We start from the raw sequence: 1,033,007 nt of genomic DNA, 5'->3' as shown, positions 1-1,033,007 counted from the left end.
AGTGGGAAAACTACGTAAAGACTTGCCAGATGTTCCAGTTGATGCTCGTCTGCCTTTCCCACGTTATTCTTTGGAAGAAGCAGAAGCTGTCTGCTATTACTATCTTAGGTGAGATACATGAAACCATTTCGATGTCTTAAGAGATGATAGTACTCAGCTCTGTAGTCCTCTCTACTTATCAAACCCCCCTTTTTTTAGTTTTGGTTCATCATGGAGTTTATCTACCTGACACGATGTATTAAAGTGAATATTGATTTCATGAATCTGCTATTGTTTCAGGCAAAGACTAGTTCGGCGTGAAGTATTCACAGAAGAAAACTGGAAGAAGATCTACTATTTGGCAAATGGAAATGGAGCTGAGATGCGTTGGTTAGTCCCTTTCATGCGTTGACGTTGGTTAGTCCTCCATTGTTGCGTTGAGAAGCAAACACACAAACAAACAAAAATAGAATGTGATTTTGATTACATTTAATGTCGCCTTTGCTGGTGTTTTAAGTTATCCAATTAGTTTGGGAAAGAAACTCTTTTCAATGACCTTTCTGAATTAAAAGGAAGATTTTTGTTGTTTGCGTTCGTAGTTTTTAGGTTTTGGTTGTCTGTAAAACACTGGTTTTTGAACCTAAATTTCTTTCTAATAAAATCAGTGCCTCTCATTTATTATTGCTCCAATTGACAACAATGTAACCCATCTTAAAGAAACGAAATGATATCATATCATCTCACTAATCTTTTATTTAATGGAAAAAAAAACATTTGGATTGCATATTTATTCTGTTGATTAGAATACAAAAATAGCATATAAGACATGGACAGAAAGGGTTTAAAAAGAACAGCAAAAAGTTTTGTTTTTCACAAAAGGAAAGATTTAGACAACATTGACAAAAATACACAAAGTTCTATTGAAAAAGAATTGACTTGAAGAGCTATACAAACCAAATGGCGAAGAAGAAGAATAAGAAGAAAAAACAATTAGCTCATCTTAAGAAAACGAAACCACACCCTCCACCATCAACATCGCCATCACCATCACCATCACCATCCTAACCGTAATAACTCCGAGAACACAGAAAAAAATTAATGAGAATTAAAAAGAAAGAAAATAACACTACAACCACCAACAAACGAACCCACCAGGAAGATCACATTTTCCAGATTCATGAAAAATATTTAATGAACCTAAACTCGGATGTTGATGATGATGATGATGACTCAAACCGGTATGGCATCAACGTTCGATGAGTCTTCACATCTCAATACGATTCCTTCAAGACTTGTAGGGAATGTACATCTCCTCCATTGCCAACCAGCTGCAAGTGGCTCAGATGAGGGAACTATCATTAACACATTATCGTTTCTCTGCACCACTCCAATCACACTCACTGTGCTTCCTTCTTTTATATACCTGAAATTGATATCCAAGAATCAGGATCCAAGCTTTTACTAGCTGTTATTGAAGTGCTTGTTCAGTACCCTTCTTTGAGCCGCATTATTCGATCATCGCTTGTTAGATTCTTCTTGTTTAACCATCGAACAAAATCGGGAGACACTTGCTCGCTTCCTTGCTTAAAATCGATGACAGCAGAATCATCTACAAGAGGTGTTACCTTTGCACCGCTTCCGGTTTTGACTAAGGCTCTGAGACCAGACTGAAAATCAGAAATGTAGAAGTCCACCACATGTCTCTGCCACATAATAAAACAAGGAAGTGTTCTTTGATGGCGTTGAGGAAGATAATATAACATTACCTTTGTGAAAACGAGATATTGGGGGAACAACTAACCTCTGATGACCGCAGTCCCCACGTGAAGTGACGATGGGAAGAATTGGCTGGTTTTGAACCCCATCCACGATACTCGTAAAGACATGTCGACGTGTACACACATCTGGGAACACTTTGGAAGGATGACTCAAGGGGTACATTACCACAAGTAACCACCTTCAAACAATAAGACAAGAATCAAGGTCATAAACATAGCAAGGCCAAGATTACAAATGCATTCCAATATCTGCTTCTATCCATCTAAATATGCTTTATTCCACTATTATAAACAGCTATAGCCTTCTCTCAATGGCAGCCAAATAATTTATTGTATGATTAGAGACCGAAGTCACATTTCTGGCAAGTAGACAAGCAGCAGCGAATCCTTACCCCAGTGACCTTCACGTACTGACCATTTTTGGCGGTTCTAAGATCAGCATCAGGATAACGAGCAATGAAATCGGTGATACCACGTCTCCCCCAACACATATTCCAAATAAAAAGCGCAGCAACAACTATGAACAAGATGGCGACAACAACGAGGAGAATTGGGTTGTGAACTGCTCCAAGAATGAAGCCTCCGGCAAGGAACCCCATTACGAATATAAGAACAACCAACCACAGCACAGGCTTTGGGAAGCTCTTCAAGCAGGAAAAGTCATCTTCTGGACCAAGGGTAGTTACCGCCTGGTTATGGACAACAGAAGGCATATGTGACTTCATCAAACCAGAAGAATCTAGAGGACCAGAAACCTTCCTGGGTGCCCCAGATGAATTCAGAGGACCTGACGTAATAGGCCCAGAGGTAATGAGACCTGTAGCTGGGAGAATAGGAATAGGTCCGGAATTTTGTCGTGTTCCACCACCAGATTGAGGTCCAGATGATTTCTTCAAAGGCTCTCCATGCTTAGATAAAGGTCCAGAGTTGGTTTTCTTCATTGAAACAGAACCAGCAGAAGCTAAAGAGCCAGACATACGGCCAGTGGCAATAGGAGCACCTGGACCAGATTGAGCAGTTCCTGCAAATGAGCCAGATCTTGAAGGAGCACCAGTTATGGGGCCAGACTTCCTTGACTTAGTCCCATCTGTTGGAATATCAAACATCTTCCCCAATTCTCCTGATCTCTTGATATCACCACCCGTGTAAGGCATGGCTACTGCGCTCATGGTTGGAGGACGTTCTTTGGGTTGCTCAGGGCGACCAGACACAAATAGCCCATTGCTGAGCTGATGAGATGGGTATCTCGAACCCATTTTGGTTACTTTTTAAAAAGAAAACCCAGAGCAAGTTACTCTGAACACACCACACTATGTTCAAACGTAAGAGTTTCAAATCCTACTGAAACCAAAAAAAAAAAAAAAACAGAGAGGAAGAAGTAGTGAGCAATGATGACTAAAATGCATAACTGCTTCACATGTATAGAGATAACAAACATTATAAAAATGGAAGAAAAAGTCATCTCGTCAGATTAAAGATTGTGACGGATGAAACAATGGGCAAAATACCACAAATCAGAAATAACAAAAAAGCTTCAAAGACAGACCTATGCCGACAACTAACAAGCTAGCCGCCAGAACTGAGTTTTTATTATTACACAGAAAGCAGAACAGCCATTTGTATCCTTAAATGGACCACTTAAAGTATAGGCTCAGATCTCTAAGTTTCTTCTCTACTAGCGATGATTATTATGAACCACCAGGGATTGTGACTAGTTGCAATCTAATAAACATTTCCTAAAACAAGAGAATCAGCAGAACATTTCCTAAAACATTTTTCTATAATCGAATGCTCAGAATCCAAATTATAGAAAAATTCCAAAAACTACCAAAAAAAAAAAAAGATCGGTGGACTTATCACTTGAAAAATTCAACGCCGTATCCACACACACACCAAACAAAGGAGTTCTTTCAGATTCCGAAACAGTTTCCATTTTCAAGTAAAATTATCCAAAAATCAAATACCGTACAAAAGTGTGAAATCTAGATCGTCATTTCCCAAACAAATCCCCAAAAAATAGCCCTAAACAACTTGAATCAGGTGAAAATGCAAAAAATAGGGATAAACCCCAAAAAATGAAAACATAAAACACCGATCATCACACAAGAAAGAATCGAATCTAGGAAAATGACAAGAAACAGGGAGGTGGTGATGGATTGGTACCTGAGTAAAAAAGAGTGTTATGTAAGTAAGTTTTCCGGAGAAAAATGCAGCTAAAGCTATCAGGAAGATGAAGTAATTGCTATTTATTGTTATGGGAGTGACAGTAGAAGACGAAGCGGAAGCAATACTGGGGAAGCCAAGATCCCATCACCGGTCGGTGGCCTCTCTTCTCCGTCGTGTGGATCTCGATCTCGATCTCTCTCTATTTCTGCCGCAACAACTGATGATGAGTTGTCTCAGTCTCTCTTTCTCTCTCTAAAAGGGCTAAGGTTTTTTTTTTTTTTTTTTTTTTTTTAAATGTCGACCAAACTGATAGGAAGAGAGGAAGAAGAAACACTCTGTACTTCTTTTTTTTTCTTTACAAGAGAAACAAAACAAAAAAATGTAAATTCAAATAATATAATGTAATGTTTTTCTATATGGACATTGCAAAAAACGTATTTTTATCATCATTATAAACATTTAATCATTTGTAATAAGCTTCCTTTCCACCTAACCTTTTTGTTTAAATTAGTTGGTCTTTCTATTTTTAAATCTACAATATTGATATAAGTATATTTTATGATAGCAAGGTATAAAACTATCTAAAAATAACTCATCCATTAATCCATTTTAATTGCTCGTATGAAAATATAATATTTTTAATTGTTCTGTAAATAAACCACAAAAAGTTGGATTATATAAGAAGAACTGTTACATTTACGGCGATTATTTTTCCATAGACATAATTTATAAACACTGTTCGGTAGTGTGTTTATACATTTTGATGGTGATGTGGGCGATTAGATTTGTCAAATGTCATTTTTTTTGCTCCTTGGTTAATTGAAGTCGGCCAAAAATAGAAAATACACCCGCACATATATATTTGGTACACGATAAGATGTTTTCTTTCCTCAAGGCAGAGACGTCGTTTTATTGGTTCGTTTTATTTGGTCGATTGGGTTAAGTTAATCTATTGAATTTGAAAACTTTTCTTTCAAGCAAAGTAAAATTCGTAATTATGATTGGTCACATCGACTGGTTAGTCAATCTATTGCGCCGTTAATCAAGCTCTCGTATGTTTTAATCTGTATCTTAAAACTTAACATCTAAGACTAAGAGCTTAGGTTACATCAACTATATTAATCAGAGAGATATATATATACACAAAAATTTATGATTCATTTTTGAAGAGCATGTGGTTTCATTCATTAGTATGCATTATGCGAAAAACCTCGACGCGCGAAAGACACGTAATAGCTAATAATGTAACTCATTTATAATGATCGAAGCAAGACGAAAACAACATTATATACTACTACTAATAAACTAGATGTTTCTTAAAAATGAAAATAACCAAAAGAACAATTTTGAGTCAGGCGTTAATAATATTAAAACATCTATATCCCAATAATAAACACACAAACGTGGTTACCTGTCTTGATGCTCTTTGGACTGTATAATAAGTTTATTTTAATCAAATCAAACCAAAGGTGTATGTATGGGTCTCGTCAGTTTAACATTTTTTAAATCACAACTTAATACTGTTGTACATATAACAGAAAATAAAAATATCAGTCACTTCTTTGATTTTTCAAAATTTGGGAATTTCATAATTGTTTATCATGATTAGTCACCTAATGCCGTGCCCTTACGTTGGACTACCAAACCAATTAGAGTTTTTTCTTACCGTTTCTTTTGTCGTGACATAATTTCGAAAATGAGAAATCGAAACGGTCGGAGAAGACCCGGTTAGCTCAACTAAAATAAACCGGTCGGTTCAAAAATGAAAAAACGAAATAATCTGAAAGTAGTGAGTGAAACACCACGTGTCTCAGTGTTCCATGGGCCACCTCATTCACCGATTCACGTCGGTAGTTTTGTCGTTGCGTGCTTAACCCGTTGGACGCGTGGGTATGTCCCTACCATGACTTTAAGGCCGACTCGCTTGCCAAACTCAAACCCCCTTTAAAGTTTGAGTTGAATCCTTCAGCTTTCTCTTATTACCGCATTAATTTAAAAACAGAGGAAAACATTTAAAAAATAACATCAAAAGATGGCCGAAATAGTAAAGCATGGGAAAGGTTTTCACCTGATATGCATATTCTCTATCTGCTTCTTCATTCTCTTCGTATTATCAGTAAACGTTTCGGCTGATGTCGATTCTTCTCATATGAGAGGGGTGCCAAGTGAAGAAGATCAAACGACGACGGTCTGGCTAACTAAGATTAGAAGGACTGGTAAAAATTACTGGGCCAAACTCAGAGAGACTTTGGATCGTGGACAGTCCCACTTCTTTCCTCCCAACACATAGTAAGTATTAGATAGATTACTCTCAAATCTTCGTTTGGTTCGTAGAATCTTTGTGTTTGAACCGTTTCTTGTGTACTATATGTATAGTTTTACAGGAAAGAATGATGCCCCGATGGGAGCCGGTGAAAATATGAAAGAGGCGGCGACGAGGAGCTTTGAGAATAGCAAAGCGACGGTGGAGGAAGCTGCTAGATCAGCAGCGGAAGTTGTGAGTGACTCAGCGGAAGCGGTGAAAGAAAAAGTGAAGAGGAGCTTTTCCGGTGGAGAGACGCCGCACCCGACGGGTTCTGAAGAGCTATAAATTAATACGCTGTCGTGTTTAGGTTACGGGACCCTTTTTAATTATTGGAAATAATCAGTGTGTTTTGTTCTATTGAGTATTAAAAACGACGCAGTTTTGGGGGATGATATATCTCCGATCCACTCCACGTCATATGCTTGTTTCTCTTGTATCGTATGCATAATCACATCACATGGTTTCTCTTGTATACGACGACCAGATCCACATGAACTTATCCTTCTTCTTATTTGTTCACGAGTATAATATTTCAAAGATTCTACATTTTGATGAAAGGGTGAAACAAAACTGGGAATCTAATGAATGTGTTTTTTTTTTTTTTTTTTGCATTGAGGATTCGATAACTCATAATCCATAACTCCTAAAACTATAAGGTTAATTATTATTAACCTGGAAGGATACGTAGGCTAGCTAGTAAATAAAAGAATGGTTTGTCCACAAATGAAAGGGAGGGATTAGTCATTAGTCCCTCTCGTATATGCTATAAAAGTCAATAGTGCTCTTCTACGTAGACCATCGACGCAAAATATCTAATACACACTTTTAACAAAAGAAAATTCCAATACGGTCGAAAAATATCTATTTCTTATCCAAAAAAAATATCTATATACTAATATTTTTTAAAAGGCTGGAAAAAATATAATATACCAATAAGACCAATGATTGTGACTTATGACGGTGATTCAACTAGTCTTCGTTGCTGAAAAATAGATATTTTCCATCACGTTAGAATTTAACTTGTAATAAGAGATTAAAATAGTGATGAAAGACATACATACGCATTTGGTTTTTTACATCTTTCACAGTGTCTTGGTGGTACGGTAACAAAGATAAACACAATTTTAATTTCGGTCCAGATTCATACAAATACGTCCAGATTCATAAGTTTAAACAAATACGTATCTTGTTGATACATCAGTCTATGTAACGCCCCTAGGATTTTAAAAAGTCCTAACCATGGGCGTCCTAGTAAATCCGTGGATCATCCGTAGTACGTAAAAAAAAAAAGACAGCTAATTCAGTTTTAAGTCGGCTGAAAAGTAAAATAAAACAAAGAAAAAATTACGATAAAAAGGGGGGAAAAAACAAAGCTTTGTCTCAATTCTCAAACATTATCCAAAACTTAATTACAGCGTTGAAACTTTGAAACCCCGATCTCGTTCGTCGCTCTTTCCCTCTTCTCTAGATGATGATGATGATGACTCGATCTCTTTCTCTCTCTAAAGGCCGTCTCGCCACCACCGCCGCTGCATCGTCCTCTCTCCTCCCTTCATCATCACACCTCGTCTCTTCCCGATCACAATCCTCCCATCGCCGTGTCGATCTGTACGAAATCGATACCGCTGATCAGGCGTCGCAATCGCCGTCGGATCCTTTGATTCAGAAGCTAGAGGACGCGGTTCACCGGATATTCGTACGCCGATCTGCACCTGATTGGCTCCCTTTTGTTCCCGGTGCTTCGTATTGGGTGCCGCCTTCTGGATCTGGAACCCAGTCTAATGGAATCGCTCAGCTCGTTGTGAAACTCGCGAATCCGTTAACCGATAAAGAATCGTTATCTTCTAATTCTTCTCATGGATGGCCTTCCTCTGATTATTTCCTTAAAGGTTCTTATTTTTGTTACCTTCCTATCTGGATTTGTTGATAATCCAATTTTTGTGATTAGGGATTGGAGTTTTTGATATGTTTAAGCTTTTTTAATATATCGTTAGCTAGTTATTATTGGTCGATGTTGTTTGTTACAGGTTCTGATTGGGATGTGATTAACATTTAGAGATTCATTTATTCATTAGGGAGTAGCGAATGTGGTGGATCAGGTTCTTTTTTAATAGATAGAGCTGTGTGTTCTGTGAATCGATTTTGGTGTCGGTCATTTATTAACATTATTGTTTTGTTCCTTTGGGGTGGTTTGATTTAGGTGGTACACCTAAATTGATGGAGAACAAGACCGACAACACAGTTTCAAATGCTGAGTCTCACTCCGAGGACGAGGAAGTGTAAAACAAAACCCCACTTCTCGTTTGGGTGAGTTGATTCAACTAAACTTAAGTTATGATGACCTTGATGGAATTATCAAACCACATTTCTATACCCATGAATCCTTAAAGAGTCCAAAGATTTTTTTTGGGTTTTCAGGATCTGTAGATTTGTCAAGAACAGGAGCCACCGGGACAATGTATTCAGACGTCCAAGAGCAAGTGCAAAGATGCGATATAGAAGAACCATCTTTATCTATCTGATCCCGAAATGTGGAAAAATTGAATAAAGAGTAGTTTGTTGTAGGCTTGTAGCATTTCCTTCTGTTTTAAATGTGTAACCTGTTCCTTATCAACAGTTAGTGTGTGTATATATTTCCGTTTCCTTGCTCTTTCAATTATGAACAAGTTGTTTATGTTAGTCAGAAATGAGGTAATCTAACATAGTACAGTGTCTATACGACGACAAGAAATTGCAAACTCGCCTCTCTTGCGTTTTGTTCTTATGCGTATCCTCTCTGGTTCCTGTGTCTTTCCGGCTAACTTTGGAGTATGTGATCAATCGTTGAGCCATGTATGTGGGGATGGAAACTGTATCAGTAAGCTCAGGCTTAACCTGACGCTTGGCGTTGCTCTTGAATAGATGTTTTGTTCCAACAATATTCGATTGAGCTATTCTATTCAAGCCTTGAAGAGGAAGAAGAATTGGTTAGGAGACGGGTTTGGTAGAGAGCAGAAGCAATGAAGCTTGGTTTTATGATAAATCGTAAACTAGTGCTCACATATTCGATGAAGCCAAAAGGCCAGGGGATAGCATAGATAAAAAGATTTAAAACTAGATATTTCATTTTTGATGATACATTACAGTCTATAAAATGTATAATTACAGCGCCAAGCCAATTGTACATTATACATTGTCCTCCAACTCAACCAACAGAAACAGCTACTAATTCACCGTCGGAATCAGAAACATCCACGTTCTCTGTGAAATCCGATCTCCATTTCTCAAAAACCGATCTAAACTCAGAGAAATCTCTGCGATATCGAGACAATAGACTAAACACTTTAAACTTAGTATTAGGATCCAACTCAACTCCCTCCTCAATGCATTCCCGTAATATCTTTTTCACTTTCTCATTCTCTTTCTCCTTGCACAAACCAGAGATAAGAGTCCTGTAAGTCCGTCGATTCGGAGAAACCCCATCTTCTTTCATCTCATAAAACAAAGACCAAGCTTCATCGATCCTATTCGCACGCACAAGTCCCTTCATAGCTACTGTATACGACACAACATCTACAGGATACTTCTCCAAGATACACCGTTTAAACAAATGAATCGCGGTAGTGTATTCACCAAGCTCTATAAGACTGTCGATTACCGCAGTATGAAAATGAGCATCGAGACATTTGTTCTCCCGGATTATGATCTCATACATCTTAACAGCCTCGCGAGATGCTCCTCCTCGACAAAGCGCAGTAAGATAACCAGTAAATGTATAACAATCCAAAGCAAAGTCTTTGTTAGACATGCTGCGGAGTACTTTCAACGCGTAAAGATTGTGACCAACCTTGCTGAAACAGTTCAAGAGTATGTTTCCAGTTACCAGATCAAAATCTGTTCCTATACCGCTGGCGATCCTAGGAACGAGATCAAACTCCCTAGACAAAGATAGACTAGACAGTATCGAAGCAAAAGTATACTGATCCGCCACAAGTTTCCTTTTTTGCAAACTGGTGAAAACGTTACGAGCTTCTTCGAATCTTCCGAGTCTAGTGAATGTTTGTATCATCATATTGCAAAGAACAATATCTGGAGCTAAACCTTGGGATTGCACAATACTTAGCAAACTAAACGCTTCGTCAACCATTCCAAAATCCATAAACCCTTTGATCAGACTAGTATATGTAACGAGATTGGGAGAGCAACCGATCTGAATCATCTTATTGGACAGATCAACAGCCTTTTGCGGCTCTCCTGATTTAAAACAACCACTAACCAACATGTTCCAGACATGAACAGAAACAGAGATTCCACTACATATCATCAATCCAACCACTTGAAACACTTCAGCGACAGAACCTTTTCTACAGCACAGTCTAATAACCTGGCCAAATCTCTCACCGTTAGGATAAAACCCTTCTCTAATCATCATCTTCAAAACTATCTTAACCATAACTAAATACTCTCTACTACAAAAATGACACAACGCAATGTCGAAACTAAAGAAATTTCGAAAACGTATCCCTTCGAATATTTCAAGAGCTCCATAAAGAAGATTGAGTTTGAAATGAACATCCATCATCATATTCATGGCACGAGCGTTAGGCACATATCCAAAACCATTCATGCCATTGTAAACCTCGATAGCCTTATCATAGATATGACCACGCCAAAAGATCTCCAACAGTAACAAGAAAACACGAGGCTTAATCTCACAACCAGATAGCTTTAATTCCTCTATGACTCTATCAATGCTATTGTATTGACGAGTTAGTTTCTCAACGACACTAACCATGTGATCAAATGCTCGATCATCGTGGAAGTAGTTGTTCTGCTTCGCGCACCAGAAGAAGTAATTTAAAGTTTTGAGATCGGATGGTGACTCTCGTAAGTAAGAATACACGTTATCGTGTGTGAGTGGTGGCTTCGAAGCAATTCTTGGAGAGTATTCAGTTGGTTTCGTGGTGAATTGATCTTGAATCGATGAGTAACTGAGTGTGTTAAGGATTCTCTTCCTCTGCTTCACCCAATTGCATCTCCATAGCATTTTACCCGTGACTCCAAGGTCCTAACCATGAAACGAATCTTTCTTTCTCGGGAAAGTAAGGGAAACCCAATTGAGATCGAGGACAAAGTTAGCGACTTTGGAAGGTAAAAAACCGCCGGCGAGATTAGTGAAAGGAAGAAACGGGGGAAGGGTTTTGGTTGGGTCTGAAGAAGATTTAGGAGGAAACACTCGAACTTGCGGCGGAGCCAATAGATGACTATACCGGATCCGGTTCGGTTCTTATTGAAATTGGTAGACTCCGGTTTAAGATTTTTCTTACAGCTTGAGAATCTCCTGAACACATCATCAACAACATGATGAATTTATAAAAGTTATAGTATCATTTGCTTAGGACATAGTCATTTAATTTTCAGCAAAACTTTGTTACTTTCTTCCCTTTTAGTTAACATTGATACATTTAAATTAGGAAAAATATTTATTCAATTAGGAAGTGCAAGAATTATTACAACTATCGAAAGCTATGAACATGCGTGGTGGAAAAAAGAACAAAAAATAAGAAGAGAACAAGTTCAGATAGTACATCAGAACTCTGAAGATGCTTCTCGTTCCAAAATATCTCGGTTTCTTCGGTTCAATACAGAGTTTCGATCAGAACTCTGAAAAAGCCTGGAGAGACAGAACAAACATAGTCCTGTTGTAGACAGAAGAATTAACTAACAGAGTCAGAAACAATTATTGCAGATACATTTTATAACCGGAAGTAGTAGAAGAAGAAGAAAAGTATCAAAAATAAATATTGAAAGCATCATTCCTCACTCTCTTAATCCATCTTTATAAATGCTACAACATAGCGTTAAGTTAACATTATGATTAAGATTATGCTTTTACCTGCATAGGCAATGGTAATACCCGATATGATTCGTCCTAGAGCTGCCAAGAAGTAAAGACAGACCACAACCTGAGAGACATACCACAGGCGGAGAAAACAAAAGTTCAGTTTGGAATTCTGCCACTAAGTTTAAAACCAGAGAAATGTATTGCATCGGTGTGGTAATTGGGTAAAATCACAGATGACAGGTTTCTGCGGAATCTTAGTCCATCTTTTAGGCTTTTATAATGTTAAACAAGGAAGAAAAAACAGAAAGCACTTGCCCTAAGAAATAGCCTCTTGTCATGTCCTGTTGCTGCAACCCGCAGAACGGATTCAGCTGCTCCAACAGTATTAGCTACGCGCGCAACAATGTTACATGCTGTGTCCTGTGATATTTGCCACTCTAATGGATCCACAGGTACTCTTCACACAAAACGTATATTTGTTACTTTGTAAAATCATTCTACTTTTGAGAATACAAGAGAGTACTTATAAATGATCAGATCAAGAGGGACGAAATTGATAGAATTATGAGTAAGACACAACAAAAAAAAACCCCAAAGCTCATGGTTATGAATATCAAATGCTAATACATTCACACATAAGCTTGAGCTTCGTACCCTAATTCGTTACATTGAAAGACAAAGCAAATCAAACAAGTGATTATGTGAGATCAAACACAGCAGACGCACACTCAATTTGAATTTGGAACAGATCATACAGCCAAACAAAGAATGTCACAATTTTTTCACCTTTAACCAGAAAATTGGAGAGGTACGATTAATCTCAATACTCGAAACAATACGAATTTGCAGAAAAATCTCAAAAATTAGGGGGGGATCTTACGAGACATTGAGTTGACGGAAAAGAAGGCCGAGGAGGGCGAGGGAAGATAAGAGAACAATGAGAACATCAGAGAGGAGTGAGAGAAGAGTCGCGTTCCGATTAACGCAATGGTAATACACTAGCGTCCCGCTCATCAGCAATCCGATCGCCTTTCCCATTTCTCCCATCTCTTCTTCTCTCGCAAATTTACACCGTTTGCTCCGACATTTTTTTCCTTCAGTTGAACCAAACAGCGAAGAGTTTCGGTTTGGTATTTGGTAGGTTGGTTCTGAAATTGGGGTCGGTTTGGTTTTGAAGAAATTCACCAATTTAGCACTTAATTGCGGTTCAAGTTGGTTTTTAGTTCTTTCCAAATTGTTATTTTAGAATTATTTTGGACTGATATTGGCGGGTTGAGCCAGGCCCGTGCAGTAGTGCAACGCATGGGCGACTCGCGAAAGCCCAGATAGCAAGCTATCATAACGGGCTTTCTCCCTTAAAAAATAGAGTTAATATCGTGTGGACCGATGGCCCACATATCAGATATTAAACTGATAAGAACAGATACTACACTTGATCTTAGCCAAAAGGCCGAGAAAGGTATGAGTTGTAAGTTGGATCAGACGTTTTATTTATACCCCTCGTGTTAGAGCGAGAGTTTCCTCACTCACCGATGTGGGACTTAAAACTAAACTAATGGCGTACGAGAGAGTAGGATGTGGACGCGTGTACAAGATTATTACCCGCCTCTGTAATCAAACTTCTACAAACTCTTCTTGTCATTCCTTCGTTTATCAAATGTACTGTTGATTTCAGGTTCTCTTGTTGTTGCCGACGGTATGGCCAATGGCTGGTACGGCTATGTATGAGTTAGTGCTTAGTACTTAGTAAAATAACTTAATTGGTGAAATTATTAGGCTGGAAGGCCACGATCCAAGGTTTGCTCTCATCTGCTTATTTTGGTATAACTTGTTTAAAGTCAATCATCTCATTTTGATACATTTCAGATGGTTGTCTGTTAGGCATAGGATCTCTGGACTTGCATCTTGGTATTTTTCTTAGAACACACAAGGTTTTGTGGTCTTTATTTTGTCTTTGAGATGGTTCAATTGCAGCTAATTTGTATTTCTGCTTGAGTTTACAGCTACTATCAGTAGAGCTTGGACCAGGAATATTGGGAAATATCTTTTATGGAAGTTGGCTTCAGTTGGAAACTTAAAAAATTTAGATTGGAAATAACATTATCAGTTAAGAGATTCGAGCTTCTCACTGTTGCTGGATATCAATCTGGTAACTTTTACAAAGGCCTTTGAACTTGAAGACTATTGCAAAACCATATGGTCATGTATACATCTCTGGCGGGTTCGTCTGTTCCAGCTCTTGACAAAGAGTGTCCTTCTGAGTTCCAGCCAAATAAATTTGGTATTGTGTTTTGCCGCACAACGTTACTTTGTTGAGGTCTTCCTTCACTTCCTTCACTTGGATGCTAAACTTGAGTCCATTAATCCAGGTTTTGAGCCAAAAAGAAAAATTATGTGGCTCTTGTGTAGATTCTGTAATATATTGGTCACTCTTTCTCTCTTCATGATTTCATTTGTTTGTTGGTACAGACGAAATGAATGTAGGATTTTGTACTCAAACTCAATACGAAGAAATTTTGCAAGAAAATGTGTTCTTTTGGCATTAGAGAGTAGAGAGGTGGGTGGGGATTACATAATTGAAATGTTGTAGGAATAAACATAACAGACAACCAACATTAGTTTGTTTTAACGATGCCAAATTGAGAAGCAGAGTAAAAACAAAGCCAAGGAAAATCTTATATTAACCAGGTCCGACTTTGGGGATATCGTAGTGCTCACTCATGTTAGCAAGATACTGATTGAAATCCTCAATCCTGTTACGGTGAGACTTGTTGGCTTCCTTAGCTAGCTTCTGCACATCCAATCTCTGTTTCTGCTCTATGTACCTTCTTTCTGCAGGGGTTAAGAGTTCATCATCATCGTGCTGCAAGTTCACATCCTCCCTCTCAATCCTGCCCGCTTCTTCACCTTCTTCTTCTCCTTCGATCAATTTGCCAAGTGCTTCTGTGCTTTCTCCTAATAGCCAAACAACAACATATCAATTTTCCATAGTCCATGAATGTTAAGGAACAGTAAAAAATCATGTTATGAGAAGAAAGTGGTCGTGTCTTACCTTCTACGAGATCATCATGTTCAGTAATTTTAAGAGCTTGTTCTTCCTGTTTCTTAAGTTTCTTCTTCTTCTTCTTTACTCCACCTGCTTTCACATCCAAAGCCTTCCCTTTTAGCTTCAGCTTCCCACCAATAACATTGTCGTATGCTGACATCTCTTGACTGCTAGTAACAACACAAAACACAAATTTAGATTTACATATTGGAAGCCAAGAATGAGACTTGAAGCTTTTGATTTCATAGATGAGGTTCGTTAACAAACAAAAAAGACTTTGTAGCACATTGTACAGTAAGATCACAAATACCACAAAAACATAAATTTAAAGTTTTACAAATTGGAAGCCAAGAATGAAATTTCAAGTCTGAAAGATTGAGAATTGGTGACTTCTCAAGACATTTTATAAGCAAATTCCACCTACTCCAACTAGCAAACGGAGAGCTCAATTCATCCCTAACCTTTTTTTTTTTTATCGCCATGAATCACTCAGAGATCCTAGACCTAGGCCTTAAACAAGACTAAACCTTATCAATTAAACAATTAAAGAGCCATTACATGGCACAGATGATTAGCAAAGGAGCCATAGTAGATCCATATTAGTGTATATACCCCAAAAGTACAAAAATCAACAGAGAATAAATAACACCGAAGCATACTCTACAAGGTTTCCATATAGATAACAATAACAGAATAATAATCGAAGCAAAAACATGAATTGAGTTAAAACTGAAAACCCTAACCCAATCAATTACCTGAAATCGAAAGAAGATGTTGCAGAACGCGAGAGAGAGAGAGAGAGAGAGAGAGACAGACAGAGAAGAGCGAGGTTTTTTATAAAACAAAAAGGAATTATTCTTATTTTTAAAAATTTGAGGTTCAATTAATATAAAGCCCAATAGGCCCAGTTTATTTATTTCCCACGTTCGAGAAAACGAGGTCGTGTCATTGTTTGTTTGTTTGTTTTTTTTTTTTTTTTTTTTTTTTTTTTATGGTACTACGCTCGCTTTTTTTCTCCCACTAAAGGCAACAAACAGTAAGGGCTTTCAAAATTGGTTCTCCTCCTCTTTGAAATCAAAATAGTATTTGCCCGACGAGAACCAAGAAATTCGCATTAAGGGATTTCAATTTGGTTCCTCTCTCTGTAACATCAAAAACCCTAATTCCAGTCGCCGGAACTTTTGACTACGGCCCTGTTCGATTGTTTTTTTCTTTTTCTTCCGCCGTTGTTTTAAATTGAAAGCTTAAAAAAATGTCGAGTAAACTCTCAAGTGGAGAGCTCTTGAGCCGGTGGAGGAGAATCGAGGAAGACGAAGAGGAGAATAACGATTCTGATCCCTCTGCAGTACGACGTCTTAACCAGCGCAAAGAACAATGGTTTTTTTTTGCTATATCTCTCTCTCGTTTGCTCTGATAGTTCATTGTTAAAAATCTAATTGAAATCCGAAACTTAGACAAAATTCAGCTATTGCATTGCTCTGATTTCAGTTCTATCGTTTAGGTTTACAGATGCATTCACTTTATTGATATCATTGCCCAAGGATACTCATATTTGGTGTGGGCATGGGGATGTAATGGGACCTCTTATAGAGACATTCTACAATTACTTCAAAGATGATAGAGTTGATTCACCTCTCAAGGTCTTGTGGAAAAGAATATCTGAAGAAATGCGGCTTTGTGCTCAGTGCATTTGTCAGCACCATCAGACTCAAGAGATGTATGAAAAAGAGTACGAGTGTTCTTCTGTTGGTCCACTGCTTGTTGTGTTGCGGAAACTTGATGAGGAAAGGGTGACTAGGCACTTGCAAGAGATTAACTCGAAAATTGATAAAGGAACATATGATCCTGATCATCATCATGCACAAGTTGTTAGCGTTATGTACGAGGTACTGTGTGTATATATGTGCTCTGAGATTTTTTTTTTTGCAATAGTTTGGTTTTTTCTTTCTCTTTATAGTTACTGGGTTGTTATTTTCATTGATGAATCATTTGCGCTCTGAATCCTCATGTCACATCATTTCTTTGCATCCTGAAACTGGCATCTTGTAAACTTGTGAGCCTTGTTTTTGGTGTCAGGTTTTGATGTTTCCGTTCTTCTTTGATGATATGTCCTTATGCGCTGAGTTTGAGAAATTTATTGAGTCAATCGACAACATTCACGAGCTTGCATTTGCTGAGAATCAAGAATTTCCGGTATGTTAATATCCTCACGAGAGCTTCTCGTGTTTCCTATTAAACAGTTTATATGAATTGGTGTTTTCTCATATTTCATCCTTTTTAGGGTGTGTATGCACTCCTTTTTCTCAATAGAAGGGTGCGTATAATTGGTTATCGCTTGGCAAGGGCCATGGGAAAGTTGAGGTATGTTCTCAGGACTGTCTTTAGTGCTTGTGAAATTTTGATAGCTATCATGTATGTGATATTACCTGCTATCATGACAGGTCAGCAACCCAGTTGGAGCGCCTCCAGCCATTGCTCAAGAAATTCATTGGAGTTCTGGAGATGGAGGGACTGCCTTCTGCGTCTCAGGAGCCAAGAACGAGGATTTATCTAGATCGCTCATCCATATGGCTTGGGATGACATCATTGTAAGAGTTAGTGACTAATTCTCCCCTTATAGTTTTATTTCTCGTTTACTGTTTTAGATATTATTCTTGATTTGTTGATTCCTGAATTTTTCCTGCTTCTTAAAGGCTTGAGTTCTTAGAAGGCCCTGCTTTTGAAGAGGGGATATTAGAGCCTTATCCCATTTTTGTCGATACAGTGTTGAATCATATAAGCGGTGATTCGCCTGAATTTTCGCTGGCTGTTAATTGCCTAAAAGAGCTATTTAAGACACTTGGTACGGTAACTATTGTTTTTTTGTAAAGTAGCCAGTATATCTTGAAGCTCTATATTATGTTATTGACACATTCGCATATGATGAAAGGTTGTAAGCTCTGGCTTAGGTCTACCTTATCCCCAAGTGTGATGCGTAACACATTGTTGGGTCAGTGTTTCCATACTAAAGCTGAGAAGATCCATAAAGCCATTTTTGATCTTTTCCAGCCTCTATTACAGGCAAGCCTGCATTAGTTTCTCTTACATATATAATTATCTAATGAGATTGACATGATCTCATATTGCTAACCTTGCCATAATTTGCATATCTTGTTTGTCCAGTCCCTTGAAGCGTTGCGTGATGGTGAGCATGAAAAGCAACGTAGACACTTTCTCTACTTTCTCCTTCATCAGGTCCCAGTTAGCAGTAACTTCAGCCTTTTAGCAAGAAGAATTGGCCACAAGGTAGTTCTAGTTCTTTCTCACTAACACACATCTGTGGCAATTTTTATCTTGGAATGAAGCTCCATTAAATTCTTCTCTTTACCGAACTTCTGAAATTTATCTTCAGATTGCTCTTCTTATTGTACTCAGAGGTTACAAGATGAACCCACCTTGCCCTCCCTTTGAGTGTGCACACATGTGGTTAGTATAACTGGACCTATCATTTGTTTTGCAGTTGTTTGTTGTGTTGGTTACTTTCTTAAGGAATTGACTTTTCTCTCATCCTTGGTTTTGAATTTCCATTCAATAATTATTACATGACATGAATGATATTTAGTAGGATGGTTCTAGTTTCATATATATATATATATATATATATATATATATATATATATATATATATATATATATATTTATAGTTGTGATCGTTTCTTTCTCCTGGTAACTTGCATGTTAGCTATAGCCTATAGCTATATATGCATGCCAACTATATTGACAGTCCTATGTGGAAGTTCACTGAGATCTATTTGCAGCATGCCAAGATAGATATTTGTCATGTTTTGAATGCTGTGTTCGGTGTATTGTCCCGATCGTTTTGTATGGTTTGGAAATGTTTTTTTGTATGTTAGATAAAACACTAAGTTTTCACATAGACAATTCATGGAAGTCAACTGATTTGACAGGGGCCCATCTCTTGTGTCGTCGTATAAAGATTCTTCACTTCATATTTCATTGCGGCAACCTGCTATTGATCTTGTCCAAGCTATCTTGGTATCTGATGCAACAGCCTTACTTGCTGCACTGCTACGTAATAATACTGGTAAACATATGGGCGATGAGTTGCAATATGACGACGATGACAGTAATCTCCCATTTTCCCATACTGCTGAAGATGTAAGTGATCGTCCCTGGAGTGACTTTACCCAGCAGAGCAAAATTACCCTTGGGGAATGCAAAGAGTGGATGTGCATCCCGATGCTGTGGATTTCTACTCTTACAAATACAAATCCTCTGAACCTTCCAGTATCGTTATCCCAAGCAGTATTTTGGTCTCGATCACGTTTTTGTTTGGTGGAATCTGATAAGAATGATGAAATGACACTTGATATAGAAACTTGGCTTTCATCTTCTGCTGTTGAAATCAAAGGCACGCTTGGGTGGAAGGTAGCAACAGGATCTGATGACGGGGGCCCAGGAAAGGAGTCCAAAAACTCTGTGACAGTATCAAAGATGTGTCTTACTTTGACACGAACATTGAAGAGGTATTTTTGCATTTCACTATTGTGGTAGGAACTCTACTAATCTTTCTATTACGCTTTGTAATACTGATATTTTGGATTTTGAATATGTAGATTGACCACTTGTTATCTGGTCCAAATGGGTGAAGAATGTCGAAAACAGTGGACCTGGGTACCAGGGATGGCCGAAACCTTCATCCTTTCTCTTTCAGACCCAGATGATGTACGTAACGACCTGTAATGATTGCTGGGTTCCATTATAAAAGATAATTATTTGATATTTATTACTCTCTGTTTTGGTTCTTTTATCTTTAAACTTGAACATTATTGCTAGTTTGTTTTTGTTAACAGAATGTAAGGCAATTTGGAAAGTCTATGCTGGAACACGTTTCAAATACCAGAGGTCTGTCTTGTGGGCTGAAGTTTCTCTGCTCTCAAAGTTCACACCTCCTATTCGTTTCTTTCGGAGTTAGACATGTCTTACAGCAGGTAGGCGGCAACTAATTTTCTTTCAACATATAGGAGGATATGCATACAATGAGTCCTTAACTATCCATTTTGAAGTTTGTCTCTCGGAATGCAAGTACAGTAGTAAACTGCATCCTTTTGCTCTGTACGTATTGTTGTTCTTATTGCTAGTCTTTGTTAAGGCTACAAATCGTCCACCCTTTTCCACTTTAGAAACTGAAAGTCTAGGCTGAGCATCTCACATTCTATTTGTGATGTTCAGTTTTTTTTTTTGATGTTTTAAGATGAGTGTCTAGGGAGATTAATTTCTTACTGCAACCGTTCTTGTATTGCTTATATCTGTTTTTTATTTCCTGATTTGTGCAGGTCCATTTGAGCTCCGTTCTACAAAGCTTTCAGATCCTGCACCATTTTTTCTTTTTATTGTTTAAGTTGCTGAAGGAAGAGGAGGTGGCCATAACTGAGGGAGTGAAGAGTTCGGCAGGGGGATTTTTGAGGCAACCGAACTTTAATGCTTTGCCCGTGAGTGAGGGCAGAAATTCCTCGAGTGCTACGCCGGAATTGCTGAAGTTTCATTACTTGCTGGCAGAAGTTGCATGGGGCGTGATAAGGAAGTGCCTAGTTGAGGGAAAGGCTTTTATCCATCAAAGTCTTTGCCAGGTATTATTAGAAAGTTCTCATGGTGAACCTTGGTTATACTTCTATAGCTTGCTCTTTATTCTACTGTACTCTTCAAATCTCATCTTTGAGCTGTATGTGCTTCATATGGATCGTGTCTACTTTTTTTTGCTAAGGTTCTTTTTTATAATTTGGCAGATGACATGTGTGCGTTTGCTTGAGATTCTTCCTGTTGTTCTGGGAAAACTTAGAGTAAGCGGTGAAGACTCCTGTGATACTAGAGGAAGTTTGAAAGATGCATCTGATCTTAAATGGCTTCCTGATCTCATTGATTGGGGAAGGTCACAACTTAAGGTTGTTGTTGCGTATTGGAAACGAGCATTAGTGGCTCTGCTAGACATCTTACAAGGTTCAAACAGTGACGCTTGTTCCTCGGCTGTCCAAGCTATCAGAAATGTTCTACTCTCTGGTAAGTGGTTTCCTGCTTGTCGATAGTATATAACTGCCATTATAAAACTTGTTTTTCTTCCCCATGTGATACAGTTCTTTAATGCTGTGTCTTTTCTTAATTCAGATGATGTTGACATCGAGCAATTAGCAGAACAAATCTCACGCCTGGTTCCCAAGGCAAATGAGTACCAGATTCTCAAACCTGTTGATGTTGTTGGCAAGGTACTAGATAATATGATGGATCTAACAGTGGATGGGGCAGAAAAGGAATCATTGAAAGAGTTGCCTAGTCTGCAAAAGTCCCATCTACCTGAAATCAATAAAGCTCCTCCACCTATCAAAAGTATCTCACAGGTCTCTTCCAAGAGTACTTCTAGTATGGATGCTTCAAAGCTTTCAGCGTCAGTTCTCTCAGAGAGAGATGTCATAGTTAGCTCAGGTAATATTGTTAAGGATCTTCCCCCGACAAACGCTGAACCAAGCAAGGCTGCTAGTATGAGTAGGGAAGCGGAAAAAAGACAGAATATGGAAGATCCTGTTTCAGTTGGAAACAGACACAACTTAAAGAAGGCTACTGATGAATTCGTCCCTCGTGGAACTTCAAAAGAGGCTCAGAAATCTGTGACTTCTTCCAAAGCAAAAGGCATGGATTTGAGAAAGGTAGTGAACGAGACGGAGGCTGATCCACTGGACTTGGCTCTTAAACCTCGGAAAGTGCAGCCATTACCCCTGGCAAAACCAGGGCCCATTGTTCCCAAAAGACAAGTCATTCAACTTTGTGCACCTGTCAATAAGACATCCGATCGTTGGCAGAGGCAAGAAGCCGGATTCAAACGTTTCAGACCACCAAGGCTTGAAGATTGGTTTAGAAAGATATTGCAAATGGACTACTATGCGATAGTGGGATTGGCATCAACAAAGAAAGATGAGAATCAGAATGTTGGAAAGTTTAGGGAAGTTCCTGTACGCTTTGGTTCACCTGAGCAATATATTCAGATTTTTCAACCCTTGGTTCTGGAGGAATTTAAAGCACAGTTGCAAAGTTGCTTCCAGGAGATATCGTCACTGGAGGAGATATATTATGGTGTTTTGTCAGTTTTATCGATTGAAAGGGTTGACGATTTTCACTTTGTTCGTTTTATGCAAGACGAAAATGATGCTACCAACTCGAAAAGTTTCTCTGAGAATGACTTAATTTTGTTTACAAAAGAGCATCCAGAAAACAGTAATGTTGGTGTTAATATGATGGGAAAGGTATGTGGTAGTTTGTTTTACTTGCATGCGCTTGATAAAGTAGAATCAGGAATGTATATGCTTGAAAACCATAAGAATACTATAGTTAGTTGACCTGATATATTCATGGTGCTGGTTTGGAGCTTCAGTGGAATTTGATTTACAAATTTTAAGATAAGATAAAGGGTTATTCCTGATGTTCTAATACTCTACATAGTTGTTGGATTTATACTTTGAAAGATCAGGATATATATTACTTACCTTGCTGTTTCTTAGGTGGAAGGAAGGGAATGGGATGACAAAAAACGGTCCAGCATTTTGAATGTACGCTTGTATCTTCAGAATGCGTCTTCACGTCTGAATCTAGCTAGAAGGAATCTCTTGGAACGTAGCCAGTGGCATGCAAGTCGCATTCTCAACATTACATCCCAAGTTCGCGAATTTCAAGCTCTGTCATCCATAAAGGATATACCTGTACTTCCTCTGATCTTAAGTCCTATGATTGATGCTAATTATGATTCCGAAGTTAAAAGATCAGATCTGCGTTCACTACCACATTCTCTACAGCAAATACTTAAATCATCTTTCAATGAGAGTCAACTTCAGGCTATTAGTGTTGCTATTGGCTCATCCAATTTGATGAAAGCTTTTGACATTTCACTTATTCAGGGTCCTCCAGGTTAGTAATTTTATTTCTGTCAATAAAGCTGATAATATCTATAAGATGCTCCGGGAGAAAGATTAGCATTTTGCACTAATTGATGTTGATGTTGGACTTTAATTGTTAAGAAATTTGTTTGCTCTGTAGGGACTGGCAAAACTCGCACTATTGTTGCCATTATAAGTGGCTTGCTTGCATCCGTTTCACATAAAGCAAGTGGTAGGGGAAATTCTGAACAAGATCATAGTTCTTCAACTTCTAGGCAGAGAATGAATCCGAATGTCGCTATTGCAAGGGCATGGCAAGATGCAGCTATGGCTAAACAGCTTAATGATGACGGGGAAACAAATAAAAAGATAGCAGAAAAGATTGGTAGAGGAAGGGTGCTGATCTGTGCTCAGTCAAATGCTGCAGTTGATGAATTAGTTTCAAGAATATCCAGTCTAGGCATATATGGCGGGGATGGGAAGATGTTCAAACCTTATCTTGTAAGGGTTGGAAATGCAAAAACTGTTCATCCAAATTCATTGCCCTTCTTTCTTGATACCCTTGTTGATCAGCGTTTGGGAGAAGAGAGAATGCGGATAAACGAATCTAAGAGTAATAAGGGTGCAGATTCTTCTGCAATACTGCGCTCTAGTCTAGAAAAGATTGTCGATCAGATCACGCATTTTGAAGCTAAGCGTGCAAACATAAATCAAGAAAGTTTAGACGCCAAAGATAAGCCGGAGAATGAACACCTCAACAAAGATGATGATGGGAAGCCAATGTCCGATGCGGAGCTAGGAATAAGATTGCGGAGGTTATATGAGCAAAAGAGAAAGATTTACAAAGATCTAAGTGCTGTTCAGGCTCAAGAGAGAAAAGCTAACAATGAATTAAGAGCATTGAAACATAAGTTGCGGAAGTCCATTCTTAAGGAAGCCCAAATAGTCGTTACAACTTTAAGTGGTTGTGGAGGAGACTTGTACAATGTGTGTGCTGAATCTTTATCAGCCCATAAATTCGGTAGTCCATCTGAAGATAATTTATTTGATGCGGTAGTGATTGACGAAGCAGCTCAGGTAAACATTCGACATGCTTGATTGTTTGGCATAAGGTGTTCTCGACACAGTTCTCACTTCTTGGATTTTGTGGCTTTTACAGGCTTTGGAGCCCGCTACTTTGATTCCTCTACAGTTGTTGAAGTCAAGAGGAACGAAATGTATAATGGTGAGTATTGTTCACTTGCGTTACAAAAGTTTCTATTATATCTGCAGTTGTATCTAAATAACCTTGTCTCTGATTTACAGGTTGGAGACCCAAAGCAGCTTCCAGCAACCGTTCTCTCTAACGTTGCAAGTAAATTTATGTATGAATGCAGCATGTTTGAACGTCTTCAAAGGGCTGGGTATCCTATCCTTATGCTTACTCAACAGGTTCGCTGATTAATTGAGTTTTTTGGCCTTCTTTTAATTTGGAAGTTTTTAATTATCTTTGTTGTGTCAGCAAAATGTTTGAAAGTTTGTTTGAAATTAGAAAACTATGTCGGTGTCGGGAAGTTGAGCTAATAATACTTTCTCTCCTAACAGTATAGGATGCATCCAGACATTTGTAGATTCCCGTCCATGCACTTCTACGATGGCAAGTTACTAAACGGCGTCGACATGTCAAACAAGTCAGCCCCGTTTCACGAAATTCGTCATCTTGGACCATACGTTTTCTATGATATTGTTGATGGCCAAGAGCATCGAAGTGGAGATTCTAGCTCCGTTTGCAATGAACAAGAAGCTGAAGCTGCTGTTCAGCTACTTAGATTTTTCAAGAAGAGGTCATTATTCATCTTAAGCTATCTATTCACATATGTTTAAGAAAGTTCAATGATATATCATTTTACTCACTGGCTAGCTTATTACTTACAGATACCCCTCTGAATTTGTGGCTGGAAGGATTGGCATTATAACTCCTTACAAACGTCAGCTTGCCTTTTTGCGTTCGCGTTTCACTGGTGCATTTGGGGCTCAAGTAACAGCAGATATGGAACTGAATACTGTGGATGGCTTTCAAGGCAGAGAAGTTGACATATTAGTGTTATCCACTGTAAGAGCTACACATTCTGCTCCTGAAGGGATCAATCAGAGTCGAATTGGTTTTGTTTCAGATGTTAGACGCATGAATGTTGCCCTCACTAGAGCGAAACTCTCCCTTTGGGTTTTGGGTAACACACGAACCTTGCAAAGAGACCGTAACTGGGCTGCTCTTGTGGAAGATGCAAAAGAAAGAGGTGTCATCATACCAGTTAAGCGACCGTACAACTCCATGTTTGGCGAAAAAGTGATGGATCAAAACCATTCTGAGAATGTTCCAAAGAAATTTCCTAACCCTGAGAAGCAGCATTCACGTCGTAAGGAACAGAAAGCAGGGACATTTGATGATAGAAAAAAGAGGAAATCTGATGAAGAAGTTGTGCCTCTCTCATCAAAAGGATCAGAGAGCAAGCACAGCAAAGGAAAAGCCAAAGAAGAAGCTTCTTCTAAAAGGGGAAAACAAGTAGCAAACAGTGAGAAAGTAACATCCGAAGAGACTCTGAGAGGGAGCCATGAAAAGAAAGAAAAAATGAAAGGTAGGGAAAAAAGCAGTAATCCAGAGAATACAGATGCAACTAGTTCGAAGAAAGAAAATTCAAATGAGTGGAAGAAATCCAAGAAGGCTTCATCAAAGCTTGACGGTAGCAAGATGGGAAATCCGACAGATGAAGTTGGACAGAAAGATAGACAGATAAACAAAGGCAATGCTTCAAATCAAGGAGGTGTTGAAGATATGATATCCAAACGAAAGCAACAGCGTGAAGCTGTTGCTGCCATTCTAAATTCGTCTCTGATTCCTTCACATAAGCCCAAACCTGCAAAGCGACCATTGTCTCCAGGTTCAACCGCTGGCAGTCATACAAGACCGCCTAAGGCTATCAAAGGTAAGATTTCATCAACATATCCAACGTCTCTATGTTTCGCCTCAGAAGCTGATGTGCAATAGACCTAATGCTGAATTTCACTTCATGCTTCTTATTTGCAGAGTCTAGCAAGAACAACAGTAAACAAAGATAACATAGAAACTGATGTAACAAAGTTTATTTCCCACAATCGTGCCTGTTGCTGAATTCCGGTTACATTGGTAAGTTTTATACATTCCTCTGGTATCATCATAGGTTCTCTCTGAAACTAGCAGTGAGAGAAAATTTTGGCTAACCTGTAGTGTTTGCAACTCCAGTCACAAAATTTTGTCTGTGAAGTTGCCTGCTAAGAATTTTTTTTCTCTTTTGCTATGTACATTATTTTTCAAAACATGCCTCGTATCAATTTTACATTTGGTTTTCTTTGTTTTGAAGCAAAATTAATTAGGATAATTTTGTAATCAGAGTAGTTGTTCCAGCAAATTCAAAAATTCGAAGTCGCTGATACTCAGTTTCGCTACTACAACAACACCGTAAGAACAAAGAAAAAAAAAAAAAAAACAAGAAACCAAAATCATTGGAGAAGATGAATCCCTTTCTAACATTTCAAGGGGCAGATGAAGAAGGATCAGTCCCGCTCTTAACGGCGGACCAAATTTGGGCAATGCCTCTGGTGACGTGAGGCCAGACGGAGTTAACTCCGTTAAGTGCAGCACCAGAAGCTAAACCCAGCACAAAAGTCTCAACGTACCCAGGTTTGGTCTCCAGCTTAGCGTCGACGACTGCGAGCCTTCCGTTAATGGCGTCGATTTTTCTGGCGTCGGTTACAAGCTTATCCTTGCTGGATTGGTTTCTGGAAGACGAAACGACCCGGACGAGCGCGTTTTGAAGGTCTTCAATGACCTTAATCGAAGCTTCGGCAGGTTCAAGGCCTCGTTTCTGGTAGTGAGAGATTAGTTCCGTCGGAGTTGGGAATTTCTTCGATTTCTGCTTTTGTTCTGCTGTAGCTTCCTCCGCCGCGTTCGGTGTCGCCGGTTGCTTCATCTTCTTCTCCGGGGAAACAAATTCAGAAAAGATTTCTCTTATCTCGAGTGTAGCAGCTACGTAAAAATCAACTCTGGGTAATAATGGGATTCATTCGTGGACCGTATGTTGGGCTTTTGGCCCACGAATATTGTGAAGATAATTAAGGGTATGATTTCTTAATAGATATGATTACCTAACAATTAAGGGTATGATTGTCTAATGTGGTTATTGCCCATAGTTTACGCCAGGCGAATTTTCTGATAACGTGTCAACGAATCATAAAGATCAGTTTTTGCAATTTTGAGCTCTCACTCAAGTTTATAACGTTTTGAGGGAGATTATTATATTAACCATACTGTAGAAATTAATTAAAGAAATTATTATATTAACGTTTTGGATTTTACGGTGACACAGAGAGAGAGAGAGTGGAGAACGCTTCTTCGGCTTACGAGCCTACGACAAGCTTTTCTTAAAATGGCGGTTTTCTTCTGATCACTCTCCGGAGCCGTAATTTTTTTCTCTCTCTCTCTCTCTCTCGCTACTGTTTCTCCGATTTAGGTTTTTTCTTCTTACTCACATTTCGGGGGAAGAAAATTGTTGGTATCTGTTCTTATAATTGCCTACAATTTCGCTAATTCTCTGTCGTTTCTTAACGTATTCCGTTTTCGTTTAGATCATGCAAGTGACATTTTAGATCTGATTTGGTTTACCGATGAATTAATTATTAGTGTAAGTTCCTATAAGTGTAGCTGAAGCTTCTTTGTGTTTTTATTATTATTTAGAAACTGAGGACTTAGTCAAGCATGTCCTCGCGTCTCATTCGCTGTTTTGTTTATTTCGTTATCCCAGAGGTTCCTGCATCCTGATCATTGAGGTTTTGACTGAAGGGACATTGAAATTTTGATTGGGTGAACGATAAGTGTAGTTGAAGCTTACCGTATAATTTTAATGGGAGCAGTTTTGCATGTATGTATGTTAATTACAATGTGCATTCGATTGCCGATTAATAAATACTAAAAAGAGAGATTTTCCCGGGGCTTAATTCTTGTAACCTTTTGTTTCAGGAACCCTTCTTATGCTGAAAAATATATATGGGAAGCCAATTCCGAGTGTTTGAAGAACCTGTCGGGTCAATATATAGTCAGACATAGTGTTAGTGGGTTCTCTTGTTATGCAGCTTTGCTAAAATCTTTGGAGGGTAGTTTGTAGCCTAGCAAGATTCAGCGTCCAAGTTCTGGGGCCGAGCTGCCCCGTAGCACTGACTTTACACCTCTTCCCATTAGTCGGAGGGCAAATTCATTACAAAACATGATGATGGATGAAGATGTTGAGCAAGCCAGTCTTATGTCTTACACTGACAAGCCAAGGACGTTTCCAGACATGCGTAGTAAAACCTACAGTCCATTGGTTAGTATTTAAAACCCTTCTCTCTCGAGCATGTCTTTCGTATGCATCAAAACACCATCATTTGTATTAAAACATGTGTTAGTCTTAATCCCTTGAGAATATTATTTTCCTTTTTGTAAAATAAATGAGTTGTTTTCTGCAGATAATCCGGCTTCTGAGAAATTTAAATGTTCGTGCCCTTTCTGTACTTCTGCTTTTGAGTTTTGGAGGGATATTTTACATGGGAGCACGCACTTCTCCCATCATTGTGTTCGTCTTTGTAGTATGCATCATCAGCTTCATGTTGTCAGTTTATCTGACCAAGTGGGTATTAGCAAAAGATGAAGGACCTCCAGAGATGGTTCAGGTAACTTCACACAAAGTTTAGGTTGTTTATTTGTGGTTTTGAATCTGTTTCTTCTTTTCACTCAGTTGCATTTTTAGTTTATGAGCTTATTCTGTTCCGTCTAGATATCAGATGCTATACGTGATGGAGCTGAAGGATTTTTCAGAACGCAGTATGGTACTATATCAAAGATGGCGTTCTTGCTAGCTTTCGTCATTCTTTGCATATACTTGTTCCGTAACTTAACCCCCCAGCAAGAGGCTTCTGGTCTAGGAAGGTGATGATGCACAATTTTGTTCACAATCATTTGTTTTATCTTTTGTGCTTTGTTATAAATAATACTTAATTGTATAATTTTTTTGCTTCAGGACAATGTCTGCATATATTACTGTTGCTGCATTTCTTTTGGGGGCGTTATGTTCAGGTATTGCTGGTTATGTTGGAATGTGGGTGTCAGTTCGTGCTAATGTGCGGGTCTCCAGTGCTGCTAGACGATCCGCAAGGGAAGCATTGCAGGTTTGCTTAGTTTAGGATTTAATAGGACATCCTATACACATGGCCAAATATTAAGTGATAAATTTTAATTCAGATAGCTGTTCGTGCTGGTGGATTCTCAGCGCTGGTTGTTGTTGGTATGGCTGTGATTGGTATTGCCATCCTGTATTCTACATTTTATGTATGGTTGGACGTGGATTCACCAGGCGCAATGAAGGTTACTGATCGTAAGTCATAGGTTCCTGCACCCTGAAATTTCTTTTTATTTAAGGCAATTTTTATAGTAACTAGCAATATTCTATGCATCAGTGTGCTGATTTAAGAATGTTTCTTTTGTGAGTCTCGAATTCAGTCACAAACAGTATCTTCTTAACTATATGATTTATGTCATATACCATAAGTTCGCATCGTACATACTTAGGTTTCAAAAGAATTTGTTTTGCCAAATTTTGACAAATGACTATTTCCTCAAGAACTAACATCATGGGTTGAATCTTCATCTCTAGAATCCGAATGCAAACTGTTTTGATATTCTAGAATCCTAATGCAAACCCAAAATTGCATTTGCATAGAGATTACTAGATTGCTTGCTTGTAGTAGTGTTATGTTTTAGCTTAATGACTGAAATTTCCTTTTTTTCTTACAGTGCCTCTTCTTCTTGTGGGATATGGATTTGGTGCATCATTTGTTGCCTTATTTGCTCAGTTGGGTGGTGGAATATACACTAAGGGAGCTGATGTTGGGGCAGATTTGGTAGGAAAAGTTGAGCAGGGTATTCCTGAGGATGATCCTCGAAATCCTGCTGTTATTGCTGATTTGGTATTAGCTCTTTCATTCTTGGACCCTATGTTAATTATTTTTTTCGGGCCTAGAACCTTTAGTCATCAATCACGCCGATAATATTCATTTTTTCATCACTGAATCTTAAAATTGCATCTTTTTGAAGGTTGGAGACAATGTTGGGGACTGCGCTGCTCGTGGTGCTGATTTATTTGAAAGTATAGCTGCGGAAATCATTAGTGCAATGATACTTGGGGGTACAATGGCTCAGAAGTGCAAAATTGAAGGTTTGTGAGGAGTCTCTGTTTTATTTATAGAGTTCTTCAGTAAAAACTGCATGGCCAGTTCTACTGTGGTCAAACTAGCATAAAGGGTTAAAAATTCACAATTACGAATCCTTCTGTGACTAAGGTTCACCTTTATTCCTGCTTCATGATTTTTATTGCTTACTCAAATTTTTTTCATTTATCATGCAGATCCATCTGGCTTTATTCTATTTCCTCTAGTTGTTCACTCTTTTGACTTGGTAATATCATCAATTGGTATTCTATCGATCAAGGGAACTCGAAATGCTAGTGTGAAATCTCCAGTAGAGGATCCAATGGTTGTGCTTCAGAAAGGATATTCGCTAACTATTATATTAGCTGTTTTGACATTTGGCGCGGTAATTTCATCTACATATGTCATTGACTATGTTGTTCATTCCATGGCTGTTAAACAGTAGCTTTTTAATGCTATTTGTCATTTTTATCGATAGTTGACTTTACACACACATGCACATAAGGGCACATCTAAGCAAGTGAAATCCTTGTTATTGTGGTAATTCTGATGAATTTCTCTGACTGTCTTACCTCTGTTTTGTAGTCGACTCGTTGGCTGCTATACACTGAAAAAGCTCCGTCTGCTTGGTTGAATTTCTTTATGTGTGGCTTGGTTGGGATCATCACAGCTTATGTATTTGTCTGGATATCCAGATATTATACTGACTATAAGTATGAGCCTGTCCGGACATTGGCTCTTGCGAGCTCCACTGGTCATGGAACCAATATAATTGCTGGGGTCAGCTTGGGTCTGGAGTCCACGGCTCTTCCTGTTTTAGTTATAAGTGTAGCTATTATTTCTGCTTTTTGGCTGGGAAATACCTCGGGGCTTATGGATGAAAATGGAAACCCCATTGGAGGTCTATTTGGAACCGCTGTAGCTACAATGGGAATGCTAAGCACTGCAGCTTATGTACTTACAATGGACATGTTTGGTCCTATAGCTGATAATGCAGGTGGAATTGTTGAGATGAGCCAGCAGGTAGATGTCACATGAGTGGTTGGAATCATTACTATGTTGTATCTTTGATTTTCAAGCTCATGGGAATATAATAGTCTCTTACCTCTTGCAGCCAGAAAGTGTCCGTGAGATCACAGATGTTCTTGATGCTGTTGGGAACACCACAAAAGCAACAACCAAAGGGTTTGCTATTGGATCTGCTGCCCTTGCATCATTCCTTCTTTTTAGTGCCTATATGGACGAGGTTTCAGCGTTTGCTAATGTGTCTTTCAAAGAGGTATGTATATAAATTCTCTTTGATGAATTTTGTTACCTCTTATTCCATTCTATTTTCAGGCACCTCCTCGTACTTATCCTAATCCTCTTATCTAACCAGGTTGATATTGCTATCCCAGAAGTCTTCATAGGTGGGTTGTTAGGTGCCATGCTTATTTTCCTCTTTAGCGCTTGGGCTTGTGCAGCAGTTGGTCGAACTGCACAGGAGGTTGTCAACGAAGTAAGAAGACAGTTCATTGAGAGGCCTGGCATAATGGTAAATATAGTTCCTCTCAAGTCCGTTCCCTTTTCTTCCTTTCTCCATTGGGTGTCCTTATGAACTTTATGTAACAGGACTACAAGGAGAAACCAGATTATGGTCGATGTGTTGCCATTGTCGCGTCTTCAGCTTTGAGGGAAATGATAAAACCAGGAGCTTTGGCTATAGTATCACCGATTGCAGTTGGTAAGTCAGTAACACGTTGGTTAAGCTGTGAAAGGAGAGAGAAACAGACATAATGATAAAACCCTCTTTATTTGGTGTCCTCAGGTTTCGTGTTCCGGATATTGGGATACTACACGGGACAACCTCTGCTTGGAGCAAAAGTAGTAGCTGCAATGTTAATGTTTGCAACAGTGTGTGGTATCTTAATGGCACTCTTCTTAAACACAGCAGGAGGTGCTTGGGACAATGCAAAGAAATACATTGAGACTGGAGCACTTGGAGGCAAAGGAAGTGATTCCCACAAAGCTGCAGTAACTGGTGATACGTAAGCAATCTTTCATTTTCCTTGTGCTTCCTCTTCTTCTTATTCTTTTCTTCACTGGTCATTTCCTTTTTACTTTTTACTGCTATAAAGTCAAAACTGTTTTCTAATGAGAAATCATTTTTTGAAAATGGCAAAGTGTGGGAGACCCTTTTAAGGACACAGCCGGACCGTCGATTCACGTTCTCATCAAAATGTTGGCGACTATCACGCTTGTCATGGCTCCAATCTTTCTCTGAGAAAAGGTATCTAATCCTCTTTTGCACATATTATAGAGTGAGTGAATGAGCGAGGTAGGTTATGAATTCATGCAATGTTTTAAGGTTTTTGTTTTTCCTCGCATCTGAATAAATAATGTTAGTTGATAACCAAAGCACTTCTCAGTGACATTTGATATCTTAAACCAAAATTTAGAGTCATGTTTTCAAACAGGTTATAGATAACACCAAACTTGACCCCGAGAGACACTGTCAGACACATCAGTACATCACCATTTTACCCAAGAAAGACACTTTAAAACCACCTAAAGCCGTCCTGCCTCGTCTTTAAAACACTACACTAGCTAGTAGCTTATCATCTAAATAATACTAGTTATTGATAAGTTATATTACTGATTAGTGAGCATCCCACCATTACTCCCATGTACCGCGAAGCAGGGGAATGGCTTCAACATCGTCCCCAAAAGTCTTCAAAAGATCGCACGTCGATATATCACCGTCACCCTCAGGCTCCAACTCCATCCCTAACTCTTCCTCTATATCGTCGGACGCCGAGATCAGCAACAACTCGCATCCTTCGTAATTCAGGAAATCGGGCGGGTCCGCTGCCCCAAACCGGGTATGACCTAAATGGGCTTGGAGATGTGCCGGAAAGTGTGCCCTTCTCTTTCTCTGCAGCCCACCAAACCCTGACCTTCCTCCTCCTCCTCCTTGCTCTGGATTTCGTATTTGGATCAAGAAGGATCCTTCGGGTTCAATGTTCATTGACTCTTGTGGCTCCTGTGCTCTGTTCTGGGACTCAGACGGGAACTCGAGCTTGTAGACAAGATGTGTATGGTGTTTTCGTGTTGGACTAGGCTTATGTCGAAGAATTCGATAGATTCCTTCTCCGACAGCTCTCGCCGGCGGTTTGTGTCTATGTCCTCGAGTCTTCGTCTCATACTCCTCTGACAAAACAAATCATAATCATATACACTCACCAAACAATATCATAAAATGCTAGAAATTATTACCTCCTTTGAGAGCAGTTTTAACATCTTCAACATTTGTGGTCACCATCTCCACGAATCCCCAAAAAGGTTGCGACTTCTTGCTCGGATCAGGTAGACTTTTCTTACCCATCACAATGAATCGTAGCAGAAGCTGTTTCTCGATGTTCACTTTCTACAAAAGATTGAGATGAAAAAATCAATCATATTTAATCATCTAGTAATGAAGACTAGAGCTTAATAATCAGTAGTGTTTTGTTCTTAATTCTTGTTCTAGCTACCTCGACCTCGACGCCGTGTCCTCCTTCACCACCTTGGTTCTTGGCGCCGGAAGCGCTAGTAGTCGCGTCTCCGGAATCTTTATCAGAACCTTCTTTACCTGAAAGAGGGTCTTGTTTCTCCTCGGTGGGATTCTCACCGGACTCAGGACGCATCACTATGTATAACCTTTGAACATCGTCCACACTGTGAGCTTCTTCTTTGTTAACCTTTGGCCTATAAAAGAAGAATATTTCTCCTCTTTCCTGTTTAGTAAAATAAACTGAACTCAGCAAAGAAACAAAAAAACAGAGACCAGAGAGTCTTTTTTGAACTTGGTTGGATACAGCAAAGAAGAGAGGAAGGTAAATAAAACCTGAATCTCAACTTGAGGATCTGGTCGCGTTTTAACTTCTTTACCTTGTCCCATTGATTCTGAATTCTCGTACCTTAGAAAATACTTCTTCTCATTTTATACACTCAATTAAAAAATGGCGATTTTTTTTGGTCGTAACACTTGACATCGTCAGAACATTCCCACGTTGTTATTTTCTGTGAGTTACGTGTCGACCATGTAATTCATAGTTAAAAATATAATTTTACAGCATGAATGTGCATGGGAAAATCATATATCCACGTATATACATATTGTTTCTTTAATACAAAATATACACAACTTTTTATACACAAATCCGAATCTAATAAAATCGTAGCCACCTTTTCTTCAGCTCAAAATAAGCAACTCCGTTTCTGAATAAATTACTCTTGGCAGCTTGCTTCTACTGAAGTTATCTCCTGCATGCAAATCAAAATCAAAATCTCAATCATGAGTGTTTATCTCAACGAAACTTAGACATTAACTTGAGTTGAAACAGGAGAGTTATATCTTACCAAATTCCTCAAAACTATGGGTTTGATATAGAAGATCCTGTATTTGATATCAAAGGAGCACTCCTACCATCCTGTAATACCCACAATAACATCAACCATCATAGCTAAAGAGACATCTAATGTAATAGAAATGCTTTCGGATTAACAAGTCTTACCGATGAATAAGAGACTTGACTAGGATGTGAAGATCTTCCTTGTCCAGCAAAATACACAGACTCAAGACTCTCTTCACCAAGCTCTCTAAGTCTATTAAGCTCAGGCATTATTTCTTTACCAAGATCAGGCCTATCTTTTCTTCTTAACTCTGCACATTGTAACGATAACTTCGCAAGAGCCAAAGCTTCCTCTACTGGCCAATCTGGTACTGCAGGATCAAGCATATCTTTCAATGTCCCTTCTTCGATCGCTTGTTCCACGTAATAAGCCAAACCCATCGGCTGTTTCGCCGTCAAGAGCTGCAAAAGCATGATTCCCAGAGAGTAAACATCTGACTTCACACCCAACATTCCGGTTTGTTGATACTCAGGGTCGATGTAACAGAACGTTCCTGCAGCTGACGTTACTCGGTACTGTGTCACGTTTTCAGCTACAGCGGGGACGAGTCTTGCAAGCCCGACGTCGCTGATCTTGCTGACGTAGTTGTGGTCAAGAAGTACGTTTCCTGGTTTCAAGTCTCTGTGGACAATAGGTTCTGGTTTGGTCTGGTGGAGGAAGAGGAGACCCGTAGCGATCTCAGCAGCGATTCTGAAACGCAATTGCCATGAAATCGGTGGCGTGTTTCCGCGTCTGAAAAGGCGGTCATCTAAGCTTCCTTTGGCCATGTATTCATAGACGAGAATACCGAATTCTGGACAAGCTCCTAAGAGAAGCACCATGTTTGGATGTCTTATGCAGCTTAGTACTTCAACCTGAGCGTCAAAACACATCAAGTTAAAAAAAATATTCATTCAATAACCTTTTCTTGTAACACAAGTAAACTATAGGGAAAACAGAGTTAATGGAGAAGAATTGTAGAGAAGATAGATATTTTGTTACCTCTTTGTGAAACTGAGATCTTCCTTGAGCAGCGTCAGGGCGTAAAACCTTAACAGCGACACTTGTGTGATCAAGATGACCTCTAAACACAGGTCCATACCCTCCTTCTCCAACTTTTCTTGACTCTGCAAAGTTATCAGTACCTTCTTCGATTTCTTGAACAGTGTATTTCCTGTACCGAACGATGCTATGTCGAGAGAAAGAACCGCTATCTTTCAATACCTTCATTTCTGCGTTAAGCCTCCTCTTTGCTTCCACTTCAGCAAGCCTGTTTGCAGCTTCAGCAGCTTCCAAGGCTGTTTTGGCTTTTGCTCTCTCGTTTTCCACTATTGACATTGCTGTTTCCTCTGTCATCTTTAGTTCCTCGAATCTTCTTTCCTCTTCTGTCCTTAGCTTTTGCAGCTCTGTCGCCTAATCCAGATTGTAACCAAATTTATGAATCAACCCTCTTGAGGTGAAGAACAACATGGAGATATAGTTGTATAATAATAATTACCTCGTGCCTTGCGGTTAAAGCTTCTCTGCAAGCTGAGCTATACATATCCATAGTTTGTTTCAGCTCTAAACGGAGTCTCCTCATTTGAGCTTCAACATCATCCTGCAACAATACAAACAGTTTCATGGAATGTAATAGTAAAAACAAATCGGAGAGCAATACAAAATTAATCATGATTTGATTCCAACTTATACCAAGCTCTGAGATGAATAAGAACAAGAATTTCTTCCACTCTCTTCAGAAACCGTAGAAGAACCATTGAGATAACTCAAATCCGTAAACTTGATTCCTAATCTATGTGACCCAATGCTCTGATCTGAGCTCGTTGACATTCTTGAGGATCTTGCTGAGTCTGGTAAATCGTAGGTGAATGATGATCGGTCTACACTCTGTCTCCCCGAGCTGCTGATGAAGGAGATGTCGGATTCATGTTGAGAAGCACTGATGAATGAGAACTCGGACTCTGAATCTGAGAAATCCCCCACTAATTTCATATGTCCTTGTGGTGGTTTCGGAACCCCTAATCTACAAAAGTCGAAACCACGATTTAAGAAATCATTGAGGTAGAGTTACATAGCAATTGTTTAACTAACAGAATATATATAATACCTGGTACCATCTGAATCTACTGATCTTCGTCCCCTATGCAAGGCTTGTGTGTTAGCTGTTGAAAACAAGGAAGATGGGACAGATTTAACAATGTGTGTTTGAGATGCTTGTCACGCAAGCAACAATATTTCATCCCAAGATTAAAACTCGATCTGACCTGTTTTATGTTTTCTCTCAATGGGAATAGTGTCATGATGACTCTCTGATTCGTTAAGAGCTGATGGATGATAAGGAGCAGGACGCGAGGCGTTTCGTACCGAAGAGATCTTTCCTTTGGAGATAACGTAAACATTGCAGAAATCTGGAGCTGCCTTTGACACACTGGCTGGTAAATCCGTTTTGAATCTTCTGTTAAGGATCAAAATCATGAAAGGAAACCCTAAATTTGGTTAATGTATTCTTCTTCCGCACGTAAACAAATAAAAATCAAAACCCTAATCAGTTTCTTTACCGCATAAAGCTGTTCCGTGATGGAGCACCAAGAACTAAATTCTCAATCGAAGAAACCGTAACATATTCGACAATTGCTTTGACTTTGTCTACGTCTTCAAGCACAACGTCCTGACAATGAATCTGCATGCAGAAATGATCCAAAAATAAAATAAAAAAGCTTCGAACTACTCATGTGATATATTCATTCAACCAAAAGTTAAATTGGTTTCAATAGGTATTATTATAATAAAACACCTCTTTGCGGCTGCAGTAACAGTGGAAGGATACAAAGAGATCTTTCGTTTGTTTCTCCAGTTGCTGCTTATGTGATATTCCTTCTTCGATATCTGCATGCATGAAACACAAAAGTGAAACCCGGCCCTAAAAAGAAACTCAAACCTTTGCGCAAAACAAAGAAAGAAAAGGAAACATTGAGCAAAACTAACAAAATATGGATTCTAATTATAGAATGTGAGAATGCAGTGAAATGTTAACCTAAAGAACATTGAGATTTGGGAAGGACATGAATAAGAGCAAGAGTTTGTCCACGAGAAGCAAGATTCTCCAAAGTCCATTTGATAGCATTTTGACTACTTTTGTCTTTATCTATTGCAATCGCCACAGAACCACTTCTTGTTCCTTTATTTGTCGCGTCTGCTTTCGGTAGCCACATCCCTTATTATTATATAACGTTTTCTTCTTCTTCTTCTTCCTTTCTTTTTGTAAGAGGAACAAACTAAAAGAGATAGAGAAATTTCCTTACTATTCCCCCTTAGTAATTAAGTGTTAAATTTGGAAGATTTTTTTTTTGAAAAGAAAAATAGATTCACCGCATTTTTCTATAATGATCAAAAAGAGAAGGTATTATTACTGTTATGGGTTGAGAGATTTTTTCTGTTTTATCTTTTAATCTGATGGAAGCGATTTGAAGGTTCTATATTTGGATGAAAATAATCTAATTTCGGAGGTGATAACTCAAACCATACTTTTTTTTTGGGTAGAAACTTATCTCTGAATTCTCTTAAATTTGTGGAAACTAGAAAAGTGTTAAACTAAGCTATAAGATACAAGAATATATATATTTCTATTGAATTAACCTTAATATATATTTTAAATACTTTTCAAAATAAAAAAGTGCAACAACAAAAGTGAAAAAATTAACAGTAATACATACTCCTTCTGTTTCACAAAAAAATGCCATTCTGCATTTTTTTCTTTGTTTCACAAAGAATATCACTTTACATTTCCAATGTGATTTTTTACATCAAATTTCTTCTTTTATCCTTAACCCAAAACTCTTTTTAGTAAATTTAAATGATTAATTACTCATTAAATAAGAGTATATATGTATAATTCAAATTTTTCATAATTTGTGTTCATAACTTATATGCAATGTGTCAAAATGACACTTTTTTGAAACAGAGGGAGTATTAATTACTTATAAAAGGCACATTTAAATTTAAAAAAGTTCCTTGACAAAATTAGCTAGCAGTTTGGTTGATGAGTTTTGAGGAAAAATAATCATTTATACTTTATTCGTCAATCATTTATACGTTTTGCATGTTGAAGTAGATGATATTATCCTCTACTACATCATAAATACCAAAAAAAAATTAATAGATTTTATAGTTATGTTTCGACAATATAGTTGATCAGAAAGAAACTTGAAAAGAACCTAAAGGACCACTAATAAGATCAGTCTTTTAATCTTTATGATGCTTTCCTCTTTTCGTTTGTTGAATTTCATATATATCACTTGTCTTTGAACATTTCACAATCATAAATATTAAAATTGGCAGTAATTGACTATTTTATCCTGGATTAAAGAAGTAAATTTAATTCCAAAACTAAGTTAATGCAGATATATATTTCTAAGTTACGTTCGTTTGTTCATGAGGCCACAAGAATAAAACCCACGCGCACCTAGCGCGCGTTTCGCGCGTGATACAAAAACCTCTGGACTATAACCCTCGAAATTGGGCCTTTTTCGCATATTTTAGAAATTGAGAAGGCCGAGAGCGCGTGGTTTTGGGCCATGCACTATTTTTTTTTTCTTCCTTGAGCATTTATTTTCCTGTACAAAAGAAAATGCATACGTTACTTTCGCATTTTCGATCTCTTTTAACACACACTGCATTTATTTGCATACACTGACATAATAAAAATAATTTTTTTTTGTTTTGTTATTCTTCTTTTCATTTATTTTCAAGCAGTTTTATAGGGCAAGTCCTTTATACAGAGGATTGTCAACTACAATAATACTATTGGGACTTGCAGAATATTATACACTTTGGAAAAAAGAGTTCCCAAATTATACACTTTCGTATTGGGAAAAATGCCAAAAAAAAACCCGAAGTTATTTTTATTTGGAAATTTAATACCCAATGATTTTGGATTGCAATAAAAATACATCAAATAATAGAAATGTGTTATTTAAAACCTAAAGTAATTAGTGTTGTTATTTTCATATCCACGATTTTTCAACTAAATCAAAATCCCAATTTTACCCCGGTTATCTAATTAATTTTTAATTTTTCATATATAAAATTTCGGTTTTCTAATAACCATATCAAATCGAGTTAACCGGTATTTAATTCTCTTAAAACCGTTTCTTCAACTTTCCGCTATCGGATTGAATATTTTTTTGATTCAGATGGAGCAGACTCGATCGGGGAACAATTCTGGGCGAGTTGTTGTGTTCTTTTTTTTTTTGGATCATCCAAAAAAAAAGAAAAAATCGGAGAAGCAGAACTAGATCCGCTGCCACCAGATCCGCCACTCCAACATAAAGGAGTCATCGGACTAGCTCTAGCCGAATCAGTTTCCTTCTTCAAATAACCTCCGACGCCACCAACATTAACCCCTAATCTCGAAGGTCGTGACCGCCGTTGATGAATCCCCCACCGTAATTCAGGTAGATTCGCCACCGGATTATCGGATTTAACCGTTCCGGCGTGTTTGAGTCGGAGAAGAAGCTCCACCAACATAACGTTGTCTGTTAAAGCCGTCTCCACCCACTCATCCGCCATCTTAGGCTTCTTCCCAGATGTTATTCTCATTGAAATCGGCTCAAAGGTTACAGAAGCGGCGGCTATGAAGAGAAAAAGATAGAGAGAGAGAGATGGAAAAGAGGAGGAGAATGGGTTTATAGGGTTTGATTATGTGGATGGCTACTCGATCTAATTCTGGGTTCGAGTCTTTGAGTTCTATAACGAGCCGTCATACTTTTAATTACCAGACTAACAGAAGATGATTCCCATGCGTCCTTACTTGGGCATGAGTTTGATTAATGCTGCTTCTCCGATTTTTTCTTTTTTTTTTTGTATGATCCAAAAAAACAAAAATGAACACAACAACTCGCCCATAATTGTTTCCCGATCGAGTCTGCTCCATCTGAATCAAAAAAATATTCAACCCGATAGCGGAAGGTTGAAGAAACGGTTTAAAGAGAATTAAATACCGGTTAACTCGATTTGATATGGTTATTAGAAAACCGAAATTTTATATATTAAAAATTAAAAATTAATTAGATAACCGGGGTAAAATTGAGATTTTGATTTTGTTGAAAAATCGTGGGTATGAAAATAACAATACTAATTACTTTAGGTTTTAAATAACACATTTTTATTATTTGGTGTATTTTTATTCCAATCCAAAACCATTGGGTATTAAACTTCCAAATGAAAATAACTTCGGGTTTTTTTTGGCATTTTCCCCCTTTCATATTGTAGATATTTATTACTATTAAACTGTAAACTTTATCTGTGTTATGGACTATAGTACATGTAGTGGGATGGTGCTTTTATGGAGATTCCTCAATCCTCAACTTTGCTACCATTCTTTTTTATAAATTTTTATTTTTTAACTTTAATTGGTAACAACATTTATTGTTGCTCATTTATTTTATTTGGCTTTTAAGCCTTCAAGATCATCAATCATATCTTCTGATTTCTTTTGCAAAAAAAAAAAAAAAAGCAATCTCCTTTTATATTCCAACTTCCACAACGTGAAAACAAACAAATCATACACACATCATTATCAAGTTTTTAATAATTTATAAAAAGCCTAAGAATAATGAAAATTTTCTTAGATTTACTTGAATGGTTTAAAGAAAAAAAGTTGTTTGGAAGGTAAAGGTTCAAGCTTTAAAATTTACTATGTTTTTTTTGGGTAGAACAACTCGTGCAATAGGGGCTGTGATGAAAGTGACAAATAGCTAAATATTTCTCATGCATTTATTGAGTCTCCTCTTTGGACCCGATCCCATTCAACTCATCTTCACAGATGTCCCAAGCTCTCTCTCTTTCCCTCTCTCTCTCTCTCTCTCTTCTGTTTCTTCTTTCCTGATCACAAGGGTATTTGTCTGAATCTCATTTTGTTGAGTCATTTCATTATTAAGCGTCTGGAGAGATCCAGACCAAGTTTGAAGCCAAATTCATCGATCATACAATGTCTGGAGACTCTCTGCTCGCATCTAAACAGTAAAGTTTCATTCCTTTTTCCAGTTTCTTTTCTTGTCTGAATAGTGCTTCTTCTTCTTCCTCCTCTCTGTTTCTTCCTGATTCTATCATTGATGTGTTATGCAGAGGAAGTTCTTTGTCTAGATTCTCTCAGATCAAAGCCGTTAATCTCTCACAGGTTCAGTTTCTTTGAATCCAATGAAAGAGTTTTCATTAACTTGCTCCTCAAGCTGTCAATTCACTTTAAGCTTTCTACTCATTTCCTCTGTATTTCTTCAAGAACATTATTTCTTATGACTCTGTTTTCTCTGTAAATACAGCCAAAGAATGTTACTAAAGTGATCAACGGTCTTGATTCCCCCAAGAAGAGCAAGTTTCACCTTTACAGATTCGAACTCGAGCACGATGTGAGTAGTTTTACTCACCTCTCTTTTAATCATATCCAGAAATCTGTAAAAAAATTGTTACAGCTCAGACTCTGTTACGGTCTGATACAGGTGCAGCGATTAAGAGATCAACTGCAGAAGGAAACTGCACTACGCGCTCTATTGCTGAAGGCTTCTGATCAAAGCCATAAGATTGAGCTGTCTCACGCATCTTCTCTTCCACGTAACGTACGTTTCTCCAACTTGTCCTAAGTTCTAAGCTTGCGACGTTCAGGGATAAAAGCTTGAACCCTGTGAATGATTCTATAAAACCCGCAGGTACAAGAACTTCTCTCCAATATAGCAGCAATGGAAGCTACGGTTTCTAAGCTCGAACAAGAGATCATGTCTCTGCATTTCTTGCTGATTCAAGAGCGAAACGAGAGGAAACTCGCCGAGTATAACCTCACGCATTCTCTATCTCCACCTGTATGTTAATTAAATTCTTCTGTATGTTTAATATTTGTCTCATGTGGATTGGCTCTGATTACAACATTGTTGCCCAGAATGCTATAGATTTGGTTAGACTTTCCGAAAAGAACGAAACTTTACGCCGTAAGGATCACAAAGGACAACCTAGAAGCAAACTGGCAAAGTCCTTGCAGAGTTTTGATAATGCCAATGAACTATCCAAGGAGATGATTAGATGCATGAGAAACATATTTGTGTCTCTAGGAGAGACATCTGCAGGATCCAAATCCTCACAAGAGACTACCAGTTTGTCTTCTCGTGAGAATCCTACATCATCGTCATCAACATCGTGGTGGTCTCCTTCAGAACACTCACGGATCTCCAAGTGGGCACAGAGTCCACGGATCGATATTCAGAAGAACTCAGATGTTTTAGCAACAGAGAGCAATGCATTTGATCCTTATAGAGTCCAAGGAAAGCTTAGCTGGGCTGACATAGGGAGTTACAGATCTGCAACTGAAGTGGCTTCAATGTCTGTTGAGGAGAAGAGGCTCGGATATGCTTCAGATGAGTTATGGAGATTCAGGTATGTACACAGTTTAAGCATCTTCTGAGATTCAGTTAGGGTCCTTGCAATTTGACAAACTCTTATGTGGTATTTTTATTACAGGAACCTCGTCGAAAGACTTGCCAGAGTAAATCCAACAGAACTAAGCCACAACGAGAAGCTCGCCTTCTGGATCAACATATACAATGCCTTGATCATGCATGTAATAATGTCTTCGGAATTTTCGCTAAACTTCATTTTGCAGATACAAAACTTACATTTTCCTGGTTGTCTGATTCAGGCATACTTAGCTTACGGCGTACCAAAAACCGACGTAAAGCTCTTCTCCTTGATGCAAAAGGTTTGATCTCCAAACATAAAACTACTGAACACTTATTGGTTTGGTTCAGACAGAGGTTAGTGTAAGTCTCTGATTTGGAGGTTCTATCAGGCTGCTTATACAGTTGGTGGGCATTCATACAACGCAGCAACGATCGAGTACATGACTCTAAAGATGAACCCTCCTCTGCATCGACCTCAAATCGTACTAAACTCAACTCAAACTTCTTAATTTTCTGCAACTTCTTCACTTTCTATTCTATATCTCTTACCTAAACCGGGATATTCAGGCTCTGCTTCTCTCCATTCTCAAGCTGAAAGTATCAGAAGCACAGAGACAAGCAGGGATAAGCAAACCTGAACCTCTAGTGTCTTTCGCTCTCAGCTGTGGAATGCACTCATCTCCTACAGTAATCTTTCCACATCTAACTGCATTTCACATCAGAATTTTTGAACCCACATTGCAAATTTCTCACAGAAATCACTTGCAGGTGAGAATATACTCAGCCGAGAACGTAGCCGAAGAACTTGAAGAAGCTCAGAAAGATTATATACAGGCGTCAGTGGGAGTGAGCCCCAGGGGGAAGTTGATTGTGCCTCACATGCTTCACTGCTTCGCCAAGAAATTTGTCGATGACTGCAAGGTTTCTCTGTGGATTTCACGTCATTTGCCTCCCCGCCAAGCTGCATTTGTTGAGCAATGCATTCACCGGCGACAACGGTGGGGTTTTCTGGGTTCATCTAGTAGCAAATGCGGTGTAGTTCCCTTTGATTCACGGTTCCGGTATTTGTTTCTTCCATAACAGGGCACTGATGAGCAATGACGTGATTATAGCAAATACTGTTCTGATCCTAGGGTTTAGGTCTATAACTATTTAGGTGATTCAATCTTCTTTTTCTCAAAGTAATAAACAAACCAATGTATTTAGATTTGCAAAACGAAATAAGAATATGGAATACATTCTCTCAAATTGCAAAAGTATAGTAGTATCACCGGGGTACACGTTATTCTGACAAATTACTAAATATTATGTGTCCTTAAGGAGAAGATGAAACTAACTTGGTCCTAACTAGGCATTGATGGATGAAATGTCTACTTTCCGAGATGCTTGGACCACGTTCTTGTTTCCAGGGAAGGACTTGCGGGAGACGTCCACAAGTGCTTTGAAGCTGTAAGGTTCGTGCATAGATAACTCAGAGAGGACTTTCCGGTTCAGCTGGATGTTCTCCTTCATCAGTCCATGGATGAAGTTACCGTAGTTCACCTGTTTCAAGTATTAGATGTTAGGATTCCAATCAAACATGTCAATTCCAAAATTTTCACAAGAAACAGTGTATTAATCTACATATAATAGCATAGATTTGAAAGAGCATTAAAAAATGGAACCAACACTAGAAGTGAACATAAGTCATCAAAGCGAGGACAAAAACAAATGTAGTACAAATCTGAAACCAGGTAATCAAGTTAGATAAATATGTTACTCTACTTGTATTAGGAATTGATTACAGTTTCAATTAGTTCTAAAAAATTGACAGAAACGATATTGGTCATATATTACCAACACGAAATGATTCTTTAAGCATAGTTGAGCTACAGGGTAGACATTCACATCCTAAAATCTCTATTTGGATATTGATCTTCATTATATGGATATTATCTCCGAAATTGGAAAACACCAAAACTGATCAAAGACAAGATACAAGCAATATGAAATGCCCTTCAATCTAATGATGTCCATCTTCTAATAATACCCAGCAAGTTCTAGTTCTGTCTCTATCACTATGTGGATGCAAACACAGAGATCTATTGCATAAGAAAAATATCGAGGATACAGCAACAAACACAACCAAACTACAACTTGTGAGACAGACGAAGACAATAAACCAATTAGGTATAACAAAAGCCATTATGTCAACAACTCCGGCGGAATTAAGCACCCCAATTTAACATAACAACACCCTAAATCCCTAGGATTCGATCACGGAAATGCCATTTCTAAACTAATCATAATTTATCGAATCCTAGGGATTATAGCAGTGACGCGAAGCAATCAAGCAAAAACCTAATTATCAATTTGTGGGATGGAAAAGTAAAAACGTACACCGTGCTGACGAGAACCGGCGTTGATGCGCTCGATCCAGAGACCTCTCATCTCACGTTTCTTGTTACGCCTATCTCTGTAAGAGTACTGAAGAGCTTTCTCTACTCTCTCCCTAGCAATTCTTATGCAGTTCTTCGCTCTTCCCCTGAAACCTTTCGCTAGCTTGAAGATCTCCTTCTTGTTCATCTTTCTCCTCTCTCTTCTTCTTCTTCGTCCCTTCTCTCACTACTCTGTAACTTCACTTCCTTCGTCTAACGCCGCCTCTGTGTTTTCCCATTTTTGTTTTCATTTCCGGGTCGATCGAGCCGGATCGGGTCTGAGATAAATCCGGTAACAATCAAAACCCATTCTCGGGGTGATGGGCCTTTGTTATTTGATACCACACAAACTAAACAGAGCCCATTAACCATCCAGTAACGCATAGCATAAGACACGTGTTGCCACGTCATGAAGAGACATTAACACGTGTCATAGGTTCTGCTTCATTTTCCCCGGGAAACAAACAAAAAAACAAAACCAGAATGATAGGTTTAAAAGTGGCTTTGCTCTGTTCCGTCACACACAACAAAAGCCCAAAAAAGTGAGACTTTTTGAACTGTCAAGTACAACAAAATGGATAATAATCATCGCCAAATCTCCGCCACGAAATCCGACGGCGTAGAAGCTTCGGACGGTGTGGGACAGGGGAAGCTATACTCTCCTGACCACGCGATCAAAATCGCTACAAAACGAGACGAAAACGTGGACCAGGGGAACCTATACTCTCCTGACCACGCGATCAAATTATCAGAGAAGCCTAACCCCAACCAATCTGTGGAATCATCGGATTCAAAAGAAGGAGAGAAGCAGAGCAAGACGACGATGGTGTTGGGACTGAAGAGTCTTGCATCGGTTAAGGATAGAGTTTTAGAGAAACTAGCCGCTGCTTCGGTTCCGTCGGAGTCGCTCGAAAACACTAAGCAGTTTTTGGAAGGTGTGATTAAGGATGTCGCCGGAGCGGCTCAGGGGATGACGAAAGACGCTTTGCACCGGATTAAAACCCATCTCACTGTTATTCTCCCCTCTGTTTCTCCTGACGTCACCGGACAGGTTTGGCTTTTTTAACTTTTTAGTTTACCGGCAAAACAAATTTGGGAATACTTTTTTTTTGTCTGAGTTATGTTAATGACTCTGAGCAGATAGTGGACGATGCTGAGAAAGAAGCCATTAAAGGAGAGGAAGACGATGAGAGAAAGTCAAAAGAAAGCTCCGGAGACGAAGTCGCTGACAAGTTGCCGTACGTGTCTCCGACGTCTTCATTCTTCGGCTCTCTCACCAAACCTTTCTCGAAGCTCTGAATGAGTTTTTGCGTCTTACGTGTACAAGTTAGTCTAAGTTGAATAAGAAAAAAATCCTGAGATTTCTGAATCATATGAACTTTACATGTTTATTGCTCATTTTATAGTGTGAGTTTTGTGTAATACAGAATAGAGTTTCACACTTTTGTTGTCTTATTTTTTTCTTTGTTATAGCACACAAATTTAGATTTGAATATAAGAAATCAATGTTAATGGACATAAAGAGACCAAAGAGATTCTTGTATGTACAAGTTATACAGGTACGTATGTATATATGTATGTAACGCGTACTTGGGATGAATACATCAGACAAAATGGAATCAATGATTCTCCTTTTCATGTGTTCTTCTCAAGTACAGATAGAGCCGGAGTCAGATAGTTGTTCGCCTTGTCTGGCAAATGAGCCACCTGAGAGAGACAGAGAGAAACTCTTATCAGATGATATGATGATGATGTGACTTATATATATGGCAAGTGATTACTCTTACCAGCTCATAGAGCTCTAATCCTTGCTCTGCAACGTATTCATGGCAAACCTGCAAAAACCAATAGAAGAATGTGAGAGATCCATGTTGTGATTTCTTCTTTATAGGTCAAAGAATGAATATTCTATTTATCAGTTGTTTTTTATGAACTGCCACTCACATCGAAGCTTTTATTTCTAGCGGTTGAATCATGCAGTGCCTTGACACATATATCAGCCACATCCGCACAACTAATGCCCTGAAATTGAAACAGAGTTGGGCATTTTTCAAGTTATAAGTTAGCTCGGGCCAGAGAATCTTTTGTGGTATGCAAAGCATATGACTTGAGTTTCTGTTTCATGATTGAAAATAACCTGAGAAATTCTGTTTCCTTGATCAAATATCAGAGCTCGTTGGCCGCCTGGTTCCTCCTGTATTAGAAAAGTTGTTATTAAAGCCATCTTTATACACATTGGTGGGAACTCAAAGAATAGTACCTTCAAGGGACCAGGACGAATGATGGTGTACCCAAGGCCTGACCTTCTCAAAGAATCTTCACCAGCCTGACAAATTTAGAAGACATCAGAGAGGGAGATGGGAAAACATGCAACTTACTGGCACAAAGCCCTGAGAATCCGTCGCCTCAAGATTCAAGAGTCTTCTAATGTGTGTGTTTCAGAGAAACTAGACTTACCCTCTTAGCTTTAAGGACTTGCTCCCTTCTGTTGGGTTCTACTCCCGAACCAGTACACGATACCAGAATAAAGTCGGTTTCTTGACCTGCCTGCAGACAAAAATGTGGATAGTTGAAATCTATACATTTTCTGTGTTTAGTACTCTCGGTGATGATCTTCAGCAAGTAGAGATTAAGTTGGAGTACTTACAGGTAAAGCTTTTATGTACTCGAATACAAGGCTAAAGCTTCTCAGATCTTGTTGCGTACCAGCAAGTCCATCAGCAGGTCTCTGAAAGAGGAAAACACCCAACAGATTGCTAAACTCAGACACCAAGAAATGAAAGTTTTTGGTCAATGATTTAAACAAATTAAGCGCCAGAAACAACTGCTGAAGCATTGAAAAGCGTCGGCAAACCTGTCTTTTAGGCTCAAAACGTATTATCAATGTGTGAACGAGAAAAGGATCTAGTGGTGGATCTTCTGGGTTAACCGGACGAAGAGCTGAAAATGGCACTCTTACCTGCCCAAGGAACCAAAAGCTTTAGCTGAAAAGGGGTCAGATTAATAAGCAAATACCGGTGATGCTTTTCATACCCGACAAAATCCTGCTTTGGTATTGATCCTAGCGAAATACTGTTTGCTCTGAGACATATCTGATGTTGGACCAGCTTCAAGGATTACAACATAGGATCTTCCGTTCCCACCAACCGAAAGAACTAAGCCTTCATACCTTATATAAGAGCATAAGCACAAAAAGAAAGCTTAGGCTCTAGTTGGTTTCAGACGGTGTTATAACCTTCATTGATACTACTTGCAAGTTATCCCCGATTCCCTAAGTTTCTATGGTCGAATCATTTCACAGAACAAGCTGGGAGTAAGGATGATTGATATATTTTGAAATCGGACTCTACCTGTCAAGAGTGGCACCCAGTGGAAGTGAAAGTTTCTTCGACAACTCAACATATCCTCCACGGGTGAAAACATAACCTACATTTAAAACCCGATTAGACAACTATACCTTAAAAATCACATCAAAAGTAAAGAACTTTCACATTGGCATATTCTCAGAAGATAGAGTCACTCTATTTTAGAGCGTACCTGAAAATTCAGCTCTCTCAGTTTCGGTAAACTCGAACTTAGCATCCATTCCACCATCATATTTACTAGCAGTTGTGTCCTGAAAGTAACTTCCTTGACGAATTTCCCAACCTTCAAGTGCCTCGGCCGACTTAAACTTAGCAATTAGAAGCTTGCTTTTGCTGCTTTTACCTGCTCTTAGTTGCGCGAGTCTATTATTGTAATCCTGCATAATACACAAAACCAATACACAGGAATGACTACTCTATGCCCAACAAAGACAAGAAACAGAACCGACCACGTGGACAACTTAGTATATACCTGAAAAGCCTTGGTGAGGTTATAAACACCCAAATGATCGACCCGGGTAAGGTCAGCAGTAATAGTAGACCGAGCAGTGGCGCAGTAGATGATCTTGTTGCAGCTTTCAACTGCGGATTTGAGCGTTGACGGTTCTCCCACATCTCCAACAACAATATCCACTGATCTTGGCAACATACTCATCACTTCCTCGTCTTGTTTCCTCACCAGTGCCTAAACACAACAACCTCAATCCTTAAAGCAATTGCATAAAATACACTAAATACTTAATATTATATGAATCTTGAGACATGTGACCATTATTATATAAGGATGTAATAGAACAACCTTAACGGTGTAGCCACGGAGCAAGAGTTTACGGACGACGATACGGCCGATACGACTAGTAGCTCCGACGACTAAAACGGTGACGTTTTGAGCGCCAGGAACAGCGAACTCACACATAGGTCCTTCTCTAATGAGAAGACTATCAAGAGTCTCCTGCTCATCGGGTCGGGTCGTCCTCGACATCTGACCTAATCCAGAGAATTTACGCCACACCTCATCAAAGATCTGCCGCGATCTCCGTCCTAATCCCACAGGGTTCACATCGTCCAGCTTCAGTGACGGCGGTGACTGAGTCGAAGGCGGAGCTGCTGCTGGTGCGGCGTCGAGTTTCTTCGACACCGTCTCTTCGCTTTCCTTAATGGTTGTGTTACCGGGTCGGGTCTTGGACTTCTTTTTGTCGGAGGGGGGAGATGGAGACGGAGACGAAGAAGACTGAGCCCTAGGGATTACGATTTGGGAACGATCATGGAATCTGTGAAGTCTGGTGTTGATGCTGAAACTGTTACCAAAATTGGAACTTAGAAACCTCGCATCCGTCGCCGCCATGTTACTGCCAACGATACTACCCACCATTGTTTTGTAATACTCTGCTTCTGCAACAAAAACAGAGCTCGGATTTAAAAAAAAAATTATATATTTCAAAACAAAACAAAAAAAAATTTGTTGTAAAGGCATACACTTGTTGTGTTGTGTTATGTGATGAATCTTTTTTGCATGCTAGACTGTCATTGAGAAGACTCTTCTTGGTCGAAATTGGAAATGGATAACGAAAGTGAGACTTTTCAAGTTTTTTTGTCGTTTGAGAAATGGTTGGATCGGAGGATTTTGACATATCAGAAATAAAAGAAGAAGAAGGAGAAAGAGAGATGAATAAAGGAGAGAAGATGACCACAGAATCTGGTTTGTGAGTTTTGGACAGTGATATCACTTCTGAGCCAATTAACTTGCCACGTACATTCTCCCCTTTCCTCTTCTTTTTTTTTTAATTATTTTTATTTCTTCATTACAAAAACAAATTCCATAGAAGATTACATAAAAGAGTATCGTATTCGTATATGACAACAACACAAGAGTTAAGCAAACTGTTTAGATAGTAGCAGCAACAGTAGAATATGAAGCAAATATGCATACTATAGATTAGATCTAACAATAGCAATACACAACTTTAGAATATGTAGCAATAGGTCGTGACAACGTTTACCTTATTAGTCCAAAGCCTAATCCAATTAACAAACTGATATGAAAATGTTAATACAGGTTCACTCAAAAATGTAAGAGATGCATCCTTAGATACTCTCTTCAACTTACTTGGCTAGCAAGTTAACATGTCACTATGTATATATATTACATTCCCCCCAACCAAAGGTATAAAGGCATTTTACAAAATGTACCAGGCTCCAAAAAACAGGAAGAAGAAGAAGAAGAAGAAGAAGAAGGCAGTAAGACACAGAGTGTATGTATATATATAATCAAAGTATATCACACACCAGATCAAGCTACTGAATTGCATCGAAGAGTCTTGAATCTGATTTCTTCCTTTTCGCGACCTGACCCAGATCCTAAGTTAGCATCTACCACGATTCTTCTGCTTCACTGGCACTTAAAGCTGAGAAACTCTTCAAACTTCAAAGTCACGCAAGCGCTTGTTCCCCCTCCCCAATCAATCATCATCATCATCGCTCCATGATTTCTGTCTGTTAAATACGAATCCATCTAAATTAAACCGTTATAGGGTTTGTTTCCTGTCTTCTTACGTGCCTTCACTAGCAGGTGTTAATTCACTTCTCCTTCGTCTTCTTCAAGTGGAGCTCAGAAACGACATCTTCTTAACCTTGGGAAGAAGATTACATTTCCACTTCTGCTTAGATCCTAAATAGATTTAGTATATACAAATTAATCAACCAGAGGTTCCAGCGACTTCTGCAGCTCTCTGTCTCATCATCTCCATGACGGCAGCTCTGCGACGTGAATCCGATTGCTGTTGCAACCTTCTCAAATGTTCCTTTAGGTCCCTGAATAGAGAGATTTACAATGATCAATACAAATCTTACAGAACATTAGTTTTATAAAGCTTTGCCATATGCTATGCCCGGGTTCTAATATTCAAAAATGACTCGAGTAAAGAAAAAGATTGACTTTTAATTTTACGTTTTTACTTGTCTTAAGAGACAGGGATAGAAGTTAAAGAGTTTACCCGCATCGAGGTACGTCACACTTGGATTCCTTGCAGGCCCGAGCGTGGAGTTGCAAGAGATACCACATTTTCTTGCATAGAACACAACCTCCTGAGGCACGTATTTTGCAACGGAGACCATGTCGAAATAGCCCCTTCACTTTGCGGCAATTGGGATATTGGCAAAGTGAAGAACGGCATTGCGACGCATGCACCAGAAGATCGAGCATTTTCCTGAGCTGCATATTTTAGATAAATGAAAACTTTAGCATTTCAGAGACATTTTGGAGCCATATATGACTAAAAACTAATCCCATCTATTTCTTAAAATAAAAGAAGCCTAAATCAAGAGAATAAGAGGCAGCTTTTCAAAAAGAAACTGAATATTACAATACCTGCAAGACACGCAATTGCCTAGCTTCTTTATTCTGAGCGTTCTGGTCAGCTAGTGATGGATGATTAGTTAACTTGTGAGGATGATTAACGCCACCTTCTTTATTGTAACAAGCATTGCAGACATCATAGTCTGGGCACACTTCACAGCGCCAGCCTTGACCACTTTCAATATCGAGGTGGCATGCGTTACATGTTGTCACAAAGGCAGGAGCAGTTGGATTATGCAGATGATAAAGCACCATCATGGAAGAATGCTTTGCCCGCCTCAGTGTATCATATTGATAATGGTTCCCTTGACAAAGACTCAGGAATGCTTGCCTCGTATCGAAAAATTCACTTTCAAGTATCTCATCTCTGTCCTTAGTGTCTGCAGGAATATCGCCAATCTCAACCTACAGTATCAAGACAACTATCTTGTGAGATACAACAAAATACAGAAACGTATGAGCTTAAATGACAGACCCTCTTCTCAATTCCTGACCCAAAAGAAACCAATGCAACTTACAGGATACAGTTTATGTTTATCTTTGTGATTAACAGGATGCCTTTCTCTGTCTTCTCGTTTCTGTTCAGCCTCATAGCACCTGAAAAAGTAGAACAACGTCTTATAGATTGCAGTACTCTACCAGGATTAAGCACACATAGGTTTACCAATAAGTCTCTTCCATGAAGATAATTACCATAGCTTCCAAGTTGTACAAACCAGGTCGCAACAACAAAAACACCAAAAAGAGAGAAAAAGTTAACCAGCAAACGAAAAAGGACAATTCTTACCCATCGCATAACTGGAAATCTTTGCACTGGCTGCAAACCCAACGATTTCCGGTAACCATCAGTGTACAGCAATGCGTGCAACAATGCTGCAAGTGAACCATGATAAAATCCTCCTTCATTGGGTGAATGGTCTCACCAAGCTAAAAACATACAGAAATAATATTAGCAAAAACCAAAGACACAAAACTAAAAAGAATCGTAATTACTAAAGCTGATATGCAGAGAAGGGAAGGGGCATGGAAAGAAACGACTACTTTATGCATTAGCAGCAGATCTTTGGACGCATTCCCTGAGAAATCTGACTGGCCAGATGCTTTAAGAGCCCTTTTTGTAATGGGTTTCTTGAGTATTCCTTTCTTATTTCCCTTTCTACCATCATCATCTTGACTCATTTGGTATATGATATCCTCTGCTGCACCTGGCCAGTAGTCACCATCGAAGTACGGGAGCCTAGCTGCTGTAACCTTAGCTCTACATTCACCAGTTTGCAAGAAAAAATGGTCATATAGATTTGTAGTTTCCGCAACAATCCCTTCCTTTGCAGCTTTTCTCAACATTGCTAAGTACCTGTGTCGACCATGAGCAATTGGAGGATGTAAAGGATTTTTCCTAGGAAAACTTTATGAAAAAAATGACCAAAGACAATTGGACTGACCATTCTCGTAGTTTATCAGACTTTGGCGTTTTCTGAATTTCTGGATGGCAATATAGGATATAGTCCTCACCCTTCAGTGGTGGACAAGCCCATATGTAGCAGCTCGTGAAACCACGCAATTTGCAGTATTCCAGGTAACCAATCTGAAAAAAAATCATCAAAGTATATTCTTGAATCCTCCATGTAATGTAGAAGACCACACAAATCTTGGTTGAAAAACCAGGACTTACAAGAATTTCGTGGTAAACAAAAGTGCGCAGAGCCTCTCCATTAGCAGATTTAATATCAGGTCTGAAGTACTTCACGGAATCCAAATATGAGAGATAAACACGGCGTTGATTAGGAGATGAACATTCGGATCCAAATTCTTGGACATACATCCCAAACAAGCATACTTCTACACCTTCTATCTTCTGGAACAACAGAACCACCTGACAGAAAAATGTGGAGCGCGAAATGTGTTATTTCAAGAGAGGAACTCAGAAAATGTGGACATGAAGCAAATACGATGATGGTGTGTGTCGATAATTCATACCTTGGATTTGTATGGAAATTCTGTCGGAAAATTATCCTCTCGAAAAATTTCGAGAAATCGAGATTTGACTTCCAGCTTCTTGTCAACAGATGAAACAACTCTAACCACAAGGGATTCAGCAGTAGGAATCTGTCAGTGCCAGTTAAAAAAAGAAAACGATGAGTGACCAACCAGTACGCTTCAATCTAATGTTTCCAGTGAAGTAGCACTTCAGAAAACCATAGAAGATAGGACTCGAATGCAAAATCATATGAGACTTTAGACCTTCTACATGTACTCCGCCAGTTTACCTCATCATAACCTGTTCCTTGAACCCTAGCTCTCGCATTCCTTTCCTGCTTCAGCCTTTTAAATAACCGCTCCTCTATATGGTCACTGAGAATTGTTCTTGGCAGGTCTTTCGCTCCGAGAACAGCACTATGAGGTAAAGGCTTTCTCTCATTTTGCTCCACCTCAACTATATAGCAATTTGGACAGGTGTACTCAGCTTGCCCCCCGTCATTCCTCCTCCCATTGAATAGAGCACATATCTGATGCTGCCAGGCTTCACATTTATCACACTGGACCCACTGCAAAAAACATGGAACACAATAGACAAACTCAGAAAAACCTATAAAACCGGGAGTAAATGACAATACAACTCTACTGAGTGGATAATCTTACCCATTCTTCAGTCTCTTCATCATTTTTCTTTTTCTCAAGTCTTGCCTTCTGTATCGAAGTCCCTTCAGCGAGAACAGTGTCTCCTCGGGATTCATTATAACAGGGAATACAAAAGTAATGACGAGTTTCACCACCTCCAACAGTATAGTACATCGCATTTCTCTTGATACGAGCACCACAAGGAGTACAATAGATAGGTGGTGGCTCAAATGTAAGCTTCTCCACCGCACATAACTGGCAGGAATTCTCACTCATCGAATTCTCCATTGCCTGATTCTTTTCTGCTTTGGCTTTACTCTGCAGACACATGGAAGTTAAATGATGAGGTATTCATCAGTGATCACGCAGCTAGAGATTCATCTTTAAACCAATACAACAAAGAGTAAACACATATAGCATATAAGAATAAAACTTGCTTCTCTGTAAATTTTTTCGAAAAAAAATTGCAAACCTGGCCAACCCACTGACGAAGACCACGAATATGTTCTCTCACTTGTTCGGGAGTGAACAATTCGGTTAAGGAAACACCTTTTATCTTTGGTTTTCCAGATTTCGATGCACGTTCAGGATTGTCCACCAGATCTTCTTCCTTCGGCTCAGGCTTTTTCTCCATTTTGATGTTTTCTTGCTTTGGCGAGTCACCAGATAAACCATGTTCACTGACAAGCCTAGGTTTGGGAACATTATCAACAGCTTCATTTTTCACTTCTTTAATGCCAAATCCTGTTTGAAAAGGAACATCAGGAATTTCTGCTTTCACTTCCACGGTCTCTGACTTCAATGGCTTATGATCCTTTCTCTCGGCATCCTGAGGTAAATCTGCCTCTGTAGTAGAAACAATGGAGCGTTTACAATTTTCAGTCTCAGGGACCACAGGTTGAAAAGATTGCTCCACCTTCAATCGCTTTATTGAAGGTTGCAAATTATCTAAAGTATCAGCACAACGAGGGGCACCAGAAACCGTTCCAGCATTAGCGTGTAATGGTACATTTGATACTACAGATCTATTCACTGAACTCACTGCACTGCTATCACTTTTTAAACGGGCCAGGGCTTGCACATTAGCTTGTTGCTGATAGGTCTTCACAGGCACACAGACCGGGCATCGAGGATCCTTGCAGTTTTTATAGTGGCCAATCAATTCCTTTGTGGGAAGACAACGGGGATACGGACACTTTGGTTCAGAACAATTGTCCATGTGACTCCATAGTTTCTGAACCGTTACACAATTTCGATCTTGGCACTTCCCTCCTGGCGGTTTGCAACTCCGTGCATGACGTAGAAACAGGAGCCATCTCTGTTGATTTCGGTACTTGGGTTGGCGACTTATTTTTCCATATGTACATGTAGTACCGACAGAATTTTGCATATTAGGGTTTTCTGATATACTAGAAGTATGATTTTGACCGATAACACACCCTCCAGTCAAATTATTAGGTTGAGCTTCATCAGATCCGGTAATTCTTTGGTGGAAATCCTGCTGAATGTGCTTTTCACTTGAGATAGCATTAGGCATTTGCGTGTGTTCCTGAGACTGGGAAGGCCACTGACCTCGTGGGTTGGATTCTGATTTTACTCCAACAGCAAGATTGCTAAAACTGTTGATAGAATCAGTACCTATAATCTGAGGGTGAAGCATTTGCTGAATCTGTTGGCTATTTTGAGGGAGTGATGTGCATATATCACTCTGACTTTTGACTGGGAGAGGCTGAGCGTCTGCATGACAGTCTTCTCCAGACTTTTGATATTGATTCTGGAGCTGAGAAAGCTGGAATCGTTCAGATGCTTGGGAGTGCATAGCTTGATTCTGGTTCTCCATTCCAGGCTCATGTTTCACATTTGTAATCATGTCAGAATCCACCTGAGCTTTTCCCAAGCCATCATTACTTGCTAATCTATGTTGCTGCAGGATTTGCTGCTTCAATTTCCTTTGATTGAGAAATTGCTGCTGCTGCTGTTGAATCTGATTTGGTTGTTGCTGGGATCGATTAGGCGGTTGCTGAAATTGTTGTTGATGTGACTGCAGATAATGAGAAAAGAAGATTGAAATTTCGAATACTCAAAGTGATAAGTGTTTAATTTGTCTGCATTGTTGCATGCATAGTGAGGTTGACTGATTGCTCACCAGAGAAGAGTTAACTCTGGACACCGACTGGAAACTTGCTGGATTGATATTTTGAGCATTTGTCATCGTCCCAACCGATGTTATAGCTCCATGGAAGGGGTCAGGATTTGTTGTGCTATAACCTTCCCCTGAAATATGAAACAAGCTTTCAGTTTTCTGAGTGGTATGTACTAGTCATTCACAATCGTCAAACCACAATGACAATACATGTGAAATATGATAATCAGGACAGAAAAAAAAAAGAGACAAGTTACCCTGCTGTAGTTTTTTGGACGCATTGGTGTAAGATGAACCTGAATCTACACTTTTTTCGTTCACTCCAACAGTACCATTTACAGAGCTATTGGCCACCCCAGACGGCTTTGGTTGTATGTCAGGTCTAAGGCCAGCAGCCATTTGGTTGGACAACGTGTGACTATTTTGCCCACCTGTATGCTGCCTTTGTTGCTGCTGCTGCTGCTGCGACTGAGGTATCATTGTGGGCTCAGCAGAAAATCCACCACCGTTGTTATTACTAGCACTGTTCACAAACCCGGGTGTCGGAATCATCTGGCTAGTACTTCTTTGAGAACCCATGGAAGCCATTTTCCCTCCAGAACCAAGAGAAAATTTTCTCGAAGAATGCTGGAATCCATTAGACATATTACCTACAAACAAGTTTCAAGGTGTCAGAGAAACAAGAGATAAAAAAAATATCCAGGAAAAATATCTACGATCACATTAATAAAAGAACCTCTATGCACCCCACCAGCAATTAGAGGGCTTCCAGTGTTCACGGCTGTGCTTGTGATGTTGGTGTTGCCAGCTACTGTAGCATCAACAGAGGATGTAACCATCGAATTAGGATTACCCGCAGTGTGTGATAATCCTGGAGTAGGTATCATCGTTCCAACCGAAGAAGAATTAGCATGTCGCTGACTGTAGTTCTTTACAGGTCTGCCTTTTATTAGGCTTGTAATCCGAAGTTCAAGGGTTGACCGGTTCATGTAATCTTCCTGAAGTACATGTTGGAAAGTGCCACAAATGAAAAGAAAGAATTTAAGTAAGGACACGAGTCAACAAGCTGGATCTAGAGGCAACATGTCAAAAAGTATCAGCCAATCTAGTTGGAATTCCCCACTCCCCAGTAAACCAAACCCTAAATGCTACGTACAAATCAATTATTTTTCCTTTAGGCAGACAGAAATATTTTGGTATACCTTTGAGCTAGCCATCCTAAAAAGCCCGTCTTCTATACGTTTAGCAACATCAATATACTTTGCCCTTGATGCAGCATCAGTTGGAGATGGTTGCCGTTGCTGTAACATGGTAAATCTGGAAAGAACGGAAGATCAAGAAGGATCAGTTAGAAATAGTCCCCTATGCAAATAACCATCAAGAAAATCTCAAGAAACAGAACACAAAAATCTCCGGTTCTTAAGAAATGAAGCAGATATGCCATAATGCAACCAAAGCAATAAAATGTTTGATAATACAGTGGCAAATAACAGACAAGGAATGCAAGATGAATGAAACAAATCCAAAACTCATAGACATGCTAAAGTGGGAGGATACAAAAAAAAAAATGTAGCTGAAAACTGAAAACTTACACAAGAGTTTGCATGTATTGTCGAAGTTTCTGAGCATCATGATCCATAGCACCAATGACGTTTCGTGAAGGCCCTACTACACCAGTACTAGCACCGGGAGCAGTAACAGCACCAGTAGCAGCACCAGAAGCACCAACTAAATTCTGCTGCATTTGAGAGTTGCCATTATTCTGGGGCATAGTCCCTTGGTTAGGAACCTGTCCCGACATGTGAGCCTGAACATTCATGTTATCTCTTAAATTTGCGTCGCCTTCTCCTAAAACTTCTTGAAACTAGCACTAACAGACACTGCATAACTCTTGTGTCCCAGTGAATCCAGATGATCGAAAGTTCATCTCCTGCTCTTAAAAATTATTCTTCAGATGATCTCTTTAACACCTTAGCACCGTGAAAATTTCCTGAAAAAAAAAAAATTCTCTTACTCTTGTTAAAACTGAAGTGGCATGATTATATCTCAATTCAATTGAACTAGAATCATAGAGCAATAACATATGAATTAAATTAAAGAGAATAAAAAAAAATAAAAACCTAGAATTTTCAATCCAACCTTGCAAATGATTCACAGAAGTAGCAAACTTCAGCCGCAAAGAGCACAACCCAGCAATAAAAATAATTCACTCCCTCACACAAACGGTCACGAATACAAAAAACGTTACGATGATCGAATCTTCAAAAACGCAGTAAGAACGGAGCAATTAGAAAAAGAAAAAAACAGCCGATGTCGCACGTGCGAACTCACACGAAGCAAAGCCCAGGAAGGAAAAAAATAACGAAGGAGAAAAAAAGATTTAGGATCAAACAAGCGAAGTTATACAAAATCCCAGAAACCCCAAATAACCTAAGAAGACGAGAAATTAAAAAAAAAAAAAAACGAATTGTCGACAAATTTGTTTTTGAATAATTGTAAGAGAGTTTGTGTTTCCGCAGTCGGACTTCTTCGAATTTGGGGGATTTTTTTCGGGCGCTCACTCGATTTGGGGATTTTTGATTTTTTTTTTTCTTTTTTTTTTCCTAAGTTAGGGATTTTTCGTTTTGATTTTGTAAGTAAAAGTAACAAAGAAGTTTTGACAAAAAAAAAAGTAACAAAGAAGAAAAAACAAAGACACATTAAATAACACTTACCTTATGTTTCTTATGTCTGAATACAAAATCATCAAAAGTTAATTGTGGGAACCAATGAAGAAAATTGAACAGCTGACCAGATACATGCGCTCCTGTCCGTCCGATCAAAATTTTCTAATAATTTGAATCTTCACCCTTGTAGTTTTGCTCTGTTTTAATTTCTAGCTTAGTGTACTTTTTTATTTTCTGTACCAATTTGCCAAAGAGTAACAAAAGTTACAAAACCATTCAAATTTATACATACTCCAAGCCATAACCGGAAACAAATCATAACCTGTGTTTTACACCATTGGTAAAAGATCTTACAACTTACAAGCAGCAAATAATACAGTAACACTGCAACAGCTATTATAGTATATTGTGCAATATATGATATTATGATCTCTTGCCTTGTAACATCAGCCATGTAAACGTTTCCAAACAAGTAGGAAGGAATAGACCTTTCTGATAAATGATAATCTTCAGCTCCCAAGGCTCACCACCGACTTCAGATTCTCTGCAATCTCTGCCTCGTACTGATCTCTGTTCTCATTATCCTGCTTCTGCACACAAAATAATTAAATATTGGAACTTCACAAAGTTTCAGAATGTTTATTATATGGAAAGTTCGAAGATACGCCTCTTAGTGGGGTTCACAAAGCTCATGAAGCATGATTAAATATACGATGTACCATAGTCGGTTCAGCAGAAACTTCTGGCGTAGTTGATACAAGCGAAGAAGAATTAGCATTTTGTTGATCGTAGTTATTCAATTGTCTGCCTTTTACTAAGCTTGTCAAGCGAGATTCAAGGGTTGACAGGTTCAAGTACTCCTCCTGTAAGTTTTTAAAGTGAGAAAGCCTCACAAACGAAAAGAAATATCTATAAGTAAGGAGGACATAACGCCAACAAGCTGGTTTCAGTGACAACATGTCAGAAAAAAGCATCAGAACATCTTGTTTAATTTAGTTGAATCTCCTCAGTATAATCAAATCCTAAATGCTAATTAATTACTCAATCAAGTATATATATATATTTGGTATACCTTTGTCATAGCCATTATATAAAGTCCCTCCTCTAAGCGTTTAGCAGCATTTAAACACTTGGCCTTTGATTCATCATCAGACGGAAAGGGATTCTGCTTCTCTAACTTGACGAAGCTGGAAAGATTGTAAGATCAGTTAGGTCTTAAGAAGCAAAGCAGTTGTGCAGGATTACAGAACCGCAAAGAACAGTAACAAGTTCTTTGCCTGCAACATTAACTCAGTTCATGATACAGCAGCAACTAACGGAAAAAATTAATATAATTGAAGGCTTACATAGCGTCTCGCATGGTACGGCGAATTTGCCAAACATCATTGTCCATGAGAGAAATACTGTAACGAGGAAGCCCTAAAGCAACACTAATTCACCAGCAGAAGAAGCATCCATCAGTAGAAACACCAACTATAAGCAAACCTAAGTGTATTGAGATATATGTCTGTATCCCCCACATAAAACCTAGCTAGACTTCCATCCAACCTTAAATTGCTACTCAAATGAAAGAATCAATCTTCCACCGCAAAAGATCGGATCCCACAGAGAAAGATTCTACCTTGCGAGATCACAGAGGCGAAAATGTTACCTGTAATTACGATGATGATCGATTCTCCGAACAACAGAAGAACGGTAAAGTAAAGTCGGATGAACAGACGCTTCTAAAAACTCACGCGAGCAAGGAGTAAAACTAAAATGAGAAATCTCTCGGAAAGAGATGTTGTAACCGAGAAGTAAAGCTATTTTTAGACGAAAATTCCTAATCCGGTAAGTTCTGTTCTTTTAGAGTCTCTGACTCGGATTGCAAATTATGCATGTTTACGCCCGTCTAATAATTTACGACTTTACCCTTGCAGTTCTCTATTTATCTTTTCTCTTCGGAGTTCGGATACAACTACTAGCATTTCTTTGTTTGACCAACCGACACACACTGAGTAAACAAACAACACCATTGAATCGTACTTCATTTCAAAAGTTCTTGGTATGGTATATACCACAATGTACGGTCCAGCTCAAACCGGAAACTAAACCAAAATCGGTTTTACCATCGGTAATGAACTTACAAGCAATACAGATAACAGTGCAGAAGCTGAAGTATCCTTTATTGGTAAACTGAAGCAAGGAAAATGTTTTCTGAAGAATTAGCAAAAGGCACTCAGATTATATATTCAGCGGTAGAGGCTCTCCGACCTCAGATTCTCTGCAATCTCTGTCTCCCACCGATCTCCATTCTCAAGAAGCTTCTCTTTGTCATACAGAAGTTCCTGCACACCAAAAATAATCAGAATGCCATTTATGTAATCATAATATAAATTACTTTTAAGATTTTGAGCAATCTTATGTCTCTATGAAGTGTTTATGCAGACCTCATGTGTCTCAGTTGCAAACTCAAAGTTTGGTCCTTCAACGATTGCATCAACAGGGCAAGCTTCTTGGCAGAAACCACAGTAGATGCACTTTGTCATGTCGATATCATACCTGTATAGCTCCAAATCATCATTACACTATGACATGTATTGAACCAGCGAGAAAAGACAGTAATATAAAGCAAATGGCTACTAAATGGGAACTTAGGGGGGTGACCTAGTGGTTCTGCGGCTGCCATCTTCCCGCTCCTCTGCCTCTATTGTGATTGCTTGAGCTGGACATACCTGATGAGATAGAGACCAATATCCATCAAAAATTACAATTTAGGTCATATTGTGATGCTATGGTACGAATTCTCGAGTAGCATAGACTTCAAAAACTCACAGCTTCACATAGTTTGCAGGCAATGCAGCGTTCTTCCCCAGTAGGATACCTACGAAGAGCATGCTCACCACGGAAGCGAGGGCTCAATGGACCCTTCTCAAAAGGGTAATTGATCTGCACACAAAGATAAAAGCTTCAGAATTAAAATATGTTTATTTCAGCCTAATTACTGAAGTCTGGTAAGACTGCCACTCACTGTAACTTTTGGATCAAAGAAGTACTTGAGGGTCAGCGACAAACCCCTGACCATTTCAGTAAGAAAAAGTGTGTTGATGCTCCGTTCAAAGACTGTGAAAGTAAGAAACATCAGGAATCGCTAACACTCACAGATGGAAGTAACCACAAAGAAAAGCTAAGACAAATAGAAAGTTAGAAAAGTGTTTGGATCAAATAGCTTACCAGTACTCCAGTCCTTGGAGATCTCTTTAGCAAGCTGCTCAGCTTCTCTATCATCTACAAGTTACAAGAGGCAAAGCGGTTAGTAACATATATGCCTGAAAATTCATAGCCTAAGTAACCAAGAAAACCCAAACAATAGCAAGAAACTATACCTTTGTTGCTTCCATAAGATATAGCACGAGACTGTAGCAAACAGAGATGAGATCCCTGTAAAGCTTGCCCTGAAAAAGCCTATCAACGAAGACAAAAGCAGATGTTAAATACGAAAAAAAATCCTAAAGCATAACCACCAGAAGCTAAACAACGTAAAAGTACTTGTATTTGCAGAGATTGAGTTGAGATAACAACATTTTGCCTACACATTCTACCTTCAAGGAAGAGTAATGATCTATAGGAAAAATGAAGCCTCACTAAATTGAATGATGAAGCTACACGTAGAATCAACTATAACTATAATCTAAATCCTTAAATCTTCGGACTTCGAAGGAAGACACACAAAAAAATCATTCTAAAGTCAGATATAGAACAGATTCACTCCAGTTACTATCGATGCCCAATCACAAATTCTACCAACGGGAGACGAAAACAACGATGCAGAGTGGAACAAATATCAAACTACGAAGCACAAACACCGCATTTCTAGGAACACAATCGACATTAAATGAACAAAAATAAATTAAAGAGCGAACGAGATTCATACGAGATGTCGAGCTCGGAGAGCATTGAAGGACTTGCGAGCCAGCAACGAAGCCATCGATACAAATCCAAATATAAAAAATTAGGGTCTTTCTTCTTCCGCTGTGCCTGGTGAGAGAGAGAGAATTAATCCGATTTAACTGAAAATCCCAATCAAGCAAACGAAGAATTTAACAAGAGATAAGACAAACAAAAAAAATCCGAACCTCTCAAAACACGGTACTCAAAAGGAAAGAAGAAAAAAATCTTCTGCAGGAAGAACCCAGAGAGCGTTCGATCTCACAAGAGCATTGGACACGAATCCTTCCTTTTAGCTATAAAAGTGATTCACGGTCATCGGAATAAGACGGGCAACTAACTAAACTCGATTCAGCTAATAACCGGGAATCAAACCGGTTTTAATTGGTATGACAGTCAATTCCATTAAACGAACCAAAGTTCTCAAGACGTGGACCAAACCAGACCATTAGTAAAGGGATTTTAGTCAAGAATGCCATTTTTGGTTATTAATTAAAATATAATATTTAATTAAATTCTTTTATTTAATTGTGGAGATAAGTTGAAGGTATAGAAGTCTTCTTTGCAGTGTTTGTGGCAGGCGGGAAAAACAAATATTGAAAGTGGCATTGGAGATAAAGTTCGACATTGTTCATGGAACAAATATTGAAAGTGGCATTGGAGATAAAGTTTGACACTGTTCATGGAACTTTTAGTCAAGAATGCCATTTTTGAAACAAAACTTATAGAAAATGCCATTTTTTTCTTTTCTTATCAATTCTGCCACTTTCCATTATCATGCCACATAGCAAAAAGACATAAATAACCTTTTAGTAAATAACATTCCAGTGGACCAAATCCATATAATCAGGTTTAGTTCATCCCTAATTTGTCTATCAACCTCTCAAATTGATCTGATCTGCTTGGTTGGACTTTACATGTCCATTATTGTCCAAAATTTATCAAAATAACTTGTCTACCCTACAAGTCTGCTAAACTTTTTGTACTTTGGGTGGACCAGATTCAACCTCTAGATAGGTTTTTTATGTCCACTCACAATTCTGTCCACATAACAGGTCTGCAGATACAATAGATCAAATACAACATCAAAATTCGTTGTGCACCCCAATTTTGTCCATCAGCGCTTTTTGTCCGTCGACGCTTTTTGACTCTGGTGGACCAGATCCGACAACCAATGTATTTATAGTCCCTAAAACTTTCTTTTCTCTAGTGGACCATATCAACTTCATAAGATCTCAAGGATGGACAAGATTTGTTAGTAAAATGGAAAAGTTTGGTTTACCAGTTTTCTAGTCCACCGGATCTGGTCCATCGAAAAACAAAAGACATCTTGACATCTTGTCCATCTGACTGTGGATCTCGTCCACCGGAGATGCATCAATGTGTTTTTTGAATCGCAAATTCTGGACAGGCGAATCATATAGAGGTTTGAAATGAAAGAGATGGAAATTTGGAGAGAGAGAGAGAGAGTTGGATATGTGGAGAGATGGGGTTTTGGAGAAAGAGAATGAAGTTTTGGAGGTTTTGAGAAAAACAAAAATGGTGAATTGGAGAGAGATCGAGAGAAATGAGAGAAGAAGAGAGAAACAAATGAAAGCTTTAGTTAAGGACAATTTTGTCATTTTAGATTAGCCAGAAGTGGGTCCTATGGCATATTAGAAAATGCTTGGTTGAAAGTGGCATTGGTCACAATGAACTGCACTGTACATGGCATAAATCATAAATTTCTCAAGTCGAAACGGGTTAGATTTCCCGATGCCATGTCGTAAATATTTTTGGTTATTAATTAAAATATAATATTTAATTAAATTCTTTTATTTAATTGTGGAGATAAGTTGAGGGTATAGAAGTCTTCTTTGCAGTGTTTGTGGCAGGCGGGAAAAACAAATATTGAAAGTGGCATTGGAGATAAAGTTCGACACTGTTCATGGCATTTTGGACAATATTCCCATTAGTAAACGTTCTGTCACTAACCAGACCTAAAATTTCAAATCATAACCGATTACTAAAGACCGAAATTGTTCATTTAACCGGGAAAAAAACCAAATACAATAACACTCAAAATTTAGAGATACAAACAGTAACAAAAGAAACTAACGGGGAATTTTTTTTTTTACAAGAAGTAAAAAGGAAAATTAGTTGATGATGTTATTATGGTGCTATGTAGAAACTGTTGCCACAGTTAATGTGGGTTTGCATTAGAGGATTCCATCTATCATATACAATCCTACCGCCCCGCCCAATTCTTCCTTGAAATCGAGCTCTTCCGCTTCTTGATTCTACTGGAGGGACGATTCCTGCAGCAGCCAGTTTCTCTGGGACCAGCGGTTTTGTGAAGAGCATTACTGGCTCATTAGGATTCTACATAGAAACAAGAAACAGTTTAACGTTACTTATCTTATGATCTCGAGTGATTCTAGTACAGCTAACAACAACGATGATCTAAGGAATTTACCAGTTTGTGGAGCCATCCGAGTCTTCGTCTTGCCTCTTGCTTTATGCTCACGGCTTGAGCTCGAGCGTAATTTGAGTCGTAGAAACGAGGATGAGGGGTAAAGGAAGGTCTTGCGAGTGTTTGGGTGGTGGTTGGGTCATCCGAGTCCATGTATTCATCTTCGCTTGAACCAAATCTGTAAGACGTCGAGAGTGGAAACCCAGACAGAGCCAAACTATCTTCCAAGAGTTCAGTTTCATGCTGCAAACCAGATCAAAATCCAAAAAGGTTAATCAGGTAGGAGATCGAAATGCACAATTCTGCCAGGTTACAAAAGAGAACACTCCAGTGCAATTTTTTAGAGAAGTACCTTATATTTGAGTTGGATTCTCTGAAGGCTAACCTCACTCGCCATGAAATCCCTCTTTTTTTCTTCTCGCTATAAAGGTAACATGTTATTAGTTAAGTTTAATACTTCATACCTATGGAAGCATGCAGGTTTCTCTTAAGATAAGAATAAAATTACATTTATGTCACAAATGTACCTTGATTAGACCTTCTAGAATGGTCTTTGCTTGGTCAAGATTGCGCCTGACCTGGTAATAACATATCCCAGAACAGAACAGAAGAACATGTTTGAGAATCCAAAAGGGATTATAAAAAAACGAACACAGATTCAGGTCTTCCCTTACCTGTCGAAGCTTTTCAAATGAATGCGCATTGTTTTCTCTCTGCTGCATCTGAAGGGAGGCCAGCAATTGTCAGAAGTTATAGTGCAATTTCCATACTCAAAATTGTAAAATAAGGAAATTGATATAGCTACAGACAGCAAGATAGCCTACCCTTCTTGTGTGTAGTCTATGAGCTTTCTCCCGTGGCCTAAACACATTGAACGGATTTGTATCATTGACTGGTGGTGGGGGCTGTTCCAAACAAAAACGACACAATATTAGCTAATTACTTCAGTAAATTTCCGAATAAATTCATTTCTTCGAGATGTACGATTGAGACCAGTCCAAATGATGATATACCTGTAAACGCCGCAAAATAGGCTTCTGCCATCTTTCACGCTAAGACAATACAAAACTATACTAGGTTAGTTGGTGTTATAGGCCTATCCCCAAAGAGCCATTCACAACTTCTCATAACAAATTTCAACTATCATCAAACTACACCACAACTATAACCAAAAAAACTCTCAATGGTTTATCTCAAACCTTATTTTTCCAATAACTGAATATACCCTGGAAAACTCCATATTTGATGGGCAAAGATTGCAGCGCCTGTAAAAAAATGGAAATAGCACAATAAGAACAATTGAAATGTAATGCACTGCCTCTGAGTAAAATACGCACCAGAAATATACAAGATATGGCACACTCTCCAAAAGAAATATAGATTTAGAAGATCCTGGAGCATGCAATATCATTATTAGTACTAAATATATGCTCCTGCTACAGTTTTAGTACTCGATTCACTACAATGAGAACTAGTTGATCAACCATGCCATCTCTTTCTCATTTTAACTTCCATAATCAAATCAAGACCAAAACTAGAAAGAAAAAAAAAAGTGTATACCTCAATAGCAGCATCAAACTGCAAAAGCACTGGAACTGGCAAACCAAGGGTAGGAGTAATAACTCCAGCTCTTTCCCGTGCCTTAAGATCCAATACCTCTAGTTTAAAAATAATAAGCTCAAGCCTGTATTTAAGTAATGTAGCAAGATTACGGGCAGAAGATTTTTTTTTCAGAACAAAAGAAATGTTGAGCACTATCTCAACTCAATATTAGAGAACTATATCAGTTGTAACTACTTCTTCTTTCAGTTTCCACTTGATCATATGGTTTTTGCACTATTAGCAAAATCCAAAATTAAGGCACCAGAAAAGAGAGAAGAATAAGAATAAGAGTCTAGAGCTAAATCCATCTACCACACAGCAAACTAGAAATCTGGATAATCCAAATTATCTCAATGCTTAAATATGGAAAGCAAGTCATATATGGTACAAGGCAACAGAAAAATACAGATAGATGGGAAATTTGGAAACCAAAAACAAAATCTTAAATAAGTGGTTGACTACTTTACATTTCAGGTGTGAGAACCATCGTCTCCTTATTAAACTCAAAAAGCCAGTCCTCATCGTCATTGTCAAGATCATACTCCACGAATTCTCCAAGCTCAGCCCGGGCTGCAAAACAGATTTTCATTCTCCACGCTAAAAGATAACAATCTCTCAAAAATAAATTCTTAGAGATAGTGGTAGCTACCTCCTCTTGCGCGTAAATATGAAGCAGGCTGATTAAAAGTCCTGGAGTAGTCTCTTTCATATGTATCCACAACAAGATACTGAGGTGTTGGTATTTCTGAAATCAGTTTCTTGGTAGGCACTTGAGGCTGCACCTGATTATAATGCGAAAACAAAGAAACTTGAAATCATCACACTCTACAACTTCACATCCAAACTGATACACTGAAAAAAAGAAAAGATTAACTTTACCTCATTGTCAACCTCTATACGGAGCAACTGAGAATTTCTAGTAATGGAAGAAGGATTCTCTTCATCTTCAAAGTCTTTAAAGGATTTTAAAATTGGAAGCTTCTTGTGAATGTCCAATGGACGGGGTCTGAAAGATAGCCTACTCATTTCACTTCCTTCCTCCTAGCTATTTGAGTACGAAGACCTCATCAACGCTTTCGTCTAATTTGCAATTGAAAAAAAACAACAGAAACCGCACAAATTCAAAATCCCAAAACCCTAAACTCGTAAAATGCGAACAATTTCAGTGTAACTCCGGGCGAAAAGAAAGCGAATGAGACCTAAATTACTTACAAGTCGAGTTTTTTAGGGTTTTTTTTTTTCTTCACTTCTGGACGAATAGTACCGGCAAATCAAAAATGGGGGTTCAATTCTACTTTCCGAGCTCACCCAGAAACCGAGAAACGTTGAAATTTGAGGAAGAGAGAAGCTTTATAAATGTCCGAAAGCGAAATTGCAAATCTCTCACTCGACAATTGAAATTTTAGTGAATCTCGAATAAAACAGACAAGACAAACAGTTGAACCGAGGAGGGAAATTTTTGTTTGGTAAGATCAGCTCCGGTTTAATAAATATGAGAACAATGCAAACAACAAAACATATAAAAAGATTCAAACTTCACTAACTAAAACGTTTCTTCAGATATTGAATTGTAATAAACTTACTCGTTACAATAGTTTTCGATTTCTCAGAGTAAACAAAAGAAACCATAACATCACAGTACATAAGATAGAGATGCACAGATTCTATTTACAGAGAAGGGATCCAAAAATGATTCATCCAACGATTTGTTTTCATGCTTTTCCATGTCCCTTTCTTCTTCTTCATTGGCACCTTTAAAGTTGTTTCCTTTTCAGGCTATTCCTTCTTCATATCTTCGCTCATTTTCCGTGTTGTCGAAAAGAACAAGCGATGAAAGCTCTTGCTGTTGATCTTGCCATTGTTGTTAATCGTGTTGTTGTTCTTTTGTCAAGTCGATGTTCGTCGTGATTGTTTCTTGGTTAACTTGAAAGGACTCCAGCTTTTTCTGCGTTTTGATGTCTCACAGAAGAGACCAGAAGCTAGAGCTTGTTGAAGCCATAACTCAAACTCTTCCTCATCCTCATCCATCATCTCCACATCTAGATCCCAAGGGAACCTGCTCGAGTTTGATCTCTGGGTTGCCTTTTCTAAACCAACCATGTTCACATGGAAACTTGGTCTATGTGTGTTTGGTCTACACGCCATTCCCTTCAATAATGGAAATAAAGTATACAAATCATCAAGTTCACATGCAGCAACAGAAAAGTCTTAGAGTAGTTATCTCAAATCTCTTATGGCGAAAACAAATCTTTGGATTCTTGAGCTGTCTTATTAGTTATTAGTCTAACTAAATCTGAACACAGAGTTATCGCATCTGGTTACTTGTAAAAAATGAAAACACCAACCTGGCAGATAGCCCATTCTGAGACATCAAAGATTTTGCCCTCCGCACAAACAAATGCTCTTGGTATTTCAATCTACAGCACATGATATAAAACGATTAATTCATCATTACCAATAAACAAACTAAGACTAAAAAACTGAAGCTTAACCTTATGTGCTTTCTCGAATACGAGAGTCCCTTTGTGTTCAACCCATCCATCACCATCTTTGGCTTGATGATATTGACCACATTCCTATAACAGTAATAACCATTAACACAAATTAAATTTTATGAGGAGGAATTTGAACTCAAAATGCTCAGCAAGGAGAAGTGTGAGTTATCTAACCTGACACCATCTGGCCTTTGCCTTACTCCTGTTTGTACATATCCAAATGTGTGAATTCCCGCATTTCGTACAGTGTATGCGCCTTGACTCTTCGGATCGATAACCGGGAACATTCTGAAGAAATTAGAAAATCTTTTTATCAACCTTTTATAGGAAAACAATAGAACAACACAGAACGCAAAAAAATCTCACAGATTATATCAACTAACCTGATGTGAAGAAGCGTGCGAGGTCTGACAGACACTCCTGGTCCTAAATTCTTCTTTCTTTAACTGCTCATCGTAATCTCTCCTTTTAACAGAATCAGAAAGAACCTGCAAAGTCAACCTTCCATGTCTCAATATTCAAAATAGAAAATAAATTGAGCAAAATCTAAGCTGAAAACTACTGGTCACGGATCCATTTTTCAGTTATTACCTCATAAGCACTTTGAAGTTTCTTGAATGAGTCACTTGCCAAAGGACTTCCCATATTCTTATCCGGATGAACCAGCATTGCCTATATAAAGTAAAACACAGCACAGAAATTAGAACAACTTAATTCATTAGCAGAGAGAGAGCTCAGAAGCCAAGAAAACAGACCTTCTTTCTATACTCTTTCTTAAGCAGTGCGTCATCAATCTTTTTATACCGAGGGATTCCCAATGCTTCATAGTGATTTAAACTATGAAGTATTCTTTTCATCTCATCAGCTGAATCCGTTTCTATTTTAACTACCTTAACACTAGAAATCTCCTTCATGTTACTAACAACAGTTGACGGTGATGCTGGCTTAGTGGACGACTTATCTTCATGAACCTTTTTCTCAGGTTCTTCAACAGGAACAGAAGAATACTCAAACTCTCCTGGAAACTCATCATCTATTACAGTTTCAGGTTTCTTTGGTTCCTCCGCTTGTGGTTTTTCACTAACACTATCACACCATTGAAGAAGACGAATAAATATATCGTTGGACAAGAATGCAAGATTCATCGAGAGAATAACTCCAGGCCATCCAAGTCTGACTTTGACACAGTACATTGCATACATCGTCGCCATAAGAACCACCACCCGCGCGTGATTCAAGGAGAACAAATAACCTGATTCAAAAAACAACAGATATTAACACTATTTGAAAGATTCATTAGCTTTCCTCAGTGTGGGAAAGAGAGAGAAATAGCAATACGATAACTATGACATCATAATAAAACTTTCTGGAAAAGAAAGATTGACACTTGCCTCCAACTATAAATAATGTTCCGGTGATCCAAAAATTAGCGTACATCCACAAAATCAAAATTCCAAATAGTCCAACAATGAAGATCCCAGGAGTGCGACCCAAGTACAAGACAACAGCACCAGCAGCTGCCTGCGATGGTAAATCAAATATAGGTGAGACTTGACTCAATTATGCATAACTCAATACCATAAGTGAAGCACCGCAACTAAATCTCCAAGTTAAATGTAAATTTCAATTAAAATCTCAAAACCATTTGCGGGAATAACTTCTAAGATCAATATATCGCCTTCCTGTGTTTTGACTTCAAGATAGTTTTCAATATCAGTTCTCACTCATACAACCAAGGCCATATAAGAGATCTACTCAGGCACTCACTCTCACCACACCCAGAATTCAACACTAGTTAAAGACATAGATTCAGAATCAAGAATTCAAAGGGGTCTAGAGGCCTTACCATACCAAGCAGAACATAAACCAAGCAAGATAGCGAAGTCAGGCTAAGGAAGCAACTCCACATTATCAGAAGCAAAGCAGCTGAACCAAATCTAGCACTGGACTGGAAACCCCTCAAAATGCAGTCTTTCCAGTAAACAAACGATAAACTAAGCAACCCTAAAAGCTTCCCACATCCACTGCACACTAGTGGCCAATGACGCTCTGCCAAAGCTTCTGTCCTTTCCCCAAAACACCGAGTTGCAGCACAAACCCATGAGCACAAATGTTTCTGAGACTCCAACCATATCAAACCTTGCTTAACCAATCCTATATCCTCCATAGCTAGATAAAATAATAAAAACCCTAAAATCGTCCTTTAAACCAAAGCTCAGGTTAACTGATAGCAGAAAGAACAATGGCACTGAAGAACTTGGAATATCAAGAAATCTAGCTTCTCAGCCATTGCTTTGATCACTAGAAGATACATTAGGCTCGGAGCTTATTCAACTGGTCTTCCCAAGAGAGAGAAGATACAACAAAACATAATTAGCAGTAAAAGACAGCAAAATCCGGCTTTATTCAGCGTATTCGTTCAACGCATATCCCTTCACAAACAAGTTTCCCCAGCAAAGAAGAAACATACAAAAAAAGAAAAGTAATCTCTAGAATATCCCAGAACCTTTCTTCCCCTCTTTTCAGCAATCAATTCTCACAAAACCCTAAAATTACTCAACAACAATCCAGTTTAGTACATAACCTCAACTCAGATCCGAGAAGCTTAATCAATCGGAACAACGCAGACCCAGAAAACAAAATAGCTTCTTTAGAGCATTTCACCGAGTCGGTGTAGAGTGGATAGAGAGAGAGAGAGAGAGAGAAAGAGAGTGAAGAAAAAGGAAAAAGAAGAAGAAGCAAATCAATGAGCTTTAGTTTATTAAAGTAAAAATTGGTTGCAACAGTAAAGATAAGCTCGGGAAACATGAAACCCCAAAAAGAGCTCATGAAAAAGAAGAAACCTTTTAAAAGATTCAATAAAAGTTGTTCGAGGAGAAAAGAAAAGAGAAGACAGTGGCGTATAGAGACAGAGATTAGAGACGAAGGCAACACTTAAATATTTTAACCTTTACTTGTTGTTGTTACTTCTTAGTGAATGAATCATTCTTTTGGAATTGGATTAAGTGATACTCTGTATTACCGGAATTTTGTGGGTCCTACGATTTAACAGAACCAGAGTTCTTGAACCGTTAAATCAAACCGAGGAGATGGGATTCAACTCGGACCGGAATTGGTTATAACCTTCTAGTTTTTAATTAAGCTCATCCCAAGACAGTTGAAGCTTAGAGTAGAGAGACTTCAAGATAAGAGAAACAGATTCCAACTTCAATCTATATGGATATATACATATACATACATACACTCAAATCTCTGTTTTGCAGATGTAAGACGTACTTGAACAACAGCGAGCCAGAGACCGCCTTTTCTGCAGTCGTTATCAGCTCAAAAAAGCTAACAGAAAACCAAAAGAAAAAAGAAAAAGAAGAGAGAGACGCAGAGACATCAAACTCCTCCTTTTCCCATTTACATCTCAAAAAACAGAAATCAAAGAAAAATTAAAAAAAGGGATTTATTGTTTTTTCTTTTTTTCTTTCAAATGGTACTGCTGAATGTATTACCAGCATTAGCTGATGAAGCACCTGATGAGTAAGCATTTGAGTGATCTCTAGACGAGGCATTTGATGAAGAAGAAGGGTTTGTGTAGTTTTGTCTGTTCACTTGCTCTGCCTTTGTTGCCACCGGTCCTCTCACTTTTAAATCCATGAAATCAGATATCAAACCCGGTCTGCTTATTTTCTTGTAGTCTATATCCTTCTCCCCTGTTAGAAACTTCACCACTGTGGACATACTTGGTCTTAACTTAGGACTGTCTTGTGTGCACAAAAGACCAATTTTTAGGTACTGACAAGCTTCCTCTGCGTCAAAGATTCCATTTAAACCTGAATCAACTAGATCCACGAGCTCATTCCGCTCATAAAGCGCCCAAGCCTGTTGAAAGGTATATAGAGGTTATCTTTCCAAAACAAGAGCTTAGAGACGGGTAAGATTGATCATACGGACTAGTCTGGCTAAACATAAGGTAAATGCAAGAATGGCCAATTCTGATGAGTAGCAAGACTTACTCTTTCCAGAAGATATTGATATTCCGTCGGCAACCGGGTGTTTTTGTTACTTCTTCCACTGACTATCTCCATCAGAAGGACTCCAAAGCTGTATATATCTGCTTTACGCGTCAACTGTCCCCTAACCGCATACTCTGGTGCTAAGTAACCACTGCCCAAAATTAGATGTAACACATGTTAAGACCTGCAGTTTTTAGTGGGGAATAAGGGAAAAAGGGAGAAAGAAACATATGGAACTCACATTGTACCAGCGACACGAGTGCTGACATGAGTCATGTTAGGTGGCATAAGCCTAGCGAGTCCAAAATCAGAGATCTTAGGAGATAGATATCTGTCGAGTAGAATGTTGCTTGCTTTGATATCTCTATGGATTATGTGTGGCCGTACTTCTTCATGAAGAAAGGCAAGACCTTTAGCAACCCCAACGCAAATATTGGCTCGACTTCTCCAATCAAACTGTATCCCACTCCGAGTGTAGCCACCAGCTGAAAAAAAAAATTCATTTGGTTAGGAATAACATTACAAAGCCAGAGAAGCTAACACTATAGAAACTAAGAGAATCACCTAGAAGCGTCTTATCAAGACTATTGTTCTCAAGAAAGTTGTAAACAAGAATCCTGTGAATCCCCTCCACGCAGCATCCATACAACTCAACCAAATTCTCATGCTGTATTTTGGATATCACATTGATCTCAGTCAAGAATTCTTTTACACCTTGTCTTGACTCAGCCGAGAGGACTTTGATAGCCGCTAGCTTTCCATCTTTAAGACGGCCCTAAACATTTTGAAAATTTGTTTCCAAAAGAGTTAAAAAACATGAAAGTGAGAAAGTGAAAAAAGAAGATTGAAGCAACTGAGTTAAATTATCTCAATTCACCTTGTACACAGAACCAAAACCTCCTTCTCCAATTTTATTTTCAGCACTGAAATCATCAGTGGCCTGACGTATCTCTCTGTATTTAAATATCTTTACGTTGTCTATCGCTGCTATTTCTGTATACATATCAAGCACTTGTAAGTTGGAGACACCCAGAAACAGGAGTATACAGGATTAACATTCCATCCTATTTAAAAAACCCTAGATCATGTATGTATCTGTACCTCCGTCAACTTCTCTAGCTTCTCCACTCAGACATGCGAACCAGGAGCAACCCATCAATGTAAGACAGAGACCTGTGACCTGTTTTTGCCATGAATTAACCAGAAGCAATTAAGAGATTTTGACTTGTAACTAGTAAAACAACCACAGATCGGTTTCAATTACTACTCAATTCCTCAATAGAATCACTGTCCAAGTCAGAAACCCTAGTAGTGAGGGGGACCAAAAATTAAAAAGCTGTGAACTTGGAATTTGGGTTTTGTCAAGACTCAGAACAAAAGCTAGAAACAGAAGCAGAGAAAATAAGAGAAACCCACCTCAGAAAGATCCTAAATTTGGAAGAGCGCTGCTGAAGCCAAGCAAAAGAGAGAGAGAGAGAGAGAAACTTGAAGCTACTTGGGAAGAGTTGGTATAAAAAGGCTGCGTCTTTATTACGAGAGATGAGAGAGTCCTTTGTCCCTCGCCGTGTGTGAAGATCAGATTACGGATTTGTTGAAATGGGAGACTAAAAGACGAATGAATGAAATAATGCATTAAGGAAGACCGTCTTCGTCTTGTAATGGTGGCGGGTAAAAGTCAATGCCCCCTAAACGTAACCAGACGTCAGCATTTAATACGTTCCTTGCTCCGAGTCCGACGACCAAATCTACTCTTTCTTTTTTTCCTTTTTTTTCTTCTTAATTTGTTTTTTTTTTGGCTCGTGTTTAAAATGCCTTTTAATGAATTATATGATTCGACTTTTAATTATTGACTCCTCCTTACTTTATGCTTCAGTCATGGCCTCATTGCCCATAATTCTTTCTCTTTTTTTTGGACATAAATAATTGTTTTTAAAAAAACTACTATTGTCTAGTTCATTTATAGTTGGAACTAAATTATTTGTCTTTTTTGATTATAATATTGCAATAATTGTTTTCAACATTGTATAGTCAGAAAAAGAAAAAATCTAGCATCTTTCGTCAAAAAAGATCCAACATGATTGATTATGTTTTGTACTATTTCTAATTTTAGTCTAATATATATATATATATATATATTCTTCATACAATTCAACGCGATCAAGTGTATTGACATAATTTTATTTTGTGTAATATGACAAATGAAAATTGTACAAGTTACAAAAATAGTGAAACATTGGAACTACAGACACTATAATCTTATGATTTGTTTGTCAAAATATATAACTTTGTATCAGTGATGTTGTACCATCGTAAAGGTTATTTGCATCTTCTTGATTTTGAAACCTTTAATTGATGCGTTAAGAGTCTATTTAACACGTTGTAATGTGAAAACGTGTTTAACAAATACTACTACAAAAACAGCATCACTTGTATAGTTGTATTAAAGAAAAAAGAAAATATGAGAAGTTTCAATGATCCATCCATTAAAATAAGGAATATAATATAGCGTTAGATGATGAAATACATAAAACAAAGACAGTAATTAGAGAGCCTAACACGGGTCAAAAAGTCAAAGGAAGGAAACCTTATCTACCAATTTCTTTCTTTTGTTCTACTCGTCGTCAGGAGGTATCGTCACGAACGAGACGGACGGAAATAATGGGACATGTGTTCACACCACGAAAATGAAGTACAGCTCAAACAAGAAACCAAACTCTTTAGATGAGTTCTCTCTCTCTCTTGACAGCTCAGTGAAGTTTTTATAAATTGAAACCAACATGTATTATAAAAGAAAATTTTAACGTCAGTTCCAACAGAATCAAAAGAGAGGTTTTTATAGTTTTTAGGGGTCAAAGTCTTCTAGCAATAATGGCGACATTCCTAGGTGAGATGCTGGGATCAAATATGGGAAGCATCATAACTTCAATGGAGTCACCTTGTTCTTGGAGAAACATTAGTCTATCAAGCAAGATTAATGTCTCAAGTACTGGTCCTAATGCAGCTCTAATAGACCAGTAAGGCCCTATCAGTTCCTGCATTTTTTTACATTTTTATTTAGTTTGAGAACACCAAATACAAGCATCCATCAATATATGAGGATCAGGGACAGAGGAGAATGCAAGAGAGGATGAGAAATAGCTTACAGTGAATGCATCAGCTTCATTCCATGTGGCATTCAGGTCGAGATCTTGAGGATGCTCTAGATTAAGGCTTGAAAATGCTGACAGACAAAACTTTTCGAAAGAAGAAAATGTGTCCGAATTCGAGCTTGTCTGCTTTAATGGGTTCTTGTTATCGTTGTCTGCAGTGAACTATAGATATAAGAAAAGTGATCTTGGTCTAATTTATTATCAAATCTCATCCATCGACCTACTGACCTTTCCTAGTTTTATCAACTGCTGCTGGGGTTTCGAGGGCTTTTCTTTGCTGTTGACGACGGAATGCCTTCCCTTGGCGCCCAATGGAAGGACTCGTCGCCAAAACCTCTGGATAATGTTTTGAGAGAACCTTCAAAGAGTAAATAGATTGTTACTTGTTAGAGATTATCACTATATAAATTCAGAATCAATTTGACAAAAAGTCTACTCACAAACAGAACCAAACCTATATTACCATTTGAAAAGCAGCACGAAAAGAATGCAACTCGAAATTCTGCAGACCAGCATCTTCTCCTAAGCTGCTCCATCTCTCAGCACTCTAAGAGAACTCATATAATTTCTTTACAAAATTAGATTACTGTGAAGAAAAATTATGATATAAAACAACAATGTTGCAGCATCCAAAACAGATAAAATAATGGACTATACCTGACAAGCCAGATCACGTGCATTTTTGCCAAGCGAAAAGTTCAAGAATTTGAGTCCAGCACTCATAGGAAAACCACATTTGGAACAAGAATTCTCACTGCTTTTTTCAGATAATAAGTTGTAACAGCAGCCAATGCTCACTACTGCTTTTACTTCTTCACACTCCATAAAAGTCCTAACGAAGTCAAGTTAGCAGACTGTTTCAGTGTTTAGGGACAATCAGGACCAAACTAATAACAGAACACCGGTGAAACAGTTACAGCAAGCATTTAAACTAACCTCAACATTGTAACAGATAGATCTCCACATGCATGAAGGCCAGCAAGAACAAGTGAACAAGATCTGATGGCATCATTTGGTGATTGTGATCTCCTTGGACCTTCATTCAACGCACTTGCATTTGAATCCAAGTCATTTTTCTCCAGAGGAACATCAGTCAAGGCTTTCAACATCTCTGTGGATAATACACGGCATGTAATCGTCATTGGAACATCAGGGCACTTGTTTCCTGAACTAACAGTGAAGAGGTTAAGTAGCATTAAAAAGTCTAAAAGACCAGAACTGTGCATCGAGAATAAGGAACATCTGTTACTTTGTAAAATGTTTAAATATAAAATTATAATCTGCAAGTATCTTACCCAGATTTACGCATCTGTGCAGCAAAATGCTTTCTGATACGTGCAGCACGTGCATCTGTTACCTTTCCATGATGAGAAGAAGAATCAATTGCAACCACTGAGTGCTTATATTGGAACGAAAGAACCTGCGCTAGATAACCCTGAAATAATATTTTTAACAAGTGAACAACATATTTGCCAATGATGTTATTTAACACAATTAGTTAAAACTATAAACTACAAAAAGTTACTAAAACTCAAATATAAAGCAAAAATCATCAGAGGAAAGGTTCATTATACAACCAGAAATAGAATCTACCAATGCAGCAGACAAAAGTAACCACGCAAATTATGAAAAAGGGAGCTCCAACACTGCTAAACATGAGAAAGGAACTGAAGATACCTGACCAGAGCCGACATCAACGACAGTAGGAGCTCCAACACTGTTAACGACTGAACTAACAACAGCGGAAAGAACTTCAACCTGCATGAACCTTTATAAGTGACTTACAGATCCATTCAAACAAAGCGACCAGTAGAAGGTACATGAAGAACCCGGAAGATACATTTAACAAATACTAAAACATAGGTTTACATGTGAAGTGACAAATGACATTTCCGGGTAAAGACCAGAACAGTTACAAAACATTGATAATCTCTTTTCAATTTAAGTTGGCGTTAGTCACCAAATCATACTACTGAAGGTCCATATCCAAAGAAGACATACTACTGAAAGACATGAAAATTCATCTAGGAAAGTGATAATAACAATATACCTCATGTTTTTTCTTTAGATTCATGCCCTGTGAAAGAACAGTGCTAAGCGGTACCATATCCACATCTGCAAGTACCTGCCAAAAGTAAAAAAATAATTAACCTTTGATGTAGTCTAGAATCTAAAATACCACCAGATACAGCAGAAACAGGTAAAGACACATTCCACCAGTCAGTATTCATACTCTATCAGAGGAAGTTAACATGGAGAAAAACCTACCGCATTACAATTCAAAGCACGTAAAATGTAGAGTAAAGAAAAAAACAATACCGCCTGTAAATCAGCTTGCTCTCTAGGAAACGATAGAGACCTCAACGTGTGAATAAAGTCCTTGAGTGAAGAAGGCCAGTGATCCTAATAAACAAATCCAATAACACAAAATTATTCAGAGGCATACCATCAAGCATAGTTAAAAAAATGGTACCCTTTTAATCAAACATCTCAATCATACAAGAACAGAACTTGACCTGAACACCACCGGAGGGAATAAGAAGAATGTTTTCTGGCTTCTCATCCTTTAAGCAACTCATCCATTCCTCATCAACAGCTTCCCATTGTTTATCCTGAAAACAAAACCCATTAATCAACTCTCACAACACAGCACAACACAACACAACACAACCCAGCTGCAAGATAAAAATTTCAGATTTTTGTTTCCTATAACCGACCATACATACCTTGAAGAAATTGACAACGTGAGCATTTATTAGGAAAGAATAAGGTTGAAGGAAATCGATAATGGCGGTGATCCATTCTAGGGTTTCGGCTCTCGTGTTGCAAGAATACTTGCTGCTCTTCATTTTCCCGATGACCTGAGTAGCAGCAACGATTCTAGTTTCCGCCGCAAAACGGCGACCAAATTGAACTGAAGAAACAAGCCGTCAAAATATTTTCTTAAAAAACCTCGCAACTTTAAAATTTATTCAATTTACCCCCAAATTATTTTATTCTTAACAAATACACCCCCACTTTGTCACGTGTCACAGTCTACAAGAGACTCTGACTTGGCTGGAAGGTTTAGACTCATGTCAGTATTTATCAGATGTATCACAATATTCTTCTGTGACTACCAAATACATTCTCTTGTTAACACTCTTCTTCACCTTCACCAAATGCAATTCTCACAAAGAAATGATTACAACACACAGTCAATTTTATAAACCATACTAGCATTTGATCCACGCTACGTGCGAAAGTTGGATGAGGGTATTTTTTTCTCGATTGTTTTGTTAATTTGTTTTTTGGTTATGTATTTTTCCTTTTTTTTTCATCTGGTTTTGTTGTTTGTATATTTTCCTTTGCTCTTTTTTGGTTTACTTTTTTTTATGTACTTTCAGCTAGTATAATGTAGTCATTTTTTTTTATAATAAATTTACATCATCATCATGATCTTTTTTTTGTTTTCAAAGAATATAGAATTAGAAGTTAAGTTTGTATAGTAATAATTGTTGTCTCACTTTAGTCGTTAGTTGTGCTTAATTAAAATTATTTTTCATTTTGTCGTCGGACTGTTATTTGGTTTTATTATGTGGTTGTAGATAATCTTTTAATTATTTTCTTATTTAATTACTAACTTGTGCAAGTAGTTTTTTGTCAATGCTTGTGTGTTTGTAGTGATTTGTTAGTGGTTTTTGATTAAAAATATTTGTAAATCTCAATTACTTACAATTATGTTTTTTTTTTTTTTTTGTGTTTCTGCCGTTGGGACTTATTTTCTGCAAACCTTAAAGTTGTATTGGCCCGTTGGGTATTTAGTGGTATGTCATTGAGGTGGGAATGACTTTGTTCCCTTTGAAAATATGATGTCTCGTGAACGGATAGCAGAGAAGTCATTTTTCCAATGTACAGGACAATAAGAGTTTTGAAACTATTTCCTTGATGCTTCTAATCCTTCTTCATTCATCTCTTTCATCGATGTACAAACTTTATTTTTTATTTGGTGTATTTAGGTGTTTTCCTCTTCGTTTCGCATCCGTAGGGGGTAATTGGTTCTCCCCTTATGTTTTCGTTCAAGTTAAGTGTTAATTGGTGTGGAAATCTGTTCTTTTTTGAAATTGTTTTCTTCCTTTCATTTTCTAATTAATTTATCCATTGTTTTTGAGATCTTAATTTTAAGTTTTGTTTCGGTTGGCCACATAGTGTGGATTTCGATTGGATGTAAATTGTGTGTTGTAAAATTAAATTTTCGCCTCTATGATGCTTTTTTAAAAAAACATTTTGGGTGTGTATTTTTGTGTCTGGTTTAGTAAGTCATTCAATTTAGGTCTAATGTGAACAAAATGTGGAACTTAAATTTCAGCTTCTTTTCCTTCAACTAATGGTGTATGTATCTCTTACATTTTTTTCTATTTGGTGATGGTTTTCTCAATCGCTGGCGACTAATCTATATATACATTTTCCAAGTACATTTAGCAAATAAATCATGAAATTGCCACCTATTTACAAGACTGCCATTAGCATTAAATATTCATATTTTATAATTTACAATAATTTAAAATATTATAAGGTTTTCAATTTTTGTAAACAATTATTCTCCCATAATACCAACTTTCCAAAAAAATCGGAACCACTACTATTTGCATTAAATACTAATTTGATAATTAATTAAATAAATATAACTTTCCTTAAATTTGAAAAAAAAATCTTCCTAATCAAAGTAATAATATTTTTGCGGGTTAAAGTTATTAAATCTGTTGCGGATCAGACCTCACATGGCGGGTTAACACATATTATCACGTTTTCACCATTAAAACAAAACTAGAAGAATTAAATTAGTAAAATGTTCACATATCCTAATCCTGTAAACTCAAGCGGGATATATGGGTGCAGACTATATACTCCCATGGGGCCATGGGTTTTGTAGGATAAGTTTTTTTGGCTTAAAGTAAAAAAATCTGTTCCAAAACCGATGTGACATTACGGGTTTGAACTAACACTAAAAATCTTAATTTTTGCCATATATTATAGATTTTTAACTCACAAAATAATTAACTATCCTACGAAACCCGCAAAAGTATATACATGTCCGCAACCGTTTTAGTATATACATTTTATTAATTTTTTAATAGTATAAATATTTTAACTTATAAAATATTTAAAGAAAAAATAACTAATATTAATGATAATTATTTCAAAACTAAATATACATATATTTACTAAAATATTTAAATGTTTTAGAAACAGAATAAAAACAAAAATAGTCCTGCGGTGTACCGCGGGTTCAAACTTAGTGTTAATTGAATTTCAGTTATGTTTCCCTGATCCTCTGTAAGTGTTTGTCTTTTTGTCGTTTGAGTTTTTTTTTTTTTATGATCTAGGTGTCCCTGAAGCTGAAGACTTTTTTGCATATGTCTATCTCCTGGTAGTCGTAATACTTTTAGACCTGTTTTTGAGATGGTTTGTGGGAAGTTTCTTCAATATATGTTAATTTTGTATGTTCTATTTTTGTTGTTATGGTAAGTGGTGGACTTTTTCCAATTGTTTAAATTCTTGCTATACTTCCAGTTATGTTCTCTCGTTTGTATTTTTGACGGCGGAGTGGAGGTTCGTGGAGAATAGTTTTATTTATACAGCATATAAAAAATGTATTACTAATGGATTGGGATTTAAAGAAATATGTAACTGGATTTTTAAAAAAAAATGAAACAAAGAAATAGGTATTGTTTTGTTTAGTGGGTTGTGTGAAAAATTTAATAAGATAGTGGATGACAGCACCATGAGTGAGGAAAGGTAACTTTATATATATTGATTCTAAATAGAATCAACCAGAAATTACAACAATATCTTTGTCTTATCATTCGTTCTTTTTGTCTCTGTAACAATTATTTTAAGGAAAATAAATCTTGAATTCAAAATACAAAAATGATGGCAGACAATGAAGGAAGAAGAACGCCGTTAATGAATCTTGGGGTTCAAGTGTCGATGAGAGTGTTAGCCTTTGGAGCTGCAATGGCCTCGTTGTTGGTCATGATCACTAACCGTGAAGTCGCCTCTGTTTATGGCATTGCTTTTGAGGCTAAATACAGCTACTCCTCTGCCTTTAGGTACATATATTTTTAATTCATTCTCTCTTTTTTTTCCTATCACCAGCTAATAGCCTGCATGAAATTTCATCATTCACGTATTGAAAGTCACGTAGAAAAATAAAATCACACAAATACGGTGAAAAGGGTTGAAAGTTGAACAAATTCAAATGAGAAACATCCCTCACGTCTTATATTTATTTTACCACGTGAAACTAAAACAAGGACAACTTTAAGGTTCTCTCGAAGATTCAACATTTCTTTTGGCAGATTGCTTCTGGTACTCTTCCTGTACTAGAACGGCTAGCGTATCGAGGTATCCGATGTGATACTCTGTGTAAACGGTGTGCTTCGGCTACTGAGACCATTAATCACGCTCTTTTTGAGTGCCCGCGCTCGCGGAGTATCTGGGAGCTGTCTTATTTATCACTAGATCTGGAAGGATTCTCATATGCTTCAATCTATACGAATCTGGATTTTTTATATTGGCGGGCAGCATCGTAATCAGGGATTTCTGATATCACTTTTAGTCTTCCCTGAATACTTTGGTCAATCTGGAAAGATAGAAATAAAAAAGTTTTTTAGGGAACAAAGGCCGACCCGATAGATATTCTAAATCAGGCGACAAATAACAAATTATTGTGGGATGACGTCAAATCTTTCACCAGGAGTCATTCGACTCCTCCGGAGTCTTTGGATGTTAGGGAGCCCTCTCCCTGCTGTCAGATCGATGGTTCATGGAAAAGTTCGGATGCCCTCCAGGGTTTGGGATGGTGGTTCTGCAACAGTGAGGACTTGACGCTAATCCTGGGAGCCCGGAGTCATAGACGCGGCCTTACTCCATTACATGCTGAGCTTCAAGCTCTGATCTGGGCTATGGAGTCTCTGTTGACTGCAGGGGTGGTTTGTAAAGATTTTGAGACGGATTGTGCAGAGTTACTCGCGATGGTGCAACAGCCCGAAGATTGGCCAGCTTTCTCGAATTTACTGGAGGATTTTTCGTGGATCAGATCAGCTTATCCCTCTTTCACCATGCACATGATCTCTCGTGAGTCTAACACAATGGCAGATTGTTTAGCTCGTTCTTCAAGATCTTTAATTTCTGAAATTTCTTTTGTAAGCTCTTTTCCTTTGGCTTGGTCAACCCACCTAGGAGTTCTCTTTTAATTTTTAATGTTTGGTTGAAAAAAAATAAAATAATAATAATAATAATAACTATCTAAAAATGAATTAAGTAAAATAAATGAAAATTTTAAAATAATAAAAAATAATACTTCTTCCGTTTCATAATATAGGATGTTTTAGTTAAAACACGCATATTAAAAAAATAGTTACTTTTTAAAAGTTTAACCAATCATAAACAAGACTGCATAGTATAAAATATAAAATTAATCTAAAAGTTGCATAGAAAGTTGGAAACATCATATATTATAGAACGGAGGGAGTACTATAAAGGGGCATTTCCTTTTTCCATATCTCTTTTTAAAAATACCCCTTCATGTTGACCATTTTTAAAACTACCCCTCTTTATATACAAAATGACCAAATTACCCTTTTTGAGTGACAGCAAGAATGTACAGTCATCAAAATCGATAATATTTTCCCGCCAAAAAAATTTCCCGCCAAAAAAATTTCCCGCCAAAATCGAAAATTTTTCCCGAAAAAATTATTTTTTCCCGCCAAAAAAAAAAATTTCCCGCCAAAATCGAAAAATTTTCCCGCAAAAAATATTGAAATTTATACCTTTTAAAAACCTTGTAAATGCTTTTAAAAAACTTTTAAAAGCGTTTACAAGGTTTTTAAAAGGTTTTTAAACACATTGTAAACGCTTTTAAAAACCTTGTAAATGCTTTTAAAAAGCTTGTAAATGCTTTAAAAGGTTTTTAAACACCTTGTAAACGCTTTTAAAAACTTTTTAAAAGCATTTAAAAGGTGTTTAAAAACCTTTTAACAATTTTATAAAAACTTTTACAAGGTTTTTAAAAACATTGTAAAAGGGTTTAGAAGGTATTTAAAAACCTTTTAAAAACCATTTGAAAATCTTTTAAAAACCTTTTAAAAACCTTTTAAAACCTTTTAAAAACCTTTTAAAAATCTTGTAAAAGCGTTTACAAGTTGTTTAAAAAACCTTTTAAAACTCTTTAAAAAATCTTGTAAAAGCCTTTACAAGGTGTTTATAAGGTAGAAACCTTATAAAACCTTTTAAAAACCTTGTAAATTTTTTTTGGCGGGAAAATTTTTGGCGGGAAAATTTTTTTTTTCAAAATTTTTTATCAAAAGTTTTTTGATAAAAAAAATTTTGGCGGGAAAATTTTTTTGAAAAATTTTTGGCGGGAAAATATGTCGGAAATGTTTTGGCGGGAAAATTTTGTTTTTCTTTTTATTGAATAAAATAATTTTCATCTAAGGGTAAAATGGTCATTAAAAATTAAAAGAGGGCATAAATAAAAATGGCCAGAAAAGAAGGTATTTTTGAAAAGGGGTATATCAAAAGGGGCATTTTTAACAAATTCTCTACTATAAATTTGTTTCAGTAATAATGTTATTATAAGAACTATAACCAAAAAATAATTCTATTCCAAAATTTAGAATGGGTATGAGTTTTAGTTATGTCATTGTATTTATAAAAATTTAAATATGAATATAAAATTGAAGTGAAACATTAGTTTCTAAGAAACATATACCATAAAGATTTATTATGGTATATCTCATAAGGTATATTATCAACTGGAGCTACAATTTTATAACATGATATAAAACATATATAACAAATATAAGATATATATATTATCAAATACTTTTAACCCAAAATATTGGCAAAAACAACATATTTAGGGGATTGGTTTGAGATTTTAAGAGAATTTTAATGACTTTAAATAAAATCATGGAAAGTAGAACATTGAGGATTCTAAGGGATTGTTTAGAAAGTTTTTAAAAATCTTGCTGATTTATTTTTCCTAATCTTGTAAAATCTCTCATAAAATCTTGTAAAATATTTCTCAAAAAATATTGCACAATATTCTTTCATTGTTGTATTGTCGAAACATAAGTTGTTGGTTTTCTTTTTCTATCTAATAAAAGACAAAAAAAAATCTCTATTTATTTCTGGGTTGATCACGATCAAATCTGATTGTGATACAAAGTTCAAATCATTTTTAATACTCTGTTTCAGAAACTCCAGTTTTGAACATTATTGATATGAGAAACTGAAATTGTATTACAGATTTTTGTGTCAATAGCTGAGTTACCAAGTCTTCCACAATCAAGCTTGAGGCTTGAAAAGTTGATGATTTGGATACAACAATGGTAACAGTTTCCATTGACAATGAAACATTCTGAAACCCAAACCAACGAGAAATTAGACCAAATTCACTCTAATTCCCAATATAAACTCTAATATTTCATAATTTTTCGAGACACGGGCATTACATTCCGTATCCAGAATCTGATCGATTTCAAACTGTTTCTCTTTAGAAACTTTGTCACAGTCTCCATGGAATCAGACTCCATTGTAATAATGTTTCTTATTTTTCCCAACGCCAAAAGGGCAATTGACCATCAATTTCAATTCGAAAAGAGAGTCTGAGGAATTGGTTAACTGAAACAGTTTGGTCAAATCAAACAACAGATTTGGATAACAGAGACTCTGAGGAATTGAACAGACAAAGGGGGGGAGGGGGGGGAGAGAGAGAGACGTAGATGAGGAGAAGAAGGAAACTCATAAATTCCGTCGTCGTTGTTTTCTTTTGGAATAAGTCGATAAATTTGCATAAGACAATAAATTTGTTGGATTTAGTTAATGTAGCCCATTAACCATTTACTACAAACATAACACACAGCCCATTAACTATTTAAACATCGGATAAATGAAAGAGAGAAAAAAACAGAAATAGAATTCATAAATGACATGTGGCAAGCAGTAAGAGCTTTCTTAGAAGTGGAAGCATACTTTATTATATAAGATATATAAAAAATATTTTTATTATTGTTGAAAATATTATAAGAAACATATTAATAAAGAATTTTTTTAACTAAAACTGGTTTATAAATTAACAGATTAATAAAGAAGTTTCACTTGTTAATTTAAATTAATATTGCCTTCAAAATTAATAAATTGAATGACATATATTTTTGCAGCCTTCTTCAATATATTAAATAAGATTATATAATATATTTTAATATTTTCTTACATAATTAAAATCACATATTAAGTTTAAATTCAATAAATAGATTTTTTTTTTTACGTTTTAAAATCAATATGTCAATGTGTTACCAAAAAAAAAATCAATATGTCAATGTTGCCGGCAAAAATAAAAACCCAGACATGTAAAGCGAAATTTTATTTCCATTAAGATAAAGTTTCTTTCCTCTCAACTTTACATGGTAATCATTAATCGATGTTTAATTGGTAAAACACTTCGACAAATTCAAATTAGCATATTATTAAAAGCAAAAGGAATCAAAATCTTCTGAAACAAAATATTGTTCTCGTTACTAACAGGAGAATTCTGTTTATTTCTTTCCTTGATACCTTCCTCGCAATTGCCTGGTACATCCAAAGCAATACCAAAATCACTATTAGCGCTTTCATAATCTTTCGATCGAAAGCTCGCTAAAGCAGTGTGTAACGAATCATTAGCATCGCCATAAAACTCAACGCAATCGCGTAGCTCTGCTTCAATACTTCTATATCCCTTGCCCTTGAGGATATGTTCAACGATTCTTTTAACGTTTATAGCTTGTGCTTCAGCGTTCTTCGTCGACGCTAGGATCAAACCTTCGAGGGTGGTTGCGGTTTTGCTTTGTGGATCTTGTGTAAGAGAATCGACGCAGAACTTGTATATCAAGTTCGAATCTTTCATGGCTGCTTTCTTACAAGAATCTTGAATGAGAGTTTGAGCAAATGCAAAACCGTTCAAGAGAAGAGAGAACATAACCAATGAAACTAAGAATTTCATCTCTTATTATTTTATTTTTCTTTGGAGGAAGTAGAGAAAATAAGAATTGATTGATGAAGAATATGTTCACTTTGTGTTGCAATTTATAGTAAAAATGAACATAGAAGTTTATGGTAAGACTCTTTGACTATGTACAATGGATGTGTTGAATCATTAATTCAATAGTTGAACTCATTTAATGAAGGGGTTGAAAATGAAAAAAAAAAAACTATGTTGAATAACAAAAGTTGGGACCACTAGAACACATGGTGCATTATTATTGGTGGTTAAAGTTCTTTATAATTTTAATTCATTCTAACTATTTGACATCAATTATTTGATAGTAATCAAAGTTTTATTTTATTTTGCTTTACATAAAAATTTATTATTTTCATACTTTATAAATAGAGACTTTTTTTCATTTCATTTGACCATATAAATGTTTTTTCTTTTACTATATTTTCTATTAACCTCCAATTTTATTTATTTTAGTAATGAATGATTCTTCTCCTTATTACTTACAAAACAAAAAAATTCATAATAATATTATTAGTTTAAGAAAGATTTGTTAATTCTTTTGTTAATATATTTTCAATTAATAATTCTTATTTATATGTAATTATAAAAACATAATACAAAATAAACATATAGAATAAAAGTAATGGAGCAATGTGTTGAATTTTATTAAACAAAACCATTATAGATGATAAAATTGTATGAACGTTGAATTATTAGGTAAAGGAAAAATAAGATGATGTGGAGTGGTAAAAAGTGAAAAAGATGGTACTGAAAAACAAAATTAATGTATATATCCTCAATTCTTCATTAGACAACCCTTAATGGGTATTTTAACTTTAGAATAATATTAGTTTAATTTAAGAACTACACTAACTATGTATGTATTAATTTTTCTCACTCCACTGGTGAACCTTAAAATGAGTGTCTTAAAAATTTAAAACTAATTATTTATATAAAATGTGTTTTTCTAGTATAAATTATAATGTAACAAATGTTAATTAAAATTTATATTAAATGAAAATATAAATATAAATTATAATTTTAGTACATTTTATAAAAACATAATATATTACATGATAAATGGGAAACTCACAATCTGAAGGCTTGCCAAAGCTTTAATGGAAAAACTCCTAATCTTGGATTGGATTTCTTCCTCATGTGGCATGTACTATGATGCATCCAAAACCTGACCACAAGAAACAAACAAGTTACATAAGAATCACGGCAGAAATATTCTTGACAAAGTCTACAGTCACAAGACTCACAACAAGTGCAAGTGTGAGCTGAATGCTTGGTCACAGTTCAATAAAGTGAAGTACACAAGTGAAGAAAACACTGGAGTCATTTAATTCAGATAACCACACTTCGGCTAGGCAGCGTGTGGAGTCTTGGATGCAAGATGGCTCCAATCTGACAGATGTGGCACACATACATCATCAGATGATCTATACAATTAACTACAACTTCCTACGAATGTAGTTACATGTTCTCTGACAACATACTTCAATGATGCAAGGCAAGCAACAACAAACAACAATGCCAATGAAACATAAAACATTGCTTTTAGCCAAATTCATATCACATAAAACAAAACATTTACATCACAATCATTGAAGTTAAACCAATATACTTGTTGTTTTTGTTCTCTATTTGTCATAGCTCCAAGTAAGCTATCCAGAGAAAGTAGTATATTCTTACAAAACAATATCAAGTAAGCAATCTAGATAAGAATCTTGACTAGTGATATTGATCGCATCCATGCTTAATAGCCTGCCCAAGAAGAATCCCAAAATTTACCAGAGGTGATAGGCAAGTGTATTTCTGAGAAAAATTCAAAAATGTATTGAAGAAGGCTTAAAAACATAATCTGAATCTCCCAAGCCTTTTTTAACTCTACTTGACCAATGAAGTTATCAAACAGTGCTTCTGAATCATAAAAAAATCGATTAATCAAGTTTACCTTTTTCAATAATCTGATGTTGAATCATTACATGCATTGTGGTGATAGCACCTGAGAGATTACAGAATGGACTCCTGCAATCTCTACTCACGCTTATCAAGTTCACATCTTTCACCGTATTTCGCCTGTTCTCCTTATCTGCTCATCATCATACAACCGAGCAAAACCATAACTATGGAGGAAGAGGGAAAGATTTAAGTAGTATATTAAAAAACTAATTATCTATCTTCATATTTTTTAAGTATATTTTTATATCATCTTTACGGGTCGGGTCAACATTGAAATATATAACCCAAACTAGTAAAACAAGTATATTGAAGCTCCTAAAGTCATCCACCTCATCAATATCCTATGGAAATGATTCATTAATTATATTAGTTTTTATATATATGGTCATTCATCAATATCCTAATATTTTTAATTTCTATCATTGAAGATAAATATGGATTAATAAATATCATACTATTCATCTAGATTATAATCATTTAATCCGAAATTATAACTTTATACCAAAATTATTTAAAAATAAATTTTAATAACATATATTAAAATTTAATAAAATTAGACAGTTATTTTTAATAAAATGTACATACTTATAAATCTTTCAAATTGAACACCTATTTATTTAATAACTGATAATGTAATTTTCTGCAAATACAATAATATATATATAAACAACGAATATCATTTTACAATTATATATAAAAATATACAAAATATTATCATGTGGCGTATCACAAAGTCAATCCTAGTATTATTATTTATTAGTAAAAAGCGGAATCGATCCCTGGTATGTTTACACAAAAATTCTACAATTGGACTTACCACAGGCCACTGCACTAAAGTCAATTCACGTCAATTCTAGTATTTTATAAAGTGCTAAATATTTACACGAAAATTTGGGTATTTACCCGAAAACTCGAGAATTTACCCGAATATCATTTACAATTATATATAAAAATATACAAAATATTATCATGGTGTATCACAGGGTCAATTAGTATTTTATAAAGTGCTAAATGTTTAAAATATGCCACTAAAAAAGTTAAGGATTGATGATAATTGATGAGTTAGTTTCTTATTGGCCAAACAAAGTATCTGGTTGACGGGTTATTAGAAGGTTTGTTTGTCTCGCGAATGAGTTGGGGCCATATTATAGTTATAATTGGGCTTTTAAGTGTTTCTGCAAAGAGAGGAAGAAGAAAGATTAGGGCAAGTCAACAAAACAGTGACACACTTAGTCAAAACTCGGATGAGACATAACTTGGGTTCATGGAAAAATCGATTGTGATTTAATTTGGGGATTCGACTAGGGTGATTCTTTCACAATAACAAAGTGTTATTGAAAATGTTTGAACATTTTATGCCATTGTGAAAAATCTGTTTACAGTTATTATTTTTTAAGTACCGTGTGAAAAATCTGTCATACTTATTTAGTTATCTGTATGCTAATAACGTTTTTGTGTTTGGTGTTAAAGAAATACAAAAAACATTTTTCTAATCATTATATTTGTAAAAATGCAGTTATTTGTCAATTTCAATTTAGTCTTTTAGACGTTATTACTTCAGCCAAATATATGGTTTGGATTTAAGTCCAAAAATGCAATTTCGTACGTATCCCTCTTGTATTATGCAATATATATATATATATATATATATATAAATATTTTCTATTATCCCTAATAATATATATATTTAGAGAGATTCAAATATATGAAACTAGTATTGGACCCCGTACTTCGTACGGGAACAAAGTAGTTTTAAGATCAAGTTGTGAAAAATCAAACATAGAATACTCTTAATACTTCAAATATGACTTAAATTATGAGCCTCGAAAGTCTAGAGTAAGATATATGCAACAATGAAAATTTCAAAAAAAATAATAGCAATAGTTCATCATTGTTATATATGAAGTAAATCCCATTAACACTAACTCATTTTTCCCAGCAAAATACAATACTCATGTTTGGAGGATAAAAGTTTGAATTTTGTTTCCTCCTCTTGTAATATTTTGATGCTGTTGTTCTCGTTTTGATACACCTTAGCAAGGAAATCATTTCTCCATCCACATTGTTGTAATGGCTGAAAGTCTGAAACTAATAATCAACACCTGCAAGAAAGAAACTTTTAGTTAAGATGGGTGAGATGAGAGAGATAGGTTATAGAAATGAGAAACAGAGTATATGAAAATCAGAGTCATATCTAGAAGTAGTTAGATTACGCAAATACTGAATGAAAAACAAAAACAAATCAAAATCAAGTAATCTACTAATATAATTACAAAGATATTACAAAGTTAACACATGGGCTCTACAGATCCTTGAAAAAACAGATTTTAAATCTTCATTATAAGTCACCTAGCAATTATTTTAGGGAAACATATCAGTTTTAAAATAGAAAACTACACACATTATGAATATATATATCTTTCAATCAGCAAATATTCTACATGATCTAATATTCAAATAAGCATTTGAATAACACACAAAAGATTGAGACTGGAAGTAGTAAGAGCTCTTACGTTCATCAGGTTCACGAACTCTCTTTACTTTTCATTCATGTATTTCTCGTTACCAAATACCCGATGCATCGTGGTAGTACTCATACCTATCACAAATAAATCAAACAATGCTTAGATTTGTCCACTTGAATAAGATCTCAACTGAATTCAAAGATTCACAAACCATAATTATCATATTTGTAGTAGCAGAATTCAAAGATTCACAAACCATAAATTACCATCAGCATTTTTAACTAGACTCATGTGAAACCAGAGAGAATAAATATGCGAGAGAAAATACATTTGAATAAAGAGTAGTGAAAAACTTGGATGGACTTGTTTGATAGATTTGTCAAATATAACTGTAGTTTATATAGCAAACAGGAGATGAAAAAAAATGATGTAGATGAGAGGAATACAAAGAAAGATTATGAAGAACCCGAATTTGGATTTTAAATAGAAGATGGATCGGTTGTAAATTACGCTGAAAGTGGAGGTGTTTAGTGGGAGTAAAATTAGGGATATAGTTATTTACAGCTTTTGTCAGTAAAAAAAAACTGTAAAATACAGAGAAACAATAGAAAGCCTATTTATTGTAATTGTTTTTATTTGATTTTTTTTCTTAAACTAAATATAAATTAAAATATGATTTGTCAAACTTTTATTGGACAGATGACTTGTACTTTATAGGATAAAAGATTAGTGGAAAACATCATCGAACAGAAAACTTTTAGCAAATCATATCGATTTATCTACAAAAGAATACTTAGCGTAATGAAGTTTACTTGTTGTGTGTGACTATGAATGATTCGATGGAAATTAGTTGATTTTGTCGACTTATTTTTCTTCTTCTTTTCATACTTTGATTAATTAAGCTTTTAACTTGCACGAATGGTTCTCTTGTAAGAACGGAATCCTTGAATTCAAATTAGTTAATTATAAAAAGACAAAAAAAAGATTCCATGTTTTGATGAGATTAGTGGTTTTGATTCAAATTAGTTACGTACTACTGTACGTAACTAATAAAGAGTAACAACGTAGTCTACGTTTAAGAAATACGATTATTATGTTGCGCTATAGGCGAGGAAAAAAGAAAAAAAAACGCATTCTCTCAAAGGCACTAATATCGAGGAACCAACCCCAAAAATCTTCTCTGACGCCGGTGTAGCCTTTGCTCACCGGCGTCGGGAGCTCTCTACTTCTGCCCTCTGTTTTGCTATTGCTCCTTTTGGTTCTCTTTTTTTCTCCCCGTTTAATTTTTTGTTTTGGTTACAAAATCCCCCAATCCCCTCAGATCCCGGCGAGATATCCAAAGACAGCGTTAAAAGACGCAGGAGGCTTCCGGTGAACCCCCTCTCCTTTTCTCTGAATACTTCAACCGGCAGAAAGGATCCACAAACAACCAACATGCGGAACTTCAGATCTGGATGCCCGCTCCTCCCTGGAAAAGCCTATTCTGAGGCACCGAGGTCAGCAGACGAGATCCTCGTTGGACCATCTGTTTCACCCCACCCGGTGGAGACGCCGACGGCACACGGCGTTTCCTTCTACAGGCGAAGCTGTCATCCTCCCATCTATGGAGTGTTTTTGTGGTCCCATGTCCCAGTCACTTACCCTCCCTCCGGTTTGCTTGTGTTGAAACCTTGTCCACCTGAGATGTTCTCTATCTTGCAAATCTACTCACCATCTCCGGACAACCGCCGCCGCATGCACACTCCAGCTAGGTCAACCATCAAGGAAAACAATTTTCTTCTGGTGGGCCTTGGCTCTTTTAACGGCCCATTAACATTTAACCAAACCAAGGCCACAAATAAAAAGTCCAAGTTAATTCTTTATGAACCTTTACTCAAGCCCGGCTCATTGCTCCCTCATTTGGATTGTAACAGAAGCTGCTTACTCTGCATATCGATAGTTATGAGTTGGGTTTGTGTAGATCTTTTTCAACCCCTGGTTCAAAGCGTTTTATCCATGATAATCACTCTTCACCTAAGCTCTAGGCTTCTTGGAAAATTGCTTCTGGTATCAGACCAAATCTATGGGGTGAGGAAGGACGGCATTATGACCACGCCTCCACGGAGCGGTGGTTACCGACACCTCCTCAATCCCCTGCTTCCATATCCCGAGTTCACTAAGCCTTACCGTGTTCCATCTGGCTTTATCCGGGAAGGAATCTATACTTTGATGGCCCCAATTCCAACCTGTTTCAGTCCCAGGTACGGTTACTTAAATCTCTTGTTGCCATCAATCGCTAGCCAATGGTTTGATCAAGATTACGAACTCTATGATTGCCATGTGAGTAGTAATTCATCATTGTTGCTTTGGTGTCACGTATCTTTGAGAATCCTGGTAATAACAACCCTTTTGGTCCCGATCTGTGAACCCTTTTGCTTGTATTTCTATGGTTATTGGATCATGTTTCCAAGTCGTCCGAGTTATGGTTATGGCTTTGGTCGTTTCAAGGTCACTTCATACCATCCGGCATTTATACCAAAGATCCTCAAGCAGCAGAGCATCCCAAACCCTGCTCGAAACCCTGTTAAGCTTCTACCTCGTGTAGACCTTCTCAAACCGGTGAGAAGTTGCAGTCTTGACCCCTTCACTAACGCCAAAATGTCTCATGACTATGGCTATTTCTCATCCACTGATTTATTCATGGAAGAGTCTATCGACAGTCTTGACCTCACATGTACCAAGCTCCTTCAAGAACTTGGCTCAAAGCTCTCAAGAACTTACTGCCGATTAATCCTATCTTTACTGTATCTCATTTGTATTGTGGCATTGGGGAATGCCTTTCCATCTTGTCTTCTAAATTATGCTTGTATGAACCTTACCTCTATTGAGTAAATGAATGCAAGTTGTTTGACAAAAAAAAAAAAAAAGTGTTCCGCTATAGGCCTCGATAAAAAAAACCGGAAAAAAAATCAGAACCAAAACCGATTCAAGAAATAGACCCAAATCCGAACACGAAAGTTTGGATTTATCCTATTGAGTCCTATACTCCTCTATTCAAAAATCCGAGTCTGAACTCGAACCTCAAATTATCAAAAACAAAAATACATAGTAATAATTTAGGATGTGAATACTAGATACCACAACTTGAGCAGAGCACACACCGTCACAAAAACGCACCGTTTACAAGGATGGATGGATGGATGGTCAACAATGGTGGGAGACTCGACTCGGAAACCTCTGCACAATGGAGAGACTTCCCTAGAGAGTTTCTTTATAAAAACGAAGTCGTATCAAGAAGGTATACGTAGATGAAAAAGACAGAAGGGCAACAGCGAGCCGTGTCTTCCATAACTGAGAATATCTATATATATAGATTCTAAACACATAATGTAGAAGATAACAAAAGAGTATTCATGAGACTTAAAAGTTAAAACTAAACATCCGTTACATAAATCCATATATAAAAACTGACTACTATAACTTAAAAGCAATATTTGGTTTCCCCCTTCATGGATGGATGTAGACACAAACTTTTAGTTTACTTTTGTTTTTGTTCTTCTTCTTCTTCTTCATCATTTTCACCGGTTTCATAGTCATCAACATCTACAACGACTTGAGGGAAGGCTCTGAATTCGCTACACATGTCATGACCAAATATGACAACATAAAAGGTCCTATCGGAGTCATAGATGAAGTTCAAGTACTTGCCATCTTCGAGATTGTTATCTCTTACAAAATTCTCCCAACCAAGCGTTAGCAACACTTTCTCTCCTCTTTTCTTCATTCTAACCGTCCAACATCTCCCACTATAGTCTAGGAGGTCCACCGTAATTGGCAATGGATCTGGGAAGTATTCGTTAAATCCCAATGGAATCGCCTAAAATCAAACACAGAACAGAAAAACAAAACAACTCTTAGGAAGGAGACAAGACCAGCAAGGCAGAAACAAGAAGCTCTAGGCTGTTTGAGATCTGAGTATTATTGGTGTTTACACTACCAAAGAGATGTTTGGTTTCAGCAGCTAGAGCAAAAGTAATTCAGTTTAAATCTTGCAAGATTCAGTAAAGACAGTCTATAACATATTGAATCAACACAAAAGGCAAATGAAAGATTTATAACAAATACACACATCATTATTTTACAAAAGATCGAGAGAAGGAAGGAAGAGATTCTCACAAATGATTTAGATGACTTCTGCGAGATGAAAGCCTTCATAAACCGAACCTCCTCACTAATAAAGGCAGCCATGGAAGAAAAGAGTGAGAGACCAAATGTAGCTACGAGCAAAGTCCAGAGATGGAAGAGAAAGGAACAAAGAGAGATGTGTAGTTTATGGAAAGAGAAGACACTTTTAAAACCAACCCTTTTGTTTGTAATGCACAAACACAGAGAGACAGAGACAGAGACATTGAGCTTTAATGGTGTGACTAATCTCGACTATTCAATTTTCTCACCAACTACTGTATTAAATTTTTTATTTGTAAATAAAAAAGATAGGAAACTTGAATTTGTCGTTTTCTTGAAAAAAGGAATTGATGTCATACTATAAAAACAACAACTTGCAACACCTTTTTGACCAGTCTCAGTGTCTCACACTGCTTTGCTAATTTTACAAGGCCCATCACCGATGAACTCTTATTTAATATTATTATTGGGCCAAATGATACAACCCATTAGCCCAGTAACGAGCCTCGAGCTAGCAACTCAAAAACCCTAGAGTTCTCCGCTATATAAACCTCAGATCTTTAGATTGTACGATTCATAGTTCTCCTCGAAATAGTTTTAGCTCTAGAAATTTCAATATTAAAAAGTTTTTTTTTGGTAAAGCTCGATTCGGTTTTTTTTTTCTTTATCTTGAAAAGTTCTTTGTCGATCTGTAGAAGTATCGTTGGTCTTCTTAAAATTTAAAACTCGATTTTTTTTTTGTTTTTGTCTTTTGTTTTATTTTCAAAAGAAGAAGAGGGGGATGATAATGATGATGAAAGATGATTCCATAGAACAATCCAACTCTGACCATCATTGATGATCATTCCATCATGCACTACCATCTGAATCTTCTTCCCCTCTCCCCTTCACTCTTTTTCGTCTTTTAATGATTTTTTAAAAACTTTTATTTGCTAAGGAAGTGCTTTTTTTTGGATCCTGTTTCGGCATAAACATGTGATAAGATTCGTTCTAATTACTACTACAGAGTACAGACCATTGGTTCTGATTAATTATGTTTGTGATTTCTGTGAATAATCTTTCAGTAGTTTTGGATTACTTCTCGTTTACGCTCATAAGCCGGTAAATACATATATGATTCATAATCCTAAAGATCCAATAAGAAAATTTGATATGAATCATGAAAAAGAAAGGAACCCTTAAGCAATTATTTTACCTTCTGGACAAAAATTAATTCAAAAGATATGATCATAAAAAGAATTTAACATATCCTTAGAAATAAACTAAGGATTCAATAGCAAAATTTGACCTGAATTATTTTTAAAAAATGAAACGCTTTTAGACCCTAAAATTAATTAAAATAAGATTTATGAAATTTCAAAAGATTTACATAACAAAAACAAAACAGAATAAATTGAAATAAGATATCCTTGGAAATAAAAACTAATAATTGCATATATTTGTATGAAATTTCAGACTAATGTGGGATTTGAGATTTACTTACAGCTAGTTTAAATTTGGGATTGACGTCAGAGAAAATGTGAACTATATGGGCCTTAGCAGATAACTGAATTTGTTCCATTTTCAGTCCAAGGCCCAATATATACATAAGACTACAACCATCATAATGGCTACTTGAATGAACTAATTCATCACTTTTATAGGCCCAACGGCTGCTTTTCATATTTGATCCAATTTTTTATTAAAGGTTTCTTAACGGCTCTTTTCTTTTACGAGACCCACAAGGATCAGACGTGTCATCATCGTAGCGGTCAAAATATATCACGTGCTCCACCATTCCCGGCAACAATTGAGAAATTTTACTTTTAAATCAAACCCCCAATATTCTGAGAAATACCATTTTCTTCCAACTATTTCTACATTCTTCACAAAATCCACAAAAATTAGAACAAAAACTAAAAATATGTGCCCTTTTAACCTTATTCAATTAAAATTTTCCAAAGACTACTTAAGTTATGAACTATTAAGAAGCATGGGAGTTTAAAATTTACATTTAAAGTTTATGATAGAAAGACAATAGAGACATCTTTGAAAAAACTTGGGGATGCAATAGACAAATATAAAGACAAGAGGGGGTGAAACAAAAACAAAACAAAAAGTATCTCTGCAGTGACTGACATAAAATAAATAGACGAACTAGCCGTTACGATCTCTCTATCTCTTTAAAAAAAAATTCAAAAGTTTGGGATCTTAAAGCCATTCTCACAATCTTGCAAGATTCTTGATAATTTTTTTCTTTCCTTAAACGAGCGATAAAAAAAAGATCTGAGATTTGTTAACTAAATAATTCCCCAAGTGATTTTTCAAATTATGGCTTCTTCTTCTCCTGCGAAGAACAAGATCTCTGTTTCTGTTTCTTCCTCTTCACCTTCGGTGCCTTCCAGACCAAACCCTAAACCCAGAAACTCCGAAACCGGAGACCTGATGCGCCGGAGTTTTCGTGGCAACCCATTCTCGACAGATTCGTCCCGGAGAAACTCTCTTGGTAAAGAATGCAGCAGCAATCTTGTTGAGTTCGGAGATAAAGAGAACGACAAGGATCTAATCTCCTCCAATGTGGTGGTCAACAAAAGTCTCAAAGTTTCCAAGCATTTCATGTCACCGACGATTTCAGCCGTTTCTAAGATCAACCCATCGCCGAGGAAGAAGATCTTGTCTGAGAAAAACGAAGTGTCTCGATCCTTCGACAAAACCCATCATCAGATGAAGTCATCATCTTCTGTCTCGTTTTCTGATGTAATAAGTATCATTGGGGACGAGATTCGTATCGATGAAAAGGAGCAGCTTGATGTAAAGGAATCGTATGATGATATTACTGTTACTGATCTCGATGAGAATCTTGAGAACAAGAGCGATGATGGTTCAAGCTTCAAGATCAGCCCTGTTCCTCCTCCTTGTGTTCCATACACGTTCCCTGTGTTTGAGTCTTATGAAGTTGATCCAATGGTGGTGGCACCTTATGATCCGAAGAAGAATTACTTGTCACCGAGGCCTCAGTTTCTTCATTATAAACCGAATCCAAGAATTGAGCATCGTTTCGATGAGTTCAAGCAGCTAGAGGAGCTTTTCAGCTCTTCTTCTGAGACTGATTTGTCAGCAGAGGATAGCCAACAAGAAGATGAAGTTGATTCTCAAGAAGTTGTAGTAGAAGCAGTAGAGGAAGAGGCAGAGGAGATTCTAGATGTGGATGGTGAAGTAGTAGAAGAAGATGTGGTGTGTGAAAGCGTTGAAGAAGAAACTCACCAGGTTTCAAAACAGTCTCGTTTCAAGATGTCAAAGCTGCTTGGTTGGATTATGGTTCTTGGTGTGGCGTATGTGTTGTTGGTTTCTTCGGTGGCATTTACTCAACCAAGCCTCATTGAAGGTTCGCCTTTCTATCAGTTCCACATCCCACCAGAGATTGTAATGTCTGCAAGCGAGAGCTTTGAGCAGTTGGGTGAAAAGGTGAGGATGTGCGCAGAATCATCTCTTGTGTATATTGATAAGCTGATCTCAAGTCTACGAGAGGAAGAGGGACATGGTGGTCCTTTTCAGTTTCATAATTTGACAAATCTTCTGGAAGATGAAAGTTTGTCTGATTCTGTTTTCCAGACAACTGGTGGTGAAATCAGTGTTGATGGGTTCTTAGTGGGTAGCCAAGACTGGAGTTTAGAAATGGATATGAAAGAAGAGAATGTTGGTCATCAGGAACCTGAAGAAGAACCGGAGAACATTGGTGAAATCAGTCTTGAAGCTGTCTACGAAGAGGGTGGTAATGAAGTCGAGCAGGAGAGTGAGGTAAACTCAGAACTGGTTAATGAATTTGATGAGCAGGCTGAGATCAAGATAGCCACAGATATAGAGGTGAATGGAGGTGAAATATATTCAGAACCTCTTTCTGAAGAAGGAAATGGTAGGCAGGAAACTGATGTTGTTGAAGGGCAGAGAGATTATGAAGAAAATGACCAGAAGAACATAGAGGAAGGTCATGAATCTGAGACTGTATTTTCCCAAAACGATGAGAAGAACATGGAAGAATCTGAATCCAACGCACACCAGCAGCTTGATGATGTCGAGTCTGGTACAATCAGTGGTCATCAGCAAAAAGAAACAGAAGTAGGCAATGCTGAAACTGTATCAGAAGAAGAAGGTGTTGGGGAAGTTAGCCTCGGTGTTTCAGAAGAAGCTACAGATGTAGAACATGATGGTAATGAAGTAGAAGTAGAGAGTGGGTTTGGTGAGGCTGTTAATGATGCAGGTTCGGAGGGAATTGTGTTGAGTAATCAGAAGAAAATGGTTGTTGTGATTTCGACTGTGTTGGTTCTACTTGCAGCAGCAGCAGCAGCTGGTTTCTTATTAGCCAAGAAGAAGACAAAACCAGTGAAGATGCAACAACGTGAAGATTGTGAACCAACAACAGTCTCTGCAACTGAAGTTGAGCATGTGCCAGTAGAGAATCTGATCAAAGAAAGGCTTTCTTCACTTAATTTCAAGGAAGAAGAAGTTGGTGATGATAGAGAAAGAGAGGTATCGTCATTACCTTCTGAGATGAGCTTCAGTTTCAGTAAGAACAAATCATTACACAGCTGCAGCAACAACAGAGATGATCTTAAGGAATATCAAAGCGGAGGAGGAGGCAAGAAGAGTAATGATAGCGGCGAATCCATGGCTTCCTCGGCATCAGAATACTCCATAGGCACTGTTTCATACGGGAGTTTCACAACATACGAGAAGATACAAAAGAGAAGTGGTCACAAAGAGAAAGAGATGGTGACACCTGTGAGGCGTTCAAGCAGGATCAGGAACCATCAACATTCTGGACAATGAGTTAGAGTTAGCTTTTGACTTTATGAACTACTGATTTGTAGGAAGCTTTTCCATCTCACTGAAGCTCTTAAGTAGTGTGTTGCTTCCTTGGTAATCTTTGCTTTTAGTTTTGATTTTCTCCTTTGAAGTTTCTGGCTTTATTATTTGTCCGAGACATTGTACTCCATGATCAACCTTTTCCTCTAGTTATAATAATATTGTTCATCTTTTCTGAATTCTCTTCTCGTATATTGCTAAACGGTGGACACTTTAATACACCATAATAATAAAAAGCTTTGCAAGTATAGGTATAATTAACCTTAATGGCTTTGATGTTGTTTAGTGACCAGATTCAATCTAAGATTCTTTGTTTTGACGAAACATGAAGACAACACTCATAGCAAAACATTTATTATACCCTATATCGTTTAGGAACCAGTTGAATAACAAAAGAGAAACACTCAAAACACAAGTGAATTTTGATTCCGAGTAAAAAATCGAAACCTTTTGTGAGATAACATGCATACAAAGTAGTAACTGTCATCTTCATTGCCTATCTTATAGATAAAAACAAGCTTCAGATCTTCTCTGTACACTCCAACCCTAACTTCTCTTGCTTCGGTTACATCATCCATGTCGTCACACAAAAATAGAGAATCAAAGAAAGAAGAACCACTAGTGGAAGAAAAAGTAGGATACTATTTCTCAGTTGCTAACTATTTCTGCTCCATGTTGTACTTATAGTTTTTATCCACTATCATCAAGCTATAACTGATTCAATTTTCTGGCTACCAGGCTTCAAGAATTCCATAAGTATTCTCTTTTGCTCATCACTAATGTGCGGGAAACTTGCACGTAGAAGCTCGATAGGCATTTCCCTGACAATAGCTTGTGCAGCAGCGTCAGACATCTCTGTGGCAAAGTGTGGTAAGAATTGCGAATTCAGGTTCTGCATTATACTGTCGTACTTGCTTATGCAGTGTTTCATCAGTAAGTTAAAGAACTCATCAAAGGAAGCACGCCACAGATTCATGCCTGCGTTGTTGTAATTGTTAGCACTGAGGAGCTCGGAAGCTCTATCGAGTGCAGTTTTCAGTATAATAGTAGATTCGTCTCCAACAGGGCTACCCAAAGGACGAAGTGGTGGGTGCTCGGAAGAACAAGAAACTGCTGCTAGACAAGCGCTTACGGGTCCAAGATCCATGGTGTGAATGCATAACGCGACAACTTTTCCAAGTTTGATTGTTGTTTTTGTGGTTTCGGCATCTGATGATCTCACTCCAAACAAAGACCTTAAGTGTCTAAAAATAGCCATGCAGACGATTCGCATTAGATCATTGCCGGGGTAAAGAAGCTGGAGGTACCTTGTAAGTAGCTTCCGACCCTTTCGAAGGGAGGTGATCCTTAGAAAGACAAGATCCTGAGATGCAAGCCCACTGTTTTGCCCGTTTTTACCAAGTGGGTCAACAAGCTGCAGTGACACTGCAAGCCCATCCAACAGAGCTTGCCGCTTTTGCCTCAACTGGTTTCCACCATCCGGGAGTTGATTGAACTCTAAGAACCGGTCAATATCATCTACCTCGAGGAAGAGGTAGAGACCTTCCTCAATAATCACCCTGGCTGCAAGCATTGGTTCTTGTTCAAGGGGCTTGTCTGTATCTTTCTGGTCCAGATTACCAGATTTAGCTGAATTTGGAGGATCCATTTCAAGCAAAGGTCGAGGCCTGCGGATCGAAGAGAAAGGAACTCTACCAAGAGCATCAACCTGAAGATATGCATGGGGCTCATTGTTAGAACGTGCGCGAGATGGAAGGTCTCTTAAATGATTCGGACAGAAATGGTGCTTCAGTTTGGCGCCAGCAGATTTCTTAGCAAGACGCCCCTGGTGGTAATAATCATCTACATAAGGATCATTGCTATGTGTAGCTACAAGCTGCATTCTTAAGATGTTCTCTATTTCATCAGCTGTCATATATTTCGACCGGAAAGGAGGCCATGCATTATTTCTCCTCTGAAGCCCACCATCAAAACCCTGTTGAGGAAAGCGCATGTTCTGTCTGTTCCCCTGACCCGATCCTGGTCTTGCTTCCCTCTGATCACCAAACCCAAGCATTGCATCATAACTGCCCGAGGACGCTGATCGAGAAAGGTGGGAATTAAATGGTTGAGGGTGCATTCCTGGAAAATGCCTGTGAGGCTGCAGCGGATGTGGTAACCTACTCTGAGGAACCTGCATCTTAGGTATCTTCTGCTGTTGCGGCATCAACCCGTTTTGATGAGATAACTGCTGTTGTGGTAACATATTGTTCATGATCCCAGAACTGTCCCCAGGAAACATATTTTGGCGATTCATCCACTGAGTGGAGGGGCGATTGTTCACGAGAAGAGAAGGTCGCAGTTGAGGCATGTTTCCAGTGAGTTGCGGTGATTCATGATGCATGCCAACCAACTGAGGATGAGAACTTGGAAATGGCGATCCCATATGAGGGCCTACATGCTGATCTGGCACAAGAATCGGTTCGCTGGAAAATTGTTGTTGATGCTGGTATGGGGGCTGTTGATGCTGTGGTTCAGGATATGATGTTGCTCTATGCAGGTTTCTTTGCTCAACAAGATTTGGAGTAGGAAAAGGCCACCTTATGTCATCTTGGATGGCCTCAGAGTCTGAACTTTGCAGGTTATACCAATTTGGCAACTCCTCCCTATGGTTCCACCCATTACCAACATAATCTGGGGAAAAAGATGAATGATAAAAGGGTAAATTAACCGACTCAGTAAAATGTAAACAAAGAGCATAAATGATACCCAAAAAACACTAAAAATGAGTCAGGAGAATGGGCTAAGAACATATCGCACCATAAACCGTAAGCTATTTTACACAACTAAATAGATCATACACATACAATAATATGGTAAAATATAAATATTTTAAATTTCACCATAGAGAAACCCTGACACAAGGTCTACAGACAGTATGCGATAATCAAATTTCCATTCTAATGTAAAGAGTTTTGAGATAAAAATCAGTGCGCATAAGAACTCACTCTGTCTTGAACCGTTACCAGCTACGGGTACCGTGCTCCTATATTTTTCAGGAGTCCTATTCAACTGTAACAAGAAAGAATAGAAAATCTTCAGACTATAAGCTAAAAAATGAAACTTTCTCCAGTTTGAAGCATAAATTAACCATTCCTGGATCGAGCAAAAGGAAAGAAAAAGCTACGACACAAGAGTAAGACCATTCACTAGGAATATGTTAGCTGACCTTTGAAAATGTACTAGCAAGATCATCAGCGTCAAAAAGAGTTCTAGAAACTTCAGCCTGCATATATTGAGGAAAATCTTATGAGACACCAGAGCAAATGAATCCAAGATATAAAAAACACCACAAAACTCTCAACAAGGAAGACATGGAAAAGATAGAGATAGTGTTAGAACAAACCTCTTCCTTATCAAAGGCAAAATCATCTTCTAATCCAGGCAAGGGTAAATCCTCTTCTTCGTCTTCCAATCCACCCAGCTCAACCTCCTCAACAACATGGTTACCAAAAAAAGCATACTGAGATGCATCAAAGACACCTGCACCAAAGAAACCATCAATCACCGTTTCTAACAAGCATTAATGAATTCAGTAGGATCAACATATCATCTTATTTTCCAAATTCATGAGAAGAGCAATATTAGAAACTACTTGTAAACCATTGAAGAGCAAACAAAAGCAGACTTAACTCAAAAGAGCATTAGTAAACTTGAGAAAACAGAATAAAACCTGTAGAATTATCTCCAATCTGCTTAAGATCCATGGATTGGGAAGCTTGTTCGATACTACTCCCACAGCCAAGACCGTTCATAATCTAATATAGCTTTACCCACATCAATCCAAAATCTTCAGTTAGTCTTTTATAAACCCCTACTAGCGTTCTTTAACAAGTCGTGATCGACAAATAAAACCAGAAATATCCCCAAACGAATTTCAAAAATTACGATTCTTAAATCGTTAATGTAGCAGAACTGGGAAGATCGGTTCACGATCGAACTTTTTGTGATTTGAGGCAAGATTGGGTGGGTTCCTGGAGTTTGTTAGGCTCCAGGGACGAGAAGAAAACGAAGAAGAAGAGCCCTAGATGATTTGAGAAGATAGCGAGATTGGAGAATTTTATTTGTGATTGAGGAAGAGGAGGAGGAGGCAATGATAAATTGAAAAAACAAGATTTTATTTTATTTATTTTGAGAGAAAAAGAGGAGGTGGTGTGGGGTTGGGCGGTTGCCAGCTTTTTTTATATGTTAAAAAGGAGATCAACTTGAAAACGATATTTACATATCATCATCTTCCTTTTTTTTTTTTTTATTCATTAAAAATTAATATTAAAACTATAATTAAACCGACCATAATCTTTTTTATTAGGAACTACGAAGTGTGGTATCTAATTGTTGACAAAAAAAAAAAAAAAAAAAATTGGTATCTAATTAATTTCAATTGTATTTGTATGTAAGCCATTTAGTTAGTTGGTGGTGTGTACTGTGTATAAAGAGATTAGCACCATAATCAATTAGAACATTCTCAAACAAAGTAGTTAAGTTTTAATTATGAGTTACTAGTTTTTTTTTTATATTTTGAATTTACATAATAATTAAAAAAATTGAACTAAAGCGTGAACTTTTCATATGTAAAAACCACTACAAATAATTTCATGGCAGTAATTTTTATAGGGTTTTTTAAAAAAAAAAACTTGGAATTTTATGGTTTACATTTTTTTAACAAATGCTCAAAAACATCTAAAATTCCTTTATTCAACATTAAGCAAATAAAAACCTGCCACGTATCATCTCGTGGATTATTATTTTGTTAAGGACCACAAAATAAAAAATAAAAATAAAAAAATTTGACAGTCTCTCCTTCTTCTCTCGTCTAATCTTTTTTTTTTTTATCCTCGCTAGGGTTTTGAAGCAAGGTTTCGCTTGTAGCGTCGTCGATATCGCCCCATGGCGAAACCAAGTCGTGGCCGTCGTTCCCCTTCCTTGTCTGGCTCTTCTTCTCGTTCCAGCTCCAGATCCCGTTCCCGCTCTGGTTCGAGTCCCTCTAGGTCTCTTTCGCGCTCCCGCTCCCGTTCTAGATCGCTCTCTTCATCTTCATCTCCTTCCCGGAGCGTCAGTTCTGGGAGTCGCAGTCCTCCACGCCGTGGAAAAAGGTTAGGGTTTCTTCCTTACTTTTTCCAATTTCCAATTTGATTCCTGTAATTAGGCTTTCATCCTTGTTGGGGGGAAGAAGAAGTTTGTAAGAACGGAGGCTTTTGCATTTAACCTAATTTTCTGGGTTAAATATTATCTAATCGTGACCTTGATGTTCTGATAAACCTTTTCTTTCTTGCAGTCCTGCTGGACCTGCTAGGCGAGGTCGCTCTCCTCCTCCACAATCTAAAGGAGCCTCTTCACCTTCTAAGTAATCTCGAAACTCCTGTCTCGTGCACATATTCATGCTTTCTTCAGATGCTCAGTTTAACTGACTTTAAATTACAATCTAATTCTGGTTTCAGGAAAGCTGCTCCAACTCAAGAATCTCTTGTTCTCCATATTGGTTCTCTTAGTAGGAATGTGAACGAAGGCCATCTGAAAGAAATTTTTGGTATGTTTATTGGTCTTTTGTGTTTCCTCTGCTTGTTCTGATTTTATTACACCATAACCGAGTAGACCAGTGCTTTAGGCCTCAACTTTGATCAGTAGTATATAGTTCATTACCCATTGATTACTTTATTTGGGATGACTAGTTTTGCTTGGGGAAGATGTTAAGTCTTAACTCTTTACGTTATTAATGGCTTGTTTTTTTTTTGAATTTTCAGGCAACTTTGGTGAAGTTATACATGTGGAACTTGCGATAGATCGAGCTGTAAGTTGCTATTTCTTTACTCTCTTTTGTTTACTGGTATCACTTGTTATGAAAGTTGCTCATAATTCTTTTCCATTTTGAATAGGTTAATCTTCCAAGAGGACATGCCTATGTTGAGTTCAAGGCAAGAGCTGATGCTGAGAAAGCGCAGCTGTTCATGGATGGTGTACGTCTCTTTCCAGATACGAACTGCTATATGTCTGTACTTAACATATTTGCTGAGAAGATTTATGCAAACTTTTTTTTTATTTACTTAATGCAGGGCCAAATTGATGGAAATGTTGTTAAAGCAAGTTTCACTCTACCACCTCGTCGGAAAGTATCTCCACCCCCTAAACCTGTCTCAAGTGCACCAAAGAGAGATGCATCAAAATCTGATAATGCCAGTGCTGAAATTGAGAAAGATGGTCCCAGGCGCCCAAGAGATAGTAAGTCTACGTTTTATATATTCGTTATTTGTTATTGTTGTAGTCAATGATTTGTATTGTGTCAATGATTATGATTTATATGTGCTTAGCATCTCCGCAACGGAAAACAGTACTTTCTCCAAGGAGGAGATCACCTCCACTGAGGAGAGGCGCATCACCTAGGCGATTGCCTGATTCTCCCCCTCGCCGGAGGCCTGGATCTCCTATCCGCCGTCGTGGTGGTGATACACCACCTAGACGCAGGCCAGCATCGCCATCTAGAGGCCGTTCTCCATCTTCTCCCCCTCCAAGACGATATAGATCTCCTCCAAGGTTAGCTGTGGCACCATATGATATTTGTAATGTTTCTAGAATCCAGAGCTCACCTTTTTTATCTGTCAACAGGGGTTCCCCTAGAAGGATTCGTGGCAGTCCTGTTCGAAGACGGTCTCCTCTTCCTCTAAGGAGAAGGTAATTCTATGTGGTACCCTAATTACGGCTGTAGTAATTGGTTGATAGGAATTACAGCTTTAGAGATTATAGTACTCAGTAAATTAGATCTTGAGAAATGTGCAGTTTTATATAGATATAATTTGTATTGGGCGTGTTTCAGGTCACCTGCAAGGAGAGTACGCAGTCCTACTCTCAGAAGATCCCCAATCCGCAGGCGTAGCCGATCCCCAATTCGTAGACCTGGTCGCTCTCGTTCAAGGTCCATCTCACCCCGCAGGTATGTTTGAACTCATTTAAATTTTTACCAAGCTATCTTCGGTGTCTCCTGAATTGTATTTTGTTTCAGAGGAATAGCTAAGATAGTATAATGATATAAGATTCATAACATGTTTTTGAGCTTGCACAATTGATGAGTATACCCCAATATCCTATTGTCCAGTCCTTAGTGGTGTAATTATGTCTTTGATTGTAAGCAGGGGACGAGGTCCAGCTGGGAGACGAGGGAGGTCATCTTCTTACTCCAGTTCACCAAGTCCCAGAAGGGTAAGGGGCTGTTGCAGATCCCTCTTTAGCTATAAAATTGTTGGTGCCTTGTGTTTTAATTCTCTATTCTGTGTGCATTATAAAAACTTGCAGATTCCTAGGAAGGTTTCAAGAAGCCGCAGCCCTAGAAGGTAAACACTTTCTTTATCTTAAGACTAGTCCTCTCCTCTTCTTAAACTGGGAACACCTTAGTCTGTGGCATGCACTAGTAAAAGAGCTCCACTGTTAAGTTATGTGTAGTGAGACTAGGTTACTCTAGTTCGTGATAAAAAAAGACACCATAAACATCTGAAATCTACACTATATTGAAATCTTGAGTTCGTACGTTGATAGCTCCGGGCAATTAGATACTGAAGCTTAAGATATGGTAGCAAATAACACTTTTGCTTATGTAGGATCTGATTAGCTAATGAGACTGTGATCTTACAAAGACAGATAGAATTTGGTTCAAAGATTCCGTAAATGATTTTGTCTAATCATCAAAGAAAATGTTGTTGTTGTTGTTGGGTATGCTTAGGCCACTGAGAGGAAAAAGAAGCAGCAGTAACAGCAGCAGCAGCAGTTCACCGCCGCCACCTCCACCTCCACCTCGCAAAACTTAAAGGTAGCAAAAGTGTTATAAAAAAAAAAGCTTTGAGTCTTCTTGTAGCTCTCTTCGACAACCTTATCTCTATCGTCTGTCTGTCCCTCTTTTCTTATAACAGATACAATGTTTAGCAGAGACCAAATGAGCGTTGTGGCTTTTGTAGTGTTGGATGTTTTAATCTTCTTTTATGTATGGATCTCCCATTAGATCTTGCAATGATATTTTGAGTTGTTCATTTAAAAGTATTAAAGTAATATATTCAGTCTTCTCGAAGAATAGCTCCTTCACTAAAGATTATATATGACAGTCATAGAATATATCAAATACACAACAAATTAGATTTTTAAATTTAACGGAAGAAATTAGTAGCATCAACTATAAAGGTTCCTCCTACCACCAACAAAATAGGACCTTCTCTATCTTCGACTTTCCACATTTTTGTCTTAATCACAACCACGATGATCAAAATTTACTACTGAATAAACGACAAAGACGATAATCCTAATTTGAGCTGCATAACATTGTATATTTTTAGATGTATGGAGCACTCTGCAAGATGTTCTATACAGAGACTAAGCATATATTTAATTAACAGAAATATCACACGGTTGTTGACAAATATATATATATATATGTATACGGTTTATATAATACGAGAAATGGGGTTCATTACTTTGAGTATCAAGGTAAATGGGGAACCACATGGGGAGGTGACAATGGCTTTGGGAAAATTGCGAGAAAAGTTGGTCATAAAGGAAATCATTCTTTGATAATGACATACATGTATCCAGAGGTATATATTCATTATAACTAATATAATGTAATTACTATTTTGTTGAAAATTCTATTAATGGTTTAATACTACGCAGCTTCTTGATCAAGTATTTGACGTGCAAGGGTGAGAAATCTGCTGGTTATTTACTAAGGAATTGTCTTCCATGTGGTGCAGCACGTTGCAACAAATATTAATTTATAAAACGAATGAAAATCTTCTATTTCGCACTTTATTTTATGTATTTTTGTTTTGTTTTGTTTTACCTCAAGACACTGAATAACCTTACTTTCTAATGGACACAAAATAACATGAATTGTTAAATTGACACGTGTCGCGATCATAAAAGTTACTAAATTGAGAACCAAATTTTATATAATAAAATAATATTGAATACGCTATAAAATCATTTACTGATTGAACAATTTAAGAAAATTACATTAATTTCTTATTTTTATTATCTTATTTTTCTTACATTATGTTAATCACTAATTTTAACACATTAAATATTTTCATACTTTAAACACTTTTCTGTATAAATTTCTTTTTACTATATGATTATAATAAATAATAATTGCAATTAAATTGCAAATATTTTCCTTATTAATTGCACATATTTTTTTATTGAAATTAGTAATTTAATATATAACTTTTCTATTAGAATTAGTGATATAATAGATTATTTTTAGTTTTATATACTTTCAAAAATATTAATTGTAATCCTTTTATTTATAGGATTTTTTTATTTTTCTATAATTATTAAATAAATTTTCTTTTCACATATGTCAAAATATTATCGATATACTTCACACATGTCGCGATTATATGAATTAATAACTTTGAAAACTAAGATTTATATAATAAAATGATATGAATTATTACATACAGTGTACTTAAATATCTTTAGAATGAAGTCTTCATCTTCATCGTTAATTAATGCCAAATATGCATTTGACTTCACAATCTCAAACATGTTTCAATGCATATTTGGAATTAGTTAACAATGGCCCTTATTCAACCATGGCCCTCCTTCACCTTCACACCCTGCAAAAACAAATGGGAGTAAATAATACAAAACTATATAATGCATCTTTGCTTCAGAAATTGGGTCCAACTGCGCCCCCAAGCTCATGTGTTACCTGACTTATGGCTCATCAGTGGAGCGCATTTCCTGAGACATCATGGGGCATGACAAGGTTGTGGTTCAGAGAAATTTGGGTGTTCCAAGTAAAGCTGCAAACAGAGTGGCTCGCTGTTCAAAGACTTGACAGGCGTTATAACTGGTGGCTTCTGCCACTGCTTTGTATCTGTTGGAATCCATACCTCTCCTTCTTTGCTTGAACCCACTTCAGGAAGTGACCTCAGATAAGCCGTTACATCCCATCTACAATCTGTTTTCGAGTGGGAAACATTGCTATAAGAACAGAAACTGTGGCAAATAGAAAGTAAAAAGAAGGGTGGAGCTAGAAATGTATACATAAACATATATATACTTTGAGGAAGAGGCTTGACAAGGGATTTTGAGACGGAAAGCTTGATTAAGAAGGACCTAAGCGCAAACTCCAATTGACTCTCTTCTACTAAACCAGCACAAGACGTGTTAATTGTGAGCTTGAAGATAAATCTCTCCACAGGAACATTATCCTCACTGAAAAATATAACTGCTACTCTCTCAACAAGACCCTGTTTCAGTGAGCAAACAACAAACACTGTTCATGTGATATTCTATTATGATAATACTGTAATTGATATGACTTAAAACCTTTTCAATAAAAGGAAGTAGCCCAGAAGCAGCAGAGTGGATATAGTCGCGTAGCTCAGGATGTCTTGCTCTTTGTACCACCACATTCATATATCTCCGCCTCTCAAATGCCGCTTCACAACACACAAGATGATCAATGGATGCAAAAATCAAAATGAAAACACAATCCATTGCTCTTTACTCACCAGATGGGTAAAAACCTTTGAGTGATACAATCATTGTGATGGCTACTTCCAAAAATTCCACCACAGTACGAGCAACTTCTCCTGAATGACCCAAAAATCAAATCACAAATTTTTTGAGAAGCCAAACTCGTAGGAGTATTAATGTTTTTATGAGATTAAAAATCGAAAATGAGTGAAGTTACCAGACTGATTATCATCCTTACGATTCATTAGCGTCACACAATCTCAGAGACCTCCTCTGTGATTTAAGTAACGAATCGTAACTTCGCCGTCGATGGCGACTTCGCCGTGAATATGAAGTACTTCTTCTTCTTTCGCCGTCAGATAATCAAAACATGTGACAGACACGTGACTCTTTAGTTCCTTGAAAGAATTATAATACATGGGCTTGTAACTCATGGCCCAACTTAATTCCTTTTTAGGCCCAATGTTTTGTGTTTTTTTTCATTAATGTAACTCTTTCTCCTCCGCCTCATCGGAAAATTTTGCCCGGAGCAATATCGACGGGATCTGGGAGAACCGGTAAGATTTGATTTAACGATTGCTTGATCTTGTTTTCTGAGAATTTGGATCAGTGGAGTCTGACTAAAATCACATGATTATGAGCTCGAGCTCGACATAGTACTAATGGTTAACTCTGTGATGATATTTTAAGGACGATGGGGAAAAGAGGAAGGGCTTGTGTAGTGGTACTTGGAGATCTTGGTCGAAGTCCTCGGATGCAATATCACGCTCTTTCTCTTGCTCGTCAGGTTCATTCTCATTTTTATTTTAACGTTGCATTTGGTCAAGTTCTTCTAATCATCTCAGTTGATTCGATCTTGAGTTTATGTATCCATCCATACACTGATTGTCACATAATAACTGCAGGCATCATTTCAAGTAGACATTGTTTCATATGGAGGTAAGGATTCCTAACTCAAGTTTAGTGTTCTTGTAAATCAGAATGCATTATTTAAATGATTTTAACATTCATGAATAGGTTCTATACCCCATGAAGCTGTTCTAAATCACCCATCAATACACATCCATACAATGGTATTGCTACGATCAAATCCTCTATATAAGATTCATGATCATCTGTTTCTTGTTTTTTTGGGGGATTAAAACAGGCGCAGCCTCGATTTCTTCAGCTCTTTCCGAAGATACTTTATCCTGTTACTCTCTTGCTCAAGGCATTTATTCAGTTTACAATGCTTCTCTGGTTTCTTTTCGTAAAAGTACCAGCGCCTGACATTTTCTTGGTCCAGGTAAATGTCTATTTATCGTTTTTACTTTGAAAATTTCCAGTAAATTCTATTTTCTTGCAGAATTTGTAGAAGTTACACGTAGTTTTTTTCTGCAGAATCCTCCTTCTGTTCCAACCCTAATTGCTGTCAAGTGGGCGAGCTCATGGAGACGTGCAGCTTTTGTTGTGGATTGGCATAATTTTGGATATACGTTGTTGGCATTGTCTTTAGGAAGAAACAATTTGCTTGTATCCTTATACCGCTGGTATGTATTTCAACCAGTTGCTTAAACTATCTCTGGAACTTCTTTATCTCTAAGGGTGAAATAATGAGATTAGGATGATTTAGGTTTGAGAATCATTATGGAAAGATGGCAACAGGTTCGCTATGTGTGACAAAAGCAATGCAACATGAACTGGATCAGAATTGGGGAGTGAGGTGAGATGAAATTGCTCATAGATTGTAACCTGTAACATGTCTGAAGTAAAGAAAGTTATTTGAGTATGTAATAATGTTCTGAAACAGTGCCAAGGTTTTATATGATCAGCCTCCTGAGTTTTTCCGCCCCGCTTTGCTTGAAGAAAGGCACGAGGTTAGCTGGTTGTTTCTTCCTTTCTATATTGTTTATATCAGTCACTTTCACTCTGGGTAGAGAGTACTGTATCGAGGGTAATGTAAATTTTTGTTACTTCTTTAGTTGTTTTGCCGAGTGAAGAAAGATCTTTGCCATCCAATTGGCGTGTATGATTTCATCAGTGCAGGTATCCCCTTTAATTTAAAAGTTCATGTTTTGATTCCTTTTCAGCTTCTCCATTCGTTCTGATGCCGAATCTTGTAATTCAAATTTAGAGTTGGAGAATCAAAAGCTTAATGAAACCCTTTTTACTACCAAAAACAATACGGACATCTCGCTGAAGCAAAACAGACCAGCTCTTGTTGTGAGCAGTACAAGCTGGTGAGGACACCTCATCATTGTTTGTTCACTTTCACTCTTTTGGCACCAGCCTTCCGTGATATTGAATACTAGACATGAAATTTTCAGGACCCCTGATGAAAATTTTGGTATCCTATTGGAAGCTGCAGTGATGTATGATCGGCGTGTTGCTGCAAGATCAAAAGGAAGTGATACAGCTGAAATTTCAGAAGAGCAACACTTTTATCCCAATTTGTTGTTCATCATTACAGGTAAAGATGGTTTCGTTTTTGTTTAGAACACAATAAAATTTTGCTGTTTTGTCTTTGATCATGAGTTATCTATACTGTCCATGAAGGTAAAGGACCTGAAAAGGAGATGTACGAGGAGAAAATCAAACGATTAAACCTCAAACATGTGGCATTCCGTACAATGTGGCTTGCAGCTGAAGATTACCCATTGCTTTTAGGTTCTGCAGATCTTGGTGTTTGCCTACACACTTCGTCATCAGGTTTAGACCTTCCCATGAAGGTAAGTCCATTATAGTTAGAGCCCATATGTGCTAATAAGGTAAAGACTTATATTTATTTTTCCATTGTGTCAACTTGTTACGGGTGTTTGGCGTTTTAGGTTGTTGATATGTTTGGATGTGGCCTCCCAGTTTGCTCGGTTTCCTACTCATGGTAAATAATCAGTGACTTTCAATACTTTCAAGAACAAAGACTATAATACTTAAACCTTAAACTTTTGTGAAGCATTCAAGAACTCGTCAAGGATGGGAAGAACGGACTCTTGTTTTCATCTTCATCGGAATTAGCAGATCAATTATTGGTTAGTAACTTTTCTTTTTTAAAGACACTTTTCACCTAATCTACTCTAGTAATGGTCTAGTGTCCTTTTTTTCTGAACAGATTCTCTTCAAGGGTTTTCCTGGGAACTGTGATGCACTAATGTCGCTTAAAGCGGGTGCAATGGAGACTGGTTCTTCAGGTCGATGGGCTACAGAGTGGGAAGATTGTGCTAAACCTTTGATTACTCAGGTAAAATCCTTCAGCTTTGTCTCTATATCTGACACATAGTTTTGTTGGGCCATTTCTCATTATATGTCTCGTTTGATCCATGCAGGTCGTATCTCAAATAGCGGATTGATGAAAGAGAAGACTCAAATTGGTGGGCTTAAAAAAATCTGGCAACTTATTTTGTAGATTCAAACTTTTGTACACAATCATATATATCACAAGATTGTCTCAAAAATATTGACAAAAGTCTGATTTCAAAAAGGTTTTGGCATGAGTTTGTATGAATGAGCAAATGATATCAAAATCTCAATTGACCAAACATAAGGCAAAGGCAAAATTCGGAAAGGCTCAAAGCAAATTCAATAGTTCACGTATAAACAACATTGTAAAAAACTGAAGAAACCTGTCACTAAATCCAGACCAGCTGGCTTAAAACAAAAGACTCTTGCCTTCTTGATATTTGAATCTATTTCCACCTTTTTTTTTTTTTACCAATGCTTATGTGGTCTAAGAGAAATCGTGCAATCGAATTGAAAACCTTGTGAAATTTGGCGACTCACTTTGCCTTTGTTTTAGATTTCTTGAGGAGACTGGAAGTCCTGAACTCAGCATCGTCTCTGATGAAGCTCCACCACAGAATGGTAAGGGGAACTGTGGCGGCATGCCAGATCGAGTGAGCATCAAAGTAGCCTTCGTATGGAGGAAAATCATATATCTCTAGAAGCATGGCTAAGCCTCCAGCAATCACAACCACCCAAAGTTTCCAATTAGATGGATGGCTCGAGACAGCGGCCCATCTTGCCCATAGGAGAAGCTGAGAGACTCCCATTGCCACACACACAATCATGTTCCAACCTGTAAACAACATTCAAAACCAGTGAAGTTCACCAAAAAAAATATTGACTCCGTTTCAGATAGGTGAAAGAGTTTGTAGCGTACCATAGTCAAGTTTGTAGAAGTTGATGTATAGTATGTGGGTGGTAACAAAAGCTAGTATTGGAGCAGATACCATGACCCTGGCAGCCTCAACCCGAACATCAAAGGTTCTTAAGATAGCTAAGATAAGTGAGAATCCAAGAACGGCTATTGCTGATGAGTAGTCCAACCTCTCTGTGAGGTCAACATCTCTGAGAACCATGGGGACGGATTACCAGAAAATCATATGATAGATGAAGCAGATTGTGTATGAAAAAGTAATGTGTAGATGATTTACCTGCTGTGGAAAACAGCACTCCAGAACCACGAGTTCATAGATAGGAGACCATAGATATGCCACAAACCAACGTATTCGTAGTAAGCTGTCCTATCTTGTTTCAAAGGCAATTTGTAGTACAGCGTGATGAAAAAGGAAAGCCAACCATGGAAATGCATTGCTAGGTTGAGCACAGAGAAAGCAACAGAAGCAGGCTCCTATCAAAGAACAAAGTATAGCCAAAATTCAAGCTCAATCTGATTTATGGAAACAACCAGAAATCCAGAAGTGACTGAAGAAATAAACAAACCTGAATCCCAAGTACACGCTTGAAGGGCCATTTACCATGGTATTTGATCGGGGCTTGACCAAGAGTTTCTCGTTCTCCCTCTCTATTAACCATACACTGATAACGGCAATCACCTTGACAACCCCATTTTTTCCATTGTAGATACAGAGGTTCCTGGATGTACCATGGAGCACCACTAGATGAAGAATTGCACTGAGGAAAGCACTCTTGTCCAACACAACCGCTAATCTCACATTCTGAAACACATGACCTGATACGAAATTTCCAGATATTAATAACGTACATGAGTCAAACGCTGCTAACATCCTGGCTACTAGTAAACCAAGTTCACGCTATAAACTAAATTAAAAGAAACAGGATTATCTTGAACACAAATTCTAATTTATCAAAGCAAGTAAGATAAGCTATGTATGAATCCTAAGGAAAGTGAATACTTTACAATACCTGTAACTTGGATCAGCATCTCCAGCACTAGCATTAGAAAAGGTGAAAAGGCATGGCAACACTAGAAACAGGGCTGTCCAGTAGCGGACTGCCATCTGAGCAGAACTATACAATCTACACACGAAAAAATATGAATCAGACAATGAAAAGCGCAAGATAAAAAATAGGATTAAGCCGTACGAAGATCTTCAATTCCATTAAAGGAAGTGATCATTCATTCAAGTGAAAGAAAGAAACTTTTACATATGAAAAACAAAACAAATCGTTTTCTATCTAATTCGAACTTGTGGAAACTAACTAGAGAATATCGTAGTCATCGATGGAACTAGCTGTTAGAAAACCATAAAACATTCAGATTCCTTCATAATCTAATCCTACGATTTCCAGATTCGATCAGATTATCGAAAAACTCAGAACGTAAAATCAAATTGAGAGCCTAACACCCAAAGAGATCTACCAATTACGCAAGGACAACACAAAGGTAAGAGAATCGCAGATCAGACTGAACACCTCCGAGCCTGAGCCTAAGTCGGAGTCGGAGTCGGAGTCGGAGTCTTCGCAACAAAGGTTAAAGAGCTCCACAAGAATATTATTCTCGCTGTAAAAATATATGGAGAGGACGAAGGACAAGTAAGAGCACGTGTCTTATTTATTTATTTATTTTAAGAGAAACGATGCCGTTTTCGCATTATTATCTTGGCTATACAACACAAAATAATATACCAAAACCTTTGTTGTATTATTTATCAAAGCCAAAATAAAATAAAAACATTGTAACAAAACCTTTCTTTATATAATTTCAAATATATATAATTGTTACGAGTACTCGGACAAATGGGATTTTGCAGACATATTAATGAGTATTAGAGTTCAAGTGTAGTCCAAAAGATGATCCTTCCTTTTCCATCCTATGCTTTCCTTCCAATGCTTTCTTGGAGCTTTTTTGAGAGTTCCTCGTAGTGTCTTCGTTGCTGTTTGTTCACAGATGGTGATACTAAGGACAAGGCTTGCTCGAAATGACTCATCTTGATGGTACACTTGGTTAAATCTGTAACATCATCATCATCATCATCATCATCTTCACAGGTGCTTGTTATTTCCTCCACTGCCAAGAATGTAGCCTTTTGCACCAAGTGAGCAAGATCAGCTCCGCTGAAACCTTCACATCCCATCTTTGCAACACCATCCAGATCAACACTAGCATCTATGGGCTTCTTCCTTGTTATAGCTTTAAGTATCGAAGCACGCTCATCTGCGTTAGGGAGGGGTACGTAAAGTAGATTCCCAAACCTACCAGGTCTCAAGAAAGCTGGATCAATTACATCTGGCCTGTTTGTAGCTCCCACTACGTATACATTACGTCTCTCCCCACCGTCCAGCTCAACAAGAAACTGGTTCAATAGCCGTTCAACAACCCAGGCACCTTCTTTGCCACGGCTTGTTGTCAAAGCATCCACCTCGTCAAAGAAGATTACACATGGCGAACATGTACGGGCACGCTGAAACAATGTCCGAATAGCAAGCTCGCTTTCTCCAACGTACTTGTTTAGAAGTTCTGCACCCTTGATGTGCATGAAATTAGCTCCTGCTTCGTTAGCAACTGCCTTGGCAATCAATGTCTTCCCACATCCCGGTGGTCCATAAAGCAAAAATCCTGTCTCTAAGCTTACCCCAAAAGCCTAAAAAGATCCAAAGACACACATTCAGACCTCAGGTGACAAGCAAGTATTCTTGTCTATATAACAGTGCCAAGTGACTTGTGTTAGTACCTTATAAATATCAGGCTTTTTAATAGGTCTGACGATATAACGGTTGAATTCAAGTCGCAGATGCTCAAGTCCACCAACATCATCCCACTTGACATCAGGCACGATAGAGAATCCTTCTCTTGTTAAAGATGCCTGAACTAGATTCACTGCTTCCTGGTAGATAACAGAGTCAGAAACCAAAGAACAAGAATTTGTAACCACAGAAAAGTAAACTCATATCGTCCCTGCAATTAACATACCTCGAAATCAGACATTTTGACAAAAAGTTTGTCCAACTCTTCTTCTGGCCAGGGTTGCCTTAGCCAAGAATTATCATCTTCACCGTTTGCAGACAGTTGAGATTTTCTTGAATCCAAGATTCTCTTTGTGGCTATCCTGCCAGCCATGTTAGCAACACCCTCCAAATCAGCTCCAACAAAACCCGGGGTTAAACGAGCTATAGTTTTCTTGTCAAAGGGCCCTTCTAGTCTAAGTTTTTGGGCTACAACCGAGAGTATCTCAGCCCTTGCATCTTCATCTGGAACACTCAGAGCAATCTCACACTCAAATCGTCCACTTCTCCTCAAAGCAGGATCAAGAGCATCAGGCCTATTTGTAGCTCCAATGACGAGAACAAATCCAGCACTAGACTCAGGACCTTTGTTATCAGGTCCATCCATACAAGTCAATAATTGCGTTACAATCCGCTTCTCCATCTCCCTTTGCTGATTTTCCCTCTTTGATCCAATTGCATCAATCTCATCGATAAACACAATGGAAGGCGCAGTCCTATATGCTTTAGAGAAGAGCTCTCTAATACTCTCTTCAGAAGCACCAGAGACTCCAGAAACCACATCTGTAGCTGAAATCTTATAAAACGGAACACCAACTTCATTGGCTATGGCATTAGCCAACTTGGTCTTTCCACAACCAGGTGGTCCATGAAAAAGAATCCCACTTGGTGGCTTAACTCCTATTTTCTTAAACGGTTCAGGATTGAGAATCGGAAACAAAACATTCATCTCAAGTTCATCCAACACTTTCTTTATCCCACCAAAATCTTTAAAAGTAGGACCTTTAGCATCCACAAGTTCCAAATCACCATTACCAGTAGTTCCACTTACAGAACCAGAGCCGTTAGCCTCTTTTCTCAACCCCATAGTAGCCATCTTGCCTCTACCTTTGTTGGTCACAGTCTCAACTTCGACATTAAGTTTCACAGGCGACTCAGTTGGTTTCTTTGAAGAGTTGTTCAACTTGGCATAGTTATCTCGTAGACTGTTATTGATCAAATCAAACCTTGGCGGACTCAGCTTCTCGCTGTAAACAGCGTCCTCGTCCTCCGAAGTCGAAGAAGAAGACGGAGAAGACGAAAGTTTCTTCCTTTTAACAGCAGTAGCAGCTTCCTCGTCGCCATTGTTGTTATCATCGTCCTCTTCGGCTTTGTTGTTTCTGGCATTAAGGATTTGTCTTACGTTGAGCAGAAGCACTTGCCGAGTCAACCGGGCAAAGTTACCGTACCTTGAACGGAGATCATCAACGATATCCTCCGCCGTTGTTAAATCCTTCCCGCATGAATCAATAACTTGACTCAGGTATCTACGATTTATCCCTCCGCCCATACCACCACCTCCGCCGCCGCGGCCGCGACCACGACCACGACCTCTCCTCATCATCCTATAAGCTTAGAGCGGGTTTCAGTAGCTAAAGTCTGAGTCTTTCTTACTTTTAGAGCCTTTTTCACCACTAACACAGCCGGAGGAGGCAGCGGATAAAGAAAAACCTAATTTAGTGTCTCTCAAATGTGTAAAAATGTAACCTTTTGTATTATTCCTTTTCTATTACAGTATTACATAATGTTTGGTTTTCTCACTACAGTATTTGGTATACTCAAGACTTTAGTGTCTGAGGCTCTGAGCTATATTATCGAGAATTTGTTTTTTTTTTCTCTACAAACTTGAAAGAGTAAATACAATATCTGGATGCTTCTCTATATTATCGATGAAGTATACAGACTTTTTCTCATATGCTTGATGCTTCTCCATTTGTTTGTATGTATAGTAAGCTTGAACCTATTCAATATCTGGATTTACTTCATCCCCAACTCCAATCCAACATTGTGTGTTCTCATCAATCTCGTATCTCAGAAGAGTTCCAAACAAGATCTTTCCCTGAATCCAATGAGACAACAAGAAGTGTTACTTCACAGACAATGATCAAATACCCTTTTTAATGGAAAAGATTGATTTCAGAATGTTGAACCTTTACTCTCCTATATGAAGCTAAAGTTGTCAAGGGCTCATTGGATTTCTTCACTAGTCCAGCCTCGTTACTTATGTTTATCATCTGGCACCGGTTACAACCGCCCAACGACTGCATCAAAAGAAATGAACTTTAAAAAAAAAACAGAGAACCATGACGTTTATACATATGATTACATGTGGATCCATGGACTTACTGTGAAATGATTGTCTCCTATCTTGATAGTTCTCCATTTATCTTCTGCGTATGGTTCACCTCCAGATATAACTAGATTTGGTCTGAATCTATGTGGATTGAGTTTCTCATGAGCCCGTTTGTAATCCTCGTCTTCTGCAACCAAATTAGTTTTAATCAAGCGAAAAGGAACAAGATGTAAGATTAAAAAGGTGATGGAAACGTACTTGCTTCTAATCTTCTGTTTAGGTCGGCAACACTCTCCTCGGAAATTAACAAGAACTGAGCTTCATTAGCAAAGTTGATATTGCTTTCCAAATCTCTGCACAATCCAGGAGTCTTGGTTCTGTTTAAGCAGTGTTTTGAAGTAGAGCTAGAATACCGTAGCAACTTGCATTGTCGACCAATGGCATTGGTGAACCAACTATTGATTCTAGTTTCCTCATTAAGCTTTTCAAGTCTGCAACACAAAATCAAATATATTACAAGCAGCTGATGTAAGACATCACATGATACGGAGCAATGCATACATGTTGGCATGTGAATCAGACTTGATTTTTATGTGCAACTTGTCTTTGCAGCGAGAAGATTCTACAGACAGTAGCCCTTCCTCAAGGTCGATAAAGGTTCTTATAAGAGACATCTCAGGTACCTAGAAGCCATTCCCAACCAAATCAAAAATTTCGTCACAAGTACATAGAAAGATTCGAGCTAGAAGATGCTTTATTACCTTCTTTTGGGTAAGAATGTCGCCTGTCAGACCCTGAACCATCCATTCTCGATCATGCAGCAGGCCTTTTATGTTTCAAAAAATAAACACAAGTTATGCATAAATGCTAAAGAGATCAGCCCAACCACTAATACCTGCACAAACAGCAGCACCGATTTGGAGTAACCAAGCAAGTTAAATGAAATACCTGTTCTGCAAAGTGGCCAACGCATCACAGAAAATCCAGCACATGACTTGATTGGGTATATAGTAATTGACTTAAGGTAGTGGCTTGGAAAAGATTCTTTACTTTCAAGTTCTGCAAATCAACAAAAAGCGGAGATCCATAGAATTAAGACGCCATATATGCTTTATGAATATTTAGTATGTAGCAACTAGCAAGTTACGTTTCGTGGTTTTCCAAAAATCAAACGAAGTAACGACAAGCTCCATACACTTTATTTGTGTGGCTAACTGAAGCATCTATTACCAAAAATTACGGAAAGGTAAGCATGTGAAGATGGTGACTTTTGATAAGGTCACATCCCCCAGAGACTGAGTGGCGGAATCAATTATGCAAGTCCATTTTATGTCAACGTGAGTGAATAATGTTCCAAGAGAGTTAAATAACAACAGCTAGTGTTACTAGGAGCAAAGCACCATAAAAGATTTTAAAGAAAGTACCGTCACAAGGAAGTTGAGGAAACCTTCCACTGATGACATTTCCATTCCCAATCTTCTTTGGAGGTGAAACAAATGAACTTATGATGAAATCAACAAATTTCTGTGAATGAAGTATACACTTTAAATTAGGTGGCCGCAAGGCAAAAATGAGCTTTGTTTACGACAACTTCCGATACATGGATTTGGGGAAAAACTAAATAAAGGAACAAACATACCTTGGCCTCTTCAAAGGTTGACATATAACCAAACGAAACCCTAACAGCCCCTGTTGGTTTTCCATTTATCACATCATTATCATCCCAGCAAACATGCCCAGCCTAGGTTAAATTAAAAGGAAGTCATGGTCAACTATATAATACCAGATCTGCTAAAAAATCAGGGCCAGCAAAAAAATGAACAATTATACCTCTACATTAGACAATAGATCAGAATGAGACAAGTCGAGATACTTTGCACATGCGCCAGGATTGCAGAAACATCCTGTCTACACCAAAATGAAGTAGAATGAAAGATGAAATATCAGCGTCAAATGACCTAATGCAAGATTACCCCTTGCCAGCGAGTGCAAGCCCCTAATCTTACTTACATAACTTCTTTTCTTTGGGGTGGAAGAATTCAAAGAGAATAAAACTGTGTTTCCAAAACATACCCGTAACTGAATTCCAGATAAAGAAGCAAGCTTTTCCACCTCCAAGTAACCAAACCAAGAGCCATCAGGTCTTTTCAAGTTGAATGTAACCGTTGGGCCTGATTTATGTGAAGATAACTGAAACATAAAACATAGAATGAATCAAATACTATGGTCACAAGAAAAGTAATTCCATATGACTTCTAAAGTAAATGATGACATTTTAAAAAATATACATATATGAACTGATTACTTTTTAATCATGAAAGAACTGACCTTCAGATTTTCACTGCCATACAGAATACATACACCAGCTCCGTTTCCATGTCGTAAAGCCTGTAGTTTCTTTTTCACATATACGGAAAGTGACGTTGTGTGCCTAGTAAATAGATACAGAACACACTTAGCTTCTACAATATGAGATTGTTTGGAGGGCACTTTAAACTTCTGCAAATTTCAAACAATGATTAACAAGAATAAATAACATATTTAATCTACTAAGGAAATTTTGAAGTCTTTTTCGATATTGGAAATTCTGAACGGAGCAAAGTTATACTCACATCCAAATTGCAGAAGGTGTAAGCGACTTGAGTAATTTGAAGCCATGACGGATGGCTGCTATGCTCAGGAATGAAGCAGAACCATCCTCAAAAGACTCTTCCACCCTTTCCCTTCTTTTTACAAAGTCAATGTCAGCAATAGAAGCCGCAACAGTGCCTGTAAGTATTACGTTCATCAAATGCCATACAAATATAAACATTTTACCCAACTAAATGAGATGCTTACCTCCACTAAAATAAGTCTTTTTGAGCAATTTGGCTGAGTCTGTAGATTATAATAACGAGAAAAATATCATGTCAGAACTTGTTTGAGAATTTAGTCTCAAAGGTGATAGAATGATATGAAAAAAATATTGGAGATCTTAACAACAGAAATGCTCTGATCTAAAGTAATGAATTTAACGAGAATGTTTCTGAACTACAGTCAGATTTGTGATGATTTACTGAAGGAGATAAATCTAGGGGAAAAATTACGCACCATTCCGTACAAGGAGAGCGCCAAGCCCAGTAGGGTAACCAAATAACTTCATGAAAACAGCGGAAAACAAGAAATTCAAAATCTGATAACAAAAGAGCTTCATTTATTTTAGAAAGCTCCAGGAGTTACCTTGTAGAATGACACAGCAACAAAATCTGCAGGATACTCCGATAAATCAGGTGGTAGTGTAGCACAACCCTTTGCAGCATCAATCAAGACCATCCACCGCTTGCTCCTTATAAAAAAGTATATAAGCCATGATGAGCGAGAAATAATAGAAACCAAAACGAACGACTCTCTTAAGTCTTATACAGTTATACACAGAATCAACAAAGAAAGAAGTATCAAATCAAGCCAAAGTAGTTCCTCCAAAAAAAACAATTAGTGGTTTTAGGCTTATATTATCAATTGTTATAAATCATCAAAATGTGCACAGATCATTTCTCTATTTTTTAACATTAACACCAGAAAAATCATATCAAAAACATATGGCCGATTCCTGTAATACTTCTCCTGTTCAAGGGCTGCATTTAACTCACACTCAAAAGACCATGACAAAAAAAAATCACTGTGCTCAAGGACTTGAATTGTTCTAGGCATAGCATCGCTAAATCTCATAATATGTATCCAAGCAGACGAAGAGATGAAGAGAGAAACTAAAGTGACACTTACTTGCTAAAGGGAGAACCTCGTAGCGTGGTTTCAGTATTTTCTTTGATCAAATTCACCAGATCTAGATTAAACCTGAGGCCGGAAAAGTTGCACTCTGAGGGGAAAGCAAATAGATTATAGGCATCTCCTGTCAACATACGAATGAAACACAGGATAAGCAAACCAGAAAAGCCGATTATATACCCAGCGTGCAAGAATATGACATGTGATGCATCTTGAATAAATAAAGAAAAGATGATCAAGCTAACGGACCTCTTGAGTCTTCCTTTTGGAGTTTAGAAGTGTTTCTCATCTGCACAGCACGATGCTTTACCTTGATAGATGGTCCTGAATTTGTGAGGTGGCCTCCTGGTTGGTTAGCAGGCTCTTCAATATCCACAGCACATGCTGAAGCACCTTGAGCTAATGCATATTCCCTGATACCAAGTACACTGTTGTGATTCTCCATGGTATACAAAAAGTTACTGTCTTGGGTCCATGGAAATGTCTCTCCGACAAGCTTCAGCGCTGCGGTGGCTCCGGAGGTGAATATGCAACTGTAATCTTCAGGAGAAGCATTGAAGTATTCAAGCACCTAACTCCAGTGTGCAATGAAGAAATGATTGAAACATATAGAACCAACTTAGAAGATGAATAGCAGTAATCGGAAGAGTAAATATAAAAAAACTCCCTATATACCACATAAATCAGTTAAAGAAATGTTAAGAATGTAGTAGTAGTACCTGATGTCGAGCATCGGCTATAAGGTCACTGGTTGCAGAACTGATATCACTTTGACTATCTAAATCATTATTAAGGAACCTCTTTCCAACAAAGAAGATGTACAGAAAAAGAGACTAGCTACGTTATTTTCACCAATCAACATCAAAATTTTCACATATTCAAGTCATTAACTTAGTGCTCATCTAGTAAAAAAAGAAGACAATCTGTTATGAGGTTCAAAAAAGATGAGAAGGATACGTGGATTTCCAAAAACATTGCTAGTAAGGTCCTTAAAGATATCAGCCATCTGCAACTCAGAATACAAAGTAGAACCAGCATGATCCAAGTAAACAACACCTGCATATATACCCACAAGAGCTCTCATAAGTTTCAATTTCCAATATAATAATACAACTACTCAAAGAAGTGATGAGAGTGATAACCACCAACCAGTCTTAAAAACTTCAATTTACATACTTTTAACTCAATTTTAAATTCAATTCGAACTGTATTAGATCCAAAGAGAAAAACTCAATACATGAATCAAAGAAAGAAAAAAAAAGGACCTTGATCTTGTAATCGCTTGAATTGGGAGTGGCGGATCTGATTGATGTGATTGGGACCGTCTGGGTAACCGTAATAATCTCCGAATTCTTTCAGAAACGCTTCCATCTCCGATTCCTCCGATTCCTTTTTTCCGACGAATCGAAATAAACAAATTTATCGCCGGACCGAAGAAAGACGGTCGTTCCCGGCTTATTTAAAATAGTTGTTTTCTTTTTCCACGTAATTGTTTTTTTATTTTCTCTCTTACATAAGAATAAAAAGGAAATATTGTTCTAGAAGAAAAACGAAACACAACAATTAAAAAATAAAATAATAAAGGAAAATAGTATTAGAAAAAAGGAAAAACCTAAAACGAAATATGGGCCGACGCTCCTAAGCCCATTATAATTAAACCGACTAACCTGAAATTGTGAATGCCTATAATTAAACCTCTCTCTCACAATTGTTGTCGTTCTCTTTCAAATCGGCGAAGGCGACGATCATCGTCCTTCTTTTTCTTCTTCTCTGCAAGTAAGGTTTATATATCTCTAATTTGTTCTGATGTATTTATTCAGAGTTTTTGATTATACCGTAACCTAACCCTAGTTTTGTGTTTCATAATTGTGTGTTTTTTTCTTAGGTTTCAAACCTCTCTTTTCTAAAGATCAAAACTTTGATTTGATCAAAACTAATCCCCCCTCTTTGATTCCCTGTGCTATTCATCTTAGATTAGGGTTTCTCATCTTAGATTAGGGTTTCTGATTTTTTTGTTTCTGCAAATCAAAATCCCCTCTTTTTGGATTCGGGATCGTTACATTAGCCTTATTGTGATCGTTACATTAGCCTTATTGTGATGTAAGAGTTGATTATAATTCTCGGGCGAATATTTTTTTGCAAGTTTGAGTTTTTTCCTTTTTAAAGATTTGGTTATGTCTTAATCTTTTGAGTGATCTATTAATATGAATCTCTTTTGTGTTCTTTTTGAAGGATTACTATTTGATCGTAGAAGTTGATTATGATGCAACCAACTTGATGAGATGATCAAGCTGGATTATCAGAAGCTTGCTTGCAATTTGTTAATTTTTTAGTACTCAGATTTTGTTAATTTGCTTTTGATTGAAATTTGTTTGATGACTAATGTTCTTGAGATTCTTAACTATATGCAGAAGTGGCATCCTTGGTGATACTGTGGCTACTTACGAAACTTCAAAGGAGACTAATGAAGCTTTTAATGGTAAAGTGGCATCTCTTCTCTTTGCTTTTATGTTTTGTTTTATTATCGGAAGCTTGCTTGAACTGGTTAGTACTCAGATTTTGTTAATTTGCTTTTCATTGAAATTTGTTTGGTGACTAATGTTTCTGAGATTTTTAACTTTATGCAGAACTGGCATCCTTGGTGATATGATGGCTACTTCAAGGAGACTAATGAAGCTTTTATTGGTAAAGTGGCATCTCTTCTCTTTGCTTCTATGTTTTGTTTTAAAGTTTTTCTGTTTTCTTAAAACCCAAAAGAAAGGGACTACACATTACATGATTGTGTCTGTCCGGTTTCTAACTTGGGGAAATTGTCCGTAAGGGAAAGGCTTGTCACATACTATCTATGGTCCCAATAATTTTAGAGATTTCAATCTCTACTGTCTTGCTGTGCTGGGACAGCTTGACAGAAACTTCAATATCTCTGCTAAAAAACCTTTTTTAAGGCTTGGACAATGTCCTGAGAAAAGTTCAATCTCTCTGCTCATTTGATGGAGGATAAAAAGTTGTAGAAAGGGAAATCTCTGTCCGATCAAAAAGCTCACTAAGCTAAGACAGCAAGTCAGATGCTAACTTCAATATCTCTGCTAAAAGACCTTTTTAAGGCTTGGACAATGTCCTGAAAAGTTCAATCTCTCTGCTCATTTGATGGAGGATAAAAAGTTGTAGAAAGGGAAATCTCTGTCCGATCAAAAAGCTCACTGAGCTAAGACAGCAAGTCAGATGCTAACTTCAATATCTCTGCTAAAAGACCTTTTTAAGGCTTGGACAATGTCCTGAAAAGTTCAATCTCTCTGCTCATTTGATGGAGGATAAAAAGTTGTAGAAAGGGAAATCTCTGTCCGATCAAAAAGCTCACTGAGCTAAGACAGCAAGTCAGATGCTAACTTCAATATCTCTGCTAAAAGACCTTTTTAAGGCTTGGACAATGTCCTGAAAAGTTCAATCTCTCTGCTCATTTGATGGAGGATAAAAAGTTGTAGAAAGGGAAATCTCTGTCCGATCAAAAAGCTCACTAAGCTAAGACAGCAAGTCAGATGCTAACTTCAATATCTCTGCTAAAAGACCTTTTTAAGGCTTGGACAATGTCTTGAAAAGTTCAATCTCTCTGCTCATTTGATGGAGGATAAAAAGTTGTAGAAAGGGAAATCTCTGTCCGATCAAAAAGCTCACTAAGCTAAGACAGCAAGTCAGATGCTAACTTCAATATCTCTGCTAAAAGACCTTTTTAAGGCTTGGACAATGTCCTGAGAAAGTTCAATCTCTCTGCTCATTTGATGGAGGATAAAAAGTTGTAGAAAGGGAAATCTCTGTCCGATCAAAAAGCTCACTAAGCTAAGACAGCAAGTCAGATGCTAACTTCAATATCTCTGCTAAAAGACCTTTTTAAGGCTTTGACAATGTCCTGAGAAAGTTCAATCTCTCTGCTCATTTGATGGAGGATAAAAAGTTGTAGAAAGGGAAATCTCTGTCCGATCAAAAGCTCTTTGAGCTAAGACAACAAGTCAGATGCTAACTTCAATATCTCTGCTAAAAGACCTTTTTAAGGCTTGGACAATGTCCTGAGAAAAGTTCAATCTCTCTGCTAATTTGCTGGAGAATAAAAAGTTATAGAAAGGGAAATCTCTGTCCGATTGAAAGCTCAATGAGCTAAGACAACAAGTCAGATACTATGGTCCCAGATTAAAAGCTCACTGAGCTAAGACAGCAACTCAGATACTATGGTTCCAGATTAAAAGCTTACTGAGCTAAGACAACAAGTCAGATACTAAGGTCCCAAAAATACTATTGTCTTGCTGTGCTGGGACAGCTTGACAGAAACTACAATATCTCTGCCAAAAGACCTTTATTAAGGCATGGACAATGTCTTGAGAAAGTTCAATATCTCTGCTAATTTGATGAAGGATAAAAAGTTCTATAAAGGGAAATCTCTAAACGATTTAAAGCTCACTGAGCTAAGACAGCAAGTTAGATTCTATGGTCCCAGATTAAAAGCTCACTGAGCTAAGACAGCAAGTCAGATACTATGGTCCCAAAAATATTAGTAGACTTCAATCTCTACTTCAATATCTCTGCTAAGACCTTTATTAAGGCAAGGACAATGTTCTCAGAAAGTTCAATATCTCTGCTAATTTGATGAAGGATAAAAAGTTCTATAAAGGGAAATCTCTAAACGATTTAAAGCTCACTGAGCTAAGACAGCAAGTCAGATACAATGGTCCAAAAAATGTTAGGAAACTTCAATCTCTACTTCAATATATCTGCTAAGACCTTTATTAAGGCATGGACAATGTCCTGAAAAAATTCAATTCTCTGCTAATTTGATGGAGGATAAAAGTCTATATATATAAGGCTTCTTTAGTGGCTTTCTAATAAGGGGAAAGTTCAAGTGTTCGATTAAAAGCTATCTTGTTGTAGTTGGGACAGCAAGTTACATTCTAATACTCTGCTATAGAGAAACCTTCAATCTCTGCCAAGATCAGCCTTTAAGGCTTGTATAATGATGGCTCTAGTGTACGATGGAAAAAAAGTTCTGCTGTAGCTGGGACAGCATGTTACCACATTCAATATTCTGCTATAGAGAAAGCTTCAATCTCTGCTAACTTCAGCCTTTATGGCTTGTACAATGATGTCCGATGAGAAAATATTCTGCTGTAGCTGGGACAGCATGTGAACACATTCAATATTCTGCTATATAAAAACTTCAATCTCTGCTAAGTTCAGCCTTTTAAGGCTTGTACAATGATGTCATAAGAAATTCAATTCTCTGCTGAAAGTATATAATTCAATATTCTGCAAATTTAACGGAGAATAAAAGTCCTATAATAAGGCTTGTTTAATGGCTCAAGAAGGAGATTTCTGCACAACCTTTATACAGTACTTTGTAAGTTCCTTTTTACTTTTATGTACATCTCTTATAAATCTTATTTTATTGAAGAATAAATTTTGTCTTTACTTGCCTTATTGTTCTCTAACCACATCTTTTGGTAATTCGTTCTTAACAGGGAAATATAGGTATTGCAGAAGATCCAACGTGAAGACTGGCATCTTTCCCTTCTTTTGATTAGGTAATTGTCTTCCCTCTTCTAACACAAGGTATGATCTTCACTTACCATTTGCATAAATCATATTTTGAAATATTTAACGTCTCTCTTCACATATACATTATCTTTTGCTTAACGAATATATGATTTTATTTGCAGAAAACATATTGATTCTTGCATGTGTGGCTTAACGAATATATGATTTTATTTGCAGAAAACATATTGATTCTTGCATGTGTGTCGTGTATGTGTGTATAATACTGGACTTTGAAATTGGAAGTTCGATCCTTTTCAAGCATGTAAGTATTTGATTCTTGCAAGTTTTATTTAAGTCAAAGAGTCTTGATTGTACATCTGATTAGTTTTTCAAATATGGCATCTTTGGTGGTCGTAGTGTGTACATCATTATTCATTACATGAATGATCTAATCTTAGCATTATGTTCGGTTTCTCTTTTCCAAATTATAGTGTTGCTGCTTGCATTTTAATTGTTTAGTGAACACTGAACACTGTCCGATTTTTAACCAGAAACAAACAAAAAAAAGACAGCAGGTTTTGATCAGATAATTTGTTATAACTTAATGAAGGTTGTGATTTGTTATGTAGATGCAAAGTTCAGAATTTATGATTTTCAACATTCATCTGTGATTTCTTTTGTCTTACCATACTCATTTAAGGTTTATTTTAAACTTGCAGGAACAGAGGAACTATCAGTTATTATCTCTCCAAGTCCATGCGACGGTAAACTTCTGACTTTGCCATCCCTTTATTGTCTAAATAAAACCCCATTCACTTCTTTGAAACCAAAGGTAAACCCATAAACATCTCGTACAGTTTTAGAGACTTTGATATTTTTAAGCACACAGCTTTACTCTTTGATTCTTTTAACAGAATATGGTTGGAGCTTTTGTGGACTGTGGTGCACCGTGCACGTCGTCTTCAAAACTCCTCTTTCCAGTTAGGTCAGGTAGGTATCAGGTATGCATTTGACTCCTTAAATCTACTTGATACATTTATGCATGCATTCTTTTAAAAATTTTAGAATTGTTGCCTTCAATTTCTCTCTCTTTTGGCTTCCACTTTTAGTACTTGTCTGACTTGCATGTGTTTTTAAGTTTGTGACAGGTCGCAGGAGGTTCGTTCAAGGTTATTTGATTTAGGAAACGAAACCTTAATTAAGTTCCCACATTTTTAGTGATAACACCGATACAAACTCCTTACACGAACACATATACACTAAACTGAAACATACACACAAATGTAACTTATATCATGCTCACGGTGAAACAAACATCTAAAATGCTATCACTGATACAAACATAAACGCATGACACGCACACATACGCTAAAACGCAAACATAAATATTGTGCTCACAAACACGAAAGCTAGTACTAATTAAGAAGTTTTAGAAGTTAGAATTTTGGCTCATCCAAGAAACATAACAAATTTATATTGTTATGGAAACTATTACAAATTATTTAGAAATTTTATCCCAATGATTGAAATCATTTCAAAGTATGTCATTAATTATCTATTAGGTAGAAGTTATAACAACCGACCAAGAGCAACCAACTATTTCATTACGTGAGCGTTATTATACATTATACATTACGTGAGCGATATCTACACCCAAAGATCTTACCTTTGGTATTTAGTATTTACGATTTATTATACATTATTTTTGCAACTTCTTGCGGAAGTAAAACGAAAATTGTTACTATACTAGTAGAGCCCCAAACGGTTTTCGTCGATTTTGAATCACTTGAACAACACAACTTACAATTATAAATAATATTTGATAAAATATATACATTTGTTGACTAACTCGCAATACAGCATTTGATCATTCATATCAAGACGGTATAACATGATCTCATGATAAAGAAAACTAGCTAGATCTTGATTCACTAAGAAGTGACAATCCCATACCCGACCAAAACAAGGAGAAAAAATAGTGAAGCAATGTTGCTTCAACTTGCAAGAAACAAATAGGGGAAACTACATAGGTAATACTAGTATTGTATTCAATATACAGACAAAAACCTATTCAACACATAAATAACAAAAACCATGAGAATTTTTAAGTGGGCCAAAGAAATCTTAAGGAATAGAGATGGGATTTTTTGTCCAAAGAAAGCAAATCTAATGACTTATTTACTTTTGGGTTGGACCCACGAGAAGATTTGATGTCTCACTTTCTCTTCTTTGTCTATTTAAACACAAGTCACACACTATTCTCTAAAGTCTTCTTCTTCTTCTTCTCTTATTGTCACAAAACACTTTTTTTTCTTTTCTAAATGAGACAAAAGGGCCACAGACACGGACGAACAGTATCACCCTGTGCCGGGTGTAAGCTTCTCCGGCGGAAGTGTGTGAAAGATTGCGTCTTTGCTCCATACTTTCCCTCTAAAGAACCTTACAAATTTGCCATTGTCCACAAGATTTTTGGTGCTAGTAATGTCAATAAGATGTTGCAGGTGAATATTCACTTCTCTAGCCATTTTTAATTTTTTTAAGTTGTGTAAAGGCTTGTGATATATGATCTCTTCTTGATTCAATTGTATCGTTGTGTGATGTTAACCCGCAATTTTGTTATTATATTCGTGTAAGCTATAGGGAGAAAGGGGTTTGTATAATCTTCTTACCTAAATGTTCACATTTTACATAAGTTTGGATGGATCATTCTTTTTTTTTTTTTTTTTTGTGTAAGAGGATGGATCATTCAGGTTGTTAAATTCTGTAATTTGTTTTTGATTTTTGCAATTTAACGTTTTAACAATTAGGGGTTTTTCGATCTATTCAGTGTGATGAGGACATTGCTTTTTGTTAAAAAAAAAGTTTGTTATTTTTGGAAAATATCGAAACCGCGTGTAAGAATATTGTAGGAAGTCTCTTTCTAGTTTGATATCAAAAGTATACATTGCATGTCACGTTAAAATGCCGAATCGTGACATTTATATCTTATAATTTGTTATCTTATGACAAAGTATGACGCGGTGAATAATTGATCCATGTCTAAAAGCGACTTCTCACTATTTTCAACTATTGAATATTACTATGATATCATTGACAAAATCATTACAAATTAAACAATGAAACAACAAACGCATCATTACTACATACGTAAAAATATTATTTGATTATCACTAAAACTTCCAAAAAAATGAGTGAAAGTAAATATTACAAATATATCCTAATTATGTTTACTAATTCAACGATCGTAGGAGCTATCGGAGAACCAACGCGGCGACGCCGTGAATTCTATGGTGTACGAGGCCAACGCAAGGGTGCAAGATCCTGTGTACGGATGTGTAGGGACAATTTCTTCATTACAAAGGCAACTCGAGGCTCTCCAAACTCAGCTCGCTTTTGCTCAGGCCGAGTTGATTCAAATAAGGACGCTCTGCCGTATTGACACCAAACCTTCGCCGTACACAACGAGCACCGTTACTTTCCCGACGAACAAAGACTTCTCCAGTGAAGTCGACATGGCTTTTGCGTATGAGGATGGTTCCGGAGACTCCCTTTGGTCGTGCTAGCTTTTCAATTAGTACTCTATCTTTGCATTAGTTATAATTAAATAAATTATAAGATGTGTATATGAACAAGATAAGTATACGATTAAATTAATTTATAGTAGTTGTCTAGATTAGTTATTATCAAGTAGCAAACCTATTAAGATTATGGACTTTGTTTCTCTCTGCCTTCTTTTGGATGTATCATTATAAAAACTTCAATTAAATTTCAAAGCAAAAAATATATTAAAATGCATTTACGAGTTAGGACCAAAGCGAGAGATATATTACGAGGAAGAAACAGAACACTTTCCAAAACGATATGTTTCTTTCTTTTTTTGTGAAGCACAAGCACACTTTGCATGTCACTTAATCCCATCGAGAATACACATCACATACTACTACAATGGTTATGATCCTATCACATTGGCCAGTTCAAGATAATGGGCTTATGAAAGTTTAACGCATGTTTCGGTTAAGGAGGCCTTGGAAAGATAAATAGAGATCTTTGTTATCTTCCCCAAATATCTCGTCTGCTTTCCTCAGAGTTTCCTGTCAAAAGCATCAACTTTTTCAAATCTATAATCTGAACATATCGAGAGGCCAAAAACAAAAAATGGCGCACAAAACTACAACGGTTTTTTACCTCTCGGGTTTGCTTTTGAGCATTGAGCTCCTTGATGTTAGCTAAGAAGGAACTGAACTGTTCGTACGATAATCGGCTCCTGAGAATGATGGATGAAAAAAAATCAACAATTTGAATCTGTGATTATGATAAAACTGACACTTGTTAGGACAACAAGTGATGAAAAAAGCCTCACCTAGCTTGCCGGAAAAATTCTTTACCATCCATCCGCGGTGTTCGAGCTGAAAAAAAAAGAGTTTTATACATTATTATCTATGAGAGAAGCATATACTTGAGCTTTACCAATTTTAAACAAGCAACATTCTCATTAAGATCCTATGAACCTGGGAGTGTGCGGTGGCGAGGAGGAGAATTTGCAGCTGATGATTGCTGACTTGACGGGTACCAGAGAGTTGCCTTTGTGGGAGAAACCGCACCTGATGTCCTTTTAGGAGAACCCGCTGCAGAATAGCCTCGAGGGGATACACTTGTGGAGATGATCTTTGGTGTTGCGGTTGGTGTGAGACGTGGAGAGATGTATGGTGTCATTGAAAATTTGTTTCCAGTGTATTTTGAAGCTGTCGATTAAAAACTCATACGTTGTTCACCAGTTGCAGCACAGAGATAAAAGCAGAAATAACAGAGGATATTTGATTCGATGTTACCTTCGACACCTGGATTGGTCATGTCTGTGGATCCACTGTAGTTTGTTGAGTGCGCATGAGTTCTTTCATCTGCATGTTTGAAAGATAATTAGCTCACAGATGGACCAAAACAAGACAACTCTTTAAATGGGAATTGAATATTGATGCAGTACCTTTGCCTGGGTATGATCCAGGAATTGACTGGTCGCATGTCCTGATATCAACAGGTTCTGTTTGCTGTAATAACAAATGGAGAAGGAGAAAACTATCAATCTCTTAAATCAGAGGCCAGAAGCATGCAAGATAGAGAGAAATAGCAGGAAATGCTTTAGTCCCCTCACTGGAGTGCACTAGAAACACAAAACAAGAAAAGGAATGTGTAATTAACAAAAAAGCTTGAATCTCTTACCGGAGGACCACTCTCATCGCTCAGGGATTTGATCAACTGTCGCTTGAATGTCTCCAACTAAAAATAAGTAGAAACATTAGCTCCCAAAAGTATAATGATGTGAAACTCTCTTACAATACAAAAAAAACAAACATGCATCAGATAAGAGATAACCAAACAAAAAGTTATCACCTTAGCCAAATCACGAGTGAGTTTTGTTACAGTCATTGCCAGTGAATCCTTCTCCTTAGTCAGGTTCATCTTAAGCAGAAAAAGGAAGACATTTACAATCTATAAGAGCTTATACTTGAGCAAATATGTTCATACACTGATTTGGATAAGAGCAAACAAATCTCAATATACATACCACAGCTGAATAAATAAACTACCTATATATATACCAACTTCAGAGCATTATACAACACTTCTCAAGTCTAAACATCAAACCAATACACCAAATTATTAAACCAAACACACAAAATTGTCCTGTAACACCAACAAATCCTGAATCTAATTAGTCATTCCCCTAAGCCTATGTCTCCATTAACAAGAATTGGATACAGAAACGAAATTTATAATAAAACTCACATTGTCTTCGAGGACAATCTTCAATCTCGAATCAGCCTCGCGGCAATCTCTCTCAAGGCGAGAAGCCTTCTCCTCGAGCTCACGCACAACATTCTCCTTATCCACAAGCTTCTGCCTCAATTCCACCACCTTAGAGTCTAGATTAGAGACCCTTGAAGCTATCGCCATTGACGTGATCTTTCTAGCGAGATCCAGCTGCTCAAAAGGATCCATCGGAATCACCGACAGAACCTCTTCGGGGAGCTCGAAATCTAGCTGGTCTTCTCCCATTTCTCCGTCCCCTTCGGCGTCTGAGATAAGGTTAGAGATTGAACCCTAAAAAATTTTGGAGATGACAACCCCCGAGAAGATAGATTAGGGTTTTCAGTTCTGAAATTGTCCGATTGCCTCTAGTTGTTGTTATTGTTGCAGAAGACAAAACGCCTTTACACTTGTCGTTTTCTCATTGGCTATATATCTTTTTCTTGTCTCTATTTTGAATTTTAAGAAAAACGCTTTTTGATTACTTTTCCCTCCAAACTAGAGAAAAATAAACAACAACAAATTTATATTTCTCAAGATTGTATTTACAAAAATAAAAATCAAGAAAATAAAATTGTGAGTGCATTTTTGGTCCTACATTTCAAAAAGACAAATAATGACGTGAAATCGCATTTAATTTTATGTGGTATTAAAATAAACCATATTGGCCTGTTGGGTAATATAAATAATAAAATTCTCAAAAGTTATTAGAATTGCAATAATAAAGGTTTCAGCAATTTTTGTAGTTATGAAGTTGAGATGTCACATCTAATGCAGTTGAGCAGAAGAAAATACCAGACACGTATTGAAATGCATATCAATTTCGTATCTGCGTATGTTCAAATTTCCTTAAATGTATAAAACACATATCCGGTTTTTTCCGGTTTGCATTAATTATTTGGACGATTTAATCGATCCTAATCTCCTGCACGTCGGTTGTATCGCCCGGTATACCATCCAAACCGGACTATACTACCAAATCAATGAGAGAGACAAGTATCGGCTTTGAGCATTTATTGCAATGTTCGGACCAGAGCTAGTGGTCTCGTCGAGTATGTCTGATTGTATTTGTGCGTATAGATAGAGATACACGCGTCCATGCGATTACATACACAAGAATCACACACACGTATACGGTATACTATTATTATATATACACACATCTCGACGCAAAGAAAGAAAAAAAAAACATCGATATCGTCTTCTGAGACTTCTTTCTTTAGCTAACAAGAAAACAAAAAAAGATGTATTGTCTTCAAGTTGCAGCTTATCACTTGTTCTTCAACGCATCTCAGATATGTTATCTTCTTGCCCTTATTATTTTTGTCTTTCTCAGATTCTTCGATGTGTTCCAAAATATCTCAGCAGTGAATCAAGTCGGCGAGCTCGGGTCGACGTCGTTTTTGAGGTTTGCCGATAAACAACAAGCTCAGGGAGACTTTAATGTAACATTCTCTGGTGTTTTCTTAGCATCTGCAATCAAAGATATTGCTGGTATAGTTTTGTAGTTAATTTTTTGTTGTTTATGTACTTATCGTTATAATTAATCATAATAACGATGTTAAAAGCATACGTTCCAGTCTCATCACGATTCCTTTACTTAATTCTTTATTTTTATTTTCTTTAAGAACTAATTAAACCTTGATTGGGTTAGACCGGAGCTTATAGTTATAGAACAGTGATTTATATTAGCTTCGTGGTCTTGTTATTGTCTGGTTTAGTATCAAGTATCAACTATCAAGCAACGAGCGTTCGTAGTTGGAGAAAGAAAATGTTTTATTCGGTTTGAATGTTTGATATCGTGACAATTAATATATACTGTATTAATTAGCCTACGGCAGTCAGATATAAGAAAATTGAATGCCAACCAATCAATGACTCTGACTCTGAGTAAGACAGTCTTACCAAGCTCGATCCTCTCTATACATGTCATGTCACCGGGTTAAAAATAAAGTAAATATTTTCCTTGTCATATACCCCAAAACGTAGCCGCAAATTTTCGATTCATCAATACATGTCCTCATCGCCAACTTAATTATGTGTATTTTCCTCTTCAAACATTTATATTTCTTAGTTTATTTTTTATATTTACATTTATAATTAACTGAAAACATTTAGTTAACTAAGTCTAATCGTATGCAAAACATTTTCAGTTAATTATATTTATATATATACTCCATAGTCTCCATGTATACAACTACATAATACAAATGAATTATGTCCGATACAAAATGTAATGGACCTTCATCCTTGCAAAGGCCCAAGATGAACCTCAATTATATTGGGCGGAACCAATAGGCCTCACTTATGTTGCTTTAACTTTTTTCTTTTCTGATTTGAGATATATTATATTTTTGTTTTCATCACGTCAGGTTTAAGATATTAATGACTTATATTGAAAAATAAAAATAATCTGTAATCTAATGTATTAAAAAAAAAAATAAGAAGGGTCCGTACTGAAGGTAAGAGAAGAAAAGAAGGACAGGCAGAGAGTTGGTGGGTCACACTCTGTATGAATAAATGACCGTACAACCAAACCCACCTGCCACTCTTTAATACCTTTAATTACACGTCATTTAACAAAACAAAACAAAGTTTCTTTATTCTGATTTCATTTTTGATAGTAATATTTATAAATAAATCAGAAAGAACTTTTGAATTGAATATTTTGAACCCATCCATTTTCTAGGAATATCACTTATAACACTACATATATATGTGGAAACTGTTGAAAAGTCGTACCGGAAGAACTTGATAGAAACGTTGTTTCAGTTTGTTTTTTTCTGTAAAACATGCCGTTTAGTTTATGTAACATTTTAATTTATAAATAATAACAAAATAGTAAATTCCCAAAACGCTATGGGACAAGAGTGTCGTGAGCAACTTGTCTAGTGACTCCGAACTTTGTCGATGTTTTGTGTTTATGCCTCGATGTCTTTTATATATATCCTTTGTCACTATTTGAGGTTTTTTTTTTGGGTGTGACAAGTAATTATACATTTGTGAGACATGCGAATGACGTTTAGCAGACCAGAAGTACTTATTTAAACGAACCAAAAAATGTATTTGTTATGTTGAGAAACTTAGAAATCTTGTCGGGCAGATCACAAAGAATAGAAAATAAACGTAAAACAAATCATACTGTATACGTTTTAAGAATATCACTAATTAAATAAATAAAGTTATCATGGAAACAAATTAATCATATTGAAAACGAATGGCCGACTTAATATGATTTTACTTGTAGTACTATTCTATTTGACTTCTTGGTCTTCGTGTAAACTTAAAGAATGTTGAACTTTAAATTAGCCGCAGATATTTCAACCAACCATCTGTAACCTATTGACCAATTTTACTTACAATAACAAACAAAAAAAAACTCAGAATATTTTTATTTATTTATTTTATGAATCAACTCTACTAAACCACCAACCACACAAAATAAGGTTTTTCAAAACATTTCATCTTTGACCTTAATGATGTAAGAACAACTTGTTAATCATACTCTATTCTGATTTTAATCAAAATCACGGACTATCTCGATTGATTGGTTTTAACTCCACTAGCTCCGTTTATTAGCTAATATCAATATACACCACGAAAAATAAGATATTAATAAATGTTTAATAGAGATAGGTTTATCATCAACTCATCATCACTATGTTAATGGCAAATTAATTAGGACAAATTTATTTCACTTGATAATTTTATAAGTCCATTTAACAATACGTTTTTTGTTTTACGTACGTAGAATTGTACTCTCTATTTTAAAATTGTAATAGCTAAAATAAAAAGTAAGTTTCTCGGAGGTTGTACCTGGCAAGTACTTGCTTATGTACCCTCTCCTCTATGTTCTCGTCATAATCTTTACATGTTCTTGTCTCTCTCTATATATATATTACTACTACTAAGCAACCTCTTTCTCACTCTCTCTCTCTCTCTCTCTCGTTTTGAAATTTTATCTCTCATTATACTTTAAACCGCCGGAGTCAAAATGAAGCATCTCATCCGCCGTCTCTCTAGAGTCGCCGACTCATCTTCCGAGTTCTCCATCCGTCGTTCAACTTCCTCCTTCCGTAACCGCCGAGGTCATCACCGTATCCACGCGCCGCCTCCGTGGTCGATATGTCCGGCGAGAAGAGTCAACACCGTCCCCGCCGGTCACGTGCCTGTCTACGTCGGGGAAGAGATGGAGAGGTTCGTTGTGAGCGCAGAGCTTATGAACCATCCGGTCTTCGTCGGTTTGCTTAACCGGTCAGCTCAAGAATACGGTTACGCTCAGAAAGGAGTTCTTCATATCCCTTGCCACGTCATCGTATTTGAGCGCGTGGTGGAGACGCTCCGGTTAGGAGGATTCGAAGAGTCCGGTGAGAATATACAGGATCTCGTCGCTTCTTTGCTTGCTGGTGATGATGAGTTGATACTTGAAACTACAGAGTAGCTAGCTTTTGAACATGAATAATCCAAATTCGGCGATTTGATATTTTCTCTGTTTTTTTTTTTTTTTTTTTTTTTTCAAGTTTCCGTTTTCTATATTTCGATTTTGTAAATATATATACTTTGCTCACGTTAATCTTTGTTTTAGCCGATTAAGAAACATAATTTTAGTATAAATAAAATCAAATGATATAATCTGAAAACACAGAAATTGAAACGCCTTTGTGAGGGGTTTTGGCCGCCAATATAAAAAGCGTAAAATTAAAACAGAGAAGACGAAAGAAACGTGCGTCCCACACGTTACATGTACCTTCTGGTTTATGAATCAGATTAGCTCAATTTCGGAATTGCACGTTTTGGTTTATACAAGTCATAAGTGTGCTACCAAGATACGTACGGGTTGGTACATTTATGGATTTCGACCACCGCAAACTTAGGACTACAAAATTCGATTTCAACTATGTAACAAACAATTGAGCTTACAGAAACAAAAAATAAAATGGGAATCTGAACAGTTGATTTGTGTCATTAGTTTAATACTACTGATCAAGTGATACATACTACGAACTACGAAGGATATGTTCTGCATCCACCACAAACGAAAAAAACGGAAGATATTAAAGTTCCCGAAAATGGTAATCTATAGACAAGCACCGGGTTAGTTTCGTCATTTCAAATAAAGTATGGAGTTGTGTGCACCGTACGGATCCATCAGATAAAACGTCCAAGGATCCATTTGATATTTAAATATATAAAGATATATACTTAATACTATATTTTAGATAATTGCACAGTCGACATGCACTCTGATTTTTTGGCGCATACTTTTTTTTTTTTTTATAGCTTTGTAAAAGCTAATAAAAGACCAGCAAGAAATTGTCGATAAGAGGTTTTTATTAGTTGCATATAAGCAAGCGTATATTAAGTTTAGGTCAAACTTTTAACTTTCATTTACATGTTTCAATTTTGTTTCCCCTTTCTATATGACCTAACCTTAATTAAGGCTATCTGACACAGTGACACCGAAAGTTCTAAATTAATACTAGTAATGTACATATAGTACATATCACTACATTAATTGAGTGGATCTAATCCACTACTACTTATTAGAACAAATTCTCATATACAGTTATTGTGTATCTTGATAAATCATTCAGCAAAATTAAAAATTCTTTTGTCTTACTATATATTAGTATATTTGCATTGAAATTTTTATATATTGACAAAAAGTATTACAACGATGGTAGCTATGATAACGGTTGATCGTTAATCGTTTTGTATATATACTACAGGTGGTCCAGTCGAAGACATTCGACCAAAATTACAAAAAAACAAAATTATTTGTAATATAACCAACAAAAAGAAAACATGATATATACACATACGGTTTTCTTTGTGTGTGTTTAATATAATTATTCAAGTTATAAAAACGATTACGATATGCATATTTATATACATGTCTACAATTATATGAAGGAAATAAAATATAAGCATTGTATCTTCAAAATTGTAATAGCCAAACCAAAGCTCGTACAAAGAATTAAAGCTATGAAAATACATTACTGTTACAAGGATTCATGGTGATAATGTTTTGGTAAATATAAAGAACAATTTAGAAAATGGATTATACTAGTCCTACTATATTAATTTAGAAGTACAAATATGAAACAAACCTTAAAATATGTAAAAATTACATTCAATTGCCATTAAAAACTTAATTAAGATTAATTAATTAATTAATTAAATAAAATTAACTAAAAATAAAAATCGGGTACACATCAAATAAAGTAAATTGTAGACTAGTAGAAAAAAATCTATTAGAATCAAAACTAATTCGTACTTAAAAAAATTAGCAGGTAAGATTTTAAAAACTAAATCGAATAAAATATACAGCTACAAATTTTATCAAAAAAAATTTCCACCAAAAGTTAAAATTATTAAAAACAAGAAAAGGAAGACACATGTTAAAATTATTCAAAGAGACTTTTTAAAACTTTTACTAGCTATATTTAGTTGCTCTTTTTTACATGTTAGTAAGGATTGTCTTTAGTTAACAAAGGTTTAAACAATTTTATTCATTACATACAAATGTTTTATTGACAGGTTTTCAATAAATATATTTTAAACACAAAAATTATAATATAAGCAAACCAAATTTTTAATCATAAACTATTATAAATCACATTATAATAAATTAAATTATTACAAATTTTTATTAAAAAAATGTTCAGCCTGCGGTTTTCCGCGGTTAGTATCTAGTATATAGCATTATCGGTTACAAATTATCATATACTATCTCTTAATGCATATATATATACATATATCTGTAATAATGTTTTCGAGATGAATGGTACGGTGTTGAACTATTTTACTCCGGATTATTGAGATCTACAAAATAAAAAAGAAGTAGCACGACTAGTGATGTGACTGTCAATTATTTGCTGAAAGCCTTTAGAGGTTGATTTGGCAAATCTGTGGCACATGTGTGCTTCACTTCGTACGAAGTTGGGGAAACTAAATTAACAGCTAACAAGTTCGCGTAAAGTAAAATAAGGTACATAAATAAAAACAACAAAGCATGAGTTTGCAGCTGGCAACCTTAAATCCGTACACCAACTTTTGTAGTATATGCTTACACTTATTTAAAATTTTAAAATACTAACTTCTGTATATATGTTTTTTTTTTCTTTTTTTTTAGGTGAAATTTTTCGATAAATTTATAGCTGAGACCATGTTTGCTTTAATTTCTTCTACATATGATCCCTCGAACTAAAGATATTAGAAACTATAATATTTAGAGGGTTTTAGGGAAACACCACTAGATCAAGAATCAGTTAGTGTCTCTATGTAATATGTATACTTATTAAATAAATACTTATAAAATATTAGAAGAATGATGTTACCACAACTTTGTATATCATTTGCATATATGTGTGTAAGTAACTGACTATTTATAATAACTTTATAAAATTGACATACCGAAAAGAAAAAAAATGTTATGATTATTTTCTCGGTAGTCTCATTGAATCATCAGTAACAACAACAAAGAAGTGTAATTTAGATGATGAAACTTTTCAACAAAGCTCACACAAATTAACATCGTATTGGGCCTGAGGTGGTTATAGTAATGTTAACTTCTAGATGGGCCTAAATTACTATGTAAGATAACTTTTTAAAAAGATCTGTAAGCTAACTTAGTGAAATCCAAGAAAGCTAACGTCATTTATCCTTAAACATAGTGGTATTATAAGAGAAGGCTGAGGAGTCATTAAAGACGGAGAGAGTGGGGGACTATAGAATCGTTACGGGCTGACAAATAATGTGAAAACAAAAAAAAGGGAATCTGAGAAAATGAAAGCAATTTTGGATACAAAAATGCTTTGAGGTATACTATCAAAAATTGCATAATTAGGGAAGTTGAATTTTCGCTGTTTCCATGACCCTTTTATTTAATAACTATTGACGTGCAATATAATGACGTTTGAATATTACTATTATTTACAATCAGAAATGGTATTTCTCCCTTTTCGGGATTGCCTTTGAAGCAATACTAAGTGCCAGCATAATTTAATGTAAGACGCTGACTTGAAGATTTTAGACTTTCCATTTACAAAAAAAAAAAAAAAAAAAGATTTTAGACTTTTCCTAAAAGATTTTTTAAAACTAACTCAAAAATGTTTTTAAGAGCATTAACTGGTATTTGTTAGTAAAGGTCGCCATCCAATTAACTGGTTTTGTTTTCACTAGCATGATTTTCTCGATAATTTATGTCCAAAAATATACAATACTACTCTACCAAAAAGTTCATCTATGACTCCGAAGAGAAACATGCGCAAGTGCGATGCAGTTTTATTGTTTGAATAATAACAAAACTTCTATATAGAGATGTTTTTGTTAGTTATATCACTATTCGGAACTTATTTTTTGGATATGAGTTATCAAATTTATTTATGATAAGAATCGTTTATATCATCTATAGACGTGTTATTAATTCATAAAACTAAATAAATTTGCATACATTAAAAAAGAAGAAAATATGCAATTTTTGTTTGTATTGAATGCATGCTATTAATATGTTTTTTTTTGTATAGTATTAAACTTTGTTGCCAATAATCTTTAGTTTTAAATGTTTATTTAATTCAAATAATGCTGTGATATAAAATCATGTATTGACACTTCAACTAAAGTTTGTAACAGTAGACTCATAAATACACTAGAGCTTTTAATAACTTGATAAAGACAAATACCAACCAAAGCGTATAGCATACCGTACTCCATCAGGAATGTTTTTGATGTAAAGGTTATTTTACGAAGTTAATTTAGGTCCAAATATTAATGTATACATTTATTATACTGTTGTAATTAATTTTATCAATATATATATACTTATATAGTATTACTTTTTCAATTAAATTATGTCTAGAACATACAATGATATATTATATTTTATTGCTGTCTTAATGCACTTAAAAATAAATTAAAACTGAAACCCGTTACAAATTAAATTGGACTGATGGTAAATGTTTTTACATATAAGTAGAGTAGTAGTAGTAGTATGTATCTGCGTGAGCATGAACTGATGAACAATAACATGCATCGTTGCCCTATGGAAGTGAAGTTTTTTTTGGTAATTGGTATCATGTTAAGTTATGAAAGTGAAGTTACGTCAGCAAAAAATTAATGACTAGTTTTTCCCATTTAAATTCATATTTATTCGTCAGTTTTTATTTTTCTGTATTTACAGACTTTACAGTCTATGCCTGGCCTGGCAGTAAATGCGTCATACTTGCCACTTATTCACTTAACCTCACTAGGAACAAAATCTTAACTAATTAATTAAGTGTCATGTAACTTATGTATATGTGACTTATACTGATATTTCGAAACAGATAGTTTTTTTTTTTCATCATTGAATCGACAAGACCCGATTCATAGCCAACCTCTACTACGCGGGGTAATGTGATTTAGTGAAGTCAAACTCCAGTGAGATCGGTCGCAGAAGTGGTGTTGTAACCAGTTGACTAAAGATACTTCCCAAAATTAACAAATATGAACGTTTGCATTGCACACACGTCGCATTTTAAAGTAGTCCTGGACAAATAAACCGAACCGAAACTAGGACTATTTTGAAGTGCAACGTGTATGCAATGCAAACGTTCATATTTGTTAATTTTAAGAAGTGTCTTTAATCAAATGGTTACATCACCATCTCTGCTACCTCTTTATATATACTACTATATAATAATAAAGTAACTTACAAATTTCTGCAACTTATTTTCGAACTAAACCGTGACTTTAAGTTATCTCCTTAGACAAAGAGAAGCACTGGGATTGCGGACTAATTAGAAGTAGTTGAATAAATGTAATTAAAAGTATTGACCAAAATAATTGTACTCATCTATTAGACTAAAACTTTTTTTTGGTTACCTCTTTAGTCTTTACTTTAGACTTTAGAGTATCTTTTTAAAATAAGATAAAAATATTTATCAGAAAATCCAATACAGAACAATATAGACCAAAAAAAAAAAAAAACCTCATATCTTCCTATTTTTGCATTCAATTTCTTTCCAATGAAACCCTCTGATTAAATCTATCATTTACAGAAATCGAACCTAAAATATAAGAACCATTCAATTGTTACACCCACCCAGAGTTTTTTTTTTCAAATCGATATGTTGAGATCAATCTTAGGCTTCTTCATGGCAGGCAAAGGAACAAACGAGTGACACCTCGGGCATTTCGGATTGTTCTTGGCCACTAAAACGTACGATAAACACTCTGGACACCCAGCCGCCACCTGAGACGCCGCGTCCGAAGCGGTTTGATCGCAAACGCTGTCTTCTTCTGGCGATTGGCGTTTCTTTACATTATTATTCTCCACCCGCTCCAAAGCCGATTTCACTTTGTCGAGCGTACAAACACTCGATAGATACGAGAGAGACGGAGGAGGAGGAGAAGAGAGAGAAGAAGGGACTAGCTTCAGTTCCAGGCTTGCGTCGTCGTCGAAGAGGCTTAACAATGGTTTCGCCGGAGATTTACCGGGGGTCGGCGGGAAATTTAAATCTTGAAACCTCGGAACTGTCTGATGAGTCGATGAAGACGAGCTTGTTCGATTGCATTGTTGCAGATAAATTTTCCCTGACTGTTCAAAAAATTCACAATGTTATCAACCCACCTGAAAAAAAATCGTTTCTTTTTTCGAAACAGAGTGTCTCTGTTTCGTTCTGTTTCTTACTTTCAAGATTTTCTCGGGAAAACAAAATAATCACAAGAAACAAGGAAGAGAAAATACCTTTAAGTCGAGACGTTTTTCCCAACCGTTAGGGACATGGAGGTCAAGGTCAAGCTCCAGGGACTTATCGTCTCCTCCTTCGCCTCGTCCCCCACAACTGCTGCCTCCGAGGAGATCGCGTGTCATGAGCGCAACCGTTGATCTCGGTCCGGTGGAATCTTTTGCCGCCGTTCGATCGTCTTTGTACCTAGTCAGTGTCCGTACGAGAGAGCTCACGTCAGCAGTCATACCAGAAAAGCAGAGAAAGTGTGAGAGAGAGCAAAAGCAAAGAGAGAGAGATAGAGAGGGAGGTCAGTAATGGGGTCTCTCTGGTTAGGCAGAGAGAGTTATATAGATGGGGCCAAATTATTAAGAAACAAAAAAAGAGTCTCATGTGTTTAATGAGAGGACGGTTATAGTAAATTTATAGCCAATTGATTTTGTTTCATTTATTATTCTACAAAATTCTATGATAGTAATTTTAACATTTAGTTTTGCATGCAAAACTTTATTAATGTTGTACTACTGTTAAATAAGTTATTTAATTTCATGTTAATTTTTGTATTCTGTAAAATATGATTTTTTTTGTTTTCCAATTGTAGAATCATTTCATTTTTCTTTTTTCAAATCCTACATTTAGAAATTGGGGATTGAAACCATTCATGCCTTAGTGGGGAAGGCTAGGTAAGGTAGAAACCATCAAACCCATAATGCTACTATATATAGCATTCATTATAGTCTGTTGGCCATTTCAAAGGTTGTATAGTTCTGTACTTTATAGATCAAACTCTCTTTTCTTGTTATTTCATCTATAAACTCAAACTTTACAAGTTCTTGGTAAAAAAAAATTACCTTAGAACTTTATTTTGCCAAAAGGCCAAGAAAAATGTGTGGATGGAGGAATTCAAGGAGGAAGCAGACACGAAGTGTAATAAATGCGAAGAAAGAAAATTAAAACAAAAACTACAAGTAGATTCAGCTTCTCTATTTCAATTAAATTACATGTTTTGCCCCTCCTAACTCTTCTCTACGTACACTTGTAAGTTGTAATCATGTACTTATTCAAAACGTTTTTATGGAATACTTTCAAACTTCCAATTAATTACGCATTGATGAATTACGTATTTAATGCAGTTCGTCCTCTTTTGTATTGGGCACGTCAAAGATATTTAAATGAAGTAGGTATTGGTGGTACGAATGTTATATTTTGAGTAAGCCATCATTAGTATAGTCATAATAATAAGTCATGACCAATCTATATAGCCTATTTTAATATTTCTTGACTTTTCGAAATCTTATTATAACCAAAGGTTTCAAATTATACATACATTACTAATATATTCACAGAGTCCCTGATAATATCAACCTTCCCTACCTATATTCTTTTTGTTGTTGCATACCTATATTCAACTATGGTGAATTGGTGTTGAAATACAATGAAATAGTTTTATAAAGATATGTTTTCATCAGAATAGACTAACTCTTTTGAAATTAAGTTAATCTACCATTTTGTTTATACTTTAGTAGAAATTAATAATTTAAGTTTACAAAAGTTAAATGGATGGTTTCAAGTTTAGAGTTTTGACTCTTCTGCATGAAATCTTGTTACGAATTCTTATTCTTCGATAAGATTTACTAGAACTTCACGTCATATCTCTATTCGGGTTTTATTTTTTTGTTTAAACCTGAACATTTTATAATTTGGAGTTAAAGATTTTAAGTACTTTTTATTTTAAAGTATTTATATTTTCTTTTAATTTTAATAAACTATCTTCATAAGTATCATTTGATATATATATATACGTTAAATTTAGAAAATACATTAAATTTAGTAACTGTTGTAAGGCGTTAGAAAAAAAAAAGTTTACATTGTTGTGTTGTCATTTTTAGAATATAGAAAGCTACTATCATTTATGTGTATATTTTGTCTATTCTACAAAAATTAACGTTTTATTTTTAACGTGATTGTTTTAGCTAACTTGAAAGCTACTTTTCATTTAATTTAAATCATTAACTTGTGTTCTTTGAATTTGTATGAAATTTACCAAAACTACTAGTAATTGCGAAATGGAAGAAATAATTAATATATACTACTATTTTTTAGTTATATTTTGACACCAACGCAAACTACTACTAATTGATATTTAAATTTAAAGAGAAAGGTTAGATTATTACACGAGCTCGTGCCCATGTATGACGTGGTTTGCCGTCGGAGGTGGCAACGAACTTTTCCGCTCGTCCAACTAATCCAAATTATCGAACTTTTGATTTTTAGTTTTGTTTAAACCGTTCTTTTGTTTGACACAATAATTAGGCACGTATCATTTGTATTCCATATGGAGCTTAATAAAAGTACTCCTTAAAATATGTACTAGCTAGTGTATTTGCTTTCTCTTCTCTTCTTCTTTTTATTTTTTTATTTACCGGAAAATGTGCTCAGCAAGCAAACGGAATTAATGACGGTCCTTCTTTACATTGGTAGAAACAACACATAGGTCTATTTACTGTCATTGATGATAAAAGGAAAAAAAAAACGAAATCTAAGTGCTAATATTACTCTGCGACCAAATGCATAAGTATATGAGATCTTTGCGATTTCATCAAAATAAAATTACAAAAAATGTGTATGTATATTGGTGGGAGTGGGACAACTAGTTAAATGGAATTTCTAGGGGAAAGGAGGAAAGTGTATGCATTGAAGAGCTTTAAATAATAACGTTGAAAACGTTACGATAAATCTGAATTTTCTTTTTTTCTTTAATACAAGTAAAAGGTGAGGAAGTGATGATGCTCACGGACGATATTCTCACGACACCAGCACAAATTAAAAGCTCTTTAATTTTCAACATACACACAGAGACTGTTCAAACTACATGCACATACCTTTCCTTTTACTAGTATTAATTCTAGCAGTATCAGTTTTCCTTAAGAAGGGACCTTCTATAGCTGCACATTATAGGTGCTTGATTTTTCAATATGTTACGCATGTTAAAAATATTTAATACGTATTTTGTTTCTAATTATCTTTTTTTTTTTCTTTAAAAAGATTAATTCATTTGGAGTAGTTGGTTGGAACAAATAAAGTATTTCACCAAATAACTTATAAATTAATTTAGTCCCTTTTTTTCCTAGCAGAAATCAATTTATGGAAGGTACTCCTAACTAAGACGGCTAGCCCTAAATGTATATAGGGAGACCCATATAATAATAGTAGGAATTAAATTGGACATATATTTATTAATGGTAGCGAAACTGGTCTTGGGATTTGAATGCATTTTAATGCGAGATCGGTAAGGGTTTTTAATACGAAAATTTAATGGCATTCACCTTTTATATGCTATGATAATATTTTAAGAAAGTTAACTTTAATTGTTTAAAAAATGCATCTGAAAACCTTAAATTCCGAGGCCATAAAGGAAGTTGCAGCAGTCTGAGATCAGATTTTACACCACCACCAACTAACTTTTTCAATATTTATTTGTTATATTTGCTTGCAATGCACAATAAGTTGCTAGCAGTCTGTGGCCAAATGTACAATTAAGAATGTCTTAAACCTTTTAAGTTATCAAACAAAAGGAAAAAGATATACTAGAAAATACTTGTCTCATCAACTTAACAGAGTACTAAATGTTTAAAGGTTGTTAAACAGGTAACTGATAAATATAGCTATGTATTTGTAAAATTGTTAGACAGGTGTTAGTCTTATTATATTTTTTAATATCAAATATTATGAACCAGGGATAACGTAACTAGGAGTGAACATCAGACCTTGGTAATGGGTGCCAGGTGTCAATGTCGCAGTGTTTCCCCACTTCATTCAGAGCTAGAAGCTTTACTATGGGCGATGGAGTGTATTCGTTCTAGAGGAATTGATTGCCGAAGATTCGAGACGGATTCTGCAGAGTTATTAGCGATGGTGCAAGCTCCGGAGGAGTGGCCGATTTTCTCAATGCTTCTTGAGGAGTTCCAAGTGCTTAGTGCTTCCTTGCGTCCCTTTTCCCTGATCAAGATCCCCAGGACGTCCAATATGAAGGCTGATTGCTTAGCTCGATCTTCTAGAGTGCTTTTATCAGAAACATCTTTTGTAAACAATTTCCCTCCAGCTTGGGTAACCAATCGAGGAGTTTTTTTTTAGTTTAAGGTGAGGTTGACAAAAAAAAAAAAAAACGTAACCAGGAGTATTATTCATATTTTAGCTTTTCATGTACTAGTATATAAGAGATTAATCAAAGTAGTATATAAATGATTGATTAATCAGTACTGCTTGTATTATTATTATTTATCACAAATCACAACCGTCAGTCGCATTCAGCGTCGCCACCACTATTAGTTAACATCGCCTGAAACCACTTATAGTTCTCGAGGGCCGGTTTAGAGTTGGCCATCACACGAGACAGCAGAAAGATTACTGAAAAGGCCCATACAGCAAGCATATCTTAAGCCCATATAGTATACATATGTAGAACTACAAAAAAAACTTCATTGTATTCAGCAAATGTTCTTTTTTTTGCATTACACCATATTTACTGAAAAGGCCCATACAGCAAGCATATCTTAGTGCTTTTCTTTTGCATTACACCATATTTAAATAATTATGACAAAGCATTTCTCTGTTTAAGTGGGTGCAAATTATTATTATTTAACCCGCACAACGTGTGTTTTATTATCTTGAGATACTATTTAATGCGTCAAATATTAATAAATTAATTTACAAAAGTGCCAAACAAAAATAGATTTAAAATTAAAATAAAAATTCTAGATTTTTTATAACCTTATACCAATACTCTTTTGATACAGTAGCAACTTTATTACATTTGTAAGCAACTTTACATTTGTAAGCAACTTTACATTTGTAAGCAACTTAATGTATTTGATATAATTATTTATTTAAGATAATTTATTTATTACATTTTTTCTCCAAGTCTATTTTTCTGATATCGAATGAAATTATAATTCAAAATATATACCATTCGCGCACAAATAAAATAGTTTGATTCCAAATGTTAGCTAGATTTATATAAATGTGTTAGTTTAAAAAAATTAGTTAACAGGATTAAAACAAAAGATAGTAATTAATGGATACTTCTTAAGTAAACGGTGCGTCATGCACACGTAATGTGAACGTTTCTCTTTTTCTTAATCCACCATGTACTTAATCTATGCGTTTATGAATTAATGATATAAAAAAATTATGATTCCTCAGTTTGGACCTTACGAGTGATTAGTTAGGTAGTCATGACTCATGACAAAAAATATCACTATTAAGTAAAATTTTCTATCAGCTACCTCCTATAACTTTAAAATATTTATTTTTATATACTCCCTCTGTTTCACAAAGAGTGTCATTCTGGAGAAAAATTTTTGTTTCACAAAGAATGTCATTTTACATTTCTAATGAGTTTTTTAATGCTAAATTTTATTTTTTACCCCTAAACCTAAAGCTATTTTCATTAAATTTTGATCATTAATCACTTAATAAATAAGGGCAAATATGTATAATTCAAGCTTTTCTTAATCTGTGTGAAATGTGTTAAAATGACACTCTTTGTGAAACAAAGGGGTATATATCTTCTAAGATTAGGTTCCCCTATTGGGGTTACTTTATAATTGTTCCATCATTTTGTGTTCAAGTTATAGAACATCTTCATGTGATGATTAGGTAATTTTAATCATCTTCATCATGTACTATATTTTTGTTCAATCATATATAATTAACTAAGGAAGACATGACACATAATCCAATTATAAATTTATACTCCCTCCGTTTCAAAATATAGGATGTTTTGGAGAAGTTTTTTGTTTCATAATATAGGATGCTTTCAAATTTCAATGCAACTTTTAGATTAGTTTAGTATTTTATATTATGCAGTATTGTTTTTGATTGGTTGAACTTTTTAAAAGTAAAAAGTTCTTAATCTGCGTGTTTTGCCTAAAACATCTTATACTTTGAAACGGAGAGAGTACTTTGTTAAGAGATCCTGAATTAATCACTTGCTAGATGTATAATATGTATCATCATTACATATTTATTGTTGAGTTGTAAGTTGTCATTTATAAACTCAGAAAATCCAAAACATGAAAATGCACATCCATTACAATCAACTACAGTTTTGTGTAACTTGTAAATTTGTAATATATATATATATATATATATATATATATATTTCTTAAAATATTTTAAAGTTATAAGACTGAATGCGACGTGCCAAAATATATCAAACAATGCGTGCATGCATTCTTTGCGTATTATTAAAATTTCAAATTGCCTATAATTTATCATTTAATTAGTTTGTAGTTGGTTTCTGATGTGAACACACACTTTTAACTTGTTCTATTAGACCATTGTTACGTTGAATGACTTAGTGAGTAATCTATGCGTTTCTGAAAAATTTATGGTACATTGGGCAAGAAAATATTTATCTCTCCTCACTACAACAAATATGCACATTGTTAACCAGAGAAAAACGCTATCATAGGTCTTTGATAGCGTTTTCATGAGCGCTGTTTTAGGGCACTGTTATTATATGTACCCCATATACAATAGCACTTATTACGTATGCTATGTTATAAAAATATAACATAGCTTTAAGAAATTGCTATATTATCAAGATCATAATTTTGAAAAAATTTATACAACATTTGTTTTTTCGTGCTATGTTATAGTTTTATAGCATAGCTCTAATAAACTGCTGTATTATCAAGATTATAATTTTGCAAAAATTTATACAATATTTAATTTTTCGTGCTATGTTATACATATCTAATATAGCTGTTGCGAAATGCTGTTTTATCTTGTTTACTGTGCTATGGTATATTCTTTTATCATAACGTTTACCTGTACTTTTATAGCATTTTCTGATATGTGATTATAGCACACATAACCTGTTTTATAAAATCTCATAAAATCTGATTAATAAACGTCTCAGATCCAAAATACATAACAAAAGTCTCAAGAACATCAGTTTACCATCAAAGTCTCAAGAACATCCAAAATAAACAAGCAATCTCAAGTACTTAACATTACACAATAAAACCATCAGTTTAAGACATAATGACCTTGTTCTCTGGCCAAGCAATGCAGGAGCTAAGTGCATCTTCAATAATCTCTATTTCATCGGATGGCCTCCAAACTTTTACATTTTTCACCTTCACAACATCTATCCACACTTTAACTGCATTAGAACCCAAGCGAGTAAAGTGAACCTTATGTTCTGGATCATTTGTTCCCCATCGTCCTTCAGCCACAACCCTATTCTTTTCAGTTAAATCCATCAACTTGCACTTCTTATTCTCCTTGGAAATAACTTTATTAATGCGCTGCCATGTTTACAATATAAACCATCAGTCATCATATAATTAACAAAAACAACTTCATAACATATGAAAACACTTACTGGAGACTTCCTGAGAGGAGACTGTGATGGTAAAGTATTCTTTATTGGTGATATTGGACCCGTTGCATCATCAACAGGAGACTCAGAACCAGATGCAGACTTAGAAGACATAGATGCAGATTTGGCCTGCGATGCAGCCTTTGAAGCTGTTGCTGAAGTTTTGGACTCTGTAGCAGACTTAGAAGCTGTGGCTGCAGACTTGGCCTTTGATGCAGACAAAGAAGCATGTGATGTAGCATTCTGACCAGTTGGAGTTGAGGGATTTTCAAAATCAACCTTACTCAGGGGCCAAGATACGTAAGCCATCAAACAGTCCTCAAGAAATGACATTTCAGCTGTAGGTCTCCATAGTGATGTATCAGGCTGCTTTACTGAATCCACAAATACTTTAACTGCTTTTGGTCCAAGAGGAATTCCGTTAACCAACGCACTTGGTTCTTGTGTCTCCCAACGCCCCTCAGCAACAATGACGTCACCCTTAGACAAATCCAATAGTTTACATTTGTTTCCTTGTATACCCTGTTAAACACAATCAGTAAACAAATCCAATATAATTAATTAGCATTATAGACAGGGGTAATACATTGCTAACACATTGCTAGAAATTATAAATACCATAGGGGCAATGTCTTCCATTTGGATGTTGTTGTCTACCAGTCTACACTTATCAGTTGGCCATGCGATTATATGTCCAACAGCTTCTTTCATATGAAAGATCTTTTGTGCAGGTCTCCATAGAAATGCATCTGGTTTATATGCAGCTTCAACTAACACTTTGAGATCATAAGGGCCAAGACGACAGTCATTCACTATGTCATCCGGATCAGAAGAAAGAATCCGACCCTCACCAACATTTTCATCAATGTCAGACCAATCAACAAACACACACTTAGGATGTGCTCTTTTGTTTACACTCTGCAACAATTTCATGAGCAACTAAGAATCATAGACGACACTAAGAAGAATCACTTAGCTGATATGAAAAGAAGTAAGAATATGTTACTCTTGCAGCTGAGTTTTCATCCATTTCAGCTTCTGGTCTCTGTAACATAAACAAAAATAACATCAATTTATATTACTCTAACTGGCTGATGAATAGTAGAGAACTCTTAAGTATCTAACCTGATTCTTGATTCTGCCAAGTTCACTTTCCAAGGCATTGACCTGTTTTACTAATTTTACTTGCCGCTCTTCCATTTCAGCCATACACTTGCTCTGCATTTGTAAACAAGCTAATTTGGTCTTACTCATGCCTCTACCCATTGCCCTCAGCCTACCAGAATTGTCAGGTCCTAAAAGCTTGGCGAGGTGATCTTCATCTGGATTTGTTAAAAATGCTGGAGCATCACTTCCACCAATTTCAGCTGCTTTTTGCTGAAAAACATAAAGACAGTTTCAGGTTTTACTAGTCGATAACACACTATTTACTGGTGTACAACTCTATTCAGACTTACAATCAAATCAGCTGCATTCGTATCTACTGGTGTACCATCCTTTTTGGTGCGAGACTTGATCCAAACATCTAGTCTTGTCACGCTGGAAGGATCTTCACTTTCAGCTTTCTGTTCCAGAAAACAAAATTTCAGTAACAGTACAAGCACTATGTATAATAATAAACAACATAGTTGTAGTATATATGCTTGCCATTTCTTCTGTTAGTCTGCTGATCCCTTTACGACTAGTGGTGTGAGGTATCTGATTCTTTCTTTTTGCTTTATATTTCTCACTCACGGCCTAATAATGAAACATGTTAATTACTAATCACCAATCAACTACTAAACAATTATAATCACAAGTAATTACCTTAAATGCAGCACTAGTTTTGAGTTTGACAAATTTTTGCCAATCAACAGGACCAATATTTGGTGGTCTCAAATTCATCCTCTCTTGGTTATTTGCAGCCAAATTTATAGCCTTCACCGTGACAGACTTGTGTGATCGCCACAAATGTCCCATCTGGTGAATCACAGATATCCTTTGCCAATCTTCATCAAGCTCAAACCTTGCCTGCATTCACTTACACTCACACCATAACTATAAAAGTAAACATGTTCAATTGAGAGACTTTTTAAAAACAAAAAAAAATTCTTGTTACCTGAACAGATCTCCAGAGAAGTGTTTTAAGATCTGGACTCACTTTCTTCCAGTTAGGTATGTTGATAGGGATGTGTTCTCGCATCAATGTCCCTACATATGATGCCAACTTGACTGACCCTGGACCAACCGCTACTCCAAGTACATTGTAATCAACTTTCACTCTAACAGATGGATCCTTGGCTAGGTTTTTCATCTTTGTTGGTCCTCGTTTTCTTTTACGCGTAGCAGGCTGCTCATGTTCTTCAGACAACACAAACTCTCCTACTGGTTCTTCTGGTTGCTGTTGAGTTTGTGGTTCTTCGGAATGATGCTCCTCTTCCTCCACATGCTGTTCTGTTGCTACAGGTTGGGCCTCCACATGCTGTTCTGTTGCTACAGGTTGGGCCTCCACAGTACAAATAAACTCAGGTTCGTCATCATCCTTAGACTTTCTCTTTCTTTTTCCTCCACCCTTCTTCCCTCCAACCTTCTTTTTAGTTCCACCCATTTTAATTCACCTGCGTAAACAGAAAATTAATCACTTAGAACAGAAACTTAATCACGTAGAACTTATATAATAGAATACATCAGTGCTCTTGTTAGTGTAATGCCACCGTAAGTCCTTAGCCATGTCCTCTGATCTGAACATTCTCTTCAGCCTTGGTATAATTGGAAAATATCTTAATACTTTCTGTGGGACACCTTTCTTTACCTCATTAGTCCGCTTATTAGTCTTCCACCGTGAAGCATTACATTTGGGACATTTATCAAGCTTCTTTAACTTCTTTCTGAAGAGGCAGCAATCATTAACACATGCGTCGATCTTTTCATATCCCATATGAAAGCTCTTTAAAAATTTCTTGACATCATACAATGATGTGTGAAAGACATTACCATCTGGCAACATGCTTGGCAATGTCTGAAGCAGTTCATTGAAGCTCTTATCCGACCAGCCATTATGTGTCTTAATCCTAAACAAAGTCACAATAGCCGATAACTTGCTGTGGTTTGAACAGCTAGGGTATAGTGGGGTTTCAGCATCCCGGATCTTTGCAAGGAACTCATCCTCTTGTTGGTCCTCACCCTCTGCAATCTCACTTAAGTCGCCCACAGGTTGGTCAGCTAAGTCACCTCTAAAAGCCAACTCTTGATCAAAAAATTCAGCAGCTTTATATAACTCAAAAACTTCCTCATTCCACTGAGTTGGTTTACTTTGAAATTCATCTACTGACTTCACATCTCCATGATGATACCAATCACTATGCACCTTGTATGCCTCATCCATCCCTCTTATTACAAGATGCTCAACCACAACACTGTTTAACTGTCGTACTACATTACGACAGTCTTTACAAGGACATATTATCATTTCTATGTCACCTAAAGCCGCAGACACATCCCTTACAAATTTCCAAGCTCCACTTTTATAACCAGGATCAGCTCTTCAATGGATAATTAAAGAAAAAAATCATAACTAAAAGAACATCTTAAAGTATCCAAACCCAAAATAAAACCTAATTATGAAATATAATTCCTTACCTGCATAGATGCACCCATGCCTTGTCCAACATTATATGTTATAATATAAATTTTAACCTTTATAGATAAAATAGAGATACATATTATACAAAGCTCACATTAAGCAACAATTCAGACAATACTGCACTACTTCAGACACATACAGATGCTCTTAAACCAATATCTAACTGTGTAAAATCTCACTAATCTAATCACTATTTATACGAATCAGACTCAAAGGACAAAACATAGCAATCACCAATATTCGTGTGTAATAATAATGTTTAACTATTGGTTGAGTGATACTAACCTGTTGTGTGAGTACAGAGAAATGAGAAGCTTCAGTTCCCCAACATTTCAATCACCAACACTTGGGAAAAAAAAAAAATCGTTCAGTTTATGAAGGCGCAAATACTCAAATCCAAAAGCTATTTTTGAGTCAAATCTGTAAATAATCGAACCCTAACAAAACAGATGGATTCGAAACTCCACATTCTCAAAATCTGTAAATAATCGAACCCTAAAAAACAGATAACGAAATAAATCTAGATAAATCGAACCCTAACAAAACAGATAACTAAATCTGACCCTTATCGAAATCAAAAGCTGTTTGAAATCACAAATAATCGAAACAAATAACGAAATTAGGAGGAAGAAGAAAGACATGCCTCAAAAATGGATTCGAGCTATCAATTGCGATGGATATGGAGATTTAGGGCGAAATTGGGGCTTTTCACAAACGGCGAAATTGGGGCTTTTCACAAACGGCGATAAAACTGAAGAATTGATAAGAAATTTAGAAGAATTTGAGCACACACAGAGAATTTAGAAGAAGAAATCTTCTTAGGTTGAGCTTAGGTTGTAACGAGAGAGAGAGAGAGAGTGTGTCGAGTTTTTGGGTTTTTTTTTTATTTGGCGATTAAGTGAATAATTTCACTAAGTATTGGCGGACAAAAGTCACTTTTGTTTCCCGCTACATAATTTTCCTATCATAGCGTTAATAAGATGCTATTAAAAAGTAAGCGAAAAAAAATCTCATCTTTCATAGCAGTGACGGAAAATGAGCTATATCCGTCTGCTATCAATGTACATATTTGTTGTAGTGCCTGTTCTCGCAAAAAAAAAAAAAAAAAAAAAACTATTTTGTTAGGCAAACAAAATCTTGTATAACTGCTACGACCGACGTATGGACGTTAGTTAGTGTCTCACCAAACGAATCCATCCTCTTTACATTAATAAACACATAATTTTATAGACAAAAAACAGTAGTATCTCACCAAACTAGAACATCCTCTATATATGCAGCACTTTTAAACTATCAACTGTAATATTTAATCTATGTTATAGAAATAATAATAATTAAAAAAACTGACGTTGCGATCAATAGAGAAAAATATAGTTGGTGCATGCGTGCATCCAATATATCTAATCTCCCCCATATAAACGGTGTGGTCAGACAACAATTAAAAAATGAATGAATAGTTAGCTGAGCAGCCTGAGCTAGGAAAAATCAGACTGCCCATTTTCTTAGAAAGATCTAAGCCCACCACTATTCCAAAACTCAGTTGACATAGAATTCATTGGTGCACCACAATTTTACAATGTCTTAGTCTACCCTTTTGCGGTAAGATATTGCCTTAGAAACCAATTTCATTATTATAAAAACGTTCGAGATTCCTTGTTGCTGGTTAGCGGTACTACACTGAAATTGAACGCGGCTTAGTGAGTCACACCTTAATTAACCCAACAAGAAAAGGTTACTGCTATTTGGTATTTTATTCCTTAAGAAAACGGGCGGCCGAACAAAATCGAAGACTAGAAAAAAAAAGGCATGCCAATAGCAACACGTGTGCTTTCGTCATGCAAATTCCAGTTTATTTTTTCGTCATCGACTGGGATATTTCAACTTTCTTTCACTTTTTTTCAACCTCGTTTACTAAAACCTTTTATTTATATCCGGTGGCATGCACCTAATTGGTTCGAACTTAAAATAACATTTTTCGTAAGTTGTTCACCAAACAAAAGAAACCTATATTATAACTTTATTAAAGATGCATGCACTGTAAATCTATAATGCTGTTTTCGTAAAAATAATACTATTTATAACTTCGTCACAAACTAAAGACAAATGATTGGATTACAGGATTGATCCATCAACATTAATTAAGTTTTTGGTTAAATAAATTAAGTTTAAAGACAAAATTATACAGGTACAAGACATGCATGATGCATGTGAGAACAAAACCTGTTGTTGTTTCTGGTAATTGAGTTATAAATTTATGTAGCGAAAATAGCATCGATGTCAATTATTCAACACATCATTTAATGTAAGCATGAGTTTCGATCGTCATATCTTGTTTGGTATTGCTCTTATGAATATAGATCATCCTATTAAATAGAAGCTCAATTACTTAAACTCAACTCCCTATATATGGGAGGTGAAAACAAACTGTGATTGATTCGGTTATGTTTCTATAGATTGATGAACGTAACTAAAATTTATTAGTAGTGTCGTTGTATCTTTAGAGTTTAGGTTAATATATTACTATATATGGCCAAAACCTTTGAGTGTAAATTAAAGTTAATTAAAGTATTCAAAGAACAAAAAAAGTTAAAGTAGTCAAAATGTACAAGTCAACACCATTTAACAATAAATATACAAATGTTATAGTTTTTGGTTAACAATATGAGTGTATATTGAGAGATATGTAAATTGGTTAATTGAAGAAAAAGAAAGAAGAATGAGATAGAACGTCAGAAAATGTTATGTGTGTATAAAGTAAATGGAAGGTAATTTGATAATTGTATTCAAAGAAAACAAAGAAAAGTTACCCATGTTAAAGGGTTATAGTTACGAGATAAGGAGTTTAGGACCCATGCCTATCTATTTCTCTAAAATATATCTTCTATATATGTACAACTTTTCTAATTAAATGTTCTCTTATTAGCATGATTTGATGATATGTATATGTAATATATGGTTGTAGACGATTTTATTTATCCTTCCACGATTCTTAAACCCTAACCAGACAAACTCATTTTTGAAATATATTTTCTGATATGAGAAATGGCAGTCGTAAGGTATATATAACATCCTTACGTCTTGTTTGGTAGATTAATAACTTAAAGTGCAAAGAATAAACATTTACAAGTCAAGTTTTATTTCATCAAGTTTCCGCTTATCAAACTTTCTTTGGCCGTTTTTCAAAAGTTGGTAAAGTTACAAATCTGTTTTTGACTCATATGAGACTTAATGATCCATATTTATCAGTCAAAAATCTCAAAGTTATTATAAATGAGCTAGTATAACTAACAAGCTACGCATGTTTGCAGCAGTACAAACTTAGTTAATTGTCAGAGGCCATTCTTATAGGTTTCACATTGAACAAAATACGTGAGACTCCATGTTTAAGTGTCAAACATGTTTCATATATGTACTGTATAATGTACTAGTTAGTAGACATGCACTTTAAGCAGGATTAATTGTTATTTTTATTTGTATAATATTTTAAAATTATTTAAGCGAAAATCTATCGTGTCTTCTTAAAAAAGCTGTCAATATTTGATCAAGTAAAAAGTCCAAACGTTTTTTTAGTCTTGTCAAAATAGATATTTAAATATAAAATATTGAATTACAAACGTAATGATTTAGATAATAAAAAAATATATGTGATAACAATAACCAATTAAATTATTTATATATTAATTTTTGACATATATATTAATTTTAGTGATGAAGATGTTATTTATATTAAATTGATTTTGTGATTTACATAATTTAATAAAAAATTGGTAGAAATTAAATCATTTTGATGGTAAATTAATATAAATAATGTGGTAAAGTAAGAGTTAAACTCAAATTGACACATCAGTTTTTTTGACCAAAATATTTCCCAATTAATATATATAGGAGATAGTTGGTAACATATCCCAAATAATAATAATTATTTATTTTTGACATATGCATATTGGGAAGTTATATGATTATAAAAGGATGGAATATTGCCAGGTACTCATCCACAATATAGACAAGTTTTTAACTTCAACAAATCTGATTTGACAATTGTCAATGTCTTTTGTTTATAACATCTTTCTCAGTGTCAGGATCACACACCACTTCTCATGTATAAATACACATAAGACCAATTAGATTGGTAAAAGGGAATCTCAAAAGTGTGATAGAGAGAGAAAGATAGAGAGGAGAGAGGAGAGAGATAATGGGCAAAGGAAGAGCGCCATGTTGTGACAAAACCAAAGTGAAGAGAGGACCATGGAGCCACGATGAAGACTTAAAGCTCATCTCTTTCATTCACAAGTGTGGTCATGAGAACTGGAGATCTCTCCCAAAACAAGCTGGTAAGTTGGCGATCTTTAAAATCCTATTTCTTTAGATTTTCTAATCTTCTGGTTCTGATTCTATCTATGCATGCAAACACAATGAAGGATTGTTAAGGTGTGGCAAGAGTTGTCGTCTACGATGGATTAATTACCTCAGACCTGATGTGAAACGTGGCAATTTCAGCGCAGAGGAAGAAGAAACCATCATTAAACTTCACCAGAGCTTTGGGAACAAGTATGTGTTCTATCTTCTTGTTCATACCTTGTGTGACTCGAAAGTTTCAATTTTGACACTTGGTTTCCTGCATTTTCGGTACAGGTGGTCAAAGATTGCTTCTAAACTTCCAGGAAGAACAGACAATGAGATCAAGAACGTATGGCATACACATCTCAAGAAAAGATTAAGCTCGGACACTACTAACCTTAATACCGAAGAAGCGGGTTCAAAAGGTTCTCTGAACGAAGAAGAGACCTCTCAAGAGTCATCCCCTAATGCTTCTATGTCTTCCTTTGCTGGTTCCAACATTTCAAGCAGAGAAGAAGATGACACACAGATGATGAGTCAAGCGTTTGATCATATCCAAACATACAGCGACTTTACAGGGATGTTACAAGAGGTAGACAAACCAGAGCTGCTGGAGATACCTTTTGAGTTAGATCTCGACATGTGGAGTTTCATAGATGGTTCAGACTCATTCCAACAAGCTGAGAACAGTTGGAGTCAGTCAAAGGCTCCTCAAGAGTCTGAAGAAGATGAAATCGAGAAATGGTTCAAGCACTTGGAAAGCGAACTCGGGTTAGAAGAAAACAATAACCAACAGCATGAAGAACAGGGCACCAGAGACGGAGAAGACTCATCTTCTTCATCATCATCATCATCACTTTTGAAAGGTTACGAACTCCTGATACATCAATGAAGCCATAAAAAGCAAGTCAATTTATTATTACTATCCTCCTCAATGAAGATCTACTACTACTACTACTACAAAAAAGAGCTAAAATCTTGGCATTTTTAGTAGATAAAACAAGATCAGTTAGGCGCAATGTAGTAGCAAATAGCAAAGAAACGTAGAAATGATTGCTTTGTTTTGTAAGTGATCACAAGCTAACAACAACCATCTAGAAATGGAAAGGTGACAGTCACAGATGAGAAATTTTAGTTGTTATTCTCTTCCAAAAATTGATTCAGCAGCTAAGAATTTTCTAAATACGAACAAACCAAAGAAGTCACAAGTCCTTTTCCAAAATAGATTAGAAAATTTCACTTTCAATCATCGATTGACTCATTCGCACAACAGCTGCTGCAAATTGCAAATGCTGAGTTTCAAAGGAACCGTTTTTATTATTATAATTTGTTTGTTTCTGTAGAAGTTGAATTCACTTACGCTACGTCTGAATTTTACAACCATGTGCCAAGATGAAGTAAGATTACAAACGATTCAGAGAACTTACCCACAAAAAGCTGAGAAATTTTCAATCTTTCTTCTTCCATTTGTCGTAGCGAGTGAGACAGAGTCACAGAGAGAGACCTAATGACTTTGCAATCAATCCAGATCCTCTCTATCGAGCACAGTGACGTGCAGAGGGTCTACTTGTGCAAGATAAAACAATTGGGGTCATATACGAAAGAAAAGAATTAGTACGGGACTCATATCGAAATTATGACTTTTTAGTTTCTTTCATAAACCGGTAAAAACCGGTTAAATATGGTCCATTAATTGCGTTTTCTGGTATGCCTCTCCGGTTTGGTTTTCTTTTTTCCTCAAAAGAGCAGTCTTTTTTTGTTTGTTTGGAGGTTTCTTTAAAATCATTGATCTTTTCCGGGGAACCACCGTTGAGAAACACCGACGAATTAGAGCTGGCCAGCTGGGGACGCAAAGTCCTGTCTTTTCAGGGCGGCGAAACTCGTTTCCTTAGTGGGTTTGTCTCCCGCCATTCGAAGACGCGACGATTCTCGACATTGCAATGTTTGGAAAGGGTGGAAGAAGGAGAAGAAGAAGAAGTAAAAAAAGTTACAAGATTGAGTCGATGTTTCTCGCTCTCAGACCATTGGAACCCGGAATTATCTTGTTTTGATCAAATTGGTTTCTCTCAAATCAGTAGAGAATCTACGGGAAGAGCTGTCCATGCGCTTTGTGTCAAGGGATTGGTTCGTCTGAGTGTGCTTCACACCAACACTTTGATTAATATGTATATGAAGTTTGGTCGAGTCAAACCTGCACGTTACCTGTTCGATGAAATGCCTGTGAGAAATGAAGTTTCTTGGAATACCATGATGTCGGGGCTAGTCCGTGTTGGATTGTATTTGGAAGGAATGGGATTTTTCCGGAAGATGTGTGATATTGGTATTAAGCCGAGTAGCTTTGTGATTGCTAGTTTAGTAACAGCTTGTGGTCGTTCAGGTTCTATGTTTAGAGAAGGGGTTCAAGTTCACGGCTTTGTGGCTAAGTCTGGTTTGTTGTCTGACGTTTATGTGAGTACAGCTATTTTGCATCTTTATGGGGTTTATGGATTGGTTTCGTGTTCGAAAAAGGTCTTTGAGGAGATGCCTGACCGAAACGTGGTGTCTTGGACTTCACTGATGGTTGGTTTCTCGGATAAAGGTGAGCCAGAGGAAGTCATTGATATATATAAAGGTATGAGAGGAGAAGGAGTTGGGTGTAATGAGAATTCCATGTCTTTGGTAATCAGTTCCTGCGGATTGCTTAAAGATGAATACTTGGGTCGTCAACTTGTCGGAGAGGTTATCAAATCGGGACTGGAGAGTAAGCTGGCTGTGGAGAATTCTCTCATATCTATGTTTGGTAATCTGGGAAATGTAGAGTATGCAAATTACATTTTTGATCAAATGTCCGAACATGACACTATTTCATGGAATTCGATTGCTGGGGCGTATGCACAAAATGGTCATTTCGAGGAATCATTTAGGATTTTCAATTCAATGCGTCGCTTTCATGATGAAGTGAACTCCACCACTGTGTCTACTCTGTTATCAGTTTTGGGTCATGTAGATCACCAAAAATGGGGTAGAGGAATTCATGGTTTGGTGGTTAAAATGGGATTCAGTTCGGTTGTTTGTGTGTGCAATACTCTTTTGAGAATGTACGCAGGCGCTGGAAGATCAGAAGAGGCAGAGTTGGTGTTCCAACTAATGCCCACTAAAGATCTGATCTCATGGAACTCTTTGATGGCTTGTTTTGTCGAAGATGGGAGGAGCTTAGATGCTTTAGGACTTCTTTGTTCAATGATAAGAACTAGAAAATCAGTGAACTATGTGAGTTTTACAAGCGCATTGGCTGCTTGCTTTAGTTCCGAATTTCTCGATAAGGGCAGGATCCTTCATGGGCTTGTAGAGGTCACCGGTTTATTTGAAAATCAGATTATTGGTAATGCATTGGTTTCTATGTACGGAAAGATGGGCGAGATGAGCGAATCCAGACGGGTACTAGTACATATGCCTAGACGAGATGAAGTAGCTTGGAATGCTCTTATTGGTGGCTATGCTGAGAGTGAAGATCCCGACAAGGCACTAGCCGCTTTTCGAACTATGAGGTTGGAAGGTGTTCCTGCAAATTATATCACAGTGGTAAGTGTTCTTGGTGCTTGTTTAATGCCCGGTGATTTGCTTGAACGGGGGAAGCCATTACACGCCTACATAGTTTCTGCTGGATTTGAATCGGATGAACACGTGAAAAACTCGCTTATCACTATGTATGCAAAATGTGGTGATTTGAGCTCGAGTCAGGACCTATTTAACGGATTAGATAATAGGAATATCATCACGTGGAATGCTATGCTTGCGGCAAATGCTCATCATGGTCATGGAGAAGAGGTGCTAAAACTTGTATCAAAAATGAGAAGATTTGGTTTGAGTCTAGACCATTTTAGTTTCTCTGAGGGACTTTCTGCTGCTGCGAAGCTAGCGGTCCTAGAAGAAGGCCAACAACTTCATGGTTTAGCTGTAAAACTCGGGTTTGAACAAGATTGCTTCATCTTTAACGCTGCTGCAGACATGTATAGCAAATGCGGGGAAATAGGGGAAGTTGTGAAAATGCTTCCTCCATCAGTCAATCGATCACTCCCTTCGTGGAACATATTAATATCAGCTTTTGGGAGACATGGGTGCTTTGAGGAAGTTTGTGAGACTTTCCATGAGATGCTTGAATTGGGAATCAAGCCGGGTCATGTCACATTTGTCTCTCTTCTTACAGCGTGCAGCCACGGAGGGTTAGTAAACCAAGGCCTTGCGTACTATGACATGATTGCTAAAGATTTCGGTTTAAAACCGGCGATTGAACATTGCATCTGTGTAATTGATCTTCTTGGAAGATCAGGGAGGTTAGCTGAAGCAGAAAGCTTTATATCTAAAATGCCAATGAAACCAAACGACCTCGTGTGGCGTAGTTTGTTAGCCTCCTGCAAAATTTATGGGGATCTAGACCGTGGAAGAAAAGCAGCAGAAAATCTCTCGAAGCTAGAACCAGAGGATGATTCTGTTTATGTCCTGTCCTCAAATATGTTTGCAACAACAGGTAGATGGGAAGACGTGGAGAATGTGAGAAAGCAAATGGGTTTCAAGAACATCACGAAGAAACAAGCTTGCAGTTGGGTAAAGCTAAAAGACAGAGTGAGTTCGTTTGGTATTGGAGACAGAACTCATCCGCAAACATTGGAGATATACGCGAAGCTAGAAGACATCAAGAAGCTGATCAAAGAATCTGGGTATGTTGCAGATACTAGTCAGGCTCTGCAAGACACAGATGAAGAACAGAAAGAGCACAATCTTTGGAATCACAGCGAAAGACTCGCTCTAGCTTATGCGTTGATGACTACTCCTGAAGGTTCCACACTTAGAATCTTTAAGAACCTTCGCATATGCAGTGATTGTCACTCTGTGTACAAGTTTGTTAGTAGAGTCATCGGACGTAGAATCGTGTTGAGAGATCAGTATAGGTTTCACCATTTTGAGAGTGGGTTGTGTTCTTGTAAGGATTATTGGTGAAAGAAGAGGAAGCTCGATTACGCTGTACAGTAGCTAGCTGACAGTTTCATTATAGGATTCTTTGGATACGGTTTTGGGTTTCAATAGTTTTGTTACATTACTCTGTGACTTTGGAATTTTTCCTCAAAGGGATGCCTAATTTTGTTTGTAGACAGTTAACTCTGTTGTACGGAATGGAATAGAATTGGTTTCTCGATTTGGAGGTGAAAAAGTTGCCATGCGACCAGTTCATTGACTGATACGATAAGACTACTTCAAAATATTTCTCTAAAAACCTTCAATGAGTGAGAAGAAAAAACGGATTTCATTAGTTATTGAATCATAAGAAAGACACTCAGCTTGAGTTCAGCAACATACTATTTAAAGATCCAAAGTTTTACAGAAAAAGACAACTCCTTAAGACTCAGCAAATGCCACGAAAATCAGGTCTTAAACGCATGTTCATTGCTAGACTATGCGGGAAGTTATTCAACTTCAGCAAGGTAATCATCGATCTCCGCTGGTGTTAGTACCCTGCATTAATCCCAAAAAAGAACAATTGAGTATTAAGCACATTCCATTTAAACATCACCAGCGGCAATAAAGATTCTTGATTTTAAACAAAATGGGTACCTGAAAACTTTGTCAGCACCGATTTTGCCAATTTCAATATTTTTGCTTGAGATCTCTCCTTCAAAGCTACCAAAAGCAAAAGCAAAAAAACAAATGAGGTGAAGGCTTGTTGGCACAGTGTAAAAAGCTTAAAGCTACACATGTACTGTGAGTGTGTGTGCGTGTACACCATCATCAGAAATAGCTGAAGGTTTACTACAAGAATACAAGTGCTTTTAATCCTGTGCTTTCATTATAAACGACAGTGCTATGGGTTAGGTAATCTCACAGCCACAAGACTAGTTTCTTTCTACTAATGAATGATTAGTGATCTTGAATTCAAAGATCTATACTTACCCTTCTTTCAATGTCAATATCGCTGTGTGAATGGCATCATCAAGTTCCATGTCTTCTGTGTACCTGCAAGAAATTTGTGGTTGGTTAAGGTTGGTCAGCGAAAGAGGAGTGCTTTCCTGTTACGACAGGAGCCAAACAAACGAAATTTGACTAACAAAAGTAAAATTTAAGATTAGTTAACTGGTTATAGAATGTTTCACGTATCTACCATCTTTGGATATCAACAAATAGTAAACACTATTACCTTTTCTCAAGGAATGTTTTTGCGTTCGAAACGTTTTTTCCCATGGCTGAAGCTTTCCAAGAGAAATAAGAGCCAGATGGATCCACCTAGCATAAGAACAAAAAGTATAGAAGAATTAGACCCTGAGTAAGGAAAGCAAAGTTTAATTCTCAGGTTATAATCTCAAGATGAATGGTAATTCGGTTTAGACAGAAATATAAGGTGGTAAATTATCGTAACAGGATAATGCCAAAGGTATCTTACAAAGCTACAAGTTTCTCTAAGTTAAGTTTTTCAGCACTGAAAAGAACGGAAATTGAGGTATGAAGATTGCAAGACTCGACTGTTTTCAATAAACTGACAGATGTACTGAGGACGAAATACCTGATACAGTTGTGGACCCTTGTCATCATATCCAGCCACAAGCAGGGAAACTCCGAAAGGTCTAACACCACTGTTAACAAGAGAAGGTAAAAAAAAAATAGAAACAGGATATATGGTGGGTACAAATTTGCTAAAGCAGCATTATTTCACGCCAAGTCATTGATCAAATCTCAAATTGCAAGTGCAAAGCTACGCACTTGATAATTGCTTTTTTTCTGAGAAAATAATTCAGTTCAATCAAACATATTGGGAATATAGGAAGAAGTAAACATGTGACATATGAGGTTGTATTTTATAGTTTAAAGTAAACATAACACTTACCCCGATTGAGTAAACTCTTGCATAACAGTAGCCGTTTCCCTTACAAGTTGGGTAACAGGGATGGGTTCCTGCAACAAGAAAGCTTCCTTAGATGATAAAGCAACTGAATTGACAGGAAAATAAACATTCACGGAGGAAAATAACAGAAACCATATCACATTTAGCAAGGAATACAAGAAATTTTGAGGAAAAGAGAGATATGATTACTTTGTAAAGACGGAGATATTGCTCAGCCTGTTTCCTACTCTTCCTAACAAGAACTCGAAAATCAGGACCCATGCCACTTCATAGAAGAAAAATGCAAAAAAAAAGTTAGCAGCCAAGCTATAAAATCAAAACCAATAACATATAAAAATCTTAACATAGGCGAGGAGAAAAACCTGTAAACAACTCCAATATTAGGAGTCAAGTGCTGAATTTTTTGAACCTGAAACAGGCAGAAGAGAAAACTAACGTCAGAAATGTTGACTGGATTACGCAAATCTAAGAAAGCATGACCATCAGGCAACAATACAAAAAAAAACTTATTTCTTAAAAACGATCCAATCCTCTTAATTCCCACAGGCAAGTTAAGTCTACCATATAATGATTAGGAAGGAAGATTATAAACTTACAGATGCTTCATCAACCAAAATAGAAGGCAATTTCTTTTCGGTTGCAATGACAACTCCATTGGAAGCTGCAGTAAACAAACAAACAAACAAAAACAGTTATCAGAAGAAAACTAAAAACTTTCTTAGATCAATTAGAACTTCATCATGTCATTGTCAAACCTTTAATCCCCAAAGATGTTTGGCCTGATCCCACAGCAGTAAGGGCATGCTCTATCTGAACCAGCTTCCCAGATGGGCTGTGTTTCATTCATAGCCACATCACAAATTAGTCACAGCTTAAACTAACACGAAAAAGCTCGGAAGACACGAACGTGAATGAATTGATTAAACTAAGTTGGTACCTGAAAGTGGTGAGTGAAAATGAGTACTGACTATCCCCCATAGCTCCTTAATCAAATCCGCGAAAAGCTGTGAAAGACGAGTGAGATCAGTTTATTGCAAAGAATATTTCATAAAAATTGGACTCGTGATTCTAAACCCCAACGAAAATTAGGGTTTCGAAGTCACCGGGATCAAACGATTCAGGTCCCGTTACCTAAATATACTCACATCAGACTCTTAAAAAAACTCCTAGAAATTAAAAGAATGGGACTTTCGAGATCGATACGAATCTGCAAACAGGAACTACCACTATGAAGAGACTAGCTTACCTTGAGCTTGAGCTTGAGAATCGAGATCGACGAAGCGATTAAGTTGCAGAGAGAGAAAGAGGTGAAAATAAATAAGCTTTTTAGGTTTCGTGCAGAGAAGGTTGAAGTGAGATTTTACGATTTTTTTTTCTTTTGGAAGAAGAATGGGGAACAGGGGAAGTAAAGCCAAAACGACTGCGTTTTAATATAAAACTTAAAACGCAAAAAAAAAAGCAAAAAACGCAAGCGTTTGATAAAGAGAACGCAAACGCGATTTTCTGTAACCAAAGTACCAAACACAGTCTTTAGTCCTCCTGACTCCTGATCAGTGGTGGGGAGTAGAAGCAGCATCGTTAAGAACAAAGTTGCGAGCTTGGGGAATCTTCTGAACAGTAAACTCAACAACGTTTTTTTATCTATACAGTAGATGGTATTTTCGAGGTGATATATATGGCTTCTACCCTTTACTCAAGATCTTTATTGGTTGCTCGTCGCTGCCTCATTAATCCTTCTCTATCTCCTCTTCGGACCCCTAAATTTGCAACCTTTCTAAACGTAAGTTGTTATCAATTTAATTTTCCATCCTTCTCTCTCAGCTTACGTTTCCTTTCATCGTTGTTCTCACTTCTGGTCTCTGATCCTAGTCTTGTAATTGGCTACTACTAGTGGGCTTTTCACATAGGGAGTTGTAGTTAACTGTGTAGAATAAATTATCCGATGATGTCTGTGTTTAATGACTCGAATTTGTGTTTTTTTTTTCTTTCACTTTGTTGAATTGTTGTAACCAAAGTTTGGACTTTTATTTTTTTTGTTATGTTGGTTGAGCTGAATCCTTATTATTGCAGAAGAAAGCATTCAGCTCACAGTTACACTCTGCCTATTCAACTTCTAAATCATCTACTCACGTTAGTCGAGTTATGGCTTCTACTGGAACTGAGCCAAAAGCTAATTACGCCACATCATCCATATCTTCCAATGAACCTGTTGTGTCTGTTGATTGGCTCCATGCTAATCTTAGAGGCGCTGATATAAAGGTAACCGCCATTCTTTGAATTTTTAATCTCAGATTTTGCATTTGTTGTGTCTTTAGACTTTGTCAAGAATTTTTCCGCCATGACTCTTATGTAACTTGGTTGTTTCCTGGTCAGGTTTTGGATGCCTCATGGTACATGCCACATGAGCAAAGAAATCCAGTCCAAGAGTATCAAGTGAGAATATGTACAGTTTTGTAGATTACTAAGTAAACAAGCTTTTAGCCGTTGTTCTGGATGAGCACTATGAAAGTTTTGTATGGAAAGGAAAACTCTGCATTAGAGTTAGTATACGGCTTTTTTGTTGATTGGCTTGTATGTTATCCTCTTCTACAGGTTGCTCATATTCCAGGTGCTCTCTTCTTTGATTTGGATGGAATATCAGATCGAAAAACAAACGTGAGAATCCCTGTCCCTTTTCATTAGGAGAAGATGTTATTGTTAACTTATTGACTTCATACTGCCATCACTTTTATGTATAATTGAGATCTTATCAGTAAGTATCCCTTCATTGAAGCCATATCGAGGATATTGTTGTTTCTCTAGCAACAAAACCTAGGCTCTATGCTGTGTTATTTGTTTGTGAATATTGAGAAATTTTCCCATTAAAGCTTTGACAAGCCTATATATTGTGTGTGTCTATGTGCCTTATGTCAGTTACCACACATGCTACCATCTGAGGAAGCTTTCTCTGCTGGCTGTTCAGCTCTTGGAATCGAGAACAAAGATGGCGTGGTTGTATATGATGGAAAGGGGCTCTTTAGTGCAGCTCGTGTATGGTGGTGAGTTATGGATCTCATATGTCCCTGAGCTTTGTTAATCTTTGCTAAATATGTTCTCTTAGGTATTATCAAATTAATGTGTACGCCTTTTGTTAAAACTTAAAAACAGGATGTTTAGAGTCTTTGGACATGAAAAAGTATGGGTACTTGATGGAGGCTTGCCAAAATGGCGTGCTTCAGGTTATGACGTTGAATCCAGTGCCTCAAGTGATGCCATTTTGAAATCCAGTCTAGCAAATGACGCTGTAGAGAAAATATATCAAGGACAAACGGTGAGTTTGTTCATTCATAGAATAGTTTTTGCCAATCTGCATGTATCTTTGAAATTGCATAGTTAGTTGGTTTACCTGCTACTTATGGTTTATCCACATCTTTGCTGGTTGCACAGATTACTCCAATAACTTTTCATACGAAGTTCCAGTCGCATCTTGTATGGGGACTTGATCAGGTTAGCGTTTCCTAAACAGTTTTTTTTCTTTGAAATTTGATGAACTTGAGATGATGCTATTCAATTCATTTTTTCCCATAATCACCTGGTTTATTGTTCCGCAAATCAAATCCTTGGTGGTATTGAAGCGGAGGGGCCTAGTAGTAGACTAGTTTGTCTTCAAAGATGCCACTTCTGTCATAAATAGGTTTAAAGTCTGTAGATAGTTCGCTAGTAAGATTAACAAAGCTAATTGGATAATTGACAGGTAAAGGAAAACATGGAGGATAAGACTTATCAGCACATAGATGCGCGTGCAAAAGCTAGGTATGTTTGTAAGTCATTGCTTAAGTCTGGATTGAGTTTCACTATATAATATGCTAATGATTTGAATTTGGTTCTGCTTATAGCATTTGATATAGAATTTACTCTGTTTGACAGATTTGACGGTACTGCTCCAGAACCTCGCAAGGGAATACCGAGCGGTCATATACCTGGTAGCAAGTGTGTCCCTTTTCCCGACGTAAGCAACCGTCTAACTTGAAGGACTTGCTGTTATATTTGTTTTGACACCATAGAAAATGATAATATATTTCTTTTTGCAGATGTTTGATTCCTCTCAAACAGTGTTACCAGCGGAGGAGCTTAAGAAGAGGTTTGAACAAGAAGGTAATATAAAAAGCATTACCTAAGCAGCTGTTTTAACTTTTAAGCGATTACTTAACCGTTTATCTGCAGGCATTTCACTAGACAGTCCAATCATGGCCTCATGTGGAACCGGTGTGACAGCTTGTGTTTTGGCAATGGTAACAAAATGATGATGTTAGAATTTACTCATTTACTATGATATGATAAAAATCTGAGACTGATTACTCCTATTTTACTCGTCAGGGATTTCATCGTTTGGGAAAAGCCGATGTCCCGATCTATGATGGGTCTTGGACTGAATGGGCAACCGAATCAAACTTGCCCATGGTGGGTTCTTCTTCTTCATGAATAAGTCCAAGAAGAAGCTACAGGGATCAGTCACAAGCCTAGCTTGGTTCAATCTATTTTTCTGTGTTAAAGTTTAGCCAAGAATTAAGGGTTGTATCTACAATTCTATATACTTGAGGATTATTGAGTTTGGATTCATCTCAGTGAAGATTAATAAGAATTCCTTTGAACAACCAGGAAAAATGTTTCTCTCAACCATGTTCTTGTTGTCTGTCACACAGTTTATGAAATTTCAGTTTTGGTAGTTGTGCGGACTATGCAGTGAGTAAGATTAAAAGTTATATATACCTAAATGTAGTTAACAACCAAAAGGACCGCGTGGCCTAATGGATAAGGCGCTCGCCTCCGGAGCGGGAGATTGTGGGTTCGAGTCCCACCGTGGTCGTTTTTTGTTGTTTTTGGCTTTTTGCATTTTTATTTTTGCCTCATCGTTTTCACTTTCCCATAAACAGATTTTGAAGATGTCAAAAACGAAGGTAAAATAGATTGACATACAGTATCAGCAAAATGATCTCTCAGATTTAAGCATCAAAAACATAAAATCAAAAACATATCATTATCATGTACAAGTGAGAATGGTGATGCATACAAAGCTTCTGTGGATCTGAATAATCATTTTAGTTCTCTTTTGAACATGAAAACAAGAACCGGAGCTAACGGTCGGTTCAGCATTTGTAATTTGCAGCAGACCCAATCACTGACCGGTAAACTCGACCCAAAAGCTTCTACCACTTCTAACTCTTCCCTGAACAACAAACCAATTCACAACAAGAAGATGGATCATTATCAAACTATGTTACAAAACTAAAAATATCGTCTTATTAGATTATCAGAGAAACCTTTAGCCAGCAGTTACTTATTAGTTATTACCTTCCACCAGGATGGCCAATGTAAACAACCAAGCTAATGAGGCCACCAGGCATTAAGATTCTCTCAGAAGCCTTCAATGCCAATAATGTTGTACCTGAGACCGTGATTATCGACTTGTTGCCACCTGGAAGATACCCGAGATTGAATGCAACCATCCTAACATCAACAGAAAAAATTTCGACCTCTCAAGCAGCTTACTAAAGCGAGGAAACTGTTGATGAGGATTCATCAAAAAATGTTGCATCAGGTCACCAAATTTACACTGTACCTCACACGGGAGTTTTCAGAGACAATCTCTTCCATTTTACTATGGCAGATGTTAAAGAGTTTGACGCAGTCCTTCTGCATTACTTCAGCAGAAATGGAACAAGGTTCCATATTAGTAAGAAGTAAGAACCATACACCCCGCAATGGAAACAAGCTTCGGTAATCATCTAACCTCTTTTGAACCAAGGGTTTGATCCAGCAAAGAGGAAGTGCTCTGAATGGCATCTTTTTGAATGTCCATTGCATAAACACAGCCACCAGAAATAGAATCATCCATAACCATCTTCAACATTGCTAAAGTATCATTCCCGTTTCCGCATGTAGCATCAATGACCATATCCCCCTTTTGGATTACCTTCTCCCACACACTGAAAGGTAACAAACAATCACCAGTGATATTATAAAACAAATTTTAATGCATCGACGACATTATCCTTAACACTAAGATCCAAAGATTCATTCTTTAATCCAGAGACAGCTTTTCTAAAGCTCCAAGATTAAAGCTAATTAATTGACATCAAATCTGAAAGCTTTAAATGTGAAGACAGGATTAGTTCAAGTTTCTGACTTTAAAAGTACTCACACATGAGCTACTTCTGTTGCCTTCTTCCTTCCAAAGAGATAACCAATAAAAACATCTTCTAGCCCTGAAGACGAATAAAAGACGGAACTTTAGGCACATAAACGCTAATCACGATCCTTAGCTTCTCAATTTCTTTCAAAAATCAGTTACAGGTATCAAATATTAACCTGGAATCGGAAAATTTGGTGAATGCGAAGGAGACGAGCTGAAAGCAGCTACACGAGAACATCGAATTCTGGTAAAAGGGTTTCGTCGCATTGCAATTCGAAAATCTAAGGACATTAGTGTTTTGCGGAAAGGAATCGAGTAAGAGCGCGCCAACGTCGAGGATAACATTGACATCTCTGCTTTAAAGAACCCAGCCAGCCGCCATTAAACAACAAAAGCTTCGATCGATCTGCTCTTGCACTTAAAAAACTAGGATTATATATTTTCCTAAGAAAAATTAAATAGTGGGCTTTATCTCCGGCCCAATAATTATATCTCAAAAAAACGAAAATGGAACACGACGTCCTTTAGCACACTACAAATGAAGCAAGCAAATTCTATTTTGTTGTGATGTTACTTTATCATGTTCCTATATCCAAAATGAAAAGATACAAAAATCGAAAAAAAAATAAATATTGACAGTTTGAATAAAAAATAGGGTACACAAACCATAGAATTCTAAAAGCGGAAAGAAAAAGTATTTTAAACGTGGTGATGACTAAAAATACTCAAAAACAATGTAATCAGGATCACTACCGCTCTTAGCTTCATTACACATCTTGCTCTTCTTAACTTCAGCGGCCACGTCCGTAAACGCCGGCAAAGACTCCTTCTCTTTCTTCATATAGCACGAGAAATCCACCGGCTCCGGCATATGTGGCGGCGTTTCTCCACGGATCAACGCCCAGTTCACGCCTTCAAAGAAAGGGTGTTGCTTGATCTCCGTCGCGCCTCGTTTATAAGCGATTCTGTTTTGCGGCTCTTTTACCAACAAACCTTTGATCAAATCCTTCGCCGTAGAACTCACCTGAGAATATTCCGGGAATCTCAGAGGTTGTCCTATTACGTTATAAAGCGTAGCTTTGTTTCCTTGTCCTTTAAAAGGTGTCGCTCCGTGGAGAAGCTCGTAGATGAAGATACCGAACGTCCACCAATCTACGGCGCTCCCGTGACCTTCGTTTTTGATAATCTCCGGCGCTAAATACTCGTGTGTTCCGACAAAAGACATTGACTTCACGTCTGCCGGTTCTGCCATGAGTTCTGGTAATGATCCGTCGAAATCGGATTTGGATTTTCGGTTTTTCTTCGAGGATTGACGCATTCTTGGGAAGAATGTGGACGGTTGGTAACATCCTTGAACCGCCGCATCGTTGTCAATGATTCCGGTGGTTCCTCCTCCGTTGAAAGATTTCACAAGTGTTGGATTGACTGAACAACGGAGGGATAAATCGAAATCGGAGAGCATAATGTGACCGTCGTCACGAACAAGAACGTTCTCTGGCTTTAGATCTCGGTATACGATTCCGAGCATGTGTAGATACTCTAATGCTAATAACACTTCTGATGCAAAGAACCTGTAATTATAAGCAACAAAACCAAACCCTTAATTATATATAGTTAATTAATGTTATCTCTCTGTTTCTATACTCTGTTTTGTATACTACTAACCTTGCAGCGTCTTCTGTGAAACACTTGTTAGGTTGCTTCTGTCTCAAGGAATAGAGATTGCCACCGCTACAAAACTCCATGACCAAGCAATAGAATTTATCAGTCTCGAAGTGAGCGTAAAGAGTCGGCAAGAAAGGATGATCAAGCTGAGATAAGATCTCTCTCTCCGTCTGAGCTCTCAACAGCTTGTTCCTGCTCACAAGAGATGCCTTATCCATTACTTTCATCGCGAAATACGTCGTAGGGTTTGCTCCTTTGAGTTCAACAAGATATACACTTCCTATATCTCCATAACCTAGCCGCTTCAATACGCGAAAATCGTTGATTCCCAGCTTTATTCCTCTCGATTTCAGGGAGTTCACTGCGTCCCACCTAATATCTCCTCCTGTGTGAGGCTTAGAGGAGTTATCAGTGGATGTGCTTCCCATGCTGTTGCTTCGCGAGATCATGTTACTGTTGTGATTGCTGACGAATGGATTCGGGTCTGTTGTTATTATATCTTCTTCAATCTTCTTTGTGTTTTGATCAATCTGCTTCTGCTTATCTTTACGTGGTTGTCGTTGTTGAGATTTATGGTTTGATGAGCATGAGGCAGAGTCGTCAGGATGATGACTCTTCTGCAAACGAACATAAGACGATTTCATAGGGTTCTGTAAAGTAGAACGAATCAAGGAAAAGCTTTGTATATATTGTGTTATTAGGTCACACCGTCACAATTCCGAAACATATAAATATACACGGTTCAAGATAACTAGATAAGTACAATATATTCCTAACCCTTATCTAAATAGGTATATCCTAAACACTTTCTTTATCCAAAGTGATGAGAATTATAGATGTTTTAATTAAATTTTTACCTCTGGCGAGACAAGCTTATTCCCGGGTTTCAATAACATCGCCGGCGAGTAAAGCTAGATCAATAGTGTCCTCTTTTCCACGTACAGAAGAAGAAAGAAAACAAGAATCTTGTCTTAAAGCATCAATGTCGAGTTGACTACGTTTTTTATCAATCAAATTTCGACATTACTTGTTGTCACGTATATAATAACGCTTCATCTGCCTACCAAGATAGGTGTGCACGTCGTACATTATATTATTGGGAATTAAGAAGTGAAAATTAACGAGTGGAGACAATTGTATTTTATGAATTGCTGAGGAAGTGGGTTATGGAGATGGTGCAGGGAAGAAAATATCTCTTGGATTAAAAAAACACTTAGGTTCAAAAGTTAAATGCCCATTTATATCACATTTTGTTCCGACAAAGAAGCCTACAAAGTTTTGGCTATATAGAAGTTAGAAGATCATCATACAATTGCTATTTTCCCCGGATTAGATACAGAAACCCCTTTATATGTCTAGAGTCAATCTCTGAGCAGAAGAGTAATAGTGAGACTCGAGCTCTTTAAGACTGGAAGATGCATTATCGGCTATTACAGCCAACAATCGATTAGTCTTCTCGGCCTCTTGATCAAACTCTTCAATTCTTTGTTCTACATGATCGTTTAGTGATGCAAATCCTGAACAAATTGCTGTTTGCTTCAGTTCCGATACGAGTTTTAAAAGAGAATCAGCTGCTTGAACCTGTTCATCATCATTAGTAAAAGAACTCAGTTAACAAACAAAATGATGGCAATACATAATAAGCTACCAAAACAAACCCAGTTGAAAACCAAAACTACAACTAAGATTAGATTCTGGAGACCTATTAGTGAAATGTGAGCTCTGGATTCATTCAGATCCCCAAGTACTGCCTTAAAGCTTTAAACCCTAATTGCATCTTCCTAAGTTAAAAGACATCAATTTAACCACTCTTGACAAACCCAAGTTGTAAACCAAAACTAAGATTAGATTTTGGAGACTCATTCTCGTGACATGTAAGCTCTGGATTCTAACACTTTTTTGCACCTGTGAGCTTCAAATCCCAAATACTACCTTAAACCTTAAAACCTAATCGCATCATCCTTAAGTTAAAAAAAGACATCAAATTTTTACCAATCTTGACGCTCGAATCTCCATCATGTTTGCTTCTTGAGAGTTCTTTACCGGTGGAACACTCACCTACACAAAACCAAAACGTTCTTCACCTTCAGTGAACTGAGAACCAAAATCTAAAGATTTTTTTTTTTTTTTGTAAAACAGATTTCCAAAAAACGGTTATCTCCAATCGAAATCTATGCTCCAGAGATTGAATTCTGAATCCAATACTAATAAGTAAAAAAAAAAAATCGAAATCAGATCACAAACCCTCGAGTCATCGACGATTTGAGTGAAGTTATGGACGACGGATGTGATGTCAGTCTCTACTCTCTGTAACAACACCTTTTGCTTCTCTAATGCAGCGGCGGCTGCTGCGACCGTTGGTCCGCTTCCTCCGCCGTATCCGCTTCCTCCGCCGTATCCGGCCATTCCTCCGTATCCGGTCATACTGACGTATCCGGCCATATCGACGTATACGTATCGGGCCATACCGCCACCGGGACCAGCGCCTATGTTCATCATCGCCACTGGTTCTTGCAGAGAAACAAAAGAAGAAGGCTACGCACGTTTTAAGTTGTACGGACGGAGAAAATCATTAAATTTAACGAGGCCTGAAAGTATCATTGGGCCGTCTTAATTATTGGGCTTTATACATTATTCCGATAGTGTTTTGCTATTTACTGGAAATGTCTCATCTTGGTTTTTTGAGTTTTTTTTTCTTTCTCAACAACAATTTTCCATTAATCAAAGTATTACAACAAAAATCAAAAGCACATTATATTCACCTCTAGAGACTTGGACCAAAAGAAATGCAATAGTTGATCAAGTACAACCCTGGAACACTAGGCGGATTCAACGCTACCTAATCGAGAACCATTGCATTTTTTTAACCATGGTGAGATAGATAACACACCACGACTCGATATAAAATCATCTCTTAAACCACCTAAATTAATCTAATGACACGAAAACAAATACTAACACAGAGAAAACAAAAAAAACTACTACTGAAAATGATCAAATCCCAACTATGAGAACCTCTTGATTGACATGTAGAACTTGTCCCAATAGCTTCAATAACCAAAGGCGCATCATTAGAAGAGCTTGGTCTCTCCGGCTTTCACTGTTCCGGTCCTAAACCTAAAAACGGACAATACATCCGACTGACCCGACCAAGAGTCGTGAGGCAAAACCGACGAAATAGCTGCTTCTCCGAACTAACCAAATAACAACCAGAATGCTAATCTTCAAAAGATTAAAAATTGAGAACACATAATAGCATATCATCACCTCACAGTGCAAGAACAAGAAACTACATCACTTCCGTCGTTTTACAAGGCACACTCCTTGGCCGGATTGAAACTAAAACAAACCGCTCCTTGCTGCAAGACACCGCTGTGGCTGGAATGAGAGGTCGGATCTGAATAAGAACCCAAACCCAACCGCAGAAGCTCGTCGAAGAGAAGCTTCATCTCTCATTGCTCACCGAAGCCAACAAACCGCCGGAACCAGCAAACAAAGTCGCCAACCCAGATTCGCCAGATCTGGCCATAGAGTCGACGCTGTCCTCCAACATCGCACCAGAGCCTTCACTAGTAACCACCACCACGGAAACTTCGCTTCACTCGCCGAGATATCTCCGGAACCACCACCATCGAGAGGCACCCAACCGCCAGCGAGAAGAAGACAAGAAGCGGGAGAAGACAACAAAGGAGGACGGAACCCTTTCTGGCGCCGGAAGGGCAACCGGAGAGGCGGAACGAAGCCGGCGACTTTCCCTCTCTCTCTCTTTCTCTCTCTAGCGGCTAGGGTTTTCGAAGAGTCTTGGTTTTTTTGAGTTTGTTTTGCAAAACTGCAAAACATAAAGAAATAGTAGCATAAGATAAAGAAATAGTAGCATAAGCTAGGAAATTAGTGTGTACACAATCCAAACGTTAATTAAAAGGAGCATAAACTTAGTTTTCTAAACATGGAATTGAATTATTGACCTTAGATACACAAACACAACCACATGGGGAAAACTAATTAGTAAGATAGTGCCAACCTTTTTTTTTGTTTTTGTTTTGTCAACTAGATACGCAAACTCAATTTTAAAATAACTCAAAACCTAACCATATAATTCCTTATTGACCACTAGTAGAGTATTATTTCAAATGATTAGCTTAATGGCTCTCATGTTTCTAAGATAAAGACTAAAACGAGTTATTAGTATCCGGTATAAGAAAGACCAATGAAATAGCCGCCAACAAAAAAAAAGAAAGACCAAGAAAAAAAAATATAAAGAATGAGACGTAAAAAAGGCCATTAACAAACAGCACCCCCACAAAGGTTCTAGGAATAGAAAAAAGGCAATATAACAGTCAAGAATGTAAGGTCTGTATCAGAACTTTCGTGGTAGTTTTAAATGCTAAACTCTTTCGTTTAAAAATAAAATCAAAGTGTATAACAATACAATTCATATAAGAAAAAAAGAAAAAAAAAAAAAAAAAAAAAAAAAGCAAAAGAGAAGACTTGTACTTCGTCAATGGCGAAGAAAGCGCTATTGATAGGAATCAACTATCCAGGAACAGCGGTGGAGTTGCGTGGATGCGTCAACGACGTCCGTCGGATGAAGAAATGCTTAATCGAACGTTACGGATTCGCCAACAAGGACATCACAGTACTGATCGACACGGACAAATCCTGCATCCAACCCACAGGCAAGAACATCCGCCACCATTTGGAAGAACTCATCGACTTCGGGAAATCTGGTGACTTTCTGGTCTTCCATTACAGTGGACATGGCACGAGACTTCCGCCTCCTGATATAGAATCAGGCGACTCTACCGGGTTTGACGAGTGTATCACTCCTTCCGATATGAATCTTATCAGGGGTATAATATCATAGTAGTAACCTTCATTTTTTTTTTTCTCGTAAATTTCATGTTTCTTTGTTCGACTATATAACCATTCATAAAAAAAATTCGTAGTTAAAACATAGCCTTATGCAATCGATTAAGAAAACAGAGGACTCTGTTTCTTGAAACAGAGGGCTCTGGTTCTTGAAACAGAGCGGATACGTTTTTGTTTTGCAATTTCGATTTAATTGCGTTTCTGAATCAATATTGGTGTTTTGGATTATTTTTCAGGGTTTTTACTGATCATTTTGTTTTGTTTTGGCATAAATGTGTGTGTAGACGATGAATTTAGAAGTATGGTTGCAAAGGTCAAAAAAGGTTGTCAACTGACGATAATCTCGGACTCTTGTCATAGTGGTGGTCTCATCGAGGAAGTAAAGGAGCAGATCGGGGAAAGCCATGTGAAGCCGATCGAGGAAAACCATGAGGATCCACCAAAACATGGGATTGTTGACTACCTTCTTAGCATTCTGACGAGTTTTTTTGCTATCTGTGGAGTCTCAAAATCTCAGACGACAGACCGTGGCGGTGGCCAAGAAAGCTTTGCCGGACAGTTAGAATTAGAGACCGATGAAACCTTTGATGTAAAAACAAGATATATACCTTTCCATATTTACGTAAGTCTTCTCAAGCAAAAAACCGGGAAAACTAATATCCAATCTGGGAGAATCAGACAGACACTTGCTAAATTATTTGGTGAAGACTCAAGCATGAGTCGTGACAGAAGTGTACGTGAGATAGGAAACTGCGAGGTCAATGCAGCAGTTGATTCTGAAGGCACAAAACCAAAAACAAAAGTATTTGCTGACAATGGTATTCTGTTAAGTGGATGCCAAACAAATGAGAAATCAGAGGATGTTTATGTGACAAGAACCGGGAAAGCTTATGGAGCATTCAGTGATGCGATTCAGACGATATTGTCGGAGACGAGAAAGGACAAGAAGATCACGAACAAAAAACTGGTTATGAGAGCTAGGGAGATTCTCAAGAGACATAGGTTTAGTCAACGGCCAGGTTTGTATTGTCATGACCGTTATGTTAATAAACCATTTATATGCTAAAACATACACAACAGGTTCATCAGAGAATTTTGGTTTTATGGTTTCTTCTTTTGTAATTTAAGATTTTTGATATAAATGTTTTTTTTTGTTGGTGGGTTTGACTAAGCCCTAAGTGACTTGTGATTCAAGTAATGTACAATATGTTAACTAAATTAATGAAAAAAAATAAAAAATAAATAACTTAGTCACGACGATTATTTCAATATTCCGCATATGGAATTCATATAATGGTGACGTGCTTACCTCTAATTTAAATAACAACTACTGTTATGTCAGATCACCCAATTTTTATGTATCGTTAACAATGAGCTAATAAGCCAAGGAAAACAAAAACACGGACCAAACGGCGAATCTCCGTCTTCATTCAACTCGTCGGCATTTGGGTTACTGGGCCTTTCGATAAAACTCTACCCATTATAGTATACAACCTTGAACATCGTCATAGGGTGATGATATGGTTCATGTATTGTGGTGTGATAGTTGTGGGAACGAGGCTGAGATGATGGATTGATGGTACATGTTGTGAGAATGCCTTTGGGTTGGTAACCACGTTTTTTTGTTTCATATATAATTTGATGTACCATAGAGATGAACTGGCCTTCAAAGTGTCGCATCCCATTAGGTACGGTGGTGGAGTTGAGTCTGACTGTTATAACCTTAGTTCCATCTCTTGTTTTTACATGGGGAAAAATATATAATATTAGCTTTGATGCGATTCATTTTGTAACTTATAGCTATTCTTTTGAAGTTTTTGAGTATTCTTCGCTAGCTCTCTATCAGTGTCATCTGTCTATACAACATAGAAGGTGAATTCTAACTAAATTATTCCACAATCTAGTTTATTAAAAATTGTGTAAAACATAACCAAAAAATTTTTAATTTGTTAAAATATTTTAGTCAATTAAAAGACGGTTAAATGAGAAATATATGACAAAACGAATTATAATTTGGTAAACAGAAATATACAGTATTATGTATATTTTCCGCAATTTTAGACTTTTTAGACTTATTAGTAAACGTAATATCTATGATAGATTCTATATGAATGTCTTGGTAGGTCGACCCGTTTATACTGGTAATGTGGAACGATGACAGTGCTGGTGTCATGTCCCCAATATTACTTTTACTTTTAAGTGAGTTTTGTTGTCGTCATGTCCCCAATATATTAGTATATTACTATATTATCTACTTAAGGAATTACTTATAAGTGACCTTTTGTTTTGTCTGAGGATTTAGACGAACTTCAGATCAGCATCCCCTGAACAAGGTTTTCACTATTAAAATAATAATAAAAAATTTCCAGATATTTGTAGTGCATCTCTATTTATTGCTTAAAATTTAGTTCCATAATAATATTATGATAAAAAGTAATATCTTTTTACTGATGAGATATTTTTGGTGAGATCTCCACCCATGTAAACGTTCTCACAGTACTATAATCTTATTTGAAAGTCGAATTAGGAACCTATATGCGGATTTTTAAGTGAATGAGATTGGTTGAGTGGTCTCAGTTGGAGATGGGATTACACAAGTTTATGAATTGAACGAGATTCAAGCTGGTGAAACTGTTTCCCGTGTAATCATGTGCGAGTGTAACGAGTTTGTCTGAAATAAGTCCAATGAGATGATACCAAAAAGAGAGTTAAAAGTTGGCTTATAAGAAAGTATAGGGAATCCAAAGTATAGTGGGCATGATTTAAAATGTAGGAGGCTTTCCCGAATGGCGTCCACCACCGCCCCTTCTCCATCCCGGATCTAGTTTTTCACGTCGTTTCAGTCGTCGTGGTGGACTAACAATATTCCAATTAAACACGATCGACCATCATTAACCTCGTAATTAAGGTATAACTATTCTACTTAGAATGTTTGATCGCATATTTATTATGAAGTGACAGATATAACAAGAAAAAAGATAACAACAAACGAAGATCGACAGTAAACAACATTGGACAACTAAGCAACATAACAGAGAAAAAAAAACAAGGGGTCTTGTTTGATTCTTCTTTGTTTTCTTATTTTATTTTCACACAATCTTACTTTTTTCTTCCTAAGGACGGAATTTTGGATAAAGGTTTGGTGCCAAGCGTGGCTCAACGGACAATAGAAGAGGTTTAGCCATAAGCAATAATGCATCATCTTCCTCGAGGTTTAACGGTCCAAAATCTTGATGGAGTTTCCAGTTAAACCCTTGAAGAAACCTAGCCAACATCATAACCATCATGACAGTCCCGACTTTAACACCGATGCAACCACGTCGACCAGTGCTAAACGAGACAAAACGCATCTCCGTTTCCACCAGAGTAACCTCTTTTGTGATTCCGTCTCCTTGGAGGTGACGCTCCGGTTTGTATACCAATGGATCTTTCCATATTTTAGGGTTCCGGCCTAGTCCAGGGCGGCATACATGAACGTGGCTACCTGTCCAATAATCAATCATTTCTTAATATAAATCGAGATATTGGTAGCTTAATCGGTTGGTGTGTGATGTATAAAATGTTTGTTGGATCCAAGTTTAAATACGTTTTGTGGATTCGCCACAAGCAAAAATTTAATAAAATGAGGAAACAAGAAAATCAAAATGTAAAAACTATGAAAATATATACGTAAATGGTTAGATGTATATCTTTATACCTTGGGGAATGAAATAACCCCCGAGGGTGGTATCTTGACGGGCAACATGAGTAGGGACATAATGAGTGCTTGGGTGAATCCTGAACGTTTCTCTGCAACAAGCTTTTAAGTAGGTTAGGTTTGGTATGTCTGATTCTTGCACAAGCCTGTCTTTTCCAACTACTTCGTCTAACTCTTTCATAGCCTTTTTGAGAATCTCGGGGTTGTTTAACATTTCCGCAAGTGTCCACTCCATGTTATTTGCCGGATTATCGATCGCTGCTATACAGAACTCCTATTACAACAACACCAAAAACAGGAAACAACTTATACATATATTATATATATCAAATCTTATAAGATTCTCAAAACAACTTGTATAAAAGTAAAAAAAGAATTTTTAATACAACATTGAATTTCTATCCTTAAGAATGATTTTAAGTTAAAAAAAAAAAACATATATTATGTGTGAAAATATGTTCTAAACTACTGGTTTAACATTATATCTCGTAACTTTAGTCAAATAATATTTACCATATTTTCCTTTACTATTGGTCAGAATTCAGATGATCATCTTATTTAGTGTATATATATATCTTTCTCTATATATGGTTACTATTTTTTTTTTTTTTTAAACTTACAACGCATTGAGCTTTCATTTCGTCTGGCGTGACCACGTAGTTTCCGTTTTGATCTTTTAGCGTAATAAAGATATCAAGCCAATCTTCAACAGCAGGCTTACCACCTTTTTCCCTCCATAACTCGATCCTTTCGTCGATTATGGGATTGTTGTAACTACGAACAATATTACAGTTCACTGTCACCCTCTCATCTTGACCATCAATATTCCAACCTTTAAACCATTTTTCCAGATAATCCGCGGGACTAAAGCCCGGCAAACAATATAGAGTTTCGTAAATAGCCTCAAGATGATGTTTTTCCGCTTTTCCAAGTCTCCCATCATCCGAAAAAATGTTTTCTTGCGTGACATGTCTCCTTCCAAACAGCATTCTCATGGTCGTTGCGTAACCATAAACCCTCGAGAGCTCTCTAACGTCTACCGTCTCGGACCGTTGATACATCGAGTGAACGTAAGCCACGAGATTATCAGCTTCGATGGTTCTTGCAGCTACCAACATGTTCAACGTTTTAACGGACATTAGTTCCGTTGTGATCACTCTTTTCATCTTCATGAATTGTTCACCGTACGGTGAGATTCCCATTGACTTGTAATTGTCTCCGATGGTCTCCATGGTGAAAAGATTAGGCCGGTCTGCCAAATCAGCGTCTCGCTCTCTGAAAGCTTCCCTAGCTATCTCGTCGGAGTTTATGGTGATGGCGCGGACTCCGGCGAAGTTGAAACATGCGATATCCGTTTTTAGCTCTTTCATGGCAAGGTGGAAATATTTGGACCGAGGAAGAGTCATGTATAGCTCCGGTAAATTGCCGAGGATAGGCCATCCTCTTGGCCCAGGAGGAAGCTGGCGAGATCGGTCCTTGGTTTTTGTGCGGCTTGATAGAATTCGACCCAGTAGAGAGATTGATGCAATGGAGAGGATAAAGACCAGTAGGATTTGAAAAGGGTATGGTAATGATGTGGTAAGGCTCCTTATCATCATCATCATGAAGTTTGTGTGTGTATGTAGTGAGTTGTGTGCTCGTTAGCAATGAACACTTGCGATATTGGGAAATTGGTTGTTGTGTTAAGTATTTATAGATTGTATATATCATGCATGTGATGCTCAGGTGGGGTTTGGGCATATGGGTAGGTACTAAGATATTCACGTTTGCATATTTTGTATCTTAACTTCTTAAGTAGGGATTGAAATTAAAAGCTTTATAGTTTGTTTCTAAATGGGGTCGTTTTGTACGTTTAATGTAAAATTATATAAATTTCAAATTTTATCCATAATATTTTTAATTATTGATTAGAAACATGAACCTCATATAAAGTGTATTAATTAAGGATCTAACTTTTTTCCTTCATTTTGAAGTGTTGTTTCAGATTGTTTTGTTTACTTATATCAAAAAAACAATTAAATTTTATGTTTTATCATTTACTTATACATTATACAAATTTGTTCATTGGTCAATACATTAAATAGTAGGGATGAAAACTACGTGACTCTTATTTTTAAATATATTTAAATGTTAACGACATTTATTTATTTTGTGAACAATTAAGAGATTTTGGTACATCCGTACATGCTCTTTAGTGTCATTCGAACCGACATTTATGTAAAACGAGATTTAATATATAACAAAAGTGTAAACTTGAACACTTTTCTCGATACATATGTATGGATTATGGAAATGTTGAAACAACACTTTACAACTAAACTAATAAAATATAGTGTTTGTTATCGAAAGATATGTATGTGGGTCATAATTAGTAGTGTTGTAAGTGTTCACCTAAACGACTATATTAAGGATTTAAATAGTAAATAAAACTTAAAATGGAAATGTTAAAACAACACTTTACAACTAAACTAATAAAATATAGTATTTGTTATGGAAAGATATGTATGTGGGTCATAATTAGTAGTGTTGCAAATGTTCACCCAAACAACGACCAGGTCCGATTGTTATAACCGTTATCTTAATTAACTATTTAGAGTATATATAATAGATGACTATATTTTTTAAAATAATTCATAAAATAACTATCACCATGTCCATGTGTCCCCTATGTAACTTAAAATTATGTTGCTCTCCTCACCTTTCCTTCTCTCTTCTTTCTCTTTCTTTCTCCTTTGGTTTATCTTTATTCTTCTTCCTCTTGCTTCCTTCTTATTTCTCTCTTATCAAAATATGTAAACATCTTTCCTTTTTTTTTTTCTTAATCGAAAGCTTCAAAAAAAATTCACCACCATCAACACAAATCTACTCCGCCGAGTTCATCACCATCATCTCCGTAACAATTACCACCTTCTCCATCATCTTTTATCCACCGAATTCATTACCATTACCTCCAACCACCGAATTTATCTATCATGTTTTTTTTTAAAAACTATTGTAATTCATAGTGTTTTTTTATATAAATGACATGATATATTCAAAAAAATGATAATATCGCATGCTTTTTCTATTTACTCCAACCAAAAATGCTATTTTGTAATATCACATGCTATTTATACGATAATTACATGCAATTTAAACATGATTCATGCTATTTTTTAAAATAACCCTATCACCACCTCTGTAATAACTTTCACTCATCACCGTAGACACCTCCGTAACAATTACAACCACCATCTCTTCCAACTGTAACCTCAGCTTTAATTTGAGTACTCACTATGACTTATTGTAGCATTATCTCTGCATTTCTTCAGTCACAAAATCTAATACTAAACTTTCAGATTTTTGTAAAACTTGTAAATTAGAAGGTTAATTTGGTAACTACTCTACCCGTACCCCACCATAAAAAGAGTCATTTACTAAAGAAAACTGACACATAGTTATTTTCTTAATTCTTTTTGGAACCATGGTCACCTACCAAAGTTGCTCAACTATTTATATGCTAATTGAACACACAACAAGTTCATCAGAGATTTTTTTTTTTTTTTTTTTTTTTCATCAGAGAATTTTGGTTTGATGGTAAATTTTAAGTTTTTTTTTTTTTTTAATTGTGATTTAAAGTTTTGATGTAAATGTTTTCTTTCGTTGGTGGGTTTGACTACGCCCGCAATGAATTGTAATTCAAGTAATCTACAATCTGTTTTTTTATAGGATTAATGAAAATAAAAACTTAAGTCATGCTGATTATTTCAATATTATTACACATTTACACACATGGAATTCATATCACGGTGCATAATAACTATTGTTATTATGTGACATTATTTAGGTCAGATACTCAGATCACCCAATTTTTTTGTATAGTTTAACAATGAGCTCTTTGTCCAAGAAAAAAAAGTTTAACAATGAGCTAAGCCAAGGAAAACAAAACACGGACCAAAAAGTGTTGTTTAGCGAGAGGGAAAACAACATAACGTTATGGAGTTGAACAGACAAACGACACGTAGTCTTATTCTCTGACGTCTTTATTCTTAAACGCTTCAGGCTGTGCGGTCGTTGGAGATAATAGTGACGACGTGAACGCCGGCGGATCTCCGTCATCATTCAGCTCGCCGGTAAAAGCTCGGTAAATCCACTTGTGCCCCTGGAGGAAGATGTTTAATTTAGATGGGCATTTGGGTTACTGGGCCTTGATAGAACTCGACCCATTATAGTATACAATCTGAATAGTGAATAACATAGGGGTGATGATGAATTGATGATATGTGTAACGTGCGTGATATGGTTGATGTTTGTTGTTATTATAGTTGTGAGAATTGAGATGATGGATTGATGGTAATTGTTGTGAATAATTCTGCACGTGATACTAACGTGAATTTGGTATGCCTCTGGGTTGGCAACCACGTTTTTACCATAACGTTTTTTAAAAAAATTTGATGTACCGTAGAATATGTTGACGGTGAATTATCTAACTAAATTAATTAATCCACAATCTAGTATTTTTTCCGTATCTAATATAATAAAGTAGGGTTACACCTCTAACAAGCTCTATCTATCTGCCACGTGGCACTTCTGAATTCTCTATTTTTTTTTAATAATGTTTTATCTCATGTTTAAGCCAATTGATATGTAAATCATTAATGGGCCACATAATTTTGTCGACTTCTCGAATAAAAACCAACAGAATCTATGACTTCCGACTTCTCCTCTTCCTCGCATCTCTCTCTTCCCCACCCCTTCCCCCCTTATCTGTTCAATTCTGCGAGATTTTGAATCAGCCGAATCGAAGGGAATCTCGACATCTCCATTCTTTCACAGCTTGACATATGGCAACTATAAAACTGACACCTGTCCAAAAAACTTGTTCACCAAAATTTTAACTAAACTACCAATAAAACACATTTAGTCAAATACATATAACTCACACTTTAAACATAAAACTAAAAAAATATATTTTCAATTAATCCACAAATAAGTCATTTAATCTTACACTTTAAAATTAAACTTTCTTATATAATAAAGTATGATACCTCCTAAAACTTTCTTCCACAACTACTGTAAAACTAACACTTGTCCAAAAAACTTATTCACCAAAAATTTAACTAAACTACCAATAAAACATATTAAATTAAATAAATATAACTCACACTTTAAATGTAAAACTAAACAAATATATTTTCAATTAATCCAAAAATAAAACATTTAATCATACACTTTAAAATTAAAACTTTAATAGAAACCTTAAAAGAAAATTCAATTAAACCATAAGTAAAAGACATTTTATCTTATATATTTAACTCAAAATTTAATATAAAACTGAAAAAAACATTTCCAATTAAACCACAAATAAAACACATTCAATCATTTAAATTTAACTCACCCTTTAATATAAAGCTAAAACGGTTCAATCAAAACAATAAATAAAACACATTTAATCATATACATTTAACTCATACTTTAGTATTACAAATGAAATAAGATATAAAATATTTCCAATTAAACCATAAATAACACACATTTTGTCATATGAAACTGAAAAACTATTTCTAATGCAACCACAAATAAAATACATTCAATCATATAAATTTAACTCACACTTTAATATAAAATTGATAAAATTATTTCCAATTAAACTATAAATTAAACACATTTAATCATATACATTTAACTCACACTTTAATATTAAAACTGAAATAAAATAAATTTGCATTAACTTTATTTCTCCACTCAATTTTATTCAACACACAATAAATTAGAATTAACTCTCATACTTTTTAGTTTCAAAACTATAACTCTCATCACTTCCCATTCCATAAATACTCATTTTTCATTATCTCATTCTCTTTCACTTCATCTTAACTATTATAAATTTTTTGCTATTTTTTGTTGGTTGGTTGGTTGGTTATTGTTGTTTGTGTTAAAAAAAAACAAATTAAATATTATTAAGTGGAGATGTTCGCATGTTTTTGGCGAAGTGAGCAAGTACAGGGACAAAGTGAAGTTTGTTACAAGTATGGCAAAAGAAGTGGAATCTGCTTATAAGGCTGCTCAGGTAGGAAACCGCGGGGGTGAACAAGTGGAATGAATGATCTGTTGGAAACCTCCGGGTGATGGATGGGTGAAGCCGAATACTGACGGGGCTTCACATGAGAATCCGGGTCTGGCCACAGCTGGAGGAGTACTGCGAGATAGGATGGGGCAATGGTGCAGATGTTTTGCTTTGAACATAGGAATTTGTTCTGCGCCTTTAGCGGAGTTATGGGGAGTGTATTACAGTCTCCATATTGCTTGGGAACAGAGAGTAACACGGCTTGAGCTGGAGGTTGATTCGGAGTTAGTTAGTTGATAAAATTATTTCAAATTAAACCATAAATACAACACGTTTTATCATATACATTTAACTCACACTTTAATATTAAAACTGAAATAAAATAAATTTGCATTAATTTTATTTCTCTATTCAATTTTTTTCAACAAATAATAAATTACAATTAACTCCCATACTTTTTGTTTCTAAATTGTAACTCCCATAACTTCCCATCCTATGAATACTCATTTTCTCATGCTCTCTCACTCTTTCTTAAATATTATACATTTTTTTGTGTTTTTCTTGGTTGGTTGTTATTGTTGTATGTGTAAAAAAAAAACAAAATTTAATATTATTAGAAAAGCTTAATTGTAAATTTTAACTTTAGATACTATATGATATATATCTTACATTTTTTTTTGAAGATACATCTCTATTATCCCTAAAACAAACATTTTCATAATCAACCTATTACAACTTACATACAACTATCTTAGATTTTAAAATTAAAAAATTTTCTCTAATGGCATCTATGCTTAATTGAATTCCTACCTTATTCTTATCTCCAAACTAAATTACCAAAGATTTCCATAAAATATAGTAATGTCTAAACTCTTCTAAACTCACACTTTAATATAAAGCTCAAATATCGACAAAAAAAACAACATCAGCTACACAATCTCATATTCCAACAATCCACATTTTCATAACCATAACCAATTTTTGTATTACCTTTCATGAATAATTTGATAGATTTTATACACGCTTCTATCCTATCATTTGGACCAGCTAACCCACAACCACTCAACGTCTTCTTTGAAAGCGAATACCACAATCCAATGCAACAAGAACACTTGATGTGGAAGCAGTAATTTAAGACCTAGAAATAACAATCAACTTGTCTTCAAGATCTACGAGGAACTCAAAATATCGACACTCTATTTTGCAATCACAAAATAACATGTCCTAATTATAGAATACAAATAGTATAAACTATAATACTATTTAGAATTCAATAAAAACATAAATAATATAATAATTTAAACTTTTAAAAAGGTTTTTTAAATTGTTCATAATTTAGAAAAGGATAAATTGATCATTTAACATTAACTATATAGTTAATGAATACAAATAAAACAATTCCAAAACCCTAATAACTTTTAACCAAAAAAACAAAGTTTCTCGATACAAATAAACTTTATTGGTATGATCTTCAAATTGTAAAGTCTCTCGAAATTTTTTTTTAAAAATTAATTTATTCTTAATGACTTTTAACCAGAAAACAAATTAATATAATAATCTCGTGCAACGCACGAGACTCAACCTAGTTTTTAATAAAATCTATATATAATAGTAAATCCACTTTTAGGGGTCAATTTTAATCTAACGGATGAGATTGTTTCTATTATCTCATATAACGATTTAAAATTATCAATGATCCCAACAGTTGCAAGTTTTTTTTCCCAATAATCGTGTTTCTTCGCCATATCCCCATCTTCTAAAAATCATACCTATTAATTTTTACATCTTTTTGTTTCACACTTTTTTATTTTTACATCTCTTTTTATATATATATATACACAGATTTTTATGAACTTTAATAAAGATTTTGTTCGTTGAGTATTATATTATTAATGATCTCACCATTTGTTAATAATCTCAAAAGTTACAAAGTTTCGATCCAACAATTGTGTTTTTTCGTCGCATCTCCAACTTTCCATGTTGGCACCCGTTAGTTTTCATATATTTTTGTTTCACACTTTTTTGTTTCACACCTTTTTGTTTTTATACATATACAAATTATTATGGACTCTGAATATAAATTTTGTTCTTTGAGTATTATTAATAATCTCACCCTTTGTTAATGATCTCAAAAGTTGAAAAGTTTTGATCTAACAATTGTGTTTCTTCGTCGCACCTCCAGCTTTCTATGTTGGCACCCGTTAGTTTTCACTCTTTTTTGTTTTACACCTCTTTGTTTATATAAAGTTGCAATGTTTTGATCCAACGATTGTGTTTCCACGTTAGCCGGCTTTAGTTCTCATACGCAGGAATACCCCCGTTAGCCGGCTTTAGTTCTTCGTCGTACCCCTAGCTTTCAATGTTTGCACTTGTTAGTTTTCGCACCTTTTTGTTTGACACCTCTTTGTTTTCAGCCTCTTTGTTTTTAAATATATACAAATTTTTATGGACTTTGAAAATAGTTTTTGTTCTTTGAGTATTATTATTATTAATGATCTTACTCTTTGTTAATGATCTCAAAATTTGTAAAGTTTCGATCCAACAATTGTGTTTCTTTGCCGCACCGCCAGTTTTCCATGTTGGCACCCGTTAGTTTTCACACCTTTTTGTTTTACACCTCTTTGTTTATATAAAGTTGCAATGTTTTGATCAAACAATTGTGTTTTTTCGTCATACTCCTAGCTTCCAATGTTTGCACTTGTTAGTTTTCGCACCTTTTTGTTTCACACCTATTTGTTTTCACACTTTTTTGTTTTTATATATATATAGATTTTTATGGACTTTGAAAATAGTTTTTTTTTTCTTTGAGTATTGTTTCACACATTTCACACCTCCAAGTTTTAAAAAATATGAGTATTATTTTCTTTTAATTTATTAATCAACATGATTCAGTCATCTTCGTTAAAATTTGGATTGTTTTATATATTGATTCCTTCATCTAACTTTTGTTTGGTGTCATTTTCCATCTAACATGTATTGATCATCTCTTCCAAGTATTAATTTAGGTAATTAATTGTGATTTTTAATTTTTTATAGATTTATTTTTTAGTCAATTTGGTTGGTTGCAGCTATGAGCTCTTTCTCCCTGATACTCTCATTATTTTTTATAAATTTCGATAGAATAATGATTTAAATTTTTTTTTATGTGAATATCTTTCAAAATTGATTATCTGAGTACGATTCAGTAAACCTAAATTTACATATCTTTTAACATTATTATCTTATTGTCACTGACTCAATTTTTCAATTTTATATATACAACAAATATTTTATTTAACTAATTTGTTTGATTAATCTTAATCATTATTTATGACTTTTATACTATACAGTTAAAGAATTACCATAAAGTTTTCACTCGAAATGTGAAATTAGCAATGTTAGTCATTTCAATTTTTCACTTTCCCGTGCGGTAATCCACGGACCGATATCCTAGTAATATATAATAGATAATAGATTCTATATTAATGTCTTGTGTAGGCTTTCACCAAAAGAAAATGTCTTGGGTAGGTAGACACGTTTATACAGGTCATGTGGAACGATGACAGTGGGGTAGGTAGATTCTACTATATTTCAATCTACGTAAGGATTTTCTTTTTAGTGATTTTTTATTTTTATTTTTTATTTCTGATGATTCGCATTGTACCATAATCCTTAACAACATTTCAGTTAATATGTTTGGTATCTATTATGAAGTGACGGATATACAAAAGAAAAGGACGAATCAAACGACAAACAGTACGTCAAGCAACAAAACATATATAGAAAACGACTAAGCGTTGAGGAATACAACGGAGAAAAAAAAAACAAGGGGTCTTGTTTGATTCTTATTTGTCTTTATTTAAAACATTGTCTTACATTTTATTTCTAACTCTTAAGGATGGAATTTTGGATAAAGGTTTGGTGCCAAGCGTGGCTCAACGGATAAGAGAAGAGGTTTAGCCATAAGCAATAATGCATCATCTTCCTCGAGGCTTAACGGTCCAAAATCTTGATGGAGTTTCAAGTTAAACCCTTGAAGAAACCTAGCCAACATCATAACCATCATGGTCGTCCCGACTTTAACACCGACGCAGCCACGTCGACCAGTGCTAAACGAGACAAAACGCATCTCTGTTTCCACCAGAGTAACCTCTTTTGTGATTCCGTCTCCTTGGAGGTGACGCTCCGGTTTGTATACCAATGGATCTTTCCATATTTTAGGGTTCCGGCCCAGTCCAGGGCGACATATATGAACGTGGCTACCTGTCCAATAATCAAATCATTTCTTAATATTATATCGAAATATTGGTAGCCTAATCTGTTGGATCCAATATCAAATAGGTTTTGTGGAATCGCCACAAAAATATTCAAAGACTAGTCTGTCACCCTATAAAAGCTAAAACTGAAAATTTAAAATAAAATGAGAAACAAGAAAATCAAAATGTGAAAACTATGAAATATATATATATATATATATACACAAATGGTTAGATGTATATATTTCTTTATACCTTGGGGAATGAAATAACCCCCGAGGGTGGTATCTTGATGGGCAACATGAGTAGGGATATAATGAGCGCTTGGGTGAATCCTGAATGTTTCTCTGCAACAAGCTTTTAAGTAGTTTAGGTTTGGTATGTCTGATTCTTGCACAAGCCTGTCTTTTCCAACTACTTCGTCTAACTCTTTTAGAGCCTTTTTGAGAATCTCCTGGTTGTTTAACATTTCCGCAAGTGTCCACTCCATGTTATTTGCCGGATTATCGATCGCTGCTATACAGAATTCCTATATTATTAAACAACAAACGATTTATACATATATTTCTTTATGTGAGTAAGACATATACCAAGCCTTATAAGATTCTGACAACAACTATTAAAACAAAACGTTATAAGATTCTCACAACAACTATTAAAACAAAACGTTTTTTTAGTTCCCTAACATATTTGTTTATTTATTAAAATATGATTGAAACTACTAGTTTAACATTATATCTCGCAACTTTAGTCAATTACGTATTAAACATTTCTTCCCTTTACTATTTGGTCAGAATTCAGATGATCATTTTATTTAATATCTATTTCTCTATAGATGATTACTACTTATTTATTCTCTTACTTACAATGCATTGAGCCTTGATTTCGTCAGGCGTGACCAAGTAGTTTCCGCTTTGATCTTTTAGCGTAATGAAGGTATCTAGCCAATCTTCAACAGCAGGCTTACCACCTTTTTGCCTCCATAACTCGATCCTCTCTTCGATTATGGGATTGTTGTAACTACGAAGAAGATTACTATTCACTCTCGCACTCTCCTCTTGACCATCAATATTCCAACCTTTAAACCATTTGTCCATATAATCCGCGGGACTAAAACCCGGCAAACAGTATAGAGTGTTGAAAATAACCTCAAGATGATGTTTTTCCGCTTTTCCAAGTCTCCCATCATCCGAGAAAACGTTTTCTTGCGTGACATGTCTCCTTCCAAACAGCATCCTCATGGTCGTTGCGTAACCATAAACCCTCGAGAGCTCTCTAACGTCGACCGTCTCGGACCGTTGATACATCGAGTGAACGTAAGCCAAGAGATTATCCGCTTCAATGGTTCTTGCAGCTACCAACATGTTCAACGTTTTAACGGACATTATTTCCGTTGTGATCACTTTTTTCATCTTCATGAATTGTTCACCGTACGATGAGACTCCCATTGACTTGTAATTGTCAAAGATGATCTTTAAGGTGAAAAGTTTAGGCCGGTCTGCCAAATCAATGTCTCGCTCTTTAAAAGCTTCCCTAGCGATCTCGTCGGAGCTTATGGTGATGACGCGGACTCCGACGAAGTTGAAACATGCGATATCCGTGTTTAGCTTTTTCATGGCAAGGTGGAAATATTTGGTACGAGGACGAGTCATGAATAGTCCCGGTAAATTGCCGAGGATAGGCCATCCTCTTGGGCCAGGAGGGAGCTGGCGATATCGGTCCTTGCTTTTGGTGGGACTTGATAGAATTCGACCCAGTAGAGAGATTGATGCGATGGAGACGATAAAGACTAGTAGGATTTGAAAAGGGTATGGTAATGATGTTGTAAGGCTCATTATCATCATGATGATGTTTGTGTGTCTGTGTGTCGGGTGTGTGCTCGTTAGCAATGAACACTACCGATATTGGGAGATTATTTGTTGTGTTAAAGTATTTTATAGATATCATATCATGTATGTGATTCTGACGTGTGATTTGGGCTTATGGGTAGGTACTGAGGGTAATCACGTTTATATATTTTGTATCTGATGTACGAATTGAAAAAGCTTTATATAGTTTAAGTTTGTGGTTCAATGTAAGTCTATAAAAAAAAATGCAAACTTTATTCATATTCTTTTCAATTATTAATTAGAGACAAAAGTGTATTATTAATGAAAGATATAATATACTCTCTTCGTTTTAAATTAAGTTTTGTTTAAGTTTTTTTTACACATATTAAGTTAGATAGACTATACATAGTCAATAAGGGTCTGCTATATTAATCGCCATTAAAAATGTACACTACCAAAATTGATCTAAACAGAGATATTTTTTCAACTGAGAAAAAAAAAATGAACAAGCATAATCAATAAAATCATGTATTTGACTAGTATTTTCATACAAAATTATTAATTTGAAATCAAATAAAATTATAATTCTGAAACTTTGTAAATTGTAGTTAGTTTTTGAGGGTGGTTTTCTCTTTAAAAGAGAAAACGAATCACAACATGTCAGATGTCCAAGAATATGATTAATGATTAAATTATCTCTGTAATAAAGTATTCAGTGTAAAGTAAATTGGAATGGAGGAGACCCATAATGAGCTCTTGGGTAGGTAAACCACGTTTAAATGTTCTGTATTAATGAATTTAAAACGATTATAATTAGGCTTGGGAGAGACTTTCTAAAAAACCATAATTATAATTCATTTTAAAACCAGAATAATATGAATCAAATCAACACCAGTTTAAGCCTGCACGCTTTTAAGACAATGCAACAAATCAGTCAAGAACATATAACTATCCCATACAAAAAAAAAAAAAAAAAAAAAGACAGAACACGAATAAAACAATATACCATTTTTGGCAAAGTATAGTCTGAAAAAGAACAAACAAGCGAGAAACACAACAAAGAAACGACAAAGCGTCGAAGAAGAACATAACAGAGAGAAAGAACAAGGGCGTCTTGTTTTTTCCTTTTCTTAAGGATGGAATTTTGGGTAAAGGTTTGGTGCCAAGCGTGGCTCAACAGACAAATGAAGAGACTTAACCATAAGCAATGTATCGTCTTCCTCGAGGCTCAACAGTCTAAATCCTGGATGGAGTTTCCAGTTAAACCCTTGAAGAAACCTAGCGAACATCATAACCATCATGATTGTGCCGACTTTAACACCGATGCAGCCACGTCGACCGGTGGTAAACGAGACAAAACGCATATCTGTTTCGACCAAAGTAACCTCTTTTGTAATTCCATCTTCTTGGTGGTGACGCTCCGGTTTGTATACCAATGGATCTTTCCATATTTTTGGGTTCCGGCCTAGTTTAGGACGATTTACATGAATGTGATGATCAACCGTTTTATAAGAAATTTTTTTAACTTACAAGGCATTGAGCTTTAATTTCGTCTGGCGTGACCAAGTAGTTTCCGTTTCGATCTTTTAGCGTAATGAAGGTATCAAGCCAATCCTCAACAGCGGCCTTACCACCTTTTTCCCTCCATAACTCGATCCTCTCGTTGATTATGGGATTGTTGTAACTACGAACTAGATTAATATTCACTTTCACCCTCTCCTCTTGACCATCAATATTCCAACCTCTCAACCATCTTTCCACGTAATCAGCGGGACTAAAACCCGCCAAACAGTTTAGCATGTTCAACCTCAAAATGATGTTTTTCGGCTTTTCCTAATCTCCCATCATCCGAAAAAACATTTTCGTCCGTGACATGTCTCCTTCCAAACATCATTCTCATTGTCACTGCGTAACCATAAACCCTCGTGAGCTCTCTATGGTCGACCGTTGATACACCGAGTGAACGTAAGCCATGAGATTATCCGCTTCGATGGTTCTCGCAGCTACCAACATATGTACAACGTTTTAACGGACATAATTTCCGTTGTGACCACTTTTTTCATCTTTATGAACTGTTCAGTACCGTACGGTGCGGTTCCCATTAATTTGCAATTGTCTCCGATGGACTCTACGATGAACGTATGAGGCCGATCTGCCAAATCGGCGTCACGCTCTCTATACGCTTCTCTAGCGATTTCGTTGGAGTTTATGATGATGACGTGGACACCGGCGAAGTTGAAACATGCGATATCTGTGTTTAGATCATTCATGGCACGATAGAAATATTTGGACCTAGGACGAGTCATGAATTAGTTCCGGTAAATTGCCGAGGATCGGCCATCCTCGTGGGCCAGGAGGAAGCTGGCGTGATCGATTTTTCGTTTTGGTGGGCCTTGAGAGAATTCGACCCAGTATAGAGAATGATGCAATGGAGACGATAAATACTAGTAGAATTTGAAAAGGGTATGGTAATGATGTGGTGAGGCTCATCATGATCATGGTGTTTGTGTGTGTGTGTGTAGTGAGTTCTGTGCTCGTTTCAAAACTAGCACATATTGTGAATTGTTGTTGTGTTGATATCTTATATTCGGAAAAAAAAAAAAAAAAACCCCAAATCAATGAGCAATAATTGATGACCCTAGCTACTCAATCAGTGAACTATAAGCTATATAATAAAAAGTGGCAATTGAATTTTATTACATGATTTGTCGTTAAAATCACTTTGTTTGGTCTCAAATGTGAAAGGGCGTTCCTGTAACATCACATATGCTAATTTCTTACAACACACGTTGCCATAGTTTTGTATGTTTGCAGTAATTGTATTAAAAACGGGAAATATGGAAACACACGTTGCCAACGTTATTGCATGTCTTTATCACTAGTTTATATTTCATTAAATATAATGTCTATTTTAATTGGTTTGTTTTAAATCGTTCATTTTTCACTATAATTTTTTATTTTAATTCTATATATATATAATTATTCAATAAATGAAGTATATATATATATATATATTGTCAAATAACTCAAATAGTAATATGTCTTATTAACTCTAAAATTGTATGTTTCTTCAATTATCATTGTAATTTTCTAATTTACTATAGACTAGCTATTCACTTCGTGTATTCTTAATATGTAGACTATATTAAGCTCTTGGGTGGTGTTATGTCACCACATTTCGATGTTCTGTTTCTGACTTTCTGTGTTAGGATAAGAATCACGAGCTTCATAAATTATTAAAATCGGTGTAACCGCATTTTGATGTTCTGTTTTAGGGCATGAATCACGAGACTTTATAAAAACTAGGATAGTACCCGCGCTACGCCACGGGTTGATTTTTTCTTTTTGTCTTTTCTACTATTTTGTTGTGTTTTTTTTATATTGTTTGTAAATTTTTCTTAATTTGTTTGGAATTTGTTGGTATGCAGACTATTTTTAATAATTAATTTTAGTTTACGATAAATAAGATTGAACATTTAAAAGTCTTGTAAAAATTGGAGTTTAGTATTCTGATTTTGCTCAAATTTTATTATATACTTTATGCATTTTAATATTTATAAGGTAACCACTTGAATGACATCTTCTTAGCAAAAACACAAGATTATGAATTTATTTCTTGTGTCTTCTTTTAGTGAATATTTATTTTACTTTAAGAAAACAACAAAAGTCTTATTTTATTATTCTACACAGTGTTTTAAGTCTGATCCATCAAGAAAACCAAAATATCATGCAATCAACTAAGTTCTGTCACGAATTACTTATTTTTATTTTTATTTTAGTTAATAGTTAATATTGTAAATAACTGAATTAATATTTGTTTATCATTATAAAGATTTCAATAAATTCTTAGCTTAGTTACTTATATTTTATGTTCGTTTGAGTTATTTAAAAAAAAACACATAAAAATCAAAATTTTGTTACCTAGAAACTTAAAGTAGAAAATCATAGTTACCAGAACAACAAATCGAGTTACTTTAAATAAAATTTTGGTTGCACTGTGATAAATGGTCTTTGATTGCCTTACCGCAACACTCTTGACATGTGCGTCCTTGATGCTTCTGTAACAACAAGTTGTGAAAGTTTCTGCCATAGGAAAAAACACATAACATGATGTCAGCAAAAGAGAGAACAAATGAATTAGCTTTGATTGTTCCATAAAAAGGTAGGTATAGTTACTCACTTCGGAACCTAATTCCATTTCTGCCTCGGATATATCAGTACGGATTAGTTGATGGTTACCTGATAATGTAACCTGATACACAAATCCAAAAGGTTTCAGTTCACCTAAATGAATTAGTAACATAAACAACAAAAATCAAACAAAGAGTTGAGATTGTAGAGTGTGGTTCTTGTCAACTCATGTTATTAAAAAATATACAAAATAAAGCAAGGAGGCTCCTATAAAATATACAAAATAAAGCAAGAAAAAAATGAGAAGCAGAAGAAGATACAGAGTGTAGACACGAGTGAGTTTGTATATATTCTAAAAATCATTAAGTAAAAATCAACGGCAAAGCTGAACACATAAGCTATTAATCCGTGAGTCCGGGGGATTTGCCAAAATGTAAGATGCTGATTTCTCATTTCTTAAACAAGTCATGCTGAATTGGTTACATAATTGAGTCGTCTGCAGCAAACAAAAATAAGAAGAAGAGATATGTAATTAGGAGACATTGAAAAGGGGTTCGAGAAACTGAGATATGAAAAAAAAAAAGGCACTAAAGGATTTATACCGTGCAAGAGGCTGGTTCTCGGTTACAGCTCTATTTAGAAGTTGGAACACATGAAAGATAATGACACCATGAGCAATGTTCGTTTCCATCGACATTGTTGAAGAGAGAGATCAATCCAGCAATGAACCTGTGACAAGAAAAAAAGCTTGGGTTTGGTGTTTGTTCCTAACTTTTTCTTGTCAATCAAAGAGACAAGATCATCATTTACTCAATCTGCAGCAGGCCTTGATGAACTATGAGTATAGGGAAAACAAACAAACAAACTGATTTATAGCTATTAACGTGGAGGGTGAATAACAGAGAAATGTAACACTTACCCAGCGACCAAGAGGAGAAGAGAGATGGTCCAAAATATGCCCTGATACATCTTCTACCTGTGTGGTTTAGCTCCAGGAGCGTTTCTTTGGTAGATCCATCCATAATGGGGACGGATTAAAAGCACAAATCCAAGTAGAAAACCAGTATCAAACCCTCCAATATGTGCAAAGTTATCAACTCCAGGGAGCACTGTTCCATCTTGTATCCATGTGGCTTTTCTGGTACGTTTGTGCCATGACTCTTTCTCAAATAACTGGTTAGTATGGATTTCTTAAAGACATAACAAAACAGTATTAAACACCGTTCTTACATCCACCAAGAATATTTTAGGAAAACAGACTCAAATAAGAACCAAAAGAGACGGTGATGAGTCCTTGATGATAGACTGATAGTTAATTTATTGATATAAAGGCAGTTCTTCTAGTCTTATGTTCACTCATCTATTTAGAACATAACAATATTTGCACTAACCTTGACAAGCTCGCCTTTACAATAACCATCAAATTCAGCTTTGCGAAAATGGAACAAAAGCAACATCGAAACTCAATACACATAGCAGCGAAACTCAATAAAATTTACTAGTTTGTAACTTACGTAGCTAACTCTTTTTGGAAACGCACAGCTTCCACTTGAACAACCATTTGAGCTTTCTTCACAGTCTCAAACATATTCTGCATATTCCCAAATATCCTTGCCTAGGAAACATCACACAAGAAAAAACAGATTGAAGCAAAGGAAGTTTTCGACATAGACAAACTTCTTGAAAATAATTGAATCCAATCTAATGTATACCTTAGATTGTCCATCTTCATTGTTATTATATTTGTTTCCACCTCCGAATAGTCCATTCACACGGAGAAACCTGTAACCATTTCTTGACTTGCTGATTCGGCCATGTCCTAGTACTACTACTACTACCTCTCTGCGATTTCAAGGTCACAATTCCTGAAACTAAAACAGAAAAAAAACACATCCAAAAAACACTTATAGATAAAAAATTACACTTTCAACTCTTACAAATACGAAATATTAAGTCTAATTACCAAAGATGAATCAAACTTCAGATGAAACCCCAATGCACAATAGACACATATATATCGAAACCTAAATCGAGAGAGAGATTAAAGTAGGGATTTTTAAGAGAGACTAAACCATGGGAGGAAGGAAAGAGCAACGATTTGGTGAAATTGGTGGTTGCAGCCATAGACGCCATTGTTTTATGAAAGAGAGAAGATGGGGTTTCTGAAATTCTAAGAAGATAAATCGATGCCTTTGTCTTCGATTATCAGAGCCTATCGAGCAAGAGAGAAAATCGAGGAAGAGAAAGACGCAAGAGACTACGAAGAGACAATTAGGTGACCTGGCAAAGAAAAAGCTGTTATGTATTATTTGTTATAATTTTATTGGTTAATGATTTTAACTGATGTGTCAATACTAGGTTGAATGTTGAAACTGAGGTGTCAAGCTCTGGAGATAAACGCATTCTGTTTTTATAGTATTGATACTAAAATAGCATTCATTTAAAAATGTTCAAATCTGTTCTTCTATAAAGGTAGAAATAGAAATAGCATTTACCCTACATTTTTTATTATAGGTTACCATTTTAATTGTTCTTACAGAAGCATCGTATAGAGTTTCTATTTTGAATATGTAAATGAAATAAGACAAAAAAAAAAAAAAAAAAGTACATGTGAAGAAACAAAGGTGAGCCGTTATCTGAGGCATCGTCAAATATAATATATGCAAATTGGAAGAGAATTATGGACACAGGGGGTGGACGTATAAATGTGCCCCATACAAGTGGATATGGAACCATTTCATTTGTTGTATGTACCCCACGTGGCCATGTCATCCTGATTTTTTAAATCATACTTTCCCATTTTACTATTTTCAGGTATATGCTTTTCATACTACTGTCTATTATTCTCTTTTACCTTTTTTTTTACTGTTTAAAGGAATTGTGTATATATATATATATATGTTAATATAAAATGATAACAAATGGTTGATTAACATATCAAACAAATTTTACTGTATTTATATGTGTTTTCTATTAAAAAATTATATGTTAAACATACAGTATTGTGCTTTAAGTTAATTATATTTTTAGATCTGCCCGTCTGATTATATACAGGTGGATGAATTTGAACCAAGTGAAGAGATAGATCTCTTAAAGTTGGGCGGGAGAGGATGAAGCTCAAGCTGTCCTTGCCTTAAAATTACGGTCTAGTCCATAAATTAAACTTTCCTATCTCTGAGAATAATCTGTATATCCTTGACTCTAATGTAGGAGCTTATTTAAAGGTAGATGTAACTCATCAAGTTCATGTTACCCTACAAGTTGGAAGATAAGCTTGCAAATATAATGGAGTTAAGAGTTTGTCGAAACTGATGTAATCCACTCTACAATATCTCTAACGCGGAAGATGAAGAGTGGTCATGATAATTAATTCCAGATCTCAAAGGCTAAAGAGAATATATGATTATATTAAGTATTAACTTGGATCATAAAAAATATAAAACAAATTGTCGCATCGATTCAAGACCGAATGATTGTAATGAGTTAACACGTGGTTTATAAATTTATGGAGCAGAATGATTGGATTCAAGACCGAACCGGCCAGTTTAAGCCTGCACACTTTTATTACAACAAATCAGACAAGGACAACACTATCAACCAATAAATTGTCCCTTGCCAAAGTCTTATACTCCTCCTCGTCCATAGTGTCACATAGAACACTTCCTCTAGTCTCCGGTAATCCAACCACAAACAATCCACACAATCCTATGACCAAACCAAACAACCCATACGACCAAAACTGATTTTCCCGACCAGCCGCAACCATCACTGGACTAAAAACGCCGCCAAACACCAACGCTTGCCTCACCATCGCCATCGCCGAGTTCCTCACACATGTCGGAAACAGCTCGATTGTGTATATAAGCGTCATGTTAAACGCGGTGCATGCACTGAAAAACGAAACGAGCTCTAGCACCATCTGTAATGACCCTAATTTTTGCCCTAACGCCGCGATTAGAGCGCTAGAGATCCCACTTAGAGCTGTAAATCCGATCAACGCATCTCTTCTGTTGATTTTATCAATGAGGAAAAACGTTATGAGAAAAGCTGGGAATTCAGACAAGGCGTTGAACACAACACCCAAGTAGAGATTGAAGTTTAGATTCGTTAAAGCTAGTGGCATTCCGTAATAAACCATACCGATACCAAATCCAAGAGCCATAGCCACTAACAATCTCTTAAGCAACCAACTTTTCCTCACCAAGATCTTTAACGCGTCGTAAATATCAGGGTTTAACTCGGATTGATTCTCTTGTACATCAAAACATAAGTTCGTGGAACTCACAGTGATTGCATTAGAAGCAATGCTTTGGAGAATCGAGACGGCTTCTTCTTTACGTCCCTTTACGATAAGCCATCTAGGAGACTCCCGGACGAAAATTCGAACTAAACTGCAATAGATTAAAGTCGGTATCGATGTCCAAACGTAGAGATACCTCCAAGAATTCCCCTTATTGATGTAACCAAACATTGGAAGCGTTAAAAACCCTAACGTGAAGCAAAAGAAACCCATCGCACCTACTTGCCCTCGCCATTTTTTACCGACTAACTCCGTCGATAGAACGAGGGCACAAGTCCCGATCGTGGCTCGGCCAAACCCGTTCACGAATCTCAAGAACGCATAAACCCAAATGCTCGTTGAGAAAGCTGTTAACATCGAAGAGAGAGACATTATGAGACACGACAACAAGAGCATGTTCTTACGACCGAGCGATGAGTCGGCGAGTGTAGAAAGAGCTAAGCCGCCTATCAGACAGCCGAGGAAGAAAGAACTTGCAGGCAATCCCATGAAGAACGAGCCAGCGCATTGTAGGCCCCACTCGGATATGATTGACACGTGTGGGTCGAAGTCCCACGACCAGGTTTGGTTGGGTAAGGTGCAGAGGTTGGAGGAAGTGTTGCATACCGAGTCGGTACAGTGCCACGTGGGTTGTGAGTCAGTGAAGACAGTGATGAACGTTTGCTGAGCGTCGAAGAACCAAGCGAATGAGATTAAAGCGGCTTGGAGGAACTGTGCCCATCCGAAGTTTCCGATGCATTGCTCTATCGTCTCATCGAGGGATCTTGGTGGTGAAAGCTTTGACTCCGACGAGTTGGAAAGAAACGGCCGAGTCGAGTCCGCCATATATATAAGGAGAGATAAGGTCTTTCTTTCGTTCTGTTGTGTTTGAATTGATTTACATGTCTATTAATTTTTGCTATTCTATATATAGAGAATGAATTACAACTTGCGTGTGCAATTAAATTAAACTTCTTATATAAGTAGTGAAGTATTACTTTGTTTTGTAGTTATTTTACGTACGGTAAATTATTTGGATCTTTAAAGTTAATTTTAGAATGATTGGAAAAATCTTTTTTTTTTGGTAAAAGATTGGAAAAAATCTTGAAAATATTGTGATGGACATTACAATGGTATAACTTAAGTACTTAGTTTAAATGCAATACTTCCCGTGAGTCCGTGACAAGGATCAAGCAGGACTTTTCTAGAATATGGCATGTGTCCGAAGAATTAGTGATTCTTCTTAGTTACTTTGTTTTTTCTGTTCTAACCCGTTATATATATAAAACGCATTTATTAGATATGTTCAACAAGATAAATAATGAATCCTATAATTACTCACGATGGCTAAAGTGAGTGGCTGAGGATGACCGTCATGCCCACCGTCGTTAATTAGCTGCATACCACTAGCTCAACCACTTTAATTTGGAGTTAGCTATCTATTTTTGGGCCACTTCCTATCATATATTTTTTTAGATGGGTTTTTATTTTTTATTTTCTTCTTGATATACATCTTGCAAAAAAATAGAACGGTTTAATTAATTTATTAAAATCTTTGTAAGAAATACATATTTTTTGGGTAAATCTTATTGTAAGATAAGTACAAAATTACAATCAATAGATGTCGTAACTGCTATAATATATAATAAAAATTACAATAATTATCAAGTTGCACTGGTTGTTGGCTTGCTGCAGTTGGACAAGATGAGCTTGATCGAATTGCTTTCCAGGGCATGGGAGATCTCTTTTCGAGTGTCTTAATTGGTCATTTGGAAGCTTGTACGTAGCTTCATGTAAGAGAGAACCTAAATAAAATATAGAAATTTATGAGAGGCATTATAATCGTATACAGAAACATTGGTATGTCTAATATGTAGATGGATGCGCTGTTTCTTCATGCAGTTTATATCAATATTCGATTTTTTTTTGGTCGGCATATAAGTGTTTTAATCATAAAATTAAATACAACATTTCAAAATAAATATGATAGACATGTTTGAACTAAGAATACTAAATTATGAATTATAGTGAAACAATTTGACCGGATACCTGTTTACTTTAATTCTTAACATACATAAAAGGCTAAAAAAGCTGGTATAGTTTTTTCATTGGTTTCATTTTAATAAATACTTTTGAAAGAACTTAATTAGTACTGTATTTGAGGTTCAAATTCAATTAAGATCTTTTCATATCTGAATTAGTATTTAAAATTTTTGGAACTCACTTTTTGTCCTTTATAGTTGTCAGAGGAACAAATTACTTTGCTGGAATCGACACTACAGTATTATATTAGCTTACCAAAATAACTACTCCAATTAATTTGCTATACTACAGTAAAAAAAGAAATACTATGCATTTTCTGATTTAGTATGTTTAATCCGCTTTTAATGGCAAAAATTAAATGTGCCGACAAGAAAAATAATGGCCATAATAACAGTGGCATGGAGTAATTGAAGGAAAATCACGTAAATGTAAACCCCTCAAACTCCAATCAAGACAAAATAATTTTTTTTAAGAAAAAACCGAAAAAATATATATTCGTCATTTTAGAAGAAAGTGAAGTTTCTTTCACATTTTATTTTTCCCGTATTGATCTTTGAAGAATGCTCATCGTCGAATCAAGATCAAAATGGATCCAAAGATGTTGTTTTGTTTACCAGAAGGAGATGCATTGTTTAATCCACTCAATACAATGTTTATTCAGATGGCTTGTATCCTCGTTTTCTCTCAATTTTTCTATCTCTTCCTTAAACCTTGTGGTCAAGCTGGTCCCGTTGCCCAAATTCTCGTAAGTGTCTTTTTTTTATTATTATTTTTTTTTGTCAACTGTTTTTTTACTTATTTTATTTTAACATTTTTAGCTTTTAATTTTTTTTCCACAATTTGATTCCTAAACTTTTCTGATATATAAATCCAAACCCCAAATGAAATTCCTACACAAAACCGGTTAAGTAGTAATCAGAAAATTATACTATTTTTCTTAATTAATTCAGGCCGGCATTGTGTTGTTGAGTTCTTTCTCTACTTTTCTAATTGATATTTGAGAATCTATCAAGTCCACAAATTTTCTTTTGAAACTATTCACAATTTACGAATGTGCACTTAAACCCTGAGAGTAACCTGTAGTGCAAGAAACACGAGGATATTAAGAGCGGATATTAATGAGATTTCTTTTTTAAAAAACAAAAATATTAATCAACCAAAACAGTGAAAAATGGGAAAACTCCTTACATAATCAAAAAGTTACAAAAGATACTAAAGAATCAAGAAATTTTTGAGAAATATCCCTTTTGGTGTACTCCTTTTCAAAAATATCTCTTTCATCTATCCATTTTTAAAAATACATCTTTTTAAATATGAAAAATTATAAAGTTTGATGCGGTTCACAAGATACTTCTAGATAATAATTACTACCTCTAGACTAGATCCAAACATTTATAAAGTCTTAAAACATTGTAAAAGGTTTTAAAAAAGTTTACAAGGTTTTTAAAAGATTTTTAAACCGTTTTTAAAAAGTTTTTATATTGTATTTATAAAATATATTAAAAAATTTACACACATATAATTATAATTTGTGTATATTTTTATAAGTTTACACACAAATTATGAAAATTTGCAAATTTTTAGTGGATTTTTTGGTAAAGTTTGAAAGAGCGGGTATTTTTAAAAAATAGTATTGCAAAAGAGTTATTTTTGAAATTCACTAGAAAGAAGTAGTTTCAGGAAATTTGATATTTTAATTTGTAAATGTTCTAAAAGAACTGACAGTTTGATTAATTTTGTTCAGGCTGGGATTGTGTTGAGTTTGCTCACAATTATACGCAAAGTCCACGAGTTTTTCCTCCAAAAAGACTCAGCAAGCTATTACATATTTTTCTCATTCCTTTTACGAACAGGTTTCATGTTCTTGATCGGTCTCGAGATCGATCTTGATTTCATGAAACGGAATTTGAAGAACTCCATCGTCATAACGTTATGCTCCTTACTCAGTTCTGGCGTCATCTGGCTCCCTTTCCTCTGGTTTCTCATCAAGTTCATTCAGATCAAAGATGATTTCTTAACATTTTACTTAGCATTCCTCGTTACCTTGTCCAATACGGCAGCTCCTGTCGTCATACGTTCTATCATAGACTGGAAACTCCACACATCCGAGATTGGACGGCTAGCAATCTCATGCGGATTGTTCATCGAGATAAGTAACATATTCCTCTACACAGTCGTCGTTTCTTTCATCTCGGGTACTATGACCGGCGATATCTTTCTCTACTCATTTGCCACCGGAGTTATAATCTTGATTAATAGATTCTTAGCTTCATGGCTCCCAAAGAGAAACCCTAAAGAGAAATATCTCTCCAAAGCTGAAACGCTTGCTTTCATCATCCTTATTTTAATCATCGCGTTAACCATCGAATCCAGCAACTTAAACTCCACGGTTTTTGTGTTTTTCATCGGACTAATGTTTCCGAGAGAAGGGAAAACTTACCGAACGTTGATCAACCGGTTGAGTTACCCGATTCACGAGTTTGTTCTTCCGGTTTACTTTGGTTACATCGGGTTTAGATTCAGCGTCAACTCGTTAACCAAACGCCATTACCTCGTCCTCGGCATGACAGTAGCTCTAAGCCTACTTGGGAAGCTTCTAGGAGTGTTATGCGCTTGTTCATTCCTTAAGATCCCAAGGCGGTATTGGCTTTTCTTGTCAACCATTCTTTCCGTCAAAGGTCATGTCGGTCTTGTTCTTCTAGACTCTAACTTGGTTTACAAGGTATTACAACAAACTATGAAATTTTACTTAATTTAGTACTTTTTCAAGTCAGTTACTAAAATCTTCATCTCCGTGTTATTGATTTACTCTTTGTAGAAATGGTTTACTCCGATAGTTCATGACATGTTCGTTGCTTCTCTGGTGATCATGACATTGTTTAGCGGAATTATGACGTCTTTGTTGCTTAGAACGCAAGCAAAAAGTTTTGCACACAAAAATACATCGCTCGAGTTTTTTGATACTAAAGAGGAGCTACGAGTGTTGACTTGTGTCTACGGCGTTCGTCATGCTCGTGGATCGATCTCTTTAATCTCTGCTCTAAGTGGCTGCTCTCCTGGAGTTTCGCCTTCGCCGTTTACGCCTTATCTTATGCACCTCATACCCCTCCCGAAGAAGCGGAAAACAGAACTGTTGTACCACGAATTAGACGAAGATGCAGGAAACTCCAACGGTGGAGACGATGAGTTCGGTACTAACGAAGGACTAGAGATAAACGACTCGATCGATTCGTTTACTAAAGACAGAAATATCATGATCCGGCAGGTCAAACTCGTGGCGCAGATGGAGAACATGCACGAAGAGATCTGTAACGCCACTGAAGATCTACGTGTCTCCATCGTGCTTCTTCCCTTCCATAAACACCAGAGGATCGACGGCAAAACAACGAATGATGGGGAAGTTTTTCGACACATGAACCGGAAGGTTCTAAAGCAAGCTCAGTGTTCGATTGGTATCTTTGTGGATAGAAACATAACCGGGTTTCACCAGCTTCATGGGGGTGATTCGGTACAACACGTTGTGGCATTGTTCTTTGGTGGTCCTGATGATCGTGAGGCCTTGTCCTTGTGCAAGTGGCTTACCAACAACTCTCAGATTCACCTCACGGTCATACAGTTTGTCGCGGATGACTCAAAGACAGAGAAACTTGTTGGAGACGCGGTGACCAAGGAGAACAACGAAGTATTCTTGGAGATTGTTAGTAAAGATCAGACCGAAGACGAAACTGATCGAATCTTCTTAGAGGAATTCTATAACAGGTACCTTACAAATACTCTGTTTCTACGTTTACTTTGTTCCTTCAAATGCTCTGTTTTTGGCATTAATAGTACTCTGTTTCTAAAATAATGTCCCTACAAGTATAGAGTAAGTATACTCTGTTTCTGTCTCTTATCTTCATCAGATATATGCATTGTGTTTTTTCGTTTACGGGATGGTTTATTATTTGTCTTGATAGATTTGTAACGACGGGGCAAGTTGGATTCATAGAGAAGCGAGTGAGCAACGGATTGCAGACGCTGACGATTCTGAGAGATATAGGAGAGATGTATTCACTGTTTGTGGTGGGGAGAAACAGAGGAGATTGCCCGATGACGTCGGGAATGAACGATTGGGAAGAGTGTCCGGAATTAGGAACGGTCGGAGATTTCTTGGCTTCATCAAATATGGATGTAAATTCTTCTGTATTAGTAGTCAAAAGACATAGAGACTCATTTGACAGTTTTGTAGATGAATAGCAAAAATACTCTTTAGTTTTTCCCCTTCAATTCATTTATTTTTGCCCTTATAAAAAAATCAACACATACATCACATAATTGGAAACATATGAGATTGGAGAATGTATTAATAAGCTAACCAAACTCATAAACTCAGCAACAATGGCTAGTGTTTACGACTTGATCTCTCTTTTCTTGCTCTTCCATCCAGTGCCGGCTTAAACATATTACATGCTCCTGGGCAAACTAAAAAAAAAATGCCCCTTAACCTATAGAAAAACTTACTAATTATTTTTTTGGTTCTCTTTGGTTCATATAATTTTTTTTTGTGTCCCTTTCTAGCTTACAATTTTTTTTTTGTGCCCCTTTAACTTACAAATTTTTTTTTGTACCTCTTTTAACTTACAATTTTTTCTTTTTGTGCCCTTTTTCTTATACGTATATGCCCCTTTAATTTATGTACCCGGGGCGGTCACACTGCCCGCCCACCTAGTTAAGCCGGCACTGCTTCCATCGTATCACAGAGACTCAAACCTTTTGTCTCGGGAAGAATCAAAACGAACAATCCTAAACCAGACATTGCAGTTCCGAAAACCGCAAACGATACTGACGGTATGTGTATGTCTCTTCCAATGGACGCAATTAACGGACAACAAGCTCCTCCAACAACTAGAGCCTGTCTAAACATCATCGTTGCTGAACTTCTCACACAAGTCGGAAACATTTCAACCATAAACACAGCCATAAGGTTAAATCCGATCCTAGCGCAGAAGAATGTTGCGAGTTCGAACGCAAACGCGATCTCGGTTTGTCCGAGAATGCTGAGAAGGAAACAAAGCACTCCCGATGCCCCACCGAGCAAGGTATTGATTAGAATAGAGCTTCTTCTGTTGAATCTCTCTAATAAGATTGGAGTGATTACGAAAGTAGGCAACTCCACCAATGCGTTTAGGGTTTCACTCAAGTAGATGTTGACGTCTATGTCTCTAGCTGCTAAAGGAACACCGTAGTACGATATTCCCAACCCAAACATTATGATCATAACAACAGAAATCCTCCGAAAAGCCCATCTTCGGAAGAAAAAGTCCTTAATCGAGTACGTTGGCACTTGTGCATGGCTTTCTTGCTCCAGGGGTAACTTAGAAATCACTGATTCCAGATAAGCTCTGTTCTTAGGTGACATCTTTGTGAGAACGTCAATGGCTTCTTTGTCCTTTCCTTGCATGTGAAGCCACCGAGGCGATTCGAGTGCAAAGAGGTAGATGAAGATACAATAGCTTATTGCTGGAACGGATGTGTATAGATATAGATATCTCCATGAAGAATGTTGTGCAAGGTAAGCTATTCCAGACAAGGACATAAACCCTAAAACGAATAGGGTAAACGGAAGCATCGTAGCTCTTGGTCTCCATCTGGTGGAGACACGCTCACTGATGAGGACTAGCGCGTACGACCAGGTCTGTGATCGCGCGAATCCGATGATAAACTTTAGGGATGCATAAATCCATACATTGGTTGAGAAGGTAGCAAAGATTGAAGTGATTGACATTGTAAAGGTAGAGAGCAGAACTAGTTTCTTACGACCCAAGGAATCGTCTGGGATCAAAGCTAGGAAGAAACCACCAACAATGGCACCAATGTAGAAAGAAGAACTAGGCATACCTCTGAGTAATGAGCTCGAGCACTCGAGGCCAAATTCTGAAATGATGGACTTGCCCTTGAAACCACCGTCCCATTCCCAGGCTGATCTTGGAAGCTTGCAGATGTCGGAAGCCGAAGGATCGCAGATCGTGTGGTTAAGACAGTGCCACGTGGGATATGCATCTGTGTAGACGGTGATGAATATCTGCTGAGCATCGAAGAGCAAAGCAAGCCCAACGAGTGATATCTGGAAAAGTTGCCAGAATCCGAAATCAGATAAGCTCTGTTCGACGACATTGTCAAAAGTCAATTCTTCTGATCTGGTTTTGTTGTTGACTTCAGAATCATCGACAAGATGAGACAACAATGGTTCTCATGGATTTGCCATGATCGTCTTGTTTCTAGCTTCTTTTTTTGGTCTGTGTTTGCTTTTTTTAGAGTTTGACTATAGGTTTACTCTCATTCGACCATTCTTATCAACTAAGTCTGAAGTCGAAATCTGCGTTTCTATTATATGCAAATCTCAAATTTATAGACCATACCATGTGTAATTTGTAATTGTTATAAATATTTTAACATGTGAAGCTTGGGTCCACGAAGTCAAAAGTATGATATAACTGATTTGGGAAGAGTGTGAATGCATGTGTGATAGCTGATTTGTTGTTTCACTTTTATATAATCTCCCGTCTATCACGCTGAGTAAAAAAAATGTTTACGTGTGTTTTTTTTATATATGAAGATATAAATATTCATTTCACAATGAAAGTTTGAGTTACACAATTAAGCATACCTATACATGGTTCCATTGTAAAAAGAGGATAAATAACATGAAAGCATACTAAAATTATAAAATCAAACCAATAACAAAACAAAGGATAAAAAATGAACGTGTTGAACGTTATTAATAACACTCATGACATATTCTAGTCAAATTTATGTTTATATTCTCTTTTTTTTTTTTTTTAAGAAAAAGGATTAGATTTATGTTCTCTTTTAGTCCTTATATATAGAAAATTAGGTTGGTGGTCTTCCATGACCGATCCTGCTTAAAAATAATCAATTTTTTGCTTTTATTTTGGCGTCAATTACTCTATATGCCTTTGTCATATCGAAAAGCGAAAGACAGGATAGGACAAGAGCAAGTAAGAAAGTAGTTATAATGGTTTTTTATTCTTATTTTTTTGTAACACGAGGCTATATTTTATTTCTACCAACCACAACTAATTATATATATGTACATTGAAATGATGATTTTGGGTCTGATTGGTAACGTATCCAAAACTGTACAGAAAATCTGTAAGCTGGAGCTGTAAGCTTTTATGGAATAGTGCAAAGCTGTAAGAAAGAACTGTACATGAAAGCGGTACAATAAAGCTGAGAGTAAAAATTTTAATAAAATGTTTAGTAAAGTTTTTGTGATTGGTAAAAAATCAAAACTGCACATTTGTACCGCTTTGTTTTTGGTTACCAATCAGACCCTTTATTTTAAAGGCCTACATCGATCGGATCCGTTCACATGCCATGGATTTATTCTATGTTAGTTGTCATCAATCATCATGTCGCGAATCCAAGTTTTCTTGTTAGATGGACTCATTTCTAAGTAATTTGGAAAGGACACAGTTTTTATGATCAGCTTGACCAAAACCGTAATCTAGTAAAAAAATGTTTAGTGTGTGTACATATGTATTGTTACTTACTATGTCATAATTCCAGTTCAAATCAAATCGACTCAAACATATGTTGTTGTCAAAAAAAAATTATTTAAGATATACAAAAAAAAAAAAAAATCTAGAAAACAAATTTTATTTTGAAAAAAATAAAAATAAAGATATACGGATTTTTTAATTTTTGTTTTTGTTTTTCTCCTTGTCATTTTTCATCGTAACCAACTATGAGCTCATCTGCGACGTCCTCAATTGCCTTAGGCGGTAGATCCGCTGAGGCTTCTGCTACCAAAAACACCTCAAAGCGTCCAAAATGTAATCTATTATGATCTTCTATTCCCCAATTTTTGTTATATACATTTTGTCATTTGCGGTTACTTTTCAGTTTTTTTGTTCCATTTTCTTTTGCGGATTTGATAAAATGTGTACGTTGGGATTGTACCTAGTGTTCTTGAATGCCTTAACAGTTTCCACCTATGTAATTGTTGTAATTGATCAATTCTTCTATGTTTTTTTTTTTCTCGAAGGGAATTTATTTGCGTATAGGAAAAAGAATATAAAGAAAAAACCCCTCTTTGAAATGTTGCTAATTGCTACATCTAGCTCGCTTATCATATTCCTCAATGTGATTTTAATCATAAAGCATCTATCAATATGAGAATGACTGATAATTTACAGATGCATACAGATATATCTATCATATAGGGATAAATTCAGATTACTGATATTAATCTAGTACACACACAAATGGGTGCTTGTAAACAATTTAACAAGGTGCAGTTGTAACCTATTTATTTATGTGTTTGTTGGATTGGTGTAACTCCCAACAGTGTAATACCTTATGATTTCTCTCTTCTTAAGATAAGTTTCCTAGAATTTGTAAACTAAAAAACCGAATCTGTTGGAAAATTTTTCCTCATCAGATTCAAGATTTACCCAACAGGAGCTTCCAGCATGCAAACCAATTCTTACTCCCAAATGGGTAAATGCTTCAATAACTCATAGTACAATGTAACATTCTTATGTCGTACAATTTCCAATGTTTTATTATAGTTTAAAGTATCTTTTTTTTTTTTTTTTTTTCTTTCTGCCTATCTTATATGCAGGTGATTCTGACTTTTCTTGTCTCAGGAGTTGTCTTTATTCCTCTTGGAGTGATTTGCCTATTTGCTTCTCAGGGTGTATGTTTATTAGTCTTTTCAGTTTTCTCACTTTGCAGCTTCATTTATTTCTTATTTTGTGAATATGACTTGTGATTATTTTTATGACATGATCAGGTCACTGAAATTGTTGATAGATATGACACAGACTGCATTCCTTTATCATCTAGAGACAACAAAGTCAGATATATACAGGGCTTAGAAGATAAGAGGTGTAACAGAACAATCATGGTAGATACACTTATTATCATCTTCAGTTCTTGTTATATTCTTCTTCCTTAATTAGCTCTCTTTCACAGCCCTTTTCTTATAATTAATGTTTCATGTATGTTTGATAGGTAACTAAAACTATGAAGAATCCTGTCTATATATATTACCAGCTTGAGAACTTTTACCAAAATCATCGACGGTAACATCTCACTATTAGTCTTCATCATACTAACACCTCTCTGAACATGATTGGTGCATACGAACAAGATTCCAATATTACACATCACATTTTTTACGAAACAGAAAACATCTGCACAAGGCCTTCAAATATTTTCAGACAGTAATACTTTATTTGATGTTTTTGCAAATTGCAGGTATGTGAAAAGTCGACAAGATGGACAATTGAGAAGTCCAAAAGATGAAGATGATGTGAAGTCATGTGCGCCTGAAGACACTATTGGTGGTGAACCTATTGTTCCTTGTGGTCTTGTTGCTTGGAGTTTGTTCAATGATACTTATGACTTCAGTAGAAATAACCAAAATATCCCTGTGAATAAGAAAGGTATCTCATGGAAGAGTGATAGAGAATCAAAGTTTGGTAAAAATGTCTTCCCAAAAAACTTCCAGAAAGGATCTCCCATCGGCGGTAAAAGTCTTGATCAACATGTTCCAGTAAGTTATTTTACTGAGTTGAGACACATCTTAAATAACAAAAAAAATCTTAAGTGATATATGACTATAAGAGATAAGAAGCCATCTACTCACAACTCACTGTGATCTTGTTGCTTGGAGTCCATAACCAGTAAGCATTATCTTTAATCATAATTCAGATGATGTATAATTTTGCTAAATATGTATGTTTCTGGCAGTTGAGTGAGCAAGAAGACCTAATTGTGTGGATGCGAACTGCAGCTTTACCAACATTTAGAAAGCTGTATGGTAAAATAGACACTGATCTTCAAGCTGGAGATACAATAAAGGTCTTGTTGCAGAATAATTACAACACTTATAGCTTCGATGGAAAGAAGAAGCTTGTGCTATCTACCACAAGCTGGCTTGGTGGGAGGAATGATTTCCTTGGGATTGCGTATTTGACTGTTGGTAGCATATGCTTGTTCTTGGCTGTTTTCTTCTCCGTCTTGTATCTAGCAAAACCAAGGTATGTCACATTTTCTACAATGCTACATGTCATTTAGAAGATGCTCTGTTTTTTTCAGACTGTTGTGATAAAAACGGCATAGAGAGTCTTTAAAGAGTCTACATAGCACAAAACTATATATGTTATGTTTTATTTATGTGTTCAGGCAATTGGGAGATCCATCTTACTTGTCATGGAACAGAAGTGCCGGGGGTGGACGATAATAGAATTCTTTTAAGCTCTCCTTTGTTGTTTTTGGGGATCTGTCTCTATTGGTAAATAAAGTCCCCATGTCCGTCTGAACAAGAATAGATGTTTACCGTTTACAAGAAAAAATATAAATGGACTAACCAAGAAGATTATACCACACATTCTAGTTGTTTTGTTTGATAGAAAGAAGCCTTTAATTTGCAAAATGACTATGGACCTATGGCTCTGCTTAGTCAGGAACCGATACCTATGTCAGAGAATCATGTGATCTATTGGTCTGCCATGTTTATAATACTAGTGAAAAAATTTGTACTCAAGTCCATTAATTCAACTGGACCACCATATATAGATGGAATAAAACGACCATAATACAAAATTTACTTCGTCCACCAGGATTCTTATTTGTTGAGGTTCCAATTCCATAATCCCAAATGGTTGATCTGGGGATATGAAATAGCATACGAAACACGATTCAACTATAACAAGATTACACGAAATTTAAATCGTTCCCGCGGGAAATTTAAAACGATTTCTTTTCATATGAAACCAGTCCATGAATTCCACCTTCTATCTGTGCTGCACCAGTACGAGCCTATTCACAGCATCAAGATTCGAAACAATAATAAGTAAATATACATCAAAAAGGCGGAAATCACAGATTAAGATAGTTTTCCAAGGAGTGGAACTAATGACATACCTCGAGTCTGAGGACATTATCTCTCAATAGCTCGTGAGCAGACTGCAAAGAGGAAGCACCGAGATCTTGGAAACCTTGCTTCACGGCATGCATTGTGTAAGGTACAAACTTCAATACCGAGCCTTTATCTGCAACTGCTCCAACTACTCCTTGTGCGATCTTGAGTTTCGTGGTATCTCCCAAGTATCTCTGGTCGCTTCCTTTGGTCATCGCTTCTAATGAACCCATACCTCTGTATTTCTTCACTCTTCTACCGTTCTATATTATTGACAAAAAACAGACCAAACAAAGCAAAATCATTGAGGAACATGGTAGTTGGTTAAAATCATTATTCAAAGTAGGAAGTTGTATTCAATTACCCGATATTCATAAGCTCCAGGAGCCTCGGTGCTTCCAGCTAAGAAGCTTCCCATCATCACAGTTGATGCTCCAAGAACTAGAGCCTTCACAATGTGACCTGAGTTTGAAATACCACCATCTGCAATAACAGGTACACCGTGCTGAGCAGCAACTGTCGAGACTTTGTACACAGCAGTAGCCTAAGAGAGTACCAATCACATAAAAAATAAAGAACCCAACTTTACAAGGTGCAATTCATAAATTCAACTAAGCACTCTATTTCAAATATGAAAGCTTATTCATTTACCTGTCCACGTCCAACGGCACAAACCTCTTGTGTTGTGCATATAGAACCAGAACCCATACCGACTCTCAACCCATCAACTCCTGCTTTAATCAAGTTCTCAGCCTGATACATAGTCACCACATTCCCACCAACTACATCCAACTCCGGATACATATTCTTCACATACTTAATCATCTCAATCTGGTAAATAGAGTTCCCTTGCGAACTATCCAACACCACAACATTAGCTCCAGCTTTCACCAAGTGCTCTAACCTCTCCTTGTCTGAATCCCTTGTCCCTATAGCAGCACCCACCATCCACTTATTATCTGCACCAACAGTTCCTGACCCTAACTTGGGATATCCTTTAACCCTCTCCACATCGTCTTTAGTCACTACGTTCACTGTCTCACCTTCCTTCTCCAAAACCACAAATCCTTTCTGCTTATCTTCCAAAACCGCCTCGATCTTATCAAGATCAATATCCCACGGCACATTGTAATCTTTACTCTCACAACTCCTCATGTAATCGTATATCTTCATCTCCTTTTGGTCATCTTTCATACTAGACCACTCAGATTTTGAGACATAACCCAACAATTCCGGTGTCAATGTTCCTGAATTAACCAAAATCAATACTACTATTTTCATACTATTCAGAAATTGGAAGAGACAAATAAAGTTGTTAACTTTGATTTATATATACCTGTCTGGGAGACGAAGACGAAGGAAGAAGGACCAAAATCATCAACAGAACAAATCTGATGATCTGGGGATTTGAAAACAGCATCGGAAGCAATCGGAACTCGGAGAGACTTGGCGTGACGGATGACGGAAGCTTGAGTGTCGATGTCGCAGTTATAGTGAACGATTCCGATTCCACCAAGAGCAGCCATAGCAGCAGCCATGTGGGATTCAGAAACAGTGTCCATGGGAGAAGCGACGCATGGGATCGAGAGTGGAACGCGCTTGCTGAGGCGCGTGGATAGAGAGACGGCGTCTGTGGAGAAGTCGATGTAGTGAGGTAAGAAGATCACATCGTCGTAGGTGTATGAGTATCCTTGTGAGAATAGTCTCTCAGCTGAGAATCCATCTTCGAATCCTCCTCCTGACATCATTCGATTCCAATAATGGCGTCGCTGCGTTGAGAGATGGAGGGGGAAATGAACAGTGAGGGTGAGTTATTAGGGTTTAGTGATGAGGTTGGTGAAGGAAGGTTTTAGGAGCGAAAGACGACAAAATGAAAATAGAAGTGGGTGAAATAGATAAAACCGGAATCGAAGTTATTAAACCGAATCAAATCAAATTTGGTTTTGTAAACCGAAATCGGATCAAAAACCGGATGGATGATGATTTATCCACGCCAAGGATTGTACTGTTTGTGTATCCGAACATTACTTTATCGGCCAATTTCTAATTTGGCATCTCAGTTTCTTTCACTCTTACTACTACAGCTTCAAGATCAAAGGTCAGGTTCCTAAACTCTTCTTTTGTAGATCAATGTAGAAATATTGTTTTAAGTTCTTCGTGAATTTTAGGTTCTGAATTTGGATTTTTCTTTGAAAATTTAATAGGTTTTGTTTCTCTACGATAAAAAAAATGGCGGATTCATCGTCACTGTTGTACAATCAGCTCAAGGTTGAGTCTATTTCATAATGCTGAGTGTTGTTGTTGTTATTATTATTTTTTCTTCTGGTGAATTCATATTTGGACTCTTTGTTAGGTAGCTGAGCCGTTCTTCTTGTTGGCTGGTCCAAATGTGATCGAATCCGAAGAACATGTTCTTCGAATGGCTAAAAGCATTAAAGATATTGCCACAAAGTATGTGTAACCATCCCACTAGTGAAGCTATTTTCTTGTTTTTTTCTCCAGAGATCTTGTGTGTGGAACTAATAAAAGAATAGATTTAGGGGGTAGTATGTTCAGATATTGATCCACATATAGCAATTGGGTCATAGTTGAGACCTTGAGACCTTGATCCTTTCATCACATGAGGATTTTTAGGTTATTGAGTAGTGTGTGGTTACTTATGCATGTTATTGTTGTTTGTGAACTCTGTAGGCTTGGGTTGCCTCTGGTTTTCAAGTCAAGTTTTGATAAAGCTAACAGAACTTCATCAAAGTCATTCCGAGGTCCTGGCATGGCTGAGGGTCTGAAGGTAATTTTCCCTGTATACTTGTATGTATTCTTTCCCTCTTCTTTGAGTTGCAAGTATGGATGATCCTCTACCCGGTACTGTTAGAATTATGCATTTGAAATCCTTCAAGATCAATGCAAAAAGGATCTTTTTTTTTTTTTTTATCTATTCTAAGGTCTTTTTAAATCTTTCACTGTGAGCTGACACCAGCAATTAGTAGTAGCTCCTGGATATAATGCAACCAATCACACTTTCAAGAACTAGTCACGATGTGGCTTCATTGTTAGTGTGTAATTTCTGCACAAGTATAGTAAGGTAGTAACTTTTCTGGTTCTCTTAACAGATTCTTGAGAAGGTGAAAGTAGCATATGATCTACCAATTGTTACGGACGTTCATGAATCGAGCCAGGTATATTGAGTTTGAGTCACATGAGAGAATCAAGATTCGAAAAAAATCTTTGTTCCTTTCTGATGCTTGGTTTATTTTTATTAGTGTGAAGCGGTCGGCAAGGTTGCAGATATAATTCAGATACCCGCATTCTTATGTCGCCAGGCAGGATTCTATAACATATGTTTTCTTCAGTTCATTTTAGCTTGTAATATCTCATCTAACTATTAACTATATCTCCAGACAGATCTTCTGGTTGCGGCAGCCCAAACTGGGAAAATTATCAATATAAAGAAGGGACAATTTTGTGGTCACTCTGTAAGTTATCTATTCCGTCGTTTTTTGATCTGGCCAAACTTTTAATTCCTGGTATGTTATAGTGACTGATTTCATGTATATCCAATATAAGGTCATGAGAAACTCGGCCGAGAAGGTTAGACTCGCAGGGAATCCAAATGTGATGGTTTGTGAAAGAGGAACCATGTTTGGATACAGTAAGTTAAATGTTCTTTGTGTTAATAGAATTGGCAGCGTGAATGAACATGTAGACTAATACAATAATACTTGCCGCTTTTATGAAAAGACACTGAGTACCTTCTTTTTACATTGGATTTTGTTCCTCAGATGATTTAATAGTAGATCCGCGAAATTTGGAATGGATGAGGGAAGCTGGTTGTCCCGTTGTAAGTTAATCTTGCTTCTCGTTCTTTTTCTTGTTTCGGGAGTTTGTATCTTAGTTTTTGACGTTAGATTTTGATGTTTGACATTTTTATAATACAAATGATAATTGTTGGCTTCAGGTTGCTGATATAACTCATTCATTACAACAACCTGCAGGCAAGAAGGTATGAAAATTAGAGCCAACGATGCTCTTAGTAATACTAGTTAGGAAGTGCTTAGTATTTCAAATATAAATCAGAAATGGTCTAAACTCAAATATACCTTGTTTATATAGTTAGATGGTGGGGGTGTTGCTAGTGGAGGCCTTCGCGAATTAATACCATGCATAGCAAGAACCGCTGTAGCTGTTGGTGTCGATGGAATATTTATGGAGGTACTGAATTGTTGCAAGTTGATTGTATCTTGTGAGTCACCTTTATATCTTTGTTCCAATTTTGTTATGAAACTTGGATAATTTTCATGTGAATTAGGTGCATGATGATCCTTTAAGTGCACCGGTTGATGGTCCAACACAATGGGTGAGTTATACTTTTTTTTCAAACCATATCTATTCGCATTCTTGATCATCTTTCTTTCTTCCCGTTTTAGCCTCTGCGTCATCTCGAAGAACTGCTAGAAGAGCTCATTGCAATCGCGGTAAGAGATTTACATCATCCCACAGATTTACTATGTGTTACTCAATTTATTATAACCTTTGGCACTTATGACATCTTTGCAGAGTGTCTCAAAGGGGAAACATCAGTTCCAAATCGATCTCACGCCTTATCGTGATTAGAATCATGGGGTGTCTTATCCAGGCAAGGAACTGATAAATCAAGGTAAAAAATGATGAACTCTCTTCTTCTTCTCATCATTTGCAGATATTATGACAGATACTTACTTGACTCGGATTTTTCCTTTTTCCTGAACTTTGCAGGTCTCTCTGACTTCATTTTGGGTGCAACTACACCTTAATAAATATTTCAATCTTGTCGGAGCAATACGCATTATATTTGTTTGTCGGCAGTCGGCAAAATACATCTCCCCCACAGGCCACAGCGACTATTGTATTTTCAAAGTAGCTGATGTTGCCAAATATCAAATGTCTTAAAGCAAAAAAAAAAAACAACAATTGGAAGTTATCTTATTAATTTACTAATACTAAGTATACAGAAGTTACGTTTTCTATACATTATTTTCTATTTATATACATAACACAAGCTTTTTCTTTTGAACTTTCTATATGCATGGTTTCTTTCTTTGTTGCACTTGCACAATCGATAAACCCTCGACAAACAAAATGCAAATAGATTGATGGGCCTAATAGTTGGATTCAAGTGGGCTCGGGTTAAACCAAACAAAATAGTAAGCAAGTATAAACTGTAGAGGGCTATAATCGTAAATTTCATTAGCTCAATTTCAAATATCAGAGAAGCGGCGTCGCTGATTTCGGAAATTTGCAATTGCAACGGTAGAACTCTCTTGCGATTGAGAGAGTTTCTGGGGGAAGAAGAAAGCAGAAGATCTGGAGATTTAAAGGAGAATGGCGTTCGCAAAGGTAAACCCTAACTTCCCCAAGATTTTGAATTGAAAAACCGAGTTAGGGTTATTACGTTCATCGCAGATGAGTTTTGAGATCGAGATTCGAGGGTCTGTTCCTGTTTTCATTCGATTACCATTGAGCTGTTTTGTCGTAATTTCAATGCGCGATTAGGTTTTCTCGAATCTTTGATTTATCGTATATAGAAGAGATTTGGCTTGTTCTTCTGCTTCTTTAATCAGTTTGGTATGGGGAAGTTACAGGATTAGTTTCTTGTGATTTCTCTCTCGGATTTGGGTTATTTGACTGAAATTGTCTTACAATACCACAAGTGAAAAATCCTGAGAGTTCTTGTTTCACTTACTATTGCAGGCACCAAGACTAAGTAGAGATGATGATATACTTGGAAATCGAGGTAAGGGAGACTGTTTTATCCTCTCTGTTACTTGGTGAATCTTTTTCATTCTTAAAACAAAATAATTCAGTGCTACAACAATGTTTACATCTGAAACAGTGGCCACTAGGAGTTTCAAAATCTTCTCCGATAATCAGAAAACTGATCCAGCCGGTACAGTGTAAGTGTATCTCTTCCATTCATCTTTCTGTACTATTGTTATTTGTTCATCTGAATTTTTTTTTTTTGCTATTTCTGCAGAGGGATTACACAGAAGACTCGTATTCCTTTGAGGTTTGTGATGAATATGGCTTGATTCATGAAGAAGTAGACTTTAATTTATGAATCTCAAGAAATTATTAATCTTGTGCTTTTACATTGTTTAGGAGAAAGTCTATTACAATTAGCGGTGTAGCAGCTTCTAACGTAAACAATATGAAGGTTTATCCCTTTCCCTCTCTCTGAGTTCATCCAAGTGTTGGACGTTTATGCAGTTAATTCACATGTATGTGCATTTTTTGTTTTGATTGAAAAGAAGGGCATTTCGAGAATCATAGGCAAGGGCAAAAGCAATAATGAAAATTCTGGTAAGGTTATCGCAGAGAGTTTTTTCCTTTACAATTTTGGGATGTAAAATGTAATCTAATTTTTGTCTCCTTTTCAGAGGAATATACTAAAGTCAAAAGAAAAGCTTTGGCTGACTTAAGTAATCTTGGTGGGAATACTGGCAGCAGTAGCATGTAAATTGCTTAACTCTTTCTTTTTGTAATAGCGTTACATCACTACTTAGGATTAGTAATCTCACTCAGTGAGCTTTTACAGAACGAATCTGCAGAGTTTCATGTATGAACTATATGATCTTTGACAATGAGTTGATGAGCTGCGCAAATTGACCTTGCTATGTGTAGGATTTCAGTTGGTTCAACCAGAGTTAATGATATTTCAGTGAAAAGGTCTACCAAGGTATGGAAACCGTATTGGCTAACTATATTAATGTTGTATACTTGCAAATTACTATCACCAGATCCATATGACTTGCAGCAGTTATCACAAACGTTGTGTCTTAAAGCATCTTGATCGCTATTTCCTTTAATATTCTGTAAAACCTTATCTTATTTTTTTTCCCCTGATATAGGAGCCTGAGAGTAAAAGAACAACCGAACTTGGAAACAATAACCCTATTAAGACAGGTGAGTTCCTCAATGTTATGATTGTTTTCATGTTTATGGCTTTAGGTTATCTGTACCATTTATCTAAACTTCCAATGATATAATTCATATTTTAGGTCAGAAATTTATCAAAAGCAAAACCCTGAGCCTTAGATCAACGGCAGGTGGAACAAGGTACATTTAATCTTGTTTATTCCCTACATTACCTATCAATATGTCAAAGCTCTCATCAAGTGACCTGTTGTTCATGTGGACCTTTTCTTTAATATCTGCTGAGAATGATTCTACATCTTTCATTGGTTAACTTCCTTGACTGATTTCTTTTTGCAGAAAATCCTTACCAACTTTAAAGAGAACAACCGAGCTTGGAAACAATAACCCTATTAAGACAGGTGAGTTCCTAAATGTTATGATTGTTTTCATGTTTATGGCTTTAGTTGATCTGTACCATTTATCTAAACTTCCGATGATATAATTCATATTTTAGGTCAGAAATTCATCAAAAGCAAAACCCTGAGCCTTGGATCAACGGCTGGTGGAACAAGGTACATTTAATCTCATGCCTAATTGAATATCTCCTTCTAGACTAGATATCTTGTTTATTCCCTACACTACCTATCAATTTGTCGAAGCTCTCATCAAGTGACCTGTTGTTCATTCGGACCTTTTCCTTAATATCTGCTGAGAATGATTCTACATATTTCACTGGTTAACTTCCTTGACTGATTTCTTCTTGCAGAAAATCCTTACCAACTCTAAAGAGAACAAGCCTCGTAGAAGAGAAGAGCATAAAAAAGGTTAGCTCGATCTTAAAGTCAACAGTCAATCTACTTGACATATTTTTGTCTTATAGTTAGCTGGTTGTACACAACTCGTGAGGCTTATCATTTAGGATATTTTAAGTAATTGTACATGTCTCTACTTGCTGTCTTTGATTCTGATTTATTCTTATTTTCTTGGCGCAGTACAATGTCTCAAGCTTGAATTCGAAACAGTTGGGTCAGGGTCCAGGTAGCATGGATTCTTATGTGTGATGAAAATGTATATGTTAAAGTTGTAACTCGATTAGCTCAGTATCTGATATTAGTGAGGTTGCATTGTTTCAGCTAGTAAAGTCAGCAACAAAGGCGTCCCACAGCTGAGCAGTGTCCATCTCGTAAGGAAATCTGTCAAGGTATATACCGCGTTCTCTTTCTTATCTTTGTATACAAGGGGTCTCTCTCGAATTATTTGGACCTTGGCCATCATCATTGAACTACTAAACCAGTCTTCTTTCACTTTTATTGTCTTGCTTTGATCATTTTATCTGGCAATAGTTACAATCATATTGAGGTTTTTTTGTTTAGTATATATGTGACAACTTTCTCTCTTACTCAAGATCCAGAAAACAGTAAAGACGGCGCTACAAAACCGTAGTTCTCTTAAGAAGCCCCCAGTTGGTAGAATTTCTTCAGTTCCTTCTTCTGATGAAGTTGTCCCAACACTGTCACTTCCGAAAAAGGTTGAAACAGAATGTGTCAAAGAAGATACTCAGGAACAGAGTTCTTCTAGTGAAAACAAAGACCCAACAACAAAAGTGTTGGATGTTACAGCAAAGCCAAAATCAAAACGTAGAAAGTCTTTCACATCTCTACTAGTGACAGGATCAAAGGTTCATAATTCTACTAGATGATGGTTCATTGTGACTTTTTTGTTTCCATTATTACTAATTTGGTAACTTTTTTTTGCAGTTTGATGAGAAAAATGGTGATACTGCACTGCCAGAAAAGCTTCCCAACATTGATGATGAATCCAATCAGCTGGAAGTTGCGGAATACGTGGATGACATATATCAGTTCTATTGGATTGCAGAGGTAATTCACTTCTTATTCCACATACACAATTTCGCTTTCCTTATATTCGCTTTTTCATTTTTCCTTATAATTTTGACTTTGAATTTTAGCTTTCGAAGTGCTTGACGTGAAATGTTGTTTCAGGCATTAAGTCCAGCTTTGGGATACTACTTGTCAGCTCATACAGAAGTTAGTCCAGTTACACGTGGAATTTTGATCAACTGGCTTATCGAAGTGAGTTCATCGGATTTTTCCGTTTCCATTTCAACTAGATATTTTCCCTACTTAAAGTTTTTCTTCTCCATGTAGAATCCTTTTATCTCAGTACTGCCTATTTGTTTTGCAGGTTCATTTCAAATTTGATCTAATGCATGAGACACTCTACCTCACAATGAACTTATTAGACCGTTACCTTTCCCAAGTTCCTATACGGAAGAACGAGATGCAATTGATTGGTCTTACTGCACTCTTATTGGCGTCTAAATACGAGGACTATTGGCATCCCAGGGTATGTGACATTTTATCCTGAAAGCTAAAACCTCTTCTTAATCTCCTATGATTTCAAACTTATAATTTTGTAACCCGCCCATGTCCATGTGCAGATCAAAGACTTGATTAGCATCTCAGCAGAATCATACACCAGACAACAAATCTTGGGAATGGTAATTAGTGAACTCTGTTCAAAATCAACTTCTCTATATTCATTTTAACAATCTTTGGTCGTTTTCTTTTCAGGAGAGGATTATGCTTAAAGAGTTAAAGTTCCGTTTGAATGCACCCACCCCCTACGTTTTCATGTTGAGGTTCCTAAAAGCTGCTCAATCAAATAAGAAGGTACACACAAAATTTCTATTTGATTGCTATAGAAGCTATGAAATTAATCTGTCTGATTAGGTGGACATTGAATGGTATTATTTTTCTTTATCAGCTTGAACAACTTGCCTTCTACCTTATTGAGCTGTGCTTGGTTGAATACGAAGCTTTGAAGTATAAGCCGTCATTGCTATGTGCATCAGCCATTTATGTTGCCCGATGCACATTGCATATGACTCCAGTTTGGACCCCGCTCCTAAACAAGCATACCCACTACAATGTCTCTCAGATGAAGTAAGTAAACATCTTTTTAATAACTCCTTAGACTAATTACATTGTTTTCCTAATCTTACACAATTTTTTATCACAGGGATTCTTCTGACATGATCTTGAGGTTTCACAAAGCTGCTAAAACAGGAAAACTGAGGGTCACTTATGAGAAGTACATGAATCCAGATCGCAGTAACGTTGCAGTCTTGAAACCCTTGGATAAGCTCCCTCTTTAAGTAGAATTCTACAAAAGTCACGGCATGCCTCACCAGTCTAAAGGTAATATACATATGTTCATGTAGCTGAAACTTGTTTTCTATTTGCTTTCTCGGTTGAACTGATCTTGCTCATTCTTACTCGGAAATTGCAGGGAGATACAACGTCTACATGGACTCTAGCCGAATATTAAGAAAACTCAGGCTAATGGTGATTCTTAAATAGGTGTCTTGATTAGGTGTGTTATTTTTTCTGTGTGCTTAATCACTGAGTAATATTACTGTTTCACATGATCATAAAGACAAAACTCCAATGTATTGATAACGTTGTATAAAGCTTCTGGAAAAACATAACAGTTCTAGGTTTTTCCAAGAATTAAGTCAACCAGATCTACTCGTACATATAAAAACCTTTAATGTATAAACTATATACACCTGAGATGTGTGCCCTTGACTGTGTGTATGGCAACTCTACTTCCACTATGAGCATGTGAGAAAACTGTCTGTGACAAACACATCCTCTGTCTCCAGTGTCCGTCTCACTGCTTGGTAAAAGTTAACCCATGAAGATGAATAAGAGTCCACAGGACCGAGAAAGAAGGTAGGATTGGGACTACTTGCAGGGGAAGCAGCAGTCACCAAATCCAAAACCGAAGCTGCAGGTTTGAGCTGATGAGGGAAATTGAAGGCCAAGTTATCAACTTTATGCTCATAGATTTTGCCATTACGATCGAGTTTATAGCGAGAAGTGCCTTGAAACTCTCCTTTAGCTTCCCATGGAACTCTAGGCACACCCTTGAGATTCCACCTGATGAGGATCATGTTCTCTGATGGTTGCCATACCCTGAAGATCTCAAGTGAGATATCCCTGAACAATATCTTCCCATGAAATCTGAGTGCCCAGAAGATCAATTTGTAGTTCTCAATCCCAGTGAATGTGTTCATCGGATCCACAAGTGTTATATCATCCCTGTATAAACAAACAGAGATCAAAGGAGGCTCCTTTTGTAATCCCAGATGATAAAGATTCTTTCTTTCATCTCGTATCATTCAAAATATGAAGAGTTTATTACCTGTAGATGTCGTAATTAAGGTCTCTGGTGAAGAGCAAAGGCAAATCTTCACGAAGTGTACGGACAGCGACACCAAGATTGATATAGAATTCATCTTTGTCGTGGTTATTATGCTTGTCTTGAGAGGCGTGTCTTGTCTTAACCTGAGCATCTTTAAGAGGAGGAGACTGGATACTAGAAAGAGAGAGTGTGGAGAGATTATCTTCTTCAAACTCGTAGCTAATTGATGAAGACGACGACGATAGAGATTGACTGAAAATGGGTTTAAGGTTTGGGTATTTTCCGGTTTGAAGATAGATTGAGGGAGATGATAGATTAGTAAGAAGAAAAGCCATAGCTGCGCTTGCGTGGTTTTGGAGAAGCTCGTCTCTTTGGGTTTCTTCTTTACATTTTCATTGCGAAGATTCTGAGCCAGAGAAATTGTCTTGTGGAGAAGAGCAATGTAGCACGGAACTTTTGTTGGAAGATAGATAAATGAAATCCTCTTTATTTTCTTTTTTGAGTGGTTTTGATTTAAAACTCATTATTTTATTGTGATCTTCTTTTTTTTTAATCTTTCCTTTTGTGTTTAGTTTAGTGTTTAAAACAGAAGAAACGGAAATTAATGTTGTCTATTAGCTTCAAACGTCGTGCAGTCCAACCTACCAAAAAACGACACAAAAGCGCATCTCATATGCAAAACGGCACAACGTCCAAGTACTACACACATTTTTTACTCGCATATTGGAGTAACTAAACAGCGTTGGACTTCATTCATTCGATTGCCTGTCATATACATATAGACAAAACGATACGAAGAGTACATAAACTAAGAAACTAACACTACTACTATAAATCCAACTTCGAAAAACGATACACAAAGCGCATCTCATAGACGGCACAACGTCCGAGGACATCAAACTACACACATTTTTTACTCGCATACTGGAGTGAACAGCGTTGGACTTCATTCGTAAGTCGTAACCCATATATAGACAAAAGTACAAAACGATAAGAAGAGTACATAAACTAAGAAACTAACACTACTACATCTACAAGTACAAGATTTTTACTTATCTAATTACACTTGTGTTCAGGACGATGAGTGAACTCAAAGTCTATGTGGACAAAAGCTCGTTCCACTTCAGAGAGCTGCTCTAGCTTTTCCTGAAGAGTCTCTCCGATGTTGTGAGCTTCTTGTAGTCTCATGTCCTCTGGCAAAACAATGTCCACTTCAACAAAATAGTGTGTCCCAAAAGTGTAAGCCCTTACTGTGTCAATATGCTTGATTTGTTCGTGATGGTTCCATATCAAGAATGTCAGTTTCGCCAAGAAATCTGGCGGCGCAGAGCGTCCTATCAGCGAATGGACGTTCTCTAGTACGGTTCTTGCCCATGTTGCTATGGTGTACAAAGCTATCTGCAACCATATAAAGAGAGAAAGAAACATTAATTTTCTCTAGAACACTTCTTGATTTTAGATTCCAGAGTTTAGATTTCATTTGTCTATATGAGCAACTGAATACATACAAGTATAGCACCAGAGGGATCAATCCACCAGTAGAATTTGACGGCCAAGACAGCTGTTGCTAAGCCGATTGAATTGGTAACGACGTCAAAGAGGTGATCCTGAGCGTAGGCCCTAACGATTTCGTTCTGAAATCCTCTGCAATAAAGCATGAGTAGAAACTTCACGATGGTGACAGAGACCATGATCCCGATCATCCATTTCTCTTCTGTGCTATTCATATGTATACCACTCTGTAACAATAATAGAATTGGTTAAATTAGATCAAATGACCGATGAAAGCAGTGACCAGAGAAAACATGTGATGTACCTTGGCAACTAGTTGTCTTCCTGACTCTAGTAAAACTTGCAGTCCAAGAGTTGCCATCACGGAAGCAAACACAATGATGCCCTGTTAATTCAAAAGGGTAAATACACTATCATTTTGAGTCTTTCACATAAACACAAGTTTTGTGACCAGGCTTGGGATATAAAAGTTTCTTGGGATACAAGTAAGTGTTCATAGGAGTCAGAAGAACAGAACCAAGCAAAGACAGAAGCATACCACAGGTTGCATACGGCGCTTTCCGATGGGATAGTGAAACTGGTTTGGTTTCCTCATGGCACTAGCTGTAAACCAGAGAATAAAACCAGACAAGAGATCCAAGAGAGAGTCCAAGGTTGAAGCAATCACAGCCATGGATCTACTCTCCATAGAGGCATAAACTTTAGCCACAAAAAGCACCAAATTTGTTGCGTTGGAGATGTGAACTGCCAGTCTCTCACTCTTTGCAAGCTTCTTCATTTCTTCCTATTGAAACCAAAAAGATTGAGGATCCATAAAGGACTAAAAGAGGAAGAAATCTCAACAAAAGAAAAAAACTAGAAAAAGAGCAGCCAGACCTCAGTTGGAGCACCAGATGCAAAACCAGCTTCGTGGATAGTCTCCATCTCATTGAAACCCTCGAGGAGCCTCTCTTGCTTCTTGTAATATTCAGAGACTCTACGTTCCTTCCCTGCATCATAAAAGACAACAAATAAGAGGGTTAAAAAACCCTGTTTCAAGATATAACAAAGGGAAACTTGTTAAACCTCTGTCTCTAATCTGATTCAGCATCCACATCATTTTAAAAACAAAGAATCTGTCATATATAAATTCCAAAAGAGAAGCTTTAAGATTCCATCAAAAGATTGAATCAACAAAAGATTTAATATTCCACCAAATCAAATCAATCAATTAGAAAGGGCTTTAGACCAAAAAAGTAATACACAGTAACTCTAGATTTTTTTTGCCACAAGACTTAAAATTATACTTTCAAGCGATTTCAGTTCATTTCTGAACTGTATTGTCCGAACAAGTCTCAACGGAATAAACAAGAACTAGACATTTTGCATAATCACTTTTCTGATTCATACGACCGAGTAAGTTCCAATCACAACTCTTAGTGCGATGATCATGTATATGAACGGATAGGGTGCAGATCACGAATAAAAAAAAACACACAGAAAGAAGGAAGAAGGAGTCTGACTTGGAGTACGGAAATAGCGAGAGAAGCAAGTGAGACCGTCGTGACGGCCGGTGGAGGAGGGTGAAGAAGGGAGTTGAAAAGCGTCGAGGCTGAGACGCCAAGACGACTGAAGCGGCGGCGCATCGTGTTCGCTAGGTAAAAGCTCGACATTGTATTCGTCTGCCGTACGGACTACATGCTCCGTCGCCATTCTCCGATCGCTTTCAAAAAAGGTGTGTGTATCTGGGGGTTGGGGGAAGTTTGCAAGAGAGAAGAGAAAACAAATACTTGTTGCTTTGCTTGTATGAAGCCTATGTATATGTATGTATATATCATAGATAGGCAAGAGGAGTTATAAAAGCATTACGAGTCACACACACTACTCTCTGTTTATTTTTTTTTGTGACATGCTAATATTTTTTATATTAATAGAAAAAGGGATGTCAAAATACAAAAAAAAATAGTTTTTTTTGTCTGTTAATAATTTACAATAAAAAGACTTTTGCTTTACAGTAAACAAAAAATTGGATTATTTGTTAGAATGAATATAAAAATATAGATCCTATTCCTATCTTCATTAATAATTACAAACATACTTCAATTAGAAAAATTTGTGTTGAATAGGTATATTACAAATGATATTTTTGCTTATGTATACACGAAATATCTTTTGTCTTGTGTGTTTGTTTAAAAATGTGCACATATTTGGTAAAAAAGAATTAAAAGAAGTATTCGTATGTTGTTAGAGTTTGACGAAGTAGGTGCTCACTAGTGATGCAAAAAGGCGTGGTCCAAAATAACAACATGATCAAGGGAGTCCCCAATTCTTTTTACATTACGTTTCCCTTCATCTCTTCTAAAAAAGGTTTTCTAGACGGCCACGTCAAAATGATTAAGTAATGTATTTTGTGCACATTTGTTGCGATCAAAGTGGTTTCCCACGATTGCAATAAAGCTTTTGTCCCCTTATGCCTTTTGTTTTTTCTTCTTTATGCCACCATTTTCTCCGAGTGCGGTTTTTATGTAACGTCGTGTTATTACAGAATCCCTATAATTCTATAATTGTTTTCTTCTTTGCATATATAAATGAATTAATTAGAGATTATCAGATAATTTTGCCTTGAAGTGGATGTGATGTCACTATTTCATCATATATTATTAGGTACAAGAAGGTTAATCAATAAACTCGCTTACCTAATCTTTGTGTAGTGTAGTCATGGATGGTTCACTATCACAATTTCGAATAATATCATCTCGACAATTATCGTTTAACATAGACATGCGTTACTGACGCCAACCAAAAAGCATCTAACCGGAAAATTCCAAACTTGGAGACCAACCTTTCTACTTAGTAGGCTAGCTGTATGTATAAAAATGGTACATCTTTTTCTCAACACTCAACAGGGATAACGTTACTCGCGAACAATGTTTCTAGGTATTATTAAAATCGTATGGTTCAATATTCAAACCCCAACAACAACCAAAATTAAGAAGCTAGGTTACCTAATGAATCGAATAATTTGGCTTCTCTAAGAAAGCAGCATGGTTCAGACTTTAGCGGCTGGCTGCAACTAACGCCATGTGCTCTATCAGGTCGAGGACTCGGTTGCTGTAACATTACAACACCCACAAACATTTTAGTCTTGGCGTATAGTCAAATATGGCAATGTGATGGTAAAGAAATGCAAGAGGACTAACTGTTTACCTGTAACCCCATTCGTTGTCATACCAGGAGACAAGTTTCATGAAGGATTTGCTTAACCCAATCCCAGCATTCGCATCAAAGATACTTGACCTAATTTTGACAATAACCACAACTTCTGAGGACCAAGCTAGATTTTGATAGATCCGTTACAAGATTTAAGAGTGGAATACCTTGAATCTCCTACAAAATCGTTAGAGACGACATCTTCTTCTGTATACCCAAGAATTCCCCTAAGTGGCCCTTCTGATGCAAACCTGTTAAGAGATTTTTTAAATCAAAATTGTGAGAGGGTTATATTACAAGTTCCATGGTTTATGAATGTAAAGAGAATGATACGGGAATTGGTTGAACAGAGTTTTGGGAGGAATACTTTATGGCTGCCTTAACGTCTTCATACGATGCATCCTTCTCAAGTCGACAAGTTAGATCCACAACAGAAACATTTGCTGTTGGAACACGGAACGCCATTCCCGTTAGTTTTCCATTGAGTTCTGGAAGGACCTTACCTACAGCCTGTTGAGACAAGTTAAGCAAGCCATGACTTAGATATGATTCCAGATGTGACGTTCATATAGAACCATATGATTTTGTGTACCTTTGCAGCACCGGTTGAGCTAGGAATGATGTTTTGACTGGCGCCTCGGCCTCCTCTCCAGTCCTTCATTGATGGGCCGTCCACAGTTTTCTGAGTAGCTGATTTTACAAAAGCAAAGATGAACAAAACACATAATTTAGCTAGTCTCTTCAGGTCAATGATATACAATGATATATACAAGAATAAAATACCTGTCGTGGCGTGGACTGTTGTCATCAAGCCTTCAAGAACACCAAATTCCTCATGCACCACCTGCCATATACAAGTTCTTCAGGGCCAGACAATTTTATTTGACCTTAATGAGGTTCTTCAAAACCAAGTTATATAGAGGACAAAAAAATATGTACAAACCTTGGCAAGAGGTGCCAGACAATTGGTGGTACAGCTTGCATTGGAGACAATATCCATGTTTGGTTGGTATGTCTTCTCGTTTACTCCAACAACAAACATGGGCGCGTCCGCTGAAGGGGCAGAAATGATGACTTTCTTGGCACCACCCTGTACAGGCAATGAAAGGTCAAGCAAACCGATGGCAATTTTAGTAGATGATTGTTTGAATTAATATACGGCCTGTATTCAATGTTAGATCCAGTGAAACTAGTAGATCAACAAGTGCGTTCAGATGGAAGTGCAAACCTTCAAATGTGCTGATGCTTTTCCAACAGTGGTGAATACTCCTGAAGACTCAACAACATACTCGGCTCCAAGATCAGCCCACGGGATTTCAGCTGGGTCTCTGAGAGAGAACCAATAAGATGTCAGGCACTAAAACGATAAGATTTTTACCCTATCAATAGGAAAGACATGAAAACTGATTCATCATTTGTCCATTTCTACAGATATGGATGAGTCAACAGTTTGAGGCAATACCTATTGCTGACAACTTTGACCTGTTTTCCATTGATCTCCAAAGTAGAATCATCAATTACATTGATGGTTCCTTTGTAATTTCCATGAGTAGAATCATACTTGAACATGTAAGCCTGCATAAGACGGGAGAGAAGATTTGCAGTGAGTTTGATATACAAGTATTTCATGCCCCTTAATACGATTTCTTTAAACTATATCAAGTTCAAGCAAGCAAAAAAAGTTACTAAGAATAAGATACGCTGAAAGGGTAAAGAGCATAAGCAACAGTTATACAAAATTCCTGGCTAAAATACATTACAAACTAGTAAGAGCAAAACACATTGTAAGTTGCAACTACTGCTAGATAAGACAGTAATCATCCTTACCATGTACTTGGCGTCTATGAATGGATCATTGACAGCTACAACCTCAATATCATCCCTGAAGGTTGCGATACGGAGGACCAGTCTTCCAATTCGACCAAAACCTGTCCCATACACAATAAATACAAGAATCGGTAAGAACTGAAAAGGCGAGGGGCTAGAAGCAGATCAGAAGGAATGAAAGCATACACTATCTGATGATCTCAAAATGAATCCAACAACAGATAAAAAACTAACATACCATTGATGCCGACCTTTGTCTTTCCGCTGCTCCTTGACCCTATACAAGTCAATCAAATGGACGTTAACTGCAAGAATGCAGCACCAAACACATCACGTAAGAATATAAATAAACTATTTTCTTACTTTGAACAGCAGGAGGTGCTGCCGTAGCAGTGGCCTTGATAGGTTGTACCCTTCTAGCATTGCATTTTCTGTACATTTGAACATTTATAAAAAACTTCAGAGAAGCAAAAAGGAAAGCATCGTGTAATTTACATGTAGGACAGAGTTGGTCACTGAACTGTAAAGATGAAGATGACCCAGTTGAAACTGCAGCACCAGAAAATCTGGACGAGGTCAGGTTGTGACTGAATCCAAGACTTGAAGTGACCTGATCATTTGATACAAAAAGATATATAACCCACACTGAACCCTTGAAACGTATGAAAACCTTAATGCTGTCTAAGTGTCTATCATCGATTCGAGTTCATCAGATAACACAGGGCCAACGACTATAGAAGATAACCATAACCATATAAAAAAAAAAGACAAAAACACCTCCAACAATCCATAAAAACTCCAGGCGACACGGAAATACAAAATTGAAGCAGATCAAAGCTAAACATAAGCTGAAACAAATCAAACAAAACCAAAATCCCGAGAGAGAAATAAACGAAACACGTTTTATACCTGAGAATGATCGTATGAAGACGATGGATAAAGCTCGAGACGAGGAGCGGCGGCGGAAGTGGCGGCAGATCTGAGTAGAGAAGAGAAGGCCATTGAGTGGAGTATATGCTTACGACTCCGTAGAGACGATGACAGTGTTCCGATGCGGCGCGCCCCATCGTAACTACTTTTCCAATGAGAATTAAGGGCGAGATCTCACGGAGGAACCCGCGTGTAGCGGATCAACATCTTAGGCCCATGATTTGGTGGGCCTACTGGTCATATTTGAACAACGTTGACGTATCTTTTGTCGTTTATGTGGGAAAGCCCCTCCTACTAAAAACGACGTTAAGTTTTGCCACGTCAGACTAAAATGGCCAGTATGACAGGTGGCAGATCCAGCTGGCTCTCACTCTAAAATTGGGATTACTGTTGACGAGCTGAGCTGAGGGCCAGCTTCTCCGAATAGGCCACGTGGCATTGCGCTCGAAACAATCGTGCTGTTCGTCTCACACACTCTCCTCTCTGTGCTCCTTTCTGTCTCTCCCGTCAAAAATGGCGAACCGTCGCTTTCTCTGTATCTCTAGAATTCTCCATAGATTAATTTCAACCTGAATCTTTCTTCTTCTCCGAGAAACCTTGTTTCTTCCTCTGTTCCTATCGTTTGACGTTCTCGGGCCTTCGCACTTATCCCTTCGGCAAGGTCTATCATACGCGCGAAATTTCTCGTTGTGTTAGTTTGTTAGGATCATTTTTGTTGAGCAATGTATTGACATGCTACTACCGAGTTTACCGATTGATATTTTCTGAATGGGATTGGTTGATTCGTTTTCGTATGTCTTCTTAGATTTGGCAAACTTATTGAGATCGTGTTTATGTGGCTTGAGTTCTTCTCTTTCCATTAGCTAGTTGTGGTTGTAAAATCTCCAATTGCCTCTGTGACAATTCTCTTTTTTTTGTTTTGGTTGTAATTTCTGATAGATGCCAATGGAAAGGTCGTATAGCAATGCAAGAATGGCCAACAGTTTCATGTTCTGGAATGATTGTGTTGAGCCAGAGGATTTAGAAGAAATGTGGATGGATCCTGCGGTGAGTGCTGAATGGATTGAGGTTGGTGAGACTAAAGGGCAGAAGGTTCACCTCTCTAGGGATCCTGATGGACAACCTTATCTAACACAGACCGAGATGAAGGTATAATAATCACATTCTTAAATCGTTGTATGTTTTGCAGATGGTTGATTTCAAACATTCCAATCGAATATATTGATTTGGGTTTTGTGAATTACTATTTAGACCTTTATTTCTTTCTGCCTACTTATTGATCAACCCCTTACCTTTGCAGGCTGTTGCTGATATTACTGTCCGGAGGCATTTTGATTCCATATTGGATCCGGTATGCTTCTTTTTTCACCTGAGTTTCATGTTCGATTGTTGGTCTGTAATCATGACTCTCAAGTATTTTCAAAGTGGGCAGTTCTTTAGAAAGCTAGTACTTATGAGCTTGGTTTTAGCTACTCTTTAGGCTATTAAACTCATATATGCCTTTCTGATCTCAAAGTTTGCATCTCCCTCTTCCTCTTCAGGTAATGATATGCGCAATTGCTGAGCTTGAAAGTGACCGGAAGCCTCTTATTATGCGGTACAGCAAAAAGACCAAAGAAACTGGCCTAGGAATTTTACAAGTTTTCGAAAAGACAGCAGCGTGGTTGGCTGGGTACAACACGATTTCTAGTTTCTCTCCTTTTCAAATAGATCTTCAATTTATAAAATCTAATGTTCCGGTTTTGGTCTTAACTTTACTGCAGGGGGCAAGGCTATTCGGCATATAATGTGGATGACAATCCAGATCTTCTTCACAAGCCCTTTATAAATGTATATTTTGGTGCAGCTTACCTGAAATGGTTAACAGACTATCAGAATAAGTATGATATATTGTCCCATGTTGACATTAATAGCTTTGCAATTTCAATGACAGCAAAGTCTAAAATTCCTTCTGGAGTTATTTAATTTATTATAACAAATTTCCTTGTGCAGCCAGAGAAGTGAAGAGTTTGTTGTCAGAGCATATAATGGTGGGACAAAAAAGGCGACTCACAAGTCGACATTACCATATTGGAAACGATACCTTGCAGTGAAAGAAAGTCTCCCTTCAAGGTTGTTGTTTCCGTTCTCTGATTCACCTTTTACCTAGTTTCTTAAGTCATATTTTATGCATGGTTGCAAGGAAAATGTTTTGTGTTGCCATGTGCTTTCATACTGTTATTTTTGTTAATACTTAAATACTTATATCAATGTAGTTGCACCAAGAAGCTGAAAGAAGGGAAGCTAATACTTCAGTCTCTTTGGTAACTGTTGTTGCAGAAAACATGTTGATGCTGGCCCTTCAAGCTTTCATCCTACGAATCCTGCTTCAGCAGGCTCAAGTAATCTCGCCCTCTTTCTGTTTATATGTATCATATAACAATGTCTCCACGTTTATACACATGCACCTATGTCGAACATATTAAGATCTCTAGAAATACTAGGAGCATGGTGCAGTGTGCCAATGCTTTAGCTATGTGCTCATATTTGGAATATACCCTCTGGTGGAACAGACACCAATTTCACATACTGGGACTGTCGAGCTTCCCCTGAAGATATGGAAAATATGTGGAATCATTCTGAAGTATGTAAAGAGTGGACAAAATCTAAAGAAGAAAGGGGGAAGGTTCGTTTTTCACAAGATGGTGAAAAGAGGCCTTACCTTTCTCGAGGGGAACTAAAGGTACTGTCTGTCTTTTAGTTGTGCAATTTGACATATATTTCCCGGAGAACAATAACTGATACCGTTCTCACCATATTGCTGTCAAAATAATGCTAAATTTTCCGTTTCATCAGGCTGTTGCAGAAATAATTGTTTCAAAGTACTTCAGCACGAAAGGAATTAGAGTTGTAAGTGTGCATCATATCTGTGAACGATCACTTGCTGAGGGAACTTTTATTGGGTATCTTTTTGGACTATTCATATGTTATTACTGATAAATATGTTCCATTTCACTGAGCAGCCTCTTGTTTGTGCGGTTGCTGATACTGTGTGCATGCGGTTTGTGAATGGTACTAAGAAGCATGCTGGAATACTCGGAGTGGACTACTCAACCGCTTCCTGGTTATATTCGTAAGTTTGGTCATCTCTATAAATACATTATAAAGTGTTAAGCAAATATTTAATCCTAGTGGGGCTGTTTTTGTGAATAAAGGGAGCTAGGATACCGAGCATACAGAGTTGATTCAGCAGACGATCTAACCAAACCATTTGTCTCAATGTACTTCGGTGTAGCCTATTTGGTTTGGTTATCCGAATATGAAGGAAGGTACACACGTCCATCAATCCTGATAATTTGCAAACACCAAATCTTAGTCAAAACATATCAATCTGATTCAAACTATATGTGATACGCAGTCAGAGAAGTAATCAATTCATTGTCCAAGCATATATGAGAGGTCCTGACAACGTTGATCTTGAACAATCATGTCCAATCTGGCTCAAGTTTGAGCAAGCTCTAAGCTATTATGAAGAGTCCAAGAGGTATCATCAGTCAATGTTGGATTTTTAATTTTGTGATATGGAACAAATCTGATTATTATTGATATATATTTATGATGGTTCTTTCTCTCTCAGCAGGGAATCAGGAAGTTGCATTATCCTATGAGACAGCAAGCGTCTATGATGAAGATTAAACGTTTTATAGCTTGGCTTTGGTTTCATCTATTTGTATCTCAACGTTTTCGTTTATGCGGTTTCTGTGTTTTTTCTCTTTAATTTCCTTGTCTTAACTTTTTGTTTGTACGATGAATATGATTAACCGTGTAGAAAAATTAAACAGTAAAAAAAAAAGTAATCTTCAAATTGGCATAAACTTCAAACATTAGCTCAATAAACCGCGAAATTAAAATTGTCGGTTCTTTCGGGTTGCGGTTTTATAATTAGGTTCGGCTAAACCGGATTTGAACTCCCCTAGTTAAACGCGTGTATATAGATGTCGAGGACAATCTGAGAACGGCGGCTAAACATATTTCCGGCGACAACTTGGAATCAATTTTATTCTTCTGATCCAAAGAGAATGGAGGAACCAACGTCGGAAGATGGAGGTGGTATCACCATCATGGCTAAATCCCGTAAAACCCCTAAACCCGTAGAACCAATCCAGTCTCAGAAACTTGATTCCGACCAGAACGCTCCTCAGTTTGAGAAATTCACAAATCCAAACCCTGGTTCCGACACCACATCCGCCGCTAATTTCGAAGGGCTAGGATTAGCTGAGTGGGCTGTGGAAACGTGCAAGGAGCTTGGCATGCGTAAACCAACTCCAGTTCAGACTCACTGCGTTCCCAAGATATTGGCAGGACGAGACGTCTTAGGTCTTGCTCAGACTGGTAGTGGTAAAACGGCGGCGTTTGCTCTTCCGATACTTCACCGCTTCGCTGAAGATCCTTATGGTGTCTACGCTCTTGTGGTGACGCCGACTAGAGAGCTAGCGTTTCAGCTCGCTGAGCAGTTCAAGGCTTTAGGTTCTTGTTTGAATTTGCGTTGCTCTGTGATTGTGGGAGGTATGGATATGTTGACACAAACGAGGAGCTTGGTTTCACGACCTCATATCGTTATTACCACTCCTGGGAGAATTAAGGTTTTGCTTGAAAACAATCCTGATGTTCCTCCTGTTTTCTCTAGAACCAAGGTAAAAAAAACACAACTTCTGAGCTATCAAAGTACGTAGCTTGCTTTTTTTTAGTTGATTCTTCTTAGCTTTACTTAGTGTTTGTTGTTGTGTTTGATTAGTTCTTAGTGCTGGACGAGGCGGATAGAGTTCTTGATGTTGGCTTTCAAGACGAGTTGCGTGTGATCTTTCAGTGTCTTCCGAAAACTAGACAAACGTTGTTGTTCTCTGCTACGATGACTAGTAACTTACAGACATTGCTCGAACATTCTTCAAACAAAGCTTATTTCTATGAAGCCTATGAAGGGTTGAAGACTGTTGACACTCTTACGCAGCAGTACATTTATGAAGATAAAGATGCGAAAGAACTATATCTTGTGCACATCCTGTCTCAAATGGAAGAGAAAGGCATTCGATCAGCTATGATTTTTGTCTCCACTTGCAGGTCTCATACTCATAGCTTTATATAAAAGTCATTTATCCTGCGGGTTATATTGCATTTGCAGTTACTGATTAGTCATTGTTTCGTGTTTTAGAACATGTCAGAGGCTAAGTCTTATGCTTGAAGAGCTTGAAGTGGAAAATGCAGCTATGCATTCTCTGAATTCTCAGTCTGTGCGACTATCTGCACTTAGTAGATTCAAGTCTGGGAAAGTACCGATTTTGCTTGCCACTGATGTTGCAAGCCGTGGATTGGACATTCCTACTGTTGACCTTGTCATCAATTATGACATTCCGAGGTACCTTTTTGGTGATGGTTTCCTTTTTCTATAGTTCACTGTGATTTTCAAGTTCAACTGATATTCTAGTTCTACATTTGGCTCACATCAGATATCCGAGGGATTATGTTCATCGTGTTGGACGTACAGCTAGAGCTGGTAGAGGAGGACTGGCTATAAGCTTTATCACTCAGGTAAAGTAGTCAATCATAGAACCACATGAAACATGGACCCTTAAGTGTTGTTTATCATGGTTGGGCTTACAACCTAACCCTTACATATCCTTTTGCAGACCGATGTGAAACTTCTCCATGGAATAGAAGCGGAAGTTGGAAAAAAGATGGAAGAGTACAGCTACAAAAAAATCACTGACAGTTTAGAAGTCACTAAGGTAAAGATTCTCTGTTATACATCAAAGTTCTCGTCTTTTATTCTTGGCTCAGTCTGGTCAAATACTGAGTCATACTAGCTGCTTCGCCAATCGCCATTATGCCTAGGTTATTGTTCATCTGGGTATAAGAAAAGTAAAATCAGTTGTTTGCTGCGAGTAAAATCAGTCAGCCTAACATGTTTTACTGATCCAAACTTCAAAAACTGAATCTGCAGGTGTCAAAAGCCAAAAGGGTGGCAATGATGAAGATGCTAGATGATGGATTCGAAGACAAGGTTAAAGACCGGAGGAAACTGAAACGTAAAACACTTACTGATAAAGGCTTGTATAAGAAGCGGAGCAAAAGGCCAAAATCAACAGAAAATTGATGATTACAATCATCTTCAAGTTTTGTTCTCTTTACTGCATTTTGAGCAGCAAATCTCTGAAAATCCATGTTTACCAATGTTCTTACTTTGATCATATTTAGCAATTCCCTTAGTCTTGAATCTTGTGGATTATTCACATTTTGTAAGAAACGTTTTGACATTTATCAGCGAGAAAAAAACATTTATTATTTATTTTGTTTATGGTTTTGGTAAATAAAAAGGGAAAGGAGAAAAGGGTCAACAAATATCTCCCTCCTCACCCCAAAACACTTGGAAAGAGTCTAGAGAAACCTATAAAATATCGACTCTGTTTCACTTTGAAGCCTTGTGAGCTGGTGGTTTGGATTGGTTCGAAGTAGCTGCAGTTGACATAACACGTAACCGACCAGCTATCTCTGTGAAAGATGGCCGTACTGTTGGGTTAGGCGCCCAACACTCCTCCATTAATATTCGCCAGTCCGAATCACAGTAGCTCGGTATGGTCGGCCTCAGTGTGTTGTTCACAATCCCACCTGCGTTCAACCCGTTAAATATATGAGCAAGAAGACCAAGTCGTCTAAAAACCCAACCAGAACCAAAACCGAGATGTGAACCTCATGTTTTTTGGCAATCCTTCAACGTAAAAACTCAAACCCAACCAAAACCATAAATGAGTCAACAAGAGCCGAATGGTATTCAGTTTCTATATTTCATACACCAAATAAATCTGAACTAGCTTATAGGTTGGTTAAGACACGCACCTATTATAGCACCGTAGTGCATATTAGCATATGGTTCCTCTCCGGTTAGAATCTCCCACAAGACTATACCGAAAGAGAAGACATCGACCTGCGGGCAAAACCAGTAATAAACTCGATTTAGTTTTGTTCCCATTATTTATATTCACTGTGAAATAATTTTTTTACCTTCTCTGAAACTTTGCTACTGCTACCATTGAGAAGCTCTGGTGCCATCCATGGTAGGGTGCCACGTACACCACCAGATACCAATGTATTTCTTTTAATTTTCGACAAGCCAAAATCACCAACCTTGAGGAAGAACAAACGTGTTGTGAAGAGTATGAATAAATTTTGTTTATCGACATCATGTGAATAAACATTTTACCTTGCAGATTGGGCGAGAAGGATCTTTGAGGTTCACAAGTAAATTGTCACATTTCAAATCGAAGTGAACAATGTTTTTGGCGTGCAAATATTCCATTCCAAAGGCAGCATCCATGGCAATGATTAGTCTCTTACGACGATCCAGGTGTCTGACAATACAAAAATGAAAAGCAAATAAATCTTTAACCGTTCATCAGATAGGAAAACACAGAATCATTATAAGAGAGATTTGTACCTATCTTTCCTGAGTAGAACATGTCTCAGAGAACCATCAACCATGTACTCTGTTACAGTAGCCAATGTTGCGCCAGGTCCATCTTTTACAACACCATAAAATGCAACCACATTCGGATGATGAAGCTTTGAAAGAATTTCAGCTTCTCCCCAGAATTCACCAGTCTAGCAAATAAACAAGGTATTCATAAGCATCCCATGATCAGCACTCTAGAAGTTTTATCACTCCGCAATCCTTTTAACATATGCCCAAAAGAAAAAAAGTTCAAAAGAAAATGCAGAAACACTTACTAATCTTTCTTGCTCAGATGATCGGCCAGCAAAGCAACTCTTCTTTATCCTTTTGATGGCAACATCTGATCCTCTCCATTTCCCATGATACACTGTACCGAATGTGCCAGAACCAAGCTCCTTTAGCTCCTCGAGATCGTCATTCATAATGATCTAGAAACATAAGAATAGAAGAGTCACAGAAGGAGGCTACAAGCAGAAAATTTATTGTATATGCCAAACAGGGGTTAATATACTATGTTTGATTCTTCGAACAATCTGAAACTTGAAGAAAACTTTCCTATTTCTCATGCAGACTAGTAAAACTTCTATCAGGTATAAGAATATATAGTGTATCATACCTGCAAGCCACTCGTGTCGTAATCTGCCAGAGACGGGCCAACTGGGGGAAGTCCAGCGTTTCTTGTTTCTGTCTTTTCATCCTACCAAACACTCATCATCATTAGTATACTCATGGTTTTTGAATCGTGAAATCAAATTGTACCAGAAACTTATACCTCATGTTCACAGTCTGACGTCCTTAAATTTTCAACCATAGCATCAAATTCCTCACTCTCTGTGGCATTCAGCTGAGGATCCACACGGGTTTCTGTTGAAATTCCATCTCTAGTCAACGGAGCAACGTGATTCAATCTGGCAATCTCTCCACCATCTTCCATGTCAGATGGAAAGCCAGGGGTTCGGTCAATATAAGCAACATCCCTTTCGCTAAACTGTTCCTCGGCAAGGTTCCGAAAATAAGACCAATTTTTAGGATCATGATTTTCTACATTCAAGCTAACACCAGCTCCATCATGCTGATATGGATTGGAACCTGACGGCATATCATCAGAGAGTGCCTTTGCGAATATTTCAGAAAGGAAGTCCTGAGGGAACCGGTCATTGATATCAATAAGAACACCTGAAGAAGTTTGCTTTTCAGGGATATCATGGCTCATTTCTGTGTCTACATGGCTCAAGTTATGAGCTTCAGTCTCAATACCTCCACCACTGACGTTTCTTTTGTCCAAGGTTTCATTTGATGCCCCTACTTTTCCAGAGATATTTTCCACATCATTAACAATATGGGAATCTTCATGTGATTTACCCGCTGCTTCTTTTGCTGGTTCTTGCTGTCCAGTGTTAGCTTGTGAATGAGACATTAAGAACTGAGAACCAAGTGAGTCATCAGACTTTGACAAGCGGTTTAGCATTTCTAACTGTTCACGAGGTATCCTCTCCGAACGATATACTCTCCGGGTCGGCTGTAATGGTTCTGGATAATCAAGATCAATTAGATTCGACTCAGAGTCGGTATGATTAAGACCACAGGTACCACTTGATGTTGAAAGCTGATCATCTTCACCGGATACAGGAACCTGCTCAGTAATAACAGCATCACGGTAGGTAGAAGGCTTCACAGGATTGTTCTGCCGTGTGTCTCTTCTAGGGGGCAACATATGTACAGCATCCTGGCTAGGTACAGTTGTTGCAACTGATGCTTCCCTATTCTTAACCTCTATATTATCCGCTTGAGGAGGATTCTGGTGAGGAGGATTCTGATGATTATTTGCCACAATTTGACGAATTTCAGGCTCCACATAATCACGAACTTTCGTCTCTGGTTTTATGCTTGGCTCCTCTACCTGAACTGGTGCGTTTAGCTGTGTAATGCCAGGGTGAGGGTAGGGCTGCCCTTGATAAGGCATGGGAATAGAGTAATTAGAAGAATTGTGATCATGATGCTGCATTGGAAATTGCTCTCTTTCCCCATAATACTGTGGGTATATTCCATAAGAGCCAGATGAGATGATCGATTGTGGATACTGGAGACTGGAATTTGGTAGAATAGGTTGAGGATACTGAATGGAAGGACTTGGTGGAATGGACTGGGCATACTGAAGAGTAGCATTTGGTGGAACAGCTTGCTGAAACTGAAATGCAGTATTGTGTGGAATAGACTGAGGATACTTACTAAAAGAGCTAGGTGGAGCAGAATCAGAATACTGAATAGAAGATTGTTGGAAATCTACCCCTGTTAACTGCGAAGGGCCAACACCATTGGAACCCTCAGTGTTCCTGACATCCAGCTCAGCTAAATTGTTTGCAGAAGAGCTGTCCATGCCATTAAGGGTTGAGTTGCTTCTTGATCCAAGGTCCATGTCGTTTACAGCTACAACATACTGGAACTCGGAGTCAACATCATTTTTGTTAACCCCCAAAAGAGCACCATCCAAATCACTCACAGAGAAGAGAAACATTCTAAGCTTTTGCGAACCCCCACGGGTTTCCATCTCATTATACTCCTCCATCATATTCTGTAGATCTTCGTCACATGATACAGACACCAAGGCGTCAAGATCTTCACCAGGAAGTTGATACTTCACAACATGAGTCCGGTAGTAGATTTCAAGAACCTTTTGCCTGAGCTCCTGCCAAGATATGTCCTTTCTAATGGAAATAATGTGTGTCTCACCTCCAACATATCTAAGCTTTGAGTCACCAGGACGTGGAAGTATTTTCCCACCAAAGCTACAAAGGACTTTAACCTTTGCAGTTATACTACCTGAGGCAGAAGAAGATGCATATCCATGAAAATTTCCTAAACTTCTATCTTGACATAATGAAGCTTCTGGTGCTGAATGGATATGTCCAAGTTTATTGCCAAACTCGTGAACCGTGGGGTTTGGTCTCTCATACTGCCTCATGCCATTTCCAAATTCAGACCCTGCGTGGCCGTTATAACCTGTGTTATTATAACTCATATCTCCAGCAGAAATGGGAATCGCAGACCTTTGAGAAATCACCCGATCACGCAGAAACTCAAGAGAAAACTCCTCTCCTGTTTGAATGGAGTAATGAAGCCCAGGCTTAACATCAGAAGCATTCGTATTGGGAGGTCGGACATTTGCATTGGTGACACCCGTCTGATCAGGGTTAAATCCTTGAGGGACAGGGTCATTATTATTAACATAACCAGGTTCCATGGGGTGTTGCTGGAACGGATGCTGTGGTCTGTTTCTATCCATCGCAACAACAACAAAAGTGCTTCAAATTATTCTAATTGACAGAACCTGTAACAAGAATCTGACATACTGGAGGGACTATAAAGAATCACTGCTAAAAGAACAGTTCAAAGATGCCAAATTGCTTCAGAGACTGTAGGCGATACCGCCACAAACCTCCCTTCCCAGATATTTGAGCTGAAATGAAAACAATGGGAAAGAAACAAATAAGCTTTAATCAGAAATGAATCCTTCAGAGAAGTAATCAGAAGTCAATTCATACTATTAGATTAACTCAAAGTTGTTCAGATACTATAGAGATTAAAGATGAATAATCCGACTAGAAAACTCCAAAAAATGCTTTTTTCTACCAAAAGATTGAAACTTTAAGACGGCAACCTAACAACATCAATGAATCCAAAAACCTCAATAGAAGTAATTTAAGGGAAAAACAAAAACCCTAGCTCGATTTGAAAGATTTAGGCTATATCACATCTATAAATTAAGCTTCAGACAAAAATATAATGCTTAAAGAAAATGACAAAAAGAATCAAAACTGTAAGAAAGAAAGAACAATACCCACCAAAGACAAAACAAAAAATGTGCGAACTTGATGAAGCGGTGCGGTGAGAAATAAATTATATAAAAAAAAAAAGGACTCAAGAAGGATTGTGAGAGCTAGCAACAACAATAAAAGAAAACAACATCTTCTCTATGTTCAAATCTCATCAAAACCCTTTTTTTTTTCTTTCTCTCAGTTTCTCTTTCTCTCTAGGTTTCCTCGTAGCTTACTCAAAAAAATGATAAATCCGTTTAAAGAATTCTACAGAAAAATAAAAAATTGACCAAAAGAGTTTTTTTTGTTTGTTTGTATTGTAGTGTAAATGGTTCGTGGCCGTGTGACTCGGTATGCTTAAAAACCAGAAGAGATGAGAGCCGTAGATATATTGGATGTAAAGGGGGAAATAGACGGACAAGATGAAGAAAAGAATTAAGAAAGAGTAAGTGAGAAGCATGGAATCAAGTCTCCCCGTAGCTTAGGTTATACGGTTTTTTTGCATTAAATGGGACTCTCAATATCATCCAGATCCTAAAATGAATGACTCCTCAACTGAATTTTTAATAAATACAACGTGCGGATGAGATGATGATTCTTTCATTCTCATTTTCCTTACATTTTAAGTTATATATATATACTAGATTTAGATTCATGCTACAACACAGGTTAAAATATATTTTATTATCTTTAAAATGTTATATATGTAATTGTTTGCAAACAATTTTTATGGTAAATATCACTCATAGAATGTAAATCTATTATGTAATTTTTATATTGTTAATTTTAATCCGTAATAGAGTATATAAAATTATTAACCCATGCTAGAGTGTGTCCAGCAGCTTTCGTGCTAGAGTATATAAAAATTTAATTCGTGCTAGAGTATGTAAATCTTAAAATTATAATATAAATAAAAGAAATTTCAATCATTGCTCTAGCAAGGGTCCTGTTTTTATTAAACGTTGTGTTTTATCAATAAAATATGTGGAAAATAAATTTGTAATATTGTGTTTAAAGATCTTTGGAAACAACTTGATATATGACTAAAATCTTTCAAAAATACAGTTTGGAATATCCATGATTTTATTTGTTACCATTAATATATCAATTATCAATTTGGAATATCCTTAATTAAGGTTGCACCCAATATTTAGGTGTAACCGATTAATATATATATTAATCTATAACATATCTATAACCTATTTGTAACCATTTGAAACCATTTATTAAAAATATAAAGTCTACAAAAACTATGTTGTGTACTTCCCTTTTATTAAAAAGGGATATATATTTTTTCTTTTTCTTTTATTACGTTATGTTTTTTTTAGAATCTTCATTTTCCTGAATTCAATTAATCTAATTCCATTTTAAGAAATACTAGGATGCTGGCCCGTGCGTTACCGCACGGGAAAGTGAAAACTTGAAATGACTAATATTGCTAATTTTACATTTCGAGTGAAAACTTTATGGTAATTCTTTAACTGTATAAGTGTATAGTATCAAAGTCATAAATAATGATTAAGATTAATCAACCAAATTAGTTAAATAAAATTTGTGTTGTATATATAAAAATGAAAAAATTGAGTCAGTGACAAGAAGATAATAATGTTAAAAGATATATAAATCTAGGTTTACTCAATCATACTCAGATAATCAATTTTGAAAGATATTCACATAAAACAAAACTTAAATCATTATTCTATCGAAATTTATTAAAAATAATGAGAGAATCATGGAGAAAGAGCGAATAGCTGCAACCAACCAAATTGACTAAAATGATAAATCAATAAAAAAATTAGAAATCACAATTAATTACCTAGATTAATACTCATAATTTTTAAATTTGAAGGTGTGAAACAATATTCAAAGACAAAAAAAAAATCTTTTCAAAATCCATAAAAATATGTATATATATAAAAATAGAAAATGTGAAAACAAAGAGGTGTTAAACAAAAATGTGTGAAAACTAACGGGTGCCAACATGGAAAACTGGGGGTACAACGAAGAAACACAATTGTTGGATCGAAACTTTGCAAATTTTGAGATCATTAACAAAGGGTAAGATCATTAATAATACTCAAAGAACAAAAACTCTTTTCAAAGTCCATAAAAATCTGTATATATATATATAAACAAAGAGGTGTCAAACAAAAAGGTGTGAAACAAAAATGTGCAAAAACAAACAATTGAAACCATTGAAAGCTAGGGGTATGACGAAGAAACACAATTGTTGGATCAAAACATTGCAACTTTATATAAACAAAGAGGTGTAAAACAAAAAGGTGCGAAAACTAACAGGTGCCAACATAGAAAGCTGGAGGTGCAACGAAAAAACATAATTTTTGTACCGAAACTTTGCAACTTTTGAAATCATTAACAAAGGGTGAGATCATTAATCATACTCAAAGAACAAAAACTCTTTTCAAAGTCCATAAAAATCTGTATATATATTAAAAAAAAAATAAAGAGTGTGAAAACAAAGAGGTGTGAAACAAAAATGTGTGAAATAAAATTGTGCGAAAACTAACAAATGCAACCATTGAAAGATAGGGGTACGACGAAGAAACACAATTGTTGGATCAAAACATTGCAACTTTTTATAAACAAAGAGGTGTAAATAAAAGGATGTGAATACTAACGGGTGCCAACATGGAAAACTGAAGGTGAAACGAAGAAACACAATTGTTGGATCGAAACTTTGCAACTTTTGAGATCATTAACAAAGGGTAAGATCATTAATAATACTCAAAGAACAAAAACTCTTTTCAAAGTCCATAAAAATTTGTATATATATAAAAACAAAGAGGTGTGAAAACAAAGAGGTGTCAAACAAAAGGGTGTGAAAACTAACGGGTGCCAACATGGAAAGTTGGGGGTGCAACGAAGACACACAATTGTTGGACCAAAACTTTGCAACTTTGAAATCATTAACAAAGGTTGAGATCATTAATAATACTCAAAGAACAAAACTATTTTCAAAGTCCATAAAAATCAGTATATATATAAAGAAAAACAAAGAGTGTGAAAACAAAGAGGTGTGAAACAAAAAGATGTGAAACAAAAAGGTGCAAAAACTAACAAGTGCAACCATTGAAAGCTAGCGGTACGACGAAGAAACACAATTGTTCGATCAAGATATTGCAACTTTTTATAAACAAAGAGGTGTAAAACAAAAGGGTGTGAAAACTAACGGGTGCCAACATGGAAAGCTAGGGGTGCAACGAAAAAACACAATTGTTGTACCGAAACATTACAACTTTTGAGATCATTAACAAAGGGTTTAATATGCGATTTATAAAAGATGGGGGTACGACGAAGAAACATGATTATTGGAACTGTTGAGATCATTAATAATTTTAAACCGTTAGATGAGTTAATAGAAACATTCTCATCCGTTGGATTAAACTGGACACAAAAAAGTGGGTTTTCTATTATTGTATATATAAAAATGAAAAATTGAGTCAATGACAAGAAGATAATAATGTTAAAAGATATATAAATCTAGGTTTACTGAATCATACTCAGATAATCAATTTTGAAAGATATTCACATAAAACAAAATTTAAATCATTATTCTATCGAAATTTATAAGAAATAATGAGAGAATCAGGGAGAAAGAGCTCATAGCTGCAACCAACCAAATTGACTAAAATGATAAATCTATGAAAAATTAAAAATCACAATTAATACTTGGAAGAGATGATCAATACATGTTAGATGGAAAACGACACCAAACAAAAGTTAGATGAAGGAATCAATATATAAAACAATCCAAATTTTAATGAAGATGAGTGAATCATGTTGATTAATAAATTAAAAGAAAATAATACTCATAATTTTTAAATTTGGAGGTGTGAAACAATACTCAAAGACAAAAAAAAACTCTTTTCAAATGCATAAAAATATGTATATATGAAAAAACAGAAAAGTGTGAAAACAAAGAGGTGTTAAACAAAAATGTGTGAAAAATAACAAGTGCAAACATTGAAAGCTAGGAGTATGACGAAGAAACACAATTGTTGGATCAAAACATTGTAACATTATATAAACAAAGAGGTGTAAAACAAAAAGGTATGAAAACTAACGGGTGCCAACATGGAAAACTGAGGGTGCAACGAAGAAACACAATTGTTGGATCGAAACTTTGCAAATTTTGAGATCATTAACAAATGGTAAGATCATTAATAATACTCAAAGAACAAAAACTCTTTTCAAAGTCCATAAAAATATGTATATATATAAATAAAAAGAGGTGTGAAAACAAAGAGGTGTCAAACAAAAATGTGTTAAACAAAAAGGTGTAAAACTAACAATTGAAACCATTGAAAGCTAGGGATATGACGAAGAAACACAATTGTTGGATCAAAACATTGCAACTTTATATAAACAAAGAGGTGTAAAACAAAAGAGTGTGAAAGCTAACGGGTGCTAACATAGAAAGCTGGAGGTGCAACGAAGAAAAACAATTGTTGGACCGAAACTTTGCAACTTTTGAGATCATTAACAAAGGGTGAGATCATTAATCATACTCAAAGAACAAAAACTCTTTTCAAAGTCCATAAAAATCAGTATATATATTAAAAAAAAACAAAGAGTGTGAAAACAAAGAGGTGTGAAACAAAAAGGTGTGAAACAAAAAGGTGTGAAACAAAAATGTGCGATAACTAACAAGCGCAACCATTGAAAGCTAGGGATACGACGAAAAAACACAATTGTTAGATCAAAACATTACAACTTTATATAAACAAAGAGGTGTAAAACAAAAGGGTGTGAAAACTAACGGGTGCCAACATGGAAAACTCTAGGTGCAACAAAGAAACACAATTGTTGGATCGAAACTTTGCAACTTTTGAGATCACTAACAAAGGGTAAGATCATTATTAATACTCAAAGAACAAAAACTATTTTCAAAGTCCATAAAATCTGTATATATATAAAAACAAAGAGGTATGAAAACAAAGAGGTGTGAAAACAAAGAGGTGTGAAAACAAAGAGGTGTCAAACAAAAGGGTGTGAAAACTAACGGGTGCCAACATGGAAAGTTGGGGGTGCAACGAAGACACACAATTGTTGGACCAAAACTTTGCAACTTTGAAATCATTAACAAAGGTTGAGATCATTAATAATACTCAAAGAACAAAACTATTTTCAAAGTCCATAAAAATCAGTATATATATAAAAAAATAACAAAGAGTGTGAAAACAAAGAGGTGTGAAACAAAAAGATGTGAAACAAAAAGGTGCAAAAACTAACAAGTGCAACCATTGAAAGCTAGCGGTACGACGAAGAAACACAATTGTTCGATCAAGATATTGCAACTTTTTATAAACAAAGAGGTGTAAAACAAAAGGGTGTGAAAACTAACGGGTGCCAACATGGAAAGCTAGGGGTGCAACGAAGAAACACAATTGTTGTACCGAAACATTACAACTTTTGAGATCATTAACAAAGGGTTTAATATGCGATTTTTAAAAGATGGGGGTACGACGAAGAAACATGATTATTGGAACTGTTGAGATCATTAATAATTTTAAACCGTTAGATGAGTTAATAGAAACATTCTCATCCGTTGGATTAAACTGGACACAAAAAAGTGGGTTTTCTATTATTGTATATATAAAAATGAAAAATTGAGTCAATGACAAGAAGATAATAATGTTAAAAGATATATAAATCTAGGTTTACTGAATCATACTCAGATAATCAATTTTGAAAGATATTCACATAAAACAAAATTTAAATCATTATTCTATCGAAATTTATAAGAAATAATGAGAGAATCAGGGAGAAAGAGCTCATAGCTGCAACCAACCAAATTGACTAAAATGATAAATCTATGAAAAATTAAAAATCACAATTAATACTTGGAAGAGATGATCAATACATGTTAGATGGAAAACGACACCAAACAAAAGTTAGATGAAGGAATCAATATATAAAACAATCCAAATTTTAATGAAGATGAGTGAATCATGTTGATTAATAAATTAAAAGAAAATAATACTCATAATTTTTAAATTTGGAGGTGTGAAACAATACTCAAAGACAAAAAAAAAACTCTTTTCAAATGCATAAAAATATGTATATATGAAAAAACAGAAAAGTGTGAAAACAAAGAGTTGTTAAACAAAAATGTGTGAAAAATAATAAGTGCAAACATTGAAAGCTAGGAGTATGACGAAGAAACACAATTGTTGGATCAAAACATTGTAACTTTATATAAACAAAGAGGTGTAAAACAAAAAGGTGTGAAAACTAACGGGTGCCAACATGGAAAACTGGGGGTGCAACGAAGAAACACAATTGTTGGATCGAAACTTTGCAAATTTAGAGATCATTAACAAATGGTAAGATCATTAATAATACTCAAAGAACAAAAACTCTTTTCAAAGTCCATAAAAATCTGTATATATATAAATAAAAAGAGGTGTGAAAACAAAGAGGTGTCAAACAAAAATGTGTGAAACAAAAAGGTGCAAAACTAACAATTGAAACCATTGAAAGCTAGGGATACGACGAAAAAACACAATTGTAAGATCAAAACATTGCAACTTTATATAAACAAAGAGGTGTAAAACAAAAGGGTGTGAAAACTAACGGGTGCCAACATGGAAAACTGGAGGTGCAACAAAGAAACACAATTGTTGGATCGAAACTTTGCAACTTTTGAGATCACTAACAAAGGGTAAGATCATTAATAATACTCAAAGAACAAAAACTATTTTCAAAGTCCATAAAATCTGTATATATATAAAAACAAAGAGGTGTGAAAACAAAGAGGTGTGAAAACAAAGAGGTGTGAAAACTAACGGGTGCAAACATGGAAAGTTGGGGGTGCAACGAAGACACACAATTGTTGGACCAAAACTTTGCAACTTTGAAATCATTAACAAAGGTTGAGATCATTAATAATATTCAAAGAACAAAACTATTTTCAAAGTCCATAAAAATCAGTATATATATAAAAAAAAACAAAGAGTGTGAAAACAAAGAGGTGTGAAACAAAAAGATGTGAAACAAAAAGGTGCAAAAACTAACAAGTGCAACCATTGAAAGCTAGCGGTACGACGAAGAAACACAATTGTTCGATCAAGATATTGCAACTTTTTATAAACAAAGAGGTGTAAAACAAAAGGGTGTGAAAACTAACGGGTGCCAACATGGAAAGCTAGGGGTGCAACGAAGAAACACAATTGTTGTACCGAAACATTACAACTTTTGAGATCATTAACAAAGGGTTTAATATGCGATTTTTAAAAGATGGGGGTACGACGAAGAAACATGATTATTGGAACTGTTGAGATCATTAATAATTTTAAACCGTTAGATGAGTTAATAGAAACATTCTCATCCGTTGGATTAAACTGGACACAAAAAAGTGGGTTTTCTATTATTGTATATATAAAAATGAAAAATTGAGTCAATGACAAGAAGATAATAATGTTAAAAGATATATAAATCTAGGTTTACTGAATCATACTCAGATAATCAATTTTGAAAGATATTCACATAAAACAAAATTTAAATCATTATTCTATCGAAATTTATAAGAAATAATGAGAGAATCAGGGAGAAAGAGCTTATAGCTGCAACCAACCAAATTGACTAAAATGATAAATCTATGAAAAATTAAAAATCACAATTAATACTTGGAAGAGATGATCAATACATGTTAGATGGAAAACGACACCAAACAAAAGTTAGATGAAGGAATCAATATATAAAACAATCCAAATTTTAATGAAGATGAGTGAATCATGTTGATTAATAAATTAAAAGAAAATAATACTCATAATTTTTAAATTTGGAGGTGTGAAACAATACTCAAAGACAAAAAAAAACTCTTTTCAAATGCATAAAAATATGTATATATGAAAAAACAGAAAAGTGTGAAAACAAAGAGGTGTTAAACAAAAATGTGTGAAAAATAACAAGTGCAAACATTGAAAGCTAGGAGTATGACGAAGAAACACAATTGTTGGATCAAAACATTGTAACTTTATATAAACAAAGAGGTGTAAAACAAAAAGGTGTGAAAACTAACGGGTGCCAACATGGAAAACTGGGGGTGCAACGAAGAAACACAATTGTTGGATCGAAACTTTGCAAATTTTGAGATCATTAACAAATGGTAAGATCATTAATAACACTCAAAGAACAAAAACTCTTTTCAAAGTCCATAAAAATCTGTATATATATAAATAAAAAGAGGTGTGAAAACAAAGAGGTGTCAAACAAAAATGTGTGAAACAAAAAGGTGCAAAACTAACAATTGAAACCATTGAAAGCTAGGGATATGACGAAGAAACACAATTGTTGGATCAAAACATTGCAACTTTATATAAACAAAGAGGTGTAAAACAAAAGAGTGTGAAAGCTAACGGGTGCTAACATAGAAAGCTGGAGGTGCAACGAAGAAACACAATTGTTGGACCGAAACTATGCAACTTTTGAGATCATTAACAAAGGGTGAGATCATTAATCATACTCAAAGAACAAAAACTCTTTTCAAAGTCCATAAAAATCTGTATATATATATATAAAAAAAACAAAGAGTGTGAAAACAAAGAGGTGTGAAACAAAAAGGTGTGAAACAAAAATGTGCGATAACTAACAAGTGCAACCATTGAAAGCTAGGGATACGACGAAAAAACACAATTGTTAGATCAAAACATTGCAACTTTATATAAACAAAGAGGTGTAAAACAAAAGGGTGTGAAAACTAACGGGTGCCAACATGGAAAACTGGAGGTGCAACAAAGAAACACAATTGTTGGATCGAAACTTTGCAACTTTTGAGATCACTAACAAAGGGTAAGATCATTAATAATACTCAAAGAACAAAAACTATTTTCAAAGTCCATAAAATCTGTATATATAAAAAAACAAAGAGGTGTGAAAACAAAGAGGTGTGAAAACAAAGAGGTGTGAAAACAAAGAGGTGTCAAACAAAAGGGTGTGAAAACTAACGGGTGCCAACATGGAAAGTTGGGGGTACAACGAAGACACACAATTATTGGACCAAAACTTTGCAACTTTGAAATCATTAACAAAGGGTGAGATCATTAATAATACTCAAAGAACAAAAACTCTTTTCAAAGTCCATAAAAATCTGTATATATATAAAAAACAAAGAGTGTGAAAATAAAGAGGTGTGAAACAAAAAGGTATGATACAAAAAGGTGTGAAACAAAAATGTGCAATAACTAACAAGTGCAACCATTGAAAGCTAGGGGTACGACGAAGAAACACAATTGTTGGATCAAGACATTGCAACTTTTTATAAACAAAGATGTGTAAAACAAAAAGGTGTGAAAACAAAAGGGTGTGAAAACTAATAGGTGCCAACATTGAAAGCTGGGGGTGCAAAGAAGAAATACAATTGTTGGACCGAAACATTGCAACTTTTGAGATCATTAACAAAAGATTTAATTGGTGCGATATTTAAAATATGGGGGTACGACGAAGAAACACGATTATTAGAAAAAAACCTTAAAACTGTTGAGATCATTAATAATTTTAAACCATTAGATGAGTTAATAGAAACAATCTCATCTGTTGGATTAAAATGGACACAAAAAGTGGGTTTGGTATTATATATAGATAACGAATTTGAATATATATAGCTAAAAAAAATTATGCTGGCTGGACATATAGATTTAATTAGTAATTTTAGTAGCGAAATTTTAATTTTTGGTTGGATACAGATTTAATCCTCTAAATAATAAAACGGAAGTATACAATTTTTTTTTTTGTAGACTATATAATATAAGTTATAAGATTAATTATTTGGTTATTTGATAGGTATAGGTTAGATGGGTTGTAGCCATATTTTAGATCCTCTTAAAAAGTATATTCCAAAAAAATAAAAAATAAAATCTCCACCTAATATTTAATTAACCATATATAGACAACAAAATCTCAAAAATTAATCACACTTCCGCGGAGTAAGAGTAACTTTCGATTATACTAGCAAAAAAATCTCAAAAAAATATCAAGTCCTCATATTTAACATATGATTTTATTGCATAATGTTTTATTCACAATAAATTTTAAAAACAATCACATAAATTATATTTTATATAAAAATTACAAAATAAATAAAAGAAATTTCAACTCGTGCTAGAGCATGGATACTAATCTAATATAGTATACAGTATATACGGAGTACTGTATATTGTATTTTTTTGTCAGGATATAGAATTTAAGACTGGTAAGTGGTAACTCTCAAAAAAAAAAAAGCGTAACTCTCAAATTTTAGGCCCATTGAGCCCAAACATAAAAGTCCAAAGATGTACGCCGTCGTTTCTAGCTTTACATTGGTGCGGCGTCATTACATTGCCTAGATCCGGCGTCGTTTAAATGTATATATTATTTTCAGTTTTCACATTAAAAGTCAATAACGTTTTTTGTTTTTTTTTGGTTGAAGCGGTCAACACTCAAAGGTCTTCGCTGATGTAATTTATGCAGGAAAAAAAAGAACACCAGCATTGATCACGAAGAAAGTTCAAAGAAAGACCAAGAGGAACGATACTATGTGTTATATACTACAAGTCAAGTATATATAATAGAAAGAAGTATATAACTATATATCTGTTTATGTCAGAGTGAGAGAGAGAGAGAGAGACAAAGAGTGAGAAAGAGAGAATGGATTGTTGTGATCTTAAACGTTTCTTTGTTGTATTGACTCTATTACGAATCTGCAAAGAGGCAGCTGCTTATAATTTCCCTCTTGCACTTGCTAATTGCAAAGACCATTGCGGAGATGTCAGTGTTCTTTACCCTTTTGGGATAGGCCAAGGTTGTTACAAGGACAAATGGTTCGAGGTCGTCTGCAGCAACTCATCAGATCAAGTCTCTGTACCTTTCCTACTTAGCATCAGACGGGAAGTTCTTTCGTTTGACCTTGGAAGCTATTCAAACTCCATCTATGGCCGTTCTCGTTATCAGAGCAACAAGATTCGCATTCTGAGTCCACTGAAACATACAGGCTGTTCCAATGGATCAATAGGTGACTCGTCGTCTTTGAATCTGACGGGTAGTCCATTCTTTATATCAGACAGTAATAAGTTCACAGCTATTGGATGTAACAACAAGGCCTTGATGAAAGGCAAAGGATCACAGATCGTGGGATGTGAGGCCACATGTACTTACGAAAATGATACCGCCAGGGGTTGTGTGGGTTATAAATGCTGCCAAACCCAAATACCATCCGGTCTTCAAGTGTTTGATGCAACTGTGGAGAAGATGATACCCGGTCAAGCTGGATGTCAGGTTGCCTACTTGACACATTTCGAGTTGTCTCCGTCCATGTTCACATCTCCTCAACTACAAGAGTACGGCAAGTACGTGATGATGGAGCTGGAATGGGTTCTTGATGTTTTCCCCATCCCTTCCGAGGGTTCAACGACAGTACTATGCGCGGAAAGTACGAAAGGTGCACTAGCTTCAATAATTTCAGCAAACCTATATCTATATCCCCCAACTGGATATCAGTGTTGGTGTAAACATGGTTACCAAGGAAATCCTTATATACCTGGTGGATGTCAAGGTCTGTATAAGCTTCTTTCTCATTCTTAAGTAGATATAGCTTTCATACATAAAAATTCTGTAAGTGCTTATGTGAAGTTTGGTATTGTCCGTAGACATTGATGAATGCAGAAATTCACATCAAAATATCTGTGGAAAGAACAAGTGTGTGAATGTGCCCGGATCATTTAGATGTGAGAGTATTTGGCCAGCCATTTTAAGTAAGTTAACTTCTGCATAGCCATCACTTTTCTTACATTGTAAACACGCTGAAATGGAAAGATCAACTTACAATGTCTTGAGAGTTGTTCTACAGGTGGAACACTTAGTACTGGATTGTTGCTTTTGGTCGTTGGGATATGGTGGCTATGCAAGGTTAATAAAAAGCGGAAAGCAGCCAAGCAGAAGAGAAAGTTCTTCAAACGAAACGGAGGTTTGTTGTTAGAGCAACAAACATTGTTCCTTCAAGGCAGTGTCAACAGAACAAAACTGTTCAGCTCCAATGACCTGGAGAAGGCAACAGATAGATTCAATGCGAGCAGAATATTAGGGCAAGGCGGCCAAGGTACAGTGTATAAAGGAATGTTGGAAGATGGAATGATTGTTGCAGTCAAAAAGTCCAAAGCATTGGAAGAAGCGAATCTTGAGGAATTCATCAATGAGATAATCCTTTTGTCACAAATTAACCACCGAAATGTTGTCAAGATCTTAGGATGTTGTCTTGAGACAGAGGTACCTATATTGGTGTATGAGTTCATCCCGAACCGTAACCTTTTCGATCATCTGCACAACCCATCAGAGGATTTCCCAATGACTTGGGAAGTCCGTCTCTGCATCTCCTGCGAAGTTGCAGATGCCCTCTCATACCTGCATTCAGCCGCCTCTATCCCAATTTATCACAGAGATGTCAAGTCAACAAATATCTTATTGGATGAAAAGCACCGTGCAAAAGTGTCAGATTTTGGAATCTCGAGATCTGTTCCTATAGATGACACTCACTTGACAACAATTGTGCAAGGAACAATTGGATATGTAGACCCCGAGTACCTTCAGTCAAACCACTTCACAGGGAAGAGTGACGTCTACAGCTTTGGGGTTTTGCTCATTGAGCTCTTAACCGGAGAGAAACCTGTCTCACTTCTGAGGCGGCAAGAAGTCAGGATGTTGGGTGCTTACTTCCTCGAAGCCATGAGAAATGATAGACTTCATGAGATTCTCGATGCTCGCATCAAGGAGGATTGTGATCAAGAGGAGGTCCTTGCTGTAGCCAACCTAGCAAGAAGGTGTCTGAGCTTGAACTCAGAACATCGGCCTACCATGAGAGATGTTTCTAACGAATTGGACAGGATGAAATCCAAGAAAAGGGGCATTCAAAGCCGAATTCAGAATGACGAAGAACATAGAAACATTCGGGTTGCAATGCCCGAGTCTATGTCACTCTTTTACTCTTCTCCGGACATAGTCATTGAAAACAGCTCATTCTCACTGGAATCAGAACCACTCATGCTTCATAAGACACAGTGACAAGAAACCAATACGCTTCACCTTTCGAGATTAGTACGTCAAGAAAGAATGAGATGCAATCAACCTTGAAGGTCCTCTTATAATGTGTGTGCATGTATTCCATTACTTCAACTTATAATTCCTCTATCATGGAAATAAACGAGACTAAAAAATAGAAACAAAACTATTTGTATTACTCTTAATTTATCTTTCACGTGTTTGGTCTATACAAATGATACACCTCAGTGCAGGTCAAATGGATACATAACAAAAGTAAAGTTTACTGACACTCAAATACATTGAGATAACATGAATCTTATTATGTACAAGTTTAATTCCATATATGAGTGACAGTAATCATCTCACATCAACAAACTGAACTCGTTTGACATAAAAGTGGAAGCGTTTTACCCGGAAGATAAATGCATTATAGGGTGACTTCTCCGGTAACCACTTCCCTTAAAAACAACTGTTTACACCCACACGGTTTCCAGTTAGCTCCATGTCCAGTTGTCTGTGCAATGAGTATAACAGCAGAAGCTTCCACTTTGACAATGGGACTAAGGTCTTTTGCAGAGAAGGAACACACTCAGACATTCCATGAATATTAGACAGCTACAGCAGAAAGAAAAAAATTTCAGAGAGTGTTTTAGTAGCCTTACTGGAAAATACGCAACAATCAAAGAATCGAATGTAACAATTATATACATCCAGAAAAATTATATCACCTTGGTTAAGGCGGAAAAGATTCTTCCAAGGATACACAACCAACGATGGACCCACCAGCTGGAAGGCACATTGGTTTTGTTTCTCTCCAATTCAGAGGCCTATCCAAAGGGTTACATACCCTCACAACGGGCAATCTGACAATGTCAAATCTCCCAGCCCCTGATTCTTCCCATTTAAGGACCTTGCCTCCTATAACATAGAGTTCATCCCTTAGAGCTGCAAACCCATATCCAAAGGCCTCTAACTCTCTCGGGTGATTAGGAAGAACAACAGAAGGAACTGAACCAATGTCATACCATTCCCCATCATCTGTATCCCTGGTCTTAATCAAGCTTTCTCCCCAATCAACAATAGTGTACACACGATCATTTTTCATGACCTGAACAGCAAACTGCATGGCTCTAGAGAAAGGCCAGACATCCTCCACAGTGGACCAAGTCATGTCTACTGGATTTAAAACTTCAGATGAATTTTGCTCTGCAAATCCCACCTGGTCACTCAGAACATGAAAGCACCCTCTGTACGATAACCCCGAGCAGTCCATCTGTGGTCTAGGCATTGCTGGTAATTCCTCCCATCTGCAATACTGCTAATGTCAGACTCCAATTTGATAGCTTCTCAAGTTAAAAAATAAGAAAACTTAAAACCAAAAATAATATCTTGTGGAGGTTCTATAAGCCAATACTACTACACCAGATATTACACAAGAATAGAGGAGGATAAAAAGTACCTATCAGCCACAGGATCATAAACCTCAGCAGATGGAATACCCCTGGTATGGGTTAAATTGCGACCTCCAGCAACATAAACCTTGCCAGAGACAGCAGTACAAGCAAAGTGAGTCCGTGGAGTTCGCATACTAGCAACCATTTTCCATTCTTTCTTAAACGGATCAAACCTCATGACATCTTTAGTAACAACAGGCTTCTGATGAGGAAACGACGACACAGAAGGAGCATAACAACCCCCAATCACAAGAAGACAATTGGAAACACAAACACAGGCAAAACCAGAATGATGCCAGCCATCTTGAACAGCTCTAGTTCTAGGCAAAGGATGCCAACGATCAGCTTCAGGATCATAAGCAACCCATTGGTTCTTAGAACGTTCAGTCAACACAAACAACCAGCTCCCTGACCATCCATTTCTAGCTTTATAGCATGAGTAATCAACGCTACGAAGTAAATCTCTCCAGCCTCTGGAAACACACTCGAGCACTCCATGATAACCATGAGAAAGCTTCGCTATGCATCTCAAAGCTAAATCATCAGGTAAACCTGGGATTATAGACTGCTCTACCCAGTCCCTGAAAAAACAACAATTCATACCCACTAACGATCAAACCTCTTTCAATCAATAATCAAAAATTCAATCACTGTCTCAGAAAAAAAAAAAATCAAATTTTTATTAACGTAATTTTGAATCAAAGAGATAAAAGGTAAAAGATTTAGATTCAATTAGAGAGCAAACTTACATAAATCGAACTTGAGAGATTTTTGTAATGTATTCTCCGATCCCCTTCTCGAAATTGCTTTAGAACACTAAAAAATTTACCCTTTCTTCAAAATCTACCACTTCCCCGGAAACGAAACGCCATTAACGATATCAGGAAGAATCGAGTCAGAAACTCAAATCAGACCGATCTATCTATAATTGAAGCAAGCCCACTCAGAGAGGAACTCAAAGATTCTGGAAAATAAATAGAGACAAGAGCACAAGGAGGGGTCAAGCATGGGACAATCGAATTGGATAGATCCATTTATTTGTGGGTCGAGAAAATATCCAAAATATATTTATTTGATCCTTTCTTTATTACGTGTTTTATGTTTCTTAACCCCTTAATTTTCTTAGTTAGTTTATTTAACCCCTAACTTTAAACGATCGCAGTTCCATAAACGGCATCGTTTTGTACTTCATCTTCATCTTTATCTTCTTCTTTCCAACGGTGCGTGACTCCATTTCCTCCGATTCACGGTGGTTCGGCGACTACAGAGTCAGAATTCGAGAAGCTGATCGCTTTACACAATTCGATCGCCGTGAAATTAAAGGTCCTAGAAATTTCCTGGTAAGCAATTCGATTCTCGATTCTTTGAACGATGTTATTATATAGGTCAATCCTATAGCATTGATTTGAGATATAGCTGTTGCTGAATCGCTCCGATCTTCCCTGATTCTAGATCAATCTGTGTTTCTTTGTTGTTTATGTTCATCTTCTACATACATCGTTGATCAAGTTAGAATTTTTTTGAATGTACAGTTGGTATTGGCTTTGATTAGTTTTTTTTTAAAAACTGATATAGGAATCAGGTCAAATGGGGTCTTCGTCGGATTCATGGATGAAAGCATACAACGAGGCTTTAAAACTCTCAGAGGAGATAAATGGAATGATATCAGAAAGAAGTTCATCAGCTGAAACAGGGCCTGATGCTCAGCGTCGTGCTTCAGCTTTACGACGAAAGATCACCATTTTCGGAACCAAATTAGACAGCCTACAGTCTCTTCTTGCTCAAATTCATGGCAAACCTATGTAAAGCCATTAACTAGACACTTTGTAAGTATTAGTATTAATCTGATCTTGTCAAATCTGAGTTAATTTACTTACTGACACAGTTCAGAGAAAGAGATGAACCGGCGCAAGGATATGGTAGGGAATTTGAGGTCAAAATCAAACCAGATGGCGAATGCTTTGAACATGTCAAACTTTGCCAATAGAGACAGCTTGCTTGGACCTGAAATTAAGCCTGATGATTCCATGAGCAGAGTTACTGGCATGGATAACCAAGGAATTGTCGGGTATCAACGACAAGTTATGAGAGGTAACCTCTTCTTTTTTCTTTCATAGTACAGATGTTGACTTCTGTATTAGGTTGTATTATTGAATTATGTTCATTTTCCTGTGACTAGAACAAGACGAAGGACTTGAGAAATTGGAGGAAACAGTCATGAGTACAAAACACATTGCTATGGCTGTTGGTGAAGAGCTTGACTTGCAGACTAGGCTTATTGTATGTCTCAGTCTTTTTTATTGCTTTTGCCTTGATTTGGATTTCCTGGTCATAACACATCTGGATATTCCTTTATGCAGGATGACTTGGATTACCATGTGGATGTTACTGACTCTCGCTTACAGGTAATATATTGCTTCAACTCTTATATATTTCAACAAATTACTTCGGAATCCCAAGCTGTAGTTGGTTCATGCATGAAGTAATTGATCTATTGGTGATCTGTTTTGATTTGCTCAACCAATAACCACATTATGCTAAGCTAGTGACTAAATTAAAAGACATTGATCTGTTCTGTATGTTGTTTCCTATTACAGAGAGTGCAGAAGAACCTTGCTGTCATGAATAAGAATATGAAAAGTGGTTGTTCTTGCATGTCAATGCTCTTGTCAGTGCTGGGGATCGTCGGTCTTGCTGTTGTAATATGGCTGTTGGTTAAGTATCTGTAATACCAACATCCGAGAACTTATACGTTTCTCTGTAGGTCACTGGCCTCTCCTCTCTCTGTGAATGATTGCAATGTATTTCCTCATTCCACATTTGTGGTTGACCTTTTCATTTCTATTCTGTTGCAAGAGCCCTTAATAATAGTATATGTAATGTGTGCAGATTTCATTTCTCTTATGTTGCAAAACCCTTTAAAACTATATGTGATGTGTGCAGTTTTCGCCCTTTGCTGTCTGAAAAAAGATTTTTAAGTGGTAGCAAGTAAAATGCAGAGACAAAAACGTATCTATATGAGACTTGTTCTTCCACGAGGAAACTTTGGCTTCACGATATGAAACAAATAGCATGTTGTGACATTCGTTAAAAACTGATTTTCATATCATCAATGGAAAGAAAACCAATCATGAAATGAAAATCAGTGATTGCTTGTTTGATCACTTTTTGGTTATGTTGACTCACAGCCATTTTCTCCAGCTACTTGATCTTAGCTCGCCAGAGAAGAACCTGGGAATGCTTAAAAGACTATTGACTCTTGTCAATCCTTCCAACGCCGACCACTCTTCATCATCCTTAACCGATATACACTCGGCGAGTGTTGTCTTCTTGGACTCAATCCTGCAACTCTCAGGCGTCTTATCTTCTCTTATCTCCAAAACCGGTATGATCTCATCCGTTTCTGCTGCAGCCTCTTCCTTCTTGTCAGCATCTTTGTTTACTGTGATGGTGACACTCTCTGTAGATTCTTTGTGTGAATGATCAACGGACTCTGAAACTTCAATTGACGCTTCTTCTGGAGAATCTTCAAGAAAGAGGCATACTACAGCGCAGTCATCGTTCTTGGAAGTAGGATACTTCAGCCTCCATGCTCGAACTGCTGTGTCGACTAGAGAACGAGCCGCGGTGTTTCGACTAGGAGCTGAAGCCACAATATCAACAGCTTCTTTGTTCGACAAAACATCCCATACCTAGCATAACAGACACTTTAGCTCCATAGAGTTCGATAATACCCCGTGAGAAGAATAAGATGAGAAATGTACTCCATCTGTGGCTAGAATAATAAACTGATCTCTTTCAGTGAGTCGATGGTAGTTGATATCCGGAACAGAGATTAGACCGTAATCTTTAAGACAGAAGTCCCCAAAAGCTCGAGCCATTGCTAAACCAGGTGAATCGCTGTTTGGTAACCAGACACGTGCAACCTCAGGCTCGTCTTGTAAAGCAAAGACTCTACCTCTACATTTCTGGATTCTTGCTGATTCACCTGAAGTAATTTACATAAGAAAATTGGATTGGTGTTTCCAAAATGATCAATACTGACAACATGAAGAGTCTTACTTGGCAAATCTGGTTTTAAGTCTATTGTCAATTGAACAGCGACCAAAGCATTGTCTTGGTCTATGGTGGCAAGAACGGCTCTCGAGTCACCAATATTCCCCACCACCAGATCCTTACCCTATAGAGGTTATACACCAAACAGTCAGAGGAGTTAACATACAGAACCAATGAGGGAGTAAATCACCGGTGACAGGACTTTCACCTGTTTGATCACAGTGACAGAAGTGGTTCCACTGCAGAAACAATTGATGGTTGGATGCATTTTTAACTCTTTATCCATCTGTTGACAAGTCTTCAGCAACGCTCGTTTCAGCGGGAGATACATCTTGGGAAGTAGCTTCTCGTCCTTCTCAGTCTGCTGTAAGTCACACAATTGCTCTTCATCTACGGAACTAGCAAACTCGAGGCCATTCTTGGAGCCGCTTTGTTCTGTTCCTGAGGTCGTTTTCAGTTGAGTTGATAATGTGAAAGGTAACATATCTCGGACTCTCTTTGAAACCATATGACCAAATGGACCATGTCCATCGAATACACCACATAACACTGTATCGCTTCTCGAACAGAAATTCTGAAAATAAGTTGAAGAAGAAGGAGATATCAAAAACCTGAACTAAGATTGATTAGTAAAAAACTCAAAACAACAGAAGAAGAACATAAATAGTAACAAGAAGAGTTCTTGTAGCTGCAACTAACACAGAGAAATCAATAGTTTTCTTCAATAAGTGAACCATAGCAAAAACTTGCGAAACCAAATAATCTCACATTTCATCAGTCAATTTCCAAAAAAGAGAGAGACAGGAACGAACCTCCCAGACAAGCATGGCGTCTTGGTTAGTTCCTTTTTTGCCTTGTTGTGTATAAAGACAAGCAATGTCACTTGAACCATTGCCAACAAGCCGACCCACGACTTGTTGTTGAATCTCATCGATTTGGCCGCCGCTATATAAATCTCTCTGTCTCCTCAGCTTTCCAGAGCTTTGTCTCTCCACCGTAGTAACGGCAGTGCTTGATGTTCCCGTTTCCTTCCTCGTGGTGGTCTTATCAGTTCTCGAATGACACAGACCCATTTGATAAATACCAAATCTTTCGAAAGCCTTTTTCCTTAAAAATCGATAGTTAGTAGAATCTACCAAAGACCTGTTTCTGTTTTTTGGTTTTGTCTGAGGTTTGGTCGGCAATAAATTCCCCCCGTTTAAAGACTCTCAGCTTCCATTACAGAAATCATAAGTGGGGAATAGAGAGAAGAAAACGAAAAATCATATCTTTACTATAAAAGTAAAACCATAGAAACAACCAAAAATGAAAATCTCGTAAACAGTTAAAGATTCTATGTTTGAAAAGAGACGCCAAAACTTGAACACAGACAAGAGCACAAAAGTGTTTACTAACTCTCCACTACCAACACATAAGACTGACTGACTGACTATTCAAAAAAAGTAATAAAAGTATTTTTTTTCTTTTAGTCAAAAAGAAGGGAGAGACATTGCAAACAGGGTCTACTGCTACTGCACGTGAGCTCATTTATCAACACTGTTACTAAAACTTAATAACCAGAAACAAAAAATTTTACTTCTTTGGCTGAGAAACCACTTGTCCTAACTTGCGTAGCACCCACACACCAACTGAGAAACCAATTAGAATTGTTCACGTAATCGACATTATAACAAAACCTGATACGTGTCTTTTGTCCTCTGGTCGAGTGATAGATAAATCGATCAAATTAGGTACTATCTTCTCGAAATCAAAGTTGGTTGAACCGTTAAATTGTATCTCAAATCCCGGTTAACAACCTTAACCAATACAATAAATAATAACAATGATCTCGGTTTGTTTCAGATATACCGGCTTTGACCACCGCTTGAAGCCTTCAAGTTCAACCAAACAAAGATTGAGCGAGCGATACGGTTAATCCAATTATCTCATTTCATACAAACGATCGTAACCCTAGCGATTTCAATTCAATTCTCATCCAATTAACCCTAGCGAAATCGAAGATGCCGAAGAAGATGGGTGTGAACAGCAAGGCGGAGGTCGCCAAATCCCGGAAGAACGCCGCCGAGGCTGAGCAGAAGGATCGCCAGACACGGGAGAAGGAGGAACAATACTGGCGCGAGGCGGAAGGTCCTAAATCCAAGGCGGCGAAGAAGCGGGAAGAAGAGGCGGAGAAGAAGGCTGAGACCGCGGCAAAGAAAGCTGAGGCGAGGCGTCTCGCTGAGCAAGAGGAGCAAGAGCTGGAGAAGGCTCTTAAAAAGCCCGATAAGAAGGCGAATCGCGTCACTGTACCGGTCCCTAAGGTCACAGAGGCTGAGCTCATCCGAAGGCGTGAGGAGGATCAGGTGGCGCAGGCCAAGAAAGCAGAAGACTCTAAGAAGAAACAGACTCGCATGGCTGGGGAAGATGAGTATGAGAAGATGGTACTTGTGACCAATACCAATCGCGATGATTCTCTCATCGAGGCTCATACTGTTGACGAGGCTCTCGCACGGATTACGGTTTCAGATAACCTCCCCGTTGATCGACATCCGGAGAAAAGGCTTAAGGCTTCCTTTAAGGTTATCTCTTGTGCCTTCTTTGCTTTAGCAAGTGTTTGATTGGGAAGATTATAGTGTATCCTTGCTTGTCCTGAGCTGAGTTCTAGAAGATATTAGTGATGTGCTAAGTTCTGGTGGATTTATAGATTGTGTGATAGAATGATCATGATATGCTAAGTTCTGGTGGATTTATATGCTGATTGATATAATTGTGGTTGAAGGCCTATGAAGAAGCTGAACTTCCAAGGCTGAAGGCGGAGAGACCAGGTCTTACTCACACTCAGTACAAGGACGTGATTTGGAAGATGTGGAAGAAATCACCAGATAATCCTCTTAACCAGGTTAGTTAATGGGGATAAGACTTAAGAGTGGCTTGTTCAACTGTTCAAAATGCATGTGTAGTTGGTGTTTATACCCAAAAAAAGGTTATTAGTTAGTTAATACACCTAAGGGCTCTGGACTGGAAGTAGTAGGCAGATGGTTTATTTTGATTGATGGTGATGGTTTATTTTGAAACAATCGGAAGCTGATATATGTGTTGAACAGGCTGCTGCTGCTGCTGCTGCTTCTGAGTGAAATGCAACTTGGGTGTCAGGAACAAGGGAATGAATGTATCATGAAGAGGGGAGATGCATGGCAGAGAGTATGATGAAGATCTTTCGTTTCCCAGAGAAAATGTTGAGTGAGAGAGATTATGTGTAACATACTTTGGGCATGATTCTGCTCGCCAACGTTGCTTTATTGTTTCTTGTGCTGTGTGTATAAACACATGATCATATAGTAGACAAGATCGATTAAATAAGGATAAGCCGTGAGCTATTATAATAACAACCACATCATATGTGTATTACCACAGTTTAATTGTTGTTAACACTAGTTTTCTGTTTCCTGTGCTATTTATGAGATAAAAAAAAAAAAACTTAAAAACACAACGGTGAGTCGTGTAAACAACTCCCAAACTTGTTCTATAAGATAAATATGGAGATGTAAGAATAAGATGTGAGATTATGAGCAGAGTAACAGTTCAGAAGAAAGAGGGGGAACAGAAAAATTTCATGTGCTCTGCTTTGGTTAAAAGCCAGATTTTGCTGTCGGAACTCAGTCTTCAAAATCTGCTGAGTGCTCTAGCAGATAGTTTGCAGCCAATTCCTCGTTACGGTCACACGCAAGGAAGGCTTCTATGACTAATGCTCTATCAAACCCCATTGCCTCGAGCTGAGCAAAGATGTTTAACGCACGAGTTAGAAAGGATGAGAAAATCTTATTACAATTTGTTACAACGGTGATAAGGAATGTAAGTGTGTATGTACCCGTTGAATCGCTTCTTGCTCTGCAGGGGTAACGTTGACAGCGTGGGGCATTTCTTGCTCTGGTTGATCGAAAATATCCATATCCCTGAGAGTTTTGAACAATTAATAAGAGCCATTGAGTCATGGGATCACATATAGACGTGATTGCAATGATCAATCACAGATTTAGCCGTTCAACCAGTGGCCAAACCAAGAAAACGATCTGCAGACTATAGAGTACTCACCCGTCAGATCCTTCGTAGGGCTCATTTAGTAACTGAAGAAATTCGGTTTGGTTCTCTTGAATTAGCCTCAGAAGTTGGGGATTCTGCTTTCCGAGCTCTTGAAGCATAGGCTGCAACAGAAACAGCAACAAAATAGAGAAATGTTCAGAAACAATATAAAGGCCAGCCTACTAATCATGGACGCAAAAAGAAAAAAATTAAGACTCACTCACCTGCAGAATCTGGGGGTTGGAATTGACCATGGTTCGTAATTGTTGGAACTACAACATATGGAAACAAAACAAGATTAATGTATGAGGAAGCTGTATCAAATGGTTAAGCAATATCACATAGAAGTAGGCTAGAATACACCTCCGAAACAGGCTTCTAACAAATCTAGTGACCAAGTTTCAAATCCTTAATCATTCTATTCGACATCACAAATGAATAGAGGGGTTAAGAATAAAATGATAACCTGATCATTGCCTCTGAGGAATTCAAGCGTTCCAAGATCTCCACCTACAGCATCAGAAACTGCTTCCTGGAAAGGAAAACAAAGAACCCGTATCATGCAATGGGAACTCAGCTTCAATTATCTCTTTAAAAAGTACCAAGCTCTTACCTGGGGAAACAAATCCAGAGGAGATGAATTAGGTCCTCCAGAAGCAGGAGGAGCAGCATTTTCTGCATCAGATCCTACTCCAGAAGGATTAGTTGCTGGAACGACTACTGTTTCAGGAATTCCCTGTAAATTAAAATAGACATCAGCACTTTCATTCCCTTAAAACATTCACAGAAGTCTGTTACAGAGTGCATACAGAATATAGATAATCCACTGCTCTCTCAGGGTTGTTATACGCTGCACGAAGAGCACGAGTAACTGTTTCTTTGTCCCAGCTCCCACCTCCCATTTCCATTATTTGTTGAACCATTTGCTCAACACTACTGCCACTAACTAAAGTTGAAGCAGCTTGACCATAAGTGTCACTTTGAGACCTACAATGGTGTGGAGATCAGAGAGTATCCATAAAATCCTCAAGTAACTTAAATTAATGAAGATAAAATAAATATCCAATGAGCCTCTTATGTCAAAAACAAAACTTACGCAGGTTGTTCTTGAGCGGAAGTAGAATTTGGAGCTGGCACAGCTATTGACTGAGTTGTCAATGGAGCTGCAGGCTGGTCGAATGATACAAACTTGTGTTAAATGAAACGATTAAACAAGACGTTTATTGCACAGTTCCCCAACAGAAAAGATATGTAAGAAAATTACCGTTGTTGTTGAAGATACGGTAGATGTAGCAGTGGACGTAGGCTGTGAGATAACAAAGTTCTCCAATGAGGGAATACTCAACTGACCAAGTGATGTGCACAAACATGAGAAAATATAAATAAACTTACCTGAACAGAAGAGGGACCAGCAGAACTTGCAGTTTTACTCTATCCATTGCAAAGAAAAAGGCAAAAAAACATAGTCAGTGCAAGCACATAGGTTCCCTTGTTGAGTTTCTTAATCTATCTACCATTCACCTTACACAAAATACATCTCAAGTATTGCTTATAACAAAAACTAAGGCTTCTCAGTTGGAATTTCTATTATTGTGATTACTAGTATTGAAAATACAACCAGCCAGTATGTGGATATACAAATCTTCATACTAAGAAAGCACTATCATTACCTAACAGAAGATAACGAATAAAAAACAAGTACCTTGCTGAGCATGACAACAAGAAAACCTTCTTCGGTGACCTTCTTCGGTGATCTTTCAAAACTTTACCATTGTGAATTAGCAATTGCTGTCCACAAGGATAGTTGTCTTTGCTTTGTGAATCTTCAATATTCTTCTTCACCGCCATTATCTATTTTACGAAAGTAGAAAAATCCCAGAAAATAACCATATAAGAAACTCAACGACACTTACTTAACCAAAATACATTTCATCGGAAAACTCAAAATTCTGAATCTAGCCATATATAAAAAGCTGTTTATCAACAAAGCAAGTCCCATGTGTTGTTACATAACCCAGATTTGTATCTGCAGCATCTCTCCTCGTTTGAAAGATATCTAGATTTTTTACTAATACAAAATTACATGAACGAAGGAAGCGGAGATGGAGAAGAACTAACCGTGTCGGTGGGAAGAACCCTGATTTCGAAATGACTACCCTTGAGAGTCTTAACGGTGAGCTTCATTTCGTCGAATTAGACTAGGAAGAAGATATTACCGGCGGCGTCGGCGGAGTCCGGCGAGGAAGCGAGAAATAGAGTGACCTAGAAAAAAAATTTGATTTCCAACAACTGTAGCACAATGCCGACTTTAGCAAACAGTCGCTTTCAATATTAGCGTTTCGGATTTTAAAACGCGGCAATAGCAACCCCCCCCCCCCCCCCCCCCCCCACGTGCATCGCACGCTGACACTCGCCCTTACCAATTAAAAAAATATCATCATGCGGAGACATACTCTCTCTATGAGAGACTAAGCTAAAATATTTTTTTGTAGCCAATTCCTCATTAAGGTCACAGGTCACCTGTGTGTCTGCATGGGCAGGGTAAGGCATATTTGTTGTTCGGGTTGATTGAAAGTATCCACATCCCTGAGAGTTTTGAACAATCAGGAAGAGCCATTAAGTCATGGGATCACATATATAAGTGTATGTTTTGATTTTTAATCATTCACAGATTTAGCGTTTTAATAATTTTCCACGGGTAAAAAGGAGTTTAGCTATCTTTATCTAAACCAACGTACTCATTAGACAATCTTTCTAGTTTCTCTTCTTGATCATATTATTAACACCGAAATGATATCTAAAATTATGAAATTTCTTTGCCAGGCAACAGTTGTGGAATCTTTTAGTTTTGTTCACTGCAAATTCACTTTTACAAATAAGAGTCGACACAGATGAAACTTACGAGAAGGAAATTATTTAGGGAGAATTACTAGTTTGACCCAAATTGAGCAGTTAATTGCTAGATTAGCTCCTAAAATTTGAAGGTCAGTTGGGTTAGTTTCATACCAAAAATATCCTTTTTTGCTTTGTTAGGAAAAAAACAAAAGTCAATATTACCCTTTGTAAAAAATTCCTGCAATTTCGTTTTTTTTTTTTTTTTTTTTATAAAAGTCTACCATACATGTAATGGCAGACTAATTTGTAAGTGGCAGATTTATTGTTGATGGCAGTTTTTTTTGGCAGACTTATTTTAGATGGCAGATTAATTTGCAGAATTTGACGGCAGATTTGTTTTATATGGCAGATTTATTTGAAGTGTGTAACGACAAATTTTTCATGGACAGCAGATTTTCTTAACACGACAGACTTATATATAAAGTTATGACAGATTTTCATTGTTTTAGTCAAATTTCTAGGAATTTTGTGGCAGATTTTTTATGATTGTTGCAACAGTTTTATTTTTTCACTTAAAAAATCTGTCACATTACGACAGATTTATAAACGTAAAAATAATTGCTAGTTTGACATCTAGTGGTGACAGATTTTTTTATAGTTATGACTGACTTTTGGATTGAAGGGAAAATCTGTTGTTTGATAACAGATTTTCGAAAGTCTTTTTAAAATTGCTATATTGACCCACATGCACAATATATGTTGTGGCAGATTTTCTTATGTTATGACAATTTTTTTTTTCTTACTAAAAAATCTGCTGCTTAATAACAGATTTATTATATATGAATACAATGATAACAGTTTTGTTTTTTGTTGATATAGTGACAGCAGATTTGTTATCTGTAATGACAAATCTATTATTTCGCATTTGATAACAGATTTTTTATAACAGATTTTTTACAGAGTAATGACAGATTTATTAGTGCCTTTGGTGACAGATTTTTTTTAAGTTAAGCGACAGACTTTTGTAGCAGTTGCCATATATGGCGAGAATCTAGGGTTTACCCTTTTTTGCTCTTTTGTATCGTGCCTCCCCTCCCCTATATTGACTGAAATTTTTTTCTTTTTTTGGTTCATCTTATTTTTCCATAAATTCCTTCTTCCTCCTTTCCAATGTGGATTTAATCATGCTTTCTTCCTTTTGGGGTTCATAATCGACTTGTCTATTATTTTCCTTTTAAGGTGGTTTTTTTTTTCATTTCCTCCTTCACGTTTTAGAGTAATTCACATTCAACCAAGAGAATATGAAGCAGGTGATTCTCGTTTGTGGTAATTGGATCTTTGACAACAATAAATGGTTGTTTGTTGTTGATAATGAAAGGGGTTCACGAATTCTACAATGTAACGATCAAAGCAGATTTGATGATTGCATTGGAATGGTTTATGAGGATTACAGGCTGGATAACAAGGTATTTGATGTTGTCTTGAGTTACAAGATCTCGAAGAGGTTATTGCAGGATTTACCCGGTGATACACCACCAGTTATTATTGATAATTCTCGTCAGTTGCACACTTTTCTGGGACAATTGGAAAGGGATACAGGTCGACTTTGTGTTGAAGTGAAGAAGAAAATACAGACTGATTTGAATCACAAAGGTAAGAAACGAGGAAGAGATGAAAATGATCAGGTTGGAGAAGAGTATCTTGATATGGCCAACGACACAAATGAAGAAGAGATGGATGAAGATGATAGTAGATTTGATTATTGTGATGATTCTGACGGAACAGATTCTGATGATGAGAATTTTACCCTGTATGGAATTCCACCAGAAGAAGAGGATCATAAATTGCCAATGAAGAAAAGGAGTTCATCTTTTTATATTGAAGAAAATAAAGAACCAGTTGATGTCTCAAAGGTAGACTTGTCTTCTGTGAATTTGGCTGTTGGGCAAATGTATGATACAAAGGAGCACCTAAAAACACGGTTGAAGATACTAACCTTGGTTCAAAGGTTTGATTATTATGTTTACAAATCGAGACCAACATTATTGATTGTAAAGTGTTAGGTTAAAGGATGCAAGTGGAGGGTAACAGCTGCAACATTAAGACACTTTCCAAAGTTTGAGGTGCGTGTGTTTATTTCAGCACATACATGTTCAGTAACAGAGCACTCTATGCGTGCCCGACAAGCAGATCATCATATTCTAGGAGAGTTGTACAAAGATTTTGTTGGTGGAGTTGGTCCCAAGGTACTGCCAATGCATGTTGCTGAAGCGTTGAATAAACGTTTTCATATCAAGGTATAATTTTTCTATTTATTTAGCATTATTTCGATTTTTTTGTTTACCAGTAGTATTTATCCGTTTTTTTTTCACAACAATGAAAAAAAATATTTGTTGATGATAGATGGATTATTGGAAAGCATATCGAACGTTAAGGCATGCTCGCAAGTTGGTCAGGGGTAGTCCAGAGAGTGGTTATGAGCAGCTTCCTACATATTTGTATATGATAAAAAGGGCAAATCCTGGAACTTTTACACAGCTTGATGTTGATGAAGCTCAAAGATTTAAGTACTGTTTTCTAGCATTTGGTGCAAGCATACAGGGATTTCCGTTTTTGAGGAAAGTGGTTGTTGTGGATGGTACTTTTTTACAGGGAAAATACTTAGGGACACTACTGACAGCAACAACTCAAGATGGCAATTTTCAGATTTTTCCTATTGCTTTCGCCGTGGTTGATACAGAGAATGATGAATCATGGGAATGGTTTTTCAAGCAACTCAGCTGTGTGATACCAGATGATGAAAGCCTTTCCATTATTTCTGATAGGCATCAATCAATTGGGAAAGCTATTAAAAAGGTCTATCCCAAGTCTAGTAGGGGAATATGTACATACCATATGTACAAGAATATTTTGGTCCGGTTTAAAGGTCGAGCAGAATTCGCTTTGGTTAAAAAGGCGGCGAATGCTTTTAGACTTATCGACTTTCAAACCACATTTGATCAGATAGAAGCCATGAATCCAGCACTACATGAGTACCTCGTGAGGGCTGATGTGCGTATGTGGACTCGTGTACATTTCCCAGGTGATAGGTACAACTTGCTTACAAGCAACATTGCAGAATCAATGAATAAGGTCATGTCACATGCTAGGAGCTTTCCTATTGTACAACTGTTGGAAGAAATAAGGTCCATGATGACTAGGTGGTTTTCTGATAGAAGGACTGATGCATTGAAGATGACAACAGACTTGACTCGTGGTGTAGAGAAAATTCTCCAGGTCTGTTCGTTTCTATCCTTTCTTAGCAAGTGTGTATGTTATACAACTAAGTTTCTAATATAATGTCACAATTATTTTATAGGGTCGTGTGGACTATGCTAAGTTACTTACTGTCCAAGATATCGATGCACACCAAGTACAAGTAACAAGTGGAACATCTCTGCATGTTGTCAATTTGAAAGATAAAAAGTGTACATGTCGCAGGTTTGACTTGGAGAAACTCCTTTGTGCACATGCAATTGCGGCCGGTGAATTCAGAAACATTTCTCGCATTTCAATGAGTCATCCTTATTATCGCAAACACTACGTTTACGCTTCCTACGAGAATGCCATCATGCCAAGGGCGCTTGATAAATCTGTTCCTGGACATGTGATAACGAAGGTATGTAGACCACCGATTCCAAAACAACAACCAGGTAGACCAAAGAATTCAAGAATCAAATCGGCATTGGAAATTGCAATGGAAAAGAAGAAGCCAAGAAAACAATACACATGTGGTAATTGCAACCAAGTAGGGCATAATCGCAAGACATGTACTCTATAATTTCCTAGTTTTTGTTGAAAGTTCTTTTATATTCTCGCAAGACATGTACTCATTGACATAGAACTCGTTTTATTTGAAAGTTCTTTTATATTCTCTCATTCTTTTGTTATTAACAATTTAAAATTTAAAATGAGTAGCATACTCGTGGAAAAAATAAGAGCTTCACAATAAGAAGTAGAATTACATGTCGTAGAAAGAGCTTCATAATAAGAGCTTCACATGTCGTTCAAATTTAAAATTTAAAATGAGTAGAAAGCTTCACGTTAAGCTAAAAATTCACTACATGTCGTTAAGCTAAAAATTCACTACATGTCGTTAAGCTAAAAATTACATGTCATTCACATTCAAATTCACATGCAAAAGAACCAGTTGTCAATGAAACAAAATAGTCTACAAGGACTCATAAAAATAGTCTACAATAAGAAGAAATAGTCTACAATGATAATGTTATAACAAAACATAAGGCAATAACACAAAATAGTCTACAAGGACTCATCAACTAGGGAAGGGATGATAATAGCTTTAGCTTGAGGATATGAATCAGTCATATTAGATGGTATGGCTAATTCTCTGACTTCGTCATATAATTCCGCTGCAAGCTTAATCCGAAGACCCAACATGTTCTCATCGCAAAGCCCATCAAATAATTTCCCAAGAGCTAAACATTCAATGTACTTAAGAGCATACACACCACAATCACCTGGATTTTCATTCCGAGGAATATTTTTCTTCACCCTTCTCAATTCCAACATTGCTCTACTCTTCTTACGGATCGTCTCAGGAATCATGTCACTTAACATTGCTGGAATCATTTGCCTTAAAGGCAAACACTCAATGGCCATTTTATCGTCACTCACCAAGGTTGGTATGCTATCATAGATGTGAATCTTCTTACCCCGCAAGTCAATATCCAAAGCCACCCAATGGTTCTGATTGACAAAAAGACAAGCGTATAAGTTATCCACATCAATCCACCACTTCTTGTTTGTAGCTGACTCCTCAGGATATTCGCCAAAAACGTGTTTCACATAGGAATCCCGAAACACAAAATTCTTAGGCCCCATATCAAACTGCATGTAGTCTTTCTTCAATGTAGTGATCAGATCTTGGTCTAAGAAAGCTATGCGTTGTTTAGGATACGGACAAGGCTCACACATATATCTTTTCCGGAACATAGCCATTGCACAACCCATGTGCTACATTCAAAAAAATAAAAACTAGAATAAGCGAAAATATAGTATTGAATAAACCTTATACTAAATTATCAAAAATAAACTTACATGGTCTGTCAACCATCTATAGTCAAAGCTTGGCCAATTTTCCCTTGGAATCATAATTTTCCAATAGAATCTCACAGCTGCGTTGCTGGTGCTAAGTGGCTCTTCCCTGTGAATATAAGAAAGAGTTAGTACATATATAGATAATGATAGTAACTTTTATAAACAATTCAGAGTTGTTGATATATACTTATCAAGGTTGAGAAAATCCAAAAGTGTCTGATGTTTCTCATCATCTACAGGCTTAAGATGGTCGCCTAACACATTATCACCCTCTGTAATGATCCGCTTGACTGTCGAGTTACCAAGGTAAGGATACTTCTGTGATTCTGCCAACTGGGGCACGCGTCTAGAAGTCTTCGAAGGTCCAGGTCCATCCAACCTCGTCAAAGCCTCTCCAAGGCGGTTTAGTGTCACCTCAAGTTTTTTATGTACCAACTGATCCTCCTTGTTGGACCATGTATCTTCAGAACTGGAAGCTATTTTCAATTTAGCTTTCTGAACTTGGGTAGTAATATCCTCAACATCGTCAGAAGCTTTAGCAGTTATCTTCTTTTACTTGGAAGTTTCCTTCTTCTCAACCTTCACAGATTCCTTCTTTTCAAAGAGAGGAAGTTTCTCTGATATCTCATCTTCTTCTTTCTTCTTATTCTTGACAGTGTAAACCTTCCTCACCACCCTTTGAAATGGAAATTCATCTTGTGATGTCTGCTTCATCTCAACAATCCATGACTGCAACCAAAAAGAACATGAGAAGAAGGAGGTAAGAAAATCGAGAAATGATATGTATAAGAAAAAAAAAACAGAACAGGAGAAGTTTGATATTAAGATGAGAACCGTATAAGTTTAAAACAAAAAAAAAGAACATGAGAAGTAAAACATGATATGCTTTAACAAACACAACATGAGAAGTAAAAAAATAAACAGAACATGAGAAGTTTAAAAAAAACAGAACATGTGAAGTAAAAAAATAAACAGAACATAAGAAGTTTTAAAAAAACATAACATGTGAAGTTTAAAAAAAAAAAACATGAGAAGGTTTAAAATAACAGAACATGAGAAGTTCTAACAAAACGGAAAATGAGAAGTTTGATATTAAGATGAGAACCGTATAAGTTTAAAACAAAAAAACAGAACATGAGAAGCTTTAAAAAAAACAGAACATGAGAAGCTTTAAAAATTCAGAACATGAGAAGCTTTAAAAATAAACAGAACATGAGAAGTTTAAAAAAAACAGAACATGTGAAGTAAAAAAATAAACAGAACATAAGAAGTTTTAAAAAAAACATAACATGTGAAGTTTAAAAAAAAAAAACATGAGAAGGTTTAAAATAACAGAACATGAGAAGTTCTAACAAAACGGAAAATGAGAAGTTTGATATTAAGATGAGAACCGTATAAGTTTAAAACAAAAAAACAGAAAATGAGAAGCTTTAAAAAAAACAGAACATGAGAAGCTTTAAAAATTCAGAACATGAGAAGCTTTAAAAAAACAGAACATGATAAGCTTTAAAAAACAGAACATGAGAAGCTTTAAAAAAACAGAACATGTGAAGTTTTAAAAATTCAGAATAAGATAAGCTTTAAAAAAACAGAACATGAGAAGCTTTAAAAAACAGAACATGAGAAGTAAAGGAAAATGTAACTTACAGGTGCTTTACTTGTTCCCTCATCATCGTTAATGGTGTGCGAAGTGGCATCATTCCGTACATCAGCTTCTTTTGGCTCTTTTCTTTCTTTCTCCAATGCTTTAATCCTCTCACCCATCTCCTCTTTGAACACCGTCATTTGTTTTTCAACGCATGTTTCAAATTTACTCTCCAAGACATCTATTCGACTGTTGAGTGTTTTGCCCAAGTCAGAAATAGTCTCATTCATTTTCTCAATCGCCCTCCAAATATCCAAAGAAATTGACGTGTCATCCTTACCATCCTACAATAACATGTTCATTAATATCATAATAGAGAAGACAAAAAATGTTAATCAATTACGGTAAAGGAAAATGAAACCTTACCTCCATGTTGGTTACATTTTCTCCTTGTTCACATTTAGGATCACTATATGTCCATCTTTTTTTCTTAGGATTGCACCCTCTGTTGTCATTCACCTTATCAGCTTCAGCTCTTCTTTTCTTCTTTTTTGAACTTATACCAACTGTCTTGCCACAACTCCAAGCATCTAGAGACAAACGGTTATGAATGAGATCTTTAATTAGCTCGTCTAGGTGTGGATCCGTATGCTCATCTGAGTCAGACCATAGAGGATACATGTCTTCCTCTGAAACATGAATCATATGCCTAACACGAACCTACAAGCAATGAATAAAGTAAGTTTCAATTCAGACAAATTATTTGTTCATGTCAAAAAATAATTAAAAAAAATAAATAATAACAAACTACTAACCTGTCCGTGCAAATCCTTCTCTTTTTTGATGAAGTCTGTGAAGTTGATACGTTTTCGTGATGATCGCCAATCAAGAAGTGGAACACCACTCGCTTCTGTCCTTCTAAACCCATAACTTTCTCCAATTCCAGGAATACTCTCATACAGCCAAATCAACATAGCATGAACGCTAGCCGTGTATGGTGTATGAATCTCCGTCATAGTCAACTATCTTAACAAAATTCACTAAACTACTAAAAGCCACCCGACCCCATGGATATTTTTCAAAAGCAACAGGATCTAAAACTCTCTTAGCAGTCACCAATGGGATTCTAGATGTATGATGAATTCCAGGTACGCATACTGACAACAGACATAACCTACCAACCATCATCCTCTTATCAAAATCCCATGTTTTGTTAGAATCAATCACGTTTACCAACTCACTCCACATAGGACCATCAAGGGTTGTTGGTATTTTCATTTCTTTCCAGAAATCATGGTGATCAACATCAAAGTTCTCTAAAGGGTCAAATGCATCACAATTTAACCTTGTTATCTCTGCAAACTCATTTAAAGAAAATCTAATTGGCCTATCACCGATCAAAGACCAAACCTCATGGATGTTGTTGATTCTCAGCTGATGTGTGAGTAGATAGTGAACTCTCTGCGCAGCCCATGTGTATTCCAATTCAGCAAACTTTATAAACACTCCAAGAGATGATTCCTTCAGTTTATCCCACACGTCCACACCTAATCCTTCTCTCAAAAATCCAATTTTTGACACAAAACAATTGTGGTTCATGCTTCTATGTTTGAGAGGTGATTTCCCTTCTTCATAAAGTAGAGGAGGATATTTGATGATATTGCTTGATGATGCCATTCCTAAAGATACAGAAAAAAAGCATATCAAATGATAGGAAAAGTAGCAAACAAGATGATAAATCCTAAATTTTGAAACAAATCTGATATTTTGGTAACACAAAATTGTTACATACCAAAAGAAGGATCACGAGAGAGAGACAAGTCAAGCGATCAAGAACAAATGGACACACACAAAACATATAAATTTAAGACCAATACATGAACTAACTCAAGACCCAAAACAAAACAATGATAATCTAAGTACCAAAGAGGTTCGCTGGTTTGAAATTGTTAAAAAGTATCAAACATATATGAATAAAACAATTTCAAAGCAAACACTAATGTAGTATTGAGAGATTAGTGCTTATATAAAATCATATTGATAATTGGAGAGAATATCTTACCCGATTTATGAAGCTACTGAGGATCAATACCCAAAACAAGAAGCACTAATGTGTTCCCTGAGCAACGATTCTGCTACCTAATGTTATGTAACAAAACATAAAAACATTAAGGCATTAGTAATCGGGACACATCCTTCCCATTAATGCTTTTGAAGTTCCACCAAAAGAAGGATCACGAGAGAGAGACAAGTCAAGGGATCAAAATTGAACAAATAGACACATACAAAACATATAAATTTAAGACCAATGCATGAACTAACTTAAGACCCAAAACAAAACAATGATAATCTAAGTACCAAAGAGGTTCGCTGGTTTGAAATTGTTAAAAAATATCAAACATATATGAATAAAACAATTTCAAAGCAAACACTAATGTAGTATTGAGAGATTGGTGCTTATATAAAATCATATTGATAATTGGAGAGAATATCTTACCCGATTTATGAAGCTACTAAGGATCAATACCCAAAACAAGAAGCACTAATGTGTTCCCTGAGCAACGATTCTGCTCCCTATTACCAAGAACAAAACATAATAACATTAAATCATTAGTAATCGGGACACATCTATCTTGTTAATGCTTTTGAAGTTCCACCAAAACTAGTAAATAGAAAGACCGACAAAAAAAATTCGGGTTTAGAAAGAATTGAAATCAAATCAGTAATTGTTCCTATTAAGGAAAAAAAACAATCCTCACCGCCGGACAGAATCGACAGCCACCGAAACAACTCTTGTTCTTAGTTCGCCGGCAGCTAACTCTGAAGTTCGCCGGTTGCGGAATCGACAGCCACCGTTTCTACTCTTGTTCTTACAATCGACCCGCCACCGAAACCACCGAAAACTACTCCCCGAAATCAACCAGCCACCGAAACCGAAAACCAACCACCTCCGATTCCGAGATTAATCACACACAGAGATCGAAAAATTTTACTTCTTCGCCGGCGGTACCAAAGGTTCTCTTTTGTTCTTGGTTGTAACGAAGGAGAAAGTCAAGAAACTGAATGTCGTTTTTTTTTTGTTATGTTTCAGTATTATTAGTTTTAGGGTATTTAGTATTTAATTCTATATTTTTTATTTCCAATTTCAATTTTTGTTGGCTTTTTGGTAATTTAAACATAACATTGTGTCAATCTAGTTTTTCTCTATAGGAGGATGTCAATCTAGCAATATTTTTCTATTTTTGTGTCAATCTGGTCTATTTTCACAATTATTTATATATTTATATTACAGATGAGCCAAGAAAGGCAATGCGTGGTTTTAAAGCACACGAGACTCTCTATTATAGTCGAAAGAGAGAATATTTTTTTACAAATTCAAGATTCATGAAATGTAGTTATTCAGAACCTCCAGTAGATGATGCAATAAGCTCAGAACTCACGGTCAGGGAAGAGAATCGGAGCAACAAGTGACCAGATGAAGAGACCAGCAGTCGCCCAGCTCGTCACTACACGGACCCACACAGAAGGCCACCCGACATCTACCAGCTTACCACTCTCACCCACTGAAGTTGACCAGCCGGTTAACAGCATCGCAGAGTACATGCTAGCGAGAGAGAAGATGATGTGGAAGAATGCGTATGAGTATGACACTGGTTTCTTACACTCTTTCTCTTCCTTCTCATCTGCTTTCCCGTCTAACGGAAGCAGAGGCTTCTCTGAAAATTTTCAACGAGAGGTAACCTTATCATACTTAGCTCTTAAGGACTCACACAAAAAGGTTTCAAAATTTGGATTTGAAATACAAGTTTCAGTTTAGTTTTGATTCAAGCTTTCAATCAAATAAACCCTTATCATGCAAAAAACAAGGAAGCGAGAGAAGGGTTTTTTTTGCTTTCCAAAACATACCTGCGGGGGGAGAATCAGGAGGAGAGAGAAGAGTAGTTGAAGAACCAGCACGGACAGCGGAATATACAACAGAGAGAACAGTTGTGAGTAACCCAATGGTCATTGTGCCTGTTGAAACAGCTTTGGAGTGTTTGTGGAGACCATTGCACTCGTAGTCGCGGGGTTCACTTGCAAGTCCGCTGTAACAGAGGTACATGCAATAGAGAGAGATAACCGACGCTGGTAAAATACTTCCACCGACCTGCCAAAAAAGGTTAAGTAGCCTTCAGTGAGCCTGAAATTTGAGAGTCAAATAAGATATAAGAGAAATAGAGTCAAAACGTACAGCGGGATGCAAAACTACAACAGCAAAGACGAATACAAATATCAGAGTCATGAGAATGAAGAAGGTGTTGAGTCCACAATCATGTCCAGACGGAGTAAACCAGTGGAAGAGAAGCCCAGAGAAGACGAATGTAGCCAAGTAACATACAAGAGAAACAACGAGTAACGCAGCATACCTATATATATATAATAAAGTCAAGTACTTAGATTTTCAGTGGGATAATAAAGTCACATAAGATTTTGATTGCAAATATGTTTACTAACCAGAACTGCTCGTCATAGCCAACCCATGTGTCATTCCATCCATGAACGAAATCCAAAAGAAGCACAACTTGAACAAGAAGGAAAAATCCAGCACCAAACTTTGACATGGATTCTGCAAGATGTCAAATTGATTCTCATTAGTTCAACACTAATCCATTCACTCATCACTTGGTTGACAATGACAAAATAAAACATACCATAGAAACTGATGATTTCATTAGGAAGGAAGAACATCAAGATGACCAAAATGCACCAAGAGATAATTTTCATCATCCAACCACCATGGTGGATACCATCACGAGGGTCTTTCTGAGTTTTAACACCGATCATCATAACGGACAGAATAGCGAAAAATAAGAAATTCCCTAAGCTGACACGCAACACAGCATCAGTCTCAAACCATTCACGATCAGGCGTCTTGTGAAAATGATTAATCCCTGCACAATGTCGTCAAAAATTAGTTCCATAAGCTAACATATTCTCACCATTAGAAGTATTATTAATGACGAATAAAGCAACTTACAAGGGAGCTTCTCCATGAGAGGAGCAGCAACCTCACGGAGAATCCATGAAACGATTAAGGAAAGAGCAAAGAGACCACAGTAAGCAATCCTTGCGGAACGTCTGCTGATCCCAGAAACGACAGTACGGCAAGCATCGCAAGCACAAGCAGCACAGCACGATGCGAGACAAGAAGCTGCAAACATCTTTCTTTCTTTCTCCTCTCAAGATCAAAAGTTGTATTCAATGTTCAGCTGCTTAGTATCAAAGAAAAAACGCAAAACACTTATCATCAACAAAAACCCTAATTTCGGTTGGAGACGGAAACAAAAGCTTCGTTTTTTTGTCAATTCCAAAATCGAATAGAAAAAATAATCAATTGAGCTCAGAAATAAAGAGAATGATTCGGAATCGATATTATGAAATTGGAACTGGGTTCAAAATCAAGCTGATATTTTCCCCCAAATTAGAGATGGAACCAGACCAGAGTTTTCGATCTAAAATTTAACCGAAGAAGTTAGTTTTAGTCTGATCGGATTTTACCTCTAGAGAAGGAAAGAAATAAAGAAACCCAAATCGACTTGAGAAAGAGAGAATCAAAATACCTTGAGGGATCGATCAAAAAACCCTTTGAGCTATCCTTCTCCTCGAAAAGTAGAACAAACAAAATAAACAAACTCGGTGTTTTCTCGCTCCAGATATCGGACTTTTTGACCAAACTAAAGTGGAATTTGGTGGGTAATTAATTATACTATATATAAATCATCTAATATATATCCTTCATGCTAAGCCCACTAATGGCCCAATATTCCTTCTGTATTCAAAAGCTTGTAATACAAACATATTGTATTCATAGTTTCATACTAGTACAACAACACTACAACCTATGATTGAACCGCGTAAATACTACATACTTTTGGACTGGTCTTGGATGCTTATATGCTAATAAAACGGAGTTCCTTTTTACCACACTCGATAGACGGCAACTTATACAAAAGACTTTTGTTAACTAACTCACATAGTCACATGTGAACCGATTTGGATTGATGAGAGATACTAGATAGTGATGAGTTTCATTCATCTTGTGTACGTACGTTTTAACAAATCTGTATATGATATATTGATATGTATTACGTATAATACGTGTTTGTTTGTAAAACAACCTCTGGATGCTGCAAGAGTCAGAAGAGATCCTAGCTAGGTTAAATAGAGAGCTATCCAGAAGAACATGTCCCATTATCTTATCTTAATTTAATTAATAACACACACAAAGGAGTGGAAGGAAGCTAACAACGCATCATATATCATTTTGACATTTTTATTTTATTTCCTTCTTTTTCTCTCTTCTTTTCCTTTTTATTTGGTTTTGGGATCTGCATATAAAAATCCCTAAATTCCCGTTTTATGTAACGGACAATAAGCCGCTTTACGGCGTATCCGGCAAATCGGCCCAGCTCGAGAGCCCCCATCATCAATCAACGGCGGAGATCTCTCTCCCCCCCCCCCCTCTTCTCGCAACAACGCTGCCGGAGAATCATCCTCTAGAAAATTCCATACCGGCGGAGTTGATTTCCTCGGAGCTGGATTCAGCTTTTTATCTTCTCCAGATCTCTCTCTCTCTCTCTTCTCACCTGTTTCTATATCCACCGGTTCGTTATCTAAATCCTTTATTTTACACCTGCTTCGGATCTGTTTCCCTCAATCTTTTGATTTCTCTCATCTCTCGATTGATCGTTTATAGTCCATTTCGTCAAATCTCTCCTAATCCATTGTGTTGTTGTTGTTGTTGTCAATTGTGATTGGTGTTTGATGATTGATTGAAGTTGAAATTGAAATTGACGTTCCGCTTAAGATTCAAAAGCTCGTCCTGTAAATGATAATGCCAATCATAAATAAAGACTATACCTCGATCGAAATTGCTGCTTTCTCATTGACAATTAAAATGATCTCCAGATTCTTATTATATCTTTGGTAGCTGTGTAAATGGTTTATTTGATGGAAACATAAATCCCAACATTTACATTTCAGCTGTTTTGGTATTTGTGTAAACGACTGTGTGTCAAATGTTGCAGGTTGATTGATTAAAGCCATGGTTCTTGATGGGCTTGTATCTTCACCATTAAGGAGACAACAATGTCTAAAGAAGCAGTGGGAAGATTTGGGTAGCTGTTCCACCGTTGTTCAGAGGCATCGATATCTCTTGACTGCATTGGCTCTTTTGGCATTCCTCTGCACTATTTATCTCTACTTTGCCGTCACTTTAGGCGCTAGGCACTCTTCCTGCTATGGCTTGACCGGTAAAGACAAGGCAATCTGTCAATTGCAACATGTTCAAGCTATCTCCAAAGGCAAACTTAAATTCTTCTAGAGTGTTTATTTATTGGTGATAGCTGATGATACCAACCCCATTTATTATTCTTGTAATAAGTAACATTCTTTAATCCTTTTTCTTTTCTTGATTCTGTATTGCTATTTGTGAGTATCATTATATTGGTGAAGAAAAACAGATATTCATAATTGAAAGCTAAACCATTTTGAGTCGATCAAACCTCTTTAGTTATTGTAACACCATGCATTTATGTATCTTTGGGAATGCTTACCAGGGGAATGATGATAATGATTGCAGCGGGATATGATTTGTAACCAAACAGGTTTAGACTCTGAGATTGCTGGCCGAAGCAACATTGCTAGAAGTCAACATTTGCTGACATATCGTTGACAACTTAGTAATTGCTACTAGACAAGTAAGTTTGGTTTCTTTTCAGCGATTATATTCATTTTGAAAGTACATATATATAAACTTTGACATTTAAATATACACTTCGTGGATAAATATTGATGAGTGATCTTTTTCTTATCTTGTCACCATGTTCGTCTAAACTTTAGGGATTCACTGAACATAAGGGTTGGAACAGTCTTGCAACACACCTCCGAAAATCATTCTCTGTTGATCTCGACGGGTTGGTCCTCTTCATCATTGTTTTCGAAATGGGCTTCTAAATCTTCAGGTGATGAACGGATCCTCTCCAGCTCACTTGAAGCCTCTCTCATGTTTGGTCTTTTACTTCCTTTCCGGCTAAGACATTTTCGAGCAAGTTTTGCCACTGCCGTCAGTTGGTTAAGGTTGCTTTCATCTTTGATCCGAATATCAATGATGTCAATCACTCTGTTTTCTTTCATGGCCTCGAGAAAATGAGTTGCCAACCCCCTTCCTTCCTCAGCACGGATTCGGGATAACGGTTTTTCTCCGGTTATGAGCTCTACCAGGACAACCCCGAAACTGTAAACATCACTCTTGTCAGTATATTGGCTTGATAGGAAGTACTCTGGATCCATGTACCCAAACGTTCCTGCAACCAGTGTTGTCAGATGAGTTTGATCAATGGTTACTGATCTTGAAGTTCCGAAATCAGAAACCTTAGCTCCGTATTTTTCATCCAATAGGATATTGGTAGTCTTGATATCTCTGTGGTATATTGGAAAGGATGCAGCTGAGTGCATGTATGAAAGAGCTCCCGCGATCTCTATGGCTATGCGAAGACGCGCTTCCCAAGTCATCGCATAATCCTCGGATTCATCATGAAGGCGCTTGAACATATCACCGTTGGGAACGTATTCATAAACCAAGATTGGAACCTCTGTTTCCAGGCAACATCCCAAGAGTTTCACAATATTCCTGTGGTTAATCTGTGAAAGAAGGATGATCTCATTGATGAAGTTTTCCAGCATATCTTCATCGACAACTTTGGATCTTTTAACCGCAATGATCTTGCCATCAACCAGCATGCCCTTATACACAGTTCCTTGACTGCCTTTCCCAAGCACCCTCTTCACGCTAAAGTTATCGGTGGCTTTCTTCAACTCTTCTGAGCTAAATATCCTCGACATCTCTACATTACCGTCATTTGTAGTAGTTAGTTGTTGTTTTAACAACAAGCCTCCATTACGTCTGAAGAACTTCCTGCTACTGATGACCCTCCTTCGCTTTCTTATAAGTATGACCAATCCGAGTATCCCAACAACTAAAAACAATAGTCCCAATAGACCTATAAGAACCCCTGCAACAACGAAGAGAAACATAAACTATACTACTTCATGCTCTGCCTTGTAGTATGATAGTGCAAGGTTGCCATTGGAACTCACCTTGTAGCACGAGGGATCTGGCCGGCTTGATTATCTCGGGCTTGGGCTCGCATCTGTAGCCTCCCGGCATGTTAACACAAGTGCCTTCTTCACAGACATTGGGTTCTTTGCAATCATCTTGGTCTGCATATATATAAATTATTAGTATCAATGGTCTGATTTATTCTGAACAAAATAGTAAGGCCGAAAGAAAGAAGAAGAAACAAACACTTACCTATGCAACCCCCTCGAAGGTATGGATTCCCTGTGAAGCCAAGGGAGCAATAGCAGTTTCTATAACTCATCTTGGAAAAGTAACCATACTCACAAAGGCAACTATCACCGGATGAGTAAGATCTGTGATATGTTAAATTTGTGCAACCGAAGGGGCTTCTAAAGCGTGGATTCGAAGTATCGAAGTACCAACCTAGCTCTACCACGGCGTAGGCATCAGCATGGAACTGTTCTGGTTCGGTAACATTTGATGGCGAGTACCTCTTGCTAGACAAGAAAGCAACCTTGCACCCTTCTCCTCCTGTGGCATCTATATTGACACCTAGCACTTGCGGACGCTCCACCGGTATCCTTGCCTGGCAACATTTGTAACCGTCACATGTTGAGGTTGATACTTGTTGAATACTCTTGGTGCCTTCACAGCTCGATTCACAACCCAAGATCTCTGATTCAGTATCCGTCACCAACGCCTTTGTACTGCAACCAACCGCGAAAAGGCGATTCTCGTCTGTCAGAAAATATGGGCTTCCCCTGCCTGTGAAGTTCAAATCCGGTAGCGACTTTTTGGGTCCTTGGCTAGTAGTATTACTTGAACAACCCAACGAAGTCACAGGACCTTTGATGTGAACCACACCGTGTGGTTTATAATCTGGAAGAGAGATGTTCACTACTTCCCGGTTGATCATAGAGAGGAACGGAACAGTAGTTGTGTTAGACTCAGAAGTGGTTGTACTGTTGCAGATAACCTCGTACCAGCCGTTGAGATAACAATCCTTCCCGCCGATTCCGAATGGGAACGGAATCGAGATTCCTCCACAGCTTCTATTACAAGAAGCCGAAGCATTATTACTGTTTGGAGGTGTTGGTGTTGCTGCTGATGAGCCATTCATGAACAAAGTTAAGACACACACTGCAATCCATAAAAAACGGTAATTTTTTGTCTTCATATTTCTTTCTTTTTATTTCTGATCAATCTCAATCAGCTTTTCTATGAACAAAAAAAAAAAAAAGAAGTTATAAAGACCTGCCTGATCTGATGTTAAAGGTCAAGAGAAGCAAGTTACAAAGCATCCCCATAAAAAACACTACTAAAAACTTTGGTCAATGTCAATATGCCTGAGGGATTATAAAAATCCAATCTTTGTTCTAATGGCCATATCAAAATAGACCAACCAGGCAACCATATTATACTCATTTGACCATCGTCACAATGCTGGCATGTTCGTTCATGAATCAGGGATACAAAACAGAGTTGACCAAAAATTACGTTAACTTAAAAGTCAACGAATCTATGACCAGTCAAATCAAATGTAATCCATGTAGTGGCAATGACATGGTTAACGGATAGATGACGTGGTCAGCTTTGGTTTTTAACTTTTAAGACTTAACCAATGAACAAATCTGGGCAACTGGTGATAGCGTGAGAAAGAAGGTTCCAAGGTATCTCCTATGAGAAACTGATGGAAACACATATAAATATATGTACAGACTAAAACATTATTTATTATTGGTTTCATGATGCAAATTGTGTGTATTGTTACATGGTGAAAAGCTAGAATTCATAATTGAAACTTGAAAGATAACAATGTTTTACATCAAATGAAGGGGTACACATGCATTGTTATTAGTTGACCATCACCACGTACGTGGAGGAACCAGAGGCTCAACATCAGATGTGGAGGATCCATTATTAAACATAGAGGCTGGAGCAGTCGTCATACCAACATCCCAAGTATCGTCAAAGTTAAGTTCCATGACTTGATCCTCCTCGTCATCATCGTCCTCATTACGAATCTCTGAATCATAAGGTGATGAACGAATCCTCTCCAGCTCAAGCGAAACTTCTCTCATATTTGGTCTTTTCTTCCCTTTACGGTTTAAACATCTTTTAGCGAGTTTTGCCACTGCCATCACTTGGTCCAGGTTGCATTCATCTTTGATCCGATCATCAACTATGTCAAGAACTCTGTTCTCTTTCAGCGCTGCAACAAATTGAGCTGCAAAACCCCTGTTTTGTTCAGACTGGACACGGGAGGACGGCTTTTCCCCGGTAATGAGCTCCACGAGGACAACTCCAAAGCTGTACACATCACTCTTATCCGTAAACTTGCTTGATTGAAAGTATTCCGGATCCACGTACCCAAAAGTACCTGCAACTTGAGTTGTCAAGTGAGTTTGATCTATGGTTACGGATCTAGAAGTTCCGAAATCAGACACCTTAGCCTGATATTTCTCATCCAGTAGTATATTAGTAGTCTTGATATCTCTATGGTATATTGGAAATGATGCAGCTGAGTGTAGGTACGAAAGTGCTCCTGCGATCTCTATTGCAATATGAAGGCGCACTTCCCATGTCATTGTGTAGTCATCAGATTCATTTCGAAGACGCTTGCATAAGTCTCCGTTCGGAACAAACTCGTAAACCAGGACTGGAACTTCTGTCTCAAGACAACATCCCAAGAGTTTAACAATGTTTCTGTGGTTTATTTGCGCTAGGACAACAACTTCATTGATAAATTCTTCTACCTTGTCTTCATCCATGGCTTTCGATCTTTTCACTGCAACGATTCTACCATCAACGAGCATACCTTTGTAAACAGTACCTTGACCTCCTTGCCCAAGAACCCTATTCTTGTTAAAGTTATCAGTAGCTTTCTCCAACTCATTCGAGCTAAATATCTTTGACATCTCTACATTGCCTTCTTTTCTAGCTAACTGTTGTTTTAACAACATACCTCCATTACGTCTAAAGAACTCTCTCTTCCTAATTATCCTCCTCCTCTGCTTAATGAACTTGTACAACCCGAAAATTCCAAAGGCAAAAATCAACAGTGCTGAACCTATAAGAACACCTGCACCAACAAAAGAATAACGTGTACAGAACAGAACGACAATATGTTCAACACAACGCTCAGGATAAACACAAATTGACTTTTACCTTGAATCACTGGTTTGACCTGTCCTGGTTTCTTTGGCTCACACTCAAACCAACCGGGCCTATTCACACAAGTTTGGTCTTTACACCTTTTGCGTCCTTGTTCTAGTTTACATTCATCAATATCTACAAAATTCAATTCATAATTAACAATAGTAGACTTGATCTATGGTTGCAGAAAGATAAACGTATAGTATCTCTTACCTACACATCCACCTGGAAGGAATGGATTCCCTGTGTAACCCATCGAGTTACAATAGCAGTTCCTATAGCTAAATCCAGAGAAGTAGCCGTACGAGCAAACACAAATCGTCTCGACACCGTACCCGGCATCTTGTGATGTATCTGATACATTTTTACAACCTATGGGGCTTAAAACACGAGGATCCGAAGAATCAAAGTACCATCCAAGCTCGACCACAGCGTATCCGTCACCATGAAACTTTTCTGGCTCTGTAACATTCAAACTCGAATACTTCTTGCTTGTCAAAAAAGCAACTTTGCATCCTCCTTCTGTTGTGTTTCTATCTTCAGGGATCTCTATATTGACTCCAATTACTTGTAGCTCCCCTTCAGGTATCCTCGTCTGACAACATTTATTACCATTGCAGGCTTCGTTTCTTGTTCTTTGGCTGCTGCTACTATTTCCCTTGTTACAGCTTGACTCGCAACCGATGATCTGCGATTTGACATCCGTCATAACGGCCTTAACGTTGCAACCAACAGCCATGAGGAGGTTCTTGTCAGTGAGAAAATAGGGGCTGCCATGGCCGGCAACGTTTAAAGGCGGCGATGTAAGCGGCTGGGATGCTTCGGTAGAACAACCGGAGGAAGTCACGGGACCTTTGATGTGAACAACTCCGTTAGAGTAGTTCTCAGTAGCATCTGGAAGAGACAAGTTTACTAATTCTCTGTTGATCCTTGAGAGAAACGGAACAGAGTTCTTACAGACAACCTCATACCACGGGTTTAGATAGCAATCTTTAGCACCGATACCGAACGGGAAAGGAATTGACATGCCTCCGCAGAATCTGTTACACAGATCTGGAGGTTTTCTTGCCGATGAGACGCCATTGATGAACAGAGATAGTAGGACAGAGATCACTAGTAAAATACAGAGGAGGTTGTGAGTCTCTGTCTTCATTACTGATGTTGTTCTTGTTCGTAGTCGTTCTAACCCTTTGAGTCTTCTAATGTCGTGTAATGAAAAGCTAAAACAAAAAGCAAGACTGGCATAGTTTGACGAGAATTTCAGATGCGATAAGAAGATGGATCATGCGTGAACAAAGATGCAAAAGAATGTTGACCAAAATTACTCTAAGTTTACAAAGTCAACGTATTTCATGAGCACTCGAATGTTAATGGCGATGATGTTGACTCTCTTGGTTATTCATGTCTATGGCCAATAATATAAGGACAGCTGGACGAAGACTTCAGCTTAAAAAAAGTCAGGAGATGAATGGCGACGACCAGTCCAACTTCCAAGTAATCTGACGTGGACAAGTTTTTTTTTTAGCAACTGACGTGGACAAGTTTGGGTCTTACTTGTTTTGTAAGAAATAAAAAAATTGGACGTGAAAAGAGTACAGTAACTCGCCACTAATCGTCCAGTCTTCATCTATACTAGTTTAACGTTCTAATTAAAGAATAATCTCATCTCCAATGTCATCTTCTTAGTTCTTATTTGCAAACCCTAAATTTTGAAGAGAACATATATATAGGTTTTGGAGCTTCTTACACTTTTTTTTTTGTTTAGAGCTTCTTACACTTATAAACATGCTTTATATATATAAATCCTACTAGCAAACGGATTGAACACTAGTTTTCAAAATATACATATATGTTCCAGCAAAGTCTTACATAGGCAGTTCAAGAATCATCTTTTACGTTGATTTCCAAGAGTTGATCCTCCTCTTCGTCTTCGATTATTTCCGTGTGGACATCTATATCTTCGGGCGATGAACGGATCCTCTCTAGCTCTATTGAAACCTCTCTCATGTTTGGCCGTTTCTTCCCTTTCCGGTTAAGACATTTTCGGGCGAGTTTTGCTACCGCCATTATTTGATCCAGCTTGCTTTCGTCTTTGATCCTAATATCAATTATGTCAACAGCTCTGTTCTCTTTCATTGCCTCGAGGAAATCACTTGCCAAACCTCTGCCTTCTTCAGACCGGACACGTGACATTGGTTTTTCTCCCGTTATTAGCTCCACCAACACAACCCCAAAACTATAAACATCGCTTTTGTGAGTGTATTGGCTCGACATGAAGTACTCTGGATCCATGTAACCAAATGTTCCCGCAACTAATGTTGTCAAGTGAGTTTGATCAATAGTTATGGATCTTGAAGTTCCGAAATCAGACACCTTTGCTCTGTATTTCTCATCCAGTAGTATATTAGTAGTCTTGACATCTCTGTGGAATATTGGGAAAGATGCAGCTGAGTGCATGTATGTAAGAGCTCCTGCCGTCTCTATGGCTATGCGAAGCCGTACTTCCCAAGTCATCGTGTAATCATCAAATTCATCATGAAGCCGTTTGTACAAGTCTCCATTGGGGATATACTCGTATACTAAGATTGGAACTTCCGTTTCCAAGCAACATCCCAAGAGTTTCACTATGTTGCGGTGATTCATTTGTGAGAGAAGAACGACCTCATTGATAAACTCTTCCAACTTGTCTTCATCCACAACTTTTGATCTTTTAACCGCAACAATCCTTCCATCTACTAGCATTCCCTTGTACACAGTGCCTTGACCGCCTTGCCCAAGCACTCTGTTCACACTAAAGTTATCAGTGGCTTTTTTCAACTCTTTTGAACTAAATACCTTTGACATCTCTACATTTCCATCCTGTGTAGTATTTATTTGTTGATTCAGCAGCAAGCCTCCATTTCGTTTGAAGAACTTCTTGCTTTGGATGATCCTTCTTCTCTTCTTAACGAATTTAAACAGCCAGAATAACCCAACAAATAAAAATAATCCAGATAAACCTATAACAATGCCTGTAGCAACCAAAAATAACATAAGGTCTCCACTATCCTCTACTCTATTATTAGTCTGGTAGTTTAAAGTGCCACTCACCTTGAACCACCGGGGGATTGGCACGCTTGGTTATCTTGGGCTTAGGCTGGCACATGGACATCGGTCCAGGCATGTTAACACAAACAGCATCTTCCCCACAGGTATGTCCTTCGCATGAATCAGTATCTACACAATATTGAATCATAATTACGTACTGATGATCTAATGAGGAAACGAAAGAAGAAAAGAAACACTTACCTTTGCAGCCACCTCGAAGGTATGGGTTCCCTGCATAGCCCCAGTCGCAATAGCAATTCCTATAACTCATCCCGGAGAAGTAATTATACTCACAACTGCAATTATCATCCGAGGAGCCAGAGCCTTTGCGGCTCATATTTGCGCAACCCAAGAGGCTTTTAAAACGAGAGTCCGAAGTGGCAAAGTACCATCCTAATTCTACCACCACGTTTCCATTGCTATGAAACTGTTCTGGCTCCGTAACGTTCGACGGTGAATACCTCTTGTTCGTCAAGAACGCAACTTTGCACCTCTCTTCTTCTCCACTGGAGTTTTTCTCTATAACGACGGTTATAACCTGAGGACGCTCAACCGGTAACCTCGCCTGGCAGCATTTGTAACCAGTACAGATCGAGTTTGTTACTTGTTCACCACTCTTACTGTCTTCGCAGCTTGATTCACAACCTAATATCTCTGACTCTATATCCGTCATCAACGCCTTTGTACCGCAACCAACAGCCACAAGGCGGTTCTCGTCGGTGAGGAAATATGGGCTGCCCTTGCCTGTGAGATTCAAACCCGGGAGCGAGTTTTGGGGTCCTTGACAACCCATCGATGTAACAGGACCTTTGATTTGAACTAGTCCGTAAGGCTCGTCGCTGTCTGGAAGAGAGATGTTCACCACTTCACGGTTGATCATAGAGAGGAAAGGAACAGTTTTGTTAGAGTCGGAAGTGGTTGGGTTGCAGATAACCTCGTACCAGCCGTTGAGATAACAATTCTTCCCGCCGATTCCGAATGGGAACGGGATCGAGATGCCTCCACAGGTTTTGTTACAAGACGTTGAAGAGTTGTTAGTTGAAGGTGGAGGTGTTGCTGCTGATGAATCATTGATGAGCAGAGTAAGGACAGACGCTACAATACATTGAAAGATTCTAGTATTTGTCTTCATAGTTCCGTTCTTTCTTTTTCTTAGATCTGATTAATCGGCTCGTTGAAGAAAAAAGTTTAGTACTTGCCTGATATGGTGAAAAGGTCAAGAGAGGTTTAGAAAGAAAAGGTCAAGAGAGGTTTAGAAAGAAACGTGAAGCATGTTACAAAGCATTAAAATACTACTACTAAAAGTTGGCTCTACGCCTGAGGATTTCTATTTTATAATAATGCATATTGGAGAAAGTGAGAAACTTGACAGCAGAATTAGGAAGAAAAAACACCAAGAAGAGCAACCTCACTTTACACTGTGTTTGTCATTTATCTTAAATTTCAAAGCAGAGCACTCTGTTCATCGCCAAAAACTTGACCTCTGGTGTAAATTTTAACCTAACCTAGACTTGTTTTTTCTTTTCTTTTCAGTCATCAATATACATGCAAATTTAATGTCATATTTTACTTTGAAATTTGCATATATCTATTTTTTTTCTTTTTGTTCATATTTAATGTCAAAACTATAAAATTAGGTTACATTTTCTTTTCAGTCATTAACATACATGCAAATCAAGTCATTAATATAAAATTAGGTCGCCTATATCTACTTCGTGGCTATGATTGTTGTCAACGTGATCCTATTGATTTGCTGTCAATATGTTCGTCTAACTTTAGGGATACATTTAACATAAAGTGTGGGAATGTCCTGTGCTCGCCCTTTAAAAACTTCCTCTGTTGATTTCCATGGTTTGGTCCTCTCCAACATCATTTTTAACATGGACCTCTAAATCTTCAGGTGATGAAGAACGAATCCTCTCAAGCTCAAATGAAACCTCCCTCATGTTTGGCCGCTTCGTCCCTTTCCGGCTAAGACACTTTCGAGCGAGTTTTGCGACTGCCATCACTTGGTCCAGCTTGCTTTCGTCTTTCATTCGATCATCAATGATGTCAAACACTCTGTTTTCTTTTACGGCCTCAAGAAAATCAGTTGCCAAACCTCTGCCTTCTTCAGACCGGACACGGGACATCGGCTTTTCTCCCGTTATAAGCTCCACCAACACAACTCCAAAACTATAAACATCGCTTTTGTGAGTGTATTGGCTCGACATGAAGTACTCTGGATCCATGTAACCAAAAGTTCCCGCAACTAATGTTGTCAAGTGAGTTTGATCAATAGTTATGGATCTTGAAGTTCCGAAATCTGACACCTTTGCTCTGTATTTCTCATCCAGTAGTATATTAGTAGTCTTGATATCTCTGTGGAATATTGGGAAAGATGCAGCTGAGTGCATGTATGTAAGAGCTCCTGCGGTCTCTATGGCTATGCGAAGCCGTACTTCCCAAGTCATCGTGTAATCATCATATTCATCATGAAGCCGTTTGTACAAATCTCCATTAGGAATATATTCGTACACTAAGATTGGAACTTCTGTCTCCAAGCAACATCCCAAAAGTTTCACAATATTGCGGTGATTCATTTGTGAGAGAAGAACGACCTCATTGATAAACTCTTCCAATTTGTCTTCATCCACAACTTTTGATCTTTTAACCGCAACAATCCTACCGTCTACTAGCATTCCCTTGTACACAGTGCCTTGACCACCTTGCCCAAGCACTCTGTTCACACTAAAGTTATCAGTGGCTCTTTTCAACTCTTTTGAACTGAATACCTTTGACATCTCTACATTTCCATCCTTTGTAGTAGTTATTTGTTGATTCAACAACAAGCCTCCATTTCGTTTGAAGAACTTCTTGCTTTGGATGATCTTTCTTCTCTTCTTAACGAACTTAAACAGCCAGAATAACCCGACAAAAAACAATAATCCAGATAAACCTATAGCAATGCCTGCACCAGCCAATGTTAAACATAAGGTACTATCCAATGCATGCACCAGCCAATGTAAAAAAGATAAAGGTACATTATCCTCTACTCTTAGCTTATAGTTTGGTAGTAAAAAGATGCCACTAACCTTGAATCATGGTGAATTTGGCCGGCTTGTTTGTATTGGGTTTAGGCTTGCACGTGTATGCCGGTCCAGGCATGTTAACACAATAACTCTCTTCGCTACATCTATGGTATCCTCCGCATAAATCAGTCTCTACACGATTTTAATTTATGAATCATTATTATTGATGATATAATCCATTTTAATTTTGAGATAAGAAAACAATCACTTACCTATGCAGCCACCTCGAAGGTATGGGTTCCCTGCGTAGCCACCGTTGCAATAGCAATTCCTATAACTCGTCCCGGATAAGTAATCATACTCGCAACTGCAATTATCTGGTAAGTGATGACCTTTGCTGGTCAAATTTACGCAACCCAAGGGGCTCCTAAAGCGAGAGTCCGATGTGGAAAAGTACCATCCTAATTCAACCACCTCGTATCCATCGCTATGAAACTGTTCTGCCTCTGTAACATTCAACGGCGAATACCTTTTGTTCGTCAAGAAAGCAACCTTGCAACTTCCTTCTCCTCCGCCAGAGTTTTCTACATTGACGCTTATAACCTGAGGACGCCCCACCGGTATCCTTGCTTGGCAGCATCTGTAACCGTTACATATCGAGTCTGTTACTTGTTCACCACTCTTGCTCTTTTCGCAGCTCGATTCACATCCCAAGATCTCGGATTCAATATCAGTCATCAACGCCTTTGTACCGCAACCAACCGCCACGAGGCGGTTCTCGTCGGTGAGGAAATATGGGCTACCTTTTCCTGTAACATTCAAACCCGTGAGCGACTTTTGGAATCCTTGACTAGTATTATTACTAGAACAACCCAACGAAGTCACATGAGTTTTAATGTAAACTACTCCATGGTTGTCATATATTTCTGGAAGAGAGATGTTCACCACTTCTTTGTTAATCCTAGTGAGGAAGGGAACAGTTGTGCGGGATCCGGAGATGGTGCTGTTGCAGACAACCTCGTACCAGCTGTTGAGATAACAATCCTTCCCGATCCCAAAAGGGAATGGAATCGATATTCCTCCACATGTTCTAATACAAGAAGTTGAAGAATTACTATTTGGAGGTGTTGCTGCTGATGAGCCATTGATGAGAAGAGTGAGGACATATGCTACTACTATACATTGGAAGTTGTAAGTAGTCTTTGTCTTCATAATTCTGTTTTCTGTAACCTGATCTGATCAGTCTTCTCTTTTTACAAAAAAAAAACATGTTAAGTACTTTCCCTGATCTGTTGAAAAGGTCAATAGAAGTTTAGATAGAAGCGTGAAGCAAGATACAAAACATTAAAATAAATACAAGAATCAACTCTACGCTTGAGGGATGAGAACATTGGATTATAAAATTCAATTTTCTTGCAGACCATATGAAACTCCAGAATTTGGAAAAAAAAAAAAAAAACAACACAAGAAGAGCAATTTCACCTACAAAGGCTCTGTTTTGGGAACATAGTACTCTACTTATGTGTTTGACCGAGATATCAGAGACGCAAGTTGAAGGGACAATGACAACTGAAGAATGTTGAAAAATATATTGACCATGAGACCTACTTGGCTAAAATTGTGAGGCTGTAAATCTAGGTACATCTTAGGTTTAATAAAAGGTTTTAGCTGAACTCTACATTATTTAGTGGTGGAAGCTATTGTGTTAATTTTTCTCTTGTTGTGGGGTATATAAGAGTCTCACTATGGTGATTTTTCTCTTGTTATGGGGTACATAAGAGTCTCATTATGGCGCGTATCTTTGATTTATTAGGATTGCTTGCTACAAAATATGCAGGAGTACTGTAAGTGTTTTTTACGCCCTTATGACTCAACTTCTTGAATCCAAAGATCTAGACTCCCATCCTGTACCCTTAGAGTCATCCTTTGTTAATTTCCATGGCTTGGTCCTCTTCATAATGGACCTCTAAATCGTTAGGTGATGCAGAACGGATCCTCTCCAGCTCAAATGAAACCTCTCTCATGTTTGGCCGCTTCCTCCCTTTCCGGCTAAGACACTTTCTAGCGAGTTTTGCAACTGCCATCACTTGGTCCAGCTTGCTTTCGTCTTTGATTCGATCATCAATGATGTCAACAGCTCTGCTCTCTTTCATTGCCTCGAGGAAATCAGTTGCCAAACCTCTGCCTTCTTCAGACCGGATTCTGGAAAGCGGTTTTTCTCCGGTTATGAGCTCCACCAGGACAACCCCGAAACTGTAAACATCGCTCTTGTCAGTATATTGGCTTGATAAAAAGTACTCCGGATTCATGTACCCAAAAGTGCCTGCAACTAATGTTGTCAAATGAGTTTGATCTATGTTTATGGATCTTGAAGTTCCGAAATCAGATACTTTAGCTCGATATTTCTCATCTAATAGTATATTCGTAGTCTTGATATCTCTGTGGTATATTGGAAAAGATGCAGCTGAGTGCATGTATGAAAGAGCTCCTGCGATCTCTATGGCTATGCGAAGACGTACTTCCCAAGTCATCGTGTAATCAATGGCTTCGGATTTGTCATGAAGACGCTTGAACAGATCTCCATTGGGAATATATTCGTAAACCAAGATTGGAACTTCAGTGTCCAGACAACATCCTAAGAGTTTCACAATGTTCCTATGGTTAATGTGAGAGAGGAGTACGACTTCATTGATGAACTCTTCCATCTTGTCTTCACACACAACTTTCGATCTTTTGACCGCAACGATTCTCCCATCTACTAGCATTCCTTTGTACACAGTTCCTTGACCGCCTTGCCCAAGGATTCTGTTCATGCTAAAGTTATCAGTAGCTTTTCTCAACTCTTTTGAGCTAAATATCTTTGAAATCTCAACATTTTCGTTGTTTGAAGTAGTTAGTTGTTGCTTCAACAGCAAGCCACCATTACTTTTGAAAAAGTTCTTGCTGCGGTTGACCTTCCTTCGTTTCTTGATGAATTTGTACAGCCTCAAGATTCCGAGGACGAATAAAAGCACTCCTAGACCTATAAGAACGCCTACACCCACATATAGAAAATGGGAATGTAAACTACTTTTCTGTTCTCTAACTTGTAGTCTCATAGATGAAAGATGCTATTTTAACGCACCTTGAAGCACAGAGGCTTTTTCTGGCTTGGTAATCTTTGGCTCGCAGCTATAGGTTCCAGGTCCATTCACACAAGTCCCTTCTCCACAATTGTTGTGTCCTTTGCATTCGTCTATATCTCTACACATTTTAGAGTTATAGTTATTTATTGTGGTTTTGATAGAAAAAAAAAAAGGCAAGCAAAAGGAGGAAGAAAAAGATAATTCAATCACTCACCTATACAGCCATGTGGAAGGTAAGGGTTTCCTGTGTAGCCATAGTTGCAATAGCAAACCCTATAACTCATCCCATAAAAGTAATCATACTCGCAACTACATTTATCAAAGGAGCTGTAAGAACTGTAACGGGTCATATTCCTACAACCTAAGGGGCTACTAAAGCGAGAATCCGAAGTATCAAAGTACCAACCTAGCTCTACTACCGCGTAGCCACCAGAATGGAATTGCTCTGGCTCGGTAACATTCATTGGCGCATATCTCTTGTTAGTCAAGAATGCAACACTACACCCTTCTCTTTTTGTGCCATTATTAGTGTTTTCTATATTGATACCTATAACCTGAGGACGCTCCAATGGTATCCTCGCCTGGCAGCATTTGTAACCGTCACATATGGAGTTTGTTACCTCTTCACTATTCTCGCTAGCTTGGCAGCTCGATTCACAACCCAAGATCTCTGATTCAATATCCTTCATCAACGCCTTTGTACCACAACCTACAACAACGAGGCGGTTATTGTCTGTGAAGAAATATGGGCTGCCCTTACCCGTGACGTTCAAATCCGGCGATGACTTTTTGAGTCCTTGACTACTACTAACAGAGCAACCCAACGACGTCAGTGGACCTTTGATGTGAACCACTCCGTATGGTTTGTTACCATCTGGAAGAGAGATGTTCACCACTTCTCTGTTGATCCGTGAGAGGAACGGGACATTTGTGGTGGACAACCCGGAAGAGATATTGGTGTCGCACACAACCTCGTACCAACCGTTGAGATAACAATCTTTACCAATGCCGAATGGGAACGGAATTGAGATTCCTCCACAGGCTCTGTTACAGGTAGTTGACGAATTACCATTTGGAGGTGGAGGCGTTGCTGCGGATGAGCCATTGATGAGCTGCAGAGTTAGAACAGAACCCATAGGACGTTGTAAGTCTTTGGCTTCTTCATACTTTTGCAAAAAAAAAAAAAAAAAAAAAAAATTTAATTTAGTCGATATATTCTCTAAATCTTGTGTGTGAAATTTTTTATCATCGGAAGTCAACTCCGTGTGGGATCCTTTCAACTCTCAATTATTTGCTTTCATTGACTTGAGATGCTTTTTAAGTTTGACTTGGCAGCTACTAATTTTAGTTAATAACTAACAGTCTAAACACAAAGCCCGTCTAGCTCAGTTGGTAGAGCGCAAGGCTCTTAACCTTGTGGTCGTGGGTTGGGTTCGAGCCCCACGGTGGGCGGTTTTTTTTGATTTTTTTTTAATTTATGTGTTACGAACCACAGTAATCCACATTTCCCGAAACTCCATGGTAATTGGTAAAGACTAAAGATGATTGGTGTGTCCTAATCTCATAACTAGACGAAACTACTATTGTAGTCACAGACCAATCTCATAAACTTTCTAGTCAAAAGCGATTACTTTTGTAGTTTCGTTGATAAATGGTTGTGGTCCTCGCTAAAATAATAAAGTCCAGTTACGTTCGTGCATTCATTTCCCACCTAAGTAGTGGGACGTAAATCGTCAACTCTAAAATTCAAAGCAAAACCTTAATATTAATGGCAAGTCTTAAAGCAGAGTTCACATGTGTTACAACGTTTCCCGCAAACCAGCGATCGGAAAAAAATAAGATGTTATTACTCAATATATCATTCTCCAAACCGGATAAATCAACATAACTATACAAATCAAATGACACTAAACTGTCAAATGATACGGTTCGAATACTAGTGGTCTCTCATGCTCACAAAGTGTTGACGATGTGGTGGTGATGTTGGATGAAGAATCAGTAAGAATGTTCCAAGGATCTCCTATGTTAATGATCTCCACGGCGTCATCATCTTCCTCGTTATGAAGTTGGATTTGTGAATTTCGAATCCTCTCCAATTCCGTTGAGACTTCTCTCATATTGGGACGTTTCTTGCCATTCAAGTTAAGACACCTCCTCGCGAGGTTTGCCACCGCAGTGACTTGTTCCATGTTGCAGTTATCATTGATTCGAGCGTCAATAATGCTGGAAAGCTTGGAATCTTTCATTGCAAGAATGAAATAAGTTGCCAAAGTTCTGTTTTCGTCAGACCTTAGAAAAGAAATCGGTTTCTCCCCTGTGATGAGCTCCACAAGCACAACTCCGAAGCTATACACATCGCTCTTGTCTGTAAATTGGCTTGATTGAAAATACTCCGGATCTACATAACCTACCGTACCTGCAACTACAGTTGTCAGATGCGTATGGTCTATGGTTACCGATCTTGAAGTTCCAAAGTCAGACACTTTGGCACGATATTTCTCGTCCAACATTATGTTTGTGGATTTGATGTCTCTGTGATAAATTGGAAATGATGCCGCTGAGTGGAGGTAGGAAAGGGCTCCCGCAATGTCTACAGCAATACGTAAACGCATTTCCCAAGTGGCCATTGTGTAATCATCAGACTCATCATCGTGATGGAGATGCTCGAAAAGGTTTCCATTAGGAATGAACTCGTACACCAAAATAGGAACGTCTGTTTCAAGGCAGCATCCCAAAAGCTTCACGATGTTTCTATGGTTGATCTGTGAAAGAATCACAACCTCATTAATGAACTCTTCCAGCTTGTCTTCATCCACAACTTTGGATTTTTTAACAGCTACTATTCTCCCATCGACGAGCATTCCCTTGTAGACGGTTCCTTGACCGCCCTGACCAAGCACACGGTTTACACTGAATTTTTCTGTGGCTTTCTCCAATTCTTTCGAGCTGAACACTCTTGTACTCTCAACGTTTCCTTCGTTGGAAAACAATTGTTGTTGCAACAATAGTCCTCCATTACGCTTAAAGAACCTCTTCTTCCGCTTCATCTCCCTTTGCTTTCTGATAAACTTATACAACCACCATGCTCCAATGGCTAAAACCAACAATCCAAAGCCTAGACTAATACCTACACATCTCAAAAGATACACATTATAAGCCAAATCCTTTTTCTTGGGTTTTCTATAAATGATAACATACATTGCATAGCCTGATGATCGGTAGCTTACCAAGAATGATGGCTAGTGTTTTGTCTTTTTTGGATGTACATCTTAAGTTTCCCGGGATATTCTTACAGTCAGAACCTTCCCCACAACGGTTGCGCCCTTCAGCTTTGGCTTCTTCACACTCATCAATATCTACATAAACAAAAATTGCATCAATGATTTATGCATGGAGCTTGCAGAAACTAATACAAAGTAATACCAGATAATATTAATTTACCTATACATCCACTCGAGAGATATGGGTTGCCTCTATAACCACTGTTACACATGCAGCTTCTATAGCTTCGCTCTAAATACTTACCATATCTACAAACGCAACTTTCATAGGTACTGTAACTCCAACCGCTATAACTGTCGACAATTGGATAGCAGACACCAGTATCAACGGACATATTGTGTAACGTATCTATGAACCAACCTAACTCCACCGTTGCATACCCCTTGTCATAAAACAACTCTGGCTCGGTTACATTTGAAGGAGAATATGCCTCGTCTGTCAAGAAAGCAACTCTGCATCCAACTGATTTCGTTGTGTTGCCATCAAGGCTCTCAATCTTGATGCCAATCTGTTGCAGACTGTCAGAGGGTATCTTCGCTTGGCAACATCTGTAGCCGTCGCAGCTTGTGTTCTGTCCTCTCTGGCCAAAGCCCACGTCACAGGTAGACTCGCATCCTCCAATCTGTGGCTTAACATCCGTCATCAAGGCCTTGTTATTACAACCAACTGCTACTAGAGTATTACGGCCGGTGAGGAAAAATGGGCTTCCGGTCACGTTCAAAGCCATGTTGACTTCTTCCGTATTGGAACAACCTAATGAAGTTACCGGATTCTTGATTCGGATTAGCCCAAAGGAATCGCCTGAGAACTCATCCGGGAGAGAGATAATCACCAGTTCTCTGTTGATACTTTTAAGAATGGGCACAGGGTTACGTGAGGTTCCGTTACAGATAACTTCATACCACTCATCTTTGTTGAGATAGCAATCTTTACCAATTCCAAAGGGATAAGGAATTGCTATTCCCCCGCAATGGCTTTGACAAGAACTTAGGATTGTAAGATCTTGTGCCGTTGCTGTATTCGAACCATGGATCAGCAGAACCAGTAGAAGAGAGAGCAAGTTAGATATGGAAAAGCTCTTTCTCCTCATTATGCTCTGTTTTTTTTTTTCTCTTTTTCTTTGTAGAGTATTCTATAAGATGCTAATGTTAATGTAAAATCATGTGTTATATAGTAATAAACTAACCGAATAAACTTCCTGGTTGTTGCCTATTTGGACCTCTGTACCTGCAAATGGCTGAAACTTCAAACAAGATTGCGTGGACGGACTATCCTGCTTCATAATTTGTATAATTCCAAAAAGTCTACATGCGTGGACGAACAAGATTAACTGCGTGGTCTCTGTCTTAATCTTTTTGTTATTGAAAAGTCTAATTGATGGGACAAGAAGCACACAAAAAAATTGATTAATTGAAAATGAAAGGGTGGAATAATAACTAGTCATAGTCCAATCTCATAAACGATCTAGTCAAGAGCGATTACTTTCGTTAATAAATGTTTCTGGTTCTTGCTAATATAGTATAGTCCTATTACGTTCTTGCATTCCCACATAAATCTTAGATTCCAACACAACTACTGGAACGTCAACTCTAAGTTAAGGAGCAATATCACCAGTTTTCAGAGAACATATATGGCGAGCAATGAAGCAGAGTACTAACAATAAGATTGAAGACCAAAGCAATAAGACGTTGCCACAAAATGTTTGTGTTTCAACGTAGCTGAACTCCACTAGGTTATATACATCACAACGTTTGCCATAAACCGAACAAAAAAAAAAAAGTTGTTTATTCAGTATAAAATTTTCCATATCGGATAAAACAACATAACATAAACAAATTGAATCACACCAAAATTTTGAATGTTATAGTTGATAGTCACAATGTTTCGACGATAAGACGATGTGGTGGTGATGTTGAATGAAGAATCAATAAGAACGTTCCAAGTATCTCCCATGTGATGATCTCCATGGCGTCATCACCTACTTGTGAATATCAATTCCGTTGAGACTTCTCTCATATTTCATATTTGGCCGTTTTTTCCCACTCAAGTTCAGACACTTCGTCGCCAGGTTTGCCACCGCAGTTTTCTGTGGCTTTCTCCAATTCTTTCGAGCTGGACACTCTTGTCTTCTTAACGTTGCCTTCGTTCGACATAAAGTTTTCTTGCAACAATAGTCCTCCATTAAGCTCAAGGAACTTCTTCCGCTTCATCTCCCTTTGCTTTCTGATAAACTTATACAAGCACCATGCTCCAATCGCTATAACCAACAAGCCAAAGCCTAGACAAATACCTACACAACTCAAAAGATACACATTAAACGCCAAATCCTTTTCCTTGGGTTTTCTATAAATGATGACATATTGGATAGCCGGTAGCTTACCAAGAATGATGGCTAGTGTTTTGCTTTTTTTGCGACAACTTAAGTTTCCCTGGATATTCTCACAGTCATACCCTTTCCCACAAGGGTTGCGTCCTTCAGCTTTGGCTTCTTCACACTCATCAATATCTACATAGACGAAAATTGCATCAATGATTCATGGAGCTTGCAGAAACTAATGCAAAGTGATACAAGATAATATTAATTTACCTATACATCCACTCGAGAGATATGGGTTGCCTCTGTAACCACCGTTACACATGCAGCTTCTATAGCTTCGCTCTAAATACTTACCATATCTACAAATGCAACTTTCATAGTTACTGTAACCCCAACCACTTGTACCCTCGATAATGGAATAGCAACTAGTATCAACGGACATATTGCGTAACCTATATATGAACCAACCTAACTCCACCGTTGAATATCCCTTGTCGTAAAACAACTCTGGTTCGGTTATATTTGAAGGAGAATATGCCTCGTTTGTCAAGAAAGCAACTCTGCATCCAGCTGATTTCGTTGTGTTACCACCAAGGCTCTCTATCTTGATGTCAATCTGTTGCAGACGGTCGGAGGGTATCTTCGCTTGGCAACATCTGTAGCCGTCGCAGCTTATGTTCTGTCCTCTCTGACCAGACCCCACGTCACAGGTAGACTCACATCCTCCAATATGTGACTTAACATCCGTCATCAAGACCTTGTTGTTACAACCAACTGCTACTAGAGTATTACGGCCGGTGAGGAAGAATGGCCTTCCAGTCACATTCAAAGCCAAGCTGAGTTGTTCCTTATTAGAACAACCTAATGAAGTTACCGGATTCTTGATTCTGATTAGCCCAAAGGAATTGCTTGACAACTCGTCCGGGAGAGAGATATCCACCAGCTCTTTGTTGATACTATTAAGAATCGGCACAGGTTTTCCAGAGGTTTGATTACAGATAACTTCATACCACTCGTTGTTGTTGAGATAGCAACCTTTACCTATGCCAAAGGGATAAGGAATTGCTATTCCCCCGCAGTGGCTTTGACAAGAACTCAAGATTGTGAAATCTTGAGCCGTTGCTGTAATCATACAGATCAGCAGAACCAGAAGAGAGAGCAGGTTAGATATGGAAAAGCTCTTTCTGCTCATTATGCTCTGTTTTTTCTTTCTTTATAGGATACTGAGTTATGTTATAAGATGCTAGAGCTAATATAAAATCATGTGTTATATAGTAAGTAACTCACCGAAGAAACCTTCACGGTTGCCTATTTGGACCACCTTGCCTGTAACGGTTGAAACTTCAAACAAGATTCGCGTGGACTATCCTGTTTCTTAATTTGTATAATTCCAAAAAGTCTATAAAGGTCTCTGTCTTACTTTGTTTATTCTTTAATAGTATAGTCTTCACTAATTGATGGGACAAGAAGCACAAAAAAAATGATTAATTGGAAATGAACAGTTTACAAAGCGTAGAACTGATTATAGTTATCAGGTAAATCCATCTTATTTTCACTTCTCATGCGTTCACACTAGTTTTCAAATCATCTACTTAAAAGATATAAATATACTACTTAATACAAAAACTCACAATCTACAGAGACTGACACTCTATATCACTTTGAGCTCTTTCAGCCATTCAGTATGGAGGGGACAGGGATCCGGTTTCCCTTCTGCAACCGCCTTCTCTGAGAGCGAATAAAACCAACCATTCCTCCATTTAAACTGCAGTATCAGAAAACTAGATGAGACACAAGATACTGGTGTACAAGCCAAGCAGTTAACAAGAGAGATCATGATGAATAAGTACCTCTTTAACAGCAGTCGGGAAATGAGAAACAGCTCGCGAGTAAGCGCATAGTCTCTCCACCATATTCTCTTCAAAGGTTAGGCCTTTCTCTGCAGCAGCAGCTGCTGCAAGTTCTTGAATGAGTCTCGACACCTGAACGTATAAATAATTAGAACTAGACAGCGATTTTTTCAATGCTAAAACGAAACTGAGGAATGGGATCTATGTACTTCATCTCTATGTTCTTTCTCCACCATGCCAACACTTGCACCTGGATGACGAGCTCCAACAAGCATAAATGCACAAATCCAAATGAGTTTCTCCAACATTTGCTTCTGAAAAGCTTCTTTGTCAAGTACCTAACCTCAGAAAATAACACATTTAGTTTATATATGCTGTTTCTGCTTTACCAATATAGAACAAATGATTTGCTTCTTGTATAACCTTGCAAGAGAGGCCACCAGATTCCAATCTTGCAGCTACCTCTGAAGCCCATTTCCCATAAGCAGCAGTTAAACCTTCTGGATTAGTGTCAGTCTTCCCATCCACTGGAGGCTCCCCGAGCTTTGACACAGCAAAATAGGCCAACACTTGGTCTGTATCACCCAAACCTTTGCTCTCAAACCACGGCTCCATGATTCCATTTTGGAAGAAGACCAAATCTGATTAATTTACACACAACATTTTTAGTATACCAAGTCACAAACTTATCATATTAGTTACACATCCAATCAAATTTGATAATGTGATCATTTGATCGTTCCAAATCCGGTTAAAATGTGGAACAATCGAACCCCTAGAACATCTAACAATTTTGGTTCAGTAAACGAATTCTAAAAGCGTACAAAAGTTTCTACCTTTCCATCTAGACTGAGGAGTAGCTTCAAGAACAGCATCGAGATCATCATTCCTAGTACAAACCAAAATAGGTCCTTCAAAATCAACCGGAACTACTTCTCCTCTCTTCACCAACAAATCCTCGCCATTACCCATTTCCTGTAACGCTCCCCCGACTCTTCCGCCACCGACAATCACGGCTGGAGCGAGCTTTGTAGCGGTTACAGCAGAGGCAACCATAGCCATTGGGACGACGAATCTCGCACTCGGAACAGAGGGTTTAAGAGATTCAGAGGGTCGGAAGAGAGAGAAACGAGCTGAAGCGGAGCAGGAAACAGCAAAAAGAGTACTGCTGGCTTTAGCCATTGTGAAAATAATGGGCTTCGACGACGATGTGGCCTCTCCTGATGACGATGGTTTTTAGGCTCTATCTTATCGCTTTTACGAAGATAAGACGGCACGACGTTTGAATATAAGAAAAGCAAACAGCAAGTTGTTGATACTGTTTAAGTGTTTGAAAGTTGAAACACAGTTCCCGCTGAGCCTCAATCCAATCATCAACCTTCAGTTTCCCGACAAAGGTAAACGACAAAAACTAATCAAATTCCCACTACAATACTATTTATTTAGTGACCGTTGGGTCCTTGTGAAATAGAGAAAAGGCAAAACACAAACACAGACATCTAAAAAAAACTTTGTGTTAAGACAAAGAAAAGAAAAGTCCATCTGTGTCTTTGGTTTTGTGCTCGCACAATCCCCAATGGCTTATTCAAATTCAAATGCAAACATTGTGGGACTTTTATAAAACGTTTCTTTCAGGTCAAACCTAACCCAACACCATTGTCAAACACCTATCTTCACTATAAAGATATAAACTTGGCTCCCAGAAAGCTCTAAACTTGAAAGCAACCCAGAAAGGGAAAGAAAAAAACATGGCTGATTCAAGAAAAGAGAATGAGTTGTTGGGCGAAAATAAGGAAAACGTGGACACTTTCTCATGTTCTGTCTCCGTTAAGAAAGGAGAGGATAAAGAGAATGTCTCGCCGGAGAAAAGCTCGACGTCTGTGGAAACTCGGAAACAAGATCGAGCTTTGAAGTCTCAATCGATGAAGGGCAATTCCGGGTTTCCTACGGAAGTTACAAATTTCAAGTCTCTCTCAACGGGTGGTCGAACTGCTCTGAAGCAGACATCGCTGCAAGCGTGTATGCAGATGAACAGTGATGTCGATAAGGGTAGTCTTGGAATGAAAACTTGGACTAGTGTTGATTCTGAGCATTCTAGTTCGTTGAAAGTGTGGGAGTTTTCGGATTCTGAAGCTGCCCCTGCTTCCTCTTGGTCTACTTTGCCCAATAGGTAAAAAACACCCCAGTTACCACAATTCTTATGCCTTTTTTGTGTCCTAAACATTTCTGAAACTATATATACAATTTGTTGAACAGGGCGTTGTTGTGCAAGACACTACCTTTGGATGTGGGTAGATGCACCTGTCTTATTGTAAAAGAACAATCACCAGAAGGCTTACGCGACGGATCTGTATATTCACTTTATACACATGTAAGTATACAGATATCTGATCTTATATGATGTTGTTTGAGAACTGAGAAGCAGTGATGTCAAAACTTTCTGATAACTTACAAGTGTTGGATGAAATATTTCAGGAAGGTCGGGGGCGAAAAGACCGGAAGCTGGCAATGGCTTACCATAGGAGGCGTAACGGGAAATCTGTATTTAGGGTGGCACAGAATGCCAAGGGATTGTTGTGCAGTTCGGATGAAAGTTATGTCGGTTCTATGACGGCTAATCTCATGGGTTCCAAGTACTACATATGGGATAAGGTCCTTGCTCATCCTATAATCACTCAACTCTGGTGTATTCTCTATGATTCTGCTCAAAGGTTTGGAATCCAAGCTGAATGTTTCTGGTCTTTTGATACCATTGCAGGGAGTTCGAGTGAGTCCTGTAGGTAAATTGATGAAGCCGCTTCTTTCGGTTGTAATGTGAGCTTTGGGAATTTGATGTATTGTGTCTTTTCACAATCACTCCCTCTTTACTGATGCTAATGCCAATGTTGGTTTCTGCAGATTTACACCCACCATAGCTACTTGGACAGGGAGCTACAGACGAATGAGAGCTATCCTACCAAAGCAGCAGCCAGTGCAGAAGAACAACAATAAGCAGGTAAAAATGCTTAGTCTTGAAACTTCTCTCCATCAATCTTGCATTCCCAAAACATAAGACTGTTAATACACATACGTTTGTATCTGTCCAACAGGTAAGTAAACTACCACTTGACTGGCTTGAGAATAAGGAAAAAGTTCAGAAGCTATGCTCAAAGATACCACATTACAACAAAGTAAGTCTCACAGGGCTTCATTGATACCATCTTCCATTTCCAGAAGCTTAAACTGATAGTTTTCCACTCTCTTTAGATCACCAAACAGCATGAGTTAGACTACAGAGACAGAGGAAGAACAGGACTGAGAATACAAAGCTCGGTGAAGAACTTTCAGCTCACACTCACGGTGCATTTCCATAACTTCTTTAAAGCTATTATTCAAAACCAAATCTCTCAAGAATCCTAAAACCTTGAGTAATTTTGGCATATAGGAAAATCCAAGGCAAACAATAATTCAAATGGGAAGAGTGGACAAAGCAAAATATGTAATCGATTTCAGGTACTTGCTCGAACCCGAATGAGATAAACAAATCATACGTTTAAGCCTAAACTCAAGGCTTCAAGAGATCAAAGATTTAGTGCATCATCATATAACAACCTTTGCTTTATCTGTTTTGCAGGTATCCATTTTCAGGCTACCAAGCATTCTGCATTTGCTTGGCTTCCATTGATTCCAAGCTTTGTTGTACTGTTTAATCATTAGACGAGTTCAATCTCTGAACATCCCTCCAATGATATCATCATCATCTGTATTCCTTTCTTTTCTACATAATCAATATTTCAATCTAAGTTTCACAAAACTACCTTAGTCCCTCTCAAATCAGATTCACCCACAAGGAAACTATTAAAAAAAAAGATTCAAACTTTATTATATAAAATTGTCACAAGAATGAATAATCGATGTGTCAATATTGATTTTCACAACCGAGATTCCAAAACTAAAAAAAAACAAAACTTATCAAATCCTTTCTTTCTTTAGATCTTATCAAAAGAAACACTTCTTTTAGCAACCATCTAACTCACTGTAGAAATCAGGCGTAAGAAACGAATCTAAACCACCGAAGATCACATCATCTTCCTCCGTCGTTAACTTGCCGGAGTTTTGACACCCAAAATACGTCTGTATATCTTCCGGGAAACTCCGGCGAGGCGGAACAATCTCCGGAGGCGTCGATGGTCCGATCACCTCTTCTGGATTCAAAGGTGACGACTTTAAGATCTTTGTTTTCCGATCATCGTTGTCCTCTGACGAAGATTGGCTCTGTGATGATAACTCCGGCTCGTGGTTTGTTGGGTTTATAAACGGGCTGAGATCAGACGGTGGGATCTCCTCCAGGGGTTGATTCGCGGCGTCGGTAAGGTTCTCCGGCGCCGGGAGTTTCAGATAACGGCTGATATCGAAGTTAGTAACGGCGTTAAGTCCACGGTACTCGATTGCTGCTATGTCATACGCTATGGCCGCTTCTTCTTGTGTAGCTACGCCAATACATCAAGGGGTGTAAATTGTCACAAACAAAACGATGAGTAGTTAAAGATAATTTTATGGACTTATTAATAATTACGTATTACCCCCCATACTATTATGTATTAACATTATGCTGTAATTTAATTATACTGTATTATTTTTTATTTTATTTTAAATGTACTTTTTTCCCCGTTGATATTGACAATATGGACACATAATAAATAGAATTAAATTGGCCAGTAAAATTGGATGAGCAACTTATAATTTAAACCAATAAATATTTTATGTAAATAAATATAAGAAAAAAATATAAAACTAAAATAATAAATAAATTGAAGGCTTGACTAAGTGGTTGGGTTTGGTGATCTATTTCCCAACCAACACAAGATCTGATTACGTGCATATCAACTCCTATTAAAAGACTTCTAAGTGAAAAAGTTTTGTTAGTACATAGTATTATGAAGACAGAATCCCACATACCATTATACAACTACTACCATCGGATTTAGTAACAAAATATATATATATTTCTCTTGAATTATTATGATTTAGCTATGTTTTGTGTTTAAAAAGAAATATAGATTACCGTAGGTTCCAAGATATAGATATTTGTTGCCAAACACTCTTCCAATTCGAGCTTCCCATCTCCCATTATGGTGATGCCTGCAAATCCATAATAACCAATTAACATTGGGAATTAGTATATTGAGATTGTTAATTCTCTAATAATAATCCTTATTTAAATATATATATATATATATATGTTTATTTTGGAGCATTCTAGCTTACTTTGCAACGCCTCTATATTTTGACACACCACGTGAAAACCCACTACTTTTCCTGTAAAAAAAATGTAATCCAAAAATAATTTATTAATTAATCAACTCTTTAGTTTGTTAACCAAAAAAAAATGAAGACAATTAGTTAATCACCAATCATTCAAAAGCAATAACTGATTTAATTATTTACCTTCTCAAAGATCCAATATACTCTTCCTTTGACTGGCTTTCCATTTCTTTGATGTCTTCTTCATAATTGCACAACTGTAATCACACACAAACACACAAAAAAGGATTAAAAAGAAGTTTAGCTAGATGTAAACACTCTTCTTATTTCTTTGTTTTAGGTAAGAAAGACTGTGAAGCAAACAAAAGATCATGTGAAAAGTAAGTAACTATATTAATCTAATATAATTAAGTGTATGTAATTAATATGGATTCCGAGAAAATTTACAGGGAAGTTCAAGATGGTGTCTCGTCCCCAATATTTCAATGCTGCTAAGTCGTAGGCACGTGCTGCTGCATCTTCTTCGTCATATGCACCTGTACAAACCATATTAATATAAACTTTAGTTTACAAATTTTTCTTTCTTTTCATTTACGTGTTAACAATATTATATTTACGTACATATTTTTTTTTTTACAATATGTCAATTGTTTTCTAATGTAAGCACTTTACAAAAAGCCAAATCGAAATAGTACTTTTTTTAGTAATCAGATCATTTGTTTGTTTTTTCACGCATATAACCTTTTTTTGTTTGAACCACCAAGTTGGCTTTATAAAGAACTCATTAAATAAAGGTTCTTAATTAATTTAATTTATTAGTGATTAGCCTCACTCACTAATAAAAAGTGTCTACCAATTTGAGAATGCAATTAGAAAACGCCATATGAAAAATGACCAAAACAAACTCACCTAAATATACTGCACGTGATGGAGTCAGCCAATATTCCCGGTCAGCATCGTCAGAGAAAAAAAAAAACATATTAACAACAAAAAAAAAGATATACAAAATAATAACAAAAAAAGATATGCAAATTAAATTTTCAAATCAAGAACAATAACAACGAACTCATTCCCCGGAGTAATCGGAGTCAAATTAAAAGATCGTAACGAATAAAAATCTATCTTTAATAACAACTCAAAAAATATGTATGTACGTATGATGTGTATAGAGACGACTGACCTTGTCTTCCTTTTTTGGTTTGAGTCTCGTTCCAACTATTCTTATCCCACAAATGTGCTTCGTACCTTCCAGTCCATCGATGCCTATATATAAATCGGGAAATATATATTTATGGTTAAAGCCTTAAAAGGAAAGGCAAAAAAACTGTGACGATGTTTTGAGTGTGTTATGATTTGTTATCATGAAAAAAAAAAAAAAAACCTTGTGACGCCTCTATGGACAGAGCTGCGTTGTGGAGGAGCTTCTCGTGGTTGCGATCGGCGTTTGCGTTTAGCTTTAATGACTACTGCTGGTCCTGCTGACTCATCGCTCTCAACTGAAGTCTTCTTGCTCTTCCGTGTGATCTCTTCCATTACCGGAGAAACTTCCACGGCGATGTGCATAAAAAGAAGAGAGAAAACAAGAAAGATGAGAGGAACTGATGATTGATCGGTGTGTTTTTTTTTTTTGTTTGTTAATATGAGGAGACTGACTATAAAGAGAAATGGTTGAGTATTTAAATTAAAAAAAAAAAAATTCGTTTATTTTTTTTTATTGTTAAGCTTTAAAAGATTTCCGTAGTTGCGGCCCTCTTTGTACTTGTGTAATTAGATTTCTCATTAATTAAAATTCCTAATCGCAATCAAAACCATTTGAACCTGAATTTAAGTGATTAGCAATTTTTATTATTTTTTATATAAATTTGAATCAATGTTTGAATTAAGAACAAATGAGGAATTGACATGTGGAGGTTTGGATCCGCTTAGCCAAAAATCTTGGAGAAAGTGGGCAAGCAAATTCAGAACTCCATAATTTCTCTACTTCTTGGTTGATCTACTTTTTGGTCGGGCCGTGAAAGATAAATAATGCAATATGGCTATATATTTAACAACCTTATATTATTTTACACTTTTTGTTCCATAAAATTTGATCTGTCCCTCGAAATATATGAATGAAAATGTAAAATATGCAAAATATTAGTACATGTTATGCATATGATAAATATGCAAAGACGTGTGTTTTCCTTGCAAGAAATAAGGCAATATACAGCCTTAAACCTCCATATTTTAATAAATGTTCGTATATGTATATGTTTCTCAACAAAAAGAGAATATGAACAGTTGAACATCATTACGAAATTATTAACATTTTTCTGATAAATCATGATATGTGAAATTAATACTAGTGTAGAATATGATTTTTTTCTTTCTTAGGTGTATAATAAATAGAAGTGATTTTTATGGGTGCGTCGCTTATATACGACAGTGTTTCTTATATATATTTTTTTAATTGAATAACAAGTTGTTATTTAATGTGTATGTTTATATACCTGCCCCTTAATTAGATGGGAGCAAATGTCAACAATTATGGTAAAAATTGTCTACAAGAGTCCAATCTAAAACGGGCCACATGATATTTTGCGTGTTAAGAAATACAATGAACTAGCAACTTAAGAGATACGCTTGACAAAGATATGTTTACAACCTGATGAGATTCTGAATTAATACACCCATACTAGTTGAAGTAGTATATGTCTATACTATATGAATACAAATTATGTTTTACGAATAGATAAGTCTAGTTTTTGTATCAATATTACGATCAAATCATAAGTAAAACCTTTTTTTGGAAGTGTTCCACATATTTAAGATCGTCCCCTACTCTACCTACTATCAAATCTACATTGATCTTACATATTCAACCAATGAACTTGAAAATATTACACTTTTTTACATTTATGTGATGCATTTCGTTTATATCAAATTAAACACATGTAATCAAACGATAGTACCATGCAACTCATAGAAGATAGTCGAAATTTTTAGTGCTATTGAATTTTTTTATATTATATAATCTTGTTTTACATTGTCTACAAACTTGAAACCAAATTTGTGTGACGCGTGAGATATATGACTAAATGCAAGCTGTGGTCACCTTTTCGGGTAAACCATTTTTTACGGCGTTGGTCCATGTTTCAGAGTTTGCACTTGGCAGCATTTAACCATTTTATGTGAAAAGGCCGTGACATAACTGAGACCTTGTCAGCCAATAACCACACGCCACATCATCCGACAGAGTCTGGTCATGGTAGATGTCAAGTACAGTCAACACTGTGATTGGCATCGTGTACTATAGTATTGCATAGAATATACAAATCTGTTTTTCGCAACTTGAAAATCTAGGTTTCAACAGGCACAAAATAGGAGAACTTTCTCAATCCTTTTTATTTTTGTTAGATTTCTAAATTTTAACGGTTGTCGGCAACTACAAAACGAATATGAGGACAAAAATAAACGAATATGTGGATACAGAAGCTTCTCATTTGCATTTTACCAAAGTATGTTTGGAAAGAGTGTCTCTCCAGTCTGTGATCGTTGGTTGACGTTAGTTGTTTGCAAATTTTGAACACTTGATTCTATGTGGAAAATAAGAAACTCTGTTCAAGCTAACAAAAAACCTTGCCCTATTGTTGTCTCTCAATCTAGCAATCAAGTCAAAACACAAAAAGAAACTCATTCTGCAGATACAGAGCGATTGACCTATTCTAGGCTAGCTTCAAATTCTTGTGTTTCCTGAGAAAAATCATCAAGCTCAAGGAGACAATTTGTCCAACAATGTAGCCTCCTATAGCTCCATAACACACACATATCGGCCACTCCTGTTTAGAAGAATGATATAAGGTTTAGTTTTATGTATTTAATCACCACTTGATTCTTGCAATAACCGCGATCATGACCAAGAACAAGAACCAAGGTCTTGACTGTATATTGAGGTAAATAGATATTACCTGCCATGGCCTTTCCCAGTCAAGTGGCATAGGCCAAGCTCCAAACCATCCTCCAATAATTGCTCCATATGCTGGAATCAAGATCATATATTCTATATTCCCGGTTGGTCTAAAAGAAAACAGAAAGATGGATTAACAATAGATATTGTGTAAAATTAACATACAAGGTAATATCAACAACTTACTTTAGTGAAGCGAAGACACGATGTCAATTTGTCCATGATGCACCAAAAACAGCAGTCGCTGGTACAACCTGTGAAAATCAAAGACCATCAAAAGGATTGTTCCAAAGCAGGCATAGAAACTAAAGCAGGGAACTAACCGTGAAAACAGACATTAGAAAGGACCAGTGAATTGTTTTTGGTAGAGATCTGCATAAGATGAAAGGTAATTACTCATGTCAGCAGTTGAAACTCAGGAGACCGTTAAGTAGAAGTGTGATCACAATCACCACCAAGGAGTCTCATTTGTAATCTGGACAGCTGAAAAGTCCAGATTATTTACAAACAGCATTTCCAAAAAAAAAGAAAGAAATCAAAAAGATTAAGAGAAACAAGATATTGATGAAACATACTGCAGCCCAATAGGTGCACCCAAAGAAACAGCTCCCAAAGCATTTATGATAGCCCCTATTAAACACAACAAAACACACAAGTTTAAAGAATTCACAATCAAATGGATATTGAGAATTAAGAAGATGAAAGCATAATAAGAAGCTAATACTCAATTCACATCTTCAGGTCAAGATTAACACTTTTTGAAGTTTCAAGTGAAACTCATTCAGCAAATAAAGAATGTAGTGAGCTATCATATAATAAGCTGAAAAAAACCAAAATTACTAACCGGAAATTAGTCCTAGTATGCTTCGCCCAACAGCTCTAAAGTACTGGAAAGCAATATGAGGAAATCATTCAGAGAGTCAAACACACAGGAATCCAAATCTACCCTATTTGAAATCAAAAACGACGCAATCGAGCTAAATGAGAAAGTCAGCTTCTTTGAATCACAGCTACACTCACCGAGCACTTCTCTGGGTTTCTTCTGAACAAGCTGTAGATGATTACCACGATCGGGAACTCAATAATCTGAAAAATTAACATCAAAACAAGGCTAATTTAGCTGAAACTGCGCACACACACACACACACAAACAAGGTTGTGTAAAAGAAAGTTTTAGTACCCATAGGAGACGCAGAGTGAGAGATGGGTCAGAGATGAGATCGACGGAGTACTTTTCACCGACCACCCAGAATCCGACGGCTAGAAATAACCCAGTAATCAAATAAACAAAAAAAGCCCCCAAAGCTGATATCGACTCACCAATGGAGGTCTCTGTCTTCTTCTTCTTCTTCCCTTCTTTCATAGCTTTCCCCTTCTTCCTCTTCGACGAAATCAGAACGAGTAAGTGAAGAAGAAGACGAAGCTAAAATTACTGAAATATCCTCCATTACTTACTCTTAAGCTCACATTGGGCCTTTTCTTCTATAAATGGGCCCAAAATTTTACACTTTATGGGCTTTCTTAAACCCACTAAATTTTAAAGCGGTGGCCGGAGATAAAATAAGTAAGTGCCGGCGAAATCCAGAAGTATCTGGTAGTTAAGCGCGAGTTCTCCATGTTTCCACAGTCCCGTGAGAGCTTATCTCTCGAAATGTCTCGTTTCTCTCCTCGGATTCGTATATATAGCTGCTTCCATCGATTCAGATTACCTCATCAAGCAAATAAACAAACAACAGAGAAATCCAAATCCCTAGGTTTCTACTAATTCAGCGAAATCTCCAATTTTACTGAAGCTTAAATTTAGTAACAATGGCGACTAAATCAGAAAAGGCTATTGGCATCGATCTCGGCACTACATACAGCTGTGTCGGAGTTTGGATGAACGATCGTGTGGAGATCATACCTAACGATCAAGGAAACCGTACGACGCCGTCGTACGTCGCCTTCACTGACACCGAGCGGATGATCGGAGACGCGGCGAAGAATCAAGTAGCGTTGAACCCTCAGAACACTGTTTTCGATGCGAAACGTCTCATCGGGAGGAGATTCTCTGATCCTTCTGTTCAGAGTGATATGGTACACTGGCCGTTCAAGGTTGTTTCCGGTCCCGGAGATAAACCGATGATCGTCGTCTCGTACAAGAACGAAGAGAAGCAGTTTTCTCCTGAGGAGATATCTTCTATGGTGTTGGTGAAGATGAAGGAAGTCGCTGAGTCCTTCCTTGGTCACTCTGTTAAAAACGCTGTTGTGACTGTTCCGGCGTACTTTAATGACTCGCAGAGACAGGCGACGAAGGACGCCGGAGCTATTTCTGGGCTTAATGTGTTACGGATTATTAATGAGCCGACTGCTGCAGCTATAGCTTATGGTTTGGATAAGAAGGGTACGAAGACTGGTGAGAGGAATGTTTTGATTTTCGATCTCGGTGGTGGAACGTTTGATGTTTCGCTGTTGACGATTGAAGAAGGTGTCTTTGAAGTGAAAGCTACTGCTGGAGATACTCATCTTGGTGGTGAAGACTTTGACAACAGACTTGTGAATCATTTCGTTGCGGAGTTCAGGAGGAAACACAAGAAGGATATTGGTGGGAATGCGAGGGCACTTAGGAGGTTGAGGACGGCTTGTGAGAGAGCAAAGAGAACGCTTTCTTCCACTGCTCAGACGACTATTGAGATTGATTCCTTGCACGAGGGTGTTGACTTTTACGCGACGATTTCGCGTGCTAGGTTTGAGGAGATGAACATGGATTTGTTCAGGAAATGTATGGATCCTGTTGAGAAAGTTCTTAAAGACGCCAAGCTTGACAAGGCACGTGTGCACGAGGTGGTTCTAGTCGGAGGATCTACGAGGATTCCGAAAATTCAACAGCTTTTGCAAGATTTCTTTAACGGGAAGGAGCTATGCAAGAGCATTAACCCTGATGAAGCCGTTGCATATGGAGCTGCGGTTCAGGCTGCGATCCTGACTGGTGAAGGGAGTGACAAGGTCCAAGATCTTTTGCTTCTTGATGTTGCTCCTTTAAGCCTTGGACTGGAGACAGCAGGTGGGGTGATGACTGTGCTAATTCCGAGGAACACGACGGTTCCTTGTAAGAGGGAGCAAGTGTTCTCCACGTATGCGGACAATCAGCCAGGCGTTCTGATCCAAGTCTATGAAGGAGAACGCGCGAGGACCAAAGACAACAACCTCCTAGGAACGTTTGAGCTCAAGGGCATTCCTCCTGCCCCACGTGGAGTTCCTCAAATCAATGTTTGCTTTGACATTGATGCGAATGGGATCTTGAATGTGTCGGCGGAGGACAAAACCGCTGGTGTAAAGAACCAGATCACGATCACAAACGATAAAGGAAGGCTAAGTAAAGAAGAGATTGAAAAGATGGTGCAAGACGCTGAGAAGTATAAAGCTGAGGATGAGCAAGTGAAGAAGAAGGTCGAGGCCAAGAACTCGCTGGAGAACTATGCTTACAACATGAGAAACACTATTAAGGATGAGAAACTCGCCCAGAAGCTAGATCAAGAGGATAAGCAGAAGATAGAGAAGGCAATTGATGAGACAATCGAATGGATTGAAGGTAACCAACTGGCGGTAGTTGATGAGTTCGAGTATAAGTTGAAAGAGTTAGAGGGTATTTGCAACCCAATCATCTCAAAGATGTATCAGGGTGGAGCTGGTGCTGGAGGTCCAACAGGGGGTATGCCAACAGATGGTGACTTCGGTGGTTCCAGCAGTGCTGGAGGTCCAAAGATCGAAGAGGTGGATTAAAGCGTGTGCAAGATTGCAGAGTGCAAGGAAAGACATAAGAGTGGTTATGCGCCAGTGAAGTTTCTTTTTATTGTGTGAGAGTTTTAAGAGTGTCCTGCTAGGGAGAGCAGTGAATGTAATATATTTGTATGCTTTACACGTTTCAGTATTTTGAGTAATAAGAGAAAGTTGCTTTCTATTTCTCAAGAGTGTGCCTAGTATTACATTGACATATCCATAAAAATTTTGTCCAGTCTTTGTTGCATAAACACAACTCTCTATGAACGTGTTCAATGAGCTCTTATCTAACACATGTGCTTAAGAAAGTGTGTAGATAACGATGAATTTCGTTTGCTTGTTGCATATGTCTTTCTCCTGAAAAAGAGTCAGAACTGATCTTTGAACTTTAAAGTGATAAAGAAAAGTATATTTGATCCCTAACTTGTCACTTCAGAACACGTTCTGTCTTGGCCCCACGCCCACCCACACACATATATATACACACTGTTTAGCTTCATAAAAGTCACATCTCAAATCCACAAAGCTCAGACAGGCAATGGGGAGAGGATCTGTTGCATTGTTATTCCTTTTCCTCTTCTTTCTCTGCTTCCCCTTCACATCAGATTCCCAGAAAGTCAATCCATCGACGAGCTTACTCAACCAAGAACACGCCCATGGTGCTCTATTTTAAGCATATATTATGTTTATATGACCGGAGAAGTTGAGCATCATTATCTCATGTTTGTTCCTTTTATAGCAGAAGTTACTACAATCAAAGACATAACAGGAGAACAAGATGACAAGAGCATCGACATCTTCCGCGCAGGGAAAGGAAGTCATGGAGTTACAGGTGGAAAAGGCGGAGGCCGAAAAGCAACTCCAAGAAAGGGTAATGCCAGCATGGACCATCGGCCACAGTTGTTCTTCTCGGCTGCCTCTGTTCTATTTACTGGTTTAATAATGTTTTCATTAACTTCTTTCGACATGTCATTAAGATTCTGTTGTGCCTAAACAAATATCTTAACCTGAGAGTGGAACATATGTACTGAATATTGTAAACTTTGAAATATATTGGAACGGATATGGAGTAACAACTGTATAGTACTTATTAACTAAGAGTGGGTATATACAACCAAACCTATAATAAAGGACCACGAGAAAGATGTTTTCCTACGCACCATAACAAAAAGGGTTTCGTTTGCACTGATTGAAAGTGGAAACCATTGTTACATATCTACAGGTCAACCAAGAACACAATTCAATTCCCACAACAAAATTAATGGCTGAGAGAGAGAAGAGCTCATTTCTTCTGCTGAGCTTTTCACTTAGTACTTGAAACTCAAAAGAAACCTCTTCCCAAAACCAGTAGACAGAACACGAAAACTTAGTCCATCAAGAACGCTCCGCTGCAATACCTGATTCAATCCCAGCACCTTAGTTTTCAGAAAAATCATGAATTTGTTTCCAAGGCCGAGTACATAGTTTAGTAGCAATACCTGTTGCTGAATCTATCAACAGCGTCTGCGGTTTCAAGAAGAGTGTCGCTGCCTTTCTCCAAAGCTATATAAAGCTCTTTACCTCTGGTCACACGGGTGATTACCCACGCGTTGTTCTTAGCTCTGATGCATATTTCCATGTCTTTCTCCTGCCTTTTCGCACGGCTTTTTTCTAAATCCACTTCTTCTCTAAGCTTGTTTAGTGCAAGTAGAGACTCCTGCGTTTATCAAAATTCACACACTTATGAGTCCAAGGTAGTAGTAATTTCAGCTAGTAAATCTTAACAAGTGAAAGACGTTACCTTTTTAAGTGTTGCAACTTTTCCTGAAGGAGAAGCTCTGGAAACTTCCATGTCATTATCAACTACTAAGTAACGGTAACCCTTGATATGGTAAGCATTCTCACCGCCCCACCCTCTTGAAATATTCTCTTCAATTTTCAAAATTCTCAGTGATGCCTGGAAAAGAGATATTGGGTAATATATTAGAAGATGCCAGAAAAGATATTCACCATGAAAGATGGATGGGTGATGTGCTAACATCTTCAATAACTTGCTGTTTCACGGCTGAGACGTTTAAATCTCCATTGACAATGGCAATTGTAGGCATGAGAAGAAGTAAGGTGAGACTTTTATGCTGATAAGCAAGGAGATACACTCTTTCTTGTGTTCGCTGAAGCCAGATTGTAGGGATGGCAGAATCAGGGGAACCGCCAGTCTCTACACCCCAAATATCGGTTAATAGAAACCCATCTTTCCCTTTTGTCCACTTATCATTCTGTAGTGGCCTAATAACATGATGCATGTTATTACCATTTCCTGAGGGTAGGGAATCAATTGAGCCAAAGGGTGCCAAAGTGGATCTATTAGAGATTTCAGATGAGCCAGGCCCCTTACGTAGATATGACCAAGAATTCGCATCAGAGGATAAAGCTTTTGAGGTCAACCTCATTACAGCAAATGTAAATAAGTTGACGGTATCATCAGCTGAGAGAGTTGTTGAAACCAACAGATCTTGAAATAAGATCATAGAGTGGCATCTTAAGCTCCCAGCAGATGAATCTAGTACTTGAACAAGAGACTGTATATCCAAAAATTGATTGTCAAACAACAAAATATTATGTTTGTAATAAGTAGTCCAATAGATTTGGAGAAGCAAACCTGAACTTCAAGTGCAGTGTCCCTTGCTAAAGTAAGCATCTGAACAGTTCCACGCTCTCTCAAAGTTTCTCGGAAAGTTGGTAGCTCAAGTTTCTTCCCAACAAAAAGATCTGCCCGAAAAAGAAAACCTTTGCATCAGACACACGAACCAACTTGAGCATAATGCGGGTTTGCACAAATCCAAAGGAAGGCATTCGACATAGCAACTTCAGCATTATACCACAGCAGCAGAATTCCGAGCGAGACAGCTTTTGAAATGCTGACAATTAGCGACATAAAATGTATTGAAGATGGAAACAAGAATGAAAAGGAAAACACTGGAAATTTTATGTGCTAGATTTTGTGAGAATCACTTACTGCTTAGATAATCTGTGAAGAACGGGTACAACTGTGATCGGGTAAGCTCTCCTGTTGGTTCTTTCTCGATTAATGCCCTAATTGACCCGTGAAACATCACAAAGAGTGAGTGCACTTCCTTAAGCACTCTCCTTAATGCATCAATCCTCCATATTGCCCCTGTCTCCTTATTTTTCTCCACAACCTGCCACTGTCTAGATCAGATCTTGTTCACTGACATTACTAAGACACATCCGGTGCATCGTTCATAAAAAATCCTGTGCTATAACAAGTAAAAGTAAGACATTGTCTTACCATAACCATCCAGATATCGGGTTCAGGCTCATAGAAAACATGAGAATGTCTTTCTGCTTCTATAACCTCACAAGCTGCCTCCGGAGAGAAAAGTCTGCATTTATTAGTCACAACAAGCCTCAAAAGATGAACAAGATTCACACAGACTATTGATTAAGGAGCTTGATCTATCAACCATTTTTATCGAAAAAAGATCATAAATGCAACCAATTCACGAACACCAGTAATGAAAAGAAAAAAAAACTAGTAAAAGGGAAGAATCAGCAGAAGCTAACCTAGTAAAAGTAATAAGCCCTTCACTGAGCCCTATAACTGATAACTGCGTGGATAAGTCTAACTCAGCAGGATAAAAGAACAAAATCTTGTCTAGCTCTTGTCCTTCGGTTTGACCTCTCCTCAGATCAAACACGCAAAGTCGAAGACTTTCATCACCAGAGCTCATGGACACCATTTTCCGGTAGCTTCTACGAGCTCATTAACACCCTAACATACAAATGCAAAGAAAACGCTTCAGAAATTCCCAAGTAATTTCAAGGTTTTCAAAGCCTGCATTGGTGATTGAACTAACGGCACTCAAACCTAAAACAATGTTCCTAATAGGAAGACCAAAGAACTCATCTACCGAGAAGATAAAAATTACTATTTTAGGGCTCTAAAAGAGACGAATTTGGAAAATTTACTACCTTTGAGGACGAATTCAAAGAGCGAAGTCCCAGTGATTAGTACTCAATCTTCGGGTATAGCGATCGTAGACAGATTCACGAAGAACAACAAAAAATAAGTTAATTTCAAAATTTGGTGGAAAGCTCAAATTTTTCAAAAACACAAACTCCACACAGGGATCAGAATTTGATCGATTGAGCTGAGATCAGTTGAAATTTGGCGACAAGGAGGATAAGGGAAGAAGAAGAAGAGGAAGCAAGCAGGTGGACAAGCTAACCGCCACTGAAAAAAAAATTCGCAGGAGAAAAACGGGTCGGGTTATCAAAAGAATCGGGTCAATATCTGAAACGGGTTAACCGAATATTTTTTCAAGATTCTCAACAGCTGACGTCATCTCAATCAGTTTTTGTCTCTTTTACTCTATCACTCGGTTAATGATTTTTTAACATTAAATTATGAGGAGTGATAATGATAAATGACAACATTAATGATCTAAACAGTAAGATTTGATGATATTATACTACTACTACAAATCAGTGGGTAGTTAGAGGTAACCCGGTAAATTAACTACTGTACTATAAGTCGGTCGGTTAGCATTCCGGTTTAACCCTCAAAGTAGTCTCTCTCATATCATTTCACCACCACAACTCACACGACTCATTGAAAAGCTTTTTTTTTTTTTTTTTTTTTCCTGCGTGTGTTTTTGTCTCCATCGCTCTTTTGTTTTCCGACATAAAGAAAAACAATATCCGACGAACCAACCATTCGGTGTTTTGCTTACAAGAAGCTTCGATCGATCTCTTAGGTTTTTTTTTCTTCTTCGTTTGGTGTTATGAATCTCTCTATTTTATTTTCATTGGTTTAAGCTTGAGTGATGAAACCAGTCTCCGTGTCAGAGGTAAAATTCACATACATCTGCTAGGTTTTTTTTTTTTTTTTTGGGGTTTTCCTCGCTTCTTACCGATTGAAATGATTCTGGGGTTTGTTTTGTTTCCAATCTGTAGCTGTTTGATCCGGTGGCTGGTAAGCTATTACGGCGTTTCTAGCTCTGGTATGTCTTTGTGGTGGTTCGTTTGCTTCTGAGTTTCGAAATTTTTTCTATCACTTATCGGAATCTGAGATTAGTTTATTGTTTTCTGGTCACAGTTGGCTTGGATAGAGTAAGAACAACGACGAGATCACCCTTGATTTTAACTGGTATTTGTTATTTAGCTTCCTATGTTTTGAATAGCTTGCAGTGTATTTGGTTATTTTTGCAATTCGGTATCTGAATCTAAGTATCTGTTTTTTTTTAGATTGTTTATGTTGTTGATTTGTGTGATTGTTTGGCATTTTTCAGTTTTTTTGAATTGTCAACAATGTCTGAACTAAAAGAGCGGCTGCTTCCTCCAAGACCTGCTTCAGCTATGAACCTCAGAGATACTGCTGTATCTCGCCCTTCTGCATCTGGAAGAGCGCCCCTTCTCGGAGTTGATGTCTTGGGTTTGAAGAAGCGTGGACAAGGCCTACGGTCTTGGATCCGTGTTGATACTTCTGGCAATACTCAGGTCATGGAGGTTGACAAGTTCACTATGATGCGCAGATGTGATTTGCCCGCCCGTGATTTAAGGCTGCTTGATCCCTTATTTGTGTATCCCTCAACTATCCTCGGCCGTGAAAAGGCTATTGTCGTCAACTTAGAGCAAATTCGTTGTATTATTACTGCTGACGAAGTTCTGCTCCTCAATTCCCTTGACAACTACGTGCTGCGTTATGTTGTTGAGTTGCAGCAGAGGCTGAAGACTAGTGCTGTTGGTGAGCTGTGGCAGGAGGAAAATTCCCAGTTGAGTAGGCGAAGGAGCAGGAGTTTTGACAATGCTTTTGAGAATTCATCCCCTGATTATTTACCTTTCGAGTTTAGAGCTCTTGAAATTGCCCTTGAAGCTGCTTGTACCTTTCTGGACTCTCAGGTTAGTAACAGTTTAGCTTAAACTTTGATCTCCCCTTACTAATGCTAGGCTTGATTTTTACTTATACACACTAAGTTGGTTAAATTTTATCTTTCTTTTATAGGCTTCAGAGTTGGAGATTGAGGCATACCCGTTGTTAGATGAGCTTACCTCAAAGATCAGTACACTAAACTTGGAGCGTGTACGTAGATTAAAAAGCAGGCTTGTAGCACTGACAAGAAGAGTTCAGAAGGTTCGGGATGAGATCGAGCAGCTAATGGATGATGATGGAGATATGGCAGAAATGTATCTAACAGAGAAGAAGAAGAGAATGGAAGGATCTTTGTACGGTGACCAATCCATAATGGGTTACAGGTCAAATGATGGTCTATCTGTTTCTGCACCAGTTTCTCCTGTTTCTTCTCCACCTGATTCCCGAAGACTTGATAAAAGCTTGAGCATTGCGAGGAGCCGGCATGACAGTGCAAGGAGCTCAGAAGGCGTCCAGGAGAACATAGAAGAGCTAGAGATGTTGCTGGAAGCTTATTTTGTTGTCATTGATAGCACTCTAAACAAATTGACATCGGTACTTTAACGCCTCCTCTCTATTTTACTTTCTGTAGTTCTTTGTTATGAAGCTCTAATCATCGGTATCCATCTCTTAACTTGACAGTTGAAGGAGTACATTGATGACACTGAGGATTTCATTAACATTCAACTGGTAATACCTCAAAATTCAACCTTTTCCATTCAGTTTGAGAAACCATAAGAGCCTGCTGACAAAAGTCTTTGATTTTGTGCAGGATAATGTGCGGAATCAGCTGATCCAGTTTGAGTTGCTTCTTACGACTGCAACATTTGTTGTAGCCATATTTGGGGTCGTAGCTGGGATCTTTGGGATGAACTTTGAGATAGACTTCTTCAACCAGCCAGGTGCATTCAGATGGGTACTCATAATCACTGGAGTATGTGGCTTTGTTATTTTTTCGGCATTCGTCTGGTTCTTCAAGTATAGGAGACTCATGCCTCTATAAGAAGAGAGAGAGAGACATGAATGTGACCACCTCCATCAGAAAAGTAGACATAAACTTCAATTGTTATGTTGCTTACACAGATTAATGATTTGTTTCCTTTTCACAATGGAATCTTCAGCATTTTTATCATAGGGGTTGTCAATCCAAATGTGATAGAATCTTTGATCTTTTTATTTAGAAACGGATAAGCAAACATTGTGCGTCAAACAATTCAAGAAAATGGGAATGACTTTGGTATCTAAACCACAAAACCTCAGAGATCTTAAACTGAGTTTTTTAAACATGTGTAGCAGTGACTCAATACTTCAAGACAGACTACTTGTTAGATGATGAAGACGATGAGAGACGTGCTTTTCGAGCTTTATCAGCCTTGTCCATGTAATCTTGGTGAGATTGATGCTTTGCCCCTGCAAGAAACCAAAGAAGTTCAAGGATTTAGCCTAAACAGAGTAAACCCTATGAGTTGTAACCAAAATCAGATGAAACGATATACAGATTCAATGTGATCCATTTTCAGAAATACTGAGATACCATATATTCAGTGTTATCTAGCAGCCAAGCCTATAACATGATTATAACATCTTCTTTCGAAACCCAGGATCCACAAGAACTACTGATTCATCTTTGCATATACAAATATTATTAAAAGATAGAGAGTCGAGATCGGACCTTGAGTCATCAAATACCAAGGAACTCCGAAAATGAGCGAGACGATTCCGATCCCAACGATGACGTGTTTCTTTTCACCACTGTAAACGTAATGTTCCATTTTAGCTCTGAATCCTCCGCCTCCGGCCATACTCGCCGCAGCACCGCCATTGGTTTTCGTCTCGTTTCCCATCCTCAGATTTCGATTTAACTTTTACTTACCCACCCACCAGTCAACAGGGTTGGTTTATCAATCCAAGAATTAAAGTATGAGTGGTAAGGTTTTTAATGGGCCTTAATTAAAGGCCCATCAACATTAAACTTTCTCTTTTGTCATTAATAACATTTTGAACCCCATATTTTGTTGCATATTAGTGGACAGCGTTATAACTTTCTACAATTACAATTTTAGCCCAAAATACGTGGTAGGTACAGTGAATGACACAACAACAACACAAGAGAGAGCTATAATAACTCTTGGCGCCTCGTCAAAATCACGCGGTAAATACGCTCCTCAATCCTCATCAAAACATGGTTAGTGTATGATGATGATTAATTTAACAAACTTTCACAACGGTCGAATCTCAGTCAATCATTCATCCGCCATCTATGGTACCAACAACTAAGAAGGAATCTTCAATTTCTTCCTTCCCAAGTTTCTTCAATCCCCAGAAGATTCATTCATACACTTTTCCATATTTACTAGAAATCACTGCAAAAGTATTTTGCATTCGATGCTCTCCTTATTTGACTCTCCTTTTTTCCCCAGTTTTGATATTTATATAATCGAGATCTGTGGTGATAAGCGTATGATTGTTTCTCAGAGAACAAATGTACAAATCACAATACATAAGCGGCCAGAGAGAAAAATTCGTTAGGTAAAAATCGAATAGTATATTTTTTTTTGTCTTTGTTATCTTCAGATCTATTGAATGACGTATGAACTTTGAATGTACAGGTTAGATGATATAGATTCAACTTCTTCTCCCGCGACTGGAATGATGATGAAAGGAAACTGTTTCGGATTTAACCTAAAGAATCGAGGAGGAGGAGAAAAGAAGAAAGCATCCAAATCTTTCAGGGAAGGAGTCAAAAAAATCGGATCAGAAGGTCTAATAACCATCGGCAAATCGGTTACGAGAGCCGTGTTTCCAGAAGATTTGAGAATCACAGAGAAGAAAATATTCGATCCTCAAGACAAAACACTTCTTATATGGAACAGATTGTTCGTCATTTCTTGTATTTTAGCTGTCTCGGTTGATCCATTGTTCTTCTATCTTCCCGTTGTCGATAATTCCGGAAGCAGCTGTATAGGGATTGACACGAAACTAGCTGTTACAACCACGACTCTTAGAACCATCGTTGATGTTTTCTACTTGACTCGGATGGCTCTTCAGTTTCGTACAGCTTATATAGCTCCTTCTTCTCGTGTGTTTGGTCGTGGTGAGCTTGTCATTGATCCTGCAAAGATAGCAGAACGCTACTTAACCCGTTACTTCATCGTTGATTTCCTTGCAGTGCTTCCTTTACCTCAGGTAAAACAGAGTCAAAAATATCATTTGATGGTTATAATATGGATTCGTTATGATATTTAATTTGCGTGGATGTTTCAGATTGCTGTGTGGAAGTTTCTTCACGGGTCGAAAGGATCAGATGTGTTACCGACGAAAACAGCATTGTTAAACATTGTGATCGTGCAGTATATTCCTAGGTTCGTTAGGTTTATTCCATTAACATCAGAACTCAAGAAAACTGCAGGAGCTTTTGCTGAAGGAGCATGGGCTGGTGCTGCTTATTATCTCCTCTGGTATATGCTTGCAAGCCACGTAAGTTTCTCTACGTATATATATGACTCTTCTTTTGAGACATTTATTTATGATTTATATACACTTGCAGATAACTGGAGCGTTTTGGTACATGTTGTCAGTGGAACGTAATGATACTTGTTGGAGATTTGCTTGTAAAGTCCAGCCAGATCCGCGACTCTGTGTTCAGATTCTGTATTGTGGGAGTAAATTTGTGAGCAACCGAGACACTGAATGGATCAAAACAGTCCCTGAGCTTCTCAAAAGCAATTGTTCTGCTAAAGCAGATGACTCAAAGTTTAACTATGGGATATACGGTCAAGCTATATCTTCAGGCATTGTATCATCAACATCATTTTTCTCCAAGTTCTGTTATTGTCTTTGGTGGGGTCTTCAAAATCTCAGGTAAGGCGTTGCAATCGATGAATCAACCGTTAGCTTATGCAGTAGTTTTGATATATTTTGGTGTCTTCTTGAACAGCACGTTAGGTCAAGGGCTGCAAACAAGTACATTTCCAGGAGAGGTTTTGTTTTCCATTGCGATTGCTATAGCTGGACTTCTTCTCTTCGCGCTTCTAATCGGGAATATGCAGACGTATCTTCAGTCACTTACTGTTCGTCTCGAGGAAATGAGGATCAAGAGGCGTGACTCCGAACAGTGGATGCATCACAGGTCACTTCCACAAAATCTGAGGGAAAGAGTCAGACGCTATGATCAATACAAATGGTTAGAGACAAGAGGTGTCGACGAAGAAAACATAGTCCAGAGTTTACCTAAGGATCTCAGGAGAGACATCAAACGCCATCTATGTCTGAATTTAGTTAGAAGGGTAAAGTTTTTAGAATCAGAATGCTAAAAAAATTGCTTCATATACTAACTTATTAACTATGTGTTCTGTTTCTGCAGGTTCCTCTGTTTGCTAATATGGATGAAAGATTACTTGACGCGATCTGCGAGAGGTTAAAGCCGAGTCTATACACGGAAAGCACATACATTGTGCGTGAAGGAGACCCGGTTAACGAAATGATGTTCATAATCCGAGGTCGGTTAGAGAGTGTAACAACAGATGGAGGAAGAAGTGGCTTCTTCAATAGAGGGTTACTGAAAGAAGGAGACTTTTGTGGTGAAGAGCTTCTGACATGGGCACTTGACCCTAAAGCAGGCTCAAACTTACCTTCTTCCACAAGAACAGTGAAGGCTCTTACTGAAGTAGAGGCGTTCGCTCTTGAAGCTGAAGAGCTGAAGTTTGTAGCAAGTCAGTTTAGGAGACTTCATAGTCGACAGGTTCAACAAACTTTTAGGTTCTACTCTCAGCAATGGAGAACTTGGGCTTCTTGCTTCATCCAAGCTGCTTGGCGTCGCTATTCGAGAAGGAAAAACGCTGAACTGAGACGTCTTGAAGAAGAAGAAGAAGAAATGGGTTATGATGAAGATGACTATGATGACGAAAGTGACAAGAGGCCTATGCTTATCACTAGAAGTGAGTCTTCTTCTAGGCTGCGTTCAACGATATTAGCATCAAGATTTGCTGCTAATGCTTTGAAAGGGCACAGAAGAAGGACCTCAGAGAGTTCAAAGAGCTTGCTGAATCTGCAAAAGCCTCCGGAACCTGATTTTGGTGCCGAGTAATCCAATTCTTGTGCAGAGAGGCCAACATCAGAACAGAGACTTTATAATTGATTTATACACATAAATTCTATATATATAACTTGTTTCAGAAACTGTAAGATTATCTACACGAGAGCCAATGATCCTTCAAAAACCTGCATTGCGTTTTTAACAGTTCCTATGTCGATATCTGCTAGTTTACCGGTCTTCGAAGCAACAATTACACAGTTGTTCTTCTCTTCTGCGTATGGTACAAAGAGCTTCCCTTTCTCTTCTGAAGCGAACAACCCAATACTGGAAAAAAGAAGCACACACAGGTCAATTCTTGAAAACATTGATCACTCTTTATCTTAATCAGATAGTTTCACCTAGGTTTGTCTCGCGCATTAGCTAGTTGAATCGCAGCTGTGTTTGTAGCAATAACTCCAGCAGAATCGTTTATCAGAGCAGCCAACTAAGTAACATCAAGTAAGATAAGTCAATTCAACTTTGCTCATAATTAATACAGACAAATCTGCATGCATACCTGTCCTGGTGTTGTGATGAACACCATAGATGTATCATCACCAACAAAATCTTCAACGTTTTCTCTATCTTTCTCATGTGGAATCACAAAGAGCGGTTTGTATCCCCTGGCATTTTCCAGAATCATGTCTCAGAGGAAATTTCAATCTCATCAAAACAAAAACATTACATTTTGAAAAGGTGTATAGTTAGTTACCTTATACCCTTTACAATCTTAGCCCATTTTTCAAGTGAAAGTAAACTATCACTATCTCCTTTTGATTGCATTGATGCCTTTGAATCTGATTCAATCCCATGAATTACTATAAACTTCCCTGTGGCTGCTCCAGCATTCCTGTACTTCTCAGCCACAACCTCTTTCAATTTCCGCGAAATCGATACTCTAAGCGGCAGCACAGGAGTCCTTGGAACACTCCTAAACGGTTTTCCTAACCAATCTTCCATCTGATCATACCTGAAACCATCAACAGTCAATTTGTACTGCGGGAAAAAATATGCAGTTACGTCGGTTTCAAGGAACTCACATGCTATAACCTAATTCTGAAAGGTTGGTATTTTCTGCGGTAAAGGTTTCAGACAGCATCAGACCAGCTCCAGCAGAGTTAACATTCGGGTAAATGTAACTAACTCTGTCTCGAGCCGTTGTCATGAACAAAAACGCTGCGTGGCCTAACCCTGCCAGCTTCGTGGACAGAATCATGTCATAGTACCTTCCCTGAAACATGACTTCAAGAAAAGTTAATTAACTAGTCTGATAACGGAAAGATATAAAACGAAGGTTGAAAAATTTGTAAAAGTTACAAACTTTGAGAATTCCGATCATGTCAGTGTATTCAGCTGGTTCAGGCCAATGATCATCTGGATCATACACATTTGCCCATCTCACGTTTTTGTTTAACTCGAATGTTTGTTTACCTCTTTCAGTCGTTAGTACATCTACCTGAACACCAGGATACCTTACAAAAACAACATGAAACGAACGGACAATGTTCTGCATTACATAATAACTTAAGGTTTTGAAAAGGTCAAAGGGGTTGGCTCAATGTTACCTGTCTTTGAGTAGCTGAATAGTGGGGAAAAAGAGTAAACGCAGCAACAACGTCTAACATCTCCTCTGATTTTTAAAGGCAAAGAAGCGAGCTCGACGGTGTAACCCTTGGGAAACTTCAAGAAACCATAAGGGTTATCAGGATTATCCGGTGGTCGTGGATCCTCGTCTTGTTTCCCGTCGACGAACAAGGACCCGTATTCGTTATCCGGGTCTTCACCGCTATCAAACGGGTCGAGCCATTCGTTCTTCTTCTTCTTGAGATTGACCGATACATCTAAGGATCTCGAAGTAAGGCGAGTTTGAAGGAAGACAAGTGGTTTGGTGGTGGGAAACGGCGGCGTATTGAAGAATGGTGAAATGGGTTTGGGTAACAGAGGAAGTGAAGCCATTAGAGAGAGAGGTCTTTTGAGCCAAAGAAACAAAGTTTGGATTTTTAAATGTTTTTGTTTGTGAAAGAAAAGAGAAAACTTAGGATAAGTGGGTCCCTTTTGTGGCTATTTTCCGACCGTAGAAGAAAATTCTCATCTAATTAAATTTTTTGGTTATGGCAAATTGGCAATTAGTACTTACAAAAATCTTATTCTCTGTTCGATTAATTAAAACTTTTGTCTTGATATGGGTTGATAATGATATGCACGCGCAAAACATTCCTAATTGCAGAAGCATTAATTAGTAGTAACTTTACAGTAAACAAATCTCAGATTAAAAACCAATTTAATTCAAGTCGGGTCGAGAAATAAGTTACCCGTTTCCATTGCCGGGTCGAGGAACAAAAGATCAGAAAAAAAGAAGGCGGAAGAACCAAATTGTGACGTGTTAAGCGGTGACTGGTGAACGACCTTTTCTTCTCCTCTCTCTCCTCTCTCTCTCTCTCTCTCTCTCTCTCTCTCTCTTTCGATTTGATTCGTTTCGTCTCCGATCAGAAAAGCTTCTTCTTTTTTTTTCCCTGAAGTCAAAAGGGTTTTTTCTTCTTCTTCACTGTTCCAAGATTTTATTTTGTGTGTGTGTTTCGTCAGCTTCTCTCATTGTATTCTAACCATACTTTTTTTTTCTTCTCGTGAACAAAGCAAGTAACTTGGCTTTGTTTTGCTAGAAGATTCCCTAAAAATAAGATATTTAGCGGTGACCAAAAAAAAAAAGTTATCATTTTGGGTGGTAATGTAGCTGTAAAGTCTAGGGCTTTTGATATATAATCTCTTGAAATTGGTTTCGAGACTGTTTAAATTACCAATTTTGATTCTAGTTGTGATCTAGTGTTAGATCTGTGAGAATCGGGTCAATGTCGGTTCCACCTCGATTCCGGTCCGTAGATTCCGGTGAACGAGAATTCCGATCAGTTCTTGGTCCTACTGGGAACAACAAGCTGCAGAGGAAACCACCGGGGATGAAATTGGAGAAGCCGATGATGGAGAAGACGACCATCATCGAGTCAAAAGATGATAAAACGAAGAAATCAACTACTCCGGCTTCGCCAAGGACGACTCTGAAGCAATGCTCGTCTCTTTGCTCTTCGATTCTGAGGAAAAACAGTGCCTCCATGACTGCTTCGTATTCCTCTGACGCTTCTTCTTCCTGCGAGTCATCGCCTGTGAGTGTGGCGTCTTCTTCCAGCTGTAAGAAGGTTGTGAGGAGAAGTGGAGCTGTCTCTTCCACGAGGAAGCTCAGTGTTGGGAAGGAAGAGGAGAAAGTTGCTGGTGATTGCTTTGCTGATGGCCGTAAAAGGTGTGCTTGGATCACACCTAAAGCTGGTAATAATCAGTTTTTGACCTACTAATCTCACCTATTTCATAATGCAAGAGTTTTTGTCTTTAGATGTAGAAATGCGCAAGAATGTGAATGTGAGATTGAGTTTGACCTGATTTTCTGAATCAGTGAAGACACGATGAAGTTATCTGGTTGAATCAATGAGACTGATTTTAATAGGTGTTTTTTGTTTGATCTAATTGTTGTCTTCTGTGTATGAGGATAGTGAAGTAACACAATGGTCAACAAAATGCTTGAATTGCTCTGTACTTTGTTCAGTGAGCATTGTGTAGATAATTTGCTACATAACTTATGTAGTATATAGGTTGTCCTGAAGTTCCCTTCTAGATGTTTTAACTTCTTATTGTTCAAGATATCTAACTTCCATGCTAAGAGGCGCTTGCCAGTACTCTTTGTTGATCTCTTATATCCCATATCTTTCTCGGCTGTAATTGACTAATAATGTTGTGTTTTTCTTTCTTGTATAGACCCATGCTATGTTGCTTTCCACGACGAAGAATGGGGAATTCCGGTACATGACGACAAGTATGTGTCATCCTTAACTCTTTTACTTTAATCAGAGATGCCCTCTGTAATTATAAGAGTCTCTTATCACTTGGTTAAACTTTTGTAGGAAGCTTTTCGAGTTATTGTGCCTCTCTGGTGCTCTAGCCGAACTCTCCTGGACCGACATTCTCTCCAGAAGACAATTACTCAGGTAACCATACCAAGTTCTTTGTAATCCGAATTTGAAATCGCAATATGAACTTCTGATACCAAGCTAGTAGTAGTTCTGATCTCTCATATTGCTTAATTTGCTTCTTACTTGAAAACAGGGAAATTTTCATGGACTTCGATCCAGTTGCTGTTTCTGAATTGAATGACAAAAAGTTAATAGCGCCTGGCACTGCTGCCATTTCCTTACTATCAGAGGTCAAGATACGGTCAATCCTCGATAACTCACGCCATGTGCGCAAGGTAACATTGCGTAGCCTCACACTTACTGATCTATACTAGTAAAAAAAGCTTATAACTCCTCTAAATGTAACAATCTCTCTGGCTGTTGATTCTTAACTTAAATACAGATTATAGCTGAATACGGATCCTTTAGGAAGTACATGTGGAACTTTGTGAACAATAAGCCTACACAGAGCCAATTCAGGTATCAACGGCAAGTCCCCGTGAAGACATCGAAAGCTGAGTTTATAAGCAAAGATCTAGTACGCAGAGGCTTTCGCAGCGTTAGTCCAACGGTAATTTACTCATTCATGCAAGCAGTTGGGCTCACAAACGATCATCTCATAGGGTGCTTCAGATACCAAGACTGTTGCGTAGATGCAGAGACGATAACAACCAAGGCCAAGAAGAAAAACGAGCGAGAGTGACATAGAAGAGCTATTTCTGAAAACAAGCTAATTAACGTATTTTGAGTACCGATGTTGTTTTGCTTTTGCTTTCGAAGATTATATTGACACAACGAGGTTTTGTTACGGTGAAGTGTTTTTTTCTTTTTCGTTGTATAGATGTTTTTTTTTTGTGGTAATCGGTTTAGCATAATAGGATGTCGCCATGAAACTGTTAGACCGGACGTATCTCCGTGAATCGATTACATGCTACGTTTTAAAATTCTTCATTAACCAAAATACCAAATGATTTACTTATAGGCTATGGTATGGTCGAATGGGGTACACATGTTTCATTATGGTCTATGATGCTTAACTTTAGAGAAGGAGAAGCTGTATTCGTTAAGTTACATTACATCATTTAAAAATTTAAGAAAAAAGTAATTTGATCTTAGATTGTTTTTTATTACCGAACTGTAAATGAAAAAAAATAACATTCTTGATGAATAACGGCCGTGCATTGTGGACGTCGAATTCATCTTTGGGCATATTCTTTTAGTTCACTTGGGATTTTCTGACATTTGTAATTGAAACCAATGGTTCGTGTGTGTTGTTATATAGCCTATGGTAGTAGGCATCTTAGTCAAATTACATGAGAAGTCTCAACAAAGAAGTACAAAAATAACAATCTATATGTATTATTTCCTCAGCTATTTAAATTGAAGAGCTATATATATTATACTACAAAATTAGGTGTCCGTGAATCTTGATATGTCGTCAATGATTTTTGTTACGTGTCGATTATAAAATAGAAACAAGTAATAGAGTGTTGCCCAAAAAAAAGAACAAGTATAGAGTGTTGTTGACTATCGAATCTTTACCAAAATAAAAAAAAAGTGGGATGGTGATAGATCCCACTTCGCATAGATCCTCACCACGCGCACTTCCTTGTGGGGCTCCATCTTTTCACCGTTAAGGTTAGCCATTTTTACAATCTCTTCTTCTTTTGTTAATCTGTTATCATTATTATTATTAGTGAACTTTTCTAATACGAATTGGCTTTTTGCTATTACTAGTTTGTTAAGCTGATGAACAACAGCTGTTGAAAGTTTCTTTTACGTATCATTCATGTGCTATTAGTTTTATAAAAAAGAAATTGATCTGAATCAGTTTTTCCTACGTAATTTAACTTCCCTAATTTTAACAAATGGAAGAAAGAATACTAATACTCTCTCCGTTTCAAAATATAAAATGTTTTAGAGAAGTTTTTTTTTCATAATATAAGATATTTTAAAGTTTCCATGCAACTTTTAGATTAGTTTAATATTTTATATTGTGTAGTATTGTTTTTGATTGGTTCAACTTGTTAAAAGTAAATAATTTTTAATTTACGTGCTTTAGTTAAAACATCATATATTAAAAGTATAACTTAAGAGTTTCTTAATAATTTTTCATAAACTAAAAGTTTGACTTATTGATGAGAAAGAGGGAATTTGTGATACATTATCGAAATATCCACATATGTATTTGTAGATTGCCGATGCATTCATTTATCAAATTCTTCCCCAAAAAAAAAAAAAAAGTAGTTTTGGCAATTGCATTAATGAAAAAAAAGAAACATATTTCAATGAGAATTCATTACCCGAAAAAAAAAAAAAAGAGATTTTTTGACTAAAAAAGAGAAAGAGATTTTAAATGAGATTTCTTATTAATTAAATTGTCTCTTACATTTGACCAAAACACGTGTATATGTATCTCTGCATACTTTTTCTTTCTGTTGTAGACAGAGAGAGAGAGAGAGAGAAGAGAGAAAGGCGATGGCGGCTGCAACAGCAAGTGGGGGCAACCCAAGTTTCTCAAACTCTCCTCTCATCGAAAACTCTGATTCTAATCAGATTGTTGTCCCTGAGGTCTTTCTCTTTTTCTTTTTTTTCTTTCAATGGCCTTCGAAGTGGACAAGAGTTGTTTTTTTTTTTTCTAAGGATTCAGTACTGACTTGTGGTTTTAATAGTATAATGTTATTGTTTCTTTTATCAATACATGCAGAAGAAGAGCTGGAAAAACTTCTTCTCATACTTAGGCCCTGGCTTTCTCGTCTCAATTGCTTACATTGATCCTGGAAACTGTAAGATTCCACTTTCCGTAGATACTATACATAATTCATAAAAGTACATGTGTAACGCTTTAAATTTACACAGAAACACATAAACTATGCTTATTTGTTGTTACAGTTGAGACTGATTTGCAATCAGGAGCTCAATACAAGTATGAGGTGCGTTACATAATCAAGAGCTCATAAATGTGTAACCTTTACGTTCTTTGTCTTTGTTGATTTTTTCATTACTCGTTTCTTGGTCACATTAAACAGTTGCTCTGGATCATATTGGTGGCGTCATGTGCAGCTTTGGTTATTCAGTCTCTTGCTGCAAATCTTGGTGTCGTCACAGGTTTAAATCCTAAAATATACTGAACAAAGTCTTTCTTCTATTCTAGTCTAGTCTTTATATACATCAATGGTGATCGCAGGAAAGCACTTAGCAGAGCATTGTAGAGCTGAATACTCCAAAGTTCCAAACTTTATGTTATGGGTAGTAGCTGAAATCGCTGTTGTCGCTTGTGACATTCCTGAAGGCATGTGTTTTCTTACTTTTGTTGCAGTGATGATGGGAGTATTCTCATTCTGTTAATTTATCAAACAAATGTTGATTAATGAATCAATCAATTCATTGGTTTTCTTTGTATGCAGTGATTGGAACAGCATTTGCTTTAAACATGCTTTTCAATATCCCGGTTTGGATTGGTGTTCTTCTCACTGGACTTAGTACATTGATTCTTCTAGCACTTCAACGATATGGGGTATCTACTTTTACATTTGTTATGTTTTTTTTTAACTCTTTATCTGTTTTCATGTGGCTTTCAAGTCTCTAAAATTTGTATGTTGGTTGTTTTTAATATCCTTACAGATTAGGAAGCTCGAGTTCTTGATCGCGTTTCTTGTGTTCACCATTGCTATATGCTTCTTTGTTGAGCTTCATTACTCAAAACCAGACCCTAAAGAAGTCCTGTATGGTCTCTTTGTTCCTCAGTTAAAGGGTAACGGTGCAACTGGTTTAGCGATCTCTCTCCTCGGTGCCATGGTTATGCCGTAAGCAACTCTCTGTCTCTCTTTCCGCCTCAACCAAATTACGAAAATTCCTCATCTGTTTTTGCTTATTTCACAGGCACAATCTCTTTCTCCACTCTGCTTTAGTTCTCTCTAGAAAGATTCCTCGTTCAGTGCCCGGCATCAAGGTAACTTATCACCTATATATCATACATACATTCTCATGGTTGGTCGTTATGAGTCTGTAAGTTCCTCATTTTTATTTACAGGAAGCTTGTCGGTATTACTTGATCGAAAGCGGATTAGCACTTTCAGTGGCATTTCTCATAAATGTCTCTGTGATAGCAGTGAGTGGTGCAGTTTGTAATGCCCCAGACTTAAGTCCAGAAGATCGAGCAAGTTGTGAAGATTTGGATTTAAACAAAGCTTCATTTCTGCTAAGGGTATAGGTTTTGGTTCAGTTTATAGCACAACTTTTGACAAGATTATAGATATATAAGACGTCTTGCTATCTTCTTGTGGTCTCACAGAACGTTGTGGGAAAATGGAGCTCAAAGATATTTGCAATTGCGTTGCTTGCTTCTGGTCAGAGTTCAACAATAACCGGAACATATGCTGGACAATACGTTATGCAGGTGTGACCAAATTCCAGATATATGCGCTCCTAATTAGTCCTAACTTGTGTCTAAATCTTGTTCTTATTTTCCCACAGGGGTTTCTTAATTTAAGACTACGACCATGGCTTAGAAACTTCTTAACAAGATGCTTAGCTATAATCCCAAGTTTGATCGTTGCTCTCATAGGTGGCTCAGCTGGTGCTGGAAAGTTAATCATCATTGCCTCGGTATAACCCCCGGTAACTCAAACTCTAATCTCTGAATCATATATACATTCTTAACACTAATCATCTTATAATCTGTTTGCAGATGATCTTATCCTTTGAACTCCCATTTGCTTTAGTCCCACTTCTCAAATTCACAAGCAGCAAAACCAAGATGGGCTCACACGCCAATTCACTTCTGGTAATAAATCAACTTCACTTCTCTTTATATATCAGTAACATCGATCGAAGGAACAAAATTTAACTAATCCTGCGGTTTTTGTGTAGATTTCAGCTGTGACTTGGATCATTGGTGGACTTATTATGGGCATAAACATATACTATCTAGTAAGCAGCTTCATCAAGCTGCTTCTCCATGGTCACATGAAGCTTGTAGCCATTGTCTTCCTAGCATTCTTGGATTCTCTGGCATTGCCCTTTACTTAGCTGCCATTGGTTACCTTGTTCTCCGTAAAAACAGAGAGTCCTCCGCACAGTATCTCCCTTCTGATAACTCTCAGACCGCAGAAACACTTCCTAGAGAAGACATTGTGAACATGCGGTTACCTAATAGAGTAGCAGGCGACTTAAGTTGAAGAATTATATAATTTAAGATGGAAGAAACATTGTTTACTTATTGTGATCTATTACATAGATTAAACATGACTTGGTGTAATCTATTACATAGATTAAACATGAAGCCTTTTCTACAAAATCCATCAAAACGGTTTGGCTAAAGATCCGAGCATATAGATTCATAACCAGATCACAAGACATTTTGAAACAGAGGTTTCACATAACCAGAGACAAGAAACAAAGATCAGTATCTTGTTTTTTTTTTTAATAATGATAAAACAAAAGTAATATCAATGGCTTAGGAAACTTGAGGGAATAAGCTTTTCAAGAACCGATCTTGATGCCGTTTTCGATGGATTCTTGTGAAGTTGAAGGAGGGGGAGGAGGAGGAAGATGACCTTTCTCTTGCAAGCTCTTGACTGTGTCGTAGAGGCTTTGCTTGGTGGATGTGAACTGTAAGCCTAAGTCCTTAATCTTTTGGTTAGTGAATTTGTATGGCTTGGCTCTAGGGTTCTTCTCGTCCTTGCACCTGAAAACATTATTACACAAGTCAAACATCGTTGTTACTTACCACAATCTTTTATTTTACTTGGGTCAATTATTTGGGGATTTGGCACTATCTTAGTTGAACATTATTCACTCTAAAGCGACCCAAAAATTGTCTAATTAAAGTCAGACAAAGAGCAAAGACTAGCTCCATTACAACTACCGTTTCTTTTCAACTCATAATATGTTGTGTGTTGTGCATATCATCTTATGGTTTCAATAGTATCCACGTCAGCGGTTGGTGAGGAGTGGACTTGGACTTATGCCTTATGGTGTGAGTTGTTGGGTATACCAACTTTCACCACAAGCGATCGAAAAAGGATCATGGGACCAAACTCACAGCCATCATTGGTTTTATTATCAAAGTCAGTGATATCAAAAAAGAAGAGATAAAAAGAAGAAAAGAAACATTCTCACATGGTCAGAAAATAAAGAAATTGTATTGTACTTTTTTTTTTTGACGATAAAAAGCTATGTCAAATTAGCGAAGACGCTCTAAGTGACGTCAGATTCTCGTCATAATCAGCTTTAAGTGTTCATATGTTTACTGATTAGTGTTGGTGACGACTGACGACTTATTCTTGTTATGCATTTGTATACTAAAAAGTCTTAATACCAATTAAAAAAAAAATAATGATAGTTATATAAAGCAGAGTACTTGAGACCGGTCATTGCTTAATTGATACACAAGACCTAACATCGTGACTAAAAGACGTTATTTGCTTTTTTTGTTTTCATTTTTACTCAAGTAAGTGTGAAATCATGCATCTCTGAGGTTACTAGGCGTTATTGATGCATGGGTGCCAAGTGTATCATCATTCGTCCTAAATAAATAGCTGATACTACGAGATGGCGTGCACACATTAAATTGGATTTGTCGTTTCAAATGAGAAGAAAAATTAAATATATATATATATATATATATATATATATATTGGACCACATTAATAAATAATGCTTGATATCTTTCAAGTTGGTTATATGTTTCAGATGTTTCAAATGGATTATGTTTTACCACTTTCAAAAAGTTTTCAGTTTTATAATATGATTCTCGTTTTTAAGTAAAACTAACCTTAAATAATTAGTAAATTCTTAAACGAGACATTAGTTAGACAATACTGAAATGCTAAAAGCAAAGTTTTAGTTACTTACTTGGTGGGAAGTGGATACTCCGGGAATAGCTTAGCTAGAATCTCAACAACTTCACCGCGGTGAAGCGCGCTCTCGGCAAGGAGATAACGCCCGGAGGCCGATGGTGCCTCATAGACAAGAACATGAGCCAGCGCGACATCGCGAACATCCACATAAGCCTGAGTCAAGTTAGCGTAAGTCTTAGCCGAGCCGGTTAGATATTTGAGGACGTGGAAGAGACTGGCGTTGATCGTCGGCTGTAATGGTGGTCCAAGAACAAGCACCGGATTCAACACCACCAAGTCAACACCTTTCTCTTTTGCTGTCTCCCACGCCGCTTGTTCCGCCACCATCTTACCGTAACAATACCAATTCTACAAAAACACATTTCAAAGTTTTCATATAACAGATATATTTTCACATTAAAACCAAAGCACAAGAAAACAAAAGAAATAGTGTTTTAAGGCTTAAATTAGTAGTCAGAGAGAGAAATTAAAAAAAAAAGCAAGAAGACCTTGGTGTTTTTGCAGAAGTCAAGATCACTCCAACAACTTTCGTCAACGACTGCGTCAGGGTCACGGTTAGGGTCCATGTAGACGGCACCAATAGAGGAAGTGATGACGACACGCTTAACCTTAGCTTCAGCCGCAGCATTAATTACGAACTTGGCTCCGTTCACGGCCGGCTCAACCATTTGCTCCTGAAGATTAATAATTAATTAATATTCACTCCAACATCAAAACTCTTATTAACCATCTTTTTCTTCATTTTGAAGTCTTTTCATGCAATAAATAAAATTTCTTTACAAGAAAAACAAAGATAATGACTTTCTCGGATATGTCATCATTGACCAATACGAACATATATACCCCACTGAACAATAATACTAAAGTTTATGTAATTTTCATGATAGCATTTTCGATAGCGGCAGGTGGTGTGTAATTAAGGAACGACAAAAAGAACGTAAAGTAAATCAGCTCCACTACCATATTTATATAATTTTATTACCAACAAAGGTCCTTTAACTTTTATTCAATTCTCTTTGTAAGCCACAGAAAATGCAAGAAGGATATAGAAAACCCAAGAAGAAATTACTTACGGGATCGTCAGTGACCGGAGAAGCCGTATGAAAGACACCGTCGCAACCATCAACCGCCGCTTTAAGAGCCTCGTAGTCTTGAAGATCTGCTTTGCACAGAACCAGTCTCTCCTTTGCTCCTTCTAGTTCTCTCAAATGTGTATTCTTTGGATCATCTTCAAGAAAATAATAATAATAATAATAATAAACTTTAAAAACAAATCCCAATTGTCAAATACAACAAATAATAAAATTGACCTTATTAAGAACTTAGATTATTATTATGGTTTTTATATATAATGAGTAAAAAACGAATATAATATATATCGGACCTGGATTCCGTACGGTTCCTTTGACTGTGTAGCCTCTCTCAAGAAGTGACTTAACTATCCAAGAAGCGATGTATCCACCGGCTCCGGTGACGCAAACGGTTTTCCCTGCCGATGATGTTTCGTCGACTGGCATATTCCCCGATGATCGAAAGAAAGTATAACAAGAGCTTAGGTGTTGTGAGAAGAGAATGCGTAGTTACAAATCGAGTTACGTTTCGTATTATATAAAGACCGAAAAGGTAAGTTATCTTTATATTTACAAACTTGCCAAGTTCACCTAACAATGGTAATTATTAGATAATGTTTTTTGTCTATATTTTTATTCACATTATCTTAGAAAAAGTATAATTATATAATTATTATTATTGAAAACAAAATTTATAGAAAGAGGGGTTGGTGGAGGAAGAAGAAACATTTGGAACTATATACCCCCTTATTAAAAAAGAAAATATTATCTTTAGACAAACTCATAATCTTGGACAATACTGTATATTTAAATGATACCTACAATCATTTTAACCTGGGTATTATATTTATATCTATTGATAAAGACAACATACTCATACATTTCTGGATGATGATGTATACAATGGAAATAAAAGAGAATTACAGATTGATTAAGATATAGTGATATACACTATTCTTTTGGTACAAATTTTATGTTATGTTGTTACTCCTTCGTCTAATATTATATGATTGATTAGATTTATGCACTTTTCTATGTATGATCAAAGTTTTATGTCCAATATCAGAAATGACAACACAGAAGAATCTACGATCATTGTTTGTGTTATCTAACCTGATAGCGACTTTTTTCATACACCTACACATAAGTCATAGGCATGTCTCTAAACATATAAAATATAAATAAATATATATGCTCCTAGCCAGGTGACATAAGATCAAACTAGTTCCATAACAGGACATAGGTCAGAAGAATCTACTAACAAGAACACCACCATTCGTCTCTAAACAAGCAAAGCTTTAATTAACACCAAAGTTGTTACCTAAACCACCAGAACCAATCTTTTTTCCTGAATTACCATTTACCTAACCATGTGCTTGATTCATGGATCAACCTGAAGCACGGTTGTACTCACTTCTGCCTTATCAGACTCTGCTTCCAGTTCCTTGTTCACTCTCTGATCATCTTCTTCAGCTTCATTTTCTACTTTACCAGTCTCAGGAATGCTTCTATTTGTTTCTTTATCAACCTCTTGTCCCTTTGCCTCAGACATATCCTCGTTCTCAATCAATTTTGTACCTGCAGTTTGCTCTTCGGCTGACTCTTTCTCTTCTACCTTGGTTTCAGGCTCTGCATTTGGCTCTTTCACTGACATTTGCTCTTCTCCCTCAGTTGTGGGTTCAACATGCGTCTCTTTCACTGACTCTTGCTCTTTCTCATCAGTTTCAAGTTCTGCATTTGTCTCTTTTGCTACCTTGTGCTCTTCCCCATCAGTTTTGGTTTCCGCAATTGGCTCTTTTGCTGCCTCCTGCTCTTCTCCATTAGTTTTGGGCTCTGCATTTGGCTCCTTCAGCGAGTTACCATCTTTTCCATCAGTGTCAGGTTCCTCATTTGGCTCTTTTGCAGATTTTTCCTCTTCTCCATCAGTTTTGGTTTCTGCATTTTGAATCTCAGGCAGTTGTTGGTCTTCTTCCATAGCATCAGGCTCTGCATCTGATTCTTCCCCCAATTTCAGACCGTCTTCACCTTTAGTTTTGGGGTCTTCCTTATCATCACAATCTTTTTGACTCTCCCGGTGCATAGCTAGAGTCACCTTCTGCTTTTTGTCAGTCCTGCTTTTTGTTCTATCAGGTTCACCATTCAGGTCATTCAACGATTTACAGTTTTTCCCTTCAGTGCTTTCTGGTTCATTGCTTACAGCCTTAAGTGCACCTTTGGTTCTTTTCGCTTGCTTAGTGGAGTCTGTTACCGAGTCTTTCCCCTTCATCTCTTGCGTAGAGGATCTATATCCATATTTGTAAACCACTCATTCAAAGATCAAATCTTCCAATAACAATAATATTAATTATTATAAAGTTTCATACCCGACTTCTGGAGAACTATTTGGTTCCACATTCTTCGACACATTTTTGCTCTTCTTGGCTTTCTGCCTTTGTATACTGCACATAACAGCAAAAACTCAAGACTAAAACGATACCAAGCTATACTAAAGTTAAAATTGTGGGTTATCACAAAACTTTGAAAGTTTCACTTACATTTTAATTAAAGGAGTAGACTCCTCATCAATATCCTGCTTAAAAACATTTTGGGGTAAATCAGTTACATATATCTATAAGATGTTTTGGGAAAAATAAACAATGGAGAATAAACAAAGAGAATCTCAATGTAAGAATTTTTCACACTGGCTGAAGAATTAACCTGGATTATCTCATAACGTTCCACTTTGAGATTAAGCTCTTCTACATCCCCATCTAAATATTTCACCTGCAACGAGACCAGCAATGGAAAAAGTCTATATTAAACAATTATGTAGCAAAGAGAGAATTCAAATAAGCAAATAGAGAAGCTAACTCACTTGATGCATCTTCTTAAGACTACAATAGGAACTTATCACACCTTCATAAAATCTGTGTACACATAAATGGTGAGGTTGGTACCATTTCGTCCCCAAAAAAAAAAAGTTTGCTACCATTCATATTACAGTATCAAAAATATGAAGTAAGCAAGTTTTACAATAAACTTACGCCTTGTCGAGTGGCCACCAGACATTAACTTTCTTATTAACCATTTCCTCACCAAGCTCATTTGTATCGGGCTCCTGAAAAGAGAAATCTATACAATATGAATACAGGTGACAAGTCAATACCTCATAGCATGGACAGAGAAAGCAAGTAATTTCATACCACTCCTCCTGCTGTCTGTTTCCTCTTGAGATGGCTCTTAGGAGTTTGTTCAGATTTTTTGGTAAAAGGCGTCGTTGCACAAGAATCCTTCTGCACGGTTATCACATTGTAAGTAAGGATGTTCTAGGATATTATATACTGATAAGAGAAATCATGGTTCATAAAACTTGCTACCTTGCTCTTTGATGATCGGGGTACAGGCGTATCCATGCTTGCACCTTCTGAATTTTTTTTCTTAGAATCTGAATGGACTGATTTTTTCATGCTTGCACCTTCTGAAGTCTTTTTCTTAGCATCTGAACTGACTGATTTATTCATGCTTGCACCTTTTGAAGTCTTCTTCTTAGCATCTGAAAGGACTGAGTTTTTGCCACTGTGCTTTACCATCTTAGTGTCTGCAAGAGGCTTCTTTGCAGATGTTTTTGCTAAACCATTCTGTGCTTTCTCCTTTTTACTTGACCTACCAGACTTAATGCGATCTTCAGGTTTTTCAAGGTCAGATTCCATCAAATCTTCTTCTTCAGGATTATCTTTCTTCACAATCTGTTTCTTTGATGGTGGTGTAGCTAAGGAATCTACATCATGATTTGTCTCTTCCATCTTTGTTCGGCTTCGTTTACGTGACCCCGTCTGATTTGTTTGACCAACTTTAGTAGGTGAAGTTGCTTTCTTGGCAGCAACCTTCGCAAGTGATGAATCCTTGAGTTTTTTTTCCTGCACCACCTTCTTGCTTGAAGACGTCTTAAATGAATAGCCTTCCTCAGGATTCATCAGAGAATTGGGTTTCCGCCCTCTCTTCCTTTCAGAACCTGATGTAGTCTCTGCATCTGTACTCTCGGACTGCCCTTCATTTCCAGTTATTACTTTGTCATCTCCATTGGCCCGACGAGTTCCACCTCTAGCAGTTCTCTTGGATCTATTTCCCTTGCGAGAAACCCCCAAATTCAATTTGACCTAATTCAACAGATTAAGAAGACATTGGTTAAGCAACAAACAACGTGAAGCTGAACACTTGCAATGAAAAAGCCTTTCAAATACAGTACCTCTAATGAATCACTTGGAACTACTTGTTCTTCTGATATCTTTTCATCTGCCTGAAAATTTGAAAAAGATAGAAGAAGCTTGATACGCACCGTTGGCAGTTGCAAACTTCAAGATTATACCACACAACTATCAATCAAACCAAGAGCTCAGAACATAAAGAATACCTCATTTTCTTTGGCCTTAACATCACTGTGCCCTTGAGAAATGGCAGATTCGCTTTGGCATATTAATGAAACTACTGGAGAATACATGTCCAAGCTAGTCCCTGTGGACTTCAAAGCTTCCATGATGCAAGGCTGAAGCTTACGGGCACAACTACTAAGAACCTTCTCCACAAGCGTGGAAGCCGCTGGTGAGACATCCTAAGGCATGTCAATCAGACAAATTAAACCTCAAGTGTATATAAAACCTTGGAAAATCTAACCTCAACTGGGGAAAACTTACCAGGCTTTCCTTTTTGACAGAATTTAAGAGAACCTCGAGCAAATCCATGGGTACTTCTTCACTTTCATCTATAACTGTGATCATAATCGTTTCCATTGAGAGAAGCACCAGTAGAGGATGACCCAGCCTAAACAGATGCACAAAAGAAAAACATCAACATATGCCAAACGTGAATACCCCCTGAAGCCAGTTTCATATGAAGTACCTAAGAGTTAATTGAGCTTTGTGATAACAGGATCTACACCTACCTTATAATTTTCAGGAACCGTCGAAACATATCTAGGACAAGATCATCGCACTCCAAGTCCAACATAACTAAGGAAGATCTGACCTTTGCAACAGTCTCAAGAACAACCTCAGCTTTCCTGTAACTACGACTGGTAGAATCAGCTAGTTTATCAAATGCTTCTATTGTCACCTCAAAAATCTCCTGCAAGTCAAATAAGCAAAGCCAATGGCCTCATGAGAATATTTGAAATAAGCATTTTACTGGAATCCAAAAAGGTACACAACTTGTGGATCAGAGGTATATCAACCTTCATCTGGTCATCGTCATAAGGGGCATCTGGAGCAGTAATCCTCATAATTTCAGTCAAGCAAGAGACAACAGAAACCCTAACATCAGAATCAGGATTTCTCAAGAGATCAGCAGATACCAAAGCTGCCATGGATGGTTTTAGGTCATTTAGTAATGATACAGTAGCATCTTGCTCGACAGTGGCGAGCAGAGACTCAACACTCTACACACAAGAGGCATCAAAAAATCAGATGATTGAACATAAATCGCAGATAAAAAAAAATTCGCTTAGGGATTTGAAAGCAGCAATAGAACCCTAAGAAAGATTTCACCTTTTATCCCAAAATATCTCAGGAAACGCTACAAAATCACTAACGAACATCGAACAAGACAGCAGAAATCAGAAACCCTAATCGTATCCTATAATCTAAGCCCCCCAAAACAGAGAAATTTCACCAAACTCATGAACGAAAACAACAAAAACCAGAGAATCTCGAGAGAGAGTGAGAAGGAATCGTACATCGAGAAGACGGAGAGTCGCATCAGTTGAGGAATGAGGCTTGACGAGATTGTCTGCAGCCTCGAGGAGTGCTTTAGAGAGCTTGGTCTCTCCGACAAAAGGACCCATCTTTGGTTTTGTTCTTCTGGAGATTTCAAAACCCTAGAAAACAAAGAAACATTCCCCGAATTGAAAGGGAAAAGAAAATAAAAAAGACTGTGTCTTTTGGAGAGAGCCTCTAAAAATCCAAAGGGTTGGAGCAAAGGGAAAAAAATAAAAATGACAACTTTGCGCCTTTTAAATGCGCGGTGTTGGAAACATGCAAGAACTGCTCTCTCTAGCTGAGAAGATTATTATTAACTCATAACCAAACAAAACAAAAACGCTAGTCTTTAAACTCGATTATGTCAGTGTTGACAATTAAAATAAAATAAATCAATTATGTCAGAGACAAAATTTTGATTTTATTCATATATACTAAGAGACTAGTTAGTTGTTGCTCTAATAATACCAGATTACCAGAATGATTAATCGGTGGTGGTGCCAAGCTTTGTTGGATTCGTCTCTTCCCGCCCTTCTTCCGGAGCTTTTCACTTCAAAAAAATTGAAAATTTCCAAGTGTTTTTGTATTCGTGTAAATCGTAAAAACTAAAAACCATAGGTTCCTTTATATTGACGGCGATATAGAACACAGAGCCAATAAGGATGAATAAAATAAATAATTGACCTTAAAGGACTGAAATAATATCCTGTTAATTGTTACAAAAATATATTCTGAATCCTTTAAAGGATTAAACACTTGCCTTTAAGAGATAGATTCTGTATAGATATAGAAAACAAAGAAATCTCAATTGTCAATTTAAAAATCCACAAGGCTATATAAACTACAATCAGTGAAGTAATTTTTTAACTGATCATATTTCACTTTTCAGTACCTAAAAGGCCTATATAGTATAAGGCTATCGTCGTTATATTGTATCTGCAAAATTTTAAACATTTTATTTTATGATAAAATTGAGCCAAAAAAAAAAAAAAAAAAAAAAAAAATCTAAAGGAAATTTGGCCTTTGGAAGAGCAGAGCCTAGGAGGATAACAACAAAACTTGACAATGTTCCAACGTCCAAACAAATCTCAACAGCTGTCCGCTAAAATATTAAAATATCAAAACCAAGAGAAAACAGCATTTTGGGATGAAAAAGCATCTGGAAATTCGAGTTTAGAGAAGCTTCATAAAATTTATTGAGATTCAATATACTTCTTGACGATATTGAGAGCAGTCGTCTCCTCGCCGTAGTCCTGACAAGAAATTCACATAAACGCATTAAGTGGAAGACTAGGTACTGTTACCAATGAATCCTATCAATTATATATGATTCATAGGATACACGAGTTAAAAGTGAAAAGACGTTTATTTACCTTGACAACAAGACATGAGCATCCAAACAACCTTCCTGGCATTTCACTCAGATTCAATCTTGCAGAGCTGCAAAAACAACAACATCAAAAAAGATTCAATTCGTTGTCGAAAAACCAAACATTCATTTGGAGCACAACAGAGCTTTAGCATATTGATGAAAAAGCCTTTCAAATACAGTACCTCTAATGAATCACTTAAACTACTTGTTCTTCTGATATCTTTTCATCTGCCTGAAAAATTGAAAAAGATATGAGAAGCTTGATACGCACTGTTGGCAGTTGCAAATTTCAAGATTATATCACACAACTATCAATCAAACCAAGAGCTTAAAACATAAAGAATACCTCATTTCTTTGGCCTTAACATCACTGTGCCCTTGAGTAATGGCAGATTCGCTTTGACACGATAGAGCACAAAATACAAAGATCATAGATAGAGAACCATACGATAAGCTAGACGAACCATTGTAACAGAGTGCACCACCGGGCTTTACGACCAACTTTGATCCTCTCTTGAAGGAACTTGTCGAGAGAAGCAATCTCAGGTTTTTTTTGCGGCAACCGACTTCGAGGAACATATGTCCTTCAACCCCATCAATAGTTCTCCTTACTACAGTTATGTAGTCGCAACTGTTGGCCCTGAAGCTGATGTGGAAGATAGCATTCATAGACTTGAGCTTCTGAGACGTGTCAGCATGAGTTTCTAGGGTTTCCACAAGTACCTTCTTCATCTCAATGTCCTTTGGCAGAAAAGAATGAGATCCAGCATAAAGTGAAAACTCGGCATACAGAAGAAGCCAATCAATTTTATCAATGTCCGTTTTCGGAACCTCGTAGAATCTCATAGCATCATCACCAGAAGCTGGTGGTTCCGACGAAAAAGCAGGCATAGGTCCTCGGTAAAACTTATCTAGCACAAAACTATGGAAGTAGTTTAATGCAGTATCTCTTTCCACTGTTGTGGGTTTGATTCGGCAGCGTTCCATGAAGAGCTTAAACCCGGGAATGAGAGGTCTTCTGACCATAGTTTGCAAAGTGAGAGAATGATCAGCAGCAGCAGCATCAACATCTTTAACGTCGACAGTAATATAGTAAGTCGTAGAAAAGGGATGTTCGGTATTCAGTTTAGGTATGCGTATGAACTCCAAGTTCCTATTATTCTCAAAGTTGAACCAATGAACTCCCAACCGGCCGTAGAGAACCATTTCGGTAGGTGGTTGTTCTTCTTCGGTAAAATAAAATGGTGAGATTCCGTGAATAAGTGGGATACGAACGTCAGGATCGAAATCGAAACCCTAAACCCAATCCAAAAAAAAAAAAAAAAACAAATATTACAATGTCGCAGGGGGTTGTGTGTGTGTTAAACAAAAATATAAATAAATAAATAATATCGCAGGGGGTTACGTACCTGACTATCGTCTCTTTGGCGAAGGTAATCCACATCTTCTTCCTCTGCTTCTTCTTCATACAAGTGGCGCAAAACAGGGCCCCATTGTTCAGATGAACTCCGGAAGTCCAACAACTGCACCAGAGGTTTCCGGTTGTCGACTCTACCTGGATTGCCTGTTTCAAGTATAACAGGCTCTTCATCATTTGTTTCCCAAGGCGCATTCTTTTTCTTTACCCTACGGTAGACACAGGTGATCTGATGATACAACAAGGCAGGAAGAGTAAGAATTAGAAAGTTGTTAGGTTTTTTTTTTTTTTTTGGACAGGAACGAGAAATCTTCTAACACCTAATTAAGAACCCAATCAAATACATACAAATTACAATCGATCGCCAAAAATAATAATAAATACCTTAGATGTGCCTCCTCCCACTACTTCGGCTTCTTCTTCGAGACCTGGTACTAGTGGAGAATAATTAACATCACTGTGCCCTTGAGTAATGGCAGATTCGCTTTGGCAAATTGATGAAACTAGTGGAGAATAAATGTCCAAGCTGGTCCCTGTGGACTTCAAAGCTTCGATGATGCAAGGCTGAAGCTTACGGGCACAACTACTGAGAACCTTCTCCACAAGCGTGGAAGCCGCTGGTGAGACATCCTAAGGCAAGTCAATCAGACAAATTAAACCTCAAGTGTATATAAAATATGGGAGAATCTAACCTCAGCTGGGGAAAACTTACCCGGCTTTCCTTTTTGACAGAGTTTAAGAGAGTCTCGAGCAAATCCATGGGTATTTCATCACTTTCATCTATAACTGTGATCATAATCGTTTCCATTGAGAGAAGGACCAGTCGAGGATGATCCAGCCTAAACAGATGCACAAAAGAAAAAACATCAACATATGCCAAACGTGAATACCCCCTGAAGCCAGTTACATATGAAGTAACTAAGAGTTAATTGAGCTTTGTACACCTACCTTATGACTTTCAAGAACCGTCGAAACATATCTAGGACAAGATCATCGCACTCCTAAGTCCAGCATAACTAAGGAAGATCTGACCTTTGCAAAAGTCTCAAGAACAGCCTCAGCTTTCCTGTAACTGCGACTGGAAGCATCAGCTAGTTTATCAAATGCTTCTACTGTCATCTGAAAAACCTCCTGCAAGTCAAATTAGAAGCAAAGCCAATGGCCTCATGAGAGAATATTTGGAAAGAAGAGACCAGTTTTACTGGAATCAAAAGGTACACACAACTAGTGGATTAAAAGGTAAACCAACCTTCATTTGGACATCGGGATAAGGGGTCAGTGGAGCATTAATCCTCATAATTTCAGCCAAGCAAGAGGCAACAGAAACCCTAACATCAGAATCGGGGTTTCTTAAGAGATCAGCAGATACCAAAGCCGTCGTGGTTGAAAAAAGGGCTCTTTCTACAGAAAGAGGAGCATCTTGCTCGACAGTGCCGAGCAGAGACTGGACATCCTACACACAGAGGCATCAAAAATCAGATGGTTGAACATAAATCGCAGAGAAAAAAATTCCCCTAGGGATTTGAAAGCAGCAATAGAACCCTAAAAAGGTTTCACCTTTACCCCCAAAATGTCTCAGTAAACGCTACAAAATAACTAATGAACATTGAACAGAACAGCAGAAATTGAATTTTCCTTATGTTTTAAGAAACGAGAAACCCTAATCGTTTACTATAACCTAAGCCCCCCCCCCCAAAAACAGAGAAATTTCAACCAAACTCACGAACGAAAGCAACAAAAGAAACCAATTTATCGAGGAAACGTTACAAAACCAAGAGAATCTCGAGAGAGAGGGGTGAGAAGGATTCGTACATCGAGAAGATTGAGAGTAGCCTAGATTGTCTGCAGCCTCGAGGAGCTTGGTCTCTTTGGGGAAAAAAGACATTCTGGAAATTTCAAGAACGATTAATCGGTGGTGGTGCCAAGCTTGAATACGTCTCTTCCCGCCCTTCTTCCGGAGAAAAGATTGAAAATTTCCAAGTGCTTTTTGAATTCGTGTAAATCGTAAAAACTAAAAAACCAAAGGTTCTTTGTAATTGACGACGATATAGAACACAAAATATGAAAATAGACGCCAAAGAGGATGAATAAACTTATCTTGAATAGACTGAAATATTATCCTGCTAATTATTACAAAAATAGATTTTGAATGCTTTAAGATCTAGATTCTGTATTCTCTAGATTGAAAAACAAACAAATCTCAATTAATAAAACCACGAAGAATTAAACTACCATCAGGGAAGCAACTTTTTATTTTCTACCATCACACTTGTAACTTTCAGTACCTATAGGTTATATCAGCAATTTTTTAAACATTTTTATTTTATGATAAAAGTGAGCCAAAATTATAAAATCTAAAGCCAAATTTGGCCTTTGGAAGAGCAGAGACTAGGATAACAACAAAACTTGACCATGTTCCAAACAAATCTCAACAGCTGTCCGCTAAAATATTAAAATATCAAAACCAAGAGAAAACAGCATTTTGGGATGAAAAAGCATCTGGAAATTCGAGTTTAGAGAAGCTTCATAAAATTTATTGAGATTCAATATGCTTCTTGACGATATTGAGAGCAGTGGTCTCCTCGCCGTAGTCCTGACATGAAAATCACACAAACGCATTTAGTGAAAGACAAGGGACGATAATCAACAAATCCTATAAACTACATGATCTATCGGATACACGAGTAGAGGCATAAAGACTACTATTTACCTTGACAACAAGACATGAGCATCCAACAACCTTCCTGGCATTTCCCTCAGAATCAATCTTGCAGAGCTGCAAAAACAACAACATCAAAAAAGATTCAATTCGTTGTTGAAAAACCAAACACTCATTTGGAACAAAATCGAGCTTTAGTAAGTAAGGTATATAAAGGAAGAGTAGGTAATAATAATAAACTTACACCAGCCCATTCGCCGAGGGTCTTGGCACTTGGAACGGTAAGCAAATTGATGTTGTGATCAGCACAAAGAGCTTTCACAAGCTTAACGTAATCAGGCTGGTTGCAGTCTTCAGCCAAGACACAAAGCTGAGCCACACGCTTCTCAATAAGCTTAGCACACTCATGAAGACCACGAACAACACCACCGTGAGCACGAGCTTTCCTTAGAGTCAACTCCAATGCAGTGTTTACGTCCATGTCCTCTGGGATTGCCGCTGGCTCAGCAACGGGAGGAACAACAGCTGGGGCAGCTTCATCACTGTTATAAGGAAAGAATCAAAATTTAGACAGAGCAACAATCACATATCGATGGAACAGATTGAGATTAAAAATTCAGATCAATCATAAAACCTAGAACGGATCATAAAACAGCACAAGAGAGATCATAAAAGTATCAACAATCGACAGGAACATTCATCAACATCAACAATGCAATAAACAAAATTAACAGAAATATAGATAAAACCAAGTATAGGAAATGTTGATGAATCAGTTATTTTGAACATTGACAACGGAGATTTAAGAATGCAGGAAAGAACACAGTATAACTAAGCTTACCCTGACATGTTTTCTCTTTGATTGTTGTTTAACGACCGGAAAAAAAAAAACAGAAGTCCTTTTGTTATCTGCCAATACAAAAGAGCAAGCAAAATCGGAATCAACAAACGGAGCAAAATCGACGGGGGACAACAAACAAAGCTCAACAACCGTAAAAAAAATACATAGCCAAGATTACAAAAAGGTAAGATCGTAAGAGCGTTTGAGGAGCTGAAACACTGACTTCAGGAGACGAAGACGGCAGCAGCGGAAAGGATGTGAAATGAATTTGTAACAAATTTATATGCTCTCTTTACTAAAACCCTAATTTCACCACAAAATGACCGATCCTTTAACGGATCGTCGATGACCGTATGTTGGGCTTGGACCGGGCCTATCAGTTGGCTTTGTTAACGACGTCGTTTTAAAATTATTGTTTATCTACCTTCTTCTCTCCCACTATATGAAACTGTCTTACACGAGTTTAGGGGTTGACAGCAACGTGGATTAGTGGAATCATTAAAAATCAAAGTGTTTCGTTTTTTTTCTTCTTTCGTTGTAGATTAAAAAAACCAACTTGTGTAACGCCCCCTGATTTATTTCTTTTGGTTATATGTGTCATTAGTATCGCGGAATCTATAACGCAATTTTAGAAAGAAAAAAAAAAAGGTATGATTGATAAGAAAACTACGGAATCATTTCACCATATCAATCAAACTCTCTTAACCAAACAGTAAATACATAATTTTTACTAATAAGATTACGGATAAATTTTAAACGGCTCTTGACTTAAATTCTTGTGCATCATCATCATCATATTCGCTCTAATTAACACCTAATTGTAATTCTCATTAACGCCTAAAGCAGCCTAACCAAAGCAAAAAGACACCAAACAGTTTTAATTTTTTTTTTATAGTTTTTTTTTTATTTTTTGGATCCGGCGAGGAGGAGCTGAGGATTATCTAATCCATACAAAAAACCAGAATATCTATCCAAGGAACCAGTGAAGAACATCTCTTTCATCTTGTTGAAAGCACGCAACGTTAACAAGCTATCCGAACCAGCCTGATGAGAAATCCCAACCCGTTTCACACCAAGTATATCCGCTACTCTCTCCAACCCTCCGTATAACGGTGCGCAGAACCCCATCAAGTATTTGATATCGTACACTACAGGGAAATAGCTCGTAACCTGATCGAAGAACTCCGATTTCTCCTCAGGCAAATCTTTCCCTGACAAGAGTTTAAGCAAATATCCAAAATCGTATCCGCAGTGAAACGTCACCCACTGTATCTTATCGTTAAGCACTACACCCGAACCCATTAGAAGCTCAGCGAATCGTTTCGAATCGACGCCGCACTCGTTGTTCTTCTCGAAATCGATGTTTGAGCCGCGTAAGAGGTTGATTGAGTCCATTGCGAACATGTCGGATTTGAGATTGAACTCTCTGAAATTGAATTGCCAGATGCATTGTTTGTTGTTGGTTCCACAGGTTGGTAAGTTCCCTCGCTCGTCTGATAACGTGAGACCGAGCTGAATCAGCTTGAGCATGTTCACGTTCGTCTTCAAGGTCCCGTAGTTGTACTCGTAGTGTTTAGGGTTCGGGTTTGGATTCGTCGTCACGGTTTTGCAAACGATACCTGGGAACTCAGTGTCCATGGCGACGTAAGGGAAGTCGTCGATTGATTTTTCAATCAGAGCCATCTCTGCTTCGAGGTTATGGGACCAGACCTCGCGGATTTCGATTGTATTATTATCATCGTCTTCTTCTTTTGGATTCGGAGCCTGCGACATTTCTCTGCCGATTTATGATGATGATGATGATGATGATGACTCCGCTTCAAGAGCATCCGGATGATGAAGAGAGATTGAAAAAGATAGAAATCGAAAAGGGAAAAATGAAAAAACCTAGAACGGATCTAGAGAAAGATCCGATCCGGTTTTCATCAGAATCTGCAAAACAAAAATCAAATTCGAATAGAGAAAATGAGCAATCAATCCCAGAGAAGACGAAGATTCAAAACGCAAACACACAGAAATGGAGAGAGAGAGAGAGAGATATAAGAAAGACGTTTAAAGGCGGTGGTGATTCGAACCTGGGAATCAAAAGGAAGAAGCTAATAGAAATAGATAATTTTCAGGAGAAGGCGGCGATTCTCCAGATTAGGGTTTTCAGAGGAGTTGTTGGTGGTTTATCGAAGAGGATGCTGCAAAACTGGGGAGAAGAAGAAGAAGAAGAAGAAGAAGAGACTATTAAGGATTTTTCATGTGTATTTATAAATCAAAAAAAAAGAAAAATTACGACGCTGCCTTGCCTGCTTGCCCCCAAAAAGAAATAAATCGATTTTTAACTTTTTTTTTTTTTTTTTTTTTTGTCTTTTCTTTTTTTCCCCAACGCTCCTCTCTTTATTTCTCTTCTGGATCTATTTATTGTCTCTTCCCCACAAATTTTCTTGTTTCTGCATAAAAATAAATTAATCGTTTTAAAAAAATTTAAATTAGGGTTGTCATTTTCTTTCCAATTGAGAAACCTATATAAAAAAAACAAATCATTTACTGCCAGAATATTGAGTTTTTTTATACATGGCAAAATAAAATAACTTGCCAATTCCACAAATATTATATGATCATCATTTCTATATAAGATAAAAACCATTTTGAAAAATAAAAATAAAGGATAAACCAGAACATTATCAAGAAAAGCCACTGGTTACATTAACTAACTGTTCCAAATCTTTTAAAAGATACAAGTGGAAGAAAATTAGTCTCTTGATACAGAGAGCTGAGAGAGCATATGAGCCTCCTAATTATTTAACATCCATTCTCAGTTATTTAATAGACATAAAACCTCAACCATTTCAACTTCTTCTTCTTCTTCTTACTCCTCCATCCTGCAAACAAAAGTAGGAGATTCATTGGACTCTTCAGTTCAAATCAAAATGGCACAAGACCAAAGCCAGACAATATCAGAATTCCAACTTCTTTAAACTGAAGTCAATAAACGATATCATGCCCTGTTGACGAGTTTTCTTTACCCCAAAACCTTATATAAAGCCTTTTTACACGTTTGTTTGTCAGATTATGGAGTGTATGTCTTTTTTTAAACCAGCACATTACTACATATTAAAGCTCTATAAGGAGACCTGTCTCAACTGAAGAAGATCAAACATACCTTCAGGTCCTTTTGCGTTTCAGCGTTTTGATGTTTTCTGAAATGAAGGAAATCACTTCCTTCAGTGTTGCTTTTCTTCCTTCTTTGAAGTTCCACAGTTCTGGAGTTGCGTACCGACCACTTGCATTATACTCATTCATCTCCTCAAGAGCTGTTTTAACTGCGTTATGCACCGCTTCTCCCCACTCTCTTTTAAGCTTCTTCAGCTGCTCATCCTCCTCGTCCACCACTTCCTGTTAACCATACCCCATCTAACAACATTACCGCTAACTCACAAAAAAAAAAAAAGCAGTTGTACCACCAACATATAGATACAAGTGTTAACATTCACAGAATCACAGGTTACTCCTACATATTTGATTAATACAGTCACTTTCAACATTCACAGAGAGGGTAAGTAAGGTCAGAAACTTTTCATTTTTTTACAGTCGTAAAGGCGTAGAGCTAAATCAATGGTTCAGTGCGAGAAAGACTCGTAAAATGAATGAACCTACCTTCACTCTGCCCCCACTTCCTACACGTTTGAATGGAAGCCACGATGGATTCTTGAGGTTCTCTTGCCATGTAGAGCAAAGGGTGGCAGCTTCAACCGTAGCTTCATTCGCAGAGTATCTCAGCTTGCAAACATTCAGGAAAGGTTTTTCATCAAGTTCCCCCATTCGCTTTACTCCGATATCAGTTTCGGCACCCAACAGTCCTGTCAAACCCTGGATAACATATAGAAGTCGTTGGTACAGGCATTATGCATCTTCTAGACACCATATAGTCGTAATTATCTGTGATTTTTACCAGAGTCCTATAGCCATCATAGATCGTAATCTAATCAGATAAATACTCATCATCAATCTACCCCCATCAAACAGGTTTATCAGTACATATTAATTTGTATGTCCAATTGTCAACCGAATATAATCCAACAAAACTAGGGTGTTTTGACGATGTCTGCAGAAATTTAGACACGAATAAAGAAAACAATCTCTCAGGAACATTTTGTTATAAATGCTACGTAATGGCAAAATGCAAGTGTGTCAGTACCCAAAAACACTAAAGCATGAGAAATCTGTACCTTAATCAATTTTTTCCGTGCTGCTTGTATCTCATCATTGCTTTGACGTTCTTTCGTCATCAAGTCTGAGTTCATTTGCTCTAGCCCTTCTAACTCAGATTTTTTCTCCTCCAGCTCATCATTCATCTCTTGCATTTTCTTCTTGACTGCCTCATCATCATCATTTCCCAAATGCTTCATCACTTGCAATTTGCCTTTCAGCTCTTGAATTTCCATTTCCAGTGTCTGTTTGGTGTCTAGCTGCTTCTCAAGCAGAAGAATCTTGTTCAAAGCGTCTTCGTTTTGCCTCTAGAGTTTAAAAAGGAGAGAGTTTCAAACTCAGACACAAGTAAGGTAAGCCTTTTCCTCTTAATTTTGGGATTAACTCATTAGTCAGCTTACATAGTGCACAATAAAATATACCTTATGCTCTTCTACAAGTCTCAAGACACTTTCGTCGGCCTTTTTCTGCTCACGCGAAGCTAACAGCAAGGATTTGTTCATAGCCTCACTCTGTCAAGAAAAAAAATCTATAATGAGCATTGGTTCCACGGAAAAGATAAATGCATACATATGCACAGACTGATTGTTGCCTGTATCATACTAACTATGGATATTACCTTCTTCTTTTCTTCATCAAGCTTTTGTTTCTCCAGTTCAGTTATTGCTTCCTGTTTTTCCAATTGTTTGGTCCGAGCCTCCAAGTCCCGCATCTTACGATCCAGTTCATCGCTTTGCTTCTCTTTATCATATAGGACCCTCTGGATATGGCGAAGCGACATCTGCTGCATTTTCTTTGTTTCTGAGGAGGATAAAACATAAACGATGGTCAGATACCCTAACACGAGCTATAATAAACATATTAGTGTGTCAGTAAATACCGTCAGCAAAAGCTGCATGCAAATGTTTTTTCTCATCTAGGACCCTCTGCAGTGACATTTCCGTCCTGTTGTAACTGTATTGGACCTTGCTCAGATCATCGTTCGTCATAGCAATCATCGTTGTAAGTTCATCCAGAACAATGTTTCTATCCTGCTCTTTTTCTTGCGAAATATCTGAAACTGTTCTTAGCTTTCCTTCCCTGCAGAGGTACTCACCTATTGGACCTTGAGAGTAATAGTCTTGCGCACGTGCACACCAACCATAGGCCTTAGACTCAGAATCTCCAGTCCTCTCAGTCCACTCCTTTTTGCTGTGACCTTGGTTCTCAAATTCCTTTTCAAGCTCTGTGGCACATGCAAATCCACCCCAGTCGCTGGTAAACTTAGCAATAACCCCAACAATCGAATCTTGTTCGACCCAAAAGGCATTGACCTCAACAGGCTTGAATTTTGAAAGCCTATTCAACCAATACTCAGAACTAAGTAAAGCTTCCTTGTCATCAGTGTCTGTCAAAGGATTAAGAACAATCCCCATCCATGGCCAGACATAGACGTCACGGGGGTTTGGTTCAAGTGTCTCCTCTAACTGAGGAGGAACTGGTGGAGGGCGTGGAACAGGTTCAGCGTGACCAGCAAGCTCATTCTCTAAAAACTTAGCCAAAGCGAGGTGATTGGCCTTCTGTTTAGCACTTCGAGTGGCAGATCCTTTGGAAACCCCAGTAGCATGTGCATATAACTCCTTGTACTTGTAATCTTGCTTCTTCTTGCCAGAACAAAAGGGGCATCTCAGCTGTCCATTCACTATAACCTTGTAGCTCCCGTTCTGCAACAGCAGGTAAGGTGTTTCGGAATAGTCATCAATCTCAGACTCGCTGATCTCAGACTCTTCGTCAGATGAAATACCCATCCTCCTCCTACCTGCTTCACCTGGAACACACAATGGAAACATTTCGTATAAATAAGCAATCAAAAGGATGATTCGTTCACCAACAACAAGCAATGTCTTAGATTTCGAAACACTAGCTCATGCAGGCAAAGTTTGCTAATCAGCCTTTATGATGAATTTATTAGAACAAACAGCCCAAAAGAGATTCCATTTCTATAGCAAACTGAGTCGATAGCATCCAAAATTATCAAGAGCAAGAGAGAAACCCTAGGGCTAGAACTAAACCAAATAAAACATCAGATAGAGCAAAAGAGACGAAATTGATACAGCATTTACAAAATCGGCAATGAGAATTCACGCATGCATGATAAGAAACCTAGCGAAATCCAAAAATTCTAGAAAAAAAAAAAAAAAGTACGGAAAGAAGCGAAATCCCCAGACGAAACACACAATACAATAAACAATTATTACGAGATTTAAATGTGAAAACAGAGTATAGAAGAAATCGTGAGCTTACGTTAGACTACTAGGGAAGGGAAAGGAAACACGGCGAAGAAGCAACGCTTTGCTCGAGAGAAGAGAAGAAGTTAAAGAGACTATACAGAGAGTGAGGAGGACTGAGGAATCCGATGAAAATTTCTAAGGAAATGCCCCAATTAAAACAAAGAAAAAAAAAAACAGAAAAAACAAAAGAGTACGAATTAGGGAAAAAGAAATATCAGAAAATAAAAATCATACTATGTCAAAATTGTGATTTGAACCCATGACCATCTTGACTACTGTTTTGACTTTTGACCAAATTTCATTTAATGTTACAGACAGACCAATGTTGCTTGGTTCTTGATGATCCTCGGAATGAGCAATGGCGTACGAAAAGTTTACAGTGCTGAGCCCAACACTGAACTAATTCCAAAAAAAATTAGATTTCATGAATCATACAATTCAACCAACAATCACTCACACAGTTCAATGTTTTCATTTCGACAATTAGAATCAATGAGATTACCAAAAACACTGTGATGAGTCATGACACAAATCGATGATCAAGCTTTGAATAAAATTGGGAGATTCTTCTTGGATGACAACTACACTAAACAAAGCTTTTTAAATTGTTTCTTGTATTCAAATCGGAAGGATGGGTCGGATTTGACTCGATTCAGAACGTGATCTGCGAGATTTCCAAACGAAGAGAACCAAAGCAGCAATCACAACTCCAATTGCGTCAGCGACTGCGTCTCTTGCCGAGGCACCTGCTGAAGGAAAGATACCAAATTGATCACCAGCTTCTTTAGCCGCACCGGCGGAGAGTGAGAACGCAGATCCGATCCAGATGGAGTGACGGCGTAGAAACGAGTAACGTGAGAGAGAGGCGAGCGTGGCGAAGATGAGAGAGATTGAGAAACAGAATATTACATGGTAGAGTTTGTCTCGAGCAAGCCAAGGATCTTCTCCTCCGCCGCCTCCATGAACTTGCCTCTCCATCTTATGCGCTTACCAAAAAAAAGTTTCCAACTTTGAGAAAAAGCTAGTTACTTGGTCATTTAAACTGTGAGAAGGAAACAGAGCAGTCACACAATGATGACAGAATTTAGCCAAACAAGTATCTTGGAATTGTTACACTGTCTCAAAATGCACACTTGACAATAAACAAACACAAACCCAAATTCATAACTGAGAGGATACAGTCACACAAAAGAGAAATGAAAGTGAGAGAGAGAGAGAGGGAGAGGTAATGAAACAAGAACGCATCTGTAGTAACTTCCTCCTGCAAACTAGAAGAATAGTCTAGTTTGTAGCTGTGAGAAGCTTACTTCTCTCATTCTCCACCGATCCACCCACTACTCTCTCCGTTGTCTCTCAAACTCTGTGGCAGCTTCGGGCAATTTCGGACAATGAACTCTGTCAGCTTTCTAGGAGCCCGAGGATACCCACAGATTATCTTCAGTTCAGCCATGTCAGTTACCGTAAGGTACTCCAGTTTCCTAAAAGGTGCAACGAAATGTCGATGGGCACTTCTGATACTTATTCCTTTTTCTTTGTTTATTATCTCTTCTATGCTTGACGACCTCATCACATGTAGATACACGAGATTTTGAGCAAATGCAAGCCATGTCAAATCTCTTGGACCTTCCAAGTCACTTATCAAAATGCTTGATAGGTTCTCGAAGCTTGGAGAACTTGTAATTGGAATAACTTCCTTCCTTTCTTTGCTTTCCCAATCTATCTTTATCTCAAGTATTTTGCAGTTCCGTATCACAAGTCTTTGAAGACCACGCAGAGCTACTGTGTTTAATACCACAACCGCTGCTGACATCTTTCTGAGGCATAAACTTTGAATACTACTAGCCAACCGGTCCACTCCTTGTATCCTCTCCAAACTCACAGCATCATCGACCGTTGCTTTTAAAAGCTTTAAGTGCTCCAAGACTTGTAACTCTTCCAGTAATCTGGCATTAATACAAACACCGGAATTATAGAACTTAAACACTTGGAGATTTTGTAAACTCATCACTATCCCGACAATGCTTCGCAGTTTATAAGTATAATCCACATTCAAGTAGATTAATTTCCTCAATGCCTTCAGACCAACTGGTAATGATTTTATCCCTGTGTGTGACAAGTTGAGGTATTGCAAAGACCCTAAGTTTGAAATTTCTTCCGGCAATCCAATAAGCCTCTTGTTCTCAGAAAGATCCAAGACTACAACTGCTGGCATAAACCTAAAGAATTCACCTGAGATATCCACCAGCTTGTTATTCTGGAGTAGTAAGGTCGAGAGGTCGGGGCACTCGAGACTGCAAGATATCTCCGCAATCTGATTATTCATGAAAGACATCCTTCTTACGACCTTTGAACTAATAATGTCCTCAGGTATCTGTTGTAACCACACACCGGACTTAACGCAAAGTATTTCTTTCTGTTTCCCAAAGTCAGTCGCTATCCAAAGAGCCATCTCACGCACCACACCATGCATTTTCACTTTGGTTGTGACTCCACCATTCATCAACAGATGTGAAGAAACTAACAAATTAATTATATCAAGACCTTCCTTGTTAGCTCCATCCTTATCTCTGTCTCCATCAATAAATCCTTCGCATAACCAATATTCTATCAATTCATGCTTCTCTATTTCATAATCTTCCGGAAACAAAGAACAATATAGGAAGCAGGATTTGAGTTTTTCACTCTCTAAACTATCATAACTGACCATCAAAAGAGGAAGAACCCCGCCTTCGTTACTTAGAAGAAACTCTTCGCTAGGCAAATTCAGAGCAGTAATAGCATGACTCCATTCTTGTACAGTCTTTTTTTGTGCCATGGTTTTGCCAATGACAATGAGTGCAAGTGGCAAACCGTTACATTTACCAGCAACTACTCTAGCGAGAGCGGGTATATCCGGATGGCTTTTTAATGTGTTATCTCCAAGTTGTTTCTGAAACAATTCCCAAGATTCAGCTATTGACAAACGTTTAACTTCTATACTAACAGCATCCATGTCTTCGCAAACTTCCTTAGAACGAGTGGTAAACAATATAACTGATCCGTTTTGATAAGTTATAGGTGGAACACCTACCTTGGCCAGATCTACTTTGCTTCCTAGATCATCCAATAACAGCATAAACTTCCTCCCCTTCAGGATGTTGTGTATCTCCTTAGCTCTTTCCTCTTCTGTATCTTGTTCCCAATCCTTGTCAAGACTCAGTCTTCGCAAAATCTGATCCTGAATGCTTAGATATTGCAAATCATTAGAGACCACAACCCAAATAACAACCTCAAAGTCATTAACCGTCTCAATAAAGAAATTGTTAATACTAGCTAAGAGAGTGGTCTTGCCTATTCCACCCATACCATAAAGACCAAAAGTTCTTCGTGAATATAACTGGAGTTGGCAGTATACCATTTCGAGCCTCTCAGTTAAACCAATGGGTGATTGGATATGCTTCTTCTCTCCCTTAGGTTTAAAGCTTCTCTCCGTCAACACTTCAAAAACTCCATTAGTTAGAAGTCCTTTAACTTCGTTCAACTTCTTCAAAACCTTTCTACCATAACTGCAACCAGATATGAAATGCAGAGAACAATATCCGCAAAGACACAATCTTTTAGTTTGTTTTGACCTGGACTCAAGCAGATCATTGACTTGAGGCTCAACAACTTCTACTTTTGAAAACCATTCTTGGACTTGACCAAGCCGTTGAAAACCTTTATCTTCTTCTATGATAACCCTTTTTAGCAGATCATCTCGTCTCTCATTGAGTTCTTGGATAGCCTTCTGAAGAGCCTCGAGGTTTGCCTCATCTATGTGCATGCCATTCCCATCGCTGGACATTTCTAGTGATACACAGTTCCCCATTTTGCTTCAGAAAGCAGCTGAAACTTTTTTGCCAGGAAACAATGCAAGAGAAAGGACTAAATGGGAGGAGGGAAAGAGGAAATACATGTTTACCAAATAGCCTCAGAATTCAGAAAAATCGTGCCTTGCTGACAGACTTGATCAGAAAACAAAAAAAAAAGTCAAACTGCAATTTCTTTTTAAGTTTATTGAAAGTGTCAAATGTTAGTTTGGATGTCACTACTATTTTGATAAAATGTTATAAGAAGTGTTCATATCCACAAAAATGAGTATATAAACAAAACAACAGATAATGAAAAGAACAAATCTCTTTCTGACTAATGTAATATTCTTCTGCTACTGAAGTTCCTATTAAAATATGCAACAGAGCTAAAGAAAAAAAAAAAAAAAAAAGATACTACTTGTACCCATCAGTGACTTCAGTAGGATAGCTTATGAAGCAAAATCATCGATTGGTCTGGTAAATACACCAATGCAAATCTTCTTTTGTCATTAATTCTGTTCACCAGAAAGAGGGGGCTTATGATCTTTGGATTAGCAATAGAAATACGAAGAGGATGAGTGAAACAGAAATAGTTACCGGCAGTCGGCGACGCAAATGCTTGAATTAATTGTTTGTTTGTGTGACTCTCGGTGAAATTAGTATCGATGGGTCGGTTTGGTGAGAAAAAACCCAAGAGAACCCGGTAAGGTTAAGGTAATTTATTATCCGACGTGGCACTTATTGACTAGAGCGTTTAAGGTCAACATGTATATAATAGTAATTAATAAGCGATTTGTTGTAGGAAGAGAAACACAGGATCAAACCCGTCAAAAATTGAATTAAGGAATTGTTTAATCAAAGTGGATTACGCAAAATCGAAGCAATTAGCTTCTGGTGTTGTTTGAAGGGGCACGCAGCAAATTTTGTCTGCGTCTCCTCCTAACCGACTCTCGCTCGATCCGATCCCTTTTCTCTCTACTTTGTCTCAATCTCGAACCAATTAGATCGCATCTTTCTGGTTTACGAGGAAGAGGAAGAAGAATCTTTTGCTCCGGGATAATTGTCGTCGCATCTGATTTCTATCGGTAAAAAAACGGAAACGACACGATCTGTTTGATCTGAGAGTTTTTTACAGATACTGCGGACGCCATGGATGTGCCTAGCTCTTGGGATGCTTTACGGAAACAGGTACTTTATTTATCTTTCAAATTTAATTCTTAGCGTGATTTGATTCCAAAGCTACTGGTTAATATTATTCTTTACAACACATTTTGCCCAGCTCTATTCAAATTAGGGGGAATTTATCTTTCTACTGGATCCAATTGAGATGCAATCGCCTTCTGATACTTAGAACGAATCTGATTTTTTTTTTTTTTTTTTTTTTTGTGATTTTTATCATGTGAATCCCACACAGGCTAGAAAGATTGAAGCTCAGCTTGATGAGCAGATGCATTCTTATCGTAGACTTGTTTCCACAAAGCCTTTATCAAAGTTAGATGGCACTGAGACTGATCTTGAAGCTGGTATTGACTTACTTCTTAGACAACTCCAACAAGTTAACGCCCAGATGCAAGCTTGGGTTTCTTCAGGTGGATCAGAAATGGTCTCCCATACTTTAACTCGACATCAAGAGATCCTTCAGGATCTTACTCAGGTATATCATTCTTGTTCCTGTATGTATGACTCAGCCTTTTGTTATATATCAGTCTTGTTCCTGTATGTATGATTGATTCACTTATTTATAATGCAGGAATTTTATCGACACCGCTCCAGTCTTAAAGCAAAACAAGAGCATGCTTCACTTCTTGACGACTTTAGGGAATTTGATCGGACTAGATTAGATTTAGAAGCTGGGGATGGCTCTGAACAATCCTTGCTCAAGGAACATATGGGAATCAACCGCAATACAGCTCAGGTTAATATACATACTCCTTTGGCATTAATATTTGTTAGATTCTACAGCTGTTGCATACATTAAGAGGGGCTTTCTCAAGTTAATCCAACACCCCCATGACTTATGTGAGCTACCTGTTATATAAACTGTGCAGATGGATGGTGTCATTTCACAAGCTCAGGCCACACTTGGTACACTTGTGTTTCAACGTTCAACTTTTGGAGGCATCAACTCAAAGCTTAGCAATGTCGCCAGCCGTTTACCCACGGTACAAATAACTATCCTTTGCTTATTTACACACTTGTTTGCTTTCTTTATGTTCAGGTATGGCCCGTGTTATATCTATCATCCGTGTATCTCACCCTGCAGTGTAATGGTTAAAACCACTGCAGGTGAACACTATTCTGTCAGCGATAAAGAGGAAAAAGTCGATGGATACAATCATTCTTTCACTAGTTGCGGCTGTATGCACATTTCTCATATTCATTTACTGGATAACCAAGTAAAAATTTGCCCATTTCTTTTGTTTGATCTCTATGTTGGGCCACGTTTGGTTTTCTCATGGTGTTAATTTGTTCTGCAATTATCGGTGTTCTAGTAAAAGATCAAAAACATAAATATTGTGTACAGCAAATTTCGTCCCCGACTTTGCAGTTTAGACGAGGTTTTTATTTTGGAGATGTCACACATAGACTACAAACAACCATCTGTTTCTCTCATCTTGTAATTTTTTTTGGCCGTGGAGTATGTTGCTGCATTGAGAAGGGAACAAGGATGTACGCAATTATATCATATTAGATCCATACATGTCACATACCTCTGGAAACTAAGAACCATGCCAATAAAACTCTATCTAAAACCCATACCCAAGGGAACATTCATTGGATGCTTAAGAATGTAGTCATCAGAAGGTTTCATTTTTGCTCAACATAAGATTTAACAGTCTCCATCCATCTAATATACTCAGCTTTATCTTTGTTCTTCATGTACTGATGCAAGAACTCAGCAAGTTCATCACCTATACCTCTATCCTCCAAAAATCGATAAACCGAGTCTTGAAGTTCCTCTTCCATTTCCCTGTACATTAATCAAAATACCAACATGAGATTCAGAATGTTAGAAACACACGCAAAAAAAAAAAAAAGCAAGAGGGGGATAAAATCACAGTACTGGAATTCTGGTCCAACATAGGCATTTGGAGAGTTCTTGCTGCTTTTACGAACAAAGAACTTGGAGATCTGTATGGTATCAGGCCAAGCAGAACACATGATCTCAAATGTCTGACCATCACCCTTTGAGATGTTGACAATGAAAGTAATGTGAAGCTGAACATCTTCAGGGTCGCTGCTTGAAGATTTTGATGATGGAACTGATCCATCAAACATGGTTGCTTCGATTTTAATATCTTCCTTGTCCCCAAATTTTCTTCTCAAGCTAATCCATTGCTCCCCCGGCCGCTCATCTACTGTGAATGGGCCAAACCTCTCCTCAGGCTGAAATTTTTATGTCCAAACAATTTTGCTCAGCTCAGCTATCAGACAAACCAGAATGTCATTCTTACTCGAATTGAGCTCTCAAATTAACCTTTATGATTCTCACAACAAATCTCAATTCAATGGGGAACAAACATGATTCAAACTCCGGATCATTATTCTGCGTTTTAGATGATTCATATCACAGATTCCAGAAAGGTCTAGACTTTAGTATCAGATTATCGATGTCAAGCAATTATAAAAATGAAAATACCTGAAGAGGAGGCGAGTGATCGAGCTCGGACTGAATCTCAGAACGAATTAATCGGAGAATGTTACCCTCGAAAGCTGATTTCCTCATTTCCGACACATAGCTCCCCGAGCTAAGAAACTTACGGCTCATTAACAAACCAATAGTCCCGTTTTGATTTGACAGAACACATGTTCTAGGGTTTCTGCTAAAAATCGAAGGCGATGAACTAATCACTGTTCTTCTCAGAAATCTGACGAGACGAGCCATGAAGAACTCAGAACTCAGGACTCACGAGTAGCAAAGGTTGGGGCTTTACCTAGGGTTTAAGAGAGCATCTAGAATTCATCATAAGGGATTTGATTCTCTTGTTTGCCGGGTTTTAGGATTCTTTAGTAATGGTGTAAAGCTAATCTAGACCGTCCGTTGCAAAATGAATCTAATGGTTTTTAAATGGTAAGAACGTCGTTTGTGTAGCAGAATGACGTCTGTTTAGATGAATAAATCACGACTGATTCAGTGATTGTTCAAGCAAATTCAGTATCATTAGTTACTACTAATATAGAACTTTGATGTAATGAACCAAAACATAATGTGTTCCCTCTATTGAAAGTTAATCACATGTAACAAGAATCATATAATGTGTCTTTTTCAATGTTTGAAAGATGAAAACTGAAGTAAAAATGTGCTGAAAAAGCTGTTTGATGAGCCCCACGCTTTGAAGCTGAGACTTGGGAGGACACATAAGGATTTCAGGCTCTTTTTTCAGCAATCCACTCAACAAAATTGTCAAGAATCAACGGCCATGCAAGCTCTGGGTTGTAGTTGCCCATGTCCGGGAAGCTTATCTGTACATGTTACAAACAATACGAGTTTAGTTGATGAAGCTTTGCTAAAGTGCTAAGAGATATAAGAGAATTGGGGAAACATACCTCGTTACAGAACCGGTACAACCCCATCCATTGGTCCATGTTTATGACTTTGTAGTCGTTTTGGATCTGCCGTGAAACAACAAATATAAACCAATCAATATCATGTTATGAAAACATTGCAAAATAAACATCATGACAAAAAAATGTGAGACTACTCTCAGAGTGATACAAACCTTAAGATACTCGACAAAGTAGTCAACTTGGGCTCGAAAAGTAGATCCCATAACAATTTCTAGGAGTTGGCAGATAGTCTCTATGTCTATACTCTTTTGTTTTTCCTCTGTGCATTGATTGAATAGTAATACAAAAAAGTCACACAAACATATAGAAAAAAAAGTGAAAGAGAAACAGCAAAATACAGAAATATCTAATGAAGAAAAAGAATTAAATCCAAACCTGTTAGACAATAATTGAAGGCATAAGCATAGAAATCTGCAAAATTGGTAGGCCTCCTGACCTTTTGAAGAGACAAAAAAAAAATAAGGTAGAAAAGCTTAACACGATCCAATCTAGTAGGGAAGATATAAAACAATACGAAGTATAAAATACAAAACAAGGATAAAAAGGTGAGAACCTCTTTCTCAAGCTCGGGAAGGGCTTTCTTCAACTTATTGAGAGTATCAGCTCTTAAAGCCTTGAGGGCTCTTCTCCACTCCTCCTACAGAGATTGCATTGCAGATTGAGTTATTAAGATAAAAAAAAACCAAAATCACAAAACTAAAACCTGAGTATCAAAGACAAAGAACGATCTCTAGGTATAAATGTATACTACAAAGTGGAGAGCAATGCCTTACATTAGTGAAGTAACCTTGTTTCTCAGCTTTCATTTTCCTGGGAACACAAAAGTTTTGAAGGATATTATGATGAAAAGAACATAATAAATAAAATCTTTTGGATGGGTTTATAATAATGAAATATATACCAAGCAAGCATCAAGATTCTGATATCAGTATGGGAGACATCCAAATTGGAGCAGAGTTTCTCAATTCCTTCAGGGCTGTTGAGGGGAGGGATGATTATTAGTACCAAAAAAAAAAGCTAGCATCTCAAAGTGAATAAAAGAAAGAAGAAAGGGGGATTAATTACTACATACTCAATGAGATTGGAAGATCGATTGGCATACTGATTGAATAACTGATCAATACGATCCATCTCTTTAGTCGAGGCCTTGCTCGAAGCTGAACCCAAATTACACACACAAAGAGTCAAAAAAAACAAAGTTAAGGAGGATACAAAAACGTATATACAGAAAGGCACGGGGCGAGAGATAAAAAAAAAAAAAAAAAAAAAAAAAAAGTAATTAGTGACCTACTGGTTTTGTTAGATTTTTTTTTTTTAATCGCAGAGCTCAATTCTGATAATCCAATGATTCGTTCATCAGCGCAAAAGAAGAAGAACCCCATCAAAAAGAGTTATGAGAATTCGATCCAATTTGGAATTGAAAAAAAAAAAAAAAAAAAGAAGAAGATGGAATTCATAAACGAAAATCCCAAACCAAAGAAAAAAATAAATAAAGAAAAGGAAAGAGATAAAAAAACTTTAAGAGAAGAAGAAGAAGAAGAATCACATAAACCCTAAAAGCGAGAGGGGAAGAAGAAAGGAAACCTGAGCGAAAGAGATCCGTGGCGACTGATTCAGCTGATTTCTTCTTGGTTGAAGAGCGACGCATCTCTGCACAATTTTGATTTTTACAACAAGAATTAAGAGAGAGATATACGAGTTTTTCTTTTTCTTTTTTTTTTTTTTGGGGAAGACGAAGCAACTAATAATTAAAGTATTATATATAGATAAATATATAAGCAAAGGGAAGAAAAAAAAAAAACAAAAAAGAGAAAATTAACAAAAACACAGAAAAGGAAAGAGAAGAGAGAAGAAGCAGACCCACGAGACGATAGAGAGCAGCAAACAATATTATCTATCTGAGAGAGGACTTCTCCTTCCAACTAGAGAGTGCTGTGCTGACGACGAGGCCACGTGATTGGAACGGAACACACAGAGAGTTTACGATTTCCTCTTCTTTTAGTATAAGATTCTTTCTTCTCGATAACACAATTTACTTCCCTTTTTTATATTTTTATTTATTTTTTATTATTCTGATGTAGTAGTATTATATATACACACAATTTACTTTTTTACTTTTCAACTTTTCCTTTTTCTTTTTTTTTTTGGCAATAATCAAGACGTATTTAAAAAAAAAAAAAAGTAAAAAAAATATTAATGGGCTTTATAAGCAAAGTGCTGACCAACTTAATGGGCTTTACGATGCATTTTTGAGATTTTGATTCTTGTCTTCTTTAACTTTTCCACCACAAATCTGCTCTGTTTACAAAGCCTCTCTCTCTATACACGTCTCTGCTTATAATTGGAATCCTCGCTCAAGGGACCAGACATAGTTTCTTGCTGCATTTCCTCATCACAATGAGTTTTTGGTATCTACTCTTTCTCCTTGTTTTGTTTGCTCCATCTTTGATGCTTAAGACATTTCAATTCTTCCTATTCAAACAGAGCAAGTTTACAACTATAGGTCCACTTTTTGCTATATATGTTGGTTCAATTGGGGGGAGGAGTTGTTGTTGTTCATCACATTGATGATGCACAACTGTGTCAACAAATACACTTTCAAATGCCGCAAGACTAGGCAATACTATTTGCTTTGAATTCCCACTGGTAAGCCCCCCTATGATTCAACAATAAAAAGTTGTACACTGATGAGCCTATGCGGTATGCATCTCTTCCGAAGCTTTGATGTGATGCAGACAAGCACTAAACTATGTGGGCACTAAATTTACTCAGTATATCTATCACATGCCAGAGGTACATTTCTCATTGCCATATCATCATCACACATTGAAATGTAGTATAGAATATTGGGGCAATGTATTACAGATCAATGTTGTGTTGGTTTCAGGAAACTGATGATGTGAAGGCCAAGACAAAACTCATTTCGTAACACAGTGATTTCTAATAGTCCTGCATACGGAGAAGGAGCAGTTTTAAAACATTGAGTCCCTTAATTCTCTTCTGGATATATCTTTACCAATAGCATTTCATTTAAATCCACACACTGAGTGACTGTTACAATGAGAAACCAAAGAGAGAAGTGATAACCATACTTTTACTTACAACTGACGCTACGGATACACATCAACATAGTCTTATAATAGATGAGTATTTTCTGAAAGAGGCTACCCTTTTGAGATCCCTAGGTAGAGCTTACATCAAAAACTAATCCTCAAAAGCCTACGAACATAAACAAAATAAGACTACTTGACAGCGTGTTCACCTGTTACCATCATCATTTATATCGGTTTCGTACGCCCTTGACGACGAGAAGGTTTCTCTGTCTGAAGAGTATGACCCACGTTCCTAAGATACCAAAGCGCTGCTTCGGCTGCCTGCTCAGCTGCGAGTTTCTTCTTAGAATGTGGATCCCCGAAACATTCCAAAACCGTTATCCGAGAATCCTCCTTCATTTCAATCGTAGCTTTGACTGTAAATCTGAACACAATAAAACAACAACAAGAAGATGGATGCTAACACTAACAAATTCATATAACCTCAAATATAAAAAAAAAAAAAAAGAGAGTGCAGAAAATGATGTCCACTTACAATTGCATATGGCCAGGTCCCTCAGCGATGCTCTCATATATTGGTGCTTTCCAGTGCCTCACAGAACATAACTTATACAACTGTGATTTCGCTGACAGCTTTTGACTCTCCTCTTAAAAAGAACAACACAAGAAAATGTCAATAAATGAAATCTAAACACTAAGAGATAACTAATTGACAAGTTTTTAGCTTTTGATACTTAAATGCAGCAGCTCTCCAAGAACACTCACAGCCATACAACCCGAAACCCCAATTACCTCAAAACATAAGCTTAGCTAATTAAGTAAGAGTGTGAGTACCTTGAGTAGTGGGCTCTGCTGTGTGAGGCCCTTCTGGTTCGGAAACGGGATTACTCTCTTGTGTGATGTTTGACTCGATCTGCTGCACATTATCTTCTACAACATCATCATCGTTAAGCTTCCTTAGCTTAAACCCACTGTCGCATCTCTGTAGCATCATCCTCTTTGGTGCCTGATGATAATGAATTAAACGAACAAACAAGCAACACTAAAATTAACTGATACGTCGTACTTAAAAAAATTGAATCTTTTTCTTCCCAATTAACAAGATTTCAACCAGAAAGAAGAATACAGATATTTCTATGTAAAAATTACTAAATTAGAGATATCTTACCAAAGAAGATGAAGAGGTGGGATCTGATGAAGCGCCTAAAGTAGGAAGATACATCGTTGAGATATTAGAGATAAATCTATCTTTTAATCGGATTCGTTTAGCTCTAAAGTGCTACTACTACTACCTTCTCGATTATCGAATTTATTCATCCGATTCCGTTGAACTCCTTTGTTCCGCTGTACGCCTGTACCTTTCTAATTCATTGAGTTATTTGGGCCTAAACTTAAAATAGGCCTTTGTTTCATTTGGTGAATATACGGCTCACATTGTCACCAAAGTGCCTAGCTATATTAATTGTTTTAATTTGATTGGATATTAAGTTTAAATGATATGTTAGTCTCTACTTCAATACAAAATGTGAGGTATCATGTTCTGGTGAAAAACATGGAAGTTTTATTGTATTGATATAAAATTGGTACTTTAATCACATAAATAAATAAGAATTATTTAGAATTTACTGAATTTACCAAAAAAAATTAAAACTGAAAATTTCCTAATAGTTAATTTACTGTACACTCATTATCCTACATCAAATTACCACAATGACATCATTGTCTATATATTGGTTGGTTACGACTTAAAGAGTATACAACATTGTCACATTATTAGTTAAACCAAAATAATTGTTATTTATTTATAAGCATAATTAGTTTAAAAATAATATTAATGTTAAGAAATTAATTTTAAAATAATCATTCCCCATGTTCTAAGAGCATTTGGTTTTGGATCCCTAGCTTTTTCTTCCAAGCGTTTTACTTCGTCAATTCCACACCTTTTTGGTAAAAAATATTTAGACACATTAGGGTTTTGGTCTAACCAAAATCATTTGCTTCCAGCTACATTATTGTTCAGATCTCTTCTCAAGTGTTCATAACTCACACTTTAGTTTCATATATTTTTAATTTTATTTTTAATTATATTTATTTAATTTCTATGTTTGAATTAATATTTTTGACTTAATAAAAAAAAGTTGTTTAACAAGTCAATCGTAGAAATCTAGATAATCTAGGAAAATCAAATATTATGAGTGTACAAAATCTGTTTTTCAAATATATTTATAGTTTTTAATTATGATATATATATATATATATATATATATATTTTGCAACAAACGAAGTAAGAATATATTAGTTATATTTTTTCGTTTGCAAAATATATTTTTGCAGCAAACGTATCTTTTGTACACGAAAAATATATTTTGCAAACGAAAAAATAAATAACTTCAATGTATTAATGTTTTCATATGTTTGCAAAATTTTTGACATTAATTAATGTTTAATATGTTTTTGCTTAGAGAATCCAGGAAACTCGTAAACTAAATAACTTCAATTTGCAAATCAGTTCAACATTAAATTTTATTTTATATAACTATTTGTAATAAATATTTATTTCAAAAATTAAAATTAATAATATATTAGTATTTTTAAAATTTTATTTCTTATATTTAAATATATGTATATATATATATATATATAACTTCAGGTATTATTGTTGATATATTGTTAATATTAAAATTTTGTATTCACCTATTCAATTTAATGATCACCATTTAGCATCTATCTTAACATTTTTTAAATACATTTTTGTACCATTTTTTGTCTTTCTATCCAAACAAATCCCAACTAAATTCTCTACAATCCTTACAACCAAACACAATCATTTCCTTATTTGATAATGTTAATTTCAAATTTCCTAAAATCTATCTACCTAATTCACTTGCAATATGTTAGATTAAAATATTATTATCCTTTCATTTTTATTTAATCTTATATTTTATTATTTGAATTACTATTTAATACATAAAGTTAATAAAATTTTAAATTTTTTTCAGCATATTTGAATTTTTATAAACAGATATATATATTTTAAAATCGGTCACCTTTTGTTAGATCCTAGTTCTTTACATTAATGTGGTTATGCAGATGCCTTGTCGACGTATGTTCCATATCTCTGTTAAATTTGACCATTTACATCTTCATTCCATTTAAATTTTGTAGAGAATATTAGATGAATCGAAAATAAATGAATATAAATTATTATTTTATCATCTCTCTTTAGTTATTTTATTTTTGCAATTCAGAAGTGAAGAGAGTTACGAATTAGCAGTAGTGGTGACTGAAGATAATAATAGTATTGAAGTAAAGGTTTTCAAGTATTGAAGTAAACGTTTTCAAGGAAAAATATAGTCTGCAGAGGATAAAGATAAGCATGAAGTGAATGAATGGGCAAAGCATTGAATTTTACAACGGTGGCACATCATTCTAAGCAAACTTTAGCTTTCAATGCAAAAATATACCAAAATCTATCGATCGTTGTAGATTAGTTTTGAGAATGAGATGTACAAAAATAAAATCACAATCATTTCTGTATAGTTGTGTTACTATTTACTAACATTGATTGACTCAGATAAACGATATATATTGACCTAGTTAATTTGCATGTTTTTCTACGGTTAAAAATAACTTATGAATAAACTATACGGTCCATGGAAATACCAAAAAACTAGCAAGTAAAACTGAAGAACATGCCGCAAACCTAAAGTTTATGATTCAGATTGGAAAATAAAAAGGTCGTGTGCCATAAATGAGTTTTAATTTATGTGATCTGTCACTTTGCCAAGTTGTGTAAGTAATCAGGAATCAGAATATTAATCTTTATCCTTCCCTCGGCATTTACTATTTCTACATTTTCCCATGACATGCATCCTCATCACATTATTCATATATTTATATATTCATGGATACGATATATGCAATACAAATAGAACAGTATTAAAATAGTCTTTTAATCTCTTAATCCTAGTATATAATTGTATTGTACGTTGAAGTTTTGTACCCATAAGAAGAAGAGAGCCAAAGAGATGATGAAAGCAAAACAACTACTTGTGGTTGTATTTTTGTTGTCTCTATTCCTTTTAATCATTCACACAACAGAGTCAGAGTCCATATCAGATCATGAAGAGAACGCTTACCTTAACGCAGAAGCTCTGACCGTAAAGGAACAAAAGCAATCAAACAGAGGAAGACGCAGAGGTAGCGGTCAGAACCGTGGACGCAGAAACTGCGATCCTCTGTATCAATACTTATTCGGAACCTGTGGCCATTGGCCTTTCCCTACAACACCCTCACCGGAGAACCCCTTTCTCCCTTTCCAACCATCGCGTCCACCACCACGTCCGAGACCGCGTCCAAGGCCGTCCCCACGTCTGCCACCACCTTTGGTCCCATCACCACCGCCGCCACTGCGTCCGCGTCCAAGGCCGTCCCCACGTCTACCCCCACGGCCACCGTTGGTCCCATCACCACCACCGCCACTGCGTCCGCGTCCAAGGCCGCCCCCACGTCTACCGCCGCTTGTGCCCTCTCCACCGCCTTTGGTTCCATCACCGCCACCGCCTCCACCTACACCGCTCGTTCCTTCTCCACCTCCTCCCTCTCCGCCACCATTTTTCGACTTCCCTTCACCGCCACCGCCTATGATAGTGTTTCCAGCGCCTTTGGTGCCGTCTCCTCCGCCACCGCAACCAGGTAGCAATCCGATGACACAGCCCCCGCCGTTATGGCTACCACCACCAGCATTTCCATACGAAACGCCGCCTATGTTCTCTCTTTCACCGCCGGAGTTTGAGTTTACACCTATGCCGCCAATAACTTGGCTGCCTCCTCCTGATGTTCCCGCCTAATTCTCAACGGCGGAGGCCTTTGATCAGAATTTTCCACCGTTAATGGAATCCCCTCCGCTCAAACACTAATCATTTTCTGATATCACTCTGCTTTTTCGTTTTCTTTTCTTTTTGTCTTTTTTTTTGTCTATCTAAGCGGGTGTGAATGTGATGATGATTACTAAACAAACGTATAATGTAACGTTACAATTTTGTTTGTTTGTAAACAATTTCTGTTTTTTTCTTCGAATCGTTTCACGTAATGAATAATCATCAAGCATCTATAGTACAGTTCAGTAATTCTTAATCGGAGTATGTGTTTATTTATAGTCTACCCAAAGAAAGTTATTTAAACCCTTAATATAACAGGCCGAGCTTGGTGATTGTTTGGGCCCTAAAAAGTTAAAAACTATAGTGGACTATGAGTTGTTAAGGGTAAAGTGGTCATTCAGAAGATGTATGTGGGTCAGCAGTGTTAATGTGGGTAATAACGAAGAGCAGCTGAAGCAACGGCGTGGAATATGATAACATTAACAATATAACAAGTCTTGAAGTGAAGAAAACTCTCGATTTGTAATTAAATGCGGCTTCTTCGATCAGAGCATTATATAGAAGAATCAACGCACGTCATCCTTCTTCACATTGATTCACTTCTTCTACTCTCTTCTTTACCTTTTGTTTCTTCATATCGATTTAACACTATATGTCCTCGGTCAATTCTATTGCATGTCTCGGTTATGATCAAACCGGGACTATAGACCATGATTTTTGGCTTTAATCCAACCAAACCACTATTATTATAGATTGTTTGTGACAACAGAAACAAAATACTCCTAGTTCTGTCTATATTCACTTCAATATTCTATGAGCAGAGAGGTGTGGGCTGGCTAACACTTACCTCAGAGCTCTAAATTCGAGTCAGTTTTAGTTATTGCCTTCTTTTTACATTGGATTGTGTATCCAAATAAATACTCCTTTACTACCAAAAATATTCATTGAATTGAATCCTTACAAAAACTTTGGTCCTTACTCCTTTGGTAGTGTGTCAAACATAAGAATTGCCAAAAGAATCCAACATAATTAGTCACCACCCATCAATGATTCGACTATAAATACATACACATATGCCTAGTTCAGTTCTTGCATGCCTTACGAAAAAAGATGAAGGGAATCGTACTAAGATGTGTAGTTACACTTCTTTTAATCAGTGTTTCAATAACAGAAGCAATAGAGAATCCACACAACAGACACAGAGACAACAACAACAACAACAAGAATAGTTTTGCTAGAAGAAACAAGAGAGTCAAAAGCAACAGAAGAAGAAGCCGAATTAGAAACGGTGAAGCCTTCGCAACAAAGTGTGACGTGTTTTTCCGGTGCATTTTCGGCACTTGCGGTCAATGGAATTTCCCACTTATCCCTTGTCCTGAAAACCCTTTTTTGCCTCCTCCGGTGATCTTACCACCGCCTCTTCCCCTTCCTCCCCCACCGCTACTCCCTGTTGTCATACCCTGCCCACCACCGCCGCCTCCAATCATAGTCAACGGTGCACCACCGTGTGTTACTTGTGTACAACCATCACCGCCACCGCCAATTCCGGTTCCGGTTCCTTGCCCACCTCCACCATCGCCTACTCCACAGCCTTGCATTACTTGTGTCCCAACCCCTGCATTGCCACCTCCTCAGCCTTGCATCACTTGTGTGCCTGCCCCAGAACCACCAACTCCTCAGCCTTGCATTACTTGTGTGGTAGCACCAGCTCCACCGGCACCAGTACCAGTACCTTGTCCGTCGCCGCCATGTCATCCGGTTATTCCATTTGTCCCTACGCCGATTTTTAAACACCCTCTATTGCCACCATCGGTGACGCCGTCTCCTGTTCCAATCCTAACTCCACCTACTACTCCGGTACTGCCGCTGCCTCCACCTACTGCTCCGGTACTCCCCCTGCCTCCACCTACTGCTCCGGTACTGCCCCTACCTCCACCTACTGCTCCGGTACTGCCCCTACCTCCACCAACTGCTCCGGTACTGCCCCTGCCTCCACCTACTGCGCCACTTCCGCCACCATTATCTTCTTCTCTTCCCACACCACCTTCTCCATTAGTTTTATCGCCACCACCATCACTACCTGGCGGCACGGTTTCACAGCCACCGTTTACAATCACTCCGCCTCCTCTTTTAGGCGGTGGAGCTCCGGGAATCACCGGCTCACCTCCTGCTCCTCTTTTAGGTAGCGGAGCCCCAGGAACTGTCGGTATATCTCCTCCGCCGCTAGTTGCCGACCTACCGCCCATGCCACCAATAGCATGGTTTTCGCCGCCTGATATACTTACCGGCTCACCGCCGCCATCTCCAGTTTTCCTCCTTCCTCCGCCATTAGACCGGTCTACATTAACGCCGCCAGATGCACAATTTTTACCGCCGGTTATAACCACCGGCACTCCTCCACCGGTAGATAACCTCCCACCGGATGTAGTCATCGGAGAACCGCTGGTTCCATCACCGCCTGACCAATCTTCGCCGGAGCTTCCACCACCTGATGTAACCATCGAACCACCAATTGAACAGTCAACACCTTCGCCACCAGTCATTCCCGTGACTCTTGCTCCACCGGTTCAAGATTTCCCGCCAATTTTACCCCCACCGGTTGAAGACCTCCCTTCGAATTTACCTCCACCGGCTGAAAATTTCCCGCCGATTTTGCCTCCACCGGTTCAAGACTTACCTCCGCCGGTTGAAGACCTCCCTTCGATATTACCTCCACCGGTTCAAGAAATCCCGCCGATTTTACCTCCGCCAGTTCAAGAGATACCGCCGGTATTCACATTACCTCCGCCGGTAACCACATTACCTCCGCCGGTTGAAGAGATACCGCCGGTATTCACATTACCACCGACCGTAGAAGATCCGCCATCAGTTCCAGTATTCTCCGCACCGCCGGTCCTCGGAGATTACCCACCGCAAACTCCCGTATTTACGAATCCGCCAGAGGTCACGAATCCATGGCTACCGCCGGACCAAACGCCAGTAACGTCATTCGCGCCACCGATCGAGTCAACCCCAACGATACCGGATAATCCATTCCCGGTTACACCAAACCCGGACATGGGTTCAGATCAACCGTTGGTTCAGCTTCCTCCGCCCACTTGGGATTCACCGCCGTTTAATCGTTAATTTTCTAATATTTTACAAATTCTCGTTAAAAAAAAAAAAAAAAAAATCATGTAATGGTGTAATCTTAAATGTAATAAGCCGCAATGCCACGTTGTACAATTCATTGGCTGTTATTTGCATTTCAATAAGAAGAAATAGACTGAGTTTCCACGTGTCATTTTATTTTCACACCCATAAATTGGAATTTAGAAAATGAAAATATAATTAAAAAGTAAATACTGAGTTGGCAGAACAAGACAGTAGTGAGTGTGGGTGATGTGGATATGGTGAAGTTGTATATTGACTCCTAATTGGTCAGATATCTATCCACGACAGCCTCTGAGATTTCGTCAATAGATTCTCATTATCTCACATTGTCCCTCTTTATCTCCTCTCTCTTTGATTCTTTCTTCTGCTCCAAAAAAATACAGAGAGAACAAACCAAACAAACACTCATTTCTCCACATCTTGAGAGAGGTATATTAAAGATCTCATGGCGATGGCGGTCTCCGGAGCTGTCCTCACTGGGCTTGGTTCTTCATTCCTCGCCAAGAGAAGTGCCACCGCGTTGGGAAGCGGCGTAGGCACTGGAGCTCAGAGAGTTGGCAGGAAAACTCTGATCGTCGCTGCTGCGGCTACTCAGTCTAAGAAATCTTGGATCCCTGCCGTTAAAGGTGGCGGCAACCTCCTTGACCCCGAATGGCTCGATGGCTCGTAAGTCTATCACTCTCAGTTACTAGTATGAACAATGCTGACTTTTCATTCAAATCTCGCATGTACTATAGCTTGAACAATATATTTTGATAGTTCTATAGGTCTTGGATACTCATTTGGTTCTAATATCTTTCACTGAGTTCATAAGAGTATGAAAAAGGTCGAATTTATTGAGTCAAATGTGTGTGATATTCGCAGGCTACCAGGAGATTTCGGGTTCGACCCATTGGGTTTGGGAAAGGACCCGGCTTTTCTGAAATGGTATAGAGAGGCTGAGCTGATCCATGGCCGATGGGCGATGGCGGCAGTTCTTGGGATCTTCGTCGGCCAGGCATGGAGCGGTGTGCCATGGTTTGAAGCTGGAGCTGAGCCAAGCGCGATCGCTCCCTTCTCGTTTGGGTCGCTTCTTGGAACACAATTGCTTCTCATGGGTTGGGTGGAGAGCAAACGATGGGTCGATTTCTTCAACCCGGATTCTCAATCTGTTGAGTGGGCGACACCGTGGTCAAGGACTGCTGAGAATTTCGCAAACTATACCGGTGATCAGGGTTACCCCGGTGGAAGATTCTTCGATCCGTTGGGTTTTGCCGGCAAAAATCGCGACGGTGTTTATGAGCCTGACAGAGAGAAGCTGGAGCGGTTGAAATTGGCAGAGATTAAGCACTCGAGGCTCGCAATGGTTGCTATGTTGATCTTTTACTTTGAGGCCGGGCAGGGGAAAACGCCTCTCGGTGCTCTTGGTTTGTGAGAGAAAACGGCATATGATGTTTTGAGTCTGTAGATATAATTTCTCTACCTAAAAACCTTGATGTTCCTCTTCTTCAATGTGACATTTGGGAAAAGATCATTTAAATCATTGCTTTAAATTGGCACCAAGTCATGAGAGCTTAATTTAGCTAGCGAAAACTGTAAAATGAAAAATCATGAGGCTTGTTCGTAATTAACTTTATTATCACAACTCAAATGTGAAAGGGAATACTAAACATCAATAAAAGAGATCCACAACTTCATTTCTTTGCTACAAATGCATGATTGAAGAGCTCCAGGTGGAACAATGGAGTAAGAGAAAGTAGAACAAGTTTCTTCCCTACAAAGTAAAATGCCTAAGAGGGGACTGAACAGCTAAGTCTCACTCACAACAGAGATAGAGTTGCCTGAACCAAAAAGAGTGCAGAGATAAAATCACAGGGTTTCTACCGCATAAAGCTTATAACTTGTACTCCGGGTTGTCACGAAGGCTGAGTTTTGACAGGACAAGGCAGTAAGAATTCCAGTCAGTTCGTCTTAGATATTTCAACAGTTTCTTCCGTTTCTGCACCATCCCTAATAGCCCCTTCCGTGAATGCTTGTCCTACGTTAATAAAGCCACCAACAGGTATAAACATAAGGTGTATAGACGAAGAAACTGGGACGGTAAGTTTCACAAAAATATCGTAAACAATTTGAAGTTTCACCTTTTTGTGTAGAGAGGAGGATAAATGCTTGATCTTGGTAGTGAGTTGTGCCACTGCAAGGAAAGACCACAGACATCACAAGACAATCGGGTCTAAGAACATGTATTCCTTTTGATGGCCAAAACCAACATTGATCATAGCACAGGCCTTATGTAGAAATTACCTTGCACACGTGCAGAACCACAATCTGATTCCGACACCTTGAACTCTTCCCTGACTTTCGTGAGCTCAATTTTCATCTTCTCCGCAGAGGACATGTTATCTGGGTGGAAATACTTTGTTGATGCAAGTCAAATAAAACAGATCAATACCCACAGTTTCACTTAATAGTCACAACAGAGCATTGTAGAAACTATCATAGACGAAAAGATCACCAAAGGAACCAAAGAAGCCTTTTGATTCCGACTAAATTAGATTAAACAAGTAAGAGTGAAAAAACTTACAGTCTCAACTAGCTCCTCTTTTGGAGGTAGAAGCTTGTATTCAGGGACACCACCCAAATGGCCCATAATGACAGTATTCTGCTCTGCAAGCAAAGAAACCTCCTCATATATATGACATATATGTCAATTCGACAGCAAAACATAACTCCAGACAACAAAATCAAATCTACATCTCAACACCTCGAGTCCTAAGCAAAAACCAACACATAAAGAGAGTCATAAGAGGCTCAGAACGTACGGGTGAGAACTTCATTCTTGTCAGAGTCATTCTTAATAGATGATATAACATTTCTGAGTGCCGCAAAGTTCTTAGTCCGAGATTGGGCCTCTTTCTCTTCCACTTGCCTTAGCTTAACCAACCTCTCATTCAACTCCTGTAAAGAGAACCATCCTTCTTGTTTATCTCCCTCTGGCCTAAGCATCCTTAGTTTCTCACCTAATTCTTCTTCGTTATAAAACGTTAAGAACTCTGTAACCGTCTCCTCTGTTTCACCTTCTCTTCTCTCCGGGGACAAGGACATTGCTTCTCCTGTAGTGCTCTTGAAGTTCCCTAACAAACTTCCTCTCTTCCCCATGTTGTTCGAAGTGTAAGTCTGCTGCGTCCTCAAATTCTTCAAATTTGCCAGTAACGTGCTCGAATCGAAAGACTGGGCTTTCCGATTTCTAGGATCCGATGAGTTTGGTGCGGCCTTCTGCTTATTAAAAAGCTCCTCAAAGGAAACCTGCGGCGGAGACTGTGATGGATCCCTCGGAGGTGGAACGGTGGATCTCCGCTGAAACTTGGCGAGGTTCTTCCCCAAATCATGTTGAGACACGCGTGAGTGGTTACCGGAGAAACTAATCGGTCCGCGATTCTGAGATTGGGCATCGGATCTGGGGAATGTTGTTCTCCTACCTTGCTCCTGCTGATTCTGCAATTTCTGTTTCAGTGTGGTCTTGATGTCGAAGAAAGGAGAAGAGTCCGACGGAGACGGAGAAGACGGTGACTGAGAGGGTTTCTCAACAGATGAGTTTGCGACTTTGGGAGGTGAGTCCGATGACGAATTTGAGAAAAGCCGAATCAAAGATGGGTTTGATGGTAACCTTTGTTGGCGTCTGGCGAGATGAAGCGCCATGGTTTTGGCTGCTCCGAAGGATTTAGGGCTTTTGGGGTGTGTTTGTGTAAGTGGAAGTGATGACGATAACAGATTACAGGACAGGAAGTGCGGTTTAAGTTAATTGAAATGTTGACTTTTCCGGTTCATTGAGAATTAAAATCGGTTAGGCAAAAAGTCTGATAAACCGGATATAAGTTTCAAACACGTTTACAGATCGAGACGTGTCTAGTTTGTAAACGTTTCATGTTTAAAAAAAAAAAGAAGCCCAATTGCGACCCACGAAGTCACAAAAGGCCTTAGGTGTTGTTTTCTTACTCACCAACCATTTATAGTTTGTTTTGTCAATTTTGAAAAATGAATGGGACATTAAATTAAAATTTCAGTTGAGGCCAAAAGAAAAAAAAAACCCGAGTTCAATGCATACTTGAGAAAAAAAACATAAACTCAACTACTAACCAGTTAGGTTATAAATGAACATAAAAAGACAAAAAAAACGATCCTAATTTCGTAAAACTTTATCCAACCATAGTACTGTACAATAGAAAAATGGCATCTACAGACTAACTACAAATCGTGAAAGATGAAAATGTTTTTTTGCCAGTAAGAATTGATTGAGCTCACACGTCCACAAAACAAAAATATCCCGAAACTGCATTAATAGAGGAGTAATGGGATTGTAACTGAACCGTCACGCAAGCCAAAATAGATAGCTCCTCTCACACTCACCGCGCGTATGGTAATCGTACAGACTCCAGACCGACGCCAAACCCTACTACTAGTCGTCCATCCATTACCTTTTCACAAAGTACAAAAAATAATGCCACGTATGTATTCTCATGGGTCCCACTTTCACCAAGAAAAAAGACATATTCACAAATAATTTCAATCTACTAATAATAATAATAACTGTGTATGTGTGTGAAAACGTTCCCAATATATATTTTATAAAAAATCCACCCATTAATATGCCACGGAGATTTTTCTTCTTCTCCACTTTTCGCCACCATTTCTTCTTCTCCTTCTCTCTCTCTCTCTCTCTCTAAAATCGGTGGAAGGTCCAAACGTTAGACACCATGACCGGCGGAGACTGGATTCATGAAGCTATGGGTGATGATTCATTGGTGGCGGAGGCTCTGATCTGCCTCCTCCATTCTGAGCCGTCTTCACCTCCTCCTGAGACGAAGTGCGGCGGCGGCGGCGGCGCGTCGGATCTCAAGCTGAAGTGGACGGTACGTCAGAGGAGGACCAAGGCGGCGTCGCTGAGGAAGAAGGGAGATGATAATAATACGCGTGCTAGTCCGACAACGCCTCTTTCCTGGAGCGGTGCCACTTCTTTTAGCGGCGGTGGTGGTCCTGGTGCCGTTGATGGATTTGAGGAGTCAAGCGGTGCTGTGAAACTGTCTGAGGCCGTTAGATCTAAGGTTCGTTTGATCACTTCCCTTTTTTGTTACTATGTGTTCAACAGTTTAAAAACAAAAAAACCTCTAGCGTTACTCTGTTTTGTTTTGTGTGTGTGTGTTTGACGCATATACCCCTTTGAGATGCGGCGTTTTGACGGCGGCTATAGCCACCGTGTCATACCTAAGAAGCCTAGTCGTTTTTTTTTTTTGGCGATTTCCATCTTCACGTAATCTCACTCAGTCGTCTTCCTTATTTCCCGCAACTACCGCCACTTTTGCTCCTATTTGTTTATCTTAGGGTCATTTCCGTCATTTCTTCCGGGGATCGGCTTCTTCGCCGGTCACGCAACCTTGGCCTTTCCGATCTATATTCACGTTGACCATAAAATGTCACTCTGTTTACTCTGGCCGTCTCGTCAAAGCCCCACGTTCCTTTTTTTTTCTTCGTAGTAACTTAATTTAATCTATCTTCTCTGCTTTTTTTTTCCGTTTCTGCGACTCAATGTCCTCACATTTAGATGATTGTGTTAAGTGGTGTGTGACCAAAGTTCACGTCTCACGAATACCTTGTTCGTGAAACTGTTCGCTAAATTCAAGCAAGAGTCATCATCCATACAATGACGAGGTTACCCCTGTGATTGAGTGTGTCTAGGGAGGGGGTAGTTGGGTCCAATTAGAGAAGTAATGGCTGGCGTTATATATAATTGCTTATTATGAGGGTTGCCTCTTTTATGGGTCGAGAGGCGTTTTCGTGGCGGATTAGGTTTGGGGGGGGTTTGGTGCGTCTGTGGTCTAATCAGATGCGGCGTGGAACATCATACGTCTCTTAGGTAATGGCTGACGTGGAAAAACAAAAGTCAAAAAAACTCTCCACTCCAAAGCAAAGCACCACCTTCTTTGGTCAAAATCACTTTCCTTTCATATAAATTATTGGTGATAGTCTTGTTTACTTAAGCTTCTTTTGTTTATCTATGGTTTTAATAAGGCGATGAATCATCTTATCTTACCAAAGTAGAGAACCCACAAAGTCACCAGTTTTGGGTTTTGTAAATTAAAAGAACGTGATAAGGACAAGTGGGGGTTATGTGGATAATTCGTGACAACAAAAAAAAAAAAAGGGTAGGGTCGTGGCCACGCTTAAATAAGTCTTCCGAATCACGCTCCAGTCACGTGATTCTATTCTTTCGAATTTAAGTTAGTGTCTCGATGTAGGAGAAAAAGATGCACTTATGTTCATATTTGCTTTTCTTTTCTTTTTTTTTGGGTCTAAGTAAGTAAGTAGTTGACCAAGAAAGAAGATTCCTTTTTAGTGTTTTTGGTGATTAACTAACTGTCTAAGATTTTGCTTTTTGAAATATGTAGGGATGTATGTCTTAAAGCTTATGAGATTGTTCTTATATCGTCTCATTGCGTATCTAGTGTTGTCACTCACCTTCTAGTTGATAACCTGAAATTATGGAATCGAATTTAAGATTATGTTTCTGTACCTTCATTATGTCCTTGTGAATGACATTTTTCGTTTAATTTAAGGCCAACTTGATTTGATCAGATCTTATTATATATGTTGTCAGAAGCCACATTCTAATTTTTTGGGTTGGTTTGATGCAGATATCTCAAACGAGTGTAACAACAACAACCCCTTTCAAGAGATCAAGAAAGAAAAAGGTAAAACAAGGAAAAGAAAGAACATTATCCGATTCATGTGGGATCACATCTTTTAATCACTGTACGTTGTTGTCTACAGACGCTTGCTCAACTTAAAGAAGAGGAGAGTTTGCTCTTAAAGGAAAAGAAAGGCTTGAAAAATGTAATATCTCTTTTCCCATGTTGTTCTGATTATATATCAAGTACAAAGAGTGGGAACTTTTAATATTTATACTTGTTGGGTGATTCAGGAACTCGCCAGTATGCGGGAACTGCTCAAGCAACAAAAAGCAAGAAACGAGTCTTTAAAGATGATGCAGGTAAAAAAAAAACCACTCTGGATATGATCACTCTTGTGAGTGAGTATATATGTAACATAAAAAATATCGCTAACAGATCATATTTTGTGTGTGCAGGCTGAATCACAAAAGAATGAGGATTCCTCCTTCTTGCTCCCTGACCTTAACATACCTCTGGATAACAACAACTCGAGCCCTGATATGTAAACTAGGATAGACACAACAACCATCAACAAGATATTCTTTTGTCTTTTGACACGTTCTCTAGACTACGCATAACTGTAACTATATGATATGGATAAGAATATAGATAGATAATCGTTCGACTCGTCCCATTCCCTTGGCTTTTGCAGACGGATAAAATGATTCGAATGACAGAGGAGACGAGTTTTTTTTTTTTGAGTTTTTGGTGTTTTTTTCGTTCTCTTATTATAGATGATGTTGTCAATTCGTAAAAGTTGTAGCAAGTTTTTGCTCTTTTGCCCATCTTTTGTTGCTTCTCTTTTGCTCCTTTTTCACTCTCTAATGTATTTTTTTCTATAACTAACTAACTAATGTATAATTCTTACTAGTTATCTTCATAATCACATTGATTTCCCATCTTTTGTGATGTATGTCACGTTTAGTTTATTTAAAGCCTGTATATGTTTTGGGCTCAGTGGGCCGTATAACTCCAACCTCTGTACTGTTGTTTGTTTATTCGGATGTTACAGTTTTTTTATTTTTCGCCTATTCTCATTATTTGTAAAACGATCTTCGTTTCTCAGCACCGCACCCCTGAAGGAAGGCTGAATCTCGTCGATAGGGTTCTGGATTTGAGGTGCAAACTTTTGAATATCCTACTTTTTTTTTTTTTTTTTAACGTTTTGAGCTGAGATGGGAAAGTAATATTGTCACCATGGACGATCTCGCTTTTTGTTTTGTTTCTGATCTCTTTTGATTAGGAGAATGGATTAAATGTTTTGATTAGGCCGATAAAGTGAACCCACGAAACTGTTGGTACTCAATCGTTCTAATGGTCAATTAGTTCGTTCTGTTTATTTGTACACTTCCATTTGATCGATCGCACAATGCACGCCTCTAGACACCATGTTATAGACAATTTGGGTAATTCATTCACACATTAATTTGTTTAAATGAGGTTAGTCTACTTGATGAGGCCTCCTCTTCAAAGTGGAAAACCCACCATGGACACATATGATTGGAGGACTCAAATGACACCTGTTTTACGAGGAAAGCTCGTCAAGAAAATGTAAGTTTTTTTTTCTTGGTCTTTGATTATAGTCTCGTATTATATAAATATATAATGTCAAAGTTACTCGCTAACAAGATCGTGACAAGTGTCAATTGAATATCTAAGATTTTTACATGTTTAACAGATCGTGAGATGTGTCAATTGCATATTTAAGATTTTAACATGTATACATATTATTACTTAACATTATCACGACATGTGTCAAATTAACGATTTTAGATTTTGATACATGTCAAAGTTAATCACTAAAAAAAAATTAAAAATGTATATCAAACAAAAAAACTAATCCAAAAGCAAAAAAAAAAGAAAATTCACCTATTACCGTCAGGAAATTGAATATATGTTTTATTATAGAAAGATGTAGATTAAGTGATATTCCATATCAAATATTCGTAATAATATCCGTAATAGTTAATGTTTGAAAAATATTTTGGTGGTCGATAATTTAGTTTTAGATTATTGTAAGAATTATAATAATAAGTTTAAAATATAAAATTATAAATTAGTGCATTAAATTAAAAACTTCTCTTTAACTAAAAATATTTATCTATTTATTTCCGGAAAATATATTTCACTTACATAAAAAAAATATATATATATTTTAAAAAATGTTTAATTTTACTCTCTTTGTCTCACAAAGATTGATGTTTTGGGATATTTTTTGTCTCACAAAAATTGATGTTTTGTAAACTTCAAGAAGTAATGATTGAAAATATTTAAATTTTTGAATTGTTATTGGTTTATATTTTCTCTCTCTACCAATAAGTAATTATAAATTAATTTACAAATAAAAACTAAAGTTTTTCTTAATATGTGTGAAAGTGTCAAAACATCAATCTTTCTGAGACAGAGGGAGTATTAAATAATTTTAAAACCCGCACATCGTGCATGTCCTAATCTATTATATATATATATATATATAAACTTAACTTTATGCACTCCTGGTGCTGCCACGTCAGCCACCCTCTAAGCAATTCATTTTTCTTAAAAGCCCAATCCAATAACAATACATGTTTTATATAGTGTTGAAATAAAACCTTTCTCCAGGAAGCTCCACTCCGCCGTCCACCGTTGTGCGACCTGAAGCGTCCCTCGGCAATCCTCCACACCCTTTTGCTGTCTTCCCTGACTTCCATCTTCATCGTAACGTCTTCCTCTAAAACGGTAATTCAAGTCTTTCAATGCTGTCTCTTTCAATTGAAGACCCACTACTTTTTATTCAATAGGTGTAAGTTGAAGTCCTATATAATGTCATCTCCTCCCGTTTCATGCCTCTTACAATTTCCTTTCACTCTGAAATTTCTCTTTACTTACATGGATTCCACTGCTGTTTCATTCGCAGATCTCAAAGCTGGCCGCCTACACCAACATATCATTGGGAGAATGCTTCGTCACTGCCCTGCCCACAACGTCAAAAAAAGAGTCCAACTAATGGGAGTAGACTTCCTACACACTGATCAAAAGGTTGTACTCTATTCATTGAAACAGGCTAAAGGGCAAAGGAAAATAAGGCGCAAACTAATGGGACAATTTGAAGCTCCTAAAGCTAGCCACATCAGCTAATAAACCTATTATGAAATTGAGCCACGTGGTATAGCCAAATTTGATACCAAACGATTTTTATTCTCATGTATGTCGTCGATTCTTCTTCCTCTATTGATAGTTGTTGCTTCATCTCCCCTCTAATCAAACTCTATATATTCAACGTTACCTCTACGACTACAACACTTCTCTCTTCAATGTTCAGTGTTCAATCTCCTGAACGGCGGCTAGGTTTTAGTCATTTTTTTTGGGATATGAAGGTCTTTACCCTTTCTTTGTTGATATGATTTTCATCTTTGGCTTGAATCAGTATAATCACATGTGTATGGACATCTATATATGTGTATTGTATACATGTATTAATAGTTATATCTAATTCATTAAAATTGTTAATTTGCAGAAAAGAGGAAGGCTGAAGCTAGAGGATCTAGGTGAAATACTCTCACTAAATTTGGGTATGTCTCTTTCTTAATCAGATATTTGTTCAATTCTTTACTTCTTTTAAATCAGATATATGTATGTTTGTTTATATATCAATGTATGATGTAAGTATCCCTCCTCATAACACATGTGTCGACGCTGTCATACATGGTTTGTATATATTTTCGGTCTCTTACCAGAACATATCTGCTTTACCGTTATAGCTCAAGTCGGGGCCACTTATTTCATAGTTGCTTGGTTTGGATGGTTCACTCAGTATATATTCTATGTTGAGGCTCTAAGTAACAACCCCAATGAGCAATTTGCCTGCTTTTTATAATAAAAGTATACTACATCGTCCAAGTAGCTTTTTGGGTCTTTAAAATATAGGTCTTCCAGTTTTTCTGTTATGATCCGTTATCAAGCTTCAATCTACATGAATTCATAAACATTCACAGCTAGATCAGCTATTTGTTTCCATGTTGCACTAGAGATTATTTTATTCTATCGTTATGTCTATGTAGAATTTAGTTCTCCAAAGAATACTAAAATCTAGATGATATTATATATATCAGTTTTGTTTAATTTCCATGTACATTATGGTATATAGTAGAAAGAGTTAAGAACTATGTTATATCCTTTGTATTAGTTTGGTTTTCATTGTCTCATTTATATGTTTAGACACATCAAATAATTTTAAGATGAGACGAAACAATGGGCATACATGCAGGTTATTCAATGAACAAGACCATATGAATATCAAGCTCAAGTGAATCATCATGGTTTATGGGGTAAGTTAGAGGTAAACCAATTTTGTAAGCATATAATGCCTTTTTATTTTGCTCTACTGTAGTTAAAAAATGCTTAAGTACAGGACCTCATGTCCAAAACCTGCTATTATCACTCTTTCGAATTAATCCTACTATAATTAAAGTAGAATATGTAACAAGTTCAAGCTTCACTTGGGAGGTTTATTAGTTTCCTTCTGGCATATTCAAGTGACAATTAATTGAATACTGTGTGTACATATTTTTTATGCAATAATTTATGATTCATGCAAATGTTTGTTTTTCTCAGTCGTGGTGTAATCGAGCCTATGCCAGGAAAGCTAAGAGTTCATGTCATCCATTCAACGTTCTCAATTATGCAAATTCCATAGTAATCTCTTGCCCTTTTCATATGAATTTATTTAATCCAGGAAGAAATGAAGTGTTTACTAAAGAATTTAAGTACAAGGGTCAAAAGTAACTCATGACGTGCTAGACATGTGTTAATCTTTGCAAAGATGAAATTGTCTTCATCCTTTTTAAGAAAGATCAAGACCGGGAAGCGAGTCAAATCACCATTAGACAGATGGGCATATTGAAGGTTCATGAGTTTCTTATTTTGTTATATTTTCCATAAGACATAGTTGAAACCCCTTAAGAAATGAGTTGGTTCAATATTTATAAGTTGTTCTTACTTTTGTTCCTTTTCGCTTGAATTTAAATTTATTACAAATGTTTAATTTACTAGCTCCAAACCAATCAAAGATTTTCTAAAGAGAGGAAAATAGCCAAGTGGAACAAAGATAAAAACTTTAAATGTGAAATGTGTCACAAAACTTGATGAAAAATTTGAGGCCCTTCAATCTCATGTATATGAAATAACCAACTCAGCTCTTCTAAATTCTCATTTTAGTCTATATTTTATTGTAAACCATTGATATATGCTCATATTTCTTAAAGCATATATAATTTCATACTCTTATGTTGTGACCAAAAGAATAAGATAATCTAAACAAAAAAATTCAACATTTTCATACTAATTAAAAAATACATAAATTTTTTTAAAACAATTCGACTGCGCATAACGCGGTTAAATTTCTAGTTTTTCTATAAGGAGATAAAATTTTTTTAGAAGGAAAAAATTCTTTTATATTAACGAAGAGATCGCTTTACTAAAATAATATTTTGTTGCATTTCGTTCCAATAATATGTCATTCCTTTCAAGTTTTTTAAAATGATGCATGTTATGAGAATAAAAGAAAGATAATTTTTGTTGGAATTTGAAAGAAAAAAAATGCACATGTTCTATATTTCTATGTTTTTATTGTATAATGAATCTTATTCCACATTAATTTTTGTTTAAAAAATGGCAAAGGTGTGTTTTGGGGTGTGTACGTGTTTTGTGTTTTCCATTAATTTTAACAATTTCATGGTTAAGGGCTTGCAGCATACATGTTATTATTCTGTTCAGTGTTTATTATTTTTATTTTTTTGAATGCTCAAGCTACTTATTAATCTTACGACATGCTGCAAGCTCTTTCCATTGTAATCTATTATTTGCTATTTTGCTTGATACTTAAGTTTTGGGATGAAAGAATTCGCATATGGGGTTACAATATATCATTACATTGATCTTTGGATTCAGATTTCAATCTCCGATACAACTGATGATAATTGTTTTACTTCATGACTACAGTTTTGAGTTGACCATGTTGTTTCTTTAACGCCAAGCGACATAATCAACTTGTCAATGTCAAAGAGGGGTATCTGGCTTGAGGAGTAAAGCAAGCAATTAGGTTTTGGCACCAGTAAATCTTAATCATCTTCTAAAGGACGCATAGCCTCAAAGATTAACGCTCTCAATAATCTTGTTGCTCGTGAGCAACGGTCGTCACTTGATGATCTCCTCTAGATGATGATGTGCTCTGTTCTGGTCGGCTTATAGATTTTGCCGCATATGTTGTCTTCATGACATCAAACCTAAGATCCTCGACATGGTCTACAAAGTAGTAAACTCTATGATCCCAAGACCATTTTTCCTCTTCTGGGATTTCAACTCTACGGAGAGTGTTCCTTTCGAGATTAAAGAAGTAAACATAATACGGTTTATATAAAGTGTTTGCCAAAACAATTTCACCTGAAGCAGTCACCCTAGCAACACAAAGAATACTGTGACCGTTATCAACCCTATTCTCATCCCTCAAAGTGTAGGCATATGCCGTCAGTTCCTCTTTTCCGACATCTTCTAGAACCCATATATGTAACTTAAGGGGAAATCTACGTTTATTACCATCCTCCAAAATCATCCCTACTTTACCCTTATAGTTGATCAATTGAGTAGGCCACTTCACGAATTCTACCTGTAGTAGTAGAAACTTGAATTTCTCAGACCTAACATCAAAGCAAACTATCACTTCATTCCATTCATCAGTTTGTTGAGCTAAGTAATACAAAACTCCATTGATGCATATCCCTTCACACCGAGGAATAGGAACATGGTTTGTAGGACATTGGATATTCCTCCACCTCATTTTTCCAGTTCCTAAGGTCAAAATATGAAAAACCAATTCATTACCGCCTCTATTGTATATGACAAAAACCTTATATTGCTTTTCAATTGGATCAAACCCTAAAAGGTCAAGACAGCTTCTGTCCGTTAATCCTGGTGGTAAGATCGCATATTGCCCCGTGCTAGGGTTACATATCACTTGCACTTTATCTTCACCATCCTTTGAGATCCGCGTATCACGAAAATAGATCAAACCGGAAGCATAGCTAAAATCGTATGGGAATGATCTGTCTTCAAAGAACTTCATTTGAAAACTGTCGGCTACTACAAAAGACGACTTCCCATAATGATTCTGAGGCATTGAGAAGAAGCTCCATTGACCGCCTCGTTGGGCTTTAATTAATAAGAGACGTGGATTAGATAAGGATCTGGTGTGGAACAACTCGGTGAAATCTTTACGGCAAATAATGGACTCCCATAGCTTCGACACGCAGCGAAACCTTTTTATTGACTTTGCTGGCAATCTCGAGAGTATCTCGTAAATGAGATCATTAGGGAGGGAAACTGAGTTTGCTCCTCTATTCATAATCGTCTTTGTATTAGTTTGCTTGTCGGAGAAAGAGAGAGAGATGTGAATACACATCGAAGAGACTCTGAATTTATATATAATAGAAACCACTTAGGGCGTTATTAGTTAGGAGATGAATTTGTGTAGAGTTATTGATTGTAAAAGTGGAGAGATTTCTAATTTTTTTAAATAGATTTTTTACCAAATTTGTCAAATTTTGTTTCACTTGTTAATAGATTATCATTAACTTGTTTTCCTCCAAAATTTTCTTTACAAGGTAATACATGTACTTTTCTTAAAAGTTTCTACATATTATAGATTCCAACCTTAACAATTTTTTTTCTTTTTTTTCAACCAAACATTAATTAGAAAAAAAAAAACTCAATGATTGGTGGCCCAAACAGGAGGATAAATTTTTACAAAAACAGTATTTTTAAAGCAAAGAAATTTTTTTTTGTAAGGAGATATTTCTTTTACTTAAATAATATTCTATGGTTACTTAAATTAATTCTCTCTATTAAAGTTAACAATTTCTATTTTATTCAATTTTTTTATATATATAATTTATGTTAGAGTAAGAGGTTTAGGGAATTATTTTCTTGTGTTATTATCTATTCTACAAGATATCCTTTATTTAATATTTCAGAAGTACACAACTTCTTTTTGGTAGACAATATAATAGTTATAAATTATAAAGTTATAGTTATTATTTGATTCATTAGTTGGTTACAAAATAGGTTATATGGGTTTAATTTGTTAGTCATACCAAGATTTAGGGATTAAAATAATTACTTTACCTGTATTATTATTAATTACTAGCAATGAATACACTTAAAGAGGATATTCCAAAAATAATAATACAACTTAAAGAAATATAATTTATAGGCAAATGGAACAATAAAAACAAAACTTTAACAAAATATTTTTCTATTAAACATGCCTGATATAGTATGTTTACACAACCATGTATATTGTTTGACGATTAAAGACATAGAATAAAATCCACAGAATATTTTATGTTAAAAATATATTATTAAAATTGGATTTGGGTCATTAGTTGGTTATAAAAATATAATAGTTATAAATATATCAAAAATTTTATTTTTGGTAGACTATATAATAAATTTATGGGTCATTCGTTGGTTATAAAATCAAGACATTAATAATTTCATCAAATAATTTTTTTTATATCTAACTTACCATATTAATGTGTTAATTATCATTATTATTCACCTTTCATTTTTATATGATTCAATTTATCTGAAACAAATACATAATCATATTATTTATTATAATTAAAAAAATAACTTTATTTCTAGATATGCCATAATATATATTCTGAAAAATGAATATAAATGGTTCAATCTATAAAATATTATTCTTAAAAAATATATATATTCAACTAAAATTTTAACTGAGTAACAGGTCAAAATTTGAATATTTGAATTCAATTTCGTATATTTCTTTTCTTGAATTATATAATTTTATATACTATAATAAAAATTTAAATAATTTAATTTGAAATATTTAAAAATATTTTAATTTGGTATTTTTAAGAATATCATAAATATATGATAGATCAAAAAGTTAAAATTAGAAACACTCTAATTTGATTGTTATAGCACGGGTCAATAATATGTCACTTGATATGAATTTTTTTTAGGAATATGATTTCTTGCTAGAATACATGTTTAAATTTCAAAAAATATGATTTTTCGGATTACATTAAAGTTTGGAATAATATTGTTTGGTAGGCTTTCTCGGTCAAGATTATTTTCACAAACATACGTTACATATTTGTTCATAAAATTAATATGCGGTATACTATGGGTTAAGTAATAGAATTAACAATCAAAATAAAATATATAATTTTAAACACTAACCAAATCAAACAAAATTAACAAACAAATTTTTTTTTTATTATACAAATTAACCGCAGGTCAAAATCTAGATCTTACAAAATAGATGTTATTTTCATAAATCATATTCAGCATGTGATTTCATGACATAATGTTCCATCCAAAAAAACATTTAAAACAAATAAAATAATCATATATATGATGTTTTGAATAAAAATTACAAATAAACAAAAGAAATTTCAACCATGCTCTAGCACATGTCATATTCTAGTATATATATAAATATATTGTAGATTTTTGTTATTGATGATCAATAAGTTTTTTTTTTCTCTTTATCTTACCTGGTTTACTTGCCCACTGGCGCAGAGTTGAAACATTAAAGAAGCACCTTAACGAGCTCAAAGCCGTCCCCTATTGCTGGTGATTTCGAGGATAGAATTTTCAGATGTGCAGTTAACCAGGTTAGTGATAAAAATATGTCCTTGGCTCTGAATATATAATGAGAATATATTTTTGTTCGTTAGTTTGGTAGATATAAAGATTGTGATTGGCAATGAAAATCACAACATGACCATAAATAATATTGGTATCCCCGGTATGAAAATCCATGCATGTATACTCCTGATACATGCATGGATTACCTTCGGAAAATATCAACGAAGGTACTAAAACTGGAGCAAAATGCAACTGGTTCTTCCCTATCTATCCCTGCCGGTAATAACGGTAACATCGATCCATTGATTCGAGTTGATAGATTTTGGAGGAAATCTTAGAAAGTTAGAATGATAATAGTTTCTCTGAGATTTATTAGTTCATTAGCCAATAAGCTTATATATCCAAAGATATAGTATATACTATAGCCACTTACTTGCTTAACAAGTCCTTTATATTTATATGATAACTAGATGAGGATCCACCCGATGTGCGGGTTTAAAATTTTATAAGTTAAATTAAATTTAACAAAAATATTTTAAAATTTGTTGTACGTATTTATAAAATTTATTTTTGTTATAGTACACTGATTTATATCCATTTACAAATCTTTAATATATGTTACTGTTAAAAGTGTATTTTCTTACATCGAAATATACTTTATGTTACAAATATATTCTTTATCACCACCTAGAAAATGTCTATATGAACACATTAAGCCAACTATTTTACTTTCACTTCTGCATAGTTTTTTAATTACTAAAATTATTGGCTCAAAAAACATTTTGAATAAAAAACATATTACATAATATATTAATCAATGATGTATCATCACAATAATTTATGACCACCATGGAGAAACCTCGGCTCCGTCCTCATCCCTTATGGAAAGAACCTGAGATAACCTTGGCTCCGCCTTCCTCCCTTAGGGAGATAATCTTGCGTCCAACCTCTTCTATCTTCTTCCCTTAGAGAGAAAACCTCAGCTCTGCCCTCCTCTTGTGTGGAGAGAACATGTTCACGTCTTTTTGCTATCTTAAAATGGCTTGTTCCGACAACCTATGAAAGTTAAAACATTTTTCTAACGTCACAAAATCTTATGATAGTAACTAATGTTAAATTTTCCAATGTATTCATGGAAGTGTCTTTGACACACCATGATGTAGCCTTTGTCTCTGTAATGCCTCAACCACCACCTTGCTTAGTGAGCCCATATCTACTCTCAGTCCATGGGCCCGCCTTCCTAAATGGGCCCTACATCTTTTTTCGGCTCTTGGACCCACCCATATTCGATGATCGGTTTGTTACGTATGAGAGGCTTTAAAAACTTGTTTCTAGACCCTACAAATCAACAAATGATATTTTCTTATGTTTGTTCCTCACTCGCACAGTTCCGACAATCACTTACAGAAAGGTCACCCATCATGAAGTTCTCTTAAGACCTTTGACCAAAAAAATAAGGGTATTTTGGTGATATATGTGACCAAATCAATTCTTTTAAACCTTTCCGCAAACCAGGGTGTCACAATCTTTGAGGTCTTATGAATCTATCAACATCGATTTATGTTTTTCTAATCTATCTATCTATGTTGTTGTAAGTTTGTGTTTGATTAGCCTATTTTATCTATCCATTAGGTTGATGAGCTTCTACTCGTTATCTCCCTCTAGGATTGAATGAATTATGGTAATAATTATGTTTGCAAAAAAAAAAAAGATTTATGACCAACCAATCAAGGTTGAGAAATTAGAAGAAAATTAATTTGACATCATTAAAAAAACAACAGAAAATTATAAGCATTGTAATATATGAATCCTAAATAATTCAAAGATGAAAATATAAATTAAATAAAACAATCTAAAAATACTACAATAAATTTTAAAATATAGTATTAGGAAAATGATACGCATATATTAATTTTTTTTTGGGTCAATATATTATTCTTACTTACCTATTCCCAACTGAAAAGAAGAAAGTAGGAGAAAATTTTGGTTTTAAAAAATAAGAAATTACCTTCCTATTAAAAAAAATTTCTCAATTAAACAAAGTTGAAAGTAGTATATTTGAATAAATTATTTAAATATGAGACAATCTATATTTATATAGAAGTGAGTATTTACAAAACTTAGATTTAATAATTAACTGTATATTTTACTTAATCATTTTTCTATTTTTGTATAATTAATAACTTAAATAATATTATAATTTCGAATTTTATGAAATATATATATATATATATATATATAGTTTTCTTATAATTATTTTAAAAACTTTGTATTTTAAAAACTTTGTATTTTTAAATTCTGTAATTTTTGATAAATTATCTTATCATTATTAATATTTTTAAAAATAAAATATTTTATTTTTCAAATTTCTCTTATTTAACTTTTACACATGTCAAAATCTGAGATTGATAACTTGACACATGTTAATAAATTCTGTAATTTTTGATAATTATCTTTTTACATTATTAATATTTTTTAAAACAAAATATTTTATTTTTTAAATTTATAGCTATTAAATATTAACTTTTACACATGTCAATCTGAAATTGATAACTTTAACACATGTCAAAATATTGTTAATGGCTAACTTTCAAAACTCAACTTTATATAATAAGATTGTAAATCTACTATCAATAATATTTAAGATGTATACAAATGTCCTTTCATCAAGTCAATCTTCTTAATCACGATCGATATCTCCTAAATTAAAAGCATGTATTGATACTTTTCTCTCCATGGCTTTATAAAAAATACAGGACACTTGATGGATGATAACAATCATTATTAATATTAATGATCGATATCTTATCATTATTAATATTTTTAAAAATAAAATATTTTATTTTTCAAATTTCTCTTATTTAACTTTTACACATGTCAAAATCTGAGATTGATAACTTGACACATGTTAATAAATTCTGTAATTTTTGATAATTATATTTTTACATTATTAATATTTTTTAAAACAAAATATTTTATTTTTTAAATTTATAGCTATTAAATATTAACTTTTACATATGTCAGTCTGAAATTGATAACTTTAACACATGTCAAAATATTGTTAATGACTAACTTTCAAAACCCAACTTTATATAATAAGATAGTAAATCTACTATCAATAATATTTAAGATGTACACAAATGTCCTTTCATCAAGTCAATCTTCTTAATCACGATCGATATCTCCTAAATTAAAAGCATGTATTGATACTTTTCTCTCCATGGCTTTATAAAAAATACAGGACACTATGGATGATAACAATCATTATTAATATTAATGATCGATATCTTATCATTATTAATATTTTTAAAAATAAAATATTTTATTTTTCAAATTTCTCTTATTTAACTTTTACACATGTCAAAATCTGAGATTGATAACTTGACACATGTTAATAGATTCTGTAATTTTTGATAATTATATTTTTATATTATTAATATTTTTTAAAACAAAATATTTTATTTTTTAAATTTATAGCTATTAAATATTAACTTTTACACATGTCAATCTGAAATTGATAACTTTAACACATGTCAAAATATTGTTAATGGCTAACTTTCAAAACCCAACTTTATATAATAAGATAGTAAATCTACTATCAATAATACACAAATGTCCTTTCATCAAGTCAATCTTGTTAATCACGATTGATATCTCCTAAATTAAAAGCATGTATTGATACTTTTCTCTCCATGGGTTTATAAAAAAATACAGGACACTTGATGGATGATAACAATCAGAGGCCTTGTATTCCAAAAGAAGAACCTGCCATGGACACAGGTGACTGGAGAACTCAATTGCCGCCTGATTCACGTCAGAAGATTGTCAACAAGATGTAAGTTTAATATATACCAATAGAATTTACATGTCTGCAAATTTTGTCTAGTTATCATTCCCACTCTAGCTTTCGATTTTTTTTTTTTTTGTTAAATCCTACCCAAATGCAATGTTTTATTGTGGTATCGTTGTTCCTTGACCCTATTTTTTTACTGACTTGCGCAGATTCGAAACACTAAAGACGTACCTTCCCTTTCAATCTTCTTTATCTGGACTAGAGGAGATCAGAAGTATTGCAACCAGATTCGAGGAGAGAGTTTTCAGCGGTGCTTTAAACCAGGTTATTAATTAAAAACGTTTCTCTCAACATATAAAAGATTTGTGAGAGGAGAAAGGACTCACACAAATTATATGGGTTGTGAAATCCATGTATACATTCAGACTGATTACCTCCAGAATATATCCATGAAGATGCGAACTCTTCAGACGAAGTCGCAAAATGCAGCTGGTTCTTCCTCATCATCTATCCCGGCCGCTGCTAATAGTGTAACATCAATGGATTCGGGTAAATATATAATTAACAACTCTTTTCTTTTTTCCTGTTACTGTCAGTAACGTCTTTCATGTAGGAGCAGAATCTTGTTTTGGTGTGATAAGGTGAATGTCTTAATACAAAGCTGTGTAGTATTTTCTACGCCACCATATATGTTTTTGTTTTCTCAGTTTTAATTATATGGAATTAGAAATCTATTCGTAGATTCTCATCATATGGACAATATATGACAATTCAAAGCCTTTATTTTTTTGAAAGGAGAACCTGCCGCGAACACAGATGACTGGAGAACTCAAGTGCCACCGGATTCACGCCAAAGTAATGCCTACAAGATGTAAGTTCATTGTAGATATTGTGTGTGTGTTGTTATCGATCTTTTCTCACTTGAGAGCCACTTTGAAGCGAAGTTTCTGTAGATATATATATATATATATATATAAAAGGTTACATCGATCTTGACCTAGCAACATGTTTAATTGAGCGTAGAATGGAAACACTAGAGAAACGTGTTCCAAATCTTGGACTACAAGGAATTAACGAGCTCATGAGAATTGCTGTCAGCTTCGAGGATTTGATTTTCAAAAATGCTATAAATCAGGTTTCATCATTAATTTCCTTTTTGTTTGCCTCTATATTGTTAACAAAGTTTCATTCACCATTCTACTGTTTGTGGATTTACAACAAACCCAAAAACATTAATAGATAGATTTCTTAGGCAAAAGGGACACAGATCTGAATTATTGGTACTATCATGAACCTTATTATTGTTGTACCATCCCCAATTTATATATTTTGATTAAGCTCCATTTGTACCTTCTTTTTTGAGATAGCATCCCGTTTTTTTTTTTTTTTTTTTTTGATATACTGTTTATTTTTCAGGTGGATTACTTTCGCAAAGTGTCTTTTACTGTGGACGAGGGCGATTAACATTTCAGACTTATTAATATCGTTGTATTTTACTTGTCTAAACAATATTTATTATGATTGACTAAAATAAGAAGAAAATTCAAATGCATTTGCTCTTCATTTTTGGTAATGTACTCATTTGATATTGTACTAGTTGGCAAAATTAATTAAGTTATTTTGTGCTAGGGATTATTAAGTTAAATTCTACGCCGATCACTGTACGAAACTTGATGTTAAGACTAATGATATATATTCATGACATTTTAGGTTCGTAACAAGAATATGCAAAACCATGTAAAAGAAAAAAAATATTAAATCTGAGAAAAATGTTATTATGGTCAAGATTGTTGAAAAGAAAGTTTTTGTTATTTTTTTCTTGACCAGGTCTACGAACAAAAAATCAAAAATACACAAAATCATTTGAACCAAACGTATTAAGTGTAGAAAACATAAAAAAATAATATGTAATTCCAGTTTTGAAATATCTACTCTACGTAAATTAACAAATGTAAACTATCATGATTTGATATCAATACCTATCATCAACAATATAACAAAATTCTTTTTCAATAAAAGTCAATACAAAAAAATAGTACTTCCTCCGTTTCACAAAGAGTGTCATTCTGGTAGAAATTTTTTTGTTTCACAAAAAATGTCATTTTATGTTTCCAATGAGTGTTTTAATGCTAATTTTTTTTATTCCTAAACCCAAAACTATTTTTATTGAACTTAGATCATTAATTACTTATTAAATAGCGGCAAACATGTATAATTCAAATTTTTCTTAATTTGTGTAAAAAATGTCAATGACACTCTTTGTGAAACGGAGGGAGTATAACTTAATTAATATTTTAAAATGATTTCTTATCTTGTTATATTATCTAGTAAATAAAAATTATGATAAAGTAAATTATAGGATATAAATTTATAGTTGATTTTTTTTTACCTGTCACACATACCATAAAACATTATCTGGTAATTAAAATTAAAATTTATTAAATCATAGAGTATATTTTAAAGTAAAATTTCATCAATAAATTTTATTATAACTATCTGTTGGTAAATAAAAGTTATAATTATTGACAATATATAATAATTTTAGTAAATAATATGGTAACTTCTACAGTAAATTTTATTTTCGTAAACATTATATCATCGTGTATAGCACGAAATTAAAATTAAAATTTATTAAATCATAGGGTATATTTTAAAGTAAAATTTCATCAATAAAATTTATTATAACTATCTTTTGGTAAATAAAAGTTATATTTGTTGACAATATATAACAATTTAGTAAATAATATGGTAACTTCTATAGTAAATTTTATTTTCGTAAACATTATATTATCGTGTATAGCACGAAACATTTTGTAGTAAATTTATAATTTAGCGGGTTATATAATATATGATCTGGTAATTTTATATATTTAAATACATATTTTTATTGCAAATTTGTAATTTGTCACCTCAAATTTGTAATTTGCAATAAAGAGAGGAAAAAAAAAAAGGAAAAAAAAAGGTAAGAAATCTCTCTTGTTATATAAGCGAACTGGTAGGACACAATTGGCAGCAGATTATTTATGGTTTCATCTTTTGTCTTTGCCCAAAAGAGATCCTATTTTGTAGTTCATCCGTCTCTCGATCAAACTAAACCCTAATCTAGTTCCGATTTCCCCTCTTTTTTAATCCGCTAATTTCCTAAGGATCAAACCCTAATCGTTGCAGCAACCTTGGCCGTCATACGCGAAATCTCTTCGTCATAGCCTCTGAATTTGAGGTGACATGTTCGAATCTCGTTTTGTTTTGTTTGTTTTGCTTAACCCTTTGCTTTTAGAGACGATAAAGTATAGCCCTTTGTAGCTGGTGGGTATTGGTGATTATAATTGGGATATTAGATGAAACTTTGTAGGTGTGATAAAGTTTGCTTATTTGGTTTCCTGAGTTCTATTTGAGGTTGAAGTTTATGGCTTTGTAGGTTTTTACTGGTAAAAGTGAGAATTTGGCTGATCATCACGAAATTCTCAGTGCTAATTAATCTTAATCCCTGTTCTGTGGTCATTGGTTTCATGTTGATTTAATAGTCCCTTTGTTAATTGTCATGTTTTGGTTTTTTTCTGTCTACTTATTATTGATACTTTGCTCTTCATGGCTTATAAACAGAAGGAACCTTGATGGATAATAACAATTGGAGGCCTTCTCTTCCAAACGGAGAACCTGCCATGGAGACAGGTGATTGGAGAACTCAATTGCCACCTGATTCACGTCAGAAGATTGTCAACAAGATGTAAGTTTAATATATACCAATAGAGTTTACATCTCTGCAAAGTTTTTATCACATCTCTGCAAAGTTTTTATCATTCTCACTACAGAACTAGAAGGTTGTCGTGGTTCCTTGACCAGTAGTTCTGTTTTTACTTATTTACTTGCCACTCGCGCAGAATGGAAACACTCAAGAAGCACCTTCCATTTTCTGGACCAGAGGGAATCAACGAGCTCAGGAGAATTGCAGCCAGATTTGAGGAGAAAATTTTCAGCGGTGCTATTAATCAGGTTATTAAACGTCCCCTGAACATATATTTTTGTTTGGTTAGTGTGGTAAATATGAAAAAAGAACCTATCTTTTTGGTAGCCGTAAAGAAATCTATGTATACCTTCCTGATACTCTCTTTTCTATCGGCTTTCAGACTGATTACCTTCGGAAAATATCCATGAAGATGCTAACTATGGAGACTAAATCGCAAAATGCAGCTGGTTCTTCCTCATCTATCCCTGCCGCTAATAATGGAACATCCATGGATTCGAGTAATCACAATTCTCACAGATGTATTGTTTAGTCTGTTTATCTGGTTTTATGGATAATTGTTCCTCTAACCTGTTGCTTTTTAAAACTTTTCCTTGATTAGTACCCAACAATCAAGGTATCCTTCTTCCAGGATCGTTGCCAACCAATCAATCTCAAGCACCTCAGCCGTTGATGTCCCAAACCATGCAGAATAATACCGCCTCTGGAATGACGGGCTCTACTGCTTTACCATCTTCCATGCCGCCGGCTTCTTCCATAACCAATAACAACGTCACAAGCGTTGTAAACCAGAATTCAAATATGCAAAATGTGGCTGGAATGTTGCAAGATTCATCTGGGCAGCATGGCCTTTCCTCGAACATGTTTTCAGGATCCCAAAGGCAGATGCTGGGCAGGCCACATGGTATGTCTTCACAGCAACAACAGCAGCCGCAGAATGCACAATATCTTTATCAGCAGCAGCTACAGCAGCAACTTCTCAAGCAGAATTTCCAGTCAGGGAATGTTCCCAATCCCAATTCGCTTTTGCCATCACACATGCAACAGCAGCAACAAAATGTGCTGCAGCCTAATCAACTGCATTCTTCTCAACAGCCTGGTGTTCCAACATCTGCTACGCAGCCATCCACTGTGAACTCAGCCCCTCTCCAGGGTCTCCACACAAATCAGCAATCAAGTCCGCAATTGTCTGCTCAGCAGACGACACAATCTATGTTGCGTCAGCATCAATCGTCAATGCTAAGGCCACATCCACAATCACAACAAGCGTCTGGCATCCATCAGCAGCAGACGTCATTGCCGCAGCAATCAATTTCTCCTCTACAACAACAGCAGCAAACACAAATAATGCGGCAACAAGCCGCAAATAGCTCGGGTATCCAACAGAAGCAGATGATGGGGCAACATGTTGTTGGGGATATGCAGCAGCAACATCAGCAAAGGTTACTAAACCAACAAAATAATGTTATGAACATCCAACAGCAGCAGTCACAACAGCAGCCACAGCAGCAGCAGAAGCAGCAGCCAACGGCCCAGCAACAGTTGATGTCTCAACAAAACAACCTTCAGGCAACGCATCAGCAACCACTGGGCTCTCAAGGAAATGTTGCAGGAATGCAGCAACCACAACAACAGATGCTCAATTCCCAGGTTGGCAACTCAAGTTTGCAGAATAACCAGCACGCGGTGCATATGTTATCACAATCAACGGGTGGGATGCAACGAACACATCAGGCTGGCCATGGCTTGTTTTCTTCTCAGGGCCAACAGTCACAAAATCAGCCATCCCAACAGCAGATGATGCCCCAGCTTCAGTCGCATCATCAGCAGCTAGGGTTGCAACAACAACCTAATCTGCTACAACAGGATGTGCAACAAAGGCTACAAGCTTCAGGCCAAGTCACAGGTTCTCTGCTTCCACCTCAAAATGTTGTGGACCAACAGAGACAACTATATCAAACCCAAAGAACCCTCCCGGAGATGCCATCATGTAGGCTTTTGCATCCTTTTAAATACTTTAGGTTCTAATAGTTTACATAATCTCTCACCAGAATCTGATGTTGAACAAACCCCGTTTTTATAATTCTTAGCATCGCTGGATTCGACAGCACAGACGGAAAGTGCAAATGGGGTTGATTGGCAAGAGGAGGTTTATCAGAAGGTTGTTCTCTCTGTTTTAAGTGTGTTATATCTTTACCAGTTCTGACTACACGTATTAAATCTTCAAGATAAATGCAATAAGGCAGGCGATTTTACATAGATCACCAGGATGACTAATCGTATGACTACTTGTCTTTGCAGATCAAATCCTTGAAAGAGATGTACTTACCAGATCTGAATGAAATCTACCAGAGAGTTGCATCCAAGTTGCAGCAAGTAAGTTACAATTTCTGTTTTTTGCTTGAAATATAGTTTGCAAGTGTATCTCCTCGGGAACAGTAGTAAGCATTTTGAGGAGTTTTACAAATTCAATGCAAGATCAGTTCGTTATTGCAGAATATATTTGGAGTATCGTTACCCATTTACCAAACAAAAAAGAGGCCGTTGAGACTCGTATTCTTAACATACTGTGTATTAGAAAATTTACCTGCTGATAATTATTTTCCTTCCCTAACCTATAGAGGTTGTAGCTTACTTCTATGGGTTATTTTCGATATTACAGTAGAAAGTCATACAACTTTGGATTCTTGAGACTCTTATTCTTAAAGATTGTTAAATAGAAAGTTAACTCTCAAATACCTACATAGATTGTGGTCTGTGTCTTAGTTTATTGATTTAGTTCAGTTTTCTCTGGAGCAGGATTCTATTCCACAGCAACAAAGATCAGATCAGTTTGAGAAATTGAAACAGTTCAAGACAATGTTGGAGCGCATGATACAATTTTTATCTGTTCCAAAAAGCAATATCATGCCCGCATTGAAGGATAAGGTGCCTTATTACGAGAAGCAGATTATAGGTTTCTTAAATATGCACAAACCGAGGAAGCCAGTACAGCAAGGGCAGCTTCCGCAATCTCAGATGCAGCCAATGCAGCAACCGCAATCTCAGACAGTTCAAGATCAATCTCATGATAATCAAACAAATCCGCAGATGCAAGCAATGAGCATGCAGGGAGCTGGGCCAAGGGCACAACAGAGTAGTTTGCCAAATATGCAGAATAATGTTCTGTCATCTCGTCCTGGAGTTTCAGCTCCACAGCAGAACATTCCTAGTTCCATACCGGCTTCTAGTTTAGAATCTGGCCAAGGCAATGCATTGAATAATGGCCAGCAGGTTGCCATGGGATCCATGCAACAAAATACTTCTCAACAAGTAAATAACAGTTCTGCCTCGGGTCAAAGTGGGTTAAGTACACTGCAGTCTAATATTAATCAACCCCAGTTAAGTTCCAGTATGCTTCAGCATCAGCACATGAAGCAACAGCAAGACCAACAAATGACGCAGCAACTCAAACAGCAATTTCAACAGCGCCAAATGCAACAGCAACAGTTGCAAGCGAGACAGCAACAGCAACAGTTGCAGGCAAGACAGCAAGCGGCACAATTACAACAGATGAATGATATGAATGATTTGACATCGAGGCAAGGGATGAATGTCAGTCGTGGGATGTTTCAGCAACATTCTCTGCAGGGACAGCGTCCCACTTATCCTCTTCAACAGTTAAAACCAGGAGCTGTTTCGTCGCCTCAACTTCTTCAAGGTGCATCTCCTCAAATGTCACAACAACATTTGTCTCCTCAGGTGGACCAGAAAAATCTGTCAACTGTCAACAAGATGGGAACTCCATTGCAACCTGCAAACTCCCCTTTTGTTGTCCCATCTCCTTCAACCCCCTTGGCTCCGTCCCCTATGCAAGTTGACTCGGAGAAACCTTCTGGCACTTCGTCGTTGTCAATGGGAAATCTTGCGCGCCAACAAGCAACTGGCATGCAAGGCGTAGTTCAATCCCTTGCAATTGGCACTCCAGGGATCTCTGCCTCTCCCCTCCTTCAGGAGTTTACTAGTCCTGATGGAAGTGTTTTAAATCCTTTGATAAGTACATCTGGAAAACCAAGTGCTACTGAGCTGCCTATTGAACGCCTTATTAGAGCTGTAAGTAACATTACTAATTTTGAAGGGTATTGCATCAGTATGGCTTTTGTAGCAGAAGTGTTTTTCTGATTATGATGTATGCTTTCTGTTGTTTTCAGGTGAAGTCCTGCTCGCCACAAGCACTTTCTTCTGCAGTAAGTGACATTGCATCGGTTGTAAGCATGGTTGATAGGATAGCTGGTTCAGCCCCAGGAAACGGTTCGAGAGCTTCTGTTGGCGAAGACTTGGTTGCAATGACTAAGTGTCGTCTTCAAGCAAGAAACTTCATGACGCAAGAGGGAATGATGGCGACGAAGAAAATGAAGCGTCACACAACTGCAATGCCACTGAGCGTTGGTTCACTGGGAGGAAGTGTTGGTGATAACTACAAGCAGTTTACTGGTTCAGAAACATCAGACCTGGAATCTACTGCAACTTCTGATAGAAAGAAGGCAAGAACTGAGGTATGTTTTTCAGCTAGACTTCCCTTAGTGAAGAGTGATGTATAATATAGTGATGTATAGTGAGAGACTTTGATTAAATTTGTGATGTTTTGTTGTTAATTCTCTCAGGTTTGTGATTTTTTGGGTTTCTATGGGTGTAATGGAGAACAGTATGGTGAATGCGGAGACATCAAAGGTTGTGAAAGTGATGATGAGCAGTGGTGATGCTTTTGTTGATAAAAGAGTTGTTAATTCTCTCAGGAATCAACAACCAGCAGCAGCAGCAACACCATTATGGAAAAACAACTCTTTTATCAACAAAAGCATCACCACTGCTCATCATCCCTTACACAACTTTTCATGTCTCCTTATTCACCATACTGTTCTCCATTACACCCATAAAACCCCAAACACAAACCTGAGAGAATTAACAACAAAACATCACTATTTTAATCAAAATCTCTCACAATACATCACTATATTTTCAAGACCTTGATTTTCTTATTTTGAAGAGTCGATTTTGAACTGCAGATGGAACATGCCCTTTTGGAGGAAATTAAGGAAATAAACCAGCGGCTGATAGATACAGTTGTTGAGATTAGTGATGATGAAGATGTTACTGATCATAGTGAGGGAGCAATATCAAGCAAAGGGTGTGAAGGAACAACAGTTAGATTCTCGTTTATAGCTGTTTCTCTCAGCCCAGCCTTGAAGGCTCATCTCTCATCAACACAAATGGTAAGCATTGTCATCTCGTGAACATTTTGTGAAAAAATGATTTCATTTATCCTTTAATAAATTCTGTTTTGTTCTTCTATTACAGTCTCCTATTCAACCATTACGTCTACTGGTCCCTTGTAGCTACCCTAACGCCTCTCCATCTCTTCTGGATAAACTCCCGGTCGAAATCAGGTACAAGCAAGATCCTCTAGTCTCAAGTAAACAGAAACATACCGAGTCAATAGATTCTTTCATACCGAGTCAAGCAAACTTTTACCATATTAGTTAAATCATCTCCAAAATCAGTTCATGTCTCAAGAAACCTTTTATAAGAAACTGCATCATCTTATTAACCTTAACGTGATCTGGTTTCTGGAACAGCAAAGAGAACGAGGACCTCTCGTCCAAAGCTATGGCACGGTTCAACATATTGCTAAGAAGTTTGTCACAGCCAATGTCGCTCAAAGACATAGCCAAGACATGGGACGCTTGTGCTCGGGCTGTGATCTGTGAGTACGCACAGCAATTTGGTGGTGGAACTTTTAGCTCAAAATACGGCACTTGGGAGAAATATGTAGCCGCTTCCTGAATCAGATGGATTTCTCTAGTCCTCAATGATAAGCACTGTGATGCACTTACTGTGTCATGTCAAAACCACAGAAAAAAAAACAAATAAAAGCCAAAACGGTTGCCAAACTTTTTTGTTGTACATTACAAGTCTTTTCATACATACCCTTGGGATTTTTTTTATTTATTAACCGAAGCTTATGCTGTATTATTGAACATTTTTCAATTATATAATTAACTTTATTGTATGTATTTTGTGAATCTCGTTAGTATATATATATGTCGTCACTTGTTCATTTTAAAGTGCTTAAAAATAGCCACTTGAGGACATTTGTCTTAGCTTAATCTCTCTTGGATAAGATTCATTAATACACCATACATCAGATAATATATACTATACTCTTTGTTTTAAACCTATAGTTTCGTCTTAATGGACTCATTAACAATTATGGGCCAAAACATAATTAATGGCCCAAAGCACTTCTCAATTTAACACACCAAAACCAACCCACGTCTTCTTCTTCCTCTTCTCGATCTTGGTCCTTCTCAAGCTGTGTGACTTCTTTCTTACTCTTCTTCACCTTTCTTACTAATTTAGATAATTAATCAAAGTGTGAATTCCAACAATAATATGTTTTGTTTTGGTATTCTTATTGAACTCGACCAGTAATCTCCTCCGCATCAACAAAGATCAGATCAGTTTGAGAGATTGTGAAACAGTTTTGAGAGTAATGTTGGAGCGGTATGAAACAACTCGTATCTGTTTCAAAGAGCAATTTCTCATCTATATGTACTAAGTAATGAGCTTGGAGAGTAGATGTGCCGGAGGTGAGAATTATAGTTCCCTGATGCAGAACAAGTGCTCGACGAAATGCCTGAGAGAACCATCAACACTTTTGCAACAGTCGGCTGTGAGCTTCCTTCCGTCACCGCCATATATAAACGCGAGCCCGTTCCGTTGTAGAGAGAACACGTGTCTCTTCTCTACCGGCCCAATCAGAGTCTCCTCATTTCGCTCCCCTGTCATTTTAAACGGAGTGTATAATCAAGAAAACGCGAAGATGACCCCAAAACAAAAACAAAGAAACGAGATTTTGCAGATCAAAAGCATTCGCTTTCGCTTAAAGGTTGTTAAAATTTTCGAGTTTCGGTTGTTTGCTTTTTAGAAGAGTTCATATTGTTGGTGAAACCAAGAATCGAACACTTTCCTTCTTCTTCTTCTTCTTCTTCTTCTTATCTCATTGCGTGCTTTTCACGGACCCGCTTAAGTTTCAGCATTGCAAACCCTTAGAATCGAGTACTAACGATTGAGCCAACCTGCTTTTTCCATCATCGAATTGCCATTAGAACGTAGAAAGATCCACTTTTTATGGATACTTGTTGTTTCTCTAACTAGTTTAGGGTTTTAGTATTATTGTACGCAGTCTCTTCTGATTGATGAACTCGCTTTTTTTTTTTAATTTAGATACAATGGGGAATGAAAATGGAGAAGAATGGCGAGAGGAGCTTACTAGTCCTGATGGAAATACTGAGCTGCCTATAGAACGCCTTATTAGAGCCGTAAGTAACATTACTAATTTTGAAGGGTCTTTGCAACAGGGCAGTGTCATTGCTGCCATATCCCTCTTTTGTCGTTGAAACATTGTTTCTGAACTTGATGTATGCTTTTGGTTGTTTTCAGGTGAAGTCCATCTCGCCACAAGCACTTTCTTCTGCAGTAAGTGACATTGGATCGGTTGTAAGCATGGTTGATACGATAGCTGGTTCAGCTCCAGGAAACGGTTCGAGAGCTTCAGTTGGCGAAGACTTGGTTGCAATGACTAAATGTCGTCTCCAAGCAAGAAACTTCATGACGCAAGAGGGAATGATGGCGACCAAGAAAATGAAGCGTCACACAACTGCAATGCCACTAAGCGTTGGTGATAGCTACAAGCAGTTTGCTGATTTGGTAGATATGGAATCTACTGTGACTTGTGGTGGAAATAAGGCAAGAACTGAGGTACAGTTTTCAGTTACACTTCCCTTAGATATATCTGAAAATTTGGACGCATAAAGGTTTCAGTTTTGTTATTTTGAAGACTCTTAATCTTGGACTGCAGACCGAGCATGCCCTTTTGGAGGAAATTAAGGAAATAAACCAGCGGCTGGTAGATACAGTCGTTGAGATTAGTGATGATGAAGATGCTGCTGATCCTAGTGAGAAAGTAACATCAAGCAAAGAGTGTGAAGGAACAACCATTAGATTCTCGTTTATAGCTGTTTCCCTCAGCCCAGGTTTGAAGGCTCATCTCTCATCAAAACAAATGGTAAGTATGGTCATCTCGTTATAACATTTTTAGAAACATTATTTCAGTTATCCCTTTTAAAGTATGTTTCTGCCTCTCTCACAGTTTCCTATTCGACCACTGCGTCTGCTGGTTCCTTGTAGCTACCCCAACGTCTCTCCATCTCTTCTGGACATACTCCCGGTTGAAACCAGGTACAAGCATGATCCTTCAGTTTTTAAGTAATTAGATACATGTTTCTTTCATACCGAGTCAAGCAAACATCTACCATATCGTTAAAAATTGTCCAAAATCCTGTCTGTAGATAAGAAACTGCATCATCTTATTAACCTTAACGTGATCTGGTTTCTTGAACAGCAAAGAGAACGAGGACCTCTCGTCCAAAGCTATAGCAAGGTTCAACATATTGCTAAGAGGTTTGTCACAGCCAATGTCGCTCAAAGACATAGCCAAGACATGGGACGCTTGTGCTCGGGCTGTGATTTGTGAGTACGCACAGCAATTTGGTGGTGGAACTTTCAGCTCAAAATACGGAACTTGGGAGAAACATGTAGCCGCTTCCTGAATCTGATGAAAGTCCTTAATGGTCGGTCTGTTTCATATCAGAAAACCAAAAAAGGCTTTAGTATAAGGTTTGTATGCTCTAGTGTAGATAGTGTAGTGAAAATATAATCATACAATTTTTTTTTGTGAATTTTAGTGGATAGATATAGGATTCTGTCATTGATTGTTGTTCCCTTTGTAATGTGTTTCTTTTGAAATTGAACACTCACCCTCAGTGTTGTTGTTGACCGGCCCCTTCCAGTGCTAGTGAGTTACTCATATTATATACGTGTTATACTTATATGACTAATGAGCTGAATGAATAGATTGTTGCAAGATTATGAGTATTTGGGTTAGTGGATGCACAAACAAGCGCTTAATGCAATTAATTCCTGAAAGAAACTGCATGCTTTCATTAGTAGATTAGTTTTGGTTACAGATTGGTGATTTTTATTGACATGTCTCTTTCCTATGTTGTAAATTTCTTTCCCAATTGTTTAGTTGTAATTAAGTTGTGACTTGTGAATCTATCTTATGCATGTGCATGTGAAATGTGTGTGTACACGTGTATGGTCAAACCAAGCAGAATTTTGATGTTGGCTTCATTTGACCCACAAATTTATGTCTATTACAAAATTAAAAATTTCAACTCGATACTGATCATCCAAACCCGACCAACAAAATTACACAGTTTGGAAAAGGTTTGACGACCAAGATAGACGAAGTCCTAAAGACGAATCACACAGTTTGAAAAAGCTAAAACGACCAAGAGAGAACAAGTCCTAACGACAAATTATTGGAAAAGGTAAAACGACCAAGAGAGAACAAGTCCTAACGACGTCGTGGAAGCATCATCCACGATGAGATAGATGTGAGCAGGCTCTTCTTCATCTCCAGGAGACTGGAAATCTTCATCTTCGTCATTGACGTCAAAGTGGTCCAAAGAGTCGCAAAAGACGTCATTGACGATATCTGGTGGAATCTGCTCCGGAGGAAATTCACCGGGTGGATGCACAGAGAGTTCGTCAGAGAATTTGGGAACTCTATATATATCTGTCTCTTCATCGATAACATTATTTGTTGAAACAAATTTTTTATTTTATGTTGAATCTAAATAATTTGAATATTAATATCCAATATTCAACATTATTCCATAATTTAAATAAAATTTTAAAAATGATTATAGCAATATAGAAATTCAATACAAGTTAATATATAATTTACAGTTGCTTCTATTTATGATAACTATTCGTACAGAAAAAGTTATGATATCTATATTTTATATTATTTTTAGACTTGTGTATTTTAGTTTTAATTTTTAGTTGATACTTTTGCACTCATTATCAAATATATTTTATAATTATAATTATTTATTAGAAAATATTTATTTTCAGTTAGGATCACTTTGTCATAATAGTTTATTAGTTTTAGTTTTTACCATAATTCTTCATAAAATATCCTACTATATTAATTGAGAAGTTAACCTTAAAATATGTAAAAAAATTACAATCAGTTGCCATTAGAAAATTTTCATTAAGATTAATCAATTAATTAAATTAAATAAATATAATTAATTAAAAAAATAAAAACGATGACAGATCAAATATAAATAAATAAGTAAAAGAAATAGTTTCAAATCAAAACTAATTTATACTTGAAAAAAATATGAAAAAAATTAACTGCTAATATAATAGAATTTACTTTCTTCTTTAATTTTATATTGTCATGCCATTGATTTTAAATAATTATTAGTTAAAAAAAGATATTTTTTTAATTATGGACGAAAATTACAAAATATTTTTAAAAAAATATATAAACAAATCAAATTTTCAAAAACTAAAATTTTATATCCAAGTAGTCAATATAATTATTTTTAATTACAAGATTTCGAATATTTTGTTAAAATTTCAAATTATGATTCTCCTATCATCTTTATTTTATTTTATTTAAGAATTGTTTGGAATTTTCATATAATACTTATGATTGATAAAATGCAGATTTTTTCTACATATGTTGTGATTTGAAATTTTAAAAACAAAGATTTATTACTCGATCTATGAAAATAAAATGTGTGTTTTAATTTTCACATTGGCGGGTTGGTAAAACTAAATGTATATAGCTGATAAATTAATAAATTTTATTTGTTCATAATTATAATATTAAAATTACAACTTCATATTTCACAAAATAATGATGCAAATACAAAAAAAAATATAAAACTGTAATATACATCAAAAATAAAATACTATAATATTCTAAAATAATTAGTATTAAAAAAACATATATAGATTTACAGAACAAATAAAAATAAATATTATCTCAAACAAAATAATTTTTTCTAAAAAATATAACAATAACTTTTTTATTCAATTAATTTTTCTTTTAAATGTTGATCTGTGCTTTAAGCATGGGATATTGCCTAGTTTTATATTTATAATCTCTTAAACAATGTTTTTTGCAAAGTTGTGTTTCTTATTTATAATCTTTTAAACAATGTTTTTTGCAAAGTTGTGTTTCTTTGCCATAATATTTTATTATTATAAATTTTCATTTTGATGGTTGTGTTTTTACTAATACTTTATATTTAATATTTGTGCATTCAAACTATTCTATTATTTTCTCTTTGGGTTTTCATTCTTTGGTTGTTAGTCCTGAGTGTGTTCAGGGGATTATTCTTGAGGATGCTGTTGGTTGTACTATGCCACGGTCAGTCCGTTTGTAGTTGTTTTTTGGGGCATTCTCAAAAATGCCCCTTTTTCCATACCTTTTTTTAAAAATACCCCTTCTTGTTGATCATTTTTAAAACTACCCCTTTTTATATACAAAATGACCAAATTACCCTTTTTTGAGTGACAGCAAGAATGTACAGTCATCAAAATCAAAAATATTTTCCCGCCAAAAAAATTTCCCGCCAAAATTTTTTTTTCCCGCCAAAATCGAAAATTTTTCCCGAAAAAAATATTTTTCCGGCCAAAAAAAAAATTTTCCCGCCAAAATCGAAAATTTTTCCCGCCAAAAATATTGAAATTTATACCTTTTAAAAACATTGTAAACGCTTTTAAAAAAAATTTAAAAGTGTTTACAAGGTTTTTAAAAGGTTTTTAAGCACATTGTAAACGCTTTTAAAAACCTTGTAAATGCTTTTAAAAGGTTTTTAAACACCTTGTAAACGCTTTTAAAAACTTTTTAAAAGCATTTACAAGGTGTTTAAAAACCTTTTAAAACCCTTTTAAAAATCTTATAAAAACTTTTACAAGGTTTTTAAAAACATTGTAAAAGCGTTTACAATGTGTTTAAAAACCTTTTAAAAATCTTTTTAAAAACCATTTGAAAACCTTTTAAAAACCTTTTAAAACCTTTTAAAAATCTTGTAAAAGCGTTTACAAGTTGTTTAAAAAACCTTTTAAAACTCTTTAAAAAATCTTGTAAAAGCCTTCACAAGGTGTTTATAAGGCTTTTATAAGGTAGAAACCTTATAAAACCTTTTAAAAACCTTGTAAATTTTTTTTGGCGGGAAAAATTTTGGCGGGAAAATTTTTGTATTTTTGACAAAAAAATTTTTGGCGGGAAAATTTTTTCGAAAATTTTTTGGCGGGAAAATATGTCGGAAATTTTTTGGCGGGAAAATTTTGTTTTTCTTTTTATTGAATAAAATAATTTTCATCTAAGGGTAAAATGGTCATTAAAAATTAAAAGAGGGCAAAAATAAAAATGGCCAGAAAAGAAGGTATTTTTGAAAAAGGGTATATCAAAAGGGGCATTTTTAACAAATTCTCAAATTTTTTCTATTTTTCTAATAATATGAGGGGAGCCTCCCCTTCTCTTACAAAAAAAAAAACTATTCTATTATTTTCAAATAATTTCATAATCTATAATTTATAATTTAAAATTATCTTTTTAAAAATACTTCCCCGCGATATTGCAGAGGGGTTAGAGTCCTAGTAAAAAAAAAATCATCAATAGATTGAAGAAACTAACCTCATCAACAGCGTGAGGTATATGAGGATGTGTGGCAAAGACAGCCGGATCAAAGGAGGCCTTCCTCTCAGTGAGAAGTTGATAGAGCTCATTTGATCCATGCTCTGGTTTAGGTGTCTTTGGTTTAATTATAGTTGCTTCTAATATTTCCTTTTAAACATTAGGATTAGGGTTTGGAGTCTTATGCTTTGCTTTATGATTAGGTCGGTTGTACTAGGGTCTATAAAAGGACTTCTTATGCTAATGAGAAGATTAACCTCCAACAATTAACCTAATTCTCAAAGAGAGAGTTGGGTTAAAGGGAGTTTTAGCTAAATCGTTTTCATTCTCTTACTTTCAAAACGGCACCTATTACTAAAAAGAAGGCAAAGGCTGCGGCTCATAACATCATTGATGTTTGAAAGTTCTTGCTGAGTCTCCAAAACTTCAGGAGCAGAGAGATCCCTCTGAGACTACATTAGGAGGTCAAAGCAAGGAGCAGGGAAGTGAGCTACGTCAGAGCAAGCAGTATAACAGGAAAATTGAAACTCAACACGTGAATAAGAAGGACTAGAGATAACCAAAACATCATATTGTCTGTAGCGTCACAAGAAAATGAAGCGTCACACAACTGCAATGCCACTGAGCGTTGGTTCACTGGGAGGAAGTAGTGTTGGTGATAGCTACAACCAGTTTGCTGGTTTGGTAGGTATGGAATCTACTGTGACATGTGGTGGACATAAGGGAAGAACTGAGGTACGATTTTCAGTTACACTTCCCTTAGATATATCTAAAAATTTGGACGCATAAAGGTTTCAGTTTTGTTATTTTTAGGAGTCTCAATCTTGGACTGCAGACCGAGCATGCCCTTTTGGAGAAAATTAAGGAAATAAATCAGCGGCTGTTAGATACAGTCGTTGAGATTAGTGATGATGAAGATGCTGCTGATCCTATTGTCTCTCCATCTATTCTGGACATACTCCCGGTTGAAACCAGGTACAAGCACGATCCTGTAATTTGATACATGTTTCTTTCATACCAAGTCAAGCAAACATCTACCATATCGTTAAAAATTTTGTCCAAAATCCTGTCGGTAGATAAGAAACTGCATCATCTTATTAACCTTAACGTGATCTGGTTTCTTGAACAGCAAAGAGAACGAGGACCTCTCGTCCAAAGCTATGGCAAGGTTCAACATATTGCTAAGAAGTTTGTCACAGCCAATGTCGCTCAAAGACATAGCCAAGACATGGGACGCTTGTGCTCGGGCAGTGATTTGTGAGTACGCACAGCAATTTGGTGGTGGAACTTTCAGCTCAAAATACGGAATTTGGGAGAAACATGAAGTCGCTTCCTGAATCTGATGGAAGTCCTTAATGGTAGCTCTGCTATTCGTCTTACTGTTTCATATCAGAAAACCAAAAAAGGCTTTAGTATAAGGTTTGTATGCTCTCTAGTGTAGACAGTGTGTAGTGAAAATATAATCAAACAAATCCTTGTGAATGTAGTGGATAGATATAGGAATCTGCCAGTAATTGTTGTTCCATTTGTAATGTGCTTCTTTTGAAATTGACCGGTCCTTTCTAGTGCCATGTTTCTCGCAGGCTTCTAACTTGTATTATGATCCAAATGATTAAAAACTGATATGTCATGGGTTATTCTAGTGAGTTACTCATATACGTGTTATACTATAAGACTAATGAGCTAGAAGAATAGACTGTTGCAAGATTATGAGTCTTTGGGTTAGTAAGTGCACAAACAAGCGCTTAATGCAATTAATTCCTGAAAAAAACTGCATGCTTTCATTAGTAGATTAGTTTTGGTTACAGATTGGTGATTTTTATTGACATGTCTTTCCTACGTTGTAAATTTCTTTCCCAATTGTTTTTGTTGTAATTAAGTTGTGAATCTATTATGCATGTTCATGTGAAATGTGTGTGTACACGTGTGGTCAAACCAAGCAGAATTTTGATGTTGGCTTCATTTGACCCACAAATTTATGTCTATTACAAAACTAAAAATTTCGACTCGATACGAGATCATTCATAATATATATATTAGGAATGTGGACTAGTTCTCGTTTGTGTCATTAGAAATTACTTCATAATCTTCTTTTTCCTCCTTTTCTTTTTTGCAAAGAGAATTTATAATCCCTCTCTACTGTATTTCAAATTAATAGCTTTTTAAGTTATTTAAAAAAAAAATTAAACTTGATTATAAAAATCATGTTGTATAAGTGTGTAATTAACAATTTTTTATAACTCGAAATCAATTAGTTTTAAATTTTGAAACAAATATTTTTGTCTATTAGTTTGAAAAAGAAGAATTTGAAGTAACAGTTGAGAAGAAGAGAAGACCGAGGAGAGGAGAGGATTTTAGAATGAGAGAAGCTTTGGTCAAGGCTGATTTCTGGCTTCTATGGTTTCTTTACTTCCTTGGTGTTGGTTCTGGTGTCACTGTTTTAAACAACTTGGCTCAGGTTGGGATTGCAGTTGGCATTGAGAACACAACAGTCCTCTTATGCCTCTTTAGTTTCTTTAACTTTGTTGGCCGGCTTAGCTCAGGAGCCATCTCAGAGCACTTTGTCAAGTCAAGAGCAATGCCGAGAACCGTGTGGATGACATTGGCACAGTTTCTAATGGTACTTGCTTTCATTCTCTACGCTCTCTCTTCAACCGCCACTCTCTATCCCGCAACCGCGCTTCTAGGCACATGCTACGGGTTCCAGTACTCTCTCATGGTTCCTACAGCATCTGAGCTCTTTGGACTAGAACACTTTGGCATCATCTATAGTTTCATGATTCTAGGAAACCCAATTGGTGCAGTTCTCTTCTCCGGTTTACTAGCTGGTCGTTTGTATGATGCTGAGGCTATTAGACAAGGAAGCTCGACTTGTTACGGACCAGATTGTTTCAAGCTTACTTTCATGATCCTGGCTTGCGTCTGTGGAGTTGCCGCAATTCTAGGCGTGATTCTAACTGTTAGAATAAGACCGGTTTATCAGTCTCTATACGGTTCAAGATCTTTCCGGTTACCTCAAGAGTAGTGTAGTTATCACCTGAGGCAGGTGTTAGTGTCGTGGTTATGTGTGTAAACACTTTTTTCAGAAAGACAGAGTTAAAAAGTAGTTAAAAAAAGCTGTAAAGAAGTTTTTGACTGGAACAGAGACTTAGGCCAAAAGCAAAGACTGAAGAGACAGACTCATTACAAAGACCCACACACACTCACACACACCTGACACCTCCACTCAACCCTAATTGTTAATTAACCAAAAAAACCCTAATCACACACTCCAACACACAAAGGCCAAAAAAAAAACTTCAAAAAAGTCCATGGTGGAAGAAACCTAAAACATCATCTCTCACCATCAAATCTGAAACCAAGAGATTACTAAGTAGGTTTGAGATTCTGAAACATAGAATCCCATTTGACATCTTCGAAACAAGTATCTTGATCATAAAGTAGTTTCTCATCCTTGCAACTGTAATCAAAAACCATGGGACTTGAGAAGCTATCGAGTCTACAAGGAGTCCCATTGGTCAAGAGCAACCTCTCTTGCTTCTCAAATCCACCATTTCCATTACTCGGCATCACAGATCTCTTGTTCCTCTTCATAAACCCGCCTGATCTCCACTTACTAATCCTGCTGCTCGTCTTCTTCTTCTGCGGCAACAACACCAGAGCTCGAGACGACTCTTCTTCGCGGCGGATCCAGGCGCGTACGTGATCGGAGAAACATTTACCTGTTTTCTTGATAGCAACCACGAATCTGGAGATCGACCGAGAGGTGAGTGGAGGAGCGTTCTTGCGATCTCGGCGAGCGAGTTTGAGAATCTCGAGACGATGTTTAGCGATGGAGATTCCCATGCTCTGGAGAAACTCGTGGTTGAAGTAAGCAACGTCTTCGAGTTCGAGCTCGTTCTGGGAGAAGGAGAGACCGTATTCGTGGATTAGAGAAGGTTCAAGGTTTGTTCTCGAGAGCCATAAGAACCAATCTTCCATTGAACAAGGTTTTGTGTGTGTTTGTGTGTTCTGTTTTGTGTAAAGATAGTATATATATAGAGAGAGAGACTGGTGAGTGAGGGGCTTTTTTGACTTTTTGGAAAGTAGCGGGCTTCGTCGTTAAGGTAGTTGAGGCGTAAAGATACAAAATTTGATTAAAGTGAAAAGTTAAAATGGGTCAAAAGTGAATAACATACAAAATTTACGAATACACACACACAAAATATTGATTTATGTGCATGTAAAGTAAACCCCATGCTTGTTTCTTGTTTGAGTAATTTCTGAAGAAAAGAAAAAATAAAGATGTGAGTGTGGAGGGAGAATGGGGAGAGACGGAGAGTGACCCATCAATTACGGTGTGGGGAAAGGAGCAAAACCAGTGGGATCTTTACTTTTTGTTTATGGGTCACTCTTGTATTTTTTTCTAAAATCTTATTGTGCCATTTGCTTTTGTCGTTTAACAATTAACATGTAGTAGTAGTAACTAGTAAGTATGTCAGTATGATACTAGTATTTTTGGAATCTACTTTTGCTTTGTTTTTTTTACAAACTAAATTATATAATTCGCTAGGAAATTATAAGAATCAAGTGAGGGATTAAAAAACACAACTGTTATATTAATATGCACTGGGAGGTTTAAGGGACATGATGATGATGTCATTTGCGAAAGACTGATAGATTAACTCAGATTGGATATAGTCCAAATATGTCCCCCTCCCTTATTAATTAGTAACACACTATATTAGCACACTAGATTTGGAGCCGTGCTACGATTGAAAATTCACATTATTTATATTATAATTTTATAATAAAACTAGATTCAGAACCGCACATACGTGCGGGATTGATTTTAAAAGTTAAAGTTATTATTAAATTTGCAATATATTACGTATGTGTGAGGTTATGTTTATAAAATTTTTTAATGAATATTATTAACACTTATAATCCTAACTCGTATTAGTATAGTATTTGATATGTTTTTATTTCCTTTTAGACAAAAAAATATTTGTTTTGTTATCAGTATAATTTCCTTTTAGACAAAATAATATTTGTTTTCTTATCAGTATAAACAACTACAATAATAATTAAAAAAGAGAAGAAAATAGAACAATTATTTATGGACAGAAAAAATTGTCACGCCCCATAAATGTCATGTATATTTTATTTTATAACCATGATTTAAATAATAATTTATCCATTTGATATTGTATATTTTAGTCCAACCGATAAAGAAATAGGTAGAAGATTCAGATGGGATACTCATACTTCATGTACTTTTTGTTTGAATATTTAAATTTTACAAATTAGTAGACATTATATAAATTTTCTTTATATTTCTCAAAAATTATCTATTAAACTGGATAAAATCTGCCATAATAATCAGAACTTCCTAAACTTGATAACCTAAATTGTATAGCATGAAAAACCCACATTAACCCAGATTGAAAATTCACATTATTTATATTATAATTTTATAATAAAATATAATTTTTATAATTGTTTTTAAAAGTTTTTTTGGATAAAACATTATGCAATAAAATCATATGCTAAATATGATGGCTTGAAAAAGCACATATTTTGTAAGTTTTATATTGTTAGTTTTGTAATTTTATATATGAGAAATGGTTAAGTTTGTTGTTTGTTTTTATTTTAAATTTTGAATATGTTTGGTGAAAGTGTTTTAATATGACTTGTGCTTAGGTAAAATTTTATTTTTAACTGCACAAGAAGATATCAGAAATCACGATTAAGTGTAATAAATTGCCAATTTTATTCTTTTTTTATGCCTAACAGTATATATTTTGTAACAATACATAGAATACAAAGAATAGTTTTATTTTGGAAGTTGTATAAATCATTGGAATATCCTAAGAAGATTCTTTGGGATATAACTTTTTCTTTTGTAATCAACCTATATTTAATCTATAACATATTTTGTAACCAACTTATAAAAATTATATAGTCTACAAAAAAAAATTTGTGTATTTCCGTTTTATTATATAGGTGATTCTCTCTACATAGCAAAAAAAAAATGTATTTTTATGGTCAGAGGTGAAAATGGATAGAATCTTCCAATTTAGTTTCTTAGATTTATACTGTAGTAAAAATAGGTTTTTGTGGCTTGTTGCATAATTTCTTTTAAATAAAAAACTTAAATTTTTAAGAAAATATCAAAATAAAATTATGTTTTTAAATTTGTTTTCTTGCGTAATGCATAAATTTAAAATTTTTATTTTCATAAAGTATAGAAATCTATTATATTTCCTTACTTTAATAAATAAAATTATAATATAATCAATCTCAAGAGATATAGAAATTAGATATGATTATACATAAATATCTTTTCATCTTACTTTAATGTTTTTACTTTGTTATACTTTGTTAAACTTTGTTATCAGTTTTTCTTTAATATATTTTTAGTTTGATATAAAATAATTAGTCATTTGATATTAATTATTGCATTTAAAACCATAAACTAAAGAAAATCAGTTACACAAACATACTTATGTGACATTTAAAATAAAAATATAATAATAAATGGAGATGCCAAGTGGTCATTAGGGAGAGAGAGAATCTTATATATATATATATATATATTAAAAATTCCATTCAATCTATATATATAGATATATATCTATTTCATAAAAAAAATTTAATTCAATATTATAATTAAAATGAGGAGATTTACATTTCAAAAATAAATCATTTGTTATTAACTGTTGCAATTAAACCCATAAATTAAATAAAATCTGACACACATACATATCTAAACTTTTTAAAAAAATATATATATAATACTAAATTGAGATGTCAAATTTTCCAATAGGAAGACAGATATATAAATTGCCTTGAATAAAAGCTACTTGTGTGACAAAATCATATTTTGCTAGTCAAATTTGTTTCCTTTAAATATATAATGTGTCAAAGCTAATTATGTAAGAAAATATTTATTTACTTCTTCTTTTACTAGAAACATAAGGAAATAGTGAATTGAAAGATTATGTTTCTTATTCATCTTTGACCATAAACGTTACCTATTTAAGTACCTATGTTTGATGTATATATATATTAGAAAATGTGATCAGTGATGAGTAAAAAGAAAAGAAAAAGAAAAGAAAAAGAAAAATGGCTATCACCAAAAAGAATTTAATTGTTATAACAAGAGGTTTAAGGAATTATTCTCTTGTATTATTAATCTATCCCAAGGGATAAAACATATATATAGTGATACAACTTTAGGGTTTTAGGTTATACACCAGATCTACTAATGGGCCGATAATGGGCATCCATACAATACAATATATTCATAACACTCCCCCTTGGATGACCATTATAAAAATGAAGTACCAAATGAGCATGTGAAAGGCTGCCTCGTTAAAAACCTTACCAGAAAAACCCAGTGGGAAAAACCATGGTTAAGGGAAAAAGAGTGCAGCGTGCTGTTACTCCCCCTCTTGAATACATCACTTGAAATCTTCGAGATGACCGATCCAATATGATGAAGTAGCTTCTTAAAAGTAGTAGTTGGAAACGCCTTGGTAAATGGTTCGCCAAATCTTCACTTGAACGAATATGTAGTAAACGTGTATCGCCATTCTTCGCTTGGTCATGGGTCTCGCAATTGACTCATCTTTATCATTATCTTTGTTTCTCACAATCTCATCAATATATGTCAAAGACTTTGAAGATGATAGTCTTTCACCATTGGAATCATAATATTCCTCTCTAGACATTTATCTTTTGCGTGTTCTTTTGTTGTCTCGTTAAAAAGCTTTCATGGAAAAATCCAATAGGATAAAAACCATGATAAGGAAAAAAGAGTACAACCATGCACATGATCTTATATCTCCCCCTGAAAGCATCATCTTCAGGTTATGCATTATGATCATATATATCATCTTTTCTAAACTGTTATAAACAGAGTTTTAGTATATAAAATACATATGATCATCATATATTCTCTCGGGTCATTGGACTTCAAGTCATTTCCACCTTTTTCATATAGAAGATTCCTTTTCCATTTATTTGAACTTAAAGCTCGAATCTTCTTTTTTCATACAATCTTCCGAACAATAATCTTATACATAGGAGTTATTCATAATCTCCTTGTAAAACTTTCTCTTTCAACTCTTCTTCTTAGTATGGTACTACAAGACCATTTTTCTATGTAAGATGATGTAACATCTTGAGATAACATCTCTTTCATCAGATGTCAAAACTGTAACCTCAAGAAATTTCATGAAATATTTGATCATATACAATCTGATTTCTCCATCTTTCAGGAGTAATATTTCATCATTGATTATTTCTCCATATATTCCTTGGTATAGGAAATCTCTACCGGAGATCAGATAATATTTCATCATCAACATATTTTGCACTTGTTCTTATAGTTTTCTTTTAACAAGAACCACTTGTAAATGCAGAAGAGACAAGAGACACATACAATTTTTCTTTTAACGAGGTTCAGCAAATGCCTACATCCTCAAACTTTGTTGAAAATATTTCTTGAACAAAATTACAATTAGTGTTCAATCTCGGATTTGCACAACCCTAAGATATTCACTTAGCTTGTTCCCGATTTATTTTCAACCCACTATGAGATCCCTAAGATCAACAACAATGATCTACAAACAGGATTCTCTCATAGAGATAAACTCTCACTATTTTCTCCTCAAAATGTGTCAAAAGTCTACAAAACTTTTTTTTTCGAGAATTATAAAATATTGCTTCTTGCAATATGATCACTTTAAGGGAAATTTTTGGCAGTTTGAAACCTTTTGAATAGACTGAATCAAGTCTTGCTCTTATTGTCAAACTCATAAGGGATCTACATAGTTGCTTCCACCATATGAGAGTGCAATTCTCATGATAAATATCAAGTATTTATGAGAATTATTTTACTACTACATGTACTTTATTTCTCATAAAGATCTCCTTATATCCTACTCATTTTACACTTTCAAGTGTAAGGACTACAAGTCCAAATATTATCTCTTTTTAGAGATTTAAATTATTTCATAATAGTTACTTCTTTCAATGATTAACCAATCATTCTTTGTGTACACTTTTCAATAGAACATTTTCTATTAACCATGCGGTTATGATCCTCAGATTTATCCATAACATAATCAACTGCAACACTGCATGCAAACATATTTACGACGTCGATTTGCTTTTTGGTTCCTTTTCTTTCGAGACATGACTCAACTTGTTGAGATTTCTTTTCATTATGATTCTCAGGTACCTGAATCTCTTTCTTACTCATGTCTACATCTCTTCTAGAGATTTTTCATAACTATTTGCTTCCTCGGTGCCATATTAATTTATGCTCCTTTTCCTTTCCGAGGATGCTTATATTTGGAACCATAAGTCTATCACACTTCATGCGATCTTTAGACTTACTAGCAGTTGATCTTATCCTTCTAGGACATTAATATTAATTGGAGCACAGCTGGTATATGTGTGACTTTGTCACTATCATGGTCAGCAAATGCTTCTTGCATTCTTTTGATAAACTTTGCAAATAATTTATCTTTTCAATTTCTAGCGCACATTTCAAAGTAAGAGGATCCAGATAATTTATCCCAATATATTTATTTTCCTCATGTTGGAAAGACTGACTCACTGAAACAATAGTCTCACAGTCTCTGTATCTTGACCCTCAAATTCTCGAGATATTCAATCATCAAAAGAGTTTCATATCCAACATGTTTCCAACATTCTTTCAAATTCCATCTTAATCACTTTGGTGGAGCAACTTAACATGTATAACACATTAGATGGAATATATCTGGTTTCTGACCCAAACCAATTGTATTGGGGAGTACTCATGATAATTCTTTGGCATGATGCGAATTATTTGACATATAGAGTCATTTATGTCAATTACTTGGCATGCTTTCACCACCATTGTCAATTAACCAAATACTCTCGCAAACTTCATGTTGCAATTTAATAACAAACATATATAGTGGATGATCAGTCCACAATATCGCTTTGTACATACCACAAAATTGACATTATCCAAATTCATGGGGTTGGTGAAAACCATATAATCAGCTTGTCTTGTAAAGCAGCACACATAATAAATCACTAAGAAAACTCTTCAGATTCTCTAGTGAATGTTTTCAAAAATTTCTGATTATTCTTTTGCATCATTATTAAACCGGAATGGCTTAACCGGTCATGCCAAACAGTGATATTTTCATTAAACCTTCTGGTTTATTATAAGCATTTTATCTTCTAGATAATGCATGTAATCTCTAAAATACTTTTATTGCCTTGGGTAATACTTATGATTTCAAAGTATTTTCTTTGCTTATTGTCTCAACATGATTACGTTTCAAATCCTCAAGATTTGTTCTGTCATATGAGTGATTAAGCTCATTTTAGGTGTGAACTCTTCTATCTGTTCCATCACCTCTGTATGTGGGATTCATCAATTCCCCCCCCCTCGAGATGATGACACTTCATGTCTATCAATCTCGATTTGAATCCCACTATGTAATCAATAACATTCTCAAATTGGATCGTGTATTATATCTTAGACCCTTTTGATTTTGAGACTAATTGGGAGACTGTAACACATTTAATATCAAATTGTGTTCCCATAGACAATAGTATATATACTCTTCAAGAGCTTTCAATACTTTTTCTACTACTTCTTAATATTAGTAGAATAGTGGAAATTGTCTCACACTAGTTTCTTTCATCATATATATATATATATATGAGATAAGTACATCTAGTACTTAATATTCACTTCTAGTGGAGAAACTAGTTGATAATTTTATATATCTTATCCATATTTATGGCCACTTTTATATAGCAACTTTCTCATCAATGGTGTGGCTTTTTTATTTTATAACATAAAGTTATATTCACTTCAAAGAGTAAACCAAGTCAATAGGATGTGATTCACATCAACATCTCATAATTTACACAGTCACAAATAACAAAATCATAATATTTTTACTATAGTTTGTCTACAAGACAAATATAAATTTGTGACTTTAAAAGTATATATTATTTTAAAGAATTTTAGTCATTTACTTTCTTTAGATTATTTTAAAGAACTAGTGAATTTTATGGTCATATACTTGGACTTAAACCTCCTCATAAAAGTGATGCCAAGAAAATATAAGCAATAATCATTATTTAGTAAATTTTCACTTGATTTTCAATTTATTCACCAAAGGTTGGAGACATTGATTTAAAATATTTCATCATGATACTACATCTAATTTTGATTAGATTTAAATTTGTGATTAAAATTCACAAACATTATAAACAGTCATATAAATGAGTGTTAAATAAGTAATAAGTATCATTTATATATATATATATATATATCTATATATATTATTGTTATTATTATTATTTTTAATAACTGTTTTTCTTTCTTTTGTAAAACAATTAAGAAAATAATTTCATGATAAAACTTTGAAATTTCTATAAAATCATGTCACTGAAATCGTAAACAATAAAATCATGATTTAGATGTCTTTTCACCTTAATTCTCTATTGTTGCAAGTACTAATAACTTGGAGTTGACTGTTATAAATTAGTTAGCTAATACATAATTTTTAGTTTAATATGCGCAATACACATACACGTTCCTCGTGTACAATATGCATATATGCATAATTAAGCCAAATGATACTAAAGATCAATTGGTCACATAATAAAGTATATTTTGGTGTTTTAATGAAGTTTTAGTTTTAACTGTCAAACTTATAAAATTTGACTGACACAAGAAAATTATACTTAAATGCTTCATCTTACGACAAATATCATAAAACAGAAATACTTATCTCTGTGGTAATGGGTGATCGGAAATCAGAAACGTCATTGAAGTTGAGACGCATCAGACCATACATCGGCTGGAGATTTTGGTGAGTAATTATTTCCTCAGTTCTCCATATTAAATCACGTTGCAGTAGTAAACTCTGAACAAATAAACCAAACAACCAAACAATTATATAAATTTAGTTTAGTCTTTATGATCCGCATTTTATAAACTTATAAAGCAGGAGAAGACACTAATAAGTAGACACTCTTAATAGGTTAGAGACTCTAACTTAGAGTAACTAAACAATAGAACATGAATGTTTGTTTACTAACCAACGAGTTAAACAACCAAATAACAAAAGTAATAAAACAATAAGATTCCAGCAATAAAAGGAACCAACATCCATGACGACGATCTCATGATTATAATTATTTTTTATTTAGTTACGTACTAATATATCATATATTATAAAACATGAACTAATATATTATAGATCTCACAGATCAAAGAGAAGTTACACATGTTTATCGTATACATGTATTAAAGTATAATATTTAATATAACAAAGCAATGAAATTCTCATCAAGAACAATCGGTTAGTGTTGGTGATAGAATACGACCCAATAATTTACTAACCGGCTTAAACCAACGGAACAATAAAGAGATCTCATCGAACAATTATCGTTAACAATATACAGATCTCATGGAACAATAATTCATTAAGTATTAAACGATAAAGTATGAGGTTACTTATCTCTATAATAAGCGATAATGGTGAGACGACACTACAACGGCACAGATTTTGTGTGTTTGCTGGTTAGGGGACGTGGAGAAAAAGAAATTCCGGAACGTATGGAAACGACGGCAGAGACGAGAGATGTTCGTAGTTGGAGAGTAGATAAGTCGAAAGTAGTAACGGCTGCTGCTCAACGTCGGCAGTTTTTTTTTTTCTTCAGACGGCTAGGGTTAGAGACTCGTGCTGATAACGTGTTATAACAAGAGGTTTAAGGAATTATTCTCTTGTATTATTAATCTATCCCAAGGGATAAAACATATATATAGTGATACAACTTTAGGGTTTTAGGTTATACACCAGATCTACTAATGGGCCGATAATGGGCATCCATACAATACAATATATTCGTAACATAATCGCATTTGTTCTCACCATTCTGGTTGTTATATCTTCTATTCATTGTCGTCCAACATCGGATATTGTTTCTGGTACTTAACTACTTATTATGCTCTTTTTACTATGTACATTATATTATCAATCTATATGAATAGTATATGTTGATCTAATATTGAATCAAATATATAGGTTTTGGGATTAAAAAATCCGATCACACATGCTTCGATGTATCTCCGTGTTTGCCTGAGCAGGGAGGGGTAAAAGGGTGCAATGCATTTTGCGCGAGAACGGATGCTAAAGTAGGCCGTTGTCTTCATTCCGGAACGGATACCGGAATATGTTGCTGTTATTATAAATAAAATAATAATAACTAAATATATTTGTGTCTTGATGACTGAAATAATCTAATAATAATTAATACTTGTTGGTAATATGTTTTTTACCAATATCGATCGTCAAGAAAATTTCAAGCGGTTTTAGTATTACAATTCAAATATACTAGTCATTTCACTTATTAACCGTCCAAGTACATACACGATCGAGAATTTAAATTATAAAAGTGGATGCTACAAAACTAAAGAAAATCGTATCGTATCCCTATACCACATAAGTTGGTGGAGGAATTAGTCAGAAATACTAAACTTCGTAAAGAACAGGATTTGCAAGATCAGAACTTCACCAAAAAAAAAATCACCAATTTGTTTTTTTTTGTTGTTTGGCGAGTGTTGTTTAGTGCATGAGCAGTTGCTGATCCATTACATGAGAAACAATTCTCTTTAATTCTTTCAATCTTTCTGTTCACTAGAATGGTACAGGAAATAATTTGTAGATTCTATCCATTTTCATCTTTGACCATAGAATACACCTTTTTCTGTTATGTGTGTTTGTGTGCGTTATAGTTATAGTATTTGACAAACCAAATATTTGTGGTATAATGTCATTGCCTCGTATAAGGCGCAATACAGTTGATATATATCGATATCGCCAAAATAACCCGGGATATATATGAGAAAACGGAAGATGGCAAAGCGATGATTTTAAACTTTGTATGTGAACGTGTAAGAAAAGGGGACACATAGTTACATATATTAGTGGAAAGTGACCAATCCCTAACATCTCATCCCCTATTTCTATTTATTATTATTACTCCACTAATGACTATGTATGTGTAGTCCATCAAATCCTCTTTGCTAGCAGGGATTTGACTAAACATACATATACTTGGACAATATCTAGTTGAATACTAATAAAAACCAATCTGTTGCCAAATTGAAAATATTGAAGAGAAAATCTATGTGGACAAATGAATAGAGAACCCTGTAGGCTGTAGTTGGATTTATGATTTAATTGGGGATTGTGTATATTAACGCACGGTTACTACCGGTATAGAGATGTGTACGAGAACGAGAGTAACATTGTGAATGATTGATTAAATAACATTAAATGTGGAAAACAAATAGAGGGAAGTTGAGTTAGGGCTGAGGTTCATCAAAGCGTCACTGATCTCGTGAGAGTGAGACTTTTGGACGGATACGCCTTATGTGACCCCACGGTGCTTTGCTTTTGGCCGGAGAGCCTTTTTTTTTTTATTACTGAAAAAAAACAGAAAAGATGCAACCACCCATCCCCTCAATTCTCTCTAATTAATTATTCTCTACTAGTACTATTCTTTTGTCCAATAAGTTTTGCAAAAAAAAATTACTAACTATTGTATTTTGTTTTCCCTTTTTATTAAGATAACTAGAATATGACCCTAAACAACATTAAATATTTTTGTTTGTTAATTTTATTTAATTTGTTTAGTGTTTAAAATTATATATTGTATTTTGATTGTTAATTCTATGACTTAACCTATAGTATAGCGCAATTAATTTTAGAACCAAATATATAACGTATGTTTGTCAAAATCATCGTGACCAAGAAAGTATATCAAACAATATTATTCCAAACTTAAATTTAATCCGAAAAATTATATTTTAAAAATTTTAACCCGTGCTCTAGCAAAAAATCATATTTCTTGAATTTTTTTCATATTATAGTGACATATTATTGACCCGTGCTATAACAAATCAAATTAGAGTGTTCACTACAAGAAAACATGCATTTTGGGACTACATTTTGTGACTAATTCAGTCGCAAAATAAGCGACGCTTTTGAGACTAATTTGTGACGAATCAACGACTACCAAAAATTTGGAGAGAAAAACGTCGCTTATTAACGACGAAACATAAATATCACAAACTGGTCTTAAATTAGCGACTACATTAAGACTAATTTGCGTCAAAAATAAATTCGTCTCATAATGGTCACAATTTTGCGACTACTCTGTGACGAACTATATAGTCGGTAAGGAGAGTCGCACAAACGTCGCATATTGAGGACTTATTTGCGTCCACATTTTGTACCCCTATATAGTAACAAAGACGTCACAAATTGCAACGATATTGTGACTGATATTTGAAGACTTTGCTACTAACACTTGATTTAGCTACACTTTTAAGACTGTTTAGCCACTCTCTATATTTTTTATTTTGAAATTTCACATTTGAGATTTATTTACATGTTTAGGTTGAAGTTTATGTTTTGTTTTGCTTATCTTATCAAGAATAACTTTCTCAAAGTATCAAATTTCCATGACTATAAACTAAACATCCATAAGTTCAAAAATTATCTTAAGTGTTACATGTTCTTTTATATGAGAATGTGTTGCAATGAAGAAAAATTCAAAACTAAGTGAAGTAAACATTGTTTTACTAAATCTTACTATTACATGTACTTTATACTACTAATATAAGTTCTCTATAGTGATTTATATCAACAGTTTTGTTCATAATGTGTAGAATTGAAGATTTTTATTTTGTGACGTATATATGGTAGTCTTAAAATGGTCACATATTACGACTGATTTGCCACTATATTACGACTATCTCAATTTGTCACTCTTTTGCTACTAATTTGAAACCTGTTTTGCAACGATATTGTGACTGATAATTGAAGACTTTGCGATTAACACCTGATTTAGCTACACTTTTAAGACTGTTTAGCCACTCACTATATTTTTTACTTTGAAATTTCACATGTGAGATTCATTTACATGTTTAGGTTGAAGTTTATGCTTTGTTTTGCTCACCTTATCAATAATAACTTTCTCAAAGTATTAAATTTCCATGACTATAAACTAAACATCCATAAGTTCAAAATTTATCTTAAGTGTTACATGTTCTTTATATGAGAATGTGTTGCAATGAAGAAAAATTCAAAACTAAGTGAAGTAAACATTGTTTTACTAAATCTTACTATTACATGTACTTTATACTACTAATATGAGTTCTCTATAGTGATTTATATCAACAGTTTTGTTTATAATGTGTAGAATTGAAGATTTTTATTTTGTGACGTATATATGGTAGTCTTAAAATGGTCACATATTACGACTGATTTGCCACTATATTACGACTATCTCAATTTGTCACTCTTTTGCTACCAATTTGAAACCTGTTTTGCAACGATATTGTGACTGATAATTGAAGACTTTGCGACTAACACCTGATTTAGCTACACTTTTAAGACTGTTTAGCCACTCACTATATTTTTTACTTTGAAATTTCACATGTGAGATTCATTTACATGTTTAGGTTGAAGTTTATGCTTTGTTTTGCTCACCTTATCAATAATAACTTTCTCAAAGTATTAAATTTCCATGACTATAAACTAAACATCCATAAGTTCAGAATTTCTCTTAAGTGTTACATGTTCTTTTATATGAGAAATGTGTTGCAATGAAGAAAAATTCAAAACTAAGTGAAGTAAACATTGTTTTACTAAATCTTACTATTACATTTCTCTATACTACAAAATAGAAAAAAAGAATGAAAGCAATAGAGTCTTTATGTTTGGGTATAGGGTATAAGGGTTGTGATTTAGGGTATAGGGTTTGAAACTACTAACTCTTAACCATAAATACTAAATTTTGAATTGTAAATTATATAACACCAATATCATAAAATATATCAAAAATAAAAAAAGATTCATCAAATATTAGAAAATTAATCTAGTAATTTAAAAATATATATTTCAAGTATTACAAATTTTAAAATGTAAATAGAAAAGCTGGTTTCTGATTGGTTAATCCATAGAGTTAAGGATCACCCCTCATTAAATACACACCGTTGATTGTCTTAAAATCAATGGACTACCTTCCTTCCTTCTTTCTGACTTCCATTCGCTGTCTTACGCTCCTCTTTTCTCTTTTTTTTTTTTTTGTGTGTGAGAGAAGCTCTTCCTCTTCTCTTCTTCCTCAATAGCTTCTCTCTATGCCCACGATTTTTCATTAGCTTGTCTTCTTCTCCGCATCGATTTTATCAGCCAATTTCCCCATCAGTATAGACGCAACCAAAGACCAAACCCAAGGCAAAATCGGATGATTCGTAGCAATCGGAGGAAGCGAAATCACAATACCACCACCGAAACTTACATGTTCATCGGAATCAAACACACTCAGTATCATTCTGTGATTGATTGTGGTTTCCGTTTGTTTTTCCCAGGGACAGATGCTGGTTCACTTTCTGGGTTTATAGCCAAAAGTCTTTCTAATTTGGATTCTCCCCTTCTCTTCAGGTCAGATTTGTTTCGTTCTAGCTTTTGTTTTTGTGATATTCAGTTAGGTTAATGACTTGAATCTTCTGCTAGTTTTTTTCTGTCTCGTTTAGGTTATTGATTAAGATCTAAGATGAGATTTAGTATGGCTTTTCTCATATTGATTTTGAATCTGATTTATGTGTGTGTTAGAAGCCAGTGATTAGAGTAACTGAAACGGAGACATCACATGTATATAACTCAGTTTTCTTCATCACTTGTGAAGTTCTTGGTTCCTCTTCCTCAGATCCTTCTAATAGATTGTGTTTTGTATTTGTTTCTTTTTTTATTTACGTTGTTGTTTGATGGTGAACTTTGCAGAGAAAAACCTCAGCTGGTGATTCTGGGACCATATGTCTGTCTGCTTATGTTATTTCGGTTTTTTGATTTCAGGTTGTTCAACAAAATACTGCTTCTTGCTTGTGTTTGACAACTGTCAAGAAGGAAGACAAGCTTGAGTTCACTGAGGTGTGGCCATTGTTATTGGTCTCTACATATGCGTTATATGACTCTATGAAGAAATAGAGAGTTCACACAAAGCCAAAAAGCTCTAAAGTGTTCTGCTGATGGAATGGCATTGGCTGTTAAATAGTATGAGTTGGAGATCTACTAGAGTTGTATTTCCTCTCATTTAGGATGATCTTTTGTGTTTAAACTCTTTTAGGATGATATTATGGTATGATTAGGATGATGTTATGATTAGTATTTTTAATCATTATTTTCTTTTTAATTAATAGCATTTTAAATTGGAAATTAACCAATATCAAACATGTGACCAGTTTGTGACCAAATCAAATAACAAACATGTGACCAGTTTGTGACCAAACAAAATAACAAACAAAAATTTCAAATTCAGACTCTTGGAATTAGTCCCAAAATCGTCCCGCTATAGGACTATAAATATGGTCACAAAACAGTCCGTAAGTAAACTTGGTTGCATTTCAGTCGGAAATGTGTAACTCCAGCTATGGTCACTTAACAGTCGCTTATATACGACTATACTTTCTAGTCGGAAATCAGTCGCAAATTAGAGACGATGTTGCGACCGTTTTATTTTGCGACCATTTTTTAACGACTCCCAAAAATGGTCGCTAAGTAGTCGCAAAACCCTAATTTGTGACTACTTAGCGACTATTATAGGAGTCGCAAAAGGCATGTTTTCTTGTAGTGGTTTATAATTTTAACTTTTTGATCTATCAAATATTTATGATATTCTTAAAAATATCAGATTAAACTATTTTTCAAGATTCCAAATTAAATTATTTAAAAAGTTTATTATAGTATATAAAACTATACAATTTAACAAAAGAAATATATGAAATGAATTTAAATATTCAAATTTTGACTTGTTACTCAGTCAAAAATTTCTGATAAAGTTAGGTGAGATTTTTTTTTTAATATAATTGGAAATCACTTGTAATCTAAGGAAGAGTGATTAATTTCTATTAATTTCTGAGATTTTTTTGTCTATATATGGTTAGTTAAATATTTTTTTATATTTTATTTTATTTTTTGGAATATCCTTTTTAAGAGATCATAATCCTAAATCTATATAACCTATCAAATAATTAATCTATATAATTTATCAAATAATTAATCCTAATTATAAATTTATAACCTATATTAATATTATATGGTTTACCAATTTGAAGTCGTGTACTTCCATTTTATTAAGAAGAGGACTAAAGTTTGTTTCTTTTTTTCGAGTAACCCAGCTACATGGATCCAAATTGAAAACACATACGCTAATCTCACGATCGAGCTTGTAAAATTTGCTACTTCAAAGCGTACAATGATAAAATATAAGATAATGCATGTAGATGGTGGGATTTGGATCCTAACTTCGACCTATATATATGACAAGTTTTTACCCACTTTAACTTAATCATGAGACTACAAGCTATGACTGATGAGTTAAAATGGTAATTAAAGATTTCTTTTATGTTATTCTGAACCTACAATCAAATTTTTTATTTTTTATTTTTTAATCTCACAACACTGTTTTTTTTTTGTTTACGGAAGAAAACTTCCAACTTATGCATGTTACTGGAAGTCTGGAAATTATCCTTCACATTTCCTCTAATTTTTTTTTCTATTAAAAAGCACACCAGAGTCAAAATTTACATACAGTCATTTAGTTTATAATATGTTGTGTCGTTCATAACAATTTTCTATTTTGCATAATATGTAATGTTTTCACGTTAATCTTAAACGCTTCGTTTTTATGTCTAGAATTATGAAATCTATACGCTATAATATAATGATCTGCTTGTTTTAAGGGAATTCGATTTCTTATGTTAACACTTAACAGTAAGTACTAAGTATCGTTTAAAAAAAAAAAAAGATTGAAATGGTCCTCGCGATTCGTGACTAGTCGACGTAGTGGACAACTACTGTATAAATAAAAGAAAAGCTAAAAATGGATACACACGCTAAAATAAATTAAAATAATATACTTACGTACTACTTAATTCACAACTAACATATTCATTATATATAATTATGTACTTTAGTATATATCACGTTACGTGTGGTGAATGGTGATGGTGAGACGACAGTGTTTGGTGTTTGGACGGGATAGGTGTCAAATACTCAAAACGTGCGACTCTATATATATACACACACACACCAGTCTCTCATTTATTGCCCCATCCTGCATCGATATCTTCCCCTCTAGTTTTAACAATTTATAAATTGAGCACTTTCAGTTTTGTTTAAAAAAATTAATGTTATTCACTTTTTGAAGCTCTCTAACTTGTAGTAATTGTACTTCCTCGCCATTAAACAAAACCAAAGATTCCAGCTCATTCCAATCTACCTGCTCCTCCTAGCTAGTAGAGCTATCTAAACAAACTTTCTTCATACGGTGGTGGTGGTGGTGATCTAACTAAAAAGTTCAGGGTTCACACCTTTTTATAAAAATCTGTGTAATTTAAAGTTACGTTCGACATATTAATAGTCAACAGTCAATACAAATGTGGACAACCAATCATACACTAAATTCACCCGTATTGAAAAAGTTAAAAAAGAATAATTCTTCAGCAATATATTGGAGTTACCAACCCATAAAAAAAAAAAAAATGTTGAAGAATAATATTAGAGTCTTTTTCTTATACAGTAGTCATATCGTCTCGCGTGTGTAGTAACTTAAAATCGCGATAAACCGATCGAGCCTATCATTTTATCATGCCGAGAAGAGAGACGTGGCATCTTTCTTTCTTTTTATACGAGTTGAACATTTCTCTCCCTAGTCCCTATCACGTGACGACTAAACCGCATCTCAAGAGCAATTGGACTCTCTCAAAAAAAATGTCATATCCGTAATTATCAGTCAAACTCGAGGGTAAACGACTCAAAAAGTATTTTATAAATTAAATAAATCAAATAAAAAGAGGCTTTGTCGTGCCACGAGGGATCAACAGACAAGTCTGACACATTGAATGAAACTCTCGCCGTTAGATCTCCGTCCTCCGCGCCATCTCACCAAATCGACGGTTCCCAAGATACGTGTAAACAACTAACAACACACCGCGACGTAGAGGATCGTAACTCCGTGGAGTACAGCTGGCAACTAATATTCCGAGCCGATAACTTCGAGAAATGTAGCCGATCTAGACGTATCGATAAGCAGATCCGCTTATCACCAGTGCTTATCGGAGGTAACTTTTTCTAGAGTGATAGATTAGTCTGCTTATAAGCATCCAATTATCTGTCACCTTCTCTTATTAAAATCTCCATTTCTGCAAGTTTTAATGTCCGTATATATATCTCTCCAAGAGAGAGAAAATCCTGAAAAATCCTTTTTTTTTTTTCTCTAGATAGAGAGATAGAGAGAGAGAGAGAAAGCTTTCATTTTTATTTCTTTCAAGTTTGCTTTTTTTCTTTCTAGAGAGTCAAAAAAATCAATCCATCATCTCTATTCTCTGGTCGTCGTCGTCTTCTTCTTCTTCATAGATCTCTCTTTCTTCTTTCATGGTAAGTAAAAGCTTCACGCTTTGTTTCTTTCTCACACACCTTTTGCCTCTGTTCTGTTCTGTTTAATGGAATCTAGCTGTTTCGAGTTTTTATTTTATTTTTTAATCCTTTTATGTTTCTGGGTTTTGCTTTTTTTTTTGCTTCTGCCCTTTCTGATAATTATTTTGCTTTTGTTTTTTTTTTCATGTAGTGAAAAAAGATTCTCTTTTTTTTTTTAAAGCTATTTAATTGCATCTTCCAATTCCAGGAAGACCTAAAATTTCCTGATTTTTTTTTCCGTTATCTACAGAGAGAGAGAGAGAGATGCCAAGTTTGTGGATAATTTTTGGTTCATGTTGTTGTTTTATCTAATTACCATAATCCAGATTTAAGCTCATTTCCGGCCATTATTTTAATTTTGCAGATCTGGTGATAGTTTAGGTGTGTGTTGTGCATCTGAGTTGGAAAAAGTCTTTTAAGGAAGTGAAGATATAAAACATGTCTTCTCTTAGTAGAGAGCTCGTCTTCCTGATCTTACAGTTTCTTGATGAAGAGAAGTTTAAAGAGACTGTTCACAAGTAAGTCTTCTTCTTTACTCTCTAGATTTCACTCGCCCTCTTCCTCCTTTCGATCTATTCCAGGACTTTTTGGTTACCAAATGAACTGCTTGTTGTGTTGGTTGGTTAATAATGCATTTGCTTTTGTCATGTTTTTTTTTAGGCTTGAACAAGAATCTGGGTTTTTCTTCAATATGAAGTATTTTGAGGATGAGGTGCATAATGGAAACTGGGATGAGGTTGAGAAGTATCTCTCTGGTTTCACTAAAGTTGATGATAACAGATACTCTATGAAGATATTCTTTGAGATAAGAAAGCAGAAGTATCTCGAGGCTTTGGATAAGTAAGTGATGATGGTTTGGGATTTGTTTTTGTTCTTTCAGTGAAATAACAAATGAAAAGAGTTTTGATTTGTGTGATTCACCCTGGTGACTTTTTGTTTTGCTAGGCATGATCGTCCCAAGGCTGTGGACATACTAGTGAAAGATTTAAAAGTGTTTTCAACTTTTAATGAGGAGCTTTTCAAGGAAATTACTCAGCTCTTGACATTAGAGAACTTCCGGTAAAGTCATATTGGATTTATTGTAGTCTAAAGCTTGTTCTTTTTAATTCGCAGAGGATTAAGTGTTTTGAGCTTGATGAAATTTTAGGGAGAATGAACAGTTGTCCAAGTATGGGGACACCAAGTCTGCAAGAGCAATCATGTTGGTGGAACTCAAGAAGCTGATTGAGGCGAACCCTTTGTTCCGTGACAAATTGCAGTTTCCTACTCTTAGAAACTCAAGGCTGAGGACTTTGATCAACCAGAGGTTAATAATTGCTTTATCTATTAACCATTTTGTCTCATTCACTTCAATTTGTTTGGCATATTAACTCATTCCATCTTTTGTTACTGCATAACTTGCAGCTTGAATTGGCAACATCAGCTTTGTAAAAATCCAAGGCCAAATCCAGATATAAAGACACTTTTTGTGGATCACTCTTGTGGCCCTCCAAATGGCGCACGGGCTCCATCCCCTGTGAACAATCCACTGCTTGGTGGAATACCAAAAGCTGGAGGATTTCCTCCTTTAGGCGCACACGGGGTAATTTAATATCTTTCTTTTTATATTTGTTGTTTCGTGAGGCCAAGTGTTTGATTGTCTCTTTTTGTATCCAGCCATTTCAACCAACGGCCTCTCCCGTTCCAACGCCTCTTGCTGGTTGGATGTCTAGTCCATCCTCTGTCCCACATCCAGCTGTCTCCGCAGGAGCCATTGCCCTTGGTGGTCCATCCATCCCAGGTACTACTTTTCCTTATCAAATGCGTGTTACTTCAGACAAACTTTGTGTGATCTCTGCAATGTGCTTACAATGGAACTCCTTTTTTATTTTGGTATAGCGGCATTGAAGCACCCGAGAACTCCTCCAACTAATGCTGCATTAGACTACCCATCAGCGGATTCTGAACATGTCTCAAAAAGAACAAGGCCTATGGGAATCACTGATGAGGTGAATCTAGGTGTGAACATGTTACCGATGTCATTTCCAGGGCAGGGCCATGGTCATACTCAAGCAGCTTTCAAAGCACCTGATGACTTGCCGAAAACAGTTGCACGAACTTTGTCTCAGGGCTCATCTCCCATGAGCATGGACTTTCATCCAATCAAACAGACTCTGCTTCTAGGTCTGTTTCTTGCTCTGTGTATCTGTGTTTCATGTAATAACTTATAATCATCAACGACCTTCTAACGTGATTGCATTGATGTACCAGTTGGTACAAATGTAGGAGATATTGGGCTGTGGGAAGTTGGTTCTCGGGAAAGATTAGTACAGAAGACCTTCAAAGTTTGGGACTTGAGTAAATGTTCAATGCCCTTACAGGTGCCTATGCATAGCAACAACAAAACATCAGTACTGGTTTATGTTATGAATCTGCAATGACTAAATATTTGTGTCTTCAGGCTGCTCTGGTGAAAGAACCTCTTGTTTCTGTCAACCGTGTGATATGGAGCCCTGACGGTTCCTTGTTTGGTAAAGAACTCACCTTTAAATTCAAATCTGCTCATGATTGCAACTTTATAAGTCAGCCCAACGTTCTCAATTGCAGGAGTTGCTTACTCTAGACATATTGTACAACTATACTCTTATCACGGAGGCGAAGACATGAGGCAACACCTTGAGGTCTCAGAACATTCACAAGCTCTCTCTTTTTAACTATCTTTTTCCCTTGGGGATTCTCTTGTAATATTGTGATATTTCAGATTGATGCTCATGTTGGTGGTGTGAATGATATATCCTTCTCCACTCCAAACAAGCAACTATGTGTGATAACCTGCGGTGATGACAAAACCATAAAGGTCTGGGACGCTGCAACAGGTGTCAAAAGGCATACCTTTGAAGGCCATGAAGCTCCTGTTTACTCTGTCTGCCCTCACTACAAGGAAAACATTCAGGTAAGCATAGCTACCCATTGATCTCCTTGCCTTCCGGTACATGCTTTAGTTTTCTGATTTGTTGTTTCTTCTTGTCTTCTAGTTCATATTTTCGACAGCTCTCGATGGGAAAATTAAGGCATGGTTGTATGATAACATGGGTTCTCGAGTTGACTATGATGCACCTGGTCGCTGGTGTACTACGATGGCTTATAGTGCCGATGGAACTAGGCTATTCTCTTGTGGGACGAGTAAAGATGGAGAGTCTTTCATTGTTGAGTGGAATGAAAGCGAAGGAGCTGTTAAAAGAACTTATCAAGGATTCCACAAGCGTTCTCTCGGTGTTGTACAGTTTGATACAACTAAAAACCGTTATCTAGCTGCTGGTGATGATTACTCCATTAAGTTCTGGGATATGGACACTGTACAGCTTTTAACTGCCATTGATGGTGATGGAGGCCTCCAGGTACGAGGATAGGAAAACCCTAATTTGATTAGTTGTTAGATACTTTTTTGGAGTTTCTTCTTTAATTGTGATTCTAAATGTTAAACTAGGCAAGCCCGCGTATCCGCTTTAACAAGGAAGGCTCTCTCCTGGCCGTGTCTGCAAACGAGAATGTGATCAAGGTTATGGCAAACTCAGATGGTCTAAGGCTATTGCACACTTTTGAGAACATTTCATCTGAATCCTCCAAGGTACTTTAAATCTAAGATAAGCTTTAAGTAACTTACCCTCCATTGAAAGATTTTATCAACACTCAATTTCTACATTTGCAGCCTGCGATAAACAGCATCGCAGCGGCAGCGGCAGCTGCAGCAACGAGTGCTGGACACGCAGATCGATCAGCCAATGTAGTTTCCATCCAAGGAATGGTAAGAAATATCATTTTGTTGTTCTTTCCCTAACCTTTCTCTTCTTATCTTTCCATCATTCATCATCACTTGCTTTTTATAGAATGGCGATTCGCGGAATATGGTGGATGTGAAGCCAGTGATTACAGAAGAATCAAATGATAAGTCTAAGATATGGAAGCTTACTGAAGTCAGCGAGCCTTCTCAATGCAGGTCACTGAGACTCCCTGAGAATCTGAGAGTCGCCAAGGTATACATATCTACATTTTGTGAGCCATGTATAGGCTACATATAAACTGATGTTTTTTTTTCTAACAATAAAACCGATGACTCTTTGCAGATATCAAGATTGATTTTCACGAATTCGGGAAACGCTATCTTGGCTTTGGCATCAAACGCTATTCATCTTCTATGGAAATGGCAGCGGAATGACCGCAACGCAACTGGAAAGGTGACATTGACTCTCTCTCTTTTTTGGACAAATAATGATTAGTGTCACTGACCTCTGCATCTTTATTTTCCGTGTAGGCGACAGCTTCTTTACCGCCTCAGCAATGGCAACCAGCAAGTGGGATCCTAATGACTAACGACGTTGCTGAAACCAATCCCGAGGAAGCTGTACCTTGTTTTGCTTTATCCAAGAATGACTCATATGTAATGTCAGCCTCCGGAGGAAAGATCTCCTTATTTAACATGATGACGTTTAAGGTAATGGGGACACACGCAGATGCTTACGATTTGATTATTTAAGTATGCATTTTGATTGACTGTTCTTGGCTAATAATTTGCAGACTATGGCTACTTTCATGCCTCCACCGCCTGCTGCAACTTTTCTTGCTTTCCATCCTCAAGACAACAATATCATCGCTATTGGAATGGATGATAGTACGATTCAGATTTATAACGTCCGTGTTGATGAGGTAATGATTCGGAATCCTTAAAAGAAGAATGTGGAATAGAAGAGGCAGTTTTTTTGTTTTGGTTGATATGGTGGTCAGCATGTTCCTTGTTTGCTTGCGCAGGTGAAGAGCAAGCTTAAAGGTCATTCAAAGAGAATAACTGGTCTTGCCTTCTCCAACGTATTAAACGTGTTGGTTTCTTCTGGAGCAGATGCTCAGGTTCCCGCCTTAAACCATCTTGTTTTATTTTTTGGGAGTCAATAAAGACACGATCAATGGTCTTCTAAACTTAGTTGTTTTTGTTTTTGTTGCAGCTATGTGTTTGGAACACAGATGGATGGGAGAAGCAGAGAAGCAAGGTTCTTCCACTTCCGCAGGGAAGACCAAACTCTGCATCATCAGATACGCGTGTTCAGTTCCATCAAGATCAAGCTCACTTCCTCGTTGTGCACGAGACACAGCTCGCTATTTACGAAACTACCAAGCTCGAATGCATGAAACAGGTATTTTAAGAAATACAGTCCTCTCTCTCTTTCTCTCTAAGATGTACACTTTGTTTTTTGAAAGATGAATAATGATTGCTTTGTTTCAGTGGGCTGTGCGAGAATCATTAGCTCCCATCACTCATGCCACTTTCTCATGCGATAGCCAGTTGGTCTACGCTAGTTTTATGGATGCAACAGTTTGTGTATTTAGCTCTGCAAATCTAAGATTGCGTTGCCGAGTCAACCCTTCTGCGTATCTACCAGCTAGTCTCAGGTAAACAGGAATCTTGAAATTCTCAAAAGTAATCATTTCTTTTAAAAACAGAGGAATCTTTTAGTTTCGGAAAGAAGTTTCAGCTCATAAATCTCCTCTTTTATTCATTTGTGCAGCAATTCCAACGTACACCCACTAGTGATTGCAGCACATCCTCAAGAACCAAACATGTTTGCGGTTGGTCTCTCAGACGGAGGAGTTCACATATTCGACCCGCTTGAGTCCGAAGGTAAATGGGGAGTCGCTCCACCTGCTGAGAACGGGTCAGCTAGCGGCGCAGTGACTGCATCTTCCGCTGGAGCCCCTGCCTCTGATCAGCCACAGAGATAATCTGATCTGATTGGAGAGTCACCTGCCTCCCTGATTTCTTCTTTTTTAAGACTTTTCGTTTTTTTTTTTTATATTTTTGGTAGAAAGGTTTATGACCCAGAGATTCTAACATGTTTAGATGTAACACATTTTCACAGTAATTCAGCAGTAGTAAAGTTGGATGAACAAAGTAACTGCTGTTGTTTCTCTCTCTCTCTTTCCGTTTCCGAGTTTTTTTACCTTTTTACCTTTAGATTTTCTTGTGCCAGAAAAGATTTTCATTTATATAATACATAGTTACATACGATATATCGAATTTACATAAATATTTACAATCAGTGATCTGTTTCTTCTGACAATTTTTGTTGGTTCACTTCAGTGAATAAACAAACCAAACAGATAGAGCCACAGTAGTAAAGTTGAAAGAAGCTTTATTTACAGTTTCTTCAGCAAATAATCCCGAAGAAGAGCATAGAAGTAGACGATATATATAAGAGCGGTGGCTTTTTCTGAGACCACAAGAGATCGATCTATTTACAGAGTTCCGTGACTTTGTCCTTTTGACAAATAATTTTATTCAGGACGGAAGTTGACTAGGTGTGGCAGATCAGTCGCCTGAAGCTTCCTGATGTCGTTAGCAGAGAGTTTGCAGGACTCCAAGGTCAGAGATCTCAGGTTCTTCAATGGCTTCAGGTGACGTAGTCCTGATGTCGATACTCGAGAGTTTGAGACGTTTAGAGAGACCAAGCCAGTCAATCCTGCAGGTCCATTGGATCATGGTTCAGGTTACAGGTGCAAATGATTTGTCTGACCAAGTCAAAACTTGTATGACTGTATCCTTACCGGAAATAAACTCCAGTGTTTTGTCGGTGAGATTGGAGTTTTGTGATAGATTGAGGAGAGTGAGGGATGAAAGATCTTTTATGTTCTTGACACCAGCATCAGTTAATCCACCACCACATATTTCAAGTGACTGCAGTTTCTTCAGGTCTGTATCAAAAGAAAACCATGAAAAAGGTATACGAGGCAAATCCCAAACGATGGAATAGATGATATACATTAGACTTACTTCGTAGGTGATTTGTTCCAGAATCTGTGATACGAGCACCAAAGAGATCGAGGTGCGTCAACCCTGTCAAACCTAGAACAAAAGCAGACGGGTTGGAACCTGTAACAACATCATACCAAGCCAAATAACTTGTTGACAGTCGCATTTTATGGACACATTGGAATGACTTACTTGTGAGTGCGGAGAGGCCAGCATCAGTAACATGACGAGCATCCAGATTCAGTGTACGAAGAGATGTCAAACCAGATAATTTCCTTAAACCACTATCGGTTACAACAGTGAATGACAAGTTTATGCTCTCTAGGTTGGACAGGCCTATATATAGTAATATAAATGCAGTGAGAATAAGACCAAAGAACACAAAAGATACAAAATGGAGAGGACAAAGGTAAGAAAAAAATGTTGTACCAGAGAGATGGCGAAGCCCATTGCTTCCTACTTCGGTATCGGACAACTCCAGAGATTTCAACCCGAGCATACCTAACACCACATGACTATATATGAATACCAGATAATTCGTGATAAGAGCAAATACGGAAGTAGCAATCACCTGATAAATGTACTAGTCCTTCATCACCAATTCTGCAAGAATCCAAGTTTAAGCTCTCCAACTTTGTCAACCCTGAGAAGGTAATTCACATCTTGATTAGAAATTTAGCAGACAACACGAAATGGTAAAGAGAGATGAATCCAAGAAAATAGTGGATATGGAACATAGTAAGAAAGTGAGATAACCTTTCAGGTGGACCAAGCATGAATTTGTAATGTTGTTCATGCCCAAGTTTAATATCTTCAAATTAGTTAATTCTACAAAGGTGCGTGAAACAAGTTATCCCAGACTGAAGAGTTTTTCGCTAAGTAAAACAAAAGTATTTTTAACTGCAAGGAAGCCAGGTAACACTCACCTGAAAACTTTTCACACCCGCTGTCTGAAAAATTACATCTATTGAGGTTCAAAAACATCAACTCTTTAAGAGCTACATAAACAAAAGAAAATTGACTCCTATAAGTCAAATTGCAAAACTCCAAAATATATCAGCATACATCTAATTGGCTGAAGTACCTCGAAAATACAACAAAGCTTACATACAACAATAAGGATGGCTATACAAACCTGTGAGTGTATTCAAGCATGCAGCAGTAACCTGACGGCACCCCTCCAAGTTCAATAAATTAAGCTTTTTTAGCCCTGAAGCAAGCAAGTGGGAGAAATCAGTCGACCTAAGTCTACACCAAGAAGATGTGAGACAAATGGTGAAAAGCTGGACTATAATAATCAAAACTCCTACCTTCAAGGTAGCTAATACCAAAATCAGTAATCTTACTGCAGCAAATCTGTAGGCTCCTCAGATTCGAAAGTTCTGAAGCAAAAAGGAGTGAGCACATCTCTATAGGGAAAAGTTGAGAAAATATGTGAGATCGACGCATGTTTTTGCTACCTGAGAGAGGCTCTATGTCTGAATCCGCTATGCAGTTGCACCACTTTATGTTCAAGGACTCTAGTTTGGTTAATCCTGGAAAAGACAGAAAATTGCAGAGACGCTAAATAGGATGAAGAAAAGACATTGCTTAAACAGGTGGAGAAGTAGGATGCAGAACTGATATTAGCATTTTCCAAGTCAAATGCCACCCAATATCCAAATCTTTATAGGCTTCAGGTTATAGAAAACTATAACTTACATGGCTTTAAGTCGATTCATCAGTGTGAACAGATCATATAGAACTCTCAATAACAGAGATGTCAGAAAACTGGCAATTATCACAACAAAACACGAAGCTATGTACCTCGCAGGTGAATGAGCCCACCGTGAATCCCGGGACACTTCTCAAGATCTAATTTCTTCATGTTAACCAAGTTGGAAAAGGCACGCATACCTTGTGCAGTGATTGCAGCATTTCTTCTGAAGCTCAGGCTTGTCAAATTTGAGAGGCCTGAAATTCATTCGAGTGGAATAAGATCCACCAAACAAATATAAGTACGTGCCCTAGGTCTAACTGTAATGTAGCAGCTACGCTTAGGAAACATCCACATAAAAAGTACAGTTTGGTAAGCAGAAAAAATTTAGAAATGTCTGAAAAAAAGAGCAACGCTTACAGCTGAGATGCGCAAGCCCATGGTTTGAAATCTGGTCACAGAAATTAAAGTTCAAGGATTCCAGGTTGTTGCAGCCTTTTAAAGAAACCAGGGCAGAGTCTGTGATATCAGACCCAGAAAAATCAACAGAAAGCAAAGATGTACTTTGCGAGGAGATGACATCCATCCAGTCATCATTAACTCCAGGGTACTCTCCCAAGTAAAGATCCTGCTTTCACAAAAATTGTGAAGTCAGTCAATGATAACCAATTACACTAACAGGACAATGAACACATTAAGAGTATCACCAAGGAAATTTACCTGGATTGCACAGTCCCGAAATGCCTCAAGAGACTTTAAAGTTAAGCGCTGGGAAAACACCAGTTCATCAAAGATCTGCTGACTGATATCCCTCGGTAGGTCAGAGAATTTGGTGTATCTATCTATGTCCTGCAATGCAACAAAAAGTCAAAACATTTGGCTCGCATTTATACTAAAAAATAACAGTCTAGCACTCTAGCTACTGGAAACAATATATACCTCCTGTATCTTGCGGACACAGAGGTCCATAAGAGATGGGCATCCACCACGATTACGTTTAACATCGGAGCCAGACCTAGAGAGGGAAGTAGCTAACCATTTGGAACTAGAACTCTTGCTATATTTGCCAGAAACACCTCTGTTTAAAATATCTTCAACTTGTTGATCTCTCTTCCTTGAGCAAGCTCCTCCCATGATGATGTAATCAAGAAACATCAACCTTCTTTTAGAGACTGAAAACAGAACACGATCACAACCCCCCTCTCAGAGTCAAACAACTAAAGAAACTCAATGAAAACAAATATAGTATAACAAAAAAAAAAAGAGAGAGATTAGTGAGAATATTTTAAAGTGAAGTGAAGTGAAGGGTTTTAATTCCAAACAATAAAAAACAGAACAACCAAAGTTGACCTAATTGGATCATAATCAATATACAAGTAAAAATGATAAAGCAAGCTTAGCTTAATATTAGAAAGAAAGGAAAAAAAAAAAAAAACAGAATAAAGCAAACTGTTCAATAGGAAACAGTAGTTGATCGAATAAGCCGATACGTACCTTATCATCATGGCCGATCGATCGAAGATTATTTGTTCTGAGGAGTCTTAAAAGTTGAGGGGTTTAACAGTGATTGATCTCTCTCTCTATTTGATCAAACCTTTCTTTTTGTTGTTGTTGTTGAATTTGACGAGACGGTGAGGAAGAAGAAAGAGAGAGAGAGAGAGAGAAGTATAGAAATGTGCAAAGTGGCCGTGAACCGAGCCTGATTCTAAACCTACTATCGAGTGACGCGTGTAAGATGAATCACCCTTTGGTGTGGTACGGAGTTTAGGTTCGGAACAATCTTAAAGCGTTTTTTTGAGATAAGATGAAAGAATATACAAGGCCATGGGTCCTACTTAAGAGTGGACCCCGCTGTTTGAGATTTTTTTCAGGCTATCTTATTTATTTTTGTATTGATTGTTATTCTTATTTAACAATAAAAGAAAGACCAAAGAAAAATCACTTAAAACTGTCATAAATTAATCAACCTGCATTACGCAAATTACAAAAGATTTTAAAAAAAAAAAAAAAAAACTGATTGAACAGTCACTTTGGATCTGTATAATACAAGAAAATAAACAAAATCTGCTGATGGTTATCTTGTTTTTAGTAACAATTTTAATCAACTAATCTTCCATTGATTTAGATCTCTGACACGAGGTTGCAAAGAAAAATAATTAATCTTCCATTAATTATTTTTCCATTGATCAACTAATCAATTAATCTTCCATTGATCAACTAATCTTCCATTGATGATTCGAGGTTGCAAAGAAAAATAATTTAGATCTCTGACACGGTTCCCGATGACGAACTCCTGGTTCTCGTCCGGTCGTGCTTCCGCCCTGAATCCATCGCCTCCCACTGCTGGTGGGATCCCCTCCCCTCCCCCTCCCCTTCCTCCTGACCCCCCGGACCCATCTCCATCCTCTTCCCTGGCCCAATTCCCTCCCCTCTCTTCCCTTCGCACCAGTAAACAGAAACTTGGTAAACAAACTGCTCGTCCTCTGGAGCCTGTTATACTGAGCCCTGGATCTGTTGTGAAAGGTACTGGATCCATCCCTCCTAATACTGATGTGGAAATGTCTCAGGCCGACAGTCCAAGCAAAGATATTTCAGGACAGGGATCTCAAAACCCTAGATCTGAATGTACTATTCCTCAAGGTACCACTGTACCAGAAGGATTTACTGTGTTGATTCCTAAATCAACGTCTCCTCTAATTACCAACAAAGCTGCCACTACTATCCTTACTCCCACCTGCAACCCATCTTCCCAACCTAAACCAGTCCCCGCTCCTCCCCGGCCTACTCCTCTACCTGCCTCTATCCCCCCGCCGTCAACTGTTGCAACAGGTCAAGCTCCTCTTTCCACATCTGCAACAGGTCAAGCTCCTACTACTGAAAAGAAAACTTTAGCTGCAAAACTTCGGAAGACGGTGGATAGGACTCTGAAAAGGCTTGCTCCAGTCTCCATTGCCGAAACTGGTCGACCTCGAGTTCATATTCCGGACCAAGTTTTCCAAAGAGGAGCTGAACTCCATAAGGACTTCATCATCTGCTTCTTTAAAGGCAGAGCGCCGCCATACCACCAAGTCCAAAGCACCCTGAACCACATGTGGGGTAAGGGACAACGTTTAGAAATCCATATGAACTACCAATCAAACTCAATGCTGGTAAGAATCCCTAATGATTATATCCGGCAGAAAGTGCTAGAGAAATGTATTTGGTATGTGGGGGATTCAATGTTTCATACCATACCTTGGTCCTCAAACTACTCCGCTGAGGCACCTGACATGGATACCATCCCAATCTGGATCCACTTGCTTGACATACCACTGGATCTGCGAACTATAGAAGGTATTAGTCTGATTTCAGGCCTTGTAGGAGAGCCTAAGGAAACAGATGACTACACAATCAATGTTGTCAGCCTCAAGGTGTCTCATGCTAAGGTTGTGGTTGATCTTACCAAGCCTCTTCCGGACGTGGTTGAGTTCACGCGAGATAATGGTCAAGTGGTCGAAGTTGCCATAGAGTACCCGTGGTTGCCCCCCACTTGTTCCCACTGTAAGGAGTTGGGGCATATTGCAAGAAACTGTCTCCTCCTCCCTCCTCAAAAAGAACCTCCACCAAAACCAGACCATTCTCTCAAGAAAAAAGGTACCTCTACAAGCAGAGGAAAGAATGCTTTGCGGGAGGCTCCCTCTACTGCTGCTGGGGAAACGCACCTTCCACCAGTGGTTAATAATAACCAATCTTCCTCCCCTATTACTCAGGAATTGAATGCAAGCCAACGCCCTGATCCTCTTAACTGCGAATCCTTTCTCTGTCCTCCAAAACTTGTCATTAATTGAAAACTTACCTGTAGTACCTACCTCTGTTTCCCCCCCTTCTCTACCCGTTGCTACCTCATCAGCTAGCAACCACCCTGTGGCCCAAAATTTAAAGCCCCAATCCCCTTTAACAAAGCCTCAACAAAGAAAAAGCCCTGCAAACCCGAACCCAAACAATCCCCCCTATAACACTGAGAACCACACTACTGCTAGAACCACCTCAGGCCCCTATATTTTGAGCCTCCCAGCTGCTATAACTCCCCAAGGCCTTCCTTACCCTTACCCTCTTTCACCAGAGAAAAAGACCTCCAGCTCCTTAAAAAGGTCCAGATCCCATCCCACCCTTCATTCCCCACCCCCTTCTTTTGACCAACCCTCTTTGTTAAAAACCACTCCTAACCCTGACTTACCTCTCTCACCCCCCCCTTTTGTCTAACTCTAGTATAGTAGGACCTCCCGTTATGGGAGAACCCCCATCCCATTTTTAATGGATTCTAAACTATTTTTTTGGAATATCCGCGGTTTAAATGATCCGGATAAGCATCAGCCCCTAAGTAGTTGGCTTAGTAGCACCAAGCCCCTTTTTGGCGCTCTTTTGGAGACACACATAAAAGATCTTACTTTGAACCATATCATGGCAAAAACTTGTCCGGGATGGAATTATACCTCTAATCACCTGTCTGATGATGATGGCCGTATTCTTGTTATCTGGAAGGATCCTGCTACTGTTCGAGTGCTTCACCAATCCAAGCAAACTCTTACCTGTGAGGTTGTCATAGCAAACAAGGTTCAGTTCGTAATCACTGCAGTTTATGCGTCCAATATAAGATCTGAGAGGTCTGACCTTTGGGTTGAGCTGCTACATCTTCAGCAGTCTTTCTCTCTTGATACTTGTCCTTGGTTGGTTGGCGGTGACTTTAACCAAATAATCCACTATCAGGAGCACTCTTCACCCTCTGTGAACTCTATCACCGTTCCTATGGCTGAGCTCAAAGACTGTCTAACTCAAATGGACCTATTTGATCTACGGTTCCAAGGACCCTTCTACACTTGGACAAACAACCAACCAGCTTCCCCCGTTGCAAAAAAGCTGGATAGAGCCCTCGTAAATGACCACTGGATCACCTACTTACCTAATAGCACTGCTACGTTCCTTCCTCCATTTCCCTCTGACCATACACCATGCCTTGTTGACCTCGCTTACCAACTCCCTCGTTCAGGAACCAGACCTTTTAAGTTCTATAACTACCTAACCAAACATCCCAATTTCCATCATCATGTCGCGGAGGCATGGATTCAGGCCGGAACATTTGCTGACAATCTCGCTTACCTGTGCTGGAAGCAAAAGACCATAAAACGAGAGCTTAAACTTTTAAATAGAGAGAACTTCTCCCAAATACAAGAGAGAGTGAGTGAGACTAACCGTTTGCTTAAGCTTGTGCAGGTGCAGGCCCTTCAAGATCCTTCCCCAGAATCCTATCAGCGTGAAAGAGACGTCCAGACCAAATGGCATTTCCTGCGAGCCATAGAGGAAAGTTATTTCAAACAGAAATCAAGAGTTAACTGGCTAAGAGAGGGCGACTTAAATACTTCTTACTTCCACAAAATGTGTAAATCAAGAGCTAGCTACAACACTATACGATCCTTCCTCCTGGAAAATGGCGACCTGCTTCTTGATCCGGAGGCAATGAGTGCTCACGCAATTCACCATTTTCAATCTCTGTTAGGGCCGGATACCCTGTCGCAGCCTCCTCTCTGGTCTTCAAGGGAATGGTTCCAGATACTGAACCCTTATCGGACGTCAAGTAGCCACTCACAAATGATGATCTCCATCCCAACTCCTGATGAGATAGCAAAGGTTATGCACAAGTTGAATCCCAGTAAAGCTCCTGGGCCAGATGGCTTCACATCAGGGTTCTATAAAGCGGCTTGGACTGTGCTAGGACCAGAAGTTACAGCCTCCATTACCCAATTCTTCCATACGTCGTTCCTTCCAGCTTCTACCAACGCCACCATTCTGACTTTGGTTCCAAAGAAACCGGGAGCTTCTTCAATAGTCGACTACAGACCAATCTCCTGCTTGAATACTCTTTATAAAGTGGTATCAAAGCTCCTTGTCCACAAACTCAAACCGATTCTCCCATCTCTAATCCTGCCAAACCAAACAGCTTTTGTTAAGGATAGGCTTCTTCTAGAAAATACAATTCTGGCGGCAGAAATAGTGAATGGCTATCACAAAACTCAAGGTCCAAAGAAGATTGTGATTAAGGTGGATATAGCTAAGGCTTTTGATACACTTTCCTGGGATTTTTTGTTTACTTGTCTGCAGGCCCTTGAGATCCCGGATCAATATTGAGGTGGCTTCAGGCGTGTGTCTGCACAACAAACTTCACAATTGGTTATAACGGAACAGTGCAGGGATATTTCAAAGGCAAACGAGGTCTACGGCAGGGAGATCCTTTATCTCCATACCTGTTTGTAATAGCCATGAACAACCTCTCTCTCATGTTGAACAAAGCTGCTGAGGAAGGGAGGTTCGGGTATCACCACAACTGTGACGCCTCAAAGCTCACCCATCTTTGCTTTGCTGATGATCTTCTCATCTTCTTGGATGGCTCGCTAGCCTCTGTCCAGAGTGTTCTACAAGTTCTAAAAGAGTTTGAGGAGCGGTCTGGTCTTGCAGTTAACATTCAAAAATCATTGTTCTATGGAGGAGGTCTAACGGAAGCAGAAACAGACTTGATTAGTAATGCTACTGGTCTCCCTTACGGTACCCTCCCTGTTCGTTATCTTGGGGTTCCTCTGTGTACAAAGAAACTCACTATTCAAAACTGCGAGCCATTGTTACAACAAGTCAAAGGAAAAGTAAACAACTGGTGTTCAAAATCCTTATCTTTTGTTGGGCGGCTGCTTCTTATCAATACTGTCATTGCAGGAATCACCAACTTCTGGTGCTCCTCTTTTGTGCTTCCAAAGGCCTGTATTCGAAAAATAAACTCCATATGTAGCGCCTTCTTATGGAAAGGAACGTTGGAAGGTCATCATAGTGCGAGAGTATCATGGGAGACAGTAACGAAGAGAAAGGATCAAGGAGGATTGGGAATACGAGACTTAACTTACTGGAATAAAGCTTGTGCCTTAAAGTTGATTTGGCTATTGTTTTTCAGTTCCGGCTCTGTTTGGGTAGCTTGGTACAGGACTCACTTCCTCCGGGGTGATTTGAGCAGTTTCTGGACAATGAAACAGAGGTCGAACTTTTCTTGGCTATCAAATAAACTCCTCAAGATGAAGGACATTGCATATAACTGGATTAAAATGCGAGTAGGAAACGGGGTTACCTGCAGATTTTGGTCAGACAATTGGTCCCCATTTGGAAACCTAACCACCTTTTTAACCTCTACTCGATCACGGATGGGAATTCAACCACGGGCAACTCTTCAACAACTTTACAATCGTGGTCGTTGGACACTTCCAAGCCCCAGATCCGAAAATCAGGTTTCTCTTCATGCCTACTTAACTACTATTGTCCTGACTGATGAACCTGATTACTATGAGTGGGAGATAGAAGGTGTGGTTACTAGGCGATACTCCACAGGTCAGGTTTATGATCTGCTTCGGGAACAATCGCCGTTAGTTCCTTGGAGTGTGGCGATTTGGAACAAGGGAGGAATCCCTAAGCATAGCTTCTTAGCTTGGCTAATAACTCTGAACAGGTGCCCTACTAGAGATCGGCTTCTCAATTGGGGGCTACAAACTGACCCCGTGTGTCTTCTTTGTAACAACTCCCCTGAAAGCCGCGACCATCTCTTCTTCAGCTGTAACTACTCCTGGTCCGTGTGGCTTCCAATAGCAACTAAGTGTCGCATGCAACCGTCTAAACCCTGGGATGATTCTCTCGCCCAAATGACCAACCTTCAGGGACCAAAACTGCAGAAGAGGCTTACTCTATTGGCATGGCAAAGCACCCTCTACACCTTGTGGAATGAGAGGAACACTCGTCTTCACCAGCGATCCTACAGATCTGTCGACTGCCTGCTACGCCTATTAGATTCAACAATCAGGAACCGGATAGAGTCTTACAGAACTACAAACCCCACTGTCTCTGCCTCGATGCTTTAGCTCTGGTTTTCCTAGCCACAACCTCTGATCAACACCAATCGTCAGCATCATCTACTATTCCATCGCCTAGGGTTGCCTAGGGTTCAAAACTAAGATCTTTCTATGTGTGTCTTGTTTAATTATGTTGCTGGGCCTATAAGCCTCACAAACTAGAGTCCGGGCTGGGCTTTTGTATTTTTTCTCTTTTTATGCGTTTAATAGAAAGCTCTTTATCAAAAAAAACTAATCTTCCATTGACATCATCATCAAGTACAGTTGCTTTTAAAAAAATAAAAATAAAAACTAAATTCTCTAAACTGATATCAGAAATTATCGCCGTAGAATGATTTTGATTTGTTATAAACTGATAATAGGGTTTTGACGAAAGTACAAAAAAAGTACTAGTTTTAAGGATTAAGGATTATGCTCTTCTTCAAGTTTTGCATCTAATTTTGATCCACGCAAGGTACTTTTCTGATTAAACATGTTTTGTAACCAAAAATAAAAAATGACTTCAGTAATGTTCTACCATTTTTTTTTTGTTTCGAAATAATAAAATAAAGGGTGTTATTAATACTGAAGTATACCTACCATTATGCAATTAGGACACAAAACTAAGTACAAAACCGGGTTAATTTGGACCGTTGGATCGAACAGGTAAAAAAAAAAAACAATGTAAAAAAAAAAAGCGCGTAAATTCAGAAGTCATCACAAAACAAGTGTCTCTATTATATATATCTCTGTCCGAACCTCTTCACTGTCACACTGGATAGACCTTAAACCCTAAATAACCCAGTAATGGCGACGCTGTTAAGACTCGACATAGCCACCACCACTCCACTTGCTTTCACCGTTCCCCGAGCCAATACCTCTTTCAAATATCGGTTCGCTTCTTCTGCTAGTCGCAGGGTAGCCACAGTTTCCCTCAGAACCAACCCTTCGCCGTTTTATCCCGCGGCGCTTTACTCTAACAGCCGTCGGAGATTCCACTCCGCCGTTGCCTCTGATTCCTCCCTCGCGCTTTTGGATACCGAAGATTCCTTCGATCTTGTCGCTGATGATAATTTACCCGACAATCGAATTCCGGCAACGATTATCACCGGGTTCCTGGGTTCTGGTAAGGTGAGGCTTCGCTTGTTGTTTAATTCCAAATATAGGGTTCATGATCTGTAAAGCTTTTCAATTTTTAACGATCAAATGCTGATTTTGCGTGGGGTTGGTTTTGACTTTCTGAGTGTACAGACGACATTGCTAAACCATATATTGACGGGAGATCACGGGAAGCGCATAGCTGTGATTGAAAACGAGGTATTGTGTTTAATCTCTGTGTCTGAGAAGTTGGATACAGTTGGTTATGATTTCTAATTCGTGGCTGTAATATGAATTCTCAGTTTGGTGAAGTGGACATTGATGGATCGCTTGTGGCAGCTAAAACTGCTGGAGCAGAGGATATAATGATGCTTAACAATGGCTGTCTCTGTTGTACTGTTAGGGGTGATCTTGTGAGGATGATTTCCGAATTGGTTCAGGAGAAGAAAGGAAGATTCGACCATATTGTAATTGAGACTACAGGTCAGTTGATTTAAGCTCTGGAACTACATAAACCCTTTAGAAACCACTAGTGATGAATATATATGTATTATGTATTATGTTCTTGTCCAGGATTGGCGAATCCAGCCCCAATTATCCAAACTTTTTACGCTGAGGATGATATTTTCAATGATGTCAAACTGGATGGAGTTGTCACTCTTGTTGATGCTAAACATGCTCGTTTGCATTTAGATGAAGTTAAACCCGAAGGCTATGTCAATGAGGCCGTTGAACAAATTGCTTACGCTGATCGTATCATAGTTAACAAGGTATTGTCAAGTTCTGTTTCTACCAAATTTTCTCGATTAGCATCACCATGAAATTTGAAATGTGTGGTTGATGCTTGTAGTATAAACTTCTCTACGGTTTGCTCTGTATGGTTCTACCTTGACATATTATACAAACTGAAAAATGTTTGTCCTTTGTTGCAGACTGATCTTGTTGGTGAGCCAGAACTAGCTTCACTGATGCAGCGGATAAAGGTAGATTCTGCTTCTTTTGATTATTGTTTTCTCCTTGAACATCTATTTATTCTCTTTGCTCTGTGTTTAACATTTATGCTATGGTTATTGTCAGACTATAAACAGCATGGCTCACTTGAAACGGACAAAATATGGGAAGGTTGACTTGGATTATGTTCTTGGAATTGGAGGGTTTGATCTAGAAAGGTCCGGTTTTATTCTAGGTCTTACTAATATCTTATTACAAGTCATTCTAAAAATTTCTGTCCGAGGTGTATAGTAGCTCTATGCATTTGTTTACGGTTTATTGCTGGTGGCTTACTGCTTTGTCTGTCCAGAATCGAGAGCTCTGTGAATGAAGAAGTGAAGGAAAATCACGAGGGACATGATGATCATCACCATGACCATGACCATGGTCATGACTGCCATGATCACCACAATGAGCATGATCATGAACACGGTATGTTATAGGATTACCAAAGAATGGTCTTATTACTTAATACTGATCGCCTACATGCACTGATTAGTTTGCTTCTGAAACCGCAGAGCATAACCATTCTCATGATCACACCCATGACCCTGGTGTTGCTTCAGTCAGTTTAGTTTGCGAAGGAGACTTAGACCTTGAGAAGGTATAACCCAATATGGCTCAAGTTGTGTAACATGTTATGCATTTTACCGTAGCACCAGAAGTCATAATATAAATTTGAAATGATTATTGAGATGCGTGGTTGATTACCTGCATCATCTATAACCTTAGTTTTGACAATGGATCAGGCTAACATGTGGCTTGGGGCGCTATTGTACCAACGTAGTGAGGATATCTACAGAATGAAAGGTATCCTCTCCGTCGAAGACATGGACGAAAGATTCGTGTTTCAGGTGACCATCTTTTCATTATTTTGATCATCATTTCAACTGAATCTTAAAAAGTATTGAAAGTCTTTTGATGCAGAATTCTATCTGACGTTAGTGGGGTTTTAATGGTTGGGACAGGGAGTTCATGAAATATTCGAAGGATCACCAGACCGGCTATGGAGAAAAGATGAAAAAAGAACCAACAAGATCGTTTTCATTGGCAAGAATTTGAACCGAGAGGAGTTAGAGATGGGGTTCAGAGGTTGCTTGGTTTGATTATAGTAGCAAATATTTTAAACCATTGCATTTTGTATCCGTTGATCAATGGAAACTTTTGAACAAGAAATAACGTCTAAAGTTTGACACTAACTACAGAAGGCTGAGTCAAGAACATATTCACCATACAAACCTCAAAAAGAACTCTAAAACAAGCGACCTGGCAGGATTCCTACTACTACCGACCAAATAAATTCCTCCATTTATCCTTCAAATCCACCTCACTCCTATCAGCTAAAACAACAGGGTTTGAATTCTTGACATCTTTCCATGATTTTCCAAACTCTTTTACTCCTTCCCTGAGAGCTGCCACTTCTTCAGGAGTCCAGAATTTCATTGGCCTTCTGGGACGCGGTCTTTCCAATCTTACTTTCTTCAACGGTGATACATTCAGAGGTTCCGGGGTTGGTAAATGAGGCCGGACTCTTCTAGACGATGATGATCCCTCACTATCTTCTGCTTCAGTCCTATTTGCCTCATCATTCTGAGGAGTGACATCATTTGACTGCTCCATTGCATCGTCAGGTTCTTGCTCTTGCCTAGTAGAAGAGTCTATAAGTCTTTGAATCTCCAGCAAAAAATCCTTAAGCTCTCGAGCAACTGCTATCTCCCCCTTATTAAGACTTGGCTCATGTTCCTGTTCTTGTTCATTCACCTTAACAGCCCCATCATGTTTCTCCAAACCTCCCACTTCTTCAACATCATTAGCATTCTCTCCATTGCTTTTATCAGTGGTCTCACCTGCTCTACCATAGCCATTACCTCTTTTCCGGGAAGCATTAGGTGAATCCTTACGCTTAAGCAACCTCTTTCGAGCTTCTGATTCAAGAGAGGAACACCCAAGTAGTGCCCACTGCTCTTTAACAAGCTGAGTGAGATGAGAGATGGCATTGTACCTGACGTTACTCTCACGAATCTTCCTGTAAATCTCAGGTTCCTCAAACGCCTCGTTTAGATCACTCTCCCATTTCAACAACTCGTGACTCACCAAATCGCTCTCCCTCTCCTTCAACATCCCAATCCGCTTCTTCCAAATCCTCTCAAGGGCATCGCCAAAGAAGCCATCTGAAGCAGTCACTGGCCACATAAACCTATGCGTGCATTCCACAGCCGTCCAGCAATACGCAGATTTGAGAGACCCCATGATTACAGAACGTTCCTGCAACATAAGCTTCTCCAAAATCTCGAGGAGATCAAGCATTCCTTCGTCGACCGTACCTCGAATCAAGGAATTGGAGATGTCCCGCAAAACGGAAGTTATCTTGAGCTTTACACAGTCGTCGGAATCTACCGGTTTCAGAGCTGATAACAGAGGTGAAGCGTAAACCCTAGGATTTTGTTGCCGACGGAGGAAAAACTCGGCTACCCACTTCTCCATCACTTCCGTTCTTGAATCACAAAAACAGCGATCAAAGTTTCATCATTTGTTTAGTTTTCGTCGTCGGTGAGAAGGTTTAGGGTTGCAATTTTGGGAAGACAAAAAGCTCCGACCAGCGATGATGCCACTGATAAACATAAACTATATATTTCAAAATTCAAATTTTGTTGTTGGACTAGGAAATAGTACGAGACATTCAAGCGGCCCATTATGTTATTGGGCCATGAGGAAACGTTTATTATCCTGATTCGAATCGGGTGGGTGACCCGGCATTTGGGTAGGCATGGATTAAGGTCTTTTGAGCGACACAATGTTCATAAATTTTCAACAGAGACTGATACACTCTTTGAGGATTTCCAAAAGGTCATAACTTTTATTTATTCCAAATCTAACATAATCCAATCAAACACTACAAACATGTGATTTAAGAAGATGATGATGATGATGTTACATCTTTGATGGGAACAACATTACCATCGTTGAGCAATTTCTGCTCTGTTTTCTTAGGGGATTGAATCTCCCCACCAAACATTTGCTTCCTGTACTGCTGATGCAATCTCCCAAACAGCTCCTTCTTAACGGATTCAAACGCCATATCTAATCTCTCCAACTGTTCAAGAGCATTCGGGTTATACATAAACAAACCATAGAAAAGCTCAAAGCTGTCACTCGATGTGTTCTCCACCAAATCCAGCAACGTCTCATACCCTTTAGTATTGATCGGCGAAGACTCAACTCCGTATTTCTCCAAAACCCTTCCCATAGTATGCGTCACAAACTGTGATCCAGCTGCGTAATAGTCATGCTTCTCACAACTCATCTCAACCATCTTACAACCTTCATTCTCAAATACTCTTAGAAACTTGTCACACCTCTCGTGTCTTGAAGCTTCGTCTTCGATTCTCACCTTATCGTAAACAAAAGGCAAGTTAGACCATGAATGCTTACCACTCTCGGGTCCAAACATTGGGTGAGTACAGAGAATGTCGAACTCCTTGGGAAGGTATTTGAGGAAGAGCGCTCTTGGGAACTCTTTCACGGAGAGAACATCGACGAAGAGCGTGCTACGACGGAGACGTTGGAAAGGGAAAGACTTGAGGACTGATTCTGTTGAGAGGATTGAGGTACAGAGGAGTACAACGTCGGGGTGTTGTTCGCAGAGGTCGTGAGGGTTGTTGAAGAAACGAGCTCCGATTGAGGAAGCAGCGTCAGAGTAATCGGAGCGAGAGTGAGTGATTAGGTCGTGACCGTGTCGAACTAGGGTTTTCGAGAGGAATTGGCCGAAATTGCCGAAACCCAAGACGGCGATTTTGAGAGCGGAGGATTTACGGTACTCGGATTTGAGTTGGGTTTCGTAATCGAAGATCTGAGCGGCGTCGATGGCTCGGATTCGTAAGGATCTCGGCGGAGAAATGAGGAATGCTGGTGAATTGCGGCGGAGATTGGGTGGAGAAAAGAGGGGTTTCGTCGGAGAGAATTGGAGTAACATTGTGGGTAGTTGTGAATTGAGAGTTGGTTTATGATAAAAGCCCCAAACTTTTGGAGCTGTTGTTGTCTGTGAGAGTAGAAGAGGAAGCGAGAGGAGGAAGAAGATGATAGAAGAGCCTCCAAATTAATAAAAGGATCAGAAATGTCGTGACCATAACGTGGTGGTGATGCTAATCAAAATAGACCATAATTACAAGGACCTATCAGGAAATTTCAAAAACTTAGGTCAACTACACTCTACTTTCGTAGTAATTTTATATAAAGCCCCTAAGAAACATTATAATTAGTGAAAACCCCTCAACTTCTCTTTCTTTGCTAATTTCTCCACGTTGAGGATGAAATCTTAAACCTCTTAAGCTCAGAGTCAAGAGTGTTTTAACTCTTCTTCACCAAACGAAAATGACAGGTTCGATCTCGACCTCTTGGCTCTTGTTATCTCCTTCGAATTCTAAACCGCTTTCTAGCTCAGACTCGTACTCTTTCATAGCCACCTTGAAACCATTTCGTTATTATCCGTTTCAATCACTGAGCTCAAATCGGATTTCGTCGATATCTCCGTCGCCGTCACTTCGAATTCGATCTGGAATCCGGGAGTTACGAGAACGGATCGACAGTGTGAAGAGTACCCAGAAGATAACGGAAGCGATGAGACTCGTGGCGGCTGCTAGAGTTCGTCGAGCTCAAGATGCAGTCATAAAGTGTAGACCTTTCACCGAGACTCTAGTCGAGGTTCTCTACTCTATCAACCGGTGTGCTCAATTGGAAGACATTGATTTCCCTCTGAGTGTTGTTAGACCCGTAAAGAGAGTTGCTTTGGTTGTTGTCACTGGTGATAAAGGACTGTGTGGTGGTTTCAACAACGCTGTGATCAAGAAAGCTACTTTGAGAGTTCAAGAGTTGAAGCAAAGAGGTATAGACTGTGTTGTGATTAGCGTTGGTAAGAAAGGGAATGCGTATTTTAGCAGGAGAGATGAAATCGAAGTGGATAAATGTATTGAAGGAGGTGGTGTTTTCCCAACGACTAAAGAAGCTCAAGTTATTGCAGATGATGTGTTTTCTCTGTTTGTGAGTGAAGAGGTTGATAAAGTTGAGCTAGTTTACACAAAGTTTGTGTCTTTGATTAAATCTGATCCTGTGATCCACACTCTGTTGCCTTTGTCCATGAAAGGAGAGTCTCGTGATATGAAAGGGGTTTGTGTTGATGCTATGGAGGATGAGATGTTTAGGCTAACGAGCAAAGATGGCAAGTTAGCTGTGGAAAGGACAAAGCTTGAAGTTGAGAAGCCTGAGGTGTCACCGTTGATGCAGTTTGAGCAAGACCCTGTTCAGATTCTTGATGCAATGATGCCTTTGTATCTAAACAGTCAGATTCTGAGAGCACTGCAAGAGTCTTTAGCGAGTGAGCTCGCGTCGAGGATGAATGCTATGAGTAATGCTACTGATAATGCAGTTGAATTGAAGAAGAATCTAACCATGGCTTATAATCGAGCAAGACAGGCTAAGATCACTGGGGAGTTGCTTGAGATTGTGGCTGGAGCCGAGGCTCTTCGAGAGTCTTAGTTAGAATCTACAGCTTCCTTTTTTTTTTTTTTTTTGACAATCAGAAACTACAGCTTTCCTTCCTATGTGTAACCAATTGTTGGGCGAATTCGGGTCGGGTCGGATACTTCGGGTCGGGTAATTCGGATAGTCGGGTAATTCGGAATCAGAGAAGTGTTACCGAAAATAACCGAATTAAATAACGGGTCAGGTCGGTTCGGGTATCGGGTTTTTCGGTTATTATTTTTGGTTACCGAAACTAACCGGAGTTTTTAATTTTTTGGTTAGTTTGGTTGTTTAAGTTGAATCGGGTCAAAAATCTCGGTTATTTTTGGGTAAATTCGGGTAATTTCGGTTATTTTCGGGTAGTTTGGATAATTTGGTTAATTCGGGTCAGTTAATTTCGGGTAATTTCGGGTAATACGGGTAATTCGGTTAAATTCGGGTAACCGATCGGTTAGAGTGAACCGAACCGACAAAACCGATAACCGAATACATATTATAATTTCTTCCGATCGGTTTTCTTCTCTTAACCGAAACCGAACCGAAAACCAAAAATCTCGGTTCGGTTCGGTTCAGAATTCTCGGTTCGGGTAATATTCCCAGGCTGAGTTGGTTGTGTAATAAATGTCATGAAAGAATTAACAGGTCATGAGAAATTGAGAAACGTTTCCCACACCAAATGCGGACAAAAGACTAGTTTCCCATTTGTCTCGAAGAAGACAAAAACAATATAGTAAGACATAAGCAGCAGAAAGTAACGGCTAAAACAAGTCTCAAAATACTTGGTGGATTTCTAAATTCTAGACAGCACAAAAAAGAACATAGTGAGGGAGAAAGAGAAAGAAACATCATATGGTTGGTTCTTTAAATGAGAGCCTCATCAACAAAAAAAGGTTTTTTTTTTAACCACCTACGGAAAACGAAAATAAGAATGGTAAAAAAGACAGTTTTGAATCGATCGCCATCATCTTCTTCTTCATCATCATCATCGTCCTCTTCTTCACTCCGGTAGAGTTTAGAGGTACTTGAAAAGGATACCACCGTGAGTGGCAAAGAAGGGAGCAAAGACAAGAGACTCGACAGCCATGAGCTTGATGAGGATGTTCAATGAAGGTCCTGAGGTATCCTTCAATGGGTCTCCAATTGTGTCACCAATGACAGCTGCCTTGTGTGGCTCTGAACCCTTTGGCCCGAGGCTCTTTGCGTGCTCTGATACACCCGCCTGTAAATAAAATCACAATTATTAAGGATTTGCTTCAATCTCTTCAAATGGTTTGAATCAAGATTAAGAAAATTACAATACCTCGATGTATTTCTTGGCATTGTCCCATGCGCCACCAGTGTTGGATGCTGATATGGCAATCTGTTTGGAATAAACGAGAGCATTGGTGAGCATATGTTTTAACAATAGTTAGTTGATCATAAGAGAACTGAGAATATCTTTTACCTGAACACCGGAGACAAGAGATCCGGCGAGAACACCAGAGAGGGTCTCAACACCAAAGAAGAATCCAACAATGAGTGGTGTGAGCATGACAAGGCAACCAGGAGGAATCATTTCCTTGATGGAAGCATCGGTGGAGATCTTGACACATGTGGCGTAGTCGGGTTTTGCGGTACCTTCCATGAGTCCAGGGATGGTGTTGAACTGCCTGCGAACTTCTTCAACCATCTTAAGAGCTGCACTTCCCACACTCTTCATTGTCATGGCAGAGAACCAGTAAGGAAGCATGGCACCGACAAGCAGCCCAATGATAACCTTAGGGGTCAAAACATCTACGGTGTGGATTCCTGCACGGCTCACAAAGGCACCGAAAAGAGCCAAGGAGACAAGGGCAGCAGACCCGATGGCAAATCCCTGTGCACAACAACATGTAATTACATTTCATATTACATAACATGATAACAAGCAAAGGCAACTTGTGGAATGATTAAAGCAAGCAAGCTCTCTAAATGATTCATCGGATTGCAGAAAGAGGTTTAGAAGGCCACGTACCTTTCCAATAGCAGCAGTGGTGTTTCCAGCAGCATCAAGAGCATCGGTTCTTTCACGGATGCGGTGGCTCATTCCAGCCATTTCAGCAATACCACCAGCATTGTCACTGATGGGACCGTAAGCATCAATTGCCAAACCAGTGGCAATGGTACTGAGCATACCAAGAGCGGCAACAGCAACACCATACATAGCAGCAAAGCTGAAACTAACGAATATACTGATAGCAATAGCAAAGATTGGAATAATGACGGATTTGTAACCAAGAGCAAGTCCGAATATAACATTGGTGGCAGCTCCAGTTCTGCATGAATCTGCAACATCTTGGACGGGGCTGCAAAATCACAGGGACATTAGAGCTTGTTATACTAGCTGGAAAGAAGTTAGTAACTGAATACAGCTAAAGTAGCTTCATACCTGTAAGCGTTGCTAGTGTAGTATTCGGTGACGAAACCAATAATGAGTCCAGCCCAAAGACCAACACAAACGCACAGGAATAGTTGCCTGGAATCCAAAATTATGCCAGACTTTAAAAAAGTGTACAGAGAAGCTTGAATCATGCAAAAGCAATCATACAGTAAGATCTTACCAGTTCTTCACAACTTTTTGTGCTCCAAAGTTGAAGATGGTGAAGGAGGAAGGCAAGCCAACCCATGACACAATAGCAATTCCAACAGTCATAATAACAGTTGAGATGATGAGCTGATTCTTCAATGCCGGTTCAATCTCCTTGACGACCTTAATCTCAAAGAAGTCGGTGGCAAAGAGAGTGGTGATCAAACAGACCAAGATTCCCATTGAACTGATGAGCAATGGGTAGCACATGGCAGTGAAATCGTGGTTGTTTCCAAAAGAAGAGATAGAAGCAACAACAAGAGCAGCACATGATGCTTCAGCATATGACCCAAAGAGATCAGATCCCATACCAGCAATGTCACCAACATTGTCACCCACATTATCAGCGATAACCTGTAACATAACCAACAAAACTGAGTCAAAACTTCTATTACAAAACAAAAACAAAAAAAAGGCACAGTGTTATCATTATTAAACACAGTGAACTGATGTACTTACAGCTGGGTTCCTTGGATCGTCTTCAGGAATATTCCTCTCAATTTTACCGACAAGGTCAGCGCCGACATCAGCTGCCTTGGTGTAGATCCCACCACCAACACGGCCAAAGAGAGCCATGGAAGATCCACCAAGCCCATAACCAGTAATAGCCTCAAAAAGACCTTCCCAGTCATCTCCGTAATAGATCTTGAACACATTGATAGTAATGTAAAGCACCAACAAACCACTGGCAGCAAGAAGGAAACCCATGACAGCACCAGACCTGAAGGCAACAATAAAGGCCTTTCCAACACCTTTTCTCGCTTCTAAGGTGGTCCTAGCATTGGCGTACGTGGCAATCTTCATTCCAAGGAAACCAGAGAGAACAGAGGTGACAGCACCAAGCACGAAAGCAATAGTGCTGAAAGCTGCAGTAGCCAATGCAGGCTTGCAAACTCTTTTGGCGTCGTAAGTACAAGCCTTGTTCTCAGTGCTGAATCCCTCAACAGAGCCGAGGAAAACAAAGATAACACCAGCAAAGAATATCATGAAGACACCAACGTATTTGTACTCGGTGAACAAGAACGAAGTTGCACCTGTTCCAAATCAGATCCAATGATTATTCACTTTTTTCCACATACACAACAACACACACATCATTTTTTTAACAGATTTTCACCAGGACACTAAAATAGTAATTCAAACATTCCAAAACATCGTTATCATCATTACCAAACAAGCTCCAATCACAAATAGGGGACAGATCTAAAAACAGAACCGTGAGATCTGAATAAAGCTAAACTAGATCTTACCTTCAGAGATAGCAGTCTGAATCTCAGCGCACTTAGCGACAACACTTTGGTCATTAACACCTTCCTCTTCCTCGATTAGATAATCTTCGTGACCATTCTTCCCAGCAGAGGACGATGCGCCGAGGTCAGAGGTGAGCTTCACACGTGAGACAACGTACCATTGGAAGAGCGAAAACAAGATACCGACAACCGCACAAACCGGCACAAGGATCTCCGTCCAGAGCTCCGGTAGTAAAGCACTCGCGACCATCTCTCCTCCGATAAGAGAAAACAAAAAAAAAAAAAAAACAAAAGAAACAAAGATAAGCGCTTCGCGCGAGAGAGACAAGGAACACACAGAGATAGAGGTGAAGAAAGAAATGAGGCGTAAACTCGGTGAGGATATGGTGTCGTTTTTATAAGAGTACCTCTCTCTCCGTCTTGGATGCTCCAATCCAGAAATAAAGTTGGAATCGGGTACGGTTTGGCTCACGATTTTTACGCTACACCATCAGATACGAAACTCATTCCTTAAAGCGCGTGTAGACGACGCTCGTTATGTCTGAATATTTTTTGGTCATCTTAATCTTAACCGATCGTTATCGGACACGACATCCAAGTAACGCTAAAGTTCATCCCGGTCGTTGATTTTAGGGCGAAAGACACCTACTACGTGTGCATCGATGCGTTTGTGACCGTCCGATTGTGAAGTACATGATTAGTACTTTTTCTGGTATTGTAGTCAATCACACGTACGCGGTTAGAAATTAATTGTAGTTAGGTAAAGATCAATCATAATATTATTATTATCCATGGTATATTCTCAGTACATAGAATTCAATGTACAAATTAGCATATATAGAGAGAGATATAGTTAATCCAAAAGAATAAGAAAAACAAGATATTTAGTCAAAAAGCCTAAACTATATATATATGTATAAATGACTTATAGTTTACATCCATTTATGTATAAATGACTTAAAACTAAATTATATATTTAGAAATCAATTGTAGTTAGCTAAAGATCATGGAAATATTATTATCCATGGTATATTCTAAGTTTTTATCCAATCAGCTGTGTATTCAATTCAATGTATATAGTAGCATATATAGAGAGATATATGGTTAGTTAATAGCTTTTTTTTTTTTTTTGGACAACAGTTAATAGCTTTTAATCCAAAAGAATAAGAAAAAAAAAAGATATTTAGTCAAAAGCCTAAATCATTATGTATTAATTTCATAATTATGATATTTGGAGGAAATATATATTGTTAAAATTTCAGTTATGTAAATTAAAAAAAAATATAAAACATAGTGAAAATATAATTTAACATGAAAACCATTAGAAGAAAAATCTAGCCCTTCAATTAAATAGGCCATGTGTTATTTACCTTATCATCGTGAATAAATTGTTTTTTTTTTTTGACAACAAAGATGTATATAAATAAATGCTTTGCTATTCCGTAAAAAGTAAATGTTTGCTATAATTGTAAAGGCTACTATGATTTTTTTTTATAAAGAAAATCATTATGTTTGATTAAATTTGGTAAAGAGATAAAAACTACACATCCGTGTGCGGATAAAATATCTAGGTGTCACTGTGTCAGATAAGATTGAAAATATTCAAAGCAAAATAAACTTTACAGTTTATGATCCAATTTTAAAGTGGTATTTTAAAAAAAAAAAAAGGAACTCGTGTATTCGTCTAATATGGAATCGATACTCTATAGTACCATCGCAATTTGATTCGACGTTTGTACTAAATTATTTTGGCATTTGTTCGGTTACGTAAAGATTACTTAGATTCGAAACTTTTTTAAATTCATCTTTTCATTACGTGACAGACGTATAAGAAGATACGGTGCACCCAACCGTAGGTAGATAACGCCTCTGAGAGAGCATACGAATAAGAAAAATTTAACGAGTTGTGTGACTGTGTTGTGTGTGAGAGTGAGAGAGGGATGGATATAGCAGGGGAGGCCTTTTTCGAACGGCTGACGTATTTATGTGTATTGAATGGTGTGCAAACCCTCCAATCGGATAAATATCTTTTTAAAATATAATCTTAACTATTAAAACTTTTATTTTGTGGTATTTTCTTAGCATTAAATATTTTATTTTTTTTGGTAACAGTGAGTACTAGTGACCACTCATGCTTTATCTTTGTTCCCTTTTGCAGGTTTGCTCTAATGAATCTGGAAAAATTATCGTGTAATGGACATGAAATCTTTGGCTGGACGACATACTTCTATTATTATCTTTCAATCACGATTTAGTTTCCATTTTATATCCTAAATTAAAAAATATCGTTACATGGCAAAGGTTATCTATCTATCCAAGTGCTGACTGTGTAAAACGTAGAATTCAAACCAAAACCACCTAATTAAAGTAAACAATAATTGAATTAGAAAGAAGGCGAATGATTTTTTTAATTTACACGGTAAACATTCGAGACACTTTCCATGATACTACGTAATTAGATTATCGTCGTTGTCGTAATTATAATGTTTTCTAAATTTTAAGTCTCATCAAAATTTGGTGACATCTCAGTGTTTATAGTTTATGCACATTGACAATGCCATAAGACGGTGATAAGTATCAATCAAATTAATAAAAAAAGTTCGTGAGAATTCAAAATTTTGTAGTAATAAAAAGATATAACTTGTACCGATTGATTTGGTTAAACAGTCACGGACGAGTCATATGCTTAATAGGCAAAAGTTATGAATTGTTTTGATTTCTTTAGTAACATGTAGGTGCATTATTTTTAATTCATTTTATCGATTTAGTAGTAGTGTCAGATATTTATTGGTATCTATATTTAAAAAAAAAAAACGTATAAGATCTAGAATTGTTTTCTTTATTATTACTGACTGTATTGCGTAATGGGAGGAGATAGCAAAGCAAATCTTTGAGGGAGGGAAATCAAAATCATGTATTAATAAAATAAAGAGAAAATGGTGTAATGTAATGTAATGTAATGTAAATCGCTTTATCTTGAAGAGTGGGATGTGAAGCAAGTGACATTGCAAGAGTTAAGGAGCGTGCGGTCCCCATAATATTCCTGCGGGTAAGTGGGACTCAATTCCACCTCAAATAGATCGTGACCTTTCGATTGGTGGGTGTATGGGTCCTCTCTCCTCACATCCAACGTTCAATACCCCCTCTCTTTAAACAATTCGCTTCTGATTCAGTCTCACCGACACAAGTCCGAGCGACCTCAGTTTGTTTCTCATGACTGACACAATCATACGTTTAACTAAGTTGATGATATTTGGTTAAGAAAAAAAGAAACTTTGTATTTTTTTTTTTAAACTACGGTTACACAAACCAAATTATCATTATTAATGAATTGAAATCGTAACAGCTTGTGTCTTCTGATATAAACTCATATGTTTGTCCTCTTTTTTGTTTCTTTTTTGTTTCGTAGTTTATCAAAGAAAGGGAAATGACAGGTAATAATATGGAATATTCGAGATTCTTTGGCATTTGCAGAAATTGCCCGCCAAAACACACTTTTTTTATTCGATTATTTTACATGGGAGATAGGCCACTCCTCCCTCCATATCTGAATAATGGGCCTCTCTATCTGACCATATACTGTATATGCTTTGATCCAAATAGTTTGGGTTTATTAGAAACATGAATGTGTTGGGACTAGTAGCATGATATTAAGCGAATGTTATATTTCACATAGAGAAACGAAACAAACGAATAAGATTATACTGAAGGTGGCCAAGCCACCGACCCCATCCACACTATGAGAGAATGAATTGGGATTGAGTAGAAAACATCGTGATCAAAACCTGGACAAGCCAATGCGTGCCACGAGCTCCCATATAAATGATATGGGTTTCAGAGGGATGCACTGAGAATCTTTAGCTTGCACCCAAAGTGGATGGGGCGTCGTCTCAAAAAGAAGACGGTCATCCCCCCCTTCGTCTCATGAAGAAGCGTAAGGAGGGGGTGACTAATCTCTTCCTCAGACGAAGCCTCATCACTAACCAAGTGAATCTTCAAGGTTGAGGATGCCTTATCTCAAATCAAGTGAATCAACAAGTTCCTTCTACGAGTATACAAGTTCCTTCTTGCATCCGAAATTTTTAGCATATTCGTAGAAAACTTTAGCATATTCGTAGGAAACTTGAAGTTTCACTTGGGTTTGAGATTTTTAGTTTCCATTGGAAATAAAATTTATAAAAAAAAAAGTTTTGGAATCAAAATTATTAGAGTGGAATAGAATAGAGAGGATTGACTAATGACTACTAGTAGTATTTAAACCCAAAAAAACGTTCATAGGAAATGTAATATCCAGAAAAACGTTCATGGGTGAGTCGTTCAATCTTCCCAGAACTACTCTGTTTAAGATAATTAGTTCTTGATGCTAGAACATTTGGTGTTTTCACTTATTGTGGTGTTTTCGGAATTTTTTTGTTTGGGAAACATATTGTGGAGTTTGTATTGCATCTGTAATTGACAATTGATTTGAGGGTGATGATAAATTTTTCAATGACTTAGTGATGTGTGAACTTAGTGACAGAAGCTTTCACTAAGTTTATGTCTTAGTCTTACAAATACAATCATTGATCCTCTTGAGTCTTGTCGACTAATTTAGGAACTAGGAAGTTTGTTCTTGTTTAGTTCAAAGCTTGTCTCTCTGTTTGTTACTTTGTTACAGTCATTGATCCTCTTGTCTGTTTATTTGTTCTTGTTCAATTGTTCCATTGATTTTATTTTCTTCATCGTTTGATTCTACTTCTTGTACGGATTGTGTAGTTTCTAAGTCCATGTTATGGGTCAGTAAGTCTAGATCGAGCTCTTTCTGATTGGTTTCATTGAGGAATGTGTTTGTTAGTTTTTGCTCTTGCTATTTCCATCAGCTAAATCTATTTGGACACTGATTTCTGATTGGTTTCCGTCTATTTTTGTATATTACCTGACTTACATAGGAATTTTCGTTTGCATTAGTTTCAAAATTCAATGAACTGTGATATCTTGTGCTTTCATGAGGTTTTTGTTGTTCCTTTACATTTTACAATAGTCTATCGTCATCTCTGTTGATATATAGATCTTGTTAGAAATTCAATTTGGCAAATTTAGAAAATCTTGTAAATGTGTTGTAATGAGTCATTGATTTAGTGTTCTTGGTTTGTATTTCGTTATGTGAACACATCTCTTTTTATTGATGCATTGATTTTGTCAACATGAATTTGTAGGCAAGATGGAGGACCAGAGAAAACCCATTACAAATAATATGCATCTGGCGAAGAAGTTCCCCATGTGGAAAGTTGATCCACAAGTAGAAACACTTGTTGAAGCCACTTTCTTCAAACATTTTATGCAGTTTCACGAAGGAAAGTCTTTCACCCTAAATTTGTCACTCCTCACTGCCTTGGCATACTTCTACGATAGAAAGGAGAGTGTATTTTCCTTCGGGATAATAAATCATTTTTTGTTGATTTTAGTCTCGAAGATGTTTTATACATAACTGGCCTTTCGATTGACGGGGACCCGATATATCTCTGTAATTACTATTACTATTTTCCTCATTACTATTTTTCTCACTATTGATTATTGTATTCTCAATTAGGATGCAGGTGACTGGAGTTGAGAATGTCTCTGCTCTTGTAATTGCACAAGAATTAAATAAACTTGAAACAGAGGTGGACGCCTTATATTTCAAGAGAAAAGATGCACATAAAAATGTCTGCCTGGATCTCAATATGCTGCGAACAAGATTTGAAAAAGTTTCCGATGGGTGTCGTGACTGTGATGCTTATCTAAAGGCTTACCTGCTGTATTTGTTAGGCACTGTCATAATGCCTAACAATACCGAAGGGATTTCTCCTATCTATTTACCTCTCCTGGGTAGGCCTGGGCAAAAAAACCGGAACCGAAAACCCGAACCGGAACCGACCCGAAAATATGGACCCGAATCCGAACCCGGAACCGGTAGAATACCCTATTGGGTCCTAATCTCCTAAACCCGAAGAACCAGAACCGAACCCGGAACCGAACCGAGAACCGAATGGATACCTGACAAACCCGAAATAAAATAATATACATAAAATACTAGTTATATTTTTTTTTTATAACATAGCTATTCAAAGTTACAACTTAAAATTCAAAAATATTAGTTCTTCCTAAATCAAAATACTCAAAATAACCAAAATTATATTAAAATGTTTAGCTATATTTTTTAAAAAATTAACCAATCTTTTTAAAAAAATTAATTTTAAAAATTTAATTTTGATATTTAACATTAAAATTTCCGGGTAATCGAGTAAAATTCAGGTTATCAGGTTAAATTTCGGGTAATCGGGTACAAAAAAACATGAACCCGGATGATACCCGATTTTTCGGGTATTTATAGGTTCTGAAATTTTAGACCCAAACCGACCCGAACCCGGTAAGACCCGAACCGAATCCGAACCGATATTTTCTGTTTATCCTATTGGACCTAAACTCCTCTACCCGAAAAATCCGAACCCGATCGGTTCCTACCCGAACCCGACCCGAGTACCCGAATGCCCAGGGCTACTCCTGGGTAGAAACACAGTTAACAAGTACGTTTGGGGCGCCGCGATGATGGGATTCCTAAAAGATTCATTGAATGACACCAAAGCTCTTCTTGATCAGAGGAAAACCGGAAGCAGATCTGGGTTTGTTTATGCTATCATGGTAAAGTCTTTATTTAATGAAGTGCAAATTAATTACTTTAATTCATAATACATACTCACAATTCTTGTGCTATGTTACTTTATTGTAGGTGTTTACTTTAGAAAGGTTTGCATGCGTCCGTGAGGAACTCTCTCTAACTCCTCCAGCCAAAAAAAGTCCTCTTATGTTAGCCTGGATGGATGTTTTGTCCAAAGCCCCAGTGAAGGTAACCAGGATAGAAACATTCCGAGATTTGCTTCAGAATATGAAGAGACATGAGGTAATACTTTATTTTAGGATATAAACTGCAAATATATTTTGATGTATTCTTCTTGTAAGTTAAATGCTTGATTATATTTACGTAGGTTGTTTAGCAGCCCTATCATGATTTTGGTGAATTATCCGATGAGTTCAAAGATCAGTTGTCGATGATCTATCTGCGGATTCCGTGTATTTGTTTCAATGTGGTCGCCTACAACCGTCCGGACAAATGCTTTAGGCAACTCAGACTGAAGAAATCAGAGTTGCAACGTCTATCGAGAAGCAGGAGTAAACATACGAAAGTTAAGTTCAGCCAACATAAAGGACAAGATTGGCGAGCTGTGTGTCCGTTTTACAGAAAAGTGAATGAAGAGTGGGATAACCGCCATAACTATTCTGTGAGGAAATCTGAAGCTCCACAGCAGGTAATTTCAAGTTTTTTTTTCCAGTAATTGCCACAACAAGTTTGTTTTAATTTAACACTTTGTGATGCCATAGTATGTCCCACATACCACGAGAGGTAGGCATTGGTGATGCCATAGTATCTGATCAGTTGTTTATTGCGTTAAATTCTTTTTTTTTATATAAAGAAGTTTAAAGTTATATGTTCATTCATTTAGATAGAAGGGTATAGACTCTTTAGCGGAAAATTAATTCATAACGTTTGCATCTTTTTGCTGAAAATAACTATTAGGGAAGAGGAGATGAGTCTCAACCAGTTCTAATTCTCTAATTGCTGAAAATAACTATTAGGGAATTTGGTTCAACAATTGAATTATTTCCAGTTTGTTTTGTACATCATTCTTTTGAATAACTGGCAGGGAAGACAACCTCCATCTCATGCAAGCCCAAGTCATCATATCAATGACAGTAATAAAGTGATGTTATACTGTTTAACACAAATGAAAGTAGAGTGCCATAGTTTAAAGATATACTGTTTGTACATCATTCTTTTTTCTTTAACACAAGTGCCTCATGAACACACATGTGTGTTATATAATGTGTTTCTTTTACTAACAGAAGTGCCTCATGGAACCCGCGTGGTCTGTGTTTTTCTTTTCTGTGGCTAAAACTTTGTTGATGTTGAGTCACAGCCTCATGTTGAGCCGAACCTATATGTGGAGCAGCCACAGCCACAACCTGATGATGTTGAGCAGCCACCCCAAAATTCCCCTTCTCATGAAGTAGTTGAAGAAGATCAAACTTCCCCTTTTCATGAAGAATATTATCACAAGTCCCTTTTACATGAAGTAGTTCAAGAAGAGCGACAGTCTCGTCAAGAAGACGAGGAGGACGAAGAGGAGGAGGAGGACGAAGAGGATGTTGAGCCACAGCCTGATGATGTTGAGTCATAGTCTCGTCAAGAGCGACAGTCTCGTGAAGACGAGGAGGACGAAGAGGACAAAGAGGAGGAGGAGGACGAAGATGACAAAGAGGAGGAGGAGGACGAAGAGAACGAAGAGGATGTTAAGGACGAAGAGGCATTAGTAGAGAAGCCAGCAGATAATAGGCGTAGTACTCGGGAAAAAAACCCAATATACTATTTTTGCCCGAGTGGAAAGCGTCAAGCTCCACAGAGAGGCCGAGGAAGACCACCAAAGAGAGGCCGGGGGAGACCACGAAAGAAGAAGGAGGAGACCACCCAAGGAAATCAGAAAAGAGAGGCCGGGGGAGACCACGAGAGAATACCCAGGGAAAGGAGGCTTAAAACATCTCTTCTCTTCACGTTTAATGGATCATATGTAAGTGAAGAATCTTGGATGTTAGTGACATGTTTTTTGGTGAATACACTTAATTTAGGATTTGAGTATTTTAGAATCTTTGTTTTGTCTGATTGTTTAATCTGGATTTTAGTAACATTTATATTTGTTTCCATTGTTGAATCGTTTCATTGTTTAGTCTGTGTAGTATTTGTTTGCATTTTTCAATTGTTAACACATGTTTAGATAGTTTATTTTTGTTTCCATATGCCCTTGAATTGTTAAGTCATGTTCAACATTTTGTTTCCACCATACATTCAAATATAAACTATGTATAGTTTATATTCCACCATACATTCCACCATACAAAGTTTATATTCCACCATACATTCCACCATACATAGTTTATATTCCACCATACATTCCACCATACATAGTTTATATTCCACCATACATTCCACCATACATAGTTTATATTTGAATGTATGGTGGAAACAAAATGTTGAACATGACTTAACAATTCAAGGGCATATGGAAACAAAAATAAAGTATCTAAACATATGTTAACAATTGAAAAATGCAAACAAATCCTACATAGACTAAACAATGAAACGATTCAACAATGGAAACAAATATAAGTGTTACTAAAATCCAGATTAAACAATCAGACAAAACAAAGATTCTAAAATCCTCAAATCCTAAACTAAGTGTATTCACCAAAAAACATGTCTAAGTAGTGTCTAAGTAGCACTAACTTCCAAGATTCTTCACTTATATATGATCCATTAAACGTGAAGAGAAGAGATGTTTTAAGCCTCATTTCCCTGGGTATTCTCTCGTGGTCTCCCCGGCCTCTCTTTTTCTGATTTCACTGGGTGGTCTCCTCCTTCTTCTTTCGTGGTGTCCCCCGGCCTCTCTTTGGTGGTCTTCCTCGGCCTCTCTGTGGAGTTGGACGCTTTCCACTCAGGCAAAAATAGTTTATTGGGTTTTTTTCCCGAGTACTACGCCTATTATCTGTTGGCTTCTCTACTACCGCCTCTTCATCCTCAACATCCTCTTCGTCCTCCTCTTACTCTTCGTCCTCCTCTTCTTCACGAGATTGTCGCTTTTGACGAGACTGTGACTCAACATTATCAGGTTGTGGCTCAACATCCTCCTCGACCTCTTTGTCCTCCTCCTCCTCTTCGTCCTCTTTGTCCTCCTCGTCTTCTTGACGAGACTGTCGCTCTTCTTGAACTACTTCATGAAAAGGGGAAGTTTGATAATATTCTTCATGAAAAGGGGAAGTTTGATCTTCTTCAACTACTTCATGAGAAGGGGAATTTTGGGGTGGCTGCTCAACATCATCAGGTTGTGGCTGTGGCTGCTCCACATATAGGTTCGGCTCAACATGAGGCTGTGACTCAACATCAACAAAGTTTTAGCCACAGAAAAGAAAAACACAGACCAAGCGGATTCCATGAGGCACTTCTGTTAGTAAAAGAAACACATTATATAACACACATGTGTTTCATGAGGCACTTGTGTTAAAAAAAAGAATGATGTACAAACAATATATCTTTAAACTATGGCACTCTACTTTCGTTTGTGTTAAACAATATAACATCACCTCATTATTGTCATTAATATGATGACTTGGGCTTGCATGAGATGGAGATGTTCTTCCCTGCCAGTTATTCAAAAGAATGATGTAAAAAACAAACTGGAAATAATTCAATTGTTGAACCAAATTCCCTAATAGTTATTTTCAGCAATTATGGAATTGGAACTGGTTGAGACTCATCTCCTCTTCCCTAATAGTTATTTTCAGTAAAAAGATGCAAACGTTATGAATTAATTTTCCGCTAAAGAGTCTATATACCCTTCTATCTAAATGAATGAACATATAACTTTAAACTTCTCTATATAAAAAAAAAAAAATTTAACGCAATAAACAACTGATCAGATACTATGGCATCACCAATGCCTACCTCTCTTGGTATGTGGGACATACTATGGCATCACAAAGTGTAAAATTAAAACAAACTTGTTATTGCGGTTACTGGAAAAAAACTTGAAATTACCTGCTGTGGAGCTTCAGATTTCCTCACAGAATAGTTATGGCGGTTATCCCACTCTTCATTCACTTTTCTGTAAAACGGACGCACAGCTCGTCAATCTTGTCTTTTATGTTGGCTAAACTTAACTTTCGTATGTTTACTCCTGCTTCTCGATAGACGTTGCAACTCTGATTTCTTCAGTCCGAGTTGCCTAAAGCATTTGTCCGGACGGTTGTAGGCGACCGCATTGAAACAAATACACGGAACCCGCAGATAGATTATCGACAACTGATCTTTGAACTCATCGGATAATTCACCAAAATCATGATAGGGCTGCCAAACAACCTGCATAAATATAATCAAGCATTTAACTTACAAGAAGAATACATCACAATATATTTGCAGTTTATATCCTAAAATAAAGTATTACCTCATGTCTCTTCATATTCTGAAGCAAATCTCGGAATGTTTCTATCATGGTTACTTTCACTGGGGCTTTGGACAAAACATCCATCCAGGCTAACATAAGAGGAATTTTTTTGGCTGGAGGAGTTAGAGAGAGTTCCTCACGGACGCATGCAAACCTTTCTAAAGCAAACACCTACAATAAAGTAACATAGAACAAGAATTGTGAGTATGTATTATGAATTAAAGTAATTAATTTTAACTTCATTAAATAAAGACCTTACCATGATAGCATAAACAAACCCAGATATGCTTCCGGTTTTCCTTTGATCAAGAAGAGCCTTGGTGTCATTCAATGAATCTTTTAGGAATCCCACCATCGCGGCGCCCCAAGCGTACTTGTTAACTGTGTTTCTACCCAGGAGAGGTAAATAGATAGGAGAAATCCCTTCGGTATTGTTAGGCATTATGACAATGCCTAACAAATACAACAGGTAAGCCTTTAGATAAGCATCACAGTCACGACACCCCTCGGGAACTTTTTCAAATCTTGTTCGCAGCATATTGAGATCCAGGCGGACATTTTTATGTGCGTCTTTTCTCTTGAAATATAAGGCGTCCACCTCTGTTTCAAGTATATTTAATTCTTGTGCAATTACAAGAGCAGAGACATTCTCAACTCCAGTCACCTGCATCCCAATTGAGAATACAATAATCAATAGTGAGAAAAATAGTAATGAGGAAAATAGTAATAGTAATTACAGAGAAATACCGGGTCCCCGTCAATCGAAAGGCCAGTTATGTATAAAACATCTTCGAGACTAAAGTCAACAAAAAATGACTTACTATCCCGAAGGAAAATACACTCTCCTTTCTATCCTAGAAGTATGCCAAGGCAGTGAGGAGTGACAAATTTAGGGTGAAAGACTTTCCTTCGTGAAACCGCAGAAAATGTTTGAAGCACGTGGCTTCAACAAGTGTTTCTACTTGTGGATCAACTTTCCACATGGGGAACTTCTTCGCCAGATGCATATTATTTGTAATGGGTTTTCTCTAGTCCTCCATCATGCCTACAAATTCATGTTGACAAAATCAATGCATCAATAAAAAAAGATGTGTTCACATAACAAAATACAAACCAAGAACACTAACTCAATGACTCATTACAACACATTTACATGATTTTCTAAATTTGCCAAATTGAATTTCTAACAAGATCTATTTGTCAACAGAGAAGACGATAGACTATTGTAAAATGTAAAGGAACAACAAAAACCTCATGAAAGCACAAGATATCACAGTTCATTGAATTTGAAACTAATGCAAACAAAAATTCCTATGTAAGTCAGGTAATATACAAAAATAGACGGAAACCAATCAGAAATCAGTGTCCAAATAGATTTAGCTGATGGAAATAGCAAGAGGAAAAACTAACAAACACATTCCTCAATGAAACCAATCAGAAAGAGCTCGATCTAGACTTACTGACCCATAACATGGACTTAGAAACTACACAATCCGTACAAGAAGTAGAATCAAACGATGAAGAAAATAAAATCAATGGAACAATTGAACAAGAACAAACAAACAGACAAGAGGATCAATGATTGTAACAAAGTAACAAACAGAGAGACAAGCTTTGAACTAAACAAGAACAAACTTCCTAGTTCCTAAATCAGTCGACAAGACTCAAGAGGATCAATGATTGTATTTGTAAGACTAAGACATAAACTTAGTGAAAGCTTCTGTCACTAAGTTCACACATCACTAAGTCATTGAAAAATTTATCATCACCCTCAAATCAATTGTCAATTACAGATGCATCAATGTAATCAATAATTGAATCTCAACCCGATGATTCATTGGATTTTTGTACGAATTGTACAAATTAAAATCATCGGATTAGAATGAAATGTACGAATTGAATATGATCTCTCTCTCAGGCATTAAATTGAACACTTGGTATGCCAAAAACAAACTTAGGTAACTGAATTTCCCATACTCAAATCTAAATGGAATTTCTCTGTTAAATTTCAGTCTAACGATGCAATACAAACTCCACAATATGTTTCCCAAACAAAAAAAATTCCGAAAACACCACAATAAGTGAAAACACCAAATGTTCTAGCATCAAGAACTAATCTAGTCTATTTCTAGATTTTCTTTTTGGGAAGATTGAACGACTCACGCCTCATTAATTCTGCGTACACACAGACACAAATAGTACAGAGTTTGTTATTGAGAATTGTTAAAATATGGGCTGTTAGTGGGTTTACAAAATGTAAAAGTTAAATTCATTCTTGGCCCAACATAAGTCTCGTATACCAAATTTCCTTAGCATAATAATTATGAGAGAATGAAAGGTACATAATGCATACAGTTTTAGTGAGAATCTTAAAATGATATGGGTTTCAGAGGGATGCATAATTACCATTGGAACGTAATGTTCCAAAAGATGTTAACCTGATGTCATGCGTTAATTGCATCCAGTTGCATACTTTTGACTTCAATTTGAGTTGATGTTCATGGGAATTTCGTTTCAACTAGCAACATAACTTCAGATGACACGATTGTGGTATTTTTAAAACCAAAAACGAAATGGGACCAACATATAAGTACATAACGCATCGACACTCTTGTCCTCGTAAGCTTATTATGTCTACATTGAATTATTAACATCACACATATGACAATTTTATACAATCAGTCGACTATAAATCATGCTTACAAATTAATATATCTATAGCACTTTAGAATATTTGATACAGTCACGCATGGAAAAACCAACCGACCACTTTAACGTTATTACGCATGAACGACATATGAACCTTATTCAAGTTATTTTTACATCTCCAAGAAGCAACCAGCTTGAACGTGACCTTCATATTTTTCATGTCTTTCCAGTTTTACCCATCGAGAATTGCTCATATCCCAACTATACCCTACACTTGGTTCTCCGTACCGAGCCGAACCGATCACGACCAGCTTCCCGGACCTCCTTACCGCCACATAAGACACATTGCACACGTCAGCAGGTATCTCCCCAACTTTATGCCACGTATCGCCTCTCATCACCATCAGGTCACGGCGACAACAAGCGTACAAATCTCCGTATTCACCGGCAGCACAAACCGGAGGCCACGTAGTCATCCCCGAAGAGAGGAACTCGTCCGCCTGCGAGCCCCACCGCCACGTGCTGACGTCGAACGATTCAGCTGTTTTACTAAACTGCCCTTGCTCCTCCGTGGCGTAACCACCGATGACGTGGAATTTGCCAGCGTGGAAAACAGCCGTGCATTCGTCTCTCTCCCGGCCCATATCCGGTAAAAAGGCCCATTTATCTTCAGCCACGTCGTACACTAGAGCTGACATCATCGCGTTCTTGTCTTCGTCGTGTCCACCCGCCACGAAGACGTTCCGTACAGAATCCGAAGCGCAGGCGAAGAATGAACGAGGTCCACCTGGTATGCTCTTCCCGACGCGCCACGTGGACGTCAAGAAGCTGAAAACGAAGACCGAGTCAGAGGTCCTCCACGTAACCGGGTCAAGCCCGCCCAACACAACAAGATCCGACCCGACGGAGGCTAGTCTACAGAACAGAGGCAACCCGTTGGATTGGCCTGGAACCGGAGGCAGCTCGCTCCTAAGACCGGACCCAAGTTCAAGAACCGAAATCCGGTACACGGGCGTGGGGATGGTTTTACCCGAACCGAGTTTGTTAACCGGGTCGTCGACTTGAGCTTGAGACAGGACAAGAAGCTCTTGACTATGTCCTGAAGCTTTACGGTGTCGGAAAAAATCAGGGAGGCTGATTTCTCGCTGCCAGAGTTTGCAAACGGAAGCCATAAGAGGGAACTGGTGGTAGGAGCTGCGTAGGAGACACTCGCGGGCTACGGTTTCGGGAAGATCAGGAATAAGCTCCATCGATCGTTTTAGAAAGTTTTCAAGATTTGAGAAAATGAAATATTATTCAGATTGGGGAATATGAGATTATGAATGATGTGAGAGAGAAGAGTGTGTTGTAGCCCACTTTATAGAGGAGATAAGTCTTCTAGAAGCTAATAAACAGAAAGTGGAATTTTTAATTCGATTATATAAAAATATAGGTATTTTATTGATTTTATCAACCTACTTATGATTCGAATAAGAAATATAATTGGTTTAAAGACTAGAAAAGTAAAAGGTTACGTTTTATCATGAAAAAGTAAAGGAATAGTAGTAGTATATGACTGTTGTTTTAAGTTCTTTTTGCTTTTACGACTTTTCTTGATTTTGATGGTTTACATAAATTTCTTCTACGAACGTTTCTGAATTTTTTTTCATTAATTATTGATAGGAGAAAGTTAACAGAAGTCGGGAGAGAGTACCGATCGGATGTTTGAATTATTTTGCGGTTTTGCGTTTATTTGATGGAGACCTTGTACACCAATTGGGTCCATTCGATTTCTAGACCTAAAGAGCAGTTTTCATTCCAACTCATTCTATGTTAAATAAATACTTGAATCCATCTTTTAAGTTAAGCACTTAAGCATCTTAATATTGTTGCAGCTGACTTTGCGATAATGGAATATTTAAGTTAACTCTCACTGACTAATCGCAATATTAAGATGCTCGACGTGGAATTAACGTTGCTTTATGCCGTAATTATTAAAGTGTACATGTATAAAAAAATTATAGAATCTTCAATTAACGTGTTAATCAAACTATTCCACGTTGTAGCTTAAGTGGAGACAAACAAAATAAAATATTAGTATTGGACTAGTTTGGTAGTGGAGATATCAAAAAGAAATCAATAATTTATGCATGGATCTACATATCAATGCTATATATTCCAACATTTTAGAGAGAAAAAAATGTCAAAGTATGGTAGTTAAAATATTTGAGAAAAATATTACAAAGGTCCCATGTGAGCCCATGTGGCGTAAATTATTCACGAAGACATGCTAACTAATAGCCACCCAAACGATTATTGTATTCTCATACTGATTAGTAGTATATTACAGTATCAGAATTATTATATCATATCAATAAACACGGATGGGTATAGGGTGAAGCATACTTAAATTTTGGTTAAACCGATACGTCTATATCCTAGACGGTCTAGTGATAGTGTCTCCATTTTGATAATACGAAAAATTGATGATTTGGGTTGATTTGATAGAATATACAAATATACAATACAAGTCGCCCAACGCAAAAGAGACAATAACACGAAATTCTATAAGGTAAAGGCGACTTTGAAAAGAGGCAAATACCTCGTCACTTTCACTGACTTCTTTATTTTGTTTATAGACACTTAAAGTAATTTTATAGATACTGTATATAAATGACAAAAACCGCATTTTTTTCCCTAATTAAAAACCCTAACGTGTTTTACATAGATAATTCCCGTTTTATAATATACAAGTGTGTGTTGATTTAATACTCATGATATAGCTCTAAGACAAATACAACTGTACGCCATGAATCCTTTTGATTTTTAACTTTTTTTTTAAGAAAAAAGTTTGAAGACCTTTCTACTCGAATATAATTTTATAATTTCATTTGTGTTTTCTCCCTGTGAACAACTTATCCAATCCACTAACTAAAACTATTTAACAAAACTCATTAGCAATTCTAAGAAAAACGTGAGAAACAGGGAATTAAGAAAATAAACACCCTAAAATATTGAAAAGTTCAACAATTGGGGTTTCTTCCTTCCTCTTATTTTCCATTGTTTTTTTTTCCTGATATTTTTTACATTTTTAATTTTGTATATCCTTTCTCTATTGTTTGTAGGCCATTAAATTATATTATTAAAGGGTGCAATGACATTAGACATCGCTAAATCATACAGATCGAACAACTTTTGTTTTTATATATATGGTTATTAATTAAATTTTATTCATAACAAAATATTGTGGATCACACACACACACACACACATTATTAATATAAATGACATATCCAATACTAAATTTGTCCCCTCCAAAGAAAACAAAATCATATGATTCATATTAGTTTTCTTATAAACCTTACTTAAAGTCTTAATTATCCGGAAATCGTTTTCGGGTTGCCAATCAAACTATGACAGATAAATAAAATGTTAATGAAACAATAATACAAAGATGAGACGATCAAGTAAAACGGTATGTCTCTACATCCCCCACCCGACACGAATAGCTCCAAAAACAAGTGTATCACGTCACTCCCTATAGGATTCCAGAAGACAATGTATCGTTTAGTCCCTAGCTTATCCGAATATCTAATATCTTTCTCAGGGGTGATAATCTCTTCTACCAAACACTTTAATATTTTCTAGCATGCATTAAACATGTAAAACCTATAGAGAGATCAGAGATGAGAGATGTACTCGCACTCTTTATTGTTCCATATATACGTGGGGTCTAACAATAGATATGAAGACCATTATAAACACTAATTAATATATTGACAATCCGTAAATTATGGTATTCTGATAAGAGAATGATGTACGTAAGGGACGAAAATATGGAACGATATAGGAGAAAAAAAGAGAAACGAAATACGAATTGGTACTCTATTATTGTAGTTTAGGAAACGGCATGTTCCATGCAACTTGGAATCGTTCTATGGTCCACCACATCCCCATTTACGCAACTGTTTGTTGTAATTTGAATATATAATGATTACCAAAAAAAAATCTGAATATATAATAATAGTATATCTTTTTTTTTAATATAATAGTATATCTTTATATTTCCATATAAATGAAGTGAAAATTGGTATAGCCTGAATAACATTTGTCACCACTACTAAATCGTAGGCATTCCTCTGCTTTATTATATGTAATGTATTTTTGATTTGTAAGCAGATGAAGGCATATACAATTTTATGGAGTAGTGTGACGAGGCATAATAATGATGATTAATGAAACTGTGAAACAAAAGGAAAGCAAAAACAACACGGCATGTGGTTGCAGACAGTTGGAAACGACACGGCGTCTGGCTAACACAATAATTGAATCCCAAATAACAAATGATAAGGTGTCAACATCCCAAAGGCAAGCCATCGTCGGCTGGTTATCTTGGTCAACGCAATAACCAGACTGACTGACATTATATATAGAAACAAAAAAAAACTGAATCAAATGTTTGAAAAGAAAATAAAAACAAATTAAATCATTATGAAACAGTAAACAAGTCTGACCAATATTTTAATGCATATATAAGAACGATAGAGAGCAGATTAATTTTGACTGGGACCTTACGAATGATATACCGAATTACGTATTTAGATCTAGAATATACATCGTTTTTATTGCCAAATATATAATTTTTTGTCAGCTTGAAGATATTTAATTATATATATGACCAATATTTTTATTCATGTAAGAACGCTAGAGTAGATTAATTTTGACTGGGGACCTTACGAATGATATACTGAATTACGTATTATGTGATATCTATGCATCGTTTGATTTCCAAATACATATTTTTGTCAAGACATGATAATCTTTAATTTTATTATATTTATTTATTTACTACGTGAGAAAAGGAGGACTCATACTTTGTTTGTACGGTCGACATCTAATCAAATACTGTAACGAGCCCGTGATCAACTTGTTGTATTGTCTACTTTTTTTTATTGTACAATTGTCAATTTGTGATCGTTATCCAATTTGCTGACGTGGATTATTTGTCTTCGTTTACCAGTAAAAACTATAGTGGAGAGAACTGGAGATTTTTTTAGTAATTTTGGTTTTCTGAAACTACATAAGATTACTAAAGGCTTTTAGTGGTTTTTATGTCTTGTCCGGAAGGCAAGCCGCACGCGTTAGCTAGATTGATTCGATCAAGGTGTATCAAAAGAAAGAGATAGGCGGGTTTAATCATCAGTCGGAAGTCAAAATACTTTTATGGGTTTCAAATTAATTAAGCGTATGAAAAACAAGTACAAATATCGTCATTCGTCAGGCATTTAATTTTTTGCTCTTCCAAAATTGTGAGTATTAGCATTTTCACCTAGAAAGTAAAACGTTTGGTGCGAAAAATCAAGTTGATACTTACATCAAAATGTTAGGACCATATACTCAATAGCGATATTGCCATTCAGTTTTCATTTTGGCGACACGATCCAAGAAAAGCGGATCAAGGAAGGGGTGTATGAATATTGAGTTCCAGTAAAAATGTCTAAACACCTGAACCCATTTCGTTTTTGTTTTGGTTCTATTATCAACAATACAAGTTGGTCTCTTTTTCCTTTTCCGATACTTATTAACAACAGAGAAAGCAAAACCGAAGCAAGAGAACAAACTCAATAATTTGGCTTCATTCCACACTTGATCATTGAGCCATGGACGATTTTCCAAGTGCCATATATGAATGAAACTGATCACCCCTAGTCATATGTTTAGCAATCGAAGAGGCGAAGAGCAAATAGCATTTGCCAAATTCAAAATTAGACCTTTTTGGTTTGTTGAATATATAATTATAGTCATGAACCACTTGTGCAAATCTTAATTACAATATATTTGACTTTAGTTAAGAGAATACTAATATAGTCAAGGCAGCATTTAAGAGAGAAAGGTGGTTACAAAAAGTGTCCTAAAGAAATAATGTGACAAATGCAAGTTGACAAGTATCATGGAAGAGACTAATCGAGAGTTGAAAACTTTCGTTACATTTGCGAAAGTCTTATGCTGTTGCGGTTTTAAAGGAAGACAGTGACAAGTTTAGTGACGGTCCTTGTAAGACACAAGACGCCATAGTTATTATGATCACAAGAGGATGGTTGACCATTTCCTTCCTAGGATTATGATGATACTTCAATGCAGGGCAGCAAAATCAACCAGGTCTTTGTAATCATCAGATACATATGATTTCACCTTAGATGCACGCTTGTCACTTTTACCATCTCCCGGGGATCCATACTTTATGCCGATAACAGTAGTCAAACCTATTGAAACAATAAGAAAGTTATGAATTGAACAACAAGCATTTTAAAATCTATGTGGTAAAACGACTATGTGACTTACTCTCATGGATCCGTCCGTACAAGAATCTTTCACCTCTCCAGAATTCGAGTGGTCTTGACTTAATCCTTGTACTTCGTCTGATACCACCTTCCATTTTAGTTCCAGCACCTTCGAGAGAGACAAGAAAAACATGTTGGTTTAGTATTTCAATCGAAAATGAAGTACCAGTAATGAAGTTAAGTTTTTATTGGCAAGTCTATATACCTGCAAGGCTTTTCCTGCGAGAGAATATTGCAGCCTCACGTGTAAGAGTTTTCTTTTGCTTCTTCTCTTCTCTCTCGTTGGATTGTTTTTTGGTTTGCTTCTTTGCTCCACTTTCATGTGGTAATGTTGCCATTTGCTTGTCCCCTCCAGTCTCACCATGCACAGTCTTGCTTCGCTTTTTCATATTGCTATCGGAAGATCCTCTCTTTTTTCGTTTATTTCTTTGTTTGCGTGAAGAGTTGTCAACCTCCTGCTGAAAATAAGTTAATCTCTAATTCATTTTGTCAAGTAAGCTCATACTTCAGAGTACCCTAAACGGAACTTACACCATAAAAAAAACACAGAATACTTTAACATTTACACAACCAACGATTCTGTTCAGTGTGCTATATTTATCATGGATCAAAACAATACGAATCTGGCACACTACTACAATTAAAAATACCTTTACTGATATGACAAGGATAAACGTCGAGAAGAGATGGACCAACTATAACAATTGAGACAACATAAAGACGAATTGGCCTTGGTATCAAGACCCCACAGAGGTGAACAGACAATGATGAGAAACTAACCTGAGGATTTTCAACTTGAAGTCCACAAGCAGTGTCCCTGTTGTCATTTTCCTCCTCTTGTTGTCCCTGAATGGGCTCTGCATGTTCAAAGGATCCATCCATTGTGTTGAATTGTTCTGGAGCTCTGTTTGGAGACTTTGAGGATGAACCTGAAGGCGAAGCAACGGCGTAAGGAAAAAACTTGAACCATAATTAAAAGGTGAACTGAAAAAGTTAGTGGAAGTAAGTATCTAATGGAAAAGTGTGGACAAGTTAATGTAGGAGATATGCTAATTTGCTTGTTTAGTTTTAGATAATTCACTATAGCATGAAGGTATAGGTTATCATACCTTGCCGATGCAGGATACTATCCTCTTCTACAATCAAAGGTCTTGTAACCTCTCTAGATCCATATTCCGCCTATACCACAAACAAATTCAAAAGAGATGTAACCAACAAGAAGTCCAGATATGTTAATGAAGAATCCCGTACAGCCAAGGAGAAACTAACCAGCCTTTCTAATTGCTCAGTTTCTTCATTGATGTCAGCATCATTTTCCCTTCTGCCAGAGTCACTGTTTGCTCCACTTTCACTCATGGGCAAATCTCCCTCTTTTTCTAATGTTTGCATATCTAAATTCACCTCTAGCGTAGCTGAAATTTTGTTTGTGATGCTATCTTCCACACAATTTTCTGCATTCCCATCTCGACTTGAATGAAATCTATGGATGCCAGAACGAGTACCAGAATCATGTTCACCGGAATTCTTCTCCACTGAGCTGTTGAAAGGTTTAGCAGCGTCTACAGTACCCACATTAGACGGGGATGTATTAGTTATATCTTTATCAGCATCATTGGCCAATGAAGAGCTGGAACCAATATTCAAATCCTTTGCTGAAGGTTGTATATCAACCTCATTAGACAGGTGATCCCCTGGAAGCAAGTTATGGATGTCAGGAAATGAAAACTGCTTATTTGGTGGGTTTGGTGATGAAATATGTTCTTTCATCAGGGGGGATGACGAGTAGCTATTTTTTCGAACCGCATCCCTGGGGGTCCCTTTCAGCATATTCTGTATGTTTGATAGCACACTCTTCCGGTTTGATGGGTTCCTTCCAGATGCCTTCAAGTCCATTTTTCTAACATCTGGAACTTCAGAAATATCTTCCACAACAAAGGGCTTAACATTCAAGCGATCCTCCAAAATCTTGATGGCACCACCGCCCTCAAGCTCATCCCGACTGCAAGCAAGCAACTCATGCAAAATCTTGCTTAAGTCCTTGTCCGTGTCTACGGTTGAATCTGGAAAACACAGTTTCTATCACTATCAGATGATAGCAAGATTTCACAAAATGGTAGCGATGATCAAACAAGTGGTCACTCACCATCTACTTCCCTATCTGCAGTCATAACTTGTGCAGCTGTGGTCCTCTTTAAGCTTTGTTCAGAAGGAATGGGGATTTCCTTTTCTGAAGCTTCCAGGTTGACAGCATCAGTCATAACTTGTGCAGCTGTGGTCCTCTTTAAGCTTTTCTCAGAAGGAACGGGGATTTCCTTTTCTGAACCTTCTAGGTTGACATCATCAGCGATATAACCATCCTCAGAAGTAAGCATGAACGAAGGCCGTTTCCTCCTAGAATTTAAAATTTTCAGTATCAAGGAAAACAGATAGCAAAAGATGGAAATGGAACACTTCTGAAACATGCTCCAACAGAGTTGCTCATAGTACATACCCTTGAAGTCCTGGTCTGCGAGGGCGCCTTGCTGGCGGGTTCTGTTGTGTATCTATCACACTGGTGCCAGTCTGTTTATGCCATTCTCGATTGGCAACTATTTCAAATCCACCGAAAAGAAAACATCATAAATGCATGACAGTTATATAATAAAAGACGGTAAGGCTATGAACATGAGAAAAAGAAATAACTCACGTTCATATTTATCATATTCAGCAAAGTACTCTTCAGGTCTTGGAATTTTACTACCACCAAAGCTTGGTAGAGCTGGAGGTGGTTGACTGCAACAAGAATATTTTAATATAGGTTTCAACTAACTTTGTAAAGGAATCAAGATGAAGTGGAAAAATAAAGAAAAAAATCAATGGCTCAGTTGCTATGATCTTTTTTAACCTTGTCGGAAGGTCAAGAGAAAAGCTTTTCCGCTGACGGGGGTCTAACCCCGGTCTTCGTTCTCGTTTATTTGGAATAGGGTTCAGCAGCTTGGCATCTACATTGATATCTTCTAAGATAGCTTTTGCCTGCTCCTGATGCTCATTTTGAATTTCGAAAGGCTGTAAGATATAAGTCAAGAATCTGAAAATCAAACATCCATCTAGAAGAAGAAGAAGAAGATACAAAGGCGTATAAAATAAAATAAAAACCCTAATCTTCGTCATTTGGGAAGACCCACCCAGAAGCGGGATGAGCAGAATCGAAGCAAGGTTACGATTAAACACGCGAGAAATGAGATTGATTTCGTAACCGTCAAAATAACCAACTCGAATCGTCGCCGTAATTACTCACTGAGCAAACCAAACCCTAAGGCTAACTAATAATGCAAATCAGATCGAAGTATGAAGCAGATTAAGAGGAGGAGGAGGGGGAAAAGCTTTACCATAGACTCAAGAAGAGTATGGGTCTGCTGTGGATCTTCTGATTGATGAAGAGGAGGAGGAGGAAGAGGATTCGACAAGGATTTGAGTGTGCGAGGAAACAAGGATAGACCTGAGTAAGCGTGAAGGGGATCGTCCTCTAAACTTGAACTCCGGCGGCTCGTATCAGCCATCTAAATCACCGGAAAATTCCTCTCCGATGAGGATTTCAGTTAAAAACACTGACGCCGGGAGAGAGAGAGAGTGGGGTTTTCAAAATTGAAAAATCTAGGGTAGATTGATATGGGCGGGATGTTAAAAAAAAAAAAAAAGAAGAAGAAGACAAAACTGGATAAAGGGGGAAAACAATATAAAAAACGTGAACGGCAGGATTCGAACCTGCGCGGGCATAGCCCACATGATTTCTAGTCATGCCCGATAACCACTCCGGCACGTCCACTTATTGACAGTTTTATGTGCACAAGTTTATTTATATTTTTGGTTTTTTGGCTTTGTGGGATAGACAAACGTCTTCAATTCTTCATAGGCCTTTTAGTGGTGGTTAGTTTTTACATTTTGGTTTTCCACTTTTCTTCTTTAAAGAAAAAAATAAATGGAGAGAATTGTTACGTAAAAAATGTGTGTAGGAAAAATAAATAAATAAATAAAACTCAAATAACTATTGTTTATTGTTAAACTAGATAAGGTTTGAAATTAATATTAACAAAATATAATTATATATTTTAAAAGTGTTTAATAACTTATTGATTATTTAATAGTTTATATTACATAAATATTTTTTTAACTAACTATCTTTCAAAACTTGTACAAAAAAATATAAAAAATTATCTATACTAAATATTCTGACCTGCCATATTCAAAGCTACAGTTTGGAAATCCCCTCTTGCATGCTTAATGAATTAAATATACTAAATTGAAAGATGAGAAATAAGAATTAAAAACTTCGTCCAAAAAAACCTCATGCTTACTGAATCTGCCTCCCCTCACGGCATCTCCTTGCCAGGGTCCGTTGCCTCCCCAAGACCCAAGACCCCAATTTCCAAAGAAGGGGATGGGACAGAACTAGCTAATTTCGCCATTTGTCCCATTATATATTTATTTTAACTAATATTAATATTTTATTGTAAAAATATATTTCACAAAAGATTAAGATTAGTAGATATGTTTTTTAACTAAACATTTAGTTTTCTCATAATTTTAAAACTAAATATGTAAATATTTTCAAATTATTAGTTTTCATAATTCTAAAACTAATATTTTCGGATATATATTTTGATTTAGAATTTTAATAAATTATTACAATACTTTCTGATTAATCAGTTTGAAATCAATATAAAAGAGCATATTTCTATTATTGATATTTTAAGCTGTTTTCTTGGTTGTAATGATTACTATGGGGAATGAGTATCTTTATAACTATGAAAAATCTAGAGATGTTTGACTATTTTCTTATATGATTTATATTTGAAATCTCAACTTAATTATCTATACTAAAATGATTAAATATGGTTAGTATTTTAAAATCTGATTATAATAGTAGGTACTAATTTAAAAAATAGATATTATTACAATTTTCTTAATTATTTATACTCTTAATTTATTTTTCTTTAATTGTATTAAACTGATTTACGGGAGTAAAAAAAATAAAATGGACATTTGGTAAGTAGAATATTTCTATAACCACCTGACCAACCAAAATTTTTGTATATATAAACAGAATTTAATTTTCTTTAAGGGTCTGAGAATCTAGAAAAATTAGGAAAAAGTTAGATTCGACCCTGTACCTTTGCGTTTATCCGATTATTAAAATATGTTTTTTTTAACCATTGGGTCACAACTGGCTGACCTATCAGCTAAATTCCTATATTCGTAGAAAGCGGGACTCAATCCCTGGTGTGGTTATACGAGGGATTTTAATCCTCTGGTTAATAAATTATTTAGTCTAAATTTCAATGGCATTAGAATGTAAATACTAAGTAATGTTTGTTTTATAGTTGTGTTTACAATTAATATGAGGGATATATATCCAACTAAATTATTAAAGACCAAATGGACACCAGCCAATCTGTTACAATGAAATAAATTAAAACTTTAATATTTGGTCTGAATTATATACTAGTATTTACAACCAAACTAAAAATAGAGATCTTTCCAATTCTTTGGTGCTTAACTTAATATTTGGGAAAGTTAAAAAAAAAGTTTTTATTCTTATTTGGGAAACTGTAGCAAATAACATGTTTTTCTCAACAAATTTAACACCAAATTTCTGATTGTTTGTTAACACTTAACACCAGGAAAAATAAAAAAGTACAATCATAGGTCGCAGGATTGATATTGATTATCAGTAACGTGCGACAGATTTGACGAATTAACAGATGCATTCTACAATGCATGATCCAATGGCTTTTAAGACTTCCACAACAAGGAGAACACATACGACCACAGGAGTCAGTATGAGCAAAGGAGTGGTGTAACAGACCACTGCCATTGTTAGATTAGAAAATACATATCTAATGCAACTGAAAGTAAGGAGAGCCACACATAACCTGCATCAAGACAATGTAGAAGACAATAGATGAGTATTAATTACCGCATGCATGTATTAGAAAAGTTCAATATTACTTTTAAGGGATATGATAGTAAATTTCGTTTTGATACGCACCATAAGAATTTACTAGTAGTATCTTCTAGAGCCGATGAGATGTATACATGAACAGTACAAATCCATAAAAACACCACAAACCAACCCAGGAAGAAACACATCATAATATGGTCCATACGCTTGTTGATTCTGCAAAACCAATAAAGCCATTATATCTCAATCTAATGCATAAAGAGAGAACATAAACACAATCTATATTACCTTTTCTCTCTTAAGTATTGGTCTATAGATTCGGGGCCAACACTTCGGTTATAATGCCAAAAACGCCAACATAGGATAGGGAGAGTGGCAACACAGCCACAAGTATAACCGATGATCCCTATAAACAAAACTATTTGTGGGTGTTCTTCATCTCTTGGCTGGATCAGAACAATTATGGCTGCAGCAATCAGGGCCAAAGTCACAACAAACTCGATCGAATTCCAAACATTTTCATTTGTGTATGGATCACCCAATTCAACAAACTCGTGTGGTTGCTGACCATCTGTTGATGGGGAACTACGATCGTTTGTGATGTTGATGATGTGTTCACGCTCGGTCAACAAAGGGCCTTCCATTGATGATCACTTTTGGTTTCTTTCTCCTATTTCTTGCCCATCAAAAGTTTAAAAAGTCCATCTTATATCAGCGTTGACACACGAAGCATATACCTTTCTACTTTGGTGCTACATTATTATTAGTCTTTTTTTTTTAATAGACCAGATAGATCAACACCAAGTAAACTATATTGTAGTATTTAACGCAATCAAATTATTATAAACAATAGTCAAATAAAAAGACACATAAGGAGGTTCTTTAAAAATTCAGATCAAAACATGAGTAAATAGCCTCATGACAGACATCTCCGGGAACCTATTTCAAGTGGAGAGGGTTTAATGTGGTATAACGTCACTTCTATGTTTTGAATATTAACAAAACAAAAAAAAAAAAAAGTCTTCACCAAAACACCTTAACCTCATCTCAACAATCCCTAACCAGTGATTGACAGAGAGGGCATGTCGATTTGACTCTCAGCCATTTGTCTATACACTTCGAATGAAATAAGTGTGAGCATTCAAGTTTCCTTATTACTACTCGTTCTTCCTCTCCAAATTTCTCCAAGCATATGCAACAACACTGCACACCATCATTAAAATTATGAAAACAACAAAAAAAAAATGCTTCTTCAAACACAGTATAGTATCAGATTACTCACATCATCAGGGCTCGGTCTCTGAAAATATAATCCACCACCCCGAAGAGAATCTACATCATTTTTCTCACAACTTATTATCTACCATAGATGAGAAAAAAAAAAAATGTTCCAAACACTCGTGAACAAATTATATGAGATAAAAAGATACCTGCACATAATAGAAGTGTAAATACATATCTAATCCAACTGAAAGCAATGAAGCCTACACAAAACCTGAAAAAGTGTAATCAAGAAGACAACAGTGAGATTAATTAGTTAGGGATAATTTAAAAAATTAATTCTCTTTTGGGATATGATTGTGAGTTGAACCTGTGGAGTTTAGGAGCATCGGAAGGAGATGAGTGTGCATCAGAAATCCATACAATCCCCAAGATTAACCACACAAAAAATAAACATTCAACCCCAGTCTTCAAAACCTCCATCACCCTATCCACTCTGCCACACCAATATTTGTTTGTTTTGATTTGGCTAACTAAACCCATTAATTTCAATAACAACAAAAGAAACATATATAAACAGAATTAAATAGGAATTATTATGGGATTATTATACCTCGACCTTGAGTAAACCCCAACTTGGTTATACTTGCGGAGAAGCGAAAGGATAATAAGGAGCGCAATGGTAATACATCCACAAGTGTAACCGATGAGCCATGCTAACAAAAGTGCGTGTGGATGTTCATCTTTTGCCAGAGTCAAAATTACTAATGCTGCAACAATGTGAACCAAAGTGACTACTAATTCTAGTGTATTCCAAAAACAATCACAGCCTCTCGTAGATGATGAACTTGCACCGTCATCAGTAGACAGAGGCGAGCTTAATGAAGAGTAGCTTCCCTCGTCCAAAGAGGATCCTGACGTAGAATACTCATCGGTTGTAACATCGATGACGTGCTCATCATTATCATTGTGGGTTTCGGGCTCCATTGTCACAAAGTCGCGCGTGTTGTGTTTTTCATTGACCGGCGATATATGCACTTTTACATGATCGATCAAAACCTATAAAATGTGTACAAGGAAATATAACTAATCTCATAAATGGAAAATTTTGCGGATCCATCAACTAAATATATGCACATTCCAAAAATGTGCAACTGGAGATACAAAGATATGGGAATATCTATATATAAAAATTGGAATTATTCCTGTCATCGATGTTTTTTTTAATCAGTTCCGTTTCCAATTCGTTACAAAACTGACAAAAAAAAAAGTGGCATACATGTGTAAATAACGAAAGTGCCGGGGTAAGTGTTGTGAATATCAGTAGTTTCAGGTATTTATGCAAATAACCAAAAGTCTCGGGTAATTTATGTGTAATGTAATGTAACTAATGAAAGTGTCGGGCGCATGTGTGAATTGCAAAAACTAGATACTACATATACAAAATACATTTTTTTGGGGTCAAAAGTTATATATAAAATAGAGTAATATTAGTAGATAGCACAAATATGGAGTAAAATAAACAAAATACCATAATAACATTTTTTATAGAAAAATACTATAAGGTTCACTTTTTTTTTTGAGTAAAAAAACATAATCATTTTATTTATTTATTTTAGTGTTAGATAGAAAAAGTGAAAGATTTGGTGAGATTTTTTGAAATAGCATGTAATATTTATATTTTCCATATTATATTGAACTAAATAGCGTTTAATTGTAAACCCAAACCGATATATAATTTCGTTTTAATTGTAAAATCTAAACTCTAACCATCTCATTTGTGAACCCAATCCGACATATAATTTTGTTCTAATTGTAAAATATAAATCATAACTATCTCATTTGTGAACCCAAACCAACATATAATTTCGTTTAAATTGTAAAATCTAAATAGTGTTTAATTGTAAACTCAAACCGACATATAATCTCGTTTTAATTGTAAAATCTAAACTCTAACCATCTCATTTGTGAATCCAAACTGACATATAATTTCATTCTAAGTGTAAAATCTAAACTTTAACCATTTCACTTGTGAATCCTAACCGACATATAATTTCGTTCTAATTATAAAATCTAAATCCTAACCATCTCATTTGTGAACCCAAACCGACATATAATTTCGTTCTAATTATAAAATCTAAATCCTAACTATTTCATTTGTGAATCCAAACCGACATATAATTTCATTTTAAAAAAATGACATGATATTTAAATAAATAACATGTAATATATGTAATGGATATAAGAGTAATTGTATATAAAGAGAAAAGCACATACAATTGTGGTATTTATTTTTTTTTTTTTGTCAACTGTGGTATTTTCTTAAGTTCTGTTTGTGCTATTTAGTGCATATTCTCTATAAAATAATGTTAGGCACTATGATACGTGTAGAAAAAAATGAAAATAATTTAAGCTTCGTGTGGGCGTTCGCCATGTATAATAAATAAGTAACTTGTCTTAGCCTTGAGTAACACGTGTTCGGTTGTCAAGAAACATGAGCATTTAAAATATATACGTAGATTTTAATGTGCACTATCATATATTCGACCATGAATATGTTGTTTTAGTTTTATGTCGTTGATTAAAAGAATGGGAGACATAACAATTCACACAACATGGGATGTCTAATAGAGAGATACACTAATGTGTTTAATTATGATCCAACGGCTGAGAAAGAAACCCTACTTTGTCGGTAACAAGAGCGTAGCCATCCGATGTGTCGAATCAACGGATCCACATCATCGACATTTAAACACAAAGCGGGCAAAGGAATGAAAATAAAATGTCATAAAGGTTTCGACAAGATCTTCGAATGGGGCCGACAAGATAAATCAATGTTAAACGAGCTTGTCTCAGACGGCATCGTTTTGTGTTCCCATGATAACATATAAAGTGGTAACATAATAAAGTTCAAACACATTATCACACTAATATAGTAATATACTTCAACCCAAAGTATCAAAAAATGGCGAATGAGAGTAGTATTCTTGGACTCGCAATCACCGAACTACGACTAGGTCTTCCCGGAGATGATACCATCGTATCCGGGAAGAAGAGGGTTTCTCCGGAAGTTGAGAGAGACTTGAAATGTGAACCGGCTACAAAGAGTCAAGTTGTGGGTTGGCCACCGATTTGCTCGTACCGGAGAAAGAACAGTCTCGAACAGACCAAAAGTACGTACGTGAAAGTGAGTGTAGACGGAGCTGCATTTTTAAGGAAGATTGATTTGGAAATGTACGAATGTTACCAAGATCTCGCTTCCGCTCTGCAGAGTCTATTCGGATGCTCTCTCAATTTTGGTTAGTTCTGATCTCTATAAATATTCTTTTGCTTTGGTCTTAAATTAAGGCCATTAATGATCATAACGTTGACTTTAACTATAGTGTTTATGTATGGAAATGAAGATGATACTTTAAAGGAAAGTGAATGCGTACCAATATATGAGGATAGAGATGGAGACTGGATGCTTGCGGGAGACGTTCCTTGGGAGTATGTTTCCTCTATAATCTTCAGTTCACTTTCGTTTTACTTTAATTGAGTTCTAATAAATTATAAAATTGTTTATTTGCAGAATGTTCCTTGGATCATGCAAGAGGTTAAGGATTATGAAGAGATCATGTAACAGAGGATGAATGGTTTTTTTATATAGTCACATGTGAATGTGAGTGAGCCTTAGAGAAATCTCTAGACAAGACAAAATATGTTTCATCATCACATAGTACTCTACTCAATATGTCTCTTCGGAAGTCTAATAAAGTTTCCGAAATTTTTGAATTGACATTCTATAGAAGTTGTTTTCTTTTACATAAATTTATTCATCCTTTATCTTTTGGTCACTGGACTAAAGTCGAAAGCCAGTTTTTATACTTTGCTGCATGACAAATAATATCAATAATCAATGAAAGTGGAAAAAAGTTATGAACTACAGTGATGATATATTGATATCAATACTTAAAATCTACTTCATATCAGAAAAATGATATGAAACTCCGATTACATTGCCTCAAGATGGGAGAAAAATGTACATTCTCGTTACAGTAAATATAACCTCTTGTCACCGATTAGATGTGCCGGGGTTTGGAAGAACCAAACCAGGGATCAAACTAGGCTAAACCGAATTTCTAATCATGTATTAGATGAGTGGGACTGTGGGAACTGTTTTATGAACAGAGAGTAATAGATGAATGAAGACGAAATGGGCCAATGTGACAAATCTATTATCGGTTAGGAGTTGAAACCTTCAGAATAGGGTGTCAAGTAGCTTTGGAGACATGAGAACCGCCACAGATTTGAACTGCAAATCCAAAATAAGTCTTATGAGAATCAAGGAAACCAAACTCAAACAATACCAAACAGGTCTTTGTATGTGGTTTTAACAGTATATAAGCTTACTTTCTCTTGTCTATACTTCATGCGTATAGCACTTAAGGGGCAACCGTTGGTGTTAAGCTGCAGATTTTGTAAGGCATGCACAGATGCTTTCAGATCCGCCGCTTTGTATGTTGTGTAATGCTCAAGTGTTGGATTCTGCAGGCAACAAAAAAAAAAAAAAGAAAAAAAAAAGAAGGTTAACATTTTGTGGAACTAAACTGTGTCTGGATATAAAGAAAGAGAAGCAACATTACAGACCCATGGGTGGTTTGATTGGTCCAATGTCCACTTGGCAAGAAAAACCGCTGAAGCAGCAACGACGGAAGGAAGAAACTTCAAGAAATGGTAGTCAATTAATGTCAACTCCGTTAGATAGCTGGCTAGAAACTCGACTTCAAGGCCCGGGCTCTGCCGAATCAGCAATCAATCAACGTCAGTCTTTCTACTAAACTTTGTAACAAGAAGAGATAGGTGAGCAAATTGCAAAATGCATTACCAGGTGAGAGGCGTGTGCTGCTCTGATAAATCTCCTGAGGAACGTTTTTGGAGTGGGAGTGTATATTTGAAAGCTAAAATGCTTAAGTACTTGGTTCTCCATTTCCAAAACCTGCACATCAAGATTTCAGTAACACATTAGTACATTACACACTTTCGTTTCTAAGTTTTAGACAGCAATCTCGGTATACCTGATCTCTTGTGTAGGTGTTATCTGTAATGAAGCAAAACTCCTCAATGCGTGGCGCACAAATTTCCTCATACTTCCTGTAAAGTTTTAAGTATAAACAAATACAAGTTTAGTTTCACTTTTGAGACGAGATTTACTAGTGAGATCTGAGAGGAACATACGAGGCAATTAGCATGCAAGTGATGCCGAGCAGTTGCAGTTGTTGTCTTTGCACGTAGTTTCCATGGAGGAACCAGTCTATGAGATACACTGTGAGGTAGAGAGTATCAGGTACAAGTGTGTATTCCTCAGAGACCTGTGATTGAAATCAGGCTTTTTTTGTGAGAACCCGGAGAATGGCATAGAAGCTACAAAAGTTAGCATCAAAAGTGAAACTAAACACTAACCTCCACAAGCCAATCAACCAGAATCCCCCGCATGGACTGGGTGACATTCTTTTGTACTCTCTCCATAAAGTCAGGAACTGGTCTGCGTTTAAGCTGCCAGAAGAGAAGTGACACAGAAACAGAAGGAATCAAACTTCCAGTGCGTTGGCTTAACAAATATCTATAGAGATTACCAAAGCCTAGGAATTACCTCTGAAACACGCAAATTGTAGTAGATATCAGGGGCGTAGAGGCAACACAGTAAAGGATCCTTGTCATCTGAATCAATGTCTACAAATTTTGGGATATCTGGTACAGTTGAACTACCAATAACAGCACTTTTCTCAGCTGCAACCATTTTGCAGAAAAAGGATTTAGAAGTCAGTAAAGACCACTCCTTTATACAATAGGAAGTAATCACATGGAAATTTGTATCAAATAGATCACCTGTAGAAGCTGGTCTCCCAAGTGGTCTTGGAGGCAATTTGAAATTCCACTTCTCAATACAGTTATCAGCTGTGTCATTTGTGCCTTTACAGAGAGACAGGTTTCCTGTTGTATTTGATACAACTTCTACTTTTGCATCGGTACCGGACTGAAGATCTGTGACTTCTGAAGTTACAGAAGATGTCAACTGGGATGAACCCCGTCCTTTCTTTATCTGCTTAATGTCTTTGGCCTGAAATGGCAAAACCCATGTCCCAGAGATGCATGTATTACTTCACAAGATATCACAGGAAGCCAAACACTATAAAGAAACAGAATGTAGTTTTAACAACCTCAAGTATATCTGCATTGGAGTTAACATTTGTAATCTCCCCTAGAGCCGCTCGCTTCTTCCTCTTGTTAGGTGCAGTGGCTCTTGCATCCTCCAAGGCTGGTCTTTTTGCGTTTGCTCTCTGTTGATTCTGTGTAGTAGAAGTCATTACTGCAGCACGCAAAGCAGAGGCACGGGCACGAGTGAATGGACGAGACACATCATTTTCCTTCCCCATGTTATAAAAATCCCACGAGAAGACAACAGCCTTGAAGAAGTGTCTTTGAGTCTTAGGACTGCATCATCTTCCTCCCGATCTGTCAAATTGAAAGACAAGAGAACACAAAAGATCAACCTTTTAAGACAATAGAGAGATCAGATTGCTCATCTGCAACAATGAATATAAAAAAAAGATGGCCAGAGTGACTCAAAACTAGAACCAACTTGATTTTTTGGAAACTTTCCAGGAAAATTTTGGTCCACTGAAGCAATAGTATCAATAGAAGATACATACAACTATACAAGCTCCAAAGGTTCAAACTTTTTTATTTTCAAAACTCCGTAAGATTCAATGGTAGAATCAAAAAGTTATTTGATTTCCTTATCGAACAATGCATACAGTAATGCAGCAAAGAACCTCAATTTTACAAAATCTAAAAAATATTAGGAAAATCAATATTCGAGAATCCAACTACTCTTTCTTTCTATGTTGTGGGGATTTATAAATATTTTCTCAGCCACATTATCTTGAGAAAACGAACAGATCGTGAGAAACCTAAGCAAACCCATGAATCAGAGCTTCAACATCTAAAGAAATCTAGAAACCCACAAAACCCTATGCGTTAAAAGTTAAAATCAACTCACATTCTACTTAAGAAACCCTTATAAACATTGAAATCCGGAAGAAAAAAAAAACATAAAAAGTTGAAAACTTGCGGCGGCTCAAACGCAAACGAAATGCAAGATAACGCGGATGAGAGCATAAAAATCAAAACTTTCTTAACAAAATTAAGTTAAAAGACTGAGATTAGAGAACCTGAGAAAGCTCCAACAAAACCCTTCAGGAGAAGAAGAAAAAAAGATAGGAGCTTTGGACACAGATCGAGATGGTGAATGAATCCGCTCTTTAGGGAAAGAGACCGTCTTTGAGAATGAACGGAGACAACACACAACACTAGTGTGGGTTTAAACGATAAAGAAGACACATTTAGAAATAATTAAGGAATATATAAAAATAAAAAGAAAAGAAAAAATATTTAACTTTACTAACGACATTAAAACAGTGTTTTTTCAAAAAGAAAACATTACAAAAATGTTTTTAGTTTTATGTGCAGAGAAGAAGAATGAAATTAAATAAATAAAAAAATTGGCCTGTTGAGTGTTGACCATAAGTCCATATGGAGGAGAGAGAGAGAGAGAGAGAGAGAGAGAGAGAGAGAGACGAAAACGAAGTGAGTTTATTGGGGGAAAAAGTTGAGTTAGTTTAATTAGAGTCCTTAATTATATGAATTTAGTAGCGTACTTAAACATAGATTTGGGTGATGAACCCCGTGAGATATGGGTAATAATTTGGGTAATACAATAATTTGCCACATTTATTATCCTATTTACGTACAATGGTATATATGTGCCATTAAATTCCACACCGTTTACTGATTTAATGAGAAGCAACCGAGCTACGAGTAGAAAATCCCTTAGCCATTATTACAACTTTTTGTTTTCATTTTTTTCTTTTTCTTTTTTTGGGTTCACATGATTTTTTTTTTCCTTTTTCATTTTTGTAGCAAATCGTTTAAATTACCACAAAAAAAAAAAAAAAAAAAAAAGAGTCCAAATCGAAGGTCCCAACAACGATAAAACTACATCGTGAGTGCCGTGCCGAGTGGAGTGGAGTGGTGTGTATATGTTAAAATGCTGCAGAGATCTTGTTCCTTCTGGCCTTAGCTTCGTCTTCTTGCTTTTTAGAATTTTGTTGATGTTTCTTGTCACACCTTTGTTTGCTCTTGTTATGTAGTAATCTTTTGTTTATAACAGTAACAATATAAATGATTGAAGATAGTTATAATACTTTTAACCATGATGTACACTAATATTTCAGTGATCAACTATATGAAAAATACTTTTAAATACCACATACACAACATTTTGTTTTTCAAAATATCACAACTGGGATTGGGAAAAAAGTTGTAATTATATCCCAAATTTAATGTTTAAGAACAACATTTATAAGAGTTCAGCAAAGATATTTTCTTCTAATCCTTTTAGATAGCATGATGAGTCCAATCATAATTTCTTTTGAAATTAGTTACGACACGTGATTTTATAAAATTAGGCTCTTACGAGTTTTGAATTCAAATTAAATCAAAACTTGGTTGTGTTGTGTAGAAAGTCTTTATTATTTTATTTGACTTACTTACTCCTAAAGTCTAAAGTTTAATAATTGACCTTAAAAATGCGAGTGAGAGAGATGGACGTAACAACAAGAAGTCATGGCCCTAATAATGTTAATCCAAAATCCAAAAAGGTAGATCTAGTTTATATTCAAAACACACAAACAAAGTCACACAACTAAAGTTAAAGAGAGATATAAGATTTATTTATACTCACACAAATTTTACTGTATGGTAGTATGGTACTATGGTTGGTCCAGTTTCAAGTTTTGAACTAAGCTTTTCCCTCCATTCCCCCCTTACCGCATTTACTACATTTTGTTAGACCATGTATTGATAGACAAATGGATTTCAACATAATGGATATGTTTGGTGGTCCATATCTACTACTACTTTAAAGTTCTACAGTACTATCACGTGAGTACAATTGTAACCATGGCTTTTTTTTTTTTTTCTTTTTTTAAAACAAAGAAATTTATTTGCCTTTGTTTTATGTTATGTTTTTGAGGCCGATGGTCCCTTCGTTGTTATATAGTGGACGTTAGCAAGATATGTGAAACCATTTATTTATGCAACCAAGAGATAGTTAAATGAATGAACAATGAGACTTGCATTATTCTACAACTGATAGTTACGTTTTTGATAAATACTGTATGTCTTATTGGCCGATCTCGGATTCCATGCAAATGGATATATAGTCTGGATTATGTGTTCCAAATTTGTTTTTCTCTTCTCTGACTAGATCAACCAAGGTCTTGCAATGTCTTTTATAAACACAATTCTTTTAGTGATTTACTGATTTTTTACACCACATAATCATAATGTATGTCGATCGCACTAACGAGCGCTTGAGTAGTACTAGTTATTATAAAAGCTTAGGCTACTCTCGCCTACTCCTCTATAAAAAGGTAAAAACCATCATGTTTTTGGTCTCATTCTAACTATCCAACCTATTGACAAAGCTTACCATACATGGGCTTTAAATTTAAAAATTTTAGGAAAAAAGAAAAATTTGGTTTGACTAAAAAAAGAAAAGAAAAAGCAAAAAAGAGAACTGTGGGGAAAAATGGAATTAAAAATTTAATTTATTTTACTGCTGAGTAATTGTTGCTAGTTATATATACTAGGTGCTTCCCCACGCAACGCGTGGGTTGTGGTGTAGTTGGCACTTTCTTGTTTTTTTTGGTTTTTTTCGTTTTCTCTTTTGTATTATTTCGTTTTAATAAGGCATATACGAGCTTTGCCACTTTTATTTATACACTATATGTTTATACCATTTCGTTCAGATGTGTATAATTGTGGCGTTTACTTTTTATGAATTATGAAGATGTTGTTTCTTGCTTTTGAGGATCTAATCTTATCATTGACTGATATTGTTTCCAATACATTTATTGTATTATAGATTTTTTAATTAACTGCTTATGTAAACCCTTCATACGTTGATGTTGCAATAATACGTTATTTTTTTAAAATATCTTCCGTGTAAGTGATTATGTTTGTATGCCCATGTTTTGGTCTAATATCAATAAGATCGTTCCTGTTTTTCTTTAGTTGGCTTTGAAACCAATATTGAGTTAAGCAAATAATGGGTCGAATTATGGTGTTAATAAGTATATAAATTCTTATGTATATATATTATATATATGTGACTATAAATTTAGCTAACTAAAAAATTAAGTAATATTTTAAATACAATCTTGAACATATATATATATATTTTTTTTATTTGTGGGAGGAATGTATGAAATTATTGGATAGAAGTTATTTTTGAGTTAAATGACCTTTAATGTCTTTAAAGTGAGTTAAATATTAATAAATTTTTATATGTATCTTGACTTTTTTTAAAAGGAATACCAAGTGTTTCCTTCCAAATTTGAAGTGATATAGTATTTTAGTTTTCTTATATGATTTTATAAACTTCAATGTAAAAGTTTTTCAAAGTAATAAGTACACTCACTGATTGAATTATAAAATCTGGAGAAATGTTTATTTCGTTTAATCATCTACTCTTTTAAATAAATTAAATAAGTATGTTGTTATTCCTACAAATAGGACAACATATATTATAGTTTAACCATGGAGTTAAGCAATGGAAATGGAACTTGTGATTGCAAGACAAAATGCTTATATGTTACACATTGATCGTTTAAAAATGAATAGGAACATCTAATTCTCAAATAAAGTTGATTGTTTTGTTAAAACCAACATATGTGAATTTAAATTTAACTATGCAAATTTAAAAAATAAATATGAATAAATTAGAAAGGCAAGAAATATAAAAGAAATATTTTTTATATAAATAAAATAAAAATTGAAAACAATGTTAAATATATATAATACTTTCTACATTAAAATATAGAATCAAACTCTTACAAGTTACAACACATATGAGATATAACAACATTTGATATTGGTAGGAGAGGAAGAGAGAATGTTTACTATAAGATGGTAATCCAAATTAGATAATGGAGATGAATCTTTAAAAAATAGAACAATGTAATATCTATATATATAATACTTTCTAAATTAAAATATAGAATCAAACTCTTACAACACATATGAGATATAACAACATTTGATATTGGTGGGAGAGGAAGAGAGAATGATTACTTATAAGATAATAATCCAAATTAGATAAAGGAGATAAATCTTTTAAAATAAGAACAATGTAAAATATATATCATGTAGTCTCTAAAATTAAAATTTAGCATTAACAATTTACAATGATATTTCATTTTTTTTTACAATCCATACAACAAAAATAAGAAATCAAAAATAACAAAAAAAAATGAAAAATGATTTGAGGTATTGTAGAAGAGAATGAGAGAATGTGAAAATGAGATAGTAAAAAGAATGTCAATATGAGAGAATGATAGATTGAGAGAATGCTTATTTATATGATAAGAAATTATGGAAGTTACATTTAGAACTATGGAGTTACAATAGTAATTTATTGTGTTTGAATAGAATTGAGTGGTAGAATATGATTAATGCATAATTTATTTTATTTTCAGTTATAATTTTATTTTAATGTGTGAGTTAAATGTATTGTGTTTATTGGATCTTAAATATTGTTTAAAGCAATTAGAAAGCAAATAAAAAATAAAATAAAAATTAAAAAACATTAAATGAAAATCAACCAATAAGGAGAGACCAAAACCTTACTTTTATATATATGATACATGGCTTTAAATTTTGAAATGAGAAATATATTATAAACAATAATTTTACATGAGAACAACCAAAATATGAATATAAGTTTAGCCAACAAAAATAAATAAAAAATATTAAAATTTAACCAAAAATAATTTCTCTTGAAAGATAATAAGTTAGTAGGAGGAATGAATTAATGTACAATTATTGGATAGGAGTTACATTTGAGTTAAATGAAGTTACATGTCTTTAATTATAAATAAATATTTTAATTTTTTGTAACTTAAAATAAAAGGAATATCAAGTGGCTGAATCAAAATTCACATGATTTGGTTGTTTGTTGATATAAACTCAACACTTACACATAATATTTTAAAATAAAAAATATTACTTTTTAAGTGACAAACTAAATTAGTTTTCTTATAAAATTATATGAATTCTTCAATCTCAATAATTTTTAAAATCCCAAGGATAACTTATATTTTTTTGGTTTTCACTCATCAATTTAATTTATAGTGCTAGATTTCATACTAATGGTTTCATCTTTAGAGAATTTAGTGAAATCATATTTTTAAAATTATATTTTATTTTTATATTTAAGTTCCAGTTGAATATGTTTTGTTTTTTGGATCATTTTTTATTTTGATTAAAGACACAAAAAACCAATTGTTTAATTATGTTCTTTTTGTTTTCAAAAACCTCAAATCATAAAAAAAAAATATATATATATATATTATATTGATCTCTGCAGATTTAACAATTGAATCACAAAACAAAATAGTCTTTATAAATGGATAATTATATTGATCTTTAAATATTATATTGATCTTTATAAATTATTTAAAATGATACATGAATATGTGAGATAACCAGAGACATAATAGATAATTACAATGGATCATTTCAACTTTATGATCTTATTGTTTGGTGAATATTGTAAGGAAGTATGAAAATAATGACTTATAAGATGTTAATATAAAATAGAAAATGGAGATAAACATTTTAAAAGATTAAAATAAATATATAAGATATACATATCATACAAACTCTAAAACTAAGCTTTTACAATGATATTTGATTTGATTTTTTATAACCCATACAACAACAATAACAAAAAAAATACAAAACAAAACAAAACAAAACAAAAAGAGATTTGAGAGTAGTGGAAGAAGATGAGAGAATGAAAGAGTGATAGACTAAGAGAATAAGATAATTAGTATTTCTAGGAAGAGAAATGATGAAAAATTACATTTAGAAAAATGAGAGTTACAATTCTAATTTATTGTTTTGTTTTAATACAATTGATTAATACAACTTAGTGGAGAAATAAAGTTAATGCATAATTTATAGGGAGAAGGTATAAAGATTTCAGTTTTATATTATGTGAGTTAAATGTGAAAATTAATTGTTTTAAATTTGTGTTTTAATATAATTTTTTTTTCTTATAAAATTATATGAATTCTTCAATCTCAATAATTTTTAAAATCCCAAGGATAACTTATATTTTTTTGGTTTTCACTCATCAATTTAATTTATAGTGCTAGATTTCATACTAATGGTTTCATCTTTAGAGAATTTAGTGAATTGATATTTTAAAATTATATTTTATTTTTATATTTAAGTTCCAGTTGAATATGTTTTGTTTTTTGGATCATTTTTTATTTTGATTAAAGACACAAAAAAACCAATTGTTTAATTATGTTCTTTTTGTTTTCAAAAACCCCAAATCATAAAAAAAAAATATATATTATATTGATCTCTGCATATTTAACAATTGGATCACAAAACAAAATCGTCTTTATAAATGGATAAATGGATAATTATATTGATCTTTATAAATTATTTAAAATGATACATGAATATGTGAGATAACCATAGACATAATAGATAATTATATATGGATTATTTCAACTTTATGATCTTATTGTGTGGTGAATATTGTAAGGAAGTATAAAAATAATGACTTATAAGATGTTAATATAAAATAGAAAATGGAGATAAACATTTTAAAAGATTAAAATAAATATATAAGATATACATATCATACAAACTCTAAAACTAAGCTTTTACAATGATATTTGATTTGATTTTTTATAACCCATACAACAACAATAACAAAAAAGATACAAAACAAAACAAAAAAGAGATTTGAGAGTAGTGGAAGAAGATGAGAGAATGAATGAGTGATAGACTAAGGGGGGGTTATTGGTTTAGGATTTAGAAAGAATTTGAATGATTTTAAAAGTTATGTAAAATATGTTGTTATTCAATCAAGACTTTTTAAAACTCTTTAAAAGTTTGGTGTTATTGGTTGTGGATTTGTAAAAAGTTATCTAAAATCTTGATAAATCTAGTGTTATTGGATTAAGAGTCTTATAAAGTCATTAAAAGTTTTATGTTATTCAATTAAAACAAAAGAATCATGGATTGTTAATGAATTCAAATTTTGTGTTATTGGTTTAGGATTTTATAACATTTCCTTCATAACAAAAGTCATGAAAACTCTTTCATCAAATAGAAAGATTTTGAAAGATTTTATGAAATATTTTACAAGATTAGGAAACACAAATCAGCAAGATTTAAAATAACTTCCTAAACAATCTCTTATAGAATCCTTCGTTTTTACTTTCTAATTTTCTATGATTTAAAAAATCAGCAAGATTTTTAAAAACACAAAGTCATTAAAACTCTTTCTAAATCCTAAACCAATACCTCCCCTTAAAAGAATAAGATAATGAGTATTTATAGGAAGAGAAATGATGAAAAATTACATTTAGAAAAATGAGAGTTACAATTCTAATTTATTGTTTTGTTTTACTACAATTGATTAATACAACTTAGTGGAGAAATAAAGTTAATGCATAATTTATAGGGAGAAGTTATAAAGATTTCAGTTTTATATTATGTGAGTTAAATGTGAAAATTAATTATTTTAAATTTGTGTTTTAATATAATTTTTTTTTTGTTAAAATTGCATTGCCAAGTGGACCAATAAGGAGAGACTGAAACTCTAAAATATATGGGCCAAAGCGAAAACGGGCCGTAACCAATTGCTCAACCAAGTATAATGTTTAGTCCACCACCCTGTTGGTCAAAGCGGTTGCTACCGAGTATAGTTACTACATTCTTCAACGTCTCTTCTACGAGCTCATTGTCTTATGCATGTTTGATCTGACTATGGCAGATGCGCCCAACACAAATTTCATTGAAGAGATTGATACTCTTTGCAGATTCTCTAGGGTAACTTCCTCTAGTTTTAAATTTTTACATTCCCATGGGACATAGATGGCGCTCAAACTGTTCGAATGAGCCTGCTCACATTCCATATATATGTTGCAGGAGGAGGCCGGTCAAACGTATATACAATACATCTCTCCACCAGATTACGAAAGTTGCAAGGCTTATCCGTATCAATTTGAGATCAGTTGTTGAGGTTAGTTGATCCGTGGTTTCTATCATTAAATTATATAGCTAAGATGGGGACTGGGGTCATTATATTAATTAAACATCACGATCGTTTCATGTGACCAGTGATATTGTCACGTTAAGGCGGTGACAACTGACAAGGGCAAAGCATTTGACGCAATGGAGACACAATGGAGACGATCTGACAAACGTGAATCCAGACACATCAATGAATGGAATGAGATTAAGAACATTAGACATATCTGTCTCGAAAGATCCAATGGCGATGGGGTGGTTCGAAGAGGCACTGACCAAGTGTGTGCCACAGATATCGAGAAACAACATGACAAATGGTTACTTTTTATTGTTTATCATTTAGTTATTACTCTTCTCTACCATTCTCATCTTCTTTCACAACTTTCATATATTATTAAATTTAACACACTTACTCAAACAACAAGGTAAACACATACTGTACTTAACTTGTTTCTAACACAACTTTAAACAGATTTGTGTAGGTAAATATTGAGAGGATGTCATTTCGACCTCTTCCTATTTATAGATTGAAGTTTATATTTCCTGCCAGAAAATAACTTTTTTTTTTCCGATTTTCTATTGCAAATTGTAAAATGGTGCAGCTATGGATATATATATATATATATAATCTAAATGATACGTATGAACTGTTGTGGAATGACATAAAAGATAAAATTTGAGAATGGAGGCCTTTATCATTGTCAGCTAAAGGGGTAATTTGAACTACACCAAGTTGACAAAAACAAAAAACAAAAACTACAGCACAGTACTCGATAACTTAATCGACAAAAGAAGTATATTATAAAGAGAAATGTAAATAAACGGAGATAAAAAAAATCCTATCAAACTAAAATTTTCTCTTTCAAGTGATAAAAGCAAGACGATAAATAAATACTAATTCATATGATCTAGTATTAGTATATGCGATGAATAATCATTTTGTGATTCTTCTTCTTTTATATTACATCGAAAGTTTAAACAGAAATATGAAATTCGTGTAAATTAATTATGTATTTTAAATATGACATTTTCGTTTATTGATATAGTGTTCATCTTATATACGGATTAGAGGTGTGTACATGATATTTTTTTATGTTATTTTCAAAATTTATTTATTATGTCATACTTTTGAAGACAAAAAAATGCTCTCCTTCATGTTTCCTCATCTCTTCTAACATTGGAAATTGCAATTTTGACATCTTTATAGTAACAATATAATAACATATTAAAAACTGAAGGTGCACGTTATTTTGGCAATTATTTGAAGCGTTTCTAGAAATATCGATCTTTATCAATGTTACATATATGTTAATCTATGTTTTATTTTTGGACTTTATGGACTGACACAACAACACTTATCAAATAAGCGGCCTTCAATGTTCGTCACTGCTAACTGCAGTAAGAATCATATATACGAAAGTTAGCTAACTCTCTTCATATAATGTCATATCATCATTCCAGCATATACTATAATTCTATAACTAATGTTAATATTAAAACATATAGTTTTCTTTAATCTTCCATTCCAAAAGTTAATGATTTATTCATCATTATTTATATTCAATTATAAAAATCATCGTTAACTAAAGTTGAATCTTTTCATCTTATATAGAGATGTTCTAATGATGGGGAAAGATTCGACTGTAAAGAAAAAAATCACTTAAGATTGATGCAGATATTAAAAAAAATCAAATAAAATCAACATTGCTCAGTAAGTTAATTTTGTGGCAAATTGCTTTGTTCATGCGGTTTGTTTTATTAAAGGTTTATGTCTCTATCAGATCTAACAAAGTTTCTCTCTTTTCCAGCGAAACAAAATTATAAACGAATCTTATATTGTGTCTTTTGTGTAAGTGATATTGTTAAAAAATTTGCTAACTAGAAAAATACTTCAATATAAAGAGTAGTTGCTCATACGTTAATTTCAATTGGATTAATGAATGATAAGAAAACTAAAAATTACAATGATCAAATTATCAAAACATGACATTTAAAATAACAAAAAAAAAGAAAAAAAAAAAGAAAAAAAAAATCTGCGGCGTAGCGCGGATAATCACCTAGTTATGTTAACAAGTGAACAACAGTTCAATCACAAAAGATTAATAATCTTAAAAGTAATTAAAAAGACAGTAATAACTAATAACTGAGAGGAAACATATAATTTGTTATAAGTATAGTCTGAAATAAATGATTCAGTTTCACCCTTGTGAAAAGAAAAGTTGTAATTAACAAGGAATTAAGTAACAATATACGCTTCGTGAGGCTATTATACATAGAGTTAATTAAAAAAAGAGCATTAAAAAACCAATGCTTTTCGGAATTAGGCACTATGGTAATGACTTTCGGATTTAGGCATTCAACAAGATCCAAAATGTCGATTTTGCCCTCACTTTTCCTTTTTCTTCCTTTTGCTCTTCGAGACTCCCCTTCTCTCTCTTTCTCCATTCTCTTGAACTTTGTCGATAATTACAGACCAAAAACCAAAACTTCCAGTGACCAACAACCACATCGTAGGAGTCATCGATTTAGAGAATATCTGTTGCAGCTTAGTGGTTTGAGAAACGCAGCGTCCAAGCCACAAAAATCTAATATTGCCACATGATTGGTCGCGAATCAAGAACTGAAATCTCAGTTATAGATAAAAGCCGCAAAAATCTAATATTGCCACATGATTGGTCGCGAATCAAGAACTGAGATCTCAGTTATAGATAAGTACTGTTTGAGTTTAGGGTCTCGGTTACAAGTACTATTTGGGTTTAGGAGCCCCCAAACTTAGGGTTTAGCTCTACTCTGCTTATTCCACCCAAAATGTCAAGAGATAATTTTGTCATAAACAGTTGATAAATGACGATGCCTAAATCCGAAGTTACACCTTCAAAAGTGCCTATTTTGATAATAAGCCCTTTATACATATATCGGTTTAGAAATCTGCTCCTCATTTCGTCGATAACATTAATTGAGTACCTACTTTGAAACAAGCTCGCTAAACTAGATCGCCCTCACACTCACAGCCTACCTCTACACAAGATTCATGAACTTAACTTGGTCCTAATTCATCCAAACTTTAACTATCTTCATTTAACATCTCTTTTTCTTTCATGTGCACTAATAAATATTGTATCTGGGCCTCTCTCATTTATATTTTATTAGTTTTATCGCTCAATGAAGATAGTTAGAAAGGATCATCAAATACATTTTCGTTATTGATGCCGGACCCTAACCGTATGAACCATGGTGATTGGTTTAATTAAGACGTAGGTGTTATAATCTATTTGGTTAAAGAGTTATGCACTTTGTCACTATTAAAAAAAAAAAACTCTAACGATAGCTTCGTTTTATTTTTTTTGGTTAAAAGACTTTTAACAATATTATTAGTTATGAACCCGAATAGAAAATAAGTATTATTATAAAAAAAAATTAAAGCACCCTTTTTCATCATACATTTGAAACTGGTCTTTACGTAACTAAGAGTAACAGGCACAAAAAGAAGTGTGTTGTCAAATTCTAAATCATCATTTTTTGTTCTCAGATTTGAGAGAGAGAATCTGCTTGTCATTTCGACAACAAACATACTTCAGATCACAATCAATTTCAAGAGTAACAAGGCACGTGAACTGGTTGATTATGGTTTAATATATAACTTCAGTAAAATCGATATATTTACATATTTAAAATGGATGTAAAACCAAACTACTCTACAATATATATACCAATTTTATTGTGCGATATATAAAAACATAGACATCGTTTAATTTAATAAATATCCCGAAGTTTTAACAAAAGAACAGAGATAAAAAAAAAGATTAAATGATTTGCAGTAATCGTTACACTTTGGAGTCATCGGTAAAAGATTAATATAGATAATAGATATGAAGTCGTTTGGTTTGACGTGATCGTAATATGTTGGGTAAAAAAGATATATTTCAATAATGTTGTCGTTTTCTAAGGTTTGTCCATACTCGTTTGAACTCTTTTTTTTCGTTTTTCTTTCAATGTACTAATTTGAATATATAATAGATGCAGAAACAAAAACAGATTAAATTAGATGTCTGTGTGATGTTAATTAATGTCGGGATCCATGTAAGGTTAAGGATAAAAGATATGGGGCAGGCTCATTGGCAATGAAAACGATGGTATCCAATGAGGTCGAAAGCAAACCGCATCTAACTTTTCTTTCTTTCTCGATTTTATTAAACATAATAATTATTACAAATCTGGATCACTGGTTATGTTATCAAGCTTAAAATAAGAGACGACACGGTTAAAATTAGGTCCGACATATGATTCCAAAACTCTAGGTGGCGTTTGCACATTTAGTTATAAGAAACAAAAAGCCCTAATACAAGTCCAGATAGGGTTTATTTAATTACACGTGGATGATTATCATCCATGTCAAAAACGTATACATCCCTTAAAGCCAAGAGATAAGTATCCCATTCTGGCTGTCACTCCCTTGTATATATAATATTGTCTTTCCCTTGTATATATAACTCCAAACACATAATTCGTAGTATTAACTTATCCATTACAATTTCAAATAATACCAGATAATATATTTGTATTTATATTACTTATCAACAGTCGTCTTTTCATAAAATTTAAAACGTACAATAAAATTAAATCACTAATGAAACACATACTACGTAACTAAATTTAATATCTTGTTAATAATTTAGTGTTTTCGAGACCTATGATTTCTAGAAATTAAATATTAATGTTTTTTACTGCAACTAGGTATAACAAAAATACACTACACAGTCTACAGACTCTACACACATATATATGCTCATTGGTCATTGCATACGTATACTGCAGACATAAACAGAAATAACGTACGTATAGATGTGTGTTCTGGTGTGGGGTTAGAACTGCAGGGAGACAAGGTACGGGATATCAATCTCTAACTCTATGATGAAAAATCATAATTATTCTGTTTTGTGACATTTTGGAAAGCGATGTAGAGAGCATTAATTATGTGAGGAGCACGTGCATGGACGATGTTGAAGATGATGATGCATGTGCATGTCCATGTGTTATGTGTATTTGTTACATATTACTTGTATTTGGCTTTGTTCTTTTCAATTAACGTATCAACAACACCAAAAAATGAAAACAATAGTACCATTATACCAAGCTTCACGGTTATCAAAGTTCAAAACTAAACACCAACAAAACCGCGCGAGTGAAATAATTAAGGCTTGTTCCGACATTGTCGTCGTGTGAGATCATTTACCATCAGTCCATCAGACCATCACTATATAACAACAAAAGTTTATTTATCATTCATCATCATTAACACTTTTGTTGACACACATATATAACAATTTATCACCAGGAAATTCCGTATCTTATTAAATATGAATTATTTATATTAAATCAGTAATTATAGGAAAAAACAACCATTAGTGCGTTTATGTTTTTCCATTTCTTTTGTTTTTAATGAACATTATGCGTTAATCTTAAGGACTAGTGTTGGAGATAAAATAAAGGACCCACGAGGTGTAAATTTTTGTCGTGTTGTAGATATTTAATTTTACTATTGGAATATAGCTTAGTGAGAGCCAAGTCGGATAGAAGAAGACAAAAAAAAAAGGTACAAAAATTATTAAAAGAGAAGAAAAAATAAAAATAAAATGTGAATAAGACGAAAATGACTAAATTTAAATAAATTAAAAAGAAAATGAATGGGGTAGTGTTTCCTTTTGTAAGATGCCAGAGGAAAAAGAGATTTATCTCCACGCTTTTTATTGGTTCCCAATATTTGATTCAACGTTTGATCCATTTCAAGTAAAGTAATTATTATTTCTTCTAAAAGTAAAAAAAAAAAAAAAAAAAAAAAAAAACTGTAACTATTTTCCTTTATCAAAAATTCGTACACATAATCAACTGGTCCGTCGAAACTTTTTTATATATGGGTCCTTTTGATTTATGACGTACGTGCACTAATATATAAGTATGTTCGAAAAAAAAAAAATAAAGATCGGGGACTAGTGATTATATATACCATCACACTATTAATCTACTATATTGGTTTCGTGCATCTTCTTTATATATACAGAGGATTTGAATGTTAAATTTGTCTTTAAATTGGATCAGCGGATAAGGAATAAGTTTGTAATTTAGATAGAAGCCAAAAACAGTAGAGGGCTTAAATAGGCAGCGAAAAGGCAAGTGATGTTTGAAAGTTTTGGTCACTACACTACACTTGTAAAATTGTATTACTACTACTGTTCCGGAAAAGGACATTGAAAGCAAAAAGAAAGCTGATAACGTTTTCCTCCACTACACACAATTGGAATATTTTAAACACATACCACCGTTTAGTCATCTAACATTAATCTTTTATGTGTTTGAATTTGTACAAAACGATACAAAATACTAATTTGGATTTTGTCTTTTGTTAATAATAAGATACAAAACAAATATACGTGTGTTATACCTCAATGTTTGAATGGTTTTTCTTCATAATTTCTTTTTGGAAAATAAACGAAAACCAACAAATATTCAAAAAAATTAGAAAATTGTGTATTATTTCAAAGATATTTTTTTTTTACGATTAATTCAGTAAATTTCTGTAATTCGTCTAAAATCAGAAAAATTTGTAACTGCAATAACGAAATAATTTAATTTTTAGTTAAAATTTAACAGTGTAAAATGGGTCTATCTTACTATCTTCGGTGAGCCAGCTTACTTGATCATCGAATTTGGTTTTAGTGAAAAAGATAGATATTGATAGAGCTTATCTCATTCGAATCGAATGTCAATCTGTCATATTAGATTCGAGGCAATTTTTTGGTGTGCAGAACTTATGAGTGAGGCCACTCAAGACTTGACAACTATAGGTTGATTTCACGAAGGTTATCAGTTTGTGCTATTGCATAATGTGTCTAATGTTTTAGTTTGTATTTTTTTTCTGTTATGCTAAGGTTGATCCTCGATTCATTTTTTTTTTTTTTTTGGTTGAATGATATGATTTATTGTCTACCAAAGTGTCTTTAAAAAAAAAAAAACGTTCGAATAAAGATATATTGATAAAGTTTTACTCCGAATCATTACATGTGAAAATCTTTCCATTTTTCTTGGTAGAAAAATCAAAGGAGATAAGCTATTTTGTTCTTTGCTGCAGTAAGCTATATATTGTTTGTACAGGACAACATTGGCCCTTTCTATTTTTGTTCCTTCTTTTGTCCCAAACAAAAACACTCCTCTTTATGTCTCCCCCTTTCACAATTATGATTTCAATCAATCAACACTAACTTGACCACAATCGCTAGACGTACAAAAAGTAATTTGTGGTGGCAAAAAATACATTATACACATTATACTCTCTCTCTCTCTATATATATATATATATATATATAATTTGACTGCTGTATATTTTAATATTCGATTCGAAAGATAATAAGATTTTTGTTATGACAATAATTGAAGAAAGAAGATCACGAAGCGTGTTATCAAGAAATATGTTGGATATATAACTTAATTCCAATGACCGAGGAAATAACAAAATCAACATAAACAAAAACAAGTGATAAGACTACAAAACATTTGTCTCTTTCTTTCTTTTGCATATTTTGTCCGGCCGTATACACACACATTAATCGCTTTCTTAAACCTATAGAGATTATTTTTGAATGAACACTGTTTTAACTTCTATACACATATGAATACAATCTCTCCTGATACAATCTATCACAATACCTAAACATTGATTTGAATTCTATATAGTTTGACAACTCATCATGTGAATGTATCTTATCTTGCATAAATCTAGATAATAAAATTATATATTTTTTTCTTACAAAAGAAGGAAATGGCGGGACCTCCATTATTTTCTAGAGGTTTGGTTTGTTCGTATCGTATTAATACAATAAACAAGTCGAGAAACCAATAAGAATGGACCAAAACAAGAGAATTAACATATGCTTTTGCCTCCTCTCTTGATCTCGACTCCACCACTATAAATAAACTCTCAAACTCTTCCAATCTCTCCCATCACAAAACAGCACATTATATTTTTCATAAAGAAAAAAAATACACAAACATCTTCTAAATTAATAATTTTTTTAAAAAAAAAAAAAAAAACAAGAGCAAAGATGCCTGCAATGTTAACAGATGTGTTTAGAGGCCATCCCATTCACCTCCCACACTCTCACCAACCTGACTTCACATCCCTCCGTGAGCTCCCGGATTCTTACTCGTGGACCCCTAAAGACGATATCCTCTTCGCTGCTGCTCCTTCTCCTCCGACCGCGGTTGAAACCATCCCTCTCATCGACCTTGACCATCCTGACGCAGCTAACCAAATCGGTCATGCATGTAGAACTTGGGGTGCTTTCCAGATCGCAAACCACGGCGTGCCTTTGAGTCTTCTGCAAGACGTTGAGTTTCTCACCGAAAGCCTCTTCGGGCTACCCGTCAAACGCAAGCTAAAGGCGGCTCGGTCGGAGACAGGTGTCTCCGGCTATGGCGTCGCTCGTATCGCATCTTTCTTTAATAAGCAAATGTGGTCCGAAGGTTTCACCATCACTGGTTCTCCTCTCAACGATTTCCGTAAACTTTGGCCCCAAGATCACCTCAACTACTGGTATATATTCATACACTCAAATCCAATACACAATTACATATTGCTACTTAAGGTAGTCAGGCTCGGTCCCAGAACATATAAACCAATAGAAGTCATGGTTTCGAGTCTTATATATATGCAAAAGTTTTAATAGAAGAAAAATATAAAACATATAAAAACGTAGACGAATTTTATTATCACTTAAGGTAAAACATCCGGAAACGTTGGACGCCCTATAGGTAGTAACAAGGGGCATAGATAACAGAAGCAACCGAAATTTTTTGCCATGTCCTCGGAGTTTAGTGGGATTTTATGAGTTATGAGCATATTATGAAAATCTCTAGTGTTAGTGGACCCCACCTCAAGATTTGGAGATATATTTCTTTTAGTTTTATCGGAGAAAACAAAAATTTTCCAACTTGCTTTTCTATTTTTTTTTATATACAAAAAAAAATCTAAGGTCGTACAAATATATTAAAAATCTAAGTATATATGCAAATTGAGGAGTACCTTTTATTTTTTAAAAGTTTTGATTATTGTCAACTCTCTCATCTGTTGTACTAATTAGATGACTACAATTCGTTTTTTAATTAACAGCGACATCGTTGAAGAGTACGAGGAACGAATGAAAAAGTTGGCTTCTAAACTGATGTGGTTAGCACTTAATTCACTTGGGGTCACCGAAGAAGACGTTGAATGGGCCAGACTCACTTCAGATTTAAGCTGGGCCCAAGCAGCTCTCCAGCTAAATCACTACCCGGTTTGTCCTGAACCTGACCGAGCTATGGGTCTAGCCGCTCATACCGACTCCACCCTCCTAACCATTCTGTACCAGAACAATACCGCCGGTCTACAAGTGTTTCGCGATGATCTTGGTTGGATCACCGTGCCACCGGTACCTGGCTCGCTCGTGGTCAACGTCGGTGACCTCTTCCACATCTTATCAAACGGATTGTTTAAAAGTGTGCTGCACCGCGCTCGGGTTAACCAAACCAGAGCCCGGTTATCTGTAGCTTTCCTTTGGGGTCCGCAATCTGATATCAAGATATCACCTGTACCGAAGCTGGTTAGCCCTCTTGAATCGCCTCTATACCGATCCGTCACATGGAGAGAGTATCTTCAAACAAAAGCAACTCACTTCAATAAAGCTCTTTCAATGATTAGAAATCACAGAGAGGAATGACACATGAGATTAGTACTACTAAATAGTTTTTGTACTCGGCTTAGTTATTTTGATTAATAAAATTGCTGTAAATGATTTCAGTAGTATCATTGTCTGTCATCAATCGTATCTGTGTATTGCATTACATAAAGATTGCAACTCCCAAGAAGAAGAAAAAAATCAACTAGCACTTTCTCGAATCGTCCCATGAGGCCATGACATGTTGGCACTTGGCACTAATGAGAATCTCATTAAAATATAAGTATAATTCTGCAATTATGTATTGAGGGTCCCAAAGAAATTCTATGATTGTAACACTAAAAAAATCTATTTTACAACATTAAGGACAAACTACACGGTGTTATTTTCAGAGTCCCAGCACGATGTTTGGTTGCTATTTGTCAGATTGTCTGAAAATAAAATAACAAAGCACATCTAAAGACAAGCCTATGTCTACTCTACAAAAAGAAAACGAAAATGACGAAAACAATAGTAGTACATTATATTATCTTATCTTAATTTTACAAGCAATATCTTCTCTCTCGATGTGTGCCAGAAGAAGACATATGCCCCCATGTTTATGCACTTTTCTTTCTGAACTGATATATTGATTAGACAAGAATTAACTATCTATTATAATAAAGTAGGGTTACACCCTTTAAGAATACCCTAATTAGCTGCCACGTGTCTTAACTACATTCTCTGTTTCCCCCGAGTTCATTCCTCTTTTTCTCTCGTCTAACTCGTTGGGCTTTATCTACACGATTTCGTCATATTTCTGCATTGTTTTAGTGGGCTTGAACTGTATGGGCCTGGCAATTTTCGCCTTCCTCTCAAACTGCTACTGACCAGATCTCCGAATTCTGTATTCTTCCTTTCCTCGCCTCTCTCTCTTTCCCACTCCTCCTCCCTTTTCTGTTCAACTCCGTCATGACCCGATTCCGCCAGCACCGATTCGTACGAGTTCCTTATTCTCCAGCTGAATCCGAGAAAACATCTTCGTCCACGCAAAGGAGAAGCCCGATTCGCGCATCCAAATGCAGGAGAACCTCATACAACTTTTGTCATTTCCTTCTCTTGAAGCAAGGTGACTCTTATTCGCTTCAAAGTTTTGGTTATATTTTTTCGTAAGTCGATTTCTGTGACGAATCTCATTGGATGTTACTTGAACATAATTTTTGCTTAAATTATTTACTTCCCTTTAAAAAATTAGAGATCCCTCATTTTAATCCCTCTGTTAATGGTCCACCACATTATTCTGAGTTGATATTAGGTTATTCACTTCTCTCGCTTATGATCCTTAGTTATTAACCAAATTCTACCTTGATTACATGCTTCTACTTAATCTTTAATAATAGATATTCGTGTTTTCCTAATAATATTCCTGACTATCTGTTTCTCCTTAATTGTACTGTCGGTTACGATACAACCTTCTTGATCTTATTTATACCCTGATAATATGCCTTTCCTTAATTGGTAAATCCCATTACCTCCGGGATTTTTAATTCATTCCTGATTCTTTGCCTTTCCTTAATTGTTTATTCCGTTACGATAACACAGCTCTGTTCTTTTTAGAACCCCGATTGAAAGCCATACCTTTTATATATATAGTTCATTTCATCCCCCACTAAAATAACAAACCAGACAACCGTTTCTTTAACCTACTTAAACACAAATGAGTTCTAAAGACTGTCCTTCAGACAGCCCTGCTTTCTCCTATGTCAAGCTGGCTGAAATTGTTGAGTCCATAGACACACCAACCATTGTCATCCGGCTACTCCATTTCTGGGATGCCCGCGACTTCAAACGCAACAACCTTCTTCTTAGTGTTGAGTGTCTTCTTCTGGATGAGGAGGTCCATATTTTATGCTTTATGAATCCTAACAATGCCCTATGTTGGTTTTTTATTAACAAAAATCCAACTATTTATTTTTCCCTAATTTATAATCTCTCAATTGTTTAGGCTAATGTTATACAAGCATCCATCCACCCACGGCGCCTTCATAAGTTTAGATCAACCCTCAAACAGGGTTGCCTATTCATGATATCTAATTTCGATGTCAGGAAGCAACCAAATTCCTACCGCCTTACTGACCATGCGTACAAGATTGTTTTCAATGACCACACCACAATGGATTCTGTTGAACCCGACGAATTCCCTATTCCCCAAGAGTATTTTTGTATTCGAAACTACAAGGACATCCAATCCTTCGTGGGAAAAGGGGAGATCTTACCAGGTACGTACTAAATATATATTAATAAGTGGTTTGTATATCATGGTTCGTATATCATGATCTAATATGTCCTTCACTCATTGCCCCCTAGATATTGTTGCCCAAGTGACATGTATTCGGAATGCCGATAAGGTTGACGAAACCACAACTCCACCTAAGACAACCTCAAACCTTATTCTTACATGTGTATTTGACAGGTATTAATTATCTTCAACCTCCTATCATTGCCTTACTATTCAAATCCTAATTTATTGTGCTTCTCAGTGGGGAAACCGGTTATGTCTCCGTCTGGGAGAACCAAGCAACTAAGGCCCGTGGAGAGGTCGAGCTTCAAGAAGAGCCTATTGTAGTCATTGTCACTGGTGTGAACCCCAAAAACTTGCGAGGTACGTCTATTTCCTTATATTTATTTCGCTGACACTGTAAAATGTGTTAAGCCTCCTTCACCCTTATTTTTGCTAGCTATTTATCTGTCATGGTTATATTTACTCACTATTTTCAATACAACTCTACCTTAGGCAACCTATATCTCAATGCTACTGCCTCTACCAGATTTTTTTGGAATGTTGACAACACCATTACTGAAGACTTCCGGAAAAGGTAGAAACATATTCTGCCCATTTACAAACTCGGAAAATAGTTTCAGTCGCCATCCAAACTAACATTGGCATTCCCGTTTTGATCTGCAGCCCTTTTTACCAAAAAGAACTAATTCCTACTATTGAAAACACCACTCCCGTGTTTGTTCCTTCTGAGATTCAAAGCATTTCCCAAATCCTAGCTTATGTTGATGAGCAAAGCGGGCAGGTTGACCTCCTCACCCTCATGCCTCCAACTGTTTGTTTTTGAGAAATGTTATTAACGAGTTTCCATTTAAACTGCCAGGAGAAAATGTTCTGGTGCAAGGCAAAGGTCGTTGACTTGATTTTAAGCAGTGGGTGGTTCTTCATATCATGCACGACCTGCTTTAAGAAAATGGAAACATCAGGTGATACACTAAGATGTGCTGGGACATGCGACACAGATACGTCTATTGGTCGGCTACGGTAACCAACATTTTTGTCACTCGTCTTTATGGACCTCTGTATGTATCTTATATAACGTCCTTATCACCTTTCTCTTCTTCCAGATACCGCGTTGAAGTTATTGTTGATGATACGTGCCAAACAACAACTTTTGTTCTTTTTGATGAACCGGCTAAGAAATTGTTCAAAACAGCTGCATCTACCTTGGCTACGAACAATGTAAGGCTACTTGAACTTATAATTTGTTGGCTCTCAGAACCAAAAACCTATTTCTCATCTTTCAACTACAGAATGTCGCTAAAAATGATGCATGTGGCGTTATTGACCCCAAAGAAATCCAGAATTTAATTGGGAGAGACTTTGTTTTCTGCATCAAAGTCCGAGAATACAATTTCACGGCTAAGTACCAGAGTTTTGCTGTCGCCCATATTGAGATACCCCCAGCAGTTCCAGTCAAGAAGGTATGATCTTATTTACTCACACATACCCAACTACCTTCTGAGAACCCAGTTTAAAAGTTCCATTTAGATACAGAGGCCTGCACCTGCAGGAGCTTCCAAAGGGAAAGCATCTGATTTAGTGCACTCCATTTCAGAAGGCGACAAGGCCAGCTGCACAACCACATTAGAAAGCCAGCAGACCAAGAAGCGTCGCCCTGTTAGGTGATTTTCTCAAACATATGTGCATATGTGCCTACAAAATAAACATTTGATGGTCTCCTAATTTTATTTCACCCAAACATCCAGGAAGAACAAAAATAAGGTTATTAAAGAAACCGATGAGGAGTTGCTGGAAGATGATGTCTAACACTCTCGCATTGAAGAATAATTGTGGGAACCAACGTGTCAATCTCTTTCTCCATCATCCTCTTTTCCTATTATTTCTGCATTTGTTTCACCGTTTGTTTTTTGGAATGTTTGTTACGTCACGGTTTTTGACAAACAGATTTCTCCTCTTTCGTTTGGAAGTCTTAATAATATGGTTTTTCTATTTATGTGACGACAATATCATTTATATTAAAGAATGGAGATTTCCCAATTACTGGTATCGAAGGCTAAATTTGCTTCCCCTCCCACATTTTAATATCTCAACCATAAAGTTATTTGTTATAATAACAATGGTTTCAGACAGAGTATTATTAAAACAGAGTCAAAACTAAAGGCAAGAATAGTTCTCTATCACACACAATGAGTCCTTCAAATTAAGAACAGCAAATAAAGATGGGGACCTCACATGCACCCAAGTTCAATCCCGAATTTGTAAGGATTGTCAAAAGAGGGTCGAAAATAACCCGAGACAACTTAAACCGAAAACCCAAACAAATAGAAATGTCAGGTTTCCAAATAACACACACCAGCAGAACAATTGAAATACACCAACTTATTTTCGCCTCCCCATATAGATGATGGCAACTATTGGCAAAGGATACAAAAACTGTGTCGAAATAATTATGAAATTGTATTAAATAGAAACTTAGACCATTGTATTCTCCTACAAAGATGGACCTCAAACAGATCAAGATTATTAAAAAAGAGGAGAATATTATTCAACGAATCCACGAGCCAGACAAGCTTCTTTATATGTCCCATAAACAACACCTTCGAATTCCCTCAAATCTTCATCACATGTAGGGCCTTTGACTACACCTAGAAGGATTCTCAAGAAATACAGCTCCCCACCGTCTCTCTGAACATCTGCAAGCTTGCCTCTCTGAAACCCTCTTCTCCTGGGCATAAACTGCTTCTCTTTCCTGTTCCAAGTATAACGGGTTGGAATCTCCTCATAGGTCAGCGTTCTTGCAAGTGGGTTGTCCCTATTCAAACTCAACCAAGCTGTGAACATAGATTCTTCACCCTCTTCATCACCATCAAAGAAACATAGCTTCACCTTTGGTACATGAAAAGAAAGTTTGAGCTCAGAAACATTAGCCATATTTGTGTCTGATCCTTTTTGACGAATGAAAATGAAACCAACATTGGAGGGATATATAGAAGTCTACCCCAATCTAGACTATTAAAACATATCTCCATACATTTACCACTCAATACTAAAGTCAAGACAATATATTTTAGTCAACAATAATGAAGACTACCATTTAACGCATTTTAGAAAGGATCTATCCCATTCGGAATTCAAAACTCTAAAACACATTACACCATCTAAATATAGCCGTTGATGGCAGCCAACAATCAGGTCTAAATAACACAGTAATGACAAGAATCAGGTCAAAGATTAAACCAACACAATAATGGCATTTAAGTACTATTAAGTTACAAACAACCAAATGGCTGGAGAAATACACACAACGGCAAGGTAAAATTAAATATGAATATTAAAGCCCCAATAAATCACAAATCTGGCCATCAAAATGAGAGTTGTGCACTATGTTCGACTATAAAAAACAACAGGCCAAACATAGTAAACACTTACAACACTCACAAACAGAGAAAGCACATAAACACACTAAAGCACACACAGCTCCAATGGAGTATATACTATATGCAATGTACTCTGCTCTAATTCCTAATCAAACAAATCCTCAAAACAACCTCCATCTCAAATTCTCAAGACCACACCGAGCAGAAGACAACATCAACTATATCATCCCGTTCACCAATCAGCAAATACTACACCCGACTAATAATCAATTCAAAGAGACCACCAACTTCTACCTCACATTCCATGATATTGACGATGCAACATCAGGTACTTTAACCAATATTTTGACAGATTTTATTCGCTCAACAATTCAATTACTTGGAGAGGGAACTACACAACAATTAGAAGTTTACCTGGAGATCGAAGATAACAATCCAAATGCGGCACGAAGGCTAGATGTGGAAGTGCTAATAGGGGAGCTAGAAATAACCCAAACACAAGTGACGGAAGAAGGCGAGGGGGAATGCTCCATATGTCTCGATGATCTTAAGGGTGAAAGAACCATAAACACCCTTCAATGCAATCACAAATACCACCATGAATGTATTTCAAATTGGTTACGCCGGACTCCAACATGCCCAAATTGTAGGAGATCAATATTTTAAGCAACGTTCCATTTTCTATTTCAATAATAAATCATGTTTCAGGCCATTTTCTTATTGGAAAAAAAACAAGACCACCGTAAGATTTTAAATATTTGTTATAGACAACCATTTAAAATATAATGTACTAAATGGCCACCCAATAGACTCTAGACTCTAAAAACCCAGAGCTCTTTTAACAGGGTAAAAAAAAAACAAAAACATTGAAATGGTTAGTTCTGAAAAATTAGTAGACGATAACAAACTAACGTCCCAATTTAGTCATGATGATGACGAGAAACAGACTCTGTAATGAAAATTAAAACCAGACACATGAAAACAGACAGAGCAGGGAAAAACAATTGGAAGTTCAACCTAATCAAACCAAACGAATTTAAAGTCAGGAGATCAATAAACTACTGCTTATGTGTGGGTACGACTTATACACTGGTGAGCTCAATATAATCTAAGCCAAGCCCTCTGAAGAATGACTAGCAACCCTAAATTCCCAACTGTCAGTTCTTACCAAAACAGTTCCGTAAATATAGCCTTCCCATTAATAATATTCCGTACTCAGTTACTAAAAACCACACAAACATAAGTAACCAGGGTTGAATTGCGAATCAAATTCAAAGAAAATTAAAACGGACCAACCCTGTTTCTGTCTTACGTTACACTATATATCTTTAGGCCAGCAACATCGTAATTATCTTCTCATAAAACTACTACAATTTCAATTTCCTTTTAAGTTTGTAATTTGCAGATACGAAGGTTCCCTTAAACTCAATAGACAGACTAAACACCAACATAGAAGCCAAGGAGGGAAACAAATGAAATCAGACACTCCAAAGGTCTCCAGCTAAAAGGCGCCGTCGCCAACCACCTTCATTTGATTTGGTTGATTGTCCACACTGCGGTGCACTTATGTGGCACGCTGAAAGCAAAACGAAATCGAAAGACAAAAGCAAATTAACATTCTCCCTCTGTTGCCATTCTGGGCGTGTATCTTTACCAAAGGTGAAGGAAACTCCTGAGTTCCTAGACACACTTCTGAAGACATCAGCCAATTTCCGTCAGAATATAAGGGTGGCTAATTCGGCGTTTGCATATACCTCTACGGGAGCCAAAGTAGATGAGTCCGTAAACAGGAAGCCGGGTCCATAGACCTATAGAGTACACGGCCAAAACTGCCATCGTCTTGGATCTTTGCTACCTGCAGCAGGCGAGCAGCCAAAGTATTCTCAGATGTATATTTTTGACACGGCCAATGAAGTTAAAAACAGAGTAATGTCGGTCTGCAGAAGTGAATCATCTACTTCCCTTGATGAGACAACCGTATCTAGATTGATGGAGATGCTTGATAGCACAAGTACACTGACAAAAATATATCGAACCGCCAGAGATCGTTACGAGCTTGAAAAACCTACAGAGATGTCTATAAGATTGGTGGCCCAAAGGCACCGTGGGAAGCAATATGATTTGCCAACCTCGGATGAAATAGCAGGACTAATTGTAGGTGATCTATCATCCACAACAGGGGGTAGGGATGTCATCGTCCATCTCCAATCGGATGAGCTTCAAAGAATAACCGAGTTACACCCACTTTACATGGCTCTACAATACCCTCTTTTGTTTCCGTACGGCGAAGATGGTTACCACCCAGACATACCATATGCAACTACAACACAGAAGGCTATCAAAAGGGAATGTGTCACCATGTTAGAGTTCTACGCTTACCAAATACAAACAAGATTATTACAAGGGACCACTCTCATTAGATCAGGATGCCTACTCCATCAATACGCTGTAGACGCATATATGGCAATAGAACAAGAAAGGATGGGCTGGTACAGACGAAACCAAAAAACGTTAAGGGCTGATGTTTACCACAACATTTGTGATGCTATTGACAGAGGGGACAGTGACGCTAAGAGAGTGGGACGCAGAATAATTCTCCCTTCATCTTTCACCGGAGGCCCAAGATATATGGCACAAAATTACCAAGACGCGATGGCAATTTGTAGATCATATGGGAACCCAGACTTATTCATCACTATGACGGCAAACCCGAATTGGGAAGAAATCAAAGAGCATCTGGAACGATCCGGTAATATTACTGCCAATGACCGACCCGATCTTGAATCTCGGGTTTTCAAATTGAAGTTAGACGCTCTGGTGGCTGATCTTTGGGATGGGGATTTCTTCGGCGAAGCGAGATCAAGTAAGACCCTAAATTCCGAATAAGTAGCCTGTAAACAAATTGACCATTAGATAATAAGGGAATTCTAAAAACAAATAGCAATTAGGTGAACAGGACCTACACAAATAGCAATGAGGTGATCCACTAAAATAATATAACCAGTTCCCTCCGCTCTGATGCTTTATTGTTTAACTATTGTTCAATATCTCTATATAAGAAACACAAATAGGATGAAGCAGCTAAATGGTTCTTACTAATGAACGTTGACCTCGCCGAAAAACAACAGGGAAGCTTAATTTAAGAACAAATCAAGATAGCAGTGAACAATAGGTAGCTAAAACATTGAGTTAGTTCATCAACCATTACTACTTCTAAAACCTCTCCAAACTGAGTATGTACACCGAAACTGAAACAAAATTATTATAATCGAGGCCAAATAAATACCATATCTGTGTAATAATAACTACAAAGGAACAGGTACGAATACATAAGGATTAAGAGCCAGAGCGAAGCTATTTGATCATCATGATTATTGTGATTCGCAAGAGAGCATAGGTGCTTATTAATGATATTTAAAACACTATCATAGACTTCTAACATTGTTTGATTTTGAAACATTAAACATCTAAAATCTAAGACAACATTACTATTTGGATTTAAAGATCTCTGCATTCCCTCATACAGATGTTTTCTCGATATTTTGTTTGACAGTAATTGAATTCACAAAGTTATACTAATCAACCTACATTAAGCTAAATCTATTAGACACCATGCAGTTATAATATGTATTCGGAGATCACTACTTCCAAATAATACTAACGCTCCTATAAATCTACCTGCAGTTGTATACACCATCGAGTTCCAAAAGCGGGGCTTGCCTCATGCGCATATCTTGGTGTGGCTCAAAGATGATATGAGGAATCCGACTAATACAGACATAGACAAAATCATCTCCGCCGAGATCCCAGATGAGAAAAACGACCCTGAAGGATATAAATTGGTCGAGCAGTTTATGACGCATGGTCCATGCGGCAAAGATAATCCCAATTTGGCATGCACTGAGAATGGGATATGCAGCAGAGGTTTCCCAAAACCATACTCCCGTCAAACAGAATTCGATGATAAAGGGTTTGTCACATATCGACGTCGGCATGATTCAACGAACTACATTACTAAAGGGGGTAAACAGCTAGACAACCGATATGTTGTCCCACACAATCTCCCATTGCTTAAAAAGTACAAAGCCCATATCAATGTCGAGTGGTGTTGCAAAACAGAGGCGATAAAATATTTGTTTAAATATGTGACCAAGGGAGTTGACAAGGCCACCATTGTTGTTGAAAAAAACACAGGCTCTACTGAAGGGGATGGAACCAGCAACAAAAACACCGAAGACGTAGACGAAATAAGAAAGTATCAAGAATGTCGATATCTATCAGCATGTGAGGTGATGTGGCGCATCTTTGCCTTTGACATTCATTACAGCCAGCCAGCCTTACTACGCCTTTCCTTGCATTTACGAGACCAACAACCTGTTACATATAGTGCAGACCAAAGCCTTGAGAGTGTAATCTCACGACCAGGTATTGACAGAACAATGTTCACAGAGTGGATGAAGACGAACAAAACAGACTCTTTCGCACGTACATTAACATATGCTCAATTCCCACTATGGTATGTGTGGAATACAACCCCAAAAACGTGGACAAGAAGAAAGCAAGGTTACACCATCGGCCGAATTGTCAACATTCATCCAACAGTAGGCGAGTTGTACTACTTGAGACTGCTTCTAGGCGTGGTCATAGGACCAACAAGTTATGACGACATTCTAACAGTAGATGGAATCATGTACGAGAACTTCAAAGATGCGTGTTTGGCCAGGGGTATGCTTGATGGAGATAAAGAATGGATAGAAGCATTAGAGGAAACTCGTCAGTGGGGTTTCCCATGCCAGCTGCGTAGTCTCTTTGTGACACTCTTAATCTATAGTTATGTTAGTAGCCCATTGAATTTGTGGAACCATTGTTGGCGGTATATGGGAGATGATATTGAGCACACGCAAGGGAAAAAACTAAAGCTCCCTAAACTTCACCTCAGAGAGGAGCAACTAAAGAACTACACATTGCTAGAGATTGAGAAAATCCTGCAGCAACACGACAAAACACTTGCAGACTTCCCGGATATGCCATTGCCAGACAAAGAGATGATGAAAGAGCTTAATAATTCATATCTTATAGAAGAGCTAGGTTACGACGAGGACGAACAACAAACAGAGCATGATCGTTTATTTGGCAGTTTGAATCAGGAACAGAGAATGGTCTTCGATGGAGTGATGGACTCCCTAGAAAATGGAGACGGCATATTCTTCTTCCTTAATGGACCAGGGGGTACTGGGAAGACGTACTTATACACAACATTAATAACAAAGTTAAGAGCTATGAAGAAGGTGGTATTGCCAGTTGCATCCTCAGGCATTGCAGCTTTGCTTCTCCCAGGAGGCCGAACAGCCCACTCAAGATTCAAAATACCAATAAACCTCCACGAGCATTCTATGTGTGATATCAGAAAAGGATCAATGCTTGCTGAGCTGTTAAGGAAAACAGATTTGATCATTTGGGATGAGGCACCTATGACGCATCGTTTTGCGTTTGAGGCGGTAGACAGATCAATGCGGGATCTTTTAGCAGAAGATGATCCCAAAGCAATGCATAAACTCTTTGGAGGCAAGACAGTATTACTTGGTGGCGATTTCCGGCAAATCCTACCCGTTATAACAGGAGGAAGTCGGCAAGACACGGTCTTAGCAACAATAAACAGATCATACCTGTGGGATTCATGTAACTTCTATAGCCTGACCCAGAATATGCGTCTAAAAGTCGATGAGATCAAATTTGCTCAGTGGATACTTCAAGTTGGGGATGGAACAACACCAAAAAGAGAACAACATAGAAATAGCTACGACGAGGTTGACGACATCAAAATAAATAGAGCACTTCTGTTACACAACGGCGACAAACGGATTGCACAATTAGCGGCTGATGTATATACGGATTTCACGAACTCGTACCTAGACAGAGAATACATAACAAAGAGGGCGATTCTAACTCCAAAGAATGACACTGCTCATGAACTCAATATGTTTCTCCAAAACAAGATCCCAGGCGACGCCAAAACATATTTGAGTTTCGACAGTATAGAGATGGATGGGGATTCAACCGACTCAGATGAGCTGTTATACCCAGCAGAATTTCTAAACTCACTCAAAATCTCAGGAATGCCAGATCATTGTTTGGAACTGAAAATAGGCTCTCCAATTATGCTCATACGAAACTTGAATCAGAAAGAAGGACTTTGCAATGGAACAAGGCTAATAGTTACACGATTGGGGACCAGAGTCATTGAAGCAGAGATATTAACTGGGATAGCAGTTGGAAACAAGGTGGTCATCCCAAGGATAATACTGTCTCCACCTGATGAGAAGTGGCCATTCAAATTAAAAAGACGCCAATTCCCTCTTCGTTTGAGCTATGCAATGACTATTAATAAAAGTCAAGGGCAAAGTTTGGAACAAGTGGGCTTATATTTGCCTAAACCAGCTTTCAGTCATGGACAACTGTATGTGGCCCTATCCCGAGTAACATCAGAAGCAGGACTGAAGGTCCTAAACATGGAGGAGGAGGCAACACATACAATTAAAAACATTGTATACAAAGAAGTATTCAACAACACCAAAGCCAGTAGGTGACAGCAGGTATTCTTATGCATGGTTCTCATCGTCCTCTATTCTTCTTTGAAACAAAAGAAGAAAATATATCTTCAGACAATCTACAGATGCGTACTTCTTCGTCAGCTTTCGCCAACTGTTTCAATGAGAACAGAATATTGAAAAAAAACGAAAACAAAGGCTGAAGAGAGGATAGACAGCGAGAGTATCTGGTATGAACTTCTTCTCTTAACTCTTATTTGAAATGCAGACTCTATTAGTTTATTTACATACCTTTAACGAACAGCGAAGGTGAGAGAGAAAACAGACCACCTTTGTGAGACAAGATATGAAATGATATCAAGAAATGCAAGACATAGGTAAATGAAGATCATCAAATACAGGGAATTAAACACACCAAGAAAGTATCCTTCCTCTGGGGCACACCCAAAGTATCCTTATATTCAATTTATTTAAATATTAACACATCATTTTCATATTTATACCCAATTTCATAGGCACACTACATATACCAGTAAATTGTTTTCCTTGTGGGGGTACACTCCAACTAGATATCCCACTAAATGGAGGATACATTACTACATAATCGTCAGCCATTACGTGAACTACAACTTAAGAAAGAGATGAGAATGGAGAGACATCAAGTCTCAACTAAAGTGTCCTCCCAAGGTTTTATTATATGATTTCTCTAACTTCAAATTCATTAAGCAATAGATGTATCTCTATTCTGTAGGGAAGACATTAATGTGTTAACCACACTGGAGGAATTTGCCAGAATATTATAGTGGATATTGAGAGGACAGTCTCTCCCCAGACATAGCGGTACCCACCGTGAACTGGGTTAACAAAGGTATTAGTTCCCCAAATAAACAAACGAAGCCAAAACAAGGGCCCAAAATAGCGGTAAAACAAAAAACTGTCTAACATATAGGCCTAAAATACTTGTCATAAACATTCAGAACTCACAATAAAAGCAACCAAGAGAAGGTGAAAATAACATTGTGGGAAAACATTATGGGTGGAAAAAAACAACCACTGAAAATAATTAACCATAACGCAATGGGAAAAACAAAAAAAACATTATAATTTATTAAAAACAAAAACACCTACAATTAATAGAAAATGGAAAAGGGGAAAAAACCAAAATTGCAAATCTATCATACTCCTAATATTAATATAACCCACGCAACGCGTGGGATTTTACCTAGTTTCGTATAATGGAGACTTGAGTCTTGAAGTGTAGTTCGGTTTTAAATTCCACACAACCAAACCAACTGCAGAAGAACACAAGAAAAAGGATCGAAATTGATAACTATTAGTTGAAGCCCATGCTAATGTAAAACAAGGCCCGTTCTAGAGTCAACCACGGACGATATACATTAGTAGCATTTTATTATAGAACTGAAAAAAAAAAAAAAAAAAAGAGAAAAGAAAAGACATTTGACTATTTGAGTTTTGTTCAAGGTTGGAACCCAAAACAAGAAAGAGGTCTAAAAGACTAAAACACATTCAAATGCAGACATCTTTACTGCTAATAAGATAACGAAAGTGATAGGTTTTGGTGGAAAAATGATCAGGTTTGTGGGATGCCACAATAGGCCTTGGTCATGGTACGGTGAGCCTTGAGATGAGCCTCCAATGTCTCATAGTACTCAAGAAGTCCATCATGGCGAAATGGTTTGTACGCTAAAGGATGGCCTTTGTCTACTATCTCCTCCGGTGTCGATATTATTCCTTCTTGGAACGAAAAGAACCCTAATGAGTACCTCATTTCCACGCTTTCCATCTCAACCTTGTGGTAACACGCCTTGATTCTGTCGTTGCTCCACGCCTGATGTTTTCATACACGCACATAATTTAACAGTAAACGATTGAAGTACTGATTAACAGTTAATATTCAGCTTACCATGATGGCGTCGCCTGCTATAACAGCAAACCGGGTTGGTGAAGGGGTAAAAGGATACCAAACGTCGTCTTTCTCGGATTTCAACATGAGTCCGGTGATGTGGTTCTGATGGAGGATGGAGATGAAGCTCTTGTCCGTATGAGATATGAACTTCCTGTTGGGTTCTCCATTAGGAAGTCTCCTGTATTTCAACAACCTAAGAAGGTACCGTGTTCCTTCTATGTGTTTCTCTACATACTTCTCCAAGTTATAGCTCTCGAAGAGCATCCTTATCACAAGTTGCTCGAGGTCCGCTTGCATTTTCGCATATGCATGAACGGTTTCACTATAATATATATCGTTAATAACATAGCTGTGGTAAGGAGAAATTTTCATTGTGTTAAGTTACTTGATAAATATATACAATACCAGAAGCGGTCGTTGTCATGATGATCAGGCCACATAAGACGAGAGAAGCGGCGGCACTGTTGAACATCGTCGACTTGGTCAACACCGAGGCCTTCATGAACGAGCTGACCATCTGACATCATGGTGATGTAGCCGTGTCCGGCCTTGTGGTTCTCGTTCTTTATCTTGATTTCGGGAGGAAGATCAAGTAGTTCCTTAGCAGCCTCCAAAATCGAGCAGTGAAGTTCTGTTGGAAAGTTGTTGTATTCCGCCACGAACCATCCATGATGTTCCATGGCTTCACGGACGCTGTCTCTCGTTGAGTTCCAGAGCTCTGTGTCAGGTTTCAGGTTCTTGTCAGAAAGGTTGATGATCGGAAGCTCTGGAGTTTCATTCCCACCCATTTTCACTATACAAACCATCATATATATAGTTAGTTAATCAGAAAAGAAACCATACAACGTAAATACACTGTATATACTTCATAATATATGATCCAGGAAAATAAACTATAGTCACGTTACTCTTAGAATATTTTTTAAGTTTACTTACTGATATGACAAAATGTAGAGAAACGATGATGTGTTTATATATACTTACATTGAAAGATGCTTCATACGATAAACTCATGTAAAAGATCAGTTCGTAAAGATGCTTTTCCTTGGCGTCCTTGTGCGAATCAATTTTAAAATCCTCATGTCGCTGTACATTACCACACAGAAACACAATCATATTGAAATAGAAAATAAAATAAATCGTAGTGTATTACTGGGGCTAATTTGGGCCTAAAGGCGTGTATAGACAAATTTAAAGCCCATAATCTTGAAACCGATTGGTCAAAACCGGGTTTGACATTTCCTAATTTCTCAACAGTAAAGAAGAAAAAAAAAACATTTGACTTTCCAAAGCCGCCGACGTTGACCCACCTGTTTCTTAATTACAGATAAGAAGACTCCGACGGCGGCTTTATTATGTTTTTTTTTTCCTTTTCCCTAAATATTCACATTGCTCCTCCCACCGGTAAAACTCTACACTACACAGAATGTGGTGGCGGCGACGGCAAGGGTCAGCTCCAGCTCCAGCTCCTCTCCTTCTTCTTCTCATAATAATCATCACAACTCATCTCCACCGTTCCTCTTCCGCAATTGATTTCCTCTACAATTCATTCAGCTCTACAACCAACAAAACCGACGTGATCCTCATCAAAGACTCCAAAATAGACTCAAACGTGATCAGTCTCATCAACGAATCCGATCCATTATCTTTCGGACGCGTTTTTTACCCGCGAAAGCTCTCAATCATACCCGACCCAACTCAAAACCCGACCCGGCTCTCATCTTTCTCAACTTCCTTTATCTTCTCCATCCTCCCTGACATATCAACAAGCCCTGGCTTTGGCCTCTGCTTCGTCCTCTCAAACTCCACATCTCCACCAAACGCAATCTCCAGCCAATACTTCGGTCTCTTCACCAACACCACCGTCCGATTCAACGCCCCTCTCCTCGCCGTCGAGTTCGACACCGGTCGTAACTCTGAAGTCAACGATATCGACGATAACCACATCGGAATCGACCTCAACAACATCGAATCCACCAAATCTGTAACCGCTGGGTACTACGATTCTGTTAACGGCAGCTTCGTTCGCTTCAATATGCGTAACGGAAACAACGTTCGAGCTTGGATCGATTTCGATGGACCTAACTTCGAGATCAACGTCTCCGTCGCTCCCGTCGGCGTGGTTAGACCTCGCCGGCCGACGCTTAGTTTCCGTGATCCGGTTATCGCTAATTACGTCTCGGCGGATATGTATGTTGGCTTCTCCGCTTCGAAAACGAATTGGGTTGAAGCTCGGAGGATACTAGCTTGGAGCTTGAGTGATACTGGAGCTCTTAAAGATATCAACACTACGGACTTACCTGTTTTCTTGCTGAGATCTTCGTCGTCTTCTCTTTCCACCGGAGCAATCGCCGGGATCGTAATCGGTTGTGTTGCCTTCTTAGGTCTAATCGGATTTGGGGCTTTTTTGATTTGGAAGAAGCTAATAAAAGAAGAGGAAGAAGAAGAGATTGAGGAGTGGGAGTTGGAGTTTTGGCCTCACCGTTTCAGTTACGAAGAGCTCGCTGACGCTACTGACGTTTTCTCCAACGATCGTCTTCTTGGATCTGGTGGTTTTGGTAAAGTTTACAGAGGAGTTTTGCCTAACAATAATAATGAGATCGCTGTTAAGTGCGTGAACCACGATTCGAAGCAAGGTTTGAGAGAGTTCATGGCGGAGATCTCGAGTATGGGTAGGCTACAGCATAAGAATCTTGTTCAGTTGAGAGGATGGTGTCGTCGTAAAAACGAGCTGATGCTTGTCTACGATTACATGCCGAACGGGAGTCTTAACCAGTGGATCTTTGATAATCCGAAAGAGCCAATGCCGTGGGGGAGAAGGCGTCAGGTGATTAACGATGTTGCTGAAGGGCTTAACTATCTTCACCATGGATGGGACCAAGTGGTGATTCATAGAGATATTAAATCAAGTAACATACTTTTGGATTCTGAGATGCGTGGGAGGTTAGGGGACTTTGGTTTAGCCAAGTTGTATGAGCATGGTGGGGCTCCAAACACCACTCGCGTGGTGGGTACGTTAGGGTATTTGGCGCCAGAGCTTGCGTCTGCGTCTGCGCCTACGGAGGGGAGTGATGTGTATAGTTACGGTGTGGTTGTGTTGGAGGTTGTTTGTGGGAGGAGGCCGATAGAGTACGCGGAGGAAGAAGATATGGTGCTTGTGGATTGGGTTAGGGATTTGTACGGTGGAGGAAGATTGCTTGAGGCAGCGGACGAGAGGGTGAGGAGTGAGTGTGAGACGATGGAGGAAGTTGAATTGTTGCTCAAGTTAGGTTTGGCTTGTTGTCACCCTGATCCAGCCAAGCGGCCGAATATGAGAGAGATCGTTTCACTCTTGCTAGGTTCGCCACAGGAGGATTTGTTGACTGGACTTACGCCGGCCGCCGCTGCCGTAGACTCATGAGTCTGCACACGCCTGAGTTGATTTTTGCTTTGTCTTTGTCTTGTAAGGAATAGTAAAGTTGAAACTGATACATATGATGGACTAAGAGGCCCGTTGATACAACAGCTTATTCAGATGCAATCATGCAAGGAAATTAGGAGACATATTTTTGTACAATTGTTTTGTTTTTCCTCTATACGGATGTAAGTAACTCTGATTAGTCAAGTGTTTAAATTATCTACAATTCAGACACTTACTATGGCAAAATGATAAAAAAAAAGTAAAAGTTTTTTTTTATACGAGTGAGCCAATAATTACAAGCAGTATCTTCTTCAGTCTCCATGTGCGCAGAAAAATATGTCTCTTGCTAAATCTGCCTTGTTGTTCTGTAATCTTTCTTCCCTAAATGGACTGTAACTCTTTATTTTATCTAAGAAGCATTGAGTTTTACCCCCAAAAAAAAAAAATGAGTCAAACAGTGATAAATATTGGACCAATGAGATTTGTAACACCTATAAATTAGACAGGAGCAGAACGCCCGACCAATAAATATGATTCGAAAGAATTACCAAATCACCAAGTTTAATGTAATGAATTGGCCTACCAATAGTTGTTTCATCAGCCTAAAGCTACCAGTAAACGGTCGTCCTATTAATGAGGATACAAGTAAGACGTTCTGGATGGTTGACAAAACAAAGAAGAGACGTTATCGTCTTCTCGATAAAACTGGAAGAATATGAAAATCGGCAGCTTCCAAGAAAGTGGTTGTGTCATCAGGGGTTAAGGAAATTAACGAAGACTAACTTTCAATTCAGGTCCAAATGTCCAATTAGAATCTTCGACTCACACTATTAAAAGAAAGAACAAAATAAAATAAAAAAGTGGTCAAACTGTGTACTGTATTTTTTTTTTACACACGTTTACGGTTTACCATTACAAAAACAAATATCTCTTTATTCATGAATTTTTGAGAATTCAATTTATATATTTACACATACCTAATTCTATGGTATCAAAACCCAACACAAACGTTATCTCTTAAAACGGAGGTTTAATTTTAAGAAATCAAATGAAATACTAAAATAATAGTACAGTAAAACCTCCATAGATTAATACTCTATAAATTAATAAACACTAGTATAAATTAATAAATTTTGCTAATTCCAAGTCGATCCAGTGTAAAAAATAGCAAAACTTGATAAGATAATAAGATAATAACTTTTTTTGAAATTCCTTGTAAAATAATCTCAATAATATCAATTAATAATCATGTAATCATATATATATATATATATATAACAATGTATACTTTAAAATTTTGATTTTTTCCAAGAGCTCATATCTATAAAATAATTGCTATGCTGTATTTTCAAACTATAATACTTTAAAATACTCTATTACATGTCATAAAAAATAGCTATTTTTTTTAAAGTTTTCAAATATCTAGATATGCATCATTTTCATTTTGATAATTTTATAGGCTATTAAAATACGATAACTGATATTATTATCCATAAATTTAAATTTATGTATGTCATTTGTATAAGTGATACTGTTTATAGTATTTGTAATTTATGATCAATAATGTTTCTATATATTACAAATTCAATTCTAAAACCATAAATTTTTATTTTTTTTTTTTGTCAACAAAACCATAAAATTTATAACATTTGAAAGTATAATTTTTTTTTGCTAAAATTGTCTCAACTAATAATTTTTAAGAATTTAAACAATTAAAATATATATTTATAATAAAATGTTATGGTCCCAATTTTTTTAATTTATAGAAGTTTTACTGTATTATTTTGTTATTTTTAAAGATGAAAAGTCCAAAGGGCATACAATTCAAATTAAAGGATGGCGGATTATGAAATAGCGTTTGCTAAGACAGCTTAACGCTAATTGTCAAAGCTTAAAACTCACTTTATGTATTTTACACATTCGTTTGTCTTCTTGTCACATTACTATTTAAATATTTTGTCGCTTTGTTTTTTAAAAAAAATTATCTCTAAACCTTTTTTTTGTCTAACACTTAATTTTACAATTAGTGTAATGAAATTTACTACATGTAAATTTAGTACATCTATGTTGTATCAATAATTCAATGTGGATGATTTGTGCAGGTCAAGAGCGTCGTTGATACTTGCGAGCATGAAAATGAGGACATGTGAGATGGTGTGGAGAGTTTTCCACCTGAATAAGCTATGGCGATTATTTCATACCTCAGATCAGTTGCGGTATGGTTTGATTCTCATTTTAACAACCTGAACTTTGTGTTGCTGCAGTTTCTTCACGCAGTCAAAATATCATGATGAACATCAATGGAGGACCAGAACCATTTAACTTTATGAATCTTGAGGTAACATTAGCCTCAATATAGTTCTTTTGTTTGAATTCTACATGCTTATAGCACATACGCATACAGGTTAGCCTTGAATTTGTTGTGTAGTAGGCATAATAGTCTTAGCTTTCTTTTTAGGAATGATAACAGAACATATCTCGTGGTAATGTAACCGAAGAATGTGCTACTCGCCTTGTGTGTTTTTCCTCTTATTGTATCAATATCTATGCAGGTCAAGAGAGGCGTTGATCCGGTGCATGATTCATATGGAGCAGACATCACTCATCATTATCCGATGCATCACTCATCCTTTTTTGCATATGGAGCAGCTGCTACAGCACCCCACACAGTCCTCACCACAGTTTAAGATTGCACAGTCACATCAGCACAGCACTCGAGACGAGTTTGGTACAGGCGCAAACATTAAAGTTATATATTGCCTGTTTGAGATATTTTTAATTTTGTTTGAGATATTTTGCGCGAACAGTAAAATTTAATATCTATGTTTTATTCCCACACAATCACTCACTTCTCACTAAACTCTCATCCATTCTCTTCAATTCAAATCTCTCAACCAATACAGAACATTTAGAACCCCGCCTTCAACCCGATCAAATCTCTTAACGTACACTCTGTTTCCGTCTATCTTCTTCCAACCAAAACTCCCCTCTTCGCTTTCCATCCTCTCCACAGACACAGACCTTAAACCTATCTTCTTGTCTTGGCCCTTCTTGATCTTTAATATGGAACCAAACTACAACTTTAGCATCCACATTTGTTGTTTCTATATTAACCTTTTGTCCCTCAACGTTAATCACTTGGAGTTCAAGATCAACATCGACAACAACCTCAATACATTCTTCATTGTCAACATTCTCATAGAAGAAAACCTCTTCCCAGTTCCCACCTTTGATGAAGCGTCATGTTGTAATACATTGATATCGTCACTTGATCTATTATGTCTCCTTCCTTGACAAACATGAAAGGGACGTACCATTTCCCTACGAAAACGCTCATGTCAAGACTTGGGAAGCTTAGAACGAAGCTCTACGTTAATAGTAACGGGAATACGATGAGTTAGTTGTGATGATCACGACTTGCTGGTGAATGTCCTAAAAGTCTGGTTGTGGCTTCTTATACCTATGGACATGGTTAAATTTAATGCAGAAGCAGCATGTGACTCTCTCCACCTCTCTTTCATTACTATTAGATGATTCTCTGCAAACCAAAAAATGCAAGCGTTTCGAAATTAAATTGAGATTTTCATAACATATTTGGCATTTGTCTAAAGTCTATATATATGGCAAGATTATAATATCATAAGAAATAGTTATAGTCATAGTAACGATCGCCTCCTTGGATCTGCTGGATTTGGTAAAGTTTATAGAGGGGTTTTGCCGAACAACCACAGTGAGATCGCTGTTAAATGCGTGAACCACGATTCGAAGAAAGGTTTGAGAGAGTTCATGGCAGAGATCTCGAGTATGGGAGGATGAGAGGATTCGAAGGCTACAGCATAAGAATGTGGTTCAGATGAGAGGATAGTGTCGCCGTAAAAACGAGCTGATGCTCGTCTACGATTGCATGCCAAACGGTAGTCTTAATCAGTGGATCTTTGATAATCCGAAAGAGCCAATGCCGTGGCGGAGAAGGCGTCAGGTGATTAACGATGTTGCGGAAGGGCTTAACTATCTTCACCATGGATGGGATCAAGTGGTGATTCACAGAGATATTAAATCAAGTAACATCCTTTTGGGTTCTGAGATGCGTGAGAGGTTAGGGGACTTTGGTTTAGCCAAGCTCTGTGAGCACGGTGGGGCTCCAAAAACCACTCGCGTGGTGGGTACGTTAGGGTATTTGGCGCCAGAGCTTGCGTCTGCGTCTGCGCCTACGGAGGGGAGTGATGTGTATAGTTACGGTGTGGTTGTGTTGGAGGTTGTTTGTGGGAGGAGGCCGATAGAGTACGCGGAGGAGGAGGATATGGTGCTTGTGGATTGGGTTAGGGATTTGTACGGTGTAGGAAGATTGGTTGAGGCGGCCGATGAGAGGGTGAGGAGTGAGTGTGAGACGATAGAGGAAGTTGAATTGTTGCTCAAGTTAGGTTTGGCTTGTTGTCACCCTGATCCAGCCAAGCGGCCGAATATGAGAGAGATCGTTTCACTCTTGCTAGGTTCGCCACAGGAAGATTTGTTGACTGGACTTACGCCAGCCGCCGCCGTGGAAGACTCTGAGGCTGCACACGCCTGAGTTGATTTTTGCTTTCTTTTTGTTTTGTCTTGTCTTTGTCTTGAGGAATAGGAAAGTTGAAACTGATACATATGCAAAAGCCTATTCAGATGCAAGGACATTACCGGAGCAAGACATAGAATTAATTAGAAGACTTATTTTTGTACAATTGTTTTGTTTTTCTTTTTAATGTTTTTTTCCCCTATACGAATGTAAGTAACTCTGATTAGTGGAGTGTTTAAATTATCTACAATTCAAACACTAACTATGGCAAAATGATTAAAAAAAAAGTAAAAGTGGTTTTCTATACGAGTGAGCCCATAATTACAAGCAGACTCTTCTTCAGTCTCCATGTGTGCAGAAAAATATATCTCTTGCTATAAATTTGCCTTGTTGGTCTGTAATCTTTCCTCCCTAAATGGAGTGTTTGTAACTCTTTATTTTATATATCAATGAAGCTTTGAGTTTGACTCCTCAAAAAGAAATTAAAAAAAATAGTAGTACTATTTCTATTACTGAACCAATGAAATTTGTAACACCTATAAATTAGACAGGAACAGAACGCCCGACCAATAAGGCAATAAATATGACTCGCAAGGATAACCAAATCACCCAGTTTTATGTTATGAATTGGCCTACCAATAAACGGTCATCCTATTAATGAGGATACAAGTAAGACGTTCTGGATGGTCGACAAGAAAGAAGAAGAAGAGACGTTATCGTCTTCTCAATAAAACTGGAAGAATATGAAAATTGGCAGCTTCCAAGAAAGTAGTTATGTCATCAGGGGTTGAGGAAATTAACGAAGACTAACTTTCAAATTCAGGTCCAATTAGAATCTTCGACTCACGCAGTCACGCTATTAAAAGAAAGAACAAAATAAAATAAAAAAGTGGTCAAAACTGTATACAATAATACTGTATCCCTTTTTTTTTAACACACGTTTACCATACAAAAAAATATCTCTTTATTCATGACTTTTTGAGAACCCAACACAAACATTATCTCTTAAAATGCAGGTTTAATTTTAACTTTTAAGAAATCAAAAGAAGATACTAAAATACTAGTATTATTTTGTTATTTTCAAAGATGAAAAGTCCAAAGGGGATATACAATTCAAATTTAATAATGGCGGATTAGGAACAAGCGGCTGCTTAGTTAACGATAATTGTCAAAGTTTAAAACTCACTATTACGTATTTTACACATTCGTTTGTTTTCTTCGCACGTTACTATTTAAATATTTTGTCGCCTTGTTCTTTGTTTTTACATTACCTCTAAACCTTTTCTTGTCTAACACTTAATTTTACAATAAGTGTAATGAAGTTTACTACTCCATGTAAATTTAGTTTATCTATGTTTATTTGTTTTATGTCGCCTAACAAGTTTGCATTCTCTCAACTATTTTGATTATTGATCCGGAAACCTAAGATGGTGGTTGGAGACCCAGTGTTTTTTTTTAATTTTGTTAAGATCGGTGTGCCCAAATTTAACTTTTATGGTTGCATTTATAATGACAAAACAAAAAAAAAAAGTGTGCAATGTGATTGATACATTAAAGACATGATTATGTCCAAACCCTTTACAATAATTCATTTCACACTGTACCATGATTCTTGAGATAAAAGATTTTGACTTTAGTGTGGGATCATTTAAATAATAGTAACTTTAATTAACGTCTTAACCAACAGAGCTCCTTCTAGATTTCCCAGAGAAGAGTCACAGCTGACGTAATAGTTTCTTTTTCTCTTTTTCTCTTTTTCTTATTCGTAAATTCAAAAGCGCATAACGTTATTTCTTGGTCACGTTCCGTCTCTGATTTTTCAACTTTGGTGAAGAAGAAGAAGAGACATACATGCATGTGTCTAAATTATGAACAGTGAAATCTCCTCAATGCATATATATATATATATAAGGAGCAGAAACCAAACATTTACTTCATCTTCCATCTAAACTTCTCTCTTGAGTTTCCACATATGTTTCAAGAACTTGTTCTTCAATAAATCTTTATTTTTATTTTTTGATTCTTTAATCTGACATAAAATAAAAAAACAAAAAAAAAAAGAGAAGAGGAAAAAAGAAGAAGGGTTTTGATTTTCTTGGATACAAAATGGAGGGAACTAGTTTTCAGAAAGCGAGTAACAGTTTGAGAAGAAACTCATCGGCGTGGAGGAAAGATTCAGGAATGGAGATATTCTCGAGGTCGTCTAGAGAAGAAGACGATGAAGAAGCTTTGAGATGGGCTGCTCTTGAGAAGCTTCCCACTTTTGATCGTCTCAGGAAAGGTATACTCACGGCCTCACATGCCGGTGGAGCTATCAACGAGATCGATATTCAAAAGCTCGGGTTTCAAGATACAAAGAAACTACTAGAGAGGCTCATCAAAGTCGGTGACGACGAGCATGAGAAGCTCCTATGGAAACTCAAGCAACGTACCGATAGGTATAAAGAAATAAAAACTCATCCTTTTTTAGTTTAGCTTTCAATCAAAACAGAGGAGCTCTGTTTTCTTGTGCTCTGTTTTGTTTTGATCATTCATCTCAGGACTTAATATATAATTGTATGTAATTATGAAAATGACAGAGTTGGAATCGATCTTCCGACTATAGAAGTTCGGTTTGATAATCTAAAAGTTGAAGCAGAGGTTCATGTTGGAGGCAGAGCTTTACCTACGCTCGTTAATTTCATCTCCAATTTTGCTGATGTAAGATTTACTGATTTGTTTCTTTTGTATTCAAACAAACAAAAAACAATGTTTCTCTAACAGATGATTCTTGGATGATATTAACAGAAACTCTTGAATACACTGCACCTTGTTCCCAACCAAAAGAAGAAGTTCACTATACTCAACGACGTCAGCGGAATCGTCAAGCCTGGCAGGTGAATCTTTAGAGTCCCTTTAAACCATTTTATTGAGAAATTGTCAAAATATACTTGAACTTGTTGACCAATGAGGCAATGGCCATCTTTGAATTGTGCAGGATGGCTCTGCTCTTGGGTCCTCCAAGTTCTGGCAAAACGACCCTCTTGCTTGCCTTGGCGGGAAAGCTTGATAAAGAACTTAAGGTACCACTCATCTTTTCCTCTCTCTCTATTTTTCATATGATTTGTGTGAATCAATTATAAAATTTCATTCTTGGCTCTTGTAGCAAACTGGAAGAGTGACGTACAATGGTCATGGAATGAACGAGTTTGTGCCACAAAGAACCGCTGCGTATATCGGCCAAAACGATGTTCATATAGGTGAAATGACTGTTCGGGAGACTTTTGCTTTTGCCGCTCGCTTCCAAGGTGTCGGTTCGCGTTATGGTGAGTTTTAACAAGTCCTCTGTTTTCTATTTTCTCGAAACATTCCATTCGGTATGTTGATTTTGCTAACCATCGAAGTTTTTTGGTGACGCATTAGATATGTTGACGGAATTGGCAAGAAGAGAGAAAGAAGCAAACATCAAACCTGACCCTGATATTGATGTCTTCATGAAGGTTAGTTATATAACTTATATTACTTCCCTCAAGAGTCAATATGTCAGTTCTCTTATATAACAATTATTCCATTACAGGCATTGTCAACAGCAGGTGAAGAAACAAATGTGATGACAGATTATATCCTCAAGGTAAGGACTTTTCTATAAGATAATTATGAAAGTCTTATGCTTGAAAGTTGAAATCATCTTAACTCTTTTGTATATTCTACAGATCTTAGGGCTTGAGGTCTGCGCAGACACTATGGTCGGCGATGATATGTTGAGAGGTATCTCCGGAGGACAAAAGAAGCGTGTCACTACTGGTGAAATGCTGGTTGGACCGTCGAGGGCTCTGTTCATGGACGAGATATCCACTGGTTTAGATAGCTCAACGACGTACCAGATTGTGAACTCCCTCAGAAACTATGTTCATATCTTCAATGGGACAGCTCTGATCTCTCTCCTTCAGCCTGCGCCAGAGACATTCAATCTCTTTGATGATATCATTCTCATTGCTGAAGGTGAGATCATCTACGAGGGCCCTCGTGATCACGTCGTGGAGTTCTTTGAGACCATGGGATTCAAATGTCCTCCAAGAAAAGGTGTCGCTGATTTCCTTCAAGAGGTAAGACTTTATTGATAAGAACACAATTATATGAGCGATTATGTTCCATGTCTTATACTTCAACGATGACTACATTGGCAGGTGACATCAAAGAAAGACCAAATGCAGTACTGGTCACGACCTGATGAGCCTTACAGGTTCATAAGAGTGAGGGAGTTTGCAGAGGCGTTTCAATCATTCCACGTTGGGCGGAGAATCGGAGATGAGCTCGCTTTGCCCTTTGACAAGAAAAAGAGCCATCCGGCTGCTCTAACCACCAAGAAGTATGGAGTTGGAATAAAAGAACTTCTCAAGACAAGCTTCTCCAGAGAATACTTACTCATGAAAAGAAACTCCTTTGTTTACTACTTCAAATTTGGACAAGTAAGTGATCACACGTCTTGAAATAAAATTTCCTTGTCTCCAAGACAGACTTATTGAAATGTTGTTGCTTCCATGTTTTTACAGCTACTGGTCATGGCATTCTTGACTATGACGCTTTTCTTTCGGACGGAGCTGCAAAAGAAGACTGTGGTGGATGGGAGTCTTTACACGGGAGCCTTGTTCTTCGTCCTTATGATGCTCATGTTCAATGGAATGTCTGAACTTTCAATGACCATTGCAAAACTTCCTGTGTTTTACAAACAAAGAGATCTTCTCTTCTACCCTGCATGGGTATACTCTCTGCCTCCTTGGCTCCTCAAGATCCCTATAAGCTTTATTGAAGCCGCTCTCACAACATTCATCACTTACTACGTCATCGGCTTTGATCCCAACATTGGAAGGTACAGATACATACACCAAACAAGTAAACATGACAACTTTGGATACTTATGGATGAGCTGCTAATAGTTCTTCTGATTTCTTGTAGGCTGTTTAAGCAGTATATTCTGCTCGTGCTCATGAACCAGATGGCTTCTGGATTGTTTAAAATGGTGGCAGCATTGGGAAGAAACATGATCGTAGCAAACACATTTGGTGCATTTGCGATGCTCGTCTTCTTTGCCTTGGGTGGTGTGGTACTTGCACGAGGTATGAGTTCTGCACATACGTTTGTGCCCAGTTTCTCATATACTCATATCAAAAGCTTATCATTGTTTTTCCATTAACCTGATCAAAACAGAGGACATTAAGAAGTGGTGGATATGGGGTTACTGGATCTCCCCAATCATGTATGGACAGAACGCGCTCATGGCCAACGAATTCTTCGGACACAGCTGGAGTCGAGTAAGTATCACCCTCCCCTCGTCCCCTGTCCTCTTTAGATTCGGAATACTTTTTCCATGGTTTTGGAATTTCTTTTAGACAGGACTGATACGTTGATTGTATTACAGGCTGTCGCAAACTCAAGCGAAACACTTGGAGTTACTGTCCTCAAGTCTCGTGGGTTCTTACCCCATGCATACTGGTACTGGATTGGAACTGGAGCCTTACTTGGATTCGTCATATTGTTCAACTTTGGTTTCACGGTTGCTCTGACGTTTTTGAACTGTATGTAAATTACTCTATTTTGCTTGCTCACATCTTCTGGTACAAAAGCTATTTATCTCAAACTCTGTGAACTTTCTTTACGTACAGCCCTGGGAAAGCCTCAAGCTGTTATGGCAGAAGACCCTGCGAGTGATGGAAACGAGACAGAACTTCAGTCTGCTAGGACAAACGGTATAGCTGAAGTCGGTGCCAATAAGAAAAGAGGAATGGTGCTACCATTTGAGCCACATTCAATTACCTTTGACAATGTTGTATACTCAGTTGACATGCCCCAGGTAATATCCTTGCTCGAGGGTTCTATATCAGTAATGCAAGAAACTTCCTACTAATCTTTATCTTGTGATTTTATGCACAGGAAATGATAGAGCAAGGCACACAAGAAGACAAACTTGTCCTGTTGAAAGGTGTGAATGGTGCATTCAGGCCAGGCGTGCTCACGGCTCTCATGGGTGTGTCTGGCGCTGGCAAAACCACTCTGATGGATGTTCTGGCCGGAAGAAAAACCGGTGGTTATATTGATGGAAACATCACCATTTCCGGTTATCCTAAGAATCAACAAACATTTGCCCGTATCTCAGGATACTGTGAACAAACTGATATTCATTCCCCACATGTCACTGTTTACGAGTCCTTGGTTTACTCAGCCTGGCTCCGATTACCTAAAGAAGTTGATTCAAACAAGAGAAAGGTTATCCCAGAGACATTATCATTTCCAGAAGTAAAATGAGGAAATTGAAATTATACTAACAATGTTCTCTCTTGTTTTGGTACAGATGTTCATAGATGAAGTGATGGAGCTGGTGGAGTTAACACCGCTTAGGCAAGCACTGGTTGGACTACCTGGTGAGAGCGGTTTGTCAACAGAGCAACGAAAGAGACTGACCATTGCGGTGGAGCTGGTTGCAAACCCTTCCATCATATTCATGGATGAACCTACTTCAGGATTGGATGCACGAGCTGCTGCCATCGTTATGAGGACTGTGAGGAACACGGTCGACACAGGCAGAACCGTCGTCTGCACCATTCACCAACCTAGCATTGACATCTTTGAAGCCTTCGATGAGGTATTAAAAATTACATTCAACACGAATCTGAAAAAGAACTTTCAACCATTTGTTAACATGGTTTGCTATGCAGTTATTTTTGCTGAAGCGCGGAGGTGAGGAAATCTACGTTGGACCTCTTGGCCACGAATCAACCCATTTGATCAACTACTTCGAGGTAATAAAACTACTTAGATACAATTTGTTTTGGAAGAGAAGCAAACATGGACTGAATATGTATTCTTGACTTTGCAACAGAGTATTCAAGGAATCAGCAAGATCACAGAAGGGTACAACCCAGCAACCTGGATGCTTGAAGTCTCAAACACATCTCAAGAAGCGGCTTTAGGAGTCGACTTCGCCCAACTCTACAAAAATTCAGACCTTTACAAGTAAGTACATTTTCACAGTCATGTTGAAGTCGAACCACACATTTAACAGCAAGATTTTGAACTCACCAATAACTTTCTCTCTTAATAGGAGAAACAAGGAGCTTATCAAGGAGCTAAGCCAGCCAGCTCCAGGATCAAAAGATCTGTATTTCCCAACACAATACTCTCAATCGTTCTGGACACAATGTATGGCTTCTCTATGGAAACAACACTGGTCCTACTGGAGAAACCCTCCTTACACGGCCGTCAGATTCCTCTTCACAATTGGCATTGCTCTCATGTTCGGCACAATGTTCTGGGACCTTGGAGGCAAAACGTAAGCGAAAACGTTCCCATAACACAAACCTTGATGCTGGCTAGGCTTCAAGACTGACATAATTTGAATTTTTTTCATCTTGCAGGAAAACAACACAGGACTTATCCAATGCAATGGGTTCAATGTACACAGCTGTTCTCTTCCTCGGGTTACAAAACGCAGCTTCAGTGCAACCGGTCGTCAACGTTGAAAGAACAGTCTTTTACAGAGAACAAGCCGCCGGAATGTACTCCGCCATGCCTTATGCTTTCGCTCAGGTAAATACAAACAAAATCCATCCGACAGTGATAAAGTTCACATTTTTATTTCCAACCCAAAATCCCTAACATTCGTGTTTATCAGGTTTTCATTGAGATACCATACGTCTTCGTGCAAGCAGTGGTGTACGGTCTCATCGTGTACGCTATGATAGGGTTCGAGTGGACGGCGGTGAAGTTCTTCTGGTACCTCTTCTTTATGTACGGATCATTCTTAACATTCACCTTCTACGGTATGATGGCTGTGGCTATGACTCCGAACCACCACATCGCCTCCGTCGTCTCCTCCGCTTTCTACGGCATTTGGAATCTCTTCTCCGGCTTCCTCATCCCTCGTCCCGTAAGTCTCCACCCTTATTATTTAATTTCAATATAGTCCACAAACTTATTTTAATATTACGTTTTGACCCCTAACTTTTTAATGAAAACAGAGTATGCCAGTATGGTGGGAATGGTACTACTGGCTTTGCCCAGTTGCATGGACATTGTATGGATTAATCGCATCACAGTTCGGTGATATTACGGAGCCAATGGCTGATGGTACTACTGTGAAGCAGTTCATTAAAGATTTCTATGGATACAGAGAAGGTTTCTTGGGAGTGGTCGCCGCCATGAACGTTATCTTCCCTTTGCTCTTTGCCGTTATCTTTGCTGTTGGAATCAAGAGTTTCAATTTCCAAAAACGATAGACAAGTTTTTGCATTCTATTTGTTGTAACAATAAGAAAATATATTTTTTGTTTATAGTTATACTATTCTTTCCTTTTTTGTAATGCCGTATTGATATAAATAAAAAGGATGATCAACAACACTGGATTTAGATTGAATCCTCTAACTAAATGTTACATACAGAGCAGTTCCTATCTTATAAGATGTGTTACAGACAAAACAAAGCCAAACGTAATCCGGATTTCCTGTGTAATACCATAACAATGTGTGTATTCCTTCTTTTGTTTCTAACGTCCGCATGAACATTGTCCATCTCTAAAGTGGTGGAAATGCTCAGCATCTCTAACTGAGATTTCTCTTCTTACTGTTTTGGAGATGAACTTTACTGTATCGTGGCAACTCTCACACATATTGAGGTTCTTTGTCACCCAAATCGGCATTCCTGGGACCGTGTTGATCAGACCAAATGCTATGGCTTTTCTTTCGCTATGTCCACAGAATATCTCATCTCTCGAAATCTCTGTCTCATCCATAGAACTCGATTCTGAACTTGTAGTAACCCCAGCTTCACTCATTTTCTCATAGAACCCCTCTAAAACAGTGTTGATCTCTTTTGTTTGAGGATGGTACTTGTCATCGCTAAGAAAGGCGTGAACTTTACCCTTTACTTCAACCCAACTGCATCCTGCATCAACTGTTAACCCGTTTTCTTTCATCATTCTTCTCACTTTTGCAACTTCTCTCCATTTTCCACAATCCGCATACAGATTACATAACAGAATGTAGTAGCCAACACTTTCATTGTCCAGCTCAAATATGTGCTGCGCTGATAGCTCACCAAGATCAATGTTGCGGTGAATCCTGCAAGCGTTAAGTAGAGCTCCCCATACAGCTGGATCTGGGGTTACTGGCATTTTCTGAATAAAATCGTGCGCTTGTTCTAACTCTCCTGCACGACCAAGCAAATCAACCATGCAAGCATAGTGCTTCAAATTTGGAGTAACACCATATTCCTCCATAGTGCTAAAGTACATCAAACCTTCTCTCACCATTTGGGATTTGCTACAACCACATAACAATGAGATGAAAGTAATCTCATCTGGCCTTACTCTGGACTTAACCATTTTGTCAAATAGCTCAACCACCACGGACCCTTGACCTCGTTCTGAATATCCGGTTAGAAGAATGTTCCATGATGAGGCATCTTTTTTCTGTGAGTTGAACTGATTCCAAGCAATGTTCATTCTCCCACACCTTACATACATGTCTAAGAGTGCATTTGGAAGAAAATCATCAAGCCCAACTCCTGTTCTCAGTACATGAGCATGAATCTCTTTCCCACACATCAGAGCTCCGATTCTAGCACAAGCTGCTAATGCAGCTGTTAAGGTTATTGCATTTGGCTGCAACGTCATTTTCATTTGTCGGAAGAATATCAAGGCTTCAAAACACCGGTTGTTGAGTCTCAGCCCTGCAATAATCGATGTCCAAGATATAACATTCTTGCGGGGGATGTCATGAAAGATGTCCAAGGCCTTATCAATGCATTTGCACTTCGAGTACATATTAATGAGATTGTTAGCAACAATCACATAAGATATGAGCCTTGCCTTAATCGCAAGCTTATGGAGCTCAACACCTGTGTCAAGATCACCTAGAGTAGCACAAGCAGATAGAACAGCAGCTACTGTTATCTCGTCTGGCTTCACAGAATCTTGATCCATCATTCTGTAAGTGGTTATAGCCTTCTCGGGCAGAAAATTATACTCATAGCCAGAAATCATAGTGGTCCATGAAACAATGTCTTTGCGCTCCATTCTACTGAACAGTTTTTCAGCTTCACGCCATGATCCAGAATTTAAGTACATCTGCGTTAAAGAGTTGCAGACAGATACATCAACAGCGAAACCCGTGGTTATCACATAAGCATGAATATCCCTTCCTAATCTTCCATCTCCAAGAAGCTCACAAGCAGAGATAACACTTGTCATGGTCATCAAATCAGGATCAACGGAAAGCCCACGCATTGCAAAGAACAGCTTCAATCCTTCATAACACATCCCATTCTCAAAGTACCCCGAGATCATTGCGTTCCACGAGATTATATCTCTCCTAGGCATTCTATCAAAAAGCAACCTCGCGCTCTTCACATCACCACACTTAACATACATAGTTATCAAAGCGTTTACTACATCAATATCCAAATCATACCCATATCGAACCACATGAACATGAACCTCTCTTCCTCTAGCTAGATCAGGTATACCTCCACAAGTTCTCAATACACAGGGAAACGTATAGACATCAGGCTTCACACCACCAACCCACAACATCCTATGATACAAACACATAGCTTCGTCGAAATAGCCTTGCTTTGCGTAACCACCGACCAACACGTTCCAAGAAAACAAGTTTCTCTCAGACATTTTACCAAAAACATACCAGGCATCAACCAAATTACCAAACCTCACAAACATAGCGAGAAACGCGTTGCCGAGTTCAACACCCAGGCTGCTCATGGAATTGAGAGCAATAGAATAAACCTTAGAGCCTTCCTCTTGTGCTCTCTTCCACTCGCAAAGCCTGACCAAAGCCACAAACACATCTTCGTCAACAGTAACCCGCAACTCCTGCATAGAATTGAGAAGCTTCATAGCTTCCTCCAGCTTCCCGTTCGCGCACAGCCCATGTAATTGAGAATTCGAAAAGTGGGTACTGCTTGAACTCGAGCTAAGAACAACAGATAGTCCTTGAGATTTCCTCAAGAAAAGTTTCCTAATTCCAAAATTCCAATAGAAACGAACGTTTCTATGCTTATGATGAGCCTTTCTCAGGAAAGAGTTGGACTTGCCTGGATTGAAATAAAAATGAGGACTTTGAGCAGAAGACGCCATCGTTGGAGAGACAGAGCAATGAACATGGTCACACCCGTAGAGGTTTTACATTTGGGGTTTTAAAGACGAAAAGATAAAATCGACAAAACTCTTCTTAATTAACGGATGATCTTACACTTCAAAACTATGTCGTTTCACCTTAATTTACTCGTTAATTACTTTTTAGTTCAGTTTCAGTATTCACCAAAATTACAGAGAAGATGATATTATTGAATTTGATAACTTTATTACTTTCGTATTGGTATCAAGAGAAGAACAACAACGTAAAAAAACTAAATGATTAATTTTGAGTCTTTCTCACTCGCACTAACAAAATCTTACTCCGACCAAAACGCTAAAACCATCACGCAAACAAATCCCAAAAGACAAAACTTTATCCGTCATCATCTAATTGTTGGTTGGAGTAGATTTCTCCGATAGTTGGCTCGCAGATTCTCCTCCTGGTGGTGCATCTTCCTTTGACACGACAGGAATCTTGACTGATGAAGCTCTCTCCAATTCCTGCTCGAGTTCTTCTTCAGACATGAGAGTGTTGAACTGTCCTTCCAGAGACTTAGCAGCAGCTAACCATGCGGTGACTATACCCAGCAGGATGATTCCAAGGTAAGGCGTGGAGTTGGCGAGTGAGCCGAATGTGAGGATCATGAACTGCTGGATTAGAGCACCGCCTGATTTCCCTAGTGGATTGCAGACCACATCAATTGCAGCTTTGCCTTTAACCTGCAAATCAATGGCACATACCGTAAAAATCCAAGATCGAAAGAATGCAACTACGTTTTAAAGAGAAAAAGTGAAGAAACCTTGGTGTCCTCATCCAATGGGATATAAGCCATTTCTTTGCAAGGATCGAACAAGCTGTACTTGGCGCTCTTGCTGAAGATATTCTGGAGGGCACCAACGTACACAGCTGCGAGTAGCGGTGTCATACCAAGCTTGGCAACCAGTGGTGCAAATGGGCCACCAAACAGTATTAGAGAGAAGAAGGCAACGCCAGTCAATAGCAGAACGGTTGGCGTGATCTTTGCAGCTACTCCCCAACCATACTTCTTGAACACATATTGGCTGAGAAGCATCATTGTGAATGTTGCGATACCCGTGCAGGTTGAGAAGTCTCCCATAAATGCTGAGTACTCATTCGGGCTAGGGAACTACATTGAAAAAAAGGATTTTTAAGGGTCTTAGACGACAGTGTAGTAGTACTAGTGGTAAATAGTAACTTATCCATGAGGATTTTGTTAACCTGAGCTTTAAGCTTTGATTTCCATGTGACTTCAACAAGGTTGATACTAATTCCGTATGCAACCACCAAAGTAGCAAGATCCCTAATGTATGGTGATGACACCAAGAACTTCAAGCTCTCCATTGTTCCCATTTGTGGTTTCACCTGTAACAAAATCAGAAGAAACCTGATAAGCTGCGCATTTAAATACATAGCAATAAACCCATTAGTATTTTCTATGTTCAACCATATTATTACCTTCTTCTTCTTGCTACGGGTTGGGAGAGGCACATATCTATTCACCCACCAGTAGAGGAAACAGATGGCTAGTCCCATTCCCACGACAATACTCATCATAGCTTTTAATGAAACAGCCCAGCCATCAACTCCAGGGCCAAGATTCTTTCTCATGTTAGAGAAATATTTCACAGTTCTTCCTGAGAAAATAAGTGCAACATTGGCCCCTAGACCAAACAAAGGATAGAACTTTTTGGCTTCGTCAACCGTTGTAATCTGCCACCAAAAGATTGCATGCCAGTTAATTCACAAACAGCATAGATATTGACTCAACGGGTTCCAAATCTTCAAAGGCTACCTAACTTATTACCCACAAGTTTATGACTAGAAGAAAAAAGAAGAGTGTAATCTCACCTGATTGGCAAATCCCCAGAAGAGAACTGAAACCACAACACTACCCCAAAGCTCAGCCATGACATAGAACAGACAGAAACTCCAAATCCGCATGATTGCGAGAGGACCCATGAATCTGGGGCCGAGCGTCGCAAGAAGCTTATCAGCAAGAGCTTCAGGGTGAATCAAGTTGCTAAGAGGGTACATCACAAAACCAAAGGCTCCAAAGTAGACAATGAAAGGAACAATAACAGTGTAAAAGAGAGCCTTTTTAGAGAGAACATTGGAGAGTTTGGTGTAAAGCAACATAAAACCAATAGCCATAGGAAGATTCACCCATGTCTTCAAAAAGGGTATAATCTCAGCAGAGCTTCCTTTAGCCGTCACCACCAAAACATCCTTGGTGTCCCTAAGGATTGTGTAATTGAAAAGAATACAAAAGAACATAAGCCCTAAAGGCACAATCTTCTTCAGAGTCGTGACCTCCACACCAAAAATCTTAGGCGAGACCGCCGCCATGGCCGCCGTGTCACCTTCGTCGAACACATTTCCGTCTCCGGCGGCCGCAGCCTCCGCCTTGCAGATGAATCCTCTGCTTCTCTCCTTGTGGGAAACCGAAATCCCAAGCGGGATTGACTGAAAGGCTCGAGATTTGGTGTGCCCATTAGAGGATAAGGACAAGGCAGGTAGGTTTGTGGTGAAAAGTCTTTGCTTTAAGGCAAAGCCATGAGAAGAAGGTTGGTGGAGAAGGCGTCTAGACCCGATAGGTTTAGCGGGTAAAGAGAGAAGTCCTCTGGTTTGAATCAGACCTTCCATCTCTCTATCTCTCTCTTTGAACCCAGAGACCAAGGAAGGGGGATATAGAGGAGGAAGGAGGAGATAGAGAGACGATAAGGTGACGACTCTCTCTGGGAGGAGCTGAGGAAAGAAGAGAGTTGTGTTATTTAGACAGTGGCAGTGAAATAATATCTGATTTTGGACCCGAAAACAAACCCTAACGGTGTTTCTAATTAGTAATTACCGTCTAAATGATTGTAATTAGTCAAGGAGGTGACGTGGTCTGAATTATTTCATAAGTTTTTTTGTAATGACGTGCTTACTTCACATATTTCGTTAAACGAATAACAATTAATTAAAGAGGATTAGAACTCGTGCATTGTGGTACTTTGAGTATTATTTAAAAAATCTGCAACTTGTGTACCAATCGTATTGTTTATTGAGCAAAAAGAGGCGTGTATTTTTCCACCAAAGACAACGACTTTTATAGTATATAATCTCAACTGGCATGCATCATTCTCTAACTTTGTATTGGTTTAGCATTTGATAGTCGCAGATTTTTAAATGAATCTTAATCTTTACTACTATACAGTTTGATTTTTAGCAAAAGTAGTAGTAGTAGTAGTAGTAAGAAGATTTTAGTCCTAGTAAACTCAGCTCAGGAAACAAAGAGAGATCTAAAAAAAGAGCAAATCTCGATAAGTTTATGCTTTTGATGAAAACGAGGTGAGGGGCTTTGGTTTACGTGTACCAACTTGGGAAATGGCTCCAATGAGGTGCTATTGGGACTGTGGAGATCCCTTGATCCTTTCCTTCAATTGAACAAGAATCCAAAGGAAAACCAAATGGGGCTCACAGTCACTTTGATGAATTGCGTCTTATAAAGCTCCACGTCTCATCAAATATCAGCAAATGTCAGCAGACTTTTAAAAAAATACAGGTCTAGAGGAGACAATGCACGTGAAGCCCAGGCTCCTTCGTAAATTTATACATAATGGGCTTTCTCTTTGAAACCCAATATGAAGCCCATTAATATTATATTTTTGTTCCATTTTTTTTGTTTTTGTTTTTTTTTTTAAAGATTAAAATAACAATCAAAAACTATGTTTGGCGCAATCATCCATTTACAAACAGATTAATTAAAACGTTATAATATACGTTCAGTTACCATAAAGTTATTTTTTTTGCTTTCGTTTGTTGTTGTTGTGTCCGTGAGTCCCCCCTCTATAAACGGAACATTTTCAAAATAAAGAAGAGAAAATAAAATTTTAAGTTTCGAAAATTTGTAAAATTGGGTGCTATTTATTTTTTTTTTATTTTTTTTTTGTAGCTAGGCTGGAGCCTGGTGAATCGTGGACCAAATTAGCCCCAATAAATAATAATAGAGAAGAAAAAACAATTATTTTCTCAATTTTGTTTCATTACAAAAATCTTAAAACCGTCCGATTAACATTGTACTTTTTTCTTACTAAAAGAGTATTTTTTTTTTTAGTAGAAAAAACAATAATATTACAGTTCTAACGATGGTCGTGAAAACATGTTACCGTACTACACTACACATTATGGTTTTGGTGCGCTGTAGTTATCAATAATTAAGATATATCTAAAACTTTGTTGTGCCCTTTCTATATTTTCTCTGTAACACAAAATGGCCTAGTTTTTCCTTTGTTCACTACAATTACAAATCAATATTAGTAAAAGACAGATACCCTTTTCACACTAAAGAAAATTATGAGGCAACGTCCTAAATGTAGTGTTCAAGAAAGCGCTAGGCATTAACTAGGCGGTGATCTAATGCCTAGCGCCTAGAACGCTTAATCGGAATTTAGGCGGTTTAGGCGTTTACACTATACACTATTATATATATGATATTATATACATAATTATACAAAATATGTATAAGAATAATAAAAATATTAAATCAAAAACAAAAAAATAGACAAAAACATTTTTCAATTCATTTTGAATAACATATTAAACATTTATAATTATGTTTGTAGAAATAAATCTTATAAATTTTAATTTTGTACAATTAAAATTTGAAAAATACACTAAAATAATGATACTATACTTTTAGGCGGTCAAAGCGGTCGTCTAGGCGGTGCTATAGCGCCTAGCGCCTAAACGGGGCGGAACGTCCGCTTTTTCGAACAATGCCTAAATGGAAATCTTAATAACCTGTCTTTTTCGTCAACTAATCTATATATGTCTTATAATTACAAAAAATATATAGCTTTCGGATCTTTGCGGGGTACTCAACTGTATTTCGTTTTATTACCAGTTAAACTAGACCGCGAATGTACCCAACGAAGAGGATAAAAAAGTTAGGTGAAAGTATCGTTAATTACACAACAAATAGCGAATTTATTTAAGCTAAAAATTAAAATTAAAATTAAAGTGGGAAAACTCTTTCGGCGACAGAGCACAAAAAAAACCCACTTAATGTTTTCGAATATAAGTAGTGTTTATTACACTTTTAAAAGGGCTAAGAGAGAATTATCCAATTATAAAATTTGATAGGAGTCCCAACAGAGACGGATCAGACCAAGTTGTCAAAGTTTTTTTTTACTATATATATTCTGTTTCGCTGTTTTGTTGTTTCTTTAAATACAATAATCACTAGAGAGAGAGAGCTATTCAAGACTGAACAAATTTAAATGCATGTTTAATAAAAATAATTACTATTTTTTTAGTCAACTAATACTAATTATTAAAAACACTGCAAAGTAGTACTACTTCCCACTTATATATGATTTGATTTAACACGACGTGCAATATTAATGTTATTTTAAATAATTAAAAAAAAAAAAAAAAAAAAAGAACAGAAGAAGACGGAGGTTTTTCGTTTTCGGGAGAGAAGAAACCAAAAAGATTTTTTTTTAAATTCAGAGAGAAAAAACCAAACCTGCGATTCTGAATATCTCTCTTGTTCAAATCTTTTTTTCTAATCAGAATCGTAGCAATGGCGTCACTTTCTGAGTTTTGAATCCTCTTTTCTTTATTTTTGTTTTGTTTTGGGTTGGTGAAAAAGACAAAGTAGTAATTTTTATCGTCCTTGTCGCCAGCCAGCCGCCGATCTGTTGCTGAGAGATGGCAGAATCGTTACTTTCATCTCGAATTTACAAGGATTCGTTTGATTGCTGGTCGTTCCTGTTTCTTCTTTCTAGGGTTTCAACTCCGACAACATAGAGAAAGAGGATCTGTTTTTTTTGTTTCATCTTTAGCCCCTTTTTTTTTGGAAATTTTGAGCCGTCCGGTTGGGGTTTGACCCGATTTGAAGCGGAGCTGAGCTGACCAATATGGCAAAAGGTTGGTTTTTGATGGAGAAGGCGAGAAGATGTTTGAGGACTGTGTTCTTCATGGTTACCATGCTCGCTTCGCTGCTAGTTTCTTCCTTGCCATTGTTAGTTGCTATAGGTGATGTTTTGGTTCCGAGTTTCTTGTTGTCGAGCTTTACTTGCTTGACGTGCTACAGCGCCAAGGAGCATCTCAGTCGATACGGGTTCAAAAGATCTTTAACTGATATTCCTCTCGTCTCCCTTGTCAGATCTTTCCTTATCATCTGTAAGGACTTTATCTTTTTTGCTCAACCTCTATGTGTTGTATTAGCTCTTATAGATGGCAACAGTATCATTGATTGATGATCAAGTCTGCTCTTTTCTTGCTCTTGTTACTGCTCAACCTCTATGTGTTATACCATTAGCTCTTATAGATAACAATGATTGATTGATGATCAAGTCTCATTACTTGTTCATTTTCGTGAACAGCTGTGTATTTACTCTCGGATGTTCCTGCTCTCTCGCATGGTCCTTACCTCGGAACTGTATCTCTATGTTCTCTAGTTTCGATTCTTCTTCTTTTAGTTAAAGCTTGCCTTTTCACTGTACATTCTCAACTCAACACCGAAGTCTCGTTCTCTCCATCTACGCAACGGCTCCACTTGAAGAAATCTTGGGGTATGCCGGTTCTGTTCCTCTCATCTGTGGTTTTTGCCCTTGGCCATACAGTTGTTGCATACAGGACAAGTTGCAGAGCTAGGAGGAAAATTTTGTATCACAGAGTTGACCCTGAAGCTGTGAGTTTTTTGTTCTTCCCTCCACATGAATCTCGTAATTACTAGTCATTTCCTTTGTTTTTTTTTGGTTTTAATGAAAGTGTGTGTGACAGGTTCTATCATGCAAAAGCATCTTCTTTGGCCATCAGAAAGTCCCACGGTCTCCCACTCCGGTGGTTGGCAAGGCCTCCAAATTTGATGGAGAAGCAAGGCGAAAGCCTCTGTCCCACGATGAAGGTGAGCTTCCAGTGAGGTTGCTTGCTGACGTTGACAGTTTATTTACTACCATCCGAGGACTCACTGTGCATTACAAGCTTTGTGCACCTGGTTCACCTCGCCAGTCTATCTCCTCAAATGTTCTTGAAGCCAATTCTAGTTACAACACGCCGGAGACAATGGCAGGGAGCTTGAAGTTTGACAGGAAAGTGTTAAGCATGGTCACGAAAAGCCAGCATCATCATCTCCACAGGAGCTACAGCAGTATGTTTAACAATCCTTCCTTGCACGACCCTCTTCTTGATGGTTCTCCTACTTCTCCTCTTCTTTTCAAAGAAATCCCGGAAGGAACGGGCCAAGAGGATGACATGAATATGTTCAGTTTTGGGGATGAGAAGCAAGACTTTGGTGAAAGTGGTCAGTTTGGTGTCGTCCTCGTTCATGGATTTGGGGGAGGAGTGTTTTCTTGGAGGCATGTGATGGGTTCACTGGCTCATCAGCTTGGCTGTGTTGTCACTGCATTTGATAGGCCAGGCTGGGGATTAACAGCCAGACCACATAAGAATGATTTGGAAGAAAGACAACTGATCAATCCTTACACACTCGACAATCAGGTATTTGTCTCCTAATACAGTATTGAAACTATAGAATCTGTGTTTTCTCAGACTTCATCTTTGAAATAAATCAAATCGTATTAATAATCTCTGGATTTTCCAGGTAGAGATGCTTATTGCTTTCTGTTATGAGATGGGGTTCTCTTCAGTTGTATTTGTTGGTCATGATGACGGAGGTCTGCTTGCTCTTAAAGCTGCACAGAGATTGATAGCAACAAACGATCCCATCAAAGTGAGTATACAATACAATATGTATGGTTTTCCAGGCTTCTCTCTTTCCCTTATTAATAATCCTAGTTGGTACTAATAATTATAGGTTGTGGTCAAAGGGGTGGTCTTGCTTAATGCTAGCTTGTCAAGGGAAGTAGTTCCAGCTTTTGCAAGAATACTTCTGCACACATCATTAGGGAAGAAGCACCTAGTTCGCCCTCTTTTACGCACTGAGATAGCTCAGGTGGTGAATCGTCGCGCTTGGTATGATCCTGCCAAGATGACTACAGACGTCCTAAGGCTATACAAGGTACCCTCTTTCCTTCATTAATCATTGTTGTACCTCATACATGTCTACGAAAATTGCAAATTTGTTGAACGTACAGTGTATCAAGTAATGTGTTTTTCCTCTTGTCAGGCCCCACTACACGTAGAAGGCTGGGATGAGGCACTACATGAGATAGGTAGACTCTCATCTGAGATGGTGCTTGCACCTCAAAATGCAGCTTCGCTTCTGAAGGCTGTGGAAAACCTGCCAGTGTTAGTCATTGCTGGAGCCGAAGACGCCCTTGTGCCATTGAAGTCATCTCAAGCAATGGCTTCTAAACTCCTAAACTCTGTAAGTCCCTCTTTCATACTCAAGCTCTTATCTCAGCTACGGTTTGTTTTCATGTCAAAATAGGTACTGACTTTGATTCGTGTCAACGACAGAGACTAGTAGCAATCTCAGGATGTGGGCATCTACCACACGAGGAGTGTCCCAAGGCGCTTCTTGCAGCCATGTCCCCATTCATCACTAGACTGCTACTTAGGCCAGATCCCCAGAGTACATAGCCAGATCACTTATTTTCCTTGCCGTGATCTTAGCTTACAATCGATTAGTCTAGCCCAAAAATTTGAGGCCCTGCTAGGTAGATTCATTAAAAGAGTGTTGTAACCTTTCCTTTTTTTTCTCTGTTTTCTTAACTTGAAGATGAGAGTGGCACAGAATCGTGCAAGTCTCTGTAAATTTATCCGGTTTGGAATACAAAGTATTTTACTTTTTCGTGTGCACTCACAAGTGTCATTATGTTAAATGGCAATAACTGGACTAAATAAAAACCATACCAACCGGCATAGAAGCAATCTGTTTATATATTAGGGCTCAGGAGGTTTCATTTAGATTAAGCTACTGAAGTTTCCACCAACATAGATATAAGGCTAATCAATCAAACCAAAGATTCACAAGGCGGATGGTGTTTTAGCTGCAGCGCAACTCAATCTAGGAGATCAGAGAGAGGAGTCTTCTTGAAGGGATCGGCTTTAGCGAGCAGAGCAATTAAACCTTTGTTGGGGTAAATGTTATCAGCTTTCATTCTATCATATATTCCGTAAGCTGGAGCTTTGGCATTGACATAAGCCTGAATAAGGGCTTGGTACGTCCTGAAGCGAGATTGATAGCCAACTTGCTTCATCGTCTGGAAGATTTTTTCTGTGTTGTGAACATCACCCCTTCTCACATACTCGTCCATCACGTGCATGAAGGAGCTCATCAACGGTTTTATCTTTTTCGACTGTGTTGCCTTGCTTAGTGAAGACTCAGCCTTTTCTACTTCCCCAGCTTCCACATAGAGCTTAATCACTGCATCCCATGTTAAGGCCCCAATATTGCACCCACTGTCTGACATCTGCTTAACAAGATCCTTACCCTTTGAGACCATCTTGTGATCAACGTAAACCTTCAAGAGGACGGAGTAAACATTAGAAGAAACTCTATGGCCCATCTTCAAAATCTTCTCAAAAACCGCCTCAGCTTCTTTGACTTTATCGATCTTTCCAAAAGCCAAAATCGCAGCAAGGGACTCGTCGTAACGAGGTTTTTCTTCACAGATCTTCCAAATTCTGTTCACCTCATCCGCCCTCTGGAGAAAGCCATAGATGGAAAGCAAATCCTTGCACACATGCCTATTTTCCTCCAAGCTTTCACCTTCCATCTCTTTCAGCATTTTCTCAGCCTTCTCTTTAAGCCCAGCTGATGCATAGTTTCTTGCAATGATAGATTGTGCACGAAGGTCAAGCTCAACACCTTCACTTTTCATTGTCTCCACAATTTGTTCCATACCAGTTATGTCATTTGATGATCCTTTGGTATCAATCAGGATTTTGTATGTGTTAAGACTCGGCTTCACATTTTCCTTCTCCATTAGCAATATCACATCGGCTATTTTCTTCTTGTTGACCCTCTTGTAAAGAATAAGCATCTGATCACAAGCAAATGTTGACAGAGGGAATCCCAAGTCCTTCATTTTGTTGAAAACTTCTTCTGCTTTCCCCACATTGCTTGTCGCCGCATAATTTGACAGGAGGGTACGGTAGACCAATTCCCCTCTAAAAGATTCCGGGATTCTTTTGATATAAACTTCTCCCTTGTACAGGCCACGTACCTTGGAAATCAAATCAAGCCGAGAAGCATAATCTCTCTCCTCCATTTCAAACTGCTTATTTTCGTCCAACCATTCTGTCATCTATACAAAACAACAAGACAACGCAATAAAAAACGAAAGTAAGCACTTAGAAAACATAAAGAAGACAATATCTAAAGGCATTACTGAGAACCAAGCTAGTTTATTTGATTCTCAATAAACTGATCAGTCAGCTCATGTTGAAAACAAAAAGTAATGCGTACCTGCAAGGCTCTCCCATACATGCGACGTTTACGGATTTGTAACATCGCATTTGCAAACTCAGTGCGGTTGATCTCCTTTCCTTCTTTAACCCATTTATCAAGTGCACTCCCTACATCCACTCCTGAGACAGAAACAATGGCCTTAAACAGTTCGGATGATCTCTTGCCTACCACTATTTTACCAGCCTCGGAGTCAGGGACGAGTAGTTCCAGTTCTGATCCTTCAATGTCACCTTCATCACCAGAAAAATCCCCCTCATCTTCAGTATCACCACTAGTCTGGTTAGGAGTTGTAAGCTCATCTTCCTCTCCAGCAGTTTTAGCGCCAGCGTCTGAAGAAAGTGAACGTCTTCCCATAGAAGAATTCCAAGAGAGCTCGTAAAATCTAGGGGAAGCTTTGCATTTATCATGTATCAAAGCGTTTGATTCAAAAGCAACGTTCTTTTCTCCCAATGGTACATCTAGCTTAGAGTACACAGCATTGTAAGCTCCAAGTCGGAGACTTTGACTTCTGAAAAATTAGAAATAATAGAAAGCTACTCAATTAACATAAACTCTGTATACCACCACTCATAACAAACAACAAGAAGCATTTTATGGCGCGTCTGAAGCCTATGATTCATCTTCATCTATCTAAAGGAACTTGTATAATCCTATTTCGGGTAAGAGAAGACAAATGAAATAGTAACTTAAGAAGAAGGATCCTAAATAGTCTAAGAAGAAATTAATACAACTATAATGGAGGAAGCTAACCTCCGTAAAACCTTGGAAAGAGCGAACATGTTCTCTCACCGGCACTGATCTGTTTTGTAAAACACACAGACAACAAAATCAGAAAGGAAAAAGAAAATCCATTTTTGCAAGGTCGGATTTTGAACAAATGTGAAGCATTTCACTCGCAAAGATCAGACCCAGTAAGCAAATAATTAGAATTATGAAATATTTACATAAAAGTAACAGATGCTTACAGAGTGAAACTGGAGAGCAAACGAAGTGAGAACGAAATGGAGCAAAGAACTGAACTGAAGGGTTTTAGGGTTTTTACTGCGGTGTTCTTTCTTTCTTCTTTTGTTGTTTGTTTGCTTCATATTTGGGCCTCCCTTAGTTTCAACTGGGCTGTATAAAACCACTTTGCAAAAATTGCAGCCTTTCTGTGTTTTGACCAAGTAGCATATCTGAAAGACTAATTTTTTCTTGTTCTTTTTGACAAATGATACAAGTTTCTTGCCAAAATTTCGATTAGATCCATTCAAATAGAGTTGAAGATTATGTTCGTTTTATTCTGTGTCTTACATACTTTTTTATAAGGCAAAACCATCAGTCACAATCTTTTAGTCATTCAAAACCAACTAATGAATCTATGTGGGATTAGCTAACGATGTTTTCATTTCGCTTCTACGGTTTTCTCACTGATACGCAGGCTTTCAGCTTTACGCACAACCTCCTCTGCCACAAGCTTCACGTGACCACTCAGATTGCTCTCCTCATGGTTCACCGAACCCACCACCCATATTCTGACCGTCCCATCTTCTGAACCTGACGTGTATGACTCCCCTCCTGGCGCATACCTCACGCAGTGGACTGGTCCGTGGTGACCCTTGTTACACCCTGCATTCACCGCACATTGGCTTTAAAAGGGATACAACCAGATTCCTAAAAATGAAATCCCAATTAATCACTATAGAAACTTACCAATCTCTTCTCCAGTCTGAAAATCAAACCTATGCACCCACATATCTTCTCCTCCAGCAATGAAAGTGTTTCCGTGTTTTGGTTCCAAGGATGCCGATTCAACGTTGCAAGGCATGTCATAGCTCTTCAGCAATCCAAAACTAGGAGAGCAGGAGAAAAGCTCTAACATCAAAGGAGACAAAGAAAAACAATAAAACTGTAACAGAGGGTGCATTATATACATCTGAAACTTACTTATTGGCATCCCAAAATTTAACGCTAGATCCATCAGCAGTAGTTATATATCGCCCATCCTGACTTACTTCAGCACTAGTAACCGGGAACTTTGTTTCTAATGTTTGAACAATCTTATCACTTCTTATGTCCCATAACCTACAGAGAGCATATGACAAAAGGACAATGAAACCAAGAATATTTAAGGACCGAGTCTAAACCCAGGGATGATATGATGACATACCTAATGTCACCGGTATCTGTGCAAGAGCTTAAGATAGTATTATCACTATGAAGCCATTCAACGGTTCTGATTAAACCAGGGGAATTTCCAATTTCTTTTGGCGGTGCGTCTGGCCTATTCAAATCGAATATCCGAACAATTTTCTCCATTCCACCAGTGAGTAACAGGTGAGTGTCCTAGAATGTAATTAGTTGTGCATTATAATTCATAACACAATAGAAACACAAACTACACCAACGATTCTAGACCATCAAATCCTACATCCCACCACTGTATTGTAGAAAACTTGGCAAAGTAATCAAATAACTCTTTGTTGGAAAAGAAACTAGGCATACCTCTGAGAAGGCACATGCACGGACAATGTGCCTGTGTTCAAAGGAGTGTAATACATCTCCTGTTAATGCATTCCATATCTTCCTGAAATGTGTTATGTAGTTACAAAGAAACAGTCTTAATCCCATTAATACACCTAATCATTGTCTCTGGAAACATAATCCCTCATAAATTTAGCTGTAAGCATTAAGAAAAAGAACAACATACGCAGTGAAATCTGCAGAAGCTGAGGCAGCACGCATAGCATTCTTATCAAGGCTGCAACTCCAAACTGCTCCCTTATGTCCTTCAAAAGTCCCAATCCAGTCACCAGTCTCCCCATTCCTCAACATCGGGTTCGAATCTGAATAACCAAAAGCCATAAGACAACTCAGCTAGAGTTACAACAATGTAGGCAACTCATCATCCTAATAAGAGGCAGCCGAATCAATTCTTCTATGCAAATCATATATTCATAATCCAAAATAGTCGTAGTTACATATAAAGATCATAGATTTATAAAATACAAATCGTTCAAGACTTAGAATCATCCATATTAAAGATCATACCTTTGCTGGCGGTAATGAGAAAGAACCCATCTGGAGTCACCGGACTATAAGCCACATCGACGACGGGACGAGAATGCCCGTGGCACACTAACGGAACACCCATCTTCTCTTTGTATATTCACTAACAAACCAACAAAATCTAATCAATCAACCTAATCGATCTCCGCTTAAGAAATCTAAAAATTGAAAGCAATACCAGATTATTATGAAATCGTTTTCGATACGCGACAAGATTGTGTTATATGAGTGGATTGATCGGTACAAAATGTATGACTATGATATGCCAGATTAACCCTCTTGAAGAGGATCGCAGTTATCAAAAGAAAAAAAAAAAAAGAACTCGGAAAGAGAAAAGTGAGAGAAGAAGGAATGATAAAAGGAGAAACTTTTTTTTTTTTTTTTTTTTGTTCTCTTTGGCCTTACGCAGAGAAGAATTCGCGGAGACGACGATGGTAGTTAGTTACGCTCTGTAATTAGAAAGAAATAAACCTTTCGAATTTTACGAGTAAAGGCTTATATTTAGTATTATTTATGATATGTCCCCATAACTTTGAACTTATTACTTAACCAACTGAGATTTTAATATTTGTTCAATCCCCCCCCCAGGATTGAAGAGATTTTTTTTGGGCGAGAGCTTCAACGGTTCAACCTAACTCATAATTTCATTCCTTTTTCTTTATTGTATCAACCATTATTGGTAAAAGACATTTTTATATTTTGAGACTGACAAATACACGTATTTTGTCCGTCTGATGATTAAATATACTGTCGATGAAGAAACTAATAAGTATTTGTATATCCGGAAAACGTATAAAATATGATTATGATGTTTGAGTGTTTGACTCAATGATTCATCAATACTAGTATAAAAAAATACTAGTAGAAACTCATGGTACGGCGTTTAGAATCTCGTGTCTTTTTCAAAGCTAGATTTATTTTGTTTTTTTTCTTCAAAATGTTAGTATGATTTAGACCATAACACTTAATTATTTCATTATTCAATTCTTATAGTTCCTGATAACACCAGATTATATCATCTAGCTAGTATATAGCGTTTTTAGTTTAAAGAATGGTAAACTTTTACTCAGATATTAGAATTAGGTTCACAAAACATGCATGACTTGTTTCAATATAGTCCCTTTTTGATATTTTAAAAGTTAAATTAAACTTATATTTCAATATATATTAGATTGGGCATTTAATCAGAGGCTACCGAACGAACAGTTGGGATGGAATTAAGACATTATATATATACACACACGCAATATGACCAAATCGAAGATTCTGGCACAATAAGGGCATTTGCACGGGCAAAGTGCCACAGGCGTGGAGTGATGATGATGCATATACATATATGTGCATTATTCATTACGTCAGCAATGAATTTTGGTATAAGTAAAATTTATCAAAATGTGTGTGCATTCCCATTTATACACATAAACATCTCCAATTCATCACTCCAAGTCCAACCGTACGTAATTATATTTTCTTACGTACAAACTTATCACACATAATGTTGTAGCATTTGATTTTTTTTTAAATCGCAATTTTATATCGGTGAAGAATAATGAAAATTAACAATATGGAAGAAAATTACAATATCTAAAGATTTTAAAAACAAAAGAAGATTTGCTCGAGCGATTTGGTATGTTTTTTTTAACATATGAAGACTAAGAAGAAGAATTTTAGGAAACAATATAATACAAAAAAGGACACTATTCATAAAATAAAATAAAATTTATTAACAATAATTAAATATAATTAAAAAGAGATCTAGAAGTGTGCATATATGTATATATTTGTCACTGTCTCATGGGAAAAGAACAGAAAGAGAGTGTGTTAAAGCGTCAAAATCATATATGAAAAAATCAACCACTAGTTTACATACACGTGGACGTAGGCCCAACAAATATACGTGTATAAATGGGCCCTGTCTCTCTCTTTATATTTGCTACCGTTGTTGTTGTAAGCCTCGTCGTCTCTTTGACCTATCCCTCCATTAAACCCTATAAATCGCTACACAGTTGTTACGTCAGCTCCTCCTCCAGTGATTCTCGTCTTTCTCTTTCGTCGCCGGTAGTTTGCTCCTCCTCCTCATGACTCCACATTCTGACTTATATTGCATGTTCATATATAAATAACCCCTTTTGTTTGATTTTTATATTAATCCTTTCTTTGTCTGCTTTTTTTTATTTGGTTAGATTTGTGAAAGAAATTGCAACTTGTAATAATTTCGATGTCAAACCTATATGATTTTTTTTTCTATGAAGAAAAAGGGGAGATTCAACTTACGACGGATATTAATTAATGGAGTTGATTGCAAACGTTGGATCCTTTTTTACTTGTTTTTGTTTTTTTTGGGTGCATATGCGATTCCAAAGTTCACTTTATGAGAAAGGAGACGAGGAGACTTATAAGGTCTTTGTCATAGAAAGAAAATTTTCATTACTTTTTGCTTGTTTTGTGCGTTTGTGATGTTTCTCTAATTTGGTTTAATTTGGCACAGTGCGTTTTCCTATACTTATTTTAAGCATATGAAATTGACATCGCTACTTAGTAACCAAAGATAAAACAGCTACGAAATTCTTCTTTAATAGTTGGTGGAAAAAGACTGGTATCGTCACAAATGTAGAAATCTGTATATAAAAGAAATAGTATTGATCTTTTATTAATGTAGTTAGCAAAAGTGCGAGAATTAAAGCCATTGCTAGATGTTATACATTATATATAGCTTCTTCCTTTTGTACTTTAGGTCATAATAAGAGTGGACCGAATCTGAACAGAGCGACAAGTTTCGGAGTGACTCAAAAATATGGAGAAAGGAAGAGCGGATAGCTCCAAGATGCTGTTTCGAGGTATTGTAGCAGATCTTAGAGGAAGAGCCTTGTGTTACAAGCAAGACTGGGTCTCTGGTCTTCGTTCTGGTTTTGGGTACTGACTTCACTTAGAATTATATTACTTTTTGACACCAAAAGCAGAACACAACTGTAACTTCTTTTTTCTTGGAGGTTTTTTCAGGATTTTAGCACCGACGACATATATTTTTTTCGCCTCTGCCCTTCCGGTTATAGCCTTCGGGGAGCAGCTCAGCCGTGACACAGGTCTAATTCTTTGAATTTTTCTATCTTTTCTTCAGTTTCTATACGGCTTTGTGTTTATGTTCACGTTTATTTGGTGGACCTTAAAAGTCTTCAAGTTTTACACGGTTGGTCTTTTATGGGAGGGGTTTTTACTTTTGCATTTTCTGAATTTGTTTTGAATTATATTTTGAGGTGGCTATAGAAGGAGCGTTGAGCACAGTAGAGACATTAGCATCAACAGCGTTATGTGGAGTGATACACTCAATATTGGGGGGACAACCATTGTTGATACTTGGAGTTGCAGAACCAACTGTCTTAATGTACGTTTACTTGTACAACTTCGCTATTGGAAGACCAGAACTGGGAAAACAACTCTACTTAGCTTGGGCTGCTTGGTAATTTACTCCAACAACACTCTTCTCTTCTCTTTTTTTGTTTTGTTTTTAAGTTGTGGTTTTGCTTTATGGTTTATTGGTTGTTCAATTGAAGGGTATGTGTGTGGACGGCTCTGTTACTGTTCCTAATGGCGATTCTCAATGCGGCTGATATCATTAACCGGTTTACGAGGATCGCTGGTGAGCTGTTTGGTATGTTGATCTCAGTTCTGTTCATCCAACAGGCCATTAAGGTATACTAAAGACCAAAAAGCTCAACCCCCTCTGAACTGTGATGATAAGTCAAAGCTTATTATATACTTGTTTTAAATGAAATTGGCAGGGAATGGTGAGTGAATTTGGCATGCCAAAGGATGAAGACCCAACACTTGAGAAGTATCACTTTGAGTGGCTCTATACAAATGGACTTCTCGGTATCATTTTCACTTTTGGCCTACTCTACACCGCTTTGACGAGCAGAAAAGCTAGGTCTTGGCGATACGGAAGTGGTAAGAGAGATTTTATCTTGTCATGCATTTTGTGTTTATTCCTGTGTAAAATCATTGGTTGGCCTTAATAATGCTCTCTGTTTCTTGGAAAAAGGATGGATGAGAAGCTTCATTGCAGACTATGGAGTTCCTTTAATGGTTGTGGTTTGGACAGCATTGTCCTTCAGTACACCATCAAAACTTCCCTCTGGTGTCCCGAGAAGACTCTTTAGTCCTCTTCCATGGGACTCTGCTTCTTTATCACATTGGACTGTCATCAAGGTTACAACACAAACACACTACATTTAAGATCTTGATATTTCATCATATGAGCCTCTTCTAAAGTTGTTCCACTACTTGGATACGGTCTGTACAGGACATGGGGAAAGTCTCTCCAGGTTACATATTCGCGGCATTTATACCCGCATTGATGATCGCTGGGCTCTACTTCTTTGACCACAGTGTTGCCTCACAGCTTGCACAGCAGAAGGAGTTCAACCTCAAGAATCCTTCTGCGTATCATTACGACATTCTCTTGTTGGGGGTCATGGTACAATCATTCAAACTCCTTTTTCTTTCTCTCTTCAAACTCACCTTTCACAACATTGAATCTCTGGTTAAACTCTCGAAACTGTGTAATTGGTTTTTTCAGACGTTGATCTGTGGATTGCTCGGTCTGCCTCCTTCCAACGGAGTCCTCCCTCAATCTCCTATGCATACGAAAAGCCTTGCTGTTCTCAAACGACAGGTTTTATTCATTACATTGTTAATCAACACTCAATATTAAGAACGGTCCTCCTAAAGAATCTGTTTGGTTTCAGTTGATACGGAGGAAGATGGTAAAGACAGCCAAAGAAAGCATCAGGAAGAGAGAAACTTCATCCCAAGTGTACGAGAATATGCAAGAAGTCTTCATAGAAATGGACAAAAGCCCACTTGTAAGTTGTAGACTCTTAATCCAATGATCCAATAAAAGAAAAAAAAAAGATTTTCAGAACCATAAGCTTTTGTTAAAACAAAACAGGCTCAGACAGACCCAGCAGTGATAATTGAGCTGCAAGATCTAAAAGAAGCAGTAATGAACTGCAATGAGAAAGAAGGAGAGATGAACGAGGATAGTGGTTTCGATCCAGAGAAGCACCTTGACGCTTGCTTGCCTGTTCGAGTCAACGAGCAGAGAGTGAGCAACCTTTTGCAGTCACTACTAGTGGCAGGTGCAGTGTTGGCAATGCCGGCCATCAAACGCATACCAACTTCACTTCTATGGGGATATTTCGCTTACATGGCCATCGATAGTCTCCCGGGAAACCAGTTTTTCGAACGCACAATGCTTCTTTTTGTCCCAGCAAGCCGGAGATTCAAGTATATGCTCTGAAAAATGCTCTGTTTCTTTTTGTGATTATTCAGATTTCTTACAAAGAGCCGTTACGTGATTGTTGTTGTCAGGGTCTTGGAAGGAGCGCACGCGTCGTTCGTGGAGAAAGTTCCATACAAGTCAATGGCTACGTTCACATTGCTGCAGATGTTCTACTTTGGGCTGTGCTACGGAGTGACGTGGATTCCCGTGGCTGGAATCATGTTCCCGGTTCCTTTCTTCCTCTTGATAGCCATCAGACAGTATATTCTCCCGAAGCTCTTTAACCCGGCCTATCTCCGAGAACTCGATGCTGCCGAGTACGAGGAAATCCCCGGTACTCCTAGGAACCATCTCGAACTGTCTTTCCGGGTGAGTCCATATCTCTATATATATTTTTTACATTTTTAGGGGTTTTAACACATTTGAATATGTCTAACTAACCTTGTTTTACAGTCTAATGACTCTAAGGGAGGCGTACAAGAAGGCGATGCCGAGATTTTAGACGAGTTAACGACGAGCAGAGGCGAGCTCAAAGTCCGTACAGTCAGTCTTAACGAAGACAAAGGCAACCAGGTTTTGTGATAGATTCTTGAAATGTACCTCAACTTTGTAAAAGATTATTCACATACTAATGATCATAACTTTTTAAAAAACCTGCAGATTTACCCCAATGAGAAAACAAAAGCAGGGGACGGGGACGTGAATACTACAAGAGAGTGAGTGATTTATCAACAAAGGGAACCAAAAAAATTCTTTTCAAGTGATGATCACGAATTCACGATCATACTCAAAAACTATATAGTCTTTGTAGAACACAGATTATGTTTTGTATTTTTTTGGTTCTTGAACCCAAAGATGATGTATGTTTGTTCGAAATAGTCTTCTTAACAATGAAAGTCATATAAAGCATAACTTAACAATTTACCCCAAAAGAATAACTTAATACAGAGAGAATGTCATGGTTCTAAACGGATATGCAACCTTCCAAGAAAATGTATAATAAAGAGCTTATTGATTGTGCTCAACTCATGGCTCACCTTATTCTCTTTCTGAAACATTCACTATGACTAAATACTATATCACAAAACTAGAATTTTCATATTGTGTGTTGGTATCAACTTTGTTAAGTTTTGTTTTGTGTAGAAGAAAAGAAAAGCATAACTTGTGTGTAATGTAATGTTCTTTCAAAATTCGCATTACTATAAGCTGAATTTAGGATAAGTATTAGATAGATGAGGCTTCAAGCACCAAGGATCCGTGGCGCAATGGTAGCGCGTCTGACTCCAGATCAGAAGGTTGCGTGTTCGATTCACGTCGGGTTCAAATCTCCCGAACTAAGATCCTTAACTTTTTCCTTTTATTTTTTTTGGCCTCTTTATAAGTTCAAAATTCCAATTATACCCATCGTTTTACGCCTTCCCAATTTAACGAGGATGGTATTTTGGTAATTATAAAATTAGGGGTTTAAATCAGAAAACAATTATAAAAGAGAGATTTTTATAGAAGCCCTCGTTAAACCCTAACGCCGTAAATCTTCTTCGCCTCCGGTCCTCCGCCTTCTCAAACTTGTCTCCACACTTGAGGTGAGGATCCAAGCGCCATGGATTACCGCCTCCAGAACCTTATTTGTGCGCCTTACAGAGGCGGGAACGCCGTCATCACTCAGAATTCTCAGCTAATTTCACCGGTCGGTAATCGTGTCTCCGTCACCGACCTCAACAAGCACCATACCGTTACTATTCCGGTCAACACCTCAACCAACATATGTCGAATCGCTGCCTCACCTGACGGAACTTTCCTACTCGCAGTCGATGAAGAGGATCGATGCATTTTCATCAACTTGCCTCGACGGGTGATTCTTCATAGAATAACCTTTAAGGATAAAGTCGGAGCCTTGAAGTTTAGCCCTGATGGTAAGTTCTTCGCTGTTGGAGTTGGTAAGTTGGTTCAGATATGGCGTTCACCTGGTTTCAGGCGAGCTGTTTTCGCCTTTGAGCTTGTTAGGACTTTTGCTAATTCTGATGATAAAGTAACATCCTTGGAGTGGACTTTGGATTCTGATTATTTGCTCGTTGGGTCAAAGGATTTAGCAGCTAGGTTGTTTTGTGTTAGAAAGCTTAAGGGTGTCTTGAATAAGCCCTTTTTGTTTTTGGGACATAGAGATTCTGTTGTGGGTTGCTTCTTTGGTGTTGATAAATTGACTAACAAGGTTGATAGGGCTTTCACTATTGCTCGGGATGGTTACATTTTTAGTTGGGGCTATACTGGAGAGGATGTTAAAATGCATGAATCAGAAGATGGCAAATCTGAGCCACCTTCACCTGATACTCCAGAGAGGGCTGACGAAGTGATGGTGGATGGCGTTGGTACTGATCTTAAAAAAAGAAAAGAGTATGACGGTAAAGATCGTGATTCAGATGAAGAAGGAGAAGATGATGAAGAGTATATGCACAAAGGGAAATGGGTTTTGTTGAGGAAGGATGGGTTTAATCAGGCATCAGCAAAGGTGACAGCTTGTGACTATCATCAGGGGCTCGACATGGTTGTGGTAGGGTTCTCAAACGGTGTGTTTGGGCTTTATCAGATGCCAGATTTCATCTGTATCCATCTGCTGTCGATTTCTAGAGAGAAGCTAACTACAGCTGTGTTTAATGAGCGTGGTAATTGGCTGACCTTTGGTTGCGCCAAACTCGGGCAACTGTTAGTCTGGGAGTGGCGATCTGAAAGCTATATACTGAAGCAACAAGGACACTATTTTGATGTCAACTGTGTCACCTACTCACCCGATTCACAATTCTTGGCAACTGGTGCTGATGATAACAAAGTCAAGGTATTCAAATTTCAAAGACCTAACTATTATATTTTACACAATTCTCATATGTTTCTGACTCATCTGTTTCTGAATTTAACCAGACATTCTTTTGTAATATCGCATTTTTCAGGTGTGGAACGTTATGTCAGGATCATGTTTCATCACATTCACCGAGCATACTAACGCAGTGACTGCTCTTCATTTTATGGCTGATAACCACTCCCTATTAAGCGCATCTCTGGACGGCACTGTTCGTGCATGGGATTTTAAAAGATACAAAAATTACAAGACATACACAACCCCTACACCCCGGCAGTTTGTTTCCTTAACAGCTGATCCTAGTGGTGATGTCGTCTGTGCTGGGACCCTAGATTCATTCGAGGTATTTTAACTTAGGCCTGCTGATCTCAGTCACATACTCAGAAATACTGAATCACAGATTTTTTTGGTGAGGTGGATAATTTTATACTTGCCTGTGTGCAGATTTTTGTATGGTCCAAGAAGACTGGGCAAATAAAGGATATCCTGAGTGGGCATGAGGCTCCAGTTCATGGGTTGATGTTTTCACCCTTAACGGTAAATATACTGTAATAGTCTCATGTTTTGACGAAATATATTTTGTTGCTTGGCCCTAAACAATTATGTGAATATTAGCTAATGACGTAGAACTTATAGGAGTTATGTATACTTCTGGCTAATGGTATTATAACTTCCATGCCTTATTTAGTTCATATCTCTCTTTCTCTGCAGCAAATTTTAGCTTCATCCTCCTGGGACAAGACGGTTCGGTTGTGGGATGTGTTTGCTAGCAAAGGCACTGTGGAGACATTTCAACACAACCACGATGTTCTAACTGTTGCCTACCGTCCTGATGGGAAGCAATTAGCCTCGAGTACGCTCGATGGGCAGATCCATTTCTGGGACACCATTGAAGGTGTGTTGATGTACACCATAGAGGGGCGGAGAGATATCGCTGGAGGTCGGGTTATGACTGACCGTCGGTCTGCAGCTAATTCAAGTTCTGGAAAGTGCTTTACAACATTGTGCTATTCTGCTGATGGAGGCTATATTCTAGCTGCAGGAACTAGCAGATATATTTGCATGTATGACATTTCAGATCAGGTTAGCTCATTAACTCTTCTTGGAGTACAGCTTTTCTTGGTCTATATTGTTTGATGCAGATTTTGAAAAATTCGTGTTTGTATTGTAAGTGTACTGAAGTCAAAGTGTTTGGAATATTATCTTTTCAGGTTCTTTTGAAAAGGTTTCAGATATCTCATAATCTGTCATTAGATGGGGTTCTTGACTTTTTGAACTCCAAGAAGATGACAGAAGCAGGACCAATGGATCTGATCGATGATGACGACAGCGATGAAGAAAGTGGCATTGATAAACAGTCTCGGGGAAATTTGGGTTACGATCTGCCTGGATCCAGGGCTAACCGCGGCAGGCCTATTATCCGAACTAAAAGCCTCAGCATTGCCCCAACTGGAAGAAGCTTTGCAGCTGCAACTACCGAAGGAGTTCTTATCTATTCAATCGATGAATCCTTCATCTTTGATCCAACCGATCTTGACATAGACGTTACTCCAGAGGTGAGCCTTTGTAAATCACTGGTGGTGGTTGTAGACTTGTATTCTGATTATTGGTTTTGAAAAGCAAAGCTAATGTGTTGTTTGTGCAGGCTATTGAGGCTGCCATAAAGGAGGATGAAGTGAGCAGAGCACTTGCTCTGAGTATGCGTTTGAACGAAGACAGCCTCATCAAAAAATGCATCTTTGCTGTAGCCCCTGCCGACATAAAAGCTGTCGCAATCTCTGTCCCCCAGAAATACTTAGAACGGCTTATGGAAGCTGTGGTGGATCTGCTTGAGAACTGTCCTCATCTGGAGTTCTTACTTCACTGGTGTCAGGTAAAATACTATTTTCTCTGGAGTTCTTTCTTTTTTGGTTAATATCTGCTCTGAACCTGATCAAACTTTGTGTTGTCTATTTTATGTGCAGGAAATCTGTAAGGCACACGGAAGCTCCATTCAGCGAAACTACAGAAATCTATTACCTGCACTGAGGTCGTTGCAGAAGGCAATCACCAGAGCTCACCAGGATCTGACAGATATGTGTTCGTCCAATGAGTACACGCTTCGCTACTTGTGTTCTGTTCCAAACAGTCACTGATTATGTTTTATGCACTATGTATCACCGGAATTTTCATCTTCCTTTTTCGGGGGTAACACTCTCGAAGTTTTGATATATGTATTTCAAATGTGAAAACAAAATGGACCTAAGAAGTTAAAACATATTCCTGCGTAGTAGTTTGTGAAGAATGCAAGTTGCAACCATAAAAGTATGAAGAATGTGAATAATTTGATTTGACAGAAAGTTTTGAAAGAGGTAAAAGATGATGAGCCCAAGCTATGGATACTTCACTAACAGAAGAAGCTAAAAATACAAACAATATAAATTTTTATGCCTAGAACAAGAACTGATGTCGCTATAAAAAGATTACATTATGGAAAAAAATCAAGAGACATCAAAACTTTGGGCCATATAGACTCAGAAGTTGAATCTTCACGGAGTCCATCTGGTAAACATGGTCCCATGAAACTCCAGTTGGGGCATGTGAGCCGGGTGATTGTCAGCACTTGCTTGGCTCGTTGCACGGCTCTCAATGGACACGTCAAGAAACAGATTATGCATGAACGAATCGAAGTTGAGATCAATCATGGGATGGCGATATGGAAGCTGATGGAGGGAGCTAGCCATCAATCTCTGTTCAGCATCCCATCTCTGACGGGCGTTGAGCATTTCAATGTACTCAGCCTCTCTCTCCAATTGCTCCCACATGTGTTGCTCCCAAGGGTCCAACTTGGGTGGTGTGAAACCAGGATGCTCAGTTTTCAAGTGATTCTTCAGCTGAGCATAGGTGCCAGAGAAATCACACTTGTCGACAGCACAAGACCTCGGCTTAGCATTCATGAATCTCCGAGCACAAGTCGACTTCATTGTCCCATGAACCTCTCCTCTGCAGTAAGGACAGTTAAGAGTCTTGCCACTACAACGGCTGGTGGTGTTGTTTCTGCGGTACTGCTTGAAACAGTTGGAGTGACGAGCGCTAGTGTCACACATGTAAGCACGACACCCTTTGGAGAAGGAAGAGCACTGCAAAAGGACTGCATTGTGAGGAGGCTCCATACAGATGACACACCTAACATCCTCCCATTCACTCACACTCTCTAACTCAAGAGGTGACTCGACTTCTTTTTGTTTCTTGTTCCTACAAGAGCGAAGCGGGTAAGGAGAAACCCTGTGTGTGTTGCTTGAAACCGGCATTTTCCTTCTTTCCTTGTGCATCAATCACACACTGAAAGGAATAAAAAAAAAGTGTTAATTCAAGACTGCAAATCAAGAGATATGTCTGTAGAGAAGCTAATTGAAACTGCAAAGATCATATCAAAGCCTTAGACTTAACAATGTATTATTACATTCTAATGCAAAGTCAAGGAAACAAGACATATGAACTCAATCTCACTGATGATTACATTCTCAAAATGAAACGAAGAGGAGACAATTTTATTATTATTTATTTGATTGGAGAAACGAAACGAAACTGTTCACTTATCGCAAACAGTTCTACCTCTCATCGACGATTAAAACATTCTGATTCATCCGAAGATTTCAAACCCAAAAAGAGAAAACAGATCAATTCGATTTGCAATTCTAGAAAACTTCGCCCAAAAAAAAAAAAAAAAAAAGCTGAAACGGCGAAATTGACGACCAGAAAAATTCTGATCACATCCAGAAAAACGGAAAACGACAGAACATCATCAGGATCGAGAGAGAGAGAGACCCAACCCAACCCGAGTGAATCAATCAATCGTCAATAAGAGAAAAAAGAAACGGAAGCCTATTATTATTATTATACCTTTGGCCGGAGAGAAAAATTAAAAAGAGGCTTCTCTTCTTCTTTGAGAGAGAGAGAGAGAGAGAGAGAGAGAGAGAGAGAGAGGTTCGCTCCTCGTAAAGAGTTTCGTATGAAACGGTGAAGATGAAAAGAAAAGAAATAAAAATAAGGGGGATGGATGATGCGCTTGCGTGAATGTGAGATTGTCCGGGTGGTGGTCTTTTGGTTTTTATAGGCGTCGTCGAAAGAGAAAAAAGAGAGAGAGAAAGAGATTGTCATTTCAGACATGACAAGAATACCCCTTCCTTCTTTGTAATAATAAGTCCACCCCTTCCCCCTTCCCTCTCTCTTCTTTACTTTCCTCCTTTTGCCTATTTAACCACATTTGTCTTTTTGACTTTCTTTGTCTTTCCTTTTTTCTTTTTTTTCTTTCCTTTTAAACTGCTTTCAAAAGTTTATTTTCATTTTTTGTCCATACATATATTTTCTATACATGTCACACGAATAAGAATATTATTCATATAAATCATTGGATATTTTTCTCTTTTTTTTGTTTTCCCTCTCCATAGAAAATCAAATTACACTCATATTTTGTTTCTGTATATACCTTAACTAAATAGTACAAATATAGCTTTTAAAAAAAATAAGTTGATAAAGTAATGTGGTAATCTTCTTTTTATATATATATATATATATATTTTACATCTTTTGTATATATATATAATATGTATATTTAACAAGAATTATTTATAGGTAACTTTATATGTCAATATATACATATATTCAAATATTAAAAAATAGATAAGAACACATCATATTATGCTTCTTTATTCTCTGTATCTTTTGAAAAAAAAAAATAGTTTATCTTCCTTAATATAGTGGGTGAAAGAAAGAAATTATTTCATCTATTTAGCTGTCATAACATATTGTCTTTTTTTTTCCTCTCCATAAAAATCAAATTACTCATATTTTGTTTCTGTATACATAGCTTTTTTTTTTTTTTAAAGTTGATAAATGTAATGTGGTAATCTTCTTATATAATTTTTTTTCATCTTTTGGGATATGTATATATATAATATAATATTTTTAACTAGAGCTAATTATAGGTAACTTTATATGCCAATATTCAAACATTAAAAAATATATAAGAACACATCATATAAAACCATAACGTTAACTTTTTTGGCCTTTAAAAGTATTTATCCTTATTAACTTTTTGTTGACCAAAAATAAATGTATTTGTCATTTTTAAAAATCTTAACAAACTACATTATATTTCTTACTCCTAAAATATGCTTCTTTATTCTCTGTATCTTTTGAAAATAAAAAGTTTATCTTCCTTAATAAAGTGGGTGAAAGAAAGCAAATATATCATCTATTTAGCTGTATCTTTATGATATATACATCATGTATATGATGTATATACATATTGTCTTTTTTCTCTTTTTGATAATACATGTTACTAGTATCCTGGATTCTGTATCCAAATTTTATTTTAAGGTGTAGATAAAAGGTATATATAAGCACAGATACATTTCTAGTAAAAAAAACAAAAAACATAACACAATCCAAATCCTAGATCTTGCCAGTTGCCACTAATATGCAAGGTGCAAGGAATGAGCTCGTGTCAGTATCAACGACATTGCTTCCATCTATTTTTTATCCCAAACTAAATATTTTTCTTGAGGAGATAAGTCTTTATTCCTATTATTATTGAGAAATGTAAAAAACAAAATAAAATTAAAACTATATAGTGAGATATTGGAACAGACTACTCAATAAACTCAGCCCAACTATTGGGTTAAGTCGGCCCAACAAATAAAAAAAGCGTTTCGGTTCAGTTCACCCAACTTGACCCGACCCGCAGCTTTTTTAGTTGTGTGAAGTTGTTGCGGCTGGAAAGAAGAAAGAAGAACCCTAACTAAACCCACGTCGGCCTCTCTCTCTCTCTCTCTCTCTGCTTCTCTCCTCGATCGCCGACCATGGCCAAGGACAAACTCAAGCCTCTTCTCTCCTCCGACGGTGGAGGTTTACTTCATTCTATACCTTCCTTTTCGTTTGCTCAATTTTAATGCTCAGACATAGCTAACCCCTTTTTCTCTTGTTTCATTTGAATTCAACAGGTGAAATCGCCGATACTCCTATCCGAGAGAAGAAGCATAAGAAGAAGAGCAGGAAACGAGCTGAACCTGAACCCGAGTTACCCTCTACGCGCGATTCTGGTAAATTTTACAGCTTTCCTTATGGTTAAATGGTTGTTGTAGATAAAGCTCTGGAAGAGTCCACTTAAAGATAGTTGGCCAATCTTTATATTAGGGTTCATGTTTGATTGATATATGTAGGTCTTGATGAAGATAGAGATGGAGTGTTAGTAGATGATACTCATAATGAGCCAACGATAGGTGATAAACTTGAGAGTCTTGACTTATTAAGCGGCGACAAGCTTGCTTCTGCTGCTCCCAATGATGATAAGCCACCTACTGCAGCCTCTGTTAACGTTCTTCTGAGACAAGCATTGCATGCTGATGATCGATCTCTTCTACTAGACTGCTTGTACAACCGAGATGAGCAGGTTCACTAGATATATTAACATGTCTGTTTCTTTACCCTGATGTGGAAATGTTTTGTTTGTTTTTACTTATTTCTTCAAGCTCTTTGTGCATTACAGGTGATTGCTAATTCGGTCGCTAAGTTGAATTCAGCTGAGGTACTCAAGCTTCTAAATTCCCTTCTACCAATACTACAATCAAGGTGAGAGTTGATGCTGTAAATATTTTCTTTCCTGGGTGTATGAGCTGAAGCTGGTATTCAAGTGGTGATTTTTTTGATACTTTATTACAGAGGTGCAATTTTGGCTTGTACGCTTCCATGGATAAAGAGTCTGTTACTTACTCATTCTAGTGGAATTATGTCCCAAGAGTCATCGGTGCTCGCATTAAACACCATGTATCAGGTTAGGAACTGCTTTTCTTGTTGTACGGCTGTGCTTGCCATAGCGGATCTCTCAGAGATACAGTTCAGAAAGTCACTAGATGAATAACTTGATATGTTTTTTTTGTTGTTCTGTGTACAGCTCATTGAATCACGGGTTTCAACTATTCATACTGCCGTAGAGGTTTCAAGTGGCTTGGACTTGGTATGTATTGTCTTACTGTGACATGTTGAAGAATTTGATTTCTATCTTTAGCCTAGGGGTAGCATTAGATTCCATAAACCACGTAGGGGATAAAAACATACAATGGAAGTCCTGAGATCACTTTGCTTGGATAACAGATTTATGGACTGTATTGTATGTTACTCATTTGTCATTGATTGTGTTAATCGTAGATTGTGGATGACTTGGATGATGAAGAAGAAGATGAAGGTCCCGTAATCTATGAAGACAAGGGCAGTGATGAAGAAGAAGGAGAAGGAATAGAGGAAGCAATGGAGACAGATGAAGAGGCAGACGACTCAGCCGATGAAGCAGCTGATGGTGTGAATGATTTTGAAGGATTTGACGACATGAGCGATTGAGAAGGCTCCTGAAAACAAAAGTTTTGATTTGTGTGATGAGACTGATTGATTGTTAGATGTTAAAGAGTATGGCTAAAGGGTACAATCTCTTATCAAGAAGTCTCACCACCTACTCTGTAATACGTAATGATTATATCAATATGGACGAGACTTTGTATTGTGAAAGAGTTTATTATTTTTTCTTAAAGGGAAAAGTTGACAAGAATAAGAAAGTAGAAGTAAAAATGGTAATAAGAGAAGATGAAAAAGTCAAGCATGGTTTAGAAAATGATGGATCATAACAGCTAAAAAAGCTCTCCTTGAAAAATGGAACTCCATTAAAAATGTGACGCATTCACATAGATATGATTATAAAAGAAGAAACTGTCTGAGAGTAGAAAGAAACAAGTAAGAAATGGCGAGCAGACAGGATGAGGAATTCAGTGTGAGGGCCGGCCAAATCGTGGGCCAAGCTCATGTCAGTGTTTCTGTTCAATTTCGCTTTTACTTCTACCTTTTGTGACCGTGTTAACTTGTGTGATTATTTTACCAAAAACAAAGAAATGTAAAGTGGAGAAATGATGTTTGGTATCAGGTGAAGAGGGATGAATGCAATAACTCTTCCCAAGCTTCAAGCTTTCTCCAGCAGGTTAACTAACACATCAACTCGGCATGTTGTTTGTAATTTTTGTTTTTTTTCCTTTTTCCTTACGAAATTTGATTTGATGATTAATCAGAAAGGGGAGAAAGTGAAGAACATGGCGCAAGAAGCATCAGAGGCAGTGAAGAACAAATTGGGAATGAACAATGACAACAACAATGAATACAGGAACAAGAACCCTTTGGACAAAAAGAACCCTAACAACACAACCAGTCCAAGCATGCCTGGCCATCCTCCTTCTGACATCTAATCTTTCACAAAACTCATCTTTTTATTCCACTAATAAATGTCTGTAATAATAAGGGGATTACACAATGCATCCTAGCCAACAGGCCTAACATATGGTCAAACTTTTTTTTGGCTTTAGACATGTTCACACTTGTATTGACCAATACATATTGAGACTTTGGTAACTGTAAACACTGGTATAATGCCACCTCATCCGATCTATATTTCCTTTCACATATATATAGACACACAACACACACACAAAGTCCTTTAAGAGTATCGATTCTCTGACCAGTTAATGGCAGACCTTGCGAGTGCCTCCATTGGATCAACACACTTCTTTAGTAGAGGATCATCCCCTGGCAAGAGGTCACGCATCTCATCTGATCCGAGCATCACCACGTTTACCGCCTGCACCAGCAGTACCTGCAACGCTATCCTTAGAAGGTTCCGTGCTCCTTCCATGTCTTCCCTCTTCATAGCTTCTAAGGCCGGGATCACAGTGTGCTCCATTGTAGCCTTGTCTGGAACAACCGCCTCAAATCCCTGCTCATTTCCACAATCACAGAGTCACTTCATACGGTAGATAATACTAGCGTTATAAGAAAGTATTCACAAAGTCACTTATTAGATAAATGATAGATAAATTGCTCCAATGGACACAATAGAATACTGACATTGCTTTGGAGTTTCTCCTGGTAGAACCCTGCGGATAACGTGGCGCTAGTGGCCATCACACCTACACGCAGAGGATTCCCAGCTTGAAGGGGCTTCATTTTCGCCTCTTGCAGCTCTTTAGCGATGCATTCACCCATGTGAAGCAGAGGAACTGAACTCCCTTCACAGACCTCTTCATACCATATATGTGCAATATGACAGGGCATTACGATTAGTTTAGCTCCACAACTCTCAAGATATCTCCTCTTGTTCCTTAGATTTTCCACAATTAGCTTTGGATCCACCGGAGTACTCTCTGCTCTATGGTAAAGAGAAGGATACGAGTTTTCCTCGTATAAGAGGAGCTCCTTGTTGAGTGCAGGATCCGAGCAAAGGACAAAAGGTAACGAGCTTATACCACCTTTTGAGCTCCCATCCACGAGTTTCTTCACAAATTTAAGAGTGGAATCAGTTGAAACGCCTCCAATAATCCCCACTGTGTTGGCCTGCCTAAACAAAGAATCTGCAGAAAGACTGTTTAAACTGTTTCTCGAATCTTCACTCAGACAAAAACCTTTCTTGGGCTTGGGAAGATTATTGCTTTCGTCCATATGCAAGAGGACTGAAGATGGTGGCGTGGCATGGATACGACTCAGTCTTACCCTACACGAAATCTGACTAGAGTAGCATACATGAGCTAAACCATGAGATGGGTTGGTGAAACATTGAAGATACATCACCAAGCTTCTGTCTGAAAATGTTTTCTGATAGTTAGTACTCCAGAGACACCTTTGACAAAACTACCAGAATTTTCCAACTTGTACCCGCACTAACCTGAATCTTACTTCATATCCAAATTCCAAAACATAACTTCAAAGCTCCATATCCAGCTCAGCTTCAAAAAAGGAAGCAACTTTTCAGGTTACAGAGTCGTAAGGACCTTTTCTGGCTTTCTGAAGTAAGATCCTACCATCTGTAACATCAACTCACTCTCTGCAGCTCCAAGCTGAATGGACTCAAATTCCACCTATTAACCTGAGCTCTCAAAACCAGCCAAGATCTGGCAAGCAGAAGAACCAGTATCTCTCCTGAATAAGACAGAAATAAACCTCTAGCTGTATCTAGGACCTTTATACCGAAGATTCTCTCTTAAACACCAAATCTTTCAAAGTTATTGGGCAAGATGACTTTGCCTTTGTCTTCAGATGACAGGAAAACAAAAAGGACACAGTACTAAAAGAACAGGTGGGGCATCAACATGGAAGAACAACGGCCTTAAATCAACCCAATATCTTCTATCAAAGAAACCAATCCTATGAAAACTGGACCAGTAGTAGTCGCATCAAGTTGAAGTGAGAAATCTTTGCCTCAGATAAATAATCATAATTCCTACAGGCAGTAAAGAAGATGGAAATAAACAACAATGTAAGGCGTTAAGTTCAAGAAGAGGTGTCTCAGTCTGGTTCTTTTTTCCGTTTCACTTTCCTGTGATATTTTATATATTCCCTGCAACATGTGGGTTGTCTCTGTTAGGTGGATTCCTTTGTTGTTCTTGTCAGCTACTGAATCCCACATGGTCCATCAGCTATCAAAAGGTCCAGTCGAATTTTATAATCCCTCCAATCAATGGAATCCTCCAAAAACTCAACTCGTGTATTTGTAAGAGATCTGCAACAAGTGTTGATCTTCTGATGGACACAAAAAGCAGAAACAGCTTTGGTAGTACAATTGGTGTTTCTTTTGCTCACTCGTACAATTACAAGCATACAGTCTCCCACTACAGAAACAAGTACAACCAAACCACAAAAGAAAAGAGAAATTTTTAGTGAAGTATAAAAACTTAAAGCTGGAAACACAGATTCAATTGGAACAGACACCAAAATCAGATTTTTGAAATGTATAGTGCGATATACGTATCTAGCATCTAATTACCCTACAAACAAATGTAATGCTCTAGATGTCAAGAAAATTTCTGTAGCAAAACAAAAAAAATTACACCTTTCTACATTTGTGAAACCCAGATGATGTTTTTTTACCTGAAAGGAGGGGTCTGCGAAGCTAATCATCGAAGAGACTCTGTCTCTGAAGAAACCATTGTTGTGTTCTTTTGTCCACAAGCAAAATCCAAAATCAGAAGAACATTGAAAAAACACCATTGTGTTCTTTTGTCCCACATCGGCTACTTGACTATAAAATGTACTACTTTATAAATGAAGTTCAAGCAGTTAGTGTACGTCGAGCTCAGTAACGAGTGCTTGTTACCCAAGTGGGGATAATAAGTTGGTGGAACACTGGCTCGGTCCACGGGTCGGATCTGTTGAGGCATTGTTCCGAGCTGCCCAGTCCAAGCTGTGAGTGATCTGTGTGAGTTGAGCGAAGGCCTGGCTCAGATGGTTCCTGAAGTTGGAGGGCAATGCGTGAGGCTGGTTTCACAGAGCAGCGATTACCTTCCGCTCTCAGCAGTGGACGGATCACAGCTCGACGCCACTCAAATTCACCATGGCCTGCTGGCTCGTTCCCAGCTGAACCACCAATTTTTTTTTCTTCCAATTTTTTCATACGTGGGCTTTTTGATATGGGCCTGAGAGTATATTTCAGTAACTTCCTCATTTTTTAGGCCCATATTTTTTTTTATATCGATGTAATCTTCGTCAGCTTCAACGTAACATTGCTGAGTTGTGCCAACTCGAATGGCTGGGGTTATGAGTCTGTGTGTTACGAACATTATTATAATCACTCTTTATAATATTCCGAGAAAACAGATTTGTTAAACCCACCACATGTTCGTGTTTTTATTTAGTTGATAATGAGAGAAACACAGAAGATGTTGTTATTGAATGAGAAAACTTTATAATAATATTACAGAAAGATGTTGACTTGTTTACAAAATTGGTAACCGAATTACTTTGACCCACTTTCACCTCTCTGTTTTGTTTTGTCCTAAACGAAATCTTCAATACCATATGCTCCACTTACTCACCTAATAGATTTGGTTTACCCCAAATGAGGAAAATAGTTTTCAATTAATGTGTCCTCTCCTCTGTAAGTCAATTAATTCTCCTGTTGTCCTGTTCATTTTTAACCTATTTATCTAATCTAATCCGCGCAATTTGTTGAATAAACACAATAGTTAATTGCAAGGGAAAACAAAAATTTGGTAATAAAATAACATATATGAAGTGTATGGATCTGAAAAATGGATCTAAGAGGAATCCGATTAAAAGATGCAAACAAACAAAAAAGCAAAGGATAATTTAACTCTGAACGGTTGCATCAGGTTTAAAATGTAAATCGTTAATTACGCTTTTTTTAATTCTCGATCATTGATATAAATAAATTCAAATTGGAAACATCATCATAAATATAATAAAGAGTAATACTCCCTCCGTTTCAAAATATAGGATGATGTTTTAAAGAAGTTTGTTGTTTCATAATATAGGATGTTTTCAAATTTCAATGCAACTTTTAAATTAGCTTAGTATTTTATATTATGCAGTATTGTTTCTCATTGGTTGAACTTATTAAAAGTAAAGTCTTCTTAATCTGCGTGCTTTGCTTAAAACATCCTATATTTTAATAAATAGTGGACAGACCCTACTCTAACAAAATAAAAATTGAGGACAGAAATAAAAGAAACCAAGTCTGGAACACAATGATTGATTGATTATAATCACTTCTTATAAACTCTCACTTTTTTCTAGTTTTCTTCTCCTTCTTTTAGCAAGCTCAATCAAAAGAGAGAGAGAGAGAGATCCATGGAGGGTCTTCAAAGATCAACAATCTCGTTCCGCCGTCAAGGATCTTCCGGTATAGTCTTTGACGATCGTCTCATCGCCGAGCTTAACAAATCTGGCGGCGGTGGCGGCGGCAGCAACGAGCAGAAAGACGAAAGTCAACGCGACGAACAACCCAAACCGTTGTCTGAAAGCTCGGACCAGGTCAAACCTGTAACCGCTTCCGGAGAGGAGAAAGACAACAACAAGCTCAAACCTATTAAAACCGGTGGAGGAGGTATAGAGAGGAGTCGATCTAACGGCGGAGGAGCTCAACGACATCACAGAACAACAGGAAGAGTATCTCCGGCTGTAGACCCTCCGTCTCCGAGAATTTCTTCATGCGGTTGTTGCTCTGCTTTTGGTAAGAATCAGCCGGGGAAGAAGAAGGTTAACAACAACCCGAGGAAAAGGCCGCCTAAACGTAGATCGAGGGAGATAGAGGTAGGCGTCAGGATTTAAATCAACAACAACTCATGAGAGTAACAAAAATACTAGTATACACTTTTGTCTTTGATCTTTCTTTTATTTGATTTTTGTATCTGCTCTGTTGTGTGTGCTCTCTGTTATAAAAACCTTTAATCTTATTTTTTTTTTTTCCGATTTGATCAAACAAACTTTGGTGTATTGTATAAATTATATCTTTCTTTCTTTGTTTATTTCGGACAATTTCCATTTCTGTTTTGTGGGATTATTCTGAAACAACTTCAAGTCCCTTCCGATGGCTCACTGAATCTGGCAGAGAAGGTACGGCGGATCGTAAACAAGATAAAGTTCGATGCTTTCCCCTTTGCTTTGTAACAGATGTATCAATCTGCTGCATTGATTGGAATTGGAATGAACGGCTCTGATTAAATTGATTGATTGATTTGATTTTAATGTTTTAGTAGCTTAATGATATATTTTTACTGGACCCGTCGAGGACGAGGGCCATTTCACCGCCGCAATCCTCGGTTTCGACCACCGTGTCTTGTCCGGATCAAGCAAGACATCACATTACCAATTATAGGAAAAAGCTGGCTTTTCATTGTACTAATATTTGCTGGCTTAAACTATAATATTTTTTCTCAATATGAAATTCTTCAATCTGTCTTACAAAACTAAACAAAGAAAAAGAACACACTTTTCCGACAAAGTTTACACCTTTGATATTATTCGAGTCCAGCTCAATTGGAGAGTTTCAGTAAAAGAATCAAAACATAAGATTACTACAACTTCCTCTTGAAGAACAATGTTATTGAGGGCCGATTTTGGGACAACCCTCAGCTAGAGGCAAGTCCAAGTTGTCGACTGTCCTAAAAGTGCGTGGTACCATCTTATCAACGTACAGATTACCATCCAAATGATCACACTCATGTTGCAAAATCCTTGCTTGCCAACCTGAAGCATTCACTTCGATCCGTTTCCCTTGACGATCGTAGCCTGTCACTACCACCTCAAGGTATCTTTCCACCGCAGCTCTGAATCCATTCACACTCAAACATCCTTCAAAGAAAAGAGCTTTCTTTTTGCTCCTCTCCTTTAGCACCGGATTCACCATCACCTAAACCAAACCCACCAAAAAAAATCAACCTTTTCTTTGTTTGTTGTAATCTCAATTGTAACAAACAAACAACTCCAAAGAGCACTCTAATACTAGTATTTACCATGAGATCAAAGGCTCGCCTTTCTTGAGCAAGAATCTCATCCTTTGGTGCATAGCTTATATACTCTTTTGTATCTTCCAATACAATAATCTGTAATGTATCACACCAATGAATAAACCAATTCAATGATTCGTCTTGAAAAAGTGGAAATTAAGTAAAAAGCAGTTACCCTTAAGGGAACACCAATTTGAGGAGCAGCGAGGCCAACTCCAGGAGCCAATCTCATGACTTTAATCATATCATCAATTATCTTCTGAATACGCTCTGACCCGATTTCTTCCGGGTTAACTTCTCGGGCTTTCTCGTGCAGAACCGGGTCTCCAGCTGCCACTATCTCCGGTAATTCCATTTTCTTCTTCTTCTCCCCCAGACCCAATAACCAACCGGCTTTTGTCGACAGGGATGAGGAAGATGAAGGCAGATTGTACAGCTTACGGTTCAGCAAGTATGAGGAACCGGGTTTCGTGACGGGGAACCGGATCGAGCGACATGTCACGGCGGCGGAAACCGGAAGTAGACGAAGTGATACTCTGAAAAGGGTTTCCATGGTGGCCGTCGCTTGGTCTCGGTGGAGAGTGAGAGTATACCATCATCGGTCATTTCTTTGGAAATATGTGTCTTTGGGCCTATTACCGCTCTTTCGGCCCATTATTGTAGCAGCCCAATTGCATAGCTTAATATATTCTTTTAAGTTTCTAATTGGGTCAACTTTTATGGAGCAATCACTTTGTTTCTTGGGTTCGAGTTTTTTTTAAATGTAGTAAGCTAGGTGCAATATTTATATCTGAATCCTTGTACTAATCTGTTTAATTTGGCTTTGCATTTATAGAAACAAGTAACATAATTGTGTTTCAGTTTCAGTTTTGTGTTATTATATCTGAATCCTTGTACTAACTTCAATGTCTGCCAAGTTAGTAGTACTCAACTCAAACCCTGTAATAAAATATGATCATTTAAAATTTTGATGAGTTTCAAAAATATAGGTTGTATGTATATAATAAATATATTTATATACTATTATCTATTTGTATGATGTGGCTATCATTTGCATATTAATATTATCTTGTTCTATATTATATCTACAGCACTACTATTGTTAAGTTATAATATTCCGTTAATTAGTTTTATTTATGCATTACGCACCAAAACATTCTTACTCGTGTGATTATATATATATGCGTTAGTGATGTTTTTTTTTTTGGTTTAATGCGTTAGTGATGTTATACAGAGCAATCCACCACAGGCCAACTACGTACGTAATTTAAAATATATATAAAAAAAAAATTGTAATAGATAAATGGCACCAAATAACATCCTAAACGAGTGACTCAAATCCAAATATTTAATTTCAAATGTGTAAAAGTAATGAATTGATATTGGGATTATAGGCAGTAACGGTTCATGATCTCAACCACGTACGTTGGCTTTGAAGTTTAAACCAATATTGCATTATATTTATATCCGGTATATCCGTATGTCTATAGTATGATTCAACGAATCTGCCTAAAATTCATAAGTTTGGTTAGGAGTTAGGTACTTAAGTTAGCTTACGCCACATGATCTCCGTTGGCTTAGTATTTTTTTTGTTCTTCTTGGCAAAAAAGAAGCGGTACGGGTTACCGGAGCGGCGACAATGGGATGAGTGGGCGGTAAGGTAACAGTTAAATCTCCCATGCTAGCTTAAGCCGTAATTCGTGCGGTACTAAAAGAAAAAAACAACAAAGTCAAATTTATTTTGTTAAATTATCAAATTTTATATATAGCATTTTGGAATCTTGCTTCCTTGTTTCTCCAGATTAACAAAGTCAAATTCAATATGTAGTTAGGCAACCTCTTTTACATTTATTTAATTTTAAGCAAGTTCTTAGATTCGATGATGTATTATTATTTCTAACAATTAAATTTATATTAATGAATGCCAATGTATATATATTTTTCTTAAATTACCACTTTAAAACAATAAGTCGAGACTGTAAAACCAAGTAATTTTAATCTTTGTGCGTGTAAATTTAATAGCAAAAGTATTAGTGCCTCCATGCATATGCTTATAATTTTTGCAGAGTATACAATATACAAGTCAATAGAATTAAAGTAGAGGCGGTGCTTCCTCTGGCTCTGAGTCGCGTATATAACTTGAGATTCAAGATTCCATTATTCCTTCAACATTCAAATATGGTTTCCGTAAAATGAAAAAGTCTTCTCGATGGTTTCCTTCAAATCTTATTATTTTTTTAAATTTAAAATCCCCTATAAATACATAGGTCTCGATCGGATCATCTCCAACATCTAACAATTCACCTAGGAAACACAAGCACTCTTATACACACATACATATCCACCATGAACAACAACAACAAGAACAACATGAAGATGATGAGTTCCGCGAAAGAGAGTGGCAACAGTACCACTAACATTGTTATAACAGAGACGAGGAATAAGAAGGTGGAGAGGAAGGCATCAATGGACGTGGACAAGTGCGCCGAAGCTTTCATCTCAAAGTTTAGAAATCAGCTTCTTCTCCAGCGTCTCGAATCCATCGAAAACATGCTCTCCCGAGGCCCTTAACACCATTTATCAATAGTCAATATATACACACATGTATTCTTTATGTATTACTTCTATTTATTTATTTTCTTTTCTTTTCTATACACTGTTATAAATCATGGGATTCCAACGTATGGACGATTGATTTATGGCTATAGATCGTTTTTTTAGACCTTCTTTCTTTTTTCTTTTATACTATGTGGGATACTTTTTTCTTTGGGGTAAAAATCTCTGGTCTCCTTTTTATTATTACAATATAATAAATGTAAGGTGCCTTGGAAATATATCAATTTTTTTTTGCGAGTTTGTCTATCTAGAGGAATTTTCTGATTCGAGCCAAACATGTTTTGCGGATACTTCTATAGGAACTAGCTTGGAAAGGCTCTAGATAAAGCATTTTCTTGGTTGCATTGCACAAAACCATATATAAGCATTATTGCCCTTGGTTATATTATTTAGCATGTGGAGCAAATTGAATGGTCATTTCCTCGAAGGGAATCACATTCGCTGATTCACATCGGTCTCTTATTGATTACACTCAAATCAAGCACACTATTAATACACACACACAAACACAACAGAGATGCGCCTAAGGGTAGACCACTTGGTGGATATGAGTCTGCTGCGGTTGTGGCTGCACCATCTGGTGGAGTTTGACTCTTGAGCAAGACCGAGCCATTCCTTCTACAAGGGGAACTACGGGGAGGCTGTCACAGTTACAGATCTCGATCATGAAGCCATCAGGGTCGTGGAAGAAGAGCTGGTCCACTTGGATCCCTCCTTCTTCTACTAGCGCCCTCACATACTCGATCTCCATTTCCTCCAGCTTCTTCTCCACTGCTCCCATACTCTCACACTGCATTTCCACAGTTCACAACTCATATTTTTCAGACTAAAGTTCCTCTAATAATCAATACATATATACCAAAACAGAGTAAATACTATATTTTGGGATCAACCTCCTATGGTTAGTTGCCTAATCCTTTAGTAACATTTCTAAATGAAAGAAAAGGATGCACTGATTCTATAACATCATGCAAGTGGTTTAATTTCAATAATCGGAACAATGAATACGTCCACCTCACAAAACTCTACGTCTTGATTAAAGCCCCACCTTCTAATGTCCTTTTTTTTTTCTCGGCCTCTCTTGTCTCACAAATTCATTTTTTCTTTCATTGATAGTTATCATAAATCACATCAAACTCTACCTTTCAGCGTTTAGTTAGGAGCTTAACAGCTCTGTATTTAGCCACTTTGGATTTTCTTTCATGACAAACAAACAATATCTGAAACTGTGTTTTGCACAAAAGATACATAAATCTAGACATCTAAATACAGAGCTTGTATAACTTATGTTTAAGAGTTTTAAAATCACACAAAAGAGGGACTAAATCGAGAATGACAAAAAATAACCTGGAAAGAAATGTGATTATCCTTGGGATTAATGGCAGTTTTCTTAGGAAGTTTCTCTGGTTCTGGAGACCGCAGGAGGTGTATTCCAATTCCATGACCAAACAACCTAAACCCAAAAAGGAAACACAAACATTTAATTAAAACCAACCCATTTGGTTGTAAACTCCCTTGAATTTAAATATATATATATAAAAAATGGATAAACTAAGAGAGAGGGTACGGTACCAAGCTCCTTCAAAATTTAAGGATTCAGGTCTTCTAATCGGGATGAACCCTAACACCTTGTGGTAAAAGCTCATAGATTCATCGACGGATCGGCACAAGAGAGAGACGTGGTTCAGTGACGTGAGATGCAATGGGTTTCCTGCGTTTTCCTTCATTTTCCCAAGAAAAAAAATTCCTAAGATAGGGAGAGAATATATATAAAAGAAAAACACGACGCCGCCTCTGATCAAACAATCCAAACACAAAGGTGTCGACGTTAATACGAGCTAGCGAGAATGATTGAAAAGACGATTGAAGAATTACATATACATGTATTTAATATATATAGTTGTGCATGTGTAGAAGCAAGGCCAATGGGATAACCACGGAACTTATCCGATGATCAAAACACACTTGGCCAATGATGGTTATTTATAGAAGGCGTCAAAGCAATTAGTTATTTTTATTGATTTTGAGTAATTCATTAATCTTAATATGCATACTATGTGTATATATATTAATAGTATGAGATATATAACTTATTATAGTGGATAAGTTGAATTTCTGTTTTTTTCAAATAAATAAATATGAGATACCAAACCAACGTTGGTATTTTGTCTAGTTAAAAATGTGTAACAAAATATATGTATTGTTGTAAATTTGTAATAATTAGAGATATACATCAAACCTAAGATAGTAAAAATCTTAAAATTTCCTTAATTAAATTAATTAATTCGATAAAAAGTTTATTAAAATGAAAAATCTAAATGTATTAGTCTAGTTTTAATCATAGTTTACGACAATCACATCATATCATAATGAACGTACCAAACAAATTCGGCCTATAGAAGCTTATTTTACCGTAAGAAGGTTAGTCTTTTACAAGTTGAGTATGTGACGGGACGTTGATCGATTTAGATATGTAAACAAAATTGACAGTACGATAAAACTATAAATAGTTTAAATATTCAAATTGGTTAGAACAACAAGAAAAAAAAACGAAATGAAGATGTAGTCAATAATTGCAACTGAATTAGATCGAAGGAGGTTTAATCTTATCTACTAGTACGTACGTAAATAAATAGGTAAATCACTACGTAAAAGGAATATGACTAGAAGATGATTACGTAGGGGATGAACGACGACGACAACTGCTACCACATGACTGAAAATGATGTGATTGGTAAAGAGAAAGGTAGAAAAAAAGGGTTGTAATTAAACGGGAAGTGTCAGGATGAGTTCAACACGTAAGGACCCAAAAAACAAGCTGACTCGGACAATCACAACTCCTCGTTTTTTTTCCTTTTAACAACACCAATAATATTTATGGGACACGTCAGCATAATTATCAAACGTTTCTCTTTTTGCCGTGTCCAGTTCAAATTGGCCAGTCTCGATTACCAACTTTGTGTTTGTTTTTTTTGGCAGCCCCATGTACCAGCTGATTTCGGTTTGAGGATATTTTGGAAATTTTCTTTGGGCCAACACCAAGGGAGACGCCAATCACGCCATCACACTATATTTGGTGTCTACTGATCTCCGATGGGACAGTAAAGGACTTAAGACCATCTCCATTGTATTTCTCTATTTTTTTCTCTAAAATAGAGTAACTCAAAAATAGAGCACTGTTTTCATCCAATATATTACTCTATTTTCACCTCTATAATAGAGTTAGTGTAAAAAAATAGAGGTAAGAATAGAGTTACTCTATATATAGAGCAATCCTATTATTTTCTCTATTTTAGAGTAAAATATAGAGTAGGGTTGGAGCAAATGTTGTTCTATAATAGAGATTTGACTCTAAAATAGAGTGGGGTTGGAGATACCCTAAGGGAATGGCATAAATTTCTTTTTGATATTTTATCTTCGATATTTGGTGAAACTGTTTAAGTTTATATTTCCACGTATATTACTATTAGTTATAGATTTATAGCTTTCAAAACTAACTCTTGACCAAAGAAAAAGAAAAAAAAATTAACATTGGCACACTATAGTAATTTCATATAATGTATATTTTGAAGAGAAAAATATGATTAAAACTAGAACACCAATAAAAATTAAAGTAAAATCTTGATTGTTTTTGATGAAAGAATTTTGTTTTTTTTTTGTTGCAGTAAAACAATAAAATGAAAATATCAGGTCCCTTTGTTTATTGCTATTTTAAAAAGTTTGTCGGCCGGTCTCTTTATTTTAATTTTTAAATAGTTTCAACACATTTACATCGAGAATTTCTTTTTTGGATTTTAGGATGACTGTTACGTTTTACCTAATCTCGCATGAACTTATGATTTCATTTTATAAGTTCATCCATGCCCCATAATTCTATAATATGCTGAGATATCATTAAAATGTGTTGATATGATATTATTATATTTTCAGTGAGTGTAGATCGTCACTTACTTCAACCAAACATCCACAATAGTCACTTTTTCTTAATTTACTTTGGACAGTCACTTTTCATCTATAGCCTTTTTCTCTTGTCGAAGGGTCGATATAACCTAATTTGGGATCCAACTCAAGATTTAATAATCTTTTTTTTTAACTTTCTTTCTCTTTCACATCTTAAATTTCGATTTAAATATTGGTTTCACTAAACACTGACACACATAAAGTTTAAACATACTAGTGCATGAAAGGGGTAGGCCCATTATTCATGAAAGGGGTAGGCCCATTATTCCTGAAAAGGTTTTAATTTTGGTAGGCCCATTGCTATGTTCCCATGTAAGGAAGAACACAAATTACACACAAACCATTTCTTTAGGTCTTCAACAAAACTACAAAATGTAATAATACAACATAATGGACTGATTGAACAAGAGCAGTAGCTGAATATGTTGATAGACAGAAGTGATTTAACAAACAAACATTCTGTGGAGAAGCAGAAATGTCTTAAGAGTGAGTAAAGGAAGAATGGTTGGACAAAATCAAACCTCAGAAGGAGGTTTCAATCTAATGAGTCGCTTGATCCTGTCTTTGTCAGTGTTCTCCAGAAGTCCGTTCCAAACGATTTCATCAAGACACAAACAAATCCTTCCATATTTATCCAGAAACACTCGCTCTGTTGGGGGCTTTCCGCATACGTCTTTCACAGCCGCTGTTATGATATATATGGTTTCTGCCACTGCACCACACAACAAAAGAAAAGAAAAAAGCAGCACAGATATAAAAACTCAGAGTGAAGCAGAGATCAGTTGGTTAACAAAAGAGGAGAAAAAGGTAGGCTTACAAGCAAGTTCATCGTACTCGTCTTTGCCAACAAGGAAGATGCTAACATCTCCAAGCATTGTGTACACTATATAAACAGACCTGTACAAAAAAAGAATGACTCAAGATTACTCCCAAATGCTGTTCGCTTGGTTTAGTAATTAGCTACAAAGTGCCACAGGGAGAGAGTCTAGAGGTAGTGGTTTGAAAGTGTTACTTGTGGCAAGCGACAAGAAGCTCTTCGTTTTTAACGCCTTTGAGATTATCTGCTCCCAACTTAACCAAGAAAGTTCGCCAGTGCAGCCGTTCCTCAGCTGGTACTCCATTGAACCTAGAAGAAGATTTAAAACGCTTCTGACGATTTGCTACTAACTAGTAACTTACTATACAAAAAAGTCAAATGTGTTGGTGTTTATAAATGAACATAGATTTGAGCTCTACTTGTTGCAAGCCAAAGTCCACAAATGTTTGTTTTTTCAGATAAGAGAACACAATTGACATAGTTATAGAGCATCAACAACTTCTATCACTGAATACAGAGTTAGGATGATAGAAACATATCAAAATGCATCACCAAACATGAAAGAAACTCACATTCTCTTCCAAAATTCATATGTTGCTTTTGAGATACATCCAATTCTACTGTGTACAGAGACGAATTGAAATCTAATTTTCAACCATATAAAGCATGAAGTTAATTCGAAATCCCTAAATCTGACAAACTATGTCAAAAACCCCGATGGGATACCAGATCCACAAAGAACATCAATGCTCGATTCGGTTCGTTAATTAGAGATCAGCCAAACAAAGCCAATCATATTTCCGATCAAATTGACAAGCTGCGGAAATTGATGATAAGATTTGGGAGGGAAAGAGAAATTGGGTGGGATCTGAAGAGCGAACAAACCTTTCGATCAAAACGTTCCCAACGGAGTTCGCGAACAACACTGCTAGGATCATGATCTTCCCCTCTCTCAATGCTTTCTTCCTTCGATTTCTTCTTTTTTTAGCTCCTTTCGATTTCTAACTCTATACTTCTCTTCTTCTTCTCTACCTCAGACATTCTCGTGAATTACTCAATTAAAACGACAAAGGGACCTTTTCGTAATTATATATTCGAACCTTCTCTTTCAGAGTATGGGTTCCTCGCTTATTGACAATAAAAAATCCTCCGGGCCTCTCATTATTGGGTCTGAACTGAAATAGCCAAATCTGTTAAATGAATAATTGTACCCATTGTCTTCTCTTGTTAATTTTTGTTTTTTTCTCCCCCGCCCTTTAGTAAGATGGTATAAAATGTTAGTAAAAAAAAGACTAGGTGGATGTATGTATATAGATTTACTACTTGATAAGTTAGTTATGTTATTATTATGGGGGAAGAGAAGATGTTGATAGTTGAAAAAAAGAAGAGGTCAACATCAATGTCGAGAATAAGGAAATGTGTCATTGTTTCAATAAAATCTATCAAGAGAAAGTAGAGACCACCTTTTTCATTCTTGTTATCTTCATTATTTCGTTTTCTTCCTCTTTTTTTTCCACTACTTGCATGTTATACTACTACCATCTTTCTTTGTAAATAAGTTGGCTTTTTAAAAAAGTAATAGAAAACAAAAGTTGTATTGTTATATACAGTAGTTGTGAATGGTTAACAGTGAAATAGGACAAGTCATAAAGGATGAGCACAAACAAGTACAAACAAGCTACTGTGGAAGTGAAAGTTGAACCTCTTCCTTAACCTAATTCGTTTTGCCTTCACACCCTTCGATTGTACTCTTTCAAAACCTCAAGAATCCTTAACTTTATTCATTCTTCGTTGTTAACAATTCAACCTCTCCCATTTCCTTTTCCTAATGTGTGATGATGATGATGTAGTATTAGTTTAATTAAGTTCCTCGCTATTTCTGTATATATATTCATTGATGTCACGTTTGTGTTACAACACTTTTGGATTTTCTTTATTTATTTGCATATGTTTAATCGTACAAATTTTTCGTGGACAAATATATCAAATGGTTGATTTTGGGAGGTTTAAGGAGGATTCAATCATCGTCGTTGATGCAAAACGTCACAATTAGACGTTGATATTATTTCACATGGTAATACATGATGCATGGTGTGCGAGTGCGATTGATGATTTTTATTCAAATACAGAATTAGAAATGAAAGATACGTCCATGATCAATAAAATCCTTTGGTTTTTTATATTAATGCACCTTCCCCTCTCGGTTAGACAAAGTACGTTTTGTAGAGGACTAGGGTAGTCTTTTTTTTTTCGTTTGTCTAACTAAGCATCTGCTTTTCAAACTCTTGATATATATGGATCTTCTCTGTATAACAGAATTATTAACTACAGTTCGTAACATTACAATTAGCCGTGTCGTATTCAGAATTCATTTAATTGGTGGTCTATTGATCTTCAATCCTCGATCGGTATTATTCCGAGTATACGTACCCCATAATGAAGGTTTAATAACTTTGAAATAAACAAAGATGCATTTAGTCATTTAGAGTTGCATCTCTATTATTATACTGGCTATAATACTTAAAAGTTTCCTTGAAGCTTAATTAATTACGGCAAAATGCAAGATTCTGTTGCGAAGATTCCTGGGAATGCATTGTGTAAATTGTATTCAATAATGTTGTTGTAGACCATGTAGTCTAGTATATAGTCTCATCATGCGTGCAAAGTAAAATTTAAAACAGTCTCAATCAAAAGAACAAATTTTGAATGCATGTGTTTTGTGGGGATACACGATATATTACAAACCTAATTTCAACAACAATTTAATTTCCCTGGTTTATTAGTTTATTTAAAAACAAAGAAGGAGGATTTATATACTCCTTCTGTTTCACAAAAAGTGTCATTCTGGGAATTTTTCTTTGTTTCACAAAGACTGTCACTTTGTATTTCCAAATCTTTTAATTAAATTTAAATGCTAAATTATTCATTAAATAGGGCATATATATATAATTCAAGTTTTTCTTAAGTTGTGTGTAATTAGTCAAAATGACGCTTTTGTAAAACAGAGGGAGTATAACACATCAATCAAGACTATAATTAGATGTAATTTGTTTCACATACATACTTAATAAAGTTTTGACCCCGAAAAAAAAAACGAACTTAATTAATTAGTAGAGACTAGAGAGTGATGCAGCGAAAATATTAGGTAACTTCCAAATATTTGATTATTTATATTTAATCATCATATATTAACTTAGTATATCTAAAGAATGACTTACATAAGAGAATTATGATTTGGTTGATGAAAAACAAAAGTTGTTTTTCCTATTTTCTTCCTAACCCAAATTCAGTTCAACGATTCAACGTTCTTTAGATAAGTACTTTTTTGGGTATCCGAATAATTAAACGAAACTGTAGCTGTGTATTAATGATCTCATTACATTATAAATTGTATTGTTTCCCCTTTGACTAGTCTCATTTAATCAGGAGACAAAGTCGCCCTCATTAGAAGCTTTGCTATAATTTCACGTCCTAGGCTTATCGTGTAGTACTTATGTAACATTATATTATTTTGTTATTATTATGCGAGTGCAATAATAAGCCTAATAGAGAATACAAAAAGAAATAAAAGGTCACCTCTGGATTTTAGTTACAAATACTAATACTTTATTTGATACAAATGTGGAAATATGAGAAACAATTTAGCTAAACACATTTGAATATAAAAACGTACGATATATAAAAATAATAAAATATACGGTATATAAGTTGATTATTATGGTTGTAAACCAGAAATAAAAACAGGTGCATATGCAAGCAAATCATATTTAGTTTGTATTGAGAAGCTCCTCTATCATTTGCAAAGCAACCTTCTCCTCATCATCCAACCCTTCTTCTCCTCCCCGGCCAACCTCAACCTCAACCTCAGTGGTCGTCGGACCAAGATCTTCTTGAGGAACTTTACTAGTAGTCTCTTGGGAGGAGGAGCTCGCGGGACCGAGCTCGACAGTCATGACCCAGCTAGAGTCGGACTTGGAACCGGCTCGTTTCTGCCAGACTCCGATGTGGGAGCTGGCAGTGTCGAGACGGAGGCAGGTGAGGGAAGGAGATGGAGATTTGCAGCATTTCCTCAGTTTGGCGCTGAGCATGGAAGAGAGCGAGGAAGATGACGACGATGAGGATGATATCGAGGACGAAGATGAAATATCTGTTTTGCCCTCGGCTGTTTCTCCGGTGTTGTTGTTGTTGTTGTTGTTTGTGAGGGGGAAGTTGGTCTTGGCGTTGCGGCCGCTCATTAAAATAGCAGCCTCGTCGTAGGCTCTTGCTGCCTCCTCCGCAGTCTCGAACGTCCCCAGCCAAATCCTCCGTTTCCTTTTTTATAATCATCATGCATGTCAAAATTTAGTAACTAATTAAGCATGGTACGATGTATATATATAGTCAAATTAAGCAATAACTTATTGATAGGTATCTAAAATTGTAGAGATGTCAAAATGGGGTTCATGTGTTAGCTAAGGAGAGGAAAGAAACTATGGGAAGCGATCATGTATATATATATATACGTATGTGGTTTATGTACTTGAAAGGATCAGAGAGGGGAAATAAATGTATAACGCAGAAAAAAGGAAAGAAAGAAGATAGGTACAATAGAGGGTGGCGAATCTCAGCGACCCAAGAACCCCAATGGCGTTGCCTGACACCTCTGAACTTCTTCGTCTGTACCATTCTTACTTACTCTGTGTTGTTTGTCAGAGAGAAAGTAGGAACTTGATGATGAGTAATATATGTATGATGGATGTTTGGTAAATGGTTATAATGTTGTGTATATTTATATACATAGGTTAAATTTTGGTGGGTGAAAAGGGCTGTACTTGTTCTTACTCTTATTACATTTGACGTCCTCGCTATTCTATTATAGAGAGAGAGAATTTAGTTGGAGTTGTTGGTATAGAGTGATTGCTAGTGTGTGAAGGATATTTTAAAGTGTAAAACAATTTAATCTTCGAAGGTTGAAATCGTATATATGTAGAGAGGCACAAGTTGTACAAGTATCACATGGCCGTGTATATTGTTTTTAGCTTATACACGTACATCCTAATCAATCGTCCACATCATATAGCTACGTACGTACTACGCCTCTCTCTGTTTAATTTGATGCTTGCTTATATTTGTTTACAACTTCGTACGTACGTATAAGCCTTTTGCGTTCACAATTAACTGCAAAATTTTATATCTAAGCTGAGTGGTAATTAAGACCGAACATCAGTCCATATTAGTGTTTCATTATACAATACTACTATGTTGGTTAACAACCAACACTAATTACTAAACATTGTCCAAAATCAATCCAATCCTCTACATGTGATGATATGAACATCTCCACGATATAATGTAAATATTATACAATTTGTAAATCATATATATCGTCGATCAGCTGTTACGTTTTGATACTTGATTAAGTAAGTGGGAGTCAATCTACAGTAGTGAAATTTGAGAGGATTAATCAACCGTAAAATGATTGCCACTTTAAGAAAACAGGTAATAAGCGCTGGGAAAAGTGGTTGTTCACTCGCGATCAAATGTAACATAACATACACAGAAGGATAAGTTATATAAAATTAGGCAACATGTACAACAAGTTAAAGTAAAAGAAAGGACAAAAATAAAGATAAGGGTGGTCCATGAATATATATTGTGTAATTAGCAGAAGGTTTTGTCCACAACCACATATTTAGTTGGTAACCGTACCCACAGACGAAGCCCTAACTGTCGACGGATTGGGTCCAGATTAAGGCAAGTTTAGGTGTCAATCTCAAATCTATTTCCTTATAATTTTTGAGCAAACATCTTTAGCCTATAATGTATGCTTATATTTAATATAAAAGATATATAATATGGTATATACTTTTTTGTTTTCGGGCTGTTAATTAGCTAGGTGGTGGCTGGCTTATTCACAGGGTCCCCACACTTACATGAGTCCATGACCGATATTTCATAATTGTAGTCTCTTCATTAAATCTTGTTCATATTTGTGTTTGGAACTTAGCATGTGATGTTCTTTTCAATTATATATCCATGCCTTTTAATTTAATGTTTTCTGTTTACCTTTGCTATAGACTTTAGTCGCTACTTTTATAAGATTCGATGTTTGATGATGTAATACTCATGGTATATAGTAAATCTTTTTTTCTTTTTTCTTCTAGCGGTAATAAAATCTTGAATATATATGACTAATTACTGGTTCTTGTCTTCTTGATATAGCGTTTTACAGAACTCTCTCTTGAAATGTTGCGTTTTAAGAATCCTTGTTCAAGTCTTAAATCCCGACGAAAACGATTTACAAATCTTAACCAAATTATTTTTTAAAAACAAATATGGACTCCTAGTTATTTTATACAGGATGAAATTAACTTACGTATGATGATACTTTTTACTGGGACGATGGGATACCAACACAAAACTTTTGAAACACGAAAATCACGTGGTTGAATTTGAAACTCGAAAGAGGAAAAAAATTAGCAAGAGGGACACCCAAAGGTGTTTCAACCAAAAGGCAAAAGTTGCCTAACAGCGAATTTTACGGGTTTATGAATCCTCCAATTTTGGCACTCACTTCACTTGTTGCGTATATTACACGTGTTCTGATGATCTCTCTCATGTGTGAACCAATTTGGCCCGCTTGAATCAGTATGGGCCTAAACTGGGCCGTAATGATATCCACATGTTCTCTAAGTTTTTCAGCAATGGCGCGAAGGACAGACAGGTAAAGAAGGTGACCAACCCCCTTAACAGAAGTGATCTGTGTCAACCCAACCATTGAGGTCTTTCCAAATAAAATAAAAACCAAAAGCCACCAACCGTTTCCTTTTCCTGTTTTCAGCTGACAACGGTCAACCGTTTTCCTAAAATTCGAACTTGTTTGTTTTGTTTGGTGTTCTCTCTGTTCATTTTCAATTTTCTTCTCAATAAATTCGTTTTGGCTTGATTTTGATTAGTCTTGTTCAAAATCATTCTTACAGCTTTATTGGATGATTGTGATGGTGTAACATCATCTGTTCATATAAGAAAATTTTAACTGCTCTTCATATTTTATCAGCTATGGTCATGGAAATTGAATCCGTTAATCAAGCAGTCTATAACCGCAGCGACCACTGCGGGGTATGTTGAAAGGCTAACAAAAAGAAAAGTGCATTGAGATTTGAGAAAGAGCTTTATCTGAGAGTATGAGTGGTGTGAGAGGACAAATAGCTTCAAGACCTATGAGGGAGATATTTCTTACATCGTCATCTCTGTCTTTTTCTTCATTGTCTTCCTCTGTTTCATGGGATGATGCCATAGAGCTCAACTTGAAACAGTCCAAAGCATCTTCTTCTGAGGATAAGAGTCATCATCAGCAGAATGGGGAGTTTTCAAATGCTTCTTCTCAAGGCACTGAAATGTCGGGTTCCACTCATGTCAGGATGAGACCACCAGTTCCCTTGATGGATAAAGGTGTAGTAGGGAACTACGATCCTGAAAGAATCCCTCCATCGGTGTTTGGCAAGACCGGGGATGTGACTTGGAGCGAACTTTCGAATGAGTCTTTGTTTAGTCTGACATTTGATGGGTATAGAAAGTCAAACGCTCAAGCACCTCGTCAAAGCAATATAAAAGCTGAAGAGGTTTTGATGTCCCCGTCTCTGCTATCCACACCAGAGGATACAAAAGAGAAGAGATCTGAAGAGAGAGAGATAAAGAATGGAGACGAAACAAGAGTGGAGACTCAGAGTCGTATTCATCAAGAGAAGTACTACTCCTTGTCAACTCAAGATGTCCCATTGAGTTCTATCCCCAGCAACTTCTATTGCTTATATGCACCCGCCAAAAAGGATCAATATTATTCCCTTCCTGTAGGTGAGAACAAGAGAAAGAAGACAAGAAAGAGCAAGATTAAGAAGAAGAAGAAAGACAAGAAAAAGAAGAAGACCGAGGAGGAGAAGAAGAAGAATAAGTGCTGCATGTGGTCTTGGTTGTGCTCAGTGTTTTCAAAGTGCGAGTGTGACTTGTCGTCCTGCTACAAATGGAGAAAGTGTTGTTGCTGTTGACACCTAAACGATTATACATCATCTCTAATGCTCAAATGTATTCTTACAAAACGGTTTTCTTCTATGCTTGATATATAGATTTGTTCCAGAGTCTTTTATTCATTATCGACTTATTACATTTTAACGAATACAAGCTGTAACTGGAAATTCCGAAATTATGATGAGAGTGGGGTCGAGTAGTATAAGAAAATTGGACAAGGCATGGAAGAAGATGCACAATTATTTTGACTTTTAATTATGTATTAGCTCATACCAAACACATACATTATTACTTTTGAGATTGTTGGAATATATGTAAGATTACAAGAATAGCCTCAGTAGCAGGGGATCCGTATAACGGCTGGAGGGATGAATTAATATTAACTTGTCTGGGGTCTTCCAAAGAGCAATCATCATTTCAAAGCGAAAGGGAAAAGGGAAAACGTAAAGAGGGCAGAGCCCTTCTTCTTCTTCTTCCTCAAGAAGGAGATTCTTTTCGATGCCCAGTTTGATAAAGGAAGCGACTTTATTATTCTAACCAACGAGATTTATCAATCAGGTAAGCAAAACTATATGATTCGAAGATTCTTGCTTTGTTTATTATATTAAAACATGTTTTGTTCGGTGTGTTGATTGGCTCTTCTTTTGGCTTTTTTTTTTTTAAAAAAAATTTCTAGGGTTGGTTGGTTTAATTGGTGTGCTAATTTGACAAGGATCATTGATTACCCTCTCTGAAAATCTCGAGCTTTCCAGATCTATCGGAGCTCCTGGATTTATAATTCCCTTTCTGCAAATCGATGGGGTGCGATTCTTTCTTTCGATTTTATTTTTAATATTTTTAATGATTCATTTGTTAGATTCTGTTTGATTGGTTTTGTTCCTTCGTTATATGTTGTGTTCTTGTCCTGATGGATATATGATAGATAAAACCCTTAAGTATTGTTGCTGGGAAGAAGTAAGGTTGTTTTGCTTATGCAGAAGTATTGATTTTGAAATATTGATTTGAAACTACCATAGCTAGCAACTAGGATGGGTATAAGGATGTGTGTTTGTTTGGGCAATGATCAGAAGTTTATGGTTTTGTAACAGAGCAGTGGCTGCGTGGCTTGCTACAGAGAACACAGATCAACTGCCGCCTCCACTCTGAAGGATCCACCTTCCAATCCCATAGCTCGACCTATTAAGAAACCTAGTGTCTCCGAAGATTTTTGGTCAACTAGCACTGTTGATATGGACAACATCACCTTCCCTTCTCAGGGGAGCTTATCTTCCAACCAGACTTTTGATTCTCACTCTGGTGCCAGGAACACTAATGCTCCTCCTGAATTTGTAAATCAAGGTACTTTCTTCTTTGCTTATTGTGGATTTGCGTTATGGTCTAGTCGCTAGTGCTCTGTGGTGGTAATATATATGAAGTGGGTATGTGTGTTTTGCAGGTCTTCTTCTTTGGAATCAGACACGTGAGCGTTGGGTGGGCAAAGATAAACCCACCAACCCACGGGATCGTAATCACGGAGCTAAGTTAAAGTGAGTTGGCTCCTTTACACACTATTGTTGTTTTCCTCAAAAGCTAAGGCTAAGTCTGAAAAGGTTATAATGTTTATCATTTGCAGTTGGAACGCAGCATCATATGATAACTTGCTTGGGAGCAACAAGTTATTTCCCCAACCCATTCCTCTCACCGTAAGTAATCCAATTCCAGAATACAACAAGTTGGGGGGAAAGGTCAGTCAGTTTAATTATGTTGCTGCTGTGAACAGGAAATGGTGGATTTTCTAGTGGACATATGGGAACAAGAAGGTTTATATGACTGATGAACAAGACTTGGAGAAGACATACATACATACTGGACTGGTTCGGGCATTTCCGATTTTTTTTTTTCTTTTCGGTTTTGTTTTACGGCTCTGAAAGCCCCTTGTTGTATTATCTTTCATTCGGAATTGGATCAAGAACACTGGGAATGTGGCTCATACGCTTTCACCTAAATGTGAAAATATCCCTTGTTGTACCATCATCTTTTAAGACCAATATCTCGGTTTTACCAATTGGTCTCAATCTGGGACAATGTCTCAATCTGCAGTCCCACTTACACATTGATCCTACCTTCCAGTGTTTACTTTTTTTTTTTTTGCCTACAAAAGACTGACTACTGTGTATATGACCAAAAAAGGGTTCGGAATAGTAATTGGGCCGTTAAACATGGGCTTTTATTATGTAGAGTAGGAGACTGGGGGGAATAAAACAGAAGAAGCATATTCGCCGTAAAAACAGCGGTCACGTACCGGACCTCAACCCCACTTTCCATTCTACTTTATTAAGCGGGAAACAGATGCTTCCTTATCCATCGATGAAAGCGTCGGCTACACAGGACACGTGTTGAGCTCAAAGAGGTCTGTCACTAAACTATCACGTCGTCCCAGTGTAAATCTATCATTCTCGCTCTCGTGGGTTACGTGGATACAGAAAAATCAATTTTTAGTTTGAAATAAAAAAAAAAGGAAAAATAATTAAAAAAATAAAAATTAAGACAGAACAGAAGAGACACGCAAACATATCCATTAGGGGTCACAACGGTTCTTGCAGCAGCTTATTTACCAGAAAGGAAAGAAATCCGAATTTAAGATAAGGGTTTTTAAGTGAAGAGAGTTAGGTACTGTGTCAGGTGAAGAGATACGAAGATGGATAACACAGAAGAACTTGTCTCCATTGAGCTACCAGCTCCTGCTTCATGGAAGAAACTGGTATCTTCTTCCCCTCTTCTTGTTTTTTTTTTTTGTCCATTGTTTTCTTGAAATTGCTGCTGTGTTTACTATTTTTCCCCTTGAATCGATGTTGTCTAAGGGTTGTTTCTCTGTTCTGTTTTCTACTCTTAGTTTCTTTTGTTTCTTAATGTCTAGGGTTTATGCTCGATTTGGGGATTTCAAGATATGTTTTGTTTCGAGGTGGTTTTGTGGCTTTCTATGTTGAATTTATGTTGAGATAATATAATTAGATGAGAATTTAACGGTTAGGTCTTTCTTGGGGGTCAGATTAGGGTTTTTTAATGAATACACCCTAAACCCTAGATTTGGTTGATAAAATTTGGGGGTTTCCTATAGATTGTGTCCTGTGTTGCTGCTAGTGCATGTATCTTTAGTATTTGATTAGTAGAAGCTTGTGTTTGTTTCAGTTTTATCCAAAAAGAGCTGGTACTCCGAGAAAGACAGAGATTGTGTTCGTGGCCCCAACGGGTGAAGAGATCAGCTCGCGGAAGCAGTTGGAGCAGTACCTGAAAGCTCATCCTGGCAACCCTGTCATCTCTGAATTTGAATGGACGACTGGGGAAACTCCAAGGAGGTCTTCAAGGATCAGCCAAAAGGTGAAGGCAACGACGCCTACTCCGGACAAAGAACCCCTCTTGAAGAAGAGACGATCTTCGCTCACAAAGAAGGACAATAAGGAGGCTGCTGAGAAGAACGAAGAGGCTGCTGCGAAGGACAACATGGATGTTGACAAGGATGGACTGAAGGAAAACGCAGAGGGCGAGAAGGAGAAAGAGGCTGAGAAGACTGAGGCTGAGAAGGAGAACAAAGAGGGTGAAAAGACTGAGGCTGAGAAGGACGGTCAAACAGAAATTGCAGAGGTTGAGAAGGAGAAGGATGGTGAAAAGACTGAGGCTGAGGCCAAAGAGGGAGAAGTTGTGGCGGACAAGAAAGAGCCTATGGAAGTGGAGACCGCTGAACTAGAGAAAAAGACTGAGGGTGGTGGTGAAGAACCTCCCAAAGTTGAAGGCCTCAAGGACACTGAAGTGAAAGAGCCTGAGGAAGTTGTTGCTGAGGGTGATGGAGAGAAGAAGCCTGCAGAGGAAGAGGCCGAGAAAAAAGGCAGCGCGACAACAGAGGCTAACGGAGAACAGAATGTGACCCCGGGTGAGCCTAACCTTGATGCAGATGCTGAAGCAAATAAGGGAAAAGAATCCAAAGAATCTGATGAGAAGAAGACAGAAGCTGAGGCAAATAAGGAGAATGAAACTCAAGAATCTGATGAGAAGAAGACAGAAGTTGCAGCAAATAAGGAGAACGAAACCCAAGAATCTGATGTTAAGAAGACAGAAGCTGCAGCAAATGAGGAGAACGAAACCCAGGAATCTGATGTTAAGAAGACAGAAGCTGCAACAGCAACAGCAGTAGCAGAGGAGAAGAAGAACGACATGAAGGCAGAAGACACAAACAGAAGCTTGGAGGCGAATCAAGTTCAGCAGCAGGGCGCTGCAGCTTCCGTGAGCTGTTAAAACCTATATCGTTCTGTACAGAGTACAGAACGTGAAGAGTTTGTTGTGATTTCAGATGTAGCATTAACATTATGAGTGGTTTGTTGTATGTGTCGGTAGAACTAATATCTCTATGTAGTTCAGTTCATTACCATTTGTACGTTTGTACTTTGTTGTTGTATTATTATTAATGTTAGGCATTTAGACTCCTCGTTTTCTCATACTGATAAAGAGTGATGCCAAGTTGTCCAGAGTCGAAGATCACATAATAGAACTGGAGAGGTAAAAAACATGAGCTCGTTGATAAAAAAAAGAGCAGATCTTACAAAGTAGATTACATTGTTAGATACTTAGATTATTGAGGTAAAAGTAAAACAAAGTGAGTTCATCGTTTACAAAAGAGCAGATCTTAGGGAGCTTATGATATCAGTGAGGGAGACGACCCCTTGAAGAAGACCATGTTGGTCCATCACCCACAGTCTGTGCACTCCTCTAGTCACCACTTTCTCTATGGCTTCCTCCATCGTTGCTTCCACACCGCAACTAACCATGTCCCTCTCTTTCCCCGTAGCTTTCTCAGTGAACTCCAGAGCTGTAAGTGGCAGCCACGTCTGCAACTCCGGCAAGCGACACCCTTTTAAATCCGTTGCCGAAAACGTACCTATCACTTTTCTATGCCTCCCCTGGAATCTCAAACACACACAAAATGAGGTATACATTATTTTCTACAATATACATAACCAAGCATATATCTATAATGAAGCCTACATTGATTAGCTGTAGATGATCCTCTTGTGCTACATCAGGTGCGTGAACGATAGGGACAGCGTTGAGCAGAGCACCCTTCATAACGTTGATGGCACTGGAAACAGTTGTTCTCTCTGTGATGGCGTATACGGAATCATGAACGGCTTTGAGATCGGAGATTGAGCGTGAGAGGACACTCTTTAGGTCATCAAAGTGATGGTCTCTGAGGAACCTCAAGAGATCCATCTGAGTAAGCATCCTGTAAGCAGAGGCTGACTCAATCAACTCAACTCCTGCAATGGTGTTACTGCTATCTATGCTGCTCTCCACTGGTACTAAAGCTCGATGGATCCCTTTGCCAAACACTTCCATGCACTCTAAGAAGCTGGTATTAGGATTCAGTGTCCAGAGACTAAGTCCTTCGAGGCAATGACCAATGATTGATGACACTTGCGAACCCATCTTACGATCAAGATCGGAGAGATCAGAATCTTCGCCGGCGATATGAGCAAGTATGTCGAGCATGGTGAGTATACCGATGTAGTGTTTTCGTACAACTCCAGTTTGTTTATCAGACTCCATGATCATGGAACCGCCGGCTCCGATCCAGTGTCCAGGTGGTGCAGCCACAGGGAGGGCGGAGATAGAGTTAGCAACTATTGTGTTCATTGCTTGGGAGAGTGTTGCTGTGTACGGAACCTCCACAAGGCGTCGGTTTCCGGCCGTTAGATCTTTGGCCGTGACATTGATCAGACGGCTGTGATGGTCTTCTTCGCTCTTCTCTTGTTGCATTGTTTAGTTGACTAGAAGAGTGTCGTGGCTCTGGCTGGAACGTGTTACTTCACGAGCATTTTTAAGTGTCGACCTTGGCTCGAAATTTGATGCTTTTGGATCAGGACTGCTTGCGATGATCCACAAGCACGTGGCGACCGGTACTTGCTTGTTGCTCGTGACATGCAACGCGTGGCGGTCTCACCAATTATTGAAAGATTGTTTTATGTTTCTTTATGTTTGCTTTGGTAAAGGCGTAAAGCATGAGAGAGAGAATTATTTGGGCCTTTAATGTACGGCCCATTAGAATTTTTTATGACGAAAATAGCCTTTCGTCTCTTCTTTTGTTATTTTTTTCCTTTGTTAAATTCAATATCTCCCTCGCGTCCGTGAATGAAACGACTTTGAGAATCCAAGAACGTGGGAAAGAAATCACAGTACTTTAGAAACACCGCGAAGATGGCGAGAATGATAGAAGTGGCGCGCTTGTGAGTGTCTTCTCTCTTTTTATCTTTCGTTTTCTTCGCTGCATTACCCAGTGAGCGTGATTGGCCGACTTCTATTTGGAGATTTTTTTCGTGTTTCTATGATTCAATCGCTTGGATTTAGGGTTTTCTTTTGTATTTCTTGTAAGAAGAACTATGGATTAATCCATATTTGGTTAATCTTAATTACTAATTCGGTTCCTTTATGAGATTAAGGACGTGAAGTGATGCAAAAATTGCCTCTTTTTGATGAATTTCATAATGGATATGGATGCATTTTAGGATATTTGAATTATGCAATGAGATAACAAGATTTGGTGCTTGTGAAAATCAGCTTATTTGCTTAATTGGTATGTATTCGTGCATTGTAGTGAAGAGAATGGATTTGAAGAATCCAACAATGGAGAAGAAGTTTCATGGGATGATCTGGAGAGAGAAGCTGCTAGTAATATATCGTCTAAAAGATCTCAGGCCGGGAGATCTCACCAGCACGACTCGTTTAGAAAAGGTATATGAGCAAAGGGTTTCTTTCTTATTAAGTATGTTTTGAGTTATGTATGAGAAAGGGTGAACCTTTTGTGGTAAGCCAGAACCATGGCGAGGTTAGATAATATCTTTGATTGATCAGGTGACGAACTTTCTGGAGACTTGTATGAACTGTGGAGGCAAGAACAGAACAGCATAGCTGCAAGACTTGACAAAGAGCTTAAATCCAGGTGGGAATTGGATGAACTGATTGAAGAACAGCTGAGTAGATACCAGTCCCATTACTACAACGCCATGGTTTCAACGTCCTTAAAGGATGTATCTAACCTCGTCCTGCCCACGTGGCTTCCGCCTCATGAGCTTGCTGCCGTGGCCTGGCTTGGAGACTGGCGTCCGACCTCCATTCTTGACCTTGTCCGCATTCTGGCCGCTCAAAACCCTGCCTTCTCTCTGCCTGAGTCGAGTGAACGTGTACTCTCTCAGCTTCTCCGTGAGATACGCATCGAGGAGGCCGTGATCGATGAGGAATATGCTGAAATTCAAGCAACCTGTGTCCTTCACCTCCCCTTCTCACCGCTCTGCAGTACTCGGTCGCATGAAGAAGCTTTGCGATCTGTGCAGGAGCTGTTTGGGAACATCCATAAAGTAATCTCAAAGGCACAACGACTCAGGTTTGTTTTTTCTCTCCATCATAAAGAACATGAATTGTAGAGGATGAACGAAAACAAATACCTGATGACACCAGTAGATAGTGGTTAATTGTCTTAGTCTTGTTGAGTTATCAGTAGAAATGAGAGCATGTTGTTATGGTTGGCAGGTATAAAGTGTTAGAGCTGGTGATGAAGAAGCTACTGAATCAAACAGATACAGCCGAGTTTGTGGTCGCATTTGCAGGGATTCAAGACGCCATCCACCAGTTTGGAGAGCAGAAGAAGCTAAAAAGGCTCTATCCAGCGGTTCCTTCACCTCTGAAGGGATCAGGATCATCCAGTTGAGAGCTGTTGTAGGAGTAAAAAACTAAAACGCTGTGATCTTGAATCTGCCTGTTAGGAACTTCTGTCTATACATCAACTCATAGATATCAGTTTACCTTCTTAGTATAAACAAACATCTTTCGCTGTCACTGACCACTATATCCTCTGGATTCAGTGGATACAACAATATTGACATTGCAACAATATTGACATTTTAAAATCGATACTTGAATACAACATTCAGGCTCTTCTTCTATTTGTTGATTTGTTTATATCTTTCGTGTTCCTATTAACAAGCAAAATTAAAATTGCGTCATAAGTCGTATCAATGTGTAGAATTTTATATTACCAAAAACATTAGTAAAAAGATGGGATATTTTGAGAGGAAAGGTGGAAATATCCAATGGCTAAAGCAGCTCCAATGCTCCATGCCTTGCTTTAATGGCCAAGTGTTAAAAGCATTGGGGTCTGTTTAGCGTTTTCAGGCCCATATAATTTGATATGCTCCGACTCGTAACCGTTTCAGGATTTGGGGATTAAAAAATTGGGAATTAAAAAAAGAAGATTCTAGAACCAAAAACGCTCATCTTCTCCCGCCGTACATCCGACAAAAGATCTCTGACTCTGATCAAAACTTGAGCCCTAATTCCCTTTGATCTTTGTTGAATCGCACAGAGCAGCGAGAAGATGGTGTTGGCGGAGCTAGGTAGCCGGATTACCCAGGCGATACAGCAGATGAACAATGTGACAATTATCGATGAAAAGGCTCTGAATGATTGCTTAAACGAGATAACTCGCGCTTTGCTCCAGTCCGATGTTTCTTTCCCTCTTGTGAAGGAGATGCAGACCAATATTAAGAAGATCGTTAACCTCCGCGATCTAGCAGCTGGCCACAACAAGCGCCGGATCATTGAGCAGGTCTTTGATTAGCAGAACACGGCTAATTCTTTATTTTCTTCAGTTTTTTTGGGTGTGATTTTTAGTTGCTCATGATTCTCTTTCAGGCTATCTTCAATGAACTGTGTAAGATGTTGGATCCAGGAAAGCCTGCATTTTCCCCCAAAAAGGCCAAACCTGGTGTTGTTATGTTCGTAGGATTACAAGGTTAGGTCTTTCTGTTTGATCCTATCCTTTGTTATTCCGTGGTTGATGATTTAGCGTGTTTCTTACTTTACTTGCAGTTAGATTGTAGTTATAAATTATTTGTATCCCTAATAGTTAACATTGTCCCCAATTTTGTGACTAATGTTTAGGTGCTGGGAAAACAACAACGTGTACCAAGTATGCTTATTACCATCAGAAGAAAGGGTACAAACCAGCTCTTGTGTGTGCGGATACTTTCAGGGCAGGTGCTTTCGATCAGCTTAAACAGAATGCCACCAAGGCTAAGATCCCCTTTTATGGAAGGTACTCAAATCAACCCCTTTGTGGTTTTTATGTGACCTTGTTCTTGTTTGTCTTTCCCCTTTTTGTGATGAAGGTTTATATCCTAGTATCAGCTTTCTTCTTATGTGCTCATAAGACTTTTTGTGTTTGCATTTTCCAAAGGATATTAGATCCTGTCTGTGTAAATGATGGTATATTCTTTGTTGCGATAGAAGCAAGGTACAATATTTATGAAATTGTTTGGTTTAGGTCTGTACCTGCACGAATTTGCACTAAAAATCACTACAGTTACTACTACTTGAATTTATTTTTGGATCATCCAGTCCAGTAGGTTTCGTCATACTTCTCTAGTTCTCTGTGTGACACTTACCTTTAGAGTTTCTATAAGCCCTTTTGCCTGTATTTCCTGTGCTCCGTTTTGTGGAATTCATTACAGTGCCACTCTATCAAAGGATCTCACATCTTTGCCAAAGAGCTTAACTGTTTGAGACTATGCTATTTGTTGTTTTGGAATTACATCAATGACAGTAACAGAGGGAAATGAAAAAAATAGAATAAGCTAATGCTGAGTTGTGATCCTTTGCAGCTACACAGAATCCGATCCTGTGAAAATTGCTGTGGAGGGAGTTGAGAGGTTCAAGAAAGAAAAGTGTGATCTTATTATTGTTGACACCAGTGGTCGCCATAAACAAGAAGCTTCTCTCTTTGAAGAAATGCGTCAAGTTGCTGAAGCAACGGTATGCGTTGTTGTCTTGAAGTCTTTTGTTTATTCCTGGTTGATGTTGGAGGCTTTGATCATGATCTTTTCACTTTACAGAAACCAGATCTTGTTATATTTGTTATGGATAGCAGTATTGGTCAAGCTGCATTTGATCAAGCTCAAGCATTTAAGCAAACTGTTGCTGTTGGAGCTGTAATCATTACTAAGATGGACGGCCATGCTAAGGGTGGTGGTGCTCTTAGCGCGTATGTATTTCTGAGTCTTCATCTGTACTCGAAATGTTCAAGATAAAAACCTTTTGGGGTTTATAGTTAAATAAGTGTATCTGAGCCCATTTTCATCTTTTAGTGTTGCAGCTACAAAAAGTCCTGTGATATTCATTGGAACAGGAGAGCATATGGATGAGTTTGAAGTGTTTGACGTCAAACCATTTGTCAGCCGTCTCTTAGGTAACTTTCGTTGAATTTATTGTAAGATTAGCAGCGTTTTGAGGAGTAATCAGAGGGTCCCCAATAGGTTCTTGTCTCAGAATCTTGATAATGTCTATGTGTACAACAGGAATGGGTGATTGGTCTGGTCTCGTGGATAAAATACAAGAGGTAGTACCTAAAGATCTACAGCATGAACTTGTAGAAAAGGTCTCTCAGGGTAATTTTACGTTGAGAACTCTGTACGAGCAGTTCCAGTGCACACTGAATCTTCCACTTAATCAGGTCAGAATCTCTTGTTCAATAGTTGTCTGTACCGTGTACTGGTTGATTAAACAAAATAATGTATTGGTTTGTAGCTTTACTCGATGCTGCCTGGAATTAGTGCTCAATTGATGCCGAAAGGACATGAAGAAGAAAGCCGAGCAAAGATGAAGCGATACATGACAATGATGGATTCTATGACAGATAAAGGTGAGTACAATTTTGGAGAAAGTGTCTCAGTAGTAGTTTTGAGCATAATGTGATGGGTGGTTGTGCAGAACTGGACAGCTCAAACCCAAAGGTGTTTAGCGAGTCAAGGATAATGCGGATAGCGAGAGGGTCAGGGAGGTTTGTAAGAGAAGTGATGGAGATGTTGGAAGAGTACAAGAGGATAGCAAAGACTATGAAAGGGATAAAAATACCAAAGAATGGAGACATGAGCAAGGTCATACCGCCTCAGATGTTAAAACAGATAGGCGGCATGGGTGGTCTGCAGAGTCTCATGAAGCAGATGGGTTCGGCTAAGGACATGATGGGAATGTTTGGTGGTAGAGACAAGTAGTTTCTATCTCCCTTGCGGTCACTGGTGAAACTTACATATAAGAAAATGGGAGATTTATATATATAAAATCAGGAAGAAGATAATGTGTTTAACACATTCTAATGACTAAAAATGCTTAATTGTTGTCTCAAAAACATACAATCAATTATATTTAGAACTACTTATCATGATCCAAAATTAAATTATAATATTCAAACTTCTAAATAGTGGAATATTAAAACCAATAATAGTTTTTCATTTATGTAAATAGTGTTCTTATATATTTAGAATAATAATAAACTTGAAAAAGGTATAGATGATACATAAAATTTTATAGTAAATATTAACGGGACATAGATACTGTTTTTTTACTTGAATAATAAAAAAATTAATTTATTAAATTGTGTTGGATTTCGTTAATCCTTTTTATTTTATTTTTGCTTTTATCAAATTTCCATTTTCTTTTATTGTGTGTGTGTTAAAAATTTAGGGAGGGGAGTTAAAAATGTAAAAAAGAGAGAGAGAGAGAGAGAAATAAAGGGACGAGATTAAAGTGGGGATAGTAGATCAACGGCGGAGAGAGGAAGAGAGAGATTCATCGTCCTGATTATAAATATAAGTGAGAGAGAACAGAAAAGGGCCGACGGGAAAAAAGAAAAGGAAAAAAAGCTCAAAACCCTAAAAAAAAAAAGTGAAAGTCCAATTCGATTGTTCTCTTTAGCGTTTCGGTGTTTCAGAGCCCATTACACGCGTTTCAGACTCTTCTCTTCCTTTGTCTCTTCTGTGTAAGTAACCTTCTTCCACTTCATCTCTTCTTCTTCGTTTCGCTTTTCCGATTTCGTGTTTTGTGAATAAGGGGAGAGAAGTGTTCGCCGTTGTGTCTTCTTCTGTTATTATCGCAATTGTTTTGTTTCCCGGGTCTAATGTGTCTCTTCTTCGTTTTGATCTCTCATGAGGACTGTTGAATTGTGTCAAAGAAAACATCTTTACGAATAATTGATTCAATTTTGCCTTTGGTCTATTTCAGGATAATGAATACTACTAATCCTTCAGAACTGGTTAATGTGGACGTTGCTCTTGAGATGGTGGATTCTGATACACAACCACAACCCATTGGTAAGCGTAGGAGGCAGAAGAAGTCTGAGGTGTGGGATCACTTCATCACGGAAGTTGTTAGTCCCGACACTAAAAAAGCTCGTTGCATGCACTGCAACAAATCCTTTGCCTACATTAATGGCACTAAGGCTTCAGGAACTAGCCACCTTAAGCGTCACATTGACTTGGGTATTTGTGCTAAGAGCTCTGAGTTCAAGAAGCTCTCTCCAACGCCACCAATCAAGGAGGAAACCACTTCCTCTTCCTCCTGCCTTCCCAAGAAACGCCGCCGGATGTCTTCTCCTGTTGTTCCTCCTCCTCTGGATCAAGATCGCTGCAACCATGAGATGGCTAAGATGATCATCATGCATGATTACCCTCTTCATATGGTCGAGCACCCTGGTTTTGTTGGTTTCCTTAAGGCTCTTCGTCCACAGTTCTGTGTGGCAAGCTTCAAGACCGTTCATGATGATTGTGTCTCTATGTTTTTATCCCAAAAGCAGAAAGTCTTGGACTTTATTGGAAAGATTCCTGGGGGAGTTAATCTTACTGTAGACTTGTGGTCATCTAAGCAATCAGTGGGTTATGCTTTTCTGACTGGACACTTTATTGATAAAGACTGGAAGTTGACTCACCGTCTTCTGAATGTTGCTGTTGTGGCTTCTCCTGATTCAGATTTTGCTTTAAACCAACCTGTCGCAGCTTGCCTATCGGAGTGGAAGTTGGAAGGGAAGATTTCAAGCATCGCTGTCAGCCAATCACTAGTAAATAAGACCTCCGTTGAGAATCTCAGAGGTTATTTGTCTGCTAGGAATCAGCATGTGTTGAATGGTCAGTTGTTGATGGGAAAATGCTATGCTCGCCTCCTTAGCAGCATGGCGCAAGATGCACTCACAGCTGAGCAGCTCCAAGAACCTGTAAAGAAAGTCCGAGATAGCATAAAGTGTGTTAAAACCAACCAGGTTTGGGGAGACAGATTTGATGACCTGAAGAAACAGTTTCCAACCCCTTCTTCTAACAAAGATCTTCTCATTGACAACCAAACGAGATGGGACACAAGTTACAACATGTTGCTGGCTGCATGTGAACACGCACAAGTGTTTTCTAGTTTGGAAACTTGCTATCCTGAGTACAAAATATCTATATCTCCTGAAGAGTGGAGAAAGATTGAGAGTCTCTGCTCATGCTTGAAGGTTCTTTTCGAAGCGGGTAATGCCTTGACTGGGCCGAACCAGTTGACAGCAAGCGATTTCTACCATGAGATGACAAAGCTTCAGCTAGAGCTGAGACACACTGCCATGTGTGAAGACCCGGATGTCAGAAACCTAGCAAACTCGTTGAGTGAAAAATTTGACCAGTATTGGAGAGGAAACTTCCTGGTTTTGGCAGTTGCAGGGGTCATGGATCCCCGGTTCAGAATGCGCTTCATTGAGTTCACCTTCAATAAGTCTTATGGTGAAGATGCAAAAAAATGGACCAAGACTGTCAATGACGCCTTCCATGATCTGTACCTTAGCTACAGTGAACAGAATCTGTTGGATGCTTATGTGGATCATGGCTTTTCGGAAATAGAAGTGGCTCAGGAATCTCACTTCCATCAAGACGTGGCTGAAGGTGCCAATACAGGGAATGGGCAATCAGGTGATGAATCAAGTACACTACTAGAGCAAACCACTGAGGCACATCAACATGAGAGAGAGAGTAAGCTAGAGAAGCAAAATGTGGTAAGGCTTTGGGAGGGAGTGAGTGAAGAGAGTCAGCTAACAGAAGAGGATCAGCAACATTGTGATGATTCTCAAGTACATGCAATGGCAGAGGAAGACAACATACTATTTCCGGTTGACGTGCTTCTCCAGGAAGGGTCTACCCTCGTCACAATAGGCGAATCATTTTCAGACTTTGATGATATGTACATGCCAGAGATGAAAACGGAGCTTGATCAATACCTGGAAGAAGAACTGACTCCGAGGTCAGAAGACTTTAACGTTCTGAGCTGGTGGAGGCTCAACAGCACAAACTACCCAACCCTCTCAAAGATGGCTTTGGATCTCCTCTCTGTCCCCTTCAGCACCGTCTCTCCTGATTCTGTATTCGAAACAGAGGTGAAGCAGATGGACAGTGACAGGACCTCCCTTTCTCGTGTAACCTTGGAGGCTCTGTTGTGCACTAAGGAGTGGATCAAAAATGAAACTTTATGAAAATTGAAAAGGTTGCAATTCTTTCTTCATTCTTTTGGTTCTAGAGCATAGTGTAATGAGCATTTGATTAGTTTTGAAATTAGTTATAAAAAAAAAACTTTCACATACTAAGAAGGCTTCTTTGTCCCTCCAAATCTCTCATTTTTGTCCTAAACATACTTGGTCTTCTACAAATCGACTCATTGACAGTATTTGACATACATTTTGGTTTATTTCATTTAAAACTATCAAACCACTCAACGGGTGGGAAGGAATAACTGAAAGTGAATTAATAATGTAAATGAAAAAGTTTGGGGATCTAATTGTAGTACCATATTGTTTCTACTCATTCAGATGTGGAGTACATGGATTCTGAATCAATCAATTTATAGGTGGCCAGGTGGGTGAGTATTTGTGATGTTGATATTATCATTTCCATTGAATTTTAAAAATTTGGTGTACTAAGGTTTAAACCTTGTAAGTAATACAAGAAGGAGAAAGAGTGTAACTCGTGCTTATATGTTATACATGTGTAGACATTAAGTAGGTGGTTTATGAAAAAGAGACAATTGACTTTGAGTGGGCAACCACTACAACACTCTGCACTGAGCAGAGGACTCGAACCGTTGATTATTATTAAAAAAATAAAAAAGTGAAAACAAACAAAACGGAGTCGGACAAGAAGGTCAGTGTCCCCACCACTCATAGTTGCCACGTGTGTAAATCTGAACCATCATCTCATCTTGGTCGAATTGCATGGGACTTGGATTTGGGGCCTTATTAAAACTTTAATGTGGACATCAAAATCACATGTAACGTCTCTAATAAGAGATAGAAGTAGAAAGAGATTTGGCGTTAGCGACAAGGAGAGGTCAGGATTGGCCATAAATCTGAAAATCCAAAGTGTAAACCCATCCAAAACCCTTATCCTCCTTTTTTTTTTTTTTTATCTTATATATCTTCTCTTCAACCTCACTCTCTATCTTTCGCCTACTTTTTTTTTCTTTCTTGAGGCTTTTTTTTTCTTGATAGCTCTGGTCTGGTCAGAATCTTCGTTCCAAGGTACCTTACCTACCTACCTACCTCCCACTATCTGATCTAATCATGTGTGGATTCATTCACTTTTTATATTACCTTTACACATGATCTAATTATATATATATTGTGTGTTTTGTTTTTGGGATGAAAGGATCAGCAATGGCACCGAGGTCGAGCAAAGGGAAATCAAACAACCGAGGGAAAGGAGGGGATAAGAAGAAGAAAGAAGAGAAAGTGTTGGCTCCGAGTCTGGTTGAGATCACAGTCACAACTCCGTACGAAACCAAAGTGATACTCAAGGGAGTCTCTACTGACAAAATCATTGATGTACGAAAGCTTTTGGCATCTCACGTTAAGACTTGCCATTTCACCAACTATTCTCTCTCCCATAAGGTAAATATTTTTTTGGATAAGCCAATCCAATAATATCTTATCGCTTTTATCAGCAAAGAAGAAGAAGAAGAAGAAGAAGAAGATGTGACTGAACTGAACTGATGATATTGGTATAGGTGAAAGGGCAAAAATTGAATGACAACATCCAAGTTGCTTCCCTCAAGCCTTGTTTCCTCCGCATGGTTCCAGGTTAGTCCAAAACAATATGTTCCCAACTAGATTTTAGTATATTCTTATTATTGCAAACAGCTTTCGAATTAAAAAAAAAAAAAAAAAACACAACATTCGCATTTGGTCTTCTTTTATGTAAGTGGCACAGAAAGTGTCAGTGACACTGAGATAGTGAGATAAGGCACCACTAATCTTTTTTGTTTAATTGTTAAGAGTGGCTCGTTTTAGTTAACTTTTTTACTTAGTTGCCCTCAGAGTTTGTGTTATTTACCGTTTTGCCACAGAGGAGTACAAAGAGGAAAGCCAAGCTTGGACTCAGGTGCGGAGAGTCGTAGACATCGTAGCGTGCACCACCAGGTTCTCCTCCGCTTCCCCCAAATCCCCCAACGGGAAACCCATCGTCGTCGCCGGCAACAACAACAATGCAAGTCAGGTGGCGGCGTCGCCGGAGGAGCTCGACATGGTCGCTATCCACCCGACCCCTAAGCTTGCTCAATTTTACGAATTTTTCTCCGTTGCTCACCTCTCTCCTCCGATTCTTCGTAAGTTTTTAACACTCTCTCTGTCTTTGATTGACATTTTTTCAGTTTCACAGCTCATTGGCTCTTTCTCGTTTTCATATTTTGATCTGTAGATTTGAAGAAAGTCGATGGCAGTGAAGAAGAAGAAGAAGAAGCTGGAGATGGTTACCATTTTGGACTTAAGGTTAAGATTTGCAATGGGAAGGTTATACATGTGATTGCTTCTGTGAATGGGTTCTTCGCCGTTGGAAAACAGCTCTCACATTGTCATTCCATTGTTGATTTGCTTCAGAACGTCAGCAATGCTTTTGCCAAGGTATCTTTTAAAACTCAATTGCTTTGTTTTTTTTCTTTTCTTTTCTTTTCCCCATAAAGAAACAAGCTTTACATAGTATTGGGGATTGATGCAGGCATATGAATCTCTAATGAAAGCTTTCACTGACCGGAACAAGGTGAAAATAGCTGTTTTTTTACGTTTTAGACTTTTAGTTAATGATTTTGTTTTTGAGGATTTTTTTCAAGATCAAATTTTTTGAAGTTTGGCTTCATTTGCTTTTCAGTTTGGCAACCTCCCGTATGGATTACGGATTAATACATGGCTTGTACCTCCTCCTGTTTCTGAGTCTACTTCAACTTTTTCTCCTTTACCAACAGAGGATGGACAATGGGGAGGGAATGGTGGAGGCCAGGGGATGAATGGTGAATACAATCTTCGACCTTGGGCTGCTGAGTTTTCTGTATTAGCTACGCTTCCTTGCAAGACTGAGGAGGAGAGGGTTGTTCGAGATAAGAAAGCTTTTTTGCTTCATAACCAGTTTGTCGACACCTCTGTGCGGAGAGCTGTTAGAGCCATCTGCGACGTGATGGATACTAATCAACACACTACTGGATTACCTTCAGGCTCGATCCTTCTTGAGGATCATGTTGGAGATTTGTTTATTACTGTAAAACGTGATTTAGCCAGCCTTGACACAAAGCCTGAAGCTACATGTCAAAATGAACCATTTATTTTATCATCCAAGGAACTTGCTGAAAAGAATCTGCTAAAAGGGATAACAGCTGATGAGAGTAAGATTGTTCACGTAAGTGATTTCTCATCCTTTTCTCAGCTATATGTAAAAAATGACTGTTTCTGCACTATAAGGTTTTGCTAACATCCGTATCACATCAAATAGCATTTTTCGTTGATGACTGAATTAGAGTAGAGCTATAATTGTCCGCAACGCATTTACTTTTTCATGCATGTGTAATTTCTTTTAAAGATTATAACCAATGAAGAAATATTTGCAGGATACTCTGGCTTTAGGCACAGTTATTGTAAGGCACTGTGGATATACAGCGGTGGTACATGTCGAGGGTAAAACGCAGAAGGCAATGTCTGATATCCGTGATATTTTGATTGATGACCTGCCGGACGGAGGAGCTAATGCTCTTAACCTTAACAGGTCTGTGCCCCCAAGATTTTTAATACTATACGTATTATGCACATCGTGTTCATATTAAAAAATTCCGTTTTATTGTGGGTCTCTCTACGACTCTGTCTCTACCTTTTGAGTATTAATTGGTAAATGAATGTATCAAAGGTTATTCCTGAGTATATCTATAACATTGCTGTGTGCTCATCCCTTGCGAAAAGACATATGTGAGCATCTAACTTCTTCTTTTCCACCTTGATTGTTACCTTTATTGCAGCTTAAGGGTTCAGCTTCACAGGGCCCATAGTGTTGGAACATCTGGAGAGAACCAGCCCACACAGCTTGATTCGGATGATATTGAGTCTTATAGATGTATTGCACCGGAGTTAGTAAAAGTTAACTTAACAAAATTAGAAGAGAAATGGGTATCTCCTGTAAGACCCATTAGATGGGAGCTCGGTTCTTGCTGGGTTCAGCATCTACAAAAGAAAGAAACAGACGTCTGTGGAAAGCCTGCAACGAATGATGAGACTGAACTTTCAGTTAAAGGCTTGGGGAAACAATTTAAAGTTCTAAAGACCAAAAGTAAGAAATCAGCAAATATAAGCACCGTGAAGGAAAAGGAAACAGATATCAGACTCCACGAGTTAAATGGGGAGGCTGATCTAGGGAAGAAAAGCATCGACGAACATATTGAGACTGAACTGAAGGAACTGCTTTCTGAAGAAGCTTTCTCTCGCCTAAAAGAAACTGGAACCGGTCTCCATTTAAAGGTTCGCTTTTCTTCTATTTTGCACTATTAATCACGAGAAAAAAGGTCCCGCATTTGTTTATGTATGGTTCCTTTTTTATTCTTTGATGGACACCGTGGTGCTTACTTAAATATTATTTGTGATACAGTCAAAAGAAGAGCTTACTAAGATGGTATATGGTTACTATGATGAAATTGCTTTGCCAAGGCTGGTATGTTTTTAGTTAGATAACAGATATAATTTTCTGCACATATCTTTGACCATACTTATCAAGTAATCATTGTAATGGTTTACTAGGTAGCAGATTTCGGGTCACTGGAGCTTTCTCCAGTTGATGGTCGCACAATAACTGACTTCATGCATATAAGAGGTCTCCAAATGCGTTCGCTAGGACATGTGGTGAGTATGCTTTACCTTGTCAGTGACGCCTTTCCCTGTTGCCAAGTTATTTTGATTTTTTGAGAGAGTAAAGCTAATATGTTCATCTAAAGGGATTTTGTTGAGGTCAGAAGTAGTTTACTGTAGAGTTGTTAATGACTCCACTATACCTATGGATCAGGCTAAACTCGCTGAGAAACTTCCTCATATACAGTCCATCTGTATACATGAGATGATCACGAGAGCTTTCAAGCATCTTCTTAGGGCGGTTATTGCATCTGTCAATAATATGGAAAAGCTACCTGTGGCAGTAGCTGCATCATTAAACTTCATGCTTGGCCGCCGTGAATCGGAAGGGTGTGATAGGATCCCCAGTGAAGAGTATTGTCTCAGATTACAATGGCTACAGAATTTTCTTTCCAGGAAATTTGGTTGGATACAGAGAGATGAGTTCAATCATTTGAAAAAAATTTCCATCCTCCGAGGACTCTGCCAAAAGGTTAAGTATCTCTGTGTTAATGTATTGCTGCTTGTATCAGAATTATAGTTCTTTATTGATTTCATGCTTTTAAACAGGTTGGGTTAGAACTAGTTCCAAGAGATTATGACTTCGATTCTCCAAATCCTTTCAAGAGCTCTGACATTTTTGGCTTGGTACCTGTGTGCAAGGTTGGTCACTCCATTCCAATATTAGTTTGACTAACAGCGATTTGGTCACAATTTTTTTTTTTTTTTCTACGACTGCTTGGATTTTGGTCCATAGAAATATGGTTCAAATGCTTGACAATAATCTTATGTTTGTTTGATCAGCATGTGCTGTGTATATCATCTGACGGAAGGACACTCTTGGAGTCATCAAAAATTGCTCTTGACAAAGGAAAACTAGATGATGCTGTGAATTATGGAACAAAGGTGTCATTTCTTTTGATAGCTACGTTATCATCATTCTTTAACCAACTGAACTGTTATCCAAGAGATGTTGACTTCTTACATTTCGTAGGCATTGGTCAAGATGATTGCTGTCTGTGGGCCTTATCATAGAAATACTGCTTGTGCGTACAGCCTTCTCGCAGTTGTACTGTACCACACTGGCGATTTTAACCAGGTATTATCATCTCTCATCTTCTTACTAAATGGCAACTTTGATTATTAGGTCAAGGAACATTAAAGAGAGTTTGTAGAGTTTTATGTTCTGCTTCTGCTTCTAGCTAGGCACCGTTATCTCTAATGTTCTATCCTCTCTTGATCAGGCAACGATATATCAGCAGAAGGCTCTAGATATAAATGAGAGAGAACTTGGTCTCGACCATCCTGACACTATGAAAAGCTATGGGGATCTTTCTGTATTTTATTATCGTCTTCAACACTTTGAATTGGCACTAAAGTAAGTGATGCATAATGATCTCTTATAGTTATATAGTCACTAAAAATAGAACCGTACTACTTTGTCTTTCCACCATCTTTGTCTTGTTGCCTTGGAATGAGTTATGGTCCAACCTCTCCTCTGATTGGCTCCTTCTAAATGTTATCTTTCTAATAATTTATATTTGTTACCTTTTTATAGATATGTGAACCGTGCGTTGTTTCTTCTTCACTTCACTTGTGGGCTATCTCACCCAAATACTGCTGCCACATATATCAATGTGGCTATGATGGAAAAAGAAGTAGGGAATGATAATCTAGCTCTAAGATACTTGCATGAAGCTCTAAAGTGCAATAAAAGATTGCTAGGAGCGGACCATATTCAGGTTCCTCCCTTATCTATCTTGCCTCACTTTGCGCCCATTCTGAAACTAATCATGCTTTTGTGTCTTACTTTGCCAGACAGCGGCAAGCTATCATGCAATAGCTGTGGCTCTCTCTTTCATGGAAGCACATTCATTGAGTGTGCAACATGAACAAACTACACTTCAGATACTTACAGCAAAACTTGGACCAGATGACCTTCGTACACAGGTGATTGATTTGCTCCTAGTTCATTATCTTAATTCCTAAGTTTCTGTCATAACGCATGGAGTAGGAATCGTCCGATCTCAGCTGAATAATTTACTCTTACTAGTAAAGTGTATGTTTTGAACTCTTAGACATACATGTTTTGTTTTCTTTCATTTATCTCTCACAGGATGCTGCTGCATGGCTTGAATATTTTGAGTCAAGAGCCATAGAGCAGCAGGAAGCAGCCCGAAATGGAGTCCCAAAGCCTGATGCTTCCATCGCGAGCAAAGGCCACCTTAGGTACTAAAATGGAATCTCCCAGAACACATAAAGGATATGGTAATTATTTCATTGGCACCAAAGTCCGACCTTTGTTGCAGTGTATCAGATCTCCTGGACTATATAAGTTCTGATTCCGATACTAAAGGAAGAGTTGCTCACAGGAAACAGCGGCGCGCCAGGGTAATCACTTAGGTCACTCATTTTGGATTTTGTTCTGTTCATTAGGTCACTCATTTTGGGTTTTGTTGAGTATACAATAACCTTGTTAAATACCTGTCAATTGTGTAGTACCCTGGTTGTAAAGTTTGAACTCAAACTATGCTGCTTGGTTTTCTAGATGTATGTCTAAATGGAATATTGATCTAAAGGCATTCCATGCGGTAGAAGTTAATGGAAAAAAAACATGTGAGATATTGAAACGAAAAGAATGAATGGATATATAGCTCTAGGTTTTCGTGTCAAAGGTTTGTGACATTACTTTTGTTTCAACAGGTGTCACAAGCCAATGATAGTGTTGCATCAGGTGATGATGCCACCCATAGAGTTGCTCCACAGAATGGCATTGCTACATGGAATGATGTCACAGAAGCGAATGTCATTAAGAGTAGGACCGAAGAAAATGTCCCTGATGCAGTTGTTGATGAGATCAAAACAGGTGATATCGTAGTTCACAGACTAAATGTAGACAGCCGAATTGTGGAAGAGTCAACTTTAGATGAGGGCTGGCAAGAGGCATACTCAAAGGGGAGATCTGGAAATGGTGCGAGAAGGAAAAGGCAGCCTGATCTTACGAAAAAGAGAATGTCGTTTAATAGAAATCTCACTAGGATACAGGATGTTCAGCAACAGAACTTATCTTCTCGGTTGCAGAAAACAACTGTGAGACCCTCCCTCTCTAAGTCATCATCCCATAGGGCTCTGAAGAACACAGAGATAGATCTCAGTAAAAATACAACTAAGCCACAGTCAAAGGCTTCTGGTTCTGCTGCTGCGACCAGTATTACTTTGGCTTCAAAGTCTCTCTCATACAAAGATGTTGCTGTGGCACCACCAGGTACAGTTCTGAAGCCAATGTTAGAAAAAGTAGAATTGCCTTTGGAGAGCACTGAAACTCAGATGTACAGGATTTCAAGTTCGTCAGCTGAAGCAGAAAGCAAATCTGACACTGTAATGTTGGATTTGCCAATCGAAGGAGCAGAGCTTCCCTGTGAAAAGCAGGAATCACAAGAAAGTGGTGAGTCAGTGGAAAATTTAACGTCAGAGTCTGAAGGGGATCTGGGGTCCTGTGAGGGGCAAAAGGCTTCTGATATGAGCAGGAAAAAGCTATCAGCCTCCGCAGAGCCTTACAGTCCTGGAGGTTTCTTGGTTATTGATCTGCAAAGCTTAGCAGCAACAACAGGCAACTACCCGATTATGGTTGCAGACCCTATTTCCTGGGCTGGAGTTTCATGTGGGATTCACTCACCACCATATTACAGTGTTAATCACTTAAATGGAGTTGGGATGCCAAGAAGCATGAATCCAGATGCACCAGAGTTTGTTCCGAGGAGATCCGTGCAGAATAGCTCTCAACATGCAGGTGGAGATGCAAGTGTATCTGTTGACCCCAGCAGTGGCCTAAAAGCCGAGTCAGGAGATCCCTCAAGGGATAGTGCTGTAACTGAGATAGTTTATAGTAGAGAAGAGGAGAGTGGAGCAAACGCAAATGAGACAAATGGAGATGAAGGGTTTGTGATTGTGGCAAAGAAGAGGAGGAGGAAGAACAAGTTTCGACTTACAAACGATGCGGCTGGGTTGTACCATCAACTGCCGTCAGTTTGTGCATGATCTGATAAGTGGGTTTGATCAGGTTAACAAAATAAAGCTTCTTGTGAAGCAGAGTATCTTCTTAACTCATTTGGTTTATTGGCTAGTTGGCTGTTTTTATTCTTATTGTGCACTCTCGATGTAGCTTGCCCGTTGTGTTGTAAATTTTTGTAGCTATGTATTTTGTTTCTGAGCTCGTGGCCTGTTCGTTGGATCACATTTGAGTATTTACATAGCAAAAAGTTCCTAAAATGTGGAGTCTGTATCCGGTAGGGACGCACTAAAGCTGTCCAAACTGTGCTCGGTTCGAAATCAAATCCTTTTAGTGACTCAGCTGTTTAGAACCCTCAACCTCTAAGGACCATTCAGAGGTTTTGTTTTGATTTGGCTAGATATCGTACTATGAGTAGTTCACATGTTCAGCATTCAAATTGATTCAGCATTCAGAGGTTTTGATTCAGCATCTAAGCAAACAGCATTCAAATGGTCCAGATTTATGAGTTTAAAAAATTCTGAAGCAAAACTACTATTGTAATTGTAGCAAGATTTATGCAAACTCCGATTTACGTGATGCCATAAGAAGATGAAAAAACGTCAAATACCATCGCAAAACGTATATTTACATGTTCAAATAGAGTAGTATTTTAGATTTAGATTCTTGGAAAGAAAAAAAGACACACCAAACAGGCTGGCCAAGGCTTAGGACAACTACTTTCCTGAAAACAGCGTAAAACCAAACAAGCATAGACCGAAAATACAAAAAAACACAAATACATAGATGCCCATAGCTTTTATATGAACCACCACGTTCCTTCTCCATTCTATTTGCTAGTAGTAGACTCGTAGTATTGTTTTTAATTCTTTCCCTCCCTCATAAAACTGCAACAACAAGAAGCACAATCCAACATTCACTTCCTATTACTCTGTTACTATCCACCGTAATTAAAAATACAGTTTTGAATCACTTACCAAAGATTTTTAGGAACAGTTGCTGCCTGAAAGTGTCCTGTAACGAACCTTGGAAAAGCAACATAGCCCTGCGCCAAGGAGTCCCCAAACCCTCTTCTTATATTCTCACAGATGTTATCACTTCCTAAAGCTCATCTCCGAGTACCTGCATATACACCAAGCAGATATTCTTTCTCATGATAGGGTCATATTCCACAAAACTTGCTCTTTGAGATATTCACGACCTTAGGTCAATGAATGCAGTTACTGAAAGTCAAATCCGTACACATAATGTGTCATGGTTCCTAGTCTTAAACGATTCTTAATCAACCAATGATCAATTTACAAGAGTAGAATTTGAGGTCAACTTCAAGAACTCACCTACGAGGCTGCTTGCTTGGGTTGTTGCTTTGCTGTCGTGACCCACTCTCTGTGACCTCTACATAGAAGAAGGAAAGTAGCTTAAAGCTAAAAGAATTTTGTGATTTTAATAGAACAGAAGATTTTCATAAGTCGTGCATGGTAAAACTAACATTCATCATATATATTTTATCTGTACTAGTTATCCATCACACCCAACCACAAGATCTTCCATTATGATTTTTTTCTTCTAAGACAAAAGAAAAGGTCCACTCTCTTTGCCATTTTCCTTACAAAATCCAATAAATGTAAATATATCCCCTAACAAGCGTAACACAAACACCTCATGCATAACCATTAGAATTATAACATATCGAGCCAGTATTGCAATATGACTAACCAGGCCTCTCCATGGGATTCTCCAGGTCAATAAGGTTATTTGTACTATTCTCTCTGCTGCAAAATGAAAGTGGATTAAGCAAGCAAAAATACATGCTTTGCAAATATAAATAGATAATGTGCCAAGCATTTGAAGGAGGATTTGCGTTATTTGAAGCTCTACATAGTATTCACATTGTTTTGCATTTTTAGAATCAAAGAGAACAAAGAAAATTAATCTCCAAACCTGGAGGATCCTAACGAGGAAGATAACGCTAGCTTGTGTGCTTGATTAGCCACATATGGTGGAGTGAATGAAGCCCCTAAAGCTCCTGGACCGTTCAAAATGGGCATCCTGCCAATCATATAAACAAATCTCAGCAGAGCAAAATCAGGAACTATAAAGATGGAAGAGCCTAGAGCATACAAACAGCACGCTATCCCAAATAAAAGTAACCATCCTAATGATAGTACGCTTTCACAGGTTTTTTTTTCTCCAGAATGTAGACCCACACTATGTTTAATTAAGTGGGACAGCATATGAAATCACGAAAAACAAGAAAACCCAGCTAACAATAGTCACGATATCTAATTCTTTGAAATGCTTACAACCAAGAACTTCTGAAACTAACATCCAAAAAGTTCATCGAGAAGGGGGAGGAGTAAGCATACCATGTCATCTCCGGATTTCTAACACCATCTTCAGACTGGACGTATCCTGGATAAGCCATTCCAAAAGCCGGAACCCCACCATGCTGACCACCAAACTGCATAACTGCATTTGCATTTGAATTTGATCATCAAATATAATGTAATAATAGATTATTCCCAAGTTGGGAGGGCAAGACTCTGAAAAAAGTATTCATGGAAAACCAGGGCAAGTGACTCAGGAGAAAAAGTGTCATTCAAAAAACTTACAAGGCAGAAAAGTAGGGAAGGTAGAATTGTCAGCAGATGGCAGGCTTTCTGCTCGCCCCATCATTTGAGATCCATTATACATAAAAGAGCCACTTCCACCACTAGGCCGGAGAGTCCCTTTTCCCTTGCCACCCGATGCACCTGTTTCCGACGCAGATTCTATTTCACCATGAGGAAATTGATTTCTTAGTGAGCTAGTTCTCTGTGGAGAGGAAGACAAGGATCTGATAACAGCAGAATCCTGATCAAAACCCTGACCAGAAGGTTTAATACAGCTTTGTCCAGTGCCTTTTGAATCTCCATTCAGTTGCATTGGTGATGAAAATCTGTCACCTTGACTATGAGCTTTCGGGTAATACACATTTCCAGTAACAGGTGCACCTCTACCTTGACCCGTGGACTGAGAAGCCTTGGCAGTCCAAACTGGTGAAACAACAGCTTTTGTATTCCTATACTTCTTCCCAGAAGGTGCGGCACTTTGATTCATGTGAAGTCCTTCCATACCAACTTGTATACCATGTACCAAGTTACTGGAGGGCACTGAAGGATAAAATGGAGGAGAAGCGGAACTTAAACTTGAAGCAGCTACATTCTTTCTGGCATTGGGACCTTCATTCCCGGTTTTAGCAGGGGCAGTTGGTGAACGTCTTGAATCAAGGTTGGACATTTTCTCATGCGAGTTTTGTGACCCATTAGAATTTCGTAACCTTAAAAACAAAACACAAGTACATTATATTAGAGATAAAACCTTCACTCAACTACAGAAAACAAAATTTAAGAACTCACTGTTTGCTTTGCTCGGAATGTGCTTGATTTCCCTTTGTCAGTGGAGTCTCAAATTTTCTGGGACCTCTCCCTTGTGTGACAGCTTTAGGAAGATAAATTTTCTGTCCATTACTGGTTGATGCGTTAGAACTGCTCCCTCTAGCGTTTCCACGCTCTTGTCCCCTACCCCGACCCCGACCCCGACCTCTGAATCGGCCTCTATAAGTCCTCTGCTGAAAATACATAAATACAACAAAAGAAATATATGTGACATATACAAGCTATATACATTAAGAGATAGAGGGATCTAAAAAATTGTTCAAAGACCATAGACAGAAACTCTACATCATAATTTTTATCCCGAGTGTTCATCTCTTCAAATTTGTCATGTCCCCATTTTCCTTCCTCTCCAGATCCCCACGGTCTCCTTCCACCGCGAGTTCGCCTAAGAAAGCAAAATAAGGATTATATCAATGAATTGACAGACAACATATTGACAAGAAGAGCTAGTTAGTATTCAGAATTTTCTCCAGGTCCCAATAGCATGAACAACCACACAATGCAGCTAAATTAACCCCTTCATACTATATGGATTACATGATAATAAGTTGCCAGTAAAATCCACCTTTCAGCCTATAATCTCTCTATAACAGTAATTTCATAGGAAAAGATGGTACCAACTTTACACAAAGCCTACCTCACAGAGTAAGGCGCTGATCTGTCATCATGCATATAAAAAGCTCCACCAGTGGGCACAGCAGCCTGTTGCTTCTCCTTTTCATCCACATCCCCATCCAAATCAACACCAGCCTCCTTCACAACACTACTCCTCTTGTCATCATCAACCGCAACACCTTCCCCATCCTCCTCCTCCTCCTCTTCATCTAAACTATCCTCCCCATCTTCTTCATTATCATACTTCACAGCACCAATCTGTTCATCAGAGATGTCGGAATCAATCTCATCCCTCTGATTATTAACAACATCTCTATCATCATCACTATCGTCATCACTGGCTTCTCTCCTCCTCCTCGCCAATGAACGGTTCAACTCCTCTGGATCACTCTCATACTCCGGTTCTCCTCCTTCAGATGTCGCCATAAATTATCTCTAGAAATCTGGAAAAAAAAAAAAAGAGGAAAGCGAAACTCGTAAATCCAAAACCTAGATAAAGAAAATTTTCAATAGAATAATCGAAAGAGAAGGAGTCGCTCAAGCGTCTCAAACGAATCGCCGGCGGAAAAAGAAAAAACCTAAAGAAGAGAAAGGGGTCTCTTCGCTTACCTAAACCCTATCTGAGCTCAAGAGGCGTTCGTTCTTCAGCGATTTTGGGGGTTTCCAGTGAATCGAATGGAGCAGGCCCCTTTTTTTTTTTTATAACTGTTAAATAGAGAGATAGAGGTCAATATAGGATAAAATCTATTTTGTTATTTCGTTCGCGCATTAAAAAAAATAATAATATTAACGACGGTGACCTAAGGTTGACCAGAAAGGTAGTCAAAGACGCAAGTTCAACTTAGACTTTTATACGAATAAATTCCTTTAAATACCACTTAAAAAAAAATATATACAACATTTTAGTTTTTTTCTAAAAGTACCACGAATTTTTTTTTTTCAAAACTACCACAAACACAAAATGATTGAATTTTAAGTATGTATAATTTTTATGTTTTGGGTTAACAAATTTAGTTTTAGAGTATAGCTTTTAAGGGTAGGGTCTAGTATTTATAATTTAGGAATTAGTTTTTAGTATTAGAATTTTAATTTAATTATGTGGTATTTTTGAAAAAAAATACATTTAAGTGGTACTTTTAAAAAAAAAAATCTAAATTGTAATATTTTTGGAATAAAAACATGTTTTAGTGGTATTTTTAACAATTGCCCTTTTTATATTTATATTTTATTTTTAGCGATTAAACAAAATAATTTGATATATTGCAAAACTTGATGAATATTACATATCGTAATTAGGAAAAATGCCAAAAAAATACCGAACTTTCAAAAATGGGATAAATAAATCCCGAACTTTCAAAATGTCATTTTAATCACCAAGTTTAAGCTGACTTTTACATAAAATAGCAAACTTTGTTTGACCATGTCGATTTAGGCATCACATTAACTCTCTGTTAATGCTCGACGACGGGGTTAATTGTCCGTTATTTGCTACCGTTTACTCAAAACGACATCGATTGATTAATTGTAAAACGACGTCGTTTTACAAACTGAAGAAACAAAAACCCCCCAAATCGATTTCTAGGTCAACAATTCCCAAATTGATTTCAGTTTTAGCTTGTGAAATCTCTCTGTTCCGATGAGCTCGAGCTCTATCACATCAGGCGGCGTTGGTGAGCGTGGTGTACCTTCGAAGTGCATTTGTGGCTTAGGGGTCTCGACATTTACATCTAAAACGCAAGAAAACCCGGGACGACCTTTCTTTCGTTGTGCAAGCAAGCGGGATGTCAACTCATGGACAAGCAAAAAAGACGTAAGTGTTTTGAATCCTCTTGCATATGTAATGAAATCAGTCTAAGCTAACTATGTGTTGTTTTTTTGGATATTAGAGTCATTTGTTTAAGTAGGTTGAAGATGCCGTGTTTGAAGAAGTAGAAGATGCTTTACCAAGACTAGCCATTATTGCAGAGGAGATAAGCAAAACCAAAGCAGAGGTCAATGAGTTAAACGCTCTGATGAAAGAATTGAAGGAAGAAGCAAATTTCAGCAAAAAGGAACTCCAAAAGTGTAAATTGTGCTTGAAAGTCTGTTTTATGTGGTTTTGTGTTATCACCATTGTGTTGGATTATGTATTGTTTAGGGAAGGTGATAAGAAGAAACTGATGTTAGGAGCTTTCTAATGTAAAACCTTATGTTTTGTGTTGTAAACCTTTGTCTGAATGCCAAACATGTCTTATGATATAAATCGAGCAACACAAATACGAAGACAAAAACAAACAACACACATGTTTTGGACAAATAAACCGAGCAACATTCCAAATCCGATCATCATTCCAAATACGAGCAACATTCAAACTGGTTCTAAAAAGCAAACACGTGAACAATCCAAAAAGTGAACAATCCAAAAAGCAAACAGACTAGTTCTGTGAACTTCCTCCCTGTGAACAGTGAAACCATGGTTCCCAGCCTCCTCTCTGTGAACTTCCTCCCTGTGATCCTCCTATATGAGAACTTCCTCTTTGTGGTCCTCCTAGGGATCTTCCTCTTTGTGCTCCTAGATGTGATCGTCCTCTTTGTGCTCGTCCTCTTTGTGATCGTCCTCTTTGGGAAGCTCCCTGAGATGCTTGAGAAGCTTCCTGAGATGGTTGCGAAGCTCCCTGAGGTGGTTGAGAAGCTTCCTGAGATGGTTGCGAAGCTCCCTGAGGTGGTTGAGAAGCTCCTTGAGATGTTTCTCCTTGCAATGGTTGTCCTTGTCCAAACAATATAACCCTCGGCTCCTAATTTCAATCAAAATATCAGGTTTCACTCAATCAAAATAATTTGAAAGACTCAATGGATAATCTTACCTGAACTTTTCTTGGTCGACCCCTTCTTCTTCTTGGTGGAGTTGGAACTCTCTGATTCGTACATGCTTGTTTGTTGTGTCCTTCTTGCTTGCAATTAGAACATGTCATGACTCGATTCACGCGTGATAACTTGGTAGCAGACTCAAACTGTGATTTCCTCCTAGCATGATTACTTGGCCTCCCAGGATTCCCCCTTCGCCATGGAGGTGGCAACACTCCTAGTCTATTCACTCTTGGCCACAACAGCTTGCCTTGAACAGGCGCAATAACATCAGCATAAGTTAACTGCCACATTCTAGTTGTGTACCACTCAACAACATAGTCTTCCACCTTCTCTTTCTTTCCTATGATGACAGATGCTGCATGAACACATGGTATACCAGTCATCGACATGGTCAAACAAAGTTTGCTATTTTATGTAAAAGTCAGCTTAAACTTGGTGATTAAAATGACATTTTGAAAGTTCGGGATTTATTTGTCCCATTTTTGAAAGTTCAGTATTTTTTTGGCATTTTTCCCTATCGTAATTATGTTAGTTTATTCCTTGAGTGTTGACATGGATTTTGTCTGTTTAAGTTGTTAGTTAATAGTTGTTACGTTATTTCACATGTTTATTTTAGTATATACCCCAAAAAACATATAGTATTTGCAGTATTTTTGTTGCTAATCTTTGACTTCTTACTAATTTACCAATAGCTCTCTCTCTAACCCCAAACAATGGTTAAAAAACGAAGAAAATTATGAATGTGTAAAACACAAAATAATAGGTGAAAAGTTTGCAACTAATACAGTATACTAACAAACACATTGGAGACTATTACACATCATAGTATCATACACATATATCTGAGTGCATGAGAGCAAAAATTATATACTCAACAAGAATTCTATAGACTATAATTTTTGCTTTCATGCACTCAGATCTGTTCAGCATACAAAAGAATTAGAGTAAGCTTAAGATATCAAATAAATACTAACCAAACTGCTCCACTTTTGTATGCTCAACAAGGATAAAACTTCTTGGTACAAAACAGTATATTAAGAAAACACTTTATTTTTGAGCCAAAAAGTTTGACAGTAAAAACTTAAATATTAATAAAAAGAATTACTCAAATGTTATCTAAAAGTTGGTTTATTCCTCATATCTAACAATCTTCTAAAAATTGTTCAAATGTTTAGTGCTCTGTGTGTAATTACAATTTACCATTTGGGTTTAGTTTTTCGATTTTGATTAAAAAAATACACATCAACAAATTAAAATACACATCATTTTCGATTTTCCACGTCACAACCTGAAAAAAAAAAAAACTTAACGGTTGAGTTATAGTATTTACAGGAAGACGAAAGGTCTCGTCGATTCATATAACGGTTGAGTTATAATGTTTTGTGGCTGAGTTATTACAAGAAATAATCTGAAAGTAAACAGTTGATTTATATTACTTGATGGCTGAGTTATAATATTTACGGGAAAACGAAAGGTCTCGTCGGTTCATATGATGGTTGAGTTATAATGCTTTGTGGCTGAGTTATCACAAGGAATAATCTGAAAGCGGAAAACGAAAGGTCTCGTCGAATAATATGACGGCTGAGTTATAATGCTTAACGCCTGAGTTATTGCAAAAAAATAAAACAAATGTATTACAATAATACTGCATCAGACAAGTTTTCGCATTGTGTCCAACTTGTTTACATCGAGAGCATGCGTTTAGCTCATGGCTAAACGCGTCCAATCCATAGTCTTCAAGAACAAGCTCCACAAGCTTCTCGTGTGTTGTGCCTCCATCTATCTGCACAACTATACACCCTCTATCATCGGTGTTAAATACATATCTCTGTTTCTTTACCCAATTACCGGAAACAACTAGTACCGGAACTGGATCCATGAAAGAAAATGAAGAACAAGGTGAAGAAGAAGTAGAAGAAGAAGGTGAATAAGAAGGTGAAGAAGAAAGTGAAGAAGAAGTAGAAGAAGAACAAGGTGAAGAAAAAGGTAAAAACCATGTAAGAACAAGCGTCGAAGGAACGACGTTTCGTATCTCCAAAGAAAAAATATGATGGCATAGAATGCTGACATGGATGATGCGTCTGACGTGACAAGTCAGCCATCAAACAAATTATAACTCAGCCTAAATAAAACTCAGCCATCAAACAAATTATAACTCAGTCACAACATGAATAACATTACAATAATTAAAAAGCAAAAATATGGCAGCCAAATTCAGCCGCTTCATCAACTGAAAATATGTAACTCAGCCATATCTTTTAATAATTCAGCCATAACTGAATAATATTATGGTAATTAATCTTTTGCTACTAAGTCAGCCGTGAAATGGCCGAGTTGTACAATAAGTCAGCCTATCACGGCTGAGTTATAGTTTTTAGGGACCAGCCGGTGATATCGAGGTCGGCGTGGTGAGGTCGACACTGTGAGAGAGAGAGGTCGGCAAGTTGAGGTCGGCACTGTGAGCGAGAGGAGGTCGGCACTGTGAGCGAGAGGAGGTCGGCGAGTTGAGGTCGACACTGTGAGCGAGAGAGGAGGTCGACGAGTTGAGGTCGGCACTGTGAGCGAGAGAGGAGGTCGGCGTGTTAAGGTCGAGAGGTGAGAGTTTGGTGCGAGCAAAAATCCTCATTCCGGGTCGGCGCTTGTCCTAACGTGGTGGTAAGCTCCAAGGTCAGCTCCTATCATGGCGAGATGGTTGTTCAGCGTCGTTGATTGGGGTCGAGAGATGAAGAGAGAGAGTTCGGCGAGAGTGAGCTCGAGAGATGAGGAGAGGTCGGCGAGATTGAGGTCCACAATGTTGACGCTTCTCTTGCGAGATGGCGTAGATTTGAACTTTAGGCTTCGTGGGCAGCTCGCCTTGAGGAGGTCATCGAGGGAGAAGCGATGACAATAGTTGACACTCTCGGTGCTGGTTCTCATTCTCTCGACAGTGACGACGATGAGATTGGTAGGTTCGACAACTCTCGCAAGGTCGGCATGACGAGAAAGATCCATTGCGTTGACTCCTCTTTTCCTTGCAAAGTGGCTGGTCGGCGTGCATCTGAACTTTCGACGTCGAGGGCGGTTCATCTTGCTTTTGGTGTTAGTTCTTGTTTTCGCGAAAGCACTAACGACGAGATTGGTATGTTTGATAGCTCTTGCAAAGTTTGCATGCCTAGAAACGTCGAATGTTGGGGTGTTTGCCCCTTGCGAGAGGGATGGTCAACAAGTAAGGTCGGCTGGATACTTTGCAAAACAGTTGGGCAAGGCAAGGTCGTCCTTGGCGAGGGTGGCATGTGTACACTTCTCGAGGTCGGCACTTGTGATACTGCGGGAGAAGGTTGTGAGGTTTACACCGGTAATGAGAGAATTAGAGCAAAGGTAGGCGCCAAGCTAGAGGTTGGCACCGGGTAGAAGAGTGGAGGTAGGCGCCAAGCTTGAGAGCAGAGGCAGGCGCTAAGCTGGAGGTAGGCGCTAAGCTGGAGGTAAGAACCAAGCTTGAGGTAGGCACAAGGCTTGAGGTAGGCACCAAAATGGAGGTAGGCACCAAGCTGGAGGTAGGCACCAAAGATGGAGGTAGGCACTTTAGGTAGGCACTTGAGGTAGGCACTTGAGATAGACACTTGAGGTAGGCACTTAAGATAGGCACTTGAGGTAGGCACTTGAGGTAGGCACCAAGCTTGAGTTAGGCGCCAAGCTTGAGGTAGGCGCCAAGTTTGAGGTAGGCGAGCGCAAAAACATCTAGTGTGAGGGCGGAGACCACGAGATTGGCCAGTGAGAGAGAGACAAGCGTGAGAGCATCGACTGTGAGAGCGACATTTGCGAGGGAGTCGAGCGTGAGGGCGACAAGTGAGAGTGCGTCAAGCGCAAGGGGGGGGGGGCAAGCATAAAGATGGCAAGCGTGAGGTAGACGAGTGTGAGAGTGTTGACTGTGAGGGCAGCGAGCATAAGAATGGCAAGCGCGAGGGAGGCGATCGTAAGGGCGTTGAGCATGAGGGTAACAAGCGCGAGTGCGGAAGTGCAAGGGGAGTGAGCACAAGGATGGAAACCGTTAGGTAGGTAGGCATGATGCGGCAAGCATGAGGGATGAAAGAGTATGTTCGATATGCAACTCGGCTTTATGTTTTACCAGAGCAAAGTGGTAGGCGAGACGGACTCGGCGTACCTTTAGGTGCGGCTTTTGTATTCGGCTTACCCTGTGGAGGCTTGGGGTTGGCAAGAACATGCAAGCCGGAACTTGGCTTATTAGTTCAAGCTTCTTCAAGCTAGTACGAGACATGCTCGGCTTTTTGCTTGGTTTCGAAATGTAATTTACGGGATGAGACATCTCTTGGCATATCCTATTAAGTGTTTCGAATACCAAGTTTTAGGGTGGTAATTGAGATGAGCTCGTCGTACCTTTTAGGTGCGGCCCTAACGTGATTAAAATTAAAACTAGACTAGGATTGGTGAACGGGAAAGGCCGACATACAAACTGTAAGCCCATTAAGGCGAAGCCCATTTTCAACCCGATATACATATTTTTGGCTGCAGCGATGGTAACTTTATCTTCTCTTTCGATCAGGGATTTCGAAACCCTAGTCTAGTCGATATCGAGATACAACCAAAGCCACGATCTGCTGCTTATAATCTCTCTCAGGTAAAAATTCTCGCTCCTTAATCTCATGTTTCTTAGAAAATTCATCGATCGATTGCGTAGAACCCTTCAAGTTATATATATTTCCACGCAAGTATCTGAAAAGTTGTATTTGCGATCGAAACGGTTGCGGCCGTGTTCCTCTCTATCTATATCGACCCTTTAACCGTCTCAATCTGTGATCTATCTTTCCGAGTGCTTTATCTGATGTTTGATTCCCGTTCTAGATTTAAGACGCGGTTCTGAATTTGTTTTTTGTTTTTAGGGATTCAAGTCTCGATTCTTGAATAATGGAGAAGGCTAAGGCTACGAAGGAGACAGCTGCGGTCCCAGTAACGTTCTTTTGGGACATAAAGAGGTTTCCGGTGGGTCCGTGTATCAAACAGAATTTGAGGAAGCTTGGCTACACTGGTCCTATCACCATCACTGCCATTGGCGTACTACCAGAGGTTTCCTTAGACATCCTTGAATCCCTCTCTTCCACTGGGATCGCTTTTAAGAACTTGGCCAAAAGTTAGTTTCCTTTTCCCTTCCTACAGCTCCTTAATGGAATTATTAGAGAGACTCTCTCTCAAGTCTTTAGTTTCGTTTCTGATGGAACAGGTCCCAGAGACGCTTTGGGTATATTCATTGACTTTTATCCTGATGCTCCATCCCCCGCTAATATAATGTTCCTATCCGCTCCACCAGCCTTCACTCTTCCGATCGTCGAAACGGAAATTAGCGAGATACGTAACGATGGATACTACACTACTTTTCTCTTTGCACGTAATTCTCAAGATGAAAAGTGCCTCTGGGAAAATAACTTGCTTCTGGCAGGTTTGTCTTTGGTTCCTAGTCTTGTTCAATTCTGGTTGGATTATGTTGCTACTAATTTTTTTACTTTATTTTTTATTCCCACAGATCCTGGGGCACTCGAGGAGGGGGATAAGAGCAGTGAAACCAGTAAGCCTTCCTTCTGGGATTGCTTTGTGTGCACTAGTATTCGTGGCTATGGCTTTCAAAATTTTCTCACGCATCTCTCTACTCGGCACCATAAACGAAGGGTAATTAAGCATCCTGGCTGAGTTTTTTTAGTGGTCTAACTACTTTTTACTCAAACAAGCTCTTACTAAACCCCCCCCCCCCCATGTCCACTGGATGTGCATCTGGTTGTTTTCAAGCAGCTTTCCTACTGGAATTCATACGCCAAGCCTGGCGACTCGGAATCTGACTCGGAATCTGACTCTGACTCTGACGTGAAGGCTCCTATCACCTATCATAGTGCGTAGGAAAATATTGAGTGAAAATCAAGGTCTTTTTTTCCGGACAATGCTACAATTAAGGTGAGTTAAAAGCAGCCAAAAGGCCTGTTTTAATATATCTATATCTGAAAACGTTGAGATATCTAATTTTCTTGATGAAAACTAAAACATTGTAGGCTTACTAACGAAAGTAACTACAAGAAGAGTAGGCTTACTACCGAAAGTAAGAAGAGTACCGAAAGTAACTACAAGAAGCCTAACTAGACTTACTACCGAAAGTAACTACAAGCAGAGTACCGAAAGTAACTACAAGAAGAGTAACTACAAGAAGAAGTAGGCTTACTACCGAAAGTAACTACAAGCAGAGTACCGAAAGTAACTACAAGAAGAGTAGGCTTACTACTGATTTCAGTAAGTAACTACAAGAAGGGTAGGACGTGAAGAAGAAGAGTACATGTCCCTTGGTGTTGTTTTTCTCCGAGTCCTTTTGGATGGTTTGTTCTACTTCTTGCCGGCTTGTTCTATTATATAACTTATTGTTCAATTCTCGTCGGCAAGAGTTGGGTTCACTTATAATATAACTTATGCTTATATTTATGTCTCGCTTTGTTTTGTTTTAAAGTTAATTGTATCCGGATATGAAATATTATTTACCTTAAAGATAATGTTGTTTGACTTATCTACAAATAACAATACATGTCTTAAAACACCATCAATACTATTGAAATAATGCTAATGAAATTCTCAATATCATATAAATTCTCAATACATGTTATATCTTGCCGGCTGTTTGGCTTCTTCTTGTTGTTCATCCTTTACCAAAGCCACCACATCCTCCACTCTGGTAAGCCTTCCCTTCCTCGTCTTTCATCATGCATCCTATTCTCTGGATAACCTCTATAAATATCGTCGGCCTATGAACACAATCAATAATCATAAACAAAGGCATTTGCTTAGAAAATCCAAAAAATGTAATTTGTTTGTTAAAACACTGATTCTTTCCGCTGTACCTGTCACCAAGTGGTTTAGTGAAGATTTGAAGCAACGTCCCTTGATCATCTCTGTCCACAAGGATCCCTAATTCCTAACACTCCTTGATCTGTTCGTCGCTAAGCACATCACCAACACGTTGGTTTCTTCAGATTCTGGTAGTAAGTAGGCGGAGGAGAAGGCATGAATACAAATCCTCCAACGCTGCTTCTCTTCCTCATTCTCTCTCAGAGTCCTGAATATGTCTTCACTCATCAGAGCCAGATGCTGTAGCCCTGCTCCTTCGTTGTGTTCCAGATAAGTCTGAATCTGACTCTTCCTCTTAGTCCCGTGAACCGGCTCGTTAATCGGTAGAAGAACCATTTCATCATTGCTAGCTAGCACAGCTGAGTTTAAACCGCTCTCTGCGGTTCCCACATCGTCTGCTGTGAACCCTGCGAATTGGTGAAAACCAGTGAACCCTGCGAATTGGTGAAAACCAGTGAACCCTGCAATGTAAGTCAAAGCTGGACCAAGCTCTGGAACGTTTCCCACGGCGTGGTCAAGCCTCCGTATACCGTAATCCAAAGGAAACGACGACGTATCCTCCAAATGCTCAAGAATTCGGATTTATCAGTGTCTCCCTCTTTGTAACGAACATATCAGCGATCGTAACGGCTCCTCCGTCGAGGACCATAGGAGGCGACGAAGGAATAGCTCCGTTAGAAACACTTACGGAGAAAGAAAGCTGACTCAGCGTCTTCTACTTCAATCGCAACAGCTCTTACGCCGAGACCACGCGAAGAGAAGAAGGAGCGGCAAGAGACGTGATCGAAGCTTGGGATGGAGGCTGTAGCGGTCGGTGTAATTTCTCCGGCGGTGAGAGACGGAGAGTAAGGAGCAGTGAAAAGGAATCTGAGGTCGCCGGAGGTAAGTAGGTAAGAGGCGTGAACCATGTTTCCGGTGGATAGATCGGATTTGGCGAGCAACGTTGGTGGCGTCGCCGCACCAGAACTCGATGTGATGGAAGCGCTTAACCTTGAACTTATCAGACTTTGGATTCTTCCTCACGAAGTTGGAAAATCCCACGAGCTTGAATCCCGGCGACGATGCCGCAGCGCTGTCGTCGTCGCTGTGCTGCTGAAACGTCAGCGTTTTGGTGGCCCATTGATTTCACCAACTCTTCTGCTATGGAGCTCGATGCTAACGATAGATAGATAGACAAAATAAAATAAAAGGATTTCTGATTATAATTCATATTGGGTTTACTTGCTTTTCAGTTTACATTGAATGCTTAGAATACTAAATCAAAGTTCTTGTTAGGATTGCAAAATTGCATGCTCTAATAAGTTTGTTTACTATTTCCCAAAACGCAGGTGCTGGATGTCCAGAAATTGTCTGCGGAGATGGGATTAAGCTGCATAACAACATGTAAACTGGATGCACTAAAATCTGTTTGTCTTCCAAACACAGTCAATGATTCCACAACATTAGTTAACAGTGATAATAGTAGTTCCATGACTAGCCATTCTGAATTACCATCAAACGAGGCAATGACATCATCTGTTACTTCTGGAAGATCCGAGGCTGACAAATCGTGTGAGGAATTTGGTAATTAAGCTTCTCTCTCATACTGTTTACTTGGTTTGGTTGTTTTCTTCGAAATGTTGGCCTCTTTGTTTGCTAGGTAAAAGTAACTCAATAAACTTACCTTGTTTGCATTGTCTTTCATCCTTTGTGGACAAGGAACTTAATTATCACTTTGGCATCAAACAGATACAGAACATAACCTTACTCAATTGGCATGTGTAGCCCATTATCTCACGTCTATGCATATGTGTAAAGATTAAAATCCCTATTTATGTATATTCTGGTTGTTCACAAAAACTAACCAGAAGCTTGATTTTCCCATTATCGCCCATGTTGTAGCCAAAACTGAACAGCCAATTGGAGGGGATAAAGTTAGCCAAGCTGACATCAGGAAGAATAAAGGAAGATTGAAAAATGGTCGTGGAATAACTCAATGCCAAGGTGGAAGTGCTGGAAAGTCCCAAGGTTTCGCACCTAATAGTTTCGATAGAGTCCTTTTAGATGCTCCTTGTTCTGCCCTTGGCTTGAGACCTCGTCTGTTCGCTGGACTGGTAAGATAATAAATTCAAGACTTGGCTGTGTTGTGTGAACTTCTACATTTGCGTGATTTTTTGCTTTATTAAGCATCTACTTCGCATGACTTAAAAACGTGTACACATTCTAATATTGGGTGTCAACATGTGGATAGCCTTAGCTTAAGCACTTGTATATGGCGGAAATATTGTTTCTTAGTAGTAGCATCTTGAAGTATATATACTGTTATACGTGTAGATCGAAATATTAAGTGGTTGTATTTTGTAGTAATTCAGAGTAGAATCTGTGTTTCTAAGACTTTTCAGAGGGTGGTGACTTGTGGAGTGAATTTTCCATTGTTATTTCTTATAGGAGACTGTTATATCTTTGAGAAATCATGGATGGTACCAGCGAAAAATGTTTGACCAGGCTGTTGAATTGGTTAATTTGCGTTGGTGGAATTCTGGTATACTCAACGTAAGTATGCAAACATAATCATAAATTCGTTAAATTCTGATTTCACATTATCCAAGCTATGCAGATGAGGCCTACCAACTTAAAATATGACGTCCTCAGTCACATAGAATCCATGCTCAGACAACTTAAAATATAACGATCAATCAGAGAACTGTAAGTATATAAGGTCGCAGAGAATCCATGCTCAGACATCTCAGTTTTCACTTCTTGTGCTTCGTCCTTATATAAAATATGACGTCCTCATGGACAAAATCATGTTCAACTACCTTTCTATAAGAAAAATATCATCTTACAATTTAAGCTACTTGAACAGCACAAGGTAATGTTTAGAAGAAACTAGCCATCAGCATTAAAAAAAAAAAAAAAAAAAAAGATTGATCTTTGTCTGACTTGATGAGAAAAATAATTGTACAGATGAAGAAGAAAAAAGCAACGGTGCAGAAGAAGAGGGAAGTGTATGAAGCAGAGAAAGCTAAGAATGGGGAAATAAATAAGAAACGGAGGAGAGGGGAGAAATTGTATTCTGAAATTGTAGGTTGTACCGGTTAACCGGGTTTGGTTGATTCTGAAATTGTATTCCACCCCTTAATTCCCGGTTCGGGTTGATAAATAGATATTTTATTTTTTTTTTTTAAAAGAAAAAAAAAAAAAAAAAAAGAAACGGAGGAGAGGGGAGAGATGTGAGAGATATCGTGAAGAAGATAAACAGAAGAAGAAGATAAAAAGAAGCCATGATTAATTTCTTAATTACCTTGCCCTGTATTATTTTATCACAATTTTCTCGAAAAGTCCCAAAATTTTGGAAATACTCTTAACGCTTGATTAGATTATCAAATGCTTTTTGAACCAAATGATTCGGTTTTAATGTTGGGTAGTCTTTTTAGTTTCATGTCACATCAAAGTTTAGATTTGTATTAGTCATGACTCATGAGCAAATAAACCGAACCGAACTGATATCCATTCGGTTATCCGAATCAAACCAAACTTATATTAAAAATATGTGTTTGCCGAGAATCGAACTGATGTATGATGTGGCCACTGCACCACGTCAAATTTTTGATACTTCAATACCTGTTAACCAATATAAGGTAATAATAATTAAACTAAAAAACCTTATGTGTTTAGACTAAAATACCAAAATATTTTAAATAAACTAAATATCTAGAAGTTTTAAAATATATTTGTTAAACTATAATCAGATTTTATTTAAATAATATTTTTTAAAATATATATTACACTATTTCGGATATCCAGAACCGAACTGTAAATAATCGAAACCGAACCAAAATAGTAAATTAACCGAATGAATCATAAATTCCTATATCCATAATATTTGGAACCGAACTAAATACCCAAACGTTTGTATGTTGTGAGTTTTGGATTCGGATATGCAGAATCTGTCTGTAAATGTAGCAAAATAACATTATGTAGGTATTGTGACTGTGATTAGAAAAACTGTTTGGATTTGGCTAAGAAATGTTTTTAATTTAATTGTGTAACTAAATGAAAGAGGCAAACAGAAAAAAAAATTATACTAATGCTCAGTAATTTATTAATGTATGTAAGAATATACATGAAACACTGGTAAATTACTAATTTAATTTAAGCACATGCTTTTGAATGTTCCAATTTTAAATTAGTAATATACATATATATATATATATATATTTTTTGATATTAGAGCCTCCAATCGCTGCTAATCCAGCCATAACATATTTCAGGTCATGTGGAATCAGCTTGGGTAGAAAGGAGATATCAAAGCTTCCAAACATACATGGATTGACGGATGAACATAGACACACTCATGGAGCTCGCAATCAGTTTGAGTAAATGAGAGAGGCAAACAGAGAAAAAAAAATTATACTAATGCTCAGTAATTTAGTAATGTAATCACCATTTAGATATACATGAAACACTGGTAAAATTACTAATTTAAGCACATGCTTTTGAATGGTCCAATTAACTCACAAACATGTTGTTGTATAGTTTTAAATTAGTAATATATATGTATTTTTTTTTATATTTGATTTATCTATACTATTAAAGCAGAAGTACTCACAAGACTCAAATTGGATCATGACTTTGTTTTGGTACGTTTTTCATTAAAAATGATTAGAGAATCACTTGATTTAATTAAATTACCCTATAGTTTCGATTTCACTAAATGACGAAAATATCCCTTGATCGACAACTTAATTACCACCGGGTTGGGACGCGGATACTGTTTAACCTGACAATAGAACAAAACAAAAAATGTGGATCCGAGATTACGGAAACACAGTCGGCTCTCCTGGTTTCAGATCTAGACGAACGGGCAAGACAATCTGCTCTAACGTTGAGGTCACGAGGAATCTTGGTGAGAGCGAAGGAAGGAAATGATGTTTTGAGCAAGAGAAACTCCTCCAATAGGTTCGAAAAAGCGGGCCAATCATCAGGCATCTGCATCATCGCTACTAGTTCTGCACAATCCGTCTCGAAGATCTGACAGTCAACTCCAGCCGCCAACAAGGACTCCATGGCCCAGATCAACGCTTGTAACTCTGCATGTAAGGATGTAGGATCCCGTCTAATACTCCGTGCACCGAGAAGAAGCGTCGAGTCTTCACTACTACAGCACCACCAACCCAAACCCTGTAGAGGGTCTGAACCTTTCCATGACCCATCAATCTGACACCGAGGGAAAGGCCCCCTGTCCTCCAACACAGCCGGAGGATGCAGATACATCTCCGAGAAAGATTTGGCCTCCTCCCATAACAATTTATCATTATGCGCCTGATTTAATATATCTACCGGCTCAGCCGCTAAACCCTGGAAAACCTTTTTATTCCGATCTTTCCATAATGACCATAAAATCCAGGGAAGCCGAGAGGCTATATCAGGATCCCCTGATTGGGAAGTCGCACGCCAGAAGATAAAATCTAAATTTGCATAGATTGAACCATATGGGAAGCCGTCTGGAACTGACGAAACCGAGGACAGTGCCCAGACATCACGCGAACGAGGACACTCAAAAAGAGCGTGATTTATAGTTTCTGGTGCAGACTCACATCGTTTACACAAAGGATCGCACCAGACACCCCTATGCACAAGCCGTTCTAGCACTGGAAGAGAGCCCGAGGCAACCTGCCAGAAGAAATGTTGGATCTTCGGGGGAACGTCAAGTTTCCACGATTGGGCCCTAAGGGCCATACATGTCGGCCCATACTCAACCTCCGCCATTAAATCCCGAGCTAGCCGATATCCGGATCTAACCGTATACTTCCCTGATTTGGTAAAGTGCCATACTAATCTATCCGGTTTCAGGACTTTACTGACCGTCATACCTCGAATAATCGCTACATCCTCTGGATCCAAAAACTCCTCCAGGGTAGGCAAATGCCAATCCTTCGTAACAGGATTAATTAGGTGATTAACCATCAAGCTTGGTAGCCAAAGTCTTCTCTGACCGTTTGCTGGATGTGGTCGAGTATCAGGTATCCAAGGATCTCGCCAAACCGAGATAGAACAACCCGAACCAACTGCCCACCGCGCACCTTGCGCTACTAATTCCTTGGTAGAGAAAATACTTCTCCAAGCGAAGGAAGGGTTATATGGTTTAGTGGCCATCAACGGATGTTTATTCCAGAAATATCGCTCTTTCAGCACCCTAGCCATTAAGGACGTCGGGTAGTGAATTAACCGTCAATACTGTTTCGCTAGCATGGCATCGTTAAACTGTTCCAGAGCTCTGAAACCTAGACCCCCTTCACACTTATCTTTACATAATTTATCCCAAGCCACCCAATGTAAACCTCTAGCCTTATCATTGGATTTCCACCAAAAAGTTGAAATAGCACTCGTTAGTTTAGACGTTAACTCCTGCGGCAATTTATAACATGACATCACGTCAGTGGGCAGAGCTAACGCCACCGATTTAATCATAATCTCCTTACCACCTTTTGATAAATACTTTGCGTTCCAACCATTAACACGATCATCTAGCCTATCCTTGACATAACCAAAAACCTTTGTTTTTGAACCTTGGAGGCTTTCAGGAATTCCCAAATAAGAACCCATACCGCCCTCTTTAGATATACCAATAATTGATTTCAACTGATCCCTCACCTCAGGAGGAACCTTCTTACCAAACATTATAGAAGATTTCACTAAATTAACCTCTTGCCCTGAAGCTTTGCCATAATTACTAATAATTTCCATAACCGTCTGGCATTCAGTCGCCTCTGTTTTACAGAAAAACAGACTATCATCAGCAAACAGCAAGTGCGAAACGGTAGGGCTACCGCGAGCGATTGAGATACCCGTCAATTTTTCTCCCGTTCTGCCTTTTTTATATTCGCTATCAGGACCTCAGTACAAAGTATGAACAAATACGGTGACAAAGGGTCCCCCTGACGCAATCCCCTATGCGGAATAATAGAACCCCGAGGCTGACCATTCATAAGAACTTGATACGACACTGAAGAAACACACCACATGATCCATGATATCCATTTCCTATCAAATCCCAATCTAAGCATGACCGCTTCCAAAAAATCCCATTCAACCCGATCATAAGCCTTACTCATATCCGTTTTAAAAGCCAGAAACTCCGAATTACACCGGCGATTAGTATTGAGCCCATGAAACATCTCTTGAGCAACCAGAATATTATCCGTAATTAACCTACCAGAAACAAAAGCCGACTGTGTTTCCGAAATGTAAACCATATATTTTTATTACCAAATATTTATGATTATTGCTTTATTTCCGAGATTGATCTTAACTGCTAATCTTTCAGTATAATATTTTTAAAGGAATATTCGCCATTAAGTTATAATCTCATCTTACTAAATCGATTTTCTCTTCAAATATTTATTATGTATTAAATCAACCATAATCTTACATAAATTAATTAAGGAAAACATATACATCATATTTAAATAAGGAAGACGTTTAAATACATAATAAATCAAATCTAAACTTCTGATTCTTTATAAATATTTTAGGAAAAAAAAACGAAAAAAAAACAAGCAAAGGAAACTACAGTTCTCACAGTTTTAGGAATTAAATTACAGAAGTAAATAAATTATATGTCAAAAAATGTGAGAAAAACACAAGATATAGTTATGTTTTTACCCAAATTTTTAGACCATAAAAATTGTCTAATAGTTAATTATTTAAAAGATAACAGTTATGGAACATAAAAATTTTTACGGGTAAAAATTTGATGAAACAGGACAAGACGGGATGAAGCAAGATGTCTTTGCCTTTCTAAAATAGTTACATGCAAATTATAAATGTGCAATAGTCCAAACTAAAACCAAATTAAAATCTATTATGTGAATTTAACACCTTTAAGCATACCGTTTAAAAACTGCAAAACGATCATTGTATATAGGGGTGTCAATCGGGCTGGCCCGGCCCGAAACCCGTAAAGCCTGCATATATTTGAGCCCGGCCCGGCCCGGCCCGAAATATTTCCGAGCCTATATTTCAAAGCCCGAGCCCGGCCCTAACAGGGCTACAGAGCTTTTCGGGCTTTTCCGGGCTTATCTTATCGATCAAAAATTTAAACTTATAAGCCTTAAAAAGCAGTGTTTGAAGGTGCATTATAAAACAAATCAATCAAAAATTTAATAACTCATCTATATTCACTACAACCAACTTAATTTAATAGAAAATGTTTAAAACTAAATAAAATTTCGATATTTTAATCAAATAAACTAATATATAATTCATATAAAATATCATTAATAAAAAATTTATAGTATAAAATATGGTTATTGAGTAAATATGAAAACTAGGATTAGAGTTTAAAACTTTCTTTACACTAAATTATTAATCAGATATTGCAATCAAACAAAAATGTTAACAAAAAGGTACAAATATATTTATTAAAGGGCTTTTTGGGCTGGCCCGAGTCCGGTCGGCCTAAGCCCGAAAAACCCTATAGCCCAAACGGACTGAGCCCGAAAGGCCCGATTTTTTCTGGACATATATATTTAAGCCCGAATCCAGTGTTTTTCAGAGTCGGGCCGGGCCAGCCCGCGGGCTTTGGCCCTAATTGACATGCCTAATTATATATATGTTACTGTGCAAAAAATTAACGATGTCTAAACAACATACTTATCTCACTATTTAAAATTTTATAATTATAAAAAACATATAAACCCAAATATTTTATGCATTTAAAATATACATAAACTAATTACAATATGTGTTATGTCATACCCTTGTAGCAGGGAGTCTCACCTATTTAGTTGTTAAATCTGTAGGAAACAAAAAAAAAATACAAAAAAACATTTCAAACACACCCGGATCTCTATTTTTCTTCCGTTAAAACCCTAATTTTTCATTTTTCTCCGGCGACCGTCGATAGACTATGAAGAGAACGAGAGAGAGAGTGAGGAATCCGTGTTTGACGAAAGGAGAAGAGAACTGTCCGAGTTGTTGAGTAATGCGCGTGAGAGGTTGAGGATATATAGGTCGTGAGGAGAGGAGGAGAGCAGCTGAGACGAGGAAAATAAGAAGAGGGAGAAAAGTTCGGTGTTGGTGGGATTAAGAGAATACATCTCTTCCTCACGGATTCGATGTGTCTCGATTCAAACCAACGCTTGAACAAATGTTGAGTAGGCACGGGTACATTGGGTGTGAGATTTCTATAAGAATGATAGTTTCAGATTCCCAAGACAGCCGTAAAATTGGTTGGGAAACCTACAGGAATCTTGACAGAGAACCAGATATTGATGTTCACTGATTGCAAAATACGTGAGGTTTTATTTGTAGTTCATGTGGTCTATACGATTTGCTTATATGAGTTCATTTGGTCTATACGATTTGCTTATAGTAGTTTTAGTTCATTTGGTCTATAGTAGTTTCTATATGAGTTATTATTCCCCTAATTTGGTCTATACGATTTGCTTCTTTATTAGCCAAGACGTCTCAAATCTCGGACGGTCAGATCAAGAATGAAATTCGGAGGTGGATTCGAAGGAGTCAAGGAGGTGAACTCCTGGTTCTAATTGCTGGAGACGAGGATTATCTAGTTGTTCTTGAGGAGCTGCGAGCTTCAGGGAAAGATTTACACGTCTTCCTCATCTATCCGGAGAATGGGACACATAAAGTTATCCGAAGATTTGAAGTAGAGGGAAGGGAATCCTTGGAAGACTTTCTGTCAGAGGCTCAAGGGGGAACTAGCGGCGATGACGACGACGAATCTGGTGACGGGGACGGGAGCGGAGGCGGAGGTGGAGGTTCTGGGTCCAAAAAAGGCGGCGGAGGAAGTAAGGGATTCAGGGACACTTGAGGAAACAGCCTATGTTGGACTTAGAGGAGCCACTCTGAAGATGAGCTAAGTGTCTTTCAACTTCAGGCTTATTGTGGAACTTATCTTCTGTTTAAGAAGTATCTTGAAAAACCCTTAATTTTGTTGTCTTTTCAACTTTATTTTCTTCAGCGATTTTGGGGGTTCCCAGTGAATCGAATGGAGCAGGCCCCTTTTTTTTTTTTTATAACTGTTAAATAGAGAGATAGAGGTCAATATAGGATAAAATCTATTTTGTTATTTCGTTCGCGCATTAAAAAAAATAATAATATTAACGACGGTGACCTAAGGTTGACCAGAAAGGTAGCGGGCCTATAAGTGAAATTTGTGGGCCTTTTAACGGGCCATTATATGTCTTAGCCCGTTGAATGGGTTGCGTAGAGTTATTACGAACTCATTATAAATATACCCGTAGTGGGATTGGGAGATTCGTTCGATATCATCGTCTGCAACTCTCAGCTCCTTTTCCCCAATTCTGAGCTCAATCTCGAACCCTAGCTAAGCTCACCAAAGCCAGTCATGTCGTCTAAGCAAGGTATTGCCGATTATTCATGATTTAGGTTCTTAATTCTCTGATATACGAGTTATATCGTGATTCGTTACGATCTGCTAATCTTTTTTTTTTTTTTTTGGGGTTTAAACAGGAGGAAAGGCGAAACCTTTGAAGCAGCCTAAAGCTGATAAGAAGGAATACGACGAGGTGACTCTAAATACTAAACCCCTTTAATTTTTAAGAGTTTTTCTTTTGTTTTGTTTTAACTTTAGACCTGGAATTAAACGACGTTATTGATTTCTGGATCTGGTTTTTGATTGTTCGAATAACTTGAAATGACACAGAATCATCATCTCTCTTGTTCCAAACTCAATGATTTTATAAGCAAGAAGCAAGTTGAAATTTTTTACCAACTATTCGTAGATCAATGATTTTAGACCTTTTTATTGAACTCTAATATCTGAAATTTTGGTTTGGCGTTAATGCAGACCGACTTAGCTAACATTCAGAAGAAGAAAGATGAGGAAAAGGTTAGTTCCCACTTTGGTTGCTCTGGCTTGTGTTTCCACTCTTGTTTATTCATATGATGTTTTGGATTGGATAAATGCATCTAGTTAGACTTCATCTATGTTTTAGGCTCCTTTCCCCTCTAAATGGAAAAAAGCTATAGCATACTAATCAAAGATGGTATCTTACATTATTGACATGGTTTTTGTAAGGTTATGTATTAGTATGTGCCACTTTGTCTGTTTGTCAGTTTTGTCAACTAATTAAAACTGGCACTAATTATGACATTCTACCTGGTGACTACAACAAGATGAGTCATTTTATTAACTGTGTGTAAGTTTAGGTATTTATTATAGATTTTCCGGATGATTTGGACTAGTTTCTTCTTACTCTGATGAAATGATGACCATTTTGCCTATTGGCGGCCATTATTGTTAGGATGTTTTGTTTCCTTTGTTTTCCACTCAATGATGTTAGAGACTCTTTAGCCTGTCTCTTTCACATGAAATGGACATACAGTGATTATTTATCACCGAAAGCCTGAACCATTTTATTTTGTATGAAAATGATAAAACAGGCGCTTAAGGAGCTTAGAGCCAAGGCATCGCAGAAGGGATCCTTTGGAGGTTCTGGACTTAAGAAGAGCGGCAAGAAATGATTCCGTTTTATCCCATCAAGTGTGTTTTTACTTTTTAATATGCAAATTTATGAAGTTAAAACAGATAATCATAATCGTGTGATGATGTAACTTCTATCATATTTGGAGGAGAATAACTTCGCTTCTCTATTACTACATATGTTTGCTTTCTCCATTTTTCATGAAATGGAATAATGTTATCTACCCTAACATCATAATGGAGTACAGTCATGAACAGAGTTGTATGCTGTCATATATCTTGAGGTATATTAGAAACTGTTCGAGTTGTCATAAGTCATAACTTGAAGGTGATAATATGTTGCATTGATAGTTTGATAATAGGAGCATAATAATCTTGACTCTACAAGATGAGGTAGAACCGTAGAAACTGAGGGTGACAGGTGAATGTACCAAAGCTGTGTGTAGAGCTGATCGAGAGGGACTTAGAGCCTGAAGGAGCCTGCTTTTCTTCTTGAACCATTGATAGTGGCAGAGGTGCGAGGATCAGAGAACTCGTAGTACATGTCTGTGAAGAAATTGTCAACAATGTCAAGATAGACAGGGCTTCTGATGCTTGAATAGCATCGAAGCGCTTCCCGAACATCCAATGAATGCTCCACGTCTCGTAGATCCACCATGTTGAGATCTTTCATCTTTTGCGCCAGCGCGTCACCTCTTTTCTTTGCATCCTCGAGTGGCTCTGCTGCAACTTTCTTCGGTTTCTTTTTATGTTGTTCGTTGAGACTCTTCTTGAGTGTGTTATCTGCCACAGCCGTGTCACAACAAATAACGGTGTAGGTTCCTTTGGTTTGGGAATCTTCTGGACAGCGGCGACTGTAGGAGAAGGGGCTCAGGAGAGGAGTGTTGTTAGGTAAGTTTTTGTAATCACGGGAGCAGATAGTGGATTTGATGCTCCCAAGGGTCTTCCTCAAGAAACGACCAACTCTCTGAATTGATTTTGCTGAAGGTTTCATCATCTTTCTTGCTGCTCAAAATTTTGAGAGGATAACCATATTTATTTCACCTTGTGGAGAGCATAAAACGAAACCTAACATTCATTCAGTGGCATGTTAGTAGTTGAAGAAGGAAGCTGATATTGTCAGACTTTAAGAAGGTGTCATCTTGTTGTTTGTGTTGTCCACTTTTATAGGTAAACAATCGTCATCACATTGATAAGCAGTGTTTCAAATTGGTCCCCTACTTATCTATCATTGCCAGCCACCCTCACTGCTCATGCACGCCAGTTGACTTAGGCGAATATCAGAGAACTAGGCCCATCAAGCCCTTTAAAGAGGCCCATGTTTTTGGCGGTAACCCGATTAAGATCCATTTTGTACAGAAAAAAAAAAAAAAAAAGAACCCTAAAAGTCTTTTCGGAGCCGCAAAGATATCTACAGAGCAAAGTTTGATCAATCCCCTGCATCTGCGGCAATGGTAATCTATTGCGCATTTCGTGTAAGGTTATGTTTCACTTTCGTGTTATAACTGGTGCTTTGGAAATGGCAGGGTAAGGGAACAGGGAGTTTTGGTAAGAGGAGGAACAAGTCACACACGCTGTGTGTCAGATGTGGTCGCCGTAGTTTCCACATCCAGAAGAGTCGTTGCTCGGCCTGTGCTTATCCAGCTGCTCGCAAGAGGACATGTACAATCTCTGTCTCTGTCTTGGGAACTTTGTGGCTAGTTTTAATTTTGTGAAAGAATACTTGGAATTTATGATTTCATTATGTGGGTAGATAACTGGAGCGTGAAGGCAATTAGAAGAAAGACAACAGGAACTGGTAGGATGAGGTATCTCCGCAATGTCCCTCGCAGGTTCAAGACTGGCTTTAGAGAAGGTAAAGCTTACATTGCACACCGTATAGCTAGCAATGTTATTTAATCAAAATCTTGCTCGTTCTGATTGATGGAATTGTGTGGATCAGGTACCCAAGCCACCCCAAGAAACAAGGCTGCAGCTGCTTCTTCTTCCTAGGCATTGTTCAGTTTGCGTTTTGCCATTTGTTTCTTGCTTCTGATGTAGCTTTTTTCGTTTTGGAAGAGAAACTACTTCGTTTTTTTTTTTGCTCTTAATACTTTATCGCCTGCTATTCTAAATCGAGATCGTTTCATGGACTTTACATCACCGAAATGCATGCGTGGTATTACTTTTTAAAGAATTCTAGCAAAACTCCATGTAATATGGAAGATAAGTTTACAAGGGCAATCCAAAGTATCAATCAGTTTGGTGGTGTATATTGACCAAATAGGTGCTTTTCGTAGTGCAACTGTTTGAAAGCTTGCTCCATTTCCGGAAATGCCGAGAGTAGCAACAACTCCAAAAGGTCAAACGCCAATTGCTTCAGACACACTGATGACTGAAACAACAATAATCAAACAATGAAACCCAACACTTAAGCTTAAGCATCTCAAGATCTGAAACTTCAAGACATTGTGAAAAGTTTACCTGGAGGAAGAAGTAGAGATCCTCTGCACATTGTTCATACTCCTTCTGTCCTATAAGACTCACTATTGTCGCTGGGGCTTTTTCTGTGAGTTGACGGTTAATTCAAACATTTATAATTCAATTACGCTTAGATATCACTGATGAGAAAAATATAAGATGACAGGAAGCTCATTACCAATCATCAGCTCATGAACAAATTTCGCTCGCCTCTCCGCTTCTTGTCGCTGCTCCTCCTCAGAACTGCCGGATTGTTGCTGCCGTTTTGGATGCTTTGTCATGAATATTCCATCCGGCCATAGTATCTGAGACGTCATACCAAATATCTCTTTCAAATCTAACCATGGATTGAAATATAACTAAGCCAGAGACATCACAGGGATATGTCACTGTCAGGCATACTTTTTTCCATTATTTAACTGAGACTTTCACAACTACCTCTCACTGTGCAAAAAGAAGGAGTTCAAGTGGAGGTTCTCACCTGTTCAACCCGTTGAATTCCAGAAGCAACTACAGTTCCCCGCCGCAGAAGACAGATTTTCTCAAGTACCCAATCGTCCAATGCATCGCCCATCCCAAGTTGAAGTATCTGTTTGGCAACCCAAAAAGCTTTCCGCCTTGTAATGTGCAAAAATAGATGATCAGGTTTACTCCACTTTCTTGACTCAAAAAGAGAAAAATAGTGTGGCTCCTGGTTATAAATTTATGTACCTGATCCACCCACCCTCCTGGAGTTGAAAGACAACATCTACTAAGTCTAGTAGGGGTAATGTTAGCTTTGGAGGAACCCACTGCACGAAAGACAAGTTATTACAAACACACTAATACAGAAATACAAGAAATGTCCTCATGCTTTCCCACTTTCCCACAATGCAAAAGACCGAATCATCAGAAAAACAAAACAAAATCTTTGAATGGCTGATACTAGGTGCGGATGTTACATATACCTCGGTGGGCAGACCGGCAAAGTCCACATCATCAGCATGTTGAGTTCCCACCTTTTGCCCGCCATTCTCTTTGCTATTTCTAACATCTAAATAAGGCGTCTTCATATGATCATTTCCAAGAGTTTTCACTTTTGACTTCACATCATCCACCATTACATTATTCCTTAAATGTTGACCCGGTTTCCCATTCTCTGAACTCGGATTTTCTCTCCAAGGAAGAGAACCAGGTGTAGCCTCAGTCATATTTCCCATATTTGTAGCGACAGTAGATGTCTTACTGACATGTTTAACTGAAATGATTTACTGGTGACAGTAAATTATAGCGAACTTATTAAGATCAAAATCTAATTGTGTTGTGGATTACTCACCTGTTAGTGTCTCAATGATTGAAAAAGAGCTTGAGAACGCATAAGTCTGCACAGCAGCAACAAGTTACATGTCAAATTTTGTCAGCACTAAAGATTTGTGAGTCAGCGGAAGAGAATCTACCTGGGAATCCACACTGAGGAAGTCCCAAACTTCAATCGATCCTGAAATTCGTTGTAGCTGCAAAAGCTTCTGAGCAAAGTAGAGAAAGGATAATTCGCAGATTAAGGAAAACCGGGGAATCACCTCAATGCAAAGTTATCATTCACATTTTAGTTAACATGGAAGAATAGACGACGTGTGAAAAGCAACAACAAAGGATCAAGCATTAGAACTATCAGCCCTATCTTACTTTGAATAAAAAAATGCATAACTCTAGTAGATAAAGCAGGCCTGACTCTACTTCAGAGTAACAATTACACAACAGTAGATGGTGACGTTTCATGCATAAGAACACTCAGTATTAGCTTCTGAAAAATCCAAACTAACTACCAGAATATGAAAACACAAAAGCTTATTCACAGTTAAACTACTCATCAAAAAAACAAATCCAGTAGAACAAAAACACAAAAAAACAAAAAATTCATATACATAAGCACCATGAAAAGCATGAACATAGAGTAGAAAACAAGAGACATGGCGTTTGACCTTGATATACTCATCAAGTAGTACACAGCGCTCTTTTATAACAGGTATGTCCACGCCTGTTGATAGAAAATGCTTTGGCGGTAAATGAAGATTGTACTCGGGAAAAACTTTAAGCCGCCGGTGAAGCTCCTCAAAATGTCGAAATCTGAAAGTTCATATAAATAAAAAAGTTTAAAAGAGAAAGCGCCAACATCAAATCCGTAGCAGTATCTTTCTATCACCTTCTTTTGATCGACCAGCTATGATTACTTTCATCTGTGACTGCAATTGAATACACAGCAAACATCTTAGAACTACCCTCCACAATATTGGCACCCAGAACCTGCAAGAAGAACCTAAAATCATCCATCGTATGATACTACATACGAACATAACTGTCTGCAGATTTACGAATGTTTGGATGCCCAACCGATATATAATTGTACCTGACATCTCAACTTGGCAAAGGAATCAACCAACAAAGAACTTTTAGGAGCATTGGGAACATCACTTTCTGCCGCTGAAACGTATGATGCAGATGACGTTGCAGACATTCCACTGAATGATCTAGCCAATGAACCATCTTCAGAATCATTGCTATCATCATCATCTATGATGTGTCCAGAAATTCTGGATCTCTTCCTGCCAGATTGATGTCTGGGTCCTTGCTGATAACGTCCATGCCCTTTACTGGTCTTTTTGAAAGAGTGGCCAGAATTTTCAAGTGGATGATGTATCCGTGAAACAGCAAGATTTTTCTTTGTTCGACCATCCCAGACTCGAGTCCCAGGACTGTTTAGACCTGTTACCGTTTCCTCATCTTCGGATGTAGAAGAATGACTACTCTTTGTTTGCTCCTCGTCCTCTTCAGCAGAGGAATAACTTGATAAGTGACTCTCTGTATTTACGACTTTAGGCTGATTGGAGATTCTTGAATTCGCAGTGTTTTCACTTAAATAGCCATCGTTGCTCGATTCCTTGCTAGACCATCTCGGGGGCACGCGCTCAACAACTTTCTCATCTTCCTTCTTTTTATAGTTTCTTCCCTTTGCCCACACGCTTTCCAGATGCTCAGGAGCAAGGTTCGCAGTTTTCCTTTGTGACATCATGTCTAACACGTCACCCCATCCCTCTCCTCCTCTATGTCCTTGAGGATGTTTACTACCATCACCTATTTTGGACGTTGAGGGTAAGGAGTTCCACGACCGGGAAGATTGGGTGTCCAAAGAAAGCAATGGATCTTTCGATAAATCTGTTAAATGCTGTTTATCTGTAGCGCTTTTCCTTTTAGAATTTTTCTGCTGTTCATTTTTCAAATTCACAAGCTCAACACCTGTGACAGAAGGGTCCAAATATCTAGAAAAATGATCAGGAGAAAGATCTGAGAGATCCTCAGATGGAGAAGCCTCTTCTGCAGCACTAGATCTGTTACTAGTTTTAATCCTTGACATTACAGCACCCTCAATCCTCTCATTTATGAACCTGGTACACAGAATAAGTACCATTGAGGCGAGAATAAGAGGGGCAGAATGTGGTGTAAGAGAGGTAATAGTTTACCGAGGATTGGCTAGATTTAGGACTGGTCGAATCACACAGCAAGCAAGAAGCTCCCTCAGGGTATAGTGGAAAAAAGCACAGTGCAGATCCTCTGGCCTAAATGTTAGTGAAATGAGACTGTTCATTATATGCTGCAGAACCTGCCAAATAGAGACCATAGTATCACCACCTGACAGCAATAAAGTGGTAAAACATCCAACATAAAAATCTGTATAACAGCTTGTCGCAACAGTAAACCTTATGCTCGGATTCAGGAGAAAACAATGCAGGGTGCAATTTATCGTCTGCGGCCATCACACGTCTTAGTTCAGAGTCGCGGTCTTCAAAACTGAGGCTTCTCTTTTGTTGTCTCTCAATCTTTGCTTGACACTCGCGGAAAAGCTCCACACGACGACATACAATATCAATTAGATCCCTAAATCAATACAAAGAAGGTTTAGTTTCATGGAATAACAAACCTTAACAAAAAAACTCAATATGAGACTTGAGACACTAAAAAAATAACAAACCTTGTCAACAGATCAATAAGATTAACATTTCTAAACCGCCGTGAAATTTCCCCAAGAACATCGTTAATGATAAACACCAGTTCATCAGGACCTTGTTTATCCGGTGTTATGCGAGAGTACCAGAGATCCAGTACCCATTCAGAAACGAGGTGACGGGTGAAGTGATCAATCGCATCCTCAACAACCTGAGAGTTCACTTTGCTTCTCCAGTCAGACCGTGGAGCTGCTTTAGGAAGGTCAGGTGTTTTATTTAACGTTGGTGCATTGAGAGAAGGCGGTTTGTTGTTGTAAGCTGCAGCTTTCCTTTTCATTTCAATATCGAATGAGAAATAACGAAGGAGGATGATCAAACACGCAGCAGCAGGGAGATTGACCCAAACCGATGAGCTTGTCACTGCAAACGTGAGTGTATTCATTAGAGATTGCTGAACACATAAGTAGCTACTGAACCACTACTGAAAATAAACAAAGATTCATAGTAGCGATCAAATAAACTTACGCGACATGAGGTAAGACAGTCCTACGACGCATATCACCACGATTACAATTCGTTTCTTAGCTTCCTCTACCAGGTCCCGAAGAGTCACCACCTGCTTCTGAGTGCTCATAGTTCAATCAAAATCCCTTCTCTCTCTCAGACGCCTAATTCACCCCTTCAATGAACACACCAGAGAGAACAGACGGATTTTTTCCAGAACCTAATTCCCGGGAAATTAAAACCCGATCTTCGAAGGATCGATCAAAGATGAGCTGGTTTCGAAACGACGAGAAAAGAAAGAGAGAGAGAGAGAATCAATGCCTCTGGGAAAATCGAAAACGGACTACGAATTGATGGAATCGGCCGGTAATGGAGTCTATCCCGGAGACGGTTGTTGATTCCGTACGTATTCTCCGGCGAGTGTTCCCGGTAAGAGATGGTTTAGGATCTTTTAATTCTCTCTCTTCGTGGTGGTTTGCATTTCACTTTCATTAATTGTTTACAAATTCGCAATCAAGTCCATATGCTAACGCTAGGTGTCGAACCTTGGGCTCACCAAACGCTTTGGGCTATTTTGGAAATTTGATGTAAACTTGAACTGTAATGACATAAATGCCCTCATCACCGCCTTTCCTCTTTCAGCTCGAAAAGGATTAAAACATTATCCAAATTAGGGTTCATATTTCAGAGAAGAGACCTCTGAATCTCTGCATCTATGGAGGCTGCAAAAGAAAGAGTCGGCTTGCTCGACAAGATCCTCCCGCCGGCACTTGCTGACGCCGGACTCGAAGATTGTGCGCTGCCGCCGGAATCTATACAGGAAGCTTTTCGTAAAGCCGCCAACGCCGTGAAGTCTCGAGCAGCTTCGATTTTCGAGCACGAGGAGGAAGGCGGTTGTGTAGCGGATCCGGTTCCGGAAGGTTCAGGCACGATCATCGTCGGCGGGGGTAATGAAAGGGGTACTGGACCGTGTTTAGCCGGAAAGGGAAATGGGAAGTTGGCTGAATCGGAACAGGGTGGAGATTTGGTTGTGGCAGGCGAAGGTGGAGAAGGGAGGAGCTGCGTTGATGGTTTGAAGGATTTGGATGTTGAAGGTATTGAGAGCAGCAGGGAGAAGAAGGATCAGAGTGAAGAAGATGAAGAAGAAGAGGAGAAGAAACCGATCTTGGTTGAAGGATATGTCTGAGGAGTCCTCACATTGTCGAAACTGTTCTTCCCTCGTGTATATAAATAAAGAAAGCAGTAGACTTTTACAGCTTTAAGAGTCCCTTTACGTTGCTTTGCTGACCGTGGTGCTTAAATTTCCGACCTTTTGTCTCCATAGGCATTGTAGCAAAGCTTATGTATCGCCTGTTAAGACACGAAACTTGATGTACTACGAGTTGAGGAAGAAAGTGGCGATTCTCGTTTTTGATTTACTTTTTCCTGCGTCTATCCCACGAACTATTGATTCTCTTCCGTTTGTATTTCAATTGAAATTCAAAAAGATTGCAGGGAGTCTTGCTAACATTAGCAGGCATGTCTCGTTCTCTATTTGTTCTTGCAGTTCAAATCCCAAATTGAATTTGTGTAGTTTGTTGTTGGTGACTACTTTAGACCTGTTTGGTGAAGTAAGAGTCATCACTCTGTCTGTCATAGGCATTTACAGGAAAAAGGAAACCTTTAGTTGCTAGTAGTTTCTGTGTATGGAACCAGCGCCAGCAGAGAGGAGAAAAGAGAATGATTGGCTTCTCTCAGTTGTTGAGTTTGTTCCTTCTCAGCAGAAAAACGAAGATGGTGCAGTATTGAAGTTATGATACATCTGAATATATGTACAGCTTTCACTGCAGGTCTAAGAATTGAGGCTGCCTTAAGATCAGAATTGGGACTGCCTTAAGATCATGTCTTTAAGAACATAATTAGGCCTTTATCACAAAATGATTCGCAAATCATTGGTGCCATGGGGCTGCGGTGTCAACTGTTCGATGAGACCATTTTGCTCATATTAGGGTACCCCTCTAGCCTCCATTCACCCGATGTCTCCACTCCCCAAGTAGAAGAGAAGAGTGATGAAGAAGAGGAGCAGACCCATCACCAACACCAATTCAGCTTTAGTATGTGTAATCAGTGTGGTGATTTTGTTTCAATCTCACTTTCTCCTATTCTAGAATGTGTTTGTGTTGCTTTGCATGTACAGCTTAACTGTTTGTTGTCACATGTTCCTTCTTGGCTCAAGTTGTATGGTTCCATATCCATCTCAAATTTCTCAATTCGATTTTTGGTGCAAAGAGTGTTTGTTTTCAGTTTTCACTTACTCAGTTAGTAGTATTATGCAATTACAAGGCCCATGTTTATTATAATTACAAACAAATTATATATTTGAACGGCCCATGTTTATTATGCACTAGAACACTGTACACGCGCGAAGCTCGTCTTCTGGCACACGTTGCACGCTCCTTCACGCGCCTTCTCGATCGATCTCGCATTCGGAGCCGGTTTGTTCACCCGCCGGAGATTTCCACCGGCATATTCTCCAAACGGCTCTGGTGACTTGGCTTTCCTACTGCTGGAGGACGATAGGGTGTTTACATTTTTACAAGTAAACGTAGAAATTTCCCAAGCGAAAGGTTTTAATTTTTGAGCTCCAGATTGAACGAACTTAGCCGTTTCTCCGATCTCTCTCGTTTCCTCTCCAAACAGGTTCTTCCTTCAAACTTAATTAACAAGCGTTCCGTTCGTTTTGGGTCTCTAAGTAGTTTCTGCTATGTTGTCCACAAACTGTTCGACGAAATGCGTCTGCGGAAACTAACAATACTCGTAATCATGAAATTTTCAGCGCAATGGAGAAAACAGACGAAGAGAGGAAGAAGGCTCAGATGCTGGACGCTCGTGCCAGAAACATCAGCCACAATGTTCGCTGTACTGAGTGTGGGAGTCAGTCCATTGAAGACTCGCAGGCAGATGTCGCTATTCTCCTTAGACAGGTCGTGTCCTTTACTCAGTTTTGTTTCCCAAAGAATGAGTTGAAATCTAGTTTTGATGTCTACTCCCCTCTGATACACCTGAGTTTTGCAGCTGATCCGTGATGAGATAGGAGCTGGGAAAACTGACAAAGAGATCTACAATAAGCTTGAGGATGAGTTTGGGGAGACGGTGCTTTATGCTCCTAAATTTGATTTGCAGACCGCAGCATTGTGGCTAACACCGGTGAGTTTAAAACAATCAATAAGAACTCTAACCTCCATAGGGACGTTTAGTTTAATGGACTCTGGTGTTTTGGTGTGTGGCAGGTTATAATTGCTGGAGGTACCGCTGCAGGGTTGGTTTACCAGAAGCACAGGCAAAGGACAAACGTACATATCATGGCGTTGAACCTTATTAGAGGTGTTCCATTGACTCCAAAAGAGAGAGTCACCATGCTTGATGTTCTTATCCCACCTCCCCCTCCTCCTCGGGGAATGGCTTCCCGGCTGAGGAGATGGCTGAACCGCTAGTCTCCTTAACTCTCTTGTTTTTTGCTCAAATCTTATCGCGTTAGCCAAATAAACAATGTGTTCAAGTTGAAGGAGTGAGTACACATTGATTAGGAGAAACAGATAGGGACTGCTTTGTTGAAAATGGATTCTTCCATAGGAATATCTTGGAATGAGTTATGTAAGAATAAAACATAATTGAAAGTCTGATACTTGTTGTATGTTTCTTTACTGTGGAATTGAAAACAGAGAACGCACCGTTATTGGTACAGAGACATCTTTTGTTCCAAAGTAGCTTGTGTGCTAAAATGAGCTTTTTTGCACATCTTTATCTTGAAATCCCGAAGTTCACAGAATGTGTTGATTTGCTTATTATAAAAGATGCAATGAGTAACGGAAAGAAATCTTGTCTTGCTCAAAAGAAAGAGACTTGTATGTTGAACATTACAAGGGGGGATATTAACTGGTTAAGCATTTGGGTTTTGTTACCTTATATTGTCATCATTCCCTTTACAATCCAACGACTTTTTCCACTTTATTTCCAACATAATGGAAAACATACAATCCCAGGACCTTGTGTATCATGAGGTCTCTAGATGAGCATTTCATTCCTTCCTTTGGGTCAGTCATATATATTATCTAGTCATGTTTTACTGCATCCTCCAAAGATGACTTCAAAAGGAAACAAATTCACTCTTCAGGGCGGCGGCAAATTCTTTCTACTCCCACTGCTTCCTGTTCATGTAACACGCAACTTCTTGAATTTTTCAAACAGCCCCCAAGGTAATAAAGACTGAGATCAAGCTTTATTTTTTTTAACCTCTGTATTGTCAAGATCGTAGCGAACAAGAAACACGCAGTTACATCTCGACTGATCATGAATTCCTCTCTTGATATTCACAACATGAGCATCACAGTACAATGCTTGATCCTCCCTGTCCTGCACATTAACAACCACCCCAAATTTCCATTCTTTACGTTTAATTTTTTTGCTAAAGGTTCCATCCTTCATAATTAGATCAAAGTGAGACTTACTTGGAAACATAGAAGCAGGTCACCAACATTCACTCTCCCACACTCTGATGGTTCTACAGGAATAGAACGCTCACGCACTGATGTTCTGACATCCACCCACTCATCGTGTTTATTGTCGAACCCAGAGAAACGTACACGCACTTCCTGTTGCAGACGCTCTCAGTTGCAAACGAAATAAGGCATTGTACAAAACTACAAAAGAGAAGAAGTTTTACCAGTTCACCAGTGCGAAGAACTCTATAAGTGACGAACGAAGACACGTCATACCTGAAAGACCAGAATCCAAGCAAATAAGCACAGATATAAAACGACAAAGGTAGCACATGTACTATGCTAAAGTCTACACCTGAACATGTAGCCTTTGGTAAACTTAACAAGCAATATGCCCACGTATATATGTCTATATACTTGTTAAATTTGCCAAATCCAAAAGTGGAAGCAAATATGGAAAAAGATGATCATTCAAAAGCAAAGAAAGGTTCTTACCAAGCGTAATCCCTAGCTGATCTAGCCTCAAAAGCCAGATCAGAAACATCAGAAGCCTTACCTGTGTATGAAAATGTTCCCCAAGGCGTTAAACTAAAAGAATCAAGAATGGCAAACAAGAAAAATGAAACAAAACCTTTTCGTCTTTGAACATAGGTAGCGTTCCCAACATTTACAGCCTTTCCAGCAAAATTAGGATTCGACAAGTCAACAATCTGCAAAGGAGGAGATGGCAAAGTTTTGTATTTGGGTTGGCTTTGCTGCTTCAGCTTCTCCTGAAACCAACCCTGTACCTGAAAAAAAAAAAACCACTCAATTTTAAAGAACAAGTTACTTCTTGCTGGCTTACACTTGCATTGCATTTCACCAAGTTGCATGACGAAATAAGAAACGCACCTGTTTCCAAGTTACAGATGGTTTCCCCTTCCGGTTCGTAGAACAACTTTGAAACAAACACTCAGTTAAGAAGAACTAATAAAAACAGATTTACCAAAAAAAAATATGTAACCAAGATTCTCCTCATATAATGCAGCAAAATTCTCAAATAATTTAAGAAGATATTACCTAAAAGTGGAGGCAACAGTTTGACAAAAATCTTTTTGGAGAGATTGATCACCTATCTCCTTATACAGATTCTCCATGTCTACAATCTTCACCATAAGAAGAAGAAAGAAAAAGTCACATCTCATATGAATCTTTTATATATCTAATTAAGCGAAAAAAAAGAAAAAAAAAAAAAGAGACCTCAGCCAAGGTAAACTCGGTGAAGTAGTGAGAGGAATCATCGGAAGCAGCCATTATCGACGACGGCAGAAGGAAGAACAAGTGAAGAAGAAGATGCTACAACAGTGACTCATATACCTTCTTCATAAAGCTCTCACTTCTCAGTGTGCTTTAATGGGCTGATGGGCCAAAATCAATAATAATCTTCACATATGGGCCCAAAATCTCGAGTCTTAAAAATAAATCTTATGAAATTAATATTTTTTACACATGCGGATAATTAGATGTTTTTATGAAGAAACGATCTGTACAGAACTGTATTATTTGATCCACGTAAACAGCAAAAGTTTCGGACAAAGCCAGTCTGAATAGCCAGTGTTACAGTTTATAATTGACTTTGAAACTATCGAGATAGTGTGAGCGTTGAGGGAACCCGTCCCCGGGGAATCTTCCGAGTTATGTATGAGCTGGGTGGTTGTGGAGTGTTTATTAATTAATATACTCATGATTACTGACATTATTAATAAAATATTAAACATATTTTATTTAATTACACAGCTAATCCTCACTAACGCTCTACCTATTTTTTTATTTCAAATTATTTTGAATGGCGACAATCTTGGCCCTTATTTCTCCCATAAATATAAGATTCGTTTACTAAATATCGAGTAAAGTAATAATTTATATTCGTTACGTAAATCGTTATAACATTATTCCTTTCTTATTAATAATCAGCTAATACACGTGCTTTTAAAACATTTTAAAACACAGTTGATAATAATGGGCACAGGGACAGGGCCTGAGCGATTTGACCGAGAGACTCAAACACGCTAACAGAGAATAATTTATTTTAATTAAGGGTTAGGTACTCGGTACAGACCTGTCATTCTATTAATTACGGTATTTGACTAATCACGCAGTATATAATTTACTGCTGTACTTGATTAACAAAGTTAATTAGCATCAAGAAAAACGAGGTCAAGATGTTTGAACTCGGTTTGAGTTTCTTTTGACATATGTAGGCGCTACTGTGTGTGTAGTAGTTGGTACGAGGTATATTAGTAAGTAGTAACAAAATAACCAAGACTTTTAGGTAATATTAGTAAGCACTAGTAACAAAATAACCAATACTTTTTAGTTTTTACATAAGTCTTCAGTTTTTTCTCTATTATATGTGTTGTTCAACTTGTTCTGCGCTAATCACTCCCTTTCAATCTTATCACCACCATAGGCTTAGTCAATTAGTCATCCGTGAATCTTTATTAGTTTTAAAAAAGAGCCACCTTTTCCATTGTTTATGAGAGAAGGTGAAAGAAAGACAAAATAAATCGAGCCAAAAAAAAAAGACAACCTGTCTACATCATTTGGCACCGGGCATATACAAACGCTTTAATCAAATATTTAACTCGTGTATTATTGATCTTCCCACATGGACTATTCTGTTAAAAAGATTTCATTATTACGTGATATTACTATTTTTAATCCCAAATTTGAAAGGCGCAATCAGGCAAGTTGGGGTGTTTTAAAAATATTTGTTCAGAGATAATTAAAAATATAAAGGTAAAACAGAGAGGACCTAGGGAGTTTGCAAAAAGAAAGTCGTTGTACCTATTTATCCTCGTCTCTTCACCATTTTTTCTTACTCTCTCTTCTCTCCTCAATGTTTGCATAGGCACTGACAAAACTTTCTTCCATTTACATTCTTCTTGTACTTATGGTCAGGTCAGACTATAGTCTTACAGAAACAAGAAGAAGCACCTAACTTTAATTAGTAGAATCAGCAGGGATCAAGCTTCATCAGATCTAAAGATGGATTACGATCCAGCTCATATTATGAGCAGAGGGGGTAGTATGCGTCAGAGCATAAGCCGTAGTGTAAGCAGAGCAAGCAGAAACGTGGAGGACATATTCAACACAAGCTCTAGACGAACCAAATCAGTCAACCAAGACGAAGAAGCTCTCAAATGGGCTGCCATCGAGAAACTCCCTACCTACAGCCGTCTCCGCACCAGTCTCATGCCCGAGCTCGGCGAAGAAGACGTCTACGGTAACCAAATCTTGAACAAAGAAGTTGACGTCACGAAGCTCGACGGCGAAGAACGTCAGAAGTTCATCGACATGGTTTTCAAAGTAGCCGAGCAGGACAACGAGCGGATCTTGACCAAGCTCAGAAACAGGATCGACCGTGTTGGGATCCAGCTTCCGACAGTGGAAGTGAGGTACGACAACTTGACTGTGAGAGCTGACTGTTACACCGGTGATAGATCTCTTCCTTCGCTTTTAAACACGGTTAGGAACATGGGAGAAGCTGCTCTGGCCATGATCGGAATCAGGCTTGCCAAGAAAGCACAACTCACTATTCTCAAAGATGTTTCTGGTATCGTCAAACCTTCAAGGATGACACTTTTGTTGGGTCCTCCCTCTTCCGGGAAGACCACGCTTTTGCTGGCTCTTGCCGGTAAACTCGACAAGTCTCTTGACGTCACAGGGGAGGTGACCTATAATGGTCACCGCCTCAACGAGTTTGTTCCCATCAAAACCTCTGCTTACATTAGCCAGAACGATCTTCATGTTGGTATCATGACTGTTAAGGAGACTCTTGATTTCTCTGCTAGGTGTCAAGGTGTTGGTACTCGTTACGGTATGTTCTGATTCAACTAAAGTTACTACTTTTTTGTTTTTTATGGTCGATTGAGTAATCTTTACTTGTAATGGATGGCAGATCTTCTAAATGAGTTGGCAAGAAGAGAAAAGGACGCTGGGATTTTCCCGGAAGCTGATGTTGATCTGTTCATGAAGGCCTCTGCTGCTCAAGGCGTCAAGAGTAGTCTCATCACTGATTATACTCTCAAAGTCAGCCCCTCTCTCAACCTTAAAAGCCTTTTACCTTTTTACTTACAAGTTACAAAGCATGCCATATAGGGTGTTAGATAGCTGATAATGGTTTTTATGATACTTCAACTTAGCAGATTATTCTTCAAGTACGTAGACTGGTTATGTTACAGTGTACTTATAAAGCTTTTGATGAAACAGATTCTGGGGCTTGACATATGCAAGGATACTATAGTTGGAGATGATATGATGAGAGGTATTTCAGGAGGTCAGAAGAAGCGTGTGACAACTGGAGAGATGATCGTTGGACCAACTAAGACTCTCTTCATGGATGAGATATCCACCGGGCTTGACAGTTCCACAACTTTCCAAATCGTGAAGTGCTTGCAACAGATTGTTCACCTCACAGAAGCCACTGTGCTCATATCTCTTCTCCAGCCTGCTCCTGAGACGTTTGATCTGTTCGATGATATAATCCTATTGTCGGAGGGTCAAATTGTGTACCAGGGACCTAGAGACCACGTCCTAGAGTTCTTTGAGGGGTTTGGATTCAAATGCCCTGAAAGAAAAGGAACAGCTGATTTCTTGCAAGAGGTAAATACATATATAGACATGTTTATCCTGGTATATATTAGTATTTTGATCCTACAATGACTTACAAATTACATTTAACGTATGGAACAGGTTACATCTAAGAAAGATCAACAGCAGTATTGGGTTGATCCAAACAGACCCTATAGATTCATCCCAGTGTCTGAGTTCGCCAGCAGCTTTAAGACATTCCATGTTGGATCTAAACTATATAACGACCTATCAGTACCGTTCGACAAGTCTAAAAGCCACAAAGCAGCTCTAGTGTTTGACAAATACTCAATGAAGAAAACAGACCTTCTCAAAAGCTGTTGGGACAAAGAGTGGATGCTCATGAAGCGGAACTCCTTCTTCTACATCTTCAAAACCGTCCAAATCATCATCATTGCCGCAATCACGTCAACCCTTTTCCTTAGAACCGAAATGCACACAAGGAACGAGGTCGACGCCAACATCTACATCGGATCACTCCTATTTGCTATGATCGTAAACATGTTTAACGGTCTTGCGGAGATGGCCATGACGATCCAGAGACTTCCCGTGTTCTACAAGCAAAGGGATCTTTTGTTTCATCCACCATGGACATTCACGCTTCCCACTTTCTTGTTAGGGATTCCAATCTCCATCTTTGAGTCTACAGCGTGGATGGTGGTGACATATTACTCTATAGGATATGCACCCGAAGCTACCCGATTCTTCAAACAGTTCTTGATCATTTTCTTGATCCAACAAATGGCTTCCGGGATATTCAGGTTCATTGCATCTACATGCAGAACCATGACCATAGCCAATACCGGGGGTGTGCTCGTTCTACTAGTTGTGTTCTTGACTGGAGGTTTCCTTCTTCCTCGAGGTGAGATTCCGGTTTGGTGGAGATGGGCTTATTGGGTGTCTCCTCTTTCTTACGCTTTCAATGGCCTCACCGTCAATGAAATGTTTGATTCTAGATGGATGAATAAAATGGTAATTTCTTCATCATTTTTTTATTTTCTCCTAAAGCCCTCACCACCCTATACTTGTAGCTAATTATTTTTTGTTGTGAAAAAATGCAGTCTGCTGACAACAGAACGAAGTTGGGATCAAGTGTGCTTAATATGTGGGATGTATTTGATGACAAGAACTGGTACTGGATATCAGTTGGAGGCTTGCTTGCTTTTACTGTCGTCTTCAACGGATTCTTTACACTGGCACTTACTTATCTAGACCGTAAGTTTCTTTTTTGTTTGATTCTGTTTTTTTTTCTCACCGGTTCAAAAATACTAACGTGTCTTCGATGTATGTATTGACCAACAGCCCTTGGGAAAGCACAAGCTATAATTCCAAAAGAAGAAGACGAAGAGGCTGCAGCCAAAAGTAAGTATTACTTGTTTACATCTTGAATACTCATTATACAAAACAAAGAAAAATAAATATTAAGAATTTACTCTTATATGTAAAACAGAGGAGCTTGAGATGAAGAGTATGGGAAACAAGAAAGGAATGGTTCTTCCTTTTACTCCTCTAGCTATGTCATTTGACGACGTTAAATACTTTGTTGACATGCCTGCGGTAATCCTTTGAAAACCACCTAACCTTATTACTATTATTATACACGAAAAGAAACTCATACAGAACTATTGGATGGTGCAGGAAATGAGGGAACAAGGAGTTCAAGAAACCAGGTTACAACTTCTAAAAGGAATAACAAGCGCGTTTAGGCCAGGAGTGTTGACAGCGTTAATGGGGGTGAGTGGTGCGGGAAAGACAACTTTGATGGACGTTTTGGCCGGAAGGAAGACAGGTGGATACATAGAAGGAGATGTTAGAGTGTCTGGATTCCCAAAGAAACAAGATACATTTGCTAGAATCTCTGGTTACTGTGAACAAACAGACATTCACTCTCCACAAGTTACAGTAAGAGAATCACTTATCTTCTCTGCCTTCCTTCGCCTTGCTAAGGACGTAAGCAAAGAGGATAAAATGATGTTTGTGGATCAAGTGATGGAATTAGTGGAGTTGGTGGATCTGAGAGATGCAATTGTTGGTTTACCTGGTGTCACGGGGCTTTCCACGGAACAGAGGAAGAGATTAACAATCGCCGTTGAGCTTGTGGCTAACCCTTCTATCATCTTCATGGACGAGCCAACTTCAGGGTTGGATGCTAGAGCAGCTGCGATCGTGATGAGAGCGGTGAGAAACACTGTGGACACAGGGAGAACTGTTGTGTGCACTATCCATCAACCTAGCATTGATATCTTTGAGGCGTTTGACGAACTACTACTGATGAAGAGAGGAGGACATGTGATATACTCTGGTCCCTTAGGCCGAAACTCTCACAAGGTTGTTGAGTACTTTGAATCGTTTCCTGGAGTGCCAAAGATTCCGGATAAGTACAACCCGGCCACTTGGATGCTGGAAGCCAGCTCTCTTGCAGCCGAGTTGAAGCTTGGAGTTGACTTTGCTGAGCTATATAAGGCTTCAGCCTTATGCCAGTAAGTGAACACAGCAAAACAATATTTGTTATAATGATGTGATGATACCTGACCTAACTAACTAACGTATGAATTGTTTAACACAGACGTAACAAGGCTCTGGTGCAAGAACTAAGCGTGCCTCCCCAAGGAGCATCTGATCTCTACTTTGCTACACAGTTTTCGCAGAACACATGGGGACAATTCAAATCATGTCTATGGAAGCAGTGGTGGACTTATTGGAGATCTCCTGACTACAACCTTGTCCGGTTCATCTTCACCTTGGCAACATCTCTCATGATCGGTTCTGTCTTCTGGCAGATCGGAGGTAAGAGATCAAACGTACAAGACCTGACGATGGTGATTGGAGCAATCTACGCAGCAGTTGTATTCGTGGGTATTAACAACTGCTCAACGGTACAACCAATGGTAGCAATTGAACGAACAGTGTTCTACAGGGAAAAAGCAGCCGGGATGTACTCAGCCATACCTTACGCTATCTCCCAAGTAACTTGTGAGCTACCTTATGTCTTGGTTCAAACCACATACTACTCTCTTATCATCTACGCTATGGTTGGATTCGAGTGGAAAGCTTCCAAGTTCTTGTGGTTCCTCTTCATCAATTACTTCTCATTCCTCTACTGGACCTACTACGGCATGATGACCGTGTCTCTCACGCCTAACCAGCAAGTTGCTTCCATCTTTGCATCAGCCTTCTACGGTATCTTTAACCTCTTCTCTGGCTTCTTCATCCCTAGACCCAAGATTCCAAAGTGGTGGGTCTGGTATTACTGGATCTGCCCTGTCGCTTGGACCATATACGGCTTGATCACTTCTCAATACGGTGACGTTGAGACTACCATTGCTTCTATTGGTGGTCCACCTGGCCTCACAGTCAAGCAATACATTAAAGACCAATACGGTTTTGAATCAGACTACATGGGACCTGTCGCCGCGGTACTCGTTGGCTTCACTGTCTTCTTTGCCTTCATCTTCGCATTTTGCATCAGGAGTCTCAACTTCCAGACTAGATAACCCACTTGTGTTTTCTTGTGAAACATTTCTTGCAATAAAAGCTCTTTGCTTCTTATTATTTTTTTTCCCCTCTTAATGTGACTTTATTTTAAATCTAATGTAAAAATATTCATCAAGAAAAAAGACCTTTTTAGAAATAAAAGTTGCAACTGAAACAGAGAAGAAGTGGGTACTAATTTAGCATATCATTGATAAAAGTGATATTCTAAATATTTAATTTTGAACTTATGAAATAGTTAAATTAAGTAACTTAATATTTCTGTTGTGGATCTAGATGCTTTCAATTCCATGCAACTTAGATTTGTTTTTTTTTTTTTCACATTATACTGTACTTTTTTATAATCTTCATTATGATAATAATACAAAAAACTGAATAATTCAGAATTAATTTTCATATAGGAAATATATATGGAATTTAATTTTTTTTTGTTTAAATTAAATTTTATACATATAATTAACTTTTTTCTGGACAAACCCTATATAAATAAGTTTGTGGCTTTTCTGAAATAATATAGTGGCCGACGTATGGTGAAGTAATAAGCCTTTTAAAGCCCATACAAAAAAGATTTGGTTTCTTCTTCTTCTAAGGGTTTTCGAGCGAAATTTTCTGAGCAGCGGCGACGATGGGAGGCACCGCCTTAGAGAAGACAGCGGAAGAGCTACGACACGAGATCGATGAGCTTCACCGTCAGCAGCGCGAGGTACTACTACTATCTTGACCTCAATCTCTCGTTCTCACTTTATATAAATCCTCTCTGTTGAAAACGATGGTTTTAATTAATTCTCTAATCCTGATCAGATAACGGAGAGGCTTCGTGACCCTCGTGGACTCCGCCGTGGAGGCTTTTCAGGCGTCGTTCCTCGCAATCAAGGCCGTAGAGGCTTCACTCGTCATGTAAGTTTTATCTTCTCCTTAATTCTGTTTTATCTCCTTTGATGTGAATCAAATTGCGCTAATTGATTGATTATTGGATTTTGTAATTTTGATGTAAAGGCGGATAGGAATGACGTAGAAGATGAGCGTCCTGCGAAACGGAGATTGTCTTCCGCCGTTGTTAAGGTAAATTTTGGTGTTGGGAAAGTAATGATTTTTCTCATTGATAGATTGTAGGAAGTGGTTTCTTAACTTTATTGGGGAAACCTTTATAGGTCGACGGTGAAGATGTTAGTAAGGATGAAGAGTTACTAGTTGATGGCAATGGAACCGAGGTTGTAGCTGGTGAAAATGGAACCTCTGATAAAAGTGACAAGAAGCTACCTGGACAGCGTCGTGGAGATTGGTCTCGGAGGGATGCAGAACAACGAGGGACCAAGAAGGTAATTCAATCCCACTATCTATCCCCACGTACTCTTTTTAATCAGAAAGAGGCGACTTTTTACTTAATTGTTGCTGTTGTTGTGCTCTGATCAGGGTTTTGAGGCTTTTGCACTGCCGGAACCTGCACCAAGGGTTTTACCTAAGAATGAGGATCCTAAATTGGTTAATAGGAACAGAAGAATACTGGGGAATCTTCAAGGGACTTTGGAGGTATGTGTTAAGAATTACATGGACATAGCTCTTGCTCATGATATCTAGTCTCTCATTGATTAGCTTGATTCATGTTAGATGTGTCATTCTTTATTCAAGTTATTGTATTCTCACTTGTCTACATACTTTTCCCCTTCTGCAGAAGTTCAAAAAAGAAGATAAGCAGCGTTCTGGAACAGATGCATATGCCCGACGGTCCGCTGCCCTACAAAAGGTAAGCACACATTTCACATGGCTTGTTTCATTAACTAAAAAACCAGATATGTGATATTTTACTGTCACTGTTTATTGAGGGAAATGTAATCTTCTATCCAAGACAGCATCTTCCTCCAGTTTCTTTTGACTTGAGTAGCGCTGTAGAGGAACAGAAATCTTTCTAGATATGATTTATGTTTTGGGATTCGGATTTCCTGCCTTTTGATTTGGAGATCTTAGTAGTAATATTACAAAGATGTTAGGTGCATATATATCATTATATGTCCAGTTAGAAGTGCGCTTATTTCTTAACTTCGTCTGTAGTACTTCAATGCATTAACAGTGTTTGTGTGCCGTATCCCTCCTACTTATATAGGCTGAGCAAAAGTCCCGCGAAGAAAGTGAACGGCTGAGGCTGCAAGAGCGTGAAAATATGACTGAAAAGAGGAGAAGAGATCTTGTAAGCAGCCAGCTACATTCTGTTTCTCTTTTACATGCACTTTAAAATGGCAGTCTTATGTAGTAGTGATCTGATATTCTCAATTTTACTGGTCAATCAGACTCTTCGAGCCCGTGTTGCTGCTAAAGCAGAACAAAAGAAGTTGGAACTGCTTTTCCTTCAGTGGAGTGAGCACCAAAAAAAACTTAGCAAATTTATAAGGTACTGCTTTTAGTTCCACAGCGTACCCTTACTTGCTCTGCATGATGGATGAGTCTTAATGGTGAACTTGCTACTTATTTGATTTGCAGGTTATTTTTAATTTCGGTCCAAAAAGTGTGCATATTGACAATTTTATAGAGGCAAAGATAAGTTTCCATTCACGTGCATACAAATGTTGATGGGAATGCCAATGTTTGATACTCTATGGCCTGCCATAGGTAGACATTGATAGATGATATAAAGGTTTCCATTAAAACTTATTTTATTTGATTTGCATGTGGACGGGTGTTTCAGGACAAAAGCAGAGCCACAGATATACTATGCGCTAGCGAAGCCTTTGGAAGAAGATACAGCTGAGGTGGAGCAACAGAAAGAGCAGGTAAAGTGTTGTAGTTATTGAATGAACGTTGTGAGATGCATTGCTATGGGATATTGATATGTGGATTGGTGACTTGTGGGCGCAGACATTCTTAGAATGGAAGGCGGCAAGGAGACAAGAAGTGAGTGAGTATCAAAGGGAAATAGAAGAGCAATGTCTGGCTAATGTAGAGAAAGAGCTGGAGAGGTGGCAAAACGCAAGGAATGCGAGGAAAGCAAACAACAACGGGGCAATGAATTTGCAGGAAACAATGGATAAGGAATTAGAGACACATAGGATGGAGCACGGGCCAAAGAAGAGAAAGATACCTGGGGGAGGAGTAGGAGATGAAGAGGAAGAAGATGAAGTAGAGGATATCAATGGTGGGGAGGATGAAATGATAATGGATGATATACTTGACGAGGGGGGAGATGGAAACATCAAGGAGGAAGGGGCTACTGATACAGTAAAAGCAGAAGCAGTGGAGGAAGATATTAAACCTGAGGTCGTCTAGGTCATATAGTTTGTTTGTTCTTGATGAATGTGGTGGAGTTTGCGAACTACTAAATTTGTAGGAAAGATTTGCTTTTGTACTACTAGTGTTGGCCTCAGCTTTTCATACATGTTACTATGTTAGTTTCTCTTGCACGAGATTGTATTTGGTACACAAGTCGGTTTTATTCGGTTCAAATTCTTGAAAATTCAAACAAAACCAAACATAACCAGGATTCAGATTTCAGAATCAAAAAGATACAAGTCACATTTTAAACAAACCAAGCAAAACCCGGATTCAGATTTCAGAATCAAAAAGATACAATTCACATTTCAAACAAAGCCAAACAAAACCACTAAACCAGGATTCAGATTTCAAAATAAAAAAGATACAATTCACATTTCAAGGACTCTATTTGACCCAAATAAAAGAAAAGAAAAGGACTCTTTTTGACTTTACAAGCCTCCTCGCACGTGTAAGCGTGTTTTTACAGAGATTACGACACGTGTACATCAAAAGCCGTTATTCGCCGCATCTAACGGACCTCCTTCATCGCCTACGATGAAATCTTCTCCCCACGACGGCGATGGTGGAACTTGCTCAAAGCTCGGCGACTCTACCGGTGAAAGACCCATAAAGGCGAAGTAAGGCTCTGGTGCCGGCGAAAATCTTGAACCTAGAATCCACGGTGACTCTGCCGCCGAATCCTCCACGAGTCGGTTGGGAGACGACGGTGGAGTCAAGGGAAGAAGAGTCGCGAGACCATGGACGGCGATATGTTGACCAACGAACAAACCAGGGAGGAGAAGTTGAACACCGTCGAGAAAAATCGAGTCGTTGGAGGAAGAAGGCTTAGTGAGAAGGAGACGGTGAGACGGGAGAAGCGTCGGGAGAGAGGAGGCGTTGGGAAGAGATCGGAGCTCGGAGAGTGGGAGGCGGAGCGGTACGGAGTGAAGGCGGAGAGTAGAAACGTAAAAGGGAAGCGAATGAGTCATGTCGAGAGCGAAGAGCATTGAATCGGTGGGAGCGAAGAGAGTGAGGGACTCGTCGGAGAGTAGATCGAAGAGAAGATCGGAGGTGATGATTGCGTTGGCGAAAAGAGCACGGCCTCTGACGCGGAGGACGGCGATGGCTCTTTCTAACTCTTCCAATGGAACGCCGGCGGATGGTTGAGGAAGACAGAGGAGGATGATGATGAGGGCTCCGAGAAAGATTGCTCTGAAACAAGAAGCACTTGAGTTGTTCGCCATCGTTTGTGATTCTTGAGCTCGAAGAGAGAGAGATAGTAAAAACGGAAGATGAAGCAAGAAAAAAAAAGCGGTTATGATTTGGGGTTTATATAGGGGAAGGAAATGAATCTTGGGAGGGTTCTCGATTCTGTTACAGAGTCCAAAGACTGTTTTGGGTTTTTACTCTCTTTTTTTTTTCCCCCGCACTTGCTATTTTATTTTGAGCTTTATAGATAGATGTTTAGTAATTATCTGCAGTTACAAGCTGAATCACAAAAGTATGAGACGTACTCGCTATAAATGCATCCATTGCTGCAAGAGACATTCCCCCATGGACCACGATATGTGTTGCTAGAGAGTTTGCGGCACCTAATTTATTTGAGATTCTTGTGCTACACAAGATATATCCGCTTATGAATATGAAATCATATGACTCCTTCCCATTTACAGCAGGCCCGCTTCAGCATTTATGTACTACATAATGGTGACTCTAACCTTGCTGCAGCCACGATAGCCACTTGTATCGAATACATTATGAAAATTGCTTTTGCAGATTCAAGATTGTGACAAGATATTGAAGTTTATAGATGCAAAAGGCTGCAACTCATAAGAGCGTTTTTTAACAAGAAATGTGCTGACAGTGAGAAGATATGAACCAATTCTTAATCATTTGAGTGTTGGCAGATGCAACAAGTTAAGTAAATGTCTCTGTTGTCATGATGACCCGCCAGTAGAAAGGTATTATTGATTACTTGTTTCGAAAGTTGGTGGGTTTGATGCAGTTTCCGATAATTAAAGAAACTGTTGTGAAAAAAATTCTCTTGAATATGCATCTCTGTTATTTAAATTTTTGCCTATGAAAACAATTTTTAGAAATGTGTTACTGTTTTTTACTTCGTCAGTTTTGGTTTTTTAAAGTCGATAAGAGGAGACGACACTTGAAAATAAGCATAGCATTATTTTAAAGTTAACAAAACCAAACATTTGCCGCTGGAAGTAGAGCATACCATTCATAAATCACAAATGCCTTTGAGAAGAAGAAGAAAAACACCATGGGCCATGTACTCGTCGTCTTCTTCTTCTTCTTCTTCTTCTTCTTGGTGTTGTTGCAACCATGTGTGGATCCTGAGGATGGAACCAATGCGGCCGAGGGAACCAATATGAACATCCAGTGGAAAAAGGTGACATAAGGTCAAATTTAGGCAAACAAAGTAAAAAATAGAAATCTCAGAAGCTTGCCTTTGGTTGAGTAGAAGCAGTTGCAAAAATGTCTGGATGCTGCGGAGGGAAGAACCAATGAATATCCAGTAGAAAAAAGTTAACATAGTGTCAAATTACGTGAGAAAGGAAATTACTAGTGGTAAGAGGGTTCAGAACATATGCATATTGAGGTCAAAGTTAGGCAGACAAACAAAACTAGGAAGCAAAGAAAGGGATTTCAAGCACAATATTTTAGCTTTCATTAAGAAAAACCAAGAATTCTACAGATTAGAAGCCTCAACGTTTTCAGATTTTTAAAAACTTGCCTCTGGTTGGTCTATCACCATGGAAGTAGTAGCACAATCACGGGGACGCTCACTTGGTGCTTCAAACTCCCCCGGCTGTTCCCCAGTCTGCTTGAAAGAACAAAAAAAAAATGCACATTGGGTCAAACTTAAGCAAAACTAGGAAGTGAGAAAGGGTTTTCAAAGCATATCATATTTGGGGTAGGGGGTTGTTTTAAATTTAGGCAAACAAACAAAACTGAAAATGAGAAATCTCAAACGCTTGCCTTAAAGGGATCCATCCAAGAAAAATCAGACTCGCTTGGTGTTGCAGACGTGTTTAAATGCTGACCAGGGTTCCAATCCCACGTCTGCTTGAAAAGAAAACAAAAATGCACAGTGGGGGTCAGAATTAGGCAGAATCCGAATTAGGCAGAAAAAAAAAAGGACGTAGCTTTTCAAGCAGATAACATGGGGTGTCAAATATAAGCAAACAAAAGTAAAAAAAAAAATCAGAAATCTCAGAGGCTTGCCTTTGGTTGAGGATAAGCAGTTTCAAAAATGTCTGGATGCTGTGGAGGGAAGAACCAATGATCATGCAGTAGAAAAAGGTAACATAGGGTCAAATTACGTGAGGATGGGAAACTAGTACTAGTGGTAAGAGGGTTTCAAGCAGGGAACTTAGAAAATAAAAAACTTGCCTCATCATCCCACTCCTCATCCTCCTCCTCATCCTCATCCCACTCCTCATCCTCATCCTCATCATCCCAACATCGAGTACGAGGAGGGAACAAGGTAGACGTCTTGAGGTCCAAAAAAAAAAAAAAAAAAAGTGATGAGTGACGAGGGCAGTATTGAAACCATCCGGTTTGGCTAGAATGATATAATTACCAGCTGTGCATGTTCTTGGCTAGAGAGATGCGTGGTGAAAGTCTCAACGCCTTGGCCAGTGGTACAAACACTTGTATTACAATTAAAATCAGTAAGGCATCCATGGCAAAACCAGGAAGCAGATTCATCAGTTTCAATACACTTATCCTCCACCTCAACCTCAAGTGCCCCTGAGAAATTTTTGTTTTTTAAAAAAAAAAACCGGTTATTTCTAAGCAACACACCGTACCGCGATGAGAGAGGGAAAAAAAAAAACAAAAACAAAAAAACACACACCTGCGAGAAGAAATTTTTTCCAGAGGCTCTTAGCCGAGTAGGGACTATATCGATAGGGATTAATAACGTTGTATCCACAGTGATACTTTAGGAAACTCAGGTCATGAGAGTTAGAGACTGTGGGATCGGATATGAGCATTATATTAGCTGGAGGTGGATTATCACGGGTCCAAGAAAAGACAAACGACCAAACGACTGTACGCAATCGGAACCTGTTTTCAGAAACTAAAAGACTTGAGACTCTACTCTTTCCCTCTCTACTATCATAGAGGAAAAAGTACAAGGATATAGAAATTAACCATATGGGGTGGCATGAAGAACGATTCCAGTGGAAGAGACCGCTTATTGCAGAGATGGTGAGAGGACCAAAGTAGCCTAATTTCTTCAAAAACCGTTTAATACACGGAGCGACCAGACGAGCATCAAATTCACGGGGAACGGGACACTTCTTGATGTCCCAAAAGACCGATGTTACTGCCCCAGCCTGCTTCTCCGTCGCCTTCATCATTCTAATTAATCAAAACCTAAAAAAAGAAAAACTAATAATAAATAAACAAATTCAAAACTGGGAAAGCAAAATCCAAAGTACGGTTCTTCAATGTAGAACGCAAATCAAACATCAGATAAGCACTACTCGAAGAGATCGATTGATATGGTTGGATCACTAACCGAACTCGTCTCGATCGATTCTTCTAGGGGCGGCAAATACAAATCTTGTGATAAAATTTATATATAACTCGTAGGGTTGGGTTTCATGGGCCGATACGCGTGGCCCATTAGTTGTATATTTACCGACAACTTCTCCTAACATTATTCGGTACCATGAACTGAGCGGTAACAACAGCCACCATAGCATCCGGGACAGCAGATAAGCCTCTTGACTTCTGTTCTGTCGTAAATGATCCATTCACAGATCTCTCCATTTAAAGGTTCTGATTGAAAGCTGGTATTACCAGTATGGGATCTCTGAACTACCAGAATTAAAAGCTTGAATCGAAACAGCAATTGATGAGTGAATTTTATCATTACAGTCGAAAATTTTGCAGTTTACAAAAAGACTTCATAGCGGCTCCACCACTATTCTTATTATTATAGGACAGTAGAACATTATGCCAAGTCTTGGTTACAAAAAGACGTCATAGCGGCTCCACCACTATTCACAAAATAACATACAACAATTTGACTGCTAACAAAATTTTGAAACCGATCGAAGTGGAACACTTGGTCCCTATATATAATCGGTAGATGCCAAGTTCTGACTCGGTTAGTGCTGTTCTCTAGCGCCTTACGTACCTTAGGCCAAAGCCATTCGCTTCCTTGCTGCATTAGCCTAGAGTTCAAATATGCATCCAATTCAATATCTACGTGTTTGTTTATTTCACAAGAGAAACAAGTCATGAAAGAAGATAGATTAAAAGAAACTAGGAAAGGACCTGGTTTTCCCAGTTTGTGCAGCCCGTGACAATAGCGAGAAGAGTAGTTTGCAGAACCGCACCAGATTGGATTCCGATCCAAAGGCCAACACCTTTCAGATCAAACCAGAAGGCTAAACATGCAGCCATGGGTGTCCCCCAGAGATAGAAAGCTCCTAAGTTCACGTAAGCCCCTATATGTTGCCATCCACATCCCCTTGCAATACCTGCAAACCATCACACTTTTATACATGCAGGACTAAAACACACAACAGAAATAGACATGAAGACTTGGATCTTTTTTGCAGTATGTTGAGGAGAAGAAACTAAATTGCGACAATAACTTGTGTTTGAGTAAAGAAAAAAGAACAAGTCTCGGACCTGAGAGAACCCCTTGTAGAGCGTCCATGATGAGAGAAATAGAGACCAATGGAGCCATCTTTGCAACATAGGCGATAGTTTCCTTGTCACTGCTGAAAACATGGCCGAAAAGATTCCTGCCGACTAATAGAGACGTACTCACTATCAATGCCTCCACTACTGCAAGAGACATTGCCGCATAGACAACGATCTGTGCTCCTCGAGCGTTTCCAGCACCTAACTCATTTGAGATTCTTGTACTGCACAAAATACCATCCGCTTATGAACATGAAACCATATGATTCATAATTGCCATGAACAGCATTTATGTAATGGTGACTAAAGCTCTAACCTTGCAGCAGCCGCGATCGCTAGTGGTATTGAATACATTGTCGAAACTGTTTGGAGACTGCCCATAGTTTGAATAACATTATGTTTTTGGCAAATTCATTATTAGTGACAAGATACTGAAATTGAAAGATGCAAGAGGATGATTATACCAGACAGAGAGCACAGAAGTCTCCAGTTGTGGGTTGGGTAAGAGACCAGAGAATAATATGATGAGTTCATATGACCACCACTCTAGGCTGCAACACACAAAAGAGTTCATTTATTTTCCAATGTGGAGGCATGCATGAGTAAGTGTAAAGGAACAGAGAAAGAAAAAGATGAAGTACCAAATCATAGCCGCAGAAGGAAGAGCATATCTGAAGAACTCTCCAATGCCGTCAAATATCTCCATGGAGAGGGGAGCACGTGTCTCAGAACAAGCGGAGGAGAAGAACATGAAATTAAGAAGGATAAAGACATAGAGCCAGTTTGACAAACTGATAGCCAAGGCTCCACCAACATTACCAAGGCCAGACTTGTAAACCAAAAGCCAGCAGAAAGGAACGTGGATACAGAAGACAATACAAGAGGTGATGAGGAGAGGTGAGATCAAACTCTGGTTTTGAAAGAAGCGAGTGAGAGGCTGTAGAACAGAGTAAGCAAAGAGTCCAGGGATAAGCCAAGCAGCATATCTCCCGGCTTCGTGTGCAATAGCAGGGTCTTGTCCGAGGAACACAAGAAGCTTTTCCATGTTGAGCCAAACGAGAGAAAGAGGGATACACACCAAAGCAAGACAGAACATGGCTGTGTATGTCTGAACACCTAGTTTCCGATATAGCTTAGCTCCAAAAGCTTGACCGCTCAAAGTATCCAAGGCACATGACAATCCTATCTAAATAAACACACCACAGGCAAGAAAAAGTAATTAACAAATCATTCCAAAATTAAACAGAGAGACAAATTAAGAAGGAAGAGAGCAAAAAAAACAGACAACGAAGCTGAAGCCAGTGACGTTGCAGAAGGAGGAAGCGAGGGAGGCACTAGCGAGGGCGAGGTTGCCTAAGTGACCAACCATCATCATAGAAACCATCTGTAACATGAACTGAACGATAACACAAGCGGCCATAGGAGCGGCGAAACAGATAAGCCTCTTGAGTTCAACGGTGAATGATCCATCTCGTAGATCTCTCCATGACAGGTTCTCAACTCTCTCTACAGGAGGAAGCAGCAAGCTTTCCTTGTTGGTGTTGCTCTTCTCTGCGTCTCCCATGGCTTCTTCGACGACGGAGAAACAGAGACAGAGACAGAGAGAGAGAGAAATGTAAAAAGAAACTGCAAAAATTTGTGAGGATGAAAGGGTGAAGAAGGCGGTGAGTGATATTTATGATTTGCCTGCTGCATGTCTCCCCTCGTTCCACGATTTTCCCAAAAACAGAGTCAATGGAAATAAACTATTTGTTTATCTTCTTTGGCTTAAGTTTTCTTCTCAAGTGAAATAGTATTTTATTCTGTATTGTGTACATCACGTCGTCTGGATATTTTTCTGAGATCTCGTTTTTTTTTTTTGCTTACAATTGACAATTCTGTCATCCACAATCTCTTTTTTTTTTTTTTTGCCTTAGTTGTAATTTCTAATATTAAAAAAATTCCATTGAATGTGAACGAAATTGTAATCCACAGCTGCTTGATTGATTTGCTTTGGGCTGGTAAAAGGTGTTTTGGAAGTTTCTCCGAAACATATGATAAAATAAATGGGGTAAAATGGCTGGTTCGTTGTCCAATAGTTTATTAGTATTTGTTTTCTTCTCTTCATAGTAGACCGAAGAAGTAGTCGGGGCAAAAAAGATACTACCTCGTGACAATTAATTTTGACCGTCCACGTGTCTAAAATATAGAAACGAAGTTCCCTTAAATTTATAAGAACAAAAAGGAAAAAAAAAAAACTCATCGTGCCAGGGAACCACCACCACCGGTCTTTTCTACCATCGGCTAAATTTGAGGGCCAGGTCAAAAATAGCTCCAACACCACTAATGTCCAGTTGTCCACTCTTCTTCCTTCATGACCTTCTCTCGCCCGTGCGCACTTTAGCCACTCCCTCTCTCCCCATATTTATCGTGCGCCTTCCTTCGTCAGCTTTTTTTTAGATTTCTTGGTCAGTTACGCACGATTGTAGAATCCTAGACGGTCGGGTCGTGTGTAGAGGAATTATTTATTTATTTTTTTTGTTTAATCATGCCTTTCAAGATTTTTCTGACCTCACTCACACATTGCTATTTGTTGTTTAATTGGTTCTTGATTTTTTAGACTTCAGATAGGCGAATTGGTATCTGCTAGTTGCAAATCCTAATTTTTGATCTGTGATTTCTTCAGATTTTGGTGGACATTGTTGGTGATTGCATCATTGCAACAGAGGAAGATATGTGATAACTGCAATGACAGCTACTAGGCTTGGTATAACTTTTTCTAATATCAACTCTGCTTGAGCGGGATGCTTTAAAGATAACTCACTGACTAAGGAGTTATATGTGATAATACTCCAACCTATTGAGAAGTGAAATTATGGGTGAGAAATGACTCTTTTCAAGGTTGTAATGAAGATCATGTTCATGCGTTTGGGCGTCAACTATCCAATTTTGCTTTTATCAACAATAAGCCCATGAATAGTAGGAAATCAGAACTGATGTTTATTCCACCAGAAGAACTGAGGAAGGTGTCCTTTATTGCTTCTGCTAGGCTTATGAACGGGTTTTGTATCGAGAAGAGGTTCAGTGATGGACAACTTTAGCCCCAATACTCGGAAGCAGCTCCCACGTCTTTCCTTGACTTCCAACTACTGTGTTGCACGTCTGATTGCGAGATGGTATCAGCAGAATGGGATCACCTGACTGCATCATTGTCTGTCCAAAGGTATTTCTGAACAACCAGAATAAAGCTTCATCTAAACAACCGACTGCTGAGGGCTGCTTATTATTACTGTCTATAATCATATGGTATGATTACAAAGAAGACCGATTCTTTACGGCTTTCACTAGTCCAACAGTAACATACATCGATTTGTGCTGCTACAAAAATGGTAAAACCGAAGAGGAACATGCGTGTCTTGTAATCTTTAGATACGAAGCTCTGACTTGGTAAGTGCTCTTTAGCTGCGCCTAACATTACGTCACATTCATTCTCATCCTCGCTTCACCGGCCTAGAGTTCAAAATCATGCATCTAAATGAACATCGATATGTTTATTTCACAATAGAAACAAGTCATGAAGAAGGGACAAAAGGCAAAGCTATGGACCTGGTTTTCCCAGTTTGTGCAGCCAGTGAAAAGAGCCAGCAGAAGAGTTTGCAGAACGGCACCCGCTTGTATGCCAATCCAAAGGCCAACAGCTTTCAGATGAACCCAATAAGCTAACGATATTGCAATGGGTATCCCCCAGAGATAGAAAGCTCCAAAGTTTATGTAAGCCCCAATATGCTGCCACCCACATCCCCTTGCAATTCCTGTAAACACTCAACATGGATAGACATGAAGACTTAAGAGTTGTCTTGCATTTTGTGGAAGAACAGAGAGAATATATATATTCGACACTAGCTTGTGTTTGAGTAAAGAAATAGGAACAAGTCTAAAACCTGAAAGAACCCCTTGTAAACTGTCCAGTATGAGAGAAATAGAGACCAATGGAACCATCTTTGCAACATAGTCGATGGTTTCTTTGTCACTGCTGAAAATATAGCCGAAGACATTCTTGCTGACTAATAGAAATGTACTCACTATCAATGGCTCCACTACTGCAAGAAACATTGCTGCATAGACCACGATATGTGCTGCTCGAGAGTTTCCAGCACCTAATTCATTTGAGATTCTTGTGCTGTGCAAGAAAAGAAAACATCCGCTTATGAACATGAAACCATATGATTCATCGTGTATGCCTCATCTCTTAAGCTAGTAATGACAAGAGTGCTAACCTTGCTGCAGCTGCGATTGCAAGATGTATCGAATAGATTGTCGCAGTTGTTTGGAGACTGCCATAGTTTGAATAGTATCATGTTGTCAAGTTCGAGATTGTCACAAACTCACAAGTGATTGAAATGTGGATGCAAGGGAGAGTACCAGATAGCGAGCACAGAAGTCTCCAGTTCTGGGTTGGGTAAGAGACCAGAGAGTAATATTATGAGTTCATATGACCACCACTCTAGGCTGCAACTCATAAGAAAGTTTTTAACAAAAGTGTAGAAGCGTTGAGAAGTGAAAAGGCACAGATAATAGTGAGAATTACCAAAGCATAGCCGCAGAAGGAAGAGCATATTTGAAGAATTCTACAATGCCGTCGAATATCTCCATGGAGAGTGGAGCGCGTGTTTCAGAACAGGCGGAGGAGTAGTACATGAAAGATCCAAGGAAAATGGCGTTGAGCCAGTTTGACAAACTGAGAGCCAAGGCTCCTCCAAGATTACCAAGCCCTGACTTATAAACCAGAAGCCAGCAGAGAGGAACGTGGAGACATAACACAAAACAAGAGGTGATGAGGAGAGGTGTGATCAAGGTCTGGTTTTGGAAGTAGTGAGTGAGCGGCTGTATAACCGCGTAAGCAAAAAGTCCTGGGATGAGCCAAGCTGCATAATTTCCTGCCTCATGTGCGATTGAAGGGTCTTGGCCAAGAAATACAAGAAGCTTTTCCATGTTGAACCAAATGAGAGAGAGAGGGAGACACACTAATGCGATACAGAACATAGCTGTGTATGTCTGAACACCTAGTTTCCGATATAGCTTAGCTCCAAAAGCTTGACCGCTGAGAGTATCCAGGGCACATGACAATCCTAACTGGCATCACAGGCAAAAAACAAGAATCGAGTGATGAGGGGAAGCAATTTTCATGGTTTTGGAAACAGAGAGAGATGAGTTTATCAATTTAGAAAAAATGATGAGGAGAAAACAGACGATGAGACTGAAGCCGGTGACGTTACAGAAGGAGGAGGCGAGGGAAGCGCCAGCGAGGGAGAGATTGCCGAGGTGACCCACCATCATCATTGAGATGATCTGCAACATGAACTGAGCAGTAACAACAGCAGCCATAGGAGCCGCAAAGCAGATAAGTCTCTTGAGTTCTACCACGAATGATCCATCTTGTAGATCTCTCCATGTCACTCTCTCAAATCTATCGACAGGCAGTAGCAAACTATCAGCACTAGTGCTCGCTGCGTCTCCCATTGTAAAACAGCTACAGCGTAAAGGCGGGTGGCGTGGTGATGCGTTTTGCTGTCTGCGTATTGATATTACATTTTTTTTATTTCAATCAAATTTCTACTACTGTCGTTTACTGTTTGTCATCATCTCCTTAGATTCGCAAGAAACTTTGAATACACTTAGCAACTTTTGTAGCCTTGTAGGGGTGGGTCAGAATTTGTATTTTTCTGCGTCTTATATGTTGGTGACTTTTCTAAACTCGTTCGAGCATTTAACTCATATCCTGATAATTGCATACAATATGACTTTCCTACTCATAGCGAGATTGATTGGACGACATATATTTCGTGATAATTGCATACAATATTAGAAATGGATGCGAAGCTGGTAAAGTTTCTTGTACTAATATTCTCCAAAGATAACAAAATAAAATGAAGATTCTTCATGTCATCCATTTGTTTGTTGTCTTTATAGCAGAGCACTGCACACTAGTAGTATTGTAGTAGACTAGTAGTGGTCGGAAAGAAGATAAAACGATATACTATCATATATTCATTGGAGAGGCCACGTGGCAAAAACATTGGAGCTGAATAAAAAATTAGGTGCACAGCAAAAAAAAAAAAAAAACATCTCCTCGTGCCACCGAACCAATCGGGCCGCCCTTTCCTACCGCCGGCTAAATTTGACGGTCACATATTAAGAGACCCAAAAACTCTCCAACCATGTCCACTCTTCCTTTCGCGCCTTGTGTCACCCATGCGCACTTTAGCCACTCCCTCTCCCCCATGTTTATCTTACGCCGTCTCCCTCTCACACGCCATCTCCGCTTACCCCGTAACAACCGCGTCGCCTCTGTCGTATCAGCCGCCGCTGTTCGCCAGGACGCCACTCTCTGGACCCCGGCTCCGCTCTCTCTAATCGAATCGGCTGCTGAATCGCTTTTCCACATCTCGATCGATATTTCAAACTCCCCGGATCTCGTAGCTTCCTACACGAGACCTGGTCAGTATCTCCAGCTCCGTGTTCCTGATGTCGAGAAGCCTTCTTTTCTTGCTATCGCTTCTCCTCCTTCCTTAACGGCTTCTCGTGGTGCTTTCGAATTCTTGGTCAAGAGTATCGCTGGATCTACCGCCGAGATTCTCTGCGGGTTGAAGAAAGGGGAGACCGTTGAGCTTAGCCCTGTCATGGGTAATGGTTTCAGTATCGATCAGATTGATCCTCCGGAGAAGTTTCCCACGGTTTTGATTTTTGCTACTGGATCTGGGATTAGGTGAGGCCTTTTTGTCCACTAGCATAGTTTATTGGATTTACTTCAAATTTGATTGCTCCTTCTTAGCTGATATATGAATGATCTTAGTATGGTTTAGGTTAAAGGTTGATGTCCAGAGCATTTATTACTTGATACAACGCTTTCAGACTCAGTATCTTGAATTTGGTTTAGTTAGATATTATGGCGAATCCTCAATGATGCTTAGTTCAGTTGCTTTTATTTATCCTGCTGGCTTTGAAGTTGTGAGATCCTGTTGTTGATGCGCTAAAACTTGCAATTTGCAAGAGTATGAGTTCAACCTATCAGAGGTGCCATGGACTGTTTATGTTGCTTTTTTCTGCTGTGTGTGTTGATCTAATCTCATGATCAATCTGTTCGGTTGTTAGCGTTAGAGCGATTTATGACAGCTGAGGATGTTTCTTTCAATCAAGGGGAATATGGTTATGTGTGTTTTGAATTTAGTCATGGCATTTTAGGTGTTTCTGTGTGTTGTTTCAAGGCCTGGTCGAATCAACAATGTCTAGTGATGGTGATATGGATTAAGTAAACGTCTTGTTCTTATCTTTTGCAGTCCCATCCGCTCACTAATTGAGTCAGGATTTAGCGCTGATAGAAGATCTGACGTAAGACTCTATTACGGGGCTAGGAACCTGAAAAGGATGGCTTACCAGGTTTGGTTCTTTCTCTCAGTTGTTTTGCAATTCATGATGTCTGTAGACACAAATGTATGCACTTAAATTGTAAATCTTTTGATGATAGGCGTAGAGATATCTCTTGCTCTCATTTTGATCTATAGAAAATTCATCTTGGAATACACTCTCGATATGTAGGAAAAGTTTAAAGAGTGGGAATCATCGGGTGTCAAAGTTGTGCCGGTATTATCACAGCCAGATGATGGGTGGAAAGGGGAAACCGGATACGTGCAGGTGAGATTGATAAACATCAATCTAAATGCTTAACTCAAGGTGGATCACACTAATATATATATATACGATGATGTGTTGTGTAGGCTGCTTTTGCAAGGGCTAAACAACTCTCAGCACCCAAGGCCACGGGAGCGGTGCTGTGCGGACAGAAACAAATGGCTGAGGTATGCACTCACTGTGTTTAGTTTCTAAGAACCTAAATGCTTAAGAAGATGTGTATCTTTATTGTTGTTCGATCTGTATTGTTGCAGGAGATAACCACAATGCTTGTAGCTGATGGAGTCTCAAACGACAAGCTGCTCAAAAACTTTTGACAGATATAGTTCTTGTATTATCTCAGTATAATTTAAACTGTTTCATCAGATCATTATTCTTTTGATACCAAAGTCTCATCAAGGCCTCTCTAATTCATAAACACACAGATTTTTGTAATCCCGTAAAAGATTAATATTACTGTGTTGATTGTCACCACAACAGTCGTTTTGATGATTGTGAATTTGTGATCATGTTCATGTCCATACCCACACGGGCCACACCACATCCAGCGTTTAAGACCATGCTTTCTTTTGCATAATCTCCTACTTTCAATAGAAACTTTCTACATATAACAAGATGTATCCCAAAAACTATTGATAAAAACATTCCCAAATATATTCTAGGTTAGACATGGTTAAAAGAGAAGCATTCTAATTAGGAAAAGTTCCACCATCGGTGTCTCATTTAATTAACGCGTAAGGAAACTTTAAAAGCCATTGGACTTATACTTAATTACAAAATCAGACTGCACGCCGTTTAAATACAAGATAACAGACTTGGTGCCGTCGTCTCGATCCTTCACGATCATCCTCTTCCGTTAGTCAATAAGGATTAAAGAAAACCACCGAAGAATCGAAGAAAAATTAGAAAATCAGAGAAGAGCGATCAAAGGGGATTTCTCAACCGCCATGGCTTCTTCGGCGCACTCTAATCTGATGCTCGCCATTCATGAGAAGAAGACGAACTCCGTTGATCTCTACCGTCCTTTCCGCAACTACGTTACTTTCACCTACTCTGAGCGCGAGGCTCAGCTTATAGACGACGATCTTGAAACCGTGAAGCAGCTCCGATCCGATTTAGAACGCGTTCCCGATCCGTCTCCAGCAGCTCGACGAGACCTTCTCATCTCATATTACAAAGCCCTTTGTCTTGTGGAAACGCGATTTCCAATTTCCGCAGAGAAGCACCAGGTGAACGCCGTTACTTTCTTATGGTACGATGCTTTCAAGCAAAAGCAAAAGTCTAGTCAGCAGAACATTCATCTTGAGAAAGCCGCTGTTCTTTTCAATCTTGGTGCTGCGTATAGCCAGATTGGACTCGGTCATGACCGCACCACCGTGGATGGGCGTCGTCAGGCTTCACATGCGTTCATCGCTGCTGCAGGTGCGTTTGTGTACTTGAAGGATAATTTGTCATCTAAGGCGGCGATAGGGCAGAGCCTCACCGTGGATTTGTCGGTGGACTGCGTGGCAATGTTGGAACGGTTGATGCTTGCGCAGGCTCAAGAATGTGTGTTTGAAAATTCCATTGCCAAAGGAAGCACCCCTGGTGTTTGTGCTAAAATTGCTAGGCAGGTTAGTGTCATATCATGCTTGCATCTCTTTTGATTGTGCACAGTTGTGGACTCAAGATCTTAGATTCTTTAGTCCCGGATTGATTGTAAGTAGGTTTCTAAAAACTTAGATTTTGGTGGAGCATCTGTTTTACTGCACTGTTGTGAAGAAGTGATAGGATTGATTGAATTTGCGCACATTTATGGACTCAAGATCTTGGAATTGATTTAGTAGATTCTTCAGACTCGGCACATATGCTATAAACGTGCTTAGTTTTGGTGGAGCATCTGTTTTAGTTTTACATAACTGTGAGTAAGTGACAGAGTCGATTGAATTTACACTTCTTGTTTGCTTATGATCAGGTTGGCATATTTTATGAGGAAGCTTTCGCTGCGCTAACCACTTCACCATTGAAGGAACATTTCGAGAAAGGCTGGATTTCTCATGTGCAGCTGAAAGCATCGCTCTTCTATAGTGAAGCTTGTTTTAGGTATGGAAAAGAGTTGCACGAGAAAGAGGAAATTGCAGAAGAAATTGCACGGCTGAGGAGCGGAGCCAGCCGTTTGGCAGAAGCAAAGAAGTCTTCAAGGGGAGCCCCTGCTCAGCTTATAGAAGCGATGAACTCACTAGAGTCGAGCATTAATGCCAATTTGGATAGGGCTGTCAAGGAAAACGACAGAGTGTACCTCATGAGAGTTCCTTCCCCTTCTTCTTTGTCTCCACTTCCCGCGTTCTCAATGGTTAAGCCAATGAACATGACTGAGATATTGGATGCAAGCAAGGAAAAGATGTTTGCAATCCTTGTTCCAGACAGCAGTGCAAAGGCTCTCTCTAGATACACTGAGATGGTTGATGATGTTATTAGAACTCAGGCGGAGAGATTACAGCAAGCTAGCGAACTAACTCGAGTTAGGCTCAAAGAGATGGATCTTCCAGATTCTATTCTTGCTGTGGATGGTAATTCTACTCTTCCTGTTGATCTTAAAGAAGATGTAGAAGCTGTTCAGATCAGTGGTGGTCCAGCTGGCTTGGAAGCTGAACTGCAGCAGCTTAGGGATTTAAAGAGGGTTAATCAGGAACTGTTGGTGCACACCGAAGAGCTTTTGCAGAAAGAAGCAACCGAAGACTCTCAGTTCAGAAGTCAATTTGGGACTCGGTGGACTAGGCCTCAATCTAGCACACTGACTAAGAACTTGCAAGATAGGCTTAATCGGTTTGCAGCCAATTTGAAACAAGCTGGAGAAAGTGATGTGAAGATTGAGCGATCCGTGAGAGAGAATTCCGCCCTCATGTCTATTCTTGATCGACGGCCGGTAAGTACCTCCTATTTTTTGTATACGCTAGTATATTTCTCCTCTTAGGTACAAACTACTGTCTGAAGTTTTCTCTTAGGGGTCTTTATTTAGGTTATCCTAGTACCTGAAATCTTTGGGTACAAGCTATAACAAACCGAAATCTGTGTACTAATTCGTAGACGTTGTGGTTTTTGGTTTTCATCATCAGATAGAGTCTGCTATCCCAACTCTAGCCAGGCCAATAATGTCTCTGGACGCAACAGAGGATGCTATTGTGGGAACTCTGAAGCAGAGTCTGGTATTCTCTCTCTCTTTTGGAAGCTGCGAGTATATACTTTTAGGAGGGATTTGGAAAGTGCTTATACGAATTATTATTCTCACATTTTTGCTTCCCTTCTTGCACAGAGGCAACTGGAAAATCTTGGTGCTCAGCGGGCAGGTCTTGAAGACATGCTCAAAGATATGAAAAGAAAAGTAAATTCTTTCTATTGATTAGTCATCATTGTTGTTCATGATTATTATATGATATTGGAGACAAAGACTCATTAGGCTTTTACTTGATATTTGGTTTTAGGATGACATACTGCCAAAGCTGATGACAATTACTGGCTCCTATGAAGATATGTTCAGGAAAGAGATATCAAAGTATGATCACATTTGTGAAGATATTTCCCAAAACATTGAAGTTCAAGAACAATTATTGATGCAAATTCAGGTCTACCTCTTTTTCCATCCTTATAGTGGTATTTTATATTTCATCATGGTTTTATCTTTTTCTGATAACCAGAAGGCATATGGTGATTGTAATCAATATCCAAGAAAATTGAGTTCGCTAGCTTCTTATGGGGCTGAAATGATCGCGTCTCAGAAACCGACTACATTCTAATTGGTTTCTTTCCTTGGTTATAGGCTCAAAATGAGGAGTTCTCAACTCTTTTCAATCTTGAAGATTATAAAGGTGAGCAAGCAGCTTCCGTTTTGGCATGATGGATCAAACTACTTTATGTTTGGCATTCTATATGTGAATTGAAGCATAATTCATGATAAACTGACACATTTGGCATTAAAACTGTGTTTCTTCGTTGTTCAGCATCCAAGGATAAGTGCTACAAGCAGATTCAAGCTGCTATAATGAAGTATCGAGAGATCAAGGAGAACATCAATGAGGGCCTGAAGTTCTATGTCACTCTCCAAGTGAGTTTCTTTTCTCTATATATAATAATAGCCAGCTCTTTACTGTCTATGCTTGTCTACATTATGCCACTTCTCTGGATGGCTCTCGTCTATTCTGATTTTACACTTCATTGAGGATGCAAAATAACTTCCCTGCAATCTGAGACATTTTCTTTGTTGGTGTCTAAAGGATGCAATCACGAATGTGAAGCAGCAGTGCAGTGATTTTGTGATGACAAGGAGTATCCAGTGCCGAGAAATGATTGATGATGTGCAACGGCAGATGTCTGGTCTGAGTTTTCAGGATCGTAGAAGCTCCGGCCCGTACCCATCTGTGCACCAACCAACGGCTTCAAGTCCGCCTCCTCCACCAGAAACTCAGAATCCATCTCATCCTCACCCACATGCACCATACTATAGTCCACCTGAGCAAATGTCAAGGCCTGGCTACACCATCCCACCCTACGGTCCACCTCCGCCTTACCATACTCCTCATGGCCAAGCGCCACCACAGCCGTACCCTCCTCAGACCCAGCAACAACCTCCATCATGGCAACAAGGCTCGTACTATGATCACCAGGGACAGCAGCCTCGACCTCCTTATCCCGGCCAGAACCCCTACCCACCTCCTCACCAAGGTGGTGGATACTACAGGCAATGAGTTACTTGGGAGCAATAAAGTGTGGTTTTATATTCCTATTGTTGTGTTTCCTGTGAGTACTTGATGGGTATCTATCCCTTTGATATGTTTCTTGAATGAAATTGAATTCTTGTTTAATAGTGACTCAAATTCTTTATTCAAAGTAGAGATGATACGATGGAGGAAAGTTGTGTAGAGCACATTATTCATATATATAGATAATGATGGTAATTGGTAAACCATTCCTTATGGATTGCATAATAGAGAACATATATCAGATGTCATAACAGCGACTGAGAAGGACAAAGATCATAATAGATCTGTGGGTTTGAGGCTGGAGGATGAAAGAGGAATGAGCAAGTTTGAGGGCGTAGCGATCAAACAGATCGTCGAGGATTTGATGGCCAAAGTGGGTGCGAACGACACCTTCCAGTGCCGCTCTCAGGTACAGAACCCTCGACTCAAGGTCAGGCATAGTGTCTTGCGCCCCCATGCTCCCCAGCGTCTCTATTTTATCAATTTTCAACTCTCCGTTGCTTCTGATGATGTCTTCCAGTTCCTTTGGGGTTGAGTAATATATGGGAAGGTTGAAACTGTCCACCTCCTCCTCCTTTATTCTTCCCTGCACAGACAAGCATTTTAGGTTATTTTTAACCTGTCATCATGCGTTCATATTTCTTAAGGAAAACCACCAAGTACCTCTCTGGCCATGTCCATAAGGCATGAACCCAACAAATCGAACTCGGATCCCGTTGAAGCCTCCTGACAATCGAGAAAACCATCTGGTACACCGGGCACAATCAGTGCCATCAACCCGTTTTCTGCGAGCTCCTGTGCCCTGGCATGCAAAAATAATTTGATATCCTTCCTGTACTGACAGGAGTAGGCTTGGGAAACCTCTGCTGAAGCTCCCGTGTAGTGAATCTTGCCTCTGTTGTAAGCAGGAGAGCTTGTGTCAGTTAGCTCCGGTGGCAAGTCGGAGAGCCAACAGAGGGCGCAAGAGGAATAGGCCAAGTTGAGATGTGCCTTGGGAAACAGGTTTCCATAAAAAGAACCGGGGACGCCTGCAGCGAAGTAGGGGCGTTGAGGAGGGAGCAAAGCAAAGAGTGCATTAAAATCAGTGTGGGAGACGTCGTTAAAGTAGACTTGAAACTGAGGAGTAGTAGTATTAGGCAGAGAAGAGCTGAACTTGTCGCGGAGGGTTTGGATGATGATATCTACAGCAAGAATGGTGTTAGGGCCGGAGGAGCATCCAAAGTCAGCTATTGTAAAAGACGAGTAGGAATGGTCTGTGATGTCGAGCCGTGTGTTGATCTCCTTTCTGAGGAGTGCTTCAGCAGCTTCAATGGCTCCCCTCTACATGCGCACACACAAGTAAAATGTTAGCATAGAAAAAGAAAAAAAAAGAGAAAGGAAGAGTGATGTATATAAAGACCTGATAGGAAGAGTTGCGAGCATAACTAGAAGCACCATCTCCACCATTCATGGCTATGTAATGGTATGGTATGAAGGTATTACATTTTCAAACCCTTAAATAGATGATGAAATTGGGAGAGTCAACAACATTATTGCTGTAGACTGTTGAGTGTGAAAGATAAGAATTAGTACTATAATTCAGCCGCCGCGGGCCATACTGTATGGCCCATACATCTCACACTTTTCCAAAACTGTCCTTCTCAAGTGGCGGCTACATACATCTATCTCACACTCCACCGTACTGTCCTTCACTTGATTCCGAAAGTCACATGTGATTTAACCATGTGATTCCGAGTAATTCCATGTGATTTTACCAGATGAATCCGGTCGCATGTGATCGCACACTCAACGTACTGTTCTTGACTTGATGCTGCTGCCATCATTAGATACTTAGATAGTATCTTTAGAGGCCCAAGATGCTCCTAATGGCCATCGTACTAGTCCGCCTAATACCAGGAGGCTTGGAAATCTATCTTTATTGAAGCTCCAGACCTAATGATTTGTTCAATGCATTGTGTAAGACAAAAGACGCATTCTTGTTACTAGCACAGTAACATAACAAGAGCAAACTTGCAATGGAAACTTTACATAAAAGGGTGAAATGGGAGATGATGTCTGTAGAGAGTGTCGTGCCATGAGAAGATTAAAAATTCAGTATAAATGCAGACGTCGCATGCCAAAAGTCCAACACTCCACCAAACTGTCCTTAACAAAGGTCGCTGCATAAGACACATATCTTGATTATGAATCACACAGGTGACTTCACTAACGACTATTAGTCTCTCTTCTTCCACCTTGCTATCTTCACAGGTCATAGCTTTTATAGCTCACTAAGTTTCAAAGTGGATACCTGATGGTGCTCTATAACTAATCCTAATGGTCTCATTGTACCAGAGGCCTGAAAATCTCTCTTTTTTTATTGAAAACTCTCCAAGCCTAGTGATTTGGTCAGTGCATTGACTAAGACAATAAGACCAAAGAAAGAAAGGCACATATCTTGTTATTAGGCATGCAAGTGACTCAAGTAGCGAAGTAACAACGTCTGTAGCAACAAAAAAAAATATAATAAGCGCAAACTTGCGATGGAAACAAAACCGAGAAGCAGAGCCATTTTGGCAATCTGGTTTGCAGTAAAAAAGTTCAACATCCACTGCATTTTATACATCAATTTTTCAACCACATGTAGGAAAATCAAGACAATAGAGTCTCCAGCTTCACCACTTTTATCATTTTAATTTCGCAAACAGCTTTGGTGCAACCTGTAAGATCCCAAAACCCAGTTTTCATTTCAGTATTCAAAATCGTAAAACAAGATATGATGATGAACAGCAAAAAAAAAAGGCATAATTAAAGTAACTTACACATTTGTCAATGCAATGGTAGTAGTCGAAATACTGGCCAGTGCAATGCATATGGCCAGAGTCATCACCTTGGATTCTCTTGACACAAGCCTGAGAATTACAAACAAACAAGACTTGTATCATTCAGCAAATGATCTTCAAAAACAACGTCACTGTGTCGAACTTATAACACAATTCATAATCATGTCACGCCAGTTTACCTGATATTCGAGTAGTGGCTTCACACATTTTGGTTTGCAAGATTCTTCAAGGTACTTCTTTGGATCGACAACTTCTTCATCTGCCCTGAAATATTCAAACCCATACTACATCAGAATACGAAACATGGAATAGAATCGATTTATCTATAGAAATGTGGCAAAAACCAATACTATCATGTAACAATTAGTATTATATGCAGATGAAAAAATTAGTAACTGAAGATTCTCATGGATCGATCACTACAAACAATAGAGAACAATCTAAAAGCATCTAATGAGTCCAATCTAGAAATTCTCAGAGACCTATGGAAACGTAAGATCCATCTACACAATATGATGTTGAGATTTGTAAGAAAAATAAAGCTTGGGGAGTTTAAGGAGTAAGCTTACATGGCGAAAAGTCAACCGGAGGCTGTCAAAAACTGCAAGAGACAGAAATGAAAATGAATATCAGACAGCAACAACAACAACAACAACAGATGAGTTTGGTCCTCGTGGGATGATATAATCAAATTGAAAGCAGATCTATTAAATATGAAAGAAATCGAAGATCCAATGAATTCGAATAGGATTTGATTGGGCGATACCTGATGAGACTGAGAGATGGAGGAGATCGAGACTCAGATGAACCCTACAGAGAGATGTTTGTTTTGTTTTGAGTCAAGTCTTCAGATTTCTCTAGAGATCCATTTTCACTGCGTTTTCGACGGGCAACAAACAATATGCATTTTGGGCCTTATTTCTTGTAAATATTAAAAGCCCATCAAAGCCCATTGCTTCAAGGAACATATACTTGTCAGAATATTATTCCTACGCTTTCTGACAACATCTTTTTTTGGCTTTTTAAGCAAAGTTGGAATATTTAAAAATATATATATATATATATATATATATATATATATATATAGATGATTATGATGATAGATGCTTGCAGTCAAAATTGTCGTCTAAGTTGCCAAATTACGAATTTTGCGAACCTAAGAAATATTAAAACACATGTGAGATGTTGGGCGGCACGGCATGTCACACTATCTTAAATATGATACAGCATTTGATTCTCTCTTTTTCATTTTCTTCAAAATATTACTATAATATTTTTGATTGAATGATGATGATAAATTGATAATATTACAAAATAATGCAATAGGGAGGTATAAACAACATTATTGGTAATAGTATTAATGTCAGTAAGTAAAGGCCGCGCAATAATGTTGCTTAACGCCATGTAAACATTTGCAGCAACAAAAATATAATCTCAAACTATTGAAGATTGAAGGCGTGGATGATAACAAAATGAAAGAACAATAATCACTAATTTGGTTAACTTTCAAACCAACATGGTCTCGTCAGATTGAGAGGGCCGTAGAACAAATTGAAAGCAACTTTGATGCATGAAAGAATTGATGGAAGGTTTGTAAATGTTGAATTATCACACACTACCCCCTAAGAGAAAATTGCATTTACATTGTTCTTCTCCCTCCCCTATTTACAGAAACCCACAAATGGCATTTCACTGTCTCACCTCTCTTTCTCTCTCTCGTCTTCCTTCCGCAGCAATACTGTGACAAGAGCTTAGCGTCTCTTTTGCGCGAGGATCTTCTGGATCTTCCATGTCCAACACAGCAAGAAGGCCACAAGTCCAAGTCCCACACTTCCCCATAGTGTCACTACCCACAATGGCATTTCTGTTGGGTACAATCCTGTTTGTGTCACCATCATACAAACAACCAAGTTTGTTTACACTCTCCACACTATGTAACTGTAACCATAAACAAATAAAGCAGAGTATGTCTAAGGAACCACCTACCACTTCCAAACTTGATGCAGATGAGAAGTTCTACTATGCATATCCCCAGCGACAGCCAACAGAATGCTCCCACCTTTTTTACAGGTTTCCTGCCAACAACCCAAAAGAGTATGCCAGTTATACAATACTCTTTCTCAGCTAACACCAACCAACATCACAGTTGCTATATAGCCTTACCGGTCTTGAAGATATGAATTGTATTCCCGTGTTGTTGGTATCGCTATGAGCCACCACAAGATCAGCCTATAGAGAATCACTGGGTTTCTAGGAGGGATCCACAGGCTAAACTTGAGAAAGAATGTATTCAGCTCCACTGTCAAGAAGACTATGCAAAGAGTGAGTACTTGAATAAAACGCCAAGGTCCCTGCAACGGATGCCACTCGTCTTTGTCCCAATGAGCTGGTGTGAACTGCCCCAGTGTCCTTTTCACCTAAAAAAAAATACACAATTCTCATCACTATTTCAATGGCTACGACCATGTATGTGTATGCACTCTCAAGGTTGAACAAACCCTACTTTTCCAATAATGTTAGGTTGGCGGCTAATGCCAACCCACTCATATGTTTTTCCATCAAAGTATCGTACTGTATACATTCCTGCCCAGATCCCTACCAACATTAAAACAATATAAACGTTAATCAACGACATCTTAAAAAAGCACAACATATAGAATGGCTAGGTGGTTCAAGAATCATACCAAACCAATTGCATATCAAGATATCAAGAACAATACTGTCCCACCAGCACTCGTTGAAATTTGGTAACATATGCCGAAAAGTAAGCTGGAGAACATAAATATACATTTTTAGTGATACAGGGGAAGATATATCTTTGTCTTTATCAAACTGAAACCTGAAACATAAGAAAACAAAGACAATGACCAACCTCCAATAACTCAAAACCAATTGAAAGCACCCACAGAAGTGGCTGATTCCGGATCAGAATTGCTTTTCCCCACCATCCAAAGATGTGAGCCAAGAAAAACTCATCAAATATTGTGTCCTGAGAACATATAACCAAAGCATAAGCCTTTAGATGATATGAAGGGTTGTTTAAGATAAAAGGGGAGTTGTTGAGAAGATACCCTACATAAAGATTCTTAAACCTGTTTGTTGGGTGATCAGGCACATAAATCCGGCAATCAGCACCGTATGATTTCTCAGGAAGTTCTGCAGCATAAGCAAACTCAATATAAGAATGGTGAATCATTGCAGGGGAATAAATAGCATTCCTCTCTGAAACTCTAACCTATTCCAAGGTCAGGGTGGAGAAACTTCATAAACTGACGGGCATCATCACGTCTCTGGAAGCAAGAATTTTTAAACTATAAGAATTCATAAGAGCTATAAACCACAGGCATATAGGCAAAGCAAGGGTACTGTCCTACTGTATGAAAAGGATCGTAGGGAGGAAAAAAGTGGACCTGGAAGAGTAAAAAAGTAAGTGCAACTAAGTAAATGACGGCCATCCCATGGACTAAGCGCCAGATTGCAGGATGGGGCCTGATTAGAACCCTGCATAAAGCAAATAACTTGATTAAAGACACGGCACAAGTATCACCAACCACACTCTACATTATAAAAAAGAGAAAGCTAAATTAATTAAACATGTGAAAAGGTGTAAACAAACGTTGAAGGGGCTTGGAGCAGAGAGTAAGCAAGAAAGACTGCGATCATAGCCCACACTCCCCTAGCAAAAAGAAACAAAAAACATAGTAGACTAGTGTGAATTGATGGATGCAAACGGGAAAAGAAGAAAAAAGCAAGATGTGGGGAGAAGGAAAGAGAGAACCTTTTAACAGATGTAACAAGATCATCAGAAGTAGTGCTCTCAGGATCAAGAGCTCCACTAGCCCAACTAATAATAAGTCAAAATTGAAAACCCAAATTAAGGAATAACAAGAAAATGGGGCAGGCAGAGGAAGTAGTAAAAGAGGGGGAAGATAAAAAGATGACTGACATGAGAAAACAAGCGCCAATAAGGAGAAGAGAGATGGTGCGAGGCTTGTAAGCCCATGCAGTCCATGGATCAAGATCAGACTCAACAACATCACCACCATTCATTCTCCCCAAATGTTGTTCCTTTCTTCTATCTTTCCTGTACCCATTTGGTTCCATGGCCAAAAACTAGCTTCTGAAATATTATTGCTGCTAAAACAAAAAAGAGAGAAACTTTTTTTAGTCGGAGATGAGATTAAGAGGCAGAGAAATTATGAAAAGAACAAAAATGAAAAGGTGAAAGAAAAGAGAGAAGAGAAAAGGGCAGACAATGGAGAGTATACGGAGAGAAAAAGGTACAAAGGTACAACCAGAGACAGAGAAAGGGCTCTCTGTTTTTTGCAGAGAGGTAAAAGCAGAGAAGCAAAATCAGAAGATTTTTAACTTAAAAAAAACAATTTTTAAAAATAAAAATGAAAAATGGGTTTAGGAAAACAAAACCAAAAAATAGAGATTGAGATTGATTTGGAATACCTGAAGGAAGAACCCTAGAGAGATAGAGAGCGGTGGAGATTGGATTGGGAATGGGAGAGAAGAAGAAGTAGGAATCGAAGTAGAAGAAAGCTTCGTAGAGATGATGATGATGATGAGGATGATGAGGATGATGAGGAAGAATAAAAAGAAGAGAGGAACGGTCAAAGTAGAAAGAGAGAGAGAGAGAGAGATAGATACGGCTTCTTCTGATGCTGTGCTTATGCTTCTCTGCTTCTGTTCACGATCTGAAAACGACTCTGCTTCCTTTCCCCCACGATTTCCCCTTTTTTTTTTTTTTTTACTTTTTTACCCTTTTCCTTCTTTTATGAGTATTATTCCTATGCAATATATGTTGTATGGTGACATCATCACACAACAACAACATACTGTAAAATGAAAAAAAAATGCAAATGTGGGTTTGATCGCACTATCCATATTTGTCAAAAATTCCACTAATTTTATTTTATTTATGTAGATGTGGTTCGGTACATGATGATGATGCATCATTACGAATTTGAAGTTTTATGAATTTCTATTTAAACCATAAGTATGGGTTCATTTTATTGACCAATAGAAAAAAAAAAAAAAAGTAGTAATTGATTCGTAGCAAAGAAATGATTTTGGTCGTTTATGGCGTTAGGAAACATTTAGTCAAAATTATAATAAAATCATTGTATTTGGGCCACATTATTATCGTCGTCACCATTCGGTTTTGTTATGTTTGTTCTGCACCGTCTAGTTTACCTGATAGTGTATATTTGTTTTACGCTAACCATATTGTTTTCAGCGTGGTTTTGGTCACAGTTCATATCAAAAGATGTATTGAATGTTACGCTAATCATAAAATGTGTAATATCTAATGTTTTTACCTACTTTATCAATTTCATTGAATATCGAAATCCTATAGACATTTAATTCATGTTTCACCAGATGCGTCTTTAAATTTTTATCTAAAAAAAAAAAAACGGTGAAATATAAGCTGAAAAGGTTAACATTTATGGTGTTGGAATGTTATACAATAATAACTACTAGTATATGATTTGTAATTGCAAAACCAAATAAAAGCACATCAATTGCGAAATTTATTAATATTCTTATTTAAGTAATTGATTTGACATATATTCCCAAAAGTACAAATGAAAAGCAGAGAATAACAACCCTAATTAGTATAAAATCATTTATTTTCCCTTTATTGAATGACCAAAATAAAAAAGGGAGGCAAAAAAAGTCTAGTATGAAATTAAAGAGAGAAGTGAAGTGATGATATAGACACCTCTCTGTGCTTGAAATCATCACAATAACTCTAGCATGTATGTAACGTACTAGAGAATGGACCATAACTACAGAATAGCATACGGTCATCATCTAGCTGCTCCTTGGTTAACTGCGTGATACAATTAAAACACCAATGAAAAAATATGATAAAAGTTGGAATTTTTTTGAATAGAAACAAAGATAAACAGCTCATTTCCTATAAGAAGACCATGCAGATAGGGACACCACTTGGCACTTGTCACACACTTACCTTCCTCCTCTCTTTTTTTTTTCAAAAACTTTTTCATTATAGTCATAATAACTAAATGATAAAGAATGGGATTTGACACTAACCAAAAAAAAAAGTTATACTGTAGTTTTCTTGGGTTAAAAGTGAGTGAATCACATGTAAATAAATAGAAGAAAAGTGTGTGTTAGAAACAGAGGAGAGATTATAATGATTAGGGTCAAAGTAAATAATGAGATAGAGAGTGATTAAGAAATTTCGATTTTGATGATATTCGAAATCATAGAGGTTGGTAATGATTGGCAGAATAAAAAGCATTACAGCTCTAACTTGTACTAGTATATTATCACCACCTTATATCATAGCGATCGATACCAATCAGTGTTCAAAAAAGCGCTAGGCGGTATGTGGGCGGTGACCCAGCGCTTAGCGCCTAGAACGCTTAGTCGGAATTTTAGGCGTTTTAAGGCGGTTTAGGCATTTACAATACGAACATTATAAATATAATATTATATGTAAAATTATGTAAAAATATATGTTAGAAGAAATAAATAATAATAAATCATAAACTAAAATTAGTAAAAATATATTTATTTAATTTAGATTAATAACATATTAACATTTATATGAATATAAACTTAAATTTTAAATATATGTAATTAAAAATAAAAATATACAATAAAATAATATTATGTGATTTTAGGCGGTCTAAGCGGTCATCTAGGCGTCTGCTGAGCGCCTAGCGCCTAGACGGCGCCTAAGCGACCGCCTAAACCGCTTTCTTGAACACTGATACCAATAATACTGTGATAATGCTTTCGTAATAAAGTACATATACACCTGTGAGAACTTTCAACATGTAATTATGACGAAACTGTAACCATTAAGCCTATCAACTAACTTTTTCACCACAAGCAAACTTAGGAGAATTCATCTGTGCATTCGCATGCAATAAGTATAGTTTAAGTGTTGTTGTATATGGTAAATGGTAAGCGAGGGAGCGAGTCAGAGAGAGAAAGAAGTGTGGTCTACATCTAGAAATAATATGAGGAGGACAACCTCAAAATAGTCAGTCTCGAGTATAAGTGTTAGCATATGGAGACAAGTAAGAAAATGTGGTCCATTGTTGTTTCTGATCCGTCCGGACGACTTTAATTATGGTTTCTACGACTGATCCACCACATGCTCCTAATTGATGTGTAATACAACCAGTCCCTAGACTTTGGATTGGACACATTTTTATTTTATTTTTTCTTTAAGATAACTTCAGATTGGACACATGTTTAATTTCTGAGTCAAAGCTCAAAAATATCATAATTTTGAAATCAAATCCAAGGGAATTACAAGATATAACGATGCTCACATTATCTTGTAATGCCAACCAAGAACATCATATCTTCTAACATGCTGGCTCTTTCAGGTCAGAAGATATGTCCTTGGAAACTTCAAAATGATACATTAACCACCACTTTGCTTCTTGTTAGATCCGCGCAGATCGTCCAACTGTCATGTGATACCTTCTCATTTTCAATCAATTTTGGTTTTAAGTACCGCTTTGAAAAACCTTGATTTGGAAACTAAGGAACACATTAAAATAAAAATAATGATTTTAGTTGGTAGAACAAGACAATTTACGTATGTTCTACTGAAAATAAAAATGAAATAAACACAAAATATGTAGAATTCGAAGACGTATATCATCAATACATATATAATATACCTTCTATAATATATGTATAAATTTTGCATATTGGTGAAAGCGACGATCGGTGAACTTCCACGCACAAGGATGGACGTCCGTAAGAAGTTGCATATGTGTCTAAAATTAAACAAATTAAGTAACATCACCAACTAAGTCTTGCATGTGTATCTATCACCTTTGCGATTGTTAGAAATAGCAAACAATCATGAACATTTTTAAAAATTGCTATTCTAGCATGCAGAGTTATAAAATAAAATAAAAACTTACAAAAATATTATGAATACCAAAAATATATATATTAATATATATATATATATACTTTGTTGTTCCATATCAAACAAAGTAATTAATGATACTTTCATACAATTTCTGGTCGATCACTCTTGGTCCTCCTGTATTTATCAGTTATCACTCTGCCTTAACCGAGAAAATTAAGTGGGGGGTATTGGTTTGAGATTTGAATAAAGTTTTAAAGATTTTAGATGTTATGTAGAATCTGTTGTTATTAGAACAAGACTTTGTTAAACTCTGTTAAAGTTTAGTGTTATTAGTTTGTGATTTGTAAAAAGTCATTTAAAATCTTAAAAAATTTGGGTTATTGGATTCAGACTTTTATAAAGTCATTAAAAGTTTTGTGTTATTCAGTTAAAACAAAAGAATCTAGGATTGTTAATGAGTTCAATTATTATGTTATTGGTTCATGATTTTAAAAACTTTCTTTAGAAAATAAAGTCATGGAAAGTATCACAAAAATACAGGGATTGTTTGGAGACTTTACAAGATTTTAGAAAACTAATCCACAAAACTCTCTATCAATCTTCAACAATCATTCACTTATTCACTTTTAATGATTTTATTGAACTCTTAAAAAATCTTCATAAATCTCAAACCAATACCACCCCCTAAACCTCTTTACATAATAGACTTTGTTGTAATGTGATAACTGATACTGGATTGGGCCTGGAGTACTGCAGAAAATAATGGTAAAGCCCATACCTTATATATTAGGCTCGAGCAGAATCCAACGGAGATTGGACTGCTGATTGCTTTAACTGTGACTGCGACTTGCCTTTCTTCTGCACCGTTATTTTAAGGGACTTGTGTTGTGTGGTAACCCTTTGGCCACATCATGCTTGAAATGAATGGTATCTACATTACCTGCCTCTTCCATATATGAATGAATAAACGAGAGATACTACTCTTTGGTCTTTGCTTTACTTTGTTTTGTCACCACACAATGCTCATCTAATTGGAGTTGGTAATCACAATTAATCAAATTCTTGCTAATTATGATATAGAGGACAATACATCCTTTTCGTCAATCACTTTTACGCCTGCCATTTTTTTTGGTGTCTTTTAAAATATTTAAACTCTATGGCATTTCGTAACCCATATTATAAAAATAAATAATGGTTTGGGGTTTTTTGGTCGTTGCTTAATTAAGGTGTTTAATCAACTTACTTAATCCCAACTTGTGCCTTTCTTTTTATCAGTCGGTGGATTCTCAGATCTTTTGGACGGCGAAATAGAGACTTCTTTTCTCCCACTTTCTCTTTTTAAATATATAAAATCCCAAAACTTAATTATTATATTTTGCAGAATGAATATGTTGACAGCGCCGTTTACCATTTTTCTAATACTACATGACTAATGTTGCTTATATATTGCCTTCACTCTTTTGTTTATGTTTTTCTTCATTGTGATCATGTTTATCCTTAACTACATTAACTAATGTGATTCAAATTAGATCACTTGTTTTATTTCATAGTTTTTGAAGTAGCTGTTATATTTTTCTAATACTATTCTGTGATTTCATACCATTTTTAGTTTTAACTATTTCTATTTGTACTTAATAAATATAAAATATTAGTTTTGAAGATATACAAATTGACAATTTTCAAATTAAGATAGATATAAAAGAAAATGAGTAGCTCGATTTTTGACCATTTTACAAATATCATAGAATGGTAAATTTTAATTATTATTTACTGAAAATTCTGATCTTGATTTTTTTACCATTTTATAATATTTAATATATTATTTTATGAACATTCTGATGTTGTTTGTTCCGCTGTTTAGTTTAGTTGCTTGCTATCTTGTTTTAAAAATTGGAATAAATACTTTTGATAAGGTAGAGAAACCGTAGAATTGACATGATTATTGGGGGTCCGAAACATATAAAATATGAAACGTAGTGGTGAGACAACAAGTTAGCGAGGATCGTGCAAAATCTTCATCAGATCAACAAATTGGTGTCAATAAAAAATGTTCATCTTAAAATATTATAAGTTTGGTCCCCTTCGTCTAATCTTTAGATCAAACATCCACACCGCCCACTACTATTCAATATCACATTTTTATGTTAATTTATTTGATCTAATTAATTAATAACAATAGTATGTTTTTAACATGCTTCAAGTCTCTTGGCTACGGTCACACCACCCATAAGGTTAACTGCACTCCACTACTCCAGCTATCGCCTAGCGGTGTCCATGAATCTTTCCGACTAATAGCATTCAATTAAATATCTTATGTTTCTTGGAATCTTTAAAGAACACAAAATGTTTTAAGCGTATAGCGAACACATACCTTTTTTACCTTTTTTGTTTTACGAAGTAGACACCTTTCGTCATCATTTATATAAAAAAAAAGAACAAAAAAAATTAGTTGAGTTAATAAAAGCTATGTTCTCAGATTTTCACTTATTATTAGCTTAATATATTATCTTATAGTATTAGATATCTTAAATATTTTTCCTACAATTATTAAAAGTTTAAACTTTATTTTTGGGTGTTGCACAAAATACCATTTGGTTTTACGACTTTTATCAGTAAACATGGTCATAGACAGAACATGAAACTAACTGAAGACATCATGTGGTCATAGACGGAAACTCAAAGGGGGTGTCTGAAAATGAAAGTGAGAAAGAAGTGACGTCGGTCTGTATAAAATTAGATTTGCAATATACCAGATCACGTGTCTAACAGATTTGGTATTTATTGCTAACTTCATTTTTGATCTAATTATATTAACCATCACAGTGACATTATATAATAAAAAAAAGAGAGAAAAGGTCACAATTATATGTAAAAATCTTTGTATTTATTCTTTATCTTAGGAAATATATCAACAAAATCGATTAAAAATTCAAATACAATGAATGATTTTTCTACCTTATAGATTTTTTTTTAGATCATCATAATTTATAGAAAAGTATCCTAAATCAATAATTTCCATTAGTGAATATGTAAGCAATAAAAAAAAAAAAAAAAAAGTCCATTGACCCTTTTGTTAGTGATGTAATAAAAAAAGGAAGACAAAGTGTAAAGGTTAAGCAAAGACAGCTATATATAGAAAAACACAGAGAGAGAGAGAGACAAAGGAAGAAGAAGAAGAAGAAGAAGAAGATGGGGCTACAAGGTCAGCTAAGTGACGTCTCTTCCGATTCAATCCCTCTTATGCTCCTCTCTCTCCTCGCCGTATTCATCAACCATCTCCGATCTTTTCTCCTCCGTCTCACGGCTAACTCTTCAAACCCTAACCTCCCCGTCGACGACGTCTCGATAGCGTCGGGGCTAGCGAACATCATCGTCCTCGCGGATCAGCTGAGCTTGAATAGGCTCTTCTCGTACCGGTGCGACGGAAACGGAGGAGGAGGATCTGAGGATTGCGTGGTGTGTCTGTCGAAACTGAAGGAAGGTGAAGAGGTGAGGAAGCTGGAATGTCGACACGTGTTCCACAAAGAGTGTTTGGAAGGATGGCTTCACCATCTCAATTTCACTTGTCCTCTCTGTAGATCTGCTTTGGTCTCTGATGCTTGCGTCTCCAATACGCAGCGTCGCGTCGGGAGGGATTTGATCTCTTGTTTCTCTCTCCACTGAGTGTCAGAAGACGGCGGGTGATTGATTCTCTCAATCCTCATCCACATCTCCGAGAGATCTACGGTGGCTGGCCACGCACACGCGCGCGCCCCTTCTTTTCTCGGATCCTTTTCTTTTTTTGAGGTCTCTCTCTCTCTCTGTCTATGGGAGAAGACCTTTTGTTTGGTTTTTTTTCTTACTTTTCGGTTTCGTTTATGTAAATTTTGAATATACAAATTTTCACCGTTTGTATCTTTTGTCTTCATTTTGAGGTATATAGATTGAGAAGATAATATGAAATTACGTTTCCATTTGAAATACTCTTTGCAATCTCTCATTCCATCGCCACTAAATTCTCTGCAAGTTTTGGTTATGTATGACTTGTTTCAAGAATTGAGGGATTTGTAGATTAAGTAAGCTTTGGCTTGATAAATTTGAGGATAAGGGAACATTGATTACAATCCCTACACCTCAATATGTATGTGTAAAGTTAAGGATGGACATTGGAGACAGATGTCTTAAAGAGTTCTTCTATATCAGATTCATGTTTTTATTTACTAATGAACCAGTGCAGACGGATCACTTTGTAGATGATTAATGAGTGATCTAGTTCAAGATTCAGATTCATGTTTTTATTCACTAACGAACCAGTGATGAAGACTGATCACTTTGTAGATGATTAATGAGTGATCTAGTTCAAGATTCAGATTCATGTTTTTATTCACTAACGAACCAGTGGAGACGGATCACTTTGTAGATGATTAATGAGTGATCTAGTTCAAGATTCAGATTCATGTTTTTATTCACTAACGAATCAGTGAAGACTGATCACTTTGTAGATGATTAATGAGTGATCTAGTTCAAGATTCACCCCTAAGAATACTATAGTTCATTCACTACATTTACAAGTTAGCCACTATCAAACTCTTAAGGAGTGGAAAAAACGTTTGTGTTCGTATCTCGGTTTGCAATATTTTCATCTAGAATTTGAACGTTTTTGAAGTTGGAGAGAATTTTTATTGCAGTTTTTACCAACTTATGGTGTCTCAGGTGTCTTTTCAGAGAACTGTGTGGGCTTGTTAATTTGTAACGATAGCACACGAACAATATGGGCTTATAAAAATTACATTTTCAAACTCAGTTGTGGGAATATATAGGGCTTGTTAACAATTCTACATCTCTTAATCCTTATTTACCTAATTTTCCTCTAATCATATTTTTAAGCAAACAATATATCATCAATTTAGGTATCTCCTATATATTAATAGAGAAGCACTCTAACAGAAAAGCTGAGGTGTCGCGCTCACAGAGCTCATATACCTTTTTTAATAAAAGCTCTTACATCTCATTATTATTTACATAAATATGCCATTAAAATATTATAAGCCAATGTTTTTTCTATTAGTTTTTAAAGATGAAAAATTTAATAAACTATTAAATCCGACAAATGTATTTAGTATCATTTTCATAACTTATTTACTTATTAAAAGTAAATTACATTCCACAATATATATATATATATATATTATTCATTTATTTACCATTATTATCATTTTTCTCATTGCATTTTTAAACTTCAGATTAGTTTAAATTACATCAATTAGTCTAAAAAATATTGCTTTATCTATTTAATGGTATAATGATATAGATAATAATGTGAAACATAAAATATGTGAATTTGATTTTTAGAAACACAAAAAGACATCAAAATTTTCTACACGACGTTAAAATTCTTTTCCAAGTTCAAGTATTTCACGAGTGAAACATATTTTACAAAAAAATAAACAAAAATTTGAATAAACGAATAAAACTTTACTTACATATTTTGTTTTGTAAAAACAAATCTTAAATCTCAAATCTCAAATAATAGTTTACTCATAATATTTTATTTAAAATGATTTATTCCGCACATTGTGCGGGTTGTTACCTAGTTAGTCTTATTTTGGCTCCCATTGATGAGACACACAAAAGATAAAATTGTATCAATCCATCATTCATCTTCAACAATTTTCTACATACATATACTGTATATATGGGAGATGGAGTTAAATTTCTTAGCTAATCTTACCAACTCGAAACGTCTGATAAAACTTCTTTAGTTGGATTAAATGGAAAACGAGACACAATTAAACGAAAGCAATTTAAATTCCTCAAGATTCAACTCATAATCCATTTTCATGTAAATGCTAGCTATTACAGTATCTAATGTAACTTTAGTTATTATTTAGTTGACAGTAACCATCACCACAAGGACACTCATCATTTCATATAACATAACATGAAAATAATCATAGAGTAAAACCACACACACATACAAACAAACACTAAGTAAAAAGATATAAGAATGATTTTTTTCGGGTAAGGAAAAAAAATCGGACCAGTAACCTTCGATTCCCCAGCTGCAAAGCAACGCAATAATCTCGCTCTCCCCAGAGTTACATTTCTATGAAAGAGCGTAAACTATTGCAAAGCCCATCTTTCTCCAAACCATCTATAGTATGTTGTCATCATTGTTTCATATATAAACACACCTTCCATCTCTCTTTCCTTTGATCTTCATCTTCTTCTGTAGACACCATAGCTGACCTCTGAAAGTAAAGACTTGGTTATATATTTATAAAAAGCAGCAAACTAAATAAGAGGAAGAAGATTGATATAATAGGCAATATGCAAAAGGATGGAATGATGAGTGGGTCTTATATAAAGGGTCAAGGAGGTTGTCCCTCCCCTTTTTTTGTATATAAAAAAGTAATATGATTGTGTATATTAGCAAATGATATTCAAGTGATTGACACACAATTTGGGGCGGGTTTTGGAGTTTAGTATGACGTTGAGGGGTAAAAGTGAAATTTTTTTAACTTGGGGGATGTGAAAGAATTCTATATAACTTCGTTCTCCGAGCCTCTTGGGTATGTATGTTTTCCCTAAAACCCTTTTTTACAATTTTAAGAGTAAGCATGGTTGTTAATATATAGATTATGAGAGTAGATTAATTTGTGAAAATGCTTATTAGGAAGGGGTGCATAGAAAGGCACGTAGATGAGATAGTGGAACAGTCTTAGCTTTGAGTGTTGTGCAGCTTCCTTCTTTTTCTCACTCTACCAAATGCTCTCTTTCATTTGTTCATACATATATAAAGTTGGACTGTACTTCTTTTTTTCCGATTTCATTCACGTTGGTGATGAACTGTATAACGTGATTTTAATTGACATACGTTTGAGTCTAGATGTATATGATGATGCGCATACTAATATATAACTAAAAAAAATTGGAAAGCATCAATCTACAAAAGTAAGCTTAAAGGCGTTTCATATGATTCGTAAATTATTTTCTTCTCTTATATTATTCTGTTATTTAGTCCAGATATTATTTATCTTACATACTAGTCATTACTAATATCGTTGTTTATACTGTTAACCTTGTATATTTGGTATGAACTGAATATAAGTTTTTGTGTATCCCTAAAAAAAAAAGTGAGGAAGTGTTGAATATAATATAGATTTGGATGTTAGGTAATGAGCAGACAAATATAGACATGGGGCGTTCTCATTTGGTCATCAAGTCGCCGTACGTTCTCTTTATATTGTACACACACATATATGCATGCTCTTGTGTGATATTTGTGATATTCATCACCCAATGCTTATCCATCGTCTTGACGAGCTGATGCATTAATAGATTCTCAACGTATAAACTAAACTCATTATTGTAGCCTTTCTGTTTTATGATCAAATAAACATTTTTAAAAGGCATTCAGGATACAAGAAACCAAAACGTTGAAGTGGAGGTGTGCATTAGGGTGTTTAGTCACAGGTGGGTTCTCAGTCTCAGTCTCATCGTGCCGTAAACTTTATTTCAAAAATTTGTCAAACATCTTTACTCTTTAGTGACTAAATAGACAAAAAGGTAACAACTTTATATCTATTTACGTTGACCCTCCACTCTTACCGTAAAACTGGGACCACTCCTGACGACGCCTATCTCAATCCTGGCCGCTCACACACCGCACTACTCAGATTAGACTGATTTGCATCATCACAACGCACTTTCTGCGTCATTCATTTGTCTTCCTTTTTTGTTACGTTGGTCGTCTTTGTTATTTATTTATTCTTCAATCAATTTGTTACCTTAAATGATCTAAATAATGCTAAACTAGGGAATATCCCGTGATTAAAGCACGAGTCAACATTTAAAAAAAAATTATAATAAAATAATAAAAATTATTGTTTTTTTTTAAATATTTTATTTGAGATAATATTTATTTTTAATTGTTCTGTAAATCTATATATGTTTTTTGAATACTAATTATTTTAGAATATTATAGTATTTAATTTTTGACTTATATATATTACAGTTTTATATTGTTTGTTTGTTGTATTTGCATCATTATTTTGTGAAATATAAAGTAGTAATTTTAATATTACAATTATGAACAAATAAAATTTACTAATTGATCAGCTATATAAATTTAGTTTTACCAATCCGCCAATGTGAAAATTAAAACACACATTTTATTTTCATAGATTGAGTAATATATCTTTTCTTTTAAAGTTCAAATCACAACATATGTAGAAAAAATCTGCATTTTATTAATCATAAGTATTATATAAACTCTATTATATTAATAGTTATTTTTTATTTTTTTATTTTTTTCAAGTACAAATTAGTTTTGATTTGAATAGATTTCTTTTATTTTTCTCGATCTTTTTATATTTTATCTGTCAGCTTTTTTATTTTTAATTAATTATATTTATTTAATTAATTGATTAAACTTAATTAAAATTTTCTAATGGCAATTGAATGTAATTTTTTATACATTTTAAGGTTAGTTTCATATTTGTACTTCTCAATTAATATAATAGGATGTAATGTAATATGTGAACGAATACCTTTTCCCTATTAGTAGTATAGGAGGCAAGGCGGGTGTGTGTGTCTCACGGAAGTCAAAGGGATTGCTTTAAGCCATAATCATATTTATATGTGTAAATAGATGTTACACTTTGAGATATCAAATAACAATAACAAGATTCAGGCTTAAATGCTTTCTACATAGAAGTACATTCTTATGATGCAAATGAATAACAAGTTCTTGATAATCTTTTATACCCTTAGGATTAACTCAGTGTCGTTCCAAGAATGGTGAAATGAAAACTCTCCACTAACTCATTATTTTCAAGTTTTTAATACCACAGAAAGCTACTACTTAATTAGACTAACCCCATTACTCAGATAATTAATACACGATAATTAAAATTGTTTATATATGTAATCCAAATTCCATTTGAGTTTTTTTTGTTTGTTGTTAATATCAAAGTAGTAGGAAGGATTCTGCAAAATTCAACAAAGGTAAAAGTAAAAGTGGGAAGAAAAAGGAATAACTTTTAAGAGGAATCCAAGACATAGAGTGCATATCTCATTGGACAAATTCATCAAAAGCCTGAATAAAATGACTCATATTTTAAAATGTTGCTAGTTAAAATGGCCATTAAATATTGGAAAAAGCAATCATTGGATACTCAAAGGGATAAAAAGAGTGTGAACTGTAAATTAGAAAATTAGTATGAAATATCCTAAAATTAAGGAAAAGGCCAATCGGACTGGGTCATTCTGTAAGGGATGATGCGCATGGGCTTCGATCCCCACAAATATCACTTTCGGATTTTACCTTTTTTGACAAGAAGGAAAATAAGATGTAACACTAACATCCGTTTATCAAATTATTCATGAATTCTTGTCATATAAGTCTAGTAAGGTTGCATATACAGACTCTTTTTTTTTTATTAATATGAATTTAAATATATGAGATGAGAAAGTAAAATCAGAAAGCTGGAATAGCTCAGATGGCTAGAGCGTGTGGCTGTTAACCACAAGGTCGGAGGTTCAAGCCCTCCTTCTAGCGTTTTTTTTTCTTTTCCCTTTTATAAGTGTTCAGGTTTTAGGTTATTTAGCTAATGGGCTTCCAACAATTATTGGCCTTTGTGATTAGAAGTATCAATGCCTAACCCAAATACACAACTAAGACTGATATAATTGAAGTACAAGACTCTTTCACTTAGCGATTCTCAAGCATACGGGTTGTGTCTCGCGTGTTGCTGCTTCTTGGTATTTCCATGGAGGTCTCATCTCGATCAACGTACACGTTCTCCAGTTCTGTCTGCCTCACGCTTAGATGATTCATTCCTGCTGAATTTTGGACATCGTTTCTCGAGTCTGCAAGCATCTGGAAGTACGCATGAGTTCCCCAACCTGAAAGCAAAGCAGTCCATATCGAAATCAGTGTTCGTTAATATCAATCAAGTCAAAGCGACTTTATCTTGAAGAGAAGAGGTTCCCCAGTCACGCACCATCTGGATCGTACGGAGGAGGGAAGAATTGCAGATAACAAAACGTAGCCACCGTTAATCCTGGACATTGCAGGAAACACATATGTGTCCTCCATCAGTTTTGTTTCTCATGTTAATGTTGAATACATGGATGAAGAAAAACAAAACAAACCTATGATAGATCCTCCAAACACATCTTGCCAGTGATGCCAATAGTCATCAACTCGGGATACACCAACCAATGCTGCAACCAGTAGAGGTAGGAATACAATGCAGAGCTTTGCAACATGACCTCTCTGGTCAAACACCCTGATTTTTCCAGACAAATACAACGCTAGAAATCCTAGACCAGCAAACGACCCTGCAGGTGACAAGACTAAGTCATTAGGATCACTCAGCAACGGGCCATCCTATTTGATGAAAACATTAACCATTCTACAAAACAGAGTTCTCTCATGACACAAGAAGCTCAAAGATAACCAACTTACAAGACGTATGCCCGCTGGGGAAGCTTTTGTGTCCCTCTTTGACCACATTCTTATTTCCAGTACACAGAACATCCCTTGTGACGTTGTGAAAGACCTAGAATTTCATGGAACACCACAACTTCAAGCAATTAAAAAAAAAGTATTCATGGCGTTAAAAGATTAAGAAAGGAGATGAGCACTGCTTTTACCCCTATACCATCAGGGAAACAACGCCAAAAGAAGTCAGGACGAGGTCGACCTACAGCATCCTTTATAGCATCGGTTATGACACCAGTTATGAGTACAGAGAATAAAAGACCTGAATAGGAGAACACACCTCAAAATCAATCAAGAGCGACAAATAATTCTAAAAGAAAAATGAAACAGCATTGTAAGAAGAAAGAGGTACCTAAAAAAGCATGATGCAGGTCATAAACATCATTCCTGATGAAGTAGTAAACAACAATGATAGCAAAGGGGAGCACAACAGCTATCAACTGTCACAAGAAAACATTTTTATAAAAAAAACTAGTAATCACATAATAAGCAGTTCCAAAGTATAGTATGTACCGGGACAGCCCAGAAAGGAATGGTATTGTCTTGAAGAGGGTATCTGAGATCAGTGAGCATATCCTCACCAACAAAGCGGTGAAAGGGTTCAATGACATTCAAAACAACTTCAATGACGATAAGCAGGAGAAGAATGAGCCAGTCATGCATGTGGAACCTCGCCACTGTGACTCCATGGGATCTTATTGTATGATTACCCAATTGAATTTCAGGCATGCTTTTTTAATCTATAATTCCACAAAAGAGAAGCTATTATGCATAAACAGGTCCAATAATATAACTTCAAAACTAGGGTTTATGCTGAAAGCTGCCAAATTATAAACCTTTTTAGAAAACTAAAAAGGGAACTTGCTCCAAACACTCAGTAAGAGCTTTTCAAGTTTCAAGTCGGCTTATAACAAACAATACCAGTAATCACTAATCAAATGCACGATAGCCACCAAAAACAGTAACACTAGAATGTCTCTCAATTCCATTATAACTTGCGTTTCAAAGAACCAACCCATTTGGTGGATAAGAGAGAAGACGATGAGTCAGTGTGTACCTTTTTTGGGAGTTTGAGATAATGAGAGGAAGGTACGACGCCGGAAACGCACGGGGCAGCGTCTCTACACTCTCTTTCTCGCGCGAAATTGGAATGGAGAAAGCGGGAAACAGAGATTTTCTATGGGGTTTCTCAGGAAAATTCAAAGCAAGAAAAGAGTAAAGATGTGTGTGTTTTGGTTTTGGTCCATAAAGTAAAAGCAAGCCGACCTCTCTGCTTTTGCTTTCTTTTTTGTTTTTTGTCAGTATATCATATACTCCAATATAATGATTTAATCCAATTTATAGAAGCAAATTTAAAATAAGTTTATTTTAAAATGTTTAATCTTACTTTCAATATACTGATTTAGTTTATTAGATAAAACTATTTATTTTTGTAGATTAAATCAAATCTGACTCTATTAATCTTGGTTAGTATATAGTAAATTTTAGAGATATATGATCTAATTTTATTGATTAACACATATCTTTTTTTAAAAAAGTCCAACATTTCTCTTTTTATTTATTTATTTGTGTATTAGCTAAAATCCAAATCTATATGATTGGACAAAAAAAAAAACTCACTTTACAACTATACCTTCCTTGTCCTCACCTCAACGCACCACCCAAAGGCCATAAAAAAATCTAACTGTAAATTTGGGCTTTGTAATTTTAAAAGGCCCAGTAAGAATAAGCGGTCAAAAATAACAAAAGTCACGTCTTCAACAATCAGTACACAGCACTATTTGGTCGTCTCTCCACGTGTACCGGAGAAGATGAATGACGAACGATCCTTAAAAACAAACACGCCGGAAGAGGTAAAGTGAAACTGTGAAACCGTGTCACCATTTTTTTTCCTATTCCAAATCTGGCCGAGTCTGTCTGTTCCCCATGTCCACCATGCCTCCTCAATTCCCTCTGGAGATCCGCTCAGCTCTCCGCTTGGCTTCCTCCACCGTCTCTTTCCTCCGTCCCGTCACCACCGTCGCTCCTCACCGCACGACGCTTTCTCCACAAACGAGATGTTGTTTCTCTTCTTCTTCCTCTGTTAAGCTCCCCACGAAACCTCCTCTTTGCACTGCCGACGAGCTTCATTACGTCTCTGTTCCTAACAGCGATTGGCGTCTCGCTCTCTGGCGTTACTTGCCTCCTCCTCAGGTTCTCTTTTAAAATTCACTTACCACCTTTTCTTGCAATTTCTTTGGGATCAAGAATTTGTATTTTTCTTCTCTCAGGCTCCTACGAGGAATCATCCATTGTTACTCTTGTCTGGAGTAGGAACTAATGCCATTGGTTACGATTTATCTCCTGGTGTATGTTGCTCTTCCCTTTTACATTGATACGTTTAGTGTAGTGATTAGTGAACTACCGTAAGAGGAAGTTACTAGTGTAACTTTATTGTTGATGTCATTGCAGTGTTCTTTTGCAAGGCACATGTCTACTCAGGGATTTGAGACGTGGATTCTCGAGGTTCGTGGAGCAGGGTTGAGTACACGAGTATCTGATCTTAAAGATGTGGAGGAGTCTGCTCACGAATTGTCTAATCAGATGGAATCTACTGCTAGAGCTGCTGCAGGTAAAGATGATACTTGTTCTGATGAAAAGCAGGCTAGTGATATCGTGGACAATGCACCAGCGTCGGATGTTTCAGTTGATGTTGGTGAAGCCACCACCACGGCTTGGGACGAGTCACAACTTGTGTCGAGATTGACATCAACTTTCATGCGTTTGTCAGAAAGGCTTTCTGGCTTTCTCAGTGAAGGTCAGTCAGTGTTCATGTCTGCTAAGTTATTTGACAAAATTGCAATGCTTGTAGATGATACACAGCTGTACGAGCGCTTTAATGACATTAGATCGAAGCTTTTGAGTCTGATTGAGTCAAAGCAAAACTCAGGACTTGTTAGCCAGATCAGAGAATTGGCCCAGCGCCTTGTTAATCTTTTCGACGATGGTCAGAAGTCTGTCTCCCCTCCGTTGATTGATTTACAAGAGCGCCTCACTACAACCATTGAAGATTTTCAGAAGCAACTGGATTTGATAGTTAAATATGACTGGGATTTTGATCACTACCTGGAAGAGGATGTCCCTGCTGCGGTGAGGCAACATTCATCTTGCTGAATCCTTCGCATTAAACCTGTCTGGATTTGTTTCTGAACTTGGTGTTCCGTTTTTTGGTTTGCTATAGATTGAGTATGTAAGAGCGCAATGCAAACCCAAGGACGGTAAACTATTTGCAATTGGGCACTCCATGGGGGGTATCCTACTCTATGCAATGCTGTCACGTTGTGGTAAGATAATATCACCTTTCAATTGGGTTTTCCATTTCATCTAATTTTTCTTGATAACAAAAGCTCACATATTTAAGCCGGCATTCATTTCTTCTATTCCATTTTGTTAGCTTTTGAAGGACGAGAACCCTCTGTGGCAGCTGTGGCAACTCTGGCATCATCGGTTGATTACACAACCTCAGATTCTGCACTCAAATTGCTCATACCTCTTGTACGTGACTTTATGTCATATCACTCTGCGCTGAAATCTTCGACAAGAATTGATGTGCCACTAAGTTCTTTTGTAGCTAATTTTTCTATAAACTTCTTTTGCAGGCCAATCCTGCAGAAGCTCTGAGTGTTCCAGTTGTTCCATTGGGCGCCCTGTTGGCTGCCGCTTTTCCTCTTTCAACACGTCCTCCATATGTATTATCTTGGCTTAACGATTTGATATCATGCACTGATATGATGCACCCTGAAATGTTAGAAAAGCTTGTCTTGAATAACTTCTGTAAGTAAAAGCAGTTGATCCCATTTATATATGTGAGTTTTTAATGCAATATTTTTGAATGTGGTTTAGGTGTATATCTACGTTAAGAAGAAAAATAATGAAACAGTTACTATTAGATACCTGAATGTATTGTCATAAGATTATTTTTGCAAGCCATAGTTGCTTCCGTTATTTCTTGCTTCCTCTATGGTGATTTTAACGAGTTGAGTTTCTCTGTTTTCATACATCTAGGTACCATACCTGCAAAACTTCTTATTCAGCTGACAACAGCCTTTCGAGAGGGAGGCTTACGTGATCGTAGTGGTAAATTTTACTACAAGGATCATCTTTCCGGAACCAGTGTCCCTGTCTTAGCTCTTGCAGGTGATCGGGACTTAATCTGTCCCCCTGCGGCTGTGGAAGGTATATTGGATTAACGTATAATATGAATTTTTGCCTAGATGAACAGCTACACCTACATATACATGAAACCATTCATATGGTATGCCCAGATATGCATATCATTTCATATTTTACAATGCCCTTACTGAACTGTTTTGAGTTATAAGAGGCTGTTATAAGGTATAGCTGGGTTAACTTTTATGATAATTTCCACACGCACCAAATAATTTTTTAAGCTACTTTATACATAGTTGCTTAGTATGCTCAATCTCATACATGCCATTTTCACCATTATTACTAATTACAAATGCTTGTGAATATGGCAGACACTGTTAAGCTGTTTCCCGAGAACTTAGTCACTTATAAGTTACTTGGAGAACCAGAAGGACCACATTATGCACACTATGATTTGGTTGGAGGACGGCTGGTATGTTATTCCCCACTGATTTCTAGGTCTCCTATGTTGGAACTTTGTTCAATGCTATATCATGTGCGTGCTTGTTTTGTTTCTTAACCGTTTCTCTGATTATCACACTGCAGGCAGTGGAGCAAGTCTATCCTTGCATAACTGAATTTCTTAGTCACCATGATTCCGCATAAGTGAAACATTCTGGGGTTTCCTGTTCCTTGCATGCTATATGCGCATGTAGACGTTCACTAAGGCGGTATCTAAGAAGTATGTATCAGAAACGCCTGTTAATAAGGATGTCATTACGTACATTTAGTACCCGGGCAAACTGTACATGAGCTTAGGAGGCAGTTTTTTCAAGTCATACACCTGTGAATTAGGAAAACCATCGATTGAGATGCTGGAAGCTCTGGTCTACTGTTATGGTTTCCATTGTTTTGTTATGGCTACGAGCTTTTTATTTGAAAATTTATCTTTAGAAGAATGTGTGTGTTCCCTTGTACGGCTTCTTTTGGAGGGCTAAAGTTACACATGAGAGCAATTGTATAGACATGGATTTATGTGTACATTTTCTATTAACTACACAGCCCTACATCTCAGATAAGGTGTGGGATTACATGATGATGATAGATCTTTATTGTCTTGTATAAGACAACATAGCTCTTTCTCATGAATGATATTGTCTCTCTACCATCATGTAAGACCATACCTAGTTGTTCTCTTTCTCTGTCCACAATTAAATTCGTTGGATTCTATCCTGCAGCGTTCTCGCGCACAAATTACCTATTTCTTCTGTAAAACGTGATTTCAGGTTTTGACCTGAGACGAGGAGTTGTCGATACTCTCTAATAACATTGAGAAACTTCACTAGATGGAGGTGCCTGCTATGATATAGTACAATTCTAACTTCACTGATGATTTCATGTGTTTGTGTTGGTGTGACAAGAAATATTGCAGCAATATGTGTTACAAAATCTGGACCTGTGGTGTGCCTCCCTATCCCTTACACTTAGTGGCATCAGACAAACAACAAAAAGACCACAAACTGACCCTTTGCTTGTTGGTAATGGGTTCTTGTCTTTTGTCTGTTCCCTGTCTGCAATTATGTCTCTTAACTCTCCTGACACTCTTTGCTTTAGCTGCTTGCTATAAATCCCCATCATTTTCACCTTTTTATGTATCTGTTCTGTGGTGAATAAGCATTTGTTATAGAAAGCAACAATGGACTCAGACCCACAGGGGTTTTCATCCCCAAGTTTTCCCAAGTATCATCCATATTACCCTCTGACCATGGAGTGTGGAGGCCTAATCGATTTAGGTCTCAGCCTGAGAACCATACAAAATGAGACTTACCTCACATCTGGCCACAGTGAGTTTCTTTGCTGCTTCCGTTAGTATTTATTTCCCTTACCTTAACAGCTAACATTAACACATAATTGAAGTTAGAAATCACCATTTCATTTCTTGGTAATAACACTCTGAGACGCTGCTTACTTATTACATGTGGCAAAGAACATTGTAGTAATGAAGGAGACAGACGGAAGTGCGGTTATGTAAAGGTCACTATGGATGGGTTTGTGGTAGGTCGCAAGGTTTGTGTTCTTAATCATGGAGGCTATTCAACTCTTGCTCATCAGCTCGAGGACATGTTCGGTAAGATTTTCATGGGAAGCTTTTCTTTCCTCTGCATGGGTGGGATGCAAGTGCCTGTTTCTTTAGTTGCAAAGATGAGTAAGTTGTAATGGTTTTGCAGGGACGCAGAGTGTGTCGGGACTGAGGTTGTTTCAGATGGAGTCTGAGTTTTCTTTGGTCTTCAGAGACGAAGAAGGTATCTGGAGGAATGCTGGCGATGTTCCATGGAAGTAAGCTCTTTAAGACTATAAACAAACTTATAAATTACTGAAATAAAGTGTTTAAGCGTTTTGAGATTGTGCTATGACAGGGAGTTCGTAGAAAGCGTAGAGCGGCTGAGAATCACAAGAAGAAACGATGTTATACTTCCCTTTTGAAGCTTCTCCTGTCTCTCTTCACTCATTGTTTTAATTTCCAAGTCAGCTCTGATCTTTGATTCTTGAATCGGAAACCAAACAAAAAAAAAAAGAATCACTAAAACAAGACTCGTGGCTAAAGGGTATAATAATTATTCAATTGTTAGTCTCTTTTTTATGAGTTTACTTCTTCTCTCTGAAAATTACAAATATCATCTACACAGTAGACGAAATGATCGAATCCTCAGCTAGCTAGACACAGAACGTATAAAGTGTTTATGGTTTGTACTCTTGCGATTCCTTGAAAGCCTATCCTCTTGAGAGAGAAGAAACAACTACTTGGGGATAAAATCTCTTATAACTAACGTAGCATTAATGTTCAATGTTAAAAAGTTTAATTGTTATATGTGCGTTAGCAAACGAGTTTGATCGATGTGACGATGTAAAGTGAGGACTGAGGAGGATGAAGGCTGTCTGAATAATGGATGGAGATGAGAGGGTTCAACTTTGGCAACAATGGAGATCTCTCTTTTTCTTGTATATTTTCATAATCGGATTTGTTGGAACTTGGAAGTCTACGACGTTATCTTTACACGTATGAGTGACTGAACCGGTGGCTGATTACGATGACGTGATTTCCATAATTAATTATCACCCTCCAAAATACAGAAAACATGCATATATATATAGTAAAAGATATAAATAATAAAGACAGATATGTTATATTGTTATGCCGGCCTAACATTGTTACAAGTCAATGACTCATGACACTCATCCATTCATATCTAATACTCTTTACAAACCTAATCTGATCCATCCATTAATCTATTGTCATATCACTAACAAAAAAAAAGGAAATGAAACGTTTTATTAATTTCAGCCTAATCACAAAGAGGTACTAATTTGGAATATCCAATGAGGTCCACGTCAGTATCCAATCGGAAAGGTTTGACCAAAAACGTACAGATATTACAACAGCACAGTATGTGCAAATGCATTGGATGTACGCGGCGCCTCAACGCCTCCTAGCTAGGTCTATAAATAACTAAGAGAAGTAAGACATAACCATACAAAAACAAGAAAAAGAGAACTAGAGACTATAAACAACAATTAAAATACAAAATGGTGGTCGCTAACGATCTCTCCTCCAAGATTATCCCTAGAGTTCTCATCGTCTCTCGTCGGACTCTCCGCAAGAACAAGTACGTGGACTTCGTAGGAGAATACCATCTCGATCTCATTGTTTCCTCCGGTGCCGTCCCTGTCATCGTACCACGTGTCAATGGGATCCATTCTATGCTCCAAAGCTTCGAGCCAATCCACGGTGTCCTCCTCTGTGAAGGAGAAGACGTCGACCCTTCTCTCTACGCCGACTCAGAATCCTCATCAGGTCTCTCTCCCGAGGAGATGGAGGAGATCAGGAAGGTGCATGCAGAGGACATGACCATCGATCGAGAGAAAGACAGCATCGAGCTGACTCTAGCCAAACTCTGTCTCGAAAGAAACATTCCTTTCTTAGGCATTTGTCGTGGCTCTCAGATTCTCAACGTTGCCGCAGGCGGAACTCTTTACCAAGACATCGACAAGGAAGTTATAACTACGAGTAGGACAAAGCATATAGATTATGAAAACTATGATGGACATAGGCACGAGGCTAGAATCGTTGAGGAGACGCCGTTGCATAAGTGGTTCGAAGAGAAGGATATAATGGTGAACTCGTATCATCATCAGGGTGTGAAGAGACTGGGGCAGCGTTTTGTGCCGATGGCTTACGCTCCTGATGGTTTGATTGAAGGGTTTTATGATCCTGATCGATATGATCCAGAGGAAGGCCAGTTTTTGATGGGTCTGCAGTTTCATCCTGAGAGGATGAGGCTTTCAGGCTCTGATGAGTTTGATTATCCGGGATGCGCTTTAGTTTATCAGGAGTTTGTGAAAGCTGTGATCGCATTTCAGAAGAAACAAGTAAACGTAGCACAGATGGAGATGAAGAGGAAAACCAAGACGCTCGTCAAAAGCTTCTCCCAAACTGAGTTTCTAGAGGTCAGACTTCACAGATCCGTTTGTATATATGCAGGCTTTATGTTTTGCTATTGAATATTGGATTTTCTGACACGGCTGAAATGTATCATGCAGGCAAATACGGTTCTAAGCAAGCAACAAGAGAATAGGTTGAAGCAGATGGGAGCGACGGTGAGGAACTCGTGTGTGTATATGAAAAGGATGAAGAGGAAAGAGGAGCAAGAGAGAGCAATGGACAAGTTGTCTGCTGAGCGGCTGTCTGATCTGCTTTCCTTCCACCATATGATGGCTCGTCTTTGCTCTGATGCCATCAAGAGAAAGCTGCTAGAACCAACAGATAGGACCATTGAATTTTCCTCTTTCCTCAACTATTAGCTTTTATTGCAAAAACCAAAATAAGAAAACTAGCATTCTGTGAACTTACAGAAGCTACCAACTGAAAAACATTGACGGCATTCTATATGTATGGTTTCCTCAGGACAACAATCATAAAGAGTTCCTTTTTTTATAACTTCCTATATTCTTTTTCGTCATCATAGTATGTAATCATATCATCACCGTCGGCAGAAGAAGATGAAATCAGGATGGTTGACTTGACGCAACCTCAGCCAATTTTCTGCGGCTTGGAAGAGGGAGTTCGCGACCTGATGACCAGATCCCCCCAAGCTTGTCCATACAGAACCTCTCAACTTGTATGAGGCGAGACCAAAGACAGGAAGCTCCATCTTCTCAACATTCTCTCTTGGCTGCACCGCACACATGGACTGTGTTGTGATGCCTGCACCTACAGGAACCAAAGAAAGATAGACTTAGATAGATAGTGAATATATCTTTACCCAAAAGCTGTTATTGTTGGATCATATTGAAACATACATATTTTGACAAGGCCATAGCTAGAATGGATGAACTAGTGGTTATCACTATTAAGCAATGCTGAAACCAATCTTACCATGAAAGGGTGTGTGAAGGGAATGATAGGTCAAGAAACAAGCATCCAGATCCTTAACTGTCGGTCCTGTGGGTATTTTGTAAATTGGGTACCTTCAAAAGTATAGTAATGGAATATAAGACAGAGGATGGGGTAATGTGGAATGTGGAACAAACACACATATGCATGTCACAAAGAATCCATACCATGCCACAGAAAACCAGCTTGAAGGTAATAAATCACAGCTTCTCAGCGTCTTCAGCTCGGGAAATCTAGAGGCAAGGTCGGACATCTGCAATGGTAACAACTGAATAAGACAGCTATTGGAATAGCATTTTTTGTAGATCAAACACTGGTGTATTTGATGCTTTAGAACAAACGGAAGAGTTGTTGCGTTTGACTTATAGCATTATTTTCATAAATTAAACTTTGATGTTACATCAACTGTATGCTTTTGATTGTTACAAGTTATCTGATAACAAATTTTATTTCACAAAAGAAGCTCAGAACGTCAATAAATACATCTGTCATTAGTCATTACCTAACTTCCGTGTCGCCTCATGCAAAATTTATTTCGAAATATGAGACATTTAACATCATAAACATGGTCATTGATTCCTTTTGGTTTCTAATAAGTTTTGTAAATGCCTTGATGACTTGATACTCTGAGTTAAAATAGACAAACCTTGTCGGCAAAGGGTTCACGGATATACGGAAGATCACGTTCAAGATACTCAAACATCAAACGACCTTGAGAGCTTAAAGGCTCGCCATCATCACTAGAAGAGTCTTCGTTATGCTCCTTTCTTAATGAGAGTTGGTCCATTCTAGCAGAGATCTGCTCTTTTGAATAACAACAGAGTCCTCTTTCAGATTCACAACTGCTTCCTTCACTGCTTGAATCCCTGAAATCACTTTCGCTTTCCTCCCCTTGCCGCCTGCAGTAGACAACAACACACACATTGATAAAATAACACCTAAAATGACAAAGACTCGAGCTTTACATTAAAGTCACACTTCAGGTTTCAAGAACTTGATAAACACATAATAAGCTTGAACACTTGTTACCTTGGTTGAAGAGATGAAGTGAAGGCATCAACATCAGCATATACTTGAATGCCGGAAAGGGAAGGCACGTAGTATTGAAAGACACGATCTTTGTTATTTGTATTCAAAGTGAGAGGAACTCCAATGCCATAAGCACTCCACTCAGCAAACGATTCCCAAACATCTCCAAGAACAAAGTAAGGAACCTGCAACTCAACATCACTACCTCTTCTTTCCTTTACTGTTGTCTGCTCATAAAAAAATCTCATATCATTCAGATGAACAAGCTACTGATTAAAAAGAAGGTATTGACTTGCTTGACATGATGTCCTGTATGTACCTTAGAGAAATAGTGAGCAGGCACAGATGGTGTGACTGAGTTCAAAAACCGTTCCACATTACTTGAAGACGCCTCGGGGACATTGGGTTTGTGCAATGCAGACCCGTTATCGCGTTCCTTAGTGTGAATCGATCTGCAGCCATTGGAAAGGTCGCTCTGAGCTCTCTGCAGCTGCTGAGTCAACTGAAATCCAGCTCCCAACATCTCTTTTCCTCGCTCGGATAACACCACAGAGCAGATGAACCCGAATCAAACGACAACAAGAGTGAATTTTTCCTACCGAACTAAACAGAAAACAACACTCTCCTAACTAGGACGGCAAGGTTTCAATACGTACTAGAGATTACGAAGCAGCAGCTTAGATGAAAAATAAAAAAAAAGGTTCAATCGGAGATTCGAAGAACAGGTCAAATCCAACGAAGAGAAACCACAAAAAAAATCAAAGATCAGACTAAGTGGGCCGAATCAAAATGAAGGGGGAGGAGTGGTTAGAGAAATGGGAATGGAATTTGAGAATTTTTATGTGAGTTTTTAAAAGGATTTGAAGCAAATGAGAAGAAAGAAAGAGAAGAGTGATGAGAGAGAGAGAGAGAGAGAGAGAGTCAATAAAAGGAGACTCTTTAATTAAAGAATTGAAGCACCTCCTTATTTTTGTTTCTTTTGCATATTCGACCCTTACACTCCATGATTAGTTACTTTTTGACCCGCTTCTTCTTAATCGTTAATAGTACCCCAAAATACTTGGTTGACTGCACCACCTTAGTCTGAGTATGTTTTTTTGTGTATTAATTTTGAGTAATTTATAACAAAAATAAATTGAAAATTTTATTGAGTCTCAAGTAAACTAGGATATCTTAAAATTGGAAATATTGGTTTGTATTCTGATTTTAAAACAGAAAGGAAGAAGTGGAAAATATGCATAATTAAAAGGGGTATTTAACAAATGAGCCGTAGTATAAGTCTATAACTAACGGTGGAGGTGGATACTAGATGCTATTGTATTGATGCGTGAGAAAAATATATATATATACTTGGCATATTGGAATCTTTAAATTGGTCTTCTAATAATTATATTTCACTATTTCAGTATACTTTGGCAAAATAAGGATGGCTGTTCATATATTCATCCTTTTTGAGCGGTATGGAAGTTCACAGAAAAGAAAGGATCCAAGGGTGAGGAGAGAATATTTTCAAAGTATAAGCTACGTTTAAAGCTGATATACTTTGTAAATCGACGCAGGGACTGAGAACAGTATACTAATGGTAATGGTTCTCTCTAAATTATAAATACTCAGAAATCAGGAAACCAAATACATCAGAAAATGAATTCATGCACGTGGACCCTGTTGTTATTGCAATTCTTATTAAAAAAGTGATGTTATTATTAGAGGTAGAGGATGTGCACATGATCGATGCATTATAGTGTCATTTTTTTTTCCCCGTACCAAGAAGCCAAGAAGGCCACTAAAAACAATTGATACCGCTAGTGCAAGAGAAGTGGCAATAATATAAGTGAGCTATGTGTTTTAAACTGTAATGACTTATTAATGTGTGAGGTGTGTGTGTGTGTCTCCTTGTGACTTAAGACAGATAGTGTTGGTTGACTTGTGGTTGTAGTCACTTTGTCGATTTTCCAAGACTATGCTGACTCAGCCGTTAGTCACTCACCCTTTTTGTGTCTTCTCTCTCGGCGGCGCGTAGCCAACAATCGTCCGATGAACTATTTCACTACGTCATTTCTCCGGTGCTAATTCTTCATCACTTGTGTCGTTTTGACAATGCTTATTTGTTGGAGTATGGACCATTATCTTTAAAAAATTTCAATATCAACAAAATGTTGTATATCCAAAGTTTGGTTTTCTTACTGTGTAGTGTAAACACAACAAAATTTGCCAAACTTTTTATTTGACTATTGACTAGAGAACATTCCAGTTTAACTTAAAGCCCATTGACTAGAGAACATTACCTATTTTCCAAATCTTTTATTTGGGTCAACAAGTAATGGGCCTATAATAAAGCCCATTATGAAAGGAGTCGGAGGAGGGAGAACAAGTATCGACGCCGGTCAAAGCGTAACGGCGTCGTAATAAACCAGAGACCTTCGCCGTTTCACATCGGCAGAAGGAGGGAAGCTCTTTTCTCTGCTCTTAGATCTTCCCTCTCATTCGGATCAAGCTTCAAATTTTTATGCTTTATTCGAATTTAAAATGTCTTTGCTACACTTGTTTCTTCTGTTCGTGGGTTTGGTGAGCGTTGGAGCTACGGCGTCGTTTTCGCCGGGATCGCGCTCGATTCTCCGAGACATCGGCATCAACAACTCCGATCAGAAAGATAACGCTGTCGAATTGAACGCTACCAACTTTGATTCAGTCTTCCAAGACTCTTCCGCCAAATATGCCGTTTTGGAGTTCTTCGCTCACTGGTCAGTTTCCTCATTCTCTCTCTCTCACTTTGAACAAATCTGAAATTAAAAATCCAACCTTTGTGTTTGTTTAGGACTGGATCTTCTAATTTTATCCGAATAACTTAACTTTGCTCCAATCCTAGTCTTTGAAATATAGAATGTATTAGTAGTATTATTGACAAAGGAGTTTGTGCCGTACTGACATTGATCATGCTTTTTTTTGTCTGGCTCAAGGTGTCCTGCATGTAGAAACTACAAGGTAACAGCTTCATTCATTGTCGTCTTCTTCTCTTTTCGTTATTCAATGCCTTCTCTTGTCAGTCCTTATATTCAATGCGTGACTCTGCAGCCACATTATGAAAAAGTTGCAAGGCTATTCAATGGAGCAGACGCTGTATATCCTGGTGTCGTTTTGATGACCAGAGTTGATTGTGCTTTAAAGGTACTTGGCGCTATCTTTCATATCTCTTACTTCTTCATGTGGATCGTGTGAGTTTAAAGATTGGGGCTTGACAACTAAATCTTACTGTGTTGTGTATAGTACCTTCATCCTAATTGTTCCTTGTGACCTTTTCCGCAGATGAATGTGCAGCTCTGTGACAAGTTCTCCATCAATCATTTTCCAATGCTCTTTTGGGCTCCTCCCAAGAAGTTCGTTGATGGCAGCTGGAAACCTAAGCAAGAGAAAAGTGAGATTAGCGTAGTCGATGAATGGCGCACTGCTGATCTTTTGTTGAGCTGGATCAACAAGCAGATAGGCAGGTACGCATACACTGAAATTTCATGTCGACCACTTAAGTTGGAGTCATATCTATTGTATTTATAAGGTAGATTTAGCAATCTATTTCTCCTTTATGTTGGCTAATATCAAAACTCTTGTAAATATATTCAGTTGGGTAACATTGCACTCAAAATCTATTTTCTTGTCAATGTTGTGCAGTTCTTACGGCTTGAATGATCAGAAATTTGGAAATCTCTTGCCAAATATATCTGACCACGAACAGGTCTCTCAGAATGTGTTCTGCCCCTACTTTTCTATTAGTGAAGTCTTTTGTTTAATACCAACAAATTAAATAGAGCTGGTTGTTGATTTATCGCAGATTTCTCAGGCCATATTTGACATTGAGGAGGCAACTGAAGAAGCTTTTGGTATCATTTTGTCGCTTAAGGTGGAGAAGAGTTTTTTCCCTTTTTGTTTTATGCAACTAAATCCCTTTCAGCCTTGTTTATGAGTAGTCTTTATGGCCACAGGCAATCAAGTCATCTGAAACTGGTACTTCGTTTATCAGGTTTCTGCAGCTTTTAGTGGCACATCATCCTTCAAGAAGGTAATATATTTTATCTTTATATTCCCATTTACATTTTGCTGCTCACTCTTTTTCTCTTATGCCTAATCTCAACTGTTGAATATTTTCAATAGGTGTCGTAAGGGCAGTGCTGAAATTCTCGTGAATTTTGATGATTTATGTCCGTCAGGCGAATGCTCGTATGACCAGGAAGCTGGTGCCAAAGATACCCTACGAAACTACCATATATGTGGGAAGGATTTTCCTCGGGGAAATTACGTGAGTTCCGCCCAACCAACCACCTTTTTTTTTTCTTTCCTGCGTCTAAACACAGAGAAACCTGTCAACTCATAATCATATTTGGCAGATGTTTTGCCGTGGCAGCAAGAATGAAACTAGGGGATTCAGGTAGTCTTTTGCAAAATCAGTCTGTTGTCACTTATTTTATGATTCAAGCAGAAGCTCCTGAACTCTTTTCCAATGATCTGACTGCAGCTGCGGGTTATGGGTTTTGATGCATTCACTTTCTGTGAGGATTGAAGATGGAGAAAGTCAATTTGCATTCACGACCATTTGTGATTTCATCAACAACTTCTTCATGTGTGATGATTGCCGTCAGCATTTTCATGACATGTGCTTAAGGTAAAGACATATCCATGGGTTGGCTAACAAGCTCGATTTATCACATTTTCACATCTAACAGCTTATGTGTTTCACCGACAGCGTCAAAACTCCGTTTAAAAAGGCACGTGATATCGTCTTGTGGCTGTGGAGCACACACAACAAGGTCAATGAGAGACTCAAGAAGGTTGAGGAGTCTCTGGGAACTGGAGACCCTAAGTTCCCAAAGATGATATGGCCACCGAAGCAGCTTTGCCCATCGTGTTATCTGTCGAGCACTCAGAAAAGCATTGACTGGGATCATGATGAAGTCTACAAATTCTTGAAGAGGTACTACGGAGAGAAACTGGTGTCTGTTTACAAGAAAAATAGTGTCAGTGCAAGCAAGGAGGAGGTGGTTGTAGCTGCAGAAGAGATGGCAGTGCCTACCAATGCTCTGGTTGTGCCAGTGGGAGCTGCATTGGCCATAGCACTTGCAAGCTGCGCATTCGGGGCGCTCGCCTGCTACTGGAGGACGCAGCAGAAGAACCGGAAGTCGCACTATTTAAAGAGATATAGTAGTAACTATATGGTTATGAACACATTCGGTAACAGTGAAAGCGAAAGGGAAAAGGAGAGATGAATTAACTGAAACAAAAAGCTCACATGATTTAACATTCTGAGACTGAGCTTTGTTTTTGTTGTAACTTACAGACAACAGATACAAAGACGTTGAGGTTGAGATGCCAAAGTCGCCTGCTTCAGGTCCCTTTTCTCTCCTCCTCTTACAGATTGTATAGATTATTCTCTTCAAATTTTGCAATATTCAATACACCCTTCGACATCTATATGCCATAGCGGAATAGCTTCTTAGTTTGTTTTGGTTGGGTTTCTTTGTGGAAAGAGTTTGTTGATACGAATACCAAAACACGGACATGTTGTAGTCTGAACCAGTTTCTTCAAAACTGTTTTTTGTTTCTCTCTCATGACCTATCTTAGTTGATGGTCTTAATACCAAGCTCACCTGCAACTATCAAACTAGAAGCCATTTCCAGAGGCCCCTATAAGCCTCAGAATGGTATCACCCTGTGCTCTCAAATCTTCTATCTCCTTCTCCACATATGTATTTTCAATATAGTTACCGTTGTCTGTCACAAATGCCTTCCCCGTCTCCCCAAGCCTGAGCTTTATAGCGCAGCCGCAGTCTTCATGCTTTCCCGGAACTACTCTGCTGTGAACTTCCAAGAAAACGGCACGATCTCCACTAGAAGAGCCAGCTTGCTTCCACAATCACCATGAACTTGTTAAAAGCTCCTTTCATCATCTTCTCTTGCAGTAGAGACGAGACCCTTCCCTACCTTTCAGAAAGTTCAGATCAAGATTGACCTTGTCCGTGCGTCGATAGATAGAGTAATGACTAGGTGAGTACGGAGATCCAACAGAAGGAATCCTACTGAGAGAGCCTGCCCCTGCGTTACCTTGGAAGTGGGCATAACCACAATGTTCTCAAGCTTTGCCTAGTCGGAGATGCTGGTCGACTGGCGACTTGTAAGCGGTTCGTTTTAGCCCACCCTGCACAATCGCTATTAACATACACACCCCTTTTCCTTCTAGTTTTACATAAACTACACACGGACAACAATAGAACCAGAAAACAAAGAAATTTCGATAAACTCGCAGAAAAATCCAACTTGTACGCGGTGTGCAAATCTAATATCCGAACGTGTTACTGTTACACTTCACCCACAAAATGACAAAATATATAATTTGAAAGTCTTGGAAGAAACGAATAAGTCGTCAACTAATATATGATAAATAATAAGTAAAATACAAAAGCAGGTATAACATTTTATAACATCAAGACAATTTAAGTAACTATTTTAAAGTTTAAACTAATGGTGATTAAGCTTGGGATTGCGAAGTTTAAATAGTGATTAAGCTTAAGAGATAAAGGCGTGGGAGTCTCTTCATTTCTAAATGATAAAAACAACAGTGAGAAACGCTGATATGTTTCAATCATAAAACAGTTACTTCTTCTTCTTCTTCTTGCCTAAAACGCTGACTAGAGTCATCAACAAGACTTGTATATATATACCAACCAAACCAAGGCCAAAAGGCTTATCGATAGTATATGTCTTTTTGGTTTGTTGAAAACCAAATATCTAGCTCTGTTGACGTCTGCATTGACGTGCAGAGCCGGTTATAACTCTACATTTGAGTTTATTAGCACTTTGTTTTCTATACCATATGAAAAATGCATGATTCATTATTTTCGTTTCCCTAAAACCTTAGGATTCTTTAAAATACAAATCCAGATACATTGTCTTAGGATTTCTCAATAATTATTTCTTTCTTTAGTTTTTGAAAAGAAGTACTTAATTACGAGATAAAACAACAAAGAGAAAATATAATCTTTAATTACGGATCATACTACGTGAGCGGCGTCCAAAAGCCAAAGAGCGAAATCGACGATGCTAAACGCAAAAACGGCAGAGGAAACAGGAACACTGACGAGGAGAACAAGCATCGTTCCAAACGCGACGCTAGGACGAGAGTTCATAAGAAAAGTTTGGAGAAGAGAGATTACGTCACATATAGTAGCGTCGTAGTTACAATATAAACGCTTCTCCCATTGCATCCAATGAGAAGGCGGTTCATAGTTCCGCTCAACCATCTTCATCTCGTGGATCCGTTTCCTAAGGACAACCATGTTCTCGTCCACAGTTCTTCCTCCTCTGTAGTACTCAGCACACACGGTGGTGGAAGCTCGTCTTCTCTTGGACGTTCCGGTGGCGATCCTTTGTGATGTTGTCCTCAATGGGTGGAACCTGAGTGGCGACAATGGGAATGGGATCAGTACTATAGCTTCCATGTTTCTATATTTGCTTATGAGAGACAAGTGGTGGGACGAGGTGTTTTATTTATAAGGGAATTGTTTCGGATAATATTTAATAAAACCTCTATGGTTGCTTTGGCTTTAAGCAATTAAAAAAATACGATTAGCGCGTTACCTTATCGACTTATCGTAGCATTGATGGGGTCACTATCCATCACGTTCCATACAATTTCACCTTTGTTTCTTCTCAATTTCAGCTTTACACGTCTTTAACAAATTCGTCGACACGGCCAAATCTAGATTACATTAAACTTAATACTCGGAAGCAAAAAATGATGATCGAAGTTAATTTGGAAATATCATTAAACGTCAATCACATGGTGCAGTACAGTACTACTCTCCTCATAATTATATATCAACCAATGATTATATCGTCATTGACTTCTTCTTCTTTGTTTATAACCAGAAAAACGTACGAATCTTATGATTAATAATAAATCATGGGGGAGCTTTCATACTTTATTATAACATTAATTTAAGTATTAGTAATGGCGGCTAATGGTGAAGTGATGAGCACTGAAAGGACACGGACTCTACACTGTAGCCAAATGGGCTTCGTTGCTATCTAACCCTATGGGCTATGGTAAGGCCCAACATAGATATAATTATGTACAGTCTGCCCTAAAGTGTCTCAAATTTTGGCAATATATAACTACTAGTTTCACAGGTTACAGAAGAGCCGTCTTTAGAGTTCCGATTAGTCTGGTCTCAATCTTTAGGTTTTGTTCAAAATTGTTCTTCAAATTTTCTATAAATTTCGTTTTCCAGAAAAAAATGAATGGGGAAAGAGGCAAATATAGGGGAGAGATAAAAATCGATAGCTCTGAAATACCGGTAGGTTCTCTACGGGGTGCCCTTGCCTCTTCTTCCCTAATACCAAAAAAATGGCATCATAGTACGGGTTTCTATGTGCTTTTCATTGTGTCTTTGGGTAGTTTTCTACTCATGCACTTTGAATCTCAAATCACAATCCCGCCTCCAATCGCCATGACATGTTTTTTTTTAAATATCAAAATTTGTTTTTATAAGATAACATTTAGATCTTAATCAGCCCTTAGGTTTGTGATAAGGTTCAGACTGAATTGATCAGACAAATGATAAATCCATAAGCAAAAGTTATCAATTCGTACTAAAATGAGTTTGAGAACAACATGAAGTACAATCAGAATCCGAATCTTATTCAAAATCTAACACACATCCAAAAGTACAAAAACACAAATCATATTTGGATTGAATTGTAAAGCTTGACGTAATCTTCACCACCGAACAAGCCTTTTCCCAAAACCCAACCTTCGATCATATCCCTTGAGTTCACATCTTTATCTGTCGGAACAAAATGACCAGCTTCCGAAACCGACACGTGGCATAAATTCCCCCATCTCTGAACATACCCAGCGACAGAACCGTCGCCATCCTTCCACACACGCCTCTCCGCCGTCGAGAACTTCTCCAATCCCGACCAGTTCATAGTCTTCATCCACTCTTCCGTCGAAACGACGCCGTCTCTAAGATCCAACATCCCTTGGTACAGCAACACTTGAGTCCTCTCCAATACGTATTCCACCATAAACTTCACGCTCTTCATCACGTCCCCACGCAACACATCTTCTACTTCTTCGCTGCATTCCTCAAAACGCGCCGTTTCGCTTACTCCCAAAACACGCTTAGCTTCTCTCTGGTTCAGAAGGTCCACCACGAGGTCTGTTCTGTAAGGAATCGAACGTTTCGTGTTGTAGAGCGTCGCTAGGCCCGTCATGTTACTCAGTATGTTCAACACGTCGCTTCTCGCGTCTGCTGCTTCACGCCATTTCTCGGACTTCACGAGAGCCACGGATATCTCCTGCGCTTTCTCCAGTTCAACTCTCTGTTTTGCGTTGACTAAACCAGAGTAGTAGACGTTGACCGCATGGGTCTGGACCTGGGTCACCGGGTCGGTCAGCCCGTTTCCAATGGCTAGACCTTTTAGATTAACTTTCCCGTTTGGTTTCTCTTTAAGGATATAGTATCCAATAGCTGGAACGTACTTCCCAGCGTAGCTCTCGCCGGTGAAGTAAACCGGTCGGTTTTCAAAGCCTGGGTTTTGTTCAAGGAACTCCACGAGAGCTGCGTAAAGATGCTCAGCGACTTGTCTCTGATTTGTGGGTATGTCTTGTTTTGAGGCGGCGATACTGAATCCGACTCCTATAGGGTTATCCACAAAAAGTAGCCCGAAGAGGCGGTTCCAAGCGCCGGGGTTGCGCTCTAGCTCTGTGGCACGTGAAACTAGGCGCCAAGGGCCAAGCTCGTAGAAGTTACCAATCATGGAAGAGCATCCTGGTCCACCTTGGAGCCAAACTAGGAGCGGAGTGTCGGGAGGAGGTGTGGTCGGCTTTTGGGCTTCGTAGAAGGCATAGAACATGGAAGAGCCGGGGGCGGGTTTGACCGGGAGGTAGCCGGATTTAGTGGGGAGAGCTTCATCGGGAAACAATGGAGGAGGCGGAAGAGACTCAACGGAGACGGAGACGGAGAGAAAGAGAATGGAAAGCAAGAAGAAGAGTGTAGGGACGACGTTCTCCATTATCGCCACTTTGGCTCGTGGCGTCTTTACATTAAGATTCCTTTGTATTATTTGACTCCAACAACATTACTTTTATGTTGTTTGTTTTATCTTGCAACCAATGACAATGTAAACGTGGCTACATTTTTTATGGTTTTTTGTTGTTGTCAACACGTAGTTTCACATATAGAAATAATTCTAAATATAAACATGAATTGTTTCATTTTTTATACTATGGTTTTCATAATTTATACTATAATCCAAAAATACTTTGTGTTTAGTCTTGTAACTTGTAAGTTGTACTTGTAACCAATGTAACCTGGCAAAGAACATTTTTATTGGTTATATTTGTCAACACGAATGATTTTTTGGTTTACAGGTTTGGACCCAAAATGAAAAGCTTGGATAGGCCCGATAAGAAGGCAGACTATAGAAAGCCTTACTGATGTTTTAACATTTGCTTGCCACTGCAAATTTGGCGAGAGGATCTGAATCGTATTGAGTGTTTTAATTTTGTCTGGTAAATTGATCACAAGGTGTTCGATAGAATACCTGAGAGAGTTTCCGAAAGGTTTCTTCGTACTCCTTTCGAGTAAGTTGAATATTAAAGGTTGAAGATGACGATCTTGAATGTTTGCTCAGAGATTTTGAAGATACAGAAGCTACGACGGGGTTTCTCTTACGCCGGATTCTATTGCTTTACTGCTGCTCTCACGTTTTTCTATACAAACAACACGTAATTTCTAGCTACGGGATCTCAATTTTTCTTCTTCTTACTCTTCAACTTCAATGTTTATGGCTTTGGATGGCTCTGTTTGGGGTTCTTCTCTTAGTTTTTTACCTTCAAGTCTTGTTTGATTTAATGTACGGATTCGAATGTTTTGTAGAACAAGAGCAGGATATTCCAGGGGCGATCAGTTTTATGCATCTTACCCTGCCGGCACGGAACTTCTGACCGACACAGCTAAGGTTATTACAGAGACATTTGTGTTTTCGTTTCGAGTTATATATATATATATATATATATATATAGTTGATTTGTTCTCTGTGATTGACGAAATGTGTTTGGTTTTTTAAAGCTGTACAAAGCTGCGCTTGGAGCTTGCTATGAATCTGAGGATTGGGGTCCTGTTGAATTCTGCATAATGGCTAAGCATTTTGAGCGCCAGGGAAAATCTCCATACGTTTACCACTCTGTAAGTTTCTTCAATATCTCTAAAATTGGTGTTCACAGTCTCAGTGGTGCGGATGATACTGTGTTTCACTGTTTGTTTGAAGGTCAGTTTCCATAGATAGTTCGAGGTCTAGGATTTTGATAGTACAAAACTTTGTGGTACTGCCATATGTTGATAGATGTTTGTAGAATCATGTGAGGTTAGAACTCTAGAAAATACAAAACCTATTGTGTTGAGCTCTTTTGATTGTGTGAATGCAGCAATACATGGCTCACCTTCTTTCTCAAGGCCAGCTCGATGGAAGTGGCTAGTGGCGTCGAACGATTTATACACAACTCTATTTTTCTTAGTTCTGTATCTAATTTTGTTGTAACAAAACTTGTTATCTCGAACACTTGTAATGCTATGGTATAAAACCCGGAGAAATGGACTGTTCTGATCCGTGCTAAGAAAAATAAGAGCACAAAATGCCTGTAAAGGCAGGTTTACACACAATTGTTTTATTATACCCTCTGAACACCTTCTTTGTTTCCCATCCTGTTGTATCTCATGTGATAGTATTTCCACCACTTTCAATGTGCAACAATGTAAAGAACTCTCGTTCTGTATGTTACCTAGAAGAATATCAATAACGATTTCTTCATCAAATTCAAACTGACCTCAGTAGTAGCAAATGAGCAATTAACATTCCAAACTTCGTATATTGGGCAACTGAAAGTTTGAAACCAAAAAAAAACAAGACACACACTGCTTCCGCATATAAATGGGCCAGGTCCATTAGATAAATAGTATGGATATTAAAAGCCCAAATATTAGGGAATAAATCACTAAAACCCTATGGCCTTGTCCGCCAAGATAAACCCTACGATCTAGAAACTTCCGTCTTCTATTGTATCCTCTCTCCCCCAAATTAAAAACTCAAAGAAACCCTAGAAATTTCCGATTCATTCGAGAGAAGAAGAAGAAGAAGAAATTGAGGAAAAATGATGAAGCGTCTGATGCCAACGTTCAACCGGATCCTGGTTAAGAAAGTGATCCAGCCTGCTAAAACCGAAAGCGGCATTCTCCTCCCCGAGAAATCCTCCCAGGTAAAAAAGACCGATCTAATTTCCACTAGTTGATCTTCTTATGATTTTTTCATCAGAGATCTGAAATGATGTAGCTTTTTTTTCTCAATGATTACAGCTGAACTCAGGCAGGGTGGTAGCTGTTGGACCTGGATCAAGGGATAAAGACGGGAAATTGATTCCAGTCTCTGTGAAGGAAGGCGACACTGTTCTTCTCCCAGAGTACGGCGGCACTCAGGTCAAGCTCGGCGAGAACGAGTAAGTTTAAAAACCTACTTCTTTCTTTGTTGTTTCATTTGTATTTACCCCCTTTAGATCATTAGGATATGGTATATAATTGTCTTTAAACTTTGGATACTATCAAAAAGGACCCATGATGTTTTAGATCATCTCAATCAGTTAGTCCCCTTAATTATCAGATCATTTCTACTCTTGATCAATGGAATTGAGTGTTAATTTCAACCCCACTTTTGTATATTGTTGTTAATTTTACAAATGAGGAATTAAGACTCTCTCAAGTAAAGGAACTTTTGCTTTGTGTGATTGGATGCAGGTACCATCTGTTCCGGGATGAGGACGTCTTGGGAACATTGCACGAGGATTGAAAAAGGCTAAAAGCTCGCCAACAACTCAACCACGATAGTTGATGTTGGTGTCTGTGTTATGAGGAAGAGAAGTCATTTTTAAGTTTAGTTTTATCTTTGAAGATGTGGTTGGACTTTGTCGTTTTTCATTGAATTTACTCTCTTTATGAAACTGTCTTTGAATTGTTACAAATGGGCATCAATCATATGGATAAAAACCCCCAAGTGTTATTGCATCTTCTGATTCTAATATTTCGTGCTTTTCATTAATCTGTTGATGCTTTCCGTCTACGTTTAGGCACCAAGTTCTCTAATAGCCAATGTAGACGGTGGGTTAGTTGACTTTTGCTTACTTCATGTGCAAGCTCTACTCGTTTATATGTTGATACAACATTAGTTTTGTCTTTTGTCGCAGCTTCAATTTTAGTATAGTTTGTTTGAATTAAAATACTTATGGCCTTGCTAACCCAAAAGAAAAGTTGTATTTTAACTCATTGCTGCTATATTTGGTTAATTCACTCTTCCAATACAAAATAGACCATAAGAAGAAGAAACTGGTGCATTGAATCCATCACATTAAATAAAAGAGAGTTTCCGTTTTAAACGAAATCTGTAAATTGAAAGAAGTAAAAGAGACAGAGACACAGAAGGTGAGAAGGAGCCAATAAAAAAAGTGCATGTGAACAAAATAATCGATCACGCATCCACCGCACGAGCGCACAAAACTAATAAATAAAAAAGTGTGTGTGTGTGTCACACACAGTTTCGCCGCCGGTACAAATCTGTGCAATCGGCGTTTGCCACCTGCCGTTGTCGTCGCAAACAATGCAATGATATATGTATTCATTATTATTTTAGTAATGGCGTAGCGCACTGACGAAGGAAAGAGAGAGAGAAGGGAAACAAATGATTTCCCAGGTGGAGAGAGATCTGTCGATTCAAAATCGGCTTCCGGTGGCTACACCTTCTCCGCCGCCTTCACCTCGTCTCTGCCGGAGCCGCTCTAAATCCTCCGGGCAACAACACCAAACTCGGACTACATTCCTTCACCGTATCTCATGGATCCTTTTATCTGTTCTTCTCCGGCGTCAGGGAATTCTCCTGTTCGCTCCTCTCATCTACGTCTCCTGTATGTTTTTTCACATGCGCGTGGCCTCGTTTGATGCCGCTCCGATCATCCACCGCCGTCCTGCTCCGGGATCCGTTTACAGGAGCCCGCAGGTTTACGCTAGGCTCCGCGCTGATATGGACGCCGATAACACCACTGCTGATGCGGTGAGGTTTGCCCTCCGCTTTTGTGAAATCCTTTTTGAGAATGTCGCCATTGTGTCTCGATTTGGTTGCTTGTGAGCTGAACTATTCCAATTCATGACACAATTTGGATCTATTTATGATATGTTAAAGTCTCTTTATTAATAATCTCGATCCCTGCCTTCACTATAAACCATGTCATCTAGTTTCAGCTCTAATTGCATTTCTCATGAGTTTTAGTATTGATCCATTTAGAGAAGTACAAATGTTTAGGAGAATGTATTGCTCTGTTTAATCATTGTCCCTACTTTGTTTGTGTGGTTGGTTCATGCCAGTGATACTCTATATAGCTAAGAATGATCACCTAATTTGGTACATGCTATATCCTTTCTCACGTTTTGTCAATGAAAAATTGTCTTTTTATAGATATCAACGATTTGGAAACGTTCTTATAAAGGTGTGGAATGGAAGCCATGTGTGAACAAGTCTACTGGAGGTATTATTACATAGCTTTCCTACTTTCTTAATAAGTGTGCTTTTCCTATGCAATAAGTTACAACTTTCATGTCAAGCTTCTCACTTTAATGGGAAAAAAAACATCACTAGTAAAGCCCTGAAGAATAGAATTAGTGAATTACTCTGGCTAAGGGTCATAATTTATGGTTTTTATCTTTGTTGTGTGTTGACAATTATAGTTTCGCCTGAGTCAAATGGTTTCATATTCATCGAGGCTAATGGAGGCTTGAATCAGCAGCGGACTTCGGTAGGTTTGTCTATCTTTTCATCTTACATCAAGTTGATTTGTTTCACTCAAGCCTTCTTGCAATTGTCTGGCTACCTTGTCTAAGGTAAAGCTGTTGACTTGTAATCTACCATGTTTTGTCTTAGATTTGCAATGCGGTTGCTGTGGCAGGCTACCTTAATGCGACCCTTGTAATTCCCAACTTTCACTATCACAGCATATGGAAAGATCCGAGGTTTCGGATATTTGTTTTCATATCTTCTCCCCGTGTTGTAAAATTAGCAAAGCCATCCCTATTTCTCTGACAGATGGTTTTTTTTTTTCAGTAAATTTGGAGACATCTATGATGAAGAATACTTTATTGATACCTTAGAAAATGATGTGCGGGTGGTCGATACAGTTCCTGAATACTTAATGGAGCGTTTTGACTATAACTTGACAAATGTCTACAACTTCAGAGTTAAAGCATGGGCACCCACCTCCTATTACCGGGACTCAGTCCTGCCAAAGCTGCTTGAAGAAAAGTGAGTCACAAGGTTACTTTCAATAATAAACTGTCTTGTTTTTGTGTATGGGACTATTTATTTTGTTATACAGACGGGTTTTGACTTATTTGTTTTTTTTTACGGCACAGGGTTATAAGAATTTCCCCATTTGCGAATAGACTTTCATTTGATGCTCCTCGAGCTGTCCAGAGATTTAGATGTTTGGCGAATAATATAGCCTTGCGATTTTCGAAACCTATACTGACCCAAGGAGAAACACTGGTGAAGAAAATGAAGGAGCTTAGTGCAAACAATGCTGGCAAGTATGTTTCTGTGCATCTTCGATTTGAAGAGGTTCGTTACTTGTAAAGTCAAACACTTAACGAATCTGCCACTGGTCTTTGTCATGGCTGTATAATTCTGAAAACAGATCTGGCTCTGAGGTGAGAGATATAATACACTATAAGACCATGTTGCAGGATATGGTAGCTTTCTCTTGTTGTGTATTTGATGGTGGTAAGCAAGAAAAACAAGACATGATTGCGGCGAGAGAAAGGGGATGGAAAGGGAAGTTCACAAAACCAGGCCGTGTGATACGACCAGGAGCAAACAGGCTCAACGGGAAATGCCCTTTAACTCCTTTAGAGGTAAGCATAAGTTCTTTTGGTTCTGCAACTTCTGTAGCCTCTACCATGCACAATGGTGGTCTATATTAATTGTCATATTTTCGTCTTATAGTCATCCATGGATACTGCTGTGGAATAATCAGAGTACTTGTGCAAAGTGCTGACCACTGTGGCAGAGAATCTTATTACCATTGGTTCACTTTTCTTGCTTGTATACCTCTCAGGTTGGTTTGATGCTGAGAGGAATGGGGTTCAACAAAAGCACATATATATACCTTGCAGCTGGCCCAATATATAACGCGAATAGAACTATGGCTCCACTACTCGAGATGTTCCCTAATCTACAGACGAAGGAGATGCTTGCGTCTGAGGAAGAACTGGCCCCTTTTAAGGTTTCCATGATCTTTCACTGTTTGCACTTTCACGTGATGAATATTTTCTGACTTGCATAAAACTATGTGTCTTTATTCAGAACTTCTCCTCGAGAATGGCTGCGATAGATTACACGGTGTGTCTCCACAGTGAAGTATTTGTGACAACTCAAGGTGGAAACTTCCCTCATTTCCTCATGGGACATCGGAGGTATTTGTTTGGAGGGCATTCGAAGACGATTCGGCCAGACAAGCGAAAGTTAGCCGTACTCTTTGACAATCCTAAGTTGGGGTAAGGACTCCTCAACTCTTCCACCTACAAACATGATGTTTTGGTTGATAGTATCTGGTTGGTCCCTCAATGGTTGTTTCTGATATTTACCGGCAGATGGAGAAGTTTTAAACGGCAAATGCTAAGCATGAGGTCTCATAGTGACTACAAGGGGTTTGAGCTGAAACGACCTAGTGACTCTATTTACATATTCCCTTGCCCTGACTGTATGTGCCGGAAGAACAAAACAACAGCATCAGCCACCTGACACATTCTTTCACTGGAAAATTCTGGTGCATTCCTTCTTTTATTTACAACAATTCTTTCAATTCTTTTGGCCACATCCGCATCCAAACACAGGGAGAGAGAGAGAGAGAGAGAAAGAGAGAGAGGACTAGTCTGCGCATGCAGGGACTTCGCAACTTCTCCCCTGGGGGAGATTTTTTGACACATTGAAGCTGATGTATCTATCTAACACGAGGAACTGTGATTAGCTCCCACCAAGATCCAACCTTTTGTTTCTCGGAGAAGAGGATAGCATTTGGATGTTTTGCAGAGCGTTTGCGTTTTTGTATATTTGGTGTCTATTGGTTGGGTTTGCCCAGAAATAAATAGATGTAGGGTCGGCCATAGAGTCACAGGGGATAAGAAAGCTTCCAAAAAAGTTTTGTACACTGATCGGTTCCTTTTTGGTTTAATTTTTTGTCTTGTTTAAATTATGTTTAATTGTTTATATTCTTGTGAGTGATCTTCCAAGTAAATCTCTCTCTTTGTACAAGTTGGTGTATCCGATTCTAAAATCGAACAATACTTGGAGTGATGCTCCTAAATGGCTGCAACTGATAATCAATTTTACAAATTACACCTTTCATTTTTCATTCCTAAAAAAGAATGTATGAACTTCAGCTATTGTTTCACCTTAAGGAGACATCCTAATTTTTCTTCAGCATTGTTTTCTAGCTTCCATGAGATTGTAAATATCCAGTAATCCAGATAACATCTCTATTATTGAACTTGTTAAGTCGAAAAAAGAATGACTTGATTTAATTATTTCAACTATAACTTACTTATAATGCAGACTTATCATTTTTCAGAGTTGGCATTGACAAATATATTGTAAACTAGGTACTAACCCGCGAAGAATCGCGGGCTGAACATTTTTTAAATAAAAAATTATTTTATTATTATGTTATTTATAATAATTTGTGATTAAAAATTTGGTTTGCTTATATTATAATTTTTGTATTTTAAAAATGTTTATTGAAAACCTGTCAATAAAACATTTGTATGTAATAAATAAAATTGTTTAAACCTTTGTCAACTAAACACAATCCTTACTAACATGTAAAAAAGAACAACTAAATATAGCTAGTAAAAGTTCTAAAAAGTCTATTTGACAACAACATTCATTTTTTTTTTCTGTGGCTTATTTTTCTTGTCTGTAATAATTTTAATCTGTGGTAGAAATTTTTTTTGATAAAATTTGTAGATGTATATATTTTATTCGATTGGTTTTTAAAATCTTACTTGTTAACTTTTTCTTAAGTACGAATTAGTTTTGATTCTATTTACTTTTCAACAATTTGTTTTATTTGATGTGTCTCTGATTTTCATTTTTTTAATTAATTTTATTTATTTAATTAATTAATTAATCTTAATTAAGCTTTTTTAATGGCAATTGAATGTATTTTTACACATTTTAAGGTTAGTTTCATATTTTTACTTCTCAATTAATATAGTAGGATAAAATATGTAGTTGTAGATTTTATATGATTAGATTTTTAAAATCTTAGCAGTTAATTTTTTAAAAAATATGGATTAGTTTTGAATCTAATAGTTTTTTTTTTTACTTTTCTACAATTTATTTTATTTAATGTATCCCTGATTTTCGTTTTTAATAATTATATTAATTTAATTAATTTATTAATCTTAATTAAGTTTTTTCTAATGGCAATTGAATGTAATTTTTTACACATTTAAGGTTAGTTTCATATTTGTACTTCCCAATTAATATAGTAGGATTTTGTCAGTCAGAATATATATAGCTGGCATCTTATTTTCTTTCTTTATAATTTTTGCTTTCGAGTTTCTTTAAAAATAAATTTAAAGAAAGAAATAAGCGCATGAAAATATAGATATTTGTAATAAGCACATGAAATAATAAAGGAAAATCAGAGATCTACGAATTATATCAAAGAACATATTAATTGATTAATTTAACTATCAGAACAGGCGATAACGTGTATACAATACGTGACTATAATTGTTTAGATATATTGAAATTTGAAACTGTCGACTATTTGAAAAGCCGTATTACCAATTTCGTTGTTAATGTAGCTTGACGTGTTAATCTTGTGTATATAAAGGAAGGAATTAAAACGCACAAACACACACACAAAGAAACCTATTGATAGCTAATTAATTCATCAACTAGGATATATCCTGTGCTTAAAGCACGGATCAACATTTTAAAAAAAAAAATATAATATAATAATAAAAATTATTGTTTTATTTTTTAAAAAAAATATATTTTGTTTCAGATAATATTTATTTTTAATTGTTATATAAATCTATTAGTCTATTTGAATACTAATTATTTTAGAATATTAAAGTATTTTATTTTTGATGTATTATTACAGTTTTATATTGTTTATTTGTTGTATTTGCATCATATTTTGTGAAATATAAAATAATAATTTTAATATTATAATTGTGAGTAAATAAAAATTATTAATTTATCATCTATATATAAATTTAGTTTTACTAACCCGCCAATGCGGAAATTAAAACACACATTTTCATACATTGAGTAATATATCTTCATTTTAAAAAATTCAAATCATAACATATGCAGAAAAATATATATTTTATTAATTATAAGTATTATATGAAAGTTCTAAACAATTTGTAAATAAAATAAAATAAATATGATAGGAGAATCATAATTTGAAATCTTAACAAAATCTTCGAATTTATTTATTAAAAATAGGGAAAAATAATTGTATTGTATACTTGGATAGAAAATCTTAGTTTTTAAAATTCTGATTGGTTTATATATTTTTTTTAAAAAGTAATTAGTAATTTCGTCCATAATTTATTAGAAAGAGAAATTATTTTTTTAGATTTTTTTTAGATTTTTTAATATTTGATATGTGAGTGTTTTTGATTTTTAATTTAATTATATTTATTTAAATTAGTTAATTAAGCTTAATTAATTTTTTCTAATGGCAATTGAATGTAATTTTTTACACATTTTAAGGTTAGTTTCATATTTGTACTTCTCAATTAATATAGTAGGATGGCCATGTCGGGAACATACGTGTAACATCCGCGAACCAATTTTTGTAATTTTGGTGTGGGTGTCGATCGACACCCTTGGGGGCATCGATCGACACCATGTGTTCCGGTTTGGTCGGGTTCGTTTTAATTGCCGATTGTTCGGTTTGGTTCAATTAAAATCCCTAAATCGTGTGTAAAAGGGGAAAACGACCCTAGGTCGTGTTATTTTGTCGGTAGTCACCGCTTTTGAGAGAAAGAGAAAGAGAGAAAAGAGAGAAAACGTTTCTGTGACTTTCTGGGTTTGTTCTTGGAGTTTTTGGAGAGATCTGAGGCTGTAGGAGGGTTAGCTGTTGCTGGAAACAAAGGGGGAGCTTCTGGAGGTGTTGTTTTCCACGTTTCTCAATCCAATCTTCCTGTTCTTGAGGTGAGTGCTTGACCATGGTTGAACTAAGCATGAGATCTCTCTTGTTTTGGCTGTTTTCTTGTCTTTTGTGGTGTTTGCTTGCTTGGGTTCTTTGTTTTCGTGATTCCCAGTGGTTTCTGAGGTGTTTTGGGTGAGTTTGGGACGGTTTCGAGGTGGATTGAATCGGAAGTTCATCGTTCGGATTCGCGCAGATCGTGTCTGCAGAAGGGGCATCGATCGACACCTTTGGTGGGCATCGGTCGACACTGTTTGTGGTGCATCGGTCGACACTCTCTTGTAGCATCGGTCGATACCAGTCTCAACCGAGACTTGTTTTCCTGGTTTGATGTATTGCTTGTGTTTGTTTGATTGCTTAGACTTGAGGGTTCTCAAATGCTTGTGTGTATAACCCAGTAGATGGGAGGACGGCCTCACTAAGTATTTATGATAATACTTACGCATCTCAATTGTTATTTGTGGTGTGCAGGTATGTGACGTGGAATCATGGCGATGAGGAGGAGGATGAACTAGGGTCTCGTTTGTGTGTTGTTGGTCTTGGCTATATTGTTTATGATGGAACCTTGGTTAGAGATATGCTAGGTTGATGGATAGTATGCTTAGGATTGTTATTGTATTGGTTCTGTATTATTGATATGTTTCCGCTGTGCATGTAATTGGATGTTGGTTTATTATTGGTTGGTTACTGTTTGTGGGTTGGTTTGTTTAATTAAGTAGTATGGGATGCTTAATTATATATTGTATTTAATTATTTAAAAGAAAAAAAAAGGTCGGGTTGTTTCATTTTGGTATCAGAGCCTTTACGGTTCTAGGATGGTTAAATGGATGGTTAGAGCGGTTAGGAATTTAATTGGGTGAATTATTTTCCTTTTGCTTGATGCATGATGTTGTGTGATGGAATTGATTATGAGTAGTTAGTCAATTCGTTTGCGGTATGGAGTCCTAGTATCATCCTCTTCGAGCCTTCAATGAGATTCCACGGTAAGTGATTTTGTGTTGTTAGTTGTGTAGTGTTTTGAGCTTCGGTGCGGGAGGTGCAATTGGCTATTGAAAAGTTGTTGGAAAGTGGTGGATCACGCCGGTATCGGGAAATACCGTTGGCGGTGACTTGTGTAAGTGGATGTATTGCAAATGGAGTTTGTTTGGATTTTTTTTGACTCGTGTGTCATGTGGAAAGGAAATAGCTCGGGAGTTCTATAAATGGAAAGTTTCCATAAATAGAAGGTTGCTATAAATGGGAAGTTTCTAAAAATAGAAGTTTCCAGAAATGGAAAGTGTTGAGGTAGATCTAGTCGGGAGATACTCGTTGACATCGGACTTATTTGCTCAGGATAGTGTGAGCCCAACTCATGTGATACCGATAGCTCAATGGACTTTGTGGCCAGAGAGTGGGAGTGGTATGTTTGCTTCGGATGACGATCCGTGAGCGCGCTTTAGGGTGACGACCTTAGAGCAGGATTTTGAGACTCCCTGGATACCGTAGCTGTGAGCCGTGGCTCGGCAGTGAGCAGGTATGTCTCGAGGGTTGCGACCCGAGAGCGGGGGGAGTGGGCGTGTGAGACTCCCTGGATACCGTAGCTGTGAGCCGTGGCTCGGCAGTGAGCCGGTATGTCTCGAGGGTTGGGACCCGAGAGCAGGGGGAGTGGGCGTGTGAGACTCCCTGGATACCGTAGCTGTAGGCTATGGCCTGGCAGTGAGCCGGTATGACTCGAAGGTTGGGACCTGAGAGCGGGGGGAGTGTGTGTGTGAGTGACTTCCTGGATGCCGTAGCTTAAGGCGGTTGGCCTGATAGCGAGCCGGCATGATTCGTTGGTTGCGACCATGGACGGGGGAAGCACTGAGTTGTGAGCAAATAGTGTCTTTGATGTGAGTATATTGACTAGAGGGAGACCTCGTGGTTCAGTCGGAGGTGTGCGGGCTGTTGCGATAGTACACGGGAAACCTTGGCTGACGATATTTAGGTGAGACTCCCTGGATACCGTAGCTGTAGGCTGTGGCCTGGCAGTGAGCCGGTATGACTCGAAGGTTGCGACCTGAGAGCGGGGGGAGTGTGTGTGTGAGTGACTTCCTGGATGCCGTAGCTTAAGGCGGTTGGCCTGATAGCGAGCCGGCATGATTCGTTGGTTGCGACCACGGACGGGGGAAGCACTGAGTTGTGAGCAAATAGTGTCTTTGATGTGAGTATATTGACTAGAGGGAGACCTCGTGGTTCAGTCGGAGGTATGCGGGCTGTTGCGACATTGCACGGGAAACCTTGGCTGACGGTATTTAGTCCGGTTGGGGACGTGCGGGCCGTGTTGACGGTGGCACGGAGGTCCTTGACAGTTGGACGGTTTTGCGGGATTCGAGGACGAATCCATATTGGTGGGGGAGAATTGTAACATCCGCGAACCAATTTTTGTAATTTTGGTGTGGGTGTCGATCGACACCCTTGGGGGCATCGATCGACACCATGTGTTCCGGTTTGGTCGGGTTCGTTTTAATTGCCGATTGGTTCGGTTTGGTTCAATTAAAATCCCTAAATCGTGTGTAAAAGGGGAAAACGACCCTAGGTCGTGTTATTTTGTCGGTAGTCGCCGCTTTTGAGAGAAAGAGAAAGAGAGAAAAGAGAGAAAACGTTTCTGTGACTTTCTGGGTTTGTTCTTGGAGTTTTTGGAGAGATCTGAGGCTGTAGGAGGGTTAGCTGTTGCTGGAAACGAAGGGGGAGCTTCTGGAGGTGTTGTTTTCCACGTTTCTCAATCCAATCTTCCTGTTCTTGAGGTGAGTGCTTGACCATGGTTGATCTAAGCATGAGATCTCTCTTGTTTTGGCTGTTTTCTTGTCTTTTGTGGTGTTTGCTTGCTTGGGTTCTTTGTTTTCGTGATTCCCAGTGGTTTCTGAGGTGTTTTGGGTGAGTTTGGGACGGTTTCGAGGTGGATTGAATCGGAAGTTCATCGTTCGGATTCGCGCAGATCGTGTCTGCAGAAGGGGCATCGATCGACACCTTTGGTGGGCATCGGTCGACACTGTTTGTGGTGCATCGGTCGACACTCTCTTGTAGCATCGGTCGATACCAGTCTCAACCGAGACTTGTTTTCCTGGTTTGATGTATTGCTTGTGTTTGTTTGATTGCTTAGACTTGAGGGTTCTCAAATGCTTGTGTGTATAACCCAGTAGATGGGAGGACGGCCTCACTAAGTATTTATGATAATACTTACGCATCTCAATTGTTGTTTGTGGTGTGCAGGTATGTGACGTGGAATCATGGCGATGAGGAGGAGGATGAACTAGGGTCTCGTTTGTGTGTTGTTGGTCTTGGCTATATTGTTTATGATGGAACCTTGGTTAGAGATAGGCTAGGTTGATGGATAGTATGCTTAGGATTGTTATTGTATTGGTTTTGTATTATTGATATGTTTCCGCTGTGCATGTAATTGGATGTTGGTTTATTATTGGTTGGTTACTGTTTGTGGGTTGGTTTGTTTAATTAAGTAGTATGGGATGCTTAATTATATATTGTATTTAATTATTTAAAAGAAAAAAAAAGGTCGGGTTGTTTCAATACGTGACGGATGTGCCTCTAAAAGGATCGGCCGAGAAACACTACAAAAGGTGGAAGAGCGAGAATCATCTCGTCCCTGACGCCATCGGCCACCTCATCCATGGTATTACCCTCCACGAAGGCGAATGGGACTCTCCCGGCGCCATCAAGAGCTGGAAGTACAATCTTGGTTCGTATTTCTAATCATTATCTCTATATACAGAGAATATACAAATGATTGACATGATATACACCTATATATATATGTGTAAACGAAATGTGGTATTTGTGTGTGTAATAAAGATGGGAAGGAAGAAGTGTTTAAGGAGAGAATAGAGATGGACGACGAGAAGATGGCGGTGACATTCAATGTGCTCGATGGTCAAGTCATGGAGGAGCTTAAGGTGTATATCGCAAACTTACAATTCATTCCCGAGTCCGGAAATGATGGCTGCGTCTGCAAAGTTAGTGTATATTGGGAGAAACGCACTGAAGACTCTGCAGAGCCCACCATGTTCATGAAGTTCCTCGAGAAGATGGTTGCTGACATGGATGGCCACATCCTCCAAAACCAGGAATAATGGATCGATGCTTAATCATATCATCACATCCTCCTTTAATTATATTATATATGTAACGTTTTTTCTTAAAAAAAAGTTTGTGTTCATCTCATACATGACATATCACTAATTACTTACGGTGTTGTATGTCCAACGTTTATTTATATCAGCATTGTTGTTCGTTTATTCTTATTTCATTTCATTTCGTTGTTACCATATTATTGGGAAGCTATTTTCAAAGTTATTGATCGACTAATCCGTAACGTCGTGATTCTCGCCAAAACAAAAACAAAAAAAAAAAACTACGACGATGTGATGAAATATTATTGCTCACCTACATGGTAATGTGCAAAAAAAAATGGCACATATATATATACTAGAAAATTATATGCGTAGATTATGCATGCAATATTAGTTTAGAGTATATAATTATATATGAAATGTACATACAATTGTTAATATATTTCTTGAAAACAATTTAAGTTATACATTTACATGATTATAAATTATGAAATGTGAGAAAGACTTTTAAAAATTAAAAGTTCTCAATGCAATTTATAATTTATAATATATTTTAGATATATATATTTACTTTTTCTTAAATTTGCACAAACCTTATTTTTGTCTAGATATATATCAAATATTATTTTCTCGAAATAATTTATGAACCTCTATATTTCACTAATAAAAATAGCCTCAGAGTTTCAATTTGTTTGATATAAGTATCGCGGATAAATTTATATATTAAAAATCTGGAATTCTTTTAAAAAGAAAAGATTCCAATAAAAATTATTTCCAAGTACTAAGAACAACTAATTTTTCATATATATAATTAATAATAAAATTAGGATTCATCATACTTAATTGTTTGCACAATTTTGTTAAACATCATCATCTTCAATTGTTTGCACATTCTTGTTAAACATCATCATATTTAATTGTTAAGCCAGTTTTAATGTGTATATAATGTTGAAAATGTAACAGAATATAAATAATTTGTGGTCATGATTAATCAATAAAAAAGAATATCAACTTGTACCAAATGATAAATTTTCATTCTCACCAATCTCTCTCATCAAACATAATTTTGTTAGTTTTTTTAGAAGTTTTCAATTTCAAAGTCAGTCAATTCACATCAATGGATCTTTTACGGTTTTTTTCTTCAATTTCATTTGTTTGGTTATTGAAAACTTAGTGTGTAAAATGTAAAATGTGTATTAAATGGATGAAATTTCAAGACCGAACTGTTTAAATCATTATCATATTTAATTGTTAAGACAGTTTTGATGTGTATATAATGTTTAAAATGTAAATGAATATAAATAATTTGTGGTATTGATTAAATTTAATACAAATAGAATATCAAGTTGTACCAAATGAAAAAATTTCATTCTCACCAACCTCACTCATCAAACATAATTTTGTTTAGTTTTTTTAGAAATTTTCATTTTCAAAGTCAGTCAATTCACATTTTCGGTAAAAGAACTTACATAAAAAATTAGATTTAAAAATACATGTCAAATGTACCAAAATTAGTGTTTTTGGAATGAATATTAACATAATTTTGTAAAACTTATGGATTAAATAAAAAATAAAAAACTACTATTTATAACAAATGAGTTAAGTTACTAAGAGTTTAGAGCATGGTATTATTTCATAATTAATATGTTATTAATTTCTCAAATTAAAAAGATTTTAATGGAGCTGACTAATGAAATTATCTACTCAATTAATGAAAGGGAAGGTTCTATGATTTTTAAATGTGTTAAAATTAATGTTTATAAAAATTACAAACAAAATTTGATGTTTTAAATGTTAATTAGATGTATCAATTATGTGATAGTATATTTTATTATAAAATAGTCAGATAATTTTGTAACTTTATATAATGAAAAGCAAATCAAATACAATGTAGAAAAATTGTGCGGAATTTTTTATATCAATTATGTGATACTAAATGGCTAATGTATTTAGTAAAAAAACTTACATAGAAAATTAGATTTAAAAATACATGTCAAATGTACCAAAATTAGTGTTTCTAGAATGAATATTAACATAATTTTGTAAAACTTATGCATTAAATAAATTAAAAAATATAAATAAGGACATGTGTCACCAAAAGAGAACGCCAAATATCGCAATGTAAGTAAAAGTTAAATAAGATACGAGAAGTTCTTAATAGTGTCTCTATATAATCCTAAACAATGATATAGTTAGATCAATATAGTTAGATATCAGAAAGTCAGAAGGTATATGCAAAGCATCGAAATGAAAGAGTAGAGATGAGGACACATACACCACACGTGTGGACTACGACGTCGAGTAGCACCAATTTTTTTCTGTGTTCGTCTCTTTCGCTCAGGTGAGGTCCTTTATATTCGAACGTTACACTTTTTTTGTTTTAACGTAAAATAATATATTTTTGTAACTAAAAGACAAACAAGATTTAATCAAAACTCTACATTTCAAAATTATTATTCAAAGATAATTTTTAAGTAGCATATATGTTGATTTTAATATATGTTTGATTCTTGAAAAGTCGTATATATATATCTGGTTTCTTGTAATGTTGTGGCGAGTTGGCATATATAAACGAAGGGTGAGGCTTTCGTTTTTGCATCCACACCCCGAGATAGAAAACAAACAATTGGCTTACACACTTTCAAGGAAGTAATCAAAAACATTTCAGAAGTTTCATCATGGGGAAGTCAGGAACATATGTGACAGACGTTCCTCTGAAAGGGTCGGCGGAGAAACACTACAAAAGGTGGAAAAGCGAAAACCACCTCTTCCCCGACGCCATTGGCCATCACATCCAAGGTGTCACTGTTCACGAAGGCGACTGGGACACCCACGGGGCTATCAAGTCCTGGAACTACACATGCGGTTTCTCCACGTTACTCTATCTCTCTCTCTCGCCCTTCGTTTATTTGGAAACGTTTATTACAAGTTAGGGTTTCTCTATATTAATGTAAAATTCATGTGTATGAAGATGGGAAGCAAGAGGTGTTCAAGGAGAAGAGAGAGTTTGACGACAAGAAGATGACGGTGACATTTAGAGGGCTGGATGGTCACGTGATGGAGCAGCTTAAGGTGTATGACGTCATCTTCCAGTTCGTCCCAAAGTCTGTAGAAGGTTGCCTCTGCAAAGTCACTATGATATGGGAGAAGCGCAACGAAGACTCTCCAGAGCCCATCAAGTACATGAAGTTCGCCACAAGCTTGGCTATTGACATGGACGACCACATCCTCAAGGACCAGAGTAAAGCGTAATCGTTAGGGGTGACAATCTTTAACTAAGAAAAATAAAGAGACGTCCTCTGTATGTATATATGTGTGTGTCTTTTGTGTTTGTCTCGTACATGATCATCCGCCCTGTGTACATTTTATGCTGAGAATAATGGCGGTCTTTGTAAGCTTATATGTATCATCTCTGTCTTTGATAACTTGGTGTTGTTATGGTGTATTTGGTTGGTGTTCGTATTATAATATTCGTGTGTCGTCGGCTATACTGTATTATACTATTTATGTAAGGTATGCAAAGAGCGCATGTTAATTAGGATTGTATATAGCCTCATAATAAGCAGGCTATCACATAATTAATTTCATTAGAAAGAAGTGCAAAACAAAACAAAAATCCAAGGCAATAGATTGACTAACCAAAATCCAAAACATCCATTAATCTAAAACAAAAACAGACATACAGAAGAAAACATGCAAATATTTTGAATAACACTAATAATATTAACACACATGCAAATATCCTCTGTATACAGATTAACACTCATATTTTTCATATGAGTAAAGAAGTCTTCAACTTAAAGAAACGAATTTCCATATATTTATGTTTGATAAGAACCTACTAAAGTCGATGATCAAAACGTGATATAGGGTGTACGTACAATCTATACGTGAGGGATAGATGGACATGAGGACACTTAGACCACACGTGTGGAGCACCAATATCACAATGACGTCGATGATCATTAAATTACGCATAATCGTCTCTTTCGCCTTGGCTTTTTGTTCTTCTTCTTCTTCTTTTCTTTTTTTCGGTATTTATCCAATGAATCATTGATAATCCAGTCAATAATCCGTCACATATGTTAGGTTGTTTAGTTTGAAATTTTTTTCCGTTAACGAAAAAAAATTGCTTGCGTTAAATCAGAGAGTAAATCTCAAATAGACAGTTACTAAATCTTAAATTTGTTACATCAATCACTTAAAAAACGGGAGAGGAGTAATTTACATTTTTTACTGATCACATAGTGTACAACGTTATAAGTTTTTTTTTCTTTTGATAAGATTGAAATGTTGCGTCCATATATTGTTTTTTTCTGAATACGTTATGATTATAAACAAAATCTAACTCAAAAACTTAGTTTAAAAAGAAACAATATATGGATGCAAGATTTTATTTCAGAGGTTAAACTAAGCATTCATATGCAGGATCTAGTAGATGTTGAACAAATGCAACCTTTATTTCTAATTAAAAGAGCTAATTAAACCCTATAAATTTAAATATATATATATATATGTGTGTATATAGCCGTTTTTATTTCTTGTGGTTGTGGTCGGATTTTGTGTATATAAAGGAAGGGCGTCACTTGACTTGCATCAAAATATACACTTGAAACATTGCTAAAGAAAAAAAAAAGAAATCAATCAAGAAACAGCGATGTCAGGAACATACGTGGCGGAAGTACCACTGAAGGGGTCGGCGGAGAAACACTACAGGAGATGGAGGAGCCAAAACAACATCGTCCCGGACGCCATCGGCCACCATATCCAAGGTGTCACCGTCCACGACAGCGACTGGGACTCCCACGGCTCCATTAAATCCTGGAATTACACAATCGGTCCCTGCCTTAATTTACTCTATCTCTTTACGTTCATACGAGGATTGATGTGATCTATTTTGTAATGTGGCCTAAAATTGTGTCTGTGTGAAGATGGGAAGCCATAAGTCTTCAAGGAAAAGAGAGAGATAGACGACGAGAAGATGGCGTTGACGTTCAGAGGGCTAGACGGCCACGTGATGGAGGAGTACAAGGTGTATGATGTCATCTTACAGTTCATTCCCAAGCCGAATTAAGGAAGGGTGCGTCTGCAAAGTCACTCTGATATGGGAGAAGCGGAAGGAAGACTCCCCCGAACCCACCAAGTACATGAAGTTTGTCCAGAGCTTCGTTGCTGACATGGACGAACACATCCTCAAGGGCCAGAACAAGGCTTAAGAACCCTCCATGGTCACCGTCGTAAATTAATAATCCTTATGCATGTGTATCTTTTGTGTATGTCTCGTACGTGTCTTTTATCATCCGCCTCTTTTTCCTTTGTACATCAGTACATGTTGTGCTAGTAATAATGGCGGTTTTGTATGTATCATCCGTCTTTGATGAATAGTTGATGTTGTTATGTACGTGTGTTCGTAATAAACTAAACTTGTGTTAGTTATGCGATTTTGTGTACGATATAAAGCGCATAATATATTAGAATGTATATATTGTCTACTCTCATTATTCTGAAACAAAACAAAATTAAAGACTCTCTCACATCTCCTCTCCCTTCTGTATAAAGCCTAGATTTTAGAATCCTCTGTTTTGCCAATTCTACTTTCTTTCGATTTCCGGCCGTGACACACTGTTCACTTCATTCAATTCGAGTTTTCTGATTCATGATCTTTTTTTAGCTTGTAATTTAGTACACTACTACTATTAGAATCATGTTTCAATGTTTCATGGTGAGGGAATTTTGTTAAGGCCCATTAGCACTTATTCGGCCTATATATGTGGGGTAGCAAAAGTTGACTATGATCAACCATCAATCAACCCCTCTTTTTTATTCATTATAGACGATCAAATGTCACGGTCACTCAACCATATATATATGATAATATATACCAAAGGGTCACGAGTGAAGTCTACGACCAGTCGACCACCTATGTCTAGTGATTCGCTTAAATCTCTTTAACAAATTTCAATTTTCATTTACAAAGAACATCATATGATCAATTGGCGTTGAATATGCATCTCCCAATTTTGCACATAGTGTCACATAGTATCATATATGTAATTATGTATATGCAATTGGCGTTGAATATAAATAACCGCGTGCTATATCTTTCAGATACATTATTATCAAAAAGGTGGACATGTATATAGCTTTTCAGCTTTCTTTTTTAATACTTTTTAAAATTTTAACAAGAAACAACTGAAAGTGACTTAGCATTGTTAGAATAATCTGGTCCACCTATAATACGATGCACATTAAAAGAGCATATTCATAAGAATTAGCTCACTATTTATATATAAGAGACAGATTAATTAGGCTCATTAGTCATTACAATGAATATATATAGGCATAGTTGGTGACATTCAAAAAAGATTTAAAAAGAAATTATTTCAACCAATTACATATTTCTATTTTTGCCTATCCTATTTACCCACCAATGTCACATGCAAACAAAAAAAGAAACTCTCGAAAGTGAGATTAAAATTTTCCAATTAACCCTAATATAATGAAGATAAGATCTTTAACAAGTGATAAAGGGGAAAACAGTAGGATTTAGTTTTGGTTCGGTCGGAACATATCTCATTGTAACCGGTCAAACTGATCAATCAACTCGACTCAACTCAGCAAATTCATCTAATCGGTGGAGAGTTTCCAAGCAGATGTGGCTATGAGCGGTCGAGTGTACCAACCCAACATGAGACATCCGTCACTCTCTTCAACCCGATAACCCTCTCCGCCGTTAAACAGAGCCAATAGCATACTCGCTTGCTTAAACGCATTCGAACCAAGATGTGCCGCCGAAAACCCAGCTGAACCGAACCGTTTCCTCCATTGACTCAACGTTTCGTGACGCTCAACTCGGTCAGGTCCATCACAAGCCACAACATTGCAAATCTGTTTACCCAAGTAAACCTCAGACATGACCTTGTCTTGACCACTCGGCACACCTTCCAACGAGTCAAACAACGTCGAGTAGTAATGCAACGACTCGGTAAACCGGTCTAAGAAAACCGGACTATTATGGTTCGATTCCTGCTCAACAACAGTAAAAATCTCCGGTTTGATCTGATTCACCACACCAAGAACCTTATCAATCGCACCAGGTCGTCCCAAGAGCTTGTGAAGCTCGAAAACAGAGTTAACCGCAACAGACTCAACATCACTCGGTCTAAGCTCAAGCATCGACGCATCGAGATCAGCTAAAGTGTTAGCCACAAATCGTCTATACTCGAACTCCACATGAATCGCCTCAGCTAAATGAGCCAGCTTACAACCAACCTCGTGAAGGTAATCGAAATTATCCGGCGCCGGTGGACCAATTCCGGTTAACCGGAAAACAGGAGGACCACCAGGTCGAAGCGCAAGAGCCTGCATAAGCGCCGGCCATTGAAGACCTTGGCTCATAGAGAAATCGATGACGTGAACTCTCTTCTTCCCTTGAAAAGCTTCGAGGATGGCTTGATTCGCCGTGAAGTGAGCGAACTTGAGGTAAGGACAAGTCTCGTAGAAGTGCATCTGAAGAGTATCGGAGAGAGAGTGATCGATCGGGCTCTGCGACGGTGAGAGACGGTAGATCCGCCGCGCGAGTGCCTCGGCGAAGTAAGTAGCGACTTTTCTCATCGCTCCGATCTGAGACACGGCTAAGAATCCGATTTGCTTCACCAGAGCCTCCGCTAGAGTCAGATTCTCACTCTGAACAGCTTCAGCGCAAGCCAAAAGCGCGTGGACGAGACGCACACCGTTCTCCTGCGAGTCGACCAGGACTACAGGCCGAGTCGACTCACCCGTTGCTGCTGTTGTCGCTGTCGCCACCGTCGTGTTGTTTGAGCATTTCAACCGCTTGTTCGTAGTAGCATTCGCATCACCGTCGCCGTGGTGGTTAGAGGAAGAAGAAGACGAATCGACAGAGAAGTGATGATGATTGAGAATAGCGTCACCGGGAATAGCTTTGAGATCGTAGTCGGAGTTAGAAGAAGAGAGCATAGAATCAAGCCACGTGTAAAGCTCGGCAGGGTTGTAGTGAACGGTCTCATCAGTAGCGAGGTGAGAAAGATCGTGGTCTTGAACATTAGACATCATAACTTCAAGCTGTTCAAGCTTCTGAGCAACATCAGCCATTTCTGATGACCTAACTTTGTAACCAAGAACAGCTAAAAGCTCGTCCATGCCGTTGTTACAATCGTCTTCTTCTTCTTCCTTCATCTTATCTTGATGTTGATGATGATCTCTCTTCATGGTTTGGATCTAAAGACAAAAAAGAAAAGGTTTGCCTTCAATGTCGGATCTAGGTTTTTGCTTTTTGGGACTTTGTTGGGTGAAGGAAGAGACTGAAGAAGAAGGAGAAGAATCTTTAGCTTCGGTGATTGGTTGGGACTTGGCTTAGTTTGGATTTTTATTTGGGATGCACTCTCTCTCTATTTACTACTACCACTTCTCATTATTATCACAAAATTTTTGTAGTAAAATTATAGAGAGAATATAAAATAAAAAGAAAGGGGCGCAGGGGTGGTGATGGGGCTCGATGTCCGATGAATCATGGATCAGAGGGCTAACAGCAACATCTACAGCTCTAAACGATAAGGCTGAAAAACTCTGAAACACACACCAACACTTATTATTTTCTCTATTTCAACATTTTTTATTTAGTAGTAGTATATATAATGGTCATACAATTTTTTTGAACAACTAAAGAAGATTGTCATGTTATTATAGTGTTACAATTTACTTTATATGTTGCTTTTTACAAAAAAAATTGTTTTGTTGGTTTTGTATGATTGTTATATCTTTTGATCTAAAATGAAGATATTTTTTTGTAACAAAACTTTAGGTATCTTAATATAATTTTATTTGATTAATTCTATTTATTTGAATAAATTAAACTTTTGTATTGAAAAAGTAAACAATCATTAAACCCATTATGAGAGATTAATACCCCATTTTAATCAAAAGAGAGATAGAGAGAGAGAGAACATGACGTTTTCCCATTTTAGATTACATTGTTAAAAAGTCATAAATATAGGAAAATTTTCTAACATTATTCATATATTTAACAAAATAAATAAATATTTTAACCTCGTTATTTTTCTTATCTGTGAAAGTGGATAAGAACTAACATCTTCATTAATTACAGAAGACTTTTTCTTTTTTGAAGGGGGAACTGAAAGCTTTCCGAGAAGCATAATAATTAAACTTCCACACATTAAAAAAGAGAGAAGCTGAAATTGAGTTCATCATACAGTTTGAGTGCCCCTAGCTAGGCTTCCTTTGTAATAATGTAGGCATGTTTCGAGCAAGGGGGTACAAAAGTTAAAATCAGAATAAAATCAATTTTCCAAATACTAGTACCAATTAAAATTTGAATACAATTTGGATTCGTTTTCTTTTAAACAATAGCCGTCGATTATTTATTATTATACTTAACTTTTGGTGGCTATTTGTAGATAAAATTGTAAAATACAATTCTAGTATGTACTTAAACGCCGCCGTTTACGGCCTCTCCGTCTTTAAATCAAAATAAGATTACCATTTACCACACACACAAAAATAACTATAGTCCCACTAAACGTTTTTCGAAAATAATTTCATAAAAAAATCAGAACTGACAACATGTGATGGCTCCACGTGTAAACGGGACCCTTACAGACCATTGACGCGAACAGACCGTACGTACACCATTTAGACCGTGGTCCCCTCAACGAGTCCATGTGATTATTACACGTGTCTAATCTTTTTATACCCTTTAAGCCCTGAGACAGACCACTCTCACCGTGTGAACGAACTGCCCTCGTATGGACCATTACAGTTTACCGCTCCATTGTTACATGGTTCTTCTTATGTTTCATAATTTACATATCTCAATTTTTATTTTTATTTACCTACTTCACATATAATTATCAGATGCATAATGAAATCATTACATTATTTATTTCCTATATATATATATATATATTTGAGAGTATGGATAAACAATAGTATTAATTAATTGTTGACCACTTAAAAAAATACAATAGTAGTAATAAATTAAACATTCTACATGTGCTAAAAATCTTGCACGTGAGAATATTAGATCTCTGAAGGACTTACGGTATGTATAATTTACTAGCAAAGATAATAAAAAAACAAGATCTTCAAAGTTTCTTACTTGATAATTATTATTAAAAAACATGTTTCTTTTACTTGATTGCTTATCGTCTTACTTGATAATCAAGTGCTTTCGTTGATTAACCCAAAAAAAAAGGTGCGCTCATTAGTTCCTTTCTTGTATTTGTTAGTGGAGAAGATATCAAACGGCAATGGTGTCATATCATATGTCATGGAAATTTAGTGTGCTTTGTATCCATAAACAACCTTTTTCTAAAGTAAAAATAAAAGCCAAGATAACTTGATATATATTCATTTTGAAACAAAGTATTTTGTAAATCGGATTACTTAAATTTTATAAGATTTATAGATCCCATTTATGCATAAATACATCAGCACTAAAGAGATGAACCAAAAAAATATATGAATTGTCAAAAAATTGATATGAGGTGGCAGGGAGACCACTCGTGGGTGTTAACTGTCAAGGGCACAAAAAACACATGAATAACAACATTACAATTACCATCTTCTTTTTTTTTTTTTTTTTGCTTTCTTTCATTGATTTACAACTTAGATACATGTTTAACAAGTTGTTACTTAGGAAACTATATATGTATGCTAAATAGAAACACATTTGGTTAGTTTGTAAGGGACAGAATTGAAATGGGTTTAGGGAAGGGAAAGGCTCTTGTTGATGAATTAGGAGGCTTTGGTTAATTTAATTTAGTATCAAAATCAGACGGCAACTTTTTTTGTGAGTGGGCGCATGACGTACGAACCAATCAAAATGGCATAGTAGGAGACAGCTCAAGCCAGTCTGGACAGGTGTCGCCGTTTAAACATGAAAGTTAGTGTTCTGTAAATGTAGATTCTGGAACAACTCGCTGTGAGGAACAAGTCGTTGTGCCGAACAGAGCGTTGTGCTAATCAGGAAGCTGCATCAGATCACAGACGCCCGAGTTGCTGACATGGATGTGTGAGCTGACGTGGAAAGACGTGAGTGGATGTGATGATGCGTCAAGGAAGGCTGTTGACGTGGTCTTGAAGATAGAGACAAGATTGTACTTGGAGATATGGAAAATATTCTCTGCGATAAATAAGGAAAGGATAAGCTTGAGGAGCAAGCAGTTTCCGTTTGTCTGGAGATATGAAAAATATTCTCCGCAACAGTTAAGGAAAGGATAAGGCTGAGAAACAAGCAGTTTCCTTATCCCGTGATACTTGGAGATTCGCCTTCTAGGGTTTCTCAAATCGTGTATATATATTCTAGGAGTAGGCCACGAGCCAAGTTGAGCACTCTAGAATATTGATACAGTTGTAAACTTCGAAGCCACAAAAATAAGGCTTAGAAGGGGTGTTCCCAGTTCTCTGTGACGTTAATCAGGGTGGTGATTAAGTGCGCAGAGAATTGTTTTTTCTTTCTCTTAGATCTACTCTGGTGAGAGTTTAGATAGAAAAGAGAGAGGGTGAGTTTTAATCTCTCAGCTAAAAAGAGGGAGGGTGAGTTTATTCTCTTAGATCTACACAGGTGTGTGTTTAGATAGAAAAGAGAAGAAGGGTCAAATTCATTCTTAGTCGGGTTCAATCCTATTGGGTAGAATAGGTTGAGTAAGGACCGAGACAAAATTGTATCCTTGTAAAAGATAAATTTTGTTAATAAGATTGAATAGAAAAGCGTTGGCTTGGCGCGTTCCAAGTGTGAATCAGTGTGTTGTGCTTCTCTATACCCTTACAATTGGTATCAGAGCAGACGCCTGATAAAAGAAATGTGTATCTTTTCAGCAGGTGAGATCTTGAGACGAGGTATGGAGAATCCACAACAGTTCGTTGATGAGAACAATCCGCTGAAGCTTGATGTTGAGTATTATGATGATTGGAAAGCACAAATCAGACAGATGATTCAGAGTCGTAATTGTAGCGTACGATCGATTCTGGTCCATTCACGTGGTGTTCGTACCCATGTCATCCAGCTTTAGCCAAAAGCAAAAAACACCATTGCCATATGTATCTAGTATCTACTACACCTTGCCGTTACGAGTCTGTATTGTGTTGCATTTATTTTAAACTATACTTCCGTAGTTCCGTGTATAATATTCCTTCTTTAAAATGTTTTTTTTTTCTTCTTAGTTTTTCCTTCAACCTTCCAATACTGAATACTACCGGTATCGGATTTATGATTGATTAGCAGGTGAACTATAGTATTATTTTTGTATGAGCAGGGGGCTTGTAAATAAAGTTTGAATACAAAAATGATAACAATAAAAGACCCCCACAATTAATTTGCAATTGTATGTAAGATGTAAAACATCAATGTTTTAATAATCAGTATCTTACATATGATTATAATGCTAGTTTTTTTAAATATATAAGTATGTGAAGTCGTGTGCTTTTTTATTTTCTAAATCATATTTTGTGCCAGAAAGATTCGAATAGCCAACAAAGGAATAATCAAATCAGATGGTCAAACTGAAACAAACCATGATTCATAACTCGTGCTCAACCCTTGATACGCTGAAAATATAACAAATTCAAACATGCCATCACATATATTCGTATGTCTCAACTAACAACACTTTAGTTTTAGGCTCAATACAAGATGAGTATATAATTCACGCTTTAGAACTTTGCATCCACCTAACAGTAATTTTATCGATCATAGATGTGTATATTATGTAATGGTTTGGGTAACATCTATATGTGTGTATATTCGTAATATCGCGATTCGAACCGCGAATGAGTACTCTAAATTAATTGGAAACAGTTAAGCGGATAAATATTAAATTAAATGTAAAGAGCTAACTATATAGCATAGTACATAAATATAAAGCCGGCAAATCTGGAACTGGACTGACACAAGGTGTCGTGCGATGTCCTCGGGGTGGGGGGGATATAAAAACATAATGGTGTGAGACCATACGCACGTGTCCCTACATCGAATATCACATGTAGGCTTGCTCTTCGATTTTATTTTTATTCTCTTGTTAATATCTATCTATGCCAGATTCATGAATCTCTCTGTTAAGACTATAGAGACTCCGACGAAACTCTCTGCCCATGTGAAGTTCACATTTTTACCTGCATCCTGATGTCAAATTTTAGAACTACGGCGGCTAGCTAGCAAAAATGAGAGAAACAAACATATTGCTTTTACGATTTCTATTATTTTGTTATAAATTAAAAAGGAAAACAACACAATACAGAATTTTAGTATTTAAGATACTATTTATCATCGTCTCGATTGACGTACCCATCGGAGGAAGCGAGGAGAAGCAACATAATTGCTTTCGTTGGCGGCTGATCAGTGATCACGTGATGAGAACGAAGAGGTGTGTCCTTGTTTTTTATTCCACTTACCCATTTAATTACACGTTTACATGCATGGCTCCTTGAATGATACTATTATGACAAATTAAAGTACCGTTGCTTCATATCTATTTAAACAACAGTACAACACCATCGTTTCAGTTTTATCATATGTTCTCCATAGAAAAACAATTATACCCGATGCTAGTTACCAAATTCTAGATAACAACATGGCTGGTTGGCGTAATTCATTTCAGAAAAAAAAACAGTTAATTTTATATTTAACAATATAATGGTAGGTGTTTGTATTAAGATTGATGCCAAAACAAACAGAGTTGGGGATCAAAAGACTGATGAATTTTGATGGGCTTGGTTGTTGCTGCGAGAATCATTGGACTAGTCCTGGCTTATTGTTGTATACTACTACTAAAAATAAATGGGCTTAATCCCCTTAACCAAAGAAACAACCCAATAAGTAAAATGTAGGAGAGAATATGGTGGTGACAAGTAAAGAAACAACACATTGTTGCCGGTGCTGATTCGGTAAAGTTGCATTCATTACGGCCTGCTGCCATTCAGATCTGTATAAACAAGTTAACAACCCAATGAATAAACATAGGAGGAGAATATGTATTGACAACTACATCCATATTGGTAATGAATTGTCTCGCAACTTGTTAAAATCAAAGCTAACCTAACATTCAAATCGACCAATCAAAAATGTCAGTGAGAGTATTGATATAACTAGAGGTTGCATCTATAACAACCCTATGAACTATATACTATGTTTCTGTTCCCCACCAGTATTGGTGAATTGGTGGTAATGCTTTTCCACAATATCTTTAGTAGAAAAAAGGTCCCATAAAAAGAATGCTTTCGGAAAAAGACAACCCCACTTTTCATTTTCCTTTTTTAAAAAAATTTACCAGTTAGAAAGAAAAAAAAATAGCCATAAAAAATGGTTAACCCCCACAAATAATACATTTTCTAGTATAAGTCGCGGAGACGTATGTATAAAAACAATGGCTATGTGAATGAAGATGAGTTTGCTGACAAATAAACATTACGAACAAAAAAGAAAGAGTTTAGATCGAGTCAAATAAAATAGTCTGCCTCTTACATAAATTTTCAGCGGCATGCCTTTGCGTCTAAATTAATTTAAGCATCACTTCTTCTTCTTTTTTTTTTTCTTATCATTATTTTTTAAGGAAATCATTTGACTAACACGTTTAGTCAGTCGTTTAGTACCAAGATGGCAAAGACGAAGCCACACACACACTCGATCGTTTTAACGACAAAAACAAAAACAAAAAAAGTTACACTACTTGATCAAATAAAAAAAAAAGAGAGATTGAAGTAAAAAAGAAAAAAAAAAAAGAAAAAAAAAAGCAAATAAAAAGAGTTAAACAATACTACAAATTAAGGAAAATAAATATATAAAGATGAGACGAATCCAAATCTGTCTTCCTCTTTTCTTTTGCGTTTCTTCCTCTTTCTTCTCACTCTTTAGATTTTTTTTCTCTGAGGTTTTCTCGGGACCAAAAAATATAACATATACTATATAATTTGATTCGAGAGAGATCTGAACAGAGTCTCTTCAATGGCAACGCTTCAGTCATGGCGAAGAGCTTATGGAGCCCTAAAAGACACCACCAAAGTCGGACTTGTCCGAGTCAATAGCGATTACGCCGTACGCTCCCTCCCTTTCGATTTTAGATTTTTCTCTCTATTTCAGCATTTCTCGATCCATTGAATCTCTTATTTGATTCGAGTTTTGGTTACATAATTTCAGGAATTAGATGTTGCCATAGTGAAAGCTACTAACCATGTCGAGTGTCCTCCCAAAGATCGTCATCTTAAAAGTAATTGGAATTCGATTTTTGTTTTCTTAGATCGTAACTGTTTCTTGTGTTTGTGTGTGTTTTGAAATCTTTCTTTTGTTTACAGAAATTTTCCTAGCAACATCAGCAGTTCGGCCTCGAGCAGATGTTGCTTACTGCATTCATGCTCTCTCCCGACGATTGCACAAAACCAGAAACTGGACGGTATTCATTTTGAGTGGTTATAGTCATTTTGCACCGTTGAGTATGATCATTATGTGTGTTTTTAGGATTTGAAGTTTTCTTCTGAGAGTTTTTGATTATTAGATGTTCTTTAGGTTGTTTTAAGGATCGTTTCTGTTTGCTATCAGCCTATTAGATTTAGCGTTTGTATGTGTTTCTGATAGGTTGCACTGAAAGCACTACTTGTCTTACACCGGCTTCTGAGGGATGGTGATCCTACGTTTAGAGAGGAGCTATTGAATTTTTCTCAAAAAGGACGCATTATGCAGATTTCTAATTTCAAAGATGAGTCTAGCCCAACCGGTGAGTCTTTTACTGCTACTTTCACGGGCTTATATATGTTTTAGAAGCAAAATGAGTTTTCTTCAAGGTTTTTTATTCATAGAGTTGCCGCTGATTGGTTGTTTGCTTTATGAGTCTTGCAGCCTGGGATTGTTCTGGGTGGGTGCGTGCTTATGCATTATTTCTTGAGGAACGGCTTGAATGCTTCAGAGTTCTGAAATATGACATGGAGGCTGAACGTCTTCCAAAAGTTTCTCCAGGGCAGGAGAAGGTATCAGTTTTTTTTTGTGTTTGCTTGGTTTCCTGGCTTCAGGCTACCTCCTTTTTTTCCTGATGGTTTTTTGTTTTGGACATTGTTGTCAGGGGTATAGCAAAACAAGGGATTTAGATGGTGAAAAACTCCTGGAACAGTTACCAGCGTTACAGCAGCTTCTGCATCGTCTCATTGGTTGCAAGGTGCTTCTTTGATGCATTTTCCAGTTCTGCTACTATGTTTTTGTAAAGCGCATACTACTTTCTATTGTGCTGGAGCAGCCTTCTCTTTTTTACAAATGAACTGACTTTGATCTTCCAACTTTCTCAGCCAGAAGGTGCTGCAAAGCACAATCGCATAATTCAATATGCACTCGCTCTGGTAGGTTGAACTAAGCCTGGACACATAACTCACAATTTTACATATATCCTAGTCTTAGTAACGGGTCATATATTTCCTATCCGGAAAGAACAGTTTGAAGTTTGAACTAAGTTCTGAGTTGTTTTTGAATATTGTATTTTTAGGTGTTGAAGGAGAGCTTTAAAGTATATTGTGCCATCAATGAAGGAATAATCAATCTAGTAGAAAAGGTAGTCCCAATTTTTTCTTTCCCCCAGAGTTACTCTCTCTCCCTGCATGTGTTCTTTGATATCTTACTGTTTCATATATGCATATACTGCAGTTCTTTGAAATGCCAAGACATGAGGCCATCAAGGCCCTTGATATATACAAGCGCGCGGGTCTGCAGGTAAAGTTGTTGAGTTATTTTTTTCTGTGGATTCATTGAGATTTCACTTAACAAGGATTAGTCTATCGATGCAGGCTGGCAATCTTTCTGCTTTTTATGAAGTTTGCAAAGGATTAGAACTTGCAAGGAATTTCCAGTTTCCTGTTTTAAGAGAGGTATCAGATAATAACTTGCTTGTTAAATTTCAATTTGTAATGGTAAGTACTTTATTATTACGATGTAACTCTGTTTGTTTTTTTCAAGCCTCCACAATCTTTTCTTGTAACAATGGAGGAGTATATGAGAGATGCACCTCAAATGGTTGACGTCACATCTGGGCCACTGGTACGTATATATTCCAGAAATGGTCCTACAAAAACCATGGTTTTTTTTTGTTTAACTTAATTTCTAAACTTTTTTTTGTCAACATACAGCTTCTGACCTATACGCCGGATGAGGGGCTTGATTCTGAAGATGTTGAACCTTCGCATGAAGAACATGAACCGCCATTGCCTTCAGATGGTACCGTTGTTCTATCTGAAGAGACACAACCTTCTTCGCAGCCTCCTCCTTCAGCAGAAACTCCACGGAATATCATTGATACAGATGATCTACTGGTGAGAAATGCTTATTACATACTATTTTGATTTTTCGATATTTCTGTCATTGTTATTCTTCTGTCTCTGATACTCTTCATGTTGCACTCAGGGTCTGAACGATGATGCACCTGATCCGTTAGAAATCCTAGACCAAAATGCACTTGCTTTGGCCTTGGTTTCCACTGATGGTGAGCTTCTTGGACTATATATACCAGGGCGCTAAGTTTACCTTTCTTGTTAGTTGTTGATCGCATTTATGATTCCGTTCTGTATACAGATGATTTTTCGACGTTTGGTTTTGGTCAAGCAAGAGATTTGGATTCGTCAGGATGGGAGCTTGCCCTGGTCACAACACCTAGCAATGATATATCTGCAGCCACTGAGAGACAATTGGTAAGATGTATTCTTGTATTATTGATAATGGCATGCATCAATTACTTGCCATTATCATGTTTGCATATGCCAGTTTGGGGCTGGTAAATTAAATCTGTGGCTTCTAAATCATAACCATCTTTGTTTGCAACAAATGCTAGGCGGGTGGCTTAGACACGCTCACCCTGAACAGTCTATACGACAATGGAGCCTACATTGCTGCCCAACAGCCTGCCTATGGCGCTCCAGCTCCCAATCCATTTGAGGTCCAAGACCCGTTTGCATTTTCAAACAGCGTTGCACCGCCTTCAGCTGCAAACAACCCATTTGGTCCCTACGAGCCAGCCTATCATCAGGAACAGCAAGAGCAGCAACCACAGCTTGAGGTTGCACCCAGCGCTGCAAATCCTTTTGGTGATTTTGGGGAATTTCCAATAGTCCCGGTTTCAGAACCACAAAGCACCACCGGCTTTGGAGAATTTCCAGTAGTTCCGGTTTCAGAACCTTCAAACATCACCGGTCTCGGGGCATTTTCAGCAATCCCGGTTTCAGAACCATCAAACACCACCGGCTTTGGGGAATTTCCAGTAGTCAAGGTTTCAGAACCACAAAACAGCACTGGGTTTGGGGCATTTCCTGTAGACCAGGTTTCAGAACCGCCAAACACAACAGGTTTTGGGGCATTTCCAGTAATCCCGGTTTCAGAACCCCCAAAAACCACAGCCTTTGGGGAGTTTCCAGTAATCCCGGTTTCAGAACCGCTTCCAGTGATCCCGGTTACAGAAGCGCCAAAAACCACAGGTTTTGGGGAATTTCCGGCAATCCCCGTTTCAGAAGCGCAAAACACCACCACGGGGGGTTTTGGGGGATTACCGGTTAATGGAGGTGCTCATCAACAACAACATGACAGCAACAACCCCTTCGGCAGTACTGGCTTCTTGTGATTCGCATATTCGTAAATTTTCTCAAATGCTTCCATTTGTTTTATATGATTTGTGAGTAATAATAGAATCACATCATCATCTTTGTTCTTCTTTGAGTCTTGCAAATCTTGGTCTGCTTATTATATACAGAAAGAACTCAAGGGTGAATATATAAATGTAAAATTCATTTTACGTTGGTGAAAAATATGAAAGACATAAGTCGTCTTACATTGAAACAAAATAATTTGAAATATGATTTAGCAAAAACGTTACTAATGGTTATGTCGTTTGTCTGTTGTAAATTGTAATACTGTATGTTGTAAATTTTAGTTTTAGGCTTTTTAGCAAAAAGGTAATGTTAAAAAATCGAAATACGAGGAGAATTACGTCATTTGAAGGCTAAAAAAAGTCAGAAGTCAAACCCTATTATGTCCACGTCAGTAATCCGGCAGGAGAAAACAGCTATAAACTCACAGCCGTTAGATCAATCACAAAGCTGAGAAACCCCAGCCGTCCGATCAACTCTATTATTCTACTATAACATATATGATTCGTGAATTCTGATGAATGTTGATATGATGAAAACCACTTTCCCAATTGTTTTATAAAATCCCTTCCGAACACACTCTCACTCTGACTTTCACATGGCGTTAGATCAGCATTCATCGGAATCTCAGAGTCAGTCATTTACACTCCCACCTTATCCTCAGGTAAAATAAATAAATCCATAATACATTTTGATAGGATAGTCAGATTTTTTTTTTTTTTTCAAATTAGTTTCTGAATTTTTGAGAATTGCGATTTTTAGATGATAATGGAAGCGATCGAAGCACTAAACGATAAGAACGGTAGCAACAAAACGACGATTGCTAAACAAATCGAGTCAACTCAACAAACCTTACCGCCGTCACACACGACGCTGCTTAGCTACCATCTCAACCAGATGAAGAAGACTGGTCAGCTTCTCATGGTCAAAAACAATTATATCAAACCAGATCCACTTGCTCCTCCCAAGCGTGGTCGTGGACGTCCTCCCAAACTGAAAACTCAGGCGGAATCCGCCGCCGCTGCGGCTGCTGCTGCTGCCAAAGTCTCTGCAGATCCGCCTAGATCTCGTGGTCGTCCACCGAAGCAGAGAGATCCATCGGAAACTTCGATTGAGCCGCCCAAGGAGACCGGATCTGGAAGACCACGTGGACGACCACCGAAGAGACCACGAACAGATTCGGGTAAGGTTGTTGCTCCGGAGCCCGCAGCTCAGGCAACCGGTGAGCGTAGAGGACGTGGGAGACCTCCGAAGGTTAAGCCAACGGCGGTTGCGCCGGTTGCGTGTTGAGTGTATGCAACTCAAAACAAATCATAATTGGAATCTCTTAAAAGAGTGGTACTTTTTCGCTTTTAAGTAGATGGTTTAGTATAATTCGTATTTGATTCTCAGATGTGTTGTTGTTGTTGATGCTGCTTAGTCCTTGGGAGGAGATTAAGACTTAACATTAGGGAGTAGGGACGAGTGTGTATCATTATTGTGTTTTTTAATTAGCATGTGTTATGTTAAACTTTTAGTTCTCTCTCTTTGAACAACCATGTCTTTAAAACATTGTTTCTAAACTGGATTCAATTATAAAACAGTGATCGTAAAAATAGAAACTGTGAATGGAGTTGTAGAAGCTTTTTGGTTTATGTCTAGTTGATCAGATACTTATTGTTTGTATACCAAATCTAGTAGTTTGGTTTGTATTCATTGGCGCAGTTCCATTCATTGCAACGAAAACACACACACACTGTGAAATTGTACATTGGCATCCATCCCCGTGAACAAAACGGACAAAACCTTTGCTTTAGTAAAGATTTTAGTGGGCCACAAACAGACAAATTTTAGGGGGCAAACTCATGTCATAGTCGGATGTTCTAATCTAATCATCCTCTCACGGGTTTCGATTCGTGAGATATTGATTTCATCAATAATAATAAAAAGAAATGCTGATATGATGGCCAAATTCATCCCAATCATATCCACCAATATTCATCAAATTAATATGGGTTTACTTCTAATGTAACCAATGTTATATTCATCATATATAACCAATCTATCATTATATCCATCATCACTCCTACAGCAAGCAACACATACTAATACAAATCAAACATAGATTACTGTATAATTTGATGAGAACACACAAACTCGGAGTTCCAACTCGGTTTCCAAAGCCTCGAATACACAGAAAAACACTAATTAAGCACACTTTAACACACCATATTTATATATACAAGTATTTTTTTATATATATAACTTCTATATTTTAAGACCTAAGCATAATTAGCTTAGGCTCCATCGTTGGCGTAGGTGTTAACGAGAGCAAGCGCATTACTCGTGAACCTCTTGACGTCGCCGACTCTCTCGCATATCGCCGTCTTTGTCTCTTCGTCTTCCATCTCCTCCGTGATCCCATCAGTACACGTCTCCTCGTCCGTCAACGCCGCGCTCATCCACGTCTGCACGTTACTCATCTGAAACCTAAACGTCGGCGCTCCGGGACGACGGTGGTTCATCTCCCGGAGCTGCCTCAGGGACCCGCGCATCTGGTCCATGGCGTCTCCCACGTTCGATACGCAGTCGTGGACGGCGGCAGAGGATGCAGCAGGAGCAGAGCGACGTGCGAGTTTGGAGAGGTAACTCGCCGCGTATTTTGCGCGGGAAAGGGAAACTCCGATGGCGAGCTTAGCTAGTCTCGCCGGATTATCTTGTACGGTGGAGGCGTAGCCAGCTAGAGACGTATAACAAACGTTGGGATAAAGCGTTGCGTTGCAGCTCGTACGGATGAAATCTAGGTCGTCGATTGTTGGTTGTTCATGAAGGAAACGGACGGCTGAGATTGTCCGGGAAATGAAGAGTAAGGCGGCGACCAAGTGGAGAAACGTCGTCGTGCAAAGCTGCCTTCCCATTTTGAAGTTTTTTAAAAGTTTTATAACTCTGTTTTACTTTCTTGTGAGATTGGAGGGTTTATGTAGGCATATTGAGTAATGGAGATATTTGACATGTTTGCCCATTCATGCTCATTAATAATCACATTATCATCCCACTAATCATTTTGTCGGGTGTATTTTTTTTTATCTCTGGTTGGTGTGAAAAGGAAGGCTTGGTAGATTCACTCTTAGCCGTACCTTAAAAGGAACTACATTCTTTATGCTTATCACTTTCAGACTTGAAATTATACTTGTTTTCAAATAAAACCATAAGCTAGATACCAGTGGCCGCCAAGAAAAAATCATAACATATCAAATGTTATATACTGTAACTTTTAGTAAAACTAGGTATATGGCCGTATATATGAGTCGTCGCAACTCGCAAGTGAGCTTTTTGGGTGGACATACAGTAACTAGTTCCAATCTCGACCACGAATGATTCGTACGGTGAACACTATGGTGGGACTCTCATGGAGTATGTGGAGATTCGCCTACTCTCATTAATTCTGCCCAATAAAAATAAGTTATCCGAGAAGAAAAATATCCGCACGCGTAATTATCAAACATTCTATGGGATTAATTTCTCAAAAATGCTCCAACTCATTTACTAATGATAATGATGTCTTCTTTCTTTTAATAGTCATCTTTTTAGATTTTACATATTTTAGTGTTGAATCTGTTTGATTAAGAATCAATAGAAAAATATAGGACATGATGAATTATATGTACTTATATGACTTATATGGGATTATATATGGGAATATATAATGCTATATTTAGATATATGTGAAAGAAAAGAAAAATGACGGCATGATCGTTTTAGTAAACGATCCACACCATGCTTCTTAAGAAGAAAAGTCCACTTAAAATACCACTTGTTTAAAAGTGAGTGTGCATACTAATACAATGTGTAGTGGGGAGGTAGCCGACTAAAGATTATAGGGATTATTATATAGGATTTGATGAGTAACGTTTAAATCATTCCCTATCATGTTAATGCATATTAGATGCTTGGTTAATAATAATAACAAAACAATCTCATGCATATTTTATAATGATTCGTCGATATCAAATATACGATTTAAGCCTTCATTTGTTAATTAAAAAGACTCTGTATTAGAATTAGAACTTTGCACTGCAAAAACTAATATTTATATCAATACAATGATTTTTTTTTTTGTAGTTCAAAACTTAGACTAGATACAATGGTCACTTTTTAAACTGTTGAATAATTTATTCAACTGTTCAATAACTACAATGGGGGAGTTGAAAAAAAAAAATAAGCTGATACGGAGATAACAGCATTGAAAAGATTCAACACCATTGAAGCACAAAAATGTAGTTCTTGGTCGTCACGTGGCAGATAATAAGTGGATGATTTTTTAATTATATAATAATATATAGATAAAAATTTGTGTTTTATTTCTATTAGATGCTAAAATTTTAGATACTTTTTATCCAACCCAATTATTTGAGATCTATTATTTCATAGGATATAATATTTTATTTAAATATTTTTATACCAAAAATTCATCATTTTTTTTCCTCTATAAATAGATACTTGATTCATTTAATTTAGATACTTATTTTATAAATTTATTTAATATTTACTTATATTATAGTTTCATTTGTTTTTTTAAAATGAATGTAAAATTAGTTTAAATTCAAAACTGTTTTACAATGACCGTGAATTTTCATTTGATATTAACTGTGACTAATATTATGTAATCACAAAAAATATAAGTAAAAATAAAATGAAAATATGAAATAATAATGGTGGTGGGGTATGATGTTGTAGTTTTATTAAACAAACTATTGTAGTAAGAAATAAAAGTGATGTAGATATTGAATTATGATGTGGAAGAAATAAAAGATGATGTGAAGTATGAAAAATAAAAAAGTGGTTGTTGTAAACAACAAACATTGTAGATAGTCTTATTGATTGGTTACCAAAAAAAACAAATTTGGTAAAAGTATTTCTGTGGTTGTGTACTTTTTTTGTTTTTTGGGATCGACGCTTGTTGGTTACTACATCAGGAAAAAGTAAGGTTTAAGATCAATCTCCAGGAATCATAACTACATTGAAACCCAAAAAAAGACCTGTGACTTTACGGCCCATCAACACCAACACTTGGTTTATGCCTTTATGGAGCAAAGAGGCTTTCTCATCTCATCTCGATCCCAATTTAAGTGCCTCTTGAGCAATTAAGCGCTTTATCACTCTTCTCTTGATAAGTCGTATGCTTTATTCCAAATTTTAGTAAATACTACTAGTATTTAGTATTTACCCATTTTAATAAGAAGCCATTAGTCATAATGAAGTTCAAAACTGTGCTTAGATCATCTCTTGTAGACAATTTCTCATGGTCAAGATGTATTATGCTTTATGCATTACAATCCTTGTATAAGTCATGATTTAATTACTTTATTGAGCCATATTTGCTTGAGAGTGTGTTAATATTTAATAACGTGAGTTTAACCTCGAACATACACCAAAATACATAGATTTGAGTCATTGTGGTCTATCTACACTATGGTTGGGCCTTTAAACTCATAGCAGTGGCAGCTAGATCCAAGATTGATTTGATATTTTCATCTATGAATTTGGTTATTGCAATATATAATAATCGTACATTTATGCGGTGGGCTCGACAGGTACATCTCCAACAAAGAAGATCAAACCAAAAAAAAAAGCAAATTTAAATATAATCAAATAAATAAAGGGAATCTTACATTTATATGGCGGATCTTACTGATTTCAAATATTGTCATTCTTCGTTTTGGCGTTATATATTAGTAATGTATATCATAAGAAAAATGAAACTATCACTATGCAATTGAACTGTTTATTTGTTCGATGATTAATCTACGTATCGATTTATATTTGAAAATGGAACCTCTCTGTACAACTACTTCACCAAATTGTCCCAGTCAACACGCTGTTATTTGATATAAAAACAAAGTGAGCTACCAGATATACCATATGGTCCATGTTTAATAATGACACAGACAAAAGAAGGCCTATAAGATTAATGATGATACATACATGATACATCCAATTAATTATCTGATCAAACCACCTCTCCACTTTCTTCATTTTCGTATGGATTCATTTTTTCCTTTTTTTGGTATGTCTATGCACATAAAGTAATTCATCTACTTCAACTTAATAATGCGTTTAATGTTCACATGACACACTTTTTTTTCTTCCTTTATGAGTGCGTATTCATAAAGGGGTTACAGAGATCTCCTCATAGTTAAAAAAAATTCATCACAACAAATACTTGATCCATATATTGATTGTAGTTTGTTATGTATTTTTAGATTACAAATCTTTTAATTTACGACCAAATTTGATTATCTTCTAAAAAAGTATAACAAAAATAACCGATTAATAAATGTTTATTTGTTGCAGGTTGTATAACATTTTGGTGTCCTTGCGTTACATTTAGCCAAGTCGCAGAGATTGTGTGGACCGAGGTTTCCACTTGTAAGTTTCCCAGTTATAACAATGATTATTCGGAAATAAAAAACGGTTTAATGTAAATATCTAACCGATAGTATAGTTAATCTTAGTATGTGGTACGACCGGTGCGTTTTACACGCTCCTACTGAAGATCACAGGATGTGGATGCATATACTCATGTCTTTATTCTGTATGGTCCAGATTAAATAATTTATGTCGTATATGCATGGGAGATTATATAAATTGCATTCTGCTAATGAACAATTAATTAAATAATTTATGTCGTATATGCATGGGAGATTATATAAATTGTGCAGACCAATTTTGTTTTTTTTTTTTCTACCATCATAACATAAACGTAGTGGTTAATACTAAATGTCTTTTCAACCGACCAACTTAATTCAATTTTTTTCTATAAAAGCATTTTTACTACCGTAAAATCGAGTGGAAGTAAACAGATTTAGTCATCATTATGACGATAGATTGTAAACACATAACAACGTAAACTATAGTGTAGATTGAAAGTGGTTCTGTAATTTTGAAATAAATATCTCTACTCATCAAGTTGCCTTCTCCATAATTTTTTTTTTACGGTAAAGGAGAACATGAGAATATATCTTTATTAAGCAAACAAGTTGCACAAGCCGCCAATTAGATCACCCAGTTGTGAAAAATTATAATCATCCGGTCCAACAATAATATGCCAATAGATATTTTTTTTATAATATAGCTATACGATCGAGTCCATACATCCCCAAAATACCAAACGTTTATTGCAATAAATATATATATATAGATATGTATGCCAGTTTATTTAGACGACGTTTTGCAATGTAGACCGAACCTTGCAAGTTAGGACGTATTTATTTAAGGATTCTGCCATCGAGCATCTGGATGAGATAAGCAGTTGTGTTGATGGCTAGATATGGGTCGTCGATGCCATCAGAAATCTTTTCGAGCACTACGGTCCATTTCACGTGGCTACCATCACCATCTTCCGAAGGCGTAACGTGGATGTGTGGGTCGACGTGGATGTCATCGGGAATCTTCTCGATCTTGCCAGTCCATTTCACACGGCTGCCATCACCGTCATCCCTAGGAGTAATGGTGGCGGTTAATTTGAACGTCTTGTACTTCGTAAAAAAATCAGAGCTGGTCACATTTATCGTAATTTCTCTTTTCTCCCAATCCTCAGCCTTGATCTCAACCTCATCTTATGTTTGAAACATATAAATTAAAGGTTTAGTCGAAAACATAGTTAGCAGATTAATCAATAAGATGTATGTAATACTGTTGAAGACTTACCATAGTCTTTTATTGCTTTCATGAAATCTTTAAACAGGTCGTCCGCCTGAGACTTCACGTCAAACTCAAGAGTAGATTCCACTAATGCCATTCTCTATTTTTTTGTTGTTTTTGAAGTCTATGTTATGTGTGGGTTTGATAATAACCTTCTCAGTATAATGAATGTGGTTATATAGAAAGACAGAGGTTTATGACAATTACATTAAATAAAATCACCTAACCCCACCCATCTAACTTTTTCACTCTGTGGAATCTTTTTAAAACTAACCTAAAGCTTCAGTATTTGAATTGCAGACCACATTGATTTGCAGACTAATATGTGGTACATGGGAGTAAATAAAATTTGCAGACCGCATTGATTTCAACAGCCTAGTTTGTGTGTCGATTAACTCAATCAAGCAAGTGTTTTACGTAAATTATTTTGTTTTGAGATACATTTTTAGAAATATATGATCACTAGTAAAATTCTTCTTAAATGACTCTTGCTCTATGAGCTTCATGTAACACAAAACGCGTTTTATTATTTTGTCTTTTATAGTATACGATTATCAACCCATGTGAACGTTATGAACTTAACTGTGAACTTAGACATGACTAGTGAATGTTGTGGAATAAATACAAATATATAGGCACACGTCACTCAACTTACATAAATTGAGTCACATATTATTTAGCAACCCGATTTCGAACTTGTTTAGTTATTTTATCTTATTTTGTTGGATATGAGACTTTTCTTAACCTTAGAAAAGACGATGCTTGAGCGTGTGGTGAATGTGAATCGCCATGACAACATTATTTTATGGCTCACTAATTGATATATATATGTTCATAATGAGTTTGTTAAAGTAGAATGGATACCTACGCGGAAGAATACAGAAATTTGTGTACTGCAATATTTTTCTTCCATTTGCTTAGGGCCTGACTGGTTCAAACGCTGCGGTTGCGGTTGCGGTTGCGGAAGATTACGGAAGCGGGCGATTGCGATTTCAAGCGTTATTAAGCGTTTTGAACGACTGGTTTAGCGGTTTAAAATTGGTGCGTCTGCGGGAGGTTTACGACTGGTTGACCAGCGGTGCAATAGCTGTTGGAACATAATAAATGTGATATATAATTATATAAATGTTTTAAAATATCAAAAACTTTATTAAACTTGATTTATAATTAAAATTCATTAAAAATACTAAAATAATTATTAAAAAATAAATAAATTTCATAATGAAATACTTATTACTTTATGCATTTGGCTTTTTACCAAAACTTTAATCAAGTAATTTGATAAATGACTAAACATATGTTTTAGATCGTAGATCTTTTTTCTTAAATCTCACACACTCAATAAGTTCTGTGGGGCAGTATTTGCATCGGTAGTAATGATCAAACGAGAGTTGAGAAGAGTCACTCGTGATTTGTTTTTATTTTTCGCAAATAATCTTATTTTCTTAAAATTCTGATGAAACGTCATATTTATTTAGATTTTTTTGAACTTATGTGTGATGTGCTATTAAATTTACATCAAGTTTTCTGGATTATTGTTAATTGAAATATTATTTTCTTCCAATTGTTTATTTTTTTAATATTTTCAATCGTATCCGTACTTCATTTTCTCTCATCCTTAATGAATAAAATAGTTAGGTAAAAAATATTAAAAAAAATATATTTCATTATCATTGATCTGTTTCAAGTTTTTTCTCAAAAAAAAAAAAAAAATTTTGAAACGCAAACGCCCGCAACCGCAAACGCTTGCGGGAACCAGCTTTTGGAATTCAGCGACTGAGAGCGATTGGGAGCGATTTGTGTGATTGGTCCCAAACGCTAGCAACCGCCCGCAAACGCAAACGCAGCGTTTGCGGGAGCTAACGGGAGAACCAGTCAAGCTCTTAATTTAGCACGTAACTAAAACCATTCAAGAAGCAAAATCGTCAGATAAATGTCAGTAAATGCTTTCACACAACTATCACTACAAAAAAAAAACACCTTTAATTTTCAATTACTATACATTACATTTTGGAGAGAGAAAAAAAAACCAAAAAAATTGACTACCATGTTATAATTTGCTTGATTATTTAAACATATATTCAAGACTTTAATTATTAATATCATGACTAACTTAATTTTCATAACATATGATCAGAATGAACGGATACCAATTTATTTTACAAATAAGAAAAAAAATTTGATAGTTTCTTTGGAAAAAAGTAATTACTGAAAGAGTACGTGTAAATTTACTAATAATAACATCGTGGTAAGAATAGTCCACTATCTCTCTTATGTCATGGAAATTCAATTAATTATTATAGTTTTAATTTTAATTTATTGTTGATAATAATCCAATTCGTTTATTTAGATAATAAACAACCAAATTGGATAGGCTAGGAATTGGCATAGGTCCATATATATTTTGTAAACGGTGGAGATGAGTTTCTTACTTGAACAATGAGTTGCATAATTTACCCCCTTTATTAATAAGAATCGTCGATACAACAATAATATGCAGATCGATAAATTAATGATCCATCTTGAAAAGCTTCAAGAGCAAATTAATACTTCCTAAAGGCCAACCATTATTCAACGATGTAACTAGTATCATCATAAATTATCATAAACTGTATGATCGATATATATATGCATGCATAGGGTTCCACTTTGTTTGACTATTTCAAAACATTCTAAGGATTTGAGAAGATTCTCGCATCCATCGCCTGAAAGTATCTTGTAGTAGTGTCGATGATGAATCTTGAGTCCTTGATGTCATCGCTAACCTTCTCATACTCTTTATCGCACCAAAATGAGAAAACATTACAATTTAAGGGTAGCGAATGTGGGGACATTGCTTCTGTGAGCTTTGTGCCTTAAGCCAAGTTTATCGCGAGCTCAACAGCCGCGGTTTTGATGTCGCCCTCGGTATTACTATTTTATTTGTTTTATTAATACTTTAATTAGAGCTTCATTATTATATAATTGGCTTGGTTAAAGAAAAGAAACTTTGTTCGTCGAGATGTTCTAATATAAAATCTAACTTATTAGGGTGGCGGCAAAACGTTAAACGTCAAAACGGCAGCGTTGCGTGCCATTAGACCTTTTCTATAGGATTTGGTCGTCATTGTAATTAAAGATGAAAATAATACCATCTACTTGAACTATTTCTTGCTTACTTTAATCTATATTTTTAATTAAGTTTCTTAGTTAAAACTTACTATTAATTAGTTGATTACACCTTTTTGGCAAATTGCAGTAGTTATACTCAAAATCTGTCTGGACTGACTTGTTTAAACGCAAAACTTTCAGTAGTCCCCTCCCACACCGTACATGGATTTAATGGAAAGATTTATAAACATTTTAATGTCCTTATATATAAAAGCATCATTCAATTCGTTTATGTTAATCTCTCTCATTCCCTTTATATTCCTCCATGGAAGCTCATGCCAATCCTCATGTTGAAGGAAAATGGTCCACAGGCTTCTGTGATTGCTTCTCTGACTGCACAAACTGTAATCACTCTTTCACATTTTTTTTTTTTATATATATTTTGTACGTGTAAAAAGGTGAAAATGAGTAATTTTTTAGCTGGTTATTATAGATCTACTGTTTATGCTTTATCTAATTTTCATTATCACTTTAGACTTTACATATGAACAAAGAATATTCTAACAAAAGTAATTATAGGTGTCAAAGCTTTTATCTAGATAAATTTTTATTATTATTATATAACCTTACAAAAATGAATGGACAGGTTGTATTACGTGCTGGTGTCCATGTATAACACTTGGCCAAATCGCTGAGATTGTAGATCGAGGATCCACCAGTAAGTTACTTACAAAGTTATAATACATGATTGTATGAGAAAGCTTTGTCAAATTTAACAAGGCAATAAAATATAATGAATGATAAATAACTGTGACGAGGTTTATAATTTTCAGCGTGTGGTGTGGCTGGAGCATTATACGTGTTGATAAATGTATTCACGGGTTGTGGTGGATGTATTTACTCGTGTTTATATCGTCAAAGGATGAGAGCTCAATACAACATTAGTGGTAACAATTGTGTTGATTGCCTTAAACATTGTAGCTGTTGCTGGTTCTGCTGGTGCTGCTGTGAGCTCTGTGCTTTGACCCAACTATACCGCGAGCTCAAGCACCGCGCGCGGTTACAATATGAATCTTGGTATATATATATTTTTATTTGGCTCTTTTATTTTCATTCCATTTTATTTGTTTATTATAATCGCAACACATCATTAACATTCGTTTTTGATGTGGTATTTTTAGGTTGGGCGGGGAACGTTGAGAGGCAACAGAACCAAGAAGGTGCGACGGCGGCTGCTCCAGTCGTCCATGACGGCATGACCCGCTAGGATTAATTTCTGAATGTAATTCACTTGTCATATCTATTAAAACGAGGTTGATCATATCTTTGGACGTGAGTAATTCCTTCCATGTATAATCCGAATGTATCAAAACTATTAAAATATAACAAGAAAAAGTTACACAAAAACAATTAATAATATTTTATATGCTCTTGTTTTTCTTTTTTCTCCTCTATTTTTTTTTTATCATGGTATTAGCGTACGTTATTCCTCATCATTAACATTAAGTGTGGTGACTTTGTTAGAAGTTAAATAGTTTGATTTATCGGTGGAAGTTCTTATTTAAATTAAACATTATATTAATATTTGTTCATTGTAAAGTTAGAATTAGTCGAAATAAAAAAATAGGTTTAAAATGAGGCAAACAAATTTTTAGGACAAACAAAATAATAATTTGAATATATTAACTATCTGTACACGTTCATTATTCAATAATGCATAAACATCGTATCAGTAGTATGTTTTTTTTTTGTTTCCATATTACCTTTTTTTTTTTTTGATCAAAGGTTTCCTATTTATTACTAATATACAAAAAACTAGAACACAAATTAATTTGCAAAATGATTTGGTGGGGGGAGGGGACCTGGAAATAATGATTAAATTGAAAATCATATTAGCAGTCTTTTGAAAACAATATCGGTCAAAGGGGGAAATAGTCACTTGCGTGCAATTATACATCTTCTATATGATTTCATCGTTGTCGTAATTAAATATAGAATTGATACGGTCGACTTGAGCTATTTTTCTTTATTTTCATCTATTTTAAATTATTTTTCTTGCTAACTTATAAGTTATAATAACTACACCATTTTTGCAAATTTATGTATCGATTAGAGTCAGGTATGTTAGATTTTTGCTTAACGTACGTGTGGATTTTTATTTTGTAACGATTATCAAGTAGCTATTTCATGGAGAGATTTGTAAACGTTTTGGAGAAAAAGCTTGAGAAACAAAAAAAAAATCATCAAGTTTATGATTATCACTCTGAATACTTCAACCTATTGAGAATTTTTCCAAAAAAAAAAAAAAAAAACTTGCACTACAAGAAAAATGCTTACTAATAGCACATTAGGATAGCACTATTTTCGTAACTGTTTTAAATGATAGATTTTTGATTTTGGTTAGTATTAATAGCACTAGTAAAAAGTTATGATAAAAATTCATTAAAATGTAAATCTAAAATCACTTATTCTGTCTATACTTAAAAGAAAAAGTTAACTTGAGCTTCGTTCGTTCGTGCTATAAATGAATTGTTGACTGCTTAGATGAAAGACTTTATTTTAAAAATGTATACAGTGATCGGATTAGAAAAATTCAAAGTAATAAATCTAAAAACGAAACTTTTCTACAGTGTAAATCGTTTATTAGTTATTATAAGATATATTTTAAATAGTAACAAATAATGACTAGTTAGCTTAGAAGTAGCGCTTAAAGTAATAATTATCATTGTAAAATTTTGAGTCATTTGTAATGATGCTAAGTCTAAAAAATAACTTTTTTTTTTTCGTGAGAAATAGGGAAAACAGTTTGTTTGTTTGTAGACTTGTAGTTAATTTGTTTCGCATACCTCATCCCTCACATTATCCTCTAAAAATTGATATATATTCCTTAATTATAAAAAAAAAACTAGAAAGGCTTGGTAAAAGTCAAGGAAATAGTAAAGTAGACGGTGATGGCTACTATGTAGATAAAACAAGTTGAGACGAGTTAAAAAATAATGGAACCAAAATGACGTCCTTATAAATACACAAGCATCCTTCTTCCTTTGTTACAAAACCTTAAACACATTTTCTCTATTAACTAAAAGTTAGTCTCTCTCTCACTCAAGCTCTCTCTCTTTCTCTCTCCCTCCATGGAAGCTCAACATCTTCATGCCAAGCCTCATGCCGAAGGGGAATGGTCCACAGGCTTCTGTGACTGCTCCTCCAACTGCCCCAACTGTAATTAATCTTTTCACCCATTTTTTTTTCACACATTTACTTGTATTTGTCTACGTAAAAGCTGAAACAAGTGAAAAAAAAAAAAAAATCTTAATTAATATATATCTCGCAAAAATGAATGGACAGTTTGTATGGCGTTCTGGTGTCCATGTATTACATTCGGCCAAGTAGCTGACATTGTCGATCAAGGATCCACCAGTAAGTTTTGTCATAACACACGGTATTATATATGAGAAAGCTTTGTCAAATTTTAACAGATAAAGATGAATAATTGGGGGTTTATAAATTAATTTTCAGCGTGTGGTACGGCTGGAGCACTATACGCGTTGATAACCGCAATAACCGGTTGTGGATGTATCTACTCGTGTTTCTATCGTAAAAAGATGAGAGCTCAATACAATATTAGAGGTGATGATTGTGGAGATTGCCTTAAACATTTCTTCTGTGAGCCCTGTGCTTTGTCCCAACAATACCGTGAACTCAAGCACCGTGGTTTCGATATGAGTCTTGGTATTTATTTCTTCTTTTTTATACATACGGCTTATTCTTTTCTTTTTTTACATTAGGTTTCTTTATTGCAATCGCAAAAAACATTGACATTCGTTTTTAAAAAAATGTGGTATTAATTTTTAGGATGGGCCGGTAACGTGGAGAGACAGAACCAAGGAGGTGTGGCGATGGGTGCTCCGGTCTTCCAAGGCGGCATGAACCGTTGAAGTTTTATTTCTTTTATGTTATTCATTATGTACTAAAATAAACGATGTTTGATATCAATCCTCTATTTGTGTTGTCTGATATGGTTGTTGTGAGAGTTTGAACATGAGTATTTTCTTCAATGTATATCCCCCAATAAATCAAAAGTGTTATAATATAACGACAAAGTGACACCCAATGACCCAAACAATAGTAAGTACTAAGTAGTAACCACCTACAGGCTACGAGGCTTTTGCTTATCTTTTTACACAGACGATTAACTACATTTTAAAACATCACAAAAAAAAACCCGAAAAACACTAATTGCCATTTGAACTGCAAAAAGAAAGAAATCCACCAATTTTTTGTATTTATGTGAATATATTATGTATGTATCTAAATTTTTCTGTTTTTGTCGAGAATTTATTTGTATATGTATGTATTTACTTTTATTTTGTCTTTTTATTCGACTTTCAACGAACATTCATCGGAAGACTAGTCTTAACTCAAACCAAAAGGAAAAAAAAAAACAAGATCAAGATAGTATAGTAAATTAAACAACTCCACTTCCACGAAACTCGATAAAACACGCAATATATGACTTGCTGGACCGTAACTTCCCTGAAACTACATATTTAGGGAACATCATGTTCGTTTTAATATACTTTCGTTGATACGTTCTAATTTGCATATTTTACACCTTCAATATTTCAATAATGTAAAGTACGATAAGCTTATATTATATACACACATTTTTTTTTGTCAAACATATTATATACACACATATTTACACATATTTAGTATATAATATAATAATTTAATCCTTAGAACACACAATTGACTAAAAATATTCGGTCAAGAATTGACACGTATATCTGGTCAACTGGCAGTGCCACTACACCTCTAATGATTTGATTTGGTCTACTGGAGAGTTGAAATATAAGTTATTTTCTTACTTATAAGTTCTAATAATCACACCATTATTGCAAATTGTTATAGTTATGTATTTTTGACCAAAAAACAAAAAAAAAAGGTTATGTATTAATTAGAGTCAGGTATGTTAGATGTTTGCTTAACGTGTGGATTTTTATTTTGTAACGATTATCAAGTGGCTATTTCATGGAGAGATTTGTAAACGTTTTGGAAAAAAAAGCTTTAGAAACAAAAAAAAAAATCATCAGTTTTATCACCCTGAATACTTCAACCTATTGGATTTTTTTTTTCTTTTAAAACTTGTTGACTGCTTAGATGAAAGACTTTATTCAAAAAAATGTAAAATAGTGATTGGATTAGAAGAATTCAGAGTAATAAAACTAAAACCGAAAATTTTCTATTAGTGTAAATTTTTTTAACAAATAATGATAGCTTAGAAGTAGCGCTTAGAGTAATAATTATCGTTGTGAAATTTGTGAGTCATTGTAAATTTGTAATGCCAAGTCTAACTTCTTCTTCTTTTTTTTTTTGGTGAGAAATAGGGAAAACAGTTTTATATATGTGTAGTTTGTTTCGCATACCTCATCCCTCACATTATCCACTAAAAATTTGAAATATATTCCTTATTCAAAAAAAACTAGAAAGACTTGGAAAAAGTCAAGGAAATAGTAAGTAAACGGTGATGGCTACTTTGAAGATAAAACAAGGTTGAGGTTCTGACGAGTTAAATAAATAATGGAACCGAACCAGTGACGTCCTTATAAACACACAGCCATCCTTCTTCCTTTGTTACAAAACCTTAAACACATTTTCTCTATTAATTAAAAGTTAGTCTCTCTCTCTCACTCAATCTCTCTCCCTCCATGGAAGCTCAACACCTTCATGCCAAGCCTCATGCTGAAGGGGAATGGTCCACAGGCTTCTGTGATTGCTTCACCGACTGCCCCAACTGTAATTACTCTTTTCACACATTTGCTTGTATTTGTCTACGTTAAAGCAGCTGAAACAAGTAAACAACCCTAAATTAATATATGTCTTGCAAAAATGAATGGACAGGTTGTATCACGTTCTGGTGTCCATGTATTACATTCGGCCAAGTAGCAGAGATTGTAGATCAAGGATCCACCTGTAAGTTAATTACTTACTTATAACACACAAAACTCTGAGAAAGCTTTGTCAAGTTTAACATATAAAGATAAATAATTGGGAGTTTATAAATTAATTTTCAGCGTGTGGTACGGCTGGAGCACTATACGCTTTGATAACCGCAGTAATCGGTTGTGGATGTATGTACTCGTGTTTCTATCGTAAGAAGATGAGAGCTCAATACAATATTGGAGGTGATGATTGTGGAGATTGCCTTAAACATTTCTGCTGTGAGCTCTGTGCTTTGACTCAACAATACCGTGAACTCAAGCACCGTGGTTTCGATATGAGTCTTGGTATTTATTTTTCTTCTTTTTTCCATTAGGTTTCTTTATTGCAATCGCAAAAAAAATTGACATTTCTTATTAAAAAAATGTGGTATTTTAGGATGGGCCGGTAACGTGGAGAGACAGAACCAAGGAGGTGTGGCGATGGGTGCTCCGGTCTTCCAAGGCGGCATGAACCGTTAAAGTTTTATTTCTTTAATGTTATTCATTATGTACTAAAATAAACGATGTTTGATATTAATCCTCTGTTTGTGTTGTCTGATATGCTTGTTGTGAAAGTTTGAAACTGAGTATTTTATTCAATGTATATAAAAAAATCAAAAGTGTTATAATATAACGAGAAAGTGACGCCCAATGACCCAAATGATTATAAACTAATATGATAAATTAAATCAAACACTTTTGATTTTTTATATACGTTGAATATAACTACATTTTATGTGAATATATTACATTTTAAAACAAAAGAAACCCCGAAAAACACTAATTGCAACTGCAAAAAGAAAGAAATCCACTGATTTTTTGTATTTATGTGAATATATATATGATGTATGTAGCTAAATATTATTGTTTTCGTCGTGAATTTATATGTATATGTATGTATTTACTTTTATTTTGTCTTTTTATTCGACTTTCAACGAACATTCATCAGAAGACTAATCTTAACTCAAACCAAAGGAAAAAAAAGGAGATCAAGATAGTAACAGCTCATCATTAACGCTCTTCTCTCCTAGGCACGAGTATCGAGAACCTTTTCCCAGCCAAAATTTCCGACGCCGGCAAGGCTCCTGCCCGTCGGTGTCGGGATCTAATCGATCCAGCTTTTACTTGTTTTGTTCCCTCTCTGATTAGTGTATTTCTCTTTAAGTTTTTTCTTTACTTTTTCTCCCTTTTAACCCTTTTTCAATCCCTAATAAAACTTGTCTTAGACCCATCCAAAAACTATTGCATGCTCCCACCGATCTATCATTCATCGGAGATCCTCTCTCTGTCAAACTCGGGCAGCCCAAATTTTCACCATTCACCATGTCATTTACTTGTGGAACTAGGATTTTCCCCTGTGGACCTAGTCTCCATAGTCGAACCAAACAGAGGCCAACGACGTCTCCCGCCGACCTGTCAATCACCGGAGATGCTCCTTGGAGCACAAATCTATCGGCTTATTTCAGGCAATCGTCTTTTCCATGTATTAGCTTGGCAAACAGTTCTGAAGCTAGGATTCTCCCCAGTGGACTTAGCTAGTAATGGCACACCTTACTACACTCACCGCAGGATGCCGCCGACGTATCACTCACCGGAGAACCCTGCACCGCAGACCTCTCCGCATCTCTCGGGCGGCCACCACTCTCATCCCTGGCGGCTCTTCATCCTGAAACTAGGGTTTTCCCTAGTGGACCTAGATTTCAGGATAGGCCCATTAAGCCAAAACAGGCCTAAGTTCTTCAACTCCCACCAACCCTGCAGTATTAACAAGGTAAAGCCCAATACCTCACTTTCTCTGTGTCTCCTTTGCCGTGTTCTGCTCTGTCTCCTGGTAACCGATGGTCGAAGACTCCATTGGAAAAAGGTAACATCAGTCACGCTTTGGTCTTTCACACACCCTGTATGGAACCTTGCTGCAGTTGTCTTTAGGTATTTGCGGATTGAGTATCATCCTTTGCAATCTTATGGTCTATTTGAGACACCATTAAATTTCCACACCCATCTTTCGCCATCAGTTCTACAGCTCTGGTATGATCTATCCCTGCTTGCGGTAAACCAATGTCAAATCGTGTGTAGAATTCTTAATCTCCTTTGCCAAGGCAACTTTGTGAGAGAGAACCTACCTAGATTGTCATGGGTTTCCAACCGTTCTTTAAAAATCCTGATGCCAGCTCCATTGCTGAACCCTACTGCTCAACAATCATTGAAGTCTTATGGCTTATTAGCTCGGAATTCAACTTGTCAACGGCGTGAGTATGGTTTTAGAGAAATCTTGACCAACACTTCTCCATCGACTTGTTTAGCTAGTTACTTCAATCACCATCCATTCGCTAAGAACACCTTTTCAGCGTCATTAAGTCCTTGCTTGACTATGACCAACTTGTTTACCATTGAGCTACTCATGGAAGACCTCTCAACAAACCTTGATCTCACATGTGGCAACCTGCTACCTAGCTATTGCTTCAAAGTTCTCTTGGACTCTTTGTTGATCTATTTTATCTTTCTTTGTCTGGCATTGGGGAGTGCCTCTTTTGTTGTATGGTTTAAACTTTGGATCTTTGAATGCTTTTCCTTGTATTTTGTTTAGAAATGAATGAAATCAAGTGTTTGACAAAAAAAAAAAAAAAAAAAAGATAGTAACAGCTCCACTTTCCACGAAACTCAGCAAAACACGCAATATATGACTTTGCTGGACCGTAACTTCCCTGAAACTACATATTTAGAGAACATCATGTTCGTTTTAATATGCTTTCGTTAATACTTTCGAATTTGCATATTATACACCTTCAATTTTCAATAATGTTAAGTACGAAAGTTTATATATTATACACATATTTAGTACTATATATTATAACAATTTAATCCTTAGAACACACAATTAGTGGTAGGGATAATTAACTTAAAATATTCGGTCAAGGATTGACACTTATATCTGGTCAACTGGCGGTGCCACTATACCTCTAATGATTTGAACCAGAAATAAGTCGAAGACCTTGAGACTGAATCCAAAGGCAAGTATTGTGGTTCTCACTTTAAAACTTGGGCTTATCGATTTGGGCTCGAAGGTATAGTTATGTGCTTCGATCAGGCTTTTGCATCGTTTAGAGGGACGGTTGATACGATAAGATATAGCCATATTGTTTACGTGCAACCAATATACTGTTCTGATATATATATTTGCGAACCGAAAATATCACATTAGGTTGATTGAAGAACCACTGATTGGTGACGCTGAATCTGAATCATTTAGAAGTACTATAGATGCAATGGGTGACTCGATGTTGTAGTTACACGGACATCCGATGTAATTAAAATGAGCGAGCGATACGATATCATGGATGAGAATGAACATCTTACTTTGTATGATCATAGAATATTTGATTTCACCGACCACTCAAAATACTTTAGTATTGAGTATGTATATCTCTAATCTATTGATATCAACGATGGTAAAAATTTGAAATAGATATTTTAAAAATTGCCTATGTCTTTATCTTTAAGTACGTACTTGATTATTCACACTTTCACAGAGACTGGACAAAACGTGGATCGCGTGTTTTTTTCTTAGCGGTTTACATTTTTTTCTTTGTACCGACAAAAGCAGATGACAATTATTCAATTAAAGACGTGGAACGCCGAGTTTTCCACAAATTGATAATAATAAAATAGCTGTTGATTAACTCCATAGACAAATACTGGTGGGGTATATTAAAACCATGATTTTGGAGTAATTTTACGAGGATTTAGAAAATTTAGAATTTTGATAGATTTGTAGAAAGTTGATATGATTTATGGTAAAAAAATTTCAGATCTCACCTAAAACCATGAGATTTTAATTTATGTATTTTAACTAAACAAATTTTCTCAAATCTTTCAAAATCCGTAAAACTTATTAAAATCATAATCCACATACTGTTTTGAATAACAATATATTTTAAAATAAATTTTTAAATCATCAATTTAATATCACTAAATTTTAATAAATTGTTAAAAATTCATAATTGAATAATATAAAATTTGTAGCTTCTACACAAATCACTTAAAATGTTAAATTTAATACATTTGGATCTTAGCTTGCGTGGATCTTAGCTTTTCTCAATTTTAATTTAAAATTTTGAGTGGGGAAAATACTAATCAATCAGGTTTTACTTACTTACTAAGTACAAAGTGTGAACGACAGTTTCCCAAAAGATAAAGCACAAAAGCCAAATAATTTCAAGAGATGACTCAGCAACCCCCTAAGCACGACACGTGTAACCCATCACCATCATCAATGATGTCACCGATCATGTTCCTCATAGTCACCACCATCGTACTTAAACCTAATATTTTTTGGTTACTTGATCTCATATCTCTCTATTTTTAACTAACAATAGCATTTTTAAAGCATATCTCTCTAGATAGCTGTCGGTTATGTCATCATTTTAATATAGTATGCAACTCTTTTTTTTTTTTTAATTCATAATAACAAATATATGATGTAAAAAAAAAAATGCTACTATAGATTTTTCTTGTGAAAATGGTTTTCTGAATATTATCGTTTAAATTTTTATTTAGATCATTGATTCATTGTCAAAATCAGATAAGGAAGATGGGGAGAGATACACAAAGAGAGGAAACATTATTATTGTACAGTTTTTTGTTTGCACTCTTTGCTTTTTATCTTCTTCCTCCCATCGTTCACATGACGTTGTCTTGCTCGACACATCCAAAATCTACAAACTGTTCGTTGCCTCTGTACATACTTATTTCTTCAGCAGTACTAGCACGTAGACTCTTCACGAAAAAGGCGTCAGATGTTTTTTTTTTATCTACAAATTGAAGTGATCAAGTCATCAAGAACACATCAGATTTGGTTTTTCAGCAGATAGAGAGATCAATGGAATGGTCTTGTCTTTTTCTTCCATAGGCTTCCTTGATGGTGAAGAAAGCCTCTGGACCAAAACATCTAAAGCTTCCTTCATCCACCAATCTCTACAAGCTTCTCTTGCTTCATCTACTTTCATCCACGTTCTTTGACGAAGATGTTGTTCAGGCCAAAGCTCAAGCTCTTCTTTTACAAGCATTGGGAACATTAATCCTTCGTAAAATGTTCCTCTGCTTTTGCTTAAGAAATCCCATTTTCCAAGTTGTCTCTGCACCAAATATCAAAACACATACTTTAATTTAATAGATCGATCTAAGATAAAGAAAAAAAAAAGGCTGTTCTGATCCGTTTCAAAGCCACCTCAACGTTTCCAACAACTCCAGCTTCTTCTAGAGACTCTCTTGACGCCGCTTCTTCTATAGATTCATCAAGCTCCCAACCACCCTGGTATTATAAAAAATCAATTACAGAGTAAACTATAGTTTAACACCCACAAGACTAATTATTATATAGTTCAAATGGTTTTTGTTGTTCTTGACTCTTGTTAGGGGTCAAAAGTTAATTAGTACCTTTGGGAACATCAGAGCGTGACCTTTCTGAGATGAGATAACAAGAACTTCAAATTCGCCACTAGTTTTGCTATCGTTCGAAGTCTTGATTCTGTACGGAATACACCTACAATATCATGCATCCAATTCTAAAACTTTAGAAGCTCAATCACACAAAAGTCAACTCGAATTAATGGTGAAACAATATTACATACATCTAGATGAAACGGTCAAACATACCCGACAACTAGACGGCGTCCCTTATTGTATCTTTGGGATTGACGACCGGTACGAGAAACCAAACACACCATGTTCTTATAAAAACAGAGGTTTTGAAGAATATATATGAACCTAACTGTTCGACTGCATAAAAAGAAAAGAGGAGATCACGGTTTCGCTTGGATGGCTAAAACGGAAGAAGCCACGAATCCTGTGCTGGTTTGAAGATCGAAGTTAAGGAATCGTTTTGAGAGTTATAAGAAAGAGTGGATAGGAATAATGAAGTTATGATGTGGGTGAGTGAGAAAGATTTGGGATGAGACAAAAAGCGTTGTCTTTTGCCTCCCTCTCCATTGTGGCTTATCCTTTTTATAGAAAAACGACCGATTCCACATCCTCTTTTTTGGTTGTCTTTATCTAATTTCTATTAACTTGTGAAATCAGTTATTAATTAGTACTATATATACTTTAATATTTAAAGATACATCATTTAAAAACAATTAGTGCCACGTTAACGAACAAAAATGATAAGCTATAGCATCATAGTTGAACATAAACGATCAAATCTATATTCTATAATTCAATAGATGGTGAAAGTTATGAAAAATTTAAATATTAGTATTACGTACTACACTATCTGTAAAAAATTGGTGGGCCGTATACATTACGTAGCAAGAGAGCGAGGTGTAGGTTCAAAGGTGAATGTACGACGTAAGTTTCTCAGTCGTGTAGTGGTGTAGGTTAACTAATCATGTTCATACGCGGCACGTTAGAATCACAATAAAAAAAAAGTCGCTGTCCATACACGGCAGTGCGGCACGGTTAGTGTTTACACTGAGGGACGACGACGTCACGTGAATCAACCCACCAATATAAGGACGTGTTTAATCGTAATCGATATTTTTTTCCTGCTTCTGCGTCTGATCGTCTGAGTCTGTGTGACTGTGTCCAGAGACCATGGAAAAAGACTATATACATATACACATACACTACCGACGACGTGGAACAATGGTTTATTCGGTAATGTCAAACTAATAACAAATATAACGGATTAATAAAAAGAGAGTAAAATAATAATACAGTATACGGTCCAAGCTATATTAGACAACAATTATTTCTCATACTGCGACTATTTGAAAGAAGAGTTGGATTCAGGTGGTAATTTGGGATCACACGAGCTTTCATCAGCTCTCAAATCGGTGAAGATGATAGAGATGAGAGTAAGCACCCTTCTGCCTTGGAGAAGGGCTATGCTGGTTATAACTCGGAATGGGATCATGGGGTTCTTAGTTTATCTAAAAGCTTATACTCGTAAAAAGCTTATATAATGTTACCAAAAAAAAAAAAAAAGCTTATATAAGAAACTCGTCTAAGAAATTCTTAAGTTCTGTAATCAGCTGTTATAAAAAAAATACAAGAACTCTTTCTCCCAAGACTACTTTGTTATTAACAAAAAAAAAAACAAAAAGACTACTTTGTTGTTCTGGTTTGGTTATTGAATTAAAATTGGAAATAAAAGATAGATAATTGAATTATTGTCTATGCATTCTATATTTATGTTTGGTCATATATGCTTTAATATAATTTAAACCCATTATATCCTCATATTTTTAAAAATCTTGCGCAACTATTAAAATTTTAAATAAAAAAATCATTTATTTCGAAAAATATTTTGGACAATATATAAGGCCAAAAAAATATACACTTTAGTAAACCCTCTATAAATTAATAATGTTGATACCATGGTATTTTTTAATTTATAATGATATTAATTTATTTTATTTTTGTTCAAAAGATACTAATTTATCAATAAATAAATATTCATTATTACAGTATAAATTAATATTTATTCATTTATAAAAGTTTTGTTAATTGTTAAATTCTTGAAATATATGAATTGAACAAATTTTCTAAAAATAAGATTAGTATTTGTATGTTCTAAATTTTGTAGTTTTGGAATTGATATTTTAATATTTAGGAAAAAATTATTGACCAAAAAATACAAATACAATAGATAAATTCACTTATATACATGATTTAGTGACTGCAATTTTTATATTTTAACAATCTATAAGACTTTCAAAATGAAATTACATATTTTTCTAGAATTTGAAATCTCAAAGAAATTTTTGGTTATTTTTATGACATGTTATAGAGTATACTATAAGGTTATAGTTTGAAAATAACATTTTTTTTTTGATTCTCTTGCTTACAAAATTTGACCTTTCATATAACTGTTATATCCTCTCAAATAAGTCCAAATCAAATATTTTTTATATTATTCTTCAGTCTATTTGTTTTATATTCTTCTTTCATAACTGTTATAGTTTTAAATTACATAGAATTTTTTTTCTATTTTTGGTACAATATATAAAAAATCAAAAGAAAATGCTTTCTAACAATTTTAGAACATGAGTAAATGTTAGATTAAATATATTCAAATTTTTATAGCTAAAGAGCCGGGCTGTGCTTTAAGTCATAACATTGATTTGTTGTGCCGCCTCTGTTCAAAATCAAACTCAGCATTTGCCTTAGATTAGACCAAGTTGCTAATCATGGTTGTAGACTTTGTTCCAATCCTTTCTATGGAAATACTGAGATCTTTGTTCACCTACCATTCCATATATGCCCCTGTCATATATGTGATGGACTGCGTCCCAGTTCACGTTCGAAGTATCTTGAAGATCACTTTCTACAAGAAATCCACATCCAACCAAATGACTACTATTGGTTTATAACAAATTTTGAGTTAGCTGCTTCCACTTCTCCGTAGATAAAATGACGATCATGAAACAATATATTGTAATAAGAACACCATATATATTAGTTGCATTTCAAAAGAGAGTCTAGTGATCTAAAGCCAATTGTAAGTTGTTTAAAATCGAAATTTCTTGCAATACCTTGGAGATAACCTTTCTAAACCTATTTCTTCTCTATATATAAAGACAGTCACTTTTTATAATAATTTTCCAAACAATATTATTGTTTCTGATAATCTCATAACTCATAACCTACCTAGTAGTGTAAATCTTATTTGACGATATAGGATGTTTGGAAAAAAATCGAAAAGAATAATAATATACTATTTAAAAGCAATTGACCCGAACCGACCCGGCGAAATAACAAAGTTGACCCGACTGGTTTAGCCGGAAAGTAAGGAAAGGCAAAATTGATTTAATTTGTCTCAGAGAAACCTCTCTCTCTCCGTCGTATTAAAACCCTTAGCGACTCTCTTTTACTGTCGTGGTTCGTTCCTCCCAGACACTTTTTCTTTCTTTCTCTACTTCTCCAATCGGAATCCAAATTTGAACTGGGGACGTTTCTCTTTTCTAGTTCCCGCTCTCTTTATTTTCGCGAGGGAGCCAAAAAAAATCGATCTAGGGTTTTGGTTTTTCTCGCTAACCGAGAACTTCACTTAGGGTTCTCTGTTTCAAAATCAAAATCCGCGTCTCTTTTTAATTTATTTTTATTTTTGGATTCGTTCAAATAAGAGATGTCGCAAGACGAAGAGATTGCGATGCGTGATGTGACAAGCGCGGGTCTTTGCATTGGTGACCGCATTGGCCGAGAAGCCGCATCGCAGCTCGACCTTGAAGAAGCTCTTGAAGCTTCTAGATACGCTAGTCACCCTTATTCCACTCATCCCAGAGAGGTTTGTTTCCTTTGCTTTGCTTCAATTGGAACTGTATACAGGGTTTAGAACTTGAGCTTTGTCTAATATAAGAGTTTGGATTTTGTTGCAGTGGCCGCCTTTGATTGAAGTTGGTGAGACTTGGGAATTGCCTTCTGTACTTATTGAGAGGTATAATACAGCTGGGGGAGAAGGTACGGCTTTGTGTGGGATTTTTCCGGAGATCCGACGAGCTTGGGCATCTGTAGACAATTCTTTGTTTCTGTGGCGTTTTGACAAAAGGTAAATTTTGGCTTTACCTTTTTTTATAGTTACAGGGGTATTTTAGAAGCTTGAGAGGCCTTGTTTAACTAGGTGTTCTTTGTTTTTTGATAAATGCATATGTCAATTAGGGATGGGCAATGTCCTGAGTATAGCGGGGAGGAGCAGGCTATTTGTGCGGTTGGTCTAGCGAAATGTAGACCTGGAGTCTTTGTTGAAGCTATTCAATATCTTTTGGTGCTGGCAACTCCTGTTGAGGTGACACTTTTCTTCTGATCACAAACTTCTTTAGTTTTGTGTACCTTTTTTCTGTTTTTCTGAGAGAAATAATTTTTTTTGTCTACTTCTCATCAGTTGGTTCTTGTTGGAGTGTGCTGCACTGAAGGGCCTGATGGTAGAGATCCTTTTGCTGAAATTTCAGTACAGCCTCTGCCTGACTATACAATTTCATCAGATGGAGTGACAATGACATGCGTTACATGTACTAATAAAGGGCGCATTTTCATTGCTGGACGTGATGGTCACATCTATGAACTGCTATATACAACTGGCTCAGGCTGGAATAAACGTTGTCGTAAAGTGTGCCTTACTGCAGGCGTAGGTAGTGTGATCTCAAGGTACACACATTCTCATTTGTCCTTTTCATTTATTTTTTCTATCCGATTCTGGAACTTGAGGATAAACTAAGCTTCTAGAAATCCATATTGTATCACTAAAACTCCTTATGCTCGAAACAGTTCCACAATACCGCATTCTTTCTGATAGATGTTAAACATTTATTCCAAATTCTGCTTGTTTTAGGTGGGTTGTGCCAAATGTGTTCAAGTTTGGAGCTGTAGATCCTGTTGTAGAGATGGTTGTGGATAACGAAAGGCAAATTTTATATTCCCGCACTGAAGAGATGAAACTTCAAGCATATGTTTTTGGGCCAAATGGGGAAGGTCCTCTTAAGAAGGTGGCAGAAGAAAAGAATCTACTAAATCAGAAGGATGTGAGCCAAGGAAATCGTCAGGCATCAGTGGCAGGTCGATCTAACAAGCCCTCCATAGTCAGCATTTCGCCATTGTCCATGCTGGAGTCAAAATGGTTGCACCTTGTTGCAGCATTATCAGATGGCAGGAGGATGTATCTTTCAACCTCCTCAAGTGGAAGTGGTAGCAGTATTAGCTTTAGTGGGTTTAACAACCACCGTCAGACTCCAAACTGTCTGAAAGTGGTTTCAACCAGGCCATCTCCTCCATTGGGAGTCGGTGTTGGTCTTGGTTTTGGAGCTGCATCTATCGCTGGTAGAACTCAGAACGAAGACCTCTCTATGAAAGTTGAAACTGCATACTATTCTGTTGGAACTCTTGTCCTTTCAGATTCATCGCCACCTACTATGTCTTCTCTTCTTGTTGTTAGCAGAGATTCAACCGTTCAGTCTCAGGTTGGCAGCAGTTCAGGGCCAAGTTCAAGGAGTTCTCGGGCTTTACGAGAAGTTGTGTCTTCCCTTCCTATTGAAGGCCGTATGCTTTTCGTAGTAGATGTGTTCCCCTCCCCTGATACTGCTGCTACTGTTCAATCTTTATATTCAGAACTAGAATACTGTGGACTTGAAGTCTCAGGAGAGTCTTATGAAAAAGCATGTGGAAAACTCTGGGCCAGAGGTGATCTTTCGACCCAGCATATTTTGCCAAGGAGAAAGATTGTCGTTTTTACCACCATGGGTATGATGGAACTCGTTTTTAATAGGCCTGTGGATATCTTAAGAAGACTTCTAGAATCCAATTCGCCAAGGTCCCTTCTAGAAGATTTTTTCACCCGCTTTGGAGCAGGCGAAGCAGCTGCCATGTGCTTGATGTTGGCTTCCCGAATAATAAATTTTGAAGATTTAATTAGTAACATTGTTGCCGATAAGGCAGCTGAGGCGTTTGAGGATCCGAGAATTGTAGGAATGCCACAATTTGATGGCACTAGTGGATTGTCAAACACTAGAACAGCAACTGGAGGTTTCAGCATGGGCCAAGTTGTTCAAGAAGCGGAGCCCATTTTCTCAGGTGCTTATGAAGGGCTCTGCCTTTGTACATCAAGATTACTGTTTCCCCTATGGGAACTTTCTGTGATGTCTAAGAAAATCAGTTCTGACACCATGTCTGAGGAAGGAGTTGTGATCTGTCGTCTTTCTACCAGTGCTATGCATGTTCTGGAAAGCAAGGTTCGATCATTGGAGAAATTCTTAAGATCTAGAAGAAACCAGAGAAGGGGGCTTTATGGATGTGTTGCTGGGTTAGGAGATGTAACTGGCTCTATTTTGTATGGTACTGGTTCAGAGTTGGGAGCTACTGAGAGGAATATGGTTAGGAGCTTGTTTGGAGCATATTCCAACGGAGGTGAGTCAGCAAATAAAAGACAGCGGTTGCCGTATAGTTCTGCTGAATTGGCTGCCAGAGAGGTAAGATTTGTTGAATTCTTATAAATCTGGTGTTACTTTCTTCCTCTTTAATGGTACTGGAGTAAAGTCATTAATTTAGTCATGCCTTCCTGCAGGTGAGGGCTATGGAGTGTATCAGGCAGTTGCTTCTCAGATCTGCAGAAGCCCTTTTCCTACTCCAACTTCTTTCTCAACATCATGTTGCTAGATTAGTTCAGGGGTTTGACACAAATTTAAAGCAAGCTTTAGTTCAGTTGACATTCCATCAACTAGTTTGTTCTGAAGAGGGTGACCAAATTGCAACAAGGCTGATATCTGCCGTGATGGAGGTACCAGCCTTTTTAAATAGCATTAGTGTCCCCTTTCTGAATGTTTTGACTCACTAATTTGAATCTGATACTATTGGGTGCCACAGTATTATACTGGCTCAGATGGCAGGGGAACAGTTGACGATATAAGCGGGCGACTACGTGAAGGTTGCCCAAGTTACTTCAAGGAGTCTGATTACAAATTCTTCTTAGCTGTTGAACGTCTTGAGAGAGCTGCTCTAACTTCAGATACTGAAGAGAAGGAGAATGTTGCTAGAGAGGCGTTCAATTTCTTGAGCAAAATCCCTGGATCTGCAGATCTCCGAACTGTCTGCAAACGTTTTGAGGAATTGAGGTTAGTTTTTCATTCAAGTAGATGCCTACACACTTGGTTGGTTCTAGTTTGTGATTTTTCGTCAATAAACCATATAGTTTTTTGTTTTTTTTTTTTGTGTGTGTTAAAGCTATTATTCTTAGTGGCAGTCAGAGAAAAGTTGTAACCTTTTAGCCTTCTAAATCGAATTTCAAAGAATACTCCAAATGTTTATTATGTAAAATGTAGTTTTAAGATAGACCGTACCTAGAAGTTTACAATTAAGCATTCGTACAAGAATAAAGTCAAGGCCCTAAGGCAAAACGGCCAGCTTAACTCAGAATCAGTTGTAATTTATACATGATTCATATTTTGTTGCTCTTTCTTTGAAGACTCCATTTTTTTGGTATTCACTCACAATAATTATCTACAGGTTCTATGAAGCTGTTGTCTGCTTGCCTTTGCAGAAGGCCCAAGCTCTTGATCCTGCTGGCGATGCTTTCAATGACCAACTTGATGCTTCCATAAGAGAGCATGCTCTTGCCCAGAGGAAACAATGCTATGAGATTATTGCCAACTCCTTGCGATCTTTAGCTAGTTCCATGCTAGACGAGGCTTCACGTAGACAATATATATGCCAGATTGTTCATCTTGGTGTGCAATCAACTGACAGAGCGTTCCGGGAGTACCTATACACGGCCATGATAGAACTGGGTCTTGAAAACGAGCTCCTGGAGTATGGAGGTCCGGATTTGGTACCTTTTCTCCAGAATGCTGGCAGTCATTCTGCATCACAGGTATGCTATTTACACGTTAGCCCTTTTAAGTTATTTCCATTGTTATGGTGTCAGGTTTTTCTATCTTATTTGTCACGTAAGGAAGGCATAACCTTAAATGTTCAGGGATTTGTCTACTTGTTAAACTAGCTAACCTCCATATTTATTAACTAGCAGACTCAGTCTGCCACCAACTGCGAGACAAAAAAATAGTCAGGTTTGGTGGTCGACACTGCAACTACTTTCTAAGAATACTTACATTTGTCTCCTCGTGCCTTAGGTTGGGGCTGTGTCTACTGGTTCATCTCCGCTGGGTCACTCAGGAACACAAATTTCATCAAATCAAGCAAAATACTTTGATCTTCTTGCGAAATACTATGTGTCAAAGAGACAGCATGTGCTTGCTGCTCACGTGCTTCTACGGCTTGCAGAGAGACGTGCTATTAGTTTAGGGGACAATCCTACCCTTGAACAAAGGTAAACCAATCTTTTATGTGTTGGATATTTCCTCAAGTCACACTATCTTGATTTTCTCACTCCCCCTTCCTTTTTCATCTCTAATGGGTTGCTGCCTTGTGAATTTAGGCGACAATACCTAAGCCACGCAGTTTTACAAGCCAAGAATGCAAGTAATAGTGATGGTTTAGTAGGTTCTGCTCAAGGTGCTTCTGACAATGAGTTGCTTGATCTGCTTGAAGGAAAACTCGCAGTTCTTCAGTTCCAAATTAAGATCAGAGACGAACTTGAAGCTATAGCTTCCAATTCCGAGTCTTCGGCTGCGATGCAGGACTCTGACCAGAACGGGACAGTACTTGATGGTGATTCTAGTGATGATTCCAGCTTAGCAAATGCAGCAACTGAAAAGGCCATGGAGCTCTCCTCCGAACTTAAAAGCGTAACACAGTTGTATAATGAATATGCTGTCCCATTTGAGCTCTGGGAGGTGAGTCCAAAAACCTTATATATATATTTTCATTTTTGAATTAGTTTTGGGCCATGTTTCTGGTTAACTGGTTTTCAAGATGTAACTATAGAAACGAGGAGAGCCTCTGTTTATCTCTATCTGTAACTTAGCTGATATTAAGTAAATTCGTAGGTTCTATTCATACTTAACCTAACTCAAAGTCGATGATCACTGTTATACGTCATGCTTAGAATTGTTGCGTTAGTATCCTAGTTTCAAAGTTGGAAAATCATAAGATCAAATTGCTGAATTTGAAAGATTCAGTGCTCGTATCTTTGACTCTTTGTGTAGGCTCTCTTTTCATTGCTTGTTTATTGTTCTGGCTTCACTCTATGCAGATCTGTCTGGAAATGCTCTACTTTGCCAACTATTCTGGTGATGCTGATTCAAGCATAATAAGAGAAACATGGGCTAGACTCATTGACCAAGCTCTTTCACAAGGTGGGATAGCTGAAGCCTGTGAAGTTCTCAAAAGAGTCGGATCACATGTATACCCTGGCGGTGGGGTTGTTTTACCCCTCGATGTTTTGTGCCTTCACCTCGAGAAAGCTGCACTTGTAAGCTCCTCCTTCTCGTTAAGATGTTGATTGAGTCCAATGGGTTATGAACTGAATTTTGAGTACATATATTGTGGAAAATTTTACAGGAGAGATCAGAGAGGGGTGAATATGTTGGGGATGAAGACATAGCTCGAGCTCTTCTGGCCGCTTGCAAAGGCGCAGCTGAACCTGTGCTTAACGCTTATGACCGTTTGCTATCCAATGCAGCCATTGTGCCATCACCAAATCTAAGAATCCGCCTCCTTCGTTCGGTTCTAGTGGTGCTCCTTGAATGGGCAATGTCTGTATTGTCAGACAGAATGGGGTCGAGTCCAACCAGCTCTTCTCTCATACTAGGCGGATCATTTGCTCTAGAGAAGAAAGCTGCTAGTAATCAAGGGGTCCGTGATAAGATCGCAAACGCTGCAAACAGGCAAGTTACTCTCTGTCATTTTTGGTTGGATTCGGTTTGGTTTTCTTACCCACTCCTTGTTTTGAAGTATATAATTAAAAATCAAGAATCCCTGAGAACCCTACAATTTTTATTCTCACAAGCAGGTATATGACGGAGGTAAGGAGACTGGCTCTGCCACCGAACAGGACGGAGTTAGTATACGCAGGTTTCAAAGAACTTGACGAATCTCTCTTAACTCCATTCTCCTTCTGATCCATCACTTTCTTCTATTTTTTCTTTTTATTTTGGATGCAATTTCACCTTTTTTAATAGGTTTTATTAGCAGCGTTCTTGTAACTTCAAAATAACACTCTTTGGGGAAATTTCCCCTTTCTTCTTCTTTAGTCTTCTCAGAGAGAATCAAAAATACGAAAAGAGAAAAAATAATTCTGTAGTTCCTCCTCTTAAAATTCGGGGGCCTTGTCTGTCAATTTTAATCTGTATTCTCTGTAACTTGACTAATTTCTTTATTGTTGTTGTTGATTAGTATTTTATTGTTGTGTACAAGACCAAGTTGATGATGTCTCACGACAAAAATAAATTAAGAACTTTTTTAGTAAATTCATTGTATTCGTATGTTAAAACTTTACAAACTTGAAAATAATGATGATTTTTCAAGATAAAGTAGCTCACAACTGGGGAGTTCTCTCTAATTCCCATAAATATAAGTATATACAACTATACTAGTATTTTTTTACTTTGACCGTTCGTGCTCCCAACGTTGGATTCCATTGCAAATTTTCATAGAACCAAAGTCGAATTTTCTGGCAGCTTTTGTTTTCTCTTTTTAGTTGATCTTTTTACCCTACCCTCGAGGAAAAAACAACAACAATAAAGAAGTAAACAGCATATGAGATTAGTTGGGTTTGACCGTGGTCCGGACTTGGGACATGTTGGGCTCATTTAAAGCTAAAAAATTATACACTATTGTCTCCCTCCCTACATTGATTTCTTCAATCATACTCCGTACACTGTGTATCTTTGGGAAAATGAATTGACATCAAATTCAACGAAAGATTAAAAAACTTCAATAACCCTCCCTCCTTCCCCTTTAAGTATACTTTTAATAAACATGAGAATATGTACACATAAGTACCCAAAAAAACTAATCTGAAATGATTTGAAATCAAAACTCGATTTTAAAAAAAAAGTGTCATTCATTGGAATGATGAGACAAGGGTTTCTAGTAGGGCTGGGCACGGGACGGGTACCCTTGAATTTTCTCCGACCCTTTACTCGTCCCGACCCTAACGGGTAACAGAAAAAATTTACTCATACTCGATCCTTAAATAACGGGTACCCGGAGAAACGGGTACCCGGTAAAAAATAGTTGACCCTTTACTCGTCCCGACCCTTTATTATTACCCGGAAAACGAGTACCCGATAAAAAAATGTTAATAATCGCAATAATAATTTTATCTTTTGAAATCCAAAAAATGAAAAATTCATAAATTTATGCAATATATAGTTCCAAAAGTTATAAAATTACGAATTTTGAAAATAAAAATAATATATTAATTCAGTTAGGCTAAGTTGAACTTAGGTTTTAACTCTAACTCTATCAATTAATAATAAATAATAATAATAATAATACAAAATATTAACGGGTATTTACGGGTCGGGTAGCAAAACGGGTAAAGGGCCGAGTAACGTGACGGGTATTGAAAACTAAACTAATACCCTATACTCGTCCCTTACTCACGGGTAATATAATTATAATACTCTTTACTCGACCCTAAAGCTGCGGGTACCCTTTTTTTCGGGACGGGTATGAGCCGAGTAACGGGTCGAGTACGGGTAACGGGTATTAGTGCCGAGGCCTAGTTTCTAGTGATATACATTTGTCGTACATGTTTGGACAAAAATGTAATGGTCCCTAATAATTTGACAACACATAACAAAATAAATACAGATGGTCCCTAATCCTCTTCAATGTAATTAACCCATAATACTAACTCCATTAAACCAGTAGTAGTAATTAACAGTGTCTCTCTCTCTCTCTCTATCGTCGTCACTCTTTTAACAACCATACATACACCCTTAAACCTCATTTAAATCCCTAGCTAGCTAAAAATGGTTCTCTTCTCTTTCGTTTGAGTGAGTGAAGTGAGGATTTTGAGATCGGAAGAAGAAATGGAGGAAAGAGGATTTATGTCACCTTCATTGACTATATCGTCGTCTTATAGAGAAGGAAGAGGAAGCAAGGGCTTGTCACGACGGAGATCGATGAGACCAAGCTTTGACGCGGATAACGAGTTCATGACCTTACTCCATGGCTCGGATCCTGTCAGAATTGAGTTAAATCGTCTGGAGAATGAAGTCAGAGGTTAGTTGATGAGATTTTGACTTTGGGGATTTGAAAAATCGTGTGTGTGACTTATGGTCTATAAATACAGATAAGGATCGGGAATTGTCTGAAGCACAAGCTGAAATCAAAGCATTGAGGTTGTCTGAACGACAAAGAGAGAAGGCTGTTGAAGAGGTTTGCTTTATATCTCATTCTTCCGTATTACTGAACTTGAGAGTGGCATTATGATAATGTTCCTATTTATAGAAGATGTGACTTTACTTTGGAATTACTTTGGAAGCTTGTCTGTGGTCTTACTTCAGTTTTTATTTGGCTGACGTTTCTGCTGTTGTAATTTTGAAGCTTACTGAAGAGTTGGGAAAGATGGTGGAAAAACTCAAACTTGTTGAAAACCTTCTTGAGAGTAAAGTATGCTTTGTTATATCTCTCGTTCTTTGATTCCTTTTTCTTTTTGTATTGATTCTGTATTTAATGATGTTGTATGTTTGTCACAGAATCTTGAAATCAAGAAGATAAATGAAGAGAAGAAGGCTTCTATGGCAGCTCAGTTTGCAGCTGAAGCCTCTCTTCGTAGGGTTCATGCTGCTCAAAAGGATGATGACATGCCTCCAATTGAAGCTATTCTTGCTCCTTTAGAGGCTGAACTGAAGCTTTCGAGACTAGAAGTATCTTCCTTCCTTTGAATCTGAAATATCTTCTTATAGCTTGATTCAACAACTTCTGGGAAATTTTAACAGCCTTCTCATTTGGTTTTACATGTTTTGAATTGTAGGTTGCTAAACTTCAAGACGACAACAGATCTTTGGACCGCCTAACCAAATCAAAAGAAGCAGCTTTGCTTGAAGCTGAAAGGACAGTTCAGTCTGCATTGGCAAAAGCTTCCATGGTTGATGATCTCCAGAATAAGAACCAAGAATTGATGAAACAGATTGAAATTTGTCAGGTATGCCCATCATTTCTTTTACACATTGGACTACCAATATCAGAGTATCTCTTCTGTTTCTTACCATGTGGTGGCCTTATTTGTTGATACATTGGTTCATATAGGAAGAAAATAGAATTATAGACAAGATGCACAGACAAAAAGTTGCAGAAGTCGAAAAGCTTATGCAGAGTGTGCGGGAGTTAGAGGAAGCTGTTCTTGCTGGTGGTGCAGCCGCAAATGCAGTCAGAGATTACCAGAGGAAATTTCAAGAAATGAATGTAATATTTCAGATATGCTTCAATAGTGCCTCAGTAACTTACTGTGTATCTTGTTAGTTAATGTTTTGGTCTTGTACTGATCATAAATTGTGGCGTTTTGTCTTTTACTAGGAAGAGAGAAAAATTCTTGAACGGGAATTGGCCCGTGCTAAGGTAAATGCAAACAGAGTTGCTACTGTAGTAGCAAATGAATGGAAAGATGCCAGCGACAAAGTGATGCCTGTAAGGCAGTGGCTCGAAGAACGTAGATTTCTGCAGGTCATTGTTGATATATATATGTAAATTCTCCTGCTGCATCAAGTTTTGAAGATTAACTAAATACTATTTCCATCCCTTTCTGTTTGGGCAGGGAGAAATGCAACAATTACGCGACAAGCTTGCCATAGCTGACCGAGCTGCAAAATCTGAAGCTCAGCTGAAGGTAAAAATCATAGCTGGGGAACATTGTTATCGTACTTTTTATTACATGGCGTTACTTTTAAGATTGCTGCTTTTACTTATTTTTAGGAGAAATTTCTACTGCGGCTTAGAGTGTTAGAAGAGAGTTTAAAGAGGCCTACAAGCAGCAGCAACAGAGGCACATCTATTGTTAGAAGTGCGAGCAACGGGCCTACTCGAAGACAGTCCCTTAGTGGAGCCGAAACGAGTCCAAAAGTTACATCAAATGGCTCTTTGACCAAGAGAACACCAAGTTCTCAGCTGAGATCATTGACTCCTAGTGCGAGCTCTGTATTGAAGCATGCTAAAGGAACATCCAGATCATTCGATGGAGGCACCAGACCGTTGGATAGAAGTAAACTGCTAATAAATGGACCGAGATCAAATCATCCTTTGAACCACCAGTCTGCCGAAGGAACCAACAGAGGCGAGTCACCTAGCTCAGTAAAAGGGGAAGAAGAACCAGATGACAAGTCAACAAATAATGATAGCGTCCCAGGTGTCTTATACGATTTGCTGCAGAAAGAGGTCATAACATTAAGAAAAGCTGCTCATGAAAAGGACCAGAGCCTGAGGGACAAGGACGAAGCTATTGAGGTCAATTAGTTTTGGTCTTCTCCTATTATATTGTAGCTTTTAAATGATTTTTATAGAGTCTAAATATTTGGGATGTGAACTTTTTTAGATGTTGGCCAAGAAGGTTGAAACATTAACAAAGGCGATGGAAGTTGAGGCAAAGAAGATGCGAAGAGAAGTAGCTGTAATGGGGAAAGAAGTTGCTGCAATGCGTGTGGATAAAGGACAACAAGATAGTAAAACCAGACGCCCCTCGGTCTCAAAAGGATCTTCAAACACTGCTCAACTTCTTACTGGAAGGTAATCATCATATCATCATATCATCATATACAATGAGCTTTATCTAGCATACATCGTCAAATGTCACTTTTGTTTACGCATTTCATCTTTTGTAGAGTATCTGGACGAACTGGGATGACGAGGAGCACACCCTGATAAACTAATATAATGGAACAATTCGATCACTCACTGCCTGATCTCTGCGGCTTGTGCGAAATTGAGGAAAGTGATTCAAAAGGCCGAAAGAGAAAAACCATGTACCGAACCCCGATTTGATTTGGTGTGTGCTTCTTCTCTGAAGTATATACCAACATTTCAAGCTAAAGGGAGTAGTTGACTTCACTTGGCTGATATATTTTGTGTTATGTATAGTAGGAGAGGTAGGGTTATTGGTTTATGTAACATTTTAAGCTTTTACTGTGTGATTGTTTTGTGTGTGTCACTCTCCCTCCCCTTAGTTAATATTAATATTCTTGTTAACCTAACTCAGTTAGAGTATTTGGTAGCCTAATAAAGAACTGATCAAACCCAAAAATGCTTAACAAAATTTGAAAGAGTTAAACGCACATAACCACATGAATTGAACCGGCTCCGTATCATTGACCAACCGGTACGCGCATCGCAACGTGGGACTAAATTAATAATTAATATTTTCACTTTGGGGCCAAAAGTATCCAATATTTGAAAGCGTGGTCCTACTTTTTTTGGTTTGAAATTGCTTCCCATTACCGTTCTGCTCCTTTCGGTTCTTTTCTCTTTATTTTTTTCCACCAGATTCATCAAATCTCATCCACCGCCGCGAGAGAGAGACAGAGTAAAGTACTCACCACCGTAAATTCCGAATCCACCATCCGATCAACCGTATTGTATTGTCGTCAGATCTAGATCTGAGCGGGCCGTGAGAGATTCTCTGGATCTGTGATACGTTCCAGGAAAAAATGGCGACAATGAAGAGTTTGATAGGGCTGATAAATAAAATCCAGAGGGCATGTACTGTCCTCGGAGATCATGGCGGTGAAGGAATGTCTCTTTGGGAAGCTCTCCCAACCGTCGCTGTCGTTGGTGGCCAGGTTTTGATCTCTTTTCTATTGGAAACTTAAACACATTTTGGTATCTTAAGATCCGATCTAACTTCTTCGCCTCTTTAATAATCCCCTTACGTTTCTGATTTCTTATTTTTGATGTTTGGATCAGAGTTCTGGAAAATCTTCAGTTCTAGAAAGTGTTGTGGGAAGAGACTTCCTCCCTCGTGGATCTGGTAAGGCGTCGGATGTTTTGGAATTGAAATCTAGGTTAAATTTTGTGTTCTCCGGAGCATTACATGAACATTTTTGAGTACCTCGAAGAACCTTCACATTAGCTCCTCATTACTGTGCCTTGTGAATAATGTTTCATTGATGTTGATTCTCTTAGATCCTTTTGACTCTCTGTGTTGGAGTGCTCATCGAAATCGATACCATTTGATTAATTAGGTATCGTTACGAGGAGGCCATTGGTGTTGCAGCTTCACAAGACTGAAGAAGGGACGACTGAGTACGCTGAGTTTCTTCATGCTCCTAAGAAGAAATTTGCTGATTTTGGTAGGTTTGGTTGATTGTTGCATGGGGAAATCTAATTGTCAATGAAATATGTAATATGAAGCTATTTGCTGGAAACTAATAAGTGTTCTTCTCTTTTCAGCTGCTGTGCGGAAGGAGATTGAGGATGAAACTGATCGTATTACTGGGAAATCGAAACAAATCTCCAACATTCCAATCCAGCTGAGCATATATTCTCCTAATGGTTTGTTCTTAAGACAACATTTCTTGGAATGCATCCCTATTGTTAATACTCAGTAAATTTCCTATATTGTTGACACCAGCAGTAATGAGTAAAACGTAGTAGGATTAGATTTGAAGATTCCAATTTTGCTAACCTCTTTCTTGTTACTTTGAATTCTCACTTTACGCTTTTCTCTACAGTTGTTAATCTGACGCTCATAGATCTTCCGGGTTTGACAAAGGTTGCTGTAGGTAAGAGTTTGATATGCTATATCCTTGTTTCTTTTATCTAGTAACCTGTGCTTAAACAATTCAACTGACATGAATGTTATTCTTGTAGAGGGACAACCGGATAGTATCGTCCAAGACATTGAAAATATGGTCCGCTCTTATGTCGAGAAGGTCAGTCTTCTTTCTAAGCTATTGCTGAGAAGGTTTCGACAATTTTTTTATCTATTTTCAGCCAAGTTGAACAAAAGAATGCATTTGGTCATCATCGTTCACAATAATGTTAACTTTGGAAGCTTATCCATGAATTGTTTTAACTGCAGCCAAATTGCATCATATTGGCTATTTCTCCAGCTAATCAAGATATTGCTACTTCAGATGCTATAAAACTTGCTAGAGAAGTTGATCCCACAGGTACGACCAAGATGTAGTTTCCTAGTAGCTGGTAGGTAGTGATTTTTTACACTCCACAGCATTTTCTTGATCCTCTAATATATTTCTGTAGGCGAAAGGACTTTTGGAGTTGCAACCAAGCTTGATATCATGGACAAAGGAACAGATTGTTTAGATGTAAGGGTCTTTCCTTATATCTGCACCCTGGGGTCTCAACTAATTCAGTTACTTGTTTAAATTACTTTGACACCTCTTTTATCTATATGATGAAGGTTCTTGAGGGAAGGTCGTACCGTTTGCAACATCCCTGGGTTGGAATTGTGAATCGCTCACAGGCTGATATCAATAAAAGGGTTGATATGATTGCTGCACGTAGAAAAGAGCGTGAATATTTTGAAACAAGCCCTGAATACGGGCACTTAGCCAGTAGAATGGGATCAGAATATCTAGCAAAACTCTTGTCTCAGGTACCCTTAGGATTTACTCGCACAGATCTAATTTAAATGAAAGCTTCATTGTATGGCTTTGTCTTTCTTACTTCTTTGTTTTTCTCTCTATTAGCACTTAGAGACTGTTATCAGGCAGAAAATTCCCAGTATTGTTGCTTTGATCAACAAAAGCATCGATGAGATAAATGCAGAGCTGGATAAAATTGGAAGACCCATTGCAGTAGATTCAGGAGTAAGATTTTAAACCATTATGTAATTGATATTGAGAGTTGCATCAGAATCGTATGGTTAGTCACACACCAAATATATGATTCCAGGCCCAACTTTACACAATTTTGGAACTCTGCCGGGCATTTGATCGTGTCTTTAAGGAGCATTTGGATGGAGGGTAAGTGATTTAGTTATTGCTTCTTATTTGTATAGTTCATAAATTGTTGTCGGTATACTTTTACGATGTGATTTTGATGATCAATTTGGAGGCTATAAATGTTTTCAAAAGATAGTGGCGTTTCCAGAGTAATATGCTGCCCTATAATGAGTCTTTAGTTTGCTAATCTTCTAGTTAGTTTCCAGAATAAGGATGTCGAGTTTTAGTAAATTATTACAACAATGACCTTTTCATAGATGTATGCCAGAAAATGCTTCACATAATTTCACAATGTAGGTCCGTTAAAGTTGGTCTTCTTACATTTATTATGTTGTTTGTATCAGACGACCTGGTGGAGACCGAATTTATGGAGTTTTCGACCATCAATTACCAGCAGCCTTAAAGAAACTTCCCTTTGATCGACATCTCTCTACCAAAAATGTTCAGAAGGTTGTTTCAGAAGCAGATGGTTATCAACCACATCTTATTGCTCCTGAACAAGGATACAGAAGGCTCATTGATGGATCCATAAGCTATTTCAAAGGACCAGCTGAAGCCACTGTCGATGCAGTATGCGTCCAAAAAAATTTAGATTCCTTTACTTTTGAGGCTTAAGTTTCAGTAAATTGACTATATTCTTGATTACTGTTTGATATTTCCTAGGTGCATTTCGTATTGAAGGAGCTGGTCAGAAAGTCAATTTCAGAAACAGAGGTAAGAACTGAGAAGAGGCCTTTTGGTTTTGACTTTTGAGAACTCCTCCTAGCTCTTTACTGTTTCAATCTCAAAATGCCATTGTTATGTTTATCAGGAACTGAAGCGATTCCCGACTCTAGCAGGCGATATAGCAGCTGCTGCAAATGAAGCCCTCGAAAGATTCAGAGACGAGAGTAGGAAAACGGTTCTTCGTCTGGTGGACATGGAATCCAGCTACCTTACGGTTGAATTCTTCAGGAAACTTCACCTAGAACCCGAGAAAGAGAAACCAAATCCAAGGAATGCCCCAGCACCAAATGCAGACCCTTACTCTGATAATCACTTCAGAAAGATCGGTAAGTGTCTCTCGCCTCCCTTTCCTTATCAATGAGACATATCAAGGCTTTGTTTGTTGACTTTGGATAACTCAGGATCCAACGTGAGTGCATACATAAACATGGTCTGTGACACATTGAGAAACTCTCTTCCCAAAGCTGTTGTTTACTGCCAAGTTAGAGAAGCTAAGAGATCGCTCCTCAACTTCTTCTACGCTCAAGTAGGCAGGAAAGAGGTAAAGAATATTGTTATAACTCCTCTTTTGGTTGCTTGAGAGAAAATTCGCAAACCGAGAATAATGTTAAATCAATAATGGTGCAGAAGGAGAAGCTGGGAGCGATGTTGGACGAAGACCCACAGCTGATGGAACGAAGAGGGACACTAGCCAAACGACTCGAACTTTACAAACAAGCTAGAGACGACATCGATGCTGTGGCTTGGAAGTAACGGGGTTTGTTAAGCACTACTATTCTTTATATTGTTGATTTCTTTTGTTCGTGTGGGCACTGCATTATAGTAATAGGTATGTTGGGAGTTGTAACTTCCAATCCACACAAACTCACACAGGATTACTCATGTTTTCTTGGGTCTGCTAATTTCTATCACAACTTTCCCACTTTTTTTTTTTGTCTGTATCTTCGATTCTTGAATACTGTTTAGAACAGTTGAGACATATTTGAAGTTGCACGCTTTTTACATTTTTAGACAAAAGGATGAAAGTTATGAACTTTTTATATATGGAAGAATTTGACCGGCGGTTCATATTCTACTGCTCTCCTTTAGGATCACTATCCAAATCCAGTTCCAAGTATGAAAAAATGAATAGACCACAAAGAAAGCCTATTTTTCTTGAAAAGTCCAATATATATTTTTCATTAAGAAAGAACCAAACTTATCAAACCATTTCTTCTGTCGCGAACAATAATAGTCGTTAGAACTAAATTTCCACTCAGAGCGAACAGATGAAAGTATATACAGTACACACGTAAGCGGAAACCATATAGACGGGTTGTTTGTTATACAATTCAATAATGGCTTAGTGGCATAGGACTCTCCATATGTTAGACACGTCTCAAATTTAACAAGGAAACTTAAACTTAAGTCATAGTGCTTTTAAATGCAATGGTTTTTTAACTAACGATCAGCCTGCTTCACAATTCACATGGATGATGGATCATTTGAAAATAGATGAAAAAACATGCACAAGTATCGGTAGTTAGTAAATACTTAAAGATTTGGGGATGTACGAGTAAAAGTCATAAAATCATCACAGCCTGTGTTAGGGGTACTGTTTAAATCGTCAAAGTAGTAATAACAAAAGACAAGTCAAAAAACAGAGATAGGTTCAACTTCCAGCTGCCCAATTTATTGCAGCGAATTAAGGGGCAATGATTTTTTTCTTTTTCTATCCACTTTACCGTAGAGGAAATTGCCAAATAGTTTGTCTATTCTGTCTTCGTGTGGCTTCTTTGGGTCTCTGTCAACATCAAAGCTATTTACTTTTTCAACAGACTTTATCGTGCGTCTGTACGGACCACAAAAGACTCTCTCTCTCTCTCTCTCTCTCTCTCTCTCTCTCTCTCTCTCTCTCTTTATATCTCTGAGAGAGTTTTGAGGATCTGATGAGAGCCAAAAAGATCATGGAGGAAAGCCAAGAACTTGCTGCCTTGACCCAGTTGAAAAAATCCGTCGAGAAACTCTCTTCTTCCACTGAGGTAAATCCGATTCGACGCTTTTAGTTTCCATTACCTTAAAGGTTGTTTGTATCTTTTGGCCCTCTCTGTTTTCCTCTTCTTTTATTTATTTATGCGTTTCACTGTCACTGTCTCGTTAGAATGTATCTTTTGGAATTCATTAGGTTGGAGCCTCACATCGTAAACCCTAACAGTAGTCAGTAGAGAAAGTTTAGTAAAAAGGCATTCAAAGTCAGAAGATCTAAGCCATGTGTGTGTGTTTTTCCCCTGTTTTGTTTTTGTTGTTTCCATTGAAGGGATATGAGGATCCGACACTGATGAGGTTCCTGGTGGCAAGATCAATGGACCCAAACAAGGCAGCAAAGATGTTTGTAGATTGGCGAAAATGGAGAGCCTCCATGGTTCCTCCTACTGGGATCCCTGACTTGGAAGTGAAAGATGAATTGGAATTCAAAAAGATCTGTCTTCAGGGTCCAACCAAATCAGGACACCCTATGGTGCTTGTCATAACCTCTAAGCATTTTCCTGCTAAGGATCAAGCTAAATTCAAGAGTAATCACCTCTCTCACTTGTTTAAGACTTTTGACTTATCATTGGATAATTACACTCTTCATTGAGTAGATAAGTATTAACTAAAAAGAATCCATATTATGTGTGATTCTTTTTAGTTGATTCTTGAGATTAGTAACTATAAACTAATCTTTTATGTGTTTGTTGTTTGCAGAGTTCTGTGTTTATTGTCTAGACAAAACAATTGCAAGGTGTTTACACATTACTCAAAACCAAAACACTTCAAAAACATCTTGATCTTCCCGTTGTTTCCTCGATTTACAAGCTTTTTGGTTTATATGTTTTAGTGGCATCAAAGGCAAAGAAGTAGGAGATGAGAAGTTGGTTGCCGTTATTGATCTGGCAAACATTACATACAAGAACCTTGATGCTCGTGGATTGATCACCGCCTTTCAATTCTTACAAGTAAGCATCTCCCCCTCTTTCTAATACAATAATATGTGTAGATTATACCAAAAAAAAGAGTCACATCTTTTAAATATTGGGAGAATGTTTTTATTTCTCTAGTCTTACTACCCGGAACGCCTTGAGAAATGCTACATCTTGCATATGCCTGGATTCTTTGTGACCGTTTGGAAATTTGTCTGCCGTTTTCTAGAGAAAGCAACTCAGGAAAAGGTTTGATCTTTAATCCTCTCTTGATGTATCTCCTATCTCCACTATGATCAAGACATAATTGTTCTGTTTTTGTTGATGTTGTATAGATTGTGATAGTAACTAGTGGAGAAGAACAGAGAAAATTCGAGGAGGAGATTGGAGTCGAGGCTTTACCGGAAGAATACGGTGGCCAAGCTAAGCTCACACTAATCCAAGATGTTGTTCTTCCTCAGACTACTCCAGTAGCTATACCAAACAATAATGTTTAACTCTAATAGTCTTTGGGAGTATTAACCTGAAAACCCTAAACCCTCCTTTAATCTATTGGACTATTATTATTTATTTTCCTACTCCTTGAGTATTTTATTCAGTAAGAGAATTTAGAACAATAATTTACAAATAAAGCAATTAAAACATGAGAAAGATGTGTGAATATATATCAATCTGCTGACTGCTTTTGTGATTGCTTTTGCTTATCCTTCCTTCCTATTCACATCAAAAGTAAGAAGAATGCAAAACACATTGAAACTTGAAAGAATACTAAGGATACAACATGGTTGATACCTAGTTTGGTCAGGAATCACAAGACCACACTAACATTTAGAAACAATAATGTCTCTTGTTGCAAGAAGCTATAGGTGTCCTTAGTAGAATAATATAGTTAGCATATACAAAGAACTTTTCAACAACTTTATATTTCCAAAAGAAGAAAATGAAACACATGAGAAAGTTGTGTGAATATACTCAATCTGGTAAATGACCAATTTCAAACATCCTGCTGTTTCTATTTCTTAAGTTAAAAAACCCTGCCGTTTTGACTTTTAAAGATGTTGGTTAACTCCACTAACAACAACAACACTCTTAAAGTCCCAAACTTTTTCTATCACAGCCGCCTCCCAAAATCTCTCACACTCCTTCTCTCTCCCTCACGGCGGCGACAATGGCGACGTTCACTCACCAAACCACACAAACCCATTTCCTCTCTCGTCTCCCTCTCAAAGCTAAACCCAGAAGAGCCTACGCGTCAAGGGTCAAAATGTCTCTCCAAGAATCCGCGCCATCTCTCGCCGTCGTTGGCGTCACCGGAGCCGTCGGACAAGAATTCCTCTCCGTCTTATCCGATCGAGACTTCCCTTACAGCTCCGTCAAGATGCTCGCGTCGAAACGATCCGCCGGGAAACGCGTCGCCTTCGACGGCCGAGACTACACGGTTGAGGAGCTCACTGCGGAGAGCTTCGATGGAGTAGACATCGCTTTGTTCAGTGCCGGTGGATCTATAAGCAAGGAGTTTGGTCCTTTAGCGGCGGAGAAAGGAACCATCGTTGTTGATAACAGCTCTGCGTTTCGAATGGTTGAAGGAGTCCCACTTGTGATTCCTGAAGTGAATCCTGAAGCAATGAAAGGGATTAAAGTTGGAATGGGAAAAGGTGCTTTGATTGCTAACCCTAATTGCTCTACCATTATCTGTTTGATGGCTGTTACGCCTCTTCATCATCACGCAAAGGTTTGATTTTTATCTTACTGAAATCTAAAATCCAATTTGAAGGGTATGTAGAATCAAATGGGAACCATGAAAGTGTGATTTTTGAATAATGTTTTCGATTGGTTCTAATAGGTGAAGAGAATGGTGGTTAGTACATATCAAGCAGCTAGTGGTGCTGGTGCTGCAGCTATGGAAGAGCTTATTCAGCAGACTCGCGAGGTTTTGTTTCTGTTTCAGTCTTCTTTGATTGAAATTGTTTAATGATTGTGCTGAGTAGTGATTCTGCTTCTTCTTCTTCTTTTGCATTGTTGTGTGTTCTTAGGTTCTAGAGGGTAAACCTCCGACTTGTAACATCTTCGGACAGCAGGTGATTGCTCAATTTGCTTATATAATTTGCTTTTACTTTTTCGAATGTGTTGATTTTGAAATCCCTTTTGTGTAATTTGATTGTTTTAATGTTGGTCTGCAGTATGCATTTAACTTGTTTTCGCATAATGCTCCTATTCTTGAAAACGGTTACAACGAGGAGGAAATGAAACTTGTCAAGGAGACAAGGAAGATCTGGGTGAGTGGGTTTCATTTCACAAAACTTGAGATTTTGTTTTGTGTTCATTTCACTGTGTTCTTCTGTCCAAAATTGTTGAGTGTGTTTAGAAGTCTCTCACCACTTTCTTGCTCTTGACAGAATGACACAGAAGTCAAAGTAACAGCAACGTGTATACGTGTTCCAGTTATGCGTGCTCATGCAGAGAGTGTAAATCTCCAGTTTGAGAGCCCTCTCGATGAGGTAATATAATACTCATGAAACTTGTTTTGTACTGAATCAGTGTTTCAAGTTCTTGAAGCATCGGTGTTCTGTGTTTCCTAATGATTTTAGTCACTGATAGAGCAATCTGAATCATGGCTATAACATCCTTCTATTGTCAATTTTATTCTATTATTTTACAAGGAATCATATACCCGTCGAGTAATGTGGAGCTGCATAAGTAGGCTGTGATAGTTCTCTAGGCATCTGCAGAGTTAAACCCTCATGTTATTCTCTAGACTTGTTTTGTGATTCTTCTTGTGCAATTAAAAGAAGTTTATGATCAAGTTTGTGTTTGAGGTTATAACGGTGTTTTTAACTGTAATTTAACAGAACACAGCAAGGGAGATCCTGAAGAAAGCACCTGGAGTATATATAATAGACGACCGTGCTTCTAATACTTTCCCTACTCCACTAGATGTCTCAAACAAAGACGATGTCGCCGTTGGTAGGATCAGGCGAGACGTGTCTCAGGATGGCAATTTCGGGTAAAGTCTCACTCTTTCTATTGAATTTGAAGCAAATGAGTTTGTTTTTTCTTCTTTCAGTTTGGTTAAAAAAGACACAACTTAATGAATTCAGGCTGGACATATTCGTCTGCGGAGATCAAATACGGAAAGGAGCTGCTCTGAATGCTGTTCAGATCGCTGAGATGCTTCTCTGAATTTGAATCCCCCCTCACTGTGCTTCTTCTGAATTCTTGACAAAGGGGATCACTGTATTATTATCAGAGAGAGAGATTTGAGCCAAGAATTTGTCTCATTATTTCTTTTTTGTTTTCGAGGGTATTCTTCTACTTGACCAAATTTTGTTACTTTCAAATTCATAAAGTTGTTCTCTGAAATCTGAAAACTCATCCCCACGCTTGAACCCTGTTAATTTCCCGGTTCGAATTTGTACCGGCTTGGTTAATCGAAGAAACAATTACTGTAGGTTAGGGGATTGCTTTAGAATGGTCACATTTTCAGATTGCTGTGGAATGGTCACAGTCACAGAGAATTAATTTGGGCTCTCAACAATTATTGTAGGCACTCAACTACTAACTGGTCCCACATTGTCCTTCCTTTTCACTTTGATGATAGTTATTAGTTACGATAGTACGATTGCAAATATTTTATTTACTTGTTTATGTTTAGTTGCCCAAAATATTTATCATCAAATCCTAAAAAGAACTCCTTCGTTACTAAGATTTGTATATTTTTTCGTTAACGAATATACTTACTTCCTTTTTTAAAGGCTCTTTTAAACAAATCCTGATCAAATCGTTCAACAGTTGCATTCATTATCCTTCTAAAATTCCTAAAACCACTCTTATTAGTCCATTTATTTAATCATAATAAAGAATACATTAATGACATTGAGACCTGTCCTCCACCGTCCGATTAAACTCTATTATACTAACGTCAGCAATCTCACGCAAGCTAGGTTGCGCGAAACAGAGGATCCGTGCTCGGCCAATAAGGGGTCTGAGAAGACGAGAAGGACTTTGGTCTCTGGACTTTAGTCTTCTCTTCGCTTTATTCTTTGGATAAATTATGGAACTTGGGTTTTTGGTCCCCAGTGTTAATGTTAAGTGAGAATCCAAAGGCCATCATAATCAGAGTCGACGGAAACTGACATAAGAACAGAGATCAGTCATCGCCTCGGGTATGTTTAACTTTAAAGCCCTCTGCTTTTCTTGTTTTTAACCTTCGTTAGTTTGTGTTCTTGTTTCATTGATCTTAGGTTCTTCAAAAATCTTGTTTTTAGGTTTGATAGAATTAGTTTTTGTATGAGAAGAAGATGGGGAAGACAATTCAAGTGTTTGGATTCCCTGTTGGTGTAAGCGCAGATGATGTTAAGAACTTCCTCGAAAGGCTCACTGGTTCAGGCACTGTTTACGCCATCAAAGTCAGACAACCGAAGAAAGGTGGTCCAAGAGTCTACGCCATTGTTCAATTCACATCTGAGAGACATGCGAGACTGATCATCACTAAAGCCGCTGAAGGACTTTACTATGGTAGATCATATCTCAAGGCTTTCGAAGTGGAACAAGACATTGTCCCAAAACCAAGAGCTTCACTTCACAGCATCTCTGATCTAAAGATGTACTTTGGTTGTCAAGTCTCACCTAAAAAGTTTTTAACTTTATGGAGTGCTCAAAATGTTTCTGTCTCGTTCGGAACTGGGATGAGGAAACTGCATTTTGCCATGTCTTGGTATCAAAAGGACTATCGTCTCGAGCTTTCGTATGAGAATATATGGCAGATTGATTTGCATTCACCTCAAGGACGATCTTCGAAGTTTCTTGTGATTCAGGTGATTGGTGCTCCTAAGATCTTTGAGAAAGAGGATCAACCTGTTAACCTTTTGTTTGGATTGATGGATTTTTACAGTGATGGGTCTGATGAGCAGTGGATAAGAACTACAGATTTCACTTCTTCTTCTTGTATAGGTCAATCAACAACCTTCTGTTTAGAGCTTCCAGTTCATCTTAATCTTCCTGATTTCAAAGAGAATTTTGCAAACTATGCAGAGCACAGAGCCACCACTTTTCTCATTGAATCCGGTTCTAGCTATTCATCTAATGCTAACAAGCTAGTAATCGTTGTTGATCCTCCTCCAGGGGTTGTTTTGCCTTTTGAGATCTTGTTTAAAGTTAATACATTGGTGCAGAACGCTTGTCTCCCAGGTCCAGCTCTTGATCTTGACTTCTATCAGCTGCTTAATCCAAAAAAATACGACAGAGCTCTCATAGATCACTGTCTTGAAAAGCTCTATTACCTTGGGGAGTGTTGTTATGAGCCTGCTCGTTGGCTCCGTGAAGAGTACAAGAAGCTGGCCTCGAATAAAAAGCTTCCACTGTCTCCTACCATATCTCTAGATGATGGACTTGTTTATATGTACCGCGTTCAAGTTACACCAGCAAGAGTCTATTTCCTTGGACCAGAGGTGAATGTTTCGAATCGTGTGCTTCGACATTACTCCAAGTATATCAACAACTTCCTCAGGGTATCATTTGTTGATGAAGATCTTGAAAAAGTTCGTTCCATGGATCTGTCTCCGCGCTCTTCTACTCTAAGAAGAACCAAGTTATATGACAGGATATATTCTGTTCTTCGAGATGGGATTGTTATAGGAGACAAGAAGTTTGAGTTTCTAGCTTTTTCATCCAGCCAGTTGCGGGAGAACTCTGCTTGGATGTTTGCACCAATAGACGGGCTTACAGCAGCACGTATCAGAGCTTGGATGGGTGATTTTGACCATATAAGAAACGTAGCTAAATATGCTGCAAGGCTTGGCCAATCTTTTAGCTCGTCAAGAGAGACACTTAATGTTAGGAGTGATGAGATTGAAGTGATTCCTGATGTTGAGAACATGTATTTAGGGACACGTTATGTGTTTTCTGATGGAATAGGAAAGATCTCAGCTGAGTTTGCTAGGAAAGTAGCAAAGAAATGTGGTCTAACAGAGTTTTCTCCGTCGGCTTTTCAAATTCGTTATGGCGGGTATAAAGGAGTAGTGGCTGTGGATCCATACTCATCAAAGAAACTGTCTTTGAGGAAGAGTATGAGTAAATTTGAGTCAGGGAATACAAAGCTTGATGTTTTAGCGTGGAGCAAGTACCAACCTTGTTATATGAATAGACAGCTAATCACTCTTTTGTCAACTTTAGGAGTTAAAGACAATGTCTTTGAGAAGAAACAACGTGAAGTTGTGGATCGGCTCGACGCGATTTTAACGGATCCGTTGGAGGCTCATGAAGCTCTTGGTTTAATGGCTCCAGGGGAGAACACAAATATTCTCAAGGAACTGATCTTGTGTGGCTATAAACCTGACGCCGAACCTTTCCTTTCAATGATGCTTCAGAACTTCAGAGCATCTAAGTTGTTGGAGCTACGGACAAAAACTCGAATTTTCATTTCTGGTGGAAGATCTATGATGGGATGCTTAGACGAGACCAGAACACTCGAGTATGGTCAGGTAGTCGTGCAGTATTCAAATCCCATGATGCCAGGAAGGCGGTACATCGTCACTGGACCTGTTGTTGTTGCGAAAAACCCATGCCTGCATCCTGGTGACGTGCGTGTTCTACAAGCTGTCAATGTACCAGCTTTGAATCACATGGTGGACTGCGTTGTATTCCCTCAAAAAGGCTCGAGGTAAAATTTTTTGACGAGCTTCTTTTTGTTAAAAGTCTTGGACGTTGATTTTGAAATCTTGTGTTCTTTTGTGCATAGGCCACACCCAAACGAATGTTCAGGGAGTGATTTAGATGGAGATATATACTTTGTATGTTGGGATCATGAACTGATTCCACCAAGAACATCTGAACCAATGGACTACACTCCTGAACCAGCTCAAATCTTGGATCATGATGTCACAATTGAGGTAACAATAAAAAAAAAACTCTGTATCACTTTACTTATTATTATTTGGTAGGTTGATTTTTTGATTTGGCTAAATCGGTTTCTAGGAAGTTGAAGAGTACTTTGCGAACTACATTGTGAATGATAGTCTAGGGATCATAGCGAATGCTCATACCGCCTTTGCGGATAAGGAACCACTCAAGGCGTTTAGTGACCCTTGCATTGAGCTTGCAAGGAAGTTTTCAATAGCGGTGGATTTCCCAAAAACTGGTGTGGCAGCTGAGATACCACAACATCTTTATGTGAAAGAGTATCCTGATTTTATGGAGAAACCGGATAAGCCAACGTATGAGTCAAAGAACGTGATCGGTAAGCTTTTTAGAGAAGTAAAAGAGCGAGCTCCACCATTGATCTCGATCAGATCATTTACTCTTGATGTGGCCTCAAAGTCTTATGATAAAGACATGGAAGTTGACGGATTTGAGGAGTATCTTGATGAAGCTTTCTTCCACAAGGGAAACTATGATTACAGATTAGGTAATTTGATGGACTATTATGGGATTAAGACTGAGGCTGAGATACTTAGTGGTGGTATCATGAGGATGTCAAAGTCATTCACCAAGAGACGGGATGCAGAATCTATCGGAAGAGCAGTTCGGGCATTGAGGAAAGAAGCTTTGTCGTGGTTCAATGCCACTGAAGAAGAAACTGTCTTTGATGAATCAGCAAAGGCTTCGGCTTGGTATCATGTTACGTACCACTCAAGTTACTGGGGAGTTTATAATGAAGGTTTGAATCGCGACCATTTCTTGAGCTTTGCGTGGATCGTTTATGATAAGCTTGCGAGGATCAAGAAGTCCAATGTTGGGAGGCGTCAGCGGCAGGAGACGCTCGAGCGGTTAGGCCGTGTTATGCGTTTGAGTTGATTTTTTTTTCTACTTTGGTTATGAGTTTCTTATGTACATAAATGTTTGGTTTGTGTTCAAAAACATCAATTTCTATTAGAAGATTCTACTTTCTCTACTAGTGATAACTAGTAGTTTATATTTTTCAACCTCTCAACATATGTGTATGTACATAAACAATGTCTCTGAATGAGTCAGTCCCATCAAACAAAACTCACTCCACAGCCTCTATATATACACACTCCAAAATCAAGAAATCAATGTCGCAATTTTGGAGGGAAAACAAAAAAAGAATGTATCCAAAAATTAATGTTTTTTTTTTTTTTTTTTTTTGCGTCAAGAAGAGGCAAGGAGACGTTGGCGATGTAGCAGAGCAAATTTGACGTGTAAGCAAAGTTTTCCCTTGTCCAAGTAAAGCCTCACTCCAGTGACTAACCAATGACCAGGACTATGTTGAGGACCTCGACATAACTGCGAGAGGTCAACAAATTTCACAATCTTGTTATTCGCCGGCACGGGAGGTCCTCCGGGGAAGACACCTGAATCCAAAATGACTTCGTTTTTGTCTTTATTGGCCATATTATGATGAACACTCCCACTAGTCAACGGCAAGCTCATGGAAGAGAAGAGTCCCGATTTCTGAGAAGTCCCGGTCGGTCCATGAACCCAATTACTCTGAACGACGTGGTGCTCGGAGACTTTGGTGAAACGGAGACGGAGATGGAGAACGGATTTTGAGCCGTGTTTCTTCACTTCGAGTTGTGCTCCGGTGACTATGAAAGCAACGTCGTTTTGGGACTTGTGAGTGCTTGTTGTTGTGATCCATTTAGGGTCGTACTTCACCGGAGCCGTACACACATGTGAGAATTTCTTACCGTTTAGTGATTCGAAGTAGCGATCATTGTCGATGATTTGATCGGAGCCTCTCCATATATGTTCGTCTGTGATCTTTTCCCCTACCGTAGTTCTTGTATTTTCTAGGTGTTGTAGATGTATAGCTAGCCTGATAACCATAAAATTCATAGTTTCATGATATAAATATACACCTTGACTCTTTTATGCATAAATATTCTATAAAGAAACGAAAATGTAACGCATTGTGTTAGGATTTAATTTGGTTAACTTCTTTTACCTATTGCATTTCTTGCCTTCGAGGAACAATCGCATTCCCGTTACTGGATTCTTCTCGCTAGTCACCTAAACCGGAAAAAAAAGAAAAGCAATTAGTAAAACTACAAATATTTTACATGTTATTGTGAAAGAAACAAAAATGTAAGCAATATAGATAGATAAGATAAGAGATGTATATGATGAAAACGTACGGGAGTGGTATTAACGTATAGCTTGGGACCCATGAAGTTGAGGTGAAGAGCTGGATACGCCGAAGCCATATTTGGCGCCGCGCCAAACGGAAGGTCGTTATGGACCGGAGCCCACGTTCTTGGTCCAGAGAAGTCCAAGAAATACTGTAGGTCCATTAGCGGCGGCTTGTCTGTTCACAAGTACCAAATTACTCCTTCGAATCATTTTCCAAGCTAACGAGTCTAACGACTTTATTCGATAGTCAAAAATATTTGAGGTAAGTATAGTTACATCTGAGGTAAAGAGACATGGCGTGAGAGAGAAGACCAGAGCCAGGGACATCTTTAAGGAGTGATGTAATCGGAATAAAGTTGAAATTGATGGCGTCGGGCTTATCCGGTACTGTTATTAGCCATTCGCTATGGCTCTTTGCTCTTCCGTCGCCTCCTCTTTTCGCGCATATAACTGTTATTCCCTGCACACAAATTGTTCTTTTAATGATGACCATTTCACTATACAATTCTCCATGTTAGATTTGATATATGAAACTTACTTACATTTTGGGAGTTTATCGAAAAATTGTTGAACGCTACGGTTTGTTTGTCATCAAATACGTTGAATGCCTCCGGAAACTGCAATATTCACGTAGCAAATTGGATTAAATGAAAGCTTTTATTGGACTTTCACCATATATATACAAGTTACAATAACCATGAAACGTTAATCTAACTCATTCAATCAAAAATGCATGCAATAAAAAAAAGTATGTGCTCTATGGTAAAAAGATACGTTTCATTTTGTATAGTAAAAACACTATGTAAAAAGGAATTATTACTCTTATCTTTGTACGCGTCTTTTGTTTCACTAGTAAATCATTAAATTTCAATATTGATCAAATGCATAATGCTGATTGCTAAGTTGTACTTTGAACTCAATAATACGAAATTCATTATTGAAGTTGACCTTAGGCTGAGAGTGTGAGTGGTGATAGGCCTTCTTGAGCCGGCGAGAAGATAGAAGGCAAGAGCCAGTGAACAACTGGTCGCCGAGATCGTAGAGATGGTGACGGAGGAGGTCAGTGTCGAGATCGGAAGACTTGTCTTGTCTCACAACCACCACGTCTTGTCCTCCTACGCTCACCCCAGTTATTACGTGTGTCCCATACCTCTCTATAAACCTGCCCTTTTCAAATTAAATTTATTTATCTATTATTACGTTAATAATGACAAATTATTACGGAAGTATGAAAAGAATTTATTATAATTTGTTTTTGGAAACAAGCTATGTGGTAGTTATAGTTTAGACTATTGGTTCAAAGTCTTCTCCAAATAATGTTCAGTTTTTCAGTTTTACAATTATTCAACGTTTCAGTATTAGTTATTTTAACTTCAATTCAATGCAAAAATATCAAGAAACTTCCCCATTCTTCGGTATGATCTTCTTAGTTGGAAACGTTGACAATTGAATTTATATATTCAAAAGATAGGAAAAAAAAAAAACGGATATTCTAGATTCAATTGATAACAAAGAATTAGTCAAAAATGCCACAGCCAGTCTTTATCACAAATTCAACTAAAAAAATTGTCCAAAGTTCAGAAAATTTTGATTTTATACATATGTTTGTGCTTGTAATGTTAGCTATGCCTACTAGTCAATGTTAAGCAAAAATAGACATGTGTGGCACTGACCTGGCCAATAATTGTGGATCCCATGAAGACGGAACAGCGCTTCGAACGCGATCAGTGAGACGCAGACGATTGGGATTATGTATGTGGAGATTAAATAACGTTACGACAGAAGCGTCAAGACCTAATGATTTAACGTTTGCGGCGTCTATCGCCCATGACCCGCTTTGGAACCCGAACGTCGAGTTGAAATTTCCCGACGGTATTTTCCCGGTCACCGACGACCTCTGGTTAAAATACTCCGACATCTGATTGATCCGAGAACAACAACACACACACATACACGAATGTAATGTAAATATCTCTATGAGACTTATGTTTTAAAAGTTTTGGTCTCATTATATCAAGAAAGAAACTGTAAGGACCTTGTTGAAATCAAGAATGTCTGAACGGAATCGAGTACGTTCTCCTTTGTCGCAGTTTATATCGGAGGAGACATTATGAACAGCTCCGAAACCAGGAACATGCAGTTCTCTGTTTTGAGTTTCGTCGAGGACAACTAATCTGTCATCTCCGGCGTCAACGTCGCCGTCTTTGCAGTATTTTAACCGGAAGTCCGCCGTTAAATCGAACCCTTTGCCAAGACTCTTAACCGCTGTTTCAACCACATCTCCTCCGCCTCCTTCTCTGTTCATCTCTGTTTCCTTTTTGGTAATATAGTAAAAGCTGCAAGTCTTGGTTGGGAAAAAGAAGCATTTGTATATATACTAATAAAAATAATATTAATTAATGATTGATTGCTTGTAATGATGGTTAATCAAAACTTATTATAAGTATTAATCTTGGACTGACGAAGAAAAAAAAGAACGTGATGCTATGATTATCTGATAATTCCAAGAGTATGAAAACGACGAATTATTAACACCATCGTTTACGAAGTCTTCGGAAAAACACGTAAATATATTACTTGCAATGGTAGAATCTTTAAAATGAATGATAATAATATATTGATTTTAGTAGAAATTAAACTGTACATAATCAAGGGAGGAATAACTAAACTTAGTAACGTTATTTTATTTTTATTTTCTTAAAATCATTAGCTCTTTACTTCGTCATGGTAACTGTATGATGGGTTTATGGGAGTTAGCCGTACGAAGAAGTCATGCCAAAATTCTGCTACTAGATGTTTACGAAGTCGACGCAGTTATTATGGTCGATGACTCGATGTACGATTATTTTTGTTTTCGTCAATGCGATTTTAACGATGTAATGTTTTTAGAAATTTGCGTGTTGTTGCAATAAGAATTGCATATATATTTCCATAAAATAACAAAAAACCAAAGAGGCTTTGACCAATTAACCCGCGTCTCAAGAAGAAGAAGAAAATAGTTTCGAAAGTCATATCTTACCTTAGTATCTTATCTATAAGAGAGATATCAATTTAGCATAAACAATTTATACATTAATTTAAAAGTTAATCAAAACAGCTTTTATTATCTTATTTCTCTTAACCATTTCCCATCAGATTCAATCATTCCATTTTTGTTATGAAAAATAGTAGTAAAATATACGTAACGCACTACCTTTTAGTTTTGATCATAGTTATCGATCGATGATTTTTTTTTAATTTCAAGATTTGGGGGGGAAGTAGTCCGCACGGCTAATTAACCCGATCCAAAATTTTCAGTTTAGTAGGTGATAAAACTACTACATAATATGAACATGACTATATTTCAAAAACTTGTTTGACTGATTGGTTAAATGTTTGATAGCAATGTCCAACGTCTATTCCTATATGTAATAAAAGCATCAGAAGTTGCCTCTTCTTTTCTCTTAATTTGCTTCTGTTTTCACACACACAATTATAAATTAAGCTTGATGTGACTTACGAAATCGCGTACACGCAGCATACAAAGATAAACACCAAAAGCTATGTCGGTATTTACACAACACCCACACAAAACAAGAAGATCAAGTTGCATATTCTTTACCTCCGCTCGATATATGTATCAGCTTTTAAAGCTTGACTTCTATGTCGAGTATAATATATAAATGGTTCAAATTGGAATACACATTTACGTTTTTAGATTTTCCGAACTAGGTCAAGGTTTAAAGGTAAAATTATATGGAGTGACAATGGTGTTTGGTGAATTGTTTTCTTCGTTCAAGGTGAGGAAACAGACAAATATGAATTGGTTTAAGAAAGGGGTCACATATACACAGTACAGTCGACAAGAAACAGTAGAGTACAAATATATAAATCACCCCCCTTCCCCCTTTATGTACGTGTAGCGTTTGTGTGAACGCAGCCTTGGCAACGCGTCTTTTCTTGTTTGTTTATTACTATTGGTTTTTTTTCTTCTCACTGTCACCGGTTTAGTACGTATGATTGGTCAAATTATATATTAAATCCTTTTTTTTAGAAAATATTTGTCGCATTTAGACGCTGCTATATTAAAAATGAACCTTACTAAACTGTATTCCCTTAGTTATGATTTTGCCACACGTTTTTTTGGTTATTTATCTAATTAATCATTCTTAGGAAAACTCGTCTTAGTCAATTAATGTACTCCATAATAACTATAAAAATATTTGTTTTTTCTTTTTGTTTTGTTTAAATCGAATAGTCACATGTATTATGTATATATATATATATATATAATCAGATTTCGATAAATCAATATCCACAGCATTTTATTATTTGGAGCACAGCATTTTATTTCGATAAAAATAGACTCGCATAAAATGGCCAGGCCCAAAAAAGTTTTTTGTCGGCCTAGGTGATATATCGACGGTTCAGATTCAATTCATAATTTCAACGGTATAGAAAAAACGAACAAGGCCCTTTTACGGCCCAATCAACAGTTTGTCTTTTCGTCTTCCACTTGATCGACTTGACATGGTGACCGGAGAAGAAGGTCTCTTCTTGGTGTCGGGTTCTAAAATGAAAAAAGTTTGAAATTTCGAGGCGGGAGATTTGCAAAAATTTTGCGCTAATTCGCTGATTGGGTTTGTAAAATTCGTCTTCCTTGTTGCTTTTTTTGATGATGATTCGCTTCTTATTCAAAATACTTCCGTTTCTCTTTCTGTGGTTTGTCTCATCACTCATGGTGTTCTCGTATCAGTGAAATTGCTAATTTTGGTTGATTATTGTAAGCTCCTAGGCTTGTCTCTAGTACGAATTGATCGGGTATGTGAAATTGGATTTTTGGAATTTAAGGGTTTTTTAAAAAAGAGAGAATGGTTTAGGGTTTTTCTTGATTTCTATCTATATTTATGAAAACGCAGATCTTGATGGATGAGGATGATCATGGTGGTGATGACTCCGGAGCTACTGAATTGAGCCTTGAGGATCTGATTGATGAATACGCTTCTCGACCCTCACAAATAGCTGAATGGTTATGGTGTATTGAATATGTAGCCAAATTTGTCAAGGATTTAAGATGCATTCGCGGTAACTCGATCTCAAACCCTTTCTTATGGTTTTTGTGTATGTTAGGACTTAGGAGTCGGCGTTAATAGGAAATTTTTGTGCTTCAGATTTGATGAACATGGGTTATCAATACTCAAATGACTATGGGAGGAGAATCAATGAAGTCCTGTCTCTTAGAATCTTGGAGTTCATGTTTGATCCAAGTAAGAATGATGCTAATGGTGTTGGTGTTGGTTCTACTTCTGAGGAAAAAATTGAGTTTGATTTATCTTTGAGTAGTGCTGATGTTCTCAGAGCAATTCTGAGAGAGGTATGAATAAATTCTAATAACTTGACTAGCAGTATAGTAGTTTTAAGGATGTATAGGTTTCTAATTATAGTCTTTTGTACTCGAATGTTAGATGTCAGGTCCAGTATCAGAACTACGAGCAGGCGTGCCAGAGCTTTCAAAGTTCAATGTTCTTCCGTTTATTGCTCACAAGAACTTGTGTTTGCCACAATGCGCACTGGAGAAGGTAAAGGTTTCTTTACACTTAACTTTCCTTTGTTTTCATGCTATGGATGCTGGATAAAGTGATTTAGACATCAATGTACATTGCTTTTCTTTTTTGGGGATTGTGTAGCTGAGAGATTTGAGTTTAATGGAGAATCAGACAAGTGAAGCTCCTTCCATGGAAGCAGATGACCCTGTTTCTAGAGATGATAGATCAGTGCACATGGAAACATGCGAGGAGGGGCAACAAGTGCATATTGGTCAAGAACAAAACATAACCGAGAATGAACCAATTGATGAGCAACAAGTGCATATTGGTTTGGAACAGAACATAAACGAGAAGGATGAAGTAACTGCCATCGACGATGAAGATGAGCCAATGCACACCAGCGAAAGAGGTGAAGTAACTGCGATCAATGACGATGCTGAGAGTGAGCAAGGCACAACCAATGAACCACCCATGAACAACGGTAATACTACTGATGACACCTTTCCTTCAAGCTCTAAAACATGTCCAGAGGATACACGTGTAAAATGTACAAAAGATGGAACTTGGTTAATCAGTGAGAGCGATGATGAGTCAGATAAAGATCCAGCCTCAGTCAAGAAACATCCAACCACTGACTTGAGCCTTCTACCTTCAAGCTCCCGAACAAGACCGGAGAATGTATGCTGGAAATGTTTGAGAAAAGGAACTTTATTGATATGTAGCAGAAGCGATTGCGCATCAAAAGTTCACAAGGGATGTTTGAATTGTCCGGTTAACGTTGATGAAGATGGGTGCTTTCTGTGCCCTCTGTGCTGGTATGACCGAGTCGCCATGGAGTACCATGAATCTCAGAAGTTGATTAGCTGCGCCAAGAGAAGATTGGTCGATTGTTTGCCGGTACTTACCATAAGATGCAAGAGACTCAAGTGATGGAAATTTCTGCTGCAACTTCACTGTAACTTAATCTCTTCGTTCATTTCTTTTTTTGCGTAATTCATGTGATCAATATTAGATATGGGATTGTAGAATTAAGTATGTGCTTTTGTGCAGTTCGAAACTCGGATTGTTATTGGTAATATATTATTTTAAGTAATTGTACTAAATGACTATATGAACACTAATGGGTGCTAATTTATTATTAGCATCCCTGATAGAAATCCAAATCCGGTTATAACATTTAACATTCACTGCCTAACACCTATCCTTTTATATACGGTACTAAATAATACTGTATGAAGTAATACTTTTGTATAAAAAGTAGGGTATTGAGAAAGTATCTTAGCAATTTTGTATAGAAAATGTTGTTATCATCTTGAACCAAGAGACCAATAAATGAAGTAAAACTTGAGATTGTATCGTTGTGAATTTGTGATAGTTGGATGGAGACGAGGAAAAGTAGAACAATAGTATAAGTCAATATTTTTATCTTTGAAAAAAAAAGAAAAGGTGGTGGATAGTACGAAAGGTCGTTATCGAAAGATCAATAATAGGGTTTGGGGCTCTAAAACTGGCAAACTCATAACTCATCAAAAATGGAACTGTCCCATTGATGCAACAGTTCTATTCCTATTTACGATCTTCTCACTGTTTTCTCTTTTGATTCTTTTTTTGTCCAGCTTCGTTCCTCTCTCTCCTCCAATCGGGCCCGGCCCGCCGCACATTCCTATGACACAAATGTATTGGGCCTCAACTTCTTTTTTGAAAATTTTAATTAAAAATCTAGGCCCAACTAAACATTTACTTTGTAAATATAGGCCTCATTTTTCAAAACATTTAAGATTTGTTCTCAAATTTTAATGTTTATCTATCTATTATTTCAAAAATAGGCCTCTATTTCATTAACTCTTAAGATTTTCTTTCAACTTTTCAAATTTACTTTATAAAATCTATTTAAAAATTGATTACGTATTGGACCTCATTTTTTGCTGGGCCGGCACTGCCTCCAATATTCAAGATTATACAATACGACAATGTATAGCTTACTAGTGAATTCTAACTTCTAAGATAAACCCTACTAATTATGTTAAGCTAATAAATTCCCCCAAATAACCAATGTATAACATGTAAATTATTGTAGAATTTGACATTAGTTTACAGTAGTTCTGATTAGCTTAGAGGTATGTTTCCATAATTTGAATTGTTAATTAGGAGATACACTTAGAAAGGATGGAAACCCAAAAGGCAAAAATGGAAGCAATGAAACTTGTGCATAATTCTATTTATCGACAGTCTGACTCAAAGTGCTTTCGTAAGCAATGATACAATGCTTCACCCTTTTCTTCATAATTCCACTGTTCCTCCACTCTTTCTCCTCCTTTTTTTTTTTTTTTTTTTAAGTTTCTCGTCATTTTTCATCTCCTTAACTAATTACTTACTCCGAATCACATTTATTGTGTTTATTTTTTTGATGTTTAAGAATTGACAGTTAATTATGAGAAAGTTTCCTTTTTAATAGATAAAATCTACTAGCATAATTTTGTTTTTAGCTAGCTGAATAGTAAAATTAGCATCGTATAATATGATGATAAGTGACATGTCGAGTGTGTCGACCATAGCGTGACTAATTATTAAATGTTAGTATGTAACTCATATACACATGCACAATTATTATTTGTAACAGTAATAAGTGTCTCGTAGACCGACAAAAGACCAAAAAGTAATCTTAAAAGTTAAAACCCTAGCTTCAACTTAGATTATGTCTCTCTACATAACATATACACATAATATATATATGTACACATACTTGTAGAGCACATGTGCATGAGAAAGTGAGAGATACTAGTGAAACATGGAGGTGAAGAAAGATGAGAACAGTTTCTTAGAAAACATGAAAGAAGAGGTAAAACAGAATATAAAAGAAGAAGAAACAGAAGAAGATATACTAAAGAAGAGAATCTCAAGCCACCCTTTGTATGGACTTCTTCTTCACTCACATCTCAACTGTTTAAAGGTCATCTCTCTCTCTCTCTCTCTCTTTTACTAAAAAATATTTTGATTGTTGTAAATACTAATTAGTCTTTTATTGGACCCACCACACGACCAGGTGTGTTCCGGCGACGTTGACTCACCGGAGATCATGAACACGGCGGATGATCTTTCCCTAACCAAACTCTCTCTCCACTCTGATATTTCCCCCGAAGCTTCCTCTTCAGAACTTGATCAATTCATGGTTCTTACTTCTTCTTATTCTCTTTTTGTATATTTTTTTCTTTCTATAATATAAATCAAAATTTCACATGTCTTTTAGTATTTTTTTGTTTGTAGATTTCTTAATACTTAACTTATTTTACGTTTATTTAGCGAAGAGAAGTAATTGTAATATTGATATATACGAGCAAATTCATTCACATATGTCATATAGGAAGCGTATTGCACGAGTCTACGGGAGCTCAAGGAAGCAATGGAGAAGCCTCTCATGGAAACGCACCGTTTTGTGGATGCGGTGTACAATCAGCTAAACGACATCGTTATGTCATCATCCCCTTAAAAAGGGGTAACAAATGAAACAACTGTTTTGGTGCTATCATCTTAAAAGCATCATCTCGTGTGCTGCGTTTTCGGAACGTGTTTCGTAGAATCGCTTAATGGTGTAATCTTAATTTACGGAAAATTACTATCATGCTCTCTCCTGATTTGGATTTGTTTAAACATATTAATCACTCTTCATAAACCCTAAACTCTAAAACAACGTAACGATTCCATAGTTATTTTTTTCTCCAAGAATTTTAGATTAAATATTCCAAGAACCATTTACAAACGTAACGATCGTCCTTTTTTAAAAGCACCTTATAATAAACGCCTTTTGCTTTTCCAACAACGTAACGGTCGTTGCATATTTTATTCTTCTTGTAAACATATAGGATAGATACACAAAGGTTAATTAAAGCCTTAAAAGGCGCATTGAGAAAAGGCTTATTGAGCGTCATTAACAATCTGTAAGATTACAGGCGCATTCAGCGATTGGAGTTCCGACCCTATTACAGTAAGAGGTGACAGGACCATAGTAATCGCGACACATTTCGTCGCATTTTTTAGCATCGCATGGAACCATTGGCCATAAAATGGGGCAAGTTTTTTGCAACATTCTCGCCTCTCTCGCACCTTATAAACAAAACATAAAGAAAAATTAAAACGTTTGCGACATACATATATGATGACTTGAAAAGACCAGTATTTTCTTCTTGTATATAGAGTTTAAATTAATTAAAACCATTTTCATAGCTAGAGATCATGATGATTTGTACGTACCTGCTGAAACAATGAAGATGGCCATGAAAAGAAGAGCAAAAATTGAGAGGTTTCTCATGGTTCGATCTGTAGTTTTATAATAAAACTCAGGAACTTAAGATGAAACTAGGACGTTTTATAGGTGAAATCGATCCGGAAACCCGGAAAATACTGGATTTTTTTTTATATATTTTGATTTCCCTGTTAGAAGAACTATTTGTTTTGGAAACGTATTAATTATATGGTCAATGTGATATTAGAATTGAATTAGGATTTTGTTGACCTGATGCCATGTCCTATTATCTCTACATATATGTACTATATTTAGATTTTTTTTTTTCTTTCATAATTGCTGTTTTAAAAAGGAGATAATTCTTTGATAACGAAGTAATTATGAGTTTTCCAATATTATTAAAAGCCTAGAGATATTTGAATTTTTTTTATCTATCAAGTTGAAATTCAAATATTTGTTTTTTTTTTTAGTTTTCTAAAATTCCATATTAATTTCAGTATGATTTTGGATTAGATTTTGAAAAAAAAAAAAGAGCTTTTGGATTAGATCAACCAATTTACGTTTCCCGAAAAGAGGTTTTGGGCCTATTATCTATGGTTGGGCTTCGTAGTTCAATTTCTTTTTAGCCCAGGTTAAATCAATTATAATTAAACCACCAATGAATTCCAAAAAAAAAAAAAAAAAAATCCAGTAAATCATATGCAGAAAATGTAAATTTGCTTGATCATGCGACGTAACACACGTTACGGAAGTAATGTATGTATAAAGTACACTAACAGTGATCTATAATTTTTTTAATTAAATTCTCTTTTAATTCCAATAGTATGACATCCACAAAACTTATTTTTATAAAAATCACACCATTTTTTCTTTAACATTCAATAATATGAAAAAATAAAATCACTCCTTTAAATGCTCAATTTATGTTTCTTTTATTATAGTCCTTCCACGTGATGTGTGATGCAAGAAAAATGATTAGACTGTATGTCGATAAAAGCATATTAGAGAAATTAATTATTAAAGTTATCAATCACTCCGAAGTAATTAATTATCAAAACCGCATATATTTTTATGCTAAAACGGTGATTTTACTGATACAAAATTCAAACGCAAACGCTGATCTAATAATATATTTTGCCAAACGAGACTGAATAGCGTCTAAAACTTGCGATTGAGAGACAACTGCAAAATCTGAATCACGTGCACGGTGCACGGTGCACCAACCCGCAGGGTATAAGTTTCTCTAACACTCTCCACCTTCTCCACTATTCGCTTTTAAACTTCCATAACTGTATCATTCCACACTCTCTAGTCCTCTCTAACCAACGAACTTCCAATTTCAAAATTCGAATTCGAATTTTCTAATTTTAAGCTTTCATCGGAGGAAAAAAAAATGAAGGAGATCGTGTCGAAGCGCAAGGCTGAGCCAACGCCGTTCCCTGGGAAGAAGCTCCGATCGACGCGTTTACGCCGGAAGAGAGCTCAGATCTCTCCCGTTGTTGTTCAATCACCTCTCTGGAGCAAACAAATCGGAGTCTCTGCTGCTTCTGTCGATTCCTGCTCCGATTTGCTTTTCGTAGCCGATGACAACGTTTCCTGTGGTTCGAGCAGAGTCGAGAAGACTCGAATTGAAGAGGTAGAAGTTTCTAAACCTGTTAGAGATGCGGTGAAGGAGACGGTTGGTGATTCGAAATTCCGGAGGATTACGAGGTCGTACGCTAAGCTACACAAGGAGAAGGAAGGAGATGAGATCGAAGTAAGCGAATCGTCTTGTGTTGATTCGAGTTCCGGTGCTGGATTGAGGAGTTTGAAGGTGAAAGGAAACGTCGGAGTAGAAACTAACGAGAACGACGAAATCTCTTACTCACGATCCGACGTTACCTTCGCTGAGCATGTCTCCAACAGCCGGAATTTGAATTTCGGATCGGAGAATAAGGAGAGCGACGTCGTTTCATTCATATCGGGAGTGGAGTACTGTTCCAAGCTTGCGAGTGTTACCGGAGGAGCTGATAACGAAGAAATTGAAATCTCCAAACCGATCAGCTTCGTGGAAGCTGATGATTCCTCTCTTGTATCGGCTAAGGAATCGAAGCCGGAGCTTGAGATAGTCGGATGCGTCTCTGATCTCGCTTGCTCTGAGAAGTTCTCGGACGAAGAGGTTTCCGATTCTCTGGAGGTTGATGAGTCATCCGAGCAGCGTTCAGAGATATATTCTCAGTATTCCGACTTCGATTGCTCGGATTACACTCCGTCGATATATTTCGACTCTGGTAGTGAATTCTCTGAGAAATCGTCCTCTGATTCTCCTATTTCGCATTCTCGCTCTCTGTACCTCGAGTTCAAGGAACAGTTCTGTAGATCCACAATTCCCAACGAATTGAGATCTTCTTGCCAGGAAGAAGTTCTCTCTCAAGTAAGTTGTATCATGCCTTCATATCTCTTGGAACAATTGCTAGTGGTTAGAGATTGAAAGATGTGGTTATAGGTTTTTAAAATTCAATCGATTACTAAGTCTGTTTTGATCTGGGACTTGCTCTGCTCTGTGTTCAATATTTGACTCTGAAATTGTGTTGTGGAATGGATCTTAAGTATACATTGTCGTTTTAGGTGCTAAGGTTTGATGATGAGGAGGTGGAAGAGAGCTATCAAAGGCTGAGGGAAAGAGAGAGGAGTCATGCCTATATGCGGGACTGTGCTAAGGCTTACTGTTCCAGGATGGACCATACTGATGTCATCACACGTCTACGCTGCATCATGGTTCAATGGATTGTGAAGGTGAATATTATCTTTCTGTTCATTTGCATGTTTGATCTCTGAATGTTGAAGGTCGGAAATATGTATCAGTAGCAGAAGGGAATGAATATTCGGAGATCTTGTTCCTGGTTTTAAGAATGTTTTAGCCTAAAGAAGTCTATATAGCTTACTTTGGAATCTTTTAAAGGTTTATGTATAAGTAAGCTATGGTATTCTGTGTTGCTGATTGTCTTCTCTCTGATTACAAGCAGCAATGTTCTGAAATGGAGCTTCACCAAGAGACATTGTTTCTAGGAGTTGGTCTGTTGGATCGATTCCTGAGCAAAGGATTATTCAAAAGCGAAAGGACTCTAATACTAGTTGGGATTGCGAGTCTTACTCTTGCCACCAGAATTGAAGAAAATCAACCTTACAACAGGTACCAACCCTTCCCTCTCCATTATTGTGACTTCCAGTGTTCATTAGATAACTGTTCTGAATAGGAAAAAGATTATGAACTGAGTATTATAGTCAACCAAATCAGGAACCTAATACTGGTCTAATGCAAACCCTTCTTGTTTTCTGTAAGCAATTACTGAATTGGCTTTTCATGTGTGTCGAAAATTGGATTATGTTTCTCAAAAAACTCTTTACTGCAAAACGTTGTAGTTCTATATTCTTCAGCTGCTCACCTGATACTTCTTCTTTTTTTTATTAAGCATCCGGAAAGGGAACTTCAGAATTCAGAACCTAAAATATAGCCGGCATGAAGTAGTGGCAATGGAGTGGCTGGTTCAAGAAGTCCTCAACTTCAAATGCTTCACACCCACAATCTTTAACTTCTTGTGGTAAAACCTCTCTTACTATATATTTCCATGTTCCAAGACACATATACACACAGAAAGAGACATCTCACTATTATTAATACATTGCAGGTTCTACTTAAAAGCTGCTCGAGCCAATCCAGAAGTTGAAAGGAAAGCCAAATCCCTGGCTATTACCTCACTATCCGACCACACTCAACTCTGTTTTTGGCCCTCAACTGTAGCTGCTGCACTCGTAGTTCTCGCCTGCATCGAACACAACAAAATCTCTGCATACCAACGAGTCATAAAGGTATCAGTCCCTTCAACAACACTTTAATAACCTTTTAGTTTCGAAAACTATACAAAGAATATTCACAATCCCAAAACCTCCCTTTCTCTCTCTCTCCCTTCAGGTCCATGTTAGAACAACAGATAACGAGTTGCCTGAATGCGTCAAGGTAGCTTTAACATCACTCTCAATCTCTCATCATATACAAATCTCAATTTCTCCCCTAAAGTAAAGTAAGTGACTGTGTTCAAATTGGTGATTCCTATACAACAGAGTCTGGACTGGTTGCTTGGGCAGTAAGCAATCAAAAAGGAGCAACAACCGTAAAACCAGGATACAGTATACTCCGATACGTACACACAGGTTATGATTACCATTCACAAAACAAACACAAGGTAAAGTAATAAGAAATTCCTCTACAGATTTATATACTTAATCGAGCTGGACTTTACTTAGTTAGCTCTTGGGAAACTAGTATACCAATTATTAGGCCACCATTTGTGTCGACAAAAACATATATTCTCTTAATTTCCCCCAATACATTATACTAGCATATTAAATATTTCCTTGTTCAAAATTTCCTCTTTATTACGTCTGAAAGATTTCTGTTTTTCTATTACTCAATTTGGTTAGAAGATGAAAGCTTCTGATCTCTAATATGAATAAGCTTACCAAGTCCAACTTAAAAGAAAAGAGAGAGAAGTAACCGAATTTAACGAAGTATTTGACAAGGATAATAGTTTTATTCGCGCACTCTCTATAGAATACACTATCTCCCATCAATATACAGCCTATCACTTGGTAAGCACTAAGGAGAGACTAGCGTCTCTAAATAAGGCATAGGGAAAATACGACGTAAAGCATTTACCAGAAGAGATGCGATAACAAGTACAGTATGGTTTTTGGTACCACAGAGTGTTCCACGTTGGACAGCAATAATTATCTATTGTATACGTCATAAATTAAAGTCTATCGATATATAATTATGTATGTCATTAAGTAGTCATGATCAACACATACCTTAAAAAAGAAAAGAAAAAAAAAAAAGACATCTGTGTTGGAGTAACATGAATAATTGATCAAGTACCAAACAAATTACATTGGTAAGGAGAGACTAGCGTCTCAAAATAAGGCATACCAAAAGAAGCCGTACAACGAAGAGAAAAGGTTTGATGCCAAGTATGGTCTCTGTAATTGTAGAGTCCCCAGAAGTCATAGTAATAATCTGTGATGATGACATAGTTGTTGATCGTCGCCATCGGAATGATCCTTCTGTACCTTTCTAGTGACGAATGAAAATCAGAAAAATCTATGGAATGCATCATTTCCCACGATCTCATGTTTATATCTAGACCCCATACTCGGAGTAAAGTGTCGTTGTTGTTGAAGATGCATACGCGATGGTTTAGAACATGAATGCCCGATTTACCGGAGGAGTATGTAAACCCGATATATGGACTAATTGAAAAGCTTTGAAACTTCTCTGTGTGAAGATCAAAAGCTAGTACCTTAGCTTTTTTCCGATCAGATCCAGTGTCGCCGCCGTGGGTGAAACAGTAGAGTACTCCATCCAAGTGTAGTATAGAATGTTCGTATTTAACTCGACAATCATGAGGCGGATCTACGGCTTTCCACGTAGTAGAGTCAAGAGCAAAAACCATGCACTTGGTAGATTCACCCACCTTTTCGTCACCCCACTTGAAATAACACACAACCTTATACCTTCGTCTCTCATTCATGTTCTCTCTTCCGATCCCTAGCAAAGTATAATTTCTACGCGTATCTGTTACAAGAAACATACCCTAACTTATAAACAGGCTTAATTAATAATTATTACTATAATAAAGAACAAATTCATCGACTAAAAGTAATTTGGAGACCTTTAATTATCAAAAAAAAAAGAAGGGGATTCATCATACCGTCAGAGATACTATTGGTGGGATAAGGAAGATTGCGGCAACAAGTGGTGGCAGGATTTAAAAGGCTCATATCAGTATCGGAGTAGAGACCGAACAAACCATCGCAAGGGTAGGAGATTTTGGAATCTCCAAAATATTGCAAAGGAGTCATGGGTGGGTATGGAGATATTTCATGTGAGATTCCATTGGTAGAAAACAACATAGTGTCAAAAGCTACAAGGTTGGTTCTTGTTTCACATGATATTGCCAGGATTCTCGCTAATTGACTTCCTAGAGATTTCTGAATCCCAATGTGTCTCTCTAGGAAACGCTTTGATTCTATGGTCTTTCTCCATTCTCTCGACACGGCTTTGAATCTCATGAGCGATTTCACCGGAAGGTTCAGCAGCAGAATATCTTCTACTATCTCTTGCGGAATGTGTATCCAACTTCTTTTTTTCCCTTGATTCATCTCTACGACCCAAACTAGGTCAAAACAAAACAATTTTATTATATAAATTTTGGTTTATATAGTTGTTAAAAAACTCATATTACCGGGAACGGGGGAAAATCTTTTTATAATATTTTAAAAAGTAAAAACCTTTACCAATTAAAATTAGAAGATCATATTAATATAAATCTAAAAAATACATATTTAACTTTTTTTTAAATGTAAATAAATATCTCATTCAGACTCAAATTAAATTAAAGGAAAATTTGTGATTAATTACGAATTCCTAAAAGAATAATGACAATATACAAAAGAAAGATTAAAAAGGAAAATATGGAATTAATTCTCTAGCGATTCGGTTAATCATGTAGAATCTTTTAATTAATGTTTGGTTGCCAAAAATAAAAATAATTGTTGTTAAGTTAAAAGTTTTAATGAAAGTTTAACTCCAGTAATATTCGACAATTCATTCAATTGTTAATTGAAGTAATAACATTTGTGAGTTCATGCGATTCCATGAATCTAAACCCATTGTAAGTTACATGATTAATCACATCTTCATTTTTATTGTCTTTAATATATAGTTTTACCCCGATCCGTTGTAATATAAAACAAATGAAGGGAGTGATACTATTACAATTACCTCATTTTGTTACTAAAGATAACATATAGGAGCAGATTTCTTAATATTATTAACTATCATATTAATGAAAATGATATGAAAATGATGTTAAAAGTTTTGACCAACATTTCATTCTAACTGCATGTTATATTTCTAATTCAAAATAACTAAGCTTTTCTATGCTATGACCATTTATTTGTATGTTATTTTTGCGTTGGTTTAATTGTGTTTAGATAAATAATGATGTTTTAGTCTAAAAATATTCAGAAAATAAACTTTTATAATGTTGATAAAGCGAAAAATGAATTGTAAAAGCTAAGTAGTTTCTTCAACACCACAAAAACAAAAACCAACACATAACAAAACAATCATTGGTAAGCTAATACATTTGCCGAAGAAAACGCGTGCAACAGCAAAACCATTGATATGACGCTTCGCTCTTTTTTCCAAAGATGGCCGATGGAAATAAAGTAGCCTCATCTGAATAAAGTAGCCTCTTCTCTGCTACTTTATTTCCATTGGCCGTCCCTCTCGTTGTTCAGTTATTTGACAGGTATCTTGCATCGATCTCACAGGCTGATCTGGTGAATGCTCTAGAGCCTCGTAAAGTTGTTGCGTGTGCACTACATATAGCATCGTAAGTTTTCAAATTTTGGTTTTGATTTCTTCAGAAAACGAAAGCATGATTTATGTTTCTAACCTATTTTGTTTCTGTAGGAGACACTTTTTTAGCCAATCTTTTTTTTAAAAAATTGACAAGTCCTAGACCCCATTACATTTATTAGTGATATGTTGACATGGCAATTTGCTATTGGTTTTTCAAAATATAAAATTTGATGTGGAAGAAGCACCAAGGTGTCTTATATGGTAGATGTGTGCTATATATTTGGATATATTTAGCTGATGTCACATGCACCTTTCAAAAATATTCGAGATTTGAAACAACCAAAATTCTGAAACTTTAAATCGTAATTAAAAACATATTAATTTCGATCCTACATCTATGTTTTTATAAAACCGGGAAGAAAAAAGAAACAGAACAAAGCAATTTAGTTGAAAATTCTCTTAACAAGATGTGCATGCGTGCTCTTTTACGAAATAAACTATGCACACGTAGTTCACCTTGGGTATAGAGCAACTCCAATGGTTGGATCCAATTTATGGGGTCCAACTACATTTATAATTGAAAAAAAATACAAATCTCAAAAGTTAGAAACTTATGAGTGTTTATTAGTTTTGGCAGACCAATGGTAGAACACCTAATGAGGGTCTAAAAATTTCAATTTAGAAAACTTGTGTATAAGTAAAAGTCATAACACTTTACACACACTCTAAACAAAACTTATCTTGTTCCCCACATCCTGCTAAAGCTTGCTAAACCGGCCTACTAAGGAAACTTTGATTCTTCAGTTCAGGTTTCCCATGATCCAAGAGAGTTACGACCTTTGCTGTAGCCTATAACTACTGTGACACCACTTGCTCGTTTACAAATTAACCAGGAAGGAGAAGATGGTTATAACTAGTATTGTTTACAACGAATTCCACCGAACGATGAAGTTTATTGAGGAGATAGATTTAACTCACTGAGTATAAAGTTTGGCAGGTTCGATTCTGCTGGTTTAGGCTTGGCCACTTCAATTGTGACCTCAGTTGAAGAATCGTTTGAGAATCCTAGCTTCTGCATTGTTTATTCTAATCTTTTCCCATTTGTCAGATACAGATAACCAATTGAACAGATGAAGCGGGTTTAGTATCACGCAGATCATGCCTTGTTATAAGAGTTAGAAGCATAAAGAAGAACGTAGTGTAAATTTAGATATTAGGGTTACTTACTTAGTGTCTCCAATGATGATGCCTTGTTATAAACCGCACTACCCGCACGCCTTCTTGTACGTGTTCTTGCGGAACCTAGATTCTTGCCTGAAGCAAATACAAAATTTAATTAAATCCAACGAGAAGTGAAATCATCTTAGTGGCAGCAGAGTTTAGATGGATGCTGAGTTTGTGAGTATTGTGAACTGACCTCTCTTATTTTGTTAAGAAATCATCGTCAACAAGCTTCTTTAGCAATGCATACTGAAGGAGACAGAGAGAAACAAGTTATCAGCACACGTTCAAACAAGAATGTGATAACAACACTACTCGACAAGCTGATATGTTGGAATATTGTAAGCAGATTTGGACAAACAAAATTAAGATGGTAATGCTGATACCAACTAATGTATTATCCATCCCAAACGAAAGATATAAAACTATGTAGCAGAATCATGAAACAGAAGGAACACCAATTATTCTGTTTCTAACAACCTTGGAGCAAACTTATTTGTGAAAACAAAGGAGGTCAGAAGAGATTAAAAAAAAGAACCTGCGATTCAGCGCGCACCACTGCTCTAACAAGGTCGTTATAGTCTTCAATACTAAGCGGAGGGAAAAGAAAAGGCCTACGAGCATAAAGCCGCATAAGCATGAGAGAAACTGTTAATGGAATGGGAGAAGTTAAGATTTGGAGAAAGAGTGTAAACAGTAACGACATCTGCATTACATTGGACATATTGACAAGCTAACACAAATCTTACAGTGTCCAAACCTCGTAAATAGAATCGCCTGTCTATAAAAGCTAATGAAGCAGCATTGAAGACTGATCTTGGTTTCTCCAACTTTGGTGGACTTGGAGACCATGTCTCATATCCCATATAAGTCTCATCAACGTCAACAGGTTGTAACTCTACGTTAAGAAACAAAATTTTAGCAAACCATCTCTTATAGAGCCACAAATTTGGAAATTAGACAAGTACAATCCATTACCACCAAAAAACAAAAACAAAATAAAAAAGAGAGCTTTTGATAAGTAAGTTTGGTTCGAAACTAGACAGATTTGATAAGCAAATATCGAATTAAGTGATTCAATTCCGAGTTCAAGAGTCCACCTTTACTAGGAGGACGCTTCAGCAAATCGGCGACGAGAGTTAGAGAGAGACGATGAACAGACAGCGGTCCAAATTTTTTTTTTCTTTTTCTACTAATACAAATATTTTGGCCAGTATAAATATGACACGTAGGTGTGTCTAAATATTTCTAAAAAATCCAAATATGGAACCGGGTTCAGACTAAAAATGCATTATTGATTTTTTTTTTTTGACGATTTAGGCTTTGACACCCCTCATTGGCTCCCATAAAAAGTATGACCATTTATACTTTATAGCAGTAATAATAGAAAATAAATATACATTATAAGCGCTTAGCAAATAGCTCAAGTAAATATCTCATTCATACTCAAACTAAAGTAAAGGAAAAATGTGTGCTTAATTACTAATCCTATAAGGATAATGAAAAAATATATAGAAGAAATATTTAAAAGAAAAATCTATAAATAATTCTCTAGCGGTTGGGTTAAATCATGTAGAATTTTTTAACTAATGTTTGGTTGCTAAAAATAAAAATAATTGTTGTTAATTTAAAAGCTTTAATGCTTTAACTCCCGTAATTTTCGACGATTCAATTGTTTATTGAAGTAATAACATTTGTGAGTTCATGCGATTCGATGAATCTAACCCCATTGTAAGTTACATGATTAATTACATCTTCATTTTTATTGTCTTTAATATATTATTATTTGACAGAGTTTTTACCCTGATCAAAAACAAATGAAGCAAGTGATACTAGTACAATAACCTCATTTTGTTACTCAAGATTTTTTTTTTTTTTGTATATAAATTTTGTTACTCAAGATAACATATAGGAGCGGATTTCTTAATATTATTCACTATCATAATAAATGAAAATGATGTTAAAAGTTTTAACCAACATTTCATTTTAACTGCATGTTATATTTTATAATGAAAAATAACTAAACTTTCCTATGCTATGAGCCTATGACCATTTTATTTGTATGTTATTTTAGCCTTGGTTTAATTGTGTTTAAATAAAGAATGATATTTTAGTCTTAAAATATTCAGAAAATAAATATTTGTAATGTTGATAAAGCAAAAAAATGAATTGTAAAAGCTAAGTAGTTTCTTCAACACCACAAAAATAGAAACCAACACATAACCAAACAATAATTGGTAAACTAATACATTTGCCGAAGAAAACGCGTGCAATAACAAAAATAAATAGATTGCAGTAGCTTTGAGCACTGTAGATCTAATAGAGATAACTATGTGATGTAAAAACAGAACAATTTTAACTATAAGTTATAAAAAAAAAGTACACGTTAATATTGATTGATTTTCTATTTTTTTGAGATTTAACGATATACAAATCTAACTTATATTATAAAAAAACAAAACTAAGAAGATTAGTTTTATATATTTTGTATAGTAAAGAGAGCTTCTAAGATTTTTATGTTATAACTCACAATGCTATCAGCCTCTTCCATAAAAATAGCCTCAACAAATAGGTTTGTTGTTGGTTTATGTAACCGATAATCAATTGTCTTGAGGATTGAGTGTGTAGACCTCTACAAACTTCTTCCTATAGATGTATTATTGTGATTATATGATAGAGCATGAAAACCAAATCTTAACTGCGACTTGCTTACATTTACTGATACATTAAGAAAATTAAAACCATTTCCATAAATAAATCCAGTAATGCAAATATACAGTAAATAATTAATTCTTATACTGATTACATGCAGGGGCGGATCTACGTGGTAACGGGGTGGGGCACGTGCCCCACACTACTTTAAGTTTTATTTATGTAGGTCTTAACATTGTAACACCTTTTTCATTTATATGATATTTACAAGTTTAGCAAAAAAATATCCATTAGCCCATTTGGTAACAAGATGCCCCATGCTGAGTCTCTAGACATTGGTTCGATGCCCAAGAATTCAAATTTCTTTTGGTTTTCTTTACCTTTTTGTTTAATTTTGTTTGCCACGTTTTATTCTCCTTTTAATGTTTTTTCTACTTCATACATGTTTTTATTCTTTGTTATGATTGATGCTTTTTTCTTATTCCATTTTATCGTGTCTGAAATTATGTTCATTCAGTTTTTATTTTATCTTTCTAATTCCATTTTAACTTTGATAAAATAAAATATAAAGATTACATTTGAACTGAAAAATGTTAGTAAAATGAGTAACTTAGTAAACATTTTATTATTGTCTTTGTGGTTAATTTCAAATAGAGTTTAAATTTTGTGCTAGTTTAGAAATGTAAATTCAAATCATACTTTTACAGACAAATTTTATGTTTATTGAGATTTGTAACTGAGCAATTAAATAATTTTATATGATATATCATATATCATATATGTAGTAGAGTATATTTAGAAACCAAAATAAATTGGTGTTATGTCAAAAAAGAAGAAACAATTGATGTTTTTTTGGATTTCATATTTTTAAAAATATTCTAAAATATTTAAAATTATCTTTCTTTAATATTTATAATATTAATATAAATTTTTTTTGTTATATATAGTAGGTGTCCCAGACAGATTAATTTTCTAGATCCGCCACTGATTACATGCAATGCAATGCAAATCAGCATAGTCTATGTAATAACTTTGTTACACAAAATGTCAACGCTTATGCTCAGATGCTTACAAAACAAATAAAAGAATATGACAAGTTGGGGGCATCAATAATAATACGTTACGTGTTGACTTTTATTAAATTAAAAAAATTGTTTGATATATTCGGACCTGGTCCAACATTGTCCCTTTATATTCATTCTTGAGACGTAAATCACCTCAATAGTAGTATTATTGTATTATACTAGTTTTGAAAGTTCTGATAATCTAGTACTTAATAATCATTTATATATCTTGTATCCATATATATAATATGTGTATCCACATCTTTTTTTTGTTCAGCTTCATTCGTTTACATTGTTTTGATTATTTCAGAGGCAGAGAGAAAAAAAAAAAAAAAATTCTTCAAACGTGGTAAAGTTCAATCGATGTAAATTTCTGTTTTATTTTTTCATTGGACTAATAGAACATAAACAAGGATTTATATACTCAAAAGACGAGACTTATTTTTGTCAAAATTGCTCTTACCCGAGAACAAAACAAAACTGTTTTTATTTTAGCGTATCGAACGAAGCATGACTTAAAAACCGCGTTTAGTGACTCGTGTGAACACTTTAGAACAAAACAATAAAATAAAACAGCCGTTAACTTATTATGCCTGAACTTGCCGAATATTTAAAGACAAAAGTACCCTCACTCCTCTCACATTATTACATTTTTTGCCATTGAGACGACCAAACTTTTTCCCACTGTTTTCACCATCTCTCTCTCTCTCTGCTTCGTAAAATCCACTCTCTCTCTCTCTCTCTCTCTCTCTCTCCATCTATCTCTTTCTCTCTCTCTCTCTCTCTCTCTCTCTCTTCCAACGCCATGATCGGAGAGAAAGATTTCGCCGGAGATGGAGAGTGTTCTCGAACCAAAACATCAAAGCCACGATTCTCTAATCTAAGCAACCAAAACCATCACCTGCAGCAAGATGACAAAACCGGTCTGTATCATCAGAAAGGCGTCGACTTTCTCAGCGTCCGGTCCAATAACCTCGACGGGTTCTCTTCGAAATCATCGCCAAGATCAGGCAACGAGCTCACTCTCAGCTACCTCTGCGAAAACCGTGATAAAATCTCTGAAAGTCTCGGTCAAAAGGGGAAAGAAGTTGTAACCTTTTCCGAGAATAATTCAAGCTACGATGACAAATGGGTCGAGAGAGATTTCTTCAATCTGAGAGATATGAATCCCAATTCCTCCAAACGAAAAGCTCACGACGAAGAAGCTGAAGCTGAAGCACCAGGGGATGAAGAAGAAGAAGACAAGAAAAGCAACAAAATCGAAACTTTAAATCTCTCTTTAGCTTTACCTGACGTGTCTCTGTCTTTAACGGCTTCAAACGCCGTGAAAAGGCCGAGGGTGACGACTAGCGAGAGAACAACGACGTCGTTCTCTAACGATTTCACGGCGACGGCTCCGTCTATGTCCTACTCTTACTCTCACCCTTTCTCTCACAACATCAGCTGCTCCATGACTCGTAACTCCACAGATTTCGATTGCTCCGTTGGTAAAGACGACCATATCTGGTGCGCCGGCGAAGGAACCAACGGATCTGTTCATAGCCGATTCAGACCAATCGGTGACGGCGGCGTCGCGCTCCTCGCTAACAATCCGGTTTCTAATAAACCTTCGTGCTCCTCTGATTACTCTTTCTTCCCTTCGGAGTTACCAGCTCGGCCGGGGAACGAAGTCGCCATCTCCGGCGATTCGAGGAAGAAAGTTACAAACTTGGAAGATAACGATACGGTTAGATCGGAGAGGGTGTTATACGACATCGTTTCGAAGTCGATATCTTCTGTGGCTTTGATTATTCAAGGGATGGCTGATGAGACTCTTGAATCAGCTAAAGAGTATCTGAGGAACTTGATTGATTCACCTGAGAAGAAAGAGAAGCTGACGAATCTTCAAAGCCAGATTGATAAAAGATCTGATCTTTGCAAAGAGACGTTATCGAAATGTGTTAAAGATCAGCTTGACATACTCGTAGCTGTGAGAACAGGGCTTAAGTATTTCCTCTCTGGTAAGATCAGAATCCCTATGAACGAATTGGTTGAGATCTTTCTCTTCTTGAGATGTAGGAATGTGAATTGTAAGAGTCTTTTGCCTGTTGATGACTGTGAATGCAAGATCTGTTCCAACAACAAAGGCTTTTGTAGCTCTTGTATGTGTCCCGTTTGTTTGAGGTTTGATTCAGCTAGTAATACTTGTAGTTGGGTTGGTTGTGATGTTTGTTCGCATTGGTGTCATGCTGCTTGTGGGATTCAGAAGAATTTGATCAAACCGGGACATAGTTTGAAAGGTCCTAGAGGTACGACTGAGATGATGTTTCATTGTATTGGATGTGCTCACAAATCAGAGATGTTTGGATTCGTTAAGGATGTTTTCGTGTGTTGCGCCAAGAATTGGGGACTTGAGACTCTCATCAAGGAGCTTGATTGTGTTAGAAAGGTTTTCCGAGGAAGTGAGGATGCTAAAGGCAAAGCTTTGCACCTTAAAGCCAATGAAATGGTTAAGAAGTTAGAGAGTAAACAGATCTCCCCGCTTGATGCTTCTAACTTCATCATTCAGTTCTTCAACTGTAAGTTCACTCTTGTAATCATGGTTTAGATCAAAGATTAGGAAACCTTTGAACCTTATGGATTCTATAGATTGAAGTTTGATTCTTTGCTTCACAATTTCTTGCAGATGCAGAGTCGGTACAAGACATTCCAGATCCCCCGAGAGAGCTAACAGTTGCAGCAGAGACAAGCTACAGAAAAGACGAGGCATCCGTGACGCCTTCGACAGCCAAGGATCAGAAGAAGAAGAGCTTTGCGTTAACTGATGCAATGATGAACAGTTTTGATAGTTTAGAGAGCATGGTGAGAATAAAGGAGGCTGAAACAAGAATGTTCCAGAAGAAAGCGGATGAGGCGAGAATAGAGGCGGAGAGTTTTAAGAGAATGATAGAAATGAAGACGGAGAAGATGGAGGAAGAGTACACAGAGAAGCTAGCGCGTCTGTGTCTGCAGGAGACAGAGGAGAGGAGGAGGACTAAGCTGGAAGAGCTTAAGAAGCTTGAGAACTCGCACTGCGATTACAGGAACATGAAGCTAAGAATGGAGGCTGAGATTGCAGGATTGTTGAAGAGAATGGAAGTTACAAGACAACAATTGGTATGAAGGAATCTGTAAAAACAGAGCCTTCCATGTCTCTGCTTCTTCCTTTTTATTTTTATTTTTTTTTGGGAAATGTCAAATTAATGATAAATGTTTTATTTGTTTCTCTGGGTACTATCTTTTTCTTTTTCCAATCTATATAACTTTCGTTTTTTTTTTGCTTATATACATATTTTCTATGATTATATAAAATACATGTATTTTGTGTATAAAGTAGATCACTTATACTACCGTATATGAAAATGAAAGGACAGCTAGTAGATAAAATTATTGGTACTGATATATATTTCATTTCATGACTTTTGCAGAATATATTCTAACCCTAAATAAAATTATTTATAAAAATATTACATTGAGAAAGAGTATAAGAATGGTAGGGCATGAAAATTTATAGACCATTAAAGTTGCTTTCTGACCTGGAAATTTACCACTATAAATAAAATATGCAAATTATTACTTAAAGTAAGCATCAAAGATCAAACACAAAAGAAGAAAAATATCCAAAAAGTAAAAATTGAATACCAAAATAATCACTCTCATGACCACCAATTAGATATCACACGAATCACATTTACACACGAAAACAAAACAAACAAACAAGAACTCGTTGATTAATACAAAAAAAAAAGCAATATTTAAAGGTAGGACTAATATAGTAGTAGTACTATATCAATTATAACGGCCAATAGTGACGGAGAAGTCGACGGAGACGCCGAAGAGTAGAATGGCTAACCCGAGGAAGTTTATTAGACGTGACTCAGCGTTTCTGCTCTGACCAAGCGTTGTTGCTCTTTGCATGAGTCCGGTGAGTGCTGCGACTATACCCATATAAAGTAGAGCCCGACCACCTAAGACGTGCCACGGCATCATCCTCGTCCTAGTACCCGACGATGATTGTGGCGCTAAGAATGTGAACGCACCGAAGAGCCACTGTGAAATTATATACACATCATCACCACCACAGTTGTTTAAAAAATAACATTAAATTAATATTTATGAAGTAATTAATCAACCTGTAAAAAAGAAAAAAAAATAATAATAATCAACCTGTAGACCGAGGAGGATGAAAGTGGTGAGACCGATCCAGGAGTGAAGAGAGACCATGTCTCTAAGGTTTATTTTGTCGTGGAATCTAAAGGCGGCGCAGATTCCGACAATACCTAGAATTAAGCCTATTAAGTGAAGCCCACCGTGAACCATCTTCTGCACTTGGTGCGACGCGTACGCCGTTTTATACGTCATCATAGCTGCATCCCATAATTAACAAATCATTGTCAACAAAAATAATTAAAAAAGCATGCAAAATCAGGAATGTAACTTTTTGTTCTGCAGAAAATCACGTGTGTACGGTTTAATCAGAGGACAAAAATGAATATATCGATTGCCAAATTAGTCTTTGTATAATACTAATTGGGATGAAACATGAGGAAATTGAACGGGCAGTATAATTGGGTTGCAATTTAATTTCTACTGAACTTAACTGGTTCTATACATGAATCATTTCATCATTTGTATCATTGTATGCGTCTTAGATCGTAACGAAATTACCTTGACCCACGAGAAAGAGAAATCCACAGTACATGAGAAATATGTGCACCTATATCAACCAATTCCCAACCAAAAAAGAGAAAATTAATTACTATAGTTCAGTTCAAACGCCAAAAAAAAAAAAAAAAATTATTGAATTCTTTCATGCAAGTATACATATAAAAAGTGTAGAAGATACAAACTTACATTTAAAACTTTAAAGGGGTTGTCGGAGCCATACTCGATGCCTTCGCGGTAATGGAGAAGCCATATGAGCATTAGAATAACCGCTAAGATGCCAAAGAAATGAGCCACAAGTGTAGAAAGCGACGAGTGACGCTTTAGATCCATTCTCAAATATATGATTTTGGTTCTGAACACTTCTTTTTCAAGAAGATGATGACTTAATCAATGAAGAAAGAGAGAGGAGAACAGTAGAGAAGAAAAGAGAATGTGCTAGATTGAGTATCACCTGTTCTGTCGGGTAAGGGTGATATGATATCTAAAAGGGTTATTTATACTAAAGTAATTGAAATGTGAAAACAACCCAAACAATATATAAATAGAAACATAAAATCGCACGTAAGTGTTGACGCCATATTTATAATCAAATATATACACCTCTAGCTAACCAATGTTGTTAAAAAAACTGATCCGGCTAACAAACTGCTAAGATTGATTCGACCACAATCCGGATGAAAATTGTGGCCATTTGCAATCTTTAGACTCCTCATTCCTCAATACTAATATTACAAATGTTCTGCACAAGATGATGATGGTATGCTGATTATGGTGTTGATATTATTATAAAATTATTTAAAATTATATGTATTTGATGGGTCTCTATGAACGCTTACCACCTAACTCATTTAGTTTTAGTACTACTATCTATCTATAAGGAAGATATCAGCCTAAACTATCTTTTATCGGGTAATCCATATAAGTCTAACACAATTCGATGTTCGGTGAGCAAACTAATTGCTTACGTGTAAGGGTTTGGAATATAAAATGACGGGAAGTTTCGATTGCGAAGACAGCTAAGGGTTCCAATCTTTTGGAATTTTTCGTACGTTTGATTCTAATCTCATGTATCTACCTCACTTTGGCCCTACCTTCCATTTTCCCTTTGTCTAGAATTGTAATCTTAACTCTTTTATGTATAGTATGAACTTATTTATCCTTTATGCTATGTTAAATAAAGAGATCGATCCAAGACGTCCAAATAGAGGAGACAGAGGACTCCATTACAACGTCCAAAAATAAAGGATGTTTCGTTTATTCTTATAATATAGAGAGGTAGGACATAGTTATAAGATGGAAGAAATAAGGCTGGTTGTCGCTTTGTTTTTTTTTTTAACATAAAGAACGGCGAGAATAATAGTTTATATAAAAGATGGATTAGATTGGGCTGCGAGTCAAGGAAAGTATCTGCGCCCAACCTCTATAGTCTATACAAAACGTTTGTATGTGTATATCGGAAAATGAAATGACAACACTAAAGTTACTAACTAAAGCAATTTAGGATTGGACACACGAAAAAAAGAGGATTAATAAATTAAGTTGAACAACTTGAACTAATATCTGAGCCGAGTAATAATTAGTTTGGTGTTGATATATTTCCTACATCAGTGGCTTATGTATTTTATGAAATGAGAGTTAAAAATAGCTTCGCTGCGTGGCTCGTTCCGGTTGAAAAACTTTGGTCAATAGACCGACCTTGGTTTTATTTTTGTTTTTTCTTTTCTTTTGACTAAAAAATGGTCAACTATCTTGACCAAAATTTCATCAAATACTTTGACCGATTCAACAATGTAGTTATTTAGGATATCCAGTTATTTATCTTGCTTGAATATGTTGTCTAGATATTCTTCTTTTGTTACCTAGGAGTATAGCAAATATTTGAATATATAATTTGAAAGAGTGTATTTTGATAGTTTTTCAAATGAATTGTTTCGGTCAAATAGCATAAAATAAATGAAAGAATCCATGTTCAATTCCTTTGGCTTGTAGTATAATCAAATACTTAAGAGGGAGAAATATATAGGTTTTTTTTTTGTGAAGTAACCTTAATGTAGTGGCAGGAGATAAGTTCATTTGTAGAAGGCACCATCACACTAAAGATCGAGTCCCGCTTCCTACGAATGTAGAAATTTGGCTAATAGACCAGCCAGTTGTGGTCCAATGGTTGATAAAGATATATATATATATATAAATATAGGTTTTTCATGATTTAGTTAATTGTCTCAATAAATCGAGTATATATCACCAGTTTATCTTAGATGACATATGACTAGTGGTTTACAAAAAAAAAATAATAATAAAATGACATATGAGTTAAAAAAAAAAAAAGGAGGATGTGGACAGGCATGAACTTTTTTACATAATTTTTTTTATAATATAATTCTCATAATACAAAGATACTTAACTAGTATGGTATCAGGCCTTGAAAAATAAAAGGCCCATAGCTGTTTCTCACGGTACAAAATAGCTTACAAGTGATCAAATAAACCAGTTTCCCCTAATCGTTCACGCACACAGATCAACTTATTTTCATTGGGGGGATAATGCACAAAACCAAATCTCGGATCGTAGCCGTTGGATCCAGCAAAATAAACTTTAAAAAAGTACCCACATGCATGGGAGGAAAATCCCCGTGAAGAAAAGTAACGGCTTAGATTTACAAACGTGACATTTGATGCAAACAAAATATCTCACGTTAATATTCCACATTGGGATCTTCCATTAGATTTCATGAGCTCCAGAGCTAACACAACGGGCACGCACGTTAGCAGAACACACTCTTTTTCTTCGCTAATTTGCTCTCAGCAAACTTGTTGGGACGATGACCGTTGTGAGTTCCCAAATTATTTATTAATTTCAACTTTTCTAACCAAAGCCAAGAGGAAACAAATTATTAATAACAGTATTTGTTTTTCATACCATATCTACACACAACAATGATATTGTGAATTTGCTTTATTTATGTAACGCGCATGAAGCAATTGCGGACCTACCCACCTGACAAAGGGTATTAACGGCGTCAAAGTTGCCGTTAATTGCGCTGCTGAATACTTAATTTTACAGTATAATATTTCAATGCCATTATCAGTGGGCACCATCACAGGAGAGGTCCAACGGCTACTTGATGCTGATGTGTAAGAAATGTGTATACATTATCTAGCACTCACCGAACATAATTTAAGCCCCAGTCGTCTGAAACAAAGTCAGACTCACAAGCCATTCACAAAAGTAAGCAAACAAATTATGTGTAATGTATCATACTCTTCATAGTTCATACGAAGTTACCTTATAATCAAAGGGAATGTATGAGAAATTGCTTAAGAGTCTTACCACAGCGTTACAAAATATTCCATGACATCTAATTAAGCGAATCAAGGAGATATTGTTTTTTTAACGAGAAATCAAAGAATCTTCATGCTACGTTAAATACGAAATAGTCAAAACATCAATTATAGTACTAGATGCTTTTAATATACCTCCGGGTCAGTGAGTCACTACTGATGTAGTAAAATTTTGCAGGGGTTAGGTGGAAATAGTTACTTCATGTATTATAGTTCGAGTAGGCAATTAAAGTTGCTTTACACTTAATAATAAGTTCACTAACCAGTACGATACCGTTTACGCTTATCGATCATTCATTGGCACAGCTCCGCGGTGGTGTCAAACGTTACATCCTGACCACTCATCCCTGATGATACTCCTAAAGCTTCGACACAAAGTCATTTTTTCCACCCACGTTGATTTTTTTATGTATCCACACTTGTTTTATTGGAAAGAAAGCTACAATTGACAAGAGAAAATTCACAATTTTAAACACAAAATAAAATAAAACAAATATGAGCTGTTTTTTTATTTATATATATTCCTACCTACACTGTTACAATGATTGAAACAAATTTTGTGTACAGAACTTATAACCTTTTTTTCATCTCTATAGATTTTTCCTTTTCTTATTTTTTTTTGGAAAGCAAAAATAAAAAATAAAAGAGCAGTGTTAGTGACTCTACCTGTGACTATTTGTCGGGACACATGTGTAAGCAGCAAAGCACACCCTATGCTTTCTTCTTGCTATTCTTGTTTTTTTCTCCCCTGTCTTTAATACTACCATACCATCTGTAACTTAAAATATCTGATCGTCTTAAATATATAAAATAATCATTTTTAACGTGATTATAAGTCTCTTCTGATTATTACCATTGTGTTAATCAAAATCTTCCTATTACATTGGTTGATGTAAATGATTATATTTAAAGAATCATACTATAAGATTCCATCAGTGTAATTGTCAATTACAAGAATCTTTCGGTAAAAAGTTATAGCCTTTTAAAAATGTTTTACTGGTCCAATGCAGTAAACAAAGAAAAGTAATTATGGAAAAAAAAAACCAAGCTGACATTATTTATGAAGATTAAAAAAACTTTAAAAGTGTATAAACCAACCATAGCCAGACGTACTGTGGCCTCACATCATATTCAGATATATTTTCCTCACTATCCTTTAACTCTCGTCTCTCCCAACACACCTCTCCATAGCTCGTCCTCAATACGCTATTTATCCATTTATATCTCTTATCTTTTTCTCCTTGCTTGTAATATTAGTATACACATAAACGGTTTACACTAGAATAATTCTACATAAAGAAATGTGGTTCTTAACTCGTTTTCTTGTTTTCATATCACTCTTCACCGGTTACGTTTCTGGATTTGCTCTACAGAAGCTTCCTCTTATACAATTCGACGAAGGTTACACACAGCTGTTCGGTGACCAGAATCTGATTGTTCACAGAGACGGCAAATCTGTCCGGTTAACGCTCGATGAGAGAACCGGTTCGTGTTTCTTGTTCTGTTCCTCTTGAGTCTGTTTTTTATTTTTTGTTTTCCTGTTTATGTTTCTTGATAAGTTTTGATGATGAATTAACAAAAACCATGTTTTATACAGGTTCTGGGTTTGTCTCAAATGATATTTACTTACATGGGTTCTTCAGTTCTTCTATCAAGTTACCAGCAGATTACTCTGCAGGAGTTGTCATAGCCTTTTATGTAAGCAATAATCTCTAAAACTAATATGTTGATGATTTTCACAAAAAAACCCCACCATGGATTCATATGTTTTTAGCTATTTGGGTCCACCCAAAACTAGATATTTCTTCTCATGATTCTTTTGTTTTTCTTCCTACTGACTAGAGAGAAGAGCATAATTCTTGAAAACGTTTTTTTTTTTTGTTCATGCTCAGCTATCAAATGGGGACTTGTATGAGAAGAATCATGACGAGATTGATTTTGAGTTCTTGGGGAATATTAGAGGCAAAGAATGGAGGATTCAGACGAACATATACGGTAATGGAAGCACACATTTGGGCAGAGAAGAAAGATACAATCTTTGGTTTGATCCAACAGAAGAGTTCCATCAATATAGTATCCTCTGGTCTCTTTCTCACATCATGTAAGTAAATAATCTCCCAAAGTTTCTATAGAATTTAACTATATAAAATTAGAATAGAGTGAACAGAGGATTTAGACGGCCAAATTAAAGCCGTTAGATGATGCTTTATGAGTCTTTAAATGATCTTGGAGTCTTGGAGACTCTTTAGCCGTTAGTTGATGTTTCTATTTAAGGAAAGCTAAGCTGAGTCTATGCGAGGTGAGATGGTGACTTGAATTCAACAATTATACTTATAAGTATAGCTGGTGGATTTAGTTTCTTGTTTTGGAAAGTTATTAAATTTACAGCTTTCGATTTTTGGCAACAACAGAGTACCCAAACAGAGTATTTTGGTAAAAAGAATCTAATTCCATTTCACTAAAAAGCTGGACTTTTTTTTACTAAAAATGTCACCGTTTAGATAACTTTCATGTTATGAATCTTTTTTTTGGTTGCAGATTTTATGTAGACAATGTTCCGATCAGAGAAGTGAAACGCACGGCGTCAATGGGCGGTGACTTCCCGGCGAAGCCAATGTCTCTATACGCAACCATATGGGATGGCTCTAAATGGGCAACTGATGGAGGCAAATACGGTGTAAATTACAAGTATGCCCCTTACGTCACTCAGTTCACTGATCTAATCCTCCACGGATGCGCCGTCGACCCCACCGAGAAGTTTCCGAGCTGTGAAGACGAAGCGGTCGAGAGTCTCCGGCTAGCGTCGGAGATAACAGTGTCTCAAAGGAAACAAATGGAGAGTTTCCGACGGAAACACATGACTTATTCGTATTGTTACGACCATATGAGGTACAAGGTGGTTTTGTCGGAATGTGTTGTGAATCCAGCCGAGGCTAAGCGTCTCAGGGTCTACGATCCTGTTACATTCGGTGGGATTCCTCGTGGCCACCGGCGTGGGAAGCACCGGAGCAGGAGCCACTTAGCTGGAACTGAGTCAATATGAATCGGTGTATATTGTTGTTCAGCTAGAGGACATTTTTGGCATGTTCTGTTTTGTATAGGAATATGAATTATGGACTTGAGAATAATGGAATGACAACGATATATTTTAATTTCCTCCATTTCATAACAACTTATGCAATGTCAAATTTGCATAAAATTGTCAAAAAAAAAAAAAAAAAAAGTCTTTTCTTGTCTTTTTTTTTTTTTTTCCTGTATGCATTTATGTTCTCACCATCTTGGATTTTCAACAAAATTGAGTACGTTTGTTTACTTTGTACAAGTGTTGTTGGGTCCAACTCATTTGTTGACTTAGTTTGTCTAACCATATTACTCATTCAGTGCATTTACATATACAAAAATGTGTCAATGGTAATGTCATTTCGAGGCACATCGATGTAAGAACTCGTGGGTCCGTTTTATGGATGACTTGTGTTGCGTGCGATTTCTTCCATTTATTTAAATTGTAATATTGATGTTTTGGGACTTATGTAATACTAGATCACTGCCATATGTTTTCCTAAAAAAAGTTAAATATCATACAAAAACTCGATAAGTGGTTTGGTTAGGATTTCATTAAAAAGTAAGATAACAACGGCTAACACGGATCCTCCTCTATACGTGTCATCTTGGTTATGTATAAGACAATTAATCAATTTGGTAAAGAAAGAATAAAATTCGTAGTTAGTGGGATGTAAAAGCTTGGGTTATTATTAGTCAATATCAGCTTTTACATAGTATTACATTATGTTTTTCCGACTTACTAATCTAAATTATCATAAGCTTAATCAATGAAAGTTTGGACATAAACACAAAATAAAATCTCATCTATTTTGAGAATTCACCAAAATTTGCAACTCCTTAAAGAAAAATGTCGTGGGAATGGACCCAAAACTTTTAACAAAATGCCATAACTTTTACCAAACGTATAAAATCTCTATCTCATTGGGGTCATATGGATTCATATTTAATCTTATCATATCATGTGATACTATGGGCCATAAGGCCCATTTGATTCAAAAGCAACAAAAAGTGACGTGATAAAATGCTTAAATTAACCGGCATCTTTACAAAAAAGATGCGGAATCTCGATTTCGTTCTAATATGTGTATGCATAAAATAAATCAAAGGGACCTAATAATACACTAAACGTGAAACTAATTCGATTAGAGTGAAAACGAATTAATCGAAATATTTGCATTTGACAAAAGAAGATTCTAAAATTGCGTAATTATGAATGTAATTTGTTTTGACAATTTTTATGTAAGGACAAAAAGTAAAAAGAGAGTGAGTGATGAATTCAAAAGCCACCGTTTAAGACTCTTAAACGCATGCGTCTTAACTAAGCCAAAAAACTAAAAATACAAAAAATAAAAATCTTCTCTTACCCTTTACACCTCTTTCCTCAAAAACCCTAGATCTCTCTCTCACTCTTTTAGGGAAGCTTCCCTTTAAGTTTTATTCATCACTTTAACTAAGATTACTGTCTTCCTCTTTATTTCACACACACACAGCTTCAAGTTCAAGACGAGATTACTTGATTTGCTCAGATCTGTTGTGTTTCCCACTCAAAAACCCTTCACATTTATGGTGATTGCTTTCTCTAATATCGTTTTAGTGTTTAGTGTTTTTGTTCATCCGAAATTTACCTCTTTTCTTCTTGGGTTTCATCTGAATTCCCAGGATTTAGTCTGTGATCTCGTTGAATTGAATCAAAAATCTGATCTTTTTTTTTTTTTTTTCAATTCTGCAGATCTGTTTGAAGGAAGCTATGACTTGTGTTTGTTGATAGTGAGAAATTTAAAGGAACCGTTTTTATTTTTTTATAATCTGAAGTCAAAAGATACTTTTTTTTGTTGTTGATTGTTGCCACAAATGGCAATGCCACCAGGAAATGTTACTACTCCTTCTGAGAAATTGCAGTTTCCTCCGACCGCCGCAAACGTCGCCGGAAACTGGATCCCCGACCAGAGAGACGGGTTTATCTCGTGGCTTCGTGCGGAGTTTGCTGCTGCTAACGCGATCATTGATTCCCTCTGTCAACATTTACAAACGATCGGAGATCAGAACGAATACGAGTCAGTGATCGGAAGCATCCATCACCGTCGTTTAGGCTGGTCTCAAGTTCTCACTATGCAGCAGTTTTACCCTGTTACTGAGGTTTCTTACAATCTTCAACAGATCGCTTGGAAAAGACAACAGCAGATGCCGCCACCTCAGAGGCATTACAGTTCTTCTGATCAGGTTGGGAAATTTGGAGGAAGGAGATCAGGAGGGCCTGGTGGGTTTAACAAGCATCATGGTGGTGGTGGTGGTGGTGGTTACAGAGGATCTGATTCGATGGCGAGAAATGGGCATAGTTTCAATTCTACCTCGGATTACCATAGCGTAAGCAGTGATCGTGTTGAGCATCGGGAGGAAGCTAAGCTAGCAAGTGATGGTAAGGCTTTATCTGTTACAGAGGAGAAGAAAGGTAATTGAATAGTCTTTGTTTTGGCTTCAAGGCTTTGCTTGCTTGTAAGGAAAGCAAACTTCTTTTGCTGTTTAATCCTTTTTGCAATTTGGTATGACTGTATGAGATAGTGCATTGTGTATATTGTGGAACATTTTGGTGGTGGAAGATACGGTTTTAATCTGCGGTCTCTTTGCTTTACATAAAATGTAAGTTTTTGTTTGTGTTTCTCTGTGGGACAGATGTTAGCGAGAAACCGAAGAGCGATAGTAAAAAACTGGAAAAATCTGGAACTCAAGAGGAGATAGTGAACCATAAGTGTAATTCGGCTTCTAAAGGTACTTTGGAAAACCTGATTTCTTGGTTTTTCACCGGATATTAGACTTGGTTGCAATGTTCCGATTATGCATTGTTTCAATCGTTCAGATAACAGTCTCAGTTCTGAGCAAAAGCAAGAAGGGAAAGATAAAGAGTGTCCTGCAAGCATGGCAAAGACTTTTGTTGTGCAAGAGATGTATGAAGCGAAAATGGTGAGTTAGATCTTCTTTAGTGTCTGTCTACAGTTTAGGCCTAGGACACTAAGTTGCTGAGTTTTGTTGAGTAGGTTAATGTTGTCGAAGGACTGAAGCTTTATGACAAAATGGTTGACGCAAAGGAGGTTTCTCAACTCGTTTCTCTTGTAAACAATCTGAGACTTTCTGGTAGAAGAGGTCAACTTCAAAGTAAGAATCTTTGTTTGCTCTACTGTAATGATTTAACTTGCTTTTTAGTTGGGTCTTAAACCGTTGGTTAATGGGAAACAGGTGAGGCATATGTGGGTTATAAACGGCCAAATAGAGGACATGGACGCGAGATGATTCAACTTGGTCTCCCCATAGCTGATACGCCGCCTGATGATGAGAGTATCAAAGGCATGTCCTTTATTGCTCTCCCATAATTTCTTCTCTACTTGTAATTTTCTGTGTATAGGTTAACATGAGATATGGATGCAGATCGAAGAATAGAGCCAATCCCATCAGCACTTTCAGACATCATTGAACGTTTGGTCTCAAAGCAAATCATTTCTGTGAAACCAGACGCTTGCATCATTGACTTCTTCAGCGAGGTTAAAGTTAAACTGATTGCTAAATTCTTTAAACCCCTAAAACTATTTTTTTGTTTCTGTTTTCTTAACAAAGTAGGAGTTTTCTTTTGTCTCTCTATTTATTGTGAACCATAGGGAGATCACTCGCAGCCCCATATGTATGTTCCTTGGTTTGGACGACCAGTGTGTGTCTTGTCCTTGTTTGAATGCGATTTCACATTTGGAAGAGTCATTGTCTCTGATCATCCTGGCGACTACAAGGGCTCTCTCAAGCTGTCTCTCACTCCCGGGTAAACTAAAATGCATATCACTTATTCTGCAAAGTCGAGAGATCTTTCAATCCTATTTGTCATCAGTTATTTTTTGGTACTTTTTAAAACAGATCGGTTCTTTTGGTGGAAGGCAAATCTGCAAATCTTGCTAAGTATGCAGTTCACTCAACGCGAAAGCAACGGGTACTCATCACCTTCATCAAATCCAAACCGAGAAACTCCACAACCGGAACTAACTGGGGACCACCGCCTAGCAGATCGCCGAATCACCACATCCGTCACCCAGCTGGACCACCTAAACACTTCCCTGTTATCCCAACAACAACTGGTGTCTTGCCCACACCGTCTCACCGTCCTCCAAACGGAGCTGTTCAACCGATGTTCATCGCCCCTTCTCCTCCTCCGCTCGCCGCTCCAATGCCGTTCCCAGGTGGTGTGCCACCAGGGCCAACGGTGTGGCCACTGTTGCCACCTCATCCACGACACCAGCCGGCACCACAACCTCGAATGCTCATCCCTGGCACTGGTGTGTTCCTCCCACCAGGTTCAAACCAAGAAGTGGTTTCACAAGGCTCCCCAGAGAAAGAAGACAACAGCGACGGAAGCAGCAAGGCTGCAGATGTGAAAACGAAGGAAGAGGCTCGTAACGGAACTGCTGCAGGGGAAAGTGATGGCAGTAATGGTAAACAGAGCAATTAGCTGAGGAAGAGAGGAGATAGAGCAAAGAGAGAAAACTAGTTTTTGGGAGATATGAAATCTGAGGTGCAGTTTATATTTATATAAACTGTAAAAAAAGAGCGGCGAATTCTCGTTTGTTTTTGCCACTTTGAGGAATTATTTTTAGGAGAGAAAACTACAAAAGAGACGAAAAAGCAAAATTTACCCGTTTTCTTACTCTCAAGAAATCATCATTTATCTTTTTTATCCTTTTCTATTAGATTTTCATCTCTGCCACATTTCGCTTACACTTTTGATATTCCTATTACAACTGAACAATCATATCTATATTTGTACATAATATATACCTTTCTTTCTCGCAAACATGTGTCAAGATTCTCAAGATATTAAGTGAAGTTAGTTTTTTTTTCCTTCGAGAAAATCTCATCAAAAAAAAGTTGAGTATGCCAGTCCATATTATCATTTTATCATATAATCCATTATTTACTATGTATCATCTTGTGAAATAATGCGAGAAAATCTCATCCATAAAAATTGGAGTAGTATTCATGTCAGTCCTATAACCACATATTATCATATACTGTAATCCTGGGTTTACTATATATTATCTTATACATGATTGACGAGAATCTGTGCATAGGACAAAAGATATGTGAAATAGTCGTATCTAATCTTTATGGAATCGGACCCAGTTGTGTCCCTAACTACAGTCTACAGTATAGGCAAAGCTTAAATTTTCCTGGAAATTAAGATTGTAAATTAAGTTGTATACAAGAATAGTTAACTAAATTAAAAAAAAAAATTAATCGTTTTAATATATGGAAGCATGACAGAAGATGAAATTACCTGAATTTAAAAAGTGAAAAGAGTAATCCAATGAAGCATCATTGTCTCAAGTTCGATATATTTATCACGTACTAGTAGTAATGACTCATTTGTAGTACATTTAATTCTCATCTTACAAATTTTCAATACTATTTTTATTCGAAAACGTACTTTTTATTCAATAAATATCTCATTGACCTTTTTCTGATGCTGCTGATACGTTACTTTCATATTAATATTGTAAGGGAATTCGAAAATCCAACGAAATACGATAATGAATAATGATACATCATAAACAATTACGTCCGATTAAACTGGAATTTAAGAAGCGGAATAAAGCACATCCTTGTAAGTCTTCCAGTGATGCAAAACGTGTCCAAAGACATCATAAAACACGACACTCAGTTCAGCTTCTGAAACGTGAACCGACATGAATCCTTGTCCATCGTAGTAAAACCTCATCTCTTGTGGGTTCACGTAGTTCACGTCACCTCCTTTCCACGCCTTGGATCCACCTCCACTTGTCATAAATTGTATTTTACTATATACAAACAACCAAAAAGGATGACACTTTTTATTCTACCGCGCGGACCCGTCCGTTAAGATATCTATAGTTAACTAATAGGTGCACACAAAAACAAAACTTTAATAGACAATTTACGAAAAAAATAATATGATTCTACCTGTCCATGCTGCTTATGTGTTCCAAGCAATGATCATGCCCGTTGAGGTAGATATCCACTTCATTTGCCTAGTAAATCGAGGAAAAAATAAAGTAATTAGATCATTATTTGATTTATTGGTGCATAACACATATTTCACGTGCATTTTAATGAAAACTTTATGATATAAATTGAATTGTTTTGTTACTTGAAGAATAGGTAAAAGGTGCTTCTCCAACTCAATGGTGTTCCCGTGGTGGCCTGCGCTTTTAATCGTATGGTGACCAATCACTATTTTCCACTTTGCAAGTGACTCTTTCAATGCCACGTCGACTTCCTGTATTATTACAATTATATACCTTTCGTTACTCACTCGGTAAAAAGTAAAACAATTCTGCATTGCTAGAATGTTGACCAATCACGTTGAATTTGCATGTATACACATTACATAACTAAAAACGAGACTCCATTTGAAAACAAACAAAAAGTGCGTCCTAATATCCAATCGCAACTTTCTTTTTTTTTTTTAAATCCAATCATAACATATGAAAAGTTTTGCCAAAAAAAAATATATGATAGGAAAGTTTTGCATGATGAAAGAATTATTTAAAGAATAAAATGAACTAAAATTTTCCATCTCCGTTCCCATATATAGTTTTCACTATCTAAATATTATACCAATCAAATCTAGGAAAAGAAGTTGTGGAATTAATTGAATTATATATTTTTATAAAATTTCCAAGATCTTTGTTAGAAGCTATATGTAGTTAAATATATACTCTATAGTTATCCTTTACTTTGTGATAGAAAATTGTTACCTTTAAGAGATTGTTCAGATATGCCTGCCTAGGCAATACGCCGCTCCAGTCATAAACATGCTTATTTGGTTGGATAAAGTATTTATCGACGAATGGAGTTGTGTCCACGAACAAAAAATCGACGATCTCTATTACAAAGAAAGAACAAAGGTTGTTTTCGTAAGAGAACCGGGTTGTTCCATATATATATATATATATATATATAAGACAATATCGGTCTCTTCGGGGACATCCGATAAAAAAAAATATATAAGACAATATCGTTTGGACCATTAATTCGAAAGTTCAAAGCACTGAGTAATCACCAGCATTTACAATGAAAGATCTCATGCAAAACCACCTGTGGTCCAAAGCCCTGAGCATGGGGCTAAGTTGTGCCTTTGCGTCACCTCTATAGTCATGATTTCCTAAAACTGTAATAGATTAAGGAAAAAGTAATTAACACAGTGGATAACACCATATATGGATTTAATATATGGATAACACAGTAATATATTGGGAAATGAAGATCCAATGAAAGCAGAATTCAAAAATGATATATATAGTACTCAATATATTACCACTATACCAAGGTTTCTGCAAACTCGAAGCGGTATAAATGTTGGTAAAAGAATCTTGAAATAGAAGATCGTGAAAGCTGGTTAACCCATTGTCGTAGAAGTTATCTCCAGTAGATACTACAAAATCGATATCTGATTTCTCTCCGATTTCTCCCATCTGTTTAATTTTTTTTTGTGAAACAATTTAGCCAAAGTTTTAATTTACACACTATTGAAACGATATATAGAAGTAAGTAACCTGAAGAGCTACTTGGGACTGGTTATATGAGCCTTTTCTCCCCCAGTCTCCGATGACTAGAAAGCTTACTGTACCATCGGGTTTTGTCGGCTGAAATAGCCTCCGGAGTTCCCCCATGGAACTATGTGTGGAAAGTATAACAATCAAACTACAAACGTAGACTATCAAATTTACAGGTTTGTGTTTTGAGGCAGCCATTGAGAGATTAGAAAATAAAAAGCTAAAGAAGAAAGAAAGGATAAAGAGGAATAGTGGACTTTGTGTCTTTATATATGTAAGGCCATTCTGAGGGTTACGTTGCGAAGTCTGGACAAATAATATCTGCCGTTTTGAGATATGTAGGGCATATTTATTTATTTTTTGGGTCATAAAACAATTGTATTTTATTGAGTAAACACAAATGTAAAATATTTGACGTTTCACAAAATAATCTAAACTCCTATATTACGCAAGTAATGTGTTACCAGATTATTTTGATATTATAAAAAATGTTTTAAAAATACGTTTTGATTTAAATGTAAATATTTAAGAAGTGGATATCACACAAATTTCTGTTTTAAATAATAACATTATAAAAACAAAACCTACTTGAAAAAGAATTTGTTTAATAGAAGAAAAAAAACTACGATGCTCGTATAATTTTCTCGGGTGTGTGCGTTGTCATACAATTAAGACAGCATAATTCTATCCACGGCCCATGCCACAATTTTGTCGGAACTTGCCATTATCAGATTTGTAGTCACATTATTGATGTGCCGTGTGAACTTCCAAATTTTATCAATTATTGTTGACCTCACATTATTTTACAGTTTTTTGTTTAAATAACAAAAATGTGAATAGTTTGGTATTAGAATATTTTAATATCCCATTATACATTCTTACTGGATATGAGAAATAAAGGTAAGTGGGCTTTCCTAAGTTATTGGGCCAATTTATATTGGAAAGAATAGAAGTATAAAATTCTTGACCTTAGTTCATGTGATCAATTTTGCTTGAGTGATTTTATATGTTTTTTTTCCCCAATAATCACTGATCTGTTCTCCATTATCGAAGAATAAACCTTTATTAGGAATGCCATTTGTCTATGTTTACTACATTCAATTCTGTTCAAAATCTCTTATCCTCTCAAATCATTTTAGAAAAGCTACAATCTCCCTTACAGACTTGACAATTGTAAATTTGGTTATCATTTTTGTTCTTTAAAGGATTTGATTTTTTTTTTAACAATGTATACAACTTCTTAACGCACCAATTAGTGCTAAGTTCATTTCTAAATTGAGCTTGTGACTTCCGCAACCTCTTTCATCAATTTTAATCGATAATCATATTATGAACCTTTTATTGGGCTTCTTGCTGATTCAGTCTACCGAGTTCCTCTGATAGTAAATAGCTTAAGGAGTTAAAAAAAAACAAGCATTATTTGTTCGATGTTCCTTAAAGTTATATATAGTTCCTTCCTATTACTATTAGTATATATGATGTAGTCAGCAAAGATTGACTTATGACAATAGAATCTCCACTGATTTTCTGGTGGTCCTAGACAGTGTCCTACTGTATCAAAAGTCCGATTAGCCAAGTCTAGTACCGAACCGTATAGATAGAGAAATGTCATATATATGTGTTTGTTTCTTTGTGTTTCTTTTTTTCTCTGAAGTTCATTGATTGGTCGATTTTGTTAACAATTTCCTTTTGACCAACCAGCTTCGTGGGAAACTCTCTAGCTGTATTCACACACATAAGACACACACACCTAACAAAATTATTGACACAGTGGGTTTGATGTAACGCTTAAAATCATTCAACCACCTCTTTCTGATCCTCTCTCTATGCAATATAATGAATGATATATGACTATCTATTAGACTCATATGATGCTTTGAGTCTTTACGTTGAAGCTTTTATAAATGGAACAAAAATAAACCTTTTAACAGGTTAACACGTGTGTGTTGCCAAAGCTAATTAATCTTTTAGCAATTGTGTACAATAAAAATGTGACCAGTGAAATTAGGTAGCCTGTGAGACAGTGATAGTATGGCTTTACTCATTTTATCGCTTCTCTTGGTCCGATTTCTTCAAATCTTCTTTGTAATGATCACAGGTATCTTTTTCAGTAGGCTTACATCTTTTAATTCCTTTACGTTTTTTGTTTGCGTTTGTAGCAATGAGTAGACGGACATGTAGGGTCTACCACACGCCCTTTAGTTCAACTTATCTAAACAATCCTTCAAAATAAAATAAATATTAGAGAATGAATCTTTCATTTCTGTTTTTCCTTTTCTTTAAATGTTTGTAAAATTCTATACATTTATTAATATATGTCATGTGATGTGACTTATATGTGTGTGTTTTTTTATGGATTTGTTTTGTATGAATTTGTTTAATCCATAAAAACATAATGCAAAACCTTAACACACATGTATGAGAGTTCTAAGTTCAAATCCCTTTTAATAAAAGGGAAGTACACAACTTAAGTTTTGTAGACTTTATAAAAAATATAAATGGTTACAAATGCATACTAATAGGTTATATATAAGATATACATTAACCATATACTCTTCATAAGATAACTCTTTATATATAGATAATAAATAATAAATCCATAAATCATGGAGTATATAGATAATAAATAATAAATCCATAAATCATGGAGCAAATATATCATGAAGATCACAACATAGTTATTTCAAATGATCTTCTTTTTAATAAAATAAAAGTACATAACATAGTTTATATTATTTATATTATAATATAAAATAAAGAGAAATACACAATATAGTTTATATTATAGTGATTAAATTATATTATTTAATTTAAAATTATAATCGCGGAGTTATTTCAAATGATCACCTTTTTAATAAAAAGAAGTACACAATATAGTTTTTGTAGACTTTATATTTTTAATTAATTATAAATGATTACAAATAGGTTATAGATAGGTTATAGATTAATTCATATATTAATGGTTACACCTAAATATTGGGTGCAACCTTAATTGGAGATATTCCAAATTGATAATTGATATATTAATGGTAAGAAATAAAATCATGGATCTTTCATACTGTATTTTCAGAAGATTTTAGTCATATATCAAGTTGTTTCCAAAGATCTTTAAACACAATATTAGAAATTTACTTTCCACAAATCTTATTGATAAACCATAACGTTCAATAAAAATTAGGATCATGCTAGAGCACAGATTGAATTTTGTTTTTATATTATAATTTTAAGACTTACAAACTCAAGCACGAGTTAAATTTTTATATACTCTAGCACGGAAGCTGCTGGACACACTCTAGCACGGATTAATAATTTTATATACTCTAACACGGGTTAAAATTAACAATATAAGACTTACATAATATATTTACATTTCATGAATAATATTTACAATAAAAATTATTTGCATGAATTGCATCCAAATAATATTATATACAATTACATATATAATATTTTAAAAATAATAAAATGTATTTCAACCCGTGCTGTAGCACGGGTCCAAATCTAGTTATATTATTATTAGTCAATACTCGTTATAATTGTTTTTGAATGGCTTATCCTATATCCTATAAAATTTAGTAGTTAATTACATAGAGAAAAACACGTTTCTAAAGACAATTTAGATTTTTGGTAGCCGCACCAGAACAAGTACCCGGAGACATAAGATAAACGAATAACATAGGACTAATCCATTATATATTTACGTAGTTTACTAGTTTATGACAAAGATTATTGTATAATCTGCATCAGAGTATAGGACTTGTTTATATTACGTGTGTAAGTGGTTGAACGACTAAACTTGTCGGCTAATAATTGAAGCAACCCAACATAATATTTGGGATCATCCTGTTTCTTCCTCTTCTAAACTCTCAAAAGTAAGGCTGCTTGTTATGTCAAAATCAGCATAAACATAAACATCAGAATTTAATTATATATAGAATGTCATAGTAATTGCATATTTGATTAGTAGTTGCGAGAGCTTGCCCAAGCAATAATGAAAGGAGGTTTGGATAATGATGCTAACTCATTGCTTATTAATGTATAGAAATATAAAGATTTTTCAAACTTATTCTTAAATGAAATTAGTGGAGTGGAGTGACATTGGCCACCACCACAATTTTGCTTTTGATAAGACCAATTTGGCATATTTTCTTTTAATCAATGTAAAATGTACCTCCTCCATTCACCAAAACACAAAACTATTTTAGCATTTTCATTATTCGAAAGTGATTTACACCTCTTTATTCTCATGATTAAAAAGGTACATTGCAGCGCCAATAAATAGTATTTAAAATTACATTTTTGTTTTTGATTAAACAACCAAACTACTCTATACATTCTTTCTGCTACCTTAATCATTTAGTACTAATTTAAACATATCTTGGTTGGTCCATGAGGTGTGTTCATGCAACGTACATATACGATACGACGAATACTATAAACAATTTGAATTTGATGTACACTATAAATATTTTAATACATAATTTCATCAAAGAGTACAAATCTTATTCCTTTCTTCTAATTGGTATGTGTCACATACGCGCGCCCAAATACCCGTTGCCTTTTTCGTTATTTAATCATATTTTCATGAAAACGAATAAAAAATAATTGTAATTATATAAGTGGAAACAAAAATAAGAAGAATGAAGAAGAAGAAGAAGAGAATAAGAAAATAATAAATAGCATTTATGTAAATAGGAATATATTATTACTATTACTATGTAATATGACAAAACTGAGCTCCTTTTTTTCTTATAACTAAAACCTCTCTCTTTTCTTGCAACTTTTGCTCGGAATTCTATGCTTTGTTGATCCAATTTTTTTTTTCTTTTTCTCTCTGCAAAAGTAAAGAGAAGCTTTCTTATGTTAAGCTTCTTCAGATCTGACATCTGTTTCTACGAGTAACGGTTGACGGTTCTGTATCTTTTGTGCTTCCTCTGCGGTTTTTAAGCAGCCATTGTCACAAGCTCAGCTCTCTATCTCTCTCTCTCTCTGTGTTTCAAGATTCTAACTTTGGAGCTAGTAAGTGAATAAAGAGGAAAAATGCTGGAGATTGAAAGCCCTACAAGTCTCTGTTTTCGTTCAAACACTACTTGTAATACTCTGCTTCGCGAGCTTCAGGTGACCTTCTCTTCTTCTCTGTTTCTTGGTAATTTTTAGGGTTTTTTGGGTAATGATGCTTCAAGAACAAAGTCTGTGTTTTTTTTAATTAACTGGGTGACAAAAAATGGTAATTACTGATTAAAAAGTCTTCTCCTTTTCTTAGGGTTTATCTTTTAACCTATTCTTCTACAAGTATCTGTAAGATATCTGATTTTTGATGTTTGGAGGATTCGTGAATTGAAAATGGCTTTTAAAGTTTTGTTTTTTTTTGGTATGGAGCAGAAAATATGGGTTGATATTGGTGAGAGTGATGCTGAGAAAGACCGGATGCTAATGGAATTGGAGATGGAATGTCTCCAAATTTACAGAAGAAAAGTGGATGAGGCTGCAAATTCTAAGGCGAAGCTTCATCAATCTATTGTATCAATTGAAGCTGAGATAGCTTCTTTAATGGCTGCTCTTGGAGTCTTAAACATCCATTCACCGGTATATATAATAAGCTAGTCCTCTACTACTTAGAACTGAAAGCAAGTTTCCATCTTTTTGTTGTTGTTCGTTTTAAAAATGTTTAATTTTTTTGGTTGCAGATCAAAGCAGAGAAAGGTTCAAAATCATTGAAAGAAAAGCTTGCTGCTGTGACGCCTCTTGTTGAGGACTTGAGATTGCAAAAAGATGAAAGAATGAAGCAATTTGTGGATATAAAAGCGCAGATTGAGAAGATGAGTGGTGAAATCTCTGGATACAATGGCCAACTCAACAAAGCCATGCTTGGTTCTTTGACTCTTGATGAACAAGACTTGACTCTTAGGAAACTTAATGAGTATCAAACACATCTCCGCTCGCTCCAGAAGGAGAAGGTGAGCAAGTTTTTATCATGAAGAGATAAGAAGATGAACCAAGATTTTACTTTGTTAAGGGAAGCTACTTGGCTTACTCATTTGCTCTTGTTTTTATGCAGTCGGATCGTCTGAACAAGGTTTTGGATTATGTGAATGAGGTGCACAGTCTATGTGGTGTTCTTGGAGTAGATTTTGGTCAAACTGTTAGCGAGGTTCATCCGAGCTTGCATAGGACTGACCATGAGCAGTCTACAAACATTAGTGATGATACATTGGATGGCCTACAACACATGATTCAGAAGCTGAAAACGGAAAGAAGAGTCCGCTTTCAAAAGGTAGATTAGCATCTCTGCAACGCTGTTCTTCTGTATGAAATTGATAGTCATTTTGATGGTTTAGCGTTTTGACATTTCGTTTTGCAGTTAAAGGATGTAATGGGATCACTTTTCGAGCTATGGGATCTAATGGACACACCTCAGGAAGAGAGAGTAAAATTTGAAAGAGTCAGTTTTGTTGTAAGATCATATGAATCTGATATCACTGAGCCAAATATCCTTTCTACTGAAACAATTGAACAGGTTACAAAATATCTTGTTTCTTTTACCTATTTCGATTACCACTAATCTTATCCAGGATCTCTGAGTTCTTGTTTTACCTTCTACATTAGGTGACTGCAGAAGTAGACTGTTTCAATAAGCTGAAATCTAGCAGAATGAAGGAGCTTGTGATGAAAAGAAGGACTGAGTTAGAGAATCTTTGTAGATTGACTCACATTGAGCCTGATACAAGCACATCGCTTGAGAAGTCAACTGCTTTGATTGATTCTGGTAATCACATTGATTCCTCTCAGAAATATGAGTAGCAGATTTTCTTGCTGAAATCTGTTTGTATTCAAGAAAGATTACCTCATGTTTGTTCAGGATTAGTGGACCCTTCAGAGCTTCTTGCAAATATTGAGGTGCATATAAACAAAATCAAAGAAGAGGCACATAGCCGGAAAGAAATAATTGATAGGATTGATCGCTGGCTATCTGCCTGTGAAGAGGAAAACTGGCTAGAAGAATACAATCAGGTAAATTTGCCTTGTAAAGTTGGGAAATGGGTTTGTTTGAAGGATGTAACTGAGAAATTCCTTCCTTGGTTTCAGGATGAAACCCGGTATAGTGCTGGAAGAGATGGACACGTAAATCTCAAGCACGCAGAACGAGCCCGGATCACAGTAAACAAGATCCCATGTATGTTCTTGTATCTTTCCACTAAAAAAATTCTTATGAGATCTTTAGCTTATTGTTCCATTGCTTAACTGTTTCAACAGCAATGGTTGACAATCTCATCAAGAAAACGCTTTTGTGGGAGGATGAAACACAGAAATCATTTCTATATGATGGTGTAAGTTATAGTAACTTTAGAGTAAACTAAACACACTGTAAAGCCACAAGGTCTCTCCTTTGATTCTGCTTACTGGTTTCCTCCAGGTTCGGTTGGTATCTATACTTGAAGATTATAAACTGACAAGGAAACAACAGGAAGAGGAAAAGAAACGATACCGGGTTTGTCAAAATGCTCTCTTTATATATAATCCTGAAGATAGGTAATATTGCTTGCTTTTGTAAAACAATTTTCTTCATTGCCTCTGCAGGATCAAAAGAAGATGCAGGATCTTTTATTAAAGCGGAGGGAATCCATTTATGGATCAAGACCGAGTCCAAGAAGAATCAACAGTGTAAAAAAGGATGCATTGGTGCCTCCTACGCCTCGCAGAAACTCAGCTGGAGCAACAAATACCGACATTATGACCCCAAGATCTTACTCGAGCCATCGCCAAAACGGATATTTCAAGGAAGTAAGGAGACTCTCACCAGCGCCGTTGAACTTTGTGGCCATACCAAAGGAAGATTCTGCCTCTACATACAATTCGGTTTACGGCTCTGAACCAGATTCACCGTTATATAACTAAGTCGTTTCATATGCACCGGTTAAGGGTAGTTCGAGCACATGAACTTGATATGGGAGTAGGAAGTTGGGAAATAGATGAATGTAATCAAAGGAGTTACTGTAGAGAAATTAGTGGTCGTATGTGTGTGACTTTGAGTTGACTTGTGAGTTGTGAGACTGAGTTTAGGAGTAGAAAATGGATGTTATGTTCTTAAAGTAGTAGCTTCAAAAATTTCTTTAATGTCTTGTTTTGACGTCTTGTTCAATTTGTGTGGATTTGCAGATGTGTGTGTATATATATATACAGATTAAGGATGGCATTTTTTGAGGTTTCAAGTTCCATTCACCTCATCATGTACAATAATTATAGGGTTAGGTGACATTGCATCGAAGGTAATACAAAAGTGAATCTATATTTAAATCCATCTTAAAATATAAAACATCTAGAAAAAAAAAAATAGAAGATAATTGATCAATGTTAGTATTGGATTTAAGAAGTATAGTATTATCTCTGAATATGTTAGTTATGTTTATCTTAGTTTAGGTAATTTAGGTTGATTTCAAATGTAAATGGTACAATTGTTGTATGAGAGTCAAATAATAAATCTTCAAGAAAACAGATTAACCAATAGAGTAAATTTAGTCTCTCTCAGTTTTTATTGATCAGACAATAGGTGTAGACTTCTTTATACAAAAAATCATAACTTGTTAAACAAGTTAATTACATATTTGATTTTAGGAAATATACGTATTTAACAAAGGGAATATACACAAACATTAACTTACTTTTCAAGTCTATCTCTTAATCCTCGATATCTCGTAACAAACTTGGTTTTCATATCGGTTATTTCAGTTTGGTTTGAGAGAATAAAGTTTAAGCAATTCATCTCCCTGTACTTCTTTCTCCTGGGTTCTGGACTCTTCGACATGGCCGTACGTATCCTGTTTCCTCTGCTTCGTAATCCAGAGTTGTTGTAAATTCAATTGCTTTTTGTTAACTGGTATAGTTGTTAGTAGAAATTGTTAGAGGTTCGATTAGGTTAGGGTGTGTAACGTTTTGGTGTTTGTTTATGACTTGTTTGATGGCAAACTCTTAATTGTTTTCCAGATGCTTGGAGGACTTGCTTTATGTGGCGCCACTGCCACAATATATTACCACTGGGGCCATGAAATCAAAGGGTTTAGTGGTCTCATCCCAATCAATTCTTTTGGATATTTTTGAAACACTTTTTTTTTTTTTTTTAATTTACCAATCAATCAATCCATGAATGTTTTCTTTTGCAATGGTGCAGGAAAGTTGAACATTTTAACAGTATTACCCGTGTGATCGACTTTAAATGGTTAGGTACGGTAAAGGTTCAAAAGCAATGGAACCAGCTATTAATTTTTCATTCTATTTTTGGTTTCCGGATTACAAATGGAACCAGCTATTACTTATAATTCCTTCTTTTTTTTTGGTTTTCAGATGATTTGGTTAAAGAAAAAACCACGAATCTCCTTGTTTTGGTATCCGGAAGAGTTGTTTCTGCAACACCTTTTATATGCAAATTTAATGGTCCTTTGGGTTTGGGTGTTGTTTTTGAGGATAAGGTTTTTTTTTCTTTTTTTCTTTAATTTTATAAATTAAGTTGGTATCATGTAGTGTTTTAAATTCTCTAGTCTGGTGGTGTGGGTCATAACAACACATATTCTGTCTTCAGGCCGAAGTGAATCATGAGATCAAGTTGCAAGATGATGGCGTGATAAACAAGTCTATAAGTGTACTGTTACAACGAAAGGAGGCTCCTTGGTATCTAGTAAGATATATATTTATTTGCCCCCACAACTAGAGCCTGCCTTTTTAATTTGTTGTCTCTCTCTGTCTCACACAATTAGGAAGACAGTTTGGGGGGTCGGGTGAAAGTAGTGGATGCTCGACATGCTGTAAGATTTGATAAAACTGTACAACCGTTTGTAGTGAAGCCACTACGTCTAGGTGAATTCTTCAACAGTCTTATTTCACCTGAAAAAGGCTCTAAGGTTCTTTTTGTTCCTTCATTGTTTTTCTCTTTCTCTGTTTGTTCCCTAGAACACCTTTTTCCTTGTGTGTGTTCAAACCAACAATGTGATGTTTTTCTTTAGGTGATCTGTGGGCACGCTCTTAATGTTGGTACCTCCTTGACTTTTGTTGGTGAGGTAAAAAAGGAAGTTCACATGTTCTTCTTCTTTATTTAGGAAGTATGGATTACAGAAGTGGCCCATTTAGCGATTTAGTTACATTTCCCTCTCTGTTGTAGGCTGTTAGAGACAAAGCTGGTAATCTCATGATTCAAAAATCCGAGGAACAGCGTTTAATGGTCTTCAGTGAAGAGGGATCCTTTGATAAAATGGTTGCAAACATGAAGTCAGATTCAGAGTAAGGACAGACTCATGTTTCTATTATATACATTACTTTAGGAGGTGAAATAGATGAATCATATTTTTGTCGAAATACAATGGTTGGGTTATTTTTTTCTGTAGGTTTTATATTTTCTACTCGAAGATCTTTGGAACTATTGCTGTGGCTATAGTGGTCATGTATGGTGTGGATTTTGTGAGAAAGGTTGTGTTACCATACGTGCGGAAGAAGAGAGCAGAGAATGCTGAATCCGATAGCGAAGATGATTTATAGGCCTCTCTCTCTCTCTCTCTGGCTAATAAAAAGTCTCAGGGAGAAGAATCAGACAACTATAATTGATTTCGCAAGACACTTCTAATCTATGTTCAGGCAAATCTTAACGTGTATTAAGATCTAATCATGTCTACAATTATTCGTTCTGAAATTATTCAGGTAATGAGCTCTCTCAAAGAAAGTTCTTACTAGGCTTGCCTAGTTTCGCCTACTCTTTAGTCAACTAGTTAAATTTTCGTAGGATGGATAATGCTACCTCAATTTTTTTTTTTTTAAGCAAGTTATGGATTTTGATTGATATATAACTTTTTAAGTATATGATTTTACGATTATAAATAAAAAAACTAATAGCATATAATTTGTTATTAACATTACTAGAGACGGTCGTCACTTGAAGATCTTCTCTAGATAATATGTGGATGTGCTCTGGGTCTATAATTCTGTTCTAGTGGGTTGCTGGGTTTAGAGATGTTTCCCTCATAATATTAACTTCCACATGGTCTACAAAAGCGCAAACTGCATGATACTTACTCCAATCATGGTCTTCTCCAAGACCTTGGATTTCAACACTTAGAAGATGGTTCTTTTCGGGATTAAAGTAGAAAACATAAAAAGGTTTGAATGCAGTTTCCTTGACCAAAACAATGTCACCTGAAGCAGTCACCCCAACAACAGAAAGATCGTAGTCAACCTGATCAATAACTTTATTGTCATCCTTCAAAGTGTAGGCAAATTTCGACCATTCCTGTTTCTCGAGATCCTCTAGAACCCACATACATAATTCTAGGGGAAATCCACCATCCCCAGCACACTTCCACTTAATCACACCTAATTTACCCTTATAGTTTATCAATGTACACAAACCATATTGGCAGCATATATCTAGAAACTTAAACTTCTCAAACCTAACATCAAAACAACCTATAAGATGTGATCGAGTATCACAGTCGTACACTGTGAAATACAAAATGCCATTGATGCATACCCCTCCATTCTGATCATCCTCGTTATAGGGACAATAGATCTTCCTCCATCTCTCTTTTTCAGTTCCTAATGTCAGGATATAATGAGCCATCTTATTTTTAACTGTATTGTTCATGGACAATACCTTGAATTGCCCCCCCAATTGGATCAAACCCTATAAGGCCACCACTATGGTCTCTGGACGTGATGGGACCTCTTTGGACCAAGGAACGACGATGGCCAGTTCCTAATCTCAAACGATGTAAGATCTCAAACTGTCCCGTTATAGGGTTACATATGACACCCGCTCCATCCTCATCCTTACATGAGAGCTGCAAACATGGGAAATAGAGCAAACCAGAGGCATATCTACACATAGCGAGGCTATTGTCTAAGGAGCACTTGATATGAGAATCGGCAGCTACTACAAGAGACAAAGTCTTCCCATAATGATCCTGAGGCTGAGGCGCCGAGAAGAAGCTCCACTCACGGTGTTGCCGGATCCCAATTAAGAGACGTGGACGACCCGAGGACCTGGTCAAGAATAATTTGGTGAAATATGGCTTGTGAAGCATGGATCCCCATAGCTTCGACACGCAGTGAAACCTCCCGATTGACTTTATAGGCAATTTGGAGAGTATCTCAAGAATGACATCATTAGGGATGGAATCTGAGTTTTCTTCTCTATTCATGATCGTTGTGGTGGTACCTCTATCGAATTCGGACGGAGAAATCACAAATCGCAGAGACTCTAGATTTATTATATAAGGAAATTTTCAGGGTCTGAACTAACCTAAAGCCCAAGAAACATGGGCTTTAACCACTTAAGTATTCTCAATTGTGTCGTCTTTTTTATATACCTCTGGTATAATAATCTATTTCATTTAAGTTGGAGTTGTGATACTAAATTGTGCATTACACATCTGCCTTTAAAAATGGAATTTTCTTAGGAGCATGCCGTGGAAGAGGAGGGGTACATGTGAAAAAGGGATAAGAGTGTTTTAGCATAACCAGTAGCAAGTATGATAGGTCAAGTCGACATTTATGTTAAAAAGTTCTAAAGCATATAAAAAACATTTGCTAGTAGATCCTGAAGAAAGATTCTCGATGAAAAGAATGGTAGATAAACTTGTAACCTTTGAAATTTGAATCCCCGAACAACTTATTAACTAATATTTGATGTGTGATTGAAAAATTGGTAAGAAGTCCACAATCTCATATCTTTCCTCAAGAATTTCCCTTGTCCAGATCCAGTTTCAAACTATTTGCTTGATTCCATCTAGCATAAGAGACCGTAACAGACTGATAAAGCTCACACAATCCCTGTCACACAGACCTGTCACATATTTTTTCTTTCCTCTCTCTCTCTCTCTCACATGCAAAAATAGCTGAGATAACTTCTTGAATAAAAACTTAATTTATTAAGAACCTTTTTTGATAACTTCATGTTTACAGAGAGAGAATACAACTACTAATAGCAAATAGAGAGATTTTTCTCTTGACTTGAGGAGCAAGGGAAGCAATCAAGTTTGGAAACCTATATATTATAATCTAAACGACACAAAGCATCAAATTTGTTACTGTTGTCAAACGATCCAATGTTGCTATATATTATCAAATACTAGAACCAAAGCCGAGACTTACCGTCTTATCATCGTCTCAACGGTTTGAGGAGGCATACGAGCTATTCCATTACTTTTTCAACGTTAACAACGTAGAGCCAGACGTCGGTTGCTTTAGTTCCGTCGTCTATGCTCTTATCAATCAAGGTCGTATGGACGAGGGTTTTCGATTTAACCGCCGCAAAATCACCAATAGCAATGTTTGTCCAGGTTCCGATACTTTGATGAACGCATTGATTGATGCCGGAAGAATCGACGAAGCTTACAGTCTCTTCTTCGGCGGGACTACGTACCCTGTCTTTATTCGAGGGTTTTTTGGCTCATGGGAACATCGACAAGGCAAGTAAAATCTTCAAAGATCTGAAGCAGGGCCATGAGACTTATCCGTATTATGGGGCTGAGTATATTGAGATGTCGCAAGTGGCATACATGAACATGGAGCATTTTTTTAAGCAAGGGAAAGACGAGGAAGCCATGCAATGGTACCGTTCTACAATATCCAAATACTGTTTGAAGCAAGGCAAGGATGATGAGCAAGGCACGGTAGATAATAGGATACCCAAAAATTGGGAAAACCGTGCGGACACTGTTAACTCAGTCTTGAAAGTTTTGCTCAAGTACGGTAAGAAGACGGAAGCTTGGTCGCTCTTCGACAAGCTGTGTGGTAATAGCGACATAGAAAGAAAAGAAGTAGAAAAGTAGACGGATCAAGAGACTCGTTGTATAATGATCCAAGAATGTTTCGAAATGGGAGAGATTAACAAAGCCGTGGAGATTGCCCGGACAAAGGAAGCTTGGGATGGGAATGCTGACTGTTACACGACCCTAGTCACGAGATTTGTGAGACAGGGGATGATGTCTGAGGCAGATGTGATGTTCAACGAAATGTTCTCCTCCGTTCACTTTCCTATGTATCGTTATTTAGGGATCCATCGAGTGATGGTAGATGGGTTTGTTAAAGCAGGAAGATTTGATGATGCTCACCGATTTGTTAACAAGATTGCCGATATTTCTCTGAATCACGTTTCAAGACGCGTTGACTTCTCATTATCTACTGGGCATGGTTTCTTTATCTAAGATATACTCCCTCCGTTTCAAAATATAGGATGTTTTAAGCAAAGCACGCAGATTAAGAAGTCTTTACTTTTATCAAGTTCAACCAATCAGAAATAATACTGCATAATATAAAATACTAAACTAATCTAAAAGTTGCATTGAAATTTGAAAGCATCCTATATTATGAAACAAAAACTTCTCCAAAATATCCTATATTTTGAAACGGAGGAAGTATTTATTTATCCACTGCGTTGGGAAACAGAGTTGTACTTTAATAATTTTTCCATTAATCAAAATTGTAGAACTAAATAATTGTTACATTTTATTACTACCAGCATCATTGCATGTCATCGTGCCTCTCTCTTGGTTTTGACTTTCTGGGAGTACTGTTCTGCAATGCATGAACAGATTAATCCACATGTCTGCATGTGTTTTGTAATAGAACGTATGCTTGACAACTTAACAAATTAAAAAGCCACATACACTCATATATAAGAAACACTAAAAGGTCATTCACAGCAAAAATATATAAAATTACCTTGAATTAGAGATTGATGTTTGTTAGTTAAAAAACACTTCAATATAACAATTCTTTAGTTTTATTTAGTACTCAGAAAACAATTTTTCGAAACTTTTGTATGTAGTCAAGAAAAGTTTATATACTCCCTCCGTTTTAAAATATAGGATGTTTTAGAGAAATTTTTTGTTTCATAATATAGGATGTTTCCAAGTTTCTATACAAATTTTAGATTAGTTTAATATTTTATTTTATGCAGTATTGTTTCTGATTGGTTGAACTTGTTAAAAATAAAGATTTTTTAATATGCGTGCTTTAGTTAAAACATCCAATATTTTGAAACGAAGGGAGTATAATAAATCAAGAGGTGTAAGACAGATGTATGAAATGTAAATGTGTAAAAATTAATAGATGTAAAACTTAGAGGTACAACAAAGAGGTGTAACACATAGAGGTGTGAAATAAAAAAATGTAAAAATTAATGGATGTGATTTTTGAAACCAAGAGGTACAACAAAGAGATGCAAAAATTAAGAGGTGTGATTTTTTAAAGATGGGGTGCAACGAAAAAATACCATTAATAAACCGTTGGATTAAAAGTGAAACTAATCTCATAGGTTAGATTAAAAATTGACACAAAAAAGTGGGTTTGCTATTATATATACTAGGAAAGCGACCCGTGCGTTGCCGCACGGGGAGGTGAAATCCTAAATTGAAATTTAACACTTGTAATTCATCTTAAATTCTTTCTTTTCTCAATCAATTTGATCATTTTCACTTCTTGCTATTACTTTCTGCTGATTAAAAAGCCAAAGGTTCATTTCAATGTTATTATATTTTATGTTGTCACACACAAAAGTGAGCCTTTTTTAGAGTTTGATTTACTATGAACATTACTTTTAACCATATATAAAATTTTACTTATGTTTGTCTCCGACCATATGATGCTATATATTGGTATCCTTTCTTAATTCGCTATTAGAAATTGTATTTGTTGTTGATCATTATCAATCAAAATACATATGAGGCTGCTTCTCTCTTGGTTTATTTACTATATCGAGAAAATACTAAATACCACTTGTCGAAGGAAGGTCGAAGATTGAGATCAGAGTAGATGGCTGGATTGAGTTTCGTTTCCCCTTCACTTTGATACGCGGTTTCTCTTTCCATAGATTACTGATTCACAAATCACAATCAATATTCCGATGTTGTAAGCAAGTGGAATTTGTATACAAATGATTTACTATGAACATTACTTTTAACCATATATAAAATTTCACTTATGCTTGTGGATGTTTTTTTCTCTCACTTTTAGATATTTACAAAGCCGAGTTTTATATGACGGACCAATCAAACCTAATTGGTTAGTATAGAGTAACTCACATTATTCAGCTACAACTTTTAGAGATATATATTTGGCTATAATGCTTTCCACAGTTACATGCATATTGGTCTCACGTTTTCCCTCAAAAGACCCCCTTCTTTCCTCCCTTTTAATGGGTTAATCTTGATTGCCTTATTTCCTACTAACACATTTGATACATGGATTTGTAATATTTGCTTCAAATCACATATTCCTCTTTGGAAAAGAAAAAAAATCCAAGACGTAACAGACTAAGAATGCATATAGACAAAAACTTGTACACTCATCAGCTATTCAATCAAAGTAATTCAATTAAACTAAAAAAGTCAGAAAATTAATAAAATATAGAACATAGGATTTTATGTTGGTCTCTCCCAATCCATCCCATTCCACCGTGTCGACTGCTCACCATCCAGGCTGCATCCCCCTCTATTTGATTTCCCACTTATGTCTATGAATCGATACCATCATGTTCTTCAATAAACGACAGCGAAAACAAAGTCGATGTGGTGAAACAGGTGATAATAATATCTCACCTTTTGATGTTCTCTTCTTTAGGCTAAACACTAATTTTATAAATTTCTTGCATTTTCTTTTTTTTGGCAGATTCCAGATCACTCTAAAAGTGACTGTTATACATTATGTGTTTAAAAAGTTGTATATACAGATTAGAAAGTCATCAAAGACTAAATAAGTTACCTTTAGTAGATCTTTTCTTTCTAACTTGACTTGTCATTTGGTCGTGCTTACGCTGTATAGAATTTGATTTTGTGTTGTCACAAGCTCTCTATTTCCATGCTCATTTGTAATATTTCAATATATTATCAAAATGTTTGATACCCAGAAAGTATAAGAAATTATAATTCAACTAAAATTTTTAAAAACTTTATTTACAAAAAATGCAAACTAACCTGGATCATGAACATCTAATGGAAAAAAAATTAACATTTATACCATGTTTGTTAGAAAAAATAGGTTAAAATAAGAACATATATAAAATTATAATTATACCATGTTTGTTAAAAAAATTTGGCTTATCCGTAGCTCCAGCATCACTGCATATCATCATGCCTCTCGTATCTTGGTATTGGTTTTTCCAAAAAGTCAAAAAATAAAATATGCACATTGAGAATCAAAAACATTAGCCATGCAAAAAATATGGCACACGTACTTAATAACATTAGCCATGCAAAAACATAAAAACCGGAAAGGCTAAAAATTTTGAAGAGACTTAAAGTTAACAAAAATAAGATTAATGTATGAACTTAATAGTGTCGACTAACAGTAATAATAATATAACCGAGAAACACTACAGGTCATTCGCAGCAAAAATATTAAATTACCTTGAATTAGAGATTGATGCTTGAAAGTTAAAAAAATACTTCAATAATACAATTTTTTAGTACTCAGAATTTTTTTTTTCGAAACTTGTTTATGTAGTCAAGAAAAGTTTATATATAATAAACAAAGAGGTGTAAGACATAGAGGTGTGAAATGTAAAGGTGTAAAAATTAATAGATGTGAAACATGGAGGTACAACAAAGAGGTGTAACACATAGAGGTGTGAAATTAAAAGGTGTAAAAATTAATGGATGTGATTTTTGAAACCAGGAGGTACAATTAAGAGATGCAAAGACTAAGGATGTGTGATTTAAAAGGTGTAAAATTTAATGGATGTGATTTTTGAAACTAGGAGGTATAACAAAGAGATGCAAAGACTAAAAGGTGTGATTTAAAAGGTGTAAAAATTAATGGATGTGATTGTTGAAACCAGGAGGTACAACAAAGAGATGCAAAGACTAAGATGTGTGATTTAAAAGGTGTAAAATTAATGGATGTGATTTTTGAAACCAGGAGGTACAGCAAAGAGATGCAAAGACTAAGAGGTAGTGTGATTTAAAAGATGTAAAAATTAATGGATGTAATTTTTGAAACCAGGAAGTATAACAAAGAGATGCAAAGACTAAGAATGTTATTCGCTATTATATAATATATATAGATTGTTTTCTACCAAATGAACATAACAACTTTGTTGACTTTGATGGTGTCATTATAACTTTTAGTAACAAATCTCGCGAATTATTACAGTGTTTGTGTTATTTCCTTTAACTAATTCTCTTTTCATTACGAGAAGAGAACTATTTCTTTTCATTACAAAAATTAGATATGTAACGCTTTCAATTAATAAATCTTTTGTCATTTTTTTTTACAGCCTTTTGGCGTCATGTTCTGATTGGTTAAACAGTGGTGATCATAAATAATACGTCAGCTAGTTGTCTTGTCAAACTAAACAAGCCCACCGACGTAAAAAGAAAAATCATAAAGACATGTTAGTGAAGCTAGTTCAGTAATTAAGGACATGTCTAAATCAAACACATTAAACACAACCAATCCATTAAAAATAGATTAAGGAGGAGAAACACAAAAGGGGTTGAAAATGAAATGGAACTAAATTATACTCCATTACTAGTAGGACAATGTCAATTAATGATTACAATACTAGTTGATGATTAGTGATATAACTTTTTATTATTGTTAACCCAAGTTTTAAAATGATAACGAGTAACACCAATCCCTTGGCAGAAGTCTCTTATCTCTTCTCTAATCGCTCTCTTATCCTTCAACGTCCATCCTATCTTCGCCGCAAAATCTTTCATCGCTTCCCTTTGCTCCGCCGTGAACTTCGACTTACTCCGCCGCTGCACCGTAATCTTCTCTTCCGTCGAAGTCTCCTCCGTGTCCTCCTCCTCCTCATCAACATCCTGTTTTCTCTGCTCAGCCGTTTTCCATTTCAGCCTCGCGAGCTGCTTCACGCGCCTCAAGCTCATGAAAGGGAAGCGCGTGTGGCTGATTTGAGCAGAAGATATGACTTCGACTCGACGGTGGTAGCTGCGGTGGCAACCACAGGCGGCGCATAGATCGCCGGTGACTGATTGGGAGTACTCACGGCAGCCATCGATGGCGTAAGAGCCGAGCTTTGCGGCGTGGTTGCGCATGCATTCTCGGTAGACACAAGAACTCTGCATCTTCTTTGCTCTCTTCCTAATTGATTAGAAGAGAGAGAGAGAGAGAGAGAGAGACTTTTGATTTTATTTTTCAGAGTAATGAGTTTAGGGTTAGTTTTGGTTTTGAGTTTAAGATATGATATGATGTTGTTTGTGTCAGTAAGAGTTGGGAGTTACAAAAGAAATTATTGGTTGCTTAAAGATTTTGTACTTACATATGCTTATTAGTTGTCATAATAAATGTGAAACACTTTTTGAACTGTTTCACTGGCTTTGCTTTATTCACACACCCATAATTTCAATACTCCCTCTGTCTCACAAAGATTGATGTTTTGACATTTTCACACATTTTAAGAAAAATTTTAGTTTTTATTTGTAAATTAATTTGTAATTACTTTTTGGTAGAGAGAGAAAAAATAAACCAATAGCAATTCAAAAATTTAAATATTTTCAATGATTACTTCTTAAAATCTACAAAACATCAATCTTTGTGGGACAAGAAAATATTCCAAAACATCAATCTTTGTGAGACAGAGGGATTATTGATTTTCGTATCCTCACATCATAAAAGTTGTCATCTACCCATAATTTACTTCTTAGAATCCATTGGTTTAAGTAGGTATTAGTAAGAATAAGAAGAAAAACAAAAATTAAATCACTTTTTGGTATTGCTTTATGGTACTAAAGTAATTATAAGAGTATAGAGATAATTAAGGAAAAAAAATTTAAACTAATATAAGCAAGAAAAGAAATAAGAATAATAAATAACATAAGTTTGGTTTGTACTTTGTATGAGAGATTGAGAGGTCACATGAAAAGCTGAAATATTTATGTTTTTTGAAGGGAATATATAAACTAAAAAGCATTCCATTAATAAAAATAAATGAGTTTTAAGTAAACTTACTAACAGTCAGTTAACTGGTTAAGTAGCAAAAATCAAAAGGTATCAACGAATCTGATGTTATTTCAAAAAAGAAGTCTGAAACGCCTTTTTTTGTAAGATGTTTCGCAAAAGAAAAAAGCGATTGCGAGACCCACGAGTTGTGACGACTATTCATTGTCTACTTTTTGGTTTGTATAATTTACTATTTAGCAAACGAATCGGTTTTGCGTTATAATAACACCCAATACTAGTGTAAAGGAATTAATATTTACTAATTTCCATTGTGTACAACAAACAAGTCGTAAAAACTGACTTGCTCAAAACTAGGACCGAGATAAATAATCGAACCGAACCAAACTAACCAAAGTTCCAAGGCTGCTACTCAAACCACACACATTAGTCTACTAACACTATAAACTTGACTACTTCAGTCAAACAAAATCATGCAAACACATAGTGAACCAACCCTAATCTACTTAATTATTATGTAAAATGTCAATACAATAAAACTGAAAAAACTGGAAGATGATAATTTAGCAAATGACATCAAATATTTCTTGTTTATTTCGGTCAAAAACTGAGATTTCTTAAATTTAGCTTATTCTTATCTAATTAGTTCTAAACCAGCAAATCAGTTGACATTATAAGAAAATTCGAAGAAAGTTATAAAGCGCGAAATATAAAACAACAAATTTAAAAGACCAAAATAGGACGGAGATGAAGCTGTGGAATCGCGGCGCCGTTGTTATCAAAGACGGACCAAGCCTTTTCGCGGCGGACGATATTCTCACAGCAGCAGTCGTGAAAGCTACGAGCCACGACGAGCTCTCAATTGACACGGAGAGCGCTCAATTCATCTACCGTCATGTCCTCGCTAGCCCGTCGAGCCTCAAGCCTCTAATAAGCATAATCTCGTCTCGCGTGTCACGCACGCGAAGCTGGGCGGTTGCGTTAAAAGGCTTAATGCTAATGCACGGCTTCTTCCTCTGTAAGACCACCGTCGCAGAATCGATCGGACGGTTACCATTCGATCTTTCGAGTTTCGGACAAGGTAGTTCGCGGATTATGAGCAAAACCGGTGGGTTTAGTCTCTTCGTACGCGCTTATTTCGCGTTTCTTGATCGAAGATCGATTCTGTTCCACGATGGGAGTCGTCATCGGTACGATGAGGAATCTTCGGTTATGATTCGGCTCGTGATCATACGTAAGATGCAAGTAATCGTGGATTCGTTGATTAGGATTAAACCTATTGGTGAGAACATGAACATACCTTTGATCGATGAAGCAATGGAGAATGTGGTTAGTGAGATTCTCGAGATTTATGGTTGGATTTGTCGTCGGATCGCTGAAGTTTTACCTAACGTGCATTCCAAGATTAGGAAAACAGAGGCGGATTTGGCGTTGAAGATCGTTACTAAATCAATGGTTCAAAGTAAAGAGCTTGTCAAGTATTTTGAGTTTTGTAGAGATTTGGGAGTCTCTAATGCTCAAAAGGTTCCTGATTTCGTAACGATTCCTGAAGCGGACGTGTTACATCTCGATGAACTTGTACGGTCACAGGTGAAAGAAGAAGCGACGGAGACAGATTCGTGTGAGGAAGATGCAGAGATCGTTGAAGAAGAAGAAGAAGGAGAGACGAAATTGACTCTTTATGATTTGATAACACTTGATCAGAATGATGAGGAAGCACCTGTTTCTCCTCCTCCTCCTCCTCCTCCCAGAGTTGTTGATATTCCTGACTTAATTAGCTTTTAATTATGTTTATGGTCTGTATTAATTTGGATTGTTGTTTTATTATTGTTCGTTTCAATTTAGCGCTACATTTTCATTACTAGTTTGGGACAAATCTTAAGAGTTCGTAAACACAACTCAGTCTTATCTCTTGATACATTCAGACATCAAATCTTAAAATATGTGTGTTTTCAACTAACGTATACAAGTAAGCAAGTACAAATAGCGGTAAATCTGGAAAATAGAAAAAAACATTTAATTAAAAGAATGTCTGTTACAAGTCAGTAAAATGCTTTAGAAAAAGATAACAAAAAGTACAAAAATAAATAAATTTCCTCGAAGATTTTTTCTCAGACACCTTCTTCCTCAGAAACACAACAAAGACAAAGACAAACAAAACAAAAACAAAGCAATGTATGATGATGATGATATAAAAAAGTGGTTAAGAAAAAACAGAGAACTCTGCTTTTCCAAACCCTACAACAACGAAGATGGTTTACCTGAAAACACAGTTTCGAACTCAGATTGCAGACAGGATTTTTTTAGAAAGGTCACAAGATTTTCAGATTTGTTGAATATATACAACCATCCACTGAGAGATTCCATCCCCGAAAGAGAATCGAAAAAGCCGTCGGGAAAACACACTCACGTCTCTTCTTCTTCTTTTACTAATCAAAAGATACTAAATCATCTGATTGTGACGAACTTGTTAGTTCCATGTCTTGCCCAATGGCTCTTAAGATCAATCGGATTACCAAAGTTAAACCCATCAGAAGCGAGTTTCTCAAGAACCTTTTTAAACGCACCTTGACTCATCTTCCTTCCCGAGATCCTCGCTCCACGGCGTTTAGTACTCATAGGTAACGGATGCATCGAGATGTTCGTGGTGCAACACGCTGATTGCCAACCGCCACATCCCCAACGGTAGCATTGCTGAGGAGCTCCAGTGCAAGTGCAGACCGGGACAGGAAGACCAGAAATGTCCATACTCACTCCGTTTATCACCATGTCGACACTCTTCTTAGCAGGTTTCACCCGTGAAACATTATTATTAGTATTGTTGTTGTTGTTGTTGTTGTTGTTGTTGCTGTTCTCGTCCTTTGGTTTCCTTGGCTTCTTAGCCTTTGTTGTCGTCCCCGAGCCAGCTTTTGAATTAGTCTTTCTCTTCTTATTCGTCTGATTAACAACCTCATCTTCCAACTTAACAACCGGATTCTCCTCGGTTTGATGATGATGATGATGATGCAGATTCATCTGCATCGACGGAGCAGAGGAAGTCTCGGGAAGGACATTACCGTAATTAGGAGAGGTAGTTACAGGCAACATGTTGAAGAACTTGTCCTTCTGTTGGTTAATCCAATTGTAGCTCATGTGGATTGGAGGAGGCTCTTGGTGGTGATACGACCCGTTAGGTCCGATCATTAGATTCGGATCACGCCCGGGTAAAAACGGTTTAGTGTTCCGATCAATGGTTGACATTAGCTGCAAACCGAGATTACCTTTAAAGGTAGCAGCCGCTGGTTCATAGTAACCCCAATTACGAAACCCATCATCATCCATTTCAAAGATCTACAATAATAATTATAAAAACACGTCATTACGATTCAGATCCAAAATTCAGACAGAACCAAGACTAAGAAACTTAAATAAAAACCAATCAAATCAAACTCATGAGTTCTGTCTAAATGCACATGTCTGAATTAAAACCCTTGAAAAAACATTTCTTTATAACCAGATTCCAGAGCAACAATGTATAAGAAATTGAAAAAAAAAGATCAGATCTTGGAGATACCCAGAAACTAAAATCAAGGTGGATAAACATGAAATCCAGAAATCATTTCGTATTCCCTTCGAAAAACACACATGCAAATTCATAGATCTGGTAAATCTAGAGCTAGATCTAATGAAACAGGACATGGATATCTAAGATTTGGAGATAAAAGCAGGGTACAGTACAAAGAACAAAAAGGAACAAATGTAAAATGGAAATTGGAGAGAAGAAAGAGAGGGAAAGAGAGAGAGGGAGAGGAGGGAGAGAGATGATGTTTATAGTTTGAGATGGGAAATGGATTAGGAGAGAGAAAACTTACATGAGAAGAGGGTTGGGGTTAAACAAAACGGGGGCTCTTTAAGGGAATTTTTTTGCCCTTCTGGAGAGAGAGGAGAGAGAAAACCTCTGAGAGAGATTGGGGAAAGAGAAGATATGTGTTATGTATGTATGAGAGAGGAGAGAGACAAGAAAGAGAGAGATAGATTATATAAAGAGACGAGAGAAGATAAGAAAAGAAAGACAACAAAGAAAAAAGAAAGGGCTTTTTATTTTCGTCCGAAGAGAGGAAGAGAACCCTAAAATTGTAGTAATTCTCTAAAAAATAATTATAATAAAATAAAATAAATTAATAATATCCCAAAAGGCTTTTTTTTTTTTTTGCCTTACGACTTATATTTTGTTTTTGGCCAGTGTTGGAGGATACATCGTATAAAAAGAACATTTTAAGAAAGCCATTTTGGAAGAAGACAAAACCAAAAGCCCACTCTTTTTTAGTCTTTAACACATCTTTTCAAAACCAAATTTGTTAAAGTTGAAAGAGATTTGGTGACAAGAAAGAAGATGATGTAGAAGCAAGCAATTAGAAACTTGACAAAATTATAATCTTTTTATTGGTTATTTTTCTTTTCATTTAACTGAAACAAGATTAATATAAAAGTTTATGCAACATGTTTAGCCAATACAACATATCATCAGCACACTTAACTGTCAGATGCAGTATACAAAGATTAAACAAATAAAAAGCACTTACAAATCCAGTTGACCAGTGGTGGTGGTGTAAAAGAACTTCGAACATCAATGGAAATGTATAATTTAAAAATTGATTGTTTCCAATGGTGAGAGAATGCTCCAAGTCTCTCATATTTTTATACATTATGCATTGTGGCCATAGTCAGAGATTGTCCCTCACATCATTTCTCCACTTATCTAAACAAATATAACCAGAAAACATTCATTCTCATTGATCTATTCATACTTACCAAAAAAGATTCAAACAAAAAAACCAATCATCATTAGCACCTTAAATTTTATCCTAAACAAGTGTATCTAAAACTTTTAAGCATCACGAAAATCTTGGCTGCTCAACTCAATCCTCTTGTCGATAGGGCTGGTCATCATCAACTTAGGACTCTTCCTCTTGTTGAACTTGTCAGATCCATTGCTTCTCTCTACAGAACATTGCCTCAACAGCATACGGTTTTCTTTATCCAAGTCCCTGTTTTGCTCCATCACAAGTTCAACTTCTTGCTCTGCTTTAGCAAGATTCAAGATGAGACATTCTTTCTCCTTTTCAATTCTCTTCACCATTGAAACCAAAGACACAACCTTTTGCGTCGAAGGCTTCAACTCATCCCATTTCCTCAACAAAGCTTGACAACACTTGTCTTCAACGTTCGCCTCCAAGAAGCTACGCCCCGACGATACACTCTCGTCTTCTCTGCTAACCAACGAATACAAAACCGAATAAGCCAAACTGTCGTCTTCTTCGGATTCGACCCTGTTCTTGATTTCGTCAGACATTTTTAAAACTTGCTCCTTCAGTTCAAGAACCCTAGACTCTGCTTCTCTAGCTCTCTGGTCCGTCTCGTTCCCGAAATCCATCAGCGACTCACGATCTTGATCGTAAAGAAAGCATTCTCTTTTCAGCTTCTTACACTGAACCGCTAAATCCTCGCACTCACCAGCCAATCTCTGTTTCTCCTCGATGACTCTCTTCAACGCTTGCGCGTTCATACTCGCTTCTGATCTAACGAGATCGATTACTCTATCTTTCTCTTTCAATCTCCCGACCAGTGTAAGATACTGCTCATGGAAACGAAGTTTAGATTCTTCAGCCGTGTAAAGCTTCTTCTTGAGAGCGTCTGTGGAGATCGGAAGCCCTAAAGAGTAGTCGATTGTCTCTTTGATGTAGTCATCGATTTCTCCTGAGAGATCCATTTTTTCCCACCAAACTTCAGAGATTCAACAGGAGATTCACTACACAGAGTGTGAGAATTCGTTCGCAGAAGAGTCAATTTTGAAACCCTAGGGTTTCTAAAATTTAAGAGGAGAGGATTCGAATTTTGAAAAATTGAAAATCAGAGTCTGTAATTATTGATTGCTCGATGAGTGTTCTTCTTTATAGTTGGGCCGATTTATCATAGTTAGGCCCATGGAAGTAATTGACCGCTTACGTTACATCCTTTGCCTTTGTGTGTCAGTATGTGTCAGTAGTGTATTTATTTTCCTTTATGAACCAAAATACGAAATCTAACTTTGGATCTTTCAATTGGATCTAAAATCAAGTACAAAAATTAAGGAATTCTATATTTATACGCGAACTGATAAGGAAAAAATCAGAGTTTTTGACATTTATTAGGTACAAGGAAACTCGAATTCAAATGTAAATATAGAGGCTAGTCTTTTACAGTACGTGAAAATCATTCATATAGTAAAAAAGGATACAAGTAAATTTAATTTGTGTTTGCTCAAAATAAAGAGAGAAGAAGAGAGACTTTTCCCCTAAGAAAAATAATCAGACATTGTCTTCTTTTTTTGTGTCTCTCTTCTTTCTAACAAACCTATCTCTTTGTTCTAGCAAAATTCGTAAGGAGGCAGAAGCAGCAGAAGAAGAAGAAGAAGAAAAATTTGGTGTCAAGACTTCTTACTCGCATTTGATCGACCGGTAAATGTGACGAACAAAGAGGAGTGCTGCACGGAATCCCACTGTTCCCAGCATTAAGAAGAATCCGTAGCAGATGCAAGCCATGTATCCGAAGAAAAACGAGGTTTGCATGAAACCTGACATGTCTGATCGTGCGTAGTAATAGTATAAGCAGTATGCGTATATAAACAAACCGGTTGATCCACCGCATAGGAACGATCTGCAATACAAAGGTCAAAGAATCAAGCTCAAGTTCTAAAATGATCAGAGAGGGAAAAAGAGTAGAGATGATTGAGAACTGAGTTTAACCAACCTCCACCACCATTGGTGATCTTCAGCAGCGAGTTGGAAGTAAGTCAAAGCAACGGTTATAAAAGCAGTGACAATGATGAGGATGATGAAGACAATGAAGAGAATACTGTAGATGGTGTAGATCCGGTGACCCCAGACACTAGCGAAAATGTAGTAAAGCTCAATGTAGATGGCACTGAAAGGAAGAAACCCAGCCATTGCCATCTGTGGGATAGCGCTTCTGTACCAAGGGAGTGGTGGAATCTCTCGGGGATATTTGGTTGTACGGCACGGTGCTTGGAACTCCGCTTTGCTGTTTTTACCAGCGATCCCACCCAAGACGAGTAAAGGCGATGTGACTAAAGTCCATATCAGGACGATGACCACAATGGTTCCAAAGGGTAATGCAGCGGTTGCAGTGTAAGTGATGGCCACGGTGTTAAGGAAGCAAAAGGTTAGGAATAATGGGCCACAGAAGAGACATCCAGTGAGTAACAAGTTCCTCACCTGCAACAATGTGACAAAATTGAGAAGTTAGTTTAGTTTCGGTTGAAGATGATTTTTGAGAAAGAGATTTACAGGTTAAATATTTACCCAGCTTTTTCCTTCAAGTTGGCAGTAGAAAGAAGCAGATGTGTATCCGGCGATTCCAGATGTGAGAGCGTAGATGACCACCAAAGCGGTAAAAAGTGCTCCTCGGTTGTATGGGTAGAACACTCCAACAAGAGCAAGCATGAAGATGAATATGGTGCTGATGAGAGTGGATAATCTCAATTAGTTTTGATAAGATATATATATATATATATATATATATATATGCAGATATGGATAGAAGTGTTTTTGGAAGAAAAAATACTCTTGATTTATAAAACACTTACAGCGTAAACAATTGAGTTCCACTACCGAGTGATGCGGCGAACAAAGAATTGTGAGTAGGGAAGCGAAAGACATCCCCATGAATGTACTTCCATCCAGTTTCCTCTTGATCATCAGCAGCTTCCTCGTCTTGAGCATACCTTTAGAGTGTGAGAAAAATGGTTCAGATGAGATAAGGAAGTGTAAAAAAACTTGACGAGGAGGTGTAGCGAGTAACTTGAAACTTACTTCATGAAATCATTCTTGAGGACTCGCATCAAGATAGTTGCAAGGAAACCAGTCAAAAGAAGAACAGTGACACATGAGTTAATAATGGAGAACCAGTGAATTTCCAAGTGATGTGGAAGAGAAGAAGACATAGAGTATTTCTCCATTCTTTTCTCAAAAGGAGTCTCAGTTTCCTTCCACTTGACAGTGTACATAAACTCAGCATCGACTTCCTTGTCCTCAGTGAGATCCACAAGCGAATGAGGATCCATTCTAGCACTGATTTCAATCACACGGTCCTTGTTGTACAGAATCTCAAACTGGATGTGCTTGTACAGGAAATATTTGAATTCACTCGGATCAGACTTGATATCTTTGTCAACCTTTCCAATGAAACCCCAGATAGGCAAATCATCATAGTACATCTGAAAGTAGTAGTCTTTCTCAACAGCCTTGCGGAACTGTTTGACCTCTTCTTTAGTTAGCTTCTTGTTGCAGTATACCTCAGAATCTTTTTCATCTCTGAAGTTAAGCTTGTATGGAGCACTAACAAGACGATCCCCATTTAGAACCTCTCCAAGAGCTTCCTTCTTCTCTTTCACACCCTCTGTAAAACCAAAAATCAATGGGATCAGATCAAATGTGAAAGGACAAAACTTTAAGCTATTTCAGTTGCAGCAAAGTCCAATAGTGTGATCAATCTAGTAAAACATATATGCATTTACCTGGGATACAGAAGGGAAGATCAAAATAGCGATAGGTCTCACTGCAATGATCATTGAACAAAAACCAAAATGAGTCGTAAAAGATAGATCCAAATGTAGTTAGTATGTTCTCTCACTACATTACACAAATTGTTTTGGTAGTGTATACTCAAATATATCAAGGTCTCGTAACTTATTTCAACAGCAACAGATTCGTTAGATCAATGATCAATATCTCAAAATCCTGAAGTCTACGAATTCGATACAGTCTCGGTCAGATCTGAAGAGAGCAGATCTAGAAAAAATATAAAGTACCTTGGGTTGTGAAACGGGCCGACCTTGTTGGCGTAGAGAGGAACGGTGTCTCCATCCTTGTAACGGTGGTTGGAGGCGTCGGATCTGACATAACCGGTGCCGGAGAAGAGAATGGCTCCGACAAGAAGGAGCAGTGTCGTCGGTGTCCTCATTGCGTTTTTGCTGCTCAAATCGTGAGATCTGAGTTTTTTTTTTTTTTAATAATGTATGGGAGAAAGGGAAGGAAAAAAAAAATGGAGGAAATAACGTTAATATTTATATACACACCAGTCTTCTTCAATTAAACTCCAGTCCAGTCAGCTGCTACACCAATTTTTTTTTATTAATTATTTTGGTTTCTTGTATTTCCTAAGAAAAATACATTGAAAATATATAGGCCATGAATGGCTGCCTGTTTTTTATTGGTTTTTAGATTTTGGTTTTTAGTTTTTGAATTTTGGATTTTGATTTTTTGAGTTTTTGATTTTTGGTGTAGATTTTAGTATTTGTAAAATCTGGTAACTTGATTAGTTTTTGGTTTTTATATATAATAATTATTTTTAAAATAGTAAAATAAATATTATAAAATAAAAAAATACAATAATGTAGAAAAAGTATGAAACGTAGATCTTTTATAGTAAAAAAGTATATAAGAAAAATTAGTTTAATAATAACAAATATGCAAGTCTTTAGGAAATATCCTTAGAATAATAGGTTTTAATTTGTTCATTGCACAAAAAAAAGAAGGTTTCGTTTGTTTTGGAATTTAATAAGTAATTAAAATAAATAAATATATATTAGGAAAAAGAAAAAGAAAAATCACGCTGAAAACCCAAAAAATGTGGTTTCTAGATTTTGTGAAGGAATTGCTAAAATTCTCTAAAAACTGGTTTTCCTAAATTTTAGGAACTCTATTTTTTCATAATCGTGAATGGCTCCAAAAATAGATTTTTCAGAATCTAAAGCCAAAAACCACTCTAAAATCAGGTGCCATTCAGAGCCATAGTATAATACAAAGGGATGTCTAAAGAGAATTGGTCTATCTTGTGTCTGTTTTATTAAGTGTATTTTAAATTGTATAAGGATATAGATTTTTAAGAATATATATACTCATGTGACTTTGTGAAACCAGGGACAGTGTTTATATATAACAATTGTAACATTTTTCTCTTTTTATAAAGGAAATAGAGAAGAGAAAGATTAATTTTAAGGGACTTTAAAGTTTTAAATTCTTGTGAAGCAAATATGAAATTGAACACTCACCAAACAAATCAGGCGTTACTAATGCCCGAGTTGACTGCGTATACGTTGGCAGCGGGCTACTACTTTAATTGTTGTGCCAAACCTATTTTATCTCTAGTGTGTTCGTTTCTTGGGTCGAAAATCTGACTTTATAGTTTTTCTAGACTTATCATATTCATGTTTTTTTCCCTGATATATGGTACGTGCGTTGTCGTAACGTAATTGCTTTGCATGATCTAATCATTAAACATTTTTTTAACACTTTCATTAATCATTTATATATATAGATATAAAACGCGTTCATGGCATGTACATTTCAAGGGGCTTTCTTATCTTATAAGAACGACGGAAAATTACAATGTATATAATCTACTTAATTATAACAAGTTACCAACCCGACTAGCTAAAAAACAGAAACTGTGAACAAGCTCCATGGGATGGAACAAACAAACAAAAAACAAACTCTGGTCAGTTTTGTTTGATTATTTGGTTTTGGTAAACATAAGTATATGTTCTCTCATTTGACATTTGATTCGGGTTATTATAATTTATAAACCTAGTTAATTCAGACAGGAATTCAGATAAGAAATAGCGTTCCCTAAACCCAACTCAAATTAGTGTTATATATTTCTCTATCTAATAAATCCTGTCAAACCAATCCAATCCAATCCACACTAGCTAGAATCAATCTCAGGTAACCTCTAAACCATACAAAACCGGTATTAAGAAACATGAACCAAATTCGGTTCGGTCTCAATTACATTTGTTGTTTTCGTAAATAAAATTAAATTAAATTTCACGGCTTTTTTGTTGTTGTTGTTGTTGTTGTTGTCCATTACAGAACCAAAAGATAAAAAAATATAGTAAACGAGAGAGATGGCGAGTATAATCGGCGCGGCGTTGCCGTACAGTTCACCGGAGAAAACAATAACATCTTCTCTGTATTCAGACGAAAGCGATTCTAATCCTGTGGATGCCGTTATTTTCGCGGGAACTTCTCTGGTTCTCGGAACCGCGTGTAGACAACTGTTTAATGGCACTAGAGTTCCCTACACCGTCGTTCTCCTCGTCATCGGCATCGTTCTCGGATCCCTAGGTTTCATTCCTATGCTATTCCACCCTCTATTTATTGCTTCTTTTTTTTGTTCCCTCCAGTAACATATGAGCAATCTAGTTTCGTCATACGTGGAATTTGAATTGACAAGTGTTTTCAATTCCCTTGTCTTGTTTCCACTTTCTTTTATCAGTATAGCCCAGTTTCAATCCTTAAGAAGAAAAGATTAATAAAGTAGTTAACTTCGGATTTTGTTTTTGTAGAATATGGAACTAAGCATAACCTTGGGAAGATTGGCAATGGAATTCGTATTTGTAAGCTACTTTTTTTGGCTCTATACTGTTAGATTACGAGCTGATTTATGGCATTTCTGAATTTTTTACAGCTGCAATGTAATTTTTACAGGGAATGATATAAACCCTGATTTACTTTTGGCTGTTTTCCTCCCTGCTCTTCTTTTTGAGAGCTCATTCTCCATGGATGTGCACCAGATCAAGGTTTTTATTTTCCTGGAGTTTGTGGATTGAAGCTACTTCTTTGTCTGTTTTGGTTCCGGCTATTTTGATTGTGTTTACATCATTGGTAGAGGTGTATGGGGCAAATGGTTCTGCTTGCTGGCCCTGGAGTTCTTATCTCTACCTTTTGTCTTGGAGCTCTTATAAAGGTAAAAACTACCTTTCTAACATTTTTTTGAGCTGTGAATAATTGACGTTTTATTAAGTTACGAGTTATATGGTTTTGTAGCTTACTTTTCCGTATAACTGGGACTGGAAAACATCATTGTTGCTTGGAGGACTTTTAGGAGCTACCGACCCCGTGGCTGTTGTTGCTTTACTTAAGGAGCTTGGTGCTAGTAAGAAAATGACCACTTTAATTGATGGGGAGTCTCTGATGAATGATGGGTAATCATATGTCAAACTCTTATGTTTTGCATCAAGATGATCTTATGTCATTTATGCTCAAGCGTAGTTTTTTTTTTTTTGAAAAGTTCAGGGTGTCAGTTGTGGTCTTTCAGTTATTCTTCAAGATGGTGATGGGGCAGAACTCTGACTGGGGTTCCATAATCAAATTTCTTGTCCAGAACTCACTCGGAGCGTATGGATTTTTCTCCCTTGTTAGTGGTATTTTGTGCTGGTGTCTCTATTCTCTCATGTTATGTTGTTCTGGTTTTTAGTGTAGGCATTGGTTTAGCTTTTGGCATTGCTTCAGTTATTTGGCTTAAATTCGTATTCAATGATACGGTGGTTCAGATCACTGTAACACTTTCAGTGAGCTATTTCGCGTATTACACTGTATGCTCCTCACCTTAACCTCCAATGCTGGAATCCTCCTAAATCTCTAGAAAACATGATATTTTTCTACCATGTACAGGCACAAGAGTGGGCTGGGGTCTCTGGAATTTTGACTGTGATGATTTTGGGGATGTAAGTCGTGGTGAATTTTCCCTTCTTTCTATTGTTATCGTGCTTAAAATCTTTTTGTTCATCAAATGATTGTAATAGGTTTTTCGCTGCATTTGCAAGGACAGCAGTTAAGGGTGAGAGTCACCAGAGTTTGCATCACTTCTGGTAATTCACAACTCAGAAATCCGTTTTCACTATAAGTAAGAAAAATATTTCATGTATCTTTTATAACCATATGACTTTCCTTAACTTTTGCAGGGAAATGGCCGCTTATATTGCAAATACATTAGTTTTTATACTCAGGTACGAATTGTCTGGCTAGATTCAAAAACAGAAAGTTAATGTTTCACAAAGAATACAGCTACTTCTCTTCTATCCATTATCCAGCAGAACTGTATTGCAGTCAATGTTTAAGCCGATTAATACAATCACATTGCATGTGTTTCTCTTTTGAATTGCAGTGGAGTTATTATCGCTGAAGGCGTTCTTAGCGGTCGGAGAATATCTTACAAAGGTGCCCTTCACATTTTATGTTTGGATTTTTTTTTTGTTCTGTTCTTTTCGTCATGATTATTATGAATATGGGAGATGATTACATGAATAATATCTGTTTATCCTGGATACCTCACTAATTCCTGATATCATTCCCGCTGTAGCTTTCTTTTTGGCGTATGTATTGGGGGTTAAGGAACATTCCTAACTCATAAAAGTTTTCTCAGGAATCTCGTGGGGCTTTCTTTTCCTCTTATATTTGTATGTCCAACTTTCCCGCTGTGTTGTGGTTGGAGTTCTGTACCCATTGCTATGCCGTTTTGGCTATGGATTGGACTGGAAGGAATCCATCATACTCACGTGGTCTGGATTAAGGGGTGCTGTGTCACTATCACTCGCTCTATCTGTAAAAGTGAGTTCTGAAGAAATGGTCGATTTATTCATGCAAGAGAAACATATTTACGAATTATATGGTTATCTGTTTTCAAATATTTTATAGATCTCTTCTCATTTCCATATCGCTGACATACTCTAGCTCTTGGTCATATGATTCAGCAATCAAGTGGAAATTTATATCTCAGTTCGGAGACGGGAACAAGGGTGAGTTTTGGAACAGAACTACTTTTAAGTTTCTTTCTGGACGCTCGTATTGTTATCTTGATGTGTTAAGCTGTTTTGCAGTTTCTGTTCTTCACAGGTGGGATTGTTTTCCTAACTTTGGTTGTGAATGGATCCACTACCCAATTACTCTTGCACTTTCTTCGCATGGACACTTTAACGGCCAGTAAGGTCAGGATGTTAATGCTATATTCTCTTGGGCTGATATATTACTTTGGTAGATAATGGAATCTCTGATCATCTGTGTTTGTGCTCATACGTGCACAAGTGACTGCATCCTTCTGCCGGTGTGGGTAAATTAGCTTAGGTTTGTGTGTTTTACCAACCGTTAATAGTTGAAGATTGGATTCAACCTGATTCGGAATCCGTCACTGATCCTTGAAATTTACAATTTTACATGCCCGCCCAATTGTTCAGAACTACTGCCTTAAGAGCTTTCCTGCTACTGCTACAGAAATATAATGATTATATTTGCTTTTCTGGTTTTATGTTTTTCTACTGGCAGAAACGAATATTGGAGTATACAAAGTGTGAAATGATGAACACCGCCTTGAAAGCTTTTGAAAATCTAGGAGATGACGAGGAGCTTGGATCTGCTGACTGGCCTACAGTTACAAGACATGTTTCAAGCTTGAAAGATTTGGAAAGGGGACACGTTAATCCTTACAATGGGTATGAAGCTGGAAACATTGACCCTAGGAATATAATGGACATGCGTATACGCTTCTTATATGGTATTTCACCATGTGTATGAAAATCTTCTGGTTGTCAAATTGTTGATTTTCCAAAAGTGGCTATTGATTCAAGACTCTTGCCTGTATCAGGTGTCCAGGCAGCTTACTGGGAGATGCTTGATGATGGGAGAATAACACGTAGCACTGCCAATGTTTTGATGCAATCAGTAGATGAGGCAGTTGACCTTGTTTCTACCAATTCTCTGTGCGACTGGAGGGGTTTAGAGCCGTGTGTTCATTTCCCAAATTATAACAAGTTTCTTCAATCAAGAATTATCCCCCGCAAGTTGGTCACGCGTTTAATCGTCGAAAGATTAGAATCTGCTTGTTACATTTCCTCTGCGTTTCTCCGTGCCCACAGGATTGCGCGACAGCAATTGCATGACTTTCTAGGTATGCATCACTCTGTTCTGTTATAATCTCTATGTTTATTATATTCGTTAAAGACTGTATAACATAAAGACTATCTATCTGATGTGCCCTCGAAATGAAAACCTTTGGTCTTTCATTTACCTGAAATTGTGCTTTCTTCTTTATGGGTACCCCATGTAGCTCAACTGAGCGTTAACTCCCAAATTCATATGTCTCGTAGCTATAATGTTTGATTTACACAGGTAACAGTGACGTTGCTTCCACTGTAATAAGTGAAAGTGAGGTGGAAGGAGTAGAAGCAAAACAGTTCTTGGAAGATGTCCGTGATTCATTTCCTCAGGTTTTGAGACCATATACTTCTTTTGAAACCCATAAAATTTTGTCATGGATTAACTTGTCTTTTAAAAACAAGACAAAGTGGCTGATGAATAGCCATAAAATTTGGTCAGGTTTTGAGTGTTTTGAAAACAAGACAAGTAACACATTATGTGCTGAATCATCTAAATGGATATATCAAGAACCTCGAGAAGGTTGGGCTGTTAGAGGGAAAAGAAGTTTCTCATCTTCAGGATGTTGTTCAGGTACTAACTCTAGCTTACTTTCTCCTTAAAATGTTTCTGCCACATGCTAGCTTATCCCCCTCTCTCTTTCTCTCTTTCTCTTTCACTCTTCAGTCTGACTTGAAGAAGCTCCTGAGAAATCCTCCTTTACTAAAACTTCCAAATATAGAAGATTTTATCGCTAGCAATCCGTTACTGAAAGATCGCCCAAGCTTTAGGAGTTTGGCCACGGGCGAGACACATTCATGAATAAGACTTTGTAGGTTTTCTTGTCAGAAGCAAATCAAGGAGTAGACTCAGGTTTCAGGAAGAGTCAGGAACTCGTTAATGTTCTTTCTTGCACACACCTGGATAGTACCAGGACCCGTGTGCCCCGGTGCCCTTGGTCAGATACCCAAATTACTCTTCTTTTTGTATTACCAAATGCGTCCTGCTTTTTTGTTCACAAATCCACACTCTTTGGTTGAAGTTCACAATCCATACACGCTGGCATAAAAGTTTAATTATAACGCATATATTTAAATATTAACGCTTATAAAAAAGCACAAAGTATATCGTTTTTTCTTCATTCACGGAAGCATCACGGAAGCATCACGGAAGCAAAGTATATCCCAAAGATTGTATAGTTTACTAATCCAGTCATACAGTGTATAGAGTAAAATACTCAAATATGAAGGAAGAAAAAGTATCCACCCATAGAAAAAGTATACTAAAATTCATAAACGAAAAACCAAAATCGGTCGCTCACTAAGCCAAAAACGCGTTAACTTGGAACCAAAGAAAGAAAAGTCTGTGACCACTTCGAACTCTGAACAGTTACCAGTTTAAACTAAACCTATAGTATTTCACTTATATGATATGCAGGGAAGAGAAACCAAACTGCACTAAAAAAGCTTTACCATAGTAAGAACACACAACGAAAAAGTAAAGCAAGAAGTATGACATAAGTTCTTTTCTTATATATGACCTTAGGAGGAGGACGAGGGAGGTTCAAGGCGAGATTAGGAGGTGTTGGCAATGGCCGGACTGTTAGAAAACCTGGTCGAGGAGGAGGAAGAGCAGCTGGACAAGGGAAGCTATTGGGATCTCCATAAATACCATCACCTTTCTCCTCTCCATTAGCGTTCTGAGTCAAGGCTTGGTTTGTTGTGCGACCGATACTTACTGCGTGACCATCCCATATTACTTGGTTCATATTTCTTCTTCTCAATCTCTGCTTTTACATCATTTGATGAGACTTCTTCTTCAGTTGTTCCAAAGATATCAGGACGCAGGCGGGCCAACCCGACAAATCTTTTTAGCAATCTCATCATCCTGTGCAAGTGTGGTCTCACGAATCTTAGCAAACATCCGATCCTGCTGCTCTTTCAACTTAGGATCAATAAGAATCTCGTTAATGGGAATTGGTGATCATATAACAACTTTAGTTGGATCTCTCTATGTGATGATCCTATCGTCTGGCTGGCCTCTTCCAATTCTTTATAACAATCCTCATTAGGTGCTTCTCTACCGTGTACATTTTCAATCCACCATTCTCTTCCAGGTTCGCTGCTCTCGTTAAATCTTTCTGCAACACAAGTTTTGTTTTCCTCAATATGGGTAGAAATGTTTTATTTTTGTTAAAAACCTTGAATGGTAAAAAAAATTAGGTTATTGGAGAATCAAAAATCAAAAACGGACACAAGAAACGTAGTTTTGGACTTTTCTGTAAATAAAATAATTATCTAGAATTAAAAATCGATCTTACCTAATAAAATGTAAATTTTTTTTGGTTAAACATTATAAAGTTTAGTTAGGTTAATTAAGTCATTACTAGATTTTGACCCGTGCTAGAGCACGGGTTGAAATTTCTTTTATATTATAATTTTAGAATAAAATATAGTTTATATGATTGTTTTTAAAAGTTTTTTTGGATAAAATATTATGCAATAAAATCATACGCTAAATATGAAGGCTCGAACAAACACCTATGTTGTAAGTTTTCTATTGTTAATTTTTGTAATTTTATGTATGAAAAATGGTTATGTTTATTGTTTGTTTTTATTTTAATTTTTGAACATGTTTGGTGAAAGTGTTTTAATATGAACCGTACTTAGGTAAGATTTTATTTTTAATTGCAGAATAAAATCTCAGAAATCACGATTAAGTGTAATAAATTGCCAAAATTTTATTCTTTTTTATGCCTAACAGTATATATTTTGTAACAATACATGAAATACTAAAGATTTTCTTTTGGAAATTATATAAATCATTGGAATATTCTCTTTAAGAAGATTCTTTGGGATATTCTTAAGTGTATTCATATAATCCACAGATTGACCAATTAATCTAGAATTTTTTTTGTAACCAATCAATATTTAATGTATAACCTATTTTGTAACCAACTTATAAAAATTATATAGTTTACAAAAAAAAGTTGTGTACTTCCGTTTTATTATATAGGGGATACATATTAAAAAGAGAATAAAAATGGTAGTTTTCAAACTAAAACTCCAAAACATGGCATTTTTCCAAATTTACTAAATATATATATATATATATATATATATATATATATATATATTTAAAGTAACTCAAATATATATATTTTTTTGAATAAAATGTAAAATTTATTCGAAAAAACTTTTTACATCAGTGATTGGTCAAATTTTGTTTAAAGTATCTCAAATTTAGTTTAAAGAATCCATAAAATATGGTCTTAAAATCTGCAGCCATTCAAGGCTTAAAAAAAAAGAAAAAAAAACTCACCACACTTCTTTTATTTCTCCTATCTTTTGTAAATAGAAAAGAACAACTGATAAACCAAAGGTCCAAACCAAGAATCACCATTCAAGTTTTAAATAATCTAAAAGCTATTAGGGCATGTTTATTGGGGGATCATGTGGGGGTGTTCTTAGATGAGAAATAATGTAAAAATATTGTAAGATCAGGTCTTAAGATCTTTTGTTAAGAAGTTAGTTATTGGGAGATCAGGTATAAGATATTAAGATTTAATATTATAATATTCTTATAGAAATTTAAAAATGTTGAATAAATACAAAGATTAATGTTTAATATATAATTTAAGTATGCTTAAAACTATTTAATAAAATGTTTATTAATATTCTTATTACACATATTACAATTATTAAAATTTATAAAATAACATTTTATTAAAAAACTTATAAAACTTTTATTAAAATTAAAAAAAAAACATTATTACTTAATTATTTAAAGAAGACAATCATTTTATTTAATTAATACAAATGACCAAATTTATTCCAAATATTCTCAATCAAATCCTCCTTTTATTTGCGATATGCTTGTTTATCACGAATTAATGTATGGCCTTCACCTAAACCTTCAAGATTTGAAGACATAGTTACTGAAAAGGTAAGATCCGGAGTAGTTCCAGTTCCATCTTCTTGTTGGAATTCTTGTTCGTCATAGAGTGTGTATGAATCTCGTTCATCTTCGACAATCATATTATGCAGTATGAGACATGCTCTCATTATATATGCAATTTTACCCTTTGACCATAAAAGAGTTCGATTTTTAATCATGGCGAATCTAGATTGCAAGACTCCAAATGCACGCTCAACATCTTTTCGTGCACCTTCTTGTTTTTGTGCAAATAAACGATGTTTCGGATGTTGTGGGTGTGGGATGGATTTAACAAATGTCGCCCACTCCGGGTAAATACCATCCGTCAGATAGTAAGCCAAATTATACTCATTTCCGTTGATATAGTACGTAACTTCGGGAGCTCGACCGTAAATAATGTCATTAAATACTGGTGACTGATCAAGGACATTTAAACCGTTACAAGTACCTGGAGCTCCAAAAAATGCGTGCCATATCCAGAGATCTTGTGAAACTACTGCCTCCAAAACCATTGTTGGCTTATCGGTGCCTCTTGAATACATTCCTTTCCAAGCGGTTGGGCAATTTTTCCACTGCCAGTGCATACAGTCAATGCTTCCAACCATCCCGGGAAAACCCCTCTGTTCTCTATAAAATAGTAGCCTTTGAAGATCCTCTTGTGTTGGTCGGCGTAGGTATTCAGTGCCAAACAAGTCAACTATCCCGACAACAAAATGTTCCAAACATTTACGAGCAGTACAAGCAGCAAGACGTATGTATTCGTCAACCGAGTCTGTCGCAGTCCCATATGCTAAAAGTCGAATTGCTGCTGTACATTGTTGTATGGGTGATAGACCATTCCGGAAGGTTGCATCCTTTTTTGGCTTAAAATATGGAACTTCTTCACTGAGACGATTCACAATACGCAAGAACAACGGCTTGTTCATTCGAAACCGTCGCCGGAAGTGGTGAGCATTGAAAGTGGGATTATCAGAAAAATAATCGTTCCACAAACGTTCATGCCCTTCTTCTCGTTTTCTATCAATATATTCACATGATTTCCTTTCCAACGGAATTTCCTCTTCAACAGATTCAAATTGGTTACTAAATTGCTCTTGAAAGTATTGGTTTAAACTATCATTATTGGGATCATAATGATAGTGAAATTTGTTGGAAGAAGATGCCATAGCAATGAAGAAAAGAAAGAAATATTTGTTTTGGGTGAGAAGGAAATGATAGTTTTTTAGGAAAAGTAATATTTGTTTTGGGTGAGAAGGAAATTTGTGTTTGATGATTGTTTGTTTTGTTGGGAGAAATGTTTGTTTTGTGTGTTGTGAAACCTTGTGCTCTTCTCATATATATAGAGTGATCAAAGTATATAGAGTGATCAATGGCAAATTCCAAACTAAACACCACGGGTTCATAATTCAGAAAGAAACAACAACAACCAACATCACGGGTTCATAATTCGGAAAGAAACAACAACAACCAACATCACGGGTTCATAATTCGCAAAAAAAAACAACAACAACCAACATCACGGGTTGCAATACCAAAAGAAAAAACCAAACATCTTTTCAAGACAATAATTTACTTGAGCTGGTTCACTTTGTCCGTCAGCTGGATCACTCGGTCCGTCAGCTGGTTCACTTTGTCCGTCAGCTGGATCACAAGAACCTTGAGCTGTATCATTTGGTCGTTGAGCTGGATCACTTGCTCCTTGACTTGGATCACTTCGTCCTTGGGTTGAGCATCACGGTTCGACAGACTAGGTAATGGACCAGCTTCACGGTTCAATGGTTGCGGTTCATAGTAAGCGGTCTCATCCTCATCTTCTGTATCGGAACTATAGTTTAAGGGGCTGTTTATGCCCTCGTCATAGTCAGAGAACATGTCTTCCACAACCTGAAACCAAAACAAACCAAACATTAGACATTCATTAAAGTTTCTGAAAACACATAAACATATATAACCCGAGTTAAACATAAACATAAGCAAATTTATTAAACACATGAAGTAGAGTTACAACATAAACATAAACATCAAATAAATATAAGCCGATTCATTAAAAACATCAAATAAAACTAAAATTAAACAAGCATAAACCCTAAAGCTAAAACAATTCAGCCATTAGCTTCTTCTTCAGTCAAATCAGAAGTAAATAACGGACATTTACCGTTTTAAATAATAGTTCAATTTTAAACACTAAAGTTCAGTTCAGTTTAAAACACTCAAGTTCAGTTTCAGTCAAAAATTTCTTAATAATCAGTTACTACACAACTAAAGTTCAGTTTGGTCAGAGTATATATTTAGAGAGTGACGTTAGCCAAAGAAATGAGGAGAGGTCTGTGAGAACGAGAAAGAAAAGTGAACGAGAACGAGAAAGGGACTTTGGCCAAAGGAAATCATCCTATCAGTTACATAATGAACTACCTTAAATGGAATTTATGTGTAAATGAGCATGAAAAGTGGACTAGTTTATGAAGTTAACAAACCATTCAACTTAGACACAAACAAACATTTTTTTGAAACCATTTTTTTAAACCACTTAACCTTTTACTTGCGAGTAAACAAACAAAACCAATTTAAGGAACTCAGACACAAACAAACAAACGACCAAAACAATTTTTAAAGTTAACAAACAAACGATTCAAAATAAGCTAGAAACCATTACTCAGACACAAACAAACCATTTGAATTACTTTTCACTTGCGAGTAAGGAATGATGTTGATGGTGGTCCGATTTATTTTGCCCTCCTTAACCTCATAAACAAACCAAAAACAAGAGTTAAAACATAGGAGACAGAGGAGAAAGAGGAGAAAAACGATTACAATTCACTCATACAAATCTATTATAGGGTTTACTATCAATACAACACACGAAAGGCATAAAATCTAAACCCTAAATCGAAACCCTAAATCGAAACCCTAAATCGAAACCCTCAATCGAAACCCTAAATAAAAACCCTAAATCGAATAAATATAAATTGAAACCCTCAATCGAAACCCTCAATCGAAACCCTCAATCGCAACCCTCAATCGAAACCCTAAATCGAAACCCTAAATAAAAACCCTAAATCGAAACCCTAAATCAAAACCCTAAATCGACACCTAATTCAAAGATGAAATTAGCTTTAAATCGCCGGAGCTTACCTTCTCTATAAAACCGGAGGAGACGGAGGAGATAGAGGAGACAGAGAAGACGAGGAGGCGAAGAGATCGGTTGACTTGGCGAGACAAAAGAAACAGTGGAGATGACGAGATCGGTGGACACGAGGATACGAGGAGAAGAAGAGACGAAGAGATCGGTTTAATTGGTGTTTTAATGGCCGGAACACACCAGAATCGGAGAAAAAGAAATCTGTCGGCGTTTCGCCTTTCGGGAGAGAAGAAGAAGAAAACACGAGTTCCAAAAAGAAAAAAATGAAAATGAAACGAAGTAAAAAAAATGATTTGGGAATAAAATTCTCGTCCAATCACAGCGAGCCACATCTCCGAGGATCAGGCCCAAGAACTGATCCCAAATAAGATCAAAAGGCCTGATCTAAAGGCCACTATTCATTAAATTTTATTTTTTTAAGCCCTAAGATCAGGCCACCAGTTATTCCAATAAACATGGCCTTACAAATACTAAAAACCCAAAAATCAGTTACAAATAATAAATAAACTAGGTACTAATCCGCGAAAAACTCCGGGCTGAACTTTTTTTTGATGAAAATTTTGTAATAATTTATTTTTTTATTATGTTATTTATAATAGTTTGCAATTAAAAATTCGGTTTGCTTATATTATAATTTTGTATTTTAAAAATATTTATTGAAAACTGTCAATAAAACATTTGCATGTAATGATCCGAACCATTATGTTGGGAAGCTCAGTATCGAGATCGTTGTCTCAGATGCGATGGTGATAAGATCAATTCGGTTATGCGCGAAAAACTGGAGAAGGAAGAAAGCGTTCAATTTACGGATCTGAAACAGCGTGAATTACCCATTGGTAACTGTTCATTGGTCTAATCGTTTATAATTGATGGTAGATTATGTTCATTGATCTTTATATGGCAATACAGTTTATTACTGGTTAGTGATGATAATTGATATTAATAATAATACTACACACACTTTTTTCGAATTGTTGTTCAACCAGGCAAATAGTAATACACACACTTTTGTTCAATTGTTGTTCATAAATTTTTTTTTTCCTAAATTAAATCCATCAATTTTGTTTTAATATATTTTGGTTATTTATATAATTCTTGCTTGATTTGTTATCAAATTTAACTCTCTCTTAATTGATTTGAGTGTCAAGCTTTTAGAATCACGAAGATTATCAATTGACTTAGTTTTGTTTTACTGAAATCGTTTTTTTTTTTTTTTACTATAGCTTTCTTATTATAGTTCGGATTACTTAAGAGAGGTCTAGGTTATAAAATAATCATGCTTTACACACACATTTGTTCGAATTTTTCATCCATCACTTCTTGTTGTTCATAACAATTGAACTTGACTGAATTAAATTTTATTTTTATGTCTAAATTAAATCTATCAATTTTGTTTTAATACATTTTGGTTATTTATAATTCTAGCTTGATTTGTTATCAAATTTGACTCCTTAATTGTTTGAGTGTCAAGCTTTTAGAATCAAGATGATTATTTTGACTTGGTTTTGTTTCATTGAAATCGTTTCTTTTGACAGTAGCTTTTGTTATGTTTTACTGTATTTTGATTTGCATTTTAGGTTTTATAAAAAAAATTAGAATCACTGTCTAAGTTTTACATTTTGAATTGGTTCATACTAACGTTTAATGCTTTGTAAGGAAGGGTCAAATGTAGCAAAATCATAGTTAATTGTCAAGGATCTGTCAAGGATTAGCGTTAAACGTGTTATATATGAACCCTTTAAAAAACAAAGAAACATAATTAAGCAACATGAAGTGATGGAGGAGAAGGATGAAGTGATGGAGGAGAAACATAATTAAACAAAGAAACATAATTAAGCAACAAAGAAACATTATTTTGAATTCACTATCTGAAATCACAAATATATATAAAATCCTAATAACACATTTCGTGTTTTTAACTTTTTATCAACGACCGAGTACTCATAAAATAAATAAGAGGTTAAGTCAACCATTTTCTTTTGATTTCAATAATCAAATTAGTCTCTCCCAATCCTAATTGTATCATGGTTACTTGGATTAAACCGATCCGGTCCATGAAAGATAGAGACTTGATTGAGACGATTACTTAAAACCGGAGTCACCCGCGTTTACTACAACCTCTGTTACGCTTAGAAGGATCCGATAATTAAATGGTTTGAAATATAACCCGACCCGGTTCAAACTGTGAGGAGCAGGTGTGTAATTTCGTAAAAAGGGCGCTCCACTCGAGTCGGCCAATAATTTTCTTCTCCACTACGAAGTCGGAGACTGAGAACTTTCATCGACGGCACGGCGGTCTCCGATCCCACTCTCGATCTCCGATTATACAGTTAGGTTCACGATTGTTGTTGGATTTCACGTTCAGATCTCATGATCCCTCATCCGTTTTTTTCCCCGTTAAAGCTCCTTAAAACCTTGATGCAACGGCCTAGTGCTCGTTCCAGGTTGAAATTCAAATCAGATATGATAGATCCTCCCGAGGTTGAGACTTCACCTGGTCACCACCACAATCGATCATCGCCGTCCACACTCGCTAACCACAAGTCAAAACGAACCAAATCGATTGTTTTGTTAATCGTTGCTTCCGTAGCTATTGCGTTGGGGTTATTGTTTGTTTGCTTTTCAATCGTACGCTCTCGGAGGAATCGGAGAGTTTCGCTGCTCCGGTACAGCGTCGTTATCGATGGCGGGAGTTCGGGGACCCGAGTTCATGTGTTCGGGTACCGGGCTGAATCCGGTAAACCGGTGTTTGATTTCGGAGAGGAGAGTTACGCTAGTTTTAAGTTGAGTCCTGGTTTGTCTGCGTATGGTGATAATCCGGAGGGAGTGAGTGAGTCAGTGACGGAGCTTGTGGAATTTGCTAAACGGAGAGTTCCTAAGAGAGTGTTGGAGGAGAGTGACATTAGGTTGATGGCTACTGCTGGAATGAGATTGCTTGAATTGTCTGTTCAGGAACGGATTCTTGAAGTTACTAGAAGGGTTCTTAGATCTTCCGGGTTTGTTTTTCGAGAGGAGTGGGCTTCTGTTATCTCTGGTTAGTTATCTTCAGTTGTTCTTTAAGATTAGGGAATCTTAGGTTGATCACACTGACTTGTTCATTTGTGGAAGTAAACGAGAGTGTTTTGTTGCGATCTTTAAGTTTACCTTCAGTTGATGCTCTTGAATGACTTCTTTTTAGTATTGGAGTGGTTTGAGTTTATGTTGCAATGAGACTTTTGCTTAAAGTTTTAGCTTAGTTGAGTGAGTGATAGTAAAATGTGCCCCATCCATTGCTGATTATGGTGCTAATTACTGGAAATCTTTGAAAATTGTTCAGGATCTGATGAAGGTGTATATGCTTGGGTTGTTGCAAATCATGCGCTTGGTTTGCTTGGAGGTGGACCTTTAAAAACAACTGGAACTGTTGAACTCGGTGGGGCTTGTGCTCAGATTTAGTTTTTCCCCTGTCAAATCTGTTATCGATATAGCTTAACTGTGTGATAATTGATCAAATCTGTTAGGTGATGACTGTTTGTGCATTCATTTAGGTAACATTTGTGTCAAGTGAGGTATGTTTAAAGCATCCTAGCCTACTTCCTACTTCCTTTTTATGTCTTTGTTTTCCTAAATTTGATCCCATGTTATCTTTTTGGTTTTCAAACAGCTTGGAAATTGGGTTAACCCCCGTGGTCCCTCCTTTTTTGAAGCCATAGTTGAGCCTCCCCTTGATTCTGTTTGAGGCTCCCCTTGGTTCTTTTCCTGAAAATGCTACTACCATGGTGAGAGTGAAGAAGCAACCAAAGGGCCTGTTTTTCTAATAATCTGAAAACTTTTGAGATTTCTAATCTTTTATAAAACTAAAAAAATTGGTAGCGAGAAAGCACAAGAAGTAGAGGGACGTGAAGAAGAAGAGTGCGTACATACATGGCCTGTTTTTTTGGAGGAATAGACTTTCCAAATAATTCTCACTTATTTGAGCCAAACTTGGAACCATTTCAAACAACATATCAGATTTATTGTTTAATTAAAGTGATGCAAAAATCATTTAGGAGTTTCATGAGTGTATGAAAAGGGGACTTAGCCTTAAATAGATTTTCTTCTTATTGCTATCATTTCTAAAATTTCAGTGATTTGCAATTGGCGCCTCTTTTCCCCAACCATAGTCTATGTGCTAGAATTGGGTTAGGTTTAATTAGGCAGTTAGGTTTGTGTATTGGTTGCATTTGTGACTAATCGCGTGTGGAGGGTTAACAAACCGACAAACAACTGGAACTAACCCTTAGTTAAAATGAATGAGCAGTTATAAAAGAAAAGGAAGATCCCACTCCTAGAATGAATTATGGAACTCTATTATACAGTAAATTTTGCTTCAACCTTACATTATATTTTACTTTACAATAGAGAAAATGATGGGATTAGTCTATATTTAGAGCAGTTTTATTTTCAACTCTAGTTTTTTACACCAACTCTAATTTAGAGTCAAAAATAGAGTAATAAATTGAAGGAAAAACTATATGTTTTTGTAATAACGCTTGAATTTTAATGAAATTTGTTTTGCCAAAAAAAAAGATTGGAAGAAAAATATGTTCTATTTTAGGGTAAAATATTTGAGATTAATATTTTAGGGTTTAAGTATCCTCTCTAGAAATAACCCTTCAAGGAGAGAAGACACAAAAATTAGGAAACAAAATAGCAAAATTTTGTGAATATATCTATATTAACATTTTTTAAGTCCTTTTTTGTTTAATCTTTTATTTGTAAAATTTGCATAATTAACCTTTTGATATTAGAAATAATATTAAAACTTGGATTAAATATTTGTAACAAAATCATGAGCTGAATCTAGAATGTTAACCATAATAACTTATCTTCCTTATTTACAATTTGTTAAATGGAAATATCTATACAAAACCAAAATTCAATAAAACATTTTTTATTACCAGCTGTACACTAAAATATATATAACAATGCACCATCTATATTAAAAATCATAATATTCTATATACAAATAAAGAGGAAATTATCCTGTAAATCCTTGTTAATTTCTTTCTTCTGCCAAGAAAGAAAAGACACTTTAATTTGTATTTATATCTCTTCCGTAGGCACATTAAAGCGAAGCCCATTATCAACCCTAATATATTACAGAACTCTCTGAAGTAAAATTCTCGCTCCTTGTAATGTCCTAATATATTTGTGATCGAAACAATCACGGCCGTGTCTCTCTAGGGTTTAGCTAAAGTCTTTGAATGATGAAGCCGCCTACGGAGGAGGCAGCTGCGGCCCCAATATATGTGTATTGGGACATAAAGAGGTGTCCGGGTTCCCGATGGATATGATCCCCGTCGGGTGGGTCCGTGTATTAAACGGTATTTGAGGAATTTAGGCTACTCTGGTCCTATCACGATCACCGCCGTTGGCGAACTATCAAAGGTCCGCCGTGACATCCTAGAAGTGGTCACCACCACTGGAATCTCTCTTCTTAGCGAAGCCCATGGTTAGTATCCTCTCGATCATCCCTAAAATTATTCATTGCTTCCTTGCTAGAAAGTACCTAAGTAGTAATTGCTAGGGTAGTAATAGGAGAGATGCCTAAGTAGTAATTGCTTAGAGTAGTAGTAATAGGATGATGGTTAATTAGAGAGAGAGAGAGAGAGTCCTAATTAAGTGGTTTCTGAAATAATAGGTCCCGGAGACATGGTTGATCTTTTCCTCAACTGTTTGGGAGAGGGTCCAACTCCCTCTAACGTGATGGTCATATCAAGTCCACCAGACTACGTTCCTCCCAACTTCTCTTCTCTTTGTTGCGGGAAGAATGGTTACTACGGTATTTTCCCGTTTCCATTTGAGTCTACTCCAGAAGCTGCTGAGACTCTCTGGAAATATCTGAATATGTTAAGGGTACTTGAGGAGGAGGATAACTGCAATGACACAAGGGTTGAATCTGTCCGCTGGGTTTGCGCTGCTTGCGATGATCTGCTTGGCCAAGGCTTTGAAAACTTCGTCACGCACCTCTCTTCTCTGGAACATGAACATGAGGTATATTAAAAGCATCCTTGCCCAAGTCCCCCAACCTACTTCCTTTTTATGTCTTTGTTTTCCTAACCATGTTATCTTTTTCCACTTGGCTGTGAATTTTGGTTTTCAAACAGCTTGGAAATTGGGTTAACCCCCGTGGTCCCTCCTTTTTTGAAGCCATAGTTGAGCGGCCTCACCTTGATTCTGTTTGAGGCTCCCCTTGGTTCTTTTCCATCAAATGCTACTACCATGGTGACAGTGAAGAAGCAACCAAAGGGCCTGTTTTTAATAATCTGAAAACTTTAGAGATTTCTAATCTTTTATGAAAACTTGAAAAATTGTAGGCTTAGTAGCGAGAAGCATAAGAAGCAGAAGGACGTGAAGAAGACCGAGTACATGGCCCTTGGTGTTGTTCTTCTTATGGCATTAAAATGCTTTGTTCTACTCAAATGTTGGGTTAACTTATATATATAACTTATGCTTATTTTTCAAATCTCGTTTATTTTAAGTTGTGGAGATCGGACATAGCAATATGTTTCAAATGATCAAATAATTTGACAGCGGCACAGTAAATCATAGGAACAGTAAAGTTTGATTGTTCGATAGTAAATAATTGCCCGGCACGGGTGTAAGTACTAGTAATCGCATACAGATATTTTCTCCTATCTTTTAAATTACCTACTACAATGATATCGTACAAGTAAAATCTTTTCGATCTATAAATTCGATAACGTTTCTGAGTCATTCATGCTCTAGTCGTATCTTTTGTAACATTTAGATTCCCAAAATTTTGGCGCCTCTTTTCCCCAATCATAGTCTATGTGCTAGAATTGGATTAGGTTTAATTAGACAGTTAAGTTCGTGTACTGGTTGCATTTGTTACTAATCCCTTATAGTGGAAGGGAACAAGCTCTTTTATAAACCCAAACAGATATATAATTTCTTTCTAATTGTAAAAAAATTTCAGAACCATATATATATTACAGAACTCAAGTAAAAAAATTCTTGCTCCTTGTCTCTCACGTTTCTTAGAAAATTCATCACGCACAAGTATGGCTTCAAAAAAAGGAGGATAACTGCAATGACACAAGTTGTGAATCTGTCCGCTGGGTTTGCGCTGCTTGCGATGATCTGCTTGGCCAAGGCTTTGGAAATTTCATCACGCACCTCTCTTCTCCGGAACATGAACATGAGGTATATTAAAAAGCCATCCTAGCCTAAGTCCCCAACCTACTAGTTTTTCCCTTTAATGTCTCTGTTTGATCCCATGTTATCTTTTCCCACTTGGATGTGAATTTTGGTTTTCAAACAGCTTGGAAAATGGGTTACCCCCGTGATCCCTCCCTTTTGAAGCCATAGTTGAGCCTCCCCTTGATTCTGTTTGAGGCTCCCTTGGTTCTTTTCTAGAAAATGCTACTACCATGGTGAGAGTGCAGTTTCCAGCAATAAATTTTATCCGGGGCAGTAACATTGACCCTTAAAAAATAATTAAAAATAATGACTGTTATTAAACAATTTTATGGACTTGTTAACAAAGAAACATATATAAATTGGATTTTGTCTAATATTCGTATGTAATGGGCTTTAAATGTTAATATAATTATATACAAATATACAATAAAAAAGAAAAGAAAACGTGTGTATTTTGTAGAAAAAAAAGAGTAATAGGGGCACTAAATAACATTTCAACAGGGGCAGAATTAAAATCTCTTACCAAATAACACTAGTTCTGAAATTTTAACCGTGGCAACTGCCCCACTTTACCACTACCTACGTCCGCCCTTGTGAGAGTGAAGAAGCAACCAAAGGCCAGTTATAACATAATACTGAAAATTTCTGCATGTGATGCTTTAAAGAGCGAAAATGTATATGACTTGTGGCCATTTAGTTATCTAGATTATATAATAACCAGGCTAATACACACACATTTGTTCGAATTTTTCATCCATCACTTCTTGTTGTTCATAACAATTGAACTTGACTGAATTAAATTTTATTTTTATGTCTAAATTAAATCCATCAATTTTGTTTTGATATTTATAATTCTAGCTTGATTTGTTATCAAATTTGACTCTCTTAATTGATTTGAGTGTCAAGCTTTTAGAACCAGGATGATTATTTTGACTTAGTTTTGTTTGATTGAAATCGTTTCTTTTGACAGTAGCTTTTGTTATGTTTTATTGTATTTTGATTTTGCAATTTACATTTTTATAAAAAAAATCTAGGATCATTGTCTATGTTTTACTTTTTGAATTGGTTCATGTAAACGTAAAACCAGTCATTTGGAGGAATAGACTTTCAAAATCATTCTTACTTATTTGAGCCAAACTTTTGAAAGAAATATTTTTATCTTTCTCCAAGAGATAAGAGTGTCGACTAGGTGCAAGAAGAGATGATGAGTGATTTGAAAACAATACAAGTCACACATTATGTGCTAAATCATCTAAATGGATATATCAAGAACCTTGAGAAGGTTGGGCTGTTAGAGGGAAAAGAAGTTTCTCATCTATTCTTCATGATGTTGTTCAGGTACAAACCCTAGCTTACTTCCTCCTTAAATGTTTTTGCCACATGCTAGCTTATCCCTCTCTCGCTCTCTCTTTCTCTTTCACTCTTGAGTCTGACTTGAAGAAGCTCGTGAGAAATCCTCCTTTACTAAAACTTCCAAATATAGAAGATTTTATCGCCAGCAATCCGTTATTGAAAGATCGCTCAAGCTTCAGGAGTTCGGGCATGGGCGAGACACATTCATGAATAAGACTTTGTAGGTTTTCTTGTCAGAAGCAAATCAAGGAGTAGACTCAGGTTTCAGGAAGAGTCAGGAACTCGTTGATGTTCTTTTTTTATAACACTTTTACATGTGTTGTAGTTTCAGGATCGAGTTCATGAACTCGTTGGTATACTTTTTACTTGCATGTAGATAAATTATTTTAAGGGGAAACTGTATAATAATATTAATAACATTCAATCAACACTACAAGAAAACATCACCAGTTTTCTTTTATTCAGAGATCAATAAACCCTCTACATGCAAAAGATTACTATGATAACAGCTCTGTTTTCTCATTTTAGAACTTCGACCGTGATGCATTTCTCCAATATGTGTCACAACAGTTTACTAGCTCAACACCAGAGTTTCACAATTTTTATAGGCCTTTCGTAATTGAAGACCCGGGATGTAGTATTACAGATTCTGAAATCAATGTTCCTCCTGCAGCCGCTGCAAGCGGTTCTGTTCTACCAGCTTCGGTGGAGGACCTTCTCATTGCTCCAGGACGTGAAACTCTCAAGTATCTTCATCCCAAAGTGCAGCAAGGAGCTATTTGGTAAATTAAAAGTTAAACCTATATTCTAGATTTCTTAGTTAAGATTAGGGTAGCCCATTGATGTTATTAACTGGTTTTATGTAGGTTTAAGTGTGATCTATATGGTGTAATTACAAAGTCTATCTTGAGAATGCAAAAAACAGATGTCCAACATGCTTTCTTGACATATCGTTCTCTTCCCCTTGAGACTAAAAAACGGTGGTTTAAAGCTTTTGCGGTAAGATTCCTTATATAATATATGTTCGATTCACATAATGTTTTTCTCTTGTTATTTATTTCATGTGTTCTTTTTTTTTTGTTCAGCAAGAGTTTAACTGGGATCCCAGCATAACAAAAATAGTTGAGAACGAGTTTGAGAAACAAGCTGCCTATTCCTTCTCTAAGAACTTAGCTGACTGGAAAGACAAATGGAAATGCAATAAAGAGAAACCTATACATATGACAGATGATTTATGGAAGGAGTACATTACTCTTTGGCGTGATGAGAAAGTTGCAGGGTTGGCAGCAACAAACTCACTAAAAAGGAGAAGCAACCCAGATGGTGAAGGAATTCCAGTGCACTTCAATGGAGCTAAATCATTCTATAGGCGTAAAGATGAGATGGTAATTTTGAATTTCTTTACATTTCTTGAGAATTGTCATTCCAATGCATACTAATCATGTTCTTTTTCCATGTATATAAGACTATTGAGAATGGTGGAGTAGAGCCTAATATGCTGGCTTTCATTGAGGATGTTTATAAAAGTAAAAAAACTGGCAAGATTGTCTACAAGAAGGCTAAGCAGATTGTGGAGATTTTAAAAGAACAGGTGAATGACCTCTAATCTAAAGAACCACTTGAAGATGGATTGGTTCAGCCTCTCTCTTGTCCTGTGATAAACGATTTGGTTCGCAAGGTGAGGGGATTCCTTTTTCTCACTTAACATGCTTTTTACCATACCAAATCAACACTTGGATCCTTGACACTTCTTAACTATTTGATTTTTAACATGATGTTTCCATATTTTTTACATTATGCATGGTTGATTCTCAGGCAATACCCAAAAACAAGGGTCACCGATTTGGATATGGATCTCTTCCAGACCATGAAGAGTTAGATGTTCCCTTCATACCCAGCTTGGACCATGAAAAGAAGTTAGAAGAAGCATACAAACAGATTTCTGAGTTAGTTAAGGAGAAAGAGGAAGATACCAAGACAATCTAGTACTTGAAGGATGTTACTGAGAAGCTTCTCAACAAGTTTCCAGATTGTCGTCCTTCTGAAGAAGAAGAAGAAGATGATGATGAAACTCAAAACTAGAGTGTTTTAACTTGGCTGGATTTTTTGGTTTTTTTTGGTTTTTTTTGTTGTATTAGTTACGGTTAATGTAAGAATCTATTAATGTGGTTTAATTGACAATAACTTATATTTATATATTTTTGGTATTTTCGGATTTTTAATTAATTTAGCATTTTTTATTAATTTTTATTTTCTGTATTTTACATTAATTTGACAATATTTTGGTCGGAAAATAATCAGTCGGAATATCAGTTGGAAGTTAAAACAGTTGGTTAACAGTCGGTAATATAGTATCGACCGAATTACACTGTCGATAATTAGTCAGTATTTATCTAACCGAAATCCGACCGATTTTATCCGACAAAATTCCAACCAACATTTCGGTCGGAAATAAGGATATTTCCGACCAATTTGTAACTAAATAAATTTCCGACCAGCGATTTCCAACCGATCCAGTGTGGTCGGTTAATAGTCGGAAATGCCTTTTTCCGACTGTTTCCCGACTGATTTCACAGTCGGAGACTGCTATGTTTTCTTGTAGTGCAATATATAATTGGTATATATTACTTTCAGTTGTATACATATCTCTTCTTAGGGTCATTAATCAACTTTATACATATATTACAGAACTCTCTAGAGTAAAATCCTCGCGCCGAAAATAAATAAATAAGTAAAATTCGCGCTCCTTGTCTCTCACGTTTCTTATAAAATTCATCGACAACCTACAGAATTATATATTTGCCCACAAGTATTTGAGAAGTTGTATTCGTAATCGAAACATTCACGGCCGTGTCTCGCCAATATATGTCTATTGGGACATAAAGAGGTGTCCGGTTCCCAATGGCTATGATCCTCGTCGGGTCCAAAACAAGAATCACCATTCAAGTTTAAAATAATCTAAAAGATATTATTATAAATACTAAAAAAAAAACATTAATGGTTGTTGTTGGTCTTTGGATTTATATATTTTTTGGGTTTTGGATTTTAGATTCTCGTTTAGTTTTTTTGGTTTTTGAATTTTTCAAAAATAAAATAAATTTAAAATAAAGAAGTGAAAAATTGTCACGTTAAATAATTTATTTTTACAAAGTGTAAACTTCGTTTTTGTTAGACTGTCAATGACAATTGTTGAAAGTAGTTGGTGAAAATATAAATCTTCCAAAAAACCACTTTGTAAAATCTTAAAGGTATAAAAACAAAAACAAAAACCAAAATTAAAAACCCACATTTCGACGTTAGATGTTTAGGCGACTATGAAAATAGTGGTCTACCGAATGACTTTGATACAAGCCGTTTCAAGCCGATGATCAAAGATCTTTTTCGTAAGCATCAAACCATCATTTATCATTGGCTTGATTCGGTTTGTATCAAATATAGAGAAAAGTGTAAATATCAACACGATCAATTTCTAGAGTATATTTTTCTATCTAAACAACAAAAACTTTATTAATAGTATCAAAATTAGCATTGGCTACCATTAGTCAACTGTCAAAAATAATGATGTGGCATGACGTGGATGCTGATAGTGCGTGATTAGGATGCTGACAAGGCATATTATAATCATGAAAATTACCCTTAACAAAATTGATATTATCTTCTTAACCAAGTAATATTATTTAGGTATAACAAATTTAAAATATCTTTTAAATCATGAAATCAATAATTTTTGTAATCTATTGCAAAATTGCAAAATTAAGTTCAATGAATATTTATAATTACAGTTCCTTATAAATTATTACATAATTGATTTTCTTAGCCAAATAATATTATTTGGATAAAAGAATTACAAAAAAAAAATTTCCTAGTAATATCTTTCATATAAATTCAATAACGTTTAGAGTCATTCATTGTTCTAGTAATATCTTTTATGAACTAAATCCACTTGGGTCGAACACTCATTTTCAAATTAACTTAACAGGGAACAATAGTCGTATCGATATTAAACATAATTCCGGAAATTTCCGCATGATGCTTTACGAACAAAGAGCCAAACAGTATATGACTTGTGGCCATTTACTTGAGAGAGGTCTAGATTATATAATAACCAGGGTTTTTTTTTCTTGGACAAACAACCAGGTTAATACACACACACCTTTGCTCAAATTTTTTATCCATCACTTCTTGTTGTTCATAACAATTGAACTTGACTTAATTAAATTTTATTTTTATGTCTAAATAAAATCCATCAATTTAGTTTTGATATATTTTGGTTATTTATAATTCTAGCTTGATTTGTTATCAAAATTGACACTCTCCCTTAATTGATTTGAGTGTCAAGCTTTTAGAATCAGCATGATTATTTTGACTTAGTATTGTTTTATTGAAATCGTTTCTTTTAACAGTAGTTTTTGTTATGTTTTATTGTATTTTGATTTTGCAATTTACATTTTTATAAAAACTTTTAGAATCATTGTCTATGTTTTACATTTTGAATTGGTTCATGTAAACGTAAAACCAGTCTTTTGGAGGAATAGACTTTAAAAATCATTCTCACTTATTTGAGCCAAACTTTTGAAAGAAATATTTTTTTCTTTCTCCACGAGATGTGACGACTAGGTGCAAGAAGAGATGATGAGTATGATCCACAACATTAGACGATTATGAAGTTTTAAAAGACATGACTTAGAACCATTTCTAACAACATATCATATTATATTTATTGTTTAATTAAAGTGATGCAAAAATCATTTAGGAGTTCCACGAGATGTTAGCCTTTTATAAGTGTATGAAAAGGAGGCTTAACCTACTTCTTTTTTATGTCTTTGTTTTCCTAACCATGTTGTCTTTTTCCACTTGGATGTGAATTTTGATTTTGGTTAACAGCTTGGAAAATGTGTTAACCCCCGTGGTCCATCCCCTTTTGAAGCCAAAGTTGTTGAGCCTCCCCTTGATTCTTTTCCAGATGAATAAGACTACTTTCTAGGTTTTCAGCAACCCGAAGAGTAGTAGACTCAAGTGTCAGGACTAGTCAGGAACTCGATAATGTTCTTTCTTTACACCTGGATAGTACCAGGACCCGTGTGCCCCGGCCCTTGATCAGATACCCGAATTACTCTTCTTTTTCGATTACCAAATACGTCCTGAATAGTGTTTCAAAAATCAATGTACAATTCTTTTTTTATTCACAAATCCACACTCTTTGGTTCAAGTTCACAATCCATATATGCTGCCATAAAAAAATAATTTATAACGCATATATGTAAATATTAACGCTTATAAAAAAGCACAAAGTATCGCATTTTTTCTTCATGCAGGGAGTCATGGGTTACCCAAAGATTGTATAGTTCTTAATTAATCATATACAATGTATAGAGTTAAAATACTTACATATGAAGGGGAAGAAAAGTAATCCATAGAAAATAAAAATATTTACAGGGTATTGTTTAAATTCGAAAAAGAATAAAATTCATAAACGAAAAAAACCAAAACCGGTCGCTCACTAAGCCAAAAACGCGTTAACTTGGAACCAAAGAAAGAAAAGTCTACGACTACTTCAAACTCTGCACAGTTACCAGTTTAAACTAAACCTATAGTATTCACTTATATGATATGCAACTTATATATATAGATCCTAAGTATATATGAATTTTCAAATTATAAATGAATTGCAATAAGAAGAAGAAAAAAAAAAGAGAACGAGCCAACGCGTCTTGAGGATCTTCACGCGGTCTTTTGTCTCTCCAACTCTTCCTTCACTAATCACTATATAGACTCACGTCGGCAGTTCCAGCTTGCAAGACACATCATCGTCTCTACATACTAAACCAAAAACCAAACCAAAAGTAAACCGGAGAGAGAGAGAGCGAGATGGGTGAAAGAGAAGCTTGTCTAGTTCCAAAGAGAGGACAAGTTCTCAGAAGAGTTATTCGAGTTGTCTTCTTTTCTTGTCTTTGTTTCTCTTCTCGTACAAACACACCATCATGTCTCAGATCATCTTCCTCATCTTCTTATGTCACACCTTCTCTTGAAACCATCAAGCCTTAAAGGGACATCTAGGACTAAACCAACCCCAGTTAGAATGAAATTAGAACCCAATTCTCTTGTTTTTCTTTAAATAAGTCAAAGACTGACCATAAGGTCATATGATGATTTCAGAGTCACCCCAGACCCAGAGGGCATTTTAATATTGTTGTAATATAAGCCACTTTATTATTGTGACTTGATTTCTCTGTTTTTCTTTTTCTTCTTCTAATTTTCTCATCTATTATGTAGACTTGTTAAGCAACAAAGATTACACATTTTCAGGAAATGGGCTAAAGCAACATCTTGATTCTCAGAGCTTTTTTTTTGTTGACACAAGATTCTCAGAGCTTATGTTTGTTGTAATACGAATGAACGAACAATATCGCTGTCCGGAAGTTTTATTGTTTCGAACGCAGTTTATGAAAAGCGCCATCTTTTTACTTTGGAAGATATACTTAAGTCCCAGTTAAAAATGGAATTCGACTTTCCGGTTTGAGATATTAACTTCATCTCGGGCTTATAATGAAGGCTCAACTATGATAAATTTTCTTTCCTAATATGTAGATTGTAGATTTTGTAACAGCTAAAAAAACACAACTTATTTACTGGAGCTTTTTTTTTTTTTGACAAAAACTTCTTTGTCAAACTAATGAATAAATGAGTAAGCAATCTTTGTTACTAGCTTCATTTTGACAAATGCTATAATACACAGAATCAGAAAATGTGACTTTAAGACGTACATATACATTGATTGATCGGTAAAGACTCATAAAAGGCCCAGAGAAGTCGCAGAGATGTGAAGCGTTTTTCATACCAAAACCACTGTATTTATATAGAAGAAAACCTATGTTCAAAAGCCTAGAAAGGTTCTCAATGTTTCAATTAACATCTTAACAATGGTAATTGCGTACCTTTGACAATGATCATCCCCTGAAAACACTATAAGCAAAGCAGCATCCTCGTATCTTACCTACAGAGAAGAGATACCAAACTGCACTAAAAAAAGCTTTACCACAAAGTAAGAACACACAACGACAAAGTAAAGCAAGAAGTATCACATAAGTTTTTATCTTTTTTTCTTAAAGATTACAGAGCCAAAACGTTGCCTCAGAACTAGCTGCAAACCAAAACAAGCGTAAGTCAGTAATGATCTTTCTTCTTCGTCTGGAACTCCAGAGACATTAGAGATATGATGAGCCAAGAGAGAAGATGTGTAAACTAAGAACAGTACATATAGTTTTGGCCACCAAATTTAAACATCTAAAGAATAATTAAGAGATTAAAAGCATTTCCCTGCGTCGACCAGCTGCCTCTATCTCTTTCTCCCACCACGTTCCCTCATAGACAATGTCAGGATTTCTCCTGCTCCGACATTGTAATGTGCAAGCGACATGTTATCCTTCAAGAACCCAGCTTTTCCACTTAACTTCTGTTTATTTGCGGGCGTTTGTATCTCCCCTGCTATTTTCTCCTTCAGGCTTCCTACGTTTTCTGATAATGACTGCACTGTGATCTCAATGACTTTGGACCCATCATCGTTTGGCACAGAAACCCTGATTGTAGCCAAACCCTGAAAATGTATAAAACAGGTAAGATACAACTCATGGGGGGAAAAAGGATACGAAAATTACTCAAAGATTCTGAAAAAAAACACATTACCGGATGCTGAGCAAGAAACTGGTCTTCTGGCACAAGGACTGACTCATCGAACTTTTGTCTCTTTGGCTCAGGTTCCTCAGGAAGAGGTGGTGGTGCCTCTGCGGGTGGTGGGGGAGGAGGCATCCCAGACATAGGTGGTGGTTGCATCATCCCCATTGGATGCGGTGGAAGCTGACCATAAGGTCTAGGAACTTGCATATGCGGAAACTGAGATCCTGGTGGAGGGGGCACAGGCATACCAGACTGCATTTGTGGTGGTCGGTTCATCATCATCGAAGGGTGTCCAGGTGGCCCGGGCATCGAGAGCTGGTGTTGCTGATGCATTGGCTGCATCATTGGAACACCAAGTGGCCTCGGTGGACCAGGGTACTGAACAGTAGGAGGAGGACGAGGGAGGTTCAAGGCGAGATTAGGAGGTGGTGGCAATGGCCGGACTGTTGGGAAACCTGGTCGAGGAGGAGGAAGAGCAGCTGGACCAGGGAAGCTATTGGGATCTCCATAAACACCCTCACCTTGCTCCTCTCCATTAGCGTTCTGAGTCAAGGCTTGGTTAGCTGTGCGACCGATACTTCCTGTGTGACCATCCCATATTACTTGCTTCGGCTGCTCATCTTTCTTCTTCTCAATCTCTGCTTTTACAGCATTTGAGACTTCTTCTTCAGTTGTTCCAAAGATATCAGGACGCAGGCGGGCCAACCCGACAATGTTTTTAGCAATCTCATCATCTTGTGCAAGTGTAGTCTCACGAATCTTAGCAAACATCCGATCCTTCTGCTCTTTGAACTTAGGATCAATAAGAGAAATGCGCATGTGCTCAGACATCTCGTTAATGGGGATCAGCTCGCCAGTAATTGGTGATATAACAACTTTAGTTGGATCTCTCTCTGTCGGGATCCTGTCTTCTGGCCTCTTCCAGTTCTTAACAATTCTCATAGGTGCTTCTTCATCGTGTAGATTTTCAATCTTAACAATCTCTTCTAGGTTTGCTGCTCTCATTCCTTCTGCAACAAGCTTAACTTCTTCTTCGTCCATTTCCATTTCAACCTCCTTTCCAGGCTCAACGATTTCATCTTCTTCCATCGCTGATACTTTGCTCCTCCTTATAACCTCGTTAAGTGTCATAGGCGGTGGCAACTCTTCATCTTCCTCATCCGCAAAATCTATAGACTCAACAACGACAAAATCATGCCAATCAATCATAGCCATCTGCACTCGCTCCAGCTCTTTCTCATCCTCTTCTTTCTTCCTCTGCTGCTCCTGGGAACGATCCCATTCAAGACGATGCAAACAACGCTCAAGAACGGTAGTCAAATCAGCAGCACTCTTTCTCAGCTTTTCTTTCAAATCTTTAGGAGGCATCAACACTTCAGAATACGCATCAACCAGAGAAGTGAAAAAAGTGAACATGCTATGCGTTGGCTTCATAAACTGAAACTGAAGATTATTGCCCTCTCTATTCGTCAATCCCGTTAAAAACGTCTTCCCGTTCCGTGCCACGAACTGAGCAGTGAGCTTAATAATATCAAGCTCCTCACCTGTGATCCCTTCAGGAAGTCTAACTGTATACTTCTCAGGCTCTGGAGGTTCAAGAGGCTTAGGAGGAATCCTAAATTGAGCCTGAAGGTCGATCTGTCCATCACCTGCTTCAGACTCATCAGCAGCAGTAGCAGCTGCTGCAGCATCAAGCTGGGAATGATCTGTACCATCTGAATCATCAGTACCTTGAGCTCCGTCTTTATTCTGAGCACGGTATTCAGTGAGCTTATGCTGGTAATAGGCATGATAAGGATCTGCGCTCTTCAAAAAGTTGAACTTGGCATTACCATCATTACTAGCTATAATCCTCTTTTCAAATTCCAAACCGTTTTTGGAAACAAACTGAGCCGTTTTCTCAACAATAGTTCTGATATCAGGAGGTGGATGAATGATTCCAATAGTCCTAGTGTGAGTCGCAACAGCCGCTGGAGCTTGGTTTAAGTTGTTTTGCTCTGCTTGCAACAACTCCCTCTCTTCGACTTCCTGATCTGTTAATTGCGAAGGAGGAAGTGTACCTAAGTTCCCATCTGCAGGAGGAGCCTCCAGTGGCAGTATCTCCATCGAACTGAACATTTTCTGCAACCAAAAAACCTTTTCAAAGTTCAGCATAACTTTTTCGACCTAACTATCAAATCTACTGAAGTAGAAGAAAAACAATTGAGTATTTCATTTCAATTGGAGAAGGTATATATATATACTGGGAAACTCAGATGCGAGAGAAAGAGATCGGACAAAAGTATATCGGCGACGCGGAGAAGTGCAGCTTAGGGTTTAGGAGAGAGATAAGAAACACCGTACCTCAGCTGCTGGAAAGGAACAGCCTCGCCGCGAGAACCGGTGCGACGTCGGGAAGAAGCGGAGCACGAACCAGTTCGAGATGTGAAGTTTACAAGACGATTTTGATGAAAGATTGATAGAACCAAACAGTAGAAGGGGAATCAAACCGAGCCCTAGGATTTATGAACGAAGCTCTGTATTCAGTTGTGGCTAATGGGCCTTTAATGGGCTTTAAATAATTCGCTCGATGATTGTTTAGAGACAGACGGGCATATAAAATGGTACAAGTTTGGAAGCTTTGAATCCGATTTTGTGTAAACCGTTTTGCTTCTATTGTGTTTTTTTGGCCGTCTCTGGTTGATTCAAACGCAAACTCATTTGCTTTTCTGAGATCGTTCCACTTTGGAAGAAAGTCCCAGAAATAAGTCTAAGAATATAGATGATTTGTTGCGTTACAATATATAATCATCTAAATTTTCATGACAAAGTGGTTTGCTAAACAGAGACCTCTAAGTAAAAAATTTCATATATATAGACCCTGATTGGTAACAGCTGTTATTCTTGGTTGTAGAGATTTTCACTGTAAAAACTTTAAAAACTTTAACTGTTAAAATTTGATTGTTTGTCAAAAACTTTTAAAACTGTAGCTATTTTTACACTTTTACACTGATGATGATGAAAAAAAATAAAAATTATTATTGAAATGGATCTTAAAAGAAAAAAAAAATGAGAATAATTAATTTTGTAAAAATATAATATGTAAAAAATATACATATGTTTTTGGAGAGGTTTTAAATATAAAGAGGAGAAAAAAAGAATGTTTTTAAAATTATTTAGGCTTTGAATGGAGAAAGCATGTAATGCAGAGCAGATCAAGTGGTTCAAGCAGACCAAGCAGAATAAAAGTATATCAAAAATTTGGCAGTTCAAATGCAGATCAAGGGTGAACAGCATAAAAAAGCTGTAGACCAGATCTGCATGTATTTCTCCTGCAATTACCACAAAAAGACAAAAAAAAATGAACTGCACACAGTTCATCTGCATTAATTTTTTTAAGCAAAAAATTTCTTGAATGGTAACTTAGTAATAGGAGAACTGCATTAAAGGGTGATCTGCTATTTTTCTGTCCTCTCATTCAAAGCCTTAGTTTTACAGCCTGAATTTGACGCTTTAAAATTTTTGAGAAAACAAGGAAGAATAAAAAAGAAGTGACTTTTAAAGCTTTAAAAAAATTAAAAAGCAATAAAAGTGTGATTGGCAAAAATATAGCTGTTAGTGCTTTAAATAATTTTAAAGTCTTAAAAGTCTGTTACCAATCAGGGCCATAATAAGACAACCAAGGCCCTGTTCTTTTACCAAACGCTGCGACAGCGACAAGATAGAAGAAAAACAGTTTTGGGAGAGAGAAGAAAACACAGTAGTGAGAGAAAAACTGTCGCAGAAAAGGAACGGAGATGATGACGGAAGTGTCGCTACAAATTTCAGCGACTCATATGGTGTCGCCGTGACTCATTTTCTGCCTTCCGCGACTCAACTGAAACAATTATTTTTAAGCTCCGGTGTCGTTTAATTCATTTCTACTTTTCGTGAACGTCGTTTAACTCCGTCGCTGCCGCTGTCGCAGCGTTTAAGAAAAGAACAGGGCCCAAGTCTACAATCATAATGATGGTGTTATTAGTAATAAGCAATCTACAAGACTTATGCATCTAAATCATGGTGTTAAGACTAATGAGCAAGAATTCACAAAGCATAAGCATGACTCCTCAAATCCGTTCTAATTCAGCTGCAAGATATTGGAGAGGGGTTAATAATGGTTCCATATAACGCATCAACCAAATCAGTGAAAAAAGTTAACACTCTATGAGTTGGCTTCAAAAGTAAAACCGAGGATTGTCAACCTCTCTAGTTGTGATCAATCCCTTGAAGATCGATCTCCCATTAAGCGTCAGTGACTGCACTGTGACCTTGATAATATCAAGCACTCTCAGGATCGGATCCCTTCAAGAAGTCAAACTGTATACTTTTAGAGGAACCATATCAAAAACTTGATCTGAGCATCTTACAAACTTGATTTTTCTAGCATTATGGACATGACTATCTGTAATCCTTTTCTCATATTGTACTCTGAACTCGTGTTTGTAAACAAACTTAGCCGACACAAGAGTTCTGCTGTCTCGAGGTGGCGGTATCAGCGTAGAACAGAACATTTTCAATAACCAGAAGAGAACCTATGTTTAAATCCTAGAAGGTTCGCAATGTTTCAACTTTCAACTAACATCTTAACTATTCTAATTGTATGTGTACCCTGCGAGGCAGCGACAATGATCAGCCTGTGGGAAACAAGCAAAGCAGCATCCTCATTTGGTACCTACAGAGAAGAGAAAGTAAAATTTAATTAAAAAAGCTTAACAACATGAAGAACACTAAAAGCAAAGTATCAAATATGTTCTTTAAAGATTATAGAGCAAAACGTTGCCCCAAAACTAGCTGCAAATCCAAAAGAAACTTAAGTCAGTAATAGTAGAGATATGATGAGTACGAGAGACCAGTACATATACTTTTGGCAACCAATAGAAGACATCTATTAAAGAACAAGAATTAAGAGATTAAAAAGCATTTCCCTGTATCAACCAAACGGTCTCTATCTCTTTCTACCACCACGATCCCTCACAGACAATGTTAGGATCTCTCCTGCTCCGACATTGTAATGTGCAAGCGACATGTTGTCTTTTAAGAACCCAACTTTCCCACTTAACTTCTGTTTATTTGCAGGAGTTTGTATCTCCCCTGCTATTTTCATCTTCAAACTTCCCACGTTTTCGGATAACGACTGCACTGTGATCTCAATGACTTTGGACCCATCATCCTTTTTTGGCACAGAAACCCTGATAGTAGCCGAACCCTGAAAACATATAAAAAAGGTAAGATAACTCAGAGGAAAAAGAAATGGATTAAAAAATTACTGTAAGAGTCTGAAAAAAACACATTACCGGATGCTGAGCAAGAAACTGGTCTTCTGGAACAAGGACTGACTCCTCGAACTTTTGTCTCTTTGGCTCAGGCTCCTCAAGAAGATGTGGTGGTGTTTCTATGGGTGGTGGGGGAGCAAGCATCCCAGGCGTAGGTGGTGGCTGCATCATCCCCGTTGAATGTGGTGGAAGCTGACCATAAGGTCTAGGAATTTCCATACGAGGAAACTGAAATCCCGGTGGAGGGGGCACATGCATAGTAGACTGCATTTGTGGTGGTCGGTTCATCATCATCGAAGGGTGTCCAAGTGGCCCGGGCATCGAGAACTGGTGTTGCTGATGCATTGGCTGCATCATTGGAACAACAAGTGGCCTCGGTGCATCAGGGTACTGAACAGTAGGAGGAGGACGAGGGAGGTTCAAGGCAAAAGTATGAGGTGGTACTGGTAATGGCAAGACTGTTGGGACACCTGTTCGAGGAGGAGGAAGAGCAGCTGGACCAGGGAAGTTATAAGGATATCCATAAACACCATCAAGTTGCTCCTCTCCATTAGCGTTCTGAGTCAAGGCTTGGTTAGCTGTGCGACCGATACTTCCTGTGTGACCATCCCATATTACTTGCTTCGGCTGCTCATCTTTTTTCTTCTCAATCTCTGCTTTTACAGCATTTGAGACTTCTTCTTCGGTTGTTCCAAAGATATCAGGACGAAGGCGGGCCAACCCGACAATGTTTTTAGCAATCTCATCATCTTGTGCAAGTGTGGTCTCACGAATCTTAGCAAACATCCGATCCTTCTGCTCTTTGAACTTAGGATCAATAAGAGAAATCCGCATGTGCTCAGACATCTCATTAATGGGAATCATCTCTCCAGTAATTGGTGATATAACAACTTTAGTTGGATCTCTCTCTGTCATGATCCTATCTTCTGGCCTCTTCCAGTTCTTAACAATCCTCATAGGTGCTTCTTCACCGTCTACATTTTCAATCTGCATAGAGCAACCATTCTCTTCCAGGTTCGCTGCTCTCACTCCTTCTGCAACAAGCTCAACCTCATCTTCATCCATTTCCATTTCTACCTCCTTTACAGACTCAACAACTTCATCTTTTTCCATTACTGATACTTTGCTCCTCCTTATAACCTCGTCAAGTATCATAGACGGTGGCAAATCTTCATCTTCCTCGTCCGCAAAATCTATCAACTCAACAACAGCAAAATGATGCCAATCGATCATAGCCATCTGAACTCTCTCCTTCTCTTTCTCTTCTTCTTCTTTCTTACTCTGTTTCTCCTGAGAACGATCCCATTCAAGACGATTCAAGCAACGCTCAAGAACAGTAGTCAAACTAGCAACAGTCTTTATCATCTTTTCTTTCAAATCTTTAGGAGGCATCAATAATTTAGAATACGCATCAACCAGAGAAGTGAAAAAAGTGAACATGCTATGCGTTGGCTTCATAAACTGAAACTGAACATTGTTCATCTCTCTACTCGTTAATCCCGTTAAAAACGACTTCCCGTTCCGTGCCACGAACTGAGCAGTGAGCTTAATAATATCAAGCTCCTTACTCGTGATCCCTTTAGGAAGTTGCACCGTATACTTCTGAGTCTCAGGAGCTTCCAAAGGCTTACTAGAAGGAACCCTAAATCGAGCCTGCAGGTCAGGTTTAGACTCATCAGCATCTACAGCATCAAGTTCAGGATCTTTAGTAGTAGTATCATCAAAATCAGTAAACTGAACTCCGTCTTGATTCAGAGCAGAGTACTCAGTGATCTTGTGCCTGTAAAAGTCATGATAAGGGTCATCGCTTTTCAGAAAGTTGAAATGAGGATTATTCGCCTTCTCGGCTTTAACCTTGTTTTCAAAAACCAAACCGTATTTGGCAACAAACTGAGCTGTTTTCTCAACGATTTGTTTTATGTCTGGAGGTGGATGAATGATCCCGATAGGTTTTGTGTGAGTAGAAACAGCCGCGGGAGCTCGATTTGAATTGTTTTGCTCTGTTTGCGTCATCTCTTTCTCTTCCTCCGTTAATTGCGACGGAGGAAGTGGACCTAGATTACCGTCAACAGGAGGAGCCTCTAGTGGAAGTATCTTCGTCATCTTCCTGCAACTAGCAAAAATTGAAAACAATAGGTATCAGATTCTGATGAAACTGGAAACTAATCAAATCTTCTAAAATTGATTGATTAAGCGGAAATTAAAAAGTCGTTAAAGACATGAGTAGCGATAGGGGAAAATAGAATAATCGGTGATGTGGAGAACTATTACGATTAGGATACAGATTAAAAGAAAAAAGCATATCGTGTACCTTTTGCCGCTAAGGAAGAGCACCACCGCAAAATAAATCACTTCGTCGTGGAGAAGAAGAAGAATAAGCGAAGGACGGAGGAAAAAGACTATTCAGGTTTTATATAGGTTTTCAAGTTATGGGCTTTTTTAACTTGGGCTTACAATTGTGGTCCATAGTTAATTGTTAGACCGACTTAATCACATGAAAGGCTTCATTATTACTGCTTTTTTTTTTGATCATCTGATTACTATTGAAATTAGAGAAATAAGAGTTACATATTACATGGGTTGACAAACTAGCTTCTCCAAAAAACAAAACCTGACCATCTGCCATAATTAGCCTAAACTTCCTTAGCCTTGTACCAGTTTTGGTAACCTGGTCTATACAAAAGAATGGTTAAAACCTACAACCATTTGAGTCATACAACCTCCCCTGAAAGCTATAAAGAGGATCGAACTCTCTCATCCTCAAAAACTGCTTGCATCCATAAAGGATAATCTGACGCCACATAGGATTGGAGGCGACACTCGCTTGTTACACTATGAGCAATGAGATGAGCTCCTCTATTAGCTTTTGGGTTCTCGGTCACCAACGACCACTGCTCAAAAAACCTAAATAACCGAGTCAATTCCCCTGATTCATAAGCAAAAGAGGGCCACGCTTTTGGCCTCGAAACGCACCGGACTAGGGATCCATCTTCCATAGCTAGTAAAACCTTAAGACATCTGTGAGTGATCAAACTTTCCACCGCCCATCGTGTAGCTAGAAAGCTTGCCTGGTCTTTATTTGGAACATTAGTAAAGGCTCTACGGCTATGTAGGATCACCAAGCCTTTATCATCCCTTAAAACCCAAGATGCTCCACCTAGTTTATTTCTTTTTGACCAAGACACACCTATATTACATTTGAGCCAAGAAGTAGGCGGAGCTTTCCACTCGTCATTGTGTCTTGCTGAATTTGGTCATGGACCACTCCTTGCTAGATCCCTAGAGTTTTCTCCTCTGGCTTCGACAAACTTGTCTTCGCCATTGGGATCCTTTTGCTGAGCCACGCACCATTCATCTACATCGTCTCTAACTTTCTGCACTGATTGGATAGGAGAGAAACTTTTGCCTTCAAAGAAAAAGCTATTACGATTTTTCCATATCCGCCAAATGATCCAGGGGAAACTTTTCCTTAGGAGAGCAGGCCACAGTCTGTTGCCTCTATTGACCAACAAATGTTGTAAGTTAGAGTATACTGATCCTTTGTCAAAACCAAACTCCGGCGAGGGATAGTCCGATAAAGCCCAAATCTGCCTAGCTCCACTGCATTCAAAGAGTACATAATTTATTGTTTCCCCCTCCTGTCCACAAACATGGCATCTCTCATCAAGTCTCAAACCCCTCTGGTTCAGTTTAGACAGAACAGGTAAAGCACCACTTAAAACTTTCCACAGAAAGACTTTAAGTTTTGGATCTGTTTGTAGCTTCCACACCTGTGCTTTCAAAATATTGATTGATGGCTGGATATCTGCTTCTCTATAGCGATCTTGGTTGTTAATTTGGCCTGCCAACCAAACTGCTGACTTCACCGTGAAATCGCCACTCTTATTAAAACGCCATACCAGAAAGTCCTCTCTATCCACCACCGGTTTATGTTTTTGAATTCGCTCAATATCGATTGGCAGGAAATGAAATTCAAGCTTCTGAGGATCCCAATCTCTTGTTTGAAAATCAATCAAATCCCGCACTCTGAGATTTAAATCGATCAAGGAGTTTTTTATCCATGGGGGTCTCATATTTTCATCTTCCACCCACGGATCCATCCAGACCTGTAAAGACTCCCCATTCCCCACTCGAGTGCGCAAACCTTTTTTGAGCAAATCTCTCCCATATAAGATGCTTCTCCATCCATAAGAAGGCCTCCGTCCTAGACCTGCTTCCAAGAAGGATGAATTTGGGTAATATCTTGACCTGAGAACCTTTGCAAAAAGACTATCAGGAAACTGGATTAGTCTCTAAGCCTGCTTGGCTAACAGGGCTTGGTTGAAGAGGCTTCATTATTACTGCATGAATATAAATATTTACTATTTTTATTGTGATGTGATTACATACCATAAATTTACTCTCTCTCTCTTTTTATTTGTTGTTAAAGGCAAATTACTTTTAAGGATCTATATTTATTCATCTGGAAATACAATAAGAAAATTATGTAAGTTTATAGGTTAAGTCTTTGGCTTTTTAATTCAGTATATTAGCTTCAATTAAATTTTAATAGACATTTTGTTTTCAAATTAGGTTTCAGAAAATTTGGAAATATTTTTTACAAGTTAAAGATACACATTTATTGAATTTTACAGGTTTGAGATTGTAATTCAACTATTTAATTTTTAAAAAATTACTGAATTTTAACAAATATTCCAAAATTTTCTGTTCTTACAAGATATATATATTATAGAAAATATTGAGGAAATATTATTAAGATTCAAAATAATATTGTTTATTCAACATTGTTTAATTAAAACCATGGTCTACCGACATGGACCCAACCCACCAAGGTTAAAAGCATCCATGGTCTTGGTCCCTTTTGGAGAGGAAAAATATAATGGTAAAGACTAAAGAGTAAAGACAGATAAATTAGTGCTTAATATTCCATTTAATTTGAAGAAATCTAGAGAAAACAAAAAAGAAAGAGAGAGCATTAACAATTTGTCAAGTATTATTACGCAATCCACGTCAGTAAACCACCTGGAATGTGTTAAAAGATTTCCCACATGCTAAACACTTATATGAGCATTACGAGTTGTACTGACTAGAGAGTACGAGCGGGTGCTTGCTTTTCTAATTTTGCCTTCCCTTGCAGAAAATGCCGACAAACGTAACATTACATAAACATGACGCCATGTATCTGAGATCTGACTGTGGGCAAACTGATATATATATTTAGATTTGATCCATTTACTATGTAATTTTTGTTTGGTATGAATGACTATCTAATAGTTTTGGTTCAAGTGAAAACATATGGAATTTTAAAAGTAAACTCTAGTTTAGTTTGTTCACTATGAATACATAAAAAAATAATGTTTATATTCATCCATCATTCCCATATTATTTCATTACGAAATTTACAAAGAAGGGGAGATGCTTCATGCATTTTTGTTGATTGTTTTTTTTTTCTTTTCTTTTCGTTCCTTGTTGTACTTACTGTGTTTGGTATTGATAACCTATAATCATCAAGATTTTGAACATATAGGTAAGAAAGAAAGTACAATGATTTTGTTGCGTAACATCATATAACCTTTTGTGTGTACTTGCTTTTCTACAAATTTCTTTTCTTTTACTTTAATATCTTTATTTATAATTCTTCTTCACGCTTCGTTTATTTATTTGGTGTCTACTGAATATTTGTTTTATTAAAGAACAAAAGAGTTTGCTAGGGGAAAAGAGGTAAAGAACAAAAAGCACGAACATGCAAAAAAAGAAAAGAAAAACATATAACGATAATTTAAAAGAAAAAACAAAGAGAAATATTTTTTGGTTTTCTTAAGTTTTTTTCGTTTAGTAAGTTTCTAAGACTGATATAGTATAACTATAACCTTGATTCTTTATGAAAATGTTTCTAAATACTTTTGTAAGAAGAATTAGAAAAGGAAAGAAAAAAAAATATATATATATATATATATGCATATACATATATATATAAATCTTTCTCACTATATATACAACAATACAGTATGTTGAAACATGACAACCAATGATTAATGTATTTTCACATCTCCATAGTACAGATTATAACGACCCCGCCTAGTTACCAATATTACATATATCATCCCTTAGTTCTTATGATAGTAATTGTGCCCCTCCCTAGTGTTTGTATCTTCGTGAAAGCAACCACGGCTTTGCCTGATAGACCCGGTCCATCTGCAGAGACACACGGACGGCACGCATAGTCTCCAACCGGATGTCGAACCGGCCGAGCCGATGGCATTAGAATCCTCTTGTTGATGTCATTTAGGGTTACGTCTTCTTCTCGACCACCTGGTTTCACCACTCCAAATGGATACACCACCCTCTTCTTCTCGTCATTTTCGTTCTTCTCTGTAATGCACAAGTGTGTAAGTAAGTGTTTATATGGACCCGAGTGTTAAGAAAGTAAATATGATACAACTTGTTCTTTTTCCCACTATCAACCCAAAGGAAACTAGGGTTATACTTGCTAAGATACACTTCACATGTGATTAGAAACAAAAGCTTTGATATCAAATATTCTTAAACGCAAACGAAAAATATCCCATTCACTACTTTGGAAGAAAATACAGAATGCTTACTTGGCGTGGTCGAGGATGGTTCGAAAGAGTTCTTTGAAAAATCTGATGATTTTTCTCCTGAACATATATTGATCGAAGAATTTGGAGATTCAACTGTTCAATTATAAGAAAAAATTTGTTAAATGAGGATTTATTCGTCAAGATTATTCACTTTATTAAAAAATATATATATTCAGTTATTACTACTCCTATATTATTTTAATAATAAAAAAATATTTATGTACAATAACAAATATGGGTGATAATAATAAAGAAGTAGGTCTACCTGCAAACTGACTACTCGTGCAACTATAATTCTCAGACAGGCCCCAATTATTCTGCATTATTATATACCACGATTAACCAACTCAGTTTCATACTAAAAACAAAAAGAAATAGCGAATAATGTAAATGACTGATGAGAAAAAACAGAGTTGTAATTATATAAAAACCTGAGAATGGTCTAAATCGTTATTTGGTTTGTCCTCGGCGCCGTTGAACGAGAGACGTCTCCGTTTGCTTCTCCCACTGAACTCGACGAGTGCGTCTTCAAGGTATCCGGTGGAAACGTCCCCGATATCCATCTCCGGCGAACATAATATATGCTCCGGCGATTCATCAATGAGCCCCCATGCATCTATACAAGTACATTGCATGACCAAATTCCTTCCATTAATACTTGTTTGTGTATATTTTAAATGAAAATTTCTTGAATTACTAGCAAAAAAAAGAAGAATAGTTTTTACCAAAAACCAAAAAAGAATTCATGTATAGTTTTGATTGCACGAATATTACCAACAAGCTCAACAAATATTAACATTGTTATACATAAAAGATCAGTAATATATATGTGGTTGTCTATACCCAGATTGAAGTTTTGGTTGAAGAGTGATCCAAGGTTATGGAGATCCCAAGAGGGGAGAGAGTAGGAAAGCTCACTCATTTTTTTTATTTTTTTGTAATGATTTGTGGATTTGACTATGAATGTGTTGAATTAAGGGGAGACCATGTGGCTACCTATTTATCTTGGTGGGTTGTGAGTAAAAAGTTAAAATAAATTTAAATAATCCAAATAAAGCATGAAAATGAAAAAAGAGAAAAGAGAAAAATAACTAAAGAAGTGAAGAAATTTGGAAGGAGAAAACTTAGTACTCAATACAGTCAACTGTAAAGAAAAGATAAAGAGATCATAATGGGTAGATAGTGTGTGTCCATCAGGATTTATTTCATACAAAGTAATATAAATATTAATGGGTTATTTGTGAGATGGTGATCAAATGTTCATTTTTTAACCGCATTTCTTACAAGAATTCAAAAATTTTAAATATGATTTTGTTACTCCCCCATTACAATAAGTTATGTTAAGCAAACGAATCTCCCCCATTACAAGAATTAATCTTATATCCACAATTGGAGCTATGTAATAATGTTAATAGTTTTACAACATGTCTAAGAAAATGTGCATATTTACTAGAGAAAGGTAGTTGAGTGCAGAAGTATTTACATAGAGTGTGAATACGTTTCTTACAATTATTCGGGTACCACGTGACAAGCTTTGTCAATATTATATAAATAATGATAAGGTGGTGTACAAAAGACAAACTATATGTCTATGGAAAATAAATTGATATTGACCAAAGTGTAAAACAGAAATGGAACAAATGTAAACTAAGTTTTGAAATCTGAGTGGGGTTAGGTAAATGGGGGACTGAATAATGGCTAAAGGCGATGAAAATATCATCATGATGTCTATGTTCTTATGCTGATCATGCATGTTACTCATGGAAGAGAGAGAAAATGGTGGATGTGCATGCTATATCACCTGATTGACTCGCGTTATGTGTTGGTACAACAAATAGACGATAATTTTTATTTATTTTGTGGTTTGTACATGTACTAAATGAATGATAAAATCATCAATAATCATATATGTGATGAGTTTCTAACGAGTAAGCTGCTTATCGCCAATTATAATATATTTCCCAATCTCCACTTTGAGTTAACTAGTGAATGTATATATAACTTTACACAACTAACCAAATTAATAGTGTACAGAGACGAAATATACGTACACACTTGAAACATGATTAAAACAAAACGGGTTTAAGTTTGTTTAACAAGCATAAGAAAGTATAAGCAAAAAAAAAAAGTCGATCAAATCAGTTACCAATAATAATTTAGTTATGGTTTCACATTTCACTAATGTAATTTAGTTACCAATAACATTAGTGAAATGTGAAACTTCGTTGCAGTAATCCTACATTCAACCATATTCTGCTTACAAAACCAAAAGTTTCTACATAGAATCATTTTGTCTTGATAAATGTTTACAATGTAAATTAAGAAACATGTAATAAATACATCGAAGGAGATGTACGACTACGAAGGTAAGCTGGTTTATCAAAGTCATGCATGTTAACGAAAAAAAAGTTCAAAGTTAAGAGAAATTCAAAATTTGCAGCTTTATCTCCGTAATGTATAATATTCTTCAAAGCAAATTTTTGCTTTCTGATTTGGTGAACAACCTGTTCTTCTATTATTAGGTACTTTTTTCCTTAGATTTATATAACTTTCAATTCTTCCCCTTCGTGGGGTCATGTCATATCCTATCACGTTTACTCCATCATTACCTACCTTTCATTTCAATTTTTGTTATATTATTTGTCATTTGTGTACCATGTATTTCTATCGATGAGAATATAGGACACAACACAATCATAGTTACTAATTAAGTCGACTTCTGCCAAAAAAATTACTAAGTCAACTAAAAACTTGATGATAAATTGAGAAACATTAGTCTATTGGGAATGTTTTCAGTTTATCTAGATTAAACTTGTAATCCAATATGATCACTTCTATATCTAGATTAAACTTGAAAATTACTTGGCATTTGTAGTTTACCCTATATTCTCTATATGACTTATTAATGCGACAAAAGATATATATAGAATGCTTTTTCTCTCGATTGCAATGCATATAGCCGGCATACGAATTTTCAGTGGGGACGAATGTATGCATGCCGGCGGGACCCAAATGGAAAAATTAGAAAGATTGCAAGCCGTATCATTTGTGGGGTCTTCTTCTTTAAAATTCGGGTTTGAATGGTCCAACACTTGTACACACATATTGAGCGAGGCCTTCTACAAATTACTACAATATACAACTGGTCAAATTTGATGATTGCAAATTCGCAACTTACATGGTTTTCTTGACAATTAACTGTGATGATACCTTTTCAGTTTACAACTATGTTTTTTGGTTACAAGATTTTCATATTCTGCATGACTACCAATTAGGTGTAGGCTAACCACATAAGTTGATCAACCTTCGTCTCTTTCACATAGTGCTTTTATTTGAACTAAGCAGTGAATGAAATATAAATGGTTAAGTTTCTAAAACTATAACTACAAACCACCCATTTCCTTTTCATACGTACTTAAGTATGTAGCACTGGAAACATTACCAATACGAAATCCAATATTTAGTATTAGATACAATTTCGAAATTTCAAACGGTATGATTGATCATTGATCCATGATATATAATCCTCTTTTATGGGTCCGAGTAGATTTAAAAAAAAAATATATATTTGTTGTTAGAGAATCTTGAGATTATATATATCAATTATATATTTGGTTAAGCAGAAACCATTTAGTGGTAGTGGGGGTAGATTTTAGCCAAGTAGTTTTTGTTTTTTTTTTTTTTTGATAGAGTATACGTGACACGTCGAAGTTCGAACAAAGTCACAAACAAAATAGTAATAATTAGTTGAAACAATATTTTGTCAGAATCTCATTCTACGTTCCAGAAACTTAAGACTGCGATACAAAACGTACTACGCTAGTTGTGATAAAAAAAACAAAACACTCAAACGAAAAATCAGACTGCTATCAATTGATTGATACCTCTATAAAATTTATACAGTAGTATTATTCAAAAACAGATTAGGAAACTTTTGTGTTTACCAAAGCTGTGCTATATCTAATTTGTCTTTGCATGGTTTTTTTGTTCGGTTGTACATTGGACGGTTCGCGATCGCCGATGGGTAATTATAGTGAATCAAACGGTGATGATTGAAAGCTCAGGTTTGGCCTCAGTCGAAGATTTTGTCTGTTGCTATAATAACTTGGACCCATTCGATTTGTTTGCCTTTTGAAACTCTACCTGGGCCATTGTTAAAAAAAGTCAAGGGCTACACTTAAAAACATAAACACAACTGCTTAAATTTTCAAAAGAATCCATTAGAAAGTGTTGTCACGGACCGTTCTTCTGTATAGTTCTCGACTTGTCTCCGTTGTTCTCCTAAGAAGACCAAACCGGATCACATGGTTAAGTCTGGCCATTTATGTAAATCCAATTTTATTAAAACAAACCGGATTCTGATTTTATTAAATCGAACCGGATTTGGGTTCCATTCATTCCTTTCAGGATCAGTCGTGGGGATTGAGTATCATCGAAAAACCCTCAGGCTCAAAGCGCCGGCGTTCACACTCTCTATCACTAGCCAAATCCGATTTCGTTTTCTGGGTTGAGATTGAGAAATGCAGAGATCATCGTTGCGGTTACTAGCTAAGCCTCTCTTGGAGAGCAGGCGAGGGTTTTGCACGAGCTCTGATAAGATCGTAGCTTCGGTGCTTTTTGAGAGATTGCGTGTTGTCATACCCAAACCGGATCCTGCTGTTTACGCTTTCCAGGAGTTCAAGTAAATCCCTCTCCTTGCTTGCTTGCTTCTCTTCTGTTTTGCTTTGGCTTTGGAATGATGAGTAATCGAGAGCAAAACGTGGTCGAACTCGAATTATATGTGGTGGAATCAGATATGATTGAGTCATTGAGCAGTGAAAAGTTTTGATTTTTACAGTATGGTTTACCTGATTTTGATTACTGGAAACATTTGGTCTTGATTTGGTTGATCTGTTGCAGATTCAATTGGCAACAGCAGTTTCGTCGTAGATACCCAGATGAGTTCTTGGACATTGCTAAGAACAGGTAGAAGTTTTTGCTTTTTGTCTTTTTTGACATCATGATGTCTCCAAGCTTATCATCTGCTCAACGGCTTCTTGTTCATTTAACTTTGGGTCATCTTCGTTATGAATATAGCTAGGAATTGTAAGATCGGCGTTTTTCTTTATAGCTCTGTGAGTTACATGTGCTTAGTTATGGAGTAACCTGAGCAGGACTACCTTGGCTGTAGTGAAAGTTTAGAACTGTTGTATGCTCGTAGATGTATAGTGAAGGTTCTGTGACTATTTTCTTGCTTAGTTTAAAGTTGTTCCAACTGTAGTGAAAGTTCTGTTACTTTTCCATGAAACTTTAATTGTCTTTGGTTTGATGCGTGAACACAGAGCCAAGGGTGAATACCAAATGGACTACGTACCTGCTCCTAGAATTACAGAGGCTGACAAGAAAAATGATAGGAAGTAAGTTGTTCGCACCTCTTAAAGTTTCTTGCGGTGTTGTATTGAAGATTGATAATTACTTTTGGAACAATGCTGCTATTATATAGGTCATTATATAGAGCTCTAGACAAAAAGTTGTATCTTCTCATCTTCGGCAAGCCATTTGGAGCTACTAGTGACAAACCTGTCTGGCATTTCCCTGAGAAAGTCTATGATTCTGAGCCAACTCTTCGCAAGGTGATTGTTTGATGCTGATGCCTCTATTTTTTTTTTTTTTCCATAACACCATGAGAAATCTTTCCTCTGCTTATCGTTATTATGTGAATTCGGTATTTGCAGTGCGCGGAATCCGCTTTGAAGTCAGTCTTAGGAGACCTCACTCACACATACTTTGTAGGAAATGCTCCAATGGCTCACATGGCTATACAACCTACAGAAGAAACACCTGATTTGCCATCTTACAAGGTAATAACCAAGAACAAAGCTTTAGAGATTTTATCGAATAAGTCTCATCTTGAAGTTAATGGGGTTTTTCTGTTTTTGGTTCTTTTTCTTTTTGATGTTGTGTAGAGGTTCTTCTTCAAATGCAGTGTAGTAGCAGCATCAAAATACAACATAAGCAACTGCGAGGATTTTGTGTGGGTAACCAAAGACGAGCTTTTGGAATTCTTTCCTGAGCAAGCTGAATTCTTCAACAAGATGATCATTAGCTGAGTCACTCTCACACCATAAAAAATCCTTTTTGAATCCTTTCTTCTTCATCCCAAGTGATCTTTATGGTTTTAAGAGAGTTAAATCTTAAACAAGATGTTGTGAATAACCAGCCAGACCAAACCATGTCTCTGGTTTTTTTAGTCACAAGGAATTTTTTATTGACTGTTTGGTCTGAACTCTGAAGTAGTAATGTACTTTTTACACATACATATCTTGAGAAGAAGTTACATTAGTTGTTTCGTCAACGGTCAACGACACATCTCCTCTTCAATGGATCTTCGTAAGCCCACTGGGCCGACAAACCCAGATCATTATCTATTTTTCCGGTTCAGGTTTTTTATTTTGGTTCGATACTGTCAAAAGAAGCAAATTCAATAAGCCCTAGCAGGTTTTTTGTTGCTGTCTATGTCACTGCTCTTCCTCAGAAGAGCTAAGCCGTTATTTGTATCTTGTGCACGTTCTCATCACCACCCTAGCTTCTTATCTCCGGCGTTTACGAATCAGCTACTGCGTTCGTTTCACGGTTCCAGAATCATGGTACGCTTGTATTCCGATTGTCTTACACCGTCGTTGATTATCACCGGATTTAGATTTCTGAGAATTGAATGTTTGTTTTGTTAATTCGCAGTCCGAATCAGAGAAGAAGATCCTTACAGAGGAGGAGCTTGAGCGGAAGAAGAAGAAGGAAGAGAAGGTTTGACTTCTGTTGTTTTTTCTCGTAGAGCTTGATTTTAACAATTAGAATCTCATAGACGATTGTGGTTGAGATTGTTGTTCAATCAAGGGTGTGCGTAGAGTGATTCGATAGTAATACAATTAGCTGTGGTGAGTAATGTTTTCATATAGAAATGCCTAATTGGAAAATGGATTGGTGAGAGTGGTAGACAGATGATAGAAATGCCTAAGTTATTTTTAAGATAGAAGAGTTAGAGAAGCCCGAAGAAGTGTTTTACATTTATACTTTAATAGTTTGAGTAGACTTTCCACAAATTCTTATCATCATGGTTTATGGCTTTATGCTTCTTTTGGTACTTTTGAATGCAATGCCTTACGTTTCATTTGTTTTTCCTGTTGTGAGAGTTAGTAGTTAGGTGAATATTATTTTGGTTTTTGCTTTTGATTTCATTATATCGTGTTGGACTTCAGTTATTATTTATTTTCAGTGTAATATCAACTTTAAAAGTAATCTGTTAAGAATTTTTTTTGTAGAATAAAGAAAAGGAGTTGAAGAAGCAAAAAGCTTTGGAGAAAGCGAAGCTGGCAGAACTGAAGGTAATCTCTGAGGAACCCCAGTTATGCATTTCGGGTTCCTGCTGCATATTAATGTATAACGTGCGAGTCACATCCTTAACTATCCCTGTACTAGAAAAATTTATCATGGTCTGCTTCTCTCGTGTAGGCAAAACAGGCCAAAGATGGAACCAATGTCCCTAAAAAGAGTGCAAAGAAGAGTTCCAAACGGGATGCGTCAGAAGAGAATCCTGAGGATTTTGTGGACCCTGTAACTCCTCTTGGTGAGAGGAAAAAGCTTTCTTCACAGATGGCCAAACAATACAGTCCTGCTGCCGTAGAGAAATCGTAAGTGTGTAGAGCTTTTTCTTTGATAGTAATTCGAGCGTGTTCAATCAAACACTTAACTTCCTTTATTTAATGTTGTGTTATTCTGTAATTATTGGGTCAGATGGTATGCTTGGTGGGAAAAATCTGACCTTTTTAAGGCGGATAATAAGAGTTCCAAGCCATCCTTTGTTATGGTAAAGCCTTATACAGTTCTTAAATTCATTCGTTCTGGATTCAACTTTCTTTTTTATTGTCTTCTCGAATAATTTATTTGTCAACCAGATTCAGTTGAGACGAATTTTGAGCTTCTAAAATTATTAGTACTGTTTTTAATTACAGTTTCTATAATCCTTTGATTGATTTTGCAGGTTCTTCCTCCTCCAAATGTGACTGGAGCCTTGCATATTGGCCATGCATTAACAACTGCAATTGAGGTTTCATTAGCACATTGTTTGGTGCTGTTATTTTGTCTACTGTTCCTCCCGATGATCAGCGACTAAAAATTTGCTGATGCAGGATACAATTATTCGTTGGAAGAGAATGTCTGGGTATAATGCTTTGTGGGTACCCGGGGTTGACCATGCTGGTATAGCTACACAGGTTTGTCCCTATCTCATGTCTGATATTAAAATAATTTGCCGCCTAGAGCGAATCCCCTTTTGGCTGCATGCATGTAATTTTCTTTTTACATTGTATCATATTCTTTGCTTGAGTGTTCATTCTAGGTTGTGGTTGAGAAGAATATCATGCGTGAAAGAGGAATGAATAGGCATGACGTTGGCCGTGAAGAGTTCATTAAGGAAGTAAGTTGAAAATAAATATATGCTAATTAATCATTTTACTTTTTTCATTGTTGAAAAATTCTCCTTTGTTGCTTGTGATTGTGGAAAAGGTGTGGAAGTGGAAGAACCAGTCCGGCGGTACAATTCTAAACCAACTACGCTGCCTAGGAGCTTCTCTCGATTGGTCTCGTGAGGTAAAAATTCAGTGATCTGACCTTTCTCAGACATATGCTATAGAAAATTGGCTATATTCAACTTAGTTCGCTGGTAGATGACCTTAGATGTATATGAGCTTTTTATCTTCACTTGTGTCCCTGGGCTCTCCCTCCATCTTACTGATATGTTTCTGCCTGTAAAATGTAGTGTTTTACGCTGGATGAGCAAAGATCAAAAGCTGTCAATGAGGCCTTTGTACGGTTATATAAGGAAGGGCTTATCTATAGGTATGTTTAAGTCTGACGTTGTTATTTAATGCAAGCTATCGAACTACTGTTGTAAAGGATACATGGAAACAGGAATATTGTACTCATTTACGTTTTTCAGTTACCTTGTTAAAAGAAGCACATTTAACTGAACTGAAGGCATACCATGACTTGTGCAGGGATATTCGGCTTGTTAATTGGGATTGTGTTTTGAGGACAGCCATATCTGATGTTGAGGTAAGTCAGCAGCAACTGTGAGACTATGATTACTGGACGGCATCCTCTTTATGCAGAGTGTCTAATATCTGTAGGTTGAGTATATCGACATCAAAGAAAGAACACTACTAAAAGTTCCTGGCTATGAGAAGCCAGTTGAGTTCGGTCTTCTTACTTCGTTTGCTTACCCTCTGGAGGGAGGCTTGGGCGAGGTTGTTGTTGCCACTACCAGGGTGGAAACGATGCTTGGGGATACTGCTATTGCTGTTCATCCTGATGATGCAAGATACAAGCATCTTCATGGGAAATTTGCTGTGCACCCATTTAATGGACGGAAGTTACCAATTATCTGTGATGGAATACTTGTTGATCCAAATTTTGGTACTGGTTGTGTTAAGGTACACAGGCTCTCTCTTATATATTTGAATTCTATGTTTCTGCCGCTTTTAGTAATTTTCCTTGTGTGAAAGTTAGTTTATTCGTCTCTTGTAGATTACTCCTGCCCATGACCCCAATGATTGTGAGGTTGGAAAGCGCCACAAGCTGGAATTTATAAACATATTCACTGATGATGGAAAAATCAACACAAATGGCGGGTCTGACTTCACAGGGATGCCACGCTTTGCAGCTCGTGAGGCAGTTGTTGAAGCTCTGCAGAAGCATGTAATTCTGTTACTCTTCATATAACTTGCAAAAAGACATTATTATCGATTGTTGGTTTGAGAAGATATTACAACTTGGTTGTTTCTTGTAAGTGTCTTGTGAACTTAACTATTTTGTCTAAACATTACTCAGGGGCTGTACAGAGGTGCCAAAAACAATGAAATGAGGCTTGGACTTTGCTCAAGAACCAGTGATGTTATCGAACCTATGATAAAGCCTCAGTGGTATGTTAATTGCAGCATGATTGGAAAGGAGGCTCTTGATGTTGCCATCACTGATGAAAACAAGAAGCTCGAGTTCATTCCAAAGCAGTACACAGCAGAATGGAGAAGGTTTCTTTCATTTACCCCATCTATTATCATTCTTATTGCACCATTGTATGGATAAGCTGTGATAGCTGTTTAAGATGTCACTACACCATCTATTAACAATCACAACCTTACAGATGGTTAGAGAACATCCGTGACTGGTGTATTTCGAGACAGCTTTGGTGGGGGCACAGAATACCAGCATGGTATGCCACTCTAGAGGGAGATCAGCTCAAGGAAGTTGGTGCGTACAATGACCATTGGGTTGTTGCTAGAACCGAAGAAGAAGCTCGAAAAGAGGCTACTCAGAAATTTGCTGGGAAGAAGTTTGAACTCACTCAAGATCCTGATGTACTTGATACATGGTTTTCTTCTGGGCTCGCTCCATTATCTTTTCTGGGATGGCCAGATGAATCTGACGACTTCAAAGCCTTCTATCCAACTTCCGTTCTTGAAACTGGACATGATATTCTCTTTTTTTGGGTTGCTCGTATGGTTATGATGGGAATGAAATTAGGTAGTGAGGTTCCATTCAGCAAGGTACGTATGAACTTTAGTCAAACAAAGATCCTCCTTCCTTTTAGCCGCAAGTATTACTTTGTGACCGGTACTTATATGCAAAAACATTTCTTGTCGTTGCTATAGGTTTATTTGCATCCTATGATACGTGATGCTCATGGGCGTAAGATGTCGAAATCTCTTGGAAACGTGATTGATCCGCTTGAAGTAATAAACGGAGTAACTCTTGAAGGTCTGCATAAGAGATTAGAAGAAGGTAACTTGGATCCAAGAGAGCTGGTTGTTGCCAAAGAAGGACAAGTGAAGGACTTTCCAAATGGTATCCCTGAATGTGGCACTGACGCTCTTCGGTTTGCGCTTGTCTCTTACACTGCTCAGGTACTATTTATTGCCAAATCCCTAACAAACTCCTTAGATGTATATTCTATAAACTAAAAATTGCTCTACTCTTGATTCTTTTCTAGTCTGATAAAATTAACTTGGACATCCTCCGAGTTGTTGGTTACCGTCAATGGTGTAATAAACTATGGAACGCCGTCAGATTTGCGATGATGAAGCTGGGCGATGATTATACCCCTCCGCAGACTCTATGCCCTGAAACCATGCCGTTCAGCTGCAAATGGATTCTCTCTGTTCTAAATAAGGCAATATCAAAGACAGTGGAGTCACTGGAGGCATTTGAGTTCTCGGATGCAGCCAACACAGTATATGCATGGTGGCAATACCAATTCTGTGACGTGTACATTGAAGCAATCAAGCCTTATTTTGCTGGTGACAACCCAATGTTTGCTTCAGAGAGGGCTCATGCACAACATGCTCTCTGGATAAGTCTGGAGACTGGCTTGAGACTTCTTCACCCACTTATGCCTTTTGTTACTGAAGAGCTATGGCAACGGCTTCCCTCACCCAAAGACACTGAAAGAAAGGCGTCTATAATGATATGTGACTACCCAACTGCTATAGAGGTCAGTAAGATTTTCTTAGTAACTTGTCATAATTTGTTGGGGTTTCTAACTCTTTTCTTCTGATGTGATGAACCCAGAATTGGACAAATGAGAAAGTGGAGAGTGAAATGGAAACCGTTCTCGCGACTGTGAAATGCATGAGGGCACTCAGAGCAGGGTTGCTGGAGAAACAGAAAAATGAAAGGTTCGCGTATATGATTAAAACCCCATTCAAGGAGCACTTTTGAGACATGTCATATCCATCCTTCATTTTTTCGAATATACTGTCACTAAAACTAAATATAAAGGTTACTTTTAACATTGTGTACATTTTCTCAGGTTACCTGCTTTTGCTCTGTGTGAAAACAACTTAACATCTGAAATGGTAAAATCTCACGAGTTGGAGATCAGAACCCTTGCAAATTTATCATCCTTAGAGGTAAAAATCTATCTTCAGTTTCTTTCTTACTCTATTGTTTCGTGTATCTTATCCGAGTTGCTATGGGGATTTGGTACAGGTTTTTATAAAGGGAGAACACGCAGCCCCACCTGGATCTTCCGTTGAGACGATAAACGAGAACCTCAAAGTGTATCTAAAAGTGGATGGAGCGATTAACACAGAAGCTGAAAAAGAAAAAATCAGAAACAAGCTTGGTGAGCTACAAAAGTAAGTCCCTAGATCCGAAATTGAATCGAAACAGAATGTTTGAATCGCATGTTAGTTTCCTGAGGTTTCCTCCTTTTGAAATTTGTATTTCTTGCTTCATCAGACAAAAGGACAAGTTGCAGAAGATGATGAGTGTGTCTACTTATGAAGAGAAGGTCCCGGCAAATATAAGAGAAGACAACGCGAACAAGCTTGCTAAGATTCTCCAAGAGTTTGATTTCTTTGAGAAGGAAAGTGCCCGTCTTGCAGAAACAAGCAATTCAGAAAATCAGCAAATGGAACAGAAGAAGTGAGAGACAAAGTCACAGTTTCTGTCTAAGGACAAATGATGTTATTGTGAACTAGTTTTGAGTTTTGAATATATTTTCATTACATCTCTCTGAGAGAAACACTGTTAATTAGTTTTGAACAGATCATTTGCAAACACGATTTGTTTGTTCAACGTGAACATGAATTGAAGTTCTTCTTTGTTTATTGCACTAGCTTTGGGTTTAGGTAGTGTTAACCGGGTCAACCCAGTCTGAATCAGTAGAATATTCTCAATGACTTTTAAAATACTAATTAGGCTCGAGGCCAACTGAAGGGTGATAATGATACTTATAAATAGCAAAGCTTGTGGCCTTGTGGGTCATATGCATGATCAAGAGAAATTACAGCAAAAGCTAAATTAGTTACTGGAGTTGGTAGAACCAATAACTTTTCATAATCACTGGTTCATCAAACGGGTTCGATAGACTACCAAACTGACCCTTACATATATCGCCTTAGTCCACCCATAAAAAAAAAAAAATCTTCCTCTTTTTTTTTTGTTGCTTTCTATTCTTCTTTTCCTGAAACATTTGATCTGATTTCAATAATTTGAATCAAGTATAGTTGGACCCACGATTACTTTTACCGCAGCCTTTTGATTTCCTCAAAGTGTTATCATCTACATATATATTTGGTCTCGGTTTCATTCTTTGTTGTAATGATGCTCATTCTGATAAGGTCCTTAATTCCCAATTATACTTCATCACTGCTTTTCCCTGGAACAGTAGGTAAGTGTCTGATTTTATTTTGGCTTTGAATGGAAAAAGCATATCATGCAGTGCAGATCAAGTGGTTCAAACAGATCAAGCAGAATTAAAGTAGATCAAATATTTGGCTGTTCAAGTGCAGATCAAGGGTGAACATCATCAAAAAATCTGTAGACCAGATCTGCATGTATTTCTCCTGCTTTTGCCACAAAAAGACAAAAAAATATGAACTGCACACAATTCATCTGCAATAATTTTTAAAAGTAAAAAAGTTCTTGAATGGTAACTTAATGATAGGAGAACTGCTTTACAGGGTGATCTGCTTTTTTTCTGTCTTCCCATTCAAAGCCTTTCTCTTTAGTGATATCGATTTGTTTGGTAAAAGGTTATTATTAAGCTGGTCAGGATCTCAAAATTTGGCTATTATTGTATATCAAGTTTTTGATACGTACGTACTCTCATACCCTTTATAGAATTGAAACCATATGATTTGTTTTGTCTCCCAACTCCTGCAAAACAAATTCCCACGTACCAGTAAAATGTTGTGTACTCTGATAAATAAAATATGTATAACACGAACGCATGCCCGGTTCTGAGCCCATGCAAAAGAAGTTCAGATCTATAGGAACAAATTATGTCATTTTCTTGGGAGTCTTTCTCTACATTAACAGAAATGAAATTATGTGTGTATATAAATATATAAAGGCATAAACACTGGACCAACTCTGAATATTTAGCATTTGTATAGACGATTCTGCAAAAATTGCAATCATGGATTGGTGGATAAGAGAACATATAGAAAGCCTGTAAAGGGAGAATTATTCTCTTTATGTCCCTCTCCTTCTTCTTCTTCTCACCTGCCATTCACAATCTAACACAAATCAAACTTGTAATATTGTTCAATTGTCTCTACTGCTATGATTACAACCATGTGTGTACTGCCTCTAAAAACCTGAAGTTTCTCTTGAATTTTTCAACATGTTATGATTTCCCTTTTTGTTGAGTTATATAACTCAATACTTTGCTATACTTGGACAAGAAGCTCTCAACTTATATTCTCCAATGTGTCATGTCCTCAAATTCAAATGTACATTACAAATTCCCCTTGCAATCTTTTCAAGCGTTGAATCTATTATGTCAATTATGCAATCTTGTCAAGTGTTGAATCTCATTCCTCATTCCTCAATTTTGATTATGTTATACTTGGGGAAAATTACTTGAAGGTGGACTTTAACAAATTTGTGGAGGATACAGAAAAGAAAAGAAAAACATAGCAAACATACTTCCAATGTTTTAAGGAAAGAAAAGTCAAGGGTTGCTTGGTTCTTATGTACACCCTCAACACTAATTTTTTTCACATGCCACATCTATATATATTGATTAATGACCTAATCTTTAGCATAAACTTTTAAAATTAAATCGTTTGAAGAACAATTAGTATTAAATAAGTTTTTTTTTGTTGTGGTGACCCTCTCTAGGTGTTCTCAAATCATACTTTTAAACAAACCCTCTCTAGGTGTTTTTCTCTCTTGGTTGATTACACCTTTTTATCAAAAACTTTATCTTTTATATTGTTCGTGCATGTGCTATGATTAATATCAATTAATAAAGTGTAAGGGAGAGAAGATAAATAATGGTCAAATCTAATAAAATGGTTCGGTGAGAATTTCTGAATCAAAATAGAATTTAGCCGTTATGATAATCCAAAACTTTTTTTTTTTCAACAATTCCAGTATTGTCAAGTTGTATCTCTACACACAAAAATACACTTGAGTCGACGAAACTCATTGAATGAATGTTTGATTGTAGTAAAAGCCATGAATCATGGACCTGCAGTCCATCTCACAATAAATTTCTTTTGGATCTATTTGGTGATTTATTGAATGTTTGATTTTTCATATAGGGTTTGAATGGTAACTGCGGTCAGGGCGGTCAAATCTGTCTGCGATCTGGACTGCTCTATTTTTGAGGCGGACTACAGACCGCTGCGGACCAACTCTATTTGTATACAAAAGCGGTCTGCAGTTGGTCCGCAGCGATCTTATCTCTACTTTATTTGGACCGCACCACTGCGGACTATATTTGTTGAATAGTAAATTAAAAGCGGTCCAGTCCGCAGACAGATTTGGCCGCCCTGACCGCTGCAACCATTCACACCCATAATTATTTCAGGAAACAAACAGTAGCATGTAGCCACAGTATCTATCAATTTCTCCGTACCAACTTTGCGTATACGATAAATTGCTTTAAGTATTTTCACTTGTAAATAAATAATCATATATAATTTTTTCTTTCAATATAAGCATTTATTAAACAGTCAGAATCGAATTAATACTACCCTAAAAGGGGTTTGATATTATCTTTTTAACATAAAATCAACACTGTTATACACTTATGCTTGATTAACTCTTTAAATCAACATTGTTGTCCTATCTTAAGAGGAGTCTACAGTTTTATGGTGAAAAACTTGTATGTGTGGTTAAGACTTAAGAGTTAAGGCTAAAGCATCCGTGTATGGATTTTTATTTAATGTGGAGGCTGTGTTGGGTTCTCTCTATCAAAAGACCCCAAGATAGTGTCATTAAAAGGCGAACACCTTACCTATCTTTGTCAATAGAAAGTAGGTAATTCGTGTTTTTATTTTGTTAAGCCCGATTGTTAGACATAATGGTTAGGATACCATCTAATCAACATTTCATTTCACACATTTGCTTAGATTTTCTAAATCAATAGTGATTTTTGGCATATATGCAGAACATATATACACACATATACGACACTTTGGATATCTTTTAGGTGTAAAGTGAATATATTCAATCAAAACGTGTATTATGTATCGTAGTCTTAATCTTGAAAGTCAATAACATCACCTTGAGTCCTTGACATATTCTAACAACATTAGGCTCCGTGATTCATATGGGGTAAAGAGGTCCACTTTGTACGTATCACGTAAGCTCCAATACAATTGTAGTAGTATTACGGCTTGGTTTGAATTTTTAGGGAGTTATGTGTGCAACTTTCTCCTTTTGGTCGGTTTTGTTGGAATCCTTGCATATGTATTTTTGTTGAATATGTAGCATCGAAATGGAACACAGTTGGAAATGAAGTCTGAATAAGGGGTAGGTACAGTTGGAAATAAGGTATACATCGTACATTTTTATTAATGGTGTGAAATAAATGAGACAAACCAGTTTTGTTTACATAGAAATGATATTCCACTTCATATATTTGTACTACTTTGCTCCTCACCAATAAACAATTTGCGAATTTTTAATTAGGTGATTCTGCTATTTACGGTATATATTTAATACAATTAAAAGTAGTATTTGTTTTTTTCTTTTTTTTTTTTTGCTGAAAACCCTTTAACAAAAAAAAAAAATTTGTTTACTTTTGCTTTTCTATAAATAATAAATCATAGATGCATCGAATATAGACCAAAAAACAAAAAACTTGGAAAAAAAAAAACTGATATATTTAATGTAAAAATAAACAAGAAATCAAGAGATCGAAATAAACCCTGGTTATGGTCAAGAAGATGACTATGCGTAGTACTACTTCCATACCCATTTGTCCATTTCGTCATGGACGACATTTGCGTCCTACCCTTCTGCTTTAAGCAACTTCCTACGTTTTAATTTCTTCATCTTTTTATTTATTAATTTATAGTATTTGTTAAAATTTTATCCTCCTCTTTATCTACTTTTATTTTGAATTGAAATTGTCCATAAACAATGTGGGATCCGAATTATATTGGGAGGAAACACTAGGGTAAGTGATCCCATCACATTTCACTAGTGGCTAAGATCAGATGCTTATAATATATGGTCTTCGTTTGGGGGTCCGACAATTTTGTATAGATGTTCGCGTTAAAATTAACATGGAAGCAATTAATTTTTAGTCTGATAATTAGCCAAATCATGTTTAAATGCTGGATCTAAGATTTAAATTCAGAATATGAAGATTATCGCAAATGTTAATGTTAATCCAATGTTATGTATTGCGAATTGGAGTATCCATGTGTGTGGATAACTTGATTCTTTTGTGGTAGTAATTAACATATGGTTATTTTTGATAATAATAATCAGAATTTTGTTGAGATTCATTTTAAAAGATCAAGAATCCGAACCAGTGCTTTAAATGGGCTACCACATAGGGGAAATGATTTTGATTTGTTTTCAATAGGCAGCAAGAAATCAGAAAGAAGAAAAAAAGTAACAGGACAAACTGGAAATAAGCAGAAGCATAGGGGCATGTGTTATGCACATCATTACATTTTGTTTTTTGAAATTGGTGTAAGTATTTATCACAAAAAAATAATAGAGGAATGAATTGGAAAATGGACGAAAATGTAAAATGGAAACTAGGGGAATGAAGTCAAAAAGGTTGGTTCAAATACGTACGAAGGACTATAAATATGACTTTCTTATTATCAGAAAATAAATTATTAAATAACACGAAACCCCAAAAAAAAAAAGAATGAAAAAGAAATAGAAAACTTTTTTTATTTAAAAAAGAATGGAATGATGATCCTAAGGTCAAAGCTTAGCAGTTGGGCTATCTTCATTTTTGCTATTCTTATTATTTATTTTAATTTAGTCTAAAAGACCCTATGATGAAAAAGGGTGACGCCTAGAGGAAACTTCTTCATTTGGGTAAATCCCAAATCCCAATAAGGTAATTCTTGTAAGTAATTAGGATCGGACAAAACAAAATCAAATGTTCTTAATAGGAATAAATAAGAGTGCATATTCTTCAAAAAGAGTTATTCATCATAAAAATTTCACATATTTTAGTGTAGACTAATTGTCAAGCATACAAATTTGAAATTTTCATATAATTTCCTTAGTAATAAAAGGTGATTAATGGAAAAATGTTTCCAATAATTTAGTAATTATCTGGTTGAGTGGTCCATGGATTATGAGGATACCAACCAAAACTTAAAAAAGATTCTTGTAAAAAGCTATTTTCTACTAATGCATGCAAAGTCAAACGGATGATAAATTTGTGTTGAATGTATTCTATTCTGTTAGGTCAAAAACACATGTCACCTCAAACTAACAACAACATTCCAGCTGGTTACGTACTAATTATAAAAATAAAATAATACCATCTTTCTTCTTTGCTCTTCCTAGAATTACTTATCATAATATCACATGTTCTTGAGTTATGATTTGTTTTTAGCTTCTTTATATACACACGATATACAATATACACACACACCTATAAGCACGAGTTCTTCCAAAAAGAGACAAAGTGGAATAAATAGATGGGAAAAAGAAACATTTATCTTCTATAAAAACAGAAACCTTTTGTCCTTTTTAATCTTTAACCTTCTTCACTCACAAAATAACTATCCTCTCTCTTTAGGGTTCTCCTTCAACTTCTCTCTTCCTCTGGCTTCTTCTTCTTCTCTACAGAAGGCAAAAACAAGAAACGGTTTTTGTTCTTTAACGCAATCAAAGATCAAAACGATTAGGGTTTTCGGATGGGTAGGTGTGGAAGGAGCAGCGATGGAGGGATCGGTGGAGTTAGACCGTACGTACGATCTCCGGTGCCTCGTCTGAGATGGACGCCGGAGCTTCACCGGAGCTTCGTTCACGCCGTTGATTTGCTCGGCGGACAATATAGTCAGTCTTTTTAACAAACTTTTGTTGTTGTCTTTTTTTTTTAATATATATATATTCAAGATATTTATTGAAGTTTAGAATTTTAGCTTTTATTTTGGTTCTTTTGAATTTTTAAGTGGTAATATTCAAGATTTTAAGATGATTTGTGTGTTTGGTATGAATGAAACAGAAGCAACTCCAAAACTCGTTCTTAAGATAATGGATGTGAAGGGGCTAACCATATCACACGTCAAGAGCCATCTCCAGGTCAAAGAAAATGCTAAAAAAACTTTTTTTTATTTGATAGCAATTGTTGTCTTGTACTGTTTATTCGTATATGCCACACAACACTAATTTTTTCACCTTTATTTATTTAGTAATTGGAAGTTTTAATGTTTATCAACTGTTTTGATCATTCTGCAGATGTATAGGGGATCCAGAGTCAGTCTTCTTGGGAAACCAGGTAATGAAATTTCGCAAAAAATTAAATTGGTTTGAATCAGAAGATATCAATTTAGACTTTTGAACGTCATAGTTTCAAGATTACGACAGTTCTTTACAAATTCCCACCATTCACTTAAAAATTGCAATAATGCATAAATTTAAATCTCACTCCCACCATTGTCAGAAATATTCATGTTTTATTATATAAAATATTTATTAAAAACAAGGATAAAGAATTTGGGTATAGCCTTGTAGATAATAAGTAGATGCTTCTTTAATTTAATTGTGAAAAATAAAAATACTACCAAAGAGTTAAAAAGAGAATATTCATCATGGTCAATAATATAAGTAATGTTTTTTAATTTTATTTCTTGGGGGACAGAAGAGAGTTCTTCACCATCTTCAAGAAGAAGAAGAAGACAAGACAATGAAGAAGATCATCTTCATGACAACTTGTCTGTACACGCAAGGAATGATTGTCTTTTGGGTTTTCACTCTTTTAACTTTAGGTAAATTTTTATTTATTTTTAATTTTTGTGGGAAAAAATGGAAAGGGAATATTAATTTGTTTCTGACAAGTGTTTTAATTTTATTCCAGAAAATAGGTATGCTATCATACAGTTTTGTTTGAATATGAATTGTCGAATTTGTAGATTTTTATTGTTATTTTCTCTTTTCTTTTCTTGTTTTTTTTTGGGGAGAAGAGAGCAGACTTCAGCGACTGATAATGATGACGATGACTTTCTTAACATCATGAACATGGAGAGAACGAAGACATTTGCAGGCAATGGCGAGTCCATCAAATTCCAGTCTCATCACTTTCTCGAGGTATTAAATATTAAATTCGATTTTTATTACTACGTATATGGTTTCATAAATAGCCGTTACGAAAGGTTACATCAATAGTAAAAGTATTTAAGACTCAGATAAACACTCACTAAACCACTGAACAATTATTATGATATGGGTCTACAACACTAGGGGTAGGCTTGGGGCTCGGTACTGAATATTTTCAGATGGAGAGATTTTATTGTCAATAAATTCGTAAGTAGGAGCACTAATAGTTCAGGGATTAGTACTATACATCATAATATTTCTGATGTTTTCATAGGTATGCATACATATTAATTCCTGCGTGACTCAATCTATAACATAATCGTAATATTTTAGGATGTGATAGCCTAGAGTAGACTCTCACCATATTATGAGGATTTGAGGAACTTGATTTGATTTGCATTTTAAAAGTCTGTAGATTACTCTAGTTTCCGAACTTAGTTATGAAAAAACTATCAACAAATAAGAGTATTTGAAAACAAATGTAAAAACTAAGTTCTATTCGAAACTTTTAAGAGCTTTTATGTATTTTGAAAACAGGCAGAGAGCACGAAGAACAATTGGAAAAACACATGGCGAGAAAACGAACAACAAGAAGAAGAAGAGTTGTCGTTGTCTCTATCGTTAAATCATCCTCAAAATATTCAACAACGTTGGAGAAGCAATGCAACATCATCACTTAGTGAAACAAGTGAAGCAGTCTCATCATCTTCAGCTCCATTCATCTTTAGAGATTGTTTTGCTTCTTCCAAGATTGATCTTAATCTCAATCTCTCCTTTTCTCTACTCCGTAGCTGAAACATTTGTTCCCTTGTAGTGTAGATTGTTTAAATCCTCCCTAAAAAAAAAATCGTAATCTTCTTCTTTTAGTTAGGCTTCTAGATTTTTGCGATGGTGACGATTTTTGTTTGGTTCTATAATAGGTATGTTCGTTTGGTTGCCGCAGGTATCTGTGGCTGCGGCAGACGTAGGTATGATTGTTCGTTTGCTTGCCGCAGGTACTTGCGTCATGACGCTGCGGTAAACGCTGTGACCTGCGTCTAATATTTTTAAACGTTGTTTCAATTCAGCGGTTAAAAACATAAACGCAATCGCTGCCGCTGCCGCTGCCGCAGCCGCCAGCGTCAACCAAACGAACAAGCCCAATGTCACGATCAAATCGGATATGAAATGTTCTTACGGACTTAGCCAAAGCAATTCGACTAGTTATGAGATTATTACGTTCTTAATGTTTAAATGAATGAATAAATTTAAGCACCAAAACGCAGCGTTTTATTTCTGTACGAATCCCACAAAACGCTGCATTTCGTAAACTCGTTGAAACGCAGCGTTTGATAGTGGGTGTGTATTATTATTGTTGTACAGTGTACACATTAAATTTTGTAACTGTTTTTTTTTTGCAGAAAATGATAATAATAGAAATTAAAAAAAATAAGATTGATGGTAGTGGTGAAGATGGTCGGTGGGGATGAATCTATCGCACCGTGTCGGTTCGAGATTACACACGGCGACGGCGAGGCTCGACGCTTCGTCTTCCGTTAATAATAATTCCTCCGCCGTAATGTCTCCGGGATCATCATCATCATCAATCCCGGTGCGCCGAGCTGCTCTTTTCCTAGCTGCCATCTCCATCTCTTGCTTCGTTCTTTACAGAGCCGTTGATTCCTTGTCTTTCTCCCCTCGCCTTTTCAATTTCTCTGCTTATCTGGTTAGTCTTCTCTTCTTCCTTCCTCACGAATTTGAAATCTCCGTCGAGAAATTAAAAGTACGATTCTATAGATTTTTGGGAATCGATTGATGTCTAAGACCATTAGAAATTGCAGTGAATTTAGAAAATGACCTAAGCTAGTTCTGGTTTACTTTTGGTGTGTGGATTCAAAATGCAGCGTGATGATGAGGAACCACCAAAGCTAGAAGATGTGCTGCGTAAAGCTGCGACTATAGACAGGACTGTGGTTTTGACAACTTTGAATGCAGCTTGGGCAGCTCCAGTATCTGTTCTTGATCTCTTCTTCGAGAGTTTTAGAATAGGGGAAGAAACTAGCCAAATCTTGAATCATTTGGTGATTGTTGCTTTGGATGCTGAGGCGTATTCCCGTTGCTTAGAACTCCATCAGCATTGTTTCAGTCTTGTTACTGAAGGTGTTGATTTTTCTCAAGAAGCTTACTTTATGACTCGGTCTTACTTGAAAATGATGTGGAGAAGGATTGATCTCCTACGTTCTGTTCTTGAATTGGGTTATAATTTCGTTTTCACGGTCAGTAAATTTCTCTCTTTCAGTCAGGTAACTGTGTGGTTCTATGAAGTGACACATTCGTTTTTTTGCCTTTACTCCAGGATGCTGATGTGATGTGGTTCAGGAACCCGTTTCCAAGGTTTTACATGTATGCGGATTTCCAAATTGCATGTGATCATTACCTCGGAAGATCGAACGACCTACAAAACAGACCAAATGGAGGATTTAACTTTGTAAGGTCTAACAATCGAACTATACTGTTCTACAAATACTGGTATGCTTCAAGACTCAGATTCCCCGGATATCACGATCAGGATGTTCTTAACTTTCTCAAGACAGAACCTTTTGTTTTCCGCATTGGGTTAAAGATGAGATTCCTCAACACTGCTTATTTTGGCGGTCTATGTGAGCCTAGCAGAGATTTGAACTTAGTTCGTACAATGCACGCAAATTGCTGCTACGGTATGGAAAGTAAGCTTCATGATCTCAGAATCATGCTTCAAGATTGGAAAGATTTCATGTCTTTACCACTTCATCTAAAACAGTCCTCTGGTTTCTCCTGGAAAGTCCCTCAAAATTGCAGGTACTCTTCACTTCATCTGAAGTGATCTTCTTTTCAAACATTTGCGATGAATGTTTAACGGTCACTACTATCATCGATTCATGATCATGAAATGTTTTCTTTTTGTTCTTTCAGTCTTGATTCTCTTCGACGCTACGATGAATCTGTGGATGATGAAGAGAGTGATCCACCAGGAGAATCTCAAGAATGAAATGTATTGAGACTTTTTTTTTGTACATGATTGTTGAGAATCTTTCTAGAAAGTAAGAAGAAATATATAAATTTTGTAGCGAAAACACAAACTCACGGCACAAATTTGCAATTTGGTGATAATTTTGAAATCTCAATGGAAATTAATTTATATAAAGTAATGACAGGCCCAAATAGATTAGCTCAGGTAAATTTGTCCTCTTCAATAAATTGTATAGACATGTAATATCATGTGAAATATATACATACAATAAAGCCCAAGATGAGATCACAGAGTTAAAATTCTTACATCATTCATGTAATGGGTTAATGAATAACACTTGCAAGTTGAAGAAACTAGTGACAACTTACAAAACTAAAACTAATTGATGGAAGAAAGAGTGGGTCAAACTTGTTTTTCTTTGTATTAAAACAATTCAACCAATTAAGCTACCCTAGTAATAATCATAATAGCGAAACTTATGAGGTTGGAACGATTAATTGCTGGTCATGTGTATTTTGTATGGTGGGCTAACAATAGCTCTACTGGGCTTGGCCTTTTTTTTTTTAATTTAATTACACTTCGCAATTCAGTAGCAGATCTGGTAACAACAAAATCGGCGGAACTTTATTTTTTTTTTTAAAACAAGAAAAAAGATGGCTAGCTACATGAAGTATAGTAGAATGTATGGTCACACATACCAAGTATAATATTGTATCATCAACTACATGAAGTATATGTATTGCATGGCCACATGCATGAACTATATGACGTTATGTGGTCAACATCATAGTCATACAATCCGGTACACCGGTCGAATGATTCCAGCAAAGACCGATATTGACTCCGGCGTTGACCAACATTGACCAAAAAAAATAATATAATTTTTTTTATGAAAAAACAAAATAATAAATTATTATAATAAACTATTTATGATTTTTCATGATTAGAAAAAATTCTACTCAATATCTAAAGCTAAAATAATTAATTAATTAACTAATGTATTTATTCTTATAATTAATTAATTTTTATTTTTAAAGCTAAAATAATAGTTAAAGAAAAATAATTAATAATTATTTTCAAGATATTTATAGATTTTATCTTGATTTTAGGATATGTTTGCAAAAGGATATAGAATAAGAGGATTTTTGCAAATGCCCTTATATTATATACTGAAAATAATTATGTATCATTACATTTTATCTATTAAAAGTAAATAGTGTTAATTTTTTGTTATTGTTTACATGTTATTAGGAGTATGTAAAAAAATTATACCAAATAGTATCTAAACTTTTGTATACTCTTTATCATGCAAATTTTAAATTAAAGAGTCATATACTCAAATCTTTTGCATATTATTTTCTAATGAAAGTAGTTGAATTTGATTTTATTGATTCTTATAGTATTTAAAATTTTAAATAATATGATGATCAGAGATTTATATATATATATATAATCATTAATAAGTACATATGTTATATATATATATATATATTTCTTGAAAATAATTATTAATAATTTTATTTAACTATTAGTTTAGATTTAAAAATAAAAGTAACTAATTATAAGAATGAGTACATTAGAGATATATAAATAATTATATATTGAATAGAATGTGTTTTCTAATCATGAAAACCCATATACAATTTAATATAATAATTTATTATTTTGTTTTTTAATAGAAAAATATTAAAATACAATTTTTTTTGGTCAATGTTGGTCAATGCCGGAGTCAACATCGGTCTTCGCCGGAATCATTTGACCGGTGTACTGGATTGTATGTCTATGGTGTTGACCACATAACGTCGTATAGTTCATACATGTGGCTATGCAATACATATACTTTGTGTAGTTGATGATACAATATTATACTTGGCATGTGTGACCATGCATTCTCCTATACTATATGACATGTAGCTAGCCATCTTTTTTCCCTAAAATAACTTAAAAATTAAAAACAATTAAAGCCAATGTAATTCTGTGAGATTGGGCTAAACAAATCATTCATATTTTAACGTGGGTTAGTTAACTGTTTCTTGGGGTAACGTAAGGTTAATGTTACGGCTATATCAACATCGAGATGGTTCGGACGAAAGATTCTAATTTAAGCCAGAAACTCTTGCGGTGAGATCTTGCCTTTGATATATTGAAGTCTCGCTTATTTGATATCTCTCCAAGAACCGTGATCTCCTCCCACAACCTTGAAGATCATCTCCTGAACCAACAGCTCATGGATTCTAACATCGTCTGGCCGAGGTAAAGTTTCAGAATGACCAAAATTGCATTTATCCCCTTTTAAGGCAGATTTCCTTGCCGCCGAAGTAATGAATACAAGTAATCTTGCTCATGATCAGAAGACAAGATTTTTCTTTGATTTCAAGATCTAATTTTTAGATTTAGGCGTTATTACATATATTATGATTTTTTTGCCGACGATTATATTTTTATATAATGATTAAAATAAGATAGACAAAAGAACCGTTTAAAACATATTTTGAATTATTACTTTCTTTTTTCCTAGTTCATTTTTGAAGTTGATGGAAAATAGCCAAAGAACCGTTTGAAACTGAACATCATTTGTTACAAAATAAATAAAGTTAACTAATTTCTCTTCAATTAACATCCGGTTTTATTTCGGTTCAACTTCTCGCTAATTTGTTTTCTTATAAAAAAACTAACCATATAAAACCTTGTATTAGTCGATTTTACACCAAACCAAAATCAAAGATTTCATTTTTTTAATAATGGTAACTACTAACCAAACAGGTTTTTTTGGAGGAAACCAAAACTAAAACGTATCAACTAATTACGGTTAGGTTTTTTGGATAGGGAACCTTGGATCCTATTACTAAGAGAAATAATAATCAGTATATATATATATGCAGTCTTATTTAAAAAAACAACACTATTCATAGAAAAACATTTTCTGAAGCTTTCTGGGATATAAATCAGTGGATTTGCTTCTGTTATTTTCCTTACTTTGCTCTCTATTCCATAAATTTGATTATTGTCAATGCGCAATATCACTATAATTTCAATATTATTTTTAATTAACGTCTCACTTTTGGTTAGACATCAAACTTGTTTAAAATGTTTTGTAGCTATGAAGAGCTTTTGGATATCAAACTTGCTCCAGGTTTAAATTTGAAAATAATATTAAGGAAATGGAAAAAGTTGGCAGATGGAAGAAGAAGAAGTCATAGTCATGATTACTCACTTAATCATCATCACAGAACAGTGTCATGGTTCTATTACATAAACCTGGTAACAACAAAATCGGCCGATCTTTATTTTTCCAAAAAAACAAGAAGTAGCTAAAATTAAATAACTTATAAAATTAGAAACAATTAAGCCAAATGTAAAATTTTGTGAGATTGGGCTAGACAAATCATTCATATATTAATGTGTGTTAGTTAACAGGTTTTTGTAACTCTTCTTCGTTTTCTTGCACAAAACCACATATTCTGATGAGGAAGTGGTAGCTTTATTTCCAAAGACGATGTCCATAGGTGAAAGATGCAACAAAATTAAAATGTTTTAAAGAGAACAGAATCTACGGCTTCATAGAAAAGGACATAACCTTCCATGGAAGGTGAAACAAAAAAGTCGTCTAACAAAGAAGTGAAAAGAACACTTCAATATTGTCCAGAGCCCACGTGCGCCCACCATGATCCCTCACGTGCATTCCGAGACCTCACTGGGATCATCATTCTTTTTTAATTTATTATGTTTTTTAATTTATTATGTTACACATAATTGTGAGTATAAAGATAAATTTATACACACAATTGATATTAGATACTTTAACCAAAGACGGCCAAATTATATTTTACTTATTTTGCCTTGGATACCTGCCTTAATTTTCTGTCGTAGAATAATATCCTTATAGTACGGATTTATTTTATGTATCTATCTAATTTTTTTTTCTGACGGTTATATCACATATTACTGCTAATTAAATCATATTCCCTCCGTTTTAATTTAGCTGTCGTTTTAGGATTTAATTTTTGTTTCATATTAGTTGTTGTTTTAGATTTTCAATGCAGATGTTTGATGAATATTCCAATCTTATCTTTGCTGTTTTAAAGTTTCAACCAATGAAAAAATTATAAAATATATTAATAAAGAACAAAACATAAAATTTAATAGTTTTCTTAATTTGTGTGCAAAAACCTTAAACGACAGTTAAAGTAGAACGGAGAGAATACTATATAGTAATGTGTATATTTGTGTTGACTCATGCTAAAATTGTTAGGATTAATTTGTTACGAATAAAACCGTAGATGTTTTTCCTCAAAACAATTATTGGATGCCTTGGATGGAATATTTGTGTGTGTGTGCGCGCGGGGGTCACGTTCATAAGATATATAGAAACGAATTATATAAATGAACTTGCATTCAATACGTTGACCAGCAACAAAAAATGTTCATTCAATACATCCTCGAGTTACATTTAATGAAAGCCAAGGGTCTTTGAATTAGATTGACATTCAAAATATTCCTTAATTGTTCTCTGTCCTATTCTGAAACTTTCTAGCTCCGCCCACCTTTGTATTAGTCTACCAATTTTTTTTTCTATATATAGGCACTCGTTAATTTCATAATATTATATAGCGTATTGCGTATACTACTCAGAGATTGTATATATTGATCATTCATCGTTCTATGCTGTCACCGCTATCGTAGTCTAAATTTATAATAAGATATGTAAAGTTACATACAGATGTGTGCATGTGTCAATGCGTGATATTTAATATATATACGTACATATACATATATATATATATATAACATGAGCATGAACAATATTTTGAGTTCGCCTGCATGTAGATGTATTCTTATACAACTTTGCACTCTTTTGAAATCCTCTTATATATTGAGAGAGGGGTACTTGAACATTGGTCAATATGTAATGTATGAGCAAAACCATATGCATATGAGTGTGTGTATAAGACATGTTAACGAAAAAGTTTACATATAAAGGAGGATAATGATAAATTTTTATATAGAACTAACTTTATTTTTTGTCTTCATTATATAGAACTAACTATAAATCTACCTTTTAGTCATTTCAAGACAATGGAATCTTAATTGTAGCTACGAGAAATGATGAGTCTCTCTGCTACTGTGTATGCTTTTGTCTTCACGTTTTTCCTTTCCATCTTTTGTATATATAGTGAAGGCCAATTTAACAAGTAGATCCCCTTTATATATTAATTTTAATAATAATTGTGACATCACAGACAGAGAGAGAGTTCTGTGACGCGTTGGCTTAAGAAAGTGCGACTCATCACTTATCCTACAGACAACAACTACAACACAATTGCAACATGGTTATTATTGGTCTATCCCACATAGGGGTCCCTACAGAACCTCGAACACGTTAAACTTGTCGTCTCTAGCTGGATCCTCATATGAACTCGTTTTTAGTTCGTCCTGGGTTCTTCTGTTCTTCATGATGCAGGAGCAAAGCCCTAGTTTTTTGTAACCATCAACAGTATCATATGCACGTGTTCTCATCCTCAACAAGATGATGACTCTCGATCTTCGTCTTCCGCAGAGAGAATCAATTAATTCCGGCGGCGAAGGTGACTCAGTGCTTTCTCTCCTTAGCTCATCAATGAAAATACCAAATTTACCCCTCACTTTTCAGAAAGCTGTACTGTAATAAGCTCTGCGGCATCTATGGTGACAGTGAGAGCAATCTCTACGATTTGATGAATTTTTTCACGCGATAGGTCGAAGATCATCGCAGGTGTATGAATCTTCAGGTTTGTCGTTAACCAATATATATATATATATATTTAGAAAATTTGAGTTAATATCAAAACTTGTAGTTCACATAAAATATGATATCTTTCACGAAAAAAATAGTAGTAAAGTTCAGTAGTAGTTCTTATTATTAGCTTATACTATAGTTCCGGAGTTAACAAGGTTTTTTCCAAATTTGATTCCGTTAATTCATAACTTTCCTTTTTTGCAAATGCTATTTTAAGAAAAACAAAAACTATCTCGGAGTTCTTAATTTCTTTCATATTTTTATTTTTATGTTTTTGTTTTTTGTCAAACTGATAATGTTCTATAATTTTGTGTGTTTCATTATCACTTTTTAATTAGAAACCTGTACGACGTAAAATCGTATTATTAAGTTACAACTCGTACTATTATGTTACTCAGAAAAACGATTGATTAGGGAAACGCCAATGTCATTGATCTTTTTGGGATAATCTAACTATTATATATGAAGAAAAAATCATTTTTGGCCTGTCACATTTATGGTCATATCATTGCCTAAGGCAGTGAATGAGTTGAGAGAGAGAGAGAGTAAAGGCAGCTTTTTTTTAGTGTGTGCGTGTGTGTGTGAATTCAATCTATTTTGTTTACCTTATTCGCTAAAAGTATTATTTTCATTTGTCATATTTACGGACGCTAGCTGGCTATGTCACGAGTGTTTGTCTTTGTTCTCTGATGCCTCTCTAATATATATTCATCATTTTATATAATTTTATTGCATATATTGCCATATTGGTATATATGTATCGATGTCTTTGTAAAACTGTTCTAGCATATCCACCAGGGTTGTCTTGTCCCCATCAAATTTAAATTTAACGGTCTATAAGTATTATTTTATCTCTCCACGTTCCAAAAACGTATATAATTGTGGCTTTCCTTTCATGGAATTTTATACATTAGGAAATTTGCTTGTGTGTGTGGAATACTAAAAAACCATTATAACAGAAAAATATGATAACAAAAGTATATCTGTTACGTTAAGTTATGCAATGATTATTGTTTTCTTATCAAAATTTTATTAGATTCATTTCCGTATCACAATAAATTTCACTTGTCCCCACTATTCGTCAATATTTTAGGAAAATCCACTAGATAGATATAAGTTTGTTCCATGCATTAATAGGATGTTTAACAGAAAGCATATTAAGAAAGTACAAAAAAACAAACCATCTTTCTATACATAAACAACATTATTTAATACTTAATCAAATCAACTCACTAAATTAAATGATTTAAAACTATAAAATTCAAATTTGATATGAATTTACCTTTTTCATTGTATGGCTAGTTTTACAAAAAAAAAATTTAAAAAGTTTTATTGTTAACCCTATATATATATAATATTATATGATATATAGACATGGCATTTTCTGTTTCTGTTGAAGTATCACTTATCCCATGACCAGTGTTGTTCCGACACTCAAAAAGTATGCTGTTACCATTTAAATAGATATTACCAAAAGACGTTTTATTTGAAATAATAAATGTGGCTAAACTGGCAACTGTTTACACGATTTTACCTTTTTTAGAAAAAATTGAAAACCGAGATAAATTAACCCTGTACTGACAATTCAAAAATTTGAAGTCTTTTTATTTATTTTCGGCGTAAACAAGCACGTACATACTGCATTTTCAACGTATATATATGCAACACATTGTATATATATGTGTGTATGCAGATCCTAATTACGTATAGGGCCCAATTGGAGATTACCCATAAATGAAGTGGACCAACGAGAAAGGAGAAGAAGATATCCCAAAGCATTCGCAGTATTCATTGAGTTTTCTCGATAATATTTTTTCTTCACGGGCATATTTAATCCTTCACGTCAACGACAAGTCTACCATGCACATGCTTTAATACTGATTTAAGTCTTTCTTTATAGTTTGTACGTATATAACAAAAATGTTGTGTTGGTTTACATATATAGGGATCAATAAATACAGTATTATTTTAGCTTTTTACGTCGTTAGGGTTATATTATTCTATATCTATATATATATATATTTATTTATATATACAAACTAGCTCTTTGGTATTATGAAGTATCAATTGATTGATTACTAAAGTTTCATATGGAATCTTAACATTATACTATATATGTCGTTTGATGTCATTATACTATATATATATATATATAGGGTGCGGAAAAGTTGGATCGAAACATAGAAAAAATCATAGGTGGAGTCAACGTCGGGAAGTAACAATAAAGACCAAAAGAAACAGAATTTAACTTATGTCTTCGGTGTTGTATCACTAGCTAGTTCTATAAAATGAACTTAAATATATAACTACCTTGACGACAAAAAGAAAAGGGTTGTCTTCAGAATGTCAACAGCATTTTGCTTTATAAGTTCAAAAGTGTTTGACGGTTCATTGTACGTACGTAAAAACTCATATTTAGACATTCAAGTTATTAATTACTTTGCTCAAAATAATTACCTAATATGTATCACTTGCCTACTCGGTTATTTTGTATTAGGTGGCCGAACATTTTTTATCGTATATTGTAATACATATTACAACATAAATAATAGTAAGACCTATTTTATACTATAAATATTGGATTACGACACGAATTTGAATAATTTGGGAATGTTGGATGCTTCTGTTTGTATTATGCTTTTGTTGGAATATTATCCAATCCGTTGACGTATTATTGTAGACAGATATCTCTTGAAATCTGCTCATAACTTGCATGTGCAACGTGGTATATATAATTTATATATGAATCAAATTTGATCAAGAAATTTATTCATTTGTCATGCCAGAATTAATAAGTATATCTACATGTGGGAGTTTTTAATTATTTTTGTCAAATATCTATAAACATATATAGATATATAACTAAAAGAAAATTTGAAAGTTAATAAACATGATACATGCAAATGTATTTGGTAACGTTCAATATGATCTATTGTAAATCTGTTTCTTATTCAGGTTTTAACCCAGAATAGACAAGGCCGTCGTCGGCCCTAAATCATGTTAACATTAAACTTAAAACTTTATTAGACAGGGCCGTCATCGGCCCTAAATCATGGTAATATTTAATCCAAACTATATTAGATAAGGGCGTCGGCCTTAAATCAGACTAACATACAATCCAAATATAGATTAGATAAGGCCATCTTCGGCCCTAAATCATATAATCTAAATATATATTAGACAAGGCCGTCAATCTTGAGCCCAAATAAATAAAATTTGGGTTCAGAACTAATAATCTATATCGTATCGAGAAACTATTATAACATGCGGATAAGATAGAACAGTTGGTATGTGTTTCTACTAACAACGATCGGAGGTTCGATTCCGAGAATACTCTAAAATTGGATTATTAAGTATATAATTAATGTTTGTAGATGACATTGTTTAAATCTCTATATCTTATATTTGAAACCATTAATTATATTATGAACTTATTAATTACCTTCATGAACTAGAAAAAAATGGTATAGACTCAAATGATTGAAGAATTATAAATTTCATTAAGGACTCCCATTACATTATTAAAAAAAAAAGAACTTAAGATAAATATACTACAAAATAAAAACCCCAAGCTAAACCCATACCCTTAATATATAGTCGAAAACCGAAAACGAAAGAAATTAAAGCTTAAAAAGAAAATCTTCAAGGGACCCAGCAGTCCATATCTAGATAATATGGATGATCTGTACATACATATACGATCATCTCAAGCTTTCCCAAATGGATGATTTGGGTGTGAAAACTTCATCTCAGTGTCCAGAGGAGCTCCATTACGACCACCACCACGACCACCACCACGACCATTGACGTTGCTCACAATTCCTCCATTAACGCCAAGAAAGTCCAGAGTCAACCTATCCGAGCCTCCCATGCTAAGATTGTTCCCGAAATGAAGGTCAAAAATGCTACCGGAGCGGCTTTGATGATCAGTCGTCGCAGCTAGAGAGTTCATCAGACCTTGAAGGTTTCCATTATCAGTATCTCCAAAGTCATTAACGACGACACTTGAGGAAGATGAAGAAGTTAACCCTCTCAGCAAGGCAGAAGGATCGTTGTTATCAGCACCACTGGTGAAAAGAGAAGGGACACTTGCCTGGTCAGGGTTCTTAGTGTCTTGAAAGTATCCGAGGTTGAACAAGTGGTTGTTGTTGCTGTTGATGTTATCACCGAGGTTGATCAGACCGTGCTGGTTCATGAGACTCTGGTCGTTCTGCGCCAGCAAGCCTTGGTTCGCAGCGCATTGCATGAGGAAGTTGGTAGGACCGCCGGAATTAGGGTTTGAGGACTGAGGAACGAACTCTTCAAACTTGTTGGGAGATGAACGGTTCAGATTGTAACCTGCAGCAGCTAGAGGGGTAAACCCGGAAGTTGAACTGCTACCGAAATGGTTGTGAGAGAGAGAAGAAGCAGCGCCGCCGTAAAAGCCATGTCTGCCACCAGCACCACCACCACCACCAGCAGCTGACATAGCCGTGAAGCTCACGGTAGGGTTCCTTGCTGACTCCTGAATCAAAGCATCGCAGAAGGCCCTGTGCGTGATGTAGCTGTCTCTCCTGCAATCACAACCCAAATAAACAATTAGAAAAATGTTTGACCAACACCATGAAAACAAAAAGAAATATAAAAACCCTAGAAATGTAAAGTGTTCATCAACTACTCCTACTATCTCACGCGGACCACAATATTCCATTAATTAAACCAAGAAACCAACCACTCTTATACACAAATCACATATATAAATCAAATCATGAAGAGCGAGAAAGAGAGAGAGAAAAATGGAATGGGCCCACAAGAAGAGGAGTTACATGGAAAGAGGAACCTGCAAAGGTGAAGAAGAAGAAAACAAAAATGGGAATGCATGGAAACAAATCCAACTCACATGTGACCAAATTTAGCATCTTTAATTTTTCTCCTTTCTCCTTCACTGTCCTTCTTTCTTTCACTACTCATCAGCAACCAAACAAATATATTGATAGATCCTATGTGTATATATGCATATATGTTCATGTCCCTATGTATGAAATATGATGTTCCGTGGCCAATATAGATTATATCTATGTGCATAGATTTCAGTCACAAGTCAATATATATATATAAAGATGGTACCACACTATAGCTTACACATTCATTAGTTAGAAGTTTACTATTCACTGACCGACATGTTTTTTTTTTTTTTTACTTGAATCTCAAGCAGAAGCCTAGAGTACTAACCTTAAAAATATAAAGCCGACATGTTAAATTCGCAGTAAGAAAAAAAACGAGTTAAGTTTTGACCCAAAAAATGATTTATGGATTATCTAAAAGAAAAATATTTTAATGTATATAATATGTTCTTTCACACTATAATATAATCGATTATATTAATATGATATAAAATAGGACCAATTTTATCGGGATGGAATTAAAAAAAAATAGTTTACCTAGAGAAGATGGTACCACAGTCACATCGATACTCTTTGGTACCACAGGTCTTAGAGTGAGCTTTCCAATCGGATTGAACAGCGTAACGCTTAGAGCACTTCTCGCACTTCTCGCACTTGAATTTCTTCTCACCGTGCTTCCGGTAGTAATGCTTCTTGATTCCGGTGAGGTCTCCGAGAGCACGTGCGGGGTCATGGTGGACGCAGGTGGCCTCCGGGCAAAGATACACCTTCCTCCTGACTTCTTTGTTCGACTTCTGCTTCAGCTTCCATGGAAGGTTGTGTCCTCTCCTGTGAAGCTGCAGATTCTGTTCCCTTTGAAACCCTTTGTTGCATACCTCACACAGGAACCTGTTGGTCGCCATTATCGTCTGTGGGGATAACGCTATCACTTCAGCATCTGGATCTGTCCAATTAAAAGGAAAAAAAAAAAAAATTAACCAGTCGAACCAAATTAAAATCATCGGTTAAGAAACAATTATATACAACCACACATCAAATAATACTTATCCTCTTGTAAAAAAAAAATATGATGCATCCACCACAAGAACTTAAATTATAATCTAATCAAAAGATCCAATCAAAATTCTCTAATATCAAAAATGATAATAGAGAATACATGAATTGGTATAGGGTTGATTCTTGTTTGGACTTTATAAAAAAAAAAAGAAGTATAAGTACGAGGTACTTGCTTGGGTTTCCGGGTTGGTTTCTTCGCTTCTTGGGTGGTGGAGCAACGGAGGAGTTGGGTTGTTGAATCATCGCCGGCTCGTGATCACGGTTGAAGTTGTTTGCTCCGACACGAGCACCAACACCACGACCAGCACCAGCACCAGCACCAGCACCAGCACCAACACCAACACCAAGTCCAGCACCAGTACGAGCACCTGAGATGAGGAAGGACTGAGCGGCGGATGAGGCAATCGAGGTGTTGTAGGATGAAGACATCTTGTCAAGTTCTGAATCTGCTTAAGCTGCTACAAAGATCCATAGAGAAAAAATAATAATTAAAAAAAAAAAATAAGAGAGAAAGATAAGAAATCAAAAATGATACAGAAGAAAACGAAAGCAAAGAATTAGAAGAACAGGAAGAAGCCATAGAGATTGACGACATGGAAAAAAAAAATCACTAGAAGACATTTACGAGAACAAAGAGAACAAATATAAATCCAAAGAATTAGATTTAATTTGTAAGTTTTAGAAAGAAGACATAGTATAAGTTGTTTTTTTATTGTACCCCTTTTAGTCTTGAGATTCAGAGAAAGAAACCAAGAAGAAAAAGGTCAACAAAAAAGCCTAAAAACTCAGAGACAAGAAAGAAACCAAGCAGATGATGATGATAATTGTTTTGAGGAAGAACAAGAAGCCACAGTTGAATATATATAAATACTCACACCTCTCCAAAAAAAAAAAAAAAACCCTACCTCTCTCTCTATTCTATATCTCTTGCTTTGTTGCTCTACTGTTTTAATAATTGGGTTTGTGGTCTTCTGTGATGTCCAATATATATAGCTACAGTCCCTATCTCCTTTGCCCAAATAAAGAAAAAAAAAATCTAACTTTTTAAAAGTGAGTACTAAACCAACTAATGGTGGTATAATGGTTGAAAGATTCATCTTGATATCTTTGAGAACCCATGCATTTTTTAACCTTTAAACTACACTTTTAATCATTTTACCACTTATTAAATATTTCTATTTTATTTAAAAATTAAAAAAATTCAACTATTATTTTATTTTTAAAATACATTTTCTAAAATATTCAACTTTTAAAAATATTATTATAATTATTATTTATGTGTGTTTTTAAAAATGTTATTTGAATTTTTTTTTACCGTTGCTGTATAAAGTCAAATATTTTTTTAAAAAAACATGAAAATAGTGTAGATTTTGATATATTTTAAAACAAATGCGCTGAGAGGAAAGGTTACGGTTTGGGTGTCATTGTAAAACGGTGAAATGTGGGCACATGCGGGTATGGTCAGGGGGCCACCTCAGAGTCTTTCTCGTGTCTTTCTGATGGCTTCATGACAAAACCTCTCTCTTTCTCTCCATTTAACTCATGATTTTTGTCTCTAAACAACCAAAGCCTTCACTATGTTTCTTCTAGCTAGTTTTTTTTTTCTCTTTACCTCGACTGATAGTTTTTACCTACTTAACCATCAGACTATACTAAATATTACTATTTAAAATTTAACTTAACCTTATATCATTTCAACTGTGATTACAAAAAAAAAAGTAGGGATTTAATTTGAATTTATATTTTTTAAGTATCATTTCAACAGTCAAAATTTTGTTTGAAAATAATGTTTTATGTTTTTAACTAAAAATTTTAAACAAAATTTTTGATCAAAAATAAGTGTTATTAATAAATTATTATTATTTTATTTATGTGTTATTTTTTTTTTTTAAATGACTGTAACGACAAAAGTCTTAATTAGCATATTTTGACATTTGGTAAACAAAAAAAAGTATATTTTGGCGTTACCATTTATAAAAGATTATTTACTTAAAATAGTGATAAACACTAAATTTTTCAAAAATATAAAATAATTAATTAACTTTTTTAAAAAGAGAAATACATATCATTTCAGTCAAAACAGTTAATTATAGTTGTACATGTGTCCTCCAGTAAGCTGTGTGTTTTAATTCAATTGCTAACAGATTTGACTACTTTAATTAATTAGTGAACAGCTAATAATATCCTAATATATTAAAATAATGTTCTTTCAGAAAGTAAAATGTAATAGAAATCCAAATTTGCAACATTTACCATTAATTAAAAAGTCTTAAGTTGTACACGTGTCCTCAAATGTATGGTACTTATTATTATGTTTTGTCTCAATACTAATTAATAAAAAAGAAAGGTAAATTACAGCTCATATCATACTTATTACAATAAATGTTTTAGATTTTTTACTAACTATGCATTGCATTGTTGTATTTATTCTAAATTTGGGTTTCACAGTTAATTACTTATGATTGCCACTTGTCAGTAATGTGGTGCAAAACGTGAAACGGATATTTTGGTTTCAGTGAATATTTATCCGCACGCGCGCCTTACCTCCGCCGTGTGAATCGTGTAGTTCATTCACTACTAGTGCGCGTAGGGCTCTTACTATGACCAGCTTTACAACTCAGCTCTTTGTTGGTTATTGTCTAAATATAAGCATAGTGACAGTTTTAGTCTTAAATCATAAATTTTTATTTAATTGGTAGAGATTATTAAATCTATCATAAGCTCTTAGTGACCGTTTTAGTCTAAAAACCATTAATTAGTCCAATTATGTGAATCAGTAGAGAGTAAGAAAAAAGCTTAGAGTTTTAATAATGTCAAAGTATAACTAATATGCACATGTCTAATTTTTTTTTCTTAAAGCATTAAGCATATAGTATCCATAATAGAGATGACTTTCCATTCACTGCAAATTACATATCATAATGTTTTTCTTTTATAACTCGAGTCTAAAATGAGCAATCCGATTAACCTTAAGAAACAGCATAATAGATAAGTTTTGTAGACACGAGTTTTCAATCCCATGTAGCCGAGATAATGGAATTGGCAACACTAGATTGCTCCAAGGTTAAGTTAGATTCATACTCCAATGTCTTTGATTCACCTGGAATCGCTTGTGTTTAGTCTTTAAACCATTAATTAGTCCAATTTAATCAGTAGGAAGTAGAAAGCTTAAGTAATGACATTAAAGAAGCCTATAGTATCCATAATAGATGATTTTTCCATTCATTGCAAATTAAATATCATAATGTGTTTTTTTTTTTCTATTCAAACTCGAGTTCAAAATAACTAATCTGATAAACATTACGAAACAGCGTAATAGATAGTTTTATAGATATGATTTTTCATTCCCATGTAGCAGAGATCATGGAATTGGCAACACCAGACTGCTCCAAGGTTAAGTTAGATTCATACTCCAATGTCTTTGATTCACCTGGAATCGCTTGTGTTAGCTTCAATGGCTTCTTCCTCTCTGATTCCTCAAGCTGAGAATAGCAGAAAGACCAGAGAAGCTACAATGGAGACAGCAATAAGATCAGAAAAATCTCAGACAAATATACAGAACAATGATCAATGTTGTTTCTTAGGATTTTGCAGACCTGAATTGTGTCTGTTTTGAGGAAGTTTCTCTGGAGTCTTTGTCCGTTGGGTAAACGGATCCCAACTCTGCATTGTACACTTCGATCGCCTCCCTTTGGTTCTTCCGGTAGTGGTGGGAATGTTGGTAGTACCGCAGATGTAACTGCTGCAACCGCTACTGCTTCAGGCGTTATTGTCGATTGATCACCTGAAGAGTCTTTCATGTTGTTATCTTCCAAGGAAGCAGCTAATGCTCGTCGCAGTTCTTCTTCTTCTTCATCTTTTGCAACATCCTCTACAGGAATAGGTCAAGGTCAATCTTTTTTTCCCAAACAGACTAGACATTGAAGTTGTGGACAAGTTTTTGAAAGTAACCTTTGGGTTTGGAATGAGGAGTCAATGAGAAGCTGCCTCTTGGCCGCTTCTTTGACAGAGAAGCAAAGTGTTCACGAGGACCACCATCCATGAACGGCACTAAATCCTCTAGCAAATTCTCGGGTTCGACCATTCCACTCCACATTCTCATCCTTTGACCAGTGGTTGGATCAATTACAAGCACCACGGGAATAGATTCAAGCTTATAGTATGTGCAAACCTTCCTTCCTTCCGTGGTATCATCATAGACCTAGAACCAAAAAAGGAGGGATTAAAACCAATTCAGTACAGACTCTTTACTAAAGAGAATTTAGGAAAGCAAGCGAAAGTTTAAGGGGGAAGTTCTATATTAAACCTGCCAGAAGATGAAGTTGGCTTTGATAGTCTGAGAAACAGCATCATTCGCCCAAGTATCTCGATTTAGCTATGAGAAAGAAACACAATTAGTTGGGATGTGAGTGGGTGTACAATACCATTTAACCAATCGAAACTGAAACAAATAAAAGCCATGCGGAGGAGAAGATAAACCAATCCAGTTTTATTACCCAAGCAAACCAAAACCAAAACAAACGAGAAGGAAGCGATTAGACCGCTGTTTCTAAAGAAGTCTTTCAAATTGAAGTATATTCTCTAAGAAACAAAATCTTAACCCAAACTGAAATGATAACAGACAAATCTGAAAAATGGAAAAAACTGAACTAAAACCTAACTAAAACAATAGATTAGGCACCCTAGATGTGACTATCGTAAAAAATTGAGCAAGAACGAAATCCAGAAAAAAAAAAGAAATATTAGAGAGTAACCATATGAGAGCTGAATTCCGTGGTAGATTGGAGGTTGACGAGAAGCCATTTATCCTGAGAAGACGAAGTAGCTTTTGCCTGAACAAAAAACCATAGAGAGAGGTTTAGAATAAAAAAGCAGACAAGCAATCAGCCAAACAAGTTACTGAGTAGAATACCATTTCAAAAGAGCCCTGGAACATCAGATGAAAAGGAGGACGGTACAACGATGCCAAGCTGTCCCGAGGAGCGGATGCTGACTCTGATGCAGAGGCTGAGGCAGAGGAAGCACCCTCATCTGGTTCCCAAACTCCCGGGCTTTTTGGCTCTTCACTAAAGTTACGGAAAGCAATCAAAGAAGCTGGTTCAGGCTGAGAGTTTCCCACCCTCATAGCCCTAATCACAAATGCAAGTCAATTATGAGAGCTACATCCCGCATGTACATTTAGAAAGAGTTTATCATCAGCACAAAAACAATAAACCGATATCTACATAGAATGGGGCATGATTAAACATGTCGGAGACGCTGACTTTAATGGGCTTATGAAAGTTGAAAACAAAACTTTTAGCGACGCATGATTATACTCCTACTGTACTAAATAGTTTTGTGTACTTATTCATAGCTTCCCTGGATAAGTTTCTTTGCAAAAGCTAATCTCAGACTCCTGGAACGTAGAACTTCACATGTATTTCTGCCTTGTCTATTGAATTAGTAGAGGCAAGGGAAGGAGCACAACCAACATGAGGTTGACAGTCTGACACATAGTCAACTAGAGCAACCTAAACTATACGATCATAAGAAGCAACTTGAGGATAAAAGACTAAAACTCTATGCTAGGATTTCAGCTGGCTGCCAAAATAGAAACTTGGAGTGATTTAACTGCAGAAGCAAATGTTATGACTCTGCTAACAACTTAACAGACCCAACTAGACATTCAACCAGGTCTTGTTTGAGTTAACAGCATCAACTAAAACCTAGATGATAATAGTGCTAATTGAAACAATGGTAAATTTAAAAACTACACTAGGAAGAAGACCAGCAGAGAAATCAATCAACCAACCAACCCCTGAGAGTCAAGAAACTAAAGAGGGCAGCTCCAAAATTGAGGAACCTACATTGTTGTCTGTTAAGTTGTTACTACCTCTAAGTAATGAAAGTCAATGAGAGAAAATCTTCAACCTAGACACACAATTTCCGGATATAAGAGAAAACAAAGAAGCGAGCGAAAAAGAGACTAACCCATAATAAACTGATTCACCATAAAGAGTCTCTCTCACAACAGGCAAAGGAGCACGGACTTCATCTACGTCATTCTGCACCATCCTTTGATTTCCTGTGTCTGTAGTGGCCCTATTAAAATACAACAGCACACCATAAGGTCGAACAAACCAAAATAGATAACAGAACCTCGAGAGCAGGGAGTTAGAAGAATAACGAAAAGAAAGTATCAAGAGTCTATAACATTATCACTAATCATACCCCCAAGATTGTGAAGCCATGGGATCATTGGACTCAGGCAGAGTGTGTGTACCAGATGGAAGCATACCACCTTCGTTTCCAATGTAAAAAAGCTGAATAGCTTCATCAAGTTTCCAGCTTGTCGCCTGTTGATAGCAGAACTCAACTACGTTAGTAATTTTACACAAGCGAAGAGAGCATAACAAAGTATCAACACAAGAGTAGCTAATCACAAACAAATTATAAAACGCCAAACTAATCTCATCAGTCATCACATAAACCCTCGATCAAAATGCAGATCGTAACACCAGAGGGACCAAATCACAGAGATCTCAGACTAATCACAATCCAGATCAACTAATAGTTACCAAAAAAAAGCTCTCAATCTAGGGGTTTTAAACTCGAATACTCAAAAAGTATTCATCAGAATTTTACCCATAAGCTGAAAAAAATATGAGAGACCCAATCTAGGGTTTCAACTCGACATCACAAATTGTTCATAAGCTGAAATAAATCCAAAGGATATTACACTTAAGACCCACAAACAGAAACCAAATCAAGGTTAAGCTCACTCACACTAACCCATCAGTTGACCAAAGCAACCCACCCTAATAGAACAGAACAAATCTACGAGTTTCCAAGCACAAACCTGTAAGAACTGCCGAGCAGTTTCAGCGGTCTGTCCGACAGCGATTTCAAGGAAAGAAGAGACTAATCTCTGCTCGTCACCGGAAGACAACATCCCCTCCATTGCTCTCTGCTAAGACCCTCAGAGAAAGAAAAAAAAACTCGAATTTCTGAGAGACACAAAAAAAACAGAGATTAATTTGATGATCTGTGAAAAGAAAACAAAAAAAAGGAAAAGAGCCCAGAAATTATAGCAACAAATCAAACTTGCCCAGAAGATGAGGATTAAATTAGGAACTGAAAGAGTCGAATCCTGCGGGAGGACGAACACATACAAAATAAAAATTCTCTTTTTTTTTTTCATCTTACTGCCAAAAATATATCTCTTGAGTTCACCGGATCGAAAAGACTACTATACCCCGGAGAGGACGATTATAACCCTAAGTTGTGTTCGAGTATATTCGTGCAAAGAAGTGGGGTTGTTTTTGACATTTCCTTCGAAAAACAAATACGCATGTGAAAATTGGTCCATCCATCATCATTGAGTTCATTTCAAGATATTATTGTCCCAGATTATTACTATTAAACACAACTAATTAGTATTATCTAACCTCGATTGCTTAATAAGAAGCATTTTTCTTAATTGTTAGTAGTTGACATTTTTCTAATTCTTGCTGTACAACAGACACACGTCAATCAACCTTTTTTTTTGATTAACTTCTCAAAGAATAAATCACTATCAAGGATTTTTTATGTGCCAGAGGAAGTTACAAAAAAAAAAAAGTAAAATCTGTCTAACAATTTTGTGTTCTTCTTCTGTCTTCTGTGTCTCTAGTGAATGAGCAAAGACTCTTCATGCTGGTTTTGATCTTTCTCGCGGTGGAATCCGCATCCATGACTTCATTGACTCATAGACAGTGAATCCAATCGCAACCGATGGAACAATCTAGCAAACAAAGACAAATCTATGAGTCATAAAATTTTGGGAGAAGTAAAATAATGAAATCCAGACTGAGATGATCTAGGATTTACCTTAATGTAGTTGATGCTTAAACCAGCAAACAACTGTCTCCAACCCTGAGTTCGAGCAATCGTGTTGAGCCCATCAAATGTGTTCTTGTAACGCTTGTTGTTACCTTCACTCGTCATAGGCTGTAGATTCTCTACCTATTGTCACACAAAACACCAAAATGTAGGTTTATGAGTTCTGAATTGTTGCAAAGTTTGAATCTTTGTCTCTGGTTTGTTTTTGTTTTTGTTTTTTTACCTGCATTTGTCTCCTAACAACATCCAATGGGTAAGTGATGGTCTGGCCAAATAAACCAGCTAAAGCTCCACAAGGTAGATGCATTCGAACAGAGTTTTGATGCTCTTCAGGAACATGTCTTTTCAATTCCTCATATATGTAGAACTTAAGGCCCGCGTAAGGAAGGATACCAATCAGTGTTGGCCCTGCAAAACACACAGGAAATCCCCAACCTTTGTTAATCATCTTCAGACCCAAGTTAGGAAAAGTGCACACACACAAATGGGGTTTAAGAGTCAGATTATAGAGTTGGTACTAGTTTGATGTCAACCGTTTATAGCTTGAACAATCATTAATGCAAGCAAATGTTATGTGCTTTACCTATGCCTCGATAGAGCCCACGTGGTCCCCCTTCTTTATAAGCCATTGCAAGCACCTCTTTTATGCCTGAATATGTAGGTTGACGGTAAAATCCATTTGCACCAACTTGTCTTGTGTCAGACACCTAAAAATGGAATAACAACGGCATAAGAGAGAAGAAACAAACTGATATTTCTTCATTTTCCGTTAAGCAACAGTAAAAGCATGACATTAAAAAAAAATCACAAACCTGGTAAGCTAGCTTAGTGCGAGCTAAATCAAGGGGATATGTGCACAAAACTGCTGTTCCGCCTGCAGCTGAACCAGCCACAAGATCAACAATTGGACCAGAACCTAAAGGAAGATTTTTTTGCAAAATCCAGTCACGATAAACTTCATACGTCATGTAATGAAGGGCGGCATAAGGAATAATCCGAATAACACTCGCCCCGTTTCCTCTGCACATCACAAGGATTTAGTAAAGTGACTGAGCCAAGCTTACAATATTAAGAGTCAAACTACTACGTACTTACTTATAAAACCCGAGAGGACCATCAAATTGTAACACCTTCTTTAGCGACTGCGACACACCAAGGGTCCTAAAATCGTTTGTTCTGGTCTAGTGTTGAAAGCACAGGTATACAATCAATAGGTAGTAAAAATATCGATGCACAACAAAGCAAATATCTTAAGATATGATCAAAGTACTACCAAGCATCAAACCAAAACCCAAATCTCCAACAAAACAGATAAAAGAATACAATTTAGATATAAATCAGAGCCATTGAAAACATAAGAAGATCAAGACCAGGGAGAATCATCACCTGCAATAGAATTTTGATCCTTTCCAAAGGTGCAACGGCAGTCTTAGCAATGGCCCCAGCAGCTCCTCCAGCGATAAGGGTTTTAGCAAGCACAGGCAATGTATCCACAAGGCTCATCACATCAGCCGAGAGTGTGGAGCCTTGTGAAGAACCCATCTCAACTCAACAACTTAAGTCAAATTCGGAACGTTCTCTCCTTTAATCTGAAAAAAACGCCTTATCCCATCTAAACCTAGGGTTTACGACCGCCGCAGATCTCTTATTGAAACTTAAACTTGAGAAACTGAGAAATCTCAGAAAAGAGTACGAGAAGCTAAATAGCAAATTCTCCTCGTCTCTTAAAGCAATATTCATTAACAGCCTCAACGAAACACTCTTAGAATGATCATCCAACCCCACACCACACCTGAAGATCAAATCCCAAAAAAAAACTAGTCTTTATAATCTGACAGATCCAGATACTATTCCACAGCCGAACCAACCTCACGAACAAACTCGATCGATTGAGCAAACGAGCAAATACCCTTTTTGAGATTGATCTATATCAATACCTCTTCAGATCCAAAACGAACCAATCAATGGGAAAATTCGTCGAGGAGAGACAAACGAGAAACCCTACAGCTATATTTTACGAACAGAAACTGAAATTTTCTGGGGCGAGAGATTAAGTTATCGGAGAAAAGTCAGGAAATTTTTTATGGGGCTGACGAGGAAAGAGCGACTAGAGGCTCGCCGTAAAAGTCTCAGAGAAGTAATAAGGAAGACGAGATGGTTTTCGATTCAAAATTCGAGTCTTTTTGCTCTGTTTTACTCATTGGTCGCGCAATTTCACAGGCTCGAAGAAACAGAGAGAGTTACCTTTTTTTAGGTTTATATTGCATGTGGCATGGTGCACCCAAATTATGGTGGACCTACAGATTCATTGGTTTAGTAGTAGTTACCAAAAAATCACGTTGAACTTAATTGTTACTACTTACTTGGATAGAATCGAAATATTATCAAAAAAAATCATTAAAATCTGACATTTAATTCAATTTCTTAAAATGAAAAATAGATATTACAAACAGTTACAACTTACAACAAATAATCAATAAATAAAAATATAACAAACAGTAATTAACATGTATCGCATATTTGCATGCATGTTTACCCAAATTAACAAAAGCATTGTCTTAATTACTTTAATTAACAAAGCTGCATAGCTTTCTGATTTCTCCGGTAGAGCCAGTGAGAGGTTCAATATCACCCATCTTGATCATAGCTGTGGCGAAATCTGCTGCGAATTTCGATCGGTTTCTGCTGTATTCAGACACAATGCCGTCGGTTGACGCACCAGACCCGAACAAAACTTGATCGGTTACTAAAAGTCCTTTCTTTTGCATTAAGTTTTTGTAGTAATTGTTGTCGAAAGAATTAGGTGTCACAAGATCCAAGGCTGCAAGATTCCCGTCACTTCCCACGGTTGGGCATCGACGTTTGCGAGTGCTGGCAAATCCTGCGTCGATGTCGCTTGAGTTTTCGTAAAGCCTGTCCCGGAACAAGAAGCATTGAGATTGCCCTATGGTGTGAGCTCCTGAACAGCATACACAAACATATAAATATTTAGAAATACATACGTACGGTATACAGTAACAACTAACAAGAGCCGATGCAATTAGAATAGCAAATCACACATTTAAAAAAATTAAGATCTAATGTGTGATTTGTATATGCTGTTTTTTTTGTTACTATTAAAAAAATGATTATATATACAAGTATATTAATCTTTGCACTGACCTGAGAGAGCGACAAGGTCTCTTGTGTTAAGGCCTTTCTTGCTGAAGAGACCAGAGAGTTGGTCAAGGTTATCTTTAAAGCCAGGAAGCTCACCACTATTTGCCAGAGCCTTGAACGCGGCTGTTGAATCCCTCCTTCCGACTTTCACCGCCCATTTTGGACCTCCCACCTAAACATTGGAGTTGGACAATATAATTGTTATAAAAATGATATTGGGTATATATATTTACATAATAAATAATCACTAATTAACATACATATTCGGAAGCGTCTCTTGCCGCAACCGCTATTATGTCAGCGCAAGAAACAATGCCGGGACAAACTTTCTCGACTTCGGATTTGGCTTTATCTATGACTTCAAAACCTCTTACGGATTTGAAGTTTGGCAATGCATCTCGCTCGCTTTCTATCGTTGATGTTCCCTCGAGCAATATCGATGCGTCGCAACCCTAAACATGTACAAAAGTATTATAAAATGAATGTGTTTCCAAAAATGTGGAAGTAGTATATGGAAGGATGAAAACTCACATGAACAAAACAGTCGTGGAAATGCATGCGGATAAGAGATGCGGCCATTCGTCTCTCACGAGCTATGGCGGTTCTAATGGAGGATCGGATCTTGGGAAGAGCATTCGGACAAGATTGATCATAGAATGTTGGAGAAAGTTGTGCTTGACAGATCGAGAACGTGAGGATGATGCTCACTGTCATCAACATAAACCTTAGTGAAAATCTCTTCATATTTTTGAGGTGTGTATTTCGTACGTCAAACAAATTAGTAATCTATCTTTTTTTTTAATGGTAAAGAAATAATATTTTCTTATTTGAAAAATATTGTCGATCAAGAATGATATTTGATGAGATTGATGTTGAATGTTACAAACCCTAGGGGTTTATACATTTATATACGTTATACGTGCATGAGAGTTTTCACGCGGTGTCGCTATTTTTTATATTAAAAAGGCGGTGTCACTGTTCAAAATTGGAGACTGTGATGTTTATTTATTTGGATAAAAATAAATAAATTGTTGGGCTCTGACTTTTTGGTCAAATTGTTAAATTGAAAAAGAACAAGAACATCATCATTCATCGATCAGTAAGCGCTTAATTAGTTTAGCTTAATTTCTTATAATAATAATATAGGTTGTAATTCGGATCTGAAGACTATAACCAACCATTATTTTGTGCGATTAGTTTGAAAGGAACAATAATTGACGACCAGAAAATAAAAGTCAAAATGTCAAACACGTACAATATAAATTAATGCTCGGAAGTTTGATTAAAATGTACTAATTAAATTTAGTTTCCTAGCCAAACCAACAAATTAGTTTAAAAACCGATGTATGCATGGTACGTTAGAAACACCTTATGAATTAGGTTGCTGGCCAAATTCTAAATACAATCTTTTAAATAGTTTGAAATTAAACAATCATATACATACGACTTGCAATGTCCCTACGATGTCAATTCTTAGAGCTATGAAAGAAAACTATGCATGGTCAATGGCGATAGAAATCATATGATCCTGTCTTTGTTAGGAATTTTTAAGCATCGCTATCGACGGTTATGACCGTACGTAGTCGTTTTGCACCGTTTTGTAGTGTAACTTTAATTGCATCTCATTTACGTCGTAGTTTTTCCCCTAAGAATCGAATCAATTGGTCCCTTAATTTGCTTGCTATAGAACATAATTTTAGTAGTAACGATTTACAGATTATTTTTTTAAAAAAACATCCACAACTTCATTTTTTTGCTGGCTCTCCTCTGGATGTTGGAAAGTGCAGCCATCTATGCATCAGCTTCAGCAACCACAAATCTAGAAGCATGTATACGTATTGTGTGATATAATAATATTGATGAGCATGTGTGTTTCGTACGTTTCATGTTCTTTCGATGAAAAGGTCAATTCAACTATGTTCGACTGTTACAGACGAGTGCGCGCATGGATCCAAACTGTGTTTTGCATAATCCAAGTAGACAAAAGCTGTACTCTATTATAAATTCAAACCAAATGACGTGTTTGTACATATTTATTAATATTACATGATCAAATTCAAATCTTTGTTTATAACTAATGAGCATATTGTATTTAATCTTATAAATAAATAAAAAACTATATCATCATCAACATTTGAGGCTAATTATATCTTTGTTTTTGTTACCGTCTGAGGTTAATTAGTTCAGCGAGAATTATTTGTATCGCTATATATATTATATATGCATGAACACATTATCAATACTTTCATGATAAATCTTAGTAACTATATGGACATTACACTCACCCTATCAAATATAGATGTTGATATATACTTTTATGTGTGTGTGCAAAATGTTGATACAAAGCTCAAACTGATATTGTATTTGCAATCAAATGGTGTTGTCTTTGAGCATACTGATTAGTCACACGCGGGGAGCACTTCATTATAATATTTAAACCGTATACATGATTTGATTGGAGATGCGTAATACGAAAGTCAAACAGAAATCTACAAAAAGGTAACATAAGGATAGGATATCTGTTCTATATATCATTTTCATCTGAAATAGGGGATGAGATTTTAAGAAAACTAGATCGAAATGAACCAAATTTATCTAAGGTTTTAAGTAACCTGATGAACAAAGTTACCTTAAGAGGAGAGCAAAGCCGAACAAGTTAAGAATTAGCCTCAGCTCCACTTGTGGATACAGTATGGACAATGAGACATCACATTATCCTTACTAAAGATTCGTTCACTACTTTTCCAAAGTCAAAGGTCAAATTTTCAAATATCGTGTAACCATACGATACGGTTTTAGTTATTAAGTTATTGTTTTGGTCAACGTAGGCCAGCTTTCCATAAATCTAAACCTAATTCGGATTATTTCAGTATCCTTTTAATACTATAAGTAATGCAAGAGTGGAAAAGGGAAGTAATCACACTCTTTTGCTTATAAAACGAATATTCCAAAGAAATGTTCTGTTGACAAAAAAAAAAAAATATTCCAAAGAAAAGAAAAGAAAAATTGTTGAAATATTATATTTATTTAGTTTTTTTTTTTTTATCAATTATCATGGTAAAACTTATTACAGTTTAACATTCATGACAAAATATAATTACAATTTCAGATTGCTAAAAATTCAATACGTGAATGTAATCATCTTTTCAATACTCACTCTTAATTAAATCGTAATGAAAGATTGCAATAATCATATACAGTACATACAAAAAATATTTAGGATGTTCCGTTCAAGGCTGGAAAGGGTCGTAGGATGGTTTTCACGCGCTCCCGCAGAAAAAAGTGACCACGATTTTGATTATTTCGCTCCTATATATAAGTCTTATTTCGTCTCATTTCCATAAGTCACACCAATCAACTTCAATTCATCAATCACTTCTCTATTAGCACTTACGAGAAATTTGTTTTATTACTTACAAAATTACAAAAAACGAAAAGAGTCTTCTTGTTATAACACTAAATACTAAATGGCGGTCTTCAAGATTCTTGTATTGTTGTTGAGTTTGTCTTGTTTCTGTCAAGCACAACTTTCTCCTACTTTCTACGACCAAACTTGTCCAAACGCTCTCTCAACCATCCGATCATCAATCCGGACCGCAATCAGCCGTGAACGTAGGATGGCTGCATCTCTCATCCGTCTCCATTTCCACGACTGCTTCGTTAACGTATGTATTTAATTAACATCTGCTCCAACATGTGTATACTTAAACAATACATATATGTGTTTCATGGACCGCTCTAAATTTATGTTCTGGTTTTAACTTTTTTTTTGTAGGGTTGTGATGCATCTATCATGCTCGTGGCAACTCCTACTATGGAGAGTGAAAGAGATTCACTGGCAAATTTTCAATCAGCAAGAGGACTCGAAGTTATCGATCAAGCCAAATCCGCTGTGGAGAGTGTTTGTCCCGGCGTAGTTTCTTGCGCTGATATTATTGCCGTTGCTGCTAGAGACGCTTCTGAATACGTTAGTCTCCCTCCATCCATCATTATATAGACATATCTTCAAACATATTATCATACTAAACTACTATTTTACAAATTTTGAAGAAATATAGTATTTTTCTTGTTACAACAATTATTTTATCATAGTTCTAATTAATTATTAAATAAATATGTAAATTTTGGTATCATCAATAGGTCGGAGGTCCAAGATACGCTGTGAAGGTTGGTCGGAGAGACTCTACCGCCGCGTTTAGAGCTATTGCAGACAGCGGCGATCTCCCAAGCTTCAGTGCAAGCCTCGACACACTCACTGATCTCTTCCTCCGAAAAGGACTCAACACCAGAGACCTCGTCGCTCTTTCAGGTCAGTCGCCCTAGAAAATCACACTTTTATTAGTCAGTAATTTCTTAACATTTAATACCTTTCTTGTGACACACGTAAACCCTATTTTACAGGAGCTCACACCTTAGGACAGGCTAAATGCTCCACGTTCAGGGATAGGCTTTACGACAACTCGAGTGACATTGACGCAGGATTCTCCAGCACACGTAAGCGTCGCTGTCCAGCAAACGGTGGAGATACGACTCTAGCACCTCTAGATCAAGTGACACCAAATTCCTTCGACAATAACTACTACAGAAACTTGATGCAAAAGAAAGGACTTTTGACGAGCGATCAGGTTTTGTTCGGAACCGGAGCTCCAACAGACAGTATTGTGACGGAGTACAGTAGAAACCCATCTAGATTCGCGTCTGACTTCGGAGCTGCAATGATCAAGATGGGAGATATTCAAACACTCACTGGCTCAGATGGACAAATCCGAAGGATCTGCTCTGCTGTTAATTAAAAGAGTTACTATAATTACTAGTCTTCTCCGAAAAAAGTTTCGAGACTATTATATTACATTTATATCCCATTTGATTCATTATTGTGGTAATTAATTGTGTGTAACTAATTTTCTGAAATAATTCGTTTGTTATTTCATAGTATTTGAATAGATTGGAATAATAACAAAAGAAACCTGAAAAATGTCACTAGTTTTGGACCTTTTTGGTCATGGTTAAATAATAGTCACAATCTCTGAAAAGTAACATTATCCAGATATGCATACACGTGGAGCTATAATAACAACGTCGCGTGTCGGTCACCACAAGTTCTCCCAAAGAAGAGAATCACCGGTTATTTCCGGTTACTTTTCAATCTCCGTCTTCTATTTCTTCCCTGACCTGTCACAGTCGTTCTCAAAATCTTAATTCGGGTAATACTATAAATAAATACCTTTTAAAGAAGAAGAAAGGAGAAGGGGGAGGAGAGAGGAGAAGTGTGATTCGATCGATTCTCTAATCGTGGAGTTCTCAATTTACAAGGGATCTGGAATATTGCGTGTGTTTTTTTTTGATTGGCCGGAGATGAGAAGCGGCGGCTTGGGAATGATGTCATCTTCTTCGGCGGCGGCAGCAATCGTAGCGCTTAATCTAAAGGAGGCTAAGAATTGGTGGTCGGATGTGAACGAATCTCCGATGTGGCAAGATCGTATCTTTCATATCCTCGCTGTTCTTTATGGGATTGTTTCCGTCATTGCTGTGGTACCCGTTACTTTTGTCCTCTTCTCGTTATTTTTGAAATGTTTTGGTTTGGGTTAATCTGAAAATTGAAAAGATTAGGGATTTCAAGGTTGAATGTGTGACGGGCTGGTTAAGAAAAGCCCTAAAATTGATTGAAAGTTTTCATTTTTTTTTTGTTGTTGTTGTTGTGTAGGTTCAATTGGTAAGAATACAATTGAGGGTTCCTGAATATGGCTGGACGACACAAAAGGTCTTTCATTTTCTCAATTTCCTTGTGAACGGAGGTGTGTTTTTTGTTGTCTCTCTTGTTACTTTTTTTTTTTTTTTTTATAGTTTATCTGTGTATCTTTTTTGTTGATTGCTTTGTCTTCTTCCTTGTAGTTCGAGCTTTAGTTTTTGTCTTCCGACGAGATGCACAGAATATGCAGCCAGAGGTTTGGTGTCTCCATTGTGTCATTGTGATTTAACCTCATTGATTGATGTTGGTCTTTGTGAAATTTAAGGCTCGCTTGGTTTTTTCTTGTAGATTCTGCAACACATGTTGCTTGACATTCCAAGTCTTGCTTTCTTCACTACGTATGCGCTTCTGGTGCTCTTTTGGGCCGAAATTTACTACCAGGTGAAACAATGTTCTGTATATTCTGTAAAAATTTGTTTCTGGTGCATTGTTGTTTGATGTTAAGTGTTAACTCCTTCCTGACAGGCACGTGCTGTATCAACTGATGGGCTGAGGCCAAGTTTCTTCACTATTAATGCAGTTGTATACGTAATTCAGGTGAAACTAACTTTCTATCTGACCTTTGTAGTAACTAATTTCTGAGAGATTTGCAAAGTCTTAAGAGTTAACCTTGAATTCGGTGGTCTGTGGGCCTGAGCTTGTTGTTATTACAATTCCTTACTATCCATCTGTGTCTGATTGATGTGGCTTCCTTAATCTTTCATGTGAATTTATTAATTCCAGATTGCTCTTTGGTTGGTATTGTGGTGGAAGCCTGTTCACCTTATGGTAATCATTTCTAAGATGTTCTTTGCAGGTATAGCTTGAAGCATAATTCATCTTGTACGTTTATTGATTATATTCGTTTTATGTGCTCTGTGTCTCATCTCTTGCGAATGTTTACTGCAGGTGTCTCATTGTTCGCGGCACTTGGCTTTTTACTATATGGAGGAAGGTAAGTGTGTTGCCACTTGCTTATGCTACACCATGATGGTAGCTTAGTTTATATGCTTGTTACCTGCTGCCATTAATGAGTTGTTGACATTATTATGAAAACTAGGATTCCTGCCCTCCTCTGATTGCTGGCTGGCTAGACTAGATCCTTTTAGTGCCATCGGGCTTTATCTATATACCACTACTGTTATGAAGAAAACTTATTATGAAGTTATGGTTTTTCCTGACTATTTCTTTGCAGGCTCTTCCTGATGCTTCAACGATTTCCAGTAGAATCTAAAGGGCGGCGCAAGAAGCTACAAGAGGTGAACATTGGACTTGAAACCAAAGTTACCCCGATCTTCGATTTCCGTTCTTGGATTTTAAACCCCTTTTTATGTTGTTATGCGAATTGCAGGTTGGATACGTGACAAGCATATGCTTTACATGTTTTCTCATCAGATGCATCATGGTAAAAGATATACTCATCATACTAATTGATATCAATAGACTGTGTCTTGTTGGTTGAGTTCTCTTTGTTAGTGGTCAATCCCCAAAACGAAAGCTAACCAGATCTTTCATTTCATCATCTTTTAATGGTCTAGATGTGCTTTGATGCGTTTGACGATGCAGCAGATCTCGATGTCTTAGATCACCCAATCCTAAACTTCATATACTATCTGGTAAGCTCTCTCTATACACCTATTGAGCTACCATAGATATGCATATATATATATATATATATATATACACTCTATGTGGATCTTAGAATCTAAATGTGAAACTTTTTTTGAAAATGTCTAAACAAAAGTGTGTGTCGTGTTTTACTTACAGTTGGTGGAGATATTACCTTCGTCTCTGGTCCTCTTTATCCTAAGAAAGCTTCCACCAAAACGCGGTATCACACAGTACAGTCCAATCCACTGAACATGTTCAGATAATCGAAACACTGAGGTAACTACGGTACCTTTTTTACTGGATGCTACAATAACAGAGAAAAAAACTTAAGAAACAGCTGAAGAAGAAGGGTCGAAAGATGATCTGGTTTTTTTTTTTTTTTTCTATGGGTTTAAACCGGAAGTTAATATCGTGTAGGTACCGGTAAACAGAGGGGTTCTTGTTCCTTTAAAAGAAAAAATTGTACATTGTAAGGGAGGGTTGCAGAACAATGTGGTTGTGATGTCTTTCTAACTAATTCGATGTGGTTGATTAGTAAGTTTAGTCTCTTTTGTTTACACAGATTTAAAGTAGTTTGGTGATATATTGACCTTGGCTTGTCATTCCAATCGAAGTAGTCCTGACTGGTTGGTTTTAATCTACTGGTCTTTTTCCACTTCTGTCTAGTGAAAGTTAGGTGAAATCTTCCAAGTACTAATAATGGTGTTCTTGTCTTTCCAAGTACAAAACGTTAGTTCAACTGTAAATAAATTTTGCAAAATGTGTATTTAGATCAGTTTGTTGTCATACGAATGTGAGAGAGAGAGAGAGAGACAAAGACGCAATCGGTAAAAATTAGTGAATTTTAAAACCAGCAAAGAACGTACAAAAAAATTGTAGGATCAGAGAGGTGTCTTCCTCTTTGGTCGTCCAAAGCACACCACTGGTGGATCAATTAAAAAACAAAAACCACCGATCCAGCGGAGTCAGAGTCATATAATAATTCGTTTACCGAGGAAATAAACAAACGGTGAGGATAAGAGATGGAAAACAAAACTTTCAGTTTAAGTTACGTGAATCTTCTTCTTTTGTGATTTTTTTGACGGCTCATGTTCTTCGCACGAGTAACGTAACCCTTTTACAAGAAAACATATTAAAAATCGTAACCTTTTCCAATGTTAAAGCTTGTTTTTTCTTCTTCTACGTCTGCTTTATCATTTGACCGATACGAGATTACAGAATCACATTTAAATTATCTTTGACTATATTGAGTGATTTATGTCTTGTTATAAATTTTGAATCAGTTACGTTTGTGTTTACACTAAAATATAAAAGTGATAAAAAAAAAAAAAAATTCATTTTTTCTTCCTTGTGTGTGTGTTAGTGGATTCAAAAGCTTGACACGTGCGCAAAGATAACATTTTTAAAAACATAATGACGCGCCAAGTCTTTATCTAAAGTCCAAACTCATCTCAAACTATAACAGCTGTTTCTTTGTTTTTTTATGTTTTTCTCTGCATGAACCCTAAATCCTGTAAAGTAGGCCAAACTTTTGAATATTTTGCCATTCAAGGACACTACTTTGAGAGTCCTGCTTCTGAAAAATAATGGCCAAGGACTCACTTCTTCCATTATTTTCACTTCAGGACTCGCTTTTCAATTATATATGTATAAGTCAACATATATCTTCCTTTCTCCTCCAACAACAAACCCTAGCTGCTTTGATTTTCTGGATCTGTGACTCTCCATGACGATTATCTTCGATCACCACTTAGATCAGAACGGTTCGTTTACCATTTATCTTCTTCTGAGTTTAGTTTTAGAGTTTTCTTCAAGTTATTAAATTAGGTCCATGTTCTGTTTTGAAATGATCTGGTCATTAGATTCGCATATTTTTGGATGATCTCATGATTTTCGGATTCAGTTTCAGTTTTTGTTTTGTGGGTTTGTCGAATTGAACTCGGAAAACTTTGATTTTGATGATTGAATAGATGAGATTGGAGAGAAGAATCAGGGGATTGACAAAGAGGAAGAAACAGAGTTGGTGTTAGATGCAGGTTTTGAGGCTCCTCACACCAACTCCTTTGGTCACACCTTCAGGTAAAATATAATTTTCGAGTCATATTCACACCAGAGAGATTGTAAGATGGAAACTTTATTATTCGATGTTTTCATATGAAAGGGATTATGATGTTGAGAGTGAGAGGAGAAGAGGTGTGGAGGAATTTTACAGGGCTAATCACATTGGCCAAACCGTTGATTTCGTGAGGAAGATGAGGGAGGAATACGGGAAGCTAAACCGAACTGAGATGAGCATTTGGGAATGCTGTGAGCTTCTGAATGAGTTCATTGACGAGAGTGATCCTGATTTGGATGAACCTCAGATTGAACATTTGCTTCAGACAGCTGAAGCCATCAGAAAAGATTACCCTGATGAAGACTGGCTCCATCTCACTGGTCTTATCCATGGTAAATTCTATTTGATGATTTGTTAACAGATGGTTTACCGGTTAAATGATTTTGTGTATTGTGTGAATCAGATCTTGGAAAAGTGCTTCTTCACTCCTCATTTGGTGAGCTTCCTCAGTGGGCTGTTGTTGGTGAGTTTTGTGTGTTTGGTGAAGATCGTTTTCTTCTATTCTATTCTCGAACGACTAATATATATCTCTTTTACAGGTGATACATATCCGGTGGGATGTGCGTTTGATGAATCTATTGTTCACCACAAGGTATATAAGATACTTTAACATTGTTTTGAGTTTTTAAAACATCTTAATATTGATTCACTGCGAGTTCTTGATGTAGTACTTCAAAGAGAATCAAGACTATGATAACCCGAGTTACAACACCAAGTACGGGATCTATACTGAAGGCTGTGGGCTTGATAACGTGTTAATGTCTTGGGGACATGATGATTATATGTATCTGGTAAGTAAATGACAATCTCAACATTTGTTTTCGACTTATACCGGACATGTAAGAATCTCTATTTGACTACAATTCACAGGTTGCAATGGAGAATCAAACTACATTACCATCAGCGGGTCTTTTCATCATCAGATACCATTCTTTCTACGGTATTTTGAAACACATTCTCATTTGCTCACATCTAACGGGGTGATATAGATGAGTCATGACTGTAAAAGTCACTGGGTTCCTGTTCATGTGATTTGGTTTTGCAGCTCTTCACAAATCAGAAGCATACAAGCATTTGATGAACGATGAAGACAGAGACAACATCAAGTGGCTGAAAGTGTTCAACAAGTATGATCTCTACAGCAAAAGCAAAGTTCGTGTAAACGTGGATGAAGTGAAACCATATTATCTCTCTCTGATCAACAAGGTATATATATGTATACAATTGTATCTTCACATTTGATATGGTCAAATCTAGATGCAAACTTCAGGTTTTCTTGTTCCTAACCGGCTAAATCTATCGCCTTTTGTTGTTTGCAGTATTTTCCGGCAAAGTTGAAGTGGTGAAACTCAGAAGTAGAGAAAGTTGTCTAATAAAATTGAATGTGACTGTAAACGTAAAAGGCTATAATGGACATGCCTTGATGAATAAAACAGAGTGTTGTGTTGTTGTTTCGTTTGAGCTAAGTTCCATTTCCAACGGGTGTTTTAGAGATGTGCATTCCGGTTGATAAAATACACATATAAAGTCAGTGACTAGTAGATATGACAGGGGAGAAGTTTAAAACCAGAAGAATCCCAAAAGCAAAATTAAAACTGAAAAAACACTATTCTAAAGCGTGGTCATCCTGCAAAAGGCCTACAGCGAGAAAAACCATACCCACAGCTGTCAACCAAATGGAGCAATTCCCATAATACCTGCGAAATGAGACGGCAAAAACTTATCTTAGAAAACAACAATATGACTTCTCTCACTTGCCAATAAAAAAGAAACTACATGGAGATGTTTCTTACACTGAATCTGATTCCATAGTACCAATCAATTCCTTGAGTTCTTTACGTCCATTGAAGACTTGATACACACGATTGATCATGGGAGCCCCATCTTCATCTCTGACAGCCTAGAATATAGAGTGTACAGAAATGTAAAATGTCACACTCCACAACTAACTGACATCATGAAGATTTAAAAAACAAACATGGGGTTTTTAAGTGTTTTGACTTACTTGAGCAATAAAAGTCAAAGGTGTACCAATCTCAAGAACTTTCTCACAAGACATGCAACTTCTAGGATCCGTAATCTAAAAGAAAAGAAAAAACATCATAAGCACAGCTGTTGAAGCTGGCCAGTGGAATAAAACAGAGAAAGGAATTAAACACAAATAGTACCTTGACATCTTTCTGTGAAAGCAAGCTTTTGAAGTGTTTAGTCACTGGATCAGTAAAGTGATACTTTTTAAGAATATAAAAAAATCCTTTGGCATCTTGGTAATTGGTTACACTAACCCGAGCAGTGTCGTCCTCCTAATGTGAAAAAAAAAAAAAAAAAAACAGAAGGATGCAACCAAATTAAATCATGTGCTTTCAAAAAGTTTATTTGGATGAGAAAATTATGTTGTCATACCAAATACCAAGGAACCTCCTTACGGTTCAAGAAAATATCCTCACGTTTCAGTACTGAACCAACAGAGTTCAACTTCTCGAATTTAATCGAGGCCTGAAGGAAAGAAAAAGCAAAGCAACACATTACTTTAATTTTGACAAAGATAAAAAGCTGAATCTTAGAAATTAAGGAGGCACAATCTTACCGTTTCCTCGAAGAAAACACCCAAAGCCTTAGAACGGTTGGTCTCTACGGTTGAGGTTGATCCAACAGTTCCAGATACCACAACTAAGTTGCGCAACACTGGCGGAAGTTCAAGAAATTGCTCTGAAAATTTTTGTGGATCATCGACCTATCAATCATGGAAACAAAAAAAAACACACACATATATATACACACACAAGCCAAAACGGCAACCCTACCTAAACCTTTCAGGTTGTCCACCGGGGTAGTAAAGTGTTGAAGAAGCTCAGCGTCCCTGAAGGAAATAAGAAATCAAAATCAAGATCAAAATGAAAAAAAAAAGTGTGTTTTTATGAGCAGAGTAGAAATTGATTTACGAACTGACTAACGTTTTATTGCTGCGGCTATAAAAGTGGAGAAAGAAACCAACGCCTAAACATATCGCAGCAACTTCAATCATCTTCTATCTCCACTAGAAAAAGAAGAAACAAACGAACAAATTCGATTATCTTCTCCACTTCAATCAACTTTTATTTAGTTTTTGAGCAGAAGACGAGAGATATATACGGCTTTAAAACGGAAAAATCGAACATGTTTTGACAAAAGATCGACTCGAATATGAACATAATCGAAGATTACCTTACGCCTGATGATACTGAAAAAATTAACTCGAGCTTAATTAATGATCTTGAATTTTAGGGTTTTGCTAGAACCCTAGAAGTAATGGGTATATCAGTTAGATGCACTTCGATCCGTTATCCGCTTTTATTCGATCAGAATTAACTTTGACTTGTTAAAAATTAATATACCATATATTAAAATACTTAACATAACCATACCATACCATACCATCAGTGCCGGCTAGTTTGTCCAATAACCGTCTAACTGGTTCAATCCCAGAATCTCTGGAGAATCTAACATTACTGTCCAAGTTCAGTGTTGCTACTTGCTAACAATAGTCTCTCAGGGACAATCCCTTCTGGTGGTCAATTTCATACATTTCCTAACTCAAGTTTCGAGGGAAACCATATATGTGGTGATTACTTGCTTCAATGTCAAATAGAGGCACCAGACAAGAAACTACCAAGAACCAGCGATCGAGAGTGACTTTGTCTTACATTTTTCATATGGAGTGGCTATTGGGTTTGGTTTATCCTTGGTTGTTTTTGCTTTTCGCCACAAGCTGTTCAGCTTTTAATTTTCACGGCATCAAGGTTCATGTTACATACCATACGTAGTACCACAACCTCAGAATCATGAACCAACAGTGATGGTGACTTTGCCTTACATTTTTCATATGGAGTGGCTTTTGGGTTTCTCTTTTTCATAATTATAGTGACAGAGCTCGATGTCTACTAACGCTTTCGTTTGATGAATCTATTGTTCACCACAAGGTATATAATATATAGATCCTTAATATTTAGTTTGAAATGTTGTTTCGAGTTTTGTCTTTAATATAGATCCTTCTGGTAGTCAAAGCCAAATTGTCTTTTGAATTCCCACTACAATTTTGGAAAAGGATTACGATGTGCGAAAGAACCTGCCTATAAATTGATGCAACCTCACTAATCACTCTTGCCGTCTATATTTTCATAAATAATTCTGGTCTAAATATGTCATATTAAATTAAATTATAATAACATGACAATTCAAAAAAATATGTCATATTAAATTATGATAAATGACAATTCTACGGTATAGAAGACTGTCAATGCTACAACTAGCTTTAATGGAAATATTGCTTCCAAGTTGAAGTTGGCTTATGTAGTTTCCCCTCTACAAAAAAAAAAAAAGTAAGACAAATTGCTAAACCAAACCTCATAGAAAGTGCATATAACATATATAGAAATCAGAATACCAGTCACCTTGTAGTCAAAGCTGAACATGGGTTGCCATGTTTGGTTGTTGTTCATGATCTGCAATATAGAAGAAGAACACAACAGTTAGACATAAAAAGTTTTGAATATCATGAAGCTACACTACATCAGCAAAGTAAATACTATAATTTTAGTTGTAACATTTTTTTACCTGAGTATACATTGTCAACCTATCTGAGAAATCGTATTTCATTCTTCCAATTAGTATACCATCTAACATGTTGTTCCCAATCATCAACTGTTTAGAATTTTTGTCGTCAATGTTAGAATTGTATAGTTGGTAACCAATAATAGCATATACTACATCATAAAAAATAAAAAACTTACACTTGGATTAATGGAATTTGCACAAAATTCATAACCACCACGTAAATGTTCGATTGTTAGAGATGATCGAGAACGAGGAAAAATCACAGCTGGTTCCGACCAATAGCAGATTACAACATCAAAACATAGAACGAAAGAAACAATCAACTTATAACCTAAACCTGTGAATGACACCAAAATCCTTGCTCAATTTTTTATCGTCAAAGCGAAAGGGCTCATTCAATTCTTTGTGCAAAGACACTCCATATAGAAATCAAATCAAGTTAAACTAACTAAAAAATCCAAAATATGGGGCTAACTACACACTTACACCATACCAACACACAACTGATATTAATATATCAAACCATTAAGAAAAAAATCCACCCAAATCAAAATGTGATTAAACCATTAACAAAGCACAAACCTAAATTAATACACCCCCGATTCTAGTAACGTTTAATACATATACCCAAAATGATGCATGTACTTATAACTTAACCTATCCAAAAATCGTATTCCTTATTGCAATTAGTTTGCCAACTAATATGTTGATTCCAATTAACATCAACGGTATAGAAGATTGTCAATGTTAGAATTTGTATTTGGCATTCAACAACAAATACATCATGAAAAAGCAACTTACACTTGGATTAATGAAATTGTACAAAAGAGGCACTCGTCAAGTCCAGTCTAGTCCATTTGTTTATACTCAAACTCAAATTCTAATATTAAAAAAGTATAGAAAAAGTGATCAGTTCATCCACATGTTTTTTTTGTTGAGCGTTCTACATAATAGAGCTTCCCAGAGTTTGATTTGAGTATAATTAACATGACAATTAACAAAAACATTTTTAATAAATTAATACTACATATAACCAACAAAAAGAATTTAATAAAATCATCAACCATTTTTAAAAAGAAAAAGAAAAGAAATAAGAAGTTAATTATGAAAGAGAATTTTCTTTTTTGGTATTTTTTTTCATCTTTCTTAATTATTAGTAGCATTGATGAAATTCATCAATTCATCAGATTCTTTATTTTCCCGACAAATCTTTTAATTCATTGTAATAGTGTATTTTAAAATACTGTAAAATAGAACAGAATATGCCATCGTAATGTGTACTTTATGCTGCATAGGTATGAAAGTATATTTTGCATAAGTATGAAAGTACACATCATAAGTTATGCTTATGCATGAAAGAATATTTTGCATAGTTTTTTTTACGTCGGAGAATGGACAATTATATTATGTTTTAATATAAATACTTGATTTTATTAATTAACGAGGTTATACTAACTCCTGTGGTTTAACTCATTAACTATATAGATTGTAAAGGCACCAATTTTGTTTAAAACTCAAGTCTTTATCTTTGATTATTCCTTTTTTGTTGAAATATCTTTGATTTTTCCATTGATTCAATATTGAATCTTTTGAGTTTTGATGGCAGATATATTATATGTACACTATATACTTCAGTAGTTATAGTTTTATACTTTTACAGAACAACAAAAACATATATATATAAAATAATTGACCCAAAACAAAGTGTATTATATACTGAATCCATGAACATAACTAAAATATATAAGGCTACAAACTAAAAAAGATTCCTCCTTTGTATCTTTGCAACACTCCAAGCGTTTCAACAATCTTCAACCAGAAGGCAAGCTAATCCTACGGGCAAAGGGCTGGTGTCTGATTTTTCTCGCTGATGGGTTGTCCCGCTGTATGATTTAGACTTCTTCTTTGATCTTCTATCTAACTCTTCTAGCAATGCTTTTCTTAGATATACCACACCATACATGACGAATAAAGTCACAGCAAGCGTTCCAAAAATCAGCCCCATCCTGATCCAAGCCCTGCAAAAAAAAATAACACAATATTCTTCTTTCAGCAAATCTCATTCATTAGCTCCTAAAATATACTATGATTGAAACATGAGGAGCAGTTGTTTCCTACTCTGATTTTGACTTCAGTCTATCAACCATACTTTCAAATGAGCCCTCTCCTTTGGAGACCCGAAGAGATCGTCCCTTGGGTCCTTGAATCACGAGATTCCCAGCTTTGTCTTTTACAGCCTACCATATATATATATATATATACACAGGCACGAGATCAGATGTAACTTGACTTGCACAGCCCGTGAGAAAAAAAGAAACATGGGGTTCCCATACCTTGCCAACAAAAGTCAAGTAAGTACCAATATTAAGAGCACGCCCATGACAATTATGTTCAAGCACCTAAAGAAAAACAATCACCCTTGTTGTTTCAATCCAAGTAAAAAGATGTGTTATATATATAACAGAGAAAAACAATACAATGAATATACGAAAAGAAACCTTTGTGCCTTGGGGTAAAACAACCCCTTCGAAGAGTTCACTTGCTGGCATATCAAATGGATAGTAATTAAAAATACCATGAAATCCTACGGCATCTTCAACTCCCAGTACATTCACCTGATGACCCGTATTATCTTCCTAAATTTGAGAGAGAGAGAGAGAGAGAGAGAGAGAGAGAGTTAATAACCAATTAAGGAGAGGAGGGCAAGGTTCAATAATAGCAAATAAAAAGCTTTTGAATGTTATCTTACTAGATACCAAGGAGTCTCCTCTTGACGTAACAGAAAGTTTAGAGACGTCTTTACCAAACCACCATCTTCTAACTCAATCTCACAATCCACTTTGGCCTGAAGTAATACATATATGTTATCAGAAAATTAAGCACACATGATGCAATATAACACCATCACAAGAGTAAGCACATATGATGCCAAAGGCCAAATTTTACAAAAAAAGCAATATTAGTTTACCTGTTCCTTCACAAGAACAGCCAAGAGACCATTATTCTTGCAGTTAAGGGGCGCTGCAGAACCAACTCTTCCGGATACCACAACAATGAGACTCGTGGTGTTTTTTGCAACCAACTCATCATCTGAAAAATAAAAAAAAACAACTGGATCGTATCATACAAAACCAATACACATGTAAAAATAACCAGAATTCGAATTTATCAAATAGAAACATACCTAACCGATTTAGATCGTGTACACGGGTTATACTGTCCAAGTAGTCAGCTCTCCTAAGCCATGGCAAACACACAACATTAGTTGATTGATTGATGAAGCGGTGGGATACATTCAGATATCCACAAGGATATAGGGAATGAGAGAGACTAACCTTCTAATTTTACGGCCGAAGAGATAATATCCTACACCACCGCATGAAAGAAAAACAGCTACTTCAAGCAACAACTAGACAACAAATTAAACAAGCGTGAGCATCAAACAATACAATCTTAAGGAAAAAAAACCTAAATTGATCTTCAAAAACACCAAAGTATTGGGAAACATACACTTTCCATCGAGGTTTGAAGTTTTCTACTTGTCTATGCTTAGTTAGAAGAATCCAGAGAGAGACAGAGAGAAGAGCAGGGATGAAGAACCTCTTAAACGACTTCGTTTGATTTGAAGTGAAATACTATAACATACAAGGGATAGGTTAAGGCCCAACAGATTGAAGCCCAATCCAAAAAACGAAACCCAAGCACGAAGGAAGACGTCATCACGGGTCCACGTGGGACACATAAGGAACGTTGAGAAATACAACTCTGGACTCCCAAGACATTTTAGTGGTTCCTGGAAAATTACATTTGAGGATGTATCACATGAAAATATACCGCACCCCGTATGGTAGTGACATCAGAATCCATTTTCAGAGACAAAAGAATTTTAGTACTGGCGCGGTTACTCAGGCACCAATCCGTATCAAAAGTTATGTAAAGTATTTTGACTTGTCACTCGAGTCTTTCTTCATATCTGTATGAGTTTTAGATTTATCAAAGACAGTAATTCTATTTTCTATTAATATATGCCACCTTTGTGCTACATTTTTTAGATGCATCAAATTTCAATTACAAGCAGACACGCTTATATGAATAACAGCCAAATCAACCAGTTTCTGTTATGAATAACTTGGGATTAAAAGCCAAAGAACAGACATCTCGAGGAGTATTAGAGACTTTAGAGTTAACTTTAGACTTTAGACTTTAGGGCGATTGTAAAATATATACGTAAAAACAATCCTAAACACAAACATGGTCCCGTAACCACAACTGTTGCTCCCAAAGTGCCAACGCCACCCAAAGAAATGTTATTTTACCAAAGTGTCACATGAATCTGGCAGGGGATATCATGAAGACCATCTTCCGTGTGCGGGCTTCCGTGTTAGTCTTCAATTAGTGATGATGACTATACCACAACCGAATTTGCACTCCCTTCTCTTAGGATCCAGCTGGTTACATGATTTTAAGAGTTTAAAGTAGTCATAATCAAAAGCACAACAGCCGCGTCTAAAATTGGCTGCAGCTCTATCGTAGATAGATGTATAGAACATGAAATCAAATCACTCAATTTGTATCTCTGTAGACAGTATAAGATAGAGTCCCTCAACCCATTATTCTTCGAGGTGAGCGGCATAAGATAGAGTCCCTCAACCCATTGTTATTTTACCAAATCGACATTCGCTAACAACCGACCCTAAATCAAATCAAACCAAGTCATCTATAAAATGATGCATGCACTTTTAACTTACCCTATCCAAAAATCGTATTCCTTATTGCAATTAGTTTGCCAACGTTGTTTCCAATTAACATCAACGGTATAGAAGATTGTCAATGTTAGAACTTGTATTTGGCATTCATAACAACAAATACATAATTTTTTTTTGTATAATAACAACAAATACGTAATGAAATCAACTTACACTTGCATTAATGAAATTTGCACAAAAGCGGCACTCGTCAAGTCCATTGTACTTAAACCTCAAATTCTAATATTGAAAAAATATAGGAGAACTAATGTCCAGTTCATCCACATGGTTTTTTTTAAGGGTTCTATATATTAGAGATCTCCAGAGTTAGATTTGACTATAATTAACATGACAATTAACCAAAACATTTTTAAAAAAATAGTATATATAACCAAAAACGAATTTAATAAAATCATCAACCACTTTTAAAAAGAAAAATAAAGAAGTAAGAAGTTAATTATGAAAGAAAAAATAATATAAAAATTCTTTATTTGTATTTTTCCATTTTTCTTAATTATTAGTAGCATTGATGAACTTCATCAATTCATTAGATTCTTTATTTTCCCAACAAATCTTTTAATTCATCGTATAAGATATGTTAAAATACTGTAAAATAGAAATTACCAAAAAAACTGTAAAATAGAACAAAATATGCCATCGTAATGTACTCTCATACTTATGTTTATGCATGAATGAATTTTTTTTGCATAGTTCTTTTACGTTGGAGAATAGATATCATATTATGATTTAATATAAATACTTGATTTTATTAATTAACGAGGTTATACTAACTCTTGTGATTTAACTCATTAACTAAAGATTGTAAAGGCATCAATTTTGTTTAAAAACTCAGTCTTTATCTTTGATTATTCCTTTTTTTTTTGTTGAAATATGTATCTTTGATTTTTCCATTGATTCAATTTTAAATCTTTTGAGTTTTGATGGCAGATATATTATATGTACACTTGTACAGTATATAGTACAGTTTTGTTAGTGTATATAGGAAAAGACTTTTTATGTATTGAATTGAAGTCTCCAAAAATACTGTAATTTAAGAACAATGATAAACAAACAAACAGTATAATAAATAATTTAATATATTTCATAGATAATTTTTTTTTTTAACAACTGAAAGTTTTTATTAGATGATATAAGGTTGATACAGAAAGTCTACCAGCCATGAAGGTGGTACAGTATATAGAGAATACATTGAGTTATTAGTAGTAGCACATAGAGAAAGCTTGTCTGCAGCAGTATTTCTTTCACGGTTGACGTGATCCAAAGATGAATATGGGAGCTTTGACATCCAGAATCGAATACATAGTATGTTGACGGCAATAAAACAAAGAAATACATGTACAGTATATATATTTTCCGTCGTAAGATAAATAAATATTGTGTGACAAAAAAGAAATTAATAAATAATAAATAAAATAAATATAAATATTGTTTTTTTTTTTTTTTTGAACAAAACATAAATATTGTTTGCTTTTTTAATCTGTTCCAATGCTTCCAATCCCCCAAATTGTCTTTTGTCTCCTTTCCTTTTCGTTTTTAGGGTTTTTTTTTCTTTTTCTTTTCTTCTTCTTCTTTAGCTCTGCTCTCTCTCTCTCTCTTCTTCTTCTCAATTTCCCCAAAATAAATTCCTCTGAAAGGTTATAAATTTCACTCTCCCCGTATACAATTTCCATAAGTATACAATAAGCCGATCTTGGCTTCTTTTTGTTTCTTCTGCATCTCGATACTTGGGTTGGGTGTGAGGCTGATTTCGTTCTCATCTGTTGTTGAAGTCTTTGGCTTGAAAGCAAATATGGAAGGGCATCCTATACCACGCACTGTCGAAGAGGTCTTTAGCGACTTTCGTGGTCGTAGAGCTGGTCTCATCAAGGCTCTCTCTACTGGTCAGCTCTCGATCCCTTTCTCTCCTAATACTCTGTTTTCTTCTGTTCTCGAGAAATCTCTTTACTTTTTTTATTTGTGTAGATTTGCGAGTTTTTATGCTCGTTTGTTTCAATTGGGTTTTCTTCGTTTATTGAATAAAAGCTCAAAGATTTCAGCTTTGTTCTCCTTTCATGTTCTTGGTTTAATTTTAATTTGCTTGGATTTGACGATTCATGTTTTTTGTTTTGCAGATGTTCAGAAGTTTTACCATCAGTGTGACCCTGGTGAGTTTTTCTCGTTACCAATGTTTAAGTCTTTGTTATAGCTTTGTAACGCATTGATTCTTTGCTTGTTTAGTTGGTTTTGAAGAGTTGTTTTTTTATACTAAAGTTCAGATTTTTAAGTGCAAGAGAGTTCCTTTTGGGTTTGGAGTAGGGAAGAATTTGTGATGAAAACTGCATTGTTTTGTTAGATTACTTCAGATATCTTCTTTCTTATTAGATCCCATCTGCAGTAGATTTGTTGTCTTGATCCTTTGTCTAGTTGTCTCCTCTATTAGTAGTTTTATCTTCCTGTCAGAGTTGTTGTCTGTCTCAACAGTTTGTTCGTTTCAACATATACGTAACTATGATGAAGCTAGTTTTCTGTATGACTTTCTCATCTTAGGGTACTTATTTCTTACTAATGCAGAGAAGGAAAACTTGTGTCTTTACGGACTTCCGAATGAGACATGGGAGGTTAATCTCCCCGTCGAGGAGGTTCCCCCCGAGCTTCCTGAACCAGCTTTAGGCATCAATTTCGCAAGGGATGGTATGCTAGAGAAAGATTGGATATCTTTGGTTGCAGTTCACAGTGATTCGTGGCTTATCTCTGTTGCATTCTACTTTGGTGCACGTTTTGGATTTGGTAAGAATGAGAGGTAAGATTCCTTCTCTGCTCAGTGTTCTATGTTAATTTCCCTTGTACACATGTTTGGTAAAGTTACACAATGATCGTTATGGTAGCTGCAACGTTTCTAGCATTTATCACCTCATTAACTCTTGTTAGTTGTTACAATCTCTGGTTCACCTCTAAACTCAAGATATCTTGTTCTGTGAAAAACCTCTGTAGAAGTGATTATCATTTTGTATCATTAACTTCAGTAGAGAGAAGTGTACCCAGAAGTGTTGTGAATCAAACCAGGCTGAATCAATTTTACTGAGTTATATTAAGTTCAATGTTTATGTGAGTCTCTAGTAACTCAAATTTGTAGAACCTTGTGTTTATTCTCTGACATTGTAGAGTCAAATCGTTTAGTATTCTTGCCTCTGACCTCGTTAATTGTTCTCAGGAAGAGGCTCTTCCAGATGATAAATGATCTCCCAACCATTTTTGAGGTTGTGACTGGCAATGCAAAGCAATCCAAGGATCAATCTGCTAACCACAACAGTAGCAGAAGCAAATCTAGCGGTGCCAAGGTAGAAGCTTCTGTTTACTCCATTCTTTTTTCTTTTCCCTCACAGTCTAGCTATCTCTGTTGGGTTCTTATCTTTATTTACTCCTTTGTTTCCTCATGCAGCCTCGTCATTCTGAATCTCACACTAAGGCTTCAAAGATGTCCCCACCACCAAAAGAAGATGATGAGAGTGAGGAGGAAGATGACGAACAAGGTGCAGTTTGTGGTGCGTGTGGAGATAACTATGGAGGAGATGAGTTCTGGATATGCTGCGATGCTTGTGAGAAATGGTTCCATGGAAAATGTGTGAAGATCACACCAGCAAAGGCTGAGAACATCAAACATTACAAATGCCCGAGTTGCAGTACCAGCAAGAAAATCAAAGCTTGAAAGGTGACAATAACATTTAGATGCTGTGAAAGAGGAGAAAGTTTTCACAGTTGACGAAAAGAACAGAACAAGAGTTTAGCTGTGGGAAGAAGAAGAAACAAAAGGCTTCTGATTTCGTAGTTTTAATGGGATTGAGACAGCTTACAGTTAGTAATGTCTCTTTCTCTTTTTCTTTTCTTTTTTTGCTGTTAATGTTATGACTAATTTGTCTTATGTTTCTGAGAAAATTCTGTCTTTAAGCACTCTCTAGTTTGTGTCAACGAGTTTCTTCTTCCTGGTTAGTTGCTTTACAATTTTACAGCTTTGGCTTCTAAAGCCTGATGAAACTAATTGAGTTGATTACTTCGTAGAACATAATATTTAAAACACAATATGTTAGAAGGTTTAATATCTTTGGACTTTCAAAGTACCCTCTGTTTCATTTATGTCAGATAAAGATTCGATATACTGCAGCCTTGAGATGGCTCAGCCTCAGGGATATGAAAATTTCCATCAAGAGATACATAGGAAAGAGCAGGTACAAGGTGAAGGCGGCACAGAGGAACAATAGAGGATTAGGTGAGATTACAGCCATAGCGAGTGCATAAGAAACTCCGAGAGACGCTCCAATCCAAAAGAACCATGTGGTAAACAAGCTACCAATTGGCAGGAGACAAAACGTGTAGAGTAGAGCGCAACAGAAGCCTATAGTGTTGGAAACCCATAGGACGATGAAGACTGTCTGCTTCATCACCGCTGTACCTCCACCCTCGGATTGGTGTACACCTCCCGGAGGCTGCAGTGCGGTTTGATAAGTGGATGTGATTATCAAAGTACATATAATCAAGAAGACTGCACGGCCTTCTTCTGAAGTGTCGGACCTTAGGCGTCTGAGGCCAATGGAGATATGAGTCCAGAAAGTGACTGGTGACTTAAAGTGATCGGAAGGTTTCTCGAGTTTTGGAAGAGAAGCAGTCTCCTTGCACCCGGTTTTTACAACAACTAGTTCCAAATCCAAGTCTCTACTCTGTTCTTGGTTTCTTACAATATCAAGGAATGTCATACCATCACCATTTACTTCGTTCGGTTTTACCAATTGACGTTCTAGTAATAGTTTTGCAGCCTGCATACATATATTCTACAGTCGGTCTAATTATGAAACAAAACGGATAATTGAAAAAATCATACATGAGTAAAGAAACATTGAAGGTTTAAGAACCATGCCTGATGATCTTCCTTATATGCTGCAAGATGCAGAGGCGTGTTGGAAGATAAATCTTTTTTATTCAAGATATCAGATTCAGTGACAGCAGCATCTCTTTGACTCATTCTTTGGATCCAACCTGTAAGAATTTGGAGAACTTCATATCTATCATTTAGCACAGCAAGGTGAAGAGCGTTATGGCCATTCACACTCACATCTTGGATACATTCAGGGCAAGACATAAGACAGTCTACCACAAGATTTACATCTCCTTTTACGACAATGAGATGAAAAGGTGTGATTCCTTCTCTCCCTTTCACTCGAGCAAGTCCAGGTTCAAGCCAGAGCAGCCATTTTACCCACTTGTGTTCAGCTTTCTGGCAAACGATGGCTTAAGATTCAGCATTTCCATGGCGAATGGTATGTTCCCAGATGCTGCAGCTACGTGGAGGGGAGTGTTGAAAAATGGCACGGCATTGATGTTATCAAGAATGTAAGGATTCTCATCGATAAGATCATAAAAGTTGTTGATGCTTCCAGTTTCAGCAGCATTTAGTAGTCTCGGATCCATGGAGAGAAAGAGAGAGAGAGAGAGCTGTTTGTGATCTAAATTCAGCAAGATTGATTACAGTTTAACAAGAAGACAATAATGGCAGAAATTGCCTTAACTAAGAACCAAGGACCAACGAACCAATGCAAGAAACAATAAAGAAAGAGTTGAAGACCCCAAGAAACCACATGTACATGTGGAAGAAGAAACAATTTAAAAACAAGTGGGACTCTTTGGCATCTGGATTTCTCCCCTCTAGTATGAAACTCATTTTATTGGACGTTTCACAAATTTTGGCTCCATAAGTCATTTATGGCATATGTTCAAAGGTTGTTGTATCTTTGCATCCTCAAAGTCCTCTCAAGAGTTGTATCAAACCTACCAAAACCAGAAGCAGGGATCAGGTGCTGCCATTATCTGATGGTTCCGCACATTGCCTTACCAAAACATATAGAGTCATCATAGAGAGGAGATTATCTTTGTCTCTAAGCAGATACAAGAGCAGAGAGAAAACAGTAAAGCATACCCAGTACTAGAGAAGGCATCTCTTTAATTGGCTCATTCTCTGGATCCATCCGATAAGGAAAATGGAGAAGTTACAATCTATCATTCATCACAGCCAAAATAGAGAGCACCCTCGCCATTAACAATCACATCTTGGAAACATTCAAGGCAAGTTATGAGGCACTCGACACCACATGGAGCAGTATCAAGTATGCACGGATTCCCATCAATCAATGCATAAAAAGTCACCTATGCTACCGGATTCAGCAGCCTGTTGACGCCTTGGATCCATAGAGAGTGAGCACTCAGTAAAGATCAGACAGAACTAACACTACTACTCACTTCTAAGTCATGGATGGATGGGTTATAGGTCTTAAAGGCTAAAGTGAGTTGCTTTCAAATCTCATATTCCTTCTTCCCTATCCTCTCTAATTCTCCTCTTTTTTTTTTATAAGAAACAATACTTTTCTTTTTTGGACATATCCCAAAAAGATTAGACTAGTCGTCGTCTTTTTTATACATCACAATCCCATACCAAACCTCTCTTCATCTTTTGTTATTTTATCATTCAACACAAAACTCCAAAAGAAAAAAAAAACCAAATGTTGTCGAAGGTTCCTCAAAAACAACACTTGCAGCTCTCCCCTTCCTCCTCCTCCATGGAAATGGTCCGGTGTTCACGTGGCAGACCTCGAGGTTCGAAGAACAAACCTAAAGCACCAATCTTTGTCACCTCCGAGCCTCCTATGAGTCCTTACATCCTCCAAGTACCCTCTGGTGTCGACGTCGTTGAAGCCATTAACCGCTTCTGCCGCCAAAAAGGCATCGGCTTTTGCGTCCTCAGTGGCTCAGGCTCCGTCACTGACGTCACTTTGCGTCAGCCTTCTCCGGCAGCTCCAGGCTCAACCATTACTTTCCACGGAAAGTTCGATCTCCTCTCCATCTCCGCCACTTTCTTTCCGCCTAGTACCTCCTTGTCCCCTCCTCCTGTCTCCAATTTCTTCACCGTCTCTCTTGCCGGACCTCAGGGACAGGTCATTGGTGGATTCGTCGCTGGTCCCCTCGTTTCCGCCGGAACTTTCTACGTCGTCGCCGCTAGTTTCAGTAACCCTTCGTATCACCGGATACCCGCGGCGGAGGAAGAGCTCGAAAACAACGCTGTGTCGGGGGAAGGGGAGGGCCAATCACCTCCGGTATCTGGACAAGTGGCGGAGGGAAGTGGAGGAGAGTCGATGTACAGTTGTCAGATGGGTGGCTCTGATGTACACGCCAAAGCTCCACCGCCGTATTGACCAAATCCATCTCTTTCCTAACTAGGGTTTCTTCTTCTTTAGATCATCATCATCAAGAATCAACTTAAAGTTTGCATTTTTATTAATCTTCTTAGATTTTTAAATCAAGCTCCACTCTTCTTCTTTAGATTTATCCACACTCTGCAGTGTCAAAGCTTCACATATTGGTTTGATTTGACTAATATTTGTATGCTCCCCCAAGTTACAAACTTTTGTCTCTGATGATTGTTTATTTTTCAATTTTATAATCTTCTTGCATTGTTTAATGGCTTAATTGATTTCTCCAACAAGAGGACATCTCACCTACGGTTTAGTGGTCTCTCTACCATAGTTTTTAGCTTTCACTGAATACAATGGACTATTAACACTGTTGAACAAGGGGCCAAGAATTGCAGATATTGTTGTCTTTACTAATAAGAAGCTTCAGAGCAAGAAACATTAAGTAAAGTGTGAAAACTGAAAAGATTCGAGATATCACAAACACTCTCCTCTTTTCTTCCTGGAACATTATGACATTACTAACATGTATATACAGAGTCAAGTAATTATTACATGGAACATTATCACAATGGACACTGCATACGTTTATTAATTGCATATTTGGCTATCTGCATTCTCAAAGTCCCCGCTTCTACTGCAGTAAGGTGACAAAATGTTGTATCAAACCTTCCAAAACCAGCTAAACAGGGGATCAGGTGTTACCGTCTGATGACTACGCCATTGCCTTACAAAAACTTCCATCAAGACATAGAGAGGAAAAAGCAGGTACAAGGCAAAGCACGCGGAGAGAAACAGTGTAGGGTGGGGTGAGATTACAGCCATTGCAAGGGCGTAAGAGACGCATAGAGACGCTCCTATATAAAAGAACCATAGTGTCAACAAGCCTCTAGCTGGTAAAAGACAAAAGGTGTAGAATATAGCGCAGCAGAAGCCTATAGTGTTAGAAACCCATAGGACGATGAAGAATGTATGTTTCATCACCGCATGACCCTCGGATTGGTCTACACCTCCTGGAGGCTGGAGAGCGATTTGGTAAGTGGCTGTGATTAGCAAAGTGCATATAATCAAGAAGACTCCTCGAGCTTCCTCTGAAGTGTCAGAACTTATGCGTCTTGTGTGTGTGGAGCAGTAGGCCCAAAATGTGATTGGTGATTTGAACAAGTCATACGTTTTCATCAATTTTGGCAGAGAAGATGCTTCCTTGCAGCCGGTTTTTAGAGCAACTTGTTCCAAGTCTCCACTTTCATCAATATGTCTCTGTCTTCTTAAGATATCAAGGAATGTTAAACCATCACCATTCACTTCGTTCCGTTGCACCATCCTACATTCTAGCAACAGTCTCACTGCCTGCATGAAAAACGTCAACGCTTTGGCTTTGTTTCTCTAATGATCTAGAAAACGCTGATATAAATTGTAGAAAATAAAGCATGCCTGATGATCATTCTTATATGCTGCAAGGTGCAAAGCCGTGTTGTGGTTTAGATCCGATTTATTCAGAAAAGCATACTCGATAGGGAGAGCGTTTCTTTGGCTCATTCTCTGGATCCACCCGGTGAGGACTTGGAGAACTTCAAACCTATCATTCATCATTGGCCATTCACACTAACATCTTTAATACATTCAGGGGAAGTTATGAGGCACTCTACCACAAGATCGACGTTCCCTCTTAACACTAGGAGATGGAATAGCGTGATGCCTTCTCTACCTTTAACGCGAGAAAGGCCGGGATCAAGCCTGAGCAGCCACGTGACAAACTCCTGTTGATCCTTTTCCACAGCAAAGTGTAATGGACTGTACCCATTTGTGTTCAGCTTTCTCGCAAAGGACGGCTTAAGATTCAGAATCTCTGCGGCAAATTCTCTTTTTCCAGAAGCTGCAGCTATGTGAAGGGGAGTGTTCACAAATGGCACGGCATCGATGCTCTCCAAAAGGTACGGATTCTCATCAATCAAAGCATACAAGTCACTGATGCTACCAGATTCAGCAGCCTGTTGAAGTCTTGGATCCATAGAGAGGGAGCTATTGGCAGAAAAGTAAACAAGAAAAATGTTTAGAATAGCATTCAGTAAGATCAATATAGTAAAGTAAGACTGTAAGAGTGCAGCAGAACTAGGCAGGAACACTTTTTTGTTTGTTTCCTATTGTGGTTCTCACAATTTAGATTAGATATGCTCTAAACAAAAAGGTAAGTGACTAACTTGGGAGTTTTAGCAGCAAAAGCTTGGATGCAGGAAACTTTGAACCTTCTCATGGGAGGTTGATTTCATATCACTCGACATTTTACCAATATATGATATTTGCCAACTATGTCAACGGGAGCTCTCTAGTTAATAACAAAATTATTCCATCCACCTATTTTATACCTTTACTATTCCCTTATTGAAACAAATCTTTTGAATAAGTCGTCCATAAATTTTTTAACTTTCCTCGAGATTCCTCAGAACATACCTTTGGCCGGCTGCTTGACTAACCTGCTTCATGTTTTCTCGTTCTCTATATTTCCTCATTCAGGCAACGTGGATCGACTTCAAGTATTTTATCAGCTACAATACTCACCAAATACAACGCTTTGATGATAAGCACAATATATGAGATTACTAATAGAAATGTTTTCATGCAAAGTGCGTGAAGATCACACCTGAAAAGCTGAGCACATCAAACAGTACAAATGCCCGAGTTGCAGTAACAACAAGAAGATCAAAGCATGAAGGATTGCAGTAACATTAGAGACTGTAAAAGAGGACATAATTATCACAGTTGAACTACAAAACTGAACAAGTATTTAGGGAGAAGACGAATCAATATGTTTTTTCTTGCTTGCTCTATCTGGGATTGAAACAGCTTAAAACCTAATAAAACTCATTAAAATACCAAGATTTTACATATATATATAAGCCTATTTACTACTTGGCACAGTACATTGCAAGTCACAACTCATAAGAGAGATGTGTCATATGTTGAAGGCTTACATCGTTTGCATTCTCAAAGCCTTCTCCTCTGTTATAGTAGTGATATATCAAACCTTCCAAAACCAGCTCAATCGGGGCTTAGGTGCCACCGTCTCATGGTTCCGCCAACCAGTTACGAAAGCATCCAACAAGAAAAAGAGAGCAAAAAGCAGGAAGAAGGCAACGGTGGCTGAAAGAAACACTAGAGGATGTGGTGAGATTACTGCTATTGCTAGTGCATAAGAAATGCACAGAGATGTCCCAGTCCAAAAGAACCACGTAGCAAACATACTACCAAGTGGTATGAGACAAAAGGTGTAGAATAAAGCGCAGCAGAAACCTACGGTGTTGGAAACCCAAAGAAGGATGAAGAATGTCTGTTTCATCACTACAGAACCCGCATTCGCGTCCTCAGATTGGTGTACACCTCCGGGAGGCTGGAGGGCAGTCTGATAAGTGGCTGTTATTATCAAAGCGCATACAATCAGGAACACTCCCCGAGCATCATCAGAAGTTTTAGACCTTAGGCGTCTCATGCTCGTGGAGCAATATGTCACGAAAGTGATTGGTGATTTCAAAAATTCAGACCTTGCTTTGGATTTTCGCACTGAAGCTGCCTCTTTACACCCAGTTTTTACAACAACTTGTTCCAAATCCAAGTCCACACCCACGGCCACGGGTCTCTGTCCCTGGCTTCTTAACTCTCCACCTGCGGCTCTGTGTCCCTGGCTTCTTAACTCTGCCCCTGCAGCTCTCTGTCCCTGATTTCTTAAGATATCAAGGAATGTTAAACCGGCACCATTGACTTTGTTCCGCTGCACCAACCGGCATTCTAGTAGAAGTCTAATTACCTACACAAAATAGATCATTCTATTAGTAATCTCATATCAGAAAGATTCTCAATTAGAATAATCATATTCCACTCGACTCATTGTCACTTAGTAGAGCTTTTATATCTGAAATACAAAAACAGAACTGAAACAAAATAAAGCATGCCTGATGATCATTCTTATATGCTGCAAAGTGCAAGGCTGTGTTGTAGCCGAAATCCCTTTTGTTCAGAACAAGAATCTCGATCGAGTCAGCATTTTTTTGGCTCATTCTCTGGATCCATCCCGTGAGGACTTGGAGAACTTCAAATCTGTCATTTATCACAGCTAGATGAAGTGCATTTTGGCCATTCACATTCACATCTTCGATACATTCAGGGGAAGTTAGGAGGCACTCTGCCACAAGATCCGCGTTTCCTCTTAACACTAGGGAAAGAAACGGTGTGATGCCATTTCTCCCTTTTACACGGGCAAGGCTGTGATCAAGCCAAAGCATCCTGGAGACAAAGCCTCTTTGATCATTATCCACAGCGAGATGCAGTGGACTGTAGCCGCTTGTGTTCAGCTTTCTGGCAAAAGAGGGTTTAAGATTCAGCATTTCCATGGCAAATTGTTTCTTCCCTGCAGCTGCAGCTACGTGGAGGGGAGTGTTCACAAATGGCACCACATCAAAGTGATCAAGTATGTATGGATTCTCATCAATAAGAGCATACAACTCATCGATGCTTCCAGATTCAGCAGCTTGTTGAAGTCTAGGATCCATAGAAAAAAAAAAGTGTTTTAGCCAGAAACTAAGTGATCAAGACAAAGGTTTGACAGATGTTGGTTTTCTATTGTGGCCTCGTTATCCAAAATTCAGGTTATAAACATTCTTAAAACAAAAGAAACTGTTGAGCTTGAGCATTTTCAGGAGGAAACTTCGAAGTAAATACCAATGAATAAGTGAACCCCACACGGAATGAGTTGACAAAACATGTTAGGTACTTTGGCATTTTACCAGGAAGTTCCATAGCAAGAAGCCAAGAACCATCGCACCTTCCAATGGATGACTTATTTCCATACCAACACGAGGTAGGTCCTAAAGAGTTTTCAACCACTCACATTTTACCAAAAAATGATAAGATTATTTGCGTGGGATGACAAAAGCCAACCGACTATAAATTGTTTGACCCTACATAATCTACGTTAGTAGACTGCCACAAATCATAATTAATCTTTTAAAACTTGTAAGGGATATATCCGTGTAGATATCATAATTTATTTGAAAAATAAATGTAACTATATATTGATTTTGCGGTTAGATTATGCAGTATAAGTTCCTAGATCTCTCTCTCTCTCAAAACCGACGGCAACAGCACTTTGGAGTTTTTGAGTCTTCCGGGCAAAGCCCTTCCAAAATTGGAGATATGTGGTGCAGTCGGATACCAGGAAATGCACTCACATGTAACAAATAATAAAGAAACCTATTGGTATTACTTTTTCAAATCACTTTAAGGATATCCTATTCCCACACGAAGTGCATATGAGACAAAACAACTGAAGGAAAAACAAAACAAAAAAAAAGGCAAAAGGTGGGACATAACATGACGAACATATTACATTGCAAGTTAGTTTGAATTTTGGTTTCTATCATTTGCTTGGATTAAAGATTCTAGTAGATGTTTAAAGGAAAGAGGTTTAAACTTTTATATTGAATCAGAGAATTAAGGAATAAAACTCACCGAGTTTAGGCTGGCATTGAAGAGCGTGTATCCATTGACAACTGATTACCAACTCAACCCAACAAATCATCCATACAAGCATAATGATCCACCGATGGATTTGTTATTGATCCAAATATTTTCTGGCCTTCTTTGTGTAATCCTGCACGGTTGCAAGCCGTCAAGACACTACTGTAAGTCGTATGGTCCGGCTCAATGCCTTCTCCTTTCATCTTTGAGAATAAATTCAGCGTTTCAACCCCATCTCCATTAACTGCAAAAGCTGAGAATAACGTGTTATAAGAGACAAGATCTCTTTCCTTCATCTCGTCAAACACTCGTTTTGCTTCCCACAGGTTTCCACACCTTGCATACATGAAGATCAAAGCCCTGTATCCTGAAACATTCAGCTTGATTTGGTTCTTACCAATGTAATCTACAATGCAACTACCCAATTCTAGATCACCCATGTGTCCACAAGCCGAGAGAACACTAATCATTGTTACTTCATCCGGTTTGGAATCTCCATAATCAATCATCTCTTCGAAAAACTCGACGGCTAGAGCAGGTTGTCCGTTGTAAGCATACCCAGCTATCATCGAGTTCCAAGAAACAACATTCCGCTCAGGCATTGTATCAAAAAGCTCCCTAGCCGAACTCAAATCACCGATTCTAGTATATCCAGAAATCATAGCATTCCAAGTAACAAGATTCTTCTGCGTACCAAACTCGTTAAAAACTCTCCTAGCAGATATAATATCTCTACACTTAGCATGCATATCAAGCAATGCCGTCTTCACAAAGCAATTCAACCGAACTCTCTGCTCATCAATGAGTTTTACAAGTGAATGAGCGAGGGAAGGATCACCACGGAAAGAACAAGCAGAAATAACAATAACCCATGTGGTCTCATTTGGCTTAACTCCAACTCCAAGTCGCAACATATCATCAAACAATCTAATAGTTTCCTCTGTAAACCCATTTTGTGCATAACCTGAAAGCATAGCATTCCAAGTAACAACGCTCTTCTCCGGCATCATATCAAAATACCTCCTTGCATTTTCCAAATCATTAAGCTTTGCAAAACCAGTAATCATCACCGTCCATGAAACCACATCAATCTCATTCTCTGGCATCATATCAAACAATTTACAAGCTTCCTCCTTGTTTCCGCATTTCCAATACCCAGAGATCATCACATTCCAATCAGAACTCGTTCTGTGAGTAATTTCATCGAACACCTTGCGTGCACTCTCCACTGACTCATGCTTCACATACATATCCATTACCACATTCCTCACATAAGGGTCCTTGAAAAATCCCAATTTCTCAACAATAGCTTGGAACAAAACCGCGAACTTCCCAGCCGATTTGATCACAACAGGGAAAGACCAAGCGTCAGGCATCATCCCGCAACGGGATCTTTGTTCGTAGAGACGAAGAGCATCATTCGCCATGTCCATCTGCGAGAAGTATCTATACATCGAAGTGACGACGAAGACATTGGGAAACGCCACTGAATTGAAAACGAGCCGCGTGTAGTAAGACGGCGCACGGAGGCGCGTGCAGCAATTGATTAAACGCGAAGCCCAGTAGCTTTGTCGGTGGAGGGAGTTGAAGACGACGAGATGAGCATGGATTTGGTTTAACTGAGGAAATGTTAGAGCTTGCGAAGCTATGGCGGCAAGAGATACAGTGAGCTCTCGAGACATACATGAGATAGCTTCACTCTCTGTCTTTCGTTTTTGTTTCGTATCGGGGAAGAGGTAAAATATATTTGAATAGCTTTTATAGGCTCGTTTAGGCCCATTATTAGAATTGTAGGCCCATTATATATGTAATACAATGATGCCCTTTGGAGGTTTTCCACAATGCATCAGTCACAGCATTAAGCTTTCATCAATTGGTTAATCATTTTTTAAGAAATGATTGGATTTGGTACGACATTATACAGTAATAATTTTAATCATAAGTTACGAATGTATCAATTCAATCATTATATATTTTTAGGCCAAAATTGACAGCGATGATGATTGTAAATTTACGGAGTTTGGGGACCTTGTAATTACAAAAAGGACCATCTAATTAAGGAGGATGTACACCGACCAGATTAATCAATCGTTTGTCGTCTATATTCCTCATTGGGTATTAGATAAGGTTGTCTACTACAATTGGAGACAACGTTTACTAATTAAGTTAGCAGATTAATGAATAAAATTAATTTGAGAGGGCCACATCAAATTTCGCAAAAGGAACAAAATAGTGGCATGTGCTGCATTTCGTCGTTTAATTTGTTTTTGCATATATCATATATGAATGCTAGATTTTATAATGCATTAGTCAAAGAACACAAACTATAAGGACCCAGGAGCTTGTATGCATTTAAAATACATATTTGTATGTAGACATTATTAACGCGATCTTATAGAATAAACAAATCATGTGAATGCTGTTTAAATTCGTTTTTTTTGTAAGAAAGACATTTCAAACGGACCAAACAATAAAAACAGCTAAGATGTACGTACGATTCGAAAGAGTGAAGACATTTGTCACCGAATATATTAAATGTGGATTATATTTTTTGTTATGAAAATGCAACTAAATTATGGTTTTGCGAACGAAGCTGAAATGATGGTACTTATAAGTAGGTTTTGTACAAGCATCACAACATAGATGATTCAAAATATACTACATAATTGGGAAAAAACCCGAAAAACGCCATCTAATTTTTTTTGGCGGTTTAATTCCTGTAGTTATTATATTTCCCAAAAAATACTTGATTTAATTTCAGTTGTCTTTAAAAACTTTCATCTTATTAATATCGGTATATCCATACTTAAGACATATCGATTGTTAACTGTAGTGATGGAATTGTTAACTATGGTTAAAATTTACACCCACGTGTTTAATTAAAAATAAATAATGACATTGTTGCCCTCTTCTTCTTCTCTTCCACAAATCGATATGTAAACTATGAGCCTTTTGCTGATACAGTACCACCCTGTTACTAAGATATAACAAGACAGGGACCTATTACCTGATCCAATCAAAAAGGCCAAGAGAAGCTTTCGAGTAGATTGAACCACACGTCGCAAATCAGCTCTAAACAACAACAGAGGAACTGCTAACGGAAGCAAGAAATTCAAAACTACAGCAAAAACAGGAGCTTGAGAAGAAATGACCCCTAGATTGCTAGCTGCAAGCCCAACTAGAGTGCTGACCAACACACCACTCATCGCAGCTCCGACCCTTGTCTTCTCCAACCTGTTACAATCAATCACCACCACTTGCGAATTTTCATTTCTTAACTCCCATAGAAACAAAAATTAAAACCTCTCTTTATATATACATGCAAAATCAACTTCACCTAAGAATCAAACTTGATTTTAGATTCGGTTCGGCTGTATAAAAGCTTAGCCATCACCGTTACTTAAGATGTGGTCTCCATAAATCCCTAAATTTGATTTTAGATTTGGTTTTGCTCAATGTAGTAAGTAGGTAATGAAGTATATAAGTAAAGTTGACGCACATGCTCTAATATGAGTCAACAACTTCACTAATCACTCACTCACTTTTCCCCTTTTTCTCGTTGTAAAGTTGCCGCGAATAAAATGGCGACGAGCTTGTCGTTACTCAATGTGACCGGAATCTCGTTGCCGTCGTCGAGATACTTCACCGCCGCTCGCACATTGTTTCACGCAAGGATCTTCCTGAATTATCGACTAAACATGTTCCTTCGCGGCTTAGCTTCTCGTTCTCGCGATTCCGTAACGGAAGCGATAGGTTTCTCTCGTGGGATTCGTCGTTACCAGAATTATCTTCTCCGATCCGATCGGTTACTGTGAGATCGTTGAGTATGCCTCTCATTTCTCCGAACGATGAATGGGGAACTTGGACTGCTCTCTTCGCTACTGGGGCTCTTGGTCTCTGGTATGATCATCGCTCATAGTTTACAGATCGATTTGTGGAAGAGAAGAAGAAGAGGGTAACAGTATCATTTGTTATCTTTAATTAAACATGTGGGGGTTAAATTTTAACCATAGTTAACAATTCCATCATTACAGTTAACAATCGATATGTTTTAAGTATGGATCTACCGATATTTATAAGACGAAGGTTTTTAAAGACAAAAGAAATTAAACCAGGTATTTTTTGGGAAATTTAATAACTAGAGGAATTAAACCGTAAAAAAAAATTAGATAACGTATTTTTCGGATTTTTTCCCCTACATAATTGGTCTCAGATTAATTAGACATGCAAAATGTCAGAACTTGTCATAATCTTAGAGAGTTTTTAGACAAGCACGTTGCAAGAACAATAAAATTGGCTAAAAAACAAATAATAATTGGCCTTTTAAGCCTTTGGGTACTTCTCCTCGCCGATCTCGAAGTAAAAATATGACTTATTTTGGAGAAGAATAAAAAATAATTCAAAATATCAATATTTTTCTTTAAAATAATATTCCAAAGTCGTTTTCTTTTGTACTTTGGCTCTATTATACAATTTTCAATTTTGTTGTATGTAAACTTTTAGTAAATAAATAAAAAATTGAAGAAAATTTGTTGATAATGTGAAAGTTGGGTGAAGAGAAGTACAAAAACATAAAACACAGAAAGACAGAACACAAGAGAAGAGTGAGAACTGAGGACGACTGTTTTTTTTTTGAGATCTGACACAAGAGAAGAGAGAGACCATCTCACTCAGTAGTAGTAGAATAAAGGAGAATCCCGAGCGTCACCGCTCCTTCCCGACCGACCCTATTTATTGTATTTTTTTCACCTTTTCACATTTTCTTTTCGTGTCTTTTTAAAAATTAAAGAAAAGAATAGGGAGTAAAAAAACAGCAAAGACCTGTGAATATTTTGAATTTCCCAACAAATCCTTTTCTTCATCTCTCTCTCTCACTCATATTGTCGCTTTCGCTCTCATAGTCATAGGCTTCAGTTTCTGGAAACAAAAGATTCTTAGTCTTCTTTCAAAATTTTTGATAACTCTCACTCAGGTGAAAGTTCCCGGCTTAAATTTTTGTTGCTATAAAAATCGACGGAGAAGATTTCAATTTTCATTGTCGTTTTCGATTGAAATGTGTCTGAAAACTTGAGAAGACAAGAGCAGTAGGAAGAAAGAGTGATTCTTTTTGTTCTTGTCTTTGAGAAGACGAAGAAGAAAGAAGAAAAAAATGTCGGGTCTAAAGATTTCGGATCCAAGCAAATTGCATCTGATGAAGAAGGAGCTTACACAAATCAGGAAAGTTGCCAAGGGTTTACCTGATCCCGGAACCACTTCCTCTTGGAAATCTCCTCTTCCTTCCTCTAGATCCGTCCCTGACCCGCCGCCGCCGCTGGAGAGCAGTAACAACCAGTTGGATTTTCCGAGTAGTCGAGGTTTTGGGAACGGGAAAGACAAGGACAAGGAGAAGAAGGTGTTTTTGTACAATTGGAAGGCTCAGAGGACTTCGAGTGAGAAGAGTGGTTTTTCTAAAAACAGTGAAGATGATGATGAGGATGATGTGAGTGATGCTAGGAACGGTGGTGATTCGTATCTTGGGAAAACTCGATCTGCTTCCATGGGTTTCGGATGCAGAGACTCGAATCTTGTGTCACCTGGTTTTGCTAAGATTAGAAAGAAGAAGAGTTATCATCATCAACCTAAAGAAGCTATTCTCGGAAGAAGAAGAAGCTCTAGGCAGTTTCAAAGTCGTCATCTTCACGCTGAGTCAGGTTTAAGTGTTGTGCGAGATGCATCTGTTGAGTTATCTGACGAAACAGAGGATTTTAGCAATTCGGATAATCCACGGAAGGTCACTAAAGTATCATCTCCTTTGCTTTTGAAGCTTAAGCACAAGAACTGGTCACACTCTTCTTCTAAGTTCTTGAGAGCTACTAGTAAGAGAGAGGATTCTTCTCATACGTGTAACAGTACACCTGCATTGTCGACTAGCTCATACAACAACATGTATGCTGTTCGTAATCCTAGCACACTTGGATCTTGGGAGGACGATGATGATGACTTGGATGATGATAACTTGGATTTTACAGGGAGACAAGGTTGCGGGATTCCTTTTTATTGGACAAAGAAGAATCTGAAACATAGAGGTGGGTGTAGGAGTTGTTGCTCACCTTCCTTTTCGGATACACTTAGAAAGACTGGGAGTAGTATGTTATGCGGGAGTCAGTCAGTGTATCGTAGACATAGACATTCCTCTGGGAGGTATGATAAACAGAAACTTGCTTTAAGAAGTGCAAAGGGTGTTTTGCCTTTGCTCAAATATGGTGGTAATAGTAGAGGAGGTTCATCTATTGGATTTGGGTGTAGTGATGATGATCTTTCTACTGATTTCGGAGAGGTTGACTTAGAGGCTCAAAGTAGATTAAATGGGAGGAGATGGTCTACTAGTTGTAAGAGTCAGGATGGAGGAGAAGAGGAAGAAGAAGAAGGAAGTACATCGGGAAGTATCCAGAGCTTGAGCTATAAGTACAAGCCTATGTTCTTTGATGAATTGATCGGACAGAGTTTAGTTGTTCAATCTCTAATGAACGCTGTGAAAAAGGGTAGGGTTGCTCATGTTTATCTTTTCCAAGGTCCTAGAGGAACTGGGAAGACATCTACTGCGAGAATCCTTTCGGCTGCCCTGAACTGTGATCTGTCGACTCAAGACATGAAACCTTGTGGGTATTGCAAAGAGTGCAGTGATTACATGTTGGGGAAAAGTAGGGATCTATTGGAACTTGATGCTGGTAAGAAGAATGGAGCTGAGAAAGTTACTTATCTTTTGCAAAAACTTCTGACATTAGCTCCACAGAGTTCCCCAAGATTCAAGGTTTTTGTGATAGATGAGTGTCATTTATTACCATCTAAGACGTGGCTGTCTTTACTCAAATTTCTTGAGAACCCTCTGCAGAAAGTTGTCTTCATATGTATTACGACCGACCTTGACAATGTTCCTCGGACCATTCAGTCAAGGTGTCAGAGTTACCTCTTCAACAAAGTCAGAGATGGTGACATTGTTGTGAGACTAAGGAAAATTGCTTCAGATGAAAATCTAGACGTGGAGTCTCAGGCGTTGGACCTGATTGCTTTGAATGCTGATGGCTCACTTCGAGATGCTGAAACTATGTTGGATCAGTTGAGCTTGATGGGAAAACGAATCACAGTCGATGTTGTAAATGAGCTTGTAAGTTTTGATGTTTTATTCTATGTTTCCTTTCATTTGCATTAGGTAAAAATTAAACCAATGAGTAATTTAAAATGTGACTTTCTGGTGGTTGTGCAGGTGGGTGTTGTTTCAGATGAAAATTTACTGGAACTTTTGGAGTTAGCATTGTCATCTGACACGGCAGAGACCGTTAAGAAAGCTAGAGAGTTACTGGACGTAGGAGCTGACCCAATACTCATGATGTCTCAACTAGCCAGTCTTATCATGGATATCATTGCTGGAGCATACAAGGCCTTGGACGAAAAGTACAGTGAAGTCTTCCTTGATGGACGGAACTGTGAGTTTCTGGAACTTCAAAGTCGTTAGTTCTGAATTTTCTTGAATGAAACTGATAAGTATTGGAATCCACAGCGAGACATAATGATCATATATTGACCAATCTTATTCATCTTTTTTTGTAGTGACTGAAGCTGATATGGAGAGACTAAAGCATGCTTTGAAACTTCTTTCTGAGGCTGAGAAGCAGCTAAGAGTTTCTACTGATCGTTCAACATGGTTCATAGCTACCTTGCTACAACTTGGTTCGATGCCTTCTCCTGGAACCACACATACCGGTAGCAGTAGAAGGCAAAGCTTTAGAGCAACTGAAGATCCCCCGTCAAGCATTTCAAGGGAAGTTACTGCTTACAAACAGAGATTAGGCCTTCAATGTAGTAGTAATTCAACATCCCCAACTTCCATGAGAAAAAGCGGAAATCTTGTTCATGAAGTGAAATTGTCTTCCACGTCTAGCGAAGTTGTAGAGAGTGACACTGCCTCGCATGACGATACAACGGCAAGCACCATGACACTTACTTGCAGAAATTCTGAGAAACTAAATGATATCTGGATAAAATGTGTAGACAAATGTCATTCGAAGACATTGAAGCAGCTTCTATATGCTCATGGGAAGCTTTTATCTATCAGTGAAGTTGAAGGTAAGCGTAGAACTTTTCTTAATCACTTTACATCTGAAGGAAAAAAAAATCAAGCGATTGCATACTAATAGAGTCTTGTTTGCAGGTATTCTAGTTGCTTATATTGCATTTGGAGAAAGAGAGATCAAAGCGAGAGCTGAGAGGTTCTTAAGTAGTGTCACAAACTCGATTGAAATGGTACTACGGAGAAACGTAGAGGTCAGGATAATTCTCTTGTCTGAAACTGAGTTACTCACCTCCAAGCAGACCAGACAAATAGCAGTTACAACTAGTTCAGATACTGAAAGTGGGAATGAGATTCCAATGAAAAGGATCGAAGCAATCATCCAAGAACAGAGATTAGAAACTGAGTGGTTACAAAAGACTCCTGGTTCACAAGGCCGGTTAAAACCCGAAAGAAATCAAGTTCTACCGCAAGAAGACACGAATGGAGTTCAAGTTTTGAAGATCTGTGAAATGGGTGAGTTTCAGGAGAATCAGACTGGCAAAAGAATGGAGCATTGTCCAGTTTCTCCTAGCTTACTACACAACAGCAACTTCACAAACAACAAAGACAATCTGTAAGTAATCTTGATTCAGCGAAGAGAAAACCGAATAAAAGTAAGATGGTCCTAACAAAGAATGTCTTGTTTGGTTTGTGTAGAGGATATGAATCAGAATCAGGGAGAGGAGTTTGCAGTCTGCTTTTCTGTTGGAACACACAAAAGTCCCCAAGAAGAAACAAAGTGAGTTGATTGTATAAATGTCCTTTAATGGTGAAATGAAACAAAACACGAATTTATTAATTATCTTACGTTTTTGGTGACTTAAATTATAGATCAAAGGGACTGCTGTGCGATCACGAAGAAGTCGAGAGAGACGTTTCTCCTTGTTCAGTGGGTGTGCTAAACCAAGGAAGTAAAAAATAAGGTTACTGTGTGATATTTACTGTGTAGTAAAGAAAATAGGAAAGTTAAAGTAATTAAATGCTAAAATTGAATTTTATAGCAAATAAGTAAATGATAAGATATGTATTTTTCTAGAGTACTCAAATTTGATAGGAAAGTTACTGTTTATTGCCTTTAGTGGATATATTGGATTCAGTTCGACACATTTACGAAAAATATCTTAAAATGATATGTATGTCTAATTTACTGTTTATGTGTAATTAATATGTCCATCTCTTTTACTCACATGAACTCACCAACGCAAGTACAAGACTTAATACATAATAAATATGAACACTTATGAAAATAATGAAACTAAAATACTATTTTCTGACATTATTATATTTTGAATCTTCAATAAAAGAGCCCAAGTATTTAAAAATAAAGCCCATATATATCAAAGAAGCCCATGATAAAAGAGAACGTAGTATAGTACGGTTCCCATGAGATCGATCAATCGAATACAAACAAACCTGAGAAAAATGGCGAAGCCTTTGGGAACAACCGGCGAATTTTTCCGGCGAAGAGATGAATGGAGGAAGCATCCGATGCTATCGAACCAGATGAGACACGCTCTTCCAGGACTTGGCATCGGCGTGGCTGCCTTCTGCGTCTACCTCGTCGGTGAGCAGATCTACAGCAAAGCTTCGGTTCCTTCCAAATCAGCTCACCAACACCAGGAACAGCCTGCTACGTCTCACTGAAGAGCAATCGCTTCTTCTTAACTAGATGAGGTAAATAAAATTCGTTGATGATTGATTGATTGATTGATTGATTGATTGGTTCTATCTTGATTAGTTTGATTAGAACGCATAGAGAGAGAGAGGTAGTTTTATCTTGATTAGTTTTGAATCAGATGTTTCTCGTTTTTGTTAAAATTGATCTTAGTTGTTGAGATTCTCTGGTAAAGTTTTGATTTTTATCTTCAAATATTTTTGGATATATTGAAGGGTAAGCCGTAAGCAAAACAAAATTGATTCTTGTTGGTTAACTCGTTTGAACCTGGAAATGTTTTTTTTTTTTTTTCCATTTTATTTATCTCCACCAGCTTAAGTTGGTGATTTTGTCTTACTTAGCTTTTGCATGAGTACTATAGTGGAGATAGAAAAGTACATTTTGAGAGCTGAGAGGATTAAGATTGACAAATGAATAGCGAGCTTTTGAAAATGCCTGAAGGAATCAATGGCCTTAGATCAAAGTTTATAGTTCTTACCCTAAGTTTAGTGCACTCTTCATATGATTCTCTTGACTCTGTAATGTTCGTGGATAAGCAGATCAGAAATAAAATTCAAAAATATAACCCATAGGAGTTAAGGTTGAGTAGATTAATTCAAAATCACTAACATTTTACAAGTTTTTAGTTTTGCTGGTAAGAGCACTGTCTGTCACCTTGCTGTCCAATGAGTAGTTTGGTTTTTAAAGTGTAGTTTCAGTTTGAATCAGATCTCTTACACGGAAAAATTGTTGTCTGGTTGCAGATGCTTGAAAGAGTGGCACAAGGCTGTGAACTCCATCCAGGCTTCTTCTCGGTTACTTGCTAGCTTCCATTGGATTGTCTTAATAATCTCATATTTCAATTGAACACAATGAATTTTGATTTCTATGTTGACTTGTAAAAGCTTGTTGGCTCAAAAAGGTTTGCTTTGTATCCTTATCAAGTTTAAGAGATTGCATATTCGTACTTGATTTTGTCTGTTTTAAGTTGATACTTGACTAAAAACTGCGTCGTTTGTAGAGATAGTAGCTTTCAGGTTCTTTACCAGTAGTACTATAGATTCGAAGTCTTCTGTGTGGTTTTCAAAATGGGCCTGCAGGTTTTAATAAGAGGCCCAATTTATTAAGCATTGTGATAGTTGTTTTTTTTTTCTTTACAAAGGGATATTTACAATTCTGAATTGGTGACACTCAATTATCATGTTGGGAAAAAAACAAATTCCAAGTAAGGTGAGTGTCGTTGCAGTAAGTATAGTCAGAAAATAATGGAGTACGTAACTATTTTAGACGATAAATTATAATGTTTTTGTTCTTTTTAACTTTATCCTTTTGTTTACTAAATTATGAGGTACGGGTTTGTATTTTCTTACACGCTACGTCCATTTCATCTGCCATGAAACTGTACCTTGCGAATATATATAATTTTTTACAAATAGAAAAAAAGTGAAACAAAGATAGTATAATAATAATAATAATAGATGTATGAGATGAGGAATCAGATGTCAGAAAACTGATTGCACGTAAAAACCCCATAATAGTGTTAAAATAACACCAGAACTCGTGCGTTTGCTTTGTAAGAAAGTATTTCGATACTAGGGAAAATTATATCTTTTTCTTCTTAAAGTAACCAGAAATTTTTTTTTTTTTTTTTTCTTCTAACCAGAAATTTTCTCTGAATGTAAATTCTCAAATACTTTTTAATGTTAACAAAAAGAAGTGAACAACAACATAAAATAAGTAAATCTTTTTATTATTATTAAGCAGTACTTTTAGTCTTTAACTAATATGACAATGTAACTGTTACAAACAATGATTTATTTTGTTAAACAGAAATAATGATTTATATATTCTCACAACAGTATGCATGGTTAAATTAATTATGAATCTTAATCCCATTGGTTAGAATTCATCTAATTGATTTTGACGGACGACTCCAACAGTATACCAAAATTTTTGTAACTATTTGAATCTTGTATCTGCAGTCATATTTTAAAAATTCAAATCCAGGTTTTCTGATAGAAATGTTTTATAAAAAAATTTGACCAACCACTAGACTGAAACGTTATAATATTTATTACTCTCTTTGTTATTCTTACTCAAAATTCAAAAATAGAGCCTACATGATTTTCACATTACTCGGAGAAACAAATTAATTTCAAATGTAGAAAAACAAATTTATGATGATCTCGACTGGTCGGGTCAGCGGCGGAATACCACATACGTAAATCCATCGTAATCAAAACAAATGACTCTTCTTTTTCGTCAATGTGACAATAATTAATAGAAAACGAGTATAGATATCTTACAATACGTCGTCGTCAGTTATGTTTAAAGGTAATGCTTTTTCAAACTAAAGTCTTGTTTGTCTAGAAAAAAAAAAGATGAAGATTCTTTGTATGTTCCATTTGAATTGCTGTTATATATTGTTTGGTTGGTAATTTAGGATTTAGGAATAAAGTAGATAACATTGAATTTTTTTTTTGTTTTTTACAAAGATAAGCAATATTCCTCCACTATATATACACATCAAGAACCATTTATTCATTTTCTTAATTAGATCATTTAAAGCAAAATGGGCTATGAGCTGGTCCATGGAATTGGTCCCCGGTTCATCTGTTGCACCGTTTCTAGTATACATAATTAAATGTGTATATATATATATATGTGCGCTAATTTATAATTTTTGTATCTGTATTAATAATTACTGACGTTTATACATATAGACTATAGTTGATAAAATATACACAACATGATGTGTACGTACTACGTATTGTAGATGAAGTAATTAAGTCATTTTAAATATTCTTTTTTTTTTCTTTAGTCCTAAGTATTTTACTTTAGGTTTTGAATTTTGATTCATTATCTAATAATTAGTTTTTTTTTTCTTTTGGATTATTAAGATTCAAAGCGAGGTTACTTTAAAACAATTCCAAATTATATTATCTTTTTCAACTTATCAAGATAAAATCATGATGTAGATATGATGCTAGCTGGACATGAATGCAGTTTATATAGTACAGTATGTAACTATATACACACACACACATATTGGTCTAAGCTATAAGAATGTTACATTGGGTTTTTAGAGTTCATGGTATTCTGTGTTTTACTGATATAACCATATGATTAGATGTCGGAAATCCCGAGAAACCGAATAAACTTAATTAAACATGTTTTTACTTTTCTTTGGATTGTGGTGGTGTGGGGCTTTTGAATCTCATGCCAAAAGGAATTAATTAAACAAAAAAATGAATACTTATAAAGAGTGAGAATGTTCCCAACGGCTGAATTTTTTTATCCTTTCCTCTTAGTTTTTGTCTTATATAAGGCTCATAGTGTCGGTTTTTTTTAATTACTCATTGGTTACACATATTACTGGAGAAGTTTTGTGATTGAATTCATAAGTCGACAGATGAATCATTTTCTTTTAAAGTGGTATATATAATTAAATGGCCGCATACATAACAAAAAAAATGCATCAAAATTGTTATTTTCCCAAAACTTTGAGATTAATCAAAATGATGTGTGAGAAAAGCAAAGGACAGCACACATGCATAATAAGAATGCGGAAGAGAATGACTAAAATGTGAAATTTAAGATTCATTTTTTTTGTTGGTGTTGCTTACAAATTAAATGCTTGTTGATGTATATCTAATGATGGAACTTACAAAAATACGTTTTTATGTATTCTCAGAAGTCAACCATGCTTGATATATATGATCAAATTAAGGCGTATAAGGTTTAGTCATTTCGATTCATTTGTCCAAAACCAAAACTATATATATATATATCTTCATTTCATATATATATATTGTCAGGAATTATTCATGCATGAGATTATAAAATCTAAAAATCATAAATTAAGAGATATAATCAATACCTTTCCAATCTAATAAAACTATAGCAAATGATGTTGTTATCATACTTATTTTAATCTAACCAACCCTAAAATTACTTCATCATGATATATATGTCAAGGTGGATGTGACTTGAATCTTTATTCTGATTATCTAACACAGAAATGATTGAAATCTTAACTATAGATAAAGATCAATAATGAACTTATTTGAATTTCTTTCTCTGATAAAAGATATATTGTTAAAAGAGAGTCGGCATCTTAAAAGAAGTTTGTGTTATTTTTGAAGCATACAATCTTTGGTTGACCAAAAATTGATGGTTCCATCTAAAAAGAGAAACAAATCGTCCGCCTTTGCACGCTTGTCACTTAAAAACTAGTATTATGATTGAGTTCTATACTATAACTGTCTTTTAATACGATGGGTTTGTTAATTCTAACTTTTATTATTATTATTATTAGAGTATTTGCTTATTGACAGTATAAAAATAGCTAGCTGTAATTTAGAGAACTTTCATGTGCGAATTTCAAGTACATCACTAAAAGATAGAAATGTGATAACGTGATATATACTATACATATATAATTAATGGGACTCAGAAAAAGAATTATTAATTGATCTTAAACTATTTTAATACAAAAAAATTGCACTCGTCTTGCAAAGGAATAAATCTTTATTGCCGTAAGAATGAATACGTATAGAATCTTGATTTTATTTTGATATACAGGAAAATAAATAAATAAGCGATATAGAACTTAGAGATATACAAACTCTTTAGCAAAGAATAAAAGAGATATATAAACAAAATAAAGCGTCATAATATAAAAGGGGAACGAGTAAATACGAACATCTTGAAAATTGTGAACAATTTTGGACCATCGACCTAACGTCATTTATTCTTGTGGACCCTTTTTATTTTATTTTGTTACTTGATAGATAAAAAAAATAGATGAAAAAGACTAAAAATATACTACTAGTATAATACTGTAAATTTATCCAAAGTTTTGGGCTCAACGCCTCAGCCAAACAATAGTATATATTTATATGCATGACCGAGTGATTATCTCATAATTCTCTATGATAAACATAGAGCTTAAACTTTACTAGTCAAGTCACCCGTAATTTACAAACGAAAGTAACAATGAAAAATATATGGATGGAAAAGACAAAAGAGGAATTCCAAGAATTTACCAGAAGAAGACACAACAAAACAGAAACAAGTAAAAAATTAAAAGATAAAGTATCTCAAATATGTGATCTGATGTAGTAAAGAATAAAGACCATAGGGATAAGTAAAGAACAAAGTGATTCATGCCATTGTTTAAATTCCTTTTTTAAAAACAGTGGGTTCACTAAACACATGTAATTTTAAATTGTAATGGCTATGACATGATTACCACTGCTAAGAGCAGTAAGTCTGAAATATTAAGCAATATTCTCCATTTTACCACGACTTCCTATTTTTAGTGAATCGATCACACTTGACTTTCGATACTTTTTGCCCATGCTTCCTAATGTACACTACCAAAAATTATGAGGGTACTATACATCATTATAATTAGATGTAAATACACTGGCTTTTTACATGGCTACTGCTGTTTTCTTGTATGTAGTACAATTTTAGTTGGTTTAGTGGGTGGATATATGATTGTAAACTCCAGAGTAAAGATTTACAGAAATATTTTTAAAAATTAGGAAAAACACTAATATATGTATATAGTTTTTGATGGGAATTGAGTTGTTCATATTGACGTCGAATGACGTATGGTGCATCTAATATCGTCTACGTACTTAGAGAAAATGTACTTATTTATATATTTGAAGAAAAAAATTATTAACTGCAATATATTATTTAAATATTGTTACTTTGTTAATGTCTTACTGATATAGATAAATCATTTATAGTACCATAATTTAAAAAGACAATGTTAGAATTTTTGTTTATTACAAATATTTTTTGAATATTAACTCCGGGGTTATATTATTATATATTTATAATAAATACACGAAATATTGTAGGACCCTAACTTCTGGTTAATAATATAATTCACATGCATGACATGACAACCTCGAGAGTCCAAAGTCTTACAAGTTATAGACGACGTATGAATTATCTTTAATATTCCTTTGCAAATAAAATTAGAAAAACAAAAGAATGTTCTATTACTTCTATAGTTCTATACTTCTATGTAATTCCCAAGTATTAATTATTAACTATAAAGGTGTATCAAATAAACTATTTAATCTTAATAAAATATTTTAGAAATTTTTTATCTTCAAAATAGTTGCTTAAAATATTATTCTTCAGATGGCTTTGCATATATATCATCCAAAATTGACCAGGATTTGCGTACTAAACTACTAACTAAAGCTGTAATTTATACACAATAAGGTGACTTTTTCAGCCAATGCTCCATACTATATACTTCATACTGCGTAATAAGTAACATTTAAAATTTTATGGTTACAAAATATATATTTTGTTTTTGTAATTAGCTTTGTTAACTTATGAAAGTTAACTTATTTTATTTATTCTTACTTTTATGCTTGTTTCACTGCTTAGTCTCCCCCACCACTCTCTGACACATTTCTCTCTCTAAAAATTGTGTAAATTTGATGTCTGATAGTGCAAGCAAAGCAATCACCCATGACCTTTTAATTTTCTTTGTTTCTCCCCTTCTCTGATCTTCTTTACTTTTGTTTGTTTTTTTTAGTTCTTTATCATACATGATAAAGCTATAATTCTAGCTAGGTTAAATTTCTTATAATATTAGTCATTTACTACCAGTAAATTAAACGTACTTTTCCGACAAACCATATCTATTAGAAATAATTTGATTGATTATATTTTATTTATAAACAATATTAATATACTAACATATTAAACTGGCATAATTAAATGCTGTTGTTTTCTATTTGTCTGTGTAAAAAAAATGGGAGTGAAGGAAGGAGAGAGAGAGAGTGAAATGTTGAAAAATATCTAGTTTGGTTATCTCTCTCTCTCTCTTGCTTTTAGGCTTTAGGCTTTCACTACTAATACTCCTAAGCTCTCTTAGTTTAAGACATTGCCTTCACATCCCAAAACACAAATGCAAAGCTTTGTCTCCTCCCTCCCTTCAAAGTCTTTCATTACAAAACCCTAATATCCCTAATCTTCTCTTGCTTCTCTTTAAGGGTTTCTATTTGGTTGATGCTCATGACTATATCTTCACCAGAGTTTCTGAACTTTTGAAGCAAATAGTAAGATCAAGGTTTGCTGCTTTTAGTTGTGAAGGTACGTGTTCAGCTCCTAATTCAGTTCATTCATCAACAACCTGATTCGCATTTCTTGCATAACTAGTCTTGCTTGACTTCTCTCTCTCCCTCTTTTGTGTTAAATATCTCATCAAAATTTGGAGAGAAGAGGACATTGATAATCAAAGAAAGAACAGTTGTTTTCATGACCCATTTATTTTTTCTTTTTTTTACTTACTGGTCATCATAAATTTCTCACTTAAATTGAAGTAGAAGACTTCTTTTGAAGTGCGTTTGTCAGCTTTTGTTTGAGCAGGCTTGCAATAAGAGTTTTATTTCCCTTCATTTCCTTTTTATTTTGTATTCTTCCGATTTGTCTTATAATTTTGGGGTTTCCAAACTTTTTTTTTCAAAGTAAAATAATTTAAATTGCTTTCCGTGAGTTGTTTCTAAAAAAAGTAGAAACTCCTTAAGACTTTAATCAAGCAAGTGTCCACCTTTAGTAGTTTAATCATTTTGGTCTTAGTCACTAATAATTTTCCACCAATTGTCTTGTTTTCTTCTTAGCTAGTTTCTCTGTCTCCAAACCAAGAAACAGATTGCAGAAAAAAAAAGAAAAGCAAAAAGGTTTTTGAAGAAGACCCAATTAAAAACAAGATGGAAATTGCAAGTCAAGAAGATCATGATATGCCCATCCCATTAAACACTACATTTGGTGGTGGTAGTAATGGTAGTCATGGTCATATGATTCATCATCATCATGAGCTTCATGCCCCTAATTCTGCTCCTCCAACTCACAACAACATTACTACTCAACCACCACAAATGACGCTACATGGTAATGGTCATGGTAACAACTATGATCATCATCATCAACAAGATCCTCATCATGTGAGTTACAACGCCATCATCAAGAAGCCTATGATAAAGTACAAGGAGTGTCTCAAGAACCATGCAGCAGCTATGGGAGGCAATGCTACTGATGGGTGTGGAGAGTTTATGCCAAGTGGTGAAGATGGCTCCATTGAAGCTCTCACTTGCTCAGCTTGCAATTGCCACAGAAACTTCCATAGAAAAGAAGTGGAAGGCGAACCTGTAGCCACCGCCATGTCTCCTTACCACCAACCGCCTCCACCGAGAAAACTCATGCTCAACCACCACAAGATCAGATCAGCCATGCCACACCAAATGATTATGCCAATTGGAGTTTCTAACTACCGGTACATGCATAACAACTCCGAGTCCGAGGACTTTATGGAGGAAGATGGCATAACCACCGCTTCTAGATCGCTACCACACCCACCATACAACCAGAAGAAGAGGTTTAGGACGAAGTTCACGCCGGAACAGAAGGAGAAGATGCTGAATTTTGCTGAGAAAGTTGGGTGGAAGATACAAAGACAAGAAGATTGTGTTGTTCAAAGGTTTTGTGAAGAGATTGGAGTAAAGAGAAGAGTCCTTAAGGTTTGGATGCACAACAACAAGCTACATTTCTCCAAGAAGAACAATAACAGCAACATTAACCTCGAAGACAACGACAACGAAAAGAGCAACAATCTGAACAACGTTGATCTGTCCGCTAATAACGACATCATCACTAAGATCGTTCCATGATGTGATAAATAACGTTATTTTAATATGATCTATATATGATTATTATTTAGCTATCGTTATCTTAGCTATTTAGGGTTCTAATTTTATTTTCTAGCTGGTTTGGTTTTATTTATATACATAAACTCATTTCGCTATCAGCTGATCCATGGATTTTATAAATATTTATGCTCTTTGTTGTGTTTTATTTATTTGGAAGTTATATATATGTCAGCCTTGTTGTAATAAATGTATGACCAGACGTATTTTTCTTCTTCTTCTTTTGGGTATGTAAGTAAAGCTACTTTGGTTATATATATCATATTGAATCATTAGACTTTTCGTAGTTCGTGATCATTGTGCTCACAAAATCTGCATGCAATGTAGGCTATATATATACGTATCCCCGTAATGTACATGACTTTTGAAATCGGTATAAATATCTAAGATGTATACTGTATTTATGGAGGACCACAACTTCATCTTCATGCCTTAGCTTATACTTGATCATCAAACACCGGAGTAGAGGCTTATGGCTCTTGTAAAGAAGAAGATTAGCTAGGGGGAAATAAATTGGAGAAATATTTAGAGAAAGAAAATAAAATAATAAATTTCTGCTAATGGAGATCTGAAGAGTGTACTAACGAGTTTGCAAGTCATGTCCTCTCGTGTGTGACGTATAAGGTTGAGTAAATATGTGGTTGGTGTCACAAGCGATCACATTTATTAACCCTCTTTGTTTATTACGTATGTTCGCTAATTAATTAAATAGCAGTTCCACTTTTTAGGTAAATATTAATTTGTATAAACCCTATATAGGATTTGTGGTTAAGATGCTATGTTCTTGTTTATTCACATGTTTCAATTTCCTTTAGTTTTATGTATAGAATAATTATCATGCGTCGCATGTGTTATTATTTAGTGCGTTCATCAAACTCATTCATTTTTTTTCCTTTTTCAACCGATTTTTATGTGAATGCAAATTCGATATTTTATTCCGTTTTAAGTTTTGGTTTACCAATAACATATCAAAATACGGAAAAGTATATAATTATAAAATAAAATTTTCATCTTTGATTGGACTTGTATCGGTTTATTGTAGTATATAGTTTCTAAAATAGGTTTATCTTGTCCGGTCAAACTCCAAAAAGGAAACACGCGTATTATGCTGAATTCATGTATATAGCATGCTATCGATATATGATAGACAAGATACATATAAGTACTAACAACAATGATAACATAATTATAAACAATCCATGTATATGAACATATATAGAGACTATAGTGTACTCATTGTTTGACGCAAAACAATCTTATAATCTAAAAGTCACCAACTCAATTACGAGCTAAAAGAAAGGACTAAATAAATTGTGTAGGATGGAGAGTCGTCGTCAGTCGTCACTATTACATTTATTTTGGGGTCAATAAATAAGAAAAAATATGATATTCTGAGCCATATTTATTATGTTTTGCCAAGGAAACTCAATTAATGTTGCTGAAAATAATAAGGTCCCCTCTTTTTCCTATTCTAAGCTTTTTGATCGCATATTATCTAGTTTCAAAACAATCCTACTGCATGCTTCAATAAAGACTGATCGATCAAGCCCGAATTAGTACTGAGATAGATCTGCAATAAAGTCTTGGTGTGAACTGTGAAGTGAAGATCTACAGATAGAGCTTTGGTTTCGTTTATACCTTCTGTAAACCAAAGAAGCGATCAATATCTACGTACACATGATCATGTAAAGCAATGATCCGGGCAAAGAGAAGAAGGGGGTAATATATATACGGACTACTTCCAAACGTTAGTGCTAAAATCGAAAACTTCACATGTACTAGCTAGACCTATTTCCAAAGAGCCAATTGAATTTTGTCTTTGATGAATCCAAGCAAAGGCAACGTGAAATCACATACGCGATTCACTATCAACGGAGTCGGGATGATCTTAACCGAAACTGATGATTTGAAAACTGACGTGCTTATATATGTTTACTGAGCATAGCTCGATCGTCTTTCTTGGGAGAATTCGAATTCGATTATGAATTTCCATTGTTGCTTCGATACGCATTTTGAACCTAATAAGATTCCACGGGTAGTGTCTCGATCATAAGCTCAAGAACGTCGTTACTCGTTAGTGAACTATTCCATACCCGGAGAATGCTTTTTCGATATTGTCTTGTCTCAAATTTGCTATATTCTCACCATTGATAAATACTCAAGACTGTAAACACTTAATATATATGGCTTACGTATGTACCATCCGAGTCTTGTTTGATTACAACACTTTCACTAAACAAAACGTTTTACTACGGTTGTTAAAAAAATCAAAAACTTAATGAATCTATCTACGTAAAATGTAAAACTATGAAAATCATGAAGAAAAGAAAACAAAGTCAAAAGATGCAGATTCCAACGTATCAGAGGCTCACGTTAGATCTTAACCCAAACAGCTCGGGATTCCACGGTGAACCACGAACATCATATAATACCCAGGCGGTGCCACGTATGAGTTAGTTGGTCCTTCCACGTCAGTTTTATACGCGAAAACAGATAACTGACTCACGCGCCTCACTTTATGTATTTTGTAACAAATGATGTACAGTTTCAAACGGTTCTTTTGCTATTTTCCATCAATTTCAAAAATCAATTAGAAAAAAAAGTAATAATTCAAAATAAGTTTCAAACGGTAATCACTATAATATAAATATAATTGAAAAAAAATCGTAACAACCTTTTAAAAAATTCTTAAATTTTAATTAAATTCCTAAATTATCTCCGTCTGAATCTTATGTTGCACTACTAAAATTGATTGCATCATCAAAGTGTTTAGGGACAAATATAAAGAGATTTGTCCCCTGTCGATATTTATTAGGGGATAAACCAAACTACATCCTGATATAGTTAACGATTGACTTTTTAAATTTCTTGTTAAATATAAAATTTTTTCTGCCAATTACTTTATAGATGCATCTTGTTAATTTTGTTAGAGCAAGAAAATAATAGTTTTGAAAAAAGTAAAAGTTTATCCCTAATATTTAAAATTAAGTTATTTAGCTATTAATAGTTATTTCTAGTTATTTAACTCTATTATAAGCATATATATAATGTCATTCTAATCTATGGAAATAAAAATTTGGTAATTTGAACTTAAGAATTTGATTAACCTAAATTTTTAAGTTTTGTAATAAATTCTTAATTA

General features: G+C 36.8%; 241 protein-coding genes, 11 long non-coding RNA genes, 8 other non-coding genes and 27 pseudogenes across 443 annotated transcripts in view; 139 read left to right on the top strand and 148 right to left on the bottom strand.

Moving 5' to 3' along the window:
* Positions 1 to 657, top strand: part of LOC104756011 (uncharacterized) — a 2,547-nt gene extending 1,890 nt beyond the window's left edge. The window contains exons 6-7 of the mRNA XM_010478517.3: positions 1 to 108; positions 280 to 657. The exon at positions 1 to 108 is cut by the window's left edge and continues 65 nt beyond it. Coding sequence (XP_010476819.1) covers positions 1 to 108; positions 280 to 391 — 220 coding nt within the window. The 3' untranslated portion in view covers positions 392 to 657. The remainder of the gene's footprint in view (positions 109 to 279) is intronic.
* A 71-nt stretch (positions 658 to 728) lies between these two features.
* On the bottom strand, positions 729 to 4,569 carry LOC104756010 (protein SHOU4-like). Of its 2 annotated transcripts, none has more exons than XM_010478516.3 (5): positions 3,921 to 4,569; positions 2,150 to 3,098; positions 1,781 to 1,936; positions 1,471 to 1,682; positions 729 to 1,402 (listed from the first exon to the last, which is right to left on the bottom strand). In XM_010478516.3, exons 2-5 carry the CDS (start codon positions 3,011 to 3,013, stop codon positions 1,210 to 1,212), a joined length of 1,425 nt encoding a protein of 474 aa, XP_010476818.1. In that variant the 5' UTR covers positions 3,014 to 3,098; positions 3,921 to 4,569; the 3' UTR covers positions 729 to 1,209. The 2 variants fall into 2 exon arrangements, with proteins under 2 accessions (XP_010476818.1, XP_019095072.1); XM_019239527.2 differs by having other exon boundaries at positions 2,150 to 3,095; positions 3,921 to 4,348.
* A 1,276-nt stretch (positions 4,570 to 5,845) lies between these two features.
* Positions 5,846 to 6,700, top strand: LOC104756009 (uncharacterized). Its single transcript, XM_010478515.3, has 2 exons — positions 5,846 to 6,212; positions 6,300 to 6,700. Exons 1-2 carry the CDS (start codon positions 5,956 to 5,958, stop codon positions 6,511 to 6,513), a joined length of 471 nt encoding a protein of 156 aa, XP_010476817.2. The 5' UTR covers positions 5,846 to 5,955; the 3' UTR covers positions 6,514 to 6,700.
* Positions 6,701 to 7,281: 581 nt separating this feature from the next.
* LOC104756008 (uncharacterized) lies at positions 7,282 to 8,915 on the top strand. 2 transcript variants are annotated; one of them, XR_762263.3, is made up of 4 exons: positions 7,404 to 8,117; positions 8,256 to 8,327; positions 8,429 to 8,535; positions 8,647 to 8,915. XR_762263.3 is itself a non-coding variant. In XM_010478514.3 (3 exons), exons 1-2 carry the CDS (start codon positions 7,697 to 7,699, stop codon positions 8,509 to 8,511), a joined length of 504 nt encoding a protein of 167 aa, XP_010476816.1. In that variant the 5' UTR covers positions 7,282 to 7,696; the 3' UTR covers positions 8,512 to 8,535; positions 8,647 to 8,915. The 2 variants fall into 2 exon arrangements, 1 of the variants encoding a protein (XP_010476816.1); XM_010478514.3 differs by lacking the exon at positions 8,256 to 8,327 and having other exon boundaries at positions 7,282 to 8,117.
* Positions 8,916 to 9,304: 389 nt separating this feature from the next.
* LOC104756007 (putative pentatricopeptide repeat-containing protein At1g16830 pseudogene) lies at positions 9,305 to 11,459 on the bottom strand (annotated as a pseudogene). The gene has a single exon (XR_015586550.1). The product of XR_015586550.1 is annotated as a putative pentatricopeptide repeat-containing protein At1g16830 pseudogene (transcript).
* Positions 11,460 to 11,651: 192 nt separating this feature from the next.
* LOC104756006 (reticulon-like protein B23) lies at positions 11,652 to 13,219 on the bottom strand. The gene is made up of 4 exons (XM_010478511.3): positions 12,933 to 13,219; positions 12,368 to 12,509; positions 12,104 to 12,173; positions 11,652 to 11,906 (listed from the first exon to the last, which is right to left on the bottom strand). The coding sequence occupies exons 1-4, from the start codon at positions 13,097 to 13,099 to the stop codon at positions 11,797 to 11,799; spliced, it is 489 nt and encodes a 162-aa protein (XP_010476813.1). The 5' UTR covers positions 13,100 to 13,219; the 3' UTR covers positions 11,652 to 11,796.
* A 100-nt stretch (positions 13,220 to 13,319) lies between these two features.
* Positions 13,320 to 13,515, bottom strand: LOC147923382 (U2 spliceosomal RNA). Its single transcript, XR_015588020.1, has one exon. It is a non-coding gene; the product is annotated as a U2 spliceosomal RNA (small nuclear RNA).
* Positions 13,516 to 13,701: 186 nt separating this feature from the next.
* Positions 13,702 to 14,579, top strand: LOC109130219 (uncharacterized). Of its 2 annotated transcripts, XR_015587106.1 has the most exons (3): positions 13,708 to 13,849; positions 13,919 to 13,960; positions 14,056 to 14,579. It is a non-coding gene; the product is annotated as an uncharacterized LOC109130219 (long non-coding RNA). The 2 variants fall into 2 exon arrangements; XR_015587107.1 differs by lacking the exon at positions 13,919 to 13,960 and having other exon boundaries at positions 13,702 to 13,849.
* On the bottom strand, positions 14,567 to 15,964 carry LOC104756005 (uncharacterized). Of its 2 annotated transcripts, none has more exons than XM_010478508.3 (3): positions 15,854 to 15,964; positions 15,105 to 15,268; positions 14,567 to 15,007 (listed from the first exon to the last, which is right to left on the bottom strand). In XM_010478508.3, the coding sequence occupies exons 2-3, from the start codon at positions 15,256 to 15,258 to the stop codon at positions 14,733 to 14,735; spliced, it is 429 nt and encodes a 142-aa protein (XP_010476810.1). In that variant the 5' UTR covers positions 15,259 to 15,268; positions 15,854 to 15,964; the 3' UTR covers positions 14,567 to 14,732. The 2 variants fall into 2 exon arrangements, with proteins under 2 accessions (XP_010476810.1, XP_010476811.1); XM_010478509.3 differs by having other exon boundaries at positions 15,105 to 15,265; positions 15,854 to 15,952.
* Positions 15,965 to 16,061: 97 nt separating this feature from the next.
* Positions 16,062 to 26,555, top strand: LOC104756004 (uncharacterized). 4 transcript variants are annotated; one of them, XR_015586549.1, is made up of 23 exons: positions 16,062 to 16,475; positions 16,600 to 16,984; positions 17,175 to 17,291; positions 17,380 to 17,459; positions 17,540 to 17,686; positions 17,792 to 17,940; positions 18,028 to 18,158; positions 18,261 to 18,383; positions 18,490 to 18,563; positions 19,046 to 19,624; positions 19,715 to 19,823; positions 19,952 to 20,089; positions 20,435 to 20,728; positions 20,885 to 21,155; positions 21,261 to 22,390; positions 22,646 to 23,048; positions 23,178 to 24,094; positions 24,177 to 24,242; positions 24,323 to 24,448; positions 24,602 to 24,840; positions 24,932 to 25,980; positions 26,082 to 26,180; positions 26,430 to 26,555. XR_015586549.1 is itself a non-coding variant. In XM_087494696.1 (22 exons), the coding sequence occupies exons 1-22, from the start codon at positions 16,351 to 16,353 to the stop codon at positions 26,111 to 26,113; spliced, it is 6,684 nt and encodes a 2,227-aa protein (XP_087350822.1). In that variant the 5' UTR covers positions 16,062 to 16,350; the 3' UTR covers positions 26,114 to 26,382. The 4 variants fall into 4 exon arrangements, 2 of the variants coding, with proteins under 2 accessions (XP_087350822.1, XP_087350823.1); XR_015586548.1 differs by having other exon boundaries at positions 26,425 to 26,555; XM_087494696.1 differs by lacking the exon at positions 26,430 to 26,555 and having other exon boundaries at positions 26,082 to 26,382.
* On the bottom strand, positions 26,378 to 27,079 carry LOC104756001 (uncharacterized). Its single transcript, XM_010478506.3, has one exon. The coding sequence runs from the start codon at positions 27,001 to 27,003 to the stop codon at positions 26,566 to 26,568; it is 438 nt and encodes a 145-aa protein (XP_010476808.1). The 5' UTR covers positions 27,004 to 27,079; the 3' UTR covers positions 26,378 to 26,565.
* Positions 27,080 to 27,199: 120 nt separating this feature from the next.
* On the top strand, positions 27,200 to 37,241 carry LOC104755999 (pyrophosphate-energized membrane proton pump 3). Of its 26 annotated transcripts, none has more exons than XM_087494706.1 (17): positions 27,245 to 27,492; positions 27,835 to 27,951; positions 28,050 to 28,392; positions 28,535 to 28,738; positions 28,843 to 28,994; positions 29,086 to 29,233; positions 29,307 to 29,439; positions 29,859 to 30,031; positions 30,159 to 30,279; positions 30,469 to 30,656; positions 30,857 to 31,294; positions 31,386 to 31,550; positions 31,650 to 31,805; positions 31,883 to 31,994; positions 32,079 to 32,298; positions 32,435 to 32,540; positions 36,979 to 37,241. In XM_087494706.1, the coding sequence occupies exons 3-16, from the start codon at positions 28,294 to 28,296 to the stop codon at positions 32,532 to 32,534; spliced, it is 2,409 nt and encodes an 802-aa protein (XP_087350832.1). In that variant the 5' UTR covers positions 27,245 to 27,492; positions 27,835 to 27,951; positions 28,050 to 28,293; the 3' UTR covers positions 32,535 to 32,540; positions 36,979 to 37,241. The 26 variants fall into 26 exon arrangements, with proteins under 26 accessions (XP_010476806.1, XP_087350832.1, XP_087350829.1 ...); XM_087494703.1 differs by lacking the exon at positions 36,979 to 37,241 and adding an exon at positions 32,914 to 33,558; XM_019239515.2 differs by lacking the exon at positions 36,979 to 37,241 and adding an exon at positions 27,659 to 27,714 and having other exon boundaries at positions 27,259 to 27,492; positions 32,435 to 32,704.
* On the bottom strand, positions 32,657 to 34,250 carry LOC104756000 (uncharacterized). 2 transcript variants are annotated; one of them, XM_010478505.3, is made up of 4 exons: positions 34,137 to 34,250; positions 33,784 to 34,026; positions 33,527 to 33,677; positions 32,657 to 33,460 (listed from the first exon to the last, which is right to left on the bottom strand). In XM_010478505.3, exons 1-4 carry the CDS (start codon positions 34,188 to 34,190, stop codon positions 32,928 to 32,930), a joined length of 981 nt encoding a protein of 326 aa, XP_010476807.1. In that variant the 5' UTR covers positions 34,191 to 34,250; the 3' UTR covers positions 32,657 to 32,927. The 2 variants fall into 2 exon arrangements, with proteins under 2 accessions (XP_010476807.1, XP_019095082.1); XM_019239537.2 differs by having other exon boundaries at positions 33,790 to 34,026.
* On the bottom strand, positions 34,309 to 38,124 carry LOC104755998 (U-box domain-containing protein 35-like). The gene is made up of 11 exons (XM_019238868.2): positions 37,719 to 38,124; positions 37,479 to 37,570; positions 37,243 to 37,364; positions 36,949 to 37,139; positions 36,792 to 36,846; positions 36,377 to 36,707; positions 36,183 to 36,284; positions 35,687 to 36,097; positions 34,807 to 35,559; positions 34,652 to 34,722; positions 34,309 to 34,555 (listed from the first exon to the last, which is right to left on the bottom strand). Exons 1-10 carry the CDS (start codon positions 37,894 to 37,896, stop codon positions 34,666 to 34,668), a joined length of 2,292 nt encoding a protein of 763 aa, XP_019094413.2. The 5' UTR covers positions 37,897 to 38,124; the 3' UTR covers positions 34,309 to 34,555; positions 34,652 to 34,665.
* A 3,231-nt stretch (positions 38,125 to 41,355) lies between these two features.
* LOC104755995 (uncharacterized) lies at positions 41,356 to 44,376 on the top strand. 2 transcript variants are annotated; one of them, XM_010478490.3, is made up of 11 exons: positions 41,356 to 41,704; positions 41,810 to 41,861; positions 42,004 to 42,090; positions 42,181 to 42,297; positions 42,388 to 42,537; positions 42,615 to 43,105; positions 43,190 to 43,289; positions 43,368 to 43,427; positions 43,518 to 43,610; positions 43,696 to 43,815; positions 43,897 to 44,376. In XM_010478490.3, exons 1-11 carry the CDS (start codon positions 41,673 to 41,675, stop codon positions 44,206 to 44,208), a joined length of 1,614 nt encoding a protein of 537 aa, XP_010476792.2. In that variant the 5' UTR covers positions 41,356 to 41,672; the 3' UTR covers positions 44,209 to 44,376. The 2 variants fall into 2 exon arrangements, with proteins under 2 accessions (XP_010476792.2, XP_087350841.1); XM_087494715.1 differs by having other exon boundaries at positions 41,477 to 41,704; positions 42,625 to 43,105.
* LOC104755996 (uncharacterized) lies at positions 44,314 to 46,043 on the bottom strand. The gene is made up of 2 exons (XM_010478491.3): positions 45,508 to 46,043; positions 44,314 to 44,670 (listed from the first exon to the last, which is right to left on the bottom strand). Exons 1-2 carry the CDS (start codon positions 45,691 to 45,693, stop codon positions 44,476 to 44,478), a joined length of 381 nt encoding a protein of 126 aa, XP_010476793.1. The 5' UTR covers positions 45,694 to 46,043; the 3' UTR covers positions 44,314 to 44,475.
* Positions 46,044 to 46,070: 27 nt separating this feature from the next.
* On the top strand, positions 46,071 to 46,988 carry LOC104759253 (uncharacterized). The gene is made up of 2 exons (XM_087494716.1): positions 46,071 to 46,596; positions 46,686 to 46,988. The coding sequence occupies exons 1-2, from the start codon at positions 46,120 to 46,122 to the stop codon at positions 46,842 to 46,844; spliced, it is 636 nt and encodes a 211-aa protein (XP_087350842.1). The 5' UTR covers positions 46,071 to 46,119; the 3' UTR covers positions 46,845 to 46,988.
* A 38-nt stretch (positions 46,989 to 47,026) lies between these two features.
* LOC104755994 (protein HIGH CHLOROPHYLL FLUORESCENCE PHENOTYPE 173, chloroplastic) lies at positions 47,027 to 50,646 on the bottom strand. The gene is made up of 14 exons (XM_010478489.3): positions 50,387 to 50,646; positions 49,710 to 50,302; positions 49,383 to 49,595; positions 49,083 to 49,287; positions 48,896 to 48,971; positions 48,579 to 48,714; positions 48,400 to 48,504; positions 48,193 to 48,273; positions 48,003 to 48,092; positions 47,806 to 47,871; positions 47,683 to 47,739; positions 47,490 to 47,567; positions 47,333 to 47,380; positions 47,027 to 47,252 (listed from the first exon to the last, which is right to left on the bottom strand). Exons 2-14 carry the CDS (start codon positions 50,280 to 50,282, stop codon positions 47,181 to 47,183), a joined length of 1,800 nt encoding a protein of 599 aa, XP_010476791.2. The 5' UTR covers positions 50,283 to 50,302; positions 50,387 to 50,646; the 3' UTR covers positions 47,027 to 47,180.
* A 268-nt stretch (positions 50,647 to 50,914) lies between these two features.
* On the bottom strand, positions 50,915 to 59,765 carry LOC104755992 (histone acetyltransferase HAC12). 2 transcript variants are annotated; one of them, XM_087494694.1, is made up of 18 exons: positions 59,167 to 59,765; positions 58,620 to 59,017; positions 58,230 to 58,344; positions 57,779 to 58,025; positions 57,285 to 57,677; positions 57,031 to 57,158; positions 55,357 to 56,925; positions 54,906 to 55,202; positions 54,533 to 54,811; positions 54,243 to 54,371; positions 53,938 to 54,138; positions 53,708 to 53,850; positions 53,307 to 53,619; positions 53,053 to 53,192; positions 52,784 to 52,862; positions 52,278 to 52,670; positions 51,904 to 52,121; positions 50,915 to 51,721 (listed from the first exon to the last, which is right to left on the bottom strand). In XM_087494694.1, exons 2-18 carry the CDS (start codon positions 58,844 to 58,846, stop codon positions 51,607 to 51,609), a joined length of 4,986 nt encoding a protein of 1,661 aa, XP_087350820.1. In that variant the 5' UTR covers positions 58,847 to 59,017; positions 59,167 to 59,765; the 3' UTR covers positions 50,915 to 51,606. The 2 variants fall into 2 exon arrangements, with proteins under 2 accessions (XP_087350820.1, XP_010476789.2); XM_010478487.2 differs by having other exon boundaries at positions 57,764 to 58,025; positions 59,167 to 59,744.
* Positions 59,766 to 59,955: 190 nt separating this feature from the next.
* Positions 59,956 to 61,686, bottom strand: LOC104755991 (p300/CBP acetyltransferase-related protein-like protein). Of its 2 annotated transcripts, none has more exons than XM_010478483.3 (5): positions 61,345 to 61,686; positions 61,040 to 61,123; positions 60,766 to 60,880; positions 60,413 to 60,556; positions 59,956 to 60,283 (listed from the first exon to the last, which is right to left on the bottom strand). In XM_010478483.3, the coding sequence occupies exons 2-5, from the start codon at positions 61,084 to 61,086 to the stop codon at positions 60,203 to 60,205; spliced, it is 387 nt and encodes a 128-aa protein (XP_010476785.1). In that variant the 5' UTR covers positions 61,087 to 61,123; positions 61,345 to 61,686; the 3' UTR covers positions 59,956 to 60,202. The 2 variants fall into 2 exon arrangements, with proteins under 2 accessions (XP_010476785.1, XP_087350821.1); XM_087494695.1 differs by having other exon boundaries at positions 59,956 to 60,277.
* A 5-nt stretch (positions 61,687 to 61,691) lies between these two features.
* Positions 61,692 to 63,973, bottom strand: LOC104755990 (NADH dehydrogenase [ubiquinone] iron-sulfur protein 8-B, mitochondrial). The gene is made up of 9 exons (XM_010478482.3): positions 63,809 to 63,973; positions 63,607 to 63,710; positions 63,059 to 63,137; positions 62,907 to 62,960; positions 62,704 to 62,795; positions 62,508 to 62,621; positions 62,340 to 62,407; positions 62,123 to 62,234; positions 61,692 to 62,020 (listed from the first exon to the last, which is right to left on the bottom strand). The coding sequence occupies exons 2-9, from the start codon at positions 63,658 to 63,660 to the stop codon at positions 61,925 to 61,927; spliced, it is 669 nt and encodes a 222-aa protein (XP_010476784.1). The 5' UTR covers positions 63,661 to 63,710; positions 63,809 to 63,973; the 3' UTR covers positions 61,692 to 61,924.
* Positions 63,974 to 65,622: 1,649 nt separating this feature from the next.
* On the bottom strand, positions 65,623 to 69,191 carry LOC104755989 (uncharacterized). 2 transcript variants are annotated; one of them, XM_010478481.3, is made up of 13 exons: positions 68,887 to 69,191; positions 68,554 to 68,754; positions 68,324 to 68,450; positions 68,142 to 68,244; positions 67,633 to 67,756; positions 67,272 to 67,337; positions 67,086 to 67,124; positions 66,897 to 66,977; positions 66,747 to 66,794; positions 66,600 to 66,650; positions 66,425 to 66,493; positions 66,076 to 66,315; positions 65,623 to 65,981 (listed from the first exon to the last, which is right to left on the bottom strand). In XM_010478481.3, the coding sequence occupies exons 2-13, from the start codon at positions 68,698 to 68,700 to the stop codon at positions 65,772 to 65,774; spliced, it is 1,305 nt and encodes a 434-aa protein (XP_010476783.1). In that variant the 5' UTR covers positions 68,701 to 68,754; positions 68,887 to 69,191; the 3' UTR covers positions 65,623 to 65,771. The 2 variants fall into 2 exon arrangements, with proteins under 2 accessions (XP_010476783.1, XP_010476782.1); XM_010478480.3 differs by having other exon boundaries at positions 68,324 to 68,456; positions 68,887 to 69,155.
* Positions 69,192 to 69,209: 18 nt separating this feature from the next.
* Positions 69,210 to 73,184, bottom strand: LOC104755987 (uncharacterized). Its single transcript, XM_010478479.3, has 9 exons — positions 72,016 to 73,184; positions 71,561 to 71,690; positions 70,925 to 71,421; positions 70,761 to 70,841; positions 70,553 to 70,657; positions 70,344 to 70,457; positions 70,167 to 70,250; positions 70,020 to 70,091; positions 69,210 to 69,822 (listed from the first exon to the last, which is right to left on the bottom strand). The coding sequence occupies exons 1-9, from the start codon at positions 72,334 to 72,336 to the stop codon at positions 69,562 to 69,564; spliced, it is 1,665 nt and encodes a 554-aa protein (XP_010476781.2). The 5' UTR covers positions 72,337 to 73,184; the 3' UTR covers positions 69,210 to 69,561.
* Positions 73,185 to 73,355: 171 nt separating this feature from the next.
* LOC104755986 (cold-responsive protein kinase 1) lies at positions 73,356 to 75,983 on the bottom strand. Its single transcript, XM_010478477.3, has 7 exons — positions 75,590 to 75,983; positions 75,275 to 75,353; positions 75,051 to 75,166; positions 74,738 to 74,948; positions 74,415 to 74,658; positions 74,174 to 74,324; positions 73,356 to 74,039 (listed from the first exon to the last, which is right to left on the bottom strand). Exons 2-7 carry the CDS (start codon positions 75,327 to 75,329, stop codon positions 73,644 to 73,646), a joined length of 1,173 nt encoding a protein of 390 aa, XP_010476779.1. The 5' UTR covers positions 75,330 to 75,353; positions 75,590 to 75,983; the 3' UTR covers positions 73,356 to 73,643.
* Positions 75,984 to 76,929: 946 nt separating this feature from the next.
* On the bottom strand, positions 76,930 to 80,309 carry LOC104755985 (uncharacterized). The gene is made up of 12 exons (XM_010478476.3): positions 80,049 to 80,309; positions 79,839 to 79,934; positions 79,642 to 79,725; positions 79,373 to 79,447; positions 79,000 to 79,080; positions 78,618 to 78,757; positions 78,259 to 78,492; positions 77,980 to 78,154; positions 77,786 to 77,869; positions 77,551 to 77,680; positions 77,317 to 77,474; positions 76,930 to 77,205 (listed from the first exon to the last, which is right to left on the bottom strand). The coding sequence occupies exons 1-12, from the start codon at positions 80,169 to 80,171 to the stop codon at positions 77,023 to 77,025; spliced, it is 1,563 nt and encodes a 520-aa protein (XP_010476778.1). The 5' UTR covers positions 80,172 to 80,309; the 3' UTR covers positions 76,930 to 77,022.
* A 2,926-nt stretch (positions 80,310 to 83,235) lies between these two features.
* On the top strand, positions 83,236 to 84,560 carry LOC147923381 (uncharacterized). Its single transcript, XM_087496425.1, has 3 exons — positions 83,236 to 83,364; positions 83,664 to 83,893; positions 84,062 to 84,560. Exons 1-3 carry the CDS (start codon positions 83,236 to 83,238, stop codon positions 84,558 to 84,560), a joined length of 858 nt encoding a protein of 285 aa, XP_087352551.1.
* Positions 84,561 to 87,720: 3,160 nt separating this feature from the next.
* LOC104755984 (pectinesterase inhibitor 12 pseudogene) lies at positions 87,721 to 88,409 on the bottom strand (annotated as a pseudogene).
* A 3,697-nt stretch (positions 88,410 to 92,106) lies between these two features.
* LOC104755983 (uncharacterized) lies at positions 92,107 to 93,238 on the bottom strand. The gene is made up of 3 exons (XR_762261.3): positions 93,048 to 93,238; positions 92,830 to 92,915; positions 92,107 to 92,418 (listed from the first exon to the last, which is right to left on the bottom strand). It is a non-coding gene; the product is annotated as an uncharacterized LOC104755983 (long non-coding RNA).
* Positions 93,239 to 96,103: 2,865 nt separating this feature from the next.
* On the bottom strand, positions 96,104 to 97,197 carry LOC104755982 (B3 domain-containing protein At1g16640-like). The gene is made up of 2 exons (XM_010478474.3): positions 96,937 to 97,197; positions 96,104 to 96,637 (listed from the first exon to the last, which is right to left on the bottom strand). The coding sequence occupies exons 1-2, from the start codon at positions 97,006 to 97,008 to the stop codon at positions 96,299 to 96,301; spliced, it is 411 nt and encodes a 136-aa protein (XP_010476776.1). The 5' UTR covers positions 97,009 to 97,197; the 3' UTR covers positions 96,104 to 96,298.
* A 1,854-nt stretch (positions 97,198 to 99,051) lies between these two features.
* On the top strand, positions 99,052 to 101,966 carry LOC104755981 (uncharacterized). Its single transcript, XM_010478472.2, has one exon. It carries the CDS (start codon positions 99,256 to 99,258, stop codon positions 101,749 to 101,751), a length of 2,496 nt encoding a protein of 831 aa, XP_010476774.1. The 5' UTR covers positions 99,052 to 99,255; the 3' UTR covers positions 101,752 to 101,966.
* Positions 101,967 to 102,128: 162 nt separating this feature from the next.
* Positions 102,129 to 106,024, bottom strand: LOC104759251 (protein PAT1 homolog). Its single transcript, XM_087493584.1, has 5 exons — positions 105,500 to 106,024; positions 105,173 to 105,309; positions 104,996 to 105,052; positions 104,775 to 104,838; positions 102,129 to 104,460 (listed from the first exon to the last, which is right to left on the bottom strand). The coding sequence occupies exons 1-5, from the start codon at positions 105,579 to 105,581 to the stop codon at positions 102,491 to 102,493; spliced, it is 2,310 nt and encodes a 769-aa protein (XP_087349710.1). The 5' UTR covers positions 105,582 to 106,024; the 3' UTR covers positions 102,129 to 102,490.
* Positions 106,025 to 106,562: 538 nt separating this feature from the next.
* LOC104755980 (serine/arginine-rich splicing factor SR45) lies at positions 106,563 to 109,845 on the top strand. Its single transcript, XM_087493583.1, has 13 exons — positions 106,563 to 106,919; positions 107,102 to 107,170; positions 107,265 to 107,353; positions 107,568 to 107,614; positions 107,700 to 107,780; positions 107,877 to 108,042; positions 108,132 to 108,354; positions 108,427 to 108,492; positions 108,635 to 108,751; positions 108,951 to 109,017; positions 109,111 to 109,148; positions 109,535 to 109,621; positions 109,722 to 109,845. The coding sequence occupies exons 1-12, from the start codon at positions 106,714 to 106,716 to the stop codon at positions 109,617 to 109,619; spliced, it is 1,254 nt and encodes a 417-aa protein (XP_087349709.1). The 5' UTR covers positions 106,563 to 106,713; the 3' UTR covers positions 109,620 to 109,621; positions 109,722 to 109,845.
* Positions 109,846 to 111,213: 1,368 nt separating this feature from the next.
* LOC104755979 (DNA polymerase zeta processivity subunit-like) lies at positions 111,214 to 112,672 on the bottom strand. 4 transcript variants are annotated; one of them, XR_015585952.1, is made up of 7 exons: positions 112,505 to 112,649; positions 112,323 to 112,403; positions 112,138 to 112,250; positions 111,853 to 112,058; positions 111,699 to 111,766; positions 111,515 to 111,608; positions 111,214 to 111,419 (listed from the first exon to the last, which is right to left on the bottom strand). XR_015585952.1 is itself a non-coding variant. In XM_087494054.1 (7 exons), exons 1-6 carry the CDS (start codon positions 112,530 to 112,532, stop codon positions 111,555 to 111,557), a joined length of 534 nt encoding a protein of 177 aa, XP_087350180.1. In that variant the 5' UTR covers positions 112,533 to 112,672; the 3' UTR covers positions 111,214 to 111,419; positions 111,515 to 111,554. The 4 variants fall into 4 exon arrangements, 3 of the variants coding, with proteins under 3 accessions (XP_087350180.1, XP_087350178.1, XP_087350181.1); XM_087494054.1 differs by having other exon boundaries at positions 111,869 to 112,058; positions 112,505 to 112,672; XM_087494052.1 differs by having other exon boundaries at positions 111,515 to 111,766; positions 111,869 to 112,058; positions 112,505 to 112,672.
* Positions 112,673 to 112,742: 70 nt separating this feature from the next.
* LOC104755977 (UDP-glycosyltransferase TURAN) lies at positions 112,743 to 115,757 on the top strand. Its single transcript, XM_010478469.2, has 16 exons — positions 112,743 to 112,844; positions 112,978 to 113,074; positions 113,193 to 113,226; positions 113,305 to 113,360; positions 113,435 to 113,572; positions 113,668 to 113,816; positions 113,900 to 113,989; positions 114,077 to 114,143; positions 114,249 to 114,312; positions 114,401 to 114,506; positions 114,594 to 114,736; positions 114,823 to 114,995; positions 115,095 to 115,147; positions 115,220 to 115,295; positions 115,376 to 115,504; positions 115,590 to 115,757. Exons 2-16 carry the CDS (start codon positions 112,982 to 112,984, stop codon positions 115,611 to 115,613), a joined length of 1,395 nt encoding a protein of 464 aa, XP_010476771.1. The 5' UTR covers positions 112,743 to 112,844; positions 112,978 to 112,981; the 3' UTR covers positions 115,614 to 115,757.
* A 19-nt stretch (positions 115,758 to 115,776) lies between these two features.
* Positions 115,777 to 118,061, bottom strand: LOC104755976 (uncharacterized). Of its 2 annotated transcripts, none has more exons than XM_010478467.3 (6): positions 117,887 to 118,061; positions 117,430 to 117,543; positions 116,986 to 117,235; positions 116,697 to 116,893; positions 116,423 to 116,610; positions 115,777 to 116,338 (listed from the first exon to the last, which is right to left on the bottom strand). In XM_010478467.3, exons 2-6 carry the CDS (start codon positions 117,522 to 117,524, stop codon positions 116,040 to 116,042), a joined length of 1,029 nt encoding a protein of 342 aa, XP_010476769.2. In that variant the 5' UTR covers positions 117,525 to 117,543; positions 117,887 to 118,061; the 3' UTR covers positions 115,777 to 116,039. The 2 variants fall into 2 exon arrangements, with proteins under 2 accessions (XP_010476769.2, XP_010476770.2); XM_010478468.3 differs by having other exon boundaries at positions 117,940 to 118,057.
* A 139-nt stretch (positions 118,062 to 118,200) lies between these two features.
* Positions 118,201 to 121,144, bottom strand: LOC104755975 (cell division control protein 48 homolog C). Of its 2 annotated transcripts, none has more exons than XR_015586631.1 (3): positions 119,438 to 121,003; positions 119,199 to 119,344; positions 118,201 to 119,108 (listed from the first exon to the last, which is right to left on the bottom strand). XR_015586631.1 is itself a non-coding variant. In XM_010478466.3 (3 exons), the coding sequence occupies exons 1-3, from the start codon at positions 120,851 to 120,853 to the stop codon at positions 118,338 to 118,340; spliced, it is 2,340 nt and encodes a 779-aa protein (XP_010476768.2). In that variant the 5' UTR covers positions 120,854 to 121,144; the 3' UTR covers positions 118,201 to 118,337. The 2 variants fall into 2 exon arrangements, 1 of the variants encoding a protein (XP_010476768.2); XM_010478466.3 differs by having other exon boundaries at positions 119,199 to 119,351; positions 119,438 to 121,144.
* On the bottom strand, positions 120,981 to 126,916 carry LOC104759250 (molybdenum cofactor sulfurase). Of its 9 annotated transcripts, none has more exons than XR_015586627.1 (21): positions 126,613 to 126,898; positions 126,305 to 126,403; positions 126,067 to 126,125; positions 125,597 to 125,918; positions 125,345 to 125,471; positions 124,802 to 124,907; positions 124,673 to 124,718; positions 124,421 to 124,459; positions 124,195 to 124,351; positions 123,911 to 124,013; positions 123,656 to 123,772; positions 123,413 to 123,486; positions 123,222 to 123,323; positions 123,007 to 123,106; positions 122,531 to 122,641; positions 122,344 to 122,408; positions 122,144 to 122,265; positions 121,841 to 122,073; positions 121,636 to 121,769; positions 121,440 to 121,550; positions 120,981 to 121,348 (listed from the first exon to the last, which is right to left on the bottom strand). XR_015586627.1 is itself a non-coding variant. In XM_087494875.1 (21 exons), exons 1-21 carry the CDS (start codon positions 126,716 to 126,718, stop codon positions 121,250 to 121,252), a joined length of 2,436 nt encoding a protein of 811 aa, XP_087351001.1. In that variant the 5' UTR covers positions 126,719 to 126,916; the 3' UTR covers positions 120,981 to 121,249. The 9 variants fall into 9 exon arrangements, 4 of the variants coding, with proteins under 4 accessions (XP_087351001.1, XP_087351002.1, XP_087351003.1 ...); XR_015586628.1 differs by having other exon boundaries at positions 122,165 to 122,265; XM_087494875.1 differs by having other exon boundaries at positions 123,413 to 123,490; positions 126,613 to 126,916.
* Positions 126,917 to 127,030: 114 nt separating this feature from the next.
* Positions 127,031 to 131,724, top strand: LOC147923380 (uncharacterized). Its single transcript, XR_015585655.1, has 7 exons — positions 127,031 to 127,123; positions 127,580 to 127,667; positions 127,759 to 127,826; positions 127,975 to 130,730; positions 130,852 to 130,942; positions 131,105 to 131,189; positions 131,587 to 131,724. It is a non-coding gene; the product is annotated as an uncharacterized LOC147923380 (long non-coding RNA).
* A 1,318-nt stretch (positions 131,725 to 133,042) lies between these two features.
* LOC147923379 (LOB domain-containing protein 3) lies at positions 133,043 to 134,591 on the top strand. The gene is made up of 2 exons (XM_087493582.1): positions 133,043 to 133,368; positions 134,116 to 134,591. Exons 1-2 carry the CDS (start codon positions 133,189 to 133,191, stop codon positions 134,428 to 134,430), a joined length of 495 nt encoding a protein of 164 aa, XP_087349708.1. The 5' UTR covers positions 133,043 to 133,188; the 3' UTR covers positions 134,431 to 134,591.
* Positions 134,592 to 134,670: 79 nt separating this feature from the next.
* LOC104755972 (uncharacterized protein At4g15545) lies at positions 134,671 to 137,293 on the bottom strand. Its single transcript, XM_010478460.3, has 9 exons — positions 136,652 to 137,293; positions 136,256 to 136,324; positions 136,085 to 136,141; positions 135,849 to 135,912; positions 135,697 to 135,765; positions 135,376 to 135,609; positions 135,228 to 135,273; positions 135,053 to 135,131; positions 134,671 to 134,958 (listed from the first exon to the last, which is right to left on the bottom strand). Exons 1-9 carry the CDS (start codon positions 136,919 to 136,921, stop codon positions 134,866 to 134,868), a joined length of 981 nt encoding a protein of 326 aa, XP_010476762.1. The 5' UTR covers positions 136,922 to 137,293; the 3' UTR covers positions 134,671 to 134,865.
* A 481-nt stretch (positions 137,294 to 137,774) lies between these two features.
* Positions 137,775 to 138,242, top strand: LOC109125222 (uncharacterized). The gene has a single exon (XM_019239559.2). The coding sequence runs from the start codon at positions 137,917 to 137,919 to the stop codon at positions 138,178 to 138,180; it is 264 nt and encodes an 87-aa protein (XP_019095104.2). The 5' UTR covers positions 137,775 to 137,916; the 3' UTR covers positions 138,181 to 138,242.
* A 2,207-nt stretch (positions 138,243 to 140,449) lies between these two features.
* Positions 140,450 to 141,269, top strand: LOC104759249 (auxin-responsive protein SAUR41). The gene has a single exon (XM_019239549.2). The coding sequence runs from the start codon at positions 140,667 to 140,669 to the stop codon at positions 141,111 to 141,113; it is 447 nt and encodes a 148-aa protein (XP_019095094.1). The 5' UTR covers positions 140,450 to 140,666; the 3' UTR covers positions 141,114 to 141,269.
* A 5,253-nt stretch (positions 141,270 to 146,522) lies between these two features.
* Positions 146,523 to 147,745, bottom strand: LOC104755971 (uncharacterized). Its single transcript, XM_010478459.3, has 2 exons — positions 147,402 to 147,745; positions 146,523 to 147,251 (listed from the first exon to the last, which is right to left on the bottom strand). Exons 1-2 carry the CDS (start codon positions 147,627 to 147,629, stop codon positions 146,772 to 146,774), a joined length of 708 nt encoding a protein of 235 aa, XP_010476761.1. The 5' UTR covers positions 147,630 to 147,745; the 3' UTR covers positions 146,523 to 146,771.
* A 6,520-nt stretch (positions 147,746 to 154,265) lies between these two features.
* Positions 154,266 to 159,405, bottom strand: LOC147923378 (uncharacterized). Of its 2 annotated transcripts, XM_087497304.1 has the most exons (11): positions 159,037 to 159,405; positions 158,679 to 158,738; positions 156,870 to 157,368; positions 156,578 to 156,781; positions 156,419 to 156,508; positions 156,229 to 156,336; positions 155,897 to 156,148; positions 155,778 to 155,816; positions 155,390 to 155,689; positions 154,775 to 155,293; positions 154,266 to 154,697 (listed from the first exon to the last, which is right to left on the bottom strand). In XM_087497304.1, the coding sequence occupies exons 3-11, from the start codon at positions 157,356 to 157,358 to the stop codon at positions 154,422 to 154,424; spliced, it is 2,277 nt and encodes a 758-aa protein (XP_087353430.1). In that variant the 5' UTR covers positions 157,359 to 157,368; positions 158,679 to 158,738; positions 159,037 to 159,405; the 3' UTR covers positions 154,266 to 154,421. The 2 variants fall into 2 exon arrangements, with proteins under 2 accessions (XP_087353430.1, XP_087353431.1); XM_087497305.1 differs by lacking the exon at positions 158,679 to 158,738 and having other exon boundaries at positions 159,037 to 159,320.
* Positions 159,406 to 162,387: 2,982 nt separating this feature from the next.
* MYB58 (myb domain protein 58) lies at positions 162,388 to 163,886 on the top strand. Its single transcript, XM_010478458.3, has 3 exons — positions 162,388 to 162,724; positions 162,812 to 162,941; positions 163,026 to 163,886. Exons 1-3 carry the CDS (start codon positions 162,586 to 162,588, stop codon positions 163,621 to 163,623), a joined length of 867 nt encoding a protein of 288 aa, XP_010476760.1. The 5' UTR covers positions 162,388 to 162,585; the 3' UTR covers positions 163,624 to 163,886.
* A 498-nt stretch (positions 163,887 to 164,384) lies between these two features.
* On the top strand, positions 164,385 to 167,919 carry LOC104759248 (putative pentatricopeptide repeat-containing protein At3g13770, mitochondrial). The gene has a single exon (XM_010482197.3). It carries the CDS (start codon positions 164,439 to 164,441, stop codon positions 167,706 to 167,708), a length of 3,270 nt encoding a protein of 1,089 aa, XP_010480499.3. The 5' UTR covers positions 164,385 to 164,438; the 3' UTR covers positions 167,709 to 167,919.
* Positions 167,920 to 167,993: 74 nt separating this feature from the next.
* On the bottom strand, positions 167,994 to 171,134 carry LOC104755968 (proteasome subunit alpha type-2-A). Its single transcript, XM_010478457.2, has 12 exons — positions 170,849 to 171,134; positions 170,540 to 170,606; positions 170,358 to 170,434; positions 170,199 to 170,263; positions 169,965 to 170,011; positions 169,792 to 169,867; positions 169,585 to 169,652; positions 169,264 to 169,333; positions 168,901 to 168,986; positions 168,657 to 168,719; positions 168,321 to 168,386; positions 167,994 to 168,221 (listed from the first exon to the last, which is right to left on the bottom strand). The coding sequence occupies exons 2-12, from the start codon at positions 170,578 to 170,580 to the stop codon at positions 168,173 to 168,175; spliced, it is 708 nt and encodes a 235-aa protein (XP_010476759.1). The 5' UTR covers positions 170,581 to 170,606; positions 170,849 to 171,134; the 3' UTR covers positions 167,994 to 168,172.
* On the top strand, positions 171,094 to 174,236 carry LOC104755967 (thiosulfate/3-mercaptopyruvate sulfurtransferase 2). The gene is made up of 12 exons (XM_010478455.3): positions 171,094 to 171,382; positions 171,673 to 171,861; positions 171,976 to 172,035; positions 172,195 to 172,257; positions 172,516 to 172,640; positions 172,750 to 172,912; positions 173,029 to 173,088; positions 173,336 to 173,394; positions 173,509 to 173,590; positions 173,673 to 173,736; positions 173,806 to 173,873; positions 173,959 to 174,236. Exons 1-12 carry the CDS (start codon positions 171,278 to 171,280, stop codon positions 174,061 to 174,063), a joined length of 1,143 nt encoding a protein of 380 aa, XP_010476757.2. The 5' UTR covers positions 171,094 to 171,277; the 3' UTR covers positions 174,064 to 174,236.
* Positions 174,237 to 174,375: 139 nt separating this feature from the next.
* On the top strand, positions 174,376 to 174,448 carry TRNAR-CCG (transfer RNA arginine (anticodon CCG)). Its single transcript has one exon. It is a non-coding gene; the product is annotated as a tRNA-Arg (tRNA).
* A 114-nt stretch (positions 174,449 to 174,562) lies between these two features.
* On the bottom strand, positions 174,563 to 176,194 carry LOC104755966 (tRNA (mnm(5)s(2)U34)-methyltransferase, chloroplastic-like). Of its 2 annotated transcripts, none has more exons than XR_015585861.1 (6): positions 175,951 to 176,194; positions 175,784 to 175,847; positions 175,373 to 175,568; positions 175,202 to 175,283; positions 174,934 to 175,089; positions 174,563 to 174,808 (listed from the first exon to the last, which is right to left on the bottom strand). XR_015585861.1 is itself a non-coding variant. In XM_010478454.2 (6 exons), the coding sequence occupies exons 1-6, from the start codon at positions 176,123 to 176,125 to the stop codon at positions 174,676 to 174,678; spliced, it is 798 nt and encodes a 265-aa protein (XP_010476756.1). In that variant the 5' UTR covers positions 176,126 to 176,194; the 3' UTR covers positions 174,563 to 174,675. The 2 variants fall into 2 exon arrangements, 1 of the variants encoding a protein (XP_010476756.1); XM_010478454.2 differs by having other exon boundaries at positions 175,202 to 175,275.
* A 194-nt stretch (positions 176,195 to 176,388) lies between these two features.
* Positions 176,389 to 178,438, bottom strand: LOC104755965 (serine/threonine-protein kinase RHS3-like). The gene is made up of 3 exons (XM_010478453.2): positions 178,297 to 178,438; positions 177,440 to 178,056; positions 176,389 to 177,345 (listed from the first exon to the last, which is right to left on the bottom strand). Exons 1-3 carry the CDS (start codon positions 178,333 to 178,335, stop codon positions 176,490 to 176,492), a joined length of 1,512 nt encoding a protein of 503 aa, XP_010476755.1. The 5' UTR covers positions 178,336 to 178,438; the 3' UTR covers positions 176,389 to 176,489.
* A 214-nt stretch (positions 178,439 to 178,652) lies between these two features.
* Positions 178,653 to 180,035, bottom strand: LOC104755964 (mediator of RNA polymerase II transcription subunit 22b). Its single transcript, XM_010478452.3, has 3 exons — positions 179,684 to 180,035; positions 179,432 to 179,497; positions 178,653 to 179,020 (listed from the first exon to the last, which is right to left on the bottom strand). The coding sequence occupies exons 1-3, from the start codon at positions 179,936 to 179,938 to the stop codon at positions 178,787 to 178,789; spliced, it is 555 nt and encodes a 184-aa protein (XP_010476754.1). The 5' UTR covers positions 179,939 to 180,035; the 3' UTR covers positions 178,653 to 178,786.
* Positions 180,036 to 181,812: 1,777 nt separating this feature from the next.
* Positions 181,813 to 183,551, top strand: LOC104755963 (metacaspase-8-like). Its single transcript, XM_010478451.2, has 2 exons — positions 181,813 to 182,289; positions 182,593 to 183,551. The coding sequence occupies exons 1-2, from the start codon at positions 181,941 to 181,943 to the stop codon at positions 183,372 to 183,374; spliced, it is 1,131 nt and encodes a 376-aa protein (XP_010476753.1). The 5' UTR covers positions 181,813 to 181,940; the 3' UTR covers positions 183,375 to 183,551.
* Positions 183,552 to 185,228: 1,677 nt separating this feature from the next.
* Positions 185,229 to 187,789, bottom strand: LOC104755961 (dihomomethionine N-hydroxylase). The gene is made up of 3 exons (XM_019238754.2): positions 186,626 to 187,789; positions 186,006 to 186,279; positions 185,229 to 185,792 (listed from the first exon to the last, which is right to left on the bottom strand). Exons 1-3 carry the CDS (start codon positions 187,607 to 187,609, stop codon positions 185,422 to 185,424), a joined length of 1,629 nt encoding a protein of 542 aa, XP_019094299.1. The 5' UTR covers positions 187,610 to 187,789; the 3' UTR covers positions 185,229 to 185,421.
* Positions 187,790 to 195,791: 8,002 nt separating this feature from the next.
* Positions 195,792 to 198,294, bottom strand: LOC104755962 (dihomomethionine N-hydroxylase). Its single transcript, XM_010478450.3, has 3 exons — positions 197,153 to 198,294; positions 196,542 to 196,815; positions 195,792 to 196,293 (listed from the first exon to the last, which is right to left on the bottom strand). The coding sequence occupies exons 1-3, from the start codon at positions 198,128 to 198,130 to the stop codon at positions 195,923 to 195,925; spliced, it is 1,623 nt and encodes a 540-aa protein (XP_010476752.1). The 5' UTR covers positions 198,131 to 198,294; the 3' UTR covers positions 195,792 to 195,922.
* Positions 198,295 to 199,008: 714 nt separating this feature from the next.
* LOC104755960 (hexahomomethionine N-hydroxylase pseudogene) lies at positions 199,009 to 200,552 on the bottom strand (annotated as a pseudogene).
* A 1,469-nt stretch (positions 200,553 to 202,021) lies between these two features.
* On the bottom strand, positions 202,022 to 204,441 carry LOC104759247 (nucleoid-associated protein At2g24020, chloroplastic-like; annotated as a pseudogene).
* Positions 204,442 to 205,725: 1,284 nt separating this feature from the next.
* On the bottom strand, positions 205,726 to 207,502 carry LOC104755957 (organic cation/carnitine transporter 3). The gene has a single exon (XM_087493820.1). It carries the CDS (start codon positions 207,369 to 207,371, stop codon positions 205,821 to 205,823), a length of 1,551 nt encoding a protein of 516 aa, XP_087349946.1. The 5' UTR covers positions 207,372 to 207,502; the 3' UTR covers positions 205,726 to 205,820.
* A 1,584-nt stretch (positions 207,503 to 209,086) lies between these two features.
* On the top strand, positions 209,087 to 212,834 carry LOC104755956 (cation/H(+) antiporter 1). The gene is made up of 4 exons (XM_010478444.2): positions 209,087 to 209,313; positions 210,313 to 211,290; positions 211,387 to 212,327; positions 212,525 to 212,834. Exons 1-4 carry the CDS (start codon positions 209,155 to 209,157, stop codon positions 212,802 to 212,804), a joined length of 2,358 nt encoding a protein of 785 aa, XP_010476746.2. The 5' UTR covers positions 209,087 to 209,154; the 3' UTR covers positions 212,805 to 212,834.
* A 312-nt stretch (positions 212,835 to 213,146) lies between these two features.
* On the bottom strand, positions 213,147 to 214,812 carry LOC104755955 (organic cation/carnitine transporter 6-like; annotated as a pseudogene).
* A 1,436-nt stretch (positions 214,813 to 216,248) lies between these two features.
* LOC104755953 (putative ALA-interacting subunit 4) lies at positions 216,249 to 218,965 on the top strand. Its single transcript, XM_010478441.3, has 8 exons — positions 216,249 to 216,403; positions 217,012 to 217,070; positions 217,195 to 217,269; positions 217,366 to 217,479; positions 217,587 to 217,657; positions 217,833 to 218,130; positions 218,328 to 218,617; positions 218,763 to 218,965. Exons 1-8 carry the CDS (start codon positions 216,316 to 216,318, stop codon positions 218,818 to 218,820), a joined length of 1,053 nt encoding a protein of 350 aa, XP_010476743.1. The 5' UTR covers positions 216,249 to 216,315; the 3' UTR covers positions 218,821 to 218,965.
* A 147-nt stretch (positions 218,966 to 219,112) lies between these two features.
* LOC104755954 (inosine-5'-monophosphate dehydrogenase 2) lies at positions 219,113 to 221,386 on the bottom strand. Its single transcript, XM_010478442.2, has 5 exons — positions 220,835 to 221,386; positions 220,150 to 220,745; positions 219,863 to 220,042; positions 219,504 to 219,761; positions 219,113 to 219,398 (listed from the first exon to the last, which is right to left on the bottom strand). The coding sequence occupies exons 1-5, from the start codon at positions 221,244 to 221,246 to the stop codon at positions 219,327 to 219,329; spliced, it is 1,518 nt and encodes a 505-aa protein (XP_010476744.1). The 5' UTR covers positions 221,247 to 221,386; the 3' UTR covers positions 219,113 to 219,326.
* Positions 221,387 to 221,560: 174 nt separating this feature from the next.
* On the top strand, positions 221,561 to 224,574 carry LOC104755952 (2-dehydro-3-deoxyphosphooctonate aldolase 2). The gene is made up of 15 exons (XM_010478440.2): positions 221,561 to 221,596; positions 221,703 to 221,766; positions 221,852 to 221,949; positions 222,190 to 222,286; positions 222,609 to 222,674; positions 222,759 to 222,818; positions 222,897 to 222,971; positions 223,063 to 223,147; positions 223,278 to 223,336; positions 223,454 to 223,498; positions 223,609 to 223,707; positions 223,805 to 223,852; positions 223,923 to 223,970; positions 224,053 to 224,152; positions 224,251 to 224,574. The coding sequence occupies exons 2-14, from the start codon at positions 221,728 to 221,730 to the stop codon at positions 224,107 to 224,109; spliced, it is 876 nt and encodes a 291-aa protein (XP_010476742.2). The 5' UTR covers positions 221,561 to 221,596; positions 221,703 to 221,727; the 3' UTR covers positions 224,110 to 224,152; positions 224,251 to 224,574.
* A 146-nt stretch (positions 224,575 to 224,720) lies between these two features.
* LOC104755950 (putative cyclin-B3-1) lies at positions 224,721 to 229,922 on the top strand. 5 transcript variants are annotated; one of them, XM_010478439.3, is made up of 24 exons: positions 224,721 to 224,871; positions 225,226 to 225,268; positions 225,368 to 225,428; positions 225,509 to 225,541; positions 225,634 to 225,688; positions 225,783 to 225,834; positions 225,912 to 225,987; positions 226,156 to 226,210; positions 226,383 to 226,437; positions 226,533 to 226,590; positions 226,747 to 226,808; positions 226,904 to 226,961; positions 227,156 to 227,213; positions 227,382 to 227,427; positions 227,523 to 227,590; positions 227,795 to 228,067; positions 228,147 to 228,269; positions 228,393 to 228,482; positions 228,595 to 228,756; positions 228,851 to 228,910; positions 228,984 to 229,082; positions 229,177 to 229,355; positions 229,432 to 229,610; positions 229,702 to 229,922. In XM_010478439.3, the coding sequence occupies exons 1-23, from the start codon at positions 224,857 to 224,859 to the stop codon at positions 229,565 to 229,567; spliced, it is 1,917 nt and encodes a 638-aa protein (XP_010476741.2). In that variant the 5' UTR covers positions 224,721 to 224,856; the 3' UTR covers positions 229,568 to 229,610; positions 229,702 to 229,922. The 5 variants fall into 5 exon arrangements, with proteins under 5 accessions (XP_010476741.2, XP_087353370.1, XP_087353368.1 ...); XM_087497244.1 differs by having other exon boundaries at positions 224,734 to 224,871; positions 225,786 to 225,834; positions 227,801 to 228,067; XM_087497242.1 differs by having other exon boundaries at positions 224,734 to 224,871; positions 225,786 to 225,834.
* On the bottom strand, positions 229,846 to 231,194 carry LOC104755949 (uncharacterized). The gene is made up of 2 exons (XM_010478436.3): positions 230,620 to 231,194; positions 229,846 to 230,516 (listed from the first exon to the last, which is right to left on the bottom strand). Exons 1-2 carry the CDS (start codon positions 230,952 to 230,954, stop codon positions 230,027 to 230,029), a joined length of 825 nt encoding a protein of 274 aa, XP_010476738.2. The 5' UTR covers positions 230,955 to 231,194; the 3' UTR covers positions 229,846 to 230,026.
* A 350-nt stretch (positions 231,195 to 231,544) lies between these two features.
* LOC104755948 (metal tolerance protein 10) lies at positions 231,545 to 234,161 on the bottom strand. Its single transcript, XM_010478435.3, has 6 exons — positions 233,634 to 234,161; positions 233,008 to 233,120; positions 232,670 to 232,915; positions 232,436 to 232,516; positions 232,128 to 232,358; positions 231,545 to 232,017 (listed from the first exon to the last, which is right to left on the bottom strand). The coding sequence occupies exons 1-6, from the start codon at positions 233,821 to 233,823 to the stop codon at positions 231,676 to 231,678; spliced, it is 1,203 nt and encodes a 400-aa protein (XP_010476737.2). The 5' UTR covers positions 233,824 to 234,161; the 3' UTR covers positions 231,545 to 231,675.
* A 760-nt stretch (positions 234,162 to 234,921) lies between these two features.
* On the bottom strand, positions 234,922 to 238,288 carry LOC104755947 (glyceraldehyde-3-phosphate dehydrogenase GAPCP2, chloroplastic). Its single transcript, XM_010478434.3, has 14 exons — positions 238,057 to 238,288; positions 237,669 to 237,757; positions 237,511 to 237,578; positions 237,386 to 237,424; positions 237,148 to 237,248; positions 236,783 to 236,895; positions 236,549 to 236,648; positions 236,264 to 236,410; positions 236,104 to 236,164; positions 235,913 to 236,010; positions 235,688 to 235,830; positions 235,488 to 235,571; positions 235,318 to 235,407; positions 234,922 to 235,221 (listed from the first exon to the last, which is right to left on the bottom strand). Exons 1-14 carry the CDS (start codon positions 238,147 to 238,149, stop codon positions 235,167 to 235,169), a joined length of 1,281 nt encoding a protein of 426 aa, XP_010476736.2. The 5' UTR covers positions 238,150 to 238,288; the 3' UTR covers positions 234,922 to 235,166.
* On the top strand, positions 237,913 to 241,921 carry LOC104775289 (uncharacterized). Of its 2 annotated transcripts, none has more exons than XM_087497241.1 (13): positions 237,913 to 238,738; positions 239,017 to 239,226; positions 239,378 to 239,428; positions 239,619 to 239,749; positions 239,841 to 239,957; positions 240,070 to 240,189; positions 240,397 to 240,458; positions 240,630 to 240,799; positions 240,913 to 240,966; positions 241,080 to 241,189; positions 241,272 to 241,385; positions 241,475 to 241,600; positions 241,697 to 241,921. In XM_087497241.1, the coding sequence occupies exons 2-13, from the start codon at positions 239,017 to 239,019 to the stop codon at positions 241,722 to 241,724; spliced, it is 1,293 nt and encodes a 430-aa protein (XP_087353367.1). In that variant the 5' UTR covers positions 237,913 to 238,738; the 3' UTR covers positions 241,725 to 241,921. The 2 variants fall into 2 exon arrangements, with proteins under 2 accessions (XP_087353367.1, XP_087353366.1); XM_087497240.1 differs by having other exon boundaries at positions 238,478 to 238,738; positions 241,694 to 241,921.
* A 100-nt stretch (positions 241,922 to 242,021) lies between these two features.
* On the top strand, positions 242,022 to 244,399 carry LOC147923377 (DEAD-box ATP-dependent RNA helicase 36-like). Its single transcript, XM_087497239.1, has 6 exons — positions 242,022 to 242,750; positions 242,852 to 243,174; positions 243,266 to 243,469; positions 243,561 to 243,642; positions 243,741 to 243,839; positions 244,055 to 244,399. The coding sequence occupies exons 1-6, from the start codon at positions 242,136 to 242,138 to the stop codon at positions 244,205 to 244,207; spliced, it is 1,476 nt and encodes a 491-aa protein (XP_087353365.1). The 5' UTR covers positions 242,022 to 242,135; the 3' UTR covers positions 244,208 to 244,399.
* LOC104775266 (RAF-like serine/threonine-protein kinase 20) lies at positions 244,346 to 249,981 on the bottom strand. Its single transcript, XM_010499444.3, has 9 exons — positions 249,403 to 249,981; positions 246,333 to 249,017; positions 246,177 to 246,257; positions 245,836 to 245,988; positions 245,546 to 245,709; positions 245,312 to 245,459; positions 245,113 to 245,235; positions 244,948 to 245,035; positions 244,346 to 244,719 (listed from the first exon to the last, which is right to left on the bottom strand). Exons 2-9 carry the CDS (start codon positions 248,841 to 248,843, stop codon positions 244,520 to 244,522), a joined length of 3,468 nt encoding a protein of 1,155 aa, XP_010497746.2. The 5' UTR covers positions 248,844 to 249,017; positions 249,403 to 249,981; the 3' UTR covers positions 244,346 to 244,519.
* Positions 249,982 to 259,867: 9,886 nt separating this feature from the next.
* Positions 259,868 to 262,680, top strand: LOC104755941 (wall-associated receptor kinase-like 8). The gene is made up of 3 exons (XM_010478427.3): positions 259,868 to 260,926; positions 261,021 to 261,125; positions 261,221 to 262,680. The coding sequence occupies exons 1-3, from the start codon at positions 260,023 to 260,025 to the stop codon at positions 262,426 to 262,428; spliced, it is 2,217 nt and encodes a 738-aa protein (XP_010476729.1). The 5' UTR covers positions 259,868 to 260,022; the 3' UTR covers positions 262,429 to 262,680.
* On the bottom strand, positions 262,581 to 264,901 carry LOC104755942 (F-box/kelch-repeat protein At1g16250-like). The gene is made up of 4 exons (XM_010478428.3): positions 264,611 to 264,901; positions 263,867 to 264,442; positions 263,136 to 263,714; positions 262,581 to 263,022 (listed from the first exon to the last, which is right to left on the bottom strand). Coding segments are annotated over exons 1-3 (1,152 nt in total). The 5' UTR covers positions 264,613 to 264,901; the 3' UTR covers positions 262,581 to 263,022; positions 263,136 to 263,140.
* LOC104755939 (syntaxin-51) lies at positions 264,599 to 266,812 on the top strand. Its single transcript, XM_010478426.3, has 7 exons — positions 264,599 to 264,901; positions 265,024 to 265,201; positions 265,437 to 265,663; positions 265,747 to 265,952; positions 266,041 to 266,141; positions 266,222 to 266,266; positions 266,459 to 266,812. The coding sequence occupies exons 3-7, from the start codon at positions 265,449 to 265,451 to the stop codon at positions 266,588 to 266,590; spliced, it is 699 nt and encodes a 232-aa protein (XP_010476728.1). The 5' UTR covers positions 264,599 to 264,901; positions 265,024 to 265,201; positions 265,437 to 265,448; the 3' UTR covers positions 266,591 to 266,812.
* Positions 266,813 to 266,820: 8 nt separating this feature from the next.
* LOC104755938 (putative protein phosphatase 2C 6) lies at positions 266,821 to 269,413 on the bottom strand. Its single transcript, XM_010478425.2, has 5 exons — positions 268,730 to 269,413; positions 268,126 to 268,491; positions 267,924 to 268,041; positions 267,626 to 267,849; positions 266,821 to 267,553 (listed from the first exon to the last, which is right to left on the bottom strand). Exons 1-5 carry the CDS (start codon positions 268,988 to 268,990, stop codon positions 267,044 to 267,046), a joined length of 1,479 nt encoding a protein of 492 aa, XP_010476727.1. The 5' UTR covers positions 268,991 to 269,413; the 3' UTR covers positions 266,821 to 267,043.
* A 142-nt stretch (positions 269,414 to 269,555) lies between these two features.
* On the top strand, positions 269,556 to 271,309 carry LOC104755936 (uncharacterized). Its single transcript, XM_010478423.3, has 3 exons — positions 269,556 to 270,475; positions 270,676 to 270,795; positions 271,001 to 271,309. Exons 1-3 carry the CDS (start codon positions 269,918 to 269,920, stop codon positions 271,028 to 271,030), a joined length of 708 nt encoding a protein of 235 aa, XP_010476725.1. The 5' UTR covers positions 269,556 to 269,917; the 3' UTR covers positions 271,031 to 271,309.
* LOC104755937 (putative ubiquitin receptor RAD23a) lies at positions 271,249 to 274,287 on the bottom strand. Its single transcript, XM_010478424.3, is given in 13 exon segments — positions 271,249 to 271,669; positions 271,765 to 271,849; positions 271,989 to 272,098; positions 272,201 to 272,248; positions 272,443 to 272,508; positions 272,590 to 272,712; positions 272,786 to 272,963; positions 273,073 to 273,146; positions 273,241 to 273,282; positions 273,369 to 273,407; positions 273,679 to 273,725; positions 273,728 to 273,827; positions 274,095 to 274,287. Coding segments are annotated over 13 exon segments (1,095 nt in total). The 5' UTR covers positions 274,161 to 274,287; the 3' UTR covers positions 271,249 to 271,552.
* A 1,701-nt stretch (positions 274,288 to 275,988) lies between these two features.
* On the top strand, positions 275,989 to 278,726 carry LOC104724968 (protein FAR1-RELATED SEQUENCE 6-like). The gene is made up of 3 exons (XM_087497237.1): positions 275,989 to 277,108; positions 277,215 to 278,087; positions 278,170 to 278,726. The coding sequence occupies exons 1-3, from the start codon at positions 276,983 to 276,985 to the stop codon at positions 278,629 to 278,631; spliced, it is 1,461 nt and encodes a 486-aa protein (XP_087353363.1). The 5' UTR covers positions 275,989 to 276,982; the 3' UTR covers positions 278,632 to 278,726.
* Positions 278,727 to 279,033: 307 nt separating this feature from the next.
* LOC104759246 (uncharacterized) lies at positions 279,034 to 284,070 on the bottom strand (annotated as a pseudogene). The gene is made up of 8 exons (XR_015587688.1): positions 283,994 to 284,070; positions 283,559 to 283,635; positions 282,312 to 283,175; positions 281,923 to 282,216; positions 281,559 to 281,840; positions 280,099 to 280,640; positions 279,912 to 280,017; positions 279,034 to 279,827 (listed from the first exon to the last, which is right to left on the bottom strand). The product of XR_015587688.1 is annotated as an uncharacterized LOC104759246 (transcript).
* A 657-nt stretch (positions 284,071 to 284,727) lies between these two features.
* On the bottom strand, positions 284,728 to 287,667 carry LOC104755935 (uncharacterized). The gene is made up of 7 exons (XM_010478422.3): positions 287,097 to 287,667; positions 286,514 to 286,745; positions 286,188 to 286,427; positions 285,991 to 286,102; positions 285,728 to 285,902; positions 285,403 to 285,643; positions 284,728 to 285,212 (listed from the first exon to the last, which is right to left on the bottom strand). The coding sequence occupies exons 2-7, from the start codon at positions 286,695 to 286,697 to the stop codon at positions 284,926 to 284,928; spliced, it is 1,239 nt and encodes a 412-aa protein (XP_010476724.1). The 5' UTR covers positions 286,698 to 286,745; positions 287,097 to 287,667; the 3' UTR covers positions 284,728 to 284,925.
* LOC104755929 (uncharacterized) lies at positions 287,579 to 293,534 on the top strand. Of its 2 annotated transcripts, XR_015587687.1 has the most exons (4): positions 287,579 to 288,140; positions 288,564 to 289,235; positions 289,378 to 291,776; positions 292,453 to 293,534. XR_015587687.1 is itself a non-coding variant. In XM_010478414.3 (2 exons), the coding sequence occupies exon 2, from the start codon at positions 288,581 to 288,583 to the stop codon at positions 288,857 to 288,859; it is 279 nt and encodes a 92-aa protein (XP_010476716.1). In that variant the 5' UTR covers positions 288,001 to 288,140; positions 288,564 to 288,580; the 3' UTR covers positions 288,860 to 289,039. The 2 variants fall into 2 exon arrangements, 1 of the variants encoding a protein (XP_010476716.1); XM_010478414.3 differs by lacking the exons at positions 289,378 to 291,776; positions 292,453 to 293,534 and having other exon boundaries at positions 288,001 to 288,140; positions 288,564 to 289,039.
* LOC104755930 (wall-associated receptor kinase-like 5) lies at positions 289,229 to 291,794 on the bottom strand. Its single transcript, XM_010478415.3, has 3 exons — positions 290,849 to 291,794; positions 290,635 to 290,757; positions 289,229 to 290,549 (listed from the first exon to the last, which is right to left on the bottom strand). The coding sequence occupies exons 1-3, from the start codon at positions 291,792 to 291,794 to the stop codon at positions 289,429 to 289,431; spliced, it is 2,190 nt and encodes a 729-aa protein (XP_010476717.2). The 3' UTR covers positions 289,229 to 289,428.
* On the bottom strand, positions 292,331 to 295,115 carry LOC104755933 (wall-associated receptor kinase-like 4). Its single transcript, XM_087497236.1, has 3 exons — positions 293,987 to 295,115; positions 293,786 to 293,908; positions 292,331 to 293,699 (listed from the first exon to the last, which is right to left on the bottom strand). Exons 1-3 carry the CDS (start codon positions 294,924 to 294,926, stop codon positions 292,483 to 292,485), a joined length of 2,280 nt encoding a protein of 759 aa, XP_087353362.1. The 5' UTR covers positions 294,927 to 295,115; the 3' UTR covers positions 292,331 to 292,482.
* A 320-nt stretch (positions 295,116 to 295,435) lies between these two features.
* On the bottom strand, positions 295,436 to 298,264 carry LOC104755928 (wall-associated receptor kinase-like 1). Its single transcript, XM_010478413.2, has 3 exons — positions 297,062 to 298,264; positions 296,864 to 296,989; positions 295,436 to 296,784 (listed from the first exon to the last, which is right to left on the bottom strand). Exons 1-3 carry the CDS (start codon positions 297,990 to 297,992, stop codon positions 295,652 to 295,654), a joined length of 2,190 nt encoding a protein of 729 aa, XP_010476715.1. The 5' UTR covers positions 297,993 to 298,264; the 3' UTR covers positions 295,436 to 295,651.
* A 160-nt stretch (positions 298,265 to 298,424) lies between these two features.
* Positions 298,425 to 301,355, bottom strand: LOC104755927 (wall-associated receptor kinase-like 1). Its single transcript, XM_010478412.2, has 3 exons — positions 300,144 to 301,355; positions 299,935 to 300,063; positions 298,425 to 299,810 (listed from the first exon to the last, which is right to left on the bottom strand). Exons 1-3 carry the CDS (start codon positions 301,081 to 301,083, stop codon positions 298,684 to 298,686), a joined length of 2,196 nt encoding a protein of 731 aa, XP_010476714.1. The 5' UTR covers positions 301,084 to 301,355; the 3' UTR covers positions 298,425 to 298,683.
* A 305-nt stretch (positions 301,356 to 301,660) lies between these two features.
* WAKL6 (wall associated kinase-like 6) lies at positions 301,661 to 304,204 on the bottom strand. The gene is made up of 3 exons (XM_010478411.2): positions 303,211 to 304,204; positions 302,996 to 303,106; positions 301,661 to 302,905 (listed from the first exon to the last, which is right to left on the bottom strand). The coding sequence occupies exons 1-3, from the start codon at positions 304,130 to 304,132 to the stop codon at positions 301,791 to 301,793; spliced, it is 2,148 nt and encodes a 715-aa protein (XP_010476713.1). The 5' UTR covers positions 304,133 to 304,204; the 3' UTR covers positions 301,661 to 301,790.
* Positions 304,205 to 304,370: 166 nt separating this feature from the next.
* TRNAK-CUU (transfer RNA lysine (anticodon CUU)) lies at positions 304,371 to 304,448 on the top strand. Its single transcript has one exon. It is a non-coding gene; the product is annotated as a tRNA-Lys (tRNA).
* Positions 304,449 to 304,741: 293 nt separating this feature from the next.
* On the bottom strand, positions 304,742 to 307,428 carry LOC104755925 (wall-associated receptor kinase-like 22). Its single transcript, XM_010478410.2, has 3 exons — positions 306,438 to 307,428; positions 306,224 to 306,352; positions 304,742 to 306,123 (listed from the first exon to the last, which is right to left on the bottom strand). Exons 1-3 carry the CDS (start codon positions 307,366 to 307,368, stop codon positions 304,904 to 304,906), a joined length of 2,280 nt encoding a protein of 759 aa, XP_010476712.2. The 5' UTR covers positions 307,369 to 307,428; the 3' UTR covers positions 304,742 to 304,903.
* A 617-nt stretch (positions 307,429 to 308,045) lies between these two features.
* LOC104755924 (wall-associated receptor kinase-like 22) lies at positions 308,046 to 310,041 on the bottom strand. 4 transcript variants are annotated; one of them, XM_087497234.1, is made up of 5 exons: positions 309,883 to 310,017; positions 309,064 to 309,717; positions 308,866 to 308,954; positions 308,659 to 308,784; positions 308,046 to 308,568 (listed from the first exon to the last, which is right to left on the bottom strand). In XM_087497234.1, the coding sequence occupies exons 2-5, from the start codon at positions 309,159 to 309,161 to the stop codon at positions 308,291 to 308,293; spliced, it is 591 nt and encodes a 196-aa protein (XP_087353360.1). In that variant the 5' UTR covers positions 309,162 to 309,717; positions 309,883 to 310,017; the 3' UTR covers positions 308,046 to 308,290. The 4 variants fall into 4 exon arrangements, 3 of the variants coding, with proteins under 3 accessions (XP_087353360.1, XP_087353359.1, XP_010476711.2); XR_015587681.1 differs by lacking the exon at positions 309,883 to 310,017 and having other exon boundaries at positions 309,064 to 309,851; XM_087497233.1 differs by having other exon boundaries at positions 308,866 to 309,717; positions 309,883 to 310,041.
* Positions 310,042 to 310,062: 21 nt separating this feature from the next.
* LOC104755923 (uncharacterized) lies at positions 310,063 to 311,737 on the bottom strand. The gene is made up of 5 exons (XM_010478407.3): positions 311,282 to 311,737; positions 310,869 to 311,086; positions 310,655 to 310,783; positions 310,446 to 310,577; positions 310,063 to 310,360 (listed from the first exon to the last, which is right to left on the bottom strand). The coding sequence occupies exons 1-5, from the start codon at positions 311,625 to 311,627 to the stop codon at positions 310,247 to 310,249; spliced, it is 939 nt and encodes a 312-aa protein (XP_010476709.1). The 5' UTR covers positions 311,628 to 311,737; the 3' UTR covers positions 310,063 to 310,246.
* Positions 311,738 to 311,914: 177 nt separating this feature from the next.
* LOC104755921 (tubby-like protein 8) lies at positions 311,915 to 314,238 on the top strand. 2 transcript variants are annotated; one of them, XM_010478405.3, is made up of 9 exons: positions 311,915 to 312,615; positions 312,702 to 312,816; positions 312,921 to 313,097; positions 313,204 to 313,259; positions 313,344 to 313,440; positions 313,535 to 313,615; positions 313,692 to 313,784; positions 313,870 to 313,937; positions 314,059 to 314,238. In XM_010478405.3, the coding sequence occupies exons 1-9, from the start codon at positions 312,194 to 312,196 to the stop codon at positions 314,132 to 314,134; spliced, it is 1,185 nt and encodes a 394-aa protein (XP_010476707.1). In that variant the 5' UTR covers positions 311,915 to 312,193; the 3' UTR covers positions 314,135 to 314,238. The 2 variants fall into 2 exon arrangements, 1 of the variants encoding a protein (XP_010476707.1); XR_015587683.1 differs by having other exon boundaries at positions 312,074 to 312,615; positions 313,204 to 313,225.
* A 44-nt stretch (positions 314,239 to 314,282) lies between these two features.
* Positions 314,283 to 317,428, bottom strand: LOC104755922 (AP2-like ethylene-responsive transcription factor At1g16060). 2 transcript variants are annotated; one of them, XM_010478406.3, is made up of 8 exons: positions 317,071 to 317,428; positions 316,870 to 316,952; positions 316,599 to 316,607; positions 316,137 to 316,225; positions 315,873 to 315,946; positions 315,693 to 315,743; positions 315,490 to 315,566; positions 314,283 to 314,914 (listed from the first exon to the last, which is right to left on the bottom strand). In XM_010478406.3, the coding sequence occupies exons 1-8, from the start codon at positions 317,250 to 317,252 to the stop codon at positions 314,442 to 314,444; spliced, it is 1,038 nt and encodes a 345-aa protein (XP_010476708.1). In that variant the 5' UTR covers positions 317,253 to 317,428; the 3' UTR covers positions 314,283 to 314,441. The 2 variants fall into 2 exon arrangements, with proteins under 2 accessions (XP_010476708.1, XP_087353361.1); XM_087497235.1 differs by lacking the exon at positions 316,599 to 316,607 and having other exon boundaries at positions 316,866 to 316,952; positions 317,071 to 317,415.
* A 1,809-nt stretch (positions 317,429 to 319,237) lies between these two features.
* Positions 319,238 to 322,290, bottom strand: LOC104755919 (uncharacterized). 2 transcript variants are annotated; one of them, XM_010478404.3, is made up of 8 exons: positions 320,816 to 322,290; positions 320,656 to 320,721; positions 320,480 to 320,522; positions 320,211 to 320,265; positions 319,959 to 320,007; positions 319,822 to 319,889; positions 319,637 to 319,745; positions 319,238 to 319,507 (listed from the first exon to the last, which is right to left on the bottom strand). In XM_010478404.3, the coding sequence occupies exons 1-6, from the start codon at positions 320,996 to 320,998 to the stop codon at positions 319,845 to 319,847; spliced, it is 441 nt and encodes a 146-aa protein (XP_010476706.2). In that variant the 5' UTR covers positions 320,999 to 322,290; the 3' UTR covers positions 319,238 to 319,507; positions 319,637 to 319,745; positions 319,822 to 319,844. The 2 variants fall into 2 exon arrangements, with proteins under 2 accessions (XP_010476706.2, XP_087353358.1); XM_087497232.1 differs by lacking the exon at positions 320,480 to 320,522 and having other exon boundaries at positions 320,816 to 321,070.
* LOC104755918 (heat shock 70 kDa protein 5) lies at positions 321,445 to 323,583 on the top strand. The gene has a single exon (XM_010478403.3). The coding sequence runs from the start codon at positions 321,445 to 321,447 to the stop codon at positions 323,395 to 323,397; it is 1,953 nt and encodes a 650-aa protein (XP_010476705.1). The 3' UTR covers positions 323,398 to 323,583.
* A 228-nt stretch (positions 323,584 to 323,811) lies between these two features.
* On the top strand, positions 323,812 to 324,467 carry LOC104755916 (uncharacterized). Its single transcript, XM_019238686.2, has 2 exons — positions 323,812 to 324,053; positions 324,134 to 324,467. The coding sequence occupies exons 1-2, from the start codon at positions 323,933 to 323,935 to the stop codon at positions 324,385 to 324,387; spliced, it is 375 nt and encodes a 124-aa protein (XP_019094231.1). The 5' UTR covers positions 323,812 to 323,932; the 3' UTR covers positions 324,388 to 324,467.
* On the bottom strand, positions 324,427 to 327,829 carry LOC104755917 (vacuolar fusion protein CCZ1 homolog A). 2 transcript variants are annotated; one of them, XM_010478401.3, is made up of 10 exons: positions 327,367 to 327,829; positions 326,959 to 327,166; positions 326,684 to 326,777; positions 326,390 to 326,573; positions 326,253 to 326,291; positions 326,033 to 326,142; positions 325,413 to 325,952; positions 325,175 to 325,330; positions 324,873 to 325,090; positions 324,427 to 324,791 (listed from the first exon to the last, which is right to left on the bottom strand). In XM_010478401.3, the coding sequence occupies exons 2-10, from the start codon at positions 327,132 to 327,134 to the stop codon at positions 324,761 to 324,763; spliced, it is 1,548 nt and encodes a 515-aa protein (XP_010476703.2). In that variant the 5' UTR covers positions 327,135 to 327,166; positions 327,367 to 327,829; the 3' UTR covers positions 324,427 to 324,760. The 2 variants fall into 2 exon arrangements, with proteins under 2 accessions (XP_010476703.2, XP_010476704.2); XM_010478402.3 differs by lacking the exon at positions 326,253 to 326,291 and having other exon boundaries at positions 327,367 to 327,771.
* A 52-nt stretch (positions 327,830 to 327,881) lies between these two features.
* Positions 327,882 to 330,437, top strand: LOC104755915 (magnesium transporter MRS2-1). The gene is made up of 7 exons (XM_010478400.3): positions 327,882 to 328,244; positions 328,351 to 328,397; positions 328,493 to 328,543; positions 328,686 to 329,295; positions 329,399 to 329,860; positions 329,948 to 329,995; positions 330,078 to 330,437. The coding sequence occupies exons 4-7, from the start codon at positions 328,705 to 328,707 to the stop codon at positions 330,306 to 330,308; spliced, it is 1,332 nt and encodes a 443-aa protein (XP_010476702.1). The 5' UTR covers positions 327,882 to 328,244; positions 328,351 to 328,397; positions 328,493 to 328,543; positions 328,686 to 328,704; the 3' UTR covers positions 330,309 to 330,437.
* Positions 330,438 to 330,458: 21 nt separating this feature from the next.
* LOC104755914 (uncharacterized) lies at positions 330,459 to 331,200 on the bottom strand. The gene is made up of 2 exons (XM_010478399.3): positions 330,978 to 331,200; positions 330,459 to 330,715 (listed from the first exon to the last, which is right to left on the bottom strand). The coding sequence occupies exons 1-2, from the start codon at positions 331,147 to 331,149 to the stop codon at positions 330,624 to 330,626; spliced, it is 264 nt and encodes an 87-aa protein (XP_010476701.1). The 5' UTR covers positions 331,150 to 331,200; the 3' UTR covers positions 330,459 to 330,623.
* Positions 331,201 to 331,452: 252 nt separating this feature from the next.
* On the top strand, positions 331,453 to 334,524 carry LOC104755911 (putative cyclic nucleotide-gated ion channel 7). The gene is made up of 6 exons (XM_087497222.1): positions 331,453 to 331,834; positions 331,915 to 332,491; positions 332,570 to 332,782; positions 332,853 to 333,166; positions 333,243 to 333,591; positions 333,669 to 334,524. Exons 1-6 carry the CDS (start codon positions 331,788 to 331,790, stop codon positions 334,389 to 334,391), a joined length of 2,223 nt encoding a protein of 740 aa, XP_087353348.1. The 5' UTR covers positions 331,453 to 331,787; the 3' UTR covers positions 334,392 to 334,524.
* Positions 334,419 to 336,592, bottom strand: LOC104755912 (photosynthetic NDH subunit of subcomplex B 1, chloroplastic-like; annotated as a pseudogene). Its single transcript, XR_015587680.1, has 7 exons — positions 335,945 to 336,592; positions 335,701 to 335,851; positions 335,420 to 335,610; positions 335,092 to 335,349; positions 334,897 to 335,002; positions 334,739 to 334,824; positions 334,419 to 334,664 (listed from the first exon to the last, which is right to left on the bottom strand). The product of XR_015587680.1 is annotated as a photosynthetic NDH subunit of subcomplex B 1, chloroplastic-like (transcript).
* A 265-nt stretch (positions 336,593 to 336,857) lies between these two features.
* LOC104755913 (uncharacterized) lies at positions 336,858 to 339,315 on the top strand. Its single transcript, XM_010478398.3, has 5 exons — positions 336,858 to 337,694; positions 338,178 to 338,235; positions 338,324 to 338,407; positions 338,526 to 338,667; positions 338,775 to 339,315. Exons 1-5 carry the CDS (start codon positions 337,226 to 337,228, stop codon positions 339,072 to 339,074), a joined length of 1,053 nt encoding a protein of 350 aa, XP_010476700.1. The 5' UTR covers positions 336,858 to 337,225; the 3' UTR covers positions 339,075 to 339,315.
* A 1,469-nt stretch (positions 339,316 to 340,784) lies between these two features.
* On the top strand, positions 340,785 to 343,670 carry LOC104755908 (metal transporter Nramp6-like; annotated as a pseudogene). The gene is made up of 13 exons (XR_015587679.1): positions 340,785 to 340,942; positions 341,079 to 341,157; positions 341,264 to 341,304; positions 341,401 to 341,479; positions 341,559 to 341,663; positions 341,779 to 341,888; positions 341,996 to 342,177; positions 342,254 to 342,323; positions 342,405 to 342,578; positions 342,666 to 342,770; positions 342,848 to 342,979; positions 343,062 to 343,157; positions 343,244 to 343,670. The product of XR_015587679.1 is annotated as a metal transporter Nramp6-like (transcript).
* On the bottom strand, positions 343,564 to 347,081 carry LOC104755910 (cinnamoyl-CoA reductase 1). The gene is made up of 5 exons (XM_010478395.3): positions 346,619 to 347,081; positions 346,308 to 346,462; positions 345,723 to 345,908; positions 345,230 to 345,582; positions 343,564 to 344,060 (listed from the first exon to the last, which is right to left on the bottom strand). The coding sequence occupies exons 1-5, from the start codon at positions 346,749 to 346,751 to the stop codon at positions 343,856 to 343,858; spliced, it is 1,032 nt and encodes a 343-aa protein (XP_010476697.2). The 5' UTR covers positions 346,752 to 347,081; the 3' UTR covers positions 343,564 to 343,855.
* Positions 347,082 to 347,461: 380 nt separating this feature from the next.
* On the bottom strand, positions 347,462 to 353,031 carry LOC104755907 (sister chromatid cohesion protein PDS5 homolog E). 2 transcript variants are annotated; one of them, XM_087497219.1, is made up of 14 exons: positions 352,012 to 353,031; positions 351,511 to 351,714; positions 351,223 to 351,404; positions 350,975 to 351,101; positions 350,695 to 350,892; positions 350,530 to 350,580; positions 349,658 to 350,440; positions 349,487 to 349,576; positions 349,328 to 349,401; positions 349,159 to 349,210; positions 349,002 to 349,067; positions 348,839 to 348,873; positions 348,668 to 348,742; positions 347,462 to 348,586 (listed from the first exon to the last, which is right to left on the bottom strand). In XM_087497219.1, exons 1-14 carry the CDS (start codon positions 352,117 to 352,119, stop codon positions 347,686 to 347,688), a joined length of 2,946 nt encoding a protein of 981 aa, XP_087353345.1. In that variant the 5' UTR covers positions 352,120 to 353,031; the 3' UTR covers positions 347,462 to 347,685. The 2 variants fall into 2 exon arrangements, with proteins under 2 accessions (XP_087353345.1, XP_010476696.2); XM_010478394.3 differs by having other exon boundaries at positions 349,661 to 350,440.
* Positions 353,032 to 353,041: 10 nt separating this feature from the next.
* LOC104759245 (uncharacterized) lies at positions 353,042 to 356,889 on the bottom strand. Its single transcript, XM_087497224.1, has 10 exons — positions 356,635 to 356,889; positions 356,072 to 356,275; positions 355,771 to 355,953; positions 355,535 to 355,661; positions 355,207 to 355,452; positions 354,815 to 355,051; positions 353,752 to 354,701; positions 353,588 to 353,637; positions 353,407 to 353,473; positions 353,042 to 353,286 (listed from the first exon to the last, which is right to left on the bottom strand). Exons 3-8 carry the CDS (start codon positions 355,797 to 355,799, stop codon positions 353,607 to 353,609), a joined length of 1,620 nt encoding a protein of 539 aa, XP_087353350.1. The 5' UTR covers positions 355,800 to 355,953; positions 356,072 to 356,275; positions 356,635 to 356,889; the 3' UTR covers positions 353,042 to 353,286; positions 353,407 to 353,473; positions 353,588 to 353,606.
* LOC147923376 (sister chromatid cohesion protein PDS5 homolog E pseudogene) lies at positions 355,813 to 356,707 on the bottom strand (annotated as a pseudogene).
* A 154-nt stretch (positions 356,890 to 357,043) lies between the features above and the next one.
* LOC104755906 (small ribosomal subunit protein eS12z) lies at positions 357,044 to 358,684 on the bottom strand. 3 transcript variants are annotated; one of them, XM_010478392.3, is made up of 5 exons: positions 358,546 to 358,684; positions 358,323 to 358,390; positions 357,726 to 358,023; positions 357,533 to 357,598; positions 357,044 to 357,415 (listed from the first exon to the last, which is right to left on the bottom strand). In XM_010478392.3, the coding sequence occupies exons 2-5, from the start codon at positions 358,328 to 358,330 to the stop codon at positions 357,356 to 357,358; spliced, it is 432 nt and encodes a 143-aa protein (XP_010476694.1). In that variant the 5' UTR covers positions 358,331 to 358,390; positions 358,546 to 358,684; the 3' UTR covers positions 357,044 to 357,355. The 3 variants fall into 3 exon arrangements, with proteins under 3 accessions (XP_010476694.1, XP_010476695.1, XP_010476693.1); XM_010478393.3 differs by having other exon boundaries at positions 358,487 to 358,627; XM_010478391.3 differs by having other exon boundaries at positions 358,501 to 358,627.
* Positions 358,685 to 359,195: 511 nt separating this feature from the next.
* On the bottom strand, positions 359,196 to 360,730 carry LOC104755905 (putative CCR4-associated factor 1 homolog 2). Its single transcript, XM_010478390.3, has 2 exons — positions 360,398 to 360,730; positions 359,196 to 360,254 (listed from the first exon to the last, which is right to left on the bottom strand). Exon 2 carries the CDS (start codon positions 360,093 to 360,095, stop codon positions 359,226 to 359,228), a length of 870 nt encoding a protein of 289 aa, XP_010476692.1. The 5' UTR covers positions 360,096 to 360,254; positions 360,398 to 360,730; the 3' UTR covers positions 359,196 to 359,225.
* Positions 360,731 to 360,991: 261 nt separating this feature from the next.
* On the bottom strand, positions 360,992 to 365,868 carry LOC104755904 (factor of DNA methylation 1-like). 2 transcript variants are annotated; one of them, XM_087497223.1, is made up of 9 exons: positions 365,292 to 365,868; positions 364,803 to 365,188; positions 363,400 to 364,326; positions 363,139 to 363,320; positions 362,942 to 363,031; positions 362,540 to 362,827; positions 361,968 to 362,180; positions 361,474 to 361,706; positions 360,992 to 361,192 (listed from the first exon to the last, which is right to left on the bottom strand). In XM_087497223.1, the coding sequence occupies exons 3-8, from the start codon at positions 364,304 to 364,306 to the stop codon at positions 361,476 to 361,478; spliced, it is 1,911 nt and encodes a 636-aa protein (XP_087353349.1). In that variant the 5' UTR covers positions 364,307 to 364,326; positions 364,803 to 365,188; positions 365,292 to 365,868; the 3' UTR covers positions 360,992 to 361,192; positions 361,474 to 361,475. The 2 variants fall into 2 exon arrangements, with proteins under 2 accessions (XP_087353349.1, XP_019095217.1); XM_019239672.2 differs by lacking the exon at positions 365,292 to 365,868 and having other exon boundaries at positions 364,803 to 365,263.
* On the bottom strand, positions 365,190 to 365,767 carry LOC104755903 (uncharacterized). Its single transcript, XM_010478387.3, has one exon. The coding sequence runs from the start codon at positions 365,765 to 365,767 to the stop codon at positions 365,408 to 365,410; it is 360 nt and encodes a 119-aa protein (XP_010476689.1). The 3' UTR covers positions 365,190 to 365,407.
* On the bottom strand, positions 365,190 to 368,784 carry LOC104755902 (putative disease resistance protein At1g15890). Its single transcript, XM_087497220.1, has 2 exons — positions 367,860 to 368,784; positions 365,190 to 367,718 (listed from the first exon to the last, which is right to left on the bottom strand). Exons 1-2 carry the CDS (start codon positions 368,634 to 368,636, stop codon positions 366,102 to 366,104), a joined length of 2,394 nt encoding a protein of 797 aa, XP_087353346.1. The 5' UTR covers positions 368,637 to 368,784; the 3' UTR covers positions 365,190 to 366,101.
* A 633-nt stretch (positions 368,785 to 369,417) lies between these two features.
* LOC104755901 (Golgi SNAP receptor complex member 1-1) lies at positions 369,418 to 371,184 on the top strand. Its single transcript, XM_087497228.1, has 5 exons — positions 369,418 to 369,807; positions 370,034 to 370,273; positions 370,370 to 370,534; positions 370,668 to 370,781; positions 370,906 to 371,184. The coding sequence occupies exons 1-5, from the start codon at positions 369,769 to 369,771 to the stop codon at positions 371,017 to 371,019; spliced, it is 672 nt and encodes a 223-aa protein (XP_087353354.1). The 5' UTR covers positions 369,418 to 369,768; the 3' UTR covers positions 371,020 to 371,184.
* An 86-nt stretch (positions 371,185 to 371,270) lies between these two features.
* Positions 371,271 to 372,616, bottom strand: LOC104755899 (uncharacterized protein At2g39795, mitochondrial-like). Its single transcript, XM_010478384.3, has 3 exons — positions 372,260 to 372,616; positions 371,684 to 372,006; positions 371,271 to 371,590 (listed from the first exon to the last, which is right to left on the bottom strand). Exons 1-3 carry the CDS (start codon positions 372,503 to 372,505, stop codon positions 371,428 to 371,430), a joined length of 732 nt encoding a protein of 243 aa, XP_010476686.1. The 5' UTR covers positions 372,506 to 372,616; the 3' UTR covers positions 371,271 to 371,427.
* Positions 372,617 to 372,813: 197 nt separating this feature from the next.
* On the bottom strand, positions 372,814 to 375,326 carry LOC104755898 (uncharacterized). Of its 6 annotated transcripts, none has more exons than XM_010478381.3 (11): positions 375,049 to 375,326; positions 374,773 to 374,838; positions 374,480 to 374,521; positions 374,261 to 374,345; positions 374,090 to 374,164; positions 373,962 to 373,998; positions 373,742 to 373,825; positions 373,564 to 373,624; positions 373,341 to 373,447; positions 373,168 to 373,233; positions 372,814 to 373,083 (listed from the first exon to the last, which is right to left on the bottom strand). In XM_010478381.3, exons 2-11 carry the CDS (start codon positions 374,834 to 374,836, stop codon positions 372,988 to 372,990), a joined length of 717 nt encoding a protein of 238 aa, XP_010476683.1. In that variant the 5' UTR covers positions 374,837 to 374,838; positions 375,049 to 375,326; the 3' UTR covers positions 372,814 to 372,987. The 6 variants fall into 6 exon arrangements, with proteins under 6 accessions (XP_010476683.1, XP_087353352.1, XP_010476685.1 ...); XM_087497226.1 differs by having other exon boundaries at positions 375,053 to 375,249; XM_010478383.3 differs by lacking the exon at positions 374,480 to 374,521 and having other exon boundaries at positions 375,049 to 375,254.
* Positions 375,327 to 376,199: 873 nt separating this feature from the next.
* LOC104755897 (ribonuclease 3-like protein 1) lies at positions 376,200 to 377,674 on the bottom strand. Its single transcript, XM_087497229.1, has 4 exons — positions 377,410 to 377,674; positions 377,076 to 377,247; positions 376,777 to 376,888; positions 376,200 to 376,665 (listed from the first exon to the last, which is right to left on the bottom strand). Exons 1-4 carry the CDS (start codon positions 377,461 to 377,463, stop codon positions 376,467 to 376,469), a joined length of 537 nt encoding a protein of 178 aa, XP_087353355.1. The 5' UTR covers positions 377,464 to 377,674; the 3' UTR covers positions 376,200 to 376,466.
* Positions 377,675 to 382,073: 4,399 nt separating this feature from the next.
* Positions 382,074 to 384,404, top strand: LOC104759243 (uncharacterized). Its single transcript, XM_010482193.3, has one exon. It carries the CDS (start codon positions 382,232 to 382,234, stop codon positions 384,245 to 384,247), a length of 2,016 nt encoding a protein of 671 aa, XP_010480495.1. The 5' UTR covers positions 382,074 to 382,231; the 3' UTR covers positions 384,248 to 384,404.
* Positions 384,405 to 384,646: 242 nt separating this feature from the next.
* LOC104755896 (chlorophyll a-b binding protein CP24 10B, chloroplastic) lies at positions 384,647 to 385,816 on the top strand. Its single transcript, XM_010478378.3, has 2 exons — positions 384,647 to 384,940; positions 385,139 to 385,816. The coding sequence occupies exons 1-2, from the start codon at positions 384,720 to 384,722 to the stop codon at positions 385,686 to 385,688; spliced, it is 771 nt and encodes a 256-aa protein (XP_010476680.1). The 5' UTR covers positions 384,647 to 384,719; the 3' UTR covers positions 385,689 to 385,816.
* Positions 385,817 to 385,870: 54 nt separating this feature from the next.
* LOC104755895 (uncharacterized) lies at positions 385,871 to 388,044 on the bottom strand. 2 transcript variants are annotated; one of them, XR_015587678.1, is made up of 5 exons: positions 387,076 to 388,027; positions 386,838 to 386,915; positions 386,558 to 386,669; positions 386,395 to 386,447; positions 385,871 to 386,291 (listed from the first exon to the last, which is right to left on the bottom strand). XR_015587678.1 is itself a non-coding variant. In XM_010478376.3 (5 exons), the coding sequence occupies exons 1-5, from the start codon at positions 387,950 to 387,952 to the stop codon at positions 386,148 to 386,150; spliced, it is 1,269 nt and encodes a 422-aa protein (XP_010476678.1). In that variant the 5' UTR covers positions 387,953 to 388,044; the 3' UTR covers positions 385,871 to 386,147. The 2 variants fall into 2 exon arrangements, 1 of the variants encoding a protein (XP_010476678.1); XM_010478376.3 differs by having other exon boundaries at positions 386,838 to 386,920; positions 387,076 to 388,044.
* A 785-nt stretch (positions 388,045 to 388,829) lies between these two features.
* Positions 388,830 to 391,879, top strand: LOC104755894 (uncharacterized). Its single transcript, XM_010478374.3, has 5 exons — positions 388,830 to 389,355; positions 390,943 to 390,999; positions 391,079 to 391,141; positions 391,230 to 391,298; positions 391,395 to 391,879. Exons 1-5 carry the CDS (start codon positions 389,008 to 389,010, stop codon positions 391,482 to 391,484), a joined length of 627 nt encoding a protein of 208 aa, XP_010476676.1. The 5' UTR covers positions 388,830 to 389,007; the 3' UTR covers positions 391,485 to 391,879.
* A 118-nt stretch (positions 391,880 to 391,997) lies between these two features.
* Positions 391,998 to 395,692, top strand: LOC147923375 (uncharacterized). Of its 2 annotated transcripts, XR_015587677.1 has the most exons (4): positions 391,998 to 392,097; positions 392,424 to 392,529; positions 393,580 to 393,696; positions 393,875 to 394,206. It is a non-coding gene; the product is annotated as an uncharacterized LOC147923375 (long non-coding RNA). The 2 variants fall into 2 exon arrangements; XR_015587676.1 differs by lacking the exons at positions 391,998 to 392,097; positions 392,424 to 392,529; positions 393,875 to 394,206 and adding exons at positions 394,475 to 394,529; positions 395,572 to 395,692 and having other exon boundaries at positions 393,601 to 393,696.
* A 1,150-nt stretch (positions 395,693 to 396,842) lies between these two features.
* Positions 396,843 to 398,401, bottom strand: LOC104755893 (putative F-box protein At1g31090 pseudogene; annotated as a pseudogene). Its single transcript, XR_015587578.1, has one exon. The product of XR_015587578.1 is annotated as a putative F-box protein At1g31090 pseudogene (transcript).
* Positions 398,402 to 401,225: 2,824 nt separating this feature from the next.
* LOC147923374 (uncharacterized) lies at positions 401,226 to 402,696 on the bottom strand. The gene is made up of 2 exons (XR_015585863.1): positions 401,786 to 402,696; positions 401,226 to 401,688 (listed from the first exon to the last, which is right to left on the bottom strand). It is a non-coding gene; the product is annotated as an uncharacterized LOC147923374 (long non-coding RNA).
* Positions 402,697 to 404,237: 1,541 nt separating this feature from the next.
* LOC104755891 (mediator of RNA polymerase II transcription subunit 15a-like) lies at positions 404,238 to 406,053 on the top strand. The gene is made up of 6 exons (XM_010478371.3): positions 404,238 to 404,467; positions 404,635 to 404,749; positions 404,851 to 404,974; positions 405,221 to 405,296; positions 405,449 to 405,560; positions 405,842 to 406,053. Exons 1-6 carry the CDS (start codon positions 404,355 to 404,357, stop codon positions 405,887 to 405,889), a joined length of 588 nt encoding a protein of 195 aa, XP_010476673.1. The 5' UTR covers positions 404,238 to 404,354; the 3' UTR covers positions 405,890 to 406,053.
* Positions 406,054 to 407,383: 1,330 nt separating this feature from the next.
* Positions 407,384 to 414,267, top strand: LOC104755890 (mediator of RNA polymerase II transcription subunit 15a). 4 transcript variants are annotated; one of them, XM_087497216.1, is made up of 12 exons: positions 407,384 to 407,645; positions 408,029 to 408,152; positions 408,307 to 408,418; positions 408,553 to 408,670; positions 408,772 to 410,160; positions 410,261 to 410,331; positions 410,472 to 410,546; positions 410,970 to 412,262; positions 412,361 to 412,705; positions 413,216 to 413,422; positions 413,508 to 413,596; positions 413,786 to 414,267. In XM_087497216.1, exons 2-12 carry the CDS (start codon positions 408,040 to 408,042, stop codon positions 413,991 to 413,993), a joined length of 4,020 nt encoding a protein of 1,339 aa, XP_087353342.1. In that variant the 5' UTR covers positions 407,384 to 407,645; positions 408,029 to 408,039; the 3' UTR covers positions 413,994 to 414,267. The 4 variants fall into 4 exon arrangements, with proteins under 4 accessions (XP_087353342.1, XP_087353340.1, XP_087353343.1 ...); XM_087497214.1 differs by having other exon boundaries at positions 407,432 to 407,645; positions 410,955 to 412,262; XM_087497217.1 differs by having other exon boundaries at positions 407,434 to 407,645; positions 408,032 to 408,152.
* Positions 414,268 to 414,470: 203 nt separating this feature from the next.
* LOC104755889 (mediator of RNA polymerase II transcription subunit 15a-like) lies at positions 414,471 to 417,047 on the top strand. The gene is made up of 6 exons (XM_010478366.3): positions 414,471 to 415,098; positions 415,437 to 415,531; positions 415,653 to 415,970; positions 416,071 to 416,277; positions 416,362 to 416,450; positions 416,614 to 417,047. The coding sequence occupies exons 2-6, from the start codon at positions 415,442 to 415,444 to the stop codon at positions 416,819 to 416,821; spliced, it is 912 nt and encodes a 303-aa protein (XP_010476668.2). The 5' UTR covers positions 414,471 to 415,098; positions 415,437 to 415,441; the 3' UTR covers positions 416,822 to 417,047.
* Positions 417,048 to 420,798: 3,751 nt separating this feature from the next.
* On the top strand, positions 420,799 to 422,232 carry LOC104759242 (mediator of RNA polymerase II transcription subunit 15a-like). The gene is made up of 5 exons (XM_087496423.1): positions 420,799 to 420,847; positions 421,182 to 421,312; positions 421,360 to 421,512; positions 421,613 to 421,752; positions 421,907 to 422,232. The coding sequence occupies exons 1-5, from the start codon at positions 420,799 to 420,801 to the stop codon at positions 422,112 to 422,114; spliced, it is 681 nt and encodes a 226-aa protein (XP_087352549.1). The 3' UTR covers positions 422,115 to 422,232.
* Positions 422,233 to 422,486: 254 nt separating this feature from the next.
* On the top strand, positions 422,487 to 423,802 carry LOC104759241 (protein NUCLEAR FUSION DEFECTIVE 4-like). Its single transcript, XM_010482191.2, has 2 exons — positions 422,487 to 422,498; positions 423,068 to 423,802. The coding sequence occupies exons 1-2, from the start codon at positions 422,487 to 422,489 to the stop codon at positions 423,800 to 423,802; spliced, it is 747 nt and encodes a 248-aa protein (XP_010480493.2).
* Positions 423,803 to 423,881: 79 nt separating this feature from the next.
* On the bottom strand, positions 423,882 to 424,856 carry LOC104755888 (uncharacterized). The gene has a single exon (XM_010478365.3). The coding sequence runs from the start codon at positions 424,756 to 424,758 to the stop codon at positions 424,147 to 424,149; it is 612 nt and encodes a 203-aa protein (XP_010476667.1). The 5' UTR covers positions 424,759 to 424,856; the 3' UTR covers positions 423,882 to 424,146.
* A 13,083-nt stretch (positions 424,857 to 437,939) lies between these two features.
* On the top strand, positions 437,940 to 439,054 carry LOC147923373 (uncharacterized). Its single transcript, XR_015585663.1, has 2 exons — positions 437,940 to 438,302; positions 438,714 to 439,054. It is a non-coding gene; the product is annotated as an uncharacterized LOC147923373 (long non-coding RNA).
* A 2,874-nt stretch (positions 439,055 to 441,928) lies between these two features.
* On the top strand, positions 441,929 to 448,254 carry LOC109124803 (protein TOPLESS). Of its 2 annotated transcripts, none has more exons than XM_010478362.3 (23): positions 441,929 to 442,295; positions 442,699 to 442,852; positions 442,995 to 443,174; positions 443,280 to 443,393; positions 443,482 to 443,640; positions 443,739 to 443,916; positions 443,991 to 444,114; positions 444,213 to 444,497; positions 444,585 to 444,694; positions 444,775 to 444,844; positions 444,921 to 444,994; positions 445,075 to 445,266; positions 445,349 to 445,711; positions 445,801 to 445,941; positions 446,023 to 446,118; positions 446,201 to 446,347; positions 446,438 to 446,548; positions 446,626 to 446,805; positions 446,889 to 447,017; positions 447,120 to 447,215; positions 447,311 to 447,499; positions 447,589 to 447,755; positions 447,872 to 448,254. In XM_010478362.3, exons 2-23 carry the CDS (start codon positions 442,773 to 442,775, stop codon positions 448,083 to 448,085), a joined length of 3,399 nt encoding a protein of 1,132 aa, XP_010476664.2. In that variant the 5' UTR covers positions 441,929 to 442,295; positions 442,699 to 442,772; the 3' UTR covers positions 448,086 to 448,254. The 2 variants fall into 2 exon arrangements, with proteins under 2 accessions (XP_010476664.2, XP_087353337.1); XM_087497211.1 differs by having other exon boundaries at positions 442,294 to 442,605.
* A 65-nt stretch (positions 448,255 to 448,319) lies between these two features.
* LOC104755886 (uncharacterized) lies at positions 448,320 to 452,591 on the bottom strand. Of its 2 annotated transcripts, none has more exons than XM_087497212.1 (16): positions 452,303 to 452,591; positions 451,748 to 451,980; positions 451,529 to 451,657; positions 451,229 to 451,436; positions 450,919 to 451,065; positions 450,573 to 450,647; positions 450,423 to 450,494; positions 450,248 to 450,322; positions 450,039 to 450,110; positions 449,869 to 449,940; positions 449,684 to 449,755; positions 449,542 to 449,613; positions 449,305 to 449,448; positions 449,134 to 449,205; positions 448,908 to 449,054; positions 448,320 to 448,822 (listed from the first exon to the last, which is right to left on the bottom strand). In XM_087497212.1, exons 2-16 carry the CDS (start codon positions 451,961 to 451,963, stop codon positions 448,638 to 448,640), a joined length of 1,758 nt encoding a protein of 585 aa, XP_087353338.1. In that variant the 5' UTR covers positions 451,964 to 451,980; positions 452,303 to 452,591; the 3' UTR covers positions 448,320 to 448,637. The 2 variants fall into 2 exon arrangements, with proteins under 2 accessions (XP_087353338.1, XP_087353339.1); XM_087497213.1 differs by having other exon boundaries at positions 451,748 to 452,025; positions 452,303 to 452,515.
* A 499-nt stretch (positions 452,592 to 453,090) lies between these two features.
* On the top strand, positions 453,091 to 454,635 carry LOC147923372 (uncharacterized). Its single transcript, XM_087496422.1, has one exon. The coding sequence runs from the start codon at positions 453,091 to 453,093 to the stop codon at positions 454,633 to 454,635; it is 1,545 nt and encodes a 514-aa protein (XP_087352548.1).
* Positions 454,636 to 459,419: 4,784 nt separating this feature from the next.
* Positions 459,420 to 461,967, top strand: LOC104755885 (uncharacterized). The gene is made up of 10 exons (XM_010478359.3): positions 459,420 to 459,834; positions 459,955 to 460,020; positions 460,104 to 460,284; positions 460,375 to 460,571; positions 460,734 to 460,784; positions 460,879 to 460,970; positions 461,102 to 461,223; positions 461,310 to 461,395; positions 461,541 to 461,645; positions 461,760 to 461,967. The coding sequence occupies exons 1-10, from the start codon at positions 459,511 to 459,513 to the stop codon at positions 461,895 to 461,897; spliced, it is 1,362 nt and encodes a 453-aa protein (XP_010476661.1). The 5' UTR covers positions 459,420 to 459,510; the 3' UTR covers positions 461,898 to 461,967.
* Positions 461,911 to 463,275, bottom strand: LOC104755883 (uncharacterized). The gene has a single exon (XM_010478358.3). It carries the CDS (start codon positions 463,273 to 463,275, stop codon positions 462,076 to 462,078), a length of 1,200 nt encoding a protein of 399 aa, XP_010476660.3. The 3' UTR covers positions 461,911 to 462,075.
* A 353-nt stretch (positions 463,276 to 463,628) lies between these two features.
* On the bottom strand, positions 463,629 to 464,764 carry LOC104755882 (arogenate dehydrogenase 2, chloroplastic). Its single transcript, XM_010478357.3, has one exon. It carries the CDS (start codon positions 464,762 to 464,764, stop codon positions 463,700 to 463,702), a length of 1,065 nt encoding a protein of 354 aa, XP_010476659.1. The 3' UTR covers positions 463,629 to 463,699.
* Positions 464,765 to 465,162: 398 nt separating this feature from the next.
* On the top strand, positions 465,163 to 466,411 carry LOC104755881 (ATP synthase gamma chain 2, chloroplastic). The gene has a single exon (XM_010478356.3). The coding sequence runs from the start codon at positions 465,163 to 465,165 to the stop codon at positions 466,321 to 466,323; it is 1,161 nt and encodes a 386-aa protein (XP_010476658.1). The 3' UTR covers positions 466,324 to 466,411.
* A 665-nt stretch (positions 466,412 to 467,076) lies between these two features.
* Positions 467,077 to 471,219, bottom strand: LOC104755880 (pyrophosphate-energized vacuolar membrane proton pump 1). The gene is made up of 8 exons (XM_010478354.3): positions 470,164 to 471,219; positions 469,373 to 469,947; positions 468,888 to 469,267; positions 468,716 to 468,802; positions 468,302 to 468,632; positions 467,753 to 468,163; positions 467,609 to 467,668; positions 467,077 to 467,527 (listed from the first exon to the last, which is right to left on the bottom strand). Exons 1-8 carry the CDS (start codon positions 470,411 to 470,413, stop codon positions 467,321 to 467,323), a joined length of 2,301 nt encoding a protein of 766 aa, XP_010476656.1. The 5' UTR covers positions 470,414 to 471,219; the 3' UTR covers positions 467,077 to 467,320.
* Positions 471,220 to 483,843: 12,624 nt separating this feature from the next.
* Positions 483,844 to 485,320, bottom strand: LOC104755879 (F-box/kelch-repeat protein At1g15670). The gene has a single exon (XM_010478353.2). The coding sequence runs from the start codon at positions 485,129 to 485,131 to the stop codon at positions 484,052 to 484,054; it is 1,080 nt and encodes a 359-aa protein (XP_010476655.1). The 5' UTR covers positions 485,132 to 485,320; the 3' UTR covers positions 483,844 to 484,051.
* A 4,403-nt stretch (positions 485,321 to 489,723) lies between these two features.
* LOC104755878 (centromere protein C-like) lies at positions 489,724 to 493,983 on the bottom strand. 4 transcript variants are annotated; one of them, XM_010478352.3, is made up of 11 exons: positions 493,570 to 493,983; positions 493,086 to 493,246; positions 492,888 to 492,973; positions 492,693 to 492,789; positions 492,345 to 492,592; positions 491,471 to 492,261; positions 491,311 to 491,380; positions 490,982 to 491,130; positions 490,407 to 490,656; positions 490,203 to 490,310; positions 489,724 to 490,123 (listed from the first exon to the last, which is right to left on the bottom strand). In XM_010478352.3, exons 1-11 carry the CDS (start codon positions 493,738 to 493,740, stop codon positions 489,993 to 489,995), a joined length of 2,262 nt encoding a protein of 753 aa, XP_010476654.2. In that variant the 5' UTR covers positions 493,741 to 493,983; the 3' UTR covers positions 489,724 to 489,992. The 4 variants fall into 4 exon arrangements, with proteins under 4 accessions (XP_010476654.2, XP_010476653.2, XP_019094883.2 ...); XM_010478351.3 differs by having other exon boundaries at positions 490,407 to 490,659; positions 493,570 to 493,890; XM_019239338.2 differs by having other exon boundaries at positions 490,407 to 490,659; positions 493,086 to 493,219; positions 493,570 to 493,852.
* TRNAS-AGA (transfer RNA serine (anticodon AGA)) lies at positions 493,925 to 494,006 on the bottom strand. The gene has a single exon. It is a non-coding gene; the product is annotated as a tRNA-Ser (tRNA).
* Positions 494,007 to 495,935: 1,929 nt separating this feature from the next.
* On the bottom strand, positions 495,936 to 496,786 carry LOC104755877 (uncharacterized). Its single transcript, XM_010478349.1, has 3 exons — positions 496,431 to 496,786; positions 496,230 to 496,358; positions 495,936 to 496,113 (listed from the first exon to the last, which is right to left on the bottom strand). Exons 1-3 carry the CDS (start codon positions 496,784 to 496,786, stop codon positions 495,936 to 495,938), a joined length of 663 nt encoding a protein of 220 aa, XP_010476651.1.
* A 904-nt stretch (positions 496,787 to 497,690) lies between these two features.
* Positions 497,691 to 498,359, bottom strand: LOC104759240 (uncharacterized). The gene is made up of 2 exons (XM_019238863.2): positions 497,977 to 498,359; positions 497,691 to 497,859 (listed from the first exon to the last, which is right to left on the bottom strand). The coding sequence occupies exons 1-2, from the start codon at positions 498,348 to 498,350 to the stop codon at positions 497,691 to 497,693; spliced, it is 543 nt and encodes a 180-aa protein (XP_019094408.2). The 5' UTR covers positions 498,351 to 498,359.
* A 1,926-nt stretch (positions 498,360 to 500,285) lies between these two features.
* Positions 500,286 to 501,199, top strand: LOC104755876 (auxin-responsive protein IAA5-like). 2 transcript variants are annotated; one of them, XM_010478348.3, is made up of 3 exons: positions 500,286 to 500,662; positions 500,768 to 500,852; positions 500,935 to 501,199. In XM_010478348.3, exons 1-3 carry the CDS (start codon positions 500,329 to 500,331, stop codon positions 500,993 to 500,995), a joined length of 480 nt encoding a protein of 159 aa, XP_010476650.1. In that variant the 5' UTR covers positions 500,286 to 500,328; the 3' UTR covers positions 500,996 to 501,199. The 2 variants fall into 2 exon arrangements, with proteins under 2 accessions (XP_010476650.1, XP_010476649.1); XM_010478347.3 differs by having other exon boundaries at positions 500,747 to 500,852.
* Positions 501,200 to 501,276: 77 nt separating this feature from the next.
* On the bottom strand, positions 501,277 to 504,908 carry LOC104755874 (cyclin-A2-3-like). The gene is made up of 11 exons (XM_010478346.3): positions 504,578 to 504,908; positions 503,564 to 503,858; positions 503,232 to 503,463; positions 502,996 to 503,132; positions 502,806 to 502,898; positions 502,581 to 502,714; positions 502,421 to 502,496; positions 502,231 to 502,341; positions 501,993 to 502,142; positions 501,756 to 501,890; positions 501,277 to 501,657 (listed from the first exon to the last, which is right to left on the bottom strand). The coding sequence occupies exons 2-11, from the start codon at positions 503,777 to 503,779 to the stop codon at positions 501,604 to 501,606; spliced, it is 1,338 nt and encodes a 445-aa protein (XP_010476648.1). The 5' UTR covers positions 503,780 to 503,858; positions 504,578 to 504,908; the 3' UTR covers positions 501,277 to 501,603.
* Positions 504,909 to 520,621: 15,713 nt separating this feature from the next.
* On the top strand, positions 520,622 to 522,274 carry LOC104755873 (gibberellin 3-beta-dioxygenase 1). The gene is made up of 2 exons (NM_001319285.1): positions 520,622 to 521,112; positions 521,689 to 522,274. The coding sequence occupies exons 1-2, from the start codon at positions 520,622 to 520,624 to the stop codon at positions 522,272 to 522,274; spliced, it is 1,077 nt and encodes a 358-aa protein (NP_001306214.1).
* Positions 522,275 to 523,928: 1,654 nt separating this feature from the next.
* On the top strand, positions 523,929 to 524,501 carry LOC147923371 (uncharacterized). Its single transcript, XM_087496421.1, has 2 exons — positions 523,929 to 524,108; positions 524,217 to 524,501. Exons 1-2 carry the CDS (start codon positions 523,929 to 523,931, stop codon positions 524,499 to 524,501), a joined length of 465 nt encoding a protein of 154 aa, XP_087352547.1.
* Positions 524,502 to 524,602: 101 nt separating this feature from the next.
* Positions 524,603 to 525,725, top strand: LOC104755872 (uncharacterized). The gene is made up of 5 exons (XR_015586017.1): positions 524,603 to 524,873; positions 525,006 to 525,087; positions 525,177 to 525,294; positions 525,373 to 525,533; positions 525,617 to 525,725. It is a non-coding gene; the product is annotated as an uncharacterized LOC104755872 (long non-coding RNA).
* A 4,094-nt stretch (positions 525,726 to 529,819) lies between these two features.
* LOC147923370 (uncharacterized) lies at positions 529,820 to 533,318 on the top strand. Its single transcript, XM_087496420.1, has 3 exons — positions 529,820 to 530,753; positions 531,575 to 533,181; positions 533,298 to 533,318. Exons 1-3 carry the CDS (start codon positions 529,820 to 529,822, stop codon positions 533,316 to 533,318), a joined length of 2,562 nt encoding a protein of 853 aa, XP_087352546.1.
* Positions 533,319 to 533,361: 43 nt separating this feature from the next.
* LOC104759239 (uncharacterized) lies at positions 533,362 to 534,477 on the top strand. The gene has a single exon (XM_010482188.2). It carries the CDS (start codon positions 533,362 to 533,364, stop codon positions 534,475 to 534,477), a length of 1,116 nt encoding a protein of 371 aa, XP_010480490.2.
* A 1,275-nt stretch (positions 534,478 to 535,752) lies between these two features.
* Positions 535,753 to 539,816, bottom strand: LOC104755870 (putative 2-oxoglutarate-dependent dioxygenase AOP1). Of its 4 annotated transcripts, none has more exons than XM_019238695.2 (4): positions 537,350 to 539,816; positions 536,771 to 537,158; positions 536,363 to 536,687; positions 535,753 to 536,287 (listed from the first exon to the last, which is right to left on the bottom strand). In XM_019238695.2, the coding sequence occupies exons 2-4, from the start codon at positions 537,151 to 537,153 to the stop codon at positions 536,030 to 536,032; spliced, it is 966 nt and encodes a 321-aa protein (XP_019094240.1). In that variant the 5' UTR covers positions 537,154 to 537,158; positions 537,350 to 539,816; the 3' UTR covers positions 535,753 to 536,029. The 4 variants fall into 4 exon arrangements, with proteins under 4 accessions (XP_019094240.1, XP_087353335.1, XP_087353334.1 ...); XM_087497209.1 differs by lacking the exon at positions 537,350 to 539,816 and adding an exon at positions 537,231 to 537,310; XM_087497208.1 differs by lacking the exon at positions 537,350 to 539,816 and adding an exon at positions 537,274 to 537,304.
* On the top strand, positions 537,792 to 540,041 carry LOC104755871 (L-type lectin-domain containing receptor kinase S.1). Its single transcript, XM_010478344.3, has one exon. The coding sequence runs from the start codon at positions 537,792 to 537,794 to the stop codon at positions 539,763 to 539,765; it is 1,974 nt and encodes a 657-aa protein (XP_010476646.2). The 3' UTR covers positions 539,766 to 540,041.
* A 2,565-nt stretch (positions 540,042 to 542,606) lies between these two features.
* Positions 542,607 to 543,366, bottom strand: LOC104759238 (uncharacterized; annotated as a pseudogene).
* Positions 543,367 to 543,651: 285 nt separating this feature from the next.
* LOC104759237 (L-type lectin-domain containing receptor kinase S.1 pseudogene) lies at positions 543,652 to 544,332 on the top strand (annotated as a pseudogene).
* Positions 544,333 to 545,992: 1,660 nt separating this feature from the next.
* LOC104755869 (ABC transporter G family member 40) lies at positions 545,993 to 552,687 on the top strand. Its single transcript, XM_087495633.1, has 22 exons — positions 545,993 to 546,752; positions 546,894 to 547,014; positions 547,102 to 547,190; positions 547,292 to 547,376; positions 547,460 to 547,619; positions 547,717 to 547,793; positions 547,871 to 547,924; positions 548,007 to 548,399; positions 548,481 to 548,762; positions 548,847 to 549,163; positions 549,250 to 549,410; positions 549,502 to 549,605; positions 549,713 to 549,869; positions 549,957 to 550,144; positions 550,225 to 550,557; positions 550,643 to 550,933; positions 551,007 to 551,090; positions 551,171 to 551,304; positions 551,393 to 551,620; positions 551,706 to 551,877; positions 551,963 to 552,217; positions 552,309 to 552,687. Exons 1-22 carry the CDS (start codon positions 546,421 to 546,423, stop codon positions 552,564 to 552,566), a joined length of 4,275 nt encoding a protein of 1,424 aa, XP_087351759.1. The 5' UTR covers positions 545,993 to 546,420; the 3' UTR covers positions 552,567 to 552,687.
* LOC147923369 (uncharacterized) lies at positions 547,826 to 552,217 on the bottom strand. Its single transcript, XR_015586953.1, has 4 exons — positions 551,371 to 552,217; positions 550,618 to 551,280; positions 550,108 to 550,528; positions 547,826 to 549,992 (listed from the first exon to the last, which is right to left on the bottom strand). It is a non-coding gene; the product is annotated as an uncharacterized LOC147923369 (long non-coding RNA).
* Positions 552,551 to 555,439, bottom strand: LOC104759236 (pentatricopeptide repeat-containing protein At1g15510, chloroplastic). Its single transcript, XM_087495634.1, has one exon. It carries the CDS (start codon positions 555,437 to 555,439, stop codon positions 552,833 to 552,835), a length of 2,607 nt encoding a protein of 868 aa, XP_087351760.1. The 3' UTR covers positions 552,551 to 552,832.
* Positions 555,440 to 555,645: 206 nt separating this feature from the next.
* LOC104740241 (ADP,ATP carrier protein 2, chloroplastic) lies at positions 555,646 to 558,391 on the bottom strand. The gene is made up of 5 exons (XM_010460786.2): positions 557,310 to 558,391; positions 556,917 to 557,171; positions 556,680 to 556,823; positions 556,240 to 556,587; positions 555,646 to 556,159 (listed from the first exon to the last, which is right to left on the bottom strand). The coding sequence occupies exons 1-5, from the start codon at positions 558,102 to 558,104 to the stop codon at positions 555,827 to 555,829; spliced, it is 1,875 nt and encodes a 624-aa protein (XP_010459088.2). The 5' UTR covers positions 558,105 to 558,391; the 3' UTR covers positions 555,646 to 555,826.
* Positions 558,392 to 560,700: 2,309 nt separating this feature from the next.
* LOC104755866 (uncharacterized) lies at positions 560,701 to 564,201 on the top strand. The gene is made up of 7 exons (XM_010478336.3): positions 560,701 to 561,629; positions 561,833 to 562,140; positions 562,233 to 562,949; positions 563,053 to 563,181; positions 563,266 to 563,469; positions 563,578 to 563,778; positions 563,871 to 564,201. The coding sequence occupies exons 1-7, from the start codon at positions 561,365 to 561,367 to the stop codon at positions 563,991 to 563,993; spliced, it is 1,947 nt and encodes a 648-aa protein (XP_010476638.2). The 5' UTR covers positions 560,701 to 561,364; the 3' UTR covers positions 563,994 to 564,201.
* Positions 564,202 to 564,250: 49 nt separating this feature from the next.
* LOC104755867 (pentatricopeptide repeat-containing protein At1g15480, mitochondrial) lies at positions 564,251 to 566,916 on the bottom strand. Its single transcript, XM_010478337.3, has 4 exons — positions 566,793 to 566,916; positions 566,578 to 566,626; positions 565,825 to 566,335; positions 564,251 to 565,663 (listed from the first exon to the last, which is right to left on the bottom strand). Exons 2-4 carry the CDS (start codon positions 566,604 to 566,606, stop codon positions 564,416 to 564,418), a joined length of 1,788 nt encoding a protein of 595 aa, XP_010476639.1. The 5' UTR covers positions 566,607 to 566,626; positions 566,793 to 566,916; the 3' UTR covers positions 564,251 to 564,415.
* A 128-nt stretch (positions 566,917 to 567,044) lies between these two features.
* LOC104755864 (uncharacterized) lies at positions 567,045 to 569,339 on the bottom strand. Its single transcript, XM_010478335.3, has 8 exons — positions 569,051 to 569,339; positions 568,855 to 568,975; positions 568,514 to 568,649; positions 568,309 to 568,390; positions 567,974 to 568,149; positions 567,751 to 567,888; positions 567,517 to 567,656; positions 567,045 to 567,432 (listed from the first exon to the last, which is right to left on the bottom strand). The coding sequence occupies exons 2-8, from the start codon at positions 568,955 to 568,957 to the stop codon at positions 567,209 to 567,211; spliced, it is 999 nt and encodes a 332-aa protein (XP_010476637.2). The 5' UTR covers positions 568,958 to 568,975; positions 569,051 to 569,339; the 3' UTR covers positions 567,045 to 567,208.
* Positions 569,340 to 570,804: 1,465 nt separating this feature from the next.
* Positions 570,805 to 575,073, top strand: LOC104755863 (boron transporter 4-like). Its single transcript, XM_010478334.2, has 14 exons — positions 570,805 to 570,930; positions 571,607 to 571,785; positions 571,873 to 571,955; positions 572,137 to 572,329; positions 572,424 to 572,562; positions 572,652 to 572,817; positions 572,912 to 573,078; positions 573,173 to 573,346; positions 573,449 to 573,544; positions 573,618 to 573,734; positions 573,821 to 574,158; positions 574,243 to 574,522; positions 574,607 to 574,726; positions 574,814 to 575,073. Exons 2-14 carry the CDS (start codon positions 571,667 to 571,669, stop codon positions 574,871 to 574,873), a joined length of 2,052 nt encoding a protein of 683 aa, XP_010476636.1. The 5' UTR covers positions 570,805 to 570,930; positions 571,607 to 571,666; the 3' UTR covers positions 574,874 to 575,073.
* Positions 575,074 to 575,372: 299 nt separating this feature from the next.
* Positions 575,373 to 579,261, top strand: LOC104755862 (periodic tryptophan protein 2). The gene is made up of 7 exons (XM_010478333.2): positions 575,373 to 576,983; positions 577,096 to 577,347; positions 577,449 to 577,541; positions 577,716 to 578,087; positions 578,216 to 578,560; positions 578,650 to 578,877; positions 578,969 to 579,261. The coding sequence occupies exons 1-7, from the start codon at positions 575,754 to 575,756 to the stop codon at positions 579,137 to 579,139; spliced, it is 2,691 nt and encodes an 896-aa protein (XP_010476635.2). The 5' UTR covers positions 575,373 to 575,753; the 3' UTR covers positions 579,140 to 579,261.
* On the top strand, positions 575,405 to 575,476 carry TRNAW-CCA (transfer RNA tryptophan (anticodon CCA)). Its single transcript has one exon. It is a non-coding gene; the product is annotated as a tRNA-Trp (tRNA).
* A 48-nt stretch (positions 579,262 to 579,309) lies between the features above and the next one.
* LOC104755861 (uncharacterized) lies at positions 579,310 to 581,212 on the bottom strand. Of its 3 annotated transcripts, none has more exons than XM_010478331.3 (2): positions 580,887 to 581,212; positions 579,310 to 580,325 (listed from the first exon to the last, which is right to left on the bottom strand). In XM_010478331.3, the coding sequence occupies exon 2, from the start codon at positions 580,313 to 580,315 to the stop codon at positions 579,533 to 579,535; it is 783 nt and encodes a 260-aa protein (XP_010476633.1). In that variant the 5' UTR covers positions 580,316 to 580,325; positions 580,887 to 581,212; the 3' UTR covers positions 579,310 to 579,532. The 3 variants fall into 3 exon arrangements, with proteins under 3 accessions (XP_010476633.1, XP_010476634.1, XP_087353333.1); XM_010478332.3 differs by having other exon boundaries at positions 580,599 to 580,897; XM_087497207.1 differs by lacking the exon at positions 580,887 to 581,212 and adding an exon at positions 580,447 to 580,622.
* A 1,481-nt stretch (positions 581,213 to 582,693) lies between these two features.
* On the top strand, positions 582,694 to 584,593 carry LOC104755860 (uncharacterized). Its single transcript, XM_010478330.3, has 7 exons — positions 582,694 to 582,893; positions 582,989 to 583,087; positions 583,208 to 583,437; positions 583,534 to 583,616; positions 583,707 to 583,818; positions 583,939 to 584,001; positions 584,193 to 584,593. The coding sequence occupies exons 1-7, from the start codon at positions 582,848 to 582,850 to the stop codon at positions 584,379 to 584,381; spliced, it is 822 nt and encodes a 273-aa protein (XP_010476632.1). The 5' UTR covers positions 582,694 to 582,847; the 3' UTR covers positions 584,382 to 584,593.
* Positions 584,594 to 584,757: 164 nt separating this feature from the next.
* LOC104755858 (uncharacterized) lies at positions 584,758 to 585,441 on the top strand. The gene is made up of 3 exons (XM_010478326.3): positions 584,758 to 584,838; positions 584,956 to 585,009; positions 585,098 to 585,441. The coding sequence occupies exons 1-3, from the start codon at positions 584,776 to 584,778 to the stop codon at positions 585,269 to 585,271; spliced, it is 291 nt and encodes a 96-aa protein (XP_010476628.1). The 5' UTR covers positions 584,758 to 584,775; the 3' UTR covers positions 585,272 to 585,441.
* On the bottom strand, positions 585,274 to 588,430 carry LOC104755859 (uncharacterized). The gene is made up of 4 exons (XM_010478329.3): positions 587,943 to 588,430; positions 586,741 to 587,683; positions 585,927 to 586,657; positions 585,274 to 585,795 (listed from the first exon to the last, which is right to left on the bottom strand). The coding sequence occupies exons 3-4, from the start codon at positions 586,641 to 586,643 to the stop codon at positions 585,520 to 585,522; spliced, it is 993 nt and encodes a 330-aa protein (XP_010476631.2). The 5' UTR covers positions 586,644 to 586,657; positions 586,741 to 587,683; positions 587,943 to 588,430; the 3' UTR covers positions 585,274 to 585,519.
* On the top strand, positions 588,141 to 588,444 carry LOC147923368 (signal recognition particle RNA). The gene has a single exon (XR_015587929.1).
* A 1,053-nt stretch (positions 588,445 to 589,497) lies between these two features.
* Positions 589,498 to 590,338, top strand: LOC104755857 (uncharacterized protein At1g15400). Its single transcript, XM_010478325.3, has one exon. The coding sequence runs from the start codon at positions 589,662 to 589,664 to the stop codon at positions 590,139 to 590,141; it is 480 nt and encodes a 159-aa protein (XP_010476627.1). The 5' UTR covers positions 589,498 to 589,661; the 3' UTR covers positions 590,142 to 590,338.
* A 464-nt stretch (positions 590,339 to 590,802) lies between these two features.
* LOC104755856 (peptide deformylase 1A, chloroplastic/mitochondrial) lies at positions 590,803 to 591,918 on the bottom strand. Its single transcript, XM_010478324.3, has 3 exons — positions 591,495 to 591,918; positions 591,326 to 591,415; positions 590,803 to 591,222 (listed from the first exon to the last, which is right to left on the bottom strand). The coding sequence occupies exons 1-3, from the start codon at positions 591,870 to 591,872 to the stop codon at positions 590,914 to 590,916; spliced, it is 777 nt and encodes a 258-aa protein (XP_010476626.1). The 5' UTR covers positions 591,873 to 591,918; the 3' UTR covers positions 590,803 to 590,913.
* Positions 591,919 to 593,457: 1,539 nt separating this feature from the next.
* Positions 593,458 to 594,172, top strand: LOC104755854 (uncharacterized). Its single transcript, XM_010478323.2, has one exon. The coding sequence runs from the start codon at positions 593,666 to 593,668 to the stop codon at positions 593,888 to 593,890; it is 225 nt and encodes a 74-aa protein (XP_010476625.1). The 5' UTR covers positions 593,458 to 593,665; the 3' UTR covers positions 593,891 to 594,172.
* A 107-nt stretch (positions 594,173 to 594,279) lies between these two features.
* On the bottom strand, positions 594,280 to 596,002 carry LOC104755853 (glyoxylase I 4). Its single transcript, XM_010478322.3, has 3 exons — positions 595,508 to 596,002; positions 595,283 to 595,388; positions 594,280 to 594,725 (listed from the first exon to the last, which is right to left on the bottom strand). The coding sequence occupies exons 1-3, from the start codon at positions 595,660 to 595,662 to the stop codon at positions 594,459 to 594,461; spliced, it is 528 nt and encodes a 175-aa protein (XP_010476624.2). The 5' UTR covers positions 595,663 to 596,002; the 3' UTR covers positions 594,280 to 594,458.
* Positions 596,003 to 598,224: 2,222 nt separating this feature from the next.
* Positions 598,225 to 599,889, bottom strand: LOC104755852 (uncharacterized). The gene is made up of 4 exons (XM_010478321.3): positions 599,598 to 599,889; positions 598,908 to 599,021; positions 598,713 to 598,792; positions 598,225 to 598,607 (listed from the first exon to the last, which is right to left on the bottom strand). Exons 1-4 carry the CDS (start codon positions 599,648 to 599,650, stop codon positions 598,411 to 598,413), a joined length of 444 nt encoding a protein of 147 aa, XP_010476623.1. The 5' UTR covers positions 599,651 to 599,889; the 3' UTR covers positions 598,225 to 598,410.
* Positions 599,890 to 602,295: 2,406 nt separating this feature from the next.
* Positions 602,296 to 603,644, bottom strand: LOC104755851 (ethylene-responsive transcription factor WIN1-like). The gene is made up of 2 exons (XM_010478320.2): positions 603,298 to 603,644; positions 602,296 to 603,023 (listed from the first exon to the last, which is right to left on the bottom strand). The coding sequence occupies exons 1-2, from the start codon at positions 603,375 to 603,377 to the stop codon at positions 602,480 to 602,482; spliced, it is 624 nt and encodes a 207-aa protein (XP_010476622.1). The 5' UTR covers positions 603,378 to 603,644; the 3' UTR covers positions 602,296 to 602,479.
* Positions 603,645 to 606,790: 3,146 nt separating this feature from the next.
* Positions 606,791 to 608,760, top strand: LOC104755850 (uncharacterized). 6 transcript variants are annotated; one of them, XM_019238784.2, is made up of 6 exons: positions 606,791 to 607,274; positions 607,393 to 607,517; positions 607,805 to 608,054; positions 608,152 to 608,242; positions 608,329 to 608,398; positions 608,476 to 608,760. In XM_019238784.2, exons 3-6 carry the CDS (start codon positions 607,946 to 607,948, stop codon positions 608,527 to 608,529), a joined length of 324 nt encoding a protein of 107 aa, XP_019094329.1. In that variant the 5' UTR covers positions 606,791 to 607,274; positions 607,393 to 607,517; positions 607,805 to 607,945; the 3' UTR covers positions 608,530 to 608,760. The 6 variants fall into 6 exon arrangements, with proteins under 6 accessions (XP_019094329.1, XP_010476620.1, XP_010476621.1 ...); XM_087497206.1 differs by having other exon boundaries at positions 607,059 to 607,274; positions 607,469 to 607,517; XM_087497205.1 differs by having other exon boundaries at positions 607,061 to 607,274; positions 607,469 to 607,517; positions 607,810 to 608,054.
* A 322-nt stretch (positions 608,761 to 609,082) lies between these two features.
* Positions 609,083 to 611,173, top strand: MBD10 (methyl-CPG-binding domain 10). The gene is made up of 2 exons (XM_010478316.3): positions 609,083 to 609,456; positions 609,885 to 611,173. Exons 1-2 carry the CDS (start codon positions 609,394 to 609,396, stop codon positions 610,983 to 610,985), a joined length of 1,164 nt encoding a protein of 387 aa, XP_010476618.1. The 5' UTR covers positions 609,083 to 609,393; the 3' UTR covers positions 610,986 to 611,173.
* Positions 611,174 to 611,245: 72 nt separating this feature from the next.
* On the bottom strand, positions 611,246 to 612,573 carry LOC104755847 (SNF1-related protein kinase regulatory subunit gamma-like PV42a). Its single transcript, XM_010478315.3, has 2 exons — positions 611,733 to 612,573; positions 611,246 to 611,647 (listed from the first exon to the last, which is right to left on the bottom strand). The coding sequence occupies exons 1-2, from the start codon at positions 612,501 to 612,503 to the stop codon at positions 611,357 to 611,359; spliced, it is 1,062 nt and encodes a 353-aa protein (XP_010476617.2). The 5' UTR covers positions 612,504 to 612,573; the 3' UTR covers positions 611,246 to 611,356.
* A 100-nt stretch (positions 612,574 to 612,673) lies between these two features.
* LOC104755846 (uncharacterized) lies at positions 612,674 to 614,683 on the top strand. Its single transcript, XM_010478314.3, has 4 exons — positions 612,674 to 612,970; positions 613,339 to 613,475; positions 613,596 to 614,124; positions 614,271 to 614,683. Exons 1-4 carry the CDS (start codon positions 612,942 to 612,944, stop codon positions 614,446 to 614,448), a joined length of 873 nt encoding a protein of 290 aa, XP_010476616.1. The 5' UTR covers positions 612,674 to 612,941; the 3' UTR covers positions 614,449 to 614,683.
* Positions 614,684 to 614,803: 120 nt separating this feature from the next.
* On the top strand, positions 614,804 to 617,992 carry LOC104755845 (signal recognition particle subunit SRP54 1). Its single transcript, XM_010478313.3, has 9 exons — positions 614,804 to 615,345; positions 615,432 to 615,531; positions 615,681 to 615,834; positions 616,400 to 616,550; positions 616,631 to 616,779; positions 616,883 to 616,983; positions 617,093 to 617,247; positions 617,322 to 617,436; positions 617,505 to 617,992. The coding sequence occupies exons 1-9, from the start codon at positions 615,115 to 615,117 to the stop codon at positions 617,786 to 617,788; spliced, it is 1,440 nt and encodes a 479-aa protein (XP_010476615.1). The 5' UTR covers positions 614,804 to 615,114; the 3' UTR covers positions 617,789 to 617,992.
* A 268-nt stretch (positions 617,993 to 618,260) lies between these two features.
* Positions 618,261 to 621,548, top strand: LOC147923367 (zinc finger BED domain-containing protein DAYSLEEPER pseudogene; annotated as a pseudogene). 2 transcript variants are annotated; one of them, XR_015587674.1, is made up of 3 exons: positions 618,261 to 618,552; positions 618,795 to 621,071; positions 621,394 to 621,548. The product of XR_015587674.1 is annotated as a zinc finger BED domain-containing protein DAYSLEEPER pseudogene, transcript variant X1 (transcript). The 2 variants fall into 2 exon arrangements; XR_015587675.1 differs by lacking the exon at positions 621,394 to 621,548 and having other exon boundaries at positions 618,399 to 618,552; positions 618,795 to 621,167.
* Positions 621,549 to 621,834: 286 nt separating this feature from the next.
* Positions 621,835 to 629,982, top strand: LOC104755843 (protein REDUCED CHLOROPLAST COVERAGE 3). Of its 3 annotated transcripts, XM_087497199.1 has the most exons (22): positions 621,835 to 622,101; positions 622,229 to 622,470; positions 622,587 to 622,659; positions 622,926 to 623,183; positions 623,276 to 623,478; positions 623,573 to 623,614; positions 623,723 to 624,244; positions 624,453 to 624,607; positions 624,855 to 625,350; positions 625,478 to 625,540; positions 625,627 to 625,728; positions 625,889 to 626,206; positions 626,284 to 626,376; positions 626,518 to 626,619; positions 626,708 to 626,812; positions 626,958 to 627,091; positions 627,272 to 627,455; positions 627,532 to 627,663; positions 627,830 to 627,942; positions 628,023 to 628,104; positions 628,417 to 628,978; positions 629,049 to 629,982. In XM_087497199.1, exons 2-22 carry the CDS (start codon positions 622,237 to 622,239, stop codon positions 629,093 to 629,095), a joined length of 4,020 nt encoding a protein of 1,339 aa, XP_087353325.1. In that variant the 5' UTR covers positions 621,835 to 622,101; positions 622,229 to 622,236; the 3' UTR covers positions 629,096 to 629,982. The 3 variants fall into 3 exon arrangements, with proteins under 3 accessions (XP_087353325.1, XP_010476614.2, XP_087353326.1); XM_010478312.3 differs by having other exon boundaries at positions 628,417 to 629,982; XM_087497200.1 differs by lacking the exons at positions 628,417 to 628,978; positions 629,049 to 629,982 and adding an exon at positions 628,213 to 628,291.
* Positions 629,983 to 630,312: 330 nt separating this feature from the next.
* Positions 630,313 to 634,528, bottom strand: LOC104755842 (protein MLN51 homolog). 7 transcript variants are annotated; one of them, XM_010478310.2, is made up of 11 exons: positions 634,384 to 634,528; positions 633,797 to 634,217; positions 633,445 to 633,544; positions 633,121 to 633,332; positions 632,335 to 633,041; positions 632,089 to 632,191; positions 631,664 to 631,771; positions 631,439 to 631,494; positions 631,060 to 631,117; positions 630,700 to 630,844; positions 630,313 to 630,609 (listed from the first exon to the last, which is right to left on the bottom strand). In XM_010478310.2, exons 2-10 carry the CDS (start codon positions 634,198 to 634,200, stop codon positions 630,817 to 630,819), a joined length of 1,776 nt encoding a protein of 591 aa, XP_010476612.1. In that variant the 5' UTR covers positions 634,201 to 634,217; positions 634,384 to 634,528; the 3' UTR covers positions 630,313 to 630,609; positions 630,700 to 630,816. The 7 variants fall into 7 exon arrangements, with proteins under 7 accessions (XP_010476612.1, XP_087353328.1, XP_087353330.1 ...); XM_087497202.1 differs by having other exon boundaries at positions 631,212 to 631,494; positions 634,384 to 634,518; XM_087497204.1 differs by having other exon boundaries at positions 631,212 to 631,491; positions 634,384 to 634,518.
* Positions 634,529 to 635,410: 882 nt separating this feature from the next.
* On the top strand, positions 635,411 to 635,951 carry LOC147923366 (uncharacterized protein At1g43920, Chloroplastic pseudogene; annotated as a pseudogene).
* Positions 635,952 to 641,096: 5,145 nt separating this feature from the next.
* On the top strand, positions 641,097 to 643,164 carry LOC104755841 (uncharacterized). Its single transcript, XM_087496212.1, has 6 exons — positions 641,097 to 641,236; positions 641,499 to 641,746; positions 641,837 to 642,052; positions 642,137 to 642,279; positions 642,400 to 642,558; positions 642,654 to 643,164. The coding sequence occupies exons 2-5, from the start codon at positions 641,524 to 641,526 to the stop codon at positions 642,502 to 642,504; spliced, it is 687 nt and encodes a 228-aa protein (XP_087352338.1). The 5' UTR covers positions 641,097 to 641,236; positions 641,499 to 641,523; the 3' UTR covers positions 642,505 to 642,558; positions 642,654 to 643,164.
* Positions 643,127 to 644,619, bottom strand: LOC104755839 (4-hydroxyphenylpyruvate dioxygenase pseudogene; annotated as a pseudogene). Its single transcript, XR_015587447.1, has 2 exons — positions 643,488 to 644,619; positions 643,127 to 643,391 (listed from the first exon to the last, which is right to left on the bottom strand). The product of XR_015587447.1 is annotated as a 4-hydroxyphenylpyruvate dioxygenase pseudogene (transcript).
* LOC104755840 (rRNA (cytosine-C(5))-methyltransferase NOP2C-like) lies at positions 644,617 to 646,720 on the top strand. Of its 3 annotated transcripts, XM_019239756.2 has the most exons (5): positions 644,617 to 645,057; positions 645,376 to 645,587; positions 645,922 to 646,026; positions 646,091 to 646,179; positions 646,441 to 646,720. In XM_019239756.2, the coding sequence occupies exons 1-4, from the start codon at positions 644,853 to 644,855 to the stop codon at positions 646,160 to 646,162; spliced, it is 594 nt and encodes a 197-aa protein (XP_019095301.2). In that variant the 5' UTR covers positions 644,617 to 644,852; the 3' UTR covers positions 646,163 to 646,179; positions 646,441 to 646,720. The 3 variants fall into 3 exon arrangements, 2 of the variants coding, with proteins under 2 accessions (XP_019095301.2, XP_087352339.1); XR_015587287.1 differs by having other exon boundaries at positions 645,922 to 646,345; XM_087496213.1 differs by lacking the exon at positions 646,091 to 646,179.
* A 1,502-nt stretch (positions 646,721 to 648,222) lies between these two features.
* Positions 648,223 to 649,680, bottom strand: LOC104759235 (uncharacterized). Its single transcript, XM_087496419.1, has one exon. It carries the CDS (start codon positions 649,678 to 649,680, stop codon positions 648,223 to 648,225), a length of 1,458 nt encoding a protein of 485 aa, XP_087352545.1.
* Positions 649,681 to 653,760: 4,080 nt separating this feature from the next.
* Positions 653,761 to 655,176, top strand: LOC147923365 (uncharacterized). Its single transcript, XM_087497198.1, has 4 exons — positions 653,761 to 653,864; positions 653,974 to 654,029; positions 654,311 to 654,352; positions 654,907 to 655,176. Exons 1-4 carry the CDS (start codon positions 653,849 to 653,851, stop codon positions 654,985 to 654,987), a joined length of 195 nt encoding a protein of 64 aa, XP_087353324.1. The 5' UTR covers positions 653,761 to 653,848; the 3' UTR covers positions 654,988 to 655,176.
* A 92-nt stretch (positions 655,177 to 655,268) lies between these two features.
* Positions 655,269 to 655,943, bottom strand: LOC104755837 (uncharacterized). The gene has a single exon (XM_010478306.3). The coding sequence runs from the start codon at positions 655,941 to 655,943 to the stop codon at positions 655,410 to 655,412; it is 534 nt and encodes a 177-aa protein (XP_010476608.1). The 3' UTR covers positions 655,269 to 655,409.
* A 133-nt stretch (positions 655,944 to 656,076) lies between these two features.
* Positions 656,077 to 657,094, top strand: LOC104755836 (large ribosomal subunit protein eL37z). The gene is made up of 4 exons (XM_010478305.2): positions 656,077 to 656,400; positions 656,473 to 656,608; positions 656,700 to 656,801; positions 656,889 to 657,094. Exons 1-4 carry the CDS (start codon positions 656,398 to 656,400, stop codon positions 656,936 to 656,938), a joined length of 291 nt encoding a protein of 96 aa, XP_010476607.1. The 5' UTR covers positions 656,077 to 656,397; the 3' UTR covers positions 656,939 to 657,094.
* LOC104755835 (uncharacterized) lies at positions 657,086 to 663,112 on the bottom strand. Of its 4 annotated transcripts, none has more exons than XR_015587671.1 (15): positions 661,912 to 662,525; positions 661,413 to 661,806; positions 661,141 to 661,318; positions 660,904 to 661,043; positions 659,793 to 660,828; positions 659,589 to 659,689; positions 659,368 to 659,512; positions 658,843 to 658,911; positions 658,722 to 658,767; positions 658,354 to 658,656; positions 658,118 to 658,197; positions 657,888 to 658,023; positions 657,585 to 657,711; positions 657,410 to 657,492; positions 657,086 to 657,320 (listed from the first exon to the last, which is right to left on the bottom strand). XR_015587671.1 is itself a non-coding variant. In XM_087497197.1 (15 exons), the coding sequence occupies exons 1-15, from the start codon at positions 662,018 to 662,020 to the stop codon at positions 657,183 to 657,185; spliced, it is 3,072 nt and encodes a 1,023-aa protein (XP_087353323.1). In that variant the 5' UTR covers positions 662,021 to 663,112; the 3' UTR covers positions 657,086 to 657,182. The 4 variants fall into 4 exon arrangements, 1 of the variants encoding a protein (XP_087353323.1); XR_015587673.1 differs by having other exon boundaries at positions 659,589 to 659,702; positions 661,912 to 662,417; XR_015587672.1 differs by having other exon boundaries at positions 658,354 to 658,643; positions 659,589 to 659,702; positions 661,912 to 662,417.
* LOC104755833 (uncharacterized) lies at positions 662,520 to 663,308 on the top strand. Its single transcript, XM_010478302.3, has one exon. It carries the CDS (start codon positions 662,606 to 662,608, stop codon positions 663,074 to 663,076), a length of 471 nt encoding a protein of 156 aa, XP_010476604.1. The 5' UTR covers positions 662,520 to 662,605; the 3' UTR covers positions 663,077 to 663,308.
* A 789-nt stretch (positions 663,309 to 664,097) lies between these two features.
* LOC104755832 (cytochrome c-type biogenesis CcmH-like mitochondrial protein) lies at positions 664,098 to 665,611 on the top strand. Its single transcript, XM_010478301.3, has 4 exons — positions 664,098 to 664,569; positions 664,706 to 664,853; positions 664,945 to 665,076; positions 665,160 to 665,611. The coding sequence occupies exons 2-4, from the start codon at positions 664,710 to 664,712 to the stop codon at positions 665,361 to 665,363; spliced, it is 480 nt and encodes a 159-aa protein (XP_010476603.1). The 5' UTR covers positions 664,098 to 664,569; positions 664,706 to 664,709; the 3' UTR covers positions 665,364 to 665,611.
* Positions 665,612 to 665,733: 122 nt separating this feature from the next.
* Positions 665,734 to 667,755, bottom strand: SHH1 (SAWADEE HOMEODOMAIN protein). The gene is made up of 9 exons (XM_010478300.3): positions 667,608 to 667,755; positions 667,428 to 667,513; positions 667,260 to 667,305; positions 667,000 to 667,156; positions 666,864 to 666,924; positions 666,593 to 666,644; positions 666,378 to 666,521; positions 666,163 to 666,282; positions 665,734 to 666,077 (listed from the first exon to the last, which is right to left on the bottom strand). Exons 1-9 carry the CDS (start codon positions 667,659 to 667,661, stop codon positions 666,033 to 666,035), a joined length of 765 nt encoding a protein of 254 aa, XP_010476602.1. The 5' UTR covers positions 667,662 to 667,755; the 3' UTR covers positions 665,734 to 666,032.
* Positions 667,756 to 669,097: 1,342 nt separating this feature from the next.
* Positions 669,098 to 674,636, top strand: LOC104755830 (ABC transporter G family member 35). The gene is made up of 9 exons (XM_010478299.3): positions 669,098 to 670,227; positions 670,309 to 670,439; positions 670,620 to 671,012; positions 671,103 to 671,972; positions 672,062 to 672,215; positions 672,303 to 672,362; positions 672,451 to 672,557; positions 672,639 to 673,480; positions 673,567 to 674,636. The coding sequence occupies exons 1-9, from the start codon at positions 669,396 to 669,398 to the stop codon at positions 674,492 to 674,494; spliced, it is 4,317 nt and encodes a 1,438-aa protein (XP_010476601.1). The 5' UTR covers positions 669,098 to 669,395; the 3' UTR covers positions 674,495 to 674,636.
* Positions 674,637 to 675,002: 366 nt separating this feature from the next.
* On the top strand, positions 675,003 to 677,948 carry LOC104755829 (uncharacterized). 3 transcript variants are annotated; one of them, XR_015587669.1, is made up of 10 exons: positions 675,003 to 675,195; positions 675,294 to 675,389; positions 675,489 to 675,554; positions 675,644 to 675,811; positions 675,906 to 676,022; positions 676,165 to 676,236; positions 676,594 to 676,677; positions 676,778 to 676,878; positions 676,968 to 677,096; positions 677,173 to 677,251. XR_015587669.1 is itself a non-coding variant. In XM_010478298.3 (10 exons), the coding sequence occupies exons 1-10, from the start codon at positions 675,118 to 675,120 to the stop codon at positions 677,748 to 677,750; spliced, it is 1,275 nt and encodes a 424-aa protein (XP_010476600.1). In that variant the 5' UTR covers positions 675,003 to 675,117; the 3' UTR covers positions 677,751 to 677,948. The 3 variants fall into 3 exon arrangements, 2 of the variants coding, with proteins under 2 accessions (XP_010476600.1, XP_087353321.1); XM_010478298.3 differs by lacking the exon at positions 676,968 to 677,096 and adding an exon at positions 677,343 to 677,948 and having other exon boundaries at positions 677,173 to 677,257; XM_087497195.1 differs by lacking the exon at positions 677,173 to 677,251 and having other exon boundaries at positions 676,968 to 677,097.
* LOC104755828 (fasciclin-like arabinogalactan protein 19 pseudogene) lies at positions 677,941 to 679,541 on the bottom strand (annotated as a pseudogene). Its single transcript, XR_015587670.1, has one exon. The product of XR_015587670.1 is annotated as a fasciclin-like arabinogalactan protein 19 pseudogene (transcript).
* A 355-nt stretch (positions 679,542 to 679,896) lies between these two features.
* On the bottom strand, positions 679,897 to 682,131 carry LOC147923364 (uncharacterized). The gene is made up of 9 exons (XM_087497196.1): positions 681,909 to 682,131; positions 681,610 to 681,821; positions 681,334 to 681,503; positions 681,144 to 681,245; positions 680,976 to 681,014; positions 680,730 to 680,813; positions 680,485 to 680,571; positions 680,198 to 680,236; positions 679,897 to 680,083 (listed from the first exon to the last, which is right to left on the bottom strand). The coding sequence occupies exons 1-9, from the start codon at positions 682,115 to 682,117 to the stop codon at positions 679,976 to 679,978; spliced, it is 1,050 nt and encodes a 349-aa protein (XP_087353322.1). The 5' UTR covers positions 682,118 to 682,131; the 3' UTR covers positions 679,897 to 679,975.
* A 483-nt stretch (positions 682,132 to 682,614) lies between these two features.
* Positions 682,615 to 685,493, bottom strand: LOC104755825 (protein DETOXIFICATION 12). Its single transcript, XM_087497194.1, has 7 exons — positions 684,703 to 685,493; positions 684,059 to 684,603; positions 683,882 to 683,968; positions 683,734 to 683,790; positions 683,403 to 683,641; positions 683,043 to 683,248; positions 682,615 to 682,939 (listed from the first exon to the last, which is right to left on the bottom strand). The coding sequence occupies exons 1-7, from the start codon at positions 684,979 to 684,981 to the stop codon at positions 682,904 to 682,906; spliced, it is 1,449 nt and encodes a 482-aa protein (XP_087353320.1). The 5' UTR covers positions 684,982 to 685,493; the 3' UTR covers positions 682,615 to 682,903.
* Positions 685,494 to 685,629: 136 nt separating this feature from the next.
* Positions 685,630 to 689,150, top strand: LOC147923363 (uncharacterized). Its single transcript, XR_015587668.1, has 2 exons — positions 685,630 to 685,864; positions 686,083 to 689,150. It is a non-coding gene; the product is annotated as an uncharacterized LOC147923363 (long non-coding RNA).
* Positions 686,646 to 689,201, bottom strand: LOC104755823 (protein DETOXIFICATION 12). Of its 2 annotated transcripts, XM_087497193.1 has the most exons (7): positions 688,647 to 689,132; positions 687,985 to 688,529; positions 687,819 to 687,905; positions 687,674 to 687,730; positions 687,338 to 687,576; positions 687,003 to 687,208; positions 686,646 to 686,906 (listed from the first exon to the last, which is right to left on the bottom strand). In XM_087497193.1, the coding sequence occupies exons 1-7, from the start codon at positions 688,914 to 688,916 to the stop codon at positions 686,871 to 686,873; spliced, it is 1,440 nt and encodes a 479-aa protein (XP_087353319.1). In that variant the 5' UTR covers positions 688,917 to 689,132; the 3' UTR covers positions 686,646 to 686,870. The 2 variants fall into 2 exon arrangements, with proteins under 2 accessions (XP_087353319.1, XP_087353318.1); XM_087497192.1 differs by having other exon boundaries at positions 686,799 to 687,208; positions 688,647 to 689,201.
* A 22-nt stretch (positions 689,202 to 689,223) lies between these two features.
* On the top strand, positions 689,224 to 691,559 carry LOC104755822 (fruit protein pKIWI502). Its single transcript, XM_010478291.3, has 5 exons — positions 689,224 to 690,162; positions 690,734 to 690,833; positions 690,993 to 691,088; positions 691,172 to 691,252; positions 691,340 to 691,559. The coding sequence occupies exons 1-5, from the start codon at positions 689,615 to 689,617 to the stop codon at positions 691,400 to 691,402; spliced, it is 888 nt and encodes a 295-aa protein (XP_010476593.1). The 5' UTR covers positions 689,224 to 689,614; the 3' UTR covers positions 691,403 to 691,559.
* Positions 691,560 to 691,692: 133 nt separating this feature from the next.
* Positions 691,693 to 696,027, top strand: LOC104774193 (vacuolar-sorting protein BRO1-like). Its single transcript, XM_087497191.1, has 8 exons — positions 691,693 to 692,698; positions 693,040 to 693,990; positions 694,181 to 694,270; positions 694,378 to 694,446; positions 694,547 to 694,687; positions 694,882 to 694,930; positions 695,063 to 695,166; positions 695,336 to 696,027. Exons 1-8 carry the CDS (start codon positions 692,033 to 692,035, stop codon positions 695,804 to 695,806), a joined length of 2,541 nt encoding a protein of 846 aa, XP_087353317.1. The 5' UTR covers positions 691,693 to 692,032; the 3' UTR covers positions 695,807 to 696,027.
* LOC104755820 (loganic acid O-methyltransferase-like) lies at positions 695,964 to 698,303 on the bottom strand. Its single transcript, XM_010478289.2, has 4 exons — positions 697,850 to 698,303; positions 697,221 to 697,753; positions 696,485 to 697,141; positions 695,964 to 696,407 (listed from the first exon to the last, which is right to left on the bottom strand). Exons 2-4 carry the CDS (start codon positions 697,269 to 697,271, stop codon positions 696,060 to 696,062), a joined length of 1,056 nt encoding a protein of 351 aa, XP_010476591.2. The 5' UTR covers positions 697,272 to 697,753; positions 697,850 to 698,303; the 3' UTR covers positions 695,964 to 696,059.
* On the bottom strand, positions 698,241 to 699,569 carry LOC109130221 (cytochrome b-c1 complex subunit 6-1, mitochondrial). Its single transcript, XM_019239568.2, has 5 exons — positions 699,410 to 699,569; positions 699,213 to 699,244; positions 698,823 to 698,907; positions 698,623 to 698,712; positions 698,241 to 698,520 (listed from the first exon to the last, which is right to left on the bottom strand). Coding segments are annotated over exons 2-5 (210 nt in total). The 5' UTR covers positions 699,215 to 699,244; positions 699,410 to 699,569; the 3' UTR covers positions 698,241 to 698,487.
* A 536-nt stretch (positions 699,570 to 700,105) lies between these two features.
* LOC104755819 (CDP-diacylglycerol--serine O-phosphatidyltransferase 1) lies at positions 700,106 to 703,506 on the bottom strand. Of its 2 annotated transcripts, none has more exons than XM_019238712.2 (13): positions 703,102 to 703,506; positions 702,590 to 702,777; positions 702,422 to 702,487; positions 702,260 to 702,319; positions 702,054 to 702,144; positions 701,879 to 701,933; positions 701,720 to 701,799; positions 701,516 to 701,632; positions 701,328 to 701,412; positions 701,147 to 701,238; positions 700,807 to 701,060; positions 700,630 to 700,718; positions 700,106 to 700,522 (listed from the first exon to the last, which is right to left on the bottom strand). In XM_019238712.2, the coding sequence occupies exons 2-13, from the start codon at positions 702,745 to 702,747 to the stop codon at positions 700,395 to 700,397; spliced, it is 1,275 nt and encodes a 424-aa protein (XP_019094257.1). In that variant the 5' UTR covers positions 702,748 to 702,777; positions 703,102 to 703,506; the 3' UTR covers positions 700,106 to 700,394. The 2 variants fall into 2 exon arrangements, with proteins under 2 accessions (XP_019094257.1, XP_010476590.1); XM_010478288.3 differs by having other exon boundaries at positions 702,590 to 702,780; positions 703,102 to 703,420.
* A 5,033-nt stretch (positions 703,507 to 708,539) lies between these two features.
* LOC147923362 (uncharacterized) lies at positions 708,540 to 709,292 on the bottom strand. The gene is made up of 3 exons (XR_015587667.1): positions 709,111 to 709,292; positions 708,894 to 708,927; positions 708,540 to 708,810 (listed from the first exon to the last, which is right to left on the bottom strand). It is a non-coding gene; the product is annotated as an uncharacterized LOC147923362 (long non-coding RNA).
* Positions 709,293 to 709,599: 307 nt separating this feature from the next.
* Positions 709,600 to 710,482, top strand: LOC104755818 (E3 ubiquitin-protein ligase RHA2A). The gene has a single exon (XM_010478287.3). It carries the CDS (start codon positions 709,712 to 709,714, stop codon positions 710,183 to 710,185), a length of 474 nt encoding a protein of 157 aa, XP_010476589.1. The 5' UTR covers positions 709,600 to 709,711; the 3' UTR covers positions 710,186 to 710,482.
* A 5,507-nt stretch (positions 710,483 to 715,989) lies between these two features.
* TRNAN-GUU (transfer RNA asparagine (anticodon GUU)) lies at positions 715,990 to 716,063 on the top strand. Its single transcript has one exon. It is a non-coding gene; the product is annotated as a tRNA-Asn (tRNA).
* A 58-nt stretch (positions 716,064 to 716,121) lies between these two features.
* LOC104755817 (lipid phosphate phosphatase 2-like) lies at positions 716,122 to 718,324 on the bottom strand. Its single transcript, XM_010478286.3, has 8 exons — positions 718,069 to 718,324; positions 717,525 to 717,751; positions 717,364 to 717,451; positions 717,164 to 717,273; positions 716,976 to 717,069; positions 716,660 to 716,848; positions 716,509 to 716,568; positions 716,122 to 716,410 (listed from the first exon to the last, which is right to left on the bottom strand). Exons 2-8 carry the CDS (start codon positions 717,738 to 717,740, stop codon positions 716,217 to 716,219), a joined length of 951 nt encoding a protein of 316 aa, XP_010476588.1. The 5' UTR covers positions 717,741 to 717,751; positions 718,069 to 718,324; the 3' UTR covers positions 716,122 to 716,216.
* Positions 718,325 to 718,670: 346 nt separating this feature from the next.
* Positions 718,671 to 722,307, top strand: LOC104755816 (uncharacterized). Of its 3 annotated transcripts, none has more exons than XM_087497188.1 (10): positions 718,671 to 719,204; positions 719,282 to 719,359; positions 719,463 to 719,622; positions 719,863 to 720,140; positions 720,232 to 720,334; positions 720,445 to 720,545; positions 720,650 to 720,824; positions 721,056 to 721,226; positions 721,532 to 721,632; positions 721,746 to 722,307. In XM_087497188.1, exons 1-10 carry the CDS (start codon positions 718,938 to 718,940, stop codon positions 721,803 to 721,805), a joined length of 1,494 nt encoding a protein of 497 aa, XP_087353314.1. In that variant the 5' UTR covers positions 718,671 to 718,937; the 3' UTR covers positions 721,806 to 722,307. The 3 variants fall into 3 exon arrangements, with proteins under 3 accessions (XP_087353314.1, XP_010476584.2, XP_087353313.1); XM_087497187.1 differs by having other exon boundaries at positions 718,778 to 719,204; positions 719,463 to 719,808; positions 719,941 to 720,140; XM_010478282.2 differs by having other exon boundaries at positions 718,715 to 719,204; positions 719,463 to 720,140.
* On the top strand, positions 722,290 to 723,773 carry LOC104755814 (auxin-responsive protein IAA34-like). Of its 3 annotated transcripts, XM_087497190.1 has the most exons (5): positions 722,296 to 722,677; positions 722,815 to 722,983; positions 723,137 to 723,267; positions 723,368 to 723,476; positions 723,557 to 723,773. In XM_087497190.1, exons 3-5 carry the CDS (start codon positions 723,180 to 723,182, stop codon positions 723,621 to 723,623), a joined length of 264 nt encoding a protein of 87 aa, XP_087353316.1. In that variant the 5' UTR covers positions 722,296 to 722,677; positions 722,815 to 722,983; positions 723,137 to 723,179; the 3' UTR covers positions 723,624 to 723,773. The 3 variants fall into 3 exon arrangements, with proteins under 3 accessions (XP_010476582.1, XP_087353316.1, XP_087353315.1); XM_010478280.2 differs by having other exon boundaries at positions 722,290 to 722,983; positions 723,127 to 723,267; XM_087497189.1 differs by having other exon boundaries at positions 722,296 to 722,983.
* Positions 723,774 to 724,675: 902 nt separating this feature from the next.
* LOC104755812 (putative glutamine amidotransferase GAT1_2.1) lies at positions 724,676 to 726,135 on the top strand. Its single transcript, XM_010478278.2, has 2 exons — positions 724,676 to 725,645; positions 725,739 to 726,135. The coding sequence occupies exons 1-2, from the start codon at positions 724,725 to 724,727 to the stop codon at positions 725,997 to 725,999; spliced, it is 1,182 nt and encodes a 393-aa protein (XP_010476580.2). The 5' UTR covers positions 724,676 to 724,724; the 3' UTR covers positions 726,000 to 726,135.
* Positions 725,984 to 728,561, bottom strand: LOC104755813 (uncharacterized). The gene is made up of 6 exons (XM_010478279.2): positions 727,940 to 728,561; positions 727,621 to 727,847; positions 727,238 to 727,490; positions 726,759 to 726,844; positions 726,574 to 726,665; positions 725,984 to 726,408 (listed from the first exon to the last, which is right to left on the bottom strand). Exons 1-6 carry the CDS (start codon positions 728,141 to 728,143, stop codon positions 726,179 to 726,181), a joined length of 1,092 nt encoding a protein of 363 aa, XP_010476581.1. The 5' UTR covers positions 728,144 to 728,561; the 3' UTR covers positions 725,984 to 726,178.
* Positions 728,562 to 729,978: 1,417 nt separating this feature from the next.
* On the top strand, positions 729,979 to 733,215 carry LOC104755811 (sulfhydryl oxidase 1). Of its 3 annotated transcripts, none has more exons than XM_010478277.3 (11): positions 729,979 to 730,361; positions 730,578 to 730,602; positions 730,693 to 730,785; positions 730,924 to 731,105; positions 731,284 to 731,347; positions 731,444 to 731,512; positions 731,595 to 731,671; positions 731,764 to 731,908; positions 731,997 to 732,037; positions 732,125 to 732,271; positions 732,353 to 733,215. In XM_010478277.3, exons 1-11 carry the CDS (start codon positions 730,147 to 730,149, stop codon positions 732,870 to 732,872), a joined length of 1,578 nt encoding a protein of 525 aa, XP_010476579.2. In that variant the 5' UTR covers positions 729,979 to 730,146; the 3' UTR covers positions 732,873 to 733,215. The 3 variants fall into 3 exon arrangements, with proteins under 3 accessions (XP_010476579.2, XP_087353312.1, XP_087353311.1); XM_087497186.1 differs by having other exon boundaries at positions 730,020 to 730,361; positions 730,924 to 731,101; positions 731,633 to 731,671; XM_087497185.1 differs by having other exon boundaries at positions 730,020 to 730,361; positions 730,924 to 731,170; positions 731,633 to 731,671.
* Positions 733,216 to 733,224: 9 nt separating this feature from the next.
* LOC147923361 (putative ribose-5-phosphate isomerase 2 pseudogene) lies at positions 733,225 to 734,489 on the bottom strand (annotated as a pseudogene).
* LOC104755810 (uncharacterized) lies at positions 734,478 to 735,171 on the bottom strand. Its single transcript, XM_010478276.2, has one exon. It carries the CDS (start codon positions 735,099 to 735,101, stop codon positions 734,655 to 734,657), a length of 447 nt encoding a protein of 148 aa, XP_010476578.1. The 5' UTR covers positions 735,102 to 735,171; the 3' UTR covers positions 734,478 to 734,654.
* A 1,054-nt stretch (positions 735,172 to 736,225) lies between these two features.
* Positions 736,226 to 737,885, bottom strand: LOC104755809 (serine carboxypeptidase-like 50). Its single transcript, XM_087497183.1, has one exon. It carries the CDS (start codon positions 737,680 to 737,682, stop codon positions 736,345 to 736,347), a length of 1,338 nt encoding a protein of 445 aa, XP_087353309.1. The 5' UTR covers positions 737,683 to 737,885; the 3' UTR covers positions 736,226 to 736,344.
* Positions 737,850 to 739,331, top strand: LOC104755808 (uncharacterized). The gene is made up of 4 exons (XM_010478272.3): positions 737,850 to 738,397; positions 738,549 to 738,630; positions 738,741 to 738,857; positions 739,097 to 739,331. The coding sequence occupies exons 1-4, from the start codon at positions 738,279 to 738,281 to the stop codon at positions 739,145 to 739,147; spliced, it is 369 nt and encodes a 122-aa protein (XP_010476574.1). The 5' UTR covers positions 737,850 to 738,278; the 3' UTR covers positions 739,148 to 739,331.
* A 319-nt stretch (positions 739,332 to 739,650) lies between these two features.
* On the top strand, positions 739,651 to 740,723 carry LOC104773754 (10 kDa chaperonin, mitochondrial). Its single transcript, XM_010498408.3, has 3 exons — positions 739,651 to 739,924; positions 740,022 to 740,161; positions 740,457 to 740,723. Exons 1-3 carry the CDS (start codon positions 739,820 to 739,822, stop codon positions 740,506 to 740,508), a joined length of 297 nt encoding a protein of 98 aa, XP_010496710.2. The 5' UTR covers positions 739,651 to 739,819; the 3' UTR covers positions 740,509 to 740,723.
* A 281-nt stretch (positions 740,724 to 741,004) lies between these two features.
* Positions 741,005 to 744,994, top strand: LOC104755807 (O-fucosyltransferase 4-like). Of its 8 annotated transcripts, none has more exons than XM_010478271.3 (10): positions 741,005 to 741,762; positions 742,165 to 742,234; positions 742,434 to 742,501; positions 742,627 to 742,715; positions 742,807 to 743,004; positions 743,115 to 743,319; positions 743,445 to 743,612; positions 743,816 to 743,983; positions 744,064 to 744,254; positions 744,351 to 744,994. In XM_010478271.3, exons 1-10 carry the CDS (start codon positions 741,394 to 741,396, stop codon positions 744,499 to 744,501), a joined length of 1,677 nt encoding a protein of 558 aa, XP_010476573.2. In that variant the 5' UTR covers positions 741,005 to 741,393; the 3' UTR covers positions 744,502 to 744,994. The 8 variants fall into 8 exon arrangements, with proteins under 8 accessions (XP_010476573.2, XP_010476572.2, XP_087353306.1 ...); XM_010478270.3 differs by having other exon boundaries at positions 741,100 to 741,762; positions 743,115 to 743,288; positions 743,396 to 743,612; XM_087497180.1 differs by having other exon boundaries at positions 741,100 to 741,767; positions 742,627 to 742,671.
* Positions 744,995 to 751,511: 6,517 nt separating this feature from the next.
* LOC104759233 (MLP-like protein 329 pseudogene) lies at positions 751,512 to 752,199 on the top strand (annotated as a pseudogene). The gene is made up of 2 exons (XR_015585645.1): positions 751,512 to 751,643; positions 751,757 to 752,199. The product of XR_015585645.1 is annotated as an MLP-like protein 329 pseudogene (transcript).
* A 2,382-nt stretch (positions 752,200 to 754,581) lies between these two features.
* Positions 754,582 to 755,522, top strand: LOC104755804 (MLP-like protein 328). Its single transcript, XM_010478268.3, has 2 exons — positions 754,582 to 754,899; positions 755,006 to 755,522. Exons 1-2 carry the CDS (start codon positions 754,713 to 754,715, stop codon positions 755,284 to 755,286), a joined length of 468 nt encoding a protein of 155 aa, XP_010476570.1. The 5' UTR covers positions 754,582 to 754,712; the 3' UTR covers positions 755,287 to 755,522.
* Positions 755,523 to 756,648: 1,126 nt separating this feature from the next.
* On the top strand, positions 756,649 to 757,466 carry LOC104755803 (MLP-like protein 328; annotated as a pseudogene). The gene is made up of 2 exons (XR_015587574.1): positions 756,649 to 756,872; positions 756,966 to 757,466. The product of XR_015587574.1 is annotated as an MLP-like protein 328 (transcript).
* A 918-nt stretch (positions 757,467 to 758,384) lies between these two features.
* On the bottom strand, positions 758,385 to 760,819 carry LOC104755802 (DELLA protein GAI pseudogene; annotated as a pseudogene). Its single transcript, XR_015586943.1, has one exon. The product of XR_015586943.1 is annotated as a DELLA protein GAI pseudogene (transcript).
* Positions 760,820 to 766,692: 5,873 nt separating this feature from the next.
* LOC104755801 (putative clathrin assembly protein At2g01600) lies at positions 766,693 to 770,871 on the top strand. The gene is made up of 15 exons (XM_010478266.3): positions 766,693 to 767,101; positions 767,204 to 767,273; positions 767,359 to 767,456; positions 767,639 to 767,777; positions 767,900 to 768,027; positions 768,120 to 768,212; positions 768,340 to 768,390; positions 768,534 to 768,599; positions 768,692 to 768,757; positions 768,832 to 768,912; positions 769,001 to 769,081; positions 769,171 to 769,353; positions 769,445 to 769,523; positions 769,613 to 769,728; positions 769,869 to 770,871. The coding sequence occupies exons 1-15, from the start codon at positions 767,012 to 767,014 to the stop codon at positions 770,649 to 770,651; spliced, it is 2,124 nt and encodes a 707-aa protein (XP_010476568.1). The 5' UTR covers positions 766,693 to 767,011; the 3' UTR covers positions 770,652 to 770,871.
* Positions 770,872 to 771,128: 257 nt separating this feature from the next.
* On the top strand, positions 771,129 to 772,271 carry LOC104755800 (HMG-Y-related protein A-like). Its single transcript, XM_010478265.3, has 2 exons — positions 771,129 to 771,340; positions 771,439 to 772,271. The coding sequence occupies exons 1-2, from the start codon at positions 771,275 to 771,277 to the stop codon at positions 771,964 to 771,966; spliced, it is 594 nt and encodes a 197-aa protein (XP_010476567.1). The 5' UTR covers positions 771,129 to 771,274; the 3' UTR covers positions 771,967 to 772,271.
* Positions 772,272 to 772,676: 405 nt separating this feature from the next.
* Positions 772,677 to 773,709, bottom strand: LOC104755799 (21 kDa protein). The gene has a single exon (XM_010478264.3). The coding sequence runs from the start codon at positions 773,571 to 773,573 to the stop codon at positions 772,953 to 772,955; it is 621 nt and encodes a 206-aa protein (XP_010476566.2). The 5' UTR covers positions 773,574 to 773,709; the 3' UTR covers positions 772,677 to 772,952.
* Positions 773,710 to 777,665: 3,956 nt separating this feature from the next.
* LOC104755798 (uncharacterized protein At1g24000-like) lies at positions 777,666 to 778,671 on the bottom strand. The gene is made up of 2 exons (XM_010478263.3): positions 778,366 to 778,671; positions 777,666 to 778,273 (listed from the first exon to the last, which is right to left on the bottom strand). Exons 1-2 carry the CDS (start codon positions 778,454 to 778,456, stop codon positions 777,924 to 777,926), a joined length of 441 nt encoding a protein of 146 aa, XP_010476565.1. The 5' UTR covers positions 778,457 to 778,671; the 3' UTR covers positions 777,666 to 777,923.
* A 3,103-nt stretch (positions 778,672 to 781,774) lies between these two features.
* On the top strand, positions 781,775 to 782,890 carry LOC104755797 (protein PLANT CADMIUM RESISTANCE 2-like; annotated as a pseudogene).
* A 1,509-nt stretch (positions 782,891 to 784,399) lies between these two features.
* Positions 784,400 to 785,542, top strand: LOC104755796 (protein PLANT CADMIUM RESISTANCE 2). Its single transcript, XM_010478261.2, has 4 exons — positions 784,400 to 784,668; positions 784,795 to 784,866; positions 784,966 to 785,178; positions 785,302 to 785,542. The coding sequence occupies exons 1-4, from the start codon at positions 784,581 to 784,583 to the stop codon at positions 785,382 to 785,384; spliced, it is 456 nt and encodes a 151-aa protein (XP_010476563.2). The 5' UTR covers positions 784,400 to 784,580; the 3' UTR covers positions 785,385 to 785,542.
* A 1,336-nt stretch (positions 785,543 to 786,878) lies between these two features.
* Positions 786,879 to 788,082, top strand: LOC104755793 (protein PLANT CADMIUM RESISTANCE 2). The gene is made up of 4 exons (XM_010478260.2): positions 786,879 to 787,245; positions 787,351 to 787,422; positions 787,524 to 787,736; positions 787,828 to 788,082. The coding sequence occupies exons 1-4, from the start codon at positions 787,158 to 787,160 to the stop codon at positions 787,908 to 787,910; spliced, it is 456 nt and encodes a 151-aa protein (XP_010476562.1). The 5' UTR covers positions 786,879 to 787,157; the 3' UTR covers positions 787,911 to 788,082.
* A 3,847-nt stretch (positions 788,083 to 791,929) lies between these two features.
* On the bottom strand, positions 791,930 to 793,498 carry LOC104755792 (nudix hydrolase 18, mitochondrial). The gene is made up of 4 exons (XM_010478259.2): positions 793,086 to 793,498; positions 792,867 to 792,972; positions 792,658 to 792,741; positions 791,930 to 792,565 (listed from the first exon to the last, which is right to left on the bottom strand). Exons 1-4 carry the CDS (start codon positions 793,154 to 793,156, stop codon positions 792,266 to 792,268), a joined length of 561 nt encoding a protein of 186 aa, XP_010476561.1. The 5' UTR covers positions 793,157 to 793,498; the 3' UTR covers positions 791,930 to 792,265.
* A 2,608-nt stretch (positions 793,499 to 796,106) lies between these two features.
* On the top strand, positions 796,107 to 803,281 carry LOC104755791 (nuclear pore complex protein NUP155). The gene is made up of 13 exons (XM_087495362.1): positions 796,107 to 796,716; positions 796,808 to 796,977; positions 797,088 to 797,214; positions 797,311 to 797,573; positions 797,758 to 799,387; positions 799,483 to 799,695; positions 799,782 to 800,029; positions 800,421 to 800,784; positions 801,044 to 801,240; positions 801,349 to 801,706; positions 802,066 to 802,284; positions 802,374 to 802,699; positions 802,825 to 803,281. Exons 1-13 carry the CDS (start codon positions 796,558 to 796,560, stop codon positions 802,931 to 802,933), a joined length of 4,383 nt encoding a protein of 1,460 aa, XP_087351488.1. The 5' UTR covers positions 796,107 to 796,557; the 3' UTR covers positions 802,934 to 803,281.
* Positions 803,282 to 804,583: 1,302 nt separating this feature from the next.
* On the top strand, positions 804,584 to 808,009 carry LOC104755790 (microtubule-associated protein 70-4). The gene is made up of 11 exons (XM_010478255.3): positions 804,584 to 805,046; positions 805,117 to 805,202; positions 805,371 to 805,436; positions 805,523 to 805,693; positions 805,801 to 805,971; positions 806,076 to 806,231; positions 806,343 to 806,489; positions 806,581 to 806,652; positions 806,739 to 807,266; positions 807,355 to 807,545; positions 807,641 to 808,009. The coding sequence occupies exons 1-11, from the start codon at positions 804,854 to 804,856 to the stop codon at positions 807,678 to 807,680; spliced, it is 1,821 nt and encodes a 606-aa protein (XP_010476557.1). The 5' UTR covers positions 804,584 to 804,853; the 3' UTR covers positions 807,681 to 808,009.
* Positions 808,010 to 808,064: 55 nt separating this feature from the next.
* Positions 808,065 to 812,489, top strand: LOC104755789 (phragmoplastin DRP1C). Its single transcript, XM_010478254.3, has 16 exons — positions 808,065 to 808,594; positions 808,719 to 808,782; positions 808,997 to 809,104; positions 809,205 to 809,306; positions 809,486 to 809,536; positions 809,625 to 809,686; positions 809,836 to 809,926; positions 810,018 to 810,082; positions 810,178 to 810,372; positions 810,467 to 810,586; positions 810,672 to 810,742; positions 811,066 to 811,291; positions 811,385 to 811,435; positions 811,533 to 811,773; positions 811,849 to 811,988; positions 812,075 to 812,489. Exons 1-16 carry the CDS (start codon positions 808,463 to 808,465, stop codon positions 812,198 to 812,200), a joined length of 1,845 nt encoding a protein of 614 aa, XP_010476556.1. The 5' UTR covers positions 808,065 to 808,462; the 3' UTR covers positions 812,201 to 812,489.
* Positions 812,490 to 813,076: 587 nt separating this feature from the next.
* On the top strand, positions 813,077 to 814,964 carry LOC104755788 (CRAL-TRIO domain-containing protein YKL091C). The gene is made up of 6 exons (XM_010478253.3): positions 813,077 to 813,468; positions 813,744 to 813,999; positions 814,172 to 814,208; positions 814,305 to 814,422; positions 814,525 to 814,635; positions 814,722 to 814,964. The coding sequence occupies exons 1-6, from the start codon at positions 813,376 to 813,378 to the stop codon at positions 814,881 to 814,883; spliced, it is 777 nt and encodes a 258-aa protein (XP_010476555.1). The 5' UTR covers positions 813,077 to 813,375; the 3' UTR covers positions 814,884 to 814,964.
* A 479-nt stretch (positions 814,965 to 815,443) lies between these two features.
* On the top strand, positions 815,444 to 817,746 carry LOC104755787 (uncharacterized). The gene is made up of 7 exons (XM_010478251.3): positions 815,444 to 816,118; positions 816,230 to 816,316; positions 816,420 to 816,464; positions 816,567 to 816,662; positions 816,783 to 816,884; positions 817,236 to 817,390; positions 817,485 to 817,746. Exons 1-7 carry the CDS (start codon positions 815,555 to 815,557, stop codon positions 817,564 to 817,566), a joined length of 1,131 nt encoding a protein of 376 aa, XP_010476553.1. The 5' UTR covers positions 815,444 to 815,554; the 3' UTR covers positions 817,567 to 817,746.
* Positions 817,747 to 818,173: 427 nt separating this feature from the next.
* Positions 818,174 to 822,313, top strand: LOC104755786 (RNA-dependent RNA polymerase 1-like). Its single transcript, XM_010478250.3, has 4 exons — positions 818,174 to 818,549; positions 818,652 to 821,044; positions 821,123 to 821,273; positions 821,359 to 822,313. Exons 2-4 carry the CDS (start codon positions 818,685 to 818,687, stop codon positions 822,175 to 822,177), a joined length of 3,330 nt encoding a protein of 1,109 aa, XP_010476552.2. The 5' UTR covers positions 818,174 to 818,549; positions 818,652 to 818,684; the 3' UTR covers positions 822,178 to 822,313.
* On the bottom strand, positions 822,247 to 825,882 carry LOC104755785 (MACPF domain-containing protein At1g14780). 3 transcript variants are annotated; one of them, XM_010478249.2, is made up of 8 exons: positions 825,509 to 825,882; positions 825,147 to 825,391; positions 824,422 to 824,635; positions 824,016 to 824,090; positions 823,750 to 823,933; positions 823,479 to 823,648; positions 823,289 to 823,353; positions 822,247 to 823,159 (listed from the first exon to the last, which is right to left on the bottom strand). In XM_010478249.2, exons 1-8 carry the CDS (start codon positions 825,776 to 825,778, stop codon positions 822,493 to 822,495), a joined length of 1,890 nt encoding a protein of 629 aa, XP_010476551.1. In that variant the 5' UTR covers positions 825,779 to 825,882; the 3' UTR covers positions 822,247 to 822,492. The 3 variants fall into 3 exon arrangements, with proteins under 3 accessions (XP_010476551.1, XP_087353300.1, XP_087353301.1); XM_087497174.1 differs by having other exon boundaries at positions 824,422 to 824,640; positions 825,509 to 825,820; XM_087497175.1 differs by lacking the exon at positions 824,422 to 824,635 and having other exon boundaries at positions 825,509 to 825,820.
* A 2,057-nt stretch (positions 825,883 to 827,939) lies between these two features.
* On the top strand, positions 827,940 to 830,101 carry LOC104755783 (uncharacterized). 2 transcript variants are annotated; one of them, XM_010478247.3, is made up of 6 exons: positions 827,940 to 828,092; positions 828,209 to 828,273; positions 828,372 to 828,537; positions 828,624 to 828,826; positions 828,918 to 829,031; positions 829,140 to 830,101. In XM_010478247.3, the coding sequence occupies exons 3-6, from the start codon at positions 828,378 to 828,380 to the stop codon at positions 829,926 to 829,928; spliced, it is 1,266 nt and encodes a 421-aa protein (XP_010476549.1). In that variant the 5' UTR covers positions 827,940 to 828,092; positions 828,209 to 828,273; positions 828,372 to 828,377; the 3' UTR covers positions 829,929 to 830,101. The 2 variants fall into 2 exon arrangements, with proteins under 2 accessions (XP_010476549.1, XP_010476550.1); XM_010478248.3 differs by lacking the exon at positions 828,209 to 828,273 and having other exon boundaries at positions 827,960 to 828,092.
* Positions 830,102 to 831,716: 1,615 nt separating this feature from the next.
* On the top strand, positions 831,717 to 832,630 carry LOC104755782 (protein KNATM-like). Its single transcript, XM_010478245.3, has 3 exons — positions 831,717 to 831,948; positions 832,042 to 832,167; positions 832,360 to 832,630. The coding sequence occupies exons 1-3, from the start codon at positions 831,787 to 831,789 to the stop codon at positions 832,483 to 832,485; spliced, it is 414 nt and encodes a 137-aa protein (XP_010476547.1). The 5' UTR covers positions 831,717 to 831,786; the 3' UTR covers positions 832,486 to 832,630.
* A 174-nt stretch (positions 832,631 to 832,804) lies between these two features.
* LOC104755781 (defensin-like protein 201) lies at positions 832,805 to 833,402 on the bottom strand. The gene is made up of 2 exons (XM_019239336.2): positions 833,247 to 833,402; positions 832,805 to 833,099 (listed from the first exon to the last, which is right to left on the bottom strand). Exons 1-2 carry the CDS (start codon positions 833,302 to 833,304, stop codon positions 832,924 to 832,926), a joined length of 234 nt encoding a protein of 77 aa, XP_019094881.1. The 5' UTR covers positions 833,305 to 833,402; the 3' UTR covers positions 832,805 to 832,923.
* Positions 833,403 to 834,501: 1,099 nt separating this feature from the next.
* LOC104755780 (cyclin-SDS-like) lies at positions 834,502 to 837,666 on the top strand. The gene is made up of 7 exons (XM_010478243.3): positions 834,502 to 835,651; positions 835,846 to 836,013; positions 836,244 to 836,410; positions 836,691 to 836,819; positions 836,907 to 837,087; positions 837,191 to 837,235; positions 837,340 to 837,666. The coding sequence occupies exons 1-7, from the start codon at positions 834,632 to 834,634 to the stop codon at positions 837,364 to 837,366; spliced, it is 1,737 nt and encodes a 578-aa protein (XP_010476545.3). The 5' UTR covers positions 834,502 to 834,631; the 3' UTR covers positions 837,367 to 837,666.
* A 360-nt stretch (positions 837,667 to 838,026) lies between these two features.
* LOC147923360 (F-box protein At1g11270-like) lies at positions 838,027 to 839,461 on the bottom strand. The gene is made up of 2 exons (XM_087495748.1): positions 838,986 to 839,461; positions 838,027 to 838,849 (listed from the first exon to the last, which is right to left on the bottom strand). Exons 1-2 carry the CDS (start codon positions 839,434 to 839,436, stop codon positions 838,146 to 838,148), a joined length of 1,155 nt encoding a protein of 384 aa, XP_087351874.1. The 5' UTR covers positions 839,437 to 839,461; the 3' UTR covers positions 838,027 to 838,145.
* Positions 839,462 to 841,169: 1,708 nt separating this feature from the next.
* Positions 841,170 to 843,049, bottom strand: LOC104755779 (uncharacterized). 3 transcript variants are annotated; one of them, XR_015587024.1, is made up of 6 exons: positions 842,965 to 843,049; positions 842,625 to 842,762; positions 842,403 to 842,512; positions 842,061 to 842,113; positions 841,622 to 841,957; positions 841,170 to 841,512 (listed from the first exon to the last, which is right to left on the bottom strand). XR_015587024.1 is itself a non-coding variant. In XM_087495750.1 (5 exons), the coding sequence occupies exons 2-4, from the start codon at positions 842,728 to 842,730 to the stop codon at positions 842,066 to 842,068; spliced, it is 264 nt and encodes an 87-aa protein (XP_087351876.1). In that variant the 5' UTR covers positions 842,731 to 842,762; positions 842,965 to 843,035; the 3' UTR covers positions 841,170 to 841,957; positions 842,061 to 842,065. The 3 variants fall into 3 exon arrangements, 1 of the variants encoding a protein (XP_087351876.1); XR_015587023.1 differs by having other exon boundaries at positions 841,170 to 841,734; positions 841,871 to 841,957; positions 842,965 to 843,035; XM_087495750.1 differs by having other exon boundaries at positions 841,170 to 841,957; positions 842,965 to 843,035.
* Positions 843,050 to 846,149: 3,100 nt separating this feature from the next.
* On the top strand, positions 846,150 to 848,882 carry LOC104755778 (protein OBERON 3). Its single transcript, XM_010478242.3, has 2 exons — positions 846,150 to 848,138; positions 848,246 to 848,882. Exons 1-2 carry the CDS (start codon positions 846,386 to 846,388, stop codon positions 848,719 to 848,721), a joined length of 2,229 nt encoding a protein of 742 aa, XP_010476544.1. The 5' UTR covers positions 846,150 to 846,385; the 3' UTR covers positions 848,722 to 848,882.
* A 333-nt stretch (positions 848,883 to 849,215) lies between these two features.
* Positions 849,216 to 851,141, bottom strand: LOC104755777 (putative transmembrane ascorbate ferrireductase 3). The gene is made up of 5 exons (XM_087495749.1): positions 851,103 to 851,141; positions 850,453 to 851,005; positions 850,267 to 850,315; positions 849,766 to 849,965; positions 849,216 to 849,648 (listed from the first exon to the last, which is right to left on the bottom strand). The coding sequence occupies exons 2-5, from the start codon at positions 850,594 to 850,596 to the stop codon at positions 849,388 to 849,390; spliced, it is 654 nt and encodes a 217-aa protein (XP_087351875.1). The 5' UTR covers positions 850,597 to 851,005; positions 851,103 to 851,141; the 3' UTR covers positions 849,216 to 849,387.
* A 3,256-nt stretch (positions 851,142 to 854,397) lies between these two features.
* Positions 854,398 to 856,761, top strand: LOC104755776 (putative xyloglucan endotransglucosylase/hydrolase protein 28). Its single transcript, XM_010478239.3, has 4 exons — positions 854,398 to 855,092; positions 855,205 to 855,305; positions 855,500 to 855,708; positions 856,146 to 856,761. Exons 1-4 carry the CDS (start codon positions 854,909 to 854,911, stop codon positions 856,648 to 856,650), a joined length of 999 nt encoding a protein of 332 aa, XP_010476541.1. The 5' UTR covers positions 854,398 to 854,908; the 3' UTR covers positions 856,651 to 856,761.
* A 1,088-nt stretch (positions 856,762 to 857,849) lies between these two features.
* On the top strand, positions 857,850 to 861,495 carry LOC104755774 (RNA demethylase ALKBH10B). Of its 2 annotated transcripts, none has more exons than XM_087494503.1 (9): positions 857,850 to 858,236; positions 858,400 to 859,086; positions 859,341 to 859,436; positions 859,525 to 859,628; positions 859,703 to 859,820; positions 859,902 to 860,009; positions 860,091 to 860,203; positions 860,318 to 860,472; positions 860,565 to 861,495. In XM_087494503.1, exons 2-9 carry the CDS (start codon positions 858,522 to 858,524, stop codon positions 861,151 to 861,153), a joined length of 1,848 nt encoding a protein of 615 aa, XP_087350629.1. In that variant the 5' UTR covers positions 857,850 to 858,236; positions 858,400 to 858,521; the 3' UTR covers positions 861,154 to 861,495. The 2 variants fall into 2 exon arrangements, with proteins under 2 accessions (XP_087350629.1, XP_087350628.1); XM_087494502.1 differs by having other exon boundaries at positions 857,880 to 858,236; positions 858,400 to 859,119.
* A 670-nt stretch (positions 861,496 to 862,165) lies between these two features.
* Positions 862,166 to 864,522, bottom strand: LOC104755773 (purple acid phosphatase 3). 2 transcript variants are annotated; one of them, XM_087496225.1, is made up of 7 exons: positions 864,236 to 864,522; positions 864,006 to 864,154; positions 863,743 to 863,850; positions 863,438 to 863,565; positions 862,828 to 862,956; positions 862,641 to 862,708; positions 862,166 to 862,498 (listed from the first exon to the last, which is right to left on the bottom strand). In XM_087496225.1, exons 3-7 carry the CDS (start codon positions 863,798 to 863,800, stop codon positions 862,279 to 862,281), a joined length of 603 nt encoding a protein of 200 aa, XP_087352351.1. In that variant the 5' UTR covers positions 863,801 to 863,850; positions 864,006 to 864,154; positions 864,236 to 864,522; the 3' UTR covers positions 862,166 to 862,278. The 2 variants fall into 2 exon arrangements, with proteins under 2 accessions (XP_087352351.1, XP_010476538.2); XM_010478236.3 differs by having other exon boundaries at positions 863,998 to 864,154; positions 864,236 to 864,469.
* A 4,355-nt stretch (positions 864,523 to 868,877) lies between these two features.
* On the top strand, positions 868,878 to 872,445 carry LOC104755771 (65-kDa microtubule-associated protein 7). The gene is made up of 11 exons (XM_010478234.3): positions 868,878 to 869,353; positions 869,618 to 869,821; positions 869,923 to 870,192; positions 870,294 to 870,509; positions 870,597 to 870,752; positions 870,842 to 871,001; positions 871,095 to 871,246; positions 871,322 to 871,409; positions 871,490 to 871,563; positions 871,650 to 871,724; positions 871,814 to 872,445. The coding sequence occupies exons 1-11, from the start codon at positions 869,276 to 869,278 to the stop codon at positions 872,129 to 872,131; spliced, it is 1,791 nt and encodes a 596-aa protein (XP_010476536.2). The 5' UTR covers positions 868,878 to 869,275; the 3' UTR covers positions 872,132 to 872,445.
* On the top strand, positions 872,393 to 874,940 carry LOC104755772 (E3 ubiquitin-protein ligase SP1-like). The gene is made up of 10 exons (XM_019238861.2): positions 872,393 to 872,502; positions 872,963 to 873,042; positions 873,218 to 873,288; positions 873,402 to 873,454; positions 873,575 to 873,699; positions 873,810 to 873,905; positions 873,985 to 874,128; positions 874,231 to 874,284; positions 874,386 to 874,504; positions 874,609 to 874,940. Exons 2-10 carry the CDS (start codon positions 873,037 to 873,039, stop codon positions 874,757 to 874,759), a joined length of 819 nt encoding a protein of 272 aa, XP_019094406.2. The 5' UTR covers positions 872,393 to 872,502; positions 872,963 to 873,036; the 3' UTR covers positions 874,760 to 874,940.
* A 264-nt stretch (positions 874,941 to 875,204) lies between these two features.
* Positions 875,205 to 876,414, bottom strand: LOC104759231 (putative F-box protein At5g42430 pseudogene; annotated as a pseudogene).
* Positions 876,415 to 882,656: 6,242 nt separating this feature from the next.
* On the bottom strand, positions 882,657 to 883,559 carry LOC104755770 (zinc-finger homeodomain protein 14). The gene has a single exon (XM_010478233.3). The coding sequence runs from the start codon at positions 883,303 to 883,305 to the stop codon at positions 882,790 to 882,792; it is 516 nt and encodes a 171-aa protein (XP_010476535.1). The 5' UTR covers positions 883,306 to 883,559; the 3' UTR covers positions 882,657 to 882,789.
* A 1,251-nt stretch (positions 883,560 to 884,810) lies between these two features.
* LOC104755769 (putative clathrin assembly protein At1g14686 pseudogene) lies at positions 884,811 to 885,998 on the top strand (annotated as a pseudogene). The gene has a single exon (XR_015587418.1). The product of XR_015587418.1 is annotated as a putative clathrin assembly protein At1g14686 pseudogene (transcript).
* A 135-nt stretch (positions 885,999 to 886,133) lies between these two features.
* On the bottom strand, positions 886,134 to 888,222 carry LOC104755768 (protein BASIC PENTACYSTEINE2). 2 transcript variants are annotated; one of them, XM_010478231.2, is made up of 2 exons: positions 887,989 to 888,222; positions 886,134 to 887,467 (listed from the first exon to the last, which is right to left on the bottom strand). In XM_010478231.2, exon 2 carries the CDS (start codon positions 887,456 to 887,458, stop codon positions 886,586 to 886,588), a length of 873 nt encoding a protein of 290 aa, XP_010476533.1. In that variant the 5' UTR covers positions 887,459 to 887,467; positions 887,989 to 888,222; the 3' UTR covers positions 886,134 to 886,585. The 2 variants fall into 2 exon arrangements, with proteins under 2 accessions (XP_010476533.1, XP_010476532.1); XM_010478230.3 differs by having other exon boundaries at positions 887,691 to 887,996.
* A 525-nt stretch (positions 888,223 to 888,747) lies between these two features.
* On the bottom strand, positions 888,748 to 890,022 carry LOC104755767 (uncharacterized). Its single transcript, XM_010478228.3, has one exon. The coding sequence runs from the start codon at positions 889,884 to 889,886 to the stop codon at positions 889,005 to 889,007; it is 882 nt and encodes a 293-aa protein (XP_010476530.2). The 5' UTR covers positions 889,887 to 890,022; the 3' UTR covers positions 888,748 to 889,004.
* A 251-nt stretch (positions 890,023 to 890,273) lies between these two features.
* On the bottom strand, positions 890,274 to 893,328 carry LOC104755766 (transmembrane 9 superfamily member 2). Its single transcript, XM_087496224.1, has 7 exons — positions 892,986 to 893,328; positions 892,692 to 892,732; positions 891,988 to 892,573; positions 891,762 to 891,899; positions 891,478 to 891,634; positions 890,906 to 891,390; positions 890,274 to 890,812 (listed from the first exon to the last, which is right to left on the bottom strand). The coding sequence occupies exons 1-7, from the start codon at positions 893,135 to 893,137 to the stop codon at positions 890,593 to 890,595; spliced, it is 1,779 nt and encodes a 592-aa protein (XP_087352350.1). The 5' UTR covers positions 893,138 to 893,328; the 3' UTR covers positions 890,274 to 890,592.
* Positions 893,329 to 895,004: 1,676 nt separating this feature from the next.
* On the top strand, positions 895,005 to 899,853 carry LOC104755765 (sodium/hydrogen exchanger 8). 10 transcript variants are annotated; one of them, XR_015587295.1, is made up of 19 exons: positions 895,005 to 895,302; positions 895,524 to 895,574; positions 895,666 to 895,757; positions 895,847 to 895,924; positions 896,005 to 896,162; positions 896,254 to 896,355; positions 896,435 to 896,552; positions 896,632 to 896,684; positions 896,763 to 896,828; positions 896,922 to 896,966; positions 897,125 to 897,177; positions 897,383 to 897,567; positions 897,711 to 897,755; positions 897,853 to 897,944; positions 898,279 to 898,445; positions 898,598 to 898,900; positions 899,122 to 899,219; positions 899,329 to 899,460; positions 899,554 to 899,853. XR_015587295.1 is itself a non-coding variant. In XM_019239578.2 (19 exons), exons 1-19 carry the CDS (start codon positions 895,083 to 895,085, stop codon positions 899,686 to 899,688), a joined length of 2,271 nt encoding a protein of 756 aa, XP_019095123.1. In that variant the 5' UTR covers positions 895,005 to 895,082; the 3' UTR covers positions 899,689 to 899,853. The 10 variants fall into 10 exon arrangements, 4 of the variants coding, with proteins under 4 accessions (XP_019095123.1, XP_087352348.1, XP_087352347.1 ...); XR_015587294.1 differs by having other exon boundaries at positions 898,279 to 898,507; XR_015587293.1 differs by lacking the exon at positions 897,853 to 897,944 and adding an exon at positions 897,837 to 897,852.
* Positions 899,854 to 902,726: 2,873 nt separating this feature from the next.
* On the bottom strand, positions 902,727 to 903,968 carry LOC147923359 (uncharacterized). Its single transcript, XM_087495294.1, has 2 exons — positions 902,948 to 903,968; positions 902,727 to 902,854 (listed from the first exon to the last, which is right to left on the bottom strand). The coding sequence occupies exons 1-2, from the start codon at positions 903,966 to 903,968 to the stop codon at positions 902,727 to 902,729; spliced, it is 1,149 nt and encodes a 382-aa protein (XP_087351420.1).
* Positions 903,969 to 908,125: 4,157 nt separating this feature from the next.
* Positions 908,126 to 909,971, top strand: LOC104755763 (putative apyrase 4). 4 transcript variants are annotated; one of them, XR_015585818.1, is made up of 5 exons: positions 908,156 to 908,975; positions 909,258 to 909,353; positions 909,469 to 909,489; positions 909,585 to 909,699; positions 909,794 to 909,971. XR_015585818.1 is itself a non-coding variant. In XM_010478226.3 (4 exons), exons 1-3 carry the CDS (start codon positions 908,312 to 908,314, stop codon positions 909,486 to 909,488), a joined length of 807 nt encoding a protein of 268 aa, XP_010476528.1. In that variant the 5' UTR covers positions 908,126 to 908,311; the 3' UTR covers position 909,489; positions 909,585 to 909,971. The 4 variants fall into 4 exon arrangements, 2 of the variants coding, with proteins under 2 accessions (XP_010476528.1, XP_019094873.1); XR_762249.3 differs by having other exon boundaries at positions 909,442 to 909,489; XM_010478226.3 differs by having other exon boundaries at positions 908,126 to 908,975; positions 909,442 to 909,489; positions 909,585 to 909,971.
* Positions 909,972 to 911,034: 1,063 nt separating this feature from the next.
* On the top strand, positions 911,035 to 912,428 carry LOC104759227 (uncharacterized; annotated as a pseudogene). Its single transcript, XR_015587575.1, has 3 exons — positions 911,035 to 911,414; positions 911,604 to 911,956; positions 912,070 to 912,428. The product of XR_015587575.1 is annotated as an uncharacterized LOC104759227 (transcript).
* Positions 912,429 to 921,543: 9,115 nt separating this feature from the next.
* On the bottom strand, positions 921,544 to 924,959 carry LOC104755762 (putative splicing factor 3A subunit 1). Its single transcript, XM_010478224.3, has 3 exons — positions 924,497 to 924,959; positions 922,163 to 924,274; positions 921,544 to 922,073 (listed from the first exon to the last, which is right to left on the bottom strand). The coding sequence occupies exons 2-3, from the start codon at positions 924,269 to 924,271 to the stop codon at positions 921,816 to 921,818; spliced, it is 2,367 nt and encodes a 788-aa protein (XP_010476526.2). The 5' UTR covers positions 924,272 to 924,274; positions 924,497 to 924,959; the 3' UTR covers positions 921,544 to 921,815.
* A 2,157-nt stretch (positions 924,960 to 927,116) lies between these two features.
* LOC104759226 (putative splicing factor 3A subunit 1) lies at positions 927,117 to 929,562 on the bottom strand. The gene is made up of 2 exons (XM_010482177.3): positions 927,466 to 929,562; positions 927,117 to 927,377 (listed from the first exon to the last, which is right to left on the bottom strand). Exons 1-2 carry the CDS (start codon positions 929,545 to 929,547, stop codon positions 927,117 to 927,119), a joined length of 2,343 nt encoding a protein of 780 aa, XP_010480479.2. The 5' UTR covers positions 929,548 to 929,562.
* Positions 929,563 to 933,372: 3,810 nt separating this feature from the next.
* Positions 933,373 to 935,008, bottom strand: LOC104755761 (uncharacterized). Its single transcript, XR_015587290.1, has 5 exons — positions 934,890 to 935,008; positions 934,478 to 934,662; positions 934,312 to 934,363; positions 934,047 to 934,139; positions 933,373 to 933,816 (listed from the first exon to the last, which is right to left on the bottom strand). It is a non-coding gene; the product is annotated as an uncharacterized LOC104755761 (transcript).
* Positions 935,009 to 938,389: 3,381 nt separating this feature from the next.
* Positions 938,390 to 940,367, top strand: LOC104755760 (uncharacterized). The gene is made up of 6 exons (XM_010478222.3): positions 938,390 to 938,727; positions 938,946 to 939,011; positions 939,368 to 939,442; positions 939,529 to 939,658; positions 939,761 to 939,886; positions 939,992 to 940,367. Exons 1-6 carry the CDS (start codon positions 938,567 to 938,569, stop codon positions 940,133 to 940,135), a joined length of 702 nt encoding a protein of 233 aa, XP_010476524.1. The 5' UTR covers positions 938,390 to 938,566; the 3' UTR covers positions 940,136 to 940,367.
* Positions 940,368 to 940,431: 64 nt separating this feature from the next.
* LOC104759225 (valine--tRNA ligase, mitochondrial 1) lies at positions 940,432 to 946,690 on the top strand. The gene is made up of 21 exons (XM_087496220.1): positions 940,432 to 940,672; positions 940,764 to 940,829; positions 941,345 to 941,407; positions 941,535 to 941,713; positions 941,817 to 941,889; positions 942,064 to 942,129; positions 942,212 to 942,295; positions 942,421 to 942,498; positions 942,588 to 942,671; positions 942,841 to 942,920; positions 943,079 to 943,136; positions 943,211 to 943,513; positions 943,608 to 943,778; positions 943,911 to 944,110; positions 944,224 to 944,626; positions 944,732 to 944,983; positions 945,070 to 945,570; positions 945,648 to 945,754; positions 945,889 to 945,988; positions 946,068 to 946,216; positions 946,320 to 946,690. The coding sequence occupies exons 1-21, from the start codon at positions 940,541 to 940,543 to the stop codon at positions 946,507 to 946,509; spliced, it is 3,339 nt and encodes a 1,112-aa protein (XP_087352346.1). The 5' UTR covers positions 940,432 to 940,540; the 3' UTR covers positions 946,510 to 946,690.
* Positions 946,691 to 952,297: 5,607 nt separating this feature from the next.
* LOC104755759 (putative Myb family transcription factor At1g14600) lies at positions 952,298 to 955,345 on the top strand. 4 transcript variants are annotated; one of them, XM_010478220.3, is made up of 6 exons: positions 952,298 to 952,859; positions 953,029 to 953,105; positions 953,262 to 953,301; positions 953,665 to 953,791; positions 953,987 to 954,110; positions 954,657 to 954,985. In XM_010478220.3, exons 1-6 carry the CDS (start codon positions 952,718 to 952,720, stop codon positions 954,912 to 954,914), a joined length of 768 nt encoding a protein of 255 aa, XP_010476522.1. In that variant the 5' UTR covers positions 952,298 to 952,717; the 3' UTR covers positions 954,915 to 954,985. The 4 variants fall into 4 exon arrangements, 2 of the variants coding, with proteins under 2 accessions (XP_010476522.1, XP_010476523.1); XR_015587374.1 differs by having other exon boundaries at positions 952,354 to 952,859; positions 953,668 to 953,791; positions 953,994 to 954,110; XR_015587373.1 differs by having other exon boundaries at positions 952,354 to 952,859; positions 953,994 to 954,110.
* Positions 955,346 to 955,468: 123 nt separating this feature from the next.
* Positions 955,469 to 957,211, top strand: LOC104755758 (uncharacterized protein At4g15970). Its single transcript, XM_087496299.1, has 4 exons — positions 955,469 to 955,824; positions 956,003 to 956,374; positions 956,455 to 956,936; positions 957,051 to 957,211. The coding sequence occupies exons 1-4, from the start codon at positions 955,585 to 955,587 to the stop codon at positions 957,124 to 957,126; spliced, it is 1,170 nt and encodes a 389-aa protein (XP_087352425.1). The 5' UTR covers positions 955,469 to 955,584; the 3' UTR covers positions 957,127 to 957,211.
* A 5,130-nt stretch (positions 957,212 to 962,341) lies between these two features.
* Positions 962,342 to 964,859, top strand: LOC147923358 (uncharacterized). Its single transcript, XR_015587372.1, has 3 exons — positions 962,342 to 962,693; positions 962,759 to 962,876; positions 964,578 to 964,859. It is a non-coding gene; the product is annotated as an uncharacterized LOC147923358 (long non-coding RNA).
* A 1,502-nt stretch (positions 964,860 to 966,361) lies between these two features.
* On the bottom strand, positions 966,362 to 969,923 carry LOC109124832 (protein indeterminate-domain 6, chloroplastic). Of its 9 annotated transcripts, none has more exons than XM_010478214.3 (5): positions 969,729 to 969,894; positions 968,997 to 969,278; positions 968,305 to 968,710; positions 967,764 to 967,826; positions 966,362 to 967,437 (listed from the first exon to the last, which is right to left on the bottom strand). In XM_010478214.3, the coding sequence occupies exons 2-5, from the start codon at positions 969,250 to 969,252 to the stop codon at positions 966,591 to 966,593; spliced, it is 1,572 nt and encodes a 523-aa protein (XP_010476516.2). In that variant the 5' UTR covers positions 969,253 to 969,278; positions 969,729 to 969,894; the 3' UTR covers positions 966,362 to 966,590. The 9 variants fall into 9 exon arrangements, with proteins under 9 accessions (XP_010476516.2, XP_010476515.2, XP_010476518.2 ...); XM_010478213.3 differs by having other exon boundaries at positions 968,997 to 969,281; positions 969,729 to 969,869; XM_010478216.2 differs by having other exon boundaries at positions 969,542 to 969,786.
* A 2,097-nt stretch (positions 969,924 to 972,020) lies between these two features.
* Positions 972,021 to 976,026, bottom strand: LOC104773348 (plant UBX domain-containing protein 7). Its single transcript, XM_087496215.1, has 10 exons — positions 975,914 to 976,026; positions 975,665 to 975,812; positions 975,037 to 975,161; positions 974,797 to 974,907; positions 973,736 to 973,952; positions 973,578 to 973,655; positions 973,130 to 973,198; positions 972,775 to 973,024; positions 972,420 to 972,694; positions 972,021 to 972,332 (listed from the first exon to the last, which is right to left on the bottom strand). The coding sequence occupies exons 2-10, from the start codon at positions 975,764 to 975,766 to the stop codon at positions 972,165 to 972,167; spliced, it is 1,395 nt and encodes a 464-aa protein (XP_087352341.1). The 5' UTR covers positions 975,767 to 975,812; positions 975,914 to 976,026; the 3' UTR covers positions 972,021 to 972,164.
* Positions 976,027 to 976,334: 308 nt separating this feature from the next.
* On the bottom strand, positions 976,335 to 978,910 carry LOC104755754 (mitochondrial carrier protein CoAc1). Of its 4 annotated transcripts, XM_087497348.1 has the most exons (9): positions 978,624 to 978,757; positions 978,073 to 978,478; positions 977,782 to 977,867; positions 977,650 to 977,706; positions 977,499 to 977,560; positions 977,270 to 977,393; positions 976,910 to 977,094; positions 976,675 to 976,809; positions 976,335 to 976,588 (listed from the first exon to the last, which is right to left on the bottom strand). In XM_087497348.1, the coding sequence occupies exons 6-9, from the start codon at positions 977,313 to 977,315 to the stop codon at positions 976,496 to 976,498; spliced, it is 459 nt and encodes a 152-aa protein (XP_087353474.1). In that variant the 5' UTR covers positions 977,316 to 977,393; positions 977,499 to 977,560; positions 977,650 to 977,706; positions 977,782 to 977,867; positions 978,073 to 978,478; positions 978,624 to 978,757; the 3' UTR covers positions 976,335 to 976,495. The 4 variants fall into 4 exon arrangements, with proteins under 4 accessions (XP_087353474.1, XP_010476512.1, XP_087353472.1 ...); XM_010478210.3 differs by having other exon boundaries at positions 977,499 to 977,706; positions 978,624 to 978,910; XM_087497346.1 differs by having other exon boundaries at positions 977,499 to 977,566; positions 978,073 to 978,896.
* A 157-nt stretch (positions 978,911 to 979,067) lies between these two features.
* On the bottom strand, positions 979,068 to 980,723 carry LOC104755753 (peroxidase 5). The gene is made up of 4 exons (XM_010478208.2): positions 980,377 to 980,723; positions 980,106 to 980,297; positions 979,849 to 980,017; positions 979,068 to 979,645 (listed from the first exon to the last, which is right to left on the bottom strand). The coding sequence occupies exons 1-4, from the start codon at positions 980,587 to 980,589 to the stop codon at positions 979,254 to 979,256; spliced, it is 966 nt and encodes a 321-aa protein (XP_010476510.1). The 5' UTR covers positions 980,590 to 980,723; the 3' UTR covers positions 979,068 to 979,253.
* Positions 980,724 to 983,187: 2,464 nt separating this feature from the next.
* Positions 983,188 to 984,775, top strand: LOC104755752 (peroxidase 4-like). Its single transcript, XM_010478207.2, has 4 exons — positions 983,188 to 983,510; positions 983,621 to 983,812; positions 983,986 to 984,154; positions 984,247 to 984,775. Exons 1-4 carry the CDS (start codon positions 983,313 to 983,315, stop codon positions 984,636 to 984,638), a joined length of 951 nt encoding a protein of 316 aa, XP_010476509.2. The 5' UTR covers positions 983,188 to 983,312; the 3' UTR covers positions 984,639 to 984,775.
* A 229-nt stretch (positions 984,776 to 985,004) lies between these two features.
* Positions 985,005 to 987,722, top strand: LOC104755751 (protein TOM THREE HOMOLOG 1). The gene is made up of 12 exons (XM_087496319.1): positions 985,005 to 985,377; positions 985,550 to 985,640; positions 985,738 to 985,790; positions 985,883 to 985,975; positions 986,060 to 986,131; positions 986,318 to 986,390; positions 986,483 to 986,528; positions 986,769 to 986,832; positions 986,925 to 986,978; positions 987,112 to 987,189; positions 987,341 to 987,460; positions 987,602 to 987,722. Exons 1-11 carry the CDS (start codon positions 985,201 to 985,203, stop codon positions 987,431 to 987,433), a joined length of 894 nt encoding a protein of 297 aa, XP_087352445.1. The 5' UTR covers positions 985,005 to 985,200; the 3' UTR covers positions 987,434 to 987,460; positions 987,602 to 987,722.
* Positions 987,723 to 988,642: 920 nt separating this feature from the next.
* Positions 988,643 to 990,779, top strand: LOC104755750 (inositol oxygenase 1-like). The gene is made up of 9 exons (XM_010478204.3): positions 988,643 to 988,947; positions 989,155 to 989,263; positions 989,346 to 989,632; positions 989,704 to 989,763; positions 989,840 to 989,892; positions 989,969 to 990,091; positions 990,171 to 990,240; positions 990,346 to 990,506; positions 990,620 to 990,779. The coding sequence occupies exons 1-9, from the start codon at positions 988,911 to 988,913 to the stop codon at positions 990,644 to 990,646; spliced, it is 927 nt and encodes a 308-aa protein (XP_010476506.1). The 5' UTR covers positions 988,643 to 988,910; the 3' UTR covers positions 990,647 to 990,779.
* Positions 990,778 to 992,337, bottom strand: LOC104759224 (E3 ubiquitin-protein ligase SP1-like). Its single transcript, XM_087496320.1, has 8 exons — positions 992,255 to 992,337; positions 992,105 to 992,160; positions 991,888 to 992,009; positions 991,704 to 991,796; positions 991,469 to 991,603; positions 991,306 to 991,380; positions 991,094 to 991,200; positions 990,778 to 990,997 (listed from the first exon to the last, which is right to left on the bottom strand). The coding sequence occupies exons 1-8, from the start codon at positions 992,323 to 992,325 to the stop codon at positions 990,907 to 990,909; spliced, it is 750 nt and encodes a 249-aa protein (XP_087352446.1). The 5' UTR covers positions 992,326 to 992,337; the 3' UTR covers positions 990,778 to 990,906.
* A 3,208-nt stretch (positions 992,338 to 995,545) lies between these two features.
* Positions 995,546 to 997,512, bottom strand: LOC104755749 (E3 ubiquitin-protein ligase SP1). The gene is made up of 9 exons (XM_010478203.2): positions 997,404 to 997,512; positions 997,229 to 997,302; positions 997,078 to 997,130; positions 996,862 to 996,983; positions 996,643 to 996,738; positions 996,392 to 996,529; positions 996,227 to 996,292; positions 996,012 to 996,130; positions 995,546 to 995,911 (listed from the first exon to the last, which is right to left on the bottom strand). Exons 1-9 carry the CDS (start codon positions 997,410 to 997,412, stop codon positions 995,695 to 995,697), a joined length of 894 nt encoding a protein of 297 aa, XP_010476505.1. The 5' UTR covers positions 997,413 to 997,512; the 3' UTR covers positions 995,546 to 995,694.
* A 2,602-nt stretch (positions 997,513 to 1,000,114) lies between these two features.
* LOC104755747 (PHD finger protein ALFIN-LIKE 7) lies at positions 1,000,115 to 1,002,625 on the top strand. Its single transcript, XM_010478202.3, has 5 exons — positions 1,000,115 to 1,000,539; positions 1,000,771 to 1,000,803; positions 1,001,210 to 1,001,438; positions 1,001,850 to 1,001,976; positions 1,002,078 to 1,002,625. Exons 1-5 carry the CDS (start codon positions 1,000,449 to 1,000,451, stop codon positions 1,002,342 to 1,002,344), a joined length of 747 nt encoding a protein of 248 aa, XP_010476504.1. The 5' UTR covers positions 1,000,115 to 1,000,448; the 3' UTR covers positions 1,002,345 to 1,002,625.
* A 28-nt stretch (positions 1,002,626 to 1,002,653) lies between these two features.
* LOC104759223 (ankyrin repeat-containing protein BDA1-like) lies at positions 1,002,654 to 1,004,225 on the bottom strand (annotated as a pseudogene).
* A 756-nt stretch (positions 1,004,226 to 1,004,981) lies between these two features.
* LOC104755746 (AT-hook motif nuclear-localized protein 28 pseudogene) lies at positions 1,004,982 to 1,006,131 on the top strand (annotated as a pseudogene). The gene has a single exon (XR_015587383.1). The product of XR_015587383.1 is annotated as an AT-hook motif nuclear-localized protein 28 pseudogene (transcript).
* A 233-nt stretch (positions 1,006,132 to 1,006,364) lies between these two features.
* Positions 1,006,365 to 1,008,416, bottom strand: LOC104755743 (ankyrin repeat-containing protein BDA1-like; annotated as a pseudogene). The gene is made up of 3 exons (XR_015587382.1): positions 1,008,322 to 1,008,416; positions 1,007,305 to 1,007,892; positions 1,006,365 to 1,007,220 (listed from the first exon to the last, which is right to left on the bottom strand). The product of XR_015587382.1 is annotated as an ankyrin repeat-containing protein BDA1-like (transcript).
* LOC104755744 (pentatricopeptide repeat-containing protein At1g14470) lies at positions 1,007,857 to 1,013,108 on the bottom strand. Of its 8 annotated transcripts, none has more exons than XM_087496315.1 (4): positions 1,009,818 to 1,010,524; positions 1,008,843 to 1,009,672; positions 1,008,322 to 1,008,416; positions 1,007,857 to 1,007,892 (listed from the first exon to the last, which is right to left on the bottom strand). In XM_087496315.1, exons 1-2 carry the CDS (start codon positions 1,010,412 to 1,010,414, stop codon positions 1,008,890 to 1,008,892), a joined length of 1,380 nt encoding a protein of 459 aa, XP_087352441.1. In that variant the 5' UTR covers positions 1,010,415 to 1,010,524; the 3' UTR covers positions 1,007,857 to 1,007,892; positions 1,008,322 to 1,008,416; positions 1,008,843 to 1,008,889. The 8 variants fall into 8 exon arrangements, with proteins under 8 accessions (XP_087352441.1, XP_087352440.1, XP_087352444.1 ...); XM_087496318.1 differs by lacking the exons at positions 1,007,857 to 1,007,892; positions 1,008,322 to 1,008,416 and adding an exon at positions 1,008,573 to 1,008,603 and having other exon boundaries at positions 1,008,843 to 1,009,281; positions 1,009,410 to 1,009,672; positions 1,009,818 to 1,010,526; XM_087496314.1 differs by lacking the exon at positions 1,007,857 to 1,007,892 and having other exon boundaries at positions 1,008,322 to 1,008,424.
* Positions 1,013,109 to 1,015,918: 2,810 nt separating this feature from the next.
* Positions 1,015,919 to 1,020,617, top strand: LOC104755742 (protein STICHEL-like 1). Its single transcript, XM_010478198.3, has 6 exons — positions 1,015,919 to 1,018,525; positions 1,018,625 to 1,018,844; positions 1,018,969 to 1,019,484; positions 1,019,570 to 1,020,044; positions 1,020,128 to 1,020,209; positions 1,020,302 to 1,020,617. The coding sequence occupies exons 1-6, from the start codon at positions 1,016,531 to 1,016,533 to the stop codon at positions 1,020,383 to 1,020,385; spliced, it is 3,372 nt and encodes a 1,123-aa protein (XP_010476500.2). The 5' UTR covers positions 1,015,919 to 1,016,530; the 3' UTR covers positions 1,020,386 to 1,020,617.
* A 220-nt stretch (positions 1,020,618 to 1,020,837) lies between these two features.
* On the top strand, positions 1,020,838 to 1,022,130 carry LOC104755741 (NADH dehydrogenase [ubiquinone] 1 beta subcomplex subunit 3-B). The gene is made up of 2 exons (XM_019239370.2): positions 1,020,838 to 1,021,144; positions 1,021,889 to 1,022,130. The coding sequence occupies exon 1, from the start codon at positions 1,020,854 to 1,020,856 to the stop codon at positions 1,021,112 to 1,021,114; it is 261 nt and encodes an 86-aa protein (XP_019094915.1). The 5' UTR covers positions 1,020,838 to 1,020,853; the 3' UTR covers positions 1,021,115 to 1,021,144; positions 1,021,889 to 1,022,130.
* Positions 1,022,131 to 1,027,624: 5,494 nt separating this feature from the next.
* On the top strand, positions 1,027,625 to 1,030,137 carry LOC104755740 (zinc-finger homeodomain protein 4). Of its 2 annotated transcripts, none has more exons than XM_010478196.3 (2): positions 1,027,625 to 1,028,255; positions 1,028,787 to 1,030,137. In XM_010478196.3, exon 2 carries the CDS (start codon positions 1,028,873 to 1,028,875, stop codon positions 1,029,827 to 1,029,829), a length of 957 nt encoding a protein of 318 aa, XP_010476498.1. In that variant the 5' UTR covers positions 1,027,625 to 1,028,255; positions 1,028,787 to 1,028,872; the 3' UTR covers positions 1,029,830 to 1,030,137. The 2 variants fall into 2 exon arrangements, with proteins under 2 accessions (XP_010476498.1, XP_010476499.1); XM_010478197.3 differs by having other exon boundaries at positions 1,028,783 to 1,030,137.
* The last annotated feature ends 2,870 nt before the right edge of the window (positions 1,030,138 to 1,033,007 follow it).

The sequence above is a fragment of the Camelina sativa genome, chromosome 17, assembly GCF_030686135.1.
Source record: "Camelina sativa cultivar CO46 ecotype springtype chromosome 17, ASM3068613v1".
Taxonomy (NCBI): domain Eukaryota; kingdom Viridiplantae; phylum Streptophyta; class Magnoliopsida; order Brassicales; family Brassicaceae; genus Camelina; species Camelina sativa.
The sequence above is the reverse complement of the archived record's forward strand: the minus strand, read 5'-3'. Positions and strand labels throughout refer to the sequence as shown.

What these genes read in the sequence shown, in the direction of transcription:
- LOC104755941 (XM_010478427.3), top strand. Translation starts at nt 260,023, where the DNA reads ATGGATTGTTGTGATCTTAAACGTTTCTTTGTTGTATTGACTCTATTA. An exon ending in TATACCTGGTGGATGTCAAG is followed by an intron (nt 260,927 to 261,020) that starts GTCTGTATAAGC and finishes TATTGTCCGTAG; the next exon opens with ACATTGATGAATGCAGAAAT. An exon ending in TATTTGGCCAGCCATTTTAA is followed by an intron (nt 261,126 to 261,220) that starts GTAAGTTAACTT and finishes GTTGTTCTACAG; the next exon opens with GTGGAACACTTAGTACTGGA.
- LOC104755914 (XM_010478399.3), bottom strand. Translation starts at nt 331,149, where the DNA reads ATGGGAAACGAGACGAAAACCAATGGCGGTGCTGCGGCGAGTATGGCC. An exon ending in TTGGTATTTGATGACTCAAG is followed by an intron (nt 330,716 to 330,977) that starts GTCCGATCTCGA and finishes GGTTTCTTGCAG; the next exon opens with GGGCAAAGCATCAATCTCAC.
- LOC104755995 (XM_010478490.3), top strand. Translation starts at nt 41,673, where the DNA reads ATGTCTGGAGACTCTCTGCTCGCATCTAAACA. An exon ending in TCTCTGCTCGCATCTAAACA is followed by an intron (nt 41,705 to 41,809) that starts GTAAAGTTTCAT and finishes TGTGTTATGCAG; the next exon opens with AGGAAGTTCTTTGTCTAGAT. An exon ending in CATCTTCTCTTCCACGTAAC is followed by an intron (nt 42,298 to 42,387) that starts GTACGTTTCTCC and finishes TAAAACCCGCAG; the next exon opens with GTACAAGAACTTCTCTCCAA.
- LOC104755753 (XM_010478208.2), bottom strand. Translation starts at nt 980,589, where the DNA reads ATGAAGAGATTTTCACTAAGGTTTATGTTGATGACAGTGAGCATCATC. An exon ending in TCCACGACTGTTTTGTTCAT is followed by an intron (nt 980,298 to 980,376) that starts GTGAGTTTTCAT and finishes GTACATGTTTAG; the next exon opens with GGTTGCGACGCATCGATATT. An exon ending in CAAGAGACGCTTCCGAATAT is followed by an intron (nt 980,018 to 980,105) that starts GTATGTTAATTA and finishes TCCAATGTTTAG; the next exon opens with GTGGGAGGTCCAAAATGGGC.
- LOC104755879 (XM_010478353.2), bottom strand. Translation starts at nt 485,131, where the DNA reads ATGGAGCTTATTCCTGATCTTCCCGAAACCGTAGCCCGCGAGTGTCTC.
- LOC104755962 (XM_010478450.3), bottom strand. Translation starts at nt 198,130, where the DNA reads ATGATGATAATGAGCCTTACAACATCATTACCATACCCTTTTCAAATC. An exon ending in AAATCAAGGCTCAATGCATT is followed by an intron (nt 196,816 to 197,152) that starts GTAAGTAAGAGA and finishes TTAATAATATAG; the next exon opens with GAATTCTGTATAGCAGCGAT. An exon ending in GGGTTATTTCATTCCCCAAG is followed by an intron (nt 196,294 to 196,541) that starts GTATAAAGAAAT and finishes ATTATTGGACAG; the next exon opens with GTAGCCACGTTCATATATGT.
- LOC104755933 (XM_087497236.1), bottom strand. Translation starts at nt 294,926, where the DNA reads ATGAAGACAGAGACTCACAACCTCCTCTGTATTTTACTAGTGATCTCT. An exon ending in CCTTCCAGGTGGATGTGTAG is followed by an intron (nt 293,909 to 293,986) that starts GTAAGAGATACT and finishes TGAATTTTGTAG; the next exon opens with ATATTGATGAATGTAAACTA. An exon ending in GGTCAAACCAGTGATTCAAG is followed by an intron (nt 293,700 to 293,785) that starts GTAAAAGTCAAT and finishes TTGTTGGTGCAG; the next exon opens with GTGTTCTTATAGGTTCAGCA.
- LOC104755947 (XM_010478434.3), bottom strand. Translation starts at nt 238,149, where the DNA reads ATGGCCTTCTCTTCTCTACTCAGATCTGCCGCCACTTCCGCCGCCGCT. An exon ending in GGGTCATCTTCATCTTTACA is followed by an intron (nt 237,579 to 237,668) that starts GTTCAGTGACCA and finishes TCAAATGTACAG; the next exon opens with AAAATGCAATGCTAGAAGGG. An exon ending in GTCTGGCACCTCTTGCCAAG is followed by an intron (nt 236,165 to 236,263) that starts GTTTGTACATAT and finishes TGTATATGGCAG; the next exon opens with GTGGTGCATGAGGAATTTGG.
- LOC104755871 (XM_010478344.3), top strand. Translation starts at nt 537,792, where the DNA reads ATGTGGTGGCGGCGACGGCAAGGGTCAGCTCCAGCTCCAGCTCCTCTC.
- LOC104755924 (XM_010478409.3), bottom strand. Translation starts at nt 309,787, where the DNA reads ATGAGCAGAAAGAGCTTTTCCATATCTAACCTGCTCTCTCTTCTGGTT. An exon ending in TCTCTCGAGTGGATGTATAG is followed by an intron (nt 308,785 to 308,865) that starts GTAAATTAATAT and finishes TCGTCTATGTAG; the next exon opens with ATATTGATGAGTGTGAAGAA. An exon ending in AACACTAGCCATCATTCTTG is followed by an intron (nt 308,569 to 308,658) that starts GTAAGCTACCGG and finishes TGAGTTGTGTAG; the next exon opens with GTATTTGTCTAGGCTTTGGC.
- LOC104759250 (XM_087494875.1), bottom strand. Translation starts at nt 126,718, where the DNA reads ATGGAAGCGTTTCTGAAAGAATTCGGAGATTATTACGGTTACCCAGAC. An exon ending in TCCTCAACTTCCTTGTGACG is followed by an intron (nt 122,642 to 123,006) that starts GTACTTTCTTTA and finishes GTTGATTTGCAG; the next exon opens with AACTTGAAAGTAAAGAATCT. An exon ending in AAACAGAAGATTAGAAGCAA is followed by an intron (nt 121,770 to 121,840) that starts GTACGTTTCCAT and finishes ATTTGGTTGCAG; the next exon opens with AAGACGAGGATTACAAACGG.
- LOC104755916 (XM_019238686.2), top strand. Translation starts at nt 323,933, where the DNA reads ATGGGGAGAGGATCTGTTGCATTGTTATTCCTTTTCCTCTTCTTTCTC. An exon ending in CAACCAAGAACACGCCCATG is followed by an intron (nt 324,054 to 324,133) that starts GTGCTCTATTTT and finishes TTCCTTTTATAG; the next exon opens with CAGAAGTTACTACAATCAAA.
- LOC104759248 (XM_010482197.3), top strand. Translation starts at nt 164,439, where the DNA reads ATGCCTCTCCGGTTTGGTTTTCTTTTTTCCTCAAAAGAGCAGTCTTTT.
- LOC104755870 (XM_010478342.3), bottom strand. Translation starts at nt 537,174, where the DNA reads ATGATGGTTTGTATAGTGAAAATGGGTGGGAATGAAACTCCAGAGCTT. An exon ending in CATGACAACGACCGCTTCTG is followed by an intron (nt 536,688 to 536,770) that starts GTATTGTATATA and finishes TATATATTATAG; the next exon opens with TGAAACCGTTCATGCATATG. An exon ending in TAGCAGGCGACGCCATCATG is followed by an intron (nt 536,288 to 536,362) that starts GTAAGCTGAATA and finishes TGAAAACATCAG; the next exon opens with GCGTGGAGCAACGACAGAAT.
- LOC104755850 (XM_087497205.1), top strand. An exon ending in TCCTGAATTTGTAAATCAAG is followed by an intron (nt 608,055 to 608,151) that starts GTACTTTCTTCT and finishes TGTGTTTTGCAG; the next exon opens with GTCTTCTTCTTTGGAATCAG. An exon ending in AATCACGGAGCTAAGTTAAA is followed by an intron (nt 608,243 to 608,328) that starts GTGAGTTGGCTC and finishes TATCATTTGCAG; the next exon opens with TTGGAACGCAGCATCATATG.
- LOC104755780 (XM_010478243.3), top strand. Translation starts at nt 834,632, where the DNA reads ATGAAGGAGATCGTGTCGAAGCGCAAGGCTGAGCCAACGCCGTTCCCT. An exon ending in GAAAATCAACCTTACAACAG is followed by an intron (nt 836,411 to 836,690) that starts GTACCAACCCTT and finishes TTTTTTATTAAG; the next exon opens with CATCCGGAAAGGGAACTTCA. An exon ending in ACAATCTTTAACTTCTTGTG is followed by an intron (nt 836,820 to 836,906) that starts GTAAAACCTCTC and finishes AATACATTGCAG; the next exon opens with GTTCTACTTAAAAGCTGCTC.
- LOC104755829 (XM_010478298.3), top strand. Translation starts at nt 675,118, where the DNA reads ATGGGAGGCACCGCCTTAGAGAAGACAGCGGAAGAGCTACGACACGAG. An exon ending in TGTCTTCCGCCGTTGTTAAG is followed by an intron (nt 675,555 to 675,643) that starts GTAAATTTTGGT and finishes AAACCTTTATAG; the next exon opens with GTCGACGGTGAAGATGTTAG. An exon ending in AACAACGAGGGACCAAGAAG is followed by an intron (nt 675,812 to 675,905) that starts GTAATTCAATCC and finishes TGCTCTGATCAG; the next exon opens with GGTTTTGAGGCTTTTGCACT.
- LOC104755902 (XM_087497220.1), bottom strand. Translation starts at nt 368,636, where the DNA reads ATGGGGAACTGTGTATCACTAGAAATGTCCAGCGATGGGAATGGCATG. An exon ending in GCAAAGTAGATCTGGCCAAG is followed by an intron (nt 367,719 to 367,859) that starts GTAGGTGTTCCA and finishes GAATTGTTTCAG; the next exon opens with AAACAACTTGGAGATAACAC.
- LOC104755877 (XM_010478349.1), bottom strand. Translation starts at nt 496,786, where the DNA reads ATGGAAGGCCCTTTGTTGACCGAGCGTGAACACATCATCAACATCACA. An exon ending in CAATACTTAAGAGAGAAAAG is followed by an intron (nt 496,359 to 496,430) that starts GTAATATAGATT and finishes TTGGTTTTGCAG; the next exon opens with AATCAACAAGCGTATGGACC. An exon ending in ACTACTAGTAAATTCTTATG is followed by an intron (nt 496,114 to 496,229) that starts GTGCGTATCAAA and finishes GTCTTGATGCAG; the next exon opens with GTTATGTGTGGCTCTCCTTA.
- LOC104755837 (XM_010478306.3), bottom strand. Translation starts at nt 655,943, where the DNA reads ATGATGAAACCTTCAGCAAAATCAATTCAGAGAGTTGGTCGTTTCTTG.
- LOC147923378 (XM_087497304.1), bottom strand. Translation starts at nt 157,358, where the DNA reads ATGGGTGGAACTAAAAAGAAGGTTGGAGGGAAGAAGGGTGGAGGAAAA. An exon ending in TTCTCTGGAGATCTGTTCAG is followed by an intron (nt 156,782 to 156,869) that starts GTAACAAGAATT and finishes AAGTGAATGCAG; the next exon opens with GCAAGGTTTGAGCTTGATGA. An exon ending in CTCCTCTCAGGAAGTCTCCA is followed by an intron (nt 154,698 to 154,774) that starts GTAAGTGTTTTC and finishes TAAACATGGCAG; the next exon opens with CGCATTAATAAAGTTATTTC.
- LOC104756004 (XM_087494696.1), top strand. Translation starts at nt 16,351, where the DNA reads ATGTCGAGTAAACTCTCAAGTGGAGAGCTCTTGAGCCGGTGGAGGAGA. An exon ending in TTAGACATGTCTTACAGCAG is followed by an intron (nt 20,090 to 20,434) that starts GTAGGCGGCAAC and finishes TGATTTGTGCAG; the next exon opens with GTCCATTTGAGCTCCGTTCT. An exon ending in CTTAGATTTTTCAAGAAGAG is followed by an intron (nt 24,841 to 24,931) that starts GTCATTATTCAT and finishes TATTACTTACAG; the next exon opens with ATACCCCTCTGAATTTGTGG.
- LOC104773348 (XM_087496215.1), bottom strand. Translation starts at nt 975,766, where the DNA reads ATGGAGGGGATGTTGTCTTCCGGTGACGAGCAGAGATTAGTCTCTTCT. An exon ending in CGGAATTCAGCTCTCATATG is followed by an intron (nt 973,199 to 973,577) that starts GTTACTCTCTAA and finishes TCTTTCTCATAG; the next exon opens with CTAAATCGAGATACTTGGGC. An exon ending in TCAAAACAGACACAATTCAG is followed by an intron (nt 972,333 to 972,419) that starts GTCTGCAAAATC and finishes TCTCCATTGTAG; the next exon opens with CTTCTCTGGTCTTTCTGCTA.
- LOC104755994 (XM_010478489.3), bottom strand. Translation starts at nt 50,282, where the DNA reads ATGGTGGGTAGTATCGTTGGCAGTAACATGGCGGCGACGGATGCGAGG. An exon ending in CTGGGTGCCACTCTTGACAG is followed by an intron (nt 48,715 to 48,895) that starts GTAGAGTCCGAT and finishes CTCTTATATAAG; the next exon opens with GTATGAAGGCTTAGTTCTTT. An exon ending in GTTTTGAGCCTAAAAGACAG is followed by an intron (nt 48,274 to 48,399) that starts GTTTGCCGACGC and finishes TTCCTCTTTCAG; the next exon opens with AGACCTGCTGATGGACTTGC.
- LOC104755882 (XM_010478357.3), bottom strand. Translation starts at nt 464,764, where the DNA reads ATGTTACTCCAATTCTCTCCGACGAAACCCCTCTTTTCTCCACCCAAT.
- LOC104773754 (XM_010498408.3), top strand. Translation starts at nt 739,820, where the DNA reads ATGATGAAGCGTCTGATGCCAACGTTCAACCGGATCCTGGTTAAGAAA. An exon ending in TCCCCGAGAAATCCTCCCAG is followed by an intron (nt 739,925 to 740,021) that starts GTAAAAAAGACC and finishes CAATGATTACAG; the next exon opens with CTGAACTCAGGCAGGGTGGT. An exon ending in GTCAAGCTCGGCGAGAACGA is followed by an intron (nt 740,162 to 740,456) that starts GTAAGTTTAAAA and finishes GATTGGATGCAG; the next exon opens with GTACCATCTGTTCCGGGATG.
- LOC104755975 (XM_010478466.3), bottom strand. Translation starts at nt 120,853, where the DNA reads ATGATGAGGAGAGGTCGTGGTCGTGGTCGCGGCCGCGGCGGCGGAGGT. An exon ending in TCAAAATGTCTGATTTCGAG is followed by an intron (nt 119,352 to 119,437) that starts GTATGTTAATTG and finishes GTTATCTACCAG; the next exon opens with GAAGCAGTGAATCTAGTTCA. An exon ending in AAAAGCCTGATATTTATAAG is followed by an intron (nt 119,109 to 119,198) that starts GTACTAACACAA and finishes GGATCTTTTTAG; the next exon opens with GCTTTTGGGGTAAGCTTAGA.
- LOC104759249 (XM_019239549.2), top strand. Translation starts at nt 140,667, where the DNA reads ATGAAGCATCTCATCCGCCGTCTCTCTAGAGTCGCCGACTCATCTTCC.
- LOC104755741 (XM_019239370.2), top strand. Translation starts at nt 1,020,854, where the DNA reads ATGAGATCGATCAATCGAATACAAACAAACCTGAGAAAAATGGCGAAG.
- LOC104755949 (XM_010478436.3), bottom strand. Translation starts at nt 230,954, where the DNA reads ATGGCTTTTCTTCTTACTAATCTATCATCTCCCTCAATCTATCTTCAA. An exon ending in CTTAATTACGACATCTACAG is followed by an intron (nt 230,517 to 230,619) that starts GTAATAAACTCT and finishes TTGTTTATACAG; the next exon opens with GGATGATATAACACTTGTGG.
- LOC147923364 (XM_087497196.1), bottom strand. Translation starts at nt 682,117, where the DNA reads ATGATGAAGGCGACGGAGAAGCAGGCTGGGGCAGTAACATCGGTCTTT. An exon ending in TCTTCATGCCACCCCATATG is followed by an intron (nt 681,822 to 681,908) that starts GTTAATTTCTAT and finishes TTCTGAAAACAG; the next exon opens with GTTCCGATTGCGTACAGTCG. An exon ending in GCCAAGAACATGCACAGCTG is followed by an intron (nt 681,246 to 681,333) that starts GTAATTATATCA and finishes TTGGACCTCAAG; the next exon opens with ACGTCTACCTTGTTCCCTCC.
- LOC104755950 (XM_010478439.3), top strand. An exon ending in CTGCTCAATCAAATAAGAAG is followed by an intron (nt 229,083 to 229,176) that starts GTACACACAAAA and finishes TTTCTTTATCAG; the next exon opens with CTTGAACAACTTGCCTTCTA. An exon ending in TACAATGTCTCTCAGATGAA is followed by an intron (nt 229,356 to 229,431) that starts GTAAGTAAACAT and finishes TTTTTATCACAG; the next exon opens with GGATTCTTCTGACATGATCT.
- LOC104755883 (XM_010478358.3), bottom strand. Translation starts at nt 463,275, where the DNA reads ATGGAGAAGTGGGTAGCCGAGTTTTTCCTCCGTCGGCAACAAAATCCT.
- LOC104755777 (XM_087495749.1), bottom strand. Translation starts at nt 850,596, where the DNA reads ATGGATCTAAAGCGTCACTCGTCGCTTTCTACACTTGTGGCTCATTTC. An exon ending in ACCCCTTTAAAGTTTTAAAT is followed by an intron (nt 850,316 to 850,452) that starts GTAAGTTTGTAT and finishes TGGTTGATATAG; the next exon opens with GTGCACATATTTCTCATGTA. An exon ending in TCATCCTCCTCGGTCTACAG is followed by an intron (nt 849,649 to 849,765) that starts GTTGATTATTAT and finishes ATAATTTCACAG; the next exon opens with TGGCTCTTCGGTGCGTTCAC.
- LOC104755889 (XM_010478366.3), top strand. Translation starts at nt 415,442, where the DNA reads ATGGGGAATGAAAATGGAGAAGAATGGCGAGAGGAGCTTACTAGTCCT. An exon ending in TAGAACGCCTTATTAGAGCC is followed by an intron (nt 415,532 to 415,652) that starts GTAAGTAACATT and finishes GGTTGTTTTCAG; the next exon opens with GTGAAGTCCATCTCGCCACA. An exon ending in ATACTCCCGGTTGAAACCAG is followed by an intron (nt 416,451 to 416,613) that starts GTACAAGCATGA and finishes TTTCTTGAACAG; the next exon opens with CAAAGAGAACGAGGACCTCT.
- LOC147923370 (XM_087496420.1), top strand. Translation starts at nt 529,820, where the DNA reads ATGTCGGTCTGCAGAAGTGAATCATCTACTTCCCTTGATGAGACAACC. An exon ending in CTTCGGCGAAGCGAGATCAA is followed by an intron (nt 530,754 to 531,574) that starts GTAAGACCCTAA and finishes ATCTACCTGCAG; the next exon opens with TTGTATACACCATCGAGTTC. An exon ending in TAAGAGCTATGAAGAAGGTG is followed by an intron (nt 533,182 to 533,297) that starts GTATTGCCAGTT and finishes GTGTGATATCAG; the next exon opens with AAAAGGATCAATGCTTGCTG.
- LOC104755765 (XM_019239578.2), top strand. Translation starts at nt 895,083, where the DNA reads ATGGCGAGTATAATCGGCGCGGCGTTGCCGTACAGTTCACCGGAGAAA. An exon ending in CATCGTTCTCGGATCCCTAG is followed by an intron (nt 895,303 to 895,523) that starts GTTTCATTCCTA and finishes TTGTTTTTGTAG; the next exon opens with AATATGGAACTAAGCATAAC. An exon ending in GCGTATACGCTTCTTATATG is followed by an intron (nt 898,508 to 898,597) that starts GTATTTCACCAT and finishes TGCCTGTATCAG; the next exon opens with GTGTCCAGGCAGCTTACTGG.
- LOC104759225 (XM_087496220.1), top strand. Translation starts at nt 940,541, where the DNA reads ATGTCACTGCTCTTCCTCAGAAGAGCTAAGCCGTTATTTGTATCTTGT. An exon ending in CTCTCGATTGGTCTCGTGAG is followed by an intron (nt 942,672 to 942,840) that starts GTAAAAATTCAG and finishes TGTAAAATGTAG; the next exon opens with TGTTTTACGCTGGATGAGCA. An exon ending in AAGCTTGGTGAGCTACAAAA is followed by an intron (nt 946,217 to 946,319) that starts GTAAGTCCCTAG and finishes TTGCTTCATCAG; the next exon opens with ACAAAAGGACAAGTTGCAGA.
- LOC104755928 (XM_010478413.2), bottom strand. Translation starts at nt 297,992, where the DNA reads ATGAAGACAAATACTAGAATCTTTCAATGTATTGTAGCGTCTGTCCTT. An exon ending in CCTTCGAGGTGGCTGCAAAG is followed by an intron (nt 296,990 to 297,061) that starts GTAAGTGTTTCT and finishes AATATTGTGTAG; the next exon opens with ATACTGATTCATGCGAAGGA. An exon ending in CAATCCCCCGGTGGTTCAAG is followed by an intron (nt 296,785 to 296,863) that starts GTGAGTGGCACT and finishes TGGTTGCTACAG; the next exon opens with GCATTGTTATAGGTTTATCT.
- LOC104755758 (XM_087496299.1), top strand. Translation starts at nt 955,585, where the DNA reads ATGAATCTATCGCACCGTGTCGGTTCGAGATTACACACGGCGACGGCG. An exon ending in TCAATTTCTCTGCTTATCTG is followed by an intron (nt 955,825 to 956,002) that starts GTTAGTCTTCTC and finishes TTCAAAATGCAG; the next exon opens with CGTGATGATGAGGAACCACC. An exon ending in AAAGTCCCTCAAAATTGCAG is followed by an intron (nt 956,937 to 957,050) that starts GTACTCTTCACT and finishes TTGTTCTTTCAG; the next exon opens with TCTTGATTCTCTTCGACGCT.
- LOC104759224 (XM_087496320.1), bottom strand. Translation starts at nt 992,325, where the DNA reads ATGATTGAAGTTGCTGCGATATGTTTAGGCGTTGGTTTCTTTCTCCAC. An exon ending in GGACAACCTGAAAGGTTTAG is followed by an intron (nt 992,010 to 992,104) that starts GTAGGGTTGCCG and finishes AAAAATTTTCAG; the next exon opens with AGCAATTTCTTGAACTTCCG. An exon ending in GTGTTTTCTTCGAGGAAACG is followed by an intron (nt 991,797 to 991,887) that starts GTAAGATTGTGC and finishes TCTTTCCTTCAG; the next exon opens with GCCTCGATTAAATTCGAGAA.
- LOC104759253 (XM_087494716.1), top strand. Translation starts at nt 46,120, where the DNA reads ATGGATAATAATCATCGCCAAATCTCCGCCACGAAATCCGACGGCGTA. An exon ending in CTCCTGACGTCACCGGACAG is followed by an intron (nt 46,597 to 46,685) that starts GTTTGGCTTTTT and finishes GACTCTGAGCAG; the next exon opens with ATAGTGGACGATGCTGAGAA.
- LOC104755796 (XM_010478261.2), top strand. Translation starts at nt 784,581, where the DNA reads ATGGAAGCTCAACATCTTCATGCCAAGCCTCATGCCGAAGGGGAATGG. An exon ending in TGTCGATCAAGGATCCACCA is followed by an intron (nt 784,867 to 784,965) that starts GTAAGTTTTGTC and finishes ATTAATTTTCAG; the next exon opens with CGTGTGGTACGGCTGGAGCA. An exon ending in TGGTTTCGATATGAGTCTTG is followed by an intron (nt 785,179 to 785,301) that starts GTATTTATTTCT and finishes ATTAATTTTTAG; the next exon opens with GATGGGCCGGTAACGTGGAG.
- LOC104755899 (XM_010478384.3), bottom strand. Translation starts at nt 372,505, where the DNA reads ATGGCTCGTCTCGTCAGATTTCTGAGAAGAACAGTGATTAGTTCATCG. An exon ending in ATCACTCGCCTCCTCTTCAG is followed by an intron (nt 372,007 to 372,259) that starts GTATTTTCATTT and finishes TAAAAATTTCAG; the next exon opens with CCTGAGGAGAGGTTTGGCCC. An exon ending in TATGTTGGACCAGAATTCCA is followed by an intron (nt 371,591 to 371,683) that starts GTACTGTGATTT and finishes ATTAATGTACAG; the next exon opens with GGAAATGGAAGAGGAACTTC.
- LOC104755971 (XM_010478459.3), bottom strand. Translation starts at nt 147,629, where the DNA reads ATGACTGCTGACGTGAGCTCTCTCGTACGGACACTGACTAGGTACAAA. An exon ending in AAAAACGTCTCGACTTAAAG is followed by an intron (nt 147,252 to 147,401) that starts GTATTTTCTCTT and finishes TTTTTTGAACAG; the next exon opens with TCAGGGAAAATTTATCTGCA.
- LOC104755813 (XM_010478279.2), bottom strand. Translation starts at nt 728,143, where the DNA reads ATGTTGGGAGCTGGATTTCAGTTGACTCAGCAGCTGCAGAGAGCTCAG. An exon ending in CTGCTCACTATTTCTCTAAG is followed by an intron (nt 727,848 to 727,939) that starts GTACATACAGGA and finishes TTTTATGAGCAG; the next exon opens with ACAACAGTAAAGGAAAGAAG. An exon ending in CCTTCACACACCCTTTCATG is followed by an intron (nt 726,409 to 726,573) that starts GTAAGATTGGTT and finishes TGGTTCCTGTAG; the next exon opens with GTGCAGGCATCACAACACAG.
- LOC104755956 (XM_010478444.2), top strand. Translation starts at nt 209,155, where the DNA reads ATGGATCCAAAGATGTTGTTTTGTTTACCAGAAGGAGATGCATTGTTT. An exon ending in GTCCCGTTGCCCAAATTCTC is followed by an intron (nt 209,314 to 210,312) that starts GTAAGTGTCTTT and finishes AATTTTGTTCAG; the next exon opens with GCTGGGATTGTGTTGAGTTT. An exon ending in TTAGAGGAATTCTATAACAG is followed by an intron (nt 212,328 to 212,524) that starts GTACCTTACAAA and finishes TTGTCTTGATAG; the next exon opens with ATTTGTAACGACGGGGCAAG.
- WAKL6 (XM_010478411.2), bottom strand. Translation starts at nt 304,132, where the DNA reads ATGGGTTCTGTTCTAACTCTGCAGCTCATCAATGGCTCATCCGCAGCA. An exon ending in CCTTCCACATGGCTGTATAG is followed by an intron (nt 303,107 to 303,210) that starts GTGAGTGATTGA and finishes GTAGAGATATAG; the next exon opens with ACGAATGCAAAGGACACAAC. An exon ending in AAAAGCCTCTGTGCTTCAAG is followed by an intron (nt 302,906 to 302,995) that starts GTGCGTTAAAAT and finishes ATGTGGGTGTAG; the next exon opens with GCGTTCTTATAGGTCTAGGA.
- LOC104755830 (XM_010478299.3), top strand. Translation starts at nt 669,396, where the DNA reads ATGGATTACGATCCAGCTCATATTATGAGCAGAGGGGGTAGTATGCGT. An exon ending in AGGTGTTGGTACTCGTTACG is followed by an intron (nt 670,228 to 670,308) that starts GTATGTTCTGAT and finishes AATGGATGGCAG; the next exon opens with ATCTTCTAAATGAGTTGGCA. An exon ending in TCACTGATTATACTCTCAAA is followed by an intron (nt 670,440 to 670,619) that starts GTCAGCCCCTCT and finishes TTGATGAAACAG; the next exon opens with ATTCTGGGGCTTGACATATG.
- LOC104755843 (XM_010478312.3), top strand. Translation starts at nt 622,237, where the DNA reads ATGGCACCGAGGTCGAGCAAAGGGAAATCAAACAACCGAGGGAAAGGA. An exon ending in CCTCTCTCCTCCGATTCTTC is followed by an intron (nt 623,184 to 623,275) that starts GTAAGTTTTTAA and finishes TTTGATCTGTAG; the next exon opens with ATTTGAAGAAAGTCGATGGC. An exon ending in ATGAGAGTAAGATTGTTCAC is followed by an intron (nt 624,245 to 624,452) that starts GTAAGTGATTTC and finishes AAATATTTGCAG; the next exon opens with GATACTCTGGCTTTAGGCAC.
- LOC104756000 (XM_010478505.3), bottom strand. Translation starts at nt 34,190, where the DNA reads ATGGGACAAGGTAAAGAAGTTAAAACGCGACCAGATCCTCAAGTTGAG. An exon ending in ATCCTCAAGTTGAGATTCAG is followed by an intron (nt 34,027 to 34,136) that starts GTTTTATTTACC and finishes TTTACTAAACAG; the next exon opens with GAAAGAGGAGAAATATTCTT. An exon ending in GACACGGCGTCGAGGTCGAG is followed by an intron (nt 33,678 to 33,783) that starts GTAGCTAGAACA and finishes AATCTTTTGTAG; the next exon opens with AAAGTGAACATCGAGAAACA.
- LOC104755921 (XM_010478405.3), top strand. Translation starts at nt 312,194, where the DNA reads ATGGCTGATTCAAGAAAAGAGAATGAGTTGTTGGGCGAAAATAAGGAA. An exon ending in TGGTCTACTTTGCCCAATAG is followed by an intron (nt 312,616 to 312,701) that starts GTAAAAAACACC and finishes TTTGTTGAACAG; the next exon opens with GGCGTTGTTGTGCAAGACAC. An exon ending in AAATATGTAATCGATTTCAG is followed by an intron (nt 313,938 to 314,058) that starts GTACTTGCTCGA and finishes TCTGTTTTGCAG; the next exon opens with GTATCCATTTTCAGGCTACC.
- LOC104755911 (XM_087497222.1), top strand. Translation starts at nt 331,788, where the DNA reads ATGTACAAATCACAATACATAAGCGGCCAGAGAGAAAAATTCGTTAG. An exon ending in CAGAGAGAAAAATTCGTTAG is followed by an intron (nt 331,835 to 331,914) that starts GTAAAAATCGAA and finishes TTGAATGTACAG; the next exon opens with GTTAGATGATATAGATTCAA. An exon ending in GTCTGAATTTAGTTAGAAGG is followed by an intron (nt 333,592 to 333,668) that starts GTAAAGTTTTTA and finishes CTGTTTCTGCAG; the next exon opens with GTTCCTCTGTTTGCTAATAT.
- LOC104759240 (XM_019238863.2), bottom strand. Translation starts at nt 498,350, where the DNA reads ATGGAGCCCGAAACCCACAATGATAATGATGAGCACGTCATCGATGTT. An exon ending in GGGGTTTACTCAAGGTCGAG is followed by an intron (nt 497,860 to 497,976) that starts GTATAATAATCC and finishes TTGGTGTGGCAG; the next exon opens with AGTGGATAGGGTGATGGAGG.
- LOC104755898 (XM_010478381.3), bottom strand. Translation starts at nt 374,836, where the DNA reads ATGCGTCGCTCTTCAACCAAGAAGAAATCAGCTGAATCAGTCGCCACG. An exon ending in AGAATCTTGATGCTTGCTTG is followed by an intron (nt 373,999 to 374,089) that starts GTATATATTTCA and finishes TTGTGTTCCCAG; the next exon opens with GAAAATGAAAGCTGAGAAAC. An exon ending in CTTCAATTATTGTCTAACAG is followed by an intron (nt 373,448 to 373,563) that starts GTTTGGATTTAA and finishes ATCAATGCACAG; the next exon opens with AGGAAAAACAAAAGAGTATA.
- LOC104755861 (XM_010478331.3), bottom strand. Translation starts at nt 580,315, where the DNA reads ATGCACAAGGAAAGAAGGAAAATGCCGGTTTCAAGCAACACACACAGG.
- LOC104755957 (XM_087493820.1), bottom strand. Translation starts at nt 207,371, where the DNA reads ATGGCGGACTCGACTCGGCCGTTTCTTTCCAACTCGTCGGAGTCAAAG.
- LOC104755990 (XM_010478482.3), bottom strand. Translation starts at nt 63,660, where the DNA reads ATGGCTTCGTTGCTGGCTCGCAAGTCCTTCAATGCTCTCCGAGCTCGA. An exon ending in CTCTCCGAGCTCGACATCTC is followed by an intron (nt 63,138 to 63,606) that starts GTATGAATCTCG and finishes CTTCGTTGATAG; the next exon opens with GCTTTTTCAGGGCAAGCTTT. An exon ending in TTGCAACTGAGACACATGAG is followed by an intron (nt 62,021 to 62,122) that starts GTCTGCATAAAC and finishes TTTGGTGTGCAG; the next exon opens with GAACTTCTGTATGACAAAGA.
- LOC104755896 (XM_010478378.3), top strand. Translation starts at nt 384,720, where the DNA reads ATGGCGATGGCGGTCTCCGGAGCTGTCCTCACTGGGCTTGGTTCTTCA. An exon ending in CCCGAATGGCTCGATGGCTC is followed by an intron (nt 384,941 to 385,138) that starts GTAAGTCTATCA and finishes TGATATTCGCAG; the next exon opens with GCTACCAGGAGATTTCGGGT.
- LOC104755772 (XM_019238861.2), top strand. An exon ending in AGGAGGCTCCTTGGTATCTA is followed by an intron (nt 873,906 to 873,984) that starts GTAAGATATATA and finishes TCACACAATTAG; the next exon opens with GAAGACAGTTTGGGGGGTCG. An exon ending in CCTTGACTTTTGTTGGTGAG is followed by an intron (nt 874,285 to 874,385) that starts GTAAAAAAGGAA and finishes TCTCTGTTGTAG; the next exon opens with GCTGTTAGAGACAAAGCTGG.
- LOC104755864 (XM_010478335.3), bottom strand. Translation starts at nt 568,957, where the DNA reads ATGGGTGTTCCGTTAGTGTGCCACGGGCATTCTCGTCCCGTCGTCGAT. An exon ending in GTGCATGTGCCTTCTCAGAG is followed by an intron (nt 568,150 to 568,308) that starts GTATGCCTAGTT and finishes ATTACATTCTAG; the next exon opens with GACACTCACCTGTTACTCAC. An exon ending in ACAGATACCGGTGACATTAG is followed by an intron (nt 567,889 to 567,973) that starts GTATGTCATCAT and finishes TGCTCTCTGTAG; the next exon opens with GTTATGGGACATAAGAAGTG.
- LOC147923372 (XM_087496422.1), top strand. Translation starts at nt 453,091, where the DNA reads ATGACGAACTCCTGGTTCTCGTCCGGTCGTGCTTCCGCCCTGAATCCA.
- LOC147923379 (XM_087493582.1), top strand. Translation starts at nt 133,189, where the DNA reads ATGAGACAAAAGGGCCACAGACACGGACGAACAGTATCACCCTGTGCC. An exon ending in ATGTCAATAAGATGTTGCAG is followed by an intron (nt 133,369 to 134,115) that starts GTGAATATTCAC and finishes CAACGATCGTAG; the next exon opens with GAGCTATCGGAGAACCAACG.
- LOC104755812 (XM_010478278.2), top strand. Translation starts at nt 724,725, where the DNA reads ATGGTGGTCGCTAACGATCTCTCCTCCAAGATTATCCCTAGAGTTCTC. An exon ending in CCCAAACTGAGTTTCTAGAG is followed by an intron (nt 725,646 to 725,738) that starts GTCAGACTTCAC and finishes TGTATCATGCAG; the next exon opens with GCAAATACGGTTCTAAGCAA.
- LOC104755783 (XM_010478247.3), top strand. Translation starts at nt 828,378, where the DNA reads ATGGATGAGGATGATCATGGTGGTGATGACTCCGGAGCTACTGAATTG. An exon ending in GGATTTAAGATGCATTCGCG is followed by an intron (nt 828,538 to 828,623) that starts GTAACTCGATCT and finishes TTTGTGCTTCAG; the next exon opens with ATTTGATGAACATGGGTTAT. An exon ending in CACAATGCGCACTGGAGAAG is followed by an intron (nt 829,032 to 829,139) that starts GTAAAGGTTTCT and finishes GGGATTGTGTAG; the next exon opens with CTGAGAGATTTGAGTTTAAT.
- LOC104755859 (XM_010478329.3), bottom strand. Translation starts at nt 586,643, where the DNA reads ATGTATCTTCAATGTTTCACCAACCCATCTCATGGTTTAGCTCATGTA. An exon ending in AGGAGAAACTCCAAAGCAAT is followed by an intron (nt 585,796 to 585,926) that starts GTCAGTATTCTA and finishes GGAAATGAGCAG; the next exon opens with GGATTTGAGGCGGTTGTTCC.
- LOC104759236 (XM_087495634.1), bottom strand. Translation starts at nt 555,439, where the DNA reads ATGGCGTCTTCTGCTCAAAGTCCTCATTTTTATTTCAATCCAGGCAAG.
- LOC147923360 (XM_087495748.1), bottom strand. Translation starts at nt 839,436, where the DNA reads ATGAATCAAGGGAAAAAAAGAAGTTGGATACACATTCCGCAAGAGATA. An exon ending in CACCAATAGTATCTCTGACG is followed by an intron (nt 838,850 to 838,985) that starts GTATGATGAATC and finishes TTCTTGTAACAG; the next exon opens with ATACGCGTAGAAATTATACT.
- LOC104755996 (XM_010478491.3), bottom strand. Translation starts at nt 45,693, where the DNA reads ATGAACAAGAAGGAGATCTTCAAGCTAGCGAAAGGTTTCAGGGGAAGA. An exon ending in CCGGTTCTCGTCAGCACGGT is followed by an intron (nt 44,671 to 45,507) that starts GTACGTTTTTAC and finishes TACTTGAAACAG; the next exon opens with GTGAACTACGGTAACTTCAT.
- LOC104759242 (XM_087496423.1), top strand. Translation starts at nt 420,799, where the DNA reads ATGAGGATGTGTGGCAAAGACAGCCGGATCAAAGGAGGCCTTCCTCTC. An exon ending in CAAAGGAGGCCTTCCTCTCA is followed by an intron (nt 420,848 to 421,181) that starts GTGAGAAGTTGA and finishes GATGTTTGAAAG; the next exon opens with TTCTTGCTGAGTCTCCAAAA. An exon ending in GGAAAATTGAAACTCAACAC is followed by an intron (nt 421,313 to 421,359) that starts GTGAATAAGAAG and finishes TATTGTCTGTAG; the next exon opens with CGTCACAAGAAAATGAAGCG.
- LOC104759235 (XM_087496419.1), bottom strand. Translation starts at nt 649,680, where the DNA reads ATGGCTAGGGTGCTGAAAGAGCGATATTTCTGGAATAAACATCCGTTG.
- LOC147923365 (XM_087497198.1), top strand. An exon ending in ATAAGAAGGAATACGACGAG is followed by an intron (nt 654,030 to 654,310) that starts GTGACTCTAAAT and finishes GCGTTAATGCAG; the next exon opens with ACCGACTTAGCTAACATTCA. An exon ending in AGAAGAAAGATGAGGAAAAG is followed by an intron (nt 654,353 to 654,906) that starts GTTAGTTCCCAC and finishes ATGATAAAACAG; the next exon opens with GCGCTTAAGGAGCTTAGAGC.
- MBD10 (XM_010478316.3), top strand. Translation starts at nt 609,394, where the DNA reads ATGGATAACACAGAAGAACTTGTCTCCATTGAGCTACCAGCTCCTGCT. An exon ending in CTGCTTCATGGAAGAAACTG is followed by an intron (nt 609,457 to 609,884) that starts GTATCTTCTTCC and finishes TGTTTGTTTCAG; the next exon opens with TTTTATCCAAAAAGAGCTGG.
- LOC104755873 (NM_001319285.1), top strand. Translation starts at nt 520,622, where the DNA reads ATGCCTGCAATGTTAACAGATGTGTTTAGAGGCCATCCCATTCACCTC. An exon ending in CAAGATCACCTCAACTACTG is followed by an intron (nt 521,113 to 521,688) that starts GTATATATTCAT and finishes TTTAATTAACAG; the next exon opens with CGACATCGTTGAAGAGTACG.
- LOC104759226 (XM_010482177.3), bottom strand. Translation starts at nt 929,547, where the DNA reads ATGACGAAGATACTTCCACTAGAGGCTCCTCCTGTTGACGGTAATCTA. An exon ending in AGTTTCTTGCTCAGCATCCG is followed by an intron (nt 927,378 to 927,465) that starts GTAATGTGTTTT and finishes ATATGTTTTCAG; the next exon opens with GGTTCGGCTACTATCAGGGT.
- LOC104755763 (XM_010478226.3), top strand. Translation starts at nt 908,312, where the DNA reads ATGATCCCTCATCCGTTTTTTTCCCCGTTAAAGCTCCTTAAAACCTTG. An exon ending in GTGGGCTTCTGTTATCTCTG is followed by an intron (nt 908,976 to 909,257) that starts GTTAGTTATCTT and finishes AAAATTGTTCAG; the next exon opens with GATCTGATGAAGGTGTATAT. An exon ending in AACTGGAACTGTTGAACTCG is followed by an intron (nt 909,354 to 909,441) that starts GTGGGGCTTGTG and finishes CAAATCTGTTAG; the next exon opens with GTGATGACTGTTTGTGCATT.
- LOC104755874 (XM_010478346.3), bottom strand. Translation starts at nt 503,779, where the DNA reads ATGGGGAAGGAAAATGATGTGTCTCGTCCATTCACTCGTGCCCGTGCC. An exon ending in CCAATGCAGATATACTTGAG is followed by an intron (nt 503,464 to 503,563) that starts GTTGTTAAAACT and finishes TTGCCATTTCAG; the next exon opens with GCCAAAGACATTAAGCAGAT. An exon ending in ACAATTTGCGTGTTTCAGAG is followed by an intron (nt 502,899 to 502,995) that starts GTAATTCCTAGG and finishes CTCTTCTGGCAG; the next exon opens with CTTAAACGCAGACCAGTTCC.
- LOC104755819 (XM_019238712.2), bottom strand. Translation starts at nt 702,747, where the DNA reads ATGGAACCAAATGGGTACAGGAAAGATAGAAGAAAGGAACAACATTTG. An exon ending in CCACCCTGACCTTGGAATAG is followed by an intron (nt 701,800 to 701,878) that starts GTTAGAGTTTCA and finishes CTTATGCTGCAG; the next exon opens with AACTTCCTGAGAAATCATAC. An exon ending in AACCTAACATTATTGGAAAA is followed by an intron (nt 701,061 to 701,146) that starts GTAGGGTTTGTT and finishes ATTTTTTTTTAG; the next exon opens with GTGAAAAGGACACTGGGGCA.
- MYB58 (XM_010478458.3), top strand. Translation starts at nt 162,586, where the DNA reads ATGGGCAAAGGAAGAGCGCCATGTTGTGACAAAACCAAAGTGAAGAGA. An exon ending in ATCTCTCCCAAAACAAGCTG is followed by an intron (nt 162,725 to 162,811) that starts GTAAGTTGGCGA and finishes AACACAATGAAG; the next exon opens with GATTGTTAAGGTGTGGCAAG. An exon ending in CACCAGAGCTTTGGGAACAA is followed by an intron (nt 162,942 to 163,025) that starts GTATGTGTTCTA and finishes TTTTCGGTACAG; the next exon opens with GTGGTCAAAGATTGCTTCTA.
- LOC104755905 (XM_010478390.3), bottom strand. Translation starts at nt 360,095, where the DNA reads ATGTCGCAGGCTCCGAATCCAAAAGAAGAAGACGATGATAATAATACA.
- LOC104755881 (XM_010478356.3), top strand. Translation starts at nt 465,163, where the DNA reads ATGACAGGTTCGATCTCGACCTCTTGGCTCTTGTTATCTCCTTCGAAT.
- LOC104755922 (XM_010478406.3), bottom strand. Translation starts at nt 317,252, where the DNA reads ATGCACATCGCCGTGGAAGTTTCTCCGGTAATGGAAGAGATCACACGG. An exon ending in TATATTGGATCTTTGAGAAG is followed by an intron (nt 315,744 to 315,872) that starts GTAAATAATTAA and finishes TTTTTTTTACAG; the next exon opens with GAAAAGTAGTGGGTTTTCAC. An exon ending in TCTATATCTTGGAACCTACG is followed by an intron (nt 314,915 to 315,489) that starts GTAATCTATATT and finishes GTATTGGCGTAG; the next exon opens with CTACACAAGAAGAAGCGGCC.
- LOC104755823 (XM_087497192.1), bottom strand. Translation starts at nt 688,916, where the DNA reads ATGGGAGACGCAGCGAGCACTAGTGCTGATAGTTTGCTACTGCCTGTC. An exon ending in ACTTCTGTGCTCGCTATCTG is followed by an intron (nt 687,731 to 687,818) that starts GTACTCTCCCTT and finishes AAACTATGGCAG; the next exon opens with TCTCCAAACAACTGCGACAA. An exon ending in TTTACAAGGGGTTCTTTCAG is followed by an intron (nt 687,209 to 687,337) that starts GTTTTAGACTTG and finishes GAGTGTTTACAG; the next exon opens with GAATTGCAAGGGGATGTGGG.
- LOC104756010 (XM_010478516.3), bottom strand. Translation starts at nt 3,013, where the DNA reads ATGGGTTCGAGATACCCATCTCATCAGCTCAGCAATGGGCTATTTGTG. An exon ending in AGTACGTGAAGGTCACTGGG is followed by an intron (nt 1,937 to 2,149) that starts GTAAGGATTCGC and finishes TATTGTTTGAAG; the next exon opens with GTGGTTACTTGTGGTAATGT. An exon ending in GGGGACTGCGGTCATCAGAG is followed by an intron (nt 1,683 to 1,780) that starts GTTAGTTGTTCC and finishes ATTATGTGGCAG; the next exon opens with AGACATGTGGTGGACTTCTA.
- LOC104755862 (XM_010478333.2), top strand. Translation starts at nt 575,754, where the DNA reads ATGGATTACCGCCTCCAGAACCTTATTTGTGCGCCTTACAGAGGCGGG. An exon ending in ACATAGACGTTACTCCAGAG is followed by an intron (nt 578,561 to 578,649) that starts GTGAGCCTTTGT and finishes TTGTTTGTGCAG; the next exon opens with GCTATTGAGGCTGCCATAAA. An exon ending in TCTTACTTCACTGGTGTCAG is followed by an intron (nt 578,878 to 578,968) that starts GTAAAATACTAT and finishes TTTTATGTGCAG; the next exon opens with GAAATCTGTAAGGCACACGG.
- LOC104755886 (XM_087497212.1), bottom strand. Translation starts at nt 451,963, where the DNA reads ATGTTTCTTGATTACATCATCATGGGAGGAGCTTGCTCAAGGAAGAGA. An exon ending in AGACATAGAGCCTCTCTCAG is followed by an intron (nt 450,495 to 450,572) that starts GTAGCAAAAACA and finishes TTTTTGCTTCAG; the next exon opens with AACTTTCGAATCTGAGGAGC. An exon ending in ATGCTTGGTCCACCTGAAAG is followed by an intron (nt 449,756 to 449,868) that starts GTTATCTCACTT and finishes TTACCTTCTCAG; the next exon opens with GGTTGACAAAGTTGGAGAGC.
- LOC104755766 (XM_087496224.1), bottom strand. Translation starts at nt 893,137, where the DNA reads ATGAGGACACCGACGACACTGCTCCTTCTTGTCGGAGCCATTCTCTTC. An exon ending in CTCAAGAATGATTTCATGAA is followed by an intron (nt 891,900 to 891,987) that starts GTAAGTTTCAAG and finishes CACACTCTAAAG; the next exon opens with GTATGCTCAAGACGAGGAAG. An exon ending in GGAACTCAATTGTTTACGCT is followed by an intron (nt 891,635 to 891,761) that starts GTAAGTGTTTTA and finishes CACTCTCATCAG; the next exon opens with CACCATATTCATCTTCATGC.
- LOC104755991 (XM_010478483.3), bottom strand. Translation starts at nt 61,086, where the DNA reads ATGGACAATGATGTTTGGCAAATTCGCCGTACCATGCGAGACGCTAT. An exon ending in CGTACCATGCGAGACGCTAT is followed by an intron (nt 60,881 to 61,039) that starts GTAAGCCTTCAA and finishes CAATCTTTCCAG; the next exon opens with CTTCGTCAAGTTAGAGAAGC. An exon ending in ATATAATGGCTATGACAAAG is followed by an intron (nt 60,557 to 60,765) that starts GTATACCAAATA and finishes AAAAACTTACAG; the next exon opens with GAGGAGTACTTGAACCTGTC.
- LOC104755913 (XM_010478398.3), top strand. Translation starts at nt 337,226, where the DNA reads ATGTCGGTTCCACCTCGATTCCGGTCCGTAGATTCCGGTGAACGAGAA. An exon ending in TCCAGAAGACAATTACTCAG is followed by an intron (nt 338,408 to 338,525) that starts GTAACCATACCA and finishes ACTTGAAAACAG; the next exon opens with GGAAATTTTCATGGACTTCG. An exon ending in ACTCACGCCATGTGCGCAAG is followed by an intron (nt 338,668 to 338,774) that starts GTAACATTGCGT and finishes ACTTAAATACAG; the next exon opens with ATTATAGCTGAATACGGATC.
- LOC104755840 (XM_087496213.1), top strand. Translation starts at nt 644,853, where the DNA reads ATGGGATTAAGCTGCATAACAACATGTAAACTGGATGCACTAAAATCT. An exon ending in CAAATCGTGTGAGGAATTTG is followed by an intron (nt 645,058 to 645,375) that starts GTAATTAAGCTT and finishes CCCATGTTGTAG; the next exon opens with CCAAAACTGAACAGCCAATT. An exon ending in GGAATTCTGGTATACTCAAC is followed by an intron (nt 646,027 to 646,440) that starts GTAAGTATGCAA and finishes ATAATTGTACAG; the next exon opens with ATGAAGAAGAAAAAAGCAAC.
- LOC104755814 (XM_010478280.2), top strand. Translation starts at nt 722,836, where the DNA reads ATGGACTCAGACCCACAGGGGTTTTCATCCCCAAGTTTTCCCAAGTAT. An exon ending in TTACCTCACATCTGGCCACA is followed by an intron (nt 722,984 to 723,126) that starts GTGAGTTTCTTT and finishes CATGTGGCAAAG; the next exon opens with AACATTGTAGTAATGAAGGA. An exon ending in GCTGGCGATGTTCCATGGAA is followed by an intron (nt 723,477 to 723,556) that starts GTAAGCTCTTTA and finishes GTGCTATGACAG; the next exon opens with GGAGTTCGTAGAAAGCGTAG.
- LOC104755942 (XM_010478428.3), bottom strand. An exon ending in TATGATCCTGTGGCTGATAG is followed by an intron (nt 263,715 to 263,866) that starts GTACTTTTTATC and finishes GCAGTATTGCAG; the next exon opens with ATGGGAGGAATTACCAGCAA.
- LOC104755853 (XM_010478322.3), bottom strand. Translation starts at nt 595,662, where the DNA reads ATGAAGGAAAACGCAGGAAACCCATTGCATCTCACGTCACTGAACCAC. An exon ending in TTAAATTTTGAAGGAGCTTG is followed by an intron (nt 595,389 to 595,507) that starts GTACCGTACCCT and finishes TTTTGGGTTTAG; the next exon opens with GTTGTTTGGTCATGGAATTG. An exon ending in ATAATCACATTTCTTTCCAG is followed by an intron (nt 594,726 to 595,282) that starts GTTATTTTTTGT and finishes GTGGAAATGCAG; the next exon opens with TGTGAGAGTATGGGAGCAGT.
- LOC104755992 (XM_010478487.2), bottom strand. Translation starts at nt 58,846, where the DNA reads ATGAATGTTCAGGCTCACATGTCGGGACAGGTTCCTAACCAAGGGACT. An exon ending in GTCCAAAAAACTACAGCAGG is followed by an intron (nt 57,159 to 57,284) that starts GTAACTTGTCTC and finishes TTCATATTTCAG; the next exon opens with GGGAAGGTTATAGCACAACA. An exon ending in ATGAAGAGACTGAAGAATGG is followed by an intron (nt 54,812 to 54,905) that starts GTAAGATTATCC and finishes TGTTTTTTGCAG; the next exon opens with TGGGTCCAGTGTGATAAATG.
- LOC104755778 (XM_010478242.3), top strand. Translation starts at nt 846,386, where the DNA reads ATGATCGGAGAGAAAGATTTCGCCGGAGATGGAGAGTGTTCTCGAACC. An exon ending in CATCATTCAGTTCTTCAACT is followed by an intron (nt 848,139 to 848,245) that starts GTAAGTTCACTC and finishes AATTTCTTGCAG; the next exon opens with ATGCAGAGTCGGTACAAGAC.
- LOC104755929 (XM_010478414.3), top strand. Translation starts at nt 288,581, where the DNA reads ATGGTTCTTGATGGGCTTGTATCTTCACCATTAAGGAGACAACAATGT.
- LOC104755903 (XM_010478387.3), bottom strand. Translation starts at nt 365,767, where the DNA reads ATGGAGAGGCAAGTTCATGGAGGCGGCGGAGGAGAAGATCCTTGGCTT.
- LOC104755904 (XM_087497223.1), bottom strand. Translation starts at nt 364,306, where the DNA reads ATGGGTATTTCATCTGACGAAGAGTCTGAGATCAGCGAGTCTGAGATT. An exon ending in GCATGCAGCTTTTGCTGACG is followed by an intron (nt 363,321 to 363,399) that starts GTATTTACTGAC and finishes TATCCTCCTCAG; the next exon opens with AAACAAAGAAAATGCAGCAG. An exon ending in GACTTGTAGAAGAGCATAAG is followed by an intron (nt 362,828 to 362,941) that starts GTATATTTTATT and finishes TTTAAACTCTAG; the next exon opens with AGGCAAAACGAAGACGCTTT.
- LOC104756005 (XM_010478508.3), bottom strand. Translation starts at nt 15,258, where the DNA reads ATGTCAGCATACGACAATGTTATTGGTGGGAAGCTGAAGCTAAAAGGG. An exon ending in ACATGATGATCTCGTAGAAG is followed by an intron (nt 15,008 to 15,104) that starts GTAAGACACGAC and finishes TTTGGCTATTAG; the next exon opens with GAGAAAGCACAGAAGCACTT.
- LOC104755897 (XM_087497229.1), bottom strand. Translation starts at nt 377,463, where the DNA reads ATGTATCTTCCTACTTTAGGCGCTTCATCAGATCCCACCTCTTCATCT. An exon ending in AGCAGAGCCCACTACTCAAG is followed by an intron (nt 376,889 to 377,075) that starts GTACTCACACTC and finishes GTTCTTTTTAAG; the next exon opens with AGGAGAGTCAAAAGCTGTCA. An exon ending in GGACCTGGCCATATGCAATT is followed by an intron (nt 376,666 to 376,776) that starts GTAAGTGGACAT and finishes TATTGTGTTCAG; the next exon opens with ATTTACAGTCAAAGCTACGA.
- LOC104755901 (XM_087497228.1), top strand. Translation starts at nt 369,769, where the DNA reads ATGGATGTGCCTAGCTCTTGGGATGCTTTACGGAAACAG. An exon ending in GGGATGCTTTACGGAAACAG is followed by an intron (nt 369,808 to 370,033) that starts GTACTTTATTTA and finishes AATCCCACACAG; the next exon opens with GCTAGAAAGATTGAAGCTCA. An exon ending in TCAACCGCAATACAGCTCAG is followed by an intron (nt 370,535 to 370,667) that starts GTTAATATACAT and finishes TAAACTGTGCAG; the next exon opens with ATGGATGGTGTCATTTCACA.
- LOC104755791 (XM_087495362.1), top strand. Translation starts at nt 796,558, where the DNA reads ATGTCGCAAGACGAAGAGATTGCGATGCGTGATGTGACAAGCGCGGGT. An exon ending in TCCCATTTGAGCTCTGGGAG is followed by an intron (nt 801,707 to 802,065) that starts GTGAGTCCAAAA and finishes CACTCTATGCAG; the next exon opens with ATCTGTCTGGAAATGCTCTA. An exon ending in ATCGCAAACGCTGCAAACAG is followed by an intron (nt 802,700 to 802,824) that starts GCAAGTTACTCT and finishes TCTCACAAGCAG; the next exon opens with GTATATGACGGAGGTAAGGA.
- LOC104755989 (XM_010478480.3), bottom strand. Translation starts at nt 68,700, where the DNA reads ATGAGTAGGCTATCTTTCAGACCCCGTCCATTGGACATTCACAAGAAG. An exon ending in CTATTTTGCGGCGTTTACAG is followed by an intron (nt 66,978 to 67,085) that starts GTATATCATCAT and finishes TGTTTGGAACAG; the next exon opens with CCCCCACCACCAGTCAATGA. An exon ending in TCGGATGGCTCCACAAACTG is followed by an intron (nt 65,982 to 66,075) that starts GTAAATTCCTTA and finishes GTTTCTATGTAG; the next exon opens with AATCCTAATGAGCCAGTAAT.
- LOC104755890 (XM_087497214.1), top strand. Translation starts at nt 408,040, where the DNA reads ATGGATAATAACAATTGGAGGCCTTCTCTTCCAAACGGAGAACCTGCC. An exon ending in AAGAGGAGGTTTATCAGAAG is followed by an intron (nt 410,332 to 410,471) that starts GTTGTTCTCTCT and finishes TTGTCTTTGCAG; the next exon opens with ATCAAATCCTTGAAAGAGAT. An exon ending in GAAAGAAGGCAAGAACTGAG is followed by an intron (nt 412,706 to 413,215) that starts GTATGTTTTTCA and finishes TTTGAACTGCAG; the next exon opens with ATGGAACATGCCCTTTTGGA.
- LOC104755807 (XM_010478270.3), top strand. Translation starts at nt 741,394, where the DNA reads ATGATTTCCCAGGTGGAGAGAGATCTGTCGATTCAAAATCGGCTTCCG. An exon ending in AGCATATGGAAAGATCCGAG is followed by an intron (nt 742,716 to 742,806) that starts GTTTCGGATATT and finishes TTTTTTTTTCAG; the next exon opens with TAAATTTGGAGACATCTATG. An exon ending in AGTGCAAACAATGCTGGCAA is followed by an intron (nt 743,289 to 743,395) that starts GTATGTTTCTGT and finishes TTCTGAAAACAG; the next exon opens with ATCTGGCTCTGAGGTGAGAG.
- LOC104755894 (XM_010478374.3), top strand. Translation starts at nt 389,008, where the DNA reads ATGACCGGCGGAGACTGGATTCATGAAGCTATGGGTGATGATTCATTG. An exon ending in AGAGATCAAGAAAGAAAAAG is followed by an intron (nt 391,000 to 391,078) that starts GTAAAACAAGGA and finishes TGTTGTCTACAG; the next exon opens with ACGCTTGCTCAACTTAAAGA. An exon ending in AGTCTTTAAAGATGATGCAG is followed by an intron (nt 391,299 to 391,394) that starts GTAAAAAAAAAA and finishes TTGTGTGTGCAG; the next exon opens with GCTGAATCACAAAAGAATGA.
- LOC104759239 (XM_010482188.2), top strand. Translation starts at nt 533,362, where the DNA reads ATGACGCATCGTTTTGCGTTTGAGGCGGTAGACAGATCAATGCGGGAT.
- LOC104755833 (XM_010478302.3), top strand. Translation starts at nt 662,606, where the DNA reads ATGGAGGCTGCAAAAGAAAGAGTCGGCTTGCTCGACAAGATCCTCCCG.
- LOC104755918 (XM_010478403.3), top strand. Translation starts at nt 321,445, where the DNA reads ATGGCGACTAAATCAGAAAAGGCTATTGGCATCGATCTCGGCACTACA.
- LOC109125222 (XM_019239559.2), top strand. Translation starts at nt 137,917, where the DNA reads ATGTATTGTCTTCAAGTTGCAGCTTATCACTTGTTCTTCAACGCATCT.
- LOC104755856 (XM_010478324.3), bottom strand. Translation starts at nt 591,872, where the DNA reads ATGGAAACCCTTTTCAGAGTATCACTTCGTCTACTTCCGGTTTCCGCC. An exon ending in AAATTGGTGTTCCCTTAAGG is followed by an intron (nt 591,416 to 591,494) that starts GTAACTGCTTTT and finishes GATACATTACAG; the next exon opens with ATTATTGTATTGGAAGATAC. An exon ending in GGCGAGCCTTTGATCTCATG is followed by an intron (nt 591,223 to 591,325) that starts GTAAATACTAGT and finishes GGTTTGGTTTAG; the next exon opens with GTGATGGTGAATCCGGTGCT.
- LOC104755998 (XM_019238868.2), bottom strand. Translation starts at nt 37,896, where the DNA reads ATGTGGCTACCGAAAGCAGACGCGACAAATAAAGGAACAAGAAGTGGT. An exon ending in GATCTCAGTTTCACAAAGAG is followed by an intron (nt 35,560 to 35,686) that starts GTAACAAAATAT and finishes TTTGACGCTCAG; the next exon opens with GTTGAAGTACTAAGCTGCAT. An exon ending in GTCAAGTCTCTTATTCATCG is followed by an intron (nt 34,723 to 34,806) that starts GTAAGACTTGTT and finishes TGGGTATTACAG; the next exon opens with GATGGTAGGAGTGCTCCTTT.
- LOC104755767 (XM_010478228.3), bottom strand. Translation starts at nt 889,886, where the DNA reads ATGGATCTCTCAGGAGAAATCGATGACTACATCAAAGAGACAATCGAC.
- LOC104755858 (XM_010478326.3), top strand. Translation starts at nt 584,776, where the DNA reads ATGGCGAGCAGACAGGATGAGGAATTCAGTGTGAGGGCCGGCCAAATC. An exon ending in AAATCGTGGGCCAAGCTCAT is followed by an intron (nt 584,839 to 584,955) that starts GTCAGTGTTTCT and finishes GTTTGGTATCAG; the next exon opens with GTGAAGAGGGATGAATGCAA. An exon ending in CTTCAAGCTTTCTCCAGCAG is followed by an intron (nt 585,010 to 585,097) that starts GTTAACTAACAC and finishes ATGATTAATCAG; the next exon opens with AAAGGGGAGAAAGTGAAGAA.
- LOC104759245 (XM_087497224.1), bottom strand. Translation starts at nt 355,799, where the DNA reads ATGTTTCGACGGTTCTTGAAAGTCATAAG. An exon ending in TGGGAGGAGGCACATCTAAG is followed by an intron (nt 355,052 to 355,206) that starts GTATTTATTATT and finishes TTGTATCATCAG; the next exon opens with ATCACCTGTGTCTACCGTAG. An exon ending in GCCAAAGAGACGATAGTCAG is followed by an intron (nt 354,702 to 354,814) that starts GTACGTAACCCC and finishes GATTGGGTTTAG; the next exon opens with GGTTTCGATTTCGATCCTGA.
- LOC104755851 (XM_010478320.2), bottom strand. Translation starts at nt 603,377, where the DNA reads ATGGTACAGACGAAGAAGTTCAGAGGTGTCAGGCAACGCCATTGGGGT. An exon ending in GAGATTCGCCACCCTCTATT is followed by an intron (nt 603,024 to 603,297) that starts GTACCTATCTTC and finishes ATTATAAAAAAG; the next exon opens with GAAACGGAGGATTTGGCTGG.
- LOC104755782 (XM_010478245.3), top strand. Translation starts at nt 831,787, where the DNA reads ATGGAGGTGAAGAAAGATGAGAACAGTTTCTTAGAAAACATGAAAGAA. An exon ending in CACATCTCAACTGTTTAAAG is followed by an intron (nt 831,949 to 832,041) that starts GTCATCTCTCTC and finishes CCACACGACCAG; the next exon opens with GTGTGTTCCGGCGACGTTGA. An exon ending in CAGAACTTGATCAATTCATG is followed by an intron (nt 832,168 to 832,359) that starts GTTCTTACTTCT and finishes TATGTCATATAG; the next exon opens with GAAGCGTATTGCACGAGTCT.
- LOC104755857 (XM_010478325.3), top strand. Translation starts at nt 589,662, where the DNA reads ATGGAGGGTCTTCAAAGATCAACAATCTCGTTCCGCCGTCAAGGATCT.
- LOC104755808 (XM_010478272.3), top strand. Translation starts at nt 738,279, where the DNA reads ATGACGATCTTGAATGTTTGCTCAGAGATTTTGAAGATACAGAAGCTA. An exon ending in TTCTGACCGACACAGCTAAG is followed by an intron (nt 738,631 to 738,740) that starts GTTATTACAGAG and finishes GGTTTTTTAAAG; the next exon opens with CTGTACAAAGCTGCGCTTGG. An exon ending in CTCCATACGTTTACCACTCT is followed by an intron (nt 738,858 to 739,096) that starts GTAAGTTTCTTC and finishes GTGTGAATGCAG; the next exon opens with CAATACATGGCTCACCTTCT.
- LOC104755965 (XM_010478453.2), bottom strand. Translation starts at nt 178,335, where the DNA reads ATGTTATTGAAACCCGGGAATAAGCTTGTCTCGCCAGAG. An exon ending in ATAAGCTTGTCTCGCCAGAG is followed by an intron (nt 178,057 to 178,296) that starts GTAAAAATTTAA and finishes GTTCGTTTGCAG; the next exon opens with AAGAGTCATCATCCTGACGA. An exon ending in TTCACAGAAGACGCTGCAAG is followed by an intron (nt 177,346 to 177,439) that starts GTTAGTAGTATA and finishes TTATAATTACAG; the next exon opens with GTTCTTTGCATCAGAAGTGT.
- LOC104756006 (XM_010478511.3), bottom strand. Translation starts at nt 13,099, where the DNA reads ATGGGAGAAATGGGAAAGGCGATCGGATTGCTGATGAGCGGGACGCTA. An exon ending in TTCCGTCAACTCAATGTCTC is followed by an intron (nt 12,510 to 12,932) that starts GTAAGATCCCCC and finishes TTTTGTGTGAAG; the next exon opens with AGTACCTGTGGATCCATTAG. An exon ending in ACAAGAGGCTATTTCTTAGG is followed by an intron (nt 12,174 to 12,367) that starts GCAAGTGCTTTC and finishes TATGTCTCTCAG; the next exon opens with GTTGTGGTCTGTCTTTACTT.
- LOC104755952 (XM_010478440.2), top strand. Translation starts at nt 221,728, where the DNA reads ATGGCGGATTCATCGTCACTGTTGTACAATCAGCTCAAG. An exon ending in GCATGGCTGAGGGTCTGAAG is followed by an intron (nt 222,287 to 222,608) that starts GTAATTTTCCCT and finishes TTCTCTTAACAG; the next exon opens with ATTCTTGAGAAGGTGAAAGT. An exon ending in AAGAGCTCATTGCAATCGCG is followed by an intron (nt 223,971 to 224,052) that starts GTAAGAGATTTA and finishes ACATCTTTGCAG; the next exon opens with AGTGTCTCAAAGGGGAAACA.
- LOC104755885 (XM_010478359.3), top strand. Translation starts at nt 459,511, where the DNA reads ATGGCGACGCTGTTAAGACTCGACATAGCCACCACCACTCCACTTGCT. An exon ending in GGAGGGTTTGATCTAGAAAG is followed by an intron (nt 460,971 to 461,101) that starts GTCCGGTTTTAT and finishes TTGTCTGTCCAG; the next exon opens with AATCGAGAGCTCTGTGAATG. An exon ending in TGAGCATGATCATGAACACG is followed by an intron (nt 461,224 to 461,309) that starts GTATGTTATAGG and finishes CTGAAACCGCAG; the next exon opens with AGCATAACCATTCTCATGAT.
- LOC104755927 (XM_010478412.2), bottom strand. Translation starts at nt 301,083, where the DNA reads ATGAAGACAAAGACTACTTACAACTTCCAATGTATAGTAGTAGCATAT. An exon ending in CCTTCGAGGTGGCTGCATAG is followed by an intron (nt 300,064 to 300,143) that starts GTAAGTGATTGT and finishes AAAATCGTGTAG; the next exon opens with AGACTGATTTATGCGGAGGA. An exon ending in CAAATTCACCATGATTCAAG is followed by an intron (nt 299,811 to 299,934) that starts GTTAGTGGCATC and finishes TGGCTGGTGCAG; the next exon opens with GCATTGCTATAGGTTTATCT.
- LOC147923377 (XM_087497239.1), top strand. Translation starts at nt 242,136, where the DNA reads ATGGAGGAACCAACGTCGGAAGATGGAGGTGGTATCACCATCATGGCT. An exon ending in ATTTTTGTCTCCACTTGCAG is followed by an intron (nt 243,175 to 243,265) that starts GTCTCATACTCA and finishes TTCGTGTTTTAG; the next exon opens with AACATGTCAGAGGCTAAGTC. An exon ending in ACAGTTTAGAAGTCACTAAG is followed by an intron (nt 243,840 to 244,054) that starts GTAAAGATTCTC and finishes CTGAATCTGCAG; the next exon opens with GTGTCAAAAGCCAAAAGGGT.
- LOC104755867 (XM_010478337.3), bottom strand. Translation starts at nt 566,606, where the DNA reads ATGTTCGCTCTTTCCAAGGTTTTACGGAG. An exon ending in CTTTCCAAGGTTTTACGGAG is followed by an intron (nt 566,336 to 566,577) that starts GTTAGCTTCCTC and finishes CTAATTTTTCAG; the next exon opens with AAGTCAAAGTCTCCGACTTG. An exon ending in TGTATGGGAGAGCCTTGCAG is followed by an intron (nt 565,664 to 565,824) that starts GTACGCATTACT and finishes TGTTTTGTATAG; the next exon opens with ATGACAGAATGGTTGGACGA.
- LOC104740241 (XM_010460786.2), bottom strand. Translation starts at nt 558,104, where the DNA reads ATGGAAGGTCTGATTCAAACCAGAGGACTTCTCTCTTTACCCGCTAAA. An exon ending in TCTGGGGATTTGCCAATCAG is followed by an intron (nt 557,172 to 557,309) that starts GTGAGATTACAC and finishes TTTTGGTGGCAG; the next exon opens with ATTACAACGGTTGACGAAGC. An exon ending in CATTGGATGAGGACACCAAG is followed by an intron (nt 556,160 to 556,239) that starts GTTTCTTCACTT and finishes ATTGATTTGCAG; the next exon opens with GTTAAAGGCAAAGCTGCAAT.
- LOC104755744 (XM_010478200.3), bottom strand. Translation starts at nt 1,013,063, where the DNA reads ATGTCTCGAGAGCTCACTGTATCTCTTGCCGCCATAGCTTCGCAAGCT.
- LOC104755907 (XM_087497219.1), bottom strand. Translation starts at nt 352,119, where the DNA reads ATGGGTCCTTTTGTCGGAGAGACCAAGCTCTCTAAAGCACTCCTCGAG. An exon ending in TGGTGGCCACTCGACAAGGC is followed by an intron (nt 349,211 to 349,327) that starts GTAAGTTTATTG and finishes ATGTGTACACAG; the next exon opens with ATTTTATGAAGGTGTGATAA. An exon ending in TCTACTCCTTTAATTAAAAT is followed by an intron (nt 348,743 to 348,838) that starts GTAAGTGAAACT and finishes TGTTATGTGCAG; the next exon opens with TATACAAAGGCAGAAAGCCA.
- LOC104755961 (XM_019238754.2), bottom strand. Translation starts at nt 187,609, where the DNA reads ATGATGATGATGATAAGGAGCCTTACCACATCATTACCATACCCTTTT. An exon ending in AAATGAAAGCTCAATGCGTT is followed by an intron (nt 186,280 to 186,625) that starts GTAAGTTTAAAA and finishes TTGTTGTAATAG; the next exon opens with GAGTTCTGTATAGCAGCGAT. An exon ending in GGGTTATTTCATTCCCCAAG is followed by an intron (nt 185,793 to 186,005) that starts GTATAAAGATAT and finishes ATTATTGGACAG; the next exon opens with GTAGCCACGTTCATGTATGC.
- LOC104755846 (XM_010478314.3), top strand. Translation starts at nt 612,942, where the DNA reads ATGGCGAGAATGATAGAAGTGGCGCGCTT. An exon ending in ATGATAGAAGTGGCGCGCTT is followed by an intron (nt 612,971 to 613,338) that starts GTGAGTGTCTTC and finishes CGTGCATTGTAG; the next exon opens with TGAAGAGAATGGATTTGAAG. An exon ending in GCACGACTCGTTTAGAAAAG is followed by an intron (nt 613,476 to 613,595) that starts GTATATGAGCAA and finishes TTGATTGATCAG; the next exon opens with GTGACGAACTTTCTGGAGAC.
- LOC104755936 (XM_010478423.3), top strand. Translation starts at nt 269,918, where the DNA reads ATGCCGAAGAAGATGGGTGTGAACAGCAAGGCGGAGGTCGCCAAATCC. An exon ending in GGCTTAAGGCTTCCTTTAAG is followed by an intron (nt 270,476 to 270,675) that starts GTTATCTCTTGT and finishes TTGTGGTTGAAG; the next exon opens with GCCTATGAAGAAGCTGAACT. An exon ending in CAGATAATCCTCTTAACCAG is followed by an intron (nt 270,796 to 271,000) that starts GTTAGTTAATGG and finishes TGTGTTGAACAG; the next exon opens with GCTGCTGCTGCTGCTGCTGC.
- LOC109124832 (XM_010478214.3), bottom strand. Translation starts at nt 969,252, where the DNA reads ATGTCTTCATCCTACAACACCTCGATTGCCTCATCCGCCGCTCAGTCC. An exon ending in AAACCAACCCGGAAACCCAA is followed by an intron (nt 968,711 to 968,996) that starts GCAAGTACCTCG and finishes TTAATTGGACAG; the next exon opens with ATCCAGATGCTGAAGTGATA. An exon ending in GATGCTAAATTTGGTCACAT is followed by an intron (nt 967,438 to 967,763) that starts GTGAGTTGGATT and finishes TTGTGATTGCAG; the next exon opens with GAGAGACAGCTACATCACGC.
- LOC104755751 (XM_087496319.1), top strand. Translation starts at nt 985,201, where the DNA reads ATGAGAAGCGGCGGCTTGGGAATGATGTCATCTTCTTCGGCGGCGGCA. An exon ending in CAATTTCCTTGTGAACGGAG is followed by an intron (nt 985,641 to 985,737) that starts GTGTGTTTTTTG and finishes TCTTCCTTGTAG; the next exon opens with TTCGAGCTTTAGTTTTTGTC. An exon ending in TTTTTACTATATGGAGGAAG is followed by an intron (nt 986,529 to 986,768) that starts GTAAGTGTGTTG and finishes ATTTCTTTGCAG; the next exon opens with GCTCTTCCTGATGCTTCAAC.
- LOC104755866 (XM_010478336.3), top strand. Translation starts at nt 561,365, where the DNA reads ATGGCAAAAGGTTGGTTTTTGATGGAGAAGGCGAGAAGATGTTTGAGG. An exon ending in ACAGAGTTGACCCTGAAGCT is followed by an intron (nt 562,141 to 562,232) that starts GTGAGTTTTTTG and finishes TGTGTGTGACAG; the next exon opens with GTTCTATCATGCAAAAGCAT. An exon ending in ACGTCCTAAGGCTATACAAG is followed by an intron (nt 563,470 to 563,577) that starts GTACCCTCTTTC and finishes TCCTCTTGTCAG; the next exon opens with GCCCCACTACACGTAGAAGG.
- LOC104755891 (XM_010478371.3), top strand. Translation starts at nt 404,355, where the DNA reads ATGGATGATAACAATCAGAGGCCTTGTATTCCAAAAGAAGAACCTGCC. An exon ending in TCAGCGGTGCTTTAAACCAG is followed by an intron (nt 404,750 to 404,850) that starts GTTATTAATTAA and finishes GTATACATTCAG; the next exon opens with ACTGATTACCTCCAGAATAT. An exon ending in TCAAAAATGCTATAAATCAG is followed by an intron (nt 405,561 to 405,841) that starts GTTTCATCATTA and finishes TTTATTTTTCAG; the next exon opens with GTGGATTACTTTCGCAAAGT.
- LOC104755987 (XM_010478479.3), bottom strand. Translation starts at nt 72,336, where the DNA reads ATGGAGGATATAGGATTGGTTAAGCAAGGTTTGATATGGTTGGAGTCT. An exon ending in TTTATGTTCTGCTTGGTATG is followed by an intron (nt 71,691 to 72,015) that starts GTAAGGCCTCTA and finishes TTACCATCGCAG; the next exon opens with GCAGCTGCTGGTGCTGTTGT. An exon ending in CAGAATGGGCTATCTGCCAG is followed by an intron (nt 69,823 to 70,019) that starts GTTGGTGTTTTC and finishes CCATTATTGAAG; the next exon opens with GGAATGGCGTGTAGACCAAA.
- LOC104755776 (XM_010478239.3), top strand. Translation starts at nt 854,909, where the DNA reads ATGTGGTTCTTAACTCGTTTTCTTGTTTTCATATCACTCTTCACCGGT. An exon ending in GAGTTGTCATAGCCTTTTAT is followed by an intron (nt 855,306 to 855,499) that starts GTAAGCAATAAT and finishes GTTCATGCTCAG; the next exon opens with CTATCAAATGGGGACTTGTA. An exon ending in TGGTCTCTTTCTCACATCAT is followed by an intron (nt 855,709 to 856,145) that starts GTAAGTAAATAA and finishes TTTTGGTTGCAG; the next exon opens with ATTTTATGTAGACAATGTTC.
- LOC147923359 (XM_087495294.1), bottom strand. Translation starts at nt 903,968, where the DNA reads ATGGCATCTTCTTCCAACAAATTTCACTATCATTATGATCCCAATAAT. An exon ending in AACTCTTTTATGGTCAAAGG is followed by an intron (nt 902,855 to 902,947) that starts GTAAAATTGCAT and finishes ATGACGAACAAG; the next exon opens with AATTCCAACAAGAAGATGGA.
- LOC104755863 (XM_010478334.2), top strand. Translation starts at nt 571,667, where the DNA reads ATGGAGAAAGGAAGAGCGGATAGCTCCAAGATGCTGTTTCGAGGTATT. An exon ending in GTCTTGGCGATACGGAAGTG is followed by an intron (nt 572,818 to 572,911) that starts GTAAGAGAGATT and finishes TCTTGGAAAAAG; the next exon opens with GATGGATGAGAAGCTTCATT. An exon ending in ATCTCGAACTGTCTTTCCGG is followed by an intron (nt 574,523 to 574,606) that starts GTGAGTCCATAT and finishes CTTGTTTTACAG; the next exon opens with TCTAATGACTCTAAGGGAGG.
- LOC104755800 (XM_010478265.3), top strand. Translation starts at nt 771,275, where the DNA reads ATGGCGTTAGATCAGCATTCATCGGAATCTCAGAGTCAGTCATTTACA. An exon ending in CACTCCCACCTTATCCTCAG is followed by an intron (nt 771,341 to 771,438) that starts GTAAAATAAATA and finishes TGCGATTTTTAG; the next exon opens with ATGATAATGGAAGCGATCGA.
- LOC104756008 (XM_010478514.3), top strand. Translation starts at nt 7,697, where the DNA reads ATGATGATGATGATGACTCGATCTCTTTCTCTCTCTAAAGGCCGTCTC. An exon ending in CTCTGATTATTTCCTTAAAG is followed by an intron (nt 8,118 to 8,428) that starts GTTCTTATTTTT and finishes GGTTTGATTTAG; the next exon opens with GTGGTACACCTAAATTGATG.
- LOC104755750 (XM_010478204.3), top strand. Translation starts at nt 988,911, where the DNA reads ATGACGATTATCTTCGATCACCACTTAGATCAGAACG. An exon ending in TCACCACTTAGATCAGAACG is followed by an intron (nt 988,948 to 989,154) that starts GTTCGTTTACCA and finishes ATGATTGAATAG; the next exon opens with ATGAGATTGGAGAGAAGAAT. An exon ending in TCCTTTGGTCACACCTTCAG is followed by an intron (nt 989,264 to 989,345) that starts GTAAAATATAAT and finishes TTCATATGAAAG; the next exon opens with GGATTATGATGTTGAGAGTG.
- LOC104759243 (XM_010482193.3), top strand. Translation starts at nt 382,232, where the DNA reads ATGAAGGGAATCGTACTAAGATGTGTAGTTACACTTCTTTTAATCAGT.
- LOC104755768 (XM_010478230.3), bottom strand. Translation starts at nt 887,720, where the DNA reads ATGTTTATCCACCTTGATTTTAGTTTCTGG. An exon ending in ACCTTGATTTTAGTTTCTGG is followed by an intron (nt 887,468 to 887,690) that starts GTATCTCCAAGA and finishes TTATTATTGTAG; the next exon opens with ATCTTTGAAATGGATGATGA.
- LOC109124803 (XM_010478362.3), top strand. Translation starts at nt 442,773, where the DNA reads ATGTCTTCTCTTAGTAGAGAGCTCGTCTTCCTGATCTTACAGTTTCTT. An exon ending in TGGTGGTCCATCCATCCCAG is followed by an intron (nt 444,115 to 444,212) that starts GTACTACTTTTC and finishes ATTTTGGTATAG; the next exon opens with CGGCATTGAAGCACCCGAGA. An exon ending in TAGTTTCCATCCAAGGAATG is followed by an intron (nt 446,119 to 446,200) that starts GTAAGAAATATC and finishes TGCTTTTTATAG; the next exon opens with AATGGCGATTCGCGGAATAT.
- LOC104724968 (XM_087497237.1), top strand. Translation starts at nt 276,983, where the DNA reads ATGCGTGCCCGACAAGCAGATCATCATATTCTAGGAGAGTTGTACAAA. An exon ending in ATAAACGTTTTCATATCAAG is followed by an intron (nt 277,109 to 277,214) that starts GTATAATTTTTC and finishes TGTTGATGATAG; the next exon opens with ATGGATTATTGGAAAGCATA. An exon ending in GTGTAGAGAAAATTCTCCAG is followed by an intron (nt 278,088 to 278,169) that starts GTCTGTTCGTTT and finishes ATTATTTTATAG; the next exon opens with GGTCGTGTGGACTATGCTAA.
- LOC104755919 (XM_010478404.3), bottom strand. Translation starts at nt 320,998, where the DNA reads ATGAAAGAAGGGAAGAAGAAGAAGAAGACAGAGACCTCCATTGGTGAG. An exon ending in GAAACCCAGAGAAGTGCTCG is followed by an intron (nt 320,523 to 320,655) that starts GTGAGTGTAGCT and finishes ATTGCTTTCCAG; the next exon opens with TACTTTAGAGCTGTTGGGCG. An exon ending in CATACTAGGACTAATTTCCG is followed by an intron (nt 320,266 to 320,479) that starts GTTAGTAATTTT and finishes TGTGTTTAATAG; the next exon opens with GGGCTATCATAAATGCTTTG.
- LOC104755792 (XM_010478259.2), bottom strand. Translation starts at nt 793,156, where the DNA reads ATGGTGTGTTTGGTTTCTCGTACCGGTCGTCAATCCCAAAGATACAAT. An exon ending in ACGCTCTGATGTTCCCAAAG is followed by an intron (nt 792,742 to 792,866) that starts GTACTAATTAAC and finishes TTATAATACCAG; the next exon opens with GGTGGTTGGGAGCTTGATGA. An exon ending in GAGTTGTTGGAAACGTTGAG is followed by an intron (nt 792,566 to 792,657) that starts GTGGCTTTGAAA and finishes TATTTGGTGCAG; the next exon opens with AGACAACTTGGAAAATGGGA.
- LOC104755804 (XM_010478268.3), top strand. Translation starts at nt 754,713, where the DNA reads ATGGGGAAGTCAGGAACATATGTGACAGACGTTCCTCTGAAAGGGTCG. An exon ending in GTCCTGGAACTACACATGCG is followed by an intron (nt 754,900 to 755,005) that starts GTTTCTCCACGT and finishes ATGTGTATGAAG; the next exon opens with ATGGGAAGCAAGAGGTGTTC.
- LOC104755888 (XM_010478365.3), bottom strand. Translation starts at nt 424,758, where the DNA reads ATGGAAGATTGGTTCTTATGGCTCTCGAGAACAAACCTTGAACCTTCT.
- LOC104755810 (XM_010478276.2), bottom strand. Translation starts at nt 735,101, where the DNA reads ATGGAAGCTATAGTACTGATCCCATTCCCATTGTCGCCACTCAGGTTC.
- LOC104755747 (XM_010478202.3), top strand. Translation starts at nt 1,000,449, where the DNA reads ATGGAAGGGCATCCTATACCACGCACTGTCGAAGAGGTCTTTAGCGAC. An exon ending in TTACCATCAGTGTGACCCTG is followed by an intron (nt 1,000,804 to 1,001,209) that starts GTGAGTTTTTCT and finishes TTACTAATGCAG; the next exon opens with AGAAGGAAAACTTGTGTCTT. An exon ending in GCAAATCTAGCGGTGCCAAG is followed by an intron (nt 1,001,977 to 1,002,077) that starts GTAGAAGCTTCT and finishes TTCCTCATGCAG; the next exon opens with CCTCGTCATTCTGAATCTCA.
- SHH1 (XM_010478300.3), bottom strand. Translation starts at nt 667,661, where the DNA reads ATGGCTGCTTCCGATGATTCCTCTCACTACTTCACCGAGTTTACCTTG. An exon ending in CTATGTTCAAAGACGAAAAG is followed by an intron (nt 666,925 to 666,999) that starts GTTTTGTTTCAT and finishes TTTCATACACAG; the next exon opens with GTAAGGCTTCTGATGTTTCT. An exon ending in TTCTTCGCACTGGTGAACTG is followed by an intron (nt 666,522 to 666,592) that starts GTAAAACTTCTT and finishes CGTCTGCAACAG; the next exon opens with GAAGTGCGTGTACGTTTCTC.
- LOC104755964 (XM_010478452.3), bottom strand. Translation starts at nt 179,938, where the DNA reads ATGATGAACATAGGCGCTGGTCCCGGTGGCGGTATGGCCCGATACGTA. An exon ending in AAATCGTCGATGACTCGAGG is followed by an intron (nt 179,498 to 179,683) that starts GTTTGTGATCTG and finishes GGTTTTGTGTAG; the next exon opens with GTGAGTGTTCCACCGGTAAA. An exon ending in AGATTCGAGCGTCAAGATTG is followed by an intron (nt 179,021 to 179,431) that starts GTAAAAATTTGA and finishes GATGATGAACAG; the next exon opens with GTTCAAGCAGCTGATTCTCT.
- LOC104755779 (XM_087495750.1), bottom strand. Translation starts at nt 842,730, where the DNA reads ATGGGATATGAGACATGGTCTCCAAGTCCACCAAAGTTGGAGAAACCA. An exon ending in CAGGCGATTCTATTTACGAG is followed by an intron (nt 842,513 to 842,624) that starts GTTTGGACACTG and finishes TTCCATTAACAG; the next exon opens with TTTCTCTCATGCTTATGCGG. An exon ending in TGGTGCGCGCTGAATCGCAG is followed by an intron (nt 842,114 to 842,402) that starts GTTCTTTTTTTT and finishes TGTCTCCTTCAG; the next exon opens with TATGCATTGCTAAAGAAGCT.
- LOC104759251 (XM_087493584.1), bottom strand. Translation starts at nt 105,581, where the DNA reads ATGAACGGTCTTGGCTGTGGGAGTAGTATCGAACAAGCTTCCCAATCC. An exon ending in TTGCCTTTGATAAGGAAGAG is followed by an intron (nt 105,053 to 105,172) that starts GTTTGTTCTAAC and finishes CAATATATGCAG; the next exon opens with GCTGAAGTTTCTAGAACTCT. An exon ending in TTGCTAGTACATTTTCAAAG is followed by an intron (nt 104,839 to 104,995) that starts GTCAGCTAACAT and finishes TTCTTGTTACAG; the next exon opens with TTGAATAGGACTCCTGAAAA.
- LOC104755869 (XM_087495633.1), top strand. Translation starts at nt 546,421, where the DNA reads ATGGAGGGAACTAGTTTTCAGAAAGCGAGTAACAGTTTGAGAAGAAAC. An exon ending in AGGTGTCGGTTCGCGTTATG is followed by an intron (nt 547,620 to 547,716) that starts GTGAGTTTTAAC and finishes GTGACGCATTAG; the next exon opens with ATATGTTGACGGAATTGGCA. An exon ending in ATATTGATGTCTTCATGAAG is followed by an intron (nt 547,794 to 547,870) that starts GTTAGTTATATA and finishes ATTCCATTACAG; the next exon opens with GCATTGTCAACAGCAGGTGA.
- LOC104755809 (XM_087497183.1), bottom strand. Translation starts at nt 737,682, where the DNA reads ATGGAGAACGTCGTCCCTACACTCTTCTTCTTGCTTTCCATTCTCTTT.
- LOC104755835 (XM_087497197.1), bottom strand. Translation starts at nt 662,020, where the DNA reads ATGAGCACTCAGAAGCAGGTGGTGACTCTTCGGGACCTGGTAGAGGAA. An exon ending in CTTATTGATCTGTTGACAAG is followed by an intron (nt 661,319 to 661,412) that starts GTTTGTTATTTT and finishes GTATTGATTTAG; the next exon opens with GGATCTAATTGATATTGTAT. An exon ending in AATCATTGAGACACTAACAG is followed by an intron (nt 658,644 to 658,721) that starts GTGAGTAATCCA and finishes AAATCATTTCAG; the next exon opens with TTAAACATGTCAGTAAGACA.
- LOC104755852 (XM_010478321.3), bottom strand. Translation starts at nt 599,650, where the DNA reads ATGATCCTAGCAGTGTTGTTCGCGAACTCCGTTGGGAACGTTTTGATC. An exon ending in GGGAACGTTTTGATCGAAAG is followed by an intron (nt 599,022 to 599,597) that starts GTTTGTTCGCTC and finishes ATCTTCTTCTAG; the next exon opens with GTTCAATGGAGTACCAGCTG. An exon ending in CGAGTACGATGAACTTGCTT is followed by an intron (nt 598,608 to 598,712) that starts GTAAGCCTACCT and finishes TGTGTGGTGCAG; the next exon opens with TGGCAGAAACCATATATATC.
- LOC104755825 (XM_087497194.1), bottom strand. Translation starts at nt 684,981, where the DNA reads ATGGGAGACGCAGAGAAGAGCAACACCAACAAGGAAAGCTTGCTGCTT. An exon ending in CCTTCTGCGGCTATGATTTG is followed by an intron (nt 683,969 to 684,058) that starts GTACTTCATCTT and finishes TGTGTGTTGCAG; the next exon opens with CCTAGAGTGGTGGTCATATG. An exon ending in GCACAAACTGGGAAAACCAG is followed by an intron (nt 682,940 to 683,042) that starts GTCCTTTCCTAG and finishes TTTGAACTCTAG; the next exon opens with GCTAATGCAGCAAGGAAGCG.
- LOC104755906 (XM_010478392.3), bottom strand. An exon ending in CCCTCGGCGAATGGGCTGGT is followed by an intron (nt 357,599 to 357,725) that starts GTAAGTTTATTA and finishes TTGTTTTTGCAG; the next exon opens with CTCTGCAAGATTGATTCTGA. An exon ending in GCTCATGTCTTGTTGTCAAG is followed by an intron (nt 357,416 to 357,532) that starts GTAAATAGTAGT and finishes TTTTCATGTCAG; the next exon opens with GACTACGGCGAGGAGACCAC.
- LOC104755876 (XM_010478347.3), top strand. Translation starts at nt 500,329, where the DNA reads ATGGCGAATGAGAGTAGTATTCTTGGACTCGCAATCACCGAACTACGA. An exon ending in CGGATGCTCTCTCAATTTTG is followed by an intron (nt 500,663 to 500,746) that starts GTTAGTTCTGAT and finishes CTTTAACTATAG; the next exon opens with TGTTTATGTATGGAAATGAA. An exon ending in GCGGGAGACGTTCCTTGGGA is followed by an intron (nt 500,853 to 500,934) that starts GTATGTTTCCTC and finishes GTTTATTTGCAG; the next exon opens with AATGTTCCTTGGATCATGCA.
- LOC109130221 (XM_019239568.2), bottom strand. An exon ending in AGCCACTACTCGAATATCAG is followed by an intron (nt 698,713 to 698,822) that starts GTAAACTGGCGT and finishes TGTAATTCTCAG; the next exon opens with GCTTGTGTCAAGAGAATCCA. An exon ending in ACCATTGCATTGACAAATGT is followed by an intron (nt 698,521 to 698,622) that starts GTAAGTTACTTT and finishes GGGATCTTACAG; the next exon opens with GTTGCACCAAAGCTGTTTGC.
- LOC104755847 (XM_010478315.3), bottom strand. Translation starts at nt 612,503, where the DNA reads ATGCAACAAGAGAAGAGCGAAGAAGACCATCACAGCCGTCTGATCAAT. An exon ending in ATCATCTACAGCTAATCAAT is followed by an intron (nt 611,648 to 611,732) that starts GTAGGCTTCATT and finishes TTGAGATTCCAG; the next exon opens with GGGAGGCATAGAAAAGTGAT.
- LOC104755801 (XM_010478266.3), top strand. Translation starts at nt 767,012, where the DNA reads ATGGCAACGCTTCAGTCATGGCGAAGAGCTTATGGAGCCCTAAAAGAC. An exon ending in ACAAAACCAGAAACTGGACG is followed by an intron (nt 767,457 to 767,638) that starts GTATTCATTTTG and finishes TGTTTCTGATAG; the next exon opens with GTTGCACTGAAAGCACTACT. An exon ending in TTTCTCCAGGGCAGGAGAAG is followed by an intron (nt 768,028 to 768,119) that starts GTATCAGTTTTT and finishes CATTGTTGTCAG; the next exon opens with GGGTATAGCAAAACAAGGGA.
- LOC104755841 (XM_087496212.1), top strand. Translation starts at nt 641,524, where the DNA reads ATGGAGAAGGCTAAGGCTACGAAGGAGACAGCTGCGGTCCCAGTAACG. An exon ending in TTTTAAGAACTTGGCCAAAA is followed by an intron (nt 641,747 to 641,836) that starts GTTAGTTTCCTT and finishes CTGATGGAACAG; the next exon opens with GTCCCAGAGACGCTTTGGGT. An exon ending in AAATAACTTGCTTCTGGCAG is followed by an intron (nt 642,053 to 642,136) that starts GTTTGTCTTTGG and finishes TTATTCCCACAG; the next exon opens with ATCCTGGGGCACTCGAGGAG.
- LOC104755752 (XM_010478207.2), top strand. Translation starts at nt 983,313, where the DNA reads ATGGCGGTCTTCAAGATTCTTGTATTGTTGTTGAGTTTGTCTTGTTTC. An exon ending in CTAGAGACGCTTCTGAATAC is followed by an intron (nt 983,813 to 983,985) that starts GTTAGTCTCCCT and finishes TATCATCAATAG; the next exon opens with GTCGGAGGTCCAAGATACGC. An exon ending in AGACCTCGTCGCTCTTTCAG is followed by an intron (nt 984,155 to 984,246) that starts GTCAGTCGCCCT and finishes CCTATTTTACAG; the next exon opens with GAGCTCACACCTTAGGACAG.
- LOC104755811 (XM_010478277.3), top strand. Translation starts at nt 730,147, where the DNA reads ATGTCTTTGCTACACTTGTTTCTTCTGTTCGTGGGTTTGGTGAGCGTT. An exon ending in CTGCATGTAGAAACTACAAG is followed by an intron (nt 730,603 to 730,692) that starts GTAACAGCTTCA and finishes GTGACTCTGCAG; the next exon opens with CCACATTATGAAAAAGTTGC. An exon ending in ATTTTCCTCGGGGAAATTAC is followed by an intron (nt 731,909 to 731,996) that starts GTGAGTTCCGCC and finishes CATATTTGGCAG; the next exon opens with ATGTTTTGCCGTGGCAGCAA.
- LOC104755771 (XM_010478234.3), top strand. Translation starts at nt 869,276, where the DNA reads ATGCTGGAGATTGAAAGCCCTACAAGTCTCTGTTTTCGTTCAAACACT. An exon ending in AACTGCTTTGATTGATTCTG is followed by an intron (nt 871,002 to 871,094) that starts GTAATCACATTG and finishes ATGTTTGTTCAG; the next exon opens with GATTAGTGGACCCTTCAGAG. An exon ending in CACAGTAAACAAGATCCCAT is followed by an intron (nt 871,410 to 871,489) that starts GTATGTTCTTGT and finishes CTGTTTCAACAG; the next exon opens with CAATGGTTGACAATCTCATC.
- LOC104755880 (XM_010478354.3), bottom strand. Translation starts at nt 470,413, where the DNA reads ATGGTCGCGAGTGCTTTACTACCGGAGCTCTGGACGGAGATCCTTGTG. An exon ending in ACGATCCAAGGAACCCAGCT is followed by an intron (nt 469,268 to 469,372) that starts GTAAGTACATCA and finishes GTTATGTTACAG; the next exon opens with GTTATCGCTGATAATGTGGG. An exon ending in TACACTAGCAACGCTTACAG is followed by an intron (nt 468,633 to 468,715) that starts GTATGAAGCTAC and finishes GTGATTTTGCAG; the next exon opens with CCCCGTCCAAGATGTTGCAG.
- LOC104755799 (XM_010478264.3), bottom strand. Translation starts at nt 773,573, where the DNA reads ATGGGAAGGCAGCTTTGCACGACGACGTTTCTCCACTTGGTCGCCGCC.
- LOC104755972 (XM_010478460.3), bottom strand. Translation starts at nt 136,921, where the DNA reads ATGGGAGAAGACCAGCTAGATTTCGAGCTCCCCGAAGAGGTTCTGTCG. An exon ending in AGATTGTCCTCGAAGACAAT is followed by an intron (nt 136,325 to 136,651) that starts GTGAGTTTTATT and finishes TTTCTGCTTAAG; the next exon opens with ATGAACCTGACTAAGGAGAA. An exon ending in TGGATCATACCCAGGCAAAG is followed by an intron (nt 135,766 to 135,848) that starts GTACTGCATCAA and finishes TCAAACATGCAG; the next exon opens with ATGAAAGAACTCATGCGCAC.
- LOC104755967 (XM_010478455.3), top strand. Translation starts at nt 171,278, where the DNA reads ATGGCTTCTACCCTTTACTCAAGATCTTTATTGGTTGCTCGTCGCTGC. An exon ending in TTGTATGGGGACTTGATCAG is followed by an intron (nt 173,089 to 173,335) that starts GTTAGCGTTTCC and finishes GATAATTGACAG; the next exon opens with GTAAAGGAAAACATGGAGGA. An exon ending in GAAGAGGTTTGAACAAGAAG is followed by an intron (nt 173,737 to 173,805) that starts GTAATATAAAAA and finishes GTTTATCTGCAG; the next exon opens with GCATTTCACTAGACAGTCCA.
- LOC104755762 (XM_010478224.3), bottom strand. Translation starts at nt 924,271, where the DNA reads ATGTTCAGTTCGATGGAGATACTGCCACTGGAGGCTCCTCCTGCAGAT. An exon ending in AGTTTCTTGCTCAGCATCCG is followed by an intron (nt 922,074 to 922,162) that starts GTAATGTGTTTT and finishes ATACATTTTCAG; the next exon opens with GGTTTGGCTACAATCAGGGT.
- LOC104755953 (XM_010478441.3), top strand. Translation starts at nt 216,316, where the DNA reads ATGAGCTCATCTGCGACGTCCTCAATTGCCTTAGGCGGTAGATCCGCT. An exon ending in GCCTATTTGCTTCTCAGGGT is followed by an intron (nt 217,270 to 217,365) that starts GTATGTTTATTA and finishes TGACATGATCAG; the next exon opens with GTCACTGAAATTGTTGATAG. An exon ending in TTTTACCAAAATCATCGACG is followed by an intron (nt 217,658 to 217,832) that starts GTAACATCTCAC and finishes TGCAAATTGCAG; the next exon opens with GTATGTGAAAAGTCGACAAG.
- LOC104755935 (XM_010478422.3), bottom strand. Translation starts at nt 286,697, where the DNA reads ATGTTTGCAGCTTCTTGTCTCGCATCGTGCTGTGCTGCTTGTGCTTGC. An exon ending in TGAAATCATCAGTTTCTATG is followed by an intron (nt 286,103 to 286,187) that starts GTATGTTTTATT and finishes GACATCTTGCAG; the next exon opens with AATCCATGTCAAAGTTTGGT. An exon ending in TTGTAGTTTTGCATCCCGCT is followed by an intron (nt 285,644 to 285,727) that starts GTACGTTTTGAC and finishes CTTTTTTGGCAG; the next exon opens with GTCGGTGGAAGTATTTTACC.
- LOC104755999 (XM_087494706.1), top strand. Translation starts at nt 28,294, where the DNA reads ATGATGATGGATGAAGATGTTGAGCAAGCCAGTCTTATGTCTTACACT. An exon ending in GTAAAACCTACAGTCCATTG is followed by an intron (nt 28,393 to 28,534) that starts GTTAGTATTTAA and finishes TGTTTTCTGCAG; the next exon opens with ATAATCCGGCTTCTGAGAAA. An exon ending in GACCTCCAGAGATGGTTCAG is followed by an intron (nt 28,739 to 28,842) that starts GTAACTTCACAC and finishes TGTTCCGTCTAG; the next exon opens with ATATCAGATGCTATACGTGA.
- LOC104755968 (XM_010478457.2), bottom strand. Translation starts at nt 170,580, where the DNA reads ATGGGGGATAGTCAGTACTCATTTTCACTCACCACTTTCAG. An exon ending in CAAGAGTTTACTCAATCGGG is followed by an intron (nt 169,334 to 169,584) that starts GTAAGTGTTATG and finishes TCTTGTTAACAG; the next exon opens with TGGTGTTAGACCTTTCGGAG. An exon ending in AAAACATTCCTTGAGAAAAG is followed by an intron (nt 168,720 to 168,900) that starts GTAATAGTGTTT and finishes AATTTCTTGCAG; the next exon opens with GTACACAGAAGACATGGAAC.
- LOC104755910 (XM_010478395.3), bottom strand. Translation starts at nt 346,751, where the DNA reads ATGCCAGTCGACGAAACATCATCGGCAGGGAAAACCGTTTGCGTCACC. An exon ending in CTCCGGTCACTGACGATCCC is followed by an intron (nt 345,909 to 346,307) that starts GTAAGTAATTTC and finishes ATTAATCTTCAG; the next exon opens with GAGCAAATGGTTGAGCCGGC. An exon ending in GAGTATCCACTTCCCACCAA is followed by an intron (nt 344,061 to 345,229) that starts GTAAGTAACTAA and finishes TAATGTTTTCAG; the next exon opens with GTGCAAGGACGAGAAGAACC.
- LOC104755774 (XM_087494502.1), top strand. Translation starts at nt 858,522, where the DNA reads ATGGCAATGCCACCAGGAAATGTTACTACTCCTTCTGAGAAATTGCAG. An exon ending in TAGAAGAGGTCAACTTCAAA is followed by an intron (nt 859,821 to 859,901) that starts GTAAGAATCTTT and finishes AATGGGAAACAG; the next exon opens with GTGAGGCATATGTGGGTTAT. An exon ending in TGATGATGAGAGTATCAAAG is followed by an intron (nt 860,010 to 860,090) that starts GCATGTCCTTTA and finishes ATATGGATGCAG; the next exon opens with ATCGAAGAATAGAGCCAATC.
- LOC104755820 (XM_010478289.2), bottom strand. Translation starts at nt 697,271, where the DNA reads ATGAATGGTGGAGATGGTGCTTCTAGTTATGCTCGCAACTCTTCCTAT. An exon ending in CTCGCAACTCTTCCTATCAG is followed by an intron (nt 697,142 to 697,220) that starts GTCTTTATATAC and finishes GTGCGCATGTAG; the next exon opens with AGGGGAGCCATTGAAGCTGC. An exon ending in TTATGGACATGGCCAGAGAG is followed by an intron (nt 696,408 to 696,484) that starts GTACTTGGTGGT and finishes TTGTCTGTGCAG; the next exon opens with GGAAGAATAAAGGAGGAGGA.
- LOC104755985 (XM_010478476.3), bottom strand. Translation starts at nt 80,171, where the DNA reads ATGAAGAGCAGCAAGTATTCTTGCAACACGAGAGCCGAAACCCTAGAA. An exon ending in TTCGTGCTGCTTTTCAAATG is followed by an intron (nt 77,681 to 77,785) that starts GTAATATAGGTT and finishes TACTCTTTGAAG; the next exon opens with GTTCTCTCAAAACATTATCC. An exon ending in AGTTGATAAAACTAGGAAAG is followed by an intron (nt 77,475 to 77,550) that starts GTCAGTAGGTCG and finishes AGTTCACTGCAG; the next exon opens with ACAACGATAACAAGAACCCA.
- LOC104755787 (XM_010478251.3), top strand. Translation starts at nt 815,555, where the DNA reads ATGGCGACGTTCACTCACCAAACCACACAAACCCATTTCCTCTCTCGT. An exon ending in TTATTCAGCAGACTCGCGAG is followed by an intron (nt 816,317 to 816,419) that starts GTTTTGTTTCTG and finishes GTGTGTTCTTAG; the next exon opens with GTTCTAGAGGGTAAACCTCC. An exon ending in GTAACATCTTCGGACAGCAG is followed by an intron (nt 816,465 to 816,566) that starts GTGATTGCTCAA and finishes GTTGGTCTGCAG; the next exon opens with TATGCATTTAACTTGTTTTC.
- LOC104755789 (XM_010478254.3), top strand. Translation starts at nt 808,463, where the DNA reads ATGGCGACAATGAAGAGTTTGATAGGGCTGATAAATAAAATCCAGAGG. An exon ending in GAAGAAATTTGCTGATTTTG is followed by an intron (nt 809,105 to 809,204) that starts GTAGGTTTGGTT and finishes TTCTCTTTTCAG; the next exon opens with CTGCTGTGCGGAAGGAGATT. An exon ending in TAATCACTTCAGAAAGATCG is followed by an intron (nt 811,774 to 811,848) that starts GTAAGTGTCTCT and finishes TGGATAACTCAG; the next exon opens with GATCCAACGTGAGTGCATAC.
- LOC104755977 (XM_010478469.2), top strand. Translation starts at nt 112,982, where the DNA reads ATGGGGAAAAGAGGAAGGGCTTGTGTAGTGGTACTTGGAGATCTTGGT. An exon ending in CAATACACATCCATACAATG is followed by an intron (nt 113,361 to 113,434) that starts GTATTGCTACGA and finishes GGATTAAAACAG; the next exon opens with GCGCAGCCTCGATTTCTTCA. An exon ending in AATTAGCAGATCAATTATTG is followed by an intron (nt 115,296 to 115,375) that starts GTTAGTAACTTT and finishes TTTTCTGAACAG; the next exon opens with ATTCTCTTCAAGGGTTTTCC.
- LOC104755930 (XM_010478415.3), bottom strand. Translation starts at nt 291,794, where the DNA reads ATGAAGACAAAAAATTACCGTTTTTTATGGATTGCAGTGTGTGTCTTA. An exon ending in CCTTCGAGGGGGTTGCATAG is followed by an intron (nt 290,758 to 290,848) that starts GTAAGTGTTTGT and finishes ATATATATGCAG; the next exon opens with ACCAAGATGATTGCAAAGAA. An exon ending in CAGATCCCTCGTGCTACAAG is followed by an intron (nt 290,550 to 290,634) that starts GTGAGTTCCAAT and finishes TCGTTGTTGCAG; the next exon opens with GGGTTCTTATAGGTCTATTG.
- LOC104755770 (XM_010478233.3), bottom strand. Translation starts at nt 883,305, where the DNA reads ATGCAGAGTTCTTGTGTCTACCGAGAATGCATGCGCAACCACGCCGCA.
- LOC104755895 (XM_010478376.3), bottom strand. Translation starts at nt 387,952, where the DNA reads ATGGCGCTTCATCTCGCCAGACGCCAACAAAGGTTACCATCAAACCCA. An exon ending in AAGAGGAGCTAGTTGAGACT is followed by an intron (nt 386,670 to 386,837) that starts GTAAGTTTTTTC and finishes GCATCAACAAAG; the next exon opens with TATTTCCACCCAGATAACAT. An exon ending in CCTCCTCTCTACACAAAAAG is followed by an intron (nt 386,292 to 386,394) that starts GTGAAACTTCAA and finishes TTATTAACGTAG; the next exon opens with GACAAGCATTCACGGAAGGG.
- LOC104755793 (XM_010478260.2), top strand. Translation starts at nt 787,158, where the DNA reads ATGGAAGCTCAACACCTTCATGCCAAGCCTCATGCTGAAGGGGAATGG. An exon ending in CTTCACCGACTGCCCCAACT is followed by an intron (nt 787,246 to 787,350) that starts GTAATTACTCTT and finishes ATGAATGGACAG; the next exon opens with GTTGTATCACGTTCTGGTGT. An exon ending in TGTAGATCAAGGATCCACCT is followed by an intron (nt 787,423 to 787,523) that starts GTAAGTTAATTA and finishes ATTAATTTTCAG; the next exon opens with CGTGTGGTACGGCTGGAGCA.
- LOC104755939 (XM_010478426.3), top strand. Translation starts at nt 265,449, where the DNA reads ATGGGGTCTTCGTCGGATTCATGGATGAAAGCATACAACGAGGCTTTA. An exon ending in ACTTGCAGACTAGGCTTATT is followed by an intron (nt 266,142 to 266,221) that starts GTATGTCTCAGT and finishes TCCTTTATGCAG; the next exon opens with GATGACTTGGATTACCATGT. An exon ending in TTACTGACTCTCGCTTACAG is followed by an intron (nt 266,267 to 266,458) that starts GTAATATATTGC and finishes TTCCTATTACAG; the next exon opens with AGAGTGCAGAAGAACCTTGC.
- LOC104755923 (XM_010478407.3), bottom strand. Translation starts at nt 311,627, where the DNA reads ATGGCTAAAGCCAGCAGTACTCTTTTTGCTGTTTCCTGCTCCGCTTCA. An exon ending in TCCTCAGTCTAGATGGAAAG is followed by an intron (nt 311,087 to 311,281) that starts GTAGAAACTTTT and finishes TAAATTAATCAG; the next exon opens with ATTTGGTCTTCTTCCAAAAT. An exon ending in AGAAAGAACATAGAGATGAA is followed by an intron (nt 310,578 to 310,654) that starts GTACATAGATCC and finishes TTATACGTTCAG; the next exon opens with GTGTCGAGACTCATTCAAGA.
- LOC104755986 (XM_010478477.3), bottom strand. Translation starts at nt 75,329, where the DNA reads ATGGGTTGCTCCTGGTTCGCATGTCTGAGTGGAGAAGCTAGAGAAGTT. An exon ending in GTTTTGGTTCTGTGTACAAG is followed by an intron (nt 74,949 to 75,050) that starts GTGAATTGAGAT and finishes CAAAATGTTTAG; the next exon opens with GGCCGTCTTAAAGATGGAAA. An exon ending in TCTTGATAAGACGCTTCTAG is followed by an intron (nt 74,659 to 74,737) that starts GTGATTCTCTTA and finishes TTTTTTTTTCAG; the next exon opens with CTGGTGGCTACACTCGGAGT.
- LOC104755781 (XM_019239336.2), bottom strand. Translation starts at nt 833,304, where the DNA reads ATGAGAAACCTCTCAATTTTTGCTCTTCTTTTCATGGCCATCTTCATT. An exon ending in CATCTTCATTGTTTCAGCAG is followed by an intron (nt 833,100 to 833,246) that starts GTACGTACAAAT and finishes TTTGTTTATAAG; the next exon opens with GTGCGAGAGAGGCGAGAATG.
- LOC104775289 (XM_087497240.1), top strand. Translation starts at nt 239,017, where the DNA reads ATGCCAATGGAAAGGTCGTATAGCAATGCAAGAATGGCCAACAGTTTC. An exon ending in ACCGCTTCCTGGTTATATTC is followed by an intron (nt 241,190 to 241,271) that starts GTAAGTTTGGTC and finishes TTGTGAATAAAG; the next exon opens with GGAGCTAGGATACCGAGCAT. An exon ending in TTATCCGAATATGAAGGAAG is followed by an intron (nt 241,386 to 241,474) that starts GTACACACGTCC and finishes TGTGATACGCAG; the next exon opens with TCAGAGAAGTAATCAATTCA.
- LOC147923381 (XM_087496425.1), top strand. Translation starts at nt 83,236, where the DNA reads ATGGCAGACAATGAAGGAAGAAGAACGCCGTTAATGAATCTTGGGGTT. An exon ending in CTAACCGTGAAGTCGCCTCT is followed by an intron (nt 83,365 to 83,663) that starts GTTTATGGCATT and finishes TTCTTTTGGCAG; the next exon opens with ATTGCTTCTGGTACTCTTCC. An exon ending in TTATATTGGCGGGCAGCATC is followed by an intron (nt 83,894 to 84,061) that starts GTAATCAGGGAT and finishes ATCTTTCACCAG; the next exon opens with GAGTCATTCGACTCCTCCGG.
- LOC104755759 (XM_010478220.3), top strand. Translation starts at nt 952,718, where the DNA reads ATGGGTAGGTGTGGAAGGAGCAGCGATGGAGGGATCGGTGGAGTTAGA. An exon ending in TTTGCTCGGCGGACAATATA is followed by an intron (nt 952,860 to 953,028) that starts GTCAGTCTTTTT and finishes TGAATGAAACAG; the next exon opens with AAGCAACTCCAAAACTCGTT. An exon ending in ACGTCAAGAGCCATCTCCAG is followed by an intron (nt 953,106 to 953,261) that starts GTCAAAGAAAAT and finishes ATCATTCTGCAG; the next exon opens with ATGTATAGGGGATCCAGAGT.
- LOC104755860 (XM_010478330.3), top strand. Translation starts at nt 582,848, where the DNA reads ATGGCCAAGGACAAACTCAAGCCTCTTCTCTCCTCCGACGGTGGAG. An exon ending in CTACCAATACTACAATCAAG is followed by an intron (nt 583,617 to 583,706) that starts GTGAGAGTTGAT and finishes ACTTTATTACAG; the next exon opens with AGGTGCAATTTTGGCTTGTA. An exon ending in TTTCAAGTGGCTTGGACTTG is followed by an intron (nt 584,002 to 584,192) that starts GTATGTATTGTC and finishes TGTTAATCGTAG; the next exon opens with ATTGTGGATGACTTGGATGA.
- LOC104755749 (XM_010478203.2), bottom strand. An exon ending in AGGAGACTCCTTGGTATCTA is followed by an intron (nt 996,530 to 996,642) that starts GTAAGATAACAT and finishes TCTCAAATTTAG; the next exon opens with GAAGATAATACGGGTCATCA. An exon ending in ACTTGACTTTTGTTGGCAAG is followed by an intron (nt 996,131 to 996,226) that starts GTATGGGAACCC and finishes TATATATGGTAG; the next exon opens with GCTGTAAAAGACAAAGCTGG.
- LOC104755845 (XM_010478313.3), top strand. Translation starts at nt 615,115, where the DNA reads ATGGTGTTGGCGGAGCTAGGTAGCCGGATTACCCAGGCGATACAGCAG. An exon ending in AGCGCCGGATCATTGAGCAG is followed by an intron (nt 615,346 to 615,431) that starts GTCTTTGATTAG and finishes ATTCTCTTTCAG; the next exon opens with GCTATCTTCAATGAACTGTG. An exon ending in GGTGGTGGTGCTCTTAGCGC is followed by an intron (nt 616,780 to 616,882) that starts GTATGTATTTCT and finishes TTCATCTTTTAG; the next exon opens with TGTTGCAGCTACAAAAAGTC.
- LOC104755788 (XM_010478253.3), top strand. Translation starts at nt 813,376, where the DNA reads ATGAGAGCCAAAAAGATCATGGAGGAAAGCCAAGAACTTGCTGCCTTG. An exon ending in CTAGACAAAACAATTGCAAG is followed by an intron (nt 814,209 to 814,304) that starts GTGTTTACACAT and finishes TATATGTTTTAG; the next exon opens with TGGCATCAAAGGCAAAGAAG. An exon ending in CCGCCTTTCAATTCTTACAA is followed by an intron (nt 814,423 to 814,524) that starts GTAAGCATCTCC and finishes TTATTTCTCTAG; the next exon opens with TCTTACTACCCGGAACGCCT.
- LOC104755817 (XM_010478286.3), bottom strand. Translation starts at nt 717,740, where the DNA reads ATGCCTGAAATTCAATTGGGTAATCATACAATAAGATCCCATGGAGTC. An exon ending in GTTTCCCTGATGGTATAGGG is followed by an intron (nt 717,070 to 717,163) that starts GTAAAAGCAGTG and finishes ATGAAATTCTAG; the next exon opens with GTCTTTCACAACGTCACAAG. An exon ending in CCCCAGCGGGCATACGTCTT is followed by an intron (nt 716,849 to 716,975) that starts GTAAGTTGGTTA and finishes TGTCACCTGCAG; the next exon opens with GGTCGTTTGCTGGTCTAGGA.
- LOC104755925 (XM_010478410.2), bottom strand. Translation starts at nt 307,368, where the DNA reads ATGAGGAGAAAGAGCTTTTCCATATCTAACTTGCTCTCTCTTCTACTG. An exon ending in TCTCTCGAGTGGATGTATAG is followed by an intron (nt 306,353 to 306,437) that starts GTAAATTAATAT and finishes TTGTTTATGTAG; the next exon opens with ATATTGATGAGTGTGAAGAA. An exon ending in AACACTAGCCATCATTCTTG is followed by an intron (nt 306,124 to 306,223) that starts GTAAGCTACCGA and finishes TGAGATGTGTAG; the next exon opens with GTATTAGTCTAGGCTTTGGA.
- LOC104755798 (XM_010478263.3), bottom strand. Translation starts at nt 778,456, where the DNA reads ATGGCATTAGTGGAATCTACTCTTGAGTTTGACGTGAAGTCTCAGGCG. An exon ending in GAAAGCAATAAAAGACTATG is followed by an intron (nt 778,274 to 778,365) that starts GTAAGTCTTCAA and finishes TTCAAACATAAG; the next exon opens with ATGAGGTTGAGATCAAGGCT.
- LOC104755854 (XM_010478323.2), top strand. Translation starts at nt 593,666, where the DNA reads ATGAACAACAACAACAAGAACAACATGAAGATGATGAGTTCCGCGAAA.
- LOC104755754 (XM_010478210.3), bottom strand. Translation starts at nt 978,228, where the DNA reads ATGGGTTCTTCACAAGGCTCCACACTCTCGGCTGATGTGATGAGCCTT. An exon ending in GGTCCTCTCGGGTTTTATAA is followed by an intron (nt 977,707 to 977,781) that starts GTAAGTACGTAG and finishes TGTGATGTGCAG; the next exon opens with AGGAAACGGGGCGAGTGTTA. An exon ending in GCACTAAGCTAGCTTACCAG is followed by an intron (nt 977,394 to 977,498) that starts GTTTGTGATTTT and finishes TTCCATTTTTAG; the next exon opens with GTGTCTGACACAAGACAAGT.
- LOC104755816 (XM_010478282.2), top strand. Translation starts at nt 718,938, where the DNA reads ATGTCCACCATGCCTCCTCAATTCCCTCTGGAGATCCGCTCAGCTCTC. An exon ending in GTTACTTGCCTCCTCCTCAG is followed by an intron (nt 719,205 to 719,281) that starts GTTCTCTTTTAA and finishes TTCTTCTCTCAG; the next exon opens with GCTCCTACGAGGAATCATCC. An exon ending in AAGAGGATGTCCCTGCTGCG is followed by an intron (nt 720,141 to 720,231) that starts GTGAGGCAACAT and finishes GGTTTGCTATAG; the next exon opens with ATTGAGTATGTAAGAGCGCA.
- LOC104755954 (XM_010478442.2), bottom strand. Translation starts at nt 221,246, where the DNA reads ATGATGTCAGGAGGAGGATTCGAAGATGGATTCTCAGCTGAGAGACTA. An exon ending in CGTCTTCGTCTCCCAGACAG is followed by an intron (nt 220,746 to 220,834) that starts GTATATATAAAT and finishes TGGTTAATTCAG; the next exon opens with GAACATTGACACCGGAATTG. An exon ending in CTGGAGCTTATGAATATCGG is followed by an intron (nt 219,762 to 219,862) that starts GTAATTGAATAC and finishes TCAATAATATAG; the next exon opens with AACGGTAGAAGAGTGAAGAA.
- LOC104755982 (XM_010478474.3), bottom strand. Translation starts at nt 97,008, where the DNA reads ATGGCTGCCTTTATTAGTGAGGAGGTTCGGTTTATGAAGGCTTTCATC. An exon ending in AGAAGTCATCTAAATCATTT is followed by an intron (nt 96,638 to 96,936) that starts GTGAGAATCTCT and finishes GTTTGATTTTAG; the next exon opens with GCGATTCCATTGGGATTTAA.
- LOC104755980 (XM_087493583.1), top strand. Translation starts at nt 106,714, where the DNA reads ATGGCGAAACCAAGTCGTGGCCGTCGTTCCCCTTCCTTGTCTGGCTCT. An exon ending in CCATCTGAAAGAAATTTTTG is followed by an intron (nt 107,354 to 107,567) that starts GTATGTTTATTG and finishes TTGAATTTTCAG; the next exon opens with GCAACTTTGGTGAAGTTATA. An exon ending in AGAAGCCGCAGCCCTAGAAG is followed by an intron (nt 109,149 to 109,534) that starts GTAAACACTTTC and finishes GGGTATGCTTAG; the next exon opens with GCCACTGAGAGGAAAAAGAA.
- LOC104755785 (XM_010478249.2), bottom strand. Translation starts at nt 825,778, where the DNA reads ATGAACAGAGAAGGAGGCGGAGGAGATGTGGTTGAAACAGCGGTTAAG. An exon ending in GATCCACAATTATTGGCCAG is followed by an intron (nt 824,636 to 825,146) that starts GTCAGTGCCACA and finishes TGAAAAGGGCAG; the next exon opens with GTTTATAGAGAGGTATGGGA. An exon ending in GAAGGCAAGAAATGCAATAG is followed by an intron (nt 823,160 to 823,288) that starts GTAAAAGAAGTT and finishes TATGGTTATCAG; the next exon opens with GCTAGCTATACATCTACAAC.
- LOC104755979 (XM_087494052.1), bottom strand. Translation starts at nt 112,532, where the DNA reads ATGAATCGTAAGGATGATAATCAGTCTG. An exon ending in CAAAGGTTTTTACCCATCTG is followed by an intron (nt 112,251 to 112,322) that starts GTGAGTAAAGAG and finishes TGTGTTGTGAAG; the next exon opens with CGGCATTTGAGAGGCGGAGA. An exon ending in TGTCAAGCCTCTTCCTCAAA is followed by an intron (nt 111,767 to 111,868) that starts GTATATATATGT and finishes ACTCGAAAACAG; the next exon opens with ATTGTAGATGGGATGTAACG.
- LOC104755878 (XM_010478351.3), bottom strand. Translation starts at nt 493,740, where the DNA reads ATGGCTGATACGAGCCGCCGGAGTTCAAGTTTAGAGGACGATCCCCTT. An exon ending in TCTCTTGACCTTCCGACAAG is followed by an intron (nt 492,974 to 493,085) that starts GTTAAAAAAGAT and finishes TTCTTGTTGCAG; the next exon opens with TCAACCACCTCCAGCTCTAC. An exon ending in CGCAGACCAGGACTTCAAGG is followed by an intron (nt 492,593 to 492,692) that starts GTATGTACTATG and finishes TTTAAATTCTAG; the next exon opens with GAGGAAACGGCCTTCGTTCA.
- LOC104756009 (XM_010478515.3), top strand. Translation starts at nt 5,956, where the DNA reads ATGGCCGAAATAGTAAAGCATGGGAAAGGTTTTCACCTGATATGCATA. An exon ending in TTCTTTCCTCCCAACACATA is followed by an intron (nt 6,213 to 6,299) that starts GTAAGTATTAGA and finishes CTATATGTATAG; the next exon opens with TTTTACAGGAAAGAATGATG.
- LOC104755963 (XM_010478451.2), top strand. Translation starts at nt 181,941, where the DNA reads ATGGCGAAGAAAGCGCTATTGATAGGAATCAACTATCCAGGAACAGCG. An exon ending in CGATATGAATCTTATCAGGG is followed by an intron (nt 182,290 to 182,592) that starts GTATAATATCAT and finishes ATGTGTGTGTAG; the next exon opens with ACGATGAATTTAGAAGTATG.
- LOC104755786 (XM_010478250.3), top strand. Translation starts at nt 818,685, where the DNA reads ATGGGGAAGACAATTCAAGTGTTTGGATTCCCTGTTGGTGTAAGCGCA. An exon ending in TTCCCTCAAAAAGGCTCGAG is followed by an intron (nt 821,045 to 821,122) that starts GTAAAATTTTTT and finishes TTTTGTGCATAG; the next exon opens with GCCACACCCAAACGAATGTT. An exon ending in ATCATGATGTCACAATTGAG is followed by an intron (nt 821,274 to 821,358) that starts GTAACAATAAAA and finishes ATCGGTTTCTAG; the next exon opens with GAAGTTGAAGAGTACTTTGC.
- LOC104755976 (XM_010478467.3), bottom strand. Translation starts at nt 117,524, where the DNA reads ATGGCAGTCCGCTACTGGACAGCCCTGTTTCTAGTGTTGCCATGCCTT. An exon ending in GATGCTGATCCAAGTTACAG is followed by an intron (nt 117,236 to 117,429) that starts GTATTGTAAAGT and finishes ATTTCGTATCAG; the next exon opens with GTCATGTGTTTCAGAATGTG. An exon ending in AGCGTGTACTTGGGATTCAG is followed by an intron (nt 116,894 to 116,985) that starts GTTTGTTTATTT and finishes GTTCTTTGATAG; the next exon opens with GAGCCTGCTTCTGTTGCTTT.
- LOC104755740 (XM_010478196.3), top strand. Translation starts at nt 1,028,873, where the DNA reads ATGGAAATTGCAAGTCAAGAAGATCATGATATGCCCATCCCATTAAAC.
- LOC104755917 (XM_010478401.3), bottom strand. Translation starts at nt 327,134, where the DNA reads ATGGTGTCCATGAGCTCTGGTGATGAAAGTCTTCGACTTTGCGTGTTT. An exon ending in ACACTGCACTTGAAGTTCAG is followed by an intron (nt 325,953 to 326,032) that starts GTTTGCTTCTCC and finishes TTGGATATACAG; the next exon opens with TCTCTTGTTCAAGTACTAGA. An exon ending in AACAGCAAGTTATTGAAGAT is followed by an intron (nt 325,331 to 325,412) that starts GTTAGCACATCA and finishes TCTCTTTTCCAG; the next exon opens with GCATCACTGAGAATTTTGAA.
- LOC104775266 (XM_010499444.3), bottom strand. Translation starts at nt 248,843, where the DNA reads ATGGATAGAAACAGACCACAGCATCCGTTCCAGCAACACCCCATGGAA. An exon ending in CGTCAGACTGTGAACATGAG is followed by an intron (nt 246,258 to 246,332) that starts GTATAAGTTTCT and finishes AGTGTTTGGTAG; the next exon opens with GATGAAAAGACAGAAACAAG. An exon ending in GCACTACGGTGCTATAATAG is followed by an intron (nt 244,720 to 244,947) that starts GTGCGTGTCTTA and finishes GGTTGAACGCAG; the next exon opens with GTGGGATTGTGAACAACACA.
- LOC104755790 (XM_010478255.3), top strand. Translation starts at nt 804,854, where the DNA reads ATGGAGGAAAGAGGATTTATGTCACCTTCATTGACTATATCGTCGTCT. An exon ending in GGAAATTTCAAGAAATGAAT is followed by an intron (nt 806,232 to 806,342) that starts GTAATATTTCAG and finishes GTCTTTTACTAG; the next exon opens with GAAGAGAGAAAAATTCTTGA. An exon ending in AAGAACGTAGATTTCTGCAG is followed by an intron (nt 806,490 to 806,580) that starts GTCATTGTTGAT and finishes CTGTTTGGGCAG; the next exon opens with GGAGAAATGCAACAATTACG.
- LOC104755966 (XM_010478454.2), bottom strand. Translation starts at nt 176,125, where the DNA reads ATGTCAATGTTATCCTCGACGTTGGCGCGCTCTTACTCGATTCCTTTC. An exon ending in AAACCCTTGGTTCAAAAGAG is followed by an intron (nt 175,276 to 175,372) that starts GTTAGATGATTA and finishes GAAGTAATGCAG; the next exon opens with AAGGACTGCGTCAAACTCTT. An exon ending in ATTGGCCATCCTGGTGGAAG is followed by an intron (nt 174,809 to 174,933) that starts GTAATAACTAAT and finishes TTTGTTGTTCAG; the next exon opens with GGAAGAGTTAGAAGTGGTAG.
- LOC104755981 (XM_010478472.2), top strand. Translation starts at nt 99,256, where the DNA reads ATGGCTTCTTCTTCTCCTGCGAAGAACAAGATCTCTGTTTCTGTTTCT.
- LOC104755836 (XM_010478305.2), top strand. An exon ending in AGCTGCTCGCAAGAGGACAT is followed by an intron (nt 656,609 to 656,699) that starts GTACAATCTCTG and finishes TTATGTGGGTAG; the next exon opens with ATAACTGGAGCGTGAAGGCA. An exon ending in CAAGACTGGCTTTAGAGAAG is followed by an intron (nt 656,802 to 656,888) that starts GTAAAGCTTACA and finishes TGTGTGGATCAG; the next exon opens with GTACCCAAGCCACCCCAAGA.
- LOC104755760 (XM_010478222.3), top strand. Translation starts at nt 938,567, where the DNA reads ATGCAGAGATCATCGTTGCGGTTACTAGCTAAGCCTCTCTTGGAGAGC. An exon ending in GACAAGAAAAATGATAGGAA is followed by an intron (nt 939,443 to 939,528) that starts GTAAGTTGTTCG and finishes GCTATTATATAG; the next exon opens with GTCATTATATAGAGCTCTAG. An exon ending in CTGAGCCAACTCTTCGCAAG is followed by an intron (nt 939,659 to 939,760) that starts GTGATTGTTTGA and finishes CGGTATTTGCAG; the next exon opens with TGCGCGGAATCCGCTTTGAA.
- LOC104755822 (XM_010478291.3), top strand. Translation starts at nt 689,615, where the DNA reads ATGTCCACTCTTCCTTTCGCGCCTTGTGTCACCCATGCGCACTTTAGC. An exon ending in GCTACTGGATCTGGGATTAG is followed by an intron (nt 690,163 to 690,733) that starts GTGAGGCCTTTT and finishes TATCTTTTGCAG; the next exon opens with TCCCATCCGCTCACTAATTG. An exon ending in GACAGAAACAAATGGCTGAG is followed by an intron (nt 691,253 to 691,339) that starts GTATGCACTCAC and finishes GTATTGTTGCAG; the next exon opens with GAGATAACCACAATGCTTGT.
- LOC147923371 (XM_087496421.1), top strand. Translation starts at nt 523,929, where the DNA reads ATGAGTTCTAAAGACTGTCCTTCAGACAGCCCTGCTTTCTCCTATGTC. An exon ending in GTCTTCTTCTGGATGAGGAG is followed by an intron (nt 524,109 to 524,216) that starts GTCCATATTTTA and finishes TCAATTGTTTAG; the next exon opens with GCTAATGTTATACAAGCATC.
- LOC104755832 (XM_010478301.3), top strand. Translation starts at nt 664,710, where the DNA reads ATGGAGAAAACAGACGAAGAGAGGAAGAAGGCTCAGATGCTGGACGCT. An exon ending in TCGCTATTCTCCTTAGACAG is followed by an intron (nt 664,854 to 664,944) that starts GTCGTGTCCTTT and finishes TGAGTTTTGCAG; the next exon opens with CTGATCCGTGATGAGATAGG. An exon ending in CAGCATTGTGGCTAACACCG is followed by an intron (nt 665,077 to 665,159) that starts GTGAGTTTAAAA and finishes GGTGTGTGGCAG; the next exon opens with GTTATAATTGCTGGAGGTAC.
- LOC104756001 (XM_010478506.3), bottom strand. Translation starts at nt 27,003, where the DNA reads ATGAAGCAACCGGCGACACCGAACGCGGCGGAGGAAGCTACAGCAGAA.
- LOC104755773 (XM_010478236.3), bottom strand. Translation starts at nt 864,433, where the DNA reads ATGGCTGCCTCAAAACACAAACCTGTAAATTTGATAGTCTACGTTTGT. An exon ending in ATCTGAACAATCTCTTAAAG is followed by an intron (nt 862,957 to 863,437) that starts GTAACAATTTTC and finishes GTAATAATACAG; the next exon opens with GAAGTCGACGTGGCATTGAA. An exon ending in ACCTTTTACCTATTCTTCAA is followed by an intron (nt 862,709 to 862,827) that starts GTAACAAAACAA and finishes TCGATTTACTAG; the next exon opens with GCAAATGAAGTGGATATCTA.
- LOC104755742 (XM_010478198.3), top strand. Translation starts at nt 1,016,531, where the DNA reads ATGTCGGGTCTAAAGATTTCGGATCCAAGCAAATTGCATCTGATGAAG. An exon ending in ATCTATCAGTGAAGTTGAAG is followed by an intron (nt 1,019,485 to 1,019,569) that starts GTAAGCGTAGAA and finishes TCTTGTTTGCAG; the next exon opens with GTATTCTAGTTGCTTATATT. An exon ending in ACAAACAACAAAGACAATCT is followed by an intron (nt 1,020,045 to 1,020,127) that starts GTAAGTAATCTT and finishes TGGTTTGTGTAG; the next exon opens with AGGATATGAATCAGAATCAG.
- LOC104755938 (XM_010478425.2), bottom strand. Translation starts at nt 268,990, where the DNA reads ATGGGTCTGTGTCATTCGAGAACTGATAAGACCACCACGAGGAAGGAA. An exon ending in CTTAAAACCAGATTTGCCAA is followed by an intron (nt 267,850 to 267,923) that starts GTAAGACTCTTC and finishes AAATTACTTCAG; the next exon opens with GTGAATCAGCAAGAATCCAG. An exon ending in TTATTCTAGCCACAGATGGA is followed by an intron (nt 267,554 to 267,625) that starts GTACATTTCTCA and finishes CTGTTATGCTAG; the next exon opens with GTATGGGATGTTTTGTCGAA.
- LOC104755842 (XM_010478310.2), bottom strand. Translation starts at nt 634,200, where the DNA reads ATGGCGACATCTGAAGGAGGAGAACCGGAGTATGAGAGTGATCCAGAG. An exon ending in CATTCCGAGCAAAGCAAACA is followed by an intron (nt 633,042 to 633,120) that starts GTGAGTTCTTAA and finishes TTTGTTTTTAAG; the next exon opens with GTTACGAAATTCTAATGGGT. An exon ending in CCAAGCAAGCAGCCTCGTAG is followed by an intron (nt 630,845 to 631,059) that starts GTGAGTTCTTGA and finishes GTGTATATGCAG; the next exon opens with GTACTCGGAGATGAGCTTTA.
- LOC104755915 (XM_010478400.3), top strand. Translation starts at nt 328,705, where the DNA reads ATGTCTGAACTAAAAGAGCGGCTGCTTCCTCCAAGACCTGCTTCAGCT. An exon ending in GTACCTTTCTGGACTCTCAG is followed by an intron (nt 329,296 to 329,398) that starts GTTAGTAACAGT and finishes TTTCTTTTATAG; the next exon opens with GCTTCAGAGTTGGAGATTGA. An exon ending in CTCTAAACAAATTGACATCG is followed by an intron (nt 329,861 to 329,947) that starts GTACTTTAACGC and finishes TTAACTTGACAG; the next exon opens with TTGAAGGAGTACATTGATGA.
- LOC104755948 (XM_010478435.3), bottom strand. Translation starts at nt 233,823, where the DNA reads ATGGCGACGGAGCATGTAGTCCGTACGGCAGACGAATACAATGTCGAG. An exon ending in CATCTGGTGCTCCAACTGAG is followed by an intron (nt 232,916 to 233,007) that starts GTCTGGCTGCTC and finishes TGGTTTCAATAG; the next exon opens with GAAGAAATGAAGAAGCTTGC. An exon ending in AGCGCCGTATGCAACCTGTG is followed by an intron (nt 232,517 to 232,669) that starts GTATGCTTCTGT and finishes TTGAATTAACAG; the next exon opens with GGCATCATTGTGTTTGCTTC.
- LOC104755818 (XM_010478287.3), top strand. Translation starts at nt 709,712, where the DNA reads ATGGGGCTACAAGGTCAGCTAAGTGACGTCTCTTCCGATTCAATCCCT.
- LOC104774193 (XM_087497191.1), top strand. Translation starts at nt 692,033, where the DNA reads ATGGCTTCTTCGGCGCACTCTAATCTGATGCTCGCCATTCATGAGAAG. An exon ending in CTATTCTTGATCGACGGCCG is followed by an intron (nt 693,991 to 694,180) that starts GTAAGTACCTCC and finishes TTTCATCATCAG; the next exon opens with ATAGAGTCTGCTATCCCAAC. An exon ending in TCAAAGATATGAAAAGAAAA is followed by an intron (nt 694,447 to 694,546) that starts GTAAATTCTTTC and finishes ATTTGGTTTTAG; the next exon opens with GATGACATACTGCCAAAGCT.